Raw genomic sequence first — 1,153,433 nt, 5'->3', positions numbered from 1 at the left:
CATTTATAAAATTGGCCATCATGGCTGTTAAATTTGTGAGTCTAGAGGTGTGCCTCTCAAACAAGTATTTGAGGGGTTATTATGAATAAAAACAAAATTAAAATTATTCTGCTGAGCTCTCAAAGGCAGAACTATTGAATGAAAGTTATAGGAAGGAAGGCTCAAACTCAACAATAAGAATGCTTCTCTTGCATTCCTCATCACTAGAAGTTTCCAATAAGATTTTTAGGCCGGGCGCGGTGGCTCAAGCCTGTAATCCCAGCACTTTGGGAGGCCGAGACGGGCGGATCACAAGGTCAGGAGATCGAGACCATCCTGGCTAACACGGCGAAACCCCGTCTCTACTAAAAACACAAAAAATTAGCCGGGCGAGGTGGCGGCGCCTGTGGTCCCAGCTACTCGGGAGGCTGAGGCAGGAGAATGGCGGGAACCCGGGAGGCGGAGCTTGCAGTGAGCTGAGATCTGGCCACTGCACTCCAGCCTGGGCGACAGAGATTTTTAGCAAAATTTAGAGAGTATTCTTGAATTGAGCAGGAGGATAACACAGAGATAATTCAAATGTGGTTTGATGAACTTCTAAAATGGTTCCAACTATAAACTTCAATTATTCTAGCCTCCAAGACCTACATATAACTGTGCAATGTGCAAATTATTCAATAGTAACATAGAATTCTGAATAATTAGCATTTTCCCACTGTTTGATATTTGTATAAAGCAATCTTAGCAGTACGAATAAGTAGAATACTTCAAAGCAATATGTTTTATTGCTTTATATTTAAAGAAACCATATCAGACATTTAAAATGAATAGCTGCTATCAGGAAAATGGATCTTGAGACACAAGAAATAAATCACAATGACTTCCTTATTTGTGGAAAGTCTCCTTGTACTAGAAAGGAAAAGTAGGAGTATGGGAAAATGTCTTCCAGAAAATTACATTTTCCCAAGGGTTATTTTAAATTTTAATAATTTAATCAACCATCTGATTCTGATTTCAAGTCAAGTGTCACAGAGGTTCATTTTATTATAAACAACAAAAAAACTTTGTAGTCATGTAAACGCTGGTGACAGAGAGTAACACCACTAACTGTGCTGAGCAGAAAACAGGAGTCAAGTAAGGGAAAAAGATTCTTTATGTCACTCATCAATTTAAAAGTGTTTTTCACCCCAGGACCATCCTAAAGCCAAAACTGGGGAAACATTTACTACTTTTACAAACAAAAATATATATTCCATCCCTTGCATGACGTGTGTGTCTCTGACATTTGGTTTCTGTCTAAGCGTCTAAAAAAAGGCCTTATTTAGAGCAAAATACATTTTTGTGGGCATTGATATGAACTTCAGGTCTGGGTTATCAATGACCTAAATTGAGAAAATAGAGGTGCTGTGTGGACAAAGGAGAGAGAAGAGAGCATACAGCTGTCCTGTGCCGTTGCTCTGTTCACAGTGAGGACTGAGCCATTCTAATCCCTTTGGATTTTTTATCTACCAAAACAGCTTGGGCCCATCAGCAAATTGCAGTGGCATATGGTCCAGGTTTACGAGTAATCTGGCACATGATTAAGGCAAGGGGGATGTCATCTTTCAGCAAATCCTAAAAATATTGTGGAAGAATTTGGTAGGGTTTTTAAATTTAAACTGATAAAATTGTAATTATTAAATACTTCCCCAAATCAACAATTTGGATTTTGTCAAATTAAAACTTTCTTTATTTGTAAGAAGTTACCATGTGGAAAAATAATATCCAAGATATTAAGAAATACGAGTTCTGTTTCTCAACTTTAGAATCAATAGCTGATATGCTGCTGATTCAGGATCTGATGTAGCTACACACCATGCTTGTGTTTCAGGGTGGATCAAGTTTACATTTCTCTGCAGTCAGATTACCATTGTACCAACAACTATTCTACGGTCCCAGTGAAATAATTCGGACATTTCAAAAAGAGATAAGATGTGAAGACAAGTACAATAATAGCTGATGCCTAATATAACCTCATCTATGTTTCTCAAACTAAAGTAAGTATGCAGCTATAGCAATGGTTTTCATTCCCGGATGCACTCTAGAATCATCTGGGAAGATTATAAAAAGTATCAATGCCACCCACAGAGATTCAGATTAATTTGTCTTCAGTGAGGCCTGGGCATTAGCATTTTTAAAAGGTACCCTAGTATTTCCACTGTTCACCCAGAGTTACAACTCACTGAATTAGAGCAACACTCTAGTGTGCCAGGTGGTACACAAAACCACAGGATAAAAACTAGACACATCTTTCCGGAAAATCCATCTGTCTCAAAAATTTGGGGAAGAAAATATTTCGTTATTTTTTGTACCACTTAGATTATTATACATGTAAGACATAAGATATGCCTTATGTCTTATACATATAAGTCTAAGATAGATGTAATGAGTAGTAAAATATAAAATTCACAGGAAGTTCTCAGACAAAACCATGTCCCAGCACTCTAAGAAGAATAAGGACATTCATTCATCATTTCCTTCCTTCATTAGACATTTTTGAAAAGCTAATATATAGGATACCATGCTTTCACTGAGACTACTTTAGTGTTTTAAATTTCTCCCATATGTTTACTCATACACAGAAAGCTAGTAACTACCTACTGAAATATGTATCTACTCATCAATTTTGGCATATGTATGAGTGTTCATTTATTTGAGCTTATCTTTTAACCATTGGGAAAACATTTTTTTAAAGGATCTTTAATGCCAGGCTGCATTTATGCCTAAGTAAGTAGAGCAGTAACAGGTATGATCACACAGGCCTGGCATGGATTCTGATTTTTTCACAGATTATTTAATATTTATAACTATGAGGACCCTGAATAAACAATTCAAGTGGCAGAAGGAAAATAGGTAAAATTTTACCTCTCATTTTGCTTAATATCACAGTGGTCTTTAGAACAACAACATAGCACCAACAATTTTTCAAGTTTTCAGGGCATTATAGTCTTACTCTATCAAGCACTTTCTTATTTGATTAAAGCTGGTTAGTACCAAACAAAGCCATGACCATGTAATTCAATATGCATATGAGAGAATTAAATTTCCCTGAGCCGGTACTCTCAGCATCTATCATATGAGACAGGCCAAGTTTAACTTCGTTGTCTTCTAGTCTTTTGTCTTTGCAAGTGATGTAAGTACTCCCTTCAGAAGGATTCCAGCAATGACTTCTGCCAATAACCTTCCTCACTTTTCTCCCATTTTCTCTTCGGAGTTAATTAACCTAAAAGTACTTATTAATCCATCTAAATTACAGCTTGCAGAGGAGAAAAAAAATAGGAGTTTGATTTCACTCTCACCAAAGAAATTTTTGCAAAAACTCCTACTGGGTAAAATCAACCAGTGACTATTTGGCCAGCTGCAAATTCACCATAGCAACATTGTCACCTCATCATATCAAGACCTGTGCACTGCCTGGACTTTTAGGAGGGCTACTGTATGCAGTGCTACAAAGTGACACAGAGGAACAGACATGAGAGGTTCATGGCTATGCTCAGTTAGGGAAAATGTCTCATGCCTTAATTTAAAATATTCATGTTGAATATTTATATTATTTGGAAATCCCCACAATCATAAATCCTATGCATTGGAGCAAAGCTTTGAGAAGGCTAAAAAGTTCACCGATGGATGGGGGGGAAATGAGAGAACTAGTGGCATCAAGGCAGTTTCCCACAGTGAAAGGATCCAAGTTTCTTCCTCCATTTGGCAAAATGAAAGTGAATTTTAATGACTTGCATGGAAAGTTATTTAGGTGAGCAAGAACGGTTTGTGGTCTGGATTTTTAAAGTGAGAAAGCAAAAAGATCACAGCAGGAGGAAATTGCAGGCCAGGCCAGAATTAGTGGTAAAAGGTTTGGAAGTGATTTTCCTAGCTTCCCCATGAGTCATGCACATTCTAAAGGTATTAGAGCAAGTCTTGGAGAAGTGAGCTACTTGTCTCCAACAAAGATGTTTCCAGGGCTAATAGAGAAAGAATTAGAGTCAAACCATAAAGTCAAGAAAGCCAAGAGGACAATAAGACACAGGATCCTGCAGCAAGCCCATGGAAGGAATAAAATATCAGATGGAGGTAAGATAAAGGGGTTTGCTGATAGAGATCACACCCAGAGCTATCAAAGTTCTGAAATCTTAAAGTCTTATCCACTGTTTTGAATACAGATTCCTGTACTTCTAGCTATCTCATTTCTACTGTTTATTTATTTATTTATTTATTTTTTATTATTATATTTTTTTGAGACGGAGTCTCACTCTGTTGCCCAGGCTGGAGTACAGTGGCTGGATCTCAGCTCACTGCAAGCTCCGCCTCCCAGGTTCACGCCATTCTCCTGCCTCAGCCTCCCGAGTAGCTGGGACTACAGGCGCCCGCCACCTCGCCCGGCTAGATTTTTGGATTTTTTAGTAGAGACGGGGTTTCACCATGTTAGCCAGGATGGTCTCGATCTCCTGACCTCGTGATCCGCCCGTCTCGGCCTCCCGAGTGCTGGGATTACAGGCTTGAGCCACCACGCCCGGCCTCATTTCTACTGTTAACATCCTTCTTTCCTAACTTCAGTGAGACTTAGAATTTACTCACCTTTCTATTCTTATCCATTCATCAGTTTCCTCTTGTTCCCATTTCTCATGTGGACAATAACCCAGCATTGAATCGCCCCTTTAACTAGTCCTCAATTATTTTGTCTCCTCCTGCTGCATCTGCCTACCATAACCTCAATCTGGCCAATACTACAATTACTACCATCTAAAATGACAGAGGTGGGAATAAAATGTAAAGCTGAGCAGATCTGTGTCACTGCAAGTTAATGATGTCAAACTAACCCTTAATACCAGCTAAAAAATCTTGTTGTGTGTTCCTACTCAGCTTGTCTCTTACTATCCAGACTAACCATTCCTATTTTACCCACTATTCTCAAATTTCCTATCCATTAATCTCATTCTTTACTCTCAGCAAAAGTTTTACTCTCATATTTTACAGAGAAAACAGAGACAATAAGTTGAAAACTTGCCCAATTTCACACCCACCCACCCACATATTTGCTATATTTGCTTTCTGCTTATTTTTTCTCCTGTCTCTTTAAAAAAATTGATTTTATTCCCCTTTCTGGAACTAGTCCTGCTATCCCCTCACCCTCCCATCCAGAAGTTGTTCGTTTATTCTTTCTTATTGTAAATTTCTGGACTTCGCCCTCTCCATTGACATCTCTCACCTACAAGACTGTTCAAGTCTCTGTCAGGAAAAACATTCTCTCTTAACCCTCTCCCCTCTATCCATCTTTAACTACCACTCAGTTTCTTCCCTTCAAAAATTACCTAATTCAAAAAATTGTCTATACCCAAGGACTTTAATTTCTTATCATTGACTTTCCTCCTTAACTATTGCTATCTACAGCCACTGCCTCTACCGCTTCACTGAAATAATTCTTCTAAATATAGAATGACCATCTATTCTGGTTTGCCTGGAGGACTCCTCGTTTTTACTTGTTGTCCTATCACAATTATTAATAACAATCATTTGCATTCTCAAATCTTTTCTATTTTAAATGATAATTTATATTATCACCCTTTCCACTTTCCAACGTTTAACTTGCTTTGCTGTGCTGTAGCGATTGCCTCTATAACTTAGGTTCTTTCTTTAAATTCCCTTGACTTCAGGAAACCAGACCCACACTTCATCAGCTATTTCTTCAGTGTCATTTATTATCCACTCTTTTTCTACCTGCTTCTTGAGAGATAATCGTGCTACAAGTTTATCCTTTGGCCAATCCTTCTGGATAATCTATTCATGCTAATGGTGTCAATTACTACCAAGTATGCAATAATTCCCAAATATACATATGTTGCCAAGGTCTCCCTCCCCATCTCTAGAGTTTTATACATAACTACCTTTATATAAAACTACCTGTGAGAATTTCCACTTGAATGCCTAAAAAGACACTGTAAATGGAATGCAACTCAAACTGAACCCATCAGTTTTCCTACCAATCTTTGTCTCTTCCCAGACTACTCTATTTAGGTGAATGGCAGCACCCATAGGCATCATTGAAAACATAGACCTAAATGTCATCTTTGACGTCTCACCTTCCTTTACTCTCTCATCTCTTATCAAATTTGTCATCAATCTCAATTAATTCTATTGCTAAAATGTTTCTCACATTTGTGACACTTATCTATGTCAACTCTGACTACCTTTGGAAACTTATTAGTTCTTACTTTGTTTACTATAAAAACTTTTTAACTGGTCTTCCTATATGTACTTGTAATCACCTTTAACCTACCTGCCACACTGCTACCACTTTGATTTTCTAAACCCTACAATGGCTTCACTCACAGTGACTTCAGGTAAGGCTCTTCATAATAATTATCTTTTTTTTTTTTTTTTTTTTTTTTTTTTGAGACGGAGTCTCTCTCTGTCACCCAGACTGGAGTGCAGTGGCACGATCTCAGCTCACTGCAAGCTCCACCTCCCAGGTTCACACCATTCTCCTGCCTCAGGCTCCCAAGTAGCTGGAACTACAGGTGCCCGCCATCACGCGTGGCTAATTTTTTTTTGTATTTTTTTCAGTAGAGACGGGGTTTCACCGTGTGAGACAGGATGGTCTCGATCTCCTGACCTCGTGATCCACCCACCTCAGCCTCCCAAAGTGCTAGGATTACAGGTGTGAGCCACCATGCCCGGCCCATAATATTATCTATCTGCCTAGTTCTTGCACTTGCTATGTACCAGTTATACTAAACTAAAAAGTACTGGTTGAGCCAAACACTTTTGCGTGTGCTTCTTCCTTTCCCTAGAAGGACTCTTCTACCCACTCCATTTTCCAAATTAGTCTCATGTGACCTCAATATTAGCTCCCTCTGAAAGTCTTCCAGGTGGGTTTAGGTGGCCCTTCTTACAAAGCATCTCTTCTTCCTGCCAACACAGACCTTCTCATCCTGTACTGTAATTGCAAAGTTACCGTCCATCTCTACTACTAGACTATGAACTGTGAGACATCTTTGCATACATGGTGCCTAGCATGGGGCTTTACACAGAGTAGGCACTCGGTGAAGGTTTGTTCAAAATAATTTAATGGGCCAGGTGCGGGGGCTCACGCCTGTAATCCCAGCACTTTGGGAGGCCGAGGTGGGCGGATCACGAGGTCAGGAGATCGAGACCTTCCTGGCTAACACGGTGAAACCCCGTCTCTACTAAAAATACAAAAAATTAGTCGAGTACGGTGGCGGGTGCCTGTATTCCCAGCTACTTGGGAGGCTGAGGCAGGAGAATGGCGTGAACCTGGGAGGCGGAGCTTGCAGTGAACACAAATCGTGCCACTGCACTCCAGCCTGGGAGACAGCAAGACTCCATCTCAATAAATAAATAAATAAATAAATAAATAAATAATAATTTAATGGATGATTATCAGCCAACTAGAAATAATTTCTAATATTACAGGTAAAATACATCTGAATAATGCAGTTTTTAAAAATAACATTTCTTTTTCATAGAAAGATTTGAATTCAACTGAGAGATTTAAAAATCCTGCAGAACTGCTAAAATTACTTGGCTGAACTCTGCTCCACGGTTCAGGGCTTCACCATGTAACACCTGTAGCTTCATTTTTTTTCTTTGTTATTTAATATTTGATCATTAAGTCATTCCCTGCTGTTTGATACGGCCATATTCAGGGTGTGTTTACGCAGTAATTCAAGTGTTCAGAAAAGCCATTAGAAAGCTTCTTTTCTTGTACAGCCACCTGCCTGCTTATTGGGACCTTTTTCCTCTCCTAACTTTCGTGTTTCTGAAATACTTTAAAACTAGATACTATTATGCAGACTCTCGGTATTATGTTATTTCCGTTCTTTCATACTGAAAGGATAGGCACTAGTTTCTCTCTTTCTTAGTCCATTTGTAAAATACAGTATTTTAAGTTTTGTTTAAAAGAAAAACAGTAAAAAAGAAATTCGATAGGAATCTATGATTGAGGCGAAGAAAATAAAAGCTTCCTGCTTTAGCCATGTCATCCCGATTGGAAAGGATAAAATGGCCTGTTGCTAAGAAAAAGTCTAAATAAGCATCAAAGAGAAGATCTGATATAACATTGAACAAATGTATGTCTCGTGATTATTCTCTTCCAATAACAAGAAAAAACACTGAAATATGACACATTCATATTTAAAATGAGAGAAACTCTCATTTATTATTATGGACTGAACATATATGTCCCCTAAAATTCATGTGTCAAAGTCCTAAACCCAAATGTGACAGTATTTGGAGGGGGAACCTTTGGGAGGTAATTAGATTTAGATGAGGCCATAAGGGTAGGGACTCATGATGGAATTAGTGTCCTTATAAGAAGAGAAAGCTAGACCAGAGCTCGCTCTCTCTCACCATGTGAGGATGCAACGAGAAGGTGGCCATCTAAAAGCCAGGAAGAGAGGTCTCACCAGAACCCAAGCATGCAAGTCACCTAATCTCAGATGTCCAGCCTCAAACTATGAGAAATAAATTTTTGTTGTTTAAGCCACCAAGTCTAGAATATTTTGTTATGCCAACCGAAGCTGACTAATACATTTATACAAAACTAACTCAATTTACCCCTATGAAAAGTTTAGGATGGGAGGAAAATGAAAGAATTATTTATCTTTTTACTCAGTTTCTGTTAATAAATTGCAGAAAGCTTTTTCTTGCTGCCAAGAGACTAAGAATCTCCAAAACTGTATTCACCAAGAATTCTGCTGATAATCCATACCTCAAAGCCTTACATAATGGTATAATTTGGGAGAAAACCTTATATACTATAAAGTCAAATTTAAGACAGTGTGAAATGAGATAAAATATTTTAAAGGTATATCCAAAGATGCCTTAAAAACCTCACAACAAAGATTGCTTAAAGAACATTTTTAAATAAATTATAATCATATGAGCAGCTTTTAAAAATCTCATTGAGAACAGGAAAAAACATCTTCCCAAGTGTGACCCCAAATGTAACTCAAACAATGAGTCTTATGCCCCAAATCCATTAAGTTATCCCATTAGTCTTTGCAGAGTCAATATCTTAGCCATACAGCACATAAGCCATACAGCATTTTCCTCTCTAATTACAAACATCAGCTATTTCATCATGGAGATGTGGTTTATGTCAGTCAACACAGGATCCACTTAAGAGGTGAAAGTCACCACTTATATTCTGACGTCTGGTACCATCTGGTGAATTCCCAGGAATTTGAGAGCATTTTGTCTCCACTAAAAGAGGCTAGCCTGCAGTAACCATTCATACAAGCTCAAAAAAGAAAGCATATCTATGCCTAAGCAAGGACAACGCCAGAATGCAAATAGCCTACTCCTCCCAAAGCAAGCTATTCTTGTGCCTAAGGAGAAGTTCCAAGCTCATTATCAATTTAAAAGATTCAAACAATTTAACTTGATATAAAAGTGAATTATTACCCAATTAACTGACACAGGGGGTTGCTTTCCTTGTCAAACAAGCCCTCAGCGCTGCTGATATAAATGACATTGTAACTAGATCATGGCTAAGAAAACACTTAGCCATGTTGAGAGATTGTTCGTCTGACCAATTAAAAAGTGGTTACAAGGGAGAAAGGATGAAGACAGGAAAATAACTAGAAAATCTCCCAACTTGATCTATAGCTTCAATGCAATCCCAATCAAAATTCTAGCAAGTTTTTACGGATATCAACAAATTGATTCCAAATTTTATATGGAGAGGCAAAAGATTCAGAATAGCTAATGCAACATTGAAGGAGAAAAACAAAGTTGGAGGACTGACACTACCAGGCTTTAAGAATTACTGTAATAGTGTGATATTGGTGAAAAAATAGACAAATAGATCAAAGAAATGGAATACAGAGTCTAGAAATAGACTTACATAAATACAATTAACTGATCTTTGACAAAGGAACAAAGTTAATATAATAAAGCAAAGATAGTGTTTTGAACAAACGGTGCTGGAACAACTGGACATCCACAAAAAGTGAATATAAACACAGACCTTGTATCCTTCACAAAAATTAACTCAAAATGGACATAGACCTAAATGTAAAATGCAAAATTATGAAACTCCTAGAAGACAACATAGGAGAAAATACAGATCACCTTGAGCATGACAATGACTTTTTAGATAACACACCATGGCAAGACCTATGAAAGAAATAATTGATAAGTTGAACTTCCTTAAAAATCTTTTTTAAAAAACTACTTTGTAAAAGACAATGTAAAAGAATGAGAATATAAGCCACAGACTGGAAGAACATATTTGTAAAAGACATATCTAACAAAAAACTGTTGTCCAAAATATACAAAGAACTTTTAAAACTCAACAATAGTAAGACAAATTGATTCAAAATGGGCCTAAGATCTTAACAGATACCTCATCAAAGAAGATGACAAATGACCATATGTAAAGATGATCCACATTATATGTTACCAGAGAAATGCAAAAGAGAACTGTCAACATTTCATCTGTAGGAGGTTGGATTTTAGGTAAAAATAGCAGATAGCAATCTTAACAATGAGATAGCACTACATACCTATCAGAATGGACAAAATCCAGAATGACAACACCAAATGCTGGTGAGGATGTGGAGCAACAAGAACTCTCATTCATTGTTGGTGGGAATGCAAAATAGTTCAGCCACTTTGGAAGATAGTTTAGCTGTTTCTTACAAAACTAAACATATTCTCACCAAATAATCCAGCTACTGTGCTCCTTTGTATTTACCCCCAGAAAGTTGAAAACTTATGTCCACACAGAAACCTGCAGAAGAATGTCTACACCAGCTTTATTCATAATGGCCAAAACTTAGAAGCAACCAAGATTCCCTTCAGAAGGTGAATGGAAAAATAAACTTCGGTATATTCAGACAATAGGATATTGTTGAGTGATAAGATAAAATGAGTTATCAAGTCATGAAAAGCCATGAAGAAAACTTAAATGCATATTACTAATGAAAAAAAGTCAATCTGAAGGCTACATATTCTATAATTCCAACTATATGACATTCTGAAAAAGGCAAAACTGTGGAAACACTAGCAATATCAGTTGTTACCAGGGTGTTGTGGGAGTAAATAGGCAGAGCATAGCAGATTTTCAGAGCAGGGCAAAAAACTCCATGATACTATAATGATGGATACTTATCATAATACATTTGTCAAAACCCACAGAATGTACAACAGCAAAAGTGAACCCTAGTGTAATTTATAGACCTTGTGTGGCAATGATGTGTTAATGTAGGTTCATCAGTTGTAACATACGTACGACTTTAGTGGGGTTGTTGACAAAGGGGAAGGCCATGCTTGCACTGGGACAGGGAATATATGAGAAATCTTTGTACTTTCCTCTTCATTTTGCTGTGAACTTAAAATGCTCTAAAAATATAAATTCTTTTAAAAATATTTTCTAAGACTGAGAGTCCAAATCGATGATGTTTTTAAAGAGAGATTTTCATATGAATTCGTGACCAGACGAAAATTCCCAAACTGACTATTAACTTTCCATGATTCATGGCAAAATAAATTGGAAGCACCACTAGGTTGGAAGCTAAAATTTTTCCCATAATATTGCAAGAAAAACATGACTGATTACTTGATTTTTAATCACATTTTTGTATTGATTTATACTTTTTTGAGTAAAGAGATAGAAAGGTAAGTTGCTCAAAATAAGTGAATTATTCTTAGAAAAATATCCCAAAGATAATAATAAAACAATCCGCATTTAATGTTTGAAGCCCCAACATAACAATGACAATAAGAAATATTAAGTCTCTAATGAATCTTAAGATTCATTAGAATGAATATTAAGTCTCTTACGATGATGCTGAGCTCACAAGCTTCTTTGGTGATTTCTAAACCCTTAACTTAGCATGTAGCACATGTTTACTGAATGAATGAATGAATAAATAAATCTATGGAGGTGTTTGCCTATACTTTAGTCATGAGTAACAACGTTAGGACTCTTACTGCTAACATTTCAACCTCAGGAGGTTGGATTTTAGGTAAAGATAGCAGAAAACAATCTTAATAATGCTAAACCAGAGGGCAATTCTGAGCACATTTTCACCTTATTCACCTCTGAAGAAAAGTGTACCCAAGGTCAAAGAAAACTCTGAGAGATGACCAGTTTTCAAAAACTAGTTAGAGATTCCTCATTCTCCTTTATACATTCACTGGCACCTATGACTAACAATTTGCTCCAAAGCGAAATTCAGCATAAGGCAGGTCCATCTTGAACTCTATCCAAAGGGGTTTAATTACTGAATCGCCAAAAAAAAAGAATCTTGTTATAAAATGGATTTACCCAAAAGGCAGCCAGATGGCTTAGTTCCAATGTATTAGTAAGGATAAAAAGAACAAGAAACATGTCGTCTACCCCCCTGCCCCCACCCCACCCAAGATGTTTGTTGTGTTGCTTACAGTCAAAATCCAGGTAATAGGGGAAGTTGATGCCTGGGAAAGGAGATAAAACTGGCTTTATAACATTCCCTCAGCAACGAAACAGAATCTCTGAGGTCTCAACAGGTATTAGGGACAGAAAAGTTCCTCTAGACCAAGATCATTGTTTCCAAAAAATGTGGGTGCAACTTGCCTCCATAAGCAACTGTATCTTAGGAACAGAAATTTTAATTGACTGAAACCCACTGTGTGAAACTTAGAATGGAAATTGGGTTCTCCACCTCCGCAGCACCTTTATTTTGGGCTATGAAGCTTTGGAAGGACAGCAGGGAATACAAACTGGCTATGGGTTGTCTTCTATATTATTCTTTTATGTACCAAAAAAAAAAAAAAAAGAAAAGAAAAAAAAAGGCAGAAGAAGAAAAAAAGAAAAACAAAAACCTTTCCAGTTCCAAGGGAGTCACACAAAAGGTAAGAGCACTGCTAGAGGAGACTTGTGTTTGTTGGCTTGCGAAGTAAAGAGACCTTTTGTATATTTTGTAATAAAAGCAAGAGCAATTGTGATCTGTCATCTCCAGGAAGTTTGTCACCTGTGAGATTTTTATTAGCCATCTTTACAGTGTTATTCAATTCTATATATAGCTCTCTCTGAGGGCAGGGACTTTGTCCTCTTCATTCCCCAAACCAGCACAGTGCCTGTCATTTAGTAGGTTCTCAATAAAGATTTGTGAAATGAATATCAGATGAATGAATGAAATGATGAAACCACAGTTCTATATATTTCAAAACCTCAAAATATGTAGGCACAGTATATTATAGTATAGAAAGGATAAAATGTTTTGCAGGAAAAGAACTAAGACATCAACAGGCTCATTGTCTTGATTTTTAAAAATAAGAAAAATGAGGCCTCCAGAAAGTTAAAATGTTATATTGACTAGAAAAGGAGTAATGAAATCTCAAGATTTTGAAAAACATATACACAGTATGTGTTAATTCCACACTATTTCAATGATATCTGCACTACCTGGCTCTTTCTTGACTTCCAACTCACTTCTGGGTTCTCCTCATGTACATTTATTTTCTCAAAAAATGCAAACTATTTTAAAATTAGCTTCAGTCAAACCAAATTAGGTAAATCATATACCAGAATGGATTCCAAAGATACATTTAAAAACTCCTTTCATACAGCAGTTTCTGAAGACTGATAGTACTGTAGTCAATGAGCCACCTTGTTTGAACTGTCTAGGTCAGATTAAAGAAGAACCACATTTAGAGGATCTCCAAATGAATTTAGTGGTGATGTGATGTTATAAATTAGCCAGGCAATCAGATGTAAAATGCTAAGTTTAGATAACCATCACCATATGTCAAGCAGGCAGTGATTACCGGGCAATGTGCATAGGAGAAAGTAGAAGGAGTGGTAGGTCCAATTCTTCATTGCATAGACTCCGTGTGCACAGCAGCAGCCTCACAAGAAGAGGAATAGTGTCCACTTTGTAGTGTCACCTGAGGGGTCTTCAGCGTAAACCATCTTCCCAAATAATTTCCTCAGATGCCTGAAATTTTATTTCAACACAAATAGCCCTGGAATACATTCTATGCTGATTGTCTTTTAGGTTGAAAGACTCACAGCCGTGGTGGTAGATAAGGGTTCTAATGTAGGCATCATTACCACTTTCTAGCCGCAAAATCTAGGGCAAGTTAACAAACACTTTCAACCTTAGTGCTTTGGAAGTTTCTAAATCCATAAAATAGAGATTTGAAGTCCTATCTCTCAAAGTAATTGCAAGGCTTACACTAGACACCATATGCAAAGGGTTACAAAGTTGGTGCTTAAGGAAAAGAAAGGGGCATGAGTGGGGAGATGACAATTAGCTTAGCTTGATGGTTAAGCCTCCCATCATGATCAGGGAGATGACAATTAGCTTAGTTTGATGGTCAAGCCTCCCATGATTAGATTATCAAATTCAAATCTTGTCTGTTGTGTAATTTTGAACAAGCAACCTACCTTCTCTGTGCCTTTGCTTCTTCATCTGTAAATAAGAAATAATAATGGTACATATACCGTAACTTATTATATAAGTTCAGTAATATTATAGTGGTAATGTGCTAATATTTGGGCTCAGTAAATTGAGCTTTTAACAGCAGAAATGCAGCAGGTATGAGTATTTCAGGAGACAAAGAGGAAGCATGCCCAAAGCACAGGGAGATATAAAGCGGCCTTAAAAAGAAATGTAAATGTATATCAAGAAGATAGTGCTTATTCTAATATTTATCCAGGTCTGTGTAGGCCTCATCTTTCTTTATTTTCCTGCACCTCTCTCAAAAAACTGTTAACTACTCAATCTGTTGTCTTGGACTTATTCATTGTAATTTGTTACATTTGATTTTGAATTTATAACTAGTATTGAACCACTGGCCTGTATTTACAATCAACAAGTAAAGCATAAAAGAATTGCATCTCCACCCTTCCCAGAGAGACTATAAAGCCGAACCGCCCTTCCCTTAATAATGAGGCTAAACAGATGAGGCTTGCCCTGTGGCCTAAAGTTTAGCATTCCCAGGCTGCAACAGAAAAACAACAGAAATGAGCTCCAGAATTGAAGATTCCCCACCCTTCTAGCAGATTTTAAACTTTAGGCCTAATGAAGGCAATGTGTTCTACCAATGGGGGGAATCATGCCTCATCACAGATTTCAGTCTTAAGGTCAGAATTTTCTGACAGTTATTGGGCAATTTTTTGGACTGAAAAAGTAAGAAGTATCCAGTCATTGAGCTAGGTCCATGCTCTTGGTAGAGTGAAATACTGTTGTCATTCGAGTCCAGTCCTCTGTGTCTGGGCCCAACATGGGCTCCCAAGTGAGTCAGATTAAATTACAGACTTCAATTCTGATCCCTTTAACATTTCAGTCAGACTATAAGGCATAATTACTCCTTATTTTTGCATTTCCCCCTTTATGCTCCTCATCACATTTTACTAGTAAATATATTTTATATTTATTTATCTTATGAATAGTAAAATGTACAGAGCTTACATATAAGAGTTGTAAGAATTCTAACAATAGAACATCTGTGTAACCTACACTAAATCAAGATAGAGATTTTCTTTACCAGTTGAAAGATCTTTTTCCAATCAATACTTCCTAACCCTTATCACTCCCTAAAACTTTTTTTAAAGTTTTTATCCCTATAGATTAGTTTTTATTATACTTGAATGTCTTATAAATACAATGATACCATCTGTACTTTTATGCCTATTTTCATCGGTTCAGCATATTTTTGTTATTCATCTATGATGTTGAATATATCAGGAGTTTTATTACTGAGTATTTTTCCATCAAGTGAATATAATACAACTTGGTGTCTATGCTTCTGTTGATGGACATTTGATTGCTTCCCATTATTGGCCATTGTGAAAAAAGCTACTGTGGGAATGTGTGCACAAATTTTTAGTGGACTCTTCTTTTCAATGTTGGGTAAATACCTAGGAGTGAAATTGATGGACTATAGAATAAGTATATGTTTAACTTTATTAGGATCTACTAAAATGCTTTTCAAAGCTATTTTAGATACCTCATATAGGCCAGTCATTTTTATTTTAACAGTTCTAGTGGGTATATGGTGGTACCTCTTTCTGGTTTTAAATCATATTTCCCTGATGACTAATGATGTTGAGCATCTTCTCATGTGCTTATTGACCATTCATATATCTTTTTTGTGAAGAATTCATTTACTTGCTTTTGTGGACCATATTGTATTGTTTTGTATCATAATTGTAATGCACATTGTACTATATTGTATTAGGTTGATGCAAAATTAATTCCTGTTTTTGTCATTACTTTCAATGGCAAAACCCACAATTAATTTTGTACTAATCTAATGTATTGAATTGTATTATATATTTAAATAACAAGTAATACATTATATTATACATGTTTGTCCTGTCTAAAAACTCTGTGCCCACCCCCAGGCCATGATGATATTCCCCTGTGGTTACTTCTATAAGCTTTGTAGTTTTAGATTTTATAGTTAGGTCTATGATTATCTCTGATTCACTTTTTGTATATGCTGTGAGGCAGGAGTCAAAGTTGCTTCAACACCCTCCATCAAAAACATTGTCTTCCCTCATGAGTTTATTTTTCAATTCCATGCTTCCTCAGTTGTGAGCCCCTCTATGGTAAAATCTATGATTGATTTATCCTTATAATCTTAGAGTAGAGCATAGTGTCTGTCTTACATGGGAGCTTCATAAATGGACCCTGAATGAATACATTTTCTACGAGCTGAAAGAAAGCTAGGTTAACACTTGAGATTTTCCTATTTTTGTATGTTTTTTTCTTTTCTCTCTAAATAAAATCCAAATTCCTTACCAGGTGCTGCATGATACAGCCCACTCTTTTTTCTAACCTTATCTTTTCATATACCTCTGCTATAAATTCATATATTGAAATCTTCATCCTCGAGGTGGCTATATTTGGAGAGAGGGCTTTTAGGAGGTAATTAAGGCTAAATGAGGTTCATAAGGGTGGGACCCTAATCCCATAAAATTGGTGGCTTTATATAAGCAGAAGAGAAGGAGATCTCTCCTTTTCTCTCTCCACAGACACATACCAACAAAAGGCCACGTGAGGACACAGTGAGAAGCTGGAAGTCTACAACCCAGAAGAGAGACCTCAACAGAACCTAACCATGCTGGTACCCTGATCTCAGACACCCAGCCTCCAGAAGAGTGAAAAAATACAATTCTTATTTCTAAGCAACCTGGTCTATGGTATTTCATTATGGCAGCCCAAGCTAATACAGCTCCCTATCCTATTCACCGTGCTGCAGCCACATGAGCCTCCCTTTTGTTCCTTAAGTTCATCAAATCCCTCCTAGCCTTAGAACTTGCTATTCCCTCTGCCCAGAATTCTCTTCCAGGTCTTTCCATCCTGTAAGTCTTGTCCTTTAGATCTAAATTCACATGTGACCTTCTCTGAGAACTGTCCTCTGGAAACCTATCTCAAAGAGTCTTCCCAGTTACTCTCTACCTTACCCCCAGTTTATTATCTTCACACCATTTTTCCACATTTGTAACCATTTACTTTTCTATATGTGTGATATGGTTAGGCTTAGTGTCCCTATCCAAATCTCATGTTAAATTGTAATCCCCAGGGAGATTACAATTTAGGGAGAGAACTGGTGGGAAGCGATTAGATTATCGGGGTGTGTTCCCCCATGCTGTTCTCGTGATAGTGAATGAATTCTCATACGATCTAATGGTTTTATAAATGGTAGTTTTTCCTGTGCTGACTCATTCTCTCTCCTGCTGCCTTGTGAAAAGGAGCCTTCTGCCATGATTATAAGTTTCCTGAGGCCTCCCCAACCATGGGGAACTGTGAGTCAATTAAACCTCTTTTCTCTATAAGTTACTCAGTCTCAGGTATTTCTTCATAGCAGTGTGAGAATGGACTAATGCAATGAGTATTTATTTATTTAACATTTGTTACCACCCCCCAATCACATTCACATAATTAGCCCCTTCAGATCAGAGATTCATACATTTACCATTTTATTGCTAGCATCTAGCATGCTCGGCTCATTATTAGGGCTCAATAACTATTTGCTGAGTAAATAAATAAATTATTAATGAATGAAAATTATGTGATATAAATAAGTTTCTTACTTTAAGAATTCAGTTTATTGATAGACTGTATTGAGTGTCAAAATGACATTAAAAAGGAAAGGATAATAATGTAAGAATTAGGATAACAGAAGATGGAAAGAGGGGCAGATAAAAATCTGCCAGTGGTTTCCATATGATCTTAAATAAGTTACTACCATTCTGGTTACCATTTCAAAAATAGGTATAAAAATATTTGCCCAGCCTATATCAAAGCGATTTCAAAACTTGAGTGGGGCTGTGTATTCAATAATATTTCATATATTACTTATAAAATACCTTATGATTATAAGGCATTGTTTTCTGTTAGGTACTGGACACATTAAGGAAGAGAAGTAATTTAAAACATGCTGTCTCCAGGATTGAGAAATGCATTGTTCAATACAGTAATGACTGGCCACATGTAGCTATTTATATTTAACTTGATACAAATTCTTAAAATTGCGTTTTTTATTTCTCAGTTCCGCTAGCCACTTTTCTAGTGCTCAATAACTACATGTGTCTAGTCAGTATTCTGCTGGATAGCACAGATATAGATTATTTCTATCGTAGCCCAGAGTTCTATTAAACAGCAACTCTAGAGTTTACGAGACACTTTAAGAGATGAAGTAAATCTCCTTGAAATTACCCAAAAACAATCAAAATTACACACTGTCAATCACAAAGTAATATCAAAAAGAAATAAAATAAAATACTAAGGAAACATACAGGAAAAGAAGGATGGGAGAAGAATCAGAATCTGACAGATGAGTTTAAGAAGACTCCCTGGAAGATTTGAGGTTTGAAATGTCTCTTTCAGGAGGAAAATCTGGAAAACAATAGATGGATTTCAGAGCAAAGAGAGAGAAGACTTATGTTAGGAAGAGAGATACCAAGGCAAGGGTTAGTACATCTGGCATGTGAATTTCTAAGTCTGGAGACTAATGGATACTTATTTTCAGGTACTGGTGCTAACTAGTGGAATGTAAGGTAACAGAAATATACTATATGGTTTCTATCTGTGTACCATAAGGAAGAGAAGCAGACAGGCAAAAAGGCATTTAACATACAAGGCCAGTGTGTGCCACACAATTGTAACAGAGGCTCTGAGGAGCTCTGCACTTTGAAACCAGGGAAGTGTTCATGAATGTGGGACAAATGAACTGGACTTTGAAGAGCAAGTAAGATTTAGGTAAATGTGAGTGATTTCAAGGGAAAGTAATAGAGAGAGGAAAGACAGTAGGGCAAGTTTCATGAAACCGTGGACAGTCCAGCTGGATGGAGACAAAGTGCATAGATGGTAGAACTGGGAGAAATCTGGAAAATATAGGTGTGAGGCACAGTGGCTAGAAAGACACAATTCTGACCCTTACGCCAAACAAGCAGCCAGAAATCCCAATGCAAGTTCTCTGATGAAGCAGTTGTTTTGGAAGCACATAGAAAGGAGTGTCTGGCCAAGACTTGGGGTCCACTGAAGGCTATATTCAGGAGGAAATTTGAGGGATGATATTAAAAGATGAGTAGAAATTAGCCAGGCAAAAAGTGGAACATAATATTCAAGCAAGGGCAAACACATGTGCAGAGATGAAAAAAGAGAGAAGTGTGTTGCATTGAAGCATAGTATTGCAGTTAGTTTGGGGCTTTCAGTTTAAGGCTAAAAGTTTTGAGAGATGGTGCTGAGGAGGAAAGCAGGAACTAGTTCATGAGAGCGACTGCAATCCACTTTCAGTTATTTAGACTCAGAAAATGCTTAAAGATGTTTATCAAGGATGAGTCTAAATCCGTTTCATTTAGTTTCACTCCCTCCCTCTGCCTTACTGCAAAGTGGATTGGAGAGGAAGAAGAAAACCAGGGGGTCAGCCAGGAGACTACTATAGCATATTTGGGTGACAGATGACAGTGGTTTGAAAGCAGGGAGCCACTATGGAAATGAGAGAAGCAAAATCAGTGAAGAGATGTTTAAATAGTACAGTGACACAATTTAGTTATTGATTGAATTTAGAGTTTGAAGAGAAATTTCCCTTGTTTTCTGGCTTGAGCAAAGTTTTCTAGGTTCAGTTTTGGATATGCTGAACAGAGGGTAACTGTGAGCCACCCAAATGATTGGTTCAGGGGCAAATGGATGCACTATCCTGGAGTGAGAAGAGAGACCACACTGGAGGTAAAGATTTAAAACTCTTTAGCACCTGGGTGATATTGTAAGAAGATTCAGGAAGAGTGTGGCTCAAGTACTTAAATAAACTTTTTCTTCACTTTCTAATTGGATTACCTTTTGAAGATGGATTAACTCAAGTGTTTGATATTATGGTAATTGCCATGCCATTACTTGAGGTAGTTGCTTTAATTTTTTGTTTTCCAAGTTCCACCTATAGAAGAGAGTCTAAAATCTTCTGCATGAAAATTTCAAAATGCCTATTGCAACTTCAATCCTTCCACTTAACTGTTTAATTTCTCTCTGAATGTTCCAGAGACCAGCTGATATTTCCATATTGAAGGACCTTGATCTTAGCCTTGTGAAATAACCAGGCTTACAATCGAGGAGGAGAAAAATTGTCAAAGACCTGCTCTCTGAAATAACCTTCTCAAATATTTTGCGTGATTTAAATTATTTTTATGTGTGCAAGAGGAGTTAGTTCATAATGCTTCAACATAGATTAGGATTCCACAAACAGCCATGTTGAAAACTTATATTCATTACAAAGTAGTGTCTGAACAAGAAAAGATGGGAGTAAGCATTCCAAAATAATAACATTAAGTAAGGTCTTTAAGATTATGAGGGACTTTTTTCTTCTTCACATTTTCTGTACTTTTATGACTTGTGAGTATTCTTTTACAATATAAATAAAGACATATTATTGATACAGTGGTTTTACTATCATATTGCATTACATTTGTACAAAATAATATTAGCATTGGTATTGTTTTTAGTGCTTTGAATTGTATTATCCAACATTTCTTTAAATCTCTTTATTACTCAATAATTCGTTTTAATTTTATTGTAAGCAAAATGCAGTTCAGGTACAGATGCTTTAAAGATGACTTAATAAGCAGTGAACAAATCTTTCAGCAATCTGGTTCTATATCCATCATGAAACTGTAGCATTAAAAATGGCCTTTATCATACAGATAAAGCTAAGAGAATTCATGGCTTTACAAGCTTCCAGTTAGTGGCAGAAATAAGACTAAAGCTTTAGTCCTTTGTACAAAGGGCTGGAAAATCATTTAATATATTTTAATAAGTCAATTTAATTGACCATCCTATTTTCAGACTCAGTATAGCTGGCAAGTCAATATTATCAACAATAATCAAAACTGCCAGCTATATGAAAGAAATCAGTCTGATAAATTGTATACAATTAAACTCTTGTTTAAATGATTTTCTAAAATTATGAAAAATGATAGAAAAAAGGATGGGAACATTTACTGAAAGTGTAAGACATGCTCTTCACTGGTAAGACTAAATATAAATTCTGAGAACTCTTCTCTTTGTTCCTTCCCAATCAAATGCCATCATGTTTGCCCTTAATGAAGAATTAAAACTGGCTGGGCATGGTAGCTCACAAATGTAATCCGAGCAATCTCGGAGCCCCTACTTTGTACTTCATGGCAGTTTAAGAAAATGATCGAAAGAATAGAAAGAAATGTTCTGTGGGCTAGCCAACAGTGTTTGAGAGAACAGTGATCAACAAAATCTGTCTTATTTTTTAAAATAGTCAAGAACTTGTTGACAAATTTTTTTGTACATAAACCAAATTAAACATCCCCTAAGAGTTACCTAGTAACTGTTATAGGAGGGCAAATGAAAAATCAGATTTGAAAAGGGCATAAAATCATTTAAGTAATTTTTTAGTAAAAATTATTTATGCTTCTGTTTATCCTTCAAAACCGTGGGAAGAAATGGTATAACTGTAGTATGTGATACCTAAAACAATCTCATTTATTTCATTTCATTCTTACTAGCCTAATTTTTTGTTTTGTTTTAATCTATAATGTAATATAGTGTTAAATAACATGATTTCCTGTATTATTTCCTGCATTAGTCATAGTCCTCCAGTTTTCTACATCAAATGTTGGTGGTCAGATGCATAACCTACCCAACTCATTAATATCTTTGCCTTGGAACACTTCAGAGACAGATGTGTTGGCTGGTTTCCATTTAACTTTAGTACTTCCTTATGGAGAAAATTATTCATTTAAAAATGAGTTATAAATAGTCTATCACAATGAAAAACAAAAAAAGTCATTTTATCTCAATCACATCTGTAACTTTAAGTGAATCTATATATGGAAAAATAAATTTTTCATGTGCAAATGCATCTAACGTCCTTTTAATTTTATCTCCATCTTTAGAACTTGTGGCTTATATAGTATATTTCTCATGAAACATCCAATTATTTGCATTTTCATTATCCATTTTAACATTGTCTAATAAGGTGTAAACGATAGTTTAGAGTTTGAAAACCTATTGAGAAGGCTCAGTATAGAAACCTCTAATGGAAAAGGGAAACACTTAAGCACTCCATTTAAGATGTCCTTTCTGACAGGAGCATAAGATAGAACACTCTTGAACTGCTACTTCCTCTTGAGCAAGTGATTAATGTTGTTAGTAGAAAGACATCATCACAACATACAGCTCAGCAACTCAGTCTACTGTACCAGATTTATGAAGCCTAGGTCAATATAAATTGTTGTAGGAGACTCACAACCTTGTAATTCACTAGGGAACAATGATCGAAATGAAAACATGGCCTTGATGTTGTCTTTGCTCACTATTTTCATTGGCAGATGTATAATTGAGTAAAAAACTATCTTGGCATTTAATGAGCAGGTAAAGTATGAGAAATAGCCCTCCTTGAATGCTGTCTTTAATCTTCAGTGATGGCTCAGGCATTGGAAACAAAGGTGAGTTTTACAGGGGCAGAGTTGACTAGTTATTCCCTAAGAGGACTCCTCAGCCAGTTCTCCTGGATGAGTTAAGGTATTTATTTTCATGTTTTTACATTTTGAGTAAGAAAAATTTGTAACATGTTAGAAAAACATTGTGCATATGAAAACAATGTCTTTCAAAAGTACATAATTCAACAATTCAACATAATAGAAAAAGTTCTTTGACTTTGAAGTTTATTTTAAAGTCAAATGGAAACAACCATCTACTCTATTATTCTCATATAATTTATATCCACCCAGGTGATTTAAAGGACCTTCCAGGCCATTAGGCTAAAATAACAAAATAACTCATAAGCATGGCATCAAGTGCTTATTATCACCCCGTTGTCATCTAAAGGGCTCATTCCTTTTATTACATCTATTTCTTACATTATCCTATTTTTAAAAAGCTTTTATGCTTTAGCAAAATTGTTCTCATCAATAAAAGCATTGTCTGAATTACATGGATGTTCTTTTAATGTGGTGTTCACTCTTTTCAGTTGCTCTATGAAATCAACTCCAGAATTTCAGGCATTCAGTAGGTGTTTTGAGAGGCACATACTAAATCCTGAATAAAATAAATAATATTTAGTTTCAGCTGCAAGTATGGAGGAGAAAGAAGAAGTAAGTTCAGAGTCTCAGATAAGACTTTCAAATGAAAAACAAACTGGAAATTTAGCAGATCATTGTGGTCATATCAACTTGGATTGATTTACAACATTTCATGTGATTTTTAATGTCCTCTGTTTACCATATTAACTTCTGAAAGTTAGTTTAATTTTCTTTCGTTTTTGTTTGTTTGGTGTTGGGTTTTTCATTTGTTTTTTGAGACAGAATCTTTCTCTGTTGTCCAGGCTGGAGTGCAGTGGCACAATCTTGGCTCACTATAACCCACCTCCCAGGTTAAAGCCATTCTCCTGCCACAGCCTCCTGAGTAGCTGTGATTATGGGTGCCTGCCACCACACCTGGCTAATTTTTGTATTTTTAGTAGATACAGGATTTCACCATGTTGGCCAGGCTAGTCTAGAACTCCTGACCTCAAGTGATCCACCCACCTGGGCCTCCCAAAGTGCTGGGATTACAGGCATGAGCCACCACGCTCAGCCTGAAAGTTGGTTTAATTTTCTAATAACTGTGTTTGTACAACCTAAAAGTAAACAGTGCAAAATAAATATATGCGTTGTCTTATCCATTAAAGGAAAAAGCTAGATATTTGGAAACAAATGACTGGATGAATTTATTTTTCACTTGCCATCTGAAATGAGTAGCAAGAGTATGTAAATATATTATAATTTGAGTAGCACCAAAAGGATCCCTGTTTAACTGTATTTCCAACACAGGTATTTCAAACTGTGAAGAACGTTTTCGGAGAAAGTATCAAAGATCCTGATTAAAGTAAGAAAGTAATTCATTGAGCTATTAACATCTCATTACAAATCAGCATATGAGATTAGCTAAATAGTAATCTGATAGTAATGATATTAGCTAACACATAGAGTATATACTTTATGTCAGTCATGTGCCTAAGAGCTGTATGTATGTAAATTTAAATGATCTTCCCAATACACCTCTGAGGTAGACACCCAGAGGGTAATCATTATTATTATCCCCAGTTTACAGATGAGGAAACTGAAAGATAGTATTAAACAATTTGTCCAAAGTGGTACAATTAGGAAATAGTAGAACTGGGATTTAAATCCAGGGAACATAAATCCAGAGTCTGTGTCTTAATCACTATGGCACAAATAAAGCACCACAGTGTGGATGGTGGTACAAAGTAGAGGGGATTCCTCCTTTGCCACACACACAAACGTGAATAGTAAACATAGTGTCTCACTGACTTGCCTAGGGTCAGTGATATATAGAGGTGGATGGAAAAATATGTTTATGCATATACAAATATGTGTATATATAGACATATATATGTATACACACATATATATACATATATACACACATATATACATCCATATACAGGTATATAGCTATATATACATGTATGTACCCATATGTGTGAAATGAAATTTTATATAAATATATGTGAATATGACTGAGACACTGGTGAAAATATGAGCTAAAAGAATAAGTGTCCTAAATGTAAGGCATTAAATACCATATCAAGTTCATAGAGCTCAAGTTCTAAGTATATCTTCCACAAAATTGCATTTAATTAGGTACATACAGATATATCACATTTGTAACTTTTTTCAAGTTTTGCCACTCTTTTCAGAAATTTTATTATCATTAATTATTATTCATTGAGTAAATGGATGACTATTTATTAAGGGACTGGATTAATTATTATTTATTGAGTGCTCACAATGTGCCAGGGACGGCTGGCAGAGCATAAAGGGACACTGTCCTCGCCCTTGAATAATTCACCAGATAAAGAGAAAAGACAGATGCACTCAGCCTTAGCCTTTAAAGGTGGTTATTGGTGTTTGTGTTACACAGAGAGGATGCTTTTGTGTGTGCATACGTGTATGTGTGTGGTCAGCCAAATAATATGTGACTTACTTGACTATTTCACTTGGTCGTCAATTCATAGGATTTGGTCTTAGAAAGCTGAAATTAAAGCCATGTATCAGGCCTCATTTTCCCCCACCATACAAAAAGAAATCGAAAGGTCCATGCCCCATGGCAGGGCATCAGGACATCTATCTGCTCTCTGCATCTTGTCCTGCCCCTCTGGGGGTCTTATTCTAGCACTGCATGCCTTCCCTCTCTACTAGCTTTTCTCCCCCTTCATCTATAAATATTAATAATTTAAGTCACCTTGTTTTGAAAGGAAGCAATAACAAAAGCATAATAAGTTCTTTTTATCCAACAAAGTCCCATTGCTGACCTTTTTAGCCAGCCTTCCATTTAACTTCTTAGCCTACTGCAATCCAGCTTCTATCAATCTAGCTTCAGTTCACTGAAACTATTTCTGTTAGGTCCCTAGAGACCACTTTATTACTAAATCACATGGACATTTTTCAGCATTTACCCTACTTGACCTTCTGCAGGATTTCGCAAAGTTGGTAAGTTCCTCTGAATTGTATTAATAAAGTATTTCAAATAAATACAAATATACAAGTGCTTTAAAAGACACTCTTTACCTACTATTCAGGTAAAACAAATATTGACATTTTGCTATGTTTGCTTGAACTTTAGCTTATTTAAAAAAATAAGAAATACCTAAAAAAATCCCCATTATTTCCCCATTATTTTCCTCTCTAGAAGTAGCTTATAACCTGACATCAATGTTACTGATGCCTTTTTCAAAATATTCTGATCCTTTGGCTTGTGTGCATCATTCTCTCTTGGTTCTCCTCACACATTTTTGACATATAATTTTTAAAATATTTCGCTAATATCCTGTTAACATAGATAGCTCTCCAGGTTCTGTTCTTGGTGCTCTTTGTCCACCCTCCAAATTTTCTTTGAGTGATTTCGTTCATTCTTATGGCTTCAAGCAACATCTCTCCTGAGGTATAAAACTATGCCTATAACAGCCTACTGAAAATTGCCACTTGTATATTTCACAGGCAAACTAGTGGGACCAGAACTAAGCACATTTTTTTTTTTTTTTTTTTTTTTGAGACGGAGTCTCGCTCTGTCGCCCAGGCTGGAGTGCAGTGGCTGGATCTCAGCTCACTGCAAGCTCCGCCTCCCGGGTTTACGCCATTCTCCTGCCTCAGCCTCCCGAGTAGCTGGGACTACAGGCGCCCGCCACCGCGCCCGGCTAGTTTTTTGTATTTTTTAGTAGAGACGGGGTTTCATCGTGTTAGCCAGGATGGTCTCGATCTCCTGACCTCGTGATCCGCCCGTCTCGGCCTCCCAAAGTGCTGGGATTACAGGCTTGAGCCACCGCGCCCGGCCGCACATTTTTTTTTTTTCTGTGTTAGAGCAAAGTTTACTGCTGTAGTAGACAGGCTCACATTTCTCCTATATTAAGGTAGTAGTTCCAAAATATGTCCACAAATTCTTTGACACACTCTCCTTCAAAAGGTGGAGGCTAATTCCGTCTCCTTGAGTGTAAGCTAGAGTTAGTGACTCCCCTCTAACAAATATGGTGTGGTGAAAGTGATGATGCATAACTTCCAAGCTGAAGGTTATAAAAAGTGTTCTCTCTCCTTTCTCTCTCTCTCTCTCTCTCTCTCTCTCTCTCACTTGCTTTGGGGAAAGAAACCTCTTACGTCATGAAGACACTAAGAGAACTCTATCAAAAGATTCACGTGTCAAGAAACTGAGGCCTTCTACCAATAGCTATGTGAGCGAATCATCTCAAAAGTGATTTCATAGCCCCCGTAAAGCCTTCACATGACGGCAACCTTATGAGATATCCTAAGCCAGTACCACCAAGCCAAGCCACTTCCAAATGTCTGACTCCATAGATGCTATGAGATAATAAGTGTTTATTGTATTAAGCCAATAACTTTTCAGGTAATTTGGTATTGTATGGGGTAATTGTTACTATAAAAATAGAATATTAACAAGTAAGTTAGAACAAAATTAGCTGCTCTAATAGATAAGCCTGCAATTTTTAGTCACTTAACACAATAGAAGGTGAAGTGTAACACTTTCTGTTTCCTACCCACAACTTCATACTATGGAAGTGGGAACATGAATTTTCTAGAAGTTAGTTTTCTCAGACATACTTTCATTTTCCACATTAATGAATGGCATTCCCAGTCTTTTGCAAGCTAAATTTGCCAAAGTCAGAAATCTATGAAATGTCTTGATTTTCTGACTCTCTTCATCTTATACAGGTAATCCATCACCAAATATTGTTGATTCTAACTTTACAATATACATTTTTACAATCCATTTTACTTTCGATCTCTGCCGCCATTTTAGGATAAGATGATTGCAATAATTGACTTTCCTACAAATTTTGCACCCTTCAACGTATTCTCCACACTGCATGTTATAATCTTTCTTACCTTAATATCCAGTTATATCACTTTCACGTAAAAAATAAACAAATACAAAACAATACAACCTTATTAGCCAATGATCTAATAAATATGTTCTGTATACCTTAGATTGGGGGGAAAATGTTAACCATGACATTAAGATCTTTGACTGACTTTCTAAGTTCATCTCATGACATTTTCCTTACTTCAAATTTCAGTTAATTTTTGTATAAGATTTCAGCTACTCTGTACCTCCATGATTTCCTCCTAAATGAACAATGCTCTCTTTTGCCTCATTAACCTTATATATGCCTCTTCATCTACTCTTTTCTTTCTTTATTCTTTACTCATGAAGCCTCATTTCAAGTACTATCTTTCTCAAGAAGTCTTTTCTCAGCACCTACTTGGTATTTGTTCATTCTCCTGTAACATCCTGTGCACACCTCTCACTTTCTTTTCTTTACCATCAGACTCTTTGGAAATTTGAATCTCCAGAATCTATGCCTGGGAACACTACAGGTTTCCCCTAAGTTAGAGTTTATTTTTATTATACTTTAAGTTCTGGGGTACATGTGCAGAACGTGCAGGTTTGTTACATGGATATACATGTGCCATGGTGGTTTGCTGCACCCATCAACCCGTTATCTACATTAGGTATTTCTCCTAATGCTATCTCTCCCCTAGCCCTCAACCCCTCAACAGGCCCTGGTGTGTGATGTTCCCTTCCCTGTGTCCATGTGTTCTCATTGTTCAACTCCCACTTATGAGTGAGAACATGTGTTGCTTGGTTTTCTGTTCTTGTGATAGTTTGCTGAGAATGATGGTTTCCAGCTTTATCCATGTCCCTGCAAAGGACATGAACTCAGCCTTTTTCATGGCTGCATAGAATTCCACGGTGTATATGTGCCACATTTTCTTTATCCAATCTATCACTGATGGGCAATTGGGTTGGTTTCAAGTCTTTGCTATTACAAACAGTGCTGCAATAAACATACATGTGCATGTGTCTTTATAGCAGAATGATTTATAATCCTTTGGGTATATACCCAGTAATGGGAGTGCTGGGCCAAATGGTATTTCTAATTTTAGATCCTTGAGGAATTGCCAAACTGTCTTCCATAATGGTTGAACTAACTTACACTCCTACCAACAGAGTAAAAGCGTTCCTATTTCTCCACATCCTCTCCACATCTGTTGCTTCCTGACTTTTTAATGATCACCATTCTAACTGGTGTGAGATGGTATCTCATTGTGGTTTTGATTTGCATTTCTCTAATGACCAATGATGTTGAGGGTTTTTTTTGCTATGTTTGTTAACTGTATAAATGTCCTCTTTTGAGAAGTGTCTGTTCATGTCCTTCGCTCACTTTTTGACGGGGTTGTTTGTTTGTTTTTTCTTGTAAATTTGTTTAAGTTCTTTGTAGATTCTGGATATTAGCCCTTGGTCAGATGGATAGATTGCAAAAATTTTCTCCCATTCTGTAGGTTGCCTGTTCACTCTGATGATAGTTTCTTTTGCTGTGCAGAAGCTCTTTAGTTTAATTAGATCTCATTTGTCAATTTTGACTTTTCTTGCCATTGCTTTTGGTGTTTTAGTCATGAAGTCTTTGCCCATGTCTATGTCCTGAATGGTATTTCCTACGTTTTCATCGAGGGTTTTTATGGTTTCAGGTATTACACTTAAGTCTTTAATCCATCTTCAGTTAATTTTTGTATAAGGTGTATGGAAGGGATCCAGTTTCAGCTTCCTACATATGACTAGCCAGTTTTTCCAACACCATTTATTAAATAGGGAATCCTTTCCCCATTTCTTGTTTTTATCAGGCATTTCAAAGATCAGATGGTTGTAGATGTGTGGTGTTATTTCTGAGGCCTCTGTTCCATTGGTCTATATATGTGTTTTGGTATGAATACCATGTTGTTTTGGTTACTGTAGCCTTGTAGTGTGGTTTGAAGTCAGATAGTGTGATGCCTCCAGTTTTGTTCTTTTTACTTAGGATTGTCTTGGCTTTGTGGGCTCTTTTTTGGTTCCATATGAAATTTAAAGTAGTTTTTTTTTTTTCCAGTTCTTTGAAGAAAGTCAATGGTAGCTTGATGGGGATAGCATTGAATCTATAAATTACCTTGGGCACTATGGCCATTTTCACAGTATTGATTCTTCCTATCCATGAGCATGGAATGTTTTTCCATTTGTTTGTGTCCTCTCTTATTTCCTTGAGTGGTGGTTTGTAGTTCTCCTTGAAGGGGTCCTTCACATCCCTTGTGAGTTGTATTCCTAGGTATTTTATTCTCTTTGAAGCAATTGTGAATGGGAGTTCACTCATGATTTGGCTCTCTGTCTGTTACTGGTGTATAAGAATGCTTGTGATCTTTGCACATTGATTTTGTACCCTGAGACTTTGCTGAAGTTGCTTATCAGCTTAAGGAGATTTTGGGCTGAGATGATGAGGTTTTCTAAATATACAATCATATCATCTGCAAACAGAGACAATTTGACTTCCTCTTTTCCTAACCGAATACCCTTTATTTCTTTCTCTTGCCTGATTGCCCTGGCCAGAACTTCCAATACAATGTTGAATAGGAGTGGTGAAAGAGGGCATCCTTGTCTTGTGCCGGTTTTCAAAGGGAATGTTTCCAATTTTTGCCCATTCAGTATGATATTGGCTATGGGTTTGTCACAAATACAAATTATAGTTTTAGTGACTAAGCATATGTATGAATGAAGTGACTTTATGGACCTTTATACCTGTGCTGTCCAATACAGTAGACACTAGTCACAGGATATGGCTATTTAAATTAAAATTAATTAAAATTAAATAAAATTGAAAATTTAGTTTATCAGCCCCTCTGGCTATATCTCAAGGGCTCAGTAGATATTAATAGAGGAATAGAATACACTGATTAAATTCAGCCTTCTAACCAGCTTACAAACGCAAACAAATCCCTGGGAAAGGAGTAATTTCTTATGTGATTAGCTAAATGTAACTTTGTATGAATGGGGAGGTTGGACCATTCCAGTGTAATGCTTGATCTCATTTTATTTGATTAGGCAAATTACAGAACAATGGCATGAAATGTATTACTATACCAATGTAAACTCCAAAATGTGAATCTCATTATAGCTGTGTGGCCTTGAGGCCTTTTAATGTTGAATCAAACTAACAAGTTCAAGTAGTTCAAAAAAATGTTCACACATACACATATTCACACTCACACATGCACACACACACACACAGGTGTTAATTAACTCTTTTGCAAAGGAAAGCTTAACCCCTTGTGCTATAATTCATGGAAAAAAAAGAGAAACAGCGACATCAGTCAAGTTGTGAAAATAATAAAAGTAATCAAGCCACTTCAATGTTGCAGCAATTTCAAACATACTTAATTGTGTGATTTGGATGTAGATCATAAGTGACAAGGTTGACAGAGAGCTAGACTCTAGACTACAAAAAACATTATATGTTCTGGCAAATATTTCATCACAGTTTTGGTTGTATAACATTTGCGTTCCAATCATATAATTCAGGAATTGCATCTCCTTATAAATCTAGGTGGAAGTCACAGCCTATGTGTTTGCTTGTGGCAACAGCAGTGTCTGTATCAGACTGGTCTACTTAAAAATTTTTTGGTTAGAGATCTGACTTCAAATATTTCCTACATATGTTTGCTTCCTCAACCTGGTATTTTATTCCCCACCCTCTGATCTTTCCTCTGTATCTGTGCCTTTCATGTCCTTTCATATGATTTTGCTAGGCTCAGTCACCCAGGTCAAAAAAGCAGGCTCAGGAAGTGCTGGCTTGTGGGCTATTTATATAAATCATTTGTATCGAATGCCACAAAGTACTTGACTGACACACCTGTCACGGTAAAGTCTTTGAATTTCTTAACCTATGGACAAACTGGAGTTACTGAAGGGCTACAAGTCAGAAACAAACAAAAATGTTTGAAATATAAAATGCTACAATCCCTTTGGGGGACAGTGTGGCAGTTGTTAAAAAGTTAAAATGCATCTATCATTGTCCCATTCCTATTTACTCAAGCAAGATGCATATGTTCACACAACTTAAACATACAAAGGCTTGTATACAAATGTTCATAGCAGCTCTATTCATAACTGCTAAAAACTGTAAACAACACATATGTACATTAACAGGTGAATAGATAAATTGTGGCATATCCCTACAGTGGAATACTATTCAGTAATAAATAAGATTGACTATTTATATATGCTGCAACTTGGATGAGTGAAAGAAATCAGTCTCAAAAGTTTCCATACTATTAATACATAATTCCATTTATTTTTCATTCTCACAATGGCAAAGCTATAATAATGGAGAGCCTGTCAGGTTTGGAAAGGGGTTTGTGACTAAAAGGGGTCTTTTGTGGGGGTGTACTATTCAGTATTCTGACTGTAGTAGTGTTTATACAAATCTATAAATATATTATGATTCACAGAACTTCACACATACATGCTCACCAAAAATGTCAAAATTACTCTATAATACATTTTAAAACAATATTTTAAAGTGAAAAATAGTATAAAATTGAAAATAAAAATAATTCTATGAAATTTAGTCTTCTACGCAATATATCATTAAAACTTATTAGTAGAATGTTTATTTAACATTAGAAATATCATTTTTTGAGTTTCTTTTACCTTTTCATTTTGAGATAATTATATATTCATACATAAATAATAGAGGGAGTCTGTATATCCTATATCAGGCATCTAATGGTAACATCTTCTAAAGCCATAGTTTTTGAATAGTACAATATTACAACTAGGATGTCAGCACTAGGACAGTCACAATAGAGAGAAAATATTATTGTTTCAAGGATCTCTCCTTTTGACATTTTATAGCCTCACCTGTCTTCCTCTCTTTACTTGGTCCCTTAACCTTGGCAACAACTTTTTCATTTCTATCATTTTGTTGTGCAGTATGTAACATTTTGGGATTGACATTTTTCACTCAATATAATTCACTGGAGATTCATCCAAGTTACTGTGTGTACCAATAGTTCATTCCTTTATTGTTATTGAGATGTATTCCAAATGACTATACTACAGATTGTTTAAAAATTCACCAGCTGAAGGATATCTAAGTTGTTTTCAGATTTTGGCAACTACAAGTCAAGCTGCTATGAACATTTATTTTGATTTATCTGGGATAAATGCTCAATTGTGCAATTTTCAGGCCTTATAGTAATGACCTGCTTTGTTTTATAATACTGCCAAAATGTTTCCCAGAGGAGCCTTACCATTTTACATTAAACCACACAATGTATGAGTAATCTAGTTTTTCTACATCCTCATCAGCATTTGATGTTATTACTACTTTTTAGTTTAACCATTCTGATAGGTGTGTAATAACATCTCATTGTAGTTCTAATTTGCATTTCTATAATGAATAATGAGGTTGAATGTCTTTTCACATGCTTATTTGCCCTCTCTGTATCCTCTTTACCAAAATGTCTGTTTTTTGTCCATTTTATAGTTGGATAGTTTCTTTGTTGTGGGGATTTTGCTGTTGTTTTACTGGTAACTTTTAAGAGTTACTTATATATTCTAGATAATAGTTCTTTGTCAGATGTGAATTTTGTAAATATTTTCTGCCAGTGTGTAGCTTGTTTTTTCATCTTCTTAAAAGGGTCTTTCACAAAGCAAAAAGGTCAGTTGTTCTATTACCACTTATTGAAAATAATCTCCTTCTTGTATTTCATTGCTTTTGTACCTTTGTCAAAAATGAGCTAGGCATACTTGTAGGCCTATTTCTGAGTTCTATATTCTGTTTCATTCATTTGTGTATCTATCTTTCTTCCAATACCACATTATCTTGATTACTGAAGCTAATAGGGCTTAATATTGGATAGAATAACTCCTCTCACTTTATCCTTCTTTTTCAGAATTGTTTTAGTTATTCTAGGGCCTGTGTTTTTGCATATAATTTTAGGTAAGGTTTTGTATGCACACAAAAAAGCCTTTCTAGAATTTTGATAGGAATAGTATTAAGCCCATAGATTAGTGTGGGGACAATTGACATCTTTACTATATTGAGTGACATCTTTATTGAGTCTTCCAATTCAATAACATGTCTTTCCATTTTTTAGGACTTTAATTTCTTTCATTAGTATTATGTAAATTTTAATACACGAAGCCTGTGCATATTTTGTTAATTTTATGCCTAAGTATATCATTTTATTGAAGTAATTGTAAATCACATAGTGTTTCAAATTCCTGTTTCCGTATTTTTATTGTTAATATATACAAATACAATTGATTTTTGTATAATCATCTTGTATGCTGTGAAGCTACTTATTCTGTGAATTTACTCATCAGCTTTAGGAGTATTTTTATAGAATCTTTAAGATTTTCTACATTGACAATTGTGTCTTCTTAAGTATGGACAGTTTTATTTCTGCCTTCCCAATGTGTATGTCTTTTGTTTATTTTTCTTGCTGAGACTATGCTGAATAAGAAGAATGTCTGACAGTAGACATTCTTATCTTGTCTCTGATTTTAAGTAGACATTCAGTCTTTCACCATTAAGTATGATATTAGCTATAGTTTTTTTGTGATTCTCTTTTGTGAAGTTCAGAAAGTTACCCTTTGATCCTAATTTGCTGAGAGTTTTCATCAGTAATAAATATTGGATTTGGCTAAATGCTTTATTTGCATCAATTGACATGAGCATATAGTTTTTCTTCTTTTGCCCGTTGATATGGTGGATTACATTAATTTTTTAATGTTGATAGGCCCTTGCACATCTGAAACAACTACTACTTTGTATGGAATATAGTTTTTTTATACATAGATGGGTCCAACATGTATTATTTTGTTGACAATTTATTACCTAAGTTTATGAGCGATAATGGCATAGTTTACTTTTTGTGTGTCTTTTTTAAGTACATTTTTGGTCTGGTTCTGTAGCCTTATAAAATGAGTTGGAAAGTACTTCCTTTCTTTTCTAATGGAACAGATTGTGAAAATTGGTGTCAATTCCTTATTAAATATTTGATAGTATTCACCAGTGAAAGGGTGTAGAACTGGATTTTGGGGGTTGGTGTAATTAAAATTCAACTTATTTAATGGTTATTGATTATTCAGATTCTCTGTTTCATCTTAGTTGAGTTTTGGTAGTTTCTGGTTTTTGAAGAATTGGTCCATTGCTTGTCATTAAGAAATTTACAAGTAAAGCAGTTCATTATGTTCTCTGATTATCCTTTCAATGGCTGAAGAATCTCCAGTGACATCATCTATCTTGTTTCCAACATTGATGATTGTCGTCTTTTTAAAAAATCTTTGTCAGTCTTGCAAGAGGTTTATCAATTTTGTTGATTCTTTTGAAGAGTCAGCTGTTTGCTTCATTTATTTTTCTCTATTGTTTTTCTGTTTTCAATTCCATTGCTTTCTGTTATTATTTTTACCACTTTCTCTCTTCTACTTGTTTTTAGTTTATTTTACTCTTTTTGTCCTAGTTTCCAGAGGTAGGAATTTATTGATTTGAGACTATTCCTTTTATCTAATGTAAGAATTTAGTGCTACATATTTCCCTCCCTGCATATCAAACTATGTGGGATAATGCAGCCTCTTAGGAAATGATCTGCTTCAATGAATGTTCTATGGGCATGTGAAAAAAATGTATATCCTGTTGCTATTTGGTAGTTAATGCTATATATATGTCAATTAAATACTGTCAGTTGATTGTGTTGTTCAATTTTATATTCTTATGATTTTTCTATCTAGCAGTTCTATCAATTGGTGGAATTTGTATATTTGAGTGTTGAGCTGTAATTGTGGATTTATTTATTTCTCCTCTATCCAGCTCTGTCAATTTTTGCTTCATGTATTTTGAGGCTCTACTTTTTTTTTTGTTTTTGGCATGTGTATGTTTAGGATGTTATGTCTTTTTGGAAGATTGACTCTTTTATCATTATATAATATCTCTTTTTATCTCTAGTAATAATCTTTGTCCTGAAGATGATTTTATCTGATTATTAGTATCATCACTTTTGGTTTTTTAAAAATTTATATTTGCATAGTATATCTTTTTTCATCTTTTATTTGAAATCTATGTTATTCTATTTGTAGTGAGTTTCTTGTGGATAGCATATTGTTAGGGAATCTTTTTTTAATCCACTCTGCCAAACTCTGTTGTTTAATTCATGTTTCAAGGTGGACAGCAGGTGACAAGATACACCTACTTAAGCTTTGAACCCATCAAGATAGGTTCTGTCTCGAGGGAAATGCTAGTGTCTGTGCCTGTTGACATTCCCTGTTGGAGGTCTCTGCAGTACCCTGTCTGAAATATGTGGAACAATAAAGAAACCCAGGATTCACCTTCATATTGTTCCTCATGTCTGAGGACCTTAAGCAGTCTTGACACATTTCAGAGGCTTCTTTTGTTGTTGTTGTTGGGTTATGTCCAACAACAACATTTTATCATTGTAAGAGGGAGGACCTAGTAAGAATGGGACTACTTTCTCTTGCAGAAACCGTAAGTCTGAAAAATAATTTTCCAGCTCATCAATATATTTATTAAGAGCCTATTATTTGCCAGGCATTCTGCCAGGTGTGTTGCTAAGTAAGTAGGAAAGGAAGGAAAAAGAAGGAAAGAAGGAAGGAAGGAAGGAAGGAAGGAAGGAAGGAAGGAAGGAAGGAAGGAAGGAAGGAAGGAAGGGAGGGAGGGAGGGAGGGAGGGAGGGAGGAAGGAAAAGGAAGAAAGGAAGGAAGGAAAAGGGAGGGAGGGAGGGAGGAAGGAAAAGGAAGGAAGGAAAAGGAAGGAAGGAAGGAAGGAAAGAAAGAAAACATGCACTCATTTTCCCTTTTGCTGAAAACTTTCAGCAAACATTTCATTGCCTTCTCTAAAGAATCTAGCCAGGCTAGCCCCTTTCTATTACATGTTCTCATCACACTTCTAAATTTCCACTTTACAGAACTAATGACACTTGCATCTTATCAGTGTCTGTCTTCACTTGCAGACAAGATTGTTCAGAATAGTTATCTTTCTTAGTTTCCCATTGTCTACTGCAGAGACTGGCACAAGATAGGCATCTGCCAATATTCATTAATTAAGCTGATAAATTCTCAAATTCAAGGCAGTTTCCTTTCTCTCTGCTTTGTTCTTACTGTTGGTCTTTATCCCTGGTATAATTGCTGCATGACTGCTGACCTTCTTGGTCGGTTTTTGGCTCCTTTCTATCAGCAATAAAACCAGACTCCCTGACCTATCATCTTTTGCTTATTTGGAAGGGTTTTTCACTTCTGGTTATTGAGCACAGCTAACTTCCAGGACTCCACCCCAGACACATCATTCATGCTATTGTCCAGGCGCTATCAGAAAATTAGAGAGCTGTGGAGGGCTGTAAAGTTGAAGTGCCTGGTATCATCCAAAGCAACATTTTTCTTTACCTGCTTTGTGTGGATCAATTGGTAAAATGAGGAGCACATGTTGATGTTAAAATGGAATAAATACCTGGGACAGTTGATTATCACAAGGTAAAACAGCAAAATATAAATCTATCTGTTCAATTTTCCATTGTGAAATAATCACTTCACCATATAATCCTTGGAAATTAAAACTAAGACTCTTAATTATCCTTTCACTGTCTTGGGTTTTCTTCCCTTTCTTGTCCAATGTTAACTGCTTCTACAGTTGTGATAAAGCAATGATCTCTATCAAAAGTTCCTTCAGCTAGCCCTGAAAATAATTTCCTGGGAACCCCCCCTTTTGGCTAGGAATCACGTAAACCTTCTTAACCTCATCATTTTTATGGTATTTTGTTTTGTTTTGTTTACCCTTAGGGGATATTAAATTTTTATGTGGCTTAACTTCTCTGTACATAGACCAAAGTAATGTTTTGCAACAAATAGAATGATTTAAAAGCACTTTGATTTCACGGGAAGGCTGTTAATGTACACTGAAAATTGTGTGGCAGCAAAATGAGAAACTCTCAGCCGCACAGAGTTTATCTAGGGGCGCCTGTGTAAAACAGGCCTCATTTAGCATTAAATCTCATTTTATGTGATCAGGGTTTGTTTTTAAATGGGCAACTCAGGATTCATGCTACAAGATTTTTTACTGAGTATCAAGAGAAGGTCCTTTCACACCCCCCCCCCACCCATGCCCTTATAATGCAATTTATCACAAAATTTGCCTAGAGTTTGGCCAAATTAGCACTGTATACATCATGTGCATCTGGTATATATTTGTTAAATAAAAACAACAAAAAATATGTAAAAACACTTTGGAAAATTATAAAATAATATGTTATTAATGTTATCAAGCGATTTGCCTGGTTTTCTCTAAACATGTTAGGAACTCATTATTTACAGGTGTCAAATTTCTTCACATGAATAATCAGGAATAGCCTTAGGATCACAAAGTGCATGAAAGTTCATATTATGGGTCATTCATAGCATTTTCAAAGGTAATTGTACTTAGAAAGGAGTGTCTGTGTGTGCGTGTGTAGCTATGTAACGTACCAAAATATGAGAGATGTGGAAACTATTCCTATTGCCTGTATACAATAATTTCTTTCTAAGAACTCAAGGTGCATGGCACATAATGTTATGTTTTAGGGAAAATCTACCTCGAGAATCTGATCCCTTTTCCTTCTTTCATTTTAGAGTTTCTCAATTTATTGATGTCTTCTTTGAGATAACTACTTGAAAAATATTTAAAATGGGTGCTAGTTTTATTGAATTTATTTTTTATTGTATTTGTTTTATGAGACAGAGTCTCACTCTTGTCGCCCAGGCTGGAATGCAGTGGCGTATCTCATCTCACTGCAGCCTCCCCCTCCCGGGTTCAAGCGATTCTCCTGCCTCCGTCTCCCAGGTAGCTGGGATAAGAGATGTCCACCACCACGCCTGGGTAATTTTTGTATTTTTAGTAGAGATGGGGTTTCACCATGTTGGGCAGGCTGGTTTCGAACTCCTGACCTCAGGCAATCCACCAGCTTTAGCATCCCAAAGGGCTGGGATTACAGGCATGAGGCACCACACTCGGCCTAGTTTTAATGACTTTAAAATCATTCTCCTTTCTTTCACTTTTTTTTTTTTTTTATTCTGGAAAAAACCATTAGCAGGTGGGGAAAGCTTTTTAAGACTCATATGTCTCTTACTGATGTTAACATTAGAATATCAACTTATTTTTGTTCTTTGTCGCTGGTGGTGTTTCAATACCTTCTAAGTAGATTTTCAGTATGACAGAAGAAAATCCTACAGGGACTGACTCTAGGTTAACTTCTGGGCATGTGCAGATAGGCCAAGTAAATGCTCCAGAGGCAACAATAACCCGACATGTGTTTCTCAGTTTTGGACGAAGTTTTTCATCTGGCAAAAATCTTCCAAGTATTTATTCCCTGGCATTTTTCCTTTTCTGAGAAAAATCACAAGTAAAATATAAAGCAGTAGAAAGGAGACAAATGGAGTTACTAAAAAAAAAAAAAAATCAGTGTAACAAGAAATTTGGATAGGTAAGATTCTAAAGTAGAAAGCTGAATTCATCTTGTATATCTTCTTATGGTATCAGATAGAAGGAAACATTCAATAAAATGAAAATTATTATAAGCTTTGTTGTGGGCTGAACAATGGACCCTCAAAATGTCCACATCCTAATCCCCAGAAGCTGTTGACTGTTACCTTCTACAGCAAAAAGGACTCTGCAGGCATGATTATGCTACAGGTTTTGACACAGAAAGATTATCTAGGATAATCCAATTTGGTCTAATGTGGTCACAGTAGTCCTTATAAGAGGAAGGCAGAAGAGCAGCCACAACAGGGGATGTAATGTCTGAAGCAGAGCTTGGAGTGCTAGACTTCGAGGATGAAGGAAGGGGCCACAGGCTAAGGAATACTGGCAGCCGCTAGAAGCTACTTCAGGCAAAGAAACAAGTTCTTCTCTGTAAACCTCTAGAAAGAGCTAGTCCTCCTGAAACCTTAACTTTACCTAATTGAAACAGATTTTGGACTTCTGATCTCCAGAACTGTAAGAGAATACATTTGTGTTGTGTTAAGCAACTGTTTGTGGTAATTTGTTACAGCAGCAAGAGGAAACTAATACAAGCCCTCTCATCTCAATTTAATTGATGTTCAAAGTGTTCTTGAAAAGTTAGAAATCATAAACATATGCAGTAATGACCCTGGGTTGAGATTTATCAGACTGATTTTTGAAGTTAAGGAAAATATTTTAAGGCAAAGTGATACCTTCTGTTTTATTTACGATTTTAAAGGAATAATTTGAGGAGTATGCTATTTTTACTCTGCCAGCTCAATAAATGTTATAGTTTTTAAATAAATTGTAGATTGACTTTTCTCTATCGTTTTGAATTAGAATTTAAAAAAATCATTGATTTACCTATAAATTCACCACCTCAGAGCTTTTTCAATGTTGACAGTAATACAGAGATGCTGAGCAACCAATAATGTCATTGTAATTTTCTTTTTTATTTAGTATTGTGTTATTGTAATCATGTCACTACCTCTCAAAATGACAAAAAGTACACTGAATATTCCAGGTCATAATTTAGTCTTTGATATTCTTTGAAACAATTATTTAAAATCCTTTCAAACTTTCTGAGATACCTAGCTTATTATGAAGAATTCCAAAATGTTAAAACTACTACAATTTTTCCCCATTTTTTAAAACATTAAGAATTTGTTGAAGAATTTTTACACTTGAACATATTGTTTAAAATATAATCTTTCTTTCCATGTGACAGCCTCACACAAACAAAGTATTTACAGAAGCTGCAGGTCTGTCATTGCTGTTTAATTAAGGGAGACTTTCAGAACTAGAGGATATTAAAAAAAGAACTAAAAAGAACACTTTATTGTGATAATAATAATGGCTTCATTTCACATCAGAATTTCAACTAGTAAAAATTCTATTTACAGGTGTCATCTGCTAGAACTAGTCAATCTTGTTTTATATTGTGAGTTTTTCTTTCCCCAATTACTTATACAAATCAGATGGTGGAGTACATAAGCATGCTAAGAAGTTTAGATTTGCTTCTAATTTGGCACATGATGTAACAATTTCCTTTCTCTATCATTTATGACTTTGGAAGCTTTCAGTTTCTTTGTTTGGCATCTAAATTGTTTAAAATCACCTTGTCTTTTAGTTCATGGAGACAATGCATATCTTTTTCATAGTCTACACCCTAGAACAACCGTACCCAATATTTTTGGTACCAGAGGCCAGTTTAATGGAAGATAATTTTTTCATGGACAGGGGTGGGGGGGGGTGGGTATGGTTTCAGGATAATTCAAGTGGATTATATTTATTGTGCACTTTATTTGTATTATTATTACATCGTAATAGATAATGAAATAATTATACAACTCACTATAATGTAGAATCAGTGGGAGCCTGAGCTTGTTTTCCTCCAACTAGATGGTCCCATCTGGGGGTGGTGGGAGACAACAACAGATCATCAGGCATTAGATTCTCATAAGAAATGGGCAACCTAGATCCCTCACACACACAGTTCCAATAGGGTTTGCGCTCCTTGAGAATCTAATGTTGCTGCTGATCTCACAGGGAACACAGCTCAGGTGGTAATGTGAGCCATGGGGAGTGGCTGTAAATACACATGAAGTTTCACTTGCTTCCCACTCATCTCCTGCTGTGTGGCCTGGTTCCTAACAGGCCATGGACCAGTACCAGTCCATGACCTGGGGGATGGAACCACTGCTCTAGAAGATTAGTTCTTGCCTTCTTGCCAATTATTTCTAGTCAAACTGAAACCTACTTAAATGTACATTTTAATAACTTTAACAATTTATTTTGGACCACCCACTGACATTTACAATGTTGTAAATATAATTCATCTAAGATACAAATAACTTCATGGCAGTTGGGAAACCCTATTTAGGGTCCACTCTTTAAATTTTTGAATTCTTAGATCACAGTATCTTTCTACATTAAGACAACGCAAACTTTGTGAAAGGCGAGCAATTGTAACATACAATGGATTCTAAGCTGTGTTCAAATTACTCAGTATTTTCCACTGAATACTTGCTATGGGCAGCACAGGCATAGTAACTGTCAATTAAGACTTTTTTTTTTTTTTTTTCCAATTTTGACTAAAAAGAGAGGAGTTTAGTAATTTTTCTTTCTGCAGTATAGAAAGTAACCCAATTATTAAAACTGGTAGCATAAATATCTCATAACAATTTCTGTGCTTCTCTTGCTAAACTTATGAACCAGAGTGAAGTACATGGATACATTTCCCAATGTTTTACCCATCTTTTTAAAGATTTCATCAGATATAAGCTTTAAGTTGCTTCTTTGACAAATTTTAGTTGTAAGAAATTAACTAAGATATTATTATGACTAATTATCAACATATACTATAGTTCAAGGTTTTTTTTTTTTTTTCCAACTGACAGTTTACAGAGCTAATATTACCACACACTATGTATAAAGAAGTCAGTCATATTGATATAAATATGAGATACATAAATACTAAAACCTCCAACCTAACCTTATTAATAGAAATGTAGTCAGAGCCCTAGTGCAGTAGCTCATGCCTGTAATCACAGCACTTGGGAGGCTGAGGCAGGAGGACCACTTGAAGCCAGGGGTTTGAGACTAGCCTGAGCAACATAGTGAAACCGCATTTCTACTAAAAATGCAAAGTTAGCTGGGTGTGGTGTTGTGTGCCTATAATTCCAGCTACTCAGGAGGCTGAGGGATGAGAATCACTTGAACCCAGGAAGAGGAGGTTACAGTCAGCTCAGACCACACCACTGAACTCCAGCCTGCCTGGGCGACAGAGCGAGACTGTTTCAAAATAAAATAAAATAAAATAAAATAAAATAAAATAAAATAAAATAAAATAAAAAATCTAGTCAATGCTGAAAGGAACTTTTGATATCTTCATTCCATCTTCAGTCTATGGTTGAGAGTTTATCTGTTTGACATCAGCAAGCTAGTTGATGCCTGGGTCTATGGTCTAGGACCTCTCTGTCACCTGATCCCTAAGCTAAGGCTCTTTTTGAAAACACGTTGAGTTTCAACTCTCCTTCTGTTTCTCTCTCTGTGTCACACACACACACACACACACACACACACACAAATTTACCTTAATATAGTTATTGTAGAGCAATCTAAACAAGCATATTTTTATATAAATTTACATGTTGTACTGTGTACTTATCAGCCTTTTCTTTTGGCAGGAGAGCACAAAAATAAAATACACTAAAAAACCAGCACAGGACCTCCTACATTATGGATTTTCAAAAAAATAAAATAAAATAAGTCTTTCTTTTATCCAATCAACTGAATTAGATTCTAGTAGGAGTGGAAATACACTAAAGTGTTCTCATAAATATGTCATAGAAATTCACTAAGCACAATATTAATTTAACTCTGAAACTAGAATGTGTGCCCGCACTGACTTTATTTCCTACAAATAGACAACGGTTCTCCAGCCTCACCTGCCTGTTTCTTTCCTTAACTATGTAACAGATGTATCAAGAGTTATTCTGTTTCTAGATTATGTATTTCCTTTCATATTGAAATGATGCATATATTTCTTTCCTGTGTACATATACCCACCAAACTTTTCTAGTAATAATGAAACTCTCAAAAACTTTCTAAAGTAATGTGATGCTATAGAAAATGCTAGTAAAAGCTAACCAACATACAATATATGCATGGAGTAGGAAGTTATAATTCCTTATACTTGTAAATGTGACCTGATTACATTCTGCCTTCTTAAATTTCAAAAATAACATACATAAGCTGGTCTATCAAAATGTTTTAAACACCTAATTATCCACAATATAGAATTTGTTTCAATTTAAAAATAAATAAATGTATCTGCCTCTAAGCAGTAAACAATGGTTAGTGATACTTAGATAATAAAGTTAAGTTCACAGAAACACCCAAATCTTACATCTAGTAAGGATTTATTATAACAAATATTGAATAATTTATTATTTAAATGGTTAGAATAAAGTTCAAGGGAAATATAAGCAACCTTCTTCTTTCTCTAACAATCTGAAATACATGGGGGTTTAAACCTTCTATATTTTTGTCAAAATAGTAATTAACCATAGATGACAGATGCTGCTCCCTAGTCAATGGAGGGTCTCAAATTTTACTCTGCATCTCATTGGGAAGGAAATATAAATTTTTAAAATAGAATTAACTTGGGGAAAGGCATCAGTGCTGCAACTCTTAGCACCAAATGTTTTTTCTTGGAGCACCAAATGCTCTAAGGAAAACATTCCAAGTATCAAAGTTTTCAGATAGATAAATATTTATGGATCAAATCCATAAAGAACAGACATTGTTATGAAATATATATAGATGCCTTCAAAACTTTCTTTCTAGGCAGAGTAGACACATAAGTTAGGAGTCATTTCCCACTTAATTGTTTTTGCAACCTTATGCAACACGAATGGTTTATGTGCAAGACTTACTCATTTTTACACAGAAAGTAGATCTTGACTGACATGATGTCCAGAAAATCAAACAGAAGCTATTTCTCTATATAAAATATAAAATGTCATTAAATTTATAGAAACGGCTTTATTTTAATCTTTTTCGGTTGAAAAGTATAGGGATTTTTGATCTGGTCTTTTGGTAAGAAAATAACACTCTTTAAAACAAATTGTTTTCAATTGCTAGTTAGTATAATTGGAGAAAAGTATAAAATAGATCTGGTTCATATCTTTAAGGGCAATGAAATTCCATCAGTCTTTGAACTTTATTAATGGTATTTTTTCAGTCTACATATAGACCATTGCCACTTCCTCTTCATTAAGAGCTCTTGATAGTAGCTATATAATAATCTACAGAAAGTTATTTTTCCATTTAAAGGCAGAGGTTAATTTACATTGTTCATGCAGCAACATGTAAGTATGCTACATAATTCTAGAGAAATTTAAAGTAGTTACCAAAGAAAGATAGCTTTAGCTTCTGTAGTATTCTCAATGATATTAAAATAGCAATTGGTGAGCACTCATCAGAAATGAAGCGCCCATTTAAGGAAGCTGCATTAGATCTTGTTCCAGATGCAAATGCAGAACAAAGGGATATAATAACTCATTGCAGAAAGGGTTGGGTATACTATATCAGGCTTCCAAGTTATACTTGCATATGCAGCTACTGCCAATAGTATCATCTGTGAACATGAGGGACATTTTGGAACTGAATAGAATTCCAACCCTGAAACTAAGCAGAACAACTGCATATTCAACCCAAGAAGGCATTAGCTTTATGTAGGCTTAAAGAAATGGTAGCACAGGCATAGGTAAAATTTTTATTTATGAATGTGTGGACACATGACTTTGGATCCAGCCAGCCAGTGACATAAATAAACTTGAGCAAAAGTTTCAAGCTAGAGGATATATATGTATAGAAAATTATATATTTGTGTGTGTGTGTAAGGCCTCTTGGAACAGTGCCACAAACCTGGACACCAACCAACAGAATACTCCCATCCTTTGAAATTTCCATTAAGAGCACAATGGGGGTAATTATACCAGGATGCTCCAATCGCTCTTTCCATCTTGTGCACTCGCATGCCCGCCAAACATGAAATGTTCGCCTTCTCCCTTCCAATGTGATGGTTGTTGAACTTATTTTTAGTGTCATTTGATAAGCCTTTGTGCTCGCAGAGAGACATCCCACTGACCCAGCCACTGGTCATTGTCTATACCAGTTCACATCAAAGCAGGCGCACTTTGTCAGGTTTCCAGTCGAATATCCATTTCGCATCTGAAGTACAGTATCGAAAGTGACTAGATCATTTGAGCTTTTTTCTTCAGCTGCTGCTTTCCTCCCCCACAGTGTTTCTGCTCACGCTAACATAATTTGGCATCGTCGACGTGACACAATGGTGGTTTTTCTAAAAAATTATAATACATACATCATCAATGTTTTGTGATGGCGATCCTCCTGAAGATTTAATTTGTAAATTGAAGAAAGGAGGTCTTTTTCCTCTACTGAATCATAACCAAGGTAGAGTGCCCCTCAAAATCCAAGTAATGCGCATACAGTAATAGGTCATTCAATGTCAAAAGGCATAAAAAAGATGAGCAAAATCTTCACAGGCTGCTGCTTGCTGTTGCTTTTAATTATATTAATTAAACTTTGAAATTTTCATGCAAAGAGAGTTGCTGGCTTGTGACGCTGAAGAGCCCTTGGAGACTTGACGAAAGAAAAAACCCTGAGCGGAAGCTTTGTGGTGACTGCTTCCTTTAAATTAAAAGCAAAACGAACTTCTAGGTATGTTTATAGCTATTCATGCTTTATGCACTACTAAATCCTAAGCATAGGAAAAGAGGAATCTACCAGTTACAGGGACAAGTTTGCAAAGCACAAGGCCCTTGCACTTCACTCAAGATCTCTGGCTAGAGGCTGTCTTTCTGTGGAATAACGCTCTATTAATTTTCTTGTCCCGAGTGCATAATGAAAGAAAGGTGTCTTCGAAAACTAAAGGGCAAAATCTTGCTTGCTACCAATACCTTGAGGCATCTTGTCTACATTTTGTCATGCGTGTGCACTTTTCAGTGTTAGAATGACAAGATTTTCCAGTCAGAAACTTCCCGTAAGGCACACTGTGATAGGGGACTTGGAAGGATTCTGTGATCTGACATAGCTATAAGGCAATGGACTTCTTTATTTACTTAGCCTGGTGGGAAATTGTATACTCTGCCTATGGATAAAGATCTTGCCACATAAAAACACAAGTGCCATGTTTCCATGTAAAAAAACTCCTATCTTCCATCATGGCCAGTTGTTTTGGTATCATCTTCATGTTGTTGCTGTTGTTGCTTTTTCCTCTTCTACACATTCAAACAAACTTTCTTGTACAAACCGTAGTCTGCAGGTCAGTGTTCCTCTTTATTTTCAATGTCATAAATCATGAGTTACCACTGAGTTTCATCACCTCCCATGTAGATGGCAGAACAAATGTTTGGAAATGTTTGGTGCAAGCAAAGCAGAAGGCAGAGAAAACATTTCCTGACTGAGAGGAATTAAGCTGCTCTTCCAAAAGCTTCTGAAATGCACTTGATTTTTTCCATTTGGTTGAAAATCAGCTATGTGAAAATGTGCCATCTTCGTACCGTCTTGGTCTTCCTGCTTCCGTTTTACTGAGATGGAACTCGGGAGAAGTTTATGCACCGGCCCTGAGGAAAGAAATAAGTCCATATTGAAATATTGAAGCCATTATTAAAAAAGCATAAGAACATCTAGTTTTCCTACCATGATATAATAAACGATTACCCAAGGAAAGTCATGTTAACATGAGACATGAAGTCATAATTTTTTTTTTCTTGGTTTAAAGCATGATGGTTCATTCAGATCTTTTCCACAGTAAGTTCACCTATGAGATGGTATGGTATAATTAATATGGAAAAACAATTATGGAAATACGATTTTGTTACTATTATCTAAAATACAGCATTACTATCAAGGCCATAAAAATATCAAAGACACAACCCGATATACTTCTTTATGTAATGAATTAAAATGAAAATATTCTCTTATGCAAGCTGGTGCTCCTAAAATGCATACATGAAGATCACATTTAGTAAGCAGTAAGAGACTGAGGATGAGGAATCCCAAAAAAGGGATTGTCATCTCTTTGTAATTCCATTTCATGAAGGGTTTTTGCAAAATCATGTCTATTGTTACTGACCATTTCTCACCACTGCACACCACCATCATGTGTTCATTTCAAATGGTGACTATTTGCACTTACACATTTCCAAAGAAGATTTGCCATTCTAATTTCTTAACACTTCTATGAAAGTTGTGTGGACACACTGTTCCATGTGTATTGCAAATAATCCAGGAAATATTTGAAAACAAAGTTCCCAATGAGTGATAAAAGATACTTTCCTTTTATCTCTTTGGTATGATACTACTGATCCACTGTACCAACTAAATCATTCCCAGATTCCTCAACCAGCCAAAAGCTAGCATAGTGCTTTCTACATTAGGGTCAGGATTATCACCCTATTGAGATTATTTGTATTTCTTACAATAGCTGCTCTCAAAGCGTTTTAGATTTTAGAGTGTCTCTTTATTTCCCTCTAAATGTAAGTTTGTTTTTAATATCCAAAACATGCTAAAACTCAAAAGCAACAAAACATTGTTGAAAAAGAATGGTTTGAATGTAAAAGCAGAATTTTTGTCCATTTTACTCTCAAAAATGACTGCTTAATAAATTTGAAAATTTCAGAAATTAATGAAGAAACAGAAAAGCACAAAAACAAAACAGAACTAGGAATTTCCATTCGTTTTTTCTAAAAGACAAACATTCATCACATTATCTGTCTTTTAAATACTTTTGGAGGCAACATTATTACTACAATTACCAATTTTTATTACTTACTCTGCGTTAATGTCTACAAATCACATCAGTGCAAAAGGAAGTAGGAAAAAAGCAGATAGAGGATCAGATTAAAATGAGGTAAAAATTCCTTACTGATACAGGTCATAGGTCATGTACTCAGACTGTATTTTTGTGTTACCTAGAACTTTCAAACAACATTTTTAGAGTGCATATTAAGTGAAGAGGTGCTGTTCTCTAGATTAGCTAAGGGAGCTATGTATGTTGCCAAAACACAATAAAACAATAAAAGTGTTATTTTCACACACATCACGTTTCATGGTTAGAAATACTTTTTCAAGAGGAACAGGTAGGAAAATGACATCATACACAAATAATTGAGCCAAAAAAAAAAAGCAGTGCTTCTAAAACACGGTAGTATATATATTCAATGAGAAATAGATTTGAACTATGCAATTCAACAGTGATGAACATTTAAAATATTATCTTCTGGTAATTTTCCAGAATTGAACAAATATATGAGGAATGATATTATGACAGCAAAGATAAAAATTAATGACATATTTTTCTTGTGTATTTGTAGATCAAAAAGTAATAGTTTTCTCTCTTCTGTACAATTTTGAAAATAATTGATTATCAATCTCTATTTTCACTTGTGTTTTATCACTTATTAAATTGATATAGATACAAGGATTCTTCTGTGACCACTTCTTTTCTATATGCCATATTAACTTTAGTGTGTAATGACTAGTAATGGTTAGTAGATTATTAATTTACTTGAAGCAATTGGATAGTTTAACAAGTGAGATTCACAATCTACTCAAATTCTCAAATTCACTTTAATACCTAAATTGTTCCAGAACTAAATTATTTATTTCATTTGATGTGGTTTAATTAAAGATATGGAAACTTGAAGGAAGAAAACTCTGTTGATTTTGACTCTGAGGTCCTTATTACAACTCTTTCAAAGCTTGGTATTAAGTATCAATTATCAGCTGCCAAATGTCTCTAGATTTAAGCACCAAAAACATAAAGAAAAACCTATTAAATTCAATATACACCTATATGTTTTAACACACACCCGTTAACAAAAACAAGCAAATGCTCTTCCCCCCTTCTGATCATGGACTCAGTGCTTTTTACTTTTATCAACAGTTGATAATGTCTGGGTGTGATTTTATTTTTCAAAAATTTAAAAGGAGATGACTTCGGGAAATCTGTTCAAGAGTCACTGTTAAGCATTTCCCAGTTTTCCCAGTTATGGGGCTCCTTATCCCAAAGATCCCACTGCATCTCCACTGTAGCTGTACTACATCATGCCATAATAGTGTGCTCAAATATCTAAAAGGAAAGATAACAGTGGTTAAATCTCAGCAATCTAAAGATGGAGTATATCTTCCAGCCTCTGCCACTTCTTAACTGTGTGACCATGGGTGACTTATTTAACTACTGTGTACCTCAGTTCCTTTATCAGTAAAATGAAGATTAAAAAATGGGCCTATTCTTAAGGCTGTTGTAAAGACTAAATTTGTTAAGCTTTATGAAGCACTGAAAATAGTGCCTGACATACAGCAAACTCTCAGTAAAAACCCACATTGTAGGCTGGGTGTGGTGGCTCACGCCTGTAATCCCAACACTTTGGGAGGCCAAGGTGGGCGGATCACAAGGTCAAGAGATTGAGACCATCCTGGCCAACATGGTGAAACCCCATCTCTACTAAAAAACAAAAATTAGCTGGGCGTGGTAGTGCCCGCCTGTAGTCCCAGCTACTCCAGAGGCTGAGGCAGGAGAATCGCTTGAACTCGGGAGGCGGAGGTTGCAGTGAACCGAGATCGCACCACTGCACTCCAGCCTAGTGATGGAGTGAGACTCTGTCTCAAAAAAAAAAAAAATAAATAAATAAAAGAAAAAAGAAAAACAAACAAAAAACATATTGTTATTATCCATATTCCCTCTATGATGTCATTGCATAGGTCTAATATAGAGCAGACTCAATAATTTCGTACTTAGAAACAAGTGAATGGATGGATGAAGAATGAATGAGTTCACGATCACATAGACCTCCACTGGTGGTGGAGCCAGATCTCAAAAATGAGAAAATAGAGTAAGTATGAATCTGAGGGAGAGAAAGAGGGTTACCAAGGAGAAAAATAGTGGAAAAGGAGAGAAGAAAATATGGAGAAAATACATGAGAGTAGCACAAAAGAGGAAAAGGTAAGAAAGAAGAATCAAGAAAAATGGAAACTTTTGGCTAGAGGGAAATATTTTATTCATTATTACATCAGGAATCTTACTTCCAGGCAATTATTTCATATTGGCTGCTGCCATCTGCTTACCGGAAAATTCTAAAAACAAGGCAACGCATCCTGGTTGTAAGTGACCATGATTAGATAGCATTGTCCTTCAACTATCCCCAATACTAGCTTACAAAGCACACATTAGTCATAACGCTAATTATGTTTAAGGTCATGGATGTTGGGCTGCCATTTATATTACAGCAAGAAGTCAATGCCAGAACACTGAAGAGCAATTTTTATTTGCAGGAAATGGAATATGACAAGGCTTACAAGTCTGTCATATCCTCATGCTTATAATGTCTACACAATAAAGGTATGTTATCAAGGTAGCAAACAAAGCCATATAAAACAGCTTGAACATGCAACTCATCAAAGAACTGTACAGAATGGAAAGTCCCTAATGTTTCTTTTTTCTGAGACTATTTCACTTTTATAACAACTAATACAAGTGCTAAAAATAACAAGTTAACTAAATGGTGTAATAAGAAACTATTAAATTTAAGCTAAATATATAGAAGAATACATATAGACCTATATTTATTATAATTTTAATACTTTATTCTCTATATAGAGGCTAATACTAGTATCAGGTGACAGGATTACATACCCTCTAAAATAAACCATCCTAACGTTTTAATATGCCAAAATAGAGGAACATAAGATTTCCACGAGCAAGAGTTAAAGTGAATGAATGTATAATATTATGCCTGTATTTCTTTTTTTATTTTTTTGAGACGGAGTCTCGCTCTGTCGCCCAGGCTGGAGTGCAGTGGCCGGATCTCAGCTCACTGCAAGCTCCGCCCCCCGGGTTTAGCCATTCTCCTGCCTCAGCCTCCCGAGTAGCTGGGACTACAGGCGCCCGCCACCTCGCCCGGCTAGATTTTTGGATTTTTTAGTAGAGACGGGGTTTCACCGTGTTAGCCAAGATGGTCTCGATCTCCTGACCTCGTGATCCGCCCGTCTCGGCCTCCCAAAGTGCTGGGATTACAGGCTTGAGCCACGCGCCCCGCCTATGCCTGTATTTCACAAAGTAATTCGATAAACTGGAACTCAGGTGGCATAAGTGTTTAGAGAATAATATAACATGCAATATATGTTATTATTATGAAGAAAATATTAATTTTCTCTATTTTCAGAAGATTTAATTAAATATTCTTTCTAAACAATTTTCTTGATTTAAAATCATGCCCTAATCATGCATGTAAATCATGAGTAAAATCTAAATATACTACTATTGTAATGCTTTAGGTAGCACCCACACTACTTACTCAATTAGGGAATCAATACAACCAACTTGAATTTTATATCATGCCTTATAAATCACTGAATCATAAACTTTAACAATAACAACATTTAGTCAAAATAAAACTGAATTAAATTAGTATTTGCATTAGTTTAAAATGAACTATAAATATATTACCTTATTTTGGTTTGGGAATATAATACTCTGGATTCAATAAAATCATTGTTAAATTTATTAATTTTGCATGACATAAAAATTTAGAAGTAGAATTTATTAAATATTTATAAAAATTAAGGTTCGGCAGAATAAAGATAATTTTATCACTGACTTTATGCTATAGTGAAATACATTTAAAATACATTAATTTAGGAATCATAGTTATTCAGATATGTTGTAGTTGACCTTTATATATTACAGAATTAGGCAAATTAATCTAAATAAGATTACTCTGGGTATGTTTACCAACTTAAAATTTGTATAGCCTATAAGAAGTGCATTTATATATTAATAATTGAATCATTAAATTATGATCTTTTTATGGCAACATTTTATTTGCCTAATATAAATTATGACTTTAAAGAAACAAAACTGCTTCCCTTCTAAAGAATACTGTTTTATGCAAACTTATATTGAAAACATTACATAATTAGTGAGTTTCTGTGGCGAGAAAAGAACTCTTGTGCATTGCTAGTGGAAATTAAAATTGTCAAAAACTATATGATAAGCATAGTATAGAAAAAATGGTCTTTAAAAACTTACATTCTTTGACTCAGTAATTTCACTTTAGGAATCTAACCTAATAAAATAGGTAGACTGAGATTTCAAATATTCACTATAGGATTTTTATATAGTCAAAAATATACTCAATTTGTATTTATTTCTGCCCAACAATCAGGGACTAGTTGAATGAATTCAGATTCATCTATTTTACTCTATTATGTAGCCATTAAAATAAGGAAACTTTCTAAAGATGAAAAAAATGGTAACTAAAAATATGATATGATTGTACTTATGCAGAGACTTTAATAGACAATACACCAGCATGCTACAGGTAATGGGACAGCTTATGGCTTCTTGCATTCTATGTTTTATCTTTTCTGCATATTCAAATATTTGCCAACTTAAAACGTAACATTAGTTTTCAAAGAGTGAATTCATTCAGCAAACATGCAATCATTTTTCAACATCTATATTTATGTCTTTAAAAGTCAGCCCAAGAACTTACTAACTACTCACTCTCTGGAATCACCACCAACTTCCAGCTATGCCAAAGCTTTTCAGCACTGTATGTGCCCATAAGTTAATTCTTTTACTCATCTTTGAGTTGTATTTTACAATTACTATCCTGGTGTACCCACTGTAATGCAGTTCGACTTCAGAGCACATTTATATGGTAGAAGATTTATTAATAAATCTTATAATCTACCATCAGCATTTTCTTCTTATCATACAAAATTATAAGAGTTTCAATAAAATGCCTGTTAAAGCATTTGGCAAGGTCACAACTGGCTATCTAATTGTTAAAAATGTTTTTGTGTGTATGTGTATAAGTGCATGTCAGCACACAGGTACAACCTACCTTATGCCCTGCGCATGCTGGAGTTCATTACATTGAAATAAATATAAGAGAGGCTCTTTAATTTTCACACCACATCAAACTTTTAACCACATACCCAATATCTAGGGCATACAATTTCTCTATGCAATTAATATTATAGAATATTTATACCTCAGGTATTTATCTGTAATAATGTTAGAATCCTTTCTCTCCCTATCAGTTGGCAAAACTACTCTCAGTTGACTCTAAGTGGAATGCTAGCCATTTATTTCTCTAGGTCAATGGTTTTTCATTGTGTAATCCATGAAGTCCTGTGGCTTTTCTGCAAGGTGCCTCAGAGGTCACTGTGGCTGGGGCAGTGCATGAGAAGGGAACAAGCAGGCACAACTGCAAGCCTCTCAAATCTAATGCTCCACTCTCATCTATCTTTTAAAATTGCAATTCAGTATAAGATTTTGTCTGTGCTAAAAATGTAGTTTGATAACTAATAGTCCAGATATTTTCACACCTGTGTCAAGTCAGATCACTAGAAAACTATCTGTATATATAGACTTGATTTCTTTTCTTTAGATCTTCTCATAGATCTACATAAACAATACAGCATTCTCTCTCTCTTTGGTTATATGAAGAGCCCTATGAATTCTGGTCATATGAAGAGAATTATTATTTTGGAAAATTGCTATTAAGGATACTGATATTAAGGGAATAATTCTCCTTGGTGTTTAGAGCCAGGAAAAAGTTTGTCAATTCTGGTAAGCTCATATGTTTCTCTTTTAATATATAATGGCAACTATACAACTTAACCTCTTTCTCTTTATGTCTTGGCTTTTAGGAAGCTCAGATTTATAAGATGTCCTAAAAGCAATTGCTAGCCTTAGTGTACATTTTCTGTTATAACTATATCTTGACTTTGGCTTATTATTATTTCCCTATTTTTATTCTTCTGAGGTTTGACTGTATTTTTTTTTCTCAATACTTCTTTAGAAGTAGACTAGGTACAAGCAAATGCCAACTAATAAAGGTTTCTTTCTTGATTCTTAACCTTCTCAGTCCTGGAGAATATCTGAACCCCTCTTAACCTCTACAATCCTCCAATAAAGAACTGCCTAAACCTGTACCTTATGCAAAAAGACCATATGCTTTCTATGTTGCTTTTTCTTATTCTCTTAGGGTTTAATGAGGTACTCTGTGGATAGATGATGCCAGATTATCACTAATTTGAACTTAACCTGAACTAAGTTGAAAAATTAATATGAACTTGAAGTTTATACAAGCAAGCATGGTGAAACTGTACTATTCTTCACATAATCCCAAGGTTCTTCTATGATAATACATCTGTCTGAAGACTGAAAACTTCATTTTCTTTGCCTACTAGGCCAAAGTAAGCACAATATAATTCTTTACAAATTGGAATGTATTAACAGTTTCAATTCATCACAAAGACTACCGTTCTGTGTGGAAGCTTTATTCTATTACAAATGTTTCTTCTGTATAAGAAGAAACAGAATGTACCAAGGATATGACACAAACAAAAGTCTGATCATAATAAAGGCTAAACTCACAATCAGAACCTTTAACTTCACTCAAATAATTTTCAGGCAATGATTAGTATATCTTAGAGTGAGAAGCTTATTGACATTTTCCCAGAAATCATTGCTGGCAAAACCTTCTCATGAGCCTCATAGTAAGAAAGAAAGGAAAGGAGATGCCCTGAAGAAAAATGTCTGATATTGCATTACTACTCTGCAGTTAAATAAACCAAGAGGTGAAAATATGACAAAAGTAGGAACTGACATATTTGCTGTTGCCTAGGTATAGAGACCCCAACTCCACTGCAATATTTAAAACTGACTTCACTGTCTCATTTTCACCGTAGCTGGTAACAGCAGCATTAACCAGAGCAAGGGCCATGTTTCCCATCTCTTGAGCATTAAAATTCCACTGGCATTAACACTTGTGAGCTCCTTTACTAGCTATCTGCACAGGATGTATTTCACTGCTATAACTGTTATAGTATTATGCTCACCTCATAAATATCCATTGACAAGCTGAAGCAAACAACTGCACTTTAGTTTAGACTTTTCAAACACAGATAGTTGATTTATTTATACATCACTTCTAAAAAAAGCTTACTAAACCTTCATGTTCCGTACGACAGTAAAGAGTGTTTCAAATTTAAAATTGTATACAAAGCACCCATACACATAGACACAGAGACAAATCAAGAGGTCCAGGAAATCACTGATATAAGGAGAGACTTGAGAACACAACAGGCATTTTGAGCAGAGATTTTCTGTAGCAAATGGAGATACAGGACTGAAGAAAAGGCATATAGTATCACATCCTTCTCTCTGTCTCTGTCTCTGTCTCTCTCTCTCTCTCTCTCTCTCTCTTTATATATATATATATATATATATATATATATATATAAAGAATCTGTGCTATCCTTTGCTCTAAATAAAACTGCAAAATTTTGAGCTGAAATATAAATTCCACATACTCTTTTCTAATGGAAGCTCAACCTATAAATGTCCAATTTTACAGTAAAGACCACGCACCATATGGATATTCAGTAGATGTCATGAAGAGAAGTTCTCAGTTTGGCTGAAAAATTTACCTTTAAATGTTTTTTGTTCAGTCTCTTTAATCTGTCATGGCACCTGAAAAATTTTAGTGACTCTATACATATGGTCAATATTTATTTTGCAAATATCTATGTTTTTAAATATGTGTTGAAATTCAGGCATACAGTTGGCAGTTAATGATACACCTAAACCACACCTCATAAGATGAAATAGATGCTTCCAAATTATTAATTGCAAGTAAGATACATATCTAGATGTAGATATAGATATCTATAAAAATCTTTGTTGGAAATACCTTCTTTTCTTTTCTTTTTTTTTTTTTTTTTTTTGTGATGGAGTCTCTTCTGTCGCCCAGGCTGGAGTGCAGTGGAGCGATCTCAGCTCACTGCAAGCTCTCCCTCCAGGGTTCACGCCATTCTTTTGCCTCAGCCTCCCCAGTAGCTGGGACTATAGGCGCCCGCCACCACACCCGGCTAATTTTTTGTATTTTTAGTAGAGACAGGGTTTCACCATGGTCTCGATCTCCCGACCTTGTGATCCACCTGCCTTGGCCTCCCAAAGTGCTGGGATTACAGATGTGAGCCACCACACCTGGCCAGAAATACCTTCTTCTGTGCTTCCTAATAAGTCAAAATGGGAGGTAGATGCCCCAAAAGTATTAATAAAGAGATATAGACATAATCAGGACAGAATTCTGTATACCTTTTTAGTTGCCTAACATTTATTTTGTGAGGCACATAATAGATATGTAGAAATTATTTTCTGCTTTCTAATCTCAATTAGAATACAGATCATTTCATAGATCTTAAATCAATAGTAAAAAAAATTTTTCATAATATAATCTTAAAGCAATAAAAATCAGAAAGCAATATATGCATATTGTAGCATTACTGGTGTTAACAAAAGATTGAAAATGATCCAAATGTCCATCAGTAAGAGACAAGTTGAATAAACTAAGATATAGATAGAAAACGGAATGCTATAAATAATATATATCTGTTAGAAAGAATGAGGAAAATTTCTATATACCATCATGGAGTGATGGACAGGATTTCTGAAGCGGATTAAAATGAAGGAGCATATAGTATACACACTATAGCATCTTTTATATGGCAAAAAAAGAAAAATACACTGGCATTAATATATGCTTAATTTTTAAAGAGAAAGAAAAAATCATTTGAAAATAAAATTGGTTAGCAACAGGTGAGAGGTACAGAGTAGACTGAATAAGAATGTAAATGAGATAAATTTCAATATATCTTGTTATATGCTATTAAATACAAACATGTAAATGTTTGACTTTTGAAAAACAGTTAAACAATAAAAAGAAATTCCAACAAATTAAAATAACCTTCACTAAGTGCAAGGCAGAGGCCTGCCAAAAGCACAGAATATGGCAGGAAAGCTGGTGTGGAGAGGTCCTATCACAGTATCTGAGACTTTCCTTGAGAGCAAAAAAGTAGTCAACTGAAGGCTGGGAGAAAGACAAGAAGGTAGAGAAATATTTCCTTCTCCAAAGGCACATGGAGCCTTCCCTAAGGGAACAGAAGCAGCTCACTGAAGGTTTGGAACATGGCAAGAGGAAAGAAAAAATATATAGCCCTGAGGGACCCAGAGCCTTCCCCAACCACACGGTAGCAGCCTGCTGAAACCTGGAAGCAAAACTGAGAAATATCCCACTGAAACTGATGGGGCCCTCTCAGATTGCAAGTCGTTGGCCAGTCCAAGTCTGCAGGCAGAAAAATCAGTTTGAAAATGGGTCTTCCAAGCTACAGAAAGTTTGGCCAGGTAAGGGAATTGTGGCAGTTAGAGAGAAAAGAGACCTCCGCTGCAACTTTAGAAGCTTGCAGATGAACTATAATGGAAAGAGAGAGAGAGAGAGAGAGAGAGAGAGAGAGAGAGAGAGAGAGAGATCACTCTCTACTGAAGGGAAATCCTTAATCCTATCCTCAAATTCATGAAAGCTACTAGTGAACTAAAAATAAGTAAGAGTAAAACTTAACTACAGATTAGCAACATGACAAAGGAGGTGGTATGTACTTTTCTAAGGGTAAATGTTACCTAGATGGGTCTCTTTTTTAATTCCCAATATCTAGCATAAAATTACAAATTGCGGTACACACAAAGAAGCATAAAAGTATGACCCATAATCAATGAAAACACAAATAATATAGGGAAATCTACAGATGGTTTAGATGTTGCAGTTAATAGACATGGACTTGAAATAGCTATGATAAAAATATTAAAACATCTGACCAAAAAGGTAAATAACATGCATAAAGATATTGGGAACATCAGAAGAAATGGAAACTATAAATAAGAAACTGTAATAATAGGATACCAAAACTAAAGAGAAAATATACTATATCAGAAATACAGAATGTATTTGGTGTTAAAGTAGAATGGACACAGCCGAGGAAACACTCACTGAATTTGAACGTAGGAGAATGGATAATGTTCAAATTAAAAAATAAAGAAAAAAATAACTAAGGAGAATCTGAGCCCTATGGGACAATATCCAATGGTTTGTCATATAAGTAATGTGTCCCATAAGGAGAGGACAAAAAATGGGGCTAAAAATCAACTTAAAAAATAAATGCTCAGAACTTCCTAGAATTGATGGAAGACACAAACTTACAGATCAAAGAAACTCAGTTAACCCTGAGAAGGATAAATACACAGAAACGCAGGCAATATAGAGTTAAACTTCTGAAAACCAAGAATATCATGAAAGCATAACTTTTTCCCCTTCCCCTTCCCCACAATAAGATATAGAGAATGGTGATAAGCATGACAGTTGACTTTTTATTAGAAACAATGGAGGACAAGAGGCTATGGAACTCTCTAAAATAGTAAATAGGGAAAAATGTCAATTAAGATGTCTACATTCAGAGAAAATACTCTTTAAAAATGTGGGCAAAATAAAGACATTCTCAGACAAACAAATTCTGAGACCATTTATCCACAATAGCTTTTAACAAGTGCAAAAAGTTCTTGAGACTGAAGAAAAAAGACACTATGGGGATGGAAGCTCAGGTTTGCAGGAAGAAATAGAGAAACAGAACAGTAAATATGTGACTAAATACACAAGTAACATAAATAAAGAAAATAAATCTTTATGACACTATTACTTAAAGGAATAAATAATAACATAATGAATTCATAACATATGTATCAGTAGAGTACATGACAAGAGCATAAGGAACAGAAAGAAAAAAATGGAAATTATACCACTGCAATGTTTGCATATTGTTCTTTAACTACTTTAATATTATTTGATGTTATATTGAAAATTAAAGCATATTGTTATTTCCAGAGCAATCAATGAAAAACAAGACAGAGAAATGGCTATAAAGATAACAGGAGATAGAACATAGAAGAAAAAAAATTAATGTTAATCTAAAAGATGAAAAGGAGGAACAGAAGAAAAAAGAATGGATATGGCAAATAGAAATCAAATACAATAAACTTAAGAACTGGAACAAATAAACTGGACACAAGACCACATACAGAAAATAAATATTTCAAGTGACTTAATGCAGTATTTTACCTGTATAGCAACATTAGAATATGAACTAAGGATAAATAGAGAAGCAAATAAATGTTTCACTTAATTCACCAGTCTCAATTTTACTGATATTTATTATGAATTCATAGTTATATGGTGTGATGGTTAATATTGAGTGTCAACTTAATTGGATTGAAGGATGCAAAGTATTGTTCCTGGGTGTGTCTTCAAAGGTGTTGCCAAAGGAGATTAACATTTGAGTCAGTGGACTTGGAAAGGCAGACCTACCTTCAATCTGGGTTGGCACCATCTAATCAGCTGCCAGCATGGTCAGAGTAAAAGCAGGCAGAAGGACATGGAAAGACTAGACTGGCTTAGTCTTCTGGCCTACATCTTTCTCCCATGCTGGATGCTTCCTGCCCTTGAACATCAGACTCCAAGTTCTTCAGCTTTTGGACTCTTGAACCTTTGACCACAAACTAAAGGCTGCACTGTCAGCTTCTCGACTTTTGAGGTTTTGGGACTTGGGCTGGCTTCTTTGCTCCTCAGTTTGCAGATGGCCTACTGTGCTCATGTGAGTCAATACTACTTAATAAACTCCCTTTTATATATACATCTATCCTATTAGTTCTGTCCCTCTAGAGAATCCTAATACATATAATATATATAAATGATAGGGCAGATAAGTAATTACAATAATATTGTTAAGACTAAGATTTTTCATGTTGGAGAAAACAGATGCAAGTATAAATTCAAAAACATTCAGTAAAATCCTTTAATGCTAAGCTGCAATTGTAAATACACTATTAACTCACCATTTTTTCCCCAAAACTACTGTATTTCCTAGTTCTGCCTGCTGAAAAGGCCTAAAAACAATGACAGTGAAAATGAGCACCCCTAGTACTCAAAATGTTTTCTCTAAACACCATTATCTACTAAAAACAAATCTAGGACTCCTTGGAGTTGAATCATTGATTCCAGTTTTGGAACAGAAAATGTAAAAGATGCATCTGGGACATATTATGCCAAAATGAAAGAAATTAATCAAAGACTAATGGCTTCATGTCAAAAATATATAGCAATCAATATGATGGATCAGGCTTTTTACTACCTGCCTCCTCTGATCAATCTTGGTATCATTAAACATGTAACATCTTATGTGATGCAATATAAAGTACATAGCACCACCTATGAATAATCTATGCCAAAATTAAAAGGCAAATCTGAATCAAAGGGTACAGAATATCAGTGTATACATGTGTTGGGGATAAGTGCTGGAGAAGCTGCAATTTTATAAAAAGTATATAGGTGGTAGAGAAACCATCAAGTGCAAAGGCTGTGGGGAAAAATGTCTTTGTCATATCTGTGAAAAAGGCAAACAGATAACGTGGCAGGAACACAGAGAGCAATGGAGAAAGTAGAAGATGAGGTCAAACAGAAGGCAGAAATCTTACTATACAAAGTCAGGTAGCAGTCACTTATAAATCTTCTTTATCTAAAGCACATTACTAATTATACAAAATTAACATCTAGATCCATTCTCATCTCTTTTACTGCAGATGGAGGTAAGATAAGTGACTTATGTTTCAAATTCTTAAGATTCACATGTACAAAGCACAAAACAAGCAAAAAACACCCATGAGACAATATCAGACTAAAGAATCCAAACTACAATCTTTATGTCAAATAATGGCTAATTGCAAACAAAATCTGTATTTGAATCACGCATTTAGAAAAAAAATCCAAATGAAAAGCATATTACATCACTATCAGGTGGGAAATAGAATAAATTAGTTTGCTTAGAGTGGAAGAATGTTAGTATGAAAATAGTAATTTTTTGCTAGAGTATTTCTAGACTCAAAATTTTAAACCTCACTTCTTAACACCACACAGCAAAAAGTTTATGTGCAACTCATGTATTTCTTCTTAGAAAATTAGGCATTAAGATAATCCACTTGCATTACCAAGTTGCTCTTGGCACATTTAAAGAGAAATTCTGAATGTTTATATATCAACACTGAAAAACATTTATTGAGATTTTCCTAATGTATATGGCTCTAGTGATGCAATGATTTATTCCTACCTTACTTAGGTTTCTAAGAATTAAATCCTCACTTCTAGGGCTCTAAAACAATGTATATTGTCCTAGTAAAAATTTTGATAACTAAAAGCCTCTACTGGATCCATATAGATTTTCATTAGCTGTCTCTACTTAAAAATATCCATAGCTCTTTGGGTCATTTTGCCAAACAGCTAAATTCCTATACAATTTGAGACTAACTGATTTAGCACAAATATTTAAAAACTTCACTTTAAGTTTCTGAACTGATACTTTATGGATAAGACTTTGTAGAAATGTATAGTTTTTAAAGCTTTATTTTGAAGGGCAATTATGGATTACTTTCTGAAAGCTTACAAATAAAAATTTTTATTAAAAATCTGCCTAAATCTTTAACTGAAAACCTATTTACTGTGATGCTGTGTTTTGTTTTGTTTTTTTTCACCACAGCAAGTGTTTAGTGAACACATTCCACATATTTATTTCTAATTGAAGAGGTGTGTATATATATTCAATTTTTGGACAATTGATTTATGCCTTAGGTATTTTTATTATATTTCAGAAAAACAATTTTAAACAACCACCTAGGTCATTTATTACATCTAATAATAAGATGTAATTTATTACAGATGTATGACATAAAATGATATATATGTTTTAATAACATAAAAGTAATATGGATTAAAACTCTGCACACTATACTTCCACATTCTAAACTGCTAGAGCAGCGGACAAATGACATTTCTTGCTAAACTTATACCATGCAGAGCAAAACTTCTAGGAAACGTGAAATTGTATACACTAAAATTAGGCTGATAACAGAATGAAATCCCTGCTTTTATGTGCAGATGCAAGTCTAAACAAGCCTTTCATTCATAGCCATAGGGATTTATATTGTAAACATAGATGCCACTGTGACCCAGATGTCATTTCACTGATCAATGAATATACAATGGCATTTAATGGTGATTCCTTGCTCACAGTTTGTAAAGAAACTAAACACACATCAATTTTGTCCTTAATGAATACAGGCATTCCTAGTCTAAACAACTTATATCAACTAACATGAGTAAGTCTTAAAATAATTATGGAAATATTAAACCATCTCTAGAGATATAATTAATCCCATTGAAATGAAAAATGTAAGCTTCCAAAGTTTAAACATTTAGCACATACAAGCATACAGATACATTCAAATAAGTAGAGACATAATTATGATAGTGTTTCAAAATACTAATTGACTAAAAACTAGTATGTATTAAGTTACCTTTATGTGCAAAGAACAGTTTGCTTCTTGATCCAGTGAACTAAAGAATGCTGAAGACATATACAGGTAATAACTCAACATAAATCCAAGAACATGAAACTGAAATTTAGGTCTACCTACAAGTCAAATATTGGGTCTAGAGCTTGTGCAGATACATAGATAACACAGACATATAGAGACAGAGATACAAACATAAGGTTAACTGCAAAAAATTATATTATAAGCCAAAATGGCTTTCTAAAACAAAAAGAATATAATTAACCTATTATCTTAGATAAATCAAATAATATAATTAGACTTTGGATAACAGCAAAGTTGATTCAGTGTTAATAACACTTCTCATTTTTTTTAACAAACAAATCTAATTTGTTTAACATCCATCTTCTTTTCCCAGATTGTAAGCTCCCTGTTTCTTTTTCACTATCATTTTACAAGTGCTTAAAACAGTGCTCATCCTATAGGATGAGTGCTTAAAAATATTAGCTGAATGATCACTACTGGGCTTGAAATATTAAATTTAATGTAGGTAGTCAATAGCTATCTAAAGCATATACTTGATATTGCATCTGTATGAATATTGAAAGTTTCAGTGCAATAATACAATGACTAGCAAGCCATAAAACAAAATACAATGGTCGACTTGTCTAGAAATACAAACATGAAACTATAAAATGATATTTCAATTTTTGCTAACTGATGTGTAACAAAACGATAGTGGTAAACATTCCACAGGCAAAAGTCTTCCTGGCTTATGTAGTCACGTGAGCATTCAAGTAGGCCTAGATGTCCTGCTTCCTGTATGTGTGGCCCAGTAATTAATAGGGAAGTGGCTGAACTGCAGGATGCAAGTGTTCTAAACCAGGAAACAAGTAAGCATCAGAGAGGGGCTGACCTTGGCATCAGTTCCAAGGAGAAAGCAGATGGTAGGAAGTGGGGTCTGTTTCATGCTGAAGCTACCAAGAGACAGAAAAGATGGGGATGAAATATATATTCTAAGTCCATTGTGAGTCTTAGATCGAAATACAACACACACTTTGACAAGCAAAAGTGGTCATTACCACATGTACACGTATCATGAAGTAGTGAAAGTCTTTAAAGCAGTGCACAGTTAACTGATTTCATAGGTATTTATTTTCCTTTATGCCTCTGTTATTCCCTGTCAAATAAATAAATATTTGAAGAAGCAGCATGGTTTTTCTTCACACAAGTGGCAGAGCACATGCGCTGTCTCTATCTGTGTTGATACAACTCCAGACACCAAGTCATGCATCAGGGAGGAATCCTCCTGCATTTATGGATTATTAACATTATTAAATTTGGAAAAGAAAACACAATTCATGAAGATTTCCAAAAACACACGCATATATTGTTTTAATTGTAGATTTGGGGAGTACACGTGCAGGTTTGTTATATGGGTGTTTTGCATAATGCTGGTGTTTGGGCTTCTAGTGAACCCATCACCAAAATAGTGAACATAGTACTCAACAGGTAGTTTTCCAACCTTTTCCCTCCTCTCTCCCTCTCTTCTTTTGGAGTCCTCAGTGTCTGTTACTTCCATTTCTATGTCCATGCCCAAATACATATTTTTTAAATGCTCTCAAAATTGATAGCATTTGCTGACGAGTGTAAAAGTTTAAGTACTGGGTACTTCATCAACAAGTAAAGATTTGGAATTTTTAAAGGGTTAAGAACATTCTTTAAAATAATGAAAAAGGCCAGGTGCAAAGTGACTCAAGCCTGTAATTCCAGAATTTTGGGAGGCCTAGGCAGGAGGACTGCTTGAAACCAGAAGTCTGAGGCTGCAGTGAGCTATGATCACACCACTGTACTACAGCCTGGGTGATAGAGCAAAACCCTGCATCTAAAATAAATAAATAAATAGAAATGAAACATAACTGGATAAATCAATTTCAATTACTATAGCACTTTTAAAGTTCATGAAAAAGTTCTTAATCTCTAATGCATTATCAGAGTTGTTCTTCTTTTGGCAAGAGATTATTAGAAAAATTATTAACTCCATGGCAGGACTAGAACACAGAGATTCTTTAGCATTAGGAACATGAAAGTGTAGAAAACTGCAACTACAAAAAATCTAGTGTTCACAAAGCTTACTTCCTTTAAATTTAGCCTCTGCTATAGTTTTTAAGTGAAACAACTCAAATTCTATTTCAAAATCTTTTCACTTGAAAATACATCTTTGGTGACTGAAACAAACAAAAAAGCTCCTAGTATTCATGTATCAGTACAATACCATAATAAAAATTGTGCTGAACTGTCATACTCTCACCTAACATCCTATCATTACAGATAGAAAAGCTATATGAGATGACAATGTAACATTTTGTTTGAATGGCATCCCTGAGAAAAATCCAACCACAGCAGCACATTTTTTAGATGTAAACGTGAAAGATCGGTCATTCTAAATACATATCATTGCATTTTTTCATCAAAGTCAACACCAATCTTTTGAACTTAGAGAAGGCTGAATGAATAAAATATTCTTGTGCTGGCAAACCCCAAACCTGGACAACTGTATCAGCATTTTTATGTAGTTTCTTCCGACAACATCAATGCACCTTGCAAAAAGCAAGCCAGCTGTTCATTCTATTTGAGTTTCTTCCGACAACATCAATGCACCTTGCAAAAAGCAAGCCAGCTGCTCATTCTATTTGGTACTATTAGAAGTCTGTTTTACAGACTTAAATTAGAGTCACTCTTTCGTGTTTTTTTTTTTTTTTTTTGAATGATGATGGCATTAAAGCCTTTAATAATAAAAAAAAATTTATGTGGGTTTCTTGGGTACTTCTATTTTTAAATATACAATTTAACATATGTTTAAAACAGAGCATATGGAAATAAGAAAAAGCAAATTTGAATTCCAGGCACAAACCCTGGTTCAAATGCTAACACCATGTAAATGTATTATTTTATAGTAACCTTCAATCAGGCAGGTTATTGAGACTCAAAATTAACAAAAACAATCTCTTTGCTGTAATAATACTAATTTTCAGGACCTACATTTTCCACAGTTGGTTTGTCATTGTTCAGGTTCTACAAAATTTATTTCCAGTTTTTAAAAGGTTATATCAAGAGAGTCATTCTCTTTGTATGACTGGGGTCACATCTTATTGAGTGACATTAAAAATAACACCTTTACAAATCAGTCAGTGAATAAATTAATTAGCAGTAACCACTGAGTACTATCAGTGTAACAACGTTCATCTATCTACTTAATTGCATTACCACAGAGGTGGTGTCTATGAACAAGGTAAGTTTTAAGCAACTGAAGTCTGACAAATAAAATTTTAATGTCATTCAGCTGTTCTTCAGACATGAAGATTTTTTAACGCATTTTTCTTTGGTTGCTTTTCACATTTATGAGAAAAAGACAAACTATATCTAAGAAAGTGGACTGAGAAAATATCTACCATCAATCAGAGTATCCTTTAACAATGACTTCAATGTCCTATGCTCTTAACCTTGGGATAATTTGAACATCAAAATTGATATTCAAAATAATGGCTATGGCAAACTTTCTAGATTATTAAATTTCTGCTGAATTAATTAAGTGATTAGTTTATGTTCAATAAATCATAAATACTTTTAAATAAGAATATGTATCCAATATCTTTAAGAATTAAAACCCTATTTTGGTTCATATGTTCTTGTGTATGTTTTTGAAGGAATTTAGTTAACCATGATATTCAATTTACCAAAACGTAGCAATCCCAACCATTTCTATAAAAAAGTTTGTTATACCATGCTATCAATGAGACAAGAATGTGCCTAAGTTGATGTCAGAAGGCTCTAGCTCTAATCCTACCATTTCCCAAACCACAGGTCAAAGTTTCCATCTAGCAAGTTGTGTTAGCTTACATGGGTGGAATGAGGAGGAAGATGATTGCCATATCAAAGCAAGTAAAGAAATCTGATTTTAAGCTTAGAAAGAAAAATGAAAATTTATAAAGATTTGTAAAGACTTGCATATTAAAGTAACTATTATTTTAAAAAAACTATTTCATCAAATGTGGAAACAGTTGAACATATCACATCTGTAGGTATTTTTAAATACAATAAGAAGTCCAACTACATTTCTTATGTAGGAAATCTGCTGTGAAGTTACTATAACTTATTATCTAAGTCTTTTATCTTTGTATTCCTATGCCAAGCAAAAATGCCTGAGCTGGGTATGCACAGTAACTGTACAGGTATCAGCATTCTGATGTTGATTACAGTCTTATTCACAGTAGCCAACATATGGAAAAAACGTAAGTATCCATCAGCAGATAAATGGATAAAGAAATTGTGGCATATAAATATATAGGAATATATATTTCTATATATTATTATTCCTATGTGTGTGTGTGTATATATATATTATTCAGCCTTAAAAAAAAAAAGGAGGTACTGCCATTTACGACAACAGATGAATCTGAAGGATACTGTGGTAAGCGAACAAAAACAGATATAGAAAAAAATACTGTACTATTTATTTCACATATCTAAACAACAAAAAAGAGTTAAAATACTGTATTATATACTGGAAATTAGCAAAGAGAGTAGATTTTAGGAGCTCCTACCACACACACACATGCACTCACATGTGCACAGTAACTATGGAAGGTGATGGATATGTTGATGTGTTTTGCTGTATTAATCATTTCATTATATACAGTTGTTCCTCAGTATCCACAAGGGATTGGTTCCAAGACCCACATGGCAGATATCAAAATCCGCAGATGCTCAAGTCCCTCATAAAAAAATCGCATAGTATTTGCATATAACCTACTTATGTACTCCTGTACACGTTAATCTCTAGATCACTTATAGTGTCTAATACAATGTAAATGCTATGCAAATACTTTATACTATATTTTAGAAAATTGTATTATTTTTATTATTATAGTATTATTTAGTTTTCCCAAATATTTTCAATCCATGGTTGACTGAATCTGAGAATGTGGAACCCACAGATAAGAAAGACTGTATGTGTATATTAAAACATTACGTTGTATACCTTAAATATATGCAATAAAATACAATTTTAAAAATGCATGTTACCTGTTTACAGATAGAAAAAAGTAGAAGCTGAAAAGAACTGCCATTATCATACTTCGCACCTGTTAGGATGGTTGCTATTCAAAAGAACAAGAAAAAAAGAAAATAATAACTGTTGGCAGGAATGTGGAAAGATTGAAATCCTCATGCATTGCTGGTGGAAATGTAAAACGGTGTAGCCATTGTGGAAAACAGAATGGTAGTTCCTCAAAAAATTAAACATAGAATTACTACATGATCCAGTAATCCCACTTCTGGGTATACACCTAAAACAGCTGAAAGCAGGGACTCAAACAGACATTTGTACACCCATATTCATAGAAGCATTACTCATAACTGCCAAAAAGTAGAAACAATTCAAGTGTCTCTCCATGGACTAATAGATAAGATGTGTCATATACATACAATGAAGTATTATTCAGTCTGAAAAAGGAATGAAATTTAGATACATATTACAACATGAATGAACCATAAGGCAGTATGGCAGATGAAATAAGCCAGACACAAAAGGACAAATATTGTATGATCCCACTTATATGTGTTGCCTAAAACATTCAAATTCATAGAGACAGAATAAAATAGTGGTTACTAAGAATTAGGGGAAGAAAAGAATTGGGAATTATTGTTTAATGGGTAGGGAGTTTCAGTCTGGGATAATGAAAAAGAGAGATGGATAGTGGTGACAGATGCACAACAATGTGAATGTACTTAATGCTACTGAATCATATATTTAAAAATTATTCAAATGGTAAGTCTTACGTTATACATATTTTACCACAGTAAAAATATTGTCATTATTTATAGTATTTTAAAATCAGCTGAAAAATTATCATAATTCATAAAATGGAGTAATATGGTACATTCCAGATATATACAAATTTAAAAAAATCTATATGGCAGTAATAAGTTAAGAATAGTATGAAAGATTTGTGTTTAAATAAAAAACATTTACTACATTCTTTTAAAAGTTATGATAATCTTTTTTCATAAATTACTAATGCATGGTTATCTACAAATATAGTTATTATAGTTATTTATCATGCAGTCAATTCATTTTAATGTAACAAAACTAATTAGGGCATGTACAAAGAAATTAGTGCTTTGTATGTATGTATTTGCAAGGCAAAAAGCCAAGAAAATACCTGACATTTCGAAACTCAAGTGTAACTCAAAATTATATTTTAGAAACATTATTATCCTAATCCCAAGAGAATGCTTAACAGAGTCCAACAAAATCTTAGCTCTATGTAATAATTAGAGAAGAAGTAATTCAGGGTATGATTATCCTAACAATTTAGAGTGCGGGACAAAAGAAGTGCTGTTTTCTCACCGGCCCTCCTCTCAGTCCTTTAAGTTGGCCCTAATACTAGTCTCCCTGTCTATTGCCTACAATTTCTGGTGGAAATAGATAACCACTACTGGGCTCACAGACTTGACCATCAAAAAAAAAAAAGGCGCGGGGGAGGTGGGGGAGGTGGGGGAGGCGGGCGAGGGGCGGGCACAGTGGCTCACCCCTGTAATCCCAGCACTTTGGGAGGACAAGGCAGGTGAATCACTAGGTCAGGAGTTCAAGACCAGCCTGGCCAAGTGGCAAAACCCCATCTCTACTAAAAATACAAAAATTAGCCAGGCGTGGTGGTGGATACCTGTAATCCCAGCTACTCTGGAAGCTGAGGCAGAGAATTGCTTGAACCCAGGAGGCGGAGGTTTCAGTGAGCTGAAATTGTGCCACTGCACTCCAGCCTGGGCAACAGAGCAAGACTCAGTCTAAAGAAAAAGAAGGAAAGATTCTGAGTGTTGTCAGCGAAAGAAGAGAAAGAATAAAGTTGTGGCTAGCTGTTCTTAATGTTGCTGCTAAGGACAAGATTCTCAGATGAGACAGGACCCTAGGCATTTTACATTATGGCATCTTTCCCCCTACAGCTAACAGAACAAATACCGTTGTGATTCTGAAGACCTTTCCAAACTGATATATATGTAAATATACAAAAAAAAAAAAAAAAGTAAAGCAGGGAAACCAGTTACAAACATCTTTGAAAGTATAATTTGAACTATAACCTTCTAAGTTCCACAGGTATATAAAATAGTTTTCTGACAACAGCAGCAATAATACTAACGACTAACCATCATACAATGTAGTCCTTTTTATACCCCAAGTTCTTCTCTAAATGCTTTATAAGCTCTGGAACCATTTAATCATTACAACGGTCCTGTGACAAGTACTATTATACTGAATTTATAGATGAGAAAACTGATGCTCAGAGTGGGCAAGTCATTTACTCAAATCTTCCTAGCAAGTAAATGGCAGGTCCAGGATTTGCACACAGAAGAATCAACTCCAACACCTATAATCATAATCACCACAGCACTAATGAAATTCTGTCTTGGATATTTGTATAGATCTTTTAAAACTACATTAGAGATAATAAAATATTATCAAATGAAAACAGGAAGAAAAGCCTACCTTTATTAAACATACATCCAGGGGGAATACAGAAATTAAATACATTATAACTTAAATCTGAAATGTATTATGAAGATGAATATGAGATATATTAGGAAAACTTATATAAGAGAGACCTTAGCTATTTTAGACCACAGAAAGTGAACTCTGATCTCTAAAACCTACAGTACAACACAAGCTAGTACACAAGGAAAGTTGCGGATTAGCTACATTAAGCTCTAAAAGTATATATTTTTCATTTTGGATAGAATTCTTTTGAAGAACGTACTCACATTTCCATCTTCCTGAAATGTGTTGTCTGCACATGCTTTCATACTGAAGATAAAGTTTTATAATTATGAACACTGATTATCAGGATGTGGTCCATCAGTGCCGTCAGGGCATACTGGGGAATAAGCAGCTGTCTCTTCTCGCACGAAATGACCCCATATTGCAGTGCTTGTCTGAGTCGCGTGTCTGTCCTTTCATTCTCTCCTTTTCCTTGCAACTATTACGTCCCACTAACGTGTAGTACCCATCTTTAGCAGCCCCTCTGCCCCAATTCTATTTCCCTGCCTCTAATTTGGAAGCAGTAAGGAAACCAGATAATCAAGCATACTAAAAGTAGGTATAAGATAAAAATAGATACAGTGTAAACGAGCTGAAACTTTTCAACATCTATTTTTACTGATCGGAGAATTATTTATCTATGTATTTCCACTTACAGCTCTAGAGTGTATTATAGATATGAGAGTTGTTGATCTATTTTACAATACAATTTAAAATAATATAATCCCAGAAAGATTCTACAGAATTCAGTATCCTGATTATATGTTGAATATAGCCATAATTTTCCTAAATAGAATTGTAATATTATTAAGTCTATATTTCAGCACATTTATCAAAGTTCAAGTGGTCTACCAAATCTAATCACCTAAACCAAACCTCATATTAAGTATATTTGTCATATAAATGCACACATATTCAAATTGTGTACATAATTTTGCTCAACTTGAAAATCTTGCAAATGTGCTTTGTTGTACTTCCTTATTTAAATGTTTGGTTTTAGCTTCTTTTGCATATCACTGCCTAAAAATAAATAGGTATTATATTTTATTTTTTAAGAAAGAGCAAATGAATAGAGTTAGCTTTATAAGGGTTTAAGTCAGGGACACCAGCTGCAAATATTTTTTGCTTACCAATGTGTCTTCTTTCCTAAATTCCACTTGTGCCAACAGTGAGTAAAATGTTCTAGGATTTCCTCGCTGCTTCTTCTCTATCTCTCTCTCTCTTTCTCCCCAACCACCACCCCCCAACTCCAACTTCCAGATAAATGCCAGTCATTTGGCCAGGGCTAACTCACAGAAGGTGCAGCAGGCACAGATGGCACTAATGCATAAATGTAATCTAGTAAAAGAATGCCAATGCCAACCCCGAAAAGATTCCAAATAACGCAGTGCACTTACAGGAAGTCTGTGATTGGCAAGGTTAAAGCTGCAACTGTGAGAGCTCACTGTCTGTTCCCAGATCAACAATAGAAATTCTCAAGCAAATGAGCATATTTAATTTATTTGCCACAAATGCATAAATTTATATGGTATTCAGATAAATGATATATCCTTACAAATATGGATAATTTGATTTGTGCAACTGTCAGAACACACTCAAGTATTCATGTATATCTGAATAGCTACTGACTCTGCCCAACCATTCTTTATTTCCTTATTTTTTTCTCTATAGTACTTGCTACCTGCTATCATTATTTGCTCATTAATGTACCGAAATACGCCTCCTACAGATACTCTCACTCATATCACTCTTCAAATTACTTCGAATTCCATGGGTATTCTGAATTTTTTTATCTGCCTCTTGAGCTAGAGGTAAACCCGACAAAAAGAGAGACTTGATATATCTTGTTCACTAATCTCTCACAGTGCCTGGTAATAAATTGTCAATTAAATGAATATTAAAGAAAATAAAGGGATGAATAAAGGCACTCATAAATAATATATGCTTACATGTTAAATAACACTAATATACATTTGAATTTATTGTATACTGTTGATATGTTATCCTGAGGATAATATTTTCTCTTTCTTTTTTTTGACCAAGTCATATTACCATACTCTAATTGAAATGCCCACCACAAACCAAGGCCTTAAACGTGCATGTTTTGTTAAATTTTAAATACAAGCAAAATATTAATAACATTAATTCTGGTTCATAATCTTGCCTGTATCTATCCCATGGTAAAGTTTGTTTCTTGAAGAGTGGCAGCAAGAAGAGAAAAGAGTTAAAAATTTAGAATGTGATGGCCGGGAACAGTGGCTCACGCCTATAATCCCAACACTTTGGGAGCTGAGGCTGGTGGATCGCCTGAGGTCAGGAGTTCCAGACCAGCCTAGTCAACATGGTGAAACTCCGTCTCTACTAAAAATACAAAAATTAGCTGGGAATGGTGGCGGGCGCCTGTAATCCCAGCTACTTGGGAGGCTGAGGCAGGAGAATCGCTTGAACCTGGGAAGCAGAGGTTGCAGTGAGCCGAGATCATGCCATTGCACTCCAGCCTGGGCAACAAGAGCCAAACTCCGTCTCAAAAAAAAAAGAAAGAAAGAAAAGAAAAAAAAAAAAAGCATGTGATTCAATCTACAGAGAACTAGAAGATTAGTGAAGGAGGCATTGCAGGAGGGTAGCAACCACACTGCAGAAAGGATTCTCTTGCATAATTATTTAAGTGGCTCCTCACTCCTTAGTGGCATAAAAAGGAGTGATACATTTTTCTTGGAAAAAGATATTCCTTCCAAATTTTCCATCACAAACCTATTTATTTTCTCCTTAACAATACCCTCACTTAAAATAAAAGTAATCATTGCTGCATTCGTTATAATGGTGCCCTCCTACCGTGAAAAACTATTAAACATCCGAACACAGAGGACTGCTAAGTGGACTATAGTAAATCTGGTAAGATGTTAGGTGACTGCTATCATGAAAACCACATAATATAAAAACCAATAATGAAATAATTTAAAAGTAGGACAGAAATCAGTATTTATATTGTATGGGTTCAACTATGTTTTAAAAAACAGATTCTGTTCAAAAAACAGATTCACAGGAAAGATCAGGTGCCAATTATTTCTCCTCTGTCCTTCAGAAACTTTTGCAATTTGTCTTTTATATAGTATTTGTTTTGCATTTTAAAAAGGAAAACATACCACCTTAGTTATCTGTATGTTTTACCCCATCTCATTCCACAGAAAAAAATCTGAAGTTACCTTTTATCCATTGTAATCTCACCAATGAATCATACTGTTGGAAGAAAGGTATTGGTTTGGTTTTTGTTTTGTTTTGTTTTGTTTTTCTTTTGAGAGGGAGTCTCACTCTGTCACCCAGGCTGTAGTTCAGGGGGTGATCTCGGCTCACTGCAAGCTCTGCCTCCCGGGTTCACACCATTCTTCCGCCTCAGCCTCCCGAATAGCTGGGACTACAGGCGCCCAAAACTATGCCCAGGTAATTTTGCTTTTGCGTTTTTAGTAGAGACGGTGTTTCACCGTGTTAGCCAGGATGGTCTTGATCTCCTGATCTCATGATCCGTCCGCCTTGGCCTCCCAAAGTGCTGGGATTACAGGCATGAGCCACCGCGCCCAGCCAATTGTTTCTATTGTTAGAAACTATGAATAGCCATTCATAATTCTGAGTTTTCTTCTGAGATATAAGCTGTAGCATATAAAACTGTGTATGTAAAATGCAATAAAATAGTTTCTGTGACAAGAGTATCAGTAAATGACCATCAGTGCTTTTGAATAGGATGACAGGAATTGTCAAGAATGCAGGTTTTCTTTTAAAACCAAATCTGGCCCTGTGCGGTGGCTTATGACTATAATCCCAGCACTTTGTGGGGGCAATGCAGGCAAATCACTTGAGGCCAGGAATTCAAGACCAGCCTGGCCAATATGGCGAAACCCCGCATACTAAAATACATGCCTGCCATGGTGGCATATGCCTGTAATCCCTGCTACTTGAGAGGCTACTTGGGAGGCTGAGGCATGGGAATCATTGAACCTGGGAGGCAGAGGTTGCTATGAGCCAAGATCATGCCACTGTACTCCAGCCTGGGTGACTGAGCAAGATGCTGTCGAAAAAACAAAACAAAACAAAATAAAACCTATCATTTAAGACTCTCTTGATGTTTTTGCCTTATTTTCCTCATTTATAAAATGTGGAAAGTAATAGCAGTTTACCAGAGGGTTGCTAGGAGAATTATGAGAATATGCATGAAGCTTAATGCCTGATACGTGATAAACATTAAAGAAATGCCATGCATTGCTACTATTTCTAAGAGATCTGAACTGGAAAATAGTTTAATACATAGACTTGTTTTAAATAAAACTTTAAAATATATGTTGGGACAAAAAACTCTTCCAAGTAGTCAAGTTTCAAAAAAAAAAAAATCTGTCTACTCAGCAGTTCTTTCATGAAGGATACACACCAGTCACTGGAAAGAGATCTTGTCTGCTTTCAGGAACTGACTTTGGGCCTTCTGTTAAGAAAATAACTGAACAGTGCTGGCCTTAGCTAAGAAATTTTAGATAGGTTTGTAACATGCCCTTAAAATTAAAGTACATGCCCTCTACAAAGGTGGAGAGTTTAAAAATTACGTCACTGCCCCCCCCCCTTTTTTTTTTTTTTTTTTTAAGGCACTACCATTGGCCAATTAGAAAAAGCACCTTTTCCTCCAGGCTGGATTTCAGCAGTCCCCCCACCCCCACCCTCTCCATTACTCCCTCAGTTTCCATCTTTATGCAGGTCATAATTTGCTCAACTATAAACAGCATTCTTGAAATTATATAAAGTTTGTGGGTTACATCATGGATCACAAATATGAAAATAAATTAGTGACAAAAGACTTGGGGCCAGATTGTCTAGAGAAAAATATTGAAAATCAAAAGAGGAGCTCAAAGTCCAGCTGAACGGGAAAAAAAAGGGGCCATAAAACTGGAGAAAATGTCAGAAGGAGTAGGGTGAAGCCTGAGTCAAAACATTAATAAGAGGAAGCAAAGTGCAAGATAGTACACTGACATTTATTAATATAATTGCATGGCTAAGGCATGTGGGATAGTGAGAAGAAAGTCTTATTTATTTTGGATACAGATATTGTAATGTGAAGAAATTTTAAAACACTTCTATACTTAAATCAAAGGACTTGGAAATCTAAGATGAATTAGCAACAGTTAGCTGTGCCCATTTGTGTGTACACTGGCTACTTGTGTTTGGAAGGAACATTGATATTTCACATTCATTGCAGTAAAATACAGTACATTTCTATTGTTCAGCTGTCCAACTGTTGCATAGCAATATTAAAGAGTGATACTTGGGCTGATGTACTCTCAGGAGATGACTCTGCTCCCAGTGGAATCTCTCTTCTGAAACAATAAATGCCTGTTCCAAAAGAAAGAGCACCTTAAACTATGATTCCATTCCAAAGTTGTAAGGACATGGAATTAATTAGGATTCAGCAAGTGTGCAACCTCTAGCCAGGGGTCATATACTCTAATCTCGAGATATTATTCATAGTTCTCAATGCAGAAAGTAACTACACATTATTTTTACTATCACTACAATACCACTTTTTTAAAGGGTTCAGATGTTTTAATCATCACTATTACACAAGTACTACAAATGATATAATTAGTTACAGGGGCATTCTTATTTGCAGAATATTTTATCGATCTCTCTTCAGATAAATTTTTAAATGACATACTGCTGTTTAACTGTCTTATTTTCAGACCTTCTGTCATCAGAGCTTAGCTACTCTCTTTCAAAACCATTACTATTCTCCTTCACAACCTACCACTTAAACTGGTTGCACTGCTTTAGAACTTTGCTTAGATACTTCCTACACAAGTTTTCTCCTTCATCTCACAGCTAAAACCTAAATGAACAATCAAATTATTCTCACGTTTTTCTAATTCTACAAAAGTTTCCTTTTCTTTTAAAATAATTTAAGTTCTCATAAAAGCTTAGGTATAATTGCTGATGGGAGAAATTAGTGAAATATTTTGACAGTACTCGAGTTGGTCTCAGGGACTGGGAAATAATGCAAAAGGAACAAAAATCCTTTATTAAACCTAAAAGAGAAGAAGGAAAGACTAACACATGAAATAATTAGAAAGCAATTAATTTAAAAATTATTGCACAATATTTAAACTAATTCACTTTGAGTTCTGATTATTCATTGCACTATGGGTTATAATCACCTTTTTGTACTTATAATCATTCCCACCTAGTACAATGGTACTACACTTGTAGTACCACACTAAAGGTACTACACTTTACCATTGTACTATACAATGGTAAACACTACACTTATATTTTCTATCACTTGCATAATGCTAGGCAGAAAGTCAGCAAGCAATCGATAATTATGTATTCATTCAATCATTTTAAAGCATTTTTTCATTTTAATCTTTGTTGCAAAGAAGAAAACGTATTGATAATTTTTTACTTTTAATAAATACATTAGCTTTAACTTTATACAGTTTTAAAACACTCACAAACTTAATGAAGCTTTTAATTCAGTTATAAATAGGAATCAATCACTGTATTCTCAACAGTAGCATTAAAAAAAACCAGGTGGCTATTTCATATTCTTAATGAGGCAATTGCTAGTAATAGGATAACCTCAAAAGATTCACATTCGGCTCAACTAAGTTCCTTGAAACATAATTACATATAATCATCTAAAACAGCACAAAATTGGGCAGAAGAAAAAAATTTTTGGAAGAATCTTTGCAATATCCATAAATGTTTAGGCTAGTTTGGCTGATTTCTGATTAACTGCATTTGGACATTATCTTCATTGAAAGTTTCACTGTAACATACTCACAGAAAACTTTTTATCTGCAAGTGACTTTTTGTGCCACGTGCTTGGGCCACTTTTTCCCAACTCTAATTTGCAACTTGTATCTACCCTGAGAGAGGTACTGCCTATCAGGGTATAGTGCCATACTCAAACAGTTGTGTTCCATTATCTAAACTAGAAATAAATAAATCATAAGATGTTATGTGTCACTAACAAGGTAACAACTGGAAAGTTTAACTATATATTGAGCATCAGTTATGTACCCAGCACTGTGCTAGTGTTTTTAAAACCCCCTAAGAATACTAAATAATTGATTGCTTTTAAGCAAAAACAAGAAATGATATTTGATGTCTGGTTACTGCTTTATCTAGTTTTTAATTATAAATGACTGCCCTATCCAATCCTCATTTCTAGGAATTGGATATTTCAACTTTGCAAAAGTTATCATGAGTTTGATTATAAACATAATTATTGACCATTTAGATGAAGATGGTCAAAACGTAAGGAGGACACTGAACAAAATGGCAAGTTCTCTTGCTAAGTCTGAAGGCAGAGTGTCATTCATTTCTGAGTTTGAATCAAGCTAATTAAAACCTGCCAGAGGCTTTGCAAAGCCTAATGTCATTGGTAGTGCTGCTCATACAAATTACGAAATATTTTCCTCTAGAGGATATCTTTGTGAAGCACAGAACAGTGACAGAAAGGCAGAAAAGAGGAGAGAGTTCTAGAATTCAAGCCCATTAAATGTACTCTAAATGCTTCTGCATTTTCATGCCAAGCTCTCTATAACTAATTCAGCCCCTACAGAAAAATTTAAATAATGCTGAAAAAGTAACACATTACCTTAAGTATTGCTACTTTGTTATCCATTGTGACTAATATATTGTATTATATATAGGAATAATTACTACTGTTATACTCATTAAAAATCATTAAATCATGAGACCATTTTAAACTGCTGTAGTAGGAGAAAAATGTTCAGATTTTTACAGTCTCATATTCTGGCACCACACCAAAAACATGATGTACTGCACTGCTTGGGGGAAAAATGTGAACATGAGTTGTTATACGTAAGTGTATATTTCTAATTTGTGTGACAAATAAACGGTATTTTTTTCAGCCTTCACAATTAAAAAAAAAATTGCCTATACTATGCCTGTCACAATATAAAAGCCATTGGCCTAAGCTGTAACCCATATGGTTGGTGCACATACATTTCTGAGTTTGGTACAACATGCTTTGTGTTGGCAATTTTAATTTCAATAGCCCATTAATCTTTTAAATACATTAAGCATGTCCACCACTGCTGGCAGACTCTTCTACCCTTCTGAATCTCCTTTCTAGCCCAATGTTTTCTCCCTAGAGTTTGACCTTTCAGCATACAAAGTGACTCCTGCGAACAGGAAGATAAAGAAATTTAATTAAAATTACAGAGTTGTTTTGTAATTGCTTAATGACACCACAATTTTCTACTCTAAGTTTTCTAAAATCAAGCATAAATGCATTTGAAACAGAAAAATTTATGTTTTTAAAAATACTACCCAAATTATTTAACTCAAGATCTGGGGTTGATTTCAAACAGCTTTATTGGAGACAGACTCTTCTATACCAGAGTTATTTAACTAATGAGTATGATGTGCCTTTTCCTTTCTGCCACATTTCTTATATAAAAAATTGTTCACTGAAGGCAATGGTGAGAAAGCAAATATGCAGCAATTTATTGCCCAATAGAAGAACACTAAGTAGGTTAAGCAATATGTACAAAAGTCTAGTATGGAAATCTCTTTTTTAGGAACATGCCCCAAAATTTGATATTTAGCAATAGTTAACCTAACCCTGGAATAATCTTATCCTTTAAAATTCCCATTCCAATTTCAGCTTTCAGATTTTCATTTCAACCATCATTCATCTTACATCATTTTATTAGAAGAAATTCACTGACTGTTTATGTATTGTTATTAATGGCTAAAATAATTCTTACGCATTTACTCTATGCCAGGCAATCTTTTAAGTGTTTCACAGGTATTAACATATCTAAACTTCACAAAAAATAAAGCAGGGAGTTTATACAACATAAAATAAACCTGAGAAAGAAATTTTGTATTTTCTGACTTGAGAGCTCCAATACCTTGAAACCAAAATATGTAGTTTTTGTTAGATACCTTGGTATCACGGCCATTCAGAATTATTTTATAGTATTCATTTGACATCTTTCTCTAGAAGATTTAGTCATCCCACCTCTGATATGATGAGAATGGATAAAGGAGCCCCATAGAGTCAGAAAAGTCTAAATTAAACCAACTAGAATCTAAATCAAATGTATTTTAGACATCACAATAGGTCCTACTTTAATATATTTGTTCCTACAAATAAATATATGCCCTAGATATGCTCACTGCATAATGATCCTAATTTTTTTTTTTTAAGTTGAAAGCAGAGAAATTTTTTTCAAAGTAGAAGATGTAAAATGGCAAAATGCAAGATGAAGGTAAAAGTGAGAAATAGAGATACAAATTTTGGAATTATAACTGTAAGCATGGTAAAACTAATAACAAATATTTATTAAAAACCTTCCAAGTTTTAGTCACTAAACTTTATGCTTTATTATCTCATTTAATCTTCAAACAACCATGTGAGGTAAGTGTTGTTATATATAACAATCCCCATTTAAAATATTTAAAAGAAGAAAAGGAAGTTTAGAAAGACTGAAAATTTGCTTCAAGGCACAAGGTTAGTAAAAATTACAATCAGGAATTGGAATCTAGATACGGCAAGACAGTAACATGGGTTACTAAGTTATGTCATGGACCTCTGCAAACAAACTCTAAGAGGAAGATTTGTGTGTGAGAGGTTTCATGGGGTAAGTTTTCAGAAACAACCCGTTTCTGTGAAATGCAGCAGGATTGGGCAAAAGGAGAATTTGCATGGTGTCACATTTGTAACAGAGGTCTCAGTCAATCCCAGGTAAGCTCTGAAGCTGGAATGGCCTTTCATGCTATTCTTAATTAGGGCAGGAGGCCAACCATTGCAATCTCACATCAATCAATCATTGAATATGGGCAGCCCCAGGCAGGGGCTGTAATCTTGGGTGCAGGGGAATTTCCTGAAGAGGAGCTTAACTGCAAATTGTCAGTAGCCAACGCTTCTGGCAGCTGAGGGAATGAGTGTCTCCATCCTGCAGGGTTATCTGGTAGCACATCATAGTACCCACTACAGTTATATTGCATCAAATTGAGAAAAGCGAAACACTTTCAATAAAATACATTTATAAGAAAAAAAGGAATAGGTGATGAATCAATAAATTCTCCCTGTTTTTGTTTTTAATTGGAGATATTTATTTGTTTAGAATGGTTGCTGTTGCCTAAAGTTAGAGAAAAATATATACTATATAGTTTATATCCTATGAGCTAAGGGTACTAATCCTAAAACCTTAGGCTCTAGATACCATACAAAACAAAAGGGAAACCATGCTTTAGCTTTTCTTACTAAAGATTTAAATGCCCACGTAGGTAATAATACAAATTGCTCTTAATCTCTTCTGTGTTTAAGCTACCTGCTTCTTTTGGCCAGAAGCAAATAGGAACTCAGCTGTATTAAATGAATCAAAGGCCTCACTTCTCAGTCAGATGAAGCTATTTTAAGAGCATTAAGAGAAGCTACTCCCAGTTCTTCAGTTCTTCCCATTAAAATAGTTTGTCCTTCGAATTTCAGGCTAAATGAACCATTTATCAGTTTTTAAGCTAGCTCATGTCAACAGGAAAGAAAGTTTTCATAAGCAAAATATGAAATTGAAAGAAAAAAGTAATTATCCTGCTTTGTATTGCTACCTCCTCTTATAAATGAATCTGTTCTTGCATGTTAGTTCAGTGAAATAAATCTGATTACTTGGGTAGCAAGGTCCTATTCACAACAAGCATTGGTTTGGCATGACCATCATTCACATTTTAAGTGCCACAAAGATGAAACAGCAAGACAAACTCATAATGTTACAAAAAAAAAGAGTTTTTTATTTTGTCCCAGCAGAACATTTTCTGACCTATAGCTTCCAATCACCCTTTACTGTGGGTGATGTCAAAAACACTTACTGCATAAGCAGAGACCTGTGTTTCCTTTGCCACAGACAATAAATCTTTAGTGTCTTCTCCTGATACGCATCACTCCACTTGCTCTCAAGAGGCACTATACGTCTCTCTTGCCTTCCCCCTCACCCAGCAAGGTCACTTTTGAGTGATAGCACAACTTATTGCAAAAATGTATAGACATGCACAATAATTAGTATCCACTTGTAAGTACTTGGTCAGTAAATATTATAAAACTCTGGAAAAGACTTCTTCCCAAACATAATGTATTCATAAACTTAATTTCGCAAATACAGATTTGAATAAGCCCATGTAAAAACAGATTTTGACCCTACCTTTTCATTACTATTATAAAATTATACTTTATCCAGAAGGTATGCATTTGAGAAATTAATTTTAACTTCATAGAAATCTCCTTTTCATTGAGTAATACAATAAATTGCTAGTTGACTGTACTCACTTCTAGCTTGCAAAACCAAAACTTTTTCTCAATTAATGATAGAAACAGTGGCAAAAAAATATGTAAGATGGAATTATTTTTTAAACTATTAGCCTTTCTTAACCAGGATTCCATGAGTACATTAGGACTGAGTGCTCAAAGCCGTCTGTTATATATTAAAAACTAACTTCTCATCAAAACCTTATGCTAGTTATGTGGCACCCTTTGGAGAATTGGGAAAATACCCCTCAAATTACCTTCTCTGTTCTGTGGTTCAGATAAGAGGACTTGGTTGAAAAATGCTGTTAAAAAGTGACTCAGGTTATAGAACTCAATCAAAACCAACAAGCAGGTAAATTAAAAAGCTGACATTTGAATCTGAACTTTTGAAAATAAAGCTGAAGTCGCATAATAAATACAACACATGTGTTACTCCAAATTTCAGGCATGACTTATTTTGTTTTCTTAAAGTGTCAAATTAAGATACACAGAAATTCAGAAGCACATTTTAGATTAACTCTTCTAAGTAAAATAAACCATAACAGATGCCTATGAATAGGGTTTTAAGGAAAACAAAGATTATACAAATCTAAAAATAAGTTTCAACCTTCAATCTCTGAGACAAAGAATTTCTAAACCCATTCAATAAATATACACCACTATGATGACTTAAATTCGTGATTCAAACCATGATGGAGGTTTCTTCCATTTCCGCTTTAGTAACTTAGTGAATTCCCTGCCTGTCTCTCCTGTCTCTCTTTCAAACTAAATGCAAAGAAGGAGAACCAAGGGGAGGAGGAGGGAAAGGAGGAGGAGAAACAGAAACAGAGAAACAGAGAAAAGTCTCTGTAAGTAACCTAGATCTTTGAACTAAAGCAAAGTTTTCAATGTAGGCATTATAATACACTCTGCACATGATTTATACACTTTGAATTTCATCATCATCATTTCTTTGAGTCAGCACTATTATTCCTTTCTCTGATTTCTCCTTTAGTTCTCCAATATTTTTAATGGGATAAAGAGATTCTAAATCCAGTGGCCATACTTTATGTTCAGAAAATATTACCTCTTAATAAATGTCTGGCTATTATTACAAAACTAAGAAGAAAAATCCTTTTAATATGAGTGGCAGAATGAAAATTCATCAATTTAGGTATAAAATGTATTTGAACACTATAAAAAAGGAAAGACAGAGGACACAAGTACCCACAAACAGGATGAGAACACACAGATAACGGGTTTGGCACATTATGACATGACGCTTACATGTCTGGGATGACTAAGAGTTATCTGTTAAATAGAGGGTGACGGGTAGTAATTATTCCAATGCAAGACACTGTACACTAAACATCCTAGGATGGCTAGGATAAAGTGTCAAATGCAGGTCATTAATGATGACAAGGACTGGATTCAGCTGCAGCAGCTGTCACTGTCCCAGGTGGGTGACCATACTGTCATAATCCTTATCGCTATGGAGGTCTTCCTGGAAAAATACACATCAATATGGCAGGTTAAAAAAGTGTAAATGATAAGTATTGCTTACAGAAATGTATTCACAAAATCTCAGTGTCTTCAATGCCCCAGGAATTTATTTCTTGGTAGATTATCTTTTTAAGTTTCTAATTCCAATGTAAGTGAAGCTTTGATGTCAGGAAGCTCTGAGTTTAAATGTCACAACTTACCAGCTGTTTAACCTTTTTTAACCTCCAATGTACATAGTGGAAAGCCTACTTCATATGAGGAGTAAATGAGAAAAGGAATGTAAAATAGGTGGCATATAGAAGGTATAGATAAATTTTAGTTTTCTCCTAAGCCAAGTTCTGCCCTGAACAAGTTGATCAAATCTTGCCTGAAATTACTTTCTGTTAGTAAATAAATTTCATTCTTGCAAACGTTTGCTGCAGATACATCAGTTTACAAATACTATATTATCATTAAAAATAAAGTATATAACTGATTATTATATTTGAAATTTTATGATTAAGGGACAAGAACTGCTATCATATTAGTGTTATTGTCTTTGAATAATAAAATCTATAAAACTATTAGAAAACTTCCATTTCTAAAAATGTCTGACTCGATATTTATTATTTTGTTCAACATCTGTTCACTTCTTTTAAACTAGTCATCTTAAAACCACTGAATCATCAATCCTAAAAAGTTGAAGAAATACAGCTGAAAAGTACTTTATCATCTCTATTCATATTCTTTCTGCCATCTTCTTAAGAATTTAATAGTTACTATTTGTGCTATTCCTCACAAATGTCATTATTTTATTTAACACCCATTTTTCAGATACCATGGCCTATAAGACCCTGTAGACCCTCATCTCTTAGTTATTACCCTTGTCGATTTATAAAACCCTCCACCATTTTTGGAAGAAAAAAGGCCACATCTCCAGTGGCTACAAAAGTATATCTCTTGAAAGAAAGAAGCTATGAAAATAGCTGCTGCAAGTTAATAGCTTCAAAACATTCCAAACCAAAGCTACTATTTATTCTCTCCCCTCTCCAGTCCCATTGTGGATTATTCTGATACTTCAGTTTTTGTACATCCCATGTTATCAAAAATGGCAAAAAATTGGAAAATAACATTATGCCAAGAAGAGGTCAAGATGCTATTTCAAACTTAAAACAAACAAACAAACAAAACAGATGCCACTTTTGACCCATGAGAGAGAAAATATCCACTATTCAAGTAGACCAGACTGATCCTCAGTTCCTTAAACACTCTAAGTTTCAATGATCAAAAGAGCCTCTTCAGTTTGCATGTCCAAGCCTGACGTTCCTGCCAAATCCAGTATTCCTAACTTTCTACTGAGCATTTCCAATATTTTCTTTCAAGCTCAACTCTGTGGCACCAGCCTCAGGTTCTCTATCCTCTCCCTCTCTTCTCTGCTACACACCTAGCACCACATAGTAATCAAGTCCTGTTAGCAGCCCCCTTTCAACTCAGATTGTCCCTTTCTGATGGAGTGCTACTGTCTCATGGGGGCCCTAACAGGGTGGTTCCTGCATTAGCCCAGTTGCCTTCTGCTCTTACCTTCAGTCCTTCCAAGAGTATACTGTCTGTCACCAAGATAATACTTATAGGAAAACAAAACAAAACAAACAAAAAACCCAGCTTGTTTTCATGAAGTCTTAGTACAAAATAAGAAAACAAAATTCAATAAAATATTTTGGTCTGATGGGACACAGATTTATTTCAAATTTTAAAGTTGAGAAACAGCAATAAATATTTGTTGGACATTCATAGCTAAGTGCTAGTCTAATGTACTAGATTCTCCAGAACTGAACAGGACTCTGCTGGGCGTGGTGGCTGGCTCATGTGGAATTATAATTGTGGAGTTTTCAAATATATATATAATAGGTATATATAAACTATTTGCTGTTTATATATAAATATATATCTTATATATTTATATATAACATATATCATATTTTATATATGATATATATTTTATATATCATATATTATATATAATATATAATATATTTTATATATAATATAAAAACATTTTATATATATGATATAAAATATTTTATATCATATTATATATAATATATAATTCTAATTAGATTAGATTCTAATTAGATTCTATTTAGAAATTAGAATCCATCTCGACTATACAACTGGCTTTATCTTCTGCTTTTATTTGTTAATTGCATTTTGCTTGCTCTGCTTTGGGTTATAATTTTTGAGGTTTTACTTTATCCCCCACTCCATCTAGACCATGACAAATTCCTAGCAGGTAAGGATTATCTAGTACTCGCTAGATTTTTTAAAGAAAAAAATTTTTTCTCCTGAGAACCTGTTGATAACTTGTAGCTTATTTTCCTTTGTCTAATCTTACTAGAAAATATTTTCACCAAAAATTTAGAAAAGTCACAAATGTTTAAATGCTCATATGTTAAATGTTCCAACGTGCCAAAACCAAAAAATTATAGCACTTATAATTTCAGTTTTAATATTCATCTGTAATCTTATAGAGAATATATTGTATTTTCATTAACACTATTAATTAATCCAAAATTTCACTTGTTCATTATTTCTAAGATTTCAGAAACAAAGCAGTAAATGTTTATAAATGATTAGAAAAACTGTTTGCTATAAAGAGTATAAAAAGTCTTAAAATGTAGTTTATATGGATATTTTTCTTATGCCTTCAGTTATAAAAACCGTCTTGTCATTACTATTAATAATGGTAATATTATTATTTTATACAACAGGGAATACAAAGAATGATGCCCTGGGAATAAAGGAGACCTACTATTTCTTATAATTTGATAAAACATTTTTTTCTCAGCAATATATTATATAATATTAGCATGCCACAACATGAAAGTCTTTCAAGATGACTCATCAAAATAACAAGTTCTATGACAGCTGTATCATGGGGAACCCTTGGCCCCTCTATGTGAAATAAGGAACGAAAAGACTGAGGTGTCTACCACAGGACCTAGTGTTGAAGGCAGGCACACTGAAGAGGAGGCCGACCTTCTGATGCTCAACCCTCAGTTCCCAGTACTCACACACTAAGGATTTCTCATTAAAAAAATGGCTGGCAGCCCGTTTGCCTCAGTTTTCACTAACGTACCTGAAAAGATATGAATACTTTAAAAACCATTTCAGGGTTGAATTTTTGTAAGATGACTTTGGGCACACTATTTTCAGACAGATCAAAGAATAAATTTGATAAGTGAAATCAGTTGTCCCATAGATGAAAATAAGAGCTCAAGCTCTCAGAATGATCTGGGAAATAAACAGTAAATTCAAAGTAAATTTAATGGAATTCTAAAATGATGAAAGATTCTGAAAACTAGATTTTAAGAGGGAATTATAAATAATAAATTATGACTGTGCCAACAGTATCCTAAACTAAAAGTGATGCCTTTTCCATAGTAAATCTGAGAGCTTTGATATTTGAAATATATAATTTGAGATTGTGTCATAATCTTAGCCTCCAGATAGAACTCCTTTTGCTTTGATTTTACAGGTTAGAAATGACAATCAATTTTAATATTTTAATATTAAGACTAACATGTTGATTTACTTTCTACCACTAATTATATTTCATTTTTGTAAGTAAAGTATACTACTTTACAATTATTCTTAAGTATTGGCCTCTGGACAATATCTGTAGGTGCTTAAAAATCCACAAATAATTTTCTGGTCCCAAATTTACAATAATATGACTAAGATACTTAATATTTATGTATTGTATATATTATATTTAAATACTCACTAGTGATTCCTGTGTTATGAAAATACTTCACTAGTACTTCCCATTTATATGTTGGCCTTTTCAATTTAATTTTATTGTTAAATTTTTCTCAGTTCAACGCCTGGGGCTTATAACTTATTGACATAACTAAAACACTAAACTCTAAACTGCTGTGCATTTTCTGTAAAACTGACCAATAAACTTTGAAACATAAAGCAAAATCTACATGAACTAAAGTTTTCATTAACATATTTAACTTTAGAGTTAATACCACTTATTACGTACCGACCTGAATGAATCTGGCACCTTGAGATCTCTATATAGTTGTTGTTGTTTGTTTTTGAGACAAGGTCTTGATCCATTGCCCAGGCTGAAGTGCAGGGTCACTGCAGCCTCAATCTCATGGGCTCAAGTAGTCCTCCCACCTTGGCCTCCTAAAGTGCTGAGATTACAGGTATGAGCCACCATGTCTGGACTTACTTGACATTTTAAAGTCTCAGTTTCCTTATCTTTAAAATGGCAATATAAATATTTTACCGTGAGCTGTTTTGAGAATTAGCGTAACATGATACGTATTTGAAATATTTGAAATATTAAGCGCCTAAAAGTTTGTAATTAAAACTGGGCCCAGTGACAGGCATCTGTAGTTTCAGCTACTCAGGAGGCTAAGGTAGGAGGATCACTTGAGCCCAGGAGTTCAAGGCTGCAATGAGCCAAGATTGTGCCACTGGACTCCAGCCTGGATGAGAGCAAGACCCCAGATTTAAAAAAGAATGAATTTGTGATTGAAATAATATTAATTCAGGATTTTGCTCTATTTATAAAAAATATCTGAAATATACTTTCATCTAATTAATAAAGAATACGTCATATAAGAAAAAAATCACGATCTGTACTGAGAGGTTTTTTAAATGCATTCAGAAGCCAGACCGGAGGTCAAAGGCTGGAGGTCAGAGGCTAGACAAGTGTTATTTGTCATCCAGTTAGCTGTAGGTAAAAAGACCACTTAATAAAATGAGTGTTTTTAGCTCATTTAAGTAAAAGTAATCGATTTTCATTTAACATTTGTCCATTATTGTTAGGTCAAGTTGGAAAATCAATTTCAATGTGACCCAATGGGAGAACAGCTCCGTGTATCCATATATATTTAATGACAAGAACACATTAGTACTCATTTGCTTATAACAGTATTAAATAAAATGATAGCTTGTGTTTAAATTATTTTACAGTTGTGACACAGGCAGTAAAATACAGCATATCAAAATGACAATGGAGATCATCTAATATCACACATTGATCTCTTCTTATTTTGAAAGAAGAAAATCAGTGAGAAATAGGCAAATTTTATAAAGACAGGAAACTGGCATAAAATTTAAATACATATACAGATCTCTTAAAATCTTTATTTCCCTTACTCTCTTTCATATGCAGTTATTTTCAAATTATTTTAAAGTGTAACCAGTAGCAAGACATCCATTATGGATCTAGAATCATAATGTGTTTATAGTCACTTGAACATGTCTTCAAATACTTTGCAGAATATATGCCATTTTTTAGTCTTAAAGTAACTTGTAAAATGTTTATGTATTTATTCATTATTGCTGGGCTCATGAAATGTCTATTTACTTTAAAAAGTGTGAATTAATTTAAACATATCCTAAACAATAAGCTAGAATTTCCACCTGCATGAATTATTCTGTTCAAATATTGTTAAAGCCTACTCTCTGAGGGCAATGTACAGGATTTTGGGGATACCCTTTTGAGCATAGGAATAATCTCATTTTCATAGAGGTGGGTTGGTTGAAATTAAAAAACAAGACTGCTAGAATTCAAAGGGATCTTTCTGATCATTTATTTTTCTATACACAAATGAGAAAACAGAGGACCAGAAGGATTAGAAAGTTTGTGCCAGACTGAAGCTGATAAGTAATAGTATTGAGATACCAAGGTCCCTGACCCCCAATGCAGTGTTCTTTCCAATATGCCACCAAGGGCTCTAGGAATGGCTCTAATTTTTCCTTCTTCATATAACTCACTTTCCCAGCTCCTAATCTCTTGCATAACTCACTTTCTCAGCTCCCAGTCTCCTGCTACAGTTTGAAAAGCAATGTGCAATTCCTGGAATATATAAGCTAGTTCATCCCCCTTGTGCTTTTGAACACACTTGTCCCTCTTGGAGAGAACTGAAGTGGGGATGCCAGTTGCAGTATACGAAGGCGTTGAATTACACAACTTCTAAGCTTCCTTGTGATGTAAAAATTCCTTATTCTGTATAAACTTGCTGTAGAATTTATTGCCACTTCTAAATATTAAATATTATTTATAGATGCCTATATAATTAAATGTATATTATATATGTGTATTGTAGAGTAATATGCATGCATTCTGAATATACGCCAAAGTAACTTATCAGTAAAAACATAGACACAAAGTTGATAACTTAGGCACCAGAAGCATCGGGTTCAAAACTGACATTTTAAAAGTGCCTCCTACATGTATAATTGCCCTAAGTCATTCAGTTATTGCCTGAATAGGCAGAGGAATCAAGTGCTGCACTGTAAAATGACAGCATGGAATAACGAGCACTCACTGGATTTTAAAACCTGACTCTCAATCTAGATTCTGTTACGTTTGGCAATGTACCCTTGGGAAATTCACCAAACATCTCTAGATCTCAAACTCTTCATCTGTTAAATGAGGACAATATGACACCGAACTCAGCACACATAGGACAAAAATGTGATAACATAATTAAACATACATAAGACATAGTAGGTGCTCAGTGTTAGCTGACTTGGAGTTCTGAACCTTCCCTATAAAAATAAAGTGTACTCCCCTCTCCTGAAATTATGAGTTCCTTAACGACTACAATACCTTACCACCTCCCATTAGACACATAAACATCACCACGCACACAAGTATATGTATGTGCACCCGCGCGTGCGCGCGCACACACACACTCATAGAAACATTGGAAGTACTGGAAACCCAAGCTTCTATTCCCTAGAAGCAAGGAAGGAGACCCCTGCAAATCAAGAAAAACAGCTGAAGCCAATAACCCCTGTTTTTCAGTTAATGAACCTAAATTTGTGTTCTAAAAAACAGAGTGGATTTATATTAGGAAAAAAGTGTTCTTTCACCTAAGAATCCACTTGATCACTTGACAATCCACCAAATCCACCAATTTGACCTGTTATATCACATATAATATGACCTGCTATATCATAATTTTTATGTGATTCCTTTTGGACCTACAATGAAAGGCTATCTACACAGGCAGAAACATTGACATAGGGCTAAGTTACTCAGGAAAACACATATTATTTCCATTCCATTTACAAATTTGAGAACTCTCCAAGAGTCTAATTCTAACTTCTTTTGCATCACATTATTATCCAATTCAAAGCTGTTATTATTCACAGACTACAAATTGAAATCTAAATCCTTAACACCCGCAGATTTTTGTATCTTTGATAATTAATTAATAGGTACAAAATAAATTGGTTGATAAATGAAACAAATGAACACTATTTCATTTGTATGTTTTCCTACTTACATTTAAAGATAATCATTAAAGGAAGAAAACACTGCTGCAAAAAGTATATCTCAAAGCCAAATTTGTGATTTTAAATTTGTAGAAAACTTTAGAATATCTAAGCTACTGATTACATTTTACTACTGAAATTTACTTTACTGTGATTAGAGGTAAGATATATGTGTGAAAACTAAAATAATTCAGTGTGCTCTGTATTTTCATTACAGAGCTTTTCTTTTTATTTTGTTCAAATAAATGGAGAATATGAGATATAATCTGGAAATCATATTTTTGAACTTTTGAGCCTTATCTGTTTTTTAAAGATTTCCCCTTGAGGGGTTACAAGACATTTTTTTTGTAGTCAAAATTTTCATAAACAATATGGTTAGTTGCAATTTTACATTGAAAAATATCAAAGAGTAATAATATAGACTTAATGATAAAAAGGTATTAACTAGACAAACATTAGTGGAACAGCAACAGGGAGAGGAAGGGAAGGAAAACAAAATTTTAAGAAAAGACTGTTTAGTCATTTCAAGTTTCAATCTGTTTACTTCCAAGTGCTCAGGGCAGCAATACTGAAATATACAACCTTAAAAACATAATTTATAGTTTATTATTTAAATAACACTTCATTTTCCTACTGCCTGCAAATTATTAATTAAAATAATATCTCTTCCCTATTCATCTTTTTTTCTTTTTCTTTTCTTTCTCCTTTTCTAGCTCTTGATTCTCTCTCCTTCTATATCAACTCATAGTCTGATGTTTCCTCTTCAGTGAAGTATTTTGTATGCTGGTAAACATGAAAGTAATATTATTCAGATTTACTGCTGGTGCTGTACCTAGGGATTTTATTTGAATTTATTGATACTTGTCTGTCATTCCTAACTACCCTACAGTAACTGTCAAAAGGTGAAGTTCTGAATATTAACCCAAGGAAATATTTGAAATATGTAAATGAAAATATTTTATCACACACACACACACACACACACACACACTTCTCTCCTACCTAAACTTCTTATCTCATAAAAGAGCATCTGATGCCAGAGCATGAAAAGTGTATTAAGAGCTTAACATCAGTATTAATAACTCAGATTTAAAACTCTTAGTAATTAATTAAGATTAATGACAACAGTCATCCCCTTTTCTCCAATGTAACACTTCCTCACATTTTTCCAATCTCCCGTTCATGAGCCCCTCCATGCTCATTTCAGGCTGTGAAAATCAAAGGTCCTGAAACTTTGATCCTGTTATCTGCTGCTTTTTGTATCTGAGATTAAGGAAGTAGACATCGGCAAATTTACAACGAACAGTTCAGACAGCTGTCCTACTTTAAGCAGTTAATGGAAAAGGAACTAATCTAGTTAAGAGCATAAGACTAGTTCATAAATCTGGATTCAGAGGACAGTTAAAACCGTCCCACCTCTTCTGGAGAGTAGTAACTGAATTAAATTCTCTTCTCACTGTTTGTTGAGAAGAGCCAGCATTTCTGTAAACTGGACTAATGAGGCACTCAGAGTTAACATAAGCCATATATAGGCCAGCACCATAAATGATTATGCAAAAGATTAATTAAGATTAAAATATATGATTTGGCTAGGACAAATACAGATCTCACAAGAATTCCGATCACTGAAAATTTTTCTTAAATAGAATATGAAATAAAGATCAAATCTGTTTTAAAAGAATGAAAAAAACGCAACCGCAAGCAAAAAAAAAATTCTGAAAAAGACAATAAAAATCAAACGCCTTCATTTGTTCAAAATTTAGCCTAAAGGAAAATAGTTGTGTTGTGTTTTTATAATTCAGAAAATGTTCAATAGATTTAATTATAATTTAAAAATTAATCATCCAAAATGACTAACTTCAGCCCCATATAAATAACATTTTTATGTATCAGCATTCTCAGCCATATTTTTGTAAATAATTCAAACTTGTTAAATTTCAGAATTGTTCTGTCTTTTCTCAGTAGCTTAATTTTATAAGTAGTAAAATAATAAGTATAGGTAACAGAAATGTTTAAATTCTACAAATTCAAATGATATCCCTCTTATGAATCACTAGGATCTAATGCACATATTCATTAATGTATAATTTATACTCTTAATTATAATAAAACTAAGAGGAATGCTAATATACAAAATTCTGTTCCTCGAATCAATATCTCATGCATATTACAGGGTAATTATGTTATCTGATGGCATAGGACACTGTAACCAGAATTAGAAAGTTAAAATCTTGACCCTGCTCATGGAGCTGTGGGAACCACAGTGGTGTGCTTAAGTCTCGTGGGCCTCAGTTTAGATACATCTGGTGAAGGATAGAGCAAATGATTGAGAGAAAAGTTATATAACTACAATCTGAAAAACATACATGAGGAAAATGGCTAAGTCCCGTTAAACACAGACAATGTAGTGACAACAGGGCGTCGAAGCGGAAAATTCATATAAGCTCTCAGAGACACGCAAGTGGAATTCAGGAGGGAAGGTCGCATTGTCTAAGAATGATGTCTAACGATGTCTCTAATGATGAGGACAAAGCAGTGGAAGTCTCAATCAACGTTAGGAAGTCAGACAAGGGAGAGAAATGAAAGAATTAGAGAATGATAATGGGAGAGTAATTCCTCTACTCCAGAAATTTATCTGTATGCTATGTATGTAAACATGCTATTTGAATGTTTTATTGAAATGTTTTACAGACTTACTAACTCTTTCAGGCAACTAATATTTGAGATGGTCGTATGTGCGTGTATCTGTGTGTGTGTGTCTCACCAATCTGCACTAGGTTCGGCCTTAAAGCTATTTAAATAAAATACAGTGAATTCATAATTAACTATTAAGAAATCATTCATGTCAGGAAATGGCTCTAGGAAACAAAAGTGCTTGATTTAAAAAAAATTACAAAACTCTAATATGATTCAAAACAAAAGTATGATTAGTACTGGATATGATTATGAAATTTAATATATATTGTGTATTATTTTCAGTATACTAACCTGCTTGCTAAGAAGCATTATGGGAACCTAAAGTATCTTTCTGCCACATTTTCCAAGTAAAAAGAGCTCTTCAAGGAGAAAGAGACGATGTATATTAGAGAATGAAATTATTGTGAAATGGCAATGAGTTTGTAGAAACTATCCCAACTTTATAAGTTTTTTAAAAGCATAAGGAGAAAAAAATCTTGTAATTATTTGAAATTAAGAAAGTGTTAACTCAAAGTCAGAAAAAATAAAATGGTAAACAAATGTCCACGGGTATTCTTTCATTTCTCCTTATTTTCTGTTTCCTTCTCTTTTTTTTTTGTTATTTGCAAAGTTTGAAAAATAAATTATTTATTTTATACCTCAAAATTATATCAGTTTCAAAATTCTTAAATGTGTGAGGTTGGAATTTGATTCAGAGTACAATTAGTGGAAAATATAAATAAAAATGATATGGAAAAATTTGTCAAGAAATTACTTAGAGAATATAATTATTACTATTGAATACTACTATATATTAGTTTCTATGTTATACAAATCCTAGTGTTTTATTTATAAATAAAAATGAAAGATATTTAGCAAAGTTAAAAAGGCATTTATAAGTACATTTTTAGGAATAAAGGGACAATAAAAGCTTCCTACTCAAGCCAATTTCCTTAACTGAGTTATAAAGCTTTCCTTAAACTAAACTTATAAATGAGGTTCTGGTAGACATAAAGGCACCATCATAATGCAACAAACTGTCTACAAAAAAATGCACTTTATTCCCCCTCGGACTGGGTCTTCTGAGCTCTAAATTTAAAAATGAGTATTTAACGCATGTAGAATCATGTAGATTTTTGTAAATTATTAGAAATTATAGTAATTTATTTAAATACATATTTAAGCCTTTGTAATAAAAAGTATATAAAAACTATACACAAAGTAACCAAAAAACAGAGGGAAAAAAGGTTAAAATTGTATCTGTGTTGACATTTCTGCTCCCCATTGGATGATTTAATTCATGTCTTCAAGGTATTCTACATCACAGGCATATGTTGAGCCTCAGAAAATAATGTGTTTAGTCCTGGACCACCAAGACATTTCAAAAGTTTTTTTTTTTTTTTCAGATAGGATCTTGCTTTGTCACCCAGGCTGGAGTGCAATAGTGTGATCATGGCTTACTGTAGCCTTGACATCTCTGGCTCAAGCAATCCTCCCACCTCAGCCTCCCAAGTAGCTGGTACTATAGGCATGTTCCACTCTGTCAGGCTAATATTTTGTAATTTTTGTTTGTAATTTTGGTCTCCCTATGTTGCCCAGGCTGGTCTCAAACTCCTGGACTCAAGGGATTCTCTCATCTCTGCCTCCCAAAGTGTTGGGATTGCAGGTGTAAGCCCCACACGCAGCGAACAGTATTCCTTCAGAGTGCCAAAGCTCACTGATGATGATGGAAAGAAGTTACATTTCTAAAATCAGTGCATTGAGAAGCGGTATTTACACTAATCATTTTTTGTTTCTTGTTTATCAAAAATTTGCTGATTTTTAATCAAGATAAATATTTATCTAAACTTGGAAATTAATACATAAAATGTATATGATTCCACTAAATAGCTAATAATGCCTATATGGGGAGGGAAGACAACCAAGTACCCAAGTTCTATTTATAGGTTCTTTGAAAACAAATAAATTTTTTGGTAATTTAAATGATTAAATTTTGCATATTCTGCATTTCAGTTCAGGAAACCAGACTGAGTCAACACCTTTGCCAACTTATATGCCTAATTAAGAGATTATTTTATTGAAACTAAGAAATGTTATCAAAAAGCATTCTATTTCATGAATTTGTTTTCCACTGATACAGTTGATGATATACACAGTGAGCAAATATGTTCTATAAGAATATAGACATAGTTATAAACATGCTATATGCACACACTCCTAAAACAGTCAGTGGGACAGTAGTAATAATGGCATGTTCATGAGATGGATTTTTCTTGTAAAAATTTATCTTTCAAATATGCAAAAACTTAAGTTAATTACTTCCATTAATTTAAAGGGAATATGATGGTATTTTAAAGATGCCCCGAAAAGTAAAGGCCAAAGATAATAATAATTAAAGATAATATAAAGAACGGAAAAGTCTAGTGGTATTATTTTCCAGCTTTGTTGCATCAGAATTGCCCTTAAAAAAACTATAACAAATTTCAGATCTTACACAAATAAAAGGTTTAGAGTTTTTTAAACATTTTACGTTTTCTACTCTCACTTTAACATGTAGAAGGAAATGAATAAAAATACATGGGCATTTTATGTATGATAGGACTGACTCAATTAGGCTACAATAAAGGGTTTTTTTTTTTTTCTAAAGCCCCTAAAATCTGTTACAAAGTTCAGCTATATGGCACAAAATATTTGGATGGAAACTAAAAACTAAATCTAAGAACGTAGTCCTTTTTAAAAACAATGATTTATGGGGTAATAATATTGACCAGCCCAGGCTATCAATGTAAATATATTTTAATGATTTTTTTAAAGAATGTAGTCATTAGCAGCATAATTCTAGGCACTGAAGACATTTGAAGCATCAAATCAATTGAGTGAAGGTTTCAATCTGCTCTGAAAGACCCACTAGTGGTTACACTTCGCAACTGTGTTGGGAACATAATGGCAGTATGATGCAGAATCCCTACTATCCAGATGTTTATTCTACTTGAAGATGACGTGGTTTAAGAGTGTTAAGCACTGGGTGATTTGTAAACATAATGGAGTACAGAGCCATCCTTGAGAAGGCTGGAATCACTTAAGAAGCTACCATTAAAAAGGGCAAGGCCAGTGTGAGCCTGAAAATTCAGAAGCAGGACTGAAAGGCACGAACAGAAGTCTAACTAGAGATGTAAACAAGAGGTAGAACCCAAAGCCTTTGCCTTTGAGGTTATCAGGCTTCTCTGGTTCCTTTTAAGTGACCTGTGCAACCTACCTTCTCTGATATTTTTGTGGGTTTTGCTGTACACTTAAAAAATTGGAGGATTGAGACAGTGTTCTGTCAGACTGAATATTCTTGAGAAAGCAACCGCCATCAATCATTTCAAAAAAATGAAATTATCTGCATAACTGACAAAAGTCCTCTCAATATACTGAAAAATATTTATGTTGCTTATTTCAACAAGACATAAAAACTTTGCCACATACTACCATCTGCCCTTGGGCCATTGCTCCCTGGCTACTTCCCTCTCCAAAGGATACTTTTGAGTCAGCAGCAATCCTTTTTCTCAAGAAAGGGAGCCTGAATTATACAAATGATAATAGCTTACGTTGCTATAGAATCTTTATTGTCTTACCATTCCCAGCATCTCTTTCGTATCAGGCTAATATTTTTAACTAATTCTATTATGCCATATTTACGTGTGCAAAATTAAGGAGTTTTTGTAGTATTTCCATTGAAAAGTCAACAAATTCTTGAATATTTTGTATCTGGCTGAATGTAGGTAGTAGAGGAGGAGAATCGCCCAAAAAGAAAATGTTTGCTTACTTCTGACTTAACATTTTATTTTTTTATATGCAACTATAGGAATGAAGTCTTTATGAATAGGAATCAATTAAAGTCAATATAATTTTGTAAATTTTGTTTTACTAAAAAATTACATCCATCTGCAAAAAATCTAATTCAATTTCATCTCCGTGTAATAAGAAACCTTATAAGTTTAAAAACAAATGGTGGATGTACTTGACGAGTGTTACTAGGATTCTTCAACTGCTGTATACACACTTTTATGTCTGCTTGCTGGTGAAGGAGGGACTGCCTTCTGAAGGTTAACATAACCTCAATTACAGCCAAGAAGCTCCTTGGAGATTTAATTGGTTTGTGGAACTACTCCAAAACTAGTGCTGCGCTTTCTTCTTTCTTTGCCTTTCTGCTTCTCTAACTCTCTCTTTTCAAATCAAAAAGGAGAACGCATGGTAATGCATCATTTATAAATTACCTTGTTACTGCGAAAAACAAAACACTGCTTTGAAAACCAAACAAACTCCTGCTGCGGACTCCGGCATGTTTGATGGAGGCCCTTCAAAAGAGTCCACGGCTTAATGGAGGTTGTTTATGTGGAGACTTCGATCTGTACCTGCTGTCCCCTGTCACTCCCTGGAAACTTGGCGGCAGATGTTGCAGCGTTAAGTTGTCTCTGAAGTGGTTTTCTGTCCTCGTCTCCCCACCGCAACGAAGTCAAACTACATTAGATCTCTTATTTGTGCCTAAGGCAAGTTTGGGAGCGCAGCTGTGTCCACCCCTACTCCTACCTTTGGTGTTTCAGGCCTCCAGGCAGCAAGAGTGAGACCAAAACGGTTCTGCCGCTCTCAACTACCTCCGCTGACAATCCGGCCGCTCGCTGCGGGCTGGGGAGGCCGCTGCCGCCGCTGCAAACAGATGTCAGCGACAACCTGCTAGCTTACACCTGGACGCGCGGCCCTCACCTCGCGCGCCGCGCTGAAACATTCATGACTCGGAGGACTTCCCGCCGCAATCAAAGCCCGGGCCCGGCGTGCGGCCCACGGACCCCGCCACCTCAGCGGGAGCTGCCGCGCGGAAGAGAGCGCGAGAGAGGGCCCGAGCGGGAGACTGCTCGCCTGCTTTGATACTTTATGCCTGAACTTCAATTACTTGATCAAGGACTTCAATTCAGCAGTGAATTCTTCCGCAAACGAGCTCGGTGCGACCTCCGAGCCATAAAAGGGGCTCATTTGGCTAGAAATTCACCGTGACGGGACTTACATAGTAAATGTGCGTGATTCTGGGTTGAATTCTAGGAACGCTGATTTGTTTATACAACTAAACCTGAGTCTCCAGAGGCAGAATCTGCAGTAAACAATTATAAATAAATGACATGATTGTTTTCCTAGGTAGAAAACATGCTGTTGACTAGGCAGAGGTAGTGTTATTTAGAACCATTAGCCACAACCTGAAAACAACTGTTTTATTGTCTCTCAAGTGGCATGAAGTTTGTTTTGCCTTTTTTTAGTCACTATCACTTCCTTTAAAAATCAGATATGAGAAAGGATTCTCATTTACTTCTTGACAATACACATCAAGCTACATCCATTTCTATCTTAAAAAATTGTGTAGTCTTCCTGATTTCTAAAGTGTACAAATTCCTTTATAATCACATACATGGAACTTGTATACCTGTACAAATACTTCATAAGAAGCATAATCAAAAGTAAATATTATGCATTTATACACACACAAACCATTATGAGCACAGAAAACACAGGAAGATAAAATTATTTGCAAAATATATTCACCAATTTATATGTTGATAAGAAAGTTTATTTTTAAAAGAATTGACTTTAACAGACAATAACATTTGTTCCAGTGAACTTTTTGCAAATGCAGAGACAATTCTTTTAGAGGGAATCAGTGTATCTAATCTAAGCGGATACAACGTTATTTACAAATTTCCTAATATTCCAAATATCAGATAATTTGTTGAGAAGATAGATTTGTTGATATAAAAGTGATACACACTTTCAAAGGGCAATGGACATCTCTTAAAAATATAAAATCTTTCATGAATTGGTCTAAGCTCAATGTTTTTCATTTAATCAGATTGTGATTGACATTAGGGATGTAAGTTTGCAAATAATAGGATTTCACCCTTGTTTAGAGCCCAATCGTAGGTGTGTGTGATTATTTAAAGCTAACAAAAGAACTCTAGGACTAATTTTTCTCATTCAATGAATGACTATACTAGGGCTTAGACAGACAGACACACACACACACACACACTACTCTGAGGTCAATTCATTTTCTCCTTTCTTCAAGCAAATATAAATGTAGATGGATAGGCAGTTATTCAAAGAACAGCCAGAGAAGTAGAGGATACTACCACTTGGGCATTGTAGTTCCCTAATTTTTAATTTTCTTTAGTTCATGTAATTCCATGAGATAAACCACATCTATATAAACTAAATTGGTAAAAACCATAAGGTTTAGTAACTTTAATTTTTTACCAACTAACCACAGTAAGTAGAAGGTAATGGTGTGCTATGGATGTCTTCTCATGCATAAAGCATTACCAAAGCAGATCATCCTATTTTAATATCATGCATCAAAATTAGCTGTGCCAAATATACTCTGAATTCCTGATACTCTTCCTGCCTCTGGGTCATTATTTTCTGAATAGGTAAATTACTGTAAGTTCCCAAATGAAAGATAACTCTAAAGCAAAAAAGAAAGGAAATTTAAGAAATATTATGTGCTCTTTCTACAAAATAGAAATAAAATTTGTAGGATATTAGAGTCTCAATACAGATTACATCACTGCCCCATGCAAAAATAATTTTACTGAAACAAATAATTAAATATTACCTTTTGGATAATATTTTTATGTTTGCATTATTTTAGAGACTTAAAATTCACTGAAATATTTATCATGATTAAGTGCCCTATGATTGCTGCAGATTATTTTTGGCATAAGTATCACAGAGTCAAACAGTTGCCTTTGTCAATAAAGATATTTACTGTGCTGGTGACTATAAGAATAGGACAACTAAAGGCTTCATTTGTTCACAAGAAGCCAGCTGAAAATTAACATGAAAATGTATAAACTAGTATAAGAAACTGTCAAAATAAAGTGAAAGCATAGTGGAAATAAATGTATTTAAGAAGAAACAGAGAAAAAAGAAGGAAGGAAGGAAGGAAGGAAAGGAGGGAGGGAAAAAGGGAGGTGGGAAGGAAGGGAGGTATGATAGCATTTTAGAGACAGTGAAATCAAAACAGTACGATTTCTTAACACATCCTGTAAACTTAAAAAACGTTGGGCCCTTCAATTTTCCTAATAATGTACAGAAAGCTATTTCACTAAAGTAGTGGAATAATTCTTGCTGTGTATTTTTATGATCTAATCTCTGGAAAGATGTAGGTTAAGGTTTATATGTGTGTGGGATAGGGAATTTAAATGGGAGTTAATTTTATGAAATAAAGAAGACCTGGTTGATGATGTAGAGTTGACATAAAATCAGATTTTTTTTTTTTTTTTTTTTTTTGAGACAGGGTGTCCCTCTGTTGCCCAGGCTGGAGCGCAGTGGTGCAATCTCAGCTCACTACTGCAACCTTCACCTCCTGGGTTCAAGTGATTCTTCTACCTCAGCCTCCTGAGTAGCTGGGACTACAGGTGTGCCCGACCACGCCTGGCTAATTTTTATATTTTTTGGTAGAGACAGGGTTTCACCATGTTGGCCAGGCTAGTCTCCAACTCCTGGCCTCAAGTGATCCACCTGCCTTGGCCTCCCAAAGTACTGGGATTACAGGTGTGAGCCACCACACCTGGACACATTTGGATATTCTTAATAATTTTTTGTGAAACGTTGAAAATGGAAAGCTGGGGAATAAAAATGTTGTGGGGGTGGGGGCAAAGATTTCTCAAGTTGTCTAAAAGGTAAAGGTCATATGCTGATAACTACAGACTTAAAACCTCAGTCTAAAACAAAATAATAAATATTATAAAGAAAAACTAGCAAGAAACATAAAGGCAAAACAGCAAATCAAGCCAAGCTTACCTGATTTTCTTGAGTGAAGAATGTGTGGTTGGGTTTGGTTGGATGGGTGAATAGATAGATACACTTATACCTTAAATTCAGCAAGGAATTTAACAAAATTTATTAAATATCCTTGTGAATCATGTAGTAAACTGAATTTGTACTGTTGGGTAGGTTCCTAGCTTTAACATAGTAATGTCACTTAACTGTGCAGCATCCATCTGTGAGGAAGGGCTCTCATGGGATGCCACACTGAGGTTTCAACATTGGCTTGAAATAAAAATTTGCAGGTAAGAAAACATCAGAAGCACTAAAGCTAAAATGAATAGGTATGACGATAAAAGATTAACTCAGACTGCATCAGGCACACATAGAATCATAATATGTATCTGATAAAAAAACAAATCAATTAATTGAATCAACAACTGATGTTTACTAAGCCTGAAGTCCTGTACTTAAGTAAAAACAAATTTTTCAAAAGGCATAAATAGCATAGATGTAGAGTAGAAAAAGTGGGGTTTTAATTAACCTCACATAATAAACGTCAACTATATTTTATTGATACCTCTGAGGTTCAGAATCTTTCAAAGCTGAAAGTTTTATCCCACATTTGTCACCAAAATTCATTTGGAAGCAATGAATTTTATAATTCATATATATTAAAATATAATAGAAAAATGTCTGAATAATATGGTTAGGAAATGATGCTTTACATAATATTTGATACATAGACTATATCATATTCCTAAAATCAGAAAAATCCTGAATTTTGAAATAATATGACCTCAAGAGTTACAAAAAAGGCTTTGGACTTATCTTAGACAAAAGTGTGACCATATCGATTAAAAAAAGAAAAGAAAAGAAAAAGGAAGAAAATCTTGGTCAAAATAATGGAAAGGGAAGTATTATTCTTCAAACATGAAAAAATAAATAATTTCACCTGCTGGGGCAACATTTGAAATATTACAGCATTATAAATTAAGAAGAATGTTAAATCCATTTGGTATCTAACAGAGTACCTGATATATGTTAGGTACTACGTAAATATTTGTTGAATGAATGACTATAATGCATCATTTTAAAAACTAAACATACCAATTTATCGAAACTCACATTTCTTCTTTTCTATTCCCAGTGAATCTTTCTGGTTTTCACTTCCGAACCCCAGATTATCTAGCAAACCATGAATCACTGCCTCAGTGACTTTGCTCATGATGCCACATCTATGGAAATGCTCATTCTAGCTATTTCCTACCTATATTCAAAGGCAGAGCACCTATATTTTTGAAGAAGCTTTCCCTAATCTCTCCTTAGGGAGAGCTAGTTTTTATTTTTCTATTCACTCAAGAGTACCCAGAACACATTCCAGAATAAATCTTATTTTTGCACATGTCTTGTTTCCCAAACAAAGTTTAGGTTTCTTAAGGGCAGAGGCTGCTGCTTGTTTCTACCCTTCGATATCACCTGATGCCATTGCTTGTACATATTTATAATCCAAAAATTATTGAATTGAATCAAAATTAATAGGAATAACGAAAGACTATAAACTAAATTGCAATCATGACAGTTAAAAGAAAATATAAAGTATTAGCAAGAGAGCTGAGACCACTGTCTGTTTTTGTTGGCTAGTATATATTCAATGTTAGCTCAATGCCCAGCACTTAATAAAGTGAAAATTATTGAACAAATAAACTAGTGTCTAACCTGGGGAATAAAAACTAAGATGATGCATGAAAACAATTTTAAAACACATGAAGTTAACATGTAGCATGTAGAAGAGGAAGAAGAGTTAGTACATGTTGTTCCAGAACAGAACTCCGGATCACAGATGAATTTTAAAAGATACAAATGTCATTATGTGAAAACTTTTTATGAAGAACCACAGTGATTGGATAATGAAAGAGGCTGCTTTATACACCAACTAGTTCTCTCTACTTATGGTCTTAGCAAACAGTAAATGATGATCCGTTGGGAAAATTCCAAGAATAAATTTTCTCAAATTGGATTTTTTAAAAATCCCCTGAAGCTGAAGTTCATGAAGCTTATTCCCTTGTTAAAACAGAGGAATGTTCATGTTGACACACAATGAACCAATTCTACTGAGGTAGGAGGCAGTACTGGATTCTGGAGGTGAGGCTTGGACACCAGACCTAATTGCTGATTAACTAAAACAGGGACAGGGCAAAAACACTTTCCCATATGACACACTGATGAGGGTGCCATGTCAGTTGGCCATTGCCATGGCAACACCCAGAAGTTACCACCACTTTCCATGACAACGACCCAACGACCCAGAAGTTGTCACACCTTTTCTAGAAATGTCTGCATGATCCACCCCTTAATTATCATATAATTAAAAGTGGATATCAATGTGACTACAGAACTGCTTCTGAGCTGCTCCTCTGGGCACACTGCCTATCGGGTAGCCCTGCTCCGCAAGGAGTAGTACCTCCGCTGCTGCTATGCACTGTCGCTTCAACAAAAGTTGCTAACACCTCTGGCTCACCCTTGAATTCTTTTCTGGATGAAGCCAGGAAACTTCCGGGGCTAAGCTCCAATTTGGGAACCCTCCTGCCCTGCATCAGATTCCTTCTTAGGTGAAGTTAAGAACTCTCCCAAGCTGAGCTTCAATTTTGGGGCTCACCTGCCCTGCATCACTACTGTTATGAACTGTACTGTCTCTGAACCAAATCTAACCATTGTTACATATGAAAAGGTTTTAATCAATTTTTCTTACATCAATACAGTGGAAAATAGTACTAGTATATTACAGAAATTACAGAACTAGAGGAATTGTAGCCACATTTCCAAACAAAAATATAGCTTCAGACAGACTTCCCTGATGGGGAAAAATATATACATATACATATGTGTATATGTGTGTGTATGTTTATCACCATCACAGATTTTTATAATGCTTTATAACTTTAAAGACACTTTTACATAATAGTCAAGAAATTTGATAACATCAACTGTTGAAGGCAGGGAACATACTTATACCTATAAAACAGATTCTGAGGCCTTTGCCCTAGGCCTTATTGCTACTAAATGCTACTAAATGCTAGAGAAGGACTTCAGCTACTAAATTCCAGTCTGTTGGAACATTGTGTCTTCAAAGTCAAGGGCTGATGCAATGATTGTGCTTATTAAAGTATGTGTACAAATGACCAGAATTGTAAAGAATTACTTGAAAAAGGAATGGTGTAAAAATGTAGTTTGAAGATGCATTCTAACAACAGGTACTTTATAGAAAACTCTATGTAATAGAAATCTACACTTGACAGTATTTCCTTCCTCAAGTTCAATAGGGCTCTAAAATCATTTTTTATTACTATTTCCCTGCCTTCATTATACTGACCCAAGCAGTTAGCTCTTTCTCAATACATTCCCATATACAAACCTCATCTCCTTCCTGAGGTCGCATCAAAGAAACCCGGTCATACTGCCGCCTCAACAAAGCCCAGAGAGCATCAAGACGACCCTAAGGGAAAATGAGACTTGTGAATTCCCAGAGAATGTACTCAATCTCTATGTACTGAATAAATGAAGACGTAAAACGAAGAAAATAAAATCTTCTTTACCTTCATTTCTTTCATAAGGTAAACTAGTAAGTAATAAAAACCTGGAGGTTCTTATTGCCAAGAAAGTATTCAGCTGCTAAGAGTGTACAATGAACGTCTGCAATTTGATCTACCCTCTTTAAAGTAGTTGGTGAGACGTGGTACTAAAAATGTTACAATGTCTCCAGAAGTTCTGAGTTAAATTACACAAAATTTGGACACGTACCTTAATTGGCGTGTACCATTTTGTCTGTGGAGGCTGGTGTGTGGGTTTGGGTCGCGGTGGTCTAGGCCTGATGGGTTCCTCTGTTTCTTCAGGAATTTTCACCACAGCATTTTTGGCTTTCTCTAGCCTTGCACCTTCCTCAGTAGATCCTTTATCACCCCAACGAACCTGTAAAACAAAGAGAGAGTACTGTTATAAGACATAAAGTGTCCTAGAGGAACAGGCTCTTATTGAGTCTATGGTCCTTTAGTTCACATCTCAGAGTAAAAAAAGAAGATGAGCAGGTATCCTAATTCCTAATTTCTCCTCTTCTGAGGCTGAATAGGTTTCTCACCACTCCTTACTGTATTTAATACTAAGATCCAAAAAAACAAAAAGACCCTTTGCAAAAATCCGAAGCCAACTAAATTTGAAGCAACCATTTTTCCATAGTTTTAAATAAAGAGTCCATTTGCGGTTTACATATGAAATGCATGACAGTGTGTAATCCTGCTCTCTAATTTGGTTTGCTCCCCTGCTAGCTAAACACATACCCATATGTAGTGATGACACTGGAAGAAATATATGAAAATGATGATAGTTAGCATTTACTGAGTGATTACTATGTGTCAGTCTGCATTTAATCCATACAAAAATGCAGTGAGATAGAGATTACATTTTATTCTTTCCAGATGAGGCACAAGGAGGTTAAGTGATGTGCCCAGAGCCAAACAGCTAGTAAGTGACGGGGCATGGATTTGAACATGGATAGACATGGGTTAATGAGTTTCAAATGGGTTTGAATTTTACAAATGTATTTTATACAAAAGAGTTGCTTCTGCCAAACTTTTCATCACATTTGTTTAAGGCAAAAAGTATGATCTGAACATTTAGTTTTTGAAAGTAAAATAATTATATATGAGTTTTCTTTACTTTTTAGTTCTGCTTTGTAATGTAGTGTTCAGCCTTTAGTTCCCAAGTTCATCCGAGTATGCTTGTGTGGCGTATGATTTTTTCATTGAGGAGGACAAATCTGAAAAGACTGCTTTGAAACGAAAAGTTCAGGAACAGTAGAGAATTCCACAAATTACAGCAAATTTCCTCCTCTGAAAAATCTTGACATTGAAAAACCATATGATCAAATGATTGCTTTATTTTTCAATAGGCAGAAATTAAGAGCTAAATTTGAATCAAACGGGGCATGTAAATAGGATGCAGCCCCTGGAGAAGAGCTTGTCCAACCAGGAGTAGTGGAAAGTCCTACAAAAACCAAGGACATCACCAAAGATGGGCAAGGTCAGAGAAGTGAAGCTCTAAAAACCTGTACTAAGACGTATCCAGGGCACACTATGACACACCAGAGTTAAGTGATTTCTAAAAAGAAAAAAAAAATCCTAAGACTTCCTAAAGCATTTTAATGATCTGAATTAGTGGGTAGGGATAGAGAAGATTACTATCCATGGAAAGAACTATTCAGTCTTTTTGATAAGGCTTACTTAGGTGTTTTTACCTTTTTTTACTACAATTTTAGAATGGGCTTTCAATTTCAAGTGGGCCCTGTTGAGTCATTAAAATGTATCTATATCTTTCAGTGTGATCAATGATACTAGAATGTTTTTTATGAGGTTGTTAAAATTGTTTTAAACACCATTAAACCTTTAGAGCTAGATAGTTGGCTTTCTTTCCAGAGAAATGACCTTCTCTTTCCAATCACAGTGTTATCACCTAGATAAACTAACACTTATAAAATATTCAGATACAGCTAAATTGTACTAAAAACTCTAAAATCAGGACACATACCCTTGTAGTTGTACAGGCTCCATTTTAAGGAAAAAAAGATACACAATTAAGTAAAGACACAAATGTCCTAACTTAGAGAAGTCATTCAGGGTAGAAAAAGAAGTAGATACAATTTAGATCCATTCAGAAATGATAGGCTTTACCATAGACAGCTCCCTCGCCTATGTTTCACAGTTGATATTGCAAAGGTCATGATAATCATATTCTTCTTTCAAGTTTCACTAGCACTATTCTCAGATTAAAAAAAAATATGAAGCTAGTTAAACTAGAGTTCTGACCGAACATGGCATTTCTAGGTACTAGACTATAAAATGACTGTACTTGAGAAATGTAGTTGCTGAGGTCTAAAGAAGATTCATTAAATAAATTCATTAGTTTTAGTTCATGAGGGAGCTATTTAATCATCATTAACATCATCACCACCACAAACACCACCACAAACAACTCTCACTTACTCGAAGTCTGAAACTAGAAATTATTTGAGTTTTCAAACTCTTAAAAGCAATTAAACATATATATGTGTATGTGTATGTATGCATAAATTTTAATATTTTAGTTTGACCACATTGAGACAGTGAAAAAGGACAAAAGAATAACAAGAATAGACTGCTAAAGGAAGCCTTGGCAGAATTAATATATCGGGCTTTATTATGGAAAAAAAAATAAGTGTAAGCTTGATAGCTAAATTCTTCCAACTCCACTTGGCTTTCATTATAAGCAATAAAATTCCATAATTTCCAGAGCATATTTGGATGACTAGGAGGTTATATCATTGAGGAGCAATTTCAGAATCGAGAAAAGAAACAAAAACAGTTTCATACTGAATTGGCAGAAACACACATTTGAAGTCATTAGGTATTGTGGATCAGTTGTGCTAACAGCTGTTATTAACATCATCTCAGTTCCAGCTTTCTAAAATTCCCATTACCATAGTGTTTAAATATTTAATTTAAAGAAGAAGGAAGAAAAAATATTCTAGGTAAAAATCCCTATACTAGCTTAAAATAACCTTAGCTATAAAAATGTGTTCTGTAATTCACATGTGCTCATAATTTCTATAATTCCTTTACTTTTCCTAGTTTAAGAGCTTTTTTTTTTAAAAAAAAAAAAAAAGAGAAATACCTTCCAGGTTTGAATAAGCATGCTTTTAAAACAAATTTTGTTTGCATGGCGGCACCTGCCTGTAGCCCCAGCTACATGAGAGAATCGAGAGAATCACTTGAGCTCAGGGGTTCAAGACCAGCCAGGGCAACATAATGCGAACTCCCCATCATCCACTCCACATTTCTTAACAGATAAGCAGATAAATGAAACATTGTGATTTTCTATTTTCCCTCTCCACATTTAAATAAATTCATGTTTGAAAATGTTTGATGATGCTTAATTCTCAGTTCAATTGTTATTGTGTATTTTTATATACAGGTTGTGTATAGTTCAAAAATCTAAAATTCAAAATGCTCTAAAACCTGAAACCCTCGGAGTGCCACTTAGCAGCATAAGAGGAAAACTCCACACCTGACCTCATCTATTGGGGCACAGTCAACACTTTGTTTCATGCACAAAATTGTTTTAAAACATTGTTCTATTTTAAAATTCATTTATGTTTGTATATTTTGTTTACAAAATATATAAGCATAACATGCATTTATGCTTGTGCATTATGTTTGTGTATTTATTGCATATTTTAAATTCATTTATGTTTGACATACACCTTATACACATATTCTTCTTATGTGTATATAATGAGTATGCCAAACATATTCCTCTTATGTGTATAAGGTATATATCAAACAAAAATAACTTGCATGTTTAAACTTGGGTCCCCTCCCCAAAATATCACATTAAGTATGTGCAAATATCCTGAACTCTGAAAAACATCCAAAATCTAAAACACTTTTAGCTCCAATCATTTCAGGTAAGGGATACTCAACCTGTATTGTGTTTCCCCTTTGTAACATCCACACTTGCTTTTCCATTTTTTTTCTTCATTCTCATTCTTATTTCCATCTTATTGATGGAATACTTCATGCAAGGTAGTCAAAATTATCCAAAACTAAAATGGACCCAGATTTATTACAAGTAGGCTGAGGTTTTTGGTCTCAAATTTTGTTCAACTGAAAAGGATGGGTGGGCAACATAATTTCACATATTAAGAGTTAATAACTCTTGAAACTTGAACTATCGCTTAGTTAGGGATGTGTGTGTGCTCTTGGCTCTCATAAATACAAACCAATAATGTTCCTTTTAACTCAGGACCCATTCAGGATCTCACTCACACATTTCCTTTCCTTTAGAAAGAGACCTCAATCTTTGGAACACTGGAATATTGAACTAACAAAAATTTGACATATTCCTAGTTTTTTAAAGCAAGAATATTATTTATTATTATTTATTATTATAAATTATTGTTTATTCAATTACGGCTCACATACTAATATCCTTACTTTATTATCATGCAGTATTTTACATGAGTGAATTTCAAAATGGTATTAAGCTTATTATTCTGAATATGAACTACTACATGCTCAAATACATTTAAAAAATAAGTAAATATATAGCATAGATTGAAAATTTTCCATCCAGAGAAACCTACTCACATTTTTGGTATATCCTATCAAGTCTTTTTTTCCCTTGTTATACAGATCTTTTTACACACACATTTTGGAATGAGGTGAAATCAACTAAAAATAAGTTGTTACAGATCATATTTGGATATTTGATTGTAACAGCTTTATTTAAAAGTGTATGTTTTATACATATGGGAACATCCTATATACTTTCTTCCCACCCTTCCATGTCTAGAATGACACAACAAAGGTAAGAAAGGAAAATAACCTTCCGTGTCAAGCAACAAGAACTTGCCTAGCCATGTTCTCTTATATTGTTTGCGATTCTCAGTTTCTAGCACACAAAAACACATGCAATAACTTCTCCAAAGACCAACTTAACTGCATCTAGTAATTGCCTTTAACCACGAATAATTGGCAATGAGGTATCCGTCTCAGAGGATATTTCAACAATAAAGGGCAAGCTCTCAGGGAAAATGTCCATTGTTTCAAGATCTAATGTGGTCCAGAAAAGTTAAGAATCACTGTCAGATGACCTATATAAACACTTTGGGAATGACAACCATGTTCAGTATGTCTGGGCAAAATTTATTCTGAAAAGGGAAACTCTCCTCGGGAATCTGAATTTTATTTTAACGTATAAAAGAAGAAAACTGCAATAATTGTGGGGTTGTTCATTAGGTTATCAATTTTTGCTGGCACGAAGCAGATATGACAATAGGAAACATGTGCAACAATGGTAAAATGCATAAAACACATTCTAATTGGAAAGGAAAATTATAACTAATAAGGAAGGAATGCCAGGATTTAACAATAAAGTCAATGTGTTCATGAAAAAAATTCCTTGAATTGCTCCTTGGGATGGGATGTAGGCCTGTTTACACTGTTGTTAAGAGCTCAGTGCTGGTAATAATTGCTTAATACTAAATAATATATCACTTTGAAAAAATAGTTCATGGTGATAAGAAAACCTTATTTGATTTTTAAGATATAATATTAAAAGTTCAATGTTAATCAACACTTTGGGCTAGTCCGAAAGTTCAATGCATTCTATAAATGATATATAATATCAATTACAATAGTTCATAAGTGGCAACTAACAAAGTATTAAATGTGCTTTCTCTATATTTGTGATAAGGTCAGATCCATGCTATTGAATATTTTAACATTTTCTTCTCAAATAGTAGATTACTATCAGATCTTTACAAAGAAGAACATTGTTGCAACTTGAAGTGGCTGGCTTCTTCAAAGTTGACGTTCTATGCAGTAATTTTTTCCAAAATAAGAAAAACCCTAGTTTTGTTTTGTCCCTTAGAATTCAGAGGTCTTATCAATGCAATCCTTTGACTAAGGAAACCAGTTCTTCTAGGCCAGCTTTGCAGTGGCTAGGATGATTCCATAGAAAAAAAATGTATCCAGAAAAGACCCAGTGTTAAGCACACACGGATGATATTATAATATTGAATTGTGAAAAGGAGAGTTACCATGGCTTAATAGTCCTAGGAATACATACTCCAGATTAGCAGCTTCTATTTTTTTTAAGATACCAACCTCCATTCTTTTAATTCCTCCAACCCCTCGACCACCATAATAGGAGGCATCCACAGTTGGCCACTTCTTAGTAGGCAAAGGTTCTTCTTCCTCCTGTGGAAATATGTTTTATAAATAGTTTTTAATTAATTTCTTAAAATACTGTTTAGTCAGAACTGGCTCATATTTAAATATTTTTCTGAATTACTCCATTACTATGGGAAAAAAACTATATGTAGAACATGTGGATGTATTTACACTTACACGCATAAATTTCAAGTGGAGTTCCACAGGATATGAGAACTCCTTTCCCTCCTCAAATGTTAGGAATCTCTCTTACATCATCCCTAGGTAACTAGAAGTTGCTCTTTAACTATGGGAATCATTTGGTATTTCAAATCTTTCATCACTTCATATTTAGAAAGATAAAATATTAAAATTAGGACAGCATTTTAACAGTCATTAAAGCATCAATGTATGTGTAGGTTTGGACTCTATGAAATTTGAACTGAAAAGATAGGCAGTTGAGAAGCTTTGAAAATATTCAATACCTGCACATTCCTTATTTCATGTTCCTAACATGATTCTGGCTAACAGAATTATATAAAAGCACCAAGAATTTTGAAGAAAGTAATAGGACCTTTCAACTGTCAGCTTGGATCTTTTTTGTAAATAACCTAAGTGACATCAGAATTATTGATATAGCAGTATAAAAAGTATATTAAATCTTTATATACTATTGATTCCAATGGTCAGTTTATATCTAGCAATATATGAAGGTCCCATTCCTCTAGCATATGAAATAAATCATAAGAGGATGAAAAATAACCACTGATTTTTATAAATTAAAAAGTCAGTGCATAGGTATCACAGTTATCTAACAGACAAAATTAATCGAATTTGGATAAGGTATCTGCATATGGGGAAAAAAAAACAGCCATATCAGTTTTTTAGGCACTCACCTCTTTTGGTGCAGGGGGCGGTGGTGGTGGAGGATCCTTGATAACCTGTCAAAAAATATCAAATATAAAAATTTCTATGGCATGGGGGGAAATAGTAAGGATGTGTAAAATAATCAGATTCATAAAATACTGTGGTAGGTGCAAAGAAGTCCCCCAATGAACCTTGCCACCCAATATTTATGCCCCTCTCTTTGAATCTTGGATTGCCTACAACTAGCTTTCGGCCAACAGAAAAAGGTAGAAAAGGTATTATGTGACTTCTGAGGCCAGGTCAAAACAACTTAAGTTTCCCTGACATCCATGGAACACTCACTGTTGAAGAACACTGCTGTCAGGTCAGAAATCTACCCCAAGACCATCAAGCTGTGAGAAAACCCAAACCAATCTAGGCTGGGTGGTGACAGGGAGACATCAGCTGATCCCCAGCTATTTCAGCCATTCGAGAGGAGATATGGGACATATAAGAGAAAAGTCCATCTTGGACACCCAGGCACACCAAGCTTCCAGATGACTCCAGCCAAACTGGCACCTGACCACAATGAGACGCCAACTGAGAGTCTCCTAACAGCCTGTAAGGATACAAACTGTTGCTTGAAGCTACTTGTAACAAATCAGCTTCTTAGCCAAGATTCCTTTCCTGTGATGCGTTACTCATGAAATCTTTTACAGTTAATTCTTTTTTTTTTTTTTTTTTTTTGAGACGGAGTTTCACTCTTGTTGCCCAGGCTGGAGTGCAATGGTGTGACCTCACCTTACTGCAACCTCCACCTCCCGGGTTCAAGCGATTCTCCTGTCTCAGCATCTGGAGTAGGTGGGATTACAGGCACCCACCATCAAGTCTGGCTAATTTTTTTTGTATTTTTGGTAAAGAGGGGGTTTCACCATGTTGGCCAGGCTGGTCTCGAATTCCTGACCTCAGGTGATCCACCTGCCCCAATACAGTTAATTCTTCTCGTGAATAGAATGGAGCCTAAGGCTTAAGTTGAAATGACCTTTACTGGTATTGGGCTATCTGGATATTCACACCATCATGATGGAAAAATCTTTGACCAAGTGTCAATGGCTTCAGCCACTTCAGGTACACATCAAAGTCTCTATATTAAGAGGCAAAACTGAAAATGTTCCAGCTTGATGTCATCTGATGTCAAATGTTTCAACTATGCTGTTAAATTTTCAAAGGTTTAAAACAATAGTAACTTTGAAAATGTGGTTCCATTTTTTCCTCATCAAAGAATTATTTTTAATGTGTAGTATGTAACTATGATCATGGATATATATTTAAAGACTGCTTGTCTTTTAAAGGTATGCACAAATATTTCCAGGTGAAATGATATGATTTTGATATTTTCATCAAAATAATTTGGGCGTTGGGAATTGGATACAGATACAGATGAAGTAAGATTGACAATAATGTTCCACCGCTGCACACACACCAGTGGTTCCCCGCTGTCCTGTTGGTTCTCACTTGTGTGCATCTCACACCATCACCCCACTAGTGTGCACTCTCTGGTGACCTCTTCCTTCAAGGCATTCTCCTGTGGTACCCTGCCCCCACCACTGGAGCACTTTTGCCAACAGCCCCCATCAGAGTGTTTTGCCAGCAGTCTGGGAACATCTCAGCCCTTCCAGTGCAGAAAATGCTTGACCTCGAGAGGTCAAAGAACAAAGCCACATGCCCAGTCCCAGTCCCCCAGGCACTGGCATGAAGCTCAGGAGTGCTAAGCTGAGCCTTGGCCTCCTGAAAGCATCCAGAAATGAAGTCAATCAACTAAATACAACTTATACTGCCTTCAAACCCTCAAAACATCAAAGAATATAAAAGCAAATAGCTTCATCCAAAGGACAGCAATTTCAAAAAGTAAAGCAAAATCAGCGAACACAGATGAGAAAGAACCAGCACAAGAAATCTGGCAACTCTAAAAGCCAGAGTGTCCTCTTACCTCCACATACTACCTCAATAACTTCCCAGAAATGGTTCTTAACCAGATTGAAATGTCTGAAATGACAGATACAGAATCAGAATCTGGATGGCAAGGAAGCCCAGTGAGATACAGAAGAAGACTGAAACCCAATCCAAGGAAACTAATAAAATGATCCAAGAGCTGGAAAATGACATAGTCATTTTATGAAAAAATAAAAAAAAATTGAACTTCTGAAAATTAAAAATTTGCTATAAGACTTTTATAACGCAATTGGAAGCATTAATAACAAAATAGACCAAGCTGGGAAAGAATCTGAAAACTCAAAGACTGCTCCTTTGAATCAATGCAGCCAGAAAAAAAATTAAGAATTTTTTAAAATGAAAAAACAAACCTCCAGGAAATATGGGATTATGTGATGAGATCAAACCTATGACTCACTGGCATTTCTGAAAGAGATAGAGAACAAGCAACTTGGAAAATATATTTGAGGTATTGTCCACACGAATTTCCCCAACCTCACTACACAGGTAGGCATGCATATTCAGGAATTTCAGAGACTCTTTAAAATATACTGGGAAAGATAAGATATCTAGTCATCAAATTCTCCAAGTTCAACACAAAGGAAAGAAATGTTAAAGGCAGTTACAGAGAAGGGCCAGGTTAAGTACAAAGGGAATCCCATCAGGCCAACAGTGAACCTCTCAGCAGAAAGTTTACAAATCAAAAGAGATTGGGGGCCTATATTCAGCAACTTGAAAGAAAAGAAATTTGGGGAAAAAAAACAAGAATTTCAAATCCAACCAAACTAAGCTTCCTAAGTGAAGGGGAAATAAAATCCTTTTCAAACAAGAAAATTCTAAGGGAATCCATTACTATCAAATATGTTTATAAGAGGTCTTAAAGGGAACACTAAACATGGAAATGTAAGGCCTGCCACCACAAAAACACACTTAAGTACATATCACATTGGCACTATAAACAATTATATAATCAAGTCTATACAAAAACTAGCTAACAACATGACAAGATCAAATCCTCACATATCAATATTGACCTTGAAGATAAATGGGTTAAGTGTCCAACGTAAAAGGTACAGAGTGGCAAGTTGGATAAAGAAGCAAAACCCAACTATATGCTATATTCAAGAAACTCATCTCACATAAATTACATATATATATGCTGAAAGGAAAGGAATAGAGAAAGATCTTTCAAGCAAACAGAAAACAACAACAACAAAAAAGTAAGAGGGGTTGCAATTCGTATTTCAGACAATACAGACTTTAAATCAGCAATGATCAAAAAGGACAAAGAATGGCATTGTTTAATGATAAAAGTTTCCAGTCAACAAGAAGACTTAACTCTCCTAACATACACTCCCAAATTGGAGATCCCAGATTCATAAAACAAGTTCTTAGAGACCTATGAAGAAGCTTAGATAACCACACAATAATAATGGGAGACTTCAACACTCCACTGACAGTATTGGACAGATCACTGAAGCAGAAAACTAACAAAGATATTCGAGACCTAACCTCAACATTTAACCAAATGGACTTAACAGACATCAACAGAATACCCAACAACAAAATATACATTCTTCTCATCTGCGTATTCCACATATTCTAAGATCGACCACATGCTTGGCTGTGAAGCAATTCTCAACAAACTTAAAAACAACAAAATCATACCAATCACACTCTCAGAACACAGTACAATAGAAATAGAAATCAATACCAAGAAGAGTTCTCAAAACCATACAATTACAGGGAAATTAAACAAACTTGCTCCTAAATGACTTTCAGGCAAAGAGTGAAATTAAGGGAGAAATTTTAAAATTCTTTGAAATCAATAAAAACAAAGATTCAACATCCCAGAATCTCTGGGACACAGCTAAAGCAGTTTTCAGAGAAAAGTTTATGGTGTTAAATGCCTACATGAAGAAGTTAGAAAGATCTCAAATTAACAAGCTAACATCACACCTAGAGCAACTAGGAAACCATGAGTAAACCAACCCCAAAGCTAGCAGAAGAAAAGAAAACCAAAATCAGAGCTGAACTGAAGGAAACTGAGATATGAAATCTGTAAAAAAGATCAGCAAAATCAAAATTTGATTCTTTCAAAAAATAAGATTGATAAACCACTAACTATATCAATAAAGAAAAAAGAGAAGATCCAAATAAGCATAATCAGAAATGACAAAGGGGACATTACAGATCCCACAGAAATACAAGAACTCTCAAACACTATTATGAATACCTTTATGCACACAAACTAAAAAATCTAGAAAAAAATGGGTAAATTCCTAAAACCATACACTTCTGATTATTGAATAACAAAGAAATATTTATCCTGAACAGACCAATTACAAGTTCTGAAACTTGATCAGTAATTTTAAAAAATCCAGAAAATGCCCTAACAGGACAGATTTGTGGCTGAATTCTACCAGACACATAGAGAAGGCCTGGTACCAATCCTACCGAAACTATTCCAAAAAATTGAGGAGAAGGGACACCTCCATAACTCACTCTATAAGGCTAACAACATTCTGATACCAAAAACTGTCAGAGAGATAATGAAAAAAGAAAACTTCAGACCTATATGCCTGATGAACATAGACACAAAAGTCCTCAACAAAATACTAGCAAACCAAATCCAGCAGTGCATCAAAAGGTTAATCCACCATGATCCAACAGGCTTTATCCCTGGCATGCAAAGTTGGCTCAACACATGTAAATCAATAAATATGATTCATCACACGAACAGAACTAAAAACAAAAGCCACATGATCATCTCAATAGACTCAGAAAAGACTTTCAATAAAATTCCACATCCCTTCATGTTAAAATTCTCAACAAACTAGGCATCAAATAACATACCTCAAAATAGTAAGAACCATCTATGATAAACCCAAAGTCAACATTATTATTAAACAGACAAAAGATGGAAGCATTTCTCTTAAGAAATAGAATAAGACAAGGATGCCCACTCTCACCACTTCTATTCAGTGTAGTCCTGGAAGTCCTAGACGGAGAAATCAGGTAACAGAAAGAAACAAAAGGCATCCAAATAGGAAAATAAGAAGTCAGAATTATCCCTCTTCACTGATAATATGATTTAATATTTAGAAAAACCTAAATATTATTTCAAAAAGTTCCTGAACCTGATAAACAACTTCACTAACCTTTCAGAATACAAATCAAATGTACAAAAATCAGTAGTATAGCTGTACATCAATAATGTCCATGCTGAGAGCCAAATCAAGAATTCAATTACAACAGTCAAAAAAAGAAAAAGAAATTTAAAAAAACCTTGGAATACAGCTAACCAGGGAGGCAAAAGATCTATCAATGGGAATTACAAAACTCTGCTGAAAGTAATCAGAGATAACAAAAACAAATGAAAAAGCATTCTATGCTCATGAATAGGAAGAATAAATATTGTTAAAATAGCCATATTGCCCAAAGCAATTTACAGATTCAATGCTATTTCTATCAAAATATCAACATCATTTTTCAGAGAATTAGAGAAAACTATTATAAAATTCATATGGAACCAGAAAAGAACCTGAATAGCCAAAGCTATTCTAAGCCAAAAGAAAAAAGCAGGAGGCATCACACTACCTGTCTTCAAACTATGCTACAAGGCTAGAGTACACCAAAGCAGCATGGTACTGGTACAAAAACAGACCTGTAGACCAATAGAAAAGGTTAGATAACCCAGAAATAAAACCACACACCTACAATCATCTGATCTTCAACAAAGTTGACAATAACAAGCAATGGGGAAAGAACTCCCTCTTCAGTAACTGATTCTGGCATAACTGGCTAGCTATATGTGGAAGATCGAAACTAAATCCCTTCTTTTCACTATACATAAAAACCAGCTCAAAATGAATTAAAGACTTAAATATAAAACCTAAAACTCTAAAAGAAAGCCTAGGAAATACCATGCTGGACACAGGCTTTGGCAAAGATTTCATGATGAAGTTTCCAAAAGCAATGGCAGCAAAAGCAAAATAAACAAGTAGGGCCTAATTAAACTGAAAAGCTTCTGCAGAGCAAAAGAAAGTGTCAACAGAGTAAACAGATAATCTACCGAATGGGAGAAAATATTTGAAACTATGCATCCAATAAAGATCTAATAATCCAGAATCTGTAAGGAAGTTAAATCAAAAAGCAAAAAACAAACAACCTCATTAAAAAAAATGGGCAAGGGACACGAACAGGCACTTCTGAAAAGAAGGCATATACATGGCCAACAAGCTTATTTTAAAAATGCTCAATATTGCTAATCATTAGAGAAATGCAAATCAAAACCACAACAAGATACCACTTCACACCAGTCAGAATAGCTGTTACTAAAAAGGAAAAAAAAAAAAAAAAAAAACAAAAAACAGGAGTTAGCAAGGCTGTAGAGAATGGGGAATGTTTATACACTGCTAGTGAGAATATAAATTAGTTCAGCCATTGTGGAAAGCAGTTTGAAGATTTCTCAGAGAACTTAAAGCAGAACTACATTTAATCCAGCAATCCCATTATTGGGTATATTTCCAAAGGAATATAAATCATTCTACCAAAGACACAGGCACTTGTATGTTCATCACAACACTATTCACAATAGCAAAGACATGGAATCAACCTAGATGCCCATCAACGATAGACTGGCTAAAAAAAAAAAAAAAAAAAAAAAAAAAGTGATACAGATACACCAGTGAATACTAAACAGCTATTTTTTTTAAAAATGAAATCATATCATTGGCAGCAACATGGATGCAGCTGGAGGCCATTATCCTCAGAGAATTAGCACAGAAACAGAAAACCAAATACCACATGTATTTCTTATAAGTGGAAGCTGCACATTGAGTACAAATGGACAGAAAGATGGGAGCAATAGACATCATGGCCTACTTGAAGTGAAGACTTAGTAAAAAGGTGAGGGTCGAAAAACTACCCATCAGGTACTATGCTCACTACCAGGGTGATGAAATCATTTGTACACAAAACACCAGCAACACATAATTCACCCCTGTAACAAACCTGTACATGTACCCTTGAATCTAAAATAAAAATTGAAACAAAAACTGACAATAAGTTGAGAATCATTGAAGCTGAGTGATGAGGACTCAGTGGGAAGTTCATTATCTTAGTTTTTTAAATTTTGTTTAATTTTAATTTTTGTGGGTATGTATATTAGTCTCCGTCTTCATAAATATTTGACATTTTCCATAGTGAAAGGGTTTTTACTGATGTTATTGATAATGTTTAGAGAACTGACCCATAATTTTCTGTGTGTATAATATTCTTCTCATCTAAATTTTAGTTTAGATTCAAACCTCAGGGAAAAAATACACAGACAATAATGACAAAAATACAGATACAACTAGACAGTAATTAAATTTGACTGAATCTCCCTTTGAATGTTACAAAAAAGCCATTATTTCTATTTAATTCTTTTATTTAATTCAATTTTATTTTTTCAATAATCACAAAATTCCAGTAGATTTTGGTAATCGTGAAAGATAAAACTTTATGACTTTTTATAATTAGCCCAGAAATAAATGCCAGTAGAGAATTAAGATTTAAAATAATACAATAATAAAACAAAATAAGTTCATCCAACTGCAGATATATTTCTTCTATAAAAAAAGAAAGCATGTCATATGACTATGAACTTGCATGTCCAAAACAATTAATGAAAACCAAATCTGCTAGCATTTTATAACAAAATCAAAGCTAACTTAACCATCTTCATTTAAAAGCTAACACTCCTTCCAATCTTCCCTGTTCCGTTCAAGTGAATAACTTTTTTCAGTTGCAGCTTCAAAAAGTTGGCATAATCCATAATCTCTTTTCTCCCTTCTAATGACTTTACCAAACCATTTCCATGCCCAATACATTCTTTGAAATATCCCCCACCTTCCTTTCTCCCTGATGAATTCTCCCTATTTTCCCAAAGCATATATGATTCTCTTGATATGCACAGATGCATTGTTCTCTCCTAGAATTTATCCAAGTTTATTATTTTATCTACCAAAAAAGGGGTAAGTTTATTAATTTTATCTACAAAGAAATAGTCAGTTTCACGGGAACAGGTGTTACATCTGCTTTGCTCCTCACTACCTTTCTAGTATTTAATAGAATGTCTAGCACAAATTAGACCTTCAAGGAAGTAAGGAAAGTTAAGAAGAGAGGAAAAGGAAAGAAGTGAGAAGGGGAGAGAAGAGGAGGGAGGAAGGGACAAAGAAAGAGAGGGAAGAATGAAGAAAGGGAAATTAGGAAGAGAGGGAAAAGGGCAGGAAGAAAGGGAGAGAAGAGAGGAAGAAACAAATTGAGAGAGTGAAAAAGGAGAAAGGGAAGGAAGGAGATGGACTGCAGAGGGAAGGACAAGGGAAGAAGGGATTCTTTTTTTTTTTTTTTTTTTTTTTGTGAGATGGTCTCGCTCTGTCGCCCAGGCTGGAGTGCAGTGGCCGGATCTCAGCTCACTGCAAGCTCCGCCTCCCGGATTTGCGCCATTCTCCTGCCTCAGCCTCCCGAGTAGCTGGGACTACAGGTGCCCGCCACCTCGCCCGGCTAGTTTTTTGTATTTTTTAGTAGAGACGGGGTTTCACCGTGTTAGCCAGGATGGTCTCGATCTCCTGACCTCGTGATCGGCCCGTCTCGGCCTCCCACAGTGCTGGGATTACAGGCTTGAGCCACCGCGCCCGGCAGAAGGGATTCTTTTCATCTTCCCCGGTCACTCCTAAAAGCATATTCTCAAGATTCTTTGTACCTTAAATGTATCTAGTACAACATTGTTTCAACTCCTCCAATGCATACACAATCAAAACTTCAATACTTTGAAAACTTCCACCAAGTTGTAGTCTAACTATGTTTGAATTACTGCAATAAAGAGAAATCCACTACCTTACAAAGCAATTCAGTCCATTGGCAAGGAACCCACATCATTTGAAAGTTTTTCCTCCAAATGAAGCCAAAGCACTTCCCACTCTGTAGTTTCCAGTCTTTAATCTTGATCCTAGAGTCTGGCAATACACCACACACACACACACACACACACACACACACACACACACACACTCTTTCTTTCAGAGGAGACCAGTTCCTATTTTTGAATGCTGGGATAGTTACCATGTATCTATTGAGTCTACCAATCTGGAACCTAAATATATCAAACATTTCTCATGAGATAGTTCTGAGTTATCTGGTTATCTTGGTCAGTTTTTTTTTTGTTTTTTGTTTTTTGTTTTTGTTTTTTTTAGCACATATTGATTTGATCAATATTTCAAAGTGTGGTTTCTAGAACTGATAACATTTTAAGTATGGCTGAGCCATTAGAAATAAATGAATGGTGCTCAGACAAAGGAGATGCATCCCCATCTTTTCTCACCACCCCATTCTAAGAATTTTAATTATATTCACAAAATTTATTGATGGTTGTAATTACCATAGCCATTTTGCATCAATGACTAAATGCTCTACTTGTAGTTAAATTAGACATCTAACTTATTTCTCTATCTCCAACTGATTCCCCATTTTAACCTATGTAGCCAGGTCAATATTCTTCTAACAGAAGCTTAATCCACCATTTCCTGGTAAAAAAAAAAAAATGAATAAATAGTCCCAGTGTTCACAATTTGAATCAATAAATTACTAAATTTTCGTGGAAAGGCCTTACAAGTAATGCTTCCACTCTTAGTTTTGTGAATTTCCATAAACTACCCTCTAGAGTTCTCTCACTAGAAAAAGATCAAGGTACATCCTTCCATTCCACTAAGTCTGAGAATAATATATCTGAACTCATTTTCATTTCATCGTGAGGACTTCAAATTTACTCTTCTTATTCCATGTACATCTTGCACTGTTATATAAATTTCTGAGGACATAAATAGTATCCCCAACCCTGTTCTGTATTACATTCTCCTGAGAATTACTCAACATCCCTCTCCATAACTCTTCCTTTTTTAAAATGTCATATTCATTATCCCATACAGCATCCAGTTTAACAACGATATGGGAAAACTGAATTTCAATTTAAAATCCCCATATGACCACTGTTGTCAAACTCACATAGTATCATGGGAGACATCTTTACATTCCTTCTCTTCACTGGAGATCGTTTATCTAATACAAACTGCAAGATAACGTATCAAAGCCCCTTTTGCAGCACATAAACATGAGCCAGTTTTTCTGTTCTCATTGTTAAAATGCCTCAGCATGGTGTCAGTCCCTCCACAGTTAAGGCCTAACATGTACCTACAAACATCCCCCTGCATGCACCTCCTCTCTAGCCAGCCTGATGATCCTGGTGCTTCCCCCAAATACAATGATCATTTTCCTGTTACATCCCAACCAGCCTTCACAGAGTAGCCCACTAACTTCCTGTTGTTGCATCTAGAAGACAAAACTTTTTAAAGTATATGTTGCTGCACAGTTGAACCATTTATGCCTCATTAATTTGGGTTTATATGTTGATTTTGCCATTTTTAAATTATCACTGAAAATTACAAATTTCTTAATGACAATAATCATTTCTCCACGTTTACCACATGCCATCATGCCTAATAAAGTGCTCTGCACACAGCAGATACTGAAGGTACTAAAAATATACTGAAAATGAAATTGATGGAACTGAGAATGTTCACAAAAAATTATAGCTGGTTTCCAAATGTGTAAGTAAAATATTGAGGAAATATATACAAAAATAATAAACAGATAGATTTACATGAAACGAAGTATTACTAGTCCCTAAGAAAATGAAGCACTAAATTTTTTCCTCAATCAATAAAGTCAGATAACTCAACTGTAGAAGGGGAGATAGAAATATACTAAGTTTCTTCATCTGGGAAATAAATTGGATTAACTGTAAGTCCTTGTCAAAATGACAATCTTATAAAATGATAAAAAATACATATTACAATGTTTCCACCAGGTTTTTGTCTCTATGCCTTTCCATGGTTAAATATGGCCATATGTCTATATGCAATTGTATTCACCTTATTCCAGAAAAGAACATTAGAGTTCTTTTCAGTAGCATGCCATTATTTTTTTGTGTGAATAATTCATGATTTATTATAAATTTAAAGTGAAATAAACTCCTGACAAGTATATTTTCTACATTGTTAATAATGAAAACAAAGCCCTCAAAGCTCTACCTAAATCAAATTTTGATCTGGTAAATTAAGAGACACAACCACCATCCCAACAAATAACAGCACCTTCAGAAACTGAACCAGAGCTAAGGCTCATCTGTGTGTTGTTAACACTATTAACAAGAACCACCCTTTATTGGTGCTGCCAGATGCCACATACGCTGTCTCTATAGTTCTCTTATTTTCATAATAACTCTGTGTAATCACTATATTTATCCTCATTTTAAATATAAGGAGAGGAAAGGTCTAACTTCAATAACTCGCCCAAATACATACAAAGAGAAAACACAGAAATAGGATTCAAACCGAGGACCAAGTTCACTATCTCCAAACTCTGAATTCAACTTCTGCCATATGACATCTTTTTAAAATAAGGTTTAGTTTGCAAAGGGAAAGGGTGCAGAAGAAAAAGCCTATGATCTGTTGAGTAGTTCTTACTTACTTGCATGGATGGATGGGTGGATGGATGGATGGATATACGGATGGATGAATGGATGGGTGGATGGATGGATGAATGAATGGATAGATAGACGATAGATAATTACACAGGTAGTTACATTTAAAACTTTTAATAACTATGTAAGATAGAGTTTATCACCATTTTATATAGATACAACATTTAGCTAATATGCCCAATGTCACCCACATAAAAATTTGGGGACGAAAAACAAAATGGTTTTCTTGTGATGTTTCAAAACGCTCCCTCTCTCCACTCTGCCACACAACCTCATGAGTAACAAAGAAGGGTGAAAATAATCTGAAGCCATTTGGCTCAAAAGCCAAAAATGGCAAAAATCTGTGTTCAACTGACATTCCTACATTTCAGTAAAACTAGTTCAGGAGAAAAGATTTACTGTTAGTAAAAATACATTAAAAACTAGAGTCATGAGAATCCCATTCTTATATCAAATAGTGCAAGAATACACATTCATTTCAGAAAAGAATGTATTCATATGCACCATATTTTATGAGAATTTGCAGATTTTAAAAGGCATAATATTGCCTAGTTGCCAGAATTTTTTCCACTTAGCATCCTTCAGCTCTGTATTGAAGATTCTGGAAAACACTTTCACCACTTTATGAACCATATGCAGAGTTTGATTCTTCTCCAATTTTTTTTTCATTTGTTATTATCATCATCAGGGAGGATTACATCTCATCTACTTAGCTGCTAGAATGAAGATTTCAGTTTGGAAGACAGCCGATTTCTTAAAAAAAAAAAAAAAGTTAGCTGCTTCAGGCAACAGTCCTTTTGATCTGCTCATTAACACTTTTCAAATGTTCGAGTGATATGGGCATTCTTTGCGCTAAAAAATGTCAGCACTGGAGCCTGCAGCCAGCTTGATGCAATCATATGTTCCAATATTCAGAAAAGAGTGAAAAGAACTGTCAACATTGAATTGCCTTGGATTAAAAAAAAAGATATTGTACAATGACTGTAGACCAAGTAGTATTTCGGAACTGATTTTTGCCAGTGACAAAAAAAAATGCCCAATTTATCAGCAATGTCATCTAGGTGCCTAGGGACCTAGACAATAGAGAAACATTCTTAGTATTTACAAGAATTTGTTTAAAATATATGGGGGTCTTCCTTTCATTCTCCCTTTTCTTTTTGATAAGATGAGAGAGGAAGTAAAATGCCTTTCTTTTGACACACGTAAACACATAGTTCTTATGTTATTGCTTGCGAGGTCCTGCTTTTCTGAATCCCACAACGTATCTAACTTCAACATCTAGCCTTCAACATCCTGACCAAAATATGATTCAAGTTATCTCTTCCTCTGCTTTTTCTTCCTCCTTGACAAACTCATCAATGATCAAATAGTTCTACTTTGAACAAGTAAATAAGTAGCCTGAAATCTGGACAATAAATGTAATTTAGAATGCTAAATGAGGACTGAGAAGAACAGTGTGTATTCTGCCAGGAGTTAAGTAAAGGTGCTTCTGTCAAAGCAAATAAACTGAGACCAGGATGAGTTTGATACTATTTCGTAAAAGATGCTCTGTTGGAAAACATCACCATGAAAGCAGTAAGACCTAACATCACACTCTATTTCAAGAAGGCAACCAAACATAAATCATTTTAATTAATGGTATAAGGAAGGCATATTAAAATTTAAATTACTTCTATTTTATTGTGCATTCCAAAAAAGAAATCTCAAAGTACCTCAACAAAGGTACCAGGAGCCCTCCTCAACAATAAAAAACAAGTGCAATGTACAGCATTATTACTATTTAGAAAAGAACAGCACAGCTGTTGCTGGCTAAGAAAATGATTCTATAGAGTTCCAGCTAGACATATCCTCGTAGCGTGAGATCAACTTACTTATAGGCAAATTGGGCTTTAAAAATATAAAAAAGACCATTTGTAAATGGTCTTTTAAATTAAAATTTATGAGATCTTTATGTAATGTCTTAAATGCACTAAAGAAAAATGAATTTGCAATTTTCCCTTGAGGCTCAGAACATTGGCCAAGGACACTAAAGCAAGTGAATATTTGTCACTTTCAGCATATTCAGGTATTTATTTGCAGCTGTATAACACAATCTAATTGACAACACTCCAGAAAGCCTTTGTTTGCCACCTCATCTGTAATTCATCTGAACTGTCTGGTTACCCCAAACTATGCAACTATAGGACTGTCATTTCTCCTATCCTGATGAGTAAAACAAATTTGCTCTTACCTCAAAATATCCTCTAATCTAAACAATGATGAAAACACCCATAATTTCTGATGTAACTAACAATTCAAAACAGGATAAGTTTTGTTTTAATGCCTCCTGCCTTTTTAACCTAGGGAAAAAGATAGGATGCTGATGACGGCTTTGTTAAAGAAAGGCAGTTATAGAGGATGGATATAAGGAAGGATAGTCAATGAACAGGATACAGACTCTTAAACAGATGTTAAGACATAATTTTTAAAAAAATGAGAACTTTTCCCTTCATGGAACAGTTTGAAAACTGAACACAATCTATCATTCATTAATGCTAGTGCCTAAATATTCAAATGTACATAAGGCTCCTTTTTTATAAGGCTTACTAGATAAAGGTCTCCAAATATCATTGGTTTAGATTTATACTTTTGTATGGAAAGCCCAGACACACAGAGGACACTATCTGCAACATTTAAATGACAACACATCTCTGTCATTCTTGAAAACAGTCTTTAGTATGAACCGAAAGATTTAAAATTTAAAAATATTCTCATATTTTCATTTTAAAAGCATCTTGTCTGACCAGATCTTCTATGGCAGGAGTTTTTCCTTAATCTTTTTTATTATATGCCCCTTGATAAGGTTTGGCTCTGTGTCCCTACCCACATCTCATCTCGAATTGTAATCCCTATAATCCCCACATGTTGAGGGAGGGACCAGGGTGAGAGCTGATTGAATCATGGCGGTGGTTTCCCCCATGCTGTTCTCATGATAGTGAGCGAGCTCTCACGAGATCTGATTGTTTAATGAGGCAGTTTTCCCTGCTCTTACTAGGCCTCTCTTTCCTTCTTCCTGAAGAAGGTCTTTGATTCCTCTTCACCTTCTGCCATGATTGTAGGTTTCCTGAGGCCTCTCCAGCTACGCAGAACTGTAAGTCAATTAAAGCTTTCTTTATAAATTACCCAGTTTCAGGCAGTTCTTTATAGGAGTGTAAAAATGGACTACTACATTGTCCTTAGCAGTCTGGTGAATCTATGGACCAGTTCCCATAATAATTATTCTAAGTTAAAATGCCTTTTAACTTAGAATTTAAAAGGGTCCTAAGTTAAAGGACCCCAATCATATTGAAATGTAATTTTCAAATTTATTTTTTAAAATATGAGATATGGAAATATGTATGTTTCTTTATTAACTCATTAAATAATAAGCTCTTGTAATAGGTCTAGAAACTATCATAATTTTAAAGTAGCAATGCCTGTAAAACACATTTCAAAGATATCTGAACAGTAGCCACAAGTTATGGTGCATGCCTATATTCCCTGATGCTTGGGAGGCTGAGGCTGAGATAGGAGGATCTCTTAAGCCCAGGAGTTCTAGGCTGCAGTGAGCTATGATCATGCCACTGCACTCCAGCCTGAGTGACAGAGAACCTGACTCTTAAAAAAAACATCTGAGCAACTATAAATGTGATATGGGATATATGTGATTGCTGCTGGTGACAGTTTTCATAACTGTTAATATTTTTGTGGGCAGGGTAAAAAATTAATCAATGAAAAAATGATGAATTTCAGTTAGAAGGAAAAAGAAAGATGTATTTTTTTTCCATATAAGTTCACAATTCTCAGGTGAGACATCCCTGTGGAGTATATGTAGCAGCAACTAGACAAAAGTTAAACCGCTTCTACTTCAGAGTTTCATTACAATTAAGAAATTCTTATGTAGTTGTATCTTAGTTCCTACTAAAAATGATTACAAAGGCCACATTTCCCATTGTACATATATTATACAGAACAAAGTTTAAATGAAGTCAATGAAAAATATGTCGAGAGTGATTGTATCATAAATTTTCTCAAGCACAATACTTCTCCATAATTGACAGAATTGTTTACTATAACCAGCAAAAAGGTACTCTATTTTGAATTTGATTTCCAAGTAAAGCAGTATCAATTTTCTCAATTTTAAGAATTGGGATAGGTCAAGAAGATGCATTCAATAATAAGTATTCACCATGCAACATGCCTGGTTTACAATGATGGGTAGAATACACACAGTACCTGCCTTCATGAAATTATTAGTCTATAACGGGAGAGAGATTTTAAACAAATAATATATAAATCATTATCTAATTATAATTTTTACTTAAGTATCACCAAAAAGGTAACATTTGCTCACCTGACAGGGTGATGTTATAAAAATTTTGGCTAAAAATTTAATATAAAACATCACAGAAGGGATGTTTCTGACTTTGATATGTTTCTTTTTCCTGATATAAAACTTGTACAGCTAACCAGGTATATATTATAGTTTCACAGACACAGTAATTAGTCAAATGTTCAAATTTTTGGCTTTCCTTCATAGAGTGATGGTCAATTTCTAGCTTTTAAGGGGTTCAATAGTTCAATATCTGAATATGAATAAAATTGCACTGGCTCCTCTAGCAAATCATTTCACCCCTGAGAAAGCTGTCCATGGATCTCTGTCGTCAAATGATTCTAATAACATATATGCGTGAGACACTTCTGAAAATTGTAAACCTGTTGCTTCCAAAAATCCCTTGTTGCTCTAAGATAGTACGTAAATTCTATTCAGTATAGGAAGCATTATGCATACTATCTTCAAAGTTACAAAACAGAGGGGTTATTCTAATTTTAAAGGATGCATATTGGTTTTAATAGCCTTGGTACCATTGCAAATATTTTGAAGAATATTTCATTGCCTCTCATTTTGCAATTGCTTGTACCCTATAAAAAGTTCAGGGTTTTTGTTTTCTTTTCTTTTTTGTAATGAGTTTGTCTGAAAACAAAAATTCCCCAACTCTGGGGAATATCAGAAACGGTCAAGAAATATATAGGTTTCTTCTTGCTGCTATAACAAATTATCATACACTTAGTGTCTTAAAACCACAGAAACTTTTTTTAATACTTCTGAAAGTCTGGAGTCTGAAGTGAGTCTTACAGGGTTAAAAATCAGGTGTTGGCAAAGCTGGTTCCTCCTGCAGTCTCTAGGGATGGATTTGTTTCTTGCCTCTTCCAGCTTCAAGTGACTGCCAGCATTCCTTGGCTCGTGGCTGCATTGCTCCAATCTCTGCCTCTATGGTTACATTGCCTTCTTTCCATCAATAGTCTAATCTCCCTCTGTCTCCCTTTTATAAGTCTTGGATTTCATTTATGACCCATCTAGATCACCCTGAATAATGTCAAAATTTTTAATTTAATCCCATCTTCAAAGTCCCTTTTGCTGTATCAGGTAACATTACAAGGTTCCAGGAATTAAGACCTGGATGTCTTTAGGGATCTTTATCCACTTTGTTGAAGGAGGCTCTTCCAAACTGCATGACCTCTGGAGCTGCCTCAGTCTAACCAAACCCCCTTCCTCTCTGGGAGAATTGCCACCATTGGAAACCTGGCAGCCACTGTTCGGAAAGACTTGCTGTTATTTGAGGCAGAAAAAAAGAAAAAAAGACCTGAGAATCACTGTCTAAAATACAAGTAACATTGTCATCACTGACTCATTGATTAGAGGTCTATGAGATTTTAAACTGTGGATGTTGAATGATTCAGTCATGTTATAAAATATGACTTAGTATTTCATATTTTGTCATTTTATAAAATATGAAATGACTAGATGAAGAATATGTGACAGATATTGAGACTTCTGTTCAGGGAGTTTTCTTTACATGTTCTCTGTATCGATAAGAGCTCCTGAGCATATGATGCTCACAGAGGTGGACAGCTGACACACCATAAATGTGCCTAAGAAGAGACATTTTAAGTTCTTAGGTCATGTTTCAGTTGAAAGATTAGATTTAAATATTTGCCACTAGTTCTTAAAACCCATTCAAGCAAAAAGACATTTGCCCAACACCATGTTGAAACAGATGAATTTCATTTTCTACTAAAAAGTTCATTGCTAGGAATGATAGTCAAAGTCAAATTGATCCCCAATAATTTAACACTACTAAGAATTACTTAAATGGTCACATCCTAATTTCAGCATTGCACAAATATATAATCTAAAAGGAACAAAATAAGATAAACACCCTGCAATTGTACTATAATACCCTCTGAAAACTCAAGATCTTTTTCCACAAGGTTATCATCACACTATCTCCTTTTTACATCATGTCTTCATTTTTCTCTAGTTCACTTAATTTCAGCTTAAGATTCCAGCTATCTATACTTTGTTAGAAGTCCTTTGTTCTGGCCATACTTAAGGTGCAATATCTGTCACTGCCTTTCCATTTCCATTGTTAATGGAACTCAGTTGGATACAGTCTTAAATAGTTTTTGTCAGGACTAGACTTTAGCACTACTCTGAAGCCAGCAAAGTTTCTTTCAGGTAATTAGATTGGTCGAATCTCTCCAGTGGCTTCTCATCATCCCTGGGAAGAGATCAGACTTTCTATTACAAGACATAGGAGGTCCTCCCCAATGGGTTCATGCCAAAACCCAAACCATCATTCACCTAGCACAGTAGGTCTCAGCATAGCACTTCTAAAAGCAATCAGAATAACTCATGATTCCACATGCACTTCATCTGAAATGTCCTTCAAGAACTGCCAACATCTTATTCATGACTCAGAACTGAATTGGGGGTCATCAGGTCAACCAGGTTTCTCTGAAATGCTCCCTGTAGTCTTGGCAAACCCTTCCTCCTTTATGTTTCTACGGTTCTTTACACACATTGCTATTGGGACTTCAATTACCTTCCATTTACACTTATTTGCACACATTTTTATGTTTCCATATTAAAATGTGAATTTCCATATCATAGTATAAGCATTTTTGTATCCCCAGTTCCTAGCACAGTACTGACATCTACTACATAATCAACATTAACCAAGGGCTGAATTCACAAGTTCACCTCTCCTTTCTTCCTGCTTTAAAATCTACTTTAGGAAACATTTGCTACCATTCACTTATACCTAGGTATAAATGTAAGTTCATACTTATATGAACTTATAAGGGCTAATTGCTTTTTAATCTATATTTCTAAGGGTAAAATAAAGGTGGTCTCCTCTATTAAATAAGGTCAGGAAATTAATAAACATCCAGGATGTTTCTGAGGATAGGAAGCCTTTCTGACATCCTGATACTCCACCATTAAAGGGCCCCCTTTATGCCTTGTAGAAAGTAACTCCATGATTTGAGACCTGCAGAGTCCAAGGCTTTAGAGTCCCATGTGCCTAGTCTCTGATCTAGTCACCTGATGATTGGTTCCTCTCCTTAATATCCAAAATGATGGTCAAAACCCATATTTGAGCACATTTCATTTTGCATATGTCTTTTTTTAAAAATTGACAAACGGGATCTAATTAAATTAAAGAGCTTCTGCACAGTAAAAGAAACTACCATCAGAGTGAACAGGCAACCTACAGAATGGGAGAAAATTTTTGCAATCTACTCATCTGACAAAGGGCTAATTTCCAGAACCTACAAAGAACTCAAACAAATTTACAAGAAAAATACAAACAACCCCATCAAAAAGTGGGCAAAGGACATGAACAGACACTTCTCAAAAGAAGATATTTATGCAGCCAACAGACACATGAAAAAATGCTCATCATCACTCACCATCAGAGGAATGCAAATCAAAACCACAATGAGATATCATCTCACACCCGTTAGAATGGCAATCATTAAAAAGGCAGGAAACAACAGGTGCTGGCGAGGATGTGGAGAAATAGAAACACTTTTACACTGTTGGTGGGACTGTAAACTAGTTAAACCATTGTGGAAAACAGTGTGGCGATTCCTCAAGGATCTAGAACTAGAAATACCATTTGACCCAGCCATCCCATTACTGGGTATATACCCAAAGGATTATAAATCATGCTGCTATAAAGACACATGCACACATATCTTTATTGCAGCACTATTCACAATAGCAAAGACTTGGCATCAACCCAAATGTCTATCAATGACAGAGTGGATTAAGAAAATGTGGCACATATACACCATGAAATACTATGCAGCCATAAAAATGGATGAGTTCGTGTCCTTTGTAGGGACATGGATGCAGCTGGTAACCATCATTCTCAGCAAACCATTGCAAGAACTGAAAACCAAATACCGCATGTTCTCACTCATAGCTGGGAACTGAAAAATGACATCACTTGGACACAGGAAGGGAAACATCACACACTGGGGCCTATTGTGGGGAGGAGGTAGGGGGGAGGGATAGCATTAGGAGTTATACCTAATGTAAATGACAAGTTAATGGGTGCAGCACACCAACATGGCACATGTATACATATGTAACAAACCTGCACGTTGTGCACATGTACCCTAGAACATAAAGTATAATTAAAAAAATTAAAAAATTAAAAAATAATCATACACTTTGACACTTCTGAGCCCTCTGGTCAATGCTAAATGAAATTGCAAAGTGATAAAAAAAAAAAAAGGTGGGGGAATGCACCACTGCAAACTTTAAATTAAAAAACCAAGGAAGACAAATTACATTAGGGCATCTTTTTGCTTTTTAATGTGATACTCAAGAATGCTAGTCACCCTAAAATAGCCATAACTAGATAATCAAGATCACAACAGGAAACTGAGCATAAATTGCTATGGCAGGAAACTGATTAGTTCAGCAAAGAGACAGGATGCTTCTTGTCTCTACTGTTATCTGAGTTAACTGTATGCCTCCTCCATGGGCCAACTGCTCTGAGATAAAGAATTGTAAAGTTGCCTCATGAAAGCAAACTGAAGTACAACTAATAATAAATGCAGGGCTAAAACAAAGCCCATCTGAAATTGCAAGGATGATGAAATCAGTCAGCAAACACGAGAGCAGGGAGGAAAAGGCAGTCTTGCAGTATTATGTAAAACATTACCATGAGCTACAGAATATTAAGTTCTACATAATGTGCTTGTAATAAAAGGAATATTCTCAAAATAAGTAGTAGGCATGATTTGGAAGAGGGCTTCCTTAAGATAATTTTTTTTCTATGAAACCTGAACAATCTAAATTGGATTGCTTGAAATGTGTAGAATGATGCCCCCCCACTAACATGTCCATAACTTAATTACCTGGTACTGTGAATATGTTATCTTGATGGCAAAAAGGATTTTGCAGAAGTGATTAAGGTTCAGGATCTTGAGATAAGAGATGATCCTGGATTATCTAGGTGTGTCCAAACTAATCCCATGGTTCCTTAAAACTGGAGGACCTTCCCCAGCTGGGTTCGGAGTTACAGGGAGATGTGACCACAGAAAAATGGTCGAAAAGATGCAACACCTCTGGCTTTGCACATGGGGAAAGGGGGGTATGAGGCAAAGAATGTGAGTAGCCTATAGAAGCTGGAAAAGGCAAAGGAATGGCTTCTTCCCTAGAGCATTCAGAAAGAAACACATCCCTGCCAACACCTTTTAGTCCAGGTAAACCCAGTGAGACTCATGTGAAAGCTGTGATTAGACAGCTGTTAGATAATAAATTTGTGTTGCTTTTAATCAACATATGTGTGGCAATTTGTTACAGCAGCAATAGATAACTGATATACACCCATATTCTTTCACAGGCTTTATACAAACACACAAAAATGACACAAACTGAAACTCCTCGTCATTACTCCAAAAGTAGCAGTTTAGCTGACAATTGTGCATGACTAATTTCTGAACAAGTATTTTTCAGTAGTAAACAGAGAAGGTCCTGAAATGGCAGACCGTTCAAAGAGGAAATGAATAATTTAATGAGCACTTAAAAAAACTGACAAATTATCAGCTCCTCTCAATGAACCCAAAATAAAACATCAATTTACTTGAATTTCTCTTGCACTTGAAGGAAAATACCCTTTATCCCAACTACCTCCCCTATTTTTTTCTCCCCCTCTTCCCACAAACCTGATTTTAAAGTGCTTTTTAGATGAATTTTTAAAATAAATATTTACTGACCTGCATGTTTTCTATAATTTATTATAGTAGTGAAGACAAAATTCATTTTGCAAACTGAAACTTTGCTGTTATTGAGTAACATGGCATTTATTCACATTTCAGACCTTACTTTACATTTTTCTAATTTTTTTTAAGTGGAGTTGCAAATCCTTCTTACTCACCACTTTGCAGCAAAGGGGCCAAAACCACCACATCAAACCGATCCCCAGGAGTAGCAGTAACACCAAAATAACAATGATGGCTGCGATCCCATTAGACTAAAGTAGGCAAAAAGCAAAAACAAAGCAGTCAGCACAGCTTATGGTCAAATTCCAAATGTATATATATTTTAAGGAAACACCAGAAAATAATGCAGAAAGTATAATGTCAAACTAGATTTTAACTGTTATTTTAATTTCTTGAAATTCTACAAATTTATCTTCTATTTAATATATATTATGTTTTATGTTATGTTGTTGTGACAGGCAATAATAAACACAAACTTTCTCAAAATGCTGCAGACTCTTTACAAATATATCTGAACAGAACGTAGGAAAAAATCACTAATCAGGATTAGACTGGTCCCTATCTTTCATGTAAGAATTATTTTGGTTCAAAGCATAATTATCCATAGGCAGAATTTAGGCAGAATCCTCCAGACTTTTTGATGGTGAAACAAAATCAATTGCATGTAGTTAAATAATAAGATGAATATTTAAAAAATTATCAAGTAGATGACAAACCAACAATGGTTCTTGTTAGGAAATGGTATATACACATCAATGCAAGAATGTAATCTCCTGCATTCATATATCAGATGTTCTCTCACTGCAGCTGAAATATGACCTACACAGAAACCACAGTGGTGTTCTTTCCCTTCCTAACTACTGAGCTCCTCCAGCCTTAAGGCACCTACTCTGGGATCTGTTCTTAAACCCTTTCATATAAAACCAACGTACTCATTTTACAGGATTCATATTAAGTCACTTCATGGAAGTCTTCCTTGGACCCTTTGACTATAAATGCCCCTTTGATTAAACAACTCACATTTCTCTATACTTTAATCTTTAGTGCTTATTACAATGCAATGCAATGAATTAATTATGAATTTTGTGATTATTTGTTTAATTTATATTTTCTACCATGATTTATTGTAAGCTCTAGGAAGTCAGGGGCTACATCTAGCCCACTTAGCACTGTATACTCCATGTCTGGCATTTAAAAACTACTTACTGAGGCCAGGCAGGATGGCTCACGCCTGTAATCCCAGCACTTTGGGAGGCTAAGGAAGGCAAATCATGAGGTCAGGACTTCGAGAACAGCCTGGCCAACATGGTGAAACCCCATCTCTACTAAAAATATAAAAATTAGCTGGGCGTGGTGGCGGGCACCTGTAATCCCAGCTACTAAGGAGACTGAGGCAGGAGAATCGCTTGAACCTGAGAGGTGGAGGTTGCCATGAGCCGAGACTGCACCACTGCACTCCAGCCTGAGAGACAGAGTGAAAGAAAGAAAAGAAAAGAAAACAAAAGAAAACAAAACAAAATAAAACAAAACAAAACAACTCACTGAGAGAATGAACTCTAAAGAAAAAAGACAGCAAAAGACATGGATACGAAGAAGAATGTTTACTGAACTTTTACTATAGAGATAGTTTCCAAGGGAATAAGAGATATCTCCCAAATGCCTAATCTCTAGGATCCTCAATAATAATGTTTTGTGTGTGTGTGTGTGTGTGTGTGTTTTAAGAGAAAAAATTCAGGGAAGAAAAGAAAAAGAGCAAAAGAGAAAGATTAATACTAATACTTTATAGAAATTTTCAGGCAAATACCTAAGTAGCCTGTTCTTAGAAAGAACATTCCAAAGTGCATCTTTCTTTACAAAATTCTAAATATTCATGAATAAGTCATGCTACCATCCACAGGCATAAACACATTAAGCTCTAAAATCTAGGCAAACAAGAATATAACGGAAAAAGGATGTCACAGAAACGCATGGAAAACTGTGGTACCCTATGGGAGAAATATTGTCAAATGTATAAATCTTGATCTCACCTTCAAAAATATGGTCTTATGTAAGACAGCCTCTAACTTGACTGTCCATGTACAGAAGGAATACATTTCTCACCAGGCCTTTCCCACATGAGGATCCAGTCACAGCACTCATAGAAATGGCACACCATTTGGCTGTGCTATGCAACTTTCAAAAGGGCTCTATGAACATTTGGTTTCCCCTTTTCTTAGAATTCACACCCGTGTTCAGAAATAAGGACATGCAACTAGAGGCCATGAAACTGCTAAAAATTTAGTGGTTAGTTTGTTTCTTCTATGCATGTGCCAAGAACAGGAAAATCAGAAAATAGCACTGACAGAACATAAAGTAGATGGGCTAGCCCTGATAGATCCTTAAAATTTTTGATTTTTCCCTTAAAAAAATGCCTTCATTAGTAGCATTGACAAAATATTATGCACCTCCAGATACAAATATACATTTATTATTACAATATTATCATATCAACTGATTCCAAAGATTTGTCTTTAAAAAATTTAAAATGGCCGGGCGCGGTGGCTCACTCCTGTAATCCCAGAGCTTTGGAAGGCTGAGGTGGGCGGATCACAAGGTCAGGAGATCGAGACCATCTTGGCTAACACGATGAAACCCCGTATCTACTAAAAATACAAAAAATTAGCCAGGCATGCTGGTAGGTGCCTGTAGTTCCAGCTAGCAAGCTAAGAACATTTCTACCTTGTTCAAGAAAAGTGACATTTGAGTAGTAAATATTTATTAGAACTTTTTGAGTTCTAAAGAGAGGCATGCCTATGTAAAACTGAGAAGCTTCCAAGTTCGCTCATGATACAGATCTATGTGTAGTCAAATCTAGTTTCATACTTTTCTTCATCTGACTCTTAAGTCCATAGTTTGCAACACAGTATCTGATTACAAGACTGAATTCTGTGTGTTCCACCTTTCCCCAATATGTTTATAAAGTTTTGTGCAAAATGAAACTGTTTTTCTTTCATGACTAACATCTTTCTTGCTCTGATAGTGGCTCTGGCTATCAAAACAAACACAATGGGAAAGCCGGAATTTGTACCCAGTTAACTGAGCTGATGTCTGGGACGGGTGTATTTAGGGCCCGTGTCATCTGCATCTAATTTCCTTTTCTTCACTAAAAGCCAGTTATAGAATAAAAAACTTTATTCTGCCAAATATAACTAAAATTCTAGCGAAGAGAATCATAGAGGTATTAAAAACAAATCAGAGTGACTCCTGCCCTTGCAACTTAACTATGGGAAAGAGGAATCACTGGAAAGTTTCAAAAGAGCATTAGTTGTTATTGCTGCAATCTATCTAGAAAACAGTGAATTCCCAGCAGCCACATTACAATGAAACAGACACAGAACAGGGAAAATGGGCCTTCACAATTTTGTTTCATGAATTTAGAGTTAGGGAAAGAAAATAGAGTCATGAAACAGATGATTACTTCATTTACTGGATTCTTTTTGGAATATTTGGTATCAGGAATTAGGAAACTATGGCACAAGGGTCAAATCCAGCCAATCTATTTGGTAAGACCCCAGCAAGCTAATAACTTTTTTTTTTTTTACAATATTAAATAAAGCTGAAAAAAATCAAAAGAAGAATATGTTACAAGAAATTCCAATGTCAGTGTACATAGTTTCATTGAACACAGCCGTTTACATAATGTCTATAGCTGCTTTTGCACTACAATGGTAGAGTTAAGTAGTTGTGACAGAGACCATATGGCCCCCAAAGCCTTAAGTATGTGTTTACTATCTGGCCTTCTACAGGAAAAATTTGCCAACCTTTGTCCTATATAAATCAATGTAGAATCTGGTTTAAAAAGGCAGACTGTGGAAGTGTACAGTGAGGGGGTAGGGGAGACAGATGTGGGTTCAATTCTCAATTCTAGCATTTATCAGACTGCAAAACTGGGCAAGTAACAACCTTTCAGAGCCTCCAGGCTTCAAGTATCCCTTTTGCAAGGACAGTAAGGACTGAAATCACCTGATGTTACACTCATCAAGCCATGTACCTCTTTGAGGGTTGGGTCCACATAAGAAGAAGTACCTTCTAATGTATTTGGATAAATGTGCACTGAATATTGGAGGTATCTTCCTGTTTTCTCATCTGTAAAATTAACATAATCTGAACAGCCTCCTCTTGGATTGTGAGTGTTAAATGAAGCCATAAAGGATTTAGCACATATACAGCAGTGCTGAGCACAGCATCTGGCACTTAATACCTGCTCAGCAAACAGGTTCTTGGTATCGTTATTGCAAAAGAGTCAGAAGATCAGTGATTTCAAGAGAAAAAAAAGGACATCTTTCCATTATTATTATCATCTTTTTTTTTTTTTTTTTTGAGACGGAGTCTCGCTCTGTCGCACAGGCTGGAGTGCAGTGGCGCGATCTAGGCTGACTGCAAGCTCCGCCTCCCGGGTTCACGCCATTCTCCTGCCTCAGCTTCTGGAGTAGCCGGGACTACAGGCGCCCGCCACCCCACCCGGCTAGTTTTTTCTTTTTTGGTTTTTTTTTTTAGTAGAGACGGGGTTTCACCACGTTAGCCAGGACGGTCTTGATCTCCTGACCTCGTGATCCTCCCGTCTCGGCCTCCCAAAGTGCTGGGATTACAGGCTTGAGCCACCGCGCCCGGCCTCCATTGTGTTTTTAAAAGCAGAGATCCATTTTAAAGATCTTTTTGTCCGGAGCTGCACGCCCCGGCCATAGCGAATAATAATTGAGGATTAAACGCCTGAGCTATATTCATTTCCACTCCACACCTTCTCCCTATCTTTGCCTTTTTTCCCCTGAACTAATACCTCATTAAAGATGGCGCTCTTCCTGCTTCTTCTTCACTCACTTTTCCCGCACCCGGGAAAATTGTTACTTAATAGCGCAAGCGCAACATGACATCTGACCCGAGAAACCGAAACTAACCTGGCCATGCCCTCGGCAATGAGATCATTTCCGCCTTAGCCCAACCCCTTCCCTTCCAAGTGTATATAAGGCAGTGCATTACCGCCATTAAACGAGACTTGATCAGAGCACTGTCTTGTCTCCATTTCTCGTGTCTCTTGTTCCCCAAATTCCCACCCCCTCCTCCAGGGCCTGCTCTGACTATCCCGCGGGCCGGGATACGTGGCACCTGAACAGGGACCTGGAAACGAGGGACTCCGTGAGGAAGAGGACGCCAAAGGAGGGTCGACCGCTAACGAAGACAAAAGGAGTCAAACTCTTCCGATCACCGCGGGAACCTGCCGCGTCGGAATCGAAGGTAAGTGACGCGTCCGAAATGGGACAAGAATTAAGCCAACATCAAATATATGTAGGACAATTAAAAGAGGCTTTAAAGATACGAGGAGTAAAGGTTAAAGGTAATGATTTGTTTAAATTTTTTGATTTTGTAAAAGACACTTGCCCTTGGTTCCCACAGGAAGGAACTATTGATATTAAAAGATGGCGTAGAGTAGGGGATTGTTTGCAGGACTATTATAATACTTTTGGGCCAGAAAAAATTCCTGTAACCGCCTTCTCTTATTGGAACCTCATTAGAGATTTAATAGATAAGAAGGAGGCCGATCCGCAAGTCATGGCTGCGGTCGCTCAGACAGAGCATATGTTAAAGGTTAGCTCCCGCTCTAACCTCACAAAGCCTCCGCAAGATACGGAGGAAGATCTCATTTCCCTCGAAAGTGATCATGAGGAAATTAAGTCTCCTTCTGTAATAGATAAAGAAATACCACACGAAAACAAACCAAAAAAATACCCAATTTTACAGATGCTTCAAAAGGAGGAGGAAATTAATAAGCCTAATCAATTGGATATAAATTGGGATGATTTAGAAGAAGAGGCGGCTAAATATCACAACCCTGATTTGCCTCCCTTTACTTCATACCCACCCCCATATAATAAGACACATAATGAGGCTTCTGCGCCCATTGTTATGGCAGCAATAGATCCCAAAGAAGAATTAAAGCAAAAAAATTGCTCAACTAGAAGAACAGATTAAACTTGAAGAGTTACATCAATCATTGATAATTAGGCTCCAAAAGCTAAAAACAGGAAATGAAAAAATACCTAACTCAGACGCTATGGAGGGTTCCTTGCGCCCACTTCAGCAGCCTGGACAACATGTTCCAAGAGGGGGGTTAGTTGCTAGCCGACATAGAGAAGACTCCTCCCCCAAAGACGTTTTTCCGGTCACGGAAACCATAGATGAACAGGGACAGGCTTGGAGGCATCATACTGGATTTGATTTTACTATTATAAAAGAGTTAAAGACTGCTGCCTCTCAGTATGGGGCTACTGCTCCATACACTCTTGCTATAGTGGAATCTGTAGCTGAGAATTGGCTCACTCCTACAGACTGGAATACCTTAGTCAGGGCAGTTCTTTCTGGGGGAGACCACTTAATTTGGAAGTCAGAGTTCTTTGAAAATTGTAGAGATACAGCTAAAAGAAATCAACAGGCAGGAAACGGTTGGGATTTTGATATGTTAACAGGTTCAGGTAATTATGCAGACACTCAGGCCCAAATGCAATATGACCCTGGACTGTTCTCACAAATCCAGGCTGCTGCTACAAAGGCCTGGAGAAAACTTCCCGTTAAAGGAGATCCAGGGGCCTCGCTCACAGCGGTTAAACAAGGACCCGATGAGCCATTTTCAGACTTTGTGCATAGACTTATGACCACGGCAGGTAGAATCTTTGGAAATGCAGAAACGGGTGTAGATTATGTTAAACAGTTAGCTTATGAAAATGCTAACCCCGCCTGCCAAGCGGCAATCAGACCTTATCGAAAGAAAACATATTTAACAGGATACATTCGCCTTTGTTCAGATATTGGGCCCTCATATCAACAAGGCCTAGCAATGGCCGCCGCTTTTAGCGGCCAAACAGTAAGAGATTTCCTCATTAACAAAGGTAAAGATAAAGGGGGATGTTTTAGATGCGGTAAAAGGGGACACTTTGCAAAAGATTGCTGTGAAAACCAAAATAGGAGTCCAGAAGCAAAAATCCCAGGCCTTTGCCCAAGGTGTAAAAGAGGAAGGCACTGGGCAAACGAATGTAAATCTAAAACTGACATAAGGAAATCCTTTACCCCACAGGCAGGGAAACGGGATGAGGGGCCAGCCTCAGGCCCCGAAACAAGCATATGGGGCAGTCAGCTTTGTTCCAGCCAGCAACAGCAATCCATTTCAAAACTTAGTAGAGCAACCCCAGGAAGTGCAGGATTGGACCTCAGTTCCACCTCCCACATAATACTAACACCTGAAATGGGACCGCAAACCTTAAATACCGGAATATATGGACCCTTACCACCTAACACTTTTGGGCTACTTTTAGGAAGAAGTAGTGTCACCATGAGAGGCTTACAAGTCCTCCCTGGAGTTATTGATAATGATTATGAAGGAGAAATTAAAATTATGGCCAGAGCTATTGATAGCATTATTACTGTCCCTCAAGGAGTTAGAATAGCTCAGTTACTCCTGCTACCTTTGGTTAAAACAGATAATAATATCCAATACTCTAATAGAAATATAAAAGGTTTCGGATCATCAGATATATATTGGGTGCAACCAATTACAAATCAAAAACCCTCTCTAACCTTATGGTTAGACGGGAAGGCATTCACTGGACTAATAGACACAGGGGCTGATGTAACTATCATTAAACAGGAAGATTGGCCCTCTCATTGGCCTACTACAGAAACTTTAACTCACTTGAGAGGAATTGGACAAAGCAGTAATCCTAAACAAAGTTCTAAATACCTAACATGGACAGATAAAGAAAACAATTCAGGCCTCATTAAGCCATTTGTCATCCCTTACCTACCTGTTAACCTTTGGGGGCGAGATCTACTCTCTCAAATGAAAATTATAATGTGTAGTCCAAATGATATAGTTACTGCACAAATGTTAACTCAAGGATACACCCCTGGTAAAGGTCTTGGAAAAGGAGAGAACGGTATCCCACAGCCTATACTGGTTTCAGGACAACTTGATAAAAAGGGGTTTGGAAATTTTTAGCTCAGGCCACTGACATACCTGCACCCCAAAGGTGCGCTGACCCCATTACTTGGAAGTCAGATGAGCCCGTTTGGGTTGATCAGTGGCCTTTACTCAATGATAAACTAAGTGCTGCCCAACAGTTAGTGCAGGAACAACTAGCAGCAGGACATATTGAGGAAAGTAATTCCCCTTGGAATACACCTATTTTTGTTATTAAAAAGAAGTCTGGTAAATGGAGACTCTTACAAGATTTAAGAGCAGTAAATATCACTATGATCCTTATGGGTGCCTTACAACCAGGATTGCCTTCACCGGTTGCGATTCCTCAAAAATATTTTAAAATCGTTATTGACCTTAAAGATTGCTTTTTTACAATTCCCCTTCACCCTGCTGACCAGAAAAGATTTGCCTTTAGTCTTCCATCTACAAATTTTAAACAACCAATGAAGCGCTATCAATGGAAAGTCTTACCTCAGGGTATGGCCAATAGTCCTACCTTGTGTCAAAAATATGTAGCTGCCGCTATAGAGCCAGTCAGAAAAACATGGGCACAAATGTATATTATACATTATATGGATGATATTTTAATAGCAGGAGAAATTGGCGAACAAGTCTTACAGTGCTTCGCCCAACTCAAACAAGAGTTAACAGCAGCCGGACTACAGATAGCCCCAGAAAAGGTACAATTACAAGATCCATACACTTATCTTGGTTTCCAGATTAATGGACCCAAAATCATTAATCAAAAGGCCATTATACGTCGTGATCATTTAAAAACTTTAAATGATTTCCAAAAATTACTGGGAGACATAAATTGGCTTCGACCGTACTTAAAGCTCACCACAGGAGAGTTAAAACCTCTTTTCGATATATTAAAAGGAGACTCTAATCCAAAATCCCCCAGGTCCATTACTAAAGAAGCATTAATAACACTCCAACAGGTAGAACATGCCATTGCAACACAATTTGTTACCGGTATTGATTATTCTCAGCCATTAATATTCCTTATTTTTAACACAACAATAACCCCTACTGGCCTATTTTGGCAGAACAATCCCATTATGTGGGTACACCTGCCCTCCTCCCCTAAAAAGGTTTTGTTGCCTTATTATGATGCCATAGCTGATCTAATTATCTTGGGAAGAGAAAACAGTAGAAAATACTTTGGAATAGAACCCTCTACCATTATACAGCCCTACACTCAATCACGCATCCATTGGCTGTTACAAAATACGGAAGCCTGGCCAATTGCTTGCGCTTCTTATACTGGCGCGATTGACAACCATTACCCACCTAACAAACTTATTCAATTTTGTAAACTTCATGCGTTTGTATTTCCCCATATTACCAGTAAAGAACCTCTCAATGACGCATTACTAATTTTCACTGATGGATCTTCCACAGGACTTGCCGCTTACACTTACAATAATGTAGTCGTTAAATTCCAGACCACTTATACATCAGCTCAGCTGGTCGAATTGCAAGCTATAATTGCAGCACTATCAGCTTTTCCTTGTCAGCCACTTAACATTTATACAGACAGCGCCTACCTGGCTCATTCAATACCCCTCTTAGAGACCGTGTCTCAAATTAAACATATTTCAGACACAGCTAACCTATTTTTACAATGTCAACAACTTATCCGAAAAAGGACTACTCCCTTTTTTCTTGGGCATATTAGAGCACATTCAGGATTACCGGGACCTCTAACACAAGGTAACGCAACAGCTGACACGGCAACAAAAACCATAGCCACGGTCACTACAGACAATTTGCAACAAGCGCAAAAAGCACATGCCTTACATCATTTAAACGCCCAAACCTTAAGACTTATGTTTAAACTTACCAGAGAACAAGCTCGACAAATAAACAATGCGCCAACTGCATAACATATTTACCTGTTCCCCATCTAGGAGTTAACCCCCGAGGACTCATCCCCAACGAAATTTGGCAAATGGACGTTACTCACCACTTAGAATTCGGTCAACTAAAATATATCCATGTATGCATAGACACCTATAGTGGATTCATCAGTGCAACTCTCCAAACAGGAGAGGCCACCAAACATGTCATAGCTCATTTATTACACTGCTTTTCTATTTTAGGAATACCCAAACAAATCAAAACAGATAATGGACCTGGTTATATATCCAAAACCTTCTTACAATTTTGTAATACCCTACAAATTAAACATACCACAGGCATTCCCTATAATCCCCAAGGACAAGGTATAGTAGAAAGAGCTCATCTGTCATTAAAAACTATTATCACAAAATTAAAAGGGGGGAGCTGGTACCCCGTGAAGGGTACCCCCAAGAACATACTCAATCATGCCCTGTTTATCCTTAATTTTTTAAATTTGGACAGTCATGGAAAATCGGCTGCCGACCGTTTCTGGCATCCTGAATCTCAAAAAAAGTTTGCAATGGTAAAATGGAAAGATCCACTCGATAGTTCATGGCATGGCCCCGATCCAGTTTTAATTTGGGGAAGAGGCTCAGTATGCATCTTCTCACAAAAAAATGATGCAGCCAGATGGCTGCCTGAAAGATTGGTAAGACAAATAAATCATAACCATTGTCAGTCCAGGGAAGATAAATCTCCCTGAGAAGTTCTTTCCTTCTTGTTTTTCAGAAAATGAAGCCAAACATGAAATTACTTTGGAGAATAATCGCTCTATATAACATAGTGACAGTCTATGCAGGTTTTGGTGACCCTCGTAAGGCAAGAGAATTATTACGAAAACAATACGGCCAGCCTTGTGACTGCAGAGGGGGACAAATATCTGAACCTCCGTCAGATAGAATCACCCAGGTGACCTGCACGGGCAAGACAGCTTACCTAATGCCAAACCAGTTATGGAAATGTAAGTCTACCCCAAGAGATACCTCACCTAGCGGACCGCTCCTAGAATGCCCTTGTAGCTCTTTCCAATCTTCTGTACATAGTTCCTGTTATACCTCCTATCAACAATGCAAATCAGGCAATAGAACATATTATACGGCCACGTTACTAAAAACACAAACTGGAGGCATCGATGACGTACAAGTATTAGGATCCACTAATAAACTTGTACAATCTCCTTGTAATGGCCAAAAAGGAAAGCCTGTTTGTTGGAGCACTACCGCCCCCATTCACATTTCTGATGGAGGAGGCCCATTAGATATTACAAGAATTAAAACCGTCCAGAAAAAATTAGAAGAAATTCATAAAGCTTCTTATCCTGAACTCTAATATCACCCTTTAGCCCTGCCTGAGCTTAGAGGTAATTTTAGGCTCGATGCCCAAACCTTTGATATCCTCAATGCTACTTACAATTTACTTCAAATGTCCAATACAAGCCTGGCCCACGATTGTTGGCTTTGTCTTAAAATGGGCCCCCCTATTCCTCTAGCCATACCTAACCTTTCATTGCCCTATGTCAATTACTCAAATGAATCCTTAGTAAATAATTCCTGTCCTATTACCCCCCCCCTTAGTTCAACCGATGACGTTTTCTAATTCCTCTTGCCTCTTTTCACCATCATATAATAACACTAAAGAAATTGATTTAGGCTATGTTGTGTTTGGCAACTGTACCTCCATAATCAATGCCACCAACCCTTTGTGTGCTATAAATGGCTCGGTTTTCGTTTGTGGAAACAACATGGCATATACGTATCTACCTACAAATTGGACAGGGCTTTGTGTTCTGGCCACTCTTCTCCCTGACATTGATATCATCCCTGGAGATGAACCTATCCCCATCCCCGCTATTGAACATTTTATTTATAGACCGAAACGAGCCATACAATTTATTCCCTTGTTGGCTGGACTAGGAATCACCATTGCTTTTACTACAGGAGCCACAGGCCTAGGAGTCTCACTAACCCAATATACTAAATTATCCAATCAATTAATCTCAGATGTACAGACCTTATCCAGTACTATACAAGATTTACAAGACCAAGTAGACTCGTTAGCTGAAGTAGTTCTCCAGAATAGAAGAGGTCTAGATTTGTTAACGGCAGAACAGGGAGGGATATGTTTGGCCTTACAGGAAAAGTGCTGTTTTTACGCCAACAAATCCGGAATCGTCAGAGATAAGATAAAAACTTTGCAAGAAGAACTAGAAAAGCGCAGAAAAGGCTTGGCCGCCAATCCACTATGGACTGGACTCGATGGACTTCTCCCCTATCTCCTGCCATTTCTTGGTCCTTTACTCACTCTTTTACTCTTCCTCACTCTTGGGCCTATAATCCTTAATAAGCTTATGGCATTTGTCAGACAACAAATTGAGGCCTTCCAGGCCAAACCTATACAGGTCCATTATCATCGCCTTGAGATGACTGAAAATGGTGAGTCTTATTTACCTTAATAAGACCACCTCCCCTGTGTGCTGAACTGGACAGTCAATGACGGGTAAGAGGACACTATCTCCATCGGAGCCTAAGACAAGAGGGCCGCCCTTGCTGCTGCCTTATCCCATGACGGGCCTAGAAGGTGGGGGTGAATTGACCCAACCTAAGACAGGCGCAGTTCCCGAGGGGTTTTCTTGTCATAAAAATATAAAAAGGGGGACCTGTCCGGAGCTGCACGCCCCGGCCATAGCGAATAATAATTGAGGATTAAACGCCTGAGCTATATTCATTTCCACCCCACACCTTCTCCCTATCTTTGCCTTTTTTCCCCTGTACTAATACCTCATTAACGATGGCGCTCTTCCTGCTTCTTCTTCACTCACTTTTCCCGCGCCCGGGAAAATTGTTACTTAATAGCGCAAGCGCAACATGACATCCGACCGGAGAAACCGAAACTAACCTGGCCACGCCCTCGGCAATGAGATCATTTCCGCCTTAGCCCAACCCCTTCCCTTCCAAGTGTATATAAGGCAGTGCATTACCGCCATTAAACGAGACTTGATCAGAGCACTGTCTTGTCTCCATTTCTCATGTCTCTTGTTCCCCAAATTCCCACCCCCTCCTCCAGGGCCTGCTCTGACTATCCCGCGGGCCGGGATACTTTTGAGGAGAGATGAAGATAAAGGATTGTCTAAATACAAACCCCCCTCAGACTCTAATCTTAAATCTCTTACATCTAAAACTTAGTTTCCCCATTTTAAACTACATATATGGTTACTTTCAATCATTCATTTACAGAATAATTTTGGAGCACTTGCTCTGTCTAAGGACCAGTGGTGGGAGACGGGCAATGAGCACAGCACAAGCCCTGCCATCAACATCTCAAGGCTGGTAAGAAAGGCCCAGAAGCAAACAGGAACTCATAGCTCAGTTCCTAAGGGCCTTAACAGGACTGAGCCCTGGATGTTCCTGAAGCAGACAGAAGAGCTTCTTTATTTGTGGGATTTTAACAAGGACTAATCAATGACTAGAATAATAGTGTTTTACTTTGTTTGGCTTTCAAATGCCTGAGCAAGTAAAAAGCATTATCCTCACAATGAGCAATATCACTAACGGCATTTCACCTGTTCGTGATATGCAAATACGACCGAAAGACTAAATATCATTTAAATCCAAGGTCCAGGTATTTATCATAATATTACCCACTATACTCTTCTATTTTCAATAGATATTCCATGCACAAATCAGCAGGTGCATCTCATCAGCGCAAGTCTCATTTTTCATATCTATGAAATGGTAATATTACTCCCACAGGCAACAGGTATTTGAGGTTAAATACAAAGCAATGGTTAAATCTAAGGAGAAAAAATAATTATCCTATAATTACTGTCAACATGAAAAAGTGAACTACAGTATTTATTATCCTGTAATAACTAGAGGAATAATAAAAGTCACAGGGAAGAGAAGGCTTCAAGTCATCAGCCTTGGCGGACACAGGGAGATCACCGGTGACCCCTCGGACTTTTTCTCAGCCCTGGCTCACCTTGGCCTCTCCCAGGCACCTACTGGTGCCCTCTCTTCACCTTGGAATTCTAACTTCCTTTGTCTTCTTCATTTGGTGTCTGGTCTTCCCAAGTCTTGAGCAGTTCTTTCTCTTATTTCTTCACTTACTCTATTCACCAAGACAGCCTTACCTATTTATTCAGTTTGATTAAACTTTAAACTTCAATCAAATCAGGTTTCTTCTGACTGTGGGTCTTGGATCTCCCTTTTCTTTAAGAATCTACTTTTAAAAATTTGTGACCGGGTGCAGTGGCTCACGCCTGTGATCCCAGCACTTTGGGAGGCCGAGGCAGGCAAATCACGAGCTCAGGAGACTGAGACCATCCTGGCCAACATGGTTAAACCCCGTCTCTACTAAAAATACAAAAATTAACTGGGCGTGGTGGCACACACCTGTAATTCCAGCTATTCGGGAGGCTGAGGCAGGAGAATTGCTTGAACTCAGGAGGTGGAGATTGCAGGGAGCCGAGCTCACGCCACTGCACTCCAGCCTAGCAACAGAGCAAGACTCAGTTTCAATAAATAAATAAATAAATAAAAACTTCTAATCACAAAATATTTCTCTACCTTTTGAAAGGCATTTATTTTTTTTTTTTTTTTTTTTTTTTTTTTTGAGACGGAGTCTCGCTCTGTCGCCCAGGCTGTAGTGCAGTGGCTGGATCTCAGCTCGCTGCAAACTCCGCCTCCCGAGTTTACGCCATTCTCCTGCCTCAGCCTCCCAAGTAGCTGGGACTACAGGCGCCCGCCACCTCGCCCGGCTAGTTTTTTGTATTTTTTAGTACAGACGGGGTTTCACCGTATTAGCCAGGATGGTCTCGATCTCCTGACCTCGTGATCCGCCCGTCTCGGCCTCCCAAAGTGAAAGGTATTTAAATCTCCTTTAACTCTGAGCAGTTTTACAGACCCTGGAAGACTATCTTTCTCAAGGCCCTGGGAGCTATTCCTTTGAGATCATCAAGGGAGATACTGCCCCTATCACACGGTCTCTGTAGAAGGGGAGAAACCTAATATCAGTGGCACCTTGCTCCAAGTTTTAACACTACCTCCTATTAGGAAGGTAGGAGAAAGTTTACTTTTCCTTTAGGTAAGGTCAATTAGCAGATACTGGTGGCCTATAATTCCCACCATCCCAGCTTTGAAAATTCTCCAGATTTTTGTTTGATCACAGTTAAATTCAATCACTCTTCCCTCTTGCAACAGTCTTGAATAAGGTCTTCCTTGCCTGTTTAATTTTGTCCAGTGCATTTTTTTTCTTTGACTCTATGTATGCCTCCCCACTTCAAAATGACATTAACTCTAAATTCTCCCATTTTCCCTTCCCTTCCTACAACCTCAGCAAAAGTAAAACTTAAATTTTTACTTCCAGCACTGATCACTCACTGAGATGTGAAACTATAGCTACAAGTACCCGCTTGACACTGCTAGCCTCACTTACAGAACATGTCTACAGTGAAAATTCTTCCCATCTCCAGATTCACCTCTCGCTTTGGATGTTTCCAATGGCAGCATCATTCTTCCAGCCCATGAGATTCAATATTTTGGAATCAAACATTCCCCCATAACCACTAGTAAGTCACTTTATAATATGTCTTTCTTCATTAATACAATTTACATGGCTATTTCTAGGACTATTTCTACCACCATCAGTCAATTTAGAAACTAAAGTTTTATGCCTATATTCTAGCATTTGCTTCCTAAAAGCTTTTTCTGTGCCTTGTTTTTCTTTTCCTGTCCTTTCTCTTACATGTCACTACTGATTTAATCTTCCTAAAATAGTATGTTTCACCATCACATGTGTGTCCAAAGCCCTTTAAAACCATATTATTATTTATTGGAGTCAGACCTTGTGATTTCTCAAGCCAATAAAACCTGAAAAAAAAGCTTCTCACATAGGCTTGCCAGCTAATAATTCTGCCAAATAACAGCATACAAGGAAAAAGAGAAAAGAAGAGAAGAAGCAGGAGGAGGGAGAGGAATGTGAGGAAGGAAGAAGAAAGGACTGAAGGAATAGGGAGAAGGAAGGTGGGAGAAAAGAAAGAAGGAAGTATGGAATAAGGGAGGGAGGGAGGGATGGGGGGAAGGAAGGAAAGGATAAAGGAAGGAAGGAAAGGAGGGAGAGGTCGGTCCTGACAAATTAAGTATATTTCCTCAATCAAAGGATATTTTAAAATTAAAATGGGACAAAGAACAATTTCAAAATAAAAGAATTATTTCAAGTTAAATAAATCTAATAATATGAAAAATATAATCCATTTTCTTTCCTTTTTTCGTTTCAGCACCGTAGAATTTGGGAATCACAGCCTGTCGGATGAAACTCTAAATTCAATTCAGTTTTTTAGGTTGTTGATAATCTGGTCTAAATTTTCTATTTCCAATCATTTCTTCCGCTTATTTCTACTCCAGTCAAATGCATCTCCTGTCAATTTCATCAACACATTCCCACCCCATTTGCTCTTTCTCTATAATATGCTCCCTGTCCTCTTTCTTTGCTGACATCCTAGTCTCCCTTCAAGGCCCTGTCTGAATTAGTTCCCCCACAACCATAAAACCTTTCTCTGGTACTCTTTCCCTTCTTGCTCTAAGCTCCTGGAAGCCATTATTTCCCAGTAAATATTATGTGGAATTTTGTTGCCTAATTTATTCCATCCATTTATCAACAACTAACAGCTCCAAAGTTTGTACATACAATCCAGACCTCTCTCAGAACTCCAGACTTGCATATCCAGGGGCCTGACATTTCCACTGCGATGTCCAATAGACATCTCTCGTTCAGCCCCACCACAACTGAACTCCTCGTTGTTCAGAAACTGCTGTGCCTGATGACAATTCATCCTTCTGTTTGGCAAAACCACGGTCGCTTTTGCATAAACCTAATAGCTGCTCAGGCAAAAACACTTGGAACTATTCTTAATTTCTTTCTTTCTCTCACATCCTACATCTAATCTGTCTAGGGATCCCATGGACTTCCCCTGTAAAATATATTCTAATTCAACCCTTTCTCACCATCTCCACTTTGATCACCCCAGTAGAGCCATCCTCCCGTGGGTGGGGAAGGATTCTTGCATTGCTGAAATAGCCACAGAATTGGGCTTGATGTTTCCACGTTTGCTGCCATTCGCAAAGTCTGTTTTCATAAGGCAGCCAGAGTGATCCTTTCAAAACAGTGAATCAAATCATGTCACCTTCCAAGGTCTTCCTGTTTCACTCAGAAGAAAAGCTCAGGTCCTGACAATGACTACATACCCTACAAGATCTGCCCTGCTCCTGCCACTCTCTCCTCCTTATCCGGAGGCTCCCACTCTCCCTGACTACTTTCACTCCAGCACACTGGCTGGTTGCTCTTCTTGAAACTTGCCAGAGACTTGTCACCTCAGGCTTTGCTCTAGCTGCTCCCTCTGTGTGCAGGACTCTTCCCTTAGATGGTCTGCAGAGCTCACTCCTTTACCTTCAAGTCTTTGCTCAAAGCCTTCCTTCTTAGTGAGAATCACTTTGACCCCTTCTTGACTTTTACAGCTTGCTCCTTTCCCCTCACTTCAACACTGACACACCAATGATCCTTTTTTCTGAAATCTCCCCACTCTTAAACCATCTTGAGTCATATTACCCTCACTCAGGAACAAGACCTAGAAAGTGTTCCTTAAAGCACACAACCTATACATCCCAGACGAGTCATTTAGCTTCAGCATCCTTGCATGTGAAAATCATGCATTGTTATAGGATAGGAACAAAGACCTGTTTTCCTGCTTGCATGGAAGAAAGGAAGAAAAAGACGGTTTGGAGGTGTAGAATAGGAAGACGGATGAGGAAGGAATGCCATTTCAGTGAGCTAAACACTGAGAAACTACAAACCACAAATATTTGTAATTTCAACCACATCCTGAGGGACCAGAAAACCAGCAAACTGCAACATCCACAAAACCTACAAAATGCAACAGGCGCTAGAAATGGGAGAAAAAAAAACCCTCCTCAAAAAGCACAAACACAAAAACAAAAAACCTAGCTATTTTCAGAATAGAAGTAGGTGTTGGCAAAGACTTATCCAAGGAGTTAAAAAGTGACCCAAGGGTCCATAAGATATTCCTTTTACCTGAAGCATTGTCTTACAATGAGAAATACAACTACCTCTATACAGATAACATTGAATTGTTTTTGTTTTGTTTTGTTTTGTTTTCTGTTGAAAGGGTGTCTCCTGAATTAGTAGATCAAAATACAAAACCATGAAACCATGAGATGTGAGAAAATGTTTAGATTTAGGATTTTGGTCTTTTGGAGGGCAGGAATTTTTCTTTTTTTGCTTTGATTTATATACATTTTACAAAATATACTCAGAAATAATAACCACATGGTTAGTCCTGTTTAAGGCTTCCTGTTTCTATGTTCAATAATATAATATTAAAACTTTCTATAAATCCACAAAATTAAATAAGGAAGAAAATGTGTACTGAATGGAGTTTATATTTCAAAATACTGCATTTAGGCAATGCAAATCAGTAGTCTCAAAATATACATTTCATGTGGTTACAAACTAAGATAGTATCAAGCTGTCAAAATCAACCTTCTTATTCAGAAAGCACCAATATTTTAAATGAACAAAATAATAAAGTCACATATTAAGATACAATAATTTGATTTCAAACCATGATAAACGTCTTAGATACTGGAATCTAACCTGGAATCTACAGAAAACAATTTCTATATTTAATGTTTTAAGAAAGAAAGTGCTTCATTCTCAGATTATTCTCTTACCTTATCTTGATTTTAAATATGGCTTTTGAATTCTATAAATATCAAAATCAAATGCATACTACCTTAAAGTTCCTATGAAAGGGAGCTCAACATAAAAAAAAGCAATGTCACCCAAAACAAATTCTATACAAAATTTTTCCTTATACTGGTCTCCAATGTTATTGTTTGCATCTCCTTTACTGTAGTCTGCAACAGCACCAAAGATCCATAGATTATTTCTGGATGGAATTAATTTTAAAAGATAATCTTTATGCAAACTTTTACTTACACATTCTGTGGCTGTGACAATTAATGAGCCTGAGATGACAGATTTTCCTCCATTAAAGCTCACTGAAACATCAAGAGTTCTGAAAAAGAAATGAAGAAACAATAATTTTATATACAATTAAAACCAGAGGAGTAGGAGATTTTTATTTCCTTACATAATTCAAAACCAGCCAGAAAACATACTTAAAGAATAAGGGTCTTGAACTCCTGACCTCAGGTGATCCACCCACCTCGTCCTTCCAGAGTCCTGGGATTACAGGCATGAGCCACCACGCCTGGCATGGCCAACATGGTGAAACCCTGTCTCTAGTGAAAATACAAAAATTAGCCGGGTGTGGTGGCAGGCGCCTGTAATCTCAGCTACTCAGGAGCCTGAGGCAGAAGAATTGCTGGAACTTGGGAGGCAGAGGTTGCAGTAAACCGAGATCATGCCATTGCATTCCAGCCTGGGCCAACAACAGTGAGACTCGGTTTCCAGAAAAAAAAAAAAAAAAGAGTAAGAGTCACAGCTTTTGGTAAATTATGCCAGCTTTTTTCTTCCTTAGTTCTAGTCTGTACTTATTAGTAAGGCAAACTTATTAAGTGGTTTAATTGTTTCTTTACAAAGTAGTAACAGAAATACAGACATTAAGAAATTTCTCAATCCAGAAAAATGCCGAGGTTGTTTCAGATTCACAAAAACCTACAAAGAAAGAAAAGCTTTAGATCCCATTTAGCCTATTTTCCTGTCTCTAGGTATTACTACTAAGAATATGAAACTGGAAGCAATAAACCAGTCAAAAATAAAATATAAAGAAAGTGAATATGAAAGACAGCAACAAAGAAAAGAAAGAAGAGAGAAGGATTTATTTGCAGGTATTTGTTGTAGATGGTCCCAAGATATTAAACTATCCCAATGAAGGTACAAAGAAGAGATAATAATTTTTGTTCCTAGCTAATAAATATTATAGTTAAAATATAGTTCTTATTTTGAAAATATGATTTCAAATTCTAAAACAAGTAATAATCATTAAAATTTCATTAATTTAGATTGATTATTTGGGATTAGCCTAGAGTTAGTAACTTTTTATTAAAACAATAACTAAAACAAGATATCAAAGGAGAAAAACATGACAAGAGGCTTTGTACGGAAAGAGCTCTTTTCCAAAATAGTTTACAAAGGATATTATCATATGATTGGTTTGCAAACAAATCAAAGCCATCCATCCATAGGCCAAGCATGGTGGCTCACGCCCATAGTCCCAGCACTTTGGAAGGCTGAGGTGGGAGGATTGCATGAACCCAGGAGTTTGTTGTAAAAAAACAAAACAAGGCAGTCATTTCTTCAGAATGAGCAATTAGGTTTAAGTTTTCTTTCTTAATACGCCACTTGGCCTTCTGTGTTGGAATAGTTCAAAAGTACAGTTAATTAGATGTAAACATCCAGAATTCTCATTCTTTTCTGGATTTAGCTAAACCATTTTTTTTTTTTTTTTTTTTTTGAGATAGAGTCTCGCTCTGTCGCCCAGGCTGGAGTGCAGTGGCGTGATTTCGGCTCACCGCAACCTCTGCCTCCCGGGTTCAAGTGATTCTCGTGCCTCAGCCTCCCGAGTAGCTGGGATTACAGGCACGTGCCACCACTCCTGGCTGATTTTTGTATTTTTAGTAGAGACGGGTTTTCACCGTGTTAGCCAGGATGGTCTCGATCTCCTGACCTCATGATCCACCCGCCTCGGCCTCTCAAGGTGCTGGGATGACCCTATCTCAAAAAAAAAAAATGGTTTAGCTAAATCCAGAAAATAATGAGAATTCTGGATGTTTACATCTAATTAACTGTACTTTTGAACTATTCCAACACAGAAGGCCAAGTGGCGTATTAAGAAAGAAAACTTAAACCTAATTGCTCATTCTGAAGAAATGACTGCCTTGTTTTGTTTTTTTAATAACTAAGCATAATCAAATAAAATATTGTCTTCCCTAGTTCTTAATTCCTCTACTTTAAAGCATGTGGCCGGAATCATCTGACATGTTGGCATGGTTTTATTTTTTTGGAAAGATAATTTTGATTCATAATAATATGTGATTCTTGCAGGTAATCTTACTGACTCAACTTTAAGGGATCAGTAGACATTGACTGAAGTTGTTTATAATGGGACAGTTAAAATTCACCAGAAACAAACAAGTTCTCTAATGAAGGAAACATTCAAACTTTTAATGCTTAACAAATGAAATGAGAACAGAAGATATAATTTTAAAACAAAGTTTACTCTTTCCTATAGTAGAAATGCATGCTGATATGATCTTGTAACTGACCAAAATAACTGCATTCTCTGAAAATCTCAGTCTAGTATAATGTGGCTGGTGTAAAAAATAAATAAATAAATAAATAAATAAATGAAACTGAGTTAAGTCTCCACAGATATAGAAATCCACTTGATGATATATGATGTATGGAACTGAAACAAGAATATCTTCCTCTTTTTGAGAGTAGTAGTAGCAGCGTGATCAAAATGTAACCATAAACACCACTCACAATTACAGGCAATTGTTGATTTCTTACTAAGAACCAGGCACATTAATTCATCTTCTCATTTAATTCTCACAGCAACCTACTGAGGTCAGCACTAGCATCATCTCCATTTTGTAAATGAAGAAACAAGCTTAAAAAGGTAACTTGCCCAAATATTGGACTTCACTGACTCTGTACTCAAAATGCTTTCACTTCTACAACATACTACTTTAATCCTCCACATGTATTTTAGGGTCTTATATTTACATTTCTCTCATTAAAATGAATTTCAGTTGAATCTTCCAGCCTTTTACTACATTCACATATTTCTCATGGTTAACTAGAATGGCATTTACTATATGCTAAAGCAATATATTTATTTGTGACTATATATATTTATGAATATGTGTGTATAGATATATGTATGTTTTCTGTGAAAATTTTTCAGAAGCGTTGCAAATATGAAAAACACAGTTACATCAGCTTTTAAACTTTGCTGCTTCTTTTAGAAAAACATTTTTGAAATTATTGGGATGGTATTGGCACCATCATTAAGCTAGTGCCTTTGCCCAAAGCTATGCTACTCCTTTTCTGGCACAGGTTGAGAAAACCAGCCCCTGTAATCCAAACCAAATTCTGTGAGCTTTCTTTGCCTCAAGACTCAATGATACATATTTAATGTTTTCTGTCATATTTTATGTCATTTATGTTACCATCTATGGATTGTTATTCCTACTATTACATAACTTCTACTTCTGGTTAGTATGTTTCTGACAGTGGAAACCATACTGTCAGTTACAGAGGCTTTCTTATGGGCCAAGTATTAAAACAACATTGTGTTTACTTAGGTGCAAACATATATGGGAGGCAAGAGAGCAGTTCGTTTTTATGTGCCCCAAGGATCTAATAATATTGAAAAAAGGGATTTCGGCAAATCTGGAGTCCTGAGTTTGAACCCTCATCACTCCATTTTTAATCTTCCATTTCTCAATGTGTAAAATGGGGAGAACTGTACCTATTTCAAAGTTGTTTTGAGGAAAAGAGCTTGGTAAAATAATATACATAAAATATACAACACAACACCTGGGACACAACAAGCACTCCATAAATTACTGTTAACACCTGGATATTTGTCTAATGGATTATTTAGAATATCAAGGTACTTTTTAATAAACCTTTTAGATTCGAGCTAAGAAGCAATGTATACAGAAGGAATAAAATCATTATGTGATACCTTTTGTTTAATTTAATAAATTTCTATTCTGCTTACTGCCATATAAAAATATTGTAAGCTAAATTATTTTTAAAATGTCTACCATATAATGTCGGGAAATTTCATGTAAAATTTTTTTTCAACGCTATATTCTTCCTGTTATAAAACATGACCTTGATTAAATCCAACATTATAGCTATGTTGAGCTCTGTGCTTAAACCTCAGGCCTAAAATCACACTCCAAATTGGTTTAGGAATATTTGCCAGTAAAATCACTCAATCAGTCACTTATTTTATTACTAGCTAATTGAACAAGTACTTATTAATTGATTGTAGTAGCGATGATAATTGGGCTGTATTGGTAAAAGGGCTGCTGTAACAAATAATACAAATTACAATGTAAATAAAAGGAAGCCCCATAAACAATTAGAAAAGAATGTGATATTAATAAAATAGGTCTAAGTACAGGGGTTCTAGAGGGTCATGTGGGAGATACAACAGACTTGGCCTTGGCATGAGAGCATTAGCGAAGTTTTCCTGCAGGAAGTCAATGACAGGATGAAGCTTAAAGAATGATCAGAAGTTAGGAAAAGAGATTAGAAAGGAGTCCATGCAGATGGAGCACTCCGACAGGGTGGAAGGCAAGAAAGGGACAGGGACAGAACAGTCAAAGAAGTAAAAGGGATTCAGTACTCCAGTAAAAAAGAGGGTGAGCGTAAGAATGAAATAGCTCCAGGTTGAAAAGGGGAGCAGAGGAAAGATCATTGAGTCCCTGGATGCCATCTTTAGACATCTGGAATTCGTCTTAAGAGTTTTAAGTTTGGTAGAAATATAGTTAGAATTGTGTTTTACAAATGTCATTCTTGTTACAGTGTAAGGCAGGTGTCTGAAGAATAAATTTCAAAACCAGAAAGACCAGTTAAGAAAGTCTCAGTGTACTTGAAATAAGTACCAAAGTAGAATTGAACTAAAATAGTGGCAATGAGGCTAGTGTGAAAACAAAAACTGAGACATATTAGGAGTCAGAATAAAAAGGACATGGACATTTATTGGATGTAGGAGGTGAGGAAGAAGAAAAAAGGATGACCTCAAAGTTTCTGTCTTACACAAGTAGGTGGGCAGTCTTGCATAGGGAACACAGAAGGAGCAAGTTTGAACAGAAGGATGTGAGTTTAATTTGGGACCTCCAAGTTTAAGGTGCCTACAGAAAATCCAAGTGACTTTGTAGACATTTGGATAGTAGACATTTGGACAGCAGACTTAAAGCTAATAAAAAGACCTTGCCAGGAAATTTGGAGCTCATCAGGAAGAAAAAGGGAGACATAGAAAGGGTGAGTTTATAAGTCAAGTATCCTCAACCACAATAAAAACTGAGGGGACACTGGGCACTGTGACTCACACCTGTAATCCCAACACTTTGGGAGGCCAAGGTGGGTGGCTGGCTTGAGCCCAGGAGTTTGAGACCAGCCTGGGAAACATGGTGAAACCCTGTCCATACAAAAAGTACAGAAAATTAAAATGGCATGGTGGTACATGCCTGTGGCCCCATCTACTCGGGAGGCTGAGGTAGGAGGATCACCTGAGCCAGAGAGGCCCAAAGTGCAGTAAGTCAGATCATGCCACTGCACTCCAGCCTGGGTGACAGTGAGGCTCCATCTCAAAAAAGAAAAAAAAAAAAAAAAAAAAAAAAACACTGACAGTTAAGAGACTGTAAAAAGAAAAGTAGTCTAAAGAGATATATGAGGAGAAAGAGGAGAAACAGCTAGGGTGAGAATATGAAGTCACAAAAGACAAGGGAAAACCTTCTGAGACAAGAGTGGTACCTGGTGCAGATAATACAGGGAGGTAAGGGAAGATAATGCTGGGAAATGGCAACTCTTTCAACTTAATTTTCTATAAATTGTTTCTACATTGTTTAATATTTCTTACAAATATCTTAATCCATGCTTTGCTCCATCAGTAAAATATGTTTTTTCAAAGTAGGATAGAAGAAAGCTTAACAACTTAACGTAACAAAAAGATTGACTGAAGTACACTTTCATGTCAACTGACAATTAATTGTAATAAAATTAAATTCAAATGTACTAAAGTCATTTCACATGAGAAATTATTAAACAGTACTATGATATATAATTAAGTAAATAAAACTCATTGAGTCCTAATAGTCACATACTTGTATTTAACGTCTAAAGACGCATGACTGTTCCAAAACAGGAGAATGGCTCAGTGCCATATGTCAAAGCTACTCTGATCTGAGAAATGTTATACTCCATGAATTATGATTGACATTTCAATCCACAGTAACCTATTTGCAAAGTATTCATTTGCTTCTGACTTTATGCATAGCCAATAAAAGATTGTCATTTTATGATCCATTAAAAAGGATGAAAAAATTAAATAAAATTGTGAAAGACATTTGCTGGAAGTAATAAATGATTTACCTCCAATTTGCACATACTGAAAATTAAACTGGCAACTACTCAAAAAGTTATTACAATTATGGTGACTTAAGATATTTTGAAATCAAGTGCTACTATTTAATGCTCTGCAGTGCTTTTTAAACGATAGTTTTATGTATGATAAAGATTTTAAGTTGGAAGATAAGATTCCATATTCATCAATAGTTTAAAGGCACCCCTTCTAGTAATGAGTTTATATGTAAATTAATGTTTTGACTAAGGATACTTTTTTTTAAGTGGCTAAAAGATTTTTGAATTAAACGACTTATTTTAGTATATCTCAATATGTGTATATAGGTAAAACAAAAATTGCAGTTAGCAAGATTTCTAGATTTCAGAAGGAAAAAGAGCTATATTCAGAGATTTACTGGACATCACAGGAAAGCTGTATTATAATTGTGTGGAGTATTGCACTAAATATAAGCACTTACTATTTGTTGTGTGTTTTTTTAATAATATTCTTAAAAGACACTTAAAAAACCATCCAGTCAATTTAGTGCCTAAATCAATCAAATTTAGCGCATTTTATCCAAAAATTTCAAGTGCCTTAGTGATATGGTTTGGCTGTGTGTCCTGACCCAAATCTCATCCTTGAATTGTAATTCCCATGTGGAGGAACCTGATAGGAGGTGATTGGGTTATGAGGGTGGTTCCCCCTATCCCGTTCTCATGATGGTGAGCAAGTCTCACCACATCTGATGGTTTTAAAGTGGCAGTTTTTCCTGTGCTTGCACTTCTCTCTCCTGCCACCATTTGAAAAAGGTCCTTGCTTCCCCTTAGCCTTCTGCCATAACTAAGTTTCCTGAGGCTTCCCTAGTCATGTAAAACTGTGAGTCAATTAAACTTCTTTCCTTTATACATTACTGAGTCTCAGCAGTTCTTTATAGCAGTGGAAGAATGGACTAATACATTTAGTAATAATGAAAAGCTTTGATAATATAAAATTTAGAAGCAGATATGTAAGAAGATTTAAGTACCTATTTCAGGAATATCCTCTACATCCTCATATAGGTGTCCATCTTTAAATACTTTTCATGATCCAAACATCTACCAAATAATTCTAAATTTTAGAAAGTTCTTCCTTATTTTGATCTGAAATTTGCTTCCCCTTAACTCCCACCCTTTTTCCTCCTGTACCGATAAAGAGTAAGTCAAATCTGTCTGTTATGTGACAGATCTTCCAATGTCTTGAGAGTTAATGCATCACATCTGAATAGTATTTTTTTCAATATTTTAAATTGTATCCATTTAACATTTCCATATGTGGTGACATCTTATTAGCCACCCCTCCATGTGTTCATGTGTTAAAAGACATTTCCAGAACTGTATATAATACTTAGGATGAAGAGGCAATGCAATTAGGTGAACTTATCACATTGATAGATATAATCTGAAAACTGCACCATGTGAAGGAAAAGAGAAATGTTCCACCAAGGAAGTGTGGGGTAGAGAAACAGAGAAAGCCTTTTGCTTTAACCCATATCATCATGATTCTAGTGTTTATATTCAAATAAAGACATAACTAATGTCTTACTATCCATGATTTTTCAAAAAAATAAAATCTCATTCCTTACAAGAAGCAAAAGGAATAATGTGTGGTTGTATCACCTGCTACTAACATAAGAGAATTAGGGATTGTATAGACACACACACACTTACAGATGTAAGTATGCTTTTGGAAAGAACAGAAACTACAGTAAAGGTAGAATTTATCTAACCAAGAAAGAGAAAGAGAATTAATCAATTTTATTCCAGGAAAAATAGATTGGGCTTAACACAGAAAAAGAAAGTTGAAGAAAATAAAAAGATTCTATTACGAAGCCAGGCTCTAACCTCAACTCTGCTACACTGTTCATCTCAATGATCCATCAGTTTTCCTTAAAATTTTCCACATACAGTGATGTCCCACCACTTCTTACTCAAAACACTCTGTCAAGTGTCTTCCCACACTGCCTTTTAAGAGAACTAATACTATCAGTTTCATTTGATTTAGATATTTATTTCATATTTGCCAGAAGATTCTGGCCAATGTTTTTGAAAGCACATTTAACTATACCATATGCCTCCTTAAATCATCTCCATCAAACAAACTGTAGGATAAGACTCCGGTTCATTCTGTTCTGTTTTTCTTTCTTCACAATGTGTTTATGTATATTTACCCAATTTGTTCTGTTCTTCTTGCCAAATTACAGGTTTGAGATCTCAAGTATTGCAGAACAGCTGTGCTATTGTTGATGTCTCACAGAACAAGGGTCAGAGAATAAACCCATGTTGCAAATACTTGTAATACTTGCACATTAAACTGTGAAGCTAGTGCCCTGGATTAGGGAACATCCAAAGAATGTCAGAGAATGCATCCTATTCAAATTTAAGGAAGACAATTTGGCACAAAGGAACCACTTTTAGAAATAAATTCCTAAATAATCTGCAGAATTTTCTTGGTAAAACAGTATGTTTAATCATAAACCATTTTAAAAGTAAACTATGTTCAACAAAAGAAATAGAAAACAATAACCTCACTACTATGACCATTCTTTCTGTTTAAATACTAAGAGTTTGTTCATCTTAGCCTAAATATCTATATCAAATAAAGAAATTTAATAAATACAGATCTCTGTATTTATCAGACAGGTCTATCAAAAAAAAGTTATTGAAAGATCCATCTGAACAATGCTCAAAATGATATACCTGGATAGGATTTGCTCAGATAACTTTAACTTTCCTTTACTCCATAACATTAAATTCCAAATGACGACCTGTGTCCTAGCTACTCGGCTACAGTCTTAGTCCTCGATCTCCCACACGCTCTTTTAAACCAAAATCCACAAGCCTTAAGTTTTTACAAGAATAATCCTCAAGCAAAGTGCAATTCATGAAATAACATAAAGATAGGAAAAGAACAGATAGAGCAGGCTAATGAGATGAGGCACATGCCCATGGATGCAGCTCTGAGACTGTGCATCTGGCTTTGAGGCTCTCTGTCTAGGGTTACTTCACCAGCATGTTGTTAATTATTTAAGTGAGAGAATGAGGGGAAGTATCACCACATCTGTCACCCTCACATAGGAAAAACCTTCATTCATTGTTGGGCCAGATGTGTTTATTTGAAACATAGACTAACTAGCTACTTAATGGGTCTGAATCCTTAGCCAAAAGCTAATTAGGCAAACATATTAAGCATCAGTCACCTTACAAGGCTAAACTGTTTCAATTGCGTTGATTTCGATCCAATCTCATAAGAGAACTCATCACCTACAAAAGTGTCTGAAGAAAATTCAAGGCACAGGAAAGGCCCAAATTACTTGCAACATACTAAGTAAAATAAATAATGATGTCCCCAAATACCCAGTACATTAACAAATAAAATCTAAAGCTTTGCTTCAGTAGTATCATGTACCTGGTCCAGGAAAGAAGGCAAAAGTAATTCTTTTAGACACATCTCTGTCCCAGAACATTCTCAGTTTGCTTGTAGGTGAAATATTAATGTCAAAATCTAAATGAATGATGATTTTTCATGTCTGATATTTATTATGCTATGTGTGATTTTAAAATGTATCTCCTGGGTATTTAACCTATCTACAAATAATTAAAGTATATCACTAGCCTCGATGGTATTCTCTTCAAAAGAAGACTGTGCCCAAAGGCAAATTCTAGAGAAAACAAAATCAGTGCCTGGGATAAAAAAGGCATAATGCATTTTATAACTACTTCAGAGAAGAAAGTAAGTTACTTTCCTTAACTAGTCACTATTATTTAAAATAGTGGTTGTTTTTGTTTTTGTTTTTTTGGTTTTTTTGTTTTGTTTTGGTTTTGGTTTTTTTGCTGCTTTAAATAGTATGGCCCCCAAAATAAAATTCTGACCATTTTCCTCCATCCTGGTACAGGTACCTGATCCCAGCAATCAAATGACCTCTCAGATTTTTATGTTAACTGGTAAACAAGAATATTTGAGAAAAATTCATTCATCCTTTTATCCACCAAACATTTAGTAAATCTACTATGAATCAGACATTGTGTTAAGTGCTAGCAATACAACAAGAAACAAGATAAAACATGTTCTAGCAGGAAGTAGAAACATAATAACAGACAAACAACTGGCTTTGGAGAAAAAATAAAACATGAAAAAGGTATACAGGTTATAGACTCAAAAGAGAAAGATTGCATGATTAAATAGAGTGATCAGAAAAGGGTTTACTGAGAAGGTGACATTTAAACTAGACTTAAAGAAAGAGTTTATGTGCTCCATTGACATACAGTGTTGGTAAATCATAAGTTAGGATGTTTTTGTTTTACTTAGACTAGGTTCACATATACAGTTCTAGATCAGGGAAAGAGCAATCCAAGCAGAGGCAACAAGAAGTATAAAAGTGCAGGAGCAGGAGTGCGCAGATGTGGTCAAGAACAGCAAAGAGGCCAGTGTGACCATAACTGAGTAGAAACAGCAAATAGAAGATGGAGTCTGAGAGGGAGTGAGAGACGAGACCCTGTAGAACCTGGTATAGTATTACACTAATTAGACTTTTACTCCGAGTGGGGTAAAGAACTCATCACCGAGAATCTTAAGTGAAGAGATGACATAAACTGATCTGTTTTAACAAGATCACTCTTGTGAAGGATGGAAACAGAAAGACCAACTGAGAGACTAACACTCCAAGCAAGAGATGACAGTAATTTTATTTAGAATGGTAGCAGTAGAGGTAGAAAGCAGAGATTGGATTTTGGATAAATTTTGAAATTAGAGTTGAGAAGATTTGTTGATAGACTGGGTCTAAGATAGAGAAAGAAATCAATAGTGACTCCAAAGATTTTTACCTGAACAACAAAAATGATGAAGCTGCCAATGGCTAAAATGGAAAATACAGTTTGGGAGATAGATTGGGGGAGTAATCAGGAGGACCAAACCTGGAATTACAGATTCAATAAAACAAGACTAAACTTAGAGTCAATAGATGCATCATGGCTAATATAGACACGATTACTCAGAAAGCCATCGAGTCCTGTGGTGTGCTTGGGGTTAAGATGACTCCACAAGAAACTGACTTGCCTCAAATTCCAATGTCAATTTAATTTACCTATGGTTAAATTAGTACATGATACAGAAAATGAATAATACTCTTAGTTTTGTAAGCTATCTTATGCAGCTTCTTTGAATCTATTTAAAATAGAAAGCTGACTCTGTTCCAATTTACTTGCATGACCGAAAGTGATGTACGATAGATATCTTGAATACTTAAGTATCCACAAAAGATAAATGTTCAAGTCAGCTTAAAAATGCTAGAATGATTTTCTTAGTTTCCATAGAGGAAAATATAATCTTCAGTCTCTAAATACTAATCCAGATTTTGGATTGTGGCCTTGTATATGTAATTTTTCCCTGCTTTCAGTATCAGATCTATATAAAGAGATCCTAGAAGACTGTATGCTATTAACTATCTTAAACATGCTCTACTGTTGGGCTAGAGAATATTTGAACTATTTGTAATCGTTTGCTTCATCATAGAACTGAAAAAAATCACAAATGGGGACACTAAATTACCAGTAGAATTATTTGTGTATAAACAGTTCAAATAAGACTCCTTCATCCAAACTAAATATATTTTTCTTTTTAGCAGATATCGTGGTTTTTTGGCCACACAAAAGAAGATGAGAAAATAGACCTTAACAGAAATGGAACACAAAGCACAAGTTAATACAAATGTACAAGCATTTCCTAGTGCAAGGTGTGCCTTTTTTTTAGCCATGTTCTTGATGCTCTTTAATAGCAATATTTATTAAATACTATAGTAATTATTGAAAATCTCACTTTTGAACTGTGTGTGCATGTGTGTGTGTTTAAAATAGCGTTTATGGCTCTGATTATTTATAGGTTCTAATAAGAGTTCTCAAACCCATCCAGATAAATATTCATAGAGCCTTTTTAATCAGTATTGAAGAAACTAGATAAAACACATTTTAGCATTTTCAACCTACTAAGAGTATAGCTGAAGTACTAACTTGCTTGCCTAGTACTAAGTGGCTTGCCCAAGGCTTACTTTTTAATGCTCTGTATATCGAAAAAAAGATAGAATAAAGTGACCAGTGTATATGTCACCATTTTTAAATAATTTTTTACTAAAAATGTTATAAAATGGTTTTAAATTAAGTACTTACTCTCCAGCTTTATTCAGGATAGGTGCAGGACAAAGCATAGAATTCAACTGTACACTTACTGGTTTTACACCTAGAAAATAAAATGCCACTGAATTAAAAAAGGGTTTTATGCATCTCACACAGTTTCATTAATAATATGAACAGCATGCTTCAATCAGAGTTCAAATGTGGAATACTAGATATATTAACATAAAACAACTAAAGAAAGAGAAGTAAAAGGGAATGAAAAATGGAAAGAAAGATTATATGCTCTGTTGACATATAGTTCTGGTAAATCATAAGTTAGGATTATTTTGACTTAGACTAAGTTCACATACCATTCTAGATACTATAAAATATATTTTATCTTAAATTTTTTAAATATCTCAGATTTTTTTAAATAAATGCTCTGTATTATTTTAAAGGCACACTTTGGAAAAGATGAAGGAAGATGAAAGTTAGATGTCCAAAGGAAAATGAACTTATTTCACAAGTTTAATAAAACATTTGTGTCTACAGTAAATAAATACATTTTATGAAGTCGTATACTTAAATTGCCCTTGTAACTTTAATAAAATACAAGAAAAATGATTTAGACTAGAAATATGCAGAAAAGTTACTTAGTCAAATTGATCCTTCTAGAATCTAAAAGAGGAAAATACCAATTTCATTTATTTGAGGATTTACTTTAACAAACTTAATCTTATGTAGCTAAACACGAAATATGTTTATTTTATAATGATCTCAAATATGTAATCAAAAGGAGCTAGGCTAAGCTAATGCTTAGATACAAATGACTACTGAATAAAAATAAAATTATTTGTCCTACTCAATTGTGGAACCTACTATGAAGAGAGTTTGTAAATTTTTGCCTTACTAAAATTGTGATCTTAATAGAAAAGAAAGGAATTAATTATAATATTTACTATGCTGAGATCCTCACCATTTTAATTCAATAAACACATATTGAATAGGTACTGTGTGTATGGCCAAAGCTGTGTTAATTGGAGTGTTTACACTCAGATAAACAGCAAAATGGCAGATGAATGTAAAAAAATAACTCTACCAGAATTTACAGTGTTATAAAGTCTGCCTTACAATATAAATTTTGAAGGGCAATATAATAATTAATAAGAAAAAACATTTATATAGATACCCAAGATGCTCATAAAATTAAGATCTATTTAAGAGGGAGGGTTTTTTCAGAATGAAAATAAAAACTTACTCTTGACTTTTTTAAAAGTCAAGGACAGGGAAAATTAAAACTCAATTCAATAAATATGAAAATTATCAACCAACACTATGCTGGGTGAGAATCTGAGATGCAAAAATCTATAAGGCAAAAAGACTATCTTCAATAAACTAACAAATTATTGGGAAATCAGATAAAGAATACAAGTGACCAAAAAAAAAAAAGAAAAAAAGGAAGAAGTAGGAGAGAAGCCAAAGATAATTAGATTTTAAGGCAAGTGTGACAAGAAAGAAGCCTGAGGAAAGAAGCAATTAAATCATGTGGTTGACGCAGTAGGTACCGAGTACGGTCAGCAGAAGTGGGTTCAAATATCAGCTCTGTCCATTATTAGCTGTGTCACCACATACAAGTAATTTCATTCTTTTAGCCACAAACCATCATCTCTTCAATGAGGGTAGTTAGGACAGGGTCCAGCATTTATTAAGTTATAAACAAACGTTGCCTTTATTAAATAACTATTAAGTAATTATCACTACTATTTGCATTATCATTCAGACTTCATTTCTTTCTTCTTTGATTAAAAAATATGTCACAGCTTTAGTTGGAGAAAAAAGAAAATATTTCATGCTGATGTGCTTTGCAGAGATTAAGACAACACTGAGATTACTGGGGACCTACTTTTTGTATATGTTTCATTTACAGTGTAGGTGCAGAGAACACTGCCATTCCGACTGCCCAGCATGAATCCTCTTCCACTTAAGACAATCTGAAATTCCTCTAGAAGTAAAAGGAAAAATAAACATTTTAATCACTGCTTTATCAAAAAAAAAAGACAAGCTGAAATGAAAGCATTAAGGCACATAGAATAATTTTTTTCATGAATGTTAATAGCAAAGAAGACATAGTTCTATATTTCCAACTATGCTGGCTTTCTTAGACCCGCTAGGTAAATGTAGTGAAGATACCATTCACTGCCACATGGGGATGCATTATTTTATTTTCTAAACAAAGTGATTCCCAGTAGTGACTGTGAATGAAAGCATTAACAGTCATTCCCAGACAGATACTATACAAACCTCTTCAATTTCCATCCTTAGGAAAATACCAGGGGAAAAAAAAAAAAAAAAACGTTATTTGTCCCTACTCTCAGGTATTAAGATTTGGGAATGTAAATAAAATTAATTAATTATGTATGTTCTTTGTTCTTAGAAAAGTCATATGTAATACTTTCTTTAATCTATGCCTGTTCCATACAGAATTCTTCTTTAACCACTTCTTCACCTTACTAATCCTGATTCATTTTCTATTTCAAACTTATAAATAATCAAAAGATCATGTATTTTGGATTGCTAATAATTGATGGCCAGTCGCAAAAGTTGATGTAACTTACTGTACCATTATTTATAATAGAAGCAAGCACCAAAAAATGTTAGAGAGTGGAGAGTGAGAGAATAGGCTGGAATGAAAGTTAACTGATCAAATATCTTGACAATGAATGCTTACTGCTAAGCTGCAAGATAGTATATCAACTATTTTAATAGCAATTAACACTTGTTTAGAAGGTTAGTTGAAGCACAAATAAAATTTTAAATAGTTTATTTGAGCAGACAATTCTTGAATTAGACAGATCCAAATCAGAAGTGGTTTGACCGCTCTACCAAGGGAATACAAGGGGGAGGCTTTTATAGAACCAGCGTGGAAGTAAACCAAAGAAAATATTTGATGGGTTACAGTTACACAGTTGCCTTATTTGGTCTATCCCAGTGGAAAGTCCCTAGTTATATAAGTTTGTTAGTTGTTTTTGATTGGTTGCACTTAAATTCTATTTTTCTTAATATAGGCATTTGCAATAAATAGTTCAAATTAAGTTCCAATTATATTTGCAAATCAAGTAAGGTTAAGGCTACTTATGAGGCCTAAGTGTTTTTGCCAGCTTGGGGCTTCTTCAGGCCTGTTCTCCATTTTAATTTAACATTACCAATCCTCTAAAACTTCTCATATCTAACATAATACAAGTATAATATAGTCATTAACTATGCAAGAAACTACTGCCAACCCACTTTTCATTTACTGTGTTATGAAAGGAATTTTACTTGCAAGTTAAAATAAAGTTCAGATAAAACTTAAAATGTGATTCGGTAAGAGTATGGCCATTAACGTCAGACAGGCAAGGGTCAAACAGGGTAATTACCAGGAGCAAGTACTGAACCTGTCTGCCTCAGCTTCCCCATCTGTAAACCAGGGATGTATAAAACTTTCAAATGGTGTTGTTATAAGGATTAGGTAAAATTATAAATGCAAACAACCCAGTATACACTCAGCACAAAATAGGAGTTTAATACATAATAGTTACCACTTTAATGTCATTTTTCCATTTATTTTTCTTTGTTATGTCTAGAAATGTATTAACCTTCACTTTTAGGAAAGATAATCCTTCCCTGGGATGTTCAGATGCACTACTTCCCTTAAACATCTCTATATTCATTCATTAGGGAATCTAGAAGATGCACAGTGTGAGATCATGCACAACAGGCTGGGAGGCTCTGTGGTAAATTACACAACATATTTTCTCCCCCACCAGACCCAATATTTTTCCTTTTTAAAGTAAAGTCAGGTTAAAATGAACTGTAGGTCAGGCTTGAAAAAGAAATAAAATAGGCCAGAAAGAATCACACTCTGTCTGGGCAAGGATGGCTGGGAGGTGTGAAAACCTGAGTATGTGCTTAGCACCAGCTGATGAAGCCACCTGCTTCCTTCCTGCCATCCGTCCATAAGTCACTTCCTTATGTGCCCTGAGCTGGCAGATTCTGTACTTTGGCCAGGTCATCAAAGCATGGAGCTCAAAGTCTACATATATCTGACTGTTTGTATAATCAGACAAAAGAAACGATTTCATATTTTATTTTATTTGCAATAAGAAAGGTCTCAAACGTGAACTAAATATACAGAAGATTCTAAAAGCCTGTCACACAATATGCTCATTATTTAAAATAACATTCCAATCTTAAAAATTTGAATTTAAAATAGAAATATTTCAAGGAATTATTTAAAAATTCTTACACAAAAAAGATGCCAAAAAAGTTAATTTTGCTATTCTTTTTCCAACATGAGTTTCATATCATATATTTTAGCTAGGAAAAAAAATACAATTTCTTACATGGTATTTTTAAATTCTAAACACTTACCCCCCACACAGACACTTGAGGGCTGCAATTCTAGGATTTCAGTACATGACTGAGCTAGTATCTAAAAAAGAAAAAAAAAAAAAAAGATTACCAAGCTATAGATCTAAATTACAATGTTAAGTAAATTATAAGATTAGTAATAACCTTGAGGTCTTCTCCATACTTCAACAGATCGCAGAGAAAATCTATTAACTATAGCATATATAGCTACCAAGTTCTTAGGAAACTTCTGCAGTGTATTTCAGGGTATATCTTAAGATTATGTACTGTAGGATCCTTATTTGATTAAAGTAAATTCAGATAAGCACAGGAAAAGTAAGCATTGTCTCAAAGTCTGATGACCTTTGAGTATGAATAGATAACTAAAATTTCCTGCTGCCACAAAATCTATGTTGACCTTCCCAATCAAGCAAAAACAAGGTAACAAATCAGACCCCCTGTTTAGTAATGCTGTTACGTTTTCTGTTAAGAAGACCAATACGGTATCAATAAAAAAGCACTGCTGACTGGGTGTGGTGGCTCAATATAATATCAATAAAAAAGCACTTCTGACTGGGCATAGTGGCTCATGCCTATAATCTCAGCCCTTTGCGAGGCCGAGGCAGAGGGATCACTTGAGGTCAGGGGTTCGAGACCAGCCTGGCCAACATAGTGAAACCCATCTCTACTAAAAACACAAAAAATGAGCCAGGCATGTTGTCTCACGCCTATAATCCCAGCTATTCTGGTGCGGGGGTGAGGCAGGAGAATTGCTTTTACACAGGAAGCGGAGGTTGCAGTGAGCCAAGGTCATGCCACTTCACTCCAGTGTGGGCAACAGAGCAAGCCTCCGTTTCAAACAAATAAATAAATAAATAAAAATAAAGATAAAATGTAAAAAGCACTTCTCTTCATTGGACAGTGGCATTTCTATTCCATTTCTCAGGCTTAATTCTTATGGGTGCTATTCCCTCTTACATGCATAAAAAATTACAATTGCAGAGCACAGACTCCTTGTATGAGCCAATATTCTTTTCAAAAACACAGACTCTGTACTCAAGCACTCCCAGAACACAGGAACAGAACTGCTCTTCTTAGCTTGTTCTGAGAAACAGAAACCACCACACAAGGGACAAGGCTACAGCTGAAAAACAATGATGAAATAAGCTGCTCCTCATGGACAACAATCCTGTCTTTATTTTTAGACCTGCTTTGCACGATATTGTCAGTCAGACAAATTCCAGATGATCTCCAGAATGCCTTTCTTGACATTCCTTTCTTGGCAGAGGTTGAAGACAGATGATGTACAGCAGTTTCTAGCATCTCCTGTTCATAACTAGAATAGGAAGTAAGGACTGTAGCAGGAAATAGACATGCTTTCCATGCTTTCTTTAATAACAGCAAAACTCTAAGTTCTCAGCCCCTAAAATCAACTGTGTCAAATCATGGAACATTGTTGCTGAATATACATCTCTGAAAACAGGGAATCATTTGTACTTTTTAAGATGACTTTCCAATAAACTCAACTTTTCACATAGTGATTAAGGATTTTGTGATTAGAAAATAAACCTTGTAAAATTTTATATCTGAGAAACTGCAGATGAGGCCTATTTTAAATCCAGAAATGACCAAAGAGATTCCATAGGCACTCAAAGACCTTTCTGCACCCAAATACCTCCTCTTGGTCTGCTACTTTATCTACAATAACCAACATTCACTTTTATGGATTCAAGAATTAAGAATCCTTGTTAAAGGTTAATGTGCCCTCTTGGAAGGGTAGTATCTCAAATCACTAACATCTTTAAAAATTTGGACATAATTCAGATAATAAGACTCTGAACGAAATAGAATAGAAAAGATCTGCAAAGGAATATGAAGCTGAAAATGTTCCAAATAACAAAAATGGGCATTATCGTTATAGCTTTGGCCAATCTGAAATAACAGTGACAACAGTGAACCATCAAAATGAAAGGTCAAAGGAAAACACAAAACCCCCAAATCTATTTTGTCTGTTATCAGTCCTGAAGGAATTTGTCGTAAAACAGATCTATTAAGGAGACTAATTGCATCTTTCAGTTTACAATCTCTTTATTAGTTATTTAGCCATAGCTTTATCAGCATTACTGAAAAAATATTTCAAGTACCCAGGAAAATTATGAGACATTTAAAGATTACATCTATTGGCAACAGAAACCATTTTTCTACAATTCCTTAGAATAAAGTAAATTAAAAAATTACAAAAGGATTTCCTAAAGATCATGTCAAAAAATACGCATCCAGAATGACCTCAGTGAATTTGTAACATTATATTTGTTTTCTCTCTTCTACCAGTACTGACCATAAGTCAATCAGATTTCACAATATTTAAGATAATTGTGCATATGTTGACTTGGTCTTTTAATTTGATCCAATCCATCAAAACATTTCTAAATAAATGAGAGTTCCGAAAGCAAGGTCAAATGAGCAATTCACCTAAGGAGATCTCCTTAAGACTGAAGAACAAACACCTTCAAGGACTATTGATGATCTGAATCTTTGGAGCTAGGCCCTGTATATCCCCTATAAGGTATTTTAATTTTAAAGAAGAGGTTCAGGATGATTCAGCAATTTATGTTCCATTAAAGTATGAGTTTAAAGAAATCAAGTTAAATTAAGCAGAGATTAAGGATAGCTAATGTTAGATATATCCTGCAGTAAACTGTATAGCATATATTTGTTAATAACAATACATTTACATTAATTTAATATTCATAATTAATTCTTTTAATCAAATATGTTTTTCTAAAAATAATATAATTGAATGGAAAAGTGACCCAGGTAACACATTCATTGAAAAGCAAGTAGTCTGATCACAAGTATAACATTGGTGTCACAGTGTAATGTTATCTAATTGAATTTCCATGGTATGTGCTCCTCTCTAAAGTTTGTTTTATTTTTTAAAAATCTCTTTGGACCTTAAATTATATTATTTGAGCGCATAACTCACCTCTTCTACTAGAAAACAAACTTTTTGAGGAAAGTAATGAGATTGCAATATACTATACAGCACATTCAGGGCCTTACACGATGTTTTGTGCCTTCAGTACAACCAATAAGTGCTTACGGAATAAACATTGAATACAAAAATTAATGAGGATATTAAAAATGTCTTATTAAAAAACCAACAATCATATTAGGACACAGATGAGCCAGGATAAAGTTAATTTATGTGATAAAGCATCTAGTTATTGCATAAATTATGAACGCCTGAAATCCAGAAATCTATAATTTGAAACAAACTTCACCAAAACCATTTCCAAATGAAAAATAGAGAGGAGGGAGAAGAGTAAGAAGAGAATTTATGCCTTTTTAGAAAGTAAAATTTGTTCTAAATTTGTCTTTTTCCATCTAGAGTTTACCATGTTCCAATATTAAGACAGCAATAACTAGAAATCAAAATAATTTGATGTCTGAATGCAAACAGTTTACACCATGAATTTTTTGAACAGTTTTACAAAAACAAAAGTTAATAGTCTATTCCCACCAAGTAATTATACAAGTTGAAGTGTTCAAGATACGAAAATGGGTGAACAGACACTTCTCAAAAGAAGACATACAAGTGGCCAACAAACATACAAAAAAATGCACAACGTTGCTAATCATTAGAGAAGTGCAAATTAAAACCACAATGAGATACCATCTCACACCAATCAGACTGGCTACTATTAAAAAGTCAAAAAAACAACAAATGCTGGTGAGGTTGTGGAAAAAAGGGAATGTTTACACACTACTAGTGGGGATATTAGTTTAGCCACTGTGGAAAGCAGTTTGGAGAGTTCTCAAAAAACTTAGAACTGTCATTTGACCCAGCAATCCCATTACAGGATACATATCCAAAAGAAAAGAAATTCTTCCACCAAAAAGCACTCGCATGTTCATCACAGCACTGTTCACGGTACCAAAGCCATGGAATCAACCTAGGTGCCCTTCAACAGTGGACTGGATGAAGAAAATGTGGCACAGAGATACCATGGAATAAAACACAGCCATAAAAAAGGATGAAATCACGTCCTTTGAGGCAACATGAACGCAGTTGGAGACCATTATCCTAAGTGAATTAATGCAATAAAATAAAACCAAAGACTGCATGTTCTCACTTATAAGTAGGAGCTAAACATTGGGTACTCATGGACATAAAGATGGGAACAGTAGACACTGGGGAAAACTAGATGGAGGAGGAAGGAAGGGAGATGAGGGTTGAAAAACTAGCTATTGGGTACTATATTCAGTACCTGGGTGATGGGATCAACTGTACCCAAAACCTCAGTATCATGCAATACACCTAGGTAACAAACCTGCACAACCTGCACATGTACCTCCTGAATCTAAAATAAAAATTAAAAGGAAACAAAAAATAGCATAAACAAAAATAAGTCTATTATATTAAAACTGCCATCTCTATACAACTGACAAAGAGGGGAAATGTTCTAAACACTCTAGTTAATTTTTGCCAAATTAAATAATATTACTGACTGACTGAACATTGGATCAGGTGTCCCATCCACAATAAATGACAAATTATCTTTAATACTTTGCAACTCCATCACTTGTACAACAGAGAAAATTGTAAGGACTTTTCCTCTAATATATGCTGTCATCTGTCTTTATTATGTTTCAATGGTAAAAGAAAATAGTTTCTACTAAATATAGCCTTAGTTGACGTTAGAGAGAGCTAACAGCACGATAGACCAATAGGTCAAATTTAAAGATAAACCAAGTGCTTAATAAAACTAGGGTAGTTTATGTCATGTACACACTAAATGCTAAATTTCATCATTTGATATTTTGTGGGATATATGCCCATGCATAGACACATACACACACATATTGGCAAAGAACTTGATATCACCATGAAAAAGTATACTATCAAAGCATCTGTTCACCCAAAAAGTAATATTAGTATTAAGGAGTATTTACAAATAAAAAAAATACCTTATTACCTAATCCCTAGTTTTAAGTCCTCAAACACTAACATAGATGACAAAAAGTCAAATTTTCTTAATTAAATACAAATATCAGTAGTCTAAAATTCAAAAGAATTTTGAACATGATAATAGGTAACCATTCGTTGGACACTTATGTTCCAGCAACGATGCTAAGTGCTTTTTATGAATTTTTTCAGTTAATCCTCATAAGTCTAATAAATAAATATTTTATCTATGTTTTATAGATGAGGAAACTGGGGCTTAGGAAGATTTTTTTAACTGCCCTAGAACAATTAGCTCTTAACTATGTTGTTCCCAGGTTTGATTGAGTCCAAACCCCATTCTTCTAGCCAGCGCTTTCCACCACCCTCCAGGTTTGTGATGGATAATCCAACCATTACAAAATCTAACTCTTAACAAACTAGTGAAATGTATCTGCCTGTTTGTCTGGACTCCTGTAATGCTACCAAAAATAATCTAAAATCTGGTTTATTGCTTATCCTCAAAAGTATATCACTAAGCTTTCACTTTTATTTGTTGGGATTTTTTTTCCTTTTTTCTCAAATTTTTTTAAATTTGTTTTTAAGTTCTGGGGTACATGTGCAGGTCAACACGTTACATAGGTCAACATGTGCCATGGTGGTTTGCTGCACCCATCAATCTGTCACCTAGGTATTAAGCCCAGCATGCATTAGCTACTTTTCCTAATACTCTCCCTCTCCCCACCCCACTCCCAACAGGCCCCAGTGTGTCTTGTTCCCCATCCTGTGTCCATGTGTTCTCATTGTTCTGCTCCCACTTATAAGTGAGAAGGTGCAGTGTTTGGTTTTATGTACCTGTATTAGTTTGCTGAGGATAATGGCTTCCAGCTCCATCCATGTCCTTGTAAAGGACATGATCTCTTTCCTATTTATGGCTGCAGCGTATTCCACAGTATATATGTACCACATTCTCTTAATCCAGTCTATCATTGATGGGCAATTGGGTTGATTCCATGCCTTTGCTATTGTGAATAGTGCCGCAATAAACATAAGCATGCATGTATCTTTGTAATAGAAAGTATGTTTGTTTTTAAATTCCTAATGCCATTGACTTTGGATAAATTAAAATGTTTAATCATTTTATGAATTTGTAACTTATAGGATAGCCAAATACTTAAGGCTCTCTCTCTTATTATTATGTTTCTTTCTTGTCTTACTCTATTAATGCTTTCTACCTCAAATTTGTTTTGCACAGATAAAAACACGTAGTTTTTACTTCTTAGCTTCATTCAGAACCTAAAAGACAATAGAAGTCATACTAGAATAACAAGCTACCACAAGCCCTAACTCTGGTTTGGGAAGACAACAAGCACTTAGAAAACTGCAAAACTCTGCTTATAAAAATTAAATTTGTTATTTGATATTAGAACACATTTCCTTCACTAACTATGTGAATGACATCTAGGTTTCATAGTTCTAAAATTTTAGAATTCACCTGAATTGGGAACAGAAAAGACATTCAGAAATGTGAGGCCAAAGTTTGGGGGTGTTTTTCTTTCTTTCTCTATACTTTTTCTGGACATGGAGCAGACATTGGGTAAATTTTTCATATGGAATGTTAGCCTTTGGTCCTTTCCCCCTCACTGTCTCACCTAGGTTGTTAGACACACACAGTAACTTCTTTTCTAAATATGCTCTCTATATAGGTTTCCTTTATCTCCCAAAATACTCCATTTCAATGTACCTATTCTTATCTCATGAACTCATTCATACTTTATATTGAATGTGAATATGTGAATTAATATTGTAAACTCAAAATGATGTTTTTTAAGCTATGAAAAATAACTGTGCATGGAAATTCAGGCAGTCTAACAATTTTAAAGCGAGAAATATGAGCAGCATGAAGGAAAATCTTCTAAAACGGGATCCCAATATTGGAAAAACAGGTCGACCTATAAGACCAATTTCTCTGTTGTTCCTTTCTTAGTTTCTTTCCCTCTTATATTTGTGAATCAGGGGGTATCTGAAACCTTTTTAACCTATGGTTGTTCTCATAGGGCACAGGTTAGGCAGAAGATAAAGGTATGAACTTCCAGGAGGAATCCGTCTAGGCAAAATAGCTATTGGTATACACAATACTATTTGTAAGACTTGTGCTTTTAGTCTGCTGAAAATATACAATAGAAAAGAGTTAACAAGCATGGGGGAGAGAGGGGAGTGAAGGGTGAAAAATTACTTAGTGGATACAATGTATCTTATTCCATACTAAAAGCTCTGACTTCATCCTGAAGCAAAATATCCATGTAACAAAATTGTACTTGTACCCCAAAAATTTATACAAATACAAAATTTTAAAAAACATATTGAGTTCTAAATTCTGATATTTGGTATAAAAAGTCTGCATTCCAACCTATTGTGCCCATGAATTAAATGCCTAAAGATAGTTTTAAATATTTGATCTCTGCAATAATAGTCACTATCCTTTCTCATTGAAACCTTCTCTCCTATTTAAGATGTATGTGTCTTGAATGCCTCCTTTAAAATGTATGGTAAAAAGTCTGTCATGTATTAACATGAGAAACTCAAAACCCAAGTATTTTCCCTTTGCAGAGTTTTTGGGATAAAACTGCTGATGGAAGAATAACATTAACCCCTTATAAATTATAATGACATTTTCTGTTGCTTCAAACTGATCATATAAAATTTTGATGCATTATTTTTACAATTCAGATAAGCAAAATACTCTCAATAGTTCAGTGAACACTGCTAATTAATTTCATGGCATTTTTCTATTTGGCAAGGGAGAGGTGTAGGATAAGATAAAGTTGCTTATGTATCCCTCTGGGTTTGTTTTCAGTTAGCAGCAAGTCCAGATCCAGCCTTAAGAGTCAGCTATGACTGCCCTGCCTGCTGGCCTCCTTGAGATTATAGATGTTTGGCAGCAGATGAAAGTAGATTCCACTGTTGTCTCTTCTCTGAAGTCCAACTTGAATGAAGCATCAGAACAGTGTTTAAGCCTAGACACTCTAGGAATGTCCCAAATTAATTTGCATCAAGTCTATATCTAGTGTAATACGGTCAGGTTGCATGGTTTCACCGTAGGCCAAATCTCCTTTCTACGTGACAAGAAGCAGAAATTCACTCTAGAATTAGAATTGGCAAGGTTTGCTGGGGGATGAGAACCAATGCTGAGTCAGAGGGACAAATACGCCAAGAATCCAACTGGTTACAAAGAAGTTTCTTATCTTGCTTGTCTATATGGTTACCATCAAGTTTTTATAACTACTGAATAATAACTGATGGTAAAGACAAACTGCTGGTATTATCAAGGAAACATCCATAGCAAAATTAAGCAGAAATCATCAGAAGGCATGAGTTTTGTGAGAACCTTGACTTAATTACTTCTTTCTTAGAGGATTCATGTGGAATCATACTTTGATTGAGATCTTGTAAGTTCCTGAATATGTTTACATAATAGACACATGCTATAATAACAAACGTAGGACATATAAGAAATAATAAAAGCAATACCATGGCCTGAAAAACATATACAATGGATATAGCTATGGCCTTTTCTTCTGGTATTTAAAATAATACGGGATTTGTGGAGAGTTGTTATTGGTGTCGATACAAGATAATAATGTATCATGCAATAAATTAAGATGGGGAGATAAAATCAAAATATTATTTAGGACCTATGTTGTCTTTGAAGTTTATGTTGAATTTGAGAGAAAAATCTAGGAGCTAGACCTTAGGACTTGAAGATCAACCATCCAGCTTGACCAAAACAAAAACACTTCCAACAATTAACATAAGCCTAGACATATTTTAAAATCCATATGTTTTTTTCTAATTCCTAAGTGGCAACAGGAAGGATCCTATATCTGGAAAATAGAATGCAGCCCGTTCCAGAAGAATGAAATAAAAACTTTTAAAATGAGTAATACTACATATTGAAAATTCAATCTAATATAAAAAGTACATAGCACAATATCTTATGAATAGCAGCTGCTCAATGAATGTTTATTCTATTTAATTAAAAAGCAAATGCAAAACTTTTTAATAAGAAGCATGGCCATTATACTATAAGATAAAAAACAGAGCATATAACACTAAGAATTATGCATGTAAAAAGATACAGAGCTTACTGAGAAGCTATTTGAATTAATCAAATCACATTTTCAGTTATGCAAAATGAAAAAATATTATTTGGATAAATTCAAATTTTGGCAATTAATAGTACCTATAAGGCATATCGGACCAGATGCAAAAATAATGAAAACACAAACAACATGATAAGAAACAAACTTAAGATATGTGTTATCTTTTTTTTAAGTCTTATTTTAGGTAGAATATATAAAATGAGAAAAAGGGTATTAAATCCCATTAACTAATTTCCTCTGTAATAACTTTTTTTAAGATCAACTCTAAATAGTAAGGCTTTTTCCTCCCCAAAATAGATTATTTCTTTACATATACATTCACATATGCTACCTAAACTTCTCCAAAATTTCTACAAATCTATTAAAACTTCTAAATATTCATCTCAGCAATGATTTTTTTGACACTGATTTTGGATCTGTAACATCATTGGCAACCGATCTTCACAGATAATTTACAAGTGTTCTAGGTGTGGCCTTAACAGATAGAAACTGCCAATTTCCATGACCCACAGCATGTCAGAAAATATTGCTAAGGGTAATAAAGTCTAAAAAAGCAAGATTTTATTTTTCTGACTCATTGAGCAGCTTTAAACACTACAGGATTCATCCCTAATACAAAAGATTTAAAAAAAAAAAAGATTTCAAGTTTAAATCAGGGAAAAATACATGAAAAGTATTAGTTTTAAAGTACCAACAAAATGAAACTTTTGTTATTAGACATCCAACTGCATAAAATAAGTAGCAAAAACAACTGGAAAGGTGTTTCTCATCCTTTTGTCTTGTTTCCTTTTTATCTTTTAATATTCAGATGTGTGATTTTTATTTTTTTCTATGGCTTTCAAACATCCCAGGCAAATATATTTTTCTCTAAGACGTAATGCTTCAACTAAGAACAATTGCTATTTTATAATCACATGTTTTGGTTGAGTTCATTCCTTAAAAATGCTTAGAGCTTCAAAATATCAGTTGTTCAATACAGCACACACCACTCTGACCAGTTTCTAAATATGGATTCTCTTCTGCCTTGCAAGTAAGCAAGTAATAAAAGCACACATGACAAATTTCTAAGCAAACTTTTACCCTAAGAGATCTGTGGAAGAAGGTAAATCATAATCATCGTCTTTTACTCTTCTGAGCTCCAAACAAAACAGATGGATAGTTCTGATTACACTGTCAATGAACATACTCCCACATGATAAATCTTTTTTAAAAATTTACTTTCTTCCACATCTCACAATTCTAATATTAAAATAACTCATATTAGCAGTCTTGTTCTTTCATTACAATATAGAAAAGAGTGCCAAAAATGGATAGGTTGTGATTGGAAACAAGTTTATCTGCCTCTACTTTTTGGTTTTGTTGTTGTTGCTGTTGTCTTTGGTCACCACAAACTCAAAATAATCCATTAATGCTATAGCTTAGGAACATAAATAAGTTTCCTATAAAAAATGTCTTGAGTTTATGAAATAAAATAACAATAAATGGAGTATTTCAGAATTTAAAGAAATTGGTTCGTGGCATAATTTTCACTCTGATGCAAACATTATTTTATATTAGCCCTATTTGTCCACTTTCTTGTTTTACTAAGACAAGAAGTATATCTGCCAAGCAGTCTAAGTCTATACTTATTCCATTTGATTTTTCAGAAATCCAGGATGGCAAATGAAACGTTCCCCTATGCAACAATAATAGAAAAAAAAATGTTTTATTAATTCTTCTATTAATTTTCCAAACACGCATCCTAAAAATTGTAAGCTCTGAAGAGTCTGGGGGCCATATCCATTTTGGTAACACAAAACACAGAAAAGTGTCTTGAACACAGCCCAATACCCAACAAACGCTTCTGAATAAACTGAGAATTATTATATTTGGGGAAAATGAAGTATAATTGAGAAATTATACATTTTCCCTCATTATAATGTACACCAAATGGTACATTTGGTCAAAAATATTAACCATTTTCTCCACTTTTTCAATTTCCTTCCACTCAACTGAATCTGCTTCTAAGAGCAGGTAAGCCTCTATAGGACATCTCCTTTTATAGTCCAACAGGTTAATGTTAAGAAATTAACATTTGGAATTTAATTTTATCTGTGTAGCCAAATGTCATCAGTTTAGTTTAGTTTTCTCACAAACTATCACAAAGCGGTACTTATTTATTCAAAGTGGATTTGATTTTCTTAAACTACAATCCCAACCACATTTTTTAAAAAAAGGAAAGAATAATATGATTAGGGAACATTTTCATGCAAATACAAATACAGCTTTGGACAGTAGAGGCCAAAATAAGATCAGTTAATAAAATGAATAATTTAAAAGAAACTTTCTATGTTTATTTTCAAGTGGGATTTAGAAGGAATGAGGTGTCTTCTTAGAATACATGTCAAAATATTTTAAATGTATTTGAATATAGTGAGCTGTCATCGCTACTGATTTTTTTGTTCCCACCCTGGACACTTTTGCACCCCTACACTTCTATGAATAGTTCCCCTTTCTATTTGGGAAACTGTTTTCCACTCCATGTGGTCCTAGTGAGGCTGTGAATCATAGTACCTTCTTCTTCCTCTCTCCTTTGCCTCCAACAGAACTGGTACAGGAATGAGCTCATGACTCAACTGAATCTATTAGAGTTCTTATCTGGGACCCTATATGCTGATGCAGAGACAACACCCCTCACTTTCCAATGTACTTGCTGAGGACCAGGTAAGCCTCCTTTTGCAATTACAGTTCACCAACATTCATCTAAACAAGGAATGAGGCAAACAGAAACATAGGCAAAACTTACTAAGAGAGAAGACCCTAACAACATGATTGATTCCCTGGATCCAGCTGTACCTGAGGTAATTTCCCTCTCTGGACCACCTAGTTAAAGGCCTGTAACATTCTTTTTTTCTTTTCCTTAAGCTAGTATTAACTGAGTTCTTGTCATGGGAAATCAAAAGGGTCTCAATACAGTGAAACACAAATATGAGGATGAAATCAAATTTATATGAAATCAGAGGTTAGTTATCTAATGTTCAAATGTACCATAGCTATATTAGAAAAATATAAAAACATTTTTAAGAACTTGCATAGATTTTTATTCATTCATTTTATTTACTTATCTAATGCATATGGAATCAGAGGTTAATTTTTAATGCTCCAATATACCATAACTATATTATAAAAATATAAGAATATTTTTTAAAACTTGCATAGATTGTATTTACTTATAATTCAGAAATATGAATTAAGCTAAGAATTAAGCAATGACTACTTACCCAACACTATATTAAGCATTAGGTGAAAAAAAAACAAAAAACAAAAAAAAGAAAAAACAGGAGTTGGGGCAATATAGTTTCAACCTTCATATAATTAATGTGAAAGTTATTATAATGACACACCTCATCTACATTCAGCACTAATGATCCTTAGACAAGAAGAAGCCTAGAATAATCTGATATACAGTTATTCTTACATTATGGACAGTCCTTTTTAACAGGAGTCCTGAAAATTGTTTTCCAGTTTTGAGTAAGGCCTACCAGTTTTGTTTTTCCTATGAATGTATCTTTATAGTTGCTCAGACTTTGAGTTTTTCATCAAACCATGATTTTACAAATAGAAGTTTTCACAACTAAGTGGTCAACATTCATAGCAGGGTGTGCTAAAATCACTTAAGCTAAGGTATTATCAGCATGTTTATTAGGTACTCTCTTCTATGAAAATGATTTGCCTTAAGAGAAAATGTGTTTGCAATGTCTTCTCATTCCATTAAAATATAATGTTAGACACTTTTCTTTTTAGATATTTTTCTAAGAACAAACAACAACAGAAATTACTGAGAAAAAAATTTCACTCTAAAAGTGAAATGAAGCTTATATCTCCAGCACTATGAATGAAGCTACTTTTTGAAATTTCACTTTTCCCTTTAGAAACTATCTAATTGAGTTTTATTTAAATGTCCTAAATGTGTGGATGATCGTTCCCTTCCTATTTATGCTTGTATACTTTCCCATTAAAAACTTAGAAACTCTGGCATTAACTACCATCACCCAAGATGTAGTGTTCTCAATTCTTCTGGACCAGGGTTATTTATAAAACATGCTTCACAACTGGTTTATCTCTTTCTGCTTAATACTTTCTGAGGTATTCTTACAGGAAAAAAAAAAAAAATGTGGGAATAATTCCAAATAGTCAAACATCCCACGGTCCTGTTTTTACAAAAGGGGAGGAAAGGCACAGAAAATTTTGATTTTTATTCTTTCCATATTATTCACCAATCTGTGGTTTTCTTTTACTTTTAATGTTTTCTTCCACATTCTGCATTATGAAACATTGAACTAGAACCCACAGGGTACTCACGTCTCAGTCTGACCTTTACTAGCTCAAAAAAAATTTCATTTTCAAATATAAGCCATACAATCACCTTTCCAAGAACACAAAAATAATTTAATATTCTAAGTTTTTAAAGATAATCTGCAGTGAAAAATGGAAAATAGAATATATATGTGCTTGTGTCTGTGGACAATGGGAGGGGAGAAGGAAAAAGAGGAAGCAAAATGACTCAGTCCTAAGGTTTTCTAACCTTTCTATTCCACCTGGTCACTAACTCCCTAAAGGATATCCCCCACTGGGCTTTTGTTTTCAAGCTCAAATCAACTTCTCCCTCTGCCCTATGCCTTCTTCCATTTTGTACAATAACCTGATTGCCCCTCTGTAAAAACAGTTTTCCCTCTAACTATTCTTAGTCATTCACCTTAGTCAGGGACAGAATGCCCAAGTTACTTTTGCCTCCTCTCTCGCTCTCGAACCCTATAGCAAGGGAGCTCTCAAGTCCTACTAATATTTTAATGCTTCCCAGATTTAACGTTTTACTTCCAGTTTCACTGCCCGTACTAATAGTAACAACTAACATTTGACAGCTAATATTTGTCATGTCCCTCGGAGCCCAGCTCAACAACAGTCAAAGATTTTATACCTGGAGGTTTAGCCCCACCCTGTTCCTGACATGATTCTTGCCAGAATAAAGAGGTTATTAGGTGCTTCCCTCATGATCCTTGACCTAGTTTCATTGCGAAAGACAGGATCCCAGTGCCAAGAATAATCCCTAAGGAACTATGATGATCCATTGTTTCTCTCAAGACTACTGAGTTTCTTCTCTGAATTTCTAATTAGTACTATAAGTCCCACCATAGGAATTGTGTCTCTCCTCTGAATGTGGGGTCCAGAAATTCTACATAGCTTTTGTTGTGGGAATACTGAATTTTGTTTCCAAGTTGTTGCCTAGGTCCTGATCCTACGGCTTGAGGATTTAGTACCAGAGCACATCCACATGCTTGACTTTGTGTGCTACACTATCTAAAAATCCTTGCTGTCATGACTCACATGCTAAATTTGATCCTCTTACATGTCAGTGCCATGTCCTTTTGTACCTAAGACTTTGTTCAAGTAGACTGGGGGTCAGCTCTCTCAGTGGACTGCCCTAAAGAAGGATCAGGAGCCCCATCACTAGCCCCGGGTTAGTTTCCTGCCATGCCTAGCTTTCTACCAAATGTTTTAAAGCCAAGCCCTTCTGACTTAGGTCATTCTCAATTGTTACCTCATTTAATTTAAAACACAAAACAATGAAATGGAAATCACTATTCCCATTTGACTGAGGGTTTTAAAACTCAGAGAAATTACATTACAGGACATACCCCAGGTTACTTGGCGAGACAGAGTTGGAATTCACACCCAGGTTTTCCTATTCCCAACTTCATTTTGTCTCCACTATGTTGGGCTTCCTTTCACTGTGTCTCACAAGGATAACGGCAAAAGACTTACAACACATCATCATCTTCCAAATCATCTTGTACATTATTATAAGACTACTCTTCCTAAACCTGCATGGCCATTATATAAATCCCATGCTCTAAATTAATCTTCCATAATTTCCTACTTATTTATGAAATAAGAGCCAATTCTCGAAACAAGTATGTGAAAGTCTCCATAATCTGGATTCAGGAGACCTGTCAATGTTTGTCCCCCATACCCTCTATGATCCTAGTCAAACCACACTCCAGCCTACACCTCAGCTACTCAGCCCAGATAGTTCTTGAAGTTCTGTGCTCTTTGTTTCTGATTAAGTCTATCCCAATTGTCAGAGTCAAGTTCAAATTTCACAATGAAAGGCCTCCCATAACTTCATATAACTAAACCTATCCTGTCTTTACGTCACCTTACACTACAGTCACATTGGCATTCAACACCAATTGCGTTATAAGATTATTTTTTATCCCCTAGGGTGACTCACTGAAATTTTCCTCCTCTAAATGTCCACAACACTTTGTAAATCTTTCAGGGGACTGCCACACTCCAAACCTCAAATAATCATTAATTTCAAGCCCCTTTAGAGAGAATATGTCTTATTTAAGTTTACATCCCTTCTTCTAACCTTAGCACAATACCTTAAGAATAGTAAGGGCTCAGTAAATAAACTAATGAAAGAATGAGCTCATTGAAGAAAAAAAGGAGAAAAAGAAGAAATATTTTCTTCCAGCATATACTTGAGATATTGAATTATAAACCTTCATATGCAACTAGCTAAGATTGGAAATTACATCAATATTCCCCCAAAATGTTACATACCATGTTTGCCTGAATAGAAGTCTAACAATACTAAAACAATGCATTTTCCCCAAAATTAAAATAGAATGTTTAAAATGATTTTCTGAATCAAATACATGTTAAAGGAGGCATTAAAATTTTAACACGCAGGATATTCGTAATAAAGGCCTTTTTCAGCCCCTTGATTTTTGAGTTGTAAAAGACAGAACTACTACAGTGTTTCTTCTTTATTTTTAACCACAATGAAGAAAGGCTCCAAAATAAAACTTTGCTATTAAGAAATTAATTCTAGACAAATGATGTCTTAACAATATATGATATCTTACACATTAAGGGGACCAGACCATCTTGGTCATTGGATTTTAGAGGGGAGACAGAACAAACAAAACAATAAAAACCATGTTGTAGATTTTTTTCAGGGATTAACTTCAAACAAATTAATGCACTGACAATGAGACTGGATGTATTTTAAAAACCACTAGCTGGAAAAAAAATATTTTTTATTTCTTCTATTGACTTAGCTTTACATAAATACGTTCCACAGTATAATTTCACCCATTAGCTTGATAAATCATAAAGAACAGAGTATAGTCTCTTCTATCTCTCCTAACCCTGGGATAGAAACACTGTATTGGTTTTAAAGATCAAATATGTATATTTTAAAAATCAGATGGTACTGTGCAATTATAAAGCACAATTCAAATTTAAGGCAAAATTATAGTTTTTGTATACTATGAGGGATGGAGCAATCTTTGCCCTTGAAGATACATGAAAGCTTACATTGCCTTTAATTTCTACAAAGTGGGCAAAAATCTCAAACTATCATCATATTGATAAAAATCTCAACCATTAATGAAACCAGGTTTGGCTGTAATGGCTCCTTCTTTCTACCTGCCAACTCTGCCAGATACTACAGGGTTTCCCCAAAAGGTGACTTTTCTAAGAATAATTTACTCTTCCCTCTGTGAGCACATAGCTGAAATTTAACTGTATCGACATGAAAACTATACCCATGTTTTCCCTCCAAACAACACTCAAGAGATTTTCTTGGCAAATTGTGGCTAAAATAATGCAAATTTTCCTAATTTCGTGCAAAATCTTTCAACATAACTGAAGCTAAAGTCCATCAAGAACTTTAGGCAAAATGGCCATACTTAGAACTGACATTCTAAAGGTTTCCTAATAAATAGAGAAGAATTAAGTGTATCAAACAAACATAATAAAACAATGATAATGATGTCTTCTGGAACTCAGCTACTAATTCCTTAAAGGGGAAATCTATAGCTATTATCCATAAAGATAGAGTTTTGGAAACCTAATCCATCATCTGGGTAATTCTGAGCTAAACCTTTTACATATAAAAAAAAAAATTCCAAAGGAATAGCCCAGAGAGGTCCTTTCTCCTTCCCAGTATAATTATAAAAATCATTACAAATCCCAGAGCAAAATAAAATTCTATTTAAAATACAATCCACTGATTTGTTTTATTTAGAGGGTGAAATTATCCTCCTTTTTACTTTGTCAGTACTGTATCCTGTATTTTAAAACTTAAATCACAGTTGTATCAGTTTTACTTATCCTGAATTCAGCTATAAAATTATTTACTATTTTTTACACTGCAATTTTTCCCTAAAACCTAAACACAACAATATATGTAAACTACAAAAACAATTGAATCTCTGTTCCATTCTGCACTTACATTTGGTTTGTCCACTAGACGTACGGATATGTGATGGAACCAAATTATGTTTTCTCTGAAAAGCTCCATTAATTTTTTTAAAAGCCTACATGCTACTAAAAACAAATTCAATAAATCTTACTTTGTGTTTCTCAAAAACATGATCTCTAAAGAGAAATTTAAATTCCCAGAACCAAATGTTAGAAGAAACTGATATTTTTCCCCTAAAGATTTTTTTTTAATGCTTTGGCTTGGAGAATATATATTATTCACTTCCATTTTAGGATGGTGTTTACCAAAATATCATAAATACTTAATAGCAACTGTTCCTAGTGCTTGTAGCAAAAGGCAGTAAAATGAAACATAAACCTCCGCTCTGAAAGCCCAGGAGTTTTGCTTTGCATTTCATCACTCTCCTTCCCCAAACCCTGTTTAGGATAGCCCAGATTCTAATGATCACCAGAGACAGCACAACTGAATTCCAAACAGAAATATTATGGGCTCTAGTGAAACTATTAATCATTTAAATGGAAAGAACAACAAATGCAGTCAAATAGCCACTAGTTCAAGTTGCCTGACTGATATAGTTAACAGATACTATATTTGGAGAAGGGAGTTATCACACATTTCATTCCAAATTTTTATTTTAAATTTCTCCTGTAAAACCTATAAAACTTTCAGGATATTAAGGCAGTTAACTCCATAATCAAAGTGTGAAAGTGTCTGAAACTTAAAATCTTAAACTTGAAACCACAAACCCAGTCTCACAGAGCCCAAGATGCAAGAATTAATACCAAATGTCAGTTACAAACAAAATTCAGATCTTTAGAATTACACTGTTTGCAATACTAAACAAATCTCTTTCTTAACCTCTTTCCTCTAGATAATGACCACCTGCACTGGATATTAAGATTACTTCTTATAGTTTAAAAAAATATACAAAATTTTGAGCCCTTCCTGCTCCCAGAGAAATACTCACAGAATTAATTATTCCTTTAAGAGCCTGAAATCCACCTTTGACAGGGAAAACTTGCTCCTTGGAATCAGCAATTCTCTCAAGCTTTAGAAAGAAGAGGAAGACTTGATTAAGGAATGGCTGATACATACAACAGTTTATAAGCTTCATTACATTTCAGTTATGTTCATCTGAAAAATTACTCCACAGGATTAATTTACCAGTGTGATCTGTGTTCAAGGCCAGGAATTGAAGGTGATGATACTAGTGTTACTCTAAATGTATTACCACAAAATAAATTGAGATCAGTCAGAGTACCTTTAAGGTGACCCCAAGTGCAATTTCACAACAGTGCAGAACTCTAATAGCTGTCAACAGCATAAGACTCAGGAGTCTAAACCATGCTCATGCAAAAATTTAAGTGTAAAATAACTTCGTGAGTGAAATATTTTCAAATATATAAACCCTTAAGTCTCATGAAAAAAATGGTTTTGTAAGAAAAATGATCAGACTTCCATTAGATGGACTTCTGAAATTCCTGCATACCTGAGAGTCAAATTTTAAATAAAATAGAAATTCTAACATTAGAATGACTATATATTATATATATAATAACATTTCATTAGTTTAGTTAAAAAGAAATATGTGTATCATTTCAAGCCAAATGTTTATCTTATATTAGTTTACCAAACCAAACAATTGAGAGATTTAAAGTTTCATTTTCAGTAGCAAAACCTATTAAAATTCTTACATTATTAAGGTAGAACTCAAAACCTACAGCCACTTCTAAAAAAAATCTTTAACAATCGACCAGTGTCACAATGTCATCAGTGAAAAGAATTTGTTAAACTATCCTTAAGACAATTATGTGGTTCAGATTAAAGTTTGCAGATCTCTTGTAACTCACCTGAGCTTGTTCAAAATCAAGGACACCAACACAATAAACACTAGCCCCAAGTGACCTGGATATCTTTGCCTATGGAGAACGAGGAAGGAAAGAGAGAGAAAAAAAGAGAGAGAGGGGAGAGGGAGAAAGTGAATTATTCAAATATCAAGCTATACATTCTGAGACACACAGCAATGTACAGCGGGGTGTAGAGAACAGTCTCAGTTCAATACTCACCTCTTTCTCTGCATATGATGGCACCAGACCGTCCAACTTGCCATCTGTCAGAGCAATTATGATACTGGAGGTTTTCAAGCCTCCTGCTTTCTGAATTTGTTCATTCGCCTGAAAATGAAGAATAATTATCCAACTCACAATTTAATTTTAACTTTTAACCAGCATGTTCCATCAAGCTGAATTTGTAAGTCTGACAAAATCAAAATATTACTGGCTAGCTTTTAAAACAGGGTAATTTGTGTTAACTATTTTATTTGAAATATGCATATATTCACATTACAGAGTAGTTACTATTGGTTTTAAATTATATAGATTTTTAACTGTGACTGCTTAATCTTAATATAACCACAAGGGCCCAAGGGAAATGGAAACTTCCTTAAAAGGCAAAATGCCATCTTAATTTTTCTCATCACCAGAGTAAATAATTTTTTCTACTTGTCTCATCTCTAGAACAACTAAAAGCACTTAAAAAACTTTAAGATAAATATGTAATGAGGTTATTGAGCTTTGCTAGAGGGTTATATTTCACCACAGAAAGCATTCTCTCCCATACTTACAAATGTAAAAGAACTTACTAGCTTTAGTCCTTCATGGATATATGTCTCTCCTACTGGACTAACACGTTTTAAATCCTCCAAGCCTTTACTGATTTTGCCTCTGAAAGTAATATTAAACAAAAGAAAAAATGAGCAAAGAGCAAAGATAACAATAAACACTTCTTGGAAAACATGGCAGTATTGTTAACTAAGCTTTCTTCAGTAGGAAGCAGAGGAAAGAACATGGGCTTTGAAAGCAGATAACTTCCTATACTTTTTGTCATTTTGGTAAGTATTTAATAACTTTTGTATATTATCTACCAAAAATAGGCATTGATGTGCTAACAATGTCTTGAAAAAGCTTAGCATATTCTAGGCCTTCTGAGCTGAGATCAGATATCTTCAATCACTCTTGTTTTCCTAAAAGGAGTAAAACATACCTTCCCTCATCCACAAAAATACAAGAATCGAGTAGATCAGCTTCAATGACAAAGCATTTCTGAAACACTCACTCCATCTCCCTAAAAGTGGGAAATTTTCCTTGTTATCTGCGAATTGCTAAAGCACATTATTTAGCCCTTACTTACAGAAATTAACATTTTTTCTTACTGTCTCCCAGAGTCACAGGTCTCATGATTTTTCTGCTTTTGTGATACCTTCTCACCCATCCAGACACCTGCACATTACCTTGAACACAGTAGGTACTTAATACATATTTCATGAATGAATGAAGAAATAAGTTGATGGACAGATAGATGGATGAATGCATGGATAGATGGATGAAATAGAAGGTAATGAATTCTTGGAAGAGACACTATGAATGAAAAAAATTCAAAACTATAGAATAATTTCTTTCATGAACGAAATTATTGGAATAGACACTATGAATGAAAACAACTAAAAACTATAGAATAATTTCTTTCATCATGACTAATTCACTATCCCAACTGAGTTTGTCCAAATGGGGTATGACTACAATATTATTAAGAGCTATTTTATGTGTATGAGTTAAGGGAAGACCCTATTTTTAGAGTTTTTAAAATACAGATTTGAAACCTCCTCGAAAATAAATAAAACCACTTATCTTAAGAGATAAGTAAAATAATGTGGCAAAATTATCCAAACTAAATTCAAAACTTGTTTTATAATGAATTTAAAAGATCAGAAAAGATCTTAAGATATTATTTTAAGACTTTTTCAATATAAGCAAAAAAAAAATGCCTTTTTAACTGGTGAGAATGGATACTACACTTGATCTTAGCCAAAAGGCTGAGAAGTGATAAGAAGTGCATTTTAAAATTCTTGAAATGATAAACTGAATTATAAAATTTTAAATAACACATGAAGAGTACTCACTCTTACTGAGGATGACAGATGAAGGAGATTAAGTATAAGAAGTATCATCTTAACATCAAGGAACTTACTAGGGCCATATACAACATTTTATATGTATAGGTATATGTGTGTATACATTTATATTACATGCTGTTATAAAACGTCGAAAAAAATTTCAAAACATTTTGTCATGTGGCAATATTGTGTTTCAAATAATTGAAATAAATAATCCATTATCAGAGCCTTATACATGTTTTAAAAGTAACTTCTTGATTGTATTTTTATATCGCAATAAAAAATATCACCAGGCAAGTTTTCCATATCATAAAGTTTCCAGGAAACAGAAGACAATGTTCAAGGTACGACCCTAATCCTTCTCTTTCCTGGTTCACTCATCTCTATTAACTCTTGTTAACTGTCTTTTTAAATACTTGGTTTAAAGTCCTATTCTGAACCTTTCTTTAAGTTCATGACACTCTTTTTTTCTGAGTCACCCCAAGCTTTCTAGCCATACTCATATTCATATTTTACCACGATAAAAAAGTTCTCTCCTAAAAACATTCAACTTTCTAATAATTTAACTAATTTAATTTAATTTAAATATTCCCTTTTCAACTATGCTGAAAGTTTACCTTAGGCTATTACCGTGTCTTTTATTTATGATGTATTCCCCTGCTCTGTACTTATTTTAATGTCATTTGCAAAGTGAGTGTTCAATAAATTTTTCAATATACCATAAAAAAATTATAATATGATAGCATAAGTTATGTAATTCATAAGCTTGTTTTATCTAAAATATTTATGTTTGGTAGCTACAGAAACAACTTGAAATTGATTCTGTCTGAATGCAGATAAAAGTCAAATATTTGGTGCTTCTCAGAAATGAGTGGCAGTGTGTCCTCAAGCATTAATGTTTGCTGCCAACAAGTGAAATGCAAGTTTACACAAACAGATTTTGCATAAGACAGACTTCTCCATTCAGTTCAAATCAGCTCACAATTGCTGCTGAGGCCCAGACAACACCAGCACAAGACTTTAAGCTAAAGGAACTTGCCAAACATGGATTCAAGGTTTTTTTTGGTACAGGCAGATATGTGCTAGCTTATTACACTGGAAGAGAGAGAGCACTTCGTGGTTTTTCTATCCATACCTATACCTGCACCATAAGATTCCAAGCTCCACTTAATCCCATCATTACTTTTGCAGCCAGCTGCATGACCCTAAGAGGAAAGTGACCCTTTTCCAAAGCCAAGAAAAACACATGTGAGTCCTGGCCTTGTACTCCCTTCAGGGTAACTACCTGAAGTCTGTCAGCCTCTTATCAATCAACAAGGTGTCACTTTAGGGGAAACAAAGGTCAAAACAAGACAGGCAAGACAGATCTCAGACCCTCAAAGAATCCCAAGCAACTGAAAATAAATATTAAGTTTTTCAACTGGTAAACAGTTAACGGGCAAAAAGCAAAATAATGTGGTAGGTTAAAAACAGAAATCAGTCATCCACACTGTAATGTTAAAAAAAAAAAAAGAAAAAAAAAGCCTCTAAATGAAAGCAAGGGAGAAAATGACTAAAATTTTAAGAAGAAGAAGAAAGAAAGGTTATGTTATAAAGATAAGTTCAACTTCTGGGATTCAACATCTTAGAAGATCAGCTTCACTGAGTTCGTCTTTAAAGTTATGTCTTCAACTACATGGAAAAGCAATACTGAAACTACTTTGTATTTGTTGTGAAGCAGTTGTCAAGGATGTTGCTGTCATGACACGCATCATTCCCTATAACGTCTCAAAGCAGAAATTTCTTTGTCACCCCTAAGTAGTTGCTATGTACTTCCTCTTTTCAGCACTTGACAACCATGCAAACTTATTTCTTGCACTGACTACTGGGGAAGCCCACAGTAAATTTCCTACTCATTCACACAATTCTGTTAAGTTCCTGTGGTTATCATAGTGTTTCACCCCCTTTTCCAAAATCTTAGCGCTCTTCTTTTTATATTTTATTAATTTTCTGCAACACTATTAATTTCTATGCAGCCTCAAATATTTTTTTGAAAGAGACAGGAATTGAACAAACAAAATGTTATATTAAAGCCCTGGGTTTTTTTTAATTGAGAATCGGGGCACCAAATTCCATTATCAACTGAAGGGGAAAAGAGGAAGAGAAAGAGGAGACACACAAACGCCATATATATATATGGTGTTTTCCTTGTTTTCATTTAGAGGCTTTATATATATTGGAGACAGGGTTTCACTCTGTCACCCAGGCTGGAGTGCACTGACACAGTCATAGCTCACTGCAACTTCAAACCCCTGGACTCAAGCAACCCTCCCACCTCAGTCTCCCAAGTAGTGGAGACTACAGGCATATACCATTACACCAGGCTACTTTTAAATTTTCTGTAGAGATGCGGTCTCACTATATTGTTCAGGCTGGTCTTGAACTCCTGGTCTCAGGCAATCCTCTCATCTTGACCTTCCAAAGTGCTGGAATTACACACTTCAGCCACGACGTCCAGCCTTGGCTAATTTTTTAATGTATGAAATTTTCACTTTCAGCTCTGTTTGTATCTCCCTAATTTCTTTGCTGAGAAGAGCAGGGAAGAGAAGGAGAGGGGAGGAGAGGAGTGAGGAAGGGAAGGGAAAATAGCCACCACAACTGCCATGCACTGTACTATATCAGTGACTTTTCTCTGAAACACTTGTATGTGGAAGGTATGCATGGCATTATAACTAAAATAAAGATAGGCTGAAATTATGGTGTCATAAAATAGTTTGCAGAGAATCCTGAATTGACCAACTAACAATGAAGCCATAATTTTTATTTTCAGTATCTCCTAGTTTTTCTTTCTATGATGTGTCTGTACAGTACTTGAACTTTCCAATGCACATCATCTTAACTTTCCAGATTTCAAAGCTCTTTCAGGGTTTCAGTCAATGAGTCTATACTTATCTTTTGAGCATCTGTTATATGTGAACACTGTGATCCTACACAGTGATGTGAGAATTCCTCGCACTCAGTCCAGGAGTCACTCACATAAAGCTCTATAGATGCACTGTGGTTCTCCACCCTGGCTGTACACTGGAATCATTTGAGGGGATTTTTGAAAACTCTTCTGGACTCTATTTGAAGAGATTCTACTTCACAGGTTTGTGATGGGTCAGGGTTATCACTGGCCTTTGAAAACTCCCCAGAGTATTCTAATGTGCTGCCAGGATTAAGAACCTCGGATCTAACCTAATTTTAAAACATTCCTGTGTTATGGGAATGCGTTCTGCATTACCTATTTTGCCAGTCATTGCTTCTGTGTAAGAGTTTTGGGTAAATAGGATAATCTCTTAAACCATGAATAGTTTCTGGGATGGTATGGATGAAGATTTACATGAGCTTATAGATAGAATAGAGATTAGTTCCAAGCTCAACCTTGTTTCTTCATTTATAAAATAGGAATATAAATCTCTCCCCCATGGGGCCACTGTAAGGATTCATTACAGTATATTGTTATAAATGTCCTATTTGGTTATTAGTTATGGTTGTTAATCTCTTACTGTGCCTAATTTATAACTTAAGTTTTATCATAAATATGTATAGAAAAATACACCACATATATAGGGTTTGGCACTACCTGTTGTTTCAGGCATCAACTGGGGTTCTTGGAACAGACCTCCTTCAGATAAGGGGAGTCTAGTGTACCCCAAAATTAGTGGTATCAGCAAAATTGGTTGTTTCTTATGGCACTGTGCATTGAATGAGCAGTTCTCAGGCTTCACATGCCACCAGTTGAGCCACTGGAATGGCTAGAAGCAGAATGCCTTCGCATGGTTAGCAAGTTGGTGCCAGTGCTGATACTGGCTATTGCCTAGGAGCTCAGCTAGGACTGTTGACCAGTCTTGATTCTCCTCCACATGGTTTCTCCACATGGCTAGGTTGGGCTTCTCCCTAGCATGGTGGTTTCAGAGTAGTCAAAGTTTTCATATGGCAGATGGTTTCCAAGAAAATGATAGAGGAAACTACCATGCCTTAATAAATCTTAAGCCTGGAACTGAAACTGGCAGTTTCATGTTCATGTCTGCTGCATTCTACTGATTGAAGTAAATAAATCACAGGCCTAGCCCCAGATTTTAAAAAGTAAAAAGTGTGTGTGCGCGCACGCGTGCGTGTGTATTCTATGCTCTATTGGAAGCCACCAAAGACATAATCTACCACTAAAACAAAAAGACTCACACACTCATGTTGTCAAATGCCAATTTATATAATTGCAGGAATGCTATAGGTATTTATATCCTAAGTAAATTATTTTCATTACTCTCAATAGATTATTAGCCAGAGACTTAATGTACTTGAAATAAACAGTAATTCCAAAACAAAATGTAGTAATACATAAGCATTTTATGATAATTAGTCAGTTAATAGCATCCAATTGAAATGTTTCTTTTAGGGTAAAATTTAATAGATTGAGTAGAATATGAAACAAAAATGTTCTCAAGATGTTATTTATGACTATACAAAATTACTAATCATTTATAATTCACTTAGAATTCACTTACAATTGTACTTTACCTGAGGTACTGCATATGAAGAATTTAGTAAAATATCTAATATATAGTACCTGCTCAATAAACTTTGATACTTCTATTGTCTCCTTCCATTAATAAACCACAAAATTAACCCAAGTGAGAAAAACAGAGAAAAACTGTATTAAGAGAAATATGTTCATTCACATATATCTGCTCTATTTAACTGTGTTACTATATACTACTGCACTACATACTGCTTAACGGATGAACCTCTAACAAGTAATTTGTTCTCACCGAGTTCCTCAACTTAAAAATTGTTTAAAGGTTTCAAAGAGTGAGATTTTTTCTAAAGATACACATTACTAATACACTCTATAATCCTGGGAAATAATGGGTTTTAGCCATATCTTATCATAGTTTATGTAAAAATATGCTTTTGTTTATTTAACACGTCATTCTAATGCCAACATATGCCAAGGTTTCTGTGGTCCAGAGTCCAGACCAGCGAATCCAAGGTAGCAGTCATAGATCCAGAAATATCTGCTCACAAAATACCCTGTAGAATCCGAATTTTGTCAGAAGTGTTCTCCAGTTTGGCCTGCACCTACCAAAGTGTGGTACTCAGTTCACACCTGAAGTTCAGGCCTGCTGCATTTTGCATATTTTTACTCCAATTTCCCACTTACTGCCTTACTAAATCATGAAAAAATCGACCCCTGCATTTTACCACTTCCATATGCCAGGTCTGTCTCCCAGGCATGAGTAACAGTGTACTTAATTTTCTAGAACATACTCATAAAACAATGTGGGACTTCAGTGAAAGTGACCGCTAACATGTCCATCACTGGAATCTGAGTTGCTCCCCTGCCTGGACCCGTCAGGGTTAGCACAAGGCGTGGCCAAAACAGACTTTTAAAAACAGGAGTAAATACTTCCCTAATGGAATTTTTTTTTTTTTTTTAAGCTAACCCAACTATTGTCTCATCTTTTCACCCCCTCGCTAGTTTTTAAGAATAGAATAAATTTAGGGAATGACGATGTTTTTGAGTTGTGACAAATTCTGACAAATGTGAAACCTGGAGAAGGGGAACCTAGAGAGTGTGAGTACAGTGTGGTGGTGAAGTGCTCACGCTCAGAACAGGCCTGGGTGTGAACCTCGGCTCTAGCTGCTTAGCAGTGTCACTTGGAGCATAGTCCTTTGATTTCTTTAAACATCTGTTCGAATCCTGGCACATCATGATGAAAATAAGGATGGTGTCCACTGATAACTACCAAACCCCATGTTAGCCTTGGCCTCCTTCCTATCCAATCATCAAAACAACAAGAAGAAAAGGAAAATGAAAAACTATAAATGAGAAAAAATTAAAAGGTAGTTGCAGATAGGTGATAGAAGCAAAGAAATAAAAGTGAATTGATAAAGTTATAAATACCCATTGTGTTCTTCTTACGTGTCAGAACCACAGTTAGTCCTTCTCATGCATTATACACATTTCCTTATCTCAAGATTGCTGTATGGTAGCAATAATTCACTCTTATTAACTGGCCCAGGAACTGGGCAGCAAGAGGTTAAGTAATTTGTCAGAAGTCACACAGCTAGTATGTAGCTCCTATGCCTGTTCCGCCCAAGGTCCAATCCCCGTCTTTTCATTAACAGAAAACCTCAGGACTCTCCATAGTAATGGTTGAATATGCTCTATTCCTGAATGCTTCTTCTTGTTTCCAACCTGTGAATTCCATTTTGATTCCAAAATAGTAACATTAATTTCAGCATTCTTTTTTTATAAATAATACATTCTTGTTGAAATAAAATCAAACCACATATATATATAAATTAAAATTGTGAAGGATTTTCCCACCTTCAATATCATGCCTAAGACAGTGTCATTGTTAACAATTTGCTGTATATTCTCTAGACTTCTTTTCATGCATCTTCAATCACATACACCCCCCAACATATGAACAGTTAAGGATTTTGTTTTCTTTTTATTTTATAATAATAAAATCATACTGAGTATCTGCAACTTGCTTTTACACTTAATATATCTCCTATAGATTTTCTTGAAAATATGTATTGATTTCTTAATAACTGCATAGTATTCCATCCTATGTATATGTTCTAATTTAACTATAGTATCATCAATTGATAAGCATTTAGATTGAATACAGTTTTTCACTATTATGTACAATGCTGCAGTATCCAATTTTGTATATAGCCCTACCTTTCCATGCTAATGCTAGTATTTCAGTAGGACCTAGTCCCAAAAAGTAGACTTACTGATAGGAACCTTCTAGACTTTTATAGAAACTACCAAGTTTCCTCTAAAAAGAATGTAGCAATTAATAAGTTACTTACTATATATAAAGAACAATTTTTCCACAAGTAAAATTTTAATTCAGCTTTTAAGAAATTAGAAAAAAAAATTCTAATTAAGAAATTAGAGAAAATTAGAAAAAAAATTCAAATAATAGAAATGTGTATATTGTTCAAAATTAATTAAGTGACTTTTCTATAATTTCCTACAAGTTTGCCTATGGAACATTTTTTTCCCCCAGTAATTCATTATTGTGCTCAGGTCAAACAAGTACAGGACATTTTCAATTTGGGGGCAAGTGTAATGAAAGGGAGTTGTAAATATTTATAACTGATTTGTAAGAGTAGGAATAAGAAAAATAGCAAATATAAAATTATTTATTATGTGGTATACTCACAAAAAGGACAATCTATGATGGCAGCCAATAACTAAGGTTCTGAAGTCATAGCAGCTCAATCACTCATTCAGCAAATATTTATTGAGCATCTCCTGAGCATCAGGCTCTGTTCTAGGTATTGGGATACATGAGGGAACAAGACAAATGACGACTCCTGCTTTCATGTTTACATTAGAGTCATTAAGATAAAAATAAATTAACTAACAGGACAACTTGAAAATGTGATAACCAAATACAGTATTGTAAGAGATTACTGGGGAGGAGAGGTGGGGTTCCTTTAGACCTGGTGGCCAGGCAAGGCTTCTCAGAAAAGGTGACATGTGAGATGAAACCTAAATGACGAGAATGAGCCAGCTAGGGGCAGATCTACAGCAGAGAAAGGTCCTAATGTGGAAACTAGCTCGGTCTGTTCAGGGAATGGAAAGAAGACCACTTGAGCTAGACTGTGCCACACGACGTTGCAGGAGAGGACTGGCTGGGGCACTAGGATGGGGCGTTTAGGCCTTTGGGAAACACTGGCTTTCCAGTCTAAGTGATTAGATTGTTTTAAGCATGAGAGTGGAATATCTGCTTTAACTTTAAAAGATTATTGTAGCCAATATACTGCTTGCAACTTGTTAACTGTGTGTGCTTGGACAAGCAGCTTTTTCATTGTCAGTTTTGATTTCTTCATTTGTGAAGTTGAAGTAATAACAGTATCTATTACATGAAGTTCATATAAGGATTAAGTGAAGCAATGCATGGAAAGTATTTAGCACACTGCCTGATGCATAATAATTGTTCAATAAATGTTTTCAACTAAATCTCTGTTACAGTATTAGCATAATATAGAACTGAGTTTAATTCACTATCCCCAATTATGCAAAATAATAACTAAAAATACTTTTTTATTAGTCTTGATTCCAAATTCTCTACTATTGAAAGGCTGGGTATTTTCATACTGAATCAACACTTGGCATTTTTCTCTTACCTAACCCTATAATACATCCCTGGGCTATTTATGTGTATGTGTATCCCTCTACTCACACTCACACTAGATTACTTATCTTTGTGGTACCCCAGGTTCCACAGTACTCAATGCATTGAATATAAGATAAGCAAGTCTTTAGGTAGGTGGGTGGGTAGGTGGATGAATGGCCTAACAGATATATGGAGGGTAAAAATCATGAGAGCAAGAGAAAAGAAGGGAGTGTTTCAAATTAAAGTATTGAAAAGAATAAGGTTTTTAAGTTATGAGTATATAAAATGCATAACATCATCTTGGCATGTTTATTACTTTATTCATACATTTACATAGTACCGGATACCATGCTGAAAGCGTAACAGAAGACACAGCCCTGTGGTATGTATTTACTACCTTCTAATCTTGCTTCATCTCTACTGAGAATCTTTAGCAACACTCTGAGAAACATGAAAGAGCTACCTATTTACCAAGATTGTGAAGAATTATGAGTGCTAGAAACAAAATTGTGAAACCTGCAGTGCTTAACCTTTGGTTTTCTTTGCTTAACCTTTGCTTTCCTCACACACCCTGATCTATTCGTGAGGGTAATACATGACATCAAGATATTAATAGTTTGTATGTAGAATTCCAATTTCTAGGCTTTGAAACAAAGATTCACAATAGTTGTGGAAACATCTGTTTACTGATCTGCATATAACATGCAAATTGTTTCTTCACACTTAGAAGTGTGTAATGGAAGAAAAGTGACCCTATATCCAAATATAGAGGACCATAGAATCTTGAGAAGTTACTGATTTAATTAAATAAAATTAGTAAAACAGCAATATAGAAGAAGAAAATAATGTCCTTTATTGGAGGTTGTTCTATGCTATAGAAAGTAACTTTATATGCATTATCTTATTTTGATCTTCACAATAACTCTAAGAAAACATGGCAGATTTTATGTCCTGCACTTCATGGACATAAAAACTGATACACTGATATACAATTTGCCCCAAGTTTACAAATCAGTCAGTGGCAAACTGGAACACCAGCCTAGGCATTCTCAGTGTTATTTTCTGCCACCCTAAACTAGTTAAAAATGCCACAAATAGCGAAATTTATTAAAACTTCAAGTTTTTATATTTAGGAAGAGACGGAGGAACCAACTATGTATAAAACAATTTGCAAATAGTGTTATTAAAATTCCTCTTGGAATATTATAAATCCTTTTAAGCAGGGCAATATTTTCTTTATGTAAGCATGATTCTTGTCGGATCATTAAAATACTGTATACTGCCTAGCTCCAGATGATAATAATAGTGATAAAGCCCTTATCTCTTGAAAACTTATATACGAGACTCTGTTCTAAATACTTCACATTCATCAACCTTCATACATGTAACAATTTTATGGGGTAGGTATTACTAGCATCATCTTCATCATTGCCGTCATTACATAGATGGAAAAACAAGAGGCATACAGAGGTTAAGCAACTTGTCCTTAACCATTTGGCTAGTAAATTGGAAAGCCAGGATTTACACACAGGTAGATTCGGTCTAGTGACTCTTAGCTGCAACATTATGCTGCCTCTTGAAAGAAAGGCCTCTTCTGTAACCTATTTCAGTGTCTCCCCTATTAGATTCAACCATTGATGAAAGAAGAATCACTAACGCAGGTTAAAGATTTAAACCCCTTCCATGCATGTCTAAGCAACACCAATCTGGTCACCCAGTGACCTACACTTCATTTTCAAAGTGCTGAGGAACTGTATGCAAAGTGTCTAGCAAAGAACCTGGCACAATGTTTGCAGCTATCAATGACTGAGAGTTTCTACAAGTCTGGCATGGTGCTAAGTGTTTTTCTATATATAGGAATGCCATAAATGTTAAAATGGTTCTTTTTTTTTTTTTTTCTTTGGATAGGCTGGATCCAAAGCTGTTTCTTTGGAAAATTAAGCTAGGCAATGGAGAAAATTTATTTTCCTAAAGGCAAGAACTGTTAAATCACTGGGTGTAGAAAGCTGCCACACATGGGTTGTGGACTACCATGGCTCAGGCTCCTGATGAGATTCACATCCACGCAAGAAAGTAAGGAGGGCCATTATCCTCAGCAAACCAACACATGAACAGAAAACCAAACACAGCATGTTCTTGTAAGTGGGAGCTGAACAATGAGAACACATGAACACAGGGAGGGAAGCAATGCACACTGGGGCCTGTGGGGGCTGCAGGGGAGAAAGAGCATCAGGATAAATAGCTAATGCATGGGATGGGTTGATAGATGCAGCAAACCAGCATGGCACACATTTACCTATGTAACAAACCTGCATGCCCTGCACATTTTTCCCAGAACTTAAAATTAAAATAAAATTAAATTAAAAAAAAAAGAAAGAAAGGAGAAGTATCAATGGGAAGACAAGATCCTAGGCTACACTCAGCATCTACAGAGAGATTTCCTCTCTAGGAAAAGGAACACTAAAAGCGCAAAGATTAAAATCTTATATGGATAATTTTCTAAATCAATTAAGTGAATTATAAACAAGCTCTCTCCCCCAGTTTCTTTAGATATCATAATATCTTTCTTGACCTTTTCAAGGGAAAATTTAATTTACAAAAAAACTGTTTTTACAGTTAGCTTTTCAGAAATTCACATATCATGCAAAACAAAGTATACCAGCTTCACTTGCTAAAACTACAGTTCGGAGAAATTTTATTTCAAAATAACAGGAAACCACTCATTCATTCATTCAACAAGAATTTATTGGCCAAAAACTAGCTTACATACTCTGTGTTAAATAAAGTAGACATAAAAATGAAGAATGAAAGCTCCCTCCCACTATGGATCCCATTCTTTAAAATATGTCAGTGAGGTGGGGTGTGGTGGCTCACACCTATAATCCCAGCACTTTGGGAGATCAAGGCAGGCAGATCTCTTGAGGTCGGGAGTTCAAGATCAGCTTGGCCAATATGGTAAAACCCCTATCTCAACTAAAAAAATATAAAAATTGGCCAGGTGTGGTGGCATGTGTCTATAATCCCGGCTACTCGGGAGGCTGAAGGATGAGAATTGCTTGAACCTGGGAGGTGGGGGCTGCAGTGAGCCAAGATAGCATCACTGCACTCCAGCCTGGGCAACAGAATAAGACTCTGTCTCAAACAATAAAAAGAACATAAAATATGTCAATGACTATTTCTAACTTGTCATTGACACTGTTTGAATGACATAGAAATGGTCTTATGAAACACTGTGACATTGGTTTGGAAAAAGACACCTTGTAAAAAGCACTAAGGTGATCAGATAGATAGATAGATAATAGAGTTATATTGATATACATATTGATATATACTGAGTTCCTTTATAAAGGTGAATACATTCAGCATCAGTGGACCTCAGAAAAAGACCAGAAATCCAGGATGTCTGCTGAATCTAGGAAATTATCCAAAAGGATCCATATCTTTCTCCCCCTCAATGTTCTTCAAATTCCTGGTTGATTAATATATTATGTCTAAACAAGAAAAATGCAGAACTACTTACAGTAACAGAGAGGCCGGGGAAGGTAGGAAGTAGTGAATATACAACTAAGGGATCTAGATTTCACTGCACATTCCACAGCCACTATAAATGATATTGACTTTCAGATTAACTGCTCTTTTATAGTACTCATACCTCCTTTCCCTTCTATTAGAGAACTGAATTGTCTGTGCATCTGCTCGATTCCACTGAGAGGCCTGAATCACCACTTGGAAATATCAATCACGCCTTTAAAATTCATCTCTACTAAAAGCCTGCAGTGAAACGATAATGCACTAACCTGTCTCCAGTTAATGGCAAAATAATAGTTGCTTGAGAAGAAAACACAATGAAAGATAATCTCATTTCAGGGCTGCAAAATAAGAAAAGAGGCAGTTAAAACATTTTTAAAAAGAAATACTGATACAATACAGATGTATAGTTACGGAGTTTCATTTAAAATTGGTCTCCCTGAATGGTCCAGTCTTCTTTTAAATGGCATTTCCTAAGTAAATAGATGAACTCTGCTTAACATTGTTGCATAAGTCATGTTCGATTTAGTCAATGCTTCCCAGCACTCACATACTCCTCCATGACCCATAAGGACTTGCATTTAGAAAGAGACTAACTGGAAAGATAAATTCTATGCTGATGTAAAATTCTTTCATAGAAAATTCCTCTTCCCTTGGTGTTCTACAACATTTCCTTTAAAGGAGGCCAGGCCCTTCAAAATGATTATGGTTATCAATACTTAGGGCTGGAGAGTACCCAGTTTGACTTAATGACCATAACTGCGATATGAGTCTATACAAAAGTCATCCTGAAGTAAGACTACTTAAAGAGTCATGGAGAATGTGAAAGAAACTGATAAATCACTTTCTGCTTAGGCATTTTTTATTTTCTAAGTCTCAAGCATCCTATTTTCCATTGGCAACAAGTGCCCCAGTCAGCTATTTCTTTCAAGTTTTAGGCATTTCTCTCACAGAATGGCTCTTGCTTCTCAGACACTCTCTGCAACTATTACTAAGGTCCAAAACTGAAGATATGAAACTAGAATCTATAAACTGAAAACCAGAATGCTCTCAAAGGCTTCTACATGTTATAAAAGTCAGTCTCTTCATTAGTCACCCCTTATTCACTTCCTACAATATATTGTTAGTAACTGAGCAACTAGGCTTGAGCCAGACAACTGTGTATTATAGAATTCCAACTTAAAAACCAGATCAATGAGTAAGATAAGAGCTTGCTTCTTTAAAATGTTGTAGTGATGTGATTCATTGCTTTTGATCAGAATCTACATGACACCCTTTGCACATTGAAGGATTAAATTAGAAAATTTATAAACAACTGTTTGTTCTGCCTTTGACATTTAAGGATATAGGATCTTGTTTGTTTTTCTTTCCTAGACAGCTTTACCTCAGACCCTGTCCAGAAATGAGTGTTAAACTTGGCTTCTTAAGCAAGGGACTGATGATTGAACATGGACAGGCATACATTTTTATAGGGATAACTTTACTGCTGCCAATAACTGAAAGCAAGGATTGCCTAGGCCTCTACAGATTGTTTGAAGTTACTTGCAACATGACTTTCAAAATGTTTTGATCATCCAAGCCTGTTTTACAGAAAACATTTGGGCTAACAAGACTGAAAGAAGCAATATTTAATGATACAGTTCCTATTCATGTCCTTTCCATTATCTTGATAAACTTGTGTTTGCTCATTGCATTTTTTCTTTAAAAAAAAAAAAAAAGAAGGAAAACGCCTCAAAAGCCTAGTGTCCTGAGGTCCTGAGGTTATTTTTAAATCGGAGATGCCACTAATTCCTAGTTACCTCTAAATAAGAGAGTAAGCTGGATTTCATACCAGTAATGCTTTTTATAGGAGAGGAAACCAGTCTTTCCTGGTGATGCTTATTGCATATATAGAACAGTTAAATTTTAAACCAACCACACACCCACACATTGTGTAAACACAAGTCGTTGCTTTAAACACACACACAAGTGCCTTTTCTGGTAGTGGGTTATTAACACATGTTCATTTGAAGTTTTCCAACACTTTTTGTTTGTTTTAATGAGGACTTCTATAATGCTAAGAAATGTGTGGAAAGGAAAATATATTATGGATACTATTCGCATAAAATTTATTTTTTAATGTGATAAATTATGAGAAAGCATAACTGAAATTCAAAACAGATGAAAATTCGGAAAGAAAAAGACATTTGGAAGAGTATTTGAAGATGCTTCCTTGGAGTCTGAGCCAAGTTTCTGGGATCCAGATGAAATAATCCCTCAAGGATTGAAGGGCTGTCCTAATAACACCATGTGTGCAATAACGACCTTGAGGCACTTAAAAGTAACATTTCAGGAAAAGTTTTTCCCATAAAAGGTTTCAGAAAAGGGAAATTCTACACTTTGCTCTACTTCTCCACTGCCTAGAAAAGTAAAATAAGAAAGATACCTCACAAATCTCTCCGCAAGTTGCTGGACGAAATTGTAAATTTCAATCCAGTTATTTGCCACACTCCCAGACCTGAAAGATGAAATTGAACTGATCAGAGAAACAAAACACGGAACTGAAAAGTAAACATGTTGAAATGGTTCCTTCTTCAATGTCACGAACATGGGGGCACCTGGCCTCTTTGTCAAGCTAAGTAAGGGTATCTGTAGCTGAAACTTTGGTGCTACCAAGAGTTAAAGAAGTCAGCCCCAGAGCGAGACTCCATCTAAAAAAAAAAAAGAAGAAGAAGAAGAAGTAGTAGTAGTCCGCTCATTTTCTGGGGGCAATACCTGCCTGCTAATTGTTTATAGTGGAACCCAGCTCTTCAGAGTAAACACAGAAACCTTACTTCGCAGGAAATGCAAACCACATTGGGCATGTTAACCCTAGGCTTTTCCTGGCTCCAATGAAAGCGCTATGATTAGGATAAAACCAGGCAAACTTTAGCCTGCATACGAGCGGGGGTCGAGGAAGTGGGTAAGGACTAAGTGGCCGATGGAGCTGGCCCGCAACAGGCCACATTCCCATTTCCCAAGAGGCCCAAAGACTGGCAAACAGTGAATACCCTAACTCCCCAAAGAGCCAAGTAGCCCACGGCTCCAATCACTACCTCCCACCCCACTGATCTCCGCCTACACAGATCCGAACCGCTTGCCCTTTGGAAGAAGACAGCAACAGGGCACCCCTCCGCGGGTTTCCAACACCACTCCCCGGGGCGCGCACACGCATCTCAGCCTCAGCCCCAGCTGATCCAGTGCAGCCGTCACCAGGAGACCCTGGACGTCCCTCGCACACTCACTTGTCCAGGACGAAGTAGAGATCAAAGGCTCTTCTGCAGGAGGGCTGCTCCTGGGCGCGCAGCAGCCCCCCGGGACCGCTGAGCGCCAACAGCCACAGCCCGGGGAACAGCCAGCTCCCGAGGCTGCGGGCCCGGGACCGCTCCGCCACCATCCTGCGGCCGGGGACCTGAGAATCCCTCCCGCTCGCAGTCTCTTCAGCTCGGGAGGGTCGCAAAGGTGCCGGGAGTCACCCGGGACGCACTCTGGGGTGGGGGGCGGCGAGCAGCTGAGGCGCCGGCGCCTGCGGCAACGGGACCCACCAGCTGACAGAGGGAGGGAGAGAGGGAGGTCCTGAGAGGACAAAGGCAGTCTCCGCCACCGCCGCAGCTGCCGCCGGAACTCTTGACGAATCCCAGTGGAAGCGCGATCCAGTCCTCCCCCTCCCGATTCCGGAGAGTTCCTGCAGACAATGCGGGCCCACGGCGACAGCTCGCGAGATGAGTTCCTCTCCGGCCTCGGGCCGAGCCTCCAGCGCCCGCCTCGGACCCGGACCTGGAGCCCACCCCGCCCGGAGGGCTGAAGTTCCCCCGCTGCCGTGCGCTTCGGGACAAGGGGTCCCTGGGACGCGGCAACGGCAGAACAAACTAGGAGTGGAGATCCTTCTCCTCCCGCTCCCTTCCTCCGGCAACCCCAACTCCCTCCGCACTCCGAAACTTTCCTCCCGGTGCTGGACTCTGGCACTGCGCTGACGGGCCGTCCCCTTTAGGGGAGGAGGCTAGCTGGCCCTGGGACTCCCGGCTGGAGAGAAGCCACGCCGAGGCCAGGAGCGCGCTCGGGCCAGGTCTAGGCTGCGTGTGTCAGTGTGCGCCCGGGGACGAGGGCGGGTCCCCAGCTGAAGCCTCCAAGCTACACACGCACACTTGTGGGTTTCTGCCGAGTTGAAGATGACTAACGCTTGCCAGATTTGGGAAAAGGAAGAAAGAGTTTAGAAAAACAAAAGTTCTGTAGAAACTAGACATACCCGTATATCCTGCAGGCCTGGCCTATTTTAGCAGCTGTGCTAAAACAGCCCCTTTGCGTGGTTTACAAATCCAAGACTAAGGATTCCATGGGAGGTGGCCTCCTCACTCCTCACTCCACCCCACCCCCTACTACCACAAACACTCTTTATGAACTTCCTCTTTTTTTTTCTAAAGAAACCTGCTTAGTTTTTGGGGTTTTTTTTTTTTTTTTCTAAAAAAAAAGCCAAGCCAAGGAAAGGCCAGAGTGGGGAGTGGGAGGGTATAGCAAGCATCTTTGGGAGTGGAAAGTTGTACCTCAAAATATTTCAGCCCACTATCATTCCCTGCAAGCTCCAGTTTTGGAGAATTTCCGCTTTGGGCAAGCTAGGTCTCCTTTGCAAAACTTGTGCAAGCACTCAAGTTGGTGCACAAATCCTCTGTCTACTAGTTCTGCTCTCCCTCCCTCCTCTGTCTTCCCCTCACCTCCGTGACTTCCGCCCTCCCTTAGTCAAAACTGGCTTTTAGAACCTACTACCTTTTCATTTTTAACAAAATCAATGCTTTTTGTAGTACTTACATATACATCTCTTCTGTTTGTTGCCGTATGTATTTAACTTTTCATTTATTATATTTGATATACAACCAGATATGTCAGCTCTTTGAAGATAAAAATCAATAACTTTAACAAAGATTCACTGAGTGCCTATTATTTGCTAGGCACTATTCCAGAAATGGAGGTTAGTGCACAGAACAAGATAACAAGCCCTTGCCTTCATGAAGCTGACAGTCTGGCTGAAGAGTGAAAGCAGACAATAAGAAATAAATACATAAGCAAGGAAAACATGTCCATATTAGATAGGTGGCTTGCAGAAACTTAAAATATTGTGATGATAAAGAATGACTGACTCGGTGACTAACAAAAAAGACCCAGTCATTCCAAGAGCTCTAAGAGGAAACACTTGAAGTTACTGCAAAGGTCCATAGACATTAGCTTAGCATATTCAAAAAAGAAAGAAAAAACTGTGTGGCTGGAGCTTTACAGGTAAGATGATGTAAGAGAAATAGGCAAGGGCCAGATTATGTGATGCTTTGTTTACTGAGATAAGGAATTCAGATATTTTATATTGAGTGTGATAGGAGACAAACAATCCTGAGGTTCATAAATTTGGAAAGGAGAACTTCATTTCTTATAAAGGGTTACAGCTGCAGGCTGGACTTCTTGACAGGCTGGGAAGTGTAGCCTCTGACAGAGATAAAAAGCAGGCACTCTGAGGGAGGTAAGGGTGGAACAGGAATTTATGCTGAATGAGTTGGCCAAATATACATATTCAACAAGTTATAGGAGGAACTACGAATATTCCTGAAGCAAGGGGTACATGAGCTATGCATATTTCTGAAGCAGGTGGGTTAAGTTTTCACATCAAAGTGCACATGGGACATATACAACATGCATGTTTAGTAAGCAAACATGCTTTTAAACATATAAACATGCATGTTGCCTATGTCTCATGTTCACTTTGAGGTGGAGACTTAACAATTAAATGTATTATATTTAGGCCCTGTATGTCAAAAGGTGAAACAGAAGACATGAAGGCGCTCAGTGCCACAGCCTCTGTAAACCGGCCAGAACCAGTCTGTGGTCAGTGGTCTCTTATCAGGAGAAAGTTATTAAAATCAGTCTCTTGTCCAGTCAAAGCTGTAATTATGGCTCATAGAACAGGGGTAGGTGTGGAGGATTATTTAATTAGTGTCTTGCAGCCAGTAAGATGCAATTGTTTCAATATTGGTTATCTTGAGGCCAGTGTTTGTTTAGATGCTAGAGAAAAAGAAAACCCTTGTGGCAGTTAGAATAGAGTTTATTTTTTTAAGTGTAGTGGTAGTTTGCCTGGCATGGTCTTAGGTCTTCTTTATAATTTGATGTCTTATGGACACAGAGTACATTCTGTCAGTCTTATCATCTCTATTTTAACAAAGGCAAAATGAAATGGTACCTTGGACCATCATCACTATAACAGCTAACCTGAGAGTTACGAATTGATGAAAACTTCAATATATACAGGCAGACCTCCATTTTGAAAATATGCTCACTACAAATGTCAAAGATTGAATGGAGGGTGGCTAACATCCCTTCTCACTCTTTGCCGACTGGTCACTTGGGGATGGAAATTCCACCACTATCAACTGCATCAATCTGCCACTTTTTACCTGATGGAGTGAGGAAGATACTGAGGGGCAAGGGGTTAACTAGATGGAAGATAACTTTCACTTTTGTAAGAAGGAAACATACATTCCTTCTTTTCACTTTTGTAAGAAGGAAACTTCCGTTCATATGTTTGAAATATAATTTTCAAACAATTAAGCCCTAGAAGAAAGTCCTTAATTAGTCCTAAGACTAATTAAGAAAGTCCTAAGAAAGTTCTTAAAGCACCTTAATTCTGTCCTCCTTGGTTTCATCTTTTCTTGAGGTTCTGACATTCTGATTACTTCTGTAGCCCTCCAGTCTCCAAGTATGTGTTGCCACCTCTCATTTCACATTTGGGTCCAACCCGAATGCATAAATCTCCTTGACCTCCCATAACAGAACTGAAACAGGCTGACATTTTCAGGAAATTTCTATCAACAGCTTATTCAAGTTTGGAAGATTTTTACTCACTGCTGGTTGAAATTGGTTTCCATTTTCAACTTTAATCTTAAGACAGAATCAAAGACATTATATGCCACATCAGCATGTTATTGAATAAAATCTGGGGAAAAAAAAGTATGCTAAAAAAAAGTGACAATTAGTTTCATGTTAGAAGGAGACAGAAGGCAAAGAAATATGAGACATGATCCTAACTATTTACTCTAACCTCCTGAGGAAGTATTTTGAAACTCACATTTGTTGGTTTCCTTTATCCCTAGCTTCTTGACTAATTTCCTGCTCATCTTCTGGGACTTCCCAAGCTGTTCTAAGAATCCACCTTGTCCTAGGCTCAAACTAAAGCAAAACACCTCGAATTTAAAACTCATTCTTCCTCAAGATTCTCAGGCCTTCTGAGTACCCCCACTCAGTTCTTCTTTCTTGAGTACAAGGCTAGCAGAGATTATTGACATACCAAAAAATAGTACCACTCTTTTGTTTATCTGTTTGCTTGGGTAAAGAATTCATCCCAGTCCTGAAGCATTTTTCATCTCACTGGCTTGCTCGCGTAAGATCTACAGCAAAGCAAAAAATGGCCTCATCTGGCCCAGACCAATAACTAATCAAATCACTTTCATTTAATAAAAATTAATCAGAAGATCATTAATTACTGGGGCGACCAACTGTCCTAATTTGTCACAGACTGAGGGGTGTCTTCCGTCCCATGGACATAGGATTTTCCACACTACAACTAGGGCAGTCCCTGGGATAGTTCCTGGCAAGCAAAACTGTTGGTCATTCTTTTCCTAAGCAATAATGAGGGAAGGTGAAAGCAAAAGCAGACATGAAAATCTCTCCAAGCCGTGAAAAAGAACTGGTAGCAACAGCAGTACTTTCCCTTCTCCTCCATCAGTGAGAGTACTCCAGGAATTATATCAGCTGGAGAATAGCCAGATAAGGTTTCAAACTGACTTTTGTACCATGACAGCATGCTGGGACCCTGTTTAGCTTTCAATTTGACGTCAAGAATGGGAGGGATAATGCAAATTTTTTAAGAGAGAGAAAGAAAGAGAGACTCTATATTGCATTATGTAGGTAAATAAATCTAAAATGTTTCTCTTTTGTCGAATTATTTGTATGTCCACTGAATTATTTGGCTTTACAATCCATGAATGCCCCCACTCTTTGAAAATTATTATTTGTATTAAATCAAACTGCTAACTCAGTGTTAGAATGTATCACCTTATTAATAAAAATGCTAATGAACCTCAAAACATTTTAAATACAGTTTAATGCAGTTAGAATAGCTTGAGATTGACACCTGATGATTTAAAGTCTTCACTAGACCCCCATCATTGTCCTTTTTTTTCCTACCTGCAGAGCTCCGATGGACTACATGTTAAATTACATTTAATTACTTATTTACTGGTCTTTTATTACATTTAACAAATGTTTACTGATACCTACTGTGTATCTGGTAATGTTTTAAACACAAACTCTTTCTCAAGCAGTTTGTATTTTCAATCTCCTATCGCTAATTTATTTCTGTCACCCCATACCCCAACAAATAAACAAACAAAAAGGCAAATAAGCAACAACAATAAAAGTATTCTTTATGTGTAAAAAATTATATAATCTATATTATTTACAAGTAGACATCTTTTATGGCATGCACGACTGTAGACGTGACTCTCCTGGAAGTTGAGTACCACACTGAAAATGATTCATATTCATGTCACATGGGAAGTGATTCATTATATAATGTCTACAGTGATTCAAAGGAAGAAAATAAATTTTCACTACCTGTAAGTGATAAAGCTTATTTCAACTTTTATCAGGTATAGTCATTAAAGAACTAGATTTCCTCAATGTCTGAACTAGCTCCTGAGAGTGAATAAAATGCTTTTGGAAGGTGCGATTGCGTCTAAATTAATATCTGCATGTATGACAATAGGGGTGCTAACTAATGTTAGAGAATGATTACTAACATCGGCATTTGGGACCAAATGTGTCTCAAATTGAGTTTCTCAGAAACAGACTTGAGATTCGGAGATTTGCATGCAGGAGGTATATTGAGGCATGTAGCAAAGCCTCAACGAAGGGATGAGGGAAGCAGGAATTGTCAGAAGGAAACTTGAACTATGATGGAATTCCAAAGGAGGCTTCAGCCAACCACCAAAGGTAACTCTGGAGCTGTGATAGCCTTTCATAGTTGCCCTGAATTGAGTGAGACAAGCGAGCCAGGGTTTTGTTTCCCCTCATGGATCACTCACTAAATGTGGGCTTCCCCTCCACAAGGGGAAGGCATAACCTTAAACAATGGCAGCTTCTTTTAGCTTGGGGCAGTTATGAGGAGAGTTGTGAGCAGTCAACAGAAAAATCCTGGCTGTGGGGAAATTAGTGTTTCAGCCCTGAAGGAGGAATCTAGGTGAGGCAACTACAGCACTTACAACTACAGCATCCAGAATATCCAAAAAAACAAAAAGCCAAGACACCTGGCAGCTAGTTTGATGAAAGTCCTATCTCATGTGCAATGTCAGACCTTCACAACGCAGCTCAGGCTTGGATTGGCATCCTCGAATGCTAAAGTCATGTAACTGCTCGCTTCTCTCATGCCCTCTACCTTAGCCTTGGTGCAGGTCAATTTCTCAATTCTCAAAGGAATTACTCTAATAGTATTCTATTCTTCCTATACCTTCTCCATACTTCAATGTAATTAATCACCTGAAGTATAAAACCAATCGTATTAATCACCTACCTAGTTACTGCAATGGAATATGGTTTCCTAACAATGGAAGGCCCTCCACGATAGCATTACAACTTAGCTTTGTATCCTTACCTCGATCAAGTCTAGTCCCTTCATATACTTGATGCTCCAGAGAAACCATGAGAGTCACTGCTCCCCTTCTATGCACAAGTATACCTTTTGGATTTACCTCATATTGTACTCCCATTTCCCTGATACTGTGTTCTAGGTATCAAATGCTATCTCTTTCTCTTGCCTTCCATTCTCTTACTGAACAATTCAGGTCAAAAGCCATTAGGTGGGCCAAGCACTGGATGCTAGGGTGGAGCAGAGCTACAGTAAAGTAGTCCAAGCAATGTGCCCAAAGCCAAGCAGGGAAAGGAGAGTGTCCCCATGGTGCAGGGAAGGACAGCCTGGCGTGAAGCATTGGAGGCTGAGAAGGGTGAAGAAAGTGTCTACCTGGGAAGGTGGCCCAGCATGAGGAGTAGAGAAATAAGCCAGCGAGCCGATTACCTGGAGGTGGGAAGGAGGTGAGGTTTCTGACCATAATTAAGATCAGGAAAACAACACTGTCTTTGAGCTGAGTCGAAGTGGACGCTTTGAGCGCAGCTGCCCCACAGCCGCCGATCCCTGCATCGTTTCCTGTGGAACTCTGGGCCTGCTTTGCAGCTTTCCTTCCTTTGTCTCATAACCATATCTACCAATGAGAATGCTAATATACCAGCTGCCTGACTTAACAGATTCAAGAACAAGTGAAAAGACAGCACAGAAATGAGGTGTCACAGAATAGAAATCAATGTGAAGCTGAGGAAAGCTAAGAAGGATGACCAAATGCTGAAGAGGAGAAATGCAAGCTCATTTCCTGATGCTGCTGCTTCTCTACTGGAGGAAAACCTCAAAAACCAGGGCACAGTAAATTGGTCTGTTGATGACATTGTCAACAGCACAAAAAGCAATAATGTGGAAAGTCAGCTCCAAGCTACTCAAGCTGCGTGAAACTGCTTTCTAGAGAAAAACAGTCCCCCACAGACAACATAATCTGGGCTGGTTTGATTCCAAAATCTGTGTCCTTCTTGGGCAGAACTGATTGTAGTCCTATTCAGTTTGAATCTGCTTGGGCACTCACAAACATTGCTTCTAGGACATCAGAATAAACTAAGGCTGTGGTAGATGGAGGTGCCATCCCAGCATTCATTTCTATGTTGGCATCTCCCCAGGCTCACATCAGTGAACAAGCAGTATGGACTCTAGGAAACACTGCAGGTGATGGTTTAGTTTTCCGAGACTTGGTTATTAAGTATGGTGCAGTTGACCCACTCTTGGTTCTTCTTGCAGTTCCCGATATGTCATCTTTAGTGTGTGGTTACTTATGTCATCTTACCTGGACACTTTCAATCGTCTGCTGCTACAATAATCCTGCACCCCTGTTAGATGCTGTTTGATCAAATTTTTCCTACCTTAGCTCGACTCCTGCATCATGATGATCCAGAAGTATTAACAGATACCTGTTCCTGTTAGATGCTGTTGAGCAAATTTTTCCTACCTTAGTTCGGCTCCTGCATCATGATGATCCAGAAGCATTAGCAGATACGTGTTGGACTACTTCCTACCTTACTGATGGTCCAAATAAATGAATTGACATGTTCTTGAAAACAGGAGTTGTGCCCCAACTTGTGAAGCTTCTAGGAGCTTCTGAATTGCCAACTGTGACTCCTGTACTAAGACCCATAAGGAATATTGTCACTGGTACAGATGAAGAGACTCGGGTTGTGATCAATGCAGGAGCACTTGCCGTCTTCCCCAGCCTGCTCATCAACCCCAAAACTAACATTCTGAAGGAAGTTACATGGACAATGTCAAACATCACAGCTGTCCATCAGGACCAGATACAGCAATTTGTGAATCATGGATTAGTCCCATTCCTCACAACATTCTCTCCAGGGCAGATTTTAAGACACAGAAGGAGGCTGTATGTGCCGTGACCAGCTATACCAGTGGTGGAACAGTTGGACAGGTTACATACCTCATTCATTGTGGCATAATAGCACCACTGATGAACCTCTTAACTTCCAAAGATACCAAGATTATTCTGGTTATCCTGAATGCCATTTCAAACATCTTTCAGGCTGCTGAGAAACTATGTGAAACAGAAACTTAGTATGATTGAAGAATGTGGAGGCTTAGACACATTGAAGCTCTACAAAACCATGAAAATGAGTCTGTGTATAAGGCTTTGTTAAGCTTAATTGAGGAGAATTTCTCAGTAAAGGAAGAGGAAGATCAAAATGTTGTGACAGAGACTACCTCTGAAGGCTATACCTTCCAAGTTCAGTGTGGGACTCCTGTAACCTTTAACTTTTAGATCATGTAGCTGAGGTATGTATTTGTTGTGCACTATATTTTGTATTTTGTCTTACTGTCTCTCTGCTAAGAACTCTTTTTAAATGTGGTTTCTTATTGTAGCACTTTTTACACTGAAACTATATTTGAGCAGTTCCAACTGTACATACTGTATGAAGCTTGTCCTCTGAATGGGTTTCTTATTTCTATGTGGAATTTCATATCTTGCAGTGTCCTGTAAATAAACATTAAAGTCCGTACTTCAAAAAAAAAAAAAAAAAATTAGGAGGACTTCTGCATGGGGGAAAGTTCACTGTGGAGTATTTGGAGCCCAAACATGGACCTCCATGCAGGCGGTCATTCCCACACAGGGTGTCAGAGAATAAACAGAGAGAGAGAGTCAACACTGGAAGGCAGAAGCTGTCTTAGGATGCCAGAGCATGAGAGGAGTGAGTAAGGCTGTTGCAGCAGAGCACAGGGTATAAGAACCAAAGCACTTGAAGAGGAATTCTGGTCAGGGAGAGAGCCTAGCTGAAGTATGTAAACACAAGCAGAGTAAGGAGAGCTTCAGAACAGGGAGAAGCTTGTCAAAGGAATGACTGACTGACTGACTGACACCCAGCGTCGTGTGTCATAGCCCAGGTGGGTTGCCTAGGTGGCAACCAAGTGCAGCATGTGAGAGCTTGAGAGAGAAGAGGAAAGGCTTCAACATGGAGGGAAAAGGTACGTAAAGCCTGAAGTTACAGGTAGAGATTCAAGCAAGATGAGGAGAATGTCCACCCAGGGTAGGAAGAGGCAGCTCATGACTGGGGCCAGAGCCTGAGTGAAAGTGCAAGGTGGTGCTCATGTCAGAACTGAAACAAAATGAGGGAATTTGTGTTGGAGAGGGCAACAGTGGTGATGAGAAATTGGTTCACTCAGGAAGTGCCTTCGTCCATTCAGGTTGCTCTAACAAAATACCATAAACTATATGTCTCGCAAACAACAGAAATTTATTTATCACAGTTCTGGAAGCTGGGAAGTCCAAGATCAAGATGCGAGCAGATTTGACATCTGATGAGGATCTTCTTCCTGGTTCATGGGCAGCCATCTTGTCCTCAGATGGCAGAAAGGACAAGGTAACTCTCTGGGACCTCTTTTAAAAGGACACTAATCCCATTCATGAGGGCTTCACCTGCATATCCTCCCAAAGGCTCCAGCCCAGATACTATGACATTGGAAATTAGGTTTCAACATGTGAATTTGGGGGAGATGTAAACTTTCAGACAATAGCAAGGGATTAAGTCAAAATAGTATAGATAATGGGAGTTACCATCAGAGAAGAAAGCTGTAAATAATGAAATAGAAAAATCTAGAATAAATCCTGTGGTGCTAGCTTGCAATTGGAGATATAAGTGTGAATTCATATATATAATTACAGATATAGATGTGAGTGTATGTGCAAGTGCAGTAGTCCTTCCCCCTTATCTGCAGGAAATATGTTTCAAGTCCCCCAGTGGTTGTCTGCAACCATGGGTAGTACCAAACCCTGTATATACTTGTTTTGCCTGTACATACATACCTATGATAAAGTTTAATTCATAAATCAAGCATAGTAAGAGATTAACAGCTAATGATGAAATAGAATAATTACAGCAATTTACTGTAATAAAAATAAAACAAGGGTTCCCTGAACACAAGCACTGTGATCCCTATACCAGGACAGTTGATCTGGTAATCGAGACAGCTACTGAGTGACCATCAGGTGGGTAGTATATACAGGGTGGATATGCTAGACAAAGGGATGAGTCACCTCCTGAGAGGGATAGTGCAGGGCAGTGTGCAACTTCATCAGGTTACTCAAAACAGTGTGCAATTTAAAACATATGAATTGTTATTTCTGGAATTTTCTATTTAATATTTTCAGACTGAAGTTGACTGTGGGTAACTGAAACCTCAAAAAGCAAAACCAAAGAGACTGTTATGTATATATATGTAAAACAGTATACACAGTATATATATTTATATCTATATATGTGTGTGTGTGTATATATATATATGTGTGTGTGTGTGTGTACATGTATATGCAAATATATAGCTCTGTCTACTTAGATAGCCTGAGAACCACAGCAGCAATGGGCATACCTGATGCTTATTTCTTGGTTTTAAATGTCACTCTCCACTGAAGTGAACTAGGAATTCTTAAAGATATGTTTAAATTCAAAGTGAGTCAGGAATCGATGAACTTAGAATATCTTGTCCCAGAAAGTAAGAGGTATTCGAAGAATGATGGGGCATGACCAAAAGATGCAGAAGTCAGGTTGAAGAAGCTCCAATCCAAAAAATCTAGGATAATATGAGCACCAAAATGAAACAATTCAATTAGAAAATGAACAATATATTTAAACATATATTTCACCAAAGAGGATATACAGATGACAAATAAATACATAAAAGTCATTCAACACTTTTAGCCATTAAGAAAATGCAAATTAAAACCACAGTGAGATACTGCTACATGCCTGTGAGAATGGCCAAAATAAAAAACAGTGATAACAGTAAATGCTGATGAGAATGTAGAGAAACTGAATATCTCATACATTGCCAGTGGGGATGCAAAATAGTACAGTTGTTCTGGAAAATAGTTTGGCAGTTCCTTTAAAAACTAAAAATGGACTCACCATATGGCCCAGCAATTGCATTAGTGGACATTATAGAGAAATCAAAACTTAGGTTCACACAAAAACCTGTATATAAATGGTCATAACAGCTTTATTTATAATATGCTCAAACCAAAAATAACCCAATGTCCTTCAGCGAGTGTCTTAATTTGTGCTGCTATAACAAAATACTGACTGGATAATTGATTAAATATATATATTCCTCACAGCTCCGAAGACTGGGAAGTCCAAGATCAAGGTACCAACAGGTTTGGCATCTGGCGAGGGCTCTCTGCTTCAAAGACAACCCCTGTTGCTGCATCCTCACATGACAGAAAGCAGGGCAAAAAGGCCTGAACCTGCCCCCTCAAACCTTGTTATAAGGAAACTGATCCCTTCCCTGAGGAAAGAGCCCTCATGACCTAATCACCTCCCAAAGACCCTACCGCTTAATACCATCACCTTAAAGTTTAATTTGCAACATACGAATTTTGGAGAGACATGTGCATTCAAACCCTAGCAGTGGGTAAGTGATTAAAGTGTGCTACATCCATGCCATAAACTATTCCTCAACAATGAAAATGAACAAATTATTGACATATGCAACAACTTGGGATCCATCTCAAGGGAAGTATGCTGCATAAAAAGCTAATCTCACAAAGTTATATACATTATTATTCCATTCATATAGTGTTCTGGAAATAATATTATAGAAATTGAAGTTAGATTAATGGTTGTCAGGGGTTTTGGATTTCAGGGGAGAGGATGTAGGGGTGGTTATAAAGGGGTAATTCTAGGGAACCCAGTTTAATGGAACAGTTCTGTGCCTTGATTGCTTTCATGGTTATATGAAGTTACACAAGTAATAGCATTGCAGATAACTATACACACATGTAAAACTGGTGAAATCTGAATAAGTTTTGTGAATTATACTAATGTCACTTTCCCAGTTTTGATCTACCACAGGGGGGAACTGGATGAAGGACACACAGGGCCTTCCTGTGGGTTTTTTTTTTCGTAATTGCCTTTGAATCTCTAATTAATTCTGAATTAAAAGTTTTTAAAAATTAATGGTAATAGAAACAGATTATAATATATTGGGTAAAATAGAAAACCATGATTTCATACTGATATAAATAAATACATGAATAAATTCAAAGTTTTATATAGAACAGAACACTACATAATTTATCTCCCCAAAATACTTTTGCATGACAAAGAGAAAAAAAGTAACTTCACATAGGATAAGCCTCTCAGATATTATCTTAATCATGTTATCAAAATTGACATCACCAATATTGGTACAAAACTAAGTTATGTTCTGTTTGATTGGTTGTAATGAGAAGAATACAAGATCACTTTGGTAATGTTCCCACTATCGTTGGATGAAAAAGCATCATGTATACCCAAACCGAAAGCCATTCTACAAAATAACTGACCTGTATTCTTCAGTGTATCAAGGAAAAACTGAAAAACTGTTTCATATTAAAGACCAAGGCAATATGGCAATTACATGTAATATGTGATTTTGGACTGGATAATTTTGCTCTAAAGGACTTTATTGTGACAACTGGAAAAATATGGTGGTTACATGAAAGAATTCCTTTTTTGATGAAATAACACTGAAGTACTTGGACATGATGGGCCATTATGTCAACAACTCAGTCTCAAAAATGATTCAGGAAACACATTTCTTTGTTCTTGCAATTTTTCTGTAAATTTAGGATCGTTTCAAAATTTATATAGGAAGAGGAGATAAGGAGTCATGACAACAAAATGTGTGGTTTCCTGAATTTGATTGTGGAACAGAAACTATTTTAGGGGAAGTTTGGTGAAATTATAATAAAGTGATTTTGGTAATAGTATTAACTAGTGCCAATACTATTAGAGTAGCATTGTACCTGTGTTAATTTCTTTTTTTTTTATTTTTTTATATTTATTTTATTATTTTACTTTATTTTATTTTATTTTTTAATTATACTTTAAGTTCTAGGGTACATGTGCACAACGTGCAGGTTTGTTACATATGTATACATGTGCCATGTTGGTGTGCTGCACCCATTAACTCATCATTTACATTAGGTATATCTCCTAATGCTATCCCTCCCCGCTATCTCCTCCCCACAATAGGCCCCGGTGTGTGATGTTCCCCTTCCTGTGTCCAGGTGATCTCATTTTTCAATTCCCACCTATGAGTGAGAACATGTGGTATTTGGTTTTCTGTTCTTGCATAGTTTGCTGAGAATGATGGTTTCCAGCTGCATCCGTGTCCCTACAAAGGACACGAATTCAACCTTTTTTATGGCTGTGTAGTGTTCCATGGTGTATATGTGCCACATTTTCTTAAGCCAGTCTGTTACTGATGGACAGAGTCTCGTTCTGTTGCCCAGGCTGGAGTGCAGTGGCGACATCTCGGCTCACTGCAAGTTCCGCCTCTGGGGTTCAAGCCATTCTCCTGCCGCAGCCTCCCAAGTAGCTGGGACTACAGGCACCCTCCACTGCTCCCGGCTGATTTTATGTATTTTTAGTAGAAACGGGGTTTGACCATGGCCTCGATCTCCTGACCTCATCATCCGCCTGCCTCGGCCTCCCAAAGTGCTGGGATTACAGGCGTGAGCCACCACACCAAGCCCAGCGTTAATTTCTTAGTTATAACAAATGTACTATGGTTATGTCAGATGTTAATGGCAAAAAGAACTCTCTAGTGTATTTACAACCCTTTTACAACCCATGCAGGAACTCTGTAGTATATTTACAACCCTTTAAATCTAAAATTATCCCAAATTAAACATTTATTTTAAAAAATTTAATGCTTTTCAGGCTTCAAGTTCCATTTCATGTAGCCAGAATACTATTCACCTTCTAGGCCTATTTCATATACCCTCTCTTCCATATAACTTTTTCAATTCATCATTACTGCTGGTATTATCCCCAGTCCATACCCCCAATTTCAGCCATAAAAGTTTTTGTTTCATTTACATTATAGTACTTTCAGATAGTCATTACCAATCTGTTACTAATTTCTTAAGGAGAAGAATTGTGATTTACTAGAAACATATAATAGAGGTTTTACTAAACATTTGCTGAGCTGTGTTATTGCAGAAGGCTGGAATACTTTTTTGAGTATTTAAATTCTGTCTAAAGATTCTGGAAAGGTGAAAATTCTTTATGAAACCTTACCTAATTGTTTCAGCTCACATTGGTCTTTCCTTTATATCTCAATGTATCTTGTAGCTATTCTTCTCATAGGTCCTTGAGATATCTTGACACCACTTGGTTCATAACCCAGTTTTTAAATTCTAGTCATTTTGCTGCCTATCAGTATCCCAGCAGGGGGTGGGGCAGGTAACAAAGAAAGTAGAAAAGAACTGGACTTAAATGGTGGTCACTGTGGATGAATTCATTAATACTGATACAACTTTCCTCTAGGATGACTTTCTGCATGTCAGAGAAAGCTTTAAAATGGACATTTCCTAGACTGCCCTAGAGGTAGATTTCATCATCGTTTAGAATCCACCCAAATATACTCATGCCAGATTTTGAATCAGAACCCAATTACATGAGGGTAGAGGCAGGGTATGGAGGGTCTTTTTTGCTGTTTCAGAGGCAGTGCATGGCAGAGCGAGCACCTCCCTTGCCAAGGACTGGAGTGTGGTTTGGGGAGTTGTTCCTGAAATTCAGTCCTCACTCTTCTTCAGCAATCCAAATGACTCTGAGTTATTTATCCTTCTTAATACATTCCTTTCATTTAAGTTAGCTAGAAGAGATTCTGTTTTGAAAGACGTTGACACGTCTTAAGGTTCTATAATCTCTAGGAACTTTAAATTAGTCATTTTACCAGCAGTTATAATTACAATAAAAAGTTATAAATCGAAGGGAAGAGATAAGTAACTGTATTTTTAAATTATCCATAGCATTCGCTTGATATTATTCCTCTCCTTTGTAAACTTGGATACTCTGGGGTGGAGGCAGGGAAGCAAAATTAGATTTAAAAGGAAAAAGAAGGAGGAGGAGGAGGAGGAGGAGGCAGAGATTCAATAAACTTCTTTGAGAATTTTGCAAGACAAGAAAAAATCTTTTCAGCTACCTAAACACAGAACACAGACGTAGGGATTTTAAATTAAAAAAAAAAAAAAACAAAGAATGAGATTGTTTATAGATAGCAAGAGACAATTCAGAAGGGAAACAAAACAAGTTACAGCTAAGAATGATTAAAATTGCAAAGGATATAAGTAATCTTTCAGTATCCCACTCCAGATTAAACAAATAAATTGCATATTTGTATCTACTTCTAATAGGTTACAATATAGAATAAATTAGAGGAATTTAAATTATAATAGACATGTTTATTTTATATGTTGTGGTCATATAAAACTTGGAAAATAAAAGTAGAAAGAAATTCAAATGACGATTTGTAGTTTTTTTAAGGTGCTTCTATATACATTGTCTTTTTAATAAACACATTTTTGGTTTATAACCCGCTATATTTTGATGCTGAGTGAACTGAAAATTTATGGTATTCAAAAGAAGTGGTAAATCTTTGAGGGGATGGATAGCTCAATTACCTTGGTTTGATGATTATATAGTGTATGCATGAACCAAAATGTTACCCATACCCCATAAATATATACAAGTATTTTATATCAATTTTAAAAATTAACAGTCTTCAATCCTAATTCCTCATATCCATCATCTTCCTCAAAAGAAAGAAACAAATAAAAAGACTGAGTTATCCTGGGAATGGTACCTAAATGATGATGGTCCTAGCCAATGCATTCAGGTAAGGGAATTCAAGGTTGGCTATCCTTTTTCCTTTGCCTGAAATCTACCATGGGAGAAGGGCAGCTATCTTAGTCTATTTGAAGTTATTATAAAGGAATACCTGAGGCTGGGTAATTTATAAAGAAAATAGGTTTATTTGGTTCATGGGTATGCAGGCTGCCCAAGAAACATGGCACCAGCATCTACCTAGCTCCTGGTGAGGGCTTTTGTGCTGCGTCAAAACACAGAAAAGAAGAAGAGAAGGTCAAAGAAGACATAAACACAGGCAAAGAGTGTCCAAACCCAGGGGGCGGTCCTGGCTTTGCAAAAACCCACTCTTGCAGAAACAGATCTATTCCCTTGAGAACCAATTCAGTCTTGCAAGAGTAAGAACTCAGTACCTGTAACACTAAGACATTCATGAGGGAATCTACCCCCAAGACCCAAACACCTTCCACTAAGCCCCACCTCCCAACACCACTGGAAATCAAATTTCCACATGAGATTCAGTGAGGAAAAACAATCCATATCCAAACCATAGCAACACCCTGTAACCCTGTAACTATGTCTTCATCACTTTCAAAAAGAAAAAAAAAAAAAAATCTCCTTTAGTCTAGGCACTAATTTAAAGACTTTGTAGGCAGCATAAAAGAGATAAAACTTTTTTTTGCTTATTTCTAACTTGTTTATATAACATTTTTAACAGTCACAGTTTGTCTGCTCCAAGATATTTAAGCTTTAGATATTTAACTCCCTTTTTAAGATAAAAAAGTTTGAAATGTAATTTTGCTCTTTGGAGTGACTACCATAAGTACTACAATTAAAAAGATTTTTTATATTTTGGAGGCCTTGTGTTTCTCATGGAAACCACTTGATTAGTGCATATCCAACTTTATTTTAACAGCACATATGGCACATAGATTATCTATCCCAGTTTTCTTGGGAAGTTCTTCGCAAGGAGCAGTAGGAAAGTTGTCAATCCCCAAATGGCCAATGGGTTTCATATGTAGCAAATTTGGCTAGCAAAAATACCAACGTAAGTTCAACAATACTGGACCACAAGTGCCTGAGGATATTTTTTAAAGATTAGTTAATCAGGGGTTTGCTTTTGACCTTGATCTTTATACAGAGTTAACACTTCCTCATCAAACAAAAGTATCTTTAATTTGAAGAAAATCATTTTTTACAAATTTTAAAAATTTATTAATCATTTAATGCCTGCTCTCTGCAAAGCACTGATCTGTGCTTTTGAGAATATACAAAGTCTAGCAAGTGAGATATCATAGTTGGATCTTCTAGTTATTGAGCTAAGCTACATTTTAAAATAACCATAATACCAAGATTGAAATGATGTGATGGAATGCAGTAGGAATTCTCAAGAGGGAGAAATCACTTATAGTTGGAGAAATAAGGGTTTATAAAGGACAGGGAATTTAATCTGCATCTTGAAGGATGGGTCAAAGATTATCACAGGTGAAGGAAAGAAAACACCCTAGAAAGAAAAAGCATAACAACTTCCATCTGAGGATGGGAGTTGAAAGGAGGGCATCGTTATTTGGGATAGGTAAAAGAGCACGAGTATTTTTTTAAAAAGGTGCACCCCTTTGATTACCTTCTCGCCTCTCTACAGTTAATAATAGTATTACCTATTTCATAGTCTTACTATTGTTTTAATCATGTATTTTATTATGCTTTTTCCTGTATATTGCCATCATACACTTAACAAGCAGCATGACAACATATTGCCTTAAAGTTAACCTAAAGTCACCTCTTATGTAAACTATACTTCGAGAAACACCAGTCTTCCTACATCCTCCTCCAGCCCCATCCCAGGGAACAGAAGCATAGAGCAGTGAATGTATAGAGTACCTAATGAGCACAAACAGAACCTGAATTTCAGTGGAGCCCTGAGTATGTGAAGGGTGAAATAGAAAATAAAACTGACAGACCTGGATAAGGCCCAATCTGTAGGAGCCTGTAGGTCAATCCTGCCTACCACCTGTTTTTGAAAGAAAAAAAACCCAGATTTATTATTGGACATAACCGTGCCCATTTGTTCATATATGGTCTGTGGCCACTTTTGTGCTACAGTAGCAGAGCTGGATAGTTGAGGCAGAGACCATGTGGCCCACAAGCCTGAAATATTTACTAGGTAGCCTTTAATTTAAAAGTTTACCAAAGTCTGCCTTAGCTAAAAACCTTTTAGTGTGCAAACGTTTTTGTGTAGACAAAATAGATAGCATAATAAATTTAAGTGGCAGAGGGGTTTGAGCACAGCTGTTCTTTAAGAAGAATCATCAGGTTGCTGTGGCAAGACAAATTAAAGACAAAAGACGAGGAGGAGCTGAGAGCACTGAAAATTGTATTTTAAACATGTAAAATTTACTATTATTGTATTGCTTTTTATTTTGTGCTCAGTGAAATATGAAAACCTAGAAGGATCCAAAATTGTACATTTAAAAGCAGAATCGGAAGAATGACACTGAGGGTGGGAAGGCAAGGGGATTTCCATGCCTCAGAGGAGTGTGCGTAGTCTGAAGGTCGGCTGTGCCTGGAAAAGCAGTGGAGACTGGGCGGTGATTGTACATGCGACTGTGGATGGGAAGGTTGAGACAGAAGAGCACTGGGGGAATCTCATTGTTGGAACAGTGTCCCACAAGGTCATGACAGTAAATAATAAGCCTGCCACTTCTAAACCAAAGTTTTCAATTCAATTCATAGGTTTTACCCACAAGAAAGAAATTTGATTTTAGTAACAGATACCAGTGTAAACTAGATAAATACAAAAGGAAACATCTTACTAAGCTAAAAGGGTCCCATGGAAGCCACAGAAGGGGTCATAAAGGACTTGTGGATGAGACTGGAGTCTAATGCAAGACCCCACACCTGACACCGAGAGGACATTTCCTAAAGATGATATGCTGGGAAAATTCCTCAAAAGGTGTCTTTCACAAAAAGAGGGGCCCTTTGTTTATGAAGAGTATGACTGGGAGAACAAGATTTACTTTCCAAAAATTCTACTTACAAGCTAGTTTTTTGGGACATCTCAGTTCCACACAGTACAATATTTGTACTGTTTATGCTGATCATATTCCTATCTCCTCTCTGTCTAAAAGATTTTGCTCTCACATTTACCACAATAAGACTAAGAAAAGGCTGAAAATGACTGTAATTATTTTAAAATTATAGTAAACTTTCTGATAGATAATCTAATGAAATAATAAAGAGAAATAAAATGCAGTGCATGGTCCAACCAACCAGCTGCTCTTTGTGAAATTCTGACCTTGACGAATTTGCATTTTAAAGGTGTTCATTAATGATTTCTCTTTTGTGGTACAAATGTTAAATATAAACCCAAGGAGCCAAGTAGATCCAAGCATCAATATGTAGAGTCTATTGCAGATAAATTCAATGTACCTTGAAGTGATTAGTTTAAAACTCATTGAATTTCTGATCTTTGAATTAATGCCTTTTTTGCTCATACATGATATAGTACAAGAAGAATCATGTGGCAGTCAAAACAATTAGCTAACCAACTTGATATCTTCACCATTCGTCATTTCCATGACACTTCTATCAAAATGGTTTTCCACCCTGAATTGACAGTCAAACCAGAAGGACTTCACATAGAATTTTAAACTGCATTCATATTAGATGGTATCACAACACAATACCAAACTCATGAGATCAAACAAATAATTTATCTTTTCCCTGATGCAGACTTAAGACATGCATTGTCCCTTTTAACTGATAATTTTTTTACATGAGTAACTTGTAGGAGATAAAGTACATTGACATTCTTTGTACATAACTTTATGCTGGGATTTAAACTGAAACCTTGTTCCATTGGGAAACAAGGCAAAAAATGTTTTTAAGTCTTGTGGTTTAGTAAGAAATTCAACAGTGTAGACAAAAAAATTACGTGTCTAAAATAAGTTTCTGAAGAAATATAATAAAATATTTGCAAACAGCCCCTTGCTAAAAGCTGGGAGCTATTCCATTCACAGTTTATGAGGAGGATGGACCCTGTAATTGTGTCTAATATTTAATATTTAATATTCTTGATCCTAATGATTTGGGCAAAAGCTTTGGAGTTATTTCTTGGTATTTTTTCTCTCCCTTTCTGTCACCCTGTCTTTCTAATTTTGCTGACTTGACACCAGATTTATACACATGTATCTCTAAAACATCTGTCTGTGATCACATACATGCAGATTAATCACCTTCCATGGAACAATAGACACTGATGTCTACTTGATGGGGAGAGTGGGGATTGAAAAACTACCTATTGGGTACTGTGCTCCCTACCTGGGCGATCAAATCATTTGTACACCAAATCCCAGTCTCACACGATCTACCCATGAAACAAACCTGCACACGTACCCACTGAACCTAAAATAAAATATGAAAGAAGAAAACAAAAATCACATCCCATGCATTAGCCATAGGATGTGGCTTCAGAAAAAAAAATTTTTTTTTGCATCCTCTTCAGATTAAACATTTCTTTAGACATCCTTCAACCTGAAGCTCTGTGCTTGGAGCTTCTATAGAAATTAGGTCATCCGATTCTCAAAATTACTTTCTGAAAAGGTATAATATCTTCTGGCTGAGAGAACTGAGTCCCAGAGAATCAAATGACTTGTACAAGAGTTAGCAAGAACACTGCAAAGCAGGATTTCAGTGCAAATCTATTGATGGGACGCAGCATGTAGTTTGTTTTTGTTTTGTTTGTTTTTAGGTCTTCCTTGGCCCTTGCTTTACAGGGTCTTCCCAGGCGGGCTGTCACATCACACTGTCAAAGGCACAGCTTCTATCAGGAAGCCCTCTTTACACAGCTCTCTGCTTCTACGATCTACTCGTTTCTGACCTGTTCCCACCCAATTCTTTAAATCACCTTTCCATTAAATTATCCAATTTAAATATTTTCCAACTGTTTCCTGTTGGGAACATGATCGGAATAGCCCACTCCTGAACAACAATATTCAACACTCTGCTAATTCCCAATCCTACATCACATTTCTACCATGCTCCTTCTTACCTCCTCTCTCCCCTGCTTCCACGAAAGTACCCATTCCTTTGTTTCTTGCTCATAAAGAGAAAACAATCTGATGAAAAATACATTCACACTAATATATGCATGATGTAAATATTTAAGGTATTACCTTTCCTTCTATGCCATCTCTAAAATGACCAACAGTATCTGAATGTATGCTGTCATCACAAATGATACCTAATGGCAGAATACCGGACACCTGTTGTAGGTGCCTTAGAGTCAGATAGTTTTGACATGTAGGTTCAAAGGTCTGTAGTTAAGGTGAGGGATTGTTGGCTATGGCTGAATTTCAAAGCTACTTTTATAGCACCTAACTCAGTCTCTCCCTACTTTGAGTCTAGTTGGTGATATAAAAACTTCTACTAGACACAAACTGAGAAGTAATATGTCAATATTAAACAAGAATTAAAAGGGCAAGTTTTGGATGGAAAGCTTCAGGAGGACAGAACTTTCTGTGTAGAATTTTTATATGTGATCTCCAAATCTAAGCACATGGGAAATTTACTAAATTAAAAAATGCGGTAAGATAATATAGTCAAATATTTTTTCAATAAACATATTATTTATCATTTTATGTAATTATGATCTTCCTATGTAATATAAATGATGTCATATGTACATTAATAGAATCTTAAAACTATAATCTCATAAAAATTTCCTGTGGACTTTTTTTTACTAGGCACATTGGAGGATTGAAGACTGAATTGTCTGTACATTATCAAATAATAACCCAAATAAAAATATGCTTCCAGACATGTACAGATGGCTGTTTTATAATCACTGAAACTTAAGAAATGATGAAATATGGTTGGCCTTTAGGTTTCCTGGATGAAGTCTATTACAGGATGATTTAGCATCTGAGGATCCAGAGGATGTATAACAAGTGTTATCACCAAAATAATGTTGGATAAAGTCTTCAGAGCAGAAGTAAGAAAGCAGCCTGGGGCCTTGGGAACCTTCTGTCTGGCCTGTGGCACCGTTATCTGCCACAGTATCTAGTCTGTACAGAAACCTTATTTTAATTTCACTTGGGATCCATATGTTTCTGCCGACCTTTCCTTGCAAAGATGACTTTTTTCCCACATTTTGCTATTTTCTGCTTTCTAAGCATGTGGGTAATTTTTTTTAATTCTTTGGGTTTTGTTGAAGTGACATTTCACTAGCTAAGACAAACAAAGCTTCTACCATAAGGGTAGTGATTAAAAGAGTTTGGTAGTATCTTAAATGTATACACAATATCATAAAGAATGTCACAGACTGTGTATTCTATATTCTGACACTAGCACCTATGCTCCTGATGCCATATTTGTTTAATCCAATAGATCAATCGTCTTTAGCTTCATTCTTATCAAAATGAAGTCAAGTTCATTTTAGTCAATTATTGGGTGTTTTTTAATGTACTTATGAAAATATTAGAAAACCATATGGACACATTACTCATTTTTAATCCTTGCAGAAACTGAGTTTTCAGAATTTCATTTAAAATGTGTAATGTTTATCAAGAAGGCATGCTTGGAATGTGATTTGATATAAGAGAAGGCTTTAACCTCACCAACTGTGTTGAAATATAGTTGGAGAATAAGTGTCAGCAGATGGTCTGCATGAAGTCAAAGGGCACACTTCTGTCAGTGCAGTTTCAGCACCACACAGGGATAAAGGTGCCTTAACCAGCTGACATGGGTATTCTGGTTGGTTGGCAAATACAGCCTCAGAGCTTGCTCGGGGACATCATGCACCATAATTTAATGACAATGGCCATTAAGGTCATCCCATAACTGTGCTCTGATTGCATTTCTACTAACCAATTTTAATTTCCCTGGAAACTTTTGTTAACAAGGGAGAGAATGTAAAAACCAGGTGACATCAGTATTGCAGTTTATCTGGCAGTTACACTTCTCACTGAAAATTAATAAAAATTTCTCACACTGAGTTATAAAAATAGTTACTCATAACTAAATTATTGTCTCTGTCTTGCTTCCTTAGCTATGCTAATGTTTAGGCAATTTCTATAGTTTTCTTTCTTTTTTACCACTCCTCTCCATTTCTTTCTTCTATTTTTTCTCCTTTACTTAGTCCAGGGTAAAACTGAGTCTTCCTCATTTCTTACCTTCTAACAAAGGCAACTGTAAAGAATTATCTGACCTATTCTACAGGGCAATCATGAAAATCAAGTGAAAGAATATAAGTGAATATTTGTATAAAATGTAATAGCCATACAATTCTACAATTACAACTAGCACCTAATCAGGAACATTGTAGATAATTAATCCTTTGAATTTATTTATATGACTCCTTGTTCCACAGAGGAGTTAAGGCAAGTCAACAAAAGATTATTTCCCAAATGTATCTCTCTTCTTTCTTGCTAGAATTGGCATTGCTTCTCTTAGTTTGTTTAAGACAAATAGAGAATATAAAGGACAAATGTAACTGCCCTTAGAAGCTTTACTGTTCTTACCCCTCCCCTTCCGTGTATATAGTGTGTGTGTGTGTGCATGCGCACGCATGTGTGTGTGTGTGAACTCAGAGTCAAATACTCATTCCTCCCCTTACTCTGAGTTAATTTTTCTTCTCATCTTTCACAAAGCATTCTCTTAATAGTATTAATTAAACTTACTTTAGTACTCTCTGTACTTAAATACATTATTTCACTTAATATAACCCTAAAGGCCTCATTTTTTTTAGTACATTTTGTGTGCTTGATCTTATTTTTCCATTTACCAAGGTGAGAAAACTTAAGCAACATGACCAAAGTTACAAAACTCATAGGTCAAGAAGCTGAACATTGAACCTAAATATGTTTGACTCGATGGTACTATCCTGATTTCTTTTATTGTCAAATTTTTATAATGTAACACATGTTTATCATTTTTCTATTCCACCCCTAATCTTTGATAAGAGGAAGAAAATGGATAAAGCTATTTTCAAGTATTTTAGGAGCATCTTATATCATCTCTTTATTTCAAATAATATGTAACGCCAAATAACATGTTTATTGTGACATTTCCTGATTTTTCACTAAAGACTACATGCTATGAAAGACGGAAATTTAACTCCTTAATAACATTTTTCCTCCCCCATCTTCCCAGAAGATCTCTATTACTAGCAACAGCTGTAAGTCTTTTTCATAGACTTTTATTTGCCCAGAGAACAATTCTACAATCTCCTGCCTTAGGAATATAAATTTGCCCCAAGTGCTGTGGACGTTAAATACACCAAAGGGTTCTGAGGGTCTCATACTTCAGAATGTAAACTGTCATATTTTCCCCATTTGTATTATTGAAATCGGAACCCCTCCTTATAACACTATCCACCTATCCTCCTGCTTTCAGCCACACCCTGCTTTCTCACCTTCAGAAACACCTCGTACTTTCCATTCACGAGCATTTCCAGAGCTCAGCAATTTTAATTAGCTTATCGGTAGGTTGTGTTTCAGCTTTCCTAGATCTGTGAAGTCAGTTACCATTCATCCATCTTCTTGGCAGCTTCCAAAATTATCAGTTATTCCCAAAATGTACTGGAATGTTAAGTGAGTAATTGAGAAGTGAGGTCATATACTTTGAATTAGCAAGCCAGATCAACCAATGAAAACACACTTGCCCACAGTGTTCTGGGTGTGTTGGCCCCATCCAAAGCTATTTAGGGAATGAGAACGTTGGTTGAGAGAGGAAATTACAGATTATCCCATTTCCATTTGTCTATAATTAAATAACCTTATGCAAAAAATCATTTGTAAGAACTATACTCCCGTCACTCTTATTTCACATAGAATCTTAGCTTGTCTTCTTGCAAGCAATTTCTCTCCCTAAATCACATATTCTTCTTGTCAGCATATTCCCAGTACCTGGCATGCTGCCTGACCTATAATTGGTGTTCAGTAAATGTTTGTGAAATGAATGAGTACTAAGACCTATCCCTCAGTTAGAGGTTTAGTTCAGTTTAGCAAGAAAGATCTGGGGGTTATTGTCATTGTTGTTTTCAAACGGAGCTTTGTTGCACGGCATCGATATTAGCAGTACGATTATAGAGAACAGGAATGAAAACCTCATGAGAAAATTCCCTGTACTTCCTTGTTTACAAGTATCACAAAATATGCATCTTTCTTAAGATATTTTACAAGATTTTTACTTTAGATGGTGTCTCAGTCCATTTGGGCTGTGATAACAGAATACTATAGACTAAGTAGCTTATAAACAGCATAAATGTGTTTCTTATCATTATAAAGGCTGAGAAGGCCAAGATCAAGACACCTGCAGATTCAGGGTCTGGCGAGGGCTCACTTCCAGGTTCATAGATGGCTACTCTCTCACTGTGTCCTCATATAGTAAGAGGAGTGAGGGAGCTCTCTGGGGTTTTTTTTGTAATGGTACTAATCCAATCTAATCACCCCCCGCCAAAAGCCCCACCTTTCAAATGCCATCACCTTGGGGTTTGGGATTTCCACACTGAATTTTAAGTAGACACAACATTCAGTCTATAGGAGACAGAATCTGGAAATTCAAGACAAGAGGAAAAATACATGTAATGTGTAAGTGTTTCATATTTGAACCTTATCCTCAAACTCAGATATTCAAGAATTTCATATTATTTATTTTGTTCTAACTAGTGAATTTCTACTGCAGCAGAAAGTCCCTGGAGTGATAAAACCATTTCAGTTAATCCTGTGACTCCCCCATCCCCTTTTCTAATATTTATCTACAATTATAGGGGTTTCCTCAGTGACCAGGCATATATATGTATATCTGGAACCAGTGGAGGGAGAACAAGCAGAATCTGGTCTTCAGTGTCATCTGTTCATATGCCACATGCCAACCAGCATTATTCTGAAAGAAGGGAGGGAGTGGAAGATTAATTTAGGAGAAAGGATGGTGGGAAGGAAAAAAGAATACAAAGAAAAACTTGATTAATATCTCAGAAATATTATCTCACTCTTTTTAATTAGAATGCCGTATTCCAGTTTTTATTTTATCACATCTCTACCCAAACTTCTTCCTTGTTCTTATTCATCTTTCCACAAGCTCTCTGTACCCCATTTCCATTTTCCCCAGGGGCTGATTTCGCCCAGCTCAGGCTGTCTGTTTCTGTCTCACAGTTGTCCTGCTGCCAATAGGGTGGGATGACCAGGCTGGGCCAAGCTATCCGGATAATATCATTCCTGGCAGGAAGAGAGATTTGCAACAGTAACACACATTGCGCCTTCCTCACATTCCGGACACTCCCAGGAATCATGCAGGGCCCACTTATACAAATTTGGCTCTCCAGTTCATTCATCTGGCAGCCAAGACCCATAAACTAAATCTGGTTTCCAGCAACAGCAGTGGTAACATCAATATCAAAACTGGTTTGGTGCATTCTACAAATATAAAAATTTGCTTTTTTGGGCTTTGACAAGTACTCCTGCAAGCAGTGTTTCTGGAAACCACCCCCAACCATTATTTTTACTGAGAATTTAACTTCTTATGAATCATAACAATAATAACAACTGACATACAGTAAGCACTTTTCTAGGCTTAGGCTAAATATTTTACATACCCTCTCTCTCTAAATTCTCATTACAATCTCTCATCTCCATTTTACCAATAAAGAAATAGGATTTGGATGGGCGCAGTGGCTCATGCCTGTAATCCCATCACTTTGGGAGGCCGAGGTGGGTGGATCACCTGAAGTTGGGAGTTCGAGACCAGCCTGACCAACATGGAGAAACATCATCTCTACTAAAAATACAAAATTACCTGGGTGTGGTGGCACATGCCTGTAATCCCAGCTACTCGGGAGGCTGAGGCAGGAGAATCACTTGAACCCGGGAGGCAGAGGTTGCAGTGAACGGAAATCACACACTTCACTCCAGCCTGGGCAACAAGAGCAAAACTCCATCTCGAAGGAAGGAAGGAAGAAAGGAAGGAAAGAAGGAAGGAGGGAGAGAGGGAGGGAGGAAGGAAAAAGGAAGGAAGAAAGGAAGGAAAGAAGGAAGGAGGGAGAGAGGGAGGGAGGGAAGAAAAAGGAAGGAAGGAAGGAAGGAAGGAAGGAAGGAAGGAAGGAAGGAAGGAAGGAAGGAAGGAAGGAAAGAAGGAAGGAAGGAAGGAAGGAAGGAAGGAAGGAGAAAGGATTATACAGAATAGTTTAGCTACTTGCTTAAGGTCACATGATCTGCAAATATTGAGTCGAGAATTAACCCAGAATTATGCCAGACCCTGAACTCATATATAGATGAGGTACAGGTGTACAGGTGTCTTTTTGATATAATGACTTCTTTTCCTTTGGGTAACTACCCAGTAGTGGGATTGCTGGGTGGAATGGGAGATCTATTTTTAATTCTTGAGAACTCTCCATACTGTTTTTCACATAGGTCATACAAATTTATATTCCCACCAGCAGTGTATAAGCATTTCCTTTTCACTACATTCATGCCAAAATCGTTTTTTTTTTTTCAGCTTCTTAATAATGACTATTAGGGACCGGGAGCAATGCTATCATCCTAGCAATTTGGGAGGTCGAGGTGGGTGGACTGCTTGAGTCCAGGAGTTCAAGACCAGCCTGGACAACATGGTGAAAACCCGGCTCTACTGTGGTTCCAGCTACTCGGGGGGCTGATGCAGGAGGACCTCTTGAGCTCGGGAGGTGGAGGTTGCAGTGAGTCAGGATCACACCACTGCACTCCAGCCTGGGTGATGGAGCAGGACCCTGTCAAAAAAAAAAAAAAAAAAAAAAAGGGCCATTGCAGTTGGGGTAAGGTGGCATCTTATTGTGGTTTTAATTTGCATTTACCTGATGATTAGTGATGTTGAACTTTTTTTTATGTTTGTTGGCCATTTGTATATCTTCTTTTGAGAAGTGTCTATTCATGTAATTTGTCCACTTTTTGAGGGGATTACTTGGTTTTTTTTTTTTTTTTTCCTGGTTGGCTTGAGTTCCTCATAGATTCTGGATATTAGTCCTCTTTTGTATGCATAGTTTGCAAAGTTTTCTCTCATTCTGTGCGTTATCTGTTTACTCTAATGATTATTTCTTTCACTGTGCAGAAGCTTTTTAGTTTAAGTAGATTTCATTTGTTTATTTTTGTTTTTGTTGCATTTGCTTTGGGGTCTTAGTTATAAATTCTTTGACTAGGCCAATGTTCAAAAGTGTTTTCTTTGGTTTTCTTCTAAAGTTTTTGTGGTTTCAGGTCTTAGATTTAAGTCTTTAATCCCTCTTTAGTTGATTGTGTATATACAGACCCTGAACTCTTAACCACATCATATTGGCCAACTAAATTGATACAGAATTTGTGAAATAATCTGTAACCTAAAAGACGATATCAGCAAAATCAATGTACTAAGAAAAAGAGAAAATTAGATTTGTATCAATTGCTCCGGTTTAAAAAAAACATTTATTTCTCAATGAAAATACCAGCATAGATTTATAAATAACACTGAAACATATCCTAAAGATTTATAACTGTCACAATGATGAAACTAGTAACCGGAAAACCAAAAACAAAACAAAATAAACAAAAAACCTATTTCATTATATTTCCACCTTTACTCCTTTTTATAATTTTCTCCTCTTGGTACTTAGGGAAAAATACTATGGATATGTTCTTACTGTCAGTTAAATTTTAAAAATAATAAAATAACTGTGGAATGTGCATTTTTTTTATCCTCACGCTATGAAAAGAAACCCTGAGGTAGCTGAACCACCACTAAGCCAGGAATTAGAAACTACATTTAGTGAAAACTCAACCACTAACTGACTATGAAAACTTAGTAGACACATTGCTTAATCTCTCATAACTAAAAAAACATTCTGCAAAATCAGAGGGCTGGACTGAACAAGTGTGCCAGTTCCTTCAAGCTTGAAAATTCTATTACTTCAATTATGTGGCTCAAATTACCAACATCCCTTTTCTGAACTAACAGGCCCAGAGGGAGTTCTTAAAGAAGAAAAACATACCAGGAAATTAAAAATAATTAAGAATATCATTAGAGATTAAGCCCAAAGTTCTACATTTCTAAAAGATCAGTAATTCTACTCTCTCAACTGTTGATGTCCTATAAATTCAGTTGAAATGACCCAATAATAGAATTTTTATGTAATCAGGGGACATTTATCTTAAATATCCCTCCACCTCTTTTATAGTACTGTCTTATTTGTCCTCATATTGAACATAATTTACTCCAAAAGTAAATGGAGTAAATTTTCTCTGACATCCTCTGGAAAAAAGATAAATGTATCCCTTATGCGCCCTAGTACTCTGTGTATTCCCTGATACAGATTTTTAATGATTTATTGTGATATGAATTGACTCTTCTTCCAATAATATCATTAACTCCATCTGAGAATCTTTCTGTTTTTCTCACCAACACTTACAACAGTTCCTGCCACATCGTAATTGTTCAATAAATGTTGACTAAAATTTTCTGTAGTGTAATTTCCTCATTTTACAGATGAGAAAATGGGGCTCCTGGACATGAATGCTAAATGCCAGTAAAGAGCTCTTTCCAACACACACCACTGCCTCTCAAACTTTGAAGTATATATTATATATTTTCAGAGTAACTTTAAGTAGAAATAGGCATGATAATAATCATAAGATGCAAATATGATAAGATATATGTGGAGTTTAAAAATCTTGCTCTAAATAAATACGAGCAGAAAAGTTTCTGAATTGCTAGCTGTGATATATAGATATAATCAAATAAGTTGGTGACAATTACTCAGCTTTTAAATTATATCATAACCATAACCACTTAACATAACATAGATGTCTACCTCCAGGTCATGGCAACAAGATGAGAAAAAACTCAGAATTATTGGACTTAGAAGGAAAGAGAAAGTTGGAAACTTTTAACATCTAGTTAATAGATGGAAAGCAATAATTTGTAAGCACGCACACACACACACACACACACACACACACACACACCACACCACACATACACACATATACAACTCTTTTAAAAATATTCACAGGTATACATGTGCATTATACAAAAATATTCTGCCTAGATAAACTCTATAAAGTTATAAAAGATTAAATGAGTCATCAATATAGGTCTACTGTGACTCAAACACTATACACATGATTTTATCCCTAAATCTGACTCTGACTCATTGAATCATTTTGAGTACTTAAGTTCCCAGAGTCCTCCACAGGCAAAGTGTAAGAAGCCAGTGCCCATTTACTGATATAGAGCCATCAGCCCACCTCCAAAACTGAAGGGAGAAGAAGCCTGCAGTGGAGGATAAGGAAGATAAGATAGATATTAGGTTGGTGCAAAAGTAATCACGGTTTTTGCCCTTAAAAGTAATGGCAAAACCCGGGATTTGTTTTGCACCAACCTAATGTCAAGAGAAAGAAGACTAAAAGAAAGCAGAAATGGGTCCTCAAACAGAGCCCAATTCCACAGCAGCCACCTGGGGCCCATAAGAAAGTGCTATGGGAACAAAAGCCAATGTTTTAAGGATGGCAGAGTAAAAGAGGAAAAAAGGGTTTTGACTATCACTTGAAAATGTTCTTATGATTCAGTATAGTTTACTACAACAGAAGAATTCATTGAAGAGAAGTGATTTATATTCTAAAATCAAACTATGTAAATCTCACTAAAAAGTTTTAAATAAGCACCTCACACAGATAGTTCATTTACAATCTAGCATTCATATATACTTATAACTAACAACATCTAACTGGTAATTACCAATGTTAGTAATTTGTATAGTAATTAAAGTATATTAATTTTTGTTTTTGTTGCGTTTGCTTTGGGGTCTTAGTCATAAAGGGAAACTTCTTTCCTATTTCTTTTGAAAATCCTTCCTTTCTTCTTATTTGCAAATCATTGAAAAGTTGTCTCTTTCAAAAGCTTTTGGAAGGAGAACAAACATACCTCTCCCCGTGTAAACAATCCAATAATTTGGTTATAAAAATGTATCCCATGCTACCCTGAAATTCACAAGTGCCAAGGTCACTAGGATATGTAACCAAGTGTGTGTATCAAAGGCAAAGGGTTTATATTAAGACAGAAAAATATGCCTTCCACACTGGAGATTTCTTACAAATATTTAGAATATTATGAAATAGTGTATCTGCTTTGATTTAGATGGTATAAATCAACTTACAATAATAAAAATAGGACAACTGTGTATTTGTATGCAAAACAATGCTTGAAAAATAAAGACTAATTTTTTTTTAAGAGGCAGAGCCTCGCTATATTGTCCAAGCTGGTTTCCAAGTCCTGGCCTCAAGCAATCATCTCTGCTCAGCCTCCTGAGTAGCTGAGATTACAGGCATGTGCCACCATGCCCAGCTATAGATGCTAGATTCTTTAAATTGTATTCTTTAAAGTATAAAATATGTATCACTTTAAAATATGCTTCAGTTTCAGCAAGGTAAAATAAACCATCAAAACTTGAGAGATCCTTTAGATCACTTTATAAAAAGAAAACTAGCAAATTATGTGACTAAAAGTGAAAGAACTCCTCAATTAATGCTTATGTAGAAGATTTTTTAACTTTAATCACTAAAGCAAATGGCATGGCCTAAGTTCGGGTTATCGCTTCTTTAAGGCCATGCTATCCACCTCACCTAATTTGACTTTCTGTGCTTATTAGTCTCAAACCTTGAGGGGATTCTTACTCAAACTCTGTCTCTGCTTCTCTGCTCTGTCTTCCCCACAGCTGGGCTGGGCGTATTTTTTGTTGTTGTTTTTGCATTTTTAGAAAAATGTACCAAATGAAAAGCACTGCTTCCTTCTCATTGCCGTTTTATGGAATTTTCAGGTTATAAGATTTTCCTCTAAACTTCTGTTGAAGAAAGAGGAATCCTTAAAAAAAGAAGTGATCACTCCTTCACCAGGAGTAGATATGGCAAGAAATAATAACCCAAGGGAGAAAAAGTGATAAAAAAACAACTGCTTATAGTGGTGTTTGGAGAAAATTATGTAAATATTTATGCAAAGACAGCTTTGCAGAACACATCGAGCTGCATTAGAACTGCTCGTGCCAGTGTGCACAGGCAGCCTCACAGTTGGATCAACAGCCTGAAAAGCAGATGTGCCAATTTCCTGTATTTGATTATGATGATTCCTAATTATGCCAAAGCTGTGGCAATGTCCTTCCCTAGAATGACTCTTAATTTTGTTTTGCTAAACCACACACACAACCGTTTTGGATGTGTAATTCATTGTCACGTTAAGTCTATGAAATACTCATTTGTTTGCTTAATAGTTCTGAAGACAATAATTCACAGGGATGCTTTTTGTTAATTTTTGTATTCTCAAGCACACAGAGGAAAAAAGAAAGAAAATATGCATAGTGATATAGCCATGCTGTTTAAAATCAGTGAGGCACAGACTTTCCCACCACTGTCTACAAATTAAGGGAATACTGTTTTATGGTTGTTCTTCAAAGGCCAGTTTTCTCATTTCACTTGTTTACATTGACAATGTCATTACCAACAACAAAAAGAAAACCTCAGCATTGGCCAGGCGCAGTGGTTCACGCCTGTAATCCCAGCACTTTGGGAGGCCGAGGAGGGTGGATCACCTGAGGTCAGGAGTTCGAGACCAGCCTCAACATGGAGAAACCCCGTCTCTACTAAAAATGCAAAATTAGCTGGGTGTGATGGTGCATGCCTGTAATCCCAGCTACTCGGGAGACTGAGGCAGGAGAATTGCTTGAACCCGGGAGGTGGAGGTTGCCGTCAGCTGAGATTGTACCATTGCACTCTAGCCTGGGCAACAAGAGGGAAACTCAGTCTAAAAAAAAAAAAAGAAAAAGAAAAAGGAAACCTCAGCTTTGTTTCTGATTAGGCATGAACCGTAAGTTGTAGAAAACTGGTAAGAACCATATCAGATGTCAAAATTAACAAATAGCTTGATCATTTAGGTACATAGAACTTAATAGTATGATAGCTGAAGGGGTAAAAAGCAAAATGTGATTAATTAATAGAGCCATAAAACCTTCCATAAGAGCCGTGTATGCTTATAGGAACATTTGCTAACCAAGACTTTAACAGATACATTATTTTGCAGCTCTGATCCCCCAATATTCATATTTGCAAATATTCATATTTGCTTTATAATTTAAAATGTGCTTTTCACTTATAATTCCTTTTTACTCTGTACAACAATCCTATAAATTCAATACTGTTGATATTTTTATTTATAGATGTAGAAATGATTTCAAAGAGGTTATATTACACCTTCAAAGTAAACAGTAGAACAAGGACTTAAGCTTTGACCTGTATGTAGATCATCAATCATTTATTAAGTACCTATTTGTTAACTAGGCTTGATCTATATGAAAGTTAGTGACGGGACAAAGCTTAAGTTTGGCACCCTCCCATTTCAGACTTTTAATGAACTGAAATGGCATGTCTCTCTCTTCCAGGGCTCTAGTGCCTTCCTGCTGCTCCATGTATGAGGAAGAAACTTAGGCCCTTCTAAATCGGGGAGTGACCCATGCTTTAGATATTTCTCTCCAATTTTCTCTAAATTCCATCTACTTTTCCTATTCATAAGCCTAATCCAGATTTCTTCATTGTGGAGAAGCTTAGAGAACTTGATTGTGATTTGCACTCAAATGTAGCTTGATGAAGAAAAATTCTTCCTTTTCTTTTATCTTACATTTCCAACAGAACCTCTAATGTGGACCTGGAGATACTGTAGGCTTAGTACATTTTTGTTAAATAAATGTAGTTGTAGTCCATCCTTAAACTCACAAAGCTGGCTACCTGCCTGTCTTAATTTTTATTTTTAAACAAAGTACATTTAGAAGAAAGAATGCAATATACAAAATTAAGAACTTAATGTAGGAGTTGAGAATATATAAAAAACCAAAAGAGGCTGAGATAAGGGCCTAGATAGATGTAGTTTATACAAAAAATATTCTCTAGAAGCAGGGATGAGGAAGTGTGTGGAGCAAAAAAAACACCCAATGTAGAGTTTTATAAGCAAGATTGCCATTGTAGGTGATAGGACCTTGACTCCCTCAAAATATCTTAACAATGTACAGAACACATTCCAGACTGTCCAGTGACAAACGAAAGGTTGAAGGATTCATCTGTGAGCTCCAATGATGGAGGGCCACCATCACAGTGTTAATATCCCTACACTTCCAATAGCACAAGCAGGTTCCCAAAGCTTTGTAGAAGGCCCTGACAAGGAAAGTAGAAAGACAGGATAGTGGATACTATTAACATGAAATGAGTCTGAACTTACATGGAACTAAACGTGGCAGCCGCAGCTAAAATTTAAGGTTGGTGGAGAGGATGTGACACAAAGAACCAAAGGCATCTGCTCCACCAATACAAAAGAAAATCAAAATATATTAGTGGTATAATTCTTCTAGTTACTGAAACTAGAAGAAATTTCCAGAATTCTTGGAATTCACGAAGAAGACTATCTTCTGATCACTGAATTAACCAAATATCTCAAGCATTGTTACTTCTCTTTTCAGCTATTCACCAAAGTTGAATGGCTCCAAAAAATCAGTTCAAACTTAGAGAAATGCTGCAAGCTTACCAACAGGATTCTTAAACCATATGTTCAAGCAGAAAAGAGAAATCCAGGGTATATTGTCAAATTAACTTCCACCTGAAGACTGAAACATACATTTTGGAATAAATAAGATGCGAAATCTAAAATAGTACTTTTCGGGCATGCAATCAGCTATAGCATTTTATGAAGGATTGAGAGTGTGTAACATTTGGATACTAAACTAGAATTTATTTTAAACATATACATTTAGAAGAAAAACTACAACATATAAAATTAAGAACTTAATGTAGGACTTGAGAGCACATTATATAAAAAAGGAAAATAATCTTTTTCATTTAGAAGGAATCCCCACATTACTTAAATCTGAGAAAGGTTAACTTAGGCTGTAATATGTACCCTGGACCAATTTCCCTACCAGCTTTTAAGAAGACCATGAAGGCTTAGGGTAGATTTACATGGTTCAGGTAACTATTACATACAAAACCATTACATGCAAAATTTCTGGATGCTGCAGAAATGATAAGGTGAATAAGTCAAAGTATCTGACATAAGGAAACCTACACTTAGTTTGGAAAATAAATCTCTTGCTTTTGTACTAGTAGTATGGTCAATGCTTTATACTTGCTAAGTAAAAGATGAGGGAATAATCCGTAGGAAGCAGATAATGCTATGAACTTGGTTGTAAAACATAGCTTCATAAACAAAATTAAATTTGGACTAGGTATAGAAGAATGAAAAGAATGAAGATTTGGAAGACAGAGGAGAGCTTTTCAGGCAGGAGAAACCTAAATCTTACTGTTGAACAAAAATCTTAAAAATAAAATAAAAGTTTAAAATAAATAAGTGAGTAGAATTGCATCCCTGGAGCATTAGATAAATTTTTCTCACAAAATGAAAATATATTTTGAGGAAAAAGGGAACATAAGATTGGAAAGCTAGATAGGAGTCATATTTAAGAGAATTGTGAATGCTAGCACTGAAATTTAAAGTTTAGTCTCTGGACAATAGTCATTGAAGATTTGGGGTGGGTGGTGGAGCGAGAGGAAAAATATTGTTTTCAAAATATTGGAACAATGTCAGTGATGGCTAAAGGGAAAAAGATCTTTTGTAGACAAACTTCAAATGATCCCAAAATCTCCAACTGGATTAAAGGCATAGCAAAATGTCTTTAATTTGAAAAACAAATGTAAATCCTCTCTGGAGAAAGATACTCTTTCTCAGACCTCAAATTATGTCTACAACGTTTCATATACAATGACAGACAGGCAATTTAAATTAATAAGAAAAAAGCTACAACCTAATCAAAACAAGACAAAACAAAAACATGAAAAAAATAAAAAGAGAGCTATGGGATGCCAACAGAAGCTTTAAAAAACTATGTTTGATAAGTTAAAGAGAATAAAAGTATTTTGACAGGGAACTAGAATTTATTCTAAACAAAGTAACATTTTAAAAAGAAAAAATGCAGTAAACAAAATTGAGAACTCAATGTAGAGTTTAGAGCAGATTATATAAGTTGAAGAGAAAACTAATGAGCTAGAAGGTAGATCAGAAGAAGAGATTCAGAGAGAGTATAAAGAGACAAAAGTGTTTAAAAAAGAGAAAGAAAAACATATTAAAATCATAGAAGAGTAACAAATAAATATCTAACATATGTATAATTGGAGAACCAAGAAGGAAAGAAGAGAGATAATCAGGAAGATGAACAGAAATGTTGGAAGCCAGAAGAACATAAGATGACTTCAAGCTACTGAAAGAGTTTGACACTAAGGAAAAGTATCTTCCAGAAACTGAGGAGAAATAAAATTATTTTAAGACAAATATAAACAGAGGATGTGTTGATTTCAAACCCATATCCAATTTTAGGAAATTCTGAGGAGTTTTCTTTACACTGGGGAAATATCACCCCAGATAGAAATTCAAAAATGCAATATGAAAATAACACAAATTGGCAAATGTATGAGTAACTCTAAATAAATATTAACTGTTCAAACAACAATAATAATAATGTCTTCTGAAGTTTAAAATTTACCAAGAATGTAAATAGACGGCAATGTAGCATAAAAATTGTGAGGGAGATAAATGGAATTAAAGTGTTCTAAGATCCTTCTATTATTGAGAAAAAGAAAGTACTAATTTATATTTATTTGATAATTTAAGGATGCACACTAATTTCTAGGATAATCACCAAAAGATAATAAAACAATGCATGACTTTTAAGATAAGGCAGGGGGAAAAATAGAAAAATTGGAAAATCTTGAATGAATCCAAAGAAGAAAAGAAAAAAAAAAAAAGACAAAAAGGAAAACTAGACCAGTTGGGATGAATAGAAAACACACAACAATATGGTAGATGTAAACAAAAATATATCAAAATTGAATTAAATGTGGCTAGCTTAAATGTTCCAATTAAAAGATAAGGATTATTAGAATAGAATTTATAAAACAAAACTCAACTACCCACCTACTACAATAGATAATGCAAATATAAGGACAGATAAAACTGGGGGAAGGGAGAGCATCAGGATAAATAGCTAATGCATGCAGGGCTTAAGGCCTACGTGATGGGTTGATGGGTGCAGCAAACCACCACGGCACAAGTTTGTCTATGTAACAAATCTGTATGTCCTGCATATGTGTCTTGGAACTTAAAATTAAATTAAATTAAATTTTTAAAACAGAAAAAATTGAATGTATAAGAATAAAGTAAAATGAGGTATATATTGCAAATACTAATCAAAAGAAAGCTGATATCCCCATATTAATATCAAACCAAGTAGGTTTTAGGGCAAAAAGCAATATTAGGACTCAAGAAAACATAATAATAGAAAAAGCTTAATTCACCAAGAAGATCTAGTTGTAAACATGATAAGCAAAAATTGAGAGAACTAAAAGAAGAGGTAAGTAAATCTACACTCATAGTGTGATATTACAGCATACTTCTCTCCAAAAGTAATAGAATATGCAAATAGAACATTAGTAAAGATATGAAAGACTTATCAACATGAATGACAAAATAATCTAATTTTGTCATGTAGTAGATGCTGCATGCAGCAATAGCAAACTACATATTCTTTTCAGATACCCAGAGAACACTGACAAAAAAGGACCATATGCTGGGACATAAATTGACATTGTGTACAAAATATGTTCTTAGGCCACAATGAAAATAAACTAAAAACCTATAATATTAATTAAAAATGATTACTGGAAAAATGTTTATGTGTTTGAAAATTAATAAATAAACTTCTAAATAGTCAAAGGGTTAAAGAAGAAATTAAATTTTGAAATTAGAAAATATTTTAAATGCACAATAGTGAAAGTACTGCTTGTCAAAATTGTGGGATACCGCTAAAGCTAAGTTTATGATCTTAAATGGATATTTTTTAAAACCATAGTTGAAATTCAATGAGATACACATTCATTTCAAGAGAAGAAAAAGATCAGCCCAAAGAAAATGAAGCAAAAAATTGATGAAATAGCGAACAAACACACCATAATGAGGATCAGCCAAACCAAAAGTTGATTCTTTAAAAACAAGGCACAGCATATTGAAAGGGCATGTGAGGAAAGGGAAAAAAATAACAGTAGTCACAGATTTGGCTAGCAGGAAAATGAAAAAATTGATATCAATGTTTCATCTTTAAATGACCTATAACACTGACAAAATAAAGATTTTAATCATTACATGTTTAATCTTAAAACTTGGTACTCTTGCTTCTGGTCTAAGCTCCTCCAGTCTCTCTCTCTCCATCTCGTTACTGTCAGTGGGATAATCTGAAATTCCTCAGTGATGCACTTTGCCTTAGCATGGTTTATGAAGCCCTTAATGGTATGGTAGTCCTTATCTATCCAGTATCATTTTCCACTACCCTCCATCCTGCCCTTCATATCTCAGAAATAACTACTTGTAGTTTCTGAAACACATTCATGCTTAACTCTACTTGCAATTTCTTGTGACATTAATGGGAAATAAATGATATTCCCATTTAACCAACTTGTATTAGTAGCTACCCTTCAAGAAGGTATTAAGTATTCTCATTGTGGTCTTTCCTGATGTCCCACCTACACCTAAGTAAATACACTTTGCTTTGTGTTCCCATATACTCCTTGTTCACACGTCAACCATAACATGTATCCTACCATTTTATAATTATTTAAACTTTGACTTTCTCAAGTATTTGTGAGAAGCCTCAAATTTTAAAACTCCATCTCTAGGACTTTAATAATTGTGAACACAAATAATTGAAAAAATATGCACATCTACTGAAAACCTTCTTACAAAAGACAGACCACTATCCTCTATGTGATCCCTCATAGAATGCCTAACTTTTTTTAACTACTACCATGCAAGCTTCAGAAGGTAGGATGTTTTTAAATTAGAGGCCATTACATTATAATCCATCTGCCAGCACCATTTTTAAAAATTAATTTAGCCCTTGCTTTCATTATGTGATCTTATGTCTAACATCCACTGCTGATCAAGGCACTTAAATAAACTTTAAAGTAGCAACCAGGTTGTCCTGCTAAGTTCTGAAGCTATAACTCCACAGGCACACAGGTAATTACCCTCAAATTACTTAAAGTCTAGCTTGAAGGCATGCCATGATGAGAACCACACTAATTAATAGACCATGTATCTGCAAGACCTATGCACCTTGGTTTTGGGGGGAATAGTCTTGGTTTCAGTTAGTCTCTTCTATTACCCCATAAGTACATAATAATCTGTTAGAATATATGTTTCTTTATGTGTGTTTGTGTCTGTATACATATATATAATATATGTATACACACACACACATAAATATAGTCATCCATCTCCTACCTGTTATCTGTCTATCCTTCCCTAAATGTTTCAAAAAAAAGATGTTAAGATGAATTGTGAGAATAAATATAAAATATTTTCAACAAAAAGTGCTGGAACAACTGAATATTCACATGCAAAAAAAATGAATCTCGACACAGATGTTATACCCCTTACAAAAATTCACCCAAAATAGATTATAGAACTAATTGTAAAACACAAAACTATAAAATTTATTGAAGATAACATAGGAGAAAATCTAGATGATCTTTGGTTTGGTGATGACATTTTAGATTCAACACCAAAGGCATAATCCATAAAAGAAAGAATCGAAAAGCTGGACTTCATTAGAATAAAATAATTTCTGCTCTGTAAAAGACACTGTCAAGAGTATAAAAAGAAAAGCCAGAAACTGGAATTTGCAGAAGGCAAATCTGATAAAAGACCATTATCCAACATGTATAAAGAACTCTTAAAACTCAGCAATAAGAGATCACTCAATTACAAAATGAACCAAAGGCTTTAACAGACACCTCATCAAACAAGACATATAGATGGCAAATAAACATATGAAGGAACATCAACTCCACATCATGTCATCAGAAAAATCCAAATAAAAACAACAGTGAGATACCATTACACATCTATTAGAATGACCAAAATCCAGAACACTGACACTACCAAATGCTGGCCAGAATGTGGAGAAACAGGAACTCTACTTCATTGCTGGGGGCCATGCAAAATGTTGTCACCACTGTGGAGGACAGTTAGGCAGTTTTTTAGAAAACTAACATACTCTTACCATACAACCCAGCAATCACACTTCTTGATATTTTCTCAAAGCAGTTGAAAACTTATGCTTACACCGAAACCTGTAAGAGATGGTTACAGCAGCTTTATATATAATTGTCAAAACTTGGAAGCAACCAAGATGTCCTTCAGTAGGAAAACTGCCAAATAAATTGTGGTACACCAAGCAAATGGAATTCTACCGAGCACTCAAAAAGAATTGAACTATCAAGCCATGAAAAGATATGGAGGAAACTTAAATGCATATTACTAAGTGAAAGAAGCCAATCTAAAAAGGCTGCTTACTGTATGATTCCAAGTATATGACATTTTGGAAAAGGAAAAACTGTGAAGACAGTGAAAAGATCAGTGGTTTCCAGGGGTTAGGAGGGATGAATAGGCAGAGCACAGAGGACCTGTAAGGCTGTGAGAATATTCTGCATGATACCATAATGGTAGATACATGTCATTACACATTTGTCCAAACTCATGCAACTTACTACAACAAGTATGAACCCAAATGTAAACTATAGGGAATAATGATGTGCCAATGTGGGTTCATGAAATGTAACACATATACCACTCTGGTGGGGGATGTTGATAGCGGGGAAGGCTATGGACGTATGGAGGCAGGGTGTACATGAAAACTCTCTGTACCTTTCAATTTTGCTATGAATTTAAAACTGCTCTAAAAACAGTCTTTAAATTAATTAATAAATTTAATGTAATACAAAAAGGTAAAATTTTAAACTGCATCTAACTTCACATGCCTGTAATCCCAGCATTTTGGAAGGTGAAGGCTGGAATATTGCTTAAGGCCAGGAGTTTGAGATCACTCTGGGCAATATGATAAAAATTCATCTCTACCAAAAAGAAAAAAAAATTAGGCGTGGTCGCATGCCTGTAGTCCTAGTTACTCTCAGGAGGCTAAGGTGGGAGGATCCCTTGAGCCCAGAAGTTTAAAGTTATTGTGAGCCGTGATTGGGCCACCACACTCCAGCCTGGACCACAGACAGAGGCTCTGTTTCTAAAAAAATTTAAATGAAAGTAAATAAATAAACCTAAGTATAGCCAGCTGTATTAGATTCTCTGGAAACAAAGAATCCAAAAAAATGTTTAAAACTCTACAACAATCATAATACATTTTTAATGAATTATAAATAAAATGAGGTATTTTAGAATTACTTCATTTGGGAAAATGTCTTCCCAAGTCTTTTAGACTTAGATAAAATAAAGACAAATAACCTGTTACAAGTCCAAGGATGGTGAAGTACTCAAAAAAGCCTATCTCCAAAGTGCGTATTGAATAGGTTCACTTTTCTCCATCCTCGCAGCCACTCCATTCTGGTCCAAACCACTATTATCTCTCCCTTGGAAAATTAAATTATTTTCTATCTGGTTTCTCCTTTTCCACTCTTGGCAGACTTTAATACACATTTTACATAGCAGCTAAATTGATATTATAAAACCACAAACCTGATAATGATACTTTCCTGTCTACAGGGAAGCGCTTCAGTGGCTTCCTACTGCACTTAGGATGAAATCCAGATTCTTAGCATCATGGCCCCTGCCCACATCCCCAGCCATCTTAGGTTATTCTCCCCTCATGTTTTATGCTCCAGGCATATCAGCGTTCTTCCCACTCTTTCCTTCCTTGAGGTCTTTAAACATGCTACCAACTCTTCCTGGAGTGTTCTTTCCCCCACCCATAACCTGGCTAATTCTTAAACATCAGTTCTTTGAGTTTACTTCCATTTCCTCTTTCCCCACAAATCTAGGTGAAGTCTGTTGTTGGTTTGGGTTCTCTGGGAACCAGATTCTGAGATGAAATTAGGAGTGTGAATGGTTTTTGAAGGACAACGCCTGAATAGGAAGGCCAAGACAGCAAGATTGAGCAAGAGATAGCTTCAGACAATGATGCTGAAGACACAGTCTCTGCCAAACCGGCCAACACACCTGGAGCAAAGATTGTCCATTGCAAGGGTCTCACATTGGATAGCAATGGCTAATCCCTTACATCACTGCTTTTTTCAGCCACTGACTAGAGCCACCTCTTCAAAGCAGAAGCTAATCCTTATGAAGCTAAAAGCTGAAGATTACCAGCTAGCCACCCACCTTGAGTCTTGGCAGGAAGTTATTTCTTTTTTATTTTATAATTTTTTAGAAAATAGAGATGGGTTTTTGCTACGTTGACCAGGCTGGTCTTAAACTCCCGATCTCAAGTGATTCTCTCATCTCGGCATCCCACAGTGTTGGGATTACAGGTGTGAGTCACCACAACTGGCCAGCAAATTATTTCTTTATTTTAAAATTTTTTGAGGTAAAGCATCCATATAAAATACACCATGTTTGCTACTTTTAAGTGTACAGTTCAGTGGTGCTCTAAAAACAGTCTTTAAATGTAAGAATAAACTTATATTCTTTCCTTTTCCCTTCATCCCCCTTCCTGCTACCCTTCCCACGCTCTGGTAACCAGAAGTCTACTTTCTATCTTAAAGAGATCCACTTTTTAAGCTCCCACATATAAGTGACAACATGTGATATTTGTCTTTCTGTACCTGGCTTATTTCATTTAACAAAATGACATCCAGTTCGATCTATGTAGCTGCAAGTAATAGAATTTTACTTTTTATGGCTAAATAATATTCCATTGTGTATATATACCATATTTTCTTTATCCATTCATTCACTAATGAGCACTTAGGTTGATTCCATATCTGGGTTACTGTGAATAGTGTTGCAGTAAACATAAAGGTGCAGATATCTCTTCAATATATTGATTTCCTCTCCTTTGGATATATATCAAGTGGTAGAATTGCAGGATCATATGGTGGCTCTATATTTAGTTTTTTGGAGGAACCACCACACTGTTCTCCATAGTGGTTGTGCTAATTTACATTCCCACCAACAGTATATATGAGGGTTCAACTTTCCCTACATCCTCTCCAGCATCTGTTATCACCTGTCTTTGATACAAGCCATTTTAATTCTAAGGAGATGATATCATTGTGGCTTTGATTTGCACTTTTCTGATGATTAGTGATGTTGAGCATTTTTCATATGTCTATTGGCCAATTTTATGTGTTCTTTTGAAAAATGTCCATTCAGATCTTTTGCCCTTTGTTTAATTGGATTATTTGGTTTTTTGCTATTGAATTGTTTGAACTCCTTATAAATTCTGCTTATTGAATTTCCTTTATTGAAATGACTCTCCTTTACCCATTGCATGTTCTTGGCACCTTTGTTGCAAATGAGTTGGCTGCGATGCATGAATTCATATCTGGTTTCTCTATTACGTTCTATTGGTCTATGTATCTGTTTATATAATATTACCATGCTATTTTGGTTACTACAGATTTGAAGTAAATTTGGATGTCAGGTAGTGTCATATTTTCATACTTCCAGCTCAATTCTCTTTCTGCAAAGTTGCCTTGGCTATTCAGTCTTGTGGTTCCATATAAATTTTAGGATTTTGAGGGGCCAAGATGAGATCTCCAACAAACGTGTCTACAACTTAGGCAAGGCAGAAGGTCTGCACATACCTTCTGGAAGGGGGGCAGAATCCAGGGAGCCAAGCAGCATTGTTCTGCAGGTCCCACTTCCACAGCACTTCAAAAGATAAGACACACTGGCTTGGAATTCCAACCAGCCACCAGCAATAGGGTGGAGCCTGCCTGAGACCTAACAGAGTCACGGTGGGGAGGGGCAGGCACCATCTCTGCTGTTTGGTCAACTCAGCTGTTCCAGCCTGTGGGCTTTGGAAAGTCCAAACATTCCAGACGAGGAAGGGTGCCCCTAGCAGTGCAGTGCAGCACAGCAGCTTTGCCAGATTTTGGCCAGACTGCATCTTTAAGCAGGCCCAATCCATTCTTCCTCACTGGACAGGGCCTCCCAGCCAGGCCCTCCAGCCACCACCACCCACACATATTACAGATAGAGCTCTGATCTCTCCCTGGGATGCAGTGCCCAGGAGAGGGGGAAGGGCCACTACCTGGGTTGGTTGTACGATTACAACTCAGCCATTCCAACCTACAGGCTTTGGAGAGTCCAAGCCAACAGAGGCAGAGGCGGATCTCCAGTGCGACACAGTTGTTGTGTCAAGGTGTGGTCAGAATGCTTCTTTAAGGAGGACCCTAATCTGCTACTCCTTGTGGCAGGTCCTCCCAGCTGGGTCTTCCCAGCCAGGGCCTCTGGCCACCACCGCCTGTGTTCTAGGGGACCAAAAAAGCTCTAATTTCTCCCTGGGACAGAGTACCTGAGAAGCAAGGCAGGCCACCAACTTGGCTGTTCAGGCTTCTCAGCCCATTCAGCCTGTGGGCCCTGGAAAGCCCAAACCAATTGAGGGCTGAAAGTTATCCTCAACACAGCGCAGCTGCTTTACCGAAAAGCAGTCAGATTGCTTCTTTAAATGAATCCCTGATCTCGTTCTTCCTGAATGGATGAGACCTCCCAAATGAGGTCTCCAGCCACCTCCTATGGGAGCATTGAGGCAGGAAATAAGTCAGTAACCCCCGGCACAGAGCATTTATAGGAAGGAGCAGGCTGCCATCTTTGCTGTTTCACAGCCTTCACTGGTGATACCTCCAGGTACAGGAAAAACTGAGGCAGCTATGGTCTAGAGCAGATTCCCAGCAAACTACAGCAGCCCTATGGGAGAGTGGCCTGACTATAAAAAGAAAAACAAACAAACAGAAAACAACAACAACAACAAAATCCAACAAAAACCCCATCCAAAGGTCAGCAACTTCAAAGATCAAAGGTAGATAAACCCACAAAGATGACAGAGAATTAATGCAAAAGTGCTGGAATACAAAAAGCCAGAGTGCCCCCTTTCCTCCAAATGACCACAACACCTCTCCAACATGTGCTCAGAACTGGGGTAAGGCTGAGGTGACCAAATTGAGAGAAGTAGGCTTCAGAAGGCAGGTAATAACAAACTTCACTGAGTTAAAGAAGCAAGTTATAACCCAATGCAAGAAAGCTAAAAATCATGATAAAACAATACAGGAGCTGACAGCCAAAATGGTCAGTTTACAGAGGAATATAACCAACCCGTTAGAGCTGAAAAACACACTACAAGAACTTCACAATAAAAATCACAGGTATTAATAGCATAAGAAAACAAGCAGAAGAAAGAATTTCAGGTCTTGAAGACTAGCTATCTGAAATAAGACAGGCAGACAAGAATAGAGAAAAGAGAATGAAAAGGAATGAACAAAACTTCTGAGAAATATGGGATTATGTAAAGAGACCAAATCTAAGACTGATTGGGGTACCTGAAAGAAATGGGGAGAATGGAACCAAGTTGGAAAACATACTTGAGGATATCATCCAGCAGAACTTCTCCAACCTCGCAAGAGGGCCAACATTCAAATTCAGGAAATCCAGAGAACCCCAGTAAGATAATCCATGAGAAGATCAACCCCAAGACACATAATCGTCAGATTCTCCAAGGTCAAAATGAAAGAAACAATGTTAAGTGCAGCCAGAGAGAAAGGCTAGGTCACCTACAAAGGGAAGTCCATCAGATTAACAGTGGAAACCCTACAAGCTAGAAGAGATTGGAGGCCAATATTCAACATTCTTAAAGAAAAGAATTTTCAAAACCAAATTTTATATCCAACCAAAGTAAGCTTCACAATCAAAGGAGAAATAACATTCTTTTCAGACAAGCAAATACTGTGGGAATTTGTTACCACCAGACCTGACTTGCAAGAGGTCCTAAAGGAAGCGCTAAATATGGAAAGGAAAAACCATTAACAACCATTATAAAAACATGCCGAAATACACAGACCATTGACACTATAAAGCAACAACATAAAGAAGTCTGCAAAATAACCAGTTAGTCTCATGATGACAGAATCAAATTCACACATAACAATACTAACCTTAAATACAAGTGGGTTAAATGACCCAATTAAAAGACATAGAATGGCAAGTTGAATAAAGAGCCAAGACCCATTGATATGATGTCTTCAAGAGACCCATCTCACATGCAAAGACACACATAGGGTCAAAATAAAAAGATGGAGGAAAATTTGCCAGGCAAATGAAAAACAGAAAAAAAGCAGGGCTGTCATCCTAGTTTCTGACAAAACAAATTTTAGACCAACAAAGATCAAAAAATTCAAAGAAAGGCATTACATAATAGTAAAGGGTTCCATTCAACAAGAAGAGCTAACTAACCTAAATATATATGCACCCAATACAGAAGTACCCAGATTCACATTGCAAGTCCTTAGAGACCCTCAAAGAAACTTAGACTCCCACACAATAATAGTGTGAGACTTTAACACCCTACTGACAGCATTAGACAGATTATCAAGAGAGAAATTTAACAAAGATATTCAGGACCTGAACTCAGCTTTGGATCAAGTGGACCTGTCAGATATTTACAGAACTCTGTACCCCAAAACAACAGAATATACACTCTTCTTATCACTATACAGCACTTGCTCTAAAATTGATCACATAGTTGAAAGTCAAACACCCCTCAGCAATGCAAAAGGACTGAAATCATAACAAACAGCCTCTCAGACCGCAGCACAATTAAATTAGAACTCAATATTAAGAAATTCACTCAAAATTACACAACGAAATGGAAATTGAGCAATCTACTCCTGAGTAACTCTTGAGTAAATAATGAAATTAAGGCAGAAATCAATAATTTATTTGAAACTAATGAGAACAGAGACAATGTACCAAAATCTCTGAGATGCAGTTAAAGCAGTGTTAAGAGGGAAATTTATAGTACTAAATGCCTGTATCCAAAGGCTAGAATGATCTCAAGTTAAAAACCTAACATCACAAGTAAAAGAACTAGGGAAACAAGAGCAACAAACTCCAAAGCTAGCAGAAGACAAGAAATAACAAAGATCAGAGCTAAACTGAGGGAAACAGAGACAGAAAAAAAGCCTTCAAAAAACCAACAAATCCAGGAATTGGCTGTTTAAAAATATTAATAAAATAGACCTCTAGCTAAACTAATAAAGAAGAAAGTAGAGAATGTTCAAATAAACACAATCAGAAATGATTAGGGGGATATCACCACTGATCTCATAGGAATACAAACAATTATCAGAGAATATTACAAACACTCTATGAACATAAAGTGGAAAATCTAGAAGAAATAGATAAATTCCTGGACACATACACCCTCCCAAGAGTGAACCAGGAAGAAATTGACTCCTTGAATAGACCAATAATGAGTTCTGAAATTGAGACAGTAATAAATACCCTACCAAACAAAAAAGCCCAGGACCAGACAGATCCACAGATGAATTCTACCAGAAGTAAAAAAGAAAAGCTGGTACCAGTTCTACTGAAACTATTCCAAAACACTGAAAAGGAGGGACTCCTCCCCAACTCATTCTATGTGGCCAGCATCATCCTGATACCAAAACCTGGCAGAGATACAACAAAAAAAAGAAAACTTGAGGCAAATATCCCCGATGGACATTGATGCAAAAATCCTCAATAAAATACTAGCAAGTCAAATCAAGCAGCACATCAAAAACATGACGCGTCGAGATGAAGTCAGTTTCATCCCTGGGATGCAAGGTTGGTTCACCATATGCAAATCAATAAATGTAACTCACCACATAAACAGAGCCAAAGACAAAAACTACATGATTATCTCATTAGATACAGAAAAGACCTTTGATAAAAGTAAATATTCCTTTGTGTTAAAAACTCTCAATCAATTAGGTATTAAAGGAACATACCTCAAAATAATAAGAACCATGTATGACAAACCCACAGCCAATATCATACTGAATGGCAAAAGATGGAAGAATTCCCCTTGAAAAATGATACAAGACAAAGATGCCATCTCTAGCCACTCTTACTCAACATAGTATTGCAAGTTCTGGCCAGGGTTATCAGGCAAGAGAAAGAAATAAAGGTATTCAAATAGGAAGAGAGGAAGGCAAAACGTCTTTGTTTGCAGATGACATGATCCTGTATCAAAAAAAAAACAAAAACCCGTTGTCTCAGCCCAAAAGCTTCTTGAACTGATAAGTAACTTCAGCAAAGTCTCAGGATACAAAATCAATGTGCAAAAATCGCTAACATTCCTATATAACAACGCCAGCCAAGCCAAGAGTCAAATCATGAATGAACCCCCACTCATAATTGCTACAAAGAGAATAAAATACCTAGGAATACAGCTAACAAGGGAGGTGAAGGACCTCTTCAAGAAGAACTACAAACTACTGCTCAAGGAAATCAGAGAGGACACAAGCAAATGGAAAATCATTTCATCCTCATGGATAGGAAGAATCAATATCATAAAAATGACCATACTGCCCAAAGCAATTTACAGATTCAATGCTATTCCCATTAAACTATCACTGACATTTTTCACAGAATTAGAAGAAACTTTTAAAATACATATGAAACCAAAAAAGAGCTCATATAGTCAGGATAATCCTAAGTAAAAAGAACAAAGCTGGCGGCATCACAGGAACAAAGCTGGAGGCATCACAGTACCTCACTTCACACTATAAGGCTATAGTAACCAAAACAGCATGGTACTGGTATAAAAATCGACACATAGACCAATGAAATGAATAGACAACTCAGAAATAAAATCACACATCTACAACCATCGTATCTTTGACAAACCTGACAAAAGCAAGCAATGGGGAAATGATTCCCTATTTAATAAATGGTGCTGAGAGAACTGGCTAGCCATGTGCAGAAAATTGAAACTTGACCCTTTCCTTACACCATATATAAAAATTAACTCAAGATGGATTAAAGACTTAAATGTAAAACCCAAAGCTATAAAATCTCTTGAAAAATATCTACACAATACCATTCAGGACATAGGCACGGGTAAATATTTCATGACAAAGATGCCAAAAGCAATTGCCACAAAAGCAAAACTTGACAAATGGAATCTAATTAAACTAAAGAGCTTCCACACAGCAAAAGAAAATATCATCAGAGTGAAAAAACAATCTACAGAATGGGAGAAAATGTTTGCAGTTTATCCATTTGACAAAGGACTAATATTCAGAGTCTGCAAGGAACTTGTATTCAGAGTCTACAAGGAACAAATTTACAAGAAAATAACAAACAACCCCATTAAAAAGTGGGTAAAGTCTGGGTGTGGTGGCTCATGCCTATAATCCCAGCACTTTGGGAGGCAGGGGCGGGTGGATCATAAGGTCAAGAGATCGAGGCCATCCTGGCCAACATGGTGAAATCCCAACTGTATGAAAAATACAAAAAAACTAGCTGGGCATAGTGGCACACACCTGTAGTCCCAGCTGCTACTCAGGAGGCTGAGGCAGGAGAATCACTTGAACCTGGGAGGCAGAGGTTGCAGTGAGCGAAGATCATGCCACTGCACTCCAACCTGGTGACAAAGCGAGACACCGTCTAAAAAAAAAAAGGGTGAGTGGATCACTTGAAGTCAGGAGTTCAAGATAAGCCTGGCAAATATGCTGAAACCCCATCTCTACTAAAAATGCAAAATTAGCCAGGCATGGTGGCAGGCACCTGTAACCCCAGCTACTCATGAGGCTGAGACAGGAGAATCACTTGAACCTGGGAGATGGAGGTTTCAGTGAGCAGAGATCATGCCACTGCACTCCAGCCTGGGCAACAGAGTGAGATGCCATCTCAAAACAAAACAAACAACAGCAACAACAAAAAAAAATATTTTAAAAGCTCAACATCACTGATCATTAGAGAAATGCAAATCAAAACCACAAAGAAATACCATCTCATGGCAGTCAGAATGGCTATTACTGAAAAATCAAAAACAACAGATACTGATGAGGTTGTGGAGAAAAAGGAATGCTTTTACACTGTTGGTGGGAGTGTAAATTAGTTCAGTCATTGTGGAAGACAGTGTGGTGATTCCTCAAAGACCTAGAGGAAGAAAAACCACTTGACCCAGCAATCCCATTACTGGGTATATACCTAAAGGAATATAAATCATTCTGTTACAAAGATATATGCATGTGTATGTTCCTTGCAGCATTATCTGCAATAGCAAAGACGTAGAATCAACCTGAATGCCCATCAGTGATAGACCGGATAAAGTAAATGTGGTACATATATACCATGGAATACTATGCAGCCATTAAAAGGAACTTGCAGGACATGGAGCCATAAGCTATTACCCTCAGCAAGCTAACACAGAAACAGAAAACCAAATACCACATGTTATCACTTATAAGTGGGAGCTGAATGATAAGAACACATGGACACATGCAGAAGAACAACACACACTGGGGCCTGTCAGAGGGTAGGGTGTGGGAGGAAGGAGGACATCAAGAATAGCTAATGGATGCTGGGCTTGATACCTAGGAGACGGGATGATCTGTGCAGCAAACCACCATGTTGCACGTTTACCTATGTAACAAACCAGCACATCTAGCACATGTACCCCTGTACTTAAAAGTTGGAAATCAAATAAATCAATCAATAAATTATAGGATTTTTTTCTATTTCTGTGAAGAATGTCATTGGTATTTTGATAGGGATTGCTTTGTGTTGTCTTGCCATCTTAACAATATTAATTCTTCCAACCCATGCACATGGAACATTTTTTCATTTTTTTTTTTTTTCTTTTTTGAGATGGAGTCTCGCTCTGTCGCCCAGGCTGGGGTACAGTGGCCGGATCTCAGCTCACTGCAAGCTCCGCCTCCCAGGTTTACGCCATTCTCCTGCCTCAGCCTCCTGAGTAGCTGGGACTACAGGCGCCTGCCACCTCGCCTGGCTAGTTTTTTGTATTTTTTAGTAGAGACGGGGTTTCACCATGCTAGCCAGGATGGTCTCGATCTCCTGACCTCATGATCCGCCCGTCTCGGCCTCCCAAAGCATCTTCAATGTCTTTCATTAGTGTTTTATAGTGTTCCTTGTTTAGCTCTTTTAATTCTTTGGTTAGATTGAGTTAGATTGAGTATGTTACATTATTTGTAGCTATTGTAAGTGGAATTGCTTCCTTGATTAATTTTTCAGATTGTTTTGAAATAATAGAAATAGATACTTGAAATATAAATTATATCAAGTATCTTAGTTGGTGTATATAAATGCTATTGATTTTTGTATGCTGGTTTTGTACCCAGAAACTACTGAATTTGTTAACAAGTTATGACAGTTTTTTGATAAAGTCTTCAGTTTTTTTCCAGATATAAGATCATATTAAAGAAACAAGGCTAATTTTACTTACTATTTTGCAATTTGGATGCCCTTTATTTCTTTCTTTTGCCTAACTGCTCTTGCCAGAACTTTCAGTACTGTGTTGAGTAAAACTGGTATAAGTAGGCATCCTTAGCTTGTTCCAGATTTCAGTAGAACGTCTTCAACTCTTTTCCACTTAGTACAATGTTAGCTGTGGGTTTGTCATATATGGCCTGTATTATTTTGAGGTATGTTCCTTTTATTCCCATTCTGATGAGGTTTTTTGCCATGAAGATACATTTAATTTTATCAAATGCTTTTTTGGCATTTATTGAAATAATCATATGGTTTTTGTCATTGATTCTCTTAATGTGATATATCATGTTTATTGATTTGCATATGTTGACCTATTTTTGCATCCCAAGAATGAATCCAACTCGATCATGGCAAATAACCTTCTTAATACACTGTTTTGTTATGTTTTGTTTTGTTTGTTTTTTTGAGATGGAGTCTCACTGTGTCGCCCAGGCTGGAGTGCAGTGGCATGATCTCAACTCACTGCAAGCTCCTCCTCCTGGGTTCACACCATTCTCCTGCCTCAGCCTCGAGAGTAGCTGGGACTACAGGCGCCCACCACCAGGCCTGGCTAATTTTTTGTATTTTTAGTAGAGACAGGATTTCACCATGTTAGCTAGGATGGTATCAATCTCCTGACCTCATGATTCACCTGCCTCAGCCTCTCAAAGGGCCGGGATTACAGGCGTGAGTCACTGCCCCCAGCCTTTAATACATTGTTGAATTCAGTTTGCTAGTATTTGTGTGTGTGTGTGTGCTTTTGTTTGTTTCTATTACTTTATTTGTGATCCAAATATCTCTTTAAAATAACTTGCTGTATCTTTAAGATGTTTTTCATAAGCCTCATGATAGCCACAGTGCAAAAACCTGTAACAGATACATTAAAAATAAAAAGTAACAAATTAAAACATCTTACCAGATAAGCTACTTCAACACAAAGGAATATAGTAAGAAAGAAAAAGTCTGAAAACAACCAGAAAATAGGCAATAAAGTAGTTGTAATAAGTCCTTACTCATCAACAATAACATAGAATGTAAATGGTCTGAAATCTCCATGTAAAATGCAGAGATTGACTGAATATAAAAAAATCAAGACCTAACTATATGCTGCCTTCAAGAAACCCACTTTACCTACAAAAACACACATAGTTTGAAAGTGAGGGAGTAGGAAAATATATTCCATGCAACTGAAAACCAAAAAAGATCAAGAGTAGCTATGTTTCTATCAGATAAAACAGACTACAAATCTAAGAATGTAAAAAAAGACAAGAAAGGTCACTATATAATGATAAAAGGGTCAATTCAGCAAGAGAATATAACAATTATAAGTATATATTCACCCAACACCAGAGCTTCCAGGTATATAAAGCAAGCATTAAAAGATCTAAAGTGAAAGATAGAATTCAATACAATAATAGTAAGGGACTTTTACACCACACTCTCAGTAATGGGGAGATCATCCAGACAGAAAATCAACAAAGAACCAGTGGAGCTATACTGCACAATACGTCTAATAGACCCAACTGATATTTACATAACATTTTATTCAACTGCTGAAAAAAAATACATCCTTTTCACTAGTGCCTGGAACATTCTTCACAATAGACTATATCTTAAACCACAAGACAAGTCTGAACAAATTCAAAATAATAGAAATCGTATCAAGTATCTTTACTACCACAATAGAATAAAACTAGAAATTAATAACAAGAGAAACCTTGGAAAATGCACAAACATGTACAAATTAAATAACATGCTCCCCAATGATCAATGGATCAATGAAGAAATTAAGAATGAAACAAATGAAAATGAAAATACAACATACCAAAATCTGTGGGGTACATCAAAAGCAGTACTAAGAGAGAAGTTTAGAGCAATAAACACCTGTATCATAAAAGAAGAAATAAACAACCTAAAAACACATCTCAAGGAACTAGAAAAAAGCAAGAACAAACCAAACCCAAAATTAGTAGAAAGAAAGAGATAATGAGGGTTAGAGTAGAAATAAGTAAAACTGACACAAAAAAATATAGAATATCAACAAAACAAAATGTTGTTTTTTTGTAAAGATTAACAAAATCAACAAATTTTTGGTTACACTGAGAAAAAGAGAGATTCAAATAAATATATAAAAACAAAAACAAAAAAGGAGAGATAACAACTGAGACCTCAGACATACAAAGAATAATTCAAGACTAGTGTGAGCAACTAACTATATGCCAACAAATTGGAAAACCTAGAAGAAATGGATAAATTCCCAAACGCATAAAACCTACAAAGATTGAAATATGAAGCAACAGAAAACCTCAACAAACCAGCAATGAGTAATATAATAAAAACCATAAGTCTCCCATCCAAGAAAAGCTGAGGACCTGATGATTTACTGCTGAATTCTTCCAAACATTTGAATAATCAATCTTAATCAAACTCTCGAAAAAATTAAAGAGGAGGGAATACTTTCATAAATTCATTCTATGTAGCTAGCATTACCCTGATAACAAAACCAGACAATGACTCAACAGAAAAAGAAACTTACAGGCCAGTATCACTAATAAACATAGATGCAAAAATTCTCAGTGAGTCTTTTCTTGAAGGAAGATCTGAATAGCTCATCTCTCTGTTCAGTACAATGTCCCTGCCTTTCTTCTCCTCAAAGCACTTTTTACTTTTCCTTCATTTCTCTATAATTTGAAACTTGTTTTTGTGTATTTATCTGTTCAATTGCTGGCTTCTCCACCAGATGGCAAACTTCATGAGAGCAGAGGTTACATTTGTTTCATTTTCTACTATATACCCAGCACCTAGCACCATGGCTGGCATGTTGCAAGAACATGAATGTTTGATCAACAAAATTAATAAATATTCCTGACACCTGAGGATAATTTGCCTTGAAAGTATTTGTAACTGGGATCAGCAGTGGTCATCAGATGCAAACCACTGCACATGACCCAAGCCTCTACAAGATTCAGATAATTCTGCTTTTCCCTGCTGGGGGTATTGCTTTTTCAACTAACAGGCCTTACTTAGTCTAGCCTGTGAAGTTTGGTCTCAGACCCTTGTGGTCTGATCTATCTTGTTTCCATATCCAGCTTAGAATAAAATAGTGCCTTTGGCTTCTAATCCTGAGTCTGATAATCTAATTTCCTTTCATCTATGGCACTAGGTAAAGTCATGAAGAGTTAATTTCAGTGAAGTCCTGGTGACGTCATAACCACATCTACTATCAGCTACTGTTTCCTGCCCCCCGAAAAATCTACATTTTCTTCTCTCTAAGCTTTGAAGCTTGTATGTTTCCAACATATCTATTCCCCCAAAATTATTTTCGTGCTGTGTTACACTGGGTCTTATTGCCCACTCTCCAACTGAGCAGTCCTCCTGACTCTTAGCTTGCAGTTCTCATTCAGGAATTTCTGCTACCCATTCATGGGGCAGAAGGAAGGCGAGAACAGCCATTAAGGCTATCAAATATTACAAAATTGAAGACCCCACTGCTGAAATTTTAACAGCTGCTCTCCATACTGTCTCCTAATCTAAGCTTGATCATGTGGTTCTCAATGACAGTTTAGGGAGGAGGGGTTCAGATCATCTAGACTATAATTATGAAATGGGGAGAAAAAATTGGAGACCCCAACAGTGATCAATTTGGTGCCTTTACAGAGGACTAGCCTCACCCCAGTCACCATTAGGATTTTATTTTCAATCTGCTCAGTAATGTGGTTGAGGAAAAGGATCCCTGGGCCTGAGTTCAAAGCCCAGCTCTGTCATATATTAGCTGTATAATGTTGGGCAAGTTACTTAATTTTCCATGCCAACATCTTCATAAATATAAGGAGGTAAAATAAAAGCATCCACATAAAAGTGTTTGTGGTGATTAATAAAGTAATGTATACAGTTGCCTAACAAAGTTTCTGGAACAGAAACAAAAGAAACACATTAAAATGTTATTGATTGTTGTTATTTTCTGTATCATCACTCTTTTCCTTTGTTCAACTGTCACTCTCTCTTACCTTCCTCCCTCCTCCTTTCTAGTTGTTCTCTCTCATTCTTTCTCTGAGCTTTTCTATAAATGACGGGATAAAAGAGTCTTACCTACTCATGCCTTCACTAAGAAATTAGTCATTTATTAATAACGGGAGGCAATCTTGCAAAGTGGTTGGTCTGGTAGACTCTGGAGCCTGATGTCTTTTTTAATATTGCGTCTGCCACATCCTAGCTGTGTATTCTTGGCCAAGAAATTTAACTTCTCAGTTTTTCTATCTGGAAAATACAGATAATATTTGTGTCTGCTTCACAGAGTTATTTTTAAGATAAAATGATTTGTATCAAGTACCTAGTGCATAGGACTTCTGGATAAATATTAACTTTATTTCTTATAGCTTATTTTTATTTTAAAATAAAAGAATTACTAAAAATAACAAATCAATAAATCCAAAAAAAAAAAAAAAACACAACCCTCTGGCATAAACAAGGGAGCTATCAGGGAGCAGATAGCCTCTCCCTGTTATGCATCAAACCTCCAAGGTACTGTGTCTACTGAAGACCTTACTTTAATAATTATCCCAACAGTCAACTCTCTTTCAACTAACTTTTCTCTTCGCTCTTGGGAAGTTTCCCCTGGGTTGCCTGTTAGTGAGTCACTTCCTACTGCCAGTCTTGTTCACACTTTAAACTTCCTGACAGTTAGTGAATCACCTCTATATCCTGCCTTGTTATTTATTTATTTTTGCTTCTCCTTACCTGCCCCTACCCCCACCCCACACCAGCCACCTAATTCTCCTGGAGAAATCAAACAGGGAAGAGAAAAGACATTAGCGGCCACAACATTGGATATCCATGGAAACTCAATGCCTTAAATACCTCTGGATGAAGCTTCAACTCAAATGTTGGTAAAATGTCTCCTCCCTCATTTCTCTTAATGTTAGAACCTACGGTCTCGCAATTCTAACCTGTTCTTTTCTTCAAAGCCTTCGTTTAAAACCTCAAGTACAAACACTTGTATTTGTTTAGTGAAATATTTTTTACATGAAGAAGACTTTGGAAGATGAAATTCTAGACAGAAGAGGTAGTGTGATGAGAAAGAAAGAGAGGATGAGAAGGGGAGGATGAACAGCAAGGGATACCCTTAAAAAGAATGGGGATGGTGATAATATAGGTAAAGAGAGAGGATAAGCAAGAAAGAGAATTTGGAGAGGCTAATGAAAAAAAGCAGAAAATAAAAAATAAAAACTGAAGAAAGTAGACTATAATTAGCCTGGTGATTAAGAGTACTGGTTGTAGAGTCAGAGTAACTGTTCACATTACAGCTTTAATACTCACTAGCCATGTAACCCAGAGCAAGATAGTTAACGTTTCAGTACCTCAGTTTTCTTATCTTTAAAATGGGAATAATAGTAATGCCTACCTCTTAAGGTTGTTGTGATTAATGAGGTAATGCATGGAAAGCGTTGTGAACAATGCCTAGAACATAATAAGTGCTCAATAAATGTAGCAGTGGTTATTATTAGTAGGAATATTTATTCTTATAACTAAGGTCATCAGAGCAATGATTGCTTTTTTAAATTATCAGTATCTATAGCTATGACAACTTCTGAATGTCTACAAATCCAAATAATTAGAAAAACTTACTAGAGATGCCCAATATATTTGTCAGTGATATTAAATATTACTCTCTCACTAAGAATGTGCTAAAGAAAATTCAGCAAAACAATTTTTTTTACAACTTGCACAAATGTGCTACAAACACCCAGAAGAAAAGTTTAACAGCATTTTTGTACTCTATTTAATGTATCTATTTTAGAATATCGAGGCACTTTCCTAGAGCCAGGACATCCCGTTTTAAAATACTAGGGTCGGTGGGGAGGGAAGACTCAAAAGCCTATGTGTTAAATGTGTTTCCATAATTTCACAGGGAGCTGACCCCAAATCCCAGCATGTGTATATAACTGCCTCAGATACCTGAAAGTAAACAAAGCGGATAACTAGTCCTGCCTATTGAACCAACATAAAAGCTCTGATCAAAAAGATCTTTTCATCAGATGTTCATATATTCAAAAGTTTACCGCATCCCATAATGTGTTGACATGTTTACTGTGATTTGCTAAGAAGTAGGAGAGACTTTTTTCCACTTAACAGGAGGCTTCTTCAATCAGGCTCCTGAAGAGTTTTAGCAGTTCAAGCAGGTGAATGACAAATGTGATTACAATCAACAGGAAATAGAAGCTAGATCTTCTGCATATTCTCCTACCCACTTCTCCCCTATAAAATATCTCACATTCAACTGCCAACATGATGAACTTCAGAAAATATTCACAGCCCAGTGACACTCACATATTCAAGCTGCTTTTAACAACTACTCAGACACCTAATACTGCCTTGTTTTGTGTGACTTAAAGACTGATGAACCTGAATTCTTTCCTTTTCACTGTTATCTGATACTATCATTTTATAATAGTTGGGGCAGAAAAGGAAAATTTGTCTCGAGGAAATGGAAGACAATGTTTATGATATTATAGAAAAAGAAATGAAATACAGTTTACAGACCTTGTTTTTGCCACTAATCATGCCTTTGCCAATTAAAAAATGAAAACAATGGTGTTTTACAGGTAGTACTTTCCACTAACTTTTCATATATATAACCTCTTACAATCTTCTCAATGATCTTGAGAAGACTTAACCTCTAAGATTAATCTCTTGGAATATCCTCGGACGAAATTTCCTGACCTATGAACAAAAAGTCTAAAATCTTGAGGAAAGAATGTTTATAGCAAAATAGTCTTTTTCAAGCCTAGTAACTGCGTTACTTTTTTTATTGAGTTTTTTTTGTTGTTGTTGTTTTTTTCCTTCTCTCCCTGGAAGAAGTGTGAAGCTCTCAGGGAACAAAAGTAAGATTTTCTAAAATGCATTTTTTATTGTTTTTTCTGTAAATGATTTATTTATTTCTCAAGTTTGTTCTAATTGAAAAATTAACCTTGCTAATTCAAGGTGACTCAGTTGCTTTCAGATATATCTCAGTCTCTTTCGGTTTAAAACTGTTTCATGTTTTTCCTCTTTCCCTTCCCCTTAAGGATAATCTGAATTCTAGGAGACTCACTTTTTGTCTCCAGGATCAGAACTGGAATGTCTATAAAGTATGCCATCATCCGAGTGTTTTGTTCATTCAGGCTTTGGGTACCATTTTGTCCCTTCATGCTTGTCCTGGCTTGGACAGTGTATCCTGTCATATACCAGCCTACATTTAGCCGTTGCTTCTAGGGCACACAGGGCTCTGAGAGGCTGTCTTCAGACCTATGATCAGACACCTCCTTCAGTCATGGTCAATTGTCACTCAGGCATGATGTTGGACTTGGGACGTCTTTTACTTTGCGGTTTGGGAGCTGCACCTTCTGAAGCTTCACCTGCTATGGATCCATACCCTTAGCCAGACTTTCTTTTGCCCTCCCTATGAGGTTTAGACTACACAGAATGGAAGTAAGCAGGACCTTTTCTGGCACCCATTAAAGCCCTAATAGGGTCTTCTCAGATTTTTCTTTCCCCATCAGCTGATCAGAATTTCGTTTCCTTTGAGTGACCCAAAAAGACCTTGATCCTGCATTTTTGTCAACTCTATAATGTACAGGATAAATTACATATCCTGCATCCTCTTTATGTTCAAAACTTACCTCTTGAAATTTTAAGGAAAAATATATTGTCTCTCAAGAAGGCTTATGTATATCAAAAGCACTGGCTTTTGGATTGCTGACAGTTTCTGATGTAGACTAGTAATAGTCTATTTAGTTTACTCTTAGAGTCAGTAATATGCCATGATCAGGCACTTGGTTTCAAGGGCCAGAATGCCCAGGTTCAAATCTCTGTGTAAATGTTTACTAGCTATCTGCCATTACATAAATCAACCCCTGTCTAGTTTTTTCAACGGGAAAAATGAGCATAATAAAGGTGCCTGTCTCAAAGGATTGTTGTGATTAAATAAGCTAAGCACTTAGTACAGTGTTTAGGACTGTATGTGGCATATGGTAAGCAGTTTTTTTACTATTAAAATTATCAAAATTATTATTACTTTGGAGCTGAATAGTCAAGAATTTGACTTAGGTCTTGCTGAGTTCTCTTGTGTTTCTCATCTTATGGCAATTGTCTACGATCTAAATAGGGAAATATTTACAGATATCATTCTGCTATAAATAATTAAATCTAGTAGCTTTCTAACTACTGTGTACCAACCACTTAGACTGTATTGAACACAAACAAGTTGTTATGATGGCTAAAATGGACCCAGTAAAAGATAACAGTTTATACCTTTTTCAAGTGTATCTAGATTTATCTAAATTCAGATTCAATGAATCTAAAAAAATTATCTCATAATTGTATGTACTCTGTGAGGCTTTTCTTGATGAGTACCCTCTGCCTTCCCATAGATTCCCAATACTCCTCCTCCACCATCCCCATATAAAACTAAATGTGATTTCTCTACTTTGAAGTCTCAGAACTCTGTTTCTGTCTGTGTACTTTTACTAAATATTGCATTATTGTAATTTTTATACTTTATACTTGTTAACTCTCCCAATTTGCTTACATCAATTCCTTTTTCTTTACTAACAGTATCTGCCGTAATGCTTCATACTAAGAGGGTTACAAATAAATGCTATTGATACAAGTCTTTAAAAACATGTCTATGAGATGAAGCTAAGTCGTAAAGGAAAAAGATTGTAAGAAACACAGAATGAGATAAATGGAATGAATCATAGTAGTTAACAGTGTAGACCTTATGTAAAGCTGTAACCGGTTTCAATCCTAGCTCTGTTATGCTGTGACCTTGTACAAAAGTCTGCACAGTATTTTCATCTTAAGCTGGGAACATTTAAAACCATATGAGAGAATAGTTGTGTGAATTAAGATTATGTGCAAAGTACTCAGCACAGCATTTGGCATGTGGTAACCATCAATTAATAGTAGCTATTAAGCCTGAGGAAGTGATACCAAAAACTTTGTATGTACCTCAGAGTTTTGACTAAATGGGTATTCTGATTAAAACTATTTAATTAGAAAGTCAGAGCCTGTGGTAGGCTGAAAAATGACCCACTAATACATCCACATCCTATTCCGCAGAACCTGTGACTATTACCTTATATGCCAAAAGGGACTTTGTAGATGTGATTAAGTTAAGAATCTTGAGATAAGGGAATATCCTGGATTATCTTGTCAGGCTTAAGGTAATCACAGAGATTCCTCCACAGAAGAAGGAGTTCGGAGATGAAAGAGACAGCAGGAAATTCGAAAACAGAAGCAACATGCTGTAGTGATCGTGAGCCAAGACATGCAGGTAGCCATTAGAAATTTAAAAAGACAAGAAAATGGATTCTATCCTCAGAGCCTCCATAAGGAACAAGCCCTAAGATTAATGTTGTACTTCTGACTTTCAGGACTGTAAGATAATTAATACAGGTTGTTTAAAAGCACTAAATTTATGATAATTTGTTATAATGGCAACAAGAAAAGGAATCCAGAGATTATGGAATAAAAATCAAGGTATCACTCCTTTGAAAAATAATTTGATAATTTATTATAAAGTTAAACATACATTTACTCTATGACCAAGCAATTCCACTTCTAAGTACATTCCCAAGAGAAATGGACACAAAGTCTTACACACAGTTATTCATGGCAGCTTTATTCATAATAACCCCATACTGGTAAGAACCTATATGTCCATCTGAAGGTGAATGGATAAGCAAATAACAATACATTCACTCAATGGAATGCTACAGCATTGCAATAAAAAGGAACTACTGATACAATAACATGGATAAATCTAAAATACTTTGCTGGTCGAAAGCAGAAACAAAAGCATACATACTATATCATCTCACTTTTATATGTTCTAGACAAGGTGAAATTAATCCATAAGGATAGAAATCAGATCAGTGGTTGCCTCTGGGTATGGAGGCATTGGCTGCAAAGGAACAGAAGGTAGGGGGAAGAAAACATTTTACATTTTGATTGTGATGGTGGATACATGGATGCGTAAATGTAATAAAACTCATTAAATTGTCCTGGCAAACCAATGGCTGTATTCAAGACCTTAAAAACGTTGAGGACGTTAGTTTAAACTAGAGCCTTAAATCCATATGGATTCCAAATATTTCATTCTAATTTGCACAAAGCAGCCTGGGAAATTGCCTGGACAAATACATATCTAATAAATTACAAGTAGTAGAATTTAAAACCTTATGCTATTCAAAATATGTAAAGCATAAAAGAGTTGCTCTTTTTTTTTTTTTTTTTTTTTTTGAGACAGTATCTTGTTCTGTTACCCAGGCTGCAGTGCAGTGGCATGATCACTGCTCACCATAACCTCCACTGGTTATGGAGAACCTTCCTGGGGTTCAGCCTCCACTGGCTACTTGAACCTTCCTGGGATTCAAGTGATTCTCATGTTTCAGCCTACCAAGTAACTAGGATTACAGGCGCATGCCACCATACCTGACTAAGTTTTGTATTTTCAGTAGAGACAAGGTTTCACCATGTTGGCCAGGCTGGTCTTGAACTTCTGGCCTCAAGCCATCAGGCCACCTCAGCCTCCCAAAATGCTGAGATTACAGATGTGAGTCACCGCACCTGGCAAGAGTTGTGATTTTTTTAAAGTATTCTTTCTGGGGGGGAACATGTCTCTTTGAAGAAGACATGTTTTAGATTGAACTACATGAAATTATCCTCTATGTGATTTAAAAAATCAAATATCAATGATTTTGTATTATTTGATTTAAAGAGAAGTCAATTTTTCAACTAGCTTCATTTCTTAGTCAAATACTAAAACATAACTAAAATATTGACATTTTTCTTACAAGGCAAAAAAATTATATCCTTGAGTGAATATCCCCTTATAATATACACTTTAGAAATTAGAATAGAATTACTGTTATTGTTTTATTCTGTCAATTGCATTTCAAAGATAGTATACATGTTTTAAAGTATTTTTTTCATACAAAATGCTGTCGGTTTAAAACACCCTGCATATATTTACATTCCAAATCAGTGTCACTTTCATCATATGTTACCATAGAAGAATGTTTCTTCTGTAGTGAATTTTAAAAAAGAGCAAAAACAGGGTATTCTTAAGCAGCAGACTTTGACAAGCTGCTCTGCAAAGCTTAAGCGCATGTTTTTGATTAATTCAGGTATCTATAATTATCTAAAAAGCAATCTAGAGAAAACCAATTTCAATCCAATTCAGGTCATTCCATGCTTTTAGTCTCAGGTTAAAATAGTGATCTTGGTATGTTTGGAAACTGCTGTCTTATGAGTGACGTGGGGCAGTAGAGATAAGATGAAAACCTATTGTAATCATAAAATAAAAAGGTCAAGGTGTATACCTGTGCTATCTACTTCTATTTGGTGGTAGCAACCATAACTGACCTGGAGTGAGGAGAGTTCTGGGGAAACCTGTAACACGTGTCTCTCTCCTTTCTTGCTTTTTCTTTCTATTGGGTTAAAAATAGAGGACATTAGATAGACTATTTAAGTCCTTTGGAAGTGTACCTACTCAAAGCATAGTTCTAGGAATCTTTTTTTCTTTGACCAGAAGGTGCTTAAGTGAGTTTTCGATTCAGAAACAAAAAATAGAAGTTCTGTAAAAGAAGAATACAAAGTAGTTTACCTCATTAAAATAGGAGATTTTAGTCCTGGGAGCAGTATCTAATAAATTCCACTTTTCATTATAGAATAATACCTGAACGGCTGAAAATAAAGCAAAGAGAGGTGGTACTACCACCAGAATGTATATTTTTCCCCTAGATATTTAGGAAGTATCCAAAACACATTACTTTCCATTCTTAAACTTAGAAAATAATATATATATAAGTATTAATATTTTGCTTTTAATTTTTTTCTGAAAAGTCCTCCCTTTGAATGCTATAGAAAGTGTTTCATAAAATTTTTAGTGTTTCTTTCCCAGGCGATCAATTCCTTTCTCTTGTCAAACCACTCCTGATCTGCTTTTTCCCCAGATCTAACTGTCCTTCCTTTCTCAGTTAAGTCCAAACTTCCATATCCACTAAAATTGCAAATTAACAAAAGATATAATTTTTTTTTTTTTTTTTTTTTTTTGAGACAGAGTCTCGCTCTGTCGCCCAGGCTGGAGTGCAGTGGCGCGATCTCGGCTCACTGCGAGCTCCGCCTCCCGGGTTCACACCATTCTCCCGCCTCAGCCTCCTGAGTAGCTGGGACTACAGGCGCCCGCCACCACGCCCGGCTAATTTTTTTGTATTTTTAATAGAGACGGGGTTTCACCGTGGTCTCGATCTCCTGACCTTGTGATCCACCCACCTCGGCCTCCCAAAGTGCTGGGATTACAAGCGTGAGCCACCGCGCCCAGCCAAAAGATATAATTCTTAAGTGTGTTTTTATATTTTTGCTGGTATAGCCAAGTCCACATATAATTCAGTGACTGAAAATAACCATGTTTGGGGGTAAGGAGACATATTTTAAATACCTCCTTTTGAGATGAAAATAAAACCCTCTTGTTTGTTTCTCCTTAAGCAATCATACTTTTAACCTTCTGTTTGTCAGATGGTGGAACTGAATATCCACTTAACATGAGCGTGGTACCTAGGTAGGATAGCATGAGTCACAACAGGAAGAAAAATAGGAATGTTTATTTCTCTATGATTTTTTAAAGTATGCTTTTTATTTTCTCCTCATTTGCCTGACTCTGAGGCACTGAATACTGATTATAAAAGACACATTGGTGCACCCAACTTCAGTCCGTTTTATCCATCTGGGTAGAGAAAGTTTGACAGGCGTGCGTGGGAGTGGATGTGTGTTGTGAGAATGTATAAGCAGGAATACAGGCTTGAGAGAGCGAGAAAGTGAGAGTGAGAAAATGGACTGTGAAAATTTAAGTCTACCCCAAATCCTGATTAACAAGTCTGTTATTTAATCTTCATTTATCTTCACTCATTTTGTAGTCAGGGCACACGGGCATGATTTTTGTCAAGGAAGTTTTCTCTGATTAGAAATGCAGAGCCAATAGACCCAAGGGCTCTTATCTGAAATGCTTCCCTGGACCTTATCTTTGGATATCTGTCAGTAAATACACAGACAAATGGGAAGGTCTCAAGTGTAATAACTAAAGCAAAATGTAGGAGAAAAGATCTTCCCCCGGTAATGGGAACAGACACATTCAGGCCTGCAAGCTTCCTATTCAGTTCATTGCCTGTAGGCTCTGATACCTACCTTCAACTAGACCTACTTTCATTAACTTTGCCTTATTATTTTTCTCCTATACTCCCGTTATTGGCTCTATTTTGGTTTTGCCTCTTATCTTTCATCTTCCACTTCTTTCATTTTCTCTAATTTCTCATCCTTTTCCTCTTAAATTCCTATTATCATTTATGTCATCTACTACAACTTCAATTTTCTCTTTTTACATATTTTAGAATTTTTTTCCTGTATAAGCATGCATTTCATAAAATCTTAAAATTATCAGATAATTTAAATTTTTTTTAGTAAAGTGGATTCTATCAGATCCTCCTTGGACTTACTTCTCACTTAGGGGAAGTACACGGAGTTAATAAGCAAATAGGGTTGTTCACAAAGGGGAAAATGGCACGTGTTAACCAATGACCCAGAGTAGCCGATAGCAGTGACTAGTATTTGTAGAATATTTCTACAAAATCCTTCTCAATAATATTATTTAATTCTCACAATTAATCATGTTAGAATGAAAAAATCAAGACTTAGAAAAGTTAAGCCTTTTCCTCAAAGTCATAAGGTTAGCAAATAGAACAGTCACGAACACAGGCCCTCTGACTGTATATATTATTATCTTTTAAACACATAATCCTCAGCAGAGAATCAGTCTTAAACGTAAAAGCCTACTGTATACACAGGTTGAGCCAAAGGTGCTTCCTGTGAAATATAAGCTTTAACTTAATGTATTTACTATTGGTTGGCCTGTGCCTGCTTTTGTAAATAAAGTTCTATTAGAACAAAGAGCCACACCTAATTGTTAATGTATTGCCTCTGGCTGCTTCCACATTATAATGGCATAACTGAAGAGTTACAACAGAGACCACATGGTACAAAAAGCCTAAAGTTTTTTTTTTTTTTTTTTTTTTGAGACGGAGTCTCGCTTTGTCGCCCAGGCTGGAGTGCCATTCTCCTGCCTCAGCCTCCCGAGTAGCTGGGACTACAGGCGCCCACCACCTCGCCCGGCTAGTTTTTTGTATTTTTAGTAGAGACGGGGTTTCACCATATTAGCCAGGATGGTCTCGATCTCCTGACCTCGTGATCCGCCCGTCTCGGCCTCCCAAAGTGCTGGGATTACAGGCTTGAGCCACCGCGCCCGGCCCTAAAGTTTTTATTGTTCGGACCTTTTCAAAAGTATTTGCTGACTCCCCACATTAGATACATTTTTACTAGGGTTCATTCATAAAAATCAAGTAAAGGAGTAAGAATAGATTGTAACCAGCAAAGTATTATTTCCTTAGAAGTGGACTGTGTCTATACATAGCTGCCAAATTAACTATTTTAAGATTGTTTTTGAATAACATCAAGTACCATTACACTATAGTTGACTAATTCTACCCTGGGGTACTATTAATAAGTTATTGAAAATCAGTAGTACTGAAACAATTAAGTAGTATTCCAGTTACTTTAAACACATGAACTCAAATCATAAAGAAATTCCTGAGTTTCCAAGGGGTTTTAAGCAGAGATTTTTCTGATGTTAGCTAATCTCCCTGAGATGAGAATTAACTGATTTGCTTAAGAGAGAAAAATATTGAGAAATGTTTCTGTGTTTTGCAGAGATTAAATCTGTTGGATGTTCACTGCCTTGTCTCAATAATAACTAAACAATATGATGTGACAGATGTTTCAGAAACTCATGTAATAATTACACATCTCCATTTTTAACTTCTCAATTCATGAAGCTATTGGCCCTGAGGAGATGCTTTTTACCTCTGTTTTTGGTGAACACCAAAAGATAGTAAATGAGAATTTATTAATATCCAGCTTACAAAGCTAGAGATAAATCCAATAAACATTATTTTTTCTTGAATAACAACTTAATTGCATACTATAAGAGTTTATTAAATTCTTTCTGGAAATTCTACTTTTATCAGGTACTATCTCTCTAAGAAATGAGTTTCATACATCTACTCTATGCTGAATCTTTTAAATAAAAATTCTTTCAATTTATTCTTTCTTTTGCCTCTTTTACAATAATTACCTGGTTTTTACATACAAAACAAAATCTTTAACAATTTTGAAGATTTGGGCTTTATTTTCTCTCAAACTTCGCCATTCCATTTTGGAGCTTAAATCTTTTTAGTCTACACTTAATGTGGCAGCATGGCCCTTCTTCCTGGTTCTTTCAGATGTCTTACCCCTATTGCTTTCCTTTTCGTCATATTCTTGAATATAGTGATCAGAACTGTAAAAACAGACACATGTGCACCTTGATTTTCTGTAAGAGGACATTGTGTTCTATTTGGTTTCCTTTCCCTTTCTTGTGATCGTCAGAATTCCATCAACCTTTAATGGACTCCTCCCTGTCCTCAGAGAAGAGTTCACAGTGATCCCCGTATTGTAATAGATAGCTCCAAGCCCATTACTCTGCAAGTATAGTTTGGATTTTTTTTTTCCAAGTGCGTTGGCTCATTATTTTATCTTTGTCCCTTCTGTGGCTCATATATCAATTTTTGAAGTCTTTCTGCAGTTTGTTTCCATCAGCTTGGCATTTTCATCAACCAGAAGAGCTTAGGGTCACTGGCCAACTTGGGAATTTCAATGTGAACATTTTCTTTTCCACCGTTTATGAAGATGTTAATAAGGCCAGTTTCTGAACCCATCCCTGATACTAAATTATTAAATAGATCACTAAAATAAAACTATTTATTGGGAAGAATTAAACCTTACATGTATTATTTCAGGATATAACACAGTTTTGAATTAACGTGATTTAGAAAATGGATGAACTAAATCAACTCTTGTAGAAGGTGAAACAATATTTAAAGACCTTTAACTATTCATGGTGAGACCCTGTAGAAAACTGCTACCTTTCTCAACAAGAGACAAAAAAGGGACCATCTCCACAGTAGTGAATCTGAGATTCCTCTTGCAGATTCCCTTACTCTTAAACTACTACCAGGACACACCATGTAAGTGCTATGGTCCCTTAAAATTACGAACCAATTGTGAACATCAAATCTATTACTTAATATCCGTGAGCACAATAGAGAACAAACTAGAACATTTCAGTAAGATTTTATTTAATGCCAGAGGATAACAGAAGAAAAATATGCACAGAAAAACTTGGACTTAGAGAATCTGGCCTACAAATAATGACTTTTTTCTCTAGAGCTTTAGTTGCTCATCCCATCCAAATTCCGACTGGCCTCCAAGAAAGGGGTTCTTGTTAGCATCCACCCCTAAATAACCTAAGTTTTCACATTCAGTTTCCTCCCTGGGGAATGCCCTCAAAGTCAGCGCAATATAAAGAAAGTTTTGACTGGGTCAGTAGAGAGGTAGATACATAGATAGACACATGCATACATATATAGATACATAGATAAATAGATTAAAATAAATTAGATATCTAAAAATAGATATAGACTAAAATAAAAATACAAACGTACAGATATATCTGACAGTTCTGGAATTTGAAAGCATTGCAAATGATTGTTTAGTTATACCAGGCCAACAGTTAAGCCACATATTGATGGGATGAACGTGGCAAATGTTTTTCTTCTTTTTAATATTTTCTGAATCATACTTGGAGCAGATGCTTTGTAAGCCTTGTACCACATCCTGTCAGTTCACCTGTGGGTTTCAGCTGCAGCTGTGGTGGAAAGACAGATCCTGTGCAAGCTGCAAGCATCTTTACCTGTCTCAAGCTTCTGCTCTTGCCACCCACCTTTCTCCATTATGCTGCCACAGGAGGCAGCCCAGAAGTTGGGGGAAGTTAACCCTCCACCATTTGAGGACAGTCAATAGAAAAAGGACCCTGTCCCCTGTCCTCACAGTCTCCTGGTCCTTTGGAGTGATAATTGCGAGTGCATTTTACATGGCTCCTCAGAAGATCCCCAGTAGGATCAAGCTCCAGCTATATGTACCAACACAATAATACACCACTTATCAACTTTCCATCATTTCTTGCCTCATTCGCCTCATTTTTAGCCATGATTCCCCCCCACCGCTACCAAATAAACTGATATAATTCAAAGTTATGTCTCAGACTCTTCTTAAGGAAACTCAAACTAATACAGTATCTGTATATCAGATTTAACAACACACTTCTCATTCAACGGTATATTTTTCCACCTGAAAAAAAAATGACAAATCATCATAATAGCATTTAGCAATGATAACCATGGGTATCATGAACGCCATTAACAAATAAAAGAAAAACAGCATTCATCCATTAAGAACGATATTGTAAGGAGCTGAAATCATAGAATGATGAAAAGTATAACACAGTTCTGCCAAAATTGTGAAAATATGTGCTTGTTGTGGTGAAAAAAAACATGCAAATCTAACTCTAGATGTGAAACTGTGGAAGAGGAACTACATCCATGACAAGAACTTACATAACATCACAATAGTCGTCATTTGTGAGTAACTGCATTCAAATCAGAAAAACCTTGTAAATTTTAAGCTATGTTCTTATGGTTTAAACATACAACAATGTTAGGATGGGAGTAACAAATAGCACCTTCTTTCATAGCCTCATTTTGGACTAATTAAGAAGAATCAAGCAGACAGAAATTTAAATATCCCCTTTATTGCTTTGAATGCCCCACAGGTCAAGGCCTTTTCTCACATTTACTCATTCAGTCACAGAAAAAAAACTGGCCACCATAAGCCTCCTGAAATGGAAGGTTTGCCCTGTAAAACTTATGCCAGAAGGAGCCAAACTGCTATGTGCAGATAGATCACAAAATAAATAAGAGATGAGAGGGCTAAAATACACTTTCCTAGTTCCTCCTTCCAAACTTAGCTTTCAAATAAGTCACTCTTTCTTCTGTAGCAGAGGAGTAAGGAAGAGGATCGTGAATGTCACCATGGGAAGAGGCCATGAATGTCATACTAGTTAGTACTCTCCATGTAGAATGAGACTCAGGCTTGGGGAAAGAGCAAGCTATCAGCCCCCAGCAGACTGGACAGTGGTTGCTATGGATCTGTCACCAGATGAATTATCCCACAATCTCCTACAACTCTCAGCATTTTTCTACTTCTAGTTTCTCTACAGAAAAGAAAGTATTTGTTGCTTAAAGTGGGTTTGGTCGGGCACAGTGGCGTTCACCTGTGGCCCCAGCTACTCTGAAGGCTAAGGCTGAAGGATTGTTTGAGCCCAGGAGTTAAAGGTTATAGTACACTATGATTGTGCCTGTAAATAGCTACTGAACTCCAGCCTGGGCAACATAGCAAGATTTTGTCTTTAAAAGTAAACAAACAAATAAATAAATAAAATCTATATTTTAAAAGTGGATTGAGCCTGTACAATATAGGGATGTCCAAGGAGCTTTAATGTATCAATAAGAGTATCCTTAATGTCCAGTTTACTTGTCTAATGAAAACATTGAACATGTAATAGTCTTTCAAGCATTAAAAATTATCATTCCTGTAAATATCTACACTGTATTTGCATAATTAATAAATAAACATTTATCCAAATATTTGAACATTGACTACAAACTTATTTGCTTGTATTACTGCAAAATTCAATTTAAGACAAATCTACTATATTATAATCTCCTGATGCTCTAATGCTTAAACTCCTTAAGAAATAGACAAAGCAGGAGCTCCAGTGGCGCAATCGGTTAGCGTGCGGTACTTATACAGAAATAGACAAAGCACATGATCAAAATAACAATAATTTGAATTTATTATTGCACTTATACAAAAACCAAAAAAATTAAAGCATTTTAAATTTTTTCTGGAATTTAAAATCCACATATTTACATTTTATTTCTTTATTAGCTCTCTTCTTACTCTATTTCTTGTTCTTATTCTTATCTATGGGTTACAGTGAAGTTAGCAGACAAAACGTCCTAGCACAAATCTTAACAGACACAAATGAAAAAGAGTTCTATTTCTAGCCTAAGCAGCAAATTCTATATTATCTGTCAACAGATTCCTGATTGGGATGTGGGACAAAGATACACCTAAACTTCATTTCCCTAACATTATCATTCTTGGTGTACTAATTACTGTTGCTGCATAACAAATTATTCTTGAAACTTAGTGGCTTAAAACAAAACTACTATCTCACAGTTTCTGTGGGTCAGAAATCTGCGGACAGCTTAGCTGGGTCCAAGATATCACTAAATTTCCAATTATATCTCACTATAATTAGTAGAGTCATCAGGAAGTCTTATGTCCTAGGAGATAAAGGGTAAATCATGTGAAGATGAAGTTCCTCTGTAAGACACTTACCTCAGCATATGCAATTAAACCCTCTTTCTATGTGGTTATTGAGAATTTGACTAGTGGTGTTGATTGTGGGTAGCCACCAGTACTGATCAGTACTTTTTGTTTATTCCTATTTTTCTGGGACCATTGTTTTACACATTGTTCTCTGTATTACTCATATTTACCCAAAAAAAAAATCACTATAATTTGTAAAATTCATACGTTTAATGGAAGGAGCAAAACTGTTCTCTACGTATTAAAATTATTTTTGAAACATAATCCTATTCTGCTATATTCTCTTGCTTTGTTGTTTTCCAATTTTTCACACTTACAACTTTTTTTGACTTGTTATTATGAATTCGTAGGCTTTCACACAATGTATGTCAATTACTAATTATTGTTGTGATTTGATGCTCAATTTTTAATAACTTAAACAGTAGATTTTTCATTAGATAGCTCCTTTATCCTTTCAGGTTTCACCCCCTGACATTTGTAAAAACATCTTTTCTCCCTGGCAAAAACTATGTTTCAGACATATTGCTTCAAATCCTAACTTCTTCCTGCTTCAAGTCATTGAAACAGCTACCCTCTAAGGAGTCATGATTCTCTTCTGTGAAAAACAGCATCAGAAAAAAAAATTCTGGACATTAGTGGTACACACATTTATGCTGTTGTAAGAGAGAGGGCTAATAATTGTTAAATTTTAGAAAAAGATACAGAAAGAGTTTACCTTTTTAAAGCCAAGTTTCAAGTTGATTTTTCTAATCTGTTTAATATTATGTTGTTTTATTTCACTTTTTTTAAAATGAGTTTTTGCAGACTACTAACAATTTCTAGTACATGAAAGGCAATCAGGTGAGTAAAGGTCACCATTCATAGTTTCTGTCATGCATGTCCGTGTGATGAGACCACCAAACAGGCTTTGTGTGAGCAACATGGCTGTTTATTTCACCAGCAGGCAGGCTGAGTCTGAAAAGAGAGTCAGCGAAGGGAGATAAGGGTGGGGCTGTTTTATAGGATTTGGGTAGGTAAAGGAAAATTACAGTCAAAGGGGGGTTGTTCTCTGGCGGGCAGGAGTTGGGGTCACAAGGTGCTCAGTGGGGGAGATTTTTGAGCCAGGATGAGCCAGGAAAAAGAATTTCACAAGATAATATCATCGCTTAAGGCAGGGACCGGCCATTTTCACTTATTTTGTGGTGGAATGTCATCGGTTAAGGCGAGGCAGGACATTTGCACTTCCTTTGTGATTCTTCAGTTACTTCAGGCTATCTGGACGTATATACGTGCAAGTCATACCTATGGGATGCGATGGCTTGGCTTGGGCTCAGAGGCCTGACAGTTTCCTAATGAGGAAATGAAGAACTTCCTGATTTAGTCCAAGCAACTCACGTCAACAGAATTGTAAAACTCATTTCAGTTCAGTAAACATTATTGAGCAATCTTTGTGTGCACCCTCACTATTTCTCAAAATGTGCATTCCTGTGATTTTTTTTCTCTATAATTTAGCAGCTTTTCACTGATGCCTGTTTAAAACTGCTTTTAGGTAAAGAAAGAAAAATCTATATGGAACGTCTCCAAAGTCATCAACCATTGTTAGAATATGGGAAGCACATCCACCATCTCTAACACTTCTCCTAAATACAGACATATATCTCTTTATTTTTATAATTTCTGCCATCTCTTCTACCAACCACTATCCCCCTACTCCCTCTACATTTTAAGGGGTAAACATTGTTATATACACAGAAGAGAGAATAAATCACATATGCAGTGACATGCATGTGTGAGTGTGTGTGTTTATATGTATAGTTGGGTAATGTTTTTTACATACCTTCTGTGGCAAACATTGCTATTTGGCTGAGCCAATATTCACTCCTATCCTCATTCTCTCTTGCTGCGTCACATGGTAGCAGGTAAGAAAACTAAATTCTCACTTGAATGATCACCAGCACAATTAGGCCATGTGACACCATCTGGACAATGAGATAAGGGTTGTTAAATCTACTTGCAATTGAATCTTTATTTTAGAATATTTTTCTAGAGGAAACCAAAGTAAGGCAACAACAGAAAGGTGACAGTTTTTATAGTACTCCAGCAACACAAAAAGCCTTACTTATGGTGAATTGGGATAGACTACAGGTGAAAGAGGATATGTGGTATGTGCAATAACTCAAGGGTTTGAGAGAGATAAGGAAACAGTAAGATCTGTGGAGGTGTTTGTGTGTTCTTGGGCCATAAAAGTGGCAAAGGAAGATAAGAGTAAATCACACAGTCACATCACTCAACTGTCAACTCAGAACACAGTGTGGAAGCCATTGGTCTGGTGTGACAGTACTTAAAGAGACCCTTATCTCCAGCAGCCAGAGGACGGACTCTGCTAAATTAGGCTATGGATTTTACTGGGAAAGTAAAAGTTACAAATAAGGCTAACTGTACAATCCATTAGCATTCCCTATGTTATAGTCCTGGCCCTGATAGGAAAAATAGAAAACTAAAGTTTAAAATAAGAATATCTGAATATATGAATATACTGAACCACTAAATCTCCCGAAACTTTTTACTTAGGAGAAGCAACTTTCTGCTCTTGGGCAGAGGACAGCCTTTCCTTACCTGGAGACCATGAAAAGGTCTCATCTGAGGCAGGTGCCCCATAAGATGATATCTGACCTTCTGAAGATCTGCTCCCATTTCTGGTCTTGGCTCCTAGTTAAGTGTTTCTCAAACTTTAACATGTATCTGTAGCACCTGAAGGGCTTGTTAAATCATGGATTACTGAGTCCCCATCTCTAGATTTTCTGATTCAGTAGGCTTGGGATGGGACTTGGAATTTGCATTTCTAAAAATTCCCAGGCATTACTGCTGGTCCAAAGACTATGCTTTGAGAATCACAGACTTAGATCAACAATCAGGAATAACTTTCAACCTAGCTCTGACTAGGGAGGTACTATATCTGGTATAAAAGAAAAAGATTATTTACCCCCAAAACCACAGAAGCTGAAGGTGGGTATGGTGGCTCACACCTGTAATCCTAGCACTTTGGGAGGCTGAGGTGGGTGGATCACGAGGTCAGGAGTTCAAGACCTGTCTGGCCAACATGGTGAAACCCCGTCTCTACTAAAAATACAAAAAATTAGCCGGGTGTGATGGCGTACACCTCTAATCCCAGCTACTTGGGAGGCTGAGGCAGGAGAATTGCATGAACCCGTGAGGTGAAGGTTGCAGTGAGCCAAGATTGTGCCACTGCTCTCCAGCCCAGGCGACAGTATGAGACTCCGTCTCAAAAAAACAAAACAAAACAATAGCAGTTGATGAACTTGTATTCAGATCATGACCAAATATAGATCTGTGGGCATAGAGTAGCGAGGGGCAGATATAAAGCTGTTTAAGAGAGCGTGTTGATCTGTAGACACTCTTCCATGATCAGGACCCTGGGAGCAAAGCTGTTTTGAGTCAATCTTATCTTGCTGCTGGGATAGTCCTTGAAGCATGAAGATGATAATGGCCTATAATAAATGAGATAAAATTGTTAGAATTGCCTTGGTAGAGTATTGATGACGGGACCAAAGTCTCACATTATTACATATGACCAGAGAACCCACCAGTCATATTCCACAGTAGGGCTAAGAGGATACTTCCTTTATTAAAGCACATCATAATTTGTTTAGTAATGCACTCTCTGTTGGCTTTCTTTCCTTCCTCCTCTCACTTCCCCACTCCCTTACCAGTGTTTCCACAGATTATCTCCCAGATAAGCTAATTGCACTCAAGTGTTTGTTTCAAGGGAGGAATGCATACTAAGATATACAAGTAAGCAGAGAGGAAAATAAAAAGTTTCTTTCCTTTCTCATTTAGGATTCTGGCATGATCATCACCTACATTGCCTGTCATTAACAAAGGATGTCCAGGAGATTAGAATCTGTCATGTGCCCACTAGGCACAAAGAAAAGACCAGGAATAGCACCCGCTGAATCTTTCTCTTGTGAGGTTTGTAAGAGATTTAGAAATTCTCATGTGAAGTAAGTGAGTTGAGAGCCAGAAGGCCAGCTAAGGGGGATGAGAAATGTGGTGGCATCATTGTTGAAACTGCTGAGGATTGGTAATGCTGCCAAGAGTTAAGGGGGAGGCAGTTCTGTAAGTAGAGGATCCCTGTTCACTGGCCATGCAAAGAGACCCCACCACAAGTTTCATCAGATGCAGACTTTGGCGGGTGATTCCAGAAGGATGCCTAGTTGACTATGAGGGACAAAGAACATTTCCCAGAAGCCAGGGAGAAACTAAAGCCCATTTGAAATCAACCCCACTGCTCCTATGACCATGAAGACCTATACGTTCTCTTGAATTCAGATGTCATCTTTCAAGCAGAATAGAAGAAGGAATTCTCAAAGAAAGCTGAACTGTGAGATGTCTGAGTAGTTATATTTGATAGGACTGTTTTAAGGCAGAAAAGAGTGAGATAATTTTAACTAGAAGTTTAAATTCTGCCACTGCACAATCCATACCATCCAGCACAGGGGGCTCCAGAGGAAGTTTTCACGTGAATATCGCCTCCACTATATATAGATTTAATGTGTTCAAAGAAATAACTGTATCCATGCTTTTCTTTGCTTGTTATGGGAAAAATGCTTTTGATAAGTAATTTATTTTAAAATGTAGCCCGTGAGTACACCAAGAAGTGCACGTGTACACAGAGACTTTCCGGAGATGTAGAGAGAGAAAAAGGCAAGGGCATCAGCACAGCAGGCTGCATAGACAAAAAGGTCCTTGGGATGCAGCCAGCTGCACTGACCTGAGACCAGGAAAGGAGTGGGGCCATGAGCTAGAGGATTCCAAACCTCAGGAAACCTGAAAGCAGGCCAAAAACAGATAACAACCTTCTCTGTCCCTTTTCCTCTTTCTGGGAACTCCTGTCCTTCCACTCACTTCTCCTGTATCTATCCTATGCCTTCTCTTACCAATTCAGCCACTCGGAACCAAAATATTATTAAGAAAGATAATCCCACATAAAAGGGAACTCTAGATAATTTAGGCCTAAAGAAATTTGTTTCAGGGAAAAAAACATATATTGAAATCATTAAAATATATTGAATTAAATGTTACAAAATGGATCCTGATACAGAAACCAGAAAAAGCAATGTGAGGATCTCAGAGGTTAACTTGCTCACACAACTGTGAAACTGAGCTTCAAATCCATGTCAGTGTTACAATGCCTTGAATCACGACTCTATATAGGACTTTACAAAGCTTATATAAAAAATGGTATTGTTATCGGAAATCTAAAACAGAAAAGATAATACCATATATACAATTTCCTTTACAGGCGCAATCTGATAATTAGTATGGGGAAAGGAAGAATGAGGATTAGGCCATCCATATGAATGGGAAGTAGAGGAAATGTTGGTAATGAGGGAATCAAGGGGTATCACTAAATCCTCTGTCAAGGAAAGCAGCAAAGTAAAGTAATTAAAGCCTGACTTTGATACCAGATAGGTTGGATTTTAATCTTTGCTCTGTCACCTGCTACCTGTGCAAACTTGAGCAATTTATTTAACCTTTCTGAGAATTAACTGAATGTTGTACAGATTCACTGAGATCATATAAAGTTTCAGGAACATCATAGATACCCAATAATTACTAATCTTTTCACCCCATTCAAACCAGTCCTCTCATCTAAGAGAGGGAGAAGTGGAACATAAGGTAAATTAGACTAAATATACAGGGGAAAACCTAGAAATCCAGCAAAAAGCACAGAGGAAGATAGAAAGTCAAAACACTTTGCAGAAAGTGCCTTGATTTTCTAGCACATACATTCTGATAAATCAGAATATTTTTATATTTGTATATTTTTATTTCTAATCTAAGCATCCACGTATTTACATCATTATGACACCTATCAGGTCATTCCCAGCCTCCTCTAAATCCTCTGGAGTGGCCAAGCATGGTGGCTCATGCTTGTAATCCCAGCACTTCAGGAGGCTGAGGCAGGCAGATCACCTGAGGTCAGGAGTTCGAGACCAGCCTGGACAACATAGTGAAACCCCGTCTCTACTAAAAATACAAAAAATTTGCTGGATGTGGTGGTGGGTGCTTATAGTCCCAGCTACTTGTGAGGCTGGGGCAGGAGAAACGCTTTAACCCAGGAGACGGAAGTTTCAGTGAGCCGAAATTGCACCACTGCACTCCAGCCTGGGTGACAAGAGCAAGGCTCCGTCAAAAAAAAAACCAAAAAACCAATCCTGTAGGGTCCATCTGAGATCAGGGCCAAACTGAAAAATTTGCTAAAATGATTATCCCAGACCCCATGCCCAGAGGTTCTCATGTTTGCAAAAGAGGCTAATATTTTGAGATAACAGGTTTCTCTCCTCATTTCTCACACCTATTACCTAGTTTTCCTGTTGCTCTTCCCCTATTTGGTCAGAAGCAGCATTACTTTGAGGTACAAAAAGAACAAGAACCTAATTACTACTTTTTAATATACCTTTAAATTCCACAAAGTCTACAGCTTTGAAAGAAGGAAAAATGTTTATTTTGAACAACAAAACCAAGGATTATTCATAAACAATAGGTTCAGGGATAGGCTAGATAATCCCCCATTCTCCACCTACCCTTAGCCCTGACAAGGAAAAGGAGGCTAACAGAGAGAGAATAGAATTCCATGTGATTATAGAATTCCTGACAAGTAAAGATGAAAAAAAAAACAAAAAACAAAAACCTCCAGAGCTTAGATACAACCTCAGGAAACAAGGGTGGAGTAGAAGTTTGAATCTGAATTGAGAATAATCGTTAATTTCTAGGTTTAACTTAATGGGAGTAGATTAAGTTTTCTGTCATCAATTGGGAACAGTGGCTCTAGGCAGAAATTAAATTCAATTACATGACAACTTAATAAAAGTTATACTTTTCCACACATTTAAGAAATGGTCCTATCTACTATAATTTAAAGGTTTCCTAAGTACTTTTGATAAAGTGGTAAGACACACTGAGAAGTACTGTGAACTTTACTGAGTAGTTCCAGATTCCCTCAGTACAGACCTTAAGGCTTTCTATAAAATAAAGATAATGGTATCTACTTCACAGGGTTAAGGTAAAGATTTAATGAAATTATGTGCATTGTTTGGTACATAGTAAGTTATCAATAACTATTATTATTAGCAGGAAAACATTTCTTATCCCTTCCTGATATTTTCTTTCATATTGAGAGACCTTAATTAGCACAACTGCTGGTATCTTTTACACAACTACCATCTGTCCCAGGAAGTGGAATGACTTATCTGATTGGTAGATTTTGGAAAAATAAACAAGAGTTTTGTCAGCTCAGTTTCTTCCTCCTTCCTACTGGGAAACTATTGCTAGTGGCCTTTTATTGGGAGTTTCAGACAGTAAACTCTGTCTCTGGAGGAGTAATTAATATGATGAAGCTTCTCCTGGTCCAGGATTATCTGTCCTTGGGCAACTCTACTTACCCTGTGTTCAGTTGGCAGGCTTCTTTAGCCCTCACACCACCTAACTTACCTTCTCTACGCAACAAAGGTGCCATTTTGGCTTACAGCTGGCATTCCTTTTTATTATGTATCAGTTTGTTTTAAAATTATGTAGTCAGGAAGACTGTTATTTAGTTAGTTCCTAAGGAATCCCAGCACTTATTTTAGATGGGTAAGTAATATCTATATAATTTATTTAAAAAAATCCTTGGTTATTGTGTACTCTTAGACCAGAAATTTTGTGTAAAGAAATATTTGAAAGCATATAGAAATATATCTGCATAATATTTTCATAATATTTATGCAAAACAAGTTTCTTTATTGAAAAATATAAATATCCAATAATAGGTCACTAGTTTAAATATGGCATATCTATAAAACAAAATACTATGCAGAAATTAAAAATGGTATTGTAGATTTCCAATGTTGACCAGATGAAATAATGCAAATCAGATTTACCCTCCCACTTTAAACATGAAGAACATGAATAAATAGATGAAATATATGAAAAAAATACTTTTCAGACAGGAGTCAGCAGGCCAAACAGGACTGTGATCTCTGAAACTTCGGGAAAAAACCAAACCAAACCCTACATTTGTACTAGATTACAGCTTGCAGAAAGTTTACAGTCCACAGTCAGGGAAGAGCCAGAGACCAGTAGCATTGCTGAGCTGAGGAAACAGAGATTGGAATTCATACGAATTCATGTATTTAAAAGGCACAGATTTTAGGAGTACTACAAATAGCAAGTATGACTATGAAATCATAGATGATGTTCTATGCATCTAACCTGTCAAAAATAAAAAGTAACTTCAATTAGCTATGATAAATAAATATTCTATTCTCTTTATTAAAAACAATCCTACAACTTTTTTGTCACAAGAGAGGCAATCAAAATGTATGCAACTAGGCTGAGGCAGGAGAACCTCTTGAACCTGGGAGGCTGAGGTTGCAGTGAGCTATGATCCTGCCACTGCACTCCAGACTGGGTGATAGAGTGAGACTCTGTCTCAAAAGGAAAAACCAAAGGGTGCAACAAAAAAGGACAAAGAAAATATTACAGAGATGCCAGCCATTGATTTAAAACTCATGTTACTTATATTTTTCTGGATTTAATAGTTTGTAATAATTGCCAACTTTTCCATTTCTTTAGTCTTTATAATTTACTTTCTCCTTATATATAAATATTTACTATTCTGCCTAAATTTCTATTCCTCATTTTGTGTGCTTGTTCTTAATGCAGGTCTCCAAAATTCTATAAGCTTCAGGTCCCATAAAACCTGGATCCTCCCCTAAACATAAATGTTAAGGTCTACTTAAAGAATATCTTATTGTGTACCACTGAAATATGAAGCACACTTAGGAGATAATTAAATTTATTAATGCAATCCTTCCAACAGAATAGTTCTGAATTATCAATGAGATCATCGATGGGAAAGCATTCTGAAAAGTATGAAGTGCTGTGTCAATGCAAACTATTATCTTTATTATCCTTTTAAATACAACCATCTGAAGTTCTCAACATTTGTTTGATAATTCTTTAGTGATCTTCCACTAAGTGCATGGCACTTCAGGGGCTGTGGAGGGTATAAAGATGAAATACATCCAATACTTGCCTTCAGGGAGTTCATTGTTTCCAGGATGAAAATACTGTGCTGAACACAGAATTAAAAGAGACACTGTATGTCAGTGAATTTCAAACTTTTTAAAATTACAATTCAGATTTTAAAGTGGAGATCATCGCCCAATAAAAACACATACATGCACAGTTACAAACACACATATTCATATACACACTAAAAGTTTCACACAAAAAAATTACATGTACTATATATATAATACTTTTCTGTAGTTTTCTGTTCTATTATACTTCAATCTTTAAAATGCTGATCACAACTTTTAAAATAGATTTTATAACCTCCTAATCAATCACAACCTACCATTTGAGAAATACTGTTCTATATGATAATTTCGTCCTGCTGGGTATATGGACTTAAAAATCCATGAACATAAACTCAATGAAAATCTCCATTAGCTCTAATAAAATTTGAAGTCTACTGGGTGAAAAACTAAAGACATTGAAGTCCTACAGACCCCTTTGCCAATTATTCATATATATTTTATTAGATCAGAGACATCAGCTGTCCTTCTATATACATACATACATACATATGTGAGAGCACACACACATATGCTCTCACACGCCTTCTTTCCCTGTATCTATATGTTAAATTTGATTGCTTTTGCACAGTGACAACTGCAGTGAAAGCTCCCTGCAGGGAATCACAGGAGTCTGAGTGAAAGGGTTATTTTAGTGGTTCTTCACTATTCGAGAATTACATTGAGGCACAAGAGCTTTCTGACAGGACTTGGCAAGCTTTGCATTGTAGTCAAGATTGTTTATTCTGTTGGCAGATTTGTCATAAAGGGGTTTAGTTCTTTTCTAAAGTATGTTGTGTGTGAGCACATGTATGTATTTGTAAGTATTCCATAAAATATTTTATATTTATTTTATAGAATGGATATATAGAAATGCTTTCTGAAGTCCTTATTGGCAACATTTGTACCTGAGTTTTTATGTATGTGCCATTATAATGGTAAACATTTACTTAGCAAATACATCACGTTGATGGAATAATGTTGAGCTCCTACCTCCTCACCACAGAACTTACCTGTATTTAAAATTTACTTCCCATCATCAACTCTATGTGTATTCAGAAGAAGATGATTTACAAGAAAAGATACAATCACAATAAAAATAAAATATGATTTAAAATAAAATTTAATAATTTTGTATTCTAGTTGATGAACAAAATGTTTACTCCATGTATTTCTCTCTTTGCATATGAATGAGCGATGATACCATTGCCCTTCTTTGTATTTTGCTCTTCATCAGTATTCACCAGAAGTTTCACTCCCTTTGGCCATTTCAAGAATGGGCAAAACTAGGCTGGAGTAAGGACCATGACCCAACAACTTTGGGGCACCCAAGAAACGTCCCTGGTATAACTCCTGGAGTCATGCACAGCAGCTTGTGCTAGTTGCTTATAAACCCTCAGCTGGTTTAGCCATGCTACAGTGCCTTGGAGACTAGCTACAGAAACATTTAGTGAGGTGGTCATCAGGAGGTGAATAGGATGAAGATATAAGGAGGTAGGGAAAATTAGAAATATATGATAACCTGTTGTTGGTTGAACAATAATTCTCTTGCTCTTAAATTAGTAATACTGCACTTCCCAATCTCCAAAATTTCTATTGTTTTAGTTCATCGGCCAAGTTCATTTCTGCTGTAGCCCACTGTTTCCATAAGTTCTGTTTTTCTGTGTCCTGCTCTTTCCGATATAACTCTTTCAGATCTTCTAAGTCCACTAAATGCTGTTTCCTCTAATTGGAATGTCTTCCCTTCCTCTCCAAAAAACAGACTCCTATTCATCTCTCAAGATCAAGCTTAGATATGTGTCCCTCTGTGAAGTCTCCTCTGACCAAGTCTAGTAGAATGAATCACTCTTTTTCTCATACCATGATTAAAATGAGTCTTCATAGTATTTCAGTCTTTTCTTCCTCTTCTACTAGATTACAAGCTTCTCGAGAGTTGATTCTGTGTTATGTTTTTATTCTATCCTCAGTGCCTCTTATAGAAGCTGGTTCTAGGGTACTGAATTGATTTGTTGATTAATTAATCTATTGATTAATGTGTGTGTCTTGGGTTCTCTGCTGTTCTTGAGAGCCCTACTTTATTCTGAAGCACTTTTCTCTATCCTTTCTGAATTTTCAAAAATGTGTTTATTAGAAGTTCATGAGAGTAGCTTGTACCTATTTTGAAGTCTGTCTTCTTTACCAAAAATTTAAGCTATGTCATGATCCAGGCTCTCTTGAGAATTGTTACCATCAATGGTGGATGATGCCACTCTCTGGAGTGTGTCTGTATTACTTTGTTTCTTTCTAATGATCAGAGATAACCTATTTTGAAAGCTTTTGTTGCGACTATTACTTTTTTTTCTTACTGAAGGATTTCGCAGTTAGAACAGATAATCTAAAATGACATGGGTTTATAAATAAAATCAGGACAGTAATTTGTTGCTGTTTCTGCTGAATTTGAGAATGCTTTCCCCTCTAAGTCAGATATATTCTCTGTCTGAAGATGAAAAATTTTAATTGTTAATAGTCCCTGAGTTGTCATCATGATTTCTCAGTAATTGCTAATTCTCTGTAGGTTTTTTCTTATCTACTATACCTGGGAGAAAAGTATTCTTCACTTATTATTATTTACCATTTTTTCCAGGCAGCATTTGGAACTATTCCACCTGTGATGAAACTCAATTGTAACTTCCTTTTGTCTTGCCTAGAATTCAGAGACATGATTTTTTTCCTATTTTATGTGTAGATCTAAACATAACAAAAGACTAATAGGATATAATTTCAAAACAAAAGGAGCTTTTATAAAGGATTTTTCTTTTTCAATTTAGTGACAGAACATTACAGAAAAGAGATCAGCAAACTTAGGCCACCTTGTTTAAGAAAAACAGTTGGATTTATCAGTCTTGTTGTACCTATGGGAAGTAAATGATTATTACATGATAGCATTCCAGAGATCTCAGGCCCCATTTGGGGATTTTTTCGTAAGCTCCCCTATAACATAGCTCCATCTACTTTTCCCATATAAAGGTCAAACCATAGAATCACTCTTTCCAGACAATTGTCACCTATAGGTAAGAAGAGGTTTATCCCCCAACCCCAGTTACTGACGATGAGACTACAGGGCAGGCAACTTTAATAGTTGTTCTAATGCAAGTTTCATTACTTTCTCTCTCTCTCTCTCTCTCTCTCTCTCTATATATATATATATATATATATATATATGTGTGTGTGTGTGTGTGTGTGTGTGTATGTATATATATGTGTGTGTGTATTTATTTATTTATTTTAGAGGCGGAGTTTCGCTCTGTTGACCAGGCTGGAGTGCAGTGGTGCGATCTCGGCTCTCTGCAGCCTCCACCTCACAGGTTCAAGCGTTTCTCCTGCCTCAGCCTCTCAAGTAGCTGGGATTACAGGCGAGAGCCACCACAATCGGCCAATTTTTGCATTTTTAGTAGAGATGGGGTTTCACCATGTTGCCCAGGCTGGTCTCAAACTCCTGACCTCAGGTGATCCACTCACCTCGGCCTCCCAAAGTGCTGGGATTACGGGCATGAGCCACTGCGCCCAGCCTCATTACCTTATATTAGAGTTTCCTGATTCTTGATCTTATTTTCCTCTTTAGAACAACTCTTAGTACCCTCTTCATAAGTATTCAGTTCTTCCTCCCAACATTCTGTTATTGTCTTTAACATCTGTTTATAATTGTATCTTGGATCTCAGACTAAACCTGGAGATAATTTGCTGACCTTGCCAACTATATTCCTACTCCTCTTCCCAATCCTTCAAATTATGATTGTTGCTGCCACAGAGAATTATTAGGTTCAATATTAGATGGAGAATATTTCAACAATCTTAGCAAGAAATAGCTGGACTGTGGCAGTGGCAGTGGACATAAAAAGTTCACATTTGAGAACCATTTCAGAGTTATAATCAAATACTTTGATAATGGGGTGAGGAAAAGGGAAGAAGCTGGTAAACAAATGGAAATCAGACTGCTCTTCTAGTTAATAGTTACTGCAGAAACTTGAAAGGAAAAGGTGAGCATGTGTGTGTGCGATATCGTGGGAATCCATCAAAACAGCTAAGGATGACCAAATAGTTTGTCTTACATTAGATCATTTTTGACCTATATAAATGGCAATTTAATTTGCTTCAGCCTAAAAGAATTAAACCCAGAAGGAGTCATTCTCATCATTGACCACCTCATTGGTACATTCACCATTTTCCATCTCCAATATTCCTTCCATATTTTTGTGCGTACTGAAAAATAGTGGTGAGTAGTATGAGCCTCCTTAGATCTCTAAACTACCAGTAAATCCACAGATGCTTTCTTTTTAATAATAAAAATGCTAGATAAGTGCACTTTCACAAAGATTATAGCATATTATCCTCATAGTAATATCCCCAGGGAAGATATTATCCTCATCATACATATGGAAACAAGCTCAAAGAGGTTAAACGGCTTGTCTGATGACAAGTGGAACATAATGACCTCTAAGTACTCTCGCTGTTCTTTCCACTTTGTGTCGACTGCCCATCTATGAAACAGAAAGGAGGAGCTTATTTTCCATCAGCTATGTGCAGTTAGCAGAGAAAACAAAACAAAACAAGACTGACATTTATTTCTTACATAATGATTATCTCAAAATTGTGACTTTTTTTTTACATGGACTTGAATGCTTGTAGCAGCCTAAAAGTTATTAAAATTCTCATTGTTTAGCATTTTAAAAGTAATTATATCCGTAGACCTCCTCTTACATTACATCCTATGGAACGTCAGTGTGGGGAAGACCACAGGACACCCCATGGTAAAGAAACTTCTGTTCTGTCAAAATTTGCCTTTCCTGGTGTTATCTGCTTTCGCCTCGTGACTGCATGTTGTCTACAGAACATACCCAGTGCATTTTCTTTGTTTCACAGAGAAGCCTGCAAAAGACTTTGGATTTTAATTTGAAAAATAAATAAATGCCCTTGAAAAAGGATGAATGTGTTCCCCTAGGCCTCTTTCATTAATAGGAGCTTCCTGAAATATACAGTTCAATAGTGAGATTGAAGGTTAGAGTCAGAAGACCATACAGACTTGGAGAAGCCTTAAAAAATAAGAGAGAAAAATGTGGTTTATTAGTTATACTAGTTACAGAATGAACAGCATATTGTATGTGCTGTGTTAGAGGTATGTTATGAATAACAAAAGCCCTGGAGCATTTACATATTTGTTTTCAGCAATCCTGGCAGTTGGATTTCACCATTCTATGCCTCTTTGCCAGAATCACTAAACACTGGTACATATGGCATCTGAAGTACCATATGCCATAGAAAATGTTAGCTGATGCCTATACTTCTATATTATATTTTTATTTCAGATTTTTGCAGTTTGAACAAAGAATAGTAGAAAAAACAAAATATTGGACAAGCAGTAAACAGTAAAGTGAAAAAAATGCCTTCAGAGAAAGCAAATAAAGGAAATGAATCCACCATGAGTTAACATGGCTATATGGTAATGAGTCAAATATGGGAAGTAATTGTTTTGCATGAACGAATTTCCATAGCCTTTCATTCTGTTATTTTGGAGCTAAAGGCTGCAGCATGAAGAGTGAAAGTTGACATATTATTTTTACCTTATTCTTTCTGACATTTCTTGCTAGAATCAGAGTCTTCATTTGATTGAAGTTAATTAGCATGAAGGCTATAGTCAGCAATGTGTAATATCCTGTTTAAAACAGAAAAATTCAAATATAAGAAATTATTTTGCAATATTTATTCAGGTTATTAACTGGGATTTTCAGTTAATATCTACGGTTTTTGTTTGTGTTCTTAAACACAGGGAAACTATAACATTAAAATCAATAATAATTGAATAGCTAGGTTTCTCAAATCAAGCAAAAATTTCATGGCCAACCTTTTATCAATAAGAAAATTACCAAAATAGCTAGATAGCTTGATATGTAACAGGTAAGTGATGGCCCACTGGGAATGACTTGATAAATATATTAATTTCAGAAAAAAATGCTCATTTGCAATATTCCAAACATTGTTACAATAGCCTCAAAAACTAGAGGCAAACTTCCTAATCTGAATTTGGATGATGGTGTGTAATAGACAAGTGATGCAAAACTGTGGAAACTGATAAGATGTCAAGATAAATGACTCAGTGTTCGAATTAATTTAATAAAATAGGAATGGGGGAGAAAACATGTTAGCATGAAGTGTAAATGTTGTAATATTTCAGCTTAAAATCATCTAGCAATATCAATAAGTTTTAAAGTACATTTGTGTGGTGTGTTATAGCTTAAAAAGCATGTTCACATTCTTTCTCATGTAAAATAAACAATGATGCAAGTTAGATTCAAATGCTTTCTTATTTCACGGATAAGAAAACCAGCTCAGAAAGGTTGCCTTCTTGACCTTGTGTCCTAACTACATACTGAAATGACCTCACATTGTAGAAGTAATCCTGCTAGGAATTGGAAGGAGATTAAAAACAACATACCTTTTCGGTAGAATCCTATTCTGCCCAATGAGACCCCAAATTGGATGTGACATAGAATCTTATGCTTTCCTTTTTTTTTTTTTTTTTTCGAGACGAAGTCTCCCTCTGTCGCCCAGGCTGGAGTGCAGCAGCCGGATCTCAGCTCACTGCAAGCTCCGCCTCGCGGGTTTAGCCATTCTCCTGCCTCAGCCTCCCTAGTAGCTGGGACTACAGGCGCCTGCCACCTTGCCCGACTAGTTTCTTATATTTTTTAGTAGAGACGGGGTTTCACCGTGTTAGCCAGGATGGTCTCGATCTCCTGACCTCGTGATCCACCCGTCTCGGCCTCCCAAAGTGCTGGGATTACAGGCTTGAGCCACCGCGCCCGGCCGAATCTTATGCTTTCTTAAGAGTTGCTCTTCATGGGGCTATTAAGAAGTCTGTGTAAACTTAGGGCCGTATTTTCTGTCACGATCATTTCAAAAACAAGAATTCCAGGCTCCCAAACTTACACAAGAAACCAAATGTACATGAGGGTTCTTCTATAAAACCAGTGTGATCTTCACTTAAAAGAGCTCTAAATCTAAAAATGTAACAAAGTAGATGTATTTGTTTCCTAGGGCTGCCATAACAAGTTACCACAAACCGTGGTTGCAAACAACCAAAATGGGTTATCTCATAGTTCTGGACACCAGAAGTCCAAAATCAAGGTGTCATTCTCTTTGAAGGCTTTAGGGGGAAATTCTTCCTTGCCTCTTCCATGACGACTCTAGGTTATTTCCTGGCTTGTGGCTGCATAACTCCCACCTCTACCTCTGTCTTCTTATGATATTCTCATCTGTGTTGCTCTCCTGTGTATCTCTTAAAAGGATAATTGTCATTGGATTTAGAACTCATTTACATAATCCAGGTTGATTTCATATTGAGATGCTTAACTGCATCAGCAAAGACCCTTTCTCCAAATAAAGTCACATTCTCAGGTTCCGGGGGTAAGGATATAGACATATCTTCTGAGAATGGCATCATTCAAACTCCTACAGTCCACCCTCTGGCCCCCCAAAATTCACACCTGTCCCACATAAAAAATACACTCATACCACTCATATCCTCCAAAGTCTCAACCCATTATATCATCCATTCTAAGTACAAAGTCCCATCTAAATATTATCAGCTCGAAAGTCCCAATCTCATCAACTAAATCAGGTACAAATTAGTCTCTGAGTGTATTATTTCATTCTCATACTGCTATAAAGAACTACCTGATACTGGATAATTTATTAAGAAAAGAGGTTTAATTGACTCACGGTTCCACAGACTGTACATGAGGTGTGGCTGGGGAGGCCCCAGGTAACTTCTAATCATGGTGTAAGGGTGAAGTGGAAGCAAGCACCTTCTTCACATGGTAGACCAGGAGGACGAGAGAGAACAGAGGGGAAAGTGCTACACATTTTTAAACAACCAGATCTCGTGAAAAGTGTACCACGAGATAGCACTGGGGGGATGCTGCTAAACCATTAGAAACCACCCCCATGATCTAATCACCTCCCAGCACTCCTGACTGCCAACAGTCAGGATCACAATTCAACATGAGATTTGGGTGGGAACATAAAGCCAAACCGTGTCACTAGGTATGATCCATTCTAGAAAAAAAAAACTATTCTCTTTCTGTGGACATGTAAAACAAGAAAACAAATTATCTGAATCCAAAATACAATGGTGAGACAGGCACAGACATTAAATATAGACAGTATAAACTTTCTCATTCCAAAAGGGAAAAATTGGAAGGGATAGGGAGTCACCAGTTCCAATCTGGTTTGAAATGGGACAATTTTGTTAGGTTTCAAGGCCTGTGAATAATGCTCTGTGCCTTGATGCTGTGCCATCTGAAATTGTGTCAGCTCCACAGGCCTCTGTCCCACCTGCAGGGTTTCCTCTAAAGGAATAATAAAGAGAGTTATTATTCCTTTTTCTTAAGTGGGAGTACATGTTTGCAGTTGCACGTTCCTGCCTGTGTAGTTTTGGAAGCCCAATATCTTTCTCTCATGTTGTCCTTTCTCTCTTCCTTTCAGTCTAAGCTAGGAGTGTTCCTGCTGATATGACATTCTCAATAACTTTGTGGATCTCCTGTGTATGTCACAAGGGTCTATGGCATTAGACAAGACAGTCCTCCATAGATCTTTCCTGGATAACCCCATTGCTATCCCTGGCTTCCACTGAGATGGCTGAGTGGATCCAATAATCACACGCCTAAGTGCATCAGTAAAAGTTTATCCAACCATATCCTTGCCCTCTTCTCCATTGCACACTTTCCTGACAGTGACTTTCCTCGTTTTAGCATGCTTTACAATCTGGATAGACCAATAACCTCCCAATTTATCAAGTGCAAATTCCCTTTTGCTTAACTTTCTTACTTTATCTATTTCCCAGTGTTTTTTACTAAGCAGGAAAAAAAATAGGCCACACCGTCAATGCTTTACTTGGAAATCATTTTAGCTACCCGTTCAATTTTATTGTTTCTAATCTCTGTTTTCTCCTCAACTGTAGAACACAATACAGCCAAGTTTTCTGCCACTATGTAACAATTCCTCAGTTACATATAAAATGTTTTCAATCTTGATAACACGTTCCTCATTTCCTGACTCCTTAACAGAATTGACTGTGACATTCCGATTTCTACCCACAGTCTCTTCAAGGCAATCTAGTGTGTTTTGTTTTGTTTTTTTATTATGTACCCTAACTTCCTCCAGCCTCTACCCATTAACCAATCGTTATATAATCACACTAATTGTCACCTCTAAATATCAGCCCCTCGGTTGTTTATTTCTTCACAGCAGGCAAGGATCCATTAATTTATAAGCATACTAGGGCCAAACTCAAATTTTCATATACCTCATTGCTTTAAATATTCCACAAATCAGCATATTTTAGACATTTAGAGCCTGTTTGCTTTGCATGCCCCATGAAAGTGCACACAGCATCTGCTAGTCATAGGATAAACTCCAAATCTGTAAAGATCCCAGAATGCTGCTATGCTCTGGAACCCTCTCACCTGGAGAATCCCTACTGGGCTACTGAGTGACATCATCTAGACACATAAGTTCTGTCTCCTAAGCCCTCTCCCACAGAAGTACCCTGCCTTCTTTCCCTTCAGAGTGGTGGCCTCCACACCATAGCCTCTGACAGTTTCACGCAGTAAGAGACTTCTCCTAATATACAAATCTCTCAAGGCACTGTCCTGAAAAAGCCTGCATGTGGTACTACCACCCCGTGTCCATATCTTTTCTTTATCACTCCATAAGTATCTTGAATCTCCCAACAAGTGGCAATGAGAATAGAGTATCCACTTCCATATTTTTAGATGTTTGTTGCCACCTTCCAGTACTACAGTGTTTTGTTTGGAATATTGCTTTAAATAAAAACAACAGTGTGTAACTTCTTCAGATTATCTTCTTGCACTCAGCTTAATTCCTTTGAGACGCATCCAAGTATTGTATACATCACCAGTTTCTTTCTTTTTCTTGCTGAGTAGAAAGTATTCCATTATATGTATATACCGAAGTGGTTTATCAATTCATCCACTGAGGACATTATGCTTGTTTTCAGTTTGTAGAAATTACAAATACAGCTGCTGTGAATGTTAGTTAATAAGATTTTGTGAATATGCTTCATATCTCTAGGGTAAACACCTAAAATATGGGATTGCTTGGTCATGTAAGTGTATGTTTAACTTTTTTTTGTAATCGCTAAACTATTCCAGACTGCCTGAACTATGATCTAATCACCTCCCACCAGTCCTGACCTCCAACAGTCAGGATCACAATTCAACATGAGATTTGGGTGGGAATACAGAGCCAAATCATATCACTAGGTATGATCCATTCTGGGAAAAAATAGTTGTCTTTCTGTGGACATGTAAAACAAGAAAGCAAGTTATCTGAATCCAAAATACAATGGCGAGACAGGCACAGACATTAAATATAGACAGTATAAAGTTTTTCATTCCCAAAGGGAAAAATTGGAAAGGATAAAGAGTCACCAGTTCTAATTAATTTTGAAGTACATAGGGGACAATTTTGTTCAGTTTCAAGGTCCATGTAACTCCCATAAAGAATGTATGAGAGTTACAATTTCTCTGCATCATCATCAGCAATAGGTATTTTCAATATTTTTAAATGTAACTATTCTAATACTGAAAATTGTGTGGTTTTAATTTTCATATCGATAGTGATATATTATATATCATTTTATGGGGTTATTTGTATCCATATATCCTCATTGTTGAGTATCTGCTCAAATCATTTACCTGTATTTTAATTGAGCTTTTAATTTTCTTACTGTTGAGTTTTGAGAGTTTTTTTTCTATTTTGGACAGAAGTCCTTTGTTGGATATATACGTTGAAAATATTTTATCCTAGTACATAGCTTATCTTTTCATTTTCTTAACAGTGTCCTTCTGAGAGAAAAAAGTTTAAATTTTTATTAAAATCCAATTTATCTTTTTTATAAAAGAATAGCGTTTTTGATATCTGTCTGATAACTCTTTGATATCTTGCCTAACTCCAACTCATGTGTTCTTCTAAAAGCTTTATAGTTTTAGGTTTTACATTTAGAACTATGATCTACTTTGCATTAATAGTGATACAGCCTTTCCGCGCTACCTACAGAAGGGTCCATACAGCCTAGTTGTGGATTGCCGTCATAACTTAAAGGGAAACTTTCACAATATCTGGAGCCCTTGATATTCTGCAAATGAAGGAGGATGTTCTTAAGTTCCTTGCAGCAGGAACCCACTTAGTTGGTGCCAATCTTGACTTCCAAATGGAACGGTACATCTGTAAAAGGAAAAGTGATGGCATCTACATCGTAAATCTGAAGAGGACCTGGGAGACTTCTGCTGGCAGCTAGTGCCATTGTTGCCATTGAAAATCCTGCTGATTTCAGTGTTATATCTTCTAGGAATACTGGCCAGAGGGCCGTGCTGAAGTTTGCTGCTGCCACTGGAGCCACTCCAATTGCTGGCTGCTTCACTCCTGGAACCTTCACTAACCAGATCCAGGCAGCCTTCCGGGAGCCACAGCTTCTTGTGATTACTGAGCCCAGGGCTGATCACCAGCCTCTCACAGAGGCATCTTATGTTAACCTACCTACCATGGCTCTATGTAACACAGATACTCCTCTGCACTATGTGAACGTTGCCATTCCATGCAACAACAAGGGAGCTCACGCAGTGGGTTTGATGTGATGGATACCAGTCTGGGAAGTTCTGCCCATGCATGGCACCAATTCCCATACACACCCATGGGAGGTCATGCCTGATCTCTACTTCTACAGAGATTCTGAAGAGATTGAAAAAGAAGAGCAGACTGCTGCTGAAAAAGCTGTGACTAAAGAGGATTTTCCATGTGAATGGACTGCTCCAGCTCCTGAGTTCACTGCTACTCAGTCTGATATTGCAGACTGGTCTAAAGATGTGCAGGTGCCCTCTGTGCCTATTCAGCAGTTCCCTGCTGAAGACTGGAGCACTCAGCCTACCACGGAAGACTGATCTGCAGCTCCCACCACTCAGGCCACTGAATGGGTAGGAGCAACCACCGAATGGTCTTAAGCTGTTCTTGCACAGATTCTTAAGCAACATGGAAATAAGGTTGATGAAAAATAAAAATCAGTTTCTAAAAAAAAAAAAAGATATAAGTGTAAAGTTTAACTTTTCCTTTTGTTATGCTTTGTTTGCATGTGGATGTTCAATTGTTCCAACATCATTTATTTTTTCAAAGAAACCAAACCTATTCTTTCTTTATTTACTTATTTTGCAAGTTTGCCAAATCAAATAGTTATACCTCTATGGGTTTATTTCTGGATTGTCTATCCTGTTCCAAGACTACTCTAGACTGCTTATGAGTCTGTTTCTTTGCTAATACCCATTTTCCTGATTACTGTAGTTTTTTAGTATATCTAAAAGTCAGGTGCTATTAATTCTCTAATTTTTAAGACTGCTTTAGTCATTTTGATTTATTTGGCTCTCTAGATAAATTTTAGAATCAGTTCGTCTACATCTACAAAAAAACACAGAAAAATTTCGTTAGAATTTTGCATAAAATTATAATTTTACCAGAATTAACAACTTTCCTCTGTTTAATATTCTAATCCATGAGCAAGCCGTATCTTTCCATTATTCAGATTTTCTTTGATTTCCTTCATCAGTATTTTGTAGTTTTCAGCACACAGATATTGCAGTTTGGTTAGGTTTATTACTACATATTTCTTCTCTGTAGGGAGTTCTGTAATTTTTTTTTAAAAAATTGTGTTATCAAATTGTTCATTGCTGGTGTGCATAATAATGATTGTTTTGAGTTTTGACCTTGTAAACAACAAGGTCTGTGTTCTGTGTTCTGTAACCCTGCTTAACTTACATATTCATCCTTGGATTTAAAAAATAAATTCCTGGGAATTTTTATGTTGGAAATCATGTCATATACAAATAAGGACAGTTTATTTCTTCCTTCTCATCTCATACATCTTTAATTTTATTGTTTTTCTTGATTTATTGCAATGGCTAGGTTTTCCAGGATGATGTTCAGTAATTTTGGTGAGAATGAACATTCTTGCCTTTTTTTTTTTTTTTTTGAGACGGAGTCTTGCTCTGTCGCCCAGGCTGGAGTGCAGTGGCCAGATCTCAGCTCACTGCAAGCTCCACCTCCCGGGTTTACGCCATTCTCCCGCCTCAGCCTCCCGAGTAGCTGGGACTACAGGCGCCCGCCACCTCGCCTGGCTAGTTTTTTGAATTTTTTAGTAGAGACGGGGTTTCACTGTGTTAGCCAGGATGGTCTCGATCTCCTGACCTCGTGATCTGCCCGTCTCAGCCTCCCAAAGTGCTGGGATTACAGGCTTGAGCCACCGCGCCGGGCGGGATTCTTGCCTTTTTTAGGAGAAAAACTTTTTTAGGAGAGAAGCTTTCATTCTATTACCAGTAAATAAAATGTTAGCATAGATTATGGTAGAAATTCTGTATCAGATGGAAGAAGTCACCCTCTATTCCTAGCTTGCTGAAATTCTTTTTTTTTTTTTTTTTTCTGGAGTGCAGTGGCATGATCTCTGCTCACTGCAACCTTCACCTCCTGGGTTCAAGCGATTCTCTTGCCTCAGCCTCCCAAGTAGCTGGGACTACAGGTGTGTGCCACCCCGCCCAGCTAATTATTGTATTTTTAGTAGAGACAGGGTTTCACCATGTTGGCCAGAATGGTCTCTATCTCTCGACCTCGTGATCTGCCCGCCTCAGCCTCCCAAAGTGTTGGGATTACAGACGTGAGCCACTGCACCCAGCCTGAAATTCTTTATCAAGAATGGGATACAGACCATATGCAGAATAATAAAATTAGACCCTTATATCACCCCATATACATACATCACCTGAAATTACAAAACTACTAGAATAAAACATAGAGGAAAAAGCTTCTTGACATGGGTCTTGGCAAAGACTTCTTGAACATGACCCCAAAAGCATTGACAATAAAAACAAAAATAGACAAACTGGATTTTATCAAACTAAAGAGGGTCTGTACAGCAAAGAAAACAACTAACAGAGTGAAGAGACAACCTATGAAACAAGATAAGATACTTGCAAACTATACGTCTAATGAGAGGATAATATCGAAAATATGTAAGGAACTCAAACAACTCAATAACAAGAAAACAAATAATCTGATTTTTAAATGGACAAAGGACCCAAATAGACATTTCTCAAAAGACATTCAAAGGGCTAACAGGCCGAGATAGGTTTATGAAACTAATCACCAGGAAAAATGCAAATTAAAGTCACAATGATATATCACTTCACATCTATTATAATGCCTTTTATGTTTAAAAAAAGATAGAAGATGTTGGTGAAGATGCAGAGAAAAAGGAATTCTTGTACATTGCTGGTGAGAATGTAAATTAGTATAGCAATTATGGAAAACAATATGGAGGTTTTTCAAAAAATTAAAAATAGAACTACCATATGATCCAGCAATTCCACTTCTGGGTATATATCCAAACGAAATGAAATCAGTGTGTGGAAGAGATATCTGCACTCTCGTGTTTATTGCAGCATTATTCACAATAGCCAAGACATGGAATAAACTTAAGTGTGCATCAGCAGATGAATAAATAAAATGTGGTACATATGCACAATGGAATACTATTCAGCCTTAAAAAAGAAGAAAATTCTGTGATTTGCAACAACATGGATGGAACTCGAAGACATTATTCTAAGTAAAATTAGACCAGCACAGAAAGACAAATACTGTATGATCTCACTTATATGTGGAATCTTTAAAAGTTGAATTAAAAGATGTAGAAAGTAGAATGGTAGTTACTAGGGGCTGGCTGGGGACAGAGAGAGTATGGGAAGATGCTGGCCAAAAGGTTTAAAGTTGCAGTTAGACAGCAGAAAGAAGTTCTGAAGATCTATTGTATAGAATGGTAACTATAGTTAATAATAATGTACTGTGTACTTGAGAATTGCTAAGAGAGTAGATTTTAAATATTCTAACCACAAAAAAACAAGTATTTTAGGTGATGTACATGCTAAATATCTTGATTTAATTATTCCAAATGTATACATATATGAAAGCATTATGTTGCATTGCATACATGTAAACAATACAACTTTTTAAAAATATAAACCAGTGCAGTAGCTCATGCCTATAATCGAAGCACTTTGGGAGGCTGAAGCAAGAAGATGGCTTGAGCTGCGCTGTTCAAGACCAGCCCTGGCAACATAGTGAGACCCTGTCACTACAAAACATAAAATAAAAAACAGGCATGGTGGCACACACTTGTAGTTCCACCTACTCAGGAGGCTGATTTGGGAGATCACTTGAGCCTGGGAGGTGGAGGCTGCAGTGAGTTGTAGTCACACCACTGCACTCCAGCCTGGGTAACAGAGCAAGACTGTCTGAAAAAAATTATATGTCTATTTCTATATCAAATGTACATCAATTATTGCCAAATGCTATTTCAGGATCACTTGATATAATGTGGGCTTTTCTTCTTTAGATTGTCAATATGATGAGTTACACAGATTACTTTTCAATTATTGAACCAACCTTGCATTATTTGAGTAAATTGCATTTTTCATTAGTGCTGTTTTCCTGTTTTCCTTTTATATAATGCTGTGTCCAATTTACTAATATTTTACCAGGGACTTTGTGTCTATGTTCATGAGGAATATATTGGTCTTTGGAAGTTTTTTCCTGTATCATCTTTGTTTGAATTTTATTCCTGGCTTCATAAAATAAATTATGAAACATCTCCTTTCTTCCATATTCTGGAAGAAAATATGTGGCATTAGTGTTATATCTCCTTTAAACATTTAATAGAATTTAACTAGCATTTGTGTTATATCTCCTTTAAAAATTTAGTAGACTTTAACTAGCATTAGTGTTATATCTCCTTTAAACATTTAGTGAAATTTAACAGTTAAGACACCTAAGCATAAAGATTTCTTTTTCAGAAAGATTTTTTTGTTTAACTTTGAATTCAAGTTTTTTAATAGCTGTAGCACTGCTCAGCTATGTATTTCATCTTGGGTAAGTATTGGTAATTTGAGATTTTTCAAGGAATTTGATTTTCCATAATTTGTCAGATTTGTTGCATTTATCATAGTATTAACTTAGTATCCTCTTAAAGCCTGCAAAGTCAGTCATGATGTCTCTTCTTTTATTCCTGATATTGGAAATTTGTGTCTTATCTCTTTTTTCTTTGTAAATCTTGCTAGAGCTTTCTAAATTATATCAATCTTTTAAAGGAATCAGCTTGTGTTTTCATTGATTATTGTGTTTCTGCTTTTTATTCATTTAATTCATGTGGTTATTTTTACTATTTCTGTTTTTTGGTTGTTTTTCTTGTTTTTAGTTTAAGGTGGGAGATTAGATTTTTTTTTTTTTTTTTTTTTTTGAGAATGTCCTTTTTTCTCCTCTTTCTCTCTCTCTCTCTGTCCTTCTTTCTCTCTCTTTCTTTCTTTCAGAGAGTCTCACTTTGTCACCCAGGCTGGAGTGTGGCACAAACAGGGCTCACTGCACCCTCCATCTCCCAAGCTCAAGCAATCCTCCTGCCTTGGCCCCCAAGTAGCTGGGAATACAGGCACACATAACCATGTGCAGCTAATTTTGTATATTTCTTGAGATGGGGTTTAGTCATGTTACCAAGACTGATCTCGAACTTCTGAACTCTAGCCATCTGCCCAGTTTGGCCTCCCAAAGTGCTCAGATTATAGGCATGAACCACTGCACCTGACCTCTTCTTTTCTGATATATATATCTTGTTATAAATTTTGATCCAAACACTGACTTAGCTGCATCAAAAACAATTTATGTATTTTCATTTTTCTTCATTTCAAAATATTTTCTAATTTCTCTCAAGATTTCTGCTTTGATACATGGGTTATTTCAATGTGTGTTATCTAACTTCCAAGAGTCTAGAGATTTTCCTGTTAGTTCTCTGATACTTGTTTCTTGTTTAATAACCACTGTGGTCAGAGAATATCTTCATATATTTCAAATATTTTAAATTTCTTAATTTTTTTTCTGTTCCAGGACATGCTGTATCTTGGTAAATGTTCCATATACATGTGGAAAAATGTATATTTTGCTGTTGTTTGGGGGAGTGTTCTACAAATGCCAATTAGATCCAGTTGCTCAATAGTGATACTTTTTTTTCTATATCCTGCTTGGTTTTTTGGTCTACTAGTGATTCTATTACTGAGAAAATAGTACTTTAGTCTTCAGTTATAATTGTATATAAGTCTATTTACCTTTTAACTTCCGTCCATTTTGGTTTTGTGTAAGTTAATGTACTATTACTAGGTGCAAACTGATTGAAGATGGTTTTATCTTATTGATAATTTGACTCTTTCCACATTATATACTGATCCTTTTATCCCTGGTATTTTTTTGGCTATAAAGTCTATATTGGTATTAATATAGCCACTGCAGCTCTCTATTGATTAATGTTTTCAGGTATTCATTTTTATCATTCTACTATTGATCTACATCAAATTATATTTGAACATACTATTTTGTAGACAGCATAAATTTGTTTTGTAGTGGTTTTTTTCCCTGCCTTTTCTATTGGTGTGTTTAGAATATTTGCATTTAATATAATTATTGATATGTTTGCATTTAGAGCTACCATTTTATGATTTGTTTCTGTTCACTGTATCTCATTTCTGTTCTTCTGTTTTCTCTTTCCTATTTTAGGTTAAGCATTTTTAGTATTATGGATTATATGGTAACTTTGTGTTTAACTTTTTGAGGAACTACCTACCATATCTTTGCCAACACTTATTATTATTTTTTTCTTACAACCATTCTAGTGTTGTGAAGTGGTAGCTCATGATTTAGGTTTATCCACTGTTTTTTATTGTATCTTTTTGTATAGCTTTTAAGCAAATGCACTAGGGTTTATAAGATAGCATGTTAGTTTTGCACAGTCTACTTAGAATAAGTATTTCACTACTTTAGATAGACTATAGATATATTATGTCTTTTTACCCCATCAAAAAATATTCTGTCACCTATAATGTGTGCAGTTGTGATACAACATACGTACATAAAATTTACCATTTTAACACTTTTCCTTAAGTGTAGAGTTCAGTGGCATTAACTACATTCACACTGTTGTGCAAACTTCACCACTAGCCATCTCCAGAACTTTTTCATTATTTCAAACAGAAACTCTGTACCCACTAAACCATAACTCTCCTTTCCTCCTTACCCCACTGTTCTACTTTTGGCCTCTATGAATTTGACTAATCTAGGTACTTCATACAAGTAGAATTATAAAATATTTGTCAGTTTGTATCTGGCTTATTTTCCCTAGTATGTTTTCAAGGTTCATTCTTGTCGCAGCATGTGGTGGTATATCATTAGGTTTTATGGGTAAATATTATTCCATTGTATACTTATACGATATTCTGTTTATTCATTCATCAGTTGATGGCTATTTGGGCTGTTTCCACTTTTTAGTTACGAATAGTGATCCTATGAGCATGGGCATACAAGTTTTTGTGTGAACATATCTTTCCAATTCCCTTGAATATGTTATCTAAGGATAGAATTTCTGGATCATAAGATAACTTAACCTTCTGAAGAACTGCCACATCCTTGTCAATACTTGTTATTATCTGTCCTTTTTATTATAACCAACCTAGTATGTGTGAAATGGTACCTTATTGTGGTTTTGATTTGAATTTCCCTCAATACTAATAATGTTGAGCATCTTTCAAGTGCCTATTAGTGACTTTTAAATCTTCTTTAGAGAAATGTCTACTTAAATTATTTTGCTCTTTCTTTAATTGCATCTTTTTTATTACAGAGTAGCAAGGGCTCTTTCTATACTGTAGCTATAAGACTCTTATGAAATATATGATTTGCAAGTTCTCAGTGTTTTTTGTTGCTTTTTATTTGGATGTCATGTTATAGAATTCTTTACAAAATCCAAAATCATGAAGATTTTACCTCTATGTTGTTTTCTAAGAACATTCAGTTTTTAGAACTTTGATCCATTTTGAGTTAATTTTTGTGTATGGTATGAGGTAAGGGTTTAGTTTCATTCTTTTGCCTGTGGATATCCAATTGTCCCAGAACAATTTGTGGAGATTATTCTTTCCCTATTAGTGGTTTAGGACCCTGTTCACAAAATGAGTTGGCCATGGAGATATGGGTTTAATTCTGGATTCTCAATTCTGTTGCATTGTGTTACGGACTGAATTGTGTTTCCTGCCCGCCATATACATGTATTGAAGCCCTAGCCCGTCTATATTTAGAGATACAGCCTTTGAGAAGGTAATGAAGATTAAATGAGGTCATAAAAGTAGGATCCGAACCCAATAGGACAGGTATCCTTATAAGAAGAGGAAGAAACACCACAAGTGCATGCTCACACAGGAGAAGAGAGTGAAAAGGCAGCCATCTGCAACCCAGGAAGAAAGTTCATACCAGAAACCATCCCTGATGACACCTTGATGTTGGACTTTCAGCCTCAAGAAATGTGAGAGAATACATTTCTGTTGCTTAAGCCATCCAGTCTGTGATATTCTGCTATGGCACCTACGCAAATAAACAAAAATGTTTGTCTTGTTCCAGTATCACTCTGTCATTATTACAATTGCTTTGTAGTAGGTTTTGAAATCAAGATATATAAGCTCTTCTTATTTATTGTTTTTCAGTTTGTTTTGATATTCTGAGTTCCTTGCAATTTCATATTAAGTTTAGAGTCAGCCATCAATGTCAGCAAAGTCAGCTGGGATTCCAATGAAAATTGTGTTGAATCTGTAGATCAGATGGGCTATATTGCCATTTTAACAACATTAAGTCTTACTATCCATGACCGTGGTATGTTTTTCCCCTTATTTAATCCTCTGTAATTTCTTTTAACAATATTTTGTAGTAACTCAGGGTGTAAATTTTGCACTTCCTTTGTTAAATATTTTCCTGTGTATTTTATTCTTTTTGATGCTAATATGAATGAAATTGTTTACTTATTTTCATATTATTTATTGTAAGTGTATAGACATACAAATTATTCTTGCAGAGTGATTTTGTATCCTGCAAAACTGTTTAACTTAGTTATTATAGTCATTCCAGCTTTCCTGTGGCTGTTGTTTGCCTGAATTTTTTTTTTTTTTTTGGTAGGATCTCACTCAGTCACTCAGTTTGGAGTGCAGTGGCGCCATCGCGGCTCACTGCAACCTCCACCTCCCAGGTTCAAGCGATTCTCATGCCCCAGCTTCCTAAGTAGCTGCGACTGCAGGTGTATGCCACCATGTCTGGCTAATTTTTGTACTTTTAGTACAGATGGGGTTTCACCATGTTGATCAAGCTGGTCTCAAAGTCTCGACCTCAAGTGATCTGCCCACCTCAACCTCCAAAGTGCTGGAATTAGAGACATGAGCCACTGCACCTGGTCTTTGATATTTTCAAATCCTTTTATTTTCAATCTATTTATGTCTTTGAATATAAAGTTTCTCCTGCAGACAACATATATGTTTTTAAATCAAGTCTGATGATCTCTTCTTTTTGATTTAATTTACTCTGATAAGTAGTTTCTGTTGCACGTATTTCATCCAGTATACAATTCATACTTTTCCATTCTTTTGCATGTTCATAATTTGTCGTTAGAAACTGAACATTTTAGATAATATGTCAAAGCAACTCTGGAAACTGGTATGCCGCCCCCTCTAGGATTACTATTATTATTTTCTTGTTTGTTTGTTTAGTGAGGGCTTTGTTATTTTAGTTGAAGTCTATTCCCCGGCTTCCGTTCCCTCACTTCTCAACATACACACCATTGTAAGCCTCTGATACTCTCTCATCAGGGAGGCACAGTTCTGAGTGTATCCAGCAATTATCCTGGGATGATAGTGGTACTGGTAAGACTCTCTCCCACCCTTTCCCTGATTACACCTAGCTGTTAAACTCTACTAATTTCTGGCCTATTGCTTAATTGTTTCCAACAGTGCCTTGGAACATAATTTTTTCTTTACAAATAAATCTAATTGGCCGGGCATGGTGGCTTATGTCTGTAATCCCAGCACTTTGGGGGGTCAAGGTGGGTGGATCACCTGAGGTCAGGTGCTCAAGACCAGCCTGGCCGGCATGGTGAAACCCCATCTCTAATAAAAATACAAAAATTAGCTAGGCATGGTGGCAGGCACCTGTAATCCCAGCTACTCAGGAGACTGAGGCAGGAGAATCACTTGAACTCATGGGGCAGAGGTTGCAGTGAGCCGAGATTGCGCCATTGCACTCCAACCTGGGAGATAGAGTAAGATTCTATCTCAAAAAAAAAAAAAAAAAAAAAAAGATATACAAATAAATCTAATCATATTGTGACACTTTATATGGGAAAGTTTCTGAGATCAGTGTTTGCTATTTGTATTAACCCCAAGAGAGCTCCTCTCAGCTATCTTATTTCCCAGTTCTCTCTTACAAATTAGCTGGCATACAGTCTAGGCTATATTTTCATTTGGTCCCCAAATTTCTTCTCAATTGCTTTTCGCCACAACTTCTACTGTTCTTCAGAGTGCCCTTAAGTTTGAAATTATCTACACTTTGTTTGTAATAAAGTAGGCTCCCTTGGGAAGAGATAAGGAGTTGCCTGTTTTATGGCCTGATTCTCTCTCTAGGCAAAATTTCTGAGCTAGAGCTCCAGAGTTGGGGGTGGAAACAATGACAAGCTTCTCTCTGAGTGACACCATGGCTTTAAGAGCTGAATGCTTGGTGGATGGGGTGAGAGAGGAGTGTGGAGAAGCAGCAGTTTGTAGGTCTTTCAGCTTGCCACTCATAGTGTGGAGTTTTACCTCAAAGGCCAAGGAAAAGGCTCCCAGGGATCCAGTATTCCTATAACAGCCCAGTAGGTTCATCTTGCCCACTGCCCAGAAAAGCCAATTCCCTGAAAACAGCAGATACTGCAGCAAAGAAAGAGTTTAAGTATTGAAAGCTCAGAAGCTAAGGATAATTTGGTAAGCAGGGGGTGACGAACTAGGTCCTGCTGATTGGTTCAGGATGAAATCATAGGTGTATCCAAAATGGTCTTCATGTGCTGAGTCAGTCTCCGGGTAGGGGGTCACAGGACTGGTTAAGCCAGTTCCCTGGTATGAGTCACAGATCCAGGTGGCATCAACTGGTCTGCCAAAATGCAAAAGTCTGAAAAGTACGTCAAAGACCAATATTGAGTTTTGACAATACTGTTGTTATCTATAAGAGCAATTAGAGAACTTACAAATCTTATCACCTTCGGAACTGTGGCTAGTTATCATTTAACTACATCTACATCTTAGCTTAATTCATTCCCCACTCATAATCCTAAGCTTTTGGTCTTTCGTTAGTCTTACAAAGGTGGTTTCTGTCCCCAGAGGGAGTCAGATTTTTAGAGAGAATATTATCCTTTCTTCAAAGTTAAACTATAAACTAAATTCCTTCCAAGATTAGCTCCACCTATGCCCAGGAATTAGTAAACACAGTTAGCTTGTTAAGTTAGAAGCATGACAGTGTCAGCTAGGTTATATTTCTCTCACTGTCATAATTTTTGCAAAGGTTGTTTCATTCTCAATGCACCACACCCAAGGTAGAACTTCCTTTCTACAAGAAAGGGTTGCGTGGGAGAAGGAAGCTTCCTCCTCCCAATTGTATTCACCCAAGACTTAGCCTTAGCAACCGGCAGCCGGGGGCAGAACCAAAAAAGCTCAAGTTATGTCCTATTGCAAAGAAAGCCCTGTAGCTGACACCTGGGGAATATAGAGAGTCATATTCTTACCTGCAGCTGTCTGGAGTAGAGTCTCTGCCTCACTGAGCTGGGAGGGACAAGGAAAGTAGTAGTTTCAGTTCAAATGTCACAGACTCACCTCTCTTGCCAGTTCATAGATTTCCTTGAGTAGATATTTCTTTATTTGCCATTTGCCCTTAGGACCATTTCCAGAGCATTTAAATGGTTGTTTCTTTATACACAATTTTCACCAGTTTCACTGAGGAGTGGCTCAGCAGAGTTTCCCACACTGCCATTCTAGAAGTCAATCTATTTCACTTGTATTTATTGTTTAGCTATATATGTTACTTACAAGACTCATCTTTGCTTTCCATTCCTAATTTTCAGTTTTCCTATAGTTAACTCTGTCTCTCTCCATTAAAACAGTGACTTCCAACTTTATATCAGTCCTCTCAAGTTTCAAAACTCTTAGTTTCCAGGAGATTTAGAAATCAGGCTTTTGTTTGGGCTGTTTACACTGAATACTCAAGACTCTGATATTGGCTATAATTTTTTTTTTTAGAGTTAGGGTCTTGCTTTTTTGCCCAAGCTGGAGTGCACAATTTTAACTTACTGCAGTCTTGAACTCCCAGGCTCATGCAATCCTCCAACCTCAGCTTCCTAAGTATCTGGGACTATGGGCACGTGCCACCACAATCAGATAATTTTATTTATTTATTTATTTATTTACTTACTTACTTACTTATTGTAGAGACAGAATATTGCTATGTTGCCCAGCCTGATCCTGAGCTCTTTGTTGCAAGTTATCCTCCCAGCTCAGTCTCCCAAAGCACTGAGATTGCAGGCATGAACCATGACAACTGGCCTTGAGTATAATTTTAATCTAAGGCTTCAGGGAAGACAGCATTCTTCTCCACCACTGTCCTCTTCCATTATTTGGTCTATGGGTTAGCTCAGGTTCACGAGGAAGAGATAAGGATGGCAAAGTTGGAAAGAGAAAATGTTACTTCAATCTAAAATCTACACAGTCTGTGAATTCAAGAGAAGCCATTAGTAGGAGTTCTTACTGCTGTGCGGCTGATTTGTTATGAGGTAGTCACCCTTTGTTGAAGCCTGGCTGGCTTCCTTGAAAACAATCAGCAAGTGACTAACCAGGCATAGCAAGACTGGTGCTGACACAGGAAACCACCAAATGATGAGAGACCTGGGGATACCCAAAGGAAGTCAATAAAAGCATACTCTCAAATTCTTCCAGATTTTGGCTTGCAAAGCCTCCCAAGACTTCTGGAAACCCTTTGTAAATGCTACTAGGAATGTTCCAGCCAGAGGGCTCTGAGAAATGATTCTTTAAAAGCTTGGATGCTTAAGTTTACAAAGCCCATTAAGTTTTTACTTCCAGTTGAAATTGTACATGAAAAAGCTGTTTTCAGAAAGAGTTCTCAGATAATTCTATTTGTGAATAATAATAGTAGTGTGATGGTTATTCTTCATACGTATCTCCAAAATTCAGTCTCTATCCTTCTCTCCTGGCTCTATATTGCCAGCGGCTGACCCAAGCAGATTCGTTAGCATGCTCCAGAACCTTGCTGGTTAGTTAGTTTCCAGTTGGGTTAGGCCATTGGAAGGCATCAACATGAAATCGGAGCATGTGAGAAGAGAAAAGATGAGGTATTTCTTCCCTGTTCTCTCCTTGCTACATTGTTGCCTCTGTGGCAGTAGCTGTTTCTCTAGATCTCTCACTGGGCCCTTCCTCCAAGGTTCCAGTCCTTAGCAGACTGTAGAAACACTACTTCCTCTCCTAAGAGCTTCTTGTTATGCTAGCTCTTGTGTCCCTCACTCTCTCATTTGTTCTCATCACCTGGTCCACATCTTTGTAGCACTCCCTTACCTGAGGAAGAGGCAATTATTTCCAAGACCACCGGTGGATGCCTAAAATCACAGATAATACCAAATGCTGTATATACTATGTTTTTGCTGATATGTACATACCTCTGAAAAGAATTGATTTATAAATTAGGCACCACAAGCGATGAATAACTAAGATAAAAGAGAACACGTATAACAGTATACTGTGCACTCCCATATATATATATACACATATACATATACATATATATATGGGAATTTATTAAGTATTAACTTACACAATCACAAGGTCTCACAATAGGCTGTCTGCAAGCTGAGGAGGAAGGAGAGATAGTCCAAGTCCCAAAACTGAAGAATTTGGAGTCCGATGATAGAGGGCAGGAAGCATCCAGCACGGGGGAAAGATGTGGGCTGGGAGGCTGGGCCAGTCTCTCCTTTTCACATTTTTCTGCCTGCTTTATATTTTCTGGCAGCTGATTAGATTGTGCCCACCAGATTAAGGGTGGATCTGCCTTCCCCAGTCCACTGACTCAAATGTTAATCTCTTTTGGCAGCACCCTCACAGACACACCCAGGATCAATAATTTGTATCCTTCAATCCAATCAGGCTGACACTCAGTATTAACCATCACAAGTCCACCCCTTGTCAACTTGAACCCACATATATCTCCTGCGATCATACATAATCTTCAAATAAAGATAATAATAAGATCATAGTTACACGTAAAATAATACAACTGTCTTGTACAACTGGAAATGCACCAATACCCCCATCCAAATACTATTACATAAAGTTAACAATATTTAAATGCTGATATGAAGTCAATTATTCTTATGTCACATGATAAAGGAAAAGGAAATAAAATGAAGATACCTTCTCAGTATAAGTGTATACATGCACAAACATATTTTTAACAAAAGAAGGAGGAAATACTCATGACAGTTACAGTCCTCATTTCTGCAGCTGGTCAAGTGGTCATAGCTAGTATTTATGACTACCTTCTCCTACTACACATTGTGTATTCCCTTTACCTTCAGCAAGCACCTCAGCAGGTCATGTTTTTTCTCCTGGTGGAGTGACCCAAACCTTCATTCCTGAGGGGTCTGGACCATTTGTAGTTCTGCCTGGATTGGGCTGTTGTACTTTCCCACTGACCTTAAACACAAGACATGGTAATACTAAGAGACACCCTAATGGATCTCCTGTATTCCATGCATATTATTTCCTTACCTCTGCTGTGGAGTAGTAGACTGATTTCATCATGATAGTCTGGGTCAATAACCCCAGCCAACACTGTAACTCCCTTCTTATTCTGCTGACTTAAAGGTAGGAGGACCCCAAAGTGTCCAGATGGAAATCTTAACTTCTAGTTTAATGGAATTGTTGTTGTGTCTCCTGGTGGCAGCGTTCCTCCCTCCGGAACTCAGACCTCTAAGTCAGCAGAACATGAGGTTATGGGAACAGGAAGCAAAACTTTTGCTAGTGGATCACTAGGGTGATGGTGAGTGGTGCCACTTCCACTCACACCCCTTGATTCCTGGACCCGTGAATCCTGGCTATGGGGGTAACAGAACCACATATTGGACACTGATTCAGAGCATACATGGCCTTCTAGAGAACTCTGTCCTAACCCTGCAAAGTATTGTCACCTAGTTGGCATTATAATTGTGATTTCAAAAGGCCATTACACCATTCTGTCAATCCAGCTGCTTCAGGATGATGGGTAACATGCTAGGACTAGTGAATTCCATGAGCATGAGCCCACTGTGACACTTTTTTAGTTGTAAAGTGAGTGCCTTCGTCAGAGGCAATGCTGTATGGCATATTGTGATGGCAGATAAGGCATTCCGTTAGTCCACAGATGGTAGTCTTGGCAGAAGCATTGCATACAGTATAGGCAAACCCAGATCCGGACTAAGTGCCTATTCCTGTGAGGACAAACCTCTGCTCTTTCCATGATGGAAGAGGTACAATATAATCAACCTACCACCAGGTAGCTGGCTGATCACCCCGAGGAATGGTGCCATATTGAGAGCTCAGTGTTGGTCTCTGCTCCTGGCAAATTGGGCATTCAGCAGTGCCCACAGCCAGGTCAGTCTTGGTGAGTGGAAGTCCATGTTGCTGAGCCCATGCGTAACCTCCATTCCTGCCACCATGGAAAGTTTCTTCATGGGCCCGATAGGGCGATGACAGGGGTGGCTGGGGAAAAAGGTTGAATGGTGTTCACAGAACACGTAATCATATCCACTCAGTTATTAAAATCTTCCTCTGCTGGGGTCACTCGTTACTGAGCACTTACATGGGATACAAATATCTTCATGGTTTTTGACCACTCAGAGAGGTCCTTCCACATACCTCTTCCCCAAATTTATTTACCACCAGTTTTCCAATCATGCTTCTTGCAAATCCCTGACCATCCAGCCAAACCATTGGCTACAGTCCATCAATCAGTATGTAATTGCACATCTAGCCATTTTTCCTTTCATGCAAAGTGCACAGCCAGGTGGGCTGCTCGAAGTTCTGCCCAGATTTCCCTTCACCCGCTGTCCTTCAGGGATGTCCTAGAAAGGGCCGTAGTGCTGCAGTTGTCCACCTTCGGGTGGTGCCTGCATATTGTGCAGAACCATCTGTGAACCAGGCCCTTGTCTTCTCTTCCTCTGTCACCTGCTCATAGGGAACTTTCCATGAGGCCATCGGTGCAGGCTGGGGAAGAGAAGGCAGGATGGCAGGAGTGGAGACCATGGGCATTTGAGCTACTTCCTCATGTAACTTGCTTGTGTCTTCAGGACTCACTCAAGGCTGATCAGATATACACCACTTCCATTTGATGATGGAATGCTGCTGTGCACAACCCACTTTGTGGCTAGATGGGTCAGAAAGCACCCAGTTCATGAAAGGCAGTTCAGGTTGCATGGTGACTTGGTGACCCATAGTCAAACATTCAGTTTCCACCAAAGCCCAGTAACAGGCCAAGAGCCATCTCTCAAAAGGAGAGTAGTTATCTCCAGAAGATGACAGCGCATTGCTCCAAAATCCTAGAGGCCTCCACTGTGATTCACCTACAGGGGCCTGCCAAAGGCTCCAAACAGCGTCCCTATCTGCCAGACACCTCAAGCACTATTGGATCTGCTGGGTCATGTGGCTCAAATGGCAGAGCAGCTTGCACAGCAGCCTGGACCTGTTGCAGAGCCTTCTCCTGTTCTGGACCTCACTCAAAAGTGGTAGCTTTTTGGGTCACTCGATAAGTGGGCTGGAGTAACACACCCAAATGAGGAATGTGTTACCTCAAAAATCCAAATAGACCCATTAAGCATTGTGCCCCTTTTTGGTTGTAGGAGGGGCCAAATGCAGCAACTTATCCTTCACCTTAGAAGGAATATCTCAACAGAGCCCACACCACTGGACCCCTAGAAATTTTACAGAGATAAAAGTTCCCTGAATTTTAGTCGGATTTATTTCCTATTCTCTGGCACACAAACGTCACACCATTAAGTCCAGTGTGTTTGCTACTTCTTGCTCACTGGATCTAATCACCATAATGTCATCAATGTAATGGACCAGTGTGATATCCTGTGGAAGTGAAAAGCAATCAAGATCTCTCCAAATGAGATTGTGACACAAAGCTGGAGAGTTGATACACCCCTGAGGTAGGACAGTCAAGGTATATTACTGGCCTTGCCAGCTGAAGGCAAATTGCTTCTGGTGAGCCTGATGGACAGGAATGGAGAAAAGGCATTTACCAGGTCAATGGCTATATCAGGTATCAGGAGATGTGTTAATTTGCTCAAGTAATGAAACCACATCTGGTACAGCAGCCGCAATTGGAGTCACCATTTGGTTAAGATTACAACAATCTACTGTTATACTCCAAGGTCCATCTGTCTTCTGCACAGGCTAAATGGGAGGGTCGAATGGGGATATGGTGGGAATCATCACCCCTGCGTCTTTCAAGTCCTTGATGGTGGCACTAATCTCCACAAGCCCTCCAGGGTTGCAATATTTTTTTGTTTGTTTACTAATTTTCTAGGTAGAGGCAGCTCTAATGGATTCCATTTGGCCTTTGCTAACAAAATTGCCCTCACTCTACCAGTCAGGGAGCCAATGTGTGGGTTCTGCCAGCTGCTAAGTATATCTATGCCAATTATGCATTCTGGCACTGGGGAAATGACCACAGGATAAGTCCGGGAACCCATTGGACCCACGGTAAGTCAGACCTGAGCTAAAACTCCATTAATTACCTGACCTCCATAAGCTCCTACTTTAACTGGAGGACCACAATGACATTTTGGGGCCCCTGGAATCAACGTCAGCTGAGAGCTAGTGTCCAATAGTCCCTAACATGTCTGATCATTACCCTTTCCCCAGTGCACAGTTATGCTGGCAAAAGGCTGGAGGTCTCCTTGGGGAAGGATGGGAGAAAGATTCACTGCATAAACTGTTGGTAATGCAGTGGGGTCCTTCCTCAAGGATACCTGGCCTCCCCTTCATTCAAGGAGTTCTGGGTCTGTAAACTGGCCCAAGTCTTGAAATTGACTGAGGGGTCATGATTCTCTGTTTTTATAATTCAAATTAGTCTTTTGTCCACTCAACCTAGAAGATTTCTGCTTGTATAAATTAAATAGGAACACAGTAGGCTTCCTATCAATTTCACTTCTAGGAACACTGTGATTAATTAGCTCAGAGCTCTACATGAGTCAGACTATTCTGATTGCTGCTTTGCCTCTGCCATCCATTACGGTAGCTATACCCACCTCGCCTTTGACAATTGAGTGCTACCACTTGGCCCCTGCCACCTAGGGATCCAATTATTCCCATTGTATTTAAATTTTGTAGTTGAGTTACTGCGGTTCCCACTGTCAGATCTGATATATAAAGAAGAGCAATTACTGGGCTCATCAAAGATGCAGGTGCTGCCCTCACAAATCTATTTCACAAGGCATTGGTCAAGGGTATACCTTCTGGACCCTCCCAGCTGGGATGAGTAGGTCAAAAGTGACTAACCCACTCCATCATCCCAATCTCCCTAAGCCTTTGGATCCCTTCCTCTATGTCAAACCAATGGAGATTAGGCATTTCCAGCTCACTAGCAGTGGGCCATCTTTTAATCCATATTTCAGCTAACCAAGCAAATAAACTATTGAAACTTTTGAACTCCCCAAGCTGCAATATTAAATGCAGAGTCCCTACTTAGTGGGCCAAATCAATAAATTCAGCCTGATCTAACTCTATGTTTCTTCCACTGTCATCCCATACCCTTAATATCCATGCCTGTTCTCCAGATTTCTGTTTATGTAAATTAGAGAACTCAAACAGTTCTTTTTCAAGTATAGTGTCCCTCTTCATGGGTCACACTCTCAACCTCACCTCTAGGGGCCCTCCGGGACTTCAGTCTAGTTATAGGTCTAGAAACAAACAAAAGAGTTGGGAGGGGCTGCTGAGGAGAATCAACATTATCTTGTCTGATAACCGCGTCAGGGGAGGCCATCACTGTTGCCTCAGGCAGCACAGGATTTATCTCCTCAGATAAAGGTGGAAAAGCTGATAGCTGCCTGGGTTAGGGAGGGGATGTTGCCACTAGTGTGGATAGGGAATCTGTTTCTTCTGGCAAAAAGGTTCATCAGGGTTTACAAACTCAGTGTCCCCAGCTTCATCAGGGTCCTCCCACACATCGCCATTCCAAGTTCCGGGGTCCCATTATTTTCCAATCAATGCCCTCACTTTAACAGTAGACACCTGGCAAGGCTGTGCATGCATCTTTCATTGCAGGTCAGTCACTTGGATGATAAGAGCTTGCGTCTGTTTTTCCACAATTTTAGCTCTTTCTCTACAGGAGATAAGACTCTCACTTAGTGCAAGCTTAGCAGATTTGAGGCTCAGTATCTCCTTCTGAAGCCAGGAGACAGAATCCCTGAGTTCATCATTTCTTTCATCATTTTGTCCACTGAACTTAGGAGCAACCAACCACCTTCATTATGTTCCTTGTCCACATATGGTCAAAGGTATTACGTATAGAGTCAGTAAACTCCTTGCCTCATACACACACACACACACACACACACACACACACGGGCTTATTAAGTATTAACTTACACAATCACATGTCCCACAAAAGGCTGTCTGCAAGCTGAGGAGCAAGGAGACCCCAGTCCAAGTCTCAAAACTGAAGAATTTGGAGTCTGATGTTCAAGGGCAGGAAGTATCCAGCACAGGAGAAAGATGTAGGCTTGGAGGCTCAGTCAGTCTCTCCTCTTCACGTTTTTCCTGCCTGCTTTATATTTGCTGGCAGTTGAATTGATTGTGCCCACCACATTAAGGGTGGATCTGCCTTCCCCGGCCCACTGGCTCAAATGTTAATTTCTTTTGACAACACCCTCACAGACACACCCAGGATCAATATTTTGTATCCTTCAATCCAATCAAGTTGACAGTATTAACCATCACATACTATAATAAAAGTTATGAAAATGTAGTCTTCCTTTCTCTCTCACTCTCAGAATATCTTATCATACTGTACTCACCTATTTTCCAACTGCAGAAAGCAGAACTACAGATACAGGGAGACTACTCATCTCTTAATATGATTCATTTGGGCTGAAATCTGTTTCCTCTTGGGTCTCTGAGAATTGCCATATTTTAAAAGCTTCTATGTGTATCATGACTTCTAAACCTCATGATAACCCCCCAAGGCATCAACATTAACCCATTTTACAAATGGGGAAATATTACTTAGATAAATAAAATACCCAAAGTCACACATCCAATGAGTCTTAGAATGGGAATTCAAATCCCAGTCCTTGTAACACCATGAGTCATTTTCTTTGTTTCATTTAAATTTGTAAGTGCATTCTAATTATACTACTAATGCAAATACTAATTTCATCTAAATATAAGATAAATTTTACATCAGCTGTCTTCTGAACATATTAAGACCAAGCCCTTATTTTGAAATATTTGATAAAAGTCACAAAGAAACTGCTAAACTCAAGAACAGTATCCCTTTAATCACTATAATGAAAACAGAAAACTTCTTTTTAAAACAATGACAAAACTTGATAAGCTATAGTCTTGTTTGATGTTAACATGAACTCTTCTTTGATCTTCAGTTTCTTTGTCTGACACCCTTGATTGCAACCCAACAACCATCCCCAGTCCCTTATCCCTATCTTTTTATACTTTAAAGGCTAATTTTCCCAGACTCTTTTGCATGTATATGTGGCCAGGTGATCCAGGTCTGCCTAATGAAAGTGAGAGTATGCCTTTCATTGATTAAGCAAACCACAGCTCTTTGCCCCTGTCCCTTTCTTCATGTTTAAAACAATGGTTTGATGCTTGGAATTACAGCAGCTATATTGTGACCACGAGCCAACATATCCAAGGTTGCTAGATTTAGCAAATAAATATATGTAATGGCCCACTAAAGTTTCAATTTTAGATAAAGTACGAATAAATTTGTAGTATATGTCCCAAATAATTTATAACATATACTACAGAGAGTGTAATTGTGTAGGTAATACACACAAACATGTATTATATATATAGACTGAAGAGCCTGTTAGAGTCAACTTAAACACCAAATTCCACAAACTGTCAAAACCCTGAGTTTTGTTATTGCTTTATTAAATTGTGAAAGGATAAAAGGAATGCAAAATATGTGTATGGCACAAAGAAAAACAATACACTGAACACTTTGTTAATTGCCACCTAGCCTAAGAAAAAGAACAACCTCAAAGACAATCTCTATCCTGGATTTTGTGTTTAATCATCCTTTGCCATTTTAATAATTTCCTTGCTTTCCTTTGTTCATCTTTATCCCCTCTGAAAATCTAAGAATGGAAATAAGACCTTTGCCTTTTATGATACACTGAAGATAGCCTGACAATCTTCCTCCCCTTAGCCCCCAAATTACTAGGCTAACGAGAATTATGCAAAATTTAAAACCGGAAGGTGCTCTTCATCTTGATCCTCAGAAAAAAAAACATGACAAAGGTTGACCTTTACAGAGGTAGTTAGGTTTCTAGATAAAAAGAGATACAAGTGACAAACCAAAGACAGAGGGAAATCCTAAACTTAGGGGGTTGAGGTTTTGGTCTTCGTGTGTTTTTAGAGAAGCAACTTCAACTTTCAGGTTTCTGAAAGGGCTCCCTGCTTTTCCTTCAGCTCAGTCCTAGGCAAGCAGACCCCCTGCCCAAGCCTCCCTCCTGAGATCCTGCATATGCTTTCTTGCTAAATGACTCTTAGCACCGTTATCTCCTCACGGGATACATCTGTTGGGTGCCTCGCATCCTCAGCTCCACTTTCATCTCTTCTATCTCAACACATTGTTTCCTCCACTCCTGGTGCCAGGGTGGAAGGAAGCCATCCCGCCCAGCCGCGCTTGGGGATTGGCAGCCAATGAATGATTGGCAGCGGGCATCTCTGTCAGAGCTTTGGCATGCTGCAGAGTAGAAGCCCCGTGCTAATGAATGCCATCTACACCTACCAGATGTGCCACTGGGTGACATGCCAGATCTTTTACATAATGCCATTCTGCCGGACACAAGACAGCTGGGGGGTGGGGAGGGGTGTCTTCTAATGCTTTGGGATGGGAGTAGATCTGGCTTTCCTTATTTTACTTCTTATTCAGACCACCCGCCACCAACCATACACCCAATCAGCTCCCTTTACATTGGGCCAAGGCTCAGGGCATCTCTCTCGGAGACAGTGGCGAAGCAGGAGAGTTTGAGTTCCCAGGACATAATCCCCTGTCCTCTGGCTCTCCTCCATACTCATCATTTCCTTGAGTTCGCTCCCTGCCTGCATCCAGATTCAGGAAAGGGAAATAGCTTTCAAAATTAAAGAAATAAAAGCACTAATGGGATCTGAAATGAAAGGAAGGAAGGGGAAAAACTACACTTCCCATTCGCGTCCCTAATATTCTCTTCTTCCCTAGTCTGAATGTGCAAGGATGAACTTCCCACACCCCACCCCTTTGGCAGCTTCTGTTCTTTCCTCTTCCACCGTACACAGGAAACGGGAGAGTGTTTATCCCCAAGGGTGATATCCTGTTAGTGCCTGTCCCACGTTCTGGCTGAAGTAGCTGTCTTAAGGTGGAGTCGTCCAAAAATCCGTACCGTTTGGGGAGGAATGTTTCCTGGAGTGGGATGGACAAAGTGGGAAGAGAGGAAAATGAGCAAACCACTTCTGACGGACAGCGTGTGCGTGAGCGTGTAGGAGTGCTTGGGTTGTCCTCGCCCACCCGGCTCTCCATCCCCAGAGGGAGAATGACTGGAGGAGGCTGGTGGTTGCCAGGATGGTCCCCTCTCTTTCCTTAAACCTGCGGATACCGGGCTGCCCTGTAATCCGCGGGACTTGAGAAGGGCAGGCCTCCGCTCCTCCTCCCCAGGGGCCATGACCCTCACACACCCCCACCCCCACCCGCCACACCACCCCTCTCGCGACACACACGCAGTACTCGGGGCGACTGGGCGCCACTCCCACGCCAGAGCCCTGCCCCGCGCCCGCCTGGGGCCGAGCCGCCTGGCCCCTTCTCTTGTACCCCCACCCCCGCCCGCTGCCTAGGCTCCAGATGGCGGCTCCTTGCGCTCGGCTAGCGGCCCCCAGACGCCGCCCGGCAGCAGCCGGCGGTCGCTCCCTCCCTCTCAGCTGCTGCAGCAGAGACCGGGGCCATTTCGCGAGGCGGACGGGCTCCTCGGCAGGCTTGGATTGGGGTGTGAGCGCGGCCGCCGAGGGGCCCGCAGTAGCTGCGCTCACGGGGAAGGAGCCCCACAATCCCCAGGTAAGGAAGCCGCGGGGCAGGCGCAGGGCGGGGAAGGAGGAGCCTGAGCGTGCCGGTACCCAACCCTCTCTCTTTATTGACCTTCCTCCCCTCTGCCCCTTCATCCTGGGCGCGGAGGGCGGAACAGTTTCTGGACCAGAGCACCGGCGAGAAGCAGGGAGCGGCCGCACAGCAGCCAGAAGGGGGCGCCAGCACCCTGGGGCCGGTGCTACCGGATTGGCTCTGCCGGGGCGTTCCGCCCCCGCCCCGGGGAACGGTCCCTCGGCCCCACAGATGCCCCCTTCCGCTGGAAAGCGGTAATGCCCTCCGCCCACAGCTACCACCCCTTCCCCATTTTTCTCAGTTCTAACTGTACTCCTCTCTCGTTTCCTTTTTGCTTCTCTATCTCTCTCTCTCTCTCTCCCTCTCCCTCTCCCTCTCTTCGTCTCTCTATCTTTCTCTCTGCCCTTGTTGTCTTACTTCCCCCTCCCTCCCCGCTTGCACCCCGGCACTTTTCCTTCTCTTTTCTGATCACTGGCGTGGGGGGAGGTTTTGTCGCCTGCCGGGAGGTAGTGTGGAGGGGATGGACGTGTTTCACACTCAGACTCTGGCTCTGGCTCCTCTCCTTAGGTGCCTCCCTGGGTGCTCGCGAAAGCAGCCCTGAGAATGGCAGCTCTCAGAGATAGAAGTTATTCTTTTCGAGGGACAGGGCACGGCGACTGTTTGATTGGGGGGTGAGTTATGCATTTGGAGCAGCGCTTCCCTGGAATGCAGAGCTGGGGATTTCCCTTGCAAGACGGATGCTTGAAGTTCAGTGGCTTAGTACTGAGCCCCTTTCTCCCACCGAAAAATCATGACAGTCAAGAGTCTCTCTCTCTCTCTCTCTCTCTCTCTCTCTCTCTCTCTCTCTCTCTCTCTGTCTCTTTCTCTCCCTCTCTACCGCTCTCCAGAACCCTAAAGACAGCCTCCCCGGACAGTCTTCACCGTTTTTTTCAGAAGCAGTTGCGCTGGGGGTGGGGAAGGGGAGGGAAGGGACATTGAAAGGCCGCAGTGGCTGGCATCTCCGGGCCCGTCCGATGTCCTCTCTAATCCCCCAGTGTTCTGGCGCGTGCCCACAGTGCCCCCAGACCCTCCGCTCGCCCGTGCGCCGAGGTCGTCGGGTTTTAGACCCAGAGAGCACGTTCCGTAAGCTCCCGGCCCAAATCCCCTCGGAAAAATTAATCACAACGACCAGCGGATGCAAAATGTGTGCCTGTGTTGAGTCTGTCTTTTAATCCCGAACGTAATTCTAAAAAGCAGCATCAGACAAGAGCTTTATTAATCCCTTACACGAGCAAATGCGATCTCTGACCTACTAGACTTGTTTTCCTGCAATTTCATAGTTAGCCTCGCTAGAGGAATGTGCAAGGACAGAAGGGAAACTGAGGAGACCCGTGGCTCATTAGCGAAATAATAGGGTGCACTTCAATAAAAATGCGGTCCTGAAGTGGAGTAGACTCACCGGCAAGGAGCCCGGAAAGTCGACAGGGGCGGCGGCAAAGTGAGTGATGGGGATTGGAGAAAGGGGTAGGATTGGAGGAAGGGCCTCAGGCACAGTGTGGTTGGGAGCTGGAGTGGGAACCCAGTTCTGTCTCTTCCGAAGGCTTAGGACCCATGTGACTTAATTTAGGGACTGTCCCCTTTCGAGGGCACTAGGACAACTGGAGGGGCGCACCTGCCGTACGGATGAGTTCAGGGTTTGATCTCTTGGGGCCTGTTTCTCACACTTGAGATTTCACTATCATGTCGTTCAATTAATCACATTTCCCTTCTCCCATTTTATTCAAAACCATCTTCCAGTTCCCTCATAATCGTAATTTGCGTCATTGCCTTTTATCGTTGATGAATTAGGAAGCCGAAAATGATAATGGAGGGTCAGGCCAATAAATTAGCTTTAGGAACAGACAGACGGACGTCCGAGGTTGCTGCATGGGTGGGCACTGTGGCCGGGGCCACCGTCGCTGCGGCGCTGCGCAGGAAGGGGTTAAGGAAAAGGCGCTTGGTACTGGCTGAATGGAGAGATCCACTCTGAAATAAAGCCGGTGGGCACAAGGGAAAACTTCTCACTGCACTAAGTGGAGAGACTCCTGTGACGCTTAGCTTTTCCCGTTTGGTATAGAAAAGGAAGGACTGGTTTGGTATAATAATGGAGAAAAAGGAAGGCTGGGGTAGGATAAGAGTCAGACTCCTGTTTCTTTCAGAGGCCTCCCTACTAGTGGGTAAACAGGTTTAAAGTATGGGCCTTATTAGGAGCCTGTTTTTGGTTTTTTTTGTTTGTTTGTTTGTTTGTTTTCCAGAACTGGAATGTTAGATTTACTTTTGCATCCTTTCCTTCCTCTTTCCACTTACCTACTGGTCTGAAAGAGGGAAGAAAGAAGGGAAAAAATGAGGGAGGAAGGAAGAGAGGGGAGAGAGAGAAGGGGGGGAGGAGGGAGAGAGAGAGAGAGAGAGAGAGAGAGAGAGAGAGAGAGAGAGAGAGAGAGAGTTAAGATCAGATCAGTTAACTCCCTGGCCAAAAAGGAAAGTTGCTAATGTGGAGTTCTCCCTGCCCTCAAAGCAGCAGCAGCTCTGGGCGAGAAGGGTCTCCTCTTTTCTCCCTTCATGAAATCGATCACGCCTCCAGAGGGCTGAAGGGGAGCACTTTGCCACTCTTCACAGCTACACCCTGGCCTCTTTAGCTTTCAATTGAAAACCAATTAAAGGTTTCTATAAATCTGTTAGTGCCCTTTTATCTGGGGACCCCTGATGCATGCGATATTGCCCTTTAGATGCCTCTTCCGTGTTTTGTTTTACAATTGTTGTATCAATATAATGCAGCCTTTCTTCTCCTGTCTCTATAGATACAGATACACAAGGAAAACCAAAGCTATTCAGGCTCCTCATTTGTCCAGCAGCCTAACAGTGGTGCCCTTTCTCTGCTGCTGCTTTCCCTGCTTCGGGAGCAGCAGTTATGGTAGAAGCAGATGGCTACTGATTGGGGGAGCTTTGTGGCTCTAATACTGAATACTTTATGGAAAAGGACTTTATCATGCTTCGTTGGGCAGAGGAACAAGGGATGAGATTTATGGCCAGGAAAAATAAATCTTTTTCCAAGTTGTGGCTCCTTCTCACCAATGTCTCCTTTGCCCCCCGGGGTAGAACACTGAGGAATTGGTTTTATTTTATTCTCCTTTTTGCTAATGGAACCTTTTAGTCAGGATAGTGGACTAAGAGCTAGAACTTTACAAAATACCCCAGGTTGCGGCTATATCAGCATTCTCTGCCCTCAGGAAAAAAAAAAAAAAAAAAAAGCAGAAGAACATCATTTTGAATGCTGTTTCAGGCCATGTTTTCTTGGATGTCCTCTTAGTTGATGGGTAAAAATATCATTGTCCATTATTTTATTATCTATGAAGAACAGAAAAGAAGGATGATACTGGTGTTGAAGGAGAGGGGGAAATGATGGGGCATTTGGTGATGCAGGTATGCTTCTCTACTTTGAGAGGGTCTGAGCTGTGAAGATAATTAGGGGATGTCTGCGAATTTAGGGTTTGGGGCTCCAAATTGAATTTCCAAGGTTTGGGGAATATACAGAGTCCAACCCTATACTGGAGGCCTAATTCGCCCCAAGATAGTGCATATCGTTTCTCTTTTCTTCTCTTCACCTGAGTTTTACTTCTCTAACTTCTCTTGAGTCAGGTTTACTCCGTGTCTGTTGTTGGGTTGTGCCCCTCCTCTATATGCAAAGGGATGCAACCTCTGGCTCCTCCAGTCCTCAGAGTCTTTTCTTCTAGAGTAATGTCACGCCCCCTTCCTGAGATCTATAACATAAAGTCACACAGAAATGCTCCTATAGAGCCCCAAATGCCTACTGGCAACCTGGCACCAAGAGATGGTAGTCAATCCCAACTCTGGGTCTCCATTCCCATTTCAGACAGACTCTTTGTCTCCTTGATTTTTGAAATGTCATTTTCTGTTCAAGAAACATTTGTTGAGTGTCTTCCATGTTCCAAGTCCCTTTTCTCTGCCTTTTCAATTCTTTTACCTTGTACCTAAACACTAAAGAGAAAAGGCCAGGAGGACAGGCATTCAACTTCCACTAGGGTCCCCTAACTTTCTGCCACAAGCTACTTCCTTCCAACTCTCCAGGCACTACCACCCCACACACTGACATACATCTTAGCATCTTGTTTCTCTCCAAAGAGGAAAAAAAGTGGGAGGAGAGAGCTGAGATTTTTAAAATTCTATTTACCCAGCATTCCAAAGCAGAGGACACTGAGATGCTTTAAACTTTGGGCATTTATTTCGTGCTAGGCTGAATGCTCTGCCAGCCTCATCACACTTAATTCGCATGCTGATCCTTTAAGTATGATGTTATTGATGTTAAATATTATAATATCCCTATTTCACAGATCCCCCTGCTTCACAGGAACCAAAAGCATAGAGATGCTAACTAACTCAAGCAAGTGGCCTAGCTGGGATCTGAACCCAGGCTTGACCTGCAATATTCATAGCCACTCTATGAAACAGATGTTGTCTTTACTATTTTACAAATGAAGATACTAAAGTTCAGAGAGGTTAAGTGATTTGCTCAAACACACAGGTAGGAGATTATAGACCCAGGGTTGAGACCTGAGTGTTCAAAATCCCAAATATCAAACTCTTAACCACTGCCTCTTGGATCCTTCAGAAGGAAGAGCAACTGGGAACCCACAACTGACCGGTATTACCTGATCCCCAGTCCTAGACTGGGCGGAAAGTTTCACATAACGTGAGACGGTGGGCGTGGGGAAAATGTAAATCTCCCGTTCAGGGCTGCGCCTGCGCGGAAGCGGTGTAGTTTAGGAGAAGGAGGCTCCGCTGGGCTTCGCGAGCTAGACAGGGGGCTCCGTCTGTCATGCGGCCCACAGTGCTCCGCTCGAAGCCAGCGTACGGGCGCTGGAACAAGGAGTAAGGGGAGCCACAGGGGGAAACCGCCCTGCACGAAGCTCCAGTGCCAATGGTGTAGCTGCTGCCTCCGGGCACTAGTTACCTCGTCCTGCCAAGCTCCAGTACTTGGGCGTGTAGGCGAGGGCTGGAGCCATCCACCCGGTCCGCATCTGAGCCACAGCCCTTCACAGGAGTGGGGAGGTCACGCGCGCTGTAGGAGGCCCAGAGCCCTGGTCAGCGTTGGGAGGCCCGGTCCTCCAGGTTTCTCTGCTCACCCCCAGACCTCGGCTTTTGGCCGCGATGCTGGAGTTTACCATTAACGTGTTCACATGCTTCTCATCCCACGGAGTCGCCCGGATGAGCCTTTAACTGCCTGACTTACCCGCGTTTCTAACGTGGCGCCGCGACCCTGACCCTTCGCACCTCCACCAGGCCTAAAGAAAGAACTCGCAAGATGGGCATGGGAGGATGGAAGTCAAGTATCAATCTACCAGGCCGGCCTTCCGCAGCAAACTGATTGCTCTTCCATTAAACCTGGGGTGGGGGTGGGAGGTGCGCGGCGTGGGCGGGGAAGGAAGGAAGGGATGACTGCCTTTCCTTCCGTTTCGCCCTAGAAACTTCGGGAAATCCTCAGCCCTCGCTGGGTCACTTGGAAAGTGGGTGGACAATACAGTTCCCAGTTTTCTAATAAGGAAGCAAAGGCAGTGTTAGTAACAATAGGCAGCTCTGAAATGCGCATTTAGTATGTACCAAGCCTTGTTCTCTGCTTGCTAAGTATCAACTCAGCCCTAACTTTATGAAAAGGGTCCCTTTTATGCCCTCAGTTCACAGATGAAGGACTGAAGTACAGTCCGGTTAAATTACCTGGGGGGGCCTGGGATTCGAACCCATGCAGTCTTGGTTCCCCTATGGAGTTGTGGGCTTTCCTGAGCCTGAATTGTTGGTCCTTCTTCTTGGGTCAGTTCTCCAGACTTCTAAGGAGAATGTTCATTGATGAAAGCATTGAGACCATCTCGTGTCCAAGACTGAAATGAAACTAGCCCGGGCTTTTGGAAGTGATCCCTTACCATCTGCTCAGCAACTGGCTTTCCAAAGCGCGTTCGCCCTCGTTCCCTTAGAGTCCTCACTGCGATCCGGGAGGCAGCTCTTGCCAGCTTTAGTTCAACCGGAGGAAAACCAAGGCTGAGGTAGGTCACCGGCAGCCCAGCTAGTAAAAAATGGGAACACAGGCTCCTGCCCCGCGAGACGAGATCAGGCGACCAGCTGCTCGAGGTCGTGCACAGAGGCAGGGAGACAGGGTGGTGGAAAGAGTGTTAGGTTCCCGGAGACCCCGCCCTTGGGACGCCTTTCCGCAGGTAAAGTGGTCACCTAGCGGGAAGCAAGTGATGGCGTTAATTGCCGATGGAAGGCTAAAGAACAAGGGAAATGTGGCGGGCCTTTGGGAACTGCATTTCCTCCCTGCTTCGCCCAGGGTTCATCTGGAGCGTACCAAGCGCGCAGCTTGGCCCTACACTGCCCCACATTCACGGTTTGTGCACTGTGCCCCTACAAGGGCGACGCCGGGCAGGTGATGGCTTGTTTTGTTCTGCCCTGGTCGCCTCCTGTGTCAGGGCTCTGCGCTCTTTGGTGAATCAGCTCAAATGATGTGATCTGTGTCTGCGCCTCCTGACACTGTGGGGGCGTTGCCCTCCTTGGATCTCTCCCAGGGAAACCTGGTTTGCCCACATTGAAGTCCCTCATTTGACCTTCTCTGCACTCTTAGTTCTGTGGCTGTACCTTTCACTAAGACATCGGCACCGGACAATGTAGACATCAAGAAATGTTCGAGTCTAGCAGGCACTTCTGTGCCTTGTCTTACTTCCCAAACTCAGGACTCAAACTCAGCTATGTGGGGCCTTGAAGAGGAGCCGCTAATTCAGTCCCGCAGGTTAAAAATAAAACTCGTTGCACTCAGTGCGTTGGCATTGGCTTTCTCGAGGGTATTTTCAAAAGTTCAGGGGAACCCCACTTATCTGGAACACAGATGTCTTAGGACTTCAGTTTTAAACTGACTTTAGAATATAGATAATGCTGTGGGGTAGCTGATCACACACACAAGATATTAGATAGTAACATTATACTCAGGATATATTCTTTACAACTCTATTCAATTTGCTCCCTTGGGACCAACTGCTGTCCTGAATGATTTCACACAAACTATTTTCTCGATACCATCTTACATGAAAACATCCAAAAAAGAGAACTGGCTTCTTAATGGACAAGCATGCAAGTAAAATGACAGTCCTACAACTTATTTTTAATTGATGCCTTTGACAACATTCACCCCAACCTTCTTAAACACACACCCATACCCATATATGCATAGAGGACCATTTCTGCTCAGGTATAAAGTTATTCAGGCCTAAGTTAAATTCTAGGCCTAGCAAATCTCACCATCTAGGTCATTATATTCAACATGTTTATTCTTAGGAATTTATGAGTGTTTTATTTAGCAATTCTGGGTATTATTTCTTTTAAAAATATGAGTTTTCATTTAAACTTCCTTAAAAGGAGATTATGAATAATATCATGGTTACTATATTACATTACAGATACTATCACATCAGCCTGGGAGGCAGCTTTTCGCTCGCAAGTTAAAGAGAACACATATGTTGCAATCCTTGCCTATTCTTGCCTCCACTTCATAATGTAAGTCCAGAAGTGTTTATAGTAGTCATGATGTTGCTGCATTTGTGACATGTTGATCTTTGATTTTTTTTTAGGAGACCACGTTTCCAAGTATTAGCAGTGAGGAAAGACTGACATTGGTAGCTTTCAAGTGTTTGTGAAAATCTTCTGAGAACTAACAGCTTTTCATATAATGTTTTGGGAGACATCCCCCATTGATGCTAAATTAATATCCCTGGATTAAATCATAGAACACCTGGGATTAATTGAACTGAAATCATACAGTTTTCACTCAGAGTTCAGTTGGCAATATGAGCAAGGGAGCAGTTCGGGAGGATAATTTGTGAAGAAATTGAACCATATTTCCAAGACTTTTTAATACAATGTGAATCATCACTATTGTGGCTCCTAACTGGTATATACTTCTCAAATCCTCTCTGTCTGTCTCTTTCTTCCTTTCTTTTTACTTTCTTTGTCTTGCTTCTCTCTTCCTTGAGAAAATGAAACATCTCTCTCTTTGGGCCTCAGGAAAGTGTACCATGGGTTTATTCCAAGTACTGGACATTTGTGTCCCCTGCCTAGACCCCTTTCCCAGAAGAGCCATGCTTTCTGCTGCTTTTTCCCCAGCAGCCCAAATTCTCACAGTCCGTGCCTCAGAAAGCTAACTGGGATTAGATGCCAAGAAGTGTATTCTGCCCAGGATATATATGCTGTGTGTCTATCATTGCCTGTTTATTTAACTCAGGAATTACAATCCACCTAAAACAGAGAGGAAAAGGGTGGCACAGAGTTACTGAATCTTGGGATGATGTCCATTCTCCTGGCTGTGTGAAGAAATTTGATGTAGAGCCTCTCAATGTTGTCACATTCCCAAGGCCTAGAGTTAGACTTCTCAAATTCTCATTTGAGACTGCTGGACACCAATTTGAGACTGCTAGACATCCCCTGATCCCCAGTCTGCCTAAAAACCCTGACCCAGAGGGTAAGGAGGTTCAGAGTGACTGATGGAGACGTGGCTACAACCAGTCAACCCCCCTCACACTGAGATGCATTCAAATGGTGTGGTGTCTGAGTCTAGGAAGGACTTTGGAATCTATGGATTTGACAAAAATCCAGGTCTTTTCTTGCCAGATCATTATACACTCATCTTGGGAGAAGTATAGAAGTTGGGAGAATCCAGGGGGTCAAAATAGTGGATATTGGATTTGGTTCAGAGGTCACACTCACACAGATGAGTATGAGGCACTTATTTCATATCTCTTGGTAGTTTTACACAATGTCACTTCGGTTTGCTAGCCCATCTAAAAGTCATAGTCAGAGGCCATTAAGCCAGTTGACTACAACCCAGATCCAGGAGAGGAAGAGAGTAACATATAGCTTTCAAAGACTATCCCATTCTCAGCTGAACTCCAACAGAAGTGTAAGTAAAACTTGGGAACACTCAGAGAGAAAGTTTTAAACTTGAGAAAGGTAGATTATCATTGTAATGATAATGGTGGTAGTAGTAGCTACAGGAGCAGCAGGATTTAAAGCTGGACTATTTATGAGGAAAAGCCCAAGAGAGAAAAGTGTGAGTCAGGAGTAATGATCCCTACAGTTGGGATCCTGAAGTCCTTCCTCACAGGCTACAAAATTACCCAACTCTAAGTCTCTGGCTTTCCCAGGGTCAGCCTGGAAAACATTTGCTTATGTAATACCCAGTGAGCCAACTACAATACTTAGTGTGAGGAACAGACCCAAACTGAGTTTGCAGTGTATACTTATAAAAAACAAGTACCCCTCCCCACATCCCACTCCTTCACATCATTGTTTATCCAACTCAGAAGCATGCCTCTTCTCACCAAGATGTAAAACAAACAAACAAACAAACAAACTCCTCTGGGTCTTTTTAAAAAACCCACCATGTATCATTCTCTTGATAAAGGCAAAGTGGTAGAAAATGAGTTAACAACCCTCTGAACAACATTTTTTGCACAGGCCTGGTGTTTTTCTTAATTGACCAGCCCATCATTTCTGTTTCTCTTTCATGTACAAGTAGTCAATAAGGTTTATCCCCTAAAAAGTTCCTTATTTTGAATGGTGAGGCTAGGTAATGCAATTCTCCTCCTTGAAGATCTATTCTCTGCCTCCCTCAACCCTCAAAGCCCCTTCCAGAGACCTCCCTGTGGGAAATTAATAAGCTTAGGAAGGAGCTGCCACTGTCTGCTCCATTAGCATCCTCTTATCTTCCAGTGTGTGGGTTTTTTTCCCCCCTTTCACCATGAATTGCCATACTCTTTTGACAATCAAGCCTTTGCTGGCGTAGTGCTTTGGCAATAGAGTTAGAGGTGGGTAAACCAGAACCTAGAAAGATATAGAAAAAGAAAATCAGTATGTTTTCATTCTCATAGGATAATAATCTTTGTGTGAATTATTCTTGGAGATGTTACCTGCCTCTTATCAAAGAAGTTGAAATATTTTGGGCTCCATTTTTCAACCCTGGGAAGAAAAAGGGTATTCCCATTCTAATACTCACTAAGAATTAAAATTCCCTTTCTTACCCTTCCTCCACCCTCTCACTTTGGTCATAAAAGGCACCTCGGGTATCATTTATCAACCTCTCTCCAGCCCACTCTTCCAAAATAACACTACAGTTTCCTACATGTGTATTTTTGCCAGGACTCCAAAGAGCCTTGCTAAAGTGGAACAAGGTGAGCATGCCCACTCTTCATTGTCATTCTTCTAATTACTTAATTGGAAATAAAATCCTAGGGAAGAGAGCTCCAAATATATGCATAAACCCATTGTTCCATGTGAATTACATAAAACTGTTGACTAGGTACATTTTTATAGTACTGTCTGAGGCTGAATAAATGCCTCAACCCTTCATTTAGTATCAGTGAATTCCAGTAAGTATTAATGCAGAGTGATTTCAAAGTAGTTTATGTACCATTTTAGCCCATAAATTTCTACAGGAAAAAAAATAATTTGTAGATTTTCTTTATCCCCTATTAATGATTGTCATTTAGGACATTTATATTACCAAGCAAAATGTGTACCACTTAAATTACTAGAAAACTCTCCAAGTAAGAACTTTGATTTAATCTTACTTATATTGTTTTGTTATGTCAGTTATTTAACTCATAATAAGAAGGGTAGGTCAGATTCATAAAATGTGAGAAATTCTGATATTTAAGGATCTTTATCTGAAAGCAGTAGGAAAAACATTAATTAGAGGTTAAAAAAGTAAAACTGAAATGAAGCATCTGTTGGCCAGTTTCTCAATAAATCACTCCCTTCTCAGATGTATAAAATCGTCGCTGTTTTCTAGCTTGAGACTTAAAAAGGTCAAGCTGTTCCACCCTGAACTTAAGTATCAAAAACATTATTTTATACAAACTGGAGTCAAGGTTTTAGTACCTCAAAAGAAACATAGTTTAAATGGTCTCTATATCTAATAAGAGAAAGGCCAGGCACAAGAAAAATGCCTTCCATTTAGAGTTTATTTTCTAAATGTCCACATTCTGGAGTAGAGGCTTATATATTTACAATATGTAAGGTAATTTTTTAATGCTTTGCATGGACAGATGACTTTTCCTGAAAGATAAACTTCCAATGCTCTAAATAACAGCAAAAGAAAGCACTAAGGAGTGTTCTGTTCAACAGATTAATGAAATTATGTTCTTAAACACCATTCCTCACACACCATATTGCATTTATCAGTCTGTAGTTTCTAAGGGACCGCATGACTCTCTTATGGCTACTTTTCTTTATTAACTGGAAGTTGTTTACAACCATGCCTCTTCTGCCCTTTACTTTTCTTCTTTCTTCTACTCGGAATTAACTTACGTTTCTGGCCACTATTCTTCAAACCTGAGGTTTATTTTCCAGATGTTTGAGACATTATTTTCACATTTCTAATTCTTCCACCCATTCTTTAAAGAAGTATTAGGGGACAGTGTGTCCATGCTTTTTTTTTTTTTTTTTTTTTGTGTGTGTGTGTGTGTGTGTGTGTGTGTGTGTGTGTGTGGAGAGAGAGAGAGAGAGAAAGAAGTGAATCTAGTATTCAGTGGAGCAATCAGTTATAAGACAATTGGTAGCTCAGTACAGCTGCAGATTCTTATATACAGACATGTAAGAGAGCCCTCATTGCACTAAGCCTTGATCATTAGGAGTCACCCTTAGCTGAAGTACATAAAATTGCACATAGCCAAAGTACGTAAAACTGCACTTCAAGAAGCTTTCTTTGAAAAGTCAGTAGCTAACCTGAAAACTAAGGAATTCCCCCACTTTCTCTCAAAATATGGGGATTTGACAGCCCTTCCTTCTGTGAATTTCAGCTTAGTTCTAGGCAGCAATTCAGAACTTGCATGGGGTACTGACCAGAAAAGAGAAGGAAACACACACACACACACACACACACACACACACAGGGGCGGGAGGGGGAGAGAGAGAGAGGGAGAACAAGGAAGAAAATGAACTTCATGGGAAAGTCCTTGCACTTGTTTCTCCTCAGGAAAATCCTCCCCTGGCCTCCTGGGACTGCAGTCACCAGGCTGTCCAAGCCTCCATACTCCACTGAGTTCCAGAGAAGGGTCTCAAAGCTGGGAGAGGATCAAACTAACATGGTAAGCTGCTTTTTGCCAACTCCCCAAATACATTATTTCAACAACAACAACAAGGAAAAACAACACCAAGGAGGCTATCTCCTTAAGTTGTGGTTGTACCTCCTCCACTTTAGCCAGCTGCACAATCCGATTTATCCTAATGCTGACAGATTGCCCACTTCAAAGTAGTGGTGGTGTGGGTGGGGCTGAAGAAGTTGAGAAACAATCTATACCACTCAAAGGCCTTTCTTCCCTTAGGAGTAGAGAATTGAACTGTGAAAAAGAAGCCCGAGATCCCCCAGCGAAATGGTGTTGCAGCCCCGTTGAAGGAGTCAACTTGCAGGCTGTTAAAGACCTCAAGTCATTAGCATCAGCTGCTGCACTAAAGGGGCAAGTCAGCGCCTCTAAGTGGCTTAGCGCACAAACGAGGCTCCCGAGACGGCCTTGGCAACTCCATCCCCTCCTCCACCACCCGCTGGATGCGAAAAGCTTTCCGGAGCCCATCTTGATAATCATTTTTATTTTGAATCACCCTTGCCTCGCAACCCCAAGACCTCAGAGTGCCAACAGCACCCATTATAGGACTCCCTCTGGGGCTGTGCAGATTCTGCACGAAGCAGAGGGCAAAAAAAAAACACAAACAAACAAACAAAAAAACCAGGAACTGTTTGAGTCCACTAACCTGCGCTCTTCCCACCAACCTCCGGCACCCCACCTCCGCCCACGTACCCGTGTCCTGGGACTGGGAGGTACCGTTATGTCCCCTTCCGAGGTCTGGTGACATTCTCACTCCAACCTCATCTCCCGAGCCATGGGAAGGCTGAGTCAAGTTCTTACCAAAGCGCATCCTTTCTGAATTTTGCAGGGGGAAGCTTGGTAGTGTTGGTGCTCCTGAAGAGAGACGACGCCCCTTTATCAACCTCAGGCAACTAGCGGCGCAAATCAGCGGTGGCTCCAGGGCTAGAGTATCCCTGGGGCTAACCGCACCCCTCTCCCTTTCACGGAACGTGGACTCCGGGGAAATACGCTCGGGGTCCGCACGCGCTGGGTGTCCAGCTCTCTGTCATAGCTTCTCCAAGTGCCTAGTGAAACGGGGAAAGGCCCTCTCCAATCCTTTTGGTACCTTCCTTTCCAATCCTGAAACGATTTTCCCCTCCTAGCCGTCCCAGAGGGCCCGAGCTTTAGGAAGAGGCGGGCCGGGACGCTCTCTGAGAGGCGTTGCCACCCGGGGTAGGCGCTCATGATCTGCGGGGCGCGGGCAGGCCGGGGGAAAAAGCTGCGAGGCAGGCGGCGCCGGAGGGAGCTCCTGGCCCAGCAAAGAGTTAAAGGGAGGGGACGTGGGCTGTCACGCGTCATTGGGCAGATTATGTGCAGCAAACAAAAAGTGTGTGTCTGCGTGCCAGTCAGTCACTGCATCGGGTCCATCTGTACAACTCTCTCCGTTTCTCCGTCTCCCTCTCTCTCTCTCTCTCCCTGCCTCCCTCCACCCCCCAATCTTTTTCTCCCCATCTCTCCATCTCTCTCTTATCTCTTTAGGAAAAGCCTAAAAGACGGCAACACCAACACCTCTTGACATGGAAATACACTGATACAATAGGCAAAAAGAAACACTCGATTGCATCTTCCGGGTTCCAGGTGGCCTTATTTGGTAGAGTCTATACTGACCTTATTCCTGGTAAGTCTATTTGCATTGATGTGGGAGGGGGATGGGAGGAAGGCAGTTTGGTGGAAAGAGTAGAAAATTTTGTCTTCCGTCTCCTTATTATCCAGAAGAGAGAGAAAAATAATTCTTGAGGGGCTCTCTACTGCCAGGAATATTGTACAAAAGGAGGAGCGGGTGGGGAGCACTTTGCCGGAGAAGCCAGGGACTGGGGAGCGCGCGGCCGCCAGACAATGCCTGACTAGAGGGACGGGCTAGCGGCGGGCAGCAGCGACCGGCTTTCAGAAAGCCCCGCCGGCTCTGGGGCATATTCCCAGGGCAGGCGGATAAGAACCTGGGCCCAGAGCGGGGCACGGAGCTGTGAAACGTTGGGTGGCAAAGGCGACCGCACGCGGGCGGGCGCTCCTAGGCTCTTGCCCAGCAGTTATTGTGATGGGCTTGAGGCTCGTGGCGGCTGGCGCGGCGACTCCGACCGCTATTAGCGCGGCGGAGTGAGGACCTTTTCACCGTATTGTTAGGTAGAACTGCATTTTAATGACTGTGTCCCTGCTGTTGCCCGAAGTGACGGGGGCGACCTCCCAGCACAATGAAATGCTTGTGTGAAAGAGATTTTTAAAAGGAAGAGAGAAATTGGGGCATAAAACGCTGAATTGAAGGAAATTGAAAAGAGGAGAATAGGATTCCGTTGAAAATGAGATGAGAGGTTATGGGTTTTTTAAAATGTATTTTAATTTGAAATGAAAAATCAGGATGTCTACCTTGTATGGGGTAAAAATGTCCAGGGATAGATGATGTAGAATAATAAAGTTTCTTCTTTATGGATATTTTCCCTTATTTCTGCTGTCTGGTAGATACAGCCCAACACTTGACATTTGGGGGATGCAAGAGGATGAATGGAAAATGAGACGAACCAAAGTTTTAGGCTATGTTAGCTGGAATGGGGGGGAAAAAGCACACCTTGTAGTCACACGTGTAAGGTTAATTGGTTAATATAAATTAAAATAAAAACAGACGTCACTGATATTATTCCATAATGAACAGCTTTGCAGGAAAAGAATTAGATCTACTCTTTCCTGTTACTTTAATTATACAAAACATACATAAATAATTGCCAACGGTGACATTATCAGGGAACAACAAACTTGGAGGAATCTTTTGATTAGTTTGAAATACTAAGCAATGCAGCTAGTCCAAAGCTAGTTAAAAAAATTTAAGCACCTGTTTCTTTTTTTCTTTTTTCTTTTTTTTAATGATAAGTCTTGTATGGGGTGTCCAGAGGAAGGAAAATGTCCCTTTATGACAGCTTAATAGAGAACCCTCCATTGGGGCATTACTTTCTAAATTGCTGTGGATTAAACAGCTGGAGAGCCCACTGAGGAGTGCTCAAGGAGGGCTGCCCCCTCTTGCCCAAAAAGGGTCATATGGGGTAGGGGGAGTGAAAATTTACCAGTCATTACACACAGTATTTCAGACTGGGGACACTTTAGGCCTGTCCTGTACCTGCTCACTTCATGAGCTACATGTGACTCAATCCACCCCCTTGTATAACAAGGTAACCGGGATTCACTCTCATCCATAAATAAGCATGTCCAGAAAAAAAAATTACCTCTGCTTGCTGCTTTTAATTAAAGCCTCAGAGGAACAGTGTTGGATTATGGTAATGAGCAGACATACGTCCCTTCTTGTAGGCTGCAGAGAAAGGTTGGCTGACACAGAATTAGTGGCCCTGACACTCCACTTGAAATCCATTCGCCATGCTCCGCTGTCTCCGCCTGCTCACTAACGCTGCTCCCCTCTTTGGAAGAAAAGGAAAAAATCAGCTCCCGGGCACCCAGTTCAATACATAGGCAGAGGCACTTTTCCCCAAGGGTTAGAAGTTTCTTTCAGTAAGGGAAGTCTATAGGCTGGTTAAAATATATGTGCGTGTGTGTGTATAATATATAAATATATATATAATATATAAATATAATATATATATAATATATATTCTGCCTTGAACTTCACCTCCAAAACCTACCCAATCCAACATCAAGGTAATGCAAAAATGATCTAGTCTTTCCAGCCCTTTCTTTTCTTTCTTCTAAGCAGTCAGCTCCAGATTTCCCACTATTCTAATTATTTTAACAAGTATCTCTTAGTTTTCATCTTTAAAATATGCCATGTTTATCTCCTATAATTTTGAAATAAGAGCTATGCAAAAATCAGGCAGGTGCAAGGAAAATCTGCCTAGTATTTGAACAGTTCTGCCTAGGTTAATGGCAGTAGAAGCAGTATTGTAACTCACTTTCTTGTGCTGTGTGTCTATCTCCAGTGATGGAGGATACAGGCATCCAGCGAGGCATCTGGGATGGAGATGCCAAGGCTGTCCAACAATGTCTGACAGATATTTTTACCAGCGTTTACACCACCTGCGACATCCCTGAGAATGCTATATTTGGTCCCTGTGTCCTGAGCCATACTTCCCTATATGACAGCATAGCTTTCATAGCTCTCAAGTCTACTGACAAGAGAACAGTACCTTATATCTTTCGGGTAAGTCTCCACTGGAGCTGTGTAGGTGTATGAGGGTAATGTCCTGTTGGAAATGGACTAAAAATAATTCTAATGACAAGTGGAGATAGGTTTTGCCTGTGGAAAATGCAATAAAGCAAGCAATCCATTTCACACATCAAAAATTAGAAAAGGAAAATTAAACTCAAATTATTGTCAACTGATTTTTTGCAATAAATGACAAAATTTGATTTGGAATGTTAGAAATATCTAAATCAGTGCTTCAGTTCTGGTTTATCTGGTTTATCCTAAACTCTGGGAGATTTCACTGGGGCGGAGGCTATTTGCATACTAACTAGTTTCTGCAAGTTCTTTGACAAGTATTTGCCTTCCATTTGAGGAGGCTACTTCATCCCCTAAATATTAGTTTCTTTGGTAATATTAGCTAGTGCCCAGAGTTTGTATTTAAGTAAAAATGTTAATGGTTTTGATAGTAAAGCATCATTAAATCCATATGTCTGAATTGGAAGATAAAAGGCCTCTCATTTCCTATTCTTCTTTACAAAGAAAAGCTATTAATTGTTCGAGCCAGGATTTGGAACATGATTGCCATAGCGTAATTTCTAAGATTTAAGCTTGCTTTATTTCTGAAACAAACAAAATTCTCCATACCTTTGTAATGTGGGATAACTTAGAAGTAAACTCTCAAGACGTTAACACTAAATTCTAAGAAGAAATTTCCTCATTTAGTATTCAACCAATATATAAAAACGGTGACTTAAATGATCTGTATGATTGATGCAGTGTTTCAAAAGATGGTTATCTTGCCTACTGGTTACAAACATGAGGACAGGTCCCAGCTTGGGCCAAATTTTTGGAAGCGTGGTCTCAGATAATTTTTGGAAAAGAATAACATAGAAGAAATGGTCTTGATTCTTCTGATTTCATTCTCTCATGAGGGTCCCTCTCCCCTCTCCTTCTTGTCTTTTTTCATCTATTTCAAACCGCAGGTAGACACCTCAGCAGCAAATGGTTCCTCAGAAGGTCTCATGTGGCTGCGGTTGGTCCAGTCGGCCAGAGATAAGGAAGAGCAGAACCTTGAAGCCTATATAAAAAACGGACAGCTGTTTTACCGCTCTCTTCGCAGGATTGCCAAAGACGAGGAGTTACTAGTTTGGTACGGGAAAGAACTGACTGAGTTACTCTTGCTCTGCCCCTCTAGATCCCACAACAAAATGAATGGTAGGTTGGCTCGCGACCGGCGTGTGGGCCCTTAACTAGCGGGGGAGAGACGCAGGGAGCGGCAGGGGCTCACCCGGCGCGTTGGCGCGTCTTTCTTCCCTTTGGGTGTCTCATAGGAAGATTCTGAGATATAGTTCGGAATGAAGCTAAACAGATAGGTGAAGATAAAGCAAGGAAACTTGACTTGTTTGCTGTATTCCCCCCAAATCAGGAGGGAAAGTTAGATCAGGTTGGTCATTCTTTTCTCAGGCACTCAGGCCCTGAGAAATGAAGGTGGATTTGTCAAGGGGATGGTGGCAAACTGGCTTGGGGGCGATGCTGAGTAATCATGTGGTGTGCGTGTGTGTGTGTGTGCGCGCGCGTGCGTGTGTGTGTGGTGTTTGCTCACTAAGCAGGGTCGTCCCCTTACACATGCCTGGAATGCAGCCAACGTTTCCAGTTTGAGTTCCCCTATGTGGCGCATCTGCGTTTCCGCTGCCCCAAGAGACTTCACAGCGCTGATATAAGTCCCCAAGACGAGCAAGGCGGCGGCGTGGGCACCAAGGACCACGGGGGCGGCGGCGGCGGCGGTGGCAAAGACCAGCAGCAGCAGCAGGAGGCACCTTTAGGCCCGGGTCCCAAGTTTTGCAAAGCCGGTCCCCTCCACCACTACCCAACCCCCTCCCCCGAAAGCAGCAACCCACCCGCTGCCGCCGGCGGCAGCAGCGCGAAACCATCCACAGACTTCCACAACCTGGCCAGGGAGCTGGAAAACTCCCGGGGAGGCAGCAGCTGCTCCCCAGCCCAGAGCCTCAGCAGTGGTAGCGGCAGCGGCGGCGGCGGCGGCCACCAGGAGGCGGAGCTGAGTCCCGACGGCATCGCCACGGGCGGCGGCAAAGGAAAGAGGAAATTCCCGGAGGAGGCGGCGGAGGGCGGCGGTGGCGCGGGTCTGGTAGGCAGCCGGGGCCGCTTCGCAGAGCGGCCCCTCCCGGCCTCCAAGGAGGATCTGGTGTGCACACCGCAGCAGTACCGAGCCTCGGGCAGCTACTTCGGCCTGGAAGAGAACGGCCGCCTCTTCGCGCCGCCCAGTCCCGAGACGGGCGAGGCGAAGCGCAGCGCCTTCGTGGAGGTGAAGAAGGCGACCCGCGCGGCCGGCCTGCAGGAGGAGGGGACCGCCGACGGCGGGGGCGTCGCCTCCGAGGACCAGGACGCTGGCGGCGGCGGCGGCTCCTCCACACCCGCGGCCGCGTCGCCGGTAGGCGCCGAGAAGCTGCTGGCCCCGCGGCCCGGGGGCCCGCTGCCCAGCCGGCTCGAGGGCGGCAGTCCTGCGAGGGGCAGCGCCTTCACTTCGGTGCCGCAGCTGGGCAGCGCGGGCAGCACGGGCGGTGGGGGCGGCACGGGCGCCGGGGCCGCGGGCGGCGCGGGCGGGGGCCAGGGCGCCCCGTCGGACGAGCGCAAAAGCGCCTTCTCACAGCCAGCACGCTCCTTCTCGCAGCTGTCCCCGCTGGTGCTGGGCCAGAAGCTGGGCGCGCTCGAGCCATGCCACCCCGCCGACGGCGTGGGCCCCACCAGACTCTACCCCGCCGCCGCGGACCCTCTAGCGGTGAAGCTCCAGGGGGCCGCGGACCTGAACGGAGGTTGCGGGTCCCTGCCTAGCGGCGGCGGGGGCCTACCTAAGCAGAGCCCCTTCCTGTACGCCACCGCGTTCTGGCCCAAGAGTTCCGCTGCCGCTGCAGCCGCAGCTGCTGCGGCGGCCGCGGGGCCTTTGCAGCTGCAGCTGCCCTCGGCGCTCACGCTGCTGCCGCCCTCCTTCACCTCGCTGTGTCTGCCGGCGCAGAACTGGTGTGCCAAGTGCAACGCCTCCTTCCGCATGACCTCCGACCTGGTGTACCACATGAGGTCGCACCACAAAAAGGAGTATGCGATGGAGCCCTTGGTGAAGCGTCGGCGAGAGGAGAAACTCAAGTGCCCCATCTGCAATGAGTCCTTCAGGGAGCGCCACCACCTCTCCAGGCACATGACCTCGCATAATTGACTCGGAAAGGACCCCAGCTTTCCGCGCGCGCGCACGCACAGTCAAGCCACCTGCAGGAATAAACACGCGAGAACATCCACCGCTTCCTTGCACCCCGAAACACTGCACAAAGACACATACATTCACCACTCCCCCCCAACGCGCACACACGTCCTCCTCTTCCGGGAACTTCATTCAACTATTTACCGGGGACACACACACCCACCCACACACACACAGACACACACACACACACACACACACACACACACACACACGAGCCAGGATGGTGGATTTTTGATTGGGTGGGTTGTTTGAGGGGGTTTTCTTTTGAATGCACGCATTTTCACTTTCCCCAAAACAAAGGTACATTTTTAAAAATGTCATATATTGCAACATATTGATGCATTTGTCATACGTTTCTACTTAAATTATTAAGCACTTACGATTTAGATGTAATAATTGTATGTAAGGGCAAAATTTATTTTAGATATAAAGTAAAGGAGGAGGGCGAGATGCTTTCTGCATTTCTTGATGATAGTTTGTGTTCTTACAAAAATAAACAAAATGAATAAAAAGGGGTCGCCATTCACTTTGAGTTTCCAGGGGGAAGTGCATGTATAATGAAATGGTTATGGACTTCAATGAAGAATGTCATCAATTATGTAAATATGTATCTCCTTTTAATACAAAGTGTAATTTTGTGCCAGTGAAATGGAGTCTGAATAGTTATGTGTTTCTTTTATCCCTGGAAATATTTATTAAACTTTATAGTTTATTGGAGTATGTTGGATGCTTTGACAATAAATGACTATTTTCTTCAAAGCAAATATTTGGAAAGTTTTTAAATTTTATTGTTGTAACTAAGGACTATACTTTGAGTAAATGTCATTTATTTTCACTGAATTCCTGAAAAGAAGGGAAGAAACAGCATAAGAGAGGAATGATAAACCTGGCACCATTTGCATTTATTTACTGTAAGCCAATTTTGAGCCTAAAAGAAGGTAAGTTTTTATTATCACTTCGAAAATATTTAGCTGGAAAGTGTTGCACCTCTTGATCAAAGACAAATCATTTAGACAAAGATGCCTGCCATGCAGCTAACCTGTCACTGGGACACCAGCATTCTTTTCAGCAGCAGGATAATTAGAATCTTCACAAATGGCCTGAGACAAACAATGTTCAGGCTGGGATCTGTGAGACCAGATGAAAAGCCCACTTTAGGTTCTACTAGTGATGGCTACATGGAAGGGTATCTTGTACTCTAATGTCATTACAATGGCATTCTGTCATAATCTATTTAGAGATCCTGTGGGGGAGTTTCCCTAAAAACCAAGGTGAAATGACCATAGTTTGATCATGGTCTATGTATTGCAAGGCCCAGCTTTCCTTATAAAGGCATTGACAACTGCATAGCCTCTGCAAAAAAAGTGTCCTGAAATGTTATAATACAGAAAAACCTGACAATTTCCCTCCTCTTTCTACTCTTCCCTCTATGAAAAGTACTTCTGTACTCTTTACATATTGATAATAATTCTTAGTTAAATATTGAGTGTACAAAGTCTAGGTGTATGTGATGCGACCAGTAACCATTAGACATAAAACCAAATGAACAATGATCCTTTAGGCCTTAGGATAGCATGCACTTAATCCATAGGCATCTTCATAGTCACTCTGGAAACAGGCACTACAGTGGTTTAGCTATCACAGGAGTTGTGTCATTTTTTCCCCCCTTTCTTCACATCCTGAAGACTCTCCCCTATATAGGAAGATGGATACTTGTGAAAAGGTCTGACATGGGAAGTTGTAGACAAGGTCTCATTACAGGCTTTGCAATGGTTTTCCCTAACAGGATATTAAAGCCTTCATTATTTTAGGACCTCTACAAAGCAAGTTATGATTAGGGCAGGGAGCAGGTTAAGAGTAAGTATAGAGCAAAATGATGTACCTATTGGGAATGTGACCTAGATTGCTAAAAAAGCAGGTGGGGTTCTTTAAGATCATGCAATTTTTTTTTCTTTCTTTCTTTCTTTTTTTTTTTTTTTTTGCTACATTTCTTTGAGGCCTGCTCTCAGTTTTCCTAGGCAACATGTGGATGATCAGAAACACTAATCCCCAGCAAGACGTGGTGAAAACAGTCCAAAATTCTAATTCTACCTCTGCTATTCACAACTAGTGTGACCCTGCATCTTTGTTGACATAATTTGATTTATTTGCAGCTTGGTTTTCTCATCTGTAAAATAAGCAAAGCAGGTTCTACTATTTTCTGAAAGCACTTCTAGCACTGGGAAATATTTTTTTTTTCCCTGATGAGTCAATCAGGCTCCAATTGAACACAAAGAGGTCTTTCTAGAGAAGGGTCAAGATTGTGAAGGATATTTGATGACAAGAAGTAAGGAAGCAAATTGAAGGCAAATTTGGAGGCAAATTGAATCAACAGATCCTTAAATCGCAATGGCTGATAGGCAGACTAAATTGTCCATGTCTGGGACACTAGATCTCTGGAGCAAAAATCTCTCAAAAAGAAACAAACAAGCAAACAAACACAGCTTATCCTAGGCCTTTCAAAAAAAAAAATCTTGAATGCCCTTTTCCTTTCTATCTGATCCTTCTGGAATCTCCTTTTCAGGAAAGCAGCTTTACTTTCCACTGAGGATTCAGACAGGGATGAAATGAGGTCTAGAAAAAGGTAAATATTGCTTTTTGAAATTGACTTAGTTATAGGCTGGAATCATATTTTCTCAAGAGTACATGTAGACGCTTTGCCACGAGTAGGCACTCGGTGAGCCTCCCCTGTGTTTTCTTTTGTACGGTCATTAACTTAATCATAGGATCAGGAAGAAAGCCGAGCCTTGGCTGAGCTACTGTCCAGGCGATCCAGGTAGGTGTGTTAGTGGCAGACACTTTCGGGCTGGGTAGCTATGCTGTTCAATCTGCCCACAAGACCATTTTGGCGGGAAGTAGTAGAGGAAGGGTGCCCAAAGCTACTTTTGCCTTCAGCCAAGGCAAACTCAGAAATGTTTTATTTTAATACTGCATTTTCAAGCTTTCAGAGGTATATCATAACCCTCTCCTGCGTCTGAACCTTCTCAGAGGGGAGTTTCTAGGATTTTATAAAACTCCACCCGTCTGCTAAACTAGTTGAGGTCACTCACAACTGAGGAGAAAATGAGGTCACAGTGTCATGCAGACATGAAGCCAAGTTGGTCCCACGATGTCCAGGCAGGTGGCCAGACTTCCAGTGCCCGAACCGTAGGTCCTAAAGACGGGACATTGAAAGCCAAGCGGTTGCTGCACCAGCATTTGTTGCATCCCAGTCAGTGGAAGAATGTCCAGGACTGAAGCTGCACTTGGGGTCAGAGAACTCCAGGCCTGTCTGCCCAGAAGATTCCGAGTCCCTGGCCTCATTTGCCTCTCTACTTCTCCGAGGCCTTTGTGGGTGGGGGCCACCTGTACTTCCCAAGATGTGCTTGCAGGGTACCCCTGACGCCCACAGGCATGTGGAAACCGGAAGGCCTGGGAAGGGACACACACATCTTTCTTTCCAGGCCTTGGTGAGCCAAGGTGGAAACCGGACGCTCTTTGGGAAAGTTCCCAAGGTCCCAGCGACCCACTCATAAGCTCTGCGGCCGTGCGACGCCCAAAGTCGAGCTTGTTACAGCCTCTGTCGTGAGCGGGCTAGTTGTAAGCACAGGTGCGCAGTGTGGGAGAGGGAGTCTCTCTCCTGCGGTCCTCACTGCCGGGCTCCCAGCCCCTGGCCCGCGCTGCCCGTTCTTTAAGTTTGTTTTCTTAGGCGCCCTGCCCAGGGAACATGACCCTGATCGGGGAAACCTTGAACACCCAGGGCCAGTCACACTGAGAAAAGGGCTGGGAAATGCAGTTCTCCTCCTCCGCTCCCATTCCAAGGGCAGGATCTCCGAGGCAGCCTCTCCGCGCGGTCCGGCGCTTGCCATCTCTCTCTCCATCGCCTGTCCGCCCGGACTTTCCTCCGCCCTTCTAGGGCGGTGCAGCCTGCTCAGGTGCAGGAGACAGCGCGCCACTCAAGCGCTGGGGCCAGAAGAGAGATGCAGCCAGGACGCGGAGCGCCGCGGAGGCTTGGAGTGCGACGAACATCCTTAGGGAAGTGTTAAATTTTCTCTTTTCTTCTCCCTTTGCCCAATCCCATGTCCTGGAATCAATTCTGCTCATTCTATGGCAGCTCCCATTTCTTTTTCCCTTAGCTCCTCCGCACCTCCACACTTTTACGTCTCTGAAGCACTTCTGGAGCTTTTCGTCACCAAAGGAACCTTCTGGAAAAAAGTTCCTTTGGTGACTCTTCACCATCCACTAGGCAACTGACTGCTAAGGTTGCGGTACCAGTCCAGAGGGAGACTGCACTGCTGCGCCGTCAATTAGCTGAGCACTAGGATGACCGCAGCACCCAGGGATTGAAAGAGATGGGCAGGCGCTAACGCTCTCCCGCCCTCAAATGCACACACACACTCCACACACCACACATAACACACGACATACCACATACACGCACCACATACCACACACTGACACACCCACACAAACACATCACATACACCACGCGTACACTCCACACACCACACATATACACCACACACACACCACACACACCACACACACCACATACACACACCACACACACACTCCACACACCACACCCACACCACACACACACCACATACACCACACCACACACACTCCACACACCACACACTCCACACCACACACGCATTACACCACACACACACAGCACACACACACCACATACACCACACATACCACACACACCACACACACCACACTCACCACACACCCCATACTCACCACATATACACACACACACCACACATACCACATACACCACACCACCACACATACACACCACACCACACACATACACACCAATACATACACCACACACGCACCACACATACCACACACACCATGCATCACACCACACATAGACACACATCACACATACACACCACACACACCACACACATAGACACACCACACACACACCACACACACAGTACATACACACACCACACACTACACACATACACACAAAGCCACACACACCACACATACACCACCCCCCAATACACACACACACACACACACACACACACACACACACACAACCCAGCTGCCTCCTGAACACTTTCTCCCGGCTTGGAAATTTCATTTTCTTCTCAAAGGTGAAATATGACCTCAAAGGGGTGTGGAAAATTTAGCCTGCCCAAGAGCTAAACTAGGATTGGGGTGAGAAGGTGGACCACTCTCTTTTCCTCCTCCAAATGCATTTTATTTGACAGAAGGCCCAGAACGTTGAGGCAGAGACATATGCCTCAGGCTGGTGGGCCTGAATGATTGCCTTCTGGCTTTGTAACCTGACGGGGCAGGAGCCGTGGAGCTCTTTGCCTCTCTGCTTCATGGATCATATTCCTAAGGCAGCCTCTGCTTTTCCCACTTTAGATATGGAACTTAGAACTTTTTAGAAACCTGTATTCTCGAGGACTAGTGAATAAGAAACTGAAAAAAAATTTTAATTCTTTTATTTTAATCTTTAGGATTAGAGGTCTGGCACAGGTGTTCTACTTGAATAGCTAACCTGGTTATGCTGATTATTATTTACCAACTCTTTTCAATTTGTGTGTGAGCACTAGAATATAAATCTATGCATATGTGCAGGCATGTGCCTATATATTCAAATATGTAAGTATATATTACAAACTGATACACATATTTATATATACAAACATACGTATACATTTTAATCCACACTCAGGCACATAACTGGCAGGCGTTATTCTAAGTGCTTTTCATATGTTGACTTGCCTTAATTCTCACAGCCTACCCAAGGGCTACTGAGAATCCCACTCCACCATGTTTCAGCATTGTATAGTCGGTATGGTTGTCACCCTGAAACAGAAAGATGAGAATGTAATAATGTAATGAAAAAATAGTGGCTCTTATGTCAGGAGACCTGTTCCAAATTTTGTGGCCTTTCCATTTATTTATCTTAGCTTCCTTTACTTGAGCATGTGAATAATACCACCTGTGGGCTTATCACATAGCGGTGTCTTGAAAAGCAAATATAATTCTACATGTAGCAGCTTTTTATACTATTGAATATGATTGACTTCCATGTTGGTGAAAGAGATATGCTTTTAGCCTCAACTTATCTTTCTCAGGTGATCAAAATGTTCTCGTACCTCTATAAGAAGTCTTTTATGACCTTGACTTACTTTCATGATCTTTGCTCGTTTTTAACCAGAGGTGGGAGTAATCACTGGCTTGATTTTGTGGTTGTTCATGTAATTACTCAGGACTTTTCTCTGTGCCTCAAGCTTACAGGAGAGTCACTGAAAAAATGTTTGATACATAACATCATGTAAGCCTATAGGTTCATTCATTTTATATATATATACACACACACATACACACACCACACACACACATGCACCTCACATAAAACTATATATATATATACAGTTATATGTATATAGCTATATATATATACAGTTATATGTATATAGCTATATATATATTTTTTAGTTGGCTTAGCAGTAATAATCTTAAATTATAAATACAGTGTGTTCGTAGTGCTTAAAAATCGTAAGTCAGCCCAATGCTAAGGATGAAAAAGGCTATAAAATGAATTCTAGATATAATTTGCCATGCTGTAGAAAGTATGGTTGCAATGCAGGAGAGAAGCTTATCCCTTTTCCTAGTTACTATGTAACAAATGGCACCTTGCTTAGAAAGCTACGCTGTGCTCAGTGCTTAATGAAGACCATGTTCCCTATGCAGATCAAAACGGATCCCTCACTCCAGTTCAAGCTTTTTCCTGTTTTTAAATGCATCTTTAAAAATAATTCATGACTTTAAAAATCACAAAGAACTCTAATGTTGCTAAAACATGGAGACTTGAAGAATGTATACAATATATTGTTTTCCCAAATTATTTAGAGAATAAATTATTTAGGTAAAAAGAAACAAGGAAGGAAGGAAGGATGGAAGGGAGGGAGGGAGGAAGGAAGGAAGGAAGGAAGGAAGGAAGGAAGGAAGGAAGGAAGGAAGGAAGGAAGGGAGGGAGGGAGGGAGGGAGGGAGGGAGGGAGGGAGGGAGGGAGGAAGGAGAAGAGAAGAGAAGAGAGAGGGGGTAAAGAAAAGGAAAGGAATGAGAGAAAGAAGGAAGAGAGAGATTAGGAAGAAAAATAATCATGGGATGAATTTATCTAACTTTTTGTCTCTTTACTTCTTTTCCCACAAATGTCCAGCCACCAATTCCAAATTCCTCTCACACTTTTTTTTTTTTTTTTTTTTTTTTTTGCATTTTCTTTGGAGAAGAGCCTTACTGTGGGTTTCAGAGTAGATATCCATAAATCAGTCCCACCATTGACTAAGACCTCTTGTGCACACCTGCTTCTAGGGTTAAAATCTGGACAGGCATACCATGATTGCACTTTTCTCTGAGGATTCATCTCTGAGTGGGTATGTTGGTGTTATACTATTGCCTGTGCAACTTTTTTTGTGTTTTGTTATTTTTTTGTGAAGTGTGAAACTTTTTTTTTTAAAGCCATTTTTTCTCTCCCAAACAAATGAATAAAGACCTGTTTTACACTCCGGCAAAATTTCACTGGGTCTTTGAGAAAGACAAACATAGCCAAACAGTGACACCCAGCTCCCAAATGGATGCAAATCATGTAATTAGAAAAATTTTAGTATCCATAATGTTCAGTTCTTCTTTAGGCTTAGAGGTCCAGCATCGGGGCTAAGCGAAGGTGGAGGAAAGAAAACAAAGGAAATATTCCTGCAAGGTCCTTCCTGGAAAGATAAAAGTCAGCCTTCAGGGAGGTGTAAATTGACTTTTTCATTAAAATGCTTTTATAGACACTGCCAGTTTACCTATTTGCTTTAGCAGGGCTAGGTGGATAAATGGTGAATGCCATGAAACTTATTTTCATGGACATTCGATCTGCTGTCTAAATTCCATCTCAGAACCTCCCATTTTCAATAGTCTCTTACCTTTAGGCTCTCTTAGATTTCCTTGAGTTCTATCCCCTCCAACAAAGAGGTAGTATCCAAAAGTGCCACCTTTTGGATGTGAATAAACAACCAAAAAAAAAAAAGTTTGAATTTACATGAAGGTATTTTTTTCTGCATTTGCTTTTTAAAGCTTAATTTCTAATTTTGGAGCAGTCTAAGTAAAGATGAAGCATCGATATGCAGAGGTACTTCTCCACCAGGGTAATAATGCCTAAAATTCCTTCCAAATCAGAGGCATTTGACTTTGAGGCTGCATCTGAAAGTATTTATTAAACCTCCAAACATGTCTAAACTTAAAACCAGGGAGATATTTAGGAAACCTAACACTCAAAAATCTAATTCCATGCATAGTAAAGCTAATAGCATGGTAAAACAAGTCTCATCAAGTTATATGATTGCCAGCAGCTCACATTTGAATTTCTTAAATCCTTTAAATATTCAAAATACATTTATTTATAACAACTCAGAAATAGAAACTTGGAATTTTAGATATATATATTTTTCATATATATATTTCAGATATATATATTCACAAGTTACTCTCTTCTCTGGGATGGGGACTTTCCTTTGAATACATTTCAGAAGAAATTTAAAGTTTAATGTACAATTTCTGAGTGCCTGTCATACTGGCTCTTTACAGCAGCCTGCTCCAAGACCCAGGCGCATGGCCAAATAGAACATCAGATAAGGATGCTAAAAAGAGGGGACCTCCGGCAATGACTTCACCATGTTATTGACTCCATAAAGAAAAGACTCAAAAAGAAGATAATTTCCCCCAATACTTCCATCCTCAGAAAATTTTATTATAAACCATAGATAATAAGAGCTCACAAAGGAAAGAAAAAGTAATACTATCCATAGGACACTGTAGAGATAGATCACACACACATACCTTTCTAAATCACCAATGTAGCTGTTAAAAATGCAGTTTCCCATAGGCACCCTCAGAGACTTGATGAATCTTATGTGGGACCTAGAATCTTGCATTTTCAGCAACCAGCACCAAATGATTTTAGAGTAGGTGGTTCTTGATCCTCACTTTTTGAAACACTGAAGAGAGGTTAGAACTAGCCCTATGATAACTTAGATTAAAATGTAAGAGTACATCAGTCTAGAAAATAGCTATGTTCCAGAAATGTTGAGAGTAAACTGAATTATGTTGTTTGTAAATACAGACTTTTTTAAAAACTTCATTTATGTTCTCTTTGTTTCAGATTGATTTTCACATTTTACTCCTCCTTGCCCACTCAAGTTAGGGTCATTAGTAAGAATAAGAAAAATGTAATTGCATGAGCAAGTACCTATTTAAGAAAACGTTTAAGCTAACTCTATGGAAAATTTAGAGTTTCCATCTGTCATCACTCTCTGAAGAATTTTTTTAAATTTTTTTTATTTTTTATTTTTTGAGATGGAGTTTCATTTTTGTCACCCAGGCTGGAGTGCAATGGTGCGATCTCAGCTCACTGCAACCTCCACCTCCCGGGTTCAAGCGATTCTCCTGCCTCAGCCTCCCAAGTAGCTGGAATTACAGGCACCTGCCAAAACGCTGGGCTAATTTTTTGTATTTTTAGTAGACACGGGGTTTCACCGTGTCGGCCAGGCTGGTCTTGAACTCCTAACCTCAGATTATCCACTCGCTTTAGCCTCCGAAAGTGCTGGGATTTTTTTGGATTTTTATACATTCATTTTCTAAAATTGTTTCACAACTTATTTGTATGTATGTGTTCACAAACTTCAGCAATTCAGGCTCTGACATCAAGCTCCTAAGGGCTGTCTGAAGCTATGTTTTTCAAATGAATAGTAACAGCAGAATTGAAAACTCTTGAGCTACCATTTTGCTCTCAACTCCATCCTGCTGGTCAACTACTGCTGCTTCTCTGACAGCTGATGACTGCACGGAGGTTGCCACTTTCTGATGGTGAGTGATTCTAGGCCTCAAGTGATTCAGACGCCACTGACTCTTGCTGCAGAAACTTCTGGTACTAGGGAAACAGACTCTCCCATTCACTTCATGTCACTTAACTTTCTACTGCAGTGTCCATTCACCTAGGACTCAGGCCTGAGTCTGAGGAGGGGGAGCCAAAGGATCACCAGGTATAATGCAGTATTCACAATCACCCGTCAGTTCTGATGTTGCTTATTATCTCCAAACACAATAAGGGCTCTTGGAATGCAACCCTTATATAAACATAGCTGTGATGATCCTGCCCTCGAGATGTGTCAGCACATGCCTGAAAGAAAGAGTAGGTGCTCTCTAATTCTGGGGCCACAGTACACAGTTGCTAAATAAAGTCTCAAGTTCACACAGTTGCTTATAAGCACAGAGAATCCTGCTAAGAAATTAGATTAGATATCAGATTGAACATCTATTCTCATTCTGCCTCCACCATTCCCTAGCTGTGTAACCTTGGATGAACTAACTTCTCTAAACTCCAATCTTCTCATCTGTAAATAAGAGGGTTAGATGAGATCAGAGATTCTCCGACTTCAGAATTTGTAATAATTACTAGGGAGAGTGGTAAGTAGGCTTGGCTCTAATTTCTGGAGATTCAGAATGAGGGCAGCAGTGGTTAGGATCCTGAATTTGGTTTTTTTTTTTTTTTTTTTTTTTTTTCTGAGACGGAGTCTCGCTCTGTCGCCCAGGCTGGAGTGCAGTGGCGCCATCTTGGCTCACTTCAAGCTCGGCCTCCTGGGTTCACACCATTCCCCTGCCTCTGCCTCCCGAGTAGCTGGGACTACAGGCACTCGCCACCACACGCGGCTACTTTTTTGTATTTTTAGTAGAGACAAGGTTTCACCGTGTTAGCCAGGATGGTCTCTATCCCCTGACCTCGTGATCCACCCGCCTCAGCCTCCCAAAGTGCTGGGATTACAGGAGTGAGCCACCGTGTCGGGCCGCCCCCCTCTTTTTTTTTTTTTTTTTTTTTTTAGATAAGGTCTCACTCTGTCACCTAGGCTAGAGGGCAGTGGTATGATTACAGGTCAATGCAGCCTCCAACTCCTGGGCTCAAGCAGTCCTCTGTCTCAGCCTCCCAAGTAGCTGGGACTACAAGTGCATGTCACTGTGCCTGGATAATTTTATTTTAAATTTGTAGAGATGGGGTCTTGCTTTGTTACCTAGGCTGCTCTTGAGCTCCTGGTTTCAAGCAATCTTCCTGCCTTGGCCTCCAGAAGTTCTGGGAATTACAGGAAAGAGCCACACTGCACCTGGCCTGAGATTTGCGTTTTAATAAACCCTCTGGGTGATTCTCTAACCACCTCTGGGGAATATTTGTCTAAATCAATGATTATTCGTTGTCGTCCTATTAGAAACATTTAGAAAGTATTAAAAATATACTAATGACTGGTGCCTCTCCAAATTAATTCATCATAACGTCTGGGTATTTTGTCAGGGCATTGCTAGTGCCTCAAAAAAATCTTTGTGCATCAAGGGTCAAGAATCAGTGGCTTGGCCGGGCGCGGTGGCTCAAGCCTGTAATCCCAGCACTTTGGGAAGCGGAGACGGGCGGATCAGGAGATCGAGACCATCCTGGTTAACATGGTGAAACCCCGTCTCCACTTAAAAAATACAAAAAACTAGCCGGGCGTTGTCGTGGGCGCCTGTAGCCCCAGCTACTCGGGAGGCTGAGGCAGGAGAATGGCGTAAACCCGGGAGGCGGAGCTTGCAGTGAGCTGAGATAGCGCCACTGCACTCCAGCCTAGGCGACAGAGCGAGACTCCATCTCAAAGAAAAAAAAAAAAAAAAAGAATCAGTGGATTGAATAATCTATAAGAACTTTTCTCAGCTTTTGAATTCTAATTTCCAACCTAGCGTTCTTGGTTCTATATCACAATACCTCGGTTATAAATGTGGAGTATGCTGTGTATGCAGACTTGCTAGTTATTATGAGTTGAATTATGCCCCTCCCCTTATCCAAGTTCATATGTTGAGGTCTTAACCCTCAATACCTTGGAATGTGACTGTTTTGGATTTAGGGTCTTTAAAATTAGGCTATTGGTTGGTCCAATAGGGCTGATGTCCTTATAAGAAGAGTAGATTAGGACACAGATAATACAGAGGGGCTGCTATGTGAGGATACAGCAAGATGGTGACCGTTTGCAAGCCAAGGAGAGAGACCTCAGAAGAAACCAAACCTGCCAACACTTTGGTCTTGGCCTTCTAGCCTCCAGAATTGTGAGGAAATGAATTTCTGTTGTTTAGGCTCCCGAATATGTGGTATTTTGCTATGGCAGCCCTGAGAAACTAATAGACTAGTCAAATAGTTTACTGAAACCTATCTTACTTTGAAGAAAATAATGTTCCTCTAATTAGTTCAGAAACAACATATCTCTAAGTATGGACACAAATACACTAAAATAAAGGCTTAACTATACAAAAATAAGTGATTTTGTAGTTTTTTTTCCCCAAAGTCATGACGGAAAACAGGTTATGGAAATAAGTAATGCCTTTTAAAATACCATGACCTAATCTTGAGCATGATGTTTTAAATAAAAGGATTAAGGAGGAGTAGGACTAGAAATAATTTCAGTGCTTTTTGCTACCAATAGTGAATAGCAAACCCAATTTCAATTAAATCAACAAAAAACTACCAAATGTTTAACGTTATCTTGTAAGATACAATGTAAATTTTAGTTATGAGCATATATGAAGTGGAATCTATTATTTTAGTTTTGATGCCAGGCTTTTATAAAATCACCCTGTTTATTCTCCTCATATTTTCCAATTTCTTAGGTGTCTTCCTTAAGGTTTCCTCAATCTTAACTTTCATCATATCTATTCAAAGTCAAAATACTCAGATAAATTTAAAATCAGACCCTGGGAAAGAACAGACTATTAAAGAAAAAGATACATTGCCACCTAGTGGAAGACAGGCAGAATCATCTGCTTGTAATTCAAGTTTTAAACCACAGAATGGTTAGCACAAGCAATGTTTTTAAATGGTTTTTGATAGTGTGTAATTACGCTTTGTTATTTAAAATATATCTTTCCTGTTTAGCTGCTAAATCACTTTTAAATTTTGATTTACATATTTAGCAATCACTTAAAGGTATATGCTGCTGCTATATATATATTGAGCCATAAAGTTGAACAGAGTCTTTCTCAAAAACATTGAGCTAGAATGACAAAAGCACTTACAGGTAAATCTAAAAAATACTTACCACCCACAGAATGTCAGTAGTATGGTAAACAGCCAATGTAAACATAGCTGACCAAACATTGGCAAGTCACATCTCTGGACCTGTTTCCTCATCTAAAACAATGGGATTACATTCTACGACTTATGAAATATTTTCAATTTTAATATAATTAGATTATGTAGTTATAATATACACTTATATTTATTACATTTTAGGTCTCTGTAATAGGTGAGTGATCAAACTTGGTTTAGAAAGTAGTATTGGTGAATTATTCGGTGTACTTCCTTGAAATAACACTTCAGCATAGAACTAAAAAGAAGTTTATTAATGGGAAAGAACTTCCTATCTATTTATTTGGTTGCCAGGTTTCCAGAGTTTTTTTTTTTTTTTTTCCATGAGAGTAAGGTGACCTGGCTAATTTTAACTTCAGCAATTACACTCTATCCAACTAAGTTATCCTTGCAACTTTTATTTGGATATAGCATCCTTTATTGTTTCCTGTCCTAAACTTTTAGGAAATTGTTATTAACTGATTTACTCCTGTTGACCTTTAGCAAATATAGAGGATGATATTAGCTACTGGTAATTCTATAAGAGCCTTTCTTACTATAGGCCAGGAAAGGAAAGGGGAGTTTAAAGACACTTCCCTTTTAGTAGCCCTTGGTATGTCCTAAGAATGTCACAATCCTTAATTAGTTAACCATATGATGTGCATGTCCTCTGAAAAGGTTTTATTTCAGATGGTGTAACACAGGGAGCTTAAGTTTCAAATTGTTCTCGCTCCAATTGTTGGATACAATTTCCTTCTGTACAGTATTAAGATAGAAGTGTCACCAAATGACTTCCCTTTCAAACGGAATGAACTTAATGTGAAAATGTCAATAAGTCTAATAAAAATAAGGAAGTATGGTAAATTAGTAGGTATCTTGACATACTACCGAGAGCAAGTTTGCTATCAGCACTCAACTTTTAAATGATTAGTTGTGAGAAACTGCATATTATAATACATGATCATTAATAAAATAGAGTACTTAGAAAAAATTGATATCAAACTTCTGTTTGAGGCTTTGTCCAGAGATAAGGCACACAGGGAGGCTAATTGTAATATTTCTAGTAACTTTTCTCACTTTTTCCTTCTATCCCATCACCACAAAAAAAAAAAAAAAAAGGAAAAAGAGAAAAAAAGGTTAATTTTTCAGTTTACATTTATTCCGAATAAAGTTTGGAAAAATAAAGTTTGGAATAGAGTCCCAAATATGAAGCTGGAAACTACCCACCTTGTTAGAATATTTAACTGTTTCTCTCAATTGCATTTTCTATACAAATTATATGGTCATCAGATTCAACTGGTTTCAGAAGTAAAAGTTTCTGTTTATAATGTGAAATACTCTTTCTTCTATCAGCTTGTATAGCTGCCTCACATCACTTTCCTTGTCCGTGGCACCAGCCTTTTATATATTGTATTCAAGGTACTCAAGTAGGTAGCTTCAGCAATTTATATATTTTTTGTATATATATTATATAACATATATTATATATATAATAATATATAAATAATATATATTATATTATATAATATAAATATATAATAAATATATATTATATAATATATATATTTAAAAGAGGTACTACATACCTGAAACAACAGTTGGATGTGACAAGAGCAAATTGAAAGTCATCACACATGTCATTAGAGAAACAATTTCAATAGGTTTGAAAAACCTCTTAGATTGACCTATGTCTTAAATTTCAACATAATTTAGTGTATCTGTTCCTTGAACAGATACATATGTCAACTGATTACCATTATTATTCTCTTTAAGATAGCATTATTTCCTTAAATTTTAGTGGAGCAGTACCAAATAACAAGCATAATGATGAGATGATGCCCTACCTAGTAATCTGTGTTGGTCTATTCACTGTTGTTTATACCATAGTACCTGAAACTAGGTCATTTGTAAAGTAAAGGAACTTATTACAGTTGTGGAGTCCGGGAAGTCCAAGGTGGATGAGGCACATCTGGTGAGAGCCTTCTTGCTGGTGGGGACTGTCTTTGGTGGGGCGTCACATGGTGAGGGGACTGAGCATGTTGACATCCTTGCTCAGGTCTCTCTTTCTTTTCTTATAAACCACCTTATTTCCCTATCATGTTCACCCACCAATCCATTAATCCATGACTGGATAAATCAATTCATGAAGACAGAACCCTCATGAGCCAGTCACCGCCTAAAAGACCCACCTCTCAATACTGCCACATTGAAGATTGAGTCTCAACATGAGTTTTGAAGGGAACATTCAAACCATAGCATAACCTATAATTAAAATATTCCATTTCAGTTAAAGAAGGCATTCTAAGTGGAGACCTGTGGAATGGATACTTTAAAAGGTAACTTTGTTCTGACTTTATTTTTTTTTTTCATTTTATTACTCAAATACACATTCATTTGATACACATTTCAGGGAAGGTGAATTTAGAAAGTTAAAGGATCTTTGCCATAGTAAATGAGAAGAGATTTCTGAAGTTATACATGTTAAATTTCTGGTGGTCTGGTGGCTCATGTATTTTCTGTGGCTTATAATAGTAAGAAACTGTAGTGTAATGAAGTACTTTGGAAATGCTGCTGCTACTCAGAATTTGGAAAGTGTTAAGAAGAAAAATGTGTAAGAAACATAGGCATACTAAAATGCTTTTTTTTCCTAGTGAAATATCAGTCTGCTTAGGTGTAAAATGTTTCATTAATCCTCAATTGTATTGTATGCACTTAAAAACATGCATGATAATAAGCTTATTTATATTCAACCAAACATTTACTTGGCAAGCAGCCGAGGATATTCTAGTGTTCTAAATTCAAACAAATGCCTCAGAGATTCAAAGCCTTTTGTTTCTTTTTCAATATCCCAAAGCATAACAATTCTTTGTCTTTTTGTTGCATTCTAAAAGTATATTAATCTACAACCTACACAAGCCTCTTGAAAGCTTTCTATATCTACATTAAAGGCAGAGTTTTCATTTGGAAATTATATTTGATATCTTTAATATCTTTGTGTATTTGAGTGAATGTATTTGACTTCTAGGTAGACTGACAAAAGTCACAGGTGGCAAGTTTTTGTTTGGTTTGGTTTGTTTTCTTTTAAGTATAATACATTGGTGGGACAGAACCTGTTAAGTCAGGGTTCAGAATTACTGGTTCGGCAGCTAATAAAAATGATTATTCAGATATTGAGAGTCCTGATGCCTTCAGGAGTGACCACTTCCCTTCTTTGCCCCTCTAGACTGTCTTGGGAAGTAGAGCAAAAACAGGTACAGTGGAGTCAGAAAGACCGTGGCACTCCTTGTACCATTCAGTGGTTGTGCTCTGTTGGAATGAGTGCTGTTGACAAGCCACCTTACTTATGTGAATCTCAGTTTTCTTCCCTGTAAACTGGAACATTGACAACTACATATGGTTGTGGTAAAGACTAGAGATAAAATATGGAAGTCCAAGTCACATGATAGGCTGATAGGCACTAGATATATTAAAGGTATTATTTTCATAATCTCCCTCTGTAGGCCTTTGTGAATTTTCTATTGCCTTGCGGTTTCTCAACTTTAGGGCTATAAACCCTTTTGTTTCTTTTGTGAATAAAAAGAAAGGTGTTTCCCGTGTTCTTTCTGTTCAGTAAAGAGGATGTTGTTGGGAAACTATGAAAGGAGATGTCCTGGGATACAGCTTGTTCATTTTCATGAAAATGGTAGACGGAAAATTAACTAAGACAAATAAACTTGGGGTGTGAACGATAGACTCCTCTACTCCTCAGAATAAAGTCCTTATTTTCCCCAAACATCTTGAGTAAAAACCCATTCCCCCAGACTTGTTTGGAATCTCAGCACTCAGGAGATCCCTTCCCTGGTGGTCTGGTGGAGCCCAGGAATGCTGGCCTTTAGGGCACACAGCCAGACCCCTTTGCTCACTCATGCTTGGAGTGAGCAGCATGGGAGGTCCTGATAAGCTGGCTACTAAAGGATGCAAGATGCATTCTGAGCGGTTGTATACACTAGTGAGACATGTCGTCAAATGGTCACTAAGGAATCTGTATTCTAAAAGAATAAAGACATATTATCCTATGAAGGCCCTAAAAATGATTCTATGTAAAATATTTTCAAATATCTATATGACTTTGGAAAACAACCAGCTAATCCCTGAAAGTAACCTTTCAGATCTCCTCTTTTCTAAAGGACCTAGAATAATCAAAATCTAAGTAGCTATTAATAATGACAAAAAAAAAAACCCTCCTGGTTTTGCAGTTTCTTTCTTACAACAGAGTGAAGTAAAATAAATCATGCAGAATAGGGTAAATTTTAATCCTTGTTTGATTCAATCTCTGTCTGAATGAAGTTTGAAGTATATATGAAAAATAGATCTAAGTAATACTAAGCTTACACACCCCCATTTCATATTCATATTTCTTCAAATAAGAATGGAGCTGAACTAGCAGAAGTTTTCAACAGTTACTGAAATCTCGTTAATACCACAAAATGGCAATATTTAGTTGGGGAAGACCTATAAAGGTCTGCTTCTAAAAAATTCCCTAACCTTATGACAATTTTCCTATGTTAGGAAGAGAATAAAATGATAATTCAGGATGTTTCAGCGTATTTCCACATGCTCTTTAGAACTTGCATGGGATTTTTATGTTTAAATGAAAACATAGTTTGTGAATAGATTTCTCTTTTTATTTAATAAATATCATCTTTTTTTTTTACTCTTTGGAAAAGACAGCTATCTTTAAAAAAAAACCATAATTTATGAGGCCTTTTAAGAGAAATTGCATCTTTATCTTAATGAAGATCTCTTCTATTTTTACTATTTCATTACACTACCATAAATCAAAATCTTGTTTTCAACGTGAGCTTCGTAAATAGATTTCCTTTAAGATCCTGAAGTGAGGAAGCAACTGGTGCTGGTTTATGGCACTTGTTCAGCAGCAGAGGATCTGGACTGCTGCAGAGGATTAATCTTATTTTAGAATTCGGGAAGCCAGCATGTGCTGTCTGGTCAGTCTTGGAGAGGTGTGCCACAGACCAGCTATATGAAAGGCAAAAGAAATGAAACATCAGTCCCAGAAATGCATGTGCTGATGCAATTCCATCACTCATTTCTCAGGAATCTAATCTGTATCTGTCATAGGTCAATTGGAAATGCATTTTTGACCAATAAATATCATGCCATGTGTGAAAAGTAATTTTTAAAGTGTATCTTATTTTAAATATATTAGATTGTATTAAGATAATTAGTGAAATCCTTTCGAAGCAATGATTTTAAAATTTGGAAAGCAATCAAAATAAACACGTTATGTTACTAAGAGTGTTTTTAAAATATGTTATCCAGATTCTATTCCCTTAGCCATTTATATTTATAATAAAAACTTATATTTATTCAAAAACTAAAAGAGCCTACTCTATCAGTGAAGCTAAGAGCCCACTAGAGGTCACTTTTTCAACTTATTTTCCTTAATAACTGAAAAATTCAACCTCGATTCTCATCATTGAGTCTTTCTTATATGTCCTTGTTCCCCGAGGTAGAACTTTTGTTTCCTTCCAGAAAGAAAAATTCTGCTATTTCTCGAACTTTTCTATTCTAAAATCCTTCTAATAGTACTCCTAAGAACTCTTTCTTATTTCCTGAGGTCACATTTTATTTTATTTTTTCCATTTTTTTTTCAAAATGGGGGTCTCGTTATATTGTCCAGGCTAGAACACATATAGGTATGATCATAGCACACTGCAGGCTTGAACGGGGGCTCAAGATCCTCCTGCTTCAGCCTCTGGAGTAGCTGGGGCTACAGGTGCGCACCACCTCACTTAGCTTCTTGAAGTCACATATTCTTATCTTTTAAGTATAATTTCTATTGTCACATTTTAAATGACCTTCTTAAGTACCTAATGAAATTTACATTATTTTTGCTTACTTAAATGTTATTATTTGAATACTAGCAACTTCTATTTCCTAAAGTTTTAATGGACTTTACAATGTTGTACTAGTATGAAATAACCAAAAGATGTGCTGCCTTCTTAGGACTTAGAAGTATCATTTTAATTTCTATTTCTTGCTGCAAACACCAGTACTGCTGAAAAATGCCCAGCATGAACACCTGTTGAATTGAATATCTATTTTCATCATCTTGATTTAATTTCCCTGGTGATCCATTAGACCTATGTTTTGAACCACATTTTAAAAAGCAATAGTTCTAATGTGTGAATGCCTGATGTAGTTTACATAAATAAAGGACATGTTATCATTTTTTCCTTACATTTGAGGTTTTGACTAGCATGAAAATGTTCATAAGCTGCTATTACGTTGTTTGTTTCACTACTCGTGCATAAAAAGTAGCATTTCAAACAGTCTTGCGTGTAAACTATTAAGCCATCTGGAATAAGGTTACGGTGTCCCGGCTTCCTAAATGCCCACATATATTTCCTGTATTCATAACCACATTGATTCTGAAGTATTTTCTCAGTAATTTAAAAAATTTAACAAAATTGCCATTTTAAAACTCAAAAATAGTATGATATCTCATTTATCTATACAGTAGGGGCATTAGTAGGAAAATCACATACAGAGGCTTATTCTTACCTCCCAAGGAATATCTATCGCTTTATGTCATTCATCTATCACTCGTCTATCTAAATACACTATAACAGAGGCTACTTTAACATAATTTATACCACTTTTGGAAAGGCCTTATTGAAGAATATATTTAATATCTGAAAAAAAGAGTTAAAACATCAGATGGGCTTTAAACTGTTATACAAATAATAACTAATTTTAACAGTGTTACCTGTTCAGACCTTGTGACAAACACTTACATTCAAATGTGTGTTCACTTAGAATGTATATCATAGTATTTTGTTGTTTTGTGTACACAGGTATTTTAAATAAATGTTACGTAACACTGAACAAATTCTCCTATGTGTTTGGTTTTATTCAATAATAGATATTGGAGATATCTACATGTTGTTTCCTATAAATCTCTCCCATTTTTTTTTGAACTACACATACTGTCTTTGAGGATGGATGTACCCATAGTTAACCCATTTTTCTAGTGAAGAACATTTAGTTGGTTTCTACTTTTTCCCTCTTACAAACAATGTGACTGTGTATATCATTGTATACATGATCAAGCATTTCTCTACAGTACATATTGTGATACAATTGCTGGATTATAAAGAAGAGGCATTTATTTTATTGATTCTGTCAGATAACTCTCTCAAGTGGTTGCACCTAACAGTTCTTGTAGAATACCAGACAACCTACACCCTTACCAGCATTCAGCATAAAGCTTTAAACTTTTTATTTTCATGCTATTCACATTTGAAATTGCATTTTCGTAGTTATTAGTACTAGTTAACTTTATCTTCTTTTCATATGTTTATTGGATATATGTATTTCTTCTGTGAACTGCTTATTCATATTTTTGCCTACTTTTTTCTATTGCAACATTTGCTTTTTCTTACTAATCCCTAATTTTAAAAGATTTTGAATATCGAAGACATTTGTTATATTCACGCAAATATTTTTCCAATCCATCTCTTGAGCTTTACTTTTGTTTATGACTTCTCTGCCTTAAAGAAGTTTTTATTTTGATAATGCCAGACATATAAATTCTTTCTCTGGTAATTTCAGTTTTGACAGCTTGCTAAAGAAGCCTATCCCTATCTTCAAAACAGATGTACCTCTGATATTTTCCTCTAATTATTTTACAGTTGTATTGTTATTGTTGTTTAGATCTTTAGATTTTCTGAGATGTATTTTCATGTGTGAGGTATGAATGTAACTTTATTCTTTTTCCAAAATGAATATCAGATATTCCTGACACCATTTCATGAATAGTCCACATTTTATTACTAATTTAAAATTCCAACTTTATCATCATGTGAACTTTCCTTATGTGCATAGAATCATTTCTGTGCATTTCGCTATTAATTATTATTGTTCTATTTATAGTAGATATACTATTATTACTGTTGTTTTTGTATTTCTGTGTAACCCTGTATTTAAAAAGTAATACCTGTTTTGGTAACTAGCAGATCAAACCCTTTCTTTTTCATTTTTATCCAAATTATCTTTGCTACTCTTTCTCATATACTCTTCCAAGCAATTTTAGAATCAGCTTGTTAAGTTATATTGAAAGTGAGAATTACACTGTATTCACGTATTAATCTTAGGGAGAAATTGCACGCTGAGTCTTCTTACAAACAAATATAATGTATCTCTGAACTTATATGTCATATATGTTCTTCAGTTAACATATTTTTCTGAGTCAGGCCTGTCAGGTTTATTCCCAGTCATGCTACAGTTTTGTTGTTGTTGTTGTTGTTGTTGTTTGTTGTTGTTTTTATAAATAGAACCTTTTATTTTTTCCATTTCTTATGGTTGCTTGCATAAAGGAAAGCTACAGATTTTTAAACACTGATCTTTCATCTGTCTACCTGAATGGATTAATTCTAATTGTTAATTCTAATAGTTTGATGGGTGATTCTCTTAGATAGTTCTTTTATGTCAGTAATCATATCATCAAATAATGACAGTTTTGTTTATTCTTCAAATATAAGCCTCTTATTTAAACTTTCTGATGTATTGCATTAGGTAGGACCTTAAAAATGTTGAATAAGTATTGGGCATCTGTGTCTTTTAATGATTTTAATGGGAAAATATTAATATCTTATTAAGATTTTGCTGAACTGTTGTGACAACCACTGTTTATTAAGTTAGAGAACACTGTATTAACTTTAAATTTGCATATAACAATAAAATATCATTCTTGTCAAATAGGATAATTACTATTTTGAAAGTGTTCAGCTATAATGGATTATTTTGTTGCCTGGAACTCCAAATAAATTACATACAATATGAATTAGTCTATTAGATATCTAATGTGAGTAAAGCTGGGACTAATCCTAAAATAAATTCAGATGCAGCTGAAACAGCTAACCTTTAGATTCTCTCTTAATTGAAATTAATTTTTCTAGATTGCTTGTCAATGAATTATATTGCAACAGATGTCAAGAATATACCTGGGTGTTGATTAAAATATCAAATAAAATGCACTTTTAAACTACATAATACTTTGTCTAATTTTCCCTAAGAAGACTAATGCTTAAGATTTACTAACTAATAGGTAGTCCAATATTGATCTTGACATTGCTATAATGAATACTTCTAACCAGTGACGATATAGGGATTCTGTAATTTATTAAACAAACATTTACAGAATGCTTATTTTGTGCCAGGAATAGAAAATAAATAGTCACGAGTTGCTTAATGATGGGGATAAATTCTGAGAAATGCATTATTAGGCCATTTCGTCATTGTTGCAGCATCCCAGGGTATACATTCATCAATCTATATGGTACTACGCACCTAGGCTATGTGTTATAGCCTATTGTTCCTAGGCTATAAACCCGTATAGCATGTTACTGTTCTGAATAGTGCAAGCAACTGTAACCCAATGGTGTTTGTGTGTCTAAACATAGAAAAGCTAACATATACATTCTAAACATAGAAAAGCTAATGTAACATTATATGACATTACAATGGCTATGTCATCACTAGATGATAGGAATTTTTCAGCTGTATTATAATCTTATGGGACCACCATCATATACGTAGTCCATTGCTGATGTAAGCGTTGTTATGTAGGGCATGACTGTATTGACTGTCAGAGGAAAATTATGCTTCTGAAAAGCTGAGGCGTTGATTCAACAGTCACTTCCATGTTCTAGAATTGAAATAGGCATTTGTTTTACTCACCAGGCAAAATCTTAACCCCGGTTAAATCCAGCTCCCCACTTACTACATGCCAGCACAAGCACAACCAAACATGTTTGAAAAAAATATGCAACCATGATGACCGGTCTCACTGTAACTTCAGGACTATTAATCTCCTGTGGCTTAAGTGCTGCCCAGCAATCCTGTTATGTTTCTGTTTTTGATTCATATGCACATTGTCTCAGATGAACCATCTGCATCTGTGGTCATATATCCTGCTTTGTAGCTGTTCCTTTTGATGAATTATCTCTGCATCTCTCTGAGGCCAAGCTCTCTAGATGTGTCCTCCTCTCATTCCCTTTTACTGACACAAGGACTTGCCACTGAAATTATTCTATCGCTCTTTAATCATCACATTTTCTCTCACTCCTAGATTATTTCCATCAGCAAACAAAAATGTGACAATATCTCCCTTCAAAAGTAAAAATTTTACAAAATATTCCTTTGGCCCATATCCCCTTTTAATTACTGTCCCTTATCCCTGCTTTCTTTTACAACAAAACTCATTGAAATACTAGTTTTTACTTACTTCGTCTTCCCACATGTTTTCTTGACTCCATTGCATAAGACTTTCTTCCACACCGCTTCTCTGACACAGCTCTTGGCAAGGACAGTATTGAATACCACATTGCAAAATCCAGTGCTTATTTCTCAGCTTTTAATTAACTTAAGCTACTGACATTGCTATATACTCTTTCTTCATGAAACATTTTCATTTTCTTTCCTTTTTTTTAGCTGACAAGTAATGAGTTTTTCTTCCTTATGTTTTTGTGACATAAATGAACACATCCACAAGGCATTCAAACCTTCTTGTTTCCTTAGGTTAAATTCCTAGCCGTGTATGGGTGCCTATCACAAGCGGCACTTGGAAGGTCATTTTCTACATATGAGTTGTGTTTCTTTTTCTATTAAAGAAAGATTCCCTCATGAGACATGTTCTTCTTTTGCCTTCTGGAACACCCCTCTCTGAGTACTCCTCTAACTTCACTCAAAATTTTTCCATTTCCTTGTTGCTTTACTAGTATTTTTATCTCCCTGAATTCTTAAGTGTTCCAGGGTTCCGTCCCGCATCACACTTCCCCTATATCTCCATTTACTCATCTAGCCTCATTTTTTAAAACATGTCCACAGATGGACAAATCCAGTTTGGATCTCTTCCCCAAAGTCCAGACACATGTGTACCCAACTCTTATTTGACATCTCAGTCGGTTGTCTAATAGACAACTAAATTGACATGATGCAAACATAATTCTTAAATTGCAGCTTTCTCTATCAAGCACACTCTGCCACTAGTTCTCCTCATCAAAATAAACATAAATTCTATTCTCACAATTACTTACGTCAAAACCTTGAAATTGCTCTGGATTCTACTATTTCTTTCCAACTCCACGTATAATCCGTCAATAAATTCTGTTGATTCTGCTTCAAAATGTATCCGAATATGATTCACATCTCAACGTCTTTGCCATTACCAACCTGTCTGGTCTAAGCCATGATGATCTCAAGCTTTCATTATTATAATAAACTTCTAATGTTTCTTCCTGCTGCCACCCTATTCTACCTTCAGTGACTTGATCTGATTTAAATTTAAAATAGTTACTCTGGCAGCTGTGCTGAGAATAGGCTATAGAAGGGGGCAAGAATGAAATCAGTGTGATCAATTGCAATAATTCAGGTGAGAGAGAATTGTAGCTCCACCTGGGCTGGTGATAGTGAAAGTAGTGTCAATAGATGATTAAATTCTGGATACTTTTTATAATGCAAAATTTCAAACATATACAAAAATACAAAGAATAGAATAATAAACCCGTATGCACCCACCTTCCAACTTTAATAATGATTTACTTATGACCAATTCTTTTTTTGAATCCACGACTTCCCACTCCTTGCTTTACAAGATTATTTTGAAGCAAGTTCCGGACAGCAAATCATTTCACTCATAAATATTTCAGTATGTAATCTTAAAAGATAAGGAACATTTTTAAAACAAAAATAGACTACCACATTTTTCAAGTAAGATTAAATTCTTAACATCATCAAGTATTAAATCAGTATTCAAATTTTCTTTATTGTCTTATATTGTACTAACTTTTTAATTAGATTGAATTAATAACTAAATTGTAACTGATTTGTAAGCCTCTTAAATCTTCAAAAATTTGAAGATTTAAATCTCTTTAATCTACAAATCTACAAATCTCTTCTTAGTTTTTTCCTTGCAATTTATTTTATAAAGAAACTGGGCTATTTGTCCTATGAAATTTCCTATATCCTGGATTTCTTCTGATTACTTTATTACAGTGTCATTAAATCATGTTCCTCTGCTAACTTTAGTTCCGTTAATTGGCTGTTAAATATCTAAAGACTTGACCAGAATTCTTCATAGGTGGTTTTTGTGAACACCTATCAGCAGTCACATGTTTGGTTGTCTCTTTTAGGAACAGTAATGACCATTTCTGGTCACTGCCTTGACTCAGTATTTCATTAGATATTTTTAAAATGGGAATTTTCTTCTTCTAACATTTTTTTCTTCGATTATTAGCTGGAATATTTTTATTTTTTCCTCATTTGCTCCAGAAAGTAGAGCCTGAGACAAAGACTTGGATGCTGATAATTTATTATAAAAGGTGATTCCAGGAAACAATATTGGGAAGAACAGAGGAGGGAAGGAAGGCCAACAGAATGGTATGCTGTTGAGTTGGCCACCACTGTGGGCAGCTGAGATACAATCTTACTGGATTTCCTGAGTCTCTGTGTAGAATGCATTTCACACATTTCTTTTCAAGGACAGAATAGACAAATTTATCCTCTGGCTCTGGTCCTCCATTAGCCAGTAGCCAATTTATGGGGTATTACCTTTTTTTCTTCTAGGTTGTGTATGTACGGAGTGCCAGGAAGATTTCAGCAAGTGTTCCACCCTGAAGTGACTGAGTCTCCCCAGAGAAAACAGAAAGAGACTAGTGGTGCAGCTGAGGCAATGTGTTTTTAGGTTACAGCTACCTGAAGCAGTCCTGAGTAATGGCCAGAACAGAAAGTAAAGCAAGAGGTTATGAGGCAGTACAAAAAACTTGCATGAGAAGAAAATTTCCCCAATTAACTATTTGATTATTTTGAGGTACAGGAAAATAAAACTTGATCTCACATTCTTATTTTTACCAGCTTTCAAAATAATGAGTTGGTTTGCTAGCATCCTCTACAGATGACTGGCCAAGGTGTGTTACCATGTGTGTGTGCTTTTTTGAAGTACCATAATAAACTGGTAATATAAACATATTTGGTAGGTTTCAGTCCACTGTGTATATAATTCTTATTGATGAGAAATTACTGTGAGTTTTGTCAATAGCTATGCCTTCAAGTTGGCTCCTAAGTCTTTAATGGTCTTTGACAGCTTCCTTGCACCCTGGTTTAACAAGATAGCAGAATTTCTGCTCCAGACCTTCAATCAGCCATGTCTCTAAGGAGCTCTGGTTCTTTTAATAAGGAATGGTATTTAGAGATTACTTTCTGAACACTAAAGACGGATATATTTTAAAATCCATCTTTTAAAAACTCCGAAGTTTTTAGTTTGTTCAACTGGAAGAATAGAGCCGCCATCGAGTGAGAAGGGGCAGTTTTCAGGTCAAGCAAGTTTGGGAAATGAAACTGGAGGTAAAGTTTTTACATAGTGAGTTTATATTTCTATTAAAAATTCAAGTGTGGATATGCAATTGGATATAGGAGCATGGATTGGATTCATGGACATATAGGTAAATGTTGGGAACCATGAGGGTTGTTGAATTCATCAACAAAGAATATTTAATTAGAGACAAGATGAGGATTAATGATTAAGCCTTCAGATAGTCCTTATGACAAAAGTAAGAGGTTGGTGAAATAAGTTGGTACCAGAAAAGATAACTGGAAAGGAGTGTCTAGTGACTCAGGAAGCAAACCAATGTGTTATCCTGGAAGCCAAGTGAAGAAGGTGCTTCCATGTGTAGATCATGATCAATTGTGTCAATGCTGCTGAAAAGGGAAGAAAAACCAGCACTGAGAATTGTTTATTATATTTAGCAAGCTGACATCATTAAGGATCTTACAAGTAGTTTCAGTGGTATTTTAGGAATGAAAGTAGAATTGGATTGAGCATAAGCTAAATACTCATACGTGCTGCTGGTCTCTCTATTCTGTTTCACTGATTCATTTATCTATGCCTGGGCTAGTACTGCACAGTCTTAATTACTATGACTTATCAGTAAATCTCACTATCTAATAGAGCAAATTCCTCTTCCTTATTCTTCAGAAGTATCTTAACTATTCTTAATCTGTTAGTCAGCTATAGATATGTACATAGAAAATCCAAAAGAGTCCACAAATAAATGACTAGAACGAATAGAAGAGTTTATCAAAATGACTGGATTTCAGAGCAATATATAGAAAGTCAATTGTATTCCTATATACAAGCAGCAAAAGCTAGAAAATATAATGAACAAAAAGACACCTTTATAAGAATCAAAGTGAACATCAAGGAATATCAAATATCTGGAAATAAAAGTGTTTATGCAAGACCTCTAATAGGAAAATTATAAAACATTATCAAGAAATATAAGAGAAAGCCTAAACAAATAAAGAAATATATCATCCTTATAGAGAGGAAAATTTAGTGTTATACAGAAGTCAGTTCTTCTCACTATATTATACCAAGATTAATGGAGGAGAGAAGAGGACTAAGGTAGAGGTTCAGAGAAAAATTGCACTTGGAGGTGGGAAGAAGCAGAGGAGTCAAGCAAGAATTTCTGGAAGATATAAAGAGCCTTCTTCAAGGAGTGTTATGAGAGAATGCCTTGGCAAACAAGGATGAAGAACATTCCAGAAAGATTGAATAGTCAATAAAACTTGATTATATCAAGGCTGGATTTAAAATGTTCAGATTTGGCAATTAGGAAGTTATCACTGAATTTTGAGAGAAGAGTTGCAAGGAGAGAAGTGAATGGGTAAGAGGCAAATGGAGACAGTGGACTCAGAAGATGAAAGAAAGGACAGAAAGAGATGTTAGCCTGATGAGATACAATAGTCAACAGAAGACTTCAAAATTAAATTTTTATTTCTGGATAGAAAGATTTTAGCTTAAATACACAGAGAAAAACACAGCAGACCAATAGTGACTATTTATTGACCACAGGAAATAGTACAATAGGATGTTTACCTAAGCTTATTTTTCTTAAAACTATCAGAAAATATCAATTTTTACTTCATCCCTGTAAACCAATGAAATATATAAACTTTATAGTTTCTAGAAAGCTTATAATTTTAAATATAGCTGTAAGCTATGCAATTTTGTTGGCTTTCCATGACATTGCTTAGTGTTAAAATGCTTCTTTTAGCGTTTACAAATGCCTTCCTCACATACTATCTCATTCAAACCTCAGAACAACACAGTGAGTTAGTTTGTTTAAGTAACATTGCTGTATATTACAAATAAGGAAGCCTAATTTTTTTTTATTTCTAAGTTTTAAAAAAGTTAACTTTCATGAAGTATTATAGCAGCAAACTAAGACTGAGTAACTTAGCCATAAATAACTATTGCGTTGCCAGTGTTCACAGTTGTGTTGCTGAGGACACAGGGAATATGGATAAGTCAAAGGATAAGTATGTGCAGCATCACTCGATCATGGCTAACTTGGCTCACCTGAATATTCTGAATGTCAACCAGACAGGATTGGGCCACAGGATATATAGCTGGGATTTGAATGAGCAAGCAGAAATAATTATCAGTGTAACACAAGAAGCACCAAACTTAGAAATCTGTTCCTGACTCAGTTTGAGAATTCAGGCAAGCAGTTCCCTCTGCCTTATTTTTCCACTTGACCATAAATGAAGAAATTATGGATGTTCGTAAAAATTATAGATGTTTTAACTTTTCCAGTTATATTTTGCATTGATTATAGGATTGAAAGGCTAGAAGGAAACCCAATTAACCAATGTTCTTAAGAAATTAGCATAATTGGTTTGGGCTGGTTTACAAAGAACAGATTTTAGAAATATAAATGAAAACATTGCAGGATGAGATAGTTTCTTCAATTTAAAAAAAATAACAACACGATCAGGCTATTTTAATATCATTCAATCAATTCAAAATGAGTATAGCTATTATTCTAATTAACCCGAAGTTTTAAAACATTTCTGAGGTAACATGAATATACACCCAAAATGAGTATTGTAAAATACCAAAAAGTATATATAGATTTTACATTTTCTTTTGACTTTGATTTTTATATATTTTCATTTCAATTGTTATTCAAAACATTTAAAATTATATAATTGTATCATCAATAATGCAGTTAACCTGTAGTTTTGTGACTCCTAATTTATCACCTAAGAAAGCGAAAACAGAATGAGCATATGAGTTTCCTTCTCCATGGTACTTGTGCACTTAACTTTTGAACTTTTTATTTCTTATATTTTCATTCAGTCTCTCTAGAAAACATTTTTTTTCTCTATTATAGTGGAAATAATATAATCTTTGCTGGCACCTGAACTGAGATTCAAAATCCTGCCACTTTACTGACAATGTGACTTCAGGAAATTTACTTAATCTGTAAGCTTCTTTTTTCTTGTTCTTAAAATGACAATTATTGCATATACCTTATGAACTGGTTGTGAGAAATTAGAGGAATAACATGAACAGTATCCAGTACTCAGCAGGTGTTTAATACACAGTAGTGCTTTCTATCCTCCATTTACTTCTTCCCTAAACTTTTACTAGAGGATTTTAATTGTAGAACTGGTCCTGTGAAAAAGTGAAACAATTCATCTCCTCCAGCCTCAATTCTTTTCCCTTTCAGATATCAAGAGTCTTTTTCTCTAATAATCTCAAAATCTCTAAAGAGTTCTACAATTTAGTCATTTTTGTGTGCTTTATACAGATTTAGTTTCAGATTCCATTGAGCTTGAGGGGGACTTATAGATAGATAATTTAGCCCATTTTACAGTTGAGGCAGTGAAGGGCTAGGAAATGTAAATAATTTTCCCAGATACATGTGGTGACAGTGCTAGAACTTGATCACTCTTTTCAATATCAATTCCACTTCTATTTGTATTACATCTCTTTTAGCATTTTCAGCTTCTTGGTAATTATTGAATGATAAGCTTTGTGTTATCTTAACAGAGTTTGAGGTCCCAGTAAGTGAACGGGTATTTTAGGTTACAGCTGAGAAGTGGTGCAGACGTCTCAGACTGATCTGGTTACATAATTTTCAGGGCCCAGTGCAAAAATAAAAGTGTGAGATCTGTTTTTCAAAAAAAAAAAAAAATAGAAAAAGAGTACCATTAAAGGTATTCAAATATGAAGTTTTTTCTTCTATTTCTGCTTCTTTTTCAACTTATACTGTTTTCATTAGTATTTAATTTTGTTCTAAGTAGAAAATCTTTGAAGTTTAAAATCATTAGCACAAATTTTACAGCTTATCTTCATATTGTGCAATGCCAGTTTTAGATGTAAATATAAGACCATTTGACCTGTATGCAGAATCACCAAAATTTTACAGTTCTATTTTGTATTTTGTGTGTATTCTATTGTTACTAGAACAGTAGAAATCCGCACAAAGCTAACATGATTTTTTCTTTCCTTTCTTAAAGAATACACATTCTACCAATACATTCTACTTTTGGCTTACTGATAAGGAAGGAAGGAAAGCAAAAGGAATTGTGGGCTGTCCTATCTTTCCCTTTTCTGCTGTCCTTATTTTCAACATAGGTGGTTGGCTAATATGAAAAAAGCAGCCCAACACCATTGCCTTCTTTCTGCGTTCCAAAAAAGTTCTAGTTGAAACTGAAAGGGTGGCCTCCCGGGGACCTCAGCGAGTCCCCCGTACAACCCCACCCCACCCTTAGTCAATCTTAGATGTAACAAACTGACCTCATACTACCTTTATGTCTCACTGAACTACTTATTACACATTTTGAGTCCACTGGAATTCTATGCTCATGGGGCATCACAAATGCTATATATAAATGTGGCAGCAAGGAATAGTGGTGAGCACACACTCCTAGGCTCCATTGTCCCATTAGATTTCATTTCCAAAACATAAGTTAGAGATACATTTATTTAAAATTTCAAGATGGCAACGGCAGAGCTTTAAACCTAACATGAGGTCTTTCTGAGCCTAGGACCCTGTGACGCTGCACAGATAGCATGCTCATGAAATTCACCCTACTTCAAAGGTTCTTGAAATCAAAGAATTAGGCCAATACTTGGCTTGCCTATGCAGCAGGACAAACCTGTTCTACTTTGTGTTACCTCTTCTCTTTTTCCCTTATTCTTTCAAGAAGCTTTTATCCAGAAACTCTTCCTTCACACCTGACACTATACTTTCTACTGCTAGTTTCCACCGCTTACTGACCTTTTATTTGATATTGCTGTGTTTTAATTTTACTTAATTTCTCTTTAGCATTGTTATTCACCAGTCATATGAACTGTATGAAGCAGTCTGTCACACTTTCCAATCTTTTCAAAAGTATTTAACATTGTACATTACAACAAAACTATTGCTTGTCTGTTTTTTGTTATTCTTTCTGAAATATGTCCTACAAATACAAGTTATTTCTGCACGAGTTTTTATCCAGAGTAAACTAATACCTTTTCATGTTTGGTGGGTGATTGTCTCCTTATAAAAGTAACAGTAGTAAACATTTTGCCTCTTGAAACTTTGATAAACATTTCTTTGCTTTCCCTTTTATAGTGCTTTCACAGTGTTTACTAAACTTCATATTTTTTCCTAAATGTGCAGGAACTGAATTGTTTTTCTTCAGCTGTATGTTATCATTTGACATTCTTGTTTAGTTGAAGTATCAGTGATGAACATCTACAATGACTCATTTCAGGATAAATATGAATAATAATACAGTTTAAGTTTCTTTAGTGTTTTTATAGTTACCAAAACACTTCACATATGTTTTAAAATTTGATCTTTATGGCAACCCTGGGACTGATCTACAAATATTTTTTAGTCTTAAAATTACTAAATAATACATTAAATAACATATTAACCTGTTCATTTCTTCCATCCTAAGGTTTAAACTTTTATTAGAACTTCTTTGAAAATTATACATTAGTCTCCCTTCTAAAAGCCTCTAAAGGGGAATATCAAACCTTCATGGTAAAGAAATAAAATAGTCATTTCAGAGTCATTACAGTCAGTTGAGTTGGTAGCCAACTGCAGCTAGTCACAATCTATAATCACAATTAAATAACTTTAAAATAAATGATTCTTTATTACAATACATTTTTAATTTGCCCTGTGTTATATACTAGTCTAATGTAGAGCACAGGAAAAGAGGAGGCTGAGTAATTAGGTTCAGTCCTTTTGTAGAGGCCTCTGGTGCTAAGCAAACTTAGCATTTGATGTTATAAAACACAAAACCAAAAATAGCATAAAACCAAACCCAAGCCCCACTTCTTTTTTGAGACAGGGTAGAGTGCAGTGGCATGATCATGGCTCACTGCAGCTTTAACATCCCGGGCTCAAGCGATCCTCCTGCCTCAGCCTTCCAAATAGCTGGGACCATAGGCGCATGCCACCATGTCCGGCTAAGTATTTTTTTAAATTTTTTTGTGGAAATGAGGTCTCTCTTATGTTACCCAGGCTAGTCTCAAACTCCTGGACTCAAGTAATCATCCTGCCTCAGCATCCCAAAGTGCTGGAATTACAGATGTAATTCCAGACGTACAGTCAGCCCCAATTTTCTCGAAAATATTTTATGTGTTACCTTCCTTCAAAATTTAAATTATATATACTCATTCTTGAAATCAGAATTGCTGTAAAATATTTTTTCTCACTACGGTAAAATCCAAGGAGGATTTGGAGAACAGTTCAACCTTAACTTCTAATCAAGTGAATCAACATTCCCTGTTTACATAGTAGAATAGCTCACAGAATTCTAAACATAGTTTTATTCTGACTGTGTCCCCTGTTGAACTTTCTTGGAAATTATTTTTGTATAACATATCATATCTATAATTACATGATACACAATATATAAATATATCTTTATACTTAAATAATTTGTTAAGAGTCTCAGCTATCTATTCTTAGGTAAATTTCAACAAACACTTCACTGCTTGCTGCCTTCTTTAAATTTTATTCTGATGACCAATTTCTATTTTAAATTCCTATTTCTTTTCCTTCTGCTAACTTTCCATAACTTTAGCTAGGACACACCAATAGCTGGAATACTTTTTAACACCCATCCTTCCTCTCTCTGTGGTTTCACTTTCCTTCCTTTTCCTCTCTCAGGTGTTCAATTTCTCTACTCTCAGGTCCTTCCATACCCTCTCCCTTCCTGCTCCTTCCTTCCGGTTGGTATAGCTGACTGGGAGTCATCAATTCCCAAAGAGAAGAGGGAGAAAGCACGTTCATACCCTATACTTTTTTGACAACTTTCCTGTTGTTACACCTTTTCTACTTCTCTCCACCCTGTCAACCCCACCTTTTTTCCACCTCCAAACCCCCTACCTTCCTCTCTGTGACTGTTAACTTCTTTTCCAACACATTCTCCCCATTACTAATTTCTCATAACTGCTGCTGGAATTCTTTTAATCATTATCTAGTTATTTTTCCATGTGGTACTCTTAATGTTACAGCTGAAGAATAAAGGCTAAAAGATTCAATTATTGTTAAAAAGAAGAAACATCAGATATTAAACTCACTGAGTAAAGGTCACACTGACCATTAATACTGGGGCTTAGGCAGGAGACTGGCAACCTCAGCCCCAGGCAGTTCCAAAACTTTTATACTTCTTGAATATAAAGAGTCATGATGGTGGATTCTGGCTTTCTACTGCCAAAATGCAAACTAGAAGGAAGTGCTCTGCTTTTGGTGTGACGCCAATAACGTATAAGATAACTATGCATTGGCCGGGTGCGGTGGCTCACGCCTGTAATCCCAGTACTTTGGGAGGCCGAGGAGGGCAGACCATGAGGTCAGGAGCTTGAGACCAGCCTGGCCAACATAGTGAAACCCCATCTCTACCAAAAATATAAAAAAAAAATTAGCCAGGTGCAGTGGTGCACACCTATAATCCCAGCTACATGGGAGGCTGAGGCAGGAGAATCACTTGAACCCGGGAGGCAAATGTTGCAGTGAGCCGAGATAGTGCCACTGCACTCCAGCCTGGATGACAGAACAAGACTACGTCTCAAAACAAACAAACAAACAAACAAAAAAAGAAAAACTATGCATTCATGGAAGAAACATCTCTTCTTCTGTTCTATCCAATATTTGTGGAAATTGTTAATGCCTTAAGAAGCATGTCTGTTGCAAGCCTAAAGATGCCTTCAGGATGTATATTCTTGCTTTAACTCACACAGAGATAAAGACATCTTACACTTTATTCTCCTGGGCTCCCATGAAAATTATTCTCAAGGAAAATTCACTAGTATATCATTAAAAATGATTAATTCAAAAAGAAGAAGAACTTGAAGGACATGTCTTCAAGTAGTTGAAGTGTTATGAAATGGAGTAGCAATTAAATAAATAATTAAACTTATTTCCAGAGGATAGCAATAGGACCAAAAGTAAAACAATATTTTTACTACTATAAGGAAACTGGGGGAGAATTTTGCCTAGTTGTACATGTTTCCCTATCTTTAGGTTATATCCTTTTTTCTATAGCTTAGCTACTCTAAGGGAAAGGAGTCTTTTCTCCGTTCTAGGGGAGATCCTGTCATAACGTCCTTCAGATCTGGCCTGATAGCTTAAATAGAACTTAAAGAAATTTATCAAACCTTCTATCACAGTGGTTTTTAACTAGGTGTAATTTTGTTCACAGAAGACATTTGGCAGTTTCTGGAAACATTTTTGGTAGTCACAATTTGGGGTGCAGTGCTACTAGGCAGAAGCCAGAGATGCTGCTAAACATTCTGCAAGACACAGGATGGTACCCTACAACAAAAAATATTCATTTCTAAATGTCAGTAGTGCTGAGGATGAGATACCCTGGTTTATCAAGACTATATCCTGGTTAATTAGTCCTGTTGCCTAATCCCATTTTGCATGTTAGAAACCAAATACAGTGGTCTCTATTTATCCATGGGCGATATGTTCCAAGATCCCCAGTAGATGCCTGACACTGCTGATAATACTTAACCTTGTATATACTGCATTGTTTTTTCCTATTCAAATATACCTATGATAAAGTTTAATTTATAAATGAAGCACAGTAAGAGATTAACAACTTCTGTTTGGCATATACTTGGCTTCTCTTTGACATATTTGAATTGCCAGCATCACTACTCTCGTGCTTTGGCGCCTTTATTAAATAAAATAAGAGTTGCTCAAACACAAGCACTAAGTGACTAAGGGCAGGTAGCATGCACAGAGTGCATGCTGGACAAAATGATGATTCACGTCCCGGGCAGGATGGAGCAGGATGGCATGGGATTCATCACACTACTTGGAATGGCATACAATAGAAAACTTATGAATTACTTATTCTGGAATTTTTCTTTTACTATTTTTGGACCAGGACTGACCATGAGTAACTGAAACTGGGGAAAGCAAAACCATGGACGAGGCGGAGGATACTGCTGTATTACTTCATTCTTTCTCTCATCCTTTCTATAAATCCTTACCATTACTTCCCATACCCAGGCAGTTGAATATTTTGGGCAAGCTTGATGAACGGCTCACAGAAAGAAATGAGAAAAGTGTATTTACAATTTTCCAAATATGGTCCTTGTTAGAAATGTCTCACCATTAGAAATTAGTGACAAATAGGTTGTTAATATGACTGAATAAGAGCTTGAGCTATTAATTTAAATTCCTTTAGCCCTATATTTCCTCTTTCTATGACCTCCATACAAGCAAGTGGCTGACTCTTCACTTTATTGAGTTAGAGAAACTATATGGTTGTGTAGAAACAAGAGCAGCATACAATATTTTTGGGATTTGTAGTTAAAACCCTAACACTTAGAAGAGGTTAAAGGGTTTGTGGATGAAGACAAAGAGACAAGGGGATTCACAGGTATCAGTTGGGTGTCTTAAAGACGCAACAGCAGAAACTAAAAAAACAACCCACAAACTAACTTCCACCCACAAACTAAAAGAACAACCTCTGACATTGTAGAATCATTCAGTCAGGAGACAAATATATGAAGAAAGAAATATCTTGGGGCTGTAAAACTCTGGTAGCTTTGTCCTAGAGGAAAAAGACAGAGAACAGTGTCTGGCAGATTCCTACTGCAGATACAGTACACATATAGCAGAGGTTTAATAATTGTTAAGGAATAGTTTAGGACAATAACCATTCCACTGGCAATCAATATTAACAAATGGCTAATAATTGAGGTCCCCTAAATTACCTTAAGCTTGCCCCAAACCTGGAGGGAGGGATGGAAAACCCAAGAGAGACTCACTGATATCTGGTCAATCTGACATAATGAAGAATTAGAGAACAATGAACATTGAGTTTACATCTCTGATTCTTCATTATGTTGGATTCACAAAAGTTATGTTAATAAGTCACTCTTGGGTTTTCCATCCCTCCCTCCGGGTTTACTCAATTATAAACTTTTAAAAATTACATTGCTCACACCTGTAATTTGGAAATTCTTATTTCTTACAACAGAGTTGTACTTAGTTCCCTACTAGTGAAACGTGTTTAAGGAAAAAGCATATTTCCCCAACCATTCACAATTTCACCTGCACGCAATCTGTTTAAAATTATATTTTTCAATCTGCGAAGCATGGTCTATTAGTGGGTTATGAAATCAAATCAGTAACTTGCAACATTTTAAAGAGGATAGTTCAGATGAAAAAAGAAAATAGAATATATCAAATGTATGACACATGCCTAGCTTAAGTATTACTTGGTGCAAGTGTGCACTGGAAGTCACATACAATGTACTGCTTAAAGCAAACTGTTTTAAAGACACTGTTTCAGGAAACCATCAGGACTCATCCCATCATGCCCTACATTCCAATTTACTACATCATCATAAGAAATCTCTCATCTCCATATAGTTCTGAGCATTTTCTCATCTAACCCTTATTTTCCCTTTCTTCCCTCTCATTTTCCACTGTGCCTTCTGGAACTCACTTCCTTATGAGAAAAATCCATTATATATTCAGTGACATTGAAAAATGCCCCTTTATCGTCTTGTCCTAACTTAATCCTTGCTCGCCCTCAATGATCATGCTTCCGCTACAGACCTTTCAAGTCACAGCTGTTTCTCTCATGCTTCTTATGCCATTTAGGCCAGAAGAGGGGTAAGTATTCTTCCAGACCACTGTCCCTCACTTCTTCCTAAAACCCCCAACTTCAGACCTCTTGCCATCAGATTATACCACTTGCTACCCTCCTTATTGGGGACAATACAGATGCTCAAATCTCTTTATTTCTTACATATATTATTTCCTGGTTCTCTCTCTCCCTCATTACTTCTGTTCTTTCTCTTCATAATTATTTCCATCTCCATATTGTATATCCTTCAGTACTATCGCCTCTCAGTTTTTTTTAATCTGCTTTCTTCTGATGATCATGTCCTCCACCCACAACCGTAGATATAATGCCTTAAGAATGCTGACTGGTTTTTACTTTAAATTTATTACCATTACCTTTAGCTCTTTGGCAATTGAACTATAACTCCCTAGACTATTCACCCTCCCACTCTCCTAGATGCTGCTCTTCTTCTCTCCAATCTCCAATGCATTTTTTTTCCATTCTCATTCTCAAATGAAACAGAAATAATCAGAAGTAATTTCATATATTCCCACTATTACATCTTCAAGGTTACCAGTATCCATGGCCATTTTACCTGCTTTTCCTCCTGATATGATAGACGGACTCTCTGTACCTTTACCTAAGAGCAAGTCATACACAAATGTTTCTCAACCGGGAGTGATTTTGTCCCCCAAAGGGCAAATGTCTAGACACATTTTTGGTTGTTACAACTCAGTGATGGGGAGCAGGTGATTCTGGCATTTAGTAGGTAGAGGGCAGAGATACTGCTAAACATCCTGCAATATAGAGAAGAGCTCCCACAACAAAGAATTGTCTGGTCGAGGGTCCAGGAAGTCAGTAGTGCCAAGACAAAGAAACCCTGTCTTAATGATAATGCACTGAAACCTGCCCCTCCACAGCACTTCTCCCCTTCCTCTTTTACATCCCCAAGTTTTCTTCTTATTGGATCATTTCTACCTTCATACAAACATACTGTTGATATTTCCTATTTTAAAAAGATTTTTCTCATTGCCATATTTCCTTCTAGCTACTCCCCCTTTCTCTGATCCCAATAAAAAACAAAATTCATGAATGAGAGAATTTTCTGCTCAAGAAATTACCAAATCTTTTCTTTCTGCTCTCTCTTGAGCTCAGAGAGTTCAACCAAACTTTCTCATCACTCACAATAATAGTATATCATTGTCAGATTTAATGGTCAGTTCTTCTCCTCTGACAAGTATTAACATTTAGCATGGTTGATTACTTCCTGCTTCTTGAAATAATTTTTTCTCCTGGTTGCTGGTCACCTCTCTGAGTTTGTCTCTTACCTTACTGACTGGAGATTTTCAGTGTCTTGCTTTCATTTTATTCATGGCTTAACTTTAAAATCTTTTGATCTCTTTTCTAACTGTACTAGTTTCCTGGATGACCTCATCTAATCTCATGGCTTTAAATTTCATCTATATGCTGATGGCTTCTGAATTTATATCTCTAGGATCAATTTCTAACTCCAGACTTTTGTAATCAACACCTATTTAACATTGTCATGGATTTACCTAATAGGTAGCCATAACAGAACTCCTAATTGTATCCCCTAGACCTATGCTTCCAGCAATCTGTCCTTTCTAAGTTAATGGACCCATTCTGCAAAGTAGCTTGGTGTCATTCCTATCTTCCTCTGTTTCCTTTGTACTGTACGCTTTCTATCAGTCACTCCTGCTGCTCTATCTTCAAAATGTATCCAACATCCAACCTTTCAATCGACTCCAATGCAAATACATCAGTCAAAGCTGCATTCTCTTAGGACGATTATTTCATAGTCTCCTAATAGAACTTCTGGCTTTCACCCTTGTGTCCAGTACAGTCTATCCTCTACCCAACTCCAGAGAGATCATTTTGAAAATTAATTCAGACAATGTAATTTTGCTCAGAACCCTTCATTGGTGTCCCTTATCTTTCATAATAAAACTTGCAATCCTTGCCGTTATCTGTAAGGTCACACATGATAGTGATCACTTTTTCCTTTAACCTCTTCTTTTACCAATCTTGTTCTCTCTTACTCTTTGTCAATCACATTGGCTTCCTTGTTCCTCCTGGACTACATCAAGCATTTTATCTTTTCCCAGAACATTTTTTTCTCTCCATGGCTGTGCAACTTGCTTCCTCACTTCCCATGTTTCTGTTCAATGACAATTTGTTAAAAATGCCTCCCTTGACCACCAGTTGTTATTTAACAACACTTCCTTCTCCCACCTGATATCTCCATCCTGCTTACTATGAAAAATATTTTGTTCTATTCTATTCTATTCTATTCTATTCTATTCTATTCTATTCAGACAGGGTCTTGCTATGTCACCCAGCTGAGTTCAGGGGCACAGTCACAGCTCACTGCAGCCTCAACCTTCTGGGTTCAAGCAACCTTCCCACTTCAGTCTCTCAAGTAGCTGAGACTACAGGCATGTGCCACCATGCCTGGCTAATTTTTTTATTTTTTGTAGAGACGGGGTCATGCTATGTCGCCCAGCTGGTCTTGAACTCCTGGATACAAGCAATCCTCCTGCCTGGGCCTCACAAAAGGCTGGGATTACAGACATGAGCCACTATGCCAGGCTAGATTTTTTTTTAAAGTGATTTATTTATCATTTGCCTCGCTCTATTGGAATTTAGTTCATAAAGGTCACAGTTGTTTTGTTGTTATTGTTATTTATTATCATATCTCCAGCCCCCAGAATCATACCTGGGTACTATTATTTTAGTAAACACTTTTAGTACATTTAAAAAATTTTGTCATTATAAGTTGACATTTTAAAAACAACAGCTTTCAAATTATTATTGTCTCAGAAAACATATCATAAGGTAATGAAATGAAACTCTGCTTTGCAACTCAACCTTCCCCTGAGCAGGACTGACGTTTTTGGAATACTATTCTCCTTGAGGACTACCTTCTTGTGTGAGACAATTTGTCAAGGCAAACATAATAAAATATTGATGGAATTCCATCACATTGAATTAAAATGTCTGCACATTGTACTGTTACATAGTGTCAGGGCAGGACCCAAACCCAGCATTGCAGGAGTCCTCAGTGACTTGCTAATTTGTTAGAAGTTTAATGCAGCAATCTGGCATCGGTAAATATTAACTCAATTGAATCATATGACAGAAGTACTTTACAATCATTTGTAATTAACCATCTTGATATATGGTCTCAACATAGCTGTAGAATTGGGGCTCTAACAACATGTTCAATCTCTGATTTCTAGGCTAAGAACTCTGGGTTCTTAGAGTATTTGTGGATACACAAGGGCTTCTTTTGGATTATTGTCCCCCAAGTGGAAAAAGAGGAAAGCATCAACAATAAATGAAAAATAAAATATTGCTAAGATTCATTTCCCTTTGTTTTCCCTCTCCATGGTGACTGCAGTGTATTACCTGGCTTCTGGCATATAAGCTCTAGGTGACTCTCGGGTCTGCTGGAGTACTGCAGGCTTCCCTGTCATCGTGGTATGATCCTCCCAAGCCAATTTGGGGCTGCAGGCCACCACTTCCACTCTCATCACGTTCCCTGTTTGTGCTTGTTTGGGGGGGTACCTATCATCCTGCTATGACAGTCTGTTCTGCCCTGCTTCTTTATCCCCGTGCCACCGTCTCTGCAATTTCTCTGTTATCACTAGTTCCTGAACTCTGGTTACCGACAGCTTGCCAACAGCACACTCTGTGCCCTTGTCATCTCTAGCCTATCACACCTGCTGCTGCCACCTGCTCCAGTACCTTGCCAACATCTCCCCTACTGCCTTCAATGCCAGCCCTGCTCCTTCAGGAGGAGAAAGGACTTTTTCTAATCAGTGGCTGCTGCTGGACAGTGACACACTAAACAGTGACATCTGGGAAATATCAAGTCATCTGTCCTTGAGATGGTGTATACTCTTATTGTTGCCAAGATATTTTGCCATCAAATTCTGGGTTCTGTGGTGTTTACTGTTCTAATACCTTCTTTTCCTGGCCAAGACCTGCAGCCTCTATTAAAATAAATTCTAACCATTAAATATTCTATTGTCTTGTTTTCAAAGTCTTCTCCTTTGATTGTCATACAAAAATTTAGTTATGGGGGAGGGAGGGAGGAATATGCAGTGGTTAAAAGTTTGGTTCCAACATCACTAACATTATCTAGGATAATAGAAATATATCAAAACAAAGAGCTCTCTTTTATGTTTACAGGTATGCCTGAATTAAACATTTACATGTTAACATGAATATTAAGTCGGTAAATGATCTGTAAAAGATAACTAATTAGGATATTGGTAACTGTATTACATACTTCTAGATAAATAATATGTCCCATAATATTCTATTTTTCCAAAGCGTCAAGGACAAGACTGGAGATGTGTATGTGAAAGAGAGAGAAAGAAAATGGGAGAATATTTTGGGATTAATATAAATTTTCTATTTATATCAATATAAACTAAAATTGTTTTAAAAATATCTATAAAATAACAGATTAGTGGGGATCCATAGATAAATGGAAATCAAGATATATTAATGTTCTCTATAAACAATAAATTATAATGTAAATATGAAGATGATTAATAGGTTATTTCCAAAGCACAGCCTCCAAAATAGTAAAATAACTTATTAATAAAGCAGTCTATGTCATTAATGAGTGGCTCTAATGCTAGAAAAATTATACTAAGCCAAAAGCTACTTTCCTTTATACTAGTTCTACATACTGAGTGACACAAAATAGTCTAATCTCATTTGCAAAGCTCGTTAAATAGTTGAAGACACTTTTATGAAATTGTAAAATCTAGAAGAGCCATGTTCCTTTAGAAGTGAGGAGTCAAGAGTTTCATGCATTGCTCAAGGGGTTTGTGGAGAGCTTTTTGAAAAGTAATCTGGCAATATATAGTGTGATAATAAAATACACATAAACTTTGACCCAGCTATCCCAGTTTTAGGAATCTATGTCACAGAAATACAATCATTGGTACATTTGAATGCACCAATGTATATTAATGCATTGTAAACAAATGGCAAAAAATTATTGGAAACAACTTGAATGATTATAAAATGTAGATATATTTATTCTATGTAACTCTATTGAACATAAAGCAAATATTTAAGAAAGAGAACTGTATCCATATGTATTGATCTAGTTTGCCCTTGGTATATTTTTACGTGAGGAAAGCATAACTACGTGTATTATAAAATCCAGTTTCTTAAAACTAACAATCCAATTATGTATTTGGGGATAATAGCATAGAAAAGACATGGAAGAGGATGGTACACACTGCTAACTGTCCATTACATTTTTAAAAATATACATCTCTTTTGTTTGAATAAGTTTGCATTTCTTTTAAAATTCAATTATCTAATACTTAAAATGTAAATCATTTTAAAAATAAAGCTCAATCTATGCTGTTTCATAACTACATGAAAATATATTTACTTCTAAAATTTCTTGTGGTTTGAAAATTGTATGCTCATTTTCTAGTCACAGACAAACTTATACCCAAGAAACCCTTGGTTTTCATACGTTAATCACTAAGGATCTTGTTAATAGTTATTCAACTTTAGTAAAGTTATTCAACTTTAACAAAGTTATGGCAATAAATCCTCTGTTATTTTAGAAGTACACACTTTTATATTTGGATCAAAAGTGAGAATACATCTAAGTAAATGTCAAAAAGTTATATCTGCAGGAAAAGGTAAGGTCCCCCCAAATATTTTATTTTCTAGGCTGAACATCTTTCGAACAAACAAAACATTCTCAGATCCTTTACATCATGTTAATTGTCATTCTCTGGTTCCAGTTTAAGATATGTTATTCTGCTTTGGAGACATTTATCTATATCTTTCTTAAAGTATACCAATATTGCGACTGATTTTTAGAAGACTTATCTCAATGAAATTTACACTAATAGTATAGCAAATGTTTGTTGTATTGTAATTGTGGATGTTTTAACACAGCCTTGTTGAGTCCTCTATTATCTATTTTGTTTTTGAGCAACTTGGGTTTTTTTAGCCTAAATGCAGGACTTTAACATTATCCATTTTCAATTTGATGATGTTCACTATGTTGAAATTAGAAAAGAACTATATTGTACATACAGTATGGTTACCACTACATGAAAAATATACCTACCTGTTAAAATAAATCATGCTTACAGTGGTGCTATTCACAATAGCAAAGAGGCAGAAGCAATCCAAATGTCCATCAATGGACATACAGTAAAATATTATTGGACTTTGAATGAATATACAGTAGAATATTATTGGACTTTAAATAGAAAGGAAATCCTGTCATATGCCACAGCATGGATACACCTTGAGGATATTATGCTAAATGCAATAAACTACTCACAAAAAGACAAATATGATTCTACTTGTATACGAGATCTAAAATAGTCAAATTCACAAAAACAAAGTAGAATGGTGGTTACCAGAAACTGAGGAAAGGGGAGGATAGGAGTTGTTTAACAGGCATAAATTTTCAGTTTTGCAAGAACAAAAAGCTCTGGATATCCATTTCACAACAATCTGAATGTACTTAACACTACTGAATTATACACTTAAAAGTAGATAATATGAGAAATTTTATGTTAAGTGTTATCTACTACAATTTAAAAAGCAGAAGGAGCAAAACGTATTGATACAGATGTGAGGGATTGAGGGATGTGGATACACACAATAACTCAAAGCATTCTGCCTTGGGCAACTTGATAATGGTGATTGCATTAATAGAAAAGTGAGGCTGGGCATGGTGGCTCATGTCTGTAATCCCTGTACTTTGGGAGGCTCAGGTGGGAAGATCATTTGAGGCCAGGAGTTTGAGACCAGCTTGGCCAACATGATGAAAAACTCTCTCTCAAAATACAAAAATTAGCCAGGTGTGGTGGCATGCCCCTGTAATCCCAGCTACGCAGGAGGCTGAGGCAGGAAAATAACTTGAACCCAGGAGGCAGAAGTTGCAGTGAGCTGAGATTGCACCACTGCACTCTAGCCTGAGTGACAGAGTGCAAAGCTCCATCTCAACAACAACAACGACAACAAACACACAGAAAACAAAATGTGAATATATATGGGGAGGAGCAATCTGAAGTAAAGGTTATAATAGACACTGTGGTACTTTGCACCATCTCTTCTTTGCCCAAGTGATTTCAGCACTGTCTGGTAAGCAGTTCCATGCACATTGCTAGGGTCCCATCTTAATGAGAAGATGTGCATCATTGCTTTCCTATTTCAGGGGCTTTCTTCTAAGACGCACGTATTCCAAACCAACACACAGATGTAGCTTGGAAGTGGGAGGAAGAGGAAATAATGGATCATTGCTCCTACTTCCCCATCCTATGGGGGTAATGCTTTCAGGCAATTTCTACAGGGTTCCCAATATGTCCCAGTGGATCTGAGCCCCAGCTGCTGTTGCTGGTAACCAGTTTAATAATGTACCCCACTCTTGCCTTTTTTGTCTTTTTTTTCCCCCATTTCTGGTTTCATTCTCTGAAAGCTCTTTTTTCGTACTGATTCTTAGAGTAATCTTCCAAATAAAATATATATTAATATACCCAATCTTTGTCTCAGGTTTTCATCAAAACTACAGACAGTTTTCAAAAGAAGACATACATGTGGCCAACAATCATATGAAGAAAAAGTTCAACATCACTTATCATTACAGAAATGCAAATCAATATCACAATGAGATACCATCTCACAGCAGTCAGAATGGCTATTACTAGAAAGTCGAAAAATAACAGATGCTGGTAAAGTTGTGGAAGAAAAGGAATGCTTATACACTGTTGGTGGGAGTGTAAATTAGTTCAACTCTTGTGAAAGCGTGGCAATTCCTCAGAAATCCAAAGACAGAACTACCATTCAATCAAGGAATCCCATTACTGGATATATACCCAAAGGGATATAAATCATTATATTATATGGACACACACACATACTTATTTGTTCATTGCCGCACTATTCACAATAGTAAAGACAGGAATGCCAACCCAAATGCCCATCAACCCAAATGCCCATCAATGATGGACTGCATAAAGAAAATGTGGTACACATACACCATAGAACACTATGCAGCCTTGAAAAAGAATGAGGTCAAGTCCTTTGCAGGGACATGGATGGAGCTGGAGGCCATTATCCTTAAAAAACTAATGCAGGAACAGAAAGCCAAATAACCCACTTTCTCACTTATGAGTGGGAACTAAATGATGAGAACACATGGACACAGAGGGAAACAACACACACTGGGGCCTATTGGAGAGTGGAGGGTGGGAGGAAGGGGAGGATTATGAAAAATAACTATTGGGTACTAGGCTTAATACCTGAGTGATGAAATAATCTGTACAACAACCCCCCACGACATAAACCTATGTAACAAATCTGCACAAATGCCCCTGAATTTAAAATAAAAGTTTAAAAAAGGAAAATATACGGAATATTTAGGACATGCAAAGTTTTAGGAATCTTTGGGAAATTTAGTTGAAGATATTCATTAGAAAGTTAGAAATTGGCTGGGTATGGTGGCTCATGCCTGAAATCCCAACACTTTGGGAGGCCAAGGCAGGAGAATCGCTTGAGCCCAGGAGTTCTAGACTAGCCCCAACAACATAACGAGACCCTGTTTCTATATCTGTATCTATATCTATATCTATATCTATATGTAAAATTAATTAGCTAGGGTGATGTCTCACATTTGTAGTCCCAGCTACTTGAGAGTCCGAGATAGGAGGATAACTTGAGCTCAGGAGTTCGAGGCCTGCAGGACCTATAAACCAGCTACTGCACTCCAGCCTGGGTGACAGAGAAAGACCCTGTCTCAAAAAATAAAAAAGAAATTAAAAACAGAAAGTTAGAAATCAATTAGTGTCACCTCAAAAGTAGTTGTCTTTTCCATTTCTTGATCCATTCTGCTCTTCATCTTCCAGAAACTGCTTTCTGCCACTCATTTACATTTGTCATTGTTTCTGTGCTTTTTCTCCTGTTTTGCTAGTTTTTTGTTTTGTTTTGTTTTTTAAGTCAGAAAGCTTAAGAAAGTTCACTGAATAAAAAGTTTGTCTAAAATGCCTCAACTTTCTCTTTCTGAAATGGATCATTTGTGACTATATAAAGCTCTAGTTTTCTTTCAATGACTCTTCTGTCCTTCATGAGTTTCTGGCGGTAGGGCCATACCTAATTTGCTTCTCAATAGAATTGCTCTGAATAATAATAATGATATGTTATCTACCTTCTCTGAAACTTTATTTCATCCAAAAAAAAAAAAAAAACCCCAGTATCCTTTAAATAGAACGTGAAAAATCTTAAAGATATTTTGGCTCAGCCTGGTCTTGTCAGTCTAACAGAGGTTTACTCTTATAACAAAGAGGTAGGTTTTCTTTTTTTTTTTTTTTAATACCTCTAGGAACCCATTCTGTCCATGTGTCATATCTTATTTGATGCACGATGTCAGAAATGTGGTTGAAATCTGGAAAACATCCTGGATCTTTGGCACTTTTCCAAAGGCTAAAAGAAATCTTTGCAGAACTGAAAGCTGTCATTCGTGTCCGGGGAGAAGTAAAATTGTTCTACTTAAATCCAAAATTGTCGTTTCAAAGAGAACAAAAATGAAAAGTTTGGAAGATAAAATGGTGACTAATCCACTCTTGTAAGTTAGAGTACTCTTCTTTTTGTTTTAGTAGATGCTGTGATCGTGTTTCCTTATACTAATCCTCCTGCAAGCACAACGATCCCCATCTCCTGGGATATCATTTTCCCCCTATGCTTTGTTTCTCCCAGTTTTATACCTACCTCTATTGTATTTTTCAGAAACATTTTTTTCTATGAATTGTATCTTCTTCATAAAGTTTAGAGGACTGATTAATTTCACTTACGTTTAAAAAGGATCATTAGAAATTGGACAGTTAAAAGACATTAATTCAAGAATTTTCTTTTTTTTTTTTAGACGGGGTCTGACTCTTGCCCAGGTTGGAGTGAAATGGCGTGATCTCAGCTCACTACAACCTCTACCTCTCAGGTTCAAATAGTCCTCACACCTCAGTCTCCCAACTAGCTGGGATTACAAGCTTGCACCACCACACACGGCTAATTTTTGTACTTTCAGTAGAGACAGGGTTTTGCCACGTTAGCCAGGCTGGTCTCAAACTCCTGACCTCAAGTGATCCATCTGCCTTGGCTTCCCAAAGTGCTGGGACTACAGGCACCATGCCTGGCCTAATTAAAGAATTTTCATAGTTTTAAATAAAACCTGTAAAAGAAACTGGAATAATCTGATGTTGATGTTGAAAAGTATCAGAAATATCTTCATTATTCTCCTAGGTTTATATATAAGAAAATGAAGGTCCATGCAATTTAAATAATATGTCCAAAGCCATATATCAATAATCAGCATTACTAGAACTAAAACACACTCTTTCTGTCATTTAATACAGTTTAATTTAATTGAACCAATTTAATATGATCAGTAAACTCTGAGATTAAGAGGAGGCATAAGTGACTTTTTCTTGTTGATCCTGTTTATTAGTTTTTTGTTTGTTTGTTTTAGATGGAGTCTCACTCTGTTGCCCAGGCTGGAGTGCAGTGGTGCTATTTTGGTTCACTGCAATCTCTGCCGCCTGGTTCAAGTGATTTTTGTGCCTCAGCCTCTGGAGTAGCTGGGATCACGATGTGCGCCACCACATTCAGCTAATTTTTCTATTTTTAGTAGAGATGGGGTTTCACCACATTGACCAGGCTGGTCTCAAACTCTTAGTCTCATGTGATCTGCCTGTGTAGGCCTCCCAAAGCCCTGGAATTACAGGCGTGGATCACCCTGCCTGGCCTCTATCTAGTTTTTAAAGGTTTTAGCTGAGTGTGGTGGCTCATGCCTGTAATCCCAGCACTTTGGGAGTCTGAGGTGGGAGAATCCCTCAAGTCCAGAAGTTTGAGACCAGCCTGGACAACAGGCAAAAACCCATTTCTACAAAAAATACAAAAATTAGCTGGACATGGTGGTGTGAGCCAGTAGTCCCTGCTACTCTAAAGGCTGAGGTGGGAGGATAGCTTGAGCCCAGCAGGTGGAGGTTGCAGGGAGCCACGATGGCTCCACTGCACTCCAGACTGGCGACAGAGGGAAATTTTGTCTCAATAACAACAATAATAATAACTTTTACATATTTTACATTTTATAGATGAGATTGACACATGGAGAGGGTAACTTGCCCAACCACGTGGTAAATCAATGGCAGAGTCAGAACTAGCACTGACTTATAAGTGCATTTGCTTACTCATGCAATAAATATTTTGAGTGCATTCTCTGTTGCAGGCATTATGCTAGGTAATGAGGATTCAGTTAAATAATAAACAAAATAGAGTCTCCAATGGCATAAAGTTCATAGTAGGCCATGACTGGGCTGCTACATGTCAATGATGATGGAAATAAGAATTCAAGAGCATTTCATTGTGGAGTAGCAAGAATTCCTAGTTGATAGAACCTTCAGTGCTGATGTGGCCTGTTCCCCTTAAAACACATACATGGTGGTAGTCTTATGTTTTTGTTTTTTCAGTTTTTTATTTTTATTTTTTGGCTCCTCTTACCCCATTAGTACTTTAAAGGACTGACTAAGTCAACATACTTTGCACACACCAACCAATATGAAGAACTTAGGAAGAAATAAGCAGTCACATGCAGTCCTTCATAAATTCATATGACGCATGCTCTTTACTTATTTGTGGGTTCTGTAGTAAAGCAAAATGAAAGAAACCTTTGCTATTATCTGAGTTGCCTCTCTTGCCAGTTTTTGAACCCAGGCCAACTTTTGTGGGCCAGCCTAGCTTAGAGCATATTGTTCAGTAAAAGCTACTAAAAAGTGCAGTAGACTGTAGACTAACTCTAGAGGGAGTGAGACTAGAGGCAGATGTTGTGTCATTTGTTAGTTGGGCAATAAGTTGATAGAAAGAAGGTTCCACATGTAACTTCATTTACATGCTTTATAAATCACACTGTTGATTTGCAGTTATACACTCTGACTCTTACTTCTCACAGCTTTTATCTAATTACCATAGAAGTGGGTGGGTGGTTAATTTAAAATTTAATGAAAAGAATTAGGCTTTTTTTGACCTAGTACCTTAAAAGAATTGTTAAAACAAATGGTGTTCTTTAGAGAGAATAGAGGACCAATGAACATTCAACTCCTTTATTAGCTGAGTCAGTGTGGGAGACAGACATGAGACAAATTGTCCAACAAAAGCTATATATACACATGTATACACACATATACATATCTATATAGATATAATTGTGGTAATAAGGGATACTTTAAAAAGAAGAGAACACTTAGAAACACATCATGGAAGGACTTAGGTGTAGATTCGTCTAGATTTGGGGTAGGGGATGAGTCAGGGAAGGCTGTTGTGAGAAAATGGCTTTTAAGTTGAGATATTAGAAAAATAAATAAAAGAGAAGAAATGAATAAAAAATTGTGAGAAGTGGATGCTTCATTGCAGAAGACAGAAGCATATCTCAGAAGACAGAACTTTCCTCTGATATTTTTCCCCATTCTTCATGTTTTCCATTTGAAGGACTGAGCCAGGCACACTTTATCATTCAAATTATGTTACATATTTCTTAGCGCTAATTGAAACCAGATTAAGATATTGATTGTGGTGATAGCTACATGACTGAGAATTTTTCCCAACTCAGATCCACATGCCAAAAGAATGACATTTACTACATATACATTTTGAAAAGAAATAAAACCAAAATAAAAGAAAATACAAATTAAGTTTACACCATTGACTACTGTTGTCCAGTTGCTCTTTCAGCTTCATACTGAAAAGCAACAAGTAAAATATAAGTGTGCACAGGATTATGTGTGTTTCATGGAAACTCTAATCTCCCTCTTGCTATTAAAATGTTTGCTCTTGTCTGATTTTTTCCATTTCAAACACAAAAGGGACTCTTTAATATGGCTTTAATATGTAGACAGGCTAGGGAAATTCCCAAAAGAAAAATGTGTTTTGTAACATACTGATTTGACAAATGGAGTGTCATTTTAAGGCTTTATTCTGGCACTACCTGACAGGCACCTTTGTTATCTAGAAGAGATATGGCTACACTTGCTGGTAGAACACATAATGGAGGTACCAGAAAGTCATCACTCCAGTAATGACAAGATGCCAGAGATCATTATTTCCTAGCCTGAAAAAATTGTGTACCATTGTTGTTAAATTGGAGGCCTGTCATTTTACTGTATGTCATCTGATGACATTATCTCTGATATTTATGACAAAGGAAACACCTTGTGATTTTTTACCATTCAAATTAAACAGCATTTTTAATCTTTCACTGGATTGAAGAAATCTGACTTAGGAAGGGAAAGCCCATTTGAATACATTTGTTGACTTGCATTGAAATGTGAATCCCTCCCTCCTCCAGAATCTCCAAGGGGGAGAAAGAGGGATTCTGTTTTGACAGTGAGGCTTACAAGGTCCCAGAAATTGACAGTACTGATTTGTTTATGGGCATTAGCTCCTTAATTTTCACAACAATAATTGAAACAGTACTCCCCGAGGCAGAGGTTATTGGCGTTTCAATTTTGCAAAAAAGGAAATTAAAGTCCAGAGAGGTCAAGAAACTTGCTCCAGGTGGCAGAGCCAGGAAGTGTTCTGAGAGTTGTGCATGTCCCGGAGGCTCGCGTGCTTTATCTTCTAGGGTCGGGTGTGCTGCTGGAGAGGGATGATGCTGCATAGCTCACCCAAGCAGCTGCCAGTGCTGATGCTTAGATGTGTGCTGATTTCTTCCTGTCAGATGCTTGAATCTTGTGTCAATTCACATTAGGACCTTCGTGTTTCCTGCTTCTCAGCATTAACATTCCCTGTAAGAAGCTTTTTGTGATTCCCTTTAAGGAGCTCCAACTGAAGAGTCCCCAGAGTTTTGCTTAGTTAATAATCCTGCTTTCAATGGCAGTGTATTAACTATGAAACAATTGCAAGGGAACAGTGTAAGAGTTTCCCTCTGCCTTATTAATAAATAAAAAGGTAATAGTAATACAATTTATTTATTTATTTTTATTTTTATTTTTTGAGAAAGGGTGTTGCTTTGTTGGCTAGGCTGGAGCTGGAGTGCAGCAGGTGCAGTCACAGCTTACTGCAGCCTTGAACCCCTGGGCTCAAATGATCCTCCCACCTCAGCATCCTGGGTAGTTGGGACTGCAGGCTCATGCCACCAGGCCTGGATAATTTTTTTAAAAAAATCTTTGGTAGAGATAGGGGTCTCACTGTGTTGCTCAGGCTGGTCTCTAACTCCTGGGTTCACACGATCCTCTTGCCTCTGCCTCCCAAAGTGCTGGGATTACAGGCATGAGCCACCACATCCAGCCACAAATTCTTAATAGCAATTTCAAATGTTACTAACAAACCAATGGTGATCTTTCACATTGATATAGACTTTTTTTTTTGTTTTTTGAGACAGAGTGACACTCTGTTGCCCAGTCTGGAGTGCAGTGGTGTGATTTCAGCTCACTGCAACCTCTGCAGTAGCTGGGATTACAGGTGCTTGCCACCACACCCAGCTAATATTTATATTTTTAGTAGAGACGGGGTTTCGCCATTTTGGCCAGGCTGGTCTCGAACTCCTGACCTCAGGTGATCCGCCTACCTTGGCCTCCCAAAGTGCTGCGATTACAGGCACAAGCCACTGTGCCCAGCCTGATTTAGACTCTTTATGATTCTTCTGTTTCTTAAAACATGTAATCTTTTAAATTTTAATCTTAGCCATGCTCAAAACTTTTACTAATATGACTTGTTATAGTAAACATACAGTCCTGTTGCTTATCTTTCTCCAACAAATCAAAGTACATAGTAGATGAAGAGGCCTGAAAGTACTTTTTAAAACTTTAAAAAGTAATCATATATGAGGAAAACAAAGTTGAGAAGGTTGTATCTTGGTTTTACTAATGGAGAAACAGAGGTGAAAACGGGTTAAAGTTTGTTGCAACTTAGCCACTGCAAAGTTTAACTCAATCAATGTGAGGTTGTTTTAAGACACATAGCTTTAACTACCGTGGCATGAGGGTATCTGCTACAAGGGTATTCTGACATGGGAACCTGAAGTGAACTACCTTTCTTTTAGAGAGTTTACAGCTTATCAATATGGATCAGAGTCAAAAGAGATGACAGGTTGGTGACACTTGCCACCTTTATATGGTTCTGGCAAGAGCAACAACAATACTACTATTTGAAGAAGATGGTTGAAAATGCAGATGGACTTCTTTAATTACCTTCCTTTCCTTTAGTGTTGTCCTTCAAAATAAGGTAGATAAATTTCATTCATTCTATAATCCACAAATGTTCACTGGAACTGTCTTTCAGCTGCTGAAATGCCAATAGAGAATCATATCAACCTTGTAAAAAGCTACAGGACCAAACTCTTCTGCCACAAAAAAGCAAAGAAGATGATGAATTTGATTTGCTTTACTGTTTGCATTTCCCTAAGACAAAATGAACTGATTAAATGACTTTTATACTCATTCATTAGGCTTTTTTGTAGATTAAGGTGCATTATTTTGACATACTTACCACATAATTATGTTTATGTAATGATTTCACATTCATAGTCACACGTGTGTTATTTTCTCTTCATAACAAAGAATACCAGAGTAAAAGTTACAACTCCCATTTTTACAAAGAACAAAAATAAGGCTTTGGAGTTTGACCATGGCTATGCAGCTGCTTTGTGTGTGTGTGTGTATGTTTATATGTGGCAGTGGGCTATAGAATTAGACTTCATGTATAGTGGTTTATACTAGCACTTTCTATATTCCCCGTGCTGTCTTTACAAAATGAACTAAGTTTTGAAGCACCACAGGCTTCTACTAGACTCTGCTGGCATTTTCAGGAGATGTAGATGACAAGGTTTTCTTTGTTCTGTTTTCAATTGTGGGTACCTCAAAGAACCAGCGGCATTTCTGGCAAACAGTCCAATTTTCTGATTCAAAATCTCTCTATCTGCCTGATGTTGTTACTAGGAAATTCAAGTAGAAAATGACGTTAAAAGGTTAAGTGGTTTTGGTGTGTGTAAGAACAAGGTTGAACACCCTACTACTTCTTTTTTTCCTGGATCACATTTACCTACTTCATTTATGGGATAGAGAGGGATAGGTGGAGTTGTAAAAGAAACAATAAAAGCAGAGGGAAATAAGAGCAGCACCTCTGAGGAAATTTCCTGCATTCAAAAATTATAGGCTGAAATAAAACATCTGGATTAGAATGCTGTTTCTCCTCATTCTACTCTGCCTGAAGCCACATGGAGTAAAGCTGAGGTTCCTGAGAAGTGAAAGTTCTGGACAATGAAGCTGAAACGATGTATCTCAAGATGGAGAGCAAAAGCTCAATCTTGAAGTTTATTATTTATTCAAAGACTAATTATTGGGTACCAACAATGTGTCAAGCATCATTCTTGGTGTTTGGTAAATACTTGTGAACAAAAGAAAGATTTCCACCCTCAGGAAGCTTACATGCTAGCAGGGAGAAACAGACAATAAGCAATAAATGTCATACAGAAGAATGTTCCCTTGTGGGTTAGTAGGTGATAAGTGCAGCAAAACAAAGTTATAAAAGCATTACTCCTAGAGCCAGACTGTCTGAATTCAAACCTTAGCCCCACCACTTCCTAACTGTGTGACTTGGGTAAGTTATTTACCCTCTCTGTGCCTCGTATTCTTGTGACGTATAAAATAGACAAGACAATAGTGTTGGAATATCTGCCTTATAGTAAGAACTCTGTAACTGCTTATTCAAAAATAATTGCTGTGGAAAAATTTAAAAGATAAGCAGTATGGATATAAGGGACTGTACAGAGGGTGTAGGTATCTTTTGAAAACATGTGAGCAAAAACTTAAGGAGGAGAAGGAGTTAGCCAGACAAATATATCGGGAATGAGCAGTCCCAAAAGAGGACATGACCTTTGTGAATGTGGATAGATGAGAGCCTAGCTGCTGAGTTTGAAGAATGCAAGGAAGTAAGCATGATTTGAAAGGAGTGAGCCAGGGGAGCAGGTAGTGGTTTCATAATCACTGAAAGACTTTAGCTTTTGAATAACATAAGAATTGATTGGCTGGGAGTGGTGGCTCATGCCTGGAATCCCAACACTTTGGAAGGCTGAGGCGGGTGGATCACCTGAGGTTCAGAGTTTGAGATCAGCCTGACCAACAAGAAGAAACCCCATCTCTACTAAAAATATAAAAATTAGCAGGGCTTGGTGGCGCATGCTTGTAATCCAAGCCACTTGGGAGGCTGAGGCAGGAGAATCGCTTGAACCCAGGAGGTGGAGGCTGCAGTGAGCTGAGATCACGCCACTGCACTCCAGCCTAGACAATAAGAATGAAACTCCATCTCAATAAATAAAGAAAGAAAGAGATAAGAATTGATTGATGGTTTTAAGAAGAGGAGTGGGTCGGGTTCAGTAGCTCATGCCTGTAGCCTGTAACTTCAGCATTTTGGGAGGCCAAAGTGGAAGGATTGTTTGAGCCTACGAGCTGGAACCATGCCTGGGCAACATAGCAAGATCCCATCTCTAAAAAAAATAAAAATAAAAATATATATCTGGGAATGGTGGTGGGAGCATGTAGTCCCAGCTACACAGGAGCCTGAGGTGCAAGGATCACTTGCTTGAACTTGGAAAGTTGATGGTGTATTGATCTGTGATTCCATCACTGCACTCTAGCCTGGGTGAGGGAGGGATACCGTGTCAAAAAAAAAGAAAAGAAGAAAGAGGAGTGACAGAAACTGACTTTTATTTTTTAAAGGATTATTTTGATTTCTGCATTAAGAATACATTTTAAGGGCCCAAGGCCAAAAGCAAGGAGACCAATTATTGCAGTCATCCATGTGAGAGGTGATGAGGGTTGCAGTGGAGATGGTAGAAAGTATTTGGATTCTGATATATTTGGAAGATAAAGCCAAAGGAGTTTCCAATGGATGGCATACAGAGAGTGCAGGAAAAAGAAAAACCAAGGATGAATCCAAGATTAGAAGTTCTCTTAATGATTTCTCCTGCCTGTCCTCCTTCCTGCCTACAGGTTTTTTCATCCACCCACAATTTCCCTTTGTATTTAATGCTAAGAGACCCCCCAAGACTAGGAAAATAATAATATAAGGAAAGGAGAGTGGCTTTATGAGAGACAATGGGGCAGAGGAGAAAAGCATTCTCCGTCTGGAGGAAGAATTCAGGCTGGCAGCTCCTCCCCCAGAATATTGTGGAGAGTAATTCCAACTGGAAAGAGATACAGATGGAAAAGCTCAAGTGCCCGATCCTTGTAACATCCAGCTCTGTGGGTAATCTTTCACAGGATCATGGAGGTTCAAGAAATTTCCCTGAGCCACACCCCATAAATATATGTACCTACTATGTACCCACAAAAATTGAAAATAAAAATAAATTCAAAAAAGGGAAATTTTCCTGAGCCAATATGGATTTCTATGTATCTTAAGCATGAGCAACAAAAGACTAGGATTTCTAAAGATAAACACTGGTACTAAAATTTATCTTTGAAAAAATGTGAGCTTTTTAATTTTCTCTTTCTCTTTCCTTGCCAAAGGTTTTTTTTTTTTTCCCATTTTGTTTTCCTCCATTTCCACGTGTAGGCATAAGCCGCATTTAAGTATCTAAACTGTCAAGGGAATTGATAAAGACTTTTCCAGGGACGTCTATTTTACTGGATCTATGTTTATACACAGAACTAGCCCAGTACCGCTAATGCACTCAAAATGGTCACTTTCTGAAAGAAATGATCACATAGAAAAAAATCATCTTTGTCCCTTTTTTCATGTCAATATTTCTTTGTTTCCTCTCCCATTTCTTATTACTTCCCTCTTTCACTCTTATCACCTGGATATTCTCCTATAAAAGGCATTTAGATTTTGATGCCTCAAAGCCCTCATATCTCTTAAACTATTTCCTTTAAAAAGCGATTTTCCTCAAATTTGGCCACATTCAATCATTCGTTAACAGATGTTGTGGCCACAGGCTTCATTTCTCAGAAGCGGGCAGAGGAAAGGGAATGTATTCATAGACATCTTCGGTCAGAAGTCAATAAGCTGTCATTTGACTCTCCTGGGCCCTAAGCAGGTGCTCCTTCCTTTCTTCTGACAATTGCAAAGTTTCCCTAGACCCCCATGACAGCTCCTGAGTTAGTACTTAGTGGCTTCACTGACAGGTGTTTCTCTGTTTAACCAGACAACAGGTGTTTGCCCAATGCAGCCTGCCAAAAGCCAGGGATTCAGAGTAGAAAACAAAGCCTATTTGCAAAAATGATTACTGTAATTAAGAGCCATGGTGATGCAAACGATGAAAACACTTGTACGTACACCCCCCACACACATACACACTCACACTCACACTCTTTCAAATCCTCACTCCCCTAGAAAAAGGAAACAGCAGGCAGAAAAAAAAAATCATTCACCATTACAATATGCTTTAAAATACTGTAGAGTCTCATTTCTTTGGGGGAGAAAATTTAAATAATTATTAAGTCATCTTTTGAAGCCACTCCTTATAAGGATCTTCATTTAGGATTTCAGTTAATTGTGCATTTGGGGGATTAAAAGGCAGTGTAAACTGACAGATTTCCTTTGAGGAGCTTAAGATTTACTTGAGACCATATATATCATAAGAAAAGTGAAACAGCTAAGCAAAATCAAATCACAATACATTTGATGGTGGCCCTGGTTACAACGTGGAGTTCCACTGTGTGCTCCTCTAGCTCCCAGAAGAAAATTGCCTTCCTTACAAGGAAGAAAAGTTGTATTACAATATGCTGTATGCTCCTAAATCCCCCCCTTAAGGATTACACAGGAGCTTCAAACATAGGGTAGACAGCAGGGTGATTTGCATGAAGTAAATTCTTTGTTTAAAAAAAAATCTGTGAATGTAAGATTAGTCACTTTTTTTTTTCTTTTTTTAGGAGCTAAGCTAGGACCTTCTCATTGCTCTGACCTGGGCCAGCTACTGAAATGAAAAGCAAATGGACCAAGGGTGTGGACACAGTAGATATATGAGAAGTCATAGAATTTATCAGCATAATGGTCATAATATGAGCAAATGATCACAACATTAAAACTAAGTTGTATGTGTCATGTCTTTCTACTCCATTTTAAATCTCATTTTGTGTGTGACTGCATGGGAGCTAAAGTGGGGACCTGTAGTAAGTTTGATTTTAGTTGTTATATACCATGATTATCAAATGTTCCCATACTGTGCTTATTGAATAAATGGTCCAAGATTGTTGGGCTAGTTAATTTGCAATTTGAAAAAAAAAATGATTAAAGGTGACAAAAAGTGCAGTTTACAAATAATTCCCTTTTAGGAGGCCACAGGAAAAGGAATTCTTTTCTTTACTTCTCTTCTCTCTTTTTCTTTCTCTCTCTCTCTCTCTCTCTTTTTTTTTTTGTTAACAGCTTTTGTTTAAGTCAAAATCATTTTTTTGACTTCACACAAAGTGTCTGGTTTCAGAAAAAGTATGCAAGGAATATTTCTCTAGAATGTGATGCCTATACTTTTCCTCAAAGAAAACAGCAACAAAACACACCAAAAACTAAACTGAAGCAAATTATCTACTTGCTATTATTGAGGACATCTTTCAGATTTGGTGCACTCTCACCACAACAGTTGCATCTCCAAGTATTGTCCCCCTGAAGAAAACTAAGCACTTTATTTTAAAAAAATAAATAAATAAAACATAGTCTGTGTGTTCTGGCTCTCAGACTTAGTCTGAAAAGTCACATTTGATCAAATTATTTTCTGAACAAACAGCCTTTGAATGGGTTGGTGAATGAATAGCATGTGCATCATAGTTCCAGCAGCTTCCTACCTGTTTTCTTGCTGGTACCAGGCTTGGTCTCACTTCTGTTCTCTTCCTGCCCTTCCCATTTTGCACAGGAAAGATGTTCTAGAAGAGGACACAACTTTTCCCCCCATCCTCTACTCCCACTTTTCTTGAATGAGTACCCATTTGCTTATGGTCTGTCTCTGGATACAAACCAAACGCTAGAGCTATTCAAATAGCAGCTATGCTAATTTATCTTTTTTTTTTTTTTTTTTTTTTTTTTTTTTTTTTTTTTTTTTTGCTTTTCTCATAGATAAGAAAAGTCTGATTTCCACCCAAGGCACTCCTTTAGAGGAATTAAGACTGGAAGTATAGGCCGGGCTTGGTGGCTCATGCCAGTAATCCCAGCACTTTGGGATGCCGAGGCAGGCAAATCATTTGAGTGCAGGAGTTTAAGACCAGCCTGGGCAACATAGTGAGACCGCCCCCCACAAACCCCCGTCTCTATGAAAAATACAAAAACTAGCCAGGTGTGGTGGTGTGTGCCTGTAGTTTCAGCTACTCAGCAGGCTAAGGTGGGAGGATCACTCGAGCATAGTAGATGGAGGCTTCAGTGAACCCTGATTGTGCCACTGCACTCTAGCCTGGGAGAAAGAGTAAGACCCTGTTTCATTTAAAAAAAAAAAAAAAAAAAAAAAAAAAAAAGACTGGAAGTACTGCACCCATCCACATACGTTTAGAATTTCTCCTTTGGCATTATTAGATACAGACTGTGCCAGTAAGAAAACCCATTGCAAAGAGCAGAGAGGACTTTATTTGGGGGGCAGGGAATGGTGGTATGATTTTAAATCATGATTTTCATATGCATGAATAAGGAGTACAGGGAATTTTATCCTTCATCTTCTATGGCTGGCCATAGATAGGATAAAAGGCTTCCAGTTCTCAGGAGCAAGTATTTCCCTACAACTGGATAGTGTATGCTAAGATAACTGGGGGTCTAGAGTGCTTTAGGACTTAGTACATGGATGTACCAGAAGCTAAAACAAAAATAGTCACTGGGATAATTGGAAAGCACAGGAGTTGGGCTTTATGAGAAAAACTGATTGCATTGAGTTCACTTAGGTCACAAAGTACCTCTCTTTAGTAGCAAATGCTGCTTTACTTTCTGACTTCACAGATATAATGCCTGGTGGCTATTGGCCATTTGCAAACAGGCTTCTCCTCAGAGAAAAGGACTGGACCCTCGAGGAAGGAGAAATCTAACCTCAGAACTTGCACAATTTCTAACTATACCTTCATCACCCCAAAAGTAGACACTGCACACATTCTTCTGTCTCTCTTGGTCTTTGGTTCTTCCTCTCACAGCCAGCCCTTCCCAGCTCAGTGCTCCTTTATCCGCAGGCTATTTGTTGCTGTAGTTGCTGCCAACTTGGCTGGTGAGAAGCCAGGCCTGGAGGAAATAGAGGGTCCTGGCAAGAACATGGACTGAGGGCCCCCACCAGGTTAGCTTCCGAGTCCTGCAATGCACTGTGCTTCTGTCTCAGTTGGCTTGGGTTGCTATAACAAGACAACCATGGACTGAATGGTTTAAACAACAAACATATTTCTCATCGTTCTAGAGGTTGGGAAGTCTGCCATCAGGGTGCCAGTATGGAGGGAACCCTTCCTTGTTTCCTCATTTGAGGGATTGGGGTTGTGAGAGGAAGCGAGCTCTCTCCTCTTTTTATAAGGGGAAGGGAGAGGGGCCTGCACTAATCCAACCTCATGACCTAATTACTTTCCAAATCCCCATATCCAAATAGTATCACATAAAAGAACAGAGTTTTAACATGAATTTTGGGTACCCAAACATTCAGTCCACAGCAGTCTGTATTAAAAAGTGTATGCAATTAGAGGCCATCGTGGGGCTCCCAGGACCTGATTAACAAAAGATGGTACTATCTGGGTATAGCCTAAGAATATGAAAGGGTGATAGGAATAGAGAGTTGGGTAGGGGTGAGGTGCAGAGGCCTTTAGGGGCACGTTTGAAACAGTTCTCCCAGGAAAGCATTCTAAAAATCCTTGGGCTTTCTTTGGATCAAAAAAATAAAACTTGGCCTTGCCTTCAAACTGTACAGGCATCTTAAAGCTCAGAACAGGCAAATTTCTCACAGCACCTGCACCTCCAGGAGTAGAGATTTTGGGGTGACTGAAGCTCTTGGAACAGAAGTCTGTGTAAGATTGGCCTGGCACAGTGGCAACCTGGTTCCTGAGTCAGACAGCTTCCCAGTACAGTGGCTTGCATTGCCAGGGTTGTTCATCCTACTCCATCATCTGTCTCTGGTCCTTCCTTCCATCCCAGCATGGGACACTGTAGGATGAACAGTCTTGCCTTCAGGACTCTTGCCTCAGTGAGGCCTGGCCTCAGTTTAAACCCAGGGGAATGTTGTAAATATTGAATTGGCTCCAGAGTGAAGGAAATATTGGGCTTATACACTGACTTGACTTATACACCCTGACTTCTCTTTTCTTAGGCTTCTGGGTTCCAACCGGAGGTTGCCGGTAACTTAATCTTCTTTTGCATTGATTTCTGTCTCTCATAACCAGATCACACTTCTAGTTACAAAAGGGATAGAGGAAATTCACCACCAGTTTTCCACACAGAAATAGGGGAGGCCTGGAAAGAAAGTTCAGATGCTGGGGTCCAGGAAAAGTGAGCCTGAGGAGGTTGGTGTAGGAAATGTGAGGCCCAGGGGGTGAGAAGCTGCTGAAAGGGAACCCAAGAAGAGGGGGTGGGGACCTAAGCCGAGGCCCGCACACTCACGGCCTGGCGCCTAGGTGGCTGGTGGAATCTGTTATTCTGTTGGGTAGTTGTTCTGTCCTCTGTCAGGTGGCCATGAGTGGAAACTAATCTTCGGGGCCGTTTGTCTTACCTTTGCAGGAAGCACAGCGCATGCACCTTCTCCCAAACTTGCTTTCTTAGCTGGGAGAACCGAGCTGTGGGCTCGAATCCGCTCATGCCCTGGAGATCTGGACCAAGCTCCGACCGAGGCTTAATGGGGAAAGCTGAGATGTACCCAGCAGGGGACTTTGGGTGACAAACTTTTCGGAAAGTCGCCAGATGAAAGTGTGGTGCAGGCTTGCGCTCTTTTGGGTGGAGTTCACGGGACTAGGGCTCCAGGTAGCCAAAACAGTGAATTGAGATTCCTCCCCGCCCCACACTCCCCACTGCAGGTTTGCTGTGGACACAGGCTCTGGAAGACCGGCTCGGCCTTGTAGCAGAATGTAGACCAGGGCGGGCGCGACCCTGGCGCATAGCGCCACCCTTTCCTCTCTCAGCGGAGCTACGGAGGAAGGGGGCTTGGCAACTCAGCTCATGGAACAAGCGCAGTGCTGTCTTTCGTGTTGCACTGTTCAGCTTTGGCAGCTTTTTAAAATGGCCCCATACGTAACCCTCTTGTAAAAAAAAAAATTAAAAGTTTAATAGCATCCACCCTACACGCTTATGAGCACCAATGGAGATTTTAAGCCCCGCGCATGTGGGCACATTCCTCTGCCCGCCCAACCCCCAATCCTCCCACTCCAGTATGGAAGACAGTTGGGCATTGAGGACTGGTTTGCCAAATTCAATCACTGTCCACATCAGCTGGCCACTTGTCTCCTGTTGGTGAGCCCTTGGCTCTTTCTAAGTTCTTGGAATCCAGAAGAGTGTATCTCGCCATCCTCCAGGTTGAGGTAGACTAAAGTCTGAGCAGGTGTCTTTGCCTTCCTGGGTCATCCCTAGGCAAGGATTTAATCCCCAGTTTGGCTCCTGCAGGAGTCAAGAGGGAAACAAGGATGGTTACTTCAGTGCAGGCTGGGCTGCAGAAACCGAGAGAAGGGAGCAAAGTCAGGAGGCTGATATCAGCTCCAGAAACTGGGCCCCAGAGTCCTCTTGACCTCCTGGGTTTAGACAGGGGGCTGATAATGCAGCTGGGGCAGGAACCACTCTTGTCCTCTTTCAGCAGACTCCTAGGGAAAAGGAAAGCGAGAAACAAGCAACTGAATTTGCTTTGGAGAATCTTCATCACTTGAGGAATGGGCTGTGTATTTGCATGGTATGGGGGGACTTACAAATGGCATTCAGCAGCAGCAATGTGGCTTAAACGCTGACAGCTTTGCCATAGACTGAAGAAGGAACAACACCCAGGTTCAGAACCGTCCTACAATCATCCACCCCAGAAGAAGGTGATTTCAGTCAAGTAGACCATTTTGAGAGATACTGTGACTGTTCTCAATATCTACTTTTAGGGTTGCCTTGTAAGGATCTGCCTACCCACCCTAGTTAAGGGAGAAGTATGTAACTTGAGCCTAGAACAGTGGGGAGGGGATGTGTTCAGCCCCGGACAGTATCTCATATAGTGTGCCCATGTTATGCACATCTATGTGTGACATCCTCTTTATCACAGTGGTTTTACTACACTTTCCAGATAACCTTCTGTTTTACAAGTTCTTTGATGTTAAGTACTCTGGCGGTGGAAGATTACAAACCTGAAAATTCTACATTCGTTTTATATGCTTTGCATCATTGAGATGGAAAACCTTAAGCAGGTACTCGATAATGGATAAGGCCATTTCTTAGCATCAACCTTGGCTCATTTGAATTGACCTTATCAGTCAATAACACGGGCCGTTTCATAAACCAATGAATAATGTATTATAGCTTAGTTTAAAGTTTCAAATATGTTTTTAGACAGAAACATTCCAAGAATGCAAGTCAGGTGTATTTCCCAGATAAATAACAGTCTGGGGGCGTTGAGTTCAGGGAAATTCTCCGTTCTCGAGGAAATTCTCCGTTCTCAGGTTTCCTAAGGTTGAAATCCAGCGCGCACATCATTAATTATTCGTTGGGGTCGGTCCCTCAGTCAATGGCAGGTCTGAGTAAGCTAAAGCGAGCAGTTAACTAATCCTTCCTGCCACGGGGATCCTGGGGCGAAAGAGGACAACTGGGCGGTCAGTCACACTTGCTCGTGGCCAGGCCCTGCCCCTCTTTCCCCGGTCCGGGCGCAGGGGTGCGTGTGCCCTCACTCTCACGAACACAGACCGAGAGCTTCCCAGAAGGAAAAACAAATTCGTCATAATGTTCAGCGCAGCCGAGAGTTTCCAACAAGAAAGCAGCTCCAGTCGTGGCCTGATGACTCAGGGTGGCGTTTTAAACGCCGAATAAACCCATTCCTTAGCTCTTTAATAAATCGGTAACAACAACAACAACAACAGCAACAACAACAACAACAGCCTTCTCCCCCAGCCGCGCCACACCAAAGGCTTCCCAAGTTGGGCTGCGAATCCCTGTTTGGTTTTCCAACGCCGAAAGCCTTAGAAGCAGTGCGATCTCCTGGCGGGACGCGGTTCTCGAAGGGCTCCCGGGGAGAGGACAAGATAGCAGGGTTTACAGGGCAAAAAGAGGAGAACCTGAAAATCGTGTCCTGCGGGGCAAAAGTGCGTCGCCCAGTCACAAGTGTGCTGTAGAGGTGGGAGAGGACGAGGATCCATTTCCACATTTCAACACCCCCGTTTCTGCAGCTGCCCCTGGAGGACTCAGCTGCTCACGCCGAGCTCCTTTCCACGCGGCTCTGGCCCTAATAGGGGAAGCCGGGTGACCGCGCGACCCGTGAGAAATGCTGGGGCGCTTGGCCCTGGTATGGGCGCACCCAGCGTCCGGGGCGCAGGTTCTCTCAGCCCAGCTTCTCCTCCCACTCACTTGCTCGGATCTCCTCCCTCCTTCACATCCCCCGCCCCCGGGACCGCGAGGCTCCCTCCCCGCACCGGCCAGTGAGTACACAAAGCCGCGGGTGAGGGGAAGCTTCGCAGGCGTGCACGGAGCAGTGAGATCACTGGCGTTATAAATATCCCGGTGCCAGCGCGGAGATCCGCTCGGGTGGCCTCTCTCTCCCCTTCTCCCCTTCTCTTCCCAGAGGCTATGTCCACCCAGTGCGGCGAGGCGAGCAGCGCCAGAGGCACGCAGCCGCAGAGGGGCCACAGAGCCCAGAATCAGCCCTGCAAGATGCACTTAGGACCCCCGCGGCTGGAAGAATGAGCTTGTCCTTCCTCCTCCTCCTCTTCTTCAGCCACCTGATCCTCAACGCCTGGGCTCACGGGGAGAAGCGTCTCGTCCCCAAAGGGCAACTCGGACCCGCTGCCACTGATAGGAACCCTAGAGGCTCTAGCAGCAGACAGAGCAGCAGTAGCGCTATGTCTTCCTCTTCTGCCTCCTCCTCCCCCGCAGCTTCTCTGGGCAGCCAAGGAAGTGGCTTGGAGCAGAGCAGTTTCCAGTGGAGCCCCTCGGGGCGCCGGACCGGCAGCCTCTACTGCAGAGTAGGCATCGGTTTCCATCTGCAGATCTACCCGGATGGCAAAGTCAACGGCTCCCACGAAGCCAATATGTTAAGTAAGTTACTCGCTCTCCTACAAAACCCGTCCTAGGCGGGCAGCGGAAGATTTGGGAGGGACAGCAGGTATTTCCCGGGCCACAGGCGCACCTTCCTGAGCCCAGGCCACTGGGACCAACTGATACTCAGAAACAGCCAGGCGTGTTGGGTGGAGATGCATCTATATGGCGTTCGCACACGCACCCCTTTCCTGGTCATGAGGAATTGCGATTTCTGAGGTGTATGTTACCTAGAGGCTGGTGCCCAGACGGGTACCTTGTTTCCAGTTTGCCCTAGCCTCAAAGACGAGTCTCCAGCCATGACGAGAGAGAACAAAAAATCTCATTTCTTCTCGTTCAATTTGTTTACCTTCTGCTTATGAACTAGCCTGGCATTTTTCATTAGGCATCAAAGTGCAGCCCTTCTCCCCATCCATAACTGAAGTTATTTTTTAAAAAGAAGAATCAAATCCCAAATACTTGCCTCTTCCAACCGCTACCATAAACCTCACATTAATATTGTATATGTATATGCATACATGTATATATGTGTATGTATACAATGTATACACATAGGTATATAGAGACACAAGATATAGATAGATAGATAGATAGATAGATAGATAGATAGATAGATAGATAGATAGATAGATGACAGACAGATAGATAACTAGGGGACACCAGACAGACATTCCTGCTTGGAAGAAGATTGTGCTCTGGAAAACTGGACACGTTTAGAGAGGGAGATGTGATGAACATTGAAATTACTAACTCCAGAGTTGGATTTAACAACGTTTAGTATCTTGAGACCATGACTACACCGTGTTAGGAGAGTGGCCAGCCTTTGGTTCCCAAGAACCGTTAGGGGAAAGTTCTTTATTTTAGAAGAAACGCAGAGGTTAAATTTGGTAGGGGTGCAAATTTTGTAGGACTTTTTATAAACAAAGTTTTAGATTTTCCCTCTGAGTTTTTTTCTTTTAGCATGCGCTCTTTTTTCCTTTCTCATCTCTTCTTCCCTTCCACCCCATCTATGTTTCCAGACCATGGCAGCCACTCCTCTGGTTTCTCTTCACTGCCTCTAGGCAGCTGGGGGCAGAGGAGATTTGCGGCTGTGTGTAGGAGTGGAGAGATCTCTGTGGGGCTTTTGTTCAGTAGGGCCAGATCGCTCTTCCAGCGCGGGTTGGTCCACCAGGCAGAGCTCCAGCCAGGGCCTATTAGGTACCCAGGGAGAGCGGAAATGTAGCCAGGAGACAGCAGCGCGCACAGTCACCTGTCTTTCAGTGTCAGCCTGGTTGCTCCTAGATGTTCCTAACTTGCTCCATCTCAGACCAACGACTCCACGGGCCACTGGGCTCCTTCTTACTACACAGGCTCCAGAGGAGCGTGGACGCCACCGGCGGGCTGAAAATTTGGCAGCCAGCAGTCTCCAGAGCGGGGTCGGAGGCGCGCAAGTGGGTAAGGCGGTAGGCTGACTAGCCTCCTCCCGTGGGTTAAGGGGGCCTAATGTGGAAGACCTGATGGTTCATGCTTAGAGAAAAGCAGGTCTATGCCCGCCGCCCTGCGCCTGTCTAGTCTATCTGATCTCGCTGATTCAGCAGCCTGCTGCGCACGTGGTGAGCGGGCCTGGAGCGCCCAGCTGGCGAGAGGCCCTCCGCACACGCACCACGGAGTCCCAGGGCCCCCCTCACACTCTCGAGAGGAACCTATTTGCATATTTTAGAGTTTATTTCGCTCATCGAATAACTGCTCATTTGGGGGATAAAGGGCAAGATCTGTTGGGGTGAAGGGGAATTTTCTGAGATTTGAGGAATAACCAGGAACATCTATTTATTTCCATTCATCTTTCTCACTTTGTCTCAACCATCTCTTGACTCCATTAACCATCACAGCTTATTCCCACTTCCGGCAACCTTTCCTTCTCTCTTACAAGAAAACTTTCTCTCTTCAGTTCTTCTTGTGATTATCCAGGAATCAGCACCAACAGAGGATAACTTCTGTGAGCTCAAGGACCCCTAACTACCATGCAGCAAGCAGCAGGTTGGAGCCCAGGGAGCTCAGATAATGCTTCTGGGGAGGCTTTAGGTGTGCTAGAGATCTTGGAAAGCAAGGCTCATTCCCAGGATATTAACCATCTTCTCTAAGAAGACACGATATGAGACAAAGATAGTTTTACAGCTTAGGCCTTGCTAGAGGGGATGTTGTAGAAAAGCAAAGGGGGGAAAACAAGAGCAGATCAAAAAGAATGCACCCAGATAAACAAGACATTGACCACTACCCAGTATGTAAAATGTACATTTTCTTTTAAAATCCATGTTGAAAGATATCTACAAGAGAACAGGGATGTGTCCTAAAACAGTGCCAACAAAAAGCTTAATTTAAACTTTTTCCTAATTTATTCCTGTTTACAATAACCTTTCAGAGTTTAGTTTCTGTGTCTTTCACATGACTTGCTTTCATTCATGCCATAAATCATGTACCCAATATAAGATACCTATCTCATTAAGCACGATATTTTGGTTACTTTTGTGTTTGTCTTCCATAGAGTTTTTTTATTTTTATTTTTTTCTAGAAGAAAACATAGCAAATATTCAAATCATAGTGATTTTCCGCTTTGTGATATTTGGAGTGTCTAATACTACTTCATAAAATTTTTACTACCATTGATCAATGCAGAATTTGCATGTAATTTGAGAATTTAACATGGATCTCTGCCATTATCTAGCTGTAAAAGAGAAACAGAAGCTAGCTAATTACAATCGGTCATTTACCTCTTTGAAGGCAGCATTTGATGTTTCCTGACATTCATGTAAACTAAGGTGTTGGCCATGACCTTTCTTAGAGTATGTGAGGAAATGTGTTTAAATCTCCTAAGAGAGGCTGAGAGGGCTGGGTCAAGGGCCGTAGAGGATACCTCAGTTTGATCTCATCCTCTAATTCTACTGTCTGTGAGTCAGCGATGACAGAAAACATATTCTTTTTGTTACAAACCTGATACTTCAGAAAAGTCAAAGCTTTGCCATGAAACTGCATTCTAGCAAGTTATTTTAAACCTAATAATATTCTGTAGTATTTGTCTGATAGAACAGATAATCATATGTGTTTCACAACTATTATTTGACAGTAAGCTTTTTTTTTTTTTTTTCAAATTGCAAATATTTTCTGGTTTCACCATGAGAAGTACACCATGGCCATGGACTTTTAAATATTACTTGTTTAGTTTACATGGACCAATTAATATATTCTTAACTTCTCTTATACAATAGTTATCCCAAGTTTTGAAGACAGAAAATGAAATTAAGCTCATTGTATATAAATCCTTATTATGAGGAAATACTGTGGAAAAATGAAGAAATATGAACAAGAAAAGATAGATGACCCAACTATTGCATGGAAAAAAGGGTTTGCATTAATTTATATGCCTTCAAGTTTAATTTGAATACAGTGCTTCTGTTGACTTACCTTGGGCCACTGAAGAATAGGCAATCAAGTAGTTTTCAGTTTAGGGAAGAAAAGTTTAAGGCTTTGGCTATACAGACTCAAAGCGTTTACATAAAATATGAAAATTCCAAGCACACATTTTGGCTAATAGAATCATCAATGTTACTACTTTTTAAAAAAATCTAAACTCACTACCAATTTTGGGATCATGTGGAGTCATTAGACAGTCCCCCAAGCCTAGATAAATCAGAATCTATATCTACTATGCAGAAAAATCAAGTGGAAAATTTCAGTTGCTAATTTAATCAGTGAAGACTGCTAAACTGAATATTTCAAGATTCAGATTTGATAACTTGGCACAGCATATCTGTTACTTTGTGGATGCAAGTAGAGAAACTTCAGTTTTAAAATATTTTTCTCTGGGGATTTTCAGATGGGTTGTTGAAAGCTTCTGAATACATTGAATATCTGTGTTTTTCTATATTTTATTCATTAACAAACGAGAGAAAAAGGAAAAATTTGTATAATTGTATCAACCACTATCAATAAAGCCCTATTATATTAAGAAATCTGCAGAGGACTAAGTCAAAAATCTAGAAATATTTTTTATGGAAGTAAACTTACATCATAATGCATAAGTGGAATTGACTGTGTGTATAAGCTGAGAGACCCCAAGACATTCTTGCCTTCTTCAGCTTAGGTGTCAATGCTGAAATTCCACAAAGAGAGAATAATTCCTTCTGTTAAGCATTCTCCTCTTCCTTTGACCCTCTTAAATGGGAATGCCTTAAGAAAAATAACACACTGTCAGTAGCACTTTAATGTGAATTTATTTACACTGAGCCACCCCTCTGCCCCATGCCTTCTCAAGCAGGAGAAGGCCACAGTAGCAGGAGAGTACTAAGACACCTGTCCATACTTGTGTATGCATAGGGTGTCCTGATGAGAGTAAAGAGAGGTAGTGAGAGGATAAAAGAAGGCAGTCAAATTTAGCAAACAGTCATTGACTATATACTATCTATGAGACAAGCTTGGCCTTCCACAATTTTGCTTAGAAATACTGCCTTGGCATCCATAGGGAGAATTGTAAGTTTCCATCAAATTTAATATATGTGACTCCTGATGATAAAGGTCAGAAAATTGCTGAAATTAAAAAAAAAAAAATCAGTGTCAGAGAAATGTTTTCTGAAACTTATATATTTGTGATTTAAGGCCCATGGGTTTAAAAAATTATGTAGAATTCCTGAATGAGCTACTGAGATTTGTCATAGTAAAATCAATAGGCCTGTGATATTTTGGGGAGGAGGGCAGGAAACTGAACTGTGAGACTCGTTGAATCTGCTCCAGAAAACAAGGCATTGTGAAATCACTGCTGACATTACTTTGGAAATTATGATCATAACAGTGTTCTTAATATTACGTCATAATTATAGTAAGATTTAGAAGATCAATACCAAAGTCACGCATATGAAAAATAATTCATTCATCTAATCTCATCTCTTATATCTCTTTCATTCTTTATAATATTAAATAGAATGATATAGGTAAAGTGTATTTTTAAGCTTTCAGTTAAAGATAATTTTCTTAAAGTTATAAAATCCTTTAATTCTCAGGCAATATATCATTTTTATCCTGGAACTTTTAAGAAGAAACCCTGCAATATGTAACACAATAATAACACTTTCACATATATTATTTCATCTTCCCCATATTTAAAATACATTACATGCAAATTGTATATAATATTTACACACAGAGTGTACACTGTATTGAAATACAAGTTAAATGCATCTAAATGGATATTTGTTTAAAAAGAGAATAAGCTAATTATCAGAAGCTATTTATTTAAGCAAAGCAGTAGTATTTCTATTAAAACAAATATTTATAAAGCCTTTTTATCTCAACATCTTAAAAGTTAGCATACAAACACATACACTTATGAGACTTTTATGTTTTACTCTACCATGTATTTTTTCATTAATATACAATATATCTGCATGTTCAAAACCAGATCATTTTCCAGAGAATGGAATTGAAAGCCTCTAACAATTTAGTACCATGATTAAATTGGAGTAAATATATAACCAAATCTCTCCTCTATCAACTCCGTGTTGCCCCTTTTGTATCTATCATTCCACACATATACAATTTCTCACTTTCTTTCTTTCCCATTTTTGAATGTACATGTTTACATAAATATTCACGATCACATCCCCCATCTCCCAAATATCTAAAATCATTAATGCTCTTCTCAATATAATTCCATAATTCTGATAGAAATTTAACTTGGTATCACTGTTATAGTCATGCTTTAGTAATAATATTATCATAACATATTACATCTGTGTAGAGTATTTAACTTCACAAAGCATTTGGTGTGTTTTGTTAATATTTGATAAAATGATATGCTTCTAAACGTTTAGAAGCACACTCAAATAATGTTTATAATAAACTCTATTATAAATAGCATTTAAAAAACATTTTGAAGGAAAGGATTTATACGACACTAGTGGTTTTGTTTTTTCTTTTTTTTTCTTTTTTTTTTTTTTCAGTTTCCTTCTAACAGCAAAAGTAGCTTCCAATAGTTTTTGGTTTTTGTTTTTCAATTTAAAGAAACACCTATTAATGAACTGGTACCTGCAGTTTCCCTAAGGTGTGTTTTATTTACTTTGGGCTAAAAACATTTATTTTTTAAAAAGTTGTTCAGTTATCCCCTTTTTCACATAAACTTTCTAATCAAGTTTTTTAAGAAACCAAGTTGAATAAATAAACAGCAATGCTTGCTAGAATTATAGATGTTAGCTCACATTGCACAATATAAATGCTCAATTTTATAAAATATTTCTTATTTTTGGTAAGCAGAATAATTTTATATGTGCCTCAAATACTGCAGGGAGAGTTTGCTGTTTCAAGAAAATCTGATGAATCTCTCTATTTGGCAGAGTCCTATTGAGATATCCTAATTAGTATATATGCTCAGAATATTATAGATGGAAATATTGAAATGTGCTTTTTTTCTTCCCCTCTGTTCTTTATTTCCTTCTTTTCTTCCTTCCTTCCTTCTTTTCCTTTTTAAAAGTAGAGATGCAGTGTCACTATTTTGACCAGGATGGTCTTGAACTCCTGGTATCAGGCGATCCTTCAGCCTCAGCCTCCCAAAGTGCTGGAATTACAGGCGTGAGGTACTGCACCTGGCTTCCCTTTTTCCTTTCTAAGACAGGTCCCTTTTTAGCTCTATTGAGCTAAAAATCTTTTTTTGAAATAGACAACTTTTGAAATTTTGAAATAGACAACTAATAAAAAACATTGTGCTCTTTTCATGTTCATATAAAATACATAATTTATTTTAAATAAGCAGGCTTTCTAATTAAGTGCAGACTATGTGTTTTATCTTATTAAACTACTCTATGAACTTTGGTGTGTAATTCTCTTGATCCAGTGGATGTGAACTTTGAAATTACTGTAGGAGACAGGGAACATTGACTTCATAATGCTAACTATGAAATACAAACTATAAACAATAATGTAATAAATTATCTCATTAATTTTTTTTCTAGGAAATGATTCAAAATGCCAGATGTCTCAAAGCATAATCCATTAAACTTTCATTGAACCAATAATTTTAAGTTATTTATAATGCTTTCAGTATCTTACATGTAGTCTTTAAATGCAGTCACTAAAAGACTGAGTATAGTATATGTTTATTTGTAACTACCATTATAACCATGATAATTAGAGTAGAGGAATTTATTTAATGTAAATAAGTATTATTTTCCAGACTTTCAAATAGTTATACTAGTCTTGAGCACAGATTTGTGCTTTAATATTCAAAGTAGTGTATTATCTTTGATGAAGAAATAATGGAGAAGAATTATTTTGCAAAACATTTTTTAAATGTCTTTTTAATTTCTTTAGAACCTGAGAAAACTTCGTGCTCATTGTGTACTAAAAGTGACTTATTTGTCCAAATAATTACTGATGAAGTAGAATCAAATTTTTGAATATTGACATTATTTTAAATGAACACTTGAATCCTAGCCTTCTTTGTTTTTAACATAGTAAATGTCATGAAAAATAAGGATGTTAAATACTAAGTTCTTTTTTTAAATCACAATAATAAAGAATGGAAAGAATCTATGTAGAAATTTAATTCTTCACAATGATATAAAGAAGAGCCTGTGTTTTATTTTGGGATTTCTGTCATCCTAGGTATTTTGGAAATATTTGCTGTGTCTCAGGGGATTGTAGGAATACGAGGAGTTTTCAGCAACAAATTTTTAGCGATGTCAAAAAAAGGAAAACTCCATGCAAGTGTAAGTAGAACCACTTTATATTTGTTAAAGGTGCTATAAAGATTTTACATTTGTAAAACAGAATAATTTTCCAAGTTGGTAGGTAAGACAATTTGCCCAAAGAACTTAATTATTTAAAAAGCATATTTACATTTAACCAAGGGAATTTTGTATGCTTCTAGAAGTAATAATTTAACTATTTAATTTACTTTAAAAGATATTATAGAGTCTACAAAAAGTTTAAGCCTAAGTGTATTTGAAAATAGCGTTCTCAAAGGGGTAGCCATCCACTTGTTTCTTAGAAGTGGCCCACATAAGAAGAAACATGGCAATAATATATTTCACCACATTTTAAACTTACAAGTTTATAGTGATTGTGTTTGTGCTAAGTAAATGAGGTTCTTACTTAATTTTACAAGCTACTCATAATACCAAAAATTGGGTCTCAGTAATGTAAAATATTTTCATATTAACAAGTAGGGAGGGAAGAAACCAATAATTAGAAGACTGTGACTTTCATAGACAAATTTTAATTAATTTGAAGAATTTTTATCTTGTATTTTTGTCACATCAAAAATAACGATTTCTTAATACTATGAAAAGTAATTTTGCATTCTCAAAAATTTATTCAGACCAGTTTTATATATTGTGATCAGTTCATAAACTATTTATTTGCTTTGTTATGAAAGTTTCCATTACCTGGGAAGTATTAAAACATTTTAAAGATGATAAAATATGTTCAGCTTAGTTTTCCCACTCACAGATTCTATTTATTTGTATTAGTATATACACACGGAACTTAAAGGTGCTTTATGCTTTTTCTGTGGCATACTTATTTTCTTCACATTAAAACATTTTGAAAGCAATTATTGTTTAAAGTTAGTCATTTAATTCTGATTCTTTATAGTCTTTAGTAAATAAATTATTGGAATATCACTTTTTCAATTTTCAAAGTTATAGAAAGTTTCAACTGATAGCAATCAATTGAAACTTACTATATATAATTTTATTTTATAGATCTTTAAAAACTTCAACGAAAATGCCACTTGGTTTAATGTGTAAGACTTTTATAATTTTACTTTTCTTAACATCTAAAGTGATTTGTTAATATCTTTTGGAAGAGACAGAATTTGAGCAATTTCTGTAATTACTTGAGGATTCGATGAGATAATACATGCAATGTGCTAAGAATACTATCTGGTGTGTTATAAGTGCTCAATAAGTATTGCCTATTATTATAGGGTAACAATCTAAATATAATCTAAATATAATAAATTGCTAAAATATCAGTTTAGCAGCATAAATGGAAATCCTTTGTTAAATTCTTAAATCGCCTATTGCAAGAACTATTAAACAATTTACCATTTCATTTTTTGAGCTGGTTACTATGATCTAGCAAACTGTAATATAGTATTCATAGAAATATATTTTTAAATTTTTTTCATTTATTTAAGGGACAACATTCTGCATCACTGTGAAAAAAGTAGGGTATTACATGTTTTAATTTTATTTTTCATTTCAATAGGATTTTAAGGAGCAGGTGGCATTTGGTTACATGAAAAAGTTCTTTAGTGGTGATTTCTGAGATTTAGGTGCACCCATCACCCCAGTAGTGTACACTGTACCCGATGTGTAGTCTTTCATCTCCAACCCCCTCCCCTTTCCCCCTGAGTCGCCAAAGTCCAATGTATCATTCTCAGGGCATTTAATTTTATTTTAAAATATTATTTAAAATTCACATACAGATGAGTTCTCATGAGAACTGTATAAAAGCAAAAAAAAAAAAAAAATCCACATACAGAATAGAAAACAATGATTAAACACATCTGAACGGAATAACTTTTCCTCAGTCTACTTTTAAGTTTATAAAAGATTAAAACACCTTCAAAATCTAACCTCATAATAATACACAGTGCATGCAAAGAAACTTTCTCTTACTGGTTTGTTTTGAGTGAAAATCTTAACTTTTAAAATATTCTGATTTATGCCATAGTACTTGCAAAAAATAGACTAAACTTGGAACAGCTTAAGGATAATTGCCCCAGAAAGTAACATATTACAAATGGAAGCCAATTAGAAAGGTCAAACTGAGAGGTTAAGATACATGATTCCTCTGTCAAATGCAAGTAACAAATTTCTAGAAATTTGACCCAAATGTCTAAGGATGGCTGGTTGAAATAATGCAGATAATGCAAAAACAGCATCTGTTATTCTTTCTCATCTTGGCAGGCTAAAGTTATTTCATAGAATAATGACTTTTAAACAGCACAAAGCAAGTCTTGCTCTTGTCACTCTCTGAAGCTCTTTGATATAAAAGTCATTCTGATGACTTTGAGCTAAATTGTAGATAAAAATATTAAGCCCTATGATTATGTGGATTCTTTTTAAACCAATTATCCAAGCCCACTTTCTCTTATCTGAGCTTTTATTAGCACTTTTCCTTTAGGTGAAAACCTAATTAAATTATAAAGTGATTTATTTTTTAAAGACGTTAAATTTAGAAATAGTATTAATGCTAGTAATTACTAGTTTTATGCCCACTTGATTTCTTTCCTGTTTTCACATTCTAGTTAAACATGTTGGGAAATTGTTCTTGTAACTCTAAATATGACTATTTGATTTAGTTAATAGTTTTGATTTTTACAGCTTTACATCATCCCCAAAAAGTTTAAAAACTCATAGACTTTTAGGATTAAACTTGTAATTTGTGAGTTGCTTTAATTTAAAAATTTTGCAGAGGCATTTAAAGAGTACTTTTAGGGTTCTATCTACAAAGCAAATGTAAACTAAAAATATAAAACATTAATAGAATTCTGGGAAAAGTAATCCCCCATTGTACTGAGAAATATTCATTGATACTTGTAGATATTCAACTCAGTTTTTGTAATAATAATCAGAGTTCTAAAAATTAGCTACTAGGCAGAGATAATGTACTTCCATAGCTCTTTAAAAGCTCTTTTGCTCACATTATCTCATTAGATAATGAGGTGACGAAAGAGTCTCCTAGTTGTTAAATTATTTTCCCAAGGTTACACAGTTAACAAGTGATTGAACCAGAACTATAGCCTCCCAGAATTTTCTCTTTCTCTTTAAATGCTATAGTGCTTGGTAAATAAAAGTTAGCTTCAAAGAAGATATTAAGTTTTGTTTGGAACCAATTACATTGTTTTCACCTCTTAGTGTATAGAAATTAATATGTGCATGAAAATATTTTTGTATTACATATAAAAATGAATACTGTGGCACATCATTAGAATATTTATAGCACTCTATTTAATAGGCAAATAAACAGGCAATTTGAGATTTATAGTTAAAGTTGCAAATTTCCTCATTCTAGGTACATGTTTTTCTCTTTGATTCACATCTCTTTTTTGAACTGGCATTTCCCCCATCTCCTGTGTCTCCAGTACTTCACTTTAAAATCTAGAGAAGAGGGCATGTGTCGCCACAGAATTTTACAAATGTTGGTTATTCATTGTCAATGACAGTTGCATAGGGAACCCCTCCCTCCCAAGATAAACTTTCAAAACAGAAAAGAGACCTATTTTGCTCACAGAAATCTTCATTTAGTAAATATTTTACTGTTCATAGACACAAATATGACACACTGAAAGGGTAGCCCAGAGCAGATTCAGGCAGCATTGATGCTGATTCCATTTTTGTGCTAAATTTGTTAATCCCATCAGAGAAGTTTTATTTGAGCTTCAGTAATCTAAATGTGTGGGGCTCCCTGGACTCATTCAAGCCCCTGGAGCCTGGCACATTTAAATGTAGCAAACCTGCACATTGTGCACATGTACCCTAGAACTTAAAGTATAATTAAAAAAAAATATATATATATATAAAGTATGTGTGGCTCCCTGGACTCATTCAAGCCCCTAATCTACAGGCAGCTCTCCTTCAAACTTTTATTGGCATACTCTAAATAGGCAGTGCAACTAAATTCCTATCATGCAGGTTTTTCAGCATTCTTCACAAGGATGAGGATGTATGGTCTTCTCTTTGTCCAAATGTATCAAAAATCATCAAGAACAGGAGGAGATAATTGCTTTCCAAAGATCCATGAGGGCTACTCCAAGCCACAGCTGTGGCCTTTACCCTCTTTCTCAACACATTCCATGCTAAGGTACCTTCTGAGACTGAGCACTCTTCCTGCCTTAACCGTCTGTCTGTCCCTGCTCCCTCCTCAGGTTGGCATCCTTACTGAAAGTCCCACAGAGAGCCTTTCTGGATTTATCTGAGGTGGGTCCAGACTAGGAGTCAAAGGCCTTAAGTGTGATGGTAAAGACAGTTAGATTGCCCCCAGGCTGAATCCTACTCTACCACTTCCTAACTGTGTCATTTTACTTCATCTTTCTACTCCTTGGTTTATCAACTACAAAAGAAGGAAAATTGAAGTCGCAATCTATTGGGGTAGTTAAGTGTTTTAAACAAGATAATGCATATAAAACAGAGTACTGCCTGAAAAGTATTCCACACTTAATGTTTAAACAGATTTTCCTGAATTTGCTCTCAGGCAGCTGTTTGACAATCCTTAATCTCTTTCTTTCTGATTTTGGGGTCAGGCAGCTGTGACCCTTAAATTATTCAGACCAGCCTCAACTCCGATTTATCACTGATCTTTTCTTCCCCACACCCAAACTTTGTGTGCTTATAGGTGTCCCTTATCTACTAGGTTTTCCTTTCTCCCAGGAACCTAATTTCAAAGCAAAATTTCTAAGCTCAACCTCTTAAAGAGGCATGGATTTCCTATGGTCATAATCTTGTGATTTTTTTCGTAGCTCTGTTGTCCATCTTGATTTTTCCCTAAAAAACATAAATCTTGGAAAAGGTGATTATCATGTATTCTTCAGTATACTTCAACATACTTCATAAAGTATGCAGAAAGCTCATTGCTTATTGGGGAAAAACATGTTAGCTTATTTTAAAGATGCAGAGAGAAGCATGTGGTGGAATTATTTTTGTTTCTCAGGGTTTTAGGGGATCATGTTTGAAAGGAAAGCTAATTGCAGAGTTTACGAAACAGGCATGGAATGTGTGCTTGATCAGTCCTAAGCAAGGTCTAGAACACCCTCCTTTCCTGGTTTCAGAGTGTGCCAGCTGGCTTGCCTGGGATGAGACTCCAGACTGGACTTCTTGCACTGCAGGCAGAGTGAAGAGGAGTAGGCAGCCCCTAAAGCTGAGCATATTTACTGAAAGGAGAAATGGAGGCTTGAGCAATACTTATCATCCTCATTAAAAAATGACTTACTAAGCACTCCACTCTGCCAGTCAAGACCATGCATGAGCTAGATCAAGGCATTTGAGAAGAATTTTTTTCTTTTTTTGCCCTCTAAGGACTTTCAATATACAGTAAAATTGAATGTCTAACTTCTCAGGCACAAAAATGGGTTCAAACTCTGCCTTTGCAGTAAATGCCAGTTTCCCCTCAATTTTGCACTGTGGAAGTCATTAGAAGACCTGTTTTATTGAGGAAATCTGGGTGTGATGAATTGCCTTGTAGATTTGGAAATCCATTTTAGCAGAAAGTGAGAGATAGTAATATATTTCTTTGATGATTTGAAGAGTGACACTTGTCATTCATCAATATTTTAACAGGAAGCAACTTCAGAGCAAGTAAGACTGTATAAGAAAAGCCTAGGAAATAGCTTTGGTTTGTATAGTGTTATGGAGAGACCCTTAGTCTAGGAATCAGAAGATGCAATTTAAATCACAGGTCTATTCTGGCACTTGATAAATGCAGGGTGATAGATGGATCATATTCTTTACTTCGCTGGCTGAAAAAATCAGATAATACTATCCTAATAGCAGCCATGGAATTACTGTGAGTTAAATTATATATGTAAACCACCTGACACACAGTAGTCTCCAATAGTCCAGCTTTGTGAAGTTATTAAGGTCCTCAGAAAGAAAGTCATGCTATTCCATGTTTTGCCTGGTGTGGTCCTTACTTCACAGGTGTCAAAATCACATAGGATGCTGGTTAATGATACATCAAGCCCAGGGTCTCACCTCAGACTTACAAAAACACAGTCTCTGGAAACAGGGCTTGGGGAGCTGTATTTGAGCCTGCTCTCTAAGTAATTTGAAGGGAAATTATATAAGTGAAGAAAAGAGATCCTATAGTTGATATTCTTTACTACATTATCTCAGCTTGGGTAATATTAAAACCAGCTTGTGTATTTTGTCTGTTGCTCAGTATGAGGAACTGAGATATAGAAGGAATGAATGGTACCAAGCAGGAGATATGGCTGTGCCTGGGAGATAGCACGGCGGGGCTACAACTGGCCATTACACAGTTTATATAGTAAAGAGTAAGAAGTAGCCCTTTGGGTGCGTGCTGCCCTGTACCAGGGCACAAGTATAAAAAATTAGCTGAGTTTAGGGCACCTGTCCCAGGCGGCTCCATTGGTGGAGGGAAGGGATGGGAATTAAGCAGCTCTAAAAGGAGGTAGGGGAACTAGAAGTGATGAATGTGGCGAAGAAACTTAGTTTGTAGCAAAATTTGGTCTATAGTTGTTTTTGTTACAGTCTATGATAACCTTTTTGTTATTTAATAATATTAGTCTAGAACAACATTTTAATTATTTAGATTTGGCTTTTTTTCCCCTTAACTTTATAAGGTTTTTCAGGAGAAAGAGGCAAATCAAAGAAAACAAGCTGAAATAAATAAATAAAATTGATTAAATACACACAAATTCCAAGGTTTATACTGGTGTCAGTTCAAATTCACTCCTATTTCCATATCTCATATACTACATATTTACTTCTATAGTTGCACACGAGAGTCGGTAATTGCACAGCTTTAATTCATACTATACAAGGTACTCAATCATCATAGATCGTGATATTTACTAAGGAAAAAACTACAAGAAGAGATTTTAGAGAGCTTTTTTAAAAAACAATATCATTTGGGAAATAATTTATTTGGTTTAATTGACCTGTTTAATTTCAGCTTGGCAGAATTAGTCATTTCTGGAATATTGTAGTTAATTGGAGTTGTGCTTTCTTTGAATTCAATTTGACTTTTTAAAAAATATCTGTTCTTTAAAATGGATCCTTCACTGTGAGAAGGGATGAGTAGAGCCACGACAGTTTACTTCTAGTGAAAATGTTCTTTTTTTTTTTTTTTTTTTTTTTTTTTGAGACGGAGTTTTGCTCTTATTGCCTAGGCTGGAGTGCAATGGTAGGATCCTAGCTCACTGCAACCTCTGCCTCCCAGGTCCAAGCGATTCTCCTGCCTCAGCCTCCCCAGTAGCTGGGACTACAGGTGCCCACCACCACACCTGGCTGACTTTGTATGTTTAGTACAGACAGGGTTTTACCATGTTGGTCAGGCTGGTCTCGAACTCCGGACCTCAAATGATCCGCCTGCCTCAGCCTCCCAAAGTGCTAGATTACAGGTGTGAGCCACCATGCCCAGCAAAAAGTTCTTATTTCTCTTAATAGCAGTGTGTTTCCTCTCCTTGTAATAATTTAGATATTCAAGAAAAAAATAGTTCAATTTGTTTAAAGTTTTTTTTTTTTTTTTGTCAATTAGGAGTATATACTAAACTACAAAAAATGATGATTTTAAACATTTATTTTAATTTTGCAATTATGGTTTATTGAATGTAACCGGTTTTTATTCTTGCCAGATCAAGGAGAAATTAAAGAGATTTTAATGTAATTTAAGTCAATGAAAACATGGGCAGGACTATGTCAATATTGTTTTCCACTGTAAAAGTGGCTCCTAGCACAGTGCCTAGCATGTGATATCTGTGGAATAAATTAGTGAAAAATGAATATGAAACATTTTTAAACAAATATTTAAACAATTGCTTTCACTGTAGTGGCTGATGGTGGTAAGGCAATTAGATGAAGGAGTCTTGATTTCAGCAACTTATCTGAAATTTGATTCATGCCTCTACATCATACTCTTAACTATAGAAAAAGTGTGTTTGTTAGTTTCAGTTTTTTTTCTAGAAAAATAATGGAGTTCTATTATTTTAAAAGTGTATATTTTATTAGAGGACTTCTTATAATTTTTAAAAAAGATTTAAAAAATAAAAATCAGCCTGGAAAATTTATTGTCCAAAATTTTCTAATGGCAAATGTATGTATTTTAGTACCTCTAGCTAAGACCTATGACTCTTTGCTATAAAGATGGTCTGTGCACAACACTATATACAGAGATGTACTGCTTAGTGTCACCATCTTGTCTGAGCCAGACTGGGAAGACTAATAGGAAGAGTCAATCCTTCAAGATGAATAAATTCACTGAAATGTTTGCTTCAAATGATTCTGTGTTCCATCACAGCTGGAATAATTTTGCAGACAAAACATTAAATTAAAAGTCAATTAAGAAAGTCAAAACAGTCTAACTGCGTTTACTCCTGTATTAATGTAGAATGTAGGATTTGGACAGCTGAGGGGCTGTGTGTAGTGTGTGGGTCCTTAGGACTCTGCACATTTCTACCCTGGGTAACAGTTAGGTGACCTCTGAAAAATCTGAATTCCGAATAGCCATCTCCTTAAAGGGGCTCCTCTTAAGAAAGAACTTTAGAATATGAATCTGGAGGAAAAGAGGAGGAAAAGAGAAAGATTTTAGATGAAACAATTGTAGCGGGTGGGGCAGGTGGGTTTCACTCATATGAAAGACCCTAAAATGGAAATGATATAGATTTCTGTTTTTTTAAAAAAAGAAATGCTGTGGTGTGTGTCTGCACATGCACCTGTGCATGCGTATGTGTGCCTGTCATCTACATCAATTAAAAATGGACATGTTCGTTCTTTATTTTCTTGGGCACTGTTGGGGGAAAATATTAAAAAATGAGGTACATTTTAACAACCTAACTCTGTCAAAATTGAGTAAAGCAATCACTGCTATTTTCGTGAAACAGAGGTAGAAGTCAGGTCAAGGCATAATGTATTACACATTTTCAAAAATGTCATTCGACTGCATTGTAAGAAAAAAAAACCTGAGACAAGGTAAATATACTAGATACTCTTTTTAATGAAATGTTTCACACCTTTCTAAACTTCTTATTATCCGTTTATAGAGCCAGAAACATTCTAGATGTCTATAGCTTTTATTTTGAAATAAAATATTGGGATTATCTAATTAAATGGGAAAGCCACTTTAAGAGCTAAGCAGCTGTAGACAAATCTACAATGAATTTGTAAGCAAGTCTTTCTAATAAAAAATAGGAATAGTCAATGTGTGATCTTTGAAAGTGGTGTCAGCATAGCAGTCCTGGCCTAAATGTAGGCTGGCAAGGTGTATCGTAAGACAGGGTGAGAGGGATGCCATACATAGGCGGTGATTCTTTAAAATACCTGCCTTCGGCTGGGTGCGGTGGCTCACACCTGTAATCCCAGCACTTTGGGAGGCTGAGGCGGGCAGATTACCTGGGGTCAGGAATTCGAGACCAGTCTGGCCAATATGGTGAAGCCCCCACCTCTACTAAAAATACAAAAATTAGCTGGGCATGGTGGCACACACCAGTAATCCCAGCTACTCGGGAGGCTGAGGCAGGAGAATTGCATGAGCCCGGGAGATGGAGGTTGCAGTGAGCCGAGATCATGCCACTGCACTCCTGCCTGACCAATAGAGCAAGAACCTGTCTCAAACAACAACAATGACAACAACAAAAAACAAAACAAAACAAAACAAAAAACACCTGCCTTCAGTCTGCTTGAGATCATATCCAAAGATTCGCCAGTAAACTTGTGAAAGATCTATATATATGGCTTCATAACCCCCAAATAGAACTTTGTTGATTGAACTACACTTAAATATAAGTAACTCCAGTAAACTATCGTACATAAAGTTAATGTGCTCTTGTAAATGCTCTGATATCGGTTGGCTTCTAATACTGTCAGTATCTTGCACTACTCACAAATTCCATGTGGATTTTAACAGTGGATCTATGTAGATTGCCTTGCAATATTCAGATTTTTAGATTTCAGTGTTATGATCAGTATTCCAAAGAAAAGTTTGGCATTATTAGAAAAAGCAAGGAAAAAAGGCCATTTTATTCTCATATAAAACTTCTTGATTTGATATAGAAGTATGTAGCTTTTAGTGTTTTTATACATAGTGGACAAAATATTTGGTATTCTCAAGCACAGGAATTCTGTGTAAATAGTACTCCTTGAAATTATGAAACCTGGTAGTCTGACCTAGTACAGGAATTCTTAATTCTTTGGGCGTTATGGACTCTTTCAAGTTTGATGAAAATTACAGAATCCTCCTTTAGATTCTCATAAAAGCCCTGTTGTTGTAAGTGTTATGGATAAGGAGGCTAAGGCTAAGAGCTTAATTGGCATCACTGGTTTTTGATTGTATGTCTGATTCCAAGTTCACACTCTTCCCCCATTCTCCCGCATATTCCTTCAAATTTCACAACTTGGCAAAGTAAGTCCTTTCAGAGCTGGTGCTGACCTACATTGTCAGGCTCATCTCCTTATTTCCCAGGTGCATCCTAGGTAGAGGTCACGCTGAACTACTTACAGGTATTTGAAAGTGTCATGTTGACCTTTCAACACCCTGTTCCCTCTCCCTGAAAATCCTTTCTTATTTTGTCTGCCTCTCTAATGTTAGTTAGAGTACATTCCTAGTTGTACTTGAAGACTCAGCTCAAATGTCACCTTTTATAGGAAGACTTTTCTGTCCTCTTCTTGGCCACCTCCACCCTCTTAGATGCCCTTCCTCTATGCTGTCATTGTACCCTCTGCATACCACTGTCATAATTCCATTTATCAAGCTGCACCATGACGGATGTCTACTTGTCTGTTTTTCCACTATTCTGTAAGTATTTCAAGGGCAGATATTCTGTGTGTGTGTAAGATCTGGCCAAAGCATAGTAATTCCAGTGACTTTTTTCTTCTTGGAGTCAAATATACTTTCCTGTAATGCCTGAGTAAAGATACATTTTTTTTTTTCTAAAGAACTCTAACACCTGCAATATTAATGGGGGCCATATGCTATTTCTCTCTCAGCAGCCTCAATCACACTGATAACATTGAAAAAATGCATGCTTGTTTCAAAGGAATAATTTTGACCCCATTTCTATGAACAGGAATTTATATTTTACCAGGCAATTGTTTCTTAGTAATATAGTTCTATTTATTTTCTTGGTGAGTTAGGAGGAAAAATAGTATGTTAAAATATTTGTAACTATACATTTCAAAGTATTTAAACAATAGTAACAAGGTTTAAATGTATCAAGAGTCCTGGTTACTTTTATATTCATCGATACTATGTCACCAAATAGGTAGTGAACAGAAATGTGTTACAAAATAAATGAAGTAGAAACATAAAAAGAAAAATAGTAATTTTAAAGCAACTTTAAAATAAGCAAACATGTCTTTATAAAAAGGAATGGAGTAGGAGGAACAGAGATCGCCAAAATTATTATTATTTTTTTCCTACAAGAACTTATATTTTATTACATGCTGAAAAGATTGTCACAACTTACATTTCCTCTTTTTTTCTCCTCCCTAGGCCAAGTTCACAGATGACTGCAAGTTCAGGGAGCGTTTTCAAGAAAACAGCTATAATACCTATGCCTCAGCAATACATAGAACTGAAAAAACAGGGCGGGAGTGGTATGTGGCCCTGAATAAAAGAGGAAAAGCCAAACGAGGGTGCAGCCCCCGGGTTAAACCCCAGCACATCTCTACCCATTTTCTCCCAAGATTCAAGCAGTCGGAGCAGCCAGAACTTTCTTTCACGGTTACTGTTCCTGAAAAGAAAAAGCCACCTAGCCCTATCAAGCCAAAGGTTCCCCTTTCTGCACCTCGGAAAAATACCAACACAGTGAAATACAGACTCAAGTTTCGCTTTGGATAATATTCCTCTTGGCCTTGTGAGAACGATTCTTTCCCCTCAGGAGTTTCTATAGGTGTCTTCAGAGTTCTGAAGGAAAATTTTTGGACACAGCTTCAGCTATACTACCCTGTATTGAAGTCACGTCATTTGTTTCAGTGTGACTGAAACAAAATGTTTTTTGATAGGAAGGAAACTGGAATTCTTTGTACTAATACAGGGAGCACACTGCTTCAGGTCAGCAAGACATAAAGCCTTTTGCTTTATGCTTGAGGGATATTTAGAACTTTGTATTTTCGGAAAGTTAAATAACATGGACTATGTATTTTTCTGACTTTTACAGATCAACCTGAAAGAACATACATGGTACATTTTTATTTTTGGTTTCCAAAGAATATTTTGATGCGGATAAAATATTTTGTTAACTTTTGTTTTTTTGTTTGTTTTCTTAAAAGTACCTCTGCATTGAGCATATTTTCTTACTTTTATTATTTTAATTAATATGACATAAGCAATCATTTTATGCTGTTTATGAATTATAAATGTGTTTATATCTCATTTGTAATGTGGAAATCTTTTAAATTTTTTCTATTCACTGCACTTTTTTATTGTTTTTATTTCTAGCCTTACCTCAGATAATATGTTTAGTTTTACATTTTAAAATGTTTAGGCCGGGCGCGGTGGCTCAAGCCTGTAATCCCAGCACTTTGGGAGGCCGAGGCGGGCGGATCACAAGGTCAGGAGATCGAGACCACAGTGAAACCCCGTCTCTACCAAAAATACAAAAAATTAGCCGGGCGCGGTGGCGGGCGCCTGTAGTCCTAGCTACTCAGGAGGCTGAGGCAGGAGAATGGCGTAAACCCAGGAGGCGGAGCTTGCAGTGAGCCGAGATCGCGCCACTGCACTCCAGCCTGGGCAACAGCGTGAGACTCCGTCTCAAAAAAAAAAAAAAAAAAAAAAAAAAAAAAAAAAAAATAAAATGTTTAAATTCTCTTTCACAGCACCAAAGGCTCAGCTTGGATTTGTATGTATGTGTATGTAAATTCATGACTTTATGTGGAATCCTACACCTTTGGTGGCTGGGATATGATGGGTTATAAGCAAGGAAAAAATATAAGGACTTTTTAATAGAATTAAATGTGGGAGGTAAGGAAAAGGATTTAGAGGTAAACGTACACTAAGTTTACAACATTGATTGAGATCTAAGTCTGTCTTGCCTTCATTTCTCTTTTTATCCCCCCCTTGCCCTCATTCTTGAACAGCTGGAGGAATACATTTTATTCTGTCTGTGAAGCATACACTATGAGATTGGAGTGCTTAAAAATACTTCTATGATTCTCTGCTGTCCCACTGTGTAGATCCACAGGGAGCAAACACTTAGAAACGATAGAGAACTGAAGGAGATGAATGGTTTAACAGTTATCCATGCCAAGTCCCGTTGTCAGAAATATTCTTATTACTCAGGCAAACACTCTTTGAGCTTCCCTTCCTAAAGGTAACCATTTCAGTGAATAGATGTGCACTTTTATAAGGAAACTTCTGATGTTTATTTAAAAAACTGGCCTTTTGATAGAGGTAAATTAATCTGGGAATTCAATGTGTTGAAAGTGGCATTTAATTTCACCTTAAATACTGACTGCTGGACATAAATCACAGAAAATTTAACTTAAGAAAATTTACAAAATCTATTATCAGGTAATCATTTTAATAAAGTTCTGCAAAATACAAGTGTTTACATTACATTCCGAAATGTGGCAAAAAAGATACAGCTAATGGTTAAAAGTATGACTTTTGTAGTAAGAGAAGAGTTCATAGAAATTTCATGGTTTGCATTTAAACATGTTTAAAGTATACTTATAAACTATTTTTTCCTTAAAGCAAACTATGATTTATTTTGGTGCAAATACAAAATGGAAACTTGTCAAAATTGAGCTAGCTACCATATAAGCAGATTGCTTTAATTTGATGGGAAAACAGTACACACATATATATAACAAATAATATATCTAAAAACCCATCCATCAACTAAAACATTATACGTATACATTAGTATAGTGTTTTATTATAAAGCCAATTATCTGATTAAACATTCTTTCCACTTAATGCATAATTTTTAAATAGCATAAAATGAAATGCTACAAAAAATTGAACTAATTTATACTTTAAAGTATTTCTGGGTTAAATGGAACAATGAAATGTTTTAAACAAAGATATGCCCAACTCTTATTCAAATGGCATATCACCGTGTTTACACAGTATAAAGCTAAAAATATTACTCTAGTTTATTCTAATCTATTGTTAAGTATTGTACGCCGTATACCAAGTTCTTAGGGCACATGAAAAATTTCAGTTGCCAAACAGAAACTAGTAAACATATGTTCCTAATTAGTGAACGGAAAGATAATAATGATGGTCAACAACAGGCCACGTTAATGAATAAGTTGTATAGGCTAAATGTTGCTTGTAGGCTACATTAAACTCAAATGTAATAGTTTATCTTATACTACCGGTTTGATTTGATTAGCATATGAACATGAAAGTAGGATAACTACCAAATATATATTATGCAAGTCAGGAATCATTAATTTCAAAATTTAAAGCCATGCTAAAATTAAAAAGAAAATATTAAATTACACAATTACACTTCTCTTCACTGGCCATACACAATGATTTTTTTTTTTTTTTTTTTTTTTTTTTGAGACAGTCTTGCTCTGTCACCAGGCTGGAGTGCAGTGGCATGATCTCGGCTCACTGCAACCTCCGACTCCCTGGTTCAAGCGATTCTCCTGCCTCACCCTCCCAAGTAGCTAGGATTACAGGTGCGTGCCACCACGCCAGTTCATTTTGTATTTTTAATAGAGACGAGGTTTCACCATGTTGACCAGGATGGTCTCAATCCTGGCCTCTTGATAGTCCTGACCTCATAATCCATCTGCCTCAGCCTCCCCAAATTGCTGGGATTACAGGTACAACGATGCTTAATGAATGCTTAGTGAAGCATAAAGTTACCTACATCAATTAATTAAATGAACCTATGTACAGAAAACGTGTATAAATATAAGTCCATACTAATGCTTACAACTTTCTAAGAGGGTTCTTGCTTACATAGCTTTTTATTATTTTAAGTAACCAGAACTACTAAATACCAAAATTATTTGATTATGGTTATGTTCATCTAAACACAACAATAAATTTTGTATTATTATTTAGGAGTCTATTTTGCCTATAGGTAACAAACATCTCCAGACTAACATGTCAGTTTTATCAATTATATTATGTTTAAATATTTAAGATTTCTTTATATGGAACATCTATAGAGATAAATAGAGGTTTTCAATAAGATGTAGTAACACTGTGATTTTTCTGTCACAGAGTCTCTCTTCACTTCCTTCTAAAGAGACTAATTTGAGAGTATAGGTGTATATTAATTTTCTTGATTCTTTCAGCTGAATTACACTGGTCCAGAAGTTCAAAATCATGTGACAACGATAAGAGATACTGACAGAAGTCATTTCCAAGTTTGTACATATATTTAAAAAATTACATATATAAAACTGAGACTTTTATTTCTGTTATTTTAAAGCTTTTATTTCTTGTAGCTAAAAATAAAACATAAATCTGGTAGGTAAATTTCTTATGAAATCGATCTTGAAATAGAAAATGTACTGATTTTCTTACCATTAACATTTTTTACCCTTCCAAAGAAGGGAGGGAATAAATCATGATTTATTCCATTTTCAATAACAAAATGAAACTATGGCACTAACCAAAAACTTGCATTCTGGCATCATTTTTACAGTTGCAGAGAATTGTTTCTGGGCTCATTAAAAATATATGATTCCATTGCCGCAATGGAAAGCAAACAATAACTTCTTAAAGGAGTTCTACACCTCCTTTAAGATTTATTTCATTGCTACCTCTAAATTCTGATAATTTAAAATCCATTTTAAGGTGACAAAATTTTTAAAAATTTTGGAGGAAACCTCTGGATAAATGGACAAGGCCTTTTTTTTTTTTTTTTTTTTTTTTTTTTTTTTTTTGTAGTCAATCCAAATGTACTGGCCAAGCCAACTTTTGAAATAAGATTATATGATTAGGTATTAGCAGAGACAAAGAGTTACTGCCTCCATCTTACTCTGCCCTATTTGAAAGTCTCAGGGGAGAGAAGGGAACAAGATGCGGACTTAACCTGAGTAGAGTCAGGTGAGGCATCTTTACATCTAAGAATTTGTATGACATTGAATCAGTCAACTGGGCTACACATCATCAATCAGTATTTCAGCAATTTTATGCAATAAAAATAACATTAGATTATAAACCAAGAACTCTCATTTATGTTTTAGTTTATTAAATGGTTTTTGTCTTTATTCAGACATGAATCACATCACTCTCTAGCACCTGTTTTGTCCTTCACCATTTGATCTCTAACATGATTTCTAGCTTTATTACCAGTGATTGTAGGAGTCTTACGATGTTGAAAGTTCTATGAGGTCATAAAAAGGGACATGTTCCCTTCTGTAATGAAACCAAATTTAAATTTATGTCCAGATGAAACTGGACAACCACTTGAGAAAAAAAAGCTGTCAATGAAGTTATAAATATAGATCTTTTAAAAATATCTTTTCTTAGTTTAAAAAAAAATGCCACTGAGTAAGTGTGTGAGATTTGATCAAGACATTTACAAAGCTGGGATCGATTTTGGGCTTAGCATTTTATGAAGGATGTAAAAAATTTGAATTAACCTGGAGGGGGAATGGTCAGACTGGTATCATTGTTGATAATAAATAGCTCTACTTAATTAAACATGCAATTTTAAAAACACTTCTTTTGTGATTAAAGTTCTCCATTCACCATGAAGCCTTCTAGAAATTCTTGAAGAAATATGAGTAATTTCTTCTTGACATCACGCCTCCAAATAAGGATAGCTCAGGACACAATTTTCTGTCACCATTCCCTTACTTTCCCCAAAATTCAGGAAGTGATTTCTGAGATCCCTCCTTGCACAAGGCACTGAGCTAGTAAGACATTCTTGGACTTGCTCAGTGCTTGTTTAGTAGTTCTTTGTGGATATTTACATCAACGTACTATCATATTTTGAACTTCTGGAGAAAATATACCTGCCCTCATTGCACATTTCCCACGCTAAAATCAGGCTAATAAAATTAACTTAATAAATGCTCTTAGTGAAAAGCAAATTTGAATGATGTGTTCCTCTGGCTTAAACACTTTGTAGAGGCTATTGGATATTCTAGTTATTCACCAAACTTACTGTATAATTATAGGTTCCTGGCATATGTTAGTTGCTCAGAAATGCTTTTAGGATGTATACAGGTGCTGAATAAGTTTTATCGGACAAAAATGATGATGACAGGTAAGATAATTTCATGTTAAATATGAAATATATGCTACAATAAGAGTAAGAACATCCGCTGCCCCTCCTACTGTACTTGAAGTTCTCAAACATACATTTTTAGATCAAACTAAATATATCAGGCACTTGCAGCTGCATTTAATTATCAATACATGTCATCATATGACACTTCAATTTCACTGGCAATCATAAAAATAGGTTACTATGCAAATCCCAATGCTTTTGCTATTTGTAGGCCAAACAAGCAGTCTGGTAGGATGCCAGTAGGTATCAGTGGGAGAATAAAGGCATTTCTTTTTGGTAATTTATTTCTAGATGTGTTTGTCCCTTTCCCTAGATAAACTCTCTCAGAGAAGACTGACATTTTTCTGTACCCTACAGAGAGATTAGTGAATGCATAATCACACAGTGACAGGTCCGGCTCTAATGTGTTTCTCATTAAATTCTCTGTCGTTCCCTCTGCGGGAAACTGGACAATTTATCAGATTTTCATACAGGGAGGTGAATTTCTGCTGAGGAGGCAACACAATGTCTTTTACTCTCCGGAGTGCAATTATGGCTGAGCTTCCCCGACAGTACTCCATTTTATGATAGGGTTGTCGTTGTAGGATGTATGCATTCTACAACTCGTTTCTATATTCTGACACCGGTTACATATTTACACTTTTTAAAGTTAGCTAGTTTTCCTACATTCGCCTTAATACAGAATGTCTGAGATTAAGCATACCTATATACTAGAATATTAATTGTACAAGGAGAATATAGAAAGACTTCTCTAACAGTCACCATCTTAATGGAGCATGTGAGAGAATGAGTTTCAATTTTGGAAACAGAAAAGAGTGTAAAAGCGTGTGTTCTCAGTCAATTCTTGTTTTTTCTTTTTGAATAAAAGATGAATTTCAAAGGAGAGAAAAAATATGTTTTCTGTTTAAGTAATGAAAGAATAACAATTATGGCAATAATTACCATAAATTTTACCTGAGATCTGGAGTTCCTGTAAGTTATGATTAGGAGGAAAAGTCATGCCCATTTATTTATGTTGCCACATTAGTTGTATCACTGTGTAAAACAACAGATCAGCTCTGACAGAGAGTTTGTTTTCACCTTAGATATCATGTTGCCTAAGATTCTCAGCCTTTACCATTTAGTGAGCAAGCGAACAAATGAAAAAAATGCACACGCATCCCACCTCACTGGTGCAGAGCAGAAATCACAAGATTTTGCTACTAGTCAAGGGAGTTTAATGTTTAATGATACAAAATCAACTCAGTCTAGCAAAACTCCAAGGTCCAAAGGAACCAAGCAAACAAAAAGAATAATGATTTCTTGATTGCTAATAATTTATGGCAGAAACCACTAATAAGTTTCTTTTCTTTTTGTTTGGTATTAATTTATTTGATCCTCATAACCTTCCATCATGCAGATACTATACTATATTCCTACTTTACAATTGAGGAAAATAAGGAATAACTGAGCTTTTGATGACCAATCAAAATAGGCAGTACCTGCCCATGGTATTAGAAGACTCTGTCCTAAAGTTTGTTCTTACTGTGCATTTTCTCTCTTTCTTCTCCTTCTTTCTTTCTTTTTTTTTTTTTTTTTTTTTTTTTTTTTTTTTTTACAGTTTACACATGATTTCTTTTTTTTTTTATATATATATACTTTAAGTTCTAGGGTACATGTGCACAATGTGCAGGTTTGTTACATATGTATATATGTGTCATGTTGGTGTGCTGCTGCACTCATTAACTCATCATTTACATTAGGTATATCTCCTAATGCTATCCCTCCCCCCTCCCCCTACCTCACGATAGGCCCTGGTGTGTGGTGTTCCCCACCTTGTGTCCAAGTGTTCTCATTGTTCGATTCCCACCTATGAGTGAGAACATGCAGTGTTTGATTTTCTGTCCTTGCAGTAGTTTGCTCAGATGGTGGTTTCCAGCTTCATCCATGTCCCGAAAAAGGACATAAACTCATCATTTTTTATGGCTGCACAGTATTCCATGGTGTGTATGTGCCACTTTTTCTTAATCCAGTCTATCATTGGTGGACATTTGGGTTGGTTCTGAGTCTTTGCTATTGTGAATAGTGCCGCAATAAACATACATGTGCATGTGTCTTTTTAGCAGCATGATTTATAATCCTTTGGATATATACCCATTAATGGGATGGCTGGGTCAAATGGTATTTCTAGTTCTAGATCCTTGAGGAATTGCCACACTGTCTTCCACAATGGTTGAACTAGTTTACATTCCCACCAACAGTGTAAAAGTGTTCCTATTTCTCCACATCCTTTCCAGCACCTGTTGTTTCCTGACTTGTTAATGGTCGCCATTCTAACTGGTGTGAGATGGTATCTCATTGTGGTTTTGATTTGCATTTCTCTGATGACCAGTGATGATGAGCATTTTTTCATGTTTCTGTTGGCTGTGTAAATGTGTAAATGTCTTCTTTTGAGAAGTATCTGTTAATATCCTTTGCCCACTTTTGTATGGGGTTGTTTGATTTTTTCTTGTGAATTTGTTTAAGTTCTTTGTAGATTCTGGATATTAGCCCTTTGGCAGATGGTTAGATTGCAAAAAGCATGGTACTGATACCAAAACAGAGATATAGACCAATGGAACAGAACAGGGCCCTCAGAAATAATACCACAAATCTACAACCACCTGATCTTTGACAAACCTTACAAAAACAAGAAATAGGGAAAAAAAGATTCCCTATTTAATAAATGGTGCTGGGAAAACTGGCTAGCCATATGCAGAAAGCTGAAAGTAGATCCCTTCCTTACACCTTATACAAAAATTAATTCAAGATGGATTACAGACTTAATTGTCAGACCTAAAACCATAAAAACCCTAGAAGAAAACCTAGGCAACACCATTCAGGACACAGGCATGGGCAAGGACTTCATATCTAAAACACCAAAAGCAATGGCAACAAAAGCCAAAATTGACAAATTGGATCTAATTAAACTAAAAAGCTTCTGCACAGCAAAAGAAACTACCATCGGAGTGAACAGGCAACCCACAGAATGGGAGAAACAACTAATAAGTTTCTAATAAAAGCATTCAGTGTTCATTTAACCCCTTATACCTGGCATTATGCTGGGGTTCTGGCAATAGAATTAAACATATTGGCTTGAGGGAAATTTACCTTCTTGCTGATAATATTAGGGAAGTGAACCACAGCTTTAGAATGTGATATTCAGTTCTTGGTAGGATAAAAATGACACTTATTCTTGCCAAAAAAATTTAGTTTGTTGGGTCACTGTTTACCAAGATAGACCCAAAAGCTTAAGCTATAGTTTACATTACATGTTTTAGAAGTAACTCACAAGTTTCTTTGATGCTCCTTTTGGGAATTTATAGCATTTTAAAACTGATTATTAACCTACAGGATCTTATCAAAGATGCAAGATATTTCTATGCTTATTTTAAGATAATTAGGGATCCACTAGAATGTAAGAAAATTGTGTGTAGACTTTTCTAATTCTATCTGCTATAACAAACATTTACCTTACAGCTGGGATTGGAAAAGCAATACGATCTGATTTCAGGATTGCTCAGAAATTGGAAAAAAACTGACCTGTGCTTCCCAAATTTATTTCCCAAGACAAAGATGTCTATAGCACAGAAACGTTTGCATGAATTAAAAAATCAAGATGTATTATTAAATATGGTCCTGAGTATTGCTTAACATTTCAGTTCTTTTTCTACCTGTTTGCTGGAAGCAAGAACATTGTTAACAATTTAGCACCTTTTTTATTAAACACCACCTCCCACTGTTGGTCTTAAATAAAGGATTATATATATCAGACTTCCTTTGAGAACAGCTGCTGCTTTTTGGACTGCTAGGATTAGTGCAAACAAACCTCCCCCAGGACATTTAAGGGGGTTGGCAAATGTTGCTGTGTCTACTTTGGTTGTTATAGAGGCACCCTTGCAGTGGTTTCAGCCAGCGTTCCTGTAACATTGGCCTGCAGTCAATAAATATTTCATGTCTCTTTCCCCTAGGGTGTGCTCAGAAGACCACCCTGCAAGTTTCTGCCTCTGTGGTCACAGCTTCATGCCGTGGGCGTAAAGGTGGGTGTGCAGCCAGAGGCAGGATGTGCAGGCAAGATCCAATGTGGTTAAAATTTGGGATCACTAGTCTGGCTTTAGGGAATCTGGAGACTACTTCATGTTAACACTCATTTTAAGAGAGAAAGCATGTCCATCAGAGGACTATCATTAAGCATCAGTGTGATTCACTCAAGGGTTAATAGAAGGAAACATTCATAAGAGGCGAGGTTTCAGGTTAAGAGAGAAATAGAAGCCTCTTGTTCTTCTCACCAGAGTGTAGAATGTCTTCTTCCCCTTAGGAAGAAGACCCTCAAAGTTTCCAGAAGGTTCCAAAGGTTCCTAAAGGGACCCAAGTGGGAAAGGATCTATGTCTCCTTAGCTCTTTAAAACATGTCATGACTCATGCATCCAAACAATAATGCACTCAGTGACTGAGTGAACATCTAGTGAACCGAATGATTCAGAGATTGGTCAAGATTTATTAACTACCTAAAACAGAGACTCAAAGGCCAGGGAGTATAGAACCAGTTTTGCTTTGCTTAAGAAAATAAGAGGAAAAATAAAAATGATGTCGCACGTTGATTTTGAGGCGTAATATCACTTTCCCTCCACCCTCGCGGAGGGTAGGTCTAACTGTTGTTAGTTTCCATTTGGATGGTTTGCTTAGTTATTCCCTGTCTGTTTTCCATAGACATTGCTTGAGTACCTACTACCTGCCAAATATGCCCCAAGTGATGGGTGCCGAGATAAATAAGACCTGGTTTCTTCCCTCAAGAAGCTTGTAGTCTAGATGAGAAGATGAACAATTAAAAAAATACGCTCTATATATCCCACGGGGGCGGAGCTGGACTACTATAATAAGTACTGCCTCCTTACTTTTGAACAGTCCTTTTTAGTTTTAATGTAGCACTTAAAGCATTCAGAATATATTTAGCTGCCTTAACTAATAAGATACAGTTATTAATAGGAAATGAATGGCTTCTAAGAAGTTAGCATTTAAACCTAAGATACCTTGATGCTTGGTCCAGATTCCCTCTTCAGTGCTCATAACTCAGCTGCTGAATGTGCAGCTGCTCAAGGCTGTGCCTCTTACCCTTAGGCAACTGCCAAGGTTACATTCATTCCCAGGGTACCCTGAGGCCAATAACTAGCTGATTCAGAAATACAATGGCCTGACCCCTTGCCACGATTTTTAATCAACATGAAGGGCCATAGCAGCTTCAAGGCACCCCTGGGATCAGCTGAGGCCTCAGTTGCTGACATAGAGAAGATAATTTTCTCCCTCCACCCTGCCTTTTTCATTTCCTTACAGGTAGGGACACAGATGCAAGACAATACTCTCGGTTAAATCTGAATTCTAGGTAAACAATTCATAATTTTTTATATAAGTATGTCCCAGATATTGCATAGCTATCCCGTATGTTTATTTGCTAGGTCTGGCACTACTATGTACCATCGTAACTTTGAAGATCACTCCCTGTGAACCAACTGTGTGCTACTCTCAGCCTCTGAGTGTTGCTGGGGAATCCATTCCCTGGGAAAAGGTATTGTGGTCAGGAAGCACAAGGGAGGGCCTGGGCTGCCAAAGAAAAGTGTGAGGGGAATAAGAAGAGGATCCTCTTTCTACAGTCGGAGATGAGGGCATATTTCAACATTCTCATGGGCATAAAGAAGTTTATACTCATAAGCAAGGCAAAATTCAAAAGTTTCAGTGGTTATACAAAGCTTAAAATATTCTTTATCCAAAGCATGATCTTGAGGCCTTAATTCTTTGTTCAGCCTCCCAAAACATTAGCTGTATGTGTTTGTACATATAATACTAAGGCACACAGACTGTCTTTTCCTAAATTATGCAAGCCATGTGATCAATTTGGGACTTATTACTGATATTTCTTAAAGTCTCTCAAAAAGTTGATCACCCTTTCTTCATAAAACACATTTTTTATGTGTTTTACAAATTGCCACATGCACCTGGCCTTTCTACTACCTCAGCAGCTATTTCTTCCTGTCTCTTTGGCTAGCTCCTCTTTTACCTGACCTGTAAACCTCGCGGGACCCCAGGGCTCAGTTTTTGCCTCTTTTGTATTCTCTCTGTAAACTTACTTCCCATGTGATTTCACCTCTGCCTTACATACCAGATATATGCTGATGACTTCCACATTTAAATTTGCAGCCTCAACCTCTCCCAGAATTCCACGTTCACGTAGCCAACTGCCTGTTGTAGCAATTCTATATTGCTGCAGGATATCTAACAGGCATCTGAAGCCTGACATGTTCACAACTCAACTCTTGTTCCCAAACCAGTTAAGCCTCCAGACTTCTACAGTTTAATAAACAGCACAATGATTTATTCAGTGACTCGAGCCAAAAATCTAGGAATCATCCTTGTGCCTTTCCTTTCTCTCATAACCCTCATCCAGTACACCAGCAACTCCTTTTGGCTAAACCTTTCAACAAATTCTGAGTTCTGTCACCTTTCTCTGTCTCTACTCCCTACCTCTCTCTACTTGATCTGTTGCTATAGCCTCTCAACTGGTCTCTCTTCTTCCCACTACAGTGGATTTGACAGAGAAGTCAAAGTGAAATTTTAAAAACAGAAATCACGTCTTTTTCCTGCTCCGAACTCTTCAGTGGCTTCCCAGCCCACTAAGATGGATCTAGTCCTTTCCTCGCTCTCTTGTTCCATCCCCTAGTCTCTTCCACCTCACTAACTCTGCTTTAACCCAATGCCTGGAATGCCTTTTCCCCAGTTGTTCAGCTATTCTACTCTTTCCCTTCTCAGAGATGTCTTCCCTCATGACTGTTTGAAGTGTCTTCCCCCACTTACTCCATCTCATTGCTCTTCTTATTTTTGTTAGTGCATTTTTCATGCTCCTTGATTATCTTGTATACTTTGGTGTTTACTGATTTCCTCAGGGTTATATAAGTAGTCTGTTTCCCCCGAGTAGGATGTAAACACCTTGTGTAAAGACACTTGGCTTGGCTTCTTCACTGCAGGATTTCTGGTGCCTGGTGTGAACCTGTCACAAAGGAGGTACTTGATATTTATTTATTTATTGGAATGACAATATTCCCTATTCTAGAAAAGGCTCGAGGGTTGAAAGTAAGTGAACTATACAATTAGCCAGAATGATTAGTCAAACTTTAATTCTAATAAGCTCTCCAACTGGAATGCCAAGTTTGTCTGAAAATGCAATTCATTCTCTGGCCAAACATGAAAAACCTCACGATGATTTACTGATTTTTCAGTAAGGTAAATTTTGTAGAAGGATTAGGAAACCCTTAAATCCTAATGTGGTATCACCATGTTTGCAAGCTCCCCTAGACAATTTATCTGTGCCCTTGCTGGATGTGGTCAAGATTCTAAGGATCTGCCTTATGATCAACAGTTAACAGTTGAACACAAAATAGCATATTAATATTAATAAATACCTGTAAGGCCTAAAACTGAGACATTCACGAACAAATATGCAAATACATAACTACTCTTTGATTATTTTTAGGATATTCCACCAAAAGTAATGTGAATGTCACACTTTTCTTTTTTTCCAATATTAAAAAAATTTTAATTGACACATAATTGTACATATTTATGGGATACAATTTGATGTTTCAATACACATACATGTTATATAATGATCAAATTAGGGCAGCTAGCATTTCCATCATCTCATGTATTTATCTTTGTGGTGAGAACATTCACAAGCCTCTCTTCTAGATATTTTGTATTATACAATACATTATTGTTAAGCATAGTCACCCTATTGTGCAACAGCACACTAGAACTTATTCCTTCTATCTAATTGCAACTTTGTACCTGTTGACCTACCTCTCCCATGTTTCTTTCCTCCCTCCCCCCCCCACTCAGTCTCTGGTAATTACTGTTCCACTTCCTGCTTCTACAATATCAACTTTCCTATTTGTTTTTCTGTGTTTGACTTTTTCACATAAAATTATATCCTCCAGGTTCATCCATGTTGTCCAAATGACAGAGTTTCATTTTCTTTTATGGCTGAAAACTATTTCATTGTGTATATTTACCACATTTTCTTTACGTGTTTATCCAGTGTTGGACACTAATTTGATTCCATATCTTAGCTATTGTAAATAGTGCTGCAATAAACATGGGAGTGCAGATACGTTTTCAACACGTGTGTTTCTGTTGGATATATCCCTAGTAGGCGGATTGCTGGATAATAGGGTAGTTTTGTTTTTAATAATTTGAGGAAATTTCCTACCGTGTTTCATAATTGCTATACTAATTTACAATCCCAAAAACCATGTGTAAGTGTTCCCTTTTCTCCACATCCTTGCCAATAGTTTTGTTTTGTCTTTTTTGATAATGGCCATTCTAACTAGAATGAGGTGGCATTTTGTTGTGGTTTTCATTTGTATTTAGCATAAACGATTAATGACATTCAGCATTTTTTTCATATACCTGTTGGCCATTTGTTTGTCTTCAAAGTCTACTGAGGTCTTCTGCCCACTTTTAAATTGGATTATTATTATTATTATTAGCTGTTGTTTGAGTTTCCTTTATATACCGGGTGTTAGCTCCATGTCACATGTATGGTTTACAAATATTTTCTCCTATCCTGTAGGTTTTATTTTCACTCTTGTTTCATTCGCTGTATGAAAGCTTTTTCATTTGATATAATCCCGTTTTTCTATTTTTGCTTTTGCTGCCTGTGCTTTGAGGTCTTACTTAAAAAATTTTTGCCCAGTCCAATGTTGTCAAGTGTTTCTCCCAGAAAAATTATGCTATGAAGCATTTCTTCCAGTAGTTTTGATAGGTGACAAAGTGCTAGCAGCCCTCACTCTCAGCGCCTCCTCGGCCTCAGCGTCCACTCTGGCGGCGCTTGAGGTGCCCTTCAGCCTGCCGGGGCACCGTGGGAGCCCCTCTCTGAGCTGGCTGAGGCTGGAGCTCCCTCCCTCTGCTGGCCAGGTAGTGTGGAGGGACAGGCGCGGGCGGGAACCGGGGCTGCCCGCTGCGCTTGCCGGCCGGTGTGAGTTCTGGCGGGCGCCGGCTCGGCGGGCCCCGCGGGCCCCGCACACGCAGTGGCCGGCTGGCACCGCCGGCCCAGGGCAGTGAGGGGCTTAGCACCCGGGCCAGCAGCTGCGGAGGTTGTGCCCGGTCCCCCAGCAGTGCCTGGCCCGCCGGCGTGGCACTCAAAGTCTGGCCAGGCCCTGGCTGCCTCCCTGCGGGGCAGGGCTCTGGGACCTGCAGCCGGCCATGTTTGAGCTCCTCCCCCTGCAGTGGGCTCCCGGGCAGCCTGAGCCTCCTGCCACAGGCGCAGCCCCCTGCTCCGTGGCACCTGGTCTCAAGGACAGCCCAAGGGCTGAAGAGTGCAGGTGCCACTCGGGACTGGCAGGCAGCTCAGCCTGCAGCCCTGGTGCAGGATCCACTGGGTGAAGCCAGCTGGGCTCCTGAACTGGATGGGGTGTTGGAGAACTTTTATATCTAGCCAGAGGATCCTATGTGCACCAATCAGCACTCTGTGTCTAGCTCAAGGTTTGTGAATACACCAATTGGTACTCTGTATCTAGCTAACCTACTGGAAACTTGGAGGACTAGCACTCTGACTCTCTGTCTAGCTCAAGGATTGTAAATGCACCAATCAGCACTCAGTGTCTAGTTCAAGGTTTGTAAATACACCAATGAGTACTCTGTGTCTAGCTCAAGGTTTGTAAGGGCACCAATTGGTACTCTGTATCTAGCTAACTCTGTATTTAGCTAACTAGCACTTTGTGACTCTGTGTCTAGCTCAAGGATTGTAAACGTACCAATCAGCACTCTGTAAAGCAGACCAATCAGCGCTCTGTAAAGTGGACCATTCAGCAGGATTGGGTGGGGCCAGATAAGGGAATAAAAGCAAGCTGCAAGAGCCAGCATGCCGCAAGCCGGTGGGGTCCACTTGGAAAGTGTGGGAGTTTTGTTGTTTTGCTCTCTGCAATAAATCTTGCTGCTGCTCACTCTGTGGGTTCATGCTGCCTTTATGAGGTGTAACACTCACCAGGAAAGTCGGCAGCTTCACTCCTGAAGCCAGTGAGACCATGAACCCACCGGGAAGAAGGAACAACTCCAGACGCATTGTCTTTAAAAGCTGTAACACTGGGCCGGGTGCGGTGGCTCACGCCTGTAATCCCAGCACTTTGGGAGGCCAAGACGGGTGGATCATGAGGTCAGGAGATCCAGACCATCCTGGCTAACGTGGTGAAACCCCGTCTCTACTAAAAATACAAAAAAAATGAGCTGGGCATGGTGGTGGGCGCCTGTAGTCCCAGCTACAGGGGAGGTTGAGGCAGGAGAATGGCGTGAACCTGGGAGGTGGAGCTTGCAGTGAGTGGAGGTGGCGCCACAGCATGCCAGCCTGGGCGCCAGAGCGAGACTCCATCTCAGGAAAAAAAAAATAGAGCTGAAACACTCACCACAAAAGTCTGCAGCTTTACTCCTGACAGCCAGACCACAAACCCACCAGAAAGAAGAAGCTCAGACACATCTGAACGTCTGAAGGAACAAACTCTGGACACTCCATATTTAACAACTGTAACAGTCACTGCGAGTGTCCGTGGCTTCATTCTTGAAATCAGTGAGACCAAGAACCCACCAACCCACCAAGTCCGGACACAGTTTTATAGTTTTAGGTAGTATTGATTGATTGAATGAGTACTGTCAGTTTTACTACAACAGTTGTTTTGAAAATCCTAATTTGGTCCAACTCCATTGGTTGATTAGGAAAAAATTTGAGTGTAATGTAAATTTTGTGTTGATTCATACGCAATTTCATCTGTGAGAAACACTAGATATTTCAGCTGAACTGAGCTATGTGGGAATACACAATATATACATCCACAGCATGAGATCAATGAGCCATATCTATTCATATCTGTCATTACAATTTTCCCTCAGATATCCCTCCTTCAAACCTGTTGTGGACTACATTATTTCCCCCAAAAATTCATATGTTGAAGTCCTTACCCTTAATATAACTGTATTTGGAGATGGGGGCTTTAAGGAGATAATTAAGGTCAAATGAAATCAGAAGGATGAGATACTGATCAGTTAGGACTGGTCCTTAAAACAAAGGAAGAGACCCTGGAGCTCTCTTTTCCCTCATACACAGGAAAACAGCAAGTGAGGACAAAGCAACAAGGCAACCCTCTGTAAGCTGGCAAAAGAGCCCTCAACAGGAACTGAATCTGTTAGCACTTTGATCTGGGACTTTCAGCTTCCAGAACTGAAAAAATAAATTTGTTGTTTAACCCACCTAGTCTGTGGTATTTTGTTATGGCAGCCTGGGAAGGTTAATACAAACCACTTGAGGATACCTCACAAGCCACAACCCTTTCTATTGCTACCGTAGCCATGCAGCGCAGCATGCATCCTACTATCGATGTCCCTTTCTATGCTTTTTTGAATTTTTCCTCTTTTCTCTTTTCTGTTTCTCTCTTTTTCTTTTATGATAGAAGCTTTTTTTGCTCAGTTTATTTCTTCATTTCTTCTTTTACACAGAATACACTAGAAACTTAAGTACAGGCAAACTTCAGACCATTTTAAAGGTAAGATGCCCTATTTATTATGGTATTTGTATGTTTCTTAAACTTTTAACATGTTTAAAACTATGTGTACTTCTTACTGGGCTCTTATCCTTTTTTCCATTTCTCTGACGAAGGTTTGTTTTTTGAAATGGAGTCTGACTGTGTTGCCTAGGCTGGAGTGCAGTAGTGAGATCTCGACTCACTGCAAGCTCCACCTCCTGGATTCATGCCATTCTCCTGCCTCAGCCTCCCGAGTAGCTGGGGCTACAGGCGCCCGCCACCATGCCTGGTTAATTTTTTGTATTTTTAGTAAAGACAGTGTTTCACCATTTCAGCCAGAATGGTCTTGATCTTCTGACCTCTTGATCTGCCCACCTTGGCCTCCCAAAGTGCTGGGATTACAGGCGTGAGCCACCGCGCCCGGCCAGTTTTGTCTTTTAATTTTATTTATTTATTTATTTTTATTTTACTTTAAGTTCTGGGATACACATGCAAAACATGTTTGTTTGTTTACGTAGGCTTGTTACATAGGTATATGTGTGCCATGGTGGTTCGCTGCACCTATCAACCCATCATCTGGGTTTTAAGCCCCGCATGCATTAGCTATTTGTCCTACTGCTCTCCCTCCCCTCGCCCCCAACCCCCAACTAGCCCCAGTGTGTGTCGTACCCTTCCCTGTGTCCATGTGTTCCCATTGTTTAATGCCCACTTATGAGTGAGAAAATGTAGTGTTTGGTTTTCTGCTCCTGCGTTAGTTTGCTGAGAATGATGACTTTCAGCTTCATCCATTTCCACGCAAAGGACATGATCTCATCCCTTTCTATGGCTGCATAGTATTCCATGGTGTATATGTACCACATTTGCTTTATCTAGTATAGTATTGATGGGTATTTGGCTTGGTTCTGCATTTTGGCTATTGTGAATAGTGCTGCCTCATGAAGTTTTTGAGTATTAATCCCTTAACCTCATTTTCTTATGAGTCCTGTGGTTTTTATTCCATAATTTTGCATTTTGCAGTGATGTTTTTTTGAGAAATACATGTTGAGCTATAACAGAAATGACTGGCTTTTACCCTCACAAAAACTTAGTAAGGCAGAAGAATGTATCCTTATTTTACAGATGAAGCAGAAGATTGAAGCATTAGGTATAAGCCATAATGTGTTATTTACTGTGCCAAATATACTTTTGTCTTGAATCTTCTGATATTAACTTTTATTTTTTAATGTCAGTAACTAGCTTTCATCTGATCAACCTTTAAAAAATCGTATTTTGTAGTATATTTATCTTGGCACAAAGAAATGAGGACATGGCCTAGATAATTTAGGTCCAAAGTCAACCACTAACCATATAATCTAGATTAAAATTTTAAATAGTATGTTCTTCTTACTAGGCTCAATTAACTGAGTTGACAATTGCTTGATGCATGCTTCATTTTATCTTGTGGGTCATATACAGATTATTAATATCAGTTTCAAATTAAACAGACTCAGCAGCAATTAAAAATTAATTATATTAACATAAATAACCATTTAAAATATAATTTTAAGAAACCATGCATTTTGTTAACAGCTAGTATTTATCAAACTTACTATATGCAGGTGTATAAAAATGACTAGAGAAGTCTTATTCTTCCTCTGGTTGTTCCATGTGTTTTGTCTTATTGGTTGTACAGGTTCTCTACAGCTGGGAGCCATTTGTGTTCTCTGCTCTATAAAGGAAAGAACTGAGACTGGCCATAGAAATTTATTCTTGAACTTAGGTCTGCTACAAATTAACTGAAAGGGCTTGGACATCTTATTGGGGTTTGACCTGATAAATTGTAAAGTTTCCCAGCAATGAGACCTGGGTTTTCTGCTGCTTCCTCTCTAACTTGGTTTCCGAATTGGATACTTTTAGGACTGAACTGTCTGTTCAGACTGTAAATGTTATCATGAAGAACTTTGCTCTTTCACCATAATTCCCCAGAGCTCTGTAAACTCCCTTTAGAAAGACACTGGTGTATAGATATGAATAAAAGAAAGTCTTCTCTTAGAACACACAGTCAATCAAACTTTTGAACCTGGTGCACTCAGGAAAATGATCTATTTAATAGTTTTAAACTACGAGGTGTGGGGGGAGGGGAGGATGCCAGTAGGACATAGTTTAATTAGTACAGTTGATTAAATGGATAAAAAATTAACAAATATTTCTTCACATCCCTTGCTGGTGTAAGTCAATTCTCTGAGGTCTTTTAACATCATTGCATTCTGGGGTAGAAAGAATGAATGAGATGATTCTACCTTAGGGGTAATCAAAAACATGAAACTCTCCTATGAGGTTTAAGTCTTACCTTAAGCTTGACTCTCCCAAGATAGAGCATCCTCCCACCAATCTCTGATACAGAAGCTCACTTCTTTCCTAAGACTCTTTTATTCTTTCTCAGAATAAATTCTTTTCGAATGAAAAGAGAAAGAGAAGGAAAAAAATCAAACAGTTATAAACACAAACATGACAACAAACCAAGGCAAAGATAGAAATGTATACACAAAGACATAAAAAGTTGGAATAAATTGCTGCTAAGGCACTATTAAAATATAAGGTTTTATAAAATACATAACTCATAGTTGTAACCATGTTGGCTGACCAGCTGCTACATTAATGATCAATTAAGACATTTGATTAAAAGCTCACTAAAGTGGAAAACGATGATAATAGCCCTTATAAGAACTGAGCTTAAGATGCGCTTAAATATTTCCACAATAAGCCACACATTCAGGCACTCATTCAAAAAGCATATGATCTTGTGTCTAACAGGTTTTTAAAGACTATTTTCCACATATCTTGAGTAGAAGAAATGAGAACACTATTGTCAACAGCAACAAAATGAGCAGACTGCTGAATGCCACAAAAGATGGTTTGTTTTGTCTTCAAAAAACAATTGAGGTCAAAAGAAAGGGCACTTGAAAAATGACATGCATGTTTTTAGCAGAAGTGATGACCACTCATATGATTTAACAGAAAATATGTCACATCTACATAATAGCTTCATATTTGCTATTGTGCTAATTGAACTATGTACTTTTGATGCATTCCCTATTCATCTTAAAGTGTGGGTAACAAATGATGGAAGTCAACAGTCACGGCAATTGGACACACAGGATATCTTTATTCTATGACTCTGAGTCAGTCTTCTCAGTGGATTACTAAACACATTCCAGAAATCTCATAAGTTACTACTGGTTTAAAAATGGATATAATTAAATATGAGTAAACCTACCGCAGAGCTTGATGTAATCTTTAGGCTAATTAACACAAACTATTTACAACAGACTTTTATTCCACTTTTTTAAAGATTGCTTATATGTTACTACAAGTTCATAGACCTTCCCATCACAGAAGTGACCACCTCCCCAACATATTCATACAAAGAAAGGAGATACCTGCATTGTAACCAGTCTAGGTGAGGTAGATCCAGTAACTATGGTTGTAAACTTTAACCAGAGTCAGCCTAAGATCTGGGAATCTTTAATGAATTTCATTATTTTGAAGGTTTACCAGTAGATACCTCCGGGTTTAGAAGTACTGTGATTTAGAGCAATAACTTCCAATTCTTAAGATCTGATTGCCTCAACTAGGTTGTTTTTTAAAAATTGCGGTGTTACCAGCTGTTCTCCATGGTGAGGGAAGAGATAATTCATTCCCCAAATTGTTTTTCATTCCAGGTCTGACAGAGTGTTACTAAATTCTTAAAAATAAGTCTCCTTTTCTTGCTGTCTCCAAACTTGCTCTTAACTCAGACACTGACTTTCTGTATTAAGACTTTCCATGCTATGTGAACTAAATAGAAGACCTATGAAAGAATAGGACATTTCTGGATAATTTGTCCTATCTTTGCATTCATATTCAACAGGTACCGTACTGAGTGCTTTCATCTTCTCTCTTCAGTTCTCATGACAATGGCATGTGTATGAGTAATTTCGTCTCTTTTAGGTTGAAGAGACTGAGATTGAATAATTATATAAATTCCCATGGTTCACAAGGCAAAGCTCATATTCAGTTATTCTCTCCTTTTAGTTCAATGTTAGAAGAATGGTTATTAATTACTAAGTTTTAGTTTATACAGTATGTTCATCTTTGATATGTACATTCATAGTGTGTTACATAGTTCAAAACCTACATTTTTCCTCCTCTATTGAGACAGATATGAGGGTGCTCTAGGTTTAGAAAAGAAGAGCAAATGGTCAGATCTAAGTTTGGTTCACTGAGCCAAAACAAGAAAAGTGTATGAATTTATGTGCTGGTATAAACAAATGTTGCACCAAGCACTGAGGAATTACTTGACCAAATGAGAGGTTGGTTACGGAATTCAGATATTGAGTTGACCTGCTTTAGTCACCCTATACTTCTAGAGGTGCCCACTGATGTTTGGTATTGTTAATCCTTCTTACTTGTCCATTCTGATCTTTGAAAAATAACACAGAAATTTTTCCCATAGTTACACCTAGAGTTATGTCTGGTGTACTTCCATATTAGGGATTAAAATCAACTTTGATGATTTTTTTTTCTTGGCATCAGAGATTCAGAAAACAAATTTCAGAAATCAGTTGTCAGTAAACCCAGGATCCAAATTCTGTCTTCCAGATACCTTAGTGTCGTTATAATTTGAGCTGATAGTAGTTTAGGAGTGGTTGAGAATATTTCCCTTTTTCTTACCTGTCAAGATGCAGTTGATACATCACAGATCCCTAAGCTATGTAGGGAACTCTCCCCTTAATTCCATCCACTTCATTTCTAAGCATCTGTAATAGTCACAGCTGGGTTCAGTGAGAGTTCTGCTTGCTAGAAGTGTGAGATCATGCCCTAAGTAATTACAGTGAGCATGCAGTGAAAATATGTGGTGAATATAATGTCAGGAAATCATGCAAATTTTATTATCATCCGTGAAGTGGTGGCTGGTGGAGAACTTGTCAGTAGTTGCAACTTGAAGCCTCTAATTACCTTGATTTACTTGTAGTACCATTCATAACCTTGCTTCCGTGCTGTTCCTGACAGCACTTTTGCATTTTACAAGAAAGGAATAATGCCATGTAAATAATTTAAAAACAATAAATCATTTAGAGTGGCTTTAAACCAAAACCTAATGCAGTAGCTGGCTGAGTATATGCTCCACTTGACAGGTAGCTGGCATGCAAGGATTCATCTGTGTCTAAGAGGTACTTACTTTTAAATTCAGAAATCCAAAACAGGCAGACTGAAGAAAAATGAGACCTAAGCCTTCTCCATGCTGAATAGTCCATTTCACCTCACTGAGGCGAAATGGGAAACAGGGAAATTAAATTTTACATGGGATAATTCTACTTCAAACACAGATTTGCTGAGTTATGCTAGGTAAATGACTAATTAAGGCTGATTCTAGAGCAGAGCTGGCTGAGTGTTGGAGGAATATACAAACATGCCGGAGGCACCACCCCCACCCACGCAAGAGCTGAGGGAGAGACTGGAGAGGCTGGGAGCAGGATGAGAGAACGGGGCTAATACATTACCAGTTCAGGGAAGGCGACACTCATTTCTCCCTGGTCATTTCTAATCACACAAGACAAGGCAGATAATGAAAATGAAAAATCCTTTGAAAAACTCCTACTTAACAAAAAAAGGTAGGATGACTTCCTTTAGCCGGAGGGGGAACTGGGGCTGGCAGCTGCCTCCGGACAGTTGCGTTCCATGAGTGCCAAGCATGTTATTATCTCTTTTAATCCTCCCAACAATTCTCTGAGGTAGGCATGATTATTCCCTTTTATACATAAGGACAAAACCTGAGCTAGATTAAGTAATTTGCCTGAGATCACCAGCTAGGAAGTGACTATAAGGATTAAGTCTGAATCTGTCTGACTCAGGCAGCTCTTTCTGTCCATTCCCTGCTTTGCCCTCTCTTCCAACCCAATTTCTTTCTTAGCTCAATCTATAAATTCACTTACATCGGTGACATATTTTTAAGATAGTCCTATGAACATTCAGAATGATGGCATCCCTGGGGTGAAAAAGGGTTCTAAAATCACCCAGTTGGGCTATGTCTGAAACATCCCCTCTTTACCTTCCAGAAAGGCTCTCCTAGTTTATTCTGCCTGAATACGCTCATGATAAGGCAGTAGGCACACAGGCAGCGTGTCTGACACAGGTAACAGCTCCATTTCTTCTTCAACATTGCTCCTACCCCCTAGGGTTCTTCTTCCCAAGTTCCCAGACACCTTATTTCCCTTAGTATGTCTTTCTCTTTCAGGGGAAACCTTGCCAGGTCTGTTAAAACCCTAAAGTGTTTGTTTCTTTCTTCCAAAATACCAACATTCACATATGTATGTCCCTGGAGCAGTGGTTCTCCAACTTTCGTCCGCATAAGAATCACCTGAAAGGCTTGTGAAAACAGGTTTCTGTCTTGTGAATTAAAAATTCACAATATAATGCTTTGGTTCATAGTAGGCAGTCAGTGAATGTTAGTTCATTTTTTAATTGTAAATTTTTAATGATCTACGTATTTTCTTTTTTTTCTTTTTTTCCTTTTTTTGAGACAGAGTCTCGCTCTGTCACCCAGGCTGCAGTGCGGTGCCACAATCCCGACTCATTGCAGCCTCCGCCTCCTAGGTTCAATCATTTCTCCTGCCTTAGCCTCCCGAGTAGTTGGGACTACAGGCACGTGCCACCATGCCTGGACAATTTTTGTGTTTTTAGTAGGGACGGAGTTTCACCATTTTGATCAGGCTGGTCTTGAACTCCTGGCCTCAAGTGATTTGCCGCCTCGGCCTCCCAAAGTGCTGGGATTACAGGCGTGAGCCACCGCACCTGGCCTGATTCACATATTTTCTTGATTTAAGTTTATCCTGGCGCTCCCCAGACTTTAGGTTTCAGTTTTCATTTACCAGCAGGAGTTTCCTTGGATTAATGAATTTAGAAGGAGGAAAATTAGGGGAATATTTTATCCATTTATTTATACTGTGTGAAGAAGCAAAATGTAACATACTTGCTACCCATGTCTACATGGCATGGACAAGAGACATTGTAGTGTCACCACAGTGGTGCTACATTTATATCTTTAGAAGAGTACTCCTTTCAAACATTATTTGAAATGTTCTGAGGAAAAGAGGGTTATTCTGTAAGAACTAAAAGCAAATGGCAGTGTCTTGCTGGCAAAATCTGCTAGAAGGTTACTCATGCTATTGAGAGGCCAGTACATTTGCCAGCCGTGAGTCACTGATGAGAAAGGAAGTAGTCAGGGACTTGGTAGAGTGAGTTATCAAAGAATTTTGCCTTCCACAGAAAAAAAATAACTATAGAGGAAGGAATCCAGTAGGGTTTTGTCAACTGCTAAGGGTTCTCAAAGTGTGACCCCAGGACCAGTAGCAACAGCATTACCTGGGGTCTTAGAAATGCAGATTCTCTGGTCTCACCCCAGATCTTCTGAACTTCGGGCATGGGGCCCAGAAATCCATTTCAGCAATTTCTCCAGTTGATTCTGATGAGCAGGAAAGTTTGAGAACACGGTCTTAGAGAGAGTTTTCTAAATAAAGTAACAAAAAGATTAGAAAGTAACAAAGATTGCGTTGACCTAACATTTGAGCTGTGAGTCTGGTCTACCATCTCTGGCAGAATCTTTCATAAGGACAATTAGAACGAGCAGATGCTCAAGAAGAAAGGTCCCGTAGCTCTCCTCTGGAGTGTGGGGATTCTCAGCCCTGATTATACGTTAAAATCACTTGGGGGCACTTAAAAAGAAATATTATTCTGTTTTTTCCAATAATAGTAATAACAATAAAATACTGTTCCAGGCTACCTCCTGGCAATTCTTAGTCCATTGTTGTAAGGTGGTGCCCCTTGTTTCCATATTTTTGAATTCTTCAGCTAACTCCAATGTGAAGGTCTGAGTTGTGAGTTACTGTGCTAGAGACTTGAGGCTGTGAACATGGCAAAACTTAATACTGTGAGAGAAAGTAACATTTCCTTAAAGCACGATTTAATTAAACACTGGATAATAAACACCTACCATTTAGCTGAGTTATTAAAGCTCATGTCCCAATGAGGAGACTCTACAGAATGCAAACCACTGTCATTGTTCCTAGTATGAACAGGCCGTTCCTAGTATGAGAGGCTGTTATGCAGCCTTTCCAGGGCTCCTGAGCATTAGAAATGTCTACCCTTAAATCAAGCCCACAGCCCCCTTTGCGACTATTTTCTGAGGGGAAAATAAAAAAGTTCATGGAAAGAACTTTGGTTTCAGAGTGTGACAATCTGCACTGTGGCACCTGTCTTGCCATTAACAAGCCCCATAATGGCCAGACATGGTGGCTCGCACCCATCATCTCAGCACTTTGGGAGGCTGAGGGGGGAGGATTGCTTGAGCTAGGAATTTAAGACTAGCCTGGGCAACATGGCAAGACTCCATCTCTCTACAAAATAATAATAATAAAATAATTAGCTGGGTATGGTGATGCACACCTGTAGTCCCAGCTATTCAGGAGGCTGAGGTGGGAGGATAATGTGAGCCCAGAAGGTTGAGGCTACAGTGAACCGTGTTTGTGCCACTGCACTACAGCCTACATGATGGAGCAAGACCCTGTCTCAAGAAAACCCAAAAAAACAAACAAAAACAAACAAACAAACAAACAAAAACTTCACAATAAGGCAAATAACATAAATATTCTGCACCGGTTTCCTTACCTGTGTTGCTCAATAAGTTTCCTCCCAGCTCAGAAATCACAGCTTTGCTCATAGTTTCGTTTCATAGAAAGTGGCTATTTGTACATTTATGTATTATTAAGAGACCACATAGTCCATTGCATCATAGATCTCAATCCCCAAGTCCTATTCCTTTGGCTTTTTCATTTATTAAAGTTAAACTTTTGCTTTTTGGTAAATAATGTAGAAATTGCCAGGATTATGTTCATACTGGGAACTAAGAGACTCCACATTATCTCACCCAACTGTAAAATCACAAAAGCCACCAGGAGCAACCCATTAAGTTACCTGTAAAATCAAGTTTTCATAAGGGGATTGCCCATAGAAAGTAAGAAGCATCTCAGGCTGCATTTTTTTTTTTTAACACTACTGCTAGATGTGCTTCCGTTTGATTTTGTGATTCTTTCTTATTATGAAGCCAATTTATAAGCTAAGACTGAGAAGGGATTGGATGCAGCACATTCCTTTCCTCTCATAAATGATGGTCGAGGTAGTATGTGATTCTGAAAGGTACCATATGAAGTATATCACACAATTTTTATGTTCCATCCATCATGATTGGTTTCAACTGCTGAGTTTGGAAACCATGCAAGGATCAGATTCTAAATGGAGTACTTAGGAAGGAGACAGATACGGCCTCTGTCTTTATTACCTTGTACTTTATCCCTCTTACATTTAATGTAAATATTCCTTCTGCTGTACCATAAAAGATATTTTTCTTTTATCATCTCTCTCTCTCTCTCCTTCATTTCCTTCTTCTTTCTCTCTTACTCTAATGTATCTTCAACTATTAAACCAGAAGATGTCATTTGAAAGTTTCATGTAAACTTTTATTTTTGTTGAGGCACAGGTAAATCAATAAATGCCAATTTTGATTTACATGATTTTGACAAACTTTGATTCACATGCGTACACACACACACACACACACACACACACACATTTGCTGCCTCCTTAGCAAAACCATCTTCCCTTTAACCAAAACATGGCCTTGGAGGTAGTCCCATGACCCAGTGCTAGAGGATGAACCAAGAAGTATTGGAGCAGCAGAAATAAGACTTCGTGAGATAAAGATGCACAATACCTTCTAATTAGCATGACAACTGATTGTTACCAGGGAATATGGAAATATATTTATTGGATTTCAACAAAAATTCTTTATGTAATTAGCAAAGGAGACTTAACATGGTATTTTAATTCCGTAAGTAAAGCCTACATTATAACTCCCTTATTTGGATCTCTGTAGTTTGTAAGGAATGATTTTTGGTTATAACACCCATTTAAAACAATATTTTGACACACACTGAATTTAGAAATAGCTTTCAATAGTTATACCACAAAGTGTTAGACCAAATCTTTTAAAAAAATAAAATGTTCAATCATATTGGTCTTAATAAAATATTAATAACATTAGAGAGCAAAATTATTTCAACTATTGATAAGTAGCAATTATTTAAATATAGCAAATTGCATTTTACCCCATCTTTTTCAGTTTCCATTTCGTGTATTTATTACACACATGCTATAGATAACATGTATTACATATATAATATATTGACATTTTATATTCATATGGAGGACCGCTTTTCTAGAGGACAATCTATGACAATTGGTAATGAAGAAAGATCCTAAGTAGATGAATGAAGGTAGTGTGACTTCACAAGCAGAGGGAGCTGCAGTGCTTTTATGAAAACTAAACAACCAAACCAAAAACTAAGGAACAAAAACTCCTGTTGAGGGCTTAGTAAGAAGGATATGGCTTTAATTCAGCAAGAGAGATACAAACTATAGATCAAGACATGTTCTCCAACTGTGAGTTGTGGGGTATTTCAAATACATAAAAGTTTGTCAAGTAGAGTTACTTTGGTGACATAATTTGTGGGGCAGCTAAGAAGCTTGGGGAATTGGATGCCTAAGAGACGTCTCACGATCTATTTTATGTTCACTAAATATTTTATGATATTTAGTCATATCTCCTGTATTCTATAATATCTGGATGTAAACAACAAAAATTTGGGGTGAGAGAAGTTTCAAGCTAAAACAAAGATGGATGGATTAATAGTGAGATGGATGGGTAGGTAGATGGATGACGACTATTTTAGCATATACAACTCCATCCCAAGTCTCTGTATCCTTTTAAATCAACTTTATTAGTAAAAAATTGTTTGAGCCCACAACCTGAATTTTTTATATTTATTCAAAAGTTATATATAAGTACCACTGTATCAATACATATTTATCAGCAATACATACAAAAACAATGTAAAATATTTTATACTAGTTTATAGCATATCTAATGGGAAATTTTTCTTGCAATAGTCAACATTTTAATCTACTTTATCTTCTATCTTTCATCAGGAGATGTAATTCTTGTTCACTGACACTTTTTGAGCTCCTACTATGTTCTAAGTACTGTGTTAAGCTGTCTAGGTGATTGTCATATCTCGTCTACTGTGTGCTTAGTACCTCTGAAAAGGACACAGCCTACACGTAATAACAGCTATTAATGTGGATATATGGTTCAATGCAGACTATGGTTGTCATCTTTTTATCTTCCATCCAGAGAGTACTGCCTTCTTGGAAGTAAAGGAGGCAATAAACTGAATGCTAAGGTAGAGAACTTTAAAAATCATGTATACACAAATGTATGTGTATATTTTATATACTAAATCTAAAGTATTTCATTAATGTCAATAGTAAACATTATAAATGAATGTTATAAATGAGGAATTTATAGTATATTCCTATTAAGTCTCAATTATAATTAAAATTAATGTGTGTAATGCATGTAAATTATTAGTGTATATTTTTAGGTAAGTAGACTAAGGACAGGAACAAAATTCAAAGTCCGTTTGAGAACTTACTATGTTCCAAGCACTGTGATACATTTTTCTATGTGCATTTTCTCATTTAACTCTCTACAACACCTGATAAGCTAGGTACATCTATTATTCCCAGTTTATAAATAAGAGAACAGGCTTAGGAGAGATTTTGTAATTTTCCCAGTATGATATAGCCACAGAAGGGCAGATATAAGATTAAAATCTACATCATCCTGGTGAATAGCTAAGGCTCTGGGATCAATTCTAGATTGATTTTCCTTCCTCTTTATTAATATGGTTGCTTCAGTGCTTCATTGAGATTAAAATCAACAGGATTTAAATACCATTTATAGGGGCATGTTCAGATAAGTCACTTGTAAATAAACATTCTTGTGGTTTGCTTTATTATGAATTAATGATAACTTAGGCTATCAACTCTGCCAGATTTTAATATACATTTGATAACTGTTTTTATAACAGTTAAACTTGACTTGAAAAAAATGTAGGAGTAGATAATTGCTAAAAATATGAAATACAACCTGCCAGGCTAGGAGACTAATTGCTTCAAGCTTCCTTGTGAGTACATATATTTCCTTCATAGAAGCACGTAATGTAAAATATCTAAGAACAGAGCTGAAGCTGTATTACAGATTAATCTTCTCCTTCTGGTGAAAGAGTTTAACAGTACTCTAAGTGTAGCGTCTTTGTCTCTTTTTGTCTCTCAGTCTCTTTCTTTGTCAGTGTTTCTGTCTCCTGATATATTAAACCACTTAAAAGAGACAATATTTTTGTGGAAAAACTTCATGGTCATACTCGTTGTAACATGTCCTGAGTTCTGGAGGTCACAGCCTGGGATCAAGAGGTTGTCCCTAAACTCAGTCTCCTCGGTGGTAAAACACCAACCTGTCAGCTGAACTATTGAATGAGTGCCTCAGAAACATAATTCTAACGAATGCAACCATATGTGGATGATACATGGATTTTGGACAGAAACAGAGAGACATGCTAAAAGCTTCATAGTGTTCCCAGAACACTATAATTCTTGACTAATTTTTATTAGTTTGGTATCAGCTTTGTGCCAAATGCAGGCAGTTTTTATTTTTTAACCCAATCTGTAGCAAAGTGATTGCAGAAGCAGATTTCTATGTAGAAGGGAAAAAGTAACCATACATGGTAAATATTTACGTTTTATGATGTGGGGGATACCTACATTAAGAATTTAATTTGTCTTTTGCAGACAGATGTTCTGTTGTATTATTTATATTGCAACAAACTTATTGCCACTGACTCTCAGTGATGAGACTAACGGTTTTCTATACTTTTGCTATGTAAAATCATGTTATAGAGAAACTTGTCTCATTTTATGGAATCAAAGACGACTGGTCCTGTGATTGGTTAGGTAATATAATCTTCTCAGAATAAATAGTAATAACATCTTTATTTTAGCAGGAAAGTAAGAGCTTTACTATGTAGAAGTATAGTAGTCAAAGGAAACAATTGTCCAAAGAATTTATATTAAAGAAGAGAAAACAAAAAGAAGAAAAAAGAGAATGTTTTCTTAGAGATAATCATATACCTCACGCACTTTATAACAACATTTCAGACAATGATGGATCACATATACAATGGTGGCCCCGTAAGATTATAATACCACATTTTTACTAAATTTTTAAATATTTAGATATGTTTAGATACAAAAATACTTACCATTGTGTTACAATTGCCTACAGTATTCAGTAGAGTAACATGTACAGGTTTGTGGCCCAGGAGCAATAGGCTATACCATAGAGTCTAGATGTGTAGGAGGCTGGACCATCTAGGTTTGTGGAAGTGCACTCTGTGATGTTTGCTCAATGATAAAACCACCTAACAATGCATTTCTCAAAATCTATCCTTGTCGGTAAGCAACATATGACGGTATTAGTGAAAACTAGATTTTCACCAGATGACAAATCCAGATAGCTAAATTCTTATATCTGAATATAGCACCTGCAACTGCTTCATTTAAGGCCAAAACATTTTGAATAATTATTTTAAAAAGGGATTATTAAGAAATAAAACTATCTCTATTTCAGATGACATAGTTTTTTATATATATGTATAAAATTCTAAATAATCCACTAAAAATCTATGACTAACAGTCTCAACTAGATCATGACATACGAATCAATATTTAAAAATCAATTACATTTTCGCACTTGCAATAAACAGTCCAAAAGTGAAATAGAGTAAACAATTTCATTTACAATAACCTCAAAAGAAATAAAATTCTTAGGAATAAATTTGACAAAAGAAGTGTGATACTTAAACTCTGAAAACTACAAAACATTATTGAAAGAAATTAAAAATCTAAGTACACAGAAATATATCCTGTATTCATGGATTGGAAGACTTAATATTGCTAAGACGGCATTATTCCCCAAACTGATTTATAGATTCAACACAACCCCCACGGTAATCCCAACTGGCTTCTTTGTAGATCCTACAGTGCATACGGAAACTCAAAGGACCTAAAATAGCCAAAGTAATTTTAAAAAAGAAGAACAAAGTGGGAGGAGTTGCACTTCCCAATTTCAAAATTTTACTATGAAGCAATAGTAATCAAGACAATATTGGCATTAAGAATATGCTATATATCCATGGAATAGCATCGAGAGTCCAGAAGGAAACCCATATGTCTGTGGTCAATTGATTTTCACTGAGGGTGCTAAGACCATTCAATGAGGAGAGAAGAATTTGTTCAATAAACGGTGCTGAGACAACTGGAAAGTCACAGGAAAAAGAATAAATTTGGACTACTACCTCATCCTCCATATGAAAATCAACTTGAAGTGCGTCAATTAAATATGAATGCTGAAAGTATAAAACTCTTAGAAGAAAACATAAGGATAAATTTTCATGACCTTGGATTTGGCAATGGTTTTCTAGATACATTACCAAAAGAATGAACATCAAAAGAAAAAATACATTAGTTAGACTATCAAAATTAAAACCCTTTGTGCTTCAAAGGATATTATCAAAAAAGTGAAAGGACAACCCTCAGAATGACAGAAATTATTTGCAAAGCATATCTGATAGGGAGATCATGTCAAGAATATGGAAATAACTTGTACAATTCAATAATAAAAAGACAAATAACCCAGTTGAAAAATGGTTAAAGAATATGAAGGGACATTTTGTCAACAAAGATACACAAATGGCCAAAAGGCACATGAAGAGATGTTCAATATTTTTAGTCATCAGGAAAATCTAAATCAAAACCACAATGAGATGCCACTTCACATTCACTTGGTTGGTTATAATCAAAAGTCAGAGAATAACAAGTGTTAACAAGATGTGAAAATTTTGGAACCCTTCTAAACTGCTGGTAGGAATATAAAATAGTGCAGCTAGTTTGGAAAGCAGCATGGTGGTTCCTCAAAAATTTATACATGGAGCTATCATTTGACCCATCAATTATACTCCTAGGTATACACCCAAGAAAAATGAAAACATATATCCATGCAAAAATGTGTACATCAATATTTATAATAGCATTATTCATAATAGCCAAGAGATGGAATCAGCCCAAATGATTATCAACTGATGAATGGATAAACAAAATGTGGTATATCTATATAATGGGACATTTTCAACCAGTAATAGGTATGAAGTACTGATACATGCTACAAGTTGGATAAAATATTCTATTAAGAGAAAGAATTCAGTCCAAAAAAAAACATGTTACATGATTCTATTTATATAAAATGTTCAGAATAGGCAAATCTGTAGAGATGGAATGTAAATTTGTGGTTGCCTGGGGCTGGGGGTGGGAATTTGGGTGTTTTGTGAGATGATAACTGGAGTACAGGGTTTCTTTGGGGGATGCTAAAATGTTCTAAAACTGATTATGTTAATTGAGTGCACAACTCTGTGAATATACTAAAAACTATTGAATTACAGAGTGTAAATTTGTGAATTGTGTGTAATGCGAGCTATATTTCAATGAAGCTTTTGCCAAAACAGTATTACCTCTGAGGCAACAGTTACACAATTTTGGTATTAAGTATTCAGCCCTCTCTACATGGGTTTTTCAGTTGTATGTGTGCAAAACAACCTTAAATTTTAGGCTTTTTTTTTTTTTTTGAAAAGGACTTTATTTGGTCTGGATAAGCAAATGTCCAATGCACTTTCAAAATACATTCATTTAAACTTGGTTTGTGACGTATCAGCATTGTGAAGTTAATGGTTGAAAAGGTCAAGAGATGTGAAATAGGAGAACAAATTCTTTAGACATTTTTCTTTTTAAAACAGGTGCACCCTATCCTGAGAAACAGTTGGTGTAACCCTTATATCCATTTTTGTTGTTGTTGACATCTCAGCAGAAAATACTATTTTCAGAAAGTATTGTTTTGCCAATGAGTTATACACTTACAACCTATTGTTCTTACCCAGCTATGAAAATTATCTTAGGGCCGTGCACCAGAATCCTGAATTGCTGGTGTAAGAGCCGATTCTGTTTGCTTCTTGTCTCTCTTTTGCTTGTGCACCTTTCTACTTAATAAATCTGAAAAATGTATTAGTCACAGCGGTTTTGGATTCTGCTTTCCTAAAGCTCTGTTCTAAGTGAGCTGTTGCACTTCTAAATGAAAATTTCCCTGTTCTTTGCCATCTTTCACCCTGTGCTTTTTCAGACCTAAAATGTCCAAGTATCAAGCAGGTGAAATTACATTTGGAACATAGGTTTGGTAGGAAATGACTCCATGCTTTCAGCAGATCTGTAGTTTCATTTTTTTTTTTTTTAAAAAAACAAGGGACTGTTAATAAAAGATTCATTGAATCCAGTCCTTTGTCTCAAGTAACTACTATGTTTAGATAAAATACTTAATGCTGTAAAATAAAAGCAGTGTAGGCTATTTGCTGAGATACCTGGATGGTTATAGTAGACTATATTTTTGTTTAATTATTTAGAGGAGAGGGGTTTTAGGTACACTTGGATATACTTGAATATCTTTGTATGTGTGTGTAGCAGGGGTGGGGAAGGGCATTTGGACTAAAGTGGCTAAAACACTTCTTCTGATCCCATTTGGCAGAAGGTAAAAACGACTTTCTGTTTGCAAGGATCTTGTGCCTATGGAGCATCAGGCAAGGACATTCTGTTATGCTTCTTAAAAGAACTGGCACTACAGATCCCTTAACTAGAAGTACACAGTCATATGTTTGTGATTGGCAGTATATTCTTTTTTGCCTTTATTTTTGTTTTCCCTCCTCTCTTCATGTATTGGATTGTGGACCTGCATGACTCGGATTTTGTCTTACTGTGTTGCTGAATATGGCTGGAGAAAATGTTAGAATGAGTACTGAAAAAACAACTTAACTAGAAATCAGGAGTCCTCCTGGCTTCCATCATTGGTTTTGCCACACTCTCTGTCCTTAGATAAAATTCCCTTCACTCAACTGATATTTTAAAACACATACCATGTGCAGGGTACTGTCTATATGTCTAGCCTCATTGAATCTCAGTTTTCTCATCTGTAAAATAAAACATGAAATTTAAGCTGTAAACCTGATTGATTATTCTGCCACGATCCAGAGAGCAGAGGTTAACACATTGGACTGTTGGAGTACGTTCCCCCCCGCATCAGAATTTTTACTCATATCTGCAAATTCCATAGTACAATTACTCACTGAGATGCCCCCTATATCCTTAAGTGGCACTAATAAATTCTAGTAAATGTGCTAAACTAAATTGAAAGTCATTTTAAATGAAAATTGTGTTTGTATATACAGCCTTATAGCAAGGTCACCAGTTGAGCTGTGAAACTGAGCAGCTTATGATAGAGTGTCACAATTCTGAAATGGCTGGAAATTTCTTACAATCTGACTATAAGGGATGTAAGATATTTTCCTATTCTTGAAAGACTGCTAGATTTTATTCCATTAGCTCTTCTATTTTTCAAGGAAAAAAAATGACCAAATGCACCTAGAAAATAATGTGGTTGTAGCCTAGTAGTTGTTGGCTAAAGTTCTTAGTTTTGGAGACAAACAGAACATGGGCCATGAGCCATTTTAGAAACTGTCCTTTGGCCCTGGTTGTGGATGCTTCAGCCCTGCTCAGGGTCAATATGCTTCCTCACAGTGGGAGATGGAGAGAAGTAGTCCTGCCTGCCCCTCCCCCACAACTGTTTTTTTGAGACGGATCTCACTCTGTCATTCAGGCTAGAGTGCAGAGGCATAATCACCATTCTCTATAGCCTCAACCGTCCAGACTCAAGTGATCCTCCCACCTCAGCCTCCCAAGAAGCTGAGATTACAGTGTGTGCCACTACTCCTGGCTACTTTTAAAAATTTTCTTTAGAGTGGAGATTGTAGGGGTAGTCTCACTATGTTGCCCAGGCTGGTCTTGAACTCCTGGGCTCAACCTGTCCTCCAGTCTCAGCCTCCCAAAGTGCTGCATTAAAAGCGTGAGCCACCATACATGGCCATCCTTCTATTCTTCTCATTTCTCCCTACCCCAAATCAACATGGATAGGTCTTCATTTGTTCTAAGAAGTGCTGTGCTGTTGTAAGTAGCTTAATTAATCAAACGTATCTTTGATGATCCATTTATTAATTCATGTGTTCTTTCTTCTAGACAGCAAAGGACTGAATTGTGTTAAAACCCACCCTTGCTCAGAAGGCACTTATGAAGAAAACCTCCACAGTGAAACAAAAATTCAGGGGAGATGCGGTGTGAGGTCCGCTCCTGGCCGTGGTGGGTGCTCTTTGGCTTCTGTTCTCTGCTGGGCCTGTGGCCACATGTCCCCCCACCCACCACCGCCACTGCCCCATGCCCATGAAGGGCTGCTCCCCCATTGCCGCACCCTGCAGTTCCTGAGCCAGGGGGAGGTGGTGTTCAAAGACTTGGCGAAGGTCATGATGGTGAATTACAAAACACATGGGGAGCTGGGTGAGGGCACCGGGAAATCCGTGTTTTCAACATATCTCAGATTCAATACAAAATCCCATGAATGCAGATCATGATGTTTAAGGACAGGATGTCATCACCCTTTCTGTCTCCACATCCACCAATACTTACATTCTGGGGAGCAAGTCCTGTTGGATGTGGAGACCAAGAACAATAAGGAGGTTATCGAGTACATCAAAAAATCTTGGGGAAGAATGAGGAAACCCCCAAGAAAGAAGAGAAGGAGAAAAGCAGCTGTCTCATCCAGCCCACTTTGGCCCTGGAAAGTACTGCCTGCAGGATTGTATCTGCAAAGTGGAAGGACAGATGCCCTGCCTAGGCCTGATACCCAAGGAGATGATGGGGAAGTGCAGAGCCACTGTGAAAGTCAGTGCCCAAGACTAACACCCAAGGCCACTGTGCACTGGGGCGATTGTGACTGACCAATAGGGAGATTGGTATGGGGTTACCTTGGCCCCAGGCAAGCCCTTGGTTCTGTCCTTGAAAACTCTGGAAATCCTTTTGCAATAAAAGGTTCCCATTTACACACCTGTGTAAAAGGGCATGGGGAGAGGAACATCGGCAGCCGGATATCCCAGCTCCTTGAGTAAATAAAAGGCTTTCTAATCACTGCAACAAAACAGCAACGACAGCAACAACAACAACCACAGCAATTCACAACATCCCAGGTTTTAGGCAACAGAATCATCTGGTGGGACTCAGTCTTGATACTTTCCCGTATGTGTCTGCTTGGATTTTTCTCATTTTGGTTACAGTTGCCATCACTTTTATTACCATCCCACTGTTCTTGTACAATCTCTTGCCCTTAGTGAGAAGGCCAACTTCTTAAAATACTTTTTTTTTCTCTTAAATACTAAAGTAGAGTCAAGGAGATATAAACAGATTACAAGAAACACAAAAATCCTGCTTACCAAGCACTGTTCTGCTATCACTATTGTTGAAATCTTAAGAAACTTTGAGCTTTCAGTGATCATGTAAAAATAAACAATCATTTCAGCAGGAAAAGGTAGGAATAGGGGCTGAAGGTATTCAGATTCAAAATAACAAAGTTATTTTAAGAAGCAACACTAATGATCTTTGGCTGGAATTTCAGGTAGACTGCCAGGGGAGTTTTGGCTGGCAGGCCTGATGCCCTTCAAATCACACCACATTACAGCCTTCACCTGTGGGTGAAGTTGATCCTGCAGGGCACCATTGGCAGACAGAAGAGAAGCAGTGAATGGATCTTGCTGTCTGTCTGGGGAGACTCAGGCAGGAGTGCCACCCTCAGGAGGTTGAGCTAAATGCATTACTTAGAGAAAGGTAAAGCAATATACACAGATGAAAAATACATCCTCAAGCCAGAAGCAACAGTCAACAACACAGCTAAGAAAGTAGGGTAGAATATGGGGCAGGATAGGAGGAATGACAAACTTCACCAGTGACACAAATGTCAGAATCTGGTTGGAATGAAGTATATAGATCAGGTGAATTGCTTCTAGACCAAACTCCGGAACAGTGATTGGAAGCTGGCAGTTCTCTGATGTCTTGGGTCTAGACCTCATGGATTGAAGAGAGCAACATGACTTAGAAGAAAAAGCAGAAAACGTGGTCTTTGTTTAATGTGGTTCATTTCTCCCAGTTAACTTCACTGTTTATGACTTGTAGAAAACTGTAATGTATCATCACTGTTCTTCAATAGAGAAAGTAAGACAAACAAATACATGGAAGAATTAGAATTGAAACTTGATTTTCTAAAACCTAGATCAGCACTTGGGTATTTGTTGAATGTTGGTTTTTCAAAAAGATTGTCTTACTTTTTTCTTGATCAAATCAAAGGATTTAGTACATTTTTATTTGTTAGTGTCCACATACCTACACAAAAAGTACATTAGCCTTAAAAAACTACTGATTAGAATTGATTAACATATGGAGGAACAAATTAGTTATGTAATCATGTATATTATAATGGTCAATAAATTATATAAACCTATAATAGTATGCAAATATTTTATAAACATAAAATTATTCTCCACTCTTGAATAATTATGCAGGTCAATCTTCCAGAAATCAGTGGGAGTTTTACTTTTATTTCTAATTACTTATATTTTTAGCCTGTTTTAAAAGAGCAACTAGATTTCCCTCTGTGTATCAATAATTAAATACACAAGTTTTAGGTTAATTAGGATGATTGCCAATAGTCACATTGTTTCTGATAGCTTCCATTGTAATAGTGCTTCATGGTGATTACTGGTTCTTTAATTTGTGTAAGAAACAATACTCCTTTTTGTAAATTTTACTTTAAGTTCTGGGATACATGTGTAGAACGTGCAGGTTTGTTACATAGGTATATATGTGCCATGCTGGTTTGCTGCACCTATCAACCCGTCATCTAGGTTTTAAGCCCCGCATGCATTAGGCATTTGTCCTAATGCTCTGCCTCCCCTTGCCCCCAATCCCGCGACAGGCCCCGGTGTGTGATGTTCCCTTCCCTGTGTCCACGTGAAGAAACAATATTCGTGAACTACATTAAAAACTCAGGAATCAGTTTTATGCTACATGTGTGCTTTTCCTGGAATACGTAATCTACTGGGAAACATTATGAAAGAACATGGGAGTATAACTGTTTTGCTTTTCAGGGCAGTTATTATCAAAGGCTCTAAAAGTACTCTGCAATTAATTTTTATTGTCAGCCCTTTACAAAAATCCTCAAAGTCCAATAATTGGCTCATAAAACTAAATAGTAAAAGGAAAGGGGAAAATTAAGTATGGTACATTATACATGATATCATAAGTGGAAACCTAATCTATCACTATTAATGCATTTAGTTATTGATAAGCATGCATCTGGAGTCACATTTTAAACCTTTGGTCCTAATGTTGTCACAGACTCACTGGCAGCCATTGCAGTGGTGTTGCTGCCATTGTCTCCTCTGTCTCAATATTCTATCATGGAAATCAGGGATACTAACACTGATAAACTCTGAAAGAAAACCATTTACAAAGAAATTTGAAATTATGAGAATAATCAACAATCTTTTTTAACAAATGGCAGTTATATTTTGGAGTATTTACATGACAGTAGATGTTCTGAATGGATATGGAACAGGGGAAGTTTTAGGAGGGTGAGGCAAAAAAAGAATCAGAGGCTGGGAGTGGTGGCTCATGCCTGTAATCCCAGCACTTTGGGAGGCTGAGAGGGATAGATCACCTGAAGTCAAGAGTTTGAGACCAGCCTGGCCAACATGGCAAAACCCTGTCTCTACTAAAAATATAAAAATTAACTGGGCGTGGTGGCATGTGCCTGTAGTCCCAGCTACTCAGGAGGCTGAGGCAGGAGAATTGCTTGAACCCGGGAGGCAGAGGTTGCAGTGAGCCAAGATCATGGCACTGCACTCTAGCCTATGTGACAAACGAGACTCTGTCTCGAAACAAACAAGTAAACAATCAGAGAAATAAAAACATTAATGAAATCCTGGCAAAAAAGGCAACAACTGGGCACCCTTTAATATGGTCACACAGTACATATTTGTGTTATGTCTATTAAATAAGTTTACTTTTAAAGTACTTACTGTTGAAACACAGTAGGTAGCTGGAATTATCTACTCTTGGTTATTGAAATCAATATATTTGTCAACCACATCATTTGGGCAAGTGATAATAGTATCTATTTATAACAACTTTTCATTTTTATTAATAAATACATTCTGAGATATAGGTATATTTACTGTTCAGATTATTTGGCTAGCATTACCCTTAGTTGTGTCTGAACTTTCCTAAAATTAATACCCATCTTATCCGTTTTTGCATTTGAAAATTAAACTGCTGCTGGTAAATAAATTTATTTTCTACAATGACAACAGTTAATGTCCTTCTAAGTTAATATATGAAGGAGCTTTTCTATCTCAATAAGTAACATCTTTGGTTCCAAATTAGCCACTTTAATTCCACTGCCACATTGTTTCTTAGATGTCATACCATGTTTTTGGAAAATTTAATTTCACTTACTATGTGACTGGCTGGTCATCCGGGCATATATTCTGGAGAAAGACTTTTAAAACAAAGCCATTCTTAACAGCCAGAATGTAGAAAATAGTCTTATTTTCTAAGTATCTATAGACGAAGGAAAGAGTATCTTCTTGTCCTATGTTCTAGGGCCCTACACCTGAAACTGAGTCTTTACAAGAAGATAAAGTCAGCTGCGGCCCTACTAGCTGAACTGAGTGCAGATACAGATTGCTGTAATAACTGTCCAGAAGCTCCTACCCACAGGCTGAAATTTATCCAAGCAATTTTTATAAGATAATCTTATTCAAAAATTATCTTCCTATTTATGACTAGTATTTCCATTCCCCATTTATTTCAATTAGCTGCATGTAAAGCAGTTCTTTTTGAAACTGTCAACATTAGATCCTGGAAGGTAATTAATTCCATCATCTAGTTGTCCATATCTTCCATCTGTAAGGTGTATATGTTGTGTTCTTGCATGTCTGAATGATGGCTTTGAACAGTATCCTTGCATTTATTTTTGCATCTCTATGGGATTGCGGTGTGTGTGTGCATTGCGCGTGTGTGTGTCTGTGTCCTGTAATACAGCAACCTGTGGTCTGTTCGTGTCAAATCCTTGAAAAGTTTGGAAAAAGAAAATGAAGAATACAGGTGGAAAAAAAGTGTAATAGGTAAGAGCTGGGAAGTGTATACATATTCAGTATATCTCAGCTATGAATTCACAGATTACTTGGGACTTTATGTTCATTATGCCAGTGTGCTGCATTCTGAGGAGATGGGACATAGTTGCTATAGTGGTGTGATGCTGGGAGAGTGCTTGGGAGCAGAAATGGTGATAATAAGCCATTCATCAAGATTTTTATACCAGAATGGCCAATCACAATAGAAAACACTCTCAGACTATAGCTGGCCTGTGGTTTCTTCTGACTACTTTCTATAGTTTCCTTGAGGCACTAAGTGCTTTCTTATGGGTATCAGTGGACTCAGAGAAGCCTATTAGAAATAAATGTAGGTACAGTTGGTGTTCAGTTTCAACAACATTCTCTGATTTTAAATTCCTTTGGGTAGACTTTTAAAAAAATCAAATGATTAATTTTATAAAATTTTGTTGTCATAATTGTATCTATAATTATAAAATTATATTTTAAATTTTGTGTAACCTTTTAAAGACTATCAAATGATTGTTATAAAAATTGTTTTCATAATTTTATATATTTGTATTATAAAACTTGCATTTTTTCATCATTAAATCTTTACTGAGCACCTGGTAGGTTCTGGGTGCTATTATTGATTCCAGCCATATAGTAGTGATCACCAGGCAGACGATATCTTTACCATATAGAGTGTGCATTCCAGTAAATGAATTTAACCAATATGTGACTAGTATGATGCAGTGGACCATATAATAAGACGTAATGAAGATTAACTTGGTTACTTTGGCCTGGGAGTTTAGTATACGCCGTAAGCTATGCAAACATTGGGGCAGGGAAGGAAGGATGTCATTCTAGGCCAGGAAAATATGACCAAGCATAATAGATTCTGGGAAGAGAAAGAAACCAGCATGACCATCAGGTAGAGTGGGATTAAGGTAGCATGAAGTAAGAGATAAGACCAGAAAACCAGCCAGGGTGAGAAGAAATGTAGGGCTTCATAAACCAAGGGAATGATTTCGGATTTTATTCTAACTGCAGTGGAAATCAATGAGGATTTAAACGGGAGAGCAACATAATCTGATATGCATTTTTAAATGAAATTCTCTGGCTACTGTGTGGAGTCTGGATTAAGGAAGGAAGCAAAAGGGAAAGTAAAGAAGCCATTTAGGAGGCTATTATAGTTGTCTAGGCAAAAAATGATGACTGAGTGCATTGAGATGAAATTAGTAAAAATGGAAAACAGTGAATGGAATATATATATATATATATATATATATATATATATATATATATATGTTAAGAAAGCTAAACTAGCTAATGGATTAGATGTGTAGTGTGAGGCAAAGGGGAGAGTTTATAAATTAGAAGAGGTGTGGCCCCAGGATTTAAGCTCTGGAACATCCAAACATGTAGAAGTTTAGCCAAGGTGGTGGAATTAACAAGTTATGCTAATAAGAACAGGTAGTATGAGTGCAGTATGAGTGTGGTATTATGGAAGCTAAGAGAAGAAGGTATTTTATGAATGACCAGCAAGCTGTGCTTAATGCCACGGAAAGGTCAAGTACATTAAAAGTAGAGGCACATCCCTATGATTTGAAAACTACAAAGTAATTGGCAACCTGGAAAAAAACAATCTTAGTCAGGTGGTGGGGAAAAATTTTGGTTGGAGAAAGCTTAGAAGAGAAGAGGGAGATGAGAAAGTGGTGATGATAAATACAGACTACTCTTTCAATAAGTTTTTTAATAAGGCAAAAATAAGAATGACAGTAATTGAAACAAAACATGGGGTCAAAGGAGTTCACTTCTTTTAAAGACATGAGATTCTAGGATGTGCTTGTATGCTGTTGCGGTGACCCAAAGTGGGAGAAGTGGATAAAGCTAGGGAGAACGTGACTGACAGCAGGATGAAATCCTTGAGAAGGTGAGAGAGGATGACATCCAGAGAATTGGATGACATAGGTTGCATTTGATAGGAATATTATATTCATCATAACAAAGGACTAGATTAATACTTAAGAGAAAGTGTAGATAGGGTTGTATTGGGTGGTTAGGTAGGGGTGGGGATGGAGTAATGCTGAAAGGAATGAGGAATAAGAGAGAAGGAAGATGACCATTTTGAATAGGAAAAAGGATGTGAAATAGACTTGAAAAAAAAGAAAATAAACCAGTAAGACAGTATGTTACTATTGCAAAGTATGTTGAGACTTGTGGTCGTGAATTAATTTAGTAAAATTCTGTGCTTTCTTCCAGCAAAATGCATGATATGACAAAATTCCACTATTTTCCTCTCTTCTGAGTGATTTCCTGTAGGCTAAATCTGAACACTTGTTGAAAGTTTAAGTTAGAATATTATCACAGAATTTTGAAGCTAGCTGTGCCCTCAGAGGCCATCCAGTCCTAACTCATTGTTTTCCAGAATACAACATTATTTCCTATTGATTTCTTAAAACACATCATTCTTGGATTCTATGGTATGTCCTTCACACATAGAATCAATTTTTTTCTCATCTATTTTCCACTCTGTACACCAAGCTTGTTAAACTCATAGCCTGTGTGCCACATGCAGCCCAGGATGGCTTTAAATGCAATCCAATACACATTTATAAGCTTTCTTAAAACAGTAGTTTTTGCGATTTTTTTTTTTTTAGCTTGTCAGCCATTGTTAGTGTTAGTATATTTTATGTGTGGTCCCAGATAATTCTTCCAATGTGGCCCAGGGAAGCCAAAAGATTGGATACTCCAGCTGTACACTGTATACATACATACATGTTACCATAGCTCTTGTACATTTTTGTTTTTCTCACTTTATACATTTCATCTCCTTCCCTTCCTTCATTCAGCCAACTACCAGCTCATGTTCTCTTTCTGTCTTCCCTAAATTATAATATCCTTGAAGATTTAAAGAATCAGCTGTTAGTTTTTGGTTGCACTCTCAAAGCCTAGCACAGTTCCTGACTCTCTGGTGACTTTACATTACTGAAGTAATTTACATTACTGGTTACTGAGGTAAATAAGTTTTACTTTTGCTTCAATAAGTGACAGTGAGTAGGAAAGATGGATCAAAACATTTTTATTGTGATTAATGAATCTGCAGCCAAAGAATATTTGATATCCCAGAGAAGTAGAGCTGAGCATGAGTTGAATTAGCTCTTAATGGAATTGGCACCACATGCTGTAATGCTTCTCTTAGAAAGTCTAGTGATTTTTTTCCCCTTTCTGTATCTGCTTAGTTGTGGCTGGAGTTGTATTATTACCATGGCTGCAGAAATCCTTGAGTACCTGATGAGCTTTGATATTATACTCAGAAGCTAGAAAGAGGATGTTGGTTTAAAATAGATCAAGCTTTTAGGAATTCTATAGAGATCATGACGTATTTTAGAAGAACTGAATATATTCCTCAGAGAGGCAGCCTATTTCCACCTCGTCTCTGGAGTTTTAATGATGTCTCCTTTTATTTTCTCCTAAGATTTTATCTGAATTTCTTTTTATTTATTTATTTATTTATTTATTTATTTATTTATTTATTTATTTATTTTTTGAGACGGAGTCTCGCTCTGTCGCCCAGGCTGGAGTGCAGTGGCGCAATCTCGGCTCACTGCAAGCTCCGCCTCCCGGGTTCACGCCATTCTCCTGCCTCAGCCTCCCGAGTAGCTGGGACTACAGGCGCCCGCCCCTGCGCCCGGCTAATTTTTTCTATTTTTAGTAGAGACGGGGTTTCACCATGGTCTCGATCTCCTGACCTTGTGATCCGCCCACCTCGGCCTCCCAAAGTGCTGGGATTACAGGCGTGAGCCACCACGCCCGGCCTGAATTTCTTTTTTATCCTCAAGTCAGTGCCTCATTATTTGAGTTTATTATGTACCAGGAAGGCTTCATTAAAAACCAGTCATGCCATTGTATTTCTTATTTTGAGCAGGTAAAACTTGATGTAAAATGAAAATCTTCTGACTTTTGCTTCAGGGCAAAAAAATGTGCAGTAAACTTGAAATCAGTCTCTGGCTGTAAAATTCTTTCCCCAAAGGTTTCTTAAGTGCATCTCCCCTGCAGCTACTCCCAATTTCAACCTCCCCTTTTCTTCTGTCTCCTCACCTAAGATGTCTTCCTACCTCCCCTCCAGTCATTTACTGCTGTCAGAATAATCTTTAAAACTATAGTTCTGACGATCACTTCTTTGCAAACACTTCTTTTGGCTCTCTTTTGCTTGGAGAGTATGGTTAAAGCTTCTTAAATAGACAGACCACAGCCTGGTCTACTTCTAACTTGCCCTTCTATTTTTCTGCCCTCTTGCATATATCCTGCACTCTAAATAAATTTCCCTCATCATCCTTCCCTGAACATACCTCTCATTTTCTCACCTTGAAACTTTAGCACATGAGATTCAGTCACATGGACATTTATTCAGAGCCCCAGCTCCCCATCTCAGTAGTTCATATTCAGCACAAAGGCCATGTCATCAAATTTTGCATGACAGTTTCCAGTTGGAAGTAATTTTTCACTTATCTGAATTTGCATAGTGCTTCAAAATATCTCTTTATCAAAAAGAATTCTGACTTGTGCTATTATTACATTGGTTTTGCTAAGAGCCTTTCTAAAATGTAGGTCCTAAAATTTAGGTTGTTTATTTTGATAAATTCCTCATACGGATTGTAGTGCCTTTCATCTTGTTTCCAAAAGGAATGACTGAAATATATAGAAAACGTGTTTTATTCAGGAAATACTTTTGAGGGATCATTACGTTCCAGGTGCTATGTTAGATGCTGAAGATAAAGTGGTGAAGAGGGTTAACATAGTCTTTGCCTTTATATGCATAGATTCTAATAAGCAGTACAGACATTTGTCAAACACTTTACAATAATCAAGATATTGCAACAAATGATAAGGGCATTAGAAAGTGCTCTGGGAACATAGAAGACTACTATATCTCGATCTCTATACTTAGATCTATAATAGGGAGCTAATAGGTAAATGGAAAAAGTGTGTACTGTGAACGAATGTCCTAGGCAGAGGGAAGAGTATGTTTGAGACCCATCAGCAAAAGAAGTGGAGGCTCCTTTCAAAACTGAAAAAAGTCTGGTGTGGCTGGAACATGTAACGTGTGCAGTAGAGGGTATCAGATGAAGGTCAGGATGTGGAATGTCTTGTAAGCCATGTCAAAAAGACAAAACAAAATTGTATTTTATCCTAAGGGTAATGGGGAGCCAATGAAGGTTTTTAAAAGAGGCCTAATGAGATCCGTGATTTTAAACAAACACTAACTACATTGTGAAGAGTGGAATGGAAAGGGGCCAGAAGAGTATAGGGAAACCAGAAAAGATGATATTCTTGGAGTTTAGGTGCCAAACTTTGGCGTAGGCAAGGAAGCAATGTCAGTTGGGTTGGAGAGAAATTTAAGCCTTCAAGAGAAGTACTTGAGAGATGGAAATAACAGGTCTTACATTTCTGGGGTGACGGAGAGGTAAGGTTCAAGACTGTCTTCCATGTTTCTCACATGGACAACTAAGAGGAGAGGAACCTGTGTGTTGAAAGAGGGAACACTGGAGGAGGAACAAGATTAGGAGGCACAAAAAGAGGAAAAATTTCATTTATACATGTTATACATCCAAATGGCATCTGCTAGGCAGTAAGATATGTGATTGGAAGAGTGACCTGGTTAATTATATAGATAGAGGAACCATATGCATGTAAGGCAGTAAGTAAAGCAATGAGTGTGGGTGAAAGTTCCAAGTAACAAAAGTGTAGAGTCAGCAAAGGGTCTAGGAGAGAACCCTGAGACTCGCCAACTTTTAAAAGCAAGGTAAGGATAAAAGGAGCTAGCAAAGAGAACTGAGAAGAAACAGCTAATGGAAAACCAACCAACCAACCAATCAACCAACCAACCAACCAACTGACCAACCTCAGTGCAAAGTAATGTAACGAAAACTAAGAGAGAGAATTTTGAAGAGAAGGGAGTGGTCACAGGGTGAAATGCTGCTAAATGTCAAGCAGTATGAGGACAGAAAAAATGTCTATTGGGCATAATGGCAAAGATGTCATAATTGACTTTGGCGAAAATAGTGGAGCAGTGAGTAAAAACAGACTAGAAAATGTTGGGCAGAAAGTGGAAGGTAAGGAAATGGAGATAGTGATTGTAGATAGCTCTTTCTAAGAGCTTTGCTGTAAAGGGCAGGGAAGCCTATAGCTAAAGTTGCCTGTGGAGGTGAGGGTGGATTTTGGGATCATTTGCTTATTTTTAAAATGGGAAAGGAGCTGGGGTGGGGAGGGAGAGATAAATTAACAACAAGAAAGAGAGGGAATAATTAAAGTGAGAAACCTTGAGAAGACAGAAGGAGATTGAACCTGTGAGGTGAAGGTATGGGAGGAGGTAAATCTCTTCCTTTACACAATGGAAGAAGTAAAACGTTGATATGAATGTGAATAAGCTTGTATACAGCATTTGACTGAGGGAAATCTACTGTGATAACTTCCTTCTTTTGGGTATAAGAGTTAAGTTTATCTGCTTTGAGAAAGGATGATATAAGACTAAGGAGAGAGGAGAAAGTGGAAAAAGCCATAGTGGAAAATAAGAGTGAATCGAAGAAAAAGATAACATAGTAGATTGTAGGGCAATGCTGGGCACCTGCTTGCAACTGGCAGCTGCACATTTATTGTGGTGGCCATTTATTCACATGTGCTATATTCTGATTGTTTGTCCATTCAGGGGGAGTGGAGTTTTAGGGTAGAGGCTAATTTCCATGTAGCCAAAAATCTTGAGGGAATTTTCAGTGAGGTTGTTGGTAATGCCTTAGAGAGCCACAGAGAGCCCAAGTTTTTCTCTGTTCCAAAATAGTGGTTGTGGTGATCATACCCATCATCTATCCCATCGCACACTAGTAGTTTTCAATCTTTATCAGCTGCAGACATCTGTCAACCCCAGTCCTTGGAGGAATTCCATCTTATACTTGTATTTCTCTCTTCTGGAATTTTCCCTTCACACTGTCAGTGACAAGGCAGGAGCAAACTACTGGATTATGACACATGAACACATTGTGTCTCCAGGACAGAGAAGCAGTGGAACCAGAACTCCAGCATCCTAGAATAACTGAGACTGTGAGGAAGTCCAGTGATCTCATCACAAGAAATAGCTCAAGTAAATTTAGTGTCACCATTATTACTAAGTGCAAAAAAGCTCTCTTTGGCTGATGATTAAGCAATAGCCCTCATCTGCCGTCATAGATACTTAACAAGCAGTTGGGCAACACCAGACACAAATCTCTTGTCCTAATAGAGTAAGTATATATATATTTTTCCTACAATTTGATAACATATTAATAGAACATCTTAATAGAACCTCAAGTTCTTATTAACATAATAAGCAAAACATTCCCTTCCTATCATGTCAACAAACCAAAGTATGTTTTCCTTTCATTTTCTCAACTATCATAGTATATTGCCAAACATTTTGGAATATAAAAGTGTAGAGCTTAATTTGAAACTCTTTTATATACTTCCACCAAGTAAGTACCTTAAATCTGGCATATATTTTGTTGTTCTTACATAACATATGTTTCCGCTCTCTTACATGTTGGAGTTTTATTATGAATACATAATCCTTCTTTGTCCTTTTGCAAAGAATGGAATTTCTGGGATTGGTGCTAAATTCCAGGTTTCAGTCTTTAAAAATCTTAGACTTGAAGTAGGAATGCATGTTATCCAAAATAAAGTATTTCTTGATCATAACAAAGGCCTTGCAATGAAAAGAGAAGCTTGCTGAAACTTACTGATTTCTTTGTTGCCACCCTTTCATGTAATTTCTCAGGCACAGGTCTGGAAGTGGTTCTGAAGTTAAATTGAAAGTTTAGAAAAAGACAGTTGAGTTATGCTTACTAGTAATTGTAGCCTTACTGTGAGGAACAAGGATCAGTTTATGAATGTTCTCGATATTAATAGAGAAGCTGATTTGTTGAAAATCAGCCTCCGTGCTTTGAGTTAGAAGACATTTCTAGACTCATTGACTGAAAATAATGTCCTGATTGTTTAAATTTAGATGCTGTAGAGATTACTTCATCAAAGAGATGTTGACCAAATGGCAAATTTAATGAGGTTTCTCTAAAAAATGCACAATCACAATTGATCATAATAGAACAATATATAGCCAAACCATGACCTCACATTTTACTAACATATAGATCCTTTTCATTAAAGTGCTCTATTTTAATAAACCCAAACATTCTCTAGATGCTTTACTGTTTCTTAAAAGTGATGAAATATTGATACAGGAGGATTCTTCTGCCTCAGCCTCCTGAGTAGCTGGGATTGCAGGTGCCTGCCATCACGTCTGGCTGATTTTTGTAATTTTAGTTGAGACAGAATTTCACCACGTTGGCCAGTCTCATCTTGAACTCTTGACCTCGTGATCCACCCACCTCGGCCTCCCAAAGTGCTGGGATTACAGGCGTGAGTCACTGCACCCGGCCTATTATTACTTTTGATTGGTTACCAGTGTCCAGGGTTTTATCTCCTTTTTATTTTCCCAAATTCAATAATTAAATTGCATTCAAAAATAAGGCCCCAAATATCTTTAAAAACATGTCAGAATACATTCATTAAACAAAAAAAAGTTAGTAGCACCCTAAAGATTGTGTCTATATCACTTAAAATTCGCAATTCATGACATCCTAATTTTTAAGATGACCTTTTTAAATTAGGAAAGCTAACTGAAGTATCTTACCAGATGTTTTCATTAAAATTTTGTTAGTAAATCTGTGAAAATCTTCAAGATGAATTAGAAATGTACTTAGAGAGCAACAGTTAAAGGCTTAGAATCATATTATATGCTAATTCCCAAGGATGGTTTATAAAATATTAAAATCCAAAGATTGGTTCTGAATATATTTTGCCAGCTGCTATGTTGGATTACTTTAAATTCATATTTTAAGAACACAATATTGTTCTGAAGAAAACCAAAAATCTTCAGTAAAAGACTTTATTTAATAAGATTTCACAGATATTTTATTCTTTAAAAAGAGCAGCTTCAACACAGCACAATTTTTCAACTGTGCTAAAATAGTAAAATAAGTGAAAGCAAGAACTTGGTGCCAAAAAAAGTCTCCAAAGATATTTTTTTGATTGGGTTTCTTTCCTTTGGGAATTTCATAAATTGCTTCTTGTACACAAGCAATAATTTACCTTTGTTATAACTTTAAAAATAATTTAACAAAATCATTATTTTATTATTGTCCTTGTCACAACACCATTTTGATAGACTGATTTTTGAGATAACTCTTTTTGCAAAATATCTCGGTATTTTTGTCTTGCATAACATTGTTTTAGAATGCAATTGGGAACTGATTCCTAATATTTTGTCTAAATATCTAGGCAGTGTCACACTTTTTAACTTTGGATTGCAGTTTTCACCTCTCTTGTTGCTCAACAGTTCAGCGAAGTCTGAGTCGGTGGATGGGTATCTGACCTGAACTTAGAGTGGGTAATTCCAGAAAGTTTTCTGGAGTGTGGCAGAAGCCAGAAACTCTGCAACAAACCGCCGGGGGGTGGGATTAACGTCCGAAGCTCACACCGGCTTCAACTGATTGGCAGGAATGAAGTGGGTGGAACCTCCTGACCCTGCCCTCCTGCTTCCGTTGCTAGGGACGCTTCCGCCCAGGATACCACCATGGATCAGGAAGAGGGTCTGAAGGCCTTGGACAATATTGTCACTCAGTTCAACACCTATGAAGATTTCCTGGACTCGCAGATCACTACTGTGGACTTGTACTACCTGGAGGTAAGGGCGGAGCGCGGCAGAGTAGCCGCCGCCCCGCGTCCCTTGGTCCCTCCTCCAGTCCCCGCTTTGTGGGCTGGTCGCCCCCTGGCGCTGGACAGCTCAGCTGTCAGGCTCCGCGGTTTCGGGACGGCGACACTAAAGCCGCTGGCGAGGTGAACTGCCAGGTCCTTACCGCCCCGCGCTCCCCCGTCCGGACAGAACTTGGGCCCCTCGAGTCACCCAGCGCAGAAACACGTGCGGGCACACTCACTGGGGGAGCCATGAATTTGTGCTTCTCGGCGTCTCCTGCCTCCTCCCAGCCCACTCCCCTTCCAAAGCCGCTCTCTGCGAGGAAGGTCTGCTGAGAAGTCTCCGGCTGTGATCTAGGACGGACACCTGTTTCTCCCTGCTTTGCCAATTGGTATACTAAAGAACAGAAGATGGTATCTTTACACCAATTCGGTGTTATATTGGGCATTTGGGTTCAAGAACTTCACACTAATTGATTCTGAAAGTACAGACATATTCCTGATTCATGTTTATCGAGTTGATGATCACAACCAATTTTGATAGTAAAAATATACACACAAAAAAGGCGCGAAATTGGACCTAATGGGTTGCTTTCCTCTGCCCAATAGCCAATCTCCCCTCCCCAACTACTCCCGCTGCAGGGTGGTGGGGGACAGAGTGGAGTTCTAGTCCTCTGCCAGGGGAGAACCCGGACGCGCAGGAATTAACAAGCCACCGGTAGTGGGAAGCTGGGAAGTGGACGATGGCTCCCTAAGTCCCAGTATATTCCTAGCCAAACTCCCACCAGGCCCACTAAATGGACACTCACCTGGAGATTCGGCTGTGCTCGCCATAGAACCCAGAATTGCCCTATCCTTATTTAGGCTAGAGAGAACAAGCGCCACTAAGTGGTGAAATGCCACATCAGTTTGGGAAGGATTTGCATCCTGTCACCAACTCCTCACACTTCTGAACTGCAATAAAGTAACTGCATTTTAGTGGATTGACACTTTTGGATTTCAAAGATTGGTTACAGTGGCGTTTCACTTAAATATGGATTACAGGTTTCAAAAGTGTTATTCTTCAGTACACTTAAAAAATAAATGTAGATGGTATTTCCAACATAGCTCCTGGCTTCGAAAGCAAAATTTTAAAATATTATACAGATAATATATTTAAAGTCATGAGAGTCAGTTTTATGCCTTGCATCCAAGACACTGAAAAAGTGATGCTGCTAAACAATGTTTGCATCTAAATTTTAGAATGTTTAAATAAACAAAAAATGAAATATACACAATAAACATCTTGATAGACTAAAATCATCTTTGTAGCATATGTGGAAGATTGGCAAACTTAAACCTAGTATTATTAAGGAATGTTTTAATATTTTTTAAGGCACAATTTTTCATGTATGGACCTAAAACATTAATATTAATTACAGATGAGAAATTAATGATTTGTGTTTCAACAATCAGAATATTTTTTGTTTTTTCGAGATAGAGTTTCACTCTGTTGCCCAGGCTGGAGTGCAGTGGCCCCATCTTGGCTCATTGCAACCTCTGCTCCCTAGGTTCAAGCGATTCTCTTGCCTCAGCCTCCCAAGTAGCTGGGATTACAGGTCTGCACCACCACACCCAGCTAATTTTTGTATTTTTAGCAGACACAGGATTTCACCATGTTGGCCAGGCTGGTCTCGAACTCCTGACCTCAAGTGATGCACCAGCCTCAGCCTCCCAAAGTGCTGGAATTACAGGTGTGAGCGGCCACAGCCAGCCCATCAATCAGAATTCATTAAAGTTTTCCAAAATGGAAGATGGTAATTACGTTTGGGGAAATGACAAAGAAATTTACTTTTACATTTGGCATTGGTTAAGCTTATTTTATTTCATAAAAAATAAGATGAAGATTTAGTTGAATAATGGTAATTAGACAGGTATATACGTGTGTGTGTATATATATATACACACACACACATATATATATATGGATTGATTAATGACAACTTTTAAAGTGCTGTTATTTTTAGAGACCTACATTCTCAAATACTTTCTGTGGATGCAAGTTCATTGTGGACTTAGGTCACACAGAAACAAGTAGACTCCTCAACATTCTTTCAGTAGTATAGAAAGCATGTTTCACAAATCATGGATCATGCTAAGTGAGCTGGTACTTGTGCTTTTCCTATCTCTCTCTCATCATCATCATCAGTAACTGACTTTGATTTGAATGGAACAATTTTTAAAACATTTTATTTTATTTTAACTAACAAAATTGTCGATATTTATCATATACAACATGGTGTTTTAAATTATATATATATATAGTGGAATGGCTAAATCAAGTTACCATATGTATTATCTCACATAATTATCATTTTTGTGGTGATAACACTTAAAATTTATTTTCTTGACATTTTAAAAGAACACAATATATTGTTGTTAACTGTAGTCACAATGTTATACAAGAGATCTCTTGAATTTATTTGAATGAAACAAATTGTAAACTATAAATTAGAGGTAGCATTTTAATTAGACGAGGTTAGAGTCATGAGACTTTTTGGGTTCTAACTCTGCAATATTGTGTTTTTAATCAACTTGAAATTCCATTTTTTACCTGCAAAATGAAACAGTTGGACTAGTTTACATTCAAGTTTCCTAATGTATATAAAATGTTATGAGTTATCTATACTTTCATCTGATTATATATGCACCCATATATTTATCCAGCCACCTTTTTAGTTGATAATCCTTCACCAAGTGCCTGATGTAATAGATATTGCCTACACTGTTAAGAGTTTAAGTAAAAATCTGTTCTAGACTTGACCTCAGAAACCTAAGTATATAATGCTTATAGTCCAGTCTAAGTTTTATTTATTCAGCAAGCATTTTACAAACATTTACTATCTTCCACGTACTTTTGTATTGTGTAGGATATTTTTCTGCTCCCAAAAGTTTTCAATTAATCTTCATAAAAAGTTAGTACCAATGATTCACATACAAATAATCATATAATCTCTGCCAGATCCATTCTCTACACTTCTCTATCTTTATATGTGCCCCTGGACAATGACCTTCATGGTCATTAATCAGGAGCTTTTGGCATTGGGTTGGTTTCAGCCAATAGGAGGTACCAGCTGGAGTTCAAGGGGCTGGAAGGAAGTGGTTAGAGGATTTATTCCCTGTCATCTTCCTACTGTCTGTGGTTTAGAAGCAGATACCTTCCTTAAGTTTGGTCATCTTCTCATTCCATTAGCTACAGCACTCTCTCCAGGGTCTGGCAGCACTCCCTGCTCTAGGAATTGCTTCCTTCTGTATCTTCTTTTGTGCCAAATGGTGTTAATGGCTTCCCACTGTTGCTGACCCAGGGATGCTTCACCATCCCATGTTGGTTTCCATTAATTTTGCCCATATCTTTGTAAATAGTGCTTTTATTCTTTTTGGTCATCTGGGTTTGCCAACAATTTGCTGCCATCACCCTGACCACTATATAATCATTTAACATCTCAGATCACAATAAGTACACAAATAGTGTATGAATCTAATAACCACACAACTTTTTGCATAGTCCTTGCTTAGGAAGAAAGGGAAATATGAAAAAAAAGGGAAACTAATGCCAGTTAATTATTTGATGAGCTAGAGAGGAGTAAGGTGGCTCAGAAGACTAAAAGAAGCACTTTATGCTGTGTACACTGTGCTTTGCTTCTTTTACTGAATAGCTTCAAAGCATCAAAAGAAATGCATCACAGCATCAGCAATTAGATTTTCCTCTGCTAATCCAAAGAAAAATATTTGTTCTGGGAGTTAGTATTATCTAACCTAATTAACTTAATTCCCTAAATCAATATAGAAATAGTTGAAGAGTTTTGGCAAAATTATTACAATATAATTTTCCAGGTTCTTTCTTAGTAATTCTTCTATTTAAATAAACACAGGCCCTTTATTTTAATAAAGGTGCCTATGACCACTGGAAAAATAAAAGTCCTAATTAAACTGCTTTTCTCAGGTAAAGGATCAAAGAGTGTTAGAATTATTTAAAATGTCTCTGACTAATGGATAGCAGTAATGGCTAAACTATTTACAGAGATAAATAACATGGAGTTTCATTTAGGACACTGTCTTCCCATTTTTTATAAAATAGAAATGGGGAGGGGCCAGGATGGCTGATTAGAAGCAACTACAGTCCGTGGCTGTCATGGAGAGGAATGAAAATGGAGAGTGAATTTGGCACCTTCGACTGAAATGTCCAGGTTTTCACTTTGGGACTCATTAGGCAATCAACTCAACCCATGGAGAATGAAGAAAAGCAGGGTAGGGCGATGGTCCACCCCAGGGGTGGGACAAAGCCAAAGGATCCCTCATCCTCAGCCAAAGGAAGCTGTGAGTGATTGTGCAACCCTGCCTTAGAAACCACACTTCTCCCACAGATCGTTGCAACTCATAGATCAGGAGATCCCCTCGTGAGGTCAAGCTACCAGGGCCTTCTGTCCAATACACAGAACTGGGCAAAGTCTCAGCAGACTAGGCACTGAGGCTCACACAGAGGCTCACACAGGGACCCGGGAGTTTTTCAGTCTCCAGCCCTGGGAATCCTGACAAGGTGGGAGTTCCATCCTTACATTCCTCTAGGAGATTCAGGGAGCCAAGCAGTGTCATTCTGCAGGCCCCACTTCCCCTGCACCTCACAAGCTAAGAACCACTCACTTAGAATTCCAGTTGGCCAGTGCAGCAGACTGGAGACTGCCTGAGGTGGACAAATTCCTGGGGGGACAGGTGGCTGACATTTTTGCAGATTGGGCAACTCAGTTCTAGTCTTCTGGCTCTGGGGAGTCTAGGTGGCCCCAACAGGAGGAGTCCTTCACCCCTCACAATGCAGCACAGCTGCTGTTCCAGAATGTGGCCATACTGCTCCTTTTTTTTTTTTTTTTTCTGATGGAGTTTCACTCTTGTTGCCCAGGCTGGAGTGCAATGGTGCAATCTCGGCTCACAGCAACCTCCGCCTCTCAGGTTCAAGCAATTTTCCTGCCCTAGCCCCCCAAGTAACTGGAATTACAGATATGCACCACCATGCCTGGCTAATTTTTGTATTTTTAGTAGAGACAGGGTTTCACTGTGTTGGTCAGGCTGGTCTTGAACTCCTGACCTCAGGTGATCCACCCACCTCAGTCTCCCAAAGTGCTGGGATGACAGGTGTGAGCCACTGTGGCTGGCCCAGACTGCCTCTTTGAGTTAGACTCTAATCCATTCCTTCTCACTGTGCAGGGGCCTCCCTGCAGGAATCTCAATAACTCCAGCCAGGGTTATACAGACAGAACTCTGATCTCTCCCTGGGAAAGAGCCTCTGAGAGGAGAAGCAGCCAATGTCTCTGCAGTTCAGTTGACTCAGCCTTTCTAGCCTGCTGGCTCTGGAGAGTCCAGGCAGTGTTGATGAGGAAGGGTCCCCCAACACAAGACACCTGCTTTACCAAAAAGCAACCAGACTGCTTCTTTCAGTGGGCTCTTGCTCCATCCGTCCTGACTGAGGTCTCTCAACAGGGGTCTCCAGACACCTCCTACAGGAGGGTCTGGGCCAGCAGCAGGTCAGTACTCCACTGGGATGAAGCTCCCAGAGGAAGGAGAAGGCTGCCATCTTTGTTGTTTCACGGCCTTCACTGGTGATACCTTCAGGTAAGGGAAAAACCGAGGCACCTAGGGTCTGCAGTGATCCCCCAACAAGCAGCCCTATGGAAGAATGGCCTGATAGTTAAAAGAAAAACAGAAAGCAACAACAGCAACAAAGACCCTGTAAAAACTCCATTTAAAGTTCAGCATCTTCAAAAATTGAAATTAGATAAGCCACAAAAGATGAGAAACAGTCAGTGCAAAAATGCTGAAACTCGAAAAGCCAGAGTGCCTTCTTTCCTCAAAATAACTGCAACAGGTCTCCAGCAAGGGCACAGAATTGGGCTAAGACTGAGCTGCCTGAATTGGCAGAGGTAGGCTTCAGAAGTTGGGTAATAATGAGCTTTGCTGAACTAAAGGAGCATGTTGTAACCCAATGAAAAGAAGCTAGAATCATGATAAAACAATACAGGAGCTGATAACAAGAATAGCTGGGTTAGAGAGGAACATAACTGACCTGATGAAATGAAAAACAGAACACAAGAAATTCACAATGCAATCACAAGTATCAATAGCAGAATAGACCAACCAGAGGAAAGATTCTCAGAGATTGAAGACTATCTTTCTGAAAGAAGACAGGAGGCAAGAATAGAGAAAAAAGAATGAAGAACAAACAAAACGTCTGAGAAATACGGGACTATGTAAAAAGCCTGAACCTACGACTGACTGGGATACCTGAAAGAAACTGGAAGAACAGAACCAAGTTTGAAAACATACTTCAGGATATCATCCAGGAGAACTTCCTGAGCCTAAGAAGACAGGCCAACATTCAGGTTCAGGAAATACAGAGAACTCTAGTAAGATACTCCACAAGAAGATCAACCTCAAGACACATAATTATCAGATTCTCCAAGGTTGAAATGAAAGAAAAAATGTTAAAGGGAGTCAGAGAGGAAGTCTATGTCACCTACAAAGGGAATCCCATTAGATGCACAGTGGACCTCTCAGTGGGAAACCCTACAAGCCAGAAGAGATTGCAAGCCAATGTTCAACATTCTTCAAGAAAAGAATTTCCAGCCCAGAATTTCATTTCCAGCCAAGCTAAGCTTCATAAGCACAGCAGAAATACTATCCTTATCAGACAAGCAAATGCTGAGGAAATTCATCACCACGAGGCCTGCCTTGCAAGAGCTCCTAAAAGAAGCACTAAATATGGAAAGGAAAAACCATTTACCAGCCACTACAAAAACACACTGAAGTACACAGTGCACCAACTAATGACACTATGAAGCAACCACATAAACAAGTCTGCAAAATAACCAGATAGCATCATGATGATAGGATCCATTTCTCACATAACAATATTAAACTTAAATGTAAATGGGCTAAATGCCCCAATTAAAAGACACGGAATGGCAATCTGGATAAAGAGTCATGACCCATTGCTATGCTGTATTCAAGAGACCCATCTCATGTGCAGTGACACTCATAGGCTCAAAATAAAGGGATGGAGAAAAATTTACCAAGAAAAAAGCATGGGTTGCAATCCTAGTTTCTGACAAAACAGACTTTAAAACAACAAAGATTTAAAAAGACAAAGAAGGACTGTACATAATGAGAAAGGGTTCAACTCAACAAGAAGAGCTAACTATCTTAAATATGTATGCACCTAATACAGGAGCACCCAGATTCATAAAGCAAGTTCTTAGAGACCTACAAAGAGATTTAGACTTTCACACAATAATAGTGAGAGACATTAACACCCTATTGACAGTATTAGACAGATCACTGAGACAGAAAGTTAACAAAGATATTCAGGACCTGAACTCAGCTGTGGACCTAGTGGACCTCATAGATATCTACAGAACTCTCCACCCCAAACAACAGAATATACATTCTTCTCATTGTCACATGGCACTTACCCTAATATTGATCACATATTTGGAAGTAAAACACTCTTCAGCAAATACAAAAGAACTGAAATAATAACAGTCTCTCAGACCACAGTGCAATCAAATTAGAACTCAAGACTATGAAGTTCACTCAACACCACACAACTAAATGGAAATTGAATAACCTGCGTTTGAATGACTCCTGGGTAAATAATTAAATTAAGACAGAAATCAAGAAGCTATTTGTAACTAATGAGAACAAGGAGACAATGTGCCAGAATCTCTGGGATGCTGCCAAAGCAGTGTGAAGAGAGAAATTTATAGCACTAAATGCCTGCATCAAAAGGATAGAAGGATCTCAAGTTAACAATGTGACAACACAACTAAAAGAACCAGAGTACCAAGAGCAAACAAACCCAAAGCTAGCAGAAGACAGGAAATAACCAAGATCAGAGCCGAACTGAAGGAGATAGAAACATGAACAACTCTTCAAAAAAATCAACAAATCCGGGAGCTAGTTTTTTGAAAAAATTAACAAAATAGATAGACTGCTACCTAGACTAGTTAAAGAGAGAGAGAGAGAGAGAGAGAGAGAAGAATGAAATAGACGACACAGTCAGAAATGATAAGGGAGATATTACCATTGACCCCACAAAAATACAACCATCAGATAATATTATGAACACCTCTTTGCATGGAAAATAGAAAACCTAGAAGAATGGATAAATTTCTGGACAAATACACCCTCCCAAGACTGAACCAGGAAGAAATTGAATCCCTGAGTAGAACAATAACAAGTTCTGAAATAGAAGCAATAATAAACAGCCTACAAATCAAAAAAAGCCCTGGACCAGATGAATTTACACCTGAATTCTACCAGAGGTATAAAGAAGAGCTGATATCATTTCTAATGAAACTATTTCAAAAAACTGAAAAAGGGAAACTCCTCCCTAACTCAGTTTATAAGGCCAGTATTATTCGGATACAATAACATGGCAGATATACAACAAAAAAAGAAAACTTCAGTCCAATATCCCTGATGAATATCAATCCAAAAATCCTCAATAAAATACTGGCAAACTGAATCCAGCAGCACATAAGAAACTTTATCCATCACAGTCAAGCTTGCTTCATCCTTGGGATGTAAGGTTGGTTCAATATAGGCAAATTAATAGATGTAATTCATCACATAAACAGAACTAAAATAAAAAAATAAACCCACATGATTATCTCAATAAATGGAGAAAAGACTTTCAATAAAATTCAACATCCCTTTATGTTAAAAACTCTCAGTAAACTAGGTATTGAAGGAACACACCTCAAAATAATAAGAGCAATATATGACAAACCCACAGACAATATCATACTGAATGGGCAAAAGCTGGAAGTATTCCCCATGAAAACTGGCACAAGACAAGGATGTCCTCTCTCATCACTCCTATTCAACATAGTATTGAAAGTTCTGACCAGGGCAATCAGGCAAGAGAATAAATTAAGGGTTTCCAAATCGTGAGAGAGGAAGACAAATTTTGTTTGTTTGCAGATGACATGATCCTATATCTAGAAAATCTCATTGTCCCAGCCCAACAGTTTCTTTTTATTATTATTATTATACTTTAAGTTCTAGGGTACATGTGCACAATGTGCAGGTTTGTTACATAGATATACATGTGCCATGTTGGTTTCCTGCACCCATTAACTCGTCATTTACAGTGGGTATTTCTCCTAATGCTATCCCTCCCCCAGCTCCCCACCCCATGACAGGCCCCAGTGTGTGATGTTCCCCTCCCTATGTCCAAGTGTTCTCATTGTTAAATTCCCTCCTATGAGTGAGAACATGTAGTGATTGGTTTTCTGTCCTTGTGATCAGTTTGCTCAGAATGATGGTTTCCAGCTTCATCCATGTCCCTGGAAAAGGACATGAACTCATCCTTTATTATGGCTGCATAGTATTCCACGGTGTATATGTGCCACATTTCCTTAATACAGTCTATCATTGATGGAAATTTGGGTTGGTTTCAAGTCTTTGCTATTGTGAATAGTGCCACAATAAACATACATGTGCATGTGTCTTTATAATAGCACGATTTATAATCCTTTGGGTATATACCCAATAATGGGATCATTAGGTCAAGTGATATTTCTAGTTCAGGATCCTTGAGGAATCACCACACTGTCTTCCACAATGGTTGAACTAGTTTACAATCCCACCAACAGTGTAAAGGCATTCCTAGTTCTCCACATCCTCTCCAGCATCTGTTGTTTCCTGACTTTTTAATGATTGCCACTCTAACTGGTGTGAGATGGTATCTCATTGTGGTTTTGATTTGCATTTCTCTGATGGCCAGTGATGATGAGCATTTTTTCATGTGTCTGTTGGCTGCATAAATGTCTTCTTTTGAGAAGTGTCTGTTCATATCCTTTGCCCACTTTTGATGGGGTTGTTTGATTTTTTTCTTGAAAATTTTTCTAAGTTCTTTGTAGATTCTGGATGTTAGCCCTTTGTCAGATGGGTAGATTGCAAAAATTTTCTCACATTCTGTAGGTTGCCTGTTTATTCTGATGGTTGTTTCTTTTGCTTTGTAGAAGCCCTTTAGTTTAATGAGATCCCATTTGTCTATTTTGACTTTTCTGCCATTGCTTTTGGTGTTTTCGTCATGAAGTCCTTGCTCATGCCTATGTCTTGAATGGTATTGCCTAGGTTTTCTTCTAGGGTTTTTATGGTTTCAGGTCTAACATTTAAGTCTTTAATCCATGTTGAATTAGTTTTTGTATAAGGTGTAAGGAAGGGATCCAGTTTCAGCTTTCTACATATGGCTAGCCAGTTTTCCCAGCACCATTTATTAAATAGGGAATCCTTTCCCCATATCTTGTTTTTGTCAGGTTTGTCAAAGATCAGATGGCTGCATATGTGTGGTGTTATTTCTGAGGCCCCTGTTCTGTTCCATTGGTCTATATATCTGTTTTGATACCAGTACCATGCTGTTTTGGTTACTGTAGCCTTGTAGTATAGTTTGAAGTCAGGTAGCATGATGCCTTCAGCTTTGTTCTTTTTGCTTAGGATTGTCTTGGCAATGCGGGCTCTTTTTTGGTTCCATATGAACTTTAAAGTAGTTTTTTCCAATTCTGGGAAGAAAGTCATTGGTAGCTTGATGGCGATGGCATTGGATCTATAAATTACCTTGGGCAGTATGGCCATTTTCATGATATTGATTCTTCCTATCCATGAGCATGGAATGTTCTTCCATTTGTTTGTGTCTTCTTTTATTTCATTGAGCAGTGCTTTGTAGTTCTTCTTGAAGAAATACTTCACATCCCTTGTAAGTTGCATTTCTAGGTATTTTATTCTGTTTGTAGCCATTGTGAATGGGAGTTCACTCTCTGTCTGTTATTGGTGTATAGGAATGCTTTGATTTTTGCACATTGATTTTGCATCTTGAGACTTTGCTGAAGCTGCTTATCAGCTTAAAGAGATTTTGGGCTGAGACAATGGGATTTTCTAAATATACAGTCATGTCATCTGCAAACAGGGACAATTTGACTTCCTCTTTTCCTAATTGAATACCCCTTATTTCTTTCTCTTGCCTGATTGCCCTGGCCAGAACATCCAACACTATGTTGAACAGGATTGGTGAGAGAGGACATCCCTGTCTTGTGCCGGTTTTTAAAGGGAATCTTTCCGGCTTTTGCCCATTCACTACAGCCCAACAGTTTCTTAAGCTGATATGCAACTTCAGCAAAGTCTCAGCATATAAAATCAATGTGCGCAATTGCTAACATTCCTATACATCAACAACAGGCAAGCAAAGAGCCAAATTGTGAATGAACTCCCATTTACGATTGCTATAAAAAGAATGAAATACCTAGGAATAGAGCTAATAAGGAAAGTGAAGGACCTCTTCAAGGAGAACTACAAACCTCTGCTCAAGGAAATCAGAGAGGATACAAGCAAATGGAAAAACATTCCATGCTCATGGATAGGAAGAATTAATATTGTAAAAATAGCCATGCTGTCCAAAGTAATTTATAGGTACAAAGCTATTCCCATTAAACTACTATTGATATTATTCACAGAATTAGAAGAAACTATTTTAAAAAAATATAGAACCAAAAAGAAAAGCTCACATAGCCAAGACAATCCTAAGCATAAAGAACAAAGCTGGAGGCATTATGGTACCTGCCTTCAAACTATAAGGCTACAGTAACCAAAACAGCATGATAATGGTACAAAACCAGATACATAGTGCAACAGAACAGAATAGAGAACTGAGCAATCGATCAGAATAGAGAAGACAGAAATAAGACCACCCATGTGCAACCATCTCATCTTTGACAAACCTGACAGTAGCAATGGGGAAAGGATTCCCTATTTATAAATGGTGCTGGGAGGACTGGTTAGTTATATGCAGAAAATTGAAACTGGATCCCCTCTGTACACCATACACAAAAATTAGCTCAAGATTGATTAAAGACTTAAATGTAAAACCCAAAACGATAACAACTCTAAAAGAAAACCTAGGCAATACCACTCAGGACATCAGCATGGGCAAAGATTTCATGATGAAAACGCCAAAAGCAATTGCAACAAAAGCAAAAATTAACAAATGAGATCTCATTAAAGAGCTTTCATATAGCAAAAGAAAATTAGGTGAATAGACAACATACAGAATTGTAGAAAATTTTTGCAATCTATTCATCTGACAAAGGTCTAATATCCAGAATCTATAAGAAACTTAAACAAATTTACAAGAATAAAACAATCAATCTCATTAAAAACTGGGTAAAGGACACTTCTCAAAAGTAGACATTCATGCAGTAAACAAACGTATTAAAAAAAAAACCCTCAACATCACTGATCATTAGGGAAATGCAAATCAAACCACAATGAGATACCATCTCGTGCCAGTCAGAATGGCGTGAGTAAGAACTTGGCCATCTGCAGTTCAAGAAGAAAGTTCTCAGAAAAAGCCCAACCTGCCAACACCTTGCTGTCCGACCTTCAGAACTGTGAGAAAATATATTTCTGTGATTTGAGCTACCCAATTTGTGGTATTTTCTTGTGAGAGCCCTGGCTTCCATAAGAAACAAACATACATAATTTATTTTATAGAGTTTTGTCCTTGCACATGAGAGCTGTTTACACTGTTGATGAAAGCTATGTCTTTGGTGTCTGGTCCTGGAGCCTGAAGTCACACTGAGACCTGCAAGGGTAAGCTAGAATCTGTGAGGACAGACTGAAGCCTCTGTCAGGTGCTCATGACCCTGCCAGCCATACAATTTTGATGGTGGGGACATTCTGCAGGAGAAGCTGGCACCTGTAGTCACAAAGCTAACCATGCACTTGACACAGAAGTTGAAGTTTAAGGAATAGAGCCTCCAAAAGCTAAAATAATATTGCTGCTCCTTCACTTCTCCTTTCTAAATGTATTACAAATGTCTCTTATGGCTCACCCTAGCATGTAACTATCCAAGGAAGTAAAATTATGGGAAATGAAGTTTCAGCTTAGATAATCTGATGCAATACAAATTTACTACATATGCCATGTTTTAATATTTCACAAGGAGAATATATTTATGTCTGACTTGTAGAAATAAAAATTAGCACAAATAAAGGATGAGAGTTTCTCAAATTTTATAGAACATGCATAGCCCCGACATAAATTTTTAAAAAGCAAAAAAAAAAAAAAATAAATAAAAATAAAAAGAAAACTGAAGGCTAACTTTACTTATGAACTGAATGAAAGAAATTTTAAATGAATCCAAGAATATATGTCAGAGTGAAAATAGTATGATTTGTTGTAGGACTGCAAGGATGAACTCATGATATTAAATTTTAAAAAAAGGTTATTTCTATAGATGAAGAAAAAGCATAGATAAAATTCTAAAGCCACTCTTACTATAACTTGGTAAGGAGTATTTTCAACACTTATAGAAAAATGTCATACTCAGTGTTTAAACACTTGAATGGTAAGCATTAGAATCAGAAACATGATAAAATGGTTGCTACTACTAGTAGTGTTTTATTGGCAGTCTAGCAGTGCAGTGCTGCAACTTAAGGAAAATGTCAAATATTTGAAAAGAGTTGGAATATAATTACATATGGGCAATATGATTATCTACGATGAAAATACAAGAAAAATTAGCTGAAATCTTATAACAAATAAATGAATTTAGAAAGGAAATTAAAAATTGAATGAAAACAACTCTGTTCACCAGCAATAAATAAGATAATAACAAAAGACATAAACAAAAATGAACACAGCCTCAGTAACACGTGGGGCAATGTTGAACAGTCTAACATACATCTAAATGGAGTCCAAAAGGAACAAAGGGAAGGAAGGAATAAAATATATTTTAAATGGTAATGGCTAAACAGTTTCCAAATTTTATGAAAACTGCAAACCCACGGAGCCAAAAAGTTCAATGAATTCCAAGCAGAATAAATGCAAAGAAAACTACACCAAGGAATATTTTAATAAAATCACTGAAAACGAGTGATAAAGGTAAAGTCTTAAAAACAAAAGTAAAAGAACACATTATAAAGTATACCAAAGATAGCAATGACTGAATATTACTCAGCAATCCCATTACTGGGTATATACCCAAAAGATTGTAAATAATTCTACTATAAAGACACATGCACGTATATATTTATTGCAGCACTATTTACCATAGCAAAGACTTGGAACCAACTAAAATGCCCACCAATGATAGAATGAATAAAGAAAATGTGGCACATGGAATACTATGCAGCCGTAAAAAAGAATGTGTTCATGTCCTTTGCAGGGACATGGATGAAGCTGGAAGCCATAATTCTCAGCAAACTAAGACAGGAACAAAAAACCAAACACCACATGTTCTCACTAATAACTAGAAGTTGAACAATGAGAACACATGGACACAGGGAGGGAACATCACATACCGGGGTCTGATGGGGGATGGGGGGCAAAGGGAGGGAGAGCATTAAGACAAATAGCTAATGCATGCGGGGCTTAAAACCTAGATGATGGGTTGATAGATGCAGGAAACCGCCATGGCACATATATACCTATGTAACAAACCTGCACTCTCTGCACATGTATCCCAGAACTTAAAGTAAAAAATTAAATAAATAAATAAAAAAGAATCAATGCAAGCCATAGAAAAATGAATGGCACCTTTAAAGTGCTGAAAGATTTGAAAAAAGTCAAGCTAGAACACTATATTAGAAGAAAAGAGTAAGGTGAGATAATTTATTTTTTCAGCCAGAATAATTTGTTGTTAGCAGATACATATTATTAGAAATGTTAAGTGAAGTTCTTCGGGTTGAAGGAAAATTATATATCAGCAGGAAACTTAGATCAAAGTGAAAATGAATGAAAAGCACCAGAAATGCTATATGTGAATATAAATTTTTTTCTCAGTTTTACATTTCTTTAAAGGTTATTGATTATTGAAAGAAAAATAATGACATTGCATTTTGTGGTTTATAACATGCATAGAAATACAATATGAAACAACAATAGCACAAAAGATAGGAGAGGATAATGCTGCAATGGGTTCTTATACTTGAAATGGTATAATATTATTTGAAAGTAGAATTAATAAGCTAATAATTCTTGTAAATCACAGAGCACCTGCTGAAAAGTAAAGTAGACATGTAACTAAAAACGTAATAGTTGAGACAAAATGGAAATAAAAAAGAAACAAAAAATAGAAATAAAAAATAAATATCAAAGCAAATGGGACTAATAAAAAAGAAATAACAAGGTAATATATTAAAACCCAGCCAAGCTGAAAATTACATTAAATGTAAATGATCTGAACACTTCAATTTAAAGGCAGGAATGGTCAGAATAGATAAAAGTTCAAGAGCCATATATGCCATCCCACGTTAAATATAAATAAAACAACTTAATGTAAATGTATTAACATTAATAGATTAATAATGTAAATTATTAAGATTAATCAATAATGTAAATTATTAAGATTAACATATTAATAATGTTAAACTAACAATCTATTAATGTTAATACATTTATATTAAATTGTCTTATATTAATGATTTATTAATCATAAATTATGATGTATAAATAATGTTAATATAATGTTAATTTCATATTATCATTAATAGATAATTTTAATAGATTAAAAGGATGGAAAATATGTATCATACAAGCATAAAGAAAAGGAGAGTTATAATGTCTATATTAATATCAGGCAAAGTAGACCTCAGAACAAGAAGTATTTCAGGGAAAAAGAAGGACTTTTTAATATATATAAATGAGTCAGTCAATACATTTTAATAAACATTTAGCCTACATGCCTCATACCAGATCCTCAAAATGCATTATGCAAAACTGATAAGAATTGAAAGAATAGACAAATTCACAATTGTAGCTAGAGACATAAACATTCATTTTTCAGTAACTGATAGAACCAGAAGTTAAAATAAATGTTAAGTATGTAAAAGATTTAAAGAGCAGTCAAAGGTCAGGCACAGTGACTCACGCCTGTAATCCTAGCACTTTGGGAGGCTGAAGCTAGTGAATCATTTGAGGTCAAGAGTTCAAGACTAACCTGGCCAACATGGTGAAACCCTGTCTCAGAAATTAGGCAGGGATGGTGGCGCACGCCTGTAATCCCAGCTACTTGGGAGGCTGAGGCAGGAGAAGCACTTGAATCTGGGAGGCAGAGGTTGCAGTGAACCAAGATTGTGCCCCTACACTCCAGGTTGGGCAACAGTGTGAGACTTTGTCTCAAAAAAATAAATAAATAGAATAAGCTTAGTGCAGGAGCTGTCTCCCAAAAACAGACTTTGGTATGTGGATTTGTGTGCAGAAAATTTACTGCAGAGCACTCTCAGAATTTACTGCAGAGCACTCTCAGAATTTACTGCAGAGCACTCTCAGAATTTGCACTTCCAGTGGGGTGAAGAAAGCAGGACTGGGCAGTCAGCAGCTCTGGAGTTGGAATGGTCTCTTAGAGTTCACACGACAGTAGAATACCTATTCTTTTCAAGTGCACATGGGACATTTATGAAGAGGGACCATATGCAGGGTCATAAAACAAGTCTCAATACATTTAAAATATTGAAATCATACAAAAGTATGTTCTGTGATCGTAACAGAATTAAAACTAGAAATCAGCTACAGAAATATACTCCTCAAATTCCCAAATATTTGGATAATAAACAACATAGTTCTAAGTAACTCAAAGTCAAAAAAGAAATTAAAAGAAAAATTAGAAAAAAAATTTTTGATTTGAATAAAAAAGAAAACAAAACATATAAATGTTTGTTAGATATACATAAAAGAATCTATAGAGGGAACTTTACAGATTTAAAAGTTTATATGGGAAAAGGAGACAGGTCTAGAAATTAATAATAGTAGCTTCAACTTCAGAAGCTTTAAAACAATACAAATTGAGTCCAAGCAAGTAGACAGAAGGAATAACAGAGAGCAGAAATCAGTGAAGTAGAAAATTGAAAAATAGTAGAGATCAATGCTATCAAAAGTTGCTTTTTAAAAATATCAATAACATTGACAAACCCCTTACTATGCTGATTGTAGTCACCCTAAACACTCACGTCTTCCAAAGTCATACTCCCTTCTTGGGGTAGTTCTCTTTAAATTGCTGCTTATTGTAGATTGTAAAGATGTGGCCACTTTAATCAATTTGGGTCAACTCTTAAGAGATCATTCCACCTCCAGAGCTGCTGACTGCCCAGTCCTGTTTTCTTCACCCCACTGGAAGTGCAGATTCTGAGAGTGCTCTCCAGTAGATTTGCTGCACACAAATCCACATCCCAAAGTCTGTTTTTGGGAGACGCCTTCTGCAATAAGCTTATTCCAACAATGTCATATTGTTTTAACATTAAGAAATCTGGTATTATAAATTATCCAGATTGCCAAAATTAGTAGACGATGGCATTCGAATATGCCATGCTTTCTGACACTCCCAACTCTGACCTTTCTTGAGTAAAGTTGCTGTTCCTGGAAGCAGTTAGCTTGACACAAGTGAAACATGAAATCTGTGGGGGTCAAACAAGTTGTGGTAGGGCTTTCTCTCTGGGCAGGTTGAGAGGGCAGTATCCACACTATCTGTGATATGGTTGAGAGGGCAGAGAAACTAATTAATAGTACAGAATAGAAATAGAGAAGTCACTTTTAATATATTTAAGAATTGAGTATACAAAAATGTTAAATTTCAAATCAGTGGAGAAAAGAAGCAATATTTAACAGTTAATGTTTCAGCTGTGTCTTTTGGAATAAAAAAACTTTTTGAAAAAGTAAAGGTATTTCTCTTTCAACACCAGGCACCAAAATATATCCTAAATGCTTTGAACATTTTGGTGTAAAAACTATTAAGAGTTTCAGGAAAACAATGATCTGGGAACACTGTGGATATTTTGCAGACACTTATTTAATATATTTATTACACAAAGTTGTTACTAGTTAGTAATAAATGAACAAAGGGTTCATTTAATAATTTGAAACAATTCAAAAGGAAGAAATGCACATGACTGATAAATGTGTAAACAGATGGTGAATCTCACTAGTAATCAAAGCAATGCAAATCAAATTAGGATTTCATATCATTTTCATTGTCAGAGGAAGGCAGTGAACTGAAGACACAATAGTAAATTATTAATATGTACAATATCTGTCCTTACAAATTGTATGGAATATGTAATCACTAAAGTTTTATTGTATATATATTTAATGGAAAGGTGTTCAAGATGCACTGTTAACTGTTGGAGAAGTAGGTCATGAGAGATTTTACACAGCATGATCCACATAGTTTGGTAAATGTTTAAATGATTAAATCTGCAAACTTTTCAATGCCTTTATTTGAACTTTATTAATTACAACATATTCTAATTTTTGAAGCATATATATGACTTTTCTCTTTTTTTCACGTTTATTTCAAGTTCAGCGTTACATGTACAGGTTTGCTATATACCTAAAAGTGTCATGGGGATTTGTTGTACAGACTATTTTTTCACCCAGGTATTAAGCCTAATACCCATAGTAATTTTTCCTGATCTTCCTTCCGTCATCCTCCTCCCTCTGATAGGTGCCAGTATGTGTTGCTTCCCTCTATATGTCCATGTGTTCTCACTGTTTAGCTCCTACTTGTAAGTGATAACATGTGGTATTTGGTTTTCTGTTCCTGTGTTAGTTTGTTAAGAATAATGGCCTCCAGCTCCATCCATTTCCCTGAAAAGGACATGATCTTATTCATTTTATAACTGCATAGTGTTCTATGGTATATATGTACCACATTTTCTTTATCTAGTAAGTAATTGATGGGCATTTAGATTGATTCACTATTGTGAATAGTGCTGCAATGAACATACGTGTGCATGTATCTTTTTATAGAATGATTTATATCCCTTCAGGTATATGCCCACCTGTGATATTTCTGGGACAAATGGTATTTCTGTTTTTAGGTCTTTGAGGAATTGCTGCACTATCTTCTACAATGGTTGAACTAATTTACACTCCCACCAACAATGTGTAAGCGTTCCTTTTTCTCCACAAGCTTGCCAGTATCTGTTATTTTTTGACTTTTTAGTAATAGCCATTCTGACTGGCATGAGATGGTATCTCATTTTGGTTTTGATTTGCATTTGTCTAATAATCAGTGATGTTGAGCTTTTTAAAATGTGATTGTTGGCCATATGTATGTCTTCTTTTAAAAAATGTTCATGTCTTTTGCTTTCTTTTTTTTTTTTTTTTGAGACGGAGTCTTGCTCTGTCACCCAGGCTGGAGTGCAGTGGTGCCATCTCAGCTCACTGCAACCTTCGCCTCCCGGGTTCAAGCGATTCTCCTGCTTCAGCCTCCTGAGTAGCTGAGATTACAGGCGCACACCACCACACCTGGCTAATGTTTTGTATTTTTAGTAGAGACGGGGTTTCACCATGTTGGACAGGCTGGTCTCGAACTTCTGACCTTGTGATCCGTCTGCCTCAGTCTCCCAATGTCCTTTGCTTTTTAATAGAGTTGTTTTTTTTTTTCTTGTAAGTTTACATTCCTTTTAGATGCTGGTTATTATACCTCTGTTGGATACATAATTTGCAAAAATTTTCTCCTAGTCTGCTTAGGCTATCTGTTAGCACTCTGACGATAGTTTTTTCTCCCGTTCTATAGGTTGTCTGTTTGCTCTGATGATAGTTTCTTTTGCTGTGCAGAAACTCTTTTGTTTAATTAAATCCCATTTGTCAATTTTTGCTTTTGTTGCAATTGCTTTTGTGATTTCATCATAAAACCTTTGCTATGCCTATGTCCTGAATGGTATTGCCTAGATTTTCTTCTAGGGTTGTTATAGTTTTGGGTTTTACATTTAAGTCTTTAATCCATCTTGAGTTAATTTTTGCATATGGTGTAAGCAACGGATCCAGTTTCAATTTTCTGCATATGGCTAGCCTGTTCTCCCAGCGCCATTTGTTAAATAGGGAATCTTTACCCCATTGCTTGTTTTTGTCAGGTTTGTCAAAGATTAGATGGTTGTAGATATGTGGCTTTGTTTCTGAGTTCTCTATTCTGTTCCATTGGTCTATGTACCTGTTTTTGTATCAGTACTATGCTATTTGGGTTACTGTAGCCTTGTAGTTTGAAGTCAGGTACCGTTATACCTCCAGCTTTGTTCCTTTTGCTTAGGATTATCCTGACTATATGAGCCCTTCTTCTTCTTCTTCTTTTTTTTGTTCCATATGTATTTTAAAATAGTTTCTTTAATTCGGTGAAAAATTTCAGTGATAATTTAATGGGAATAGCATTGAATCTATAAATTGCTTTGGGCAGTATGGCCATTTTGACGACATTGTTTCTTCCTATCCATGAGCATGGAATATTTTTCCGTCTGCTTGCGTCGTCTCTAATTTCCTTGAGTAGTGGTTTGTAGTTCTCCTTGAAGAGGTCCTTCATCTCCCTTGGTAGCTGTATTCCTAGGTGTTTTATTCTTTTTGTGGCAATAGTGAATGGGAGTACATTCATAATTTTTCTCTCTGCTTGTCTATTGTTGGTGTTTAGGAATGCTTGTGATTTCTGCACATTGATTCCATATCCTGAGACTTTGATGGAGTTGCTTATCAGCTTAAGAAGCTTTTGGGCTGAGTTGATAGGATTTGCTAGATATAAGATCATATAATCTGCAGACAAAGACAGTTTGACTTCCTCTCTTCCGATTTCAATACTCTATTTCTTTCTCTTGCTTGGTTGCCCTGGTCAGAACTTCCAATGCTATGTTAAATAGGAGTGGTCAGAGAGGACATCCTTGTCTTGTGCCAGTTTTCAAGGGGAATGCTTCCAGCTTTTGCCCATTCAGTATGATATTGGCTGTGGGTTTGTCATAAATGGCTCTTATTGTTTTAAGGTATGTTCCTTCAATACCTGGTTTATTGAGAATTTTTAACATGAAGGGATGCTGAATTTTATCAAAGGTCTTTTCTGCATCTATTGAAATAATCGTGTAGTTTTTGTCTTTAGTTCTGTTTATGTGGTGAATTATGTTTATTGTTTTACATATGTTGAACAAACCTTGTATCCCAAGGATGAAGCCAACTTGGTTGTGGTGGATAAACTTTTGATGTGCTGCTGGATTCGGTTTGTCAGTATTTTATTGTGGATTTTTGCATCAATATGCATCAGGGATATTTGCCTGAAGTTTTCTTTTATTGTGGTATCTCTGCCTGGTTTTGGTATCAGGATGATGCTGGCCTTGTAGGATGAGTTAGGGAGAACTCCCCCTCTTCAATTTTTTGGAATAGTTTCAGCATGAATGATACGAGCTCTTCTTTGTACATCTGGCAGAATTCAGCTGTGAATTAATCTGATCCTGGGCTTTTTTAGTTGGTAGGCTATTACTGACTCAATTTCAAAATTCCTTATTGGTCTGTTCAAGGATTCAAGTTCTTTCTGGTTCGGTCTGGGGAGGGTTTATTTGTCCAATAATTTATCCATTTCATCTAGATTTTCTAGTTTATGTGCATAGAGGTGTTCATAGTATTCTCTGATGGTTGTTTATATTTCTCTTGGGTTAGTGGTTATATCCCCCTGTTGTTTCTGATTGTGTTTATTTGAACCTTCTCTCTTTTCTTCTTCATTAGTCTAGCTAGTGGCTTATTTTATTATTTTTTTTCAAGAAACCCAGCTTCTGTATTCGTTGATCTTTTGAATATTTTTGTGTGTGTCTCAGTCTCCTTCAGTTCAGCTCTAATTTTGGTTATTTCTCGTCTTCTGCTAGCTTGCTTTGGGATTTGTTTTCTCTTGATCCTCTTGTTCTTTTAATTGTAATGTTAGATTGTTAACTTTAGATTTTTCCAACTTTTTGATGGGGGCATTTAGTGCTATAAATTTCCCTCTTGACACTGCCTTAGTTGTGTCCCAGATATTCTAGCATATTGTACCTTTGTTCTCTTTAGTTTTAAAGAGCTTCTTGATGTCTGCCTTAATTTCATTATTTACTGAAAAGTCATTCAGGAGCCAGTTATTCAGTTTTCCTGTAATTTATGGTTTTGATTGAATATTGAAGTTTTGATTTCTTAAATTTCTTCATTTGATTGTGCTTTGGTACAAGATATTGTTTATGATTTCAATTATTTTGCATTTGCTGAGGAGTGTTTTACTTCTGATTATGTGGTCGATTTCACAGTATGTGACAGGTGGCAATGAGGAGAACATACATTCTGTTATTTTGGAGTAGAGAGTAGATATTTATCCGTTCCATTTGATTCAATGCTTAGTTTAGGTCCTGAGTATCTTTGATAATTTTCTGTCTCGGTGATCTGTCTAATATTGTCAGTGGAGTGTTAAAGTCTCCCACTATTATTGTGTGGGAGTCTCAGTCTCTTCGAAGGTCTCTGAGAACTTGCTTTGTGAATCTGGGCGCACCTCTCTTGGGTGCACATATATTTTGGATAGTTAAGTCTTGTTGAATTGAACCCTTTCCCATTATGTAATGCCCTTCTTTGTCTTTTTTTTTTATCTTTGTTGGTTGAAAGTCTGTTTTGTCAGAAACTAGGACTGCAACCCCTGCTTTTTTCTATTTTCCATTTCTTGGTAGATTCATCTCCATTCCTTCATTTTGAGCCTATGTGTGTAATTGCTTGTGAGACTGGTCTTTTGAAGACAGCAGTGGGTTTTGGTTCTTTATCCTGCTTGCTACTCTGTGTCTTTTAATTGGGGCTTTTAGCCCATTTACATTCAAAGTTAGTATTGATTTGTGTGGATTTGATCCTGTCACCATAGTTTTAGCTAGTTATTTTGCAGACTTGTTTATGTGGTTGCTTCTTAGTGTCATTAGTCTATGTACTTCAGTGTGTTTTTGTAGTGGCTAGTAATGGTCTTTCCATATTTAGTGCTTCCTTTAGGAGCTCTTGTAAGTCAGGTCTGGTTGTAACAAATTCCTTCAGCATCTGCTTGTCTGAAAAGGATCTTATTTCTCCTTTGTTTGTGAAGCTTGGTTTGGCCAAATATGAAATTCTGGTTTGGATTTTCTTTCCTTTAAGAATGTTGAGTATTGACCCCCAATCTTTTCTGGCTTGTAGAGTTTCTGCTGAAAGGTCTGCTGTTAGTCTGATAGACTTACTTTTATAGGTGATCTGACGCTTCTCTCTAGCTGCCCTTAACAGTTTTTCTTTCATTTTAATCTTGGAGAATCTGATGATTATGTATCTTGGAGATGATCTTCTTGTGAAGTAACTTTCTGGGGTTCTCTGCATTTTCTGAAATTGAAAATTGCCCCCTCTAGCTAGATTGGAGAAGTTCTTTTGATGATATCCTGAAATACATTTTCCAGGTTGCTTCCATTCTCCCCATCTCTTTCAGGGACACCAGTGAGTCATAGATTCCATCTCTTTACCTAATCCCATATTTCTCAGAGGTTTTGTTAATTCCTTCTCATTCTTTTTTCTCTATTCTTTTCTGACTGTCTTATTTCAGAAAGCCAGTCTTCAAGCTCCGAGATTCTTCCCTCCACTTGGTCTATTCTGCTACTAATACTTGTGATTACATAATGAAATTCTCATATTGTGTTTGTCAGCTCTATCAGGTTAGTTACATTCTTTTCTCTACTGTCTACTTTGTCTGTCAGCACCTGCATTGTTTTATCATGATTTTTAGCTTCTGTGCATTGGGTTTCAATGTACTCCTGTAACCCTGTGATCTTTGTTCCTATTCATATTCTGAATTCTGTATCTGTTGTTTCAGCCATCTCAGTCCTGTTCAGAACCCTTGCTGGAGAAGTGATGTGGTCATTTAGAGGAAAGAAGGCACCCTGGCTTTTTGAGTTTTCATCATTCTTGTGCTGATTCTTTCTCACCCTTGTGGGCTTATGTACTTTCAATTTTTGAGGTTTCTGACCTTGGGATGAGTTTTTTTTTTTTTTCTTTTATCTTATTTGATGACTTTGAGAGTTTGATTGTGGTTTAAAATGGATTCAGCTGACTGGCTTTATTTCTGGGAGATTTTAGGGGGCCAGTGCTTAGCTGCCAACTCCTGGACTGTGTGTTCTAAGTCTGGGGGACTTGTATTGGGCCCTGACTTTATTCTCTTGCTCTTTGAGGTTTGGAATCCACTGAACTGGGGGAGGAGGATGAGGTGTGGCAACCACAGCAGAGTGTTAGCAGGTGCTGGGGTGCCTGCCTCCCTGCAGGCACTCACCACAGTGACAGAGGCAATGCAGCTGGAGGGGGAGTGAGCCCCTACTGGAGACTACTGGATGTGGTGCTGGTTTGAGGAAGGTGTGCTGGTGGGTACAGGTCTGGGTACCTTCTCTCTGCCCTGCAAGCAGGAATCATGATACTATTTTTGTTTAAAGAAATCCAACACACCCACACACGTGTCAGGAGCAAGGATTGACAGGCTATACCCCAAGATGTCAGTGATTATCTCTGAGTGATAAGATCATAGTGATATATGATGTGGATGATATGTTTGTCCTATATCTCTAGGTTTTCCACAACAATAATGTATTACTATTGTAAATATAAATAGATAAAATGAATTTAGTAGCACTCATTTAGTTGATAGGTAAGTGGCCAGCCACTAGCCTTCTGATTGTTATAGATTTCACATTTCTGAATCCTAGGGCAGATAATGTAAAAAGGATATGCAATTTTTAAAAAACAAACTGTCCAGTGGACCTATAGATTTTATTTTCCAATTCAAGTCTATCTACCTCGTATTTGGTGGAAAATTCTCCTGGATTCCGGCAATCTGAAACCTGCCGAGACTTAGAGTTTGTCACTGAGACTTTGTCTTCTTTGTGTCCCTTAAAGACATTATTTTGGGGGTTGGGAAGAAGTTGTGTTCGAATATGCAAGTCAAGATTCCATTCTAAGCCAAATCTCCCAAGCAATGCTCAGATTCCTCGGATAACCTTGGGCATTGTACTTCCTTTGGGCTAGTAGCTTTGCTCTTAACTAGGATATTTTGAGACATGCAAGAAATACATTGTCATAATGGACAGATGACTCATGATTCCACCAGTTTAGGGTATGATAATGGTAAGTGAGGCAATCAGTATCGACTTTCAGCTTATTTGCTCAATAGATCATGCCATTTCTTGCAATATCCTTGCAATATAGTTTAGCATTGGTGAGTCCAGAATTATTCAAACGATTTTGTGTTATTCAAATGATTTTGTGTAACCCAGGTAAAGCACACAGGGATACAAAATTCACTCAGTATACAAAATAAATATAGCAAATTGTAAGTAATCTTTATTATACAAAATTCTATGTTTGACCACAAGGAATTTATATTCCTAAAGAAGAGTCCCACAACCTCACTGAGCTGAAAGTCCTTTCTACAAATTCACTTTTAGTAATGTATTTAAGAAAATTCTTACTCAAATGATCTCACTTTTGTAAATTAATCCCCAAATCTGCATTGGTATTTCTATTAAAGATTAATTCCACTAGGTGGAGATATTTGCTCAGTTTTGTGGTTCACACTAAAGGATACAGGAGTAGAGAAATCTATTAAGCAAAGGAATGTCTCAGAAACAAGAATAATAGCCTGGGGCCTTCCAAGACCTGTTGCTTTGCATTGTAATCATTTGGCAAAATGTATACACTTTGCTACGTGGAGTTTAGTGTTTGCTTTTAATGATTATAAAAGAAAAGTGGCAGGTTTCTAGGCTTACAGTATACAATTTTTTATTTTGTTTGAATACTTATAACTTTTAACCACTATGGTTTGAATAGACTGTTAACTAGACATCTTAAGTTTTCTCCTTTAACTGTTAGACAGTTCTTGCATTAACAGTGATATAGTAATTAAGTGTTCATAACAATAAAATAGGTTCTGTTTTCACCATGTTTTAGATATATTTAATTAAAACAATAATGGCCCTTGTTAATATATAAATACTGTTGTTTGATACTTTAATCTTTATACTGATAACTTTATGAAAAATGGTACCTTGTCAAGTCATAGGGAAGCAATTTTTTTAAGTATAACAAAGATGTATGCGATAATTCTTAAATTAAGAAAAGTGTAAGGCCTAAAATACTAGGAAGTTGTTTGTTCAATTTGAAGTTTTTCTGTGGTGAGATTGGGTTTCTACTTTTCTGTTTTTTATTGGTACCAACATAATATGGAAACAATCTTCATAGTTAAGTAAGAAATTCATCTGCTCCTCTTTATTTTGTATTTGAAGTTATAATATTCTGTGCCATCAGTTAATTGACTTCAAGGAAATAAAGCTCTGAAACATTGAACTCTCTCAAAGCAGCCTGGTTCTTTTTTTTTTTGCCGTTGGTTTTCAAAACGTCTTTTGTGTATGAGCACCATTGTCTCTAGTTTTGTTGTTTTAAAGATACTCTATTAATTACCTACAGCTGTTCTCATAAATTGATTAAAAACACAACAGACTTTTGTCCTCTAATTCCTTAGAGAAAAGTTAGCAATTGACGTTTTCTTTTTTTTTTCATCTTAAAGATATGGGAAAGGGAAGACCAAATCAGATGTGTAGAAATGTATTAGAAAAATTCTGGGTTTTAGTATCTAATAGATCATGTCTAGTTTTTGAATAAATTTAATTTTTCATTTAAAGCAATTGCTTGGTATACATTGCAGATGTAAGATGTAAGTAAGTAAGTAAAAGTAATATTTCTCATTTGCCCACTTGTCTAACAACTGATTTTCTCTCCAGGATGAAACCCTGGCCCGCCAGTTGGTGGAGCTAGGCTACCGAGGGACTGGAGAGAGAGTGAAAAGGGAAGATTTTGAAGCAAGGAAAGCAGCTATAGAGATTTCAAGGCTGGCTGAAAGAGCTCAGCAAAAGTAAGTGTCTATGTTCCAAATCCAGATTTTATGTTATATTCTAGACCTCTGGAGTGATTCAGTTTCGTTTGCATTGTTTAATTTAGAAGCACTGGCTGGAGCAGGTAAAACTTGGAATATCCTAAGCATGTGTTCCGCAGATGAGGAACTGAAGCAACTGTTATATGCTTGCAATAAAGCCACATGCAACTTCAAGCTACTAATTTAAGAAATATAAATACCAAAATATGGTCATCATACCAATAAAGTCTTGTTAAAAAGTAACTTGATGTTATTGGTTTTATGCATTTATATACTAAAAATATGAGTGACTTTTGCCTTAGAATTCTTTGTGTTTTGAGGTCTGTAAATCTGTAGTATCATTTGTGTTCTCATATTTTTCTAAGCATTAATTCATTCAACTTTATTAATAATCACTAACTTTTGTTTATATGCCTAATTTATATGTTAGTATATAATATGTGGTTATATTAAACATAAATCTAATGATATACGTTAAAACATATTATGAAAGAGATATATTCCTAAAGTGAACTGCATCAAACTTGTAAGGCAATTTTATAAAGACATAAGTAGTTGACAAAGTAATAATCTATTTCATTTTTAAAAGTGGATCATTAAAGTATAAATGCTGGGGAGAATAATTACTTAGAAATCAGTATACTATTATTGGATAACATCTTTAAAATTACCCAGTAATTGTGAGCATAAATTTCCATGTATGCAGTATAAACATAGCGTTTGATAGTGGAATGTGCTTTGGTCCTGGGACTATTCAATTAGAAGTGACCATTTTAATGGTAATTGTGTTTCAGAACCATAGTATACTGAAGTTTAACATACTGATATTTAGGAATATATTAGTTTTCTATTGCTGCCATAACACATTATTACAAATTTGATGACTTAAAATAACACATTTATGGCCAGGTGCGGTGGCTCACGCCTGTAATCCCAGCACTTTGGGAGGCCGAGGCAGGCGGATCACGAGGTCAGGAGATCAAGACCATCCTGGCTAACACGGTGAAACCCCGTCTCTACTGAAAATGCAAAAAATTAGCCAGGCGTGGTGGCGGGCACCTGTAGTCCCAGCTGCTCGGGAGGCTGAGGCAGGAGAATGGCGTGAGCCCAGGAGGCGGAGCTTGCAGTGAGCCGAGATCGCGCCTCTTCACTCCAGCCTGGGCAACACAGCAAGACTCCATCTCAAAACAAAAAACAAAAAACAAAAAACAAAAAAGAACACACACACATTTCTTTATTCATTGTTCTGTCCATACAGTGTGGCTCGGCCGGGCCCTCTGCATAGTATATCACAAGGTTAAAATCCTGGTGTTGGCTGGATGACATTCTTGTCTGGAGGTTCTGAGGATGAAACTGCCTCCACGTTCAGTTAGGTTGTTGGCCAAATTCAATTCCTTATGATTATAGGGCTGAGTTCCCCACTTCCTTGGTTGTCATTTGGGGGCTGATCTTTGCTCCTAGAGGCTGCTCATGTTTCTTTTTAAGCTTTCCCACTCCCTCCAGCAACAGTGGGTCAAGACCCTTTTACCCTTAAGATTTCTCCAATTTCCTCTTCAGAAGCTTCTTTCCTGACTCTGGTCCAAGAAATATCTCTCCTTTTAAGGACTTATGTGATTACACTGGGTCCATCTAACGATCCAGGATAATCTCCCTGTTTTAAAGTCAATAATATTTATATCATCGGCAAAGGCCGTTCGTTTGTTATTTCTTCAGTTTTTAAGTTCAGGGGTACATGTGCAGGATGTTCAGGTTTGTTATAGGTAAATATGTGCCATGATGGTTTGTTGCACAGGTCATCCCATCACCTAGGTATTAAGCCCAGCATCTATTAGCTATTCTTCCTGATGCTTTCACTTCAACCCAGCCCCACTCTGACAGGCCCAGTGTGTATCATTCCCCTCCATGTGTCCTGTCCATGTGTTCTCATCCTTCAGCTCCCACTTAGAGGTGAGAACATGCAGTGTTTGGTTTTCTGTTCCTGTGTTAGTTTGCTGAGGAAAACGACTTCCAGCTCCATCTATGTCCCTGCAAAGGACATCATCTAATTCTTTTTATGGCTGCATAGTATTCCATGGTGTATATGTACCACATTTTGTTTATTCAGTCTATCACTGATGAGCATTTGGGTTGATTATGTCTTTGTTATTGTGAATAGTGCTGCAATAACATATACATGCATATATCTTTATAATAGAATGATTTATATTCCTTTGGGTATATACTCAGTATTGGAATTAGTGGGTCAAATGCTATTTCTGTCTCTAGCTCTTTGAAGAATTGGCAAACAATAATTGAATAATTTACACTCCCACCAACAGTGTAAAAGTGTTCCTTTTTCTCCACAGCCTTGCCAGTGTCTGGGTTTTTTTTTTGACTTTTTAATAATCACCATTCTGACTGGCATGAGATGTTATCTCATTGTGGTTTTGATTTGCATTTCTCTAATGATCAGTGATGATGAGCTTTTTCTTGTATGTTTGCTGGCCACATGTATGTCTTCTTTTGAAAAGTGTCTGTTCATGTAGCAAAGGACCTTTTGGTATGTAATGCAACATATTCACAGTTCTTCGGATTAGAGAATGGATATCCTTAATCCCATTGATGTGAGAAAGGGGCATTCTGTTTATCACAGGTAATTTATATAAAATCTCAGGAATTTACTGAACATAGTTATTCACTATCAACTTCTATTCTTGGAAAATTGAAACTAGGCTAGTTTTCTGTGTACAATGTAATGTTTGTAATGTGTCTTATGTAAAACATCAGGGAGAGTCTTTTCTTTTTGTGAGAATCAGTAAATGTCTATCAGTCAGGAGCAGAAGTGGAAATATTTTTGTGAGATTTTACAAGGAATTCATGTAAATTCACATGCGATTTTATGAGTGATACAAACTATTTCATATCAAGAGTTATTCATGTTTGAAGTCTAAGTTCTATCCACATCACATGTCCATTTTGTGTTTAAGGATCAAAGTAGGTATTTCCTCTATGCAATAGTCTCTTTAACTGGTCAGAGCTGGAAGTCATCAGGCTACTTATGAGCCAGTTTTTGGAGACTAATCCCCATTCAGAGCTGCTAGAATTTGAAGGCCCTTTCATCTGCAGATCTTCTCTGGTCGCCTTTGTAATAGGATGGGTACCATATGCTGTCTTTTGCCCCATGTGGTAGTCCATTCCCTTCCAGGTTAATTTAGTGTCATTGACAGCAGGGCCAGCAGATGGTGTCCTAGAGCCAAATATGTCCTGTGCCTGTATTTGTTGGAGGATCACTTTGAAAATATGCATGAACATCTGACTGCCTGCCAGCTGGCAACTTGGAAACACTTGGTTCCACTATCAGATCATCTTACATTAACTTCTTTAATATGCAGGTGAGCAACTCCAAGTAGATCACAATTGTTTGGTCTAGCAATCATAGAGCACCTATTTTGAGAAGTGCTGGTATCTAGGAGTATGTTAGTTACTCACAATAGCTTCATAGGGGAAAAAGTCTGGAGAGATGAAAGTTAAAGATATCAGGAAGGTTTATTTTGATTAGGGATGTTCTAGAAGAAGGCAAAAATGTTAAAAATTATTTTGGGCTTCTGTTTAGTCTTTCACAAATATAGACAACCATAGTGTATTAGGCGCTGTCCTGTAGGGTCTGGGAATACAATAGAACACAGACTTAGTTCTCACCCTCAAGAAGCTTGAAGACTAGAGAAATGAAAGGCATTACATTGTTGGTGGGAATGGAAAATGGAAAACAGTTTGGCAGGTCTTCAAAAAGTTCAACGTAGAGTTACCATATGGCCCAGCAATTCTACCAAACACATATTCAAGGGAATTGAAAACCTAAGTCCACTTAAAAACTCATATACAATTTTCAATAGTGGTATTATTCATAGTAGTTATAAGGTAGAAATTGTCCAACCCATCAACTGGATAGTGGATTAAAAGTTTCGTACCTAAGTATAATAAAATATTATTCAGTCATCAAAAGGTGTAAAGTAGTGTTACATGCAACAACATGAAAAACCTTGAACACATTAGGCTAAGCAAAAGATGCTAGAAAAAAGACTACTTATTGCATGATACCATTTATATAAAATGTCCAGAATCAGTAAATCTGTGGAGACAAGTAGATTCATGGTTTCCAAGGGTGGGATGGAAGGGAGATTGGATGATGACTACTAATGAATATGAGGTTTCTTCTTGGTGTGATAAAATGTGCAATTAGATATTGGTGATAATTGCATAACTTTGTAAATATACTAAAATCTATTGAATTGTGCACCTTAAAAGGGTGAATTTATAGTATGTGATTTAAATTTCAGTTCAAAAAGACAATTGAAATGGAAGATGGTAAATGCAATCGTAAGTACTGTGGCAACATTTTGAAGTAATACAAAGTTAAGATTTGTGAAGAATAAGAAAAGTTCTTCTTGATGTTTGACCACTAAATTGATTCTTAATGGCTCAATTAGAGTTAATTGGGCAAAGATGGGTGTGAGTGAATACATCCATTTTGCCTCAATCCTATGATAAACTCCCCTTATTCACAAATTATTTTCTTTACTTTTTTGTCTTAATTTGTACCTGTTCCTTCACTAAGCCCTTTTTTCCTGCAAAAACTGTATCAACTAGAGGCACCCATTTCAACTTTTATTGGGTTGGTCTCCAAGATGATGATGTAGGGCAGGGTTGGGGGATAGAGTAGATTCTTCATTCTCCTAGCCTTCTCATCCTTTGCTTCAAAATCATCTCTGCTCCACTACTATATAAACATTTCTGATTTATTCTCCACTGAGATTCATGCCACTGGTTATAGTAGCCATAAGACAGAAGCTATAGAGGTTGGAAGAAAGGATGGGAGTAATTTAGCTGATACCCATTTGTCAGGACGGGGAATTCTCTCCCCCAGGGACTGGCCATGGTTTTCTTGCATAAGTGCCAAATAATTTCTATTTATAGTGAGAAGTTCAGCTGATTGCCATGTGGTGGAGAGATGGAACTTCAATGTTTGTGACACATATTGACTATTGTGTTCCTGGAGCCTAGTTAGTAAGTAGTTATAACTGAGTCATTCCTCAGGCTGGATACTTTGCTGGATGAGCTTGTAAGATCATCAGTCTCTTCACTTTGGGTCACCTTATCTTGTTGGGAAATGAATTCACCCCTCTTAAAACTGATTCTGAGATAATGACCTTATTTTGCTAGAGCACAGTACCTGAAATGTGGATGATCAGAGTAAGTGGTAGCCCTGATGGACTGTACAATTTTACTGGTTAGCTATTGCCATCTTCTTGGAAGACTATGAGATGAGTGTTTGGGAATTACTGTAAGGATTCACTTGATAGGAGTCTCAGATGCTGTACATCATGGATCCCTATGATCTTTTTGTACTTGATGAAGAGGATTTCTATGGTGATTTAGAGTAAGGTTCTTGTGCCCTTTATTCTCAAGTATATCTGGAATAAAATGTAAAGGCTGAAAAAATCTCCAGCCTTTCTTATGCTATTCAATCTAGTTACTTTAGCATCTGTTAAATTCTACTTTCTGGTGTAATTTATAGTTATCTGGAAATGTCTGTTAACTTATAAAATACTTTTAATTTTATGGAGATGAGCACTTTGGGAGGCTGAGATGGGAGAATTGCTTGAGCCTAAGAGTTCAAGACCAGCCTGGGCAACATAGTGAGACCCCAAATCTTAAAAAATAATTATGGCGATGAAGTCGGATAAAATTCCAGTTTGTTTTATATAAGAATGGCTTTATCCTGTCAACCTTGTTTTATTATTGTATATCATTTTATGATAAAAACTGAATATCATATACTTGAGAATTAAATGAGAAAATTTATATATTTTAAGTGTTTGGTGAAATAATTTTAACTTTTTGCTTACTTTCAAGTATCATATTTTTAAATAGCTATTCTCATGGTTTGTTGCTTTCCAACCAAAACAATACAATTGTGATTTGTTGCAGATTAGCATCTCCAGGAAGTAGACAATGAGAATTAGGAGTGCACAAGGTTTGTTGAGAAAGCAACACCTGTGAAAGGAAAAGTGAGAAAGCAGGAATGAGCAGGATCAGAGCCCTAACCTCAAACTTTCAGAGACTCTTTCAGCGCAGTAGAGAGCTGCACAGTACAAGTTATCCCACATGGGATGAAATAGCCAGGCCTTAGTACCTCCACTGTACTCATTGGCTGGGGAACACTAAGAAAAGTTGAGGCTGATCTTGAAAGGGTTAAAAGCTGGAGGCTGTCAGCTCACCAAGCTCCTCACAGCTGGCAGAAATTCCTTTATACAAGGTATATCTGAGTGCTGCATATTGTAATCTACAGATCTACTTCATGTGCACATGGAGCAGCTCTTCCAGAGCACAGAGACCTCTCTTCATGAGAGGAAACTCACAATAAAGTCAATGGGGTGAGCTATCATTTCGTAATCTCCCTCTTCCACTATCCATTCTAAATCTCCTGCCTTTGGCTATCATCTTTCCAGGATTTTGTGATGTGACCCAAAATCCTTATTCATAATTGGTCTGAGGCCCTTATCATCCTACGCTACTCTGGCCCATGTTGATACATTTGTCATTCTCATTTAAAATTTAGGAAGAGTGTATGAACAGATGCCTAGGTGGTTCATGTGAGTTTGCCATGTATTCTTCCCTATCCCTATTCTGTAACTGCAGTCCTTCTTTTTGCTGATCAGCATCAGTTACTCTTTACAAGATCATGTCTCCTCTTCTTGCCTGCTGCTTCCTGGGCACAAGATACCCAAGGTGCCTAAGTGGCAGCCATAGCTTGTAGTTCAGTGAGACACCTGCTGTTTTCCTTAGTACCCTAGTGCATGCACGTCAGATTTGAGTAGTATTGCTGCTGAGCTGGAGATGCAGTGGTGCCTTCAGTGAACATTCCAGCACTTTTAGCTGACAGCTTCTGGATAGTGCATGCATAATATGACCAGAGGATCCCATGTTCATGAACACTCTCCTGTACCTTTTTGCTATACAATGGGTGTATCAGTTCATTCTTACACTGCTATAAAGAAGTATCTGAGACTGGGTAGTTTATAAAGAAAAGAGGTTTAATTAATTCATGATTCTGCAGGCTGTACAGGAAGCGTGGCGGCATCTGCTTAGTTTCTAGGGACACCTCAGGAAACTTACAATCATGACAGAAGGTGAAGGGGAAGCTGGCAGTTTACATGGTCAGAGCAGGAGGAATAGAAAGGTGGGGAGGTGGCACACACTTTTAAACAACCAGATCTCATGAGAATTCAGTATTGCACGGAGAGTACCAAGGGGGAAATCTGACCCCATGATCCAGTCACATCCCACCAGGCCCCACTTTCAGCACTGGGGATTACAATTTGACATAAGATTTGGTGGGAACACAGATTCAAACCATATTGTTCTGTCCCTGGGCTCCCCAAATCTCATGTCCCTCTCACATTGCAAAATACAATCATGCCTTCCCAATAGTCCCCCAAAGTCTTAACTCATTCCCCATTAACGCAAAAGTCCACAGTCCAAAGTTTCATCTGAAACAAGGCTAGTCCCTTCTGCCTATGAGCCTGTAAAATCAAAAACAAGTTAGTCACTTCCAGGATACAATGGGGGATAGGCATTAGGTAAATACTCTTGTTCCAAAAGGGAGAAATTGGCCAAAAGAAAGGGGCTACAGGCCCCATGCAAGTCTGAAACCCAGCAGGGCAGTCATTAAACCCTAAAGCTCCAAAATAATCTCCCCTGACTCCAAGTTTATATCCAGGGCATGCTGATGCAAGGGGGGCTCCCAAGGCTTTGAGCAACTCTACCCCTGTGGCTTTGCAGATTCACCCCGGCAGCTGCTCTCACATGCTGGCGTTGAGTGCCTGTGGCTTTTCCAGGCGCAAGGTGCAACTTTGGGTGGCTCTACCATTCTGAGGTCTGGAGGATGGTAGCCCTCTTCATACAGCTCCACTAGGCAGCACCCCAGTGGAGCCTCTGTGTGAGAGCTCTAACTCCACATTTCCCTTCCTTACTGCCCTAGAAGAGGTTCTCTGTGAGGGTTCCGCCCCTGCAGCAGGCTTTTGCCTGGACATCCAGGTTTTTTCATATATGCTCTGAAATCTGAGTAGAGGTTCCCAAGCCTCAATGTTTGCAGTCTGTGCACTTGCAGTCCTAACACCACACTGAAGCTTCTCTTGCATCAAGGTACTATTATACCCATTGTGCTTAGGTAGCCTAGGTATGCAACAGGGCTTTTCTGCATTCAGCCCTGGAATGCATTGGAGAGCCACCGCTGAACTTCTTAATGATTCTGTTGCTTCGGTAACCAGCACATTTTTTATGCTGTTAATGACTGGCTATCTTCTGGGTTCCTCTATAGACCCTGATCTTCTGGTGGGTTTTCTGGTCTCACACAATATGTTTCTTCTAGGATTGCCATTTTCCTGAGCCTTTTAATCTCTTCCTCAAAAGTCTCTCTCTGAAATTTAGGCCTTTGAACTGCACTCAGTGTAGGCCATTGCTTGTTCCAGGTTTCTTGGAGTCACGCTAGCAGAGTTTGCACCATCTTCTGGGGTCCTTACCAGAATACAATGCCCTGTGTTCTGAGAAAGTGTCCTGTCAATAAACTCTGACTTATTTAGGCTTATTTCTGCTTTCTCTGACCTAGAATCCCCAGAATCTAGCCCAATAAGTCCCTCTAGTCTCGTTGGGACAAGTCCTAGGTCTTGCAGTATATTTGGGATAATATTCCTTTTTTTCTTATCAGACCTACCATGTCCCTATCTGTGACTTGACCATATTATCGGCCGGGTGGCCAGAAGTGTAACTCTGATAAGGGAACTGGGGATATCTCCTGAGGCACACACCTGCTTTTATGTGGGAGAAAGGCCTCTATTTTCTTCTTACATTGCTGCTGCTGGTGATGGGGGTTTGCTAGCTCTTATTGAAGAGCAATGGGCTCCTTCTTTAGGCTCAGAAGATTTAGAGACCTGGGAAGGTCAAATTTTTCAAAGACATCTACTCAGTTGTCCCTATCTCATGTTTCAGGAGCTGAGATTTTCCTAATCAGAGCTCTGATTTTGGTGTAACATACTTGCCCCCGCTGAACATTTGACTGCCTTTGGAACTTAGTCACTGTGACAGTCAAATCCTGGTTTGATCTTCATCTTATTCTGCTTGCCCACTGCATGAAATGAAGGCTTCTTTGTAAGCTGGCAAATAGTCTCTGTGCCTCTTGAGACTTTGAATGCCTGAAATATCCTATTGGCTAGGGAATTACCCTTCAGTGGCATGGCATCCCAGCTTAAAGCATATGAATCTTTTATATGTTTGCATATGACTTTGTCCTGGGCCTGTTTGCATATGACTTAACTGCGGGGATGTGGCCAGGGATGTGGACCTCATTACATCTTATTTGCCTTGCCCACTTCATGAAATGAGGGCTTCTTTGTAAGCTAGTAAAGAGACTCTGGCAAATTCAGTGCTAGAGTGGCTCCAAGAAACCTGGAACAAGCAATGGCCCGCACCAAGTGCAGTTCAAAGGCCTAAATTGCAGAGAGAGACTTTTGAGGAAGAGATTAAAAGACTCAGGAAAATGGCAATGCTGGAAGGTACATATTGTGTGAAACCAGAATAGTCACCAGAAGATCATGGTCCATAGAAGAGCTCAAAGGATACCCAGTAATTAAGGCCATTAACTTTTGCATTATTAACCCATAGGGCATCAATGTAATTAACAACTACTTCCATTGTTCATATATTCATTACTCTCACACACATTTTGAATGCCTGAAACATCCTATTGGCTAGGGCATTCCCCTTCAATGGAATGGCATCCTAGCTTACCACATCTGAATCTTTTAACAACTGGACCACACCTTGAGTTGGGCCTATCTGCACATGACTTCGCTCCAGGGATGTGGCTGAGGATGTGAACCTTATTACCAGAGAACTCATGGTGAATGATCCAATCCTCAAGCCTCATCTTGCTGTTTCAGGCTGATCCACATGCAATCTGTCACAGACTAGCCTCTCTGAAATGAAGTTAAGAATTCAAAACGTTAATTGAGAAGCATTAAACATAAAAGGAAAAATGTGGAGGCAAGGTTGAACAAGGGCAGCTTTTAGACCTTAATGCCCATGGGCAAAGTCTCTTTCAAACTAATGAAGGGAATGCAAAGCAAAGATTGCCTGCTAGAGGGGCTCCACATTTGGTGGAAATGGTTAGGTTCTTGAACCTCCAGTTTCCTCAGTGCTTTGTGTGGGCCACCCAGAAAACAATATGTCATGAGCTCAATTGCTGAGGCTGACAAAGAAAGAATTAAGAACCAGAAGCTGTCAGCTGACTCTACTACTCCTAGCTAGGATGCACATCCGTTATCTTTTATAATTCAATTTTGAAAGTTAGATGTATTGATTTTTAAAGTGCTTAATTCAATGAGTTCTGACAAATGTATACAGTAGTGTATACAGTAGTATCACTCTCACCACAATCAGGATAACATTTTCATTACCACAAAAAGTTTCCTCATGCCTGTTTGCATTTACTGTATTCTTTGTAGCCCATGACAAACCAGCCATATGATTTCTGTCCCTATAGTTTTGCCTTTTTTTTAGAATGTCATATGAATGCAATCATAAATTATGTTGTCTTTTTCTCACTAATCATAAAGCTTTTGAGGCTTTTCTATATGGTTGCATGAATGATAAGTTTGCTTTTTTATTGAGTAATATTGCATTTTCTAGTTGGATAATAGTTTGTATACTTATCTGTTTTCCTGTCGATGGATAATTGGGTTATTTCTAGTTTTTTCCAAATAAACTTCCTATAAATATTTTACAAAGGTCTTTTTAAGGAAATATATTTTCATATATCTTAAGTATATACCCAGGAATATGATTACGGATTCATGTGGCAGCTGTATGTTTAATTTTATAAGATACTGTTAAATTGTTTGTAAAGTATCTGTATCAGTTTACTCTCTCCTTAGCAAGGTATTAGAGTGCCAGTGGTCCACGTCTTTAAGAACACATGGTATTGACAGTTGAAAAAATTTAGCCAGTATGGCAGGTGTATTTCCCTAATGACTAATGATGCTAAACATCTTTTTTCTTCTTTTTTGTTGACATGGAGTTTCACTGTTTTCACCCAGGTGACAATGCAATGGCATGATTTCGGCTCACTGCAACCTCTGCTTCCCAGGTTCAAATGATCCTCCTGCCTCAACCTCCTGAGTAGCTGGAATTACAGGTGCCCGCCACCACACCTGACTAATTTTTGTATTTTTAGTAGATACAGGGTTTAACCACGTTGGCCAGGCTGGTCTTGAACTCCTAACCTCAGGCGATACACCCGCCTCGGCCTCCCAAAGTGAGCATCTTTTTATGTGCTTATTTTCCACCCATATCTCTTCTTTGGTGAAATGTTTTATTGATTTTAAGTGTTCTTTGTATATTCCAGTTACAACTTTTTCATCAGATATGAGTCTTGCAAATACTTTTTCAACATCTGTACCTTGTCTTTTTATTTAATAGTGTCTTTTGTGTGGCACTATTCCCAATAGCAAAGACTTGGAACCAACCCAAATGTCCATCAATGATAGACTGGATTAAGAAAATGTGGCACATATAAACTGTGGAATACTCTGCAGCCATAAAAAAGGATGAGTTCATGTCATTTGTAGGGACATGGATGCAGCTGGAAGTCATCATTCTGAGCAAACTATCACAAGGACTGGAAACCAAACACCACATATTCTCACTCACAGGTGGGAATTGAACAATGAGAACACTTGGACACAGGATGGGGAACTTCACATACTGGGGCCTGTCATGGGGTGGAGGGAGCCAGGGGGTATAGCATTAGGAGATATACCTAATGTAAATGATGAGTTAATAGGTGGGGCACACCAACATGGCAGATGTATACATATGTAACAAACCTGCACATTGTACACATGTGCCCTAGAACTTAGAGTTAATTAAAAAAAGTGTGTTTTGAAGAGTGGATTTAAATTTTGATAAACCCCAGTTTATCAGTTTTTCTTTATGATTCATGCATGTGTGTATTTCTTCATGTCCTGTGTAAGAATTATTTGAATTCCTAGTTACAGGTATCTTTCCTATATTGTCTCTTAAAACTTTAGAGTTCTAGGTTTCACATTTAAGTTTGCATTAATAATTTACTTTAAACTAATTTTGTAAATTTTGTTAGGTAAGGGTCAAGGCTTTTTATTTTCTAATTTAAATATCCAATTGTTTCAGCACTATTTATTGAAAAGACTATTCTTTTTCTATTGAATTTTTTAGGTACTTTTGTTGAAAATTCTTTGACTATATATGTACCTGTCTATTTTTTGTGGATTTCTATTCTATTCCACTGATTTATATGTCTATCTTTATGCCAACATCACATTGCCTTTAAGTTTTAAAATCAGATAACATGAGTTCTCAAACTTTTTTTTATTAATTGCTTAAAATTCTGGTTCCTTTGCTTTTCCATTTGAAGTTTAGAATCACCTAAATTTGTAGAAATCACCTTGTTGATTCCTACAAATAAGCCTGCTAGGATTTTGCTAAAACAGGTATCAATTTAGAGAGAATTACATCTTAACATATTGAGTCTTCTGATCTATGAATGCTGTAAATCTCTTCATTTATTTGGGTTTTGTTTATTTCTATCATCAATGTTTTGTAGCTGTATTGATCTGTTTTCATGCTGCTAACAAAGACATACTTGAGACTGGGAAGAAAAAGAGGTTTAATTGGACTTACAGTTTCACATGGCTGGGGAGGCCTCAGAATTATGTTGGGAGATGAAAGGCACTTCTCACATGGCAGTGGCAAGACAATACTGAGGAAGAAGCAAAAGTGGAAACCCGTGATAAACCCAACAGATCTCATGAGACTTACTCACTATCACAAGAATAGCATGATTCAATTACGTCCCCTGGGGTCCCTCCCACAACACCTGGGAATTCTGGGAGATACAATTCAAGTTGAGATTTGGGTGGGGGCACAGCCAAATCATATCAGTAACTTTCAGTATCTTGTAAATATTTTGTTATGTCTGTCCCTAGAAATTTCATTTTTTAATGCTCTTGTAAATAGAATTTTTAATTGATTATTGATAGTATATAGAAATAAAATAGATTTTTCTCTGTTAACCTTGCATCATGCAACTTTCTTAAACTTATCAGTTCTACTGGCTACTTTTTGTGTGATTTTGTATGCAGAAGATCATAAATTAAACCTTTTATTTCTCTATATCTAATTTGTATACTTTTATTATTATTATTTATTTTTCATTCTTTAATGCACTGCATAAAACCTCCAAGATAATGTGTAATAGAAGTAGAGAAGGGGATATTATTGTTTTTTTCTCAATTTTAAGAAGGCATTCCCATTATTAAATATGTTAGCTCTAGTGGGGTTTTTTTGTAGATACTCTTTATCAGTTTGAGGATGTCTCCTAGTAGTCCTAGTTTACCAAGAGTATTTGATATAAGTGGATGTTAAATTTTGTCAGATGATATTTTTCTGTTTATTGAAATAATCTTATGGTTTTTCAGGTTCTTTACTTTCAGTTTTTTGATAAAGTGATTTACATTGATTGATTTTTCAAAGGTTTAACCAATCTTGCATTCCTGGGAGAAACCCAGTTTGCTCATGTTGTGTATGTAATGTTGGATTAAGTTTGCACTATTTTGTTGAGAATTTTTACATCCACTGAATTATTAATATTTTGATGTTCTGTTTATTTTTTTCATTATTTTATGTATTTGTCTTTAGTCTTTTTGTAAGGCCTTTTCTGATTTTGTTTCAGGGTAATTCTGACTTCAGAAATAATTTAGGATGTTTTACTTACTCTTCTAACTTTTTGGTAATTTGTAGAGTTGATATTATTTCTTCCTTAATTGTTTGGTAGAGTTCACCAGTGAAGCCTTCTACCACTGGAGTTTTCTTTAAGAGAAGGATGATAACTACAAACTCTATTTTTAAAATAGATAATAGGGAATATCAGGTTCTTTCTTTCTAAATATGTTTGTAGTTTGTATTGTTCAAGGTATTCGTTCATTTCACCTAATCAATCTATAGGCATAAAGTCATTCTTAATCTCTTGTTATCATTTTAATATATGTAGTAAAATCTGTAGGGATATTCATTTTTTATCCCTGATATTACTAGGTCATTTTTAATCTAACTATCAGTTTTAATGATCTTTTTAAAGAACCAGCTTTTTAACATGAATTGTTTTCTCTACTATTTTGTTGTTTTCTATTTTATTGATTTCTGCTCTTATTTTTATTATTTCTTCCTAGTTGCATTGTGATTAATTTGTTTTTGTTTTCTAGTGCTTTAATGTAGAATATTAGTTTATTGATTTTAAACTATTCTTCTGCTATATAAACTTGAAATTCCATATGTTTTCCTCTAGGCACTGATTTAGTTGGATTTCACAAATTTTGATGTTTGATGTTTGTTTTTATTTTCATTTCTATGTTTATTTTAATTTTCACTCAATTCAAAAGACTTTATAATTTCCTTTATAACTCTTGAAGTATGTTGTTTAACTTCTAAATATTAGAAAATTTTTCAAAATGTCATTTTGATATTAATTTGTAGTTAAATTCTATTATGGAAGGAGAGTGTTTTATATTCTTTATGATTTAATTCTTTTTACATTTATTGACATTTACTTTATCTCCCAGTATATGGTCTATCTTAGTTGATGTTACAGGTTCACATGAATGTGTATTCCGTCTTGTAGGTGTATTTTTAGAATTGCTGTTCTATTTTTAGAATGGCAATTAAGCCAAGTTGCTTGATTGTGTTGTTCAGGCCTTGTGTATCCTTACTGATTTCCTGTCTACTTATTCTAGCTATTACTTAGAGATGAATGTCATTATGTCCAACTATAATTACAGGTTTATCTGTATCTTTTAAAATATTATCTTTTTGATTTGTGTATTTTGATATTCTGATGTTAGATACATATACTTCATGATTTTTTATTTCTTCTTGAAATAAAATTGAGCTATATCATTGTTCAGTATCATCTTCATTCTTGGCAAGATTTTTCTGATATTTATGTAGACACTCAAGCTTTCTTTTAAACAGTATTTGCATGATATTTTTTCCATCCTAGCCTCTTTGAGCCTAAAATAAATTTACAAAGCTTAAAATAAATTCACAGAGAAAACTATATAGACAAAATCCAATATTGGTGACAGCTTGCTAGTGATTAAAGAGCAAATAAAATCACATTTAAAAAAATTTTGACCATTTTCTTCAGAATATTATTTAGATTCTCAAATTTTTTTTTTTTTTTTTTTTTTTGTTTGTTTGTAATGGAGTCTCGCTCTGTTGCACAGACTGGAGTGCAGTGGCATGATCTTGGCTCACTGCAACCTCCACCTCCTGGGTTCAAGTGATTCTCGTGCCTCAGCCTCCCGAATAGCTGGGGTTACAGAAGCATGCCATCACACCTGGCTAATTTTTTGTATTTTTAATAGAGACAAAGTTTCACCCTGTTGGCCAGGCTGGTCTCAAATTGCTGACCTAAGGTGATCCACCCACCTTGGTCTCCCAAAGTGCTGGGATTACAGGTGTGAGCCACCATGCCTGGCCTCATTTTTGTTCTTACTTTAGCTATCTGCTTAAATTTTATTTATGCATTCAGTAATCATCTACAATCTCTTTGTAAGCAAAAAGTTCTCTTCTAAGATTTTGTTCCACTTTACTTGGCCTCTGCTACTGCTTTTAATGAGAGTTTATGCATTTCTTACAATGTTCCCTTTCTTTGACCTTTGTTACTTTGTAGCCTCTTATTTGTCTTCTAGATGTTTTAATATCTAGTATAATTGTTTTACCATTTCCTTTTCTCTCACTAATTTGGATCTCTCCCAAATGACATTTCTCTCATTTACACCTCTTTTATATTCCACTACTTTAATATGTCACACACTTTTATGTCTTCTATTAACTTCGGTCAGATGTTCAAGCATGTCTGTTCTTCTGGGCTTTTAGCTCCATATCTACTTCTTATTGTTATTTTTTGTCAAACCAGTAACAAAATGCCTTTTAAAATAGCTCATTATTTTTCTTTCGCTGAATTCTACTTCCCATGCCAAAATGCCATTTTTATTATGATAATACAATCTTTTTGACCCTACAGATTTTATATTTTAGAGTATCTTCAAAATCTCCTTGATGAAAAATTCTAATTGGCAATGAAAAATGGACTCTTGCTGATTCTTTTATTTATAATTACTCTTAAAATATACATTTTTAAAATTATTCTTATAAATTGCTAATCGAGTCAAACCAATTGACTTGTTTTGTTGCAATGCCTTACCCGGTTGTTCAGTCTGAACATCCTTCATAGTTCTTTATGATCTGCTGCCTGATTATGCTTCTGGGAAATCGTTTCAAAACATTTCCTTCCTCCTGTTCCTTTTTCCTTCTACTGTCTTCCTTCCTTCTATCAGCTATCTATAGTCTGCATTCCTACAGAAGAATTTGAGGCAATTAACAAGGGAAATGTGTATATCTTATAACAAAAAGATTTTAAAAGATGGACAGAAAGAAAAGGTTGAAGAAATGGAGTGAAGCTGAGGTTGAGGCTAGTGTTCAAAATGTGTGCCAGATTTAAAAGAGAAAAATAAGCTAGCCATATGCAACAGATTGAAACTGGACTGGTTCGTCACCCCATATTCAAAAATCGCCTCAAGATGGATTAAAGGCTTAAATGTAAAACCAAAACCTATAAAAACTCTGGAAGACAACCTGGGAAACACCATTCTGGATATAGAAATGGGCAAATATTTCATGATGAAGAAAGCAATTGCAATGAAAGCAAAACTGCTTGTCAGTCAGAAACAATTGCAATGAAAGCAAAAACTGACAAATGAGACCTAATTAACTACAGTGTTTCTGCATAACAAAAGAAACTATCAATAGAGTAAGCAGACAATCTACAGATTTGGAGAAAATTTTTGAAAACTATGCATCTGACAAAGGTCTACTATCCAGTATCTATAAGGAACTTAAACAAATTTACAAGGAAGAAACAAACAATCCCATTAAAAAGTGGGCAAAGGACATGAACAGACACTTTACAAAAGAAGACATACATGCAGCCAACAAGGATATGAAAAAATGCTTGTATCACTAATCCTTAGAGAAATGCAAATCAAAACCACAAATGAGAATATCTCACGTAAGTCAGAATGGCTATCACTAAAACGACAAAAAATAACAGGGTGTGGACAAAAGGGAACACTTACACACTGTTGGGGGGGACTGCAAATTAGTTCAACCATTGTGGAACGCCACGTGGCTATTCCTCAACAAGCTAAAAACAGAACTACCATCTGACCCAGCAATCCCATTACTAGGTTTATATTTATATTCCCAAAGGAATATAAATCATTTTATCATAAAAACACTTACACATGTATGTTCACTGCAGCACTATTCACAATTGTAAAAATATAGAATCAACTTAAATGCCCATCAATGACAAACTGGATAAAGAAAATGTGGTACATATACATCACAGAATACTATGCAGCCATAAAAAGGAATTGGATTATATCCTTTGCAGGGACATAAATGGATATGGAGGGCATTATCGTTAGCAAACTAATGCAGCAATAGAAAACCAAATATTGTATGTTCTCACTTATAAGTGGGAGCTAAATAATCAGAACACACAGACACAAAGAGGGGAATGACAGACACTAGGGCCTACTTGAGGGTAGAGGGTGGGAGGAGGAAGAGGAACAACAATAACAAAATAGCTATTGGATACTAAGCTTAGTACCTGGGTGACAGAATAATCTGTGTATTAAAACCCCGTGATATAAGTTTACTTATGGAACAAACATGCACGTGTACCCCAGAATATAAAATAAAAGTTTAAAAATAAAAAAAGAAAGAAAAATATTTACATCACATAATTCAGTATCCACTCAGAACAAGAAAGTCATTGAGCAGGTGAAGCATAGATATTTCTGACTGTAACATCTAAGATTAATTTTTCTTTCAAGGAATCGTATAGTGAGAACCTAGCATGACAGAGTGAATAATAATTTCCATCAGCATTTTAATAGATAATAAAATACCAAGTTTTACAGAAAAAGAGCAACTCTGTTTTGACCTGTAGGATCAATAATAAATTTTGTAATGTTTGATTGTGATAGTCTTGATGTTATCACAATAGTCTTGGATTACCTTCCTTGCTGTTTAAGAAAAAAGCAGCTTTCCACTTAAAGACCCTATCAAATTTTCTAATTTTATTTATCAAAATGTATCTTGCATTATTATTTGTTAAGCAACTATATTAAACAATTGTCTTAAGTTGACATTAGCCATCAGAGACACTGCTCTTTGTGCTTTTGTTCATTCAAATGGTTTTATCTGTTTTACTTTTCTTGTTGTTGTTGTTATCTTTCCCTCATCAGAATTTCAGAAAACACTGATTTTCAAGAATTAATATTGTTTTGTGCTGTTTTCGACGTCCACTTGATTGGGCTCTGATGAGACATTCAATATAACATGGTAGAAGATTTTAGCAAGGTTTCTATAATATATAGTTTCTATAGTTACAAGGCTTAAGACACCATTGAATCTGCTTGGCTTTTACTTTCATTCAAAATGTTTTACTTAGATAAGACTCATTCTTCCTCCAGGATTCTTTTCATTTTTTACATCTTCCTTTAGCCATTCCTTACAATCTCCTGCTGTCCCTACAAACTAACACAAATACATCAAAGATGTGAATCTGTTCTACTACCTAATTGCTCATATTTTCTACTAACCAGAGGATCAGAACTTTTAACTCATATAATGTAAAATATGATTGGTAGGCATAGGGACATATATTTTTATTTTTTCTGGTGAGGACTATGCTGAGAATTAAAAACAAAATTATTTAGTAGTTTCTATATTACTCATAAATATTTTGAATAACGTTGCTATTAGGAAGCCAATCTTGAGTTTATGAAGAGTCTGGTTTTAAGTTAGTAATGTTTCACTTGTAATTTTTGAATGAAACTGTCAAGTTATATCGTTGATGTAAAGAACTTATTTTGTCTACATTGTTAACTACTTGTGATCTCCTGGGAGCTGGGGTAAGCTAGAAAGAAATAGACTTGCTGTAGTATCTATTTCAGAGAATGAGAGGAAAAACACCTATCTAATGATCAAATAGGATAAAGAGTTTCATGCATGACTTAGGAGAGGTAAATTGAAGGGAGGAAGGAAATTGTCTGAAAAATTAGTACATGAACCAAGAATTTTGAAGGATTCATTGTATTTGTTTCAGGAAGCAAAGTTGATATCAACTCCCCCTTCCCACTCCCTTTTTAGTTTAAGCACCTTAGGAACATAGAGTTGAGTAAATGTGCTCCTCATTCTATAGCATTATTACCCTGAGTCCCTGCTGGGTTCTTTTTTAATTAAATTTTATTTTAAAATGTTTTCCCTCTTTATCCCCCATTTATTTATTTATTTAAATCAACACATGAAAAATTATATATATATTTGTATGTATTTAATTTGCTTACATTCATTTGAAAAATTATATATATTTAGGGTATAAAAAGTGATGTTTTGATATACGTATACATTGTGGAATGATTAACTTAAGCTATTACATACCCATCATCTCACATCCCTATTATTGTTTATGATGAGAACAATTAATATACACTCTTTCAGCAATTTTTGAGTATACTACACTTCATTATTAATGAAGCCACCATGCTGTGCCATACATCTTGAGAACTTATTCCTTCTGTGTGACTGAAACTTTGTATCCTTGACCAATATCTCATTCCCCATCCCTCTCCAATCTCTAGCAACCATTTTCATCTCCATTTCCAATTACATTTCTTTTTATCCACATACAACTACTCCAGAATATTTATTTTCTTTTGTTTTATTGTTTTCATACATTTATTTAAACATGTGCTTTTCTAGAAAAAAATTGTGATTACATTTATACAGAAATATGAATTACACATATTCTCTCTCTCTCTCTCTCTCTCTCTCTTTCGACAACATTTATTGAGTAAGCCCCTGGCATATTTCATCAAACTGGATCCCAGGACAACCCTATGAGGTAGTAGTATTGTAAGCCCCATGGTACAGATAAGGAACACGGGGCTCAGAGAGGTGAAGTGACTTGCCCAAAGTCACACAGCAAATGCTTGACAACTCTTGGATTTGAAGCCAGATCTGTCTCATAGCTAGCTGTGACACTTGAGTGCCTCCTAAAAGCCTACATCACAGAGCTGTTGGAGGACGCTGTGGAGAACTGTCTGAAAAGGTTCAACAGATAAACTCCAAAGAGTTTATGGCAGGCCTCCTGAAGAGCAGCTGACTGGAGCCCACCCAGGGGCAGCCTGGAGGCAGAGTGGGCAGGACTGCCCTGTCTTCTCTTCCAGGGGGCCCAACTACCAGCCTAGACCAGCAGGATGCTGGGCTGCTGAGGCTTCAGCCATTTCTCTGTTGCCATGGCTCTGCCCAGGAACTGTGGGCGGCCCTGCCCCCTGACCCCAGAATGTTGCAGGGCTTTCCAGCAGGAGAGGGGACACAGGAAGGCGGCCATGGGCCAAGGTTTATGAATGACATTCAGAAGGATTTCTGCCAGTGACTCGATGGCTCGCTTCCACCGGGAAGGATCTCCAGTCTGCCCCCAGGGAACCTGGACCCAAACATGAGCATCAGGCCTGCCCCAGAAAGGGACACCCCAGGTCCGTCACTCTGAGGCCTGGATATAGACGGGCACAACGAGCATGGCACATGGGCCCTTGGTCCCGGCCTGCAGCTCCGCCAGAGCCAGGTTGGAGCCCAGCCCCTGAGCGTATCCAGGTACCACCAGCTCAGGTTCCGCACCCACCACACCACCCACGACAATGGACAGCACTGCGTCCGGCTCTGCAAAGGGCGGCTTGCCTGGGACCGCCTCGGGCACAGGCCAGCCCTGCGTCCTTCAGCTCCTCCAGCCCCAGCGGGTCAGGCAAGGGGGTCACCACCTTGCGCCCACCACTGCCGCCACTGCGTGGGGCTGCCCTTCTCTGGGGGGCGGGTGGGGCGCCGGGTTTGCAGGTCTTTGTCCTTTTGGTGGCTGAGACGACAGCGGCGATTTTTGAGGTATTTATGGAGCAAAAAGTCCTTGGCGCAGCCAGCCCAGCGGAACTTGTAGTTGCTCGTGTGGGCGCGCTGGTGCTCGGAGAGGTGGGCACAGCGGCTGAAGGACTTGCTGCACAGGGCACATTTGTGGAGCTTCATGCCGGAGTGGGAGAGGATGTGGGCCTTCAGCTAGTCTGGCCGGTTGAACTCCTTACCGCAGCCTGTGTGCGTCGATAAAGGGTATTTGCATTTCTTGAAAGGCTGGTCGATCAACATGTGTCTCTTCAGTTTGTCCTTGCAGTTGAATGCAGACTCGCACACTGAGCATTTGTAGGGCTTCTCGCCTGAGTGGATGTGAGCGTAGTCTGAGGTAATGCTCCTCCCGGGAGGACTTCTTCCACACCTGGCACTTGAACCTGCCCCGCTGCTGTGGGTGAGCAGATGACGCCGCAGGTAGCGTTCACAAGGAAACACCTTCTCGCAGTGTAGGCAGGGGAAGTTGTGGGTGGCGGTCTGCAGGTGATGCTCCAGGGCCTCTGTGGTGGGTATTTGATGATACATTTGACACACTTGTCAATGGCGCTGTCCCTCTTGGGGCTGTGCTGTGGCAGGAGGCTGTGGGAGTACTGGTGCACGCCCAGGTGGTACAACGAGGGGAAGTCCTTGCCGCAGAGGTGGCAGGGGTAACTCAGCTCCTCCTGGTGGCTCTTGATGTGCTCCAGAAATGTGCTGAACTTTGGGAAACAGCTTTTGACCACATACTTGTACACCTGCTTGTTCCTATGCTGGGTCATGTGAGACTTGAGCTGGAAATAGGTGCTGAACTTGCTGGGGCAGAACTGGCACAAGTAGGAGCTGTAGGTGAGGACTACATGCTTGGGTTCCGGCTTGGCCCCCTCGTCCTTGCCGGCTGTGGGCAAGGCCTGGGGCTGTGGCGCGCTCCGCAGGGGCTGGCCCAACCCTGTATTTTCCTCATCCTCCTGCCTACTGAGGTTCAGGGCCAAGACCTGTAGGGTCACAGAGTTTCCAGACATGGTGCCGCCACTGTGTCCTGGAGGCCATACCTTGTGGGTCTGCCTGTGTTTCCTAACATTAGACTTCTGGGCAAAGGCAGGGCCACATGCAATTCATTGGAAGGGCGTCTCATGGGTGTGGCTTCAGATGTGCTGCTACAGGTCGAAGTTTTTGACGAATGACTTGTCACAGTATGGGCACTTGAGTTTCTGAGACTTTGGCTTCCCTGCAGCTTCCGGGAGTCCCCTGGCACCTTTAGCCCATGGGGTCTTCAGTATTGGTGGAGAGTCAAAGGTGACCACAGTGTCCCCGGTGGTGCTGGTCATGGGGCGGCAGGGTTTGGTCCTTTGGGTTTGAATCCCTGTTTGCCAGGGCTGTACGCTGCAGGGGTGGGGTATACTGGAGCCTCCACACACTGGTTTGGCACCTCCAGGAGTGGGTAGGTCTGCATCCCCAGCACCTGGATCTCCACCGTTCCACTCCCAGCTACAGGTGCAGTAGCACTGTACACCTTCACTGCACCATTCCTACCAGGATTGGGATGTGCAGGGGGGCCCAGGGCCTGGGGTGGAGGTATCCAGGGCTGAGGTGGTGGCGGTGGGGGCAGTGGTGGAGGAGGCAGAGGAGGGGGTGGAGGCTGGGTGAGGTAGCTGGGCACAGAATGTATGTTCAGGCTGCTCTACACAGGTCGGGGGCCCTAGGGCATAGGCTGGTCCAGGGATGTGAAGGTTGAAATGACAAACATGTATTTGTGTGTGTTTAACATGGAAAGTTTCTTTTTATATGCTCTTTAATAAGACAGATGATCTTACCATTTCTTCTTTATCAAATGTTGAAAGACATTTAAGAAATTTCTAACATGAAATCCTCCTTTTATGCCTGGGATAAGCTCAACTGGATCATTTATTATCTTTATTATTCACTGCTGGCTTGGGTTAGATAATAATTTATCTGGATTGTCTTTTGGATTTTCTACCCAGTATTATCTGTTAATCATTCAATTTTTTCTCTTTAGAGCTTCACTTTCTGATCACCCTACAACCCAACTTATTCCATCTCCGGGTTTGAGTTAGTCTTTCATAAGTCCCATTTTAAGAGTCTAAGGATTTATTAAAACACACTCCATTATCATAGTTCTGATCCTACACCTGGGAAACTAAAAATTAAGGCAATTCCCAGCTGTTGAACATTGTAGTCCAAGCAAGAGACCTGTGCTTAGAGTGACCAAAGACCAGAGCAGAAATTGAATGGCATTTGAGGAGTGAATAACAAATTGAATATATTTTGTTTTAGTTGCATCAGGGCAACAGGGATAAGTAGAGTGATAACTCTTTAGCTGAAATGTTTATTTGAGGACAAAGGCTTGATTCTGTCACCGAGAAAACAAAATAACTGAATGACTCATATTCTGATACCACATTGGCTGAGTTCATTAGAGGTGTTACTTTGTGCCTTTATTGCTTAACTGATAATAAAAATAACTAACCTTATTGAGCACATTCAAATATTCAGGCAGTACTAAAATCCTTTTATAAGCATTTACTTATTTAATTCTTTAAACACATTTCATGGATGTTGAAATTGAGGCACAGAAGGTTAAGAAAGTGCCTAAAGTCTTTCAATTAACATGTAGTAGAGCTGGAATTGAAATTGAAGCATAGTGTCTCCAGAGCCCGTGGTGGTTTACAGTTTAATAATTGACAACCAGAGTGATTTATCCAGATTTATTAACATAGATTTATTGAGGTATAATTGACAACAATTATACATATTTATGGTACGCAATGTGATGTTTTGAAATACATATACATTAGGAAATGATTATTATAATCAAGCTTGTTAACATTTCCATCACAATACCTTTATTTTGTGATGAGAATATTTAAGGTCTTAGCAAATTTCAAGTATGCAATACGGTGTTATTAACTCTAGTTGCTATTCCATACATTGTATCTCCAGAACTTACTCATTCTAGATTACTGAAACTGTATACCCTTTGACTGACATCTCCCAATTTCCCCTACCCCCCAACCCCCTGGCAACCATCTGTTCTCTGCTTTTATGAGTTTTGCTTTTTATATTCCACATATAAGTGAGATCACACAGTATTTGTCTTTCTGTGCCTGGCTTATTTCTCTTGACATAATGTCCTCCAGGTTCATAGTGATGTTGCAGATCATAGGATTTTCTTCATTTTAAAGGCTGAGTAATTCCCTCCTCTCTCTCTCTCTCTCTCCCTCTCTAATATATATATATTATTATATATGTTTTGCATAATGACTATACCAAGTTGTATTCCTACCAATAGTATGCAAGGATTCCCTTTTCTCCACATACTTGCCAAAGCTTGTTATCTTTTGTCTTTTTGATAATAGTCATTCTAACAGGTGTGAAGTGTTATCTCACTGTGGTTCTGATTTGCTTTCCCTGATGACTAGTGATGTCGAGCACTTTTTCATGACAATCACACACTGTGTAACAACATTTTGGTCAATGACAGACTGATGCAAGGTGGTCCCATATGACTATAATGAACCTGAAAAATTCTTATTTCCTAGTGATGTCATAATGCAGTGCATTACTCATGTTTGTAGTGATGCTGGTATAAACAAACGACTGTGCTGCCAGTCATATAAAATTATGTCACAGATGCTGGGTGTGGTGGCTCATGCTTTTAATCCTAGCACTTTGGTAGGTTAAGATGGGAGTATTGCTTGATCCCAGGAATTTGAGACCAGCCTGGGCAATATAGTGAGTCCCCCATCTCTACAAAAATTACAAAATTGGCCAGGCATGGTGGGAATGCCACAGACAGACACTCAATGCCAGTCAGTGTAGAAAGCTGGGAGAGGGTGTGTACCCCAAAAAGTCACAGGAGTGGAGCTACCCAAGGCCATGGGAGCACACCTGTTGCATCAGTGTGACATGGAGTCAAAGGAGATCATTTTGGACTTTGTGACCTGGATTTGAGACATGGAGTCAAAGGAGGTCATTTTGGAACTTTAAAATATGACTTCCTTATTGGATTTGACTTAGCCCTTTTCGACCTTATAGGCCTTTCTTTGGCCTGTCGCCCTTTCATTTTGGCCAATTTCTTCCATTTGGAATGGGTGTGTTTACTCAATGCCTTTACCTGCCTTGTATCTAAGAAGTAACTAACTTGCTATTGATTTTACAGGCAGGCTCATAGGTGGAAGGGACTTGCCTTGTCTCAGATAAGACTTTGGGCTTGGACTTTTGGGTTAATGCTAGAGTGAGTTAAGACTTTGGGGGACTGTTGGAAGGGCATGATTGTGTTTTGAAATGTGAGGACATGAGATTTGGGAGGGGCCAGGGGCAGAATAATACAGTTCGGCTGTGTCCGCACCCAAACCTCAATTTGAATTGTAATTTGAATTGTAATCCCCGTGTGTTGGGGTGGGATCTTGGGGAAGGTGATTAGATCAAGGGAGTGGTTCCTCCATGCTGTCCTTGTGATAGTGAGTGAGTTCTCACAAGATTTGATGGCTGTATTAAGGGGCTTTTCCCTGCCTTCACTTGACACTTCTCCTTGCTGCCGTCATGTGAAGAAGGACGTGTTTGCTTCCCCTTTTGCCATGATTGTAAGTTACCTGAGGCCTTCCCAGCCATGCTGAACTATGAGTCCATTAAACTTCTTCCTTTTCTAAATTATCCAGTCTTGGGTATGTCTTTATTAGCAGTGTGAGAATGGACTAATACAGACCCTATCTCAAAAATGAAAAAAAGTGTAGCATATATAATTGTGTATAGTACATACTACTTGATAATATTAACAAATGATTATTTTACTGGTTTATATATTTACTACACTATTTATCATTATTTTAGAGTGCACTCCTTCTACTTATTTAAAAAAAAATTAACTGTAAAACAGCCTCAGGCAGGTCCTTCAGGAAATATTCCAGAAGAAGGCGTTGTTATCATAGGAGATGACAGCTCTATGGCTGTTACTACCCCTGAAGACGTTCCAGTGGGATAAGACATGGAGAGAGAAGACAGTGATATTGATGATCCTGACCCTGTGTAGGCTTACGCTAATGCGTGTGTTTATGTCTTAGTTTTTTAAAAAAAATGTTTTAAAAGCAAAAAAGAAAATACAAATTTTAAAAATAAAAAAATGCTTATAGAATCAGGATATTAAAAAGGAAAATATTTTATGCAATTGTACAGTGTTTCTCTGTTTTAAGCTAAATGTATTACAAAAGAGACAAAAAAGCAAAAAATTTTAGAAGTTTATAAAGTAAAAAGTTACAGTAAACTAAGGTTAATTTATTATTTAAGAAAGAATAACAATTTTGTATAACTTTAGTGTAGCCTAGTGCCGTGTTGATAAAGTATACAGTACAGTAACGCCTTAGGCCTTCACATTCACTCACCACTGACTCACTGACTCACTGAAAGCAACTTCCAGTCCTGCAACCACCATTCATGATAAGTACCCTATATATGTATATCATTTTTCATTTTTTATACATTTTTGCAGTACCTTTTATATGTTTAGAAACACAAATACTTATTATTGTGTTCAATTGTCTGCAGTATTCAGTACAGTAACATGCTGTACATGTTTTTAGCCTAGGGGCAATAGACTATACCATATAGTTTAAGTGTGTGGTGGGCTATACTATCTGGGTTTGTGTAAGTACACTCTATGATGTTCAAACAACTACAAAATCACCTAAAGACATTTCTCAGAATGTATTCCTGTTATTAAGTAACGCATGACTATACCTCTTGACCATTTATATGTTGATATGGTTTGGCTCTGTGTCCCCACCCAAATCTCATCTCAAATTGTAATCCCCATAATCCTCACGTGTCGAGAGAGAGACTTGGTGGAAGGTGACTGGATCATGGGGGTGGCTTCCTCCATTCTGTTCTCCTGATAGTGAGTGAGTTCTCATGAGATCTGATGGTTTCATAAATGTTTGATAGTTCCTCCTTGACACGCTCTCTTTCCTGTTGTCTTGTGAAGAAGGTTCTTGCTTCTTCTTCACCTTCCTGCATGATTGTAAGTTTCCTGAGGCCTCCCCAAGCATGTGGAATTATGAGTCAATGAAACCTCTGCCCTTTATATATTACCCAGTCTCTGGTACTTCTTTATAGCAGTGTGAGAAGGGACTAATACACATGTCTTCTTTTGAAAAATATCCATTCAGATCCTTTGACTATTTTCTAATAGGGTTATTTGTTTCCTTGTGATTGAGTGAATTCCTTATACATTTTGGATCTTAACTCTTTTTCAGATGTATGGTTTGTATATTTTTTCTCTCATTCTGTAGGTTGTTCCTTGGCTGTACAGAGTGTTTTTTTTTAAAAAAAATTTGATGCAGTCCCATTTGTCTATTTTTGTTTTTGTTGTCTGTGCTTTTGGGGACATGTCTAAGAATTTATTGCTTCCTCCAATATCAAGAAGCTGTTTACCTGTTTTTCTCTAGTATTTTTGCAGTTTCAGTTTGTTATGTATAAGTTATTAATCTATTTTGAGTTGGTTTTTACATATATAGGGTGATATAAGGGTCTAATTTCATTCTTCCACACTCAGAGAATCAGTTTTCCAAACAACATTTTTTGAAGAGAATGTCTTTTCCCCAATGTGTGTTCTTGGCACTTTCTGCAAGGATCAATTGACCATAAATACGTGCATTTATTTCTGGGCTTTCTGTTCTGGTTCATTGGTTTATATGTCTGTTTTTATGCTGGTATCATGATATTTTGATGGCTATTGTTTTGTAGCATATTTTGAAATCAGGTGATGTGATACCTCCAGCTTTGTTCTTTTTGCTCAAGATTCCTTTGGCTATTTGGGGTCTTTTGTGATACCTTACAAACTTTGCGATGTTTTTGATTTTTTTTTTTCTGTTTCTGTGAAAATTCCATTGGAATTTTGAGAAAGATTGTATTGGATTTGTGGATCAAGTTGGAAAATATGCATATTTTTGACAATATTAATTCTTCCACTTCATAAACATGTGATATCTTTTTATTTGTGTTCTCAAATGTTTTCATCAGTTGTATAGTTTTTAATATATAGATACTAATATTTTATCTCATTGGTTATTTCTGTGTATTTTATTTTCATGCTATTGTAAATGGGATCATTTCCTTAATTTCTTTTTTTTGGATAGTTTGTTGTTAGAGTGTACAAACATAATTGATTTTTCTATGTGAATTTGGTATCCTGAAAATGTACTAAATTTATTAGTTCTAATATTTTTTGGTAGAGTTTTTAAGAAAATGTCACCTGCAAGGAGAGACAGCTCTACTTTTTATTTTCTGATTGAATGTCTTTTTAAATTTTTGTTATTACTTGTTCTTGCCTAATTGCTGTGACTAAAGCTTCCAGAAGTATATTGAATAGAAGTGGCAAGAGTGGTCATCCTTTTCTTATTCCTGATATTAGAGGAAAGCTTTTCACCATTGGATGTGATGCAGCTGTATTTGAGGTACATTTCTTCTATACCAAACTTGTGGAGAGTTTTTATTATAAAAGTATTTTAAAACATTGTCTAAAGATCAAAGTTTAAGGAAGAAGCATAAAGATTGTGTTTAATGAGTCCTAACTTGATTATTACAAGTTATTAGATGAAATATCTGATTTAAAAATGGTATGATGTAAATAAACCTCTGGCAGTTAGCTTCTTGCTATTTTTAACAATTTGGACTGAAGTATTAAAACTAAATTCAAGCCCATGAAACTGCTTATTTTTAGTAAATTCATTGAATCAATCATTTACAAGTATAGTAGTAAACATTCTTCACAATGTAATTATCCTTCAGTTACTGGTGACTGCATTAATTATAATTTAACAGAAAATAATTGACTAGGCCTAGAAAACCTAAAAAATGGTTTATTTTCTGCACACACACACAAACACACACAGAATGTCTTTCTCTCCTTTCTTTTACTCTTCTCTGCCTTTTAATATATTTAGAGCCACTACTGAGAGAAAATAAGTAAACAGAGCAATAGATGTCTTCCATTGCACTATGTATCACTGCCAAGTTTGTCAGCATTCTCAATTAATTTGCTTAGTTGATAAATTATTTTTTGTGTTTGTTTTTATTTCTGTTTAATTGGAAAATTATTTAAAATATAACCGTGTATTTGGTCTAAGGGAAGGGTGATAAAAACCCACTACAGTGATCCTTTACCCCTTTTAGAGTTAGAGATGTTCATTTCCAGCACTCAATAAATAATAGGAAGAAATGTCAGGAGATGCATAAACGGAATTTGTTCCCTTTTTTTAATGAGCCGGCTCAGTACACCGTAAGAGCAAACACCCATGTTTGCCTCAATCATATTTTTATAAACAATCACTGAGATAATATGTGTAATATGTACATTTTATATTTATAATATTCAGTTATTGAGTTCTAAACATTTGTACAGTGCATTTTATTAGCATTGTTATTACTATTAAGGATGGGGAATATGCAATGAATTCTTTTTAGTGTACATTAACCTGGTAGTAGATTTATTCTAATCAAGGTGATTATAAGTGAGCTACATAGTTTGATTTCTTTTTAAAATTTAAATGTTGAGACAGTTTTCAGATGTGGACTTATTTCTTGATTTGGCATAACTTACACATTCTAAACCAGAGGCATTTTTTGGTGTAAGAGGTTAAAAGAATATATATTACCTTCTCAAAAGTAATTAACATTATAGAAATAGTAGACTTTTAAAATTAAAATTTAATTCCTCTATTTGTTGGATTTTTGCCAACTTGCAATGTTATGACTTTTTAAATGTGTGTTTTACTTACTTTATATGTTGTCTGTCTCTTTACATCTATATGTTGATATAGATGCAACTAGATATATAAAGTTTCATGGAAGTGAATAGTTTGATAGTTGACTGAGTGTATTTTGTATATGATATAATAGTAGTAGTATTTTAACTATCATTTGCTGATGTGTGTCAGTCACTGGGGAGGAGTTTACATGTTTTATCTTGTTTAATGCTTACAACCATCTTGATAGACATGAAATTTTCTCCATTTCAGAAATGGGGAAACTGAGTTGATATGGCTTGGTTGTGTCCCCACCCAAATCTCAGCTTGAATTGTATCTCGCAGAATTCCCACTGTTGTGGGAGGAACCCAAGGGAGGCAGTTGAATCATGGGGGCTTGTTTTTCCTTGCTATTCTTGTGATAGTGAATAAATGTCATGAGATCTGATGTGTTTATCAAGGGTTTCTGTTTTTGCTTCTTCCTCATTTTCTCTTGCTGCCACCATGTATGAAGTGCCTTTCACCTCCCACCATGATTCTGAGGCCTCCCCAATGGAACTGTCAGTCCAATTAAACCTCTTTTTTCTTCCCAGTCCCAGGTATGTCTTTATCAACAGCATGAAAATAAACTAATACAGTAAATTGGTACCAGTCAAGTTGGCCATTGCTGAAAAGATACCTGAAAATATAGAACTGACTTTTGAACTGGGTAACAGGCAGAGGTTGGAACAGTTTGGAGGGCTCAGAAAAAGTCAGGAAAATGTGGAAAAGTTTGGAACTTCCTAGAGACTTGTTGAATGGCTTTGCCCAAAATGCTGACAGTGATATAGACAATAAGGTCCAGGCTGAGATAGTCTTAGACAGAGATGAGCAACTTGTTGAGAACTGGAGTAAAGTGACTCTTGTTATGTTTTAGCAAAGAGACTGGTGGCATTTTGCCTCTGCCCTAGAGATTTGTGGAACTTTGAACTTGAGATAGATGATTTAGGGTATCTCTTGGAAGAAATTTCTAAACATCAAAGCATTCAAGAGGTGACTTGGGTACTATAAAAGGCATTCAGTTTTATAAAGGAAGCCGAGCAGAGAAGTTTGGAACATTTGTAGCCTGACTATGCAATGGAAAAGAAAACCCCATTTTCTGGGGAGAAATTCAAGCTGGCTGCAGAAATGTGCATAAGTGGCAAGGAGCCTAATGTTAATTCCCAACACCATGGGGAAAATGTCTCCAGTCCATGCCAGAGACCCTCACAGCAGCCTCTCCCATAACAGGCCCAGAGGTCCAGGAGGTAAAAATGGTTTAGTGGGCTGGGCCCAGTGTTCTTGGTATCCTGTGCCGCAGCTGCTCCAGCCATAGCTGAAAGGGGACAATGTACAGCTTGGACTGTGGCTTCAGAGGGTGGAAGCCCCAAGTCTTGGCAGCTTGCACATGGTGTTGAGCCTGTGGGTACACAGAAGTCAAGAACTGAGGTTTGGGGACCTCTGCCTGGATTTCAGAAGATGTATGAAAATGCCTGAATGCCCAGGCAGAAGTTTGCTGCAGGGGCAGGGCCTTCATGGAGAACCTCTGCTAGGGCAGTGTGGAAAGGAAATGTGGGATCAGAGCCCCCACACAGAGTCCCTACTGGCTCACTGCCTAGTGGAGCTGTGAAAAGAGGGCCACCATCTCCAGATCCCAGAATGGTAGATCTGCAGATAGCTTGCACTGTGTACCTGAAAAAGCAATAGACACTCAATGACAGCTCATGAAAACAGTCAGGAAGGAGGCTGTACCCTGCAAAGCCACAAGGGCAGAACGGCCAAGACCATGAAAACCCACATCTTGAATCATTGTGACCTGGATGTGAGAGTTGGAGTCAAAAGAGATCATTTTGGACCTTTAAAATTTGACTGCCCCGCTGGATTTTGGATTTGCATGGGCCCTGTAACCCCTTTGTTTTGGCGAATTTATCCCATTTGGAATGGCAATATTTACCCGATACCTGTACCCCCACTGTATCTAGGAAGTAACTAGCTTGCTTTTGATTTTACAGACTCATAGGCAGAAAGGACTTGCCTTGTCTCAGATGAGACTTTAGGCTGTAGACTTTTGGATTGATGCTGAACTGAGTTAAGACTTTGGGGGACTGTTAGGAAGGCATGGTTTTTTTTTTTTTGAAATGTGAGGACATGAGATTTGGAGGAGGCAGGGGTGGAATGATATGGTTCGGCTGTGTCCCCACCTGAATCTCAACTTGAATTGCATCTCGCAGAATTCCCATGTGTTGTGGGAAGAACCTAATGGGGAGGTAATTCAATCATGGAGGCTGGTCTTTCCCTTGCTATTCTCATGATAGTGAGTAAGTATCATGAGATCTGATGGGTTTATCAGGGATTTCTGCTTTTGCGTCTCTCATTTTCTCTTGCCACCACTATGTAAGAAATGCCTTTCATCTCCCACCATGATTCTGAGGCCTCCCAAGCCATGTGAAAGTGTAAATCCAATTAAACCTCCTTTTCTTCCCAGTCTTGGGTATGTCTTTATCAGCAGCATGAAAACAAACTAATACATGAGTGCACAGAGTTTATATGCAAGTTTGTACAACCAATAAAAGGCAGAAGCAGGATGAAGACTCTAGCTTTCCGACATCAGAGCAAACTGCTCTGCATTTCTAACAATATTCTCTTGTTTCATATAACAAAATTGGGCGATGTATAATCTATCTTCAGATTGTAGCCTCTTGCTTAGACATTATTCCATGTATTCTCAGTCATAGAATTCATATGACCAAACAATATTAAGGTAAAATTATAAGCACTGAGTGCCACCTGACAATATTGGGTTTGAAAAGGATGTTATGAAATGCAGGTTTGTCTTTATCAGAATTTAAGTAGCCTGTTCAATTCACTCTAAATAGGAGATCAGGCAATGGAGCTTTTGGTGACTAAACGTCCAGGTCCTTAATATGTTTATTTAACACAATATTAAATCAGTTTTGAAAAGGTGCAGGTGTGTTTGGGTAGCTTTTCTCTCTAAGTAGTGAATTTGCAACGTTAGCAAAAACGTTTTTGCCCTTGGATTTGGACAGTGATAACAAACTTTCTCAGCCTAAGAAAAAACTGGAACTCCAACTTAAAATTTTTCTCTGTGATTTCAAAGTGTTTTAACTCTAAGTAGCCTGGGAGAAGCTCACAACAATAAATAAATCTGTTTATATAAGTGCTGAAAAACATTTCCTTTTAATAGAAATAGTTGCTCAGTAAATAATCTTAAAGCAAAGAAGCTACAGTATAGGAAATAACTTATTTGTGGATTCTGACTGTTATCCCTAAGTTTAAAATGATTCTGCTGTTTTGAATCTTGTTCATCCTCTTTTCCAATACAAACTATTAGCTCTGATTTCAATTCCTCTGTGAACATGAAGACTGTTCCTAACACAGGCTCTTTGTATTTGCTGTTCTTTCTGCTTGAAAAGCTCTTCTGTCAGTTCCATCAGTGTATGGCTGGCTCCTTCTTGTCATTCTGATCTTAGTTCATATGTCACCTTTCAATCAGTTCTCCCAACTGTTCATCTAAACCAGTCACCCAGTCACATACTACAACATTGCTCTATTTTATTTTTCTCTGAGGTCTCATTACTTTATATATTTTTGTTTGCAATGATTGATTAATATATGCAATGTTTTTCTCCTTAACTGCGTTTAAGCTCCATACGAGCAAATATCTTTTCTCTTTGCTCACCTCTGTCTTATCAGAATCAGTCATAGCACCTGTTAAATATTAGGTTTTCAACTACTAGTAGATAAATCACTTTTTGATTTAAGACTTGAGAGTGCCAGTTTTTGTTTGTAATATGAACAAGGTAGCAGTAAGATTATTTGTCATTTATTTTGCAACACTAATGTTTAGCCAGAATTGACAATGGGGTCCTGTGTATGATACCCATGGCCTAGCCTAAGAAGTAAATGATTTAAATTATGCAGTTTGAACATACATGATTTAAAAAATTACATTACAAAAACCTACACCTACATATGTCTTTTAAAAGCCTATTTCAATTGTATAATTATGTGATAAGGAAAATTGCTCCTAAGTGAAATTGCTGGGTCAATGGTGATATAGCAACTGTAGCAATATAAGTATATAATATTATATATACATATATACACACACAATACAATTTCTATTTTTTATTTGTGATAAAGTACACATGTAACATTAAATTTACCATCTTAACCGTTTTTAGTGCAGAGTCCAGTGGTGTTCATTATATTTACCTTGTTGTGTGCCCTATCTCTGGAGCTTTTCACCTTGTAAAGCTAAAACTTCATACCCTCATAGAAGTTGTTGTTCCGACAACAACTCTTCATTTGCTTATTCTCCAGTTCCTGGCAACCTTATTCTACTTTCTGTTTCTATGAATCTGACTACTCTAGGTACCTCATCTAAGTGGAATCACACAATATTGCCTTGTTTTGTGACTGGCTTATTTTACTTAATGTCCTCAAGGATTGTCCATGTTGTAGCATCTTCCAAAATTTCCTTCATTTTTGAGGCTGAATAATATTCCATTGTGTGTATATACTACATTTTGTTTATCCATTCATTTATTAATAGACACTTGGGTTGCTTCTATCTTTTGGTCTTTGTGAATGATGCTACTATGGACATAGATGTACAAATATTTCTTTGAGAGCATGCTTTCAGTCTTTTGGATATATGCCTGTTAGTGGGATTGCTGTACCATAGTATTTTTAGTTTTAGTTTTTTTTAAGGAACCATCATACTTTTTTCATAGTAGCTGCACCATTTGACATTTCCACCAACAGCGCACAAGTGTTCCAGTTTCTCTGCATCCAAGTCAATGCTTCTTATTTTCTGATATTTTAATAGTAACCATTCTGATGGGTGTGAGGAGTAGCAGTTACATACTGAAATATATTGTCAAACAAATGTCTTTTAGTAGAACCTGGAAATTATACTAGAGTTGTTGTAGGAGGTATGGACAATTGTGGGACATGAGGCTTTGAACATGGCCAGTTTCTATACCTGCCCAATATGGATCTCATTTCTTTGCACCTGAGCTGCAAGAACTTCTGCAGGAAAAAATACCAGACACTAGCCTGTTAGCAGTGTGGCTTCTGTTCTTCTAAGTAGACTGATGCCGTGTCTTACCTGTAGTAGTGTCAAGAATCAGTGTTTAGATGAGCCTAAGAAGACTCCAGATGTGGATTACAAAACTCTAATACTGTGTGGTGCTAGATCATGACTAAAGGCTTTGTTTTCTCTTGATATTTTAAATATAATTTGCAAGAATGTTGTATGCTTTTGATTTTCTCTTTATGAAATGGTAATAATGATACATTTCCCATTAAATCTTTAAATATTCATTAATAACTTTTAGGGTCACTTAAATGTATAATTGACTTTATCTCAGAATGTATTTTGCATGTATAATGCTTATGTTCTCTCATTTTGTAATTTTAAAAAAGGAAAAGAGCAAAAACATATTAAGTGCATATTTGCACATTTAGAATGGAGTACTTCTTATGGTTTTTATATTAGTACATATACTAATATATTTTTTGGTATTACTACTATATTAGTATTTAAGCATATCCTTCTGCAAATATCTAAATTAGTAGCAGTGCTTCAAATATCCCAACCAGCATACAATTTACACAAGGAATGTGAATATAAAACAAGTTGATTCTAAAACTCACTAGATGAAATTGTGTAATTTTCTGAAGAGTACATGAGTTTTCTTCATTTTAGAGTCCCTTTTCAGCTCCTGAAAAGTTAGCTGTTTCTGATATAGTTATTAGATATAGCCCTAACAGTAGTTATTAATGATATCAACTCACACAGTGTTATTATTAATGCATAGAAAATGATAGCATTATGGGTTATATTTTTACTGTACCTACTCCTCAGGATAGATCATGTCATGGTTGAATAAAACTCCAAAACAGAACAACAAGAAAACCTAATGTCCCACACAAGACCAAAGAGGAATGATTTTTGATAGAAATAAGAATGTTACTATATTGATTAGGGTATGGTCAGCAGGCAGATTATTTAATAAACCTTGTACAAATTTTGCTTCCAAAGTGTCAAATGAGTATGTAATGGACTTTATACATTTGCTTCAGAATGTCAAAGGCCTAGTTCAACAGAGCCTATGTGGTGTTGGTTGAAGTTTTACATTTCTTAGTGGGTGTCAGATTCATACTGTATCCATTCCTAAGACAAACTTTTTTTAAGTTTAATTTTTATTTTTTGAGGCAAGGCTCACTCTGTCACCCAAGCTAGAGCACAGTGATATAATCATGGCTCACTGTGGGCCCTAAGGAATCCTCCCACCTCAGCCACCAAAGTTGCTGGGACCATAGGCCCATGCCACCACACCCAGATCATTTTGTTTACTTTTTGTAAAGATGAGCTCTCACTCTGTTTCCCAGGCTGGTCTCAAACGTCTGGGCTTAAGAGATTGTCCCACCTTACTTAGTCTCCCAAAGTGCTGGGATTACAGGTATGAACCACCGTGCCTGGCCCCTAGTGCAAACTTAATGTTAGATATCATTTACATCTATCAAGTCAAAAAAAATTTCAAAGTCCAATACTAGTGAAACCTTTCACAATATTAATATACAACTTGTTGATTATCTATTGTGTCAAAGCTATGGATAAGCATCTTATTTGGCTCCCACAACAACCTTGAAAGTTAAGTATGCTCATCTCCATCACATAGGTGATAGTAATGAAGCACAGACAAGATAAGCAACAACTTACCTAAAATCAAACAGTTAGTGGCAGGGCTCTGTATGTTTCCAAAATCTGGGCAATACCATATCTACATGTTTTTTTAAACCAAAATAGCAAAATTTTATATTACTCTAGGTTAATATTCTTAAGATATGAGCAATAGTAGGGCAATGAGGTTAAATTAACTGCTGTTATCACTGAGATGGAATAAAACAAAATAAATAAAAATTTTCAAGCAATGTCAATGAATGAAAGTATAGGTTGAAAAAAAAATCCAGTAGAACACAGAATAATAAAAACAAGCAGAGTATAGCCCTGACTACTTCAACCCAAGGCGTATCAGTTATCTACTGTCATGAAAATGCTGCATTAAAACCTACCCCAAAACTCTGTGCCTTAGAACAACCACCGTTTATTCAGCTCACAAGTGTATGGGTTGGCTGGGCTCAGTCCTGCTGCCGTAGAACTGGCTCAGATGATCTTGGCTGGGCTTATTCCGCAGTCTGTGATCAGTTTGTGAGTTGGCTGGGGCTGCCTGCTCTGGAATAGCTTTGGCTGGGATGACTCAAATCTGCTCCATATGACCTCCTAACTTCTTGCTGGCTAGCCTGAGATGTTCTTCTGGCAGAGGCAGGGATCTAATGGAGAAAGGCCTGGGATTAGAACTGGAACCCTATTCTTTCTGTATGAGTCTGTTCACCAAAGCAAGTCACAAGGCTAGCCCTGATGCAAAGGGTGAAGAAATAGATTCCACTTCTTTTTAAGATAACTTGAAAATTTATCTTGCGAAAGGTGTAGATACAGGGAAATGTGCATGAAAAATTGAGCACATTTTAAAAATAACTGGGGCCATTTTTACCTCCACAAATTAACCAACATTGTGAATTCTGTGTTCATTATCCTCTTACTTTCCTTTTTATAAAATTTATTGTATTTATAAGTGTTCCTTAAAAGTATATTTTAAATTTTAGTTGTTTTGACTTTAAAAAGAAATGATAGTACTAGATGTAATCTTTGGGACTTACTTTTTCATGTAACATTTAATTACTAAGAATCATTCACATTATTGTGTGCTGCTATTGTTTATTTGTTTGGCTGTCTGTATAACATTCTATTGAATGTATTACCATGGAGTCTTACATTTTCTTGTTGATGGATATTTGGATTTCTTATAGGTTTTTCCACGGTGAACGGTACTGCCATGTACATGTTCCTTAATGCATGTACACAATAGTTTCTACTGGGCATGTGCCGTACACTGGAATATATCAGTTGTAGAGTATTATATGAATAGTTAACCTTACTTTCAAAGTAGCTAAACCAATTTCCCCTCCTAACATCAATTAATAAAATATCTTTTGACTCTACATCCTAGTACTTGTCCTAATTTGGTTTATTTTTGCCATTCAACTATTTTAAAAGTACTTTCTCATTGTGCTCTTATTTATCACTAAATATGTTGGATTGAAGATTTTTCAGTCATTTGGTCATTTCTTGGATTATTGATCATTCCTGTTTCTCTTTTGTGAAAAGCCTGTTCATGTCCTTTGCCCTTTTTAAAACTCTGTTATTTGTGCTTTTCCTTTTTATTTGGAGGAACATTTTATTTATACTTTTTGTTACCTATATTTCAAGTTGTTTCTCCCAGTTTTTAATTTGTCTTTTTGTTTTATTTAAGGTGCTTTTGACAGTCAGAATGTGAAATTAACTTGGGCATGAGATTACTGGGAGTCACAGAGTAAGTCAGACATGGGCATACTGGCCTCTTCTCCACACATGCCCTAGGTTATGTACTGCCATTTGAGGAAATGGATGAGAATGGTGGACACCGAGAAGGGCTGTGGTATAAATGGGAGAAATGGGCAAGAAAATTACTTGCTTTTTTAAAAATTGAATTTTTAGAATGAAAACATAACTTTTGCTGTCTTTTTTCCAAATCATTGTAACATTTTTATTTTTATATCTTTGAGTTTCTGCATTCCTAAGCAATAAAATGGTTAAGTGGTATCTTGAAAAGTTAGCCAGGTATTGGTGGTGTGTGCTTGTAGTCCCAGCTACTTGGGAGGCTGGGGTGGGAGAATAGCTTAAGTCCAGGAGGCAGTAGGGTTGTAGTGAGCTGAGATAGCACCACGGCACTCCAGCCCGGGCGCCTGAAGCGAGACTCTTTCTAAAAAAAAAAATATATATATATATATGTGTATGTGTGTGTGTGTATATATATATGTGTGTGTATGTACACATCTAATAAATATATTTGTTAGGAAACTATATAATTCTGACTTAACCTGTTTGTGAACTGATAATTTGTACATTGTTAGGTATCTTCATGAAGGTAAACAGAAAAAGAAAAAAAATGAGAAATTTTAGCTGGTTCCAAATATTATTATTTATAATAGGTCAAATTAAAATATTTGAGTTATTGGCAACCCTAAAACACTCAGAAATGTATCACTAGATAAAAACATTCAAGTATTTAAACTAATGCAGGTGTCAGAAAATATGTAATGTGTAGTATTATAGAGTACAAATTAAAATTATAGAATTCAAAATAGATTTAAAATGTACTGGGACTCACCATTTTTACAAATGTATTGATAAAGTTTCCCATACATTTTAGCCTTTTATTTGTTGTTGCTTTTGTTTGGTCATAAAACACTCCTACAAAGTTTGTTAGATTATATCATTCTTGAATTAGACAAAATTGAATTTCTACATACATATCATGAAGAAGACATGTTTTTAAAATGTCATCAAGATGTATTGGTGGTTATTTCATGGATTTCGTGGATTTTTATTTTGTTTTCACAGCTTTACTGTTTTAACTTCTACAGACGGTAGAAAAATGCTCTGAAGCAGTGCACTTCCAAATTTGATCATTATTGACAGGAATTATTTGAAGCACCTGAAATCTGATATGAGCCTTGGACAAAAGTATCCCAGATGATAACATACATGAGTACAAAGCAAGACTTAGAAAGAGCACTATATTTTTGGAAAAAAAGGGAAAGCACACCACTTCACTTGGAATGTTTTATCAAGAGAGGGATACAGAAGTGAAAAGTAATCTCTGTGCTTTATTTGGCATTGTTTCTGTGTTCGATTTTGGTCTTTGAGTTTGGCAAGAGTATGGAGACTCTGGAGAAGGTCCAGCGAAGATCAGCAGAAGTGATGTAAGGAATGGGGACTAGCTCCTAAGAGAGGGCTCAGTGGGATCAGGACTGTTTAAATTGGAGAAGGGAAGACGAACGGGCGATTTAACTGTCTTCAAATATTTGAAAGGTTATTATAGGGAAGATGCAGAACAGATGTTCTTTACTTCCACAGGAGACCAAATAAAAGGAAATGCTTTTGAATTGTAGCAAGAGAAAAATTTCAGTTGGCCATAAAGATGGACATAAGTATAAAGAAGGGATTAAACACTGAAACAGGTAACCAAGGAATATGGGGAAGTTTAATCCTTAGAGATTTTCAAAAGTAGGACTAGATAGCCATCGCCTCAGATAATTTACGTGTCCTCCCACCTCAGTGCAGGGAACTACCCTATATCTCCTTCTGAAACTCTTCCAACTCTGAGATTCTATGCATGTTTTTTTCACCCTGGTGGGAGTTACCTAGAAGATAGTCAGTTAGTACCATATATCCAAGGATAGAAGCTAGAATTTAGCAGAAGCAGAGATCAAAGGGTTACCTGGTATTTTCATGGGTGTCTCTGATATCCTCCTAACTAAACAGGTATTGGTGACTGGATCAGGGAAGAGAAAATGTTTCTTACCCGTCCATGCGTAGAACTGTATTGCATGTGGCTTTTTTCTCTAAACTTTCTGAATCAGGAATGATCATTCAAGAAATTATAACAGCTAATGTTATATTGAAGATGAAGCATTGCATTAATTATCTCACTTATCACTGGGTGGTGGTGTTTCTCCTTTCACAGATAAAGAAATAGACTAAGACAAATTTAATCATTAGCTTAAGGTCCTTCAACAGGTGAATGCAGAATTCAAAGCTTGGCCTGCTTGCTTTTTTTTTTTTTTTTTTCCTATTCTAGGAAGAAGTTGTACATATTTAGAAACATCCTTCCTTAATACTGGCAGCTTTTGTTATTAAGAATTAGGTTGGCTCCAAAAAGTAATCATCTGCATTAGGAGAACATAAAGAAATGTGTGTTAAATGAATGAGGACCAAGACTTAGGATTCGGGTAAAAATCGGTAATACATGTGTCATAACTAAGTTGCTCTTCTCCACTAAAGCAGCATTGTATGTAACCAGAGATATTTATTTCCTTTGGCTATTTGACCCATTATTGGGATAACTGAATGCTGGCCTCTTGAATCATAGAAGGTTTACATTTCAAATAAGCCATGGAGTTTGAGCATCTAGATTTTCAAAAGCCATGAGTGACATGGGATATTGAAAATTTCCATAGTGAACTTAAATTTTAGAGGAAATTTGAAGAAACAGCCCTTCATATGTATAAACTGGCACTTAATTCATTAATTCTTACTTGTCCTCAATCATCCTCAATCATTACTTCATTTAGTTTTATCACTGCCTAAGGTTTGCTTAGAGTCAACTTATTCTGAGTCTTTGTATTTCAAGTAAAATATATAGTACTTCTGGGAAAAATCTAGAAGGATGAAAGGAATGTAAACAATCTAAACTTTTTATCGAAAGATTAGACATTTACATGCTCTAGTATTTATTCTTTAGAAAAATTATATCTTATTTATTTATTTATTTAATAAACAAGTTTTGAGGACCCAAAGCTATATATTATGCACTATTGACTTTCTAGTAAAAATGTGAATTCTTTCACCATTTTTTTGTTACTGTTTTGTTGTTATGATATTTTCTGATTCCTGGAAACTTATGAGACAAATAGGTGTCAAGAGCCCTTGAATGTTGTTTTCTAGGATAAGATTTCTTTTTGCCCATATTCTCTTTTGCATTCAATAATTTAGACTTATTTTACTTCATAATAAAGAGGATGAGAGAACAGATATGTATTAATATAATAGTAATAATCAATAGCATTTATAGAACATTCACTCTCAGTGCCCACAGAGGTCATCATCTATGGTGTATTCTGTGCGGTGGCATGCCTTCTCTAAGTACTACTCTGAAAGCTTTGCATGTGTTGTCTCTTCAAATCCTCAAGTCATCCAGTGAACTAGGGGCTTGTATTAGGTCCCTTTTATGGAATAAGAAAGTGATTCACAGAGAGGTTAAGTACCTTACGTAGATCCCTCAGCTAGTAAATAGAGGGGTTAGGATTCATAACCAAGCAATCTAGTGACCATGCTTTTAGTCTTGTACTGTGCTTCCCTTCTATTGGAGACCACTTGCCTATGCAAAATTTCACGGTCATCATTTTAACTATTCCAAGCTTCTGCACTTCATTTCTGATCAATAGTCTGAATCCACATATAGACCTTTTTTGTTTTTTGCTTATTAAACACTAAGCATAAAAGCATTATAATTCAAATATATGTGTGCATATTATAAGCTACTACTAAATGAATGTGTTTTCATGACACATTTTGGGGTAAAAAGATAAGCAAGGAAAAGCCCCTTTAATTAAGAAGCTTATGGTTCAGAGAGGAATATCTCATAAACTCAAGTAAATACATTGCTCGAAGTGGAATGTGCTGACATAAACAACATATTCCAGTAGCACAGAGGAACAAGTGATTCATTCTTATTTGGTGAGTATGGTGCTATGGACCTTGCCTCGGGGAGAGAAAGCTGAAGGATTTGTATTAAGTAAGATAACTAGGAGACATGGGCATAGACAATGTGCAGTATAGAAAATGAAGACATTTTACCAGCAGCTTTGCTCACTGAGGATGCTGAAGAATGCAGCAACATGTAGCTATGTGTCTCAGTTATTTGTTGGATTGTTAATATCAAGAAATGATGCCTTGACACACACATACCTATTCATTCACCTGTCTATTCATTTTTTCCACCAAATCCCTGGTTAAAGTAATCTCAGTTCATTGGGATGGCAAGTATCTTCCTTAATGGGTGTGCATCCTTCAGCCTCAAGAATATTTAGAATGTCGTATAAAAGTGTTTAAGACTCAGAATTTTAGCATTGATATTTGTGTGTTAGGGAAGACTCTGTTCAGGTTTAGAATTTATTATATATGCATAAAATAAGTAAGAGATTTCAGTCTTTTTGAATGGTAGCTTCATAACTTTAAGTTAAAATGTGCAATTGAGAAAGTGTTCTCAATTTGTGTGAGAAGAGAGTAGACTTTGTTTGTATCCCAAAGCCATCTGTGCAGTAACATCAAAAGTGTGGGTGAAAGTTTAACGGAAGTGGGTTTAACAGAGAATGGAAAGAGTGAAATTGCACACCAAGTACAGATCCAACTATAGAGACAGACATTGCTGTCATTCCTTGAGCATTGACCATGGTGCTGGCTGTGGCTTTGAAGCCTTACTCTTAGGTGATTGTGAAGGCAGCAGGCATCCCAGAGAGGGATCAGAGTGGGAGAAGATAACAAGACGGTATGTGAGCTCACCTGTGACACCTTTCAGGGTGGGACCCAGGAGCTGGAGATGTTTACAGCTAGGTAGACGGAAACTAACACCTGCAAATTTAGCTTATTACCTTTAATGAAGCCCTATTTGTACCTATAGACTTTAGAGATTAGACTTACTCTACTTGAGTAAAAACAAAAAGGAAAGAAAATCTGGGACAGTGAAGGTACCAAGAAACTGGAGGAACTATAGAGAGTGGATGTGTTAGCAATTCTAGATGAAAGAAACAGAAATTCACTTTTCGTCTGTGTCTCACGAGGCACGGGAGTCCAAGACCTCAATGTTGGGAAATAAAGTTGACCCTTCTTCTCCAGAGCCTCATGGCCACTCATTTCTGCATTTGTCTGTATGTTTCTGTCTTTTTTTTTTTTTTTTTGCTTTTAACTGCAAACCTGCTTCTCTATTTCTCTGTGTTTATGCCATAAAATGACTGTTGCAGTGTTTTGTCTTTCTGTCCAAGCACTTAGAAATTGATAAAAGTTGTGAGTCATAATTGCAAATTTCTAGGAGAAAAACATGTGATTGACCCAGTTTCAGTCACTTCTGGTTAAGAGAGCAGAATCATCTGGCCCACGTTCATCTTTATATGCGTGAATGTCATCCCTGAAAAGAAGACTCAGTTGTCTTCTTGGAGCCGGGTGTGAGAGGCATGCAAGAAATGAATGGGGATTTCTAATGTAGTGAGATGTGTCTCGAAAACGCAACTAGAGAAAAGTATCATTTCCAATCCAATTTTTAAATAGAAGCCAGTTTAAAACTTTCGTTCACTGAGAACATCAAAGGATTTGTACTAGTTTTAAAGTAGTTTCTCATTAAGTTTAAGGAATAAAATGAAGCACAATAATTAAGTCAGTGATTTTCAAAGCATTTTGTTGTTGTTGTTCCTTCAGCAGAATAGTTTTGCAAATGAAATCTCATGTGCACCTCCACAAAGTAAAAGAGATTCAAGGGGGGTGCTACGGCTGAAGTATTGTCAAGGGTCATGGAATCCTCTCTGTCCATCCCCTGAAGGACATATATTCTAACAGGCTCCGTTTTGTAGTTCTATTACTAACCCCCTCTGTACCCACAACATCCACATGGAAGTACTCTAGAGTTACCTTAGGGAAATTTCATCTTTCTTGGCATATTTATTTACATACATGTACTCTTCATTTTGACACATGTATTTTATGTGAAAAGATTCATACACATTTGTGTTAAATAGCACTAAGGGTGGGACTATTCCCTTTTGGTTCACCATGGTGACCCTACCTATCCAAACCACTGCTTGAAACATAGAGGTGCTGAAGCAATAGTTGTACTGAATGAATATATATAAATTAATAAAATTACAAAGATGGGGACAACCTCATCCTTTTAAAAATAGTCTCCTAACAAAAGTCTAGTGGTTTTGCAATAAATATTTGCTAAATTAATCAACCTTAAAATGAAAATATAACCTCTATCATTTATGTTAACTTGGTAATGTTACAATTGTGGCATGACAACATAGCTAACAAAATTTTGTCAGGCTTTCTGGGTGAGCTAATGTGTGGGTCAAGCCTAAGAAATGACTTACAAAGTTAGAAGTTGCTACTAATTTTCTATGTTTCTGAGTATTCCCCCAAATAAGTCTATATTGCAAAGGAGGTCAAATAAAAAATACTCTTGTAAACATTTACCATTTACATAAAAATCATTGCCTCTTGTACAGTATAGTCAAGTACTAATTTGTGTATCGATCTATGGCAACATATTGAATCTGAATGAAATAAATTTTTGAATTTTGTTTTTCATCTACATTTTTAATCTGGTTGCTAAAATAGTTTAACTGGTAGTTTTATATAATTTTCATATAAAAATTGTTAATATATACATGGGAAATACTGGTTTACTTTGAGACATATACATTGTAAAAAAGGTTAACGTATATATTTATGCTATAGACATTTGTTCCTATTATAATATCATCAACAGACATAAATTCAAACCTCAGAAATAGATATTTATAAATTAATTTTTAGTAAAAATAAACTAAAATCCCACAGTCCAATTTTTGACTCTTCTGAGGATGTGTTATATTATAGGGAATATTTCTCTACTGAGAGGATTTGTAGCCATTGAAGTTGCTCCTTAAATCTCAGAAAAATATTGGAAAACTGTGTTTAAAAGTCTGACATACATACATACATACATGCATGGGGTGATTACTATAGGCTGAAATTGATTTGTTTTGTTTGATTTTCGCAAAGCTACAGAGCTATACAGAGCTATACAGAACTGAGCATTAGAGCAGGTTGAGTATTATATTCTATGGACAGGATTAAAGGGGTTATAATTTCTGCTGAAATAAACAGTAAGAAAGCAAATAGGAGAAATTACTCTAAAGGCTTTATGAAGAGCATCCTTTCCTGAAAAGCTGTTGAAAGCAAGCACAAATTGTTATTAGTATACATGCTAGAGGACCAGGTGACACCCATCCTACTGGAAATCTGGCACTGGGATTGTTAAAATGTAGGCTTATATGGAAAATATCTTGACTGTGGGATGTGTTTGTGATGGTCAACTTGACTTTGAAATTTAAAATTGTGCTTTTATTATGTAACAAACTTGTTGTGAAATCATGTCCTCATCATAATTTACCCTATACATATTTTATATTATTTTTGTTTACATTATTTAATTTTGTTAAATTTTCACAAAAGACCTACTGTCCTTTCCTCAAAGGTTTATAATTTAGAACATGTAGCTGAAAATGCATTAAAAGCAGATATAGTTAATGCACAATTTTACCATAAGTGTAAATAGCAGGGCTACTTGTCTGATATTGTAAATCTACATATTTCTGCCCATCAGAAATAAAAGAAATACAGCAGATTTCTCTATGACATTTCAAGATATTTTCATATATTTATCTTATCAGTTATTGATTTGAGTAAAATGAGGGTCTTTAAAAGATGCCATTATAATAAGCTAACCAGATAAAAGATACTTTATACATTGCATCATTGTATTATAACTATTTAGTTAAAGACTCATTTATAAAGATCTCCTTGCATATAAATGTAGCAGCTTGGGGATTTGGTAAGGTTCGTAACACTGACATTCTGAAAAAGGAGGTATGGGGCAGGAGTCTACCACAGCAGCTCACCAACAGTAAAGTGGTCTTATTGTTACTAGAAAAGAGTCCCTATCCAGACTCCAAGAGGGGGTTCTTGGATCTCGTGCAAGAAAGAATTCAGGGTGAGTCCATAGAGTAAAGTGAAAGCAAGTTTATTAAGAAAGTAAAGGAATAAGGAATGGCTACTCCATAGGCAGAGCAGCAGCCTGAGCTGCTGGTTTGCCATGTTAATGGTTATTTCTTGATTATGTGCTAAACAAGGGGTGTATTATTTATGAGGTTTCTGGGAAAGGGGTGGGCAATTTCTGGAACTGAGAGTTTCTCCCCCTTTTAGACCATAAGTAACTTCCTGACATTGCCATGGCATTTGTAAACTGTCATGGCGCTGGTGAGGGTGATTTCTAACATGCTAATGCATTGTAATGAGCAGTGAGGACAATCAGAGGTTACTCTTATCACCATCTTGGTTTTGGTGGGTTTTAGCGGACTTCCTTACCACAAACTGTTTTATCAGAAGGTCTTTATGACCTGTATCTTGTGCTAACCTCCTATCTCATTGTGTCATTTAGAATGCCTAAGCTCCTGAGAATGCAGCCCAGCAGGTCTCAGCCTTATTTTACCCAGCTCCTATTCAAGATGGAGTTGCCCTGATTCAAACACCTCTGACAGTATCCCTGGATGTGAGGTTAAATATGAGTACTCAACGTGGTATTGGTAGCTCTTTCCTTGAAATGATTACTCTTCGGTTTCCATTTTGATGATAATAAGCTGCTTTTACTATAACAGATGGATTAGCCCTTTGTTTCACAATTGGGTGTCAATTTGAAATAGAATCATATTTCCTGTTCTATTACACTTTATGTTGCATCCCACTCCAGATGAAGGATGATGCATTGCGATTTGGGTAGGTTTTGACAAGGAGTGATTGTAATGCTCCACTATTCTTATGGCTTCCACAACTGTCTCAGCTCTTCTGTGGTTATATACATGTATATGTATATGTGCATGTGTACATATACGTTTGCTATTTCACCATCCCAGGCCCTTTTTGCCCTTCTGTCTCTTTCACCAAGTGAGGACACAGCATTTTTCCCTTCCAGAGGATACAGTGACAAGCTACCATCCTAGAAGCAGACACGGCCTTCAGCAGACACTAGATCTGCTGGCACCTTGATCTTGAACATCCTAGCCTCCAGAACTGAGCAAATAAATTTCTGTTATTCATAAATCACGCAGTCTGTGGTATTTTGTTATAGCAGCATAAGTGGACAAAGCCAGATATGTATATACATATTTGCCAGGAATAATTTAGAAAGCCAATTAGAAGGAGATTCTGGGCCACTGGACAGTCTGGGACAATATTCATGGAAATAACTAACTCTTGAATCACTGTAAATTTTGTGATTCTGGAAGATGTACAACAAGCCCCACCATTCTATGGCTTCCACACCTGTCTCTGCTCTTCTGTGTATATATACATGTATATGTATATGTATATGTATATGTATATGTACATGTGTATATGTATGTTTGCTATTTCACCTAAAGAATTTCCTTTTTTTAAAAAAAAAGTATTATACATTGACAAATGACAGTTGTATATATTTATAGGATACAAAATAGTGTTATGAACTTTGAGTACAATGTGGAAAGATTTAATTAAGCTAATTAACATATTCATCACCTCAAATATTTAACATTTGTGTGATGAGAACATTAGAGATGTACTTTTAGTGATATTGAAATGTATAGAACTCGATTATTCTAGTCATCAGACTGCAATTGATCTAAAAATAATCAAACTTATCCCCCCGTCTGAGGTTTTGTATCCTTTGACTATCATTTTTCCATTGCCCCCCATTCCATGGTGGAAGAGCCTCTTATAACCACCATTCTACTCTCTGCTACTATGAGTTCAATTGCTTTAGATATCCCACAGAAGAGAAAACATGCAATATTTGTCCTTATGTATTCAGCTTATTTTATTTAACATAATGTTCTCCATTTTCATCAATGTTGTCAGAAATGACAGAGTTCCTTCTCTTTTTAAGGCTGAATAGTACTCCATTGTGCATATATACCACATTTTCTTCATTCATTCATCCCTTCATGGACACCTAGGTTGAGTCTATAACTTGGCCATTGTTAATAGCACTGTGATAAGCATGGGAGTGCAGATATCTCTTTGATATACTGATTTCCCTTCTTTTGGGTGTATATCTGTTACCAGCAGCAAATCTATATCTGTACAGATCTACAGCAACCTCAATTCTTGCCTCCTCAGAAGAAAGAATTTGACTGAGCACCATAAGGCAGAAGGAGAGACCTAGGCATGTTTTAGAGCAAGAGTGAAAGTTTACTAAAAAGCTTTAGAGCAGAAGTGAAAAGATGTAAAGTACACTTGGAAGAGGGCCCAGGGGGCAACTTGAGAGTTTAAGTGTGCTGTTTGAACTTTGACTTGGGGTTTTATATGTTGGCATACTTCTACGGTCTTGCATTCCTTCTCCCCGATTCTTCCCTTGGGGTGGGCTGTTCACATTCACAGTGGCCTGCTAGTGCTTGGGAAGGGAGGAATGCATGCGCATTGTGTTTACTGGAATCGTCCACATGCTCACTTGAGGTGTTCTTTCCTCACCAGTCTAGCATTCCTAGAAGAAGGTCATTTAGCAGTGAAACTCTGCCATTTTGCCTCTTAATGCACATGCTTGAGTCCACTCGCCCAACTCCTGAGATCGGGAAGCTTATGATCAACACTTTCAGGTTTTTTCTGTCTATTGGAAGCCCGCCTTTCTCTGCTGCCGGCTGTGACCAATTATTATTTTACAGAGACCGTTAACAACTACCTGATCATCACCTGATAGTCTCCTGAGATTCCCGGTGCGGGGTGCCTCTCCTGCCCTGCTCATGCCTGACTACGTAACTACTGTAACATAACTAGTAGTGGGATTGTTGGATAATATGTTAGTACTATTTTAGTTTTAAGTAACCTCTATACTGTTTTCTATATGATGTACTAATTGACACTCCTAGGAACAAGGGTTTCCTTTTTCCACAACCTTTTCTTAGGAGGCATGATAAAACTTTACCTTTGCCTTCTGAAAGTTTGCTGGGAAATTAACTGACAACAGACAGATTAGTTGGAGAAATGGCATACAGATTTATTGACATGCACATGGGGGAGAAGCACAAAGTGATTATCACTTCCCATGGGGTTCAGAAGCTTATATACCATTTTGAGGTTGCAGAAAGAGTAGGGACCTGACCATAGCCAAGCAGGTTATGGTGGCAGAATAGGTCATGGGAGGGGGAGAGGAGCAGGTCTGTCTAGCAAACGTGGTCTTGTGATGTAAATGAAACCTCACAGGTAGCAGCTGTCAGACGGAATAGATGGTAAATGTTTCCTTCAGACCTTTACAGGTGTCAGACTCTCAGTTAATCTTTCCTAGATCTAGACAATGAAGTCTCAGAGAAAACCTGTTTCCATCAATGCAGATTCTCTACAGATGCAAATCTCTCCTACAAAAGGCAAGTTTGCAGGGGTGCTTCTGTTTGCAGGCCCTCTGAACAGTCATCTCAAAATATGTCAAGGAAGTATATTTTGGGCGAGATACTTTGATTTTTTCATCACCAACACTTGTTATTTTTTGTCTTTTTGACAACAGCCATTCTAACAAATGTGAAGTGATATTTCTTTGTGTTTTAATTTGCATCTTCCTACGTACTGATTAGTGATGTTGAGTTTATTTTCATGTGTCTGTTACCCATTTGTATGTCTTCTTTTAAGAAATGTCTATTCAGGTGCTTTGCTCGTTTCTTAATCAGATTATTTGTTTTCCTTTTATGGAGTTAAGTTCCTTATATGTTTTGAATATTTATCCCTTATCAGATGTATGGCTTGTCAATATTTTCTCCCAGTCTGAAGGTTGTCTGTTCACTTTGTTAATTGTTTTCTTTGATGTGCGTCCTTGATTCTTATATCTTGTTCTGTTCTCAGTAAAACACAGCTCTGGTTTTGCTACTCTCTATCTCCAATCCCTTTAATAGGTTTCCCTCAACTGTTGCTCCATCCCAATTCGCACATCAATTTTGCTGCAGCTCCTTTCATATTTACTTTCACTAAAATTGCTTACTGTGCTGCACAAAAGGCCTTGGATTGCCCCCTTCTTGGCCTTTCAATGCTCCTTTGCTTGTTTATTTGTGGAATAACTATATATTGGGGCCTGTTTGGTGCCAGGGACTGATTTGTTCTTTCCACCAAGAAGGAAATGACCTCTTTCCTTATCTCCTCATATATAATCCTATTCATTATTCATAGCCCAGCTGAAACACTTCATGCAGCCTTCCTTTATATATATGAACAGCCCTTCTCTTGTGGGATCTCATGACCTTTTATTATATGATCTGTATTTTTCTAATATGTCACATTCTGTTTTGCATTCTCATTACTTATGTAAGTGCCTCTATTAGATTACAGTATCCTTGAAGACACAGACTATGTTTTAGTTAGCCCTTCTGCTTCCCCTATCATCTCTAGCATGGGATTTTGTGACTTCTCTTAAGCACTTGTGGAACAAAGAACTAAGTCTAGATTTTAAACCAGTTAAATACACACTGATTTCTACATGGAAAAATTAGAAAACCAATAGATTTACTTTACAATGACATCTGGTTTTGGTACAAAACTATTATTTAGAATTATTTAGAATAATTAGCACTTACTTATTACTTATAGTCAAAAGAATTTTTATTTCCCTCTGGCTCTTACTTATTTAAAATGTTTACATAAGAAGGGGAAAGAGGAGGAAAAAAAACAACAAGATGAAATAACTTAACGTACACTAAATTAGTTTTTGAAGCTGGGTTTCTCAGACGCCTTAGAAATAGGACTTCATGAATGAACTTGAGGAGGTCTTGGAACTCCATGAGGTTAGATGCAGATCTTCAGGGTGAGTCCAGTAGTTGTCATCTGATTCTCAAAGAGATCTTTTACGCAAAACCAAAACTAAATAAAACCCCAGTGTTATAATTCATTTTCTTTATCCATTTACTTCTGGCATTTCAAAGAATGCCACTATATATGAAAGGCTTTTTAATAACTAAGTTCTGTATGTAAATTAATTTTAGAGATTAATATGGTTGTCAGCAAAACTCCATGACATAGAAACTACTAGGTAGTAAGACAAGTGAATGTCAATGGTAGTTTTGTTTTTTATTTTCCCCCCATCTTCATGGGATAAAGTACATGAATATGAAGTCAACAGACCTAAGGGCTGATGGATAATTATGAAAGAGTGTGTGATTTGTTCCCTAAGTACTAAAAGAGATTAAAAAAAAATACTATCTTGTTTAATGTCTGCAGACATAATGCTGTCATTCCACTAAGTCTCTACTTACAACTATACACCATAGTCCAGTGTCCTATAAAGTTGTTGGTATAACAAGCCAGATGGGAAGCAGACCTCTATAGTTTATAATGTAAGTAGCTTTCCCCCCACTGATCTCACAGCATTGGTTTTTCAGTGCTGCTAAAATTAAAAAAAAAAAAATTCTTTAGCCCCCCACAAGCGAGTTACTTTTCTAACTGCGTCTGCTACTATGCCCATAGGCCGACCCTTAGTTCCTGACAGATGAGATTACTTGCAGGGTCTTGTACTTCTTCAAGTTTCTGCTTTTTCTCATCCTGTTCTTTATTTTTTACATGGAATTATTGAATTTCATTATTCATTCAATCAGTTGTTATCAAGTATGTTGGGCCAGGACCAAGCACTGTGAGTAAGTATATACTCATAGTGAGTATACTTAAATGCCCTGGCCATGTAAATAAAGTAAAATAAACTATTAGTAGATGATCAATATGTTTGTTTGGCATGAAGGTACAGTACAAGAATTTATGGGTGGCACTGAGGATGAGGCAAGCTTCTCAAGGATTATTTAGGCAGAAAAAGTTTCTTTACATTAAAACCTATAGTCATGTCTTGCTTAATGATAAGGAAACATTCTAAGAAAATCGTGGGTAATTTTTGTTCTTGTGCAAACATCACAGAGTATACTTACGTAAACCTAGATGGCATGGAACTAAGGGTCAGCCTATGGGCGTAGTAGCAGATGCAGTTAGAAAAGTAACTCGCTTGTGGAGGGCTAAAGAATTTTTTTTCTTTTTTTTTTAATTTTAGCAGCACTGAAAAACCAATGCTGTGAGATTAGTGGGGGGAAAGCTACTTACATTATAAACTATAGAGGTCTAGGCACACCTAGGCTATATGGTACAGCCTATTGCCCCTACAAACCTACACAGCATGTTACTGTACTGAATACTGTAGGCAGTTATGTGACACAATAATGTTTGGGTATCTAAACATATCTAAACTTATAAAAGGCACATTAAACATAGGTATAGAAGATTAAATAGGTACATTTGCATAAGGCAGCTCCATTATAATCTTATGGGACTACCCTCATATATGTGGTCTGTGGTTGACAAGAACCTTGTTATGTGGTCTGTATGACTGCGTAAGTTAGGCCTCATAGTCATTTCTACAAACCCAAACTGCCATCTGTATGTAAAGAACAATGGAAGTATACACATATGCCAAAGTTTAGAAAGTATTATTTTAAGATGTATTTTAGATAACAAAAATTAAACAATTATATAATAGTCCATTTTGGACTACTGGGGATCCCTGAAATAAGTAAAGTATAATATATCTAGTGTTGCCAGATTTAGCAAGCAAAAATATAAGATGTCCAGCTAAATTTGTTTCCAAAAGCCCTTTTCTCCAAATTTTCTAAGTCCTCATCTTGTTTCTGAACTAGAACCAACTGAGGCTGGTTTTGTTTTCTGGGGCAGCACTGGGCCAAGGTCTCAACTGTGTGGGCTGCAGACCCAGTGACTCCTGCTGGCAGAGCTCTCTGACCCCCCTATTCCATGCACGAAGCTAAACAGATGTCCTCTGTTTAGTTACTGGATACCTGCTTAGTTACTGGATCCTATGGGGTTGCCTCAGCCTGTGGCTGGGCCAGAGTTCCAGGAGGCAGTCTGGTGAGCAGATCTCTCCTCTGACTTGGTGAGTGTTTCTTTCTCTCACTGTGTACAAGATTGGGCTGCCAGAATGGTGCTGAAATATTCATTATGGGTGACTCACCCACTGTATGAAAATGGATCAATGCAAGGCTCTGGGGAGACTGGCTGAGCTCTGAGCTGGAACTGCATGTGGGGGCCCATGAGCTGTCTGTGTGTTCCAAGGGAGAAGGCCACCTTCAGACTACTGCACTTGAGGGACAGAGGATCTTTCACTGCTGGCTCCCAAAGCAGTCACTCACCTCTCTGCAGGTGGTCCTTCAGGGTGGCCATGCCCCAGACTCTCCAAGAACTTTAGGGACCATTGCTCTGTAACTCGTAATGGGCCCTCCTCATGGATATTCTCTCTTGTTTCTTTTCTATGCGGATGTGTGTCCTCCTGATCAGTCGTAAGCCATTTCTGAAGAGAAAGGGAAATTCTTTGCTTCAGTGGCACTCTTCCTTCTCTGCCTATGGCTCTTCCCTTAACCTTCCCAAGTGGTGGTATGTGGAAGGCAAGGTTGCAGTTTCAACATTAAAAAGGATCACATTCTAGGAATGCAGTGATTGTGACCTAAAAAGTTCAAGAAGAGGCAGGGTAAGTATAAAATGACCAGAAAAGGAATTATTGTCTACATTTTTCTACACTGTCTGGGTAAAACTTGCTTTTGTGGTCATCATCAATAAAATGCAGTGTCATCTTTTGAGGGTCACTGGCAGTCAGCATTTATGGGAGGCACTGAGGATGAGGCAGCTTCTCAAAGAGTATGTAATTAATATGAAATAACTGAAATTAGGGAACTGTGGAGACAAGAAGATCTATATTGTTTCAATACACACAAGTTCCAAGAAAGCATGGCATTATGAGTAATAGCTGTGTTGCTACCTTTTTCTTGCTGAGAGAGATAGGAAATTAACCAAGAACAGCATATGATAATAAAGAACATGAAGAGATAGTTTCTGGACCTATTCAGGAAGAGATGATCATTACCTAGATATTAGGAGGAATCTTCACATTCACTGACTGGATGATGCAAAAAAAAAAAAAAAAATTTAAGAACCTCTTCTCTACCCATTATATTAAACTGTCATCAATCACTAAATAGCACATAGGTTTGTGATTTCTTAATGGATTTAATCAAATTGTTTATATGGAGGGGGCCCTGCATACTCTCGGGGAGCCCAGCCAGAACCAGCACACAGTCCACGGACAGTATAGAAGAAATGGTGTCCATTTCTTCTCGGAGACTCTTCAGTGCCCATCCACTTGTGGGAAGACATTATCGCTTTTAATGGTCCGAGAATTTACAAGCCCTCTAAGACATAGGGTATGTCTCTTGCTGTGGTTTAAAGGTATCCCCCAAAAAGCATGTGTTACACATTTAATCCCCAATGCAACAGTGTTGGAAGGTGGGACTTAATGAGAGGTGATTAGGCCATGAAGGTAGAGGAAGTAGATTAACTTAGTATTTCTATTTGTTAATAATTTTTTAACCTCTTGCAAGGCCTACCTCATACTCTTTCACATGGTATCTTTTTCTGCACTGTATACCCAGTCTGATGCCTTATATATGAGTAACTGCATAACAAGCCACATGGAACAAATTCTTAACTCTTGCTCCTAGTAACGATTTCTCCATTGGGGAGGATAAAAATTATTTTCCCCTCATCTAAGACATGTATTACTACACATAAATTTCTAAGAATGCAAGTAGCTTTGAGGATACCTTTGTTAGATCAAGAATCATCCTCACCCCTTCCTTTCCCTTGGTGAAGGACTAATTCAGGCTTCTGTGAGGATAATGTTCCGTGTTATTTTCTCATTCCATTATCCATCCTTAGGTCTTTTCAGTTAGAATCTTTGTAAATGCAGGTGTATAAATAGCATTGTTTCCCATGAAAGGGAAACTTGCCTTTAGCAAGCCTCTGAACAGTTGTGCTCTGCACCTGCAGTAATAAAATTCGAGAGAGATAATGTACTGAATTTTAATCACATGTTGCCTTGTTACATATTCACTGTTTAAAAACATTTCCTTTTTGTGGAGTTGTTAGTAAAAGGGTGGTGTTGCCAATTAAGCCACCGAATAGCTTAGGGAGTGATTTTACACTGGGGAATGATTATAGTCTTGTGTAAAAATAGCAGACTCTTTGGTTAAAGTGAAAATGTCTAGTAAACAAGCTTGATGAAAGCCCATCTCACCAGAAATGCTTCAAATATGCATATGTATGTGTTTAAATTTATGGATGAAGTTGGGTTTTTGTCCAAGTACACAAAAGAAAGGGATCATTTAGTCAACAGCTATGTATATACAAATTTTGAGCACATCAGTATGTTTAATAAAATTGACCACCAGACAGCTTGATAGTTCTCAAAGCTTTTAGTTTTTTTTTTTTTAATTTGACTTTAAAAAACAGTCTGACATTTAACATGTTGACTATTTCTATATTTGTCTGAACATATTCATGCTTATTTAATAGACATATTCTCAGTTGTTTTTTGAAGGGAATTATGAAAGGAAAAAGATGTTACATTTAATAGCCATTTATATTTACTATGTATGCTAATATGATCATTACATTATGTTTTGCTATGTTTTCTGGAAGGTTTTGGATATAGTTTTTATATTGGAATATGGAGTTTTCTAAGAATTTCTCAAAGGAATGGAAATGAAAGTGTTATCTGTTGTTCTTCATCCTCAAGAAAAAAGTAAATCTACAAGCTAGAATACAGCGAATTTAGGTTATACATACATTAGAATTTCAGAGATTCAGCATTTCCTGGTTTGAGGTCTTCCAAACTTGCCTGTTCATAAGAATCTTCTGCACACGTTTCTTACTAAAATTGATTCTTAGGTCGTCCAGCCCTACCAAACCAGAATCTCCAGGGAGAGAGGCCTAGGACTCTATATGTTTAGCAAGCTTTCCAGGTGATTCTTATGCTCAAATTTAACAAACACTGGATCCTGCTTAAGAGCAAGTATTTTGGATTAGAATGCCTGAGTTAGATTCTTTGTTTCACCACTTCTTAACAAGGTACTGTGGGGAAAGTATCAACAGCTTTAAGCCTCGGTTTTCTTCCTGTTACCTGTTACTCTGTCCTGACCCTCTTAATCCTTGTAGTTAATTCAAAGAAAAAAGTTTTTGTATATGAGTATAAAACAATTTTTTTCTAAATAGTTTTTGAGCAATCTGTCCAGATGTATTATTCATCTTTTATGTTGATATCTATGTTTCTTTCAAGAGTAATAAAATGTAGATCTATAGGCTTATGTCCATTCAAAATGAGTATTGGTTAAAGCAATTGATCTTATCAAACTTGTCATCAGTAAAGTAATTTCCAACAACAGATGCTTTGAGGAAAAGGGGATATCACGAGCAAAAGAATTTGAGGATATGCTACAGTAATCTCTCATATATATTCATATAACAACAACTCTGAAAAGTTGTATAGTAAGGAAACACCTGCTTAATTTTGTTTAATCCAGCATTTCTCTACCTTATTTAACCATGTAATTCCTTTCCACCAACATATTTTATTTTATTTTACTTTGTATATCACCCATTAACTTTTTTAGCCTACTGTTATCTTTTAAGATCAATTTTAGGTTTGGAAATATAAATTTATTTAGTGCCTATATGTGTGAAATATTATTACTATGCAATTACATAACTAATCTTTTATTACCTCTTAAAAGTAATAACAAATCTTTAACTTTACTGTTCTTTCCTCTGTGAAGTCTTCTTAACCTGAATCTCACGGACCTTTTCAGGTTTCAATAAATGACATGAATAGTCCCAAAATTGTATGTGACATTTGGTGTGTGATATGCACATTTCTGCAGAAAGACTCATTGTTTTAAAATTAGATCCTCAAAGAGTTATGTTTCCTGTGAAAGATTAATACTCACTCCTATATAGGAGGTAATTGCCACTGTTAGGTTGTTTTTCCCTTCCCAAATCAAGGAGCTGCATTAAACAGCAATTTAAGTGTCGAAACAAGGTAGAAAAATATATTATGATACATTGGTGAAGGCATCCAGGACATTTTATTTTCATTTCAACTGCCTATAATGCTTAGAATTTCTTTATTTTTAGATATTTAATAGTGATTTAAACTTTATTTTTCATAAAAATGCTTCAGATTTTTGATGTTTATTAATTTTTTTCCATTAATTCACAAATGGTCATTAAATAGCTACCATTTGCCACATATTAGATACAGTGAAAAACAAACAACCATTGGCTGATTGTAAAGAATAGCTCTGAATTTCAATCTTTTTATTTCTCAGAAGACAATAAAGTTAATATGCTAGACAGCAAGCCACTGCAGAAACTAGTGGCTCAATAAAAACAGAACTCAAAGAAATGAGTTTTTGGCAAAGTTTCTGGAGTGGTTCTACACCTTACCCCTGGTTTTTTTTTTTTTTTTTTTTTTTTTTTTTTTTTTTACCTCTTTTGGTATCTATTCTGATGCTATTATTCCTTGACTGTATATTGTAACTCCTCTAATAAATGACTGTGCTTTTGTTTCTAGTTTAATCCTTAATTTGAGCCAAGTTCCTACATTCATTCTGCTACTATCCCTATTCATTCAGTATCTTTTTATAAAAAGCCTATTCTAAATTGGAAACAGGCAGGGAGTATTCTTTATCTGTAGTAATCTGCATGGGAAGGGGGAATGGCTGGGAGAGCAGGATTTGCACCTCCACCTTAGTAGCAACATGTTTTAACCAGCTGAATTACTCTGGGAAAATAATGCATAAACATAGTAACGTATGAAGAAAATGTTTCCTTAGGAGAAAAATGAACTAACTATGGTAGAAATATTTCAGCAGGAATAACATTTTTTTTTTTTTTTTTTTTTTTTTTTTGAGACAGGGCCTTTCTCTGTCACCCGGACTGGAGTGCAGTGGTGCCATCTCGGCTCACTGCAACCTCTGCCTCCCAGGTTCAAGTGATTCTCCTGCCTCAGCCTTACGAGTAGCTGGGATTATAGGCACCCACCACTATGCCCAGCTAATTTTTTTTTTTTTTTAGTAGAAATGGGGGTTTCACCATCTTGGCCGGGCTGGTCTCAAACTCCTGACCTCGTGATTTGCCTGCCTTGGCCTCCCAAAGTGCTGGGATTACAGGTGTGAGCCACCGTGCCATGCCAACATTGCATTCTTTTAAAACAAAATCATGAATAGAGGTAAACTAATATTTCCAGAATTATTGACACTCTATATACAATGTGTGTGTTTTTCTTGGCCTTAAACAATTTTTTCCAGTAAATCAGATTCATTCTATTTGGCAAGATTTTTAGAAAGAGCATGAGGTTATTTATGGGATGAGCATTTGACAAGTTCACACAATGTACAGTTCAGAGTTCAAAGTTGAAATTACAGTACTGTTTTTCTTGACGAGCTTTCTCTGGCAAATTGCCTATGAAAATTCTGGTAGGTTTCCATACATCCCACCCAGTATTCAACTAATATTATAAAATCACTCATCAGCTGGGACTAATTGCTCTAGAGTTATTTATATTAACTCTTTATTAGCCTTGTTGAAACAATAATGAAACAATAAGGGCACATTTAATTGAATCAAGTAGTCTTTTGCCTATAAATTGGAGAGAAAATACATATTATACTTGTATCATAAGAAATATTTTAAACAATTATAAAATTGGTAAGATATACCTTATATATCTTAGTATGAAATCTAACTAGGAACTTTCCAGAAATGTTTCTCCTTTAACTTCATTTAATGACGCATTTCTGTTGCATTTCTACTGTGCCATCAACATTCCACACTTGTTAATTTATTTTGGTGGCTGTGGTGCTGAAATTTTATGTCATTTTTAACTGTGAACTCAATTTTATGGAAATTTTATACATCTTTGGATAATGTGGACTGAACTTGGTTATTATAGCATTACGCTGAAATTTGATATTAAGAACACGAACATGCTATGAAATGTTGAATATATCATAGTCAATTATAATAACTATATAATAGTTATTCAGCATATTCATAGCTATGATTCTATGTGATTCTAGTGGAGTTCTTTCATGTCTTTTAAAAGAGTTAAATGTTGCTTTTTGAAATAAGTTGATTTGGGGTTAAGCACTGTAATTTGTAATATGTCATTGCAAAAAAGAAAAGAAAAGAAAAATGGCCATATTTGTAAAGGCACAAGGCTTAGGTAAAATAAATAATCTGGATGCTAAAGAGGGCATTAGGAGTAAACAGTTTTATGTTTTATTTCCAAGTTTTTTTTTCTATATACCATCACTCACTCCGAATTTTGTATTTTCAATTGGTGCTGTCTAGAACATGAAGCTTTATAGCAATCTTCCACATTTTTTAATCTAATAAACATTTTATAACTATACAGTATTTTCCATTATATTTTATTTTGGGTTTTCATATTTTTATTCTTAAATGAGATTCGTTATTTTTTACTAAACATGAATTATGTACCAGGTACTGTTCTAGTCCCTGAGAATTTATTAATGAAAAAGACAGAAAAAATTCCTGCCATAATGAAGTTTTCATCACAGTGAGATTGAGGACAATAAACAAAACAAACAAATCCATTGGCCAGTTCTCAGTCCTCATCTTATGTGACTTGTCGGCAGCATTTGACACTGTTGATCTATTTCGCTGCCTTGCAATACTTTCTTCACGTAGCTTGGGAATTTTCCCAAGTTTTCATCTTTGACTGTTCGTTGTCAATTTCCTTTGCTGGTTCCTCTTTATCCTCTGAATTTCTTAATGTTGAAGAGCTCTGGGGAATCAGTCCTTGAACTTCTCTAGCTTGCCTTCATTGCATATTTGACTTAGGTCACAAGGATGTGTGATTATGTATTCATTGGCAGGGCTTCAAATACGCTCTCTTAACAACTTCCTACTTCCTAGTCTTCAATCAGATCTCTCCCCTGAACTCCATTCTCATTATCAGTTTACTCCACTCCTCCTCTTGAGGGTCTAGTACATAGAGACTCCTGAGCATGCCTTCCAAACCTGCTCATCCTGCAGGTTCCCTTTTAGTACATGGCATCCCCAGCCAAACATCTAGAAATTATCATTTGCTTCTCTCTTTCTCTCCCAGCACATCTCTATCTAATCTGTCATCTTTTTACCTCATTAGCTCTAGCTTTCTGCGCTCCAGCCATTCTAGCCTCTTTGCTGTTCCTTTGGTCCTCCAGATGTTGTCCAACATCAGAGTCCCTCACATCCTTCAGGTTTGTTTCCCACATTCAATTTTGTGAGACCTCCTCTGACCAGTCCATTTAAAAATTACTCCCTTCTTCCTTCACAGCAGCTGTCTCTTCCTTATCTATATTCCCTATTAAGGTTTTCTTGGTGGCATTTACCCTGTCTAACAGAGTACGTATTGTACTTACCTTGTGGTTATTTCTAGCTCCTTCCCCTACTAGAATGTGAACTCCTTGGGCAGGATGTTTTATCTGTTTTGTTCAGTCACTGGAATGGTATCTGGCATTCAGGTACTCAATGCAATGTGGGCCTCTAGTAGCATAGGAACCAAATCTTTGCAGGGATTTTCTTCCTCCTTCCCTCTCTCTGTTCTTTTCCTCCCTTCTTTCTTTCCTTTTCCCTCCCTCCTTCTCTGCCCCCTTCCTTCTTTTCTTCCTCCCTCCCTTCCTTTCTTCCTTCCTCCCTCCCTTTTCCCTTCCTCTCTTCCTGTCTTTGCCTCCCTTTTTGCCTCCCTCACTCCTTCCCTTCTTCCCTTTTCCTCCTCCTCCTGTTTCTTCTCTTCTCTCTCCTCCTTCTCTTCTTTCCCTTCTCCTTTTTCTCCTTTTGTTTTTCTTAAGAGACTCAGAGAAGCCACTGAGTTAAGGCCAATTTACTATATCTAGCCCTCTTTTGGATTGGCAGCCACTTGGTTACAGGGAAAAGCTGTGTCTAGTCTTCCTGAGGTATTGTCAAACTAGGACATCACAGATAAGCCTCTTCACCTTCTGGTCACTGCCCATTAACCTTATTGTTCAAACTTTGCAGCTGGCAGCTCAGTAGCCATTGAATGCCATTGATATGTAGCTTAAAAAATTATTCTGTTTTGGGAGTGGCTTGTTCTTATAGTGAGTGCTGGGGCTGCAGCATGCCAACGTGGTCCTGGACGGCTTTCCCCTACTTCCTGTGATACTGTGCTACATTCACGGAAGAGTTTGTTGTTTTCTATGCCAATTCATTGTAAGCTCTACAAGGATAGGGACATTTTCTGAATAACAAGGCCTACCTGGTTCACAAAAAGAGCACAGTAAGTATTTTTTGAATAAGTTAATGTAATAATCTCACTTATAGATAGGAAAATCTAAAAGAAAATCAAAATGGAAACTATTTTATGATTGCAAAATATTAGGAGTCAACACTTAGTTCTTTCTTTCTTTTTCTTTTTGTTTAAATGGAGTCTCGCTCTGTCGCCCAGGCTGGAGTGCAATGGCACCACCTCGGCTCACTGCAACCTCCCCCTCTCGGTTTCAAGCGATTCTCCTACCTCAGCCTCTTGAGTAGCTGAGATTACAGGAGTGTGCCACCATGCCTGGCTAAATTTTGTATTTTTTAGTAGAGATGGGGTTTCACCATGTTGGTCAGACTGGTCTCGAACTCCTGACCTCGTGATCCACTCACCTTGGCCTCCCAAAGTGCTGGGATTACAGGCATGAGCCACCATACCCAGCCCTTTCATTTGTTTTGTTTATGCTATTTTTAAGTCTTTTAGCACAAGTTTTTCAGTTCACATGTCCAATTTACACCTTTTTTTTTTTTTTTTTTTTTTTTGAGACACAGTCTTGCTCTGTTGCCCAGGATGGAGTGCAGTGGCACAATCTCGGCTCACTGCAAGCTCCGCCTCCCAGGTTCACTCCATTCTCCTGCCTCAGTCTCCCAAGTAGCTGGGACTACAGGCTCCCGCCACCATGCCTGGCAAATTTTTTGTATTTTTAGTAGAGACGGGGGTTTCACCATGTTAGCCAGGATGGTCTCGATCTCCTGACCTCATGATCCGCCTGCCTCGACCTCCCAAAGTGCTGGGATTACAGGCGTGAGCCACCGCACCTGGCCTACACTCTATTTTTTATATACTTCTGTGCATGGTAATAGGAATCTAGAGTTGGAGGGAGGGGAATAAGTATGCTTAGCTTCCCATGTTTCCCAGAATATTTTCATCAATGTTTATTTTTAATTGAAAATACCTCTCACCTTCTTTACTCATCTTATATTCCTGAGAGAGCACTGATTGACTTTGTTCACTCTCAGAGAACAAAGATTTACTCTCATCAAGAAGACTTTAAAAGACACCTGTTCTCGGTGTGGCATGGCAGATATTGAAAAGTTATTTTTCTGAACTCATTATCCTTAATTTATTCTGTTCATCTGTTAGCTCCTACATAGGAAAAACCATAGAGGAAAAAAAAAAGATTCATAAAAGGCTGAAGTTATATGATTTATCCTAAGCTGTTATATTTTGGAAACCATGGAGGTACCCTGTACTTGAGTGATTAAAACAAGCACTTTATGTGTATAAATGATACATTTCTTTTAATTCATAAACCACCTTCTAAATATTTCAATGTGTACAGCTGTGTATTCCTGAACATGATCTGTGGTGATAGCTAAATCTTGCTCCTAAGAATGAAAAAATAAGAAAGAGAAACATTTGTGGGAAAATAGAAAGAATACTTTACCTTAAGAAAAGTAACACTTCAAGTTCTGCTTTTCTCAGTTTCTCAAAACAGTAATTGAATATTTTATTCTTCAAATAAAAGCACAAATGGCTTTAATGTTTGTAAATAAATAGTTCACTTGGTTGTCACTGATTTAAATTACTTAAAAAATCCAATTTTAAGCAAATAACTTTAGGTCACATGTAATTGTTTCACTAAAATCTTAGGTATGGAGTATTTGGCTACCAACTTTGTACAATATAAAATTTTATAAATAAGTAGTCATTAATTTATTTGCTCTCAGAGTAACTTTTTCTTTCAAGCAAGTTAAAAAGAGGATACCCAATTGAAAATTATTGGAAGTTATAATATTATATTAAGAAAACAATTTAATTTGGAAAAGCTTTATTTTCTCTACGCTCATTGGGGATTTTGTAACCAGTATCATCAGGTAAAAATGCTGTCAACCTCTTCTGTTTGAGACCATACGTCATACTTTAAAAGTCTCTTCAATGTGTGACACATTTACAGTGTCATAGCAAGTACTGAATACCATGTTTTTAATTGGCTAGTTCATTATTTCATTCAACAGCTATTTACCAAATGCCTGTTATGTATCAGGCATTTAATACAAAAGATAAGCTGTAAATTTACATTTATTTATATTCAAATTTATATTTTGGATGTTAAAAATATTCTATAAACATCATTAGAGCAGCAGGTGTTGTTAAAATAATGCTCTAGTCAACTTAATTATTATTGTTGTTACAAATATGGGTTCACAATACCCCAACATGTTAGATTAAAATAAGCAAGTCTCTTTCTTAAAATTGTAGAAATAAAATACTTTTTGCCGTCTGTTATCCATTCTTCCCTTCTCCCTTAATGAAAGGACTCTTGTTTTGTAGCAGGACCTGTGGCTATGGAGTAAGGACTACATTTCCCAAGCTCCTTTGGAGGTGATTTGGGCAGCTTCCAAACATATCTTCAAAAAGAGGAAATGTTACGTCTTTTGCTGCCCTTTTCTCATTCTGCTGCTTTAAAAAGTGTTTCTTAAACACTTTTAAACAGAGGTGTTTAAAAGTGGTAATGAGTCATAATACAGCATGTAGATAAGAGCAGTACATTAGAGATGACAAAATTATGTGATTATATAAAGAGCCTGCATCCCCTGTAAGAGCCCTGGACTACCATTTTCAGAATATAATGAACAAGCACTAAACTTCTGTTTTCTTTATGTACTGTAATTGAGTCTCTGTTACACATTCCAAACCTACATCCTAAGACAGAATTTGGTGCCAGAAGTTAGGTGCATAAAGAGGTATAACCTAGATATGTGATGTATTATATTTAGCATTTGATAGGCGGGAGGAGGAGACATAGATATTGGAGTCAGAAAAGTTGATTGATCCTTGAGAATGCTGAGGCAAAGCACTGGTGTAATTGTTGATTTTAATATCTTAGAAGGCACTCCACAAGGTGAGACCAAACATTAGGGAAAATCATAGGAAAGCAGCAGAATCTCAATGTGTTGACTGCTTCTTGCTCTTTTAGTGAAATCTTTTTTTTTTTTTTTTTTGAGACGGAGTCTGGCTCTGTCGCCCAGGCTGGAGTGCAGTGGTGGCGATCTCGACTCACTGCACGCTCTGCCTCCCAGGTTCACGCCATTCTCCTGCTTCAGCCTCCTGAGTAGCCGGGATTACAGGCGCCCGCCACCACACCCTGCTAATTTTTCTATTTTTAGTGGAGATGGGGTTTCACCGCGTTAGCCAGAATGGTCTCGATCTCGATCTCCTGACCTTGTGATCCACCCGCCTCGGCCTCCCAAATTGCTGGGATTACAGGCATGAACCACCGTGCCCGGCCAGTGAAATCTTTTTAGAGATGAAGTTAGTCTAGAGTTAGCTAGTTTGCAAGTGGAGGTGGAAAGGAATACAGTTCTGTTAAGAAAGGCATTTTGTGCTGAGTTAGCAAAATAATTTCACTGAGAGTACTATAATTTGAGGACTTTAAGGTTTGAAAAAAGTAACTTTTCCTGTACTTCAAACCAAAGGAATTATAATTGGTGGCTTCAAAGCCACTGCCTTAGTAGGAGATAAGTTCAATGCCCTGCCAGATGTGGGAGCCAGACCAGAGGCAAAACAAAATTAAGGATATTGCTTTCCCACCCAAACCAAATGGCTCAGATAGCCTGAATGTGTCTTCCATCCAGAGAGCGGGTGAGCAAGCATACAGGGTAATAAGGAAAGACAAGCATCTTTAGGCTTGAACACTACATTCAAATTAGATCTTTGGCTATAGTTACTTACATATGGAACTAATCCAAAACAAATTGCCTACAAGCTTACTAAGTTTTTGAGGGAATTGTATGGATAAAGAACAACAACATGGCCTGAAAAAACCTGTAATTGTTCGACCTCTAAGGAAATCTCTGGGCTGCCAAACTTGGACCAGCAAGAAGTAGGCTACAAAAACATTGCAATCTCCAAGAAGAATGATTTCTGTAATGTCTACTTGATTCATGGCAAGGGAGGACACATGATAGAAAAGCGCCTCGTAGAGGGTTGAGCAAAGGGCTCTGAATCAGACTTCCAGACGGGCCTAACCAAGGGACTTACTCCATGGTTGATCAGGGAATATTTGTAATTCCTACCTAGCGGGATGTGATTAATGCCACGGTCCAGGGACTACCATGTGTCTATCAATTCCCCTTTTGCTCATGAGGGGCAGTTTAGATGGCCATATCCAATTTCTTTGTAAGCCTTGAGTATTGTGTATGCTGGGGAAATATAAACTTTTATTTTAGTTTATAGGTTGTCAAACCATGAGGCCCCATATCTATTTTTAATGTGAAGAGCTACACATCACCAGATTAGAGGGACTTTCAGCTGGGTGCAGTAATCGATGGGACTTGGAAATTTCTTCTCTGTGGAGGTGATAAATACGTTCTATGTAAGTAAGAGAGACTGTGCATAGGTATTTGGGTTGCATCATGAACAGACTGTGGCAAAGAATGTTAAGTGCATTCAAATTTGCATTCTCTCCTGCTTTGACAGTGAGGTAGCTCCTGATTTTTAGTTAAGATTTCCAAAAATATGGTAAGTTGTCTTACTTTCCTTAAAGCAAGGTGTGACCATGTGACTTATATCTGATAAATGGGCTATGAGGAAACTTGATGGATACAAAATGTGGGATGTCTTTTTTTTTTTTTTTTTTTTTTGAGACAGAGTCTCGCTCTGTTGCCCAGGCTTGAGTGAAGTGGCATGATCTTGGTTTACTGCAAGCTCCGCCTCCTGGGTTCCCGCCACTCTCCTGCCTCAGCCTCCTGAGTAGCTGGGACTATCGGCGCCTGTCACCACGTCTGGCTAATTTTTTTTTTTTTTTTTGTATTTTTTAGTAGAAACGGGGTTTCGCCATGTTAGCCAGGATGGTCTCGATGTCCTGACCTCATGATCCACCCAGCTCGGCCTCCCAAAGTGCTGGGATTACAGGTGTGAGCCACCGCGCCCGGCCAAAATGTGGGATGTCTTTAAAAGTAAAGTGTATTGCCTTTCTGCCTCCCTTTCTCCACACTAAATTTTTTGAAACATAGGTAAGGCATTAAGCTATCTTGGAACAAGAGATAAAGATGATTTGGGGGAAAGAGAGAGAAAAATATAATATGAGCTTTTGTCCTTGGGTAATTTTGTGCAGCAGAGCTGTCTTTTGTCCCCTGCATTGCCTCCCTCTAGCATCTGACATAAGGGAGAAATAAACTTTTATCACATTGAAGGTGTTGATATTTTGGGTCTTGTAACAGTCAGCTATTGCTTCTGTTTGATAACAATAATATTAAAATCAAAGTGGCATAAAAAATAAGCATTTATTTTTTACTCATGATTTGAAGGACTTGCTTGAACAACTGTTTTGTATTCATGTAGTCTGGTAAGTTCTGCTGCATGTATCCCTCATTTTTCTGCTGGGACATAGGGCTAGCCAGAGTATCGATGCTGCTTGTAGCTAAGAGTTAGATGATAACCAGATAAATGACTACAGTGAATTATCCTACATAAATGTTATGCAACTAAATATCATCTAGATGAAAGGGAATTTGAGGCAATGTTTCTAAGGTGTTATTTGATGTTGTATTGAGTGGAGATGAATTACTATACCATTGCTAGTGCTGATGTATGTATACATACAAAGTCCTATTATTTTGCCATTTATTTCTCTAGAACTGGAAAAAGTCTGAGATTTTGCCTACTTGTCCACTACTAATAAGCTAGTGTAATGAATGCTGGCAGGAGACCAAGACTCCTGAGTTAGGGATGAAGGTCAATTTATTGTTCACAGAAATAACAGCAGCCAGAGTCTCAACAGCTTTTGTGCCTATTCCCTGAGCCCCAACTGGCATAAGGGAACCCAATGAGGGCGAGCTGATACCCTGTACACGTACTGAGTCACACTGCAGGAGAGGAATCCTGAGAGACAGAAAGCCCAAAATTGTAATAAAGGGAAGTAAGCATGTCTGTTCTTTGCTCCAGAGGGGAGACACTGTCTCCATCTACCAAAGTTGTAAGATACATCTTCTAAGGCTGTTCACTATACAGACATCCTTCAAAAGATAGTCCGGAACAAAAGACAGTATCTCTGCTACTACCCTGTGTAGAAATGCAAGAGACCCGTGGAGAATTGCTTCCCAAACTGATCCTGCCAGAGTGATTAGTAATATTGTAATTTTTATTTTAATTGGCACTTTTGTCTACTTATCTAACTGGGCTTCTCTACAGCTTGTAGCACTATTGTTGTCCTTTTTTTGGTTTCACACAATTTTCTTGAGGTTTCTTTCTTATTTCTTTGACGTTTTATTCTTTTCTTACTCATAAAATATATTTTGAGCATTTAGTACGTCTTAGGCAGTCTTGTAGGCATCGAGAAGCGAACAAAACAGAAAAAGCATCTTTGCTTTTATGAAGCTTGCTGTCTCGTTGGGGAAATTAGATGATAAACAAGATAAATAAGTACAATAATATGGAATATATTAGATGGTTTCTAGTGCTAAAGTAGAAAAATTAATGCAAGGAAACAGAATAGAGGAGTGAGATTAGTGTGGGTTGCAATTTGAGACCACAGACCTCACTAACATAACATTTGAATGAAAACCTGAAGGAAGTGGCAAGTCATGAGGCTGTTTGGTGCAGGGTTGATGAAAGAAGTCCAGGAAAAGCCTTCTGGAAACATAAGGGCCTTGAGTTTCTAGAGGGCCTAATGTGTCTGAGGAATGTCAGGGAAGCTACTCTTGCTTATCTGTTTCATGTCCAGCTTCCAAATGTCATCCCAACTCTTATAATATAAATTTACTTTTCTTCTACCAATATATGTATGCTTACATATTTCATCTATTTGTGAGGATAAGGTTGTCTGATTTTTCTAAGACAATTTGAGTAATCTTTTACTTTCTCTACTAATTTGAAACATTACCTTTGCCATAAAATAAATTCCCATCTGAACTTGGTTTCATTTTTGACTCTCTCCTGTTCTATTCATCTGCTTGTCTGTTTTTAAAATCCATTTAATAAGCTGATTTAATTATTACAACTTTTATTCTTAGAAATGTCTAGGCTTTTCTCCTATTTTCCCAATTGGAATTTACAATCCTTATGTACACTTTGAAGCTCTTCTAGGTATTTTAATTTATATTGTTCTAGTAAGAGAGAGAAATAGAAATGTATTAAGTCATTCCATTCAAGAAAGTGATTTGTCTACTCGTTTCCTTAAATATTTTATGCTCCTCAGTCGACATTTAAAGCACAATAGTCTGTCTTTTTGATTATTGGATTTATATGTAGGTCCTTTTTACAATGGTTATTTCAAATAGAATCATTTTTTAAAATAATTCAACAGTGTTCTAAAAAGCTACCTATTTTTGTATATAAATTTTGTAATTTACTAGTATATAGGGTAGTTTTTCAGTCCATTCTTTCGTGTTATCTAGCAAAGAAACTATACTGTTTGCAATTATTTTAAATTTGTCTTCTCCCTTCCTATATTTATCACTTATTTCTATTATCTATTTTTGTTTCAATTAGTAGATCAAGAACAATATTAAGTTATAGTCACGATGGAGGGAATCTTTAGCTTGTTACTCTAAAAAAGCAATTAGGGTTTCAGGGCAGGATGGCCAAATAGGAACAGCTCCAGTCTGAAGCTCCCAGGGACACCAATGCAGAAGGCCGGTGACTTCTGCATTTCCAACTGAGGTACCCAGCTCATCTCATTGGGACTGGTTAGACTGTGAGTGCAGCCCACAGAGGGCTAGCAGAAGCAGGGTAGGGCATCACGTCACCCTGGAAGCTCAAGGGCTCGGGGATCTCCCTCCCCTTGTCAAGGGAAGCTGTGAGGGACTGTGACATGAGGGATGGTTCTATATGGCCCAGATGGTTTTCCGAACCTGCAGAGCAGGAGATTCCCTCAGGTGCCTACAATACCAGGGCCCTGGGTTTCAAGCACAAAACTGGGCGGCCGTTTGGGCAGACACCAAGCTAGCTGCAGGAGTTTTTTCATACCCCGGTGGTGCCTGGAATGCCAGTGAGACAGAACCCTTCATTCCCCTGGAAAGGGGGCTGAAGCCAGGAAGTCAAATGGTCTTGCTCAGCAGATCCCACTTCCAGGGAGCCCAGCAAGCTAAGATCCACTGATGGGAAATTCTTGCTGCCATCATAGCAGCCTGAAGTCGACCTGGACCTGGGACACTCGAGCTTGGTAGGGGGAAGGGCATCCACCACTACCGAGGCTTGAGTAACTGATTTTCCCTTCACAGTGTAAACAAAGCTGCTGGGAAGTTTGAACTGGGCGGAACCCCCCACAGCTCTGCAAAGCCGCTGTAGTTAAACTGTCTCTAGATTCCTCCTCTCTGGGCAGGGCATCTCTGAAAGAAAGGCAGCAGCCCCCATCAGGGGCTTATAGATAAAACTCCCATCTCCCTGGGACAGAGCACCTGGGAGAAGGGGAGGCTGTGGGCACAGCTTTAGCAGATTAAGCGTTCCTGCCTGCCAGCTCTGAAAAGAGCAGCAGATCTCCCAGCACAGTGTCCGAGCTCTGCTAAGGGACAGACTGCCTCCTCAAGTAGGTCCCTGACCCCCATGCCTCCTGACAGGGAGACACCTCCCAGCAGGGGTTGACAGACACCTCATACAGGAGAGGTCCGGCTGGCATCTGGCGGGTGTCCCTTGCAGGCAGCAATCTTTGCTATTCTGCAGCCTCCTCTGGTGGCACTCAGGTAAACAAGGTCTGGGGTGGACCTCCAGCAAATTCCAGCTCACTTGAAGCAGAGGGACCTGTTAGATGAGGAAAAACCAGAGCAAAAATGCTGAAAATTCCAAAACCCAGAATGTTTCTTCTCCTCTAAAGGATCACAACTCCTTGCCAGCCAGGGAACAAAACTGGACAAAGAATGAATTTGACAAATTGACAGAAGTAGTCTTCAGAAGGTGGGTAATAACAAACTCCTCCAAGCTAAAGGAGCATATTCTAACCTAGTGCAAGGAAGCTAAGAACGTTGATAAAGGGTTACAGGAACGGCTAACTGGAATAACCAATTCAGAGAAGAACATAAGTCACCTGGTGGAGCTGAAAAACACAGCACGAGAACTTCGTGAAGCATACACAAGTATCAATAGCCAAATCAATCAAGCGGAAGAAAGGATATCAGAGATGTAAGATCAACTTAATGAAAATAAAGTGTGAAGACAACATGAGAGAAAAAAGAATGAAAAGGAATGAACAAAGTCTCCACAAAATATGGGACTATGTTTGATTGGTGTACCAGAAAGTGATGGGGAGAATGGAACGAAGTTGGAAAATACACTTCAGGATATTATCCAGGATAACTTCCCCAACCTAGCAAGACAGGGCAATATTCAAATTTAGGAAATACAGAGAACACCATTAAGATACTCCTTGAGAAGAACAACTCCAAGACACATAATCGTCAGATTCTCCAAGGTTGAAATGAAGGGAAAAATGTTAAGGGTAGCCAGAGAGAAAGGTCAGGTTACCCACAAGAAGTCCATTGGACTACCTGGGCGCAGTGGCTCATGCCTTTAATCCTAGTGCTTTGGGAGGCCGAGGCAGGTGGATCACGAGGTCAGGAGATTGAGACCATCCTGGCTAACATGGTGAAACCCCATCTCTACTAAAAATACAAAAACATTAGCCAGGTGTGGTGGTGGGCACCTATAGTCCCAGATACTCGGGAGGCTGAGGCAGGAGAATAGTGTGAACCCAGGAGGCAGAGCTTGCAGTGAGCCAAGATCGCGCCACTTCCCTCCAGCCTGGGTGACAGAGCAAGACTCTGTCTAAAAAAAAAAAAAAAAAAAAAAAAAAGAAGTCCATTGGACTTACAGCGGATCTTGCAGCAGAAACCGTACAAGCCAGAACAGACTGGGGACCCATATTCAACATTCTTAAAGAAAAGAATTTTCAACCCAGAATGGTATATCCAGCCAAACTAAGCTTCATAATTGAAGGGGAAATAAAATCCTTTACAGACAAACAAATGCTAAGAGATTTTGTCACCACCAGGCCTGCCTTACCAGAGCTCCTGAAGGATGAACTAAATATGGAAAGGAAAAACCATTACCAGCTACTGCAACAACATACCAAAATGTAAAGGCCATCGACTCTATGAAGAAACTGCATCAACTAATGTGCAAAATAGCCAGCTAGAATCATGATGACAGGGTCAAATTCACACATAATAATATTAACCTTAAATGTAAATGGCCTAATGCCCCAATTAAAAGACACAGACTGGCAAATTGGATAAAGAGTCAATACCCATCAGTGTGCTGTATTCAGGAGAACCTACTGATGTGCAAAGACATACATAGGCTCAAAATAAAGGGATGGAGGAATATTTACCAAACAAATGGAAAGCAAAGTTGCAGGAGTTGCAATCCTAGTCTCTGATAAAACAGACTTTGAACCAACAAAGATCAAAAGAGACAAAGAAGGTCATTACATAATGGTAAAGGGATCACTGCAACAAGAAGAGCTAATTATCCTAAATATATTTGCACCCAATACAGGAGCACCCAGATTCATAAAGTGAGTTCTTAGAGACCAACAAAGAGACTGAAACTCCCACACAATAATAGTGGGAGACTTTACCACCGCACTGTCAGTATTAGACAGATATTTACAAGATGAAAAATTAACAAGCATATTCAGCACTTGAACTCAGCTCTGGACCAAGTGGACCTAATAGACATCTACAGAACTCTCCACCCCAAATCAACAGAATATGCATTCTTCTTAGCACCACGTAGCCCTTATTCTAAAATTGACCACATAATTGGAAGTAAAACACTCCTCAGCAAATGCAAAAGAATGGAAATCATGAAAAACAGTCTCTCAGATCACAGTGCAATTAAATTAGAACTCAGGATTAAGAAACTCACTCAAAACTGCACAGCTACATGGAAACTGAACAACCTACTCCTGAATGACTACTGGGTACATAATGAAATTAAAGCAGAAATAAATAAGTTATTTGAAACCAATGAGAAAAAAGACACAACATAACAGAATATCTGGGACACGGCTAAAGCAGTGTTTAGAGGGAAATTTATAGTACTAAATGTCCACATGAGAAAATCGACACCCTAACATCACAACTAAAAGTCAGCTAGAGAAACAAGAGCAAACAAATTCAAAAACTAGCAGAAGACAAGAAATAACTAAGATCAGAGCAAAACTGAAGGAGATAGAGACTCAAAAAACCCTTCAAAAAATCAATGAACCCAGGAGCTGGTTTTTTGAAAAGATTAACAAATAGATAGACTAGTAGCCAGACAAACAAAGAAGAAAAGAAAGAAGAATCAAATAGACAAAACAAAAAAATGATAAAGGGGAGATCACCACTGATCCACACAAATACAAACTACCATTGGAGAATACTATAAACACCTCTAAACAAATCAACTAGAAAATCTGGAAGAAATGGATAAATTCCTGGACACATACACACTCCTAATACTAAACCAGGAGAAATCGAATCCCTGAATAGACCAATAACAAGTTCTGAAACTGAGACAGTAATTAATAGCCTACTAACCAAAAAAAGCCCAGGACCAGACGGATCCACAGCCAAATTCTCCCAGGGGTACAAAGAGGAGCTGGTACCATACCTTCTGAAACTATTCCAAACAATAGAAAGAGAGGGACTCCTACCTAACTCATTTTATGAGGCCAGCGTCATCCTGATACTAAAACCTGGCAGAGACAACAACAACAAAAATTTCAGGCCAGTATCCCTTGAACATCAATGTGAAAATCTTCAACAAAATACTGGCAAACCGAACCCAGCAGCACATCAAAAAGCTTATCCACCATGACCAAGTCCGCTTCATCCCTGGGATGCAAGGCTGGTTCAATATACACAAGTCAATAAACGTAATCCATCACATAAACAGAACCAATGACAAAAACCACATGATTATCTCAATAGTTGCAGAAAAGGCCTTCGATAAAATTCAAAACCCCTTTATGCTAAAAACACTCAATAAGCTAGGTATTGATGGAACATATCTCAAAATAATAAGAGCTATTTATGACAAACCCACAACCAATATCATACTGAATGGGCAAAAGCTGGAAGCGTTTCCTTTGAAAACCGGCACAAGACAGGGATGCCCTCTCTCACCACTCCTATTCAACATAGTATTGGAAGTTCTGGCCAGAGCAGTCAGGCAAGAGAAAGAAATAAAGCATTATCAAATAGAAAGAGAGGAAGTCAAATTGTCTGTGTTTGCAGATGACATGATTGTATATTTAGAAAACCCCATCATCTCAGCCCAAAATCTCTTTAAACTGATAGGCAACTGCAGCAAAGTCTCAGGATAGAAAGTCAATGTGCAAAAATCACAAGCATTCCTATACACCAGTAACAGACAAACAGAGCCAAATCATGAGTGAACTCCCATTCATAATTGCTACAAAGAGAATAAAATACCTAGGAATCCAACTTACAGGGGATGTGAAGAACCTCTTCAAGGAGAACTACAAACCACTGCTCAAGGAAACAAGAGAGGACACAAACAAATGGAAAAACATTCCATTCTCGTGGATAGGAAGAATCAATATTGTGAAAATGGCTACACTGCCCACAGTAGTTTATAGATTAAATGCTATTTCCTTCAAGCTACCATTAAGTTTCTTCAGAGAATTAGAAAAAAACAACTTTAAATTTTACATGAAACCAAAAAAGAGCCTGTATAGCCAATACAATGCTAAGCAAAAAGAACAAAGTGGAGGCATCATGCTACCTGACTTCAAACTATACTACAGTATATTTTGAAGGCTACAGTAACCAAACAGCATGGTACTGGTACCAAAACAGATATATAGGCCAATGGAACAGAACAGAGGCCTCAGAAATAACACAACACATCTACAACCATCTGATCTTTGACAAACCTGACAACAACAAGCAGTGGGGAAAGGATTTCCTATTTAATAAACCGTGTTGGAAAAACAGGCTAGCCATATGCAGAAAACTGAAACTGAACCCCTATCTTACGCATTATACAAAAATTAACATAAGAGTATTAAAGACTTAAATATAACACCTAAAACCATAAAAACCCTTGAAGAAAACCTAGGCAATACTATTCAGGACGTAGGCATGGGCAAAGACTTCATGACTAAAACACCAAAAGTAATTGCAGTGAAAGCCAAAATTGACAAATGGGATCTAATTAAACTAAAAAGCTTCTGCACAGCAAAAGAAACTATCATCAGAGTGAACAGGCAACCTACAGATGGGAGAACATTTTTGCAATCTATTCATCTGACAGAGGGCTAATATCCAGAATCCACAAGGAACTTAAACAAATTTACAAGAAAAAAACAATCCCATCAAAAAGTGGGTGAAGGATATAAACAGACGCTTCTCAAAAGAAGACATTTATGCTGCCAGCAAACATGGAAAAAAGCTCATCATCAGTGGTTATTAGAGAAATGCAAATCAAAACCACAATGAGATACCATCTCATTCCAGTTAGAATGGCGATACATTAAGAAGTCAGGAAGCAACAGATGCTGAAGAGGATGTGGAGAAATAGGAATGCTTTTACATTGTTGGTGGGAGTGTAAATTAGTTCAACCATTGTGGAAGACAGTGTGGCGATTCCTCAAAGATCTAGAACCAGAAATACCTTTTGACCCAGCAATCCCATTACTGGGTATATACCCAAAGGATTATAAATCATTCTAGAAAGACACATGCACATATATGTTTATTACAGCACTATTTACAATAGCAAAGACTCGGAACCAACCCAAATGCCCGACAATGATAGAGTGGATAAAGAAAATGTGGCACATATACACAATGGAATACTATGCAGCCATAAAAAAGAATCAGCTCATGTCCTTTGCAGGGACATGGATGAAGCTGGAAACCATCATTCTCAGCAAACTAACACAGTAACAGGAAACGGAACAGCACATAGTCTCACTCATAAGTGGGAGCTTAACAATGAGAACACATGGACACAGGGAGGAGAATGTCATACACCGAGACTTGTCAGGGGTTTTGGGGAAAGGGGTGGGATAATGTTAGGAGAAATACCTAATGTAGATGACGGGTTGATGGGTGGAGCAAACCACCATGGCACATGTATACCTATGTAACAAACTTGCACATTCTGCACGTGTATCCCAGAACTTAAAGTATATTTTAAAAAAGCATTTAAAGTATCATTATTAAGCATAATGTGCTTATTTGTTTTGAGTCATGTATTTTTAGCAGGTTAAGCAAATATGTACTTCTGTGCTACTAAGAGTTTAAAAATTGAAGAATAGAAGATGAATTTTGTGATACATGATTTGTTGGCATCTGCTGAGATAATATGATTTTCTTTGACATGGTTAATGAGATTTATTACAGTAATAAACAACTGAGTTGGCATTGTATGCTAAAGATGTGTGTATGTGGTGTTGAGATGATCTCTTTAAAAGCTTTCAGGTCTTTTATTCTTTCACTCTGCCTGAAAGTTTGAAATGGTGTCTCTCCCTGATGTTTATGTTGCATGCTGGAGTGGCCAGGAGGAAGATTTTGAGATGGAGATTAGCATGCTTGACATGTATTAGGGCGTGCTTCATTTGAGAGCAATGAGGAAGAAGAGAGAGGAAGGATGCAGGACTGGGAAGAGGAAAAGGCATAGGTTTTGTGTCAATCAATGAAGGCCTCAGCCAACCACCTGTGGAACTCTGCAGTTTCCATATTTGTGTGTATAGAGGATGTACAGGGGAGGATCAGGGGAAAGTGGCAGCACTTTTTATTCCTGTATCAAGCAATCATTGGATATAGCCATTCAATGCAGGAAGCGGGCAAGAACTCGTACAAGACAATGCTCTTCAACCAGAGGAAATTCCCAAGAGGCTGACAGTTGAGGACTATCTGCCAACAGCAATCTCAGAAATAGTTGAAGTCAGTCTTCCATTTCTGTAAGCAAGATCTGGTTGGCACATGACAGCATCCACCACATCTAATTGACTGCTTCTATAATTCTATCGTCTACTTAAGTAATCTTATCCTTTTCACTGTCATTTATTATACTATTTGGGCCTTTAAGCCAGTTTTTCCAGCTTAGACCCTTCTTTTGAGTTCTAGATCCAGAAATACAACTGTCTTCTCTCCATTACTTTCTGCATTAGGAACCTCAAACATCACATTATAAGACTGAACTGATTTTCTTCCAAATTTCTGCCATCAACTCTATTACATTTCTTACCTGGTAGCATTACAATCTATTTAATCACTCAAGATAGAAATTTGAAAGAAAACTTCTATCAATGACTCTTAACCAAGAAATTTAATATTAGTTTCTCAGGAGATCAGTCAACTCATCAAAATGCGGTGTTTTATGTGTGCATTTTTATGGACCATGGCTTTTCAGATTTGCAAAGGGTTTTGCAATTCAATAAAAGATTAAGTAAGCATCACAGTTCAGGAATTTTTTTTACATAACTTCAGTCAACAAAACTATTCACCAAGGTCTGTTGATTCTACCTGTAACATTTTTTTACCTACTCCTTCTGTAAGTAGGCATTTACCCTCTCTTATGTGATTAACAATTGTAGTGATTTTTTTTTTCACTTTTGTTTTTTTCACTTTTGTGTTTGTAAGACAGAGTCTTGCTCGTCACCCAGGCTGGACTGCAATGGCGTGATCTCAGCTCACTGCAACCTCTTCCTCCTGGGTTCAAGCGGTTCCCTTGCCTCAGCCTCCCATGTAGTTGGGACTACAGGCATGTGCCACCATGCCCAGCTAATTTTTGTATGTTTAGTAGAGATTGGGTTTCACTCTTTTGGCCAGGCTGGTCTCAAACTCCTGACCTCAGGTGATCCTCCTGTCTCGGCCTCCCAAAGTGCTAAGACTACAGGTGTGAACCACCACGCCTGGCCAACAATTGCAGTTTTACTAAAAGTCTTCTTGCTTTCAATTTTAACATAATCCTCCCACCCCAACCCTTCCCCGCTTTCTTGGTCAGGTTTCTATACTCTGGCCAGTTTAATCTTTTAATAGTGTAAATTGTGCCAAGACATTTCTCTAATGCAATTGTACCACTGGCTTTTAGAGATAAATTCAAGCTCCTTAGCATGACACACAAGGCTTTATATGATCTAGCATTTGTGGATCTGTGCAGTCTCACTCACTGGCACTCCCACCATCATGTTTTAGGTACCAGCAATCTGCACTCTGTAGAATAGATCTGTATGTTGTACGCTGTCAATGCATTCTCTTTGCTCAGATGACCCCACTTTGTGGCAATGCTGCAGACTTTATTTCTCCCCAGTCAAATAAAGTGAGTTTTCTTCTGTGCAACCTCTTTATTCACCTTTAGTGCACTCTGTGGTACATGTCAGCAGCTGGGTTGTGTCTGGTGGTGAAAGTGTCAGAGAATCTTAGGAGCTATGTTGTTGACTGCTGATTCAATATTAGCATTTAAGAATGCCTAGTTCCTGCTAGTATTCATCTGATCAGAAACTATAATCATCATTCTATTTATACAGTAGTAAGTTTGAGAAGTTTTCTGAAGGTGTTAAAAATTAATTATATGGTTATTTGAGTCTATCTTTAGGATGCTATTTAATAGAGTAGTATTTAGTGGCAAATATCCATTTGTATTTTCTTATAAATATGACATTGAAGATGCCACCAACTCTATTATGCCGCTAACTCTATTAAACCTTAAATTTTCTTTTAACATAAAGTTCTTTTTTCTTCTCTTACTAAGAGATCTAGATCCTCTCTGAAAATTGGTACAATCACCAATACTTAAGGCTGAGAGCACAGTTTTCTGCTCTGTTCAGGTGTTAGTGACATTGAACATAATAAAAAAACACACATCTCTGAACTCAGTTGCAACAGGTATAATACTTTATTTTCAGCTTCAAGTAATTCTTAGGATTCAAATTGCAGGGTTTTAAAAACAGAATATCCTAATGAAATTATGACATATGCAATATAGAAACTTACCAAACATTTTTCTGAATGAAAGTGCTTGGTGCTCCAGATGATGAGGTAGTAATAGATCTTGTGACAGAAACATATCCCAAGTGGCCATCTAATCTCCTTCCTCCTCATGGGCAGAACCTAATTAAAAGCATCAGGCAAAGTAGTTAATGTACTTCTTGGAGATTAAGGTCAAGACAGGAGTTCTACATCTTCCTCTGCTGCACTTTACAAATTATACCAAATCCTTTTGCGGATGGTCTTGTATCCCAACAGGTCAAATGCATGTATTACATGCATTTCTGTATCTCATTTTGGTTTTTAGGTAAAGTTTCAATAATGGCATGGAGAATTTTCCCTCACTTTTCTGCTTCAATGTGACTATTATTTGAATCACCATGTTTACCAAAGAAGTTCTTTGTTTTGTGGATAGAGGTGAAATATTATATCCGTAAGTACAACTAAAAATCTAAAGTTTTTCTTAAAAATTATTTTGCTCTGAATTTTCACATTGATATTATTTCATTTTAAACTTTACTATTAATCACTTATTATTTATAAATAACAACTATTTTCTTAATTATCTCAACCTTCATTCTGTCTTTTCTTATTTCTTCATTAACTATTGATATTAACAATTAGTTAAGTCTGATTCTTGATGGAATTTCATATTTTTTTGACTTAAAGGTTTAGAGGGTTTATTTCTAAAACACATAATAGCTGGACATCACTTAACAATTTTGTCAAAGGGAATTATATGCCTTAATACATTCAAGAATTTTGTTTTTAAAAATCATTTTAAATTATGATTATAAGTACATTTATATTTTCTCAGTTTTCCAGAATTATAATGAATTGAATAATTTATTAATATTTTCTATTTTACTATCCATATACTTAATTTTTGAATTTTTTATGACTGTCATATCATTTCTAAGAATGTCAAAACCTAAAAAGAACATTTGAAGAAATTAATTTTCTCAAGCCAGAAAGGTCCATAATCTCCTTAAGTACTTTATGGTTAATTTTATTTAATATTTATAAATATTATTTTCTCACCAGAATGTACAACTTCTTTCTCAAAGCTAGAAAGTTATCTAATTCACAAGATTAAATTCATTGTCACTAATTGAACTACGTAATGGGAAATAGCTCAAGTTACTTATTTTGTACTCCAGTAATTTCTCTTTTCCTCTGCCTAAGTGTCCTATCTTCTTGGAAAAATTTTGCAGTAAGGCAGTGGAGCGAAGTAATCTATCTTGGCACAACATTTTTCCAAACATTATTTTGAGATTGCTTTCAACAGTGTTAAATTGACTTAAAAAACTAAGTGGGGGATTAATGACTAAAGCCAGGGGTAAACCAAACAAAACAAGATACCTCATATTACTGCAAACTGTGAATTTTACCAGTCTATATATGTATTTGAGACCAAAGAAGGAAAGAGAATTGAAAAGTTCTCCCTTTCAAAAAGTACCATTAATAAATGCATTGACATATGTGCCAAATATAATCGAGGCAACATGAATTCAGAAGATTAATACATCAAAACGTTTTCATTGCAGATGGTTGACTCCACAGAAGTAATAACTATGCTCACTTAATATCACTTTGCTTAGAATCCCTGAAGAGAAATGCTTGAAAGGACATTATTTGTTCCAAACAAGGTCTAAATCAAAGTACTAGGAATAAAATATTTAAAGTGGTAAAGGATACCTGAAACAAATGAAATACTAGGGAAATATTAAAAATACTAAATATCTTTGTGCACTGATGGTTAGGTTAGGTTAGGTTGCAGGAAAGCATACAAGATTTACATGAAGAGTTCTTTTTAAACTCTGGAATTCAGAAATACAATATTTCTGAACATTTGAGATGTTCACATATGTCAAAGTTTGTCCATAGATCTATATTTCACATTAAAAGAGATTTTAAAAACTGATGATTATAATAAAATTCCAGTTGTTAAAATACTATTTTCAACTTAATGAAATAAATATAATCAGAACATTATACTGAAGTACATTCGTTGCTCAAGCAGAGTTAGGCAATAATTTAAAAAACAATGGATTAATACCGTGTGTGTGTGTGTGTGTGTGTGTGTGTGTGTGTGTGTGCGCGCGCAAAAGAGAGAGAGAGAGAGAGAAAGAAAGAGAGCATATGAGTGAGAGGAGCAGCCTCTGTACCCAGCCCAGCAGCTAGCACCCATCCAGCCTGTGATCACATTCAGATAATATCTGTTGAGTGAATAAGGGTGGTATTAGTTTGCTAGGGCTGCAAACAAAATCTCACAGATTGGGTGGCTTAAACAACAGAAATGTATTTTCTTAGGGTTTTGGAGGCTGGAAGTCCAAGACCAAGGTATCAGCAGGTCCCTTTGAGGCCTCTCTCACTGGCTCGCAGATGGCTGGCTGCCTCCTTGCTGTGCCCTCAGGTGGTCTTTCCTCTGTGCAGGCACATACCTGCTATCTCTTTCTGTGTCCAAATTTCCTCTTGTTATGAGGATACCAGTCAGAGTGGATCAGAGCCCACCCTTATGACTTTATTTAATCTTAATTACTTCTTTGAATGTCCTATCTCCAAGTACGGTCACATTCTGGGGTTAGGACATCAACAAACACATGAATTTTGAGAGGACAGAATTCAGCTCAAAATATAGGGGTCTATCATTGCATTTGAGTACATTATAAGACCTTATTAAAAATTAGTAGAGCTTATTTTCTCAATGTAGGAAAGATTTTTTATATTATTTAGTACTGATAAATGAAACAGTTCTGTTTAGTACACAGTGTGGTATTATCTACTGAAAATAACTGCATTCACTTAAGTTTCTTAATGCTTGATTTAAAGTTTCATTTACATCTTTTGACAACATAATAGATTGATTTCCTTTCCTGTTTTGGCTGTTTTACACAATTAAATGAAAGTTACAATGATAGATGGGTTAGATTAATTCAGTCTTCTCCTTACCTTCACACATTACTCTAAACAAACTATGCTGTTGGCAAGATGGAGCTCAATTTAAAATTGACAACACTGAGCCGATAATTATTCAGTGAAAGCTTAGATTCCATTAAATCTAAAACCTGAGCCTAGTTTGTAGAAAATTGTTCCTGGGAAGCTGACTTTCACTAGGTCCTATAGTAAACACTACGGTATGTGCTAGGATTGTTACTTTGTAACTTGTAGCTACTGGCGGGTAGGCACATTACTTGAGTTTGGAAGAGTTGATGGGAATGAAAGTATAAATCCACCAGTAGAAATACAAAGGTAATTTCCTGAAGGTCACAGTAGGTCTTCACCCCAAAGAGCCATTATCCTGATAGTGAATGTTTTATGGGGCCTGGAGGCAGGGAAGCCTGACCTCTGCCTCAGAGTGCTGCCACTTCACATTTGGTGTATGTAGAAAACTACATGTTGCAACCTGAATCCTTTACTTACATTAAAGGAACATGTAGCCTTTGCCTGGCTCTCTGGGTATCTTTCAATCAATTACATCATTCTGTTAAGAACAACAGGCCCTCAGGTATTCATTGCATTCCTTATTTGTTCATCTTGATAGCCACGCAACCAAATAAATTATAGGACATGTGAATCCAAATTAGACTTTTCCGGCTACTGCCATTTCTGAGAAAGAGAAGATTATTACTTTTAGAATTTCTTCTGAGAATTTATTGCTGTCTTAGGTTTGCAAAGGCCTTGGGTATCCTGTATAGAGCCAGTTAAGTTAGGTTAACATACTGCTATTTGGGTAAAGACTGTTATAAAATAGTCTGATGGTTGGTTTATTTTAGATGATAGAAATTCAATGCCTTTTGGAGCTAAAGCCACTATTGTTAATAGAGTTAACATTAAAGGGGATGTCAAACCAAGCTGAATGAGAACAATGTGGTACAATAAGTTGAAAACATAATACAATTAAATTATTATATTTTATTCGATTACTTTGTTAAGCAGTAGAAATTGTGGGGGTAGATTATGGGATTTGTTTGAAGGGATATAACACATTTCCCCAAATGAAAACATCCGTCCACATTGATGTTTTCCATTAGTCATCTTCAGAGATGTGAATTTAACTTAAAACAATTCACACTACTCTGATGATGATTACTTTTAAAATGATGTTTGCATTAGTTAAGTCAGAGACATCATGAGAAATGGGAGTAAAAACAGATGGCCATGATGATGCATTTGTACTTTGAATATTTAAAGCAGCCGCTGGTGTTTGCATAGGGATTGAGAGCAGAGTAGAAACTAAAATTGTCACAGGTTATTAACATGCCTGACTAGGAGAGTCAACCTAAACCCTGAGTAAGTCTCATAGAAACTGCAGCATTATCACGTTTCCTATGATTGACATAATGTGCACTCACCTATTATTCTGCAGGGCTGTCGAGTAAGCAATGAGAAATCAATCCCTTTTCTTTATATTTAAGGAAAGGTTTTAGAATCATAAAAAATATTGGATAAGATCATGCTTTTGTTTATTGGGACTTGTGTATCACGAACATTTTTTTTTTTTTGCATTAGAAAGATAATTTATTTATTTATTTATTATCAAAATCTTTTTATTTATTTATTTATTATTTATTATTATTATACTTCAGATCGCATAAATCTTTCGCCTTTTACCTTTTACATTTTGGTTTTTAATAGGCAACAGAGTTTTCTCTGAGTATTCAGGTAGAGATATTTAAAATCCCTTTACGAATACTCAAACTAAGATATGAGTTCTCATTTATCATTCTTTTATTTCTTCTTAAATTTTAGTGTGTATGTATCCTGTCTTATAAACCCCAATTTAATTAGTAGTGTGGCATGGTAATTTAAATTTTAACAAGCTTCTCAAATGCTTTAAATAATTTAATTTTTTTTCATATACCCATTCTTCAAATTATCCCTCAAAAATAATCTTGTGGCCTGGCATGGTGGCTCACGCCTATAATCCCAGCACTTTGGGAGGCCGAGGTGGGTGGATCATTTGAGGTCAGGAGTTTGAGACCAGCCTGGCCAACATGGTGAAACCCTGTCTGCAGTAAAAATACAAAAATTAGCTAGGCTTGTTGGCGTGTGCCTCTAATCCCAGCTACTCAGAAGGCCGACACAGGAGAATTGCTTGAACCTGGGAGGTGGAGGTTGTGGTGAGCCGAGATCTCACCACTGCACTCCAGTCTGGGTGACAGAATGAGACCCTGTATCAAATAATAATAATCATCATCATCTTGCAAGCATGATTCTCACATTTCCATTTAGTAATTTATTAGCATTTTAGCTTTATAGTTGCTTTAAAGGTCTGAGAAGATTATTGGTTCAAGATAGCATGCTGATCACATGTCGTTATGTCCTTCACCATCTCAGATCCCTGAGTTTCAAGGTTTAAAAAATATATAAACACTCCATAATGAAGATATTGTGAGGTGACCATTAGTGGTTGACAATTTTTGCAATTTTCTGGCAGGCAGAAAGCAGTTTTGAGAGAGATATTGGAAAGATGCAGGACAGAGTGGCCAGGGTCCGGGAGGAGGTGATCTTCCTTGCTGCCTGGAGAGGCTCAAGACTCAGGAATGCCAGGTATGATGAAAAGCATAAGTGAATCGTGAGTTGAAAAACAAGGACATTAGAAATCTATAGACAGAGGTCACAACAATCCTATGAATGATATGGTGAACAGGATATCTACCAGCGAACATCATTTAGGCAAAATATTGGAGGATTCATGTCTTCAGAAAAAGTGACTGCCTGGATTGAACATGGACAGCTGGTATTGAAGTTGGTGCCCAGAGCAAAGACCTCACATTCTGGAATATAGGAGTCCTTGGGCATGAGGACCAGTTCAACACCAAAAAATCCTACCAGCACTCCGGCACACATGCCCATACAATTAGGTTTTCATTGCCCTGTTCCTGAATATGTCAAGATAACTAAGGTTTGGCAGACATTTGAGGAAATTGAAACATAAGAAAACCTAATATAGACATTAAAAATGCCCATAAATGTACACACAGGTGTAACCACTCAGCAGGTTTTTCTTGCTTGCTGCCCAGACAGAGCCAGTTTATCAAGACAGGGGAATTGAAAGAGAGAAAGAATTTAAGTCACACAGAGCCGGCTGTGTAGGACACTAGAGTTTTATTGTTACTCAAATCAGTCTTTCTGAAAATTGGGAGACTGGGGATTTTAAGAATAACATGGTGGGTAGGGGATTGGGAAGTGGGGAGTGTTGATTGGTCTGATTGGAGATGAAATCATAGGGACTTGAAGCCTGTTGCACTAAGTCAGTTCCTGTGTAGGGGCCACAAGACCAGATGAGCCAGTTTATTGATCTGGGTGGCGACAGCTGATCTGAGTGCAGGGTCTGAAAAATATCTTAAGCACTAATTTTAGGTTTTACAATATGATATTACCCCTAGGAGCAAATAAGGAAGTTTCAAATCTTGAGGGGTCTAGCTGTGCAACTCCTAAGCCATAATTTCTAATCTTGCGGCTAATTTCTTAGGCTTTCAAAGGCAGTCTGGTCCCCAGGGAAGAATGGTGTTTGTTTCATGAAAGGGCTGTTATCATTTTTGTTTCAAAGTTAAACTATAAACTAAGTTCCTCCCAAAATTAGTTCCTCCTACACCCAGGAATGAACAAGGACAGCTTGGAGGTTAGAAGCAAGATGGAGTCAGTTAGGTCAGGTCTCTTTCACTGTCATAATTTTCTCACTGTTATAATTTTAGTCAAGGCAGTTTCACAGACACAAATGAAACAGAAACAGATACTTATTCAAATTACATGGGAATTTTTAATACATATTCAAATTATTTAGGGATTTTAATAAACTCCCTCCACTTCACTCCTTACTTTTACACTTTATTTGATATTCTTAAAAACTAGGATAGAATACTATGCCAAAGCAATACTTTGAGAGCAAAAATGAGCACACAAGGATTTATAAAAAGATAGATGCAATGAACAGATTCAAAAGTAAGAACAGCGAAGTTGAAGATAATTTGTAGAGAGTGAAAAAACCAACATATTGAGTGACCTATTTCATTTTGTAGCATGTAGCTCAAGAGACCATGTATCTTCTTAAAATACCTTTAAGGTTTTCAAGTTAATATTTTCAGATAAGAATTTTGGCAGTCACCAGTTTATAATATTCAATGACTCGCATGTTAATAAATCGTGCTCTTCCCATTCATTATCTAGTATTGATTGAGCACCTACTATTTATCTGTCATTAAGCACCAAGGAATACAGTAGTGATCAAAACATACAAAAAAATCCCTGTATCCACAGCGCTTATGTTTTAGTTGGGGAAGGTAGACAATAAAGAAATAACAAAAAGATATGCTATGATAGATGGTCACAAATTCTTTGAAGAAAAATAAAGCAGGAAAAGGAGATAAGGTGATGCTAGGTGGGGTTGTAGTCTTAAAGAGGATGATCAAGAAAGGCCTTATTTAGAAGATGACATTTGAACAAAAAGCTTAATGAACTGAGGTAGCAAGCCATGAGAATAGTTAGGAAAAGCCAAACCCCATGCTTGGACACAGCAAGGAGGAGAGTGTGGCTGGAGTGGGATGAAAATGAGGCCAGAGAAATAAAGGGAGTGGAGCAGCTTCATGGCAAGATATAATGTACCTTCCACTTTTGGGATATGAAGACATTGGAGGGCTTTGCTTGGAAGAGTGACCAGATAATCTGAAATAAAGGGAGCTCCCTCTGGCTATAATAAGAATAGTTTGTAGTGAGAATAAGAAGGCAAGCAAGGAGAGCAGTGAGAAGCTTTGTAATAAGCCAAGCAAGGGGCAGTTTCGCTTGGGCTAGGATGATAACAGTGGAAGTGCTGAGGAATGTCTGGGTCCTAGGTATATTTTGAAGATAGAACAGGAAGAATTTTCTGATGGTTTAAATATGATTTATGAGGAAGAAGATGACTCAAGGATGACTTTGTTTTACCTGAGTACCTAGAGGATGAAATAGACCATGAAAGAAGGATACATGGAGGATTGGAAACTGGAGTTTGTATTTTAGATGTAGCAAGTTTGAGATACCATGAAGAAATCCAAGTGGAGATGCGGAGGGCAGTTGGATAACCATGTTGGAGTTCAGTGGAGAGGTCTGGGTTGAAGACATTAATCTGTGAGTCATGCGTGTAATCATGTGAATGAATAAAATAGAAAAGAGTTCCAGGGAATGAATCCTGTAACACTCCAATGCATAGAAGTTTGATTGAAGAGGAAGAGCTAACTGGCAGAGCCAGAGACGGTTTAGCTGGGAAGACCAAAGGCTATGGTGTTGTGGATACCAAGAGAGGAAAGTATTTTGAGGAGGAGGAGATCAGTCATTCCAAATGCTTCTTTTTTAATGCAGATGTTTTTGTCTGCAAATAGGTAGTAGTAATATTTATATTATTAAAGAGACCATTAGAACATGTAAAAATGGAAGACTTTTACAGCACAAATAGTTTGCACTATGCCAAAATGTAGCCACTTCAAATACAACTTTGAAGTAGGGTATAAATAAACTATTCCATTAACCACCAAATTGAAGGACAAGAATTACAGTAATTGATGATCCACAGGCAGCATTTTCCACAACAAAAAATCATATGGGAAGTTGAATAAGTATCTTTGTTATTAGCCTACATCCTAATAGCATCAACCTGAAATTATTATTGAGCCATGTTGGAAAGTTGTTTTTGGTAATTTCCTTAAGTGGGGAAGAGAGTCAAATAGGTTATCATGTTATGGTGTTAAAATACCTATTCTTTTGACTTTTTTAATGTAAAATTAAATGGAGTGACAGAAATTTTACCCACCAAATCCTTTCACTTGAATGGATTGGTGAAGTATCAGAAATATTCTTTTTTAATATAGTTTTTGTATAACTAGAGTGCTATTAATACTTCATTTACTATAAATATATCAACATATGGTAAGTTAATTTGTTGAGATAGTATCTGTGGGTGTTTCCTCTATATTCCGTTTGTACCCCAATGTCTCAAGCAGATATTTAGGTCCCAATGTCTCAAGCAGGCATTTAGGTCCTTTGCCTTTCCTCCCCTCATTTATTTTCCCAAGAATTCTGCTTGGAGTCCTGTAGGGGACAGTTCAACCTTTGAAAGTAAAGAGAGATGTTCTAAGGATACCAATTAAACTGAATCTCCAGAAAGTATTTTCAAAATGGGAGGAAGAGAGTGAATAAAATGCATGCATAATCTCTGGCATGACGGGCATTTGTTATCTAAACTAATCCTTTCAAAATGCTGCAAGTATTCATTATTAACCTCATCTTTTAGAAAAAATAAGGAGAAATCTAGAACGGATTTTCCTCCTGAATCAGAATGAAAGTTGTCAGATCTTCTGAGTAGCAAGGGATCCATCTCTACCCCAGAGCAATATTCTGTGGAGTGGGCCTAGGGAGCCTGTGCCTAAGAATGGAGGGTGAGGCCATGCATCACAGACTCTGTGCTTTGGATGCTGAGTAGCCCTCTGCTTCCGTGGCCCATGTGAATGGAGGCAGCAAATGCCATTCATCTGTGACTTTTAAGCCCCCGTTGGGCTCCTGCACGGCCCAAGCCTCCCCGATGAGTGCCGCCTCCTGCTCCGTGGCGCTGGGTCCCATCAACCCCCAGGGGCTGAGGGGTACAGGTGCATGGCACAGGACTGGCAGACAGCTCCACCAGTGGCCCCAATGCAGGATCCACTAGGTGAAGCCAGCTGGGCTCCTGAGTCTGGTGGGGACTTGGAGAACTTTTATGTCTAGCTAAGGGATTGCAAATACACCAATCAGCACTCTGTGTCTAGCTCAAGGTTTGTAAATACACCAGTCAGCACTCTGTGTCTAGCTCAGGGTTCGTAAATACACCAATCAGCACTCTGTGTCTAGCTCAGGGTTTGTAAATACACCAATCAGTACTCTGTATCTAGCTAATCTAGTGGGGACTTGGAGAACTTTTATGTCTAGGTAGAGGATTGTAAATGCACCAATTAGCACTCTGTGTCTAGCTCAGGGATTGTAAATGCACCAATCAGCACTCTGTCAAAATGGACCAATCAGCTCTCTGTAAAATGGACCAATCAGTTCTGTAAAATGGACCAATCATCAGAATGTGGGTGGCGCCAGATAAGGGAATAAAAGTAGGCTGCAGAGCCAGCCAGCGATTATGTGGTAGGGTCACCTTCCACGCTCTGGAAGCTTTGTTTTCTGGCTTTTTGCCATAAATCTTGTTGCTGCCCACTCTTTGGGTCCATGCCGCCTTTGTGAGCTGTAACACTCACCTTGAGGGTCTGCAGCTTCACTTCTGAAGCCAGCGAGACCACGAACCCACCAGGAAGAACAACAATTCCAGACGCGCTACCTTTAAGAGCTGTAACACTCAGGGCAAAAGTCTAGTCAGTGAGACCGTGAACCCACCAGAAGGAAGAAACTGCAGACACATATGAACAGCTGAAGGAACAAACTCCAGACTACCATCTTTGAGAACCGTAACACTCTTCCGCGAGGGTCTGCAGCTTCATTCTTGAAGTTAGCGAGACCAAGAACCCACCAATTCCGGACACATCCTGAGCCAACACTATTTTGCCTGTTTCTTCTTGACTTTGGAGCATTTTAAGACGTTTTTCAGGACTTCTATAACCACATGCTACTATAGCACTAATTTTTCATGGAATGCTCCATGCAGTTCCTTTGCCATAACTGAAACTAGCTGTTCCCCAACCCCCTCTGCCAAGGATACATTTTTTTCTAGGAAACATCTACAATAGAGACTACTTATTTACCCATGTTTTGCAGGGCTTGTAGCTCCCTGTTGATTTTCTAAAACATTACTTCTGCGTTTTCCTGTAGAAACCTGCATTTTACTTTGAGACTTAACTCCTGACGTCCATTTCTATCCTGCAGTATATTAATCCGTCTCTTGTTTTTGTCAAGAACTTTGGCATCTGAATCTCAGTTTTACTTGTCACTCCCAGTGCTGTCATCCTTCAACAGTTCTTTGATTCTCACAGCTCTGAATGTTCAGTTTTTAGCCCTTTTATATTCCAGAAAAAAAAAAAAAAAAGACTCAGAGAAAAATGGAAAAACAATAGCTCTTTGTGGAAAGGAAAAGGATCAATAACGAATGGATGCCCCCAAAATTCAAGAGTCATATGAATGTACATTTAAAACAAATAATTCAAACTAATTTTTACAAACGTGTGTTTTTCCTCCTGAGTTAAAAGATTTATATCTCAAAGAGTCTAGTTCCGTGTCTGGGAATGGAACCCAGGCTGCGGTGCATGCCAAATCCCAGCTACCGGACTACAGGCTGGAGTGCCTTTTTGCAAATCCTACAGGGGATCCAAGGCAGGTAGTTTGAGTGTACAAAGGTGTTTAACTTAAAAAAATTCTTATTTCTTAAAAAATCATTTTCCTGCCTTTTTAAAAAAATCTCACCAAGGGAGCTTCTAAGGCTCTATTCTTTGTGTATTTTTTATAGGTATAAGATAGTTAAGACAAGAGCTCTCTAAAACTTTTTCTTTTAAATATAACCAATTTATTTGTTTTATTATTAGTGATTCAAGCCAAATAAGACTTCTGCATGGAAAGTCCCAAAGGTAACTTCCCAGGTTTAGAATACTATGGACGTAAGTGACATTTTAAAAATGGGCACAGAAGATGTAGCTTTCCCCTCTAGGATATCCCCAAAAATTCAGTCCCAGAAATTGGCTAAAATAGCAAAGTTTCAAATGCCACAGACCATTAAGGATGCAGTTTGTTTGTTCCGTGTCTTCAGTATCCCAAAAACAGATCTGTTCATCCATGGCACTGAATAGGCCCTCCTAAGATTGAACTTCCCCAGGACTAAAACCAGGCAGCAAGCCTGGTTGAGACAATGAAAGCTTCCTGTGGATGGGACTTCTTTTTTTTTTTAATTTTTAAATTTTTAATTAATATATTTTACAGACAGGGTCTTGCTGTATCACTCCAGCTGGAGTGCAGTGGTGCACTCACAGCTCGCTGTAACCTCAAACTCCTGGGTGTAATAGATCCTCCCACCTCAGCCTCCCTAGTAGTTAGGACTACAGGTGCATTATCACCATGCCTTGGCTAATTAAAACAATTTTTTTTTTTTGTAGAGATAGGGTCTCCCTATGTTACCCAGGCTGATCTTGAACTCTTGGCCTCAAACAGTCTTCCCACTTAGGCCTCCCAAAGTGTTAGAATTACAAGCATGAGCCAGTGCACCCAGCCAGACTTCTTATGAAGACAAACTCTCCCAAGAATTTGGCACATATGAGCAAAGTGTGCTGCTTAATATCTGATGTGTCTCAGTCCTTTCAGACTGGCCACCAGATGTGATCCAAAAATCATGCCCTCTGTATGGTGGAGACCAAGGAAGAGTGCTCCCACTATGTCACAAGTGTCTCTTGAAGACATTAAACAAGATGAGAGAGACTCTATGACAAATAGACATGTCATATCTATTGTCATATCTGTCTACATATTATATATATACTATACATCTATACTATCTATGACAGAAAGACAGAGACAAAGAAGCAAAATACTATATCTGGGAGGAAAGGGATTAGACAATCTGAATAATCTTACCAGAAAATACACCAGAGTTGCTATAACTAAGACTAGTCTGTATAAATGCCTTTCTCCCATTGATATTGTAATAATAGGTAGCTAGTCAGCCATGAGCAGCACAGGAGAGAGGCTCCTTGTCCACACACGCACCAGGAATGTCAGGCAACCAGCAGATGATGGTCAGGCTGTTGTTAACAGTCTCCCTAAAATAATAATTGGTCATAGCCAGTGCCAGGGAAGGGCAGCCTCCGAGCAAATAGAAAGCACTGGAAACTGGTTATCGGCAGCTTTTCCTGATAAGATCTCAGGAGTTGGGCGAGTGAGCTCAAGCATGCACATTAAGAAGCAAAATGGTGGACTTTAACTGGTATATGACCTTCTAGGAACATTTGACTGATAAGGGAAGAACGCCTCAAGCGAGCGTGCATACAGCTCCAGTAAACACACTTGTATGCTCCCCTCCCCAGCGCTACTGCTAGCCACTGCACATGCAGGCAGCCCACCACAAGGGAGGAAGCAGGGGAGAAGGGATGCAAGACCCCGGAAGTATGCCAACATGCAAAACCTCACATCAAAGGTAAAACAGTGCACTTGATGTCTCAAGTCACCCACTTGGCCTCTTCCGAGTGTACTTTACTTCCTTTCATTCCTTCTCTACACATTTTAAATAAACTTTCACTCCTGCTCTACAATTTGCCTTGGTCTCTCCTTTTGCCTTATGCCCCTCAGTCATATTCTTTCTTCTGACGAGGCGAGAATTCAGGTTGCTGTAGACCTGTACAAATTAACTGCCACTAACAATATTAAACTTGGTAAAGAAGAAAAAAACAGACAAACTGATTTTTACCAACAGCTCAACCAGATTCCATAAGCAGACATCTGGAAATCTAACTGGTATGAAATTCTTACCCTTCTGCCAGCTTGTCAGGTCCAGAGTTCCCTTGACTGTGGCTTCCAGAAGAGCAGGGTGGTTGTGATTGTGTTGCTCACAGCACCAAAACTGTAGAGGCCAAGGAAAAACTTGCCTTTTGCCCTCTAAAGTTGCACTGAAAATCCCTGACAAAAGGCAGGTTAATAGAAAAAGCCATAAAAAAGTTTATTAATATGCACAGGTGTGTACGGGAGTTATACAAAATAGAAAAATTTAAAGAACCAGATGGTTGATGTTTTTATACCATCTTGAGGTCATAGAAAGAATGGGGGCTTGAAGCATGGCAAGACAAGTGATGGGAGAGAGAGAAGAAGAGAGGCCTTAGCTGGCAAAGGCAGTTTTGTTTTGCAGATGAAACCTCACAGGTAGCAGCGCTCAGAAAGCATACGTTTCTGTAAGACCCCTGAAAGTGTCTGACTGTCATTCTCTCTCTTCCACAAGTCAATCTTTCCTATATCTGGACACTGGAGTTTGGGGTATGGGGAGCCGGTGTGCCAGGGAAAGCTTGGCTGTTTATTTCACCAGTGCAGATTTTTCTCTACAGATGCAAATCTTCACAAAAGGCAACCTTTTAGCTATTCTTGTGTTTTTAGACTCTGAATAGCTATCTTAAAGTATGTCAAACAAATATTACATATTTTGGGGTGACATTTTTTAAAAGTGATATGTGCTATCAACCTCTGGCCTGACCCTCCACCTTCTCCCCTCATCTGCTGAATGACATCACCCAAAATGTTCATGAAAGTTGCATGTTGAAGATAGTTAAAGCAAAGCTTCACTAATTTGGCTTCCTAACTGCCTTCATGGAATCAGTCCCATTCCTAATTGATGACTTTTTTTTTGAGTAAGAAATAATACTCTATTTTGTTTAACTGCTGATGTTTCTAAGTTTGTTAGTGTAGCTAGTATTATTGTAACCAAAGATAAATCCAATTCTTTGCCTTTTCTCTTTCATATTTGGTTTGCCATTGAATATACAAGAGAAATTCACACGATTATGTGGATTTGGCCCAAAATCTACCACCTTCAACTTGCTGAAGTAAAAAGTAAAACTCTGTAAAATATTTGAAGAGATTTATTCTGAACCAAATATGAATGGCCAATGGCTCATAACACAGCCCCAGGAAATCCTGAAAATACGTGCCCAAGGTGGTCAGGCTATAGCTTGATTTTTTTACATTTTAGGGAGACATATGGCATCAATTAATGCCTGTAAGGTGTACATTGGTTTGGTCCAGAAAGGTGGGAAGGGCTTCCAGGTCATAGATAGATTCAGAGATTTTCCAATTCACAATTGGTTGAAAGAGTTATTATCTAAAGACCTGGAATCAATAGAAAGGAATGTCTGGATTAATATAAGGGGCTGTGGAGACCAATATTTTCGTCTTTTCATGCAGGTGAAGCCTCTGGGTAGCAGGCTTTAGAGCTCTTAGTAGAGCTAAAAAGATACCAGACTCTTAGTTAATTCTCTCTTGGATCAAAGAAGAGAGCTGGAAAAGGAAGGAGGTTCTCTACAGAATGTAGATTTTCCCCACAAGAGACAGCTTTGCAGGGCCATTTTCAAAATATGTCAAAGATATATATTTTGGGGTAAAATACTTGGATTTCTTTCAGGGCCTGCTGTCTGTCATGTTGGTATCTTATTGCTAAGGAGTGTTTGGTCAGCCTTAAGGTCTCTGTTTCAGTGTTAATTGCTGGTCATCTGCTCCTGAATTCCCAAGGGAACAATGTATAATAAGGCATGTCTGAGCACCCATTCCCATTATGACCTGAACTAGTTTTTCAGGTTTACTTTAGAATGCCCTTGGATAAGGCAGTGGTCCAGTCAGGTGGTTGAGGTGTTTAGAATTTTATTTTTGGTTTACAAACTTTAACTGGTTTACCAGTTATATTCAGGGATCATCCTGTATTTCATAATGCTTCCTTTTCTCATTTTCTTCAATTACTATTTTACACTTCACTATGAACTTCCTCACTTGGACATATGGATTTGCATCCTATATCACAGAATTAGAAAAGACCTTGAAGTATGAACTTCCTCAAACTCCTGCCCACTTCCCTCCATCTACAAACATGTCTGTGTTCATCATGACCACTTTACCCCAGTTCCATGGAGGAACTGATTCTCCTCCTTCTTGAGGTTTATGACTCCGCTTGGATTGTAATCTCATTTACAAATCTAAAACCTTTGACCATCCTGGGATTCCCACAGGTCAGTAACCATGCTAATGTAATCCAGTCTTGGATCCCCAGCATGTAGTGCAGTACAAGACAAACGGGTGTTCAAAACCATTGTCTCAAATGAGAAGATAAATGCATTTTCTCTCTTGTATTTTCAGGATCTTCCTTTTCACTGATACTTAGTATATAGTCAGTCAATTCTCTTCTTATTAAAAAATAAATCAAGTAAATAAACCTCCCTCTACCTTTATACTCCTCTAGCTCCTGCTGTATTTATCTTCCTTTCATGAGCAACCTATCTGGCAGAGTGGTCTATAGTACTCTACTTCTCTACCCACCACAGCTAGACTTATGTCTGCATTGCTCCACTAAGCTGTTCTTGCTAAGGTCAACAACGACTTTGTAGTTAATAAAAAGCTAAACCAGCACTCCCCAGGTCTTTCTCTGACAAATACAATTTTGTTGTCACTCCCCACCTCTACCCAAATATGTTTCTCTGACATATAGTTTGGGTTTTACCTCCCTATCCCTTCCCCACCCCCATCTATTTACCTATTAATTGCCAATCATACTCATTTGCTTTCATCTCTCTTCATACACTCTAAGTGATCTCATCCCACCCTTGCTTTTCCAGTTTACAACAGCTCAAACCTCTGCCCAGCTTCAGATCTGTTTACCAAACCACATGATCCAGAGATGGGTGATCTGGAGATGCTTCAAATTCAACATGTCCCAAAGGGCCTTCATCAGTCTATTACCCAGCAAAACTTCTTCCTCTTTCTAATTTTTTTTTTTTCTCAATGATTGACGAAGTCCTAATAATAGCACATAGGGGAAATTTTAGGGGATTTAAAAATATATCATATTACTTCAGTCTAGAATATTGGACAATGAAATAGTAAAGGAAGGACAGGAGAAGTTGACCCCTCAGGAGAACAGAGCAGGACTAGATGAATACCCAAATGAAACTGGAAGTAGAATGAGAACTGTGAACATCATCTTGTTTTGTAGTTGCAAATATTTGAAAAGAAATTGCCTGCTCCTCCAAAACAGTGAGTGGGACAGAAGAAAACTCTAAAACCTATTTCTTGGCAACATTCAATCTGAATAAAATGACTTTTTAAAAAGTTTAATTTTTTTTTTTTGCTCATAGCCCATATTTTTTATTATTATTATTATTATTATACTTTAAGTTCTAGGGTACATGTGCATAACGTGCAGGTTTGTTACATATGTATACTTGTGCCATGTTGGTGTGCCGCACCCATCAACTCGTCAGCACCCATCAACTCATCATTTACAGTTTAATGTCTTTTTAACACAGGACTTATCAAAACTTTTATAAAACAAAGGAAACATCAGCCTAAACACTCAAGAAAAGAAATACTTTAAAAATCACCTATAGCAAATGGTTATTTTAAAAAACACTATCATGAGAATGAGTCAATTAAGAATGAATGCTGCAAAATTATATGAAGAAAGAACATATCACCAAAGGATCATCTGTGAAGAATTTTATGAATAAAAAATGATATTAATGTGATTATATATAAATATTTAGTTGACATGATCCTAGGTCCTTCCAGTTCTTCATATATTATGTGTATTAGTCTGTCTGGGCTGCTGCAACAAAATACTACACAGTCTGGGTAGCTTAAGTAACAGATTTATTTTTGTACAGTTCTGATGCATAGATGTCCAAGTTCAAGGTGCAGTTAGGGCTCGTTTTTGGTGAGACCTTCTTCCTGGCTTATAGATGGCTGTCTTCTTGCTGTGACTTCACATGATCTTTTCTAAAATTGGCACTAGTCCTATCAGATTAGAGTCCCAACCTTATGACCTTATTTAAACATAATTTCCTCCCTAAAGGCCCTATCTCTAAATAAAGTCACACTGGTGGTTAGAGCTTCAACCTATGAATTTTGGGGCCCACAATTCAGTCCATAACATTATACTAGACAGAGGGGAAGTTCACTGAAGTCATGTTTTCCTATAAGTAAGAAATATTATTACTCTATGCATAACCTCACATGCGCAAACATGCAAGCTCTGCCAGCTGGACCCACTCTTCATTATCCACAAAAGTCTGCAACATTTCATTTTTAAAGTTAAAACTGATTTTAAATAGAGATGCATAAAAATATCCATATTCAGCCAAAATCATGTTATTTTTGGCTGTCTTTGACTAAATAACAAGAAAACTAATTTTGACTTTATTTTGTAAATTTTTTTTTAAATGCACTCTCCAATCAAGAACTTCTATGCCAAGTTTAAGCTTGAAACAAATGTTAAGACCAAATTATAACTCCCTAAAAATGTGGAAGTTTGCTAGATCCTTAACATCACTGTACCACCAATTTCTTGCTGCAATATTTACTTACATTACTAGGACTGAAGCTAAAGGAAATGGAACTCGGTTGGTTGCATAATTCAAGACACGTTAAACTGTATGCTATATTTTCTATGGATTTTACTCTTTTGTGCTTTTACTAAGAAAATGGATGTTTTTACCTGGAAGTACGAAAAGATGACATTCATTGGCCATTCAAAACATTGAAATGCTAACTGTTATAGCCATGAGTGTCTTTTAATTTTCCAGTTTTTAAAACTTTGCTTCTAACATTTCAGAGCTTTGTAGATGGAGTATCTCATCCAGGATTCCAAACTTCAAAGGCTTAAAAAATAAACTGCAAACTAGAAAACTTCTCATTTTTGTTTTACTTCTGTTATTTTTCTAACCTTTCCTTTTAAACACACTCTTTCTTGCACTTGCCGTTTGTAGATAAAGTTAGTAGTATTAAAATAATTCATTTTAATAAATTCTAAATGTGTTCAGTTTTCTGTGAGTTGGACAAATGACATACAACCTGTAAACTTCAGAAATTTTATAGCTTCTTGTACCTTGTCATAATATTTTGACATCTAGTGAGCTTCATATTAAAAAAGTATCTGGAATATTATTAATTAATAGAAAAACAAGGATCCTGTGAATTTCAGTGAATATTTTTATGTCTTTTAATTTTAAGTTATTTAATATTCTACTCTGACAGGATTTTTATCCTCTTCTATAAGAATAATACTTTAAGAATGGCATTAAAGTTATACATTATTTTACAATTCCAGTTAAAATTAACTTTCCATGGCTAACTTGTTTTAAGGAATTAATCAAATTTTAGTTATAATTTATATAAGGATAAAAGTTATAATTCTTGGGCATGTGTAGAATATAATTCTTGTGTGTGGAAACTAAATAATCCTAATTTTTAAAAAATTACTACCTTTTTCATTGTATGTATTCAACCTGCTTCCCAGCAGATGAAAGTCAAGAAAAAAGAAAAGTAGAATTTGACATTTCTACTTTATATGATACCGTAATTACTCAAATAAAAATGCTAGAAAACTCATAAGTAAACTAATCAAATAAAAACTTCTGAACAGAACTACAGACTAAGCTGGCAGGAGAGGAGGGTGATATAAGTGAGGTTCCTTTTGTTCAGGAGTCTCAGTGCCCTGGGATGCCAGAGAAAAGAAGGGCAGGGTTTGTCACCTCACACAAGAGGGAGAAGGTTGCAGAGGGTTGCAGAGGCAGATGCCAAAATGCCCCAGAGATCCCAGGAGCAACCTGCAGTTATGTACTGTGGGGAGTGGTGAGGGACCCATGCATATGCTACAACTTCCTAAATTCTTCACTAGCCCTCCATCTTGTGCACATTCTAAAAACTGTTGCTATATTATGAGAAATTAAAATAGGTCCTTGCCGCCCAAACCCTTATGTACCCCATGCCCTGTAAGAGTGAAAGAGAAAAAAACCAAAAGAGAAATAGAATGACATATAATAAAAAACTAAACCAAACAGACCAAACACACAGACATAAGGAATCACAAACTTCCAGCACATTTTGGAGCTTGTCCTCAACATGTTAACGCTCTTTAAGCTGTTCTTTCGTTGAACCTACGTGAGCTGGGTTTCTAAAGCAGACGGTCCCAAAGAAAACAACAAGAAAAGGAATGCCGAAGGAATAAACACTACATGTGATTAACATTCACAACCCGGAGGATTGCGGCTGGACAACCCCAAGCTGTATTTCACACGCGGAGAAATGTAAACTCTTCTTTCATTCGGTAGCCATAACTTCTGGGAAGAAAGAGATCTTCACAGAGGTCCGGAGAAGTGCAGCCATTTCTAAGTTTCCAGGCTCCTGGTTGAAATTTTTACATTTAAATCAGGATACCTGAAAATAATTCAGGTACCCTTAGAAAACAAAATTATTTTCTGATTTTGCATATGAGTTAATAATCAAGGACAAAATAGCTTTGATGTGATGTCACCTTTGACCTGAATGGCATCTACTTAAATGTAAAAAATGGCATAAAGTACAAGTTAAATGCCCTTTTTGAGCCCAGATCTTTCTAGAACCTTTTTATAAAAAGGAAATATAAGTCATGGAAATAACGCTATAAGTATTCATTGTTACTTTTTTTTTAATCAAAAGAACTGATTATTTTAAGGTTCTAAAAATTCTATTGGAATTACTTATAAATGTTTGATGAAAGGAAGAGTTATGAAGGTTTCCCTCAAAACTGTTTTTTTTTTTAAAAAAAAACAAATATCTTTGGCTATCTAAAATAAGTGCAAAGTATCTTGAGCCATATTTCAAAACATTTAACCTGAGGGCTTAGTTTTGAGGTGCAGTCCTTTTCTGGACTATTTACTAGCACTAAAACGACGGTAAAAATGGCCATGGAAGCCTTCCACACTTGGAGGAATTGTTTTGCTTCTAGTCTCATCGCAGCCAACTTTAGCCTACTCCAAACCACAGAGTCAGCAAAAGCATATTCTTCATCCCTCAGTCCCTGAATCCTGTTTTCCTTAATCTGCCCAGGGCATAGGCACTGCTCCTGACTTCAAGTAATCTTTTCCACCATATCAATGCCCTCCCACCCCATGCTTTTGCAATCTTGCATCCTGTCAGGCCCTTGCACTGCCATACATAGTGTCAGAGGAAGCAGAGATATATGCCGGTACCAAAAGGTAGAAAACTGTGTGCCAAAGTTTTGTTGAGAAACTTGATGAAAGGTAATCTCATGCCTCTCTGTCAATTACAAGGGAGAGATGGCTCTCAATTTTACATAGTAGAATTTAAAATTCAACAGTTTAGCTGAAGGCTATGGAGCTATGGTCTTGAACCTGCGTTTAAATAGAAAGCCTGTTGTTTTTTGTCTTAGGTTGTATTTTCATTTAAGGTGGGTTTGGAGCAGTAGTGTGTTGGAGTCAGCATTCACAAGCCTGAAAGTCAATTGAGCACGACACTTCTCAGATTTGTCATCTGCTGGCAGCCTGAAATTGGCCAAGGTGAAAGTATTTACACCACTGATATTGGCAAATGCTATCAATCATGACCTTCCCACTCCTGCCCTCTCTAGGTTTGGGCTGATTGATGGTGATTGAAGCAGAGCAGCCAAAGCTGTTCTAAGTCTATACCTTGATGTACCATTCTTATAACTTCCTAAAAGGCAAAGTTTGTCAATCATTATTTCCCTTTTTCACTCATCTTCATTTTGCTCTAGACTTCCTCTGCAGATGAATACTCCCTTCCTCTTTTGAACATTCCCCACTCTACCTTTATTGTAAACTCACCTGCATCTTCAATCTTTTCACAGAAAGAGTTCCCTAATTCCTTGCCTTGCCCCAATCTGGCAGGCTTCTAAGGTCACAACTTCACCTGGGTCCCTCTTGTTCAATATGAAGAAGAATATTTTCATGTGCTCTTCAAGTCTGGAATATGTAATATAAATTAAATAATGTAGATATGAATGATAAGTGCTATGATATAGGTGTGGATGTGTTAGTCCATTTTCACACTGCTATAAATAAATAAATACCTAAGGCTGGGTAATTTATAAAGGAAAGAGGTTTAATTGACTCAGTTCCACATGGCTGGGGAGACCTCAGGAAACTTACAATTATGGTGGAAGGCAAAGGGGAAACAAGGACATTCTTGATGACTGGAGAAAGAAGAGAGAGCAAAGAGCAAATAGGGAAGAGGGCCTTATAAAGCCATCAGATCTCATGAGAACTCACTCATTATCACAAGAACATCATGGGGAAAACTGTCCCCATAATCCAATTAACTCTTACCAAGTCCCTATCTTGACATGTGGGGATTATGGGATTGCAATTCAAGATGAGATTTGGGTGGGAACACAGAGCCAAACCATCCATATCAGTGGATGAAAGTAAATTTATAGAAAGTAAGTGTTGATACCTACATAGGTATAATCTTGCTTGTTTTGTTTTAGCCCTTAAATGTAATCTGGATTTTTTACTTATAGAATAAAATTGAGCAAAGAAAATATTAAAATATGTCAAAGTTATATATATATATATATATATATCTTTTAAATTAAAAAAATTTTTTAAATATATATTTTAAATATATATATATATATAGAGACAGAGTCTTGCTCTGTCACCCAGGCTGGAGTGCACTGGCTGGCCTGATCTTGGCTCACTGCAACCTCTGCCTCCTGGGTTCAAGCGATTCTCCAGTCTCAGCCTCCCGAGTAGCTGGGATTACAGGTGCCCACCACCACACATGGCTAAGTTTTGTACTTTTAGTAGAGACAGGGTTTTCCCATGTTGCCCAGGCTGGTCTCAACTCCTGAGCTTAAAGTTTTCAACCCACCTTGGCCTCCCAAAGTGCTGGGAATCCCGGCATGAACCACTGCGCCCAGCCTATAACGTTGTTTTAGTAAAAGGCAGTGAGGCTGGGCATGGTGACTAACGCCTGTAATCCCAGCATTTTGGGGGGCCAAGGTGGGTGGATCACTTGAAGTCAGGAGTTCAAGAACAGCCTGACCAATATGGTGAAAGCCCATCTCTACTAAAAATACAAAAATTAGCCGGGCGTGCTGGCGTGTGCCTGTAATCCCAGCTACTAGAGAGGCTGAGGCAGAAGAATCGCTTGAACCCAGGAGGCGGAGGTTGCAGTGAGCTGAGATCACACATTGCACTCCAGCCTGGGTGACAGAGTGAGACTTTGTCTCAAAAAACCAAAGTGAGAATTAGTTATTAGTTTTAGAAAACTCATTTGCAAATGTGATTTTAGAAGAGATAATATTTCTAGGCGTCTCCTGGCTCCTCCTCTTTCATTATTATTTTTCTTAATAACTGGACCTACACTGAGACCTATATTGCCAAATAAATCAGAGAAAAAAAGCAATCAGCAAAAATACTCTACTAAATGTGCTATATATTTAGAAGCTTTACTGTTCCTGGCCAGTGGTTCTTAATATGTGGTCCTTAATCAGCAGCATCAGCATCATCTGGGAATTTGTTAAAAATGTAATTTCTTGGGGCACACCTTAGATTTACTGAAACAGAAACTCTGATGGAGGATCCCTGAGATATGTTTTCAGAGGTCCTCCAGGTGACTCTGATGTCTGCTTACATTCAACAACCATCGTTCTGGGCTTTGGCCATGGAGTTGACTGCCAGCACCCAGCAGTGTATTTATCTGAAAGTGAAAGTGGGTTTAGGAGTAACAAAGGATACATAGTTATTTAGTATTTACTATTTATGTGACCCTGGGCAAGCTACTAAATTTTCATATTTGTCTTAAGTTTTCTCATCTGTTAAGGGGGGATATTAACAGTATGTAATTCAAATGATACTTTGTGTGAAAACATAAAATTATGCATTAGTATGAATATAATATTAATTATTATAGTATTGACAAAAACTAACAATTTATAGAAGGATGCCAGGTTGGGATGCTAGGAAAGGGCATCATTTAATATTATCTGTGGGTATCCAATTGAAAAGACCAGGTGAGAAATTTCTTTAAGAGCGTAATGCCAGAATAAATGTCTTAGAGCTCAAGAAAAAGGTATCCTTGTTCATTTTTATTAATGAGAATTATAATTTATCATGTTGTTATTTTTGCTTTGGCAGCTAAGATTCTCGAGGCCGAATTTGACACTCAGTCCTATTAATTTCGTAACTCTTTTTGTATATTTACCTGCTCCTTTCCTTGGTTCTTTTCATCCTTTTTCTTAAAAAAAAAATTACCTTATGAGTCCTTAAAAACAAGCTCCTCATACTTTTTTTGTCTTAGTAAAAAAATAAAATTGAGCAAGAAAAAATCTAGACATATCATTTGATGGAGTAAAAGAACTCTGCTTAAGAATACTAGAAAAGTTTCCATTTGCACTGAAAGAATGTCTTTGTGTCATCTCTTGGTCATCAGCTTCTCATTCTCTACCTCTCTTTTGCCTAATGAAAAATGCTTCTCTAGTACCACAGAGTAGTGCAAAAAAGCACCAGACAGTATTCAGGAAAACCAAGAATCAGCCTCTGCCACCTTGGACATGTTGCTAAATGTCTTATGTTCAGATCCCTCACGATGGATTGTGAAAGTGTATATAAAAATGCTTGGTAAGCAACAAAGCACTAGGCAAGTTAAAGCTGATGTATACAAAATTTTGGTTGCCTAGATGTTATCTGTTGAAAAAAGGTGTAAATGAATTCTCGGTCTACCTTCTCGTTTTCTTTCTTATGTTGTATATGACTGTACTGGCTTTCAAAATACACTCTAGGACAATATTTTAATAAATCAAATTCATGTTGTCATTACAAACATGGTGTCATTTTATGTAAGTATCACCTTACCTGGAAATGTGTTACTTTTAAACACCTTATGCAAATGTAACTGCTTTATGTATCCATTACTGAGTCACCAGATGTCACTCAATGGCCCACACTTGTGTTTATTTTCTTCAATTGGGGATATGACAGTTTTGTCAATTTTATGAGATTGTGTTGACTTAAAATTTGTCACTTAGTTTTTGAATCAGGACTAATAGCATGGTATACTATTCATGAAATTCGAGGGTGCATTTCAGAAGGGTTTTTTTTTTGTTTTACCCAAATGCCATCTTTCGTCCAGCAGAAAATTGCCTCAAGAAAATCTTCAAAACTGAGAAAATAGGATAGGGTAGGGTCAACATATGTATCAGCAGAAAAATTAATTACAAATATGTTTATTTTTGCATTTTATTGTCAATTCAAGTAGTTTGGAAAATCAAGTAGTTTGGAAACCATACCAAATAAAGTTTAAATGAAATAAGCTGATCTAATTATAAAGAGATAAGGACAGTAATAATTATTTTGCACTATTACCAGGCACTGTATGAAATGCTTTTGTGTATTGAGTCATGTAATTATCCACAGAATAACCTCATACAGGTTATCCCTATTTGATAATTACTGTTATCCCTATTTTACAAAGGAAAATCTGAGACTTGAGGAGTTACATAAATTGCTCAAGCCTCATAGTAGTAGACTGTCAGCTAAATTATGAACCCAGGTTCTCTGCCTTCAGAACCTGTGTTCATAACCATTGACTACCCTGAAGGTTATTGTATACTATTTTAACTGGTTGGATAACAGATGTATCAGAAAATGAAATTAACTCCCCTCAAAAGGATAACAACTACCAAAAAAGCAACATCCTAAAAATGAAAAATGTTCTCCAAACCCAAACCAATTAACAAACATTATTGCTATTGGTATATTTACTGATAATGTTTGTCATATTTATTATATATTATGCCTTAAAATAGTAATGCTACACCATTTAAAAGACTTTGGCAAGAAATATCTGGTGGCATTAATTCTGTGCAACCATAAAAAGAATCTTTGCTAAATGCCAGCAAATGAGGTGGTAATAACTTCAGATTATTTTGCTCAGCAGGGAGAGACTCAGCCGGGCAGGGCGGGGCGGAGGGGGGAGGGAGTTAAGGGGTTGGCTGGGGGTGGGAGTGTACGAAGATCTGCTTTCAAATCTCTTCATTTTGCAATTGAAAACAATGATATAAGGTTCAGGTGTGCCTTGTGAACCATTTAAATTGAGGATGTATTAACATGTGAAATAAGGTATATCAATTTTACAAAAATGATATATTTTTGAAATGTAGCATTCAGACTCCACAGCGTGACTGCCAGGGTTTCTGGAACTGGGAGATGGGAGAGCGCCTGCACTCCTTCCCACACACCTGTGTTTACATTGAGGCCTTGGCAGCACTGACCCGCGGCCATCCTTCCCTCACAGCTTTCGGTTTGCTTTCAGCCATGGCCAGCCACACTGCCCCTGCACTTTCACTAGCTAGCACTGTTAGAATATTGACTTAGGAGTCCTAAGCTTGGAATTTAATAGAAATCGGTTTGTTGAATCTCACTCATTTTAGAATGTTACACAGATATTTCCTTCAATCCTCAACTAGAATTGATTATGTCTTGTAAATACTGTTGAACTTTTAGAAAGGGGGCAGGAGAGGGAGTTGTTTTCATGTAACTTTTGCTTCTATACAAACTTAAGATATTTCCCCCCATTTGTGTCTCTTGGAAAGTAGGGATTACAGACTTAAAATGAGTAAGTTATTTAGTAAAGTAGATAGTAAACGGGGAGGAGAGTAATGGTTTTTCGAGGCTTCTCAGGTTTCAGATACATATATTAGAGTGAAAGATCTCTATAATATAACACATTTGCAATGGCAGTTAATGTTTTGGGATGCTACCTTTTTAATAAAAACTTTGATGCATAATTAATCATTTTTCCCCCCAAAAAAGCTATGCTATTGCTGTCAGAACCCAATGGATGAAAGAGGGGACTGCATTGGCCTCTTGATTTCTATATTCTGGTATCGTGAGTGTGAATGAGGTGATGCCGTGCTGGGTCCCTATTGACTTCAATAGGGATAACACCATGTTTGTGAGGACCAAGAAGAGACCCAGAGCCAGTGAATGAGACATAGGATTTATTGAGGGAACTTACACAGTCCAGTGGCAGCAGCCTGGACAGGAGAACTATAACCACTTATTAAAAGCATGCAGTTTTAGAGCATTTTCACTTAGTACCCTCCCTCTAGCAACCTCCACCTGGCAACCTGCATTTAACCCAAAAGAAAGGCGAGCCTCAATTCCCTGTATGGCCCATGTTCCATAGGATGGGGGTAATTCAGATGTTCCCATAGATAATCATGAATCTCTAAGTTGGCTACTCCTGGATTCCTTAGCGCAGAACTCTGAACACACATTCTTCTTCTTAAGTTGTAGCCTACGGATGGATCTGCCATACAGGTGATTAATTGGTACTCAATTCATCGAATCATGATGAAAATGATTACAGGCTCTTTAGTAGGGGCTTTGTGACAGATGCATTGGTGAAGAAGATAATCAGCTCCTTCCCTCAAGGGGCTTAAGATTTCTTAGGGGCTATAGACAAGCAAGTAGATCATTACAATGTCAATATTACATAAAGAAGAAAGGAAATTCAGAGTGCCCTGGGAACTCAGAGGAGGTGTTGTGGGGCCAGGAAAGCCCGCATAGAGGGAGATACAGCCAAGCTGAGACCTTACAGATGAGTAGGGATCAGTCAGGCGAGCATCAGGGAAAAGAATATCCTAGGCACAAGAGTATGTGTGAATTCCCAAAGCCAATAACTTATTTCTTCAAGACAAACTAAGTAAAATAAGTTCAAGGGCCAAGTATCGTTATTCCTTCCCAAGTGGTTCTGAAGTTTAATTTTAACTTTTATAGCTTTTAATCTGTTTAAATGGTCTCCTGCTTAAAAAAAATAATGTGTAAACGTTTTAGTGAGGTGAGCTCTTCCTCATGAAGTATGTCTTTTATTTACAGATTTTGTGCCCTTTCTGTGTAAGATAGGAAGAGCCCAGCCTTATTTAAAAAAATAGATTATTTTTTGAGACAGGATCTCACCTTGTTGCCCAAGCTGGAGTACAGTGGTGCGATCACAGCTCACTACAGCCTCAACCTCCCAAGCTCAAGCCTTCCTCCCGCCTCAGCTTCTTGATTAGCTGCAACTTTAGGAGTGCACCACCACACCTGGCTAATTGTTATTTATTTATTTATTTTTAACTTTTTGTAGAGACATGCTCTCACTATGTTTTCTAGGCTGGTCTCAAACTCCTGGGCTCAAGCTATCCTCCCACCTTGACCTCCCAAAGTATTGGGATTACAGGCATGAGCCACCATTGATTATAACTGCATTAAAACAAATATCTTTTGGCTACCTAAAAATTTGTACTATTAAAAACTGTTACTGTCACATAATTCTTTTTGGTATTTAAAATATATTTTGACTACTTAAAAATGATTATTTTAAAATTGAAGTTTAAATTAATTTAATTATTTCATGTTAGGTTTATGTCTCAAGGTCCTCCAATATTATATTAGCATCTTCATTATGCAGGGGAATATATTAAGTAATGAGAATAAGAAAAATAATGTTTGCATTTGGACACTTATATTTGAACAAAATTTTATCTAATAAATGTGATTTTCTATATACTTTTAGCCTGTTTAATTATGAATCTTTTTAAAGGACTAGGAAGTTGGATTACTGACATCACAAATAGTATTTCTTATTTTAAAAATGGAAATAAAGTAATTTATAATTGGATCTGGCTTTTCTGCCTGAAATTTTTCTGGATGGGACAATATATTTAAAGACAGTTTCTGAACATTTAAACATAAATAGTGTATTAAATGACTGCCATGTTCATCTATCAAAAACAAACCATCTGAGATAAATTCATTTTTATTTGAAAATTTTAAAATGTCCAAAAATTCATTTGAACATTAATATTCCCCATCCCACCGCACGTGGAACTTTAAGATGATTTTCCACATCTCACCATTCAGATACTATGATAAACAGTTTAAGTAAGTATGGTTTTATATCATATAATAGAATGTGGGAGATGGGTAAGGTTAGAAATATTTTGGGCAAAGAAGAATACAATTGAGTTGTGTAAATCCGAAGTTGAAATTCAGTGTTTTACAGTAATACAAATAATGAAAATGTAAAGAATATATTTATACATTGACTATCAATTTATTCAACAATATTTGTTGATGGAAGTATTCTAGGTTCTGGGAATACGGTGGTGAGAAAGACATGGTACCTGTGTTCTTGGGGCTTATATTCTAGTGAGGAAGACAGATCATAAACAGGTAATGATATCAATTCAAAGTGTAATCTCAAGTAATAATTAGTACTATGAAGAAAATAAAGCCAGAAAAGGTGACTGGGTGACGTGAGGTGAAGGACATTATTTTATACAGTGTATTTAGGGAAAGCCCCAGCAGAGGTTTGCCAGCTGAGACAGTGAGCCCTGCAAAGATTCAGGAATATCCAGACAGAGGAAATAATGACTTTGAAGGGGAGTAAGTGTGGCATGTTGGGGGGTAGTGAGAAGGCCATGTCGCTGGGGCAGAGGGAGAGAGGAGTGGAGGCCAGACCAGTAGGCAGGTGCCAGTGTGGTATGGAAGTTGAAGGCCATGTAAAGATTTAGCTTAGAATGTTTAAAACAGGGCAGTAGATATGAACACATTTGCGTTTGAAAAGATCCCTCTGGCTGTAGTGCGACCTGCAGGTTATGGGGAGAAATAGAAGCAGGCAGACAAATTAATGGATACTGTAGTGCCCAGGCAAGAAATGGTAGCGGCTTGGTCCAGCGAGGTGGTGGAGGAAGTGGTTTGTGACAGGATGAGGAATGATTTTTTTGGAAATAGAGTGGCAGGATATACTGATGGTTTAGTTATGCAGAGTGAAAGAAAGAGAAGGATTAACTGAGACGTCCAAGTTATCTTTGGCCTGAGCAACTGGGTAAATTGTAGTGTCATTAACTGATGCTGGAAGATGAGGACAGCTGAGGGAGGAATGGGCTCTTCTGGGGACTTGGAGGGAGGGGATTAAGAATATCTTTTCTATATGTTAAAATTGAGATAGCTTATGTCATCTAAGTGAAGATGGTGGTCCACTGTTGACATCTGAGTTTGAAATTCAAGATAAAGTCAGGGTTAGAGTTGCACGTTCAGAAATAGATGAGCATCACAAATATTTGGTGTTTGAAACTAATTAAGAACCCCTAAGGAGAGAGGTTGGATTAGAGGGCGAAGAACAGAGTCCTAGAATGTTCCTAAATTTAGAGATCAGTTGAAGAGGATGATCTAGGGAAGGGACTGAGAAAAAGAGTCAATGAGGCTGAGTGAAAGCCAGGAGAATGTGACGGCCAGATGCCAGTAAAGAACGATGTTGCTCAACTCTTTGTAGTTTCCAGTGAGGCCAAGTAGTCTATCCTTTTAATAAGTTGTATAAAACACGATTCACATGGTGCTGTAATAATGCTGTCTCTCCTGCAACTCTACAGCGTCATTGGCAAGAGTTAAAAAGGAGTTCTTGAACTCTCCAAACTCAAGGAAAAATCTCGCTCACCCCTCACTCTATTCTCTTGACCCGCCTTAACACTCGCAGCTTCACTATCACTCCCAGCCTTGACAGTGTTGGGAGGGAAACTTGTTCTCTTCCAACTTGGGTCCAGTATTTGGGACGTACAAATTAACTGACACTAGACAGATTAACAGGAGAAAAGACAAAGTTAATCTGTGTGTGCACAGTGTACACATGGGAATACTTAGTGATGAGTAACTCACTGGATGGCCAGAGGTTATATGCCAAATTCAACAGTGACAGCAGTGGGGAGAGACTTCAGGCTTCAGTGGGAAGGTATGGAAGGTTCATTTGGACTTTTTGATACTAACAGAAATAGGCAGTCCATCTCGATGGCAGCAGAATTCCAGGGAAGCTTTCTGGGAGAGGAGTTAATGGCTGCTGCATTTTCTGGAGGGCTGTTTTGGAAAGGTTCAGATAAGATTTCTTTCTGCATTCTCTTTGGCTCAGATGTTTACACTTTATAATAATTTTTATACCAACTCTGGGGGTCTGAATGGGTCCCCGCGATTAATTTCATTGTGTTCTTCATCATTATTTGTGTCAGTAACACAGAAACTCAGCATTTCCAGAGTTTTTATCCCCTGGAATTTCATTCCATTCGTGCATCTCCTTTTGTGACTGTATCTCCAATCCAATTTCTGGATCCCCTCCATTGTGGTCCTTGGAGCTCTATTCTGGTTACCCCTTCACTGTCAGATGGCTCTTCCTTAAGGATACTGTCTCCCCAGTATGATGGTGGATTTTACACTTTCATATCCCTGGAGCCTGCTTTTCTCAGGCATTTTGTGTGCGTGTGTGTGTGTGTGTGTGTTCCCCAACTTTTCTCCCACCTTTGAAAAATCATGTCTTTAGACTATATCTTCTACCATCTCTGCTTCTTTTTGTTGTTGTTGTTTTGTTTGTTTGATTTTTGGGAGAGAGAGCCTCATTCTGTTGCCTAGCAGGTTAGAGTGAGGAGGTGCAATCACAGCTTGCTGCAGCCTTGCAGCCTCCACCTCCTAAGCTCAAGTGATTCTCCCACCTCAGCCCCCAAGTAGCTGGGACTACAGGCACGTGCCACTGTGCCCAGCTAACTTTTGTATTTTTTTAGAGACAGGGTTTCTGTATGTTGACTAGGCTGGTCTTGAACTCCTGAGCTCAAACAATTTGCCCACCTCAGGCTCCCTAGTGTTGGGATTACCGGCATGAGCCACCACATCCAATCCCACCTCTACTTCTTGATGTTATCTGTAGGCTCCTTTGCTTTCTGTCACTCTCTTTATCCCTATGCCTGTCACAACTCTTGGTGATTCAGTATTCTTGGACATAAGCTTTCCATTTTGGCCACTCAGCCTTTGGCCCTCCTTTCTTTCATTGAGCTTGTTCACCACCACGCACATCCATCTTATCCCATGATCACACCTTAGATCTTGAATTACTAATATCTGTAAGCCTTCCGTAATCTCAACTTCAAGCATTCTACTTTCTCACCTCTTAATACTAAACTTTCCATAATTCTCCCCTTAGTTCTCTAGATTTATTTGTTGACTCCATGAGACCTAGCACCTACTGTTCCTACCACCTTTTAAAACTCTCTCATAGTCTCCATTCTCCCATTTGTCTCCCCTACTTAGTTTAGATTCTATGGTCCATCATTATAATTGCTCCCTGGCAGACATGATCAACTCACGTGCTCCTATATTTTGCTTTGTTATTGTTGCCTGGAAAACCCCAGCTCTTCTCTCCCTGCACACCTGTGCTTACAGAGCTGAAAATGGCTAGAGAAAAACCTGCAAATGGAACTGGTCTCACTTTGAATTCATGATCACTAACCAGTATGCACCTTCGTGATCCTGCAATCCTATTTCATTTCCCTGGAGCAGTTATTTACTCTCCCACTGTCCTAAACTCAATCATTATTGCTCATTTGCTGCCCACAAAAATTTTCAAAAACTATCTCCTTCCTCATATATTATTTAAATTTACATATAATATTTTTGCCATAATTTAAATTGTGATAAAGGATGTCATACCTGGTGTATTGTATGTGAACTTTTAAAATGTATCCAGTGGAGGCTAAAATACCACAAATGATGTCCACTATTTTCCATATAGAAACACAGAAAAGCTCCTCTGTAACTGCTGAAGCTGTTCATCATGCATGTTTCTTCTTGACTCTATTTCCATTCCACTTACCCCATGGAATTTTCTTTTATAATATAATTTTTTTTTGTTTGATAGCCTTTTTTCATACTTATATATAACAAAAGACATATAAATTGAAATTTAAGGATTCTTTTTTGTTTTGTGAGCAAAGGCCTCTAGCAGTTAAAGCAGTTAATGAATTATCATTATAGTTATTTTTAATTAGCAATTTGTCAAATAAATGTCTGTTACACATGTTTAAAAACAATATTAAGCCTAAATTAAAGAAAAAATTACAGAAAATTCAAAATGAAAAAGGGCCTGACATCATTTTTCAGTTCTAATAAATATGTATACCCAGTGAAACCATTTTGTTTCTGCACATAAATGGTAGCTGGGTATGAGTTGATTCTATTTCCTTACATATTTCTTATGGGAAAGTTTGGCTCTTTGTCTTAATAAAAAAATAAAATTTAAAGTACCTTGCTTTGAAAGACATTGTTATAATGGAGTGTTTTTTTTTTTAAGTCATATTTGGAGTGGGGAGGGAGGTGGTGTTCAAATGACGGGTTCGCATAAATTTTAAATAATTTTATCTTAACAAAGGAATGTGAAGCAATTTTAGACAAGTCTAAATGTTTAAAGGAACTTCTGACAGATGGGGTATACTACATTGATTAGACTGATAGGCCTAGTATTGAGTATCACAATTCAAGATGATTATAGTTATTTTTTAAAAGATTAGTTCCATAAGAATTATCGCATAGGTATAAATTGTGATTTATATAAAAATAATAGTAGGGCTTTGGTCTATTTATTCTAGCAAAGTGAAACCTAAGAGATGATATAACTATTTTACAATGCCAAGCACAATATCTTAGTGAATATTTACTGCATTGCAGTTGGATTATATGAAAGTTGAAGTTAAGGTTGCTAGTTTACCATATCCTCTATTAAAAAAGAAAACAATAATAATGAGACATAGGGACTTAAAATACAAAAATATGGATTGAAGATTTTGAAAACAATTAAGAATTAGAAATGAAGTTTACAAAGAAAATTTGGAGGTATCTCTTTCATCCCAAGGCTTTTAAAGTATTTTCTCCTTGAGATTTGTAGCTTTTATGGCATATAAGGATTCCATAGTCAAATGGCTTTGGGAAATGATTGGTTAAAGACAATCAAACTGATTTCTTTATTGAAACATGCCAATATGCATACAAAAAGCAGGTAAAATACTTTTTATATTATGTGAATACACTGGGGAAAAACACCAAATGTTTCTATTATAATTTCAATTGTTAGGTAAAATGAGGACATATTTCTGGTCAAAAGTGCAAACATTTGCAACAGACTGATAATTTGTAATGAAAACTGATCTGTTTCAAAGAAGAGAGAACATTGTGAAAAATCCATTAATTAGTTTCACACTAGATATTTAAAGTAATTATGTAAAATGCTTATTATAACATTATGCAGAGCTACATTACTTTTGTCCAGTAAACTTATTTAGTTCAATAAAGTTAGCCTAAATCTTGGAATTTTAGATAGAAAAATATCTTTATATTGGTCCTGAATTAAGTGGACACCTGGAACATTAACACATTTTGGGAAGTCTTAAGAGACCAAGTGACAAAAAGCTCACAGCCTATTACCATAAAGCTAAAACATATGTTCTGATTTACACACGCCAAGTGTCTGCTAATGGTTGTATTCAGGTTTAGTGTTTTTTTTTTTAAATCGTTATATGCAGCTGTAGCAATTTAATGTGGGCCTGGGCAATACCTAGTTAATATATTCTTTTCCTTATGTACCAGTGCATTGAAAAAAACAAAAAACAGAAAACAAATTGATTTAAAAACCTTTTATTGTGTACTTTCTTCAAAAATTCTCCTTATGGATACTTTCTCATGGGTTACATAATACTCCAAAGATTTTACATAAAAATGTTAGGTGGAAAATGTGAAGACACTGCTGGTTATTGTTTATGGTGTTAAAAGGTAAACTGAGGCATAATAAAATTTTTAAAGAGTATATTTGAGCAAATAGTGATTCATGAATCAGGTAGCCCCAAACCAGAAGTGGTTCAGGAGCTCTGCAGAGGGTACACAAATGGGGGGGGCTTTTATAGGATGAACAAGGAAGCAAAGAAAAAAATAAAATATTTGCTTGGTTACAGTTATACAGTTGTCTTATTTGGTCTATCCTGTTGGAAAGTCCCTAGTTATATAACTATGTTAGTTGACTACTTCTGATTGGTGAGTTTAAATTCTGTTTTTCTCTAATTCAAGCATTTACAAGAAACGGTCCAAGTTAAGTTCCACATAGGTTTGCAATTTAAGCAGGGTTAAGCTTATTTTCAAGGCCTAATTAGTTTTGTCTGTTCAGAGATATTTTAGGCCTAGTCTCCATTTTAATTTACTCATAACAACTGGATAAACTGTTTCAAAAGATTATATACCCAGGATACTATCAAAATGAATTTTCAATGTTAGTATGTGTTGAAAAATTCCTGAAGTTCTGGTACTTGATTTTTTTTCTGATCATTTGCAATTTCACCCAGTCTACAAACAGTTTGCTGTATAAAAACCTATTTGCCCATAAACTATTTTAAAAATTATTCTGTATTAATTTAGCTCATAAATTAGCTAAATAATTAAGTGCTACCCTTGAAGAGTAACTAATATCCAAAAAGGTGTTCATTATTCCTGAAAAACTATCAAAGCTGTGTATTATTTTATATTCATATAATGTTTTATACCATTTATCGCTGTAAGCCATTTAAGCAGAAATCACATCACATGTGGCAACCGGTCAAGCATAGTCATAGACACTTCTAAGAAGAGACAATACTATGTTGAAAACAACTTAGTAGAGACAGCCAACAGACTTTCTATGGATTTTAGGTCTGAGCAGTCAAGGCCAATAGTTCAGACAAGGATACCAATGCTCTATTGACAATGAGAATGCTGTTGTGAAGTTCATAGTTGGTCATTTCTGGGAGTTTTTCATATGCCACAAAAACAAAATGATGTGCTAAAATTGTCAACCACTACCAGTAAAATCTCCCTAAATGCATAGCAAATAATGCAGTATTTTAAAATCTATTTATATTAGTGAGCTATTGATTTTTAAAAGGAATAGAATTGAAACTCATTGCCATTTGTGGTACTCAGCCAAAGGCATACTTTTAAACTCTATGGAAAGAGTAAATTCATCTATTTTACTGGCTTTTTAAAGCACATATGAAGTAATTTTGATAATGTGAAATTTTTTTTCTTGCGAGAATTTGGATTACTCACTGTAGTCACCAAATGCTGATAAAATTTTAAAACTAGAAGGGAACTTGGAGACCTAGTCTTTATTTCCTTATTTTACAGATTGAGGAAACCCACGCATGACCCTGAGGGCCTAAAATTGACTAGTTTAAAAATTACATACTAATTAGAGGCAGAGCTGGGGCTAAAAGTCAGCTATCCTTACTTCTAATCCTGAAAATAGAACATACATTGGAGCTGTTATATGTATTAATTATTACCAGTTAATATATGATGATAGTAGTGCTACCATATTTTTTTTCCCATTTATTCTGTCTAAGAATTTTCCAATGTGAGCCTCGTTTAAATTTAGGACCTGGTACATGGCTAATATTCAATATCAAATATTTAAGAGCTTTTGTCAAGTGAAGAGAGAATATTTTTGTGTTTTTGTATATGTAGAAAATATGGAAATGGACATGATTTGCATAATTATATGAGAAAGGATTACTATCTAAAACTGGATAGTAATATTACAAGTGGAAGAGTCAGAAAATCTTGTAAAGTGGCTCCATAACTGCACAGGTGGCAATTCTATCTGGGAATATAGAATATAAGGAAAGATTTTATTACGTTTGAAATTCTTTTACCAGAAATGTATACTAGATCAATAAGAAAGTGCACATTAAACTTTTTACAGTAAAATCAGTACTGGCTCTGACTGCCTTTTCTCTTTTCTCTGACCATGAACAGATATTAGAGGATGAGAAAAATTCAGAGTGAAATACTGTCACTTTTGTCTATCATTTATTTAATAACCTCACTCATAAAGTATTCTTTTTGGAAAGATTGAAATACCATTCAAGATTATAATTCTCCTAAGAAAGCTCTTAAGTTATCCAAGAAATGAGAACATTTTAGCACATAAACTTGATAAAATATCTTGGCATGCAGGCTATAATAACTTATGCATTTTAGAAATTGTTCAAGTTACAGCAATAAAAAACAAAGCAGTAGAGAATGGATGAAGGAAAACAGTCTTCTCTGGGCAGAAATTAGAGGAGGTAGCATTACTATATTGTTTTCAGTGATCAAATAATACTAGCTGGCATTGGAAGACTTACTATACTAAGTCAGGCATGATGTTTATGCTCTTACCTAATTTACCTTTGTCCTCACAACAATTCTGCAAAGCATTATTGTCCCCATTTCTTAGATAATTTCAAAAATATGCTCCATCCAATAGACATTAAATACCGAAGCTAAAATTAGAATCAGATCTCTAGCTGAATGCTAGGTCTCAGTGAATTGTAATGTTACCTCAACGTTTGTCTTTTCAATATATTTAGTAGTGTATATGTAAATTCCAAAGCAGGTGCTTTAAACAGAACTGAGATGTGGTAGACAGAACAATACCTTCCCTTCCCCAAGATGTTCATATCCTAATCCCTGGAACCTGTGATTATGTTACCTTACATATCAAAGAGGAACTAAGGTTGTAGATAGATTAAGGTTACTAGGCAGCTGGTCTTAAAGTAGGGCTAGTAGCTTGGATTACACAGGTGTGTGCAATGTAATCACAAAGTTCTTAAAGGTGGAGGAGGGAGGCAGAAGAAGAGGTCAGGGTGGTTTGATGTGAGAAGGATTCGACCTGCCATTGCTCGCTTTGAGGGCTGAAGGGAGCCACAGGCCACGGAATGCTGGTGACCTCTAGAAGGTAGAAAACGTAATTGATTTTCTCACAGAATCTTAACCTGTAGAACTACAAGAAATTTATGTTGCTTTACACCACTAAGTTTGTGGTAATTTATTATAATAGCAGGAGAAAACTTATAACACCAAATGTAATTTTATCATTCTCTTTCTTTCTGATTACATTTTACATGAATTGCATTGGTGATTTCTTATTTTTCATTCTTATCATTGGATTATGATTAAAATATAAATCATCTTGTCATCATTCTCAATTTTGTTTTCTTTATAACCAATATATCCATAATCTTGTATAATGTGTGTTTAAAGCAAGAATAAAATATAGGTTATAACCAGAGGAAGTATGAGGTCTATATTTTTTTAATCTGAATGAAAATATTTAAGAAAAGTTCAGGACTTGATTGTAACAGCCAGTTCTAAAGAGTATACATCAAGTGTTGAAAATATTTTAAAAGTAATGTTCTTACAACTTTTTCCATGCCTTTTTCTTTTTATTCCAAATGCATACCCTTGAGAATCAGAGACTCAGACCTTTCAATTTTTGTTGTTGTTAATTATTTAAGGAAATGTTGAATCTCTTGTGAAAACATTTTCTTTTACACTTAAATACTTAGAACACGTAAACTTTCGAATTGCTATTTTATTCAGTGCCAATTGTAACATTTGAATTTTTAGCAGTAGTATTGAAAGCATTAATTTTTATAACTGTCTCAGAAGTTTATTTATAGTTACAAGGCATACTTGAATGAATTCTTAATGCAAAACACATAAAAAATAGTTTTATTTAAATACCGAAGCAGTATTAATATAGCATAGTGATTTTAAAAATAGTAGGTGATTTGCTTTTAGTTTGTGTTTGTTTACCTTATTATTTTCCTTTTTTCCCCTAAAGAGTTGGTGAAATAACCAGTGAGGCAATTATACCTTTTGGCAGTATTTACAGGAAGTTAGTATGGAATGATACTTGATTAACCAATAGCATATTGCAAGTACTTTTAATATTATTTTTCTGGCCTTGAATTAGCATATAATTTTTAAAAATTATTTTATTTCATGAATATTTTCTGGAAGTTTTTTGGAACATTTTCCTGATGGCAAAAAAATAAATGAAATATTTTCCCCATATACTTGTATAACCTGTAGGTTAGCAATTTAGAAGTGCTGACTTTACATTCCCTAATTAACTTCTATCAAAGAAAATGAAATGTTTAATGACCTATTGCTATATCTTATCGATCCTTTGCAGAGATTATTCCTTACTCCTTAACAAACTTTGTCTACTAAATATTGTTAACTTTAGTTTCTCTGTGACTGTAATGCCATAATACAATGAATAGTTGAATAGATCATATATAAGCATTGATTTCTTTGTACTAAAAACATCTAAATCATATTCAGTAAACTGTTCCAGATGCATTGTTGTATTGAAAATATATTTTATAAATGTAAGCTAAGAATAGTACATTTATCTTATTGGCATAAATGAGTATTTATGGCAGAAATTGTTTCATTATAGAAAATTTTAAATAAGAACTTAGTACAGATGTCGGCATCTACAAACACAGCCACTTTTTAATTTTTATATAGCTGTGATAGAGGAAAAGAAATATTTTTCCTGTGTGTCCTATGTGAACTATGTGTTTCAGGGTAGAAATGGCCCCAGATGATGAGAGAACATCCCTTATAGAAAAACCGCAGCTATAAAATATGGAAGGAATGACAGCATTAGCAAATTGCATTTTGAAATTCTATTGAATAATTGAATGAGTCATTAGCATCAGTGAATGTTAAGGCCATTAAGAGAAAGACTGGTAAGAAACTATATAATGGAAGGACCAGGCTTTCCTCAGCTAGGCTTAGCGTCACTACATGGAGACAGCTAGGCATTATGTGTCTCCTGAAACGATGCTTTATGTATTTCACAGCACCACCAATGAAGTATTTTTACTAAGAAGCTGAACCTGACCCTAGCAGAGCCTTTAGCTCTAACTACAATTTTCATTCTATATATGTATATATACATATATGTATAAATATAATAAAATACATATGAAATGTTTTATATGTTTATATATAAAACAAATTGAACTATAAAAGAAGAAGTAATCAGGAAAAGTTCAGAATGTGAAGTATTCTCAGGACAACCAACCCAATTTTTCTAAGTCCATGGTTTGCATAAGTGACTGGGTGGATGGGAAAGGGGGTTCTTCTTGACTAAAAGAGAATTCTAGAAATGAAAATACATGTGTGAACTTTGTTATGATGCCATCTTTAATACAACAACCATAAAAAGCCATTTCTGAAGATAATTGGGAGAAATTTGAATAACATTTGATATTAAATAATACTAATGGAATGTTACTAATTTTGTTAGGTGTGTTAATTGTAATTATGTAACAAAATGTATTTTTGTCATACTATATAAATGTTTAAAGGAAAAATGGCATTATTTGTAGGATTTGCTTTAATAGAGCGCTAAAGACAAAAAGGAAAGAAAAAAGGATAGATGAAGCAAATATGTCAATGTTAACTAAAAACATTGTCTTTATCCTAATATATTTTAATGCATCAAAATTATGCATTTTCACATATATAGTAAAGGCCCTTTTAATTTCATTCTTTATAATGCATTTTTTGCTCTCTGCTACAATGCCTTAGACACTAATACTCTAGATTTAATTTTCATTATGAAGCATTATAGCCATGTAATTTAAACCTAGTCACTAAATTCTGTTTTACTTTTTACCAGAGATGGGATTTGGCTGTGTTGCTCAGGCTGAACTCAAACTCGTGGGCTCAAGTGATTCTCCCTCCTCAGCCTCCCAAGTAGCTGGGTGTACAGGAACATGCCATCACACCCAGCTGAAATTCTAACCTAGTCACATTAATTACTATTAAGTTCTGCTTGCTTGGTCTTAAGTAATATTTGGTTACTTGGTGTCCACAAGTTTATTAGTGGAAATGGAGACAATGTGTGAAGCTGCATTTCTGGAAAGGCACTAAGTGCCTCTCACTACTCTTGTTTTCTAGACAAAGCCTTCAAATGCCAGTGGTTTCTACACCCAGGGCTGCCTGCCTAGGGGTCAAATTCTAGCTGTGTTTTCTGAAACATGCTTCTGAGAGGCAAATTCCAAAGAGTGGGGGTTCTACTTAGCCCTTGCTCACCAAACCCGGGATATAGAGAAGTTCTTGTTCAGGTTTGGCTGCTAAAGGAAAAAGTCCTAGTCCTAATATTGAGTTTTAGGATTTTTAGGATCTCTAGGTGACTTGTCTTTGGTTGCCAGAAAAATAGCCCAAACATTCTTCTCTTGGGGAAAAAGACATTAATTTGATTGATCTGTGAGTATGCAATGCAGTAAGAAAACAAAATGTGCCTTTTCTCACTCCGTTAGGGTTCTTGTGCTTTCTAGAGACAAATATCCCAGGCCTCAGCACTGTGTATCTCTGTCAGCACACCCTACCTGACAGTTGATTACATTTTGGCTACCGGAAGGCATATATACGACCAATGCCTCTGCCTAGGTAGCCCTAAAAGTTTTTTGAGTCTCAGTTTCTATAGCCTCTGTAGGCGGCAGCTTTGATTCACAGATCCATTAAAAAAACCCACCTGCATTTAGTCTACTGGCCAGCATTGTCTGGGGCCCTCATTAGTTGTGTTTGGGTTTCTACACAATGTCCCAGGGTAGCCGGGAGATTAAATGTCAGTAATGCACAGTGGTGTGGCTCAAAGTGGGAGAAGACTTTTTGTGCTTGGAGCCAGCCAGCTTCTCTGAGAGTAGTGCTTGAGTTCACATTATCTGGGTTCACAACCTCTTCAACTCCTGGAGACCACTGTGAATTTAGTTAGAATCAAGACCTATATGTTATATTTAAAATGCCTTAACAATGAAGTAAAATTGATTCAACTCCTTTAACCTTTCCAGAAACTTGCATAAAAGAACTCAATTCCCTTTAACAAGAATTTCTATGGGACAATTTTATATACACAGTTTCTAATGAGAACTCCCGTTAAGTCTTTGAAATTGCTTTTCTTAATTTACTGGTGAATGTAAAATGCAAAATGGTCTTACTCTCCAAGTATGTAACATTATATCACTTCTCAGCAGGTATTTTAATTCTTAAAAATAATGTTATCCGTGGGATTTTAATTTACAGAGGCTACCAGTTTTCACTACTAGGCAAGACTGAGGAGCAGATCATCAATCTCTTTCTAGTATATTGTGCCATAGTTTTTGTTAGACTCTCCACAAAGGCAACTTGGGGAGAAAGAGGAAAGGGACGGATGCCCATTCACAATGTTCTCCTTAAGTTACTTCCTTGGAGTCTAGAAGGCAGAGAGGGGTCTGATTTAGCCCTCTTTAGCTAAGCATTTTGGTTATTAACATTAGCAAGGATGATGTTAATAAGAGGTTTAGGGAGATCAAGCTGTGTGTGCACCACAGGGATGAAAAAAGAGGGATAAGTATGGAAGCTCAGTGGATCGACTATGAATTTCTCTGTTTTGTTCATAGTCAATACTCATATGTTTTTCCTGCATTGCAACTATTAAGACTCTAAGTTATTACATACTTAGGCCTAAAATGACTTACAGTAACAGAAGGGAGATGGCCAGCAAAGAGCCATATGTTCATGATTCAATATTTCTCTCACATTGTTCTGCTAATTAGTCATCTATAGGAATATGTGATAGATGGAAAAGTAATGATGATTCAGTACCCTGTCTGTTTTCTATATTTCTAATAGAAAATGGTATTAACATATAGCACCTCCAAATTCTTATGCATGCTAATTTTTAAAACATCATGACCACCAGTAGGCTTGATACCAAAGGTTAATAATCTTGGACAAAATACTAATATAAATAAAATGTAGAATAATGATTTTGGGCAAAGTACGATTGCCTATTGGTATAAAAATTAATCTGTGAAGAGATCTCTAGGAATGTTAAAATACATTAAGCTTTCATATGTTTAAGTAGTAAAATGGACACAAACACAACAGCCCCCCCAACAGAAGTAATGCAAGAGAATGGGGTATGGAGGAGTTCTCAGAGTTTTTGGAAATACACAAAGATTCCAATTAAGAGTCCTGAAATATTGTCTCAGGTGAGACTGAACTGTGATTGCAACTGAGAAATTTTAGGCATCATCAACTTAATTTATTCATTAGTGATTAGTGAATATTTCATACTATGTGTCAGCCTCTGTAATCGGTAAAGAAGAAAACAACAAACAAAATAGCATAGTATCCACTGTTTTTTTTTTTTTTTTGAGATGGAGTCTCGCTCTGTCACCCAGGCTGGAGTGCAGTGACATGATCTCAGCTCACTGCAAGCTTCCCCTCCCGGGTTCACGCCATTCTCCTGCCTTAGCCTCCCGAGTAGCTGGGACTACAGACACCCACCACCACACCTGGCTACTTTTAAAAAAATTTTTTTAATTTTTTTCATTTTTAGTAGAGATGGGGTTTCACCATGTTAGCCAGGGTGGTCTCAATCTCCCGACCTCGTGATCCAACCGCCTTGGCCTCCCAAAGTGCTGGGATTACAGGCGTGAGCCACCACACCCAGTCAGTAACCACTCCTAACTGAATAGGTTGTATCTTCTCCAAAAGAAGAACTCTGTTGAAAGAATGATGGTTCAGCATGGAATCTGGAGTTGGATGGCACAAAAACGTTTCTGTGTCTCCCAGCAGTAATCAGAGGAGTGGGTACTATAACATGTGCTCTTTCTGGTGGCCTTCCTAGATGCTTCTGTATACGAGATCTTCTGCCTGGATCCTTTGTACTGATTCACCTTTAGGGTTGTTTGAAACAAATTACTCCATATTCCTTTTCCTTAAAGAGAAATGAGATTTATTTAGACTTAATAGAAAGGGTCAGCTGGAACCAAGGTTGTTGTGTCCTCTCTGAATTTTTTTTTTTCCTACTTCTTGTGTGTTCTTCCTGAAGATGCGTCTAGCAATGACTAGGTCTTTGCTAGTTGGACAATGTGGACCTTAATTTTCCAACAAGATGTCTCTGAAGGTATTTTTACTAATAGTAAAAATTTCAAACAATTTCATCTTGTGGTTTTGTATTGGGAGCTGCCGTTGAAATGGCTGCAGCTTCTCCCTCATTGCCTGATCTTGGTAAGCCCTAAAGTTGGCAATTTTCTTTAATTGCCAACCAGGGAAGGAGGTGGGGTAAATGTACCAGAAATTCCATTTACGGCAGCATGGAAATTCAGAGAGTTTGTTACTGAATGAAGTTTTAACTTTGGTTAGGATCGCAGAAGACAAGAGCTAATATTGAAAACAACAAATGCAAGTTTAGAAAACAAACATAGCCCTTCCTCTATCTGGGCTACATCAAAGAGTGCCTAGGAAAAGAAGTGTGATGAGCCAAGGTTACATATAATGATCCACTTTAATTCAGACAGCTGACCTCCTCATCTCTTGTGCAAAAATCAGAGTTCATTTCTCTGCCTCTGGTACCTACCTAACAGTGATAGGTTACTGCTTTTGTGTAATAAATTTTGAAATAAGTTTCTCTGACTATTGTACCATAGCACTTAAACTTACCAGTCTACCTGACACATATACATATTGTTATGATCTAGGAGACTACTAATTGTAATTTTGTTTTTGTTGACCATTAAGATTTTTCGTCTACTTCTGTTAGAACCATGGCCATTGAAGCAACTTTCTGATTTTAAATTTGCGTCCTTCATAGAATTTCCTGTTTTGAAGAAACAAGGTGATTATTAGCTGATGCAAATTTACTGGTTTACTTGACAGTTATAACTCCTGTGTCAAATTAGGTATCTGGCTTACATTAGTCTCTTGGGGGTTGGTTAGCAGAAATTAGTGTCTCCTGAGCCTGATCACTTGTGACAACCCACCTAAGAGACCAGCCAACTGCTTCAGACATTAATTGTCTTCCTAATTGTAACTTGACTTTATATTTATCAAAATCCATATTACCTCTTATATGTTATAAAATTCTAGTAAGAAAAACTTTCTTTTTACATACCAATTCTCAAGTGCTTTTTAGACACTTCACATAGCTTGGCCTCTCTTCTCCATTTCTAGGTGCTGCTTTAGTGCAGTGATTTTTCAATTAGGCAGAATACTTTGAAAAAAATGTATGTCACCAAAAAATGCAAAATAATCAATTTAGTAATTTCAAGCTATTCTTTAAATAATACCTGCCTATGCTTGCCTCTCTTATTGATCCTCCTAACTTCCACAAATTACCACACACTTTTGACTTGATGTTTTCAACATCCATCCCATAGAATATGAGATCTGTGAGTACAGAAAGCTCCTCTGTCTTGTTCACGGTGAATCTCTCATACCAGAAGAGGTCCCACATTATAATCTGTCAGTGAATAAATGCTGAACCAATAGGGTTTACATCCTATTATTATTGTAGAAATAGTATAACTTACATATTCTTATAGAAATAGTATAACTTACATTCTTAACATTTACCAAGCTTTTATGAATATAATTTTTTTCACTTAAATTTTAAATCACTTTACAAAACACATGTATTTGATTTTTTAAAAATCTCAGTTTGAGGCCGGGTGCGGTGGCTCACACCTGTAATCCCAGCACTTTGGGAGACTGAGACGAGCGGATCACGAGGTCAGGAGATCGAGACCATCCTGGCTAACGCGGTGAAACCCTGTCTCTACTAAAATACAAAAAAAAACTAGCCGGGCGTGGTGGTGGGCGCCTGTAATCCCAGCTGCTCAGAAGGCTGAGGCAGGAGAATGGCGTGAACCCGGGAGGCGGAGCTTGCAGTGAGTTGAGATCGCGCCACTCCACTCCAGCCTGGGTGACAGAGCGAGATTCCCTCTCAAAACAAACAAACAAACAAACAAAAAAACCACTCAGTTTGAAATTCAATGCATTAAGTAGTGAATAAGTATGAGACTTAAGGTATTGTAACAATTCAATAACTCAGTAAAATTTTTCTGCAGAAGGGATTACTGTCTTTTCAAAGACAAAATTCACCCATTACTTTTTATTATATAAATTTTGATTTCTTTAGTATTTCTCAGGAGTGTGTGTGTGTGTGTGTGTGTGTGTGTGTGTGAGAGAGAGAGAGAGAGAGAGATTAATCCATCTTACTTACCGCTCCATTTTAGCAAAGACGAATAATTAGTTTCAACAGTGCTCAAGACATTTGTCATTCTCCTTGAGAAAAAATTAATTTAACATTTTACAACGTTTGCCAAAAGTAAAAATATTCTATCACAAAATACTTTGTTTAATATGTTTAAAATATAGATATCATTCAGCTTGAATCAAAATTATTTAACTGTAATAAAAATAACTAATATGCTTTTAGAAAAGACCCACATTTTATGTAATGATTATTTTACTAAGCAAGACTTTAAAAAAATTATAGGGATAGTTTTCAGGGTTTAAAAATAGAATTAATAGAGATTAAACACCAGATTTTCTATAAGTTTTAAATGTTCATAAAATAAATGTAGTAAATTAAACTTAGAATTCTGAATCCCAGTTGATAAAAACATTTCAGCAATAGTGAGTTTTGATCAGGCTTTAAAAAAATTCTTTTCTGGAAAACATGTTATGTAAGAGCAACATATGTGCATATATATCCAAATACAATTGTCCACGTTCATAAATAGGACTTAAGGATAATATAGCTATTTTCTTTCTCTATTTAAAGGATTTTTTTGTTGTATTCAGATAAACACAATATTACGCAGCTCATATATTTCTATAGTAACTTTGGGAAACTTTCTGTTCTCACCAAATTTTATAGGTTAATGTTGAAGACTAAATCCTGTTTTTTTTTTTTTTTTCTTGCCCAAATTCCTGTCTAAGGGGTCTGGGGAGTTATGCCCTATGAATCATAAATTCTCATCAGATAGGTTTTATTTAACCCTATATATCATGCTTTACTTTCCAACCTGACTCTGGCCATAACATTATGAGACAAAAAGGAAAATCAAAATATTTTACCCCCAAACATGCTTCTTTGCCATATTTGAAATGACCCTGCAAAGCTGTTCTTTGTGAGAGAAAATCTGCATCTGTAAAGAATCTCTATTAACATAGCTAGATCTTTTTCTTCCAGTCCCTCCCCATCCTAAAGAGATTAAGATCTGAATAGGAAACTTTTGTCACCTGTTGTCTTTAAGCGCAGACACTATAAGACTTCAAAAGAACTTTGGTCTCCACAATCTTTATCTTAACCTGAACATTCCCTTTTTGTCTATCCCAGGTCTTTAGACAAACTCAACCAATTGTCAACCAGAAAATATTTAAATTCACCTATAACCTGGAAGCTTCCTGACTGAATTGTTCCACCTTTCTGGACCAAACCAATGTATTTCTTAAATGTATTTGATTGATGTCTCATGCCTCTCTAAAGTGTATAAAACCAAGCTGTGCCCCAACTACCTTGGGCACACGTCTCAGGACTGACTTCCTGAGGGCTATGTCGTGAGCCTTGGTCACTTATAGTTGGCTCAGAATAAATGTCTTCAAATATTTTACAGATTTCGACTCTTTTCATCAACAATGTCTTTGTCAATGCAGTGTCAGAAAGAATTAATGATAGGAAGGTTTGTGAGAGTAAATAAACATAGGACGGCTCATCATGATAAGTTAGTGGTTTCGGGGATTCCGATAAAATAGATGGGACTATTCTACTTTTCAAAGCAGAGATTTTATGTAAGAGAAAATATAGGGACTTGGGAAGTATATGTATAGAGTCAGAGAAATACAACTTGGTATAGTATGATACCTAATTTTTTAATAACACTAGAATTTTCAAGACACATTTTCATGCATCTAAAATGTCTGTTTAAAACACAGGTTTTATTATTATTAAGGTATGGTGAGGCCAACAGATCACGAGACAATCACCATTGAAAAGATAATTTGTTGCTTACAAATTAACAAATTTTCTCCTGGGCAAAGGCCTTTATTATGGTTTCTACAGGAAAGGCAAAGCAAGTCTGAGTAAGCAGGTTTAGGATTGGCTACTTTGAATAATTTCAGCAGGTCCTGGGGTGATGGAGACTGTGGGATGGTGGCCTCAAGTGTGAGAGCTCAGTGAGAGCCTGGAAAAGGAGGCTGTTAGGAGGGTTGTAGCCTTTTAGTGGCTTGGTTTGCATAAACAAGGTACACAGTCAGGTGAGTTATCTCCTATCTCCAGGAAGGGGTTAGCCCTAGGAGGGGCAGCCTCTGTAGAGTCAACAAGACTCCAGACATTGAAGCATCGGAACAAAAAGACATGCTTGACACAGTCTTTTGCTAATCATTAAGGTGAATATAATATAGTTATCCTCTTTAACTGCACATATTATGCATTCCCATTGTTTATAAATAAAGTTTCAGTGCTGCAAAAGAAATAGCACTCGAATATAGAAATTTTCTTTTTAATTATCAGCAAGGCAAAGTACTTCTATAGAAAGGTGTGCTCTCACCAATGGAGCAATGGTGGGTGCACATTTGGACAAGGGAGGGGAAGCAGTTCGTATCCTGATGTACGTGGCTCCTGCTGCTGTGTCGCTCCCCTATTGGCTAGGATTAGACTGCACAGGCTAAACTAATCCCAACTGGCTAATATAAAGAGGATGACAGGGGTGAATGCTTTGGTGGCAGTCAGGGCAGAGCAGGTAGCAGATAATCAGAATGAGTTATGGTGGAGCAGGTGATCAGAATGAATTAGGGTGGAGCAGGTGATCGGAGTGAGTCAGGGTGGAGCAGGTAATCGAAAAAGGTTGCTTTATGAGGAAGTTAAGTTTGAAAGTAGAAGGCAAAGAATTGAACATACTGACATATTCTTTGAAGAGAAATTTAGAATTCATATTCAACACCATGGCTCCAGACTACTCATATGCTAGTGACTTAAATTTATATCCAACTCTTCTGGTATATCTGTCTCTTTTCTATCTCATATTCTTAAGTTAGCAGAGTGAGTCCCACCTCCATGCTCTTCTTCCTGTTCTTCCCATCTCGGCATTTCTGAATCAGGTGGTTCTTGTCCAAAAGAGACCCTAGATTCCTTTCTTTGTCACATACCTCATATTTAATGTATCAGCAAGTCCTATTGGTTCTACTTTCAAAATGTATCTCAAGCTCTTCCCATTATCCTCACCATTTTCCCAGCAGCTCTTCCCACTATCCTAGACCAACTCACTGTCAAAGTATGCTAACTATTCCCATTTTTTGCTCTCCTAGATTATTTCACATAATAGGCAGTATACATTTTTTTTAAACAACATATATCTGACAAGTTAACTTCCTTGCTTAAAATCTTTCTTGGCTTCCTGTTATATGTAGAGTAAAATCTAAACTCCTTGCACTGGTTATATTAGACCCCAGATGATCTGACAGTTGCCTAACTTTCCATCTGTCTCACAGCATTCAATTCTTGCTCACAACCCTCTGGCTATCCTAGCCTCCTTTCAGTTCGTCATACCGAGTGTGTTCCGATTTTAACTATGCTTTCTTTTCCCTCTGCTTAGATTGTTCTGTGATATGTTCTACAGTTATGACTCCTCATCTTCCCCATCTCAGCTTAAATATCATTTTATGTTAAGTAGTACATTTCAATTATGTTGGATACATTAATATGTATCCATTTATTTTACAAATATTGAGTATTTATTCTGATTCAAGTTAGTGATTTCCAAGATACAATGAAGGTATAAACATTGGGTAAACATTCCCATTCCAAAAGGGAGAAATCAGGCAAAAGAGAGGGCCACAGGCCCCACAAAAGTTCAAATTCTAGCAGGTCAGTCATTATATCTTAAATCTCTGAATTCAAAGTAATTATGGTAATGAAGGGTCTTGAAGAGTCTTACTTCCAGTATCTGAATTTAATTCCAGCACTTTCTCCAACATAGCCTAAGAAAGATGTATAACCATTTCACTACATATGTTTTAAAAGAAATCACAGTTCATATGTTAAGTTTTATTTCATTTTGTTAAGGCATATATAGACAGCCTAAATTTTGTGGATTTGGTGTTTCTCCACAGTGCTAAAATGTAGTATTAACTTACATTTTATGATGAAGGTATCAAGAAGAAAGAGAAGGAGAAAAACTATTGAATTTGGTTGAAACTCTAATTTCCTTCCTGAAATGTATACTTATATAGCATACTTTCCTACCAAAAGAGGATATGTAGCAAGAACAAATTTTGCCTATATATTTAAAATAAAATTTTAGGAAATCATATAAAGAAACATTCAGACATTTATCAGCCGATTCTTGGTTTCTGTAAAATTATTAATGTAGGTAAAAAAAGAATGATATGTACCTATTTTCCTTCATTTAGAAAAAGATTTTTAAAATTTTCTACTTAATTTTACAATTCATATCAAATTTTTATTTTGATAAGTTTATCGGCAGGTGTAGTGGTTCACACCTATGATCTCACGGTGTTGGGACACTGAGGCAGGAAAATAGCTTGAGGCCAGGAGTTTGAGATCACCCTGGACAACATAGACCCTATCTCTATAAAAATTTGTTTTAAAAATTAGCCAGGTGTATTAGGCTATTCTCACATTGGTATAAAGAAATACCTGAGATGGGACAATTTACAAAGCAAAGAGGCTTAATTGGCTTATGGTTCTGCAGGCTGTACAAGGAAGCATGATACTAGCACCTGCTCAGCTTCTGAGGAGGCCTCAGGAAACGTAAAACCTACCATTGCTCATGACCCTCTGGCAACCCAAATAAGCAGTGGCCAAAGGTGTACCTGGGCCCTTTTGAGCCAGGGCTGGAGCTGGAACAGCAGCATGAATGGAACAGTGTCCCAAGGATGTGCAGAGCAGTGGGCCCTGGGCCTGACCCAGGAAACCATGCTGTCCTCTTAGGCCTCAAGGCCTATGATGGGGGGCTGCCTCTTAGATCTCTGAAATGCCTTCAAGGCCTTGCTTTGCCTATTAACACTTGCCTTATTTTAGTTATGCAAATTTCTCTAGCAAGTGGTGGCTGCATATCCTGCTTGAATTCCTCTCCCCAGAAAGTTGTTTCTTCCTCTGCTGCATGGCCAGGCTGCAAATTTTTTAAACTTCTACACTCTGCCTCCCTTTTAAATATAAGTTCCAACTTTAACTCATTTCTTTACTCCCGCAGGTGAGTAGAGTCTATTAGAAACACCCACGCCACATCTTAAGCACTTTGCTGCTTAGAAATTTCGTCTACCAGATACTGTAGGCCATTGTTCTTAGGTTCAAACTTCCACAGATCCCTGGGGCATGAACACAATGCAGCCAAGTTCTTTACTAAGGCATAACACACGTGATCTTTGCTCCAGTTCCCAATAAGTTCCTCATTTCCATGTGAGATCTCATCAGCCTGGCCTACATTGTCTATATCACTATCAGCATTTTGGTCACAACCATTTAAGCTGTCTCTAAAAAGTTCCAAACTTTCCCTCATCTTCCTGTCTTCTTCTGAGCTCTCTGCACTTTTCCAGCCTCTGCCTGTTACACAGTTCCAAAGCTGCTTTCACATTTTCCAGTATCTTCATGGTAATGCCCCATTTCTTGGTACCAATTTTCTGTATTAGGCCATTCTCACATTCCTATAAAAAAATACCTGAGACTGGGTAATTTATAAAGAAAAGAGGTTTAATTGGCTCACAGTTCCACAGGCTGCACAGGAAGCATAACGCTGGCATCTACTTGGCTTCTGGGGAGGCCTCAGGAAACTTAGAATCATGGCAAAAGATGGAGGGGGAGTAGGCATATCACATGGTGAAGGTACATGCAAGAGAAATGTGGGGAGGTGCAACACTTTTAAATGATCTTGTCTCATGAGAATTTACTATCACAAAGACAGCACCAAAGGCTATGGTGCTAAACCGTACATGAGGTATCTGCTCCCATAATCCAGTCACCTCCCACCAGGCCCCACCTTCAACATTCGCTATTATATTTCAACATGAGATTTGGACAGGGACACACATGCAAACTATATCAACAGGCATAGTGGCACACACCTGTAATCCTAAGTACTGGGGTGGCAGAGGCTGGAGGATTGCTGGAGCCCAGGAGTTCAAGGCTGCAGTGAACTATGATTGCACCACTGCACTGCAGCCTGAGAGACAGACTATGACATTGTCTCTAAAAACAAATAAGCAAATAAATAAATAAAAGTTTCTCAAAGTGGCAGTGCAATTTTTGGTAACTAGCAAATGACTTTTGTTATTTCCTTGATGTAGATTTCCTTGCTTGGTGTTGATAAATGAGACACTTCCAATAAAATTAAAATATGCTGATTTTAAAGTAGGTTACAAAATAAGGTAAAGTAAGTTCTCACTATTCTAAAGGTAGCTTTTTATTAAAAAACTTTTTATGAAAGTGATATATATATGCACACACACATATTATAGAAAAATGAGCAAGCATAGTAAAGATTGCCTGTGATTTTGTTACCATTTGGGTATTTTCGTGTCTTTTTTTTACCCTTCATTTTTTTTTTTTTTTTTTTTTTTTTTTTTGAGGCGGAGTCTCGCTCTGTCGCCCAGGCTGGAGTGCAGTGGCCGGATCTCAGCTCACTGCAAGCTCCGCCTCCCAGGTTCCCGCCATTCTCCTGCCTCAGCCTCCCGAGTAGCTGGGACTACAGGCACCGCCACCACGCCCGGCTAATTTTTTTGTATTTTTTTTTTTAGTGGAGACGGGGTTTCATTGTGTTAGCCAGGATGGTCTCGATCTCCTGACCTCGTGATCCGCCTGTCTCGGCCTCCCAAAGTGCTGGGATTACAGGCTTGAGCCACCGCGCCCGGCCTACCCTTTTGCCCCATATATATGCATTTCCTATATTTTATACACTATTTAAGACTTAGATCATACCATTTTGAAGCATATTATACTGTATTAGAATAATGTACCCAGAAAAAAAGAAAAAATAGATATTTGTTTGAGGGAAAAATGTCATTCAATATTTTTCTCAAACATCATTTTTTTCCATGTAATGATTTAGCTTTAAATATAATGTTTCTAATATTTCAGTGTTACTGTACATATTACTAACATTTGCCTTACATATCTTTTTCATTTCTTTATTTTTTACCTTTCTGTATTTTGATTTAGGCATGTCTCTTATTAACAGCATCTACTTAGATTTTTTTCATACTCATCTAAGTGGAAAATCTCTGATAGTTAACAGGAAAGATTTAATTCATTTTCAATATTTTTCATTTCTATTAATTTTAGATGGGTGGGTGCATGCATATGGAGATTTAGGTACATGAGCTACTTCTGCCATTTTAGTTAGATTTCCTCTTGATATTTTTTTCCTAGGATAAGCACTGAGCATTAAAAACATTTCTTTCATTGAAATACTCACTCTAAAGTATGGTAGTAAAATGTATTTTATATGTCCTCACTAAATTTGCCATTTACATCTAATATTTTATTTATATAAATTAGCCATTAATAGCTAGCCTAGCTCTGAGGAATTTAGAAACCTACTTATTTTATTGACTTTTTTTTTTTTTTTTTTTTTGGTTTGTTTGAATGACGGACTTTAGCATTTTTGTTTTGAAATAAGTTCAAATTTTATTTTTTGGTGGAGGGACTCTTAGCTAAAATTCTATTTAGTCCACAACCCGCAACAGTCTGGATTGAATCTCATCTCAACTAAAATTGCCCTGACTGGCATGAAAAGTGACTTCTAGTTAACTGATCCATTAACTAGAAGAATTGATCCATTAACTATTTTATCCTGCTATTCTACCTAGTCTCTCTGATCCACTTGGCAACCATTAGAAGAAATTCCCAGAAGATGGTGGGATACCACTAGAGAAAGGCATTTTCATGGGTCTTTTTCTTTGGTGGCATCTGCCATGCCGTGGAAAGATGCTTCATTCAGTGTTCAGTCTTTGGGTCTGTTCTCTTCTGACTTACTAATTTCTCCTTGGGAGAGCTCATTTAAAAGTTGTTTCCCAGTTTTTCACATACAAGAGCCTGATGCATTTTATTAAAGTCACATCCTTAAGTTTAAATCTGTGTAGGTTGTACTCTATTAATAAAATTAGGCTATTCCAAACTATCAAATTTTAAATTGCAATAATCCTACTGGTTCAACATAATCTTTTCATTTGTTGGAATAACCTACTATTTTGTTGAAACTGCTGTCAAAGCAATAGTAAACTTATTCTAAAATGGTTTAATATTTGTGGTATTTGGCAGTGTATTCAATCAGTCTTTAATTGTATCTGATAGAAATACAAGTTCCATCTGTCTCACATGTGTATCCTACTCAAAGCATGGCACCACAGCAAGTCTGTTTCCGATGCTCATAAATAAGATACCAACAAACCCACAATATTGGTACAGACTGTTCTGGGCTAGGTTCTAAAATGTTAACCACAGGAAGTGATTTTAGTTCTTTTTATAAAACCCTTTTTTCCCTTCATCAGCTGCCTACGTGCTCGGTGTGGCACTTTAGGTTTCCTGGATCTTCAAAGTATTAAAAATTACTGGAATAACCTGATGGAAGGTGATCTTATTTACTTAAACGGAATGTGGACAAGTAACTGCTAAAATCATAGCTATCTAAGCCTGTCTAAAATTGTTCTGATTGTTTTATTGAAAGTGGGTGTTTTACTAAGGCCTACTAAAGTTTATAAAATGTGTGGTCATAGATAATACAGATCAAGGCATTAATGATCAGTATTTCCAGTAATTTACAAGGTAACTTGAGTACTTATAACTCTAGCTTACCTTACCCCTGTTTCTGTTCATTTGTCTTTATAAGATTACTTAGTGAGTTTGAAATTATTTTAAAAGATTGGAAACAAAAGTATCAAAAATAGAATTGGTATATATTATGCTTAATAGTGGACTTAATTTTTCTCAGTAGTTGCTTACTTCTGTAATTAAAGTATATTGTCTATTAACTGAAATTTATATAAATATATAATTATGTATATAAACATAAATATGTAATTTCATATAATTATATAAATTATAAATATTCATATTTATAACTAAAAGTAATTATACATTTTTATTTTAATGTTTATATAAATATCTGTACATATAAATTCATAAATTTTCATATGTAAATATGTTAAATATAAATATATAATTTATACAGAATATATAAAAATTGCAATGAATTTATTAAAATTAGTTAAAAATTAGAAGATATTTATTCATGTAATTTTGGATAAGCTTCTAAGAATTTTCTGAACAGTTTGAATTTGTCTCCACATTTGTAAACATAGAAAAAAATTTCTACAGTATTCAAAGATGTCACCATTTTTTATGGAAAATTTGTCACCTTTACTTTTTCTTATAAACAATATAGTAGAGAAAACAAAGCATACAAAGTATAGTACTTTTGAAAAGGCTCTTTTTAAAAATTCTTCAGGATGAATTTTAGTCTGATCATTTTGCTAAGACTGTATTTACGTTTCTTGTTTCTGCTCAATTCTTCCCAACTGCCCAATATTTTAGCTCATGGTAAATAATTGGAAATTCTTTCTTGTTTTGGGTTGTCTATTATTAATTATTCTTAATGGTGACTTCTTTTATAAAATGTTGTAATGTAACTCCCCTCCTACTATTTTTATATTATGAAATGCTTAGTGCTGGATAAATAAGTCAAATTTGTGCAGTGTTGGCAAACCACAATTATATTCAAGACCACTGGGGATCAGAATCTAATTTTATCAGAATTTAAAAATTGTTTTGAGATTTTGCAGGTATCAACTTAGCAGATGATTTCTTAAATAAAGGGGAAAATCAAGTATTATGCTTTGTCCTTTGATGATATGAGATAAAAATCACCAATGTAAATGATTTTTATCTTGTATTGAAAATCAATCCAAGCTGTAGGCAGGGCCACTTTGCCCATCAGTTTACATTAATGCCTTGAAGAGCAAGTCAATTTTAAAGTTACTGACTTAAGTTTTGTACCACATACGAACTTATTTAGTGAGTTCAAGTTGCAGATTTCCTTTACTCAAGTGGTCCTTTTCTCTTTTCTAGATAGAAACAGGCAAATAAGAAATGGTAAGTGAGTGATTCTGGAAAAAAACGAATCTATTGCTGTTTTTTTCTTCCTCTTACCTGATTTCTGTATAGCATTTGTCACTTAAGACCAACAACATCTCCTTGATGTTATCACAGCTCCTGCCTACCATGTGAAAACCTCTTTCCTGGTTTTCTGTCTGCTTCCATGGATTTTTTTTTTTGTTTTTTTTTTTTTTTTTTTTTTTTTTTGGCTATTTCCCTTGGATCTGCTTCTGCCTAAACTCACTGTGATAGTATTCTACTGGTATTTCTCATCCACTTCTTTGTCTTTCACTTGACATGTTATTCTTGGTTTATCTCATTTATTCCTATGGCTTTCAACTACTGATAACTTCCCATTTTATGTGAAATCAAATTCTTATCTCAGGACTCTGGTTTACCCATGAACAGAATTGCAAACTGTGATAGATTGCAAAACTCTAGGAGAACTGAAAATAACATAAGAAACTAAAAGGGTGAGCCTGAGTAAGTTAGTGAGACATGGTTAGAAAAGACTTCCCTAAGAAACTGATACTTGAAGTGGAAGTTGAAGGTAGTGGTGGAAATAATGTCATGGAGAGGCAGAAGAGCAAGGAAGGTTCTTGCAGTCTGCCTAAACTGAACTTGTCAAACATCGTTCTAATAAAACCAATACTTGATTAAAATCTTTCGGCTCTATCTCATCATCTAAAAATAAACTTAAAACACTTTCACCTAGGATGCAAAACCTTTCACCTGGCCTTAATTTAATTTTTATCTGATTTTTATCACTCCCTCTGATCTGCTGGTTGGTACCTATTTAGGTACATATATTATAAGTGCATATTTAAGTCTTTGATTTATTGTCTTCTATTCTCTTTGCCTGGATTGTCTTCCTCCTTCTCTCTCTTTTTTTTTTTTTTAAACTGGTGAGTATCTCTTACTCAATATCCAAAGCCCAGTGAAATATTGTTTTGCTTTTGCAAGTTTCCCACACAGTCAATTTTCATACAACTTTTTATGTGGCTGTATAATGTTCTTATCATTCTCAGGAGAGGCAGTGTTGTGTTGATGCTAAGAGGAATGGCTGTGAACAAAGATCGACTGGAATCAGAATCCTGATTCCTCTATATATAACCTGTGTGATCCTGTACAAGTTAATGTTTATACCTCTATCATAGGGTTGCTGTAAGGGTCAAAGGGCCTAGAACAGTGGCTAACATATATTAAGCAGTCAGTTGTATTAATAGTTGTTGCAGTCACAGTTTAAATTATATATCTTCCACCATTTTCAGGCTACCAGCTCCTTGAGAGCAGAGGATACCTTACTCACCTTTGTGCTTGCCACTAAGTAAATGAAATAATTGATATTTGTAAGATTGAGTTGAAAGGGATGTTTAAACATTAATGTTCAGTCTTTAGTTAGTTGACAGGGTGGCATTTCCTATTATGCATCAAAACCATTCATTTATCGAGCATGTAATTTATTGAGCATCTATTCTGTGCCAGACACAATTGTAAGAGGTAGAGATGAATTTATGAGTGAAGAAACATATTCGTACGTTTGTGAATTTTATAGGATGGTACTTTAAATAATTATGCAAATAGATGTGTAATTCAAACTGTGTCTAGTGCTACAATGGGGTGGTATATCACACATCTCATGCTTATTATTGGGAGGAGATTGGCTTGGTTTGGGAGATTATGACTGGCTTTCCTGAGGGAGTGACCAATGTTCTGAGGGGAGATGTCTAAGCGGATATGAAGTTGGTGATAGAGAGAACCTGGTAAGCATGAGGGAAAGATGCCAGTGTGGATATATTCTGGCACCGTGAAAGGCTGATAGGTGCTTGCTGGAGCTCATACCCATGGAAAGCCTTAAAAGTACACAAAGTAGACAGCTGCCCATGTGGTGAAAAGGCTTTGTTGCCTGGGATTTTTCTTCAATTTTATTCTTTACTTCTTTTTAACATATATACTTTTAATTTTTACTGAAATTTTGCTTAAAATCTCACCGTTTTTTTATATATATATAAAAATATGTATAACATGTGTACTTTTATATATAATATATAAATATATATATTTACTGAAATCTTGCTTAAAATCTCACCATTTATATATATTTTTTTCCTTTGAAAGAATGCAATGAATTTTTAAAAAAAATTTCCTCAGGAGACCAAAAATGAAGCTTCCCTTTTAAAATGTGTGCAGTATTGGAGTGGCAACAGATTATAGTATTTTCTTTTGTTTATTAAGGTCTTGGTTCTAGGATTTGGGGTTTTCTCAGGTTTCAAGAATGGGGCATTAAAAAAAAAACACTGTAGAAGTGAGCAATTATGTGGCATTTGTAGTGAGGTCAAGGGTACATGGGTTGAGAAGACGGTAGCATGTGGTTACCAAGGCCTAAGAGGAGTGAGAGTGAAATGGAAGATGAAGAAGGAAAATATATTACATATATATTTTATATATTTAATAAAAACAAGTAGAGTATATGTTCATCCCCCTATTTTATATGTATCATATATATGATATATATATTAACTGATAAATGATATAAATTGTAAAACAGGTAGAGTGTATGTTCATCCCCCTATTTTATATATATCATATATCAATATATAAAATCATTTTATATATCATTTATATATCAATAAATCATTTATATATCATTTATATATGTCAGTATATATCTATATATGACAGATATAATAGATATCTATATAAAAAGATGGCTGGATGTTGGAAATCTCATATATTGGTATATATATAAATGATATATATAAAATAGGGGGGATGAATATACACTTTACCTGTTTTACAAATTATCTGGGGCAGTAATAGATTAGGTACTGATTTGATACTACTTAAGGAATATTGAAGTGTACACTAAATTGTTTGTGTAGTGACCAAAACTAAATCCAGTTCTTTTCTGAAAAAGGAACTAACTTGGTACATTTTAAAGTACTGTTCTTTTTTTCCATTAATTTACTTTTTTAGGTGCTAATTGATATAGGAAATGGTGTCTTATTATTACAAGGCAATGACATAGAATTTTATCCCCTTCTCTCATGTCCAGTTGTATTTGTTTTGATAGAGACTAAGAATGACACAGTAAAGTTCCTAAAGTAACAACTGAATAGAGGACTATTGTAAAAAATTATAGATGCTATTCTATAAAATGTAAATGTTATGAATAACAATCAAAATAGGTTCAACCACCCTGTATTTTTTCAGGCAAGACAGTTGTATACTAAGCAATGTTAGAAAGGTACCCACCAAAGAACTAGCCTGTATAGTTATATGTGTGAACTTAAAATAGCTCCTCTCTAATATGAAATTTTGGAAGAGTCTTTATCCAAACGGTTGATGTATATAGTATATAATGAAGAATTTTTTAATTGCCTCATAAAGAAATCCCATGAGCCCTCCCTTTGTGTTCTTAATAAAAAATGTCTGCCTAGCTAAACAGAGTGGAGTGGTGTGCACCTGTAGACCCACCTACTTGGGTGGCCGAGGCAGGAGGATTGCTTGAGTCCAGGAGCTGGAGGCTGCAGTGCTCTATGATTATGGCTATAAATAGCAATTGCAGTGTAGTCTGGGCAACACAGAGAAACTCTGTTTCTAATGTGTAAAAAATATATATATATGTCTGTGTATATATAATACACAGACATATATATATAAAATAACTGGCAATTTATATTCCCAGATTAATTTGAATGTGCTTGTTTTGTCCCTATTTTATGGATTAGTGTGGGAGATGACATTTTGATGTAAGTGATACAAATGATATTTTAATGACTTCCAACTTTAAATGTAAAACACAGTCACTCATAAATCTTCAGACTGAGTTATGTTAGGTATATTTCAGCATCAGTTCTCATTTTAAGAAGTTTTGGTTATAGTAAATTCAGATGAAACTATTTGAAAAAGATATCTATATAAAAAGATGGCTGGATGTGAGAAATCTTATATTTTATATTCATATGGTTATTATTGGAAGCAGTGGGAGTTGTGTGCATGCAAAGATTATAATTAGTTGAGATAGTGCATTTGTCAGGGGGAAATCTAACTGAAGTTAGACTAGCTACATGGAAGTCTGTGGTTTATTTCTAAGAAATGCTTTGAGCGAAATTTGTGCTACCAACCTTGCTTTAATTTCTACTCATGATTTTTCAGAAAAAGAAAATTTGGGGAATAAGCTTTAATTTTTCTGTCATTTTAATTAGTTGTCCATATGTTGACTGATATATTGATGTAAAGTATCCAGGAAGCCCTTGACTGAATTCTGAGGTAGAAAACATTTGCCTTTGTTCTCCTACTTTTCCATTATTATCCTTCAAAACATCTTCTCAACTCCTAATCTCAGATAGCTAATTCTTTATCCCACTCTCATAAACTTCAACTCTCAATTATCTGAAAAGCAAAATGATGGCAAGGGGATAAGAGAATAACAGAGAGATAGGTGTGAATTATTGTCAGTGTTCTAGTTGTAAGATTAGTTAAGTTTATGGAGATTCAATATAATATGAATAAAGAAAACAAACAAAAAAGCTGATCATGCATGGTCCATGGTCATTAATTCAGTTCTATGAACTAAAGTCTATCTATCTAACAATATTTTAAATTTTTACATGTAAAGTATTATACTTTCCAGGGTTGTTTGCATTTTAGTTGAGAAGTGAATTGACTTCAAGTTTAAAGGAAGCAATATCTTAATCATTTTAAACCCAATTTCAAATTGTTCTATTATTTATAGCCCTAGAAATGCTGATTCTCCTGTTTCCTATATCTGCTCATACTCTCATGGAGACTTATTTCTTATAGTAAGCATGTAAGAGTTTGCAGGTGGGTGGTTGGGAAAGGGAGCTGTCCATATAATCTCAATTCATCTATTGCCATAGATGCCTGAAGGCACTGGTAACAATGACATTTCAGAGTGACAAGCCCTGGACGGTAGTGATGAGAGGAATATTCTATGGGTAGCATCACATGGTCTTACTACTTCATCTGTTCCTAGTGTAGGTCCTGATAATACTTATTTTAAACTATTGTTAGTGTATTTGGGGGCCTTTATAAAGATATGAGAGAATATAATATGAAAGAATTGATGCAACTTTTCAAAGTAGTACATTTGGAGTGTCACATTAATTTTATAAGACTAGGTTAGAAGCATTGCTTTCTTGAATCTTTTATAAGTCTTTGGAAGATTCAATTTTAATTGAAATCTAATCTATCATCAAATCATGCTGCTTCCACCTCAAAAAAAGATGCCGTCTCCATTGGCAGCCGCCTGTTTTCACAGCCACTGCTGTGGTCTAATTACACCTCTTACCTAGAACACATGGATCTGAGCGCTCTCACTTCTGCTTTCCTTTTCCATAAGCCCCCAGTCTGATGCTCTTACAGCCTGAATACACTACGGCTGCCAGGTGGCAAGGCTCAGGAACCTTGGGGAGGGATGCTTGGATCCTAGAAGGTCCACTCATTGGGGATTTATGTTCTCTCCGTCACTTAAAAATAATAAATTATAACTGATTTCTATGTAAAGACAGATGACACAATAACAGTTTTATCTTCATACTATACACTGTAATTAGTCAGACCCAAAATAACTTTAATTATACTAACTTCATATATTTTTAAAATTGGTCTCAGCTGTTATACAAGAATAATCCATAATTGAGACCTTAAAAAGTATGTCATGTCTACTGTACTCTAGGAGAAAAGCAAAATAAAATAAAAACCTATATTTAGATTTTACTGAAAAGGTGTTATTTCTCTAGGGGGAAGCAGTTAGTATGGATTTAATTCTTTTTCCCTCATTTCCTTATCTTCTGAAATCTGCTATGTTTTTGATTTTTAAATTTTAATGTCTAAATAAACTGACCACTCTGCAATAAATTGCTTCACGGAGAGGGTTTGTGAAATTATACTGTTCAATGACAAAATTGTGTTATACAAGATTATTTTCTATAATGTGGTGGAAGCAGATAGTTTTTTCTCTCTCTCTCTCTCTTTTTTTCCCTAATTTATAACTAACTCTGTGGGATGGATTGCTCCCATATAAATAATTTTTGTGTTTTGGTTTTCTCTCCAATGTATTAAAATAAGAAAGAAACTTGCTATAAGAAGCATTGAGTTGTATTATCCTCCTAATGCCCTTATCTCTCTTTTAAATTGTTATTATTTTCTTCCTAGTGCCCTTATCTCTCTTTTAAATTGTTATTATTTTCAGATTCTCCTCACTTCTTCAACTGTAATCAACCGAACTGATCATCTAAGGTAAACTGAGACAGAGTCTTGATCTGTTGCCCAGGCTGGAATGCAGTGGTGTGATCATGGCTCACGATGCCCTTGGCCTTCCAGGCTTAAGTGATTCTCTCAACTTGGCCTCCCCAGTAGCTGGGACTCCAGGAGTGCAGCACTCCTATCTAAGTTTTAAAATTTCTTGCAGAGACCAGGTCCCACCATAATGCCCAGACTGGTCTTGAAATCCTAGGCTGAAGCAATCCTCCTTACTTGGCTTCTCAAAGTGCTAGGATTGCAGGCATGAGCCACACCACCTGGCCTGATCAATGTTTTTAGGTTTATTGTGGAACACAGCTCTCCAGACACCAGAACGGGTCAAATGACAGGCTGCCAACAGAGCAATATGAGATATGATGGAGAGCACTTTTTTTTGGCTCAGAACTATAGACATGTAGAGCTGAAGATCAGATTTAGAAGTTTAGCCTTTCCTAAATTGAAATCCTAGAGATAACTTTCTGACCCCAGATGTTTCCATGCTGGTCTTGGTTACTAATGAAGGGGCAGAGAGAAATTTAAACCACAGGATATAGTGTGGTTGAACACAGATGCCTAACTATAGCTATTATAAGTTAAATACAGAATTTGAACATACACTGTTAATATGCAAAATTATTTAATTTTAGTTTTAAATACCTTATAAAAATAATACCATGGCAGTCTTTTATTAGCTTACAGCATGCTAAAATATATTGTGAAATCTTTGATTCATGAGGCAATATTTTAGAGCAAACTCGAGTAGAGAAGGTGGAATTAAGTTGTACTCTGCTTACAGAGGAAACAAAATTTTAACATGTATTTTGCTATTAAGTGATGTGGACCCAAAGTGAAAGCTAAGTAAATACCAGAATCTTTTGTTAGCTTCATGTGTGAATGTGGCATGTAGTCAAGAATATGTTGTCATATCCATTCATTGTAGTTTTCCTTACTCAATTCTTGAATCTTGACCTCTGAGTGTGAATATTGAAACTCTATATTGTGCTCTTATAAAATTACTTATTTCTGAAACATAGTAACTAGAAACAGGATTTATCAGATCATAAATAATTTGAAGAAAACTATTCACTAGGGAAATATAATTATTATTTCTTCACTTGACTATTATGGATTTTAACAAATCTACAACAGAAAGTGACCATACTTTTTGAAGATTGAACATTTTGCTTCATCGACATGAGTGATGAGACATCTAACTTGCCTAGAAAACACCATGGGTTTGTCACAAAACTGATTGCCTGGCCATCTTCTGCACTGCTGCCAGAATTTTTTTTTTTTTCTGGCAGATGATTGCAGTTTTTAGTTTTTCTCCTCCAAGATCCTGTGGGTTCTTCACTGTTCACAGATTCTTCACCATCAGTGTCAGCTTCATGGACAAGCAACCTGTGCCATTGCATAGAGTCCTACCCTTGGAAGAGGGCTCCATGCTTGGTTTAATGCTCTGTCACCATCTTGAAATTCTTAATAATTTGAACATGGCACCTGACATTTCCATTTTGCACTGAATCCTCAAAATGACATGGGAAGCCTTTTCCAATTGCCTCAGATAGGATTTGTTCTTTCCTCCTCTTTGTTATTATGCTTTTTAAAAATTTGTTTCACTTGTCTGAATGATGATACCAAATTACACAAGTTAATTGTCATCTATCTATCTTCTTTACAAGAAGAATTTAGTGGATGCTGTTGGTACTTACCCAGATTTCTTTTACCAGTCAGTTTACCCATCTTCTAGCTGCTGTGAGTGCTGGCTGCTTCTGTCCTACAAGTGCTCTTCTCCAGATAATTGTGGTGTTACAGAGGCACAAAAGTTTATTCCTTGCCTAAAGATGGGGCAGCTCTGTGGTGCCATATGTCTTCCAAAACATCTCATAGTCTCCTTTGAGATCAGACTGAAATGGACTATAGCTGAGCTCACATCCTTTCTTGCGTCTTCCTCTGAACCTACCCTGCCCCCATCACTGCTTTTCCCCTTCTGAACATTCCTGCAACAGTATACAAGTACCTGAATCCCTGACCCAGCCTCTGCTTCTAGGCACTCCTGTGTAAGTCAGTCATAAGTTAGTACAGGGATCTTAAAATAACACCAATATATGCCCTTTCCAAGTAAGAAGGTTATTCAAGAATCTATAAATATGATTTGATCATAAACCTGTGGAATCAAAAGCCTTGCAAGTGAACATCACCCCAACTATTTATCCTTTGTAGTATGTACAATGTTAGATTCGAAATGCTGAATGAGCTGTCATTGGCTCCCAGCCTCCTGACATAGTTGGCACTGACTTAGAAAAATGGGTATTCAGTACTTTAGTCTGATGGATAACTGATGGCTGTCCAATCTCTGGCTTCTTTTAGCCATCTTCTGAGAATAAATTTGGTGTTTCTCTGAGAGGAAAGTTATTCACATCCAATAGGAGTTTTTGTTAATACTTTGGTCTAATTTTAATGTTCCTATTTATTGAAGGAACAATATAATGCGGTGATTAAGAGCATGAATGCTCAAGTTGTACATCTGAGTTCAAGTCCTGCTGCTTCCCTTTCTGTGTATGATCTTGAACAATCTTTTTAATTTCTTTGTGCCTCTCCTTATCTATATTGAAAGTACCTACCTATTTCATGCAGTAATTATAAAGATGAACTAAGTATATATGAAAAGATGAGAATGGGGACACACAGACAGCTTTATATAGATGTTGGTAACTGCTATTATTGACATGAAATACAGGAGATACACATAGCATCTAACAATTTATTTTTTAGTGCAACCCAGCTATATTTAATGTTGATTTGTAAATGAAATTTACTGAAATATAGAAAATGACTACATACTCTAATTTGGCTACTCTTTTATATTAGAAGTATAAATCACAGTTTAACATAACTATGACATATTGAAGTATTCAAAATGAGTTTTTCGTATTTTTTCACCGAAGTGAATATGAGTGACACTTTAATATTTATTTTTTGTAAGTCAGTAGTTACTAACAATGAAGGTAATGGCCATGAATGTGATAATGAAGTTGACCATTATACACACTTAAGATGTGCTTCTTTTCCTTGAATGTTATTAAAGGCCAGAATCTTCAAACAAACCATATAGTGGCATTTTATAAAGCTACTGACCCCAGGGCCATCATGTGACCTAAAGGTTGACTAGAGTGAATCTTTATATCTTTTAATGATACAGCCAATAACTATAATCAAACCAAGCATAAAATAACAGGCCCTCTTCTCTTTAAAGTTATATTAACTTAGGTATTAACATAATGCTAAATTATCTTAGGATCATTGTAGAAATTACCACACTAGGAGTAAGATTTCATATGAAATACTGAGAGATTCATAGAGACCCAAAAATTAATTTTTAAAAATTCTTGAGTTTTGGAAATTAATCAACTTTTATAAGTTGTTTTTTTTTTTTTTTTTTTTTTTTTTTTTTTTTTTTAAACAAGGGTCTCCTGGACCCTACCTTAAGTGCTTTCAGTAACTGGGAAAAATTAAATCAAGTCATTCAACTCTTTCACCACTTTTTAACACTTTTATTTGTGCAAAATCAGATTAAAATGCATATTAAGTTCAGTCTTAGAAGAGGAAATAGTGAAAAATCAGTTTCACTCATTTTAGGTTGGTTGTGATGGCAGGCACACATATTACATTGTGTGTATGTGTGTGTGTGTGTAAAAAACAGTCACATCTTTTCCCATTAACCGTCTCCTTGATTGATCACCTAGATTCCCACTAAGCCGAAGCAAGTGGGAGAAGGTAACAAAGCATCTGATACTAAGAGTGTCTTGTAAAAGAAAAATTGCACCTAACTTTTACAAAATAACTCATGCTGCAACATGCTTATGAAGCACATATGGAAAACCACTCTAAATGGTAGTAGTCAGTATGAGAACTTATATTTTAGATTCCACCGAGGATGTGGTCTTCAGGGTTTTTGGTGAATAAGCTATATAATAGGTGTGAGCTGCCTAATAGGACAACTAGAGCCACTTCATAGTGAGGCACTGAAGAAAGGGGTTACATATGAAGCTCAGGAACTCACACTGCCTGGGTTCCAATCGCAGCTCTATTACTTACCAGCTGTGGGGCCTTATCTAGCTGCAGAGAAATTATGTTAGAGCTGTGATGCAAAAAGCATCTTTGGATGTCAAAAACAAGATGATTAAGGGATAATAATATTGAGGAAAACAGTGCTTTGTACTTCCCTCTGCAAAATTAACTTCAATTATATATATTATATGTTGTCCCATATTTGGCATTTTTATAATATCTCTATATTTCTCTTTCCCTCTTTTTCTTCACATAAATGATTAATGATAATGATTAAAGTAAATTATGTAATAACATATTTTTAAAGTAATTTAGTTGAAAGCATAGAATAAAATGCAGATCAGGAATATTTCTAACTGTAACCTAAACTGAATTCACATTTTAACTTTGCAGAATTTCCATTTAAAGAAAAATTTATGGAAGAATTATATATGCTCAGGTCCCCTGATATTAACAAGACCATATGCCTGTGGCTGAGATAGTCCCAGTTTGTCAGTTATCTCAGTATAATAACTCATAACACTCTTTTATTCTCAGAAATATTGTGCTTTGATTGATAAAGCATATGCATATCCTACTTAATATAGGGAATTTACATATGAAGTGTTGTTATACTCAAACAATTCTGAAACAGTTTAGGCAGCAGCTGTGAGCCACAAGTAGTGGTAAAAATTGTGTCCAGTTACAGCAAGCATCAGCAAACTTCTGGCTGGTCATTCTTACTTGTTTGCCGTATAACACAGTCCTTCAAATATTTTGTAGCCCATATTCCTTAAAGTAAAAAGAATATTACTTCATGCTAGCGTATTTTATTCAAAGGACAGTCTAAAATGCAAGCCCACATTTTTTCTAATGTATTTCATTCCTGTCAATATTTGAATCTGTGCAATATGTCAGAGTTTTGGTTACTATTCAGTAGAGAAATGAACTTTTGGAAGCTATACATTTGTTAGATAATTTCATCTTCAAGTAAATTCTGGGCTTCAAAAGAGTCCCCTGAATGTAGCACAGTATCTGCTATTCAGTAGGCGCCTAATAGATATGTGTTAAATGAGTAAATGTGTAATGATGGTAAATGGTTTTCTTAACTTTAAAAAAAATGAATTTAAATTTTGTTAAGTTAATAGTACTTTTTTTCTGAATCATCCCAACTACCATGAGAATAAGATTTTTAGTCAAGGAATCTCTCATAACTACTATTCGTATTTATTAGGTAAAATATAATGTACATACACACTAAGGAATAATTAATTAAATCATACCATTAAAATTTTAAGTGAGAGACCTTAACCCATATATGTTTAAATATGAAGGAGGAAAACATAATACGGAGGGGAGAGAACCAAGAGATAATTGAACTTTTTGTCATGGTAAATGGTGTTCCAATGAACTTCAACTATAGAATTTACTGTTGAAAGCTTATCAGTGATCATTCTGGTGTCCCTCAAAATTTCTTTTTTTTAATGTTATGTTACAAATTCCTATCATCGTCAAAGAGATGGTTTATAATTTTAGACTAACATCAATTCAAAAAATAGACCATATTATTGAGGAAAAGAGATTGAAACAACAATTAGTGATGAACTTTTCAGATGGTAATTTGATACCAAAGTTTGAGCACTGCATCTTAAGGGATGGATGCTGCTCTTTGATCATGTTATTAATCTTTCAAGATTTTAATAACACTTAAGATGATTTTATTATTTAACTAGGAGGTAGCCAATAATTATAATAAACTTTAAATGTCCATAATAGCATGATGGGAAAAGAGAGGGCCAACAAAAGCGTAGATCTTAAAATAGTTTTAAAAGTTTTTGAACTCTTCCAATTCAATTGGAAAATTATGAGCATAAAAATGAGCTAATTCAGGTTAATTATGAACAGATGACTGGCAAGCCCTTACCAAATAAAAATGATTATTTAAAGCCCACTAGTCCCTTGATGCTGCAATTGTATGATGTCAAAGACCAAAACTTCATAGCCTCTTAGTCATTACTAGCACAACTTTGTTTACCTGGTGATTATTTCTCTGCTGTTCTCCCTCTTTTCTCTTGGTTTTACCTGTCTCTTTGAATAGATTCTAGTTGATAAGAAAAAGTATAATTTAATCTCTTTTTTATAAAATATCTAATGGAAAGAAAAGCATGGCCACTTCAATGTTCAAAAACTATGTGTTGAAATTGCTGGAATAAGTAAGATAAATAGTAATTTAGTAATCTCAAATTATTTTACAGAAGACTAATCTGTCTTATTTCTAAATTTGATGAAAACAGTTTTTTTAATACCAAGGGTACAAAATATTAATGAGTCACCTCAACCCACCCAGAACGTTGTCTATTCTAATAGAAAGAAACAAATTCCTGGCAATGCAAACTCCTTTGCTTTAATGTCTTTTGATGTAATGCACAAACATTAAAAAAAAAAAAAAACTGCATGCAGAAATTTTAGCATCTTAAATTTCTCTACGTTTGTTTAATTTTAACATCCAAAGAAACATTTTTAAACCAAGCATCAATTATTGCCATATTCCCACCAAGTGATTTTCCATTGAACAAGATTTCTGGAATTATGCCAGCATCTGCTTGAGGAAGACATCTAGAAATATATTTGCACATAGAGGCTATTAAAATATGAAATTACACTAAAGGCTCAGGTTGTTGTTGAAATAAAAGTTCTACTTCACTATGTTGTTACAGAAAATATCAACATTATTATACAAGCTGTCTGTCTTAATTGATCTAGTTCTCATGCTAATTGCTATGCTCTCCATTTCATTTTGTCTCTATAGGCACAATCTTTCTTTAAAAATATTGACAAAAATTTAGCAGCATTCAGAATATCCTAAGTCTTTGAAATCTTTGCGTATTTCTATATTGCTTTTCTGATCAGAACATTTATGTTTAGTTTACATGCCAACAGTTAAAACACAGAAGTTTACATTTATCTCCAGTGAACTTTCCTCTTAGAGTTAAAAGAAAATATGATGTCCCAGGGAGTTAGGATAACAAGCTGTGATAACAATTAATAGTTGATTCCAATGCATCATGGAATTATAGAACCCAATAAAACTGCCCTTGTTTTTTGGAGGGTAGCCATAGATTTAATGTAAACCACTTATTTCGCATGCATTTATTCATCTGGTCATTTAACAATATTTTAGAAATCTCTTATATGTAAGGCTCTGGGATATAGTAAGACGACAAATGGAGCTGATGGTTGTGTAAATAACAAATAATTTACATGTTAATACAAGAAAGAAGATAGAAAGTACATTGCATATGCATTAATTTAGTGGAACAAAATACAATATCTAATAGGGTGTGTTAGTATGTTTCTGCATTTCTTTTCTTTCTTTCTCTTTTTTTTTTTGAGACAGAGTCTTACTCTTGTCACCCAGGATAGAGTGCAGTGGCACGATCTAGGCTCACTGCAACCTCTGCCTCCCAGGTTCAAGTGATTCTCTTGCCTCAGCCTCCCGAGTAGCTGGGATTACAGGTGCCTGCTATCATGCCCAGCTACTTTTTGTATTTTTAGTAGAGATAGGGAGAGAGTAAGAGGGAAATTGAGGAGGTTTCAGACTCTTTCAAACAACATATCTCAGGTGGACTAATTGAATGAGAACTCAGTTATCACCAAGAAGATGATGCTAAACCATTCATGAGAAATCTGACCCCATGATCCAATCACCTTCCACCAGGCCCCACTTACAGCATTGGGGATCACATTTCAACATGAGATTTTGAGAGGACAAACATCCAAACCATGTCATAGGGAGACAGGAAATTTGGTTATATCTGACCCTCAAGAAAGTAGTTGCCATCTTAAAGCTTGTGAGTAGCCCTGGCTACAAGATTTAAAAGCCAATTGGGAATGAAGCATAATTATTTTCTTAAGTGTAGGCTACTTATTTAAGAAACACACTTCTCAGTGCATACTCAGCTTATTATCACTGTAACTCTGTAGAAATCATATCCCCAAGGGCAGCAATCTTTTGATTTTTATTTTTTCACAACTCTATCTTCAATGTCTAGTTCAGGGCTTTGATATAACAAAGGCTTAGTAAATATGTATTGAGTGAATGAGTGGATTAAGCTAAGGACAGATGAGCCTCCATTGGGTTTAGCAGCAAGGAGTTCATTAATAACCTTGGTGGGATCTGATTTTTCAGTGAAATATCTAGTTACACAGTTTGTTGAAGAGTAAATAGGAGATGTCTAAATATAAGCCAATGTGCAGCAGCACTTTCTAAATTGTAGGGTAGGAAGGAAAGAAATAGGAAATTGTTTAGAATGAATGGACACTGGTTTGAGTAAGAATTTCTGTTTTAGATCAGGAAGAACTGAGCATGTTCAAATGCTGGTCAGAAGCCTCCTAAAGAAAGAGAGGTAGATCCATGAGAAGTTCATATGTTCCAGACCATGGGAAGAGAAATTACCTTTACCTGGGACACTAGACCCTTTCCTGTTGTAACTGGAGAGAAGACTGAAGGCATGCAGGTGGATGCAGCTAAGTTTGTAGATCAAGGGTGGAAAATTGAGGGAATTCTATTGGCTTAATTTTTGTTGTATAATATTAAAGTTACTGTTTTATCTTGAGAAATGATGTGGCCAGAGATTTGAGATAATTATAGACATTTTGAAGTGGCTGCTGGGAAGAATGGAAAGAGATTTCACTAGTGAGACCTAGAAGTATTCCTAGACAGCCATGAGTGAACTGGTGACGTTGCAATCCACAAATCTATAGTTAGACACTGACACACACTACTTACTTCTCTAGTAAGGTTCAGTGGCCAAGGTATAGAAGGCAAACGTTCAGTTTAAATCAGTGAGGGTGTAGTAGAGAGATGAGGGAGTTGAGGACATGGTGAGACAGTGATGAACTGCACTATGAATACAAAAGAACGTAAAGTGGAGACACAGATAGGCTCTTTGATAGGAAGAAAGTAGAAGCATTAAGAAACTGGGTGCCTTGCTGAGATCTAAGAGCGGATCTAAAATCTGAGTGATAAAGCCAGGATAATGGACAGCTGTGTTTGTTTGAGTTTGAGTTTTAGAGTGGACCAGTTTTAGGTGATGACAAGGTTGGGAATATGAACATGTGAGTTGGTTGATAAAGAAGAGTAGAAGTAAGGTTCACTGAGGATGAGAAGGCAGAGGATCTGAGAGATTAAGATTGTTCATATGGACTTTGAAGACATACACGATGATATTAGCAATTGGTGTACAGGAAATGATGCCTAGAACAAAAGCCTTCAATTAATGTGGTGAAATGACCAAGAGACTCGTAGATAAATAACAGAGGGATAGAGTGGATAGCCAGAGCACTACACAAGCCATTAAAGATCAAGGGCTCCCAAATAATTCTATAGGCAAAAAGATCTGGGGGCATCATTAAGGGTTTAAGACAATGATAGTAACTTGTCCTGACTCTAACATAAACAGAATATGAGAAAGTGAGTGGATTACACTTGTGAGTTCTGTACAGGAGAACCAAGCTTGAATTAAGGCAAGAATACAAAGAAAATATACAGTAAAGATGCTCAGAATGCAAGTCAGTTTACTTTTCATGAAAAATGGATGTTTTGTTTTTTAGCACTTAGTTTTAAGAGGGCAGAAAGCTCTAAAATGCTTGAGATGCAAGGAATTACAGAAGGGTATGGAAATACATATTTAAGGGAGAAAAAATAACTGAACAACCTTCTATATTGGGTGGTAAGCAGGGAAAGATAACAGGATCTTGTCATGTGCTGGCTTTGCTTGGCCATCAGGTATCCCTGTCTGATGAATGGGAGTATGGGGCCCTCAAGTTGCTTAGAATTAGCAATTATTGCTTGCCTGTGTTGGCATTTGAGCTAGCACTTGAAGTAAGTAGAACTTTGCTTAGAGAGGAAGTATGGGTGGATATAACAGGCAGAAAGAAGTACAAACACTGAAGACATACAAATACAAAAGTACTGGCAAGTGAAGTGAATGTTGGAAAGTTAAGTGTGGATAGAGCAACAAGATATGTGGGCTAGAGTAGTAGACCATAAGGATTGACTGTAGAAGAGTCAAAAATTTCATTAACATTGGTGATTAAATAAGAATTAATTTTGTCTGCTTCATCTTTTCAATTCTACCTATACTGCCTACCATAGTTACTAGTACATAGAAAGCACTCTGTTAATATGTGTTTGTGTGTGTACTCTGTTAATTTGTGTATGTGTGTGTGTGTGTTTGTGCATGTGTTTTGAGATACAGTCTTGCTCTGTCGCCCAGGCTGGAGTGCAGTGGCGCAATCTTGGCTCACTGCAATCTCCGCCTCCTGGGTTCAAGTGATCCTCCCACCTCAGCCTCCCAAGTAGCTGGGATTACAAGCATGTGCCACCACACGTGGCTAATTTTGTGTTATTAGAATAGATGGAGTTTCACCATGTTGGCCAGGTTGGTCTCTAACTCCTGATCTCAAGTGATCCGCCTGCCTCAGCCTCCCAAAGTGCTGGGATTAGAGGCCTGAGCTACCATGCCTGGCCTCAGTTAGTATTTGTTGAACAAATACAATTGCAGTGACTTAAAGCTTTGAAGAATAATTAATGTGTTTGAATTGAAACCCAAAAATATAATAACAGACTAGGATGAAATTAAACAATGAGATACAGTTTAATATTGGGACCAATATAAAATCTTAGATCCATGTTCAATAAGTCAGCCATCTAAGTGCAGAAAGGAGGTCTGATGGTCTGATGGTGAGCCAGGCTTAAGAGCCATTCAAGGCTAAATAATGTAGAAATTTCAGTAGACTATGGCCAAATATGTCAACACTATCCTGTTACTGCCCCTAAATCTTGGGTACATAAATGTATGTTGCATACTACAAATAACAAAAGCAAAATGAGCAAGATCCCTGTAACCTATATAGTCAGCCTGTACCTGAAGTCTCATTTGGAGCTCTGAACACATAACTTTATGTTTCAAATGGCATCAGAATTGCAGTTAGTGAAGGTCAGGATGGGCCAGGACAAAAAGAGCTATACAAGAGAGGCTTTCGACACCTTCCTTGCCTCCCCCATTTCCATTCTAGGCTAATATTAATTTGGAGTTTCACTTGGAGACAGAGTGAAAAACACAGGTGATGACTTTTAAAGTTATTTATTTAATTTTCCATTTGTTCTTTATTTATTTAAAAAACTCTGTTTTCAATACCTAATGGGCTAAATTATTATACTATAATATGTAGCACAACTGAACAGAAATAAGCCTGGCTTTAAAACAGTGTTCTGGGAGGGGCATTTCTGAACTCCCTTTTTTTTTTTTTTTTTTTTTTTTTTTTGAGGAAATAACCCTTTTATTTGTGTTGCAGCATTATGGATTTGGGCCCAAAAGACTTTACTTAAATTAACAGTGTTGAAAGTTCAGCATCTAGTTTTTAATCTAATATCATAGTCAATGCAATTATTCAGAGAGATTTTTAGAATTATCTGTTGTACTGTTTATGGTGCTAGCCAGTAATACACATTTTTTAAACCATTGTAAGTATTTATTTATGTTGTGATAAGCACATTTACTGTTAAGACTAAATTTTTTGAACTTAAAATCCTTTTAAATAATCATACGTATTTTCAAAAGTAAGTTATATTTCTGTTTTTGAAACTGCTACTGTCTTTAGAATAAGAGTCAATGTTTCTATACTACTACTGATAAATTTTATTGTATCCTTGTTGCTCTGATATATTTGTAGTCATGAATAACCAGATTTGCATGACTGAAGTTGCTGACTTAGATTATTAATCAGAATATACATTGAGTTTACATTCTGGAGATCTGCATTTTATACAGGATATTCTTAAAGTAAATAGTAATATGTAAATTTTTAGGTAGTTGCCACGTTTTGATCTTAAAAGATACTTAATCTTGGCATTTTATACAATTGGTTTCCAATTTAAGAGGTAAGACTGTATACCTTTGGTCTAAACAAATATGATGACATACTTTGGAAAATAAGTATACATGAGCAGTTTAAGAATGATGTTTAGTCAAGGGAGCCAATTGAATACTTTTTTTTTTTTTTGAGACAGGGTTTCATTCTGTGGCCCAGGCTGGAATGCAGTGGCATAATCATGGCTCACTGCACCCTCAATCTCCTATGCTCAAGCAATCCTCTCTCCTCAGCCTCTCGAGTAGCTAGGACTACAGTCATGTGTCACCCATACCCGGCTAATTTTTAATTTTTTTTTGGTAGAGATAAGGTCTTGCTGTGTTGCCCCAGCTGGTCTCAAACTCCTGGCCTCAAGCAGTCCTCCGCCTTGGCCTCCCAAAATACTGGGAGTATAGGCGTGAGCCACTGCATTCGCTAAATAAATAATTTTTAATGCAAGATTTTAATTTTCAGTTCTTAGTTTTAGATTTAAAAAAAATCAGAATTTATCTTAACAAAATTAAAATATTGAAGTCATAGCCATATCATATATTATTGTAAATAAAATAACTCTTTCATTAAATTTTGGCGATTTCCTATTTCTCAAGATTTCTTTTTTTTTTTTAATTAATTTATTATTATTATACTTTAAGTTGTAGGGTACATGTGCATAACGTGCAGGTTTGTTACATATGTATACTTGTGCCATGTTGGTGTGCTGTACCCATCAACTCGTCATTTACATCAGGTATAACTCCCAATGCAATCCCTCCCCCCTCCCCCCTCCCCATGATAGGCCACTGTGTGTGATGTTCCCCTTCCTGAGTCCAAGTGATCTCATTGTTCAGTTCCCACCTATGAGTGAGAACATGCGGTGTTTGGTTTTCTGTTCTTGTGATATTTTGCTAAGAATGATGGTTTCCAGCTGCATCCATGTCCCTACAAAGGACACAAACTCATCCTTTTTGATGGCTGCATAGTATTCCATGGTGTATATGTGCCACATTTTCTTAATCCAATCTGTCACTGATGTACATTTGGGTTGATTCCAAGTCTTTGCTATTGTGAATAGTGCTGCAATAAACATATGTGTGCATGTGTCTTTATAGCAGCATAATTTATAATCCTTTGGGTATATACCCAGTAATGGGATGGCTGGGTCATATGGTACATCTAGTTCTAGATCCTTGAGGAATCGCCATACTGTTTTCCATAATGGTTGAACTAGTTTACAATCCCACCAACAGTGTAAAAGTGTTCCTATTTCTCCACATCCTCTCCAGCACCTGTTGTTTCCTGACTTTTTAATGATCGCCATTCTAACTGGTGTGAGATGGTATCTCATTGTGGTTTTGATTTGCATTTCTCTGATGGCCAGTGATGATGAGCATTTTTTCATGTGTCTGTTGGCTGTATGAATGTCTTCTTTTGAGAAATGTCTGTTCATATCCATTGCCCACTTTTTGATGGGGTTGTTTGTTTTTTTCTTGTAAATTTGTTTGAGTTCTTTGTAGGTTCTGGATATTAGCCCTTTGTCAGATGAGTAGATTGCAAAAATTTTCTCCCATTCTGTAGGTTGCCTGTTCACTCTGATGGTAGTTTCTTTTGCTGTGCAGAAGCTCTTTAGTTTAATGAGATCCCATTTGTCAATTTTGGCTTTTGCTGCCGTTGCTTTTGGTGTTTTAGACATGAAGTCTTTGCCCATGCCTATGTCCTGAATGGTACTACGTAGGTTTTCCTCTAGGATTTTTATGGTATTAGGTCTAATATTTAAGTCTTTAATCCATCTTGAATTAATTTTCATATAAGGAGTAAGGAAAGGATCCAGTTTCAGCTTTCTACTTATGGCTAGCCAATTTTCCCAGCACCATTTATTAAATAGGGAATCCTTTCCCCATTTCTTCTTTCTCTCAGGTTTGTCAAAGATCAGATGGCTGTAGATGTGTGGTATTATTTCTGAGGACTCTGTTCTGTTCCATTGGTCTATATGTCTGTTTTGGTACCAGTACCATGCTGTTTTGGTTACTGTAGCCTTGTAGTATAGTTTGAAGTCAGGTAGCGTGATGCCTCCAGCTTTGTTCTTTTGACTTAGGATTGTCTTGGAGATGCGGGCTCTTTTTTGGTTCCATATGAACTTTAAAGCAGTTTTTTCCAATTCTGTGAAGAAACTCATTGGTAGCTTGATGGGGATGGCATTGAATCTATAAATTACCTTGGGCAGTATGGCCACTTTCACGATATTGATTCTTCCTATCCATGAGCATGGTATGTTCTTCCATTTGTTTGTGTCCTCTTTGATTTCACTGAGCAGTGGTTTGTAGTTCTCCTTGAAGAGGTCCTTTACATCCCTTGTAAGTTGGATTCCTAGGTATTTTATTCTCTTTGAAGCAATTGTGAATGGAAGTTCATTCCTGATTTGGCTCTCTGTTTGTCTGTTACTGGTGTATACGAATGCTTGTGATTTTTGCACATTAATTTTGTATCCTGAGACTTTGCTGAAGTTGCTTATCAGCTTAAGGAGATTTTGGGCTGAGACAATGGGGTTTTCTAAATATACAATCATGTCATCTGCAAACAGGGACAGTTTGACTTCTTCTTTTCCTAACTGAATACCCTTGATTTCTTTCTCTTGCCTAATTGCCCTAGCCAGAACTTCCAACACTATGTTGAATAGGAGTGGTGAGAGAGGGCATCCCTGTCTTGTGCCAGTTTTCAAAGGGAATTTTTCCAGTTTTTGCCCATTCAGTATGATATTGGCTGTGGGTTTGTCATAAATAGCTCTTATTATTTTGAGGTACGTTCCATCAATACCGAATTTATTGAGCGTTTTTAGCATGAAGGGCTGTTGAATTTTGTCAAAAGCCTTTTCTGCATCTATTGAGATAATCATGTGGTTCTTGTCTTTGGTTCTGTTTATATGCTGGATTATGTTTATTGATTTGCGAATGTTGAACCAGCCTTGCATCCCAGGGATGAAGCCCACTTGATCATGGTGGATAAGCTTTTTGATGTGTTGCTGAATCCGGTTTGCCAGTATTTTATTCAGGATTTTTGCATCGATGTTCATCAGGGATATTGGTCTAAAATTCTCTTTTTTTGTTGTGTCCCTGCCAGGCTTTGGTATCAGGATGATGTTGGCCTCATCAAATGAGTTAGGGAGGATTCCCTCTTTTTCTATTGATTGGAATAGTTTCAGAAGGAATGGTACCAACTCCTCCTTGTACCTCTGGTAGAATTCAGCTGTGAATCCATCTGGTCCTGGACTTTTTTTGGTTGGTAGGCTATTAATTATTGCCTCAATTTCAGAGCCTGCTATTGGTCTATTCAGGGATTCAACTTCTTCCTGGTTTAGTCTTGGAAGAGTGTAAGTGTCCAGGAAATTATCCATTTCTTCTAGATTTTCCAGTTTATTTGCGTAGAGGTGTTTATAGTATTCTCTGATGGTAGTTTGTATTTCTGTGGGGTCAGTGGTGATATCCCCTTTATCATTTTTAATTGCGTCAATTTGATTCTTCTCTCTTTTCTTCTTTATTAGTCTTGCTAGTGGTCTGTCAATTTTGTTGATCTTTTCAAAAAACCAACTCCTGGATTCATTGATTTTTTGGAGGGTTTTTTGTGTCTCTATCTCCTTCAGTTCTGCTCTGATCTTAGTTATTTCTAGCCTTCTGCTAGCTTTCGAATGTGTTTGCTCTTGCTTCTCTAGTTCTTTTAATTGCGATGTTAGAGTGTCAATTTTAGATCTTTCCTGCTTTCTCTTGTGGGCATTTAGTGCTATAAATTTCCCTCTACACACTGCTTAAATGTGTCCCAGAGATTCTGGTATGTTGTATCTTTGTTCTCATTGGTTTCAAAGAACATCTTTATTTCTGCCTTCATTTTGTTATGTACCCAGTAGTCATTCAGGAGCAGGTTGTTCAGTTTCCATGTAGTTGAGCGGTTTTGATTGAGTTTCTTAGTCCTGAGTTCTAGTTAGATTGCACTGTGGTCTGAGAGACAGTTTGTTATAATTTCTGTTCTTGTACATTTGCTGAGGAGTGCTTTACTTCCAATTACGTGGTCGATTTTGGAGTAAGTATGATGTGGTGCTGAGAAGAATGTATATTCTGTTGATTTGGGGTGGAGAGTTTTATAGATGTCTATTAGGTCTGCTTGCTGCAGAGATGAGTTCAATTCCTGGATATCCTTGTTAACTTTCTGTCTCGTTGATCTGTCTAATGTTGACAGTGGAGTGTTGAAGTCTCCCATTATTATTGTATGGGAGTCTAAGTCTCTTTGTAAGTCTCTAAGGACTTGCTTTATGAATCTGGGTGCTCTTGTATTGGGTGCATAGATATTTAGGATAGTTAGCTCTTCCTGTTGAATTGATCCCTTTACCATTATGTAATGGCCTTCTTTGTCTCTTTTGATCTTTGATGGTTTAAAGCTGTTTTATCAGAGACTAGTATTGCAACCCCCGCTTTTTTTTGTTCTCCATTTGCTTGGTAAATCTTCCTCCATCCCTTTATTTTGAGCCTATGTATGTCTCTGCGTGTGAGATGGGTCTCCTGAATACAGCAGACTGATGGGTCTTGACTCTTTATCCAGTTTGCCAGTCTGTGTCTTTTAATTGGAGCATTTAGTCCATTTACATTTAAGGTTAAGATTGTTATGTGTGAACTTGATCCTGCCATTATGATATTCACTGGTTATTTTGCTCGTTAGTTGATGCAGTTTCTTCCTAGCCTCGATGGTCTTTACATTTTGGCATGTTTTTGCAATGGCTGGTACCGGTTGTTCTTTTCCATGTTTAGTGCTTCCTTCAGGGTCTCTTGTAAGGCAGGCCTAGTGGTAACAAAATCTCTAAGCACATGCTTATCTGTAAAGGATTTTATTTCTCCTTCACTTATGAAACTTAGTTTGGCTGGATATGAAATTCTGGGTTTAAAATTCTTTTCTTTAAGAATGTTGAATATTGGCCCCCACTCTCTTCTGGCTTGGAGAGTTTCTGCCGAGAGATCTGCTGTTAGTCTGATGGGCTTCCCTTTGTGGGTAACCCGACCTTTCTCTCTGGCTGCCCTTAAGATTTTTTCCTTCATTTCAACTTTGGTGAATCTGGCAATTATGTGTCTTGGAGTTGCTCTTCTCGAGGAGTATCTTTGTGGCGTTCTCTGTATTTCCTGGATTTGAATGTTGGCCTGCCCTACTAGGTTGGGGAAGTTCTCCTGGATGATATCCTGAAGAGTGTTTTCCAACTTGCTTCCATTTTCCCCCTCACTTTCAGGCACCCCAATCAGACGTAGATTTGGTCTTTTTACATAATCCCATACTTCTTGCAGGCTTTGTTCATTTCTTTTTCTTCTTTTTTCTTTTGGTTTCTCTTCTCGCTTCATTTCATTCATTTGATCCTCAATCGCAGATACTCTTTCTTCCAGTTGATTGAGTCGGTCACTGACAGAGTACATGGTGGGGGCACAAATTTGTTTTTTGCAGTGAATGCAAATAGGAAATTACGTAAGTAGAGAAAAGAAACAGGAAACTTTTGCCATTAGAATAATGACATCAAATATGTAGACAAAAGAAAATCCTAGGATCACCTGAAAACCTACCATTAGCATAACAAAAATAAGTATTAGGAATTGGAATGATGGAGATTATAGGTCTTTTTTCCTGAGGAATTAAACTGACAAAAAAAATCATTTTTATATATTCTAAGTAAGGCATTTCCCCAAATGAGATCAAATTGGACACAATATTTCCCTAGGCACAATTAACAGGTAATTTTATTCTCATTCTTATATGGCTATCATAATATTGATGTTCACTTGAATATTTGATTGAAATGGCAGTGGTTTCTGTTTCTGTTTCTGTTATGTTAAACTAGTGTTTTTATACTTTATGACATAGTCTTTGGCTATGACAAAAATAGGTAAACAGTTATTTTGTTTTAATCGTGGAAAAAACTACATACACGAAATCTATCTGCTTAACAAATTTTAAAGTGTACAGCACAATATTGTTAACTACATGTACACAGTTGTACAGCAGATCTCTAAAACTTTATCATCTTGTATGACTGAAACTATTCCCTTTGACAACAGCTCACTACTTCCCTTTCCCCTGGCCCCTGACAACCACCTTTCTACGTTCTGCTTTGATGAGTTTGACTGCTTTAGATACTTCAGAGAGTGGTATCATACAATATTGCCCTTCTGTGACTGGCATATTTTACTTAGCAAAAGATCCACAAGGTTAATCCATATTGTAGCATGTGACAGGATTCCCTTTTTTTTTTTTTTGTAAGTTCAAATAATATTCCAATGTATGTATATATCACTTTTCTTTATCCATTCAATCTAAGTATCCAATGGACACTTAGATTGTTTTCACCTCTTGGCTATTGTGAGTGATGCTGCTACAAACACGAGGGTGCAAATATCTTTTCCAGATCCTGTTCTCAGTTGTCTTTTGAAAAATACAAAGTGAGATTGTTGCATCACATGATAGTTCTTTTTTTAATTTTTTGAGGAAACTCCATACTGTTTTCCATAATGGCTATACCATTTTATATAATTCCCATCAAAAACGCATAAGGGTTCCAAGTATTCCACGTCTTCACTAACACTTGTTACTTTCTGTTTTGGTTTTTATTTTATTTATTTTTCTTTATTTTAAATATAAGGGCCATTCTAACAGATGTGAGATGCTATTTAATTGTGGTTTTGATTTTCATTTACCTAATGATTAGGGATGTTGAACATCTTTTTATATACTTGTTAATCATTTATATGTCTTCTTTAGATAAATGTTTCTTTACCCCTTTGCCTGTTTTTAAACCAGGTTATTTGTTTTTATGCTATTGAGTTGTAGGAGTGCCTTATGTATTTTGGATACAAATGCTTATCAGTTAAAGGTTTGGAAATAATTTCTTCCATTTCTGTAGGTTGCCCTTTGACTCTGTTGATGGTTCCCTTGGCTGCACAGAAGCTTTTTAATTTGATGTATTCTCACTTGTCTATTTTTTATTTCGTTGCCTGTGTTTTGGTGTCATGCAATAAATCATTGCCAATATCAATATTTTGAAGTATTTCCCATATATTTTCTTCTAGGAGATTTATAGTTTTGGGTTTTATGTTTGTCTTTAATCTATCTTGATATATTTTTTTGTGTATGATGTAAAATAGGGTTCAATTCATTCTTTTGCATGTGAATGTCCAGTTTTCCCAGCATTATTTGTTGAAGAAGCTATTCTTTCCCAATTGTGTAGCCTTTGCAATCTTGTGAAAGATCATTTGGCCATATATGTATGGGTTTATTTCTCAGCTCTCTATTTTGTTCCATTGGTTTATATGTCTGTCTTTATTCCAATACCATACTATTTTGATTACTATTGCTATGTAATATTTTTTAAATCATGAAGTATGATACCTCCAGATTTGTTCTTCTTTCTCAAGGTTGTTTGAACTATTGGGAGTTCTTTGTGGTTCCACGTGAATTTTAGGATTGTGTTTTTATTTCCAAAAAAATGTCATTGGGATTTTGATAGGAATTGCACTTAATTTGTACATCACTTTGGATAAAATGAAGATTTTAACAATATTAAGTCTTCCAATCATGAACACAGGGTATCTTTAGATCTTCTTTGATTTCTTTCAGTAATATCTGTAGTTTTCATTATACAGATCATTTGCCTCCTTGGTTAAGTTTATTCCCAAGTATTTTATTCTTTCTGATGCTATTGTAAATGGGACTTTTTTCTTAGTTTCCCTTTTGGATTGTTTGTTGCTACTGTGTAGAACCACAACTGATTTTTGCATGCTGATTTTGTATCCTACAAACCATGGACAGTATTGTAAACTGATCCTAAACTTTTTTTACTAATTATAAAATAACATAGTGTTTTATTGGGCGAATGATTTAATTGCCCAGTTGTGATGCTTAATTTTATATATCAGCTTGATTGGGCTAAGGGATGTCTAGGTAACTGGGTGTGTCTGTGAGGGTGTTTCCAGAAGATATTAGCATTTAAATCAGTAGACTGAGTAAGGAAGATTGTCCTCACCAATGTGGGTGAAGCATCATTCAATCCATTGAGTTCAAATAGAAAAAAATATGAAGGAAAGGTGAACTTGCTCTTTGTGCATAAGCTAGAACACCCATCTTATCCTGCCTTCAAACATTAACATCCGTATTCTCTGCCTTAGCATTTAGACTATGACTTAGCATTTAGACTATCACTGGCTTTCCTGGGCCTATAACTTGCAGATGGCAGATTGTGGGACTTTTCAGCCTCCATGATTGTGGGAAACAATCCCTCATAATAAAATTTTTTGTATATGTTAAATGTGTTCTGTTTCTAGAGAACACTGACTCTAACACCAGGCATGCTAGTTATAGATTGACATCAACTTGATTTTTTCATAATAATCGAGATAACAAGAGAACATGTTAACAAGAATCAAATCATGCAACATTGAGTTTTACAATAGCCAGGCCTTTGGGTTAACACAGGAACACTCACTTCTCTTGAAACAAATTAGTAAATGAGATCATCAAAGGAGAGTATAGCCTGGAAGGGGAAATACTTAGGACAAACTCTGGAAGTACTCAAACTTTATATAATACAGAACTTTCTCTTCTCCCTTTCTTTCAACCTTATCTATGTTTTCTTTGCAGGTTAAATCTTTATCCAGCCACAAAATATTGACCTTCCTGAAGGATCAATTTTAAGTCATTTTGTGTTTTTATTTTAGGCTTTTTCCTGGATAGTCTAACCAGTGCCCATGGGCTCATACATCACCTACATACAAATTAAGGGGTTTACATAACTAGCCCAGAGTTTCTCAACCTCAGCACTACTGACATTTTGTTTCTAGTGGGAGGCATAGGGACCTGTGCTGCATATTATAGGATGTTTAGCAAAATCCTTGGTTTCTCCCTACTAGATACCAGTAGTAACTTCTGGTTATAACAACTAAAAATCTCTGTAGATGTTTTCAAATGGTTCTTAAGGAGTAAAATCACCACTAATCTAGCCTATGGCTTCTTTTGAGCTTTAGGCCCATATGTATGACTGCCTAATCGACATCTCCTCTTGGGTGTCTTAAGAAATTTCAAATTCAATATACTCAAAGCAAAACTCATGATGGAGCTCCTACCCCAAAACCTGGGTCTTGACCATTGCTTGCTCCCTCACTGAGACACACCAGAAACGTAGGTATCATCTCCATTACTCTAGAGGTATTCATCGTCTATTGATATGTAACAAATCACCAAATTTAGCATCTTAAAATAACTCTCATTTATTATGTCACTGTTTCTGTTGTCAGGATTCTGGGCACAACTTAGCTGGCTCTCCTGCTGGTTCTCACAAGGCTGCATTCAGGTGTTGGCAGGGCTGTATTCTCATCTAAGGGATTGAGTGGGAAAGAAGCTACTTTAAGTTTTGGTTGTTAGTAATGTTTATTACCATGTGTCTGTGTGACAAGGCCCTGGCTTTTTGTTGGCTGGTAGATAGAGGTCGTCCTCAGATCCGAGAGGCTGTCCACAATTCCCTGCCATACAGATCTCTCCATAAGCAGTTTACAACATGACGTTTGCTTCTTTAAGACCAGCAAAAGTATCTCTTTTTCTCTATTTTTCTAAGACAGAGTCTCATATCACATAATGTCGTGAAGGGCATGACATCCCATCACCTTTGCCATATTATATTGGTTAGAAGCAAAACACAGGCCTTACCTGTACTCAAGGGAAGACGATTATACAAAGACGTGAATCACTGGTTGTCATTTCAGGATGTGTCTGCCACAGTGAAAAATTATTCCATCACCCAGCACCTGTGAATTTCATCTTATCATATTTATCCATATCCATCAGCTTCTGTCTGTTATCTCCTCAACCTTTATTATGAACTTATGCCAACCTATCATGATTTCTTACTTCAACAATTGAAGTATCTTCTTTAATGAGTTTGTCTGTACCTACTCTGGCCATTCTCCACCCTTCAGCCAGAGTTATTTCTTTGAAATGAAAAATATGTTTATTTCCCACTCTTGTTTAAATTATTCTGAGGCTTTCAAGAGCTCTTAGGAGTGGAATAAAACTCTTCAGCAAAGCTTACAACACCTGCATAATCTGGCCATTTCCTCCCCAGTCTTGACCCTTGACTATCTCAGCTCCAGCCATCTCCGTTTCTTTCAGATCCTCGGCATCCTCTTGCCACAGGGTCTCTTTATTAATGGTTTTCCCTTCTTACCCCTCAACTTCTTCCAGCTCACTTCTTCACATAACTGTTTTGATATCTCTGAATATAATTTCTCATTATGCCAAATTCTTCCTCTTTGAATTTACAGTAGTTCCAATCTCTTTATCCTCCACTAGACAGTAACCTGTGTGAACACAGGAACATGGAGATCTGGTTTAGACTTAGCATGAAGCAATTTAATTAATTAAATGCTTTTAATTTTTAAAAAATCTTAGCAAATGAATGTTTTACCAGAGAGTTAATTCACAAAATTGTACTCATATAGGAGACATGGCTCTTTTCAGTTGGGTTTTAAATATCAATTGAATCTAAGTGAAAACAGTACATACATGTACTATTTAGCAGTTATGTACCTCACAATTCCTTTCGGCCAGAAGTCTGGTCATAGCTTAGCTAGGTTCTTGCTCTGGTCTCTCAAGGCTGCAAACAAATACTCAGAAAACTTCAACTGAGATGAATCTCCCTTTTGATCAAGAAGTTAAGAAATTATATTCATTTGGAAAGTAGCTTGAAAAGCTACATTTTGGCATGGAAAGCAGAAAATTCATTATGTAAGAAGGAACACTTCAAAGTGAAAATTAATTCTCTTCCTCAGGGCCTCAGATATTTCCACTACCCAGTTAAAAGAATCTTTTATGCAAATTTTACTAATACATACTAAATCAAAATTATAAACCTCTAGAGTCTAGTGACAGTTTCTACTATTTATGCTAATATATACATATTAAAGAGCAAATTAAGTTAAAATATCTAAATAAGTCATCTTCAATATTATTTTTTTCTTAACAGTTAAGGAGTACAACCTTTTAAATATCCTAATGATTTTTAATGAGTATAGATTTTTTATATCTGTGCAACCCTACATTTTCAAATTTATAACATTAAAATCAAATAAGGTATCTCCATTATTTAATTGGCACTTTTGTTACTGTGTTATATCAGTGTGCAAGGTTACTGTTTGTAAGGCATATACTTTGATTCTAATTAAAATTAATAAATAAACATAAATTGACCTATATGCATAGCAGAACAGATTCACTTATCTCTCGTATTACATTTTATCTTACATGCCTTTTACATCCTGTTCTAACATTATACACATTGTAAGACCCTAATATCTAGTTCTTGAACAAATACATATGTAAGGTTTTATTTTAGGGTGTTACAACAAATTAGGCAACAAACATATTTTGAACTTAAACAGAAAAATCTCTTTCTAGGGTGTAGTGAATGAGAGCAAGACACCAACTGTGAGACTTTGGGCCAGTTACTTAAATTTTTCAATCTGTATTTTTCTCATCTAGTACCTATGTAAGCCATTATTGAGAGGATAGAATTAGATCGGGCACACAAGTGCTTAATAGAATGCCTCCTTCATGCTGAGCATATTCAAGAAATGTTAACAATTGCTCTTTACTCTTCATAGAAACTCATCATCATTTTTCTGAAATGTCTTCCTCAGTACCACAACATGCTTGCTTGTCATGAAATTACTGGGGGCTTGCTGGCTAGTATTCTGAATCTTAACAGAAACATTTGTTCTTGTAAAAAAAAAATGGAGGGTTTTTAAAAAAAATAATAATAAACTATGTTATGAAAGAACAGGAGAACATTGTAAGAATTTATCTGTGACCTCTTTCTGATAACTGCATTTTTCATCACAAGGTTAGTTTATGTAGGTATTGGCAATGAAGAAGCAAAAGAAGATGGGACCTTATTAATCTTTTTGGATATCACTTTTATCATGTAACTCCCCTTTTCCAAAAGCTCCTAGTAACTTTCTGTTGTTTAGAGGATAGTGAGTAAGCCAGAATTAGAAAGCGAAGGCCCTCCCATAATCAGGCTTCTTCCATTCCTTTCAACTAAATGTCTATTCCCCTCACACACACTGCCCAGCAGAACTGGTCTGCTCTCCATTTCACCAAAACTGCGTGACTCTTCTCAGTTTTATACTTCTATTTATGTTTTTCTTCTTGCCTGGCATGACCCTTCTGTTTTCGAATTTATCAGGTCTTTATAGCTTCTTATAATTGCTTTTCTTGACATTGTATGATTGAAAACAAGGGATATTCTATGATGTTGTTATATAAACAAAAGAATTGATTGGAAGAGGGTAGTTAAATGGGTCTAGTCTCCTCAGACCTTGAAGGGAATGACTGATATTCTCCTGGTTGACAAATGACATGATCTCCACTTTAGGCTTACAAGTGGCGGTAGGTGGATATCACCCCAACTTTTTCCCCTTTGGCCCTGTTTCCTGACTCAGAGCCCCATCCACAATTTGGATGAATGCACTTTGGATGAACAATTCTTGGGATCTGGCAGATCATTGATTAAGCTTATTGATTTCTAGTACAGTTGTAATTTTCCATTTTGTTGTATCTTATAAATTAATGGAATAGGGTAGATCAGAAGGTACTAGATAGATCATTTTCATCTAACAAACACTGAAGGCTTTTCCATCTGTGTATTTAATTCTAATCCTCAGAGTTCTTCTAACCATTTTTTGAGCCCATGAGACCCTCCTTCCTATATTTTCAACCTCGTTCTATTTGCCGAATATTTCCTACACATGCTGATGCCTCTTTGTTTGAAAAGAAAAAAAAGGCAAAGTTTTTCCTGTGTATTCCTCTAGCTCATACTTATGGTTCATGTAGCATTCTGTCCACTCTCTTAATGTTTCATAATGTGGTAGGCATCATGGAAAGATGGCTAGATTCTCCTTTAGTTTGAGGCACTAATTCTCCAGCTAACAGGATGATATTGGCTGCTATCGTCACACTCCCTGTCCCTGAATTTGCTCTTTTTTTCTTATCTGAAATGCCATATCTACCCACATTATATTGAAATGCTCATTACTTTCAATACTCTCAAATTGCTACCAATTTCTATTTCCAAGTCTGTGAATTCATACCATCTCTTGTACAACATAGTGTTTTTCTTTTTTAAATAAAATCACCGTGCACTATAGTACATTGTAATTATCGATTTGCATTCTTGCCTTCTTCACTAGAGTGTGTGTTTGTGGATCCTGAGGGCTGTAATTTATTTATCTTGGTATTCTCAGCTTTTAGAATAGTATGTGGCATGTAATAGATATCAAATGAATGTTCATTGAATGTGTAAATGAATGAATGTAGGGGTAGAAGAGCCTGAGAGAAGGGAATAGAATCAGGAGATATTTAGGTATTAGATTTGATAAAGCTTCATAACTGAGGGAGAGAGAAGAGCTATCCAGCAGGAGCACTTGTGTGACAGTCAGGTAGAAATGCTTAGAAGAATCCCAGAAATATGAGACTAAAACTTGTAGAGGAAGAGTGGAACCCAAACACTCAGATTTAGGAGACTTCGATGTATTAGTGCCTTTTTCCAGTGATTGTCTGGCACTTAAATGCTGGAGTTTGTCCTCACTGGAAAATATTTGCTTCATGGCTTTAATTATTTCAGCTAAGATCTGTAATAATTAAAAAAAAAATCTATCGGATATCTCCACTTGAACTCATTAAAAAATATATTTATTGAGTACCTATCATGTGCCAATAACTTTTCTTTGTGAGAAAAGCAGACAATATTTTCATGAATTTTACTTTCCATTAGGAATGTAGGCAATCAACAAATAAATACAGCATAATATAATGTTAAGCAGAGATAAGTATTTTGAAGAATATAAAGGCGTTTGAGTGGTTAGAAAAGGACAGAGTAATAAACTAGATAGGTTCATCAGGGAAGATGTCCCTAATAAAATGACACTGAGCATGAGAGCAAGCTCTACAGATAAGAGTGTCTGGTGGCAGGATGTTCCGGGAAGAAGGAGGAGTGTGTACAGAGCCCTGAGATGGGAATGTGCTTGGCTCGTTTGAGGAATGGCAAGGAGGACAGTGAGAGGTGCATAGTTAGAGATGTGATCAGAGAGTTTGAAGTGTAAGTGGAAAACAAAACCTTGGAGGCAATGCAAAAGACATTGGATTTTATTCTGTGTGAGATAGATGGTTATTGAAGAGTTTTGAGCCAATCAGTGACACAATCTGAATTAAGTTAAAAGGATCACTCTGGCTGCAACATTGGGAATCAACTGTAAAGGGACAAGGGAGAAAGCAAGAAGGTCAATTAAGAGACTGTTGCAATAATCCTGAAGAGAGGTGGTGGTGGTTCAGATTAGGAGAAAATCAGAGGAAATGCTGAGCAGTGTGGTCAGGTCAGCTCATGGGAATATTTTGTGGTTTGAGTCAATATGGTTTGCTCATAGATTGGGTGAGAAGAGATAATGATCATTTCTGGGTTTTGGTCTTGAATATCCCACAGTAACCTTGAAGTCATTATATCCTAAATTAACATCATGTCATTCTCTCCAGATTTCACTCTCCCTCCAATATTTAAATTTCAGTGTATGGCATCACCATCTGCTGCCCAGTGTCTCAAGAAAGAGGCCAATATCTCTACCTTCTTATTTTATCTCTTACCAATTTATTTCTCTTTCTGGGACTAACCAAACACTTCTTAAGTCCTGCTACCTTTGCCACCTTGATGATTCCAAATGCATTCAGTTCTATTCATCCACTATTTTATTTCAGGCCATTGAACTATCTTGCCTGGATAAATAATCCAGCTTCATTACTTGCCTTCAAAATGTCACCGTGTCAGTCCATTATCTGAAGCAATCTTCCCAAAACTCAATGAAGCAGTGCAATGACTTCTAGACCCTCTGTGATATGGTAGAAGCTTTCCTGTCTTCTCTCTTGCTAGATCCTTCAAGCTCCAGATAATCACTTGTATCTCTGCCAGCATCATGTTCTCTTACATCCAGTCCTTTCCATGGGTTTTTTTTCTCTGCCTCATAGGTTCTCTTCCAGTCCTTTCCTGGAAATAAATGTGACTTATCTTTTTGGTGTTGGTTTAGTCATATAGACAGCTTGAAATGCCTTCCTTGGTTTATTTTTACAATATACTGCATGATATACAACAGACTATGTTCTTATTTTCTAAACATTGACTAGCATAGTATGGATTTCCAAAGAAAGTACTGAATGCTATTGTACATATGTATTGGATTGTTTATTTTCTCTCAGATCTGTGCTGATAGTTTAGCTCATTTATGGTAAAGTTAGTTGACTGTTTAGATCCTGGTATTGTGGTTTAATCATTGCTGAAATACAGTCATCTGAGTGGCTACCATAATACACATTTTTAATCCGGAACTTCAAGAGTTATTTTAGAAAGCTGTTGTGAAACTGATGTTTTAATTTCTATTATGTAGGAAGAAGCTGAAGATCCCTTGCTCAACTCCACTTGCTAGCTCACTTTTTACATACGATCCTTTTTTTTTCTTGGCAAACAAGTGAGGTGCAAGGAAAAGGTAGTCAGAGAGAGGAATACAGCATGTTCTCTCCATACCTAGTAGGTAACACATCAAATCTGCGAGCTCAAGGAAGGAAATGGAATTACACACAAGCAAACTTAATTAAAAGAGAAGATTTTCCATTTTGTAATATGGTACACAATTTTGAAACATTAATCTCTTGTTTTAAAAACAGTATTTAAAGATAGTATGAGAAAAATATATGTAATGTGAGAGAAGAAATTGTGTAAATTAACAACTTGAGTTATTTTTTCAGATTATAATTACTAATTTTTAAAATGCATGTGAGTTACCAAAGCTGGTCACTCATTCATTGAAAATATTTCTATTAAGTCCACAAGGGATTTGTACTTCCAGATGTTTGCTTTAGAATGGGATTACACTGACAGCACAAAAATATTGACAATATATCTGGAACTATGATCATAGTGCTTCAAAATTGGAAATGCCAAGTGTAGCAAATATATAGCATTATGTTGATATTTGATATTTCTTTCAAAAATATTATACATTTTATATGTAAGATACAGATATTTCCTGAAATTGTCAAGTGAAACAATTTTAAGTTACTTTAAAATAATATAGGTACTCTCCTGCTATGATGATATTTTCTGGACAGTATCATTTGTAGAGATCTTATGCAAAAAAAGTATGTAGTTATGCCACAAGCCACTTTTACTTTTTTCTTAACTGTAAGACTCTTCATCTAAATAGTAATGTCTATTAAGCCATTCAATAAATATTGAGTATCTCCTATGTAACAGACAATGGTCCAAGCACAAAGATTTACCCATTAACAAAATAAAGTATTTGCTTTTGTGGAGGTTACTCTGTAGAGGGGAAGGAGACAACAAGAGGGAATCAGTCAATGCATTTTGTGTTAGATGATAAATGCAATGGAGAAGAGGGGAGTATGCTATCATTATTTCATAATGCCATCAGGCAAAGCTAATTGATATGATGATAGTTAGAAAGAGATGAAAGGAAAGTGAAGAAGAAAACCAAGCTGACCTGGCAGAGAACACACTCAAGGCAGAGTGAAAACATGTGCAAAGACTTTGAGGTTGATGTGCTTCAAGGAGTCCTAGCGTGGATAAGCAAGATAGCTGGTAAGAAATGAGATCCAAGACTGAGTGTGGAAGTCAATGATGGTACAGACTCTGTAGGGTCTCAAATGTCAATACACAAACTTTGGATTTTATTTAGTTTAAGACTGGAATTTTTAGATGGTTTTAAGCAGAGAAAAAAAAAATCTATATTTTAAAAGTATGACTATGGCTGCTGAGTTGAGAGGCAGAGGAGGAAGTAGGAAGATCAATTAAAAGACTAGTTTTATAATCTCGTCCATATGAGGATGACTTAGACCATGAGTGACAGGAGGGTAGAAATAGCAAGAAGTGGCCATATTGCAGGCATATTTTGAAAATAGCATGAAATTTCCTAGTGTATTGGATTTTAAATGCTAGTAAAAGAAATAAATCATGCATGCTTCAAAATTTTTGCCTTTATACTTCTGGCATTTATATATTTATACATAAATTTATTTATACATTTTGTGTTAGTGTATAATGCATAATTTTAAGTGTTTCTTAAAGTGTGAAACAAAGTACGTGGTAACTTTGCCAGTTTTCAGTATTTTAGCTTGTGGTTCAAAAATTTGTTTTTCAATTCCACTCCAGGGAACTAGGCACTGATATAATTTTCAACTTACAATTATCCTTCTAAATTTAATTATCTTTTAAAACCTACAGAGGAAGACCCCAAAGATTATCCTAGACTGTAGCAACCGATCGTCAATTATTTAATATCCATTCTGCCCTTTTTTGAAAATAGATTTCTGATTTGGTCAAGGTGGCAATGTTCCTAGCTAAAACTACAAATTTTCCCAGCAGCCTCCCTTGCATCTAGGTGTGCTTGTGTGACCCATTTCTGACTGATAAGATAGAATTTGTTAATGGGCCTCTAGGAAAGATTTTTTAAGAGTCATGGATGACATGATGCATCTCCTTATTCCCTTTGCCTCTTCTTGCCACTTAGACTTGAGCCATAGAGAAGCAAAATTCATCTTAACATCTCAAGTGAGTATTTTATGTATTGTAGATTTTGGCTCTTTTGGAAATGACTTATTACAGCTTAATACTTTTTCTATTTTTTAAATAAGACAAATTAGCATGTAGAAGGATGCAGCATTCTTCTAGGTTCTTTACTAAGTATTGGGAAAAAAACTGTCAGAAGGGAATATGATACTAAAAAGTGGAAAGTAGTCCATTATAATCTTCTTGACTTTTAAAAAAATTTCTTTGCACCATTCTAGCATGTATAACTGGAAAGCCAAAAGTGTCTTGCATTGTTCACTTTTCTATAGTGTCAAGTAGAGTTAGGATTGCTTTCTGCTATTTTGTAATCATTATATGGCCTTGATCCAGTTGATTAATCAAGCTAAGCCTCAGTTTCCTCATTTGCAAAATAAGATTAATAGTTATTTTCTCATGAATTAGTAAGGAGTAAATGACATACTATAGGTAAATTATATAAATCTCATTAAATCCTAGAGTCTATGCCTAGTACATGGTAAGATTCAATTACATGTTAACTACTGTTATTGTGGTTGTTATTATTTCTGTTGATATTTATGAATCTATGTGTTATTTATTAGAGCAGTGAAATGTTTTGGAAATTAAATTTGAGTTGCACACATTGTTCATAAAAGCAGGAAGAAAACTCTGCAAAGCTAGTGGTGACTGTAGATCACCAGAGGTGACTGCCAAGAAGGTACAAAGGACCTCCCACAAAGAAAAAGCTTGTGGCTAGCTAAGAACTTTCTCTGACCTTTTTGTTCTCATTACTTTAATGTCACCAGGCCACACATCTCAATACTAAAAACATCTTGATAATTTACTGTTTTTTTGTGTGTCTATTTCCCATCTAACAATATCTCAGCCTTATGTATACTAAGCTTTATTGAATTCCTTCTAAGTATTGTCTCCATTTGAAAAGATTTTCACCTGCTCTACTGTAATCTGAGTTGAGCAATCTCACATGCATGTCTGCAGAGCGGGATTTAAGAACTCATTAGAAATATTAAATCCAGAGGAAAGCACAGGTGCAGGACTTCTGGCTTCAATTTCATTTGCATAATAATAGCTGGGTAATTGAAGCTGTCAGTGGTTACCTGGCTAAGTACAAAAGATAAAAACACTGTATTCAAGCATGTTTCCCTAAAAAGTTGAATGAATGTTGTTAACATTTACTAGTAAACACAGGTGTGGAATTCTAGGATTCCTTTTTATAAATTCTTTTACTGGAATGTTCCAATCTCTTCTTTAAACCTTATTTTTGACTCCTCTAGCTAGAAAAAAGTTTTTGCCAGTAAATCCCTTTTTCTTTTCAGGGTGGGTACCTTTTGCAATTTTAATTATAGAAGAGCCTTAACTGTTGGCAAAACAAAACTATTTGGTTTCCTGCCTCAGGGAAAGTTAAAAAAGGATTGCAGAAAAAATTGTATGCACTAAATATCTAAGATCCAGTTATTTCTCAAAGACATTTAATGTTTGAAAAAAAAATTACAAAGCCCTGTAACAATAATTTAGCAATACATATCAAAAGTCTTTTAATGCAAATTAATTTTACATCACTTAGTATACATGCTCCAAGGATGTTCATCAGAGTTATTCATTAACAAAAAATACCTGGGAAACCTTCTACAGTGAAATATAGAATCCCACATATAGTTACATAGTAAGCTGTCCTTTAAAGTAGTGTTGTAAAAGAAAAAACAGTTTCATGGGAATATGTTCTGGATCTCTTAAGTAAGAAATAAAGACAACAAATATGATAGGTTCATAATATTATGTACAAATAGTAGGAATATACATAAGCATTGATTGGATCCAGTACCATGCTCAGAGTTATCAGGCAACTACTCTGATCATTAGAATAGAACACTGTGATTAATTAATGATATCTACCTCTGTAAAATAAACTAACATCTACAATGCTATATACTTAAGATTCTTGTAAAAAAACTGAAAAAGTGATTATTTCTGGGAGGTGGAGCTAAAGGGGATTTTATTTTTCTTATTTTTTGTTTATCTTTATTTCTATCTTTGATAAAATCAATTTCTTATTTTTATAACATTGAAAAAGAACAACAAAATATTTTTAAAGAATCTTTCCTTAAAAACATAAGTTATCTACAAACATAAACAGAACTCATTTTGTGAAAAAAAATCAACCAAAATTTTCCTATTATATTTTTAAGGTTTGGAAAATTCAGATAACTTTTCCCACATATTTCTATATAGAGATATTTCATCTCATCTAGCTTTTGACAGTTTATGCTGGAATATGCTTAGTTATATTTACTTAGATACAATGCACAATTAATCTTGATAACTGGAAACAAAATTCCTTCTTAACATTTTGATAACTTTTTTAGAGCTGAACAAATTTACTTTTGTTTCATTTATCTACAGAAATGAGAAAATTTAGTGTAGCAGTAAGTTGGATATAAAAATAAGATTTTGAATTTTCTACTATATGTTTAAAGTATAAAGACATGTTTAAAGTATAAAGACATTTTCTTCTTGTTTCAGAAAGTAAATGATAAACCCATATGACACTAGAAATGTCACTAAAATTAATTTTCATTTATTAACACTTGTATAGGACAAAGATATTTTATGAGTCACACTGAAATATTATAATGGCATCAGCCAATTTACAGAGTGTAAATGAATTTGCTTGTCAGCATTTTTAATTGTACATACATTTTTCCCTTTTTGTAAAATGTAAGAATAATTGAAATGATTGAGCAATAGGAATAATTGAAGATGAATTTATATAATATGAAAGAATCTTCAAGCTTCTAAATTTGATAGAGTGTATACTGGATTTCTGAATAATAATAGTAATAAAGATTAAAAGACAACAGTCATCCCACCCCTCTGCATGACAGAGAGGAGAGACTCAGAGTTTAGCAATTTGTGTGTGTGCCTACTCCATTAAGAAGAATCATCTTCCATCTGGGTAGGACAAGGCACTCATCATAAAAATATAGTAAGATAAGTGGGAAACTAGTTCCCATTTCTCAGACCCAACAACTTACCTGATAGGAGGTTACACAGAATGATCATTTTGTTTTCAGAGTTCTTTAAGAATGGGAAAAATATCACGACACCTGAAAGGAGACCTTTCCCTCTGTAGCAGGACGAGCCATAGACAAAACTCCTCAGACACTGAGTTAAAGAAGGAAGGGGTTTATTTGGCCGGGGGCATCAGCAAGACTCCTGTCTCAAGAGCTGAGCTCCCAGAGTGAGCAATTCCTGTCCCTTTTAAGGGCTCACAACTCTAGGGGTGCGCGTGAGAGGGTCGTGATCAATTGAGCAAGCAGCGGGTATGTGACTGGAGGCTGCATGCACCAATAATTAGATCGTAAAAAAACAGGATAGGGATTTTCACAGTGCTTTTCTATACAATGTCTGTAATCTATAGATAACATATCCAATTAGGTCAGTGGTCGATCTTTAGCTACCAGGCCCAGGGTGTGGCGCTGGGCTGTCTGCTTGTGGATTTCATTTCTGCCTTTTAGTTTTAACTTTTTCTTTCTTTGGAGGCAGAAATTGGGCATAAGACAATGTGAGGGGTGGTCTCCTCCCTTACCTCATTTTCCCAATGGGAAAAAGTATTTAATTTCACACTAGACTGAAGAGCTTCATGTCACTCTCTAGCCGTGTTTCTGGAGGGATAAATAGCTGATTGGTGAACATTTAGTGAGAGAAGATGTTAACATTGAAAGAGAACCTAGATTCTCAGGTACAGAAATCTCAAAAAACTCTCTTCCTGTTTTTGATAAATTTACTAGCTTGGCAGTCACTCATTTGCTTTGTGCTTTAACTGAGTATGACTGAACCTTGCTCATACTTTGGGCAATTAAGTAAAAATAGCTTTAGGGTTTGTTAAGATCAGTATGTGCCAATAGCGTGGTGTAATTATTTAGAAGTGTATAGCGCAAATTATCCTTGTATCCTCAGTTGGCCACCTCTAGAGTATAGTGCTAGAATTTGAAAACTATGTTTTGTAGAAAATACACAGTAATTGTAGTATATTCAAAGGAGGGTCATCAAGCTAGGGAGAGATCTGGAACCACTGTGTGTGTTGAAGATGTTAAGGAACTGACAATGTTTAGCATAAAGAAGTGAAGACTAAGGAGGTCACATCATAGCTATCCACAAATAGTTGAAGATCTGTCTGATGGTTAACATAATATTGAGGCTTAAGAAAATAGAAGCAGCACTGGATGGTAGTTATAGGGTGGATATTTCAACTCAGTGAAGGAACCATTTTATAATAATTAGAACTGCTCAGTAATGGAAGAAAGTGCCTTTACAACTTCCCTACCATTGAAAATATTTCAGTAGAATCTGAATTACTGCCTTTCAAGAATGTCACTAAGTGGATTCCAGTAGTGGATAGGAACCCTTTATATGCTCTGATGTAATAAATCTGTTATTTATCTCTACATCTGCATAATTACTCCACCGGTAACTCTAAATCAGAGTCTATACGTATTGTTTGAAAACAATCTTGAGCGAAAGGAACAAAGCTGGAGGCATCACATTACCTGACTTCAAAATCTACTACAAAACTAATAATCACGAAAGCAGCATGATACTACCATAAAAACAGATATAAAAATCAATGGAACAAAATGGAGAGCCCAGAAATAAATCCATACACTACAGTCAATTGATTTTCAACAAAGGTGCCAAGAACATGAAGTGAGGAAAGGGTAGGTCCCTTCAAAGAATGTTGGTGAGAAAACTGAATATCTACAGAAGAATGAAATTGGACTTTCATCTCACATCATGTAAAAAAAACAACTCAAAATGAAATAAGACTTAAATTTGAGACCTGTAACTATAAAATGATTCAAAGGAAACATAGATAACAAGCTTCTTTACATTGGTCTGGGCAATGAATTTTTTGTATATGACCCTAAAACACAGGCAGCAACAGCAAAATAGACAAATGGGATTGCAGCTTCAGCACAGCGAAGAAAATCAACATAGTAAAGACATCCTACAGAATGGGAGAATGGGAGAAAATGATTGCAAACCATACATCTGACAAACAATTAATATAAAAGGAACTCAAACACTTCAATTGCACGGAAAGGAAATATATAATCTGGTTAAAAAATGAGCAGTGGAACTAAATATTTTTCGAAGGAAGATATATACAAAAGCCAACAGGAAAAAAAATGCTCAACATCATTAATCATCAGGGAAATGCAAATTAAAAGGTCAATGCAGTATCACTTCACAAGTCTAGAATGACTGTTTTTGAAAAGACAAGATAAGTATTGATGAGGATGTAGAGAAAAAGGGACCCTCATTCACTGTTGATGAGAATATAAATGGGTACAGCCATTATTATCAAAAATAGTATAGAGTTTCCTCAAAAAAATTAAAGATAGAACTACCATATGATCCAACAATCCACTTCTGGGTGTACATCCAAAGGAAATGATATAAATGTCAAAGAAGTGTCTCCATCCCCATGTCTACTGTAGCATTATTCATAATAGCCAAGCTGTGGAATCAACCTGTGTCTACTTGTGCATGAATAAATAAAGTAAATGTGGTATGTATATACAACAGATTACTATTTAGCCTTAAAAAAAGAAAATTCTGTCATTTGCAACAGCATGGATGAACCAGAAGGGCATTATGTTAAGTGAAATAAGCCAGACACAAAAAGGCAAATACTCTGTGATCTCAGTCATATGTGGAATCTAAAAGAGTTGAGCTTGTAGAACAGAGAGTTGAATGGTGGTTGCCAGACACTGAGGTGGGAGGGATAGGGAGATGTTAGTTAAAAGGTATAAAGATTCAGTTAGGATGAATAAATTCTGGACATGCATTGTATAGCATGGTGACTGTAGTTAATAATGTATTGTAGACATAGACGTTGCTAAGAGATTAGATCTTAACTGTTCTCTCCAAAAAAAAAAAAAAAAAAAGTGGTGTGATTAATATGATTTAACCATTTCCCTAAATGTACATATATCAAAACATCATGTTTTACACTGAAAATGTATAAATTTTTTGTCAGAAATAAAATATTTTAACACTCTGAAATTTGTCATATGAAGACTGCAGTCATGTGCCACATAATCAGCTTTCAGTCAATGATGGACTGCATAAACCATGGCCCATAAGATCATCATGGAGCTGAAAAATTTCTGTCTCCTAGTGACATCGTAGCTTTTGTAACATAGCTATTGCACCATTACTGGGGTGTCTGTAGGTAAGTCTGCAGATGTAACAAACCTGCAATGCTAGTTATTTCAAAAGTAAAAATAAAAATTAAATCTTAAAAAAATACATGAAGTCTTACAGAAAGAAAAATATTTTTATACTTTTGTACAATGTTTGTCTTTTAAGCTCAGTGTTATTTAAAAAGAGTTAAAAAGTTTTAAAAAATAGTTTACAAGTTAAAAAGTTACAGCAAGCTAAGGTTAATTTATTATTGAAGAGATAAAATTTTAAAAATAAATCTATTATAGCTTAACTGTACAGTATATGTAAGTCTATAGTATTATACAAGAATGTTTCTAGGCCTTCACATTCACTTACCACTTACTCACTCACTGACTCACCGAGAGCAACTTCCCGTTCTATAAACTTCATTCATGGTGAGTGCGCTATGCAGGTGTACCATTTTTTATCTTTTATACTGTGTTTTTACTGTACCTTTTGTATGTTTAGATATGTTTAAATACATAGATACTTACCATTGTGTTAAAATTGCCTCCAGTATTTCAGTACAGTAACATGCTGTGGAGGTTTGTCACCTAGGAGAAATAGGCTATACCCTGTAGTCTAGGTGTGTAGTAGGCTATACCATCTAGGTTTGTGTGTGTTCTATGATGTTTGCATGATGAACTTGCCTAACTATGCATTTCTCAGAATATATACCCGTAAAGTGATGCAAGACTGTATTTCATTAACCAAAGTTAGTAAAAGAGTGCTACATCTTCCCCAACTTTCAGGTTAAGCTACTTTAAAACCTTTTTTTTTTTTTTAATTATACTTTAAGTTCTAGGGTACATGTGCACAACGTGCAGGTTTGTTACATATGTATACATGTGCCATGTTGGTGTGCTGCACATTAACTCATCATTTACATTAGGTATATCTCCTAATGCTATCCCTCCTCCCTGGCTCCTCCCCACAATAGCCTCCAGTGTGTGATGTTCCCCTTACTGTGTCCAAGTGGTCTCATTGTTCAGTTTCCACCTATGAGTGAGAACATGTGGTGATTGGTTTTCTGTTCTTGTGATAGTTTGCTGAGAATGATGGTTTCCAGCTGCATCCATGTCCCTACAAAGGACACAAACTCATCCTTTTTTATGGCTGCATAGTATTTCATGGTGTATATGTGCCACATTTTCTTAATCCAGTCTGTCACTGATGGACATTTGGATTGATTCCAAGTCTTTGCTATTGTGAATAGTGCTGCAATAAACATACATGTGCATGTGTCTTTATAGCAGCATGACTTATAATCCTTTGGGTATATCCCCAGTAATGGGATGGCTGGGTCAAATGGTATTTCTAGTTCTAGATCCTTGAGGAATTGCCACACTGTTTTCCACAATGGTTTAACTAGTTTACAGTCCCACCAACAGTGTAAAAGTGTTCCTATTTCTCCACATCCTCTCTAGCACCTGTTCTTTCCTGATTTTTTAATGATCGCCATTCTAACTGGTGTGAGATGGTATCTCATTGTGGTTTTGATTTGCATTTCTCTGATGGCCAGTGATGACAAGCATTTTTTCATGTGTCTATTGGCTGTGTGAATGTCTTCTTTTGAGAAGTGTCTGTTCATATGCTTTGCTCACTTTTTGATGGGGTTGTCTGTTTTATTCTTATAAATTTGATTGAGTTCTTTATAGGTTCTGGATATTAGCCCTTTGTCAGATAAGTAGATTGCAAAAATTTTCTCCCATTCTCTAGGCTGCCTGTTCACTGTGATGGTAGTTTCTTTTGCTGTGCAGAAGCTCTTTAGTTTAATGAGATCCCATTTGTCAATTTTGGCTTTTGTTGCCATTGCTTTTGGTGTTTTAGACATGAAGTCCTTGCCCGTGCCTATGTCTTGAATGGTATTACCTAGGTTTTCTTCTAGGGTTTTTATGGTATTAGGTCTAACATTTAAGTCTCTAATCCATCTTGAATTAATTTTTGTATAAGGAGTAAGGAAAGGATCCAGTTTCAGCTTTCTACTTATGGCTAGCCAATTTTCCCAGCACCATTTATTAAATAGGGAATGCTTTCCCCATTTCTTGTTTTTGTCAGGTTTGTCGAAGATCAGATGGCTGTAGATGTGTGGTATTATTTCTGAGGGCTCTGTTCTGTTCCATTGGTCTATATCTCTGTTTTGGTACCAGTACCATGCTGTTTTGGTTACTGTAGCGTTGGAGTATAGTTTGAAGTCAGGTAGCATGACGCCTCCAGCTTTGTTCAGTTTGCTTAGGATTATCTTGGCAATGTGGGGTCTTTTTTGGTTCCATATGAACTTTAAAGCAGTTTTTTCCAATTCTGTGAAGAAAGTCATTGGTAGCTTAATGGGGATGGCATCGAATCTACAAATTACCTTGGGCAGTATGGCCATTTTCACAATATTGATTCTTCCTATCCATGAGCATGGAATGTTCTTCCATTTGTTTGTGTCCTCTTTTATTTCACTGAGCAGTGGTTTGTAGTTCTCCTTGAAGAGGTCCTTTACATCCCTTGTAAGTTGGATTCCTAGGTATTTTATTCCCTTAGAAGCAATTGTGAATGGAAGTTCATTCATGATTTGGCTCTCTGTTTGTCTGTTACTGGTGTATACGAATGCTTGCGATTTTTGCACATTGATTTTGTATCCTGAGACTTTGCTGAAGTTGCTTATCAGCTTAAGATTTTGGGTTGAGACAATAGGGTTTTCTAAATATACAATCATGTCATGTGCAAAGAGGGACAATTTGACTTCTTCTTTTCCTAACTGAATACCCTTGATGTCTTTCTCTTGCCTGATTGCCCTAGCCAGAACTTCCAACACTATGTTGAATAGGAGTGGTGAGAGAGGGCTTCCCTGTCTTGTGCCAGTTTTCAAAGGGAATGCTTCCAGTTTTTGCCCATTCAGTATGATACTGGCGGTGGGTTTGTTATAAATAGCTCTTACTATTTTGAGATACGTTCCATCAATACTGAATTTATTGAGAGTTTTTGGCATGAAGGGCTGTTGAATTTTGTCAAAGGCCTTTTCTGCACCTATTGAGATAATCATGTGCTTTTTTTCTTTGGTTCTGTTTATATGCTGGATTACGTTTATTGATTTGCATATGTTGAACCAGCCTTGCATCCCAGGGATGAAGCCCACTTGATCATGGTGAATAAGCTTTTAGATGTGCTGCTGGATTCGGTTTGCCAGTATTTTATTGAGGATTTTTGCATCGATGTTCATCAGGGATATTGGTCTAAAATTCTCTTTTTTTGTTATATCTCTGTCAGGTTTTGGTATCAGGATGATGTTGGCCTCGTAAAATGAGTTAGGGAGGATTCCCTCTTTTTCTATTGATTGGAATAGTTTCAGAAGGAATGGCACCAACTCCTCCTTGTACCTCCGTGGGCCTGGGACCCTCTGGGCCAGGTGTGGGATATAATCTCCTTGTGTGCCATTTGCTAAGACCCTTGGTAAAGCACAGTATTAGGGTGGGAGTTACCCGATTTTCCAGGTGTTGTGTGTCTCAATTTCCCTTGACCAGGAAAAGGAATTCCCTTCCCCCTTGCGCTTACCAGGTGAGGCGATGCCTCGCCCTGCTTCAGCTCTCGCTGGTCGGACTGCACTCCTGGAGCTGCGCCAACTGTCTGACACGCCCCAGTGAGATGAACCTTGTACCTCAGTTGAAAGTGCAGAAATCACCCGTCTTCTGTGTCGCACATGCTGGGAGCTGGAGGCTGGAGCTGTTCCTGTTCGGCCATCTTGGGTGCGCCCCCCTAAAACTTGTTTTATTAACAGTAAAGTTAACATTTCTTGTTAATTCCTTAATAGGTTTTTAGTTGGCTTCCCGGCTCCAAGGTCATCTTCACACTCAAGAGTTAATTCTAAAGATTAATGATGGTTTCCTCAGGGAAGTCTGCTAAATCGGAATTTGTATACAATTTGTCCCACTAAATTTAATTAATCGAAACAGTTTCCACTAGTAAAAGTATCTCATTTACCTAGTAGATATATTGGTCATTTTTCACGTTTGTAGCTATACAACATTTGGAATATTCACCTTATATTTGGAGAGTTCCTCAGGTTATACATCTTGCCCTCCTGTTCTAAAATTTGTACCCTGTATTTTGTTTTAATCAAGTATAAAACAGTGTCAAATATGGAGACAACTGCCTTTGAAAGAAAAATTAATTACTTACATTTCCCAGGAGAAGGGGACATGTCATGCCACACAGAACCACATGGGGAAGCACCAGGTTGGTCAGGAGGCAGGAGCATGAGTGAAAGGACAGCATGGCCCAGAGTGTTTATTGTGTTTTTCATGGGAAAGTCAAGGCAGGGGAAGAGAAATAGCTTAGGATTGGCTAGTTTGAATAATGCCAATGGGCTCTGGATTGTAGGGCCTTTAGTTTTCTGGTGCTTGGCTCTAGGTGATTTAGGCTGATTGTGGGCAGAGGTGATATTGGCTTAGTATGTGAGAGTTAAATACAGGAAGCAGGTTGGGGGTATGGAGTTGGAATTTGTTGGATAATTTGTAATATGATTCTCATATTACTGCTAAAACTAGATAATAGAACAGATGTAAACAACCTTAGCAGTTAGCTTGGCCCTGTAATTAATGGATGCCAAGCAGAAAACTATAGAATCTAAGAAAACAGATTTTGAATACCTCCCCAAAGTAGAAAATGAAGGTTATTCTCTTAGCCTGTCTTGCTGCCAGGGCATAAATATATGACTGTAGCGTGAATAATCAATGTATTTGCGGGAGATTTGGATTTAGAGGTGTCCAAGGTGAGAGAAGCAAGCCGACTGAGAATGCTTCTTTCGGTTAGCAGAGCATTTAGTTCCTGGGGCCAGCAGCAGAGAATCTGAAATCTAGTTTTAGTATTTTGTGTAAAAACTGTGGCGTCTGTAAAAGCTGCAGTGTCTTAGCAAAGTGCACAGGCAATTGTGTTTTTGCCAAAGGAATTAATTCAGTAGGCTGAGCATTTTCTAAATGCTGTAGCTTGTGAGTCTGGCTTTATGGCCTTCTTGGAAGTTTTGTGAGCTCCTTAAGATGTTTCAATAAGTTTCCTTTATGCTTAACCTATTCAGAGTAGATTCTGTTGTTTGCAACTAAGAACATTGAGGTATGCAGTGAATTTCTGGAGTCTAATTTTTCCTGAATTTCATTTTAATAAACAGGATATGCAATAGATGAAAATATTCTTTAACCATTTTAGAATTAATAAAATGTCCCCAGTTTGAGAAATCAGTAGCTATTCTATTGTTTGATGAAGTAAAGAAATTGTAAGCAGTTTAAGTAAATAGTGTTACAAGAGTACGTAAATTCAATACCCCAAACAAGGGCAGAAAACAACAGTAGGCAAATTAGCTTGTAAACTACAATGATAAATGTAGAGTTTCATGACTATTCTGATGACACAGAGATTTACAGGAAAATTATTCTTTATAATGAGCCCCTTTAGCTAGAAACCAAAACAAAGTCTGTTTGCACATAAAGAGAGGAAAGGCAGAGTTGGTGATCATACGTCAGGATATCCAGTGTGTTTCTACACATGGATAGCAAGTTAAAAAACCTCTCATTCCAACCAGAAGGATGAAGTGTATATATTTTCCATATGTAGGTTTTATTTTCATGATCTAAAGTAAATATTGTATATTTTAAGATGTAGAAATAATGAAGAGCTCTTAATATGTCACAAATGGCACCAAGTATTTATTTCTTATATCTTATAACAAACCTTTGTAGTGATTAGCAGGAACTATCTAACAAACCCTTTCAACTTTTGTGAAACTCTCATCTGTTCCTTTGATGAGGATTTTTTATTCTTGATAATTATCAGAGCCTCTAACCACAAAGAAGGATCAGAGAAGCAGATGACTCAATTCTTACCCTGATCTCTGTGTCTTATTCAAATTAAAACCTTGCTACAAAAAGAGAAATTTGCTTCCCCTAAGACATTTAGTAAAGTACTTTTCTTTTTACAAGAAATATAATGGAGATACTATATTTTGTGATTTAGACATAATATGAACAGAAAATGAATGTTTCATATGACAGTGAAGATAATTGTGAGAAATACCATACATAAAGATTTTTCTGACTTTCCTTAGACTTCGCAGAAATATAATTTCTCTGTTTATGTGCGCTCCATATAAACATGGTTAAGTTTATTTCAACTCTTTGTTTCCATGTTGCTTCATTGTGGTTGGTAATTCTGATCATTTTATGAATTAAGCATTTCTTCAAAGAAACAGATGGGTTATTTCAATCAAAGTTGTAAGTGTGTTAAAGACCTATATATGCATATATGTAAAAGAACCTTAGGATATTTTTGATGCAGTATTATATATCATTTTATATAGGATTATTTGGTACTCAGTGTATATCACAGGTTTTACCAAATTCCTTTAATTATCTGTTTGATATTTTATCTTCTCCCATTGCATTTGTAGCTCTTTAAGGGGGAGAGCTACATAGTCTCATATTTCTATCTTTAGTCCTATCAGAGTAACTGATGCAGTAGGTACTTCATCTATTAATCTATTCAGTTCACAGACATTCACTTTGCTACTCATTGGGTATACAGAGTTCAGCAAAATATTCTTGCTCTTACTAGATTTGGCTTAGTGAGGAGAATAGACATTTAATAATTAAACACAAAGATAAATGTTATAAGTGCTATAAAGAAAAATAAAAGGATCCTGTGAATTTATGGGAACTGTAAATTAATGTTATAGGAGTTTCAAGTTGTTTACATGTTACCATAGTACTAGGCCATTATTGAGCCAGTACCGAGCATGAACAAAGGTATCAAGGACAGAAGGCATATTCATAAGAAAAATAAGAAAACCCAAAGTAGTTTGCTTGTTGAGTCTGCTCACTCTCTGTGGTGCCCTGGCACATGCTTGGCTTCTTCTTTTGCCCTTGGATATCAGATTTCAGGTTCTACAGCCTTTGGACTCTGCGACTTGGACCAGCAGCCTCTCAGCAGCTCTCAGGCCTTCAATCTCTGACTGAGGGCTGTACTATTGGCTTTCCTGGTTTTGAGGTTTTTGGACTTGGACTGAGCCCTGCTACCAGCTTTTTCCTTTACTTAGCTTATATACAGCCTATCATGGGACATCGCCTTGTAATCATCAGACTTGAGAAAATATGGCCATTTAAACGCAGCCAGGAAGAACTTCTCCCACTGAGACAGACCAGAATATCGAGTAAATTGGCGTACTCTTAACAGACCATCTGAGAGAACACACTGAGAGTGGTTAGATAAATGATTCAGATGTTGGTACTGAAGGAGGAGGAAACCAAGAACTCTGCACAGCATTGCGGAGCACCAGAATGCATTCCAGGCCCTGAACAACTCCTAGGGAAAGAGGTGGCTGTGACCTATGTTATCTGCCAAACCTGGAGAGAACAGGGCTGTCTTTCTCACGGGACCAGGGCAAGTCTGATCTGCACTCCGTGCTCTCTGCCAGTCCCTTCCAGAGTCTCTGCCTGGCTGTGCATTCACACAGTGTAGCCTCATCTACCCTGCCAGAGCACTTGTGCCAGTGGCCATTGCCATAGTTTTTTTTGTTTGTTTATTTGTTTGTTTGTTTGTTTTGCCAGAGGCCACTACCATACCACTGGAGTACTTTTGCTGATAACCTCCTGTCAGAATGTTCGCCTGGTGCTGCCCCTGTGGAGCACATTTGCCCATGGTGCTCCGATGTGCCACCAGGGTGCTTCTCACCTGCATGCCCCTGCTGCCCCTGCTGGAGCACTTACACCCACAATTAACCACCCCCCACCGTCCCCTACAGAGTGCTGTTGCCAGTGGCCTGGGAGTACCTCGAGCTCTCCAGCCCAGCCAGGGCTCAACCTCAAGGTACCAGAGGACAAAGTTACAGACCTGGTCCCAGCCACCTAGGATTGGAGCACACAGTTCACCAGTACAGAGCTTTGCCTGGAATCTCTGAAAGTATCTAGAAACAGTAATTCAACTATATGCAACTGGCACCGCAGTCAAATGCTCAAGGCAATAGTGATCACAAAAACAAAAGCCCTATGGAAAGGACTTCAAAGTGTAAAGGAACATCAGCCCTCATAGGTGAGAAAGAACTAGTGCAGGAACTCTGGCAACTCTGAAAGTCAGAATGTTTTCTTCCCTCCTGATGATTACACCAGCTCCCCAGCAATGATTCTTAACCAGATTGAAATGGCTAAACAGACATAGATTTCAGAATCTGGACAGCAAGGAAGCCCATTAAGATATGAGGAGGCTGAAACCCAATCCGGAGAAAACAGTTAAATAACCTAAAAGTCAAAAGATGACATAACCATTTTAAGAAAGAACCAAACTGAACTTAGGGAAATGAGAAATTTGAAACAGGAATTTCAAAATACAATAGGAAGCATCAACAACAGAATAGACCAAACGGAGGAAAGAATCTCAGATTCTGAAAATCACTCCTTCAAAGCAACACAGGGAGACAACAATAATTTTTTAAAATGAAAAAGCCTTTTAAGAACATTGGGATTATGTAAAGAGAAGAATCTTATTGTTCCACATTCCTGAAAGAGAAAAGGAGAGAGCAAGTAACTTGGAAATTATATTTGAGGATAAAGTCCATGAAAATGTTCCCAATCTCACTAGAGAGGTTGACATGCAAATTCAAGAAATTCAGAGAATCCATATGAGATACTGTGCAAAACAACCATCCCCAAGACACATAGTCATCAGTTTTCCAAGGTCAGTGAAAAAGAAAAAAAATCTTAAAAGTTCTTAAGACAGCTAGAGAGAAGGGGCAGGTCACATACAAAGGGAACCCCATCAGGCTAACTAACAGAAGATGTTTCAGTGGAAACATTACAAGCTAGAAAAGATTGGGGGCCTAGTTTCAACATCCTTAAAGCGAAGAAATTCTGACCAAGAATTTCATGTTCTGCCAAACTCAACTTCATAAGCAAAGGAGAAATAAAATCCCTTTCAGACAAGCAAATGCCATAGAGCAACTATACAATCAAGTCTACATAACAACTGGCTAACAGCATGATAACAGAATCAAATCCTCACATATCAATGTCATGTAGCTCTTTACATTTGGAACACAAACAGGCCAAATGCCCCACTTACAAGACATTGAGTGGCAAGTTGGATAGAGAAACAATACCCAATTGCCTGCTGTCTTCAAGATAACTTACCTCACAAATATGACACCATTAGGCTGAAAGTAAAGAGATGGAGAAAGTTCTGTCAGACAAATGGAAAACAGAAAAGAATAGAGATTGCTATTCTTACGTCAGATAAAACAGAATTTAAACCAACAGTGATCAAAAAGGACAAAGAGCATTACATAACAATAAGGGGTTCAATCCAATAGGAAGATGTAACTATCCTAAATATATATGCACCCAACATTGGAGCACCCAGCTTCATAAAACAAGTTCTTAAGAGGACTATGAAGAAATATAGACAACCACACAATAATATTGGAGGACTTCAACACCTAATGACAGTGTTAGACATTATTGAGGCAGAAAAGTAACAAAGATATTCTGAACTTACATTCAACACTTGACCAATTGGACCTCCTAAACATCTATACAACACCCACCCAATAACAACAGAATATACATTCTTCTTATCTGCACATGGTACATACTCGCCTAAGATCAATCATATATGCTTGGCCATAAAGCAAGTCTCAACAAATTAAAAACAAATGAACTCATACCAACCACATTCTTAGACCACAATGCAATAAAAGTAGAAATCAATACCAAGAAGATCTACCAAAACTGTACAATAAAGAAAAGTTTTAAAATCTGCTTTTAAATGACTTTTGGGTAAGAAACAAACTTAACACAGAAATCAAGAAATTCTTTGAAACTAGTAAAAACCAACGCAACATAAAATAATCTTTGGGATGCAGCTAAAGCAGTGTTAGGAGGAAAGTTTCCAGCACTAAACACCTATGTTAAAAAGTTGGAAAGGTCTCAAATTAACACCTAAAGTTGCACAGAGAGAAACTAGAAAAACAAGAGCAAACCAACTCTAAGGCTAACAGAAGAAAATAAATAACCAAAATCGGAGCTGAATTGAATGAAATTGGGATGGAAAAATTCATACAAAAGATCAATGAAACTAAAAGTTGATTTATTACAAACCATCCTACAGAAGAAAAAAAAATCCCTCAGAGACTGTTACAAACATCTCTGTGCTTACAAATCAGAAAACCTAGAAGAAATTGAAGTCCTAGAAACATGAAGCCTCCCAACATTGAACCAGAAAGAAATTAAAATCCTGAACAGAGCAATAATTTGTTCTGAAATGGAATCAATAATGAAAACCTTATTCACCAAAAAATGTCCTGGACCAGATGGATTCAGTCAAATTCTACCAGATGTAAAAAGAAGAGATAGTACCATTTCTACTAAAAGCACTGCAAAAATTCAAGGAGGAGGGACTCCTTCCTAACTCATCCTCTGAAGCAAGCATCATTCTGATACCAAAGCCTGACAGAGACACAATGAAAACGAGAAAACTTCTGGTCAAAATCTCTAATAAACATAGATGCAAAGATACTCAACAAAATACGATTAATAATGAACTGAATCCAGCAGCACATCATAAAGCTAATCTACCACAGTCAAGTGGGCTTTATTCTTTGGATGCAAGATTGGTTCAGCATACACAAATCAATAAATGTGATTCATCACATAAACAAAATTAACAACATAGATTACATGATTATATCAATAGACACAGAAAAGACCTTTGGTAAAATTAATCCCTCAGTGAGAAACCCTTAACAATTAGACATCGAAGGAATATACCTCAAATAATAACAGCTATCTCTGACCAGCCCACAGCTGGCATCATACTAAATGGGCAAAAGCTGTAAACATTAACCTTGAGAACTGGAGCATGACAAGGATGCCCACTCTCACCACTCCTATTCAAAGTAGTACTGGAAGTCCCTGCATAGACCCTACCAGAAGGCTTCTAGGACTGATAAACAACTTCAGTGAAGTTTCAGGGTACAAAATCAGTGTACAAAAATCAGTAGCATTGCTATACGCCAATGCTATTTAACCTCAGAGCCACATCAGCAATGCGATCTCATTTACAATAGCCACAAAAAAAGAATAAGATACCTAGTAATGCTGCTTACCAAGGAGGTGAAAACTCACTGCAAGCAGAATTGCTAAACACTGTTGAAAGAAAGAAGAGATGACACAAACAAATAGAAAAACATTCCATGTTCATGTATAGTGATGTAGTTTGAATATTTTCCACATCCAAATCTCATGTTGAAATGTAATCCCCAATGTTGAAGGTAGGACCTGGTGGGAGGTATTTGAGTCATGGGGCAAATCCATCATGGCTCAGTGCTGTCCTCATGATAGTGAGTTCTTGTGAGATCTGGTTTTGTCATGTGTGGCACCTCCCTCCCACTCTCTCTTGCTCCTGCTTTTGCCATGTGAAGTGCTTGCTTCCACTTTGCCTTCCACCGTGAGTAAAAGTTCCCTGAGGCTCTCTCGGAAGCTGGACAGATGACGGCACCATGCTTGTACAGCCTGCAGAACCATGAATCAATTATACCTCTTTTCTTTGTAAATTACTCGGCCTCAGGTGTTTCTTTATAGCAATGCAAGAATGGTCTAACATAGATAGGAAGAACCAGTATTGTTAAAATGGCCACATTGCCTGAAGCAATTTATGGATTAAATGCTATTCCAATTGAGCTTAAAACTTCATTTTTCACAGAATACATAAAAAAAAAAACTATTCCAGAATTCATATGGAAGCAAAAAGAGCTCGAATCACCAAAGCAATTCTAAGCAAAAAGAACAAAGCCAGAGGCATAACACTACCTCATTTCAAACTATAATATAAGGCTAACAACCAAAATAGCATGTTACTCATCGAAAAACAGACATACAGACCAATGGAAAAGGATAGGGGGCCAAGAAATAAAGCCATACACCTAGAACCAGCTGATATTTGACAGAATCAACAATAACAAACAATGAGGAAAGGAATTCTAATTCAATTCGGGTGTTATTCAATAAATGGTAGCCATATGCAGAAGATTGAACCTGGACCCCTTACTTTCACCATATATAAAATTCAACTCAAGATGAATTAAAAATTTAAATGTAAGACCTAAAACAATTTTAAAAAGCCCTAGAAGAATACCTAGGAAATACCATTCTGGACATCAGCAAAGAATTTATGACTAAGTCCTCAAAAGCAATTGCAGCAAAAACAAAAATTGACAAGTGTGACCTAATTAAAGAGCTTCCGCATAGCAAAGGAAACATCAACAGAGTAAAAAGACAGCCCACAGAATGAGAGAAAATATTTGCAGATTGCAGTAGCCAGAATCTGTAAGGAACTTAAACAAATCAGCAAGCAAAAAACAACCCCGTCAAAAACAGGCAAAGGACATGAACAGACACATCTCAAAAAAAAGACAAACAGCTAACAAATACATTAAAAAAAAATGCTCAGCATCATTAATCATTAGAGAAAGGCAAATTAAAACCACATGAGATACCATTTCACACCAGTCAGAATACCTATTGTTAAAAAGTCAAAAAGCAAGATTTTGGCAAGGCTGTGAAGAAAAGGGAACACTTAGACTCTGCTGGTAAGAATGTAAATTAGTTTAGCCACTGTGGAATACAATTTAGTGATTTCACCAAGAACTTAACACCGAACTACCATTTGACCCAGCAATCCCAGTATTAGGTATATACCCAAAGGAAAATAAATTGTTCTATCAAAAAGACACATACCCTTGTGTGTTCATTGCAGCACTGCTCACAATGGCAAAGACGTGGAATCCACCAAGATGCCTATCAATGGTGAACCACATGAAGAAAATATGGTAAATATACACTGTGGAATACTTAGCAGCCATAAAAGAGAATGAGATCATGTCCTTTGCAGCAACATGGATGTATTAATAGCCGGAGGCCATTATCCTAAGTGAACTAATGCAGGAACAGAAAATCAAATACCTCATGTTCTCAAGTATAAGCGGGAGCTAAACATTTTACAGACATGAACCCAAAGATGGAAACAATAGGCACTAGGGACAGCTTGAAGTTGGAGGATGTGAGGCAGGCATAAATTGAAAGTCTACATATCAGGTACTATCCTCACTACCTTGGCAATGGGATTATTCGTATGTCAAGCCTTAGTGACATGCAGTTTACCCATGTAATTGCACATGTACCACCTAAACCTAAAATAAAAGAGAACCCATTGTAAAACATGAGAACTAGGCTTTTAAAATATCTGCCTACAATAACAGATATAAGAAGCTCAGGTTCTGTGAATGCAGTATGTTTTGGTCTTATTCCAGTGAGGTTACTGAGGCTCCTCCATCCTCCTATCTCCCTGTATGTGTTTGATGTTTTAGGACTCTGATCAGGGTATGATGATTTGCTTAACTCATTTACCCTCTAACATTGCTATCTTCTATAATAAAATTTAGTTTTTATATGCTGTATTGTCGGGTTCTATAATTGTCTTTCGTGGAAATTGTATAATGGTATACAGTGCATCCTGATTTAGAATGTAGGTCAGTAAGGGCTCTATGAGGCATGACATTGAAAGAGAAATTACAGAGAAGCAGGAGTTAGGGAGATTAAAAAAAAATGCCAGGTAGCATTTTCAGCAAAGAAAACAACTTATAGGGAGACCTAAGGTGGGAAAAATCATCACATGTTTTAAGAACTATATGCATAGTCAGTGTGGGAGGAGCGTAGTGAGAGGAAGAAAGTGGCAAGAAACATCTAGCAAAATCTTTTAAGACAGGTTTGTGATTTTTGTATTTTTTCTAAGCACTATGAGAAATAATTGAAGTGGTTTAATCAAGAAAGTAACGCACACACATACACACAATTTTTAAACTATTCTGGATTCAGTAAGGAAAATTGATTGCAGAGACAAAAAATTTGGAGACACTTGCTAAGATACTGTCACAATATTAAACATAAATGATGATGATGGTTTTGGTTGAGAATAGTGGGAAAAACGATAGAGGAAATCAAAGGGATTGTAGATATATTATAGACGGAAACTTAGTAGGACTTGGTGAAGAGTGAAAAAGAAGGCAGTATCAATTAAACTATTGGAATGTTTACCACAGCTTTTAAAAAGATATATTCTACAGTTTACTTGTTACACCTGTTAACAGATGTTCTCTGAAAAGACAAAAGTGATTCTATTGTTAAGTAAATTTTAGAAATACTGGGTTGAGACAGTTAAAGAGCATCTTCACTATAAAACGTTTCAGTGCCTTAAATATGTGCTGTGCATTGTGGATTTTCAACAGGGTAACTATGGACACGTTTTTGATGAAGTTCTTGTAGGCCCAGACTTTTACTGAACATACTTTGTGAGTTGCTGCTTAAAGGAGTAAATGATCACTAATAAAAAAGCATTTAATTGTTCATATTAAATACTGTATTTGAATGAATTATTTTTTTATTCGATTGACCATACTCATATGTTTTATAAATTAAGAAGGGATTTTTAAAAAATCCAATGCAAAATACAATTTTTGATACCTACATTAAACACAAGAAGTTTATTTATATTTTATAAAATTCACTTTCTCATTGTTGCAAGGTAAAAGGAAAATATGAAAATTTTTCCACACAAATTACTTTGTCAAATTCTTTCTCTGTTCACTAAAACTTCTTAAATGCTATCAGTTTATGAAATAACATATTAACTTTTATATTAGGTTATATTATAAATTAAAGTATTAAACTATCCCCCAAATATCTTTATACTTTTAATATTTTAATATTTAAATATTTTATAATTGTGTATGATTATAGGGATGAAAAAATGCAGCCACCTAAATTTTCATACAATACAACTCTAATCTGTCCATTACTATAGATTTTATTTATCAATTCAACAATGATTTATTGAGCTCAAATGTGTACTAGGCATGTGTGGCATATCAAATCGTGAATAAGACATGTGAATTACTAAATACTAAATGGAGAGAAACTGAAAGCCTTTCCTCTGAGATCTGGAATGTGACAAGAATGCACACTGTCACCCTGTTATTCAACATAGTACTGGAAGTCCTAGCTAGAGCAATCAGAAAAGAAAAAGAAATAAAGGGCATCCCAATTGGAAAGGAAGTCAAATTATACTTGTTTGTAGATGATATAATCTTATATTTGAAAAAACCTCAAGACTTCTCAAAAAAAAAATTCAGTGAAGTTGCAGGATACAAAATCAACATACAAAAGTCAGCAGCCTTCCTATATGCAAACAATGAACAATCTGAAAAAAAATTTAAAAAGTAATCTCATCTACAATAACCACATATAAAATTAAATACCTAGGAATTGGCTTTACCAAAGAAGTGAAAAATCTCTGTAATGAAAACTATAAAACACTGATGAAAGAAATTGAAGAGGACACCAAAAAAGTGGAACAATATGCCATGTTCATGGATTGGAAGAATCAATATTGTTAAAATGTTCATATTATTGAATGAAAGGAATCTACAGATTCAATGCAATTTCTGTCAAAATACCAAAGACATTTTACACAGAAGTAGAAAAACAATTTGAAAATTTATATGAAACTAGAAAAGACCAAAAATAGCCAAAACTATCTTAAGAAAAAATAACAGGCCAGGTGCGGTGGCTAATGCCTGTAATCCTAGCACATGGGAGGCCAAGGCGGGTGGATCACTTGAGGTAAGGAGTTCAAGACAAGCCTGGCCAACATGGCAAAACTTCGTCTCTACTAAATATACAAAAAATTAGCCTGGCATGGTGGCAGGCGCCAGTAATCCCAGCAACTTGGGAGGCTGAGGCAGGAGAATCACTTGAACCTAGGAGGCAGAAGTTGCAGTGAGCCGAGATCACGCCATTGCACTCCAGCCTGGGCAACAAGAGCAAAACTCAGTCTCAAAAAAAAAAAAAAAAAAATAGAGAAAAGAACAAAACTGGAAGAATTACAGTACTTCAAATAATACTACAGATCTATAGTAACTGAAACTTCATGGTACTGGCATAAAAACGGATACACAGACTGAAGGAACAGAATAGAGAACCCAGAAACAAATTCATACAACAACAGTGAACTCTTTTTTTTTTTTTTTTTAATATAGATATCAAGAGTATACGTTGGAAAAAAGACAGTCTCTTCAATTAATGGTGCTGGGAAAACTAGATTCAAAAGAATGAAACTAGGCCCCTATCTCTTGCTATATACAAAAATCAAACCAAAATGAATTCAAGACTTAAATCTAAGATCTCAAACTATGAAACTACTGGAAGAAAACACTGGAGAAAATCTCTGGAACATTGATCTGGGCAAGGATTTCTTGAACAATACCCCACAAGCACAGACAACCAAAGCAAAAATGGAAAAATGTGATCACATGAAGTCAAAAAGCTTCTGCACAGCAAAGGAAACAATCAACAAAGTAAAGAGACAACCCACAGAATGGGAGAAAACCACCCTTCTGACAAGGGATTAATAACTAGAATATGTAAAGAGTTCAAACAACTCTATAGGCTAAAATCTAATAATCCAATCAAAAAATGGGCCAAAGATTTGAATAAACATATCTCAAAAGAAGTCATACAAATGATAAACAGGCTATGAAAAGGTGCCCAACATCATTGATCATCAGAGAAATGTAAATGAAAACTCCAGTGAGATATTATCTCATCCTAGTTAAAACTGCTTATATCCAAAAGACAGGCAATGAGGATATGGAGAAAAGGGAAAGCCTGTACACTGTTGGTGGGAATGTAAATTAGTGCAACCCATTATGGAGAACAGTTTGGGGTTTCCTCAAAAAACTAAAAAAATTAGCTACCATATGATCTAAGTATATACCAAAAAGAAAGAAAATCAGTATATCAAAGAGATATCTGCACTCCTATGTTTGTTGCAACACTGTTTACAGTAGCTAAGATTTGGAAGCAACGTAAGTGTCCATCAACAGGTGAATGGATAAAGAAAATGTGGTACATATACACAATTGAGTACTATTCAGCTATAATAAAGAATGAGATCCAGTTATTTGCAACAACATGGATGGAACTGGAGATCATCGTTATGTGAAATAAGCCAGTCAGAGACAAACATCGCATGTTTCCACTAATTTGTTCAGTCTGAAAATCAAAACAATTGAACTAATGGACATAGGGAATAGAAAGATGGTTACTAGACACTGGAAAGGGGAGTGCGGGGTTATTGGGGTGGTGGAGAGTGATGGGGATGGTTAATGGGTACAAAAAATAGAATGAATAAGACCTATTTCATAGCACAATAGGGTGACTATTGTCAATAATAACTTAATTGTACCTTGTAAAATAACTTAGAGTGTAATTGTATTATTTTGTAATTCAAAGGAAAAATGTTTGAGGGGATGGATACCACATTGCACATGATGTAATTATTTCACATTGTATGCCTGTATCAAAATTTTCATGCACTCCATAAATATATATACCTACCCTATGTACCCACAAAAATTTTAAAAACAATATATGGGATAGGAGATATTTTTGTAGCCATCCTTAGAAACACAAATTATGACATTTATAAATTTAAAATAATACTGGTAAAATAGTTTTTAGGGTTTTGTATTTTGAAGCTAGACAATTTAATTATAAAACTCATTTGGTAAAAGCAAAAACTCAAGAATATCCCTGAAAATGTGTTCTTCTTTGTTCACAGTAAGATAAAGATGAAAAGTATACTGAGATACAGTTTCTCACCTATCAGATCAGCAAGAATGTAAGAGCTTTATATTATTTGTTGATCAGGATGTAAAAACTTGTACTCTTAAAATTGTATGCAGGACTACAAAATGGCACAATTGCATGAAAGAGGAATTTTATAATATTGAACACAATAAAATATTTATGTAGTCTTTGACCAGAAATCTTACTCCTAGAATTTATTTCAAACATATGCAGGCAAAACCATGAAATGACCTACACACAAAGCAATATGCTCAAGCAGTATTTTCATAGCAAATAAGAAAAAACATCCCAAATGACTATCAGCAGCTAAGTGACTAACCTATGGTATATTCCTACAATCAAGTACTATGTAGCTAAAAATGGAGTGAAAATGTGTGTTACTGCTATGGCATAATCCCCTGAATATAATGTTAAGTGAAAAAGCATGGTCAAGGCAAACATGTATAGAATGTTTGCTTTTATTAAAAACAATATGAACAGTTGAAAAGCAATATGACTAATTCTTTTTATTTAAATGATGATCTATGTAGACGGAAGGGAATAAAAGGGTAGAAAGGACTGTGGGAGATGCAAGCTAAACTTCTGTAAATCTTAAGTTGTAGATTTCTTTGTAGAATTCTGTGAATATTTTATATAATTGAAAAGAATAATTTAAAATATCTTAAACATTGAAAAATAAATGAACCTAAATGTGTATCTAGCTGGTATCATACCTATTTAAAAATGACCTTTTGCAACTGAAGTTACTTTAAAACATAGTAATTTTACCGTACATCCATAATGAGATAAAGCCTAAGGAAAAAATAAAGATCCGCAAAAAGCCTTAAACTGTTTTGAATAAGCATGTTATTGATAATAATATTGGCAATTTTTATTTTGAAACTATATTTGTGATAAAGCAAATGAATTATGTTGGGGTTTTTGAACCTTGGGATTTTTGATTTGAATGAAAGGAGACTGTGGTAGAGATGTGAGTGTATCTCATACAGGGAGTGTAACTGACTCAGGGTCTCATCACTTTTTGAAATCCATGATGCATTTGCACCCTCATGACATCTACTATGTGCTGCTTTCCCCCAGTGACTAAGTGTGGCCAGGGTATTAAGGTGAACCCATTTCAGGGAGCCATAACCCTTTATTGGCTGACTTTGGCTCAAGAACTCCTGTATGGCTTTGTTGAACCTTCCATAGAAGTCTAGGATGCTTCCATCCAACTCTGTCACTTTCTCATTCTCTCTCTCTATCACTTGGAGTCAAACTTATGTCCCAATACTTCAACTTTTATTAAAGGAGTGATATAGGGCATATACAGAGGGTATCATGCAACAAGCATTTCTAATAGTATTTTTTTAAGTATCTTTCTTCCAAAACTCCCCTATCCAAATGCCTCTTTTTTCCTTACAATCCATACCCTATTTGTACACTGCTCTGCTCTGAACACTGAAGAGCCTGCAATTCCTGAAGAATGACAGTCTCTGCCACTGTACAGTTACTGAGAAATGCAGTACGGGCTTTGCTTTGACTGCTTTCCTCTGGTAAAGCATTGCCCCTATTTTACCAAAGTTTCCAGGTATTTATTTACAATCTTTCAAAACTTAGAAAAACACAGAGACTAGACATATATAGCATAAGGACCTTCAGCTTTCTAAAGCCTCACTTGCTCATGACCTGCCTCAGCATTCTGCAGAGTAATGACTGCTTCCTACAGATGGAGAGGGACCTGGAGGCAGGTGTACCAAACAAGAGGTTATTTCCTTGCTTTCACTTTTTAAATTGGCTTTCCCTGTGTAAATATAACCAGAAGGTCAGGAAGTACATTCCAAATCAGGATAAAAGATGCAGCTGCCTCCCAGGAGAGAATGAAAGTAAAGTTTTAATGTGTTTTCAGAGTAAAATCAAACACATTCAGACACAAAGAACATCTATTTCCTCTTTAAGCACCTTTATGCCCTGAAAGTGTGAGACTATCTTGACCTACCATATTTAAGAATTAACTAGAGAAACTTGCCAGATGTACAAAAATGAGGAGTACAGAGACAATTTCTTACACAGAAGCCAACCCATTTTGTCTCCTTAAAAAAACAAACAAACAAAGAAACAAACAAAAAAAAAAAACAAAAAAGCAAACGTTTTCATTGAAGAAAGTAAAGTCTGACTGATGTAAGACTCTGCAGATTTGAAGACTCCCACTTGGATCTTCCTCAAAATAGGAAATGAGAAGAAACCGCCGTCTAGTGTGCATGTTAACATTTCTTGACTTTCTTCTGTGTGCCTCTAACAATTGAAATCTTGCCCAGAGATGCTGATAGCTTTACTGTACACTTGATAAATTAACTCTTTCACGTAAAAAAAGATGGGGAAAGTGATGTCATTTTCCTGCTTAGTGGAAATTTGACCCTCATTTCTTCTCACCAATGGAAATTAATTTCATTTCTCAAGTAATTTTCTCCTTTTCTGAAAGTTATTAAAATATAAATTGATGACCTCTTGGAATTTCCATGGAAATCACTGTATTGTAAAAATTCTTAAACCAAAAAGCTCTCCAAATGTAATCCTGACTGACCTGGGTCCTAAAGAATATTGTTTCAGTTAAATTAAAAGTGAAAAGGCAATTAAGAATAGTTTACGAAAAAAGGGGAGGAGACTAAAAAAGCACATATCAGATTTAGCTCTACTGTTCTTTCCCTTCATCTTTAAAAAATAATCTCTCAGAGATTAAAGATGGGTTGTCCATTGAATTGATGCTCAAAGGAAAGGACCTGAAATTGTTCACTGGTTGCCATTTTCCTTCTATGCAATTTTAACTTAAAAATGCTATTCTAATGTATTTATATATATATCAGTACATATGATTTTGTTGTTTAAATATAAACGAAAAGTTGTTTAAAGTCTAGGAAACCAAAACATAATTAGAATGATGCTTGAAATTTTCATTTATTTTTGCAACTGTGAAATGTAAGCAATATATATTATTTTAAAAGTTTATATTATATCCTAATACAATGTATATTTTAGTCAATTAAAATGTAATATGCATTATTATTCAATCAATGAAAGCCTCTCTTTTAAATAATAATAATTTTTATTTTAATTATAGACTCATTTTCTGCTAATTCAACAAATAACTTCAACAATTTTGAGGAAAAGATGACTGGTGTAAAATTTTTAAAAAATAATAATAAAAGTTTGTTTCTAAAATGTTAGAAAAAAATGAGTTAGAAAAACTTTAAGGAAAAAATGAGTGTGTGTTCTGATCAATTAATATTACACAAACATACTGAAACTATTTTATATATGTGTATACTTCTAATTGGTCTACATTTTTTATAATCCAATCACATGGAAGCTTCTACATAAAAATTTAAACTTAGAATTGAATAAGTTATGATTAGAATTTAATGGTTTAGAAAATAGCAAAATTATGTATCATGTTTCCTTTGCTATTCTCTGAAATATGTGAATACTAGAGTAGTATAAAATTAACCCTAGAAAAATCACAATCAAAGTTTTGTAAATTTAATCAGTTTTCTCTTTACTTTCCAGAAAACTAAAAGAAAAACGATGACAATATCAAAAATAAAAGTTGTTGAAAGAGAGATGATAGTCAAGGCTTCCAAGCCTATGTTGTGGTGATCACATTACTTTTCTCTTAAAAGTAGTGAATATAGTAGATTGCATTAATTTATGTTATATATTATAGTAACAATTAAAATAAAATTTATTGAGTCTTTACTGCGGACTAAGTTGAAATATAAGATACTCAGTTTTCCTGGCTTCCTGCATGGAGAGGAGAAAGAAGAAAGGACGGTATGAAGGAAATGATTTATGGAGCACATGATTTTTGGGCCTCATATAGAAGTTTTTAGAGAAGAGGGGGAAGAAGGACCTTCTAGACTGAAGGTTGAGGGCTATGAAAGGCACAGGGAACTGTGCAATGGCTGTAGTGTACCATGCAGTTAGGTTGATGGCAAATCAAAAGATAAGGTTCTGGCCCCAGAGGATAATCTCTGTGTACTGTATCCTCAGTAAGTAAATTGTAAGGCAGGAGGAGATAGAGACTGGACCACAATTTTATTGGTGGCCATGTTCTCTACAGGTGACCGCACCGCCTCTCAGTTAGCCAGCCATCTAAGCCTCTGTTAGCAACACTCCCTCTTTGTCTCCTCAGGTTTTAAGGTAAGAGGATCTTCCTACGCTCACTGTGGCTAATTTTTGTGTGTTTCCATCACCCCTTGTGAACATTCTGAATCCTGTTGATATCTCTACTATACTCTCTTCCCTTAAGCCCTTTCAGTGTTTCATTTGTTTTCTGCTGGGACTCTGACTGATAAAGTGAGTATTGGATGTGGACACTGAGGAATAAAATCTCAGACGATTCCATATAGTTTTAGTTTGGCTTGGGTGTTCAGGCAAATGGTGTATAATTGATCATTTATATTGGAAGGGTATATTAATATATTTCTTTAGAAATATTCTATAATGTAAAGTTGTTTAAAAATATTCTAGTTAATTTTAAATAGCTTTTTTTCTTTTACTATTATAAGATAAAAGAAAAAAAGTTTTGGGAAATTTTAGCTTAGTGTCAGATTTGGTTTGTAATTCATAACAAAGATAAAGTGACTAATGAGGAAATTAAAATCTACATGTCAAATTAAAGAGAACTGATCAGTGGGAATTAAAATTAGTAGGGAATAATAATGAGAGAGTTTAGCAAAATTGCATGATGCAAAGTAATATACAAATTTTATTTTATATACAATCAACAAGCAGAAAGTGAAAGAAAAAGCTTTCCACATTAACATTAATATCCTGTTGTTAGACATAAATCTAACAAAAGATGTACAAGACTTATTAAGAACAAATGCAATAAAACTTTATTGAAAAAGCTTTAAAAATCATAAATAAGTAGTGAGACACACACACTATTCTTAGCTTCATGATTGGAAGCTACAGTATCATAAAGATGTTCATTCTTTACAAATTGGAAATTCAAATAAAAATTCCAAGAGCTTTTTAAAAGTGGAAGTTGACAAATATATTTTTAAAATTTGATAGTGATACAAAGAAAGTCAAAGACATTTTGACGAAGAAAGGATAAGATTTCTTTTTGGGACATCAAAATTTGTCATAAATGCTCAGTCTTTGCTAGTGTGATATTGGCATGAAGAAAGATACATCAAAACTGGAATAAAATAGAGAAGTTAGAAACAGATCTATCTATATATAAATATTTGATACATGACAAAAGAGGCATTGAAGGTTCTTTTCATTAAAGTTTTAAACATTGCATAGGCAATGTATTGATTACTTCAGGGTAGAGAAAGATTTATTTAAAGCGGAAAAAAGTCTATAACAATGAATAATTTTGATATATTGGTATATATTCAAATTAGATCAATTACAGAAACTCCAATAAGAGCAAAAATACAGGCTATATATAGAATAATATATTTACAGAACATATAATAAAAATCTAAAATCTAGAATATATGAACACTTCTACAAAACAATACAATGTAAATAACTCAATAAAGTGGACAAAAAACTGGAATGAGCATTTTGCATGAGAGGAAATTACTATGACAAAACAGCAATAAAAATAGGAAAATGCAAATTAAAAGCACTCTGAGATTGCTTAACCTTACACTGGATTGCTTATATTAAAAAGTTCTAAATTACTACATGTTGGGAATGATGTGAAGCAAAATGAACTCACACACTCTCATAGTGAAGTGTAAATTTGATCAACAATTTTGGAAACAAGTGGCTTTATTTTGTAAATTGGAAATTACAAATGTCCTATTACACAGCTCTTCTATTGCTAGCCATAGATATTTGAGAAATATATACTCAGAAATGTACACAAGTACAGGAAATTCTAGCAGCATATTTATAATAGACCCAAAGGAGAAACAACTCTGAGGTCTATACTAAGAGAAAGGACAAATAAATGGTTGTATATTCATACATGAGAATACAATGAAAATGAAGTACAGCTGCACACATCAACATATGTGGAACATAGTAAAGAAATGTGGAAAATGCTAAAGAAACAATATATTACAAATATGTACTTTGTGGGTTCATTTATAAAAAGTTCAAGTAAAATTACACCATATTGTTTAGGGGTACATACTTAAGTGAAGCAAAGAGGTGATGATTCTAAAATTTGGAGACTGAGATAGAGGAAATGTGAGAGTAAATATCATAAAAGTGAGAAAGTAGTTAGCCATGGTGTAGGAGGTGGGAAGATGGAGTCGTGAGCAGAACAGAGTGATTGGGGCTTCTATCTAAAGTGTTGTGGTCATTGTTCTTATTTCAGAATAATCTTATGAGTATATTATTTTAATATAAATTCATATTCAACATAAGGAAGTTTTTCCATGCTTTTTGCAGCAAGTTCCCATTGTGCTTTTCATTTGGGCGTTTGTGGTTATCTGGCTTGAAATTGTTTCCACTTTGCTAAAGAGAACCGGAGAGAAACAAATAACTGACTTTGGTAACTAAATTCTGCATATTTCAGGAGGTGAAAATGCTCTAATTTAGCTCACATGATGAAAAAAACTTGAATTAGTTTCAAGTTGTACGAAAGAAGTGATAAGAAAGTATATGTAGAAAAATAAATATATTATAGACAATTATTACATCTTGTTCCAAAATGAGAAACAGCATGTTATGGACTAAACTGTATCCCTCCTCAAAATTCATATGTTGAAATCTTAACCCCAACTATCATGGTATTTGGAGACTGAGACTTTGGGAGGTCACTAGGTTTAGATGACATCATGAGGGTGGGGCCCTCATGATGGGGTTAGTGCTGTTATTAGAAGAAACACCAGAGTTTGTTCTTGCTTCCTCTGCCATTTTTGATACGGTAGGGTAGCAATCTGAAAGCCAGAAAGAGGGCCTGTACCAGAACACAACCATACTGGCACCCTGATCCCTCACTTCCAGCCTCCAAAACTGTGATAAAATAAATTTCTGTTGTTTACACCACTCAGTGTATGCCATTTTGCTACGGCAGCCCAAACTGCCTAATACAGAGCAAATACACAATGATACATTGAGAGAAGGAATGTAAAGATTCAATAGCATTACAGATGCATATGAAACATCTTTAATGTTCTTTTATTCTTTTTTCTTTTTAATTTTTGTGGGTATATAGGGTAGGTATATATATCTATGGGAGTACATGAGATATTTTGATACATGCAGAGTAAATGGGGCATCAACATTATCACCTCAAGCATTTATCCTTTATTTGTGTAATGAACATTACAGTTAAACTATTTTGGTTCTTTTAAATGTACAATAAAGTACTGTTGACTGTAGTCACCCTGTTGTGCTATCAAATACTACATCTTATTCATTCTGGTTTTTTGAACCTGTTAACCATTCCCATTTCCCCAGCCCAGCTATCCTTCCCAGCCTCTGGTAACCATCATTCTACTATCATCATGAATTCAATTGTTTTAATTTCTGCCATCCACAAATAAGTGAGAACAAGCAAAGTTTGTCTTTCTGTGCCTGGCTTATTTTGCTTAACAAAATTACCTCCAGTTTCATATATGTTATTGCACCTGACTGGATCCCAGTCTTTTTTTTTTTTTTTTTTTTTTGAGACGAGTCTCACCCTGTCTCCCAGGCTGGAATGTAATGGCGCTATCTCAACTCACTGCAACCTCTGCCTCCCAGGTTCAAGCAGTTCTCTGCCTCAGCCTCCCAAGTAGCTGGGATTACAGGCCTGCATCACCATGCCTGGCTAATTTTTTGTATGTTTAGCAGAGATGGGGTTTCACTATGTTGGCCAGGCTGGTCTCAAACTCCTGACCTTGTTATCTGCCCACCTGGGTCTCCCAAAGTGCTGGAATTACAGGCATGAGCCACCATGCCTGGCCCAATCTCAGTCTTTTTATTCCATATGTATATGTACTATATTTTCTTTATTCATCTGTTGAAGGATATTTAAGTTGCTTACAAATCTTGGCTATTGTGAAAAATGCTGCAATAAGCATGGGCGTGCAGACATGATATACTGGTATACTTTATTTTGGGTATAGGCATAGCAGTGGGATTGCTGGTTCACATGATACCTCTATTTTTAGTTTTCTGAGGAACCTACAAACTGTTTGTTCTCTGTAGTGGCTGTACTAATTTACAATGCTATCAACAGTGCATCAGGGTTCTCTTTTCTCCACATCATCACCAGTATTTGTTATTGCCTATCTTTTGGATAAAAGTCATTTTAACTGGAATGAGATGATATCTCATTGTAGTTTTGATTTGCATTTTTCTAGTGATTAATGATGTTGAGTACCTTTGGTATGCCTATTTGTCGTTTGTCTTTTCAAATCTTTGGCCCAGTTTTTGATTGGATTATTAGATTTCAGCCTATATAACTGTTTGAACTCTTTGTATATTCTGGTTATTAATCCCTTGTCAGAAAGGTAGTTTTCTCCCATTCTGTGGGTTGTCTCTTTACTCTGTTGATTGATTCCTTTGCTGTGCAGAAGCTTTTTGACTTAATGTGATTCCATATTTCCCCTTTTGCTTTGGTTGCCTGTGCTTGTGGGGTATTGTTCAAGAAATCTTTGCCCAGATCAATGTCCCAGAGATTTTCTCCAGTGTTTTCTTGTAGTAGTTTCACAGTTTGAGGCCTTAGATTTAAGTCTTGAATTCACTTTGCTTTGATTTTTGTATATGGTGAGAGATAGGGGCCTAGTTTCATTCTTCTGCATAGGGATATTCAGTTTTTCTGGCTCCATTTGTTGAAAACTCATTTCCCTAATGTATATTCTTTACACCTTTATAAAAAATAAGTGCACTGGTGGTGTATGAATTTGTTTCTCAGTTCTCTATTCTGTTCCTTTATGTATCTGTTTTTATCCCAGTACCATGCTCTTTCAGTTACTGCAGCTCCATAGTATAATTTGAAGTCAGGTAATGTGATTCATCTAGTTGTGTTCTTTTTACTTAGGATAACTGTGGTTATTCTGGGTCTTTTGTGGTTCCACATAAGTTTTAGGATTGTTTTTTCTATTTCTGTGAAAAATGTCATTGGTATTTTTATAGAGATTGCATTGAATCTATAGATTTCTTGGGGTAACGTGGACGTTTTAACAATATTGTTTCTTCCAATCCATGAACCTGGTATATTGTCCCATTTTTTGGTGTCCCCTTCCATTTCTTTTATCAATATTTTATAGTTTTTATTGTAGATATCCTTCACTTATTTGGTTAATTCCTAAGTATTTAATTTTATTTGCAGCTATTGTAAATGGGATTAATTTTTTATTTCTTTTTCAAATTATTCACTTTTGATATATGGAAATGCTACTGATTTATCTATATTAATTTTGTATCCTGCAACTTTACTCAATTTGTTTATCAGTTCTAATCGTTTTTCAGTGGGGTCTTTAGGTCTTTCCAAATGTAAGATCATCTCATCTGCAAACAAGGATAATTTGAATTCTTCCTTTGCACCTTTCTAATTGGATGACCCTTATTTCTTTTCCTTTTCTGATTGCTCTAGCTAGGACTTCCAGTGCTATGTTGAATACAGTGAAGAAAGTGGGCATCCTTGTCTTATTGCAAATCTTAGAGAAAAGACCTTCAAGATTTCCCCATTAAGTATGATACTAGCTGTGGGTCTGTCATATTTGGCTTTTATTGTTTGGGGGTTATGTTCCTTCTTTCCACAGTTTTTGAGGGTTTTTATCATGAAAGGATGTTAAAATTTATTAAATAATTTCTCAGCATCAATTGCAATGATCATATAGTTTTGGTCCTTTTTTATGTTGATGTGATGTGTCACATTGATTGATTTTCATGTGCTGAATGCTCCTTGACTCCCTGGGATAAGTTTCACTTGGTCACGATATATAATCTTTTAATATGTTTTTATTTTGCTGGGGATTTTTGCATCAATGTTCATCATGGATATTGGCCTGTAGTTTTCTCTTTTTGATGTATCTTTGTGCAGTTTTGGTATCAAAGTAATACTGGCCTTGTAGAATGAGTTTGGAATTACTCTATCCTTTTCTGTTTTTCAGAATAGTTTGAGTAGGATTGGTATTAGTTGTTCTTTAAATGTGTGATAAAACTTAGCAGTAAAGTCATTGGGTCCCAGACTTTCATTTGTTGGAAGACTTTTAATTTCAGCTTTAATTTTATTACTTATTATTGGTCTGTTTATGTTTTGGTTTTCTTCATGGTTCAGTTTTGGTAGATTATACATATCTATACATTTATTCATTTCTTGTGGGTTTTCCAATTTATTGGCATAGTTGCTCATAGTAGCCTCTAATAATCCTTTGAATTTCTGCAGTATCAGTTATAAAGTCTCCTTTTTCACGTTTATTAAATTTTTGTTTGTTTGTTTTTTGAGAACAGATCTCACTCTGTCTCTCAGGCTGGGATGCAGCCTCAACTTCTCAGGCTCATGTGATCTTCCCACCTCATCCTCCCAGGTAGCTGGGACTACAGGCAGGAGCCACCATGCCCAGCTAATGTCTTCTTTTTCACTCTGATTTTATTTATTTGGGTCTTCTCTCTTTATTTTTTCTTAGTCTGGATAGAGGTTTGCCAATGTTGTCTTTTCAAAGAAACAAATCTTCCCTTTTGTTGAACATTTGTATTGTTTTCTTCATTTCAATTTCATTTATTTCTGATCTTTATTATTTCTTATACCGATTTTAGGTTTGTTTTGTTCTTGCTTTTATAGTTTTTAAAGATGCATCATTAGGTTGTTTATTTTAAATTTTTCTGTTCTTTTGATGTAGGTGCTTATAGCTATAAACCTTTTCAGTACTGCTTTTGCTGAATCCCATAGACTTTGGTATGTTGTGTTTCCCTTGTCATTTGTTTGAAGATATTTTTAAATCTCTTTCTTTTCTTCATTGACTCACTGGTCATTCAAGAATTATAAATACTTTTATCTGTGAAAAGGTAGGATTATTTTCTCCTTATTTATGTAAAGGACAAAACAGAAAAATGTCATGGTTTCTGGGAAATGTACAAAAATATCATCTCTGATAGAGCAATAGGTGCCCCATATCAAAATACAGTAAAAACATCTCTTCCATATTTAACTCTCAAATGAGCTTATATATTATGGTAAATAAAATTATATTTTCTCATCAAGTTTGCAAATAATTTTCCATTTTGGCCTCTAAAAATTAGAATTTAAATTATTTGGGATCATACAAATATAAATATATACAAATAGTTCTGTCAGTAAATTTATCCATGGGAAATAGAACTGTTTCTGTAAACTATGTTTTCATAGATGTGTTTGTTTGTTTCTTAAGAATATAACATTATAGATTTTGTATAATACACTTTTACTCAACTACTGTTTTTCACTTTGCTCTTCATTAATTTTTTCCAAACTAAGTATACAACACATTGTAAGGAACTAAGGCACAGAGAGGTTGCATTATATATTCAAACAAGTGTGAAGGAGTTGAATGTAAATTATCTAAATGTGAAAAAGAGGCTAGATTGGAGTTCTCTGGCTTAAAATATTAAATCTACCTTTGAACAGAACAGTTGATGAGAACTTCAGTCTAGACTGGAGTGATGATAATAGCTGATTAGCTTTGCTTGGAGACTGCAAGACCAGCCTACTCTGATTACTCCCAGGGGAAGCCCCAGATAAAGTCTGCATACCTCACTCCTCCTACTCTCCTACACCCCTACTAATTTATGTTCCTTCTCCCCAGTGAATTCTCATTGGTTTCACAATGTAAAAATATTATGATGTAGTGTTTATGATATGCTGCTTTGATATATTGTGAGGTTTCATTATAGTGAAATAAAACCTGTGAATTAGTGAATCTAGAATAAAACTGAATACTAGCTGATTATAGTGAAGTTATAAATATAATTCCCATTAGATTTTATTTAAAAATAATTAAAATTGTTTGCAAAATGTCTAGCATAGGGACTAGTACAAAGGCAGTGCCCAATAGCTAAAAAGTATTGCTGTTAGAATAGATTTAATCTCAGATTTGAAATAGGAATTTTTAAGAACTGCTTATTAGAAAACATCATTTTTGGTTTTTTTTTTTGTTTTTTTTTTTTTTTTGAGATGGAGTCTTGCTCTGTTGCCAGGCTGGAGTGCAGTGGCATGATCTTGGTTCACTGCAACCTCTGCCTCCCAGGTTCAAGTGATTCTCCTGCCTCAGCCTCCAGAGTAGCTGGGACTATAGGTGTGCGCCACCATGCCCAGCTAATTTTTGTATTTTTAGTAGAGCAGGATTTCAGCATGTTGGCCAGGATGGTCTCCATCTCTTGACCTTGTGCTCCGCGTGCCTCAGCCTCCCAAAATGCTGGGATTACAGGCATGAGCCACCATGCCTGGCCTAGAAAACATCTTAATGATTAATCAAACTTTGTTTGTTAGAACACTTCCAGTTATACATTAAAAATCTGAAAAATAATTGATATCACAAATATGTAGTGAAAGAACTTATTTAAAAAATAAACTCTTAAAAAGTAACTCTTGAAAATAAGTTTCTACTTTAACGGTTTTCCAATTTTTTCCTTTTGTTATTCATTCATTTTGAGTGTTAAGTTAATAATGTCAGTTTATGTGATAATGATATATAAACAACACACTTAAATCATAAAACCAGTAACCTAATTGTTGAAGATTAAAAATATGTTTATAGTCATTCAAGTAGGATTATATAAATAGCTTTAGCTATTGATTAAACATGGTTGGTAAAATTTAACTCATCCATGTAACTTTTACCACATTTTGAAAGTGCAGTGGAGTATGAACAATAAAGATGGAGTATTTGCCTTTGTAGAACTTATAACGCTAAGATTTTGAAACAGACCTACTTCACTTCTTGAGGAAGTTACTGCTTTTGTAATATTTATATAAGCAAGGTTTCTCAGGTCACTGGCTGTTAAATAAACCTAGTTTAACCATGTTAAAGATTTAAGAATTCCTTACCTCACACTCTGCATTAACTTTCATTCTTTTCCAATATTTCCTCTTGCTAAGAAGTTTCAGGTTCTCAGCTGTAGCATAATATAAGAATGATTATTATATAACTTTTTTTTTCTCTGCTTCAGATAGCTTTGGAGCCAAAGATCCTTATCTCCTCTGTTCCAAATTTATATAATACTTCTATCTTCCTCATTGAGTTTATAAGAAATGATGTAAGTCTATGTATGTGAGACTTGCACAATAATAAAAGAAGAACAGTATGAACTTAGGATATTGTCAGAATAATAGTCATTTGCTTGGATTAATTATATATTAATGATGTTTGGTGGTTAATGATACAGTATGATTGCTTTAGACCACAAGTTTTACCTCTGCTATTGAGCCTAGATATTATTTAGCACATCATGAAATCCAGGTTCAGAAAAATGTGGTTGTTTGGACTAATCAGTTGATAAGTGAGTAGGAATTAAAGGTTGATATTCCACCTTATATTTTAGTTTAATTTTTATTATCTTGTGCTATTATTTGATAGACTTAACCTATGACTGTCTTAGAAAAATCATTTTAGTTATGTAAGTAATACAGTCTCCTGGGAAATTCTTAGAATATTTCACCTAAGGTTAAATTCCAATTTGATCACCAAGCCAATCACACAAGAGCATCTTTTTTCAGAAAGTGAACAAATTTCAAACAGTCAAGTATCTTTTTGGATTAGGTGGGTAAAAAAGTGACAGAAAACCCCAGAATAACAGTGGCTGAAACCAAATATAAATTCTTTTCAGTCTCATATTCACACACTCCAGCTGGTGTTACTCAAGGCTATGTGGGTATTCTAAAATATCAGGGACCCTGCCCCCTCTTTGTTTCTCCATAATAGTGGCCTCCAACTTATGGCCAAGATGGCAGTTGGAGTTTCAGTCATTATATTGCATTCTAGCTACAAGAAAAACAGTACCCCTCCCTACTTTAAGTATACTCTTAGAAGTCACAAATCATTTTCACTTGACTCTTAATGTGCAAAAGTTAGTGACATGAACATAATTAGCTGCAAAGAGACTAAGAAATGTGGTCTTTATTCCAGGCTGCTACATGCCCAAGTGAAAACTGGGGCTTTCATTGTTATGGAAGAAGGGGGAACAGTGTCTGCCATAGTACCCAGGGACAGTAAGAATTCTATTGCCTATTACTTTATTTTCTTGTCCAGCCCAGATATCTGCTGAAAACCTCGGCCATTATCAAGAGAGTCACGCTTAGCAAAATATTAGGAGTCCCATCCTTACTAGTGAATGATGCCTAAAAATCTATTCTTCTGGCATTTTATATCTGATATATCAGGGATAATTTTGATTTTCCTTGGAACTTTCATAAACATCCACTTCAAGGAATAGTTATAACAATAGCAATAAAACAGCAAGTTGCAAAATATGTAATAAAATGAACAACTGACCACATGATACTATATATAATTTTATGCATACACAAATATATAGATATATTATAGACATATATCTATATATAATTTAAAAAACCTTGAAGGCTACAGGCAAAACTGATAGTGATCATTCCCTTTTGTGCTGTGGGATCAGGGTTGATGATCAAATTGGACTTTATCTGTAAAGTTCTAAAAATTTGCAGCAAAATAAGGTATGCTTGGGAAGGTAGCAGGAGTAGAAAGTAGACATATTTTGTGGAAACTCTTAGGAATTCTGTAGTACCCTAACTGTATAGCCATTGTATCAATTACAGGTTTTTATTGTGAGCAATAGAAACCAATTCTAATGAACAAAATCAAAAAGGGAATTGGAAGAGCACTGATTATCATAGATTCAAAGACAAAGTTGAAGAAGACTATGTAGTAGGAAGTAAGGGTAGCCACTATAAATCCAGCTATCTTTCATTCTTGTGTCTCTGTTAAAGATTTACATCCTCATGAGGTGAAATGACATTGGCAGACCTTGAGGTGTATTCATTAGCTGAGGTTTGGGAGGTTAGAGTTGTAAGTAAGTGGATACCTTGATTCTACGAAGACAAAGAGTGTAGAAAAGACTGTTGCCCAAGTAAAAGTTAGGCTTGTGTTGACAGTAAAAAGGAAGAAACAATATTAGGAGGCAAAAGCAATAGATGTCTACAACTATCACAGAAGATGAAATCTATTAATTTTTCCTTGCTTTAGCTGTAATTTTTAGGATGCTCTGTGGGTATGTAGGGGAAGGTTCGGTTTTGAAGCTAGAATTAGTGATTTTAATTCTCAAAAGAGCGTTTACTCAGTTACACTACAGTGAACCAAGTTAACAAATCTCCTGTACTATCAAGATTTGCTCAGGAATTGTTTTCTTTACTGCTCTTATTTTCTGAGCAATTTAATCTCAATCTTTGTTGGTTATGCTATAGGAAGCCATGAGTGTCTGAGCTACTGTTCACAAATATTTACTACAAATCCCTAGAAAGGATTGTATTTTCTCACACCATTGATTTCAAGGTTGGGCATAGCACTTGCTTTGGCCAAGAAAATATGAGTAGAAGTTATATGTGTTACTTTTAAGCAGAAGCTTTAAGAGACATTGTGTGGCTCTGTTCTCTCCTCTGCACAATAACCGAAGATGGTTCAGATAGAAGATGTTTCATCAGTGTCTCAGTCCCACAAGATGAAGAGCCACAGTAAACCTGCTATTTATGCATATTATTATTGAGAAGTAATCTCTTGCAACTGTAAACCACTGAGATTTGGGCTATTGGTTACTATAGTATAACCTAACCACTGTTGATTTATGTACTTGTAAAATGAATTCTCTGTTCAAATTTCACAGAGAATTTCCAACAAACTGTGGTTTTGAAAACAGACCATAAGCAGGAAATTAGGTAGACGCTGAATAAGTGAATATTAGTAGTAGTAGAATAGCAGTAGAAAACATGTAGATTTTTCTAAACAAGCAACTGATAAAATTACTTTTCTGTTTGAGACATTTAATATCAAAGTAATACATAGTATATATCGTAACATGGAACACTCACTTTTGGACAGAACAGTGCATTAAAGAAATTCTCAAATATCTGATTATCTCCTTTTGTGCTAATTAGTAATTATTTTCCATGTAAATTTAGGTTTTTTATTATTAAGTGATATATATTTTATATCTATATTATATATTTAATATAGATATTATATATATATATGACAAACTGAGGAACATAAAGCTAGAAAAGCAAAAGCAGATAAGTTATGATCAATTTAAGGAGCTACATTTCTAGATCAATAACATAAACAGTAGGTTGCAATGATTTAACCTAGTAGTAATTGCTCCTTAACTCTTCGCAAAAAACAATCACTAGGTGTATTTTCTCTCTTAAATATTTCCCAAATCTATCCTTTCCTTCCTATCCTTACCATCACTTCTTTAAATCAGATATTCATCATCTCTTTCTAAAGGTTTGTGATAGTCCCTTAATTAATCCCTGCAGTGTTGCTCTCCTCCAGGTTACCTTTTTCAAAGTTGCTGAATACTGTTTCTAAAACACAGATTTGATTATCTAATTTCCTTGCATTAGACCGTTTTGGTTCAACACTTTCTGGTACAATGACAAGGTCCAACCTCCTTAAGTAGCACACAAGCCTTCCCTGAAAGCGATTGTGAGAATGAGTTGTAAGACCAGACTCTACTATCTGGACTTACTAAATATTTATAACAATATGTTTATTAAAATGTTAACTTCTATTAATATTAACTGGTTTCTCCCTCACTTCCTGTGTTTACTCTGTTTTGCCATTACCCGATTGCCTTGCAATTTTACATTTGTATTTCTTTATTCCTTTGTAGTTACTGATAACGCTCTCCTTCCACCCCACAAACTGGTTAGTATATACTACGTCAAGTTTTAACATTATGTTCAAGAGTAATTGGTTTTAATTTTGAGATTAAGTGACTTTTCATTGAGTAAGACACTTGTTTTATGAACTCCTCTGATACTTGGTCTATATCTCTATTATTCCAGTTATCACATGGTATGACATTATGTTTATGTATCTGTTTACCTCTATGAGACCATAGGCAACTTGAGAGCAGGAACTATGTCTTGTGCATGATTGTGCCCTGATACAGTTCCTGGTACATAGCAGACACATGATGAAAAAGTTTGTGGAATATGTAGGAAATTGCTGTATAAAGAAAAGATGATTATTTCACAAATCACTCTTGAACTCACTATTATGTGGTTCAGTTTTGTTTGATTGAGATCTTTGTGATACATTTCTTTTAAAATATATTTCCAGAGAATGTTATTTTTTGAATTCTTGATGCTTCCCTTCATCTAACAAAGATAAGTCAACCTAGTTTCCTTTCCTCCCTTGATTGTTTCTACTCATAGAGCTAAAATTAATGCTCTACTCCAGTAACTATATTAGCATAGGTGTCTAGTATTTTCATTTCCCCAAATTAATGAATAAACTGTACTAAAATTATAGGCAATTTAAAATTTGTATGGGAAGTGAGCAGTACAAGCATGTTGACTTTTCATGATATATTAAAAAAAGAACAAAATGGGCATGTAAATGAAATAATATCTGCCATGAATCCTGATATGGATATATTATTTAAAGGCTTGATTTCAACTATTTATAAATAAAGACTCTATTACTGTATAAAATTAAATTGATGAATCTAGCAGATCATAATGATTTTATTTATATGGTTTTCATGTTGCAAGGAAGTTGTCACTTGGAATAAAGAAGCATTATTGTTGGCTCCAGAGTGTTGGAAACATATTTGTTATCTAATATATTACAACTGAAGATCTGCTTTTTACAGGACACTAACAAGTGCTGGTAAAGACCTACAAGATAATTTTCTGATGGCCCTGGCAATGAGAGAAGAAGACAATCGCAATGGAAAACTGAGTGTAAGTACATTTCACCTAATAGCTTAAAATGTATACACTAAAGGCACAATTAACATTAAAAATATAACATTAAATATCTTTCTTAAAGTAATTTGTAAGATGTAAAATATGGTTCCTCTTTATTAATTATATATTATAGGAATAAATGTAAAAAGTCAAAGATTCTCATTTACATATCTAGAAGTAGCCAAATGGTTAAAAAGAAAAAGGATTCTAAACATTCATTGCAAAGAAAATGCCTTTGCGTGGCAGAATGGTTCTTTAACCTAGGTAAAGCCTCCAGCTTCTTTTAAACTTAACCTCTTTTTACACTCTCTCAAGTTGCATCACCAACTGACCCCAAGTTTTGTCCCCTGATTTTACGTGACTCCTAGAATATAGTACCATACATAGTCTGTCTTCTAGTCCTACTTTGGAAGATGTGATAGAAATCATATAATAGAAGAATATGTGTTATCATTATTATTTTGAATGATCCAAGGAGAATATACTTTTACTTTATTAAAATGTGTGCTATATCAAATATGTAGAGTAAGTGAATATTATTTGGAATAAAGATTTACTTTCATGCTTTGTTAATATGATATTTGTGATAACAGTCTGTGTAAGTCTTAACATATTCCAAATTAAATTTAATAGAAAAGGCAAATATTCATGCTAAAGGTGTAGTAAGTGACTGACTTACAGAAAATCAGAAATAGTGTGATAAAAAATATTTAGAGCAACAGAACAATACATATATAAGGACATCTATTCTACCAATACTTTCTCAAAAAAGAGTTGGAGTTTTTCTCACTATCAGATCCACTGAAAATATCACATGCAGGCAAAACCCTCAATGTACTTCAGAGAGAGAAAAAAATCATACCATGTTTAGTTAATAGAATAGAATTAGCCCTGACTTAAAATAAGGGAACATTTCTTGTAGGAAGTAGGCTGACAGAGGTTTTAAAAGGGTGGGGATGGAAACATGGGCAGAGACTAGACTTTGGACAGCCTTAGTAATCACAGCAGAAAAGTCTGGAATTTATCTGACTGTTAGTACAGCAGCTAGAGATGTTTGAGGAAAGGCAGGAGAAAGTGGTGTCAAAGAACCTGTTAAGGACGTCCAAGAAGGAGCAAATGATTATCAGTGGTCAAACAAGATAAGGACTGAAAAACCATCTATTGTGTTTGCCTGTAGATTATTATTATTTTTTTAATTTGTCAAGAACAAATTCCACCCACAGTAAAGGTAGAAAACAAATTCCATAAGGTTGAAAAAAATGGTCGACGATTAAATAGTAGGACCAGCAAGCACAGACAGCTTTAGAGACCCAGAGTCTGTGATTTGAACCGCAATGATATGCTTCTTTTCAAACACATCTTCTTTATCTTGTTCTTCCATTGTTATCTCCTTTGATGACGAATTACAGCACTAACCACCATCTTACTCAGATCAGAAGCATGTCAGTTACAGACTCTTTCTCTCACCCATGTTGAATAAGCTACCTACCAAGTTCTCTTAAGTATAAGTCAAATCAATTTACTTTAATCATCCTAAGTATCGTTTACCTTGATTCAAGCCATTATTATATCTTAAAGAAATTAAAACAGACTTCTAAATGATATACCTATATATGTTCTTGCTCAACTTCCATTCATTTTCCAGTTACCCAAAACATATTTCTTGTGCATTTGCACAAGGTTGGAATGGTTCTAGGCATTGGGAGTCTGAGGTGCTGCAGAGTTCATGACCTTAGCGGGTTTATATTTTTCAGAGTAGAGATAGAAAGTAAGACAAAATAAAAATGGAATAATTAAATTCAGCTCTAGATGAATACTATAGAAAATATAATATTAATATTTAAATTAATATGCTTTTCCATCATCTGTTTAGACAAAACATTGAAATTTATGTGCAATTTATGTACAAAAATATTTTTAAAATTTTTTATTTGTTGTACAGTACTTCAAATGACAGGGACAATGAATGTTTTTCCCTAGTAATGTAGCTATTTAGCTTTATTTTAAATATGAGCCGTTCATGTGTGAAAATGTTTCTACCTCACACCTCATGTATTTTAGGTTTAAAAATTCTTAAAAGACTAAAATGAATAATTTTATTATTTATTTCTCAATTGTATGCAGATCTATTGTTTCCCGAGCAAGTGTAGCTTTCTGATTGCTCATGCTATGAAGTTTTTAACACTACTACCACAGTGAAGCATTTGCAAAGTGTATGCTTATGATAAGTGCTTGGCACAGCACATTGTACCGGTCTGTTTTAGAATAGCCAACAACTCACATTAGAGGCAAATGACGGTAATTCAAACAGATGTAAAAAATTCAGAGACCTGAACTCATCGAATAAATATACGAGCTATTACAAATGTATTTTCTCAGAAATATCAGTGGAAAATTTATAGAAATTAAATATTTAAATGAGACTGAAACTAGGACATAATTTAATCTCCAGAAATGCTGCAGTAGGAACGGGAGAATTACACAGGATGCTTTAATGAAGATGTACATCTTGAGAGCATTTCATGTATATGTTAGAGACTAAGGAACATCTTAGAGGTCAAGATGTGGTAATTGAAGAAAAAACTAGTTAGAAATTAGAGAGGTAAAATGGATTATTTTGAGACAATAATTTTCAATTTCTTTCAAGACTACTCTGAAGTATTTGCATAGCAGATCAATCTGTTTTATTTCCTTTCTTGGTGTCTATGATATAGTTATCTTACAGTTTTTCTACTTTCTTCTGACTTTTTAACTCAATCTCTTTCTTGGGCTGATCACCTTATACCTCCGGTTGACCTATATCGCTTCTACTATACACATTTTCCCTTAGTGAACCATCAAAACCCATGAGTTCACTGACTATGTTTCTTGCTACAAAAAACAGAAACCTAGATCCTTTTTGTCTATCTATTAATTATGTTTTTTTCAGTTAGTCATTAAACAAATAGTGATAAATGGCTCTATATAAGGCATCGTACTAACTGCTTGGGATACAATGGGTGGCAAGTGCTTATGGAGCTTACAGTTGTTTGGGGCAGAAAATGAATAATCAAATAATCATTATTTGTATAGAAATAAAAGCGGCCGGGCGCGGTGGCTCACGCCTGTAATCCCAGCACTTTGGGAGGCCGAGACGGGCGGATCACGAGGTCAGGAGATCGAGACCATCCTGGCTAACACGGTGAAACCCCGTCTCTACTAAAAAATACAAAAAACTAGCCGGGCGAGGTGGCGGGCGCCTATAGTCCCAGCTACTCCGGAGGCTGAGGCAGGAGAATGGCGTGAACCCGGGAGGCGGAGCTTGCAGTGAGCTGAGATCCGGCCACCGCACTCCAGCCTGGGTGACAGAGCGAGACTCCGTCTCAAAAAAAAAAAAAAAAAAAAAAAAAAAAAGAAAAAGAAAAAAAAGCAAAAATGCAATGTGACAGGTGCTATGGAGGAAAAACACAAAAAGCTCTGATTGTGTGTAAGTGGATAGAGGATGATATAATCAGATTTTCAGACAGAAAACATCAGTGTGCCTTTAGTATAGGGAATAAATTTCAGAAAGGATTAAGCAGATGCCAGCGGATGCATTGCAAAATCAGATGAAAAGAAGAGAAATGATTTGAGAGCTATTTAGAAGGCAAACTTGGCAGGATGCTGTGATAAGATATAGTTAAGGAAGGGGTAGAAAGAAAGGGGGTGGTCTTTGGAGATGGATAGATGATGCTGCCACTCTGAGATGTAGTGCACTAAAAGATCAGAAATGGGGGACAGAGATCATGTGGTTGATTTTGAACATACTGAATTTGAGTTGTTTTTGACAAAAGAATATGTGCAGATATTAAGAAGCTGGAGAAAAAGATCTGAATTCTACTCCAAAGTTTACCTCCATATTGCTATCCCTCAAATGCTCAACATTTACTCTATTAGTAAGTTATTTATTTTTCCTTTTCCACTTATCAGATCTCACATCCATTTGGTCACGAACCCTGGTCAATTTTACTTGGTAAATAATTCTCAAATCAATGTGGGAGAGAAGGCAATGAAGCCAAAGAGATTGGTAACAGACAGGTCTAAGGGCTCTGTTACTGTGCTCAGTAGCAAGGACAGTGTTACTGAGATGAAGGTGATGAATGTCCTTAAAAGAATGTATACAAATGGTTAATGTGATCAGACATGCAATTTAAGAGTACACCGGCAGCAGTATATGGGGATAAGTGTGTCTCCATAGAGATGGGGAATGAAATATAAGACAGGGAGGTCAACTGAGAGGCCATTGTAACAGTTCAGGCAATACATAATAGAAGGCTGAGATAAATAAATGACAAAATGAATGGGAAGAGAAAGATAGATTGAGTGATTACTTAGGAGATAAAATCTGCACACCATGTGCTTGTTTTTATGTAAGAAATGGTGATTTGTGAGATTCAGTGGAGAGTGAGCAGCTGATAATAATTTTAATAATGGAAAGAAGTATAATCCTGGCTTTAGAGGATTTAGTATAGTTCAGTGATTATAAAACAGAATTTTGAGGTAGACAGTAACTAGACTGAAGTTCCAGACTCACTGCCTACCAAGTATTATGGATTCCAAAGGACATTACTGTATTTTCTAAGCCACAATTTCCTTCTCTGTAATGTGGGAATTAAAAGAGTACCTTCATCTTAATATTGATTATTGAAAATATAGATTAAACATTTGTCACACTGTATGATACATGACAACTATTTCATATATAATAAATTTTATAATAAAGGAGTGTTATAACTGCTAAAGCTATAATTGTGAATAAAATAGATATAGAAAATATGTAATACTTTTGCTCATAGTCTTTAAGGAAAACATTGATTAGATTTGAATTTCTCTTTAGAAAAGATAGTTGAAACAGTTCTTTGAGACAATCAGTTGCTTATAGATTTTATTAGAGATGCAAAGATTGCTGGTCATCATAAGATATTATGGCCCTCAGAATATTTTTTAAAGAAACACTATAGATTTTTTTAGTGTTGTAGGAACCCCTCTCCATTTTAACTTATACTCTGTCCAAACCACTTTACCATTTGTCAAAAACAAAGATGTTTGGGAGATGGGTCCTCCCTATAGTGCTTCTAATGTAATAGGATTATGTAACTCTTTCTAGTGAACAAGCAGCTAGGGGAGGAGATAATTATTTTTCAGATAGTAGCAAACTAAGAATCCCTGATTTGTTGAGTGAAAAAAGTAAAAATAAAACATTTCCCTTCTAATTAAAGACTCATGAAGATAATAATGAAAGGTCACATGTCACATGCTGTTCTGGGTGGGAAAAGTGAGACCCACTGACACTTATTTTCCCACTGAATGTTCACTGTGTAAACAGTCACATGGGTGACTAGTTTTGGCTTTGAAATATGCATTATTGAAGCTAGTAAAAAAACATTCCCTACAGCTTTTCCTTTAGAGTCATTCAAAGAAACCACTGTACCTGGGTCAGGAAAACTTATGAATTAGGTGGTTCCTAATATACCCATTTCCTGTGTTGAAATCTCTATGAAACATAAGATTGTGTTGTATATGACCAATAACATTGTGCTGACATGATCTTTTCCCTCCTTGCTATTTTCCAACTTTTATAAAATGTTCCCTTTCAAGGAAATGAAGGTATTATACAGATGTTTATTTATTTTTTAATATAATTCATGCTTGTCTACTAATAAACCCTTATGGAAATTATATGACTCACACAATCTTAACCTCATTTTAAATAAATTACATCAACATTTGGGGGAAAATGTATATCAACGTTTATTTCACTAGAAAAAGTATAGCTGGATAGATCTTTAATTTCCTTATTTCCTGGATAAAAATTTGATACAGAAGCAGTGAGAAGTGCAAGACAGAGTGAAGGTTATGGAGTCATCTTATCTGAGTTTGAATCTTGAATTTTCTACTTATCACAAGCTAAAGACACATTTCTCAACTCAACACAGCCTGAGTTTCCCCACCCAAAGTATGGGGATAATAATTTTCACACTGCTGAGATATTTATAGAATACAATTATATAATGTGTAAAGTACATCTAAGCCTAAAACTTGGTAGGTGTATTTTTTTTTTTTTTTCTGAGACAGCGCTTTGCTCTGTTGCCCAGGTTGGAGTGCAGTGGTACCATCATGGCTCACTGCAGCCAAGATTTCCTGGGCTCAAGTATCCTCCCACCTCAGCATCCTGAAAAGCTGAAACTACTGGCATGTGTTGCCACACCCAGCTATTTTTTAGAGTTATTTGTAGAGACAGGGTTTCCCTACATTGCCCAGGCTAGTCGTGAACACCTGGGCTCAAGTTACCCTCTTGCTGGGCCTCCTAAAGTGCAAGCTACTGCATTATAGATGTTTAATAAAGCATAAATACCATGTGTTATGTTAGGTCAGATTCCCTAAAAACAGATCCTAGGCTGCCAATTTTAGTGCAAGCGATCTATTGAGAAAGTTCTTTCATCTGAAACCTGTTATGGCATGATGGAAGCACAATACTATAGAGGAAGAAGCTAGGCAGAGATGTGGTTTCAGTGGAAATCTAGTCTCAGTCTGATCTCACAGAAATAATATGTATGAGAGATTGTTCTGTCTGCGGCAAGGGGAATTTGCTTGTATACATTTCCTTCGCCTTTCCTCTCTCCATCAATTAATCATCAGCTGCCACAGAGGTGGGAGATGGAGAAGTAGCTCCTGTCAGCTAAGGACAGTCCTTTCAAGGAGGGTGCAGGTGGGAACTATTGGCTTTTAACACCTGCAGCTCTGGAGCTGGGTACATCTGCCTGGGAAATGAGATCTAAGAGGGATACTACCAACATCCACTGCAGTGCTCTATAACTACAGATGCTAAAGCTTAGTTCTAGCCATTTTAGAAAAAAGGAGTATGTAATTGTTTCGATAATGTCATCTTATGTAAGCAAAACATAATTTTGTTTAGGTATTTAAAGTTATCAATCATTTTATGTGAAAATTTAATGATATCTTTAGTGTTACATATCTGACATAAGACATAGTCATTTGAATTAAAATAAAAAGTATTTGGTCATTTGCAAATAACCAAAAGCCCAAGCATGATTTGGTGTCCAAAAATTTTACATATGTAAGAAACTTTCCCAGTTAAATCTTGTGTCTGCTAGTACATGTCCCATATATAATTGGTGCTGGGTTTTTCAAACTGACAGAATCAAGACAGCCAATTATACTTCATTAAGACAATTAGATAATAATAATAATGACTATAATTTCAGCAATAGCTAACATATATTAAAAGCTTACCAAGTACTGGGCATTTTTCATAAGTGCTTTATATCCCTGAACTCTTAATATTTACTACATATATGAAATAGGTATTATTTTTATATCCACTTTATAGATGAGAATTCTGAGGCACGAAGAGGTTGAACATCTTATCCAGGTTTACATAACTGATTAGTGAGTGACTTGAAATCAAATCTAGGCAGTCTGGCTCCAGAGTCTGATTTTAACCACTATGCAAATGAACAAAATTGCCCTTCACAGAGCAAGACTTATGAAAACATATTACTTATGAGAGTGGGGTATTAGCTCAGATGTAGCAGGTAAAACTGATGTTAATAACAGTAGATACATTAGTAGCTTGTATTGCATGACTGTCACTCCTCTAAGCACTTTATATGTTAACTCAATCACTCCTGATTTGTATCTTTATTTCTAGGTGACAAAACGAGTCACAGAGAGGTTAAATATTTTGCCCAAAGTTCATGGTAAAACACATGTTTAAACTCAAGCAATCTGGGTCCGGAATCTGGGCTCATTAACCATTGAGCCCCCAAAGAGAGACACTCATCCATGGAAACATGAATATTATTTCCATGTGATTTAATTAAATATGAAAATATGGGAAAAAATCTCTTTATACCTCCTGGGAAGAATTTATTTAACAAAATGCTAAAATCACAAACCATTAAAATTTAGTAAAACTGATTTCATTAAAACTAAAATCCTTTATTGACAAAAGATAACTAGCAATGTTTAAAGACAAACCACATATATATGTAATGCATAAAGCTGGCAAAGCATTTGTATCAATAACTTAAAAAGAATTTTTACTAGTTAAAAAAATCCAATCAACAACTGTACAGATTATAAACAGGCAATTCAGGGATGAGGAAGCCAAATAGTTCAATAAATAGGAAAAGACACTCAACTGTACTAATCTGATTGCTAATCAAAGACAAGAGAATTAAAATGAGCTATATTTCACACCCACGAGATCGACAAAAATTTAAAAAGACATGTTATTCCAAATGCAGGTGAGATGTGAAGTAAGAAACCATGTTCGGTGATGGCAGTAGAGTACATTGTTAGGCAACTTTAGAGAGCAGTTTGACAATATCTAGTAAAGAGAAAGATGTGTATAATCTTTATACTAGTAGATAAATAATTGAGAGAAACTCTCAATCATATAAGCGAGGAGATAATTACAAGTCTGTAATTATCATGTAAGTGTAATTGTAGCATTGCCCATAATAGCAGCATAACCTAAATGTTCATAAACATAAGAACAGGTTGTTGTCCATTCTTACAATGCGACATTATACAGAAATTAATGAAAAAATATAGACATTCTTTATGTCAACGTAAGATCATCTCAAAGACATCGAGTTTAGTTAAAAGGAAAAAAGGCATGTTTCAGAATGATGTGTACAGAATGAGTCTCAGTCACTGATGAGTTCGTTCCTTCTTGGGTTTCAGTTTCCTTATCTGTAAATTGGATTACAAACTGTATTAAATAGAAAGTTTGTGAGGATTAAATCAATTTATACAGGTAAAAGTATTTGAAACACTATTTAGAAGACAGAATGAGCTGGATGTGGTGGCTCACGCCTGTAATCCCAGCACTTTGGGAGGCTCAGATGGGCAGATCACAAGGTCAGGAGTTCGAGACTAGCCTGACCAACATGGTGAAACCCTGTCTCTACTAAAAATACAAAAAAAAAAAAAAAAAAATAGCCAGGTGTGGTGGCAGGTGCCTATAACTCAGCTACTTGGGAGGCTGAGGAAGGAGAATTGTTTGAACCCAGGAGGCGGAGGTTGCAGTGAGCTGAGATTGAGCCACTGCCCTTCAACCTGGGTGACAGGTGACAGAGTTGAGACTCTGTCTCAAAAAAACAAACAAACAAACAACAACAACAACAAAAAACCAAAAAACCAACCAAACAAAAAAAAAAACCCATACACATAGAATGCTTAATAACTTATTATTTTAAATGTTTATATAAAGTTCAAAAACTGACACAACAATCATTTGTATGGACATACTCATGTTGTAATCATATAAAAACTATATAGTACACATTGAGGAATAATATACCTTAAGTTAGGGAAAAGGGTTACATTGCGCTAGGTAGGAGGAAGTTGGAAAATAAAGGAGGGAGAAGAGTAGGATTAAAGAATAGGCTTTTATATAATGCTTTGTTTCTTTAACATTTATGATTCACATAACATTTATGATTCCAATATGTGAGAATGTTAAGATTTGAGCAAGTTGCTTAGCAGGATGTTGGCTACCTGAGTATTAGATATAATAGTTATGTTAATATTTTTTATATTAATCTTTCTTAACTTTATGTTTGAAATATTTTATAGTCATACATAGAAGCAAGAAACATAGATTATAATACTTTAGGAAAATTTTTAAATGAACAATTATTGGTGAATTTATTATATCTAGTAACTTGTTTACAAAGAAACAAACAAAAAAACCATGCAGCAAAGAGGTAGAACCTTGGGGTGGCACCTCACAATTCTTTCTTCTCTGGAAATGGAATGCAGATCCAGGACAGGTGCCCTAGAGGCCATGGATGTCCTCCCTAATCCCTAACCCTCTCCACCTAGATGATCAATTACTGTTGAGCCAATAGGATTCCCTCTGTTGGAAAGTGACGTTAGAAATGGAGAGACACAGAACCTCGGAGTCACTGAGGCTAATCTTTTAAAATGTGTGATCATAATCTCCTGCTGCTGAGGTCCCTAATCTACCCGTGTACCTGTCCCTTTGTTTGGAAGGGCCTTCAATGGGATCTTTGAATTTGGGAGATACTGCAGGACCATTTCAGTAAATCCTCCATTTTGCTTAGAGTTCAATTTGTGGTTTACAGCAAAGAGAACTCTAACTACGACCTTAAAATTAGTATAGTTTATTTTTAACAGAGAGAGAATAATCATTTAGTATAATCCTTTTGTGGGAACAGATTTTTACTAATTCCATCCAGAAGAAACTTTCAAAAACATTGGTATACTGGAGTCTATGGATCCACACTCTGTATGCAACTAAGAAAGCTATGACTTCTTTTAAACTCAATTTTATGTACTTTTTTCACATATTAAAATACTAATTAAGAACTATTAAAATTGCTACAAATTTTGGAGAAATAGAATTCAAAATGGGGTGGGTGCAATAAAATGTAAAATTAGTGAATTTGCTCTTTGCAGTGATGTACATAAGGGTTTTTACCTTTTAAAACATTTGTGTTACTGAAATTATAAAACGTGCTATTGTACATAAGTGAGGAAGCATTTACAGATTGTTTTGGATTTGTATATGTGCAATAAAGGACGAATATATCCATGTGACTATTTGACCCTTGATGCAAAATGATAGTAGTATTTATTTGTTCAGCTCTATAAATTGTTAGAAAAAACTTCTGGCTGCCTAATGTTAACAAGTACAATGCCTTTCATGTTACAAATGATACAAAACAAGAAGGGAAAAAAATAATTTGCTATGTGAAACATATCATTAGACATGGATAAATTAAATGGCTATTCTGTCAAACAAATAGTTTTACTTCTCAAAATTAAAAGAGGGCCTCATAAGAAAGATTTTAATAAAATTCATTTGTCAGGAAAGATGTTGAGTGTGCTCTAATAAATAACAGAGCTAATCTTCAGAGCATTAAGAGGGATATAACCACGACTACTCTCTAAAATTTACGAAAATTATGGCTCAATCTAATTTGCAAAGCATGATGGTGAATTTGGCAGAAAACACTGAAGTAATATGTAACAGTTCTAATTTAGCGTTTTTGCTATTAGGAGTAAATTGTGTTGCATAATATTTGAAACATTTTTATTCTGATTTTCCAGTTGAATATAATTTAATACTTTTAGAGTTTGGTGTGTATAGCACAGTTTGGATCAGAAACAGAAGTTTAGCAATCATGCTGACTTCTCTTCTTCTCCTTAACTCTAAGATGTGGTGAATTAATTCAATGCTCTTTACAACCTAACTTTTGAAACAGTATTATGTTTATTTAGATGCCATAGCTAAAAAGGGAACACAATTGAGCCTTCCCATTCCTTATTCTCACTATTTTGTCTGGGAGAAGAATGTATTTTACAGTTGGGTCTTCACAGGACTGTGGCTGTGCATATATTGGCAGGTGCTATTCTTTGGACCAACTGTAGGTGTCTGACTCCATTGTTGATCTCTATTTATTCATTTTTAGCAGAGGGGTAGATCTAAATCTGAACCAATGTCTTCACTGCAGTTAAGATAGCAAGAATACATGTTTGAATTGACATGGTGGGTGACTTTTTATAAATATATACTCTGCTTCAGTTTTTGAGATATGGGAGGAAAGTCTCAGAAGAATCAATTTAGCTGTCATTCCTTGTCTAGGGATTGCTACTCCCCTTCCTATCTGACCAGTATATGGCTTTTGCAATGTTTACTATTACAATGATAATTAAGGTAGTTGTCTTTTATTGAACGCTAGCTTCATGTTGGCATTTGTAATTTGTCAAATCTTTTGGCGTAAAGTTACTTATAGTATCCCCTTATCATTTTAGTGTCTGTGGGATCTATGGTGATATCCACACTCTCCAGATATTGGTCTTCTCTTTCTTCCTGAGCAGGCTGGCTAGAGATTTTATCCATCTTCTCAAAGAGCCAGCTATTGGCTTCATTGATTTTTGTCTATTGATTTTGTGTTGTTAATTTTGTTGATGTCTGATATTTATTATTTCTTTTGTTCTGCTTACTTTGGTTTTTGCTTTTCTTTTTCTAGTTTTGTAGATGAAAGTTTAGGTCATCGATTTGAGATTTTTCTTCTTTTCTAACATAGGTGTTTCAGTGCTGTACATTTCCCTCTAAGCACCACTTTTGCACCATCAGATATTTTGATAGGTCGTATTTTCATTTTCATGCAGTCCAAATTTTCTAATCTCCTTTTTAGTTTATTTTTAACCATGAGTTATCCAAAAGTTGTTTTTTAGTTGCCAAATGTTTGGGTATTTTCTAGCTTCTTAAATTTCCCTAGCTTTTCTGAGATTGTTCAGTCTATTAATTTTAAATGCTCATTCCTTTTCTTCCTTTTCTGTTAAGATCGTATTATTTATACATGCTAGGTATATTAGTCCATTTTCACACTGCTGTAAAGAAATATCCAAGACTGGGTAATAAGGAAATAAGCTTAATTTGATTCTGAGTTCCACATGGCTCAGGTAGGCTTCAGGAAACTCACAGTCATGGCAGAAGTGACAGCAGTCACCTTCTTCACAAGGTGGCAGGAAAGATGGAGATTGAAGGAGGAACTTTCCAATCACTTATAAAACCATCAGATCTCATGAAAACTCATTCACTATCATGAGAACAGAATGGGGGAAACTGCCCCCATGATTCAATTATGTTGCACCAGGGTCCTTCCTCAACACCTGGGGATTATAATTCAAGATGAGGCTTGGGTGGGGACACAAAGCCAAGCCATATCAATAGGATTGGGCTGAATAGGCATATCACTAGTGTTTTTCATTTTTCTTTCCTCCTTACCCTTTCCAGAACATACCTCATGTTAAAAGCATGAATAATCTTGCTTTATATGTCATTTTCATTTTACAATATTGTATACCATTTTATGTTTTTAATCTTAGTGTTGCATTCTTATGTGATCCCTGAGAAAACTAGAATTGTTGCTTGTTTTGTTTTGCTTTGCTTGTTTTAAAATTTTATTCTATTCCCTGAATTACTTCTATGTCTACCAGGATGAATTTTTCTTTCTGTATATATTTGTGTCTATCACATAACAAGATTTTTCCCAAATATCTAGTGATTCTTGGTTATTCATTAACATTTAAGAATAACACGACACAAAAGCTGACTATTACCTCTGTGAATCTAGTTAGGGTCAACTAGTTAGTAATCACTGATAGGTTTTGCATCAACCTATGACTGGAGAGAGAATATTCTGTTAGTCAATGGCCCTCTTAAATATGGAAGGCCTTGCTCTTTGGCACCAAGTCCCAGGCTATGTGCTCTAATTCTCCCCAGCGACTTGGTTCCATTTCTTTAGTTATTAGTCCTCAATCCTTTGCAAGGGTGTTTGAGAGGCATGACTATCTGGCTATGGATAATTCTTTTCATATGGGTAGAGTGTATTTTCAAATGACCTCCTTGTTTTAGCCCCAGTTAACCCTTCTTACCTTCCATATTACTGGAATTCCTGAGTCCTGAACCTCTCCAGGGCTCTGCCAAGATTGGTTTCCTTCTTGCATGCAGTCCCCTCCCTTTTCCCCCCCTCCCAAAAATAACACAGATAGATTTCTATCTCAAATTCACAATTATATATTCTTATGTTATCTTCTAAAAGTTTTGTTGTTTTGGTGTTGACATTTAGATGTGTATTTCACCTGCAATTACCATTCTTCCTTCTTTTTTCTTCCACAAAATAAGCCCAATTATGCTTGCTTCCCTTTTATTAGTGATACTCACACTGGCTTGTCCAAAATTTTGTATATATCTGTTGCTTTGCAATAGATGCTACTTAATACGCTAGTTATAACTGACTTGTTGATATAAATGCTCTGTATCTTATTGGATTGGAGTAAAGAGTCACAAAATAAAATGACATCTCAATTAGTTGAGAATTAATATGCTGGAATGAATATACAGTTTAACAAGTTGCTGTTGTTTGAAGGTTTTCTGTGGACCTAAGAAATGAAAGTGTCTTTGAAAGAATGCTGCATACCACTTTGACATCTGCAATCCGGTATGAAATATTTATTAAGTTATCAAGCTAGGGAAATTATGGACATATTTTCTGGTGTGTTTTCTGAGGTGGTGAAGTTATCCAAAATACTTGGAAAAATATTTGAGGAGGAGGAACATCCAGTTCCAAAATACTTTCTCCTTTGGGGAGAGTGGATTTGGCAGTGCATGCAATACATAGCAGTCTATATCTGACCCCTGGTGAGGGTTCCCATCATACCTATTAGTCTTTGTGAGACTCTCTTGAATGAAACAGAATTGACCAAATGAAAGATCTTATTTTCTATAATTATCTTTTTGGAGTCAGAAGAGGGAAAGAGGGATTGTAGAAGGAGGGAGAGAGGAAGGAAGGGAAGGAGGAAAGCAGAGAGGGACAGATACGTGTTTGACACCAATTTCATTTTGAACCGTAGCCTCTTAGAAACGAACAGAGCAGAGTTTATCTTGTTCAGCCTCTGTCTCATTATGGGAATCCTCCTTTGAGCTTCTCTGACAGATGGCTATGCAGTCTTTGCTTAAATAGTTTAAATATTTTCATTGATAGGCAGCTCATTCCTTTGTAGGTTGTTATTTGCATTTCAGCAAGTTCTAATAATTAGACTGCAAGGGGCGAAACCTGCCTTCTTTTAGTTATTGGTCTTCTGGAGCAATATAGAATAATACTGCTGTCCCACTGTGATTTTTTAAGATAGCTTTCACATTTTCTGGTAAATATTTAGAGCATTTTAAGGTTAAAATTTATATTTTCTTCAATCACTATTTAAGCTCTTGGCATTCTGATTTTTTTTTTTTTCTGGATACTCCCTATACAGTGTCTCTTTAGAAACTTCTTTTCAAAATTGACGTTTAAAAAAACATATAAAAGCATGCAACTCTTAAATGTGCAGGTTCATAAATTACTATAAAATGAACAAACCATTTGCTCAATACCCAGAATAAGAAAAAGAATATTACTGATACAAAATAAGCCTTATGTATGCCCATTTAGTCACAACTCTCCTGTTCTCAATGATAAACCTTATTCTGATTTCTAATGCCATAGAACGATTTTGTCATTTTTAAATGTTATATGAATAGAACCATAGTTTCTGACTTTTTAAACTAAATATTTTGTTTATGAGAACCATCCATGTTGTTATATGTAGTTGTGGTATATACTATTTTATCTCTGTGGTTTTCCATTTTATGATACACAATTATTTTTCTTTTACTTTTTATGGGCAGTGGAATGTCTACAATTTTTGACGGCTATAAATAATGGGGTTACGCTTATGCATAACTTTGTGTGCATATATGTATATTGGTTTCTATTGGTTATATACCTACAAGTAAAATTGCTAGGTCATAGGACCTATGTATGTTCAGTTTTGTTTACTAGATAATGCCAAATACTTTCCAAAGTGATTAGGCCAATATAAATTCAGAGCTACTCTCTATGAGAGTCCCTGTTGCTTCATGGTCTTACTAACATTTAGTATTTTAATTTCTGATTTTAAATATTCTAGTAAGTGTATAGTGTTATATCATTGTAGTTTAAATTTGCATTTATATGATCATTAATGAGGTCATCCATATGTTTACTGGTCATTTTAATATCCTTTTCTGAGAAGTGTCTGTTCACATTTCTTACCTATTTTTCTACAGTATCTTTTGTCTTTTTCTTATTTAGGCAATTTGTACATATTCTGGATAAAAATTACTTGTTTATATGTGCTGTGAATATATTCTCCCTCTCTATAGATTACCTTTGTGCTTTCTTAATGAAAGTTCCAAATTTTAATGTAGTCCAACTTATTAATCTTTTCCTTTATGGCTAGAGATGTTTCTATGATGTTTAAGATATCTTTGTTAACTCAAAGTTACAATTATATATTCTTATGTTATAGTCTAGAAGTTTTATTGTTTTAATGTTTACATTTAGATGTATATTTTACCTACAATTACTTAAAACAAACAAACAAACAAACAAAAAAGATGGAGTACTGCTCTGTCACCCAGGCTGGAGTGCAGTGGTACAATCTTGGCTCACTACAACCTCCTGCTTCCAGGTTCAAGCAATTCTCCTGCCTCAGCCTCTTGAGTAGCTGAGATTACAGGCATATGCCACCACTCCTGGCTAATTTTTGTAGTTTTAGTAGATACTGGGTTTCACCATGTTGGCCATACTTATCTTGAACTCCTGACCTCAAGTGATCTGCCTGCCTCGGCCTCCCAAAGTGCTTGGATTACAGGCATGAGCCGCTGTACCTGTCCTGCAATTACTATTTTGCATATAGTGTGAAGTTACATCGAGATACCCATTGCACATCCTAGCAAAGATGTCAAGCAGGCATAAATATAAAAATCTGGATTTCAAAGTGCAGGTCTGGGTTGAAATTAAAAGTTTAGAAGTTTTCAGTATACAAATGCCACTATGAATTTAGTTATACTAAAGAGTTTAGCATAAACAAGAAGCCTGAGGACAGAGCCTAGGAAACTCCAGTGTATCATCCCAAAAGAGACTTAGTACTGTGCTACAGGCTAGTGTACAAAACAGTGGACTAGTATGGAACACAGTGTGCTATAGATTCCTATTACTTGGATACTACTTTTAGAAATGTACCTACAATTGTATTGATTTATTACATTGGCTTGTGCCAGTCACGTCACAACATAAACTTCAATGTTACAGCAAACCAAAATGTGAGATATTTAAATATGAATGGTTAGCTATTAAGCCATGCCCTTCATTAACCACTACTAGAATTGATTAGTTTGAATATCAAAGCAGCAATTAACATGTTTTCTTGAGCATTTTATAGTGTTTTCATGTTATTCAGATTATTTGTTCAAGCCTATCAGGGTATTTTTGAATCCCAAATAATTAATCCAACATGTTAGCCCTTTCTGCTTTATTCAGGCATTCAACATTGGCAGATATGATAAGAAAGCGACTAAGAGCAAATACCAGATACTGTAGGATTATACCCTAAAATCTCTGACTGGTATACTAGAGGCCTTCCTCCTCTAGCTGACACTGCTCCTAACTGCAAATCGTGTTTAAACAAAGCTATTCAGTTGTACCTAACATACTGTTTCCTCAGATTTTCAAGCAAAGAAATCATAAGAGAACACACCTTTCTGTGAATCCCCACTTCCTGTGATTTCGAGGTAGGGCACCTAACGCTAGAAACTGGACCACATTCTTAGAGTAAATCACTTCCAGTATAGAGTTATTTCACCTCTGGGAAAAGGAATACCCACAAGATGGTATGATGCATGCCTAAATGTCATACTTTGGCCTCTAGCCACCTCCAACTATGTGAAAGTAAAAGCTTTATGCAAAATAGCTTTTATTTGGCCAAATCTAAGGAGAAAGTCTTTAAGTATGCATTTATTTCAGTTGCAACATTTGCGTAGTGCCTGTTTTATGCAGTGCACTATTCTATATATTATTGAGGCATAAAATGAATTATGGATCTCTGTGCTCCCACCTTATATCTAATCTCTACGTCTCCCTTACACTGCTGTTGAATCCACAGCTCTATAATCGTCTTCATTTTCTGCATAATTTGCTTATGAAATTACATCCTGTGATAGCACTTTCTTAAGACATCTCCATACGTTGTTGCAAGGTGCTTTCCTAACTTCTTATTAGCAGTGTGCTAGTTGGTCTTTACAGTTATGTGCCTAACATTCATATCCTGTGAACCGTCTTTAATTCTCCACTGTTTTATATAGGTTTGGCAATGACAGATAAGAATCCTCAGGCTTATAGAGGTAAAGTCATGTAGTTAGTGACCCGGTGGGTCTAGAAAATTGTTTCTAAAAACTTTTGTCCTATTATTTTTTTTACTAGTCCACACAGTGTAACTTCAAAATTGTAGAGGTATTGAATTTAAGGACCCATATTAACAATGAGTACAATTTCAAAACTCTCTTAGGTTACCTCATGATTGCATTGTTATAAATTTCACATAAAATGAGGCCTGCTTCTCCTGATCTTGCAGGATACTACTGTTACACCCACAGGAAATCTTTAAGGTCTAAAACTTGTGTTTAAGTTGTAAGGGATCATTTATTTTTGAAATATTTGTAGTAATACTTTTGTAAATCATGTGACCAAATCATAATATGGGCCTTTAGCAATGATGCAATGAAGGTTGTTGATTATCAATGGGAAGCTTAGATGTTATGTACTGGAAATTGGGATGCAAAAACAAAACCAAAAGCTGAAATGTGTCAGATCTCAAAGGGAAAAATCAGTAATTCATGAATAATAAACAAATTTTAAAGTCACAGTGTCTGAATGATCTACACTTATATATGTGATCTACACTTATAAATAGCAGATCACCAAAATCCAAACTGACATTGGCTACTGTATGAGGGTGATATTTTTGAAAGAATGACTTGTGCTGAAACAGTTTCTGCAATATATTAGGCGCAAATATGCTTTCCTTCCATGTTAGGCACGCAGAACTTTTTCCTGTTGACTTTTCCTTAAACAAACATATTATCTGATATAACTAGTCCAAAGAAAATTTCCTCTTCCTCTACATGAATGAACTCCCCTTTTACCCTTTTGCTAAATCCTGGAGTTCTGATGTAGTTCAGGATCTTATATTACATCCATGTCACTTTTTGGAATCACTTCAATGGTATGGTGCCTTGAATGATTTTCAAGCATTTAATCAGCTTCTGTTTAGGTCTGTTTTCTCTTTTGACAGTATATGTTTATTTTCCAAATACAAATATGATACAGATTAGACTCCCTGTGCTGTTGTGAGCTTTTAAATAAAAAACAAGCTTTGTCTTACAGTCTTTAATAGTTACAAAAAGTGGCAAAATTAAGAATGTTTCATCAGTTTGTACTGTAGCTATCATGACAATTATTGCATACTGTGGTTATTTCTTTCTTCGCACTAGTGAAAAGGTCAGTTTTTTTGTTATTGTTTCATGGAAATAAACAACTCCTGAGGAATGGTTCTGTGTATCCAAAACACAAGGAAAGTTTCTGGTACGTGGATTTAAACTTATTCTGTGGTGAAGATAGTAGGCTCTAGAGTTAGAATTTTAAATTCATAGTTGAATTCTGATACTTACTAGTTGAACCATTTTAGTAAAAGGCTTTGCCCTTTCTGTGACTTAGTTTCATCAGTTGTAGAAAGAGGGTGACTATTGTATCCACCCGATGGATTATGGAATGATTTAAATGAGATGGAATAGAATAAGTAATGTGCTTCATATGGTATCTGTATTTATTGAATGCTTAACAAATATTTGTTGTTATTAAGACTTATATATGAGAGTGTTATATAAAGCTGCAACCTTCCCAGATGGTTAGAGAGAAGAATCAATAGGACATAACTTTAAAAGTTTTATAGCTTATTAAATTGAGACTCAAAGAGATGATAATTTACTATATACATCTTAGTTATCTAAGATTGATTAGAGAAGTTTAGTTTTTAATCTCACTATTTTATCATGTGACATTATTTAAAGTAGGATATTTGTGCTCCTATAACTTAGTTTTGTGCCTAAATTTTGAATGAATCTGACTTAGATACTTCTTAACCTTTTTTATGTGATAAATTTTCCTTGACTATACATACCATATTTTGTGCATTTTGAGATGTAAGTCATATGAATACATAAATACTGTTAGGGCATTATTTACTATGCCTTCATTATGTCCCACCTACCTTTGCAAGTAGTTGAGAGAAAATTCTAAAATCAGATAGATAGAATGAAAAAATAATACTAACTCTTAAGCAGATAAATCTATACTGGAATGATGGCTTAGAGTGAAAGCAAATGGGCTTGCCATTATTGTATTTTTCCCCCTCTTTTAGACTTTGGAACAGTCAGACTCAAAGTTTGTTGTGTATAGTGGACCCCACCTAGGGTCACCACATCACCTCACACTCAGGGCTATTGCTTGATTATCTCCATCCAGGTGAGATAAGCATGGATCACTTTCTCATTCATTTCCACAGGGAAGAGTAAGGGATAGAGAGATGTGATTAAAAATTGCAGCACTATCACAATAGCAAAGACATGTAATCAACCTAAATGTCAGTCAATGATAGACTGGATAAAGAAAATGTGGTACATATACACCGTGGAATACTATGCATCCACAAAAAGAATGAAATCATATCCTTTGTTGAAGGCCAATAATGGCAGAAGGCCATTATTATTAGAAAACTAATGCAGGAACAGGAAATCAAATACTGCATGTCCTCACTTTTAAGTGGGAGCTAAATGATGAGAACACATGGAGCTTAGAGGGGAACAACACACACTGGGGTCTATCAGAGAATAGAGAGTAAGAGGAGTGAGAGGATCAGGAAAAATTAACTAATGGGTACTAGGCTAAAAACCTGGGTGATGAAATAATCTGTATAACAAATGCCCATGACACAAATTTACCTACGTAATAAACCTGGACATGTACCCCTGAACTTAAAATAAAAGTAAACAAAATTCAACAGGTTCCAAATAAATGTAAATGAGGAAAGGCAGTTAAGAGATGCTAGATATGTGCTTTTTAATGCCTGGCTACTTGTCAAGAATGCTTACAATCACTTCAGTTGTACAGGCTTATCCTAGTGGCTCTAACATAAGAAATAACATAATTAAATTAATTTTAAAAATGTGTGAACATGGAAAGGAAGAGTCCAAAATATCCATAATGGAAAAGATGTAATTTTTTCCAAAGTTCCAGAGAACTAATTGAAAAATCATTAACACTACTAAGAAAGTTCTGCAAGGAGACCAAATAATAGATGTCTGCCTTATACCAGAGAAGAATTCTAGCATAGAAATTAAATATAGAAATTAACCAACTATTAATATAGGTTGATGAGAAACAAGTCTGGTTGGTCCTGGTGGCTAATCTTTCTTTCCTTCCTTGGTTGCTTAGTAGAGAGCTGGCTCAACAAGTCTATTAGTTTAAGAGAAGGACACCCTGTGGGACCCAGAGGCTCCCACTTTCTAACAAGGCCATCCTGTGAGAAAAAGTCTGCTCCCACTCCAGATCACAAAGCTTCTCTTGCCCTTTGGCCTTATAAATACATGAGGCATTACTGACTCAAGGCCCTTCTCTGCTGGAACATTGGCCATGTGCACACAGACCTGGGCAGTGGGTGATGGAGGTGAAGAATGGGGATAGGGTGTGCTGTATTGTTTCTCTGCTTCTCAGTTTTCTCTTGATGCCCCCCATGCTATATTTGCACTATGAGGTGCTGGTGGCTTTTGCTCATGATCCCATACTCCCAAAAGTATAAGCAAATATTTAGATACTCTTAGGATAAAGAAGATCTCTAAGCATGACACCAAACCCAAAAATATCAAAAGCAAGGAATTATGGATTTGACTAAAGAAGACTTTGGCATGTCCCTGTAAGCAAAATGAGAATATGAAAGGTCAAATGTGAAAACTATGTTGGCATATTTTACATATTAATTTTAAAAAGATGTAACATATTTCTTAACAGAAAAATAAGCAGAAGGATGAATGGACATGAAAATGCCCAAATGCCTAGCAATCACTTTAGAAATACACGGTGCAAAATATCTAAATTAAATTAAAACATAGTTAGGTACAATTTTTGATTCTCCATATAATATATATACATATATATGTACATATATGCATACACATATATACATACACACACGCACAACCATACATGTTTATTATAATAGCTATTATTGAGTGCTGAGGGTCTGAGGGGGTCCCATGATCACATTATACTATTAGTAGGAGCATTTTAGCAATATGTGACAATAGGTAGAATAATATGTATATCCTTTAGCCACTTATAAAAATTGTTTCAAAGAAAATATTTATGAATGTGTTTAAGGACTTAGGTATGAAAATATTTGTTTAGCACATTGTTTTTTAATTTAGAAAAGATTGATAGTGAACTCAATTCTAACAGCAATCAGTTGTTCAAGTAATGCATCATTCATCTATATGATAGAATACTGTACAACTAGTAATAAGATTGAAAATGCATAATGGCTTTAAAATATTGTCAACATGTAATCCAAGAATAAAAAACTCCATCTCTCTTGATATCTCCATTTAGGAAAGCAAGAAAAACAATCTCTCGAATTATTTCTGAGTGGTAGAATAATGGGACCTTATTTGTTTTTCTGCATGCTGTCTCTTTTAAAAAAATTAATACAACATTTTAACTCAAGTGGTAACAAAGGTAAAGTGTTCACTTAAAAAATGCATGAATATAAAATTACACATTAGAATAAAATTAATATTTTAAACCCAGAAGTTTTACTTGTTGGAACCATTATCCTCACCTTTAGGAGATTTAATTCCTTCAGTAGCTTGGCCTAGGGAAGGGAGGACCCAAATCAGAAGAAAAATTTGAAGTCTGATAACAGAAACACTATCTTAAAAGAACTCACCTTTCAAAAGTTGGGTTTTGGGGAGAGGAAATATCTTTTGACTGTCAAAAGCTAAATGCTTGAGGGACTCAGGGCATGTATAGAAAATAATAAAGTAAGGGAAAATGCAAGCTGATGCACTTTTTTTCTGCCTAATCGTACAAAAAAGTTTGATCAGCTGTCATTAAGATAATTGGAAGTGTATGTGACTAAAAGTTAGGCAGTGGTGGGTCCCTGGGCATCAGTCCAGTACTCCACTCTCTAGATACATCTTGATGTCTTCACACAATTGACATCTTGACACAAGCTGACAATTGAAACTCAAGAGGGATCTTCACCTAGCTTTCAAAGTCTTACCTGGATTACAGGCCCCAGTGAAATGCTTCGTGTCCAGAATGGTGCCTGGATATTGGCAGTGAATACATGAGGTGCCTCAGCAGGTGGCCTGATGACAGACCCTTAAAGTCAAGTGCATTTAGGCAAACATGAAAAGGTTTCCAGTTTATTACTTGGAGGACACAATGAACTGGATAGGACTGGCAACTGGAAAGCAAAGTGAGATGCTTACATTTCAAGGTGAATGCAGGGACAATCAAAAAACAAATATGAATTGTACAAAAGTATGAATTACACGTCACGTCAGAAAGTCAGGATGGATAGATATCAATGACTTTGTATCAGACACTTGTCCTCAGAGGCCAATATAATACCAGAAAAAAGCATATAATCCTAGGAAAATGGAAAGGATGATGGAGAGGAGAATTCTGAACTGCCCAAATATTTTCCTCAGAGCTTTTGAGTTTGAGCTAGAGAAAAAGTAACTTAGTTTATTTTACATTGGCAAGATGATATGTTTTGCTACCAGTGAAAATGGGGGCTCACAAGGTAAGGTCAGTTACAGAGAAACATTTTCAAAGCTACATTTTTCATGCCTGAGTCATATAAAATGCATACCTCAGAAGAGAAATGGTTATTTGTAATTCTACTTGAGGTCATGCTGAAATAATTTATTCATATTTTAGAAAGAGGTAGATGATTTTCATTGAAGAGATACTTCTGGTGCAGATACATTTTCTTTTGAACAACATTTAGTTTTCAGCCAAACGCTTATTGAACGTATCTATGACTTTACTTTCCAAAAGTAAAAAGTGGTGTGATGGGAGGGGAAGGAAAATACCAAAATGATTTTTCTAAAGTGTTTTCACTTTTTCTTAAACATAAAAAGACACTAATATATTTTACTCTAAATACAGACCGGAGAACTGAAAACTAGATTATATAGCCAAGAGGAAATGGCATTACAAAATGCTCTTACTGACTTTACTACATCAGCTTCTAAATAAAAGAAATAGAAACAAATGTCAGGAATGTGTTTTCAAGAATGAGATTTTGCTTGTGGTATTTCACTCTGGCTCTGAATAACCAGCGAACAAAATTAAAAGAAGATATTTATTTGTTTTTATAAGAATAAAACATTTGTATGTCTCCTATTTAATAACATTGCCATGCTAGCTTTTGTTCTTTATTTTTCTTTAAATCTTCCTATTTGGAAATAATTTCAAACTATAGGAAAGATGCAAGAATAACACAAAGAATACCTGTATATGCTTTACTCAGATTTACCTAGTATTACCTATTATTTTTATTAACACTTAAGATTTTTTTTAACATTCTGAGGTTTTTTTTTGAACAAAAGTTAGTCATTCTGCATTGTTTTCTGTTGGTTTATCGGCAGCATCTCTGTCTCCTACAGCTTTGGGGGTAGGATAGCTTCTGCCTGACCATGGAAGTCCTCTTAGGGCAATAGGGGCCAACTTGCCTTTCTTTTGCATTCCTATGAGAGGCCACAACACTTGCTGTGTGAAGAGTCAATGAAGCTCTTAACTATTGTAGCTGATGAATACATTTTTAAAATTAATAAAGGTGTGAGCAAACAAATAAATCAGTGGTGGTATGTATTGTAAAAGTGAAAACCCCATTCCCTAACCATGTGTCCCTTTCTACAGCTAAGAGTATCTTGTAAGTCTTTTCAGAAATACTCTGAGTATAGTACATACAAAGATATATAGCCATAGCTAGTCCAGGGGCAGTGGCTCATGCCTGTAATCCCAGTGCTTTGGGAGGCCAAGGTGGGTGGATCACAAGGTCAGGAGTTCGAGACCAGCCTGGCCAACATGGTGAAACCCCATCTCTACTAAAAATACAAAAATTTAGCTGGGTGTGGTGGTGGGTGCCTATAATCCCAGCTACTCTGGAGGCTGAGGCAGGAGAATCACTTGAACCTGGGAAGCAGAGGTTGCAGTGAGCCAAGACCCTGCCATTGCACTCCAGCCTGGGCAACAGAGCAAGACTCTGTTAAAAAAAAAAAAAAAAAAAATATATATATATATATATATATAGCCATAGCTACAGTAATAGGTATATAGATACAAACAGATGTACATTTGTTTCTTAAAGATATAAACACCAAACTCCTTTTCCATATTGGAAATAATGGTATTAGACTCTGCACGTATTCTTCCATGGTGTGCTCTTTTCATATAATAATATACCTGGATTAGTTTGTGATGTAAGTTAATATAAATGTGCTTCAGTCTTTTTAAAGGTTGAATAATATTTCATTATATGGGTATACCATAATTTTTAAATCTACACTCTAAATGATATGCTTTTTTAAAAAAATGTTTCGCTGATACAAAACTAAGATTTTATTTTTCTTTTGTGAGATATTAACTGTAAGATAAATTTCCAGCAGGTTCACCTTTACATTTAAATTGGGATAATAACTTTAATAATCATCATTTGACTTTTCTTATCTTTGGTGCATTCAGTAATGTTTGCAGAAGGAAGGAAGGGATAGAGGAAGGAAGAAGGAAAGAAGAAAGTCAGATAGGCTAGTTTTTTGGGGATAGTGGTTCCTTACATGAGTAAAAGAGGACAGGGACCATCTAGTCAAGATTATGATCAAATTTTCTTACCAATTTTCTATTGTGAACTTTTTATGTCTTTCAGAGGGCAGCTGGAGGATTACTTTCTCAGGAAGAGTATAGCTAATAGAATATTAAATAATATTTTTATTGTATGGCCCTGTGGTTCCCTAAACTTCTTCATCATACCTGAAATTTTTCTCAATATCTAATCTCCTTAGATAGACAAGCAACAAGAAGTACTATAGAGTTTTGTTGGTTCATGTATTCTCTACTTCATAAGGATATCTAGATACTCTGCCTTTCTTAAAAGCAAAAAGTAGAGGATGGAGAAACAGAGAGGAAGTGGAAGAGAGACATCAGTGAGACAGAGAAACCATGAGGAAGAGAAAGTAAGAAAAAGAAGGAGGAATGGAGAAGGGAAGAAATGAGGGAGGCAAGAAGGTGATGATGCCATTAGTTAGAGCTGTCAACATCAGATAATTAGGGAAAAAATGAATAGTAAGTCAGAAGAAAAGAGAAAACACCAAGATATAAGAATTCAACATTTTCCTACTTCAGAAAGCAGAGAAACATTGTGTTATTTTCCATAAAGTCAAAGAAGTCAACAATGATCGCTCAGCTTCTGACTGCAGACTGAAAGCTATGTGTGTTGGAAGGGCATGATTCAGAATAAAAAGGATTGTTTCGAGGGCTTGTATTATAATTTAAGTTGTGCAAGGAGAACTGGGAAATGTGTCACTGCAAAGGTGAAATACTTGCTTTCCATTTCTTAATTCTGTGGGAACAGAAATTTAATTATGGTCATGAATCTTTCATAGTGGGGCCAGCTTGGAAATTACATTGAACTGGGAGCCTATGTATTGTAACAATATGAAGGTTACATGAAATAGTTTTGCTTAAGTTTATTTTAGATTAGAATGTAGTATAGTGAAGACATTTAGAAAGCATTTCATAGCCAAAGTTTCTTTTAAATTTTACTATATTACAATTTTATATACAATTAATTATATGTGTGTATATATACACACATACTTATCTGTACAATTATAATATATGGAGATATTCATGTTAAAGATATGTGCTATCTTAATTTTTATACCATTCACAAGTGTTGTCGAGCCTAAGTAATTAGGAAATAGATAACTGATTCCAACAGTACCAGAGGGTGGGGTGCAAGCTATACTTTAGGTAGGAGATTGTTAACATGTGGAATACACCTCACTTGGATTTCCCCTCTTAATTTATTTAAGCTAAATCAACAGGAGACTGATGCTGCTCATACCTTGAAGAAGCAACTGGCAGCAAGTACTGCTTACGGAAAAGTTTCCTTTACAAGTTAGAAAAACATTTTGGCTTCATCCTACGTATACACTCCACTCCAAAGTCTATTGCTACTGTTTTCCGAATTACTCACTAGCTTGATGAATGACAGTCACAAGTAGTGCTTTTATTGCAATGTACAGATGTTGATAATTTCCAGAATTTTCTTAGGGTAAATGGAAGGCTTTCATTTTGAAAAAAACTCATTGTAGATTTAATGCAGGAACTTAGATTTTCACTTAAAAAATCCATACAACTCTTATGTTTTAAAATCTTTTTTTTTAAAGAAAGTTTGCTTAAAGAACCTGTTGTCTTTGGCATTGATAGAAAGCAGATGTTACCAATGGGATGAAGCCAGGAGGTTTAATGAGTAATAATAGAGTTAGAAACAGAACAATCATGTTAAGGGTCAGAAATGGGTTAGAATTCTTGTGTAAAACTGGGTAAAGCTTACAGGGCACATGCATATGTGTGTGTGTGTGTGTGTATGTGTGCACGCGCGCACAGAGAAGGAGGGAGATGATTAAAAGGAGAAGAAAAAAGAAAATGTTATATGAAAACATTTCATGATAAAATACAGTTCTAAAAATAACTTGAGATTGGCCCACATTTAACTTTATTTTATTGGGTATTTTATATTCACATAGTGTTTGAGACTGTTAAGTCAGGGGTTATAACTCAATATAAAGGAACATATGGATGAATTTTTTGGAAAAGTTTCCAAGGGCTATACATATATTTGCTACTTGAGTACTTTCCTGTGTACAGAAATGTAAAACGCTTAAGAAAATAAGTATATATTGGGTTAAATAACATGACTTTGTAAATAAATAGGAATATTGCCTTGTGTGTAATTACGCTAGCAAAACTTGACAGTGAAATCAAAATAATATTCCCAGTTATTAGGAGCTTCTTTCTGTGATATTATTTAGTTATGTTAAAGAATCTTGATAACTATGTCATGCTGTTCCTACAAATATTTCCAAGGTAGGAAACTATGCAGTGAGAGAAGGGAGCTATTTGGTAGAAGAAGGATGTCCTTTTAGAAATGTTTTAAGCTTGGTTTATAGGGTTTACTTATTAAAATGTAAAGATTATTTAGATATGTCTCTTTATGTTGGATTTTTATCAACAGAATATTTATTTAATATCATATAATTTTAAGTAGTCCAGAGTAATAAATGTTAATGTTATTTTTTATTTCTTGTTTATATTTATAAAGGGCTAAAGTAATAATGGAACATGATTTTTTTTCATGGCACAATTAATGTGTACCACTTCTCCTATTTTTTAACATTTGTGGAATTTCTTATAATTGCCATTTTATGTGTAACTATGTTTTGATAGTTCTCTAGTAATATGTGGTTTGTCTATATTTGCATGTTTATATTCTATATTCTATAAGTTTTTGTGCTCATATCCCTGTGCTGACTAATGAATTTTGTCCAAGGAAGTAATAATTGTGTTTGAATAGTCTATAAATGACCCTCAAAGTGATATAGTGAAAAGAAGTTAAAAATTCTAGACTATGTTTGAACAAACCAAATGCACTTTAGTAAGCCTATCCTTATCCAGATTATATCTGGGCATAATTTTACCCACAGGATGTTTTTAAAGACTTTTAAAAAGGCTGAATAATGCTTATTAGTGTCTATAGATTTGCAGAGAATTTGCCTACTTATTTTATTTTTATGCTTTATAAGGTAGGTCTAAGTAATTTATTAATTGAAGAGATTCTGGTTCCTCCTTATATCTGTTCTTTCTGATCGCTTTAACAGTCTTTTTAATTTGATAGATGCTCTAAAAAAATGACATTAGTGAGGCGTGGACAGAAATAAGAGTCTGCTCTCTGTTGTTAGAAGACAGCACACTGATTTAACTGGAGTGAATATTACTGAACCCAGCAGCACTCTCAGTGTCCCCCAACCCCTAACCTGGACTTAGTACTGAAGTGGCAAAAATATTCACATTTAAGAAAACAAGAGCAAAATCTAACACAATAGTATGCAAATTTAGTGCCTCCAGAGAAATAGCCACTTCTCGTTTTTGTCTCCCATTCTATCTTCTGTCTTTCCTAGGTCACTGTCACATTCTTTCTCAGGCTATAGTAATTCACACTTTATCTTCTCTCTTTTACAACGTTAATATTCTGAAACTCAGTTTCTTAGCTCAGCACCTTAAAAATAGTAGTACAGAATGTGTATTAGTTTAGTTAGTACCATTTAAAGAACTTTTTTAAAAAAAGTTTTCATCAAAATGGACCTAAAGCTAAAACGTCCTTTGAGACATTATTTCTGATACCATAAAATCTACAAAGTTCCTTTCTAGATGCAGACCTATCGATTCTATTCAATGATAATAATAAAGGCTTTTTATACCCACATGGCTATCTCAAATCTTGTTATCAGCCCTCCAACTTAGTTGTAGGAGGGTTTCAGCAGTCTTGGTTATGTTGCTCTGGGAGGCTGATAACCATTATGCTATTATCAGTTGGGTGATGAGCTGGTCACCTTGTAAGTTTAAGTTGTTCTATCAGCCGTCCAAAAGTAAATGCAAATAAACGGGTTCCAAACCCCTTTAGAGCACACTGTAAATCTTTGTAACTTCATGGCCAAATGGTAAACCGCAGGACCACATGACTCAATTCCCTTGAGACAGTCATGTTATTCCTGTCAGACTTTTCTTCCCTCATTCATCAGCTGGAAGCTTTCATCTCCTTTTAAAGTCATGGCCTTTCAAGTAGGGGTGAAATTACACCTGTCAGTAATAAATGTTCTCAGTGCTCTCTATCATTCTGTCATTTCACAAAAGATATTAAAAGGAAGCATAGCTTATTCCGCATTCAGTTAACACCACTTTTTTTTCTTTCTCTACTTTTAGATACCTTCCTGTTATGTAATTGTTGAGCAAAGTTTTAAAATGTTCACTAAATCAGGGGACATGTGGGAATGCTGGGCAAATTAGCTTCCATGTGAACTATACATTATATTCAATAACTACGTTAAACTTATTTGACAGAATGATTTAACTGTATACACAATCTACAACGGCAATCTAAATGTGCCCTTTAGCACACTTGTTCTGTTTATTTTTTCTAAGTTACACTCTGATAACTTTGTGGTTGCCCATAATACCATGCAGTAGGTGCACCTGTGTAGCCACCATTTTATTTACATAGAGAACAAAGTTAATGTTTTATCAAATCCAGACCACACCTGGGTTGGGACACTTGTAGGAAGCAGGGTTCAAATCAATTGCAACTTGCTTTTAGCCTGATATTTGAACTCCACTGAGCAAACCCTTTTGAGTTCTCTTGGAAGTTTTCAGGATTCAGTCTCTTAACTCCCTGTTAACTGAAGGATAAAATGGGAGCTGGAAGACTGAATATTTTACCTGTAAACCCTGTCACTCACTGTGGTAGGTCTTGACTGAAGAAATAAGAATAACTGAATTGTGTCATTACAGCCCACACCATACACTGTCCCAAGCAGATAATTCTTCAAGTACAAGTGTATTTGGCTTGATATACCTGAGTATGAGGGCCAATATTTTTGTCAATTTTCTAATGCTGAACCGGATTAATGAATAAATGCTGTGTGAAATTCACAAATCGTCAAAGGTGGTCATGCTCCAAAGCTTTGTTGTTTTGTTTTATTTTATCCCTCATAGGGAAAGTATGTGCCAATTTTTTGTAGATTAGTGATACCGCAAAGAATCCATGCAAACACATAACCTCCCACAACTATTAGCAAAGCATAGTGTTTTATTTTTTCCAGAACACAAAGGAAGTATATAATTTCTCTATTTTTATACCCTACTTCTTACATTCTGTCTTTTCTTATCTCCTTCCGCTTCAGGAGAAAAATAAAATTGTAAATAGAAAAACAGACCCTAAAACTCAGTGAGAGGGATAGATTGACTCAATTTGTCACTAAACTAAAAAAAAATTATCTCAAAGCACAATGCTGATTTAATTTCTCTGGAAATGATTACACATTTATCATTAGAGTTTTTTTCTATTAAATAGGTTCTGACATGTTATTAGAGTTTGATGAGACAAAACCTATAGTATCTATTTCAGGCCTAATCAACTAATAACTTCATTTGCAGAAACACCCCATCCATATAGAGGGCTGAAAATGAATTTCTGTCATTTAACATTATGTTTTGTGAAATCTCTGTAACTATATGAAATGATTTGAGAAGTTGAATTATCCCTATTTGTGTACCCAAATTATCCTTACATTAAATAATTTTCTGTGGTTTAAACTATTTCAATAATACCCCCATCTTAAGTAGAGATTGAATTTAACACCCTGAACTCCGAATTAAGTACACAGTTTTAAATTAATTAAGTAGTTCAAAATGCCTTTGAACTCTGAATTAAGTACATAGTTTTAAATTAGTTAAGTAGTTCAAACCCTAATAGTGTGGCCTTGGGCACTCTCTTTCATTTAACATGTAGTTCTTAACAAGCTTGATTGTCTGTTTTAGTCACCTTCTAAAGATAAAAACATCAAACTAAAAGAACCAAATATAGCAGTAAGAATTGCAAGACTAACAGCCTAGGACAGAAAGGAAAAGTAACAATGAAGTGCTGGACATGTTATGAGGCTCTTTCACATGCATTTACATGTTTGATTCCCCACTATCCTACATGAGATATGCAACTTATTTCACAAATAAGTAAGCAAGGCATGGGAAGCTATGCAATTTCCCCAAGGCTGGTAAGTGGTAGATTTGAGATATTAACTCAGGACATTTTATCTTAACTCAGTGGTAAATGTCATAAGTCACCTATACCAATTTAAATATTTTCTAGTATATTCAGTTTGTACAGGAAGTAGAAAATTAATTTTAGGAAGAGTCCATAGAAATGCTAAAATATACAGAGCTTTTTTTTTTTTTTTTTTTTAGATGGAATCTCACTTTGTCACCCAGGCTAGAGTGCAGTGGCACGATCTCAGCTCACTGCAGCCTCTGCCTCCCAGGTTCAAGCGATTCTCCAGCTTCAGCCTCCCGAGTAGCTGGGAATACAGGCACATGCTACCGCGCCTAGCTAATTTTTGTATTTTTAGTAGGGACGGGGTTTCACCATCTTGGCCAGGCTGGTCTGGAACTCCTGACCTTGTGATCCACCCGCCTCGGCCTCCCAAAGTGCTGGGATTACAGGCTTGAGCCACCGCACCCGGCCCAGAGCTTTGACACTTGAAGTTATTGGCGTCGCATCTTGTGTAGAACCCCTCGTTTTCTAAGGATAATGAATACACTATTTTACTGAATGATTTAACTCTAAAACTGGTTAGCACATATGTTAATTCAAATAGATTTAAATAATTTAACTCAATTTATTATAAACAAAAATTATGTTATTTCTTTCATTAGCTCTTCAAATCTAGGTTACATGCATAATGCCAATTAAGACAAATAGAAACACTTTTTCCTCCCTGAACCTATCTCCTTCACCAACATTTCAGCTGACTTTTATGCTTTATTGCTATGCATGCATACCACATAGCAGTGTTTTACAAAATGCAGTCCATCTGTCACTTGCATCAGAATCACCTATGTTGATTTTGTGGAAAGCTGACCACTGAATTAGGTCATCTGGTATTCAGGCTTAAGCTCATTAAAGTTCGAAACCCACTGCCTTTCAGTTTAACATCATTTCTCTGTGCACTTTAAGATGGCCCTGCTCTACAACTGACTGCATTTCACAATTCATCTGTACTTGCGAAGACTAATGCTTGACTAAAACACTGTTAGCTGAGACAAAAATGATGGAGGAAACATACATCTCTCTTCAGTTTATAACTGATAACTCTTAACTATTCCTCATACCTTTGCTACAGAAAGGCAGGCAGGCACATGTTTGATTCATTTTCTCCAGTTTATTTAATGTATCATTATTATTTTCCAATTAGTGTAAAGTTGGGTTTTGTTATTTGAAACTGTAGTATGTGAGCATCTGCTTTGTCTGTTAAGGACACTTCTAATTTTGTATTCCACTTTTCATTTCTGTATATATAACAAATCATCTATTTTCAAGTGAAATTTACTCCAACGGAATGTTGTCAGTTTGCACTGAAATAATGCTATATTTTTCTATCTTAATGGAAAGAGTTTTGATTAAAATTAACGGCTACTTAGAATATTTTAAGTCTTCAAGGAGTGATTCAAAACCAATAGAAAATACGTTCCTGAGAGAAAGTGTCCTAAGAGGTGCATTTGTGTGACTAATAATGACCTTGACCCCCATAGCTGTATGTTTAATGGAGATGACAAGCAGTCCATACTAGTGGTGAGGCACTAACTTTAAACTAAGGCACTTCTATTGAAAAGGAGCTCTTGATCTAATAGACATCACAGGTACTGTCATTAGAGAAGACGATTTGGATTTGATTTGCAAGGTGGGAAAGCCCCAAAATCAGGCACTGTGGGGGTGCAGCAAGTGTGGCGGGTGTAGTCAGAGGCCTGTCTGCCTCCTAAAAGGTTGGGAGCAAAGTTGATGTAGTTTGGGTGACAGAAATTAGAAGACGTGAGACAATGCTTTTTCATTCTTTTCTTTCTTTTGTTTTTTAAGTTGACAGATTAAGTACTAGCAATCGCTAGCAATATGGCTCTTTCTGAATGTGGTTACAAGTCTTGAATTTCAATGAATTAATCTCATTTATTAAACATTTTGTAAAAACAATGCTTACACATGTTGTTTAAATGTTGTTTGAAGTTGAAATGTTTTGAAATGGTATCTGATCAGCAGAGAAAAACACAATTTTAATATCAACATGCAAGAGACACCTTTGGTTGCATTTACACCAAAACATTGTAAATTAGTATATTTAATTATAGCTCCCGGTTTCCCATTTTTTCATAGAAAAATTTAAATGTTTATCAGCTAATTATATGTTAAATACCATGTGATATTATGGATTTCCTCAGTGGTAACATGTTTTAAAACTTCATTCATATTTTAATGATATACTTTATTTGAAAATTTCTATATTTTTATTACATTAACTCTTTCTGGCCTTCTATTGCAGCCACTAACTTTTGACTAATATTGAGAACTAAAGCTGCTAATATTTACTAATCTGAGCAAATTAGTTTAGTAGACTTTAGGAACTCTGATTTGAGCTTAGGGAACTGCAAACAATCCGAGTGCAGAATTTAGAAATCACCAGCTATCTACTGGTCAAATATTGTTCATTGGCTAGGTAAACAGTGATATGGAAGCTAACTTGTACAAGTGCAAAGTAAATAACAATGTGTTTACTTTTTCTAATATTTGTGTCTATGTATAAGAAATGGGTTGCTGGAAGTCGTACTTATTTACAAAGTAAAGCTTTAAAAATATTTTAATACCTTACTGTAGTGTATCTACTTTGGATTAGAAAGCTTACATCATCTATTCACTCTAAAGTAGGCTTGCAGGCATCTTTCTTTCTTTCTTTTCTTTCTTTCTTTTTTTTTTTTTTTTAGAAGCAGGGTCTTGCTTTGTCACCCAGGCTGGAGTTCAGTGGCATGATCATAGCTCACTGCAGCCTCAAACTCCTCCTGGGTTCAAGTGATCTTCCTTGACTTGGCCTTCCAAGTAGCTGGGATCACAGATGTGAACCACCATGCCCCGCTTAGACATCCATCTTGATACTTTTAGCAAGATAGTTAAGAAGTAATTTCTAAAATACTTCTAAATAGGATCCTTCGCTATTTCATTCAGCAACCTCTGCAAGCCCTTTCAGCGAAATTGAGGCACTTCTATTAAAAGTAACCATATTATTGACTGTGGCCCAAGAGTAAAGTGGGCTTCTGGCCCTCAATCCCTCCTTCAAAGTATTGTACCTTGCAGGGGCAGTCACTCTCACCTCCATTTGTTCCTTCAGCTTTTGGGAATTGGTAATTAACACTGCTTTCCTACTATTAGTACTCAGTTACTAACTCACCCTCGGAAAAAAGAACTAGTTCCTCTCACTGGTCAATACAACCTCAGATGTCTGAGCATTAACTTCACCTAAAAATTTAACAAATATTACATTTAATTGTATCATAGGCTGTTTCCATTTAAGTTTGTGCTTCTGTGTCTTCCCAACTAAACTGTAAAGTTTCACCTGTGTGTTTATGGTGCCTAGGACTGGAACCAGGCCCATGTGACTCTTCTTTGTGACCCCTGGCCTTCTGTTGGCTCCAAAACACACAAAATAGATAAGTTTTGAAGCTAAATTTATTGGCTGTATATGTTAAAAGTTCACATAAAAGACTTAAAAAGAACTATAATGTTTTATATATACATATAAACTTTTATATACATACGTGTACTTTTATATATGTAATTTTTATACATATAAGTATATATTATGTATTATAAATATGCATATATACATAAAAAATACTCCCAAGTGAAAGGGCTATAGAGATCATCTAGTCCCAACTTTATTTTACAGAGAAAAAAAACCAAACTGAGTGAGGAAAAGTGACTTTCGCAAGTTCCCAATGCAAGTTAGTAGCTAAGTTGGGGCAGCCAGGACTCCTGACATTCAGACAATGCTCACCTCACTTCATCACATGCTTTCCTGGCGGCCCTAAGAATGTATATTTAGGTTAATCCTCATTATACTTCTCGGAGTTGTATGATGTACTGATGGTCGCAACATACTAGCCAGATAAAAAATGCAAATATTTTACTGAACATGTATACACCATTCTAATGAGAAAATGAGCAGAAGATAGAACATCCATATGGGGTATAATTAGACATACATATATACATACACATATGTACATTTTATACATAATATACTTATTTTAATAATTCTAAATATTGAATGTTTAATAAATTAGCAATGCTAGCAAAGATGCTGAGATGGATTGCTAATGGAATAATACCACAACATAACATTTTTGGGAAGTTATCTATCTCTATACAACTAAAATGAATGTAACTATAGATCCAGCAATCCCTACTCTTAAAACTGTCTATAGAAATAGAATTTTAAAGATACATGAATGAGAGTGCTAGACCACTATTTATAGTGTAAAAAAAGAAAAAGAAAATGAAGAAAAGGCAGGTGGTTCATCATTAAAGGAATGGCAATTTTAAAAAGTAATGAAATTGTGAATATTAATTAGGCCTTTAGAGATGTAACCGGAGGTTAGTTCTAAATGGGAAAATTTGGGAGTGTTTCTATTTTAGTGCTCATGTTGTTGCTAAGAAACATGTCGTATTTACCCGGAGTTGCTCAAAATTGCGTTAGATGTTATCATTTATTGAAAAAGAGCCTGGTTTTCCTTGGGCTTGACCACCAGTCCCAGTTTCCTGACTGGCAGATGCCCCTATACACTGCCATCAACTTAGCTTTTTGTTCTTTGCAGAGCAAGCGAATGAATGACTTGCTGTGAACTCACCAAATGATAAGTCTGGTTCATGGTACAACCTTGTCCACTTCCCTAGGATCATTTCAGATGGCTCAAGAGGTCTGTAGCCTAGAGGGGAATGTTCTTTTCAAATCCTATTATTAACACTTTACAACAGAAAAAAATTACTTCAAATTACTTCCACTAAGGGTGGCAGATATACATTCCCACCTAATGTTTTTTTTTTTCTTTATTATTATACTTTAAGTTCTAGGGTACGTGTGCACAATGTGCAGCTTTGTTACATATGTATACTTGTGCCATGTTGGTGTGCTGCACCCATCAACTCATCAGCACCCATCAACTCGTCATTTACATCAGGTATAACTCCCAATGCAATCCCTCCCCCTTCCCCCCTCCCCATGATAGGCCCCAGTGTATGATGTTCCTCTTCCCGAGTCCAAGTGATCTCATTGTTCAGTTCCCACCTATGAGTGAGAACATGCGGTGTTTGGTTTTCTGTTCTTGTGATAGTTTGCTGAGAATGATGGTTTCCAGCTGCATCCATTTCCCTACAAAGGACACAAACTCATCCTTTTTTATGGCTGCATGGTGTATATGTGCCACATTTTCTTAATCTAGTCTGTCACTGATGGACATTTGGGTTGATTCCAAGTCTTTGCTATTGTGAATAGTGCTGCAATAAACATACATGTGCATGTGTCTATAGCAGCATGATTTATAATCCTTTGGGTATATACCCAGTAATGGGATGGCTGGGTCATATGGTACATCTAGTTCTAGATCCTTGAGGAATCGCCATACTGTTTTCCATAATGGTTGAACTAGTTTACAATCCCACCAACAATGTAAAAGTGTTCTTATTTCTCCACATCCTCTCCAGCACCTGTTGTTTCCTGACTTTTTAATGATTGCCATTCTAACTGGTGTGAGATGGTATCTCATTGTGGTTTTGATTTGCATGTCTCTGATGGCCAGTGATGATGAGCATTTTTTCATGTGTCTGTTGGCTGTATGAATGTCTTCTTTTGAGAAATGTCTGTTCATATCCATTGCCCTCTTTTTGATGGGGTTGTTCGTTTTTCTCTTGTAAATTTGTTTGAGTTCTTTGTAGCTTCTGGATATTAGCCCTTTGTCAGATGAGTAGATTGCAAAAATTTTCTCCCATTCTGTATGTTGCCTGTTCACTCTGATGGTAGTTTCTTTTGCTGTGCAGAAGCTCTTTAGTTTCATTAGATTCCATTTGTCAATTTTGGCTTTTGTTGCTGTTGCTTTTGGTGTTTTAGACATGAAGTCCTTGCCCATGCCTATGTCCTGAATGGTATTACCTAGATTTTCTTCAAGGGTTTTTATGGTATTAGGTCTAACATTTAAGTCTCTAATCCATCTCGAATTAATTTTTGTATAAGGAGTAAGGAAGGGATCCAGTTTCAGCTTTCTACTTATGGCTAGCCAATTTTCCCAGCACCATTTATTAAATAGGGAATCCTTTCCCCATTTCTTATTTTTCTGAGGTTTGTCAAAGATCAGATGGCTACAGATGTGTGGTGTTATTTCTGAGGACTCTGTTCTGTTCCATTGGTCTAAATCTCTGGTTTGGTACCAGTACCATACTGTTTTGGTTACTGTAGCCTTGTAGAATAGTTTGAAGTCAAGTAGCGTGATGCCTCCAGCTTTGTTCTTTTGACTTAGGATTGTCTTGGCAATGCGGGCTCTTTTTTGATTCCATATGAACTTTAAAGCAGTTTTTTCCAATTCTGTGAAGAAACTCATTGGTAGCTTGATGGGGATGGCATTGGATCTATAAATTACTTTGGGCAGTATGGCCATTTTCACGATATTGATTCTTCCTATCCATGTGCATGGTATGTTCTTCCATTTGTTTGTGTCCTCTTTTATTTCACTGAGCAGTGGTTTGTAGTTCTCCTTGAAGAGGTCCTTTACATCCCTTGTAAGTTGGATTCCTAGGTATTTTATTCTCTTTGAAGCAATTGTGAATGGAAGTTCATTCATGATTTGGCTCTCTGTTTGTCTGTTACTGATGTATAAGAATGCTTGTGATTTTTGCACATTGATTTTGTATCCTGAGACTTTGCTGAAGTTGCTTATCAGCTTAAGGAGATTTTGGGCTGAGACAATGGGGTTTTCTAAATATACAATCATGTCATCTGCAAACAGGGACAGTTTGACTTCTTCTTTTCCTAACTGAATACCCTTGATTTCTTTCTCTTGCCTGATTGCCCTAGCCAGAACGTCCAATACTATGTTGAATAAGAGTGGTGAGAGAGGGCATCCCTGTCTTGTGCCAGTTTTCAAAGGGAATTTTTCCAGTTTTTGCCCATTCAGTATGATATTGGCTGTGGGTTTGTCATAAATAGCTCTTATTATTTTGAGGTACGTTCCATCAATACTGAATTTATTGAGCGTTTTTGGCATGAAGGACTGTTGAATTTTGTCAGAGGCCTTTTCTGCATCTATTGAGATAATCATGTGGTTTTCTGTCTTTGGTTCTGTTTATATGCTGGATTACGTTTATTGATTTGCGTATGTTGAACCAGCCTTGCATCTCAGGGATGAAGCCCACTTGATCATGGTGGGTAAGCTTTTTGATGTGCTGCTGGATTCGGTTTGCCAGTATTTTACTGAGGATTTTTGCATCGATGTTCATCAGGGATATTGGTCTAAAATTCTTTTTTTTGTTGTTGTGTCTCTGCCAGGCTTTGGTATCAGGATGATGTTGGCCTCATAAAATGAGTTAGGGAGGATTGCCTCTTTTTCTATTGATTGGAATTGTTTCAGAAGGAATGGTACCAGCTCCACCTTGTACCTCTGGTAGAACTCAGCTGTGAATCCATCTGGTCCTGGACTTTTTTTGGTTGGTAGGCTATCAATTATTGCCTCAATTTCAGAGCCTGCTATTGGTCTTTTCAGGAATTCAGCTTCTTCCTGGTTTAGTCTTGAGAGAGTATAAGTGTCCTGGAAATTATCCATTTCTTTTAGATTTTCTAGTTTATTTGTGTTGTAGTGTTTATAGTATTCTCTGATGGTAGTTTGTATTTCTTTGGGGTCAGTGGTGATATCCCCTTTATCATTTTTTATTGCGTCTATTTGATTCTTCTCTCTTTTCTTCTTTATTAGTCTTGCTAGTGGTCTATCAATTTTGTTGATCTTTTCAAAAAACCAACTCCTGGATTCATTGATTTTTTGGAAGGTTTTTTGTGTCTGTATCTCCTTCAGTTCTGCTCTGATCTTAGTTATTTCTAGCCTTCTGCTAGCTTTTGAATGTTTGCTCTTGCTTCTCTAGTTCTCTTAATTGTGATGTTACAGTGTCAATTTTAGATCTTTACAGCTTTCTCTTGTGGCCATTTAGTGCTATAAATTTCCTTCTACACACTGCTTTAAATGTGTCCCAGAGATTCTGGTATGTTGTATCTTTGTTCTCATTGGTTTCTAAGAACATCTTTATTTCTGCCTTCATTTCGTTATGTACCCAGTAGTCATTCAGGAGCAGGTTATTCAGTTTCCATGTAGTTGAGCGGTTTTGATTGAGTTTCTTAGTCCTGAGTTCTAGTTTGATTGCACTGTGGTCTGAGAGACAGTTTGTTATAATTTCTGTTCTTGTACATTTTCTGAGTAGTGCTTTACTTCCAATTATGTGGTCAATTTTGGAATACGTGTGATGTGGTGCTGAGTAGAATGTATATTCTGTTGATTTGGGGTGGAGAGTTCTGTAGATATCTATTAGGTCTCCTTGCTGCAGAGATGAGTTCAATTCCTGGATATCCTTGTTAACTTTCTGTCTCGTTGATCTGTCTAATGTTGACAGTGGGGTGTTGAAGTCTCCCATTATTATTGTATGGGAGTCTAAGTCTCTTTGTAAGTCTCTAAGGACTTGCTTTATGAATCTGGGTGCTCCTGTATTGGGTGCATAGATATTTAGGATAGTTAGCTCTTCCTGTTGAATTGATCCCTTTACCATTATGTAATGGCCTTCTTTGTCTCTTTTGATCTTTGATGGTTTAAAGTCCGTTTTATCGGAGGCTAGGATTGCAACCCCTGCTTTTTTTTGTTCTCCATTTGCTTGGTAGATCTTCCTCCATCCCTTTATTTTGAGCCTATATATGTCTCTGCATGTTAGATGGGTCTCCTGAATACAGCAAACTGATGGGTCTTGACTCTTTATCCAGTTTACCAGTCTGTGTCTTTTAATTGGAGCATTTAGTCCATTTACATTTAAGGTTAAGATTGTTATGTGTGAACTTGATCCTGCCATTATGATATTAACTGGTCATTTTGCTGGTTAGTTGATGCAGTTTCTTCCTAGCCTAAATGGTCTTTACATTTTGGCATGTTTTTGCAATGGCTGGTACCGGTCGTTCCTTTCCATGTTTAGTGCTTCCTTCAGGATCTCTTGTAAGGCAGAACTGGTGGTGACAAAATCTCTAAGCATTTGCTCTCTGTAAAGGATTTTATTTCTCCTTCACTTATGAAACTTAGTTTGGCTGGATATGAAATGCTGGGTTGAAAATTCTTTTCTTTAAGAATGTTGAATATTGGCCCCCACTCTCTTCTGGCTTGGAGAGTTTCTGCTGAGAGATCTGCTGTTAGTCTGATGGGCTTCCCTTTGTGGGTAACCCGACCTTTCTCTCTGGCTGCCCTTAAGATTTTTTCCTTCATTTCAACTTTGGTGAATCTGGTAATTATGTGTCTTGGAGTTGCTCTTCTCGAGGAGTATCTTTGTGGCGTTCTCTGTATTTCCTGAATTTGAATGTTGGCCTGCCCTACTACCCACCTAATGTTAAAAGACATTCCTACATAAAAGTGCCCATCATAATGATAACCAAAACTCTGGAAATTAATCCATTTAATAGGGAAGGGCATAGATCAAATAACTAAGGGATAACAAGTATGCCTTAAAACATATTGAACCTATAGGGTAAGCACTTTGATATGTTTGTTCTTGTGTGGTCAAAACATTACAGAGGAAGGAATCATTTGCAATTGTCTCACTGCATGTCTTGGCCCACGTGAGTAATTGCAATTTAAAGATCTGCCCAAAGCAATTAAAAATACATACAGTCATGTCTTCTTACTTTCAGAATGGAATACATAGTCATTAAATTAAGAAGGAAAAGAAACTAACCATCACAATTGGAGGAATAAAAGAAAAATTTGTGATATATGGTGGTCTGCATACTGCATAGGTTGTCCTATGCTTGTTGCAAAGAGGAAAGATTGGGATGAAGGGGTAATCATTAAACCCTGATAGCATATGAAGTATCTTATGGTCATGGTTGTAAGTCAGGTCTGGAAGGAATAAACTTTACTCTTTCAGGTGTTCGAAGAAAAAAATTAAAGATAAAGCAAAGTATACTTCTTAGAATTAAGAGGTAAGAGATACAGTATAAAGGCAAGCTGTTTTATAGAAAAAAATGTTATCTACCATGTGTAAAAATTTTCTCTCAGAGCATGTGAGTAAGGAGAGTAAACAGTTTTTCTCAAACAATGAATAGTACTGAAGGACAACCAGCCAAGTAAGTACTTTGATAATAATGCAATATAATCCTTTCAAGTTTGTTATCAGGTGTTCTTATAGTCAAGTGTCATAGATCCAAAATTTTGACGATCTCTACTGTGTTAGGAAAAAACCGAAGGGATATGCAGAAATAATTGGGGGATAATATGATATGAAGTAAGCATCAGTGGATTCTTAGAAGACAACATGGAAACATAAGTAAAAATCATATGAAAGATCATATAAAAGTTATGTACAAGTAGTTGAGGCAGAGGGAAGGGAGTTGTCTCTGAAGGATCTTGCAGCCTAATTAGCCACATGAACTCCAATTATTTCCATCACTTTTATTGCTGTTAAACTAAACGATACATTAAATTAATTCCTTCCCAATCCAATTGAGGATAAGTTGACTAATAACAAGTGGATTTTTACTTAGAATAATAAGGGTAAGTATAATAATATTATAAATAAAATAGACTACTAGTTGTGGGAGCTGAAAAGAAACGCTTTCCAATAATAGAAATAAAATAAAAACTTTGTTTACAAAGTACATATGAAAACCATGCTAAAATTATTCATTAAAAAATAGAGGAGTATGACACCTGTATGTGTAATATTTATTACTTAAGGGAGCTTTGGCTTTCCATCACTTTTTGAAGTTGTTCAGAAATTAGAGACAATTTTAAGTAGTTGAATATTTTATTTTATTAGATGGTAATTGTTCTGTCTGAACATGTGAAAATACAAACAAAATATAAAAATAATTACTTCTCACAGCATTAAAATACAGCTAGAAACAGTTTACTCCCAATGAAAATATTCAGGAAAGATGATCACTTTTAAATTCAAACTTTATTCTGATTTATTAGGAATGTGATGTATCAAAACTATTGAACCAAAATGCCACAAGGTGGCAGTGGCCTGTCCAAGGTGCAGTCAGAGCACTGAAGGACCTTCTCTTCAGCGTTGACATTCTGTTTCCTTCTTATGCTTTTTTAAATAATTAATCTTCCTGATTGAGCCACGTGAAATTTTCTGAATATACCTAGTGTTGAAAAACATTTAGTGACCCATTTCCACAACCTTTATTATTCTCTTGACTACTAAAAGAAGGAAAGAAGAAACCAATAAGAGAAGAAAACATAAGTTTATTATATATTGTGTTCAACCACCTAACTAGATGGCTTACATATTACATATCTAGAATATAGTTAAATATTCTTTAGATATTCAATACTACTGAAGGGCTGAATACAGAATACAGTGTTTGCTGTCATCTCCAAACACAGTGCAGTCAATGACTAGGTATTTAATAAGCAGTTACAACTCTCTTTTGATTTCCAGGCACCTATACTGGATGTGGCAGCTTATTTCATTTACCTATTTAAAATGTGCTTTCACACATATATTTTATTAATAGACACATAATATATTGTGTCTAATAAAGTGATTATGTATTATCTCTTCATTGGAATGGGATAAACTGGGATTGAGAGAATTTGTCACAGTGGATTTTGACTGTTTATTTTCCCCTGTGAAAATGATGAAATAATCTTCAAAATTATAATTTTCTAATTTCTTTTTTTTTAAATTTAATTTAATTTTTTTTTTTTTTGAGACGGAGTCTCACTTTGTCGCCCAGGCTGGAGTGCAGTGGCCGGATCTCAGCTCACTGCAAGCTCCGCCTCCCGGGTTCACGCCATTCTCCTGCCTCAGCCTCCCGAGTAGCTGGTACTACAGGCGCGTGCCACCTCGCCCGGCTAGTTTTTTGTATTTTTTTAGTAGAGACGGGGTTTCACCGTGTTAGCCAGGATGGTCTCGATCTCCTAACCTCGTGATCCACCCTTCTCGGCCTCCCAAAGTGCTGGGATTACAGGCTTGAGCCACTGCGCCCGACCAATTTTCTAATTTCTATAGAAACATTTTAATGAAAAATACCATCAATAATCATAAGCATTGAGAGAATAAGATGATGTAGAATTGTGGAAACAATTTTTAAATATATGATATAAAACACAAGGCATTATTTTGTCTTTGTTCTTGTTCTCAGACTGAATGCTAAATATTTTCATGAGTTATATGTATGGAAAGTGATGTAAAAATAATCCATCCATCAGCACACACTTGATTCAATACCTGCAAGCCGAACACAGTGGTCAAGGCTGTGAAGTGGATTTATAGACACAACAATCCTCAGGGTTTCAGGGTTGCATGTATGTCACTACCCTTGCTTGTTGGTATACTAAGATAAGTAATACCATTGTACCATGTATAACTTTTTATGGGTGGCCAATCAGTGAGTGAATCACTCCAGAGAAGAATGAAGAGAGCAATTTGTTAACAAGGGAATGACCATGGAGTTGCCAGAGATGGCATGGTGATGAAGAAGATGTTGCTCTACTTTTAGGGATAGCCAACATGTTCATATAACAGTTTTGAAAGGAATTTAACATATCTTATGTTTATATTTTGGATTTTCTGTTTGCTCTACAGTTGGGTGAACTTAAACTATGTTTCAGTTGCTTTAGGATGATGGCTTGATTCCTGATACCATACTGATAAAGCCAGGTCAGTCTCTGTATTCTTTTCATCATTCTCATCCCTTGATTTAATGAGTTCTTTGAAGCCATCTTCAATCGACATTACATTACTGATTATCTCTCCTGCCTCTTTTGTCTGCTTAAATCTGTTCCCTACAGAAAGTCAACAGAACACTGACTTTTGAATAAAGCAGATCTGGGTTCAAATTCTGGCATAATCTCTGTCTAGCCATGACATTTTTGGCAATTTAACCTCTCTAGGAGTGTTCTATACAGTGAGAGAAATAATGTGTACCTTTTGAAGTTGGTTTATAATGAAAACTAAATAACATAAGTATATAGAGTGCCTCACAGACACCGATTATTAAAATAATTGAAGCTGCTATTTCTGTGGTTGCTACGTCCAGGTTCCACACTTACCTAACAGCCTATCTTTTTTTTTATCATCAACCAAGTAACCTTTATTAAAGCACTGATACCTTGTTACTAATAGATTCCCGGTGGATATTTTCAGTAGAATGTTTCCTTCCTTTAATTATTGCCTTAAGTATTTAGTATATAACAAAAAATGAATTTTGGGGGGATTCAGTTATAGGCAAGGAGCCACATTCAACTTTAAGATGATTTGAATGTTGGCACCTGAAGATAACTTCTTTCCTTTTCCCAATGGGTAGGCTTGGACTGCTGAACATGTCAAGTAGTTCTATTAGGATAGTTTATGAATGATTCAATATCAGATTTAAAGAAATTGTTTTGGGATATACCAAGTAAAATTCTCTACCAATAGTTACAGACAAACTTATTGTCTTCCTCAAATATTTTCCTACCTAAAATAAATATTTTGTTATTTTTCATTCTTTTTCATATGGCAGTTTCTAATCTCTCATCCCATTCTTTGCACATTCTTCTGACACAAGATCATTTGTTGATTTAATAAATGAATTCTTACAACTAGTTTGGAAGAGGGATATTGTACTGGATTTGAAGCTGGATTATCACAAATATGGAGTATTTCCATATGCCAAGCACTATTCCAGACACTGAAAATCCTGGGATGAATGAGACAAAGACTCTAGAAGGTCTTATAGTTATGTTAATTATTTGTTTATAAAAATAATTATAAAAGTAATATGATACAGTAAATGCTTCAACAAATAATTATTACAGCATGATTAAATGCTTCAAATGAGCAGTGAGTCAAATTCTGGGGCATTCAGAAAGAAAGATATTTGTCCTGGGTCTTAAGCAGTAAGAATTTTCCAGGTCTTCAAAGAAGTAGGAATTTGTGGGGTGCTGGGGTGAGGACTGCTAAGGGGAGCATATGGAGAAGAAAACAAACTATTGTGGGTAGAGGAGCCAGTTAGAAGAAAAACCAGTAGTGATAGAGTGATGCACTGTGTTGGGAAAGTTTTGGCTGACAGAGAAGGCACTTAAGTGTCAGTTAAACAAGTTGAGATTGTAGTTGGGGTCAGATCATGAAGTGTCAATTCCATACATAGGAAGTTAGGCTCTTTCCTATAAGCACAGGGAAATATTGGACTCTTTAATGCAAAAATTAGCCATTATTTTATTTTTGAAAAATAATTTTTCTGATCATGAGAGAGGAAAAACATAATAGGAGACTACCTGGGAGAGCTTGCAATAGTCCAGGTGAAAGGATGTGAGATAAATGAAGTGAAGGGCGATTGCACTGAACATAAATACAACAGTCTAGAGTTGGTCTGACCTATGCAGAGACATTTTATTTTATTGTTTATATCAACACAGAGTGATTTTAACTGCACTGCACTATAACCCTACTATCTGGACTGGGTCATCCCCAGCTGAGTTAGATCCACAGAATATTAATTTAGCATTCTGTTTCAAAACTTGGTACACCAATGTGTTCTTTCTTGACTAAATATATTTTTATAGGCATCTTTTCTAAAACCATCTTGTTTCATATTACAACTTGACTGGCCTTTATAATTTTTTATTGTCAATATGTTTCTAATAATAACTTTGCATTTCTGGCTCAGATAGCAAAATGATTTATATTTAAAGTACCATGTCTACACCAAATAATATCAGTGAAAGATAAAAAAATTAAGAAAACCTATAAGATTTATCTGGGCTCAAAAGCAGAATCAACATTTTATAGGCCAGAAATGCCAAGTTGTGAGTGGATCTACAGCTGCAGTCCACTAGGATGCAACTGCTGACTCACATAGTCTAAAAAAGCTCCATGCAATACTTGAAACTAGAGATAATGAGCTTAAGCTTTATGTCTGGGATGGGAATGACTCTTGCTCAATCAATTTTCTCTCAAGAAAGGAGGTTAGCATTATATTTGTAACTAAGAGCTTGGGGCTATGGCTTTGTAGGATACTGTAGACCAAAGTAAGCGAGAGGATCAACATGTCACTTTTTTTAAAAAGCAGAAATTAAATTAGTTTCCTAGTTTCCCACTGGGTTAGTGACTGACCGATCTCATCAGGAAGAAGGGAATATTTTATGTTTCTGGTCTACACTCAATTTATTAGGAGGGTAAGTAGAAACAACTCAACAAGAAATAAGGAAGGCTAATATTGGCAGGAGAGAGAAAGGAGGGGAAAGAGGTATTCCTTTCACTTGAATGAGTCTGCAAGTCAAGATTCTAAAGTATATAAGTAAACTAATTGATGTTAAGAAAGTCAAGCAACATGCCAGGCAAAATGTACAAGAATATGTCCAAGATAAAATTAATATTAGGGGATAGTCTAATGTTAATACTCATGGCAACAAACAAAAATTATGAGACAAAAAAGGCAGAAATGAAACAAAAATAATTAGACATGAATAGGACCAAATGAAGAGATGGGTGGAACAAGATGTCAAAGTAGAACTCTTTGGCAATCATCACTTCACAGGAATATTGATTTGAACAACTCTCCACACACAAAAATATTCTTGCAAGAGCTAAGGAAACAAGTTAATATTAAGATTTCACAGTATCTGGCTGTAGCACAATGCTAAGAAAAGAGGTATTGATAAGGTAGAAAGGACAGTTTTGCATTACCCCTGTCCTTCCTCCACCAAACCCAGGCAACACAGTCCAGTTAGAGATACCATTTCCTTGGGGAAAAGAGAAGAAAATGAGTATAAAAATTTGCCTTGGACCCCAATACTAACACCAACACAGTGTAACCCAGCATAAGGCAGACCCCCACGGCCCCATACTCCAGATCAGAATCTGGAGACAGAGTCTCTAGAGTCATCCTTGTGGAAGACAGGACCACACAGCCCCAGGTCTCAGGCTTGTGTGGCAGACTTGATTTCTGGTAGCTCTAGACATCCCTTGTGGCAGGTAGTTCTCAGTGTACCCCAGGCTTCAGGCAGCAACCCAGTGCCATGCCAGCAGCAGCTGCACTGAACATAACCCAATGCTGTGCCTATTGCAGGTTTTTTCAGAAAAAAAGCCAGTCTGCTAAGACTGGAATAAGTACCTACTTCTTCACATATGCAGACATCGATGCATGACTACAAACATCAAGAACAATCAGGAAAACATAACATCACCAAATGGACAAAATAAAGGTGCCATTGACTGATCCTAAAATTAGAGATATATGATATATATGACAAAATAACTGTTTTAAGGAAGCTCAGCAAACTTCAAAAAAAATACAGAGAAACAATTCAACAAAATGAAGAAAACAATATTTGACCAGAATGATACATTTAATAGACTGAAAAAAATAAGTAAAAAGCAAACAAATCCTGGAGCTTAAAAATACAAGGAATAAAATGAAAAATTCAATAGACTGCATCAACAGCAGAAATGATCAAGAAGAAAGGATCTGCGAAACTGAACAGAGATTATTTTTAAAAATACAGAGGAGAAAACAAGAAATATAAATAAATAAAAAAGCATGTGGGATTTATAGGGCAGCAACCAAAGAGCAAAGCATTTGAGTCATGGAATACAATAAAAAAAGATAAAGGGGCAAGAAACTTGTTTAGAGAAATGCTAGCAGAACAATTTTCAAATCTGGAGAAAGACATCAATTTCCAGGTACAACAAGGTCAAATGTCTCTGATCAGATTCAATGCAGATAAGACTACTTTAAAAATATTATAACCAAACTCAAAATATTATAAAATATAACCAAATAATATTATCAATATTATTAATATTATTTATATTATAAAATATTATAACCAAATAAAATCATTGAGGAGAGGATTTTTAAAAACAGCAAGAGAAAAGAAGAAAATTACATATAAAAATATTTTAAAATGGCTAACAGAAGACTCCTCAGCAGAAACTCTATAGTCCAGGAGAGAAGAGGTTGATAAAATTTGAAGTGCTGAAAACAATGAATACTGTCAATCAAGAATACTGTGCTCAGCAAAACTATTCTTCAGAAATGAAGGAGGAATAAAGACTTTCCCAAATAAACAAAAGATGAGGGAGTTCATCACCACTAGACCTGTGTTACAAGAAATGCTACAGGGAGCTCTTCAAGGTGAAAGAAAAAAACACTAGTAAGTCACATGAAAACACATGAAAGTATAAAACTCACTGGTAAAAGTAAATACATGGTTCAATTCAAAACACTCTGATACTGTAATGGTGGTGTGTGAATCACTTAAATCTATATTAAAAAGGTTAAGACAAAACTATTAAAAATAGCCAAAATAACTTACTGAGGGATTTGCAATATTAAAAGATGCAAATTGTGGCATCAAAAATTCAAAATGTGGTTTGGGGTGTGGAGTATAACTAGATTGTGTGTGTGTGTGATCAAAGTTAAGTTGTTTTCAGCTTAAAACCTGTTATAAGATATTTTTTGTAAGTCGTATGGAAACGACAAAGCAAAACCTATAGTAGGTATGTGAAAATAAAAAGCAAACAATCAAAACATAACACTGAAGAAAATCACCTATCTACAAAGAAAGACAGAAAAAGAGAAAGAGACAGAAGATCTATGAAAAAACTAGAAAACAGTTAACAAGATGGCAGTAGTAAATACTTACCTGTCAGTAATTGCTTTGAATATAAATGGATTATATTCTCCCATCAAAAGGCATAAGATAGCGGAATGAATTTACAAAACAAAAAAAACAAGACCCAAATATATGCTACTTACAAGTGACTGACTTCACTTGTAAGGACACATATAGACTTAAAGTGAAGGGCTGGAGAAAAATACTCCATGTAAGTGGTAGCCAAACGCAAACTGGAGTGGCCATTCTTAGATTATATAGACTTTAAGTAAAACCATAAAAAGAAACAGTAACATAATTATATAGTTATAAATGGGTCAATTAAGCAAGAAAGTATAACAATTACAAATATATATGTACCCAGCATCCAAACTGATAAAGATATAAAGTAAATATAAATAAATTTTAGGGAGCAATAGATCAACATATACTAAATTTAGGGGAGTTAAACACCCTACTTCTGGAAATGGACAGATCATCCGCATGGAAAATCAATAAGGAAACATTAAACTAAAACCATAATCTAGATCAAGTGGACATAACAAAGATAAGCCCAACATTTCACCCCAAAGCTGCAGAATACACATTATTTTATTTGCAACTCCACAGGAAACATTCTCCAGGATAGAATATATGTTAGGCCACAAAGCAAGTCTTAACAAATATATGAAAATTGAAATCATATCAAGTAGCTATTCTGACCTCAATTAATAAGAATTAACATAATAAGAGGAGACACTTTGGAAAATTTGACAAATACATGGAAATGCTCCTGAACAACCAATAGGTCAATGAAGAAACTGGAGAGAAAATTTTAAAATTTCTTAAGACAAATGAACATTGAATCACAGCATACCCAAACTTACCAGATACAGCAAAAGCAGTTCTAAGGAGGAAGCATGTAGCTGTAAACAGTGACATTGCAAAAGATAAAAGATCTCAAATAACCTAACATTGTACTTCAAGGAACTACAAAACAGTAGTAAACTAAGCCCAAAGTTAGTAAAAGGAAGGAAATAATAAAAATCAGGGCAGAAATAAAATAATAGAGCCTGGAAAAAATAATAGAAAAATATATTTTTTGAAAAGATAAACAAAATCCACAAAACTTTAGCTATACTGCTACACTAACTGAGAATGAAATAGGAATCAAATAAGTAAAAGGAAGAAAAGAAAAGGAAAAGGAGATATTACAATTGACACAACAGAAATTCAAAGGGCAGCCTGGGCGACAGTGTGAGACTCCATCTCAAAACAAAAACAAAAACAAAAACAAAAACAAACAAAAAAAAGAAATTCAAAGGGCCATAAGAGATTATTATGAACAATTATATACCAACCATTTCAATAATCTAGAAGAAACAGATAAATTCTTTGATGCTTATAATCTACAAAGATTAGGAAGAAATAAAAAATCTTTACAGATCAATAACCAGTAAAAAGATTGAATCAGTAATAAAGTCTCCTATCAAAGAAGAGTCTGAGACATGGTGACATCACTGCTGAATTTTATCAAATATTTAGAAAAGAACTAATAAAAATTTTGCTCAACTCTTCCAAAAAATTGAGGAGGCATACTTCCAAACTTATTATCAGGCCAGCATTACCTTGATACCAAAAAAAAAAAAAAAAAAAAAACCCACAAAACTACAGACCAATATCTCTGATTAATATACATGCAAAAATCCTCAACAAAATATAAGCACACCAAATTCAATGGTACATTGAAAAGTTTATTCATCATGATCAAGTGGTATTCATTCCAGTGATGCAAGGATGGTTCTATATATGTAAATCAGTAAATGTAACACATTACATGAACAGAATGAAGGATAATAAGCATATAATCATTTTCAGAGGTGCAAAAAATTTTGGAAAGATTCAACATTCTTTCATGACAAAAAAACTCAATTATATAAAAATTAGGTATAGAAGGAATGTACTTCAACACAATTAAGGCTATGTGTGATAAACTCCATAGCTAACTCAATGGGGAGAAGTTGACAGCTTTTCCTCTAAGACACAGAGTAAGATAAGGATGCCCATGTTAACCACTTCTATTCAATATAGTATTGGATGTGCTAGCCAGAGCAATTAGGCAAAGGAAAGAAATAGAAGACATTCAAATTGGATAGGAAGAAATTAAATTGTCCCTGATTGCAGAAGGCATGACCGTATATACAGAAAATTCTGAAGACTTTACAAAAAGAAACCTGTGAGAATTATCTAGTAAATTGAGTAAAGTTGCAGGATACAAAATCAACATACAACACTCAGTAGTGTTTCTATTCACTAATAGCAAACTATCTGAAAAAGGACAAGAGAACCATACTATTTACAATAGTTACAAGAAATATTTAGGAATAAATTTAACCAAGGCGATAAATGATCTCTACCCTAAAAGCCATAAACTAATGATGAAAGAAATAAAAGAGGACACACATAAATGGAAATATATTCTTCGTTCATAGCCTGGAAGATTTAGTGTTGTTAACATGTCCATACTACCCAAAGCAAGCTACAGATTCAACAGAATTCCAATCAAAATACCAATGACATTTTTCACAGAGATAGAAAAAACAATTCTAAAATTCATATGAAATCACAAAAAAATCCTGAAAAGCCTAAGCATTTTTAAAAAGAAGAAAGCTGAAAATATTACACTACCTGACTTCAAAATATATTACAAAACTATAGTGACCAAAACAGCATGGTACTGGCATAAAAATAGACACACAGACTAATTAAACAGAATAGAGAGCACAGAAATAAATCCATGCATTTACAGCCAACTGATTTTTGACAAAGGTGTCAAGAGCACACAATAGGAAAAGGACAGTCCTTTCAATAAACGCTTTTGGGAAAACAGGATATTCACAGGCAGAAAAATAAAATTAGAATCTTATCTCACACCATATATAAAAATCAACTTAAAATGGATTAAATACTTACACATATTTTGGGAGGCTGAGGGGGGCGGATCACGAGGTCATGAGTCGAGACCATCCTGGCTAACACAGTGAAACCTTGTCTCTACTAAAAATAAATAAAATAAAATAAAATAAAATAATTAGCTGGGCATGGTGGTGGGCGCTTGTAGTCACAGCTACTCAGGAGGCTGAGGCAGGAGAATGGCATGAACCTGTTAGCTGAAGCTTGCAGTGAGTGGAGATCACACCACTGCACTCCAGCCTGGGTGACAGAGTGAGACTCCATCTCAAAAAAAACAAAAACAAAAACAAAACAAAACAAAAAAAACAAGACTTACATGTAAGACCCAAATCTATGAAACTGCTAGAATAAAACTTAGACGAAAAACTATGACATTTATCTGGGCAATGACTTTTTGGATATGACCCCAAAGCACAAGCAACAAAAGCAAAAATAGACAAATAAGATTGCTTCAAACTAAAAAGCTTCTGTGCAGCAAAGAAAACAACCAACAGAGCAAAGAGACAGCCTGCAGAGTGGAAGAAAATATTTGCAAAGTATACATCTGTTATGGGGCTAATATCCAAAATACGTAAGAAATTCAAACAATTCAATAGCAAGAAGCCAAATAATTAAATAAAATTATGAGCCGGGAAACTGAACAGACATTTCTTAAGGCATACACATGGTTAACAGGTATGTGAAACAAAAGCTCAATATTACTAATCAGGGAAACAAATTAAAAACACAATGAGATATTACCTTAGACCAGTTATGCCTATCTTCAAGATAACAGACAAGTGCTGATAAGATATGAAGTAGAGGGAACCCTTGCACGCTGTTGGTGAGAATGTAAATTGATGCAGCCATTATGGAAAACAGTATGGATGTTCCTCAAAAAATTAAAAATAAAACTGCCATGTAATCAAGCAATCCCACTACTGGATATATAGCTAAAGATATGAAATCAGTATGATGAAAAGATTTTACTTTCATGTTTATTGCAGAATTACTCACAAAAGCCAATATATGGAATCAACATACGTTTCTATCACTGAATGAATGGATTAAAAAATGTGGACACAATGGAATACTATTAAGCCACAAAAAAGGAAGGAAATCCTGTCATTTACAACAACATATATTAACCTGGAGGACATTATGTTGAGTGAAATAGGCTAGGCACAGAAAGACACATGATCTTGCTCATATGTAGCATCTTAAAAAGTTCAACTCACAGAAGTAGAAAGTAGAATAGTGTTACCAGGGGCTGGGGTATTTGAGAGGCAGGGTGAGGAGATGTTGGTCAAAGAATATACAATTTCAGTTAGCTAAGAGAAATAAGTTAAAGAGCTCTATTGTACAACTTGGTGACTGTAGTTAATAATATATTGTATTTTTGAGAAATGCTGAGAGACTAGATGTTAACTGTTCTCACTACAAAAAGATACTTATGTGAGGGAATACATATGCTAATTAGTCAGTCTGTCTGTATATATACTTCAAACACTGTGCTGTACACAATAATATGTGCACTTGTATCTGTCAATATATAAAAAATTGGCCAAGCGCAGTGGCTCATGCCTGTAACCCCAGCACTTTGGGAGGCTGAGACGGGTGATTCACTTGAGGTCAGGAGTTCAAGACCAGCCTTGCCAACATAGTGAGACCTGGTATCTACTAAAAATACAACAATTAGCCGGGCATGATGGTGTGCACCTGTAGTCCCAGCTACTTGGGAGGCTGAGGCAGGGGAATTGTTGGAGCCAGGGAGGCAGAGGTTGCAGTGAGCCATGATTGTGCCATTGTGTTTTAGCCTGGAGACTCCATCTCTGGGGAAAAAAAAAAAAACATATATATTAAAAATTATAAAGAATAGAAACAACTGAAAATTTTGTGAATACAGCTATTTTCACTGAAATTTTTAAAACGTTTAGGTGGAATAAATTCTAGAGTGAAAATAGTTTAAGAGAAAATTAGTGAACTGATCATAGGACTGAGGATTTTACCCAGAATGCAGCAAAGAAAGGCAAAGAGATAGGAATTATGGAGGAAAAAGGAATCAGCCATGGGATAATGAGATTGAAAGGCTCCAACATACTTTGAGCCGACCTTCCAGAAGAGAATGGAAGTAATGATACAAAAGCAGTATTTTTGTGTATACTCTTTTCTTTTCTTGTGGCAGAGAGTAGAAAAGCCATAAACAGTAAATTAACAGTAAAGTAAAATCATTCCAAGGTGAGCTTCATCATTCTATATCTGTGAAAGTTGCATATGCATATTCTGATAACTTTTCTATTATCAGAAAAGTCCTGCCTTTAAAGATGTCTTAAAAGGAAAATTCACATCATGCTTTAAATTTGTTCTCTACTTAATAATTTGGTGAATAGCATATACTTAAAAAGTTCTGGGTTATTAGAGTGATGACTACATTAAGAATAGTGTTTTAAAAATAAATTATAAAATGTTGATTTTATGAAACATTTTTAGAATATCTTAGAAAATACTTTAGTGGCAACTAATGCTAATTTTCTATGAACATGGGAATCATTTCAAAGAAAGACAAAGATATGAAGTGTGCAGTATATATGTTTAATTATCAAATACAAGGGATTAAGGTATTTTATTCATGAAATTAACGATCCACATATTATTGAGTAATATATTGACAATAGAAGCATACTATATTTATAAGTACTTAAATGAAATGATTTCATTAATAGCAGATTTTCCATGAAACAAATGCCAAGAATAGACAGACTTGTAAGTTATTTTTGTCTTACACATACATACTTGAGAGTTATGTTAACATATTACTTCAGCGCAAGATGTTTTAGAAATTAATTGGGTTTTAAATGAAAATAGACCCTCACCAATTTCCATTAATGACAGGAAGATGCCATTTAGACTGTTAAAATATTAAAATTAGAAAGCATAAAAGAGGTACAATCAATTGCAGGGCTATGCATAAAAGATAGTTGTTTCCTTTGTTAGAGTAGTATTGTTTAAATTAATTATAAAATAACATTATGTTCACATCAATTGGCCCAGTCTTTAGTATGTTAAGCAGTCATAGTCTCTAGTTGATTTTATAGTTATTATTTATGAAAGTTGCCATTTTTCAGTATTTATAAAAGTTGCCAGGTGGTAAATAAGAAAAGTAGTCTTTATCATTATTTTATAGTTTACTTTTATAAGAACCATTTGTGTTGGTATAGCATTATATGATTTGTCATATTTATTTAAATATGTATTTGGTTGATAAATTATATAAATTTAATGAGATTCAGTGCAAATACTTTGAACAGATACCTACATAAACATCAAGTACAAATTATAAAGTAAAGAGTAAGTCTAGAAATTGGTAAATATTCAAACTAAATATTAAAAGAAAAAATATATTTTGGGATTCCTGATTGTTTGCCTTTCTTCCTCTTTAATAATTTGCCATTAATCTAGCATTTTTTTCTTTATGCTTCTTGATAGATTATAATTTTAGTAGCTCCAATATTTAAGGCTGTATCTTACATTTTGAAAAAGAGAAGGTACTTCATTTTATCTCTTACAGTATTCAAGTACTGTCATAAATTCATTTGTATAAACGTATTATTTTCAAGTTAGTCAATTTACTTCAATTTTCTTTCGAATACTATCTCTTTTTAATCTGAGTCATCATGGTTTATGATTGCTTTAGCCACTTGAACAACAGTAAAAGCATTTTGGAAAATCTGATTATTTTCTCTATAGTTTCATGTTATAGTTCATTTTATAGGTTTAGGCTATCGGTCCGAATATTTGTGCCCCCCACAACCAAATTCATATGTTGACATTCTGACATCCAATGTGCTGGTATTAGGCAGTGAGGCATTTTGGGAAGTAACTGGGTCATTCATGAGGCAGATCCCTCACGAACAAATTTGTGCTCTTATAAAAGAGGCCCCAGAGAGCTGTTTTGCCTCTTCCAACCGTGAAAAAGAGCCTCTCTAGAACCTGACAATGCTGGCACCCTGATCTTAGATTTCTCAACCTCCAGAATTGTGAGAAGCAAATTCCTGTTGGTTATAGTCATCTAGTTTATGGTATTTTTAATAGCAACTCATTTGGATTAGGACAACATTTTTTTCAACATGACATTAACATTTTGTGATACAAATAATTTTCTTGTATCAAAATTATTTTGAAAACAGTTTGGTTTTCCTTTAACCAAGAACAAGCATGGTTTAAACTATTATTAAAAATTATAATTTCCCCTTGTCTTCATATAACTTAATTTGCTCATTCATTCAATAAATATACATTCAGCATTTATTTAAAATAGTAATTTCCTTTTTTCTTCATATTAGTTAATTTGATCATTCATTCAATGAATCTACATTTATTCAGTATCTATTATATGCCAGACAAGTGCTAGCTACAGGTAATAAAACTCTGGACAATATTGATAAGTCACTTGCCATCATGGAAATTACTACTGAGTGGGAAGAGTGGACCAACACTATGATCGAAATAAAGATAAATAATAATGGCGTGCAGAGGCAGTAACATCTGCCTAGATTAAGCTCCTTCAAATTATAAATGACGATGCTCAGATACGTTAAGACATGCCCAAAATGACACAGCTGGTAGAAAAGTGTTCTAAATCAACATATCTTGATATCCTATATTTATGACTCGTACAATACCTCTTATAGACTGAGGTGGAGCAGGAGCTGGTAAACAATTGCTCATGGGCCACATCCAGCCTACCTAATGTTTTATTGGTAAACAGCTGTACTCATTCATTTACATATTTTCTATGGCTGCTTTTGCACCAGATGGCAAAGTTGACTAATTGTAACAGAAACTGTATGGCCAACAAAACCTAAAATATTTACTTGTTCCTTGTAGAGAAAGTTTGTCCACAACCAGTACAGAAAATTAAGGTATAGGTATATATTAGAAAATAAAAAATTGAAGTTTTTAAAAAAGTATTGCTCGCAAAAATAATAATCATAATTAAAAAAAGAAAAAAGTGTCATTCAATGTGCCTATCAAATAATTGCGTGAAACTCCTCTCTGAATCAATAAATAAAACGAAGACTATGAAACAAAAAAGACTATGGTCATCTATGGATGCTACAAAGAATAGTTCTATCATAAATTGCTTTTGTTCATTTTTTTGTAAAGATCAAGAACCTAAGAGCCATTATATAATGTTTAATAAAGATAAAGTGTTGCTTTAGAAGGTCTTTAAAAGAAGTATGGATAATATCCCCTAAATTGTATTCCAACAAAATGGGGAAAATGAGAAAAATATGCCATTGTCAGCAAGGTATAATAGATATATAATGTACAGTAAAAGGAGAAGTGATAGACATGCAATTTTTTTTCCTGTGAAATGCCCTTACTTTGGAAAGAAATGGTTGTCAATGCCTGTGCATTTCCTTGACAGATTATACCAGGCTGCACAATGGCAGCATTTGTCTTTGGTCTGTGGACCTAAGACAGTCGCTATCGGTGGAACCTTTTTCTGTACAGGTAATAACAAGGTGGTCAGTCATGCAACCAAAAGATCGAGTTTAAAGTTAAAATTAAAGAGGAATTCCCAGCACTATAGCATTTCATTTTATGTAAGCCTCTCCACCAGCCAAACTCGTTTACTTGTCATAGCTACCCAAATGAGAATACAAAGTTGACATGAAAGATGCAAACATGTAAGGTAGTCTCATTCCATAGAAAAGGACCTAACAGAAACAGTAGAACAAGCCTATTAGATGACTTAAAAGAATAATAAAAAGAGTAATTAACAAAAGCATATAACCTCTATCATGTCCTTCAAAAACTAACATGTGCAAACAATAGTTCAACTTGAGGTCATGTTGCCTTGCTTCCAAGTCTTCACTAGAGAAGGCTCATTTAAAGTCAGTACAATCTCTGTATTTCTTTTGTCACACAAAGTTAACTATCCTAAAATATTTAGTTTAAAATATCATTGATTTCTAGCAGTAAAGAAAATTATTTTTGATTAACTTTCTACATGAAATTAGCATTTTATGTGAGAAAAAATTTGATGGCTACAGGAAATCTTCAAGTGTTCGGAGTTCAAGGAGATCCAGCTCAGCAAATCCTTTTTTATTGACATGAGAAACTGAGGCTCAGAAAGCCTCATTGCCAGAGTCACACAGAGAGTAGGAGCAGGGCTGGTAGACCAGAAACAAATAACTTCAACTTCCTGCTGCAGGCCCTTTGCACAGTGCCATCCTGATCTCCCTACTTGGAGAACTTTTATTCAGTTTTAGTAATGGAGTGTGGAAGGGAGTTAATTTATGCCAATGGGCTCAATTTGAGAACATTTTCTTCAACATTTGAAGATTATGAGGCACTTTATCGATATGTGAATTTGTGATCATATAAGCTATGAAGCCTATTTAGCCATACTTCTTGGGTCTATTGATAGGTCTCCCTTGATGAGAATGCGAGGTTGACATGAAAAATACACAGAAGTAATGTAGCCCTATTTCAAAGAAAAGGAACTGGAGATCTCCCAAATCGGAAACACTAGAGCAGGCCTATTCAATGACTTAAAATGTGGAGTCCAACACTTGAGTCATGCTTCCCTGAGAATAGAAGGACACAGTTACAGATCACAGTTTCACTGCCTGGATTGTGTCCCTGAGTAGAGTTTCTGGATTATCACAATGATCATATTTTCCAATGATGGAAAGTTCTGTTATTCTCCTTTAGTTTCTGTTAAATTCAAAGTCTGACAACAATGCCAGGTGTGATCCATCATGAGTGCATACAGCCACTCTTACATTCAGTGAATACTTTAGGGCACTCAATATGTATTAGGTTGTCTGCTCATGCTGCCATAACAAAATACCATGGATGGGGCAGCTTAAACAACAGAAATTTATTTTCTCACATTTCCAGAGGCTGAAAGTTTGAGATGAGCGAGTGTGGTAGATTTCTGTTGAGAGTTCTTGTCCTAGCTTTCAGACTGCCACCTTCTTCCTGTGCCCTAATGGAGCAGAAAGAGAGAGCAAGAGCAAGCTCTTTGGTGTCTCTTCTTATAAGGGCACTACTCCTATTATGAGGGCCCTGCTCTCATGACCTCACCTAAACCTAATTACCTCCCAAAGGCCTCATCTCCAAATACCATACATCAGGAGTTAGGGCTGCAACACATGGATTTTGAATTTATTCCATAACCCAGGTGCTGCACCAGGCACAAGTAAGACACAAATAATTCCTCCAGCAAGAAAGACATTTAAAAGCAAAGAGTCACAATGCAATGGGAAGTGAGCCCTCAATGAGTAAAATATAAATACTCTAAGGGGTTTAGGGGACTGCAGTGTCTGCTCTTCACTTCACAGAGGAGATGCAATTTAGGTGAGGCCAGAAGAACGTGGAGATGTTTTTTGGTGTGGAGAAGATATAGGTAAGGGGTTATAAAAATTCACAGCAGGACTAGCTATTTAATTTGTGAGGAATCCCATGCAAAATGAAAATGGAAAGGCCCTTGTTCTGAAATTATTGACAGTTTTAAGACACTGACAGAAAATCATTAAACCGCATTTGAGAAAAAGGACAAGTGTTGTGTGAATCCACTTATACAAAGTACCTAGAGTAGTTAAATTCATGGAGACAGAAAATGTAAAGGTGGTTACTGAGTACTAGGGGAGGGAAGAATGCGGAGTTATGTTTTTATGTATTTATTTATTTTATTTTTGAGATGGAGTTTTGCTCTTGTTGCCCAGGCTGGAGTGCAATGGCACCATCTCGGTTCACTGCAACCTCCGCCTCCCGGGTTCAAGGGATTTTCCTGCTTCAGCCACCTGAGTAGCTGGGATTACAGGCATGCACCACCACACCTGGGTAATTTTGTATTTTTAGTAGAGATGGGGTTTAACCATGTTGGTCAGGCTGGTTTCAAACTCCTGACCTCAGGTGAGCCACCGTGCCCAGTCAGGGAATTATGTTTTAATGGGCATGGAGTTTCAGTTTATGATGGTGAGAAAGTTCTGGAGATGAGTGGTGTTGATAATTGCAATGTGAATTCACTTAATGCCACTGAATTTTACTCTTAAAAATGGTTCAAATGGTAAAGTGTATGTTATATGTATTTTACCACAATAAAAAATAAATAAACTAAGTGTGGGGCTCTTCTGAGTTCATGTGCTGTGTGACTGCCCAGGAGTTATGGCTATGAAGCTGGCTCTGATTTACAACATGCTGGAGAAATGGTAAGTCATTAGGCCTGGCTAGAATACTGGAGGCATGTATGTGGGTGTATCAGAGCTGGCAATAGGTGAAAACTGGAATAGTAGACTGAGACCAGGTTGTTTTAGCAGATAGCATTGCTTGCCTGCCCAACCAGGCTTACCACCCTTTCCTCTTAATAAGCCACCTGTTTTGTTTAGGTATATATCCCTCAGACAGAGTAATCCAATCTCAAGCTCTGAGATTAATGCTGCTTAGTCTATGAAAATAGTGCCATTCCCAGAGTATTCTCCTTGCCAGTGGTTAGATTAGTACCAGCCCCAAATTCCTCTTCATAGGTTTTCTCCATATAATGCTGAGAAATGCATATAATTTTGTTTCAGAATTAGCCCTGGGAATTTCATAATTCCCCCAAAGTGAACTCCAGAAGTCACACTAGATATTAACTATCATATTCATTGTATTTGCTTACATGTAGTCTGTTTTTTCTCTGTGTTTATTTTCTGGTGAATTATTATTTCTCTCCCATGTGCACATTGCTTATATTCTGTGTCTCAGAGGGTTATTCAAGATTAATTAGTGTTCCCCTGGGTATAGAAAGTGACAACTTCTGCAGTTTATCATTGGAGCACATTATCAATTACTTTGCTCTACAAAAATCCAGATGAAAATATTTTACATTTCAGTGAATGTGTTAAAGTAATATGCAAACACATATGCTGTATGCATTAATTAAAATTGGGTAATTGTGTCACTATAGATACAAAGTTTTAGTGTCTGTTAAATATGACATTAGATGAACTACATGAATTTGAATAACTTTATCTTATGGGATAGCATATTGCAATGTTTATTTTGTTGGATCATCAAAGCATATTTTTACAACTGAATATATACATGCAGATACAACATAGATCTATATTTTAAAAGTCACTTATTTAAAATTAATATATTCATCATAACATATTTAGCTGGATAAACTATTTTTCTTTTTCTTTTTTGAGACAGAGTCTTACTGTGTCACCCAAGCTGGAGTGCAGTGGCGTGATCTCGGCTCACTGCAACCTCCAACTCCTGGGTTTAAGTGATTCTCCTGACTCAGTCTCCCAAGTAGCTGGGACTACAGGCACACACCACTATGCTGGGCTAAGTTTTGTATTTGTAGTAGAGACAGGGTTTCACTATATTGACCAGGCTGGTCTTGAACCCTGACTTGGTGATCCGCCTGCCTCAGCCTCCCAGAGTGCTGGGATTACAAGCATGAGCCACCATGCCCAACCCTATTTTTCTTTTAAATCCAAGTTCAAAATGGTATTTAGCTGAAGACTGCCCAACATTTTGTCCTATTTATCAACTTAGGTTAACAACTTTTAAAGTTCAGTATATATTATACACAAAATATTAGGTGCTGTACAGAATTTAATCATCAATAAGGAATTGACATACAGCTTGTATTTCATACGAGAGTACAAAGAATAATTAGAAAGACTACACAGGACCTCACATGGATGTGATCTAAGTGAGCATTATTTGGCCACAAAGTGGGGTCATTTAGATATCATTTGGCTAAACAGGGATGCTTTTAAAAAAAGTGGCATATGAGATAAACAGATGAGATATGGAAAATTTGTTTAAGGTAAAATCACGTGAAGTACAATTTGACAAGTACTTAATGAATGGGTCATTCTGGGTAAAGATAAATCTGTAAAATCAGTGACACTGCTGCATGAATGCATGTACCTACTTCAGGAAAAATGAATGTTTCTGTTTCACTGATATTTAGGAGTCACCATACGAAGGTAATGGGGCAGAAAGGTTCTGCGTTTAGTATGGCCTTAAAGGCCAGTCTGAGGACTCTGTATTTCATCTGTTGCTTTTGGGGAGTTAATAACATTTATCAATTGCAAAATACCATGCTCAGTCTTCTAGTTCAGGGAGGTTAATCTGTTAACAGTGTAAACCTATGGAAGGATACAGGCCAAGGCATCTTGTTGGAGGGGATATGGTGAACATAAAACCTCATAGGCATTGGCAACTGATTAAATTTGGATTTAAGTGTGCTTCTGAATATCCTAATTGTTTATGGAAATGAATAGTGTCTTATTAATTACACTAGGGAAGTCAGGGTAAATGGTTTTTGAGAGAATAAAATTAATTCTGTTTAGGCTTTTCACAAATTAATAAGAACTTTTGTGATCCACAGTGCTACAATTGCCAGTACCTATCTTGACAATTTAATTAAAAGTAAATAGTTGGCCGGGGGTGGTGGCTCACACTCATAATCCTAGCACTTTGGGAGCCTGAGGCGGGTGGATCAGGAGGTCAAGAGATTGAGACCATACTGGCCAACATGTTGAAACCCCAACTCTACTAAAAATACAAAAATTAGCTGGGTGTGGTGGCACGTGCCTGTAGTCCCAGCTATTCAGGTGACTGAGGCAGGAGAATCACTTGAACCCGGGAGGCACATGTTGCAGTGAACCGAGATCGCACCACTGCACTCCAGCCTGGTGACAGAGCCAGATTCCATCTAAAAAAAAAAAAGTTTTTTCAGCATAGTGTAGATTTGTTTCTGGTCTCCTATATGCCACACCCTACTGTAGGTGCTGGAGTATTCAGCAGTTCACAAAACAGACAAAAAGAAACAAACAGAAATCTTCTCTTCATAGAGTTTACATTTTAGTTTGAGAGTGGGGTGGGGACAGTAAAGGACACTGAGAAGTAGCCAGTGAAATAGGAGGAAAATCCTGAGAGATGTTAAATTAAAAGAGATGTAGGGCCGGGTGTGGTGGCTCACGCCTGTAATGCCAACACTTAGGGAGGCGAAGAAAGGAGGATCACTGAGCCCAGGAGTTCGAGACCAGCTTGGGCGATATAACAAGACCCTGTCTCTAAATAAAAAAAATACATGAGAGAAGTAAAAGAAATTTTAAGAAAGGAGTGATTGACTAGGCCAAATGCTGCTGGTAGATTAAGAGGAAGACAAGCAAAGGGTGATTACATTTGGCTAGATGAAAGTCCTTGGTGACTTTCTAAAGAACTCTTTTGAGAGAGGGTGGTGATAATGACAGAAATCTGATTAGAGTGGGATCAAGAAATAAGAGAAGAACTGCTAAAAGAGAAGGAATGAATGAATATGGACAACTATGCTACTTATTAGAGGAGTTTGCTATAAAGGATTGTGGATAAATGGGCCAGTGGATCAAGAGGAAATGGGATGTTTGTTTTGAAGTAGATTAAATTGCAGGATATACTTGTATATTGATGGAAAATCAACTGGAGAAGAAAGAATGATGATGAAGTAGATGGGAGAATTTCTAGAGTAATGTCTTTGAGTAGGTGAGGGGCAATGGTATCTAGCACACAAGTTGGAGAACTTGGCCTTGGATACGAAGATGGGTGATTCATCCTATATGATAAGGGGAAGCAGTATTTATGGGCGCAGCTGCAAGGATTGGTAGATTTGATCATGGGAACTTATGGAGTCTGTTTTTACTGCTTAGTTACCCCTTCACTACAGGGAAGTAAGAATGAAGGAAATTAGCTGCGAATGAGTTTTTTGTATAACTTCCATCAATAATCAGAAACATGTTATTTTATAATGAGCTTAAAAGAGAAAAATCTTTAGAATAAATCCATGTTATAATGTAATATGCTCTTTTCACAGATATTTACAACATGAGGCAGTACAGGATGCTTTAGTATTTATATGAGATATTGATTTCTACATTATGTGAATTCTAAGATGCAAGTTTCAGTACCTCTAACGTCTATCAATAGCAAAGTAGTTGAATGCATCATAGTGTTTCCACACTGGGGAATACTAGTGTAGTTATTAGAAAATAAATTTAAGTTAGATTTATATATGTTATACTTGAGGGATATTCAATATGCTTTTGTCAAATCAGAAAAGCCACTTACAGAGAAATGTGCTTTTTGTAATCCATGGTTTTTTAAAAACAAACAAAACATGTGCTTTGTGTGTGTTTTTGTGTGTCATGTTATTACTATGAAAAACAATATAAAATGATACAAAATGTTGACATTGATTACTGGAAGGGGTGGAGTATGGAAGGGTTATGGAGGGATTAGCAGGTTTATTTTTATAGATCTTTTCATTGTTTTATTGTTTCATTTTCACTCAGGTTAATGAGTACACTTCTTAAAATTCAAGACTAAAAATCAAAAACATCTAGAGACTCTGTGAAACACTCAATATATATTTGGGTAACACACCGAACATTAGAACCTAGACCTAACAATTTCATTCAGTAGTTCTTTCCATTAAAATAATCTTTATTGACACTTAGCACATCTTGGACTTTTTTTTTATTACTATCCTATTTGCCTCTTTCTGTGTCCCTGTGGCATTATGGATCAATTAGTAATTCGGGTGAAGACAATATAAGTATTTGTCTAAGTATTCTATGAAGTCTAATTCAGATGAGCAGAATGTTTAGAGAATTCCAACTCCTGTTCCTTTAGTAGATTTTTATGTACTCTTTAGAAGAATTTTATTCCAGGGAAGCTGCTGCCTCTGGAATGGTCCCACGTGTGACTCCAAGTCTACTGCCTGTCCTTACAAGGCAATAATCCTTAGGCTTCAATGTGAAATGAATTAAGTTTTTAAAATGCCCAATTCATAGCAAAAATATGAGCAGAAAAAAAGAATATTAGATGCAAGTTATTTTTCACCTCTACACTTACTTATCTTCCAGTAGTATTAATCATACCCATCTTCTTGTAAGATTTTATTAACCTAGCTTCTATGATGCACTAGCCCCCATCAGAAATCTTACCCAACCCATATTTTTCAGTCCAGACTTCCTCCCTGAGTTTCAGAGTACCTTGCTTTACAGGTCCTCTTGACTAGATCAAACATTTCAAACCCAAAGTTTCTCAGGCTAAACTCCTGGTCTTTCCCACCAGTATTTTCCAATGTTTACCCTCTGAATGAATAGTACTATCATCTACTTAGTAGATTACTAAGGTAATCTACTCTTAGTAACTCGCTCTTTCTCATCACTCATTCTCAGTTTACCATCAGCTCCTGTTGATTTTACTTCCATTTCTGTGTCACTCCCATATCCTCCTAACTAGTCTACCAATCATTTATTCCATACCCATCCATTCCCCTCACATTCTTTGGAGTGTAGTTAAATGTTTTGATACTGCTTTGAATTCATGAATGATTTCTCAATGCTCTTAGGATAATATGTCCAATACAAGGCTCTAGGCTATATCTCTATAGTCCTTACTCTCTTGCTACAGTGTTCTAGCTACATTGACCTTCATTAGTTCATGTTTTGGCAAAGCTCTCTGTTATCCCTGAGCTTTACCACATACAGTTTCTATTGCGGGGTGAGGGAGATGTTTCATTCCCATATTTTTTACCTGGTTACTTCCTATTCAACCTTCAGATATCAGTTCAAGCATTACTTTCTCAGAGGAGCTTACCGGGATTTTTTAGGCTAAGCAAATTTTCATTGTTTCAGTTCTCATTGCACCATATACCTCTTCTTCTTAGTTACTGTCATAATAAAAGTTGACATTTGTTTGTATGATTTGATTAACATCCTCTGCATTCTAGCAGAATTTTCTTTTTTTTTTCCTTTTTTCAATTATTATTATACTTTAAGTTCTAGGGTACATGTACATAATGTGCAGGTTTGTTACATATGTATACTTGTGCCATGTTGCTGTGCTGCACCCATCAACTCGTCAGTACCCATCAACTCGTCATTTACATCAGGTATAACGCCCAATGCAATCCCTCCCCCCTCCCCCCTCCCCATGATAGGCCTCGGTGTGTGACGTTCCCCTTCCCAAGTCCAAGTGATCTCATTGTTCAGTTCCCACCTATGAGTGAGAACATGCGGTGTTTGGTTTTCTGTTCTTGTGATATTTTGCTAAGAATGATGGTTTCCAGCTGCATCCATGTCCCTACAAAGGACACAAACTCATCCTTTTTTATGGCTGCATAGTATTCCATGGGGTATATGTGCCACATTTTCTTAATCCAGTCTGTCACTGATGGACATTTGGGTTGATTCCAAGTCTTTGCTATTGTGAATAGTGCCGCAATAAACATACGTGTGCATGTGTCTTTATAGCAGCATGATTTATAATCCTTTGGGTATATACCCAGTAATGGGATGGCTGGGTCATATGGTACATCTAGTTCTAGATCCTTGAGGAATCGCCATACTGTTTTCCATAATGGTTGAACTAGTTTACAATCCTACCAACAGTGTAAAAGTGTTCCTATTTCTCCACATCCTCTCTAGCACCTGTTGTTTCCTGACTTTTTAATGATTGCCATTCTAACTGGTGTGAGATGGTATCTCATTGTGGTTTTGATTTGCATTTCTCTGATGGCCAGTGATGATGAGCGTTTTTTCATGTGTTTGTTGGCTGTATGAATGTCTTCTTTTGAGAAATGTCTGTTCATATCCTTTGCCCACTTTTTGATGGGGTTGTTTGTTTTTTTCTTGTAAATTTGTTTGAGTTCTTTGTAGGTTCTGGATATTAGCCCTTTGTGAGATGAGTAGATTTCAAAAATTTTCTCCCATTCTGTAGGTTGCCTGTTCACTCTCATGGTAGTTTCTTTTGCTGTGCAGAAGCTCTTTAGTTTAATGAGATCCCATTTGTCAATTTTGGCTTTTGCTGCCATTGCTTTTGGTGTTTTAGACATGAAGTCTTTGCCCATGCCTATGTCCTGAATGGTACTACCTAGGTTTTCCTCTAGGGTTTTTATGGTATTAGCTCTAACATTTAAGTCTCTAATCCATCTTGAATTAATTTTCATATAAGGAGTAAGGAAAGGATCCAGTTTCAGCTTTCTACTTATGGCTAGCCAATTTTCCCAGCACCATTTATTAAATAGGGAATCCTTTCCCCATTTCTTGTTTCTCTCAGGTTTGTCAAAGATCAGATGGCTGTAGATGTGTGGTATTATTTCTGAGGACTCTGTTCTGTTCCATTGGTCTATATCTCTGGTTTGGTACCAGTACCATGCTGTTTTGGTTACTGTAGCCTTGTAGTATAGTTTGAAGTCAGGTAGCGTGATGCCTCCAGCTTTGTTCTTTTGACTTAGGTTTGTCTTGGAGATATGGGCTCTTTTTTGGTTCCATATGAACTTTAAAGCAGTTTTTTCCAATTCTGTGAAGAAACTCATTGGTAGCTTGATGGGGATGGCATTCAATCTATAAATTACCTTGGGCAGTATGGCCATTTTCACGATATTGATTCTTCCTCTCCATGAGCATGGTATGTTCTTCCATTTGTTTGTGTCCTCTTTGATTTCACTGAGCAGTGGTTTGTAGTTCTCCTTGAAGAGGTCCTTTACATCCCTTGTAAGTTGGATTCCTAGATATTTTATTCTCTTTGAAGCAATTGTGAATGGAAGTTCATTCATGATTTGGCTCTCTGTTTGTCTGTTACTGGTGTATAAGAATGCTTGTGATTTTTGCACATTAATTTTGTATCCTGAGACTTTGCTGAAGTTGCTTATCAGCTTAAGGAGATTTTGGGCTGAGACAATGGGGTTTTCTAAATATACAATCATGTCATCTGTAAAGAGGGACAGTTTGACTTTTTCTTTTCCTAACTGAATACCCTTGATTTCTTTCTCTTGCCTGATTGCCCTAGCCAGAACTTCCAACAGTATGTTGAATAGGAGTGGTGAGAGAGGGCATCCCTGTCTTGTGCCAGTTTTCAAAGGGAATTTTTCCAGTTTTTGCCCATTCAGTATGATATTGGCTGTGGGTTTGTCATAAATAGCCCTTATTATTTTGAGGTACGTTCCATCAATACCTAATTTATTGAGCGTTTTTAGCATGAAGGGCTGTTGAATTTTGTCAAAAGCCTTTTCTGCATCTATTGAGATAATCATGTGGTTCTTGTCTTTGGTTCTGTTTATATGCTGGATTATGTTTATTGATTTGCGAATGTTGAACCAGCCTTGCATCCCAGGGATGAAGGCCACTTGATCATGGTGGATAAGCTTTTTGATGTGCTGCTGAATCCGGTTTGCCAGTATTTTATTGAGGATTTTTGCATCGATGTTCATCAGGGATATTGGTCTAAAATTCTCTTTTTTTTGTTGTGTCTCTGCCAGGCTTTGGTATCAGGATGATGTTGGCCTCATCAAATGAGTTAGGGAGGATTCCCTCTTTTTCTATTGATTGGAATAGTTTCAGAAGGAATGGTACCAGCTCCTCCTTGTACCTCTGGTAGAATTCACCTGTGAATCCATCTGGTCCTGGACTTTTTTTGGTTGGTAGGCTATTAATTATTGCCTCAATTTCAGAGCCTGCTATTGGTCTATTCAGGTATTCAACTTCTTCCTGGTTTAGTCTTGGAAGAGTGTAAGTGTCCAGGAAATTATCCATTTCTTCTAGATTTTCTAGTTTATTTGCATAGAGGTGTTTATAGTATTCTCTGATGGGTAGTTTGTATTTCTGTGGGGTCAGTGGTGATATCCCCTTTATCATTTTTTATTGCGTCGATTTGATTCTTCTCTCTTTTCTTCTTTATTAGTCTTGCTAGCGGTCTGTCAATTTTGTTGATCTTTTCAAAAAACCAACTCCTGGATTCATTGATTTTTTGGAGGGTTTTTTGTGTCTCTATCGCCTTCAGTTCTCTAGCAGAATTTTCAACTGTTTTTTTCAGCATTGTATGTCTGGTATTTAAAACCAAGTATGTTACTTCATAAATATTTGTTCAATAAATAAATAGATGAACTTTCATAAAAATTCAAAAGTTTATCAATATTTCTTAAAATTTATGATTTTTAGCATTGATATTATAAGCATAAGAGAAATACACAAACATTGAGATATGTAGAAGGATTAGTGTAAAGATGAGTGCATAATTTGACCTTTACATTTATGATGAAAAAACTGGTTATTTATTTGTATATATACTTGCCAACTTCCTCCTACTTCCTTGTCATGTTTTCTATTATCCAGACAAAGTAAATACTGGGAATCATCAAAGAATATTATTTTTAAATATTTGGGATCCTCTTTTTAATTTTTTCCTTTTTTTCAGGGTCTGATCTTGGGATAGAGTGAAGGCTGAAGGAATTGATATTAATTAGAAACAATTTTTGCTGACTTTAGGGACTGGAATGGTATAATAAACTCTATATATAATGAAGAGGAATAAAAGTCACGTGAAATACCAGCAGGTCATTTGACAAATTATCTAGATTCTGTGTATATATCTGTATTTAAGTCAAAACTTGCATGGAGTATAGCGTTGCAGTTGAGAATCATAGGTTTTAGAGGTATACAGCACCAAGCTCTGTCTACCTACCTTCTTTTAGCCTTAGTTTTTTCTTTTTTAAATGGAAAATATTAACCTAATCTACCTCTTGATGTTGGGAGAATAAAAATGTATCTGTTAATACTCTACAACAAAATATCTATATTCACAGATTTAATACATAAATACACACATATATATATGTGTATCCATTTGTATCTATGTCAAGTTATCCACACACACACATATACATACACATAAACACACAAATATTTACCTTAGGACAGTAACTAGCACATTCAGTGCTCAAGAAAAGTTAGCTATATTTATAATTTAAGATGCTTATGTTGCATACTATCTAACTTACAATGCAAAATAACTAGGAAAAAAAAGGAAGAACTGATAGAACTTCAGGCAGTTTAAATAGCTTCCTGTCTCTTGGAATATTTTTGAGGTTGGGAAGAAATGTTTGGCCCCTATCATGTGGTGTTCTTTCTCTTACATAGCATATTTTCCAAGGTCTTTATGACTTATAAGGTCAAGTGCTTATCGTACCTCTTCTCACAAACAATATCAAGTAAAATTGGGAAAAGTGCTTGGTAGATGTATCTGCAATGAATTTTTATTTAGAACTTGTGTTTTGGTGTGACTGAATTTCTCTCAGTTTGAAAAATTTGACATTTAGCATAATCTTGAAATATGTGGTTCTTTCCACTGTTAGTTTTTAAGACTTAGCTTTTAAGACACCAGTCACCAAAAAGGCAATATCCTTCCCTTCCCTAAATGTGATAGTATCTTTGAACCACAAGTTAATGGAAATGAACAATTTTAACTGCCAAGCCACAACAGTGTCTCCAGTGTCTGTCATCTTGCTTTGAGCTGGTACAAATGCATGTGTTCTACATCTGTACTAGAGAGTTTAGCCTTGACATTCCTTCATCCTGTGCAATATTTGTTAAATAAAAGAAAAAGGGGCAGGCATGCTTTGCCCAGATGTGATATTTTGTCAGCCTGGAAATTCTTTGTCTATGGCTTTACTGTCACTGAACAGTATCCACCAGTGCTGGCCTTCTGTATCCAATTTAAATTGATGATTGCTAGAGTCATATTACCCTAATTTCTAATCAGCTAATTACAATGGATCTACTGTGCAGAACAAGAGTACTACAATTAATTCCAATAGAAGCTTTTTTATCAGTTTCATGTTTATAAATTCTGTATTAATTATCTTTTATAAGCCAGTTTAATTTTTAAGTATCTTTGAAAGGTTAGAATAAAAGCAATCCAAACATTTTTAAAAATTTATTAGAAAACAAGGTCATGTATCACATTCATTCCTAAAAAATGCACAATGATTCTTATTTATAGAATCCATTGTCTTCTCTCAATCCTAGACATGAGAAAACATAAGAAATCTTGAGAAAACATAACAAATCTTGATAGTTTGTTCTTTCCACCTTCCCTTATCTCCCTTCTCCTGTTGCTTCTCTTTCTCTCTACTCTTTTTACTTCTCCTCCCAAAAGATATACCATATTTAGTTGTGCTAATAAAGTGATATAAATGTCAAATGGATTAATCAGTTTTAGAACATATTCTTCAATCTGGCAGTGTAGTTTTAAAATATATAAGTTAGAAAAATATGTTTGAAACTAGGTTTGGACTAGGTTTTCCAATTCTTTGTGTGTGTGTGTGTGTGTGTGTGTGTGTGTGTGTGTGTGTGTGTGTGTATTTTAAATAGATAAATGGATATAGATGTACATATAGATGTAGATAGATATAGATATAGATAATCCTCAAGTATTTTTACTAGTAGCAATATGTTTACAAACAGTTTGGAGACTGCCACTCCAAAACATCAGTTCTAGAAAGGAATGAATCTTTTTACCATTATACTCCCAGAACCTAGCACTGTTGGTTACATGTTTTGGGAGTCAATAAATATTTATTAAATTAATTAATGGAAGATTTCAGCATACTTCATGGAGCTCAATCAAACATCAGTCAAGTCTCAGACACATCTGTTTGGTGCATGCTCTTGTCATTGTAGTCATTTAAACAATATCAAGTAATGTTTTAATGGCAAGTAGTAAGGTGATATCCTAAATAGATTTCATAGGCATTCATTTTCTCTGCATTTTGTATTTAAGATGTGGAGTTCAAATATTGCTAAATAATTAGTATAATAGAAAGTCTCTGAATCTGTGCCTAGTGACTCACTAGACAACGAAATGACCCATTTTCACTGAAACCCACTGACTGATGCCTACACTTGAATAAATGCTCACACTTAGTGGGATACTGCTTGCTGCCTATGCACTCTGCCTTTTTAAATTGTGGTGTATGCTAATTAAGAGTCATTCACATTTGTTTCCAAACATGTTTATGCTAGTTGTTATTTTTATTAAATTTAATATTTAATTATTCATGTAATTGAATCAAATGTCATAAAAGCTGATGAAATGTGAGAGCAAAAAGAAATATTTCTAGGCTGGGCACAGTGGCTCACGCCTGTAATCCCAGCACTTTGGGAGCCCAAGGTGGGTGGATCACCTGAGATCAGGAGTTTGAGACCAGCCTGCCCAACATGGTGAAACCCTATCTCTACTAAAAATTAGCTGGGCGTGGCAGCACACACCTGCAGTTCCAGCTATCTGGGAGGCTGAGGCAAGAGAATCACTTGAACCCAGAAGGTGGGGGTTGAAGTAAGCTGAGATCGTGCAACTGCACTCTAACCTAGGTGACACAGAGTGATACTCTGTCTCAAAAAAGAAAAAAAAAAGTTTTCAAGAAAAGTTAATGTTTTGGAAAGTTTTGGCTAAAATTGTGGTTAAATTAGGTGTGGAAAAATAATTGCACATTATTGGAGCGAGAATCATAAACATCCAGATGATTTTCATGAGCAAGTCACTTAAAAAGTACCTTTAGGTCCCTGCTATGCTTTCCAGAAGTTGATACTGTAATTTATAAATGATGCGTTGAAGGTAATTTGTATAAGAAAGATTATAAGAAACTCTGAGGAGCAGTCACTTGCCCAGAAAAGACCTTATTTATGGTTTTAAAATGGTAACTACTTGGACATTTGTGTGTTTTACATTAAAAATCATGCTTTGTGTGATCCTCTCCTTAACTGTTCCTTTAACAAACTCACTAATGACAGTCCAGCTGTGTCAGATTAAGAGGATTTCTACTGTAGTTCAACTTTGAGAGTTAATTTCACTCTTCTTTCATGGTTCTGGGACAATGTAATTGAAAAATCCTGATATAAAGGCAAGGTGTTAAAATCAATTACTATTTGCAATTTCCTTGTATGAAACATGATTTTCTTAATATTATACTACCCAAAGAAAATTGAGAAATAAGTAAAAATATACAGCTGATAGATGGGATAGCAAAAGTTACTCAGATTTTCTCATTTCGAATATCTTTCATAACAGCCTCATTATTTTTACTGATTAACAATAATTTAAGTTAGAATTATGACTGCAAGCCCAACCAAAAATTCTAAAGCATATTTTAATATATTGGGGATCTATAAAAGTTTCCATATGAAAAGTGTTTATCAGAAGATGTTTCAAATTCTCCATTTTAGGATGTACAAAAATGGTTAAAACTCTGTGCAAGCTTTCAAGAAACAACAGTGGACAACATCAAATTGACACAAAGGAGATAGATGGATGATGAGTTTACTTCTCACTAAGAAGATAAGAGAGACTTCACCTAGAAAGTGTGGTTTAAACTGCAGCTTAAAATAAGCAGTTTCTGGTATACAGCTAGAGGGAAAGGTCGTTTCAGAGGGAGGAAACTAGACGAACAAAGGGCGATAGGAGGAGCGCAGAAAGTATTACAGAGGGAAGAAACTGGGGGTCAGGAGAAGAAGGGAGCTACCTGAAAGCCAAAGTGTTGGAACTTTTAAGTAAGTTGGTTATTTTAGGTACTGATGGTCCTTGAGTCTAGAAATGATAATTTATGGAATATCTGTTAAGATAGGTATAAAGTGTTACAGGAGAACCTGTAAAATAATGACTGGTTCTGCTTATTGTGAAGCTTCTTCATAGATGAGATGACACTTCATTTCCATTTGAAGTATACACATGTTGGGGCTACTTAGAGGGCCTTGTTTGAAGTGAGAAGAGACTAGAAACAGAGATAGCAATACTGAAAGGGTGTAATGCAAAATCAGTCATGAACTTAATGAAACAATTTTATTTCATTTTTCTGGCAGTTCTTGTTGATTTTTAAAAGTAAATTCCAAATTAATAAAATTTAATAAGAAATATTTATTTCCTTTTATTTCATTAGTTGCATTTCTTTATTTTCAGAAATTGCATCATTAAATTGGTATCTTGAAAGAACTTACCTAAAGTAAAAAAATTAATAAACTTTTAGATCAAAAACTGTGTCATTCCTAAATAAAATGAAAGGCAAAATTAAAATTAACTTTTTTGTACATAAAAGAAAATGTTTGCTCAAATTGTTTGTTGTTAAAAGGAAACTAAAATTGGATTTTAAATAATTTTGATGGATTCCAAATTGTTGTCATGTTTCAGTTTTATGTAACTTTAAGTGAAATGTCTTCTTTAGGTATTAGGGAGTTTTCTTCATAAATCATTAAAGAAAATGTTCTTCTTAAAGTGGACATTCATTTTTGTACATGATTAATAGGAAGGAGTACCGTTTTATTTTTTTTTTCAATGCTCTCCTGGCTTTCAGTTGAGAAGTTAACTTAACTTTGTAAATATGCAAAATAGTGACAAAATAGTTTAATCATACAGAAGTGTTTTGTAAAATGCATATAGCCCAAGAAAATATGAATACTGTTTATATGTAGAATTATCTAAAATATGTTAGGAAAGTCAATATTTGTAAGAATTTGCAGAATTCAAACATCCATATTTTGGGAATTATAATTTTTGTCCATTGAGAAACACAATTTTTAAAATGACATATTTAAATTAATAAATATAAAAACATCAATTAAAAATATTTTTTATCCTACTATACAGAAAGTACTTTGTAGGATGTAACTTTTATATGTACAAAAAGACTATGTAAACTACCTTTTACAAACCATAGTCTCATAAAATTATATTGATACATCATTTTTCTTCAGTTCTTTAGCATATCTCTTTAGCATCTTTTAATATTCAAAATTATTTTTCCAGAACACGATCTTAATGACTTACACAAAGGTTATCCTATTTGATGTGTCAGATTTTATTTGACCACAGATGACTGGCACTTAAACTTTTTAAAGAGTCTCTAATGTAACCATGGGGACGAACTACCTGAGACCTAAATGTCTCTACCCATCTCTTAAAAGTATAGTACAGGGCTAGGGTTAAGGTAAGTAAGCCTTATGCATCTTAAAGCTTTTGATTCATAGTATGAATTAGCTTTCCAATTTGTATGCTGCTTTCTCTAAACTTCCCCATCCTGAGTAGTATCTTTGTTTTCTTTTTTGTTATTTTTAAATTATTTGGAGCTAACCTATGAGGATGCAGATGCATAAGAATGACACAGTGGACTTTGGGACTTGGGGGAAAGGATGGGAAGTGGATGAGGGATATAAGACTACAAACTGGGTGCAGTGTATTCTGCTCAGGTGATAGGTACACCAAAATTTCACAAATCACTACCAAAGAACCTACTCAAGTAACCAAATACCATCTGTTCTCCAATAACCTATGGAAACAAAAAAAATTTAAAAAATATTTTTTAAGGTTTAACATTGTTTATGATTATTAGTGATTTGTATATTTTTGTAAATTTTATATTAATGTATTTTTCTGTTAATTTATACAGGTGCCTTTTGCCATTTAGGTTGCAAATATTTTTCTCTTCTTTACTTGCTTTGATATTTTGTTTATGGGATTTTGAAATGCAGATACTTATACTTCAATGAGCTGAATCTAAGAATCTTTCTTTCTTTCTCTCTCTCTCTTCCTTCCTTCCTTCCTTCCTTCCTTCCTTCCTTCCTTCCTTCCTTCCTTCCTTCCTTCCTTCCTTCCTTCCTTCCTCTCTTTCTTTCTCTCTCCTTTTCTTTTCTTCTTCTTCTTCTTTTTTTTTTTTTGAGACAGAGTACCTCTGTGTCACACAGCCTGGGGTGCAGTGGCATGATTTCAGCTCACTGAAGCCTCGACCTCCTGGGTTTAAATGATCCTCCTGTCTAGCCCCTCAAGTAGCTGGGACTAGAGTTGTGCGCCACCACACCTAGCTAATTTTTTGAATTTTGTAGATAAAGGATCTTGCCCTGTTGCCCAGGCTGGTCTTGAATTCCTGAGCACAAATAATCCTCCTGCCTGAGCCTCCCAAAGTGCTGGAATTACAAGAATGAGCCACTGTGCCCGGGCGAATCTCACTTTCTTTTTTCTAAGCTGTTAGGTATGCACGTGTGTGTGTGTGTGTATGTGTGTGTGTGCACGCTCGCATGTGAGTGCATGTATGTGTATATATGTTTGTATGTGTGTGGTGGACTATAGTAAATGGCACAGAAGAGACAAAATCACACAGGTAAACTTTGAAATGTCAGTTTACCATATATCATTCTAATCATTTGGGGCAAAGTCAAAGAGCCTATGTGAAGAGTTCACATGTTTATGAATTACAGGAATCATTTGAGTTGCAAGGGTGAGTTGAAAATGTCTTGGGGTTATTTTTTTTCCAAATGAAGATATTACTTTGACAATCAGGAACCAGGACATACTCTCCTGAAAATGGCGAATTTGGTTGATTTTGAAAATACAGAAGAAACAATTCTCAGGAAGATGAAAAGTTAGGCTGCAATTGTCACAAGAAAACTTTTATCTGATGAGAACTTGAAGCTGACTACAGGGGTGACAATAAATGTTTCCCATTAGAAGTGACACTGCACATTTTAGATGATGAAATACTATTGTTAGTGGTTGTAGAACTTTAATGTTGCCAGAATATTTCATCAAGCAGAGTCTCTGCATGTGGTAAAATTTCATCAAGTGGCGTCGCTACATGAGGTAAAATTTCACCAAGTTAAAAATGCTTATGAACACTATTTTATAAAATATGTATTTATATGTTTGGCAAAATTATAGAGAAAAGTAAGAAATGAAAAACATAAATTTCAGGGTGGTAGTTACCTCTGGGAAAGAGGGAAGCGGGTGTAATCAGGGAGGGTAAATAGGGGACAACAACTGGACTGGGAATGTCTAAGTCGGTGCTGGTCACACAGGGTTGTTTTACAGTATTCCTTATCTCTTGTATATGCATTGTGAATAGGCTTTGTTTGAATAGGATATTGAAATATTTTAATAACTAACTTTAACAATCACAAAAATATTTTCGGTGAATACAAGAATGGTCAAAAAACATTGAATGCATCATATGAACCCTCAAGTCCTGGTTCCCTTCCTGGTCATTTTCTCACACTGTGTTGACTAGTGACTTCTCATGTCTCTGTGCTGCCTCTAGTGCTCCCTCATTCCTCTCTGGTGCTTGGCCCTCCTTGTTTTGGTGTCCAGAGTTTTCTCTGAAGAGATATCCTAGGGAAGTTCTCCCCAGCAGCATACAAATAAACTTGAGTTCCCAAATCTGACTCGCCTCCAGTGCAGAGTTGACTTACCTATGCCTTATTGCCTTGGAATTGCATGTTCATGCTCCATGTTTTCCACGTGGGGAGTCGGGTAGTATAGTAAGCTAATCTATGAAAGTTGTTAATAAAAGAAGTAGAGTCTCTCCTCTTGTATTTCTCCTGTCAATTTAGAGACAATGTACCCTGCCTTATGTTGTCTGCTTAAAACTGTGAAGTGATAGTTTCCATCCTACATTTCTTTTCTCAGGTCCAAACCTCTGTATTCAGCTGTATGCACACTTGTATATCAGATATACATAAAATTGAATGCATAGTTTTTCATACTTATCCAAAACCACCTCTTTCTCTCCCACATTTTGACTAATGGCAGAGCTACTGTCTGCTGGTTCCGGTAAGGCACATAGGAGATATCCTAAAGCCATCTCCTCCTCACCTCTCCATTTTTAGTGATGTTTCTTTTGCCATCGGTCTCCTTTTCTGCATCCCTCTGTTGTAGTGCAGGGCTTGATTTTTACTCAGCTGGATTATGTATGCAGTAAAAAACTTTAAAAATTACAAATGGCCTCCCTACTGATCTATAATGTTGTCTACGCAAATTTATTCTCTACCCAAGGTGAACGCTATAGCACATTCATCTGTCAATGCCATTCTCCTGTTCAAAAATCACAATGTCTTCTCATTGTCCATATCAGTATTCCCCAAATACATACCTCAGAGGGACAGAAAGATGAGTAAGTAAAGTGCATGGAAAAAAAATATTAGCACTTCTATTTATATTTGTTTTGAATGTAACACAAGGATACAATGCTTTGTATAATAAAAGGATAGTATCAAGAAAAACTTCATTTTACATTAAAATGTGTTTGAAGCATACAGTGCATTTTAAAAATGTTTTCACCAAAACCATTGTCTATCACTTGAAATACTAAATTCTTATATTGAAAAAATTTTTGTAGTCTAAGATGTTATTATTGTTAAACAATAGTGTAGTAGTCTTTTCTTGCTGGACATTTCATATGAGTGTTCTATACAATTATTTACTGCCATCAAGTTTGTGTCCTATTTGTTCATACATCTGTAATGTGTGTTTATATATATGTGGGCATGCATGTGTGTATATATATATGTGTATATATATATGTATGTATATATGTATGTGTGTATATATGTATGTATATATAAGTGTGTGTGTGTGTGTGTATATATGTATACCACACACACAGTGGTGGGAAAGAACTAATGCATTGAGCTGATTTTATTTCAGATGCTCGCTCTGCAGTTATGACATTTGGGTTATACAATCTGCCCAAATTATGGCTAACCTGATAAAAAGCTCCATGGCATTGCAGTACTGGGGAATGATGGGCAATTTCTTAAAGCTTAAAGATTAATATGTTCAATAATAGCAATACATTATTGAATTCATGTTTTAAAAATCTTGATGTGTCTTTTTAATTGCCTTTGTTCAAGATAGTTAAAGTGCATTCAGTTATTTTTTTATGCCCTCAGGATAAAGGCACCTGGGATTTTTACTCAGTTAGAGCAGATATTTTGGTGGTATTTATTGGTCAATGAAGATTTCTCATGGAATTTTCTGTAAACTCTGTTGTTCTAATGTCTGGATAGTGTGTTTATGGTTCTTGAGCTTTCTTCCTTTCTTCAGTCTTTAGGGTAACTGTGTTTTAGGTTTCATTAATCTACTGTAAAATTTTCTGTTCTAAATGAATGATTATTTGGAGGCAAAATACAGTCAGAAATTAAAATAAACACATAACTCTAAGCATGTCCACAGATCCACCTTCTATATTGCACTGAGTTAATAATTTGTGCAATTCAATATTCATTATTCTAAGCTTTTTGAGATGAGGGAATGGGTCTGACTCAATTGCTTAGGCTGGAATGCACAGGCATGATCATAGATCATAGCTTACTGCAATCTCCTGGGCTCAAGGAATCCTTCCACTTCAACCTCCTGAGTAGCTGGAACTATAGGCATGCATGCCATCATGCCTGGCTAATTTTTAACTTTTTTTTCCTTTTTTCTTTTTTTGTAGAGACGAGATCTCTTTATATGGCTCAGGCACTCCTAGCCTCAAATGATCCTCTTGCCTTGGTCGCCCAAAGTGCTGGAATTATAGGTAGGAACCATCAGACCTAGCTATTCTAACGTATTATTTTTTAAAAATTAAAATAGGTAATTTTATCTGTTGAAGTAACAAACATCCACACACTTTTATTTCCTAGTCCCTTTAGTCAGACCCACAAAATATAATATTTTAATAAAAGGCATTAAGAGTGAATTCTAGGGTGATGCCAGTTAATTAATAATACTTAATCTATTACTTTTATTTATAAATAATTCCCTAGGAGTTTGTGTACTATACAGAATAAATGACAGACAGTCAAAACTTTCAATGAGACTGATCGACTACAATAGGTGTTATCCATTTAATTATCTATAACATATTGCTTATGCATTTACTATTTCCAGTAATCTAATTTCTGGCTAAGCAATCTCTCTCACATTACGGAAAGAAAATATTTAAGATGAGGTAAAGGTAACACTGAAAAATACAAAGATAAGCAATCGTCTATTGGTGCCAGATACAATGTGACTGAAATACTGATTTTAAAATAAACATTCTGGAATCATGACAGGAAATGTATTTTATGTCTTAAACTCAAGTCTATAAAAGCTAGAATGGGTAGACAGAATTGGTATGGTAAGTGGGTTCTGCAGCTGTGTTGGCTCCACAGATGCTTTGCATGTGTTGTTCTTGAAGAGCAAATAAAAGAGAAACCCCCTCATTTTTCAAGAGCATGGGAATATGTCTTTTTTTTCATTTTAATAATGGTACCAGATATGATTCTCATTCTATTTTCTTAAAATATTTGAAACAGTGAGTAGACACTTAATCTTGAAGACACAGCTGTTCAGACGATCAGGCACAAAAGAAGCCCAACAATATTCTCAAAGTGAAATTGCAATTGTAATTATGTGAATGTTAGCTACTGGAATTATAAACATGGGGCCCCAAGAGGAAAACTGGGAAGCTGCCAACTTCGTTTTCTGAAACTATTCACATATATCACAAAGAAACTTACACTTTTCACCCTTCTCCACTTATTGGCATGCAAACCATCTCCTTGCTCTCTGTTTGAAGAGCTGCTCTTGCTTCTCTTGCTTCTTCTAGTCAAAGGTGGAAGTCAGGTGGCTGGAAGTTGCTTAAATGATTTCCTCTCATCTGCCCATAATGAACAGCTGCAGTAAATTGTTCAACATCATTTTGAATATGCATAACCCAATGCACAGCTCAGATTTTTAAATGTAACTTTATATTCTTGGCTATTCCACTGTTTGCATTGTTCATTTTAAGGCATTTAAAAATTGATACAAATCAAATTATTGTTGCAGTTTGATACTTAAAAAAGACTTATTATTACAGGACCATTGAGATATGTTTTAAAAAAATATTATTATACATTAAGTTCTGGGATACATGTGCAGAACATGCAGGTTTGTTACATAGGTATACACGTGCCATGGTGGTTTGATGCACCCATCAACCCATCATCTACATTAGGTATTTCTCCTAATGCTATCCCTCCCCTAGCCCCACAACCACTGAAAGACCCCTGTGTGTGATATTCCTCTCCCTATGTCCATGTGTTCTCATTGTTCAACCCCTTATGAGTGAGAACATGCGGTGTTTGGTTTTCTGTTACTGTGTTAGTTTGCTGAGAATGATGGTTTCCAGCTTGATCCATGTCCCTGCAAAGGACATGAACTCATCCTTTTTTATGGCTGCATAGTATTCCATGGTGTATATGTGCCACATTTTCTTTATCCAGTCTATCATTGATGGACATTTGGGTTGGTTCCAAGTCTTTGCTATTGTGAACAGTGCTGCAATAAAATTATGTGTACATGTGTCTTTCTAGTAGAATGATTTATAATGCTTTGGGTATATACCTAATAATGGGGTTGCTGGGTCAAATGGTATTTCTGGTTCTAGATCCTCGAGGAATCGCCACACTGTCTTCCACAATGGTTAAACCAATATACACACCCACCAACAGTGTAAAACTGTTCCTATGACTCCATATCCTCTCCAGCATCAGTTGTTTCCTGATTTTTAATGATCACCATTCTATCTGTTGTGAGATGGTAACTCATTGTAGTTTTGATTTGCATTTCTCTAATGACCAGTGATGATAAGCTTTTTTTCATATGTTTGTTGGCGACATAAATATCTTCTTTTGGGAAGTGTCTGTTCATATCTTTTGCACACTTTTTGATAAATTTTTTTTTCTTGTAAATTTGTTTCTGTTCCTTGTAGATTCTGGATATTAGCCCTTTGCCAGATGGATAGATGCAACAATTTACTCCCATTCTGTAGGTTGCCTGTTCACTCTCATGATAGTTTCTTTTGCTGTGCAGAAGTTCTTTAGTTTAATTAGATCCCATTTGTCAGTTTTGGCTTTTTTTGCAATTGCTTTTCGTGTTTTAGTCATGAAGTCTTTGCCCATGCCTATGTACTGAATGGTATTGCCTAGGTTTTCTTCCAGGATTTTTATGGTTTTATGTCTTATGTTTAAGTCTTCAATCCATCTTGAGTTATTTTTTGTATAAGGTGTAAGGAAGGGGTCCAGTTTCAGTTTTCTGCATATGGCTAGCCAGTTATCTCAACACCATTTGTTAAATAGGGAATCCTTTTCCCATTGCTTGTTGTCAGGTTTGTCAAAGATCAGATGGTTGTAGATGTGTGGCATTATTTCTGAGGCCTCTTTTCTGTTCCATTGGTTTATATATCTGTTTTGGTACCAGTACCATGCTGTTTTGGTTACTGTAGCCTTGTAATATAGTTTGATATCAGGTAAAATGATGCCTTCAGCTTTGTCGTTTTTGCTTAGGATTGTCTTTGCTATATGGGCTCTTTTTTGGTTAGGCTCTTTTTTGATTCTATACAAAATTTAAAACAGATTTTTCTAACTCTGTGAAGAAAGTCAATGGTAGCTTGATGAGGATATCATTGAATCTATAAATTACATTGGGCAGTATGGCCATTTTCATGATATTGATTCTTCCTATCCATGAGCATAGAATGTTTTCCATTTGTTTGTGTCGTCTCAAACAATTTCCTTGAGCTCTGGTTTGTACTTCTCCTTGAAGAGGTCTTTCACATCCTTTGTAAGATGTATTCCTAGGTATTTTATTCTCTTTGCAGCAATTGTGAATGGGAGTTCACTCATGATTTGGCTCTCTGATTGTCTATTATTGGTGTATAGGAATGCTTGTGATTTTTTTCACATCGATTTTATATCCTGAGACTTCGTTGAAACTGCTTATCAGCTTAAGGAGATTTTGGGCTGAGATGATGGGTTTCTCTAAGTATACAATCATGTCATCTGCAAACAGAGACAATTTTACTTCTTCTCTTCCTATTTGAATATGCTTTATTTCTTTCTCTTACCTGATTGCCCTGGCCAGAACTTCCAATACTATGTTGAATAGGGGTGATGAGAGAGGACATCCTTGTCTTGTACCGGTTTTCAAAGGGAATGCTTCCAACTTTTGCCCATTTACTATGATACTGCCTGTGGGTTTGTCATAAACAGCTCTTATTATTTTGAGATATGTTCCATCAATACCTAGTTTATTGAGAGTTTTTTAGCATGAAGGATGTTGAATTTTATTGAAGGTCTTTTCTGCATCTATTGAGATAATTATCTAGTTTTTGCTATTGGTTCTGTTTATGTTATGGATTACATTTGTTGATTTGTGTGTGTTTTACCAGCCTTGCATCCTTGGGACATAAATGCTTAAACCAGGAAAAGTGATCTGGAGGTGAGCAGTGAATTAGGATGCTGAAGAACTTGTCCTTTCTCATGACTGTTTTACTTGTGAACTTAGTAAGTGGTTTCCTCTCTATTTCATCCTCTCTCAGATGGTAAGAATAATGCTTGTCATAACCATATCAGTAGGGAATTGTGAAGGACCTTGAAACTGTAACCTACTATCCACTTACAATTACAAATGTGTTGAAAATAAAGTACTGAATCTTGAAGACATAGTCAAGATGAAAACTGGTTCAAGACGGAAACTGAATTGAAAAGATCGTCAGTTGGGCAGGGCCCTTTCTATTGCTACATTTCATAATAGTAGCAGCTGTCTATTGACGTTTACATTTTCCACAGTAAAAATGAAAGACAAGACTCTAATCATAGAAATAGTGTTTTTCTCTACACAGAATAAAAGAGCATGTGAAAAGGTAAAGATATAGCGACTTTAAGAAATATTTAATTTCAAATTTTGGCTTTAGTTCTGAATCAAACAAGTATGGAACTGCATATACCAAAAGGACTTTTTCCCTTAATAACAACTGCCTAACTACCATATGCTATATGAATACTGGGCAGTCAAAAATATAAGATCAAAAGCTAAACTATAATATCCTATAAGACAGTATATTTATGACTTCCAAAAAAGATGAAATTTATTCAACAAAATAGAAAAGTGCAAACTGCAAACTGCAGAGGTAAAGTTTAAAATACATTAAGATAACTATCAGAAATTCTGATTTGTAACCATCAAAATCAATGAAAAAAAGAACAAAAGAAGAACTACACACTGAGAGATGATGTTTTGTAATATACATAAGAAGCAAAAGATTAATCAATATCCAAAAATAAATACAAAGAATCTTGTAATTTGCAAGAAAAAGAATAACTCAAAATAATAGGGAAAAATTTTAATAGGTACTTCACAGAAAGAAAATCTGAACAGCCAATAAAAGGTGCCCAGTCTAATAAATAATCAAGTAAATAAAAATAGAAACCACATTGAGAGATCATTTATAACTCACCATAGTGGGGAAAAAACAGTTTGTTAATGTATTGTGTTGTTGAGGTTGAGGGTTAACCAGATCACTTATACAAGACTTCCCATGGATACAAAATAATATAACTACTCTGAAAAATAAATTGGCATAATCTGTACACTCTTTTGTGTTTCTGTCTTTGTATTTCCTATAAATTAAGACAAATATTTATTTTGTATTTCTGCATGAATTAATTTCAAGGTAACCAAATAAGTGATAAGGAAAAGTTTTGCTATATAGAAGAATTCAAGCAATAAATTCAGGATAAATGACAGAATTACAGAGTCACCATTTTTCAACCCTTAGAAAAAATATTTAGGTAGCTTTCAATAATAGATGCTAATACCACTGGATGAAATTTTATGGGAAATCTTGTAATGAAGTAATTAGACTGACACTATCTGAACCTACTGATTGAGCTCAGGAGATCTAAAATTGGGGCAATAGGCAGTATAGAGCATCACATATTAAAATTTCTTACTCAGAAAAAAAAATTATAGTACATTTAGTCAAATCAGTTTACAGGGAATAGAGGAATATGGATAGTAGAACAAACAGCATGATTTTTCTGGATCGGTAATATCCAGAATGTGAGACATTTCAGGATAATGTTTTTCAGGACCTGGTTTCTCCAACAAATCAGTAGCATAGAAGATAAAAAGAATAACGGGGATTGTTGTAAAGGAAAAAAGATGCAAGAGGTCAAGATATAGTATGACAAAACATAATATCACTTGAATTTTGATTGGTCAAACCAACTATAAAAAATAGACAGTCAATTAAATGTTAATAAAGGTGAAAATAAAATGTGAACTAGATATTAGATGACATTAAGGAAAGTATTTTGTTAGATATGATAATGTCATGATGTTTCCTTTAAAAATGTTACAAGATAAGGATCTATGCTGAAGTGTTTGCAGGTGAAATGAGATATCTTACATTTGCTTTAACAAAACAAAGCTGCTAAGATAATAGAATTAAGTGTTTTTAATAAATTATTAGTTATAAGGGTGGTGATGAAAAACAAGAGGTCTAGGATAACATCTGGATTTTGCCTTTGGTTTCAAGGGTGGTGCCATTTGCCAAGACAGGTGATACAGAAGCAACAGCAGGCTTCAGAAATTAAAATGACTTTAATTTTGAACATAAGTTTTAAGAGTCACAAAGGGCTCGATTGAGTTTGGAAACTATAAATTATCAGCAGCCATCCACAGCTTTGTGAAATTTCCTAAAATTTCCTTCAGCAGTACCCAGGGGTGTCGCTACAAGTGCAGTGAAAAAAATGTCTGGATCGATCTGCTTTGGAATGTTAGTAGGTCAGATACAACCAAAGACCAAAAAGACATGAGCAATGGGGATTGTTGCAAGAGAGAAGTTAAATGATATGTTATCCTAGGTTGGATAGGAAAGTGCTAAGTCCGTTAAAGTGGTGATGGGAGCTGGGCACGGTGGCTCACACCTGTAATCCTAGTTTGAGACCAGCCTGACCAATATGGTGAAACCCCGTCTCTACTGAAAATACAAAAATTAATTGGATGGGGTTGTGTGCTCCTGTAGTCCCAGCTACTCAGGAGGCTACGACAGGAGAATTGCTTGAACCCGGGAGATGAAGGTTGCAGTGAGCCCAGATTGCTCCATTGCACTCTAGCCTGGGTGACAGAGTGAGACTCCGTCTCAAAAAAAAAAAGAAAAAAAAATTGTTGATGGGTTAGCAAGTCTTCAGATAATATCAGTAAGGGTGGATAGAGGATAATAGGCATCTCAGAGGAGGTACATATTGTTATAATCATCAAATAATGATCTGAATACAGCAGTGGAGGGTTAAAGCAAAATGCTGCTACTTGATTTGGGGGTTCTATAGTTAAATAAGAGGGAATACAAAGTTTTAGCTTGCATGCTATTTAGAAGGGAGTAGAAGAACCCATCTGTGAATAGATTGGCAGTATAGAGTAGATGCTAGGTGATAGATAAGTGTTCTAGAATAAAAGGCAAGGATCAATAGCAAAAAGAATGCTAGGTGTGAAAGAATGGGTGTCCCGGAATAGGGCAGAGATAAGCGAAATGAGGGCGAGCTGGTCAGGGGCCAGCACTTTGGCTGGTGACCAAAGAAAAGTGGAGGAAAACATGTTAGATGAGTGGCTCTTGAGACTTAGGGGCAGACCAAGTCCCAAGTGCTGCAAAAGCCTCATGAGTTTAGCAAAATTTAGGCGCTACTTATCATTGAAAAGGAATGTCACTAGGAATTTACTTATCTTGTCTCTGAAGAATCATTTTTCTCAGACTGTTAAAGAAAAAAAAAAAAAACCAACACATCTATGCTTTTTCCTTATTTTAAGATTTAGTTATTTTTATATTAATAATCAGTTGTATCACATTCCTATTTTATATACTTTGCTATTTTTTAAATTTTTATTATTTTTAATTATAATTCAAGTTCCAGGATACATGTGCAAAACATGTATGTTTGTTACATAGGTATACATATGCCATGGTTGTTTGATGCACCCATCAACCCATCATTTACATTACATAATTCTCCTAAGGTTATGCCTCCTTCCTAGTCCCCCACCCCCTGACAGGCACAGTGTTTGATGTTCCCCTCCCTATGTCCATGTGTTCTCATTGTTCAACCCCTTATGAGTGAGAACATGTGGTGTTTGGTTTTCTGTTACTGTGTTAGTTTGCTGAGAATGGTGGTTTCCAGCTTGATCCATGTCCCTGCAAAGGACATGAACTCATCCTTTTTTATGGCTGCATAGTATTCCATGGTGTATATGTGCCACATTTTCTTTATCCAGTCTATCATTGATGGACATTTGGGTTGGTTCCAAGTCTTTGCTATTGTGAACAGTGCTGCAATAAACATATGTGTACATGTGGCTTTCTAGTAGAATGATTTATAATCCTTTGGGCATATACTCAGTAATGGGATTGCTGGGCCAAATAGTATTTCTGGTTCTATGTCCTTGAGGAATCGTTACACTGTCTTCCACAATGGTTGAACTAATGTGCATTCCCACCAACAGTGTAAAACCTTTCCCGTTTCTCCACATTTTCTCCAGCATCTGTTGTTTCCTGACGTTTTAATGATCGCGATTCTATCTCTTGTGAGATGGTAACTCATTGTGGTTTTGATTTGCATTTCTCTAAGGACTTGTAATTATGAGTTTTTCTTCATATGTTTGTTGGCCACATAAATGTCTTCTTTTGAGAAGTGTCTGTTCATATCCTTTACCCACTTTCCGATAAGTTGTTTGTTTTGTTCTCATAAATTTGTTTAAGTTCCTTGTAGATTCTGGATATTAGCCCTTTGTCAAATGGATAGATTGCACATTTTTTCTCCTATCTGTAGGTTGCCTGTTCATGCTGATGACAGTTTCTTTTGCTGTGCAGAAGCTCTTTAGTTTAATTAGATCCCACCACCAGGACCCTGGGTTTCAAGCACAAAACCGGGTGGCCGTTTGGGCAGACACTGAGCTAGCTGCAGGAGCTTTTTTTCATACCCACTTGAAGAGGCAGTCTGTCCCTTAGCAGAGCTCCAGCGCTGTGCTGGGAGATCCGCTGCTCTCTTCCTAGCTGGCAGGCAGGAACCTTTGAGTCTGCTGAAGCTGCGCCCACAGATGCCCCTTCTCCCAGGTGCTCTCTCCCAGGGAGACGGGATCTTTATCTATAAGCACATGACTGGGGTTGCTGCCTTTCTTACAGAGATGCCCTACCCAGAGAGGAGGAATCTAAAGAGGCAGTGGCTTTGCTGAGCTGTGGCGGGCTCCACCCAGTTTGAACTTCCTGGCAGCTTTTTTTACATTGTGTGTGGAAAACTGCCTACTCAAGCCTCAGTAATGGCAGACGCCCCTCTCCCCACCAAGCTCAAGCGTCCCACATCGACTTTAGACTGCTGTGCTGCCAGCAAGAGTTTCAAGCCAGTGGATCTTAATTTGCTGGGCTCCCTGGGGGTGGAATCGGCTGAACTAGACCACTTGGTTATCCGGTTTCAGCCCCCTTTCCAGGGGAAGGAATGGTTCTGTCTCGCTGGTATTCCAGGCACCACTGGGGTATGAAAAAAAAAAAAAAAAAAAAACTCCTGCAGTTAGTTCAGTGTCTGCCCAAATGGCCGCCTGGTTTGGTGCTTGAAATCCAGAGCCCTGGTGGTGTAGGCACCCAAGGGAATCTCCTGGTCTGTGCATTGCAAAGAGCTTGTGTAATTTTTGGGCCAGAATGCACTGTTCCTCATGGTATGGTCCCTCACAGCTTCCCTTGGCTAGGGGAGGGAGTTCCGCGATCCCTTGCACTTCCCTGGTGAGGCAACACCTCATCCTGCTTTGGCTCACCCTCTGTGGGCTGCACACACTGTCCAACCAGTCTCAATGAGATGAGCCAGGTATCTTAGTTGAAAATGCAGAAATCACCTGTCTTCTGCATTTATCTTGCTGGGAACTACAGACCGGAGCTGTTTCTATTTGGCCATGTTGCCAGTCACTGAGATACGTTTTAATTTATTTTCTGCATAGTTTGGAAATTCCTAGCAACCTCTGGCAAAGGCTAGAGAAAATTTTCCTTTTCCAAGTTCCAAAAACATTTTTTAGTCTCTTTTATGATTACTCTTCACAATAATTAATCCCATTTCGGGCTGTTGATGATACTCATTTGCTCTTGTCAAATAATGTATTCCTTTCCACATTTTCTTCTCTATCGCTAGGACAGTATTAAACTTTGTAACTTTTGATTAGTTTTTACTTCTTTTACTCAGTTCTTCTGTGTGTCCAGTTATACATTTGTGGTATCCTTTAATGTTTTCAAAACATTTTAATTTTTCAAAATTATTAACTCTCTGGGTGTGTCTTATTATTGTCTTAAATTTCCTCCTAAATTCTACTTTATTGCTCTTAGTCTAACTTGATATTTTTTTCATATAATATCTTCAAACAATAGGAAAAAATATTGGTTATCATTTGCATTTAAGGTAATATGGTTTGGATCTGTGTCCCTACCCAAATTACATGTTAAAATATAATCCCCAGTGTAGGAGGCAGGGCCTAGAGGGAAGTGATTAGATTGTGGGGGTAGATTTCTCATGAATGGTTTAGTACCATCCTCTTGGTACTGTTCTCAGCATACTGGGTGAGTCCTTGTGATATCTGGTGGTTTAAAAGTGTGTGGCACCTCTTGTCTCTCTCACTTGGTCCTGCTCCTGCCATGTGAAATGCCTGCTGCCTCTTTGCCTCCTGCCATGATTGGAAGTTTCCTGAAGCCTCCACAGAAGCAGAAACCACTATGCTTCCTGTACAGCCTGCAAAACACTAAGACAATTAAACTTCTTTTCTTTATAAAATTTCTAGTCTCATATATGTGAGGTTAGAATTGTCTGCTGTGGCTAAATGCATTGTTCTTTCCCAAAATTTACCTTAATTGGATTACTTCTATAGCATTTGACAGTATTCATCATTTATGTTTTAGCCTTTTTCAAACTCTTCCTCCTACCTTAGGCATACTACTTCTCCATAGAAGCTTCTGTTTCTCTCCTAGCCCCTTAACTATGTCTTAGAGTCTTATTCAGATTTGTGTATATTCCTATATCACTAAGCCTGCTCTACCTCTTCCTTTTTTCCATGTTTTCACCTCGTGGTGAAGGCTCACAAATCTCTATCATTTCTGCTCTCTCCCCTCAACTCCTGAACCATATAGTCAGATTCGACTGGAGATCTCCACTGGGTTCAGATACCATAACATTAGCTTGTCCAAAACAGGACTTTTTTTTCATTTTCCTTTATCCCACCCTGATCCCAGCCCATATATCCCCACTACTATTTGAAAAAAGAAAAGAGCCAAGGATATCATCATTTGGATACCGTCCTCCTTCTCATCTTATGTCTTCCTTCTCATCTTATATCTCACAATAGTCATCTAGGTTCATCAAATTTAGCTTTCCAATACCTAGAGCAGATTGACTAATTCAACATCGTTTCCAACCTCCTTTCATCTTGCTTTCTTGTATGTTAGAAATTGGAAAATGATAAAACTATATATTTCCAGGCTTTCTTGTAACTAAGTCTCTTCATGTGACCTAGACCTACGTGCCACCAAATAGGGAAAAAAGCAGTAGTCACACTCACTGAATATCGTATCTCTTGCCAAAACTTAATGGTGGAGCTGTATGACTTTTTGTGGACTGCTAATGCAAAGTTTCTAGTATCATAGGTCCAAAAGGATAAAGAATGATTAAATATTTCTCCTGAGTTTTCTCGTCCTTGATTTTCTTCAGGCTACATAGCATCCAAACTTGATGCTTTTGTTCACCTAAAGATCCTGTGAACAACTTTCATAATCTTTCTATACCTTTCAGGTTAAACTCACTAGAATAGGTTTTGCTGTTTTTAACTGAAAATCCTGATGAATACAATATATCGCGAATTTATTTGATTTTTCCCATCACAGAAGTAATTTCCTTTGTTCAGCCATTCTTTATCCCCATAAGAAAAGTCATTGTGTCTGAATTATTTTTTATGTTCTCTTTTCAATTTTGTCCTTCATTGATCTATACTAGATGTACATATTTTAGGGGTTTTGTGATAATTTAATACATTCACATAATTTGTAAAGATCAAATCAGTGTAATTGTGATATTCATCATCTTAAATATTTGTCTTTTCTTTATGCTAGAAACTTTTGAATTATTTTCTGCCAGCTACATTGAAATATACAACAGATTATTATAAACTATAGTCACAGTACTGATCTATGAAACTAGGTCTTATTTCTTCCATCAAACTGTGTGTTTCTATCCATTAATCAACCTCTCTTTATTCCCCTCGCTTGCCCCTCAACCTTTCCTGTCCTCTCTTCACCAGCAATCTACTGTCTTCCTTCATGAGACTCACTTTTTTAGCTCCCATATATGAATATGCAATATTTGTCTTTTTGTACTTGGCTTGTATCATGACTTCCAGTTCTATCCATGCTGCTACAAATGACATGATTCATTCTTTTTTTTTTGAATCATGAAAAATGACATGATTCATTCATTTATTTGGCTGAATAATATTCTATTTGTATATATACATTTTCTTTATCCACTCATCCATTGATGGGCACTTAGGTTGATTCTATATTTTGGCTGTGGTGAATAGTGCTGCAATAAACATAGGAGTGTAGATATCTCTTTGATATATTGATTTCCTTTATTTTTGATATATACTCAGTAGTGTAATTGCTGAATCATGTGGAAATCCTTTTTTAAATTTTTTTGAGGAACCTCCATATAGTTTTCCATATTGGCTGCATTAATTCACACTCCCACCAACCATGTGCAAGGATTCCTTTTTTTCTGCATTCTTGTCAGCATTCATTGTTCCTGTCTTTTTGATAAAAGCCATTTTTAACTGGGGTGAAATGATATTTCGTTGTGGTTTCATTCTCATTTCTCTGATTATTAGTGACGTTGAACTTTTTATCTGTTGTCTATCTGTATGGCATCTTTTGAGAAATGTCTATTCAGTTCTTTTGTTTATTTTTAAATCAATTTCTTTTTCTTTTCTTGTTTTTTTGGCTATTTAATTGTCTAAGCTCCTTGTATAGTCTGGTTATTAATTCCTTGTCAGATGGATAGGTTGTAAATATTTTCTTCCATTCTGTGGATTGTCTCTTTACTGTGTCCATGTTTTCCCTGATGTGCAGAAGCTTTTTAGTTTGGTATAATCCTATTTGTCTATTGTTGCCAACTTTGCCTGTGCTTTTAATGTTTTGCACAAAAATTCATTTCCAAGACCAATATCCTGGAGCATTTCCCCAAAGTTTTTTGCTAGTACTTTTACAATTTGAAGTCTTAGACTTCAGTCTGTAATGTATTTTGATTTAATTTTTGTGTTAAAGGTGAAGATCTAGTTTTATTCTTCTGTGCTAATTATCCAGTTTCTCCAGCACCGTTTATTAAAGAGACTGTCCGTTCCCCATTGTTTGTTATTGGAAACTTTGTTGAAAATGAGTTGGCTATAAATATGTGGATTTATTTCTGGGTTATCTATTCTTCTCCTTTAGTATATATGTCTGTTTTTAATGCCAGTATTATGCTTATTTGGTTATTATAGCTTTATAGAATATTTTGAATTCAGATGATGTGATGCTTCCAGCTTTGTTCTTTTTGCTCAGGATTAGTTTGCCTCTTTGAAATGTTCTAGGGTTCCATAGACATTTTAGGATTTTTTTGTACTTCTGTGAAGCATGACATTGGTTTTTTGATAAGGGTTGCATTGAATCTATAAATTGCTTTGGGTAGAATTGTCATTTTAACAATATTAATTTCTTCAATCCACAAGCATGGATGGAATATCTTTCCAATTTTTTTGTGTCTTCTTCAATTCCTTTCATCAGTGTTTTGTAGTTCTTATGTAGATCTTCCAATTCTTTGACTAAATCGGTTCCTAGGTATTTTATATTCTTTGTAGCTCTTGTAAATAAAATTACTTACTTAATTTTATTTATTTATTTATTTATTTATTTATTTTTGAGACTAAGTCTTGCTCTGTTAGCCAGGCTGGAGTGCAATGGCATGATCTCAATTCAATGCAACCTCCACCTCCCAGGTTCAAGTGATTGTCCTATCTCAGCCTCCCAAGTAGATGGTATGTGCCATGCCTGGCTAATCTTTTGTATTTTTAGTAGAGATGGGGTTTCATCATGTTGGCCAGGCTGGTCTCGAACTCCTGACCTCAAGTAATCCACCTGCTTAGTTCTCCCAAAGTGCTAGGATTAGAGGCATGAGCTACCATGCCCGGCCACTTACTTGATTTTTTTCAGATTGTTTGCTATTGGCATATACAGACGTCACTGATTTTTGTATGTTTATTTTATGTCTTGAGACTTTACTGAATTCATTTATCAGTTCTAACAGTGTTTTTGTTTGTTTGTTTGTTTGGTTTTTTGGGTTTTTTTGGTAGAGTCTTTAGGTTTTTCTAAGTATAAGATTATGTCATTTGCAAACAGGGCTAATTTGATTTTTTTCCTTTTCAATTAGAATATCCTTCATTTCTTTGTCTTACCTCATGGCTTTGGTGAGAACTTCTAGTATTATGCTGAATAAAAGTGGTGAAAGTGGGCAAACTTATCTTGTTGCTGATCTTAGAGGAAAGGCTTTCCATTTTTGCCTCTTCAGTACCATGTTAGCTGTGGGTTTGTTGCCTTTAGTATTTTGAGGTTCATTCCTTCCATTCCCAACTCATTAAGGGTTTTTTTTTTTTATTATAAAGAATGGTGAATTTTATGGGATTTTTTTTCCTTTTGTTAAATTATACTTTAAGTTCCAGGGTACATGTACACAACATGCGGGTTTGTTACATATGTATACATGTGCCATGTTGATTTGCTGCACCCATTAACTCAGCATTTACATTAGGTATTTCTCCTAATGCTACCCCTCCCCCTGTCTCCCTCCCCATGATGGACTCCCCCAATATGTGATGTTTCCCGCCCTGTTTCCAAGTGTTCTCATTGTTTAATTCCCACCTATGTGTGAGAACATGCAGTGTGTGGTTTTCTATCCTTTTGATAGTGTGCTCAGAATGATGGTTTCCAGCTTCATCCATGACCCTACAAAGGACATTAACTCATCCTTTTTTATGGCTGCATAGTATTCCATGGTGTATATGTGCCACATTTTCTTTTCTTTTTTTTTTTTTAAATTTATTTATTATTATTATACTTTAAGTTGTAGGGTACATGTGCATAACATGCAGGTTTGTTACATATGTATACTTGTGCCATGTTGGTGTGCTGCACCCATCAACTCACCACATTTTCTTTATCCAGTCTATCACTGATGGACATTTGGGTTGGTTCCAAGTTTTTGCTATTGTGAATAGTGCCAAAGTAACCATACATGTGCATGTGTCTTTATAGCAGCATGATTTATAATCCTTTGGGTATATACCCAGTAATGGGATGGCTGGGTCAAATGGTATTTCTAGTTCTAGATCCTTGAGGAATCATCACACTGTCTTCCACAATGGTTTAACTAGTTTACAGTCCCACCAATAGCGTAAAAGCAGTCCTATTTCTCTACATCCTCTCCAGCATCTGTTGTTTCCTGACCTTTTAATGATTGCTATTCTAACTGGTGTGAGATGCTATCTCATTGTGGTTTTGATGTTCATTTCTCTGATGACCAGTGATAATAAGCATTTTTTCATGTGTCTTTTGGCTGCATAAGTGTCTTCTTTTAAGAAGTGTCTGATCCTATTCTTCGCTCACATTTGATGGGGTTGTTTGTTTGTTTGTTTTTGTAAATTTAAGTTCTTTGTGGATTCTGGATATTAGCCCTTTGTCAGATGGGTAGATTGCAAAAATTTTCTCCTATTCTATAGCTTAGCTGTACACTCTAATGGTAGTTTCTTTTGCTGTGCAGAAGCTCATTAGTTTAATTAGATCCCATTTGTTAATTCTGGCTTTTGTTGCCATTGCTTTTGGTGTTTTAGTCATGAAGTCTTTATCATGAAGTATTTAGTCATGAAGTCATGAAGTCATGAAGTATAAGTCATGAAGATAAAAATCAAATTATTATTCATGGTTATCTCAAAGCCACATTCACTGATGAGAATTGTCAAGGGGACCAACTTCCTTGAAAGTCCTGCACTACAAGAGCTCCGGAAGGAAGCACTAAACGTGGAAATGAACAACCGGTACCAGCCACTGCAAAAACATGCCAAATTGTAAAGTCCATCAATGCTAGGAAGAAATTGTATCAACTAACTAGCAAAATAATCAACTAACATCATAATGACAGGATTGAATTCACACATAACAATATTAACCTTAAATGTAAATGGGCTAAATGCTCCAATTAAAAGACACAGACTGGCAAATTGGATAAAGAGTCAGGACCCATCAGTGTGCTGTATTCAGGAGACACATCTCATGTGCAGATACACACATAGCCTCAAAACAAAGGAATGGAGGAAGATCTACCAAGCAAATGGAAAACTAAAAAAGGCAGCGGTTGCAATCCTAGTCTCTGACAAAACAGACTTTAAACCAACAAAGATCAAAAGAGACAAAGAAGGTCATTACATAATGGTAAAGGGATCAATTCAACAAGAAGAGCTAACTATCCTAAATATATATGCACCAAATACAGGAGCACCCAGATTCATAAAACAAGTCCTTAGAGACCTACAAAGAGACTTAGACTCCCATACAATAATAATGGGAGATTTTAACACCCCACTGTCAATATTAGACAGATCAACAAGACAGAAAGTTAACAAGGATATACAGGAATTGAACTCAGCTCTGCACCAAGTGGATCTAATAGACATCTACAGAACTCTCCACCCCAAATCAACAGAATATACATTCTTCTCAGCAGCACATCACACCTATTGCAAAATTGACCTCATAGTTGGAAGTAAAGCACTCCTCAGCAAATGTAAAAGAATAGAAATTATAACAAACTGTCTCTCAGACCACAGTGCAATCAAACTAGAACTCAGGATTAAGAAATTCACTCAAAACCACTCAACTACATGGAAACTGAACAACCTGCTCCTGAATGACTACTGGGTACATAACAAAAGGAAGGCAGAAATAAAGATGTTCTTTGAAACCAATGAGAAAAAAGACACAACATACCAGAATCTCTGGGACACATTTAAAGCAGTGTGTAGAGGGAAATTTGTAGCACTAAATGCCCAAAAGAGAAAGCAGGAAATATCTAAAATTGACACCCTAACATCACAATTAAAAGAACTAGAGAAGCAAGAGCAAACACACTCAAAAGCTAGCAGAAGGCAAGAAATAACTAAGATCAGAGCAGAACTGAAGGGGATAGAGACACAAGAAACCCTTCAAAGAATCCAGTTTTTTTGAAAAGATCAACAAAATTGATAGACCTCTAGCAAGACTAATAAAGAAGAAAAGAGAAAAATGAAATAGATGCAATAAAAAATGATAAAGGGGATATCACCACTGATCCCACAGAAACACAAACTACCATCAGAGAATACTGTAAGCACCTCTATGCAAATAAACTAGAAAAATCTAGAAGAAATGAATAAATTCCTGGACACATACGCTCTCCCAAGACTAAACCAGGAAGAATTTGAATCTCTGAATAGACCAATAACAGGCTCTGCATTTGAGGCAATAATTAATAGCTTACCAACCAAAAAAAGTCCAGGACCAGATGGATTCACAGCCAGATTCTACCACAGGTACAAGGAGGAGCTGGTACCATTCCTTCTGAAATGATTCCAATCAATAGAAAAAGAGGCCAACTCATTTTATGAGGCCAATATCATCCTGATACCAAAGCCTGGCAGGGACACAACAAAAAAAGAGAATTTTAGACCAATATCCCTGATGAACATTGATGCAAAAATCCTCAATAAAATACTGGCAAACTGAATCCAGAAACACATCAAAAAGCCGATCCACCATGATCAAGTGGGCTTCATCCCTGGGATGCAAGTTTGATTCAACATATGCAAATCAATAAACATAATCCAGCATATAAAGAGAACCAAAGACAAAAACCACATGATTATCTTAATAGATGCAGAAAAGGCCTTTGACAAAATTCAACAGCCCTTCATGCTAAAAATTCTCAATAAATTCGGTATTGATGGGATGTATCTCAAAATAATAAGAGCTATTTATGACAAACCCACAGCCAATATCATACTGAATGGGCAAAAACTGGAAAGATTCCCTTTGAAAACTGGCACAAGACAGGGATGCCCTCACCACTCCTATTCAACATAGTGTTGGAATTTCTGGCAGGCAACCAGGCAGGAGAAAGAAATCAAGGGTATTCAGTTAGGAAAAGAGGAAGTCAAATTGTCCCTGTTTGCTGATGACATGATTGTATATCTAGAAAACCCCATCGTCTCAACCCAAAATCTCCTTAAGCTGATAAGCAACTTCAGCAAAATCTCAGAATACAAAATTAATGTGCAAAAATCACAAGCATTCTTATACACCAATAACAGACAAATAGAGAGCCAAATCATGAGTGAACTCCCATTCAAAATTGCTACAAAGAGAATAAAATACTTAGGAATCCAACTTACAAGGGATGTGAAGGACCTCTTCAAGGAGAACTACAAACCACTGCTCAACAAAATAAAAGAGGACATAAACAAATGGAAGAACATTCCATGCTCATGGATAGGAAGAATCAATATCATGACAATGGCCATACTGCCCAAAGTAACTTATAGATTCAATGCCATCCTCATCAACCTACCAATGACTTTCTTCACAGAATTGGAAAAAAACTGCTTTAAAGTTCATATGGAACCAAAAAAGAGCCCGCATTGCCAAGTCAATCCTAATTTAAAAGAACAAAGTTGGAGGCATTACACTACCTGATTTCAAACTATACTACAAGGCTACAGTAACCAAAACAGTATGGTACTGGTACCAAGACAGATATATAGACCAATGGAACAGAACAGAGCCCTCAGAAATAATACCACACATCTACAGCCATCTGATCTTTGACAAACCTGACAAAAACAAGAAATGGGGAAAGGATTCCCTATTTAATAAATGGTACTGGGAAAACTGGCAAGCCATAGGTAGAAAGCTGAAACTGGATTCCTTCCTTACACCTTATACAAAAATTAATTTAAGATGGATTAAAGACTTAAATGTTAGAACTAAAATCATAAAAACCCTAGAAGAAAATCCAGGCAATACCATTCAGGACATAGGCATGGGCAAGGACCTCATGTCTAAAACAGCAAAAGCAATGGCAACAAAGCCAAAATTGACAAATGGGATCTCATTAAACTAAAGAGCTTCTGCACAGCAAAAGAAACTACCATCAGAGCGAACAGGCAAAAATGAGAAACATTTTTGCAGTCTACTCATCTGACAAAGGGCTAATATCCAGAACCTACAAATAACTCAAACAAATTTACAAGATAAAAACAACCCCATCAAAAAGTGAGTGAAGGATATGAACAGACAGTTCTCAAAAGAAGACATTTATGCAGCCAACAGACACATGAAAAAATGCTCATCTTCACTGGCCATCAGAGAAATGCAAATCAAAACCACAATGATATACCATCTCACACCAGTTAGAATGGCAATCATTAAAAAGTCAGGAAACAATAGATGCTGGAGAGGATGTAGAGAAACAAGAACACTTTTACACTGTTGGTGGGACTGTAAACTAGTTCAACCATTGTGGAAAACAGTGTGGCAATTCCTTAAGGATCTAGAACTAGAAATACTATTTGACCCAGCCATCCCATTACTGGGTATATACCCAAAGGATTATAAATCATGTTGCTATAAAGACACATGCACACGTATTTTTCCTGCGGCACTATTCACAATAACAAAGACTTGGAACCAACCCAAATGTCCATCAGTGATAGACTGGATTAACAAAATGTGACACATACTATGCAGCCATAAAAAAGGATGAGCTAATGTCCTTTGTAGGGACATGGATGAAGCTGGAAACCATCATTGTCTCTTTTTTTTTTTTTTTTTTTGAGACAGAGTCTCGCTGTGTCTCCCAGACTGGAGTGCAGTGGCGCGATCTCGGCTCACTGCAAGCTCCACCTCCCGGGTTCACGCCATTCTCCTGCCTCAGCCTCCTGAGTAGCTGGGACTACAGACACCCGCCACCACGCCCAGTTAATTTTTTGTGTTTTTAGTAGAGACGGAGTTTCACCGTGTTAGCCAGGATGGTCTCAATCTCCTGACCTCGTGATCCACCCGCCTCGGCCTCCCAAAGTGCTGGGATTACAGGCGTGAGCCACCACGTCCGGCAGAAACCATCATTCTCAGCAAATTATCGCAAGGTCAAAAACCCAAACACCACATGTTCTCACTCATAGGTGGGAATTGAAGAATGAGAACACTCGGACACAGAAGGGGGAACATCACATACCAGGGCCTGTTGTGGGATTGGGGGAGTGGGGAGGGATAGCATCAGGAGAAATACATAATGTAAATGACGAGTTAATGGGTGCAGCACACCACCATGGCACATGTATACCTTTGTAACAAACCTACATGTTGTGCACATGTACCCTAGAACTTAAAGTTTAATTAAAAAAAAAAAAATTTAGCTATTAAAAAAAAAAAAAAGCCATCAGACAAATTTTTAAAAGATGCTCTAATAATTTAGAAGTGAGTTTTAAATACACTGTTATGAAAGATTCAGAAACTCGTAGATTTAATTTTAATTTATGAAATAGTACTTTAAAAGTGGAAGCAAGTTGTGTGTTTGAAAAATGTAATTTTAAAAATTTTTAATATTTTTTTCTTTACTCCAAACATATGATGGATAGTTTGGGCTATTAAATATGTCCCATCTATTGATCAGATTTCTCAAATTTCTCGGCTACTCTTTTACTTTATTTTATTTTACCTTGATTTATGAACTTAATTAGTGAATATCACAACTTGTCGTTCAAAATGTAGTGGTTTTGACTCCCTTATAGTAACCCCTTTTAATGTGTTTGATGGATAAACCATGTAGATAGAATTGCAATGACTGCATGGTGGAATTATTTTTGGAGAACTGGACAAATAACACAGGTTTGATAGGTTCAGCTTTCTGCTTTGTGTTTTCAGGTTTTATTTTTCTGAAACTTTAGTTTCTGGTAAAAGCAAATATGCTTGAGACAATCAAAGAATCAGCCTTATATTAACAATTTAACAGGTGCAACTTTTTATTTCAAATAAAAATGAGAAGACAAGGGAGATCATTGGGGTATAGAAGGGTTTAGCAGAAAATGAAGTATCAGGAAAGCTTAATTATGGAGAACTGACATTTTCTTTCCTTTACCCAAGACTGACTCTGACTTGAAGTTAGCATTTAATGAATTTCTAATGAAGGCCTCAAGTACAAGATTTTGCATAAAATAATTTCTTAATAGTAGGTATTATTAATATCAAGATCATCAAAATGTGGAAATGCTTCAATCTCTTGTCAATAAAATGTTTAATATGAGCTTGAGGCATTGAAATAAGTCATTCCAATTTCCTATCTTACAGATAATGAAAATTTAACTTCATTGAATTGCTTTATAAATACATGTTCTCTCATTTATTTCTTGTTTTATTTGGGGGGGGGGTTAAAACCCAGACTTAATGCTGAGTTCATGTTTCCACTCTCAAAATTGTGTTTTTTCCTGAAAGGATCCAAAATATTACCAACATTCCATATTCTTAATAGTAATACAATTTTAATGATTAGAAGAGAAACAGTGTGTCCTATTGAACAGCACATTGTACTTGTGATTTTGTTTTACTTTGATAATTTGTCATGTAGTTATAATGATATTTGGTAGATTCCAATTATCCTCCATAAGATATATTAGTAATAACAGCAGCTAAAATTTTTCCAGCCCCTGCTAAGTGCTAAGCAGTGTACATTCTACATGCATACCACTTTTTTTTTTTTTTGTAACAACCTTACTCTTACTTCCATCACATAGATAAGGGAACAGATACTTAGAAGGTTAAGTCTCTTTCACCAAAGTCACATTTTTACTGCTTTAGTAGGCTAGATCTTACACCCTTTATTATAAGACCAAAGACAGCTTTAATGCCTATTCCTCTTATATTTCATTTTTCAAGTTTCAGTCTATCATTCTCACCCATTGGCCTCCTTCTAGTCTTGTTTCTGTCATCCCACATATTAAAACTTCTTCCTAGCTCTTGAGACCTGCCATTCGATAATACCTCCGGTGGCATCATCCTGATTATAGATAAAATAGTGAACAAGTTGGTACCCAGCACGGAGCCCTGAGGTCTTTTTCTAGGAAGCTTCCAATTTGCTATATCAATTCATCTTTCAACATTCTATAAGGGACATTGATTAATAGGTCATGTACTACCTCTCATTAATCCCATTTTTCTTCATCTGGTCCACGGATTTTGTTAAGTTCTTTCTGCTTTTCTTCTATAACACCTCTATCTCCAATATAAGAATGAATTTACTATTCCATGGACTGATGTGATGATGATGGTGGGAAGGGGAAAATTCTGCAGAACACAATGTAAATGTTAATTCTCTATAAATAATTATTGATTCACAAAGCTTTAAAATATCTCCGAATGCATCCCAATATGTTCTCCTCTATACAGGTGGGTTAATTAATTTATTCAGTTCTTAAATCTCTAAAGGTTCTTATGCTTCTTGGAAACAAAATCTAGTGCCAGATATGTAAGTTTTCATAATGTCAAAAGTTCTGCATAAATTCCTTTTGGTTATTTAATCTAATATTTTCTTATTCTGTCGCTTCCAAGGGATGTTTAACAGGGGAGTCTGATATTTATTTTATAACATAAAACTTACAGGTGTACCTGGAAAATCTCTATCTTCTTTCACTAACCTATTATGGATCCATTGATGCCAAATTTAATAAAATATCTCTTGTACATATTTATAATTTTAGTTTAACTCTTTAAGTTAATGTGTTCCATATGTTTACTACTTAACTGCTCAAAGTAAGTCTCTGGTAACCCTTTGATAATACTAGTGTTTGAAAATAGGAATAGCACATATCTTGGAAATAAGTAAACTTACGCATGTTTTAATGGTGTATGCTTTTTGTGTTTCTGGAGATATAATTGGATTTGAGATATAACAACACTTACGAAATATTTATCAAGCATGTACTATTTACACAGTACCTTATACACAGCAGATGCTTTAAAAATATTTGTTTAAAAATGCTCATGTATTATCAAAGCAATCTAGTGCATTTCATTTTCTCTATTATGAACCTTTGTTGAGTTTGAGTGTACATTTCTTCTAATATCTTATTATTTGGCAGATAATTCCATTTCTAAAACTTTCAGGATTGTATAGACTTCAATTCTGTATATTTAAAGTTGTACTTTCTAAACTGAAGTTCCTGTTGACTCAAGTATAGTTTTACATAAGAGATAAGCCTATTCTTGCCTATTACAGTTGTCCATATCTAAATTTTTGCCAAAGCGTTTATGTTCTTTCTGTTCTATAATAATTAATTGGGATGTAAACTTTCAGGTGTATGTGACCATTGCTCTTTGTTTAAGAACATCTTAAGACTTTTTGTGTTTGTTTTTATTTCTATTATTAACTCTGAGATGACAATTTTTTGTTTGTTTGTTTGTTTTGAGACGGAGTCTCACTCTGTCGCCCAGGCTGGAATGCAGTGGTGCGATCTTGGCTCACTGCAAGCTCTGCCTCCCGGGTTCACACCATTCTCCTGCCTCAGCCTCCTGAGTAGGTGGGACTACAGGTGCCTGCCGGGACTACAGGCTCACACCACCACTCCCGGCTAATTTCTTGTATTTTTTTTTTAGTAGAGACACGTTTTCACCGTGTTAGCCAGGATGGTCTTGATCTCCTGATCTCGTGATCCACCCGCCTCGGCCTCCCCAAGTGCTGGGATTATAGGCCTGAGCCGCCATGCCCGGCCTGAGATGATTGTTTTAAGAAATATTTCTACCTATTAAATACAGGTTTAATGCATTAGAATCAGAGAGTCATTATAGTATCTAAACTAGACCTCATCTGTTCTAAAATCTATTTGTTGTTGTTCATTAGTGAATGGATACAGTTTAACCACTATTTGCCAGGAATACTAATCATTTACATCATTAAAAACTCACATTACAGTCACTGTCATGCTTTTTTTTTCGAGTAAATTAATGTACATCTTTCTGTATATTCTCAAGCCTACTTACACAGTCTCAAAATGATGTATCTCTGTTTGTGAAGCCCAGGCACTTCAGTCATGTGTGTATATTATGTTTGTCCCCAATTTAAAGGCTAACAAATTTTTAAAACTTAAGAATGGAAAAATAGTAAACTTCCTATAAATAGTACAATAATGTTGATGTGTATTATTCTGTGTAATTACATATAATTTAAATATATTAGAAAATCATTGAAAATTTGGATGTGGATGCTGCTTTATCAAGACAACGAACAGGAAACTTGTTCTTAAAATCAGAATTAAATATGCTATCATCCTTTAACAATTTTCAGGTAAAAGAGACTCTTGGGCTGGCCCCACACATTCACCTAACATTTCTCTGGAGTTTTCATTCTTATTCTAAGAAGCTCTTGTTCAGTGAATATATTTTTTGGCTGTTATTAAATTTGGGTTACTAGTTTCTCAGATTTGGTTTGAGATCTCTGAGGGAAAAATCCAGGGCTTCAACATTAGCTACCCAATGCAGAATGTCTGGTTTCAAAACAATGCACAGGGAAATGTGACCCTGCACTTGGGAACTGAAACCTTGCCAATTGCACTGAAGTGTTACATTCATTATGTCATACCACACACATCTGATAAGGGAAGACATAATGCTGTTGGATAGGTTCTTGTATACAAAAACTCTATAGGTCAAGTAAAGAGCTGTTTTTCATTTAATAACTGAACTATGCAGGTGCTAATTTAGACCATATGCAGGACAATGCAGAAATGTGTTACTCCACAGTGGAATGGTTGTGTGGGGGGTGGGGGGGCGGGTGAGAGAGAGAGCAAATTGGTATTAAGGGGAATTTTTTGATTAATTAAGGTACCTGTGCTCTGGTTAGTTTAAACCAGGGAGTTCAACTGACATAACTTTGTAAAAAAAAAAGTAAGCTTGCAGAAAACTGTCATAATGCTGAATTTTTTTTCCTGTTCCTTCTCTTCACACACCCTGACTTTTTGAAGCTCCCCATGGACCAGTTCATTTGAGAGAAACATATTGGACACTGGGAAAGGCCAAATTAGGGCTGAGGCAGAAATTGATTCCCTCATTAAATATGCCTGCCATGGGATCTACATAGTGTATCTGGCACAAGTAATACAGAATGATTCAGGTTCTTAATATATTTCATCTTCTTGTGGGAACTAAGTTAGAAAAAGAACCCCAGATGTAAGATGCTAACAACCATTTTCACAGTTTAATTGAAAATTTACACTGACCAAGCAAGTATAGCATACATGTTGAAGATTAAATAAATCCATGGGAACTTTAATGAAAAAAAAATTAATGCTATTGGAATCAAACCCTAAAAGAACTCCTTAGATTTTTGCCCTATTTAGTGAAATATACATTTCATAACCTTCTACTTATGAGTGGCAGTTGCTCGTGAGTTCAGTCTGGCCATTCCCACACCAACAAGATGCTATTATTTCTTGACTTATGTCTATGATGAAAAGAGGGCTTCGAGAGCAGAAGAAGGGAGGAGCCTTTGGCTCAGAGTGTCAGGCCCCTTGGTGGATTATGCTTCTCTAGATTTCTGTGCTTTCTTTTACCTCTTTTTTGAGGCTGTGTTATAAAAATGCTTTCATATGTGTTGCAAGTATTACCGTCTGACTTACTCAAAACATCAGGAGAACTAAACAAATCTTCCACTTATTATATTCATACAGATCCTACTGAATATAGAAATGCTGCCTGAATTCTCATAATTTCATGTGTTTTACTACTATTAATCAACTATGGGGTTCACAGTATAGTGGCAGCATATGAATGCAGCACCAAATTCCAAGGAGCCAGATTTTGGTAGAATGTAATTATTAATCTTTCTTTGGTGCTTAACCAGGAGGATGGCCTTTCTTGAGCATAGATTTCTCTTGTGATGTGAAGCAGCTATCTTGCAGAATGAAAATATGGACACATTCCTGCCAAAGATGCGTATGAAAACTACAGCACAGTGATTTGGTGGCATGTGCATGGTATAACATTTCTGTTCCTTCCTTTACACTTCCAACTGAAACCTCCCAATTGATGTTTCTTATATACCTGTTCCTACATTCTTATAGCTTTCAAATTAAATGTATTCCCTCTAATACACCCATATATGCCAGTCTTATCAACTCCAATGATAAATACTTTGCAAATGTTACTATTCTTCCTTAGAAAACACTTTTGCCTCTTAAACAAAACCTGAGCCCCAGCTAGACATTCAAGTCATTCCACCATTTGGCCCAACTTACCAGCCAACTTTCTCTCCTACCGATCTCCAATGTGGTTATCCACTCAAGCCAGTCCATCCCATCACAAGACTTCTTGCCTCTAACCTGAGCTCAATCAATTCAACTTCCCTGGAATATGCTTCTCCCTTCTTTCTGTTTATTAAATCCCCATATTTCACACTCCCATGTCAAACCCCAGCTCTACCACTCATGATCTCCTCAGCCTCAGAACTCTTGAAGTTATTTTTTTACAGTATCTCAGAATTTCATACCTAATAGGAGCTTTGTAAATGATCTATCTTAATGTCCTCATTTTATAAATAAGAAAACTGAGACCTATGGAAGATAAAATTACTAGCTAAAATTGCAATTATAGAAAGTTTTAAAGATAAACAGAGGGAGAATTTCAACTGAGGTGAGCCATTGCAGTTGTAAATTCTTTGAGATCAGGGTTTGAGTCTTATATCCAACACAGAGAAAGCATGTACATGCTTTGTAAATAATTTGTTGATGACATCCTGATCAGATTGACATGATAGAATTTAGTGACCATTTTTATTCATCTGAAGGCTGTCTAAAACATAGAGCATTAGCTTCCATCATTAGAAATTTTGTAATAAAAAGTTGTAAAATATATTCATTAAACTCAGTGGTTATTGCCCTTACGACTTTCATAAAAAGCCAAATTTAGTCATGGAGGAAATCATTCCTATGATTTCCCTATTGTTTATATACAAAGATTGTGAAAATCTCCTCTTTGAAAAATTATTATGTGTAAAATTGCCACTACCCTAAAACCTTTGGTGTTTCTGGCTTACAATTTAATATTGGAAATACAACAGTTGATTTCTGAAAGTCACACATGCAGTACATTCTTTGGAATCTTCTTTGTTTGATCACCACTGAACAACACATGAAGCTTTGTATTTTTTCACCTGAATAAATAGTACCCTGCATCTCACCCTTTGAGGTCAGTACATACGTCTCACAAGACAGGCGTTCATCAGCTCTTTTCCTGCCAATTCTAAAGAAAAGCAAAAGCTCAACACCCATGCCACCTGACTGAGAGTAGAGTCTATGTTTTATGTTCTTATTTTGAAAGGCCAAATGCTGGTCATCACTAGTTTATATATGGTAATGTTTCCTCAGTAAGAAAGAACAATGTATATCTATATTATGCTCTTGACTTTGATTACTAACATAGTTTCAAAGAAGATGACTTAACAGATGCTCTGAATATTTAAGCTTCATGATAATATGCAGTAACAGGTATGCAGAAGATTTGCCAATGTCTGTGTGGTGTTTATGAATTCAGTTGTTATTTGCTAGAATAAAATGGTATTTAATTGATATCTTGAATTCTAACTCGGTAATAGCTCTCTTTCAAACATTTCAGCTGTCAATAGGAATAATTGCATTTAATTATCTTTAAATGTCAATTGTGGGTAGAAGCATATGTTCAATTCTTAGGATGTTTCAAGTTATTTACAGAATGAATTAAGGTGGAATTGGCAGTTTGTTTTGGATGTGTCTTAAATTTTATGCTTTGAAAAAATTACTGTGATTGAATTGTGCAGAATGAATGCATTATAAATTTGAGAGTTTAAAGCAGAAATAAAAGCCTCATTTACACGGCTTAGATGATTCTCCATAACCTGAACTTTTGTTAGATGCAGGAGCCAGATTTTTGGGGGTAAAGTTGTGCTAGCAGTGACCGAATCATTAGGGTTTTCTAACAAACCCTTTACACTCTGTGGTATTTTGGCATGCCTCATGGTAGCATCGTTTTAAAAAATGAAGTTGGTATGAAAGCCAAGATAATACAGATATATGGATGGTTTCCATATTTGGGGACAGGATAGTATTTATAGTATTTCTATATTAAGTGCACATCTCATCCTTCATTTGGATAAAGATTTGATACGTTGTTAAATGATAGCTAGCATGGACTATTTTGGATGCTTCTAGATATACTAGAAAATCAATTTCATTATCATTATCATGTCTTCCAAGTAAAGCCTGGTGATTATTTATGGACTGCTAAAGCCTTATTGTTTAATTTTGTTTTTGACCACCTAGCTTCTTTCTACTAATCTTATTCCAGAAATAACTTTCTCACATATAGTTCAGTGTGAAGTCTGATTGCCATTCTCAATAGATACCTTCACTACCCAGATGGAACAAAGCTGTGTCCTACTCATCTTCATAGAGAGTAAGACCTGAATGGATGTGGGCATTTGTGTAAATATTGTTTGTATTGTTTCCCACCATCACATCCTTAAATAAGCCTCTCATTTTGTGTAGCTGTAGTTGACTGTATCAGAAATCAACCAGTGTAGATCACATATGCTCTACTACAGTAGAAAATACTGAGGATCTTATGATCTTATCCTTATAATCTTTTTTTCTTTTCTTTTTTTTTTTTTTTTTTTTGAGACCGGATCTTGCTCTGTTGCCCAGGCTGGAGTGCAGTGGCATGATCATGGCTCACTGCAGACTCAACCTTCTGGGCTCAAATGATCCTCCTACCTCAGCCTACTGGCATACACCAAGACACCAGGCTAATTTTTGTATTTTTTTAAATAGAGATAAGGTTTCACTATGTTGCCCAGGCTTGTCTCAAACTCCTGGGCTCAATCAGTCTGCTTATCTTGGCCTCCCAAAGTGCTAGGATTATAAGCATGAGCCACAGTGCCCAGCTATTTTCTTAAATACTATAAAATCTTGGGGACAAAGCCTATCATATATAAAATTTTTTAAAGAGAAGTAGAGGCTGGGTACAGTGGCTCACATCTGTAATCCCAGCACTTTGGGAGGCCGAGGTGGGTGGATCATGAGGTCAGGAGTTTGAGACAAGCCTAGCTAGCATGGTGAAATCCCATCTCACTGAAAACACAAAAAATTAGCCTGGTGTGGTGGCACGCACCTGTAATCCCAGCTACTCGGGAGGCTGAGGCAGGAGAATTGCTTGAACCTGGGAGGTGGTGTTTGCAGTGAGCCAGTCACACCACTGCACTCCAACCTGGATGACAGAGCAAGATTCCATCTCAAAAAAAAAAAAAAAAAGGTAGAATTTGATCCACCATGCCTTAAATATACTAACTTTAAATGAGTCATTTGTTCAGAGAATATACAGGAAAAGAAGTTACGTTTATGAAGAATAAGTATAGTCTTTCTGCAGCATGGGAGAGGTAAATATCCTTTTAAAAGTTATAGATGGCAATCAAATACCAATAAGAGACAGAAAATAAACAAAAATAATAAATAAATAAAACAAAAATAAATAGAGTAGCACAACAGTAAAAATACTCTTTTTTACCTAATGTATATTCTACTCAATGAGACAGACAATAAACACATAAATTTTTTAAAAAGTTAATAATTTCATGTGATCATTGTAAAAGGGAATAAAAACACGGTGTGTGATAAAGAGTCAGATGCAACATTCAAAGGATGGTTATGGAAGGCTTCTCTGAGACAGTGACATTGAGGTGAAGTCTGAGTGGCTAAAGAACAATGAAAAGTATGAATACCTGGAGGCATAAATGAACTTAAGGTGTGTAAAGAATACTAAGTCCAATGTGCTTGGACAGTGATGCATGCTGGGAAAAATAGGATGAAATGAAGTTGGGGAAGTAGCCAGAAGCAAAACATATGTGGTCTTTGTGCATAGACAAGCAATTAGTATCATATTCTCTTGTCCATGAAAAAGATGCTCAGTGCTTGAGACATATAAAGGTCTAATATTTTTGTAAAGATTTTAATCAAAGCAGTTAAATCTTTAAAAAGGAATTGTCGTTTTTTAAGAGTTACTTCTGCTGGGAGCAGTGGCTCACACCTGTAATCCCAGCACTTTGGGAGGCCAAGGCAGGAGGATTGCTTGAACCTAGGAGTACGAGACCAGCCTGGGAAACATAGTGAGACACTGTCTCTACAAAACTTTGAAAAAAAAATTCTACCTATCAGAAAACCAATCTGTGTGAAATAACAGATTAGAGATTCCTGTTAAATAAGGCCTTAAAGGGGTTGAATTCCTTTATAGGATAGTGTGAGGTTTAAAGATAATTTTAGAATCAAGTATGTTTGTACAATCATTGTTTTGGTTGTTTTTTAAATCCCTGCTACTCTTATAACCCTATTGCCTCACCTTTTCTAGTCTATCCAGACATACTGGAGCCAGTAATATCCTGATTCCTAAACAAAGAAACAAACTAAACAAAGCAACAATAACAAAAGACAGAATTAAATGAGAATTAGTTATTCTTAATCTTTTGGACTTGGTGTTCTGGACCTATAAACTTTAGGCTAAGCCTCAGCAGGTGATGGTAGTGGGGAATATTCCCTGGGATGGATCATGGCCATCTCTTAGTTTTTTGAATAGTGGCTTTGGAACATGGTGAAATGTAAGAGTGATCGAGGTTGAGATCTGAGAATGGACAGACTGCCTGCTCAAGTGGGTCCCTGACCCCTGAGTAGCCTAACTGGGGGACATCCGCCACTAGGTGCAGACCCACACCTCACACCTCACATGGTGGGGTACACCCCTGAGACAAAGCTTCCAGAGCAAGAATCAGACAGCAGCACTAGCTTTTCAGCAATATTCTATCTTCTGCAGCCTCCGCTACTGATACCCAGCAAACAGCGTCTGGAGTGGACCTCAAGCAATTTCCAACAGACCTACAGCTGAGGGTCCTGACTGTCAGAAGGAAAACTAACAAACAGAAAGGACACCCACACCAAAACCCCATCGGTACATCACCAGTATCAAAGAACAAAGGCAGATAAAACCACAAAGATGGGGAAAAAGCAGGGCAGAAAAGCTGGAAATTCAAAAAATCAGAGCGCATCTCCCCCTCCAAAGGAATGCAGCTCATCGCCAGCAACAGATCAAAGCCGATGGAGAATAACTTTGACGAGTTGAGAGAAGAAGGCTTCAGTCAATCAAACTTCTCAGAGCTAAAGGAGGAACAATGTACCCAGTGCAAAGAAATTAAAAATCTTGAAAAAAGAATGGAAGAATGGATAAGTAGAATAATCAATGCAGAGAAGGCCATAAATGAACTGACAGAGACAAAAACCATGACACGAGAAATACGTGACAAATGCACAAGCTTCAGTAACCGACTCAATCAACTGGAAGAAAGAGTATCAATGATTGAAGATCAAATGAATGAAATGAAGCAAGAAGAGAAGTCTAGAGAAAAAAAGGAAAAAGAAATGAACAAAGTCTCCAAGAAATATGGGATTATGTGAAAAGACCAAATCTACGTCTGACTGGTGTGCCTGAAAGTGAGGAGGAAAATGGAACCAAGTTGGAAAACACTCTTCAGGATATCATCCAGGAGAACTTCCCCAACCTGGTAAGGCAGGCCAACATTCAAATTCAGGAAATACGAAGAATGCCACAAAGATAATCCTTGAGAAGAACAACTCCAAGACACATTATTGTCAGATTCACCAGAGTCGAAATGAAGGAAAAAATGTTAAGGGCAGCCAGAAAGAAAGGTCGAATTATCCACAAAGGGAAGCCCATCAGACTAACATCAGATCTCTCGGCAGAAACTCTACAAGCCAGAAGAGAGTGGGGGCCAATATTCAACATTCTTAAAGAAAAGAATTTTAAACCCAGAATTTCATATCCAGCCAAACTAAGTTTCGTCAGTGAAGGAGAAATAAAATCCTTTACAGACAAGCAAATGCTTACAGATTTTGTCACCACCAGGCCTGCCCTACAAGAGATCCTGAAGGAAGCATTAAGCATGGAAAGGAACAACCGGTAACAGCCATTGCAAAAACATGCCAAAATGTAAAGACTATTGATGCTAGGAAGAAACTGCATCAACTAATGAGCAAAATAATCAGCTAATATCACAATGACAGGATCAAGTTCACACATAACAATATTAACCTTAAATGTAAATGGACTAAATGGTCCAATTAAAAGACACAGACTGGCAAATTGGATAAAGAGTCAAGACCCATCAGTTTGCTGTATTCAGGAGACACATCTCATGTGCAGACACACACATAGCCTCAAAACAAAGGTATAGAGGAAGATCTACCAAGCAAATGGAGAACAAAGAAAAGCAGGGGTTGCAATACTAGTCTCTGATAAAACAGACTTTAAACCATCAAAGATCAAAGGAGACAAAGACGGCCATTACATAATGGTAAAGGGATCAATTCAACAGGAAGAGCTAACTATCCTAAATATATATGCACCCAATACAGGAGCACCCAGATTCATAAAGCAAGTCCTTAGAGACTTACAAAGAGACTTAGACTCCCATACAATAATAATGGGAGACTTCAACACCCCACTGTCAACATTAGACAGATCAACGAGACAGAAAGTTAACAAGGATATCCAGGAATTGAACTCAACTCTGCACCAAGTGGACCTAAAAGATATCTACAGAATTCTCCACCCCAAATCAACAGAATATACATTCTTCTCAGCAGCACATCACAACTATAGCAAAATTGACCACATAGTTGGAAGTAAAGCACTTCTCACCAAATGTAAAAGAACAGAAATTATAACAAACTGTCTCTCAGACCACAGTGCAATCTAACTAGAACTCAGGACTAAGAAACTCAATCAAAACCGCTCAACTACATGGAAACTGAACAACCTGCTCCTGAATGACTACTGGGTACATAACGAAATGAGGGCAGAAATCAAGATGTTCTTTGAAACCAATGAGAACAAAGATACAACATACCAGAATCTCTGGGACACATTTAAAGCAGTGTGTAGAGGGAAATTTATAGCACTAAATGCCCACAGGAGAAAGCTGGAATGATCTAAAATTGACACCCTAACATCACAATTAAAAGAACTAGAGAAGCAAGAGCAAACACATTCAAAAGCTAGCGGAAGGCAAGAAATAACTAAGATCAGAGCAGAACTGAAGGAGATAGAGACATAAAAAACCCTCCAAAAAATCAATGAATCCAGGAGCTGGTTTTTTGAAAAGATCAACAAAATTGATAGACCACTAGCAAGACTAATAAAGAAGAAAAGAGAGAAGAATCAAATCGACGCAATAAAAAATGATAAAGGGGATATCACCACTGACCCCACAGAAATACAAACTACCATCAGAGAATACTATAAACACCTCTATGCAAATAAACTAGAAAATCTAGAAGAAATGGATAATTTCCTGGACACTTACACTCTCCCAAGACTAAACCAGGAAGAAGTTGAATCCCTGAATAGACCAATAGCAGGCTCTGAAATTGAGGCAATAATTAATAGCCTACCAATGAAAAAAAGTCCAGGACCAGATGGATTCACAGCTGAATTCTACCAGAGGTACAAGGAGGAGCTGGTACCATTCCTTCTGAAACTATTTCAATCAATAGAAAAAGAAGGAATCCTCCTTAACTCATTTTATGAGGCCAACATCATCCTGATACGAAAGCCTGGCAGAGACACAACAAAAAAAGAGAATTTTAGACCAATATCCCTGATGAACATCGATGCAAAAATCCTCAATAAAATATTTGCAAGCCAGATCCAGAAGCACATCAAAAAGCTTATCCACTATGATCAAGTGGGCTTCATCCCTGGGATGCAAGGCTGGATCAACATATGCAAATCAATAAATGTAATCCAGCATATAAACAGAACCAAAGACAAAAACCACATGATTATCTCAATAGATGCAGAAAAGGCCTTTGACAAAATTCAACAGCCCTTCATGCTAAAAATGCTCAATAAATTTGGTATTGGTGGAATGTATCTCAAAATAATAAGAGCTATTTATGACAAACCCACAGCCAATATCATACTGAATGGGCAAAAACTGGAAACATTCCCTTTGAAAACTGGCACAAGACAGGGATGTCCTGTCTCACCACTCCTATTCAACATATTGTTGGAAGTTCTGACTAGGGCAATCAGGCAAAAGAAAGAAATCAAGGGTATTCAGTTAGGAAAAGAAGAAGTCAAATTGTCCCTGTTTGCAGATGACATGATTGTATATTTAGAAATCCCCATCATCTCAGCCCAAAATCTCCTTAACCTGATAAGCAACTTCAGCAAAGTCTCAGGATACAAAATCAATGTGCAAAAATCACAAGCATTCTTATACACCAGTAAGAGACAAACAGAGAGCCAAATCATGAATGAACTTCCATTCACAATTGTTTCAAAAAGAATAAAATACCCAGGAATCCAACTTACAAGGGATGTAAAGGATCTCTTCAAGGAGAACTACAAACCACTGCTCAGTGAAATCAAAGAGTACACAAACAAATGGAAGAAAATACCATGCTCATGGATAGGAAGAATCAATATCATGAAAATGGCCATACTGCCCAAGATAATTTATAGATTCAATGTCATTCCCATCAAGCTACCAATGACTTTCTTCACAGAATTGGATAAACTGCTTTAAAGTTCATATGGAACCAAAAAAGAGCCCACATTGCCAAGACAATCCTAAGTTAAAAGAACAAAGCTGGAGGTATCACGCTACCTGACTTCAAACTATACTACAAGGCTACAGTAACCAAAACAGCATGGTACTGGTACCAAACCAGAGATATAGATCAATGGAACAGAACAGAGCCCTCAGAAATAATACCACACATCTACAGCCATCTGATCTTTGACAAACCTGACAAAAACAAGAAATGGGGAAGGGATTCCGTATTTAATAAATGGTTCTGGGAAAATTGGCTAGCCATAAGTAGAAAGCTGAAAATGGATTCCTAGGTAATACCATTCAGGACACAGGCATGGGCAAGGACTTCATGTCTAAAACACCAAAAGCATTGGCAACAAAAGCCGAAATTGACAAATGGGATCTAATTAAACTAAAGAGCTTCTGCACAGCAAAAGAAACTACCATCAGAGTGAACAGGCAACCTACAGAATGGGAGAAAATTTTTGCAATCTACTCATCTGACAAAGAGCTAATATCCAGAACCTACAAAGAACTCAAACAAATTTACAAGAAAAAAACAACCCCATCAAAAAGTGGACAAAGGACATGAACAGACATTTCTCAAAAGAAGACATGCATGCAGCCAACAGATACATGAAAAAATGCTCATCATCTCTGGCCGTCAGAGAAATGCAAATCAAAACCACAATGATATACCATCTCACACCAGTTAGAATGGTAATCATTAAAAAGTTAGAAAATAACAGGTGCTGGAGATGATGTAGAGAAATACGAACACTTTTACACTGTTGGTGGGATTGTAAACTGGTTCAACCATTGTGAAAAACAGTGTTATTCCTCAAGGATCTAAAACTAGAAATACCATATGACCCAGCCATCCCATTACTGGGTATATACCCAAAGGATTATAAATCATGCTGCTCTAAAGACACATGCACACGTATGTTAATTGCGGCACTATTCACAATAGCAAAGACGTGGAATCAACCCAAATGTCCATCAGTGACCGACTGGATTAAGAAAATGTGGCACATATACACCATGAAATACTATGCAGCCATAAGAAAGATGAGTTTGTGTCCTTTGTAGGGACATGGATGCAGCTGGAAACCATCATTCTCAGCAAACTATCACAAGAACAGAAAACCAAACACCACATGTTCTCACTCATAGGTGGGAATCGAACAGTGAGATTACTTGGACTCTGGAAGGGGAGCATCACACACCGGGGCCTATTATGGGGAGGGGAGATGGGGGAGGGATTGCATTGGAAGTTATACCTGATGTAAATGATGAGTTGATGGGTGCTGACGAGTTGATGGGTGCAGCACACCAACATGGCACAAGTATACTTATGTAACAAATCTGCACATTGTGCACATGTACCTTAGAACTTAAAGTATAATAAAAAAGAAAAAAAAAAGAGTGATCATAACAATTAGATTTAGCATAATCTAACAGTCAAGGGTAAGATTTGTGGCTGCTGTCATCCAGCTTTCAATGTGGTCCTCTAATTTCGTGTGAGCTAACATGGCATAGGATAGTATATCCCAAGATGTCTCTAAACAAAGTGACACCCAAGATAATTTAGGGTGGCATGAGGAAAACCCTTTAATTTTTAGGTACATGTATTAATTGTAATGCTTATTATGAAGAAAATAATTTATTAGTCAAACCAAGCATTAATTAGTCAAACCAAGGATATTCATGTTTGTGAAAAGCCCAAGCCAATCTGCTTAAACTGAAATAATATCAAACATGACAACAAATTGTCAGTGTCATAGCTGAATGATGGAAAGTTGAGAAATGATAGCATTGACCTAACACAGACATCAAATTGAAATTCTGGCTTGTAACTTCCTAGATGTATGACTCTGGAAAATCACTTTAATCTCTGAGGGGCCACATTTTATAAAATGGGTTAAATAATATAAATGAAATAATTCATTTAAAGACACTAACAAGAGTTCCTGTCCCATGGGTAAGTACCCCCAAATTAGTAGTTGTTATCACTATTTTCTATCACAGTGGGCTCTTTAAGGGCAAGAATTGTGCTTTGTACCACTACATTCCCAGAATCAAGCCCAATGCCTAGTAGTCAGTAAATGTTTTTGAATGAATAAAAGACTGGATGAATATATGAATGAGACTACTCTATTTGAACTTATTCATAAGTCAAGTTAATTTGACTTTTTCTCCATTTTTATTAAGTTTAGTCTAGTAAATATTTTAGGTGCCTACTATTTACTAAGTACTGTTGTAGGTTGATGATTGTTGCCTTCAAAGACTTCAGAATATATTCTGCAAAATATTTCCAACACAGACAAAATATATTAGTCTATTCTCACACCACAATAAAGAAATACCCAAAAGTGAGTAATTTATAAAGGAAAGAGGTTTAATTGACTCACAGTTCCAGATGGCTGGAGAAGCCTCAGGAAACTTACAATCATGGTGGAAGGGAAGGCAGGCACATCTTACATGGCAGCAGGCCAAAAGAGCATGTGAAGGAAGTGAAGCAGGAAGAGCCCCTTATAAAACCATCAGATTTTGTGAGAACTCACTCACTATCATGAGAACAGCATGGGGAAAACCACCCCCATGATCTAATCACCTCCCACCAGGTCCCCCTTCAACATGTGAGGATTATGGGGATCACGATTCAAGATGAGATTTGGGTGGGGACACAGCAAAACTATTTCACAAGGGTTAAAAAAACAGCAAGAAGGTCACGTAAATTTGAAAAATTAGCAAGTGGTTAATATTTCTGGCATAATTTAAATTTCTGTAGTCCCTATAAGCTTGTTGGTACTGAAGAAGTTACTTAAAGTAATATTCTAATTCTGATGCTGCTTCATACCTTATGGTAAGTACCTTAGACCCCCATCCTCTCTAATTGATATGCCCCTTGGCAACCTTGGTATGTCTGAGATTAATCAAGTATTGTCTCAGATGTGCTTATAAGAAACTCTGTTTCAATGGTTCTGCACTTGCTTTATTGGGTGTAGCAGACTCTTCTGATAGACTGTAGGTGGCTTGTCAACATCTCACTGGATGCTATGCCATTGCTGCTTCAACAAATACCATGTTATCTATTGCTGCTTCTCCAAAATCTATAACTCCCAATCAGCTGTCACATTTCTTCCAGCTGCAGAAAGCACAATTACTGTTGCACCAGGCAGTACCAGAAACACTGTGAATCCTCATAGTGTTCCAAGTGGAACACATTCTGTGGCAAAATGGGCAATAAAGGTGATTTTCTCTCCTCTGATAAAGAAATATTGTTAGCTAAAGTTTCACAGTTTCTTCAAGTTCAAGAGAACAGTTGAAGAGATGGTGAATGTGTTATATTTGAAATAACTTAGCTCCTATAACTAGGGCGTTTTTACTAGATCAAGTCATTTGTGAGCTCACTGGCCCTCTAAATCTTCTGCTCAAGAGACCTTGCTAGGTTATCACACATGCCTGAACTTCTGCCCTGGACACAACCTAGACTTAATTTGGAATTGCTGTTTTCCTGCGACATTATATATGGTAAGAAAAGTGACAAGAGTTGGCTTTGAAGAAGTAGGCAATGGCTGTATCATTCAGCTGATGCTTCTATTGTGAATATCACTGAAGCAGGGAAGTAACTCATCAGGATTTAATATTAGGTACCTCCTTTTGGAAGGATTATGAAAGAGATTTGAAATAACTAGAAGCAAAGAGTATAACCATCATATAAGTGAGAAAATTATAATTTGAAGAGATCTATTTGATAGGTAAATAGTACTTAAAAAGAACAGAATTTGGTACTAACCCAATAAAGGACGTGAAGAAAAATGAGGAGTTAAAGGTGACTGCCATCTTTCTGATCACCATGCTGAAGTCAATGCAGTAAGTTAGTTAAATGTGTAGTTTCCAAAGGTAGAATACTTGCCTTTACTACTTACTAGATGTGTGACCTTGGGTAAGTTACTTACCCTTGTTCTTTATCAAACAATATTAATAGTAATTACTTCATAAGATTTTTGTGAACATTGAGTTAATATTTGTAACTACTTAGAGCAATGAATGGCACTTAATAAACATTTAGTAAGTTTTAGTTACTGCTGTTGTACTTTGTAATTAATAAGATAATACTTATTGTTTCAGTATTATCAGCGGGATGGTGGTGGTACCACTAACTAGAATAGGTAATTGAAGAGGAAAAGAAAGTTGGAAAGCTAAGGTAGTAGTACTTTAATTTTAGATTTAATGAGTCTGAGGGCCACTCATATATCTAAGTAGCGGTGTACAGCAAGCTATATCTGGAGCTCTAGTGTGACACTGGCTAGAAGAAAGTGAGAATGTAAGACTGCCTTCTAAAAGGGCTGGGGTATCAAGCAGAAACAAGTGCATTCAGGAATACAGGAAGTGAAACTATGGGGTTAGGATGTTTAGCCTATTCTTTCAAGAAATTGTAGAATGAGATGGCATATAGGTATGACAATAGCCAGAGAAAAGGAGATAATTTAAAAATAATTTTTAAAAATTTAAATAAAATGAGATAGATTTAATATCTACAGACAGAATTTATACAAAGCCAGAAGAGGGGTAGGAGAGGAATAAACAAAAAATCACAATGAAAACAAATAAATACTAATGATTTACTAATAGAAAAACATGTTTATTTTGTGCCTGACACTCTTCTAAGCACTTACATGCATTATCTTTATAGATCCTCAGAACCAAGCAAGACTGGTACTAGAAAGTGTGAGGTGTAAGAGGCTAAGCTGGAGTGGGTGGCCTTGTACCAAGTACTTTCTGGTACCCAAGCTCATGCTTTTAAGCACTGTACTATTTTGCCTTCCATACTTTGAATAAAAAGGTTAATGGATAAGGATCTTAAAAACATTAGTAGGGATTAGAATTGAGGACACGAATGGAAAAATCAAGACCATGAAATATTGAGTATATGGTTTAAGAATCATTGGGTTGGGTTAGAAAGGAAGACATTGAGTAAGAGGATATAGAAAACAGATTTCTTGTAGCTCTTCTCTTGTGGAAATAAAAAAGACATTATCTGTATTAAAAATATATGAATTCAAACATTCAATTGTCAAACACCAATCATCAAACAAATTTAATTACTTACTTTTTCAAAAATAGCTAAACGTGTTGGTTTTCTTGAGAAAGTGCTACGACTTTTGGCAAGGAGTGATATTTAAAAGTAATAATCCTTTGAAAGTGATATTTAAAGGTAATAATCCTTTTTTTTATTATTATTCAGAGCCTACTCAGATGTGAGTCCATTTATCTACACTGGTTTTAGGCAGGAAATCCAGTGAGATTTACTGGTGTCTCTATTATTTTTCCCACAAAAGTCTGAGTGTGGTTAATGGTATAATTGTTAGCAGAAACTTTCTTCTTACAGCAGTGTTGGTGGGCTTTAAAATCTCTTGCACTTATCTTGTTTCCTTCTTGCTTTTAGCTCTGCAGTATTTTCTTGAGGGGAAAAAATCCCTATTGATTCATACCAGGCTTATAAAACGGAATGTGTACTTCTACTTTTTACAGGCAAATGAAATAGAATGATTATAAACAATGAACTTGCCAATGTGATACTGCTAATCAGCTTGTTTAAATAAAACCCAAATCATGTGCCAGATACCTGCCATCTTGTGAAGGAACAGTTTATGTTCTTTATGTGGCCAGGTTTTATTCCCCAGAGATTTGATGCTATGAGGCTGGAATTCAATTTGTATGTGGTTAGGAATGATATTAAGTCCTAGACACTCTGCCAGAACATATCTTTCCAAACAGGTGGGAAAATGAGGTGAGGTGGAAAGAACTCTACAGTGATGCAGAAGAGATGCATAAATAGATTTATTTTTTTATAATATCCTTTCAAAAATCTCAGCTTTTTTACAATTACTCAACTAGATCTCAAGGTTAGGAAGTTTTCATTACCTGCTTTAACACAATAGAGAGGACACAGTTCAGTAACTGTAAATATTAATTTTTATAAACTCTTTTAACATGCATTTCATGAATCTACACAGTTTATTCATTTTGTTTTGTCTCTGTTAAAAAGACATTTATCCTTTAAAGAAACCTATGGCACAGAAATTTCTCTTGGAAATGCAAGGAAATAAATTATCTCTCTGCTTTTACACATGACACTGAGCTGATTCTTAAGTGGAATGGAGATAAATACTTTCCCAAATGTCTGAAATGTTGACATCAGTGCAGATCAATCTGCATGTCTGCGGTGAAGATTAGGTCATTCTAGAACACTGTGCTCAGATAAGACCATACAACTATTTATATTCATCCCTTTTAAAATTATTACTATTTGGGTAAATTCTGAAATTTTATTGAATACTTTTTTCCTGGCCCTTTTGCCTCACAATGTCTGCTAAGTAAAATAATGTGTCTCTGTAAATATTTCACATTTTGTATTTTTTAAAGTAAGCATATGGGTTCTCAATAAAGTTAGCTTATATTAAGCATTTCATTCTAGTTAATTGCTAGCAAGGTTTAAAACCTTGTATTATGTAACAAATGTCAGAAAAACTCAAAACAATTCCAATCGAATCTGTGTTCTGATTCATGGCGTATTTCTGTAGTACTTGGAAAAGGTGACATAGTGGAAGAAAAAATGCTTAACTTTCTGGAAAGAAATCATGGAAATAAACTGTGCTAATGCCATCCTTCATAGAGATCAACCTCCAGCTCTTCATATACGCAGCTGTCTCTTTCTTACTTGAGTCTATTTCAACTTCCATGACCCTATCTTGACTTAGTGAGACTGGAGGGGAATTTCCACTTGCCCCTTAACATATACATAGCATATGTCTATTTAACAAATAAGTTAGTGACATCTTGCTTGCTAAATTTTAACCTCGGGTAACATCTATAGTTTCCTTGTTCACTAAACTGAAATCTCTCTTCATTTGAACCTGGATCTGCTGACCCAACTAGTCTCTGTAACTAAGAATCTGTTACCTCAGCTGAAATGTTGGTGTCTGAAAGGCTGATGAAAAGAATAATATAGCTTGCCTTATATATCTTCTTAAAGACAATTATGTGCTAGTATAGCCCCTAGATTATTGAAATGACACTGATAATAAGCATGTCTTTAGTCCTTTTGTGAAGAATACTAGCATCTTTCTTGTGACCAAGAATCCAAATATTAAGAAATAAGGCTGACCTTATATTAAACTCTGGGAAGGCAAGACCTATATATAACATTGAAATATCTATTGTAACTTATGGAAATATCCATGTAGATGTCTATGAAATTATTTTTTACTTCTGCCTGTCTCTTTGCTCTTCTTTCTTCCACCTCAGATCTCTGACATTTGTTGTTTTTTTGTTTTTTTGTTTGTTTTTGAGACAGTCTTGCTGTTGTCGCCCAGACAGGAGTGCAATGGAGCAATCTCAGCTCACTGCAACCCTTGCCTCCCAGGTTCAAGCGATTCTCCTGCCTCAGCCTCCCAAGTAGCTGGGATTACAGGCGCTCACCACCACGCCTGGCTAATTCTTTTGTATTTTTAGTAGAGACAGGGTTTCACCACATTGGCCATGTTGGTCTCGAACTCCTGACCTCAGGTGATCCACCCACCTCAGCATCCCAAAGTCCTGGGATTACAGGTGTGAAGCAGCATACCTGGCCAGTCTCTGACATTTGTGGGGGAAATTTTAGTTTCCTTCTATACCCCATTTGTCCCTCTGGAGTCCCCAGTCCATAATTAATCTTGGCCCTTCCCTACCGTACAGGAAAAAAAAAAATAATAATAATAATCATCATCATCATCATCATCATCTAGTGTCTGTTTAGTTAATACAGAGAAATGTCGTCTGATTTCTAATCTGACACCAGGTAAACTAACCCAAGTACGTTCGTTATTGGGGAAAAGTATAATATCTCTTTTCTCTGGTCACTTTACCTTAAAGGCTGGCATTTTTGTGAAAGTACTCCTTGCCTTTCCTGTCTGCATGAAATATTTTTACTGGATTTAAAATTTAAAACAGTTTGTGTATAAATGTATATATATGCTTTTGATGGCTTAAGAATGGCCCAAATGATGCCGTGATAAGAGAATGGACCTGATACCTACATTTTACACTTACTACTTACATGGCCTTTGTTCAAACTCTTGACTTCTCTAGGCCACCTTTTTTTTTGTTTTACAAATTTAAAATGTTAATAAATATAAAGCCTATATAAAAATGTCTGGAACACAGTAAACAGTCAATGGGTCAGCTTTTCATTTCCTGCAAGTAGTCATGTACATATTAGATCAGCCATTACCTTGCTTCAGCAGGCATCTGAAATGCCATTACACATCATGACTCCATAAATACCATTATATATCAAAAGCTTGAAAGTGTTAGTGACAATAATATATATTTACCTCCTAAAAGAGCATATCTGTTTGTAAGGGTGAATTAGCATCTCAGGAAGCTCCCTATTATAATCACAGCAATCTTGAGAGAGAATAATATCTCAAAAATCCCACAGGAAATCTTAGAAGTGTTGGTGAGCAGTTATGTCTCATGCTTTTAACCAGAATTTCTTTTATTAATGACTTATTCACACATTCAGATTTGTCTGCACTGTCTGTCATATGTTATGTCAAATACAGTATATGTAAATCTTCATTCTGATTGTGGCCAATAAAGCTGTGAAGCATATCATAGTGTAATAAGGACATTGATCACTGGATTTGCTTTAAAGGCAGAAGTGTACAGTAACAAGAAGAGACAAGATAAAGCCGAAGACTAGCAGGTGGGACTGAGAAAAGTAACTGGGGTCTCTCTCTTACCCATTTTCCTGAATTTAAATTGTTTCTGCTTATAGTTTGGTGGTTTTAAAGATTGTGAAGTATTTTTTTTGCTTAAAAATAACTACAATGAAAGCACTGAGTATGCTTTGTAGTTCTTGATATTCAGAGCTCTCTATACAATATCATATTCTACTTTTCCAGCCCCTTCTCCAATTCTTGCCCTGAGAGTACACAATTTTACCATCCAACATAAATATTTTCCTCCAGGCATGTTATCTTTTTACACCATCCTGCCTTTGCTCTTCTATTTCTATGTCTTAGCTCGTCTTCAGCTGACAATTTCCAGTCTACTTCTTTTCAGATTAAGAATAAGAATAATTAAGAAACTAGTGTCTGGGGAAGGGAAGGAAGTAGAAAGTACAGATTTTCTTTTTAAATGTTTGTGAAAAGGAGGAGGAAGATGAGATGACATTGAGAAGCCTTAGGGATGATTTTCTTTTCCTTTTTGTCTTTATGGATATGTAGAATTTAACTTTAGACTAAGAAAAAGAAATTAATAGAAGAGAAGAGAAGATTGTATGTTCTGGGAAAAGGAGGAGGTTTGATAGAAAAAACCTGGAGGAGGCAGCAATACATGGAATCAAGAGTAAGAATGGGTATGTATTTAGAATCCAGGTGGCATATGACAAGGCTGGAAAGATATGATTGAAAGTTTTTCGTATGCTATGGGAAGTATGAGGAATAAATATTTAAATGAAGATAAAGATGGAAGAAAGTCAAAGAATTTGAGCAAATTCATGTATGATGGCCTGCATCATCTCTATAATATCAACTGCTGAGAATGAGAAATGCAGGGTTAGAGGTGGTCACTTAAGAAGAGTAGAAAAGGCCTGGAAGAGCTATCATAGGAAATAAGATAGGTTGTCAGCTGAATTTAAGGAATGCAGAGTTAAATTGAAGACCTACCTAAGATTAGATACATATAGAGATGATGCAAGTTGCATTTAAGAAATCTCATATTTTGTTCATGCCTAAAGATACTATGTGATACTTTTTACAGTAACTTTACAGTTAAGTTTATAATAGATATAGCAGATAATGGGCATAATTATATGTCAGTGTTATCATTGGCAAAAGATCAAACATTCCTGAAATTTGCAGAAACAGCATTCCTTTCTTGACATTTAATTATAATAAAATGAATAAATATTGGTTGCCAAAACAATCTAATACCAGCCCTCACTGTTCTAGATAGAACTGTGTCTGCAAATGTAGCAAGCACTTTCAGAGGTTTCAGACAATTCTAATGTATTCTAATGTATTCTGTTTCATAAATGGTGATATATATGATTTTTGTATTATGTAAGTTGTCAATTTAGAACTAGGCCTCCAGTGTTAAATGGTCATTTTTACCATTTCAGGTATGATAATAGAAATTGGATAAGGCTCAGCCACATTTTCTATGGAAAGGATAGCATAGAGCTGTTACCCTTAGGCCTTTACAATAGGCTAAAGTAGAAACTGCTGATAACAATAAAGTCAGGAGTAGTGCAGGCATTGGAGAAACAAAAGTGCTAGCAGTTTTCGTCTTGGAAAGAAGAAAGAAAAACACGACCTTCTCTTTTCCTATATCTCCAATTACATTAAATAATATAATAGTAACTGCTGAAATAAATTTACCTCCAACATTTCTAATTGCTTAAACCACTAGAAATTTATTATTCACAAAATGCCCCTGAGCAATTCCAGAGTATTGAAAAGTAGGCGATACTATGTTTCACCTAGTCATTCAGGGACCTAGGTTAATGGAATCTTTGCCAACTTTATCACATGGCTGTCAAGGTGGTATAGTTGTTTCCTTCCAATGAAAGAATGAGAAAGATCATGGATATTGGTGGATGGATGTGATTAAATATACGTATAAGCTAGCCTAACAATGTTGCACCCTGCTTAAGCTAACATTCCATTATCCAGAACCCTGTCATGTGGCCAAATCTGATTGTAAGAGAAACTTTAATCTTGTCCTGTGTCCAAAAAAAGAGGAAAAGGAGTTTGGAACAATTCTGTTCCATTATCAGTGCCAGACTAACTGCTGAGTAAGAGGTGTGGGAACAGAACTGGTCTATTGATCTAACAGGGAAAGCCAACTCTATCTAACCCCATTCTCCACCTAATGGTTGGGAACGCTGGACTGCTTTCCTTCTAGTTAGTTGTTGCTTAAATGCAATTTTTAAATTAAAAAATCAGCAATTAACCTAATTACCTAACAATTGGAGACTGATGAATATCTTTAGAATTTACCTACTCAACGGTATTACCATAAATGACCTTTATGATGATAAGGAGGTGACATGGAACATTGTTATGATTAACACAGGACACAAAGTTTTATCTCCACTAGGACTGTTAACAGTAAAAATAATGAGTGTGTTTTAACTAGGGAGCATATGAATATTCATTTAATTTAGTGAAATCTTTACTTTTTTTGAATTGTAAAAAATTTATGCTTCTGCTGCAATATTGATTATGCAGTAAATCTTGCTTTTTAAATGAGTACAAACTTCTCAAATGTGTTGAAGTTCATATGTTAAGGTATGATAATATATCATTAACTAGCTGCTATGGAATGCTCTAAATTCAGATTATGCTTCCTTTATTATGGCAATTTGACTTCAAATGTAGGCTCTTATAAGCAAGTATACCTAGATGCACTCTTGAAAAACTTGACATCATTTTTGGCCTTTGTTACTCTGTGGTTTCTGCTATGTATTAAGCAATGGTTATTTTGCTTAATATTTTGCTAAATATTTTCTTATATTTGAGAGTTGGGTTTATGCAAACATACCCTAAACATTGAAAGTTTTAATTAAAATAAATGAGGATGTTCCAGAACCCCCCTGCATTGTCTAAGTATTAAATGAAAAAAAAAAAAAAAACCACTTATATTAAATCTTGGCCTATCCAGCTAGAATAAATTTCAAAGTTTCAAAGAAACCAAAGGAAAGGTTTTGGGGGGGTAAAATATGAATTTAAATCATATTTAAAATTATTATCCTCTTTACTCCTAATACTTTCCCAACATAAACACATACAAACTCCTGATAATCATAGACAGTGATACGTGAAATTATAGCCAGAGTAATTATAAGGAGAAAATTATTAAAATTTTGTAGATACGTTAAACTGCTTCCTACTCAGAGACAAAAAGTTATATGGATGTGTGAATATATATGTATATATTTGTATATGTGTGATGTATGTTTTAACATACATATAAAACTGAGTTTTCTAGTTTCACTTTGCCTTGGCGCCAGTTTGTTACACTGATATTTATTGAGCGGGCTTATGGCCATCGGTTTTGACATTTCTATATCTGATTAGATATACATATGGGCTCTTAAGACAGCTGCTCTTGAACTTTAGTATGCAGAAGAATTAACTGGGTCATTTATTAAAAGTTTAGGTTCCTAATGAAATAAAATTGCAGGTAGGCATGAATATACATTTATAAGTACCGTCCGTCTCCCCACAAAGTGCTTGATTCGTGGATCACACAAAAGGGAACACTGCCTCAAGTTGCTAATAAAAGCTTTGTAGGACTGTTGGGCTCTTGTATCCTCTTACGTCGAGGCTTAAGCAAAGTGCTTTTTCTGAAAATAAGATTTTGTACCTTTCTAGATTTATGTTTAATCTGAATTCTATAGTAACACATGGGGACCCTGACTAGTAACCCAGAACTGTTTTGCCTTTAAGTGCGAAACATCTAAGTTTTAGAACAGAGGCTGGAATATTATGATGGCCTGTGGGCCAAATCTCCTTTCTTCTGCTGCCTATTTTTGTAGGGCCCATGAGATGAGACTGGTTTTTAAATTTTGAAATGGTTAAGAAATAATCAAAAGAAGAATATTTTATGACACATGAAAATTATATTCAAATTTCAGTCATAAATAAAGTCATAAATAAAGTTGTATCAAAATGCAGCCATGCTCATCTGTTTATGTATCATCTATGGCTGTTTATGTACTGTAATAACAAAGTTAAGAAACCACCACAGATACCATATCTGGTGCTTTCATTACTTCTCAATATTGATAAGTGCCCTATCCATCAAGTGACACAATTATAATTCCACAGTGTTTAAAGTGCCACACATAGTCATAACACAGCATAAGCAAAACATATTTATTATTCAGTGACATTTTCATCATGCTAAAATAAAACAGCATATGTCCACACCACCTAAGCACCTAATATCACCACCTAAGCACTCACCACAGCATTCCAACTTATAAGAAAGCAATAATCAGAAAATATTTAAAAATTACAAATGGAGTATCTTATTATAGCAGAATTTCTTCACAAGATTCAAAAATGAAAATGAGGATGTAACCAAAGTTTCTGAATCACTCATTTGTTAGTCAAGCAAAGAAAGACATTTGTCGATGTTGAGTTAATTGACTCATGAGTTTGATTGCAGCAGCTGAAGAAATTGTTCAGATAAAACAATTTTTTTTAGACTATTAGTCTTTTTGTGAAAAAATGTTGTTCAAAGAATTGAGAATGTTGACAGCAACAGCAATAGTCAATTGAAAAACAAGGCAAGTGCTATATAGTGGTTTCTGTGACTCTTGATAAGCCAACAGATGTTACCAGTACCGCTCAGTTGTTTGAAAGGTCAATCCTGAGTGTAAACTGACTGAAGCATTAGTGCCTATAAATAGTCTACGTTGAACAATTATAGGCAAGAAAGTTTTGAAGTTGAGGAAGCAGTAATTTGGTACAACCTGAAGTGGAATCAGCCAAGGTGTTACAATGAATAGTGTTGAAAATATGTATGCAGCAGAGAAATGATTAGTTTTACAAATTTATAAAACTTATGAAATGAAAAGATGTTTATTGTTTTTCACTAGGAATTTTGTAGAAAATATTTGAGTCTGATGGTCCACAAGTGTCAATAGTAAACATTATTCATTCTTGTGCCTTAATCCTCCATACATTTTTGTCAGAAATAGAATATCATGGATTGCTCTATCATATAGCCATTCTATAGATTAGCAGTGGTCAAGATTTATTATAATTTTTTACACTCATGGATGAGATTGAAATTTTTCTCTACAGGAAGAACAGTCCTCAATTTTATTTTAAAATTCTGAATTATTTTAGAAATCAACTTTGCTTCAGACTTGATAATGTGTCTTAACGGATTCAACATAAACTCACAAACTAAATAAATAGTGCTTGTATATGAAACTTTTACTGTAGTCAATTCATGTTAACAGTTTTCAAAATTGTTTAAACCAAATACATTGATCTTTTATTGCTGTGTTTCAAATTACCATAAATATGGCGGCTTAAAATAATACCCATTTATTAGCTCACAGTTCCATATGCTGAAATAAAGGTGTCAGCCAGGCTGAGTTCTCTTTCGGAGGCTCTGGGGAAAAACCCACCCCCAAGTTCATTCTTGTTGGCAGGATTCAATTATTTTTAGTTGTAGGACAGAAAACCAAGTTTCCTTGCTGGCTGCTAGAAGCCACTCTCAGCATCTAAAAATTGTCCACATTTCTTCTACATGGTCCTCTCCATCTTCAACAAGTCAAATCCTTTTCATGATTAGAATCTCTGATTTTCACCATCTCTGACCTCCAGACCAAATGTAACATGCTCATGGGGCAAGCTCTAAGCATGGCAGTAAAAGCTATCCTATTTACAGTCTTAGGGACTATATAAAGTGTACATCCTGGGGGTGGAGATCTTGGGAGTCATCTTAGAATTCCACCTGTTACACACAAGTAGATCAAGGTACTTTATATACTTTCTGTGCAGTAAAAGGTAAAATGAAAGACAAGACATTCATTTCCATTCAAATTTGCCATGGCTATATTTTCAAAATCAAAACTACAGATCCAGGTGGTGCTTTTCAAGCCTCAGTGAAGGAACAAAGGAAATTTCTATACTTAAAAACTCATTTAGCTGTGCATTTGAGAAGGCCCTTCATAACCTTCCACTGGAAATAATTACTCTGCAATGTAATGACAAGCTAAAAGGAAAACATTAAGAGAAGAAGGTAATAGAATTCAATAAGTTGCTTCCAAGCAAAGAAAATGCTCCATTAAAATTGTATTCTCATAAATTGATGTAAGTATTTGACAAAACCTGTGTGAAAAATATTGTCAAATATGAGATATGTAAAATCTCATTTCAGATCAGAATGAGCAGATAAAAATTTGTTATTTATTTTGATGATAGAGGACAATATATTTGAACCCTAATTAAGCAAAATATTATTTTGAAAAAACAATTCCATTCTTGTTATTAGGAGACCTGTATTAGAAAAAATTGAACTCTATAATTATCATTTGAATTTCTCCAATATGAATTTTTATTTCTTCTCTTGTTATATAATTACCTACATAATATCCACAATTTTTGCCTCTTAACCCACTGAACCTAAAATATTTACTATCTGTCCCTTTAAAAGAAAATTTTGCCATCCCCACCATGCTCACTCACTCCTCACTTTAGAATCATGCAATTTTCTATCGGACCATGATAGTGATAGTCTATATATTTTGGAACTTGTTTTAGTGTGATGTCATATATAGAACTGGTTACATAGCACCCTCACTATAAATGAATGTCTATATGATTTTCCTGTCTTTGTTATTCTCTTTCAGCCACTGCTTGTCTATATATCTTTAGCCCTTATGTTAGTTAAGTTCAATTATAAATTTTATGCTCTTGAAATTTCAGCACACATAGAATTTTCTATTAATTTCAATTAAAAATTATTTGGTAGTAGATTTAGAAGCTATGTAATTTTAAATGTATATACATATATAGGCCAAAAGTGGGCCTTATAGGAGTGGAATAGGGAATTTGTTGATGAGGGTCCATCAATAAACTCTTTTTCTCCTATTTGCAAAATGTTAGGGTTGAAAATAAAAGTGGTAGACTACGTGTATTGTAGTTCTGCATTATTATTAAAATTAAACTCTCCTAAGAAAAATTTAACATGACAATATCAAGATATAGCTAGGTATCCTTCAATAAAATAAACCAAAATACCTGTTTTCTATTCTTCTGATCTCCATTTTGAGAAAATCAGATAATATAATTCACTCACAGGATGTCAATTTACAAACACTGAAAACTCATATCTACTCTTAAGGAATTTTGAACTCTCTCAAGTGTCACATTCCAAACTTACATGGACTGTCAAGCTTAACATGTCCAAACTGAACTCATTTCTTTATTATCTCTAAATAGCTAACAAAACCAACCAAGTAGCCCTACTTTTCTCCGTGAATTTCCTATTTTAATTTGGCTTCTTCATCCTTCCTACATCCTCAATTCTCCATTTATTTCCATTCTTTATTTAAATAAATATGTAGCACCTGTTATGTGCCAAGCACTGTGTTAGTCACAGTGGGAAGATAGAGGGTGAACAAGAAAGGCTAAGTTCCTACTTTGAGGAGCTCACATTCTGGTTTGGAAGGCAAATAATACAATTAAGTAAATAAAAATAAATGCAAAATATTTATAATTTGTGGTTAATGCTATTCATTCATTCAAAATACTTATTGAATTCCTTTCTCTGGACCACATACTAGACTAGGTATTGTAGATATAACAGTGAACAAAATAGGCAAACATTCTTTCCTTATGGAACTTGCAATCTAGTGGGAAGAAATATGCAATGACTTGAAAAAGATTATGTGATCAGGGTCTCCATTATATCAAATGCATAGGGAATTCTTTCCTATGGTGAACACAGATGCTGAGATCTAAATGATAAGAAGAGGTGTTCATGCAATGAATGGAAGGATGAGTGCTTCAATTAAGGGGAGCAATGTATACAAAGATTCTGAGGCAGGGCCAATTTCATTTACTGCTATATTCCCAGCATATTTGTTACATTTGTTCAGTAAATATTAGTTAAATTTGTGACATGTAGTATTGTGTATGAGAAAAGAAAATGTTTCAAGATGAGGAGGTAAAAGAAGGCTCTCCAGGGCATTGCACAACTTCAAAAGGAAGTCAGATTTACTCTAGGTGTAAAGATAAGCAACTAAAGAGTTTTAAGTAAGGGATGATATCATAGATTTATGTTTGAGAAGGTCACTGACCATATCATTACCACTTACCACCAACCAAGATGGTCCATTTCTTCTACCAGTGGTTTACCCAAACTATACTTTGCTTCACTCTGTAAACATTCAGTGGCCCATCAGCATTCCATTACTCTACATACATACATGTCCATGTCCTTGCTACCTAAAAGATTCTTATTTATTTATTTATTTATTTATTTATTAACAATGTGACAGATACACTTGTGATACATTTTAGTGCTTTATGTTTTTTGTTTTTTCTATGACAAAGATACTGGATAAAATGCTGTAGGATTGCAGAGGAGGGAACTACCAGGTTTGCCTTTGGGAACTGATGAAAATTCATCTAGGAATTGACATTTAAACAGGGTTTTGAACCATGGCATGTGTATACCTATGTCACAAACCTTCACATTCTGCACATGTATCCCAGAACTTAAAGTAAAAAATATAAACAGAGTTTTGTTATATTTCCTTTCTCTCTGAAATCTTCCACCCATATTATTTAATACTCACCTTTATTATCAACTATTCTATAAAACTTTTCCTGACTATCCTAACAGATTTAGTTGCTCCTTCTATAGAAGTTTCCTTTTAGCTTTGATATTACTGTACTCCAGCCTATTCCACATTACATGTTTGAATTTGTCTCCAGTGATGTGAACATGAACTTTCAAAATACAGACTTCAAATGTTATTCATGTTAATATCTCCTACATCTTTCACTGTGCCTGGCACATAGTAAGTATTTAGAAAATGTTGACTGAATAAAGAAAACTATGAAATATTTTATTCCCTGATATCAGATTTGGTTGTTATTACTGTTTAATAGAAACCATGATTTCCAGGAGACTCTCTGGTAGATTCACAAAAATTAATTGCTTTCTCTGTTAGAAGCAATATAGTTTGAATTAGTGTATTTGGCTAGAAAAGGAAAATATATTGAGTTTGGATTCTGATTACTAATTCCAATTTAAAAATTATAGATAAGTCCTGCAATTCTTCTGTAAATGAGGAGATGTTTCATAAAGGTCAATGTCTGATGATGGTAAATATGCAATCTATTTTAAAATAAAAACATTAGAAAAATGGGTAATATTATTCAGTTAAATTCCATATGAAACTGAGAGTTATGAGAAGTAAGTTTGTCTGAGTTTCTTTTGATATCTATGTTATGCACATGTCAATGTGGTTTCCATATTTATTTATTTTATTTTATTTTCTATTTTATTTTATTTTATTTACACAGGTTTGTGGGGAACAGGTGGTATTTGGTTACATAAGTAAGTTCTTTAGTGGTGATTTGTGAGATGTTGGTGGACCCATAGCCTGAGCAGTATACATTGTACCCAGTTTATAGTCTTTTATCCATCACACCCCTCCCACCCTTTCCCCCAAGTCCTCAAAGTTCATTGTATCATTCTTATGCCTTTACATCCTCAGAGCTTAGCTCCTACTAATGAGTGAGAACATAGAGTGTTTGGTTTTCCATTCCTGAGTCACTCCACTTAGAATAATGGTCTCCAATTCCATCCAGGTTGCTACGAATGCCATTATTTTGTTCTTTTTTTATGGCTGCACTGCATAGTATTCCATGATGTATAAGTGTGTGTATGTATATATATATAATCTCACAATTTCTTTATTTCTAAGACACTTGCCTATTTCTAGCAGGTGATTTAGTGTAATTGAAAAGTAGAAGGGACTCAACATATGTTAAATGGTTAAAGGAAAAGGCAAACGAATGTATATATCTTCCCCAAGAATTTTAATATCAAACTCATGCATTTTTCTCTTCAATTATTGTTATATTTACTTTAAGTACCTCAACATTATACTAATGACAATCTTAATGTTATCTTACAATGTCTTGTTCTACTTGGCTCTTGTAAGTTTCCCTGTCACACTGTGGCAGTTACTCACTTGCAATGCTGTGCCATGTGTCATTCAGAACTCCTTCAAATTTGTAAAAAAAGATCAAATTTATAAAAAAAAAATAAGCTTCTGTGTTTTCAACCTCCTCACATTGATAATCATTAATTATGGTTGCTCTTGCCATAGGCAACCTCTGGTTTTTTCTCCCAACTATATCATTTCTTCATCCTCATTTGTATCTAACTTGTTTTCTTCTCTTAGCCACAATGATTAGTAAGCCATTTTAGCAGTGCTCTCAACTAGCACACCAGGTGCCCTTCATCATATATTTCTATTTTGGCAGTCTTTGTAATTACTGATAATTCACTTTCATCATCGCTTTGACATTTAGATGGCCTCTACTTTACACCATGCCCTAATTACCATTGGCTTTGACTTTTAATATTGTTTATCATTAGGAAATACACAAACTCATTATTACTGTAGCTTAATACCTCACCTTGCTGACTATTTTGTTATTTCATAATACTTTTTACTTCTCATTCTTCTGGTCTCAGGTATATAAAATCAATTCTAGTGTACCAAATGTTTCATTCAACTTTATTGAATTTATGCCTCTTCTGTGGGCAGTAATCCCATTATTTTCAACTTTGAATATTTTAAAACTTCAATGAGTTATTTATACATGTGGCTACATTATAATTATCTGTGTAGCAAACACAAAATTGGGGTAAATGAGTATTCCATTGTAGTTCAAGAAAGTAGACTTACATATGTAACCATTTGTCAAATCAGCTCTAGCTGTGATGAATCAGTAATTCTTTGGAGGCAGGAAAATTCAGGAATCTGATGACGGACTTTCTCAAGGTGCAAGCAACACAAATCAGGAACTTTCCATTCTCAACGATGAGGAACAATTAGTGCAAGCTTGATAGTGAGTTCTAAATCAGAAAATCAGGAGCCAGTATCAATAGAAATCAGGAATCTAGTAACTTCACTAGAATATCCAGGCTGCATCAGTTCAACAGCAATCTCAACTCTTGGCATGTTTTCAAGTTAAGTTCCTTCATTTGTTTTGATTTTTATAGTTTGACAAGTAGATGGATACATAATGTTTTCCTGATAGACTTCAATCAGTTCTCCCTTTTGAGATGGCTAGTAAAGGACTGATCAATCTATGCTTTACATTCTTACATCTTTGTTTCTTTGCAGACCACCTAGATAAGAGTTTAATCCCAGTAAGAAACAGAGGCATTATTTGTCCTTTTGCTCTTTATATAAATGTATTCTAGATTCATTCTGCTTTACTGAATGTAAGTAAAACTGAGTCCAACATTCCATGTGATGCCTGGCATTTTCTTTCTTTGCTTCAATGTATGATTTCCAGTTGAATTATACTCTTCACATACAAATTCAATTGCAAAAGGCTCTTGCTTGGTATTTTTTTTCTAGAAGGTATGCTAAGATTATATTTTAAGTTAGTGTTAAAATATTTATGAAAAAGTACCTTTCCTGTTAATATTTTTAACATACTGAAAGACAGTACATATGCATCTGTTCAAACAGCTTTCAATGGAAAGTCACTTGGACAATTTTCAGAGTTGTTATACTATGAGCTCTCTCTGCTTATGATCACTCATGCACAAAAACAATGCAAATAATATAGTTAAGAGGAAATAAAATATAAAGCTGATGCATTATGAAACAAAATGTTCTCAAATGCAAACTTTTAGTTACCAATAAGCAAAAGTACAACATGAAATATTAAAATTGATGACTATAAGCATTGTTTACAAATGTAAAGCAGAACATATTTAAAGATTAATATAGAGAACAAGAGTATGTTTAGTTTGTTATCTGTAGAATATCATCTTAAAAACTGCAAAAGTCACACAAAATAAATATCAGCTGAGTTTTTACTATTACAAATACTGTGGCCATTAACATTTTAACTTTTCTCAATAGTCAGAAAAAGCATGCTAAATCAAAATGAGCTGAATAAATGTTAAAACTAAGACAAATATATTTCTACAGTGAAAACCCTTTTACAATAAGGTATTAGTCCGTAGCTAGAGAAACTCATTTTTCTTTTCAGAGTTTAGCTGTTTTATTCATCCACATGTTTTACATTTGTAAAGGATGTGGCTTCTTTGAAAGACATTTTGGCTGACATCCTTGCTGTTGTATGAATAAATGAAAGCAAATCATGCTGTTGTAAAGTATAAAGACAAAAAAAATTGCCAAGTTTGCAAACAAGTATAAGCCTGTAATACATATAAATAATCTGCATTGAATATCAGGGTTGTCAGAAGCACAGTTACGAAGTGCTGCTCCCTGCTTGATATAAGTCATTACTGCTATGTTTAAGAACCTTTATTGAGCACATTTCTTCCTAAGTTTGAGCTGCTTTATCAACCTGAATGAGCCAATGCTTCACCTACTCCCTAGTAGTTCAGATGCTGGACAATCTGATTCAGCAAAGGCTCACACTGTTCTGTCATCCATAAACTAGATAAAATGTAACACCAACACAGATCAGGTCCTTGGGGTCACTAGGCACAGTGTGAAACAGACTGGTTGAACCAGAAGTTTGTTTTGTTAAGTCAACACCTTGCACAGTAATCTTGATTTCACTGATGTTGGCTGCAATGTGCAAAAACCTGAGGACGTTACTTCAACATTGTGGGAGCACAAAGCATATCTGAGGAAAAAAGAAGATGGTAAGGGCATTTCGGCCAATGAATAATGGGAACTCTCATTTTCTTTAAAATTCTTTTAACATAATACTTTTAAAAAAGTAATATGAATTTCAAGAGACAGAAGAATGTAATAGCTAAGAGCATTTACTCTAGAGCCAGTTCTAAGTCTTAAAGCTGCGTGATCTTGGGCAAGCTGTTTAATATCTGTATACCTCAATTTATTCATCCATAAAGTGGGAATAATAGTAGCAAATGTAGCTGTAAGAAAAGATGTAGAATTAGAAATTGAGGTTCAAAGGAGGAAGAAAGTTCTGTAACCAGTTGTCTCCAGGCTTGAAAAATCAGAAATGTGAACTAGGAAAGGATTTCTTCTGAGCCTTAGTATTTAAAGACCCAGAGTGAAAGCAGGTGAACACATTTGTTTTCTCATTGGCCAGGATGGCAGAGGATAATAGGATCAGCTTGGTCCAAGGAAAGCAACATGCAGAAACCAGAAAAGGAAATTAGATTTCTTCCCTAAGAATTCCAGAAAGGATGCCAGAAAAGACAAGTTTGTGATTGAAAGAAGAAAGCTCAAGTAAACATACTAAGAGGGAGATTTGATTTCAACTCTGCCACTAAATGGCTGGGTGATTAGGACAAGTAACAACAGTCTCTCATAACATGCACTTTATTTTATTTTATTTTTTTAAAAGGGTAAGTTGGAATATCAAGCATTACAGATTGATGGCCTGGGACAAATTCACATACCAGAAATAAGACTTTTTTTTTTTTTCAGTCCATAGTGTTTAAAAGATTTTGAATCAAAAATCCTTAAGAGGAAGTGTACATTCCCTGATTCCACCAGGGTTCCAACTACATCATCCCTCATCCTCTTTACTGACTTACATCAGCCCTGACAGCATTTGAGCTTCAAATTCTACAATTCCATCAGCCTGTACACATAATGATACAATGAACAGCAATACTGGCTAATTATTGGGCTTCTTTTTTGTGTCTGGCACTTCACCAACAAATCTCTAACCCTCAAAACAACCTTAAAGAGTAGTTTAAGGAACATGGCTGTGCTTTGGTCAAGGATAGGCCCAGGTAAACATCCAGAGTGACTCAGCGAGTTTACAGGACAGACATATAACTCTACTTGTTATCACAGCCATGTAGCCATAACATGGGAAGGCTCATCATGTGGCGCTAAGCCTCTGTTGTCTGTAAAAGGTATAATTGCCCTGCTGACACTATACAGGTGCACCTGTGCCCAGAAAGAGAGAGAACCGTCAGCAAAGATGGAGAGTGGGGAGCCAGGACACAGCAATGCTCAGCTCATGCCTAGAGAAAGAGTTAAGCTGCTGACCCTGAAAGCAGGGGAGAGCCGGCTGTGCAGCTGTGTGTGGGAGCTGCTGGACTAAACAGCCTAGACAAGGTGAACAGTGTGAGAGAGTTAGTGTGGGTGAGCTGCTCGGAGGAGCCACAGAGCTGGAGCAGACAGCTGAGACAAGGCGGACAGTGTGAGAGAGCTAGTGTAAGTAAGCTGCTGATGAGAGCTGCTGCTGAATAAATTCATCTTTCACCTACCTACAGCCCCCCCCCGAGTGTTCTTTCAGCTATCTGCTTATCCACCCACTCCCCTCGGACCTCAGTATGGGCTGGAACCTGTACCTAGCCGTGACAACTGGTATAGTCATGGACCCAACAGGTAGATTAACATTATATTTATTTTACGGATAAGGAAACGGGCTGAGGGATGTGGAGTGACTTGTCTTAGGGTACATAGCTTGTGAGTAGCAGGGCCAGGGTCCTAACTCCCACCTAACTGGAACCAAGACTGACATTCCTTCCACTACACCATGCTTTGTTATGCTATTTTTTACTACTGCTATTTTAAAAAATATTTTGCTATCTGGGAGATGTTCTCATCCAGAGTGTCATATTTGCTAATTATGCTGGAGAAATGAGTTGCTTCCTTTCATCAAATGAGGCAACTTCAAGATTAGGCCCTCCAAGTATGCTTAAGAGACAGTTCACCCAAACATTGTGGAATATAAGTTGTATGAATTGATTCTGCTCTTTTACAACAGATCGAAATGTGCAGCTGGAGTTATCTCAGTGTTTAAAATTGCATCCTTTGCTCGCATTTCTAAAATGGAGTCTCCTGCCTGATTAATTTCTAATGTTAGCTGCTAGGAGGTAATACTTACCTATCTCATGATGTACTGCCAAGTGCACGTATCTCAAAAGCGTAATTAAGCTAAGCATCTGGTGGGTTTACACATGCTGAGGCCATGGTTATGAGGTAAACTTCTTGAAGGCTAATGGTGCGAGTCACTAACAACATGCTGCATTATGTATTTAAGGTATTTGGTTACTGTCCAACAGCCATCCTCTCCTCAGAACCATTCCTTCTCAGCATCTGCTCCTTAAGTACCCATCTGAATTACAATTGGTTAGCACACGGAGAAAAAGAAGTGTTACTATTAATATTACTAAGCCAGTACAGCTGGGATAAAGCAGATTAGCTTCATTTTACCTCAAGTTTCAAGAAAAACTTCAGATATGTACTAATTTCAGAATCCAGGTTGTATGTGATAACATAAAGCAAGATAAAGACTAACAATGGCAAATTGGCTTAATTTCTTAGCTACTAGCTTGAGCTTGTAGTGCTGGCTGAATGAAAAATCTTGTTTTGACTTGAGCAAATTAAATGTGTAGGTCAACAATGGTGACTAATTGTATAATCCATGATTAAGAATTTTAAATTATTTTCTTTACTAAGATGAGTAAACTCTTACAACTCAATATATGATAATGTGTCTAAAGCCTTTGAAAAAAAAAAACACGTGCAGAAATGAATTCGTATGCTCTTCCCTTCCATAATAACTGGATTAATTCAACTAATCAGTGCATGGTATGCCATAAAACGATCTGTTGACTTTTAAATTTCACAAAAATTGTATCGTAAGTTCCCATATTTATATATCTGAAGACTGTTTTTCATAATCTGACCAATATTTGGCTTCAAACCTGCAAATGGAGACTTCTTTGTGTCTCCATTTCCTCATCTCTCTTAGTGGAGTGCCCTATTAGTACCCTGTCAAAGAGCTGTCCTTTCATTCATTCATTTTTTGAGAGCATGCAGTATGCCAAGCAGTGTGCTGGGTGCTGGGAACAGTGGTGAGCCGATCTTTGAGTTAAGAGGCCAAGAGATGGTGTAAGAACTAACCATTCAAGGGTATGTAGGAGTTAACCTAGTAGACTGGAAATGAGAGGGCATTCCAACAGAGTAGAGAAGCAGAAGCAAAAGTATCTAGGAGAGAGATAGCACAGGAATCCCTCTCAGGAGGTTAGTGTTAGTGGATCATAAAGTAAAAAGAGGAAAGGGAAAGAGAGGAAGCTGTAGAGTTGGCCAAAGTTGGACTCTGTTAACCCAACTGAACCCCTGTAGGAGGCCATTGAAGATCTGTAGTCCAGAGAATTGCACATCCAGCTGTGCAAGAGGCTGCTGTGTGCAGTTTTGAGAACTATCAAACTTTACAGTATGAGGCCAGGCAGTAGACAACAATGGTCTGACCTAAACTGTTCTTATTCCATCATATTCCATAGAAAATAAATTGCTTTCTATAGTGTGGGAGGCTATTAGAAGAATCCCACAGAGGCATCACCAATAGCAACAACAGTAATATCAGTGGCAACATCAGTAGCCACTAGAATTTATGGAGCACTTATTACACGGCAGGCATTCTGCCAAGCACTTTACATGCTCCAGTGCAATCCTTACTACAACATTGTGAGTTTGATGCTTTTATTATCCCCATGTTTAGAGAAAGTCACACAACTAAGCAGTGGGTGAGGTAAGACTCAAAGCCAGATCTTCTTTAGAGCTATGGCCTTATTCACCATCCTATGCAACCAAACTTATTTAACTTCTAACTTTAAATGTACATAAAATAATAAAGTCATGGCCTTCAGAATAATGATTGAAAAAAGTTCCTTCTAAAAGAATCAAAGTAGATGCACTTTGTGGCTGCTTTTGCATTTGCTTCATAGAGACATTTAACTTTCTAGTTTATAGTCATTTTAATGAATATTCAAACTCCAGGAAGGAGACTGCTGATACCCAAGTAGAAGCAGGCTACAGAGCAGCCCCTATTAAACTTATGAGATAGTAGAAAATATATATATATATCTTCAGCACTTCTTGCTTCTTCACCTTTATTCCTTGTTGAATTTTAGCCTTCTGACCATCTGTGATTAAATGCTGTCTTGCTCCTTGAGGGAAGAGTTATTTGAGAAACTGATTTGGAAAGCAATGTTTGTTAGTGACTCTATAGATACTCCTCCTAGAGGATATTTTTATATGAAATGTGAGCTATAGAGAGTACAGAGGAAAAGAGAGAGAAGCTTCCATAATACCTGGAAAGGGATGCTTTGTGAAAGGACTAACGCTAATTTTTAAACAGTCATATGAGATGATGAATTTAAACATTGAAATCATACAATAAATAGTCCTATTCAACTTCTGATTATACTTTGACTTGCATTGTGGTTAGATTGCCTGGAGAAAACGCTCTGGGTAAAGGACGAAGTACCCAAATGCATGAACAGTTACAGTTCTCAGTGCTAATCCTTAAAATATTATCTGTTTTTATCCATTATAGCTCCATGAACTTTGGTTAATGTGAGTCAGTTCCTGAGACAAAAATCAATCCACTTCCAGAATGCCAACAAGTCAAATTTCTAAGTCTTGAAACTTTGAGAATAGACCTGGAGTCATGTTGAATTCATCAAGGGAAACCTTCTCCTTTAACATTGGCAGTATTTTAGTTTTTTTGTTTTTTCGTTTTTCTCATTATACCCATACCTTGCTATGTGCTCTTTCCCTTTAGAAACTACAGAAGTTGTTCAGAAAGAAAAATTGTAAGCATCCCAGAACTTGGAAAAGAGATGGAGTTTTGAGAAAGCAGAAAGCAGAATTTCTCATTACTTCCAGACCATACCATGCAGGAAAATTGAGCCAGTTTTGGAAATCTACTAATCATACTTCCGACATTGACTATTTTGTGTGTTATTCCAGGAAAAAAAAAATATCAATTCTGACACATGACAATTTCTTATAATTGCATTTAATCAAAGAGTTTATGTTAAAGCTACCTATAGTTCTTACTGCATTCCACAGGGCTGACTGTTGGCAAGTTTAGGAGTACCGATAGTCTTACTAAAACCTCATAATTTTCCAGGTAGTTCCCTGTCTTACCCAATAAATCTTTGTTTCTCTTCTCAAAAGTTATTAGACTTCCTGGGCAGAGTACCAAGTTGGGCAGATGTTTTGAAGATGTTCTGATCAATCCAAATTAGGAAATAGGTGTTTGAAGTTCACTATATAAACACAATGATTCTGAAACTTGGCTATGTGATTTGGGTGGAACATAGTAAAGAAACACAAAGCCTTTTGCTGCTTCCATATAACCCAACCTTGTTTAAGAGAGGGGGAAAAAGGACAAGTTGGCTTACCTCAGACATGTTGATTTCCCTATAAATTCTGGCAATGCTTAGGTCTATTTGCTGCTGATAATAACAGATCAAGCAATACTTTCCACAAAAAGGTTTGTTTTGTTTTGTGATGGCAGAAATTTTTTTCTTGTTTCTGATGTGGTAATAGCAAACCTTTTAATTTCCTGAGGGTTGTCATAAATTTTGCACTTCTAAAAGACCAAAATGGGTCTACACTTTGTGTTATCAAAGAAATATATTCAGTTTCTCATCAATTTAGTTAACATTATGGTATGTGCTTTTTAGAAATAAAAAATTATATTCAAAAAACAAAAACTGATTTAAATATATAAAATGTACATTTTTCTATTAAATGCATTTCCTCTTAAATATTGACTATATGAGCAAAGCACAAAGTCTTTTGTGCTATTGGCCATTTGATGGAATTTGATGATTTTTAAGATAGCTCACAATTATCACCACCATTTTATAGATGAAAGTTTCAAATTAAGGACTGCAATCCTGATAAATGTAGGGCAGCGTTCAAAAGTCAAGTCCAATATTGTTTTCATCAAACCTTCTTGAATTTGCCTTCATTTTAATGGTAACCATGGAAAAGCAAACTTTCAGTGTAAGCAAGTGTTATTTTTCTGGGAATCCAATTTGATTTTCAATATGCCTAAATCTGAAAAAAATCCTTAAAACTTACTAGGATAAGGTTGATAGAATTGAAAGAATTCAGGAGTAGTTACCTAAAAGCTATAAACCCACAAATAAAGAAGAAAGCAAAGCTTGCTCAGTAAAATAAGTACAGGGTAAGAAAATAGGGATAACTGTGTTAACAATCTTTTTAAAATTTTGAAGTGTTATATTATTGCAGTGTGACTTCCATGTGGATATCTTGCTTGCTCTTCCCATGACCCCATGAGAGAAACAAGGCATGTAGTATTTTCACTTTGCAGATGAGAAAAATGAGATGCACATAATCTATTGCCTGACAGCAAGTGAATGTCAATAAGGATAACATTGATATATTCCATATATATGATAGTATATTCTATAAGATATATCCTAATATATTCTATAAGATGGATCAATTTGGGCTTCAATTGAGTTCATTGATGACACATGATACACCCATGGAAAAACACACACAATCAAATTGTGCCTTGCCTCAAAATATTCACTCCCAATGTGCAAGCTTACATTACATTTGTATGCATCCTTGTTCTTCCATTAACAAGCAAGATGATTTGGCTCTAGCTGTAATATATTTTGTAGCCTACTTCTTTATTTATAATGCAAATGAGCATCCTGCTCCATTAAAGTTTGTACCACTGAGTGAAATTACATGATAAAGCACCTGGCTTTCATCATGGTACATAGGTACTTCTTTACAAACCAGTTTAGTTGAATCTGAATGTGCACATACATAATGTATAGCTATGGATTAGGGAGTCCTAGCTGGTTCCAAAGCAATGCCAATTCAGATGATCTCTGATGGTCTCTGGTGATTGTCAGTGATAGAGAAGTTGCCCAGGAACTGCAACCTATTGAAAACCTTTGAAGCAATGTGTTTTCTAATTTTCTGGTGTCTACTTCAGACACAAGTTCTAGAGCTGTCTCTGGCCCTAAATTTAAACCTGCACAACTATTGGGAAATGTATTCATTTACCCATTCATTTATTTAATATTTATGAAATAACCAGTATTGCATAAAACAATCTGCTTAGTGCTGGAGCTAGACCAATGAATATAACAGATATGTTTTTCCTTTTTTATGAAGTTCAATATGTCAGGAAGAAATATAACCACACGATAACTATGAAAAAAATGTGATGAATACTATGATAGGGTAAACTGCGGTGGTGGCATAGGACCGCTTAGAGGAGTATCTGGCCTACCCTAAAAGGGATGGTCTCCCTTTGTAAGTGAGCATGTGTAAGCAGAAAACTGAAGGATGAGTTGAGTTTGGCTGTTTTCAAATAAGAGAAGAGAACCAGAACGTCTGGCAATGATTTTCTCTTGTATAGTTCCAGCTTCTCCCATGACATTTGAGATATACAAAGTCATATTTGAAAGCTTTGTTGTGACCGCTGTTACTGGAAATAAACTCAGGTCAGCAGAAATCACATATGACTACTAGTCTTTTTTCCAACTACTGGTAGAAAAAACAGCTCAAGTCCTAAATTCTCCCAAAATGTACGCCAGACAGGCCTTTAAGTTATTTATGTCTCAGGATCATTGTTTCAAAAAATTACAAATGTCTTTTTATATAAGAATGAATTAATAATTATGAAAACAAGAACAACTGTATATCCAATACCTGCTATGTGTCAAGAATGTTTTGCATTCATTAGTTCTAATTTTATCAACAACTGAACAAGGTTGACATTTTTATCACCATTTTGTATAAGTAAAAAAGGCAGGAAAATTAGTCTAATTCTCATTTTATCATCTTAATTGTCAAGTTACACTTTTATAAAATATTAAATATACAGACGTGTGCTCGTTGAAACATTTGACAATCCCCATTTCACAAAGATATTTTCATTATTAGTGACTGTAATTTTACAATCATTTTTAGTTTTATAATTATAATGTATGTTAACTTTCTGGTATCTATTATTTTTCTCTCACTTCTTCTATAGTTTTATAATTAGTAATAGTAATGTCCTACTAACTGTTTGAAGCCAGAGTCTTTGTGGCTCAGAGAAAGGTAGGAAAGGACAGGGAAAGATGAAGATGGTACACATTCTTGTTATTAGGGATCATCAGTATAGTTTTCTGAGTAGGCTGCACAGAAATTTTGAGTAATACAATATGGCAACAGTAAGTCTTTAGAACACTGTACTTAAAAAAAATATGTATACAAAATCATGGAAGATTCTAGCAAAACTCAGTGAAGGAAAAGCATGGGGAGTTCCAAGTTCCTTCTGAGTCAAGGACCAGGTCTTTGACCTGGTATCTTTGGTATCTAATTATATTCAATATATTTTTGGTGAACTGAAGAGACTACAGAAGTAGAGGAAAGGATCTCTTTGATAAGCAATGTGCTTATCACTATTATTTTCATCAATGCAAACATATGGGAATTGTGTCTCTGTATACTATTTTGGAACAATTGTCAAGAGTAGATAATAGTAGTGGAAGTTCAGAGAGTTTAATAAAAGTAGAGAGAAGATATTTAAAATATTGGAAGTGAAGACAAATATAAAAATAAAACCTAAAAATATATTACTATTTAAAAGGCTGATAATACATTAGGTCACAAATAAAGCATCAGTAAGTTTCATAAAGTGTTATGACAAGTCTTCAATCACAAAACAATACAATTGGAAATTACAGATCAAATTTTTAAAAAGTCCTTTCACCTGTAAATTAAAAATTTTAAAAAAAACTTGTTAACTCTCAGGTGAAAAGGGAAAAACAAACTAAAATTAGAGGATTAAAAGACAAATGATAATAAAAATACTACATTTTAGGACCAATGACATATATTTAAACACTAATTTAAGGAAAGTTCAAAGCACTATGTGCTTTGAATGTCCACTGATGACATATTGGGTTAAGAAAATGTGGTACATATACACCATGGAATACTATGCAGCCCTAAAAAAGAATAAGATCATGTGCTTTGCAGGAACATGAATGGAGCTTGGGGGCCATTATTCTTAGTAAACTAATGCAGGAACAGAAAACCAAATATCACACGTTCTTACTTATAAGTGGGAGCTAAATGATGAGAACACATGGACAAATAGGAGGAAACAACAGACATTGGGACCCACTTGAGGGTGGAAGGGAAAGGATCAGAAAAAGTACTATCAGATACTAAGCTTAGTACCTGGGTGATGAAATAATCTGTACAAAAAACCCCCATGACATGAGTTAACCTATATAGCAAACTTGTACATGTACCCCTGAACCTACAATAATAGTTTAAGTAAAATAATCTCAGTGACCACATTTTTCAAGATAAACTCAAGTGCATTATTCTATGTTGACATTTTTGTTTCTCTTAATGGTAATTCTATGCTTAACTTTATAGGAAACTACCAAACTGCTTTCCAAAGTGACTGTAACATTTGTATTCTCATTTGCAATGTATGTGAGTTCCACATCCTTGACACTTCTGCATTACCTATATCCCATAAATTCTGATATGTTGTGTTTTAATTTTATTACATTAAAAAATTTTCCATTTTTGAAAAAGAAAGAAAATGTTATATAAACTGCATGCTCTTTGTAAGCAGTTGCAGTTTTCCTGCCTAGGCTGCCATCACTCAGCCATGTGGTTTTGTCCAGCACACCACCACTGCAGTGTAGGTAAGGCCAGTATGTTGTCCACTCTGCCATTGCTGGACTGTTTGTGAGATGTCTTGTCCAGCCCACCATCACTGTACCATTTCTCTATGTAAGGCATTCTCCTGTCTGGCCCACAGCCACTGAACTATCTCCTCTGTATGTAAGCCCCTAGTAAAACTCCATGTCTTCCTAAAAAATAATGAACTGGGTAAAATAACTGTTGTGACATTCAGTGTCAGAAAACAAAGGACACTGGTCCCTGAGAGACGGGAAACAAAATAAACCCTGTGATTGGCCCAGATTATTGCCTGGATAATGTCTCTAGGATGCAGTCAGGATGGAGGAAACCAGGGAGAGCCCTGAAGTCTCCTTGCGCTGAGAAGGTGGAACTTTCAGTATAGGAAAGTCAAGGCATCTATGGTCACTGAGAAGTACACTTGAAAATAGGGAACGTCACAGAGAAAAAGCAGCAGAGATCTGAAGAGGAACCCCCCTGCTCAAGAATTGAACTGAGTGTCAGTGATACATGTGAACAACTTACCTGGAGCGGGGGAGAATGAATTATCTGAAAGAAGGAGACAGAATAATTGTTAAAGTCAACACAGGGTCACCTACTAGAGTGGAAAATCTCGTAGTTCACAGAACATTACAGTACTCAGAGGAGTTTTGCCTCAGCAGTGGAGAAAATTAACTCTAGACTAAATGTTGCTCTAACCCCACCTAGAAAACCTTAAAAGTAAGACCTGAATGGTCTAAGTGGCCTTACTTTTAAGGTAGGAATAATTATAAGTAATCTTAACCATATCCTTTTAAGGTAGGATTACTTATAATTAATCTTACCATGTTCAAGAATAAAGCTCTCAAGGATATTTAAAGGAATAAAAAAATTAAGTGCCAGAAATACAAAATTCACAACTATTAGAAGTTGTTGGGAATACAGAGAAATAGGAAAATGCTACCCATAATAAATTCTATTGAATGAGGAGAAAAATCAACCAAATGGAACCTACAGAAAATTGATAAAGATGGGAGAATTAATGGTTCATGGTATTAAAATAGTTTTTATACCTATATTCCATATTCAAAAACTTAGATGAAAGTCTAAATGTGGCAAGTAAAGAATTGGAAGGTATTTTTTCTTTCTTTCTTTTTTTTTTTTTTTTTTGAGACGGAGTCTCACTCTGTCACCCAGGCTGGCGTGCAGTGGCCGGATCTCAGCTCACTGCAAGCTCCGCCTCCCGGGTTCACGCCATTCTCCTGCCTCAGCCTCCCGAGTAGCTGGGACTACAGGCGCCCGCCACCTAGCCCGGCTAGTTTTTTGTATTTTTTAGTAGAGATGGGGTTTCACCGTGTCAGCCAGGATGGTCTCGATCTCCCGACCTCGTGATCCGCCCGTCTCGGCCTCCCAAAGTGCTGGGATTACAGGCTTGAGCCACCGCGCCTGGCCGGAAGGTATTTTTAAAATGACCCAAACTGAAATTCTAGAGATAGAAACTACAATCTTAGAGATGAAAAATACACTGGATATGGCTAATAGTCGGTAAACATTAAAGAAAAATGATTATTCAAGAATTAGCAGTTAAATCTTCAAAAAATAAACACAGAGATAAAAGAATAAAGAAAATATATGTAGTATCAGTAAGCTAGGAGATAACTTCAAGCAACCTAATATAAATATCATTTGAATCCAGAAAGGAAAGGCAGGAGATAGAATAAAAGAAGAAATAATGGCTGAAAATTTTCAAATTTGATGGAAATCCAAGAAGCTCAATAAATGCCAAATGTTAGAAACACAAAGAAAATTATATCAAGGAATATTGTATTCATTTTCTAGTGGTGTCATAACAAAATGCCACAGACTGCATGGCTTAAAAAAAGAAATTTATTTTTTCATGATTTTGGAAAGCTACATGTCTGAGATTAAGCTGGTAGCTGGTTGATTTTGAGGCTTCTCTCTTTGGCTTGTATCCTGTGTCTTAATATCATCTTCCCTCTGTAGTTTTGTGTGTCCTCATTTCCTCATCTTATAAGGGCACCAGTTATGTTAGATCAGGGCCCATCCTAATGACCTCATTTTAATCTAATTACCTCATTAAGTACTCTATCTCCAAATTCAGTCATATTTTTGAGGTACAAAAAGTTAGGACTTCAACATATGAATTTTTGGGGGAACTCAATTCAGCCAGTAACTCACATAAATATCAAATTACTTAAAACTAGTGATAAATAGAAAATTTTAAGAGAAATAGGAAAGGGAAGGGAAAATACATTATATATAGAGAAACAAGATTAAGGCAAATTTTGTTAGGAAATTATGCAAGTTAGAAAACTGTGGAGCAACATCTTTAAAGACCAAAAGGAAAAAAAAACTGTCAACCTAGAATTCTTTACCCAATAAAATTGTCTTTCAAGAAAAAAGACAAAATAAAGATGTTATCAAACATACGAAAGTTAAAATACTTCAGCATACCTGCACTATAAAACCTGTTAAAGATGTCACTCAAGCAAAAGGTAAATTATACCAGATAGAATCCAAATCTAAACAAAGGAACGAAGAATATCAGAAATGGTAACCTCATTGGTAAACAGAAAGAATTTTAAAAATTATTGAAATACCTGTAATGTATAATGTCCTGTTTAAAGCAAAAATAATTTTACCATACCTAGAAAATAATCCAGCCAGATGCCGTGGCTCATGCCTGTAATCCCAGCACTTTGGGAGGGTGAGGTGGGAGGATCACCTGAGGTCAGGAGTTCAAGACCGGCCTGACCAACATGGTGAAACACCATCTGTACTAAAAATACAAAATTAGTTAGACATGGTGGTGCATGACTGCAATCCCAGCTACTTGGAAGGCTGAGGCAAGAGAATCGCTTGAACCCAGGAGGCGGAGGTTGCAGTGAGCCGAGATCATGCCATTGCACTCTAGCCTGGGCAACAAGAGTGAAACTCCATCTCAAAAAAAAAAAAAAAAAAAAAAAAAAAAGAAAAAAAAAAAAAGAAAAGAAAGAAAACCGTAAAAGAAAACCTGATAAATTGGACTTTATTAAAATTAAGGATGGCTATTCTTCAAAAGATACTCTTAGAAGAATGAAAAGGCAAGCCACAGGCTAGGAAAAAAAATACTTTCAAAGCATATATCTTTTAAAATACTTTTAAAACTCTCAAAACTTAATGATTAGAAAACAAAAAAATTCAGTAATAAAAGTAGAACAGATTTGAACAGACACTTTACCAAAGAAGATAGATGGATGGCAAATGAACACTTGAAAAGATACTCAACATGACTAGTCTTTAGAGAAGTGCAAATTAAAACCACAATGCGATACTACTACATTTCTATTAAAATGTCTAAAATAAACAAACCTGACCATACCAACTGTTGGCAAGGATGTGGAAGACCTGGAACTCTCATATACTGCAAATGGGAATGTAAAATGGTACTATCACTGAGGTGAACTTTTTGATAGTTTCTTAAAAGGTTAAACGTACACCTACCGTATTACCTAGACATTCTGTCCCTAGTTACACACAAGAAATGAAAATATATGCTCATGCAATGATTTGTTCATAAACAGTTATTGGAGCATTATTTGCAATAGCCCCAAACTGGAAGCAATACAAATGTACATCAATAGGCTAAAGGATAAAAAAGCAGTAAAATACTATGTAGCAAATAATAAATGAACTGCTGATACATGTTACAACATGGATGAATCGCGAATGCTGAGTAAAAGAAACCAGATAAATGAGTTCACAGATTATTTCAATAATATAAAATTCTAAAACATGCAAACTAATCTATAGTTAAAGAGACTAGATCTGTAGTTGTCTCAGGATACGGGGTTGTTAAGAGGTGGGGAGAAGATACATTACATAGAGAGAAATGAGAACAAGGTAATTCTTAGGGTAATTGATATATTTATTATCTTTATTGTGATAATTTTATGGGTAGAATTTAAGCTATACACTTTAAATATGTGTGAATTTTATTGTATGTCAGTTGCACCTGCTACATTATAAAAATAAAATGAATAAATGAATTAAATATCTATACCAAAAAAAAACTAGATAAAAAAGAGAGGAAGTATAAAATGTAAAAGTAAAGATTAGTGAGGTAGACAATAGAAACATAGTCCGCCTAATTAATAATTCAAAATCATTTTGTTATAAAAAATTTAATCAAATAAACAGTCAATTTAACCAGGAATAATGGAGACAGGAAGAAAAATTATGCAAGATAAACGATAAGGGAAATAATTAAAACATGAAAGTTGTACTTCACAATAAATTCCAGAAAATATACTGTCCTTGTCTTTGTTTCCTTGGATCCAACTCTGTAGCTTTCTAATGTTTCTATTTTGAATATGACAGTTAGAAATGTCAGTAAAATATATTCATTACAAGTTTCACTATAAATTTGTATTATATTTGGTAAAACTTTCCCAATATTTCTGGATTTAATTATGAATTTGGGATGGGGGAAATAACGTTAAAAGAAAAAGCAGAACTTGAGTTTATACTTAAAATGAATGAATGTAGCAGAGTGACATGTGTCAGAAGCAAACTGGGCAATTGGGATTTCTTCCAATTAACTTCCATATAAAATTCAATGTTTATTAGGGGTAATAAAAAATGAATAATTTTTTAAATGCACTAATTTGGAGCTTGTGTATACATTATTAAAACTCAAAGCAACTGTAGCCTCTGTTTAGAGTTAAATGAACTAAAGCTTTTTATAGGGAAGACTGTTTGTCACTGACATGTTTTTGGAATTGATGGCTCACAATAACAATAAAAAGCAGGCTTTTTAGTTGATTTTCTAATTATTTAATTCTCTACACACAATGTATATCCCCTTATTTCCTGCACCCTCAGAAAGTCACTTCCATTGCCCACCCTTGATACACTACCACCTCCAATAACTTTCTGAATATTTCCTATTGAATATTTCTTCTATTATTTTTAGTAAGTTCCTCCTTGTTCTCTGAATGTTGCTTGCTTTCTTCTTTTTTTTTTTTTTTTTTGTTTTTCTTTCTTTTTTTTTTTTTGGACAGAGTCTTGCTCGGTTGCCCAGGTTGGAGAGTGGTGTGATCTCAGCTCACTGCAACCTCCGCCTCCCAGGTTCAAGCGATTGTCCTGCCTCAGCCTCCCGAGTAGCTGAGACTACAGGCATGCACCACCATGCCTGGCCAATTTTTTATTTTTAGTTTTTTGTATTTTTAGTAGAGATGGGGTTTCACCATGTTGGCCAGGCCGGTCTCAAACTCCTGACCTCAAGTAATCCACCCACCTCGGCCTCCCAAACTGCTGGGATTACAGGCAAGAGGCACCACACCCGGCCTGCTTTCTTATATTCTAGATGAATGACTTTCTCTTAATACTTTGAGGATATTAATTTTACATATCTATGGAGAGATATGTAAAATTTCTATTTTTTTCTTCATTGATTACATTTCCTATGAATTACTTTCTCTTCTTGGCTTTTTTTCATCTTTGTTTCATGTTAGATACTTCCTTCAAATGTCTGGAGATACTTGATTGATTTTAAGAGAAAGTTCTGAAAAGCTAATTGGAGGTCTCTAAGCCTGTGGCTGACTTTTTCCAAAGGTGGATCTTACCATGGGGGAATTGAGTGGAGAAGCATGTAATTAGTTAGGCAACTACCACTGGAAAAGTCAGATTCTTTCTCTTCACAGGTCAGTTTCGCCAACAAGGACTACTCTATTCTATCTATATTAGGTATAAAAATGGCGCAGGTACAAATCTCATTGCTAGTCTGGAAGCTAGTAGAAGAGCTAGTAGAAAAAGGCGCTGGGGTCTTCTAATTCAGACCTTTCAGTTTGTAGATTTTCCCTTTATGGTCGTGTTTTTAATATGGCATCTGATCCTCATGCTTGACTGATATTTGAGTTCCAGGGACTGTGTGCTTTGACTTCATTACACTTTTGTAGTGGTAGAGGACACTTTCCTGTGTACCAAAGCTGAGGAGGGGATGAGAGCCAGTTCTAACTGTTCCTCCTACAGATTTTCAAATAATTTTGATGTCAGCCCCCACTCACTGGCAACTACATGCACCTGGTGCTTCTAATTTTCTTTCACCTCTGTAGAGGACATTTGGACTTCAATTTTTTTTTTCTGCTCTATTAATTAGTGGTCATGGTCAACAATCTGTTTTATATCTTCCACAGTTTTGTGGATTTCTTTCCTCTTCACTCACTTCTTCCCTTGTTCCCATTGCCCTTGTGAGTTTATACCAGCTTTATTCCTTTACTGGTATTTTGTTAGACTTTCCAGAAAGAGTAGAGGTAAATGAGTGTGTTCAAGCTGTCATATTTGACCAGAAGCTTAAACTTTTTCTCTATGACACAATTAGAATAATAACATTACAATTTATGTATTAAAGATGCCTATAATTTTCAAGTATGTGAGTTTTGTGGGTTTTGCCTTTTTTTAAAAAAATTGCCCTATTAAGTGGTCATTGATATTTGTTAAATTTAATCTGTTAAAAGAAAGAAAAAGATATCTCTTCAAAAGCCTCCAAGTAAATTCATTTTATACTTATTTAAATTTACTTGAATTAAAAGTAAAACAAATATATTTTTACAACCTGTGTTCAAATTCGAATGAATAACCATCAAATAATGGTTAATAATGGAAAGGAAAAGAAAACAAACTGTATCAAGAAGAGATGAACTTTTTTTTTTTCCGTACTTCACTGGTGCTGAAATGTGTTATGAGCTATCTGTCTTTGTAATGCTTTTGGCATTTCACATGCAGAGCAAATCAACACTAACGTATGTTCTTTCCCTGATTTTCCATTTCTTCACTAACTTAAACATTGTGGGGACTGACTGTTTTACTCACCAGTGGTGGAATAAAGTAGTTGGCTTGAAATTGATTTAAATTACATCTGATATTTCAAAGATACAAATCATGTTTTTACAGTATTACCACAACACCCGTGAGATATTATATAATCAGTTGGATACAGGTATGTGTTTATCAATTGGTATTTTCTCATCTAGGAATACTTTCCATGATTAATGTTTTTCTTTTAGTTCACTAATTTAGTTCAGAAAAAAATCTTCTTAAGATTTCCTCTTTCCACACCCTACTCCACCCCCAGCATTCCAGCAAAAATAAAGTGAAAAATAAATAAAATAAAACAGATCAGCGGGAGTCAGGGCAATGTCCTATATGTTCCAAGATAACATTTAAATGTTTTAGGAAAAATATTTCCTTTCAATGTGAAAGAACGTCTATGTATCTTTTCTAGAAAAAATATTTTATTTCAGCTCACTAATGAAATATGACATAGCCCAGAATTCCAGGTCATTTAGTGAAGGTATCTATATGTTCCTCTTTTCCTTCTGGAATATTTTACTTACTACTTTACTTTACTATTTGTATAATAGCAATATTGCAATATTACTATTATAATACTTTTAAAAAGCTAGAATACCTTCATAAAGTTATTTAACTAGTTTGTACCTCGCTTTACTCTTTCAAAAATGTAGAGTACAGATATAAATTGTATTGATTTACATGCTAAAATCATGTTTTGTTGGCTTTAAGGCAGCAAATGTGTGAAAACCATCCAAGTGTGGTCAAGAGAAATTAACTCTTGAGCCAGACTAGCTGAATTCAAATCATGATTCCACCACTAACTGTCTTGTGGAGCCATGGCCCTTGGGTTCCTTATTTTTAAAAGAAGGCTGATAATTATACTACCTAGGAATGTTAAGAAGTAATGTAACGCACATTTAAAGCATAAAATACTGTCTTTTACTTGTAAGAATTAAATAAATGATATCTATTAACTTTTGTTTTCATAGCTAATTATTATTGTTATTATTATTAAGGTTCTCATTTCAGGATGTTGCTCAAATATATTCCGTCATTACATTTGGGACAGAGATTTCTGTCCAGTGACAAGCAAAATATTTTCCAGGAAAGAGTCTAGAGAACAAATATGAACTATTTGGTAATATATATTAGGAAAGTATTCATACTATTATGAAGTAATAGTAATATCAATATCTTAAAGTAGGATGTTGACAAATATATTAATATATAAATTAAAATTGAGATTCCAAATTATTTGTTTTGCAAAGAATATCTCATTTCAGCTATGCATTAAATGAATAACAAAAACATAATTTCTATAGATGTCAGGGTTTTTCCTCTGAAACACTGAAATTTCAAAATTAATAACAAAATTTTTTCCAACGGGGTTGGAAAAGAAATGATCCTCAGTATTTTTTTTTTTTTTTTTTTTTTTTTGAGGCGGAGTCTTCACTCTGTCGCCCAGGCTGGAGTGCAGTGGCACCATCTCGGCTCACCGCAAGCTCCGCCTCCCAGGTTCGCGCCATTCTCCTGCCTCAGCCTCCCGAGTAGCTGGGACTACAGGCGCCCGCCACCGCGCCCGGCTAATTTTTTGTATTTTAGTAGAGACGGGGTTTCACCGTGTTAGCCAGGATGGTCTCGATCTCCTGACCTCGTGATCCGCCCGCATCGGCCTCCCAAAGTGCAGGGATTATAGGCGTGAGCCACCGCGCCCGGCCGATCCTCAGTATTTCCATTGTCAAAGCTCAGTAAGTTATCAACTAATATGATTTGTTGCACAATATCCTTTTTCTATTCCTTTATGTTTCAAAATTTATAGAATATTTTTTTAAAAACATAATTTTAGATCTGTTTTCTTAACTTCCATATCCATAAAACTTTGGTTTAACACTTCTCCTATTTTCTAAAGACAAAGAAATAATACACTAAAAGCTACTGTGGAACAACAACAAAAAAACAGGAGACTGGAGAATGTTATTGTGAATTATATTTTCTTTTTTTAAAAAAAATACTTTTTCCTGTAGCATAATTTATATTTAATTCTTTTTTTCTTTTTTTTTTTTTTTTTTTGACGGTATGAAACTATTCAGGACCACAATTTCTGTTTATTTATTTCTAAGATCCTTTATTTGGAGCTTATGTTTTCTTCTATATTCCCAAAATAATCTTAATATCTAATCCAGAAGCCTGGAAACTAACCTCACCCATCTTTCCTTCCACACACTTTATGTTAATCAAAGCATAATGTCCCATGCATTTTGCTTTTAAAACATCTTTGAATTATATTTTGTCACTGTCTTTCCTGCCTCTGTCTTAGTTCCTGCATTAGTCCCACAATTCAGCACTTGATAAGACAGTTATCCTAACCACATGGTATCCAACCCAGTCTCTTTCTCCATTGCTGTCAATGTAGTCTCTATGTCATGACCTCTTCAGAACTCCTTAGTGTGAGAGAGGAAGCCTATCTTCACTGGTTCGTGCCTATCTCTCTAATATCTTGCTTTGCCCTTTGCACCAGTGATATCATCAGGTTTTACAAGATGCAATACGTATAAGCTCCCCACAACTTGCAAACAACCAAAAGAGATCCACTTCTTTCTTTTTTCTTTTTTCCTTTTCCCCTGTGAAGTTGAGTTTACAAAAAAATAAAATGTAGATGCATCTTGCATTTCTACTCTAAGTATGTATCTGTCACTCTGGGTATGTTCAAGAAGCCTTTATAGATTTTCTAGTCATCCACACAATTGAAGCCACCAGTTTGCTCTTTTAGGCAGAGCAGTAGTTAAGGTTCTGTGTGTAAGCTTTGACTTACACAATTGCCAGCTCCACACTCTTTTGGTTGCTAATTCCACACCCTCAGCAGTGCTACATTAACCCATGCCTGAAAATAAATTCACAGGTGTTTGTGATAGGCAGCCTCTAAGATGGCTCTCAATGATCCACACCTCCTACTATTCATGCACTTAGGTAGTCCTGTTCCCTTGAGCAGGCTGGACTTTGTGACTCACTTCTAACAAATAGATTATGGGAGAAATAATGGTATGTCACTCTTGAGATTGCATTATAAAAAGACTGTGTCTTCCTTCTTGGGCATTCTTAAGTCACTCACCCTGAGAGAAGTATACTGCCATGTTATGAGCAGCCTTTGGAACAGTTTGTGGTGAGTCCTTACAATTTTATGATGCTTCAGCATTTTTTTTTTTTTTTTTTTTTTTTGAGACAGAGTCTTGCTCTGTCGCCCAGGCTGGAGAGCAGTGGCACAATCTTGGCTCACTACAAGCTCCGCCTCCCAGGTTCACGCCATTCTCCTGCCTCAGCCTCCCAAGTAGCTGGGACTACAGGCGCCCGCCACCGCGCCTGGCTATTTATTTTTGTATTTTTAGTAGAGACAGGGTTTCACCGTGTTAGCCAGGATGGTATCCATCTCCCGATCTTGTGATCCACCCACCTAGGCCTCCCAAAGTACTGGGATTACAGGCATGAGCCACCACCCTCAGCCCAGCGTCTATTTTTAAATTTAAGTTTACCTTGACACAGTTTCCAAAACTATACCCCACCTGGATGTCTCCAGCTGGTGGCCAGAAATAAAAACTTAAGAGGTGTCTCTCTAAGCAGGCTGGACTCTCTGCTTTTTTGCTGCTTCCTTCAAATAGACCATTCAGACATTTGCCTGAAAACTTACAGTGACCAACTCTCAGTCACATCATGACCTCCTGGAGTGAGTGCCTGCTTGCTTTAAACCTATAATGCCCTGGACCAGCCGGGCGCGGTGGCTCACGCCTGTAATCCCAGCACTTTGGGAGGCCGAGGCGGGCGGATCACAAGGTCAGGAGATCGAGACCACGGTGAAACCCCGTCTCTACTAAAAATACAAAAAATTAGCCGGGCACGGTTGTGGGCGCCTGTAGTCCCAGCTACTCGGGAGGCTGAGGCAGGACAATGGCGTGAACCCGGGAGGCGGAGCTTGCAGTGAGCCGAGATCGCGCCACTGCACTCCAGCCTGGGCGACAGAGCGAGACTCCGTCTCAAAAAAAACAAAAAACAAAAAACCTATAATGCCCTGGACCCAATGGAGGCATTGCTCCACAGCTTTCCCCTCTTTTTTCCCTGCCTGTGCACTCTGGAGGTCTCTCTCTCTCTCTCTCTCTCTCTCTCTCTCTCTCTCTCTCTCTGTGTGTGTGTGTGTGTGTGTGTGTGTGTGTGTGTGACCTGACCTCCAGGCAGGCAGTGTATCCCCCAGGGTCTGTAAGCACAGAACACTCTTACACTTCCACACTGTGGTTGTGGCATTGAGGCCATGCTTGAAACCCCTACCCATGAAGGCAAGGCTTCCCCAAAGAGACTTATGCAGGTGAATCCCTTGCTGGAGCTCTTTTGTTAGGGCCTCTGGTGGCTGCTGAGCACAGTGACTACCAGCTAAGTTGATAAGAAAAAAAAGTTTCATTCAAAACAAAGTCCCTCTTCAGTGAGCTGTGAAGTGGATTCTTCACTCCCAGTCAAGCCTTAAGATGCCTACAGCCTTTGCCAATGGCTTGACTACAATCTCATTAGAGACCTTGAGACAAAGGTAACCTAAGTAGGGTCCTGACTCACAGAAACTGTCAGATGATAGATGTTTGCTGTTTTAAACTGCTAAATTTTGAGGTAATTTGGAGCAATAAATAACTAATATGTTGTTCTTCACAACCACTGTGCCTCTTTGCAATGCATTGACTACCAGCAGCTTAATTATACCGCTAAAATATTGAACTATTTGGAAATTCCCACAGATACCGTTATTTCATTTCATCCTGCCTTTGCACGTGCCTTTCTTCTTCCTGTTTAGTCCACCCTCTGAGAATTCCTGAGGTAGTAACTAGCACCTCCTCTGCATTAATGTACTATCTACTATTTTTGCAATATCTTATTATTATACATATTAATTATTTGAGAGACACACTGACTCACAAAATTGATATCTAATTCTATGTGCCTGTTTTCCCTGAGTATATTTTTAAAGATGGAACCTACTTTCCATTTTGGAAAATATAAAGAAAAATCTTTTGAGAGCAGTGGGTGCCTATTTTATTTATTTTATTTTAACTTCTGATGAAAATTTTAAAATGCCATATCAACTCACATACTGAAACTGGTACAAGGGGATTCCATGTTGCTAAAATAAATGTTAACTTAGAATATGTGAGTAAACAAAAACAGGCACAGTAAAATCACCAAATCTTCTGCATTTAAAAAATGCCTCTTGGCAATTTTTCCTTGAAACATCCACTGACAATAAAAACAGAGGCATGCATGCAGAAATGCCCAATAATGCCTTGTAAAATAAATTTCAAATTAGAAAGAGTCAAGCATCGGGCCCACTGGCCATTTCAAGCTTTAATGAGTGGAGGTGCAGTTGTTTCTTAACATGTTTTTGTTTTCACTTAATCCCCTTATCACTGGCTGTTACCAGTGCAACTCCATCTGCTCACCTCTTCCCCTCTTCTCTCTCTCATTTAGCATGCCATGACAAGCTCAATTTGCCAATGGCAAGAAAAAAAATTCCCTGATTTCACCACAATCAAATAGTGTGTGACCTTACATTTTTAAGCTAATTGGCCTAAAACTATGGAAGTCTTTGACTGGGTTGATTTTTATCAGCTATTCATGCTTTTTCTCATAATGTCAGGTTTATTACCTGTTCATTTTCTAGGTACAGAATTCTAGAAAATCCCTGATTTAAAAAAATCTCATCAACCCTCAACGTGGCCCTTTCCTGATTTGTTTTTATAATTCATAATTTTAAATTTATCACTGTATCATGTGTTTGTTATAAGATACAACGCTTGATTGCCCTGTTACTAAAAGTATCCATAAAATTTTGTCCTTATTATAGACTATTTCTCCTTAAAAGTGCAATGCAACGGTTTCCCTGCATTCATACACACACACACACACACACACACACACACACACAGTGTTGTGTGTTTTGAGTGTAGACAATCTAAGCAGGAAAATGACCAATCTGATCGGAAATGTTCCAGAAAGGGTAGAGTATTTGAAGGAAGTGATTCGGTTTCATGGTTTTCCCTCATAAATCTTGCTCTTTATTTGGAGAAAAGCCATAGATACTCTGGAAGTTTGTTTTAAGAATCACACATCTTAAACTATGGGTTTCTGCTTACTCTTTCCGGATGCATAGCATGACTATTCTTCCATTACACATTAACCTTGATTCCTTCCTTTTATTTATTTATTTATTTATTTATTTATTTATTTATTTTTATTATTATACTTTAAGTTCTAGGGTACATGTGCATTAATAATTAGAAATTATCTTAATTTTTGACTGAAAACACAAAAGATACTGCTGTCACATACATGGGTTAGGTAGAAAATGTATCTGAGTTTCCATCTACTTAGAAAAAAGCAGCAACTGGAGAGAAATTCTTTTGAACAGTATAATCTTTAATTCTAATTTTTCCCAATTTGGCTTTTAGAAGCTGAAAAGCAATTGTCTCTAATGTTCCTTATCTTTCTCTTCTTTCCGTCACAAACTCTTCTCTCTTCAAGATCAGTTATTTCTTCCAGGAAAGTCTTGCTTGAGACTCTTTCCTGGGTCCTCCACACTAAGTATTTATCACATGGCATTTTTATTTTCTACATTCTTTTCTGTATTTCTCTAAATGTTGGGCTCATCCCCCTATATGTTCCTTATACTGGAAAAAATTCTGTTACATAATAGATCTTCAACCATGTTATTTAGGAAAGGAAGCAAAAAGGAAGAATTTCAATATAAATTTTCATTTTCTGCTGAGAATCGTGAAAATAAATTTAGCAGTGTTTTCTAACTCTTGATGATATAAGCCTTATTAATGTGCTTGGCATAGATTAGCATCACAACTATCAGGAATATACATATGTATTACTAAATCAGTATAAATTGTGCTCACACTGATATTGTAACAACTGTTGCTTATCATCTGTATGTGGCTATAATTTTGAGATAATAATATAATAAATTCTACTTGTAATAATTTTGAGGTCTACATATATCTACCAGCTTGAATTAAAACTGAAAGCCTATGAATGGATATTGGGTGCAACTTAAAACTGGTAAAAGCATGCAAATAAACTTTAAATGAACTACTAAGTTACTCTTTTAATGTATGCCAATTTTAATGAAAACCTAATATTGTCTCAGCTTAACATAGGACATTAAACAGGAAATAAAGTAAGAGTTATCTAAATAGCATGCTTTGTAATTTTTAATTTTTATGCATTAATAGTTGGTGTATATATTTATGGGGTATATGAGATATTTTGGTACAGGTGTGCAATGCATAATAATCACATCATGGAAAATTGGTTATCCATCCCCTCAAGCATTTATCCTTTGGGTTTTAAACAATCCAGTTCTACTCCTTTAGTTTTAAAATGTGCAGTTAAATTATTATTGACTATAGTCACCTGTTGTGCTACCAAATACTAGGTCTTACTCATTATTTCTAACTTTTTTTGTACCTATTAAGCTTCCCTACTTTACCCCACTCCCTGCCTCCCACTTCTCTTCCCAGCCTCTGTAACCATCCCTCTAATCTCAATCTCCATGACTTCAATTCTTTTGATTTTTGGATCCCACAAATACATGACACTGACTGATGTTTGCCTTTCCGTGGCTGGCTTATTTTACTTAATATAATGACCTCCAGTTCCATTTATGTTGTTGCAAATGATAGACTCTTATTACTTTTTATGACTGAATACTCCATTGCATATAAGCACTACATTTTCTTTATCCATTCATCTGTTGATGGACACTTAGGTTGCTTCCAAATCTTAGCTATTGTGAATAGTGCTGTAACAAACATAGCCGTACAGATATCTCTTTGATGTACCAATGTCCTTTCTTTTGGATATATACCAAAGAGTGGGATTGGTAGGTAGTACAATAGCTCTATTTTTAGTTTTTTAAGGAACCTCCATACTGTTCTTCATAGTGGTTGTACTAATTTATATTCCCACCAACAGTGGATGAGGGTTTCCTTTTCTCCACATCCTCACCAGCATTTGCTATTGCCTGACTTTTGGATAAAAGCTATTTTAACTGGGGTAAGATAATATCTCACTGTAGTTTTGATTTGCATTTCTCTGATGATCAGTGACACTGAACACCTTTTCCTATGCCTGCTTGCCATTTGTACGGCTCTCTTTGAGAAATGTCTATTCAAATGTTTTGCTCATTTCTTAATTATATTATTAGATTTTTTTCCTATAAAGTTGTTTGAGCTCCTTCCATATTCGGTTATTAATCACTTGTCAGATGGGTAGTTTGCAAATGGGTTCTCTCATTCTGTGTGTTGTTTCTTCGCTTTGTTGATTGTTTCCTTTGCTATGCAGAAGGTTTTTAACTTGATTTGATCCCATTTGCCCATTTTTGCTTTGGTTGCCTGTGCTTGTGGAATATTATTCAAGAAATTTTGGCCCAGACCAATATCCTGGAGAGTGTCCCCAGTGTTTTATGTAGTAGTTTCATAGTTTGAGGTCTTAGATTTAAGTCTTTAATCAGTTTTGATTTGATTTTTGTATATAACAAGAGATAGGGGTAAAGTTTTAGTATTCTGAATATGGATATCCAATTTTCCCAGCACTGTTCATTGAAGAGACCATCATTCCCCCATTGTATGTTTTTGGCACTATTGGTGAAAAGGAGTTCATTGTAGTGTGTGGATTCCTTTCTGGGTTCTCTATTCTGTCCATTGGTCTATGTGTCTGTGTGCCAGTACCATGCTACTTTGGTTACTGTAGCTCTGTAGTATAATTTTAAGCCAGATAATGTGACTTTGTCCTTTGTGCTCAGGATAGCTTTGGCTATTCTGGGTTATTTGTGATTCCATAGAAAGTTTATGATTGCTTTTTCTATTTCTGTGAAAAATGTCATTGGTATTTTGATACAAATTGCATTGAATCTATAGATTGCTTTAGGTAGTATGAACACTTTAACAATATTGATTCTTCCAATCCATGAACTGGAATATCTTTTCTTTTTTTGTGTGTCTTCAATTTCTTTCATCAGTGTCTTATAATTTTCATTGTATAGATGCTTCACTTATTTGGTTATTTCCTAAGTATTTAATTTTATTTGTGGCTATTGTAAATGAGATTACTTTGTTTCTTTTTCAGATTGTTCACTGTTAGCATTTAAAAAAGCTACTGAATTTTTATGTTGAATTTGTATACTGCAACATTACTGAGTTTATTAGTTCTAATAGTTTTTTTGGTGGGGTCTTTAGGTTTTTCCAAATGTGAGATCATATAATGAGTAAACAAGGATAATTTGACTTCTTTTCCAATTTGGATGCTCTTTATTCCTTTCTTTCTTCTGATTGCTCTAGCTAGAACTTCCAGTACTATGTTGAATAACAGTGGTGAAAGTGGGCATCCTTATCTTCTTCTAGATATAAAAGGAAAGGCTCTTAATTTTTGTCTATTCAATACAATACCAGCTGTGGGTCTATTCTGTATGGCTTTTATTATACTGTAATATGTTCCTTCTATATCCAGTTTTTCTAGGGTTTCTTTCATGAAGAGATGTTGAACTTTATCAAATGCTTTTTCAGCACCAATTGAAATGATCATATGGTTTTTGTCATTCATTCTGTTGATATGATGTATCACATTGATAGATTTGCATATGTTGAAGTATTGTTGCATTACTGGGATAAATTTCACTTGGTCATCATGAATAATCCTTTTAATGTATTATTGAATTCAGTTTGCTAGTATTTTGTTGAGGTTTTTTACATAAACATTCATCAGAGATAATGGTCTTTGGTTTTCCTTTTTTGATGTGTCTTTTTCTTTTTTTGGTATCAGGGTAATACCGGCCTCTCAGAATTACCTTGGGAGTATTCCCTTCTCTATTTTTTAGAAGTTTGAGTAAGAATGGTATTATTTCTTCTTTAAATGTATGGTAGAATTCAGCAGTGAATCCGTTAGGTCTCAGGCTTTTGTTTCCTGGGAGACATTTTATTATGGTTTTGGTCTCGTTACTTCTTGTTGTTCAGTTCAGGTTTTAGATTTCTTCATGGTTCACTTTTTGTAGGTGTATGTGTCTAGGAATTTATACATTTCTTCTAGATTTTCCAACTTACTGGCATTGAGTTGCTCATAGTAGCCACTAATGATAATTTGAATTTCTGTGATATCAGTTGTAATGTCTCCTTTTTCATTTCTAATTTTATTAGTATCCTCTCTCTTTTTTTCTTAGTCTGGCTGAAGTTTTATCAACTTTGTTTATCTTTTCAGAAAACCACTTTTTAATCAAACGAAAAAGAAAAAAGTTAAAAAGAAGAAAAAAATAAATTTTAAAACCCAGTTTTTTATTTCAGAGGTCAACAACTTCAGGTTGTTGAAGGTTTATTCTTTTTAAGATTAGACACTTATAGCTATAAACCGTCCTCTTAGTAGTGTTTTCACTGTATCCCATAGATTTTGGCATGTTGTGTTTTAATTATCACTTGTTTCCAAAAATTTGTTGATGTCCATTTTAATTTCTTTATTGACTCTTTAGTCATTCAGGAGCATATTGTTTAATTCTAGTGTATTCGTATAGTTTTCAAAATTCTGCTTGTTATTCATTTCCAGTTTTATTCTATTGTGGTTAGAGAGGATGCTTGCTATTATTTCAATTTTTTGAATGTTTTAAGACTTATTTTGTGACCTAACATATGGTCTATCCTGGAGAACAATCCATGTGCTAAGGAGAAGAATGTGTAGAATACACAATGCAGCCATTGGATGAAATGTTCTGTAAATATCTAATAGGCACATTTGTTCTCTAGTAAAGATAGTAAAGTTCAATGTTTCTTTGTTGATTTTCTGTCTGGGAGATCTGTCCAATGCTGAGAGTGGGGTGTTGAAGTCTTTAGACATGATTTATTTGGGTCTGTCTCTCTCTTTAGCTCTGATAATGTTTCCTTTATATATCAGCTTGGACCAATGTTAGGTGTTTATGAATTTAGGATCACTGTATCCTCCGGATGAACTGAACCCTTTAACATTCTATAATGACCTTCTTTGTCTCCTCTTACAGTTTTTTTCTTGAAATCTGTTTTGTCTGGTATAAGGATAGCTGTTCCTGCTCTTTTCTGGTTTCCTATGACATAGAATATTTTTTTAGATCCCTTGTTTTCATTCTGTGAACCTTTATAGGTGAATTTTGTTTTTTGTAGGCAGCAAGTCATTGGGTCTTTTTTTTTGTTTTTTAAACCGTTTCAACCACTCTATGTCTTTGCTGGAAGAGTTTAGTACATTTACGTAAATTCAATGTTATTTTTAACAAGTAGGAACTTATTCTTGCCATTTTGTTATCTTTTTTCTGGTTGTTTTGGAGTCTTCTCTTCCTTATTTCCTTTCTTCCTGGTATTCCTTTTAGTGAAGGTGATTTTCCTGGGTATTATACAATAATTTCTTGGTTTTTAAAATTTGTGTGTGTGTGAATCCATTGTATGTATTTGGTTTGAGGTTACCATGAGGCTTGCAGCTACTATCTTATAACCCATTATTTTGAACTGATGGCAACTTAACACTAATTGCATAAACAAACAAACAAACATGCAAAAAGAAAGCTGATAAAACTCTATACTTCAGTTTCATCACCCTGCTTTTTAACTTTTTTTTCTTTCTTTTTATGTATTATTGTACTGTCCATGTCTTGAAAAGTTGTTTTAGTTATTAATTTTGACTGGTTTATCCTTTAATCTTTTTACTTAAGTCAAGAGTAGTTTACACACCACAATTACAGTGTTATACTATTCTGTGTTTTCCTATGTGCTTACTATTACCAGTGCATTTTGAATCTTCAGATAATTTCTTCTTGCTCATTAGCATTATTTTCTTTCTGATTTATGAACTCTCTTTAGCCTTTCTTGCACCTCAGGTCTGGTATTGATGAAATCCCTCAGCTATTGTTTATCTTGGATTATTTGTTGATGTTTGATGGATATTTTCACTGGATATACTATTCCAGGGTAAAAGTGGTTTTTATTTTTTGTCTGTTTGTTTATGTTTGTTTGTTTGTTTCCTTCAGCATTTTAAATATGTCATGCCACTTTCTCTTGGCCTGAAAGATTTCCACTGAAGAGTGTGATGCCAGATATATTAGAGTTCCATTATACATTATTTGTGTCTTTTCTCTTGCTAATTTTAGGATCCTTTATTTATCCTAGATCTTTGAAGTTTGATTAAGTTCCTTGAGGTAGTCTTCTTTGGGTTAAATCTGTGTGGTGTTCTATAACCTTCTTGTCCTTGAATGTTGATATCTTTCTCTAGGTTACGGAAGTTCTGTTATCCTTTTGAAAAAAACTTCCTACCCCATCTCTTTCTCTCCTCATTAAGGGCAAGAACTCTTAGATTTGCACTTTTAGATCTTGTAGGCATGCTTCATTGTTTTTTATTCTTTTTTATTTTGTCTCCTCTGACTGTGTATTTTTAAATATCCTTTATTCAAGCTATTTCTCTCTTCTGATTATTCAATTCTGCTATTAAAATACTGATGCATTCTTCATCATGTCAATTGCATTTTTAAACTCTAACATTTCTGCTTTATTCTCTTTATTTAATCTCTTTGTTAAATTTATCTAATAGCATTCTGAATTCTTTCTCTGTGTTATCTTGAATTTCTTTAAGCTTCTTCAAGACAACTATTTTGAATTCTCCGTCTGAAAGGTCTTATAACTCCATTTCTCCAAGATTGTTCCCTGATAGCTTATTTAGTTCATTTGGTGAGGCCATGTTTTTCTGTGTGGTGTTGACACTTGTAAATGTTTGTTGATGTCCGGGCATTGAAAAGTTAGGTATTTGTTTTAGTCTTTACTGTCTGAGCTTGTTTGTGTCTGTCTTTCTTAGGAAGGCTTTCCAGGCATTTAAAGGTACTTGGGCTCCAAGCCCAGTAACACTATGGGTTTTGCAGACTCGCAGAGATACTGCTTTGGTGGTCTTGGATAAGATCTGGAAGAATTCTCTGGATTACCAGGCAGAGACTCTAGTTCTTTTCCCTTACTTTTTCCCAAAGGAACAGAATCTCTCTGTGTGTGCTGATTCATCTGGAACTGGGCATGTGATGATGCAAGTACCCTGTGGCCATCACCGCTGGGACTGCACTGGGTCAGACATGAAGTAAGATGAGCAATGGGCCTTGCCAAGACCCTGCACTTCAGGGTAGTGAGTTCCCCCAGGCCCTGGACATGTCCAGAGATGCTCTTTGGGAGCCAGGAATCGAAGTTAAAAATCTTAGCCATTTACCTGCTGTTCTATTCTGCTGTGGCTAGGCTGGCACACAAACGACAATACAGAGTCCCTTCTGCTCTTCCCTCCCCTTTCCAAAGATGGAGGAGCCTCTCCTGGTGGCCATTACCACCACCAGTCCATGGAGAGTTCTACCAGGCCACCACCAATGTTTACTTAAAGCCAAGAGCTCTTCCATCAGCTTGTGGTGAATGCTGCCAGGCCTGGGACCCACCCTTCAGGGCTGTCAGGTCCCCTCTGGCCTAGTACAGGTCCAAAAATGCTCTCCAAGAGCCTAGACCTGGATTTGGTGACCCCAAGAGCTTGCTTGTTGCTCTACCTGACAATGGCTCAGCTGACATCCAAGGTTCAAGACAAAATCCCCTTTACTTTTCCCTCTGCTTTTTTCAAACAGAACAAAGGTTAACATATTTCACTTTCACTGCAAGCCACCACAGTTTCAAATGTGCTGTTTCACTCCTGAACAGAGCATGTCTCAGGGCCCATGGTCCACAGCATACTCCCTGGGTATCACCACTGGTTATTCAGGCACAAGGGTTTTGTTTTTGTTTTTTGTTTTGTTTTGTTTTTGAGATGGAGTCTTGCTCTGTCACCACTTGCTGGAGTGCAGTGGCACAATCTCAGCTCACTGCAACCTCCACCTCCCTGGTTCAAGCGATTCTACTGCCTCAGCCTCCCAGACAAGGGTTCTTTGGTCAGAAGATGATGAATCCTGCAAGAACTGAGTCCCTCCCTTCAAGGTAGTGGGTTCTCATTTGGCCCAAGGTGTATCTTCAAATGCTATCTAGGAGCTAGGGCCTGGAATGGGGGCCTCATGACTCTGCCTGGTGCTGTATCCTACCATGGCTGAGCTGGTATCTAAGATGCAAGACAAAATCCTCTTTACTCTTTGCTCTCCTCTTCCTAATCAGAGGAAGGAGTCACTTTAATTGCGTGACCTATACTGCCTGGGGTTGCTGGGAGGGATGGTGCAAGTATTCCCTTAGTCATGCCAGCTAATGTCTCCCTGGGTCACGTGCTACCCTAGTCCACTGGTTTTAAGCCAGCGTAGCACAAGGAATTGCCTCAAAATTGTAGTCCTTGTGTCCTAGACAGCCTTTCAAGTTTACCTAAGAGACCAGAGCAATTCAGCCTGTGGCAGTGAGGCTTGCTGAGAAATTGAAGTTCCAACCACTGGGATGGATGATTCCTGTCTGGCTAGGGCTGATCCAAATGCTCCCTCCTTGTACGGGCACTGCCTGAGCCCAGACAGCTTTATTCTCTAGTGTGGCATGGCAGCACTGAGTTCAATGTAAAGCCCCCCATTTGCTGTGCTCTCCATCCCGAAAGTACAGTGATATCTCTCTGCCCTGCATGATTGCTGTGGGAAAGTTAGGGGAAGGGTCACTTCAAGGATTCAAGACTCTCTCCTGCCCTCCTCAATGACTCTTTCAGTGATATGCAGTTAAAATCAGGTACTGTTATTGCTCATGTGATTTTTTTATTCTAGTGATGGTGTTTTTCTGTGTGCAGGTACTTGTTAAAATTTGATATTCCAGCAGGGAATATAAACAGTATAGCCTTCTATTCCACCGTCTTGGTTTGTGCTAAGATGTTAAATTTTGATATTCCAGCAGGGAATATAAACAGTATAGCCTTCTATTCCACTGTCTTGGTTTATGCCCCTGTCTCTCACCCCCCACTAAATAGCATTCTTATAGAAAAAATAAGACATTACCTAATAAAAGGCATTACATTTATTGATAGATTTGCTTATTTATTGCACAATTTTTTTTTTTTAGTTTCTAGTAAGTGTCAGGTACCATGCTAGTATTAGCTATAGCAGAATATAAAATAAATTCCTTGCCCTCACAGAGGTTACATTCCAGTAGTGAAAATAGGCCATAAAAATCTATCATAAATTGATTTAAGGGTGGAGAGATTGACGATAGTGAGGCAGAGAGACAGAATAATATTAGCCTTTAGTAAGTGCTGTGAAGAAAGCTGAGGGGTCAAATAATGGATGGGCTATTTTGCTAGGTGATAAGTGGAGAACTCTTTATGATAATGATAATCAAAAGCTGATGTTTTTAAAATAAAAATGAGATAGTTTTAAATATTATGTATGTCCTTAGATGAAAGTGAGATGTGGAAGATCCACTTTGGATGTCCAGGAAAGCCAGAAAAGCTCAAAAGTGGAAAGTTGGTCTTAATTCAATAGACACGTAAACACCCCCAGTATCCTGTTTTTGAAAGCTTAAAAAAAAAACAAAAAAAAAAAAACAAACAAAAAAAAAACAAATTTATCTCAGAAGTAGAGGCAATGTTAGCTCTTACAGCATATACAACTCGCTTCGGCAATCCATTTGTGTCAATACTTCATGTAAGAAAAGGTATTTCAGATATATATGTGGACAGTACTGTGTATGTAAAAAAAATTTATCCTAGAAAGTACCGTATCAGTTAACATGGTTTCTCTAACTACTTTTGCAGTTAACCTGATTGTGCAGCTAATTGTTAAGTTGAATATTTATCTTATATGTGATAATATGTAATCAAAAGTTGTACAAGTAAACCGGGTTCAGTAGCTCATGCCTGTAATCCCAGTACTTTGGGAGGTCAAGGCAGGTGGATCACCTGAGGTCAGGAGTTTGCGACCAGCCTGGCCAACATGGTGAAACCCTGTCTCTACTAAAAATAAACAAAACAAAACAAAACAAAAACACAACTTGTTATTGCTATACAACAAAAATGTAGGAGGAAGAAAAATTGTAAACATCATAGTAAATAAATTTACATTTGCATATATTGTTTTCCATAGATACATATATAGACATACACACATCAAACAGATAGGTCATATGATTTGTGGTTAGCTTTTGACATCTGATAAAGTAGGAAATACATTTGATGGTGGTGATTAATTATGTGGATAAATGACTATAAAAGTATTACATTGAATCTTAAGTGCACAATATAGAATGACTTGGTTTTCACACACTAGTTTCTTGCTTTCTCAGTAGGGCTCTTGAAAAGAGACTGCCATTCAGCTGTTCAGTGGTATTTGAGAATGAGTAGAATTGAAATCTATAAAATATGACTTCATTTGCCACATGTCAGAAGCCATAAAACAATGCATTTATTAGGACAAATACCTAATGCATGTGGGGCTTTAAACCTAGATGACAGGTTGATAGGTGCAGCAAACCACCATGGCACATGTATACTCATGTAACAAACCTGCACCTTCTGCACATGTATCCTGTACTTAAAGTAAAATTTACAAAAAGAAAGAAAATGCATCTAAAGGTCTTTTCTGCCTACATGTATAACACAAGTGGTCTTTTTCATCATTTGTAGTAAATATGATTGTTGCCAGATTATAAATATGGACCCAGGCTGTTCCTTGGGAGATTTACTTTAATGTGTTTGGACCTCTTTACAGATGTGAGTTTTCCACAGATAGTATCTGTGTACTTTGCTGTAAACTATAGATTAGATTATTTCATTTATCTTTTAAAGGTATATGATAATATTACTTATGCAATTCATATTAGATGGATTGAATGTTCATGATTTTCTATTTTTAAAAAGATAAAAGAGAAAAGGGTAGGAAAATGCTATGGCAGTTTCTTCGTAATAGAAACTTGTCTCATTTTCAAGAAAGCAATATAATGAACTTAACAGATGTGCCGCCACTGCCTTTCCATTTCCTGGATGTCTTAGGAAGACTCCAAGGACAGTGTGACTTCATCTCAAATCCTGATCAAGAGACCTGCTGTGCTCTGTACCTTAATTTGCAGCTCTCCTCCAAACCTGATCAGCCAGCCCAGAAGTGTTTTTATGACTCACAAAAAGAGCTGGGGGTGGGAGGGAGGGAAATGATGGAAAATAAATGGATAGACACTCATCTTCACTTTTGAAAAATTCATGTACATTTTTTATTAATGTGGGTCAGCCCCAAAATTTGCATGTGAAAGGTTGCCTTATTCTCTGCGGGTGAACACCTCCTCTCCCTTACCTTTTATGATTTCATCTTTTTTTAAAAAAGGCTGATAACTGTGTGAAATCCCTACTGATACACAAGCTCTACCCAGCATACAGATTATTACTTAGCAATCATTTAAATAGTTGATAACAAGTACATTGGTTTGTTAAGAATTTGACCACCTATTATAATAATGACAAGCCTCAATTATTCCTCAGCTTAAGGAAAAGAGTTCTATGACTTAAAAGAACCCAAATCACCTAGATGCACATCACTTTATTTTAAAAGTGTCATGCAAAATGATATTTAACTGGGTGAAGAGGGAGAGTCGGCCACCTTATATATATAACAGCAGATCTTCACACATGGTGGCTGCACATCACTTTTGTTGTACAAGGTCCATACTCATGTTCTGTGATCCATTCAGATACTATGTGCCTTAGCTCATGTTGCAGTGAAATCTCAAACAAAATTTCTAATCTACACTGTACGCCCTCTGAAAGTCTTCAGATTTGTTACACATAGAGTAAAAAAGAAAATGGATGTTTCATATGCAAAAAAATGATGATGTTTGACGAGAAAGCAACATATTTTGAGAGCTTACATATGTGAAGATCTTTCTTCACTAGGCTTAATACCATTATCTCATTTCATCCTAATCTCAGTCATGTGAGTTACATATTGTCGTCTCCACTTTACACATGAGGAAACCAACTGAAACTAGTTAGGGAACTTGTGAAAAGCTATGTCTTGATGAAAGTATGAAACTGATGCCTTAGATTGTGTAAAAATAATGTTACTAAAATGACCAGCAGATCAAATGGGATATGAACCAAACTTAATTAATTTAAGTTGCAGCTTGGAATATTGCACATGGATATGATGCTTCAAATAAAATTGCATAGATTTCAACTAAGTCTTCACCAAAAACATTATATTTAGTTTGAGAATTATGTTTAAAGGTCTTAGTAAAAGCAAATTTCAGAGCAGTATGTTTTTATATTTAAATAAACTTTTTATTTTAGAAAAGGTTTAGATTTGCAGAAAATGTGTGAAGATAGTACAGTTTCCATATACCACAAATTCAGTTTATATTATTATTAATCTTATGTTAGTATGATACATTTGTCAGAATAATTGAACCAACATGGACTCACTATCTAAAGTGCATACGTTATTTAGATTTCTGAATTTTTTTACCTGAGGCTGTTTTTCTCTTCCCAGATCCCATCCAGGATACATCATTAAATTTAGTCATCATGTTGCCTTAGACACTCCTCTTGGCTGTCATAGTTTCTCCGACTTTCCTTGCTTTTGAAAACCTTGACAGTTTTAAAGAGTACAATGAAGAAAGCTGGTCAGAACATCAAGCAGTTGGGATTTGATGTTTTCATTTGTCTGATGTGTTTCTTGAGATAAGAAATTCAATTCCTAATTCATTTGTTTCCTATGGTCTTCTGGCTATCAATCCCTTCTGGGTTCGGGTGATCAGGTATAAAGTCTCCAAGGTACAAACAATATAGGATCTAGGGCTTTTCTGTAGATAAAGAATTGGGAATATCATGAGAGGCAAAAGGGACCTATAGTTGAGTCTTGTTTCAACCACGTATTAAATTTCTGGTCATGGGCAAATAAATTAACCACCTAGACCCAGTTTACTCATAAGCCAAGGGCCACCTTCTACTTTAGAGGCTGTTGAAAGGATTTAAAGAAATGGAGCATGCAGTACCTTTCCTTGACATAGTAAGCTATTAATCAGTAGTAGCTTTTTAAAACTATTATTAGATACCATACATAAAGAATTGGTCACAAAATAGACCTTAATAAATATCTATTATTAAAAGTCAGTGATTTGAGAAGTAAGTCTACCTCGGTTGTGGAATATTTAATTTTGGAATGTGTGTTATCCGAAGGGAAGTAACATTTTGCATATGGTTTCCCTAGAATGACATGATGGCTCTTTCTCTGAGTAAACAGTCTATTCAGTGTTTAGAGCAGTCTCTCCCAGTTTGTTCATCAGATGTAAAGGTTGGTATCAATCAGGCTGACATAACTTTTTTCGGGAGTAGAGATGGGTATGTCCCTTAGTGTCCTAGTTGCACCCTTGAGCAACTGATGATAAAAATGGCATTCACAGTCAAATAATAGTTAATTCCATAGTGAAAATACTTGCGTACAGAAGCAGATAGCTGTTTCCATATATTTCTATTTAAAAGGATAGTGAAAATAGTAAGAGATATTATACAATCTTATTTATAATGTGTTTTTCAGTTAACTGATGAAGAGCAACCTAATCAAGCTCATTCAAAGCTTGTGTGCACAGACTTGTCTATTAGAATAACTAACTAGAAACTAGAAAATGGTCTTCAGAATATGACAAGCTAAATCAGATTGGGCAATCATAATACTAAGGATTGGCCTTTGTATCCGTAACTTAAAGTAACCAGAATAGGTTCAATGGAAATTAGGTTCTGAACTCAAGAAGAGTTAGGCAAGGAGCCTAAAGGAAATTCAATGTTCTCTGTTCTCCCGTCTGCTTTCTATTTAATTTGGTTTTGTGCGAAGTCTCCATTTATGAGACATTTTAAAATTTATTCTATATGTGGTCTGTTGTTGACTAAAATGTCATTATGCAACACATGATGGTATAATAAATACATAAACCAGTGGCATAGTACTTTATTATCATTATGAAGTATTATGTACTGTACATAATTGTATGTACTATACTTTTATATGACTGGCAGCACAGTAGGTTTGTTTACACCAGCATCACCACAAACATGTGAGCAATACAGTGCACTACTATGGACACGCTATCACTAGGCAATAGCAGTATTTTAGCTTCATTATGATCTTGCAAGACCAACATTGTGTATGCAGTTCAATATTGATTGAAATATGTTATGTGGTGCATCAGTGTATAAGAGAGTTATATAGTAGGATTCTGAAAACAATTTTGACTTTCTCTTCCCTGAAGACCTTGTGGTCAGCAACAGACATTGATGAGAACAAAGGTCCTGGTTTCCTTATTGTTATTATTTGCATTGTTTACGTTGTGATTCTCCATAATGTCTTGGTAGTACTCCACACACTCGACTACGTAGTAGTTCATTAGTATTGCCCTGATCTTCCCTGACATAGCTAGTATTTACCTGATTTTCTTGATACTTCTCAGGCTCTTTTTCCAAATGCTATGATATCTGACTTGAAATGGCAAATTTTATAGAGCTGTCTCCCCTAGACTTTCTCTTCTCACTGTTACTTCCTCTCAGGTGTTCTTATCAATATTTATGGCTTTACCTATCATTTATATGCTGATGACTTACCTGTTTGTACTTCTAGATCAAACATCTTTCTGAATTCCTGATTTACTGTTTGTACTCTCAGGTCAAACATCTTTCTGAATTCCTGATTTATAGACCCAATTGGCTAAGTAATATCTCTATTTAGATGTCTTACAAGTACCTGAAATCAAACATGTCAAAAATGAACTCATGAACAACTCTCCAGTGTTCTCTAGCCAGGTAAATCACACCACCATATAGCCTCTAGTTTGAGTTAGAGCTAATCATCCTTTATGCCCACCTTTTCTTTAGTATCCCTTATTTATTGTCAAATTTCTCAGAATTTATCCCTGTCATTAAGTAACACATGACTATATTTGTCTTGTTCAAGACTCTAAGTTGTAGACAGATTGCATAAATATTCCCCTAATTAGTCCTCTTACTCTTATTCTTCAGCTTTAATTCACATTTCATAGTTATCTATTGAGAATGGAAATATTAACTTACCATTCGCTTGCTTAAACCCTGAAATAATTTCTCATGTGTTTAGGGTAATACAAAAATTCCTAATCTCTTAAAGTGGCTTAAATAATCAAACATGCAGATTTCTCTAGCTTAATTCTTATCACTTTCCTAGATAAACTTCTATGTTCCCTACTAGATTGCAAACATCATGAGAACATGCTATTTTTATGTTTTTGACACATAATACTAGTTAAAAACATTTTTATTGAATTGATATAATGTATCATGGTATTCTTTTTCACTTCTCCATTTACACCGGAATATCACCTTTTTAGTTAGATGACTATCTCCACTATTGTTTAGGAACTCACTCACATTCATAAAGTCTAGTCTTTATTGTTTCTCTAAGGAGATTTCTCCTCATCAATATTATCTCTAAAATTCTGCCACTATTTGCTTATAGGTCTGGGACTGGCTTTGCCCTGACATAAAGATTATTTGTTCTGATCATTTGCCCACATGTTCAGCCTGTGTATTATTTGCCACACCGTGACAATCGACAGGGTTTATATTTTCTTGGCAAAAAGGTTAGAGTTCGATATTAAAAGTAATCGTCTGTCCACACATAATACAACAGTATGAATACCATAATGCTCTCTATTTAACTACTCTCTGAGCATCGTTTTTTCTCTGTACAGTGTGATAGGTGTTTTTCTCTTTATCTATTTCACCTTCACTATCATATAGGCAGCATTTCTAGTATATCAGCATATCCTGAGATCTACTGTATGCATCATTAAAGAGAAAGAGAATATTCACTTATATGTTTTTAAACTTTTATTGAAGCATTTGAGAATCATGAATGGTAATGCTGCGTGCTGTTTGATATCTGGGAGGCAGTACTGAGTATTAGGCATAAAGCTTTGAAATCGACAGCCTGGATTTGAATCTTCATTATACCACCTAATAGCTGTTCCAGCTCCTTGACTTATTTTTGTCTTGGTTTCCTGTGTATAACATAAGAATTTTAAAAAATCATCTTATAGGACTGTTATGAGGATTAAAAAAGAAAATACTTGTATTAGTCTGGGTTTTCTAGAGGGACAGAACTCATAGGATATATGTATATACGAAAGGAGTTTATTAAGGAGAATTGACTCACATATCACAAGATGAAGTCCCACAATAGGCCGTCTGCAAGTTGAGGAGCAAGGAAGCCAGTAATTTGTCATTCCAAGTCCCAAAACCTCAAAACTAAGGAAGCTGACAGTGCAGCCTTCAGTCTGTGGCCAAAGTGCCAAGAGCCACTGGCAAACCACTAATGTTAAGTCCAAGAGTCCTAAAGCCGAAGAACTGAGAGTCTGATGTTTAAGGGCAGGAAGCATCCAGCACGGGAGAAGGATGAAGGCTGGAAGACTCAGTGAGTCTACTCTCTCCATCTTCTTCTGCCTGCTTTATTCCAACCACACTGGCAGCTGATTAGATGGTGCCTACGCAGATTGAAGGTGGGTCTGCCTCTCCCAGTCCACTGACTCAAATGTTAATCTCCTTTGGCAACACCTCACAGACACACCCAAGAACAATACTTTGCATCCTTCAGTCCAGTCAAGTTGACAGTTTTAACCATCACAGTACTTATCATAGTACCTGATACGTGGTAAGTGAATTATAAATCTTAGCAATTATTAAAGTGAAGCTTGGGAAAATAAAGCTTTCATTTGAAATTATTACTTGTACTTTAAATATATTCCAAACTATGACACAGGCCAATAATTTATTTTTCTTAATGTATGATTTTTAATATAGTATAGTTTATACAAATGTATGATAAATCATTCAAACTTTATAAAATGGTATTATAATGAAAAGACCACCCTTATAGAATTATCTTTGAAAATAAGGTGAAAAAATAAAAAATAGCATTTAAAAAAATTTTAACTAATTTGATATATCTACATTATAAATTGCTAAGTGTTTTCTATACTTAAATAAGAAACTTCTACTTTTAATATTTGTGTCATTGTTAGATCTTGTAACATTCTGATATATCTTATTATATATAATTACTGGGTTTACAGATGAAATAATGCCATTATTAAGCTCATGACATGCATGGTAACACTGAAATCTATGAACAAGAATCTTATATAATAGGAATCCACCTGTGGCTTTACAGTCTTGGAATCTAGCCATAATGTTTCATTCAACACCATTAAAGGTGCACCTGTCTATCAGATAAGAAAACATAATGGTCATTAATTATATAATTTCTTTCATTATCAACTTGGCTTGAAACCAATCATTTTATTTACAGGACAGGCTTTGGGTTTGATTTAAATCATGTTGAATGCTGCAGCCCCGGTGTGAACTACTCTGTTAATATCCTAGTTTGATCATGTGGTGAAGATATTGGATAAAAAATGTGCTTTGGATTTTGTGAGACTCTACTTAAATTATTCTTCAAAAAAGACAAAATCATAAAGCATGTTGCAAGTTAATATCATGTTTAGAGTTTCAGGAGTTGTGAACTTTTTATTTGTCAACTTGTAACAGAGACCTGAGAAATGAGAGAGGAAAAGGAACATGAGGATTTCCAGGCAACAAGATATACAGTCTATTCAGTAGCATGCTTCAGTTTAGTAGAAGTTGAAGTGAAGAACTTTGTTCAAAATAGAGAGAAATGTCATTCCAATTTTCTATTTTAAAATTTATTCCTTAAAAAATTAGCTTTCACTGAACGTTTACTTTCACTTTTCTTAAAGTATGTCCATTACTCTTCCATTCTGCTTTCTTTAAATATCAGACTTCTTATTTAAACATTTTCATTCACTATTATTTTTGTTTATTAAAGTTTATTGAGAGTGAAAGAGGAACTGTGAGATACCAAGAAGAAAAGGAAGAGGAGGATGGGCTAGACAAAAAGAAAGAGGAAGAGGTGGGACAAGAGGAAGAAGTGACCTCTGGCCTCCAATACCTCCAGTATCCGTAATTTCTCAAGTCCAACTATGTCTAGCTCAAGACAGTATGCTATGTACTGTGTTAGTTTACAAAGGCTGCTATAACAAAGTATCACAGTCTGTGTGGCTTTAAACACAGAAATTTATTTTCTCACAATTCTGGAGGTTACAGTCTGAGATTAAGACGTCAGCAGCATTTGTTTCTTCTAAGGCCTCTCTCTGTAGCTTGTATATGACTGTCTTCGTCTGGCATCTTCACATCTTCCTTCCTCTGTGCAAGCCTGTGTTATATTCTGCTCTTTATTACCTCTTTAAAGGCCTCATCTCCATATACTGCCACATGATGTCATCCTGAGAGTTAGGACTTCAGCATAAGAATTTGGGTGGTGAGGACACAATTCAGCACATAACATGTACACTAGCAGAAATTTGAGCAAATCAGAATACAAAAAGAATGGATTCCAGCCAGAGAAATTTGAGAGAGATCCATGGTAAGGAGAGTATATACTCTTAAGTTTATATGTGTGATCACATGATGATAGGCTGCATTTTAGGGCTCTGGACAATTTAAATCACTGATTATGAGTAGAATTAATTTTTCAGGAAGTAAGCTAAGTATAATGTCTTAGCTGCTATTTATGTAGGAGTAACATTAAAATATGCCAAGCTCTCTGCATTGACATTCAATTAAAAATATTTTATATTAAAGATTGTTTTACTTATAAGCATATACATAAGCTGTTTCACAAAATTATTTCCAAATGTGTGTGCCCTAATATATTTTCCTATGGTTTTACTTATTTGTTATCATTCTGGAATAAGAACTTGAAATAGAAAAGAATTATATAGGTTTAATTTAAAACAAAAAAAAACATTTTATTGTATTGTTTTAAAAATTAAATTATAAACTGGGACATGAAAAATTATAAAGATATACAGATATTCTGATTTAATTTTCTCATTTCTGTTAACTATTAAAACTTTTTTTAAAATAAGAGAATGCTGTTATATTCTTATAAGGTATAATCACACAGGTTTAAGTTCAGCCTACATTTCCATTGCCTGCAACTATTTCTATATGGGCAAATAAAGCATTTTATTTGCAATATAATTACTGTTATGTTTTTGCATTACTCTGTCCTTGCATTGCTGTAAAGAAATATTTGAGATTGGGTAATTTATACAGAAAGAGGTTTAACTGGCTCATGGTTCTGCGGGCCTTACAGAAAACAGAGTGACATTCGCTTCTGGGGAGGCCTTAGGAAGCTTACAATCATGGTGAAAAGTGAAGGGGAAGCAGACATGTCACATGATGAAAGCAAGAGGAAGACAGAGGGCAAGGAGGTATTACACACTTTTTAACAACCAGATCTCATAAGAAGGCACTCACTATTGCAAGGACATCATCAAGTGGATGGTACTAAGCCACTCATGAGAAATCTGCTCTCATGATTCAATCACCCCCTACCAGGCCCCACCTTCAAACTTGGGGATTACAATTCAACATGAAATTTGAGCAGGGACACATATCCAAACTATATCATTTTGCCCCTGGCCCCTCCCAAATCTTATGTCCTCGCATTTCAAAATATAATCATCCCTTCCCAATGGTACCCCCAAAGTCTTAACTCATTCCAGCATTTACTCAAAAGTTTAAAGTCCAAATCCTCATCTAAGACAAGGCAAGTTTCTGCCACTTGTGAGTTTATAAAATAAATAAAACAAGTTAGTTACTGCCAAGATACAATGGAGTTATAGGAATTTATAAACATTCTCATTGCAAAAGAGGGAAATCAGCCAAAAGAACAAGGAGCTAAAGACTCCATGCATGTGTGAAACCCAGAAGAGCAGTCATTAAATCTTAAAACTCCAAAATAATCTCCTTTGACTCCATGTCCCACATCCAGAGTAATATGGTGCAAGAGGTGGGCTCCCAAGATGGTGGGCAACTCTGCCCCTGTGGCTTTGAAGTTTTCAGTCTTGACATCTGCTCTCACAGGCTGGCATTGAGCGCTTGTGGCTTTTCCAGATGCAGCATAAAAACTGTTGGTGGATCTACCATTCTGATGTCTAGAGGATGATGGCTCCTTTCTCACAGCTCCAGTAGGCAGTGTGCCAGTGAGGACTCTGTGTAGGGGCTACACATTTTCCCTCTGTAGTGCCCTAGTAGGGGTTCTCCCTGCAGCTTGCTTCTTTTTGCCTGGACATCCAGGCTTTTTCGTATGTCCTCTGAAATATAGGCAGAGGCTCCCAAGCCGCAACTCTTGCATTCTGTGCACCCACAGACTTAACACCATGTGGAAGCCACCAAGGCTTACAACTTGCAACCCATCATCTATACCTGGGGGGCCCCTTTGAGCAATGGCTGGAGTAGCTGGGATACCAGAAACAGTGTCCCACAGCTGCACAGGGCAGCGGGGCTCTGAGCATGGTCCAAGAAGTCATTCTGTCCTTCCAGGCCTCTGAGCCTGCAATGGCAGGAGCTGCCTCTTAGATCTCTGAAATACCTTCAAGCTTTTTTCCCATTGTCTGGCCTATCAGCTCTTGGCTTCTTCTTTGTTATGCAAATAACTCTCTAATAAGTGGTATCTCCACACCTTGCTATAATTCCTTTCCCAAAAACAGTCTTTCTTTTTTGTCACATGGCTAGGCTGTACATTTTTCAAGTTTTTACAGTCTACTTCCCTTTTAAATATAAGATCCAACTTATTTCTTAGCTCCTGCATCTGAGCATAGGTTGTTAGAAGCAGCTATGCCACAACTTGAACACTTTGCTGCTTAGAAATTTCTTCCACCAGATACCCTAAATCATCACTCTCAATCTCAAACTTTCACATATCCCTAGGACAGGGACACAATCCAGCCAAGTTTTTTGATAAGGCATAACATGTGTGACCTTTGTTCCAGTTACCAGTAAGTTCTTGATTTCCATCTGAGACCTTGTCAGCCTAGACTTCACAGTATGTCACTATCAGCATTTTGGTCACAATCATTTAACCAGTTTCTGAGAAGTTTGAAACTTTCCCTTATCTTCCTGTCTTCTGAGCCCACTACACTCTTCCAATCTGTGCCTGTTACCCAATTCCAAAGCTGCTTCTATATTCCAGGTATCTTTATAGCAATACGCCAGTCCTGTTACCAATTTTCTGAATCAGTTAATTCTTCCATTGCTATAAAGAAATACATGAGACTGGGTAATTTATTAAGAAAAAGGTTTAATTGGCCCATGGTTTTCCAGGTGGTACAGGAAACATAGTGGTATCTGCTTCTAGGAAGGCCTCAGGAAATTTATAATCATGGCAGAAGGGGAAGGGGAAACAGGCACATCACATGGTGAAAGCAGGAGGAAGACAGAGGGAGAGGGAGGTGCAAGACACTTTTAAATGACCAGATCTCCTGAGAAGTCACCCACTATCGTGAAGACGGCACCAAGGGCATGGTACTAAAGCATTTGTGTAAAATTTGCCCTCATGAGCCAATCACCTCCTACCTGGCCCCACCTCCAACATTGGGGATTTTAATTCAACATGAGATTTGGATGGGGACACACAACCAAACTATATCAATTTTCTAGATATTGTTTCAACATGTAAAATTGGATAACAAGAACAATTTCAAAAAATCTGTAACCAGGAGGGAATAAAAGCCATTTCTTTTTTTTTTTTTTTTTTTTTTTTTTATACTTTAAGTTCTAGGGTACATGTGCATAACGTGCAGGTTTGTTACATATATATACTTGTGCCATGTTGGTGTGCTGCACCCATCAACTCGTCAGCACCCATCAACTCGTCATTTACATCAGGTATAACTCCCAATGCAATCCCTCCCTCCTCCCCCCTCCCCATGATAGGCCCCGGTGTGTGATGTTCCCCTTCCCGAGTCCAAGTGATCTCATTGTTCAGTTCCCATCTATGAGTGAGAACATGTGGTGTTTGGTTTTCTGTTCTTGCGATAGTTTGCTAAGAATGATGGTTTCCAGCTGCATCCATGTCCCTACAAAGGACACAAACTCATCCTTTTTGATGGCTGCATAGTATTCCATGGTGTATATGTGCCACATTTTCTTAATCCAGTCTGTCACTGATGGACATTTGGGTTGATTCCAAGTCTTTGCTATTGTAAATAGTGCTGCAATAAACATACGTGTGCATGTGTCTTTATAACAGCATGATTTATAATCCTTTGGGTATATCCCCAGTAATGGGATGGCTGGGTCATATGGTACTTCTAGTTCTAGATCCCTGAGGAATCTCCATACTGCTTTCCATAATGGTTGAACTAGTTTACAGTCCCACCAACAGTGTAAAAGTGTTCCTATTTCTCCACATCCTCTCCAGCACCTGTTATTTCCTGACTTTTTAATGATCGCCATTCTAACTGGTGTGAGATGGTATCTCATTGTGGTTTTGATTTGCATTTCTCTGATGGCCAGTGATGATGAGCATTTTTTCATGTGTCTGTTGGCTGTATGAATGTCTTCTTTTGAGAAATGTCCGTTCATATCCTTTGCCCACTTTTTGATGGGGTTGTTTGTTTTTTTCTTGTAAATTTGTTTGAGTTCTTTGTAGGTTCTGGATATTAGCCCTTTGTCAGATGAGTAGATTGCAAAAATTTTCTATCATTCTGTAGGTTGCCTTTTCACTCTGATGATAGTTTCTTTTGCTGTGCAGAAGCTCTTCAGTTTAATTAGATCCCATTTGTCAATTTTGTCTTTTGTTGCCGTTGCTTTTGGTAAATACAAACTACCATCAGAGAATACTATAAACACCTCTATGCAAATAAACTAGAAAATCTAGAAGAAATGGATAATTTCCTGGACACTTACACTCTCCCAAGACTAAACCAGGAAGAAGCTGAATTCCTGAATAGACCAATAGCAGGCTCTGAAATTGAGGCAATAATTAATAGCCTACCAACCAAAAAAAGTCCAGAACCAGATGGATTCACAGCTGAATTCTACCAGAGGTACAAGGAGGAGCTGGTACCATTCCTTCTGAAACTATTCCAATCAATGGGAAAAGACAGAATCCTCCCTAACTCATTTTATGAGGCCAACATCATCCTGATACCAAAGCCTGGCAGAGACACAACAAAAAAAGAGAATTTTACACCAATATCCCTGATGAACATTGATGCAAAAATCCTCAATAAAATACTGGCAAACCGGATTCAGCAGCACATCAAAAAGCTTATCCACCATGATCAAGTGGGCTTCATCCCTGGGATGCAAGGCTGGTTCAACATATGCAAATCAATAAATGCAATCCAGCATATGAACAGAACCAAAGACAAAAACCACATGATTATCTCAATAGATGCAGAAAAGGCCTTTGACAAAATTCAACAGCCTTTCATGCTAAAAACGCTCAATAAATTCGGTATTGATGGAACGTACCTCAAAATAATAAGAGCTATTTATGACAAACCCACAGCCAATATCATACTGAATGGGCAAAAACTGGAAAAATTCCCTTTGAAAACTGGCACAAGACAGGGATGCCCTCTCTCACCACTCCTATTCAACATAGAGTTGGAAGTTCTGGCTAGGGCAATCAGGCAAGAGAAAGAAATCAAGGGTATTCAGTTAGGAAAAGAAGAAGTCAAAGTGTCTCTGTTTGCAGATGACATGATTGTATATTGAGAAAATCCCATTGTCTCAGCCCAAAATCTCCTTAAGCTGATAAGCAACTTCAGCAAAGTCTCAGGATACACAATTAATGTGCAAAAATCACAAGCATTCTTATACACCAGTAACAGACAAACAGAGAGCCAAATCATGAATGAACTTCCATTCACAATTGCTTCCAAGAGAATAAAATACCTAGGAATCCAACTTACAAGGGATATAAAGGACCTCTTTAAGGAGAACTACAAACCACTGCTCAGTGAAATCAAAGAGGACACAAACAAATGGAAGAATATACCATGCTCATGGATAGGAAGAATCAATATTGTGAAAATGGCCATACTGCCCAAGGTATAGATTCAATGCTATCCCCATCAAGCTACCAATGAGTTTCTTCACAGAATTGGAAAAAACTGCTTTAAAGTTCATATGAAACCAAAAAAGAGCCCGCATTGCCGAGACAATCCTAAGTCAAAAGAGCAAAGCTGGAGGCATCACACTACCTGACTTCAAACTATACTACAAGGCTATAGTAACTAAAACAGCATGGCACTGGTACCAAAACAGAGATATAGACCAATGGAACAGAACAGAGTCCTCAGAAATAATACCACACATCTACAGCCATCTGATCTTTGACAAACCTGAGAAAAACAAGAAATGGGGAAAGGATTCCCTATTTAATAAATGGTGCTGGGAAAATTGGTTAGCCATAAGTAGAAAGCTGAAACTGGATCCTTTCCTTACTCCTTATATGAAAATTAATTCAAGGCCAGGCACGGTGGCTCACGCCTGTAATCCCAGCACTTTGGGAGGCCGAGGCGGGCGGATCACAAGGTCAGGAGATCGAGACCACGGTGAAACCCCGTCTCTACTAAAAATACAAAAAATTAGCCGGGCGCGGTTGTGGGCGCCTGTAGTCCCAGCTACTCGGGAGGCTGAGGCAGGAGAATGGCGTGAACCCGGGAGGCGGAGCTTGCAGTGAGCCGAGATCGTGCCACTGCACTCCAGCCTGGGCGACAGAGCGAGACTCCGTCTCAAAAAAAAAAAAAAAAAAAATTAATTCAAGATGGATTAGAGACTTAAATGTTAGACCTAATACCATAAAAACCCTAGAAGAAAACCTAGGTAATACCATTCAGGATATAGGCATGGGCAAGGACTTCATGTCTAAAAGCCATTTCAAACATTGTAAATTGAAAAAGTATTGAGAGATAAAACCTAATGGGCCTTTAAAATAACAAGACTGAAATTTCATATAGAGCATTTCATTAAAGACATGATATATTTACTGGTTTATATTGATAACAACAAAGTTCAAGATTGAAACAAGAATGACAATAATAATAATAAAGTTGTAATTTCATTAATCAAAACAATTGAGTAGTTGAAAATTGTCTTTAGTGCCTCTTTATCCCTTCTGGTCCAAAGGAACTAGGCAGCTCTAAGAGTTGGTAAAAACCTAATCTCGGCCGGGCGCGGTGGCTCAAGCCTGTAATCCCAGCACTTTGGGAGGCCGAGACGGGTGGATCACGAGGTCAGGAGATCGAGACCATCCTGGTGAACACAGTGAAACCCCGTCTCTACTAAAACTACAAAAAACTAGCCGGGCGAGGTGGCGGGCGCCTGTAGTCCCAGCTACTCGGGAGGCTGAGGCAGGGGAATGGCGTGAACCCGGGAGGCGGAGCTTGCAGTGAGCTGAGATCCGGCCACTGCACTCCAGCCTGGGCGACAAAGCGAGACTCCGTCTCAAAAAAAAAAAAAAAAAAAAAAAACAAAACCTAATCTCTAGTACCTGGCTCTATTTTCTTTTACCACGTGTTCTCTTTTTCTTCTGTTACACTCCACAATAAGAATTCATAGCCCAATTGAAATTGGCATATAATGAAGAAGAAATTTCTAAAAGTGGTACTAATATTAATTTTAGCCAAAATGGAAGGCTAACAAGGTGTATGTGTAGATCACTAAAATTGATCTTTTATCTCACACAGTTTATATGTACATCAAGCTTGTTATTTTGACTTAATTACTTCTTATTGAAGTATGATCAAACCACTTGGTCATCTAATAGATGATTATTTATAATTCATTTTAGAATGTATATATATATAAAATAATCTGTATTACAACAGACATAAGATTTCAAAATATATACTTACATACATATAATTTGAAGATTTTGTATATATAATTTGAATATTTTATATATATATATAAAATTTGAAATATTATGTCTGTTTTGATACAGATTATAAAATAGATAATCCATGGATGACTTCAACTATGCTATAGCTTTTATGGTAGGTAAATATGTAGCTGGTAATTTTAAAAATCTTTGTTTAAAACAGAGCTCTTTAGTTTAATTAGATCCCATTTGTCAATTTTGGCTTTTGTTTCAGTTGCTTTGGAGTTTTTGTCATGAAGTCTTTGCCCCATGTCCTGAATGTCCTGAATGGTATTGCCTAGGTTTTCTTTAGAGTTTTATGGTTTGGGGTTTTACATTTAAGTCTTTAATCCATCCTGAATTAATTTTTGTATAATGTGTAAGACAGGGTTCCAGTTTCAGTTTTCTGCATATGCCTAGCCAGTTTTCCCAGCACCATTTACTGAATAGGAGATCCTTCCGCATTGTTTGTTTTTGTCAGGTTTGTCAAAATCAGATGGTTGTAGATGTGTGGTGTTATTTCTGAGGTCTCTGTTCTGCTCCATTGGTATACATGTCTGTTTTGGTGCCACTATCATGCTGTTTTTGTTACTGTAGCCTTGTAGTGCAGTTTGAAGTCAGATAGCATGATGCCTCCAGCTTTATTCTTTATGCTTCGGATTATCTTGGCTACACGGGGTTATCTTTGATTCCATATGAAATTTAAAGTAGTTTTTTTTTATATTTCTGTGAAAAGTGTCACTGGTTGTTTGATGGAAATAACATTGAATCGATAAATTACTTTGGGCAATATGGCCATTTTCATGATATTGATTCTTCCTATCCATGAGCATGAAATGTTTTTCCATTTATTTGTGTCCTCTCTGATTTCCTTGAGCAGTGGTTTGTAGTTCTCCTTGAAGAGGTCCTTCACATTCCTTGTTAGCTTTATTCTTAGGTATTTTATTCTCTTTGTAGCAGTTGTGAATGGGAGTTCATTCATGATTTGGCTTTCTGCTTGCCTATTGTTGATGTATAGGAATGCTTGTTATTTTTGCACATTTTGTATCCTGAGATTTTGCTGAAGTTGATTATCAGTTCAGGGAGTTTTTGGGCTGAGATGATGGGGTTTTGTAAATATAAAATCATGTCATCTACAGACAATTTGACTTCTTCTCTTCCTGTTTAAATAAACTTTATTTCTCTTCCCTGATTGCCCTGGCCAGAACTTCCAATACTATGTTGAACAGGAGTGGTGAGAGGGGGCATCCTTGTCTTGTGCCTGTTTTCAAAGAGAAAACAGGCAAAATGCTTCCAGCTTTTGCCCATTTAATATGATATTGCCTGTGGGTTTGTCATAAATATCTCTTATTATTTTGAGATATGTTCCATGAATACCTAGTTTATTGAGAGTTTTTAATATAAAGGGATGTTGAATTTTATCAAAGGCCTTTTCTTCGTCTATTGAGATGATCATGTGGCTTCTGTCTTTAGTTCTGTTTATGCGATGAATCATATTTATTGATTTGCATGTGTTTAACCAACCTTACATCCTGGGGATGAAGCAAACTTGATTGTGGCAGATAAGCCTTTTGATGTGCTACTGGATTCAGTTTACCAGTATTTTATTGAGGATTTTTACTTTGATGTTCATGAAGGATATTGGCCTGAAGTTTTCTTTTTCATTGTCTCTCTGCCAGGTTTTGATGTCAGGATGATGCTGGCCTCATAGAATTAGTTATGGAGGAGTCTCTCCTTTTCAATTTTTTGGAATAGTTTTAGTAGAAATGGTACCAGGTCTTCTTTGTACCTCTGGTAGAATTCAGCTGTGATTTCATATGGCCCTGGGCTTTGTTTGTTTGTTTTTGGTTGGTAGGTTATTTATTATTTCCTCAGTTTCAGAACTTGTTATTTCTACTCAGGGATTCAATTTCATCCTGGTTCAGTCTTGGGATAATGTATATGTCCAGAAATTTATCCATTTCTTCTAGATTTTCTAGTTTATGTGCATGGAGGTGTTTGCAGTGTTCACTGATGGTTGTTTGTATTTCTGTGGGGTCAGTGGTGCTATTCCCCTTATCACTTTTGATTGTGTTTGAGTCTTCCCTCTTTTCTTCTTTATTAGTCTAGCTAGCAGTCTATCTATTTCATTAATGTTTTCCAAAAAAAAAAAAAAAAAAAAAAAAAACAACGCCTCCTGGATTTGTTGATTTTTTGAAGGGTTTTTCATGTCTCTATCTCTGTCAGTTCAGCTCCAATCTTATTCCTTGTCTTCTGCTAGCTTTGGGGTTTGTTTGCTCTTGGTTCTATAGTTCTTCTAGTTGAGATATTAGTTTGTTAATTTGAGCTTTTTCTAGCTCTTTGATGTGGGCATTTAGTGCTATAACTTTCCCTTTTAACAGTGCTTTAGCTCCATCTTAGAGAGTCTGGTATGCTTTCTTCTTGTTCTCCTTAGTTTCAAAGAACTTCTTGATTTCTATCTTAATGTAATTATTTATCCATGAGTCATTCAGGAGAAGGTTGTTGAATTTTCAGTTGTGTGGTTTTGAGGGAATTTCTTAATCTTGAGTTCTAATTTGATTGTGCCATGGTCTGAGAGACTATTTCTCATGATTTCAGTCCTTCTGCATTTGCTAAGGAGTGATTTACTTCCAATTGTGTGATCAATTTTAGAGTAAGTGCCATGTGATGGCAAGAGGAATGTATATTCTATTGTTTGGGGGTGGAGAGTTCTCTAGATATCTATTAGGTCTACTTGATTCAGAGCTGAATTCAGGTCCTGAATATCTTTGCCAGTTTTCTGTCTTGATGATCTGTCTAATATTGTTAGTTGGTTGTTAAAATCTCCCACTATTATTTTGAGAGAGTCTAAGTCTCTTTGTAGGTCTCTGAGAACTTGCTTTATGAAACATTTGCTACTATACTGGGTGAATATACAGTTAGGATAGTTAAGTCTTCTTGTTGAATTCAACCCTTTACCATTATGTAATGCCCTTCTTTGTCTTTTTTGATTTTTGTTGGTTTAGAATCTGTTTTGTCAGAAACTAGGATTGCAACCCCTAATTTTTTCTGTTTTCCATTTGCTCGGTAATTTTCTTCCATCCTTTATTTTGAGCCTATGTCTGTCTTTGTACTTGAGATGAGTCACTTGAAGAGAGTATACTAATGAGTCTTGGCTCTTTATCCAGCTTGCCATTCTGCATCTTTTAATTGGGGCACTTAGCCCATTTATATTTAAGGCTAGTATTGTTATGTGTGAATTTGATCCTGTCATCATGATACTAGCTGGTCATTTTCCAGATTTGTTTATGTAGTGGCTTCATAGTGTCACTGGTCTCTGTACTTCAAGGTGTTTTTGTAGTGACTGGTAATGGTTTTTCCTTTCCATATTTAGTGCTCCCTTCAAGAGTTCTTGCAAGGCAGGCCTGGTGATGATGACTTCCCTAAACATTTGCTTATCTGAAAATTATCTTATTTCTTCTTTGCTTATGAAACTTGGTTTGGCCGGATATAAAATTCTGGGTTGGAAATTCTTTTTAGAATGTTGAATATTGGCCCCCAATCTCTTCTGGGTTTCCACTGAGGGGCCTGCTGTTAGTCCGATGAGATTTTCTTTGTAGGTGACCTGGCCTTTCTCTCTCACCACCCTTAACATTTTTACTTTTATTTTGACCTTGGAGAATCTGATGATTATGTATCTTGGGGTGGGTTTTCTCATGCAGTATCTTCCTGGGGTTCTCTGCATGTCCTGAATTTGAATGTTGACCTGTCTCGCTAGATTGGGAAGGTTCTCCTGGATGATATCCTAAAGTATGTTTTCCAGCTTGGTTCCATTCTCCCCATGTCTTTGAGGTACCCCAGTTAGTCATAGGTTTGGTCTCTACACAATCCCATATTTCTCAGAGGTTTTGTCCATTCCTCTTTATTCTTTTTTCTCTATTCTTGTCTGGCTATCTTGTTTCAGAAAGTCAGTCTTCAAGTTCTGAGATTCTTTCCTCCACTTGGTCTATTCTGCTATCTATACTTATGATTGCATTGTAGAGCTCTTGTGTTGGGTATTTTAGTTCCATCAAGTCTGTTATGTTTCTCTCTAAACTGGCTATTCTGTCTATCAGCTCCTGGATCGTTTTATCATGATTCTTAGCTTCTTTGTATTGAGTTACAACATGCTCTTTTAGCTCAGTGAATTTCGTTATTACCCACCTTCTGAAACCTACGTCTGTCAATTCAGCCACCTCAGCCTCAGCCCAGTTCTGTGCCCTTGCTGGAGGGGTGTCCTGGTCATCTGGAGGAGACACACTCTGGCTTTCTGAGTTTCCAGCATTTTTGCATTGATTATTATCTTTGTGGGCTTATCTAGCTTTGATCTTTGAGGTTGCTGACCTTTGAATGAGGTTTTCTGGGGTCCTTATTTGTTGATGTGGTTATTGTTCTTGTTTTCTGTTTGTTTGCTTTTCTTGTAACAGTCAGGCCAACTCTACCACAGTGCTGCTGCAGTTTGCTGGACGTTTACTCCAGACCCAGTTGCCTTGTTTTTTCTCCTGTACCTAGAGGTATCACCAGTGAAGGCTGTGAAACAGCAAAGATAGCAGCCAGCAGCTTCTTCTGGAAGCTTTCTCCCAGGGTCTACTGACCTGTTGCCAGTCTGAACACACCTGTAGGAGGAGGCTGGGGACCCCTATTGGGAGGTCTTACTAAGTCAGGAGGAATGGATTGAGGGACCTGCTTAAAGAAGCAGTCTGGCTAATTTTGGTAGAGCAGGTGTGCTATGTTGGGAGGGACCTTTCCTCATGCAGATCCTCTGTATTCTCCAAAGCTGGCAGGCTAGAATGGCTGAGTCAACCCAACTGCAGAGGTGACAGCTGCCCCTCCCCCTGGGAGCTCCATCCCAGGCTAGGGCTCTAATTAGAGTCCTAGCCATAGAACCATAGCGGGAGTGGCTGAAGCCCCCATATCAAGGCCCACTCAGTGAGGAGGAATGGATCCAGATCCCACTTAAAGAAGCAGTCTTGCCAAAATCCAGCAAGGCAGCTGTGCTGTTGTGGGGGACTGTTTCTCATCAGGATCATTTGTATTTGCCAAAGCCGGCAGGCTGGAATAACTGAGTCTACTGAACTGAAGAGACTGTGGCCCCCTTCCTGACCCACTGCTCTGGGAACTTAAACCCTGCCTCAGGCAGATTCCAGCCTGTCGTCATTGTCCGGCTGGAATTCGAAGCCAGTGGCTTTTAACTTGTGAGGTGAATTAGAAGTGGGGCCCACAGAATGATGCTGCTTGGCTCTCTGGATTCAACCCCTTTCCTAGGGATATGGACAGATGTGTTTCCTGCCTTGCAGGGATCCTGGGGCCAGAGTATGTAAAACTCCTGAGTTTCTGTGGGTGCCTGAGCTGCTGCTCTGCTGAGACTCCACACAGCTCTGTGTGTCAGACCCAAGGCCCTGGTGGTGTGGGCTCACAGGGGGATCTCCTGATCCACAGATTGCAAAGATCTTTGAGAGAAGTGTGGTTTCAATCACTCACTGCTTCCCTTGGCTTTGGGGGTGAGGCTACTTTGGCTCTGTGCCACTCCCCAGTAGGCCATCTCCTGCACCCCCCTCACTTTTCTTCCTTCTCCATGGGTTGAGTTGTTTGGTTAATCAGTTCCAATGCGAGAACCTAGATATTTCCGTGGAAGGTGCTGAATTCACTTGCCCCTTTTCATTCCTCTTCCTGAGTGCCACAGACCACAGTTGTTTCTAATTAGCCATTGTGGATCCTCCCAGTTTTCTTTCATTGTGTTTCATTGTGCCATATATGTATATATAATACAATATATATATTTCATTAAGTTTTCATGCTATATATTTTTTCTTCCTTTTCCTTTTAATATATTTATGTCTTTATACTTAAGGTGTGCTTTTTTGTAAACAGCATAGAGTTGGGTTTTGCTTTTTTTATCTGTTTGACAATCTCAGTCTTATAGTGTGATTATATAATTTACACAATATTATTACTCATTTAAATGTGGCAAATCTGTGACCTTACGAATTGCTTTTTGTTGTTTCTTTGTACCTCTTCTCTGCCTCCTTTTGTATGAATTAAGTATTTTTTATAATTTTATTTTATCTCCACTATTGGCTTTATATTTATATGACCCCTTTAAATCTATTCTGTTGATTACACTAGATTTTAAAATATAATATATATTATTAATAAGTTAATGCCTATTTTAAAATAATATGCAACTTTGTCTATAGTGTAAAACCTTACAACAGATTATTTCAAGTTCATCCTTATCGTTGTGCTATTATTGTCATACATTTTGATTTTACATATGTAATAACATATAATACACTGATACTCTCCTTTAGCACATTTGTATTTTAAAGCAAATGCAAATATAAAAAAATTAATTTTATATGTGACTTCCGTTATTCCATTATCTGTTTTCTTTGTTAATTTGTGTAGGTCTAAGTTTTTGTCTTGGAAAATATTCCTTATGCTTTAAGAACTTTTAAAAATATTTTGTATAGTGAAAGTCTGCTGGCAATGAAATGTTTCTGTTTATTTTTGTCTACAAAAGTATTTATTTTTCCTTAATTTTTATAAATGTTTTTGGTGATTTTATAATCCTAGATTGACAGGTTTTTTTTCTATGAGGATTTTAGAGATATTACTTCATCATCTTATGGTTTATATAATTTGTTTTATATAATTCTTCTGTAATTATTATTTCTTTTCCTCTGTATGTAATGTGCCCTTTTTCTCTGGTTGTCATCAAGACTGTCTCTGTTTTTGGCTTTAGTAGTTTGTATATGATATTGGTTTTCTGTTTGTTTGTTTTGTTTTAATCTATCATGCTTGGTATGCTCTGAGTTTCTTTGTGATTTAGTGTCTGACATTAATTTTGGGAAATTCTCAGCCATTTATTTCTTCAAATATTTCTACTGATTTATTTTCTTTCTCTTCTCCTTTTGCAATTCCTGTTACACATATGTTGGACTCTTTGATAATGCCTGCATGTTTTGGATGCTATGTTTTGTTGTTTATTTTTTCCCTCCTCTTTGCTCTTCAGTTTGGGACATTTCAATTGAATTTTCTTCAAGTTCACTGATTCTTTTTTCTGCTATGTTAAGTCCAACAAGGAACCATTTGAAGGCACTTCTCATCTCCTTTCCCATGTTTATTTGTTTGTTCGTTTTAATTTTAGCATTTCCATTTGATTATTTCTTATGGTTTCCTTCTTCCTGCTAAAATTACTCCCCTAAATCTTCATGCTCTCTACATTTTCCACTAGAATCTTTAACACATTAATCATAGAAATTTTAAACCTACCGTTAGATATTTCAAACAATACTGTTATATCTGAGTCTGTTTCTGTTGATTGCTTTGTCTCCAGTCCATGAATCCTTTTTCTTATTTTTTTGTATGCCTTGCAATCTTGTGGATGTTGTTGTTGTTGTGAACTGAACATACTGTGTGGGATGATAGAGACAAGAGTAAATAAATTTTATGCCTAGAACTGGGCATGCCTTTCCTTCTTCTAGCGCTGTAGTGTGGAGAGTTATTAGTGCACCATGGGCTTCAAATTTTTGTAGTATTACCTTGTATTTAGGGTAGGAGCTTGTTTCCTAAAGGGTTTGTTTCAATATCTGCTCCACCTTCACCTTTAGGTCTTTCCTTTGTCCTATGTCTTAGAGTGTTTTCCAACAAGCTCTTATTCCTCTACCTTGAGTAAGACCACTGTTCCTTAATGCTTGCTATCTTGCTGTGGGTAGGAGATAGAAGCATTCTTGATTGTGCTGATTAAGCCTTGGTCTTAGGCAGCATTTTGTCAATGAGTATTGAAGCAGAGTCATCTCAGTGTTTTGTACTTCCATTCTTCCCATTGTAGTAGGTTTTCAAGGGGAAAATGAGAAGATGGATCTGCACAGGGTTTTGTGCCTTTTTTTTTTTTTTTTGAGACGGAGTCTCGCTGTGTCGCCCAGGCTGGAGTGCAGTGGCCGGATCTCAGCTCACTGCAAGCTCTGCCTCCCGGGTTTTTACGCCATTCTCCTGCCTCAGCCTCCCGAGTAGCCGGGACTACAGGCGCCCGCCACCTCGCCCGGCTAGTTTTTTGTATTTTTTAGTAGAGACGGGGTTTCACCGTGTTAGCCAGGATGGTCTCGAACTCCTGACCTCGTGATCCGCCCGTCTCGGCCTCCCAAAGTGCTGGGATTACAGGCTTGAGCCACCGCGCCCGGCCGGTTTTGTGCCTTTTTTACAGTGGTTGCTCTTAAACTCCAATAGGTCTGCACATTTTTGGAGGCTTTCTCGTGACTTTTATTGGTGTTTATTGCAAGAAGAGCTTGAGAGCTAGTATAAATTATGATATTTTTTCTTGTGTCTGTGGCTTCCAAGTGTTCTACGTTCTCTTGCTATCTCACACCTAGTCTTCAGCAATTTGTTAAAAATGCTCTTTTTCCAAGGGTTCATTGCTATCTGCTCCAGGTATGCACGTGCTTGCATTCTGTCTTTAGAGATGCCTCTCTTTTCTTGTATTTCATGTTAGTTACTTGGTTTGTGATTTTAACTCTCTAATGAGTTCAGGAAAAGTGTTGTGTTTGCATACTGTTCAAGGTTTTGTTGTTGTAAGGGAGGAAACAATGTTCTTTCCTACTTCCTATGTGAGAATAGATATTAATTTTCAAGTCTTTAATTGTCAAGACACAACAAGAGATCTTGTCCCGGAGATCTGGAGTTAATAAAATTCAGTCTGAGGTTTTTCTAGGTGAATATTAATCAAATGAGATAAAATCTATGATACTACAAAGAGGGAAGTGGTGGATATAAGGCAGTGATATTATTTCCCTATTATTTTTGTCTGACTATGTTATAGAAATAATCTGAATGTAACGGTATTTGGCCTGCTGCCTGAGAGACATGAGTAGAACCAAGACACATTAGGTTGCATGTAAAATTGGCTCCTATGGAGTCAGTTCTAACAATAGCAACAACAACAACAAAAAAAACAAATAAAAAATTATGAGTGAGAAATGTTAAGCTCTTTGTAAGACAGTAAAATTTAGTGCTTCCTCTCATTTTATTTGATTGACTTGGGAACTAGTCTTAATGTGCTTTCAATTACAAATTATGGCTAAGTAATTTTGGAAAGAAATTAGAGAACCATAAGTCATGTAGAACAAATGAATGGAAGACTTCTTAGAGGATTCTACCATTTGACTATTAAATTCACCCTTTACCCTTCAGGGTAATAAGTGGATAATAAAAGTGGTCATTGAACTTGATGGGGAGTAGAAATTCAACATAATCCAATTAATGGTAAATCCCAGATAAATCTTCGTCACTGCTTAAGAAACTCAAATGTTCCCTTTTCTAAATTGTAATTCCTGTGCAAGGAGCAGTGCAGTTTCATTAGGATTCTGTGGCCAGCAGAAACATCCACCTAATTCATTTTACTAGCAAGTATTTTTACACTTCTTATGAATAAATAAAAGTGATTCTGGCAAAAACAGCACTGTTCCTTTCCTATGGTGCTTTCGGGAACAAAATGCTAGTCTCAGTTAGGGCCATCCTCCTATCCTGCCTGGAGTTTTGATCATAAGAAATATTTCAGAGCTATAATATGTAGACTCTGCTTTTTCCATAGTCAAGAAAACATCAGTTACACAGTTCCTTGGATATGAAGGGAATAGTGTGTATACCCTGTTGGGGTATACACATTTTCCATCAAGATTTAATCTTTTCAATGTCTATCAATATTCCTTTGCTTTACATTTTAGATAGTTTTAATATAGAAAATAGTGGTGCCCATCTTGAGTCACACAATTCTCCATCAGAAAAACTAATTAGTATAATACTTTACTCTCTTTTTTGCTGATTTTATTTTTAATTTTCTGCACCCTAAGTCTTTTCAATTGTTATTTTTTGTTAACTATGTATGGTTTATATATTTGACTGGTTACCTTTGCACAGTGTCATTGGATTCATTTATCTTTATAAAAACTTACTGTGGTTTTTCTTTCCCTAAGCATGAAAATATATTTAAGCAAATTATTTTTCTATGACTAGGCACCGTCAATGAACTTGAAACTGTCATTCAACAAATGAAATCAGTTGACAGACTCTTCAATACCCCATATCAGGGGTTGGCAAACTATGGCCCACAAGCCAAATGCAGTCTGCGAGCTAAGAATATTGTTTACATTATTAAGTTTTTGTAGAGACTACAAGCTAACAATGTTTCTTATACTTTTTAGTGTTAAAAAAAAAAAACAAAAGAATAATAATATTTTGTGGCACATACAAAATGACATTTAAATTTCAATGTCCATACATAAAGTAGAACAAAGCCACACACTCATTTGTTTATGAGTTATTTATGGATGCTTTCATGCTATAATGACTGAGTTGAGTAGTTGGTTGCCACAGCGCTATATGGCCCACAAAGCCTGAAATATTTATTATCCATTTACAGAAAAAAAAAATGCTGACCTCTGTCATATATGAAGTATCTAGCTAGATCAAGATTATAAATATTTTAAGGATTAAATATTGTACTAAAGAATATGTGATGTAAAGAGGTAAATGTTGTAATCATTGTCATAGAATTAATGGCCTCCTAAAATATATTGGGTATTTACAAAATAATGGATTTGACATTCATGATTACATTAAGCTAACATTGATACCTCCCCAAGAATGTGAACACCATGGTTTGGATTTTAACCATTTCATATGAAGAATAGTTTTAGAATAATCAATAAATAAGTGAAAGTTTAGAATAATAAATAAGATCACTCAAGCTTCACATTAGTTAATACTATTTTTATATAATCACAACCTATCAAAGTTTGATTTTTCTTTTGTTCCAGTAAGTCAATTTTTAGGCTCTCTTCATTAATTCACATAAGAGAAATTAGATTTCTTTAAAAAAAAAAAAACCAAAATTGCAATTGGAAATAAAATGTAAGATATTTGATAACTACTGAAAGTTCAATTGTTTAAAATTTCTTATTGACCAAAAAATTGTTTAATATTCAAAGTTCAATTAAAAGTAATTTTAAAATTGTTTTTCTCATGATTATGAGCAATTAAATTTATAAGAAATTAGGGGACAAATATTTCAAAGAGGTTATAGTAGGGAATTTCTATTATTTTTACTTATATTTATTTATCTAAAACATTTTCTGATCACTAACATGTTTATACCAAACTTATATTCTTTTATAGTCTTACTAATGTTGAGGCAATCTTTCTATCCTGAAGCCCTCTATAGTTTCTTACCAGAGCTAGGATTCTGTTATTCGGTCTGTTCATCTAGTGGTATTAGATATTAGCAAGTTAATATTGACATTATTTCATTGTGAAACATTACTGTTTTTAACAAGTCAGGGGTTTTGTTTGTTTGTTTGTTTGTTTTCATTTAAGCAGTCTCATTTGAACTAAATGGATACTTCTAAAGTAGGGTATTTCCCTGACCCCTTTGTGGGTGGGAACTGGAATACATGGACTCTGGACCTAGCCGGGTGCTTCAGAGCCAGTTGGGGAAAACTCCACTTACTGGAACCCACTGTGTTCTAACCCTCACGGGAGGAGCACAGGTGAGCAGGTGAAGGAGCTGGAGCAAGCACCTTTGGAAACCGGCAGGAGCATAACTTTGTGCAGGCCCTGTGGCAGCGACTGGAGCAGGCATGCCTGTGACCCCTGAAGCCCCAGAAGGAATACAGTGCCCGTTTAGCTTTGCCTTCTACGGATGGCTTAAGTGTTAACAGCTCAGTGGAGGGTCAGTGTGACAGCCTTTTGCACCCGGACCTGAGTTCTTGTCCAACATCCAGGAGGAGTGAGGTCTCATGAATGAATCAAAGGTGGTAAATGTGGGTAATTTTATTCTGATGAAAGTGGCTTTCAGTGGGCAGGGGAGCTGAAAAGGGGACAGAGAGGGAAGGTAATCTTCTCCTGGAGTCTGGCTGTACCTGGCCAGATGCCTCTCGAAAGCTATGCCTTCAAGCTGTCCCTCTGAAGTCAAGCTTCTCTTCAATGGTCAGTCATAGGCTCCAACGTACAGTCGCTTCTCCTCTCTCTGCCAGCTGAGTCTGGGTTTTTATGGGCATAGAATGGGGGGAAGGGAGGGCCATAGGTAGTTTGGGAAAAGGCAACGTTTGAGTGGGAAAACAGAGATATACGTTGGTTCCATGGTTCCAGGCTTGAGAGTGGGCTCTCGCCAGGGACCCACTCTCTTCAGCCCAGAATTTCCCTGCCTCCTGTTTCTATCACTTCCTCATAGACCTATGTTCCATAACATATTTATAATAAGAACCATAGAGGATAATAAGGAATGTCTAAATGACAGCATTTTGGAATTAAATGATACTAATACAGATATATCAGCATTCCCCTTCCTAAAATGTTTGTTCATTCGATGGCAAAAAATGCACAGCTGTCATGTAAAGGCATGTTTTCTAAGGCTAGCCAAACAGAGTATTATATGTCAAAGATGACCATAAAGCAGAGGTAAACTTTCTTAAATATGGGTAAAATCAGGACAAATTGTATTGATCAAAATAAATCCTCTAAATATTAAAATGGCACAAAAATATTATTGATGTTTTCATACTATCATAGATGCTTATTCTTAAGATTAATCCTGGAGAAGAAATATTGAACTTCAAATGACTTCAAAAAATATACACATATTTAAAACATTTCAATATATACATTTAAAAAATAAGTGATGGCCACAAAAAGACATAAAACTTGATTTGTGTAATATTCATGCCTAAAACTTCTTACTTTTTCCAGCATGGTTCAAATCACTTATTTCACATCTCTTATTCATTTATTTATATGATGAATATCTCTTATGTACTGACACTGCCTATAGACTCTAAAGAGGATACAAAGCTGACCAATATATAGACCTGGTCTTCAAAGCACTCATGGTCCACCAGGGGATATAGAATGTGTACAATAACTACATGGCAAAATGTATATTAGGTAAGGTTATAGGAAAGAAGACTGAAAGTGATAGTTTGAGGTCTGATTAAAGGGAAAACCTTAAATGCCCTGGTTATAGTTTGAACTTTATTCTCTAGCCATTACAAACTTTTGAGTGGTGGGTAATTGTCATCATGGTTGTGCTTAAAATCCATGAAAGAAAAATGTGAGCAGTTTTTATTTGTTTTGTTTTATTGTTGTATTTTTCTCCTTCTGATTACCATTCTCACCTAAGTTAAGAAATGGGGAAAAGATCAAATTAGTAATATTGACTATTGTATATCCATGGCAGGTTTGACACCACCATTATTTTATTTCTTTATAAAATTATTTTGTTGTTGTTCGAGTATACAACCTGGAATTACTTGATGCCAGTTTTACAGAGACTTAATACAAATAAAAATAATTATGACTTTACATAACTTCTATACTGAATTTATTTAGTAGTCTAATAAATTCCAAGACAAATTTTCCTTAACTTTATTCACCTAATAATGACCTATGTCTCCTTAAGCATGCTTTTTTGTAAACCTATAGATCTCATCATAACAATTTTGTCTTTGGGATTATGTCATACAGATGTTTGTCCACAGCTGCAAGCAGCCTCTTTACAAGTCTTTTTTCTCTGACCTTGGAAATGTATCCAGGGCGAGAGAAAAAATGTTACTTAGCTTACTTTGATTTAGTCAATTTTATGCTTTTCATTAACTCTTTATAAAGATAGGCTATCTTTTTAAATTTCTAAATTAATTCAATATTTTTCTGCAATAAAATCAAATAGGAAATCACTAACCTTAATTTTGAATATTTACATTTTTAACTTCATTTAAAATTTATGAAATAATATGAAAGAGAAAGAAATACTTTAGTGATTATTATTATTTGTGTCAGACAGGATTTGATCAGAAAAGCAGAACTATTATGAAAATAATGGCATAATGGAATTAGACATAATTGTGGAAGAAGCTGAGGTATTGGTGCCTGGAAGGAAGAAGAGCTGGTCACAGAGCAAGAGAGAATAAAGACAAACTGGGAGCCACCACTACCTCTGCATCTTTCCCACCATATGTAACCACAGTGACATTGAAAGTGTCATGGCCTTGTGCAAATTTTTCTCATACCTAACTTTAACCAAGAGCTATACAGGGAATGAGATCCTGAGAAACATGGTTTCAGTTTGGCTAAGATGACATAGTACAGAACTACCACACTGCTATTTTTAAAGATCATATGTATATTAATTCATTTATCCTGCAATTATTTAAGAAGAAGTTACTACTTGCAGGCTCTTTGCTAGTTGTTGAAGATACAATTCTAAGCAAGATTGTCTCTTTTCCTCAAAGTTCAAGATTTTTTCAAGAACACAAATATAAGAAACACATAAAGTAAAATTTAGAGAGAATTAAAGGTAAAATTAAGAGAGTAGACGAAGCCCTTGCAATAGAGTCACTAGGGAAGTCTTCCCGAGCAATGGGACATTTGAACTGATACCTGATGGATGGGTGCAGGCGATGAATGGGGAGGGAACCCAGGGAAAGAAATTCACATGTGAAATGGCACAGAGTGAGAGACAGCGTGTGTTGGGACAAGTGAAAAGCATCAGTATACCTGGAATGCCGAGTCCCGGGAGGAATAGCTAATCATTGATGAACAAATTCCTCTTTATTTTGTAAATTGTTATAAATGGATTTAAATTTTTCCTGCTCCAGTACTCATTTTGATAGCAATTCAGTCATTCAAAAAGGCATGCCATTTTAAAATTTCCCTGATCCTAAAGTGTGCTTTAATTGGTATTATTGCCTCAAAGCAGATGTTTTAAAAATAATTAAATCTGATGAAAATTTCATTTTATTGTAAATCTCTATTTAAATTTGTCTAAAAGTATAACATAAACAAGAGCATGTGTTTACCAAAACTTTCTTTCCTCCTAGTAACAACTTCTTTACTTCTGGGTGGTCACCGTTGTTGTATTTGTTTTCAAAGAGAAATATAGGAAGACTCACTTATAAACTAAAAGACAATGGAATTTTGCTTAGAATTACAATGCCAAAGAAACCACAATTATGCATTACTTCATATAGTTATTAATAGCATGGTTGAGCTTTATCTACAATGATATACTGTATTTTTGAAGCTGAAATATTAATATATGTGTATGGAAGGAAGAAATACTTCACCTTAGATTAAAATACACAGGCTATAAAAACTAGAATGTGTATTCAATAAAGTACATGACTGCAAAATATACATAGGAAAAAAGCAAAAGGTTTCACCTACAACTATAATTAACTTTATTTTAAAACTTGTAGTATTGCATTAATAAGAATAAATAATTAGACAAATAAAATCAACAAGAATATGTAGACTTTGAATAATGTAATAAACTCCAATCAAATTTCTCATGGGAGCTTTGTACAATTGAAATGGGATTTTAATGTTTGTTTTAAGTAATAACTTGTTATCCTAAGAAAATATTAGGAGAGCATATGAGCACCTTTTATAGTAAAATAAATTATGAATCTACAAACACCAAATCAATATAATTTTAGTATGGAAATAGACAAGCAGTTAATGGAGACAAATAAAAAGATACAAAAACAGATTTCAGTGTTTAAGTATTTGTGTACATGTTTATACGTGTTTGGGATTCAAATATAATAAAAACATAACTTTAAATCAGTAGGTAACGGATAATTTTATTGCTGAAGCATTTACTCATGGAGCTAAATTTTATTTTGGTATAAAATAAATGAGAAATATATATATATACACACACATATATATATATAAAACATCTCATACAATACTGATAACCTCAGGTTATGTTTAAAAAACTGAAAATATATCTTTCCTTTTCTGCACGCTGATGTACTAAAATAACATGAAAAACTTTCCTATTTCCATAGAAATTCTGACAGAAGGAAATATAACAACCAAAAATTTGACCTTGTAGATAAAATTACAAGAAAGAAAAGTACCAGAAATAAATAGTATATTTCACATTTTGCCTCAGACAGTCCTATTGTCTGAGTATCATACTTCCAAAAACATCTTGGTTTAGTTGACTCCAATAATTGTAAGGTGGAACTAGAAGCTCATGAACTATCAGTGTACCTGGTCCTGGTATAGGGAGTGAAGTGTGATGGAAATAAAGTTAGTAATTTTAATTTCAGTAAGTTAGAACATAACTTTAATTCTCATCTGGGAACAGATGAGTTCTAGAGCCGATCTAAGCAGAGGAATTGAGATCCTTGTACTGTGTCTGTTTTGTAGGATTGATAGAGTGCTATATCCCCTTCCAGGAATAAAAGACTCACTACAGTTATTGTGGGTATGATTGGTGAACAATCTTTTGCTGTCAGCTCCCGGTGGGAACTGTCTCAGCCAAAGAGAATTGTGTTACCAAAGCTACACTATTTTCCCAGGGCAGCCAGCATCCAGTGATGGACTGACAGAGGGGTAAAAAAAGTCCTGACCTTTCCGCAATAGGAAACAGCTATAGAGCCCATACCAACTCCAAAGCTGTACATAGGGTCAGCTGAGGCAGCTGATGTAACTGGATCACAGCTCAGCTTCTTTCTCTTTCAAATCTTATTTTCTTTCTTTTCCTTCCACAGGTGTTAATCCCAAGAACATTTCCTAACAAATGGCTTGAACACTAAACTCTATCTGTTTTCCAGCAAACTCAGTCTATGATATGCACCTTCTGTAAAAGAGTAAGTTAGAAATAATCTGCCTCGAGCAATCAGGCAAGAGAAAGAAATAAAGTGTACTCGAATAGGAAGACAGAAAGTCAAATTGTCTCTGTTTGCAGGTGACATGATTGTATATTTAGAAAACCCGATAGTCTCAGCCCAAAATCTCCTTAAGCTGATAAGCAACTTCAGCAAAGTCTCAGGATGCGAAATCAATGTGCAAAAATCACAAGTATTCCTATATACCAACAACAGACAAACAGAGAGTCAAATCATGAGTGAACTCTCATTCACAATTGCTACAAAGAAAATAAAATACCTAGAAACACAACTTAAAAGGGATGAGAAGGTCCTCTTCAAGGAGAACTACAAACCACTGCCCAAGGAACTAAGAGAGGACACAAACAAATGGAAAAACATTCCATGCTCATGTATAGGAAGAATCAATATGGTGAAAACGGGCACACTGCCCAAAGCAACTTATAGATTCATTGCTATTCCCATCAAGAACACCATTGACATTCTTCACAGAACTAGAAAAAACTACTTTAAATTTCATGTGGAACCAAAAAAGAGCTCATATAGCCAAGACAATCCTAAGCAAAAAGAACAAATCTGGAGGCATCACGCTACCTGACTTCAAACTATAATATAAGGCTGTAGTAACCAAAACAGCATGGTACTAGCACCAAAACAGATACATAGACCAATGAAACAGAACAGAGGCCTCAGAAATAACACTACACATCTGCAACCATTGGATCTTCAACAAACCTGACAAAAACAAGCAATGGGGAAAGGATCCCCTATTTAATAAATGGTGCTGGGAAAACTAGCTAGTCATATGCAGTAAACTGAAACTGGACTCCTTCCTTACACCTTATCCAAAATTAAGTCAAGATGGATTAAAGACTTAAATGTAATACCTAAAACCATAAAAATCCTAGAAGAAAACCTAAGCAATACCATTCAGGACATAGACATGGGTAAATACTTCATGACTAAAACACCAAAAGCAGTTGCAACAAAAGCCAAAATAGAGAAATGGGATCTAATTAAACTAAAGAACTTCTGCATAGCAAAAGAAACTATCATCAGAGTGAACAGGCAACCTACAGAATGGGAGAAAAATTTTACAATCTATTCATTTGACAGAGGGCTAATATCCAGAGTCTACAAGAAACTTAAACGAATTTACAAGAAAAAAACAACCACATCAAAAAGTGGGCAAAGGATATGAACAGACACTTCTCAAAACAATACATTTACGCAGCCAACAAATATGAAAAAAGCTCATCATCACTGGCCATTAGAGAAATGCAAATCAAAACCACAACAAGATACCATCTCATGCCAATTAGAATGGTAGTCATTAAAAAGTCTGGAAACAACAGATACTAGCGAGGATGCAGAGAAATAGGAACGCTTTTACACTGTTCGTGGGAGTATAAATTAATTTAACCGTTGTGGAAGACAGTGTGGTGATTCCTCAAGAATCTAGAACCAGAAATACTATTTGACTCAGCGATCCCATTACTGGGTATATACCCAAAGTATTATAAATCATGCTACTATAAAGACACATGCACATGTATGTTTATTGCGGCACTGTTCACAATAGCAAAGACTTGGAACCAACCCAAATGCCCATCAATGATAAACTGGATAAAGAAAATGTGGCACATATACACCATGAAATACTATGAAGCCATAAAAAAGTATGAGTTCATGTCCTTTGCAGGGACATGGATGAAGCTGGAAACCATCATTCTCAGCAAAGTAACACAGGAACAGAAAACCAAACACTGCATGTTCTCACTCATAAATGGGAGCTGAACAATGAGCACATATGGACACAGGGAGGGGAACAACACACACCAGGGCCTGTGGAGGGGTTGGGGGGGCCAAAGGGAGGGATAGCATAAGGACAAATACTTAATGTGTTAAAACCTAGATGACAGGTTGATGGGTGCAGCAAACCACTATGTCACATGTATATCTATGTAATAAACCTGCACATTCTGCACACATATCCCATAAATTCAAGTATAATAGTAATAATAAAGAAAAGAAATAATCTGCCTCATGGCACAGGATTAAATTAAGAAAAGCTGTTCATCTGTCTTTTCCAAGGTCCTGCATATGAGGGAAAATAAAAAGACTATCTGAAAAATCAAAACTCTGGACATGGTCCTTGCCCATATTGGGATCTAAAAGGTACTATAGTCATGTGGTCCAGGAAGCCTCATGCTGAAACATTCTCATGAAGTTGGTCTTTATTCAGAGAAGGTATCTGACTTTGCTGGCACAAAAGGTATACTAAGCCTCTTTCAAAAGGTAATTCCACATCCAGGCTGAATGTGATTCCTATAGAAAAAACAGAAACAATGCTACTAAAGATGAGCTCACAATAAAAATGTACAAAACACACCAAGAAATAGTGAAGTATCATAGTTTCAAAAATTTAACAAAATTTGATTGAGAACCTAAAAATAATATTTTTAAATGAATAGGTATAAAAACAAAAAGAATTGGACCCTTAGAAATAATAAGATGCTATAAAAATAAATTTAAACAAAAACTAAATGAATTTCTAAAATGAAATAAAAATACTGTATAACAATTAAAGAGGATTTAGTATTTTTATGTGATTTATCCTATCTCAGTGGACAAGGTAAATAATATTAAACTAAAAAGATAAATTATGAATTGAGACTATAGAATTCAATAAATTACCTAGAATGCAATACAGAGATAAAACTTGGAAATCAGGAAAGAGGTTTTGACATACAGACAATAAAACCAAAATGTACTACACACATCTCCTATAATTTCACAGAAGAATAGCAGATAGAGAATGGCAGTGAGTCATTACTTGAAAAAAATGATAGCTAAACATTTTCTGAATAGATGAAACTCATGAATCTTACGACTTGAGAAGCACAATAAGTTAACTGCAGGAGAAATGAAAATAAGCCATCACCTAGACACATCTTAGTGAAAATGTTTAACACCAAAGACAAAAAGAAAATCTTTAAAACAACTGGATGAAAAAACTCCAATCACCTATAAAGTTAAAATGTCTGCAGCAGTATAAAGTGTTAACAACAATAGAGATCAAATACTATGAGAAAATAGCTCTAAATTTCATACAGACAATACATTTTACAATAGAATACTGGAGTAAGCTAAACTGTTATTCAGGACTAAGATTGTACTTATACAGATGAAAATAATTTGCTTGTTTTTTAACCATTATCTTGTGTTTAGGATAATTAAATTTTATCTGCTTTACATAGATACAATAAGAAATCATTGATGATGGCGGAAGACTGGTTTTGTTTCATTTATGAGATAACTGCAGATAATACACCACTTTAACAACATTTTTATATAGTCTTCAGACACACATACAGACACACAGACTGGAGAGGAATATTATTCCTCTTTTGCAGAGAATGTCATTGAGGTTCTGAAAAACTTTATGGCTTCTCCAGGCCTTTTGACTCCACTTCCTTTGTTCTCTTTACTATATACCATACTAGTTCAAAATAACCAACCAACCAAAACAAACAAAACAAAACAAATTAGCATGAATGTTAGGATTTTGTGAGTGCCAGAAAACACTATTTGACTAAAATTTTGCCTGATCTCATCAAATTTGACCTTGCAAATTGCTATGAAACCATTGTCTCATTCTTATTTAACTCCTAGATTTAAGAATCTTAAGTAGAGTGTCAATTTGTTAAAATATGTATGTGTATGTGTACATGTATGCATTAAAAGAGTGAATTTCAGTTCTAAGGAGATATGAATTATGTTGCATTTCTGTAAACCCAGGGTAATATAATAAGGTCAATACAGCTGTCCTCACTTATCCAAAGGATATATTCCAAGACCCTCAGTGAATGCCCGAAGCAGAGAATAGTACTGAACCCTAAATGTACTATGTTTTTCCTATACTTACATATGCAAATACATACATGTATTTTCCTCTATGTACAATATACACATGTATCTTCCTATATATATAATAAAGTTTAATTTATAAATTAGACAAAGAGGTAAATAATGGTGACTGTTAATAAATAGAACAAGTATAACAATATGCTGTAATAAAAGTTATATGAATACAATCTCTCTTTCTCCTCAAAATTCCTTGTACTATACTCACCGATTTTCAGACCTCAGTTGACCATGGGTAACAGAAATTGCTGAAAGGAAATCACAGATAGTGGGAGACTATTGTAGCTCATTTAGCAGTGTTTTCAGTATTCAACTCTACCTTTCTTCTAACTTTCATCACCTTACTTATTTATCTATTATTGGATGACTTTCATTCTTTTGAGGAACTTAGGTTGACTTGCTCACTTATTTATCAAATACAACTCTCCTTTATCAAAATAGACTATTTTTTGTTTCACTAGTTATATCCTTTTAATTGCCCAATATACATCTTTTTTAAGAAAATTAATATTAGTGTTGATATTTTAAAAACCAAAGCTGGAATTCCTAGTAAAACACATTATGCCTGGTTGTACACAATTTGTTTGCCTTGGATATAAAAATATATTTGTGCTTCAGTTTTGCAAGTGAGAACATTTTAACAAGTGCAGTCCAGAGTACTGTCAACATTATTGGCATCCATTTGCTTCTCTTCTGGGAGGATGAATCATCAGTAACCAAACATCGGTAATAACACCTAAGATTCTAAAAACAGCTTTTGCAAAGCACATAGGATTTCACAGATGTTCCCAAGAAGTCGCATGTTACACCTCAGAATTAGGATGGTGACAACTACTAGTAAAATGTATCTGTTTATTAATTTGAGTTTAAATTGGTTACCCTAAAGTCAAAGAGAGATTGTTCAATAACACCAGGAAAAAAATCAGTGGGAATATGAAAAATATAATCCATCAAACACATAACGTATTTTTAGATACTTTACAAAACATTTTATTTTTAAACTGAATTTTATAAACTATCTGGTTGCTCCATACTGTTAAGTATATACACAGTAGAGTCAAACTGGCAGCAATGTTAAAAATAGATTCGTATTTAAAGCATGAAAATAAATGTATTATTAACCATGCCTATTCTTGTTGATTTGCCAAAGAAGGTCTAATATTTAACCATCTAAAAAAATATAGAAAAAAATTTTTTTTTTGCCATGGAAAATTTAAAGTGTTGCATGAACTGAATACGTTATGCAGAATAACCTTTTGATGATCTATTTCAAGTCAATATATATTGCTTAAGTTTCTACTCTGTAATAGGCGATTGGCAAATTTGAGTGTCAAAGGTCCAAGGCATAGATACAAAAATGAGTACAACTGAGTTAAGACAGTCTTCAATTTCAAGACAATATATACATACAACCAACCAGATACAGGGTAGAATGAAGTGTACCTTAATGATAATGAATAGCATATTCTGTGATAGCTCAGTGGATGGACTGACTGATGCTGAGATGATTCAAGTAAAGCTTTATGTAAAAAGAAACCTTTGAATTTGCCATGTGAGGTGTAGCAATGCTTTCCAAAAGTGGAGACAAGGCATGGGAGCAGAGCAGACTAGATTACTTTAGGTTAAATCTTTGTGAGATGCAAATACTGCCATTTGAAAGAAAAAAAAAAAAAGGCTTTATAATTTTCTGGAAATAATGATAAATACATTTTGTTTAGTGCTTAGTAGGTGCCTGACAGTTTACTTAGAGCTTAGTAAGAATTATTTTATTCAATACACTCTGGTATGACTTGAGTATTACCCTATTTTACTGATGCAGAAGTTGAGGCTTAGCAAGTATATTATAAAGCTTTTACTAAAGGTGACATGGCTCATTGGATATATTCATTTTATGTTACTATACAATAAAATACTATAAACTTAATGGCTTATATAATTCCTATTTATTTGTTTTTTTGAGACAGGGTCTCACTCTATTGCCCAGACTAGAGTGTGGTGGTGTGATCTCGATTCACTACAGCCTCTACCTTCTGGCTCAGGTGATCCTCCTACCTTAGCCTCCTGAATAGCTGGGACTACAAGTCATAAGCTACCATGTGTAGCTAATTTTTAAATTTTTTGTAGAAATGAGGTCTCACTATGTTGCCTAGGCTGGTATGGAACCTCTGGGCACAAGCAATCCTCCCATCTTGGCCTCCCAAAGTGCTGGGATTACAGGCATGAGCCACCATGTCCAGTCAATTCCCATGTATTATCTCACAGTTCTATATGTCAGAAGTCCATGAATGGGCTAGCTCAGTCCCCTCCTCAGGCCTCAACAAGCCAAAATCAAGATGTTGACCAAGGCTGCAATTCTTATCTGAGGATTGGGGTCCTCTTTCAAGCTTATTTACTCTTGGCATAATTCACTTTCTTGTAGCTGTCACTAAGAACCCTGTCTTCTTGCTCATTATCAGTTATTGATTAGTTTGTCAGGCCTGGGAATTAATCTCTGTGGCTCTCTGTTCTACCGTCTAGTCCTGTAGTTCCACCCTCTGAGTCATCCTTTCTTTTTATGAAAAAGTAGCAAACTTTCGGAGCTGAGTAGTTTATTAGGTTGTTTCCTGTCAGAATAATTTTGGGGATCCAACAAACTTCTTTCTTTGTACTTTCTTGGTCCCTTTCAAGTCAAGCATGCAGCATTTCAGCTGATATAATGTTCTCAAGGACTTTGTGAGCCTTATGTGTAATCTCCATCTATAGGTTTTTGCTCGATTAGACAAAAGTCATATCTATAAATCTTTTTATCATAACCTCTTCTTTATTTTTTGTTCCTCTTCTTAGAGGCACTCTGGCTTGATTGAGAGGATATGCGGAGCAACTCTTAATCTCTTGAAATAACCTGAATATTCTGGAAGTTTACTATAGGCTGCTAGCATCTTCAGCACTTTGCTTGACAATCTCCTCAACTATATATATAAGTTTATGGATTGAAAGCTGTGTTTTCTCCATAACTGCAGGAAACAATTTTGCTAAGCATTCTGCCATTACATAACAGAGATCATCCTTCCTATTTTTAAGTACAAACAAGGTACATTAAAAACCAATTAATATTTCTGCTCTTCCAAACATCCCCTCCAGAGATGTGTGCCCTTTCACAGTGTTTAAAATCTGCTAATATAAATTTATAAAAAATGTGTATACATATTTAAATTTTACTTTCCCTTTCCTTTAAAAACCTGTTTCTTTGAAATCAAGGTGTCAGCCAGCTGCCTCCTCATTTGGAATCATAACTAAGGAAATATTTGTTCCCAGCCTCCCTCAGGTAGTTTGCCAAACTCAGTTCTTTTGGTTGTGGGAGTAAGTCCCTGTTGTCTTGTTATTTGTCAGATAGGGCCACTCTCAGCTTCGGGGGGCTGCTTTCAAGTCCTTGCCAGATGGCTCCCTCCATAGATTCTCCAGCATTTTCAATCTTTCTGACCGCAAGCATTCCTATGATTTCTTAAGGACTCGGCTAATTAGGTCAGACCCACCTAGACTTTTTTTTTTTTTTTTTTTTTTTTTACTGAACTCAAACTTTACTGATTAATAACCAATTACGGGAATCTTATCCCATCCTATTCTCAGGATCTGTCCACACTCAAGGGGAGGGTTATCCTAGGCATGCAGAGCAGGGAGTGGGAGTCATGCGGGCCATTTGAGAATTCTGCCTACCACAGTAGCACAGCCACAATCCATTCCAGATCTCCTTTACTCCAAAGCCTCTTCCACTAATATTACTCTATACCCCCATCTCCTAGGGTTATTGTGAAGCATATTCCTTAATATGCTAAAACCAGCATAGATGTTTATACTTTTTCAAAATATCAGGCACAGACCAAATTTATTTACCTCCCACCAGTGCAAAGATAAATCCGTATTTGCTCAGAAACATAGATATTTGGTACAGACAAATTTACATATCAGGATATTAATTACAATGCTTGATGGTACAATTAATGTAGCTAAATATTTTCTCATAATTCAGTTGAATAAAATCATAATGTGTTCTCAAATAATGAAAACTCATTAGGCATATTACTGAGTATCTTCTCAGATTATATTGTTATTTGGAGTTCCATTCAACTCATAATAACTGGTAAAGTTCCATTGGTTTAAAGAAGATAGGCTTTTCTCTCCCTTTTAAGTAACAGGCTGATTATAAGCATCTAGGGCTGATATGATGGCCCCTAGGTATTGGGGACCCATGATCCTTTTATGTTATTGCTCAGGCATCTTTTTTTTTTTTTTTTGTATCAGTGTTTTGTAATTCAAAAGTTAACTTCATAAACATACACACACAGGCACATATATACCTACACACATACACACATATCTCTTTATTTTTTATTTTTGGGGTTTGCATGCTCTTCCAGAACTACCAATAAGTGAGAGTTGATTATACATAAGCTAATAAAATTTCATTCTCAAAGTAAACTGTTATTTATTAGTAATAACCACTTTTATTACATAATCATATGGTGCACTAATTTTACAGTACATGTCACAGTTAGAAAAATGACAGGTGGCATCCTGATCTGTGCTGCTCTTGAATAACTAACCTACATAAGCACAGTAAGAAAACTCATTACACAACAACATATGTGGACACATCATTTCAGGATGCCATATGCTTCTAAGACACATATAAAATAATTATCACAGCTAGCCCCAGATCTTATCATGTGTATTTCATTGAGCTTTAGCTGGGAAACTAGGAGGCTTAATTATTCCATAATCACTCCATTCCTTTTATGTCCCTTCCATTTCAAGTTACTTTGTTCTCATTATCACTGATAATTTTATTTTCTACCAATAATCTTTTCTCTCTGTCCCTGGTCAGGCATCTTAAATACATGTCTTCAATCATGTGCTTTAAGGTGACCCCTCCAGCCCCCTTCATAATTCCAGGTAACATGGACAAGTAGAAGGAGAGAGAAGACATGGTCATTTAAATTAAGATGAATGACTAGAAGTTGCAAGCACTGATTTCCTCTTACATCCCATTTTTATAGAGCCTGGTCAAATGTCTATTCCCAGCCGCAAAGGAGTCTGTAAATGTTATTCTTTGCTGAATGATGACAGACCCAGCTTAGAATTTTTATTGTTATAGAGAAAAGGAAAAATGGACCTCGAAGGATGACTAGCCATGACTGCCGCGTGTTTTCTAACTGCAGTCCCAAGCTTTGTTGGTCAGTTGAACAGCTCTGACCTATTATTTCTGGCTGAGTAGAGGCATGGGAATAATAATACAGGATTCAAAAATCTAAATTCTTACTGGCTTGTGGCAGGAAAACACCTTTAAGGTATCAGCCAAGTAAACAGATGATAAAGATTAGTGGTCAATAAGAGATTAGTGAATATCCTTTGCTTTACAAAACGTGATAAACATCAATGTAGCTTGGAGAAAATTGACAAAAAAATATGTCGAGAGTTGCCAGGCAGAAGTGTGGTGCAGGTCTCTTATCACTTTATGGGTATGAAGAAAAGGAGATGTGACTGACCATAGAGGACACAGGAACATAATTGCATGGGTACTGAGTAGCAGTAATTTCATTTAGGTCTGCTTCAGGTGGTAGTTTCATTTCTGGGAACTCACTCTAATCAGCTAAGTTGAATGGAATCTCATATATAATTAGATTATATATCTATAACCAATTGAGAAAGTATACTTTCCCAGTAGGCACTATTTTTAAAAATTTTACTTTAAATTCTGGGATACGTGTGCATCACGTGCAGATTTGTTACATAGGTATACATGTGCCATGGTGGTTTGCTGCACCTGTCAACTCATCATCTAGGTCTTAAGCCCCACATGCATTAGGTATTTGTCTTAACGCTCTCCCTCCTCTTCTCCCCCACCTCCTGACAGGCGCCGGAGTGTGTTATTCCCCTCCCTGTGTCCATGTATTCTCATTATGCAATTCCCATTTATGAGTGAGAACATCCAGTGTTTGGGAACGAAAAATACCATTTGACCCAGCAATCCCATTATTGGGTATGTAGCCAAAGGATTATAAATCATTCTGCTATAAAGACACATGCACACATATGTTTATTATAGCACTATTTACAATAGCAAAGACATGGAACCAACCCAAATTCCCATCAAAGATAAACTGGATAAAGAAAATGTAGTACATATACACTATGGAATACTATGCAGCCATAAGAAAGAATGAGATCATGTCCTTTGCAGGGACATGGATGAAGCTGGAAACCATCATCCTCAGCAAACTAACACAGGAACAGAAATAGGCATTATTTTATCTATTAATGTTATTAGTATGACTTTAATGATGTAACCACAGAATTGGTAAAATTCTGGGAGATATAAGGAATGTAATCAGATATCATTTAAATATCCGTAAGAATTGTGGCCTGACCACACTGTAAGAATATGAAACAATTCATAATAGCGTAAAACAGGGACTAGATTAGTTGAATCCTAGTAGGTAGTAAATTCTATAGGGTGTGATGCTATTGACTGGAAATGCCAGAAAATGATCTCTGCTAAAATTTCTTGAGCAGACTAGTCCTAATAGCCTATCCTATTTGGAGGGTATGGATTTGAATAAATGGTTGACATAGTAACTAAAACAAGTGGACCAGTATTTTTTACTTAGTGACAAGGGAAAAACCCATCTGATGTCTGCAGTCCATTTTTAATTTTTCATTCTGCAGAGATGATAACCCCACTTTTCTTTTTTCCATAGTGGATGATTTTCCTTTAAATCCTGGCAGTATTAGAATTGTAAATATAAATGATAGAGTATCAAATATTATCATAGCCTTATTATGTTTTTGTTAAATCTAAAAATGAAATTTTTTGTAATAATTTGGTCAATCCTTTTCATTTGATGTTTGGTTTTAGAGTATTTGGCCACGTTGTGCTTGATTACAATTAAATGTACATTTGAGTGATCTTTTAGAAATTGTAATTTCTTAGGTTCAAAAATTATAAATTTTTTTATAATATTAAAGAGTCTTAAGTTGCATTTATAGTTTAAAGTTTAATATTAGAGTTACTAAAGTTACTTCAGTACTCTAGCAAATTGCTAACTGGAGTAAATTGAAATACTTCAAAAGAAAGTTACTGGGTTTATACATGAGATGTAGTTGAAAATGTTTGAAATAATTTAATTAAGTTTAAAATGGTAGAAATTGTTACAAAATTTTAGTTTATGTTTGGCTGATCACATATTAATCAAAAGCTTCCTTGTGAGAGACTTTAAAAATTTTCCCAATTTATGAAAAGAAATAACGAAGAAAACATCAGATAACTTAAAATTTGAACTTAAAACCTTAAGTAAAATAGGCCTGTGAATTTGTGAAGTTGTTAAATTAATATTAATTTGAAAACTTCAAATAGCTATAAGTAAGTTTTTTCAGGCACATAAGTTACCCTGAAGTCACCAAAACTTTGCATACACAAATACTTTTTTTAGGGGAAACATGCTGATACTTTATTTTAAAAAATAATAATAATATTAACTTAAAACAAAGTCACATATAAAAACTAAATAATCTGCATTTTCAAACTCCTTCTTCCCGTGGAGTGTATCAATTTGTATTTTTTACTTGCTGCTAATATAAAAAATGCATATTTATGTATATGTAGTTAAAATTTATTTTCTCTTTTCCTTTAAACCATATTTCTTTGGAAAAGACCTTAAACAATTCACAGAAGAATTAGAAGTGGTCAATAAATATGTAAAAATGCTGAAGTTCCCCTTTAATTAATATGTGCATTAAGATAACCACATAATAATATAAATATATATTGTGATAACTACATATGTCAATTTGGCAATCATTTAATATACACTGTTGGCAAAATTAGTAATGTGAAATCAGCATTCACACACATGGATGATGCCATTGCAGAAAACTCTCATGCAGATAGTTGGCAATATGTCTTTAATAGCTTATTATATCCACAATCTTTGATCTAGTGATTCTGCTTCTAAATATATATGGACACAGATATTCATCACAGTCCCACTTATGAAATTAAAAAATTAGGGCCGGGCGCGATGGCTCACACCTGCAATTCCAGCACTTTGGGAGGCCGAGGCGGGCGGATCATGGGGTCAGGAGATCGAGACCATCCTGGCTAACACGGTGAAACCCCATCTCTACTTTAAAAAAAAAAAAAAAAAATTAGCCAGGCATGGTGGCGGATGCCTGTAGTCCCAGCTACTTGGGAGGCTGAGAGAGGAGAATAGTGTGAACTCGGGAGGTGGAGCTTGCAGTGAACTGAGATCACTCTACTGCACTCCAGCCTGGGCAACAGAGGAAGACTCTGTCTCAAAAAAAAAAAAAAAAAAGGATGAATCCAATGTCAAAAGAAAGTACTCATTAAAAAATAGTTTTTACATTTGGTGAATACTGCTATTAAAAACTATTTTCAAAGAGTAATGGCATAGGGATGGGATATGCTTATTGCAAAACTAAGACATAAACCTATATATAAATCTCTATATATGTAACCCATATATAAACCTAAATAAACATGTTTCTAATTAAATGTCTAACATAGGGATATATTTGTAAGGTATAAAAGAAAACAAGAAAGTATTACAACATAATTGCAATATCTCAGTATGGTGGAATTACTGGCAAAGATTATTTTTTCTTAAGCTTCTCTTATATCTATGTTTTCTTCAATGAGCATGAATTACTTTCACATATGGATATTTAATTTATTTATTTATACATTGCATTTACTAATTTATGATTAGGTCTCTTTTATCTGTAATGCACCATATTTATTTTCTTGCTGTTTGGTTGATGTGTTTTTAAATTATATAGTTAATCAGTTTGGAGAGTAAAATAAGAACACACTTTTCAGGTTTCAACAAAGTAGCCTTGCACTAGACTACACTGCAAAGTAGAAATAATTTGAAAGTTTACTAAAAAAAGAATGAGAACACTAAAAGTATGAAAAAAAATCAATCCAAATATGTTTGTAAAAAGACTTAAAATCTTGGACTTGTGAGAATTTTGGAGAATATTTTTGAAAAACTGACCATCCAAATAAAACATGTTTGTCTGGGATGCAAATTCATAAACAAAATGGTTGTAAGAAGTGAGAAAGACATGAGTCTTTGTTTGCTTTGATATTATTTTTAACACATTGAAATATTCCAGTAAGTGATTTGAATCGCAATTTAGGAACCGAGTCAACAAAATAAATATGACAATTTGATGCCATTTGAGGATATTGGCATTTTATAAAAGAAATTGTCTTGTAGAGCAGATGATGGTTCTGGCTCAGGTTGCATCTCTTTTTCTTCTTTTTCTCCCCCTGGATGTAGATTGTTGCTGCTAGGTTCAAAGCACTCTTGCCAACTCTAACACCATGGCAATAATTAAAAGGTGGAATTAATGAAATACTGCAAGGTAATAGAGGCTTTCAAAACTGTTTAGGACACAAGGAAATGCTTGTACAGGTGATTAGGAGCAGGAACATACAAATATATCATGCTAATTTGGCAATTTTCACAATTATTTTAGAACCTTGCCAGAAGCTCATCAACCTGTGTTCCCGTTTCACTACAGTGTCAGGCCACAGTGGTTGCTCCACTTCTACTTGGGCATTTCTAGCACTAGAGAACTTTCAAACTCGTGGTGGTTCTTAACTTGGGGTCACGAACTCCATAGTAGTACATAAATGAGTGTCAGGAATTAACACCATGAAACTATATGCAAATATATTTATATGTAGGTTAAGGTCCATGCCTTAATCAGATTCTCAAAAGTGTCTGTGACTTCAAAATAATTAAGATGTTCTCACTCATAAGTGGGAGTTGAACAATGAGAACACGTGGACACAGGGAGGGGAACATCACACACCGGGGCCTGTCGGGAGATGAGGGCAAGGGGAGGGAGAGCATTAGGACAAATACCTAATACATGCGGGGCTTAAAACCTAAATGACGGGTTGATGGGTGCAGCAAACCACCATGGCACATGTATACCTATGTAACAAGCCTGCATGTTCTGCACATGTATCCCAGAACTTAAAGTAAAATAAAAAATAAGTAAAATAAGAAAGAATCATTACAGAGATAGCCAATTACATTTTCAAACAGCTCAAATAATGGAAAAATCAGATAAAATGGTATTACAATAACAATTTCTACCACTCTATCCTAAAAAGAAAAACCTTCTGGGACAACACAGTCTTATTATTCAACCTGATTATAACCCTATAAATAAAATAGGTTATATACTCTTGAAATATCTTCCACTCTAAACACCCCCATTTTCTTAATCGTTTCCTTTTTTGATGACTGGTTGCTCTACTATTATGTCTACTCTTTTTATACACGCTCAAATTTATTGCTTCCTGAAGGATGGCTCCCTAGATTGCAATTTTCAGGTGTGAGCTAAACCATGCACACCAAAAAGGACTAAATTTCCCTTATTCTGCACGTTACTCTTATAGAGAAACATTTATGTTTTGGAGGGAGCCATAACAAATGTTTATCCTCTTTGAAAGTCAAATGATTTTTGCATGTGTTCAGATACAATATTTGCTACATTCCATAAAGTATACTAAAATTTTGCATCCTCCATTCCTACGCCTGCATCCCACACCTCCTGAATCTACTTTTTTCTATGAGTGAGACATTGCATTGTTTGACACTCACCCTCTGTTGAAGTAGTCCTATGCTTGCTTTTGACTTTTCATTCAGGCTAGGCTAGGTTCCCTGTTTAAGTACTTCAGTGCTAATATTACTAACTCTCCCAAATTTCTCAGTCTGGCATACAGAGAAATATAAGTCATACAGATGTAAAACACTGATGTTCAAATCTTAGATCTATCACATCTTACTTCTATGATCTTGGACCATTTAGTGAAGATCTTAAAGGAAGAGGAGGAATTATCTTGAAAAGCGTATTAATCAAATGCAATTTTGCAACCTTGCTTATGTCCTGATTTCAAAAAACTAACTCAAAGAAGACATTTATAAAACAATTGGGAAATTTTAGGTGTGACAATCCTATTTTGGATATTTTTAAAGGGCCCTTAACTCTTAGAGATGTATACTAAACTATATGCAGATAATACAACATTTATGATTTTCTTTAATATAATTCAGTGGAACTGTGGCTACATGAGTAGATGAGACAGGATTTACCATGTTGATAAGTTTTGAAGCTGGTCAATAGGTAAGGGAAATTCATTATACTATTTTATCCACATTTGTATTTTAAGACATTTCTACGATAGTAAAGCCCAAATTTTAAAAAGAGAAAAAATTTACTTTTAGCTCTTTGAGTTGAACAAAATTAGCTTACACTTCAATAAAAAAGTCACTAGAATTACTTTATTATTCCTAAATCCCTGGTATTTCCTTAGAGACATGAAAAGTCAGAAAAACAATTCCAGCTTCTAAAGTTTCAATTTCCTTATTGAGTCTCAGGATTTTTTTTAAAGTATCTTCTTTTTTTCAATTTGTGCTATAGACTGGTTCAAGGCTTTCTAGCTGAAGTACAACAGATATTTAGATACTGCCTATGCAGAATATGCTTGTTATACCAACTTGGAGAAGAGCAAGTCTTATTTTATACCTGTTTCAACCCTTAGAGTCCCCTTGTACAAATTAGAAAAAAGTGGTCTTTCCTCTGATGGAGGCAATTTGTTTGGGCTGCACCCTTTTATGATCCCTCAACTAGACGTTATAGTGCAGTGAATAAATTAGGTTTTTGTGATAGCCTTGGAACTGTAGAATCATTACTTTATTTTCCAAATTCTACTGGCAGTTAAACTGAGTTTGTTTTGTTTTGTTTTGTAGAAAATTACTGGTTTATTACCCCCTCCTTCTTCACAGATACTGCTGGTACAAATTACTTTTAAGCTCTTACTAGATGACTCTTCTATCCATATCACATGCAGTCTTCCTCTTCACATAAACTAGTGCACTGCAACGTAGCCATTTCTTCCACAGATTTATAAAGGGATAGAGAACAATCTACATCTTTTAAAAACTAAACTTTTTATTTTGAAATAATTTCACTTACCTTTTTTTTTCAATGCCAACATCTTACAAAACTATAGCACAATATTACAACCAGTATATTGACATTGACACAATCCACCAAGCTTACTGAGATTGCCCCAGTTTTACTTGTACTCATTTGTGTATGTGTACTTAGTTCTATGCAATTTTATCACATGTAAATTAACCCACAAATTTTCATCTGTATGATTTTGTAGATACTGTCTTAAACTATTGTAAAATAATAGCTAACATGTATTTACTATTTATTATATACCCAACAGTTTTCTAAGCATTTCACATATATTAACTAATTCAACACTCAGAACAAGCTTAGAAGGCAAACACCATTATCTCTATTTTATAGATAAAAACACCTGATGTACGGAGTTAAGTAGCTCACCCCTGTATCACGTAGCAAACTATGGGCAAATCTAAAGCCTGCATTAAGCAGTCTGATCCATTGTCTGCACTCTTAATCTCTATGTTGTACTCTCTGACAAATAAGTTCATTTTCAGCTCTTCCATGTCTTCAAAATGGACACTAAGTGAGCATTTTTTGAGTCAACGCCTCTACTCAGTATATTATCTAATTCTACCACAGAAAAGCTATTTTTTTTCTGTCTCTGACTTCAGGTCATAACCTGGCCGCCCCACCTAGTAATGTATCCTAGTTTGCTAGTGTGGCATGAAAATTAAATGCGAGCAGGCAAGTCACCTGTCTAGCACAGTCCTGGAGAGAGAATGAGTTATTTGCCTTCTTTTCCCCTTGCATCTATTATTTTTTCTTCATTTTACCACAGGTAGGTTTCGCCCATGTCACCATATGCCTGAACTCCTATTAGATATTAAATTCAGGCCGGGCGCGGTGGCTCAAGCCTGTAATCCCAGCACTTTGGGAGGCCGAGACGGGCGGATCACGAGGTCAGGAGATCAAGACCATCCTGGCTAACACGGTGAAACCCTGTCTCTACTAAAAAATACAAAACACTAGCCGGGCGAGGTGGCGGGCCCCTGTAGTCCCAGCTACTCGGGAAGGCTGAGGCAGGAGAATGGCGTAAACCCGGGAGGCGGAGCTTGCAGTGAGCCGAGATCGCGCCACTGCACTCCAGCCTGGGTGACAGAGCCAGACTCCGTCTCAAAAAAAAAAAAAAAAAAAAAAAAAGACATTAAATTCAGACATTCAGACACTGTTCATATCTATACTGCGACAGGCTGTGGTCTTCTTAACCTTCCTCCAGCCTCTTCCAGCCCTGTCTCCACTGTCAGTCTCCCATTGGCAGGTATTCTCATCAAACACTGGCATACTATTTCCTAAATCTGCACTTTACCACCCCGCAATTGGCACTGTAGTGTCTTCTCAATCTTTGACTATCGGCTTTTATTTATTTACTCACTTACTTATTTGTACATAAAATGATAGGACTTTTCTTTGAAAAAAGCATAGGAAAAATTCATTATGTAAGAGAGATTGGAAAAAATATATGTTCTCCGGAATCTCATTGACTCAAAGCCTCCGTACTGTGGAGCAAGCTTGGAAACACCTCTGCTTGTATTTACTGTACTTTTCCAGCATGATTTTCTACAGCTTGTTCCACTGCTTTAGACTCTCTCATCTTTTTTTCATATTCCTACTCTTATTGCCACAATTGTTCATTTTATGCTTTGATTCATACTTTTAATCCTTGTCTGGAATGGTCTCCTTCCCTCTCTCCACATCTGCAAATCCTACTTATTCTTTAAACAAACTCTACGAGGTTTTCTAAGAAACTGCCTCCATTCTTCACTCCATCACCATCCCTTATTCTCTTCACCAGCATGTCTTTAGCTGCGATTGCCTCACCACTCATTTGGGATTTAATAATAGTATGTTGCTTCATTGGAATTTATTGCTGCTGATGGTCTCTCTGTGCCATTGTAAGCTTTTGAAAGGCATTGCCACTTTCTCAGAGTCCCATCTTCACCACTAAGAAATCTTAGACAAAGTACTTCTTTGTATTCCCATAGCAGTTAGCACAGCATACTAAAAGTCTACTCAGATGTTTTGCTGACTGAATTACTGAAATGTGTACAGCATCACAGCATAAGGTATAGAAATTATATGATGTACTCAGTATTTAAGAAGAACAACTTTTGGGTTGCCTTAGAAGCAAGCAAATTATTCTTATCAGTCTCATAGTTCTTTTATCATCAATAAAGCTATTTATATCTACTGCTTTAGATGGAAAGTTTAGTTAATAAATTTTTTTTGTCTTTGACTATATACATAAGGCTATTGCTAATGACATGTAAATAGAAATTAAATAGATGAGCCTATATATACACACAAACACACACACAACTAAATTTGGAAAAAATATATGCAAAATATGTAATCCTGTGAGACACTATATATTGACTGGGTAGACAGAGTCTATATTTATAGTAGAACTAGAATAGGTGGTAAACAAAACTCCATAGAAGGATGGATAAGTTGATTTTTTCTAAGTATTGTATGCCTGTAAATTAGACCCAAAACTAATGAATGTTTATGCTTACGCTGATTCTTTGTGACAACCTTCTTCCATAAGAAATCTATAGAAAAGTGTATATTACATAATTATTATATACATAATTATATGCTTTCTATATTTAGATAATATTACACCTCATTTTTATATGTAAACAGGGTCAAGAGACCATAGTGTATTAGGTAAAGAAAGAAAAATTCGGGCCGGGTGCGGTGGCTCAAGCCTGTAATCCCAGCACTTTGGGAGGCCGAGACGGGTGGATCACGAGGTCAGGAGATCGAGACCATTCTGGCTAACACGGTGAAACCCCGTCTCTACTAAAAAATACAAGAAACTAGCCGGGCGAGGTGGCGGGCGCCTGTAGTCCCAGCTACTCGGGAGGCTGAGGCAGGAGAATGGCGTGAACCTAGGAGGCGGAGCGTGCAGTGAGCTGAGATCCGGCCACTGCACTCCAGCCTGGGCGACAGAGTGAGACTCTGTCTCAAAAAAAAAAAAAAAAAAAGAAAGAAAGAAAGAAAGAAAAATTCAGTTGCCTTCTATTCAAATATCTTCTATTGTTGGTGAATCATTTTTAAAATACTGTTTTGAGGTACAAATTCACACCATTTTTCTTCAGAAAAAGTAATTTCGTGGCAAATTTTGTTTTTATCATCAGGAGTGTTTTATTAATATTGTTGGCCTTTAAGACCTTAAAGTTATAGTTAAAGGTGTAGTTATAGTCACAATTTTAAAGTGACACTTCAAAAAGCGTGAGGTTAAGAGTGGATTTCAAATAAGAGAGGTGTATGTGATATTGATATATTAGATGAGGAGGATAGGTAAACACCTATATTTTGTATAATATTCTAGAAGAATAAATTATTTTTGTGACTTTATCTTAAAGGAATGAATTCCATAAAGAGCAGAATGGATAGCCAACAAAACTTTCCTGTCACAACCTTTTTCTAGTCTAGGAATTAGACCAAGACTATTTGGAAGGGCTGGGTGGTAAATGAGTAAATGCCATTGTTCATGCAATAAATATAAGGGAAGGTTTCACTAACAAGGTTGTGCACTGATTTTCTATGGTCAGGTCTACTTGAGGTATTTGATATGACTCAAGGTTTAGTAAGTTTCCTAGTTTAAGTGGATTGGATAATTGGAGAAAATGACCAGGGGTATAAGACAGGGGTATAATTTAGGATAAAGGAAGTGGAACAAATGTAGCATCTGAATAACTCAAATTGCTAAGCTACAATAGAATAAAAAAAATAAAGTCCCTTAGAGAGGAAATATAATAATGTGGTCCAGCACATGGGCTCTGGGATCTGACTAGCTGTTCTACTTATAGCTGTGCAATTCCAGGCGCACTACTCAAGCCTTGAGCTTCATTGTCCTCCTTTGTGAAATGTGATAATAATATGTCTACTTTACATAATTGTTATCAGATATCTACTATTTTTGCCCAGAATCATTCACCCTATTAGAGGCATCCCCACTTTCCCTTTTAGCCTATGTGTTCATAAGCAGTATGTGATTTTATCTGGACAATTATGAAATTTCATTTTTTTTGGGGGGGGGTGTGATTGGTTCAAAGACATTGACATTCTTCAGTCAAAGCAAAAGCAAGACATCTTCTTTTCCACCAGACTGGAGCCTAAAAGATGTAGCAGTGAAGCTTCCACAATCCCTCTTGCTGGAAAAAATATGAGAACAAAAATGGAGGAGAGCAAAGCCCATGGATAGAAAGAAATAGGATATTGTTTTAACTCCTCAATTTAGCAGTTTGTGAAACAAGCCCTATCATACTTTTAGTTATTTTTAAACAACAAATTTTTCTTTTTCTTCAGCTTAAGAAAGCTTGAGTTGGGTCTTCTGACACCTGAAACAGAATGCTGACTATATGGGGTTTAAATTATATACATATATAATATATTAATATATACATATTTATTATATGTGTGTGCACATGAGTGTGTAATTACATATATATTTCATGTAGATATATAAATTCCATGTAGATATCTATATATATCAATGTATCCATATCCCAGTTCCTAAAATCTACTGGTGCTCAGAAATATAATGAACACTTCTTGTGTATTCATTACATTCTAGATATTTTTCAAATGGCTTCAGACAAGTATGTAATTCTTCTGACCTTATCAGGCAGAGTATATGAGTTATCTATTGCTGCATAAAATATTACACCAAAACTTGTATTTATTATTTCATAATTCTGTAAGTGAGAAATTAGGGAGAGCAGCTTATTTGAGTAATTCTGGCTCATGGTCTCTCATGCTTCATTTCAGCCAAAATGTTATTTAAGGCAGCAAATCTCTGAAGGGTTGACTGAGACTCTAGTATCGACTTCTAAGATGAAAGAGTAGTTGAAAAATAAAGTAAGACAGAAGCTTCAATATCTTTTATGCTCAGAAACACTATGTCATTTACACAATATTCTGTTGGTTACTCAAGTCAGTCTATTCAGTGTAGGAGGGAACTAGATCAGAACCTGAATACTAGCAGGCAGGGACCATTGGGGGTCATTCTGGAGGCTGGCTGCCATACGAGGTACCTCCATTTTATAAATGAGAAAATTAAGGCTTAGAATATTTAAGCAATTCATCCAAGTTTGCATAGCTATTAAGTGGTGCCATTATTACATAATTATAATGTATTCAGCAACTCATTTTCCTTCATAAATGGATGTAAAATTATGGAATGTAAAACTTCTTTAATGTTTCTATCACTTGAATTCTGAAATAGGTTTTTGTTTTAAAACTATAACAAATATTAATTAGGCTAAAAGCAATATATCATCACAAAAGACTTCTTCAAAGCGCTTATACATATATTATGGCATTTTGAACAACATCACTGGGTTCTAAAATAGAACACGTTTTTGTTTTTAGGAATCTTTCAAAATTTGTTTTAGTTCAACAAAATATCCTAAGTGGTAATATTGCAACCTTGCTCCTTCTTTCATTTTGCTTTAAGTTTCCATTTTAATCCTTTCATATTAATTTATTTTGATAAACAGTGTAGTTACAAGTCTTAACCCAGTTCATAAACTTTCTTCTTCTCTCCACCCCCACCCCTGGTAATGACAGTTTTACTCTCTGTCTCTGTATATTCAACTTTTTTTAATGATTCTACATATAAATGAGATAATGCAATATTTTTGTCTGTATCTGGCTTGTTTCACTTTGCATAATGTCCTTCAGGTTCGTCCGTGTTGGAGCAAATGGCAGGATCTCTTTTTTAGAGGCTAAATAATATTCCATTTGTGTGTATTATATATAGTTGTTTCTGTATCTTCATTATTGTGAATACAGCTTCAATGAACATGGAAATTTAGGCATTCTTACAAAGTGGTGTAAATATGCTCCTTTAGTGTAAAAATACAGTCCTTTGTGTATATACCCAGAGGAAGGATTGCTGGATCATACAGTAGTTCCATTTTTAATTTCCTTAGAACCCAGTCTACCTTCCCACTAACAGTGTATGGAGGTTCCTTTTTCATCACACCCTCACCAACACTTGTGATCTCTTGTCTTTTTGAGGATGCCCATCCTAACACATGTGAGGTGATATCTCATAGTGGTTTTAATTTGCATTTCCCAGATGACTAGTGATATTGAATGCCTTTTCATGCACCTGTTGGCCTATTTATTTATTTATTTATTTATTTATTTATTGAGATGGAGTTTCGCTCTTGTTGCCCAGGCTGGAGTGCAATGGTGCGATATCGGCTTACCGCAACCTTGGCCTCCCAGGTTCAAGTGATTCTCCTGCCTCAGCCTCCCGAGTAGCTGGGATTACAGGCATGTGCCACCATGCCCAACTAATTTTGTATTTCTAGTAGAGATGGGATTTCTCCATGTTGGTCAGGCTGGTCTCCAACTCCCGACCTCAGGTGATCCATGCGCCTCGGCCTCCCAAAGTGTTGTGATTACAGGCATGAGTCACCACTCCTGGCCTTGTTGGCCATTTTTATTTCTTATTTGGAGAAATGTCTACTTATGTCCTTTGCCCATTATTTAATAAGGTTATTTGTTTTTTTCCTAATGAGTTGTATGAGTTCTTTACAAATTTTGGATATTAATCCATTATCAGATATGTGGTTTGCAAATATTCTTCCCAGTCCATAGGCTGCCTTTTCATTTTGTTGATTGTTTTCTTTGCTGTGCAGAATGTAGTCTCATTTATTTTTGTTTTCTTTTATAACCTGAGCTTTTATTGTATGATATTCAAAAAAATCATCACCAAGGTCAATGCCAAGGAGCATTTCCTCTATGTTTTCTTTTAGGAGTTTTATGGTTTTAGGTTTTACATTTAGGCATTTTATTCATCTGAGTTTATTTTTGTATATGGTATAAGGCAGTTCAATTTCATTATTTTGCATGTGGAAAACCAGTTTTCCCAGCATCATATATTGAAGAGACTATGATTATACTTTCATGGATAACTATATATGGTATATGGTATCCTATTTTCCTGCCCTTACCAATGGTATTTCATTCACCACTGTCCTTGAGCTAAAATGTTCTCTTAACCATCAGGTCTATAATTCTTCTTTCAGAGTATCTGTAGGGTTTACCATTTCCTTTCTATTTTCATGGCCAGAATTTCAATAGACACTCTAATAACTTTGGCAATTTTCTGCTGGATGTTTGCATTAAATGCCCCAAACATTTATTTAGTAGAAATTGTGAAAATTTGGAATTATGGGATCTTGCATAGACAATTTTTGTTAACAATTAAATAATCACTTATTGGCCTTTTGGCTAAGAACAGGTTTAACAATGAAATTGCAATGTGTTCTAGTAAAAATCATTAGGCTGCATGGAGAGCAAAAAGTTAGTATAGATGTTCTCATCTATGAGGCATAATTAAAAGTTGTTTACTGAAGCCATATAAATGGATATTTTTCCCCAATGGTTGCTGAACTTAATATTTTCCACAGAATGTAACTTTTTTAATTGAAAGAGTCTATAATTGGTTTCATCAATTTAGGAAAGTGCCTTGCTTAAAACACAGTTAATGTAACTCAGTGCAGTAAAATAATTAATATTTTTTGAGGTACACTTCTTAAATCTAGTAATAAAATTTAATGTTTAGGGCAAAGCAGAACAGAATAATTTTTTAAAATCCTTGTAAGATTATTTTTCTTTTAATGTCCACCTCCACATGTTTTCTAGAAATCTTGCAATTTGGAATTGCTATTATCTTTGGCTCTGATTTAACCAGTAAACTAGTTACCCTGAATTCTAAGATACTTGTGATAGACATGTGGCTTGTGAAGTATATCCTCTGTTTTGAGGGTTATAGTTTTTGCAGAAAGAACTAGTATTCCAGGATATTTTCTTGCCTTGGTTTAAGAAGATAACCTTAGTGTAATTAAGTCATAGTTTGGGGTGGGGAGGAGGTAGAAGCGAGACATTAAAACCAATGAAAACACAGCTGACCAAATTACTTTGGCTATTTGATGTAGCAGATACAACAAATTAAAAAGTGATGATTTACAACACTATACACTTTACAGTCCAAGAGGGTTTGACATTCAGATTAATGAAGCTGTAAAGATAAATTGCTACCTACGTGCTTCTCCACTTTTCAAATATGAAATACTTTAAAAACTGAAGTCTAATTGTGGACTATAGTCTTTCTGTGAACATTAATAAAAGTTTGGCCAAACCTAAATTATGCTTTCCACAACCTTTTTAAAGTCAAATGAAAACAAAACAAACCTCAACCAATTATAGTAACTGTGTGTGTAGCAGGTTTGCAAATATATGATACATTTTGACAGCTGTTTTTTACTGGAATCCTATCAAGACAATCACTAAATATTTTGGAATGCTTAACATGAGAGAATGCTAAATTTGCTAACTGCTTCAGCCACTGGAGGCCCCAGAGTTGGAAAGTGTCTCTTGGCTGTTACAGTGCTACCTACCAATGCTTGAAGTGTTGCTATATTGCTACCAATGCTTAAATCTGGGTGACACTTTCTGTAACTTGGATTCTCCAGTAATTAATGCAAAATAATTACTTTAAATGTAATCACTCCCTGTTCAAAATACTTAAACCATTTGTGCAAACAAATGTATCCTTCTGATACACTTGATCAATAAGATGGAGAAAGATGATATTCAGAGATTTGTCCCAATAAAATGGGTTGAATGATTGAAAATCATACTCCCAAACTTATTAATAACAGAATGTTCTCAAGATACAGGAGGGAATAAATGAAAGTGTGCAGTGCTGATCCTTGACCTTGGTACTCCCAAAAGTAGCTTAGATAATGCAATAACGTCTTATCTCCTGGGCTGTGCATGGAATATGTGTGTGTGTGTGTATATATATAATATTATAATATATGTATAATATAATATATAGAGTAAATATGCAATATCCACATATATCCATGTGGTTAATCTCAATTTCCCTTTTATTGTTGTTGTTGTTGTTAATGTTGTGTGTTTTACTTAGAATTAAGTTAATCTGAATCTTAGTAAAAATCACCTTTTCCTATCCTTCTACCCCTTTTCTTCCCCCTTTTTACTCTTATTCAGTCACCATTCTTTAAGTGTGTCACAGCCCAGAGAGCTTCAGAGTTTCTAAGAAGCAACTGAGTCAATTCCTTCTTCTCATTTCCTTGTAGTACTTCCTTCTTGGACAGCAAAGTATCTTCCTCACACTACCTAAGAGTGTCCTGAGGAAGTTCAAGGTAACCACGTAAGTTAGTAACAGTTATGTGACCAACAGGAAACACAAGTTTTGCAGAAACATCAATTCCAAGCCCTTTTTATAGTAGGTTCTTTCAGTTACTAGAGCCCCTATGCCAGCACTACATGAAATAAGGCCTAAAATATGTAAGGCATATTGGTAGACTGCAGCCCACCTAATTCTAGTTCATCTATTGCCACACCCTGCCTCTGACTTTCACTTTCTAGGAATATCAAACATATGGAGTTTTTTCCTATCTGTTTTTGGTCATGCTATCCGTCTGCCTGAAAAAAAAAAAAAATTATAAATCCTCCCTGACACAGCTGAAGTGTCAGTTTCTCCAGAAATCCTTCTTTCATATCTGTGAGAGAAGTTGCGCATTCCCCTCAAATCCATGTCTCTCTAAGCTACCGGTTCTCAAACTTCAGTGTGCACCAGAACAACCTGGAGGGCTTACTGAAATACACATTCCTGGAACTCACTCCCTGAGTTTCTGATTCAGTAGGTCTGCAATGGGGCTTGAGATTTCGCATTTCTAGCAAGTCCCTAGGGGATATCGATGCTGCTAATCTGGGAATTACACTTTGAGAATCATTTTTATTACATTTTTACTAAATGCAGAAAATAAGACTATGTAGACTTTCCCCAACTCCAATGTGAACTCATTGAAGGCAAAGAACCTGGTCTTACCTGTCTTTATTTGTACTTTTAGTCCCTGAGCACAGTGCCTGACTCTGAGTAAGCCATCAATGCTGAAAACTAAAAGTTCATAGGCTTGGGAGTCAGGCAGAAGTAGACCTGTAGCCTTATTTTACCGATATCTAACTGAACTGTTGGATAACTTGGGTAACTAATTTTACCTGTCATGCTTTCAGTTTTGTCACGTCCATTTGAGGATTAAAATGTAGTTTACCCATCGTATCTTGTTATTTTGAGATTAAATTAAATATATTGACATATATATGTATATATGTGTATATATGTGTGTGTGTGTGTATATATATATATAGTGTGTGTGTGTGTGATAAATCCTCTCTATGGGCTGTGTGTGCAGACTGATAAGCTCATTAGCTAGAACATCCTAAGTATTTTGTAAATGGTACCTTACTAGAGCTATGAATAAATTTGTTTGAAAAGTTCTTTTCTTCTGTTTGCTAACCATTCTAAGTGCACAGTTTATACTGGCCAGCTTCTCTTGGGGTGAGGGGAAGGGAAGTGAGAGGAAGAGAAAAGCCATTATCCATAAAGGGCAAGAGGACACATAATCGGCCTCCGAAACATAATTTTCTGTGGTAACTGGAAAGTCCTTGTTTATTAAAAGTGGTTTAGGGTTAGACAATATGTTCTTGGGTTTTCAAAGCTTTGGTTGTCATTGGAATGAGTAAGCCTTTAAATTAAGTGTGGTTGACTTAACATAAACATCTGATACTTTCCTCATCTCCCGTATCTGCTCTCTTTGGCACATTGCCAAGTCACTTGAGGGTTGCTGAAATACAGTTCTTGAATAATGTTAACATAAAAGGACAAAGTTATTTTTCCATACATAGGTTATACGTATGTGCAAACTAAAATACTAAGGGATTGTGGTTATGAAAAGTCTTCAGTTCTAGGAAATAGAGGTGAATAGCTGTTATCTCTATAAAAATATCTAAGTAGCTCTGTTCTGACCAGTGTTGCTTCAGTCTGCCAGATGTGTAAGATGTTATTGAAGCTATCCTGACCATTGCAGTCCTGAAAATTGGGCATGCCTTTGTAAACATCTTACTCTTACGTTGCAGTGACTGAAGCACCAAGAAGAAACTGACTTATTAGTATATTTGGGTCAAGGTTTAGGAGGAAAGCAGTATGAAATTGAGAAAGGACTGTTAATTTCAATTAGAACCTATTCTACCTACATTAGATAGCCTCATGAATTTGGGCAAAAGTTAATACTGATACAAAGTTACCTGTTATCAAATTACTAAATGATTTTGTTAATATGTTAATAAATTATTCTGTTCTAAAGATTTATATAGATAAGTGTTCAATTACCTTTCACATCTATGAGTGAATAAGCAAATTTTATTAGCATGGACTATGTTTAAGTATTTTGACACATATTTATTCTTCACATGGCTTATTTTTATTACTACTTTAGAGATGAGCAAACAGAAGTATAAAATAACAGATTTGCCCAGAAAATAAGTCTTAGGAAGCTGTTTTGAAGACCAACTCTTGACCTCAATTCCAATATTGACAACATTTTAATACTTTCTCATCAAGCATAAAACTTTATTAATCTGCTCAGATATTTTAAAGCTGTGCTCTTTCCTTAGGTTAGCAATCTAATTTGCTGTCATAGGCCACTCACCTTACATAAATGAAAGATGTCTTCATATTCAACCACTAGTAGGCAGACAAATGTAAGTGTTAATATATCTACTAGTATTTTCTTACCTTAGTAGGAATCAGTAGGAGACTTGCTCAAGAATATCTAACAAATAAGTCAGAGTTTATTTCACCATATTTTCACCCCCAAAATCAAAACAATTCTTGCCTTTCCATGATAATTTCTATTACGGTTCTTTTGTGTGTAAACTGAGATTTAGCACTACTATCATTATTGAAGCATCCCCAAAATTTGCTATTTAAGGGTTTGAAAACCACCCAGTCTACTTTAAATGCATAATTTATTGAAATATGAATTGACCTGTGGCAAATTTATGTGCAGTTTCTCCATGTATCCTAGCTCACAGTACCACTTGGAAGTTTTATAGTCAAAAGATAACACATACAAATTTCACAAACCCTCAAAGGTCTGAAAGTCCCTGTCTTAGTAGTCAGAGCAATTTTCTTTTTTGCAGATACTGGAACCCATCTTGAATCATGCTATGGGCTGAAAGTCTGTGACCTTCCCACCTAAATTCATATGTTGAAATCTTCACTCCCTAAGTGATAGTATTAGGAGGTGAGGGCCTTTGAAAGACAATTACATCATGACAGTGGAACCGCCATGAATGAGATTAGTGCCTTTATAAGGAGAGTGCAGAGAGCTAGCTAGCTCTCTCTCTTTTCGTCAGGTAAGGATACAGTAAGTCTGCAGTTTGTAACCCAGAAAAGGGCCACCACCAGGTCCCTACTATGCTGGCATCCTGATCTTGGAATTCCAGCCCCTAGAACGTGAAAAATAAATGTGTTGTTTATAAGCCATCCAATCTATGGTGCTCTGTTACAGCAGCCCAAACTAATGCAAACCACAATCAGCAGGATATTCAGAATGTACTGGGAAAAATTATTTGCTGAAGTTACCATGACTGTTACATGTGAACAAAGAACATTCATTTAATAATTAGAATATAGTATTTTACCCCAAATCCTAAATAACAAAAATGATTACCATATTAGAATTCTAATGGGGATATTTATCAATTTATTTTTGAATATATGTTAAACTCTAGACTATATAACTGAGGCTTTGAAAATTTCCAACTATATAATGCCAATCATACATTTTCTTCCCCTAACATCCCCACCAGAAACAAAACAAAGCAAAATAACCTTGTAAGTTTTCAATGACTAGATCTTAACTATCTTCAAAGAAACATGAACACAGTATTAGGGTGAATGCTCTGATTGCAGATTTTATTATTATTCTATAGAAATAAAATGTTACTTAACAAGTCTCCTTTTGTTCCATGAAAAAAAAAATTCCCTATTAAAGATGGGAAGTTCAGGAAAAATATATAAATCTGTGGTCTTTAAAGTCATGTAGAGTGGATATGAATCTAGCTCTTTTATTTCTTAGCTGGGTAAACTTGGGCAAATATTTAACCTCCTTGACTCTCAGTCAAGAGGTATCATTGGAGATAATGGTGCCTATTCCTATGAGTAGTAGTGAAGATTAAATGAGATAATATGTATAACATATTTAGTACCATTCTTATACATAGGAGGCCCTTAAGAAGATATATTAGCAATTATAGCAATTGTTGAGATACAGCACATTTCAAGAAATTAATGATTTCGATAAGATAGAAGTAAACTTTCCATGCGTATTGAAGACTTAACACTGAAATCTGAGAATGAGCATCTCATTGATGCAGAGGGAGTAAAATTCATACCACTTTAACATGCCTTTGCCAACTCCTAAATGTGTGCAAGCTGAGTTAGAAAAGAATACAGATCTAGGAATAAAGGTCAATGAGTGAAGATTTCAGAGAGTTAACCTGTATTTTCACTTGCAGAAATGATCAATATAAAATGTAGAATCTCATTGAAAAGGGAAGTTGAGATCATATTCCCTCACAGAATGACATATTGACAGATACACTGAGGAGCAGGAATCAGGGTTATCAAAAATACAAACAACTTCAGCAAATGGCTACTAAATAAAATACACACAAAACCAATTGAAGTGAATAATTCAATGTTATAATAAAATTTATCTGAAAATTTATATAATGTTATTACACCCTATATATGATTTTGTGTACATAGCTTGAAATTACCAGATAAATTTCTATATATAATAGCCACTGTGTGTAAATATTGAAATAAAAATTTAACTAAAATAAAATGTAATTAAAAATTTAGCTCCTTGGTAGCACTGAGGTGTGCCTTTAATAATATTTAACAGAGACAATAATCTCTACTTCACATTATTGGTTAGTGAAGTATTTGTAGGGGTCAGGCAGAGTTTTGAAGTAAATTATGTCTGGGTTGATTTGGTCTCGTATTTTGAACTTTCTGAGTTGCAGTAGGATTTATTATACTTTTGGATTAAACTCCTAAACTGTAAGTGATAGACTACATAAATGAGTACAAAAACATCCCTCTTAGAGATAGTGAAAAACATTAAATTAAACAACCTTTGGAAAAGGAAGAAATACATTAGAACTCAAAATACTGAATGAAATCATAGTGTTGATCTTTGAAGCTGTCATTACAGTAATTGTATATTTTAAGCTTGCTTCATTTAAATGTTATGTTTTAAAGTGGTTATGGGTTTGAGATAGTATTAATAAGGCAAATAGTCAAAGTTGTTAAGTAAATCATACCTGGAATTTATTTTCTTTATATTCTTACATCAACAAAGTCTGTGCTGAGAAATATTTGTTGAGATAGGTTTTCTGCATTTATCCCTTTCACAGCCCGGTTTGTGTAGGCAAATTTAAATTTTGCAGAATCAACACATATTCACATACAGCTCTTAAATCTAAATAAAAACTTGGTTATCTAAAGTTTTGTGTATATTTTTAGCTATAGGACAAAGGACGATTTTTAGCTTGGTCTTTCCATAATGTTTATATAAATGTAGAAATCTAATAATATCCAATTTGTTTATGTTCTGACTATGTAATTGAGGGACATCTATTTCTTGTGCAACAATGGAAACAATGAATTTTGAGCTTCAAAAACTCATTTTCATATGCTAAATAAATGACTTTTTAAACTATGTGTATTAGGGTTCTCTAGTAGACAGAATAGGGTATTTATATATTTATAAATAGGATATTTATATCCTATTAGTTCTGTGTGTGTGTGTGTGTGTGTGTGTGTGTGGTAGTTTATTAAGTATTAACTCATGTGATCACAGGGTCCCAAAATAGGCTGTCTGCAAGCTGAGGAGCAAGGAGAGCCAGTCTGAGTTCCAAAACTGAAGAACTTGCTTCAAGGGTGGGAAGCATCCAGGATGAGAGAAAGATGTAGGCTGGGAGGCTAGGCCAGTCTAGCCTTTTCACGTTTGTCTGCCTGCTTTATATCCTGGCTATGCTGGCAGCTGATTAGATGGCGCCCACCCAGATTAAGGGTGGATCTGCCTTTCCCAATCCACTGACTAAAATGTTAATCTCCTTTGGCAGCATCCTCACAGACACACCCAGGATCAATAATTTGCATCCTTCAATCCAATCAAGTTGACACTCAGTATTAACCATCACAAGTCCACCCCTTGTCAATTTACCCCATACAGGTCACCTGAGATCATACATAATCTTCAAATAAAGACAATAATAAGGTCACAATTACACCTAACATAGTACAACTATCCTTCATACAACCAGAAACACACCAATCCCCAACACAAATGCTATTACATAAAGTTAACAACACTTAAATGCTGATATGAAGTCAATAAATCTTATATAACGGGATAAGGGAAAAAGGAAATAAAATGAATATATTTTCTTGGTACAAGTGTATACATGTACAAACATATTTTTAACAAAAGATGGAGGAAATACTCATGACTCGTTTCTGCAACTGGTCATGTGGTAGTAGCTGGTATTAATGACTACCTCTTATAGTACCCATTTTGTATTTCCTTTGCCCTCAGCAAGTACCTCAGAAGGTTGTGTTATTTTTTCCTGGTGGAATGACCCAAACCTTCATTCCTGAAGGGTCTGGGCCATTTGTAGTCCTGCCTGGATTGGGCTGTTGTAGTTTCCCATTGACATTAACCACAGGGCATAGTAATACTAAGAGACTTCCTAATGGATCCATGAATACTCTCCCTTACTTCCATTGTGGAATAGTAAACTGGTTTCATCTTGATAGTCTGGGTCAATCACCCCAGCCAACACTGTAACTTGCTTCTTACCTGTTGACTTCAAGATAGGAGGAGCCCAAAATGTCCAGGTGGCAATCTTAAGTTCCAGTTTACTGGAATCATTGTTGTGTCTTCTGATGGCAGCATTCCTCCTTCTGAAACTAAGACCTCTAGGCCAGCTGAATGTAATGTTGTGGGAAAATAAAGCAAAATTTTTGCTAGTGGATCATTGGGGGTGATGGCAAGTGTTTCCACTTCCACTTCCACCCCTTGATTCCTGGACCTGTGAATCCTGACTATGGGAGGAACAGTATCATATATTGGACTCTAATTCAACTTTACCCTAGCCCTGCAAAGCACTGTCACCTAGTTGGCATTGTAATTGTTACTTCAAAAGACCATTCCACTGTTCTCTCAATCTAGCTGCTTCAGAATGATGGGGAACATAGTAAGACCAGTGAATTCTATGAGCATGAGCCCACTGCCACACTTCTTTAGCTGTAAAGTGAGTGCGTTGGTTAGAGGCAATGCTGTATGGAATACCATGATGGTGGATAAGGCATTTCTTAAGTCCACATATGGAAGTCTTGGCAGAAGCATTGTGTGCAAGATAGGCAAACCTATATCCAAAGTAAATGTATAGTACAGTGAGGACAATACTCTACCTTTTCCATAATGGAAGAGGTTCAGAATAATCAACCTGCCACCAGGTAGTTGGCTGATCATCCCAAGGAATGGTGCCATATTGAGGGCTCAGTGTTGGTATCTGCTGCTGGCAAATTGGACACTCAACAGTGGCCGTAGCCAGGTCAGCCTTGGTGAGTGGAAGCCCATGTTCCTAAGTCCATGCATAACGTCCATCCCTGCCACCATGGCCACTTTGTTCATGGGCCCATTGGGAGATAACAGGGATGGCTGGAGAAAGAAGCTGAGTGGTATCCACAGAATGGTGCATGCTATTCACTTGATTATTAAAATCCTCCTCTGCTGAGGTCACCCGTTGGTGAGCACTCACATGGGATACAAATATCTTCACAGTTTTTGACCACTCAGAGAGCCCCATCCACATACCAGTTCCCCACATTTGTCATCAATTTTCCAGACATGCTTTTTCCAAGTCCCTGACCATCCAGCCAAACCATTGGCCAGAACCCATGAATCAATATACAATTGCACAACTGGCCATTTCTCCTTTCATGCCAAGTGCACAACCGGTGCACTGCTTGAAGTTCTGCCCACTGGGAATATTTCCTTTCACTGCTGTCCTTCGGGATGTCTTAGAAAGGGGCTGTAGTGCTGCAGCTGTCCACTTTCAGGTGGTGCCTGCATACCATGCAGAACCATCTGTGAACCAGGCCCTAGTCTTCTCTTCCTCTGTCAACTGATTATAGAGAACTCCCCATGAGGCCACTGGTGTAGGCTGGGGGAGAGAAGGCAGGGTGGCAGGAGTGGAGACCATGGGCATTTGAGCTACTTACTCATGTAACATACTTGTGCCTTTAGGACCTGCTCGAGCCCAATCACATATATACCACTTCTATTTGATGATGGAATGCTGCTGTGCATGACCCACTTTATGGCTAGTTGAGTCAGAAAGCACCTAGTTCATAATAGACAGTTCAGGTCACATGGTGACTTGATGACCCATAGTCATCATTTCGTTTCCACCAAAGCCCAGTAACAGACCAAGATCTGTCTCTCAAAAGATGAGTAGTTATCTGCAGAAAATGGCAGGGCCTTGCTCCAAAATTCTAGAGGCTTCTACTGTGATTCATGTATGGGGACCTGCCAATGGCTCCAAACAGCATTCCTATCTGCCACTGACACCTCAAGCACCACTGGATTTGCTGGGTCATATAGACCAAGTGGCAGAGCAGCTTGCACAGTAGCCTGGACCTATTGCAGAGCCTTCTCCTGTTCTGGACTCAAAACTGGCAGCCTTTCTGGTCACTTGATAAATGGGCCAGAGTAACACACCCAAATGAGGAATGTGTTGCCTCCAAAATCCAAATAGGCCCACTAGACATTGTGCTTCTTTCTTGCTTGTAGGAGGGGCCAAATGCAGCAATTTATTCTTCACCTTAGAAGGGATATCTCAACAGGGCCCACACCACTGGACCCCTAGAAATTTTACTGAGGTAGAAGATCTCTGAATTTTAGTTGAATTTATTTCCCATCCTGTGGCATGCAAACGTCTCACCAATAAGTCAAATGTGTTTGCTACTTCTTGCTCGCTGGATCCAGTCAGCATAATTTCATCAATGTAATGGACCAGTGTGATATCTTGCGGAAGTGAAAAGTGATCAAGCTCTCTCTGAATAAGATTATGACAGGAAGCTGGAACATTGATATACCACTGAGGTAGGACAGTAAATGTATATTGCTGGCCTTGTCAGCTGAAGGTAAATTGCTTCTGGTGGGCCTTATGGATAGGAATTGAGAAAAAGGCAATGAAATCATAACTGGTCCAGCAGCTCCAATTGGAGTCACCACTTGGTTAAGCTTACAATAATCTACTGTCATTCGCCAAGATCCAACTGTCTTCTATACAGGCCAAATGGGAGAGTGAATGGGGATGTGGTCAGAATCAACACCCCTACGTCTTTCAAGTCCTTGATGGTGGCACTAATCTCTGCAATCCTTCCGGATGTGATACTGTTTTAGATTTACTATTTTTCTGGGTAGAGTTAACTCTAATCACTTCCATTTGCCCTTTCCCACCACAATAGTCCTCACCCTACCAGTTAGGGAACCAATGTGAGCATTCTGTCATCAGATAATTATGTCTATGCCAATTATGCATTCTGGCATGGGGGAAATTACCACAGGATGAGTCCAGGGTCCCACTGGACCCACTGTAAGTTGGACCTGAACTAAAACTCCATTACTTACCTGACTTCCATAAGCCCCTATTTTAACTAGAGAACCACAATGACATTTTGGGTCCCCTGGGATCAATGTCAGCTCAGAGTCAATGTCCAGTAGTCCTCAAAATGTCTGATCATTTCCCTTTCACCAATGCACTTACCCTACCAAAAGGCTGGAGGTCTCCTTGGGGAAGGATGGAAGAAAGATTAACAGCATAATTTGTTGCTAGCATAGTTTGGTCCTTCCTCAAGGGGACCTGGCTTCCACCTCATTCAAGGATTTCTGGGTCTGTAAACTGACTTAAGTCTGGAAATTGACTGAGGGGCCATGATTGTTTTTATAATTCAAATTAGTCTTTTGTCCATTTGACCTAGAAGTCTTCTGCCTATACAAATTAAATAGGAATTCAATAGGCTTCCTATCAATTTCACTTGTAGGAATACCATGATCGATTAGCCAATGCCAGAGTTCTGCACAAGTCAGACTATTCTGATTGCTGCTTTACCTCTGCTGTCCATTATGGTAACTATGCTCACCTTGCCTTTGATGGTTAAGTGCCACTACTTGGCCCCTGCCACCTCGAGATCCAATTATTACCATTGTATTTAAATTTTGTAGTTGAGTGACTGTGGTTCCCACTGTTAGGTCTGACACACAGAGAAGAGCAATTACAGGGCTCTTCAAAGATGCAGGTTCTGCCCTCACAATCTGTTTCAGAAGGTATTGGTCAAGGGTGTATCTTCTGGACCCTCCCAGCTGGGATGAGTAGGTCTAAAGTGACTAATCCACTCCACCATCTTAATCTCCCCAAGCCTCTGGATCCCTTCCTCTAAATTAAACTAAGGGAGATCAGGCATTTCTAGCTCACTCACAGTGGGGGCAATCTTTTAGTCCATATTTGAACTAACCAAGCAAGTAAACTATTAAAACCTTTTTTAACTGCTTGAGCTGCAACATTTAATGCAGGGTACCTAGTTAGTGGGCCCAAATCAACAAATTCAGCCTGATCCAACTCTACATTCCTTCCACCATTATCCCACACCGTTAATATCCATTCCCATGCCTGTTCTCCAGCTTTCTGCTTATATAAATTAGAAAACTCAAGCAGTTCATATCAAATGCAGCACACGTCCTCATGGGGCCTCTGGGGCCCACCAGGACTTTAGTCTAGTTATAGGTCTAGAAGCAAACAGGGGTGTTGGGGGTGGCTCCTGATAAGAATCAACATTATCTTGCCTGGCAGCTGCCTCAGGGGAGGCCATCACTGTTTTGGCCTCAGGCAACACAGGGTTTATCTCCTCAGACAAAAGTGGAAAGACTGATGGCAGCAGGAGTCAGGAAGGGGATGTTGCCCCTACTAGGGATAGCGAAGCTGTTTCTTCTGGCAAAAATGTTCACCAACTTTACAAACTCAGTACCCCCAGATTCATCAGTGTCCTCCCACACATCCCCATTCCAAGTTGCAGGATCATTCTTTTTCAATCAATGCCCTCACTTTAACAGTAGACACCTGGTGAAGATGTGCATGCACCTTTCATTGCAGGTCAGCCACTTGCATGATTAGAGCTTGTGTCTGTTTGTCCACAATTTCAGCTCTTTCTCTACAGGAGATAAGATTGTCATTCAGGACAGTCTTCACAGATTTGAGGCTCAGTGTCTGCCTCTGAAGCCAGAAGTTAGAATCCCTGAGTTCATCATTTTCTTTCATCACTTTGTCCACTGAACTTAGGAGCAACCAACCAGCTTTATTATGTTGCTTGATTCTTCACATATAATCAAAGGTTTTATGTATAGAGTCACTAAACTCCTTGCCTCTCACGAGTAGTGAATCAGAAATGTCAAATGCATTTATTTTGCATAACTCTCTAAACAGTTAACAGCAAGGATTATCAGTGTTCTCCATACTATTGGAAGTAGAGTTCTAAGCATTTTTGGGTCTAATCATATTAAGCAGCCAACTCCAGAAACCCCCAAACCAATAAAAGAATTCATCCGTAATATTCTGTTTCTCTAGAACCACTCCTGGTACCAAAATCTGTATTAGTCAGGGTTCTGTAGAGGCACAGAACTAATAGTATATATATATATACGAGTTTAGTAAGTAGTTGCTCACATGATCACAAGGTCCCACAATAGACCATCTGCAAGCTGAGAGCTGAGGAGCAAGGAGAACCAGTCTGAGTCCCAAAACTGAAGAACTTGGAGTCTGATGTTCGAGGGCAGGAAGCATCCAGCATGGGAGAAAGATGTAGGTCAGTCTAGCCTTTTCATGTTTTTCTGCATGCTTTATATACTGGCTGCTCTGACAGCTGATTAGATTGTGCCCACCCAGATTAAGGGTGGGTCTGCCTTTCCCAGCCCACTGACTCAAATGTTAGTCTCCTTTGGCAGTACCCTCACAGACACACCCAGAATCAATACTTTGCATCCTTCAATCAAATCAAGTTGACACTCAGTACTAACCATCACTCTATGATTTTGATAACTTTCTACCTGCGAGGGGTTATCCACATCCCAAAGAAAGCATTATGGAATGGAATCTATGAGTGACACAAATATAATAATGTATTAATTTTTATCAATAAAACGGGTATCTTTTGCTATCATCTTACTCTGAAAATTTTAGTGAAATACCCTAGGAAGAACAACTTCAAAAAAGGGAAAAATGCATTGCCAATCATTACTAGGAAAATTGTTGATAAGGTTGTTGATAAGCTATTTCTTAAATTCACATATATAAGAGAAAATAAAGGCTGTATCTTAAAGTATTTGATCAAATACGTTTTATGAATTATTAAATCAGAATATTCTGTTTTTTCTGACTGTTGGTTAGTAGAGGAAATCATGACAGGTGAGTCAATCATGTTCCACTTATTATCTATGGTGTTTGCAGATTCTCCTCAAATTCTGTACAGTTAAGGACATTAATTGTAAAGAAAGATAAAGAAAAGCAAAATAAGCTGTTGATCACTTTGAAATAGGCAAATCTGCATGCAAAAAGAGGCACCTCTAGCTTTCACAAGGAAGGATTAAGTAAAATTTAAAACCTATTTTCCCCAATGCAGTCTGCTTTCTCACATTCAAGCTCCTGTAAAGTTCAGTAGAAATGCAATCCTTATGTTTTTTATTTATTTTCAGCTAATTCAGCACAACTGCGTTTTGCAAGCACTTTTTGATGTCAGAGAAACATGTTGTTTTGTCTCTATAAAGCCATTCTCTGTTGAAGCAGGAAGTCACCAATTAGCATAAGAAACAAAACACTCTGCTTTTCAAAACATGATTTAAACTTTCAAAATGAATTAGTTTAAAATTGTCTAAATATAATTGTTTTGCCTATCATTTTAATTAAAATATTTGAAAACGTTCTTAAACACTTGATTTATTTTACAAAAGAAAGACTATTTGCAAGGATTGCAAGGATGGATAGAGAGAGTAAACAACTAGTTTTAAATATATTTTGAATGCAATAGGACAGAGGTTTTAGAATACTTAGTCTTATCCATTTTGAGGCCTGGCTTTACTCAAAATACATTGTTTTAGAAGTGGGTGGGTGCTTTGAGTTGTGGTATTTATCTTACTGCTTTTCACTTCATATTCTCATTCTATCATATTTCTTGTTAAAAGAATCATAGAATTATGGGTTCTTTAGTACAGGCCTTTAACATGCTTTCATTATTAGCTATTATGATGTCAGTTCATAAGTTGTCATGTATGAGCACTTCAGATATTGCCTCCACTAACCTAGAAGTTCCCAAATACACTCCATTCTTTTTGCCATCAAAAAGTCTTTGATATTTTAAACCTATAGTATATAGAAGAAATTCTGGGAAAATTATCAATATTTGAAATAGGTCTCACAGTGCCTCTTTTTCATTGCATTCTATCTTCTTCACTAAGTATAATTTGAAAAAGAGTATTTGTGTTTCTCTTTGATTTTTCTGAATTATAAACAAGTAGTGCCCATTTAATTTTGGTACATTTCATACATTTTAAAAATTGCACCATCAATAATACAACATGTAAGAAATTGCATTCCATATTGTGACACTTGCATTACTAACTTGTATAAATTTTAGTAACTCCTTTATAGTGAAATCTCTCATTAACATTAAATTAGAACCTGGAAACAGCTGTACTTTACTGACAAAAAGTTAAAAGTCAAGGAAGCTGATATAAAGTACGTACTTTCAAAAGTAGGGTTAAACAGCATGCAATAGAATAAATAAGGATTTGGCTCAACATTCTTCATCAACTGTATATTAGAGTTTAAATAAATTTTTCAAATTCACATATCTCATCAGTGATGGGAAGATAATTCAAATTGGTTTGACTCCAAATTCCATTTATGTTTTTTTTTTATTCTACAAACATTTAAGTGGATCTAGGCTTGTGAGAGAATTCAAAGCCTCTTATAGGAATTAGATGTGTACCAATAATTGCAATACAGTGCAATAAGGGAAATTATTAACATACATACAGGTATGGAAACATCATCAACAAAGTGGCCGATGCTGCCTGGATAAATCAGAGAAGATCTCACAAAGAAAACTATTGAAATGTATTTTGAAACATTATTAGGATTTTGTTGAGGAAATTAATAATTGAAAGAATTATTATCAAAGAGATTAAAGTATTTCAAAATCTGTGTACAAAAGCTTCACAGCCTGGATCATAGGGTGTATACCAAACTGGATAATAAGCTAGATCAGAGGCATATCTAAAGCTCAGCTAAGAGGTTGAAGAGGAAAGTGAAAGTTAGAGAAAGGGGAATTTACATTTATCTTATAGACCAGCTTCCTCCAATAGAAACATGACAACAGTTACATATGCAATGTTAAACTTTCTAGTAGCCATATTCAAAGAGAAGAATAAAAGCTAGTAAAATTAATTTTTATATTTAATATACAGAATATACTACATTATATTTTAATATATATTTTCTGTAATTTTTTATTGTGGTAAGGCACACATAACATACAATTTGCCATCTTAATTATTTTTCAGAATGTAGTTCAGTGGTGTCTTAGTTTGTGCTGTTATAACAAAATACCAAGACTGGTAATTTATGAAGAACAGAAATGTATACCTTAAGGTTCTGGGGGATGTCCAAGATCATTCAGTATCTGGTGAGGACCTTCTTGTGTCCTCACATGATGGAAAAAAGAAGATCAGAAGGACTGACTTTGTGTAAAGCCTCTTTTATAAAAGTTGTAATCCCATTCAAGAAGGAGGTAGAGGCGCTCTCATGACCTAAGCACCTCCTAAAGGCTCCATCTCTTAATACTATTGCATTAGAGATTGTTTCAAGGTGAATTTTGGGGAACACATTCAGAACATAGCAAGTGCTATTAAATATAGTCATAATGTTGTACAACCGTCACCATCCATCTTCATAACTCATTTAATTTTGTAAAATTGAAATATTGTACCCATTAAACAACATTTCCCTGTTCCCCTTATCCCCTGAAAACCACCATTCTACTTTCTCTCTATTATTTCACTATTCTAAATACCTTATATAAGTGGAATCATCTGGTATATTTGTCATTTTGTGACTGGCTTGTTTCAGGTAGTGTGATGTCCTCAAGGTGCATTAATGTTGTAACATATGTCAGAATTTCCTTTCTTTTTAAGGTTGAATAATATTCTACTGCATGTTTATACTACATTTTGCTTATCCATCCATCCTTCAATGGACACTTGAGTTTCTTCTACATTGTATCTATTGTGAATAATGCTGCTATAAAGAGGGGTATACAAATATTTCTTTGAGATCCTGTTTTCAATATATAATAACTTTATCTCTTATAAACTTTTTAATTTAAAATCTGTTTTATGTGATATTTGTATAGCTACCCTCCTTTCTTTTGGTTATAATTTGAATTAAATGTCTCTTTCCATCTTATTACTTTTAATCTATTTGTGTCTTTGGATCTAAAATGAGTTTTACAGATAGGATTAATTACATCATGGATTTTTATCTGTTCAGCTAATTTCTGTCTTTTTGACTGGAAAGTTTAATCAATTTACATTTAAAGTAATTACTGATGAGGAGAGACTGGTGTCATTTTGTTATGTGTTTTGTATGCCTTATAGTTTTTATGTTCCTCATTTTTTGCATTACTGTCTTTTATGTGTAGTTGATTTCTTGGAGTGAATCATTTAATTTCCTTTGGGATTTCCTTTTGTGTATATTCTATAGCTATTTTCTTTGTGGTTATCATGGGCATTAAATGCATATTATCTTTCCATTTTATAAATATAAAATTGATGCAAAATAAACTAAACTGTCCATTATCTTTACTGAAATTTTTATTTTGAGAACACAAGCATAAATCAGGAAGAAATATTTAGGTTTTATATTTAAAAGAAAATTTGAGAATGAAATCTATTATAATATTGAGAGAGATAAAAATCACTTCTACAAATTTTTACTGTATTCTTTGTAACTCTCTTATCAGAGTAAGCTTTTTGTCATCACACATATTTTAAAAGAAAGGAACCACAAAACTTCAGAGGAAAGTGAAATAAATAGGTATTTTTTTTCCACTGAATTAAATGCTTTATCAAAGCAGGAACTGTATCGCTTTCATTCATAAAATAAATAATTTTAAATTGAAGCAAATATATTTAACAAATGAAGTAGCAATTAATTTGAACACCTACTCAGAACATAGTAGTACACTAAAACTCTTGGAGTACAAATAAATATAACAATCTTGGGCTGGGTGCAGTGGCTCATGCTTGTAATCCCAGCACTTTGGGAGGCCAAGACAGGAGGATCGCTTGAGCCCAGGAGTTCAAGACTAGCATGGGCAACATAGGGAGACCCTCGTCTCTACAAAAAGTAAAAAATAAAAATAAAAATAAATAACTGAGCTTGGTGGTACATACCTGTAGCCCCAGCAGCTCAGGAGGTTGAGGCAGGAGGCTCATTTGAGCCTGGGAGGTTGAGGCTGCAGTGAGCCAACATCGTGCCACTGCACTCCAGCCTGGCTGAGAGAGCGAGAGGCCTTGTCTCAAAAAAAATTTAAAATATTAAAATAAAAAAGTCACTGTCTTAAAACTATGAAGAAATAATATCTCTGCACTCAGGGATTTCATACTATACTATGTCAGGATTATAGTAATTAATAACGTGTAAAATAATAATGACTTAGCTATAAGAAAGATATCTTAAATGACAGAACAATAATGTACTCAATAGCAACTAAGAGAGATTGTGAACTCACTTCTTTCTATGTATTCTTCAAAATAAGGTAAATAAATATTCATGCTGATTAATCTCATGACTAAAAATGGAGAATTATGTGCTACTTATGGATAAGCAGAATATATATGTTATCATTTGACATGGAGTCCTATTAAAGGGATTAATCCATAATTCTCCATATTCTACCTCTGTTTACAATTTCAGACAAAGATGCTTTGCTTGCTTTTTAAATTCATGTTACCAAACATCGAGCCATTAGATAATTAATGAAAACCTGCTGTGTGGCGGGGTCTGAGCTAGGATCCGGAGTTGTGAAGGTGTACTTGGAGAGCTTGACAGTCGAATACAGAACCGAAATATAATGTGAAATACTCTATAATTAAGAAATCTGCAATGAGAGATTCATTCAGCAAATATTTATTGACCTTCTACCATGAGCCAGTTATTGTTCTAGAGAGAGATAAATCACTAGAAGTACATTACAAACAAACCAGCAAACATCCCTGCTTTATGGAATTCAATTTACAGTGTCATTGCAATTTCAATGAAAAGACAATTCATTCCTATTATTGCAAAATGTCAACACAAACAACAGAAAGTGGAATAATTAGGGTGGGACTTAAAAAATTAATTGGAATTTGCTGGGTCAGCAAGGAGGTGCTAGACATTGCTGGTGAAAGTGGCAGCCTTCTCAAAGGCGTTGAAGTAGACGGAGGTGCCGCAGTATCTGTTTACTCACAATACCCCTTTTTACTTAGATGGTAAGAAATTAAGAAAATCTAAATCCTGTTAGATAGTAGAAAATCCCAGGACATCTCTAGTATGCATCTTGTAAATTTTTAACCATTTAAAGATGTTAGTTTTTCTGTTAATAATTGAAAAAGTATAGACCTGATTATATTAAGAATGCTTTGAAAATGAGAATGAATTACCTTTGGACTTATTCATGAAGTGTCAAGAATGTCAGTTGAAGCATGGTGGTTTACAGATATAAAGTTGCACCAAGCACTGCTTCTCTTGAAATCAAATTATGTACCGGAATCAACAGAAATCTGCATGTTAAAGAAATGATTTTTTTCTTTGAATATAGAAACTTATTAAGGAAAAAATTCAAATGTAAAAACTTATTCAGGAAATGTATAATAAGGGTGACAAATACAGTACACTTTGGCACATCATTTTGCCTACAGATAAAGTCAAATATTTTAAATAAAAATATTTTTTAAATGAAACATATATGTTGTAAATGTACAGCCATTTCATGAATCACAATGTCGGAATGCATTGTGATAAAAATTAATCTACTCATCTGCCAGCAGTGAAGGAATTAACAGATATTTCACTATGCCATACCAAACATGTTTTAGATTATATTCCTTTATCACAAAAAGGTACCAGAGAAAGGTCAGAAACTATTCAGAGACATTTATTTAATGCTTTAGAAAACTCAAGGACTCGAATGCAAATATGTAAAATGTATCAACTTTTAATAAATATACTATGGTAGAAAAATATATTCTTAAAAGCTGATCTTTAATAAAGGTTTCTGGTACCTTTCAACCCTAGGTCATGGCCCACTATCCTGAAAAGATGCTGTCGTTTTACTCTAACTGGTTTAAAAAGTGCTTTCACATTGAATAAATATAATAAAATGCATTTATACAAAAAATTGGATAGTGGCTTACTATATTCCTCCAACTGATGACATTTTTCAGACATTTCCAAATTTACATGCTAAAGTATTTCTGTTAATAATGTGTGATGTAAAGTAAAATCATCATAATCCATTTCAAGCTATGTCATAATTGAAGGGCAGGGAGGAGGTAAGGGGACATCATTGGTTGCACTGTTTTATTTCTAAAATTCTTAAAGTAACTCTACATGCAGTTGCTACAAACAGAGAAAACCAAGAAAAGAAACTGTCCATATCATGTGAGCAATTTAAACACTATTAGTGAAGAGTTTTTTTATTTTTTTTTAAAGGGGGAAATTAAGCATTTTATTTTATGGTACAGAAGCTTAAAAAGTTAAACATAGTTAAAAATTGTATTTGTAAATATTCAAAAGTTCATATTGTTACATTTCAATTTTTCATTCTGATACTGAAATAGTGAACTATCAAGTTAAACCAATTAATTTGACTGCTAATTTCTAAAATGAATATGTTGACCACTTTGACAAAACCATATTTATTCAGTTATTTCGGTTACTAATCAGAATTCCATTTGAAGAAAGAATCTGCCCTCATAACATGCTGCTACCCTAGACAAACTTTTTGAGAAGATTTACATGCAAAATGGTAGAAATATTAGCTTAGCCTGAAATACTAAACATAGTGCTGTGATGTTGATTTGTATATTATTTCTCTACCAATTAGCACCCTAATTTCACAAAGAAATGTTGAACTTAATTTGAATTCAAATATAGGTTCCAAAATGCCCCCAAATACATTCTTAATTCTGACCTAAGGGGAATGTATTGAATTTTGTGAAGTGGAGGTCTTTGATTTCAGTTACATGGTGAGTCACAGTGCCTTTGTATTGAGTATATAGTGATCTTTTCTATCTTTTCATAAAATAAGCATTTCGAAAACTACTAACCTGTTATTCCATGTGCTGCACATGTTACGCATTAACTAGTGTGATTTTTCAAGCATCTCTTATATGTGACACATTCAGGACTACATTCTTTTGAGGGTCTTGATTCTGAGAGCCACAATTATAGGTTAGAACCCATTCTCCCTTTTTATTTGTGGTTCAGTTTTAATGTGGTCATGGTACACAATCCCATGATTTACGATCAGATGGATTAACCACTGACTTATGCCTCACATAAGCATTATAAATTTATATGCATATCTTCCAGATGCAGAGAAAATGCAGAGAGATTTTCGTAATGGATTATTCAGACCATCTTAAGTAGGGAGAAGCCAATCCAAAGCAAAAACAGCTTTTGCATATGGCATTCATAGCTGCAAGGTTATTTTGCAGAAAGTGCTCAGATGAAGCAAAGATGTCCTTGATAAAGGCAAAAAATAAAAAAGCCAACAAACTATTTATAGCTGGGGCTGTCAAATTTAGAGTAAACCTTTTGCCTCTAACCACATTTGCTGCAGAATTCTTCTGGCTAATTGCAGGCTACTCCTACTTTACATGGAGACATCTGCACTATGGCACACCCTATAATTATATGGGAAGGGATCACTCATGATTTTGTTGATAGTGTATTATAGCTAAATCCTTTGGGTGGGAACAGGAGAATTGCATTGTTTCAACCTAGAGGACAAAAGGTGAAACTTTTAAGGAAGTAAAATTTTCTACAGAATAAACCATGCAAGTGTTTGGTGATGATGTTTTAAACTTTTTCTTAATTGCTTAGGGAGACCCTTTGCATTCTTTGAAAGGCAGAAAGAGGGAGAGAAAGGTGTCTACACAGCCAAGATTAATCCCTCTAGCACATGTTGAAAATGCGTCATAATTGCCACCACCCCAGTGCAGGCCCTTATCACCCCTTGACTATTTGTTGCAAAGGCTTTTTACCGAAGAAGCGTCAAATCCACATTCTTCAATATTTTCTGAACACTAGCCAATGGCGCAATTTTACAAACTCTGTGTTTTCACAATGTTATATATCTCAAAAACTTCAGTGACTCCCATCCCTTACAGGACAGAGACCAGGTTTCCTTACCTGGCTGTCCTCAACTTCCAAAGGTTTCCCCACTTTTTCTTCCAGCTGTATCCCTTCCTAAAAGTGTGGTATCAATATAGTTTGAAATTGCCCGTGACCTCCTCAAAACAATTTTTTGGGGTTTGAAGTCCAGCCACATCACTTACCAGATACATCAGTGGGAATAAGTGGTTTCACAACTCTGAGGCTCAGTATCTTTACCCATAAACTGAATGTGATAATACCCTCATTTTTGGGTTTTGGTGAAATTTTAACATATAATATATGTAAAACACTTAAAACAGTGCCTGGAACATGAGTAAACACTAAAAATTTAATAGCTGTTTTTAGTGTTCTTGTTGTTTATTGGCAGATATACACTGGGAATCTTCTGGATGAGTTTTTCTTACAAAGATGTATTGTCTGGCAAGCTATGGTTTAATTATTTTTTGAATTTCTATATTTTTTAGGATGATCTTGCTAACAACATACTATTCATATTAACGTTCCCTACCCAGCCCTTGAAGGAATTTAATCAGAGTCCTCTGCTTAGATGTGCATTAACAGACCCATTTGCAATGGGTTGAATAATGTACCCCCCAACCCCTGGACACACACACACACACACACACACACACCCCCCTCATGTCTATGCTGAACTTCAGAATGTGACCTTATTTGAAAATATGGTCTTTGCATATATAATTAGTTAAGAATCTTGAGATGAAATTGTCCTGGATTTACAGTAGCCCTACATCAATTCACTTCTAAGAAGAGGAGAAGATGCAGAGAGACACAGAGAAGAAGGCAACATGAAGATGGAGGCAGAGACTGGAGGGATGCATCTATAAACCAAGGAACACCAAGGATGGCCAGCAACCAAGCTAGGATAAAAGCATGGAACAGTTTTTCACTTAGATCCTCCAGAAGGGACCAATCATGCCCACATATTTTTTTTTCAGACTACTGGCCTCAGAAACTGTGAGATGATAAATTTTCGTTGTTCTAAACTACACAGTTTGTGGTAATTTGTTATAGCAGCCTCAGGAAGCAAATATGTGAGTATCATCGTACGCATCTTATAAAACTCAGTTCAGTTCCCACATACATGGTGAAAACCTCACTGATGAAATCACTCCAGCCTGATACAACATCCCCTGTTCTGAACCTTCACTGAAACATGCCAGCTGCCCCACTCACGTGGTTCTTACCTTCCTGACTTGTCTCTGTACCTGCATATGTCTGTCTCCACAGCAAGAATATAAACTTTGTGAGAATGAAGACTTGACCCTACACAGTTTATACCCTTTACAATAACTTCAGTAGTGTAAGTTATTATAAATGCGAATTGATTTATCCGAACCACCCTTGAACATTATGAGTAATTCATTTAAATTGCAATAACCTTTTACCAAGATATGTCTAATATTCAATTTCTATATTTGAAATAATAACAACTTTTCAGTGATATGTAACATTGATACCAAGAAGCATATGTACCCAATAGTCATTGCAAAAATATACTATACTTCTAAAAGAAATACACCTAATCTATTTACTTTGTGGTCATCATAGTGTAGGTATTCTTTTAAACATGGTTTAGTTCTATAAATTGTGATTAGCTATGGTAATAATTTGCCTCTCACATTAATTCATTAGATGAAAGTGTTTATATAACTAAAAAATGTATCCTGAATTTGTCATCTAGTTAATATGATGGGCGTATTGGTGACTGTCTCACTGAGTTGTTAATAATTAGTGCTTTAACAACCATGGCCAAGGCCATGGGTTTGATCTCCTTTTATGGCTGGTTCGTTTCACTCTGTTTTGCAGCTACAGACTGTCCCTTTTACCACAGCTGACTGACTCGCAAATTTGCGGCCACTCAGGGAAGTATCCTACCACTACCTGGTCAGTTGTGTCTGCTTTGTGTTCAAAGGGCAGTGAGTTGAGAAGCTGCATTGCTGGAGAGTCAGTTGTAAAGGACTTCAAAGATTGAAGACAAGGCATCTGACACTTGAGACGTGGGGAGGTTAATCTTAGTGTAAAACTGAAGGCCCAGAGACATAGCTGGACAAAAAAGAGAACAGATAGAAAAGCACAATGAAACACACAGAGGGAAAAATTTGGAGAGACAAGGAACTAAACAAATTTGTAATAAAATGAGAATATGAGAAGAGGTAATAAATACATAAAATGCAATATATAAAGAGATATAAGCTTGAGGAAGGATTTTAAAGAAAAGGAAGCTAAAAACCAAAATGGTCACATGAAACAGAACTACAATAGCAGACACGCAGTTTCAACAGTGGGAAATGAAGTGATTTTAGAATATATGAATACAAAGAGTGATGTATTCATATATTCTAAAATTCCAAAAAGTAAGTTTGTAAAAATGGTGAACAGTATGTGTCTATGATCTGTACACAGGAAGATAGGTTGACCAATGCATCACAGCTAGAATTAACTGCCTTCCAATCTTCTTGAATTTTGATCAACTCTTATGTGCCATAGCTTCTCTGGAAGACACAGTCCCTGCCTCCCATGAGGCTACAGGTGTGGGTGCACACACTGACACTGTGAAACTACAGGTTGACAAGTGTTTTGATAGAGGTTTGTATGCCAAGGGCTAACATTACACATAAGAGAGTCCCCTCCCTTATCCTAGCATTGAATAAAGAAAATTTATCAGATGAGATGACACTTAAAATGAAGAAGGAGGCTCTAAAAAGTGCTAAAAGCATGAAACTGTGTTATGAAAAGCTGCTTTCATTTATTTCATTTATTTACTTACTAACTAAAAATTGAACCACTTACTATTTCCAAGGTACTACATACAGCTTGAAAATCTTTTAAGCTTTATGAACTAATGTAGAACTTGCAGTCTAGTACAGAAAACCAAGGTGGTCAAATTAGCATCAATAGAGTTACATTGGTTTCAAACTGATAAAAACTTTCACTTAGGAAACCCAGAGCATTCGTATTAAAAACAGAAAGTCTACAGAGGAAATGCTTTAGTTGATCAATTTACATAAATAGTTTTCATATTAGTTTATCCCAAAGCTTGGCTAAAATATGGTTGAGAATTCTATATTACTTATTACAAGGCATGTTATATTTTACATTTGGGTCTAATAACATCACTAATAGGATTTATAGGCACATTCATTGATGTCTATGGATATTACTATAAGAGATTATTGAAATTTCACATGAAGTGTTATATTTTCATTACAGCAGTCTATTATTCAACCTTCAAAAATGTTAAATCAGAATAAAAAAGTTCATTGCTTTAAAACTTGAAAATATTTTAGCTGAACACTTTTTAATAGAACAATTTGAAACTATTTTCACATATTAAGATAGTGTCCAGTAGACATATAAAATGCTTTTTCTGCCTGTAGGCGCAAATGTTGATATTCACATAAACATCTGTATACTTAATGAAAATACACGTATTTGCACAGAGAAAAAAGTTTATATTATCAAAGTTTAGAATGTCATTAAATGTATAAGAAAAATTATCGCGGGCCTTTGGCACAGTAAATTTAGAAGCAATATTCTAGCACTCAATAGATACATTTTTGAAAGGAAAATTTTCACAAACAAAGAAAAAAGGAATTTTTCTGAAGTTTAGAAGTGAATTCTTAAAACTATATTAGATTATTCAAAATATTTTTGTAAAAATCAGGAGAATTGTATATTAAACTATGGGGCAAAGTAATTCTTCATATGTATTTACAGAAAGGACATGCTTTTCTGTTGATCCTAATATAATTATTGAAAGCAGGTATCTTGTCCAAATAGTAAGTTCAGGGCTTGTGAATGGAAACAATGGCTCCTTGACTATATGTGTACCAAATGAGACAGAACATGAAGACTGATTCAATTCACACAGAATTCAGAAGTTTAAGAAACCAGAGTTCATTTAAACATAAATTTTGGGTGAGGAAATTATATATGTGATTAGCTGTAACAAGAATTATAAAACAAACAAAAATAACACCATCAAATCATTGCCAAATGTATAAGTGTAGATTTAAGGGCAAATCCTGATGCAGTAAAAAGTTTAATATAATTTATTACCCAGAAAAGGAAAAAAACAAAAGACAGTATTTTGAAGGAATAATTGAAAAGTCTTTATATTATTGTGAAATTTGTTTCATCAATTTTCTGTATTTATTATTATTGGTAAATAAAGAACATCTGAGTTTTTTTCTTTTCTAGCTAATAAATTATTTTTTTTATTATTATACTTTAAGTTGTAGGGTACATGTGCATAACGTGCAGGTTTGTTACATATGTATACTTGTGCCATGTTGGTGTGCTGCACCCATCAACTCATCAGCACCCATCAACTTGTCATTTACATCAGGTATAACTCCCAATGCAATCCCTCCCCTCTCCCCCCTCCCCATAATAGGCCCCGGTGTGTGATGCTCCCCTTCCAGAATCCAAGTAATCTCACTATTCAATTCCCACCCATGAGTGAGAACATGTGGTGTTTGGTTTTCTGTTCTTGTGATAGTTTGCTGAGAATGATGGTTTCCAGCTGCATCCATGTCCCTACAAAGGACACAAACTCATCCTTTTTTATGGTTGCATTGTATTCCATGGTGTATATGTGCCACATTTTCTTAATCCAGTCGGTCACTGATGGACATTTGGGATGATTCCAAGTCTTTGCTATTGTGAATAGTGCCGCAATGAACATACGTGTGCATGTGTCTTTATAGCAGCATGATTTATAATCCTTTGGGTATATACCCAGTAATGGGATGGCTGGGTCATATGGTAATTCTAGTTCTAGATCCTTGAGGAATCACCATACTGTTTTCCATAATGGTTGAACTAGTTTACAATCCCACCAACAATGTAAAAGTGTTCCTATTTCTCCACATCCTCTCCAGCACCTGTTGTTTCCTGACTTTTTAATGATTGCCATTCTAACTGGTGTGAGATGGTATCTCATCGTGATTTTGATTTGCATTTCTCTGATGGCCAGTGATGAGAAGCATTTTTTCATGTGTCTGTTGGCTGTATGTATGTCTTCTTTTGAGAAATGTCTGTTCATATGCTTTGCCCACTTTTTGATGGGGTTGTTTGTTTATTTCTTGTAAATTTGTTTGAGTTCTTTGTAGGTTGTGGATATTAGCCCTTTGTCAGATGAGTAGATTGCAAAAATTTTCTCGCTTTCTGTAGGTTGCCTGTTCACTCTGATGGTGGTAGTTTCTTTTGCTGTGCAGAAGCTCTTTAGTTTAATTAGATCCCATTTGTCAATTTTGGATTTTGTTGCCGTTGCTTTTGGTGTTTTAGACATGAAGTCTTTGCCCATGCCTATGTTCTGAATGGTATTACCTAGGGTATTCAGTTAGGAAAAGAAGTCAAATTGTCCCTGTTTGCAGATGACATGATTGTATATTGAGAAAACCCCATTGTCTCAGCCCAGAATCTCCTTAAGCTGATAAGCAACTTCAGCAAAGTCTCAGGATACAACATTAATGTGCAAAAATCACAAGCATTCTTATACACCAGTAACAGACAAACAGAGAGCCAAATCATGAATGAACTTCCATTCACAATTGCTTCCAAGAGAATAAAATACCTAGGAATCCAACTTACAAGGGATGTAAAGGATCCCTTCAAGGAGAACTACAAACCACTGCTCAGTGAAATAAAAGAGGACACAAACAAATGGAAGAACATACCATGCACATGGATAGGAAGAATCAATATCATGAAAATGGCCATACTGCCCAAGGTAATTTATAGATTCAATGCCATCCCCATCAAGCTACCAATGAGTTTCTTCACAGAATTGGAAAAAGCTGCTTTAAAGTTCATATGGAACCAAAAAAGAGCCCGCATTGCCGAGACAATCCTAAGTCAAAAGAACAAAGCTGGAGGCATCACACTACCTGACTTCAAACTATACTACAGGGCTACAGTAACTAAAACAGCATGGTACTGGTACCAAAACAGAGATATAGACCAATGGAACAGAACAGAGTCCTCAGAAATAGTACCACACATCTACAGCCATCTGATCTTTGACAAACCTGAAAAAAACAAGAAATGGGGAAAGGATTCCCTATTTAATAAATGGTGCTGGGAAAATTGGTTAGCCATAAGTAGAAAGCTGAAACTGGATCCTTTCCTTACTCCTTATATGACAATTAATTCAAGATGGATTAGAGACTAAAATGTTAGACCTAATACCATAAATTATGTTTTTAAAAAGTAATGTATATTATTCTACATCTTCCAACCTGCTAGGATTGCTTATATGTTAGCTTATTCTCAAAAGTACTGGAGAGTTTTATTTAGTGCAAGAGTTTTTCTTTTATTGTCCTCCATCATTGCTCTTTCCCAAAGCTCTAAGTAGAAAACTACTTCTTAAAATTTTGGCAAGTGTGTTTGAACAGGTTGAACTCTATTACACTTCATCACTTCCGTAAAACATATGAGCTAATTATGTTCTTTCCTTTAAAATGTTTATTGAGATGTTCACACGTGTTGCTCAGCAATCCCACAAACTTTTGTTAAAAGCACGTGCCTGTTTTCATGTTCTGAAAATGTGCTTGATGCTGGCATTTGGTATCAAACACAGATGGACATGAGTATCATCATGTCACTAGTAAAGCCATTTAAAGACATTTTTTTTCCATGTTTATAGTGGGTTTTGAAGTCCATTAGATAGTTTCAGTGAAAGGAGAATACTTGAGCCAAAGCACACATTCCATAGAAAAATATGTCAGAAATCAACTCCCTAGTGGATTTTGTGTTCGTATAATTCTTTTTTTCTAAGGCTCCGTAATTTGGGAATAATTTTAATGTCTCTGACTAATTTGTACTCTGAGTATGTGATTCAAAATACTTTGTTGGAGTATTTAGCAAAATTAGTTATTTTTACTTGCTTTCAGCTATTAATTTAAAATAAAGGTATAAAAATCTTTATGTCTTAAAAAAAAAGTTTAGCTGAGAAGAACTCTCAACTGAATATTGCTACTAGAAAAAAAGAGCATAGTAAAGCCTGATGTAACCTCTTACCTCCATAAGGACAAACAAGGGGAAAAAAAGGATTAAGAAACAAAATTTGCTCTCCAGATAAAGTCTGCATTGAAAATTCTGACCTAGATATCAAGGAAGTGCCTAAACGAATGTAAAACCCAAAACACATATACACACAGCCATCACAAGAAATTGACCAATGCAATCATCTCCTACATTCACCAAAGCCATTTATCAAGTATGAATAAGAACAAATAAACCAAACCTGTCAAACATTTCATGAAAACCGATAGCCAAAGAAAAGTCTCAAACTCAACAAACAGAGCTGGAAGAACAAACTAATCCCTAAAATGTAGCACAAAGAAGACATGGAGATGGAAAATATGAAAGAAAAGCCAAAATATAAAAGATGAATTTACAGGTACTACTGTTTGTCCAATAGGAGTTGTAGATGACATGACTGAGAAAAATTCAGTGAAAGAAATAAGCAAAAAGAAGAAGAAAATAAATTTCCAAATTAAAAGCTTATATATATATATTCAGCTAATATATGTGTGTGTGTGTGTGTGCGTGCGCAATCAAGTGTGAAACAAAAGAGACCATTTTCAGAGTAAAGTCTCAGAAAATTACTAAGACCCTTCCTATTATAATTGCTTATATTTACTGTAATAAAAAATTGTATATCATCAATATGAAATACATTTAAGACAGAATATGACGTCAAACACAGTAAACAGTGTTAAAAATAGGAAGTACTTGTGCTTATAATGAAGCGGCACAAAATAATGAGGTATTAGTTTAAGACTTAACAAAATGTCAGGAAATACAAGGTAGTAAACATATTACCAATCACAACAAATATGAATTAATTAAATTTATCCATAAAATACATGCTGTATTCATCAATTTGTTATAAGCATATTGTGGAGCCCTGAAATGATCTCCAAATCAAACATAAAAATGAATTAAAGCAAGCAGCAGAATGATATATAAATTATGATCACAATTATGTTTAAATGATATGTATATGTACATATGTATAAATTTGAATGCATAAGTAAAGGGCTAGAAATGTATACCCCACATTTTTAATGATGTTTCTCTCTAGGATAGGAATTTAACTAGGGTTGATATAGAACACTGTAAATAATTTTTTGAAATAAAATATTTTTACAATACTTGTAATATTAAAAATAAGAGAGGTTTTGCTACTTTCCAAAGATTTATGAGTCCATTGATAAAAATATTTTGAACCTAGAAAAATAAAACTATTACATATGTATTCATAAAACTACTATTTGAGAAACAATTTCTACAAAGAAACTTGTAAAGTCAATAAATTCATAGAGTACATCAAAATATGAGAATAAGATTTTAAAAACAGATACCCTCTTTGGAATAAAAATTCATATAAAATATGTGCAAATATTTCATAAAAGCAACTTACTCTGGCAGGTAATTTGTAAATGGTTATGGATGAAATTCTTCCAAATCTAGAACCAGTATGTGAATTGTAACAAAGATAAAATAAAATGTAAAATCTATATTAAGTCTGGAAAACTTCGAGAAGAAAGGATATATTACTATTTCTTCAGCAGTAAAGGAAAATAAATCCCTTTAATATAGAAAATGATACAGTGGTACTCTTTCAATCTGAAAATGACTTTTTCCCTGATGTCAAACAAACCAAGAAACCTCCTGGGTGTCAATTTTGTTTCTAATGTAGCAGAGAATGTACTGGTCAGTCAAAACACATTTTAGTCCTCATGTCAGCTATATTTCTCAGTGAAAATACATATATTGGAGTTTGGTTTGCATGTCACTATTTTATAAATTGTATTATTATGAGGGCATCCCCAGCATTAAGGGAAAGATTGATAAATTCAAGAAGAGATTCAGACTCTGGACCCTTGATGGCCCATTCACATAAACCATGTAGTTCTCAACTGGAAACCATCAGGAGAGTGCAGGGGTGTCCAATCTTTTGGCTTCCCCAGGTCACACTGGAAGAATTGTCTTAGGCCACACATAAAATACGCTACCACTAACGATAGCAGATGAGCTTTAAAAAAATGCAAAAAAACCTTATGATGTTTCAAGAAAGTTGATGAATTTGTGTTGGGCTGCATTCGAAGCTGTCCTGGGCCACATGCAGCCCCGGGGCCACGGGTTGGACAAGTTTGGTATAGTGCATGCTATTGCACTTCCCAGGATTGCCCTTTAGGTCAGAGCCACTCTCTGCTACAAGAAGTTGATTGCTTTCCAAGAATTACTTTCTGCAAAATAAGCTGCTTTGTCCCAGGTTAAGCTCTGTCCCTGGAGGCAACCTGTATGCAGTGATGGTGAGGTTGGGAGAAAGCATTAAAAGAGACTGGATTAAGAAAATGTGGCACATATACACCATGGAATACTATGCAGCCATAAAAAACGATGAGTTCGTGTCCTTCATAGGGACATGGATGCAGCTGGAAACCATCATTCTCACCAAACTATTGCAAGAACAGAAAACCAAATACTACATGTTCTCACTCATAGGTGGGAACTGAACAATGAGAACACTTGGACATAGGAAGGGGAACATCACACACTGCGTCCTATTGTGGGGAGGGGGAAGGAGGGAAGGATAGCATTAGGAGATATACCTAATGTAAATGACGAGTTAATGGGTACAGCACACCAACATGGCACATGTATACATATGTAACAAACCTGCACATTGTGCACATGTACCCTAGAACTTAAAGTATAATAATAATAAAAAAAGTAAAAAAAAAAAAAATTTTAAAAGAAAAGGGCCTATCCCGTTGGCCCTAATTAGGACATCTCTGAAGGCCATCCCAGCTGCACAGACCCCTAGAGGATTAGTTGAGCCATTTATTGCAACTGCATTATAAATCAACTTCTCCCTCTGCCTAGTCCTGTTCCCCTGCCCTCCATAAGTGTTGGTCCATTGAGCACAGCCCAGAAAAGCTCCACCATGTAAATACTCATATAAAAACTGCTTATAACATTCTCCATGCAAATGTTCATCAAAAATCTGCTTACAGGGAATGCTGTGTAAGACAGAGTCTTTCTAAACCATCTTAAGTTCAACAATGTTCAGCTTAAATTTTTTTAGTTTTCTTCCTTTATATAAACAGTACTTTCATTTTTTTACTAAAGTAGTAAATGTTTATAACAAAATGCAAAATTACAGCAGAACACGAAGAGATCCTTTTTTAGATAGTTACAGAAACATGGCTGCAATTAACATTTTCTATATATAATAATTTTCTTATAAAAATAAAATCATTTAATGAAATGCATAATAATCTATATTTTAGCTTAGTAAAATATGAATGGTTTTAATCCCATTATGTATGTTCATATCCTTCTGAACTGCTACCCAATATTTCAATGGAAGAATGAACTACATATTTACTTAATGGACTTCTGATTGCTTGAAAAATTCAGCTATGAAAATGCTTCTGCAGAAAATATCCTTGTGTATACATGTTAATGCAGATTCACGAAAATTTCCTGAAGACACGTTTCTCTATGTAGAATTCCTGGAGCAAAGGGCATGCAGAAATTTAAGGTTGTGATTTCTCAATTTTCCTACAGAAAAATTACATTCATTTGCTGACCACACGTGTTTGAGAGTGTTTGAAAGTTATCTTTCATTATGCCAATTAAAGCCATAAAAATATATGTTGTTTTAAATTCATTTTTTGTAACAAGTAAGGTTGAATATTTTCCATGTGTTTACTGAGTATTTGTGAATTTTCTATGATGACCTGCATATTCATTTGCTCGTCCATTTTATTTCTGTTAGGTTAAATGTATAGTTTTCTTTATTAAATTGAAGAGTTCTCTATATATTAAGAATATATTACATAGTATATTATTAATATGAAAACTGATAAATAATGCTATATTTGCTATTAAAAGTTTGTATTTTATGTTTTATTAATATTGACATGTGAATAAATTAAAAATAATTGATTTTACAAGATTAATATGAATACATTAAAGTTACATTACAAATTCAAGTAGGTTAATGTGGTCTTCTAGACCCCAAAATACACATTAGATTCCCTTGGTCCCTTATGTCATCATACAATCTTTCTTCACGGATTCTAACTGGATATTCATTTATGTGGATACATATTTAATAAAATAAAAATTTGTTTAATTCTATTAGACTGGAAGCTTCATGAGAGCAGGTACCATCATCAGTGATTCACATTTAGGACAAATTTGGCACATAGCCTGCAATTATAATTATTTCTTGTTCAAAAGCATTTTTGTATGTAAGTATAAACAACTATTTTTTTTCCAATTTTCTCTAATTTTCTCTTTGCCTCTTAATTTTATCTATGTTTCTTCTTAACTTTCTCTTTGTGGCATTATTTTCTTCTAATGCTCGTATAGTTTTCTTCAACTTTTATTTTAAGTTCAGAGGTACGTGTGCAGGATGTACAAGTTTGTTACATAGGTAAACGTGTGCCATGGTGGTTTGCTGCACAGATCATCCCAATGCCTAGGTATTAAGCCCAGTATCCATTAGCAATTTTTCCTGCTGTTCTCTCTTCCCCACCCTCCTGCCTCTGACAGGCCCCAGTGTGAGTGTGGTTGTTCCTTCCTATGTGTCCATGTGTTCTTATTATTCAGCTCCCACTTATAAGTGAGACCGTGCGGTATTTGGTTTTCTGTTCCTGCCTTAGCTTGCTGAAGATGATGGCTTCCAAGTCCATCCATGTCCCTGCAAAGGACATGATCTCATTCCATTATAACTGCATAGTATTCCGTGGTGTATAGATTCCACATGTTTTTAATCCAGTCTATCGTTGATGGACATTTAGGTTGATTCATATTTTAGTCATCTTTAATCTATCTCAATTTTAGAAAGTAATTATTTTGTTTAAATTTCGTTTTGTTTGGTTCCAAATAGTTTGTCATCTTTTTTCCAAGAGCTTTTATTAAATAAACTGTCCTTTTACCCTTTCTTTGAAATACTACCTCCTTGTATACTAAATTATTTTATATGTACTTGGGACTCTTACATTGTATTTGGCTCTGCTGCTCTATCTGACAATGCCTTTGCAATTACATGAATAGTGAAGTTATTGAAGTTTTACAATCTTCTTTACATTAGTCACTCATTCATTCTTCTTTCTAATGCATCATTGGATAGTCTTACATTATTTCAAGGACATACAAAAAGTCATCAAACCCCCTTCACCTCTCTCACCAAAAGAAATTTGAATGTATAATAATTTTCCAAAATGGAAAGAAAATAGATCAAAGAGAGCTACCAAAACAGATTTGGAATTTATAACAGTTTGCCATAAGACATTAGAAATAGTGAGTTGTCACATGAAAATGTTATCTAGGGCCATGGAAATGTACTATGTATCTCAAAATAATTTTAGAGTCTTCTAAACAGAATACTTAAGTGTAAGTAGAATCAGAAACACCTAATATACTGAAGCACATTGAAGGGAGATAAGTTGAAAGTATCTTGGAACAGAAAATAACTTCTCAGCGTTATAAGTGGGGTTTGAATAGTGTGTACATGTAACTCAGAATGAGACAGATGATCACTTAAAAGGATATAGCAATAATAACTTGTGTACCTTTTTGTATAGTAGTAATAACTTAATAAAAAGAAAAAAGGGAGGAAGTAAATTTTTAGAAATGATACATATGTTTATGGCATGATTATATTGTCTGTATAAAGTGAATATGTGCACTTTTTTGAATGTCAATAATACTTCAATTAAAATATTTTGGGTTTTCTGTTGTTAAAAAAAAAAAAAGGATTGATGGGCATATGCAATGTAAGGAGAACTGGAGAGATGTGATTTTCTTTAAGTAAATTAGGACGTCACTGTGTATGAAATTGATTTAATGTGAAGCAAGAGAACGCCGGAAGTGATAACATTTAAGTGATGAATCCTCAGAAGAAGTTATGTAGGATTCATGAAAGCTTCAAGCAGAGACAATATACTCTGTCAGAGCAATAACAAATTTAGAGAGTAAAAAGAGTGATTATCTGGGGGCTACAAAAGACTCACAGGAGAGTTTTAGAACAACATTTGTATAAAAGTATTTGGAACTAAAGGCCAAGCCTAGTTCTGTGAATGCAGATGACCTAGGGCTTCTGGTTAGGAGTGTTAAGAATGTTGACTGAAAGAGGAATTAAACCAACTGGTAGGTTTTGGAAACAGTTGAGAGAATGGAATCAGATAAAAATGAGACTAATGAGCTAGTGATATCCACAAGACATAAGTAAGTTTTCAAGTGAAATAAGCCAGGTAAGTGGTCAAAATTAACTTGATTTCTAGACAAGTAAAAGGGGGGAACAATGCTAACTGATGTGGAGGAATAAACTGAATAACTCATGAAAACAGTAAGTAGGGAAGCAATAGATTTATTCACTTAGGCTAAAATAATGATCTCTATGTAAACGATTTTAATTTTTTTTTCTAGTTTCCTAAACTGAAAAGATCTATAGGGGAACACCCCAATTCATGAAATCCAAAAAAAGTTTTTGCCTCAGTAAGTACTATGAGATCCTTAATATAAGACTGAAAAAAGTCTTATATTAAATTTAGAGCCTTATATTAAGTTTAGGGTCTTATATTAAGTTTAGACTCTAAAAAGGGCTCCATCCTTGAAACTAATCAAAGCCTCAGGAGCAATTTTCATAAGATTAATTCTAAATGCCAAGCCAAAGTTCTTGAGAAGCAGCTACATATTCTTGGAAAGCTAAGACTTTTTTCCCCTTCTTATGTTGTTGTTGTTGTTTTTGTTTTCAATCTCCAGAGGGTCTGAAAAGCAGTAAGAGAATTATATCACAGCAGTCAAAATAAATAGTAAGAAAGCTTGAAACAAATATTGCTTTCCTTTGCTTCTGAACACACCTTTAATACCATGTAGATTTGTATATTGATATACATTTAAGAAATATAGACAGGTATGTAAGTATTTCAACATCCTGTAACACTATAATCTTTCATGATGATATTATGATTATTCACATTCCTTCTTCTAATTAGACTAAAGGTCAGGTCTTTATGCATTCATTCATTCATTTAATAAATATTTATTGAATTTCTACCATATGAAGCCTGTTCTAAGCACAAGGATACAAGAGAGAAAATGAAATACAAAAGCTCTTTCCTTAGGAAACTTAAGAGATGAGACAAAAGCTAGAGATTACTGAGAACAGAATCAGATCAGGAGTAAAAGAGAGATGGGTGTAATAGAGAAATATGTAACTACAATTTGTGGAGCAGGCGAGTGGGGAGAATGCTCAGTGTGTTTAAGGAACAGCAAGAAAGCCAGTATTGCTGGAGCATAGTGGGGCAAGGGACGGGTAGGACCCAAGGGTGGGGAGGGACAGAGGAGCCAGATGGGTCATTAAGGCCTCAGAGGTGATTGTAGCAGTCTTAATTAGAAGAGCCACGTGGTCTGAGTCATGTTTTAAAAGGATCCCTATGGTTGCTGCAAGTCAGTGTGGTGGGTGGGCAGACAGGGGCTGGAAGGACAGAATCATTCTCTTTGTGTCTGCATTTCCTTGCCTGCCGTATTGCCCAGCACACATTAGTGTTTCAATTAATGCTTATTGAGTGAGTGAATAAATGAATGAATAACATTTTATGGCTGATGATAGGCTTTAAGAATATAATACATAGAAACTTCTTAAATAATAAACTGTGATTTGGGATAACACAGATCATTATTGAGAGAGAAATTGTGTAAGCACTGAGCACCAGTTAAAGGATTCCCAGACTAATAATCCTGAACCACTGATAACTTTACCAGATCCTTTTAAGTGTAGTGAACCAGGTCCAGAATATTATTAGAGTAGTTATCAGGCAAAGTGTCCAAGATGATCACAGACCTGATTGATCATAAAAGAGTTGCACTAAGTGACTTCAATAAAGTAGTGATTCTTTCAGTAGAATTGTTCTTGACTACTGTAATTGTTATTAAATTTGATACACACTTTACCATGAGTAATCCTACTAACTAAACCACCATCCTTCCTGTGCATTATAATTCAGAAATTAATCACAGAACAATCTTGATAAGAAAGATTCATTCTTGTTCTTGGGTCACTGAAAATGTAAGTTGAAGAGAAAAAGCTTTTAAATTTAAATAGGTGTTTATTTCTTCTTATTCAGCTTTGATTAATAGGTTTGAAAAACAAAATAGTTCAAAATCATGGGAATGATTCTTCACTCCTTTAATAGTAACCCCCACCTCCCTCATTTTGGGAAAACAAATTATACAAACAAGCTTCTAAAGAAAAGAAATGCTTCAGAACTGGGCAGAAGATGTGTTCTCCTGGTAAAAGAGAAAATGAAAAGTGGCACACCTGCTTCCAGCTGGGCCCCCCTTCGCAAATCTCACACGGCCTCTCCATGTGAAGTCTTGTCCAAGTCAAACAAGTAGCAATTTTAAAGTAGCACCTAAAGAGGAACTTGGGCAGGATTTGCCAGCAAAACCCCAGACCCTAAAAGTTCCTGCTGTACAGGCTTTATTTTCATTTCCTTGACCCATTTGCAGAGACTTGTTAGTGATGGCCAGCTGGGCCTCCCTGTACACAGCACACGAATAATAAACAGAGGCCAGCTGACACCCAGAGACACCTGCAGAGTACTCACAGTGCAGGATTGTTCATCCAAGGGGAAACATTTTGATGTGGGGGGTGGGGTGGATGCATAGCCATCCCCTGGCTCAGTACGCAACACACAGACACACAGACACACACACACACATACATACATACCTGAAAGAAGTCTACTGTGGACTCTCCTGAGGGCCTGCTGAGCTGCCAAGAGAGCTAATAAAAAAGAACCGCTGACGGTGGTAGCAATGTGTGAAAAGGCCTCTGTAGGTAGTCATCCCCTTGTATCCCAAGCACTTGGACTTGGTGAAATTAATTTTTCAAAAGTTTGGTAGAAACTTCATGCAAGCCTTTGCACAAAGACTTTAATGCACTGAGCTTATTATTCCAGTTTCTTGGGATCCAACTCCTTATTTATTCATAAATTACATATTTGCCAATGAAAATACTTTGTTGAAGGTCTGATCAAGCAGGTGCATTCAAGTAGCCTGAAAAGCCTTCACTAACATTTGAAAACTTTTCAGAACTGGATTTCTTGGAATTGACAAGAAAAGTCTTTTTTAAAATTCCATGAATTCACATTTGAAATGTTTTTATAAATAATTCAGAAAATATGATTTAAGTTAATGATAGATCACGAGGAATATATACAATAACATTCACTATATGATGAAAGTAGTTTGTTTCAAATCTATTTAAATATAATAATTAACATCTTTAAGGAGCCTGCTCAGTATTTAAAATATTCAGTACATTCAATGTTTTTCACTAATCTTTACTTATCATAGGAGAAATAAAGAAAAGCTGATTTTGTAACTGTGCAGCTTCAAATACTTAAGATTCAATTCACTTATCATAATATTTTTGAACTGGATAAGATCTATGAGAGCATAAGCACAGAAAAATATTGAACCCAAAGTTGTATCATGATGTAACCAAGGACCCCATAAGAGGAACAGAGTTACCACAAAAATTGGATTCCAATATTCTAATACAATGTGCTCATTCTAGGAAATTGTGTAGCCTGATTTATCAATGATACAGTAATCTTCTGTAAGAAAAATGAGGAATTGGCCCACACTGCATACTATCTCTAAAATTACGGTTGAGTGATTCTAGCATATTGAAATATTTTGTTTTTGTCTCCTTTTTTTTTTTTTTTCTTGTTACCAAAGTGCATCTTTCTGATGTTTTTTAAAACCACTTACATAAAGTTTTAGGAATAGTCCAAACCATTCTTGGACAAGGGAGAACACACCAGCTGCACTTTAAGCAGCAATGCAGCTGTATAAAGTATGTGAGCATGACCTGAAGCTGGAAAAAAGCCAGTTTGTCTTAAAGAATTCCACCTGGACCTACTTAGCACCTCCTATCTTGCCCTAACCTAAACACATGCCCTTGGTCTCCTCAGGGACAGGAATGGAACCTGGGGAGAGAAAGAGGCTTAGGACTCTGTGTTGGCAAGATCATTCCAGGGCTTTTCTATTTCCTGTCTCACCCTAGTTTAGGCCTTCACCTGCCTCCCTTTTTGCTCCAACAGACAACTAAAACTCAGGGCCAGTAATTACACTATATATTGATAAATCAGAAAGTATAGCATTTACCCCATTTTTAAATTGTTTTTATGAAATAAATCCAAGGAGACCCAGAGACCATATTTCATTGCATATAAACAGGACAGTCAATAACTGGGCTGCAATTCTTATGTAGGTACATTGACTCAGCTAATTAAGGAAAAATTTTCATTTTCATACTCTTCAGTATACTAGACCTTAAATACAGACACTACTGTCATTCATCCAGCAGCTGAAATGATATTAAAGTTATTAAAATTCTTAAAGAAGCATCTTCAGGAACCTCATTATGTTTTCATACATTAATTCAGCAAATGCTAATGACTGTAACTTATGCTGACTGAATATCTACCTTATGCCTGGTACTAGGTTAAGTACTCTGCATAGATATCATGTAACTGTTACAGCAATGCATGAAGTAAGTACTATCCTTATCCCCCTTTTCTAGATAAAGATACTAAAGTTCAGGGAGGTTAAGTTACTAGCACAAGTTTACCTAGCACTAATTTTTAGAATTAGTATTTGAGTAGAACCTTCTGTAAAAATGTTAATGATAGACTCTATGAACTAGCTGTGTGAGGGTTTGCTATAATTTTTTAATGTTTCATATTTATAAATTTTTATAATAAGATGTCAGAAGGCAAACCACTTTTATTTTCATTCCCATGAAACTTTTATTGATACAACGTGTTGTGCCTCATTTGATATTTATTTGGAATGACATTATAAGCATCAATGCAAAATATAGGTACTAAGAAGATTCTTATAGGTTGATGGAGTAGGAAGCACCAGGAATCTGTCTTCCCACCTAGACAACAATCACACTGGCAGATTGGTTTTGTATGAATACTTTGTAACTTTAAATTCTACTGAAGGCTTTAAACTTTCAGGAGATGTCTTGCCAGTAAATTGCAGATAATTTTAGTAAATTTTAGCTTTTAGCTCAGCAGTGGCTACCTATCCTCTACCTCCAACCAAATTGCAGATAGCTGTGCATGTTTATGGAGCAGTTTATACATGGTTTTCAGGAGCTAGAGTGGGCAAAAAGAAACCTGTTCTACAGGTGTTAGGAATTTGTGCTCTGATCACAGATTGCTGCTTCTGATCACAGAAGTACAGACACATAGGTAGGCAGCTATTGTTGCACTCACCCTCTATGCATGATTGTAAGTTCCTCCCCCTCTGACTAAAACAACTAAGGGATTTAAAGGGCCAGTGCCTTGTACTCTCCCTTCATTTTTATCTTTCCCCCTTTTAGAGCCAGACATTCAGATATTTAAAAGCAATTATATGTATGAAGGAAATTAGAAAGTCACTGCACATGGTCAGGGAAAGGTATAGAATCGGAAAAGATGTGAAAAGACCTTAAGTTTACATGTCAGGCATGACATGAAGATGAAGACATATTAAAGCTAATAAAAAATGAAACACAATAAAGAAAAAAACAAAAACAAAACCCCTGGGAAAGAGGGAAAATTTTATTTCCAGTTTTAACACATCATTAGTTTCAAATATCCAGTTTTTAACAACAGACTCACAGGGCATACAAAGAAACAAAGTATAGCCCATTCAAAGGAAAAAAAATTCTCCAGAAAGAATGACCAGATGTCAGACCTACTAGACGAATACTTTCCTAAAAGTTCTTGTTATCTTAAAGATACTCAAAGAACTAAATAAAGACATGGATAATGTCAAGAAAAGAATGTATGTACAAAATATATAAACAAAGGGATATAAACCTACAGAAACCAACAAGATGTACTGGAGCTAAAAAATACAATAAGTGAAATAAAAAATTACCAGAGAGTCTAAAAGGCAAATTTTGACAAGCAGAAGAGTGAATCATTGAACTTGAAGATAAGACACTGGAAATTATTACATCTGAGGAAAAAAAATGATTGAAAAAAAGTAAACAGCACCTAAAAGACTAGTGGGATATCTTCAAGCAAACCAACAAATGCATTATGGAAGGATCAGAAGGACACTAGAAAGAGAAACAGATTATTTGAAAAAACAATAGCCAAAAGCATCTCAAGTTTGATAGAGACATGAAAGATAACAAGGATATCCAGGAATTGAACTCAACTCTGCACCAAGTGGACATAATAGACATCTACAGAACTCTCCACCCCAAATCAACAGAATGTACATTCTTCTCAGCACCACATTGCACTTATTCCAAAATTGACCACATAGTTGGAAATAAAGCACTCCTCAGCAAATGTAAAAGAACAAAAATCATTACAAACTGTCTCTCAGACCACAGTGCAATCAAACTAGAGCTCAGGACTAAGAAACTCAATCAAAACCGCTCAACTACATGGAAACTGAACAACCTGCTCCTGAATGACTACTGGGTACATAACGAAATGAAGGCAGAAATAAAGATGTTCTTTCAAACCAATGAGAACAAAGATACAACATACCAGAATCTCTGGGAAACATTTAAAGCAGTGTGTAGAGGGAAATTTATAGCACTAAATGCCCACAAGAGAAAGCAAGAAAGATCTAAAACTGACACCCTGACATCACAATTAAAAGAACTAGAGAAGCAAGAGCAATCGCATTCAGAAGCTAGCAGAAGGCAAGAAATAACTAAGATCAGAGAAGAACTGAAGGAGATAGAGATACAAAAAACCCTCCAAAATATCAATGAATTCAGGAGCTGTTTTTTTGAAAAGATCAACAAAATTGGTAGACCTCTAGCAAGACTAATAAAGAAGAAAAGAGAGAAGGAACAAATAGACGCAATAAAAAATGTTAAAGGGGATATCACCACCGACCCCACAGAAATACAAACTACCATCAGAGAATACTATAAACACCTCAATGCGAATAAACTAGAAAACCTAGAAAAAGTGGATACTTTCCTGGACACTTACACTCTCCCAAGACTAAACCAGGAAGAAGCTGAATTCCTGAATAGACCAATAGCAGGTTCTGAAACTGAGGCAATAATTAATAGCCTACCAACCAAAAAAAAGGCCAGGACCAGACGGATTCACAGCCAAATTCTACCAAAGGTACAAGGAGGAGCTGGTACCATTCCTTCTGAAACTATTCCAATCAATAGAAAAAGAGGGAATCTTTCCTAACTCATTTTACGAGGCCAACGTCATTCTGATACCAAAGCCTAGCAGAGATACAACAAGAAAAGAGAATTTTAGACCAATATCCCTCATGAACATCGATGCAAAAATTTCTCAATAAAATACTGGCAAACTGAATCCAGCAGCACATCAAAAAGTTTATACACCATGATCAAGTGGGCTTCATCCCTCGGATGCGAGGCTGGTTCAACATATGCAAATCAATAAATGCAATCCAGCATATAAACAGAACAAAAACAAAAACCACATGATTATCTCAATATATGCAGAAAAGGCCTTTGACAAAATTCAACAGCCCTTCATGCTAAAAACTCTCAATAAATTCGGTATTGATGGAACATATCTCAAAATAAGAAGAGCTATTTATGACAAACCCACAGCCAATATCATACTGAATGAGCAAAAACTGAAAGCGTTCCCTTTGAAAACTGGCACAAGACAGGGATGCCCTCTCTCACCACTCCTATTCAACATAGTGTTGGAAGTCCTGGCTAGGGCAATCAGGCAAGAGAAAGAAATCAAGGGTATTCAGTTAGGAAAAGAAGAAGTCAAATTGTCCCTGTTTGTAGATGACATGATTGTATATTTAGAAAACCGCATCATCTCAGCCCAAAATCTCCTTAAGCTGATAAACTTCAGCAAAGTCTCAGGATACAAAATCAATGTGCAAAAGTCACTAGCATTCTTATACACCAGTAACAGACAAACAGAGAGCCAAATCATGAATGAACTCCCATTCACAATAGCTTCAAAGAGAATAAAATACCTAGGAATCCAACTTAGAGGGATGTAAAGGACCTCTTCAAGGAGAACTACAAACCACTGCTCAGTGAAATAAAAGAGGACACAAACAAATGGAAGAACATACCATGCACATGGATAGGAAGAATCAATACGTGAAAATGGCCATACTGCCCAAGGTTATTTATAGATTCAATGTCATCACATTAAGCTACCAATGACTTTATTCACAGAATTGGAAAAACTGCTTTAAAGTTCACATGGAACCAAAAAAGAGCCCACATTGCCAAGACAATCCTAAGTCAAAACGTTACCTGACTTCAAACTATACTACAAGGCTACAGTAACCAAAACAGCACAGTACTGGTACCAAAACAGAGATATAGACCAATGGAACAGAACAGAGCCCTCAGAAATAATACCACACATCTACAGCCATCTGATCTTTGACAAACCTGAAAAAAACAAGAAATGGGGAAAGGATTCCCTATTTAATAAATGGGGCTGGGAAAATTGGCTAGCCATAAATAGGAACCTTGAAACTGGATCCTTTCCTTACTCCTTATACGAAAATTAATTCAAGATGGATTAGAGACTTAAATGTTAGTCCTAAAACCATAAAAACCCGAGAAGAAAACCTAGGTAGTACCATTCAAGGCATAGGGATGGACAAGGACTTCATCTATAAAACACCAAAAGCAATGGCAACAAAAGCAAAATTGACAAATGGGATCTAATTAAACTAAAGAGCTTCTGCACAGCAAAAGAAACTACCATCAGAGTCAACAGGCAACCTACAGAATGGGAGAAAATTTTTGCAATCTACTCATCTGACAAAGGACTAATATCCAGAACCTACAAAGAACTCAAACAAATTTACAAGAAAAAAACAACCCCATCAAAAAGTGGGCAAAGGATATGAACAGACACTTTTCAAAAGAAGACATTCATACAGCCAACAGACACATGAAAAAATGCTCATCATCACTGGCCATCAGAGAAATGCAAATCAAAACCACAATGAGATACCATCTCACACCAGTTAGAATGGCAATCATTAAAAAATCAGGAAACAACAGGTGCTGGAGAGGATGTGGAGAAATAAGAACACTTTTACACTGTTGGTGGGACTGTAAACTAGTTCAACCATTGTGGAAAACAGTATGACAATTCCTCAAGGATCTAGAACTAGAAATACTATTTGACCCAGCCATCCCATTACTGGGTATATACCCAAAGGATTATAAATCATGCTGCTATAAAGAGACATGCACACGTATATTTATTGCAGCACTATTCACAATAACAAAGACTTTTAATCAACCCAAATGTCCATCAGTTACAGACTGGATTAAGAAAATGTGGCACATATACACCATGGAATACTATGCAGCCATAAAAATGGATGACTTTGTGTCCTTTGTAGGGACATGGATGCAGCTGGAAACCATCATTCTCAGCAAACTATCACAAGAACAGAACACCAATCACCACATTTTCTCACTCATAAGTGGGAATTGAACAATGAGATCACCTGGACACAGGAATGGGAGCATCACACACCGGGGCCTATTATGGGGAGGGGGAGGGAGAAGGGATAGCATTAGGATATAAATCTAATGTAAATGACAAGTTAATGGGTGCAGCACACCAACATGGCACAAATATACATATGTAACAAACCTGCATGTTGTGCACATGTACCCTAGAACTTAAAGTATAATAATGAAAAAAAGCAGTGAGAGAAAGATAAAATAAACATATGAGTAACTTAAGAAATATATAGACCCTTCCTGAGACACATTGTAATCACACTGTTGCCAGCCAAAGACAATTATAAAATCCTTAAAACAACAAGAGAGAAGCAACAATTCACATACATGAGTTTTTCAGCAAAAGTATCAGCATATTTTTCATCAGAAACTTTTGAGGTCAGAAGGCAGTGAACTATTTTTAATGGTGCTTAAAGGAAAAAAATAGTCAACCAAGAATTCTATATCCAGCAAAATAGTCTTCAAAAGTAAGAGAGAAATTAGGACATTCCCAGATAAGCAAAAGCAGAGGGAGTTTATTACTACTAGAGCCGTTGTGCATTAAATTATTAAGGGAGTCCTGGAGGGTGAAATGGAAGGACAATAGATAGTAACTTGAAGTCATATGAAGAAATAAATATCTCAGGACAGGTAAACATATGAGCATTTATAAAAACTAGTATTGTTATAAAAATGGTTTGTAACTCCACTTTTTTCTACATTAAAGACACTAATAATTGTTTCAAAAATAACTATTAGTCCAAAAACTAGTATTATTGGAACTTTGGTTTGTAATTTTACATTTTGTTTTCTACTTAATTTAAGAGAAAAATACATTATACAAAAATAATTATTAGTTTATACTTTTGAGCAGACATGTATAAAGGTGTAATGTTGTGATACTGATAATGAAAAGAGTGAGGATGAAACTGTATAAAAGCAGAGTTTTTGCGTGTTATTGAAGTTCAGGTGATATAAATTCAAATTAGTGTGTAATAACTTTAATATATCAAACGTAATCAATCCCCATCATAAGCACAAATCAAGTAGTTATGGAATATACACAAAAGAACATGAAATGATAGTTAAAATATTTCACTACAAAAAAAATAAAACAGGTAAGACAATATTGCACAAAATGAGGGACAAAAAAACTTAAAAGGCTTATAGACAACAACTATCAAAATGAGGGACAAAAAAACTTAAAAGGCTTATAGACAACAACTATCAAAATGAGCCACAAACCAAGTAGGTATGGAATATACACAAGAGAACATGAAATGATAGTTAAAATATTTCACTACAAGAAAACAGAAAAGAAGACAATAATGCACAAAATGAGGGACAAAAACTCTTAAATCTTAAAAGACTTACAGACAACAATTATCAAAAGGACAGAAATTTCTTCTTAGCAGTAATTATTTTAAATGTAAATAGACTAAACATTCCAATCAAGGATTAAAATAATGAAAAAAGAGACTTTAAACCAAAAAAGGTTATGAGGATCAGGAAGAACATTATTTATTAATAAAAGATATAGCAAGAAAATACAATAGTTATAAATATTTACATACCTAATAATAGAACATCAAAAATGTATGAAGCAAAAATTGACAGGATTGAAGGGAGATATAGACAGTTCCACAGTAACAGTTCAATGCCCCACACTCTGTAATGAATAGGACATCCAGAAAGAAGATAAGTAAGATAATAGAGCACTTGACACAATAAAATAGCTAATCTAATAGATATATGCAAGAACATTATAACCACCAACAACATAATACACGATTTTCCTAAGTGCATGTGGGACATTGTCCATGATGGTCTATATATTTGGTCAGAAATTAAGTCTCAATAGATTTTAAAAGATAGGTATCATACAAAATATTTTCTCCAACAATGGTTGGAAGAAGTTAGACATGAATAATTGCAGGAAGACTGGAAAATACCCTGCAAATTTGTGGAAATAAAACAACACATTCTTAAACCACCAATGGATCAAAAAATAAATAACAAGGGAAATCAGATAATACTTGGAGACAAATGAAAATGAAAACAGCATACCAAAACTTAACGTGATACACTGATAAATGCTTAGATTAAAACAAAGATCTCAAATTAACAACCTAACATTATAACTTGTTGAATTGAAAAAGAAAACAAACTAAAGAAGAGTTAGTGTAAATTTATCTGACACTTAAAAAATATATGTAATAGCAAGGAATTTCTTTAAATGCCCTCATTTTTTGAGTCTATTATTAATCTGATACCAAAGCCAAAGACACTGCAAGAAAACTATAGACCACTATCCCTTATAAATGTTGATACAAATATCCTTAACAAAATGCTAGCAAACTGATTTTAACAGCACATTACAATGGCTCTAATCGAAAATAAACTACTCAAATGAACCTGCCCTTGTAGTATGAACCAATACACCTGTCTTGTAAGCCGGGAATGGAGACCTTCTCCCCAGAACAACTCAGAGAGAAAGTACTTGACTTCACCATCAGCACCTAAGGCTAAAATTCTAATTTAAACTACTCTCTGTGTTCTGATGAGGCATCTATTTTGGGTACAACCCAAGTATTGACCTGCCCCATAATAATGTTATGTATATCGTGCATTACTGCTAGCCAACATGAATATTATATAGTACTATAAGTGTTTAACTGTACATAGTACATACGAAGGTACCCGGTACAATCACTGCTCGCAGTATATGCTTACAAGCCAGAACTATAAACGCTTAACCAACTGTAACATATTAAACTCACACCTCCAAAAGCCCATGCCCTTCCCCGGGAATATCGACCACACTTTTAACCATAGGTAGTACATTCAGTCGTTTCACTGGACATAGCACATTCAAATCGAATAAATCCTCGTCACTACAGATATCCCCCTCAGATAGTGTTTTCTCGCTCATCATCCTCCGTGAAATCAATATCCCGCACAAGCGTGCTACTCTCCTCGCTCTGGGCCCATAATACTTGGGGGTAGCTATCCTGAACTGTATCCGGCATCTGGTTCTTACCTCACGGCCATGGAACTAAGATCGCCCACACGTTACCCTTAAATAAGACATCACAATGGATCACAGGTCTATCACCCTATTAACCAGTCATGGGAGCTCTCCATGCATTTGGTATTTTTAACTTTCGGGTATGCACGCGATTACATCGCGGAAGGCTTGTCTGCGGCACACCTTATGTTGCAGGATCTGTCTTTAATTCCTAGTACACTCTCATTATTAATCGCACCTACGTTCAATATTCCAGCCGCGCGTAACTACCACAAGGTGTTAATTAATTCATGCTTGTAGGACATAACAATAATTACTAAACTTACAGCGGCTTCTCACACTAAACCCAAAGATAAAATCCGCAACGCCCCCCCCATCTCTTGCCTCATTAAACCAGGAAAGACACCTTTTCCAAACCCCCAAAACAAGAAAGCCTCAATCTAATTCAGCCGGAGCCTAAATTTTTATCTTAGGCTGTATGCATTTTCAACAGTTACCCCTCAACGAACGCATCTTTTTTTCTTTTAATTTCACTCCGCTGCTCCCCCAAATTTAATTCTCCTCTTACAGTCACTTCATTCAGTACATGTATCCGTCTGCTACTAAACCCATACCCTAAACCAACACAACCCCAAAGGCGGCCCCTTTCTTTATTTTTCTTACCCCCACAATCGCACATGCGCGTATCTTCTGGACCCCCATTTACACCACGCATTCATGCAGTTTATGTAGCTTAACTATCTAAAGTAAGACACTGAAAATATCTAGACGGACCTACACTGCCCCATAAACAAATAGGTTTGGTCCTAGCCTTTCTATTAACTGTTAGTAAGATTACACATGCAAGTATCCCCGCCCCGGTGAAATCACCCTCTAAATCACTACGATCAAAAGGAGTAAGTATCAAGCACCTATTAATGCAGCTCAAAACACTTTGCTCAGCCACACCCCCGCGGGAGACAGCGGTGATAAGCCTTTAGCAATAAAGGAAAGTTTAAGCTATACTGACACCCAGGGTTGGTTAATTTCGTGCCAGCCACCGAGGCCATACGATTAACCCAAGCTAATAGAGACCGGCGTAAAGAGTGTTTTAGGTTTGCCCTCAATAAAGCTAAGTTTCATCTAAGTTGTTAAAAACCCTAGCTAATATAAAATAAATTACGAAAGTGGCTTTAATACTTCTGAATACAAAATAGCTAAGACCCAAACTGGGATTAGATATCCCACTATGCTTAGCCCTAAACTTCAACAATTAAATTAACAAAACTGCTCGCCAGAACACTACAAGCACTAGCTTAAAACTCAGAGGACTTGGCGGTGCTTCACATCCCTCTAGAGGAGCCTTTTCTTTTTTTTTTTTTTTTTTTTTTTTTTTTTGAGACGGAGTCTCGCTCTGTCGCCCAGGCTGGGGTGCAGTGGCCAGATCTCAGCTCACTGCAAGCTCCGCCTCCCGGGTTCCCGCCATTCTCCTGCCTCAGCCTCCCGAGTAGCTGGGACTACAGGCGCCCGCCACCTCGCCCGGCTAGTTTTTTGTACTTTTTAGTAGAGACGGGGTTTCACCGTGTTAGCCAGGATGGTCTTGATCTCCTGACCTCGTGATCCGCCCGTCTCGGCCTCCCAAAGTGCTGGGATTACAGGCTTTAGAGGAGCCTTTTCTATAATCGATAAACCCCCATTCACCTCACCACCTCTTGCTCAGCCTATATACCGCCATCTTCAGCAAACCCTAGTAAAGGCCACAAAGTAAGCACAAGTATCTACATAAAAATGTTAGGTCAAGGTGTAGCCTATGAGGTAGTAAGAAATGGGCTACATTTTCTACCCCAGAAAATTCCATGATAACCCTTATGAAACCTAAGGGCCCAAGGAAGATTTATCAGTAAATTAAGAACAGAGTGCTTAATTGAATAAGGCCATAAAGCACGCACACACTGCCCGTCACCCTCCTCAAGTATATTTTAAGGACTAACTTAACTAAATCCCCTGTACATTTATATAGAGGAGAGAAGTCGTAACATGGTAAGTGTAACGGCGGATGTTGAAGGTTTTGAGGATTCTTTGGTGAAAAGAATCTGCTATAGTAGAGGCTGGCGCTGGGACCGGCTGAACGGTTTATCCCCGCTTAGCAGGAAATCTATCTCATCCAGGGGCCTCTGTAGACTTGACTATCTTCTCACTTCACCTGGCAGGTGTCTCTTCTATTTTAGGAGCTATCAATTTCGTCACCACAATTATCAATATAAAACCCCCTGCTATGGCTCAGTACCAAATACCCGTTTTTGTCTGATCTGTCCTAATCACAGCAGTTCTGCTCCTCTCTCTTCCAGTCCTAGCCGCTGGCATTACTATACTATTAACAGACAACAACCTTAACACCCCCTTCTTCGACCCAGCTGGAGGGGGCGATCCTATCCTATATCAGCACCTATTCTGGTTCTTCGGTCACCCCGAAATCTATATCCTCATTCTACCAGGCTTCTGAATAATCTCCCACATCGTAACATATTATTCCGGAAAAAAAGGAACCATTTGGGTATATGGGCGTAGTCTGGGCTATAATATCAATTGGCTTCCTAGGGTTTGTTGTGTGAGCTCATCATATATTTACAGTTGGAATAGACGTAGATACACGAGCTTACTTCACCTCTGCCACTATAATCATCACTATTCCCACTGGTGTTCAAGTTTTTAGCTGACTTGCTATGCTTCATGGAAGTAACACCAAATGATCCCCCGCAACACTCGGAGCCCTATGATTTATTTTCCTTTTCACAGTGGGTGGCTTAACCGGCATTGTATTAGCGAACTCATCATTAGACATTGTGCTACAGGACACATACTATGTTGTAGCCTACTTTCACTATGTTCTATCAATAGGAGCTGTATTCGCTATCATAGGAGGCTTTATTCACTGGTTCCCCTTATTTGCAGGCTATACACTCGACCAAACCTATGCCAAAGCCCATTTTGCTATTATATTCACAGGCGTAAATTTAACCTTTTTCCCACAGCATTTTCTCGGTCTGTCTGGAATACCTCGGCGTTACTCTGTCTACCCCATGCGTATACTGCATGAAATATCCTATCGTCTGTAGGCTCATTTATCTCCCTGACAGCAGTAATACTAATAATTTTCATAACCTGAGAAGCTTTCGTTTCAAAACGAAAAGTTTTAATAATTGAACAGTCTTCCACTAATTTAGAATGGTTATATGGCTGCCCTCCACCCTACCACGCATTTGAAGAACAGCCAACATAAAACCTAGACGAAAAAGGAAGGAGTCAAACCCCCTAAAACTGCTTTCAAACCAATCTCATAACTTCTATGACTTTTCAATAAGATATTAGAAAAATTATTTCATAACTTTGTCAAAGTTAGGTTACAGGTTAAGCCCTGCATATCTTAATGGCTCACCCAGCTCAACTAAGTCTTCAAGACGCCACATCCCCTACTATAGAAGAATTAATCGCCTTCCCACGCCCTTATAATTATTTTTCGAATCAGCTTCTTAGTTCTATATATTCTCTTTCTAACACTCACAACAAAACTAACACTAGCATCATTGACACCCAAGAGATAGAAACCATCTGAACCATCTTGCCTGCCATCATTCTAGTCTTAATTGCTTTCCCATCTCTAGGCATCCTATACATAACAGATGAAGTCAATAACCCTTCTTTCACCATCAAATCAACTGGACATCAATGATACTGAACTTACGAATATACAGATTATGGAGGATTAATTTTTAATTCTTACATGCTTCCGCCATTATTTTTAAACCCAGGAGACCTTCGACTTCTCGAAGTCGATAACCGGGTAGTCCTTCCAATTGAAGCCCCCGTCCATATAATAATCACATCCCAGGACGTCCTGCACTCATGAACTGTACCCACATTAGGTTTAAAAACAGATGCAATCCCTGGACGCTTAAACCAAACTACATTCACCGCTATACGACCAGGCGTCTATTACGGACAGTGCTCAGAAATCTGCAGAGCCAACCACAGTTTTATGCGTATTGTCCTAGAGTTAATCCCACTAAAAATCTTCGAGATAGGACCTGTATTCACTTTATAAATCTGCTGTCTACTCACTTAACATATCCGCTGTATAGCTGCGCCAGCATTAACCTTTTAAGTTAAAGACTGAGAGAAGTGCTGTCTCTCTACAGTGAGATGCCTCAACTAGATACTTCCACATTGCCTGTTATTATTATATCAGTAATCTTTACACTATTCTTTCATCATTCAGCTAAAAGTACTAAATACAAATTATCACCTACCGGCTACATCAAAAATAATTGGTGTACGAAACCATAACAACCCTTGGGATCAAAATGAATGAAAATCTGTTAACTTCATTTATTGCCCCAACAATTTTAGGTCTACCTGCTGTAGTGCCAATCATCTTATTTCCCTCCATACTAATTCCAATGTCCAAGCACCTTATCGACAATTGGCTAATTGCTATTCAGCAATGATTAGTTTAACTTACCCTAAAACAAATAATAATAATGCATAGTGTTAAAAGACGAACCTGATCCCTTATACTAATATCCCTAATTATCTTTATTACCACAACGAATCTCCTCAGATTCTTGCCTCACTCATTTACACCAACCACCCAGTTATCTATAAATCTAGCCACAGCAATCCCCCTATGGGCAGAAACAGTAATTACAGGCTTCCGCTTTAAAACCAAAAACTCCTTGGCTCACTTTTTACCACAAGGCACGCCCACACCCCTTATCCCCATACTAGTCGTCATCAAAACCATTAGCCTATTTATTCAACCAATAGCCCTGGCTGTATGCCTAACGCTAATATCACAGCAGGCTACCTACTTGTGCACCTGATTGGAAGTGCCACACTAGCACTATGAACCATTAGTCTCCCCACAACTTCGATTGTCTTTATAATTTTAATCCTATTGACTATCCTCGAGATCGCTGTCGCCCTAATCAAAGCCTATGTTTTTACACTCTTAATGAGCCTCTACTTACATGACAACACTTAATGATCCACCAATCACATGCCTACCACATAGTTAAACCCAGCCTCTGACCTCTAACAGGGGCCCTTTCAGCCCTCCTAATAACGTCTGGCTTGGCCATATGATTTCACTTCTACTCTGCCACCCTGCTAACACTAGGCCTACTAACCAACACACTAACCCATATATCAATGATGGCATGACATGGTCCGAGAGACTACATACCAAGGCCATCACACAGTACCTATCCAAGAAGGCCTCCAATACAGAATAGTTTTATTCATTATTTCAGAAGTCGGCTTCTTTGCTGAGTTCTTCTGAGCATTTTATCACTCTAGCCTAGCCCCTACTCCGCAGTTAAGAGGACACTGACCCCTAACAGGCATCACTCCTCTGAAACCCCTAAAAGTACCACTCCTGAATACAACCGTGTTGCTCGCATCAGGAGTTTCAATTATTTGAGCCCACCATAGTCTGATCGAAAACAAGTAATCCAAGCACTACTTATCACTCTCTTTTTAGTGTCTACTTCACCTTTCTACAAGTCTCAGAATACTTTGAGGCCCCCTTTACTGTCCCCGATGGGGTCTGTGGCTCAGCATTTTTTATAGCCACAGGCTTTCACGGACTTCACATCATCATCGGATCAACATTCCTTACTACCTGCCTTATCCGCCAATTGCTATACCATTTTACATCCAAACACCACTTTGGCTTTGAAGCCACTGCTTGATACTGGCACTTTGTAGATGTAGTGTAAATATTCCTGTACGTTTCTATTTACTGATGAGGATCTTACTCTTTTAGTATAAACAGTACCATTGACTTCCAATCAACCAGTTTCGACCATATTTGAAAAAGCATAATTAACCTAACACTAGCTCTAATAATCAATACCCTACTAGCCCTATTACTAATAACTATCACATTTTGACTACCACAACTTAATACTTACATAGAAAAATCTAACCCTTACGAGTGTGGGTTCGATCCACTGTCCTCAGCCTGCATTCCTTTCTCCATAAAATTTTTCCTAATTGCCATCACCTTTCTATTATTCGACTTAGAAATTGCTCTATTATTACCCTTACAATGAGCCCTTCAAACAACCAACCTGCCACTAATAATTAATTCATCCCTCATGCTAGTTATCCTTTTAATCCTAAGTCTGACTTATGAGTGAACTCAAAAGGGGCTGGACTGAGCTGAATTAGTAGGTAGTTTAAACAAAAATAAATGATTTTGACTCATTAGATTATGGCAATCATACTCATCAAATGTCCTCTGTCTACATAAACGTTGCATTGGCCTTTATTATCTCGCTTTTGGGGGTACTAATCTACTGCTCACACCTAATATCCTGCCTACTATGCCTGGAGGGGATAATATTGTCATTATTTATTATAAATACCCTTACAACCTTAAATATACACTCCCCCTAAATTAATATTATGCCTATTGCCGTGTTAGTTTTCACTGCCCGTGAAGCAGCAGTGGGCCTTGCTCTACTAGTCTCAGTCTCCAACACATGTGGCTTAGACTACGTGCACAATCTAAACTTGCTTCAATGCTAAAAATAATTATTCCCACAGTTGTATTACTACCAGTAACATGACTCTCTAAGAGCCACATAATCTGAGTTAATGCAACCATGCACAGCCTAATTATCAGCTTTATTCCACTGCTATTCTTTAATCGAACCAACGACAACCTGTTCAACTATTCAGTGTCTTTCTCTTCTGACCCACTAGCAATGCCCCTTCTAATACTAACAGGCTGACTCCTGCCTCTCATAATTATAGCAAGCCAGTACCACCTATACAGTGAACCCCCCTTACGGATAAAACTCTACCTCTCCATACTGATCTCCCTACAAGTCTCCCTGATCATAACATTCACAGCCACAGAGCTAAATATATTCTACATCCTCTTCAAAACTACACTTATTCCTACCTTAGTCATTATCACCCGGTGGGGTAATGAACCAGAATGCCTTAATGCAGGCACGTACTTCCTATTTATTATTATTATTATTATTACACTTTAAGTTCTAGGGTACATGTGCATAACGTGCAGGTTTGTTACATATGTATACTTGTGCCATGTTGCTGTGCTGCACCCATCAACTTGTCAGCAGCCATCAACTCGTCATTTACATCAGGTATAACTCCCAATGCAATCCCTCCCCCCATGGAATACTATGCAGCCATAAAAAAGGATGAGTTTGTGTCCTTTGTAGGGACATGGATGCAGCTGGAAACCATCATTCTTAGCAAACTATCACAAGAACAGAAAACCAAACACCGCATGTTCATACTTCCTATTTTATACACTAGTAGGCTCCCTCCCTTTACTTATTATACTCATTTATACTCATAATGCCCTGGGCTCACTAAACATAATATTACTAACACTCACCACTCAAGAGCTGTTGACCTCCTGATCCAGCAACCTCATGTGGCTAGCATGCATAATGGCCTTCACAGTAAAATTACCCTTTTATGGCCTTCATCTATGACTCCCCAAAGCCCATGTTGAAGCCCCTATGGCCGGCTCAACAGTACTCGCCACAGTACTCCTAAAAGTAGGCGGTTATGGCAAATACGACTTACCTTTGTTCTCAATACTTTAATGGAATATATAGCCTACCCTTTCCTTATTCTATCCCTATGGGGCATAACTATAGCAAGCTCCATTTGCTTACAACAAACAGAACTAAAGTCACTCATTGCATACTCTTCCATAAGTCACATAGCTCTTGTTATCGTAGCCATCCTTATCCAAAACCCTGAAGCTTCACTGGTGCAATTGTCCTTATAATTGCCCATGGACTTACTTTATCCTTACTATTTTGCCTAGCAAATTCAAACTACGAACGAACCCACAGACGTATTATAATACTCTCCTGAGGACATGAAACCCTACTCCCACTAATAGCCTTCTGATGACTTGCAGCAAACCTCGCTAACCTTGCCCTATCCCCCATTGTTAACCTAGTGGGAGAACTCCTTGTACTAATGGCCTCATTTTCTTTATCAAATATTACTATTATATTCATAGGACTCAACATGCTAATTACAGCCCTATACTCCCTCTACATATTTATCACAACACAGTGAGGAACACTTATATACCATATCAATAATATGAAACCCTGCCTTACACGAGAGAATACACTAATATTCATACACATCTTCCCCATTCTCCTCCTATCCCTTAACCCTAAGATTATTTTGGGGTTTACCTCCTATAAATATAGTTTAATCAAAACATTAGATTGTGAATCTAATCATAGAGGTCCACTACTTCTTATTTACCGAGAAAGCCCGCAAGAACTGCTAACTCATGCCCCATGTCTAATAACATGGCTTTCTCAACTTTTAAAGGATAGCAGTTATCCATTGGTCTTAGGAACCAAAAATATTGGTGCAACTCCAAATAAAGGTAACAATCATGTATACTTCCATCACCATAATAACCCTAATCTCTCTAACCTCCCCGATCATCATCACTCTCATCAACCCTGGAAAAAAGAACTCATACCCGCACTATGGAAAGACAATTATCGCATCCACTTGTATCACCAGCCTCCTCCCTACAACAATATTTACATGTCTAGACCAATAAGCCATTATCTCAAATTGATACTGAACAGCAATTCAAACACTAGAACTCTCACTAAACTTCAAACTAGATTATTTTTCCATAATATTTATTCCAGTTTCACTATTCGTCACTTGGTCTATTATAGAATTCTCACTATGGTATATAGGCTCAGACCCAAACATCAACCAATTTTTTAAGTATCTGCTTATTTGCCTCACCACAATACTAACCCTAGTTACTGCCAATAATCTCTCCCAACTTTTCATTGACTGAGAGGGCGTAGGAATCTTGTCTTTCCTGCCAATCGGCAGATGGCACACCCGAGCAGACACTAACACGGCAGCCATCCAGGCAATCTTATATAACTGCATCGGTGATAACGGCTTCATCCTAGCCTTAGCATGATTCCTTTTATACTCTAACTCATGAGAACCACAACAGATTCTCTCCCTAAGCCCCAACTCAAGTCTTCTCCCGTTAATTGGCTTCCTTGTAGCAGCAGCGGGAAAATCAGCCCAACTTGGCCTCCATGCCTGACTCCCCTCCACTATATACATAATGACCAAGTGGGATATATTCTTTGAATAAAAGATGATTCAAGCATGATCAAAAAAATTGATAATACATCACATTAACAGAACGAAGGCAAAAAATCATATGACCATCTCAATTGATGAAGAAAAAGCATTCGACAAAACTTAACTCTCTTTCATGACAAATCAATCAGCAAACTAGGAATAAAAGTAAACCACCAACAACTAAAAACCATATATAAAAACCCCACAGCAAATATCATGAAAGACTGAAAGGTTTTTGTTTGTCTGTTTTTGTTTTGTTTGTTTGTTTTGAGACGGAGTCTCACTCTGTTGCGCAGGCTGGAGTCCGGGGGCATGATCTCGGCTCACTGAAAGCTCTGCCTCCCTGTTTCAAGCCATTCTCCTGCCTCAACCTCCCGAGTAACTGGGGCTACAGGCACCTGCTACCACGCCCGGCTAATGTTTTTGTTTTTTTAGTAGAGATGGGGTTTCACCGTGTTAGCAACGTGTTAGCCTCGATCTCCTGACCTCGTGATCCACCCGCCTTGGCCTCCCAAAGTGCTGGGATTACTGGCGTGAGTCACCGTGCCCGGTCTGAAAGTTTTTTCTCTAAGATCAGGAATAAGTTATAGAAGCCCACATTCACCACTTCTATTTAACATACTACTAGAAGTTCTGGCCAAAGCAATTAAACAAAACAAATAAATAAAAAGCATCCAACTTGGAAAGGAGGAAGGAAAGTTATCTTTGCTTATAGGTGATAAGATATTATATGTGGAAAGCACTACAGGTTCCACTAATATCTCTTAAAACTAATAAATAAATTCAACAAAATAGCAAGATACGAAGTCAACGGACAAATATCTGTTGCATTTCTGTACATGAACACTGAGCAATCTGCAAAGGAAATTAAGACAATAGTTTTGTTTATAATAATATGAACTAGAATAATATACTTAGGAATTAACCATGGCAGTTAACAACTTATACAGTGAAAACTATAAAGCATTTCTGAATGAAATTAAATAATATATAAATAAATAAGAAGGCATCCCATGTTCATGGAGTGAAAGACAATATTGATAAAATGTTAGTATTATCAAAGACAATGTGCAGATTCAATACAATCCTTATCATAATTGCAATGACATTTTTTTTTTCAACAACAGAAGAGTCCCTTCTGAAATTCATATGGAATCTCAAGGGACCTGGAAGAGCCAAAACAATTTTGAAAAAATAAGAACAAATTTGGAGGACTCTTTGATTTCAAAACTTACTAAAAAGCTATGGAAATCAAAACACTGTGATACTGGCACAGAAGCAGACATATAGACCAATGGAATACAAAAGTTGAAAAATAAACCCTTGCCTATATGATGAAATGATTTTTCACAAGAGTACTAAAACCACAGATATAGTTTGGATATTCATCCCCACCTAAATCTTACGCTGAATTTTAATCCCCAATGCTGGAGGCAGGGCTTGGTAGGGGGTGTTTGGATCATGAAACTGGATCCCTCATGGCTTATTGCTGTCTTCATGATAGTGAGTCCTCATGACATCTGGTCATTTAAAAGTTTGTGACCCCACCCCCTACCCTGATTCTTTCTCATTTTCTCCTGCTTACTCCCCCTTCACCTTCCACCATGATTATAAGCTTCCTGAGGCCTCCCTAGAAATTGAGCAGATGGCAGCACCTGTTCCTCCCAAACCTGAACAACCATGAGCCACTTAAACATCTTTTCTTTATAAATTACCCAGTCTCATATATTTCTTTATAGCACTGCAAGGATGACCTAACACAACCATTCAATGGGGAATAAACAATGTTTTTAGTGAATGGTGTTGGGAAAACTCAGTATACGCATGCAAAAAAATGAAGTTGGACTCTTAACTAACACCACATACAAAAATTAACAAAATTGATCAAAAACCTAAATGTAAGAGCTAAAATTATAAAATTCCTCGAAGAAAACATAGGGCAAAATCTTCATAACATTGGATTTGTGATGGAGAAAATACAACACCAAAGGCACAGTTGAAAGAAGAAAAAATGGACAAATTGGGCCATGAAAATTAAAAACTTTTGTACATTAGGGGACACTATCAAGAGTAAAGAGGCAACCTACAGAATGGGAGAAAATATTTGCAAATCATGTATCTGATAAGGAATTAATATCTAGAATACATAGTGAATTTCTAAAACTCAACAACAAAAAACAACCCAATTCAAAAGTATAAAAGGACTTGATTAGAAATTTCTCCAAAGAAGATACAGGAATGGATAATGATCACATGAAAAGACTCTCAATATCACTAATCATTAGAGAAATGCAAATAAAAACCACAATGAGATAATAATTTTCCCCCATTAGGATGGATACTATCAAGCAAAACAGATAATAAGTATTGGTGAGGATGTGGAGAAATTGGAACTCTTGTGCATTGCTAGTCCAAATGTAAACTGGTACAGAGGCTGTGGAAACCAGTATGGCATTTCCTCAAAAATATTAAAAATATAATTATCATATGATCCAGCAATTTGATTTCTGAGTAATATAATTGAAGTCAACATATTGAAGGGATATTTTAATGCAGCATTAAAATCGTAATAGCTACAACATGGAAACAACCCAAGTGTTCCTTCATTGACAAATAAATGGATAAACAAAATACAGTATATGCATACAATGGAATATTATTTAGCATTAACAATAAGGAAATCCTGACAAATGCTACAACATGGATGATCTTTGAGGACATTATGCTAAGTGAAATAAGCTAGTGACAAAAAGACAAAAATATTATATGATTCCACTTATATGAAGTAGCTTGAGTGGTAAAACTCTTACGACAGAAAGTAGAGTGGTGTCTACCAGAAGCTAGGGGAAGGCAGGGGATGGGAGCTTATTACTTAAAGGGTATAGAATTTCAGTTTTGTAAGATGAAAATAACTGTAGAGATAGATGGGGGTAATGATTGTACAACAACATGAATGTGTCCAATACCCATACACTTAAAAATGGTTACGATGGTAAATTTTAGGTTATATGTATTTTACAGTGAAAAAATAAAAATAAAACTGCAGGCACTAAAATGCAAAGTCATCTAGCTATTCCAGAGTATGTTTTTCTTTTCATAGATTGTCAGAAAACTAAAAAAAGTTATAGAATGCCCAGTTGTCAAATAATAAGTGTGAAAATAATCCAGATCCCCATACCCCAGCGTGAAATGCAATGCACTAAAATGGATAAATAATTACAATAAAATATGATGTGTATTATGATAGGGAACAGTTCCCTTTACAAGTCCATAGAAAAATATTTAAGGCTACTCAAGGGAAAGAATAATCTTCCAGAGGAATTACAGAATGAGTATATATTAGTTATATTCTCTGAGGAGAGGTAGGTTTAGGCAGAAGGAAATCATATACGTAATCCTGGTCCAAGATGGAGTCTGGCACATTCTAAGAATGAATGGCTGGAGCTTAAAGTATGGAGCAGAAGTGTAGAAAGAGACAAGATTCTAGGCTTCAGCAGGGACCAAAATGAGGATATCTTGTAAGCCATGTTAGGAAGGTCACACTATCTCAAGGGTAGGAGTTGAACATTAAAGAAGTTGAGCAGGACTCAACTTGGAATGTTAGATCACTCTGGCAGCAGGTAGAACAAGTGAGCCAGCAAATGAGTAACTTGACTAATTGTGTTAATGCAGGCAGGCAAGAGTTGATATTGGCTAAGTCATTGGCAACAAGAATGGATGTAAATGGACAAAACTCAAGATATTAACAAAGTGGCAGGGTCAAAAAATCATGACTACTTATGAGAAGAGCAAGGAATTAGGAATGATAATAATAGCTGACTTATAAAAAGGCTGATCAAGGTCCAGAGATTTCATTAAGTACTTTACATACATCATCTAATTTTCCCAATACTCTACAAGATATTTACTATTTTAGAAATGTTGGCTAACATGTCCAGTGTTGCACAAACAGAAAATGGCAGAAGTAAGGCAATAAAAGACTGTTCACTCCCAAGCCCATGCTCAGTGGTTATATTACCTAGACAGTCTCTTCTGAAATTGAGTAGATGGTATCACCACTGATGGAAGAAAATAGGAGAAGATGTGTTGGGAAACAAGCTGAGTGTAATTAAAATAGTTTTCAAACATTTTACTGGAAATGGATGTTATATATAAGTTATCAGTTTTATGACTTAAATATTAAAATTTTACTGTCAAGTTAAATGGATCAGTGAATTAAAGCATATAATAATATGCACAAATGGAAGTTAATTCTATTATCAGTGTTTGTCAGCCTAGCTGCAAATCAGAATCACCTGTAGCATTTTTAAAACGTGTGGATGTCCGTACTTCACCCCCATGTAGTAGATATGTAGAGAGGTATCTATAGTTTTCTTAAACTTCCCAATAAGGCCAGTCCTATAAGCAACCATTGTATCCAGTTTATGGCAGTGTTTCTCACAATGGGAGGGTAGAACTAACTGCTGGCATGAGGAATGTGGGAGTGCTTATTAAAATACATCTTGCAGACCTACTCCCATTCTTCTAAATCAGAATCTCTGGGAGTGATGCCCAGAAACTGCATTTTAAGTCTCAAGTGAGTTACATACAATGAATTTTGACAACTATTAGTATATGGTATTTATCTGCACTCATATTAAAGGATATTTTAGTGAAATCTATACCATTAGTATTCCAAACTTACACAACTGATACTATCCATTGGGGACATACAATTTTAGCATCTAATAATTTCCTGTTTCTTCTTGTTAACTGTTTAAAAATGTGCTCATCATTCTTGAGTTAGTTACTATTGTGTGACAGAAAGAACATGAATCATCAGAAACTAGTACTTGTTAATGATGTTCCAAACAATTTTGCATGTCAGAACTACACTATGCTATTCATAATAAATCTAGGCCATAGCATGTTTACAGGAGCTCTTTCCAAATAAGGCTTCCACAGAAAATATGTATCAGATTTGTTTTCCTGTGTCAAAACAACAAGCACAATATGAATGGATTTTTACTCCTTTGATGCTCCAAACTATTTCTTGTGTAATGCCCAGGAACTTTGTCTCCCCTGGGGCTAACCTCCCAAGTGTCTATTAGTTAGGTCTTTCTGTCATTTTCAGCAATACAGGATATGCACTACATAACTCCAGGGGGTAACATCCATGCTGTGGTCTGTGATGTGCATCACGGTGCCATTGATCAGAGGTATTAATTATAACCCAAGGGAGTTTTTAAACTCTAAATTAAGCTTGTCTTTAACTATTTCCTTTTCATCAAATTGGAAAATATGTCTACTACTTGAAATGCTGCATGTAAATTTGTTGACTAAAATGACCTAAAAGTACATTAGTAAATAAAAGAAAAGCAAGACATGTATTGGCCATAGATAATACCATTAATTTAGTTCAGGAAAAATGTGATGAAAGACTGGAGCAGCTGGTTTCAAAAAAAGCTTACATAATTGTTTAAACATTAAATTTTCACATAAACATAAAAATTCTGATTTTTCCTTAATTTGGCTCTAATTTAAAATGTAAATATTTAAGACTGGTTATTTTAGTTTTGACAGTTTAAGTGGATGTTAAGTAGATGATTTTTAATTCATTTTCAGAGTTATAGAGTTTATTATCACAAAAGTTGAGGTCCCACTTAGGAAATGGGTTTTCTATTACATACATATAAGTTGTGATCAAGGAATCGTTGGTTAAGCACAAATTTTTATCAAATAGAGATTTCAATATAAAATTACCACTTTACATTTACATTGGAAGCAAGAAGGTAGTATTTCTAAAACGTTTCAAGAAATTTGCAATAATTGTTACCATTTAGAGATATCTAAATTTTAAAATTGCTAGTTATGTTTTAAAAGTCACCTGCTTCGATTTTATTTTTGACTTGTTTTGCTTTTCTAAGTCCACATACTTAAAAAGAGTCTAAAGAGTCTAAATGTGAAATATTAATAACTGAAAGAATTACATTTTATGATTTTTTTGGTAATTACATTTTCTTAAATACATATTTTAGCAATATTTTACATTACTCAGCATGTGATTATACAAAACAGATTTTGCAGTATTTGCTGAACATAGTAACTAAAGTGGATCAAATATTTCAAATACTTAAAGACACAATTTGCAAACCCATAAACTTGTTTTATGTAATACTATAATTTTAATTTCAGAATGAAGACAATTATATTAATGTTTCTGAGCCCAGGAATATATTAAATACTAATAGTTGAAATGAACAGTTGTTTATTTGGGAACTGAGAGCTCGTGAGACCCACTCACACTCATCTTTCCCTTTCCATTTCCCTGTCTCATTGATACTTTATAGAGCCATCAATAATTCTATGGGGGTGGGGAAAAACAACACATACTGGCCCACTATGTGCACACAATAGGTGAGGCAAGTACTCTTTTTTTTTTTAATTATTTTTTATTATTATACTTTAAGTTCTAGGGTACATGTGGATAACGTGCAGGTTTGTTACATATGTATACTTGTGCCATGTTGCTGTGCTGCACCCATCAACTCGTCAGCACCCATCAACTCGTCATTTACATCAGGTATAACGCCCAATGCAATCCCTCCCCCCTCCCCCCTCCCCATGACAGGCCCCTGTGTGTGATGTTCCCCTTCCTGAGTCCAAGTGATCTCATTGTTCAGTTCCCACCTATGAGTGAGAACATGCGGTGTTTGGTTTTCTGTTCTTGTGATAGTTTGCTAAGAATGATGGTTTCCAGCTGCATCCATGTCCCTACAAAGGACACAAACTCATCCTTTTTGATGGCTGCATAGTATTCCATGGTGTATATGTGCCACATTTTCTTAATCCAGTCTGTCACTGATGGACATTTGGGTTGATTCCAAGTCTTTGCTATTGTGAATAGTGCCGCAATAAACATACGTGTGCATGTGTCTTTATAGCAGCATGATTTATAATCCACTGGGTATATACCCAGTAATGGGATGGCTGAGTCATATGGTACATCTAGTTCTAGATCCTTGAGGAATCGCCATACTGTTTTCCATAATGGTTGAACTAGTTTACAATCCCACCAACAGTGTAAAAGTGTTCCTATTTCTCCACATCCTCTCCAGCACCTGTTGTTTCCTGACTTTTTAGTGATTGCCATTCTAACTGGTGTGAGATGGTATCTCATTGTGGTTTTGATTTGCATTTCTCTGATGGCCAGTGATGATGAGCATTTTTTCATGTGTCTGTTGGCTGTATGAATGTCTTCTTTTGAGAAATGTCAGTTCATATCCTTTGCCCACTTTTTGATGGGGTTGTTTGTTTTTTTCTTGTAAATTTGTTTGAGTTCTTTGTAGGTTCTGGATATTAGCCCTTTGTCAGATGAGTAGATTGCAAAAATTTTCTCCCATTCTGTAGGTTACCTGTTCACTCTGATGGTAGTTTCTTTTGCTGTGCAGAAGCTCTTTAGTTTAATGAGATCCCATTTGTCAATTTTGGCTTTTGCTGCTGTTGCTTTAGTTTCTTCACAGAATTAGAACTGACGTTACTTCTACTATAATACGCAAAACAACTTCATCTCAACCTTCTCAATTAAATCCAGGAGGGAATTTTTGACCCAGAGTAGAGTAAGAAATAGAGGCTAGAGACCATTCCAAATCACTGGCATATGACAGTAGATGGAAGCGTTCACTGGTGAGGTTTACGAGGAGAGAGGAGTAAAAAGGTGAAGTTCCTTAAATCATTTCAGACAAAAAATACTTGCAGTTTGCTAATTGTATGTGTATCATATTCACATATGTATACGAGGTTTACAAGGAGAGAGGAGTAAAAAGGTGAAGTTCCTTAAATCATTTCAGACAGAAAATACTTGCAGTTTGCTAAATGTATGTGTCTCGTACTCACATATGAGGAAGCAGAGAGTTCAATGGACAAGGGGATGGGTTTTGTGTTTGCTTTTTTTCAAAGTGGATGTGTATTTCCAGTTCATTCACATTGGGTAACACTCAATAAATACATACTGAGTAGATGAACCGGTAAGTATTTCTAAGACTCATTTGTGATTAAAGGGACTATCTGAAAGACTCCAAGTGAGGCAGAGGAGTCTTTAGGAAGCAGTGATGTGGTCCCCAAGGCGGTAGTCTCCTCATCTGTTAAGTGACTCCCTACTTCTTGCGTCCTTGTGAGGATGGCTTGAATCCATAAAGCTCTTGAGAAAGTGGCTGGAACATAATAAACCCTTTACAATTCCTGGTATCATTAGGCTACTGTCAATGTTACAATATCTATTATTTAATGTGTGGTCATAGTGTTATGAAAGCTCTGAATTTTAGGTCTGAAAACTCTCAATTTTGTGACTAAAGGAATTTTCACTAAAAATGTCCAATCTGTTTCTGACACTTTCCCACCAACCAATTCAGTGGCTCCCCTAGACTAGTTTCTACTTAGAATTGCTATGATGGAAAAGGGGTACACAGATTTAGAATGTAAGTGTAATTTCATGCCTATTATATTGGACTAATAAATTATCACTAATCCTGGTCGTTGGCGGACAGGGCAGTTCTTACTACATTTCATATGTAGCAGGATCCAAACCTCATGGAACATTTTGGTTGAGCTGGGTGCTTGTCATCAGTACTTGGATGAAGGAGAGACTTATACCTCTGGATAATGGCCAGTCACCTACAGAGAATCAACGGTATACTACTAACTCCAAATATCTCTGTTGTTGTCTTGTTCTGCATGTTTTTTACATTAGAACTGAAAATATTTGTTCCTTTCACTTAAAATCTTTATTCCTTAAAGAAATAGAAACTTGTATTAAAGTCTAATATTCTGCCTTCCCACTTACTCTTTACTTTCCTTCACTGCCAGTCACCCCATCCAGTCACTCACCAAGTTCAGAGAATGTCACTTTCAAATATTTCTTGAATAGTGCTTCTTGAATTTTAATCTGCACATGCATCACCTGGGGATCTTGTTAAAATGTAGATTTTGATTCAGTGGATCTGGAGTCAGACACATTTTGTAAAGTAAACACAATTGAGTATAGCACCCACATTTAAAAAAAAAAAAAGATTATTATGAGCACTCCAGAAGTCAGCTGTAATTGGTTGAATGGTGGTTCCCAACGATAGCAGGTTCTAATCCCTGGAAACCTATGAGTGTCCTCTTATATTGTAAAGTTTTTGTACATATAATTATACAAAGAATCTGGAAATGAAGAAATTGTCCTGGATTATCCAGGTGGGCCCCAAATACCATCACAGGTGTCCTTATAAGAGCAGGAGAGGCAAATTACACGCATGTGTGGACCTGCCAACACCTTGACAGGGGACTTCCATCCTCCAGAACTGTGAGAGAAGGACTTTCTGTTGCTTTAAGCCACCAAGTCTGGCATATTTTTATAACAGCATTAGAAAACAAGTGCACTAGCCTTAATGCCTTTCAAAATGAACTACCCCTCATCCTTTTATGTGATTAAGGCTTACATTCTTTTGTGATAACACTTTTTAGGAAGTCTGAAAGAGATGAGTGCAAAGTCCTTTCTATTATACCTTTATATTACTACACGATATCTCTTGCTTATTTTCTCCTCTTACTTTCTCGTTGAAGATACCCTTGCATATTGAGCATTGAGAAATCTCTCTATTTCTGTATCTCAAATACTGGGCCTACTTGCTTGATTCATTAACTATTGCAATTATTAATTTTGTTCAGCACTTTTGCACTAAGCCTATGTATCATTAATTATAGAATTTGATTCTTCTAAAAAATCCCTGGCTGTAACTAATATTTGAATAACACTTTCTAATAATGTACATAAAAAGTAAGTTATTGAAATTTCGTACTGTATTGCTTTCTATGCTGCTTATAACAAATTACCGCAAAGTTAGCAGCTTAAAAAAACATAGTTTATTATCTTACAATTTTGTAGGTCAGATATCTGGCATGGGTCTTAGCAAGCTAAAACCAAACTCTCAGCATAGCTGAGTTCCTTTCTACAGGCTTCTGGAATGAATCATGTTTGTTGCCTTATCTAGCTTCTAGAGGTTGCCCACATTCCTTGGCTCATGGCCCCTTTCCTCTACATTCAAAGCCAACATGTTGATTACCTGACCTTCTTCAGTACTCACATTGCCCTCTCTAATCACAACTGGGAAAGGTTGTTCCTCTTATAAGGACCCTTTTGATTAGATTGGGCTGACCCAGATAATTCAGTATAATCTCTCCACCTCAAGGTCCTTAACTTTAAGCACATTTTCAAAATCCCTTATGTCAAGGAAAGTGACATATTTAGAGGTCCTGGAGATTAGGATGCATACATCTTTGAGGGGGCATGATTCTGCCTGCTACATAGTTTCCAGTTATATAACCTAATTTTGATGATCTAGGAGATTTTAAGGTTTCATATTATTCTTAGAAAACAAAAGACTTTTTGATTATTTTTATATTAACTGCCTTTATTTTGTAAAGTCAGTCAATTACAAAAGTTTTCACTGAAAGCATTACTCCTCCAAACATTTTATCTTTCTGAAATGCTATTTAATATAATTCCAGGTTTTCAACTAGTAGTTTTTATAATGAAATTGTTGTTTTCCCTAAACTAGGGATGCATAATAATTTTAAATAGTATTATTAACAAACATATTACTTAGTTGCTTCTGATATTATGTCTTTTGAAGTGAATAATAAAATTGGTCTTATTTTTATAAATTAGAAAACTGAGATGAAAAGATTAGTTCTTATCAGTGCCTATTAAGAGAAAAGAAAAGCTAAAATTAGAGTTCACAGATATTTTACCTGTAATTCTTCTTATAGTTCATTAAATTCCACTGTACCAACTTAGTGATTCATTGTATTTTTTAAACTTCTCTCTTTTTAATTATACTTTAAGTTCTGGGATACACGTACAGAACGTGCAGGTTTGTTACAAAGGTATACATGTGCCATGGTGGTTTGCTGCACCCATCAGCCTGTCATCTACATTAGTTATTCCTCCTAATGCTATCTTTCTCCTAGCCCCCCAACCCCTGACAGGCCCTAGTGTGTGATGTTCCCCTCCCTGTGTCCATGTGTTCCCATTGTTCACCTGCGACTTACGAGAGAGAACATGTGGTGTTTGGTTTTCTATTCTTTTGTTAGTTTGCTGAGAATAATGATTTCCAGCTTCATCCATGTCCCTGCAAAGGACGTGAACTCATTCATTTTTATGGCTGCATAGTGTTCCATGGTGTATATGTACCACATTTTCTTTATCCAGTCTATCAGTGATGCACATTTGGGTTGGCTCCAAGTCTTTGCTATTGTGAATAGTGCTGCAATAAGCATACGTGTGCATGCATCTTTATAGTGGAATGATTTATAATCCTTTGGGTAAATACCCAGTAATGGGATTGCTGGGTCAAATGGTATTTCTGGTTCTGAAACCTTGAGGAATCACCCTCCTGTCTTCCACAATGGTTAAACTAATTTACACTCCCAGCAACCATGTAAAATCTTTCCTATTTCTCCATATCCTCTCCAGCATCTGTTGTTTCCTTTTTAATGATCGCCATTCTAACTGGCATGAAATGGTATCTCATTGTGGTTTTAATTTTCATTTATCTAATGACCAGTGATAATGAACTTTTTTTCATATGTTTGCTGGCCACATAAATGTCTTCTCTTGAGAAGTGTCCTTCACCCACTTTTTGATGGGGTTGTTTGTTTTTTCTTGTAAATTTGTTTAAGTTCCTTGTAGATTCTGGATATTAGCCCTTTGTCAGATGGATAAATTGCAAAATTTTCTCCCATTCTGTAGGTTGCTTGTTCACTCTGATGATAGTTTTTTTTGGCTGTGCAGAAGCTCTTTAGTTTAATTAGATCCCATTTATCAATTCTGGTTTTTGTTGCCATTGCTTTTGGTATTTTAGTCATGAAGTCTTTGTCCATGCCTATGTCCTTAATGGTATTGCCTAGGTTTTCTTCTAGGGTTTTATGGTTTTAGGTCTTATGTTTAAGTCTTTAATCCATCTTGAGTTAATTTTTGTATAATGTATGAGATAGGGGTCCAGTTTAAGTTTTCTGCATATGGCTTGCCCATTTTCCCAACACCATTTATGAAATAGGGACTCCTTTGCTCATTGCTTGCTTTTTGTCAGGTTTGTCAAAGATCAGATGGTTGTAGATGTGAGTTCTTATTTCGGAGGCCTCTGTTCTGTTCCTTTGGTCTATATATCTGTTTTGGTACCATTACCATGCTGTTTTGGTTAATGCAAGCTTGTAGTATAGTTTAAAGTCAGGTAGTCTGATGCCTCCAGCTTTGTTCTTTTTGCTTAGGATTGTTTTGGCTATATGGGCCCTTTTTGGCTCCATATGAAATTTAAAGTAGTTTTTTCTAATTATGTGAAGAAAACCAATGTATTTTTTAACATATTGAGTGGATGTGTTGCCTAAACATTAGAAAAAAGTAGGAACTCTTATCTGCTGATTTTGTTGATATGTGGATACTTCTATCTGTTTCAAACCCTTGAATTCATCAAAATCCATTTGCATTATACTTTTACAATGAGCCTAGACTGATCGTCCTAGATAACAGTGATACATTTCTTCTCCCAAAGACACACTGCTTATTTAGTTTATCATTCTTTTAGTGCATATGAGCTGCTTTGAATTGTTCCTCAACTGCCTTGAATTGTTTATTGCCTTTTATATGAATTAAATATTTCCTTCCAAAAAAATTGTCAACTGCTTGGTGGCAAATGATATACACTATGCTTTTTCATATTCCTTTTGTACCTATTATACAGTTCTTCCCATTGTAGGTATTTATGGTATATTTGTTAATTGATCAACGGTATCACATCCTCATCATTATTTTCAGCATCATCGCAAAGCATGTCCTGAGCAAATGACAAGTTGTCTAGAACATTGTCTAGAATGTCCTTAAAAATGCTTACTATGTATTATTCTCCTGTCATACATGGAGAAGGAAATATTGTCTCTTGTTCTGGTGAATTCACGGACCAATTCGAAGCACAAAAAGGCTGTGTGAACAAATATAAATTTCAAGAGACTGAAAGATTTGGCAGGTTTGCTTCCCTCTCTCTCAAGCCTTTAATGGCAGCCTAACTCAAGGCAGGCCATGTCATCTCTGGCCATAACTGTTTTCTCATCTGTAAAATGACCACTACAGCAATTTCCTTCCTGCATACCCTGTTGCTAGAATAAGCAAATAGAAGATAATTCACTTTAAAAACATAAATTCCTCATAAAAATCAAATTATTATTCATGGTTATCTCAAAGCCACATTCAGTGATAAGAATTTGCAAGGGGACAAACTTTGTTAAAAAAAAAAAAGGGGGAGGATACTCTCTGTGGAATTCCCATTTTAACAATCCCCCTGAATGTCTTTTAAGGTAATAAAAGCCCCTGATTGGCTTTGCATAGCCCATATGCCTTTCTTGTGTCTGAGACTTTGAAGTCCCTAGGAAACATCCAAGAAATGACCAAGGTTCTAGCAAGGAAAAAGAGGCCCACTCTGAAGCCTAATATGTCTTAATTTATTTTTGTGTCTGCTCTACAGATAATGAAACTGCTTTATAGGATTTTGTTGTGAGTTGTAAATGAGATAATTCTTGTGAAAACCCATATGCAAAAACATTGTTTTTAGCAGCTTAACTTAGAAAAATCTGAAACAGTTCATGTCAGAAATTTGCTTTGTTGTTATTAATAAGTATCTTTTTATGAAAAATGTATGAATTTTACACTTTAGATTTGAGTGATCCACATTCAAATTAAGTTACCCATATTCGGAATATGTAACTTGAACTAGATGGTATATGTTGTGTTCTCATCTTTAATAATTAAGTACAGCATCAGCTACTTCTAAGGGTACATCTATCAGAAGTGTTTACCATGTTGATAGGTGTGACTCAAATGGTAAACAAAAGGCAGAAAGAACTTAGATGACATGAGATTTAAACTGACATCAATGAAAGTAGGTAAGTTGGAGTTTTGTCTTACAGGTAAATGTTACCAGGTTACTTTGGCTTAGTTATCATGGTTAAGAACAAAATTATTTCACATGGGCAGATAAGAAAGATAAACACACATTCTTTTTTTATCTTCAGATGACAATTTTATATGTGCACAATGCCCTTAAACCACATCCTGCATGTTTTGGATTTCAGAGACTTTAAGATTAAGGGCAGTTCTTTTTATCTGATGCTTATTCTCATGGTTTGTTTTGATTTTTTTTTCCCTAGCATGATACATAAGAGTTTTGAATTGTTTAAAGATCCTTCTGAACTTATGAGCAAAGGAAGGAGAGGATTAAGATGATCTTATTTTTATTTCATATTTATTAAGCACCTTAAGTTATTCCAGGATTTTTAGAAAATGCCAAACTAAAATAGCCTCCAAATAATTGGTTTTGCCTCTTAGATTTTTAGAAGAATCATTCAAATGTCTCTTTGGTCCCACCTCCTTTCTTTTACTTATGAGGAAATTTAGTCACAAAGAGCTTAAGTGAGTTAGCTCTAGTCAGAGAGCTGGCTCATGACAAAACTGGCAGTAGATGTTTTCACTTTCATCCAGTTGAGAGTCCCTCCACTATACCAAACTGCCACTCAGGACAACTAAATATTTCCAGTAAAGAAAGATGTATAATTACATACTAGAATGTAAGAACAATAAAGGTAGAAATAATCTTATTCATCCATGTGCCCAGCACACAGTAACAATAAGAGCTTTATAAACATATGTTGAATAATTGAAATGTTAACCAGCACTCATTTCACTATATCACGTGGCATAAGGAATCAGTGCATCATCTTTCACTGAGACAAGCATCTTAATTGAAGACCTAGCTATTCATTTAGCCTAAACTCTGTGGTCTCACTGGTAATAAGGGCACTAAACTCCACCTATCTAGGAGACAACAACAACCTCTAGAGCACTAGTCTTGAAAATCCTAATTTCAAAGTGACCATACAAAAGTTCCTGTGCAAATACTATTCTATAACTCTTCGCTGTCATGTTCCAACATAACCCGGACTGTGTTGTTATACTGCCCAGATGAGCAGTTAAGTCTACACAGGTTCAGCAATTTCTATCACAATAGGATCTTTTAATAATATTTTTAGAAACCAAATAAATAATTTAAACATTACAAAACTACTATTAGTAATATGAGTTATATAAAAGGTGGTATTGAGATTATATATGATCCAAAACTAGGATCCCCAGATAACTAAAACCTGTGTGATAACAACCCCCCTCCCCCCCGCCCAACAGGTTCCTAAGACAGTAACCCAGGCAAGTGGGTACCCTCTTCTAAAATGAAGCTTTTGTCCCACAACCCAAGTAGGCCCACGGCAGAGCTAAGCTAAACCACATGAAAGATTTTGCCTGTGTTAAATATTGTCTTATGTGACCAAAGACACTCAAAATCGATTGAGAGGCCTTCTTACCTCTTTTTAACCCAAGCACTTTTATAAATTTTTGTTTAGTAGTCTAATGAAAAAGTCTTGGCAAGAAAACCACCCAGGATATCTTTGTAAGGCCAAGAGGAAACAGCCTAATCCACTCACCCCAGTATTTCTCAGTGTGTGAGCAAGGAAAAGAGACTGAATGTCCTTTGCATGTGTGCTCAGTACATATCCTGAAACCTTACTCACCGCTTCTCCTCCTTGAGTGTAGAATGAACGGGGTGGTTAGTGAGGGTGGGAGAGATGGAGGACTTTGACTGTGTCATCAGCTAGATATAAAAAGCAAATTACATGCAGATGAGAAGAGGCCACTGTATGTTGTTGCGCAATATTCATGGGTTCCTGAGTTCTAACCCTGACTTTTTACCATCTTCTTCACAGGTGAACTCAACCAAGTCATCTAATAGTTCTAGCATAGACATTGGGTCATGGTTGATACATCTTTATTTTTTCATGTCACTGGCTGATCCCTCCAGCTTTTCCTTACTGTCAGAGTAGGAGAATGGCACTAGAGAACAATAGTGAAGAAAACAGGCTTAGAAATTCGGCACAGTTGGCTTCTAATTCCAGCTCTGTCACATATAACCTGAAAAAATTACTTAACACCTCTTAAATCACAGTTTTCTGTGATCAATAAAATGGGGATAAGTGTGCTTGCTTGGTAAGTTTTATTGTGAATGTTAAGTGTAATAACGCACAGAAAGTGTTTAGCACAGTGCATGACATGACCCAGTTTGATCACTAGTAAATACTATATTCTAATAACAATAGCCAAGGCTTGTGAGCTTAAGTGGGATACGGAAAGACACTTTTCAGTCAGCTGAAATCTTAGACTCAGGATTACCTTGGGCACCTAAGTAACGGTTGCCCCTTCACGTGGTTAGGCTATGACACCAGATATTGCCAACAAAGCATCAGAGTAGGGAACATTTATTAGCCTGAAATGTTCATTTCCTTCCGACTCTTTGCAGCAGTGCATAGTGGATGGTAGTGGATAAAGTTTGAAGGGGTATTCTTGCTAAATCCAATCTTACTACCATCCCTTTAATCATAAAATAGGTTAAATGCCAACATACTGCCTGAAACAAGAACAAATAGAATTTATGTTTATCTTGCTCATTTTGGTTGCAACACTTCGAATCATGATGGATTGGGGCAACATCTTTTCACTATTTCCTATGTATCAACAATATCTTCTGTTTTATCATCCATCCTTATTCACAGCACCATCTGCTCAATACCCACACTATTTTTTTTTCAAAAGACCTTTCTATTTTTTCAGTGATGTTTTAAAAAATCTGATCATTTACATTCTGTTGCATAAAACTGTTCAATGACTTTTATTGCATTTAAGTTAAATTGAAAGCCATTATTAGAACCCACACAGCCTACAGAAATTGGTTCCTACCTAATCTCAAATTTTATTTCACATCGTGCCTTCTCCACCCTCTTCTCTACTTTCACTACTGCTCAGCCACATTGACTTTCTTTTTATTTCTTGAACAGGCAAGGCTATTTCCTGCCTTAGGGCCAGAGTACTTGCTATTCCCTTTGCCCGATATGTTCTGCACTCACATCTTCCCCTGGATTTTTATTATTCAAGTTTCAAGTAAAACAATTTCTTCTCAGGAAGACCTTATTCAACTACCCTATCTGCTAGATTTCTTCCAATTAATCTCAACTTTTTTGTTTTCACAGCACAGTATCTCTGCCTGTAATGTTGGTTTTGGGCAAAATATTTAATTATTATGTGATTATTAAATAGAAATAGAAATATCTAATAGATTAGAAATGCAAATTAAGCCCCTATCAAATAAAGGATTACTAATAAATTGTGACTGATTTATTATTAAGAAATTATTTTTTCTTTCTATCAAGCATGCAAATGATTCATGCTCATTTTGAGATTAAATATGAAAAGTGGTAGAAGAAATACATTTTTGTCTTCTCTTTTCTATTGTTCACTTACGCATTTTGTCAATAAACATTATTGCATGTTTTCCCTTTGCTGGGTGTGATGCTTGATTGTGGAGATACCTCGGTAAATGATAGCATCCCTAATCACAAGCAACTCGAGCTCTAATAGGGAGACTTTATTAGAGGCACACTGCATCTCATTCATCTCCTGAGGCAGTGTGATAGGAATGAGGTAAGAAATGAGTTCTGTAGGGACACTGCATAGGGATGGAGGAATTTGTCCACAAAATCCTCCAATGAGATGAGTTTCAAAGGGATAAGAAGACGGTCATATGGTAAAGGAGAGGAAGCTCATTCCATATTTTCGGGTGATAAATTGTGTGTGTTTACCACTAGACTGTGAACTCCATGAGGTCAGGGTCTTACTTTGTTCAATACTGTATCTCCAGCACCTAGGATAGCACTTGGTACACAGTAGTCTCTCATTAGGTATCCTTGAATGAGCCCCTCTAAGGCATAGTATGATTTACTCCAGTGCCTATATAAGATACAGATGGGTTTTTAAACTCAAAATTTGATAGAGAAAATGAGTTTTTTGAGGTTGACAATTATAATGAGAACTGTAAATAATTTACTACACATTCATATTCAGTGAATTAAAAAGCCTATCTAGTGGTTTCAGATATTGATTTACAGTTTCTCTTTACTGAGGAAGTGGTTTTAACCCATAATTAGTATTGTTAATTGATGAGATTCTGCTCAGGCTTGTTCATATCCTCTGTTGTTTGTCTCAAGATGCTCTTATCCCATTGGTATGATCACATTCTTTTCGACTCCTTCATCTCTGATTTTTTAGTCTTTGCTTTCTCCTGAAGTCCTTTAATACCAACCAGCACACTGCAAAGTGCTGAGTGCCTATCTGCCTGCTACTGAGAATGCCTCTGTAATGTTGCTGTCATTTTCTGTTAGGTTCCAAGATTGTCCCCTATCCTCCTGAGCAATTGCACTCTTCTGCAAGAACAATGTCCTTTAGTGATGATAGTGAAAAGTTAACAAAAATCCCTTTGGTCAGAAGAATCATTTTGTTCTTGGAGTCTGAACTGAAAACCGAACCTAGTTTCCTGCCTGCCACCCCACAAGCATAGTATAGTAGTAAGATCATAGGCTTCATGTCCAGATGCTGGGGTACAGATCCCAGCATCGTGACTGACAATTCCTGCTGCTTTAGATTCATTTCTTCCTTCTCCACCCTACTCTACCCAGGAAGGATGCTTCTATTAAAGTACATGCATATCAGGCTCTGGACCCAGTGGGATATGGCCAGTATGAAACTCTAGCAAGAAGGTACTTATTCCCTTGACCCTTCATAGACATACAGCTGTCTATGTCCCTTGACATAATCTCTCTGCAATTCTGTAGAATACTCACATACAACTCTTCCTCCCTCTCCTTTTTGGGTTCTGATAAACTCTCCCTTTTGGGAACAGTGTTGCAGAAAGTCTAGTGGCCGAGATGGTGTCAGTTTTATTACTAATAGCTCCAGGTTCATGCAACATCCCTTGTGGTGACCCTACATGCCATCCATTAGTCCCTGTGTAAACAAACAAATGTTGCCATTGTTTTCTGTTAGAAATCCGACTGATGCACTAACTATGTGACCCTAGGCCAGGTACTTAACCTTCTCGTGCTTCAGTTTTCTCATCTGTGAAACAGAATTAACAATAGTACCTACGTTATGGGGCTTTGGTTAAGATTAAATGAGAAAATTTCTGGCATATCGTAAACACTCAATAAACAATAGCTTTTAGGGCTACTATTTGTTGCATGGTGACACTTTCTGTGAAGCATAATTAGATAAATAGTTCCCTGAAGATTATTTTTGTTGGCCTTTGCTTAATTATCTCAATCCCAAATCCCTGTCAGTTATACACCTACTGTGAATCAGGACAGGAAACACACTAAGGATACAAAGTTAAGGCTGGACGTGGTGGCTCATGCCTGCAATCTCAGCGCTTTGGGAGGCTGAGGCGAGTGATCACTTGAACTCAGGAGTTCAAGACCAGCCTGGGCAACATGGCAGAACCCCGTCTCTACAAAAAATACAAAAATTAACAGGGTGTGGTAGTGTGCACCTGTAGTGCCAGCTACTCGGGAGGCTGAGGTAGAAGGGTGGCTTGCACCTGGGAGGTCAAGGCTGCAGCGAGCCGAGATCATGCCACTGCACTCCAGTCTGGGCAATAGAGTGAGACCCTGTCTCAAAAAAAAAAAAAAAAAAAGGGATACAAAGTTTGATAAACATATACTCTCCAGACTACAAGGACCTCAAGAACCACAATATAAAGTGATGAGTACTAAAATAGAAACATAGTTATGCCTCAGGGATATGTTCTGAGAAATGTGATGTTAGGCAATTTCATCTTTTTGTAAACATAGAGTTTACTCACACAAACCTAGATGCCTATTGTTTCTAGGCTACAAACCTGTGCAATATTACTGCCTGAATATTGTAGGCAATTGTAACACAATGGTAAGTATTTGTGTATCTAAACATAGAAAAGGCACAATAAAAATATAGTATATTGGGCAACTGTGGTGGGAGAGATTGCTTGAGCCCAGGAGTTTGATACTAGCTTGGGTATTATAGTGAGACCCTTACTCTCCAAATAACTAAAACTAAACACAAATTAGCTGAGTATGGTGGCACTTGTCTATAATCCTAGCTACTTGAGAGGCTGAGATGGAGGCTTACTTGAGCCCAGAAGATCAAGGCTGCTGTGAGCCATGATCACACTAATTCTCTCCAGCCTAAGTGACAGAGCAATACCCTGTCTCAAAAAAACAAAAACAAAACAAAACAAAAACAGTATAAAAGATAAAAAATGGTACACCTGTATAAGGCATTTACCGTGAATGGAGCTTGTAGAACTGGAAGTTGTTCTGGGTGAGTCAGTAAGTAGTGAGTGAATATGAAGGCCTAGGACATTACCGTACACTATGGTAGACTTTATAAACACTGTACACTTAAGTGACACTAAATTTATAAAACAACATTTTTCTTTCTTCTATAATAAATTCACCTTAACTTACTATAACATTTTTACTTTATCAAATTTCAAATTTTGAAAACTTTTTGACTCTCTTGTAATAACACAATATAAAACACAAACACACAATACAGCTATATAAAATATTTGTCTTTATATCATTATTCTATAAGCTTTTTATATTTAATATGTTTTTATTATTTTTTCTTTACTTTTTAAACTTTGTTATTAAAAACGAACACAAAACTAGCCTACACTGGGTCAGGATCATCAAGATGTCACTAGGCGATATGAAATTTTCAGCTCCATTATAGTTATATGGGACCCCCATGGTGCATGAGGTTCATTGTTAACCAAAATGTTATGGGGCACACATGTATTTTTAAAACTCTTATGGGAGCTCACATGGGAAGCAGAAGAAATTCCCAAGACGATGGTAAAATGAATTCCCCAAAATGACAGTTCATTCTCTTTGAAACCTAGAAAAAATCAAGTACAGGTAAAAGAAAGCAGTGAGCTTCTGAGGGCACATCCCCAGGAAAATAAAAACAGAGTATGAATACATTGAGAAGATAGTTACAGTTTTGCTGGAAATTTTGAGGGGATGAGTGATAGGTACATAGAAAATCAAGGGAGTAAGTGTGATCTCACCTATATGTGGAATCTAAAAAAGTTGATCTCATAAAAGTAGAGAGGAGAATTGTGGTTACCAGAGGCTAGGGAGGATAGAGGGAGGGAGAATAAATTCTGAAGTTCTATTGCATAGTAGGGGGACTATTGTTAAAACAATGTATTGTATATTTTAAAATAGCTAGAAGAGAAGATTCTGAATAATCTCACCGTAGAGAAATGTTTGAGGTGATGGATATGCTAATTACCTTCATTTGATAATTACACAATGCATACATATATTGAAATATCACAATGTACCCCATAAATATGTACAATTATTATGTGTCAATTAAACATTTTAAAAGCTTATAAACTGAGGGGGTACAATGTCAAAACAACCCAATAGAAAATAAAAAGTTTGAAGAAAGAAAATTTAATCATAGCTAGGGAATAAATACTTTAACCTTTCTGATTCTATAGCTCAGCTGTGGCTAATGTTTATAAGGTACAAAAATTGAAAACACTGACTAACTCTTTAACCTAAAATTATGGCATAGCTTTATGGGGGGGGGGATAAAAGGAGAAAAAAATGTAGGAATGGTTTGAGAGTGGAAAAGAGACACATTAGAAATCATCATCTTCCATATAATTAGAAGTAGAAACAAAAAGAAAAACATTAAGAAATATCAGTATTAATATGTTGTTTAGAAATAACTCAGAGTTAAAGGAGGTTCATTTGAGGAACAGATGCCAAGATGAGGAAGGAGAAAAAGATAGTACTATATATTTTGGAAAACTTTGAGGTTAGTATTTGAGTTTTAGAAAGTATATGAATGCATTATTGAATAAAATAAATATAAATATGAAATTAAATACCTTAAACAAAAGGAAATATATGTAAGGGAGAGGAGAGGGTGGTCCTAGAATAGTAGTTTGGTAGGACATTATGAGCAATCTGCAGTACTAAAGAGATTGCACTTCAGAACTCCAAGTAGCTAATAAAAACAGGAGAATCATATGCAGATTTTCATTTTAGAGAAGAATTTCTCAACTAATTTTGAAGATGGATAGATTGAGGAATGAATGGTATCCAGGAAAGTAGTTATGATAGTTCAACAGGGAAACAATGAGGTTTGAAATAAGATGTTGGCAATCATCACACAAAGCAAAGACAAGCTTATTTCTTGAAGCTAAAATCAGCAGAATTTATAGAATCTGATGACTTAGATGTCAAAGTAAAAGAAATCAAAGTTAATACAGAAGCTTCTACTTTTTGGTTGATGATGCAGATATTTGTTCTTATAACAAACATAAGAACAAATTTATGGAATGACATGATTTTAAAAATCTAGATGCCTGGATTACATCCAGTTAGAATTATGTAGTAGACAGTAACACACAATTTTAAAAATCAAGGAAAGAGCTTCTGCACACCAAAAGAAACTACCATCAGAGTGAACAGGCAACCTACAGAATGGGAGAAAATTTTTGCAATCTACTCATCTGACAAAGGGCTAATATCCAGAACTTACAAAGAACTCAAACAAATTTACAAGAAAAAAACAAACAACCCCATCAAAAAGTGGGCAAAGGATATGAACTGACATTTCTCAAAAGAAGACATTCATACAGCCAACAGACACATGAAAAAATGCTCATCATCACTGGCCATCAGAGAAATGCAAATCAAAACCACAATGAGATACCATCTCACACCAGTTAGAATGGCGATCATTAAAAAGTCAGGAAACAACAGGTGCTGGAGAGGATGTGGAGAAATAGGAACACTTTTACACTGTTGGTGGGATTGTAAACTAGTTCAACCATTATGGAAAACAGTATGGCGATTCCTCAAGGACCTAGAACTAGATGTACCATATGACCCAGCCATCCCATTACTGGGTATATACCCAAAGGATTATAAATTATGCTGCTATAAAGACACATGCACACGTATGTTTATTGCAGCACTATTCACAATAGCAAAGACTTGGAATCAACCCAAATGTCCATCAGTGACAGATTGGATTAAGAAAATGTGGCACATATACACCATGGAATACTATGCAGCCGTCAAAAAGGATGAGTTTGTGTCCTTTGTAGGGACATGGATGCAGCTGGAAACCATCATTCTTAGCAAACTATCAAAAGAACAGAAAACCAAACACCGCATGTTCTCACTCATAGGTGGGAACTGAACAATGAGATCACTTGGACTCGGGAAGGGGAACATCACACACTGGGGCCTATCATGGGGAGGGGGGCGGGGGGAGGGACTGCATTGGGAGTTGGGAGTTATACCTGATGTAAATGACGAGTTGATGGGTGCAGCACACCATCATGGCACAAGTATACATATGTAACAAACCTGCACGTTATGCACATGTACCCTACAACTTAAAGTATAATAATAATAAATAAATTTAAAAAAAAAATCAAGGAAAACCTCAAAACTGGAGATAAAGGATTTAAAAGCTTCTGGTGTATAAGTGGAAGTTGAAGTCACTGTCCAAGAAAACAGTGTCTGGCCAAACTAAGAAGCACCTATATTTAAAGAGGATCCAGTAATGAAGCCTAAGAAATGTATTAATTCTGTATTAATTTAATCATTCTTTCAACAAATATTTTTAAGCATCTACTATGAGCTAGGCACTGACAAGTTCTTTGTGAAACTTGCATCAAAGGTTTCCTGTGGTTCTCAGTAAATTCTTTCTTTTAAACCTCTTAACATTTTGTGAAAATAGATGAAAATAAGAGAGGCATTATGCATTTCATTATTTCACAATTATGTCATTTTACACTTATGAAAATGTAGGGAAAATACATAGTTGGAATGAAAGGAAAATAAAAAGAAGGAATGATTGCCTATGCAGGATCTGAAAGGTGTAAGAGAAGGTCTGGGTATTTGGGCAACCCTGACCCATGAAGTAGAAGAAAAATAACTTGTGAAAGACCCAGTCAAAGCATCAAAACAACTGGAAAAATCAAGTAAGCTACAGGGTCATGTAGAAATAATAATTTCAGTATGAAAATACGGGATGGGATGGGATGGGGTGGTACCATTTTCAGGGATATTCAATTCAGCCTGCATCTTCTACTATAGTTGATCTATTATTTTGGCATTGGAATGACATCACAGATGTTGGCTCTCTGGCACATTGTTATGTTGGTTACAGTAGCCTCAGTGTGGAACTACAGTTGAATTTCTATCATTAAAACCCTGGCGATATGATTTGTCAGGAAGCTTCAGCTGGTGTTTATTATAGGCCTGCGATTGTGCTACTAAATGTATGTCAGCTTCTACAAGGATAGATCTGGGCTTCTGGCAATTACAGGAATATAAGAGAAGAATATAAGAAGGAAGACAGATATTTTTATATTTAGATCTACCTATATAGCTGACTCTTTAATTATTAAACTTTTTTTATTGTATCTTTATACTTCCTTTGTAGAGGACTACGTGCTCCCAAACGAGGCATTCCCGATAAGTCCCGCTCTTGCAAACGAAGCAGAGCGTTGGGGGCTTGTTTATGTGTAAACATCTTAAAAATCCAGAAAGTCAGGGAAAGGTCAGAAAAACAACAATGTGTCTTGTGACTTGGCAACATTCCACAAAACGACGGTATAAAATAAAGCAGAGCGCGCCATTCGAGGCGGCCGCCATGTTTGTCTTGTCTTGTGTTGTCTTGTGTGTTCATTCCTTTGTTTAGGAAACATGCGGACCCCAACATTCCTTCCTGCCTTCTCTTCCCTTTTCTGTTTCTTCTCTTTATTCTTTCCTGCCCTGTTCCAAGTTAGCACTAAAACACAAACACATTAAAATAAAACCATGGTTCTCAAAGCGCAGTTCCCTTGATCAGCAGAATGAGCATCATCTGAGAGCTTGTTAAAAATGCAAATTCTTGGACATCATCCCAGACCTACTGAATCTGAAACTCTGGGGATGGGACTCAGCAATCTGTGCTTTGCAAGCCTTTCAGGTGATTCTTATGTGGGATAAACTTAGAGAAACACCCAATAAAATGAAGAAATTGGAGACACAGAGAGAGAGAGACAGAGGGAGAGAATAATAAAATAATAAGATAAATCAAAAAGAGAAGTTTGAACATAAAATTGTTTTTATGGCAAACAAAAAGTTTGATTCTATGCTTTCCAAACAGATAAAAGGAAAGAAGGAAGCATTATCAGTTTATGTGATTCCTTTGACACTGCATTCTATTCAAGAAAAACCAACTTCCTTTCTCTGTTGCTCTTAGCAAAAGATTTCTAAAGGGTTATCTAAGATATGTTTATTTCTTATTTCTCTATTCACTCTTTAATTCATCATAGTTGGCCTCATCATCTATTGAAAATGCTCTTGATGACATCATCAGTGTAAAGTTCTCTTTCTAATATTCAGCAACATGAAACCCAGCTAGTTATTCTATTCTATTCCTTTTGATAGATGCACATTAGGAATACCATCAATTCATTCACTTAGCAAATAGTTATTGAATGGCCAGTATGTACCAGGCACCGTGATAGCATGTAGAACAAAATAAAGTCTCCACCTTTATGGCCCCTGCAAACTAAGGAGAAAGAAAGACAATTTATTTTCTTTTTAAAAAATTTATGTATGTATTTATTTATTTGTTTGTTTGTTTGTTTGTTTTTTGAGACGAAGTCTCGCTCTATCGCCCAGGCTGGAGTACAGTGGCATGATCTCGGCTCACTGCAACCTCTGCCTCCCGGGTTCAATTAATTCTCCTGTCTCAGCCTTCTAAGTAGCTGGGATTACAGGCACCCGCCACCATAACCAGATGATTTTTGTATTTTTAGTAGAGACAAGGTTTCCCTATATTGGTCAGGCTGGTCTTGAACTCCTGACCTCAGGTGATTCAACTGCCTCGCCCTCCCAAAGTGCTGGGATTATAGGCATGAGCCACCATGCCCAGACAAAAGGCAATTTTAAAATGAGGTAAAACATAAAGAAATAAATATCAGATGGATATAGCTGCTATGAACAAAAATAAAACAAGGCAAAGCCATAGCACCTGTAAAGTACATGCTACTTTTGTTAGAGAGACCAAGGAAGACTTCCAGAGGAGTGAAATTTTAGCAGAAATCTATATGAAGTGAGAGACCAAGATTTTTAGATAGCTAAGGAAAGGGCATTTTTGGCAGAAAACATATCATACAAAAGGGCCTTAGGCAGAAACATTTTTATCAGAAGACCAATATGGCAGAAGTAGAATAAGGTATGGGGAAAATAGTGGGAATTAGGTTGGAAAAATATGCAAGAAACAGACTATATATGTTGAAGGTAGAGGCAACAAGACTTGTGAATGGATTGAAATGAATGTGAAGTGTCATGAAAAGTAGGCGTCAAGAAGAACTCCTAGGTTTTTGGCCTGAGCAATTAGGTAAATAGTGTTGCATATTACATGGAAAGAAGATTTGGTTGAGGTGGTGAGACAGGATATTAAAAGAAGTTGTGTGATAGACATGTTCAGTTTTAGTTGTCTATGAGACCTTAGAGAAGAGAGAAAAGAATACACACACTAGTCTGAAATTCATGAAAGAGTAAAAAGTGGTAATTAAATAAATTCATGGAACTGGATAAGATCAACTGGTGAGTGAATGCAGACAGAGAAAAGATGAGGACTAAGCCTGGGAGAATTCCAAAATTTAGAGGTCAGGAAGAAGAGAAGGAGCCAATTAAGAAGAGTTTGGTGAAGCAGAAGAAAATCTTGAGAATACACAGTATCACTGATGCAGACGCAGAAAACATTTCACAAAAAAGGTGGTGAACAATTATGTCAAATGCCACTTGGAGTTCAAGTAAAATTTTTTATAAATGAAAATTGACCTTTGGATTTAGAAAGATAAAACAGTTGGTGTAAGAAACAAAGCTATTTCAGCAGAGTGCTGCAGGAAAATGACTGTAATAGCTAAAGAAATACTGAGGATTCTGCTATAAGGGGAAGCAGACATGTGGGACTGTAATGAGCCTCTTTCTTTTTCAAATAGTAGATATTGCAGAATGGTTAAATGTTAATAGTAATGAACTTACACAAAGTAAATAAGAAATCAATATGTGAAAGTAACAGGAGATGAAATGAGATCAAATGCACAAAAAGAGAGACATCTTGGATAGAAGCATGGATATCCAAGCCCTTAGAACACGATGACAGGAAGAACACAGATCTAGGTGCAGATGGATCTGCACATCTGATGGGAGGAAGACACAGTGGCTCTGTTCTGATTGTTGGTATTTCCAGAGAGAAAATAATTGAATGTGAGAAAGGGTATTCGTGAAAGTTTGATGAGAGAGAAGATATGTAAAAAAATTGGGAGTGTGGGAGTTTATGCTCATTAATTTTTACTGAGACCAGTCATCATAGTTTCCTTTTCTAGCCAAACTCAGCTGTTGCTACGGAAAAAAAAAAAAAAAAACCGAAAAGGAAAATTGGGTTGAAACGATATCAGAATTTTCTAAACTAGTACAATAGAAGGATGTGTGCAAGAAATTTGAAGTGCTACACAACTGAACAATTTTGATGCTGCACCATGGAATCTAAATTTAATAAAGAGAAAAAATGAGCAAATAAAGAAGACAAGCATACTAAAATGTGATGGTTTAATGGATTAGTGGCTCCAAAGAGCTGAAAGGATTATTGGATTGAATATGTTAGCTAGAAAGATAAGTGATAGAGGTCAGAAAACGGTGGATAAAGACAAGATTTTGGAATTGTGCAGCCAAAGAAAGAGTAGATATTTGTTTTAGAAATTTAGAAAATATAAACAAAACTTATGGAAAGCATATATATTATATGCACACACATTTGTGTACATGGGTGTGTTTCAGAAGTCTTTTTCATTGATCTATATCCATCACTGTACCAATGATACATGTTTTAATTATTGTAGCTATTTTGTCTAATAGTGCAAGTCCTACTGTTTATTTCTCCTTTATAAATCATCTTATTCTTAGCCATTTGTTCTTCAAGCTAAAATTTTAAGTAGTGAAAGATACCCACTTGTGTTTTGCTTAGAATTTCAGCACAGTTATTTCATAACTTTTGTTCAACAATGTAGTCTTTTCATTTCATGTTTATGTTATTCTAGAAATTCATTTTACAAAAATGTTTTGCAAAATGTTATAATTCTATTAAAAAATAATGCAAGTGAAGATTGCATGCACAATAGCTGATGGGTTATTACTAGAATAAAATCCATCTATTTTTTGTATAAATATTTTGTACTGGATCAACTTATTGAACTGTCTTAGAAGTTTTTCAGTTCACTCTTTTGGATTTTCTAAATAAATTACCAGTTCATACATAAATATAATAATTTTATTTTCTTCTTCCAAGTAGTTAAAGCTTGATTTTTAAAAATTTTCAATACCTGGACATTCTAGAACAGTTTGGATACTAATGGTGAGACAAGATATTCTTAAATTATTCCTAATTTCACTGGTAATTCAAAATAAAGCCATTTAGCCAGGCGCAGTGGTTCACACCTGTAATCCCAGCACTTTGGAAGGCACGGTGGGTGGATCATTTGAGGTCAGGAGTTCGAGACCAGCCTGGTTAACATGGTGAAACACCATCTCTACTAAAAATACAAAAATTAGCTTGGAGCAGTGGCGTTCCCATGGTCCCAGCTACTCGGGAGGTTGAGGCAGGAGGATCACTTGAAACTGGGAAGCAGAGGTTGCAGTGAGCCGAAATCGTGCCACTGCACTCCAGTCTGGGCAGCAGAGCCAGACTCCATCTCAAAAAATATAATAAATAAATAAATAAATAAATAAATAAAGCCATTTAAAATATAGACATGTCTTATAATCTAGGAGAGAAAAAAAATCAATGATTCCCCCTGAGAAATCAATCTGCAACCATTGCAAAATGAACAAGCCAGCTATATGCAAAATTCTTAGTTTCTTATGGTAAATAACTACAGATTGCAAAGTGGCTACAATTATCCACTTTGTCCTTTATCCACGAGCCCTTGCAATGACACTTGGTAGCTCCTCCCATCAAGAGAAGAAGTCACTCTGCCCTGCCTCTTCAATCTGGACTGGCCTGCAACCTGCTTTGGCCAACAATGTGGAAATAAAAGTGTGCTTGTTCTGAGCCCAAGCCTCCAACAAGAAAGACAAAGAACTGTGCTAAATATAACCCTGTGAATTGCATGAATAGTGAAAATTATATATATTTTACATATATGTAAAACTGCAATTGACTGAGAGAATATAGAATTTAAAAATAGTTATCAGCACAAAACATTCCAAAAATAACTTGTTGCAGGGAGATTTAAAATGATGGGCATTTTTAAATGTTAGAAAACAATTGTCGATTCCTAGAGAACTTAGGCTCCATTTGCAAAAATCACTTAAGTTCTGAAACCAAAAGAGTCCCTACAATTAATGATTCATTAGAATATTCCAGAGTTTTAAAATTCTAGCACATAACGATTCCTTCATTTGTCTCTATCAGAGAGCACACTGACAGTCTGGTCTCTGGGTAACACAACAACTTAGCTTTGTTTGACAGCTCTCATTCCCTTGAAAAGGCTGTTTCAGTTTTAGTACACCAACATACTGCTTAGTATGCTTTTTTTTTTTTTTTTTTTTTTTAAGTGACTTTGGCTTCACTGTCAATAAAGTCCCATTTCGATGTATCAGGTTTATGTCCCCTCATTAGTATTTGGCAAGAAAAATCAGGCAACACATGTACTCAGCTTATAACAAGTTTATGAATTTGTATTTTAATCCACTTCTGGGAAAAGACAAGCAGCCAAAGATCCAAATGATATATTAATGGTCTGAATTTTACTTTAATTCATCTTTTTCCAATATATGAGAGGTAATGAGGACCTAACTAAGTATCGCATAAGTCTTTTCACCTAACATTGGTTCAACTTTTGAGGTCACAGGCTACCTCAATAAAATATCAGATTCTACATGCTCCTTGGTGTCTTATTCGCCACTTCAATATCAGAAGCAATGTGTCTTGATATTTCTTCATTGTTTGTTCTTGTAGGGTTTTATTACATGGTTAAACAAAAACTAGTATTTTCTGCTTAGGTTGCTAATAAATAGATCAGTATTTGTGGCTTCAAACGAATAGCATTTGATTTTTTTTATGCTTTTGTTGGTTGTAGCTTGACTTGTTCTAGATAGTATTAAAGGGTTTTATCTAAGGAAAATATGAATTTTGGTAGTTTTTCCTTTATAAACATAACATCATCATTTTTAAAAGCCCTTTAATATATAAAGTATCATTTTCATGTGTCTTTTGGGAAATTAACTGTGATTAAAAATGTTATTAGAATGAAAAAGGTCATATATTGTATGATTCCACTTTTATGAAAAATCCAGAAAAGGGAATCTATAGAGATAGAAAGTAGATTAGTGATTGCCTGGGGCTGGGGGTGAAGACAGGGATGGCTACAAATGTCATAAGGGATCTCTTGGGAGTGATGAGAATATTCTAAATCTGAGTTCTGTTGTGCAACTCCATAAATTCACTAAAAATCATTGAATTGCACACTTAAACTTCAGCGTGAATTTTTATGTTATGTAAACTATACTTCAATAAAGCTATTACTTAAAAATGTTATTAGGTAAGCCTAAGCAATTATTTATTACATTTTAAAATTATTCTTAAGTCTGTAGAGGGCTCTGAATAATAAAGCTTTCAGTTACTGAAATACATCACACTCAGGCTGAAATAAACCTAATTCTTCAAGGGGCTCTTTTGATCTGTGCACCCCATTCTGGATCCCAGAATAGTGGTTTTATGATCAATTGGGTGTGTCTTGTGTGTGTGTATATATACACACACACATATATATATAATAACTAAAAAGCTTATTTCAATTTTAGCTTCAAATTTTATCAAAAGTTTTAACTGTGAGTAACTAAACTTAAGAAAGAAACTGAACCATGTAGGGCAACCCTGACATAACTATATACACCAGGCAATGGAATTCTGATACGATTATTCCATTTCCATATCCCCTAAGTAATTTATAAAACTCTTAACATGCTACAAATACAGTAGCAACATTAATGACAAAACTTTTCAAAAGCAATAGATACTATTTATTGAATGCTTGCCATGTACCAGGCATTACCAAGTGCTTAGCAAAATAGTGTTATTTAATTCACACACCAACTTAGGTATTATTACGACCATTTTATTATACAAGAAACTAAATCTTAAAACGTATTACTAACTTATCAGTGTCACACAGTAAGTAGGTGACAGAGCCAGCATTTGAATCCAAGTTATCCATCATGCAGTAGATAAGAACCTGAGTATCATGGGAAGCCAACCTGGGTATGAGTTTGGGTGCTCCCCTCTCTAGCTACATGTCCTTGGGAGTTACCAAAACTCTTAATGCTTTCATTTCCCACCTTTATAAAATGAGGATAATAATGCTATCTAGCCATTATAAAATGTTTGACACAATTAAATGAGATAATGAATGTGAAGCTCTTAAAACTTCACTCAGAATATACTGGCTTCTTAATAAACGATAACAAGTATTCATAGAAGAAATAATTACTATTAACTCTGGAGAAAAATACACATTTTGAAATGAATACACAATTAACTGAGACTGTTAGTTTAACTGCATTCAAATTCTTAGGCAATCCACAAAATATAAATAAGGCAGTGAACTTTCAACCAGCCCTGAAGTTCTTGACAATAATTAATATCTGCCACCACATCTGTCTGATTATCAGTGTTATCACCTCTTCTGCCTCTATAACCCCAAACCATGCCATTTAAAAGATTTATTTCTAAAATTAAATTTTGAGTTGTAATTTCCTGACAATTTGTCAGCAATTACCACATACTAACAGTTCCAATCAAATTTTAAAAATAATTTAATAAAGCATTGTGTTCATTGGATAAATATTTTAGCAAACTTTTTAAAAATTTTACTAAAAAGTCTTCTTAAAAATCTTCCCACATCTTCTTATACTTTTGCACATATGTAACCACACTTGGAAAGACATATTGAAAGAATTCACATTTGTTCTATACAGAGTTGTGTAAAAAGAGCCCCAGATGAGTATCTTTTTTGCGATGAGAAGTTTAGGTTTAAAAATTTTAATTGGGCATGTTTTTGGTTGAAAATTTAAAAATCATAGATACAATAATTAATAACCAGAATTCTAACTGAGAAAATAAATAACAGTATTTGCATGATGTTTACGAATTGGGTGCTCAGGGCAGATGACCCCGACAGCACATAAATGTAAGCTGAGCAGTTCCAGGCAGTCAGGGACTGTTCCGTTGCTCTACAGAGTTGAAGGAGAATCATGAAGAAAGAGGCTGCTCAGTGGCCAAACTAGCTAACTGCTCAGGTCTAAGCAGGATTCTGTTGTTTTGTTTGTTTTTGTTTTGTTTTGTTTTTGGTAGAAACTTGCTGGAGGTTTTTCGGAAGTTGCTTAAGAGCACAGGACTAATGAATCTAAGTGAGACATTGAGAGAGTTTGAGTGACTTGCCCAGGGCTATATATGATGATTCTAGAGGGACTCACATTTATACTCCATTTGACCTCACTTAAAGTCCTCCATCATCAGAAAACTAGGAATTCACAAAAATCAGAGAAGACATTTAACTCTCACAGAGCTGGAGAAGAGAGTTTTGAAATAAATTTAATCAAGTTTCCGGGGAAAAGGGGATTTAACTGACACAAAAAGGCTATATATCGTAACATAAAATAGTGAAATTATGGCCAAATGTATATAATTTTAGATTCTCAGTCATTTTACTTACAAGAACATTGAAGTGTAAAGAAATTTTGGTACTAGCCTATGATAATTATCAAGCCTTCATGTTTGTTTTTAAGTCCTTTAAATCGATATTAATTTTTTAATTTTTATGTATTCATTTTCTGCTTCATCTAGAAAAAATGGAGATGAATTCACGAAAGGGATAATGAATCGTCTATATATCCTTCTAGTTCTATCAATTTGTGCTTTAAATACCTTGAAACTTTGTTTTTAAAGATTCATTCAAATTTTGAATTGTTATATTTTTCTATGACATTAACCTTGTATCATTATGTAGTGAAGCTCCATCCCTAGTAATGGTTTTTATGTTAAAAACCATTTTGTCTAATATTAGTATACTGATAACTGCTCTTTTTGGATGAAAACTCAACCGTATATAAGTTTTTTGATTATCTAACTTTCAACCTTTAAGTGTAATTATGTTTCATGTTATTTTTATATATATATATGCTAATAAGCTTGTTTTTAACTTAAACATTTAGTCATTTATACTTATTGCAATTACTTAATTATTTTAACTTATTATAATCTGTATGAGTTTGCTAAGGCTGCCACTACAAAATACCCCAGACAATGCCTTAAGCAAAGCAATTTTATTTTCTCACAGTTCTGGAAGTTGGAAGTCCAAGATAATTGAAGGTGTTGGCAGATTTGGTTTCTTAGGAGGGTTCTTTTCCCTTTTTTTTGCAGATGGCCATCTTCTTGCTGTGTCCTCACATAGTCTTGACTCTGTGCACGTGCACCCTGGCGTCTCTCTGTGTGTCCACATTTACACAATCAACTTGGATTAGAACCCACCCTAAAATGCTCATTGTAATGTATTCTCATTTCAAAAGGCTCTGTCTTCAAATACAGTCAATTCTGTGGTACTAGAGTTCAGGGTGTCAACATATGAATTTGGGGAGGACACAATTGAACCCATGGCACTACCTTTACATTTTGTGTATTTTATTTTTCCTGACTCTTCTATAATTTTCCTTTTCATTATTGCCTTCTATTTAATTGGTTCATTAAGTTAATATATCCCACTATAATTTAAAGGTCATATATACTATTTCTTATTTCTTAATAATCATCCTAGATTTATACACACATATTTATCAAATTCTAAAATGGATCAATACATCTGCCCTCATTCTGAAAAATTCCAGAACATCACAACACTTTAATCACTTCCTCCAAACATATGTCTATTTCAAACATTTTAAACACATTATTCTTTTTATTTAAGAAGCCGTTATTGTTGTTTTATACAGTCAATATTTGTTTCTACTTACCTCTATATTTCCAACTTTCTTTGATTATTATTTTTTCTTTATCTTTGACTCGACAGCTAGAATCACTTCCTTTTGCCTGAAATATATCCTGCAGAATTTCTTTGAGCAATGATCTTGTTAGTCAATTCCCTCATTATTTCTTTTGGTCTGAAGATGTTTATATTTTGCTCACTGGAAAGAATTTTCCCTGGCATACTGTTCTTGGATAATTCTTATATTTTCTGGATTCATTGAAGATATAGTACTTCATGCATTTTTGATTTCTCAGCTTTCTGTTGAGGCAATAAGTTCTATGAGCCTTTGTCTCTGAAAGGTAGAATTTGTTTCCTGCATCCTCACCCTACAAGGTCATGGAAACCTTGCTCCAATTCCCTGAGGTTAGGCAGATGCTTTCAGAACAAAGATTATTCTAAGGCCCTGCTCTCCTCTCTGGGTTCCTGCTTTCGCTTAGTTTTTGGACTCTGAATATTTCTTTTCCTTGCCAGGGCATCAATGCGTTTTACAAGTTATTGTTTTAGATTTTATTCAGAATTTTTATTTGTTTTTAGTAGGAAGGTCAGTCACAATATCTAGTCTGCCATTCTGCTGGAGAAATAAGTTCGGTTCATCTCTCATTTAAAGACAGTGGGGAGGACATTTGGGATACTTTTCTTTTTCTGTTAATATAATTCCATGGGGAGGGGGCTTTCTCCCTCTGTCTTTGTCTCTGTCTCCGTGTGCGTGTGTGTGTATTTGTGTGTCCCAATATGACATAACTGATATTGGGAGCAATTATGATCGTGAAAAGATGTCAAGTACCTTTAGGAATACATATGAAATATTGAAAATTATGGCTCATGTCCTTGTTTAAGGAGGTGCAGCCTTTCTAGACTTTGGTCTGTAGTGTGAGTCTCAAGAAGTCTCTGAGTTACTATTTGTTTATAATTTGTGCTGTGTAAATTAAGAAATAAGTGGCTTAAAAGCATGGAGAAATGGATACTAATTTACATGGAGTTATATGGGCAAAATGAAAAGGACTGATGATTGAAGTCTGTATAAGAATGCACACAGAAATAACAAAGAATGCTAGTTCCTCCTGCCATATCTGTGGGATGTATAACTAAACCATCACAACACTTTCTCCCCTTAGCCAAAAACTTGCCTGAGAATCCTTTTCAGCACAGTATTCTCAGCATTCAATACTAAACAGAGTAGGCAATCAAGATAAAACTATCAGCATAATAACAACTAATTGTTAATTTGTTAATTGTATCTCTGTTCTTTTCGTTTTTCAAATGGAATATTGTATTATTGTGAGTCCTTTTTTTTTTTTTTTTTGAGATGGAGTGTTGCTCTGTCACCAGGCTGGAGTGCAGTGGCATGTTCTTGGCTCACTGCAACATCTGCCTCCTGGGTTCGAGTGATTCCCCTGCTTCAGCCTCCTGAGTAGCTGGGATTATAGGTGCACACCACCATGCCTGGCTAATTTTTTGTATTTTAGTAAAGATGGGATTTCACCATGTTGGCCAGGATGGTCTCGATCTCCTCACCTCGTGATCTGCCCACTTCGGCCTCCCAAACTGTTGGCCTTACAGGCGTGAGCCACCGCACCAGGCCAGTAACGTGTGTTTTTAGGTGCAGTGGGGGAAAAGAATCTGTTCAATGTTATAACCACTGTTTCAGAAGCCCTGCTTCCTAAGGTCACTCATATTAGTGTTTTAAATCATTCTATCCTATGGCATTCTATAATAAATCAGCTCTTTTATGTTTTTGTCTTATTCCCTATTCTGTGCTACCAGTCCGTGATCTTTATTCGTGACAGAAATTCTTATGGTCAAGAGATATCAGGATACATCGACTATGCCCACAGGCTAAAGACAGAAGATTTCGAAGTCTACTTTAGTGGAAAAAAAAGACTTCTTCCAAGGACTACAGATATAAGGTGAATTATATATAATTCTTGCACCCTTAGAGGCAGGAACAAAGACTTTTTATTTTATGGTCTACATTGTGCCTAAAATGCTAATGTATACACAATAGGAATGTGATACAACTGATTATTAATAAGAAAATAACTAACTCTAAAAATAAGGAATAAGCATAGTTGCATTGTTTTTCCTTTAACAGCCTGAGAAAAAAGATTTTTCAGAGACAAGATAAGTAAATTCCCAGTGACATTCCTTTTCAATGATAAGTAGCGCCTACAATTTGTTAACCTCATGAGGCTTTTGCAGCACTTGGGACTTGGTCTGCCCCTAAGGCTCAAGAGCCACTCATCTAACATGTTTTTCTCCACTTTTCTTTGGTCACCAGCCAAATTGCTGGCCCCTGATCAGCTCACCCTCATTTCTCTCATCTCTGTCCTATTCTGGGACACCCATTCCTTCACATCCATCATTCTTTTTACTACCGACCAGTGCCTTTTATTCTAGAACCCTTGTCTATCACCTAGCATCTACTCTACACTGCCAATCTATTCACAGATGGGTTCTTCTACTCCTTTCCAAATAGCATGCAAGCCAAAACATTTTATTCTCTCTTATTTAACTATATAATCCCAAAATTAGTAGCAGCATTATGCTTTAACTCTCCACTGCTATATTCAGATTTGAAGATTATAACAATACCTACCTCTTGTGAGATGCCTGTTATCCTCTATCCACCCTTACTGATATTATCTGAAGACTTCCTTACCCATCACCCTTTTGTGGTTTGTTTGTTTTTGAGACAGAGTCTCTCTCTGTCGCCCAGGCTGGAGTGCAATGGCGCAATCTTGGATCGCTGCAACTTCCACCTCCCGGGTTCAAGCAATTCTCTTGTCTCAGCCTCCCATGTAGCTGGGACTACAGGCATACACCACCACATCTGGATACTTTTTGTATTTTTAGTAGAGACAGGGTTCCACCATATTGGTCATGCTGGTCTCGAACTCCTGACCTCAGGTGATCCACCGTCCTCAGCCTCCCAAAGTGCTGGGATTACAGGCGTCAGTCACCGAGCCTGACTCCCATCACCACTTTAATGGACTTAGCTCTTTCTTATCCTACCTAGAATAACGTTTCATTTAACTTCTCTCTTGCAATAATCCCCACTGCCCATGTCTTTTCGGTCTTTGGTTGTATCTGACCTACTAACATTCCAAAGTAGATTGATCCAGACATTTTTTTCACTGCACTTGTAGCGACACCCCTGGGTACTGCTGAAGGAAATTTTAGGAAATTTCACAAAGCTGTGGATGGCTGCCGATAATTTATAGTACCCAAACTCAATCGAGCCCTTTGTGACTCTTAAAACTTATGCTCAAAATTAAAGTCATTTTAATTTCTGAAGCCTGCTGTTGCTTCTGTATCACCTGTCTTGGCAAATGGCACCACCCTTGAAACCAAAGGCAAAATCCAGATGTTATCCTAGACCTCCCGTTTTTCATCACCACCTTTATAACTAATAATTTATTTAAAACCGTGAATTCTATTATCTTAGCAGCTTTGTTTTGTTAAAGCAAATGTAAGATATCTCATTTCACCGGCAAACACTTCAGCATAGATCCTTATCTTGTAACATTTTTAAAGAAAACATCTTGACATTATCATATCTAACAAAATACTTTCCTAATGTCATCTAATACCTAGTTCACATTTCATTTTCACCCTTAATAAAATTTAATTGGCTGTCTAACTTATTTTTTATAGTTTATTTGACCAATCAAAATTTAAGTGATATTGTATTTCATCTTACTATATCTTTACCTCTTGCATGTATTTATTTATTTATTTATTTATTTTTTACAATGGTTCCCCGCATTCTCTTTATCTTCTATATTATTGATTCGTTGGAGAAACCAGGTCCTAAAAATCATTGTCCTCAAATGTCTCACATTCTGGATTTTACTGATCCAGTAAAATCATGCTGTTTGTTCTACTGTCTATATTCCTCTCTTCCCTAGAAACTGATTTGATAAAATGGAGTATAATTTTTTTCTAAGTAAGAAATTTTAATATGTGATGCTCTATACTGAGTATTGCCCCAATTTTAGATCTCCTGGGCTCAATCAGTAGGTTCAGGTGATGCCAGTCTAATTACTTCATTATAAGATTTTTCCATAAAATTTCACCCAATGGTGTTAGCATCTGTTATTGAAAGCTACCTAAATATTTTTACTAAGGGTTGAATAATGGTGAATCTATAATTCTATTATTTATCCTGAGTTTTTTAGCTTGAATTCTTCTATGGAGAAAAACTTTTCCTTATCACTTATTTGGTTACCTTGAAAGAAATTCATGCAGAAATACAAAATAAATATATTTTTTAATTTATAGAAAATTCAAAGCCAGAAACACAAAAGAGTGTACAGATTATGCCAAACTATTTTTCAGAGTAGTTGTATCATTTTGTATCCATGAGAAGTCTTATATAAGTGATCTGGTTAACCCTCATCCTCACCAACACAAGATATTAATAAACTGTTCTTTCCCACTGTAGTGAGTTATAAATGATCTCTCAGTGTGGTTTTAATTTTTATTTACTTGATTATTTATTAGATTGGGCATCTTTTATTGGCTGTTCAGATTTTCTTTCTGTAAAGTACCTGTTAAGATTTTTCCCTATTCTTTCAAGTGAGTTATTCTTTTTCTTGTAAATTATATGATTCTTTTTATTTATTTTTGGATACTGATTAATCCTTTGCCTCTTATGTGTATTGCAAAATATCATCTCTCTGGGTGTAGTTCTTCTTTTATTTTTTTTTTCATTGATTTTGATGGTCAGAAATCAGAAGTTCTGATAGTCATCTTAATGCATTTTAAACGTTACCTCTACAGGTTGCACTTTTGTATTTTGTTTAATAAGTCCCATCCTTTTTGAAAGTCATAAATATACTGTCCTATAGGATACTATAGTTTTGCTTTTGATTTCATATCTTTAACTGCCCAGTATTAATATAGAATATGGTAGTTAGGCAGTTGTTATTAAGGAAAAAAGTCCCTTTGATATATGAAGTTCCATACTTAGTTTGATTCAGAACTGAAGCCAAAATTTAAAATTAAATATTTCATAAAGTCTCTCTATCCTTACCTTTTGGCACGGCCTTTTATTCTATGTAGAGACAAACATCTTGTGTCTATGATTAGAATCTAGTCTTGCATTTTTACTGTGGAAAACACAAATGTCGATAGACAGCTGCTACTATTATGAAATGCAGCATTAGAAAGGGCCCTGACCACTTGGCAATCTTTTCAATTCAGCTTCCATCTTAACTATGTCTTTAAGATTAAGTACTTTCTTTTCAACACACTGGTAAGTAATTATAAGTGGATAGTAGGTTACAGTTTCAAGTTCCTTCACACTTCCCTATGATATGGGCATGACAAGCATTATTCTTACCATCGGAGAGAGAATAAAATAAATAGTAAACCACTTACTAAAGTTCATAAATGAAACAGTGATGAGAGAGGATAAGTTCTTCAGCATTCTCATTCACTGCTCACCTCTAGAACACTATTCCTGGTTTAAGCTTTTATATCCTAAGGACAACTGTACCATGTAGAATCATTTATATTTGGCTCCACATATATTTGCATACATTTCCATGTTTATGCATTTGTTGAACAAAGATCTAAAGCTTGCCTATAGAGCTCTACCCATCCCTCAGATAGGATAATCAAGAGGAAATGAAAAATTTTTCTTTGTGTTTCTTTTTAGAGTTTCCATGAAATATTCATACCCTTGACCAGAAAATGACCTTAAATACTAAAGCTTTGAAAGGTATTATTGTCAAATTTCCCTTGAAGTCCCATTGTCTGTTTTATTAAAATGTTTAACGTTCCAAGCCCCTGAAGTTAGAATTATACGCACTTATCCTGTGCTTAAGTGCATTCTTATGAAAGCATTCTGGTAACATATTGGCTGATTCTCAAGTTTAAAAAGGAAAAAAAAAAAAAAAAAAGCAGTAAATGAACCCAGGGCTTCTACAAATAGTATTAAAATATTGCCTATTTTTAAAGTTATTAATGCTTTTCCAAATTCAAATATGGCAATTGTTAATTAGAATATTAGTTTAGTCTCTTCAGCAGAGGTTCACTGAATTTAAAGAGGGGGAAATACTTTGAGCGAAAACCTGCTAGCTAAAGCAGACTTACCACAACTACCTAGCTCCTTGATACACAAAATACAGTCCATGAACCCGTAGTGAAGCATCTCAGGCTCTCTTTCAACCACTGAGTTAGAATCAGTATATTAACATGATCCTCAGTATTTCCATATGCTTATTTGTCTTAGTTTGTACTGCTATTAACAAAATACCACAGACTGGGTAATTTATAAACAACAGAAATTTATTTCTCATGGTTTTGGAGGCTGGAAAGTCCAAGACCAAGGTGCTGGCAGAATTGCCATTTGGTGAGGCCTTCTTTCTGCTTCCAAGATGGTACCAGAAAAGGGCTTAAACTAGTTCCCTCCAGTTTCTTTATAAGACACTAATCCATTTCTGAGACAGAGCTATCATGACTTATCACTTTCCAAAAGCCCTACCACTTAATACACCAGTTTTAACATAAATTTTGGAGGGGACACATTCAAACCATAGCAATATTAAATTTTGAGAAGCATGCTCTAGACTGGTGCTCTCTAGTACGGTAACTACTACCCGCATATGGCCACCGAGTACTTGACGTGTGGCTAACCTTAAATTAAGATGTACTGTGAGTGTAAAATGCACACTTGATTCTGCAGACTTCTCATAAAAATACAAAATATCTTATTAGTAATTAATGTTACATGTTAAAATAATAATGTGATAGATACGTTGAGTTAAATAAAATACATTATTAAAATAATTTTACCTATTTCTTTTTATTTGTTTTTAATGTGACTACTAGAAAATTCAAAAATACATCCGTGGTTCACATTGCTGACTCATATCATACTATATTTCCATCAAGCAACACTATTCTGGTCTACTTGTCCCCAACACAGAGGCTCAATCTCACCCCAATCTTTAGAACCAGTACTAATCTTAGATAGGAATGATGTAAGAAGCCAGAAACCAGAGATCACCAATTAGTCATTGGACCAGATCTGCCTGCAGAATTTTTTATTTGGCCTGCACAATTGTATGTAAAATTGTGTCAATGTTTCAGAAACAAAAAAATTCCCCACAAAATATCTTGGATTTGAAATTTTCTTTAAACTTATAAGATCCGTTTATACGGAGCCTGCATTCTCTCATCTCAACCATCATCTAGAATTAAACTACAGCTGCTTCCTCAGATGGGGCATATTTTTACTAGATTAACCCAGACTTGACTAATCACCTATATTGACATATGCACCATCACCCTTGAGTTACTCATGCATAGTACCTGCTAGCTGCTTTTAGGCATTTGGGTTTGTGACTTCTGGTTTAAACTGCTATCTTAGATTCTAGAGCTCATATTTTCTGTTATCCTAGTCATGATATTCTTTGCTAACCCACTATGAGTGAGTTAATTTCAGCCCTTGGTCTCCCTCAGGTTGTTCCATACCACTGTGGTTACAAGGTTGAACTGTGTCAGAGTCTGAGATGATTATAATGATGACTTAAAAATGATGATGATGTTAACTGAGCACTTACTGTGCATAGTACTAAATAACAACTAAAGCACTGTACTAAATTTATATATATATTACATATTACATATAAATATTATATATTACACTTACAAATATATGTGTGTGTGTGTGTGTGTATATAATATTTCACATTCTCTTTACAAAAACCTTATAGGTTAGGGACCTGATATGGTTTGGTTGTGTCACCACCCAAATCTCATCTTGAATTGTAATCCATATAATCCTCACATGTCATGGGAGAGACCTGATGGGAGGTAATTGAATCATGGGGGCAGTTTTCTCCATACTGTTCTCATGATAGTGAGTGAGTTCTCACAAGATCTGATGTTTTATAAGCATCTGGCATTTCCCCTGCTGGCACTCATTCTCTCTCCTGTTTCCCTGGGAAGAGGTGCCTTCTGCCATGATTGTAAGTTTCCTGAGGCCTCCCCAGCCATGCGGAACTATAAGTCAATTAAACCTCTTTTCTTTATAAATTTCCCAGTCTTGTGTGTTTCCTTATAGCAATATAATAATGGACTAATACAAGACCTTTTTCACATTTTAACACTTAAAGAACCTGTATCATAAAAGTGTTATCTGGCTTAACCAAAGTTTTATACAGACACATACACATGTACAACCAGAAATCTAGGACCAAACAGAGATCACTGCCATTATTTATTATTATTATTATTCAGTACATTATTCCATTTAAGACTTTGACATGTAAAGATGTCACTTTTGACCTCGTATCCACATCCCAATCCTTGTCATATATTTTTTTGGCAGGAATGTGTCTTATGTGACAAGACCTAATTTGGGAATATTTTTTAGAACTTTAAGCAATCTTGCTGTCCACAGTTAAGACTAGGAAATTTTGGCTATCCTGTACCCACCCTTGCCACTTCCTTCTTTCATTGAGCTTGGCAGAAAATCCCCCTTTGTACTTATAACCAGGCTTTCATTTTCAGTCACTGTGAGTAGGAATTACAGTGTCCCCACAGCTTTGTGTGTGGAAGAGTTCTGAACAGAATTAAAAGTGACCTGTAATTGTGGTTTCAGCCTAAAAGTCTTTAGGGAAACATTGGCCCTGACTTGTTGAACCTCAGTCATGTCCCAGGATACTTTTAGAATCTATTCATATCCTCTGAACTGTGGTTCAAAAAATTTTTGTAATATCTACTTGGAATTCTTTTACAGATAAATTTAATTTTCTAATACTTAACTCATTTTAGCTTCTCTTTATTCCAAGCTAAATATTAAGTACTGTCTTTCATGGAAAATTCAGAAATGGAGCAGAGATCCCAAAAGCCATATACTGTGCATATAACCCATAAACCACGACTAACAGTTCCTACTGAATCATTACTAAAGTATCTGTCTGTGTCATCTAACGATAGAAATTATTCATGCAGTTTGGTCCATTGCTTTAAAACAAAAAGTCAGAATCCCAGAGCAACCACTTGGTAGTTTCTTTAGTTGTCTAGAATGTGTTTCCTTGAAGATTGTGTCTCTGGATAAACCTTAAGTGAATAATTAGAGATCTCACAAAACCTCTAGTTTATTGACACTGACTGTGGTTAAGACAGGATTACTCTTTACATGAGATTTTTTCCAACTTTTAAACATTTTTGGTCAAAAATACACAACATAAAATTTAACAGTTTAACCATTTCAAGTGTACAGTTCAGTGACATTAAATACATTCAAATTTTTATGCAACTTTTCCAACTCTTTATTAATAATTCTTTTTAAGTTTTGGAAAAGTTCAAAAAATAGTACAATGAAGGCCAATATACTCACAACCTAGACAAAACAATTGTTAACACTTTTCCAAATTTGCTTTAATTATCGTTTGGTATTTTGGTGTGTTTGTGTCTATGTTTGTACCATTTGAAAGTAGCTTACAGATTTCACCCTAAAATATTTCATCTTGCATCTCGTGAGTATAAGGACATCCTTCTATATAACATCACATTATTCTAGATAAAAAAATTCATAATTATTTTCTACAATCATCTAATGTTTAGCTCATATTTAAATTTTCTTAATTATGTCCAAAATGTATTGTAGCTACTTGTGTGAATCATCATTCAATCAATGTATAAAAATTACATTGCTTGTGTCTCTTGACTGTCTTTTTCTTTAAAAGAGCACCTCTCTCCATACTTCCCAGCCAAATATTCTTTTCTTTGTGATGACATTGACTTTTTAAAAACACAGGACCCTTGTCTTTTAGATTGTTTCACATTCTGAACTTGTCTGGTTGTTTCCTTGTGGTAATATGTGACTCATTTCTCTTATCTCTGTATTTTCTTTATACTGGGAGATATCTGTAAACGCTTCATTTTGTTCAGTATAAATATTTTTTTAGACAAGAACTTATCCATTACATATTACATCATATCAGGAAGCACCTAATGTCAAGTTGTCCCATTATCAGTGATGCTCAGTTTGACCTGTTGGTTAAAGAAGACTTGCTATACTATTCCTCTAAAAAGATATATTTTCCTTGTTTAACAAAATTGTGTAGTACCTAAACTAGTATGAACTAACTTTTGTGTATTTATATAAACCTACTTGTTTTTCTATTTTTTCTTTAAAATTTACATTTTATAAGAAAGTATATTAGTAGCAAATTAGCCTTGCTTTCCAGAGTTATTTTCATTAAATTTTCTAAATTAGAAGAAAGGATAGTACTTATGGTAACAGAATTTAAGTAGAGTTAAAGCTGTAAGTGGAGCTTGCTGGAATTGTACACAACTTTCAATGTCGAAATAAGTTATGCACCAAAATTAAATTGTTTATTGTTTAGAACTCAGAATCATTTTCCTTGAGATATTATCTTATCAGAGATAGTTTGTCAGGTCATGTCACAAATTTTCAAACCCATTATTTCCATGGAAAACTTAATTTTATTTTATGTGGTAAAAAGAAACTTGAGGACATTAATTAATATCTCTACTGTCCTACAACTTCCCTGTCTCAGGTCTTATGATGACCATATCATTTGGGTTAATAAAAGAAATAAGGATGTACCATGATCATTATTCTTTAGATAACATTTCCATGGACACCACACAATAAAATCGCTAAGGTAATGATGCTTCAGGGGACACATTTCGCTCTCTGGGGTATCAGGAAATATCAGTTCCTATTCTTGGAGTATATGTAAATCAGGATATTTCAGGAAGAATTTGTGCAGTGGTCCAACATTAGCAACTTGGGTAGCCCTAGGAATCTAGTGATAATTGGAAATCTAAAATCTAGAGATGCTTAAGTGTTAACCCCACAAATGAAGAAATAATTAGCTTGCTTATGGACAAAAGGGTAGATGTAACAACAATGGGACTAGATCTTAGGTCTCCTAATCCATAGTCCAATTTTTGTTTAACATTTCAGCATGCTGTATATTTATCTATTTTTGATTCCCTGACCATTACACATTAGAAGAATTACATGTAAATTTAGCTGTAGAAGTGGCTGTATAATGTTAACTTGTTGATTACATGGCTCTAAAAAATCTCATCTTAGTATTTTCATTTGTTTTAACACTCAGCATTTTTACTTTCAATTGAAATTTATGTTTAATTTTTATTTATTTTTTACATATTATTTTTAAAGAGTGTGAGTGAAGCAGATAAGCCCTCAAGATGTGCAATTTTAATTAATGAACATACCTTACAATCTGGTAACATGTGTATGCACCACTGTGCCAAAATTTAATGAAATGGGTTAATGGCACTTATTAAAGTTGTTCAGCTTCTCTAGTCATAACACAGAATTCAACCATTCCTCCATTTCTTATATTCAAATAAATAAAGTGATAAATGAGTCCAAACATGAAAAGTCAAGTCATTCAGAATGCCGACATGCCTTCTTATTAGTTCCTGTAATCTCTCTTCACTATCATTCATGCAATTGGGGGTCTACAAAGTCAGACCCTTAGGATTCTATTGTTTAAATTCCAGGATAAACTGAGTACCAAAGTCCTTCGACTGTGATGCACTGTCAAGAAAGTTCAGAAAATGAACATAAAAAATGAAGGATGGGAAAAATGAAAGAGGAAAGAAAGGAGAAACAGAAGGAGGGAAGGGGGGAGAAAGGGGGAAAATAATCTATTCAACAAGAAAGGAAGGAGGGAAGAGAGGATGGAAATGGCTTGAAGTTCATGAAAATACCTCCAAATTAGGAAGTCGTCTTGAATGTCTTTTGCATAAATACATGAAATGAGTTCATTTAAATAAGAATTATTGCTTTGGGAGAAGGTGGGAGAATGTCAGCAAGACAGCAAAGTAGAAAGTCATAGCTCTTGTTTCTCCAGAGGGAAAAAAAAAAAAAAAAAAAAAGTCAATATAACAACAGTATTAGTGCCAAAATATTTTGAGGAGAAATTCAGAATGCAGTTAAGAAATAGAATCATCCGGGCGCAGTGGCTCACGCCTGTAATCCCAGCACTTTGGGGGCCGAGGCAAGCAGAACACAAGGTCAGGAGTTTGAGAACAGCCTGGCCAATATGGTGAAATCCCGTCTCTACTGAAAATAAAAAATTAGCCGAACATGGTGGCGGGCGCCTGTAGTCCCAGCTACTCAGGAGGCTGAGGCAGGAGAATCGCTTGAACCCAGGAGGCGGAGGTTGCAGTGGGCCAAGATCGCATCATTGCACTCCAGCCTGGGTGACACAGCGAGACTCCCCCTCAAAAAAAAAAAAAAAAAAAAAAAAGAGGAAATTTTACTTTATCTACATGGGTTCCTCCCAAAAACAACCTTAGTTTAGCACTGAGAAGCTTGCCTTAGAACATGATCTCTCCCATAGTGGGAAAAGTGAGATTGCAGTGTATGCCTGGCCGCCTAGCCTCCTGCCTTTGCAGGGTGCCCTTCTTGGGTCTGGATTCCTTTTGGCCTCATGCTGAGCACTGAACAACCTGTAGATCCCAGTCCTCTAAACAACTAGAAATAAAGAAAAGAGAAGAGAATTCCCTCGCAGCCAGCATTGCTATTCAAGATAAGGAAAAGGCACAGAACTGAGGTTGTATCTCTAGGAGAAAAGGAAGAAAGTGAAGGGAATTTTATTAGGCATTTCAGAACCCTCTATGGACTGAGGTTCTTTCTCATCTCATACTGAGTGTTGAAGGACTGGCAGAGCCCAGTTCCAAGGAAGGGAGGGCATCCCCTAACAGCTCTGTAAGATTGGAAAAAAGGTGCATAACAGAGGTTCTTCCTCCAGAAAAGACGGAAGGAAGTAAAGCTCCCTCCATGGAGGGAGCCAGTTTCTATCTTGCATCATAACAAGCACTGAATAACCAGCAGAGCTCAATCTTCTGGAAAGGTGCGCAACAAAGAAAGGAGACAAACATCATCTTATAGCTGGTACTGCTCTATAAAATTGGAAAAAGCACAGAACTGAGGCTTTTCCTCCAGAAGGGAGGAAAGTTTCCAGTAAGTTCCCAGCCTTACAGTGTGCTCCTTGTTGAGTTGGCCTCTATCTTGCCTCATATTAAGCACTATTGACCAGTGTACACCTCTCTGAGTCTGGACTAGTACATAAAGTTTGGAAGAGGTATCTGCTTCTTTAAAGATAAAGACAAAGTAAACCTACAAGGAATACAAAGAATTAAGAAAACATAACAAAACCTAAGTAAAACATTTTTTAAGTAACCAACCCAAAATAAATGGAGATCTGTGAATTGCAAAAGAATTCAAAATAATCATCTTAAAGGTGCTCAGTGAGTTACAAGAGAACGTGGATAGACAGCTAAACATAATCTGGAAAACAATAGATGAAATATATGAGAAATTCAATAAGGAGATAGAAATGATGAAAAAGAATTAACGAGAAATTTTGAGGCAGAGGAACACCATAACCAAAATGAAAAATTTACTAGAGGTCTCAACAGCAGATTTTGTCAGGCAGAATAAAAAATCAGTAGGTTTAAAGACAGGTTATTTTAAATTGTTCCATCAGAAGAGCAAGAAAAAAGAATGAAAAAGACTGAAGAAAACCTAAGAAACTTATGCAACTCTGCCAAGATAATCAGTGTATGTGTTACGAAAGTTAGAGAAGGAGAATAGAGAAAAAAATTGGTAGAAAGTGATTTAAAGCAATAATGATGGAAAACATCCTCAGTCTCAAAAAAGAAATGGAAAGCTGGATTCATGAAGCCCAAAGGAACCCAAGTAGGTTGAATTTAAAGAGGTCTACACGAAGATACATTGTAATCAAATTATAAAAGTCGAAGGAAAAGGGAAGTTCAAAGTGGTAAGTAAAAAGTGTCTCATTACATACAAGATAATCACCGTAAGACTGTAAGTATACCTTTAGCAGAAACTTTGTAGCACAGAAGAAAATAAGATAATATACTCAAAATATCAAAACAGAAAAAGCCGCCAACCAAAAAGAATATACCAGCAAAGCTATCCTTCAGAAATGAAGGAGAGAGAAAATCTCCCAAACAAAAATTGAGAGAGCTCATTACAAGACCTGCCTTATTAGAAATGCTAAAGGGAATTCTTCAAGATGAAGAGGACACAAATAGATGCTAATTAGAAGCATGAAAATACAAAAAATTATAAACCTCTTTGTTTAAGGTAAGGAGATAGAAACAGAAATAATATAATAATGATAATAATGATAATAATGGTGATGCATAAATCATGTTCAATTCATATAAAAGTTAAAAGACAAATGCATAACAATATCTGTAACTACAATAATTTGCTAATAAATATACAATATTAAAAGTTAAAAATTTTGACCCTAATAACATTAAGTATATGAGAGGAATGAAGAAGAAAAGTTGAGAGTTTTTGTATGTGATTGAACTTGAGTTTTATCATGTGAAAATGGACTGTTATAACTAAAGATGGCATATATTAGCCTCATGGTAAACACAAATTAAAACCTGTGCAAGATACAGAAAATATAAAGACAGGGCATCAAAGCATACCACTATAAAAATCATGAAATCATAAAGAAAAACAGCAAGAGAAGAAGAAAGGAACAAAGAAACTATAAAATGTTCAGAAAACAACAAAATGACAATTAAAAGTCCTCTCTATCAATAACTACTATATAAGCAAATAGTAAAATTTTCCAATCAAAAAAGTGGCTGAAAGGATAAGAAAACATTATCCACCCATATGCTGCCTACAAAAGACTCAGTTTACCTCTAAGGACACAAACAGGATGAAAATGAATACATTTTCATGAAAAAAATGTTACATGAAAATAATAATTAAAAGAGAGCAAGATTACCTAATCTTATATTAGATAAAATAGACTTTATATAGAAAATTTTCACAAAGGATAAAGAAGTTCATAATAGAATGATACAGAGGCCAATTAAGAGGATATAATTTTCTAAAATATGCACTCAGAGCTCTTAAATATATGAACCAAATATCAACAGATTTGAAGGGAGAGATAGCAATACAGTAATAATAGAGGACTTCAATAGTCCACTTTTTTGTTTGTTTAGTTTTTCGTTTGTTTGTTTTTACTTTTATTTTAAGTTCAGGGGTACATGTGCAGGATATGCAGGTTCTTACATAAGTAAACATGTGTCATGGAGGTTTGTTGTACCAATTATTTCGTCACCCAGGTATTAGGTCTGGTACTTAACAGTTATTTTTTTCTGATCCTCGCCCTTTTCCCACCCTTCACCCTCCAGTATGCACTGTTGTGTGGTAGTCCCTTCTATGTGTCTATGTGGTCTCGTCATTTAGCTCCCACATATAAGAAAGAACATGAGGCAGTTCTCCACTTTAAACAATGTATAGATAAAACAAAAAGTCAGTAAGAAAACAGCAGACTTGAACAACACTATAGATCAACTTTTCAACAGTAGCAGAATACACATTCTTCTCAAGTGCACAAGAAATATTCTCCAGGATAGATCATGTCAGACCACAGAAATGTCTCAATAAATTTTTAAAAATTGGATCAAGTTTCTTTTTCATGCACAATATTATGAAACTAGATATAAATAGGAAGAACTTTGGAAAATCCACAAATATGTGGAATATTAACAACACACTCCTGAAAACCAACAGGTAAAAGAATAAACCAAAAGGGAAATTTAAAAATGTCTTTAGACACATTTAAATGGTAATACACCATTCCCAAATTTATGGGATGCAGCAAGAGCAGTTCCAAGAGAAGTGTGTAGCAATAAACACCTACATTCAGAAAAAAACAAAATATTTCAAATAAACAACCTAACTTTATACCTAGCAGAGGAAGAAAATAATAAAATAATAAAAATAATAAATTATATAGCGAATACCAAAAAAATAGAAAAGAGCAATGAAACTAAGTGCTAATTTTTTGTAAAAAATAAAATAAACAAAATTAACATTCCTTTAGCTAGACTAAGAATAAAAGGAGAGAGGGTAGAGCAAGATGACAGAATAGAACCCTGCATCATTCATCCCCCCACCTCCCATTCACTGGAACACCACATTTTAACAAGTATCTTCACACATAAAAGCACAATCACAATTTTTAACAATTGTCACAAGAACCAAAACTCCAGTAAGCAATCACAGTATGTGGTTTTAACTTCTTATCACTAAAAGAAGCGTGGAAGAAGCTCAGAGAGACAGTCTTAAATCACCACCAGCATCCCTCCCCCATACCCCAGCAGCAGTAATACCACTCAGAGAATCTGTGAGCTTTGGGGAGGGAGAGTTTAGTGAATGGGTGACTTTACATTGAACTCATTGCTGCCCTATCACACGCAGCAGAGAATAAGGACCTTCTGGGCTCAGCCAGTGCCCACACATGGAGGGAGTATTTAGACCAGTCCTAGCCAGATGGCAATTGCCCATCCCAGCAACTGGAACCTGACTTTCTCATCAGGCTCCACTACTACAAGCTGAAGTGCTCTGGGATTCTAGATAAACTTGAAAGGTAGTCTAGGACACAAGGACTGCAATTCCTAGGCAATTCCTAGTGCTAGATTAGGCTTAGAGCCAGTGAACTAGGGTGGAATATGACCTAGGGAGATACAAGATGGTGCAGCTATGGGAGTGCTTGCACCATCCCTCTCCTAATCCCGGGCAGTGCAGCTCACAGCAACAAAAGTGACTCGTTCCTTCTGCCCAAGGACAGGAGAGAGAAAAGAGGACTTTGTTGTGCAACTTGGGTACCAGCTCAGTCACAGTGGGATAGGGAACCAGGCAGAGTCCTGAGGCCTCCATTCTAGGTTCTGCCTCCTAGATGACATTTCAAGACACACCCTGGACCAGAAGGGAACCAGATACCTTGAAGGGAAGGACCCGGTCCTTGAAGGATTCGTCACCTGCTGATTAAACAGTCCTTGGGTCGTGAATAACCAACAGTGATACTCAGGGAGTACACTATGGGCCTTAGGCACTGAGAAGTTCTGACTTCAGGGGTGACCCAACACATTCCCAGCTGTGGTGGCTACTGTGAAAGACTCCTTCAGATGGAAAAGTAAAGGGGTTTTGCCATGCACCATAGGTACCAGCTCAGCCACAGTGAGGCAGAGCAACAAGCAGGGTCTTGGTGTCCCTGAGTCTGGACCTAGCCTCTTAGACAGCATTTCTGGACCTGCCCTGGACCAGAGGGGAGCCCACTGCCTTGAAGGATGAGTCCCAGGCCTAGTAGCATTCACCACAAGCTGACAAAAGAGCCCTTGAGCCTTAAGTGAGCATCAGTGGTGGCCTGGCCGAACACCCCATGGACTGGTGGTGGTAATGGGCACAGGGAGTGGCTCCTCTGCCTGTGGAAATGGGAAGGAAGAGCAGGAAGCACTTTTTATTGTGGTTTGAGTGCTAGCTTAGCCACAGCAGAATAGAATATTGGGTAAATTGCTAAGGTTTTTGACTCCAATCCCTGGCTCCCAGACAGCATCTCTGAATGTTCCCAGGGCCTGGGGGAACTCTTTACTTTCAAGTGAAGGGCTTTGGGCAAAGCCCAGTGCTGTTCCTGCTTCAGATATAACCCAGCACAGTTCCAATGATGGTGGCCACAGAGGTGCTTGCATCACCACACCCGCAGTTCCACATAGTGCAACACAGAGACTTCGTTTGTTTGAAAGAAAGTTAGGGAAAAACACAAGAGTCTCTGCCTGGTAATCCAGAGAATGTTTCCAGATTTTATCCAAGACCACCAACACAGTACCTCTATGAGCCTGTAAAAATCACAGCATGATTGGGCTTGGGGCCCAAGTCCCTTTAAATATCTGGAAAGCCTTCCCAAAGAGGACAAGCACAAACAAGCCCAGACTATGAAGACAACAATAAATACTTAACTCATTAATGCCCAGGCACTGATGAGCATCTACAAGCATCAAACTATCCAGAAACACATAACTTCACCAGTATAAATAAGGCATCAGGGACCAATCCTGGAGAAACAGGGATATATGACCTTTCTACAGAGAGTTCAAAATGGCTGTTTGGAGAAAACTCAAAGAAATTCAAGATAACCGAGAGGAGTTTAGAATCATATCACATAAATTTGACAAAGAGATTGAAGTAATTACAAAGAATCAAGCAGAAATTCTAGAGCTTAAAAATGCAACTGACATACTGAAGAATGCATCAGAGTCTCTTAATACCAGAATTGATCAAGCAGAAGAAAGTATTAGTGAGCTTGAAAATAGCCTATTCGAAAATATACAGTCAGAGGAGACAAAAGAAAAAAAATAATAAACAATGAAGCACACCCATGTAATCTAGAAAATAGCCCCAAAAGGATAAATCTAATAATTATTGGCCTTAAAGAGGAGGCAGATAAAGAGATAGGAGGCAGATAAAGAGATATTCAAATGGATAATATCAGAGAACATCCCAGACGTAGAGAAACATATCAACATTCAAGTACAAGAAGATTATAGAACACTATGGAGCTTTAACCCAAAGAAGACTACCTAAAGGCTTTTAATAATCAGACTCCCAAAGGTCAAGGATGAAGAAAGAATCCTAAAAGCAGCAAGAGAAAAGAAACAAACAACATACAACTGAGCTGTAATACCTCTGGGAGCAGACTTCTCAGTGGAAACATTAGGGGCCATGATAGAGTGGTATGACATATTTAAAGTGCTGAAAGGAAACAAAAATATCCTTGAATAGTATACCTGGTGAAAACATCCTGCAAGCATGAAGGAGAAATAAATACCTTCCCAGAAAAACAAAAGCTGAGGGATTGCATCAACACAAGACCTGTCCTAGAAGAAATGCTAAAGGGAGTTCTTTAATCTGAAAGACAAGGATGTGAATGAGTAAGAAGAAAACACCTGAAGGTTAATAACTCACTGGTAATAGTGGGCACATAGAAAAATACAGAATAGTGTAACACTGTAATTGTGGTATAAATTACTCTTAAGTAGAAGGACTAAATTATGAACTAATTAACCATAAAATCTACAACAACTTTTCAAGACATAGTACAATAAGACATAAGGAGAAACAGAAAAAGTTAAAAATTGGGATGATGAAGTTAAGGTGTAGAGTTCTCGTTAGTTTCCTTTTTGCCTGTTTGTTTCTGTATATAATCAGTATTAAGTTATCATCAGCTTAAAATAATGGATTATGAGACAGTATATGCTAGCCTTATGGTAACCTCAACCAAAAAATCATACAATAAGCATATAAAATAATTTTTAAAATAAGAAAGTAAAGCATATCACCAGAGAAAAATCACCTTCACCAAAAGGAAGACAAGAAGGAAGCAATGAAAGAAGAAAGAGAAGACCACAAAGCAGCTAGAAAACAAATAACAAAATGGCAAAGTAAGTCCTTATTTATCAATAATATCATTGAATGTGAATGGACTAAATTCGGCCATCAAAAGGCATAGAGTGGCTGCGGGGGTGAAAAAACAAGGGTCAGTGATCCGTTGCCTACAAGAAACACACTTCACCTACAAAGATACAGATAGACTGAAAATAAAGGGATGAAAAAAGATATTCCATGCTAATGGAAACCAAAAAAGATCAGGAGTAGTTATACTTATGTTGAACAAAATAGATTTCAAGACAAAAACTGTAAGAAGAGACAAAGAAGATCATTATTTAATGATAAAGTGATCAATTCGACAAGATAATTTTATGATTGGTATTATATGTGCACCCATCACCAGATATATAAAGCAAATGTTATTAGAGGTAATGAGATAGACCCCAATGCAATAATAGCTGGAGACTTCAACATCCCACTTTCAGCATTGGACAGATCTCAGCATTGGATAGATCCAAGGAAATATCGGACTTAACCTCTACTATAGAAAAAATGTGCCTAATAGATATTTACAAAATATTTCATTCTATGGCTACAGAATACGCATTCTTCTCCTCACATGAATCATTCTCAAGAATAGACCATATGTTAGGTCACAAAACAAGTATTTGAATTTTCAAAAATATTGAAACATTATCAAGCTTGTTCTCAAACCACAATGGAATAAAACTAGAAATCAGTAACAAGAGGAAATTTTGGAAACTATACAAACACATTGAACATTAACAATATGTTTCTGAATGACCAATGGATCAGTGAAAAAATTAAGAAGGAAGTTGAAAATTTTCTTGAAACAAATAATAATGGGAACATGACATGTCAAAACCTGTGGGATATAGCAAAAGCAGTATTCAGGGGGAAGTTTATAGCTATAAATGCCTAAGCAAAAAAAAAAAAACAAAAACAAAAAGAGGGAAAACTTCAAATAAACAATCTAATAATGTATCTTAAAGAACTAGAAAATCAAGAGCAAACAAAACCCAAAATTAGTAGGGGAAGAAATAACAAAGATCAAAGCAAAAATAAATGAATTTGAAATGAACAAAACAATACAAGAGATCAACAAAATAAAAGTTAGTTTTTTTGAAAAGATTAACAAAATTGACAAACCTTTAGCCAGACTAAGAAAAAACAAGAGAAAACTCAAATAAATAAAATCATAGATGAAAAAGACGACATTTCAACTGATACTGCAGAAATTCAAAGGAACATTAGTGGCGACTATGAGCAAATATATGCCAACATTGAAAAACCTACAGGAAATGAATACATTTCTAGACACATATGACCTACCAAGGTTGAATTGGAAGAAATCCAAAATCTGGATAGACCAATAGTAAGTAACAAGATTGAAGGTGAAACAAAAATTTCCCAGAGAAAAGCCTGGGACCCAGTGGCTTTACTGATGAATTTTACCGGAAATTTAATAGAGAACTACTACCAATCATATTCAAACTATTGTGAAAAATAGAGGAAGAGAGAATACTTCCAAACTCATTCTACAAAGCCAGTATACCAATACCAAAACCAGAAAAAAAATAACTGAAATGGAAAACTGCAGGCCAATATCTCTGATGAATATAAATGCAAAAATTCTCAACAAAATACTGGCAAACCAAATTCAAAAACACATTAAAAAGATCATTCATCATGACCAAGCAGGACTCATCCAAGGAATGCAAGGGTGGTTCAACTTATGCAAATCAGTCAATGTAATACCTCTTATCAACAGAATGAAGGACAAAAAACATAATCATTTCAATTGATGCTGAAAAAGCATTTGATAAACTTCACCACCTCTTAATGATAAAAATCCTCAAAGAACTAGGAATAGAATGAACATACCTCAACGTAATAAAAACCATATATGACAGATCCACAGCTGATATCATACTGAATGGGATAAAACTGAAATCCTTCCCTTCCCTCTTATCAGGAATATGACAATGACATTATTTTCCCCACTGCTATTCAAAATGGTATGGGAAATCCTAGTCATAATAATTAGACAGGAGGAAGAAATAAAGGGCATCCAAATTGGAATGGAAGAAGTCAAATTATCTTTGTTGGCAGTTGATATGATCTCATACTTGGAAAAACCTAAAGACTCCACAAAAAATTATTAGAACCAATAAACAAAGTTGCGGCTGGGCACAGTGGCTCACGCCTGTAATCCCAGCACTTTGGGAGGCCGAGGTGGGTGGATCACAATGTCAGGAGATCGAGACCATCCTGACTAACACGGTGAAACCCCGTCTCTACTTAAAAAAAAAAAAAAAAAAAAAAAAAAAAAAAAAAAAATTAGCCGGGCGTGGTGGAGGACGCCTGTAGTCCCAGCTACTTGGGAGGCTGAGGCAGGAGAATGGCGTGAACCCGGGAGGCAGAGCTTGCAGTGAGCCGAGATCATGCCACTGCACTCCAGACTAGGCGACAGAGCAAGAGACTCCATCTCAAAAAAAAAAAAAAAAAAAGAAAAAGAAAAAAAGAAAAATTCAATAAAGTTGCAGGATACAAAATCAACATATAAAAATCAGGAGCATTTTTATATACTAACAGTGAACATGGTGGTGGGCACCTGTAGTCCCAGCATGCTCGGGAGGCTGAGGCAGGAGAATGGCGTGAAACTGGGAGGCGGAGCTTGCGGTGAGCGGAGATCGCGCCACTGCACTCCAGCCTCGGCAACAGAGGAGACTCCATCTCAAACAAACACAAAACAAAACAAAAAAGAACAAAAGGATAACCTCTTCAAATAATGATAGTAGAAAAACTAAATGCATGCAACAGAAAAAGAAAAAAAGAAAGAAATTGGACCCTTATCTTGCAATGTACATAAAAATAAACAAAATAGATTAAAGACATAGACATAAAACCTGAAAATGTAGAACTAGTAGGAGATGACATAGGGAAAAAGCTTCTGTACATTGGTCTGGGCAATGATTTTTTAGATATGAACCAACAAGCACAGGCAACAAAAGCAAAAATGACAAATGGAATTGCATCCAACAAAAGCTTCTGCATAGCAAAGGAAACAATCAACAGAATAAAGACACAATCTATGAAACAGGAGAAAACATTTGCAAGCCACACATCTGATAAGGGATTAATATCCAAAATATATAAAAAACACAAGTACAACTCAGCAGCAAGAAAACAAATAATCCAATTAAAAAATGGTTGAAAGACCTAACCAAACATTTTTCAAAAGAAGACATACATATGACCTACAGATATATGAAAATGTGCCCAACCTCACTAATCATCAAAAATATGCAAATCAAAATCACAATAAAATATCACCTCACTCTTGTTAGAATGGCTATTATCAAAAAGACAAAAGATTTTTCCTTACAGGGATATATTTAAAAAAAAAAAGGAATCTTTGTACATTATGAAAGCTAAACCTAGAGTCAGTTTCTTTGTTCCTCCCAGAGATGTTGTGAATTATTTATATGCTTATTAAATACCTCTGTGCTTAAACTAACTTCAGTAGACCATGTTGTCTACAATTAAGGACCCTAACCAGTACAGCTAATAATTTGTGTGTTTATGTACCAGAATATAAGCATTCCAAGAGAAGTTAACCATTACTGTCAATTGCTGAAGTCCCAATGAGAGATACAGCTTAGCCCAGAGTAGGCAGATGCTAATATATAGTTACCGAATCTCATAACATAAAGTTTTAGACAGGTTTACTCTTTTGTGAAATATTGGTGGGAATGTGAATTGGTACAGACATTATGAAAAATATTGTGGAGGTTCCTTAAAAAATTTTAAAAATCTAACCACTATGTGATCCAACGATTCAACTTCTGGGTATATATTTAAAAAAATGTAACCAGTATCTCAAATATTTGAACTCCTATGTTCATTGCAGAATTATTCACAGTTTCTAAGGTAAAGATATGTGTGTGAGTGTGTGTGTGTGTGTGTGTGTGTGAGAGAGAGAGAGAGATAATGGAATATTATTCAGACTTGAAAAATAAGAAAATACTATTATTTTTATGGATGACGTGGGGGACATAATGCTAAGTGAAATAAGCTAGACACAGGAAGAAAAATACAGTATGGTCCCACTTTATATGTGGAATCTAAAAAAAACCTCACAGAACCAGGAAGTGGAAGAGTGGTTGACATTCAGGGAGTTCGGGGGCAATGGAAATGGGGAAATACTGGCCAGATTGTGCAAAGTTTCAGTTATGCAGGATGAATAAATTCTGGAAATTAAATGAACAGCAAAGTGAGTTAACAATACCCTATTATATACTTGAAATTTGCTAAGACAAATTAAATGTTCTATTAAATGTTCTCACAACACACACACACACACACACACACTAGTAACTATGTGAAATGATGGCTATGATAATTAGTCTGATTGTGGCAATCATTTCACGTGTATAAGTATATCAAAACATCACTCTGTAAACCTTAAATATATGCAATTTTTATTTGTTATTTATGCCTCAATAAAACTAAAATGAAAGTGTTATTGCTTTGTTTCTTCAAATCATTTTAATTTGAACCACTTTAAAGGCATTTAGGTGAAATACTCTGTAGAATTTGGTTAACCGACCTATAGTAAATAAGCACAAAATTAGAAATGTTGTCAATAGGTTTGAAAAGTTAGGTTATTTGTTTGCTGAATATATGCCTTTACATTTTTTCACAAATATATGTTTTGTCTTCATGAGTTTGCAAACTATGTATATATAATTTGAAGGATGCAGAGCTGGATAATGTTTGATGTTTTTCTATATTCAAATTCCCTTGACTACTCCCTCAATAAAAATGTGTACCAATGATAACTGTCCCAAAGAGATTTCAATCCCTCCGTCTGTCAAAGCTGTATAGGATCAGCCCATTCATCTAAAGATGAAAATGTGCTATTTAGCTCATCTGGGAAGCAGCTGTGCAGAACTGTGGAAGGCAGTGGTAAGGAAAAACCACTATTAGGTAAACAAAGCAACAGAAAGATGGTGAAAAGGCTAAAGGAATAAAAAATTAGAATTAATTCAAACAAAACTCACTCGGATGAATGAGGAAGAAGGTTTTTTCCTGCCAACTCAGTAAATGTTTAATCTGGAAAAGCATGGTTCCACATCTGGCTTATGTTTAATATTGTAAATATAAATTCTTTCATTTTTAATTTTATTTTTGATGTGAATTTTAGTTTATGAACAAAAGTAAAATAAAAATCAGTGGAGAGACATTGTATTTAATATTACAAATATTAAATATTTCAAATAAAATATTCAAAATAGTACATGCTTCCGACCTGTGCTTACCACAGTCTCTAATGAAAACTGAAAACATTAGAAATTTTAGATATTTAAACTGTTTGAATTTGAATCACCTAATATATAAAATAATATTTTTAAATCCCAAAATAACCAAAATGGTTATTTTGTAATACACATGTAATACACATAATTTTCAAAGTGGATACAATTTATTAAAAAGGAAATTAAAAGGAAAAAAAATGTAAATGGATTCGTTTACATTTATTTGTTTGAGGGCAGTATTGTAATGTTTTATGGGCGGGAATGAACTAGTTCCAAAGTGAATTAGTCCTCTATTTTCTGAGGAACTACTCTGAAAGAGCTTTCTACTCTTCAGATCAGACACTCAGATTAACATGTGGCTTCTGTGGGCTTACCGGCCCTTCTTTTCAAGGCTTGAAAAAGGCAACTCATATGTAACACAAGTAAATCCACAAAAAGAAGATAAATGGAGTGAATTGGAAATCTAATTACCTGGAAGGAGAATTAGGTGAAATTGAGTGACAATTTTTCTCTGCTTCCATATGTAATAATAAAGGCAATGACTTACATTTTGTAGTTTATAACACATTTACACAAGCAAGCATTATGTCAATTTAATATAGTCCTTCACTGACAGATTTTATTTCACCTCGTGATCATAACACCGTGACTCAAAATATTATCTGTTATTCTAGAAGTGCTATGATAATGTATCTGCATTAAGGTATGTTAATCATAACTTGGCTACTATAATAATTTATTATAAGTGCTATATTAAAGTATCTGATTAAGGTGTGATTAATCAATCATTTGAGGGAAGTACAGGAAAGACTGCTGTAAGAAAATAATTCAGTTTGTCTTTGAAAAATGAGTAGGAATTCACCCAAGAGAAAAGTGAAGGGCACCGCATTACAAATAGCAGAAAGATGAAAAAGACATGGCAAATTTTAGAAACAGTGAGAAGCTGGTACCTATTCAGTAATCTTAACCTTCTGGATATATTCTAGAACCCAGCTGAAATGGAATGTAAGACACACAGAAAAACAGCAAGGTGTACTACTAGAAGTTCTTTATAGGGTATTCCAGAGCAGTTTTCATTATTGTACAAGAGATTAAACATTTCTAAAACTTTTATGTTATGAAATTCAATAATTATATATTAGGCATCTACTCTGAGCTAAGCTGTTCCTGGCACTGGGAATTCAGCAATTGACAGGAGTGGTTAACTTCTCTTGGAATGCTTATATGCTGATAGATAAAATAAACACACATATTATTAGAAGTACTTGTCAGTATCCTTTAATTGCAGACAACAGAGTCTACTGAAGCTGGTTTAAGCATGAAGGAATTTAATAAGCATATAAATAGTTCACAACATCACTGGGAGGACCGAAGAAACAGACTCTATGTTTAGCTTTCATAATAACTCTTAAAGTCATGCTGAAGAACTGAGGTGGCAAAAAAGCTGCAGCCTCTATCACAATCAGAAAACTGCATAATCAGGAAACTCCTACCACTGTGGACAACTCCAGAAACATGTTTCTACAAGTCAGGAACCACATTATCAAGACTCTTCTGCCATACCTGACATCTCTAGAGCTGTGCCTTTTCTGCCATAATCTATTTGAGCACAGTTTCCTTATGTCCTGTGTCTTTCCCCGCATAACTTAGTTTCACATTGATTTCCCCTGTGAGAGCTTCTGATTAGGGAAAGCTAAATTGAAACAGGATATTCCCCTGACCTCCTCACAGGTCTCACAACAGGGGTGCCTCACTTACTCAGCCCACAGCACTCAACCCCTTGCAGGAGGGAGCATGCAGGTGAGTCAGTGCAGGAACCAGGACAAGAGCTTTTGGGCACTGGCAGGAGTGAACTCCATATGGGACTCCATGACAGCTTCCAGTGGGGTGCCCAGAACCCCTAAGTCCCAGAGGGAATGTTACAGTAAGGGCTCTTTTAGGTCTGCCATCTGCAGATGGTTTAAGTGTTAACAGCTCAGTGGGCGCTCTTATATCCACATTATTGCTCGAGCTCTTGACCAGTGACCAAGAAAAATGAGGTCACATGAACAAATTCAAGGTGGTAAATGTGGGGGATTTTATTGCCAATGAAAGTGGGTCTCAGCAGGATGGGGAGTTGAAAAGGGGATGGGGCAGGAAGGCAATCGTCCTTTGAAATCTGGCTATCCCCAGCCAGACTCCTCTCCAAAGCTACACCTTCAAGCTGTTTCTCGGAACTCAAGCTGCTTCTCTCTAACATCCAACCATAGTCGCTAATGTCCAGTTGCTCTCCTTCCTCTGCCAGCTGAATCTGGGGTTTTTATGGGCACAGGATGTGGGGAGTGGGATGGGCTATGGGTGGTTTTGGAAAAGGCAACATTTGAGTAGGAAAACAGAGATGTAAGTTCTCTTTTTGGGCCATGGTATCAGGTTTTTCGGCTTGAGGGTGGGACCTTAGCTGGGCACCCACTCTCTTCTGCCTAGAATTTTCCTGTCTCCTGTTGCTATTAAAATTGCATGGGAAAACCCAGCTGTAAGATAATCTGAGAAAATTAGATTTTATCCTTCTATCTCTGTAATCCGGGAGGCATACCATAAAGGCATTTGAGTGGGTATGGAGCAAAATAATACATGGACTATGACAATAGTGATGAGTAAATTAAATGACTTAAACGATTTTTTAAGTAATTTCCAGGAAATAAAAGGAAACCAATACTGAGAGTAAGCAGGCAGGAGCTACTTTAGACAAGATAATCAAGAACAGCTTCTCTGAAGAGGCAAAATTTAGGCTGATTCCCAAAATATAAGGGCTTGCTAACTTTCCATGCAAAGAATAAGGAAAAGATTATTTTAGGTAAAGATATCTATCATACAGCTAAAGAACAAGATCTCTGGAGCCAAACTAGATTTAACAGTCTCTGCCCCTTGCTTGATGATATTGGGCAAATTACTCAAACTCTCTCACACTTGTGTATAACATGAGCTTAATGGTAACACCTACATGGAAGGCTACTGTGAAGATTTTATGAGATAATATTCATAGAGCACTTAGAACAGTCACTGGCACATAGCATGTGCAATTAAAAATTTTTCTATTATATGAACATTTCCAACTGTTAAATTTGAATTATTTATGAGATATGGCTAGATGTGAGAGGTCTGTAGACACAAACCTAAAAGTGTTCAACATAAAGTTAATGCTTAAATCTCTGGGAAAGTATGCAACTAACTAGAGTAGAGAAGAGATGAGATGTAATGTGAAAACAGCCAATTTTATATGTTGGGAAGAGGAAAAGAACCCAGAAAACTAATTTGAGAAGGAAGATACAGCAGCATAAAAGGAAAAGCAGAGCACAATCATATCATGGGACTCGAGAGAGAAAAGTCTTTCAACAACATTTTCAGCCATTATCTCTTCAGGTATTGCTATATTCTTTCTCTTTCTCTCTTTCCTTCTTTCTTTCTCTCTTTCTTTCTCTTTCTTTTTCTTTTTCTTTTTTTTTTCTTGGATACAGGATCTTGCTCTGTCACCCAGGCTGGAGTGCAGTGACAAGAACAGGGCTCACTGCAGTCTCGGCCTCCTGGGCTCGGGCGATCCTCTCACCTCAGCGTTCCAAATGGCTGGGACTACAGGCTTGTGACACCAGGCCTGTCTAATTTTTTTATTTTTTTGTGGAGATGGGGTTTTGCCATGTTGCCCAGGCTGGTCTCGGACTCCCGGGCTCAACTGATCTGCTCGCCTTGACATCTCAGAGTGCTGGGATTACAGGTGTGAGCCTTTTATTCTTTTTGAAGGTATAAAATTCAGTGGTTGATAGTACATTCACAGAGTTGTACAACCCATCACCACTAATTTTAGAGCATTTTTATTGCCCTATAACACAAGCTTCATAACCATCAGCTATTGTTTAAAAGTTATTTCTAATTGTAGTAAGATATACAGAACATAAAATTCACCATGCAACTAGTTTTATGTACAATTCAGTGGAATTAAGTGCATTTGAATTGTGCAACCATCACCAACATCTGTCTCCAGAATGTTTTTCTCTTACAAAACTGAAACCCTGAAGCCATTAAATAATAACTCCCATTTCTCCCTTCCACAACCCCTGGCAACCACCAGTCCACTTTCTGAATCAGTGAAATTGACTACTCTAGGTGCTTCATGTAAGTGGAACCAGACAACATTTGTCTTTGTGACTGGCCTACTTTACTCCACATAATGCCTTCAAGGTTCATCCATGTTGTAGTGTTTCAGAAAAGGCCTAAAGTTCCATTGTATGGGCAGACTGGTAGACTCCATTTTGCATATCCATTCATCTGTCAGTCAACACTTGAGTCATTTCCACCTTCTTACTGTTGTAGGTAATGATGCTGTGAACCTGGGTTTACAGCTGTCTTTGGAAACTCTGCTTTTACTTCTTTTGGGTATAGGCCCAGAAGTAGAATTGCTGGAATCATATGGTAATACTATCTTTAATCTTTTTTGAGGAACTGCTGTAACCATTTTCCACAACAACTCTACCATTTTACACTTCACCAGCAGTGTACAAGAGTTTCAGTTTCTCTACATCTTCACTGACACTATTTATTTATTATTTTTTTAAATACCATTCTGGGCTGGGTGCAGTGGCTCATGCCTGTAGTCCCAGCACTCTGGGATGCCAACACAGGCAGATTGCTTGAGTCCAGAGGTTCGGGACCAGCCTGGGCAACATGGCAAAGCCCCTCCTCTGCAAAAATCCAAAGAATTGGCTGGGTGTGGTGGCACGCGCCTGTAGTCCCAGCTACTGGGGAGGGGGCGGGGTGCTGAGGCAGGAGGATCCCTTGGGGCTGGGAGGTGGAGGTTGCAGTGAGCCAATGTCACGCAACTGTACTCCAGTCTGGGTGACAGAGTATGAGCCTATCTCAAAAAATAAATAAATAAATAAAAATAAAAAATAAAAATAAAAGAAGTGGCCACCTGTTGACTAAAATGAGCATGAAAGTCAAGGACAGGCCAAGTGAGCTTGAGAGAGGTGCTTTTATACTAGGAATGTGAGAGATTTCAGTTCTGCCAGGGAATAAAAGAGAATGTAGAAGTTTGACAAGAACAGCCACAGACTGTACAGAAATACACAGTGGTGAAAAATGCAAACTCTGGCATCAGTCAGCCCGGGTTCTAATCCTGGCTCTGCTTCAGCAACACTGGGCAAGTTACCTGGCTTACTCTCTCTGCCCCATTTGTCCCACCAGTAAAATGGAGTTAATAATACCTGCCTCAAGGGTTATTGTGAGAACAGAATGAGTTCATAAACGCAAATTCATTGGAAATGTTTAAGAAGAGATGAACATTAAGAAATGTCCATTGTGTCTGGAAATAAGTAAAACATTGGTGACTTTATAAGAACAGTTTTAGTCAAGTGGTGGTGGTAATGGGTCAGAAAAAAACCCTATTGTAGTGGATTGAAAAGTGACTTGGAGGTGGAGGAAAAAGAGCATAGAAAACTAAAAGTTTGACAAGAAAATAAATGACATAAAAGTGGAAGAAAATGTGTGTGTGTGTGTGTGTGTGTGTGTGTGTGTGTGTGTGTGTGTGTGTCTGAGAGAGTGGAAGGGAACAGTAGTCTATAACAGAAGTGTGGCATGAGAACTAAGAAAGAGGTTTATAGGATACGATGTATAGGAGCACAAGGAAACTAGAAGGCATTTACATAATTATATAGAATTCCAAATCAACTCTTTTATGTTTCTCTCTTATTCTTTTATATGTTTTGTAACTATACAATGAATGTAACAGAAATAATATTAACATAGCAATACTCTTGTCTGATTGTATATCTTATGTTTAAAGAACCTGGGAAAAATATCAGACATGCTAGCATGTGTTAAAGCCAAGAATTTGTCAAGACTGAGATCTGATTTATCAGCTTAGTTTCTCAGTAACTGGATTAATATGTATCATCTAAATATATATATTGCTAGGATTACTGTATTCTAATCTGTTGTAGGTAAAATATGTTCAAAGAAAATAAGAAAGGGTTACTTCTTTCAAATAAAAGAGTGGAAAAGCCCTAGAAGAAAAGGCTAAAAGTAATAAGAAGCAAAGTTTGATAATTCAACTTTGTATGGCAGTATTCTCTGAAAGAAAATACAATTTAGTAGGATTCAATAAATAGTTCTTTTAAATAATAATAATAAACAAGGCTTGGATTTGAAATCAATCAAAATTCTTTTCTAATTAGACAAGTTTGTTGACGCCTATGTCCTTTGGTTTCTGCATTTTATAAAAATAAATAATAATATATACCTTAATTTGTTATCGTGAGGATCAATATGGTATTGCATAAAAACTAACCCACAATAGATGCTTAATATTTTAAAGCACTGCTAATCATTTTACTAAGTGACTACCATTTAGTCATGAAGACAATTAAAAAAGGGTGTGCAATAAAAAAATTAGGAAGATGAGTAAAAAAGGAATTTTTACAGCATAACTCATCACCATAGTAAACAACGGTATACTGAGAGCAATGAGAGCAAGGTTGCCTGTTGAAGCTGGACTCTCCCTGGGGGCATGAAGCAAGGTGTACAGGGGTTATGGAGGGCAAACAAAATATACCCATCACAATCTAAAATGTAATTTTGGTTACATAATCTATTCCTGTAGCATATGACTAGAACATGCAAGTGCACATACACCTATTACATATTAAGCTATTTAAATTTTCAAAATCCATTACTATATCAACAAGTTTGTTTTTCTAGCAGCTCCCAGGATCTTCTAGAAACATCTTCTTTGGGCAGATCATCCAAGAGCAGTGTAGTTATGCAATGGGTGTCTTTTGATACATTCTGGCTCCTTCTGTGGGTAAAACTGAGCATAAGTTATTTTCTCCCATGTCATCAAAAGTAGAAAACATTATTTTAAAAATATATTTGCTGTTACTTTGTCACTTTTAAGATGCTTCGTGACCCTTAGGAATTGCCACAGGTATATAAGAGCCTGTTTTATTTACTTGTAATTTTAAAACAAACCACAATTGGGTCACCATGCCAGTATTTCTTCTTATTCCACTGTCTAGAATAACAGATTTCCAGACTACATATTTAATCATTATTGATGCTTTATCCTTTGGCCCCAGTCACTGCCAGCAATTGGTTCAATTCCTTCATTTCTTTCGTATATGGATACCTACTTTAGTTTTGAATATGACTAGAGACTTACTAAGCCTAAAATTTCCAAACAGAACTCTAAATTAAATCTCTTAAAGTTTTAGAATAGTTTTCATTTTTCCTTCTCAAGGATTACCAACTGAGTTTTACCCCATCCTCCTAAGTCAGCCAACTAACTCTTGGCTTAGGCTAAATTTGTTTCTCTCTCCATCCTCTGATGTTGCCATTTCTAAAATTATACACTTTTGTATGTCTGTATTTATATGGCACTGTGAAAAATAGTTCAGCCTTGAAGAGTGACACTTTCAAATAGCAAAACTGTGATATTTTACAGCTGGGTCAGATGCCTTACTCCTTCTCACTGGAGGATGTTCTGAGGTTACATTTCTTCTGTGAGAAAAGTTTGAACATTTTTCCTAAAGTAGAAGTGGCAGAAAGTATAATTAAGAGCCTTTACTTCTCTGGGTCCAGGATAAAAATAAGGTCTCCCCTGAACATCTATATGTTAACAGCAAATTTGTGGCACAGAATGGCTGCTGTTTCTTTATGTCATTATTTTATCCATATATATATATGAATCTTATTTTATCCACATATGTAGACATATATGGATAAAAATATATATTATATAAATATATAACATATATTTTACTTATATATTGAATATATTTAATTTATGTATAAAATTTAATATATATGAAATATTATTAAATATTACATATTTTATAATATATAAAATACACAATATATAAATATATCATATATTTTATCCATATATATTTTATCTATATATCTGGATTATTATTTTATCCATATGTATGGATGCAAATATATATTTTATCCATATATATATGGATTATTATTTTATCCATATATATATGGAATATATACATATTTATATACACACACACACTTTGATGACTCCGTAGTTGGGGCTGTAGTATATCTTCAATCTTTGGTAAAGAAGGAATAGTTGGTTTGCTAACCACATAAGAAATTGTTTCAAGACAACATCATTTTTTATAAATGCAGACTTCTTGAGGCAATTTTTAAACACTTTGATAAACTACTTTTTACCTCCAATTGGTTTTATAACTGTTCCAATCAGAGAATAAATTATCTGTACAGAGTAAAATATATAGGACATTATGTTAGTGTTTTATTGAGTTTTATACATATATATGTATACAAACAAAGCATAAGTATATTTCAATTACTATTCTGCTGCAAAGAAATTGAGACTATTGACATATGTTAGTATAATTTATTATAAAATGTTACTATATAACCAAGAAATTATAATTTGCTAGATTCATAGAAATCTTCAATCAAAGTAAGCCTTGTAAATGGATTTACTGGCAAAGACCTACATCTTTGGTGAGATAATATTGAAAACTTTCATAGCTTTTTGGATAGGGAGACTATGGAGTGTTACAAAGCATCTTTCATTTTGATGACTGTTGCTGCACTGGGCCACTCTGACCTCAGAAGTTGAATCACATGTTTGCCTGCAGATGAGCCAAGGATATGAAGCCCTTGCTGTTGTTCCTACCTACATCATTAGTTGGTCTCAGGAGAGATTTTTCCTATTGGCTCAAAAAGAGCCTAAAATTACAGGTAAACTGAGGAAGGAAAAAGGGAAAGCTTTACTTATTATCAAGAAAAACAAATTTCTAGCTCTTTCTCAGTTACATAAAAGAAAATTGAAATCTGAAGAAAATTTTAACGTGATTTTTGTTATAATATTATTTTGTTCTAATTATAAAGACAACCTCTACTGAAGACAATCCAGAAAGGGAACAAAACTATAAAACCATTAAAGTTACCCATAATTTTACCACCCTAAGATGTTACTATTATTATTTGGATTTTTATTCTGCTAGTATTCCTTTATTTATGGGGATATTAGCAATGTCAAAATTCATATCAATATAAGTACAAATACAGATATAGATAAATACATAGATGATAATTTTTTTTTCAAAACTTGAATTACTCTTTAAGCTCCTATAAAAAATGTCCCTCAAAGTCATATCTGAGAAGTAGCTAGGTCTCAGTCTAGTCAATGAAACACATTAATTAATATTGATTAGCTCCAACATATGCAATAATGTAACACGTAGTCTCAAGAGACTTTTATTCTTTCCCTCATTTAAACAGGGATTCATAGAAAAATAAATTTAAAGTCATACTTGGTCAGGAGCATAGAGAAAGGTTTTCTAAACTTCCTCAACACATATGCACTTAATAGAAAATATACAATTTTTGGGGGGGGACACACTTTAATGGCATAAAGTCATTTTGAAATAATTCTTATAATATTCCTGTGTGTGTTAAACCCTATATAGAGCAATAAATATGAGGTGCAATTAACTGATTATCTAAGGATTTCAATAGAAAATTTCCAGTTGTGAGTGTGTTATTTTTGGAAATGTTACATGCATAGCCCTCTGCCAGGTGTGATGTTCAGTGTTAATGGGATTAGTCCTCACATTAACCCTATTGGAGGGATTAACATTTTTGGTCTGGAGAACACTGGATTAAAGCAATGCTTCCTAAAAATGGTTCCAGAGTCAAATCAGATTGGGAATAGTTTCAATTCTTCTTAGAAACTGAGAGTGCATATGAGCAAGTCAATGAGTGAGGCTTCCTACAGTAGAAATACCCACCTCTCTCCTCCCCAGGTCCTAGTCAGATTGGCAGTTGGGAACCTTTTGCTTGAGTACTATGGGGAACCATTTTTAGGGAGGCCTAAATTAGATAATTTCAACTTTTTTTCATATCCTAGTAAAAGGAATATTCTTTTCCTCTTTATTATTATTATTGTCTTTTTTTGGAAGAACATTTCCTTGGGACTTGACTTTTTTCATAATTAATGTGGTAACATCTGGAGGGACTGATATTAGAGTTAGGGCCTAAAAAAGGAGACAAGGAAGATGTTCAGCATGTTTCTTATATGCTGTAGGTCAACCAGCTTCAAGGAAGACCATCCTTGGTGTTTCCTCATGGTTCAGCCTAGCTTTGAAGAGAATACAATGGGATTTGGAACAAAAGCCTAATAATTTTAAATGATGTATATTTACACATTAGTGAGAAGAGTGGAACCTTCCAATGTTTGGTCAAACTTGTATTTCTTCCCCAGGAAACCCTGAGATATATGTCATAAGCAGTAAACATGTGTCCTACATCTTTGTCACAGGCAATAAAATGCCCATGCTTAATATGAGAGAAAAGAATTATAATTTAGAATATGAATAAAAAGTGATTTTATATACTATGATAAGTGTATGTGCAAATATCCAACCTTATGATATTTGAAAGTATGTGTGAAATATAAATGAAATTTTATGTGATAAAATTTTGTAATAAAAACATAATTCAAATTCTTATAAGTTAAAATAGAACATTTTTTAAGATGTAACAATTCTACTCCCTATCCTTTTTAGGTTGAAGGGCCTCCATTTATTGAATTTGGAAAAAACTGGAAAAACTTAGTTAAATTAATAAAATGAATACCCTTGTGTTGTGATGAAAAATTTGTGCTTTACTTTACAGTCAAGTATTATCATTTCAATCATTTGAACATTCCAGTTCATCAAGTTAATGGTCAATATGTTTGAATCTGGTCTACTTAATGATAGAAGACCCAAAACACATCCAGCTATTAGATTATACTTACTAGTGAGTTTGACAGTAAACATGGACTGTCTTCTAATTCCTTTTCCTCAACTGATACTACAGGGCTGATTTCCATTGTGCCTTCTAATCATTAAAATATATTGTAATCAGGAAATAGATTTTTAAAAAAAAGACTAGAATTCTCAAGACTTGCATATGCAGAGCAGTCATATTCTTAGTGCTTGTATTAGTCCTTTCTCACAGTGATATGAAGAACTTCCCAAGACAGGGTAATTTATAAAGGAAGGATGTTTAATTGACTCACAGTTCCACAGGGTTGGGGAGGCCTCAGGAAACTTACAAACTTGGTGGAAGGGGAAGCAAACATGTCCTTCTTAACATGGCAGCATGAAAAAGAAGTGCAGAGCAAATGGGGAAAAGCCACTTATAAAATCATCAGATCTCATGAGAACTCATTATCACGAGAACAGCATAGGGGCAACTGCCCCCATGATTTAATTACCTCCCACTGGGCTCCTCCCATGACATGTGGGGACTATAGGAAGTACAATTCAAGATGAGATTTGGGTGGGGACACAGCCAAATCATATCATTCCACCCTTGGCCCCTTCCAAATCTCATGTCCTCACATTTCAAAACACAATCATGCCTTTCCAAGAGTCCTTGAAAGTCTTAGCACATTCTAGCATTAAACCAAATGTCCAAGTCCAAACTCACATCTGAGATAAGGCAAGTCCCTTCCACCTATGAGCTTGTAAAATCAAAAGCAAGTTAGTTACTTCCTAGATACAATGAGGATACAGGCATTGGTTAAATATACCTGTTCCATATGGAAAAATTTAGCCAAAATGAAGGGGCTATAGGCCCCATGCAAGTCTAAAATCCGATAGGGCAGTCATTAAAACTAAAAGTTCCAAAATGATCTCCTTTGACTCCATGTCTCACACCCATGTCATGCTGATAGAAGAGGTAGGCTCTCACAGCCTTAGGCAGCTCCACCCCTGTGACTTTGCAGGGTACAGTCTCGCTTCTGACTGCTTTCATGGGTTGGCATTGAGTGTCTGAAGTTTTCCAGGTACATGGTGCAAACTGCCAGTGAATCCATCATTCTGGGGCCTGGAGGAAGGTGGCCCTCTTCTCACAGCTCCACTAGGCAGTGCCCCTATGTGTGAGAACTCCAGCCACACATGTGTCTTCCACATTGTCCAAGCAGATGTTCCCCTGGAGGGCTGTGCCCTGCAGTAGTCTTCTGCCTGGACATCCAGGTATTTCAATACATCCTCTAAAGTCTATGTGGATGTTCCCAAACCTCAATTCGTGTCTTCTGCACACCTGTAGGACCATCACTCTGTGGAAGCCACCAAGGGTTGGGGCTTGCACCTTCTGCAGCAATGGCCCAGGCTATACCTTGACCCCTTTTAGCCATGGCTGGAACTGAATCAGCTGGGACACAGGGCACCATGTCTCAAGGCTGCAAAGAGCAGGGGACCCTGGGCCTTTCTACAAACTCATTTTTCCCTCCTAGTCTTCCAGGCCTGTGGTGGGAGGGGCTGCTGTGAAGGTCTCTGACATGACTTGGAGACATTTCCCCATTGTCTTGGTAATTAACATTTGGCTCTTCATTACTTATGCAAATTTCTGCAACTGGCTTGAATTTCTCTAAAAAAAAATGGGTTTTTCTTTACTATCATATTGTCAGGCTACAAATTTTTCAAACTGTCATGGTCTGCTTCATCTTGAACGCTTTGCTGCTTAGAAATTTCTTCCACCAGATACCCTAAATCATTTCTCTCAAGTTCAAAGTCCCACAGACCTCTAGGGCAGGGTCGAAATGCCACCAGTCTCTTTGCTAAAGCATAACAAGAGTCACCTTTGCTTCAGTTCCCAACAAGTTTCCCATCTTCATCTGCATCTGAGACCACCTCAGTCTGGACTTCATTGTCCATATCACTATCAGCATTTTGGTCAAAACCATTCAACAAGTCTCTAGGAAGTTCCAAACTCTCCGCCTTTTCCTGTCTTCTTCTGAGCCCTCCAAACTATTCCAACCTCTGCATGTCACACAGTTCCAAAGTCACTTCCACATTTTTGGATATTTTTATAGCAGCACCCCACTCCCTAAAGAACTTCCTGAGATTGGATGATTTATAAAGGAAAGGGGTTTAATTGGTTGACAGTTCTGCAGGGCTGAGGAGGCCTCAGGAAACTTACAATCATGGCAGAAGAGGAAGCACACACATCCTTCTTCATGTGGCAGCAGGAAGGAGAATTGCAGAGCAAAGGAGGAAAAGCCCTTTATAAAACCATTAAGTCTTGTGAGAACTCACTATCACAAGAACAGCATGGGGGTAACTGTCCCATGATGCAATTACCTCCCATCGGGTCCCTCTCACAACACATAGGGATTACAGGAACTACAATTCAAGGTGAGATTTGGGTTGGGATACAGCCAAACTGTATCAGTTCTTGAAAGAAATTTCCTGACAGTGTTTTTATTATGGATCTCCCTTACCCAGAATGGTATGGAAAAAAACATTGAGTTCACCAAGAGCAACCTGCCAGAAAGCTTAAGGTCCTCTATCACATTCCCTTCCTTGGATGGAAGAACAGTTCTGTTAGTTTCACATTGGCTTTGCATGCAGAGTTTCACTGTGGCAAAGAGCTTGTCCATAAAATTTTTCATCATTCTTTTCAACCTGAGATTAACAAGCAAGTGCAAAGTGATTTCAGACTTTCCTCAGGGAACCTAAAGTGTCTTGTTCATAGGCATCTGAATTTTCAACTCTCATAAATTCTTCTACTGATATCCCAATGGTCCAAAACATTTAGTAAGTTAGAGCATGTGTAATGCACTGTGGTGTTGGAGTTGACACTGCATCTGTATATGATAACAACTTGACTTCAGGTAGTGCATAAATCCTGTGGGTTACATTTATCAGAGCTGTAAAAATAGCCACAGAATACAAAGTCCATAACACTTAATTTATTTTGCTGATTGGATGTCCCATAGAGTTTAAACGTTAAACATATTTTTTTCTTACTTTGTTTTGTTCTCCCCCATTCTTTGTTTAACAGTTTGAGAATATTGATTTAGCATGACATTCCTACCTCCTTAAGTAACAAAGTTTGGAAAAAATTAGTGGAGAAGTGTTCCAAAATAGGATTGCTCACATGCCAGAATTTTACTCTTACATACTCTGATTTGGTGATGTACCTGCCTGTACACATTAGTGTCACCAGAAAGCCTTTCCTTCACTCTGTTTCTCATTATATCTCCAGACCAAATGTTCTTTAGACATAAGTGTGCAAACCAAACTGCCTTATTGGTATTGGTGAACCACACCTCAGGTAATACTGCTAAGTTCATTCAATTGTTAATAAATATAAATATTTGCTAAAGCAGATTACACGATTGTTAATGTTAGAGTGAGTGCAAATGCTCATTTCTCTCATCACCACTTTGCTGTTGTGCTTGATCTATACCTAAAACACAACTCTGGATTTAATCCAAATGTTTGAAAATACATGTTGAACACACACACATACACACACACATTCTGCCTTAGTTATACCTGTTTTGAACTCTCAGACAATGAGACACATGTTTACCTTAAATGCTAAGATTATACCTCCAAACCTCTGGAAAGTATCTAGCATAGGTAAAGCTTCATACTATACATACACAGTTTTGTTAATTCTCACAATTTTCCCCAAGTTTACAAATGCAAAACCTGTAATCACTTAAACATCCATAGTTGTGGTTGTGAATTTGAATTCAGATCTGTATTACCAATTGCCTTTATTTTTTCTTCTATTACTTAACTACTAATAATTAACTAAATTTGCTTCAATGGTCGCCAAACTTCAATGACTATCTGGGGTGGTTCATTATTGTAGTAAAAGGGAGTTTAGTCTTTTCCAGAAGAGTTTATTTTATGAAAACTGGTTATTGTCAACAGAGCTGGTGAGGTTGCAGAGAAAAGGGAACATTTATACTCTGTTGGTGGAAGTTTAAATTCGTTCAACCATTGTGGAAAGGAGTGTGGTGATCCCTCAAAATGCTGAAAACAGAATTACCATTTGACCCAGCAGCCTCATTACTGCATATACATGTAAAGGAATATAAGTTGTTCTGTGATAAAGACACATGCATGCATATGTTCATTGTTCACAATAGCAAAGACATGGAATTGACCTAAATACCTATCAACCACAGACTGAATAAAGAAATTGTGAACATATACACCATGGAATACTATGTAGCCATAAAAAAGAAAACAATCTTGTCTTTAGAAGGAGCATGGATAGAGCTTGAAGCTGACATTCCTAGCAAACTAATGCAGGAACAGAAAAGCAAATACTGTTTTTTCTAACTTATAAATGGGACCGAAATGATGAGAACACAGGGACCCAAAGAGGACAACAATAGGCACTAGGGGCTACCTTAGGGTAGAAAGTGGGCACAGAAAAAAATGACTATTTAGTACTAAGCTTAGTACCTGAGTGACAATCTGTACAACAAACTCCCATGACATTTACCTATATACCAAACCTGCACATGTACCCTGAACTTGAAATAAAAGTTAAAAATAAAAACAAGTTATTGTCATCACTGACTACTGTAAAAACAGAATAGTCTTAGAAGTATGAACTCAGGGTTCTCTATAAGATGTTTGCTTTCCTCTCCAGTTCTCAGTATACACTATTGGTAATGCTTTCAAATAAAAAAAGCAATTTTGATAATTTAATAAACATTCAATAACATGTTATCTTACTAAATTTTTTCTAATCTTTGTCAGTCTCAACTCATCCAATCTTACCATTTTATTCTTAAAATAAGTACTTATATTTTAATGTATGCAAAGCCTTTGCAATTGTGCACTTCAAAGTATTTAAATAAAATAAAACATAAGTTGTTTGTTCCTTTCTATGTTCCTATGTCCCTGGGCTCTTCAAAATTTTACTTGTTTTTGCTTAGTTGTTGTTGTTTTTTTTTTTTTTTTTTTTTTTTTTGGACCATCTTATCTTCTTTTCTATATTGTAATCATTATTTTTTCTACCCATTTTTACCTTTTTTCACTAATGCACTCCTCCCATACTATTCAACCAAACTCACATTTGAAGACATTATTCTGACATAAATATAAAACAGCTTACAAGAATTTTGTATTTACAAGTAAATGTGTTTATTTTAAAAAGAACAAGAATAAAAATCTTTTCTGCTTCAACTTTATTATTAACATAGAATTTTGATAGACTTGGAACCAGGTATCCACTCCAAATGAGATTTTTTATGCCATTATTTGTCTGTGTGCCAAAAGAAAATTCAAATTGAGTGCATTCATCATTCAAATTGATGTCAGGCTTAGATTGTTAAGAAAAAATCTGGCTGGAATAAGATTGTAGTCAATTCCATACATCTCATTATGACTTTCTTGTCACACTAAAGTACATCACATTGACCTCAAAAGCCACGCCACACATCAGAGAAAGGAAATCAGAATCACTTCTGTCAGGATCAGCACAATGCCATAAGAAGCACTTCTTGAAGGGAAAACGATTCACAAAAAAAGGAAAAGGCACTTGTTTTACATTCAAGAAATCTGTGTTAATTTACTTAATATTTTTTCATACCATGCCAAAAAATGGTTTAGTCTTTGACACTATAACTGACTTCGAACTGAGTTTCAAAAGCAAAATTTGTCTGAAATTGCCTCCAAATAAAAAAAATAAATAAATGTACTGTATTCTACTTCACTTGAGGAAAGCTGACCTCTGGGCAGCAAACCACTATTATTTAATACCTTCTTTCTTTTAGAGACAAAATATTAAGCATTTGATCCTCTAAATAAAATGTTCTACTTATTGAGAAAGTTGACTGTTTTTGTGGGCCTTTCAAGCAATCTATCAGAGAAAAATGAACAAAATAATAATTACATGCTAGTGCCTAATAGAAAGCTACGTGCAATGAAAAATGAAAAAGAAATGTAAGATACAGTCCTCTTCAAGATCTTAAATTACCTCCACTGGGAAAATTAACATTTTGGCTGCACTTACGGAATAGTTAGCCATCAACTTACTATTACATCCCTGCCTTCCACACATTTACAGCAGGAGAATAGACAAGGAGTCCGGGAGTAGAATGAGCGAGAAAGGTTTGTCCCTATTCTGCATGGCCTAAGAGAGACCTTGGAGAACACCTCACCATATCAATGAGTCATCCGTTGAAAGAGTCACTTAGTGCAGCTGGGCAACAGTGCCCTTGGAGGACATAGGCTTGGCCACCCCTGGGCTCCTGTCTCCGTCATTGTGTGAGGACTGCAAAAAGGGTAGGGTGTTAACAGACTGAGCACAGCTGCTGTCGGACCACAGACAAGGGAGAGGTGACACACTGACCCACACATATGGCTCAAGCCCAAGGGTCAGTGGTGACCCAGAGCCCTGAACCCAGAATTCTGAGTCTGATATGTCAGAATCACCCCAAATCAACTTTCAGCCCCATTCTGGCAGCACTAACTCACATGTTCCCATAAAAGAAATACTGTACCAGTCAATAGGAGTGATCCACTGGCCAGGCTACCCTCCTGAAATGTGAGCACACTCCCAAGAACAAGGAAGAACCCAGAGGCCTGAGTCTGGAGCTCCTAGAGTCTTGTTGTGGACCCCACAAATAGGAGTGAGGAATAGAAGAGAAGCCAATACTCTAAAGAGAAGAAAGAGGGACCAGCCATAACAGAGGTCTTGTTCCACTCCGATTCCCCACCCAAACAGCACTGCCTACCCTAGCTCCCTCCACCACTATATACCACTGTAAGAATAATGAGAATTTTTTATAAAGGCACCTCCTAAACATAGGGCCCCCTGAAATGTAAAATTTTCCTCCCTGGATCTAAGGACATTACTGTCAGAAAGAAGGAAATGGAGCAAGAATTTAAAAGATAGTAAGGTTCCAGATAAAAGAACATTTGACAGTATTTGATAGTGAGTGAGAGAGAAAAGTTGGGAGGCAGCAAGGGAGTCATCCCAACTGAGAATGAAGAAAATAAATATATTATATGTGAGAAGGAGGAAAAATACTAGCACTTCAAGTCACTACATGAAGCTGGGCTGAAAAATTGTGAATATTCTAGAATGGCTTATGCATTTTTGATTCCAACTTCTGTTTAACATACCTTAATGTACAATACTATGAAACCTGAATTGCTAAGGAACACATTGCTCACACTTGATTACAGCTAGGATTCTGGCTGAGACATAAGTTTCCCTGCTTTAGTTTGGAAGAGTGTTTAAGGAGAGAGAGGCAGGCGCTAAGCATCCAGTTTGGTGGTGTGAACTATGGCATTGCAGAGGCAGCTTCCTAGCTAGGCAAGAGGCGTCCCGATTTTCACAAAGACTGAGTGGTTTTGAAACTATAGTTACAGAAGGGATTTCCCTAATTTGGCACGCAGTTTCTTTATTCTTTAGTCAGTACATTTTGAAGTATAATCTACATACAATGAAATTTCTTTATTTTAAAGTGTACAACTCATGAGCTTTGGCAAATGTGTACAGTAATCTACATACCGCCACAATTAAGATATAGAATGTTCTCATCACCCCCTAAAGTATGCCTTTTGGCCCTTTGTATTTGATCCTCAACACCCACACTGGCCCCATTGATCTACTTTTTTAGTACTATAGAGTGACTTTTTCTTGCATTTCACTTAACTGGAACTGAACAGTCTGTAGTCTTTTTACTATGGCTTCTTTCCCATAGACTAATGCTTTTGAGAGTCATCCATGCTGTTCTATTTATCAGTAGTTTATTCCTTTTGATTGCTGAGTACTATTCCACTATAAAGATATGCCACAATCTGTTCATTCATTCCCCAGTTTATGGACATTTGAATTCTTCATAGTCTGTGTGTCTAATATTAATAAAGTGGGTATGAACACACAAGTCTGTGTAGACAAAGGTTTTTATTTTTCTTGGTTAAATATCTATTAGTAGGATTATTGGATATGATAAGCACATGTTTAATGTTATTAGAAACTTCCAAAGATTTTGTTAACACTTTTCATTCTTACTAGTAATATATGAGTTCCTTTTATTCCACATCCTAGCCAACATTGGTGTTATAGGTGGCTTTAATTTTAGCTATTCTGGTGTGTGTGTAGTATCAGATTTCTTAACCTCAGTACCGTAGACTGGGCCAGATAATTTTTGTCCTGTGCGTTGTAGGATATTTAGCAATATCCCTGTCCTCTACCCTCTAGATATCAGTTAGCATCCCTCCAGTTGTAACAACCCAAACTGTATTCAGACTTTGAAAAAAGGTTCCTGGAAGAAAACGCCTCCCCATATTGGGAACCACTAATGTAGCGCTACATCACTGTGGATTTAATTTACATTTCTCTAATGCTGAATGACAGTAAACATCTTTGCACGAGCTTATATATAGGACTCTGTAGGTTATTTATTTCCTCAGTCAAGCTTTGATAGTTTGTATCTTTCAAGAAAATCATCCATTTTATCTGAACTGTCAAATTTATTAACATAAAGTTGTTCATAATATTCCCTTATTATGCCTTTACTATCTGTAGTTAATGTAGTAATATGTCCCCTTTTGATGCCTGATACGAATAATTTGTTTCTTTTTCTTGATCAACCTAGCTGGATGTTTATTAGTTTAATTGATGTGTTCAAAGAACAAGCTTTTGGTTTCACAGATGTTCACTGTTTTTCTGTCCTTCATTTTATTTATTTCTTCCTTTAAGTTTATTATTTTCTTTTTCCTCATATCGGATTATTGATTTGTGGCCATTTTTTTCTAATATGAGCATATTTTTGCTACAGTTTTCCCCTGAGCACTGCTTTGGTTCATTTTAAAATTTGTTATATATTTGTTTTTATTTTAATTTATTGCAAATATTTTCTAAATGTTCTTATGATTTTTGCTTTGACCCATGGGTTATATAAAAGTTTTTAAGTTTTTTTCTCAAATTATTTTATTTGTAAATGTTTTTATTTCAGCTTGGTTTTGAAATCAGTGGGTATAAAATTCTAGTTTGACAGGGTTTTTTTTAAAGCATTTTAAAGATGCCACTGAATTGTCTCTAACTTACATAGTTTCTGATGGATACCTTCTGCAATTCTTACCCTTTTTTCTCTGCATGTGAATGTCTTTTTCTTTGTTTTTTAAGATTTTTCTTTTTGTCATGGATCTTTTACACTTTGATGTATTTTTCACAATTTTTGATGTACTGGTTCCTTGGTGTAATTTTATTTTTTTAAAGTTTGTTCTACTTGATTTTTATTGAGCTTCTAACAGCAGTGAGTTTACAGTTTTTATTAAATTTGAAAAATTTTAAGACTTTATTTCTTCAAGCATTTTTTTTCTAAGCTCCCTCTCTACCACACTCCCAGATCCTCCTGTTATCAGTCTCCTGTCCAACTCCAGTTACACATTACCCTACTGAGCCACTGTTAATTTTTTGTTGTTTCTATCATTACAGCTTTGAAAGTTCACTGATTTTTTTCCCTTCAGCAGTGTCTCTAATCTATTAATTCCATCAAACATATTATTTATTTCAGGTATTATATATTTTCTCTTTAAAATTTAATTTGGGTTATTTTCATGTCTTCCATATTCTCTTCTTACCATATAAATTTTTTAGCATATTTATCAAATATATATTAGATGTTTTACATCTGGTGACCACTCATTTCTACTTTGTCATTTCTGAGTATATTTCCATTAGTTAATATTTTATTTCAGGGCCGGGTGCAGTGGCTCACACCTGTAATCCCAGCACTTTGGGAAACTGAGACGGGTGGATCATATGAGGTCAGGAGTTCAAGACCAGCCTGCCTGACATGGTGAAATCCCATCTTTAATAAAAATACAAAAATTAGCTGGGCGTGTTGGTGGGTGCCTGTAATGCCAGCTACTCAGGAGGCTGAGGCAGGAGAATCACTGGAACCCAGGAGGTGGAGGTTGCAGTGAGCTAAGATTGCACCATTGCACTCTAGCCTGGGCAACTGGAGTGTAACTCTGTCTAAAACAAACAAAACAAAACAAAACAAAAACAAAAAGAAACATATATATATATATATATATAAAATTTATTTCAGTTACAGATCATCTGTTCCTCCATCTTTGTATGTACAGTATATTGATTGCATGCTGGGCATTATGGATTTTACATTATTGGGTGCTAGATACTTCTGTATTCCTTTGAAGAATTGTGCCCTTTGTCTTGAACTTCAGACAAGTTATTGAGAATCAGTTATACATTTCTGACACTTGTTTTAAAAGTATGTTTGGGGATGTCTAGAGTTGCCTCAAGCATAGGTCTAAGTTGCCCCTACGACTTTGCCCAATCACCTATATATTATAAGGTTTCTGTACTCTGGCTGATAGGAAACTTGAACCTTGAATTCCAATCTTCTATGAATTCTGGTAATTCTTCCTTTCTTGTTTCAAATAAATCTCCTATTTTTCCCATTTAGCCACAGCAGGTTCCATAACATTGTAAAAAAGAGAACAATTGTTGCAGGGATTATGTAAGTAAGAGAATATGAATTATAAAAGACATTGAAAGTCAAGCCAAACTGCCAAATACAATTTGATTTAAGAGTAAAAATAGAATTATTGATTTTGAAATGGTGATATACACAGGGAATTAATTCTGAGGTGAAGTAATACGTTCCATGTCTTCAAAAAAAGAAAATCTAGAAATAGGGAGTCTGGCAAGTTATTTGATTAAATAATCTAGGAGTTACTCAATAGAGGTAAGCACAGAGCAGTTGAAAGAGAAAAAAGAAAGGGTCAATATCAGCAACATTTGGAAGGAAGAAATTATTTGGAAGAAAAAGTACAGTGGTAAACGGGATAGAATGATGTTAGGAAAAGGAAGGTAGAAGTCAGAGATTACTCCAAAATTTCCAACCAGGGTGATACTAAAAGCAAGGAGCAAAGAAAAACAGTTTCAAATGGGAGAGATGAGTAAGTTTTGGACTTTTTTTTATGATGAAGGCAACACATCCAAACAACAATATCTTCGAAGCCATTGAGATATAATGTACTATTTCGCAGATAACAGATCTGGGCAAGGAACATTAAGTCTAAAGAAAAGATACGGGCAGTATGGATGGGTTTCGATTTTACAAATGTATTACTGTTCAAAATTCTATGGTCATGTCAATCTTACATTGCTAAAAGAAAAACTAATAATTACATTTACTTTAGATTTTGAATGCCTTTTGGTTTCTACGTTTGAAAAGGAATTACTAAGATTGTAACAACGGTACAGGAAGCTGGTCTTCTGCACAATTACTTACTTACACAAGTATTGAAAGCCCCACATAAAATGTTGTGTTTGAGGGAACTCCAGGCCGTATTCTTTACCAGAATTTTGGCTAACCTTTAGATAAACAAGCCTCCAAATAGTTCAGTAGTCACCACCAGCAGTTGCCAGATTAATGCATTCATTTCCTTTCCATGGCACATTTCCCAAAGAATATGAACCTTTTATGTTTTGAGGAAAGATTTCATACAGCAGAAATAGGCTCTAAAAACACAACAAATGATTATTTTGTTCACTTCATGAAAAAGACAATGACCAGAATACATCTCACAACTGTCTATTCTCTATAAACAATTTCCTAGGGTAGCAAACAATTCAATGTTGCTACTCTAATTATTAAGTGAAGACATAAATTATGGTATTCTAGGGGATTTTAGAAATTACCTACTCCAAATGCTTTATATGTAGATATAGAAACCATTGGTATGAAATGATATTGTTACCTGTCCAGATTAGTGGCATATTTAGAACAAAAATTAAATTTCTTGTTCAACTCAGTGCTACTTGCTGTACCATTAGCTCTGCTCTTTTGAAAACATTTCCAAAATTCTTTTAAGATAGGAAGATGCTAGTCAAGCATGATTTCTTTGATTTATTCACCTTAAATGTCAGTATCTTATGTTGTCCTGGTTTCCTTTTACACTCATCTCCAACCAGCCTACAATGATTCAGTGGATTTCACAACACATCTGAAATAAGCATTTTGCTTATATCTCTTTTGTTACTACATGCCTTGAATCTGATTACAAGATAAACTTCTAGTTCACATGACTATGAATAATAACAAAGTGAATTTTCCTCCACTGCAAATTGGTGGGAAAAGTTAGCAATCTGATTTGTGACTAATCATATTTAACTTATCCTTGTTGATCCCAACCTACAAATTACATTTATTCTAAAATTTTGCAAGCTGGCTATAGAAATGTTTATTGTGCTTTCCCAAGAATGTTCATGTAGCAGTTAGGTAGATTTTATAATACTATTATTTCTACAGAGAGAGAGAAGAGAGAGTATGTGTATGTGTGTGTTAATTTTAAGGGCAAACTGACAACCAAAATTTATTTATAGTACTGGTTTTATGTAAAAAATTTTATAAATTCTAATATTTGTTGCCAATCATATCTCTTCCCCAACTCTAATGGTGAGAGGGACACTTTGCTGCCCCCGTCCAGGCACAGGTTGCACAGTAGCGGCTCCAATAGAGGAAGGCATGGGAGGGAGGGAAGAGAGGCTGATGAAATGTGACAGCAGTGTTTGGGCTGCTTCAATGGCAGCGGCTGCATCAGAAGTTCTGGGTTCAGGGAAGTGGGTGTTGAGGGCATATGTTCTATTTATAAGGTTCATCGCTGAGGATGTTAAGTGGCATTGAAAGATCTGTAGACTGTGATGGTGGCTGAGATGTCCAGCAGAAGCAAGAGCCCCTTTATCAATGAGAAGGGTGAAAGGAAAGCCCCCCAGAACAGCAAGTATAACTTGCTGGACTTGTAAGTTATATGGACAAAATCCAGGAACTGTCTGTAGTTTCCACAATTTGACACTGAACCCACAACCCTAAGGACCTGAATTAATTTTCTTCTTACTATTTTAATAAATGCTAATTTAGTTCTAAATACTAGTTCCAAAGCATGCTACAAGTTTAGCAAATTACCAAACAGAATATTCCTAATTAGAAAGATTTCCAGATCCCACAATTCATGTTATAATCCAATGTATTATATCAGTATTTTAGCCTTCGTATGTTTTAATAACCATGATGAATTACCACACAGCCCTCTAATTCAACTCATTGAACAAATGTGGTACAACAAATTCAAGGATTTAGCCTCTGGTCATAATCATGTCTAAGGCAGAAATGCAGTCATCTGCACATTATAATTCAAGTGTGTAGAATTTTCTATTATAGTTTCAGGCTATTGCAATGTTTTTCATTTTGAACTGTTAGAATGAGATCCTCAGGTAAAGTTGAATTATCCATTACTTATACAGTTTTTTTTTTTCCAAAACTGCATAAGAAACTGTTTTTCTTTTGAATCCATGACTCACAAATTCAATGTTTGGATCATTTTATTATGAAGTGAACATTACTTTCTGTCATTATAATTCAGATTTATCTGGTACACGTGGAATCAGGACATCAAATTTATTCAAATGAAATATATTAAGTGTCAATTATTCCAGGCCATGTTAGATACTACTATGTATAGATCATCACCCAGATAGAATCAAAGAAAGCACTAATATTTTTTTACATAGACCCAAGTCCCTCACGTGTCAAAAGTCAGATATACACCTCACATCATTTGCACAAGCAGGGCTTTGCCCCCAGGATACATGGGTTTGCTTGGATGTCCTACCCAGCTCCACAATGTAGGCTACAGACATTAGTTCTTACAATTCTCTAAGAACTATCAGACCCGTATTAAAACTTCTTAGTGAAAACCTAGAGTTGCGACCTCCTCCATGCAAAGTACTACCCCTATATGGTGCATTCCTCCCACCTCCACTAAAGGATCTCCCATTGAAGTTGTGTCTACCCTTGTATGCCCCTTTTCAAAGGTACAGGGAAAGACAAATAATCCTGATGAGAACACTTTCCTGACAAACAGTCATAGTGAGGTTTAGTCAATATCCATTAGACTAATATGGAATTAGACCACCAGCTCCTCACTTAGAATGTGACTCACCTATCTTCCCTTCATTGAATACATGCTATATCCTATTCAAGATGGAAACATTTCCTCACTGAACCAAATGGAACATTGAACCAAAGTTAAGCAAAGCAATGGGAATGGGGTCAGGTAGGGCCAGATTGTAGTGTCAGCATACCTGATCTGCTTCATTGTACTTCATTGTACAAGGGGCAGAAGCTCATGACTGAAGTCTTTATAAGATGTCCACCTCTAATTCTCCTTAGGTCTTCAGAGGATAAGGTACATGGATGCTCTTTCATCTTCTAATTCTAGCTCCTCTTCCTACTTTCCATCTCTTCATGTATATTGTTTTTAGCTCTTTTACATGTGCTATCCCTGAGCCAGCCTATCCTAAGACATGCTGCCCTTTACCCTAATATATTAATGTGTCAACCTCCAAATTATTTTAGTTGCTTACATGTAATGTCCGGAATTTCCCTGAATCTCAGTGATTACTTCCTGCAACTGGAAGGGGTGAGCTCTGATCTCTTTTTCTATGTTCTGGGGTGCATGTGGAGTATTTGGAAAGGGAGGGTTCAAATGTGGATAAAGTAAGGGTGAGGATTTTTATTCTGGACTATGTCTTATTTTCTAAAAGCAACTAAAATTAAGCCAAATTTGCCACTAAAAATATTATTCTCTTGTTCAGGGTTACTCAGTACTTGTGAAACACAGTACTTGTGAAAAGCACACATTCCTTCTATTAACCTGCCTTTTATTCTAGTCTTTGTAAACTAAGAATCATTTTCTTATTTGCTAAATGCATGTTTGTTGCCTTCTAGTCTGTTTTTGTAGCATTTCCTGCACATTAATTAACAAAGCCAACCACCAAGCCCAATTCTCATATTCTTAATCCCCAGTAGGTTTGGGGAAAACACATTATTTATTACTTCATTTTCAAAATTGATATCATGATCCTACTATGTCTTGGGCATAGTATTAAGTGATTTCATAAAGATAAATAAGACACAATTCCTTCCCTCAAGGAACACATTGTTTTGGAGAAAGCCAGACTTAGACAATTGTAAAATGATTTGGAAATGCAATGAGATAGATATGCTCAGTGTGTTTTTCAAGCACAGAGGAGAACATAGAAGGAATTGGTGTGGGGAGAGAGGTAAGAATTCCTAGAGGAAGTGCCGATAGAGCTAATTTTTAAAGAACGTATAGACCAAACACCGCATGTTCTCACTCATAGGTGGGAACTGAACAATGAGATCACTTGGACTCGGGAAGGGGAACATCACACACCGGGGCCTATCATGGGGAGGGGGGAGGGGGGAGGGATTGCATTGGGAGTTATACCTGATGTAAATGACGAGTTGATAGGTGCTGACGAGTTGATGGGTGCAGCACAGCAACATGGCACAAGTATACATATGTAACAAACCTGCACGTTATGCACATGTACCCTAGAACTTAAAGTATAATAATAAAAAATAATTAAAAAAAAAAGAAAAAAGAAAAAAAGAAAAAAAAAAAAAAGAACGTATAGACATTTCCAGCCTTGAAAGACAGGGGAATGGCATTTAGGCAGAGAGGAGAGCATGAACAAGGGTATAAAACTGAAAAACAGCAGGTATATGAAAGGGAAACTATCAGTAGTTCAGGGTTGCTTTAGCATAGATCTGAGTAGGAGCAGTAAGACATGAAGGGCCATGTAAAAGCAGTAAGACAAGAAGTTTAGAATTTATGCTATAGGTGATCGTGACTCATTCAAAGAAATTTGCCCTAGGAGATAACATGGTTAAATCTGTGTGTGCAAAACACCCCAGAGGCTGTGCAGAAGTCAGATTGAGTAAATATGAGATGGAGACAAGTAAACAAACTGCTGCGGAGGGCCTGAACTAGAGCAGTGGTGGAAGCAAGATGATAAAGGGCTAATACATGAGAAATATTTACGGAGGGAATCTGGTGGTGAATACATGGAAATGGGATATGATGAGAGGAAAGAGTCAAGCAGAATTCTGAGTCTAAATCATGATGTCTCAAAAAACAGAGGTACCAAAAAATGTAAGATAGAAAATTCAGGGTTCAGGGGGAAGATCAGTGACTCAATTCTGTATATGTTGAGTTTAAAGTGCCTGTGGAACATCTAGGCTACAGTAGATAGATGTATACGTCTGAATCTACGAGATGTCTGGACAAGGAAAAAGGACATGGAAATTATATGAATAAAAATAATAACTAAAACAATGACAGAAGTTGAAGTTATCCAAGGAGGTTGTTCTTTCTACCATTAGCCCTAATACATTGTTCTTTTTATAGGAGTGGTGACTCTGTTCACTGTTTTTGAGAAATTGCTATTATTATTATTATTATTATTATTGTGTATGTATGTGGATTGCACACTTGTTTGGATATATGGTTGGGAGATAAGCTTTTACTTGCAAACTGAAATATACAAAGATAAGAAAACAGGTAAAATCTTTTCATGATTTTATGACTAAAACCTTGAAGAATAATTTTAAATATTGTTCTTCAAAGTAAAACAATAGCTTACAGTTTGCAGACTCATTCTATGTCAATTCTTGCTGTCCTAGATAAAAACCTCAAGGACAGTCTGTTTTTCAAAATAATTTCTAGTTTATACTCCAACATTTTTATGTAACCTTACAAAGTATATCATGTTCAGACAGACACTTAGAGCCAAAAGAAAACTAAATATTTAATTTATCTACATGATATACATGTTATAATAAAGGGTTTTCTATTTCCCCTAATTAAAAAGAAGCACTCTTTCTCTTTTTGGATTTAAAAGTAGTGCATACTCATTGTGGAAAATATGTTGACTAGAGAAGAATGTGAAGTACAAACGAGAAAATTGAAATCACTTTGAATGCTCCCAACTAAAAATCTTAAAGTGTTATAAATGTTAAAATGTTTTAAATATAAAATATACATATAAAGTATTAGTATAAATATTTTTAAATGTTATAAATATAATCTATACATACATATATAATATCTACTAATACTGTATCTATAATATATACATTTTACATATATTTGAAAGAGAATGATAAGAGATCAGCTATTGGGCAAAATTGTGTTCCCTATAGGTCAATGTGTACTATATAATCAGCTGTACATGCTGGCTATTTGCTAAACAAAGGCAAGAACTGCAAAATGTTTACATTTAGATAATCTGCTCCAAGGGGGAACATTTGCTAGCTCAAGGAGGGATTCGTTCACGGTTGTTATGGGCTTTGCCTTCAAAGGGCTTCTGCTAACACAACAGTTCACCCACAGCCAGGAAGAGGAGGAGGTACTCTGATACTCTCACACCTCACCCCAGTTTGTGGAGTTGGAGTTGAATCCACCCGACTTCCAAAAATGTTGTACAATTCACATACACACCCTGTGAACCTCTCACTACGCTTTCCATTATTACTTCCACTGCATCCTTTCACTTTCGTCTTTCATTGTCATCTCTCAGTGTATATATGAAAAGGCATTTTGAGCATATATGTGCCAGTAGGCCAAGATGAAGAACTTATTTGTCCATTTTCACTGTGTTGTTACTACAAGGAAAAGTTTTCTCAAACATGGTAATGACAAGTAGCCAACTGTATGTGTGTGTGCATGAATATGTTTATTTGCTGTCCTACTGTGTATCCATAACTCTACATCCTATTATATTATGAGCACATTATCTTCTCTCTTAAAAGTCTTCATGAATTTCAGTTACAATAGCTGCCACTATGGTGTTAGTATTTAATTAACAAGTTTTCATTAATTGAACATCATTTCAAAATCATTTTGTTGCCCTCTAGGGCTCTTTGTCTTTCCTGGGTTGAAGTATCAGGACTCCTAGAAATCATGGACCTCATTTGAATTCTGAGTTGTGAAAACCATCCATTTTTAAAATTATCAGACAATTGGGGAAATTTGAACACTAACTGGGTATTTGAGGTGTTGAGGAATTATTGTAATTTTAAGGTATTATATTAAAACTATAGTTAAATATTTTTTAAAGAGCCATCATTTAGAGATCCATAATGAAATCTTTAACAGATGAAATTATTTGATATCTGAGATTTGTAAGCTTTGAAATGATCTCGTTGATGAGAGTGAGTTTGCAGGAAGGGACTGATGAAACTGATGGGCATTTGTGAATAAACAGTTGGTTCTAGATGATAGGACATGGGGTATCATTTTGCTCTCTGCTTTCGAGTGTTTGAAATGTTCCACAAAACATTTTTTAAAGGAGAAGAAAGGGTGGGTGACCTGAATCTCTAAATAAATACACTAGGCAAACATTTTGTGAAACTTTTGTTCACGTTTATCCAGAGAAGTCCCCTTTACTATTCTCTATTCCTTTCTAGTCCATATTTTACTTTTGGCTATGGCCCACTGAATTGATCTTACACTTCAAAAAGAGACCACAGTGTCTGCTGTTTTAAAATTACTATTCTCTCTAGGTTCTACCTCTTGTTCACCCTATTTTGCTACTAACCCTTCATTGCTGTTACTTGTGGCAGACCCAGTTGAAGTCAGAATTTGGCATCCTGATTATTTACAATGGGAATTTGGCCCACTTTAGGCTAATTCCAAACCATTGCTATAATACATAATCGTGTGACAATTCATTATGTGTATCTATATCTATATATCTGTGCGTATAATTTCTAGAATTGGAATTGCTCAATCATTTATAAGTTACAATTATAATAATTTGTAATATTTATGAGTACTTATAAAGCTTGTTATGCACATTGCCAAATTGCTTTCCAAGGTGTATGATAGCTTGTATTTTCACAAGCTATAGATGAGAATGCTTATCTCACTGCACTCTAGCTCTATCAGCTAGAGGGTTATAAGTATTAAACTCTTTCTTCTTATTATCATTTTAAAAGACAAAATTGTTTTATTTTACTCACATTTCTTTTATTATTAGCAATGCTTTTGCTTATTACAATTCTTTTTTTTTTTTGGCTATTATTTTATTTTCTGTAGTCTATCTAATCCTGTCTTCCCTCAGTGTTTAAAGTTGGGATCATTGAAATGTTTTAAATTACTTTATAGAAGAGCTTTACATTTCAAGGACATTTATGGCACACATTTTCCCTATTTGTTGTTTGACTTTATTTTTATTTATGACTTCTCTTGACATAAAGTTTTATTTTTTAATTGTTATGAAGGTAAATGGATCTTTCTTCCTTTAAGGTTTCTCTCATCACTCTTAAGCTTACTATGTACCTCAATATGTGCCAGTCAAATAAACAGTAACTTACCTATTCTCCCTTTCATTGCTTGTTGAGGCTTTCCAATTTTCATAATGCTTTCACTCTTAGTCTTCTTCCTCTGTCTTTCCTGAACAAAATATTCTTGCTTTACCTTTGTGGGGTTCATCATCATTATTAATTTCCAATGTGTGTCAAAACCATATCTTCCCGGCTTCTTAAGAGTGAAACAATGTATTTTTAAATGCCACATGATTTACCCCACTACAATGATCTCTGTTATTCAATTTCTAGTGGGGTATCTGATGCTTTTGTCACATTGACCAAGAGAGTTATGCTTTGTAGGAGCACAAAAAGGTTGCTGAGTATGTGATGTGACTGAAAGACAGTAAGGAAACTTTCACTTCACACTCAAAATATTAATATTTCCTCTTAAAAGTGACAACCCATACACCTGCAATTATAGAGATATATGATATTGACAAATGAAAGAGGAGGCAGATTATTTGGTACTAGTGTATAAGTGTCTAAAAATGTCCTGACCTCAATCTCTTAGTGAAACAAAAGACTAAAGATTAAAGAAGGTAAAAGTAGACAAAAGAGCAAAAGAGAAGCTGATGCTGAAGATGAATGTCAAGTCACAAGACTCATGCCAGTCTCATGGTAGTGAAGGAATAATTTATTATAATTAGAATAATAGTGGTGAACATTTATGGGAACTGGCCAAGTGCCAAGGTGCTGCAATAAGTTCTAGAAATAGTCCAATAAGGTGTTGTTCTTACCTTTATGGGGCTCTCAGCCTAGTTGAAATGACAGAATGTAAATCAGTTATTACAGAACAGAACTTTAGTTTCTACAGTAGATTATCTATTTGTTCCAGAAATTGGAATATAAATTAGTCTGGTTGTAGGTTCCCATGGGAAGTATTGCATGATATGATATTTGAAGGATGTGCAGAACTTAGCTAGATGAAAAACAAGGTGGAGATAGTAGTCCAGGCAAAGAAAACAGTATGCTCCCAGGTAGGAGGCACTAGCAGAGCCTGGAATGGCATGTTTAGAGAAATGCGCATAGTAGAAAAAGCTCAAGAGAAATATGAAGTTTGGAGTGCATGATGTGACTAGAGAGATGGCTTCCAGGTTTGGAGAAGTTTGTGTGCTAAGCTACAGAGTGTGTCAGGAAAGCCATCGATGTTAGGAAAGTATTGTAAGCAGGGATATAATATCTTATGTGATATGTTTTGAGATAATTGTGATTGCAAGGGGATGATGGATGAGAAAGGATGCAGACCAAAGGTGACAGGGGTGGAAGAGACTGATTGTGAAGCTATTGTATTAATTCAGGCAAGAATTGATGTACAATGAAATATTTGGGGAGAAGTAGATAGACATGAGAGAGATTAAAGAGATAGAATCTGTAAGACTTGATGAAAGACAGGATGCATGGTGAAGGAGAGGGAACAACCTAGGATAATCCACATTTCTAGCTTGGGTGCCTGGGGGCAGATGGCAGTATTACTTACTGATGACTCATATTCATCAAATTATGACTCACAAACATGATAAGACATTGCTTCTTTCTGTTTCACTATAAAAAATGGCAATAGAGGGAGGAAAAGAATCAGTTGCAAAAGAAAAGTTTGAGAGTACAATGGAAAGAGTTCTGATGTAGGAATTTATGGAGCAATTATAAGGTAATGGTCTTATTTGCAAATATAAAACATTGAGCTTTATTATTTGAATTAAGAAGACCTTCAAAAGGAGATATGTCAGACGGCAAAGACTAGCTGGGCGAACAGCTGTAATTATTTCACCTGAATGTTTCCTCTTCTTGATTCTTACTACCATCACCATAATGTGCTGCAACAAATAACTGCCCTCATTTTAGTTCTGGCCCAGGATAAACCAGCACATATTTCCTTGGTTTAGCTCTTTACAGTTCAGATAGACATACGTATTTTCCATATCATGTACAGAAATTAAAAAATTGCTTAGTGAAAAGTCAAAGACTATGAAGCTTTTAGTTTCCCTTTTGTCCTAAGGCTGTTTTTCTATGTGGATTCAACACTAATTTAGTTTGTGCTGTTTCAGTGTTATTTTTATTATTTCTCCATGATTATATTATAATTATAACTTATATTCCTGATTCCCCAACCTTAAGTACAAAATGAGGTCAAATTCCTTTCAACATTCAAAATAAATTCTGAGCCTCTGGTCCATCCCAACATCCCAAGTATCCTAAAATGTTTGTTTCCTCTTCAACACACTCCCTTAAGGTAAAACCAAGACCCCTCCAAGGTCTAATATATTGGTTTTCTACTGCTAAGTCACAAATTACCACAAATTTAGTGGCTTAAAATGACACCCATTTATCACGTCACAGTTCTGTGTGTCAGAAATCCAGAATTGTGTGGCTGGATTCTCAGTTCAGGGTCTCACAAGGCTGAAATCAAGGTGTTGGCAGAGCTGCATTTCTTTCCGGATGCTCTGGGGAGGAATCTGCTCCTAAATTCATTTAGATTCTTGGCAAAATCTAGTTCCTTCTGGCTATTGGACTGAGTCCCGTGGCCCCTGTATCTGAAAGCCAGCAACAGTGTGTTAAATCCTTCTCATGCTTTGAATTTCTCCTGCTGCTTCTGCCTTCCTCTGCTGCTTTTAAGAGTTCAAGTCATTACATTGTTCCTACCTGAATAATTGTCCTATTTTAAGGTCAAATGACTAGTAAACTGACAAAGTCAGCAAAGTCCTTTTTACCAAAGCATATAACATACTTGTGAATGCAATGCCAGAAGGGATAGATCACAGGTGATATTTTCAATTCTAGCTACTACATCTATCAGCACTACCACTTAAACTTGATAACGTATCCACCTAAGCAAATTCCTGTCCACTTAAGAAAGTTACTTTAGTGACCTGGTGCTCCACTGCTGACTTGATGATCTCTCTGCAGATACAGCAATAGAGAAGGAAGTCTCTCTCCCCCAGCGTTCTGTTCTGTTCCTTCATCATAGTTCCAAGCTGCTTAAACCTAGGTGCACTGTGCTCATTTATAATATTATGCTGTTTAACTGCACATCTCTTTTTAGTTTTCACACATTCAGAGCCATTCCACCACAGGCACAGCCACAGTGTCTGAGCCTGAAAGAGTGGCCAGTATCTCTCACAACAAACCTGTACTCCTGAATTTTCTAGCTGATACCTAGGACCCAAGCCCAACTATGGTTTTCTCTCCCATTATACTCATTGCTTTTAATGAAAATTCTTATTTTGTCATGTCCAGTCATAACTGGAAAATTACTATTCTAGCAAAGCCTAGACATTTATCCACAGATATGAAGGAAAAGTATGGTGATTATAACACAGAATTTCTGACTACTCACAAAAAAGATCAATAAAGCTAAAGAGCATCTCAATATTCATAATGTAAAGGTGAGGGATGAGGTTGCAATGGCTCAAAGTATTTTCATAGTCATAAAATTTGAGTTGCCAAAACCTTGCAGGAAGGAGAGAATATATTAAGCCAAAGAATGTTTGTTATTTTTAAAGAACAGAATTTTAATCTTATAATTCCAGTAGTAACAGCAAAGATTACTTATCCATAAAATCTCTTTAGTCTAAGATAAATATACACTGGTCCCTAAGAGGACAGTTACCAATAACAGCTACCAAATTTTGATGTTCATTTTACCATTCCTTTCCTGCATTTGATGATGGGTATCTCCCCAGTATTTTTTCGTACCTCATATTCCCTTCTGTCCTCATAGTATTATTCTATCATAACTCTCCTTGTATGTTTGTGTGCAAATTTCTGTTATCTTCTCAGGACCTTACACATTTCCTAAATGTTGATGTTCCATAAAGTCTCTTCATAGTGCACTATTTTTCTATTTCCCATCAAATCAGTAGAGCAAAAGGTCAGACATGCTTGGGAAAAATTTCCCTTCATAGAAAGTGCAGGCATTGACAAGGTGTTTCCTTCTAACATTCCTAAGTGATAGTACCACTACCCATCCAGTCTCTATGGCAACACTACCCATCCAGTCTCTATGGCAATACTACCCATCCAGTCTCTATGGCAACACTACCCATCCAGTCTCTATGGCACCACTATCCATCCAGTCTCTGTGGCAGCACTATCCATCCAGTCTCTATGGCAGCACTACCCATCCGGTCTCTATAGCACCACTATCCATCCAGTCTCTATGGCACCACTATCCATCCAGTCTCTATGGCAGCACTACCCATCCAGTCTCTATAGCACCACTATCTATCCAATCTCTATGGCACCACTACTCATCCAGTCTCTATGGCACCACTATCTATCCAATCTCTATGGCACCACTACTCATCCAGTCTCTATGGCACCACTATCCCTCCAGTCTCTGTGGCACCACTACCTGTCCAGTCTGTATGGCACCACAATCCCTCCAGTCTCTATGGCACCACTACTCATCCAGTCTCTATGACACCACTATCCCTCCAGTCTCTATGGCGCCATTACACATCCAGTCTCTATGACACCACTACCCCTCCAGTCTCTGTGGCACCACTATCCATCCCGTCTCTATAGCACCACTATCCATCCAGTCTCGATAGCACCACTATCCCTGTGGCACCACTATCTATCCAGTCTCTATGGTACCACTACCCATCCAGTCTCTGAAGCTAGGAACCTAGGCGTCATCTATAATACTGCTCAATAATGACTTCTATAATTGCTATCTTCTATATATTTCCTAAAAGTATCTCATTTTCTCCAACTCCATAATGTACAATCATTTTTCCATTCTAGCCTGGGTTAATGAGACAGATTCTAAACTGGTCTCCTGATTTCCAGCTCTCTCTGCCTCCAGTCCCTTCAATCCATTCATTACCCATTGCCAGGATGGACCAGGAACTGCGTATCTCGGCATCTCTCTTTTCTGCTTACACCCTCAGATGCCCTTATATACCTGCAGAATAAAGTTCATATTGTTTGATGTAGTAAACAAGGCCTTCTGAGATCTGTTCTGTGGGTATGTCTCCAATCTCATTTCTTATACACTGTAATATTATGAAATACATATTTGGTCTTCATACCCATCTCCTGGCATACAACTCCTAAAATTCTTGGACTCTTCAAAGTAATGTCTTTCTGTATGCTAATGAGATGACTGGTGTTTGGGTGCCCTAGGTAACTGCAGAATGGGTTCATTACGAGAAAGAACAAAGCTTGATTAGATGGTTGTGATTTTCAGTCCCATCCCACCCCCTTACAACAACCTGTAGAAGCGGGAGAGGGGCTGAAGGTTAAGTACATCACCAATGACCACTGGCTTTATAAATTATGCCAATTTAATTAGGCCTCTATAAAAACCCAAAGGGACAGGGTTCAAAGGGCTTCTGGATAGCTGAACATGTAGAAGTTCCCAGTAAGGGTGAGGAAGCCTTTGCCATACCTCTCCCTATGCATCTCTTCATCTGTATCCTTTGTAATATCCTTATAATAAGCCAGTGAATGTGAGTGTTTCTCTGAGTTATGTGAGCTGCTGTAGCAAGTTAGTAGAAGCCAAGGAGAGAGTCATGGGATTTCTAATTAATAGCTAATCCGTTGGAAGCACAGATAAAAAAAAACTTAAAGCTTGTGATTGACATCTGAAGTGGATGATGTGGGCGGAGCGGTCTTGAGGACTGAACCTTCAACCTGTGGTATCTCACACTATCTCCAGGTAGATAGTGTCAGAATTAAACTGAAATAAGACACCCACCTACAAAATTGCTTGCTTGCTGGTGTTTGGGGAAAACCTCCCACACATTGGGTCACAGAAATCTTCTATGTTGATTGTTGTGGGTGAGAGTGGAGGGGAAAAAATTGTGTTTTCTCACTCAGACACACCTGCTTACACTTTCTGTTCCACTGATATTGACTTGCTAGCCACTCCATTTCCAGCCTTCTCCATTCAGTTTCTCAAAAGCATGCATTCCCCATGCCATCTTTCTTAGTTGGAAGGCCATTTTTCCATCCCCAATCCCACCCCTTTTTCTGGACTAAGACCTGTTGCTGATTTAGGGTTCAACTGTAGCATTACTCCCTCCAGAGAGCTATTATTCTGTCCTTTTTTTTTCCCCCTCGGTCTGGACAAGGTTTCTCTCCTGTGTCTTTTCATAGCATTCCAGGCATACTTGTATTGTTAGGATTATCTGGGTTTTCCCTATTAAGCAGTGGACTCATAAGGCAGGAACTGTATCTTTTTTCTCATTCTGTCCCAAATACCTAAAAGTGTGCCCATCCCATAGAATATCCTCTCCATTGATTTTAAATGAGAAAAGACATAATAATGAGTGAGTGAGTGAGTGAGTGAATTAGCATGGCTTCACAGGCACTTTGCTTGGCTCCTTGCCTCACCCTAAGCTGCGTGACCTCTAAGCAACAATTTTCCTGTAGGTCTGCAGGAAAAAATTGGACAGAACTACTTTGAAGCCAGAAAACCTCCAAAGATCCTTATTTACCTAAATGTTTCCCTTAGAACTTCTAAGATGGACCAATTGAGTGGGAGGCATGACGATGATTGTTTCTGAGGTGGGGAGCACCCCATTCAAACAAGACAATTGGCAAAATTGACATGAACAATGTCAAGTATTTAGAGATGTTCTGGACCAGATTACCAGTTCCATCAAACTTGAAGCAGGCCATGTCTCACTCAGGTGTTAACCCTGGTACTTGCACAAGCAATTACTCCTACAAGAATCAACTCATTCCATAGCCATAGCATGCCAATGATCAGTGCAAGGCAAGAGGAGGCTTAGGAACACAAAAAGACTGCACAGGGAGGTTTTATTTCAATCACCATCCTGGTTTTAGCTAACTGGTTTAGCTAATTTTAACATGCACGCGCACACACACACACACACACACATCCCTGGCCTAGTGCCAAGCTCGAAGGTTTTCAATCCTACTCTTAGCACACATAGTGAAGTAAGCCAAGTTTTCAACAGAAGTCACCCTGTACCTTCCCTGAGAGGAAACAACTGTTTCTTTGTGGCTGCTGTTTCAACTGTAAGGAGACAATTGGCTTCAAAAGTCCCACCTGGGAGTTTATTCCTTACCTTCCCTCTCCCTGTGGTTTGCTCTTAGGGGGGAATCTTTACTGATTCCATAGGCTAGCAGGACTTTTGGCCTAGCCTGACAAATCTGACATATGGTAGTAATTAGCAAAGTCCAGCCATGAGAAAAATCATCTTAAAATATAGACTGAATGCCCATTCTGCTATATAATACCTAGCACATTCTGTAGCTTCAATTTTTCTCTCCTGTAAAATACTAATAACAATACATAACTAAATGGCCCAATGAACTAAATGAACCTTCTGACTGAACCTTCTGTCTGTTGCCATAACTCTTAATTTTCTTAATTATTTTTATAAAGATTGTAGTAGATTTTTCAACCATTATCTGTATTTTCCTAAATGGCATATCCATTTATTAAATTTCAGATTGAGGTTAGAGATACAATATATAGTCATATATAGGAGCCAAGTTAACTGACTTATAGCAACACTGAACTTTAGATATCATATTCTTATCAACCCAAATAACTGATCAAACTTATATTTTTATATGGACTGTAACATTTCAAAAAATTAGTCTATTACAGAATGTATTATTGCCTTGATATTATTTGAAAATAGAAAAAAGAACGTGAATATTTATTATTCTAGATTAAATTTCATCTCTCTGTACCATAAATGCAATTCCATGTAATATAATTTTTCCACAGCAATAAAATAAAATAAAAAGGATCAACCATAAGAAAACATGTTTTTGCATTGTTTAAACATCTCTACCGTATTTTTGGCAAATCTATGGAAAAACTTTGGAAGCATTTCACAGAAACATTGAATATATCAACTCTAATTCAGCAGTGTTTAAATGATTTATAGTTGTGGAGACCACACATCTGATTGCCCAGGATAGTCCAGGCTTACTCTTGTCTTGGCACAAGTATTAGTAACAGGCTCTGTCTTTCGCAATAGCGTCCTAGTTTGGAAAATAAAGTTATAGAGTCATCTGTTTTACCGGCTGGCTACACAAAGATAAAAAAAAATTTAATACTTAAATGTCACCATGATTCATATAAAATCTTCTATATTCCATTTTATTTAAAAATTATATATATTTAAGGTTTACAACTGTGAAATATATGTATACATTGTGAATAATCACCACAATCAAGCTAGCTAATACATCCATCACCTCACATTATTACCATTTTCTTTCCTTCCTTCTTTTCTTTTCTCTTTTTCTTTCTTCCTTTCTTTCTCCTTCCTTCCTTCCTTCCTTCCTTCCTTCCTTCCTTCCTTCCTTCCTTCCTTCCTTCCTTTCTTTCTTTCTTTCTTTCTTTCTTTCTTTCTTTCTTTCTTTCTTTCTTTCTTTCTTTCTTTCTTTCTTTCTTTCTTTCTTTCTTTTTCTTTTGAGCAAACTTAGGACCTACAGTACTATACTATTACTCATAAGCCATCATATTACACATTAGATCACCAATCACGTACTCAACCCTTTGACCAACATATCCTCATATCACCCTCCGGGCACCCCCCAGCAACCATCAGTCTACTCTCTGCATCTATGATTTTGGCTATTTTAGGTTCCATATATATGTGAGATCAAACAATATTTGCCTTTCTGTCTGGCTTTTTTCACTTAGCATAGTGCCCAACAGGTCCATCCATGATGTCACAAATGGCAGATTTCCTTCTCTTTTAAGGCAAAATTTGCATTGAATCTGTAGATGGCTTGATGTCATATGGACATTTTAAAATATTAATTCTTCAAATACATACACATAAGATATATTTCTATTTTTTATGTCATCAATTTATTTCATCATTGTTTTCTAGTTTTAGTGTATATATCTTTCACCTCCTTGGTTAATTTTATTTTTAAGTTTGTTTTTTAGGCTACTATAAATGTTACTATTTTCTTAATTTCATTTTTAGAGAGTTTATTGTTAATGTATATAAATGCAACTGAACTTTTATTGTTGATTTTTATCCTGTAACTTTACTGAATTCTTTTATTAATTATAACAATATTTTGGTCAAGTCAATAAGGGTTTCTGTATATAAGATCATATCATTTGCAAACAGAGGCAATTGTATTTTTTTCTTTCAAATTTGAAGGTCTTTCATTTATTTTTGTTTCTTATTTGCTCTGGCTATGTCTTACAGTACTACATTTAATATAAATGGTGAGAGTAGGCATCCTTGTCTTGTTCCTAATCTTGGAGAAAAAGCTTTCGGCTTTTCACCATTTAATATGATGTTAGCTGTAGCTGTTATATATAGCCTTTATTGTGCTGAAGTACATTCCTTCTGTATTAATTTATTGAGAGTTTTTACCATGAAAGGATGTCAACTTTTGTCAAATGCTTTTTTTTCATCTATGGAGATTATATGATTTTTATCATATGGTGATATATCACATTTATTTATTTGCATATGTTGAGCCATCCCTGTATCCCAAGGATAAATCCTATTTGTAAATAGTGTATAATCTTTAGATACACCATTCAATTTTGTTTGCTATTATTTTGTTGAAGAATTTTCATCTATGTTTATCAGGGTTATTGGTCTATAATTGTCTTTGTAGGTGAATTCTTTGTCTGGCTTTTGTATCAGGATAAAGTAGGCCCCATAAGAAGAATTTTGAAATATTCCCTCCTATTCAATCTTTTCTAAGAGTTTAGCAGGATTGGTGTTAATTTTTCTTTAAATGTTTGGAAGCATTCACAAGTGAAGATATCTGTTTCTAAGCTTTTTTTTTTTTTTTTTCATTGCTAAGTCAACTTTCTTACTCATTATTTGTCTGTTTAGATTTTCTCTTTTTCCAAGATTCAGTTTTGTTAGGTTGGATGGTTCCAGGAATGTATCCATTTCTTCTGGGTTATCCAATTTGTTGGTAAGTGTTCATAATTGTCTCTTAAGATCCTTTGTATTTCTGTGGTATCAAACAAAAGGTCTTCTTTTTCATTTCTAACTTTATTTGAGCATTCTCTCTTTTTTAAGTTAGTCTACTTAAGATATGTCCATTTTATTTATCTTTTCTAAAAGCCAGCTTTTAGTTTTATTTGTCTTTTCTAATGTTTTTCTAGTATCTATTTCATTTATTTCTTCTTTGATCATTAGTGTTTCCTTCCCTCTGCTTAACTCTGAGCTTAGCTTTTTGTTTTCCTAGCTTCTTGCATATAAATTTAGATTAGATTTTCTTTTGAATATAGGTATTTATCACTGTGAAGTCCCTTCTTAAAAGTGCTTTTACTGAATCTCATAAGTTTTGGTATATCATGTTTCCATTTTAATGTATCTCAATGTATTTTTTATTTAGCTTTTGGTTTCTCCCTTGACTTATTGGTTGGTTAGGAATGCGGTGTTTGATTTCCACGAAGTTCTGAGTTTTCCAACTTTCCTCACATTATTTATTTCTAGTCTTATATCATTGTGTCAGAAATTGTACTTGGTATAACTGCATCTGCTTAAATTCCTAAGCAAAAAGAACAAAGCTGGAGGCATCACATTACCTAACTTCAAACTATACTACAGGGCTAAAGTAACCAAAACTACATGCTACTGCTACAAAAACAGACACATAGACCAATGGAACAGAATAGAGAGCTTATAAAAAGGGCCACACACCTATGACTATCTTGTCTTTGACAAATATGATTTTTTTTAAAAAAGCAAGCAATTGGGGAAAGGATTCCCTATTCAATAAATGATGCTGGGATAACTGGTTAGCCATAAGCGGAAGATTGAAATTGAACCCCTTCCTTATATCATATACTAAAATCGACTCTAATTGATTAGCAACTAAACTGTAATGCTTAAAACTTTATAAGATCCTGGAAGACAAGCTAGGCAATACCATTCTAGATATAGAAACAGGCAAAGATTTCATGACAAAGATGCCAAAAGCAATTGTAACAAAAGCAAAAATTGACAAATGGGATCTAATTAAACCTAAGAGCTTCTGCATGGCATAATAAATTATCAACAGAGTAAATAGGCAACCTACAGAATGACAGAAAATATTTGCAAACTATGCATCTGACAAAGGGTCTATCCATTATCTAGAAGGAACTTAAATTTACAAGAAAAAAACAAACAACCCCCTTAAAAAGTGGGTAAACTACATGAACAGAGACACTTTACAAAAGTAGACATACATGCAGCCAACAAGCATATGAATAAAAGCTCAACATCACTGATCATTAGAGAAATGCAAATCAAAACCACAATGAGATGCCATCTCAAACCAGTCAGAATGTCTATTATTAAAAAGTCAAAACAAAATTAGGTTGGTGCAAAATTGTAGTTTTTACCATTATTTTTAATGGCAAAAACATAATTACTTATGCACCAACCTATAAAAGATAATGATGGACTTGTGGAGAAACGGGAATACATATATACTATTAGTAGGAGTATAAATTAGTTCAACATTGTGGAAAATAGTGTGGTGATTCCTCAATGACCCAAAAACAGAAATACCCATGACTGGATATATACCCAAAGGAATGTAAATCATTATATGATATAAATGCATGTGTATGTTCATTGCAGCACTATTCACAATAGCAAAGACATGGAATTACCTAAATGCCCATCAATGGTAAACAAGATAAAGAAAACATAGTACATATACACCACACCATGGAACACTATGCAGCCATAAAAAAGAACAAGATTATGTCTTTTGTGAGAACATATAGCTGGAGGCCATTACCCTAGCAAACTAATGCAGGAACAGAAAACCAAATATCATATGTTTTCCCTTATAATTGGGAGCTAAATGATGAGAACTCATGGACAAAAAGAGGGGAACAATAGATACTGAGGCCTACCTGATGGTGGAGGGTGGAAAGCGGGAGAGGATCAGAAAAAATAACTATTGGGTGCTGGGCTTAGTACATGCCTGACTAAATCATTTGTACAACAAACACTCATAACACGAGTTTGCCTACATAACAAATCTGCACATGTGCTCCTGTACCTAAAATAAAAATTAAAACAATAAAAATAAAAAATAAAACATAAGATGAAAAAAGTAAAACTTGTTATATTACCTAAGATACGATCTATTCTGGAGAATGTTCTATGTGTCCTTGAGATGAATGTATATTCTGCTGCTGTTGGATGAAATGTTCTACATCTATAATGTCCTATATCTGTTATTTCCCTTTGTTCTTCAAATCCTGTTTTTTATTGATTTTCTGTCTGGGTGATCTATCCAATGCTATAAGTGGGGGTAGATGTTTTCTACTGTTATTGTATTGCTGTTGGTTTCTTCCTTCAGTTCTATTAATATTTGCTTTATACATTTAGGTGCTCCAGCATTGAGTGATACATCTCTATTAATTCATCTTGATGAATTAATCTCGTTGTCATTATACAATAACTTCCTATTTCATCTGACAGTTTTTTTAAGTCTATTTTGTCTAAGAATAACTATTTTTTCTTTTTCAGTTATCATTGCATAGAATATCTCTTTTTTTTCTTTTCTTTCTTTCTTTCTTTCCTTTTTTTTTTCTTTTTTTTTTTTTTTTTTTTTTTTTTTTTTTGACAGAGTCTTACTCTGTTGCCCAAACTGGAGTGCGGTTGTGTGATCACAGCTCACTGTAGCATTAATATCCCAGGCTCAATTGATCCTCCCACCTTAACCTCCTGAGTTGCTGGGGATACAGCTGTGCACTGCCATGCCTGGCTAATGTTCTTGCATTTTTTGTAGAGACATGGTTTCACCATGTTTTCCAGGGTGGTCTCTCAAATACCTGGGCTCAAGTGACCTGCCCACCTTGGCCTCAGGAATATTTTCTATTCCTTAATTTTGTCTTATATGTGTCTTCAAACCTAAAGTGAATGTCTTGCAGGTGGCATATAGTTGGATCTTTTTTAGAAAAAAATTGATTTAGTCACTCTCTATTTTGACTGGAAAATTTAATTCATCTAAATTTGCAGTATGTATTGATAGGTGAGGACTTTTATTGCCATTTCATTGTTTTCAAAATGTTTTGTAGTTCTTGTTCTCCTTTTTATCTTTTGCTATTTTCCTTTGAGATTTGTTAATTTTTTGCGGTATTATATTTTGATTGTGCATTTTTTAATATTTGTTTATCTGCTACTGGTGTTTTGTTTTTTGTATGACTACAATGAAGCTTACATAAAACATCTTATAGTTATGACAGGCTATTTTGAACTTATAAAACTTAACTTTGATCACAAACAAAAATTCTACACTTTTACTTCTCCTTCCATTTTATGTCATTGATATCATGTTCCTATTTACACCTGTTTATAATGTATGTTCATTAACAAGTTATTCTATAGTTATTTTTAATACTTTTTTATGTAGATTACATTAGCATTAAAAATTATCCTTACATAATCATTATAGTATTAGAGGATTCTGTGTTGGAAACAGGCCCCTCAAAATCTGGCCATAAACTGGCCCCAAAACTGACCGTAAACAAAATCTCTGCAGCACTGTGACATGTTCGTGATGGCCATGACCCCCAAGCTGGAAGGTTGTGGTTTTACCGGAATGAGGGCAAAGAACATCTGAGCTACCCAGGGTGGAAAACCGCTTAAAGGTGTTCTTAAACCACAAACAATAGCATGAGTGATCTGTGCCTTAAGGACATTCTCCTGCTGCAGATAACCAGCCAGACCCATCCCTTTATTTCAGCCCATCCCTTTGTTTCCCATAAGGAATACTTTTAGTTAATCTGTAATCTGTAGAAACAATGTTTATCACTGACTTGCTGTCAATAAATATGTTGGTGAATCTTTGTTGGAGGCTCTCAGCTCTGGAGGCTGTGAGACCCCTGATTTCCCACTCCACACCTCTATATTTCTGTGTGTGTGTCTTTAATTCCTCTAGTGCCACTAGGTTAGGGTTTCCCCGACTGAGCTGGTCTCGGCAATTCTGAATTCGAGTATGTACTTGTCTTTACCACTAAGTTTTATACTTTTATGTTTTCATGTTTTTACTGAGTGTCCTTTTGTTTTATCTTGAAGAACATCCTGTAGCATTTCTTGTAAGGCAGGTATAGTGGTAATAAACTTATTTGATTTTTGTTCATCAGAGAAAGTCTTTATCTCCTACATTTTTTATGGATAGCTTTGCCAAGTAAATTATTCTTTGTTGTCAGGTTTTTGTTGTTGTTGTTGTTTCTTTCAGCACTTTAAATACATTGTTTTACTCTCTCTTGACCTATAAAAATTCTACTCAGATTTCTGCTAATGGTTTTATTATTTGGGGAGAGGGGAATGTTCCCTTTGTAGATGATGAGTCATTTCTCTTGCTGCTTACAAAATTCCCTCTGTCTTTGACTTTTGACAATTTGATTAGAATGTGTCTCAGTGAAGATCAATTGATGTTTAGCCTATCTGGGAATCTTTGTGCATCATGGATTTGGATGTTCAATTTTTCCCAAGATTTACAAAGTTTTATCTCATTATTTCTTGAAGTAAACTTTATTTTCCTTTCTTTTTCTCTCTTCCTTCTGGAACTCTCATATTACACATACCATCTCATTTGATGGCATCCTATAAGTAATGCAGGCTTTCTTCACTCTTTTTCATTCTTTGTCTTTTTAGTCCTCTGAAAGGATAATTTCAAATGATCTGCCTTTGAGTTTGCTGATTCTTCTGTTTGACCAAATGAGCTGTTGTAGCTCTCTGTTGATTTTTTTTTCAATCATTGTAGTCTTCAGCTTTATGATTTCCATTTCTTTGTTGAATTTCTCACTTTGTTTATGTACTGCTTTTCTGATTTAATTTAGTTGTAAATCTGTGTTCTTTTATAGCTCATTGAGCTCATATAAGATGACTATTTTAAATAATTTGTCACACAACTTGTAAATCTTCAATTCTTTTAGGTCAGCCACATTAACTTTATTTTGTTCCTTTGGTCGTCTCATGTTTCCTTGATTCTTCATCTTTTTAAAGTTTTGTGTTGAAAGAAGCAGTCACATTTTCAAGTTGTTACTATCTGTCTTCAAAGAAGACCTTCACAAGTCAGCTTAACTAGAGATTTTGAGGGTCTCTCAGGCCTTTTTTATGGGTATGCCCACCCCACTGCTCCTTTTTCCTCCTATGAGGAAGTCCTGGGATTGTATGTCTTCTCTTGATCCTGTTAAGTCAGGCCAGGTGTTGAGAGCCTCCTCTTTATCTTTCACATGGCAATGCCCTGAAGTATTTAATCTTGTGTACCTTTTCCCAGTCCTGCAGAGTTGAACTGGCTGCTGATATACACGCACTCTCTGTGAGTATTTGCTTGCACCATCTCAGCAGTGCACATAGAATGAAGAGGGTGCAAATTAGCCTGTAGGGGACAGTGCAGATGAGGTTTTCCATAGAGCTCACGGGTGGGCCTCTTGGTGGAGTCCATAAGCCACTTAGTAGGATATATAGCCATATTTTGAGATCTTCACGGTGGTTGTTTTGAAGCCTCATCCCTTCTTACCTGCTCCTAGTTCCCCTCAAGACTATTTAGTCATGCCAGTCACCTCAGTAATCTGGGAGTGGGAAGACCAATGTAAGCCTCTTGGGTACCATTCCATAAGACTGGGGAAGCTAGACCCTCACTCAGCTCTCACTTCTCCCTGTGGGAGAAATCATGGGCCTGTGAGATCTCCCTCGGCCCTAGGCTATACTGCCTTAGAAGAGAGTGATGTGGGTAAAGTGTAACTGTTGCTACCCACCTCAATGTGTTTATCTTCAAACTTTTTTTCCATGAACAGGGTTCAAGAATCCCTCCACTAGACTTCTGGTTTCCCACAGATGCATACAATTCCTAGATCATTGTTAAAATTGCTGTTGCTGTGGGGGTGTGAGGGCTGGAGTCTCTTATTCCATTATCTTGCTGATGTCCCTCTGGCCTTTTTACTTTTCAATAAAATATTTTCATGTCACAAAAAGTTATCTTTGTGAGTGTTTTATTTTTGTTTGTACAAATTCCCTTAAGTACTAATGTTTCTCTGTCCTAAAAAATTATACCTTGTAAATATATATACAAATTACTCAGCTTCATACTACTGTGCCATAATCCATTGAAGGCCTAATTCAATTATTTTAATTTGGCATGAAGACAATGGTAAATATAATAAGCACACAGATAGGTACTGAGATGATATAGTTCTGTAATGAGTAATAAAATGATAATCAAAATAATTCAGAATATACAGTTTTCCCTTTGTATCTGTGGGGAATTGGCTCCAGGGCCTCCCATAGGTAGCAAAATCCATGAATACCCAAGTCCCTGATATGAAATTGTGTAATATTTACATATAATCTATGAACATCCTCCTCTATGCTTTTAGTCATCTCTGGATCACTTATAATACCTAATACAATGTAAATGTTGTATAAATAGTTGTTACACTGTATTGTTTAGGTAATAATGACAAAAAAAAACCTGTACATGTTCAGTAAAGACACATTTTTTCCCAAATATTTTTAATCAAGGGTTTTTATTCCATAGCTGTGGAATACAAAGGGCTGACTATATTTATATTTTACATATATTAAACTGCTCAGAGAGAATTCACACTGCCAGAAATTTGCCATGGATCTCAGTTTAAGAAACATTGTGCTAGACCACTGTTTCCCAGGAACATGTTTTATTTCGTAGAAACCGTAATTATAGGACCTAACTGGAATATACTTGGTACTAGTTAAATGCTTGTTTAATTGAAAATTTCATGGATTTAAAGCAACCTAGATGTCATAGGAAATCATTAAATAGAGATTTTTCTCAACTAGCTCAACTCTTTTGTCCTTACGTTTCTCCAAAGTCCAAATATCTTTCACATACAGCTGTATTCATCTGTTCTCGCACTGCTATAAAGAAACATCTGACACTGGGTCGTTTATCAAAAAAAAAAAGGTTTAATTGGCTCATGGTTCTGCAAGCTGTACAGGAAGCATGGCGGCACATGCTTTTGGGGAGGTCTCAGGGAGCTTTCAATCATAGCGGAAGGCAAAGTGGGAACAGGCACTCTACATGGCTGGAGCAGGAAGAAGAAAGAGACGAGGGAGGTGTACACACTTTTAAACAACCAGATCTCACAAGAACTCACTCACTATCGTAAGAACAGTACCAAGAAGGAAATAGGCCTCCATGATCTAATCACCTCCTGCCAGGCCCCACCTCCGACACTGGGGATTACAATTCAACATGAGATTTGGGGAGGGACACAGATCCAAACCATGTCAATGGCTTTCAAATTTATCATCTTCATTTCAGCTAGCTGGATGGGAAAAAGAACATGGAAGGTTTTGATGGGCCCAGGCTAGTAGTGGCAAATAGCACTTTTGCCCTTTTTTCCATTGACTAAATTTCTATTACATGGCTACACTGCAAGAGAGACTATAGTTGTAGTCTGGAGGTCTACCAAGAAAAATTTGAAAATTTGTATTTTGATCAGCAGTCATATATGCTACAGAGCTTTAGGTAGTGTAGTCACAACCAGTAGTGTGTGGGACAAAGAGTACATGTATTAGTCAGTGCAGGCTCTGGAGTCAGTCATTAATATTGGAATCCAAGTGATGTCATTTTCCTGTCAGTTCTACATGAATAAAATGGATATTTTATACCTACTCCATGGATTTGGTGAAAAGATTAAATGACATAATAGATTCATTAGACTTATAATAGTACCTAGCACATGACCATTATTAGGTAATTATTAATTTTTCTTAAATATTAATAATTATCAGCTACTATAATTGGCATGTGAAATAAAGCCTGGTTTCTATCTCTGCTTAGGAGAACAAAAGTATTAATGAAACAACCAAAATATCTTCATCAAAAGAACCATGTGCTATACAAATTTACTTTTGTTGTGTAAAAAACATTTATATAAAATCTTCCTGGACTTCAATAAGACTTTTAGTTTGGGGTCTGAGCAACAAGATAGGAATGTGTGATATAAACCATGCCACTCTAAGCACATCTCTGACTCAAGTATTTTGGTAGAATTATCTATATCTATATATCTCATAAATAATTATTGAGGTAGAAATATATGTAAAGTTAAAAATCACACCCATGTCCCCCACTCCAATTTGGCAATATCCTAACTGAATAGTCAGTAGGATGGATATCAAATTATCTTTTTCATTATGAATTAAACTGAATTGGAAAATCCAGCTTGGGTGCATAGTCAAATTGGCTCCTGATGCTACAGACTCATCCACTGAATTGACTGCCAATGCTACAGACTCATCCCCTGCCATCACTCCACTGGGGGCTGAGCCTGCCATCTTAAACTTCGCTTGTGAAGGCTTATTAAGTTGAGGGCCTAAAAGGCCGTGAATGGACACTTCTTCTCAATTCACTAATCACATAGTCATTCCTGTTTTCTTAGGGAGAATTGACTAAACAGACAAAGATGTTTGGAAAATTACTTTTTCTTACTCTGTGCCTCAGTAGGGCAGACATTCTATGTCCGGGCCATAGAAAAGGTAGTAGGGGAAGAAAATTTTTTCTCACTGATATGCCCCCCTCCCAGTGATATAAATATATGATCTATACAATCAATCTTTTCTAAGTATTGAAAATTTTGAGGGTAAACATTGCACTTTTAGGTAATGATATGAAAGTGGTAATAATGATGCCTCAGAAAACAATATAATTCAGTGAGCTTAAACAATGAAATTTACTCTTTTCAAAAAAGAAAGGGAGTAATAGAGGGCAAAAAAACCTAGAAACAGGATCTGAAGAATATCATTAAAAATAAACATTACGAACATTTGAGAGGCACCCTGGTTTATGTTATTTCTGTAACCATCATTTTAAAAGCAAATATATATTAGAAATGTGTTAGTAGGAATAAGATAAATAAAAATAAGTAGATTTTTATTTTATATTTTACAAGATATGTAAGAAAGTATAAATATATTGAGGATTCTTTCAACTCATATGACAGTGTTACATTCAATTCTGACAAGTAAGTACAAAACAGAATGTAGAACAAATAGGAAGTTTCCATACAAAATATAAAAATGAAATAAGCAAGGCATGGTGGCTCACCCTTGTAATCCCAACACTTTGGGAGGTCGAGGTGGGCAGATTATGAGGTCAAGAGATCAAGACCATCCTGACCAACATGGTAAAACCCATCTCTACTAAAAATGCAAAAATTAGCTGGGCGTGGTGGCGCACACCTGTAGTCCCAGCTACTCGGGAGGCTGAGGCAGGAGAATTGCATGAACCCAGGAGGTGGAGGTTGCAGTGAGCCGAGATCACGCCACTGCACTCCAGCCTGGATACAGAGCAAGACTCCATCTCAGTAAATAAATATCAAATGCTTGAAGGCAATATTGAAAAATAGAAAGTGCATATGTGTGCTTTGAAACAGACAAATTTGGGTTGAAATATTAGCCCTGTGGCATATTAGTTTCAAGACTTTAATGATGCTATCTGACCTCCCCTAGTCTTTTTGCTTTGTCCATAAAATGAGAGCAACTTCATATGGGGGTTGTGATAGCATAGATTACCTCATGTGTGGCCCACGGTAACCACTCAAACATAAATAGTTTCCTCACTCCCTGAGAAACATATTATTGAGGGAAAAAATGGAGCCTGAAAGAAATGAATTTATTTGGAATTGTTTTGAATGAAAGAGGTGATTTAGTGTGCTCTCTCTTCCAGTAAACAGTCTCTTAATACCCCGAAGAACCTGCACTAGAACAAATAGCCTTAAATTGCATCAATTTTCATCTTGACTTCCTGGGAATGTAATAGTACTGTAATAGGCCCTAGGTCTTCTGTGTCCAGAAAATCATGCAAAACCATCATATATATGTGTCTAAATGATTTGAGAATAACCCAATGTAATCTCTTGTGCAAGAATTTTCATCTCAAATGTGTTCTACATGGTTGTATGGCAGGTTTGTTCCCCACTTATCTTATGACTGAACTTCCTCAAATAGTTCTTAAACTATATTTATCAATTTCATGCATTATACATCTTAATTCCTAATACATGTTTATTTTTATAGCTTTTACAACTGGGACGCTGATATTGCTGTTTGTAATTCAAGTCCCAACTATCAAGTGATTGCTGATAATCCAGAAGGCTTACTTTTCAGATACAAAAGAGACAGAAAAATTCTCAATGTGGACCCAAAGGTAATTCCTCTTTCACACTTATGTATCTCTTCACCTGTTATTGTATTTCTGCCACTATTCAAAAAATCTGTTAAGTATCTGACACTCTTAAGTTGTTAAATTTAGAAAGGAAATAGCACTTTGAAACTTAGAGCATGTACTACCTTTTAAAAACCACTCCATAGCTTCATAAATTATTAGAAATTAATAAGAAAGAGTTTAGGGGGAATTTAAATAGAACTCACAAGTGGAAACCCTTCTCCATGCCTAGCATAGAATTGCACCAGGGAGCCAGTAGGCCGCGCATGTGCTTCCCCCGATACTGGAGATGTCCAGCCACTTGTTACTGTTAGTGGGGAGGAGGGTCATTTAAAGAAGGGAGACTCTCACCTTACATTTGTACTCAGAATTCTAATACCTCTCTGTGTATGTGACCAACACTAAAAATGGTTTGGTTCTTAATGTACTTCTAAGTGTTAATTTGGAAAACACTTTTATTTAAATATTTTAAAGACACGTCCCATGGTATTTTGAATTTGTTCAAAGATAAATATTTACATCTTGCATATTTTCAAAGACTGCATTTGAATCATGACTTTTTATTATGATTTTTCATATGTCTAGGGATGGAAGTTGAAACTTTGCTTGAAGTCATTATGTGTTTGACTTGTATCGGTGGGTTTCATTTTGTTGTTATTTTTAAATTTTGAAAACTATGATTCACATGAAAGCATCAGTATAAACTCCAAAAGCAAGAAAGTTTCTTTCATAATAAAATAAATAAAAATTGTGTGATACACATGGAATATGGACAAGGATGGGCCAAAGGTTATAAAAACTTTTCCAAAAATTTTTAGAAAACCAAAGTCAAAAATCCAATCTGTATTTCATATCCACTTAGTACAGTTCCTTGTACATAAAAAATGCTAAATAGGCCAGGCACAGTGGCTCACACCTGTAATCCCAACACTTTGGGAGGCTGAGGTGAGCAGGGCACCTGAGGTTGGGAGTTCGAGACCAGCCTGGCAAACATGGAGAAACCCCATCTCTACCAAAAATACAAAATTATCCAGGTGTGCTGGTGCATGCCTGTAATCCCAGGTATTCAGGAGGCTGAGGCAGGAGAATGGCTTGAACCCGGGAGGTGGAACTCTGTCAAAAAAAAAAAAAAAAAAAAAAAAGGCTAAATAACCATGTGTTTAAAGAATTCATGACCAAAATTCTGTAGCAAGAAATAGATGATTACCTGAAATGAGATTCAGCTACAAATATCAGAAATGCCTAGGTAGTAATTTAAACAGGATAGAAGCTGCTTTCTCTTCCACATGTAAGTGTAGATAGTGACAGTCCAAGGTTTAAATGACAGCTCCACAGTCATCTGGGCCAGAGTAATCCTCATGTTCTTGGGCCAAAATAGGTCTCCAGCCAAAACAACCACATTCAAAACATAATGCATGGATGGGGTTGAGAGGGTACAAAGAACATTCCCCTGATGCCTTTAAAGGGAATTTCCAAAAAGCTACCGCACAAACGTTCACTTATGTTCCATTGTAAGAAGTTAGTCTTATGGAGATGATTAGCTACATGCAAAGCTGGGAAATACAATCTTAATTCAAATGACCATGCACCCAGCTAAAAACAGGTATTCTGAGACAGGGAGAAGAGAGGTTTAAGTAGACAACTAGCAGGTTCTAACACAATGCTATCTCCTTCAAAATAACAATACTCTTTTTTGGTCTCAGATTTCTCATTAGTGAAATGAAGTACTGGATCAGAGAGTTTTTAGGACTGTATTTATTATGAATCTATACCAGAATAGTTTATCAACATACCTTCTCTCTAGTGGTTCTTCTTTACTTATGGGTGTCAAAATGAGATCAGTTGGGACAAAGTACAGAAAACTTAATAAATAGCATTTCCAGAGTCATTTCCTTAGAAGTCTAAACTATATAAATAAGAAAAGATTTTAAATTATGAACACGCTTGTTAAGATGTGCAAAACAAATATTTGAATCAATTTTGAATGACATCATATTTAAACTATTTTAGGGCTGTATTTTAACTAATGGCATATTTCAAGAATGCATGTCATGATTTGTAGTTTTTACAGTCTTTGGGGAATCATTATTGAATGCGAACTGTTGCTTAAACATGGTTGAAATAATTTTAACTAAAACTCAAACTTCCAAAGTAGTCAACCATGAGATTTCAACATGACATATAACATTTGTCTCTTTTTTTCTGAAAGATTTTGATTAGATTTTATGATACATTTGAAGAAATTTTTTTCCACCTCTTGAATAAAGAGCAAGCATTTGGTTAATGAGTGGTAAGAGTAAGAATTATTAGGCAAGACATACAACAACATTTGGATACATATATTTCTTTAAATTTTAATTTTATCTTATGGAAAGTAAAAATTAATAGTAGACTTATGAAAAGAAATGTTGGTCTCAGCATTAGTAAACAGACTCCTAGGCTTTACTACTAATTGGCTGCATGACCTTGATAAATTCAGTTAACTTCCCTGGGTTTTAGTGGTCACAACTAGAAGATAGAGGGTTTTTGTAGTAGTTGTTGTTGTTTGTTTTGTTTCTTTCTGATCTCTAGAGTTCCTTTAAAGTACCAGGCCCAATTTGTAGAGATTCTGCCTCAACTGGGACCAGAAGTACATATTTTAATAAGCAGCCAGTGTGATTCTGCTACAGGTTGTTCATGAACTGCAATTTGAGGGAAATCTCCATAAAAAGTCAATAGTCTAAAAACATCTGGCATTCTATTCTCAAAAAAAAGTAGAAAAACACTTATATATTTTAATTATTGTGGACAAGATGTATTGTACATGGCTACAAAATTTCTTAACTTATTCTCTCTTCAAAGATCCAAGATCTTTTGTGTTTCATGCATCCAACATAAAATTTCTTATAGACCTGAGGAAGAACCAAGAAATAACCAAAATAAGTATCTCTAGTTACTTTAATAACTACTAATACATATTGATAGAAATTACATTTTTATACTCAATATTTTTCTTAGCAATTTTTATTGAAATCCTTCCTAAGGTGAACATCTCATAAATCCAGTAGTTAAAGAGCTGTAAAATACTGTAAGACCAACTCAGCTCTCCTTTTCTTCTCCTTCATGTACCCTCTTTGAAATACTTTACACTTAAAATTAAAGAGGTCAAGATCAATTAAAGGTGGAAACAGTGATAAACAGGATGTGTTTACTTTGTCCAACACAGATGTGGACTCGTTAATTCTGAAGTATGTTTCCCACGAAAAGGCAGTTGTTTGGGAATGGTAACAGTGGAAAAAGAAACTTGTACAGGTCTTACAACAAGTAATATGAGTTCATTGGTTAAGAAATTCCAAATGCAATAAGAGTTTGGTTGCATTGAAAACAGGACCACTGGCTTTAACTTCCCTGCAGCTGTATAACATCTGGAACAAATAAGCCAAGTTTCTATTTTTGAGTGAAGAATGCTTGTTTGAGTGATTCACACCCACCAAAATGTTTCCAGTGTATTATCTTTAGAAGAATTAAATGGAAGCACTTTGCACTCTGTCCAATATATTATCTGGACAAATTTTTTAAATAGGCTTTTTTTTTTTTTTTGGCTTTTAAAAAACACCAACCATGGGATAGTTTGCTTTGACTCTTACCGTAGCATAAGTGGTCTAAAACTGGCATGAACCACTAATAAGGCAAGAAAGAGAAAGAGAGCGATTGTATATAATAGTTACAACAAAAAGTATATATATTTCTTGGTTACACCAGCTTTTCTCATTTCCCATTTCTGAGAGGCCATCACCTGGAAAAATGCCTTGCTAATGAATATTTGATAAATGTTCATTAAATTGATGATTGAATAGATCCTTCCCTCCAAAAGCAATAATAACAACCATAATAATAGTAATAGTGCTACACTAATTAAAAGTTAATGAGTAAATTATGTTAGTTATTTGATACAGCAGTGATAGCAGATATGGGTATAGTCATTTCCCTCTATACTAACACAAATAAGTCACAAAAATGCAAGAATTTATTGCTGAAATCAGATTTTGTAGCAACTATGCAGAAATATCTATTTTGGTCTATGCTTTTATACCTTCTTGTGCAGTCCCAGGAGTATGTAATTTAAACTATCTCAAATTAAGACTATTGAATTAGAACATGATTTTGATTTATGAACAGACTTCAACAGATTAAATGACTCACTCACAGTCAACAGTTAATTATTAGTAGAAACCATCAATGAAGCTTAAAATTATGAAACACATGGGGAGGTGAAGATAAGCAAAACTTCAGTATTTGCCCTTTAAGTGCTCTTAGTGTTTTCAGGAAAATAAGTCAAAACATCACTGCAGTATAAGGCAAAAAGTGGTACATTGCACAGGAGAGAAATACTTTCGGAATTCAGTGGAAGAAGAGATGATTTTTGATCTGGGGACAGGAGCTAGTGGAAAGGAATGGTGAAGGGAGAGCATTGGAGATAATGTTAAGTGATAATAGAGGAAGGAAACTTTTAGTGGGGACTTAAAGGATGATTAGAAATTGAACTAGACAGGGGAGAATTGAACACATAAGGAGGGAAAGGCAGTCAATATCAGGAATTAAACCTATTACCCAAGATAAGATTCACAAGTGTAAAACAGACAAGGGAAAACCCAAATAGTTCAGTCTGGCTTCTGCATTGGCTTGAAAGAGTGAAGTGGGAATTAAGCCTGGAGAGGTCATCAGAAACTGACTGCAGGACTGAGGCAGATCTTGGACTGGACTTAAGAGGAAATGGGGAAATATGCCAAACATCTTGTGCAGATAAATAACAGGATGAAAGTTAGGCTTTAATGTTAGAAGGTGTACAGTAGTACCGATGAGGGAGGAAAAACTGGAGAAGACAAGCAGAGTAACAGTAATCCAGGTGAAAAGTAAAAAGGACTGGAAGTAGAGGTCCTGCTGTAGTTGGCAAATTTCGAGCTAATGCTTTCAATATTGCAACTACCAGATCATTCATGTACAGATAGAACTTAGATTATGTATATCTATCTAGAAAACTTTTTGAGAGACCTCACTCTCCCCCAGTACTCAGAAAAGAGAGGGAGAGAGAACGTGTGTGTGAGACAGAGGAGAGAGACAGTATTGCTGGATGGGTATAGAGCACACAGGTGAGCTGGATGGATGTCTGCCACCTCTGTGTTCTTCCCTTCACCCCCCTCTTCCTCATTTGATGTTTCCTTGACAACTGTTGAGAACTATGAAGTATAAAGGTGAATCTGAAAGGTAGATTTCTTTTCCTAAAAAGCTTACAGGTTAACTGGTGAGTGGGTGGGAAAATATGCACATAGAAATGGCAAGCTAGAAAGCAACCTGAGAGGACAGAAAAAGTTCTGTAAGAATTCGGGGGAGGCAGAATGTACTTTGGACCATGGATGTTCAAAACCAAGTTAATGAAAGAGATAGCATCTGAACTGGGTCCGGAAGGGTGGGTATGGTGAGGACGTGAGGACTGGAGAGGAAAGGTGTTCTGATAGGAAGGAAAATCATGCACAAAGGCATGGGAGCACAAAACATGAGCCTGTGAGGGAAGGCAGAGGACCTCCTTGTGGCTACAGACAGGCTGTCAGCACAAATCACATATCAGAATCACCCAGGAAGCTTTAGAATATATGATGCCTGGCCTCATCTCAAGAAGGCTGGATAACTGATCTGGGTGGAAGGCTTAGGCACTGGTACTTTTCAAAAATACCCTGGGTGATTCTAGTGGTTCACAAGGGTTGAGACAAAGGTGTAGGAAGGAGAGTCATGTCAGAAAAGTCTTGAGAGAATAACTAAACTACACAAGTGGAGCAAAATCTAATTAGTTTTTGCCGTTCTATAGACCTCAAGGAGATTCAGTACTACTTGTGTCACAATGACTTAGAATCAAAATTTCTAAGTATGAAAATGCATAATCCATTTTGAAAGGATGTGATGTGACTGTTCTGTTGGATAAACTTCATCGGCATGCTTTTAGAATTCAAAAGAAAATCAATTATATTAAAAATATGAAAATTTATAGGGCAAGATCTCTTTTTGTTATCTTATTTACTGTCCAGTAGAGTACATCTTGAATATAGTTGCTTGGTAAATCACTGATAACTAAACTAGCAAACTAAAAGACATATGAAAAAGATCTCAGAGAGGCATAGTTTCTATTGAATATGGGACATCAGTGAAACAAAAAACAATGTTATAGAATAAAACTTTCTGGATCCATGCTGAATGTCACAAAGTTTGGAAGGCATGTGCAATGTGGACTGTGCATGGACTTAGCAGGATTTATTTCTTTGTTCTTTTTGTATCAATACTCCTGACTATTAAGCCCAGACTCCTCTATGTGAAAATTGTTCACAATTGTTCAAACATAATAACGAGCTACTTTGGCATGTAGTCTATTATCACAAGAACTCTTTATCAGTATCCAGCTTGCCCTGGCTTGACTAGGAGCAATTCCTATTAATTCAGAAAAGCATTTCCTCTTCCTCTCTCTTTCTCAAATTCACTGATCAGAGAACTCCAGGCTCTTCCCTTAGGTATCAAACTGAATCCATCTACGGTGAGGGCCAGCAAATTCTATTTTTAAAAGCCTCTTCAGGTAGCCCTAAAGATTAGCTGGATTTTATATCCACTGCTTTACACAGTACTATTGTCTTAGCTGTTGCTTCACCTTAATGTATGTGCATAAAGCAATCACTTCATTCATTTAAAATATGTTGTAATGCAACAGTGTTAACTTTAAGTCATTGAAATTACACATTCCCAGGACTGCACACAGACTAGAAAGCACAGACCATATACCAAAGAGTGCTGTGTAATGAGATACAATGCTTCTGATAATAAATGCTTCTGCTAATAAATCACCATCACTGCTATTTTTGCTTCTTATTTGGATCATTATGAGGACCAGAGAGTGGGCAAGGGGTTGGGGGGTTTTACGCATTCTTGCTATTACTGCCTCATGGAACTTCATTTTGTGAAGTGAGTTTGCCTAGAGGCTCAAATGAAACAATACACATGACAGAAACTTGTAAAGCATAAACTGTCAAATGTAGGGCAGGAACCCTTTCTGGACATTTTGCCATTGTATCACCAGGGCTAGCACCATGCCCGCACATGGTAGGTGTTTAGTAAACATCTGTGGGATGAATAAATTGAAATATTAAATATTTGCTAAAGAAAATGAATGGTAGGGCCAAAAATAATTCTTAAAAAAATGAGGTTAACTTAAAATATTTTAGGGTCTTAGGCACTGAAAACATATGTAGAGCTAAACCTATTTTTAGCTAAAAACTACCAGAGTTATTGACTCTGGTACTTTTCTGCCTAGGTAGGTGGATAAATGAATTATCACTCAGGGTTCTTTGAGGAACTTTTGAGGGTAAATAGTAATTTGTACAGGGTAATGGCAATGTGCTAGGTGCATGGGTAAATGAGAGTGGCAATTACTTTATTATTTTTTTTAAAACATGTGTAGTTACTGTTATCTATTATTGTGCAGATGCTAAAAACAAATATGTCAAATTCTTTCTTTTTCTCTGAGCAAAAGGCTAGCACATAAAGTTTAAAATTAAAAATAAATTCAACTAATAAAATCACCCATTTTTGTTTCTGCATTTTTTTTTAATTTAGAGGAAGATTCTAGCAACAGCTTCTCAGAGCTCCTCTCTCCTCTGTTTTGCCCTCTCAGGCAACCCCCACCCAATCACTTGCTACTATTAGTAGGAAAGGTGTTCATTACCTGCTTAATGCCACCTCTGCTTCCGAGGTTGTTGACTGCTCTTCATTTCCCTTGCCTCCCAGATCCTAAAATCCTAACCTATCACAGCCTTGAAATTGATCTTCTCAAAATGGAGGCCCATAACATTTCTACATCCTATCTGCAGATGGTTCCAATTTAATCTCTTGGAACCTCGCCCTTCAGTGAAGGTCCTCAGTTTTAAAATCTGCCTTTTAACAGGAGGAGCTACATATAATCCCTTTTGAAAAACAAACAAACAAAAAGCTGAGTAGAATAAGTTTTAAACAAGGTTATGGCTTCCTCAACGTCTCAAATGTTTCTGCAAACTGTACTACAAAACTAAATTAATGTTGGGCCAGTGGGGCAGGGGATATCTACTGAATCACCAACACCACTTTTTTGGCCCCTGGATTTCCCTTGGGGGCCTCCTATAAATGCTGCTTTTTAACTGTGGCACAGTCGCAGTTATTAAGTAAAGCTGAGGCCTTGCCAACTTTCTGGTTTTGCTACCCAAATTTCTGAATGTTTGGTTGATTATAGCCCTAAAACACCCACATACTAAGTAGCTTTTAAACATTTTCTCCTCTGGGTAATCACCTGGTATATCTGAACTGAAAGCCCACCACATATAAATTAAGTATTTACTCAACTAACTACTGCTAAAATCAATGGCCTTGAGGAATACATTAAAATTATATAACAGAGCTTGGCTTTTATGAATTAAAACTCCTAAAACTTAAATGTCATGTCCTCCACTTGACCTGAAAAACTGACTTTAATTTTATATGCAGTATTTAAGGAACAACCCCCAGAGATAAGTACATTGTTCATAAGTGTCCAGTGCATGAACTCATATATGAACTGTAACACAAGAAACGTAAGCTATGCGAAAGAAAAAAATACATATATATTTTTTAATTTTGAATTTTATACATATACATAAATAGATACATGTCAATGTTTAGTAATAAGAGAGTATAAATGATAAGCCTCCATCATCTGAGCTGAATATATGCAATGAAAAGAAAGGTACATATCCCAATAAAGCATACATGACAAAGAAAAAATATTGTTTTAAGCTTTTAATTCCAAGAGCAGCCTAATCAAACATGATGCCAAAAGTAAAAGGGACCCATATGGCCTAGGAATACAAGGATGGAGAGATTTGAGGAAGAGATCTTTATACACAGTTCATGCTCACTTTCTCACAAAATGTATTACCGCAAATCAAGAAGTACGGAAGAGAATAGAAGTTAATTTCCTGGCAAGATGAAATGATTGAATAAGAACAAAATAATTGTTTCCTCTATGATCTTAAAATCCTGATAACTAATAACACAGAAGCAGGCATCAGAAAACACATGAGTCAGGCATGGTGTCATTGCAGGTGCAAGACCACAGTTGAGGGATTATTTCTAGTTCAAAGAAAAAGCATGTTTTTTTCCTGGGCCTCAACAGTTGAACAAGTAGTTAACTCCCATGACTCTTTCTCAGCCATTCACCACTCCCAGCAAATACTCATAATTTCTCAAAAATTGAAATCCCAAAGCAGAGTGAGAGTTGAAGTTTATTAGAATATGGAATACAATAGCATGAATAGTGACCAAGACCATTAGTAAGAAAGAAAAATCTCATGTTGATAACTTTTAAGTGGTTATTGCTGGCTGGGATATCTTTAGCATGTACATTAGTGGCCCTGAGTGAAAAAGAAAAACACAGTTAAATGAACAAAAATGTCAGCCCCAACTTGGTAGGTCAGAAAACTACCTCATAAGTATATGAGGTTGCTCCAGGGGAATAGGTTCTTAATTTGGGGAGAAAAACAACTTATTTTAAAAATCTGTTAAGTTTCAGCCGGGCACGGTGGCTCACGCCTGTAATCCCAGCACTTCGGGAGGCAGAGGCGGGCGGATCACGAGGTCAGGAGATCGAGACCATCCTGGCTAACACGGTGAAACCCCATCTCTACTAAAAAATACAAAAAATTAGCTAGGTGTGGTGGCGGGCGCCTGTAGTCCCAGCGAGTCGGGAGACTGAGGCAGGAGAATGGCGTGAACCCGGGAGGTGGAGGTTGCAGTGAGCCAAGATAGCGCCACTGCACTCCAGCCTGGGCGACAGAGCAAGACTCCATCTCAAAAAAAAAAAAAAAAAAAAAAAAAAAACCAAAAAAACACACATGGCCATATACAGAGTAATATAATTGTATTCGTATTTTAGGTTATTCAAAGACCTGCCTGAGTACCTTAATAAATCCCACTTGACAATTCTTCAAGACCTGAGGATTCTCTAAAATACTTTGGAGCAGTTGAAAGCAGAAACAAGCAGAAAAAGCTGGAAGGGACTGAGAAATGGCCACCAGGGCTCAGGCACGGCAAAGCTCTTAAGAGGAGCAATACTTAGAATGAGTCGAAGGTACAGAGATCTTGTCAGCTTTGTGATTAGGGAAAATTACTTCACCCCTTTGAGCACTTCACCTCTGTCTTCTCATCTGTAAAAATCTAAAATTTTACTGTCATTTACAAACAGTTGTGAAGATTAAATGAGAGAATGTGTTTAAAATGCCTGCCAAGGAGTAGGTGCACAATGACTGAAAATTGCTTCCTAGTAGTGTATTACCTTAGATACCATGAAAACTCTAAAAGAATAATCATTTTGCATTGCAAGAGTTAAAAATTGGAAATAATCTGCATGTTCATGATCAGGCAATGGTTAAATAAATTATGATACATGCGAACAAAGAAAGAGTATGTAGCAGTTTAAAAAGTTAAAGCCATTTTTAGTGATGTTGATGGATTGGTGTAGATGTTCAAGATACACTATTAACTGAAAAAAGCAAATTGAAAATAATGTAGATTGGCCAGGTGCGGTGGCTCACACTTGTAATCTCAGCACTTTGGGAGGCTGAGGCAGAGTTAGATGTCAAGAGTTAGAGACCAGCCTGGCCAACATGATGAAACCCCATCTCTACTAAAAAAAATACAAAAATTATCTGGGCATGGTGGCGTGCACCTGTAATCCCAGCCACTTGGGAGGCTGAGGCAGAAGAATCACTTGAATCTGGGAGGCAGAGATTGCAGTGAGCTGAGATAGATCATGGCACTACACTCCAGCCTGGGTGAAAGAATGAGACTTTATCTCAAAAAAAAAAAAAAAAGTAGATAATATTCTGTCCTTTGAATTATTCACAGTTGATAAGAATTTCCCACTTGTGGAAATTTAGTTTGGTTTCTGCTTTCCCTCCAGTTTAATTAACAACTCTCTACAACCAAGTTTCTGATTTTACCCCTGCTTAGGACAGATTTCTAAAATGGAAATTGCTTAATCAAAATATACGTATTTTGTAAAGCTTTAGATACATATTGTCAAATTGCTTTGCAGTTAGACCATGTCAATTTACAGTTATATCTGAGCTGTTTAAGTGTCCCATTTTCCATGCTCTATTTATTTTGCATACTTTTTTAACTTTGTTAATTTCACAGTCCAGATTTGTTTGGAGTCATTTAGATTTGCATTTTTACTACTATTGGAAATGAACATTTATTTTATATGCATGCTAGTATATAATATTTCTTATTTACATATTTATTTTAGAGACAGCATCTTGCTCTGTCACAGGTTGCAGTCCAGTGGCACAATCATAACTCACTGTAGCCTAGAACTCCTGGGCTCAAATGATCCCAGTTCCACCCGGCACATCCCCCTTCCCTAGCCTCTGGCGTAGCTGGGACCACAAGCACTAATCATCATGCCTAAGTTGTTTTTTGTTGTTTGTTGTTGTTGTTGTTGTTGTTTGTAGAGACAGTATGTTGCCCGGGCTGGTCTCTAACTCCTGACCTCAAGTGATCCTCCTGCCTTGGCCACCAAAATTAATGGGATTATGGGCTTGAGCCACCATGCCCAGTCTCCTTTTTTTCTACAATTGTTAATGCCGTCTACCTACTTTCCTGTAGGGTTTTAGTGGGAATTTTAAAATAAAATTTTAAAGTATTCTATATGTAGAGGGTAAAAAACTTTTGGCTCTCATATTTTTAGTGACATGCCACAGCTTATATATCTTTTAAAGTTCACAATTGTTTTGGCATGCAAAATTTTTAAATTTTTCTATGGTCCTAACTACTGATTTCTCCTTCTGATTGCTTTCATTGCTTCTATATTTAAAAAGATTTCCTATACTACAATCAGGAAAATAGTTACATATATTTTCTTCTAAATTTGTTTATGGTTCTTTTGATACATTTAAATCTGTAATTCTTCTGGGATTTGGGTAGAATAAGGTTAGAGTCGTCTTCTTTTGTTCCATCAATTATTATTTTTTAGTAACTTTTTACTGTTGCTCTTATTCCAATGTCTTGTTTTACCCATATTTTATTCTTGGCTTGGAGTCCCATCTCTCCTGGGACCCACTAATGGTTTCAGACAGTAATCTTTTCACAGCTCCTTACAGTGCCATGAATTTGAAGGAAGAGCTTTCTAAGTGCTGAATTTTCTCAGCCAGTTACATCGTTTGCTGTTGCTGTTGTGTATGTGTGACTGTTTTTAGCACTCTTTTTATACATTATTAAGAAACAATTTTTAAAAGAAGATAGAATCATCATTCTCATACAGCTATACAGTGAGCATGTGGCAAATATTTTTAACTCATTAATTAATGAGGGACCAGTAAGGTATTACAACTGATTCCAGAGAATTCAAAGAGCAGAGACATAAAAAGGGAATAAACAGATTTTTAAATAAATTTCAAATAAATAAAAAAGGGTCAATGCAAAAATCCATTGTATTCTACTGAGCACAACTACTTTGCATTACTACAGACAATAATTATTTGAATTATTATCAAATTTCTAAAATTTGCAGAATTGTAATAAAGATCATAAATAAGAAAACCTAAATGAGTGAGTAGTCAAGATACCCATTGTTTGACTTTTTGCCCATTTCAAAGTTTCTCACAAGTTTCCCTGGCAGTCTGTCTCCTTCCTTCTTTTTATCATAATAATTTTGGAAAGATTATTCTTGATCATAAAATGCAGCTAGTCTTATTAGGTTTGCCTTACCGTTTATATAGGTGTCGCAAAAGTGTTATTTTACCATATAGATCACCTTAAGTTTGTGTTGTAAATTCTAAGGCTATACAATTTTGAACAAATACTAAATTAAATTCTGTCTGGAAGTATTCGTAAGGAATCTCAAATTGGACTTTTAAGTACCTCTATTATTTGTCATCCTGCTGCTAGAAAACTAAATCCAAGAAACTCTGTCCACAATATTTCACCTATAAAACCTGTAACTTTGGGTAAATTATTCTCTTCTAAAAGTCCCAAAATATCTCAAGATAACTTGTACATAGTATACAATATTCTCGACCATTAAAGCCAATAAATAGACCAGTTTGTCTGGAAGATCTTTGTAAATACTACCTCCATAAGTCAAGTCGAGCTTAATTCCTTAAAAGTAGCTCTTTCTATGTGATTCAATGAACATTATTTACAAACATGACATTACAGGGAAGGCTTTGGTTTTACAGTTTGTACAATTACATCCTGGTAAAAAGGATGACAACTTCTTACTGAACTGATGCGGATTACTAAATGGACATGGAAAGTAAAAAGACTCAATAAGAATTTCTGAGTCCTAGAGGAATAAATGAAAATCACATGTCATTTTCAAATGTTTCATTTCATTTTATAAAGTAGATTCTACTAAATTTCTATGGGTTACAGATTTCTTAAGAAGAAGAAGAAAGGGTGTTCTTATATATCTGAAAAATGAAACATTAAGAGAACATCAACAATATCCCAAATGAATAACCGTAAGAAAATTCTCTCATCACTGCATTTAGTCTTATTACAATTTTAATTCCTAGTCCGCTGAATCTTGTGCATCATATGCAGCCCTCTGCTTTGGCCTAAAATGGGTCCTGGAAATCCTGACTCAGTCCACTCGTGGTGCAATCTGAAAGCTGTCTAACCAATGTCAGCTCAGCTTTGAAATGTCAATAATTAAAGTACCTGGTAGTTATCTTCCATGAGGTTCTAAGACAGTTCTTTGTTAAAGACATAAATTCTGGACTATAACCTGGAAGAGAAACTTCAGGGAAGCAGCAGAGTAAAACAGTACTATCAATAAACTATAGGGACCTAAAATGACTGTTGTGGACTGATTACTAATAATTTTCCAACGTGAGCAGTCTGATGAGAGTTTATAGTAAGAATAATGCAACAGACAAGGAAATTTAGTTCTTTTTGTGGTATGCAAAACAATGATAATAAAGCCACTGCAAAAGACAATTAGACAAATATCTCTAAGGATGGTGATTAAATCTATTTTCAAAGAAGTCTGTGAAAGATATATCAGATTCAAAAAATGAATGAAAATAATTTTACAGAGGAAGAAGTCTTGAGATAGAGATAAGACATAGATAATACTAAAACATAATTGTTAATACAAGAAACCAAGTAAAGAAATTTAGGTAAGTGTACGTAACGCCTAAACATTTGTATTTTTTAAACAGTAACTGAAATTATGACTGATAACATTATACTAGTGTTGTCTAATGTCATTAGGCAAAACACTGCTACAACTCTGATAAATATAGAAAAACCTGATGGAAATATTTCCAACAGTTATAATCATTATTTTTCCTTAGGTTAAAAACAAGTAAACTGGAAACGGCAATGAAAAAAAATTCAGGAACTTCGCATAAAGCATACAAAATTTCTGAAATATTGTTAATAATATTATGCCTATTCAACTTACATAAGTAAGGCTGAGCAGTCTTCTGATTTGAAAATTCTTCCCAAGGAATTCCACAAACAAAACTAATTATTTTTAGCACCTCTTTGCAAAGGTGAAGGAATAACTCTTTGTGATATTTTTGAAGGGCCATCTGGGAAATCTCAGAGATAGTTTTAAGTGTAAAAGATATCCTGACTGTTTTATTAATTTTTTCTATACTTAAGATCCGATTATGAATGGCAAAAATCAGAAAAAACGATAGAGGACATTTGGACATTTGATTAAAATAAGATCAGGGTACCAGAGAAGTAACAATGAGTTAACAGTTTAAGTACATACTTAAAACAATAAAATATTTAAAAATAAACATATACATTAACATGGTTGTAAAGAACCTTAGCTCTTTATATGTGAGGAAACTGTTCTTTGCATTCTTTTCCTTAAATAATCAGGTATGTAACAAATTCAATATAAAGCACAGAAAATTATTTTTATTAGACATAATTTTTGCTATCTATCTAGGCAGATTACATAGGAAGCTAAAAAAAAAAAATCTTTCACGTAGTAGGCAAATAGTAAGCTAGGAAAGCAAGCCCATCAAGATTGGGCAAATTTTACGAAAATTGTAGCACATCTCAAAGCTTCTTTTCACACTCAGGTATTATGAATTAAGGCAAGTAAAATATATTTCCAAAATTTGCTCTTCATTTTGCTTTTTCATATAACTGCAGTTTTCAGGGGATCCGTTTTTATATTAATCCTCAAATGTTATTTCTGTTAAAACTTCAATATGTTTGTCATTACTATGATCAAATGAAGCAGTAACTATTTTTAAAGTTCTCAATTTCAACTTTTAATAAGGAAAATATTAACAGTTATCAACTACATAAATGAAAGATTTTAGGGTCCTTAGTAAGTCCCAAGATCGTACAGAGGTTCTGAGATGGGGAAAATCATGGGAGGGAAGCCTGAAAACCACTACTCTATATATCCCCACTATTATATACTACTACAAAACAACTACAATAGGACAAAACTATTTTCTCTTTGAAACACAAAAGGACATAGACAGTGGTGTCAGTCTGTCCCTATTCTCACAGTGTAGTCTTAACTATTCATATTAAAAGGACTTTTACCCAAGTGACTTCTATTTCAAGAAGAAAACTAGAGGCTGATAATTAAGAATTGTCTGTCTTCCACAAGCATTTTAAAAGATGAGCAAAATTTATATGGCAACTTTCAATAGCCACACACATACCTTTTCAAAGAGACAAAATGAATCGTTCATTAACAGGACCCAAAGGCAAACACATTCTATAGGATATAAGCAAAAGTATATAAACTTAAAATTATGCTTAATAATTAGGCATCAAATTTGTGGTTTCCTATCTTAGTTAGAAGTCAACTACATATCAAGTGAGTATTCATTGTATAATTCAACTTAATATCAGTCTAAGGTTATGTGTCTTAGACCGATATCTACATCTGAGGGTCTTGGGACCTATATTTAAGCTGATTTGTTAAAAGAACAACAACTACAAAAAAAAAAAAAACATGATTACTGTTGAAATAAAGTTGTCTGAATAATGATTCAATGTAGTTAAATATAAATTTATACTTTTCATTATCTAAAATATTATGTAGGCATATTGTTAGTTAGTAGACCTAAGTAAGTTTAAGACAAACAAACCCAAGTAGAACAAAATGTTGTTTATATTAAACCCAACACTGATAAATCAGAGAACATAGCTGCTTATTTTGAACCAAAATTATTACACTAGTCTTGTTTTCCAAAGATTTACTGTGATTATGTGAACTTAAACTTTAAAAACATTTCTGAGTTTCTGTAAAAATAAGTTATTAAGTATAGTGCAATTTAAAATTCTATAACTTTTAGTTTCCTAATTTTTGGAATTTTATGAATATTTGATTTATATAAGAATGTATTTATACAACAGGTGCTGGAGAGGATGTGGAGAAATAGGAACACTTTTACACTGTTGGTGGGATTGTAAACTAGTTCAACCATTATGGAAAACAGTATGGCGATTCCTCAAGGATCTAGAACTAGATGTACCATATGACCCAGCCATCCCATTACTGGGTATATACCCAAAGGATTATAAATTATGCTGCTATAAAGACACATACACACGTATGTTTATTGCAGCACTATTCACAATAGCAAAGACTTGGAATCAACCCAAATGTCCATCAGTGACAGACTGGATTAAGAAAATGTGGCACATATACACCATGGAATACTATGCAGCCATCAAAAAGGATGAGTTTGAGTCCTTTGTGGGGACTTGGATGCAGCTGGAATCCATCATTCTTAGCAAACTATCACAAGAACAGAAAACCAAACACCGCATGTTCTCACTCACAGGTGGGAACTGAACAATGAGATCACTTGGACTCAGGAAGGGGAACATCACACACCGGGGCCTATCATGGGGAGGGGGGAGGGGGGAGGGATTGCACTGGGAGTTATACCTGATGTAAATGATGAGTTGATGGGTGCAGCACAGCAACATGGCACAAGTATACATATGTAACAAACCTGCACGTTATGCACATGTACCCTACAACTTAAAGTATAATAATAATAAATAAATTTAAAAAAAAAAAGAATGTATTTATATAAGAACTCTATAGGCCAATCAGAACAGAGATTCTTTAATTTAGAAGACATTTTAACCTAATTCATTACCCTCCAGAGACAGGAAAATATTATGCACTCATCCAAAAAGAGATAAAGGTCTTTCTAAATTATAAGCATCTAGACACACAGACACAAGACTGCTTATAACTTCAGATCTAAGTATTAGCCACATATCAAAAGTAAACACAGAAAAATCACCAGTTCATATATCAAAGCATTGTAGTCTTTCGTGATGGGTGCAAGAGTCTTAATTTGAGCTCAAAATAGACAAATAACAACCAATAAAAATAAAATACTTTAAAAAAGGTTATTGTCTGTCACACAAGGAGAATAAATCTCTCTAATCCATTAATCCATTTACAGAAATCACAACGGCTAGCCCACAATGTTCTGAATCACTGCTGTCACCAGCAGGAAATAATATATCAATTGTAAAAGCTGCAAAGACAAAAACAAAACACAAAAATAGCCAAAAAGGAAAATATAGAAAGAAACAGAAGATCCACAAAGTTAAATTTCTCACTGGGGATTTGCCTTTGGGAGTCTGGGTTTAAGCCCCCAGGGGTACAACCTCCTCCAGCATATAGGTTATTCATCTATCAGAGGAATCCACTGACTATTGGCAGAAGAACCTCCAAAATATTTACAAGACAATTTTTAAAGGGGTATAAATAACTATCATGCAGCTACAGCATAAATGTTCAAAAGATTTCATTTAATTCATTAATTATAGAAGGAATCAGTAAGATATTATAACCAATTCAAAGGAGAACATATCTGTATAGGGAATAAGGAAAATTGAAATAAAATAGCTGCAAAATAGGTCTCTATACAGGGCAATGGTTAATTGAATTCCACTGGGCAGAATTATTTTGCATCTATGTGGGCAAGATATTTTCTGTTATTATCAGTTTTATACAACTTAAAGAGTTATAAAATAGCACAAAAACAATAAAAAGCAAAACTAACTTAGATGGGGGCACAGTCAGGACACCCACTTTTTTGTTGAACACAAGAAATTAAGTACCATATGGAAAAGGCAATACCAAAGCTTCTCTTCATCTTCAATTCTAAATTTCTAATTATTTATTCATAGAAGAGAGAGCAAATAATATAATTCTTTCCTACATCAAATATGCAAAAGGTCTAGTAACTAAAATTTTCTAATTGTACATATTGTGCAACTCTTTTAGAATCATTTTTTCTCCTCTGAGCATCAGCTTTACCCAAACTTCTTTCTTCTCCCTTATCAATACCACATTAGCAAATACTTATTTCCATAGAGGCTTTCTAGAAGCCTATCAGTATGATAAGCTATCCAATATTTTTTTTAAAAGGATGAAATCCTTTTAAAAGGTTGTAATTTGAAGGAAGAAAAAAAAGCAGATCAAATAGTTTTTAAAGTGATAAGAAAGATGCTTTATGTAAAACCCACCACGGACAGGCACTTCCACTGGTCTAAACCAATCCCAAACTTGAGACATTTTATTTGACAAACTTGAAATCAAGATAGGATTCTTTTTGAATTATTACCCTGAAGTCACACATGTTTGTAAAGGCCTTCGCTAGGAATTCTGAAGTTAGTGACTCATGCGGTTCAGTAGAGTCTAGACAAGCATGAGCCTGTGACACTGCTTTGATCCTGGGCATTTTCAATATCACAACCCAGGGCCTCAAAGCTCCTAATTGGAATTATCATCACTCCTGAGAAAAAGACTAAGGGGGAAACATGTATATATCTCCATGGAAACAAACTTGTTAGTTTTGTTTTCTACAATATAAAGCAAAAAATAATAATAATAAAAATAAGGCCAAGTATTTCCATAGACTTGACTAACAATGTAATTTATGTATTTTAGGCACAGCCAGGTGACAACTCTACTAGAATCCCAATCCCGACAGAACTCTACATACAAGCTGTCATTTTTGACCACATTTCCAGAAGGAAGACTTAAGTACCAACATGTTAATTTCCTAATAATTTGCTAAATTTAAATAAATTCCATAGACAGAGCAAATTAGAATAATAAATGAGCCCTGTAGCTGGAAGGCAAATTAGAACAATAAAGTTAATAAAGAAATTAGAAAGAAAACTGTAATATTGACTGTCTTTTTATTATACTGATAGGCTCTAAGCTGATTGCAACATTTCATGGAAGAGAATTTTGGTGCTACTTCAAAGATACGGAAATTGGTGACATATTATGTAGCTCAGAATTAAAAAAAAAAAAAAAATCCCCTGTTGCTAAATCGAATGTACCAAGCTTTTGCCATATGGCAGTGCTAGCTGCTAAAATCATTGAATATTGACCTTAGTTAAGGGATCTCAAATTGGCATACAAGGTTTTAAACAGTACCAAACAAGTAAGTAAAATCTGTGATATCCCATGAAATGATGTATAAAATGAATGAAAGTGTTTAATATGCATATATGCTTGGATAACATGAATCCTAAAACAGCGAAGCTGAGGAAATGAAATCTAAAGGAAACTAGAAGATTTTAGAAAACTCAAGACTCGATGATAGAAAAAAACACTTTTTCCTAATGTGCCCTGCAGGTGGCTTTTGTGCAGAAAAGATATTAATATTTGAAGGCCACTTTCTATTAAAAATTAATATTTGGTTCCTCTTCTTTATTTCCCATTCAATTTAATTCCCTTTTTTAGTGTTTCAAAATACCTTTTTATTTTTTATTTTATATTTTAATTATTTTTAATGTATTTTCTTTTTTAAATTATTATGCTTTAAGTTCTAGGGTACATGTGCAAAACATACAGTTTTGTTTCATAGGTATAGGTGCCGTGGTGGTTTGCTGCACCCAACAACCCATCATCTACATTACGTATTTCTCCTAATGCTATTCCTCCCCTAGACCCCCATCTCCCAACAGGCCCCAGTGTGTGATGCTCCCCTCCCTGTGTCGATGTGTTCTCATTGTTCAACTCCCACTTATGAGTGGGAACATGCAGTATAGTTTGAATTCAGGTATCGTGATGCCTCTAGCTTTGTTCTTTTTGCTTAGGATTGTCTTGGCTATGCAGGCCTTTTTTTGGTTCCATATGAAATTTAAAGTAGTTTTTTCCAATTCTGTGAAGAAAGTCAATAGGAGCTTGATGGGGATAGCATTGACTCTATAAATTACTTTGGGCATTATGGCCATTTTCACAATATTGATTCTTCCTATCCATGAACATGGAATGTTCTTTCATTTATTTGTGTCCTCTCTTATTTCCTTGAGCAGTGATTTGTAGTTACCCTTGAAGAGGTCCTTCACATCCCTTGTAAGTTGTATTCCTAGGTATTTTATTCTCTTTGTAGCAATTGTGAATGGGAGTTCACTCATGATTTGGCTGTCTGTTTGTCTGTTATTGGTGTATAGCAATGCTTGTGATTTTTTCACATTGATTTTGTATCCTGAGACTTTGCTGAAGTTGCTTATCAGCTTAAGAGATTTGAGGCTGAGACAATGGGATTTTCTAAATATACAATCATGTCATCTGCAAACAGAGACAATTTCCTCTCTTTCTGTTTGAATACCCTTTATTTCTTTCTCTTGCCTGATTGCCCTGGCCAGAACTTCCAATACTTTGTTGAATGAGAGTGGTGAGAGAGGGCATCCTTGTCTTGTGCCTGTTTTCAAAAGGAATGCTTCCAGCTTTTGCCCATTCAGTATGATATTAGTGGTGGATTTGTCATAAGTAGCTCTTATTATTTTGAGATACGTTTAAACAACCTTGAACTGAGGCAATTAGGTGGGGACAAGTGGTGGAAATCTGCTCAGGTGTGGGGTTAGTAGAGCCCAAGGCAGGAAGTCACAGTTCAAATGCAAGGGTGTACTCATGGGGAAGGCAATGGCCTGGCGCGATATGTCAGATGCCAAGCAGGGTGAGTGGAGTGGTGTTACATTGGAATTGGGTATATCAGGGTGATCTCATAATTTTCAGTATATACAATATATAGAACAGATATGGAATATATATATGTGCATGTATAGTCTCACGCTGTTAACTGAAAGAGCCCAGGAGCAGCCACCCACCAATATCAGTGAGCATACCTAGTGCCAGGACCTTAGATTCCTAACACCATTTTCCACCAAAACAAGCAGGAATGGGGATCTTTGGGGAAACAACTAATCTGGGGGCTGAAGCAGGGAACATACAAGAGTCTGGAATACCTTTTAGTGCCAGAAGTAAAAAAGTTCTCCAAAAACAAATGGAATTTATCAAAAGGATCACAGAACTCAATGTGAAGGGTACCCACTGGCCAAATATAGGACCACTGGGGCATCAAAATGATGATAATTAAGAGATAAAGTAGGAAACAGTGAGTCCATACTGATCTACAGACATGAATAAATTGAAAGTCAAATAAGAAAAAGGGTGTTTACATAGTATCCATAAAATATTTATTAATTATAGAGAAAACAATGGAGATAGGTGGAAGACACCAGTTTCAGCAAATGATCAAAGAGAATATCATCAGTAATGAAGTAAAATGAATTCGTGCCCTAGCAAATAAGATTCATGTCTGAATCAATTTGTCAAATATGACATTTTAAATTGGAAGAGCAAGACTTATCTGATGCAACAGGTGACCATAGCATCCCCTTTGTAATAGTACTTCCAAAGTTGCATAACCTGAACCTAATCAAAAGAAAACTCAGGCAAACCCAAATCCAGGGATGTTATTCAAAATAACTGGCCTGTAATCTTTAAAAGTGTCAAGGTCATGATAGTGAAGGTTAAAAGGAGGAACTGTCCCAGACTGAAGAAGGATAGAAAGACATGACAACCAAATACAATACATGATTCTGAAGTAGATCCTTATTCTATAAAGGGAATTTGGGGGCAACTGGTGAAAATTTAATTTTTCCAAATGGTGAAAATTTAAAGTTCTGAAGATTAAATGATAATAATATAAGAATATTTATTTTCCAATTTTGGTGATTGTATTGTGGTTAGATTTATTTCCTGATTTTGATTATTATATTGTAGTTATGTAGCAGAATGTTCTTAAATGTAGGAAATTACACTGAAGGATTTGAGAATCCAAAGGGGATCATGTCAGTAGATTATTTGTAAATAATTCATGGGAAAAGGTCTTGGTGGTGTACTTACAACTTTTCTGTTAGTCCAAGATGTTTGGTGGTAAAATACATGTTTGACTTATTAAATTTATAAGTAAAAAACCCTAGTTTCATATACTTTATAATGTATAAATTTTATTATTCTATCTATAGGTTTGACCAAATTTTAACAATCACTTCTATGGGTCCTTCTATGGTTTAACTAAATTCCTTTGAACATTTTAAATTTGAATTATAAACTTTATTATATTTAATTTTCTAAGAATTTTAAATTTTTACCTAAAAATAAGCCTTCCCATCATTTAAATGACTATTTTAAATCTAATAAAATAAATATAATGACTCTTATGTTTGCCTAATGTATTCCTTAATTAAATTAAAGTATGGCTTATAAATACATAAAATGTAAACTTAAAATCATGTCTTAATCAATTATTCAATTATAACACTTTAAATGGGAATAGCAAGGCTTATCTGTTAGATATTCTATATTCTAATATGCCAGCTTCTCTAAAATTTAACTACTTATTTTTAAATGAAGGCATTTAAAAATTTTCAAATATCAAACATATTTACAATTTATTCCTATATTTAAAGCCAAGTTTTAAAGCACTAAAAAGTCAATTATATTATCACAAGTAATTTTTATGTTAGCCTCTGAATTGAATTTACTGATAGTAAATACTAGTTGGAGATTTAAGTAGGATTATGAAATGTATTAGTTTGCAAGGTCTGCTCTAACAAACTTCCACAGACTGGGTGGCTTAAACACAGAAATGTCTTTTCTCACAGTTCTGGAGTTTGGGGGTCTAAAATCAAGTGTCAGTAGGTCTGGTTTCTTCTGTCTTCTTTGCTCACTGATGGCAGCCTTCTCTGGCTGATGCAACAGGGGAATGTAGCATCCAGATGTCCTCACATGCTCTTTTGTCTCTGAGCACATCCCCAGTATCTTTCTGTGTACCCAAATTTGCTCTTCTTTTAAGGACACCAGCCAGGTTGGATTAGGGTCCACCGTTATAACTTTATTTTAACTTAATTACCTTTTTAGAAGCCGTATCTCTAACAGATGAATATATAGTTTTCAACATATGAACTTTGGACAGACAATTCAGACCTTAGCATGACAGGTGGACTACAAACATCCAGGACACTTCCCCCTGATTAGACTCTCATGGCCAATGCTAAGCCAAGTCTAAACCTCTGAGGATTCCAACATCATGCTTTTCAAATTAAGGCTGTCTTGTTGTCTAAGTGCGCTGGATTCAAATTTCTTATTATCTAATACTCTTGTCTGATTTGAGTTTTTTATCACCCACTGAGGTTGACTGATAGTCAATGAGTCTATGCATGATGTCATTCTATTTCTAAATTGTTTTCATATTCTCTCTATTGGCCACGACAACACTCCTATAAAAGACTTCAATGACACCTGATTGTACGGAGCATATCTCTCAAGTCTTACCTTGTCCTGTTGTTACAGTTCTAACGTCACACTAATGCAACTATTGGTACTTGGAAAGTCCTTTTGTGGAAACGTATTGAGGAGATTTCCACCCAGTAAAGAAGAGAGAGCAATTAGGCAACCGTTATGAATGAGTTCAGGTACACTAAGAAAGTAATGTTAACCTGAAGCTAATGGTTGAATGCAGAACCAAGGAAAGGGGACATGTGAAATGTACATGATAATCTGCAAAAAGAACAGTGGGCCAAAGAGGCAGGAACTAAGAATCAGCTAACCAACTGAAGGGAAATGAAACAAGAATGGAACAATGCAATAAAGAATAAAGCACATTAAGAACCAGACTATTTGTTAAGCTGAGTTGGAAATTGACCACAATACCTTGTCTCTCCATACTTTGGCTCCTAAAGGTCCCTTCATATTCAAAACATCTATGATTCCTCCTTGCTGTTTCTTTAATATATCTATAGACTCCCCCAGCTGAAGAGACTAGCCTAGTAAGTTAGGTGTGAAAGGGCTATGTTTGTATTTCAGGAATAATCACAATCAAAGACTTCAACACTCAGAACTCCATGTCTATCTCAGTACTGAGTTCTTTTCTATGCATAATTTCCTCTTTCTGGAAAACAGCCTCTGTGTTTCTCTAGACCTTTTGTTGTCATAGAAAATATTTTCTGAACGATTCTAGAGTCTCATACTCTTTCCCTCTCCCTCTCCCTCTCCCTCTGCCTATTTCCCTGCCACTGTCCCTCCCTCTTCTCTCCTTCTCCCAACCCCAACCACTTTTTCCAAAGTCCAGAATCCCAGAGAAGGGACATTTGACTCAGCTTTGCATTATTTGAGATTTTGTTTGTTTGCTTGCAAGCCACAAAAAAAAAAAAAAAAAAAAAAAAAAAAAAAAAAAAAAAAAAAAATTGCCACACATTGAAACAGAGATAAGGTACAGGAATCCAGAATTAAAAACCAAGACTTGAGAAAGAAAGAATACAGAGGAATTGAGTGAGGAAGCCTCTCTGTCAAGCACTGCCAGTAATAAAGCTGAGCTCCAACTACTCCCCAGTCCCTGTATGTAAATCCCACATTTCAAATTTCCAAGAGAGGAAACCTGATTGGCCACACTAGTGTCAGGTTTTCCTTCTTGGATAAATCAGCAATAGTCAGGGTCAGATGATTAGATATAATACCTAGACGTTCATCCCTGTGTGTCAAGGGCTGTTTCCAGAGAGAGGGAAATTTTCATGAGTTGAAAAGACATAGCAAGAAATATCTATTATAAAATCGCTTGAAACTTGTACTTTGAAACAAACTTTGCTAAAATTTAGTAAGTGTAATGTTGACTCAATTTAATGTTAAAATTTTTACTGGGAAGGATACTTCTTTCCTAAGTTGTTTTGGATTATTTTAGATATTTCACCAGGAATGAGTGTCAATGTTTTCTTTCAAATGTAATTTTGTTAATCAGTTAAAACTATTTTTTTATAAATAAAATTAAGTTATATGATATGCTTGATATATAAATTTTAAGATGTATTTCAGTTAAAGTGCATCTTGAATGATTTATTCAATAAATTTCTCAAATTGTTATGCTTGTGTATTATTTGGAAGTTTTGCAGCTCTACTTATGGGAACACTTTCTACATGTATAGTTTTTTTCTTTCCCTCCTGGCCAGTAACACTTGATTTATGGACACTGAATACTGAATTTCATGTAATTTTAAAAATTTACAGACTTTTTTTTTTTTTAATCAGTTTTAGGTTTCCAAATTAATTGAGCACAAAGTACAGATAGTTTCCATATGCCTTTTCTCCATTACATATTCACACAGATTCCCCTAATGTTAGCAACTTGCATGAGTGTGGTATACTTGTTACAACTGTTGAACCAGTATTGAAAAATGTTAACTAAACTCTATAGTTTACATTAGGGATCACTCTTTGGGTTGTTCAGTTCTATAGGTTTTATCATTTTATTCTTTTGTATCTTTTTTTTCAGAGACAGGGTTTACTCTGTTGCCCAGGTTGGAGTCCAGTGGCACAATCAGAGCTCAGTGTAACCTTGAACTCCTGGGCTCAAGCAATCCTCCTGCCTCATTCTCCCAAGTAGCTACTACTACAGACATGTGCCAGCACACCTGGCCCAGTTCTGTCGATTTTAACAAATACACGCTGTTTTGTATCCACTATTACAGTATCGTATAAAACAGTTTCACTGCCCTAAAAATCACTTTTGCTCCACCTACTCATTCTTCCCTCCTTACCCTCTTAAACCTCTAGGAACCTCTAATGTTTTTACTGCCTTTATAGTTTTTCCTTTTCTAGAATGTCATACAGATGGAATCATATATGGCATCTTTCACTTAGCAATATGCATTTAAGTTTCCTCTGTAATTTTTCATGGCTTGATAGCTCATTTCTTTTTTTAATCACTGAATCATAGCCCCATGTATGGATGTATGACAGTCTGTTTATTCATTCACCAATGGAAGGAAATCTTGGTTGTTTCCAGGTTTTGACAATTATTGATAAATTGCTATAAACATTTATGTCCAGAGTTTTTATGGACATAAATTTTCAATTCATTTGGGTAAATATCTAGGAGCATAATTGCTGGATCATATGGGTTAGCTTTGTAAGAAACTGACAAATTGTCTCACAAAGTAACTACACTATTTTTCACTCCCACCATTAATGAATGAGAGTTCCTGTTGCCCCACATTCTAATCAGCACTTCGTATTGTCAATGTTTTTCAATTTTAGCCATTCTCATAGTTGTGTGGTAGTATCTTATTGTTGTTTTAATTTGCAATTTCCTGAAAACATATGGGTTGAGCATGTTTTCATATACTTATTTGCCATCTCTATGTCTCTCTTGGTGAGGTATCTGTTCATGTCTTTGCCCACTTTTTAATTGGGTTGTTTGTTATTGTTAAGTTTTAAGAGTCTGTGCATACTTTGGATATGAGTTCTTCATCAAATGTGTTTTACAAATGTTTTTTCCCAGTCTGTAGCTTGTCACTTCATATATAGTTTTTTAATGCTATAGTTAACAGATTTATTTAAAGATCAATATTAAATTGGCTTTTTCCATGTTATAGAAAAGTATTTATGCAGAATTTGCATTATCTGTTTTTTTAAGTTTGACATAACCTTCAAACGTAAAGCCATATGGATTCAAAACTTTTCAGAAAAAAAATATTTTTATTGGTAGAAATTTATATTTTCTATTTCTTGAGCCAATTTTGAATATTAATTTTTCTCAAAAATAACCTACTTATTTGAAATTTTCTAATATATTTTTATAGAATTGTAAAAAATATATTTTATAATATATTCCCTCTGTACTTTTTGTGATATCAAATTTCTAATCCCTATTTTGAAAATATATATTTTATCTCTAAGAAATACCATTCTGGATATAGGCCTTGGGAAAGATTTCATGATGAAGGTGCCAAAAGCAATTGCAATAAAAACAAAAATTGCAAATAAGATTATCAACAGAGAAAAACAGATAACCTACAGAATGGAAGAAAATATTTGCAACCTGTGCATCCAACAAAGGTCTAATATCCAGACTCTATAAGGAATTTAAATTAATAAGTAAAAAAAAAAAAAAACATTAAAAAGTAGGCAAAGAACATGAACAGAAACTTTTAAAAAGAAAACATACATGCTGCCAACAATCATATGAAAAAAAAAATGCTCAGCATCCCTAGCCATTAGAGAAATGCAAATCAAACTATAATGAGATACCATCCCACACCAGTCAGAGTGGCTATCATTACAAAGTCAAAAAATAACAGATGCTGGTGAGGTTGCAGAGAAAAGAGGACATTTATACACGGCTGGTGGGAATGTAAATTAGTTCAGCCATTGTCGAAATCAGTGTAGTAATTTCTCAAAGAACTTAAAACAGAAGTACCATTCAACCAAGCAATCTCATTATTGGGTATGAATACAAATCTTTCAACTTTAAAGACACATGCATGTGTATGTTTATTTCAGCACTATTCACAATAGCAGACATGGAATCAACCTTAATTCCCCCTCAACCACCGATAAGATAAAGAAAATGTGGTACATATACACCATGGAATACTATGCAGCCATAAAAAAAAATGAGATCATGTCCCTTGCAGGAACATGGATGGAACTGCAGGCCATTACTCTAAGCAAATTAATGCAGGAACAGAAAACCAAATACTTTATGTTCTCACTTATAAGTAGGAACTAAACAATGAGTACACATGAACACATGGGTACTTGAGGATGGAAGGTAGAAAGAGGGAGAGAATAAAAAAACTACTTATTGGGTACTATGCTTATAACCTAAGCGACGAAATAATCTGTACACCAAACCCCTATGACACACAATTTACCTATATAAAAAACCTGCACATGTACCCCAAACCTAAAACAAAATCTTAATAAGTAAATAAAATTTGTATTGTATCCTTTGTTATAATTTGTTTATGTAAGATTTGATTTTAAAGAACTTGATAAGTTTAAATCAATTTAAACTTTATTTTAATTGATTCTGATTCTGTGTTTCTATTATTTTCACTACTTCCTTTATACTTTTCTTAGGTATATTTTTATTGTTTTTCCCAACTTCTTAAATTATTATTAGCGATTTATTTTTATCTCTCTTTTGAAAAATAATAAGACCATTTAACAAAAAATATTTCTTTTTGAGTAAATCTTTGGCCAAAATCCACAAATTTTGATAATTAATGTTCTCATTTTTCTCATTTTATAAATACTCCGTACCTGTAGATTTGTATCGGAGATTTTTGTTGGATTTTTTTTTTAATTTCAAAGTAATTCCCAATACTTTTATCTAAGCTTGTGAACATGATTTCTAGTTTTGTAGTATGTGTGGTAAAAGAATCTAGCCTTTACACTTTGTACTTTTAAGATTTTATTGATATTTAATTTGTACCTTAATTTTAGTTTTGGTTTTCAAATTAGTGTTCCACAGATGGTTGAAAAAAATGTGCATATTTTCTGTTTTAATATGTACCTAAACTTCATTAACATATCATCTCAATAACTAGGTCTCTTATGTATATATGTGTATATATGTACATATGTACGTATGTATTTACTTTGGCTCATCAAAATTTACTAGAGACACGGCCAAGTTTTCTATCAAAAAAAAAGTATTTATTACTCTTTTCAAATCCAACAATCTTTGCTTGATTTTGAGGCCCTTTCTTTTTCTAATCTTCATGGGCATTGTCAGCATGAGTTGTAACATTACTTTAAAAAAAAAAAACAACCTTATATTTTCCATTTGTCACTTCAATCCCGTTTTTTTCTGAACCTTTAAATACCACAACTGCCTTATCTCTGTGTTTATTCATCTGATAAATGAGGCCCGTCTTATTCATATAATTTGGAGGGGTTGTTTTTATTTTTACTACATCTCTTCTTTCAATAATATTTATTGAATTTAAAATCAGTTTTGTAGTGATATTTACAGTAGTTTTGCTTGATTCCCTGTTCTTAAATTCTAATTTTATCAAGTGATTTCTTCTCTTCTTAATTCCAAAATAACATTTACATTTTCATGCAAATGATTCAAATAGAATTGCAGAATATAAAAATGAAAGTAAAGTCTTCTCCCTCACAGTCCAGGAGTAGAGTGAAGCACGTGAGGTGCTTAGGGCACAAAATTTAAAGAGACAATCTCAGAGCGCTTCCTCAAATTTGTACCTTGGTGCCCTGCTCACCTCATCCTAGATCTGGCCCTGATTCCTCATGCACGTTCCACTCCAGGTAAGACACCACTCCTAACAGTTTCTTGTCTCTCTTTCCAAAAAACTGTGAATGCACGTGTATGTGTGTGAGTAGTTATTTTATGTTCTTGTTTTAAATACCTGAGATCATTGCTAACTGCTGTTTCTCATTGCTGCACACTCAGAATGAGGATTATGCGCTCACCTTAGCAAATATTTATTTAGTCTTGACTCAGTGAACATGGACATATTTCACTCTTCCTAAGAACTGCATGCCATTTCAATGTATGAAACTACCATAACGTTTTAAAGCAGTCAGGTATTGATGATGTTTAAGCATTTGTGTCACAAGCTATACTTTTGTTAACATTCTTTTCTCAAGTAGTTTTCCACAATGAACTAAGTATATGTGTGAGAGAAATTAGTAAAGAGGAAACTACTGGGTCAAAAGGCAAGTGTATTTAAATGTTGACAAATATCAAACTGCTGTCCCAAAAGTTTCATCAATTCATAATTCTACAGTGTATATATATATATTTTCGGCTCACTGCAACCTTCAAGTAATTCTTCTGCCTCAGCCTCCCTAGTAGCTGGAATTACAGGAACCTGCCACCATGCCTGGCTAATTTTTGTATTTTATAGAGACAGTACATTTAGGTCTACTTTTCCCCTCACTGATAATGGGTCCCCGTGATCTTTTCATTGGTTGCTTCTCTAGTAGATAAGTATTTGTACTCCATTGTAGTTTTCGGTTGTATTTCTTTAATTATAAGTGAGTTTGAGCATATTTTCACGTTTATTGATCATCTTTATACTTTTTTGAATTTTTATCTTTGTCTTATTTTGTGTTCTTCATTTTTTAATTCATTTGGAAAAGCTTGAGATATATGAAAATATTTTTTTCTGAAACATAAAATCCAAATATTTTTCTTGGTTGATTTATTGGTTTCTAATATTCTATGGTAACTTCTATTGTGAAAAATAATTTATTTGTAAGTAGTTAAGTTCAATTATAGTTTTATTTATAGCTTTTGTATTTCATGGCAGAAAGACTTCCCCACACAAAAATGATAACTTTTAAAGTTTTTTCTAATAATTTTGTTGTCATATTTAGATGTGTATTTTTGTTCACTTGTGATTTACTTTTGATGAAAGATGCAGAAATTTAATATTTTTCTCAAACAACTATTAATTCATTCCAATATTATTTTTCAAAAGAATCCATTTTTACTCCATTATTCAAAATCTCATATTTGTCTTAGTAAATCCTCTTCCTCTTTTTTTCAGTTTATTTCTAATGTCCCTAGATTGTGCCTTGCTGGGTCATCACCAAATGTTTTAATTTCTTTTTTCTTTCAATAGATTTTAATATCTTTTAGAGCAAGTTCATGTCCATTAATTTTTTCATGGTTCACAAAATAATTTTTTGTATTATCTTTAACATCATTTTTAAATTCCAAAAGAGTATATAAGGATAACATAGACAACCAAGATAAGCATTTAGAATAATACCTTCTACATAGTAAATATTCAATAAATTTTAGCTTCTGAAATAAAGCAGTTTTCAAATGAAGTAAAATGTATCTAGACATCATGTATTGCACCGCTACCAGAGAAGATGGTGAAATTTCTATTGTCCCAACTCATCTGCTCTCAGATGTTGCTTAAATTCTCTACTCATATCTATTTCACAACTACAGAAAAATGCATGCAACTGTCCTTAGAAATCATTTATATAGTGTAGCTCTCTTGGACTGAGGTAGGAACTCTCTTCTATGCTCATCATACCAAATACCAATGGATATAATGAAAATTTTTATTTCTGCCATGCACTTTTGTCAGGATCTCTCTGACCAAGGGTTTAGTACCTCCCAGCACATGCATAGCACTTCAAGGACCCCTTCCTCTTCCTGTCTAGTTAATTTAAGAGGAATGGTAGAATAGTGGTACCCAAGTTAGAGAGCAATACATTTTAAATTGTATTCTTCAGAGCTCCAAGGTCATGTTTAAGAGCCTCAAGGCCTCCTTAAAGGGTGATGGGATGCAGAGCTTTGAACTTCAAAACTCCTGAGCGATTTCAGCCGGAACAGCTCTCCTTTATGTTTCAAGAAATGCTTCATTTGGACAAATGATAACATTATTCTAAAAATAAAAGTGAGGGGAAGAGAGGACAAGGAAGTAGAGAAATTCCTGTCCAGCTCTCTTGTTAGTATAAATCAGGGTTTCCCAAATGAGCACTATTGACATTTTGGGCTGTCAATTCCTTGTTGTAAGCTCGTGCAGGGAGGACGTCTTGTATATTGCAGGATGTTCAGCAACATCCCTGGCCTCTAGCTAGTAGCAACCACATCACAACTGTGACAGTGTGACAGCCAAAAATGTCTGCAAACTATTTTGGGGTATCCACTGTTATACTCACTGCCAAAAGGGTATATTAGTGGATGTATGAAGCACCTCATTTCTTTCTTCAGTTTGGCAAGTTTGCTCTTGATAACAAAACAAATCACAATTCTCAATCCACTTAATTAGTCCTTAATTAGTAGAGGTTTCCTCCCAAATCTGATCTAGTTCCTTAGTGTTTGTAGGGTTAAGAAAAGCTGTATCAAGGCACCCTAGTGTGATAGCATTTATTAACAGCCTCCTTAAAGATTTTAAGTCATAAGTTATATAAATAGTAATAAGGGATTTCATTATTAATTAATGATAACCAGCAAATGAACATAAAATTATTGAGCAATTTCTCATTGGTAGATTTCAGCCTCCAGCAGCCTATCAAAACTTGCATAAATGGACACCTGGTAACTGATGTTAGTCTTGAATTAGCCTTTGCTTTACTTTCACTTACTCCTACATGGTCAATTTTCTGTTCACTGACAATATGATCTTCTACTTACAAAACTCGCAAGACTCCTGCAAAAACCTCTTAGATTTGATTGTGAAGTTTCAGGATACAAAATCAACATACAAAAATCTGTAGCATTTCTATACACCAATAGCGATCAAGTGGGGAAGCAAATCAAGAAGGCAATCACAATCCCATTTGCAATAGCTGCCAGAGAAAAATACCTAGGAATATATTTAGCTGAGGAGGTGATTTCTCCAGCATTTTGTTTGCTCTATTCATTCTTTTTTTTTTTTTTTTTTTTTTTTTTTTTTTGAGATGGAGTCTCACTCTGTCACCCAGGCTGAAGTACAGTGGCACAATCTCGGCTCACTGCAACCTCCGCCTCTCCGGTTTAAGCGATTCTTCTGCCTCAGCCTCCCAAGTAGCTGGGACTACTGGCATGCACCAGCACACCCAGCTAATTTTTGTATTTTCAGTGGAAACAGGGTTCCACCATATTGGTCTCGAACTCCTGACCTCATGATCCATCCACCTCAGCCTCCCAAAGTGCTGGGATTACAGGTGTGAGCCACCGCCCCCTGCCTGCTCTATTCTTACACTTTGGAAAATAGATCAAGGCATACTACCAGCTTTTACACTTTTCTTTGGCTCTTCTGGTTTTTATCACTGTTGATTCTTATTTTCATAGTGTTTGCTTTTAAGGAACACAAGAGTCAATTTTTGAGGAAGAAAATTTTGTTTAATTTAAAATGGCTCATAACCAAAAAGAGATCAATATAAGGAATACAGGCAAGCTCTCAACTCCGGCAAGGAAAAGACAAGAAAACAGATTTTCTTCTACAGCCTGCAGAAAGGAATACAGTCCTGCGGACACCTTGATTTTAGTCAAGTGTGACCTGCATCAGACTTCTGACCTACTGACCTATAAGCTAATTAACTTGTGTTATTTTAAGTTTGTGGTAATTTGTTACAGTAGCAATAGAAAATTAAGACTCATGTGCTGCTAGGTTAATCAATTTAAGAACATGTCTGATCAACCCTACTCCAACTCAAAATTCTTCACAGCAATGCTTTGCCTACCAAATATAGTTCAAATGACTCAAGTTTACATACAAAGGATTTTACAATTTTATTGCAGACATCTTCCACTATTTTCCTTCACTACTACACACCTAAGAAATGTCTTTAAGTCATTCCCCAAATTGCTCCTTAACATTTTTGCCACTGTGTGTTTTCATGCCTTTTGTCTGAAATGTGCTTCTCTTCGTCTTCATTTGCTGAAATTCTAGTTGTCCTTCAAGTTCAAAATTCATTATCACCTCCTCCACGTGGTCCTCTCTAATTTCTCTAGTTGGTTATCAGTCACTTTTCTCTTACGTGCTTTCTTGGCCATTGTTTATCTCTCTTAATTTGGTTTTATCTCGTTCTACCTTCTTTGCAGAAATATTGCTTTGTCCTTATTAAATAAATAAGTTTTACAAGAACAAGAATCTTGACTTTCATCTTTGAATTCCTAAAGCACCAACTTCAGGTCGTGGCACTGAGTAAATACTCAAGAAAATTCTAAATTTTATTTATGATATTTTCTGTTGACCAGTTTAAAGAAGACCTGGTGTTTCTGATCTGCTTTAAATAAAACACTTTTGATTTTTAGTTATTAGTTTTATTGAATTACCTTAATGGTACTGAATATTATATTATGGTCCTAGAAGGTTGTCATAATAAACTCATCTGATACAACAATACCATCTGGGTCACTCTGTAGCATACAATGCAATAAACACTATAGGTAGTCAATTAGACCATGAATATTCTTGTAGTCTGAACATTTCCCTAAGTTGATATGGCGGTTTAATGGTATGCCAGTGTTTCTTTCTTTATCCTCTGACTTAGTTATTTTTTCATATTTTGAAAATAACAATTCTGTTTTCTCTCAACAATGTCATCTCAGAGCTCTAGGCAGAGGACAGAGTGAAACAAATGTGCCAAACATATGGATGACAAGAGAATGATTTTTCCAGAAATGATAACCACATGAAAGTTCTCAGAATGTCCTCTTGGGTTTGGGACATTTTAGGCAAATAAAATGTGAACTAAATGAGCTAAAGTGGGAGTTATTTACAAAGAAAAGAGATAAGGAAACTGGCTGAATAGTTTTAGAAAAGACAATCTCCTTCATGACTTGCAAAATACCTTCATTATTCCAACAGAATACTGACACCACTTCTAAAATGGCACTGTTGAAAAATAGCACTTTTTTGAAAAAGAAAATCACTGGTGCTGGGACTAACAAAATCTGGGGACATAAAAGGAGCAATAATTAAGTTTTATTTAGAAGATCATTTATTGAATGTCTAGTTGGTTGGGCACTAGACTAAAAATTGGGGATGTCAAAATAAAATAAGAAACTTAAGCACTAAGACAATTCATAGTTGGTTAATTCACAAAGGGTTTACATGGATTTCAATGATTCCTTTTCAGTTATTTAACTTTTGGTAAATTCACCTGTCCCTGGGAGCATCTAAGAATTTCTGAGAAGTGAGAATACGGTGGCAGGAATAGATAATTGTTATTTTAATTAAGTAGGGAAAATAATAAGGCAGAATTTTCACAAGATTATTTGAGAACCTAAAGAAGCAGCATTCAGAAACATTTTTGGATGTGGTATTCCCTGAGGTGGGTCCTGAAGAAGGAGAATGAAATAGCTACGCAAAGATGGGACAGGTATAATAAAAGAAGAATCATGGAGAGAACAGGACATGGCTAAGGAACTCTAAGTAGATTAGACCTGCTGGAGCAAGATGTCTTTGGTAGGATGTGAATGGTGAGACATCAAGAAGGAGAGGGGCACAAAGACTAGATCATGAAAGGCCTTGTGCACCCTCCCCATGCATTTGTATTTTGTTTTGACAAACCTAGAAAAACAAAAATTGTTGAAGTATCAATAGGATTTAGATCAGACAAAATGGAAGAAAGAGCATTTTTGTTTTAGATTAGATTAAATGAGGGCATAGAGAACAAGAGAGGCTTGGTGAGTTTTTGAGCAGTTCAGTGATATGATTAGATTGCTCAGAGTAATGAATAAATTGGACTGAAGAGATGAGAGACTGGGAGGGTCACTTAGGAGGCAATGCAATAATTCATGCAAAAAATTGCAAGGCAGTGAGAGAGGTCTAAAAAAAGGAAACAAATGTAAGGAATATTTTGGAAGTACAATTAATGTGATTTAGAGACCTATTCATTATGCGGAAAGAAGAAATAGAAAATGACATGGTGATCTTTAGCCTGGGAAACTAGGGAAGTGATGATGGCATTAAACAATATTGAACCTATTGACAGTGGAACAACAGTTAATTGTGGAGGAAGCAGGGGGAAAGCGTGGTTTTTATTATGTTGACTTGTACCTATTAGCCCAGCATCTAGCAGCTTCATGAAATCCATTGAATTTATTCAAGAGCTAAAAACTTATAACTTAGTATGATTTTGCACTAGAAATGTTTTCTCCGTTTGTCCAAACATGCAATTAACACATAACAAGGTTCATGAAAGCAGTTTTTGTATCCCCTTTGAGAGTACCTTCTATATATTTTTAGTGAACAAAAGGAAAAGACAATAATATTTGCTAAATACCTACTATATTCAGTTATTCTTTTGAGTATGTTTGCATACTCCATCCTCTAATACTCATAAAATTAGAAAAAAAAAATGATGCCCGGGAAAGTTCAGGTAACTTAGAGGCTGAGTCAATTCTGACTGCATCCATAACCTAAATCTTAATTTTGTAAATTACTGCTTCTGAGTGGTCAAGGCCACAGACTGGCAAACGTTCTTTGTTTTTCAGCACAAAGGTAGACCATATACAGAATAATATTTTGTGTTTTGAGGGCACCCAGTTTTGTACATCTTTGGTAAAGTGGTAATCCATTTGGTCTTTTGGTGTGTGATAGGGGGACCTGAAATACATCATTTGGACACTGGATGGCAATATTCTAAATGGGCTATGGTCTACTTCCCTATGTCAGGGGGAATCTTACATAGGGTTTACAAAACAAAGCTTCATTTCTGAAATTCCATTTGGTAGCTGGCTTTCTAAGCCTTTTTGGTGTTTGTGCCAATAGAAAAGGCAATTTGGCTGAACCTGCCAGTCAACCTAGCCAAACACTTGCAACAGGTCAATCATACTATCTTTAATGATAGAGACAATACACATAGTAAATTAACTTCAGAAGATCAAGGGCTAGGTTAAGTTTTCTTATAGTGAGATTGAAAATCTGAACACGTTCAAATAATTTCTGTTCCCTTAGAAAGTGTGAATAGCAATACTTCTGCCACAGCTATATCTGATTAACATATTCTGAACTGAATTTGGTCCGGGTGTGAATATGTTTTACTGTCCCCCAAATTGGGAACTTGTGGAATCTTTATAGCAGAGATCTGTTTGGGGTAACCTAACACCAGGTTAAGCATTTGAGAGGAAATAGATGAGCTTAACAGAGTCAGCTGGCTGGAATTTGGTATTAAGACAGAAAGGGAAGATGATGTGTGGAAATAATGAAGAAGGGCATTATTATATGATTTATCTCTACATATGAAAAAAAATTTGACTTTTTTATCCAAAAGAATGAATATATAGTTGTATTGGGCTGGTTTTTATTTCATTGTTCCTTTATTTTGTTTTTTGATATTCAAGGATGTGACTTGAAGCCAGACTTATACAATTCCAGAAAGCAATATGGTAGGTCCCTCAGAGGTTACATGGGCTAAACTCTAGGAAAAGCTCCCCACTTTCTCAAACTTTTTGGAGATAGATGGCACTTTATAAAACATTGGAAATCAAAGTTACTGAATAAATTACCTCAAGCTAGCCATGTGCCATCAAAGCACAGATCTTGGCCATCTCCCTGGGCAGTGTCTCAGAATGGCAATAAGGAAAAGTAACCTCAAGAACTGCATTCAACAAAAAGAGCCCAGTGAAGTTCAGCTCTTGGGATAGCTGTCAAAGCTGAACTGGCTTCATGTGCAGTTGTGTGCTCAAACCAGAAGGGATTTATGCTCATCTACAACAGCTTGTTCTGCTGCACCATGTAATCATTCTCTTTATATTAGAAGTGATATTTTGAAATGCAAAGGAAAAATTATGCTCCAAAACAAATATAAGGCACTAGCAACAAAAACGTGTTCCCCATGAGAAAAGTATATAATATGTGTACACCATTCAAGTGTTATCTTCTGTTTTACAATGTGATTTCTATGTGAGTTTAACTGAGATTGCTGAAGATTCTGAAATAACTAGATCAAAATAATCTTACATATTAAAAATAAAATATCAGAAATCAAATATATTTTATTGAATTTCAATTCCTCTAATTTCTAAAATGCAGTGGAATTGAGGACTCCTATGTTTTATGAGTAGCTGATTGTCAGTTTCTGGGTATATGTCAGTGTAATAGCATAATGCTAAAAATTTTATATTTGAAAGAAATAAAATATGCACATTATGAGCAGCAAGGGAAATAAATCTTTTCTACAATTGAAAGTATATTCTATTTGCATTTTCTATATTCAGTTTCCAAAAAGCTTATATAGTTTACTATTTCCAAGTTGTTTGTTATATTTGTAGAGAGGCAGTGATGGGAATACTGAGGTAGGTGATTGTGGAAAGATGTTTATATTATCATCTAAGATTTAAGTGTGTCCTAAACTTTTGGTGTAATATTACACATAATTGGGAAATTCATTTAAAACTACACATACTCAACTTCACCTAGCTCTACTGAGAATCTCTAGACAGTGGCACATTCATACATTTCTGTTAGAAATGATGAGATAGCCAACAAAGGACTAATATTCAGAGTCTACAAGAAACTCAAACAAATCAGCAAGAAAAAAACAAACCAACAATCCCATCAAAAAGTAGGCTTAGGATGTGAATAGACAATTCTCAAGAGAAGATATACAGATGACCAACAAATATGAAAAAAATGCTCATCATCACTAAGATCAGGGAAATCCAAATAAAAACCGCAATGCAATACCACCTTACTCCAGCAAGAATGACCATAATCAAAAAATCAAAAAATAATACATGTTAGCATGGTTATAGTGAAAAGGGAACACTTCTACACTGCTGGTGGGAATGTAAACTAGTACAACCACTATGGAAAACAATGTGAAGATCCCTTAAAGAACTAAAAATAGAACTACCATTTGATCCAGCAATCCCACTATTGAGTAGCTATCCAGAGGAAAAGAAGTAATATACGGAAAAGATAAATGCACCACCATGTTTATAGCGGCACAATTTGCAATGGCAAAAGCATGGAACCAGCCCAAATGTCCATCAATGAACGAGTGGATAAAGAAACTGTGATATATATATATCATGGAATACTACACAGTCATAAAAAAGAATGAAATAATGGCAGTCGTAGCAACCTGGATGGAATTGGAGACCATTCTTCCAAGTGAAGTAACTCAGGAATGGAAAACCAAACATTATATGTTCTCACTCATAAGTGGGAATTAAGCTATGAATATGCAAAGGAATAAGAACGATACAGTGCACTCCGGGGCTCAGGAAAGGGTGGGAGTGGGGTGAGGGATAAAAAACCACACATTGGGTGCAGTGTACACTGCTCGAGTGATGGATGTACCAAAATCTCAGAAATCACCATTAAAGAACTTATTCATGTAACAAAACAACACCTGTTCTCCAAAAACCTATTGAAATAAAATAAATACAGTACCAAACCAGAAAAAAAAAAAAGAAATAAGGAGATAGCCCTTTTCATTTGAGGTGTCATGGCCTGTCAGGCAGCCCTCTGTGATGGGTTCCTTTCAAGATGTCTCAGGCCAATCCTCTGTTCTAAATACCGTTTACTCTTCAGGAAACGACATATTTTATTTTCCTGCCAATGAAGGGAAGGACACTTTACCCAACTGCAACCTTCTTTCTTAAATCTGCTAACTTCCCTCTTGCAGAATTCTCCAGGTGGGAAGAAATCACTGATTTTCAGTACCGCATTTCCATTACCGCATGGTTGACCATGTTTGGTCGCCATGTAGAATGAGGAGATTAGAATACACGAATATTTATCTCTTATTGTTTTTAACTTTCAGCTTTCAACAACATTTAGGAAAAATCCCTTTTAACATCACGTTCCGTAAATATTTGAACTCAGTGAGCTGAGTGCGATAATACAAATACATAATTCTTTCTCACCACTCACTGCTAAATTGATTCAGTGGGCCTGTTCTCTCCCCAGCACCAACTCCCACCTAAGAATTCAGGAGGAGAAAATCATCCCATAGCTTTTCTGTTCTTTGCTTAGTCAAGAACAAACTCAATTAGCTTATACCATCTCAGTCAAATTTTAAACTTGTTTACTATTCAGGGATTCTTCAAGGTAGTTGTTAAAACTTTGGTAGCTTGATATGGACTATGGTGGGAGTATTTACACCACGAAAATTGGCAAACACTAAATACCTAAGTTTGGAGGGAAAAATTCAGTTTATCAATACTAGTCAAGGGTAATAATAAAAAAATTTAATTTAAAACTACCCCTCCCTAATATTTGTGCACCATACTATGACTATTACATAAATAAGATGTTGGTGAAAAACTTTTAATAACTACCACTTCCCCTAGCCCCAAGACCATGGCTAGTTTCAAGCTTGGAAGCCTAGAATAAGGAAGAATATAGTTTCTTGTATATTCTTTCTTGCTCTTATAGTACTCCTCTCCTGCTTGATAGTTTCTGTTTCTTATCTTTCTAGGGTTTAGCTGCAAGGAGAGGAGATTAGGGAGAAAGGACATAACCTCAGGTGACTGAGGAAGTTGTAACCTAGCGTTGGTTTCCCAACTGTGATGAATGCACACTCACTGTGTTCTTTCTCCTACTCCTCTGGCTGACTGCTTAGGTAATTCCTCCAGTCATGGGACTCAGAGGGTGCAAGCTTCAGTTGGGGTTATATGTGCCTCCTGACTGTCCTGTTAGGTGAGATTCCTTTTAACATGATCCCCTACAGCCTGCCTCCTCTCTCATCTGCATTTACCCTCTCCTGCAGTCTTTGTTCTCAGAAAATAGGCACTTGCAACCCTCTATGTACTCTGTCCCTCAAGACTCTCTTGCCCTTGATTTTGCAGACAGGAGTCAGCTACTGATCCTTGTGTCCTCCAAACTCCAGACAACATAATTGTAATTCTGTTGAAAAGCAGTTCTCTTGAAGCATCTTTTCTCACTTGGGCTAATACGAAGAAGAACAATCCCCCAAGTTTCCCTCAATGGGGAAAGAAATCCATAAAGCAGAAAAATATCTCTCCAAAAATGTTATTCTCCCTAAATTTCTTTTTTGTAGCCCATGATGGGTAAAGGGCCGATGGAGCCAAAAAGCTTTATGGCTTTTGTACACACTGCATAGAAAATCGAATACCTTGATTTACGATGTGGGGCATAGTTTGCACCTATTGTATTGTTCTAGGCTTTTGGCACCTTGGCAGAAATTCTGAGCTAACAAGAAAAAATCATATTTTATATATGTGTGTGTGTGTGTGTGTGTGTATATATATATACAAACACAAACATACATTTGAATTTATTTATAAAATATCTTGAGCAATACATATTCATACAACCTCAGGAGAAAAGCATTTGGGCGATACATGTTCTTTTTACTTCACAATTTTCCATAGTATGTAGTTTATAATTGTAGTGTGACTGTATGATCATATATATACTTTTTTAAGTGATGGCGCTGGTGTTGATGCAGATTTGGGAGCTACTGACCTCTCAGAATCCGTTATTCTGTTCAAGGAAGTTATTGCAATTTATAATAATTTCATTATTTGTCTCATTATCTGTCTCACACTGTAATGCCCAAGATCTGTTTGTATTTGTAATCAGTGTAGCCCTTCCATTAAGATGTTAGTAGATGTTTTTTGCTAGAACAAGAAACCAAGAAAACAGGAGCCAATAGAAGTGGCTACCTATATCATGTGAGTATGATATAGATGGAAGTTAGAACAACGCTTTTGAGTGTGCATTTGTTTATATTATTTAAGTTTTTGAACAATGTAAACGTATTTTTTCAAAAACAAGAGTTTTTGGAAAAAGAAGGCTGAAACAAATATGGGGGAAAATTAACATTTTTTTTTTTTTTTTACTTTGTAGTAGCATGTGTATATAAAAATATATAATTTTCTGAATTTTGTGTATATTTAAATATTTCATAAATTGGAAATTTTAAGGAAAAGATAAAAAGAAAAACATGGCTGGGCGCGGTGGCTCAAGCCTGTAATCCCAGCACTTTGGGAGGCCGAGGCATGTGGATCACAAGGTCAGGAGATCGAGACCATCCTGGCTAACACCGTGAAACCCCGTCTCTACTAAAAAAATACAAAAAACTAGCCGGCCGTGGTGGCGGGCGCCTGTAGTCCCAGCTACTTGGGAGGCTGAGGCAGGAGAATGGCGTGAACCCGGGGGGCGGAGCTTGCAGTGAGCTGAGATTGCACCACTGCACTCCAGCCTGGGGCACAGAGCAAGACTCCGTCTCAAAAAAAAAAAAAAAAACATGACATGATACAATAGTTTAAAGAACATTTTCTGTGATGTCAGAACAAAACAACAACAAACTTCTTCTACCTCTATTACCCAGGCTGTTACCAGGACAAAAGATGTCTTCATTTGTAAAATTCTGATAGTAATCATGTAATCCATACAAAATTATGTGATAAAGCGCCTTGTAAATTATAACATAATGCAAATATTCATATTTTTTCTTATTTCAAATTCCTTAAATTTGAGTACCATACTTTGTTCTTCTTTATATATGCTCCAACTGTTAGCTCGGTATCTGGCTATGGGACTACGGTTTCTATTTCCTAAATATAAACTAAAATTTTTCAAGGTTGAAGATACAAAAAGACTCATCCCAGGGAAAGCAGTGACTAGGAATTGTAGCCTTGATTTTTATTCCCCTGAGATTAACCCTTCATACGGGAAAATGGTTGTCAATTATGGCTGCTTGAGTTCAGCAGTCTCAAGGGATACTGCTCTCTCCTTATCCATGTCAACTCAGTGTGCATTCATGACTTCCCTTGGTTGCTCTTAGCCTGGTTGGGAATAAGCCAACTCATTAAACAGACTTGACTAAATACGTGTAGACAGCAGAAAAATTGCAGTATTAAAATACTTTACTAAATACTTGGAGATAGCAAAAAGAAGAAGGAAGGGTGGGAAGTGGAGGAGGAGAAGAGAAAAGAAAAGAAATAACATAAGACCAAATTTGAAACACCATATAAAAGAAAATACAGCAAAACAAATCATCTTATTTATAAAATGTTGCTTTCTCTTTAGAAGTCCCAGACTCTATCCCAGACTGGCAATCACCCTGCCTCCATGTAGAGAGAGCCATGTTAATACACGCAATCAGAAGATGACCATTGAAGAGCATTCTAGTCATTCAAAATGCATTGTCAAAGAATAAGACACATAAACACACATGGACAAATACATCCAGCTTTTATCAATTCAAACTTCATTTAATTTAAAAACTTATTCATTAGCTAGAAACATTTCAGGACTATTCAGCAGATAAAGTAGAATTAGTGTCTCAGAAACTTAGGAATGTTAAAGATATCCTAAGCTTTAGAAAAACAAAACAGCTACATATTTGAGTTTGAGGTTCATAACATGATCCATATTATATGTTTAATCAAAAATATTGGCACATAGCATTAGTTGAATAGTTGCATTTTACAATTTTTCTTTGGTCTAAAAACATGCACCTGTTTTACAGCTTAAGTAAGATTTAATTAGTAGGAAGAAGAAGAAGCCCTTAAAGAATTGTTCTAGGGTTCTATAAAGTTCAAGTATTTATTTTTGAAAACCCAATTAAGGAAATTATTTGTCTTCCCAGGGAGATACCTTTTTCCTTGCTTTTTTTATTTAATTACATAATATCTTAATAAATATGGTCCTAAAACTCTGGAAGTGAAAAATTAGAAAATATGCATAAAGCCTCTTGCAGTATCAATGACCTCAGGCACAGATCAAAAACATTAGAGCCATTATTATTATAGGAGAATAATCAGAGACTTCCTAATCGAATTAATAAAGAAGAAATAAGCTTTCCACTGCCAAACAGACTCAGTATTATGAAATAAACTCACTTTCTAATATGCGTACATCATGAGTCATGTTCAATTATGTAATATTAAAACTCTACCATAAAGAAACAGAGTACAATCAGTGAACATTCACAAAATTCCAAAATTCAATAATGAGGAACTTATCCTCTCTGTTCATTAAAGGAGTCTAATGTACACCACATTTTTAATGATGCAATGTCCCAATGGCAACTCTTTAACATTTTAAATTCACTTTCAAGCCATCCTTCCAGCTTCAAGATTTCATTTTTGTTGTGTTGTCCCTATTATTTATTTATTTTTATTTCACTAGCTTTAGCAATACAAGTGGCTTTTGGTTACATAGATGAATTGTATAGCGGTGAAGTCCAGGGTTTTAGTGTACCTGTCACCCAAATAGTGTATATTGTACCCAGTAGATAGTCTTATATTTCATCCACTTCGCCTCTTCCACTCTCTCCTCTCTGAGTCTCCAATGTCTTACCAGTCTGTATGCCCCTGCTTCCTCATAACTTAGCTCCCACTTATAAGTGAGAACATGAAATATTTGGTTTTCCATTCCTGAGTTACTTCAGGAATAATGCCTTCTAGTTACATCCAAGTTGCTGCAAAAGACATTATTTCATTCTTGCTCATGGTCGAGTAGTACTCCATGGTATATTTATACCACGTTTTCTTTATCCATTCATTGATTGACAGGCACTTAGATTGATTCCATGTATATGAAATTGTGAATTGTCCAGCTTCAAGATTTCTTGCCCATAAAATAGGTGTGGGCAAAACTTAGTAATATCTAAGCAGTCTGAGGTATCATACTGTTCCCTATTTATTAACTATTGTGGTCAAGACATATCTAGTGAGCACATATTATATAACAGGCTCAAAGGTATGAAAAGATAACACAACTTCCATGAGGCTTACTAAATAACAGGGAAATGACTAAATAAGTAATTATAACATGATAAGTGCAGTAATTGGAGAGATACAGTATTCTCTGGAAGCTCAGGGCAGAAACAATAAATGCATTATGTGATTAAGGGTGTGAAAGAGGGTGAGGTGGATACCAGGGTAGTGATCTGAAAATTCATGTATGGCTTTTTCATCTCCCTATAGCCTTCCATTTTTTCTTCTATTTTCCCTGTTTCATATCTTATTCCAAATATCTATCTTTTTTTTTTCTTGTCCCAACCTGCCAAGTATCCTGCCAAGTATCTGTTGTTAATTTTTTTGGTTAGTTTGTTTTGTTTTTTTATTATCTGCATTTAGATTAAGCATAGGACTTGAGCAACAGTTCTCTTTATAGCTAAAACTCATTTAGTTCATAACCCTATTCAGTTTCCTAGACCCACACAGATGTTGTGGTGTGAGTACTAAACTTGTCGTTAGCAAACTCAGATCAAAATCCTGATATCGCTGAGTAATAATAGCTATGTGGCTGAAGACAAAATGGCCTCTCAGAGCCTCAACATCTTCATCTTCACGACAAACCAACTTTACAAGGATGGTGCATAGAGAATTGTAGATAAGGTGGTATATAAATGCAGTTAGTTAAACAAAGGAAAATATCATCAAAGAAACAAACCAAAATATGTCTACCTGGACTCACTTGAGAGGTATTTTATGAGATTGCTTTGAAATACATGAAAAGTGATACTGCAATAGCACCATCTCCATAATGAATGCAATTGCAGAGTGAAGATATATGGCACAATGTTGTACAGAATTTTATTTTGTTTTTAATGAATTTTCTTAGTGAAATGTAAGTATTTGAACACAACTGAGTTTGGAAAATGTGTTTTTAAAGAATGTATGTGCAGCATGTGTCCTACTGTTTCCATTTATGTAGCTTTTCTTATGATAGAATGAAAGCCTCTTACCATGTGACTCCTGGAAGCTGGTTGGCTGGCATTTGCATGTGGCCTGGGGAAGCTATCTTAAGCATGGAAAATACTTACTTAGTAGTTTGAAATACTCAGACATGGATTTACTCTACTTCCAATTATCCATAGTTTTATTTTTATTTAACAGCTAAACACTACTGAGCATTCTACGCTTCATTTTTCACAATCTGCAACCACAGTGTTCTGGAAAAAAAAAAATGTAAGAGCAGATTACCACAGCACCTTGCATTTACAATAGACCTTTGTCAAAGACCTGGAGAGATAACCTACCCTTTTCTAGTAGTATTCCCAGACAGTGAGTTACCTTTTAGCAGAAACTTTTTGGAGAGTGTATTTTAAACTATGAATATTTTTGTATTTTATAAAAGGATCTTGTATACTTTATTTTCTTGTCAGCACATTTAAAATTTCCCTTTCTTTAGGCAAGGTAATCTTCAATTAAAGGCATTTTAGGGAAGCCTATATCTGCTTCTATTTTGTTTGTTGACTGATCCAGTCAGTCTTTGAACAAATATTTAACAAATATTTATTGAGGAACTGCTATGAACCTTCAAGGGCTATTTTATTTTACCCTCATGGAAATACGATGAAATGCACATTATTCCCCATTTTTACAGTAAAAATACTTGGAGAGAAGACAAGCTAAGTAAAATTATAAGTAAAGCACGTATAGGTCTGTCATTTATGTCTTCATGGAATTAGTTTGTTCATCTAAGCACACTGGGCAATATATGTCAAACCTGATTAGAACAGTGTTTCAATGACACCCCCTTCACTGTGGATAGGTACTTTGAGTCACTGTGTCATGGCTGAGGATGCTCAATCACATCTCCACATTGTAGGACCGCCAATGCTGTTAGAATCAGGAAGAAAGAACAGTAATCAGCTTTTTTACGTCCAGACAGTTTGCCACCTAGTGGTCAGGTTTAGCAAAAATTTCTGGAGTCTATTGCTTGTTAAGATAACAACTCTCCTTAGATTGTATTTTTCTTAGCTCTAAATAGGGGACCCAGCTTTGCTCAGCTACTTCCAATGATTAGGGCAGGGCGGATTTTCATGATAAGTTACTAGACAGAGTTTCTAGGGATGGCAAGTAACGTCTTTGGCTTTCTCTTGAGGAAAGGACAAAAGTGCATGCCTCAATCAAATGTTGCTGCCTTTGGGGCAAGGCATAATGCTCTGTATGCAACAAAACCATGCAGGTACAAACTGCAGAGAGACAATATAAATAGAAGTAGACAGAATTAGAATTTGAAAGCTTGTGGAGCCATGAATTATCTCCCTTATGTTTCTCTGGCTTTTAAAAGGGATATTGGATAATATTTTACTTCTTGGCACCCTATTTTTTCAAGTTTTAAAAATGCAAATTTCAGCATTTCTCACTAAGTGACAAATGGAAAGCGTTTTAGAATTTTCTGAGAAATATTGTTTTCCTAGACACTGAGTGCAGTTTATCAAAAATTCTGAAATTGAAATCTGAAGAAGTAGGAGACTTTAATTAAATGACGAAGCAAGAAGGATACCATTTCTAAGTCTTGTGTAGGTACATGATGTTTTCATTTTCTGCTACAACCAGATTCCGCCACTGAAATATTTATAATATTAAAATTTTGGACCCGGGTGAGATTTTGTCTTAGAGAAGGAATGAACTGAGCCACTCATTCTCAGACAAAATGCATGCAGTCAAGAACTCCATGACTATCTGTGAGACAGATGGGAACTCCTGATGCATACCAGGCGACTGTTCTTCAGCAAAGAAAACAAAAACCCAGGTGCAGAATGTATTGCAACAGTGCAGATGGGTCTTCAAGGGTGTTCACTGTTTACAAGAAAAAGGAACAGAGCTCTCATCATCATCGAGTGACCACTCTTCCTGGGGATCCATTTCCCCCAGCTGGCCTCAAGCAGAATATTCCCCCAAAGGCCCAAGCACCAGCTGTCAATGACCTCTGCCCCTTCAAAGAGAAAGACTGGGTGGCCGCTTTCACCCTGTCAAGATGTGCTAATTACTGGAATGCTGAGAATCAGAGCCTACATCCTACAATGGTATTTCTATAGCTTGTCCACCTCCTACACATCTTTCTCCTCTTGTTCTTAAATCTTTTAAATATACAACAGCTTACATCAATTTCTGTATAGATTGTTGGCATTTTTTCTGTGCAGTTATATGTTCTCAGCTCCCATATTTTATATTTTATAAAAGGATCTTGTATACTTTATTTTTTGTCAAATCATTTAAAATTTCCCTTTCTTTAGGCAAGGCAATCTTCAATGAAAAATCCCTTCATATAAAACCTATTTGGAAAGAGAGAAAAGCCCTCTTCATATCTACTCTATGCCAGAGGCATGTCCATCTGTAGACATGGTTTCATCTAATTATCATCATAAACCTAGAAGAGAACATTATTATTCACAGTTGCCCATCATGGAAACTGAGGCTAAGGGAGGCTGATCCTCTTTATATATGCCTCTCCAATCCTTCCTCTCCCAATTCTTAGTTTACACTGCCTAATTATTCTTCCTAAAATGTACCTCTGATTATTTCATACTCTAGCATTCTTTTCTTGTCTGGTAAAGGAAGTACCAACTCCTCTGTTGGCCTTTCAAGGTGTAGTCTTAGTCTGATCTTCCAACTGTGCCTCAAACTTCTCACTGACACAAAGCTCTTCAGCTGTATCCCAGGTTTCTGCCCTTTCTCTAGCAATTCGGTTCTCTCTGACCCATCTGTCTTACCCGTTATTCTTGCCCTTCTCACAGGGATATCTTAGCATATTCCACAGATCAGTGCATAGATCATCTTCCTCACGAAGCCTGTCTTCCACCTTTAATATGTATGAAAGCCATTATAATTCTTACATTAAACTTTTAACTCAACATTGTTCATTAAAGATAATATCGAACAATCTAGGCTCACACTGAAAATCATCATCAAAATGCAATATAATAATTATTTTCATGGGACACTATACTAGACATCATGTAAGAAAAATTCAAGAAAAGTGACAGAACTTCTGATTTCTTCAGAGTAGTGTCAAAAGATAGAGAGTAAAAAAGAGAACTGAGCCAGATAAAATATCATAAAGTACAGAGATTGTAATATGAAATTGAGTTTCTAAGTACAATTTTGTTGTCATTTGTTTTATTATTTAAAAACATAAAAATCAAAGATTTTCAGAAGCAAATATTCTATAGGAATGGCTGAAGTAAGGAAAATATATATTGCACTCTTACAATTGACAAAATCCTATTTATTATCTCATTTCATACGTAAGCAAAGAGGTAATAATAAATGTTTAATAACAATCTCTGAAAAGAAAAAAACTCTGATTTAAAGTATTTGCCAATTTCTGTAGTGTAAATATTTTCACTACTAATATTTCTATTTAAAGCTACGAATGTGGCATCTCTGATCATGGAGTTCGAGGACATGTTCACACCCGCCTCTCACACTCTGGTACAATGTCTCTCAAGCACACTTCTATAAAAACCAATTATTTTCCCTATTAAGCAGCTGAAGAAAGTGAGAATCAGAGATGTTTTATAACTTGCACAAAATCACACAGTCAATATACAGAAAAGAGGTTGTTTTAGGCTGCTGTGTAAGATTACAAATTCCACTCTTTGGCTAGAGCACACACCTGACCTCTATCAGCAAGTTACTGAATTAAGCAAATTGAACATAGACATACCTCAATACCTTCTTGTTTCTAGTAGAGAAACAGAACAACAAGGAGTAATCACATAGTGGACAGGGCCTCAATAAAAGACTTCAATAGGGAAGAAATCTCTAGTAGCATAGAGTGATGATTCTCAAGAACATAAAACGAAACATGACCATAACTTGAGCTTTTGCCTTTTCTCATGAGCTTCCTCTATTTACCTAAACCTCTTACTTTCATAGAAACCCACTACTTTCTGTTGGCTCTTAGCCACAGAATGAATTTCCCCTTATAGTCAGTATTTTTCCTCCCTCTCTCCCTATTTCCTTTCCTTCCTTTTTTTCTACATTCGTTTTTTCATTCTTCCCTTTCCTTTTTTCTTGTTTCTTTCTGCTGATACCATTTTATTGTTGTTCTTTAATTATCAAGGGTCAGAAATACATATACTATTTCCCAATGTTACACACCCAACATAACTCATCCAGAATTGTCAGGAAGGTAGTTAGCTGAAATAGAATATTAAAAAGTGGTCACAGGTCAGGCATGGTGGCTCATGCCTGTAATCCCAGTGCTTTAGGAGCCCAACACAGGAAGACTGCTTGAGGCCAAGAGTTTGAGACCAGCCTGGGCAACATAACAAGACACTATCTTGACAAAAAAAAAAAAGTGATCACAGAGTCAGGGTCTATTAATTAAGTACATAGATATGTATTGTGCGGGTCAAATAGATTTACCCAGAGGAATATGAAACACTCCATTACCTTCTGGGATAAAAAGCTGAATGTTGGTTTTCTCAGTGTGTACAAACCAAGGTTAAAGTGTAAAGGTTTCTGCACATAACTCAGATTCCAATATCATATAGAGGAAGAAGAATAAGTATTATAAAGAGTGGACAAAGTACACTTCCTCTTATTCCCATAATAAGCTTGCTCAATACATTATTAAAAATGAAATTAATTTCTAACTTAGCCTTTATAATAAGAAGGACCAAGACCAATTCTATAGTAGTTGACATTGCATATTAAGTAAAACATAAAACAACTCGTGATGAAAAGAGCCCTTCCAGTTAAAATAAATGAGGGTTTCAAAAAGTCACATACTCCTTTTTTATGGCTGCATATGGATGCAGCTGGAAACCATCATTCCTAGCAAACTATCACAAGAACAGAAAACCAAACACCGCATGTTCTCACTCATAGGTGGGAACTGAACAATGAGATCACTTGGACTCGGGAAGGGGAACATCACACACAGGGGCCTATCATGGGGAGGGGGGAAGGGGGAGGGATTGCATTGGGAGTTATGCCTGATGTAAATGACGAGTTGATGGGTGCTGATGAGTTGATGGGTGCAGCACAGCAACATGGCACAAGTATACATATGTAACAAACCTGCACGTTATGCACATGTACCCTAGAACTTAAAGTATAATAATAATAATAAAAAAAAGAAAAAAAAAAAGTCACATACTCAAGAGTCACTTTGTAGCCCTTAGCTTTTTTGTCTAAAGTAGTCCCAAGAGCAGGTCTGCCCTTCTCCCACCCACCAGCACCCTCTCTCATCCTCCATTTTTCAAACCATTTGCCAGCACACAGCGGTATCCAAGGTGCCTGGACTCTGTCAGGTTTTCATCTGGAAAGCAAAGCAAAGCTATCTGAAGCCACTCACACGTTGATCTCCTAGCAATGAACAGAATCCAACTTACATGAAACCTGCCACTCCTGAACCATGCTTACAATAGAGCACTCTGAGCAGCTGTGACCCCTCTATCTAGAGCACCATGTCAAAAATGCGTAAAAGGAGTAACAGAAGAGACAAGAAACAGAAATGGAGACCAGTCCATGAGCACCTCCAGGACTCAGTTTCTTCATCTTTTCATTAGACAAGATCTGGGTCAGATGATTTTTAGGATCATTTTCAGCTCAAAATCTCTGTAACATAAATAAGCATCACAAGGCTGTGGTTTTCATATTTAAAAACTGCGTAAGATTCAGGGATTCGATAAGGAAATGTATTTTAACTTTTCAGTCATTTGCCCCAGCCAGAAAAGAAATGTGATGTACCAGTGTGTGCTTTGGAACTTTGCTTGGGCACCTTAGAAATTTTCTGAAACAAATAATACATAAAAAAGATCTCAAAAAGAAATGCTACCAGTTTATGCGGCAGAAAAGGGACTTGCTATCTGTTTAGCACCCACTATGGGTTACAGGCTTTGAAGAAATTCCCAGAAAAGCTTCTGAAGCCTGCAGTCTCTTGGTAGAGTCGTTTCTTCTATGGTCCAGTCCTGAGTATTCATAGTTGTGAGCATTTTAATAAGTGTTTCATTTCTCTTTTAAATGAATAGGCTCAGAGAGCCTACCACACCTTGATTAAATAATAACAATAACTGTCACACAAAAACTGTGTTCGGCACTTTCCTTACAATATGTCTTTCGATACTCACCACAGCATCATATTCCCATCTTACAAGGTGAGAAAAGTGAAGTTCAGAAACATTGAGTCATTCACCCAAAATCATCCAGACTTTAGAAAGAGGCAGAGTTTGGTTTCAAAGGTAACTGATAATAATCCCAAAAGATACAATCCCAAATGCTATAAACCTGAATGCTGAAATCCCAAATATGAAAATTTTGGTCTAAAGTCTAAAATGCCTAAAATATAATTCTCGAAAAAATAATTTAAAAATTATTTTAAAGACATTCATTTACATTTTTAATGAGGATATATTTGAGAAACGTATAAAAACACAACAGGGCATTTCATAGTCCAATTTACACAATAAAATATGCAATACATATTTTGCAAACATAAACACTCATGTACACTAACAACACTCACACAAGCAGAACAGTTATGAGCAGATGAGCCATACTCATAATGAAATAATTAATCAGAAAGCTAACTATATAAACACATACCACTATGGTTGATAATCGTGACCCCAGCTTCATAACTGCAGTCACCTGAAATACCTCCATGGACAACTTGTCTTTCGACAAGATTGGTCAAAAACTACAATGGATCACCACTGCATATGCAGTTCCCCAAAGAGCTGAGAGCTCAAGAAATTTTATCTTTCATAAATGCATATGTACAAAAAGAACATTTCTTTATTTATTGAGAAAGTTGCAACATTTTAATTCTGAGAACCAGAGAAACTGATGGTTTAGCTCTTAGTCCAAAGCTGAAAGTCCAAGGACCCCCCCCCGCCCAGGGTCAGGTGGTCAGAAGTCCAAAGGCCAGTGAGCCTGCGGTTCTGGTGTTCAAGACAGCAGAAGAAAATATGGTCCAGCTCTCAGAGAAAGACGAATTTCCCTTCTTTATTCCTTCTCTCTGGGACCCTGGCTGATTGGATGGTGCCAGTATTGAGGGCAGATCTTTCCCACCTAGTCCACTCAGACTTATGTACTAACCTCCTCTGGGCACATTGATATAATCTGGCTCTGTGTCCCTACCCATATCTCATCTTGAATTTTAATCCCCATAATCTCCACATGTCTAGGGAGAGAAATGGTTGGAGATGATTGAATCATGGGGGCAGTTTCCCCCATGCTGTTCTCGTGATAGTGTGTGAGTTCTCCTGAGATCCAATGATTTTATAAGGGGCTCTTCGCCCTTTGCACCTCACACTCTCTCTCCTGCCACCATGTGAAAGGGTCCAAGTTTGCTTCCCCTTCACCTTCTGCTGTGAATGTAAGTTTCCTGAGGCCTCCCCAGTCATGCAAAACTGTGAGTCAATTAAACCTCTTTTTTTTTTTAATAAATTACCCAGTCCTCAGTACGTCTTTATTAGCAGCGTGAGAACAGACTAATACACATACCCTCACAGACACATCTAAAATAATACTTTATTGGGCCTCTAGTTAATCCTTTATCCAGTCAAGTTGACACTTACAATTAAGTTCACAGTCCACCCCTTTTTAAGTTTGCACCCATATGTATCTCCTTAAACCATACTTAATTTCCAGATGAAGACAATAAGGAAGTAACATGATGTAACTATCCTGTGATTGTGATGTTCAGGATTTTAGATGTTAGAGATTTTATATTTTAGAGACTTAGACCTTTAGGAATTTTGATATTTTGGGATTTCAACATTTGGGGTTATGGTGCCCAGGATCATCTACCGAGATTATGATCCAAACCTGTTGCAAACCCTGTTCTCTCTAATTATAAAGCTAATTGTCCTCAATATCTCAGTGCAAAGTGTGATCTGAAGACCACCTACATCAGACTCACTTAAGGTACCTGTGGATAATGTTGACTTCTGGACCCTAGGTCAGACCTAAATCAGCACCTTTGTGTGCATGTGTGGTAGGGAGAACTGGGAGTAGGAATTTAGATTAAAAAAAAAAATTCTGCTGGGCATGGTGGCTCACGCCTGTAATCCCAGCACTTTGGGAGACTGAGGCAGGTGGATCACGAGCTCAGGAGTTCAAGACCAGCCTGGCCAATATGGTGAAACCCCATCTCTGCTAAAAATACAAAACTTAGCTGGACGTGGTGATACACACCTGTAGTCCCAGCTACTCGGGAGGCTGAGGCAGAAGAATTGCTTGAACCTGGGAGGCTGAGGTTGCAGTGAGCCGAGATCATGCCACTGCACTCCAGCCTGGATGACAGAGTGAGACTCCGACTCAAAAAAAAAAAAAAATTCTCACGTGATTGTTTTACGCATTCAAATTTGAGAACTTCTGCACAATACATTATATTGCCTTTCTAAATAAAACTTTTAAGAACCTGATATAAACCCAAAATGCAGATAGAAAGAATTACAACAAGAAATATAGAAACTAAGAACATTGTAATACTCAGGTTGGATGGCCAGTCTATTCTCTTCCTAGCACATGAGAAACTAAACT

The 1,153,433-nt window shown here is 36.4% G+C and overlaps 5 protein-coding genes, 1 long non-coding RNA gene and 5 pseudogenes across 11 annotated transcripts; 7 read left to right on the top strand and 4 right to left on the bottom strand.

Moving 5' to 3' along the window:
* Window positions 1–45,134: 45,134 nt before the first annotated feature.
* Window positions 45,135–206,108, bottom strand: ANTXR2 (ANTXR cell adhesion molecule 2). Of its 2 annotated transcripts, none has more exons than XM_015138456.3 (17): window positions 204,950–206,108; window positions 204,112–204,183; window positions 201,956–202,027; window positions 188,683–188,764; window positions 188,108–188,215; window positions 187,892–187,960; window positions 187,009–187,089; window positions 168,680–168,740; window positions 166,173–166,271; window positions 164,324–164,393; window positions 152,015–152,093; window positions 133,245–133,340; window positions 111,464–111,508; window positions 110,523–110,615; window positions 104,626–104,793; window positions 104,240–104,320; window positions 45,135–47,021 (listed from the first exon to the last, which is right to left on the bottom strand). In XM_015138456.3, exons 1-17 carry the CDS (start codon window positions 205,099–205,101, stop codon window positions 46,983–46,985), a joined length of 1,467 nt encoding a protein of 488 aa, XP_014993942.3. In that variant the 5' UTR covers window positions 205,102–206,108; the 3' UTR covers window positions 45,135–46,982. The 2 variants fall into 2 exon arrangements, with proteins under 2 accessions (XP_014993942.3, XP_014993943.3); XM_015138457.3 differs by having other exon boundaries at window positions 205,951–206,096.
* On the bottom strand, window positions 189,809–189,924 carry LOC114678620 (U2 spliceosomal RNA; annotated as a pseudogene).
* Window positions 206,109–207,517: 1,409 nt separating the features above from the next.
* Window positions 207,518–213,658, top strand: LOC697531 (importin subunit alpha-1 pseudogene; annotated as a pseudogene).
* A 36,514-nt stretch (window positions 213,659–250,172) lies between these two features.
* Window positions 250,173–296,961, top strand: LOC696260 (small ribosomal subunit protein uS2 pseudogene; annotated as a pseudogene).
* Window positions 296,962–314,326: 17,365 nt separating this feature from the next.
* Window positions 314,327–331,956, top strand: LOC144340976 (uncharacterized). The gene is made up of 4 exons (XM_078002644.1): window positions 314,327–319,243; window positions 319,853–319,956; window positions 331,332–331,443; window positions 331,681–331,956. The coding sequence occupies exons 1-4, from the start codon at window positions 319,034–319,036 to the stop codon at window positions 331,684–331,686; spliced, it is 432 nt and encodes a 143-aa protein (XP_077858770.1). The 5' UTR covers window positions 314,327–319,033; the 3' UTR covers window positions 331,687–331,956.
* Window positions 331,957–332,827: 871 nt separating this feature from the next.
* On the top strand, window positions 332,828–339,637 carry PRDM8 (PR/SET domain 8). 4 transcript variants are annotated; one of them, XM_078002643.1, is made up of 5 exons: window positions 332,828–333,097; window positions 335,394–335,614; window positions 336,583–336,814; window positions 337,210–338,048; window positions 338,289–339,637. In XM_078002643.1, exons 2-5 carry the CDS (start codon window positions 335,396–335,398, stop codon window positions 338,826–338,828), a joined length of 1,830 nt encoding a protein of 609 aa, XP_077858769.1. In that variant the 5' UTR covers window positions 332,828–333,097; window positions 335,394–335,395; the 3' UTR covers window positions 338,829–339,637. The 4 variants fall into 4 exon arrangements, with proteins under 4 accessions (XP_077858769.1, XP_077858768.1, XP_028704307.2 ...); XM_078002642.1 differs by having other exon boundaries at window positions 337,207–338,048; XM_028848474.2 differs by having other exon boundaries at window positions 337,210–339,637.
* LOC144340977 (uncharacterized) lies at window positions 336,193–338,606 on the bottom strand. Its single transcript, XR_013417516.1, has 2 exons — window positions 338,467–338,606; window positions 336,193–336,677 (listed from the first exon to the last, which is right to left on the bottom strand). It is a non-coding gene; the product is annotated as an uncharacterized LOC144340977 (long non-coding RNA).
* A 61,832-nt stretch (window positions 339,638–401,469) lies between the features above and the next one.
* FGF5 (fibroblast growth factor 5) lies at window positions 401,470–423,335 on the top strand. Its single transcript, XM_001089996.5, has 3 exons — window positions 401,470–403,218; window positions 410,845–410,948; window positions 422,416–423,335. The coding sequence occupies exons 1-3, from the start codon at window positions 402,864–402,866 to the stop codon at window positions 422,761–422,763; spliced, it is 807 nt and encodes a 268-aa protein (XP_001089996.1). The 5' UTR covers window positions 401,470–402,863; the 3' UTR covers window positions 422,764–423,335.
* A 34,708-nt stretch (window positions 423,336–458,043) lies between these two features.
* Window positions 458,044–458,565, top strand: LOC100424907 (small ribosomal subunit protein mS25 pseudogene; annotated as a pseudogene).
* A 13,866-nt stretch (window positions 458,566–472,431) lies between these two features.
* Window positions 472,432–1,118,830, top strand: CFAP299 (cilia and flagella associated protein 299). 2 transcript variants are annotated; one of them, XM_078002640.1, is made up of 7 exons: window positions 472,432–472,581; window positions 499,203–499,333; window positions 710,591–710,681; window positions 737,284–737,334; window positions 1,026,576–1,026,718; window positions 1,099,452–1,099,581; window positions 1,118,597–1,118,830. In XM_078002640.1, the coding sequence occupies exons 1-7, from the start codon at window positions 472,471–472,473 to the stop codon at window positions 1,118,690–1,118,692; spliced, it is 753 nt and encodes a 250-aa protein (XP_077858766.1). In that variant the 5' UTR covers window positions 472,432–472,470; the 3' UTR covers window positions 1,118,693–1,118,830. The 2 variants fall into 2 exon arrangements, with proteins under 2 accessions (XP_077858766.1, XP_014993920.2); XM_015138434.3 differs by lacking the exon at window positions 737,284–737,334.
* LOC696811 (zinc finger protein 341 pseudogene) lies at window positions 520,101–522,233 on the bottom strand (annotated as a pseudogene).
* Window positions 1,118,831–1,153,433: the final 34,603 nt, after the last annotated feature.

The sequence above is a fragment of the Macaca mulatta genome, chromosome 5 (genome assembly GCF_049350105.2).
Source record: "Macaca mulatta isolate MMU2019108-1 chromosome 5, T2T-MMU8v2.0, whole genome shotgun sequence".
NCBI lineage: Eukaryota > Metazoa > Chordata > Mammalia > Primates > Cercopithecidae > Macaca > Macaca mulatta.
Note: the sequence above shows the minus strand (reverse complement) of the source record. Positions and strands in the feature narration are given on the sequence as shown.

Bases quoted from the DNA above. Each gene is read 5' to 3' on its own strand.
- ANTXR2 (XM_015138456.3), bottom strand. From the start codon at position 205,101: ATGGTGGCGGAGCGGTCCCGGGCCCGCAGCCTCGGGAGCTGGCTGTTC. The intron at 166,272-168,679 runs GTAAGTGTTTAG...TTTTACTTCTAG, and splicing joins CTCAAGTGTCTGTGTGGGGG to AGGAATTTCAGATTGTCTTA. The intron at 104,321-104,625 runs GTACGTGTCCAA...ATTTTCCCTTAG, and splicing joins AATGGTACACGCCAATTAAG to GGTCGTCTTGATGCTCTCTG.
- LOC144340976 (XM_078002644.1), top strand. From the start codon at position 319,034: ATGGCGGCTCCTTGCGCTCGGCTAGCGGCCCCCAGACGCCGCCCGGCA. The intron at 319,244-319,852 runs GTAAGGAAGCCG...TCCTCTCCTTAG, and splicing joins AGGAGCCCCACAATCCCCAG to GTGCCTCCCTGGGTGCTCGC. The intron at 319,957-331,331 runs GTGAGTTATGCA...GTTTCTCCTCAG, and splicing joins GGCGACTGTTTGATTGGGGG to GAAAATCCTCCCCTGGCCTC.
- PRDM8 (XM_028848475.2), top strand. From the start codon at position 335,396: ATGGAGGATACAGGCATCCAGCGAGGCATCTGGGATGGAGATGCCAAG. The intron at 335,615-336,582 runs GTAAGTCTCCAC...TTCAAACCGCAG, and splicing joins CAGTACCTTATATCTTTCGG to GTAGACACCTCAGCAGCAAA. The intron at 336,815-337,206 runs GTAGGTTGGCTC...TTGCTCACTAAG, and splicing joins ATCCCACAACAAAATGAATG to CAGGGTCGTCCCCTTACACA.
- FGF5 (XM_001089996.5), top strand. From the start codon at position 402,864: ATGAGCTTGTCCTTCCTCCTCCTCCTCTTCTTCAGCCACCTGATCCTC. The intron at 403,219-410,844 runs GTAAGTTACTCG...CTGTCATCCTAG, and splicing joins CCACGAAGCCAATATGTTAA to GTATTTTGGAAATATTTGCT. The intron at 410,949-422,415 runs GTAAGTAGAACC...TCTCCTCCCTAG, and splicing joins AAGGAAAACTCCATGCAAGT to GCCAAGTTCACAGATGACTG.
- CFAP299 (XM_078002640.1), top strand. From the start codon at position 472,471: ATGGATCAGGAAGAGGGTCTGAAGGCCTTGGACAATATTGTCACTCAG. The intron at 710,682-737,283 runs GTAAGTACATTT...AATTTATTTAAG, and splicing joins ATCGCAATGGAAAACTGAGT to CTAAATCAACAGGAGACTGA. The intron at 737,335-1,026,575 runs GCAAGTACTGCT...CTGTGCTACCAG, and splicing joins CCTTGAAGAAGCAACTGGCA to TCCGTGATCTTTATTCGTGA.